The sequence below is a fragment of the Rhinopithecus roxellana genome, chromosome 14 (assembly GCF_007565055.1).
Source record: "Rhinopithecus roxellana isolate Shanxi Qingling chromosome 14, ASM756505v1, whole genome shotgun sequence".
NCBI classification, from domain to species: domain Eukaryota; kingdom Metazoa; phylum Chordata; class Mammalia; order Primates; family Cercopithecidae; genus Rhinopithecus; species Rhinopithecus roxellana.
Genome location: NC_044562.1, coordinates 104,601,635 through 105,755,067, shown reverse-complemented (window position 1 = coordinate 105,755,067; position 1,153,433 = coordinate 104,601,635). Strand labels below are relative to the sequence as shown.

The 1,153,433-nt window shown below is 39.2% G+C and overlaps 8 protein-coding genes, 3 long non-coding RNA genes and 2 pseudogenes across 52 annotated transcripts; 3 read left to right on the top strand and 10 right to left on the bottom strand.

Annotated features, from left to right (window-relative positions):
* The first annotated feature begins 4,049 nt into the window (after positions 1-4,049).
* TANC1 (tetratricopeptide repeat, ankyrin repeat and coiled-coil containing 1) lies at positions 4,050-145,195 on the top strand. 5 transcript variants are annotated; one of them, XM_030916562.1, is made up of 24 exons: positions 4,050-4,149; positions 47,737-47,841; positions 60,988-61,118; positions 62,214-62,400; positions 75,042-75,305; positions 80,997-81,119; positions 82,258-82,539; positions 83,873-84,024; positions 86,730-86,961; positions 88,093-88,259; positions 90,247-90,854; positions 97,453-97,561; positions 98,806-98,928; positions 106,103-106,339; positions 108,854-109,039; positions 111,220-111,298; positions 129,695-129,828; positions 131,438-131,561; positions 132,209-132,384; positions 136,743-136,875; positions 138,196-138,287; positions 140,334-140,480; positions 141,322-141,422; positions 142,104-145,192. In XM_030916562.1, the coding sequence occupies exons 3-24, from the start codon at positions 61,116-61,118 to the stop codon at positions 143,533-143,535; spliced, it is 5,091 nt and encodes a 1,696-aa protein (XP_030772422.1). In that variant the 5' UTR covers positions 4,050-4,149; positions 47,737-47,841; positions 60,988-61,115; the 3' UTR covers positions 143,536-145,192. The 5 variants fall into 5 exon arrangements, with proteins under 5 accessions (XP_030772422.1, XP_030772419.1, XP_030772420.1 ...); XM_030916559.1 differs by having other exon boundaries at positions 4,056-4,249; positions 142,104-145,195; XM_030916560.1 differs by having other exon boundaries at positions 4,056-4,249; positions 80,997-81,098.
* On the bottom strand, positions 124,141-129,781 carry LOC115893222. The gene is made up of 3 exons (XR_004053199.1): positions 129,135-129,781; positions 125,801-125,953; positions 124,141-124,794 (listed from the first exon to the last, which is right to left on the bottom strand). It is a non-coding gene; the product is annotated as an uncharacterized LOC115893222 (long non-coding RNA).
* Positions 145,196-148,051: 2,856 nt separating the features above from the next.
* On the bottom strand, positions 148,052-206,915 carry WDSUB1 (WD repeat, sterile alpha motif and U-box domain containing 1). 7 transcript variants are annotated; one of them, XM_030916989.1, is made up of 11 exons: positions 206,744-206,915; positions 202,915-203,336; positions 199,874-200,058; positions 195,646-195,738; positions 185,724-185,817; positions 179,130-179,163; positions 177,219-177,259; positions 177,036-177,142; positions 175,454-175,633; positions 166,596-166,736; positions 148,052-148,447 (listed from the first exon to the last, which is right to left on the bottom strand). In XM_030916989.1, the coding sequence occupies exons 2-11, from the start codon at positions 203,310-203,312 to the stop codon at positions 148,290-148,292; spliced, it is 1,431 nt and encodes a 476-aa protein (XP_030772849.1). In that variant the 5' UTR covers positions 203,313-203,336; positions 206,744-206,915; the 3' UTR covers positions 148,052-148,289. The 7 variants fall into 7 exon arrangements, with proteins under 7 accessions (XP_030772849.1, XP_030772853.1, XP_030772850.1 ...); XM_030916993.1 differs by having other exon boundaries at positions 202,915-203,116; positions 206,744-206,891; XM_030916990.1 differs by having other exon boundaries at positions 206,504-206,853.
* A 27,618-nt stretch (positions 206,916-234,533) lies between these two features.
* On the bottom strand, positions 234,534-566,514 carry BAZ2B (bromodomain adjacent to zinc finger domain 2B). 8 transcript variants are annotated; one of them, XM_030916305.1, is made up of 40 exons: positions 565,510-566,514; positions 501,706-501,748; positions 420,684-420,830; positions 388,589-388,777; positions 382,591-382,752; positions 381,156-381,349; positions 374,015-374,215; positions 373,306-373,701; positions 367,008-367,614; positions 365,110-365,403; positions 363,448-363,508; positions 362,563-362,671; positions 362,193-362,294; positions 337,190-337,400; positions 329,889-329,981; positions 329,712-329,773; positions 325,747-325,812; positions 323,644-323,709; positions 322,179-322,223; positions 321,903-321,935; positions 320,595-320,660; positions 306,916-307,056; positions 304,049-304,303; positions 302,851-303,065; positions 301,315-301,389; positions 300,268-300,511; positions 292,375-292,437; positions 290,750-290,894; positions 283,952-284,005; positions 267,777-268,426; positions 267,084-267,357; positions 266,755-266,910; positions 265,269-265,429; positions 257,209-257,519; positions 256,689-256,824; positions 252,265-252,411; positions 245,400-245,665; positions 244,669-244,812; positions 239,789-239,933; positions 234,534-235,109 (listed from the first exon to the last, which is right to left on the bottom strand). In XM_030916305.1, the coding sequence occupies exons 3-40, from the start codon at positions 420,826-420,828 to the stop codon at positions 235,017-235,019; spliced, it is 6,777 nt and encodes a 2,258-aa protein (XP_030772165.1). In that variant the 5' UTR covers positions 420,829-420,830; positions 501,706-501,748; positions 565,510-566,514; the 3' UTR covers positions 234,534-235,016. The 8 variants fall into 8 exon arrangements, with proteins under 8 accessions (XP_030772165.1, XP_010377424.2, XP_030772167.1 ...); XM_010379122.2 differs by lacking the exon at positions 283,952-284,005 and having other exon boundaries at positions 382,591-382,758; XM_030916307.1 differs by lacking the exons at positions 234,534-235,109; positions 283,952-284,005; positions 362,193-362,294 and having other exon boundaries at positions 238,487-239,933; positions 321,909-321,935; positions 382,591-382,758.
* On the bottom strand, positions 397,958-398,853 carry LOC104674717 (annotated as a pseudogene).
* LOC104674718 lies at positions 564,565-568,363 on the top strand. The gene is made up of 2 exons (XR_749678.2): positions 564,565-564,719; positions 565,016-568,363. It is a non-coding gene; the product is annotated as an uncharacterized LOC104674718 (long non-coding RNA).
* Positions 568,364-584,583: 16,220 nt separating this feature from the next.
* On the bottom strand, positions 584,584-670,601 carry LOC104674716. 3 transcript variants are annotated; one of them, XR_004053162.1, is made up of 4 exons: positions 670,469-670,601; positions 668,556-668,733; positions 628,316-628,421; positions 584,584-584,719 (listed from the first exon to the last, which is right to left on the bottom strand). It is a non-coding gene; the product is annotated as an uncharacterized LOC104674716 (long non-coding RNA). The 3 variants fall into 3 exon arrangements; XR_004053161.1 differs by having other exon boundaries at positions 628,316-628,418; positions 670,469-670,600; XR_749677.2 differs by lacking the exons at positions 584,584-584,719; positions 628,316-628,421 and adding an exon at positions 650,861-653,067 and having other exon boundaries at positions 670,469-670,597.
* A 12-nt stretch (positions 670,602-670,613) lies between these two features.
* MARCHF7 (membrane associated ring-CH-type finger 7) lies at positions 670,614-726,973 on the top strand. 10 transcript variants are annotated; one of them, XR_004053158.1, is made up of 10 exons: positions 670,650-670,816; positions 687,023-687,189; positions 701,097-701,289; positions 703,523-703,690; positions 704,999-706,097; positions 710,250-710,419; positions 716,866-716,998; positions 720,744-720,857; positions 722,457-722,505; positions 725,421-726,973. XR_004053158.1 is itself a non-coding variant. In XM_010379113.2 (10 exons), exons 2-10 carry the CDS (start codon positions 687,037-687,039, stop codon positions 725,477-725,479), a joined length of 2,115 nt encoding a protein of 704 aa, XP_010377415.2. In that variant the 5' UTR covers positions 670,650-670,816; positions 687,023-687,036; the 3' UTR covers positions 725,480-726,699. The 10 variants fall into 10 exon arrangements, 7 of the variants coding, with proteins under 7 accessions (XP_030772159.1, XP_030772158.1, XP_010377415.2 ...); XM_010379113.2 differs by having other exon boundaries at positions 716,866-716,975; positions 725,421-726,699; XM_030916299.1 differs by lacking the exon at positions 725,421-726,973 and having other exon boundaries at positions 670,614-670,792; positions 716,866-716,975; positions 722,457-724,175.
* Positions 709,575-751,322, bottom strand: CD302 (CD302 molecule). 3 transcript variants are annotated; one of them, XM_030916303.1, is made up of 7 exons: positions 751,179-751,322; positions 742,051-742,161; positions 739,243-739,359; positions 738,374-738,547; positions 736,268-736,294; positions 729,981-730,179; positions 709,575-709,608 (listed from the first exon to the last, which is right to left on the bottom strand). In XM_030916303.1, exons 1-7 carry the CDS (start codon positions 751,243-751,245, stop codon positions 709,590-709,592), a joined length of 714 nt encoding a protein of 237 aa, XP_030772163.1. In that variant the 5' UTR covers positions 751,246-751,322; the 3' UTR covers positions 709,575-709,589. The 3 variants fall into 3 exon arrangements, with proteins under 3 accessions (XP_030772163.1, XP_030772162.1, XP_030772164.1); XM_030916302.1 differs by lacking the exon at positions 709,575-709,608 and adding an exon at positions 724,481-725,503; XM_030916304.1 differs by lacking the exon at positions 709,575-709,608 and having other exon boundaries at positions 726,754-730,179.
* A 5,087-nt stretch (positions 751,323-756,409) lies between these two features.
* Positions 756,410-854,501, bottom strand: LY75 (lymphocyte antigen 75). 3 transcript variants are annotated; one of them, XM_030916295.1, is made up of 35 exons: positions 854,341-854,501; positions 848,521-848,892; positions 843,711-843,881; positions 840,006-840,170; positions 835,935-836,045; positions 832,333-832,473; positions 829,497-829,688; positions 828,454-828,611; positions 826,609-826,719; positions 825,653-825,741; positions 825,344-825,513; positions 823,739-823,938; positions 822,152-822,294; positions 813,897-813,978; positions 809,877-809,945; positions 807,433-807,547; positions 803,957-803,992; positions 803,414-803,589; positions 802,373-802,440; positions 802,015-802,094; positions 800,973-801,112; positions 799,147-799,252; positions 798,761-798,921; positions 797,121-797,250; positions 795,489-795,715; positions 789,703-789,868; positions 787,940-788,107; positions 785,608-785,724; positions 773,775-773,969; positions 770,204-770,430; positions 768,794-768,962; positions 763,637-763,786; positions 761,562-761,684; positions 760,027-760,194; positions 756,410-758,290 (listed from the first exon to the last, which is right to left on the bottom strand). In XM_030916295.1, exons 1-35 carry the CDS (start codon positions 854,432-854,434, stop codon positions 758,112-758,114), a joined length of 5,169 nt encoding a protein of 1,722 aa, XP_030772155.1. In that variant the 5' UTR covers positions 854,435-854,501; the 3' UTR covers positions 756,410-758,111. The 3 variants fall into 3 exon arrangements, with proteins under 3 accessions (XP_030772155.1, XP_030772157.1, XP_030772156.1); XM_030916297.1 differs by lacking the exons at positions 756,410-758,290; positions 760,027-760,194; positions 761,562-761,684; positions 763,637-763,786 and adding an exon at positions 764,872-765,647; XM_030916296.1 differs by lacking the exons at positions 756,410-758,290; positions 760,027-760,194; positions 761,562-761,684; positions 763,637-763,786 and adding an exon at positions 765,639-765,721.
* Positions 854,502-873,912: 19,411 nt separating this feature from the next.
* Positions 873,913-1,018,522, bottom strand: PLA2R1 (phospholipase A2 receptor 1). 6 transcript variants are annotated; one of them, XM_030916996.1, is made up of 31 exons: positions 1,018,213-1,018,522; positions 1,000,999-1,001,382; positions 998,554-998,727; positions 988,820-988,993; positions 984,688-984,801; positions 984,040-984,183; positions 978,224-978,418; positions 975,603-975,760; positions 972,103-972,201; positions 968,484-968,596; positions 960,900-961,069; positions 946,052-946,254; positions 942,848-942,993; positions 938,831-938,915; positions 936,209-936,341; positions 935,610-935,645; positions 934,977-935,134; positions 929,090-929,154; positions 928,203-928,306; positions 926,482-926,621; positions 915,355-915,472; positions 914,536-914,666; positions 914,027-914,174; positions 909,598-909,836; positions 907,862-908,030; positions 905,657-905,797; positions 905,039-905,155; positions 903,707-903,883; positions 900,865-900,897; positions 900,483-900,729; positions 873,913-873,980 (listed from the first exon to the last, which is right to left on the bottom strand). In XM_030916996.1, exons 1-30 carry the CDS (start codon positions 1,018,331-1,018,333, stop codon positions 900,515-900,517), a joined length of 4,404 nt encoding a protein of 1,467 aa, XP_030772856.1. In that variant the 5' UTR covers positions 1,018,334-1,018,522; the 3' UTR covers positions 873,913-873,980; positions 900,483-900,514. The 6 variants fall into 6 exon arrangements, with proteins under 6 accessions (XP_030772856.1, XP_010377413.2, XP_010377414.2 ...); XM_010379111.2 differs by lacking the exon at positions 873,913-873,980 and having other exon boundaries at positions 900,235-900,729; XM_010379112.2 differs by lacking the exon at positions 873,913-873,980 and having other exon boundaries at positions 900,235-900,729; positions 905,045-905,155.
* Positions 889,995-891,260, bottom strand: LOC104674712 (annotated as a pseudogene).
* A 47,922-nt stretch (positions 1,018,523-1,066,444) lies between the features above and the next one.
* Positions 1,066,445-1,152,897, bottom strand: ITGB6 (integrin subunit beta 6). 5 transcript variants are annotated; one of them, XM_010379107.2, is made up of 17 exons: positions 1,152,770-1,152,888; positions 1,152,587-1,152,662; positions 1,151,743-1,151,822; positions 1,148,953-1,149,157; positions 1,148,105-1,148,351; positions 1,132,108-1,132,273; positions 1,130,707-1,130,868; positions 1,127,399-1,127,494; positions 1,100,107-1,100,196; positions 1,096,166-1,096,300; positions 1,095,535-1,095,952; positions 1,088,153-1,088,375; positions 1,085,561-1,085,658; positions 1,080,350-1,080,469; positions 1,074,764-1,074,930; positions 1,068,768-1,068,901; positions 1,066,445-1,066,895 (listed from the first exon to the last, which is right to left on the bottom strand). In XM_010379107.2, the coding sequence occupies exons 2-16, from the start codon at positions 1,152,645-1,152,647 to the stop codon at positions 1,068,803-1,068,805; spliced, it is 2,367 nt and encodes a 788-aa protein (XP_010377409.2). In that variant the 5' UTR covers positions 1,152,648-1,152,662; positions 1,152,770-1,152,888; the 3' UTR covers positions 1,066,445-1,066,895; positions 1,068,768-1,068,802. The 5 variants fall into 5 exon arrangements, 4 of the variants coding, with proteins under 4 accessions (XP_010377409.2, XP_010377408.2, XP_010377410.2 ...); XM_010379106.2 differs by having other exon boundaries at positions 1,152,587-1,152,897; XM_010379108.2 differs by lacking the exon at positions 1,151,743-1,151,822 and having other exon boundaries at positions 1,152,587-1,152,891.
* Between the last annotated feature and the right edge of the window lie 536 nt (positions 1,152,898-1,153,433).

Below are 1,153,433 nucleotides of genomic sequence, written 5' to 3'. Positions count from 1 at the left end.
TTGTGCTTCCTGTTCATACATAAAACTTCTCTCCCTACTTTGTACCTTTCTAATGAAGGGATACTGGAAGTTAGAGATCTTGCATTGCCTCTGAAAAACAAACCAAACAGAACAACATGTTTGGGAGTGATTATACTGAGATGGTAAAGTAAACTTGAAATGGAAACCCCCCCCCCCCCCACTAACTCTTCTCTTAAGCCTCGTTTTATTGCAGCCTGCATAAAATCGTAGTGCTGGAGTCCAGCTGCTCCAAAGGCTGAAGGTCCTCATGCTTACAGCATGCTTTGGAAACTCATCCCCACCACATTTGCAGTTAATGAAAATATTTGCTTTGCTTGTTATAAACAGAGTTTATGGGCAGAATTTATAATTAGGAAACTCTTTAATTCTTTTTCCCTTCAGTGCCTAATTTCTCTTGTGTCATGTTGGAGAATTCTAAGTATTTAAGAAAATAAACCTTTTCTCAGTGCTGTTTACTTTATTTCTGGTGGTGGTACATGTATTTCTCCCTTCTTTTGTGTCCTCATCCAAATTAAAGGACTTGAAATCTGGGTTTTTATTTATTTTTGTATAGGTCAGTAATACGTGTGAGTAGGGGACAGTGCCTTTGTGGCCTGTCAGGCCATCTCACAGCCGTTTGACTAGCTGGGTCTGTGATTTAGGCTATATAAGAGCAGCCACAGGCCAATGTGGCTCTCTTCAAACCACATGGAAAACCAGTGTCACCTCTTCAAGGTCCCCCACACGTGTTTTGTGTGTAATGTCCTGTGGCTGTGACCTTAGCGCTTTCCAAGTTCTGGTCTGTCTCCTGGTGTTTCTTGCCTGTACACCCAAGAGTTGGCTGATGTGATATGGTTCTTGTAAGCACAGCACCTGCTTGCATTCTCAATGTGAGAGTGAGGTGGTGATGAGAAAACAACCATCCCTCAGCTTTTATAAGTTTGTCAAGACAGAGGGCATCCAGCCCCACCACGAGCTGGCATCATAGTGCAGCCCAGCTCTGCCTTAAGATCTGTTTCCTCGCCAGACAGTTGAAGGGAAAGCAGCTGGGAAACCTCGTGACCTGGCTGAAAGCCTTGAGGTGGTTTCTCAAAGATTCCAGGCTCATCCACAGTGCTATAAGACTGGCCCCTGTGGTTCTGGGGATTGGTGACAATAGTATCTTACAGTGCTGACTGGTGAAAGAAGGTGGATGAAGCTTGTTGGGGGGCCCAGCTGGGGGCCATTACTGTCCACATAGACTCTAGGAGGTAAAGGCCTCTAACTCCTGCCTGCTTCTCTCCCTTGAGGACAGAACTTCGTCCTGGGCATTTGCATGAATGTCCTTATTTTTGTAACTTCAGTAAGAGATTTTTTTTTTTTTTCCGAGATGGAGTCTCACACTGTTGCCTGCGCTAGAGTGCAGTGGTATGCTTTCGGTTCACTGCAACCTCTGCTTCCTGGGTTCAAGCAATACTCCTGCCTCAGCCTTCTGAGTAGCTGGGATTACAGGCGCCCACCACCATGCCCAGCTAATTTTTTTTTTGTATTTTTAGTAGAGATGGGGTTTCACCATGTTGGCCAGACTGGTCTCAAACTCCTGACCTCGTGATTCGCCTGCCTCAGCCTCCCAAAGTGTTGGGATTAGAGGCGTGAGCCACTGCGCCCGGCCCTAGTGAGTTTTCTGATCTGTCTTGTTTCTTCAAATGCCGGTAATTTGGGCAGTTAGCGATAAATCTTTAGTTTCCCAAGTTTATAAAAACCGCCTCATGCATAGCTAACCCAGGAGTGACTAAAATTATCTGACTTTGCTGACATGCCCATTGTGGGACTTTTCTGTTCACTGCTCTGCCGTGAGTTCCCTTTAAAAGTAAGGCATGTGCCGGCCAGGTGCTGTGGTTCATGCCTGTAATCCCAGCGCTTTGGGAGGCAGAGGCAGGCGGATCACAAGGTCAGGAGTTCGAGACCAGCCTGACCAACCTTGTGAAACCCTGTCTTTACTAAAAATACAAAAATTAGCCAGGTGTGGTGGTGTGTGCCTGTAATCCTAGCTACTCGGGAGGCTGAGGCAGGAGAATCGCTTGAACCCAGGAGGTGGAGGTTGTAGTGAGTCGAGATTGTGCTATTGCACTCCAGCCTGGGTGACAGAGCGAGACTCTGTCTCACAAAAAAGTAAGGCATGTGCCTGTCCTATATGGAGGGGGTGACTCTACTTCCCCTTGACTCCTAACACAAAAAACAAGCATAGTGATACCACTTGAAACTTGATGGTTTGGTACGTATCCCTTTTGAGCCTTATACACAAAAATCTGCAAAATTTAGTTCCTGCCTAGTTAGGCAGCTTTCATTTTTTCTTTTTTTAAAATCTAGTCTTTGATTGTGTGTGTGTGTGTGTGTGTGTGTGTGTGTGTGTGTGTGTGTGTGTGGTTTTTTTGGTTTGTTTTTGGAGCCAGGAGGGCATGGCAAGGAGTGGTTGGATAGCTTTTGTCACAGAGACTGGTGTTCTTCTGGGAAAGTTTATGCGTCTTTCAAATTCTGCTGTGTGTGACTTAGAGTTTGAAGATGCTTTTTAAGAAGCAGATAATGACTTACATTCTTTCCCTGCACATCCTTAGTTCCATCTTAGTACATGCTAAGGAGCGGGAAAGGTAATTGGTGGGGAGAGGCAATCGGAGGAAAATGTGTTATCTGAATACATGAAGACTGGCTGTATTTTTTTTTTTTTTTTGGGGGGGGGGGGAGACTAGTTCCAGCCAAGATACTCTTTCTTGTGTATTTTTTTTTAACATTGTGATTACATCCTCTCTGCTGCTTGAGGTTTTGCCTGCCCTAGAATGTTGTTAGAAATGCTTGTTCCCTGGTGCCACAAAGAAATAGCACTTGAATATAAATTTGATTATCTCAGCAAGGCAATTTTTACTTTCTGCAGAAAGGGTGCTGCTCATCACAGATGGAACAATGGTGAGAGGGCACCTGGGCAGGAGAGGGGCAGGAGTTCTTATTCCTGACGCAGGTAGCCCCTACTGCTGTGTCATTCCCCTATTGGTTAGGGTTGGACCACACAGTCTAAGCTAATTCTGATTGACTATTTTAAAGGCAGCAGGGGTATGAGCCAGAATGGTGGGGTAAGTAGTGTAGTGGGAAGGATGGTTAGGAACAGGTAACTAAAGGTGACTTAGGTCAGAGCAGGTGACCAGGATGAGTCAGGACAGAGCAGGTGACCAGGGAACAGGTATGAACTACTAATTAGGATTGGCAGGAAAGTTGTTTACTGAAACTAGATGCAAAAAGCCAAAGAGAACCAGGAATTTAAACTTTAAAATGGAGAATCAAAGAATAAGAGAGCTGAACATACTGACATACTGATTCTTTGAAGAGAAACTTGGGGTTCACCATATTTAACAATGTTTAATTTCATAATAGTAAGCTTGTTTGTCCCCAAACTTGTTTAGGGGCAGAGTGTCAAGCGGAAGCTGCCTAATAAGTGAGGAATGTTTCCAGTCTCATGACTGGTTTGGGGCTGTTTGAGTTTTAGGAGTGTGGCCCTGTGTCATGGGGAGTGTTGAGTAGATGGGATGAGAGAACCAAGGGATGGTGCTGGGGAGGAATGTGGATATAGGGTAGACTCTCCCTTAGACTTTTCTTATTAGAGAGGAGCAGTGGAGGCCTGGGAGTTCTGGAAGGGTTGGCATCTGAATCTGTTTTACTGATACCCATGTAAGGCTAGTAAGCCACCTCCTTTTCCTTTTCTGAAATCAAAGCTTCTTGTGGATCATTCATACTTGACCTTGATCTAATCCCAGATCAGTGGCTTCCTGGATCCTTTGTTAGGTATTGAAACCATATCAGGGTAGTGCAGAAAGGCACATGGAGCAGAGTTCACTGATGCTTGAGTTTTCCCTTGTAGGGTAAAACGTTTCAAGAGTAGTGGGGGAAAAGTCATTTTAAAAAATTCAATACACACATCTGATATATGGGAATTATGTTCTGAGACTATAGTTTATAGGAATTAAATTTGCATCAACTTGTAATGAATGGATGGTTTAACCTAAGTATTCCCTCTCTACTCTAGGAGGTGACTTTGGTCCAGAGACTTCTCCAGTCCTGCCCCTTGACCATGGTGCTGACTCTCCTGTGAGCAGTCTTCCCGCAGCAGAGGACACCTATAGGGTGAGCTTGGCCAAAGGTGTCTCGATGTCTCTGCCTTCATCACCTTTGCTGCCTCGACAGTCTCACTTGGTGCAATCAAGAGCAAACAAAAAATCCCCAGGTAAACAGGGAACAAAGGAGCTGCCTTAGTTATATATGTAGTACATGTGTTGAAAATAAGCAAACTTAGTGCCCATGAGAAATCTTCTGGGAGAACATTTTTTCTTTGTCATAGTATCTTGAGAAGAAAGAAATCTTTTTTTTTTTTAATTTAAGGAAAAAGTATGGTTTTAATAGATTCATTCTGTTTGGACTGCCAGGCTAGATTTTTATAAAGATTTAAGATTTTGTTATCAGTACTGATGTTAACCAGCAATTTTATTGTTTTCTTGCTGATGAATTAAGGAGCACTATACAGTTATGGCACCGAATAATGATATTTCTTTCCATCAATGACAAACCGCACGGATGACAGTGGTCCCATGAGGTTGTAATACTGTGTTTTTACTGTGCCTTTTCTATGTTTAGATACGCGGATCCTTGCCACTGCGTTGATAGTTGCCTGCAGCATTCAATATAGTCACATGCTATACAGGTTTGTAGCCTAGGAGCAATAGGCTATGCCACAGAGCCTAGGTGTGTAGTAGGCTGTGCCACCTTGATTTTGAAAGTACACTTGAGATGTTCGCACAATGACAAAATCACCTAACGATGCCTGTCTCAGAACGTATCCCCATCATTAAATGACACATGACTGTAATCCAAACTCACACATGGTGGGTTTAAAGGTTATGGATGTAGGCAAATGTCATCTGACGATAGTCTGTTTATTACTACCTAGTATTATATACTGATGTATTTTATTTGATTACATCAGTATCAAATACTAGCATTTATCTAGCATTTGAACAGCTATAAAGTTTGTTTGGAAAACTCAGACTTGTAAAGGGGTAAGGGAAAGGGACTTTGGATTATTCCTGTTATACTTTGAAAGTATTTTGGCTTCCCTCTATCAATGTTTTACACTTAACATTACCCCCAAAAACACAAACAGAACTTTGAGAGGTTATGATTCACATGTGAGGAAAGCCTTTCTAAAATGCTGATACCTTGAGTTTTAAAAGTTCTTGGATTTTTTTTTTTTTTTTTAAGGTTTGTGGAGTGTTTACAAAAGGCAGGATAATTTGGGGCCCAGTTGATCATACGCCAGTGTAGGGTTTCTTCTCAATTACATGTAAACATATTCAGAATCTATCCAAAATGTGCCTATGGCTGTGAAATTGGTATCTGTTTCTCTGATTTCCTGGTAATATTTGTATTACTTGAGATGACATATGCCGACTCATTTAGTAGATCTTTGAGGTTTATGTGTGGGTAAATTAGGAGGGCATCCTTAAAGGCTCTGAATGCTAGAAACGGTGCTCTGAATTGGTGAGGGTCCAAAATCTTTTATTGTTGCAGAATTTTCTGGTTTAGGACAACATTGTTTATAATCCATTAATTAGCTGGACCTCAGGAACCTTTTTGGTATGAAGTAATTTCCTGTGCCAAGGAATTTGACCTGTTTATCAGTATTTGGGGAAATTCCTGGAATGTCCGTCCTTCCTTCTTTGCCCTGCCTCACTGCTGTATCTCTTTGTCACATTTCTTCTCTTCCTTCAAATCATAGTTCCCACACTGCCTGTCATACTGGGTTATCCTGATTGGAATTACTCTTTCCGAAAAGTATGCATAGTATTTTACTTTTTCTTTATTATCAGGTATGTCATTTGTCTTTTTCCCCTGAATTAGTGTGTATATTGACAAAAACAAAAAACAAAAAAACACTTTGCTTGGCTACACTTTAGTCACGCTCCTGAACTTTCTCCTAGGTCCGTGTGTGAGTGTGCACACGCACTTTACTTTAAAATCCAGGTTTAGCTAAGAAGCATGCTACTGAGTTTAGCAAGAACGCCTCCCCACCCCACCCAAATCTGATTAGATTCCTCATCCTCCACCATCTTCCAGGCGACGTCTGGTCACCCTGACCTGTCTTTAACAAGAATTGCCTTCCTACCCCTGATGTTTCCTCTTAGTAATTTTTCATGCACCGATCCCTACCTTGTTCCTTGGCTATAAATTCTCGCTTTCCCATGCTGTATTTGGAGTTGAGCTCAATCTTTCCCTACCTGCAAAATCCCACTGCAGTGGTCCCTATATGTGTTAAGATGGTCCTGAATAAAGTCTGCCCTACTATGCTTTAAAAAGTGTCACTGAGTAGTTTTTTCTTCTTAAAAACATTATGTGCTTCCTGTGTCTGATGCTTGAGGACAAAAAAGATGTCTTATACCTCATCTCTATAAAATAGATAATAGAGATAGTTCAGAAACTATCGATATTCTTAAGGGATCTCTGTTGAAGGTAAAGCCAAGTGCAGAGATTTCTGGACAATTTGCCTACCTATATAGTCTGTGCTACTGCAAATGAATTAATATTGCTTGGGCGTTAGGACTGGGGAACACCTGAGAGACTTCAGGGAAGACTGCACTTCAGATATAATTTTATTGACAAATTCAGTGTTTTAGTGGGACTTTAGGTAGGATTGAATGGCATGGCAAGCCTCGAGAGTGTGGCTACCCAGAAAGGTTTCATGGAGGTTACAGGCATGGAGGCAGAAGAATCCCTGATAAGGCCGTGTCTCCTTATATGTGTGTAGACATTAGTTGTTTTCTTTAAAGAAAATATCAAGTTTTTCTCCGTAGGAATGAAATTTATTTTTGCTGAATTCTTTGCAAGGCCTTAGAATAGAAGGAGGTTAGTAGTTCGGAAACATACAAGCTTTTAATGGATTTGGGATGTTCTCTCTATTAAATGTTTTTGGTCCAAATGATAATTAAATAAACTAAGCAGATACATCTCTAACAGAGCAGTGCTTGTTCACTGCCCAAATTTGTACAGCAAATTAGTGTCTCACAGTGGTAATTTGGCTTCATTATCTTGGTAATTTTAATTGGAAAAGTTTAGGGCAGGGATGCTGTTTGAAAATGGCAGTGACTCAGTACATCAAATAATGAACAATTTTTTTTTCAGTGTGTAACACAGATTTCTGCTTAAACCATATTGTTGGTAAAAGTATCCAGAGCTCTAATATTCTACCTGCCTGGTTTTAATTTAAAAAGAAAAGAAAAGAAAAGAAAAGCTGACATATGGTTGTGAATGTGCACTGGATTTAAAAAGACTCATGTATTTTAAAAGCTAGCACTGTTGCTGCTAATGATGGAGTCAGTACAGTGTGTCTGCAGCACTCAGAGGTATGGAGCCACTCCCCTCCTCTCTTTCCAGCCCGGCCCCACAGTGGATTGTGCCATCGTTCAGACCCATGCTCTGAAATTACCTTGATGACTTCTGTTCTGATTTGTAAGATGCCCCCCACCCCCACCAAGTCCTCTCTTGTTTAAGGCTAAAAAGCAAAAACCAAAAAATCAAACTTGTTTCACTTGTTTGTATAGAAATTCTTCATTAGTTGATGCTAATCCAGAAACTGTTAGGGACTGGAACAATTATTCTTGCAAGGATCAAATACTCCAAACCCCTGTAAGTAGACACTCTGAACAACACAGCCTGTATTAATAAAAATATGTATGTTAATGCAATTGATGATTACTTCCTGGATCTTGGGAACTGTGGGCCAGAGATAATTTAATTAACCTTGTGATAATGTGTGACCCTGCATGTTACATGATTGCATTTCTTACTTCCCATTCATATTGAAGTTATTATTTTTATTTACTCTTCTGCCACCTTCCTCCATTTGTCTTTTTTTTCATTGTTAGAAGACTGTTTTCTGAGTATTGTTTCAAAACTTTTGTTTTTAATGGTAAATATATTTTCTGTTAATGAAAACAAGGACCAGCATCCATTAAAGTACTTCTGTGGCAGTTGCAAGTCTTTTTGGATTAAAATTCATCTATATTTGTAACGTGTGCTGTTGTTTTCCAGAGAAGAGAAAAGCTCATTTCCTGTGATTTATTAGTAATATCATTAGATACTTTATAAAGTATCTGCATTTATTTTCCCAGATCACTCTGGGCCTATTATCAAACAATCAAAACATCGTGCATAAATGAGAAGCAACGCTTTGCAATGTTGTGATGGAGTAAGACAGCAGATGGTGACAAGTGGGTGTTCCTGCCCTACCCCGTGTATGGGGACACTGGAGAGTGCCGGCCACTTCCGCTTCTGCCGGTTCTGGTTCCACTTCTGTCCCACAGTGGACAGAGCTGGTGTCGCAGTTCTGAAAACTTCTCTGCCTCTGTTTTGTTAAGGGAAAAACCGCAAAATTGGCAGCCTGTATAGTAGAAGCCATATTGTCTCTTTGATTCTTGGACCATGAGTTAATGTCTGCGAAGGCACTCCCTTCCCCAACCCGCAAGTATTTCATATAGAAAACCTGGAAATCCCATCGATAAAGAACTACTGTGAACATTTTTTCTTCTAGTCTTTTGAAAAACATCTGCTCCACCTATACCTGAGACCACATTATGTAACCCTCTTGTGTGCTGCTTGTGTCACTTAAGTTTATTGTTTTGAGACAAGGTCTTGCTCTGTCACCCAGGCTGGAGTGCAGCGGTGCTCTCAAGGCTCTCTCTAGCCTCAACCTCCTGGGCTCAAGCGATCCTCCTACCTTCGCCTCGAGTAGCTGGGACCACAGGCATGCACCACCATGCCCAGCTAATTTTTTTCTTTTTCTTTTTTCCTAGAGATGAGGTTTTCACCATGTTGCCTAGTTTTGTCTTGAACTCCGGGCCTCAACTGATCCTCCTATCTTGGCCTCCCAAAGTGCTGGGATTACAGGCATGAGCCACGGCACCCAGCTCTCACTTAATATTTTATCATGAGCAATTTCCAGTTTACTTGAAGAGCTTGATATTTGTTGTCCATTGTTTCAATATCTTATAATTGATTTTTAAACATTTCTGATGGTTGGATATTCACTATTTTTCCTTTTTTTTTTGAGACGGAGGCTCACTCTGTTGCCTAGGCTGGAGTGCAGTGGCGTTATCTGGGCTCACTGCAAGCTCCACCTCCACCATATATAGATTGAGCACAGCTTCATTGTTTTAAGGCTATCAGTCATGTATGTTATATATAAAAAAACTGTTTCTGACTCACCATCTAATTAGGTTACAGTGTTTTATGACTCACAGAAGTTTTTCATTTTCTCCAGTCAAATAATGTGTAATAGCTGTAAATAATGTGAGTGAGGTTCACGCCATTCTCCTGCCTCAGCCTCCCGAGTAGCTGGGACTACAGGCACCTGCCACCATGCCTGGCTAATTTTTTGTATTTTTAGTAGAGGTGGGCTTTCACCGTGTTAGCCATGATGGTCTTGATCTCCTGACCTCATGATCCGCCTGCCTCAGCCTCCCAAAGTGCTGGGATGAGCCACCCATCCCGGCCAGATACTTACTTAAAAAAAAAGAAAAAAAAGTTTTTTAGCATGTTATGATTTGTTTTCGCTATTCCTGGTGTGAATATTTTTAATTATGGTGAAATACATATAACAAAATTGACCATCTTAACCATTTAAATGTACAGTTCAGTATGTTGTTGTACAACCTGAGTTGTTAGAACTCCCAATAGGAATACTTTTGTCCAGTGATATTTACAAACATCTCTGATATCTCCTTGGGGTAGCAGGTTCCCAGCAGTGGAATTATTGAATTAAATGGCCTGCATTTATAAAGAGTCTTGATACATAGTGCCCAGTTTCTTTCCAGAAAGGCTGTATTGATTTCATATTCCCCCCAGCATTCTTTGAGTGGCTGCTTTTTTGAAGTTCACATCTTCTGGGAACAGCTTAAATGGATGGTGCTTTGTGCAGCCTGTGGTCTACTGACAATTTTAAGAGGCTGGGAGATGTCATTCTGTAGCTGCCTTCTTTAGAACTTCCCTTCTGTCTGCACTTCTCAGACAATTTTCATTTTCTTCCTTTCTGTGAGATTGTGTCGGGAATTTTGACAGCTGAGCCAGATCAAGTTCATGGTCAGAAAAACATTCAGTTGGCTTCCAGTTTCAGTTGCCTGGTGAGGATCCTAGAGATCATGGAGGATCACAGGCATGCTGGAGTTGGAGAGGCCTCCAGAGGACATCCTGTCCAGGCCTCTTTGCAGATGCGGAAGAAAAGACCCCTTGGTCATTAGGGAACTTGTCCAGAATTCATGCAAGTTAATGGTAGAGCCTGATCCTCCACACTGTCCCCAGCATATTCTCTTTTGTCAGCCAGCCTGTGTCGATGTTATGCCTGTACGTTGTTGGCACGTGAGCTGTAAATAATGTGAGTGTGTTCTGATTTCATAGATGGGGTGGGGGTGTGGGCAGGAGGAGGGCATGGGTTTAAAGCCTCACATGCATCCGTGAGGCTGCTTCTTGGAGGGTGGAGAATAACACACACCATTCATAGTCCCTTTTCTTGTAGAGCCAGCTGGTTCTAGTCCTTGCTTCCACTGCTGAGTGGTTGGGACCACAGTTGACATCTAACCTTGAGCAAGGACAGTTCCTCCTGCTGGGGTGAATAGGAGAGCATTCTTTGTTTCCTCCTGGAAACTTGTTATATGTTGGCCTCCTTACTGGGTGTCCAGCTGTGAACGTGACACACAGATTTTCTGTTGTACTTGAATGTGTGTTCATACATAGAACCAGTGTGCGTGCATTTGCTCTACTTTGAGTCCATTTATTCCCCTGCCAGTGAGTCCGGGTTACCTGTATACAATTTGGATATACTCTGGAGTCAGTCCAGTAATTTAAAAGGGTACTGATGATGCCCAGCTCCTACCTTCAGAGACTCGGATTAAATGCATATGAAGTATGGTCTGGATGTTGGGATTTTTAAAAAGGCTTCCTTGGTGATTCTAATATGTAACAAAGTTTGAGAATTACTGATAAATAATATGTGATTATGTCATATAATTGCATTTCCATGAGTACAAATATATGTGTATATATCCTTAAAATTTTGGAACCATTTGAGGAAAATACATTATAAAGGAGTACAAAATAATGATACAGTAAATATTGAGGCCCTCTATACCCCCTGAAAGACAACCACTTCTGATGGTCGCTCCTGCTTTGTTTCTATAGTACGTAAACAACAGTCATGCATTTGCCCATTCTCCCAGTATCGGACAGGTAAGAGGTTCCCCATTTTCTACTAAAAAATAACATTCTTGTATATTAAGATTTAAAGGCATCTCTGATATTTTTATCAGACTATAAAAGTGAGATTACTGGGCCAAAACTTACTTGTTTAACATTGTAGATGAATATTCTTATTGGTCATTGGTATCTTTTTCTTTTGGAAATTCTTTGTGATAGCTGTCCTTTATTCTACTGGGACAATGTGTGTTTCTTACTGATTGAGCACAGCTTCATTGTTTTAAGGCTATCAGTCATGTATGTTATATATAAAATGTTTCTGGTTCATTTTCCATCTAATTAGGTTACAGTGTTTTATGACTCACAGAAGTTTTTCATTTTCTCCAGTCAAATTTATATATTTTTCCATTGTGATTTATTCCATTGCATTTTTTAAAAACAGCTTTATTGAGATATAATTTACATACCACATAATTCACTCATTTAAAGTTTACAGTTCGATGTTCTTTTTGTAGCATTTTCACAGGGTTGTGCAACCACCCCCACAGTCTTAATTTTAGAACGTTGTTATCTCCTCCTCAAAGAAACCAAAGCAAAAACCCCATACCCATTACTAGTCATTTCACATTCCTCCCTGCCCTTACTCTTCACTCCCTACTTCCTAGCCCCTGGTAACCATGAGTCTACTTTCTGTCTCTAGATTTGCTTATTCTGGTCATCTCATAATATGTGGTATTTTGTGACTGGCTTCTTTTATGGAGCATCATGTTGTCTAGGTTCATCCATGTTGTGCCATGTATCAGTACTGCATTCAGTAAAACATTATTTGGTAATAAAACAGAATGAATACTCATACATGCCACTCATTTTGTTTATCCAGTCTTCCATCAGTGGATATTTGGTTGTTTCCACATTGGCTATTTGTTATAAATCTGCAATCAGCTTTTGTGTCTGCATTTTTATAGAGACATATATTTTTCCCTTGGGTATATACCTAGTGAAATTGCTGAATCATATGGTAGTTCCGTAAAACCTTTTTAAGGTGCTGCCAAATTGTTTAAGTGGCCATACTGTTTTATATCACTACCAGCTGAGTATGAGGTTTCCAATTGCTTCATATCCTTGCCAGTGCTTGTTATTGTCTTTTTGATTATACCCATCCTAGAGCATGTGAACTGATATCTCATTGTAGTTTAATAAGTTTGTGAAAATTGTTTTTATATTCTGGATACAGGTTCCTTATCAGATAAATGATTTACAAGTATTTTCTTACATTCCGAGGATTGTCTTTTTTACTTTTTTTTTTTTTTTTTTTTTTTTTTTTGAGACAGAGTCTCACTCTGTCTTACCCAGGCTGGAGTGCAGTGGTGAGATCTCGGCTCACTGCAGCCTCCACCTCCTGGGTTCAAGTGATTCTCCTGTCTCAGCCTCCTGAGTAGCTGGGACTAAAGGCGTGTGCCACCATGCCCGGCTAATTTTGTATTTTTAGTAGAGAGGGCATTTCACCATGTTGGCCAGGCTGGTCTTGAACTCCTGACATCAGGTGATCCACCCGCCTTGGCTTCCCAAAGTGCTGGGATTACAGGCATGAGCCACCGTGCCCAGCCGATTATATTGTTTCAAATATAGCAGTTCTGAATTTTTATAAGGTTTTAAATTTATGTATTATTAGTCTTTTTGATGCCATGTCCTAGTAACCATTGCCTAATCCAAGGTCATAAAGATACACATTCATGTTTTCCCCTAATAGTTTTGATTCTTACATTTAGGCCTGTGATCCATTTTGAGTTCATTTTCTTGTGTGATGTGAAGTAGGGACCAACTTCATTCTCTTTCATGTGGATACCAGTTGTCCTGGCACCATTTACTGAAAAGACTGTTCTTTCCCCACTGAATTGTCTTCTCTTGACCAAATCATTGTTGTGCCTTCACCCAGCCCTATTGTTCCTCTTTCTGCATCGCTCATCTTCTGGAAATTCCTATGCCTAGGTCAGAACCTTCTCCGTAGGAGCTGACAGCGGGTAAGGCTTGCATCTCTTGCTTGGCCCAGCCTTTCTGTGTGCCTCTCCTTTTCTCTAGGTGAGAAGTAATATCCTTTTGCTCCAAGCATCTGTAGGACTGTATCTCCTCTTTGCTCTGCATAATCTTTATTTCGCATCTCTGCCCTAACATTCTGTGACATTCTCTGTAAGGACTGCTCTCTTGTCTTTGTTGGCATCTTGTCATTCCCCCTTGGGAGCCCTGAAAACAGGATCCAATCACATCTTCAGAATCCACTCACTTCCTTTATCCTGGTGACGGGGCATAGGTAAGTAACTGTTAAAACCAATAGGATTTTAGTATTCCATGCTCATCAGATCCATGTGATTAGTTGAAAATACTAATGGATACATAGGCAATTTTAAATGTAACAGTTCTTTACATTTAGAAAGCTGAGAGTGTACCTTTCCTCATATCCAGAGAAAAGTGATGCTTTAGGTCCAGCCTCCCTCTTAGGACTTTTCTGTCCAGGTGCTGAGCAAAAGGGAGTGTGTCTTCAACTGGGTTTGTCAGTAGCCGCTAAGCCTTGCTTTCCACCACTCCTGTCTCTCTTCCATTTTCACGCTTTTGCATTTTTGCTGTCCATTTCCCGCTGCCTGCAGTTAATGATGACTGGAGGTTTTATCCAGTCACACTTTACAGCAGTGTCAGCTGCACCCTGTGGTGGTGTCAGATGGCGGCTGGAACAAACCCAGTGCCATGCTCAGAAATGAATGTTTTCACCTCAAAGAAAATAGATGAGGGCAGAGGTGGTGGTGGTGGGGATCTTTTTCATCATTTCTGATTTCTGATTTACAGAGAAACACAGAAGTCACAGGAGCCCATGCAGGCGATTATATCTAGTGCTAATGAGCACTAGTGTAAAGCAGAAATAAACAGGAAAGAACACCTGATATTTCAGCTCGACTCCTCAGATTTGCTGTGACAGGAGCGCGCGTGCGTCTGCGTCTGTTGGCAGGGGTGGCTGGCTGCCTCCAGGCAGAGGGGCACCAGGGGTGTGCCAAGCCCGGAGGTGGGAAATGAAGGTGAACACAGAGTGGTGATTTGTAGAAGGGAGAGCCCAGTGGGAACCAGAGTGCCTTACCAAAGGGAAACTGGTACCTTTGGGAAAAACTTCCTTATTAGGGTCTGGAGCACTGAAACCAGAAAGCCGTGCCTGGGGTGGGGACTATCGAGATGTTAACTGTGCTGTGCAGGGAGCCCCTTTTCTGGACAAGGGCTCTGAGAAGTAGAATTTAGGAAACACTCTCCAAAGGAGATGTGATTTTCTTGTTACTTCCAACACCAACAAAGTCCTCGTTATTGGTCATAGGCACTGAGTACAGCTGATGAGCTGACCTTTTGAAAAGCCTGGGAGAGCAAGTTCACTACCCTAAACACTGGAACTGGTGAGACTCTGGTTCAGCTAATGAGACGTGAAGGGTCCTGACAGACACAGGCTGTCTGTCTGCCCCAGTTGTGGGCAGGTGGACGGAGCTAGATTCATGTCCCAGCTCTGCAGGCTTGAGCAGGCCATAGGTGTTTCTTCCTCTGAGATGTGGGGTAATAATGGGGCTTCTAAGATGTTATGGACTGCATGTTATTGCCCCCCCAAAATTGATGTTGAAATTCTAACCTCTAATTGGGATGCTGTGAGGGGATGGGGACTTTGGGAGGTGATTAAGTTTTGAAATCAGGAAGGTGGAGCCTCCATGATGGGATTAATGCCCTTATAAAAGAAAAGGAAGATACTAGAGCTCTTTCTGTTAGCCTTGTGAGGATACGGTAGTCCTTCCATATCTGTGGTTTCAGTTACCTGCAGTCAACTGCGCTTCAAAAATATCACATGAGAAATTCTTGAAATAATTGATAAGTCATAAATTGCATGCCGTTCTGAGTAGCATGCTGAAATCCAGCTCTTTCCAACCTAGGACAGGAATCTTCCCTTTTCCCAGTGTCCGTGTGCTGCACACACTACCCTTCTGTTAGTCACTCATGTGCAAACCAGGAGAAGATGAATAACGCAAGGAGCTGGCAGCAGGGCTGGAAGTGGAATCCACTGCGTTCCACTACCTTCACGGCCTATTCCCAGGCTCAGTAGCCCTCTCGGTTGTCAGGCTGACTCTGCTGTATCACACCACATGTGTTCAAGTCAACCTTATTTTACTTAATCGTTGCCCCAGAGCACAAGAGTAGTGAGGCTGGCAATTTGGAAATGCTAAGGAGAAACTGTAAAGCGCTTCCTTTAAGTGGAAAGACAGAAGTTCTTGACTTAATAAAGAAAAGACTATGCTGAGGTTGTTAAGATCTATAGTAAGAACGAATCTTCTGTGAAATTATGACGAAGGAAAAAGAAATTCATGCTAGTTTTGCTGTCATATGTCAAACTGCATAAGTTACCTCTACTGTGTGTGATAAAGCTTAGTTAAGATGAAAAAGACCTTCCGTTTATGGGTTGAAGACAACAGAAAATGTGTTCCAGTTGATGGCAACATGTTGCCAAGAGAAAGCGTTGAGACTGTGTAGACTTTCGTAACAGAGATCCCCTGAAATGAATGACACCAAGCCATTTAGTGCAAGCGAAGGATGTATGTATAAGAAAAACTGTAGTGTGTATGCAGGGTTCAGTACTATCCTTAGTTTCCACTGGAGGCCTTGGAATGTAGCCTCTGCAGATAAGGAGGCCCTGCTGTACAGTGAGCAGGCATTGTCATCAGACACTGCTTCTGCTGGGACTTCCCAGCCTCCAACCTGAGAAATAAATTGTTGTTTAAGCCACCCAGTCTATGCTGTTTTTTTGTTTGGTTTTGTTTCTTTAAATTTTTTTTAAAAGATGGGATCTCACCATGTTGTGCAGGCTGGTCTTGAACTCCTGGGATAAAGCAATCCTTCCATCTCGGCCTCCCAAAGTGCTGGGATTACAGGTGTGAGCCATGGAATCCAGCCTTCTATGGTATGTTTAAAGTAGCAGCCTGAACTAAGACATAGGGTAAGTTAAATTTAAATGAGATGTAGACTGTAAAGTATAGGGTCGTGGTGGTTGTAATTTCCACATCGCCATCTACCCTGGAGCCCGTCTTCAGTTGCCCTCATCTGACTTGGTGGCCATGAATGGATTCCTATACTATCTGTCCCCTTGAATGTTTATCCTCAGCCACGTGCCCTCCAGGTCTGTGTTTTCTCGCAAGCATGTGTCGTCTTGACATGCAGCACAGCCCTCCTGCGGGGCTTTGTTCCCTGGGAATAGGACGTGAAGGTAGTGGAACGCAGTGGATTCCACTTCCAGCCCTGCTGCCAGCTGCTTGGGTTATTCATCTTCTCCTGGTTTGCACATAATTTGTGTGAAGTGATTAAAATGTTATGTATGTAGAATTGCCCTATACAGGAAGCCAGATCTTCGAACTGGTGATGTGAGTGTAAAGGTCTAAGAAAGCAATGGTTCTTGGCGGAAAAGAGAAATATAGGTAAAGCAAAAAGGCAGGATGCCTGGTGGTGCCCTGCCTGGGTAATTTGTGAAGCTGCCATGTGCACACTGTGGAAATGAGAGCCTGTGATTCATGAAGCTGATGGAGAGTATAAATGCTCCGAGGTGGTCCAGGTTTCCTCTCCAAGCAATGAGAACGAAACTCTGGTGGAAGCCGAGCACATAGCTATGTACTGTTCAAAGCTGTGCAGCATAGCAGACAAACACAGGTGCTCCTTACACAGGTAAGTGATTAAAGTCAGCACTTGAGGCAGAAGCCTTTGTGTCAGGTTACCCTTGAACATCCCTCAAATGGCTTAAATGCCATCTGCAGACATGCTGTCTCTTGATGGCACACCTGTTGTTCTGCCATTTAAACAGATTGTTGTTTATTTGACCGAGCACCAGATAAAGTAGATAGCTTGTACTCAGGACTACACTGTACCAGAAACACATACCTGGTGCACCAGAATCCCGTATGGGAGGGGCACGTGGGGCTGAGACTGGCTGAGGGACCAGCAGATGAGTCTGTGCCACAGTTGGTGGTGCTGCCTCCTCCTTTTAGAGTACACACAGTGGAATGCAAGTGAGGTCATTGTGCCCTGGTCACAACTGCACCATAATGCCAGATAGAGGCGTCCTCTGAAAACACAGTGAGTATTATGGAGGCTTCTATCTTGGGCTGTTTGAAGTTTGTTTGATGTTTCACCAGGGCTTTGGATGCAACACTTGGATGTTGAAGGTCTTTGGTAATCACAGAAAAATATATGCCCATTGTATGCATCGTAGAGTCTAGTGTTAACGTTTGATACAGAAATGGTATGTGTTGAAGTGAGGCGTACAAACGAGAATCTCCTGTTGCGTCAGTCAGAAAGAGTTTGTGGACTACAGCTCTTCAGTAAAAATTCAATAGGGATTTCTTTTCTTGAAAGTATTTTACAAAATAATTCACTTTTTTTCAGTTATACAGTTTCTATTAGAGCAGATATGCACACTCTTGAGTTGAATGAATATGTATGCACTCATATATATATACATTAAAATTTGAATGTAGGCATGCAAAATATTCTCAGTAAATTTTTGTTTTGTTTTGTTTTTGTTTTTGCCTTTTTTGAGACAGAGTCTCACTCTGTTGCCAAGGCTGGAGTGCCGTGGAAGTTATCTCATCTTGCTCAGCTTCCTGCAGCCTCCCCCTCCCAGGTACAAGTGATTCTCCTGCTTTATCCCCCTCCCAGGTACAAGTGATTCTCCTGCTTTACCCTCCCTAGTAGCTGGGACTACAGGCAAATTCTACCACATGTGGCTAATTTTTGTATTTTTTAGGAGAGACAGGGTTTTGCCATGTTGGCCAGGCTGCTGTCAAACTCCTGACCTCAGGTGATCTGCACGCCTCGGCCTCACAAAGTGCTGAGATTACAGGCGTGAGCCACACCCAGCCTTTTTTTTTTTTTTTTTTCCTTTTTCTAAGAGGTTCTTGCTTTGTCGCTTAGCTGTAGTGCAACGGCACAATCACAGCTCACTGCATCCTTGAACTCCTGGGCTCCTGGGCTTAAGCAATCCTCCCACCTGGGTCTTCTGAGTAGCTAGGACTACAGGCACATGCCACCATGGCCAGGTACTTTTTTTATCTTGCATTTTTGTAGAGATAGGATTCTGCTGTGTTGCCAGACTGGTCTCAAACTCCTAGCCTCAAGCTATCCCCTGACCTTAGCCTCCCAAAGGGCTGGGATTATAGGTGTGAGCCACCACGCCCAGCCAGAATATGAATATATATATATGTATATATTTTTAAAGGTTGTGAAGTTTAAGCAGATTTTTTTCTTTTTAAACTTATGGCATTTTAAAAAAAAATTTTGAAACAGGGTCTTGCTGTGTCACCCAGGCTGGGGACCTCTTCCTCCTGGGCCTAAGCGATCCTCCCACCTCAGCCTCCCAAGTAGCTGGGACTACAATCGTGTGTCACCACATGTGGCTAATTTTTGTATTTTTTGTAGAGACAGGGTTTTTTCTGCTTTACCCTGTTGCCTTCAGCCATTTGGCCATGCTGGTCTTGAACTCCTGGACTTGAGCAATCTTCCCTCATTGGCCTCCCAAAGTGCTGGGATTACGGGTGTGAGAAGTTTAAGCAAATCTTAGCTGCATTAGATGAATTTCGTATATTGTCCCTTTTACTGCCTCCTAAACAGAAAAATTCTACCCAGGATATTGTATCATAGGAAGACAGACAGAACTGGATTCAATCCCAAGTCCTTGTTCTTAGTAGCTCTGTTTCCTTAGAAGAGTACTAAATTAATGTCTCTAATAGTTGGTTTCCTCATTGGGAAAGGAGAGTAACCTATCTACCATATGGGTCTTTGAGAGGACTGGAAGGAATGTAAAGTACCTGGCTTCTAGAATATATATGTTGGAAGAATGCTGCCCTTGTCATGTTCCATCAAACTGGTCCTGACATCTGAGATTGGGGTAAATCGCCCCTTCTGCCTTTTATTGTCCTCTCTCCTGTATCATCCTCTTTTGCCTTTAGTCTGTTTTTCACCTGGATAATGGAGAAGGCACCACTGCTTCAGTGCAGGACTCTTGAATCTAATTGCTTGCAGGCACAGCAGTGCACTTATAATCCCCACTACTGGGGAAGCAGAGGCTGGAGTATAACTTGAGCCAAGGAGTTTGCGATAAGCCTGGGCAGCATAGTGAGACTCCAGTCTCTTAAAAATTTTTTGAACAAAAAAAATCTAATTGCTGACATTTGGACTTGGGTTAGCAAATATTGTTAAAACCGTTAAAACCAAATTATTGATAATTGGGATCTGAGTTTGCGAATTGTGGGCATGGCTCTGTGGATGAGCTGAAGCATCATCTGCAGCTTCTGTGGGAAGGGTCTTGCCAGATACTTAATTGGTTTTCATTTCCTGAAGTGTGTGTTGCTTCCAGCCAAATGCTTTATGCTTATTTATTCTTGGTCCTATTGTAGCTTTTATTAAAAGTGATAAAGATCAACCAGTGAGAGCACAAGGAACTAAGTTTTAGAAGAGTGTAAAAAGCAGTTCACAAGACAACGAGCTCATACCAAAGGTTTTGGGGAGTGAAGGTAGGGAGCCAGCGAAGCACCCAAGTGCCCTCCTGAGGGGAGGACAGATGTGACCTGGCTGTAAAAGATGCCTTGCAGGGGTCACCTGAGTCCCATAAGATTGTCAGGAAGAAATGATATCAGTGGCCAGGTCAAGGAGCTACCCATTAAATAGTTTCTGAGGATGTAATATTCACTATTATTTACTTGGTTTTAGGTTTTACTGTACGCTTAATTTTTCTTATAGTTTGTGATATTTTAACAGGCAAGCAGGTGATTTTAAGGTGGGGGGAAACATCTTAACTGTAGCCTGAAATCTTGACTTACTGACACTTGCTAGTAGAGTTCCGTGTGACATCCAGAAAGGAAAAAATTAAAAACCTGTTGAGTTTGACATGTTTCCCCTGAAATGAGCAAGAAACGTATATCAGACTGCTTAAGAGAATCCCATTTTTATTTGCATTTTGACACTTTTTTATTATTTTTATGGTATACTTTTCCTGTTTCTTCCTTTCAACCTGGAAATTATTAGTTTGTGTGCCCTTTGGGCTTTAAAATAAAGTTCCTTTTATTCTGTACTCATCCCAAGAGCTCTTACTTCCCTAGTTCTCCTGGACTTGTTTTGGTGAGAGACTGTTCTAGGATCCCTTTCATCGTGAGAGGACATTGTATGGGTGGATATGACTTTGGGTGGTGATCTTTATTTTTGCAAATGACCTCAGAGGCACTCTGAGTTATTCAGTCTTTCACGCAGTGATTTCATGAGCATTCATAAACATTTGTTTTATACCAGTTTATTGAGCACCAGCCATGTGTTGGGCTCTGGACTAGAGATGTGGTGGATATAAAGGTAAATAAATACTTAACTCTAAGCTCTGGGGACCTCTCAGTTTGGCAAGAGATGACAACAGTGAAGACATTGAGGTGTCTACAAAGTGTTGTGACCTCATGGAGAAGAGCGAGACTCTCCTTTCGGAAGCTGGTAAGGGTGTATGTGTGTGTCCGTGTGCGTGTGTCTTTGGAGGAGCCAGGGGTTTTATTCTTTTGGTGGTGATGTCCTATGACTGTTAAGCAGAAGAGGGATGAAATAAATAGATTTGGGTTCTAGGACGGTAACTGTTTCACACAGTCCTCCTTGGGGTTGAAACTGGGACTCCACGAGTCAAATGTAGTATAGTGGCTTAACTCTGCAGAGAAATGTGCAGTGAGGTGGAGGTTGATTTGAAAAGATTTTAGGAAAAAGAATCTTTAGGTTGTGGTGACCTGTTTGTACATGAGAATTAGGGAAGGAAGAAAGTGCAGAAGAAAAGTGCTTAAGGCAGGGGCTTCCCAGTCCTTTTAATCTCATGGCACATATAGGAGATTTTTGAACAGCAAATGGGATCAATGAACTGTCCCTCGGGTACTGCCCCAGACTCTGCCCAATGGTCCAGAGAGCTGAAAGAATCCATATCCTGGCGTACCCTTAACTCATTTTTTGCATACCATTGGGAAGCTTGCCGAGCTCCAGCTTGGTTTTCTAGATGGGTCAAGATTCAAAATACTCTGTTGTGTCTCATGGCTTTTCCTCCCCAATTTAATTTTTGCAGTATTTCCAAGGTGGGCATTATTCCTGTGTTTTAGGTAAGGATTCTATGGTTCTGAAAGGTAGAATGTCAGCCCTCATTGGTCCTGGGATTCCAAGTAATGCTGTTTCTGCCCTACCACAGGTGTAGGTGTGCAGAGCCTGAACTCAGATTGCTGGCCTCAGGAGAGAAAAGAGGATTTTGAAATGGGGCATCTGAGGCAGAAGCTGTGAAGGTCAAGTGTGATAAGGAATGAAAAGTACCTGTTAGTGGCCGGGCATGGTGGCTCACGCCTGTAATCCCAGCACTTTGGGAGGCCAAGGCGGGCAGATCATCAGGTTAGGAGTTCGAGACCAACCTGACCAACATGGTGAAACCCGGACTCTACTAAAAATACAAAAAAATTAGCTGGGCATGGTGGCACGTACCTGTAATCCCAGCTACTCAGGAGGCTGAGGGAGGAGAATCGCTTGAACCAGGAGGCAGATGTTGCAATTAGCCAAGATTGTACCACTGTATTATAGCCTGGGTGACAGAGCAAGACTCAGTCTCAAAAAAAAAAAAAAAAAAAAGAACCTGTTAGCTTTTGGAAATATGGTAATTGATGACCTTTGAGCAGAGTTGGCAAACTTTTTCTGTCAAGTGCCAGATAGTAAATATCTCAGGCTTTGAGGGCCACACAGTCCCTGTTGCGACTATGTAACTCTGCCATCGTAGTACAGAGCAGCCTTAGACAATACATAAATGAGTGGTCATGACTGTGTTCCAGTGACATTTTATGTATAAAAACACTCAGTGGTCCTATTTGGCCCCGCTGTAGTTGGCCAATGTAACTTTTGCCTTAGGAAAGGAAAGGAGAAATGGAAACTTAGCATTTATTCAGAACTTACCATATGCTAGACAGTGCATGAACATTTTCAAGCCTGCAGCTTAGGTATGAAACCCTCTTTTTTTTTTTTTTTTTTTGAGACGGAGTCTCACTCTGTCGCCCAGGCTGGAGTGCAGTAGCCGGATCTCAGCTCACTGCAAGCTCCGCCTCCCGGGTTTAAGCCATTCTCCTGCCTCAGCCTCCCGAGTGGCTGGGACTACAGGCGCCCGCCACCTCGCCCAGCTACTTTTTTGTATTTTTTAGTAGAGACGGGGTTTCACCATATTAGCCAGGATGGTCTCGATCTCCTGACCTCGTGATCCGCCCGTCTCGGCCTCCCAAAGTGCTGGGATTACAGGCTTGAGCCACTGCGCCCGGCCTGAACCCCTCTTACAGTGAGTTGATGGAGAGCCCCAGGAGCTTAGATATAACTTTGCTGAAGGTTAGACTGCTCGTTGATAACCAGCTGGGATTTGAACCTCAGTCTAATTCCAAAGCCTGAGTCATTTTCACTTTACTTCATTGCCACCCAGAATAGTGGCCTTAGATCAGATCACTCTCTAAAGGTGCAGATGGCACAGAAGCCCTCACACTCTGCCTTTCCACCGTATCCTTCACATGACCTTCAGTGAAGCAGTGTTTGCTGCTTTACCTTCTTCTACGCCGAGGGTCAAAGGACTGTCAGGAACACAATCTAAGTACAACATAGAAAGTAAAAGGACTCTCCTGTATGTGACAAGACCTCTTAATTACCATTAAAGCCTGGGTGAACTTCTATTTTTAAATTCAAAATAGCATTAGAATTATAGAGAAGTTGCAAAGAATAATGCAGAATTCCCATGCACTCCATACCAAGTCTCCCGTTATTAACATAGAACATTAGTATGACACACTTGTCACAGTTAATGAACTGATATTGACACCTACTAAAGTCTGTACTGTATTCCTTTTTTACTTTTCTTTTCGAGACAGAGTCTCGCTCTGTCGCCCAGGCTGGAGTGCAGTGGCGCAATCTCGGCTCACTGCAAGCTCCGCCTCCCGGGTTCACGCCATTCTCCTGCCTCAGCCTCCCGAGTAGCTGGGACTACAGGCGCCCGCCACCATGCCCGGCTAATTTTTTTGTATTTTTAGTAGAGATGGGGTTTCACCATGTTAGCCAGGATGGTCTCAATCTCCTGACCTTGTGATCTGCCCGCCTCGGCCTCCCAAAGTGCTGGGATTACAGGCATGAGCCACCGCGCCTGGCCTATTCCTTTTTCTTTCTTTCTTTCTTTTTTTTTTTTTTTAAGCTTATACCCAGTGTCCTTTTTCTGTGCTGATATCCCAGAGGACACCATATTGCATTTAGTTGTCATGTCTCCTTAGACTCTTACTGGCTGTGGCGGTTGCTCAGACTCTCCTTGTTTTGATGACCTTGGCAGTTTTGGGGAGTACTGGGCTGGTATTTTGCAGGTTGCCCCTTTACTGGAGTTTTTGTCTACTGGAGTTTTTCTGTACTGGTGTTTTTCTCATGATTAGATGTAGTTATGGGTTTTGGGACAGAAACCACAGAAGTGAAGTGCCATCTGCTCCCATCTTTTGATGTACACAGTAGCTACCTGGCTTATCACCGTGTTGATTTTGATCACCTGGCCAAGGTAGTGGGTGCCAGGTTGCTCCAAGGTGAAGTTATTCGTTTTCCTTCCCTCCTCCTTCCATATATTAACATGAACACATTTGTATGCATGCATAGATGCTGTATGTGGAGTGTGCTGTACTCTCCAGAAGGCGGGAAGTCGCTGTGTGCAGCCCACGCTTAAGGGGCATGGTGGTGTACACCACCACCATGAGAGTGGAGGATCTATGTAAATTGTTTGGAATTTTTCTGCATAGGGGATTTGTCTTGTTTCCCATTTATTTCTATAAGTATGGATTCCCAGGAAGATGAACTCCCAGTGTTGTACTTGGGTGTTATTCAGGAGTATGCAAGTCTTTCTGCCCCACTTCGTTGCCTTGTAAACTGAGTGAGGCTGAGATCAGTCCTCTCAGGCGCAGAGTCTGTCCTAAGGTGGGGGTAGGGAGTTACTGTGCCTCAGTGGTTTACTTTCTCAATATAGACTGTTAGCCATATGTGTATTACCTGAAACCTTAAGGAGAAAGCATTTCTGGCCAGCCCGGAAAGGACATGAGCAAATGTAGCCTTGATGGTGGAGAAACGTCTCCAGCAGGGCTGTGCATCTGAATCAGCATTGAAGCAGCGCCACCTTGTGGTTGATGCTAAATGAGCGGTGTATTCTAGGAACATTTTCTGCCAGGCTCTGTGATTTTTACCCTGTCTGCATGCTGTTCTGGTAGCTAAAGTACTCTAGAAAAGAAGAAATACTTTAAACTCTTAAAGAAAAAGAGAAGCTACCTTCTAACTTTGCCTTTGTATGTAACCTGGCACACAAACAGCAAACACTTTGAAGTAAAAAATCTCTGTAGTTACTTTGTTTGACATACTGTTAACCATGTATTTTCTGGTAAGCCTTTTTGTCTCTGATTGTTCAAAATTGTTCAATAGCTGAGGTGTAGAAGTAAAATAGGTTAGAACCCCAAACCTCTGTCATATTTTTCTTGGGTATCGGCAGATTGGGGAGTTATTTTAATATTCATTCTTCTTTGCCCCCAAATGTCTGCAGATGTTTTTGTACGCATGCGTGAAAGGTTTGAACCTATGTAGGAAGTAGCCAGGGAGTCTACTGAAGTCCACTGTAATGTGTGGGAATGTGGAGCCGGTTATGATTAACAGCTGTCTGCATCCTGGATTGTTTAACCCATTGTTCACACCAACTCTTCAGAACCAGTGTCGGTGGGGGAGTTGGGAAGATGATTTAATATGAACTATGGTTGACCTGATCGACTGTTAGCAGGTGCTAAGATGGAGATCTGTTTCAGTTGGTTTAAAAAAAAGTCAAGAAGCAGCCACTCTGTTGTAATAAATCATTGTATATTCAGGAATTCTAACTTTAATGTAAAATCTTGATCACCTGTTTTAGAGTAAGGTAAGCAGTAACTGTAGTTGCTTTAACCAATAAAAATTCTATATCATTCTGAGCTGTAGTGTGTTTAATGTGGAAACCCTGTTCTCTGTTGTGTCCTGAATGCTGAACACTGATGGGAAGTCAGACACGGCAGCTGAGAGGTCACGATGGCCTGGGTTGCTGCAGGGGATGGCAGCAGGCACTCTTATGAGGTGAGCTGTGGCCATGACTCATCTGGCCCCTCTCAGTGATGTCACCGGTTACCTATGTAATCTGTGAGTGCAATTTGTCCTTTTTAGACTCTAAACAGATAGTGGCTGAGCCCCCAAATATGGCTTTGCTGCTGTGCTTGATGTTTGCAAGAGGGGGAAGAGGTGTTTCAGATAATGGAAAGCATGTGCTTGCCAGTGTGAACTCATCACCAACGAGGTCAGAGGAGGACAGTGCCTCTTACTCACAGGCCCAGCCTTCATGCTGCCCTTGCTTTCAGTCTCAGGTGCAGCCTATTGTGGGATTGTTAGAGGCCACTGTGTGTGGTCTGACATGCCAGCCCTCTGACCATGTGTGACAGGATTGTGGGCTACTCCTGACTTCAGAGATAGCATCTTTGTAGATGCCTCAGATGCCAGAAGATACCCAGGAGTTGAGTCTGCTGGAGGATACAGACAAGGACATGGGTGACAACAGTGTATGTGCTGTGGGGAAAAGAGGACTGTGGTGGCATGTGTAAGGTTCTAGAATTCAGAGGGTAACAAATGAGATGGCAGTCCTTACCAGCAGGATGGGCACTATGGGATAGGGAGTAGACGGTGGTGGACTTGGACTTGAGGGAGTTTTTTTTTTTTTTTTTTAAAGAGAATCTTGAACTTCCATTGAGTATTCTGAAAGGGAGAGATGGACTTTACATGGTAGAGGGACTATTTTGAGCCTTTTGATGTTGAGAGAAGCATTTTATGCACAAATGATATGAATTTTGCATTGCTATTCAGTGCATTATGGTTAAAAATTTTAAATATGGCTTCCCACAAGCCTTAAAATTCAATGTGTCAATCTTGTGTTTAAAAAATTTTAATTATTTTTAGAATGAATTTCACTTAAAGCTAACAACTATGTATTTCAGGATAGAGTGTGGTGACACGATGGATCATCACTCACTGCAGCCTCAACCTCCCAAGCTCAAGCGATCCTCCTACCTCAGCCTCCCAAGTAGCTGGGACTAAACAGGCACACACCACAACACTTGGCTAATTTTTGTATTTTTTTTTGTAGAGATGGAGTTTCACTACGTTGCCCAAGCTGGTCTTGAACTCCTGAGCTCAAGCGATCCTCCTGCTTCTGCTTCCCAAAGTGCTGAGATTATAGGCATGAACCACTGTACTTGGCCTCTCCTTTCTCTTATACTTACGTGATGGCAGTTGAGGCCCACCTGGATAAGCCCCTCATTTCAGGATCCTTAACTTAGTCACATCTACACAGATCATTTTTCCAAATCAAGTAGCAAATACCATATGTTCCAGGGAGTATGTCTTTGGGAACCATTGTCAGTTTACCATAGCTTCCTAACACAAGGTAACCTCATGGTCTAATAACATGTTTGCTGGCGTGCTAGCTAGCATGTCCACATGTCCTGCCAGAAGAAGGAAAGAGAAGAGCAAAATGGGGCTTCTCCCAGCTGGCTCATCTTTGTAAACAGTCTTCCTTTGAATCCTACCCCATGCTGGCTCACCTCTCATTGGCTGTGTGGACCTAGCTGCCAAGGAGGCTGGGAAATGCAATTATTTATGCACTTAATTGCACTAGGGTGCTAAAGCATAATTTTCTCCATTATTGTTGTTTGAGACCGAGTCTCACCCTTACCGCCCAGGCTGGAGTGCAGTGATGCAATCTTCACTCACTGCAACCTCTGCCTTCCAGGTTCAAGTGATTCTTCTGCCTCAACCTCCTGAGTAGCTGGGGTTACAGGTACCTGCCACCATGCCTGGCTAATTTTTGTATTTTTACTGGAGACGGGGTTTCGCCATGTTGGCTGGGTCTCGAAATCCTGACCTCTGGTGATCCGCCTGCCTTAGCCTCCCAAAGTGCTAGGATTGTGAACCACCACACCCAGCAGTTATCAGAAAGGCAATAGCATAATTCATTAATTAGGGAATCCAAAAAGATGTTAATGGTTTAAGATTTTGGGTTATAGAGATTTATATTGTTGCCAGAGAATTGTTATGGACAGGCATTGCTATGGACAGGAATCATTTGCACTGCCAAGTTTTCTGCAATTTACAGACCTGTAGTCAATAGAAATTCAGGAGTGTACACGCCTATGGAAAGATAATGCCGGAGGGTCTGCTTTACATAAGCAACACCCTGGCCCACTGAAGGCACACCCTGTTATCTCTTTTGTCCCTTTCCAAGTGTTTGATACTTTTTATTTATTTATTTTTGAGAGAGGCTCTGGTTCTGTTGCCCAGGCTGGAGTGCAGTGGCAGGATCACGGCTCACTGCAGCCTTAACCTCCCAAGTTGAAGTGATCCTGCCACCTCAGCCTCCCAAGTACCTGGGACTACAGGCACACGTCACCACACCCACCTAATTTTTGTATTTGCTGTAGAGACAGGGTTTCACCATATTACCCAGGCTGATCTGGAACTCCTGGCTCAAGCCATCTGCCTGCCTTGGTCTTTGAAAATGCTGGAATTACAGGTGTGAGCCACTGTGCCTGGCCTATTTTTTTAAATAGTGAAAAATCAGGGCTTTCTTACAGAGGTAGAAGGAGATGATAGATGCTGGGGCTGGCCTGTAGCTGTTGCTGTCTCTGCATGGGTCAGAGATGTTTACCCAGGATTTGAGACTTGGGTACTTCCTACAACTGGGTATCACTATTATCATTGGAGTGGCCAGACCCTCTTTTCTAACTAAAATCCATTTTAATGTGTTTTTTAAATTAATCTACAACAAAAATGAACTTTTTTTTTCTCATTGTACAGATCTGTGACTGTCAAATGCAGAGCTGTGTAACTACCACAATCAAGATACCAGTTCTTTCATCCCAAAATATTCCCTCCTGCTGCTCCTTTGTAGTCAACACCCAACTCCTGACAACCCCTGAACTGTTCTCCAAACCTATAGTTTTGCCTTTTCAGAATGTCACGTTTAGAATTGTATATAACCTTTTGGGTCTGGCTTATTTTACTTACCTAATGCGGTTGATTCATTCATGTTGTAGTGGGTATCAATTCTTTGCTTTTTTTTTTTTTTTTTTTTTTTTGCAGAGTAATACTGTTTCCCAAAGTGGTTCTACCATTTTACATTTCCACCAACAGTATGAGGGTTTCAGTTACTTTGCATCTTCAGCAGTTTTTATATTTTGTTTGTTTTTTAAGTTTTAGCCATCCTGAAAGATGTGCAGTGGTAGCTCATTGCTGGTGCTTTTAATGGTCTCAGTGCAACCTAGTCAGGTTGTAACTATGATCTGTAGCTAATCTTTGGACCTAATCTGATTAAACTCATAAATCCTATTAAGAGCAACAATGCTTACAGGTATTTCTCTATAGAGACGGTTGCATTCTGCATCTGTGTTCCCTGTTCTTACTCTTGATCTCCGCACCCTGATCTTGGCCCATGAGTGTAGGTAGGGGATTCGCTTTGTGTGGATGTATGCAGATGCATGCCAGAGCAGGTAGGTGTGAGGATGGGGCTGGAGAGTTTCTTTCAGGTGCTTCCTTCTGATGGTGATTTTTTTCTGTATAGGGCGAAGGGTGGAGCGTGTATGTGCGTGCATCAGAGATTTGTTGGAGAAGGCTGGGGTAGTCTTGACCTGGTCACTGTGGAGGATTGAAACAGAGAGTGCTGTTGAGTGAGACGTAGGACTGCTCTGCCTTTACCCTCTTCTGGCTGGTTAGGGAAGGGTCATGGAGCAACTTCTAATCGGTAGAACTTTTCAGGGGACTGGGACCCACGCTCCCCTCACCCCACCTCAGCCCACCTCAGCCCCCCCAACACCTCCCCACGCCTCCCTTCACAGTCCTCCCCTTACTTCCAAATCTCCTGCTCTGACAGAAATGAAATGGAATTCTGTAGTAGCCCCTGTACTGAGTAAATATTAGAGAAGATACTCCCAAATTATAGAATTTCTTAGAAGTTACTAGTTTATAGCTAATGAGTGTAATTTACTCAAGCAGAAAAAAACTTTTTCTTATTGAAATATGTATTTGTGCGCCACCTGAGTACATAGCTCTGTGCTAAACACTGTAAGAAAGCTAAACAGAGACAAAGTTATCTTCCTTCAGCTGCTTTTACTACGTTTAGGAAATGGAGTGGAACCCCCTGCCTCCCGCCTCTGAGGTCCCATTCAGTGACGCCAGTCCTCCCCCTCGCCCCCAGCCTCAGATACAGCTCAGTTGCTGCCTTGCTCCCTCCCGCTGCTGTTTTTCCCAAGTCACTTAACATCATACTCTGTTTTGTCTTCATACTTGAATTTTGAGCTTTCTTGGGCTGTGGGCAAGTCTTGCATAGCTACTGCAGACAGGCCATGCCAGTGGTTTTCAAACTTGAGTGGGAGGCTGGGTGAGGTGGCTCACACCTGTAATCCCAGCACTTTGGGAAGCTGAGGCAGGTGGATCATTTGAGGTCAGGTGTTCAAGATCAGCCTGGCCAACATAGTGAAACCCTGTCTTTACTAAAAATACAAAAATTTAGCCGAGTGTGGTGGTGCCTGTCTGTAGGAGGCTGAGGTACAAGAATCACTTGAACCTGGGAGGCAGAGGTTGCAGTGAGCTGAGATCACGCCACTGTACTCCAGCCTGGGCGACAGAATGAGATTTTGTCTCAAAACCCAAAAACAAGCCTGAGTGGGGCATGGGAATCACTTTGTGGTCTGGAGAGGGGCTGAGAATTTTCATGTCTCACAAGTCTGCAGGTGATGCTGTTGCTCTTGGTCCAGGGGCTGGTCTGAACCCACAGGGAAAGAAAATTCTCAAGGATCCTGCCTTCTTTCATGCAGTGGAGGGGTCATTTCCTGCTTGTGCAAATAACAGAAGAGCCCTGTGGCTTAAGGCCTACTTCCTGAGTTCCTTAGACAAACTCTGAAATTAACCATTTTAGGAAGATGGATCTTTCTTCCAGGGATATCTTTAAATCAAAGTTTGTGGCTGTTCAATTGTTTGTAACTCTTTGCTTAACCATTCCTTCAAACCTAAGGAAATCAGCTGCAATTTTTTTTTTTTTTTTTTTTTTTTTTGAGACTGGACCTCACTTTGTCACCCAGGCTGGCAAGTAGGTGGAACTCCAGGCACGCACCACCATGCCCAGCTAATTTTTGTATTTTTTTTGTAGAGACGGGGTTTCACCATGCTTCCCAGGCTGGTCCTGAACTCCTGGGCTCAAGTGATCCTCCCACCTCAGCCCCACAAAGTGCTGGGATTACAGGCGTGAGCCACCATGCCTAGCTGGTATTAGATTCTTTATGATACATTATAATTACTACCAGAAGTTAGAGGAAGTAAGAGCTAGAGATTTCCTCCCTGTGAGCTCACAACCAGGCATGAATGAAAATAAGCCTTAGGTGGAGTTCTGCCCATACAGATTTATTAGTAGGCTGTCACAGCACATCCACACAAGCTGCTTTATACACCTGGTGAGGCTCCGGCTTTGTCCTTTTCAGGGGTCTGCTCTGACAGCAGGTTGCATTTAGTGTTTACCTGTAGCACATGAGACAATATTTCATAGACATTGTGTCAGTGCTTTATTGCTGCCCTGAGAAACTACTACAAGCTTATGCTTATCTTAAATCTATTATCACAATTCTTTAGGATAGAAGTCCAGGCACAGCTGGCTCTCTTCTCTAGGTTTCCTGAGGCCAAAATCAAGATAGTAGCAGGGTTGTGTTCTGTTAAGGCTCAGGGGATGAACCACTTCCGGGCTCATTCAGGAGGGCAGAATTCGGTTCCATGTGGCTGTAGGATTTCTGTCCCCATTTCTTCCTTTCCTTTCCTTCTCTATCCCTTCCTTTTCCCTTCCCTTTCCCTTCCGTCCGTCTTGCTCTGTCACCCAGGTTGGAGTGCAGTGATGTGATCTCGGCTCACTGCAACCTCCAACTCCTGGGTTCAAGCAATTCTCCTGCCTCAGTCTCCCGAGTAGCTGGGATTACAGGTGCCCGCCACCATGCCCAGCTAATTTTTGTATTTTTAGTAGAGATGGGGTTTCACCATGTTGGTCAGGCTGGTCTTGAACTCCTGACCTCAGGTGATCCACCCACCTCAGCCTCCCAAAGTGCTGGGATTACAGGCGTGAGCTACTGTGCCCGGCCTGGGTCCCCATTTCTTTACTGGCTGTCAGCTGAGGATTCTTCTCAACTTCAGAGGCTGCCTGCATTCCTGTTTGTGGTTCCCTTCCTTCATCTTCAATGCCAGAAAGGTGGCTTCCTTCTCACACTTTAGTGTCTGACCCTCCCTCCTGCCTCATCTCACTTCTACTTTCGAGGGTCTGTGTGATTATAGCAAGCCTACCCAGATAATCCAGGATAATCTATTTTAAGGTCATCTAATTAGTATTCTTAATTCCATCTGCAGAGTCCCTACGTGGCTGTGCCCAGATTGTGTTTGATTCAGTAATGAGGGGATGGGAATCTTGGAGTGACATCTTTAGAATTTGTCTCACCAAAGGCAGAATTCAGGTTTTCCTGCCATTTTACATCAGGGATCTAACAATTCCTGGGAATCAGCAGCTGGATCCTGGGGCCATTTACTTATCAAACCTAGGGCACCATTCTTACCTTGAGCCTTATATTTCTGAGGCTTATTACATTCTGGCCTGCTAGATTTTTATACTTGGGTCACATACCGGCAGAGTGTTTCTGACATTTCCAGTCAGCCCTCTTACCTCAAATATCATGAATTTCACCACTGAAAATGTTCCATCAGCTGTAATACTAATTAACAAAGTCAGTAATTTAACCAATGTGAAAGCCCATTTCTGACCCAAAGTATGCTAATTAACATAACCTGCTGTTGGTTGGGGATAAGGATAGCTAGCAGACTGACTTGCAGTAGTGTCTCTTGAGTGTGGCTTTTTTATTAAAAGCTGGTGAACTGCTCTTGGAACCTGTCTTCCAGATTAAGACAACTCGTTGCCTTTAGGCAGTTGCTTACAGCCACTGGACATACATTTATATTCCAGCTTATGTTGAAGTGTTTTGAAATAAAATTCAAATGATATAGTAGACTCTTGCCATCTTAACCGAGAGCATCGAGAGAGCTCAGTCATGTCTGTGGTTCTCAGCCTTGTGCCTGGTATGCAGTGGATGTGTCACAGATATTTGTTGAGTAAATAAAATGAATTAATGCATTTCCATGCTTTCATATATAACAATTTTAATATAAGAACAGCATGGGGGGGCGGAGCAAGATGGCCGAATAGGAACAGCTCCAGTCTCCAACTCCCAGTGCGAGCGACACAGAAGACCGGTGATTTCTGCATTTTCAACTGAGGTACTGGGGTCATCTCACTAGGGCGTGCCGGACAATCGGTGCTGGTCAGCTGCTGCAGCCTGACCAGCGAGAGCTGAAGCAGGGCGAGGCATCGCCTCACCTGGAAGCGCAAGGGGGAAGGGGATCCGTTTTCCTAGCCAGGGGAACTGAGACACACAACACCTGGAAAATCGGGTAACTCCCACCCCAATACTGCGCTGTAAGCATACAGGCACACCAGGAGAATATATCCCACACCTGGCCGGGAGGGTCCCACGCCCACGAAGCCTCCCTCACTGCTAACACAGCAGTCTGCCGCGATCTATCCGCAAGGCAGCAGCGAGGCTGGGGGAGGGGCGCCCGCCATTGCTGAGGCTTAAGTAGGTAAACAAAGCCGCTGGGAAGCTCGAACTGGGTGGAGCTGACAGCAGCTCAAGGAAGCCTGCCTGTTTCTGTAGTCTCCACCTCTGGGGACAGCGCACAGCTGAAGACCAACAGAGGAAGTAGCGGGAGCCGGTGCAGACGCAAACGACTCTGTCTGACAGCTTTGGGGAGAGCCGTGGATCTCCCAACGCGGAGGTTGAGATCTGAGAACGGACAGACTGCCTGCTCAGGTGTGTCCCTGACCCCTGAGTAGCCTAGCTGGGAGAAATCCCCCACTAGGGGCAGTCTGACACCCCACACCTCACAGGGTGGAGTACACCCCTGAGAGGAAACTTCCAAAGGAAGAATCAGACAGGTACACTCGCTGTTCAGCAATATTCTATCTTCGGCAACCTCTGCTGCTGATACCCAGGCAAACAGGGTCTGGAGTGGACCTCAAGCAATCTCCAACAGACCAACAGACAGTCCTTCTGCCTGTCAGAAGGAAAACTATCAAACAGGAAGGACACCTATACCAAAACCCCATCAGTACGTCACCACCATCAAAGACCAGAGACAGATAAAACCACAAAGATGGGGAAGAAGCAGGGCATAAAAGCTGGAAATTCAAAAAATAAGAACGCATCTCCCCCTGCAAAGGAGCGCAGCCCATCGCCAGCAACGGATCAAAGCTGGTCAGAGAATGACTTGGACGAGAGGAGAGAAGAAGGCTTCAGTCCATCAAACTTTTCAGCGCTAAAGGAGGAATTACGTACCCAGCGCAAAGAAACTAAAAATCTTGAAAAAAGAGTGGAAGAATTGACAGCTAGACTAATTAATGCAGAGAAGATCATAAACGAAATGACAGAGATGAAAACCATGACACGAGAAATACGTGACAAATGCACAAGCTTCAGTAACCGACTCGATCAACTGGAAGAAAGAGTATCAGCGATTGAAGATCAAATGAATGAAATGAAGTGAGAAGAGAAACCAAAAGAAAAAAGAAGAAAAAGAAATGAGCAAAGCCTGCAAGAAGTATGGGATTACGTAAAAAGACCAAATCTACGCCTGATTGGGGTGCCTGAAAGTGAGGGGGAAAATGGTACCAAGTTGGAAAACACTCTTCAGGATATCATCCAGGAGAACTTCCCCAACCTAGTAGGGCAGGACAACATTCAAATTCAGGAAATACAGAGAACGCCACAAAGATACTCCTCCAGAAGAGCAACTCCAAGACACATAATTGCCAGATTCACCAAAGTTGAAATGAAGGAAAAAATCTTAAGGGCAGCCAGAGAGAAAGGTCGGGTTACCCACAAAGGGAAGCCCATCAGACTAACAGCAGATCTCTCAGCAGAAACTCTCCAAGCCAGAAGAGAGTGGGGGCCAATATTCAACGTTCTTAAAGAAAAGAATTTTAAACCCAGAATTTCATATCCAGCCAAATTAAGTTTCATAAGTGAAGGAGAAATAAAATCTTTACAGATAAGCAAATGCTTAGAGATTTTGTCACCACCAGGCCTGCCTTACAAGAGACCCTGAAGGAAGCCCTAAACATGGAAAGGAACAACCGGTACCAGCCATTGCAAAAACATGCCAAAATGTAAAGACCATCGAGGCTAGGAAGAAACTGCATCAACTAACGAGCAAAATAACCAGTTAATATCATAATGGCAGGATCAAGTTCACACATAACAATATTAACCTTAAATGTTAATGGACTAAATGCTCCAATTAAAAGACACAGACTGGCAAACTGGATAAAGAGTCAAGACCCATCAGTCTGCTGTATTCAGGAGACCCATCTCACATGCAGAGACATACATAGGCTCAAAATAAAGGGATGGAGGAAGATCTACCAAGCAAATGGAGAACAAAAAAAAGCAGGGGTTGCAATCCTTGTCTCTGATAAAACAGACTTTAAACCATCAAAGATCAAAAGAGACAAAGAAGGACATTACATAATGGTAAAGGGATCAATTCAACAGGAAGAGCTAACTCTCCTAAATATATATGCACCCAATACAGGAGCACCCAGATTCATAAAGCAAGTCCTTAGAGACTTACAAAGAGACTTAGACTCCCATACAATAATAATGGGAGACTTCAACACTCCACTGTCAACATTAGACAGATCAACGAGACAGAAAGTTAACAAGGATATCCAGGAATTGAACTCATCTCTGCACCAAGCAGACCTAATAGACATCTATAGAACTCTCCACCCCAAATCAACAGAATATACATTCCTCTCAGCACCACATCGCACTTATTCCAAAATTGACCACATAATTGGAAGTAAAGCACTCCTCAGCAAATGTAAAAGAACAGAAATTATAACAAACTGTCTCTCAGACCACAGTGCAATCAAACTAGAACTCAGGACTAAGAAACGCAATCAAAACCGCTCAACTACATGGAAACTGAACAACCTGCTCCTGAATGACTACTGGGTACATAACGAAATGAAAGCGGAAATAAAGATGTTCTTTGAAACCAATGAGAACAAAGATACAACATACCAGAATCTCTGGGACACATTTAAAGCAGTGTGTAGAGGGAAATTTATAGCACTAAATGCCCACAAGAGAAAGCAGGAAAGATCTAAAATTGACACTCTAACATCACAATTAAAAGAACTAGAGAGGCAAGAGCAAACACATTCAAAAGCTAGCAGAAGGCAAGAAATAACTAAGATCAGAGCCGAACTGAAGGAGATAGAGACACAAAAAACCCTCCAAAAAATCAATGAATCCAGGAGTTGGTTTTTTGAAAAGATCAACAAAATTGACAGACCGCTAGCAAGGCTAATAAAGAAGAAAAGAGAGAGGAATCAAATAGATGCAATAAAAAATGATAAAGGGGATATCACCACTGACCCCACAGAAATACAAACTACCATCAGAGAATACTATAAACGCCTCTACGCAAATCAACTAGAAAATCTAGAAGAAATGGATAATTTCCTGGACACTTACACTCTCCCAAGGCTAAACCAGGAAGAAGTTGAATCCCTGAATAGACCAATAGCAGGCTCTGAAATTGAGGCAACAATTAATAGCCTACCCACCAAGAAAAGTCCAGGACCAGATGGATTCACAGCTGAATTCTACCAGAGGTACAAGGAGGAGCTGGTACCATTCCTTCTGAAACGATTCCAATCAATAGAAAAAGAGGGAATCCTCCCTAACTCATTTTATGAGGCCAACATCATCCTGATACCAAAGCCTGGCGGAGACACAACAAAACAAGAGAATTTTAGACCAATATCCCTGATGAACATCGATGCAAAAATTCTCAATAAAATACTGGCAAACCGGATTCAGCAGCACATCAAAAAGCTTATCCACCATGATCAAGTGGGCTTCATCCCTGGGATGCAAGGCTGGTTCAACATTCGCAAATCAATAAACGTAATCCAGCATATAAACAGAACCAAAGACAAGAACCACATGATTGTCTCAATAGATGCAGAAAAGGCTTTTGACAAAATTCAACAGCCCTTCATGCTAAAAACGCTCAATAAATTCGGTATTGATGGAACGTACCTCAAAATAATAAGAGCTATTTATGACAAACCCACAGCTAATATCATACTGAATGGGCAAAAACTGGAAAAATTCCCTTTGAAAACTGGCATAAGACAGGGATGCCCTCTCTCACCACTCCTATTCAACATAGTGTTGGAAGTTCTGGCTAGGGCAATCAGGCAAGAGAAAGAAATCAAGGGTATCCAGTTAGGAAAAGAAGAAGTCAAATTGTCCCTGTTTGCAGATGACATGATTGTATATTTAGAAAACCCCATCGTCTCAGCCCAAAATCTCCTTAAGCTGATAAGCAACTTCAGCAAAGTCTCAGGATACAAAATTAATGTGCAAAAATCACAAGCATTCTTATACACCAGTAACAGACAAGCAGAGAGCCAAATCAGGAATGAACTTCCATTCACAATTGCTTCAAAGAGAATAAAATACCTAGGAATCCAGCTTACAAGGGATGTAAAGACCTCTTCAAGGAGAACTACAAACCACTGTTCAGTGAAATAAAAGAGGACACAAACAAATGGAAGAACATACCATGCTCATGGATAGGAAGAATCAATATCGTGAAAATGGCCATACTCCCCAAGGTTATTTATAGATTCAATGCCATCCCCATCAAGCTACCAATGAGTTTCTTCACAGAATTGGAAAAAACTGCTTTAAAGTTCATATGGAACCAAAAAAGAGCCCGCATTGCCAAGACAATCCTAAGTCAAAAGGACAAAGCTGGAGGCGTCACGCTACCTGACTTCAAACTATACTACAAGGCTACAGTAACCAAAACAGCATGGTACTGGTACCAAAACAGAGATATAGACCAATGGAACAGAACAGAGTCCTCAGAAATAATACCGCACATCTACAGCCATCTGAGCTTTGACAAACCTGAGAGAAACAAGAAATGGGGAAAGGATTCCCTATTTAATAAATGGTGCTGGGAAAATTGGCTAGCCATAAGTAGAAAGCTGAAACTGGATCCTTTCCTTACGCCCTTTTACGAAGATTAATTCAAGATGGATTAGAGACTTAAATGTTAGACCTAATACCATAAAAACCCTAGAAGAAAATCTAGGTAGTACCATTCAGGACATAGGCATGGGCAAGGACTTCATGTCTAAAACACCAAAAGCAACGGCAGCAAAAGCCAAAATTGACAAATGGGATCTAATTAAACTAAAGAGCTTTTGCACAGCAAAAGAAACTACCATCAGAGTGAACAGGCAACCTACAGAATGGGAGACAATTTTTGCAACCTACTCATCTGACAAAGGGCTAATATCCAGAATCTACAAAGAACTCAAACAAATATACGAGAAAAAAACAAACAACCCCATCAAAAAGTGGGCAAAGGATATGAACAGACATTTCTCAAAAGAAGACATTCATACAGCCAACAGACACATGAAAAAATGCTCATCATCACTCGCCATCAGAGAAATGCAAATCAAAACCACAATGAGATACCATCTCACACCAGTTAGAATGGCAATCATTAAGAAGTCAGGAAACAACAGGTGTTGGAGAGGATGTGGAGAAATAGGAAGACTTTTACACTGTTGGTGGGATTGTAAACTAGTTCAACCATTATGGAAAACAGTATGGCAATTCCTCAAGGATCTAGAACTAGATGTACCATATGACCCAGCCATCCCACTACTGGGTATATACCCAAAGGATTATAAATTATTCTACTACAAAGACACATGCACACGTATGTTTATTGTGGCACTATTCACAATAGCAAAGACTTGGAATCAACCCAAATGTCCATCTGTGACAGACTGGATTAAGAAAATGTGGCACATATACACCATGGAATACTATGCAGCCATAAAAAAGGATGAGTTTGCGTCCTTTGTAGGGACATGGATGCAGCTGGAAACCATCATTCTCAGCAAACTATCACAAGAACAGAAAACCGAACACCGCATGTTCTCACTCATAGGTGGGAACTGAACAATGAGATCACCTGGACTCGGGAAGGGGAACATCACGCACTGGGGCCTATCATGGGGAGGGGGGAGGGGGAAGGAGGGAGGGATTGCATTGGGGAGTTATACATGATATAAATGATGAATTGATGGGTGCTGACGAGTTGATGGGTGCAGCACACCAACATGGCACAAGTATACATATGTAACAAACCTGCACGTTATGCACATGTACCCTAGAACTTAAAGTATAATAAAAAAAAAAAAAAAAAAAAAAAAGAACAGCATGACAGATTGCATTGGAAAAAAGCGGAAATATTATTCAAGTTACTTTGTTGTACTAGGAGCTTATTGTACTCATGATACTATAAACATGTAGACTACAAACTGGGACTTGAAAGTGTTAACATTTATTTTAATGATGCCTTATTGAAAGGAGCATGGCTACAAAAAAAAATCCCATCAAAAAGTGGACGAAGGACGTGAAGAGACAGTTCTCAAAAGAAAACATTTACGTGGCCAACAAACATAAAAACACTCAACATCACTGATCATTAGAGAAAGGCAAATCAGAACCACAATGAGATACCATCTCATGTCAGTCAGAATGGCGATTATTAAAAAGCCAAGAAACAGATGCTGGTGAGGCTGCGGAGGAACAAGAACTCTTTTACACTGTTGCTGGGAATGTAAATTAGTTGAACTATTGTGGAAGACAGTGTGGCAATTCCTCAAGGATCTAGAACCAGAAATACCATTTGACCCAGCAATTCCATTACTAGGTATATACGCAAAAGAATATAAATCATTCTGTAAAGACATATGCACACATATGTTTATTGTGGCACTATTCACAATAGTAAAGATGTGGAATCAACCCAAATGCCCATCAATGATAAACTAGATAAAGAAAGTGTAGTTCATATACGCCATGGAATACTATGCAGCCACAAAAAGGAACAGGATCATGTCCTTTACAGGTACATGGATGTAGTAATGAGAACACATGGAGACATGGAGAACAACAACACATACCGGGGCTTGTCGGGACACAGGAGGGAGAGAGAACATCAGGATAAATAGCTAATGCATGCAGGGCTTAATACCTAGGTGATGGGTTGATAGGTGCAGCAAACCACCATTGCCATGTTTACCTGTGTAATAAACTTGTACATTTTGCACATGTATCCTGGAACTTAAAATACAATTTGGAAAAAAGGAGCATGGCTCCATTTTGATACACTGTTTTCCTACTAGATTGTGATCATTTACATCCTCACAATGTCTTAGGCATTGCACCGATGAATAAAGGCTGTCCGCCCTTTCCCAGTGGATCCTTGCAGATGAGGTATTTGAAATAAATAAAAGGAGGCATATTAAGAGTGGTATCAGGTGACTTTGTATTCTCACCATCAGCAGGTGACACTTTTTTTCTCTTGCCTTCTGTTTTTTTCTTCCCTCGAATTGCAGTCTGAATTTCCCTAGATCTCACTTGTCTTTGGATTAGGATGAGGTCCCAGTAGTAGTAACTCAAATTGCACTGATGTGTTGCCACTACCTTTTTATACAAGGCCCCAGGCCCCTGTAAAAGTGTTCCTGGATGCTTCTGGAAGTACCCAGAGGGTGTCTGCTGGGACAGCTGGTGCACTTCTCTTTCCAGGTGCCTTGTCCTTCATCCACACCCTGTACCCCGGGAGTTGTGGGGGGCCTGGTGCTGCCTTTTGTCATTCCCTGGAGGAGAGCTGTCAGCAGTTTAGTTATTTAATCCCCTTCTGCCTCTCATGGGAGATATCCAAGGGATGGATGCCAGGCTGTGTTTGAAATTGCCCTCCTCTTTGGCCAAGGTTTTCCACCTTGGTCAGTTCATTTTCTGTCTCCTTCCCCCAGGGTGAATCTTCCCAAGAAGCTCTTACCCTGTAAGATGGTGTCTTTGGGCAGTGCCTTCCGTCCCCCAGTCGTGCCTCAACTCAGGCAAGGGACAAAACCACAGGGAGTCAGCCGATGTTCCTATTACAAAGATTCCTTTTATGCCACAGACTTGGGTAGGCCAAGTCATCTTTCTTCAGTCCCTAAGTGCATGTCGCTTCATTCTCCTCCCTCACCAAGCACTCTTTTGTTCTTGGGGGGGCGGTGCGGGTACTAGAGGAAGAGGGGTCACACTTTTGAAGCTCTGTCTGGTTGTCTTGCTCTTTAAAATCCAAGACTCATCTGGTAGTTTACCACAGTTTGCCATTAGGAATTGGCTATTAATTGGCTATTTAATGCCATTTGCCTTAGTGATAAAGGTTCCCCCTGCCCCCGAAATATTCTCTTACTCTTCTCTTTATTTTCCTCATCTTGTGAAATTTCCCACTGTGGAATGAAAACCTAGATCAGATAAAATAGGCAGGAACCTTTACTGTGAAAGTTCAGGATGCTAAAAAATCCCTGAAATGATTGATAACACACAGTGTCACTTTTCACAGTCTCCAGATACCATGAAAAATGTAAGATCTACTTTAAATGTAGTAAGTAGCCTCAGGCGTTCTGTGTCCCAAATATTGCTTTCATATAAATATATAATTATCTTTAACTGAAACACTCAGAAATGAGAAGTAATCCCTGCCCTTCTCCCTTTCACTGCCTCGAGATAAAGCTGGGTTTAGTTTATTTCTTCCATCCCTTTAAAAAAATACTCGTTATGTGGCAGTTTCTAAGCAGCAAAATAGTCAGCTGTGTGATTAAAATGTCAAAAAGCAGGAAAACTGGCCGCTGGGAAAGTCTATTTGGAGATTTATATAAAGGCAGAATTCTGAATGGGGGGAGTGCTGTACCTTCTGGGCTTCTGAGTGGAGTGATTAAGGGAGGGTTCTGACCACATCCTTCTAGACTGACACAGGCCCTGCTACACAATTAAAGAAGCTGACAGGTGCTTGGGTTTTGAGGTTTTGTTTTTTTGTTTATTTTTTTTTTTGTTTTTTCTTTCTTTTGCAAGCTGCATACTTGGTACCTATGAGTTTATGGCTGTTTAACATATTTTTGACACTTTGTTGTTTTTAATTTTAAGGGTCTTTTATAGCTTTGAGATCTACCTTCCCCTGTATCACATAGTATAGATTGTGAGGGGAGGGGCAGTGGCTTGGGGAAACTGGAATGAGGAGAAGGATCTAGAGTTCAGATGAAGTAGCTTTAATTTATGATGGAGGATAATGCCCGTTTATCTTCAATCTTGTAAACTGAACACGTTGGTGCTCCATTCACACCAAGTGGGTGCACCCCACTTAAACCTGACCACTGGAGTGGGTGGTGAACAGTGGTCTTCCCTAGAGACCCCGTTCATGCTACCAAAGTGTCATCTGTGGTCCCAGCCCACACCTTGAACATCAGAATCTGCATTTGAAGCCTGGGCACATTACAGCTGGAAAAGCAGCAGCAACAGGATACCAGTGCCAGGGGTGGCGGGGGACTGGGAGCCCTGCCCTGGAGACGTGTCAGCTCCTAGAGGACTGGTTGTCAGCTAATACCTGGTGGTCTTTCCTTGTTCTTGTTGTTTATGTTTTTATCCACAGACAAGTCTTGTCTTGTTTTTAAGAGCCTCCTGCCTTAAAACATACCCAGTAGCTGGAATATCATGCTTTCTGGGTAGTTATTATGTAGTATTACATTCTGGTTAATTTGGGGGGATTCACCTTATAACACTTGGTTTAACTAAAGGGAGAAGTTAAAAGTAGCTTATGCTTGAGTATTTTGTTTTAAACAAAAAGTTGTGAGGGGAAAGGTGCTGGGCAGTAGTTTTCCCCGAGTAGGGGTTTGGGGAGATGGATTTTTCAGTCTAGATCTCTGTTGATAAGGACTGTGGCCGCTTTATGTGGGGGAGTGTTCCATATAGATGGCACAGCGATTAGTGTCATTGTGGTTTAATAGGTGGTCATGTGAGATCAGTGCTTGGTGACTGTGGTGGCTCTTGACCGTGTGGCCTGCAACTATTCTGTAGCCACAGCCTGTTTAGCTGCCCACATCATGGGCTCCAAGTGTCCCTTGTCCCAGTAGCCTTTTGTGTAATAGAGGCAGTATTGCTTTTCTTTCTGTAGGGCGTTTCTTCTTTTCTCTCATTCCCTAGTTTGTTTTTTAAAGAAACAGGGTTGGCACAATCATAGTTCATTGCAGCCTCAAACTCCTGGGTTCAAGCAATCCTCCCAAGTAGCTGGGACTACAGGCGTGCACCACCGTGCCCAGCTCAGAGTTCCTTTCTTAACCTGTGTCAGTCGCTGTCTTTCAGGGTAGGTCTTTCCTCACCTGCCTGGTGATCCTTGGCTCCTTATTTGTATATAAGGTGCTAAAAGCTGATTGAAAGGGGTATGTTGAGGGCAAGCTGTGCTGCAGCGTGATGGTCAGGGATCTACCTTTCTTGGGGTAGAGGGGTCCTCACCTGTGACTATCTTTAGGTCTTCTTCTCTTGATAAGCTTCTCCAGAGAGGAATCCTCCCATCTCTTCCTGCCGTGGCCTGTAAGCTTTGCTGTCAGATCTCATAACTGGGGGCTGGGGGTAGGGGAGATACATCTCGGGCCCATCAGTCTGCATATAGAATTTTTCTTAACCTACTTTTTCCTTAGCAGTTACAAGTTTAAAAAAAAAAAAAGAAAAGAGCACTCATGAGTTTAGCTCTTGAATCGCTCTCCATGTTCTTAGAATTGAGCCTTTTTCCAGAGAATAAACTTGGCCTCCAGGATGAGGGAGTGGAGGGGATGCTCCAGGCTTAAGAAATGCTGGGGTGGGGGGTCTCACTTTTCCTTCAGTAGTTATCAACCAGCCGAGCTACGGGATGTCACCCGTGCCCCTGCCTTCCGACGGGCCTGCTGTCACCAAGGTTCTGGCCTGGACTGAGTGCTCATCACTCCCCCTCACCCCCACCCCCACTCAACACTAACCTTTATGCTCTGCCTGCTCCACTGCTCCTTGGCAGTCTGTTTCCTACATTCAGAGGCTTGGTTTCTGGCCAGTGGCTCTTTCTCCTTTCCTCACTGGTCTCTCTTTAATCTTTTTGCTATAACTTTAATGTTGTTTTGAGAGTGAGTGGAGGCAAACACATATCATCTGTTCTGTTCAATGCAAAGTATGCACAAATTCTCTAATGAGTGATTGTGGGGGGACAATAAAACCTATGGCTATAAATTCATCTTGTTTTATAGCATTTGAGGTTCAGCTGTTTGTGAAAAGCAATTTAAATACAAGGATCATGCAGGAGAACAGTGTTTATATTCACTTAACATTTCCTCTAGTAAAAGGGAAGATCAGAGACAAGTAGGATGCATAAATGATTTGCTGCCTCTGCAGCCAGCGTCCATGGATGTTGATGACTGGGTGGTGGAAGTTCGCAGTGCCTGGGCTTTTTCTAGAATTGCATGTTTAATCCAGATTTCATAGTTGTAGAAGTGATTCAGTGCATGGGCTTCAAAACTGCATAGACCAGGGTGTGAATTCTTTCTTGCTTTGTCATGTGTGGGCCAGGTCCAGATGAGAACTTATTTGAACCTCAGTTTCCTGACCTAAAATGAAGGAAATTGTACTTTTCTCCCAAAGTTGTTAGGAATGAGTGAATTAATATATGTGCATGCTTTGCCTTGTGTGACCACTGAATATATGTTTTACTTACTTTGGTATATTCTAGGTCTCCTTTCGTATGTGACGTTCCTGTGATTTACTGTGCCTGGGAACCAGGTGGGCCTGGTCTTTGTGTGTGGATTTTCCCCTTTCAGCAAGAGGTTCCTTCACTCACCTCTAGGGTCTGGGACATAGTAAGGCCTGAGTTAGGGGACATGAGGAGGGAGGGGTACAGTTTTGTTTTGTTTTGTTTTGTTTTGTTTTGTTTTGTTTTGTTTTGTTTTGTTTGAGACAGAGTCTCACTCTATCGCCCAGGCTGGAGTGCAGTGGCGTGATCTCAGCTCACTGCAACCTCTGTCTCCCAGGTTCAAGCGATTCTCATACCTCAGCTTCCCAAGTAGCTGGGACTACAGGCGCACGCCACCATGCCCAAATAATTTTTTTTTTTTTTTTTAAGTAGAGATGGTGTTTCACTATGTTACCGGAGCTCGTGAGGCAGTCCGCCCACCCCGGCCTCCCAAAGTGCTGGGATTACAGGTGTGAGCCACCGTGCCAGGCCTGGGTACAGTATTTGAACCTAGGTCTGCCCAACTCACGAGTCCCTGCGTTGAGCATCCTGGCTCCTCAGGGTTGAGTCTTTCTATGAGTGAGGGATTGGATCTGAATAGAACCGTTCCAAGACGATTAAGCAGGCAGGCACGTGGATGCTTTCTGAAGGCTCTGGGTGACACTGGGTTCCAGGATCCAGACATTTACAATAACCATCATACATTAATGAAATAGCCCACATTTTAAGAAAGTGCTTACTATTAGAGAATATTTTTGAAGACTCTATTGGGTAGGTAGATTGGAGCCTGGAAATAGATCTCTTTAGATTTGCTGTTACTGAAGAGTTAAGGGGAGCAGAAATACAGGCACTTGTTGAACAGTGGCCATGCCTTCTCATTGGGCAAATCATCAGGCAATAATAACAAAGAGATTTACCACCTCAGGTCCTTCAAATGGATGAGGACAGATGAAGGGAAAAGATGTCAGCAGTTTATTTTACCTTAGGGAGTAAGTGGCAAACCAGAAGTGTATATGGGTTCTTGTCTTTGAGTTCTTATCTTTGTTCTGGTTCCTTTTTTTCTTTTCTTTTTTCTTTGAGAGAGAGTCTTGCTCTGTCACCTTGGCTGGAGTGCAGTGGTGCAGTCATGGCTTACTGCAGCCTCCAACTCCTGGGCTCACGAGACCCTCCTACCTCAGCCTCCTGAGTAGCTGGGACTACAGGCAAATGCCACCATGCCCAGCTAATTGATTCAATTTGTATCTGCCCTATTCAGGCCCTTCTTTCTAGTTTATGTCTCTTACACAGCAAGTAGTTTAGCTCCACCCCCAAACCCCCACAAGTCTTTTTCACTATGCATATTTATATGTGGATATATATATATATGTGGTAGATAAAGTCTGGATACTGTTGAATAGCCTACATCCCACACTTAGATTGCAATTATATGTTCCTTTCCCCCATAACCATTCCATTTTAATCTTTGTAAAAGTTCCCTTTATGACAGGGTTAAATTATGAAGACTGCCATGTGATTAAATACTACATGAATCATTTAAAAGGGATGGTTCCTAAAGTTTGAAACACCGTTCTTATTTGTAAAGTAGTATTAGCTTATTTGATAACAGCCTAGTTTAAGATGTAGTATACCCATGTAGCTGGCTAGGAATTAGATTATTTTTATAGTAGTATAAATGCTTTTGCAATATGCCTTTAGATGGCAGCATCTCTCACCGTAAACCATCATTTGAACAGAATTTCTTAGATGCAGAAGGCATTTGAGACAGAAGGATGGTCTGTCTGCATCACCCCATCATGATGCAGTGGTGGAACTGGGCCCCTGGCACTGTCAGGGCTATGGCCCAGGGCTAAGAAGAGGGGAGAGTTGTAGATTCCCGCCTGCATGTCTTCCACTACCCCTTCTCTTACTGATGTAAAATGTTTCCTATCTCTGTGGTCTTGCTAAAAGCCACTTTAAGGCAACCAAGGAACACAAGAATCAAGGGAGTGATTTTGGACCAAAATGTAACAAAAAGGCAGTATTTTCTTTATTTTGAGACATGATTTCACCCTGTTGCCCAGGCTAGAATGCAGTGTTGTGATCTTGGCTCACTGCAACCTTTACCTCCTGGGCTCAAGTGATCCTCCCACCTCAGCCTCCTGAGTAGCTTGGACTTCAGGCACACATCACTATGCCGAGCTAACTTTGTTTATTTTTTATAGAGACAAGGTCTTCACTGTGTTGCCCAGGCTTGTCTCAAACTCCTGGGCTCAAGTGATCCTTCTGTGTTGGCCTTAGTGCAAGAATTACACGTGTGAGCCACCATGCCTAGCCTTTTAATTTTTTTTAAGCAGTTTTGTTTAGGTATAATTCACATCCATACAGTTCACCCATTTAAAGCATACAGTAGACTAATTTTAAATATATTCATAGAGTTGTACAGCCGTCCCTACGACCTAATTTTAGAACATTTGTTTACTCTAGAAAGAAGTCACATATCCGTTACCGTTACCCCACAGGCCTGCATAGCCTGCATAACCCCCAGCCCCTGGTAACCATTTATACTTTCTGAAAGATTTGGCTATTCTAGGCATGACATATGAATGGAATCATGTAGATCCTTTGTGACTGGCTTCTTTCACTTAGCAGAATGTTTTCAAGCTTCATCCATGTTGTAGCATGAATCAATACTTCATTCCTTTCTACTGCCCAATAATATTCCATTGTGTGGGCAAAGCACATTTTGTTGTCGTCATTTGACGTACCTTTAGCTAGTACAAATGGCATTACTATGAGCATTTGGGTACAAGTTTTTGTGTGAACATATATTCCCGTAGGAGTAGAACTGCAGGGCCATGTAGTAACTCTGCCCTTAACCTTCTGAACAACTGCCAAACTGTTTTCCAAAACGGCTGCATCATTGCATGTGAGGGTTCCATCCAGTTTTACTAAGAATTCTGGATTTTCTGATGATAAGCCGGGACTGCGGGAACAGGAGGTGGGAGATAAGCCTGTCGGTCTCTCCTATGTCTGACCAGCTGACTGGCTGCTGTGCCCCGCACAGTTACTGTGCGTCACTAGCTAGATAAGATACCTGCAGAGCATGTTGCTGTTACAGGCCGGCTGTTTGTAATCTTGCCTCCCGACTTTAGAGATACCAAGCAACCAAATCATCTTTGTCCCATCCTTGTGCCAGTTAGAGGAAAATCATAAAACCCTTCGTCACAAGCCGTCCAGGTTTGAACATGTCAGAATCACCCACTTGACCAGCGAAGACAGCTGTAGTGACTTCACAGCAAGAGAGCAGCTTTTGTTTTTGTTAGGGTTTACATTCTCGAATCTGAGCTTACCCTTTTCTTCTTTGGCAGGCCAGACTGGACGCTCCCTCGCTTGTACTGAAATTACGTGTGTGTGTGTGTGTGTGTGTGTGTGTGTGTTTAAGGGAGGGGAAGGGACTGGCTCTTCCTCTAGGCATATTTGGGTCCTGGTAAGGACACACACTGAACATTCCAAGGCTTTGTTTGCATCTGGAAAACATTAGCCACACTCAGATCTTTCCCACTACAGGTCCCGTCAGGAAGCCCAAGTATGTGGAAAGCCCCAGAGTGCCTGGAGATGCAGTTATAACGCCATTCAGAGAAGTATCCAAGCCAACAGAGCCTGATGAGCATGGTAAGAACATGTTTTCAGTGATTTCCTCCCCCCCCACCAAAGATTTTATACAATGACACTTCATTTCTGAATGAAACTTGAGTGCCCTTGCTGTACTGCTTTGCTGAGAATGTATTTGGGAGCTATTTTCCCCTCCGGCAGTTACGGAGATCTGTTTAGCTAATGCACATTCTTGGAAATTGTATACCTGGTATAGAAAAGTGGGTACATATGCATTATTTAAGGATTGAGTCTTACTTTCTCTGAATTTTGACTTACCAGGTCTTGGAGGATAGGAAGCATCACCCAGTGGATTGCTTCCAAGATTTTGTTTTGTTTTTAATATTCTACTGCTTGAGAAAATTCAACAACAGGCTTTGGCTGAAAAGCTGAAACTTTAACTGGACAAAGCATGTAATTGCTAGCTTTAAAAAAAGCATTTGGTGGCCGGGCGCGGTGGCTCAAGCCTGTAATCCCAGCACTTTGGGAGGCCGAGGCGGGCGGATCATGAGGTCAGGAGATCGAGACCCTCCTGGCTAACACGGTGCAACCCCGTCTCTACTAAAAATACAAAAAACTAGCCGGGCGCGGTGGCGGGCGCCTGTAGTCCCAGCTACTCGGAGGCTGAGGCGGGAGAATGGCGGGAACCCAGGAGGCGGAGCTTGCAGTGAGCCGAGATCGCGCCACTGCACTCCAGCCTGGGCGACACAGCGAGACTCCGTCTCAAAAAAAAAAAAAAAACCATTTGGTGTCTTTTGAAGGCTACTTTTTTTTTTAACATGTAAAGTTTTTCTTTAGGGGATGTTGAAGTAGGAGTAAAAAAAAATCCAAATTGATGGGAATCTTTTTAAAGATATTTTGTATGTGTATATATTTTATACCTGGAAATATGTGTGACATTACAAATTTGTAGCATTTAACAGATGTATTCATAGTTGTTTATTTTTAAAAATCAATTCAAGAATTTACCTGTTTGTTCCTTGCTGGGGAGTCCTCAACTCACATCTCTCTTGCCTTTAATTTGGGTGTTTTGAATTTCTACGCTGTTTTTCTGCAGAAACATGGGACTAGGAATCTTGTTGTATGTAAAGGGGCTTGCTTTATCCTCAGTGTGGACACAAGTTTATGTAGCAATGCTGAAAGAGAACTTGGGAAAGAGAACTCAACCATATTTTTACTTTGGCATATCTGGCACCCTCCTCTGCCTAATTGTGGGTGGTAGGAGATACAGACCCTTTATATTCTAACTCCTGTGTGTGCCTTTTGTGTTGCTGGTGCTGTATGGCAGGGAGTGGGTAATAAGTAGGACATGGAAGGACAATATACTGGAGTGGTGGTAAAAAAAAATATATATATATATATAGCTAAAAATGAGCTGTGAGGAAGAATCAGCAAAAGCCGAAAATTGGGAAGGGAAGGGGAGTTTGGAACATGGGGAAGAGATGGGGCTAGGCACTGGGCACTCTGGGCAGGCAAGAGGTGCTATTGCAGGTGCCCTGGCATGAGAAATGCCACCCTCTTTCTTTCTGTCCAGGCACTCATTGTGTGGTTGAGGGAAGAGGATTTGAGCTGAGGATTTGCACACACCAAATGTTGGTGAAGGTGGAGATTTCACAGTGAGATCTGGTTAGGACAGCCAGCTGCTGGTACATGAGGCCTCTCTTGATTGTGCATTCACTTGGGCAGGTGGTCTGTTCTCTGTCTCCTTGGTGTCCTGAAAGGAAAGTAAAATCTGTCTGTCTGTAGTGAATATCAGTCATCAAATGTCTAAGCTGTCTGCCTGGCTCAGATTAAGCCTGCTACCTACCCCTTCCCTTCTTTCCCACCCACCAAAGCCTTTGTAGCCCTGGTCAATTATGCCCCTGGCATTTTGGCTGGCCTAGACTCCATTATGTAACCTCTTCCTCCCTGGCTGGGAGTATCGTTGAGGTTCTGTACAGGGATTGGGACCTCCTCCTCCTCCTGGTGTGGGAATAGGGGGAGAAAATTTGGATTTTTATTAGGCAATGAAAGGTTGTAAATAGTTCCCATTGTTAACTTTTCTCCCTTGCTCAAGGCAGGATTGGCCACCTTTCTTGGCAAAAGGAAGTGTTCTTATGCTTGGCTGTGGGCTGAGCTAAATTTCAAATGCAGCAATTGGTCTTGCTGGAGTGGCCTGAAGTTTGCATGTGTGCTCACTCCTGAGACCTGAGCTCTCTGATTTGGCATCTTGAGTCTCCATGGGGACCAAAATTATGAGATCTGTGGGCTGCAAATACAGGACCAGACATTTGGGTTTTGCCTGAAATTAAGAAGCAGGATATGTTTTCATTTTTGTTAGGTGTCTCGGGAGCAGGTGTAGTTGATGTCTGTGGGTGCGTGGTCTTGCCTGAAGATAGCCATGATGTTGGTGGAAGCCGCAGCAGGGTGAGCTTTCTCTTGGTTGATGAGGAGAGGTGGCTGCCTAACAAAGTCGAACAGGACAATTAGTATAGATTGGTGTGTTTTGTAATCCACATGGAGTCCCTTAAATTTCAGTGGGGTTAATTAAGTCTGCCTTATCAAAGTGTAAATTTTATCCAGATCACCGAACCCAAAGGAAACAACAGAGCCAACTAAAACTTATTGAGTTTGAGTGTTAAACCGGGTGTGTGCAGATGCATGATGGGTAAACCCTCATTTTTAGGGTTTAATATCAGCATCATCACTTAAGTTTTACTTTAAAATGTGGTCTTCTGTTATCCGTATTTTCTTTGGACATTCTTGTTTAAATCTCTAAGACACTTTTCTGGGTGCTGTCAATAATAGCATGCCAGTATTCACCAGACTAACAGACTCCACTGAAAAGGCTCCTTGTGAAGTGCTTTTGAAATTTCCGTGGACTCCTGAAATATCAAGTTAATCCTAAATGCTCGAAATACTCTTTCCTGCCTCACTTTTGCTTTGGTCATGTAGCTCCATCAACTCTTGATTCTTAGCTCTCTGGATTTTAAATCAAAGGAAAACAAAGCAAAGAACACTTTGAATTTGCTTATTTATAAGTAATTGCATTTATGAGTGATGCATGTTTCAGTCTTCTGGGAAGTATGGGTTCAATGATATAAGAAGATGAATTTTTTTTTGTAAGCAAATAACTTGTTTCTTAAAGTTTGCAAGCTGGGCACTGTAGCTCACACCTGTAATTCCAGTGATTCAGGGGGCCGAGGTGGGAGGATTGCTTGAGACTGGGAGTTTGAGAACAGCCTGAGCAGCGTAGTGAGACCTTGTCTCTTTAAAAAAGGAAGGAAGAAAGGAAGGACAGGAAGGAGTTTGCACTCACCTGGAAACATCTTTAGGAGAAAACATTCTGTCTTAGTATGTTTAAATATATTTGGAACACAGCATTTTCTACTCTAGGAAAAACGGATGACAAAATCATCAGACAAAATACAAAGCCCATTTTCCTGTCAAATGGTCCTGATAAGGTGTGTGTCAGAATAAGTTCTTAATGAGTAAGCTTCCTATTGCTAAATCAACATATTGTTTAGGGGAAAACTCATTTACCCACAAAACAATATCTGCCTTAAGGGAAAAAAAGCCTTCAGATAAATTAGAGATGATTATTATAACAGGATCCACGCTTTATTTCTTTGATTTAGGGGCAACCATAATTTATTTAGGTTTGCATTAATATATCTCTAGCTACTTGGGCAAGATTTGAGGAGGGGTGAGAAAGTTTTTAGTCTCATGAGTCATTGCTCTGTAAAGATCAATCTCAAAATATGATGAAACTTTTTTTTAATGATATCTTCATGTCAGTCAGTGGTGAAACTTTTTTCCTGGCAGTCTGACTAGCAAATAAAGCTAACACATATGAAAGAGCAGAATAATTCAATGTGAAACTATGTTCTGGGAGGGAGGGGGTCTTTAGTTATATGCTTAAGTAAATATTTTGACACCTGATGTTTTTTGTTACCATTTTAGACGGTCAAACAGATATAGAGGATTAAAGAGGTATAAAGAATAAAGAGGCTGGGTGTGGTGGCTCGCTCTTATAATCCCAGCACTTTGGGAGGCCAAGGCAGGAGGATTGCTTGAGCCTAGGAGTTTGATACCAGCCTGGATGACGTAGTGAGACCCCCACATCAACAAAAAGTCAAAAAATTAGCCAGGCATGGTGGTGTGCTTCTCTAGTCCCAGCTACTCAGGATGCTGAGGTGGGAGGATTGCTTGAGCCAGGGAGGTGGAAGCTGCAGTTAACCATGATCACACCAATACGCTGCAGCCTGGGAGACAGAGTGAGACCCTGTCTCAAAAAAAAAAAAAAAAAAAAAAGGTGAAAAAAAGAATATGATTGAAGAAAATGCATAGTCATGTTTTATTTCTTAAAACCCTTTCTTTCCCAAGAGGTAACCTCAATCCTGCTTTAATTTTCAGCTTCTTAGAATGGCAATGCAACATTCAGCCAACAGTTGAATGAGGTTTTATGTGATGGAAGTGCAGAAAAGGGGCATACCTGATATGTGTGCATAGAAGAGAGACTCTTGCAAGTAGAGTATCCATTCATTCTGCATTTCCTTGAATAAGTATTAAATTTCTGTGTTGTGAAAAACCACTATGCTAGATGCTATTTGAGATGGGTTATCAAGCATGGGTCCTGTCTTCATGGAGCCTTAGAGTCTGGCAGGGGATTAGAGACCTGTGTAAAGAGTGACTGTAATAAAGGAGGAAGTAATGACTAATCCAACCTGTGTGATGAGTTGGGAGTTCAGCAGATGGGGTTTTTTGTTTTTTGTTTTTTGTTTTTTGAGATGGAGCTTCACTCTTATTGCCTGGACTGGAGTGCAGTGGCACAATCTTGGCTCACTGCAACCTCCACCTCCCAGGTTCAAGCGAGTCTTTTGCCTCAGCCTCCCGGGTAGCTGGGATTACAGGCACCTGCCACCACACCTGGCCAATTTTTGTATTTTTAGTAGAGACAGGGTTTTGCCATGTTGGCCAGACTGGTCTCGAACTCCTGACCTCAGGCGACCCAGCCACCTCAGCCTCCCAAAGTGCCAGGATTACAGGTGTGAACCACTGTGCTTGGCCAGCAGATGGAGATTCTGAGCATGGAAAGACTTAATTGGAGCTATGCCTTAAGATTTACCTGTTGTCTTAGTTCAGGCTGCTTAGTTTATGCTATGAATACCATAAACTGAGTGGTTTATAGACAACAGTAATTTATTTCTTAGACTTGTGCAGGATGGAAAGTCCAAGATCAAGGTACTCTGCAGATTTGGGGTCTGGCAAAGGCCTACTTACTGTTTCATAGACAGCCAGCCATCTTTTTGCTGTAACCTCATGTAGTGGAAGGGACAAACGAGCTCCCTCATTTATAAGAACACAAATCCCATTCATGAGACACAGACACAGACTATAGTACATGGCAACAGAGTAGGATGGAGTGGGACTGGAAAGAGACTAAGGTTAAGAATGATTAAAAAGTTGTTTTAGTAGTTAAGTGAGAGAATAAAGTCTCAAATTAGATCAGGTTCAGTGAAGAAGAGGTGGTGGATGGAAGATTCATGAGGAATTGCAAGGACCTGGGAACTGGAAGAGACAGAGACAACAACTCCAAGCCTTGGAGACCACTGAAGGACGAGGGGCTGTCTGTTTTGGTTTGAGTTCAGTTTCAGGCGTGTAGACTTTGAAGTGTGGTGGAACATCTTGGCAAGTGTCCAGCCACCAGTTGGAAAATCATACTGGGTCTCAAGAAAGCTCGGGATATAAACTGGTCAGCCATTTGCTTGGAGATAATGCTATGAGATTAGGCAAGTTACACTAGGGAAACAGGTCATTGACCAAAGAGGGCTGAGAAACTGGCATTTCATTTGTGAGCTGGGACTGAGGTGCAAGGAGCACCAGCAAGAGGGACAGGAAAAGACCACACAAGACCACAGTATTCTGGTAGTTGTGGATGTTTCCCTCTGTGTGTCTCTTAAAACAATTGCCACTTTCTCCCTTGCAGGGCAGAGTGCTTGCAAGGCCATAGATGTACAGGAAAATCAAAAGAGAATGTGTACTACAAAAAAGGAAAAAGAAAAATTAATGTGCTTAACAGGGCTGTTTCAGGAGACTTGTGAAGGTCTGTGAGTTGAAGTTATAGTTATGTGATAAGGAAATGGAATTGGTGAGGATAGAGAGCCCTCTTTTACCCCCAAGAAATTAAACATAAAGATGGGAGATCAGTTACTAGGATGAGAGATGTGTGCAGCTGTGGTTTTTATTTAACACAATTGTAGACTTAATTCAGAGGTTCTGATAGTGTAGGCTGTGGACTTCTAGGTGTCCCCAAGACATTTTCAGGGGTTTGTGATGTCAAAACTCTTTTTATAATAATACAAAACCCTTTTGTAATAATATTGAGAAGTTATTTACATTTCCCTTTGTTGACATTTGCACTGATGCTGCAAAGCAATTGTCAATAAAACTTCTGATACCTTAGTATATGTCAAGGCACTGGCTATACTAGTAGTCCTGGTGTTCTTCACTGCCACGTGCTGGCATCACAAATAATAATTCACTGAAGAATGTCCTTGACAAAGCACTAAAAGTAATGTTATTAAATCTTGACCCTTGGAGACCCATCTTTTTAATATTCTGTGTGATGAAGTGGGAAGTCTGCATAAAGCCCTTCTGCATGCTCTGAAGTCTGATGGTTGTCTCAAGGCAGAGCGCTTGTATGATTGAATTGCAAGCTGAACTCGCTACTTTTAAAATGGAATATTGCTTTTATTTGAAAGAATGACTGACAAACCACAGTTATTCTGAAGTAGGTATTTGGCACACCTTTTCTTCAAAAGGAATGAAATTAGCCTGGCACTTCAATTAGAAAAAAAAAAAAAAAAAAGAGGCCGGGCGCAGTGGCTCACACCTGTACCACACTTTGGGAGGCTGAGGTGGGCAGATCGCATGAGGTCAGGAGTTCGAGACCAGCCTGGCCAACATGGTAAAACCCTGTCTCTACTAAAAATACAAAACTAACTGGGCATGGTGGCGGGCACCTGCAATCCCAACTAAGGCAGGAGAATTGCTTGAACCCAGGAGTTGGAGGTTGCTGTGAGCCAAGATTGCGCCACTGCACTCCAGCCTGGGCCATAGAGCAAGATTCTGTCCCCGCCGCCCCCAAAGCAAAAACCCTGGCAGGATTAGTTGCCAATGATAAAACTTGACACTTCAAATGAGAATTAGTTTTTTGGGGAAATTTTACATCTGTCACATTGAGCTTGATGGTTTCCTAAGACTTTTCAATTGAGATCTCTGGTAATGTGATGTTTTGATATTATGTGATAAAATTTGTCAACATTTGCAAAATCTGCAAAACCATGATTTTCCAAATGACCCAATGCGTAATGTTACACAGTCTTGCATGGGTAAAATATCCATTTAAGGTATAAAACAGACCATTGGATCTTACTGTAACAGTACAAAAAAATTCATTGATGCAGATTGAGTCAACAGTGGAACTTACTTTTAAGAAATTGGCGTTTGTTAGCCGGGCACGGTAGCTCCTGCCTATGATCCCAGCACTTGGGGAGGCTGAGGCAGGAGGATTGCTTGAGCCCCAGGAGTTCATAACCAGCCTGGGCAACATAGCGAGACCCCGTCTCAAAAAAAAAAAGGGGGGGGGGGAATTGCTGATTGTCAAGTTTTGGCTAGGTGTCAGAGAAGAATATCCGCAATTAACTAAGAAGACTCCTCTCTTTCCCAATTACATATCTGTCTGAGGCTGCAGTTCTTCACATGCCTGAACCAAAAGAATTGATCCCCACAGATTGAATGCAGAAGCAGTTATGTAAATCCAGCTGTCTTCTATTTAATTGGACATTAAAGTTTGTAAAATTGTAAAAACAATGCTTTTTAACTGATCTTTCAAATCAAAAGTACAGCTTTTTACCTATTTACCCATAAGTTAAAAATTCGTTTTTTAATTAAAATATTGTTAACATGAAGTTTTATAACCTGAAAATGAACTAATAGTTTAAAAATTCTTAGTTTTAATATCTAGCATGAGAAATATCAATAGACATAACCCTCATAAGCCTACAGTCCTCAGTTTTTATGAGTGAATTCTGAGACCAAAAAGCTTAAGAACCTACTGGCTTTAAAGGAAGGAAAAGAGAGGGAGAAAATAAAAATAGAGATGAGAAAATTGATTCAAACTCTGATAGTCCTCTAGACTTAAGAGGATGAAGACTTTGAGTTGAGTGATGGATGACTGAAGAAGAAAAGGCTAATTCAGGAGGTATTTTGAATGGAGAAATAGTAAGTTTGCTGATAATTTCAATATGGGGTGGATGACATGAAAATTTTGAAGGTAACCTGCATGGTAACTGTTTCAGTATTGCAGACCAGAAACAACAAATTATTGACAGAAACAGAGCAGGTCCATGGATGGATGTTCCTTTTTATTTTTATTTTTTTGAGACGGAGTCTTATTCTGTCACTCAGACTAGAGTGCAGTGGCACAATCTTGGCTCACTGTGACCTCCGCTTCCTGGGTTCAGGTGATTCTCCTGCCTCAACCTCCCGAGTAGCTGGGATTACAGGCATGTGCTACCACACCCAGTTAGGTTTTTTGTATTTTTAGTAGAGACAGGGTTTCACCATGTTGGCCAGGCTGGTCTTGAACTCCTGATCCACTCGAACACCTGATCACTCAGGTGATCCATCTGCCTCGGCCTCCCAAAGTGCTGGGATTACAGGCGTGAACCACCGCATCCAGCCAATGTTCCTTTTTAAATAATGGTTTTTGGAAATCTAAGGAGGGAGGGAATGGTAATGGCTGAGAAGGAGCAGACAGAAAAACAGGGAAAATACTTGTAAGTAGGAGTCATGGAAGGCAAGAGGTTAAACGAGAAGCAGGTCACGGATAGATAGAGGCAGAGGATTAATGTCAAACCAAGGGCCTGTGTCATTGTGAGCAGACTTGATTCACAAGTGCTATCTTGGACACTTGGTATTAAGTCAGCTGTTCAAGGTCACATGGTGATAGGTCGCATGACAGTGAACTGATAAATGTCTTCAGTACTCAGTGCTCTTTAGAGTCTGAGGAGGATGAGAGTACAGGAGAGACTCTTCTCTATGGAATGTACTTGGTCATCGCTAGGGACCTGCACTTCCCCACTGGCTTTAAACAAGAGAGAGTGATTGGAATGGAAAATGAAAGCAGTAAGGTGCAGGCCAAATGGGGATGGTTTGGTTTGGTAAGCAGAAACAAGAGGGGGTTTGTTGTCATGGAATAGTGAGTTTACAAAAACCTATTTGAGGCAGAAAAATTATGAACAGAAAGCTATGTAAGACATACAAGCACACTTGAACATAGATATGAACTTGTGAAACCAGAAAATAATCACAAGGAAGTGTGGGCTCTTGGTGTTAAAGCTGGTAGAGATAATGACCAATTCTCTATCTTGTGGTTTATAAGCTGTTTCTCACACACAATGGTTTTGAGCCTCACAACCTGTAGGAAGTGGGTATGGCCACTTCTCTCACTAAGAAAGTACAGTTGAGAGAGATTCAGTACCCAAAGGGGTCCGGACGGTGGTTAGCACTGAGAACACCCTGGCTTCCCAGACAGTAGCAGAAGATAAGAGGATGACTGTAGAGGGCACTGATGGTTTAAAGTTATGATGGCAGTATTCGGGGAGCTGATCAGTTTGTAGACTGCTCCTTAGCATTTGTGCCCCCAAATATAGTGACCAGGGGGTGAGTAGCTGAATAGAGGCAGCCAGAAGTGATTCAAGAACTTCCCTTTACCTTTCTCCATGCAGTCAGCCTTTCATGCTGTGTAATACTGAGGGTTCCATGAATGTGCTGCTGGGAGAAATATCATTCTCCACTTGCCTAATGGATTCCTAGGGCATGCGAGGCCAGTCATTCTCTCATCTCCAAATATAGCCGTCATACAGTCATCAGATATTTAAATCTGTGAAATGCAAAGTGAAGTCTTCTCTCCAGCCCTCATCCCACTGGTATTGGGTAATGTACACCCATTATTGATCAGTGATTTAATATTAACTGCATGAATGAAAATAGACTTGCTATTTAGAGTGGTCCATTTGAATTTGACTTGGAGGTGCTTTTGTAGTAACTAGCTTAAAACCATCTAGCTGTTCAGATCTCAGTATTTAGTGAGCGGCTATGCTAGTAGACATGTATTTCCATTTCACAGGGTGTCCATGTGAGTTCCTAAGCAACTCATCTCTCCCAAGATGGCGCAGTGACACTTCTCCCAGGAGGTCCTTCTGCCAGAGTGAGAAGTTCAGTGAGAGAGGGCTCTGTGCATTAGGGAAGGGAGAGATTCAGACAGCTTCATGTGGATTAAGGAATTCAGACTGAAGAGGATCTTTTAAGAGGACGATCACTGGGGTGACATTTTAGAAGACAATAATATGAAAAGGCAGGTGGGAAGCCTTTGGAAAAATACAATTTCAGTGCCTTAATGGATATAAACATAAGTAAATAACGTTTGTCCGTTCATCCAACCCCGGGTGAGGGTTTAGAACTGGGGTAGCAGCAAAGTCCAGGTTGTACAGTTAAGAGAATAGTTAATCATGAATTTGGGTGTTCCCTTTCCTTTTTTTTTTTTTTTTTTTTTGAGACAGAGTCTTGCTCTGTTGCCAAGGCTGGAGTGCAGTGGCACAATCTTGGCTCACTGCAACCTCCGCCTCCCAGATTCAAGTGATTCTCCTGCCTCAGCCTCCCGAGTAGCTGAGATTACAGGCGTCTGCCACTACGCCTGGCTAATTTTTGTATTTTTAGTAGAGACAGGGTTTCACCATGTTGGTCAGGCTGCTCTCGAACTTCTGACCTCAGGTGATCCACCCACCTCGGCCTCCCAAAGTGCTGGGATTACAGGTGTGAGCCACCATGCCCAGCCTGGGTGTCCTTTTCAACTCAACCATTAAAGCTGGAATCGCCACTGTTCCCCAACTTATCTGAAGTGGGTTGGATGGTGAGTTGTTTCTGGGTTTAAAAAAATGAAACACTTGAGAACCTGGAGTATCTGTCTGCAGACACAGTGTGGGGGCAGTGGTGACTGTGCTGGGGTGTTGCGGTCCCCCTGCTGCACATAGGACCTACACAGGATCAGAGTCCTCCTGCCAGTCCCAAGTGAGCTGCAGGCGTGGCCCTGTTTGTTGTCGAGGTGAATTCTGTGGAGCCAAGTTCCTGCAGCTGCTGTCTCTGCCTCCACAGCAGTTGCCAAACGGGAGTCGTTTCTGGCTCTCTCTCCACAGAGTGTTTCAGGTTGAACCAGAAACTAGATGTTCTGGGGCATAATCACAATCGGGAGCAGTGTGGAGATTGTTTCGAAAGGGAAGCGGGGTGTGGAGTGGAGAAACTGCGGAGATCTGCCCCCTCACCCACTTCTTCCCCTTTCCATCTGCGTCCTGTTCCCTCCCTCCAGCCCAGCTGCCACCTGAGATAAAGTAGCTGCCCTGCCTGGGCCCGGGGCAGAGGCGGAGGGAGGGCGGTACCATCCTGTTCTGAGGGCCCCACCTCTTGGGTGTGCCTCTGTGTGCTGAACTGGTTTGGTTGCCGCCCTCCTTCCCCAAATGCCCGGCTAGCTTGAGAATCAGAATGTGCTTTGAGGTAGGAAGGGATCTCCTGCAGAGCGGCTCTGGCATGTGGTCGACCCCCCGCCCCGGGGTGGCTCCTTTTCCCTGTGTTGGCTTGGGGCCACTGCCACCTTCATGTTTGGCTCACATGGTCCAGAAGCATCAGGGCTCTTTTAACCCAGAAGAGTCCAGCCTCGGTTTCCTTACCCCTGCAGTTTTCCAGAGCAGCTGAAAAACATCCAAGCTGGCAAACCATTCTTCCTACTCCAAACATTAGGAACTGTTACCAGTAAGCAAGGGGTGGGAAGCTGTTCCTTTCTTGAAGATGCTGCCAGCGTAGTTTCCCTTGTAGCTGCCATCCTGGGTGCATGACTTGCAAAACTGATCATGTGAGTAAGAATAAGACAGATGGCCTTTGCAAAAGCTCTGCTTATTTTGATTTTTGTGGTTCCTTACAAAAGGCGAAGTGAGCATTGAACTTTGTTGGTGCTGTTGTAACTCAACGGCAGCATCACTGCGTTGTTTCCTCATTTTATTTTTCCTAAGACCTTTATCCATTATCTGCAGATTTTCACATCTAAGCAAAATAGGTTCATATGAATCTAGTTACCTGGACAATTAATAAAAAAGAGCAAAATGTTGAGTGACTATGTCATAGGTCACTTATTATTAAGTTACAACTTTGTAAGCAGCTTGCTTTGTAAATTTTTCATCCCCTGATAGATGCTGATTTTAGAAGGTGAGAGAAGTATTAGAAGGATGTGAATATCATTTTGTTTTTTGGCCATAATTAAGTGCCTTTGGGCTTTTTGGGTACAGGGTTAACCTACAGCTCAACATTTAAATCAAATCCAACTTAAGTACAAGAAACCAGATGACCATCCTCAGGGAGAACCCAAGAAAAGCTGGGCTTTTCCAGCATTGCTGTGCGGCATTCTGAGAATATAGCTTGATTTTTCTACATCTTTGCACAGACAACAGTGGTACTGGGTCCTGTCTCTTGGGACAAGTTTCACTGTGATTTTAAATTTTTGTTTCAACGTGGATTCTCCACGATTGACTGTCAAGTTGAAATCCTGGTTTTGACTTTCACTACTGTGGGATGTGCACAGCAAGTTTTCCACCAGATTTTCCACGTTGTTCCCCAGCTTGTTTAATGAGAGCTTGGATTGCAGTTTTACCGCAACACCTAGTCTGGGTCTCCACCAGTATGCCACTAGGGTTTTACTTCATTTCAGCCTCCTTTGGGCATTGGATACCCTGTATTCTGTAAGGGTAACATGAAAGATAGGCCCTTTTCTTACCCAAGCTGATGTCTGAAGTACCCGTTTTCATATGACTTGGAATTAGGAATTGCCGTCAGATAACCCTGGGCTCTTCTGATTCACCCTTTGCACTTGGAGTTTTTGTTTTACTGTTTCCTTAACCTGTCACAGTCCCTTAATTAGAATGTATTGCTAGAGGACAGGCTGCGTTGTCCAACTTTGTGCGCATTTTATAGAAACACACAAAATCACCAGACAAGCAGCTGTAGTGTGAACTCATCCAGATGCAATACTGAAATTCCCCAGAGGGGCATCTTCATTGTTTTCTTTCTTTGTTCCAGAAGCAAAGGCCGATAATGAACCGAGCTGTTCGCCGGCAGCTCAAGAACTGTTGACAAGGCTGGGATTTTTACTGGGAGAAGGGATCCCAAGTGCCACACACATAACCATTGAAGACAAAAATGAAACCATGGTAATACCCGAGGAAGACACTACATTGCATACCTCTTCAGAGGATGAACGAAGCAATAACCTTCTCCCTTTCCTTGAGCAGGGAAGCCATTGTTCAGTTAAATGAGTTCTGGGCTGTTGTGTATTGAAATTTATTTCAACAGTTTAGTTCTGGGTTTTTGCAGTGGGGAGGTGGGGAAGAGCAGAAAGAAGCAGAACGTAAGAAAATGTCCACATTAACCTTCTAGTCACCACCCAGAGAATAATGGCTACGTGAATTAAAGAGGCTAAAAGATTGCCTTCATAATGCTGCTAGTACTTTTACTTTTATAGCACCATTCTTCTCATCTGGTTGCTTTGGTATATGCTTTCCTGTGCTTTTTTAGCTGTTGAGATTTTGGAGGGTCAGTGGGGTGAGGAAAAGATTTATAGGAGATGAGGCAGAGACAAAATAAGGTGAGATCAAATGGTTCATCTATCAGGAGAGCACTTCCCCTCCAAGGGAGCAGCAGCATGCACCCTACCACTTTCCAGATGTGATGTGTGTGTCTGAATAGCAATGCAGGATGGAGCTTCTACCCCTGGTGAAGGTCTCTGCACTGCAAGGGAGGGTGTCATGCATTGATTGAGACTGCAGTGGTCACCAGTCTCCTTCCCCTGATTGCAGAGCCCATAAATCTTGAGAAATTGAATCAGGTTGCAGTGTTTGTGAAACATTACGAAAACAGAGTTCCCAGGTTTTCCGTACAGAGGTCAAATAACCCATTTGTCTTCTGCAGACTTTAAATGAAAGGAAGTCTGCCTGTTTGCCATTTCTGTTTTACAAATGTGCATTCTCACTAAATTATTGCTAAGACTGACCTTTTAATAAAAAAGAAAATCACAAAGGAGGGGAACAGAACAAAGATACTGCTCTCTTAAAATTTGGAAGACCATGTGTACATTTATATAGATAAAGCTCCATGAATCCATATCTATACACACATCTCTTTAGATTTTTTTTTAAAAACTTCCGTTTTCCTGTTCTTAGTTTTATTGTTTTAGCGTCAAAAACAAAAGCATGTGTCGAAGCATCCTGTGTAAGCCGTGCTAACTCCTCCTTCCGTTCGTCTTGCAGTGCACAGCTCTGAGTCAAGGCATCAGTCCTTGCTCCACACTAACAAGCAGCACCGCATCTCCTAGCACCGATAGCCCCTGCTCAACCTTGAATAGCTGTGTCAGCAAGACGGCAGCCAACAAAAGTCCCTGTGAGACCATTAGCAGCCCTAGTTCCACCCTGGAAAGCAAGGACAGTGGAATTATAGGTAAGAAGCACACTGCTCGGTAATGTAATGGCTCAAAGCTCGTCAACCAGAGCATTCACCAGGCACTTCCTCAGAGGGTTTTAGCATGGTCTGTGAAGGTCAGTCTGCCAGCGCCTGCTCTGTTCTTTGCAGGCGGCACTGACTCCATGTGTAGCTGAGAGAATTAAGCATTGGCTTTTATATTCCTTGATGTTTACTTTATAACACTCAGCTCATTTGTTAAAAAAAAAAAAAAAAAAAAAGAATTCCAGATCAGATTTGGTCTGTGAAATTACAAAAATCTTTGCTCTTCTATATTCAGTTCCATTTGGTGGGCATCAGGTCCCACTGGGGCACACAACAGAGCAATGAAATTCCTGCATATTAAGACGTCGTCTTAGCCCAATCTCAAGGTCACTTATTTTCCTGATGATAGCTCAGGCTTGTGTTCTCTAGAGTTTCTTATCATGGGATCTGACTGCATTTTGAGGCCAGAGTTTTCTAAGGATGACCTCCCTGAGCCCCCACACCCATGCAATAAGTGTGGTTGTCCTGAAGCCTAGGGGTCAGGAGACATGGGTTCCAGTCCTGACTCTTAAGACAATTTGCCAGGTGACTTGAGCAACACTGAATTTACCTTTTTTGCACACTTTCTTTCTCTAGAAAATTAAGAAATTTAAGGATTTTGATTAATCCAGTAGTTTTCAGTCCCAAGTTTATATTAGAATCATCTGTGGAATTTAAGAGTCTTTATTTTTACATGCCATCTCAGACAAACCGCATTTATGTTTCTGCAGCTGGACTCCAGTGTCTTTGTGACTCAGGTCTCCAGCTTGGTGCCTTTCAGATAAAGATGGGTGGGACCCCCGGAGGGGATTGTTCAGGCCTTCTTCTGTTCCAAGATTGTACTGCAGTTTCACACGGATTTAACTCCCCTTTTGCTGAGTCCCCATTCCACATGTCTTTGAGGGATAGTTTGTTTTATTGTGAACTGAATGCTTCCACATTAATATGTAATCAAATGGAATGAACGACATTTGGGCTCCTTATTTTCTTTAGTCACCTGCAATTTATCTCAAGTGTAATTTGGAAAACCAGACAGCAGGTTCATCCAGTTTGCACTTTGGGGATTGCCCCAGAAGGTCAGTGAGATTCCTGGGATTGGATTATGGGCTCTTTGGTGTAGACCTCACTATAGCTTCGTGAGGGGCCCCACAGCTTAAGGAAGGCGGCTTCTTGTCATAATTTTCCAATGAATCAGAATCTTTAGTGGATTTGTGTTTTATTTTGCCTTCATTCTTTATTAAGATGAAATTCACATACCATAGTATTCATTCATTTGAACCATTGGATGGTTTTTAGTATATTTAAAAAGTTGTGCAACTATCACCACTATCTGATTTTAGAACATTTTCATTATCCAAAAGAAACCCTGTGACCATTAGAAGGCACAGTCTTTCCTACCCCAAGCTCCCTAGTCCTAGTCAACCAGTAATCTATTAATCTTTCTGTCTCTGTAGCTTATTCTGGACATTTCATATAAATCGTGGGCTGAGTTTTGTGTAGCAAATTTAAATTATTTTCGCTCAGCTTGAAGGCCTTCCAGTGAGCTTATTCTGCTAATTCCCCATTCTCATCTTACCCTGCTTCCCCAGCTGCTGTTTAGTCTAGTTCAGCTAATTTTTCCCACCGTTACTTCTGTTCTTATGCTCTATCTCTTCTGAGCTGTCCACCATAGATATATCTTTGGTATTTATTCTGAGATAACCAGATGACTTTCTTCACAGTATTCTCATTTCTTCTGAAATTTCATCTCCTGCAGATAATTTATCTTCAAGGATGTGGCCAGTGCAGCATTGTTTTGACAGGCTTTTTCTTTTGAATGTCCTGGCCATTGGCATTACATGCCTCTGATTATAACTAAATCTTTTTTTTTTTTTTTTTTGCTTTGACAGTTACAAACTTTTCTTGAGACAGGATTTTGCTCTGTTGCCCAGGCTGGAGTGCAGTGGTGCAATTGTAGCTCACTACAGCCAAACTTCTGGGCTAATACAATCTTCCCACCTCAGGCTCCCAAGTAGTTGGGACTGTAGGCATGTGCCACCACACTTAGCTCATTAAAAATTTTTTTAACATATTTCACTATGTTTCCCAGGCTGGTCTCAAATTCGTGGCCTCACGCATTCCTCCCACCTTGACTTTCCAAAGTACTGTGATTACAGGCATGAGCCACTGTGCCCGGCCCAAACTTTTAATAACTGAGAGCCACCCATTCGTTTATTTCTCTTTCTCACTGAGATACAGTGCCACAATTTTTAAGGTATTCTAAGCAGAGGAAAGGAATGGTTCTGGTTTTTTTTTGTGTGTGTTGTCAGTGAAAGATTAAGCTGCAGGAGGTTCTTAATACTTAATCTTATACAGTCCCACCCAGTAGCTGACTGATTAGACCCCTTATATGTTCCCCATAGTGTCTCAGTATTCCCTTTCAGAGTATTTGTTCTTGTTCTGTTATTTAATTTTCTCTCCAGATATAAACAGGGGTCTCATTAATCCAGCTATCTGCTAGGTTCCTAGCATGGTGTTGGAAATGATCAATTAAGAAAAGGGAAATGTTGCCACTGTCAAGTTGCATTGGGTAAGGGAACGTTCAGTTTAGAAAGAAGTTTTGCAGGATCCCCATCCCACATGGGCTTTGTCAAACCTTTCAGTGTCTGTGTTGTAACCTCTGCCTTGATGAGAGAGTAGTACATTTCATGACGCTGAAGCTGCGTTTTTCCTCTGCTCAAGCCAGCATGTTCCCTTAACTCGGCGGAGCATGAAAAGTGGCAACTGGAGGTAAAAGCAAAAGGAATTAGGAAGTGGCTGGCAAGTCTCTTTCATCCAGAAGACCCCCGCTCTGGAGACCATGCCTCCCACTGTGTTTTCCTGCAGGTTGCAAAGGCAGGAAATAGAGGGATGAGAGGGAGGCAATGCTATTGACAACATTCGTCTCTTCTCTCTTCTTCCGTGACCTGCAGAATTAGAACCTGTTGCCAAAGGACACGCTGGAGGTGTGGTAGGGAGGAGAAGGAAAAAGACATAAGAATTTCCTCTCCAGGCAGACTGTAGCCACAGGTCTTTGAAGAGGCAGGAGTGGTGGGGACAGAAAGGGGAAGAGCTTCCTCTTAAATCAATACAGGGTGTGCAGGTTCCACTGCCTCTTCACAGAGCAGATTATCTATGACTCAGTTGTGGTTCTGTGATTGCTGGACTAGGGGTGTGCCTTTTTCCATCTGAAGAACATGCCTGTTTTTATAAGGTGTAGCCTGGGAATGGCAGCTTTCGGGCATCGTAAGTGTTTCACAGAGTAAAGTATTCAAGAGCACCGTGACCCTAGTGGGCGGAGATGAAGATGAGATACCTTGGCTTTCTACTTTGGAAGACCTAACAGTGGCTTGTAAAACAGGCTGGTGAGGACCCATGCTCCCAATTACATAGGGCCTGGAGAAGGCAGGAAGAGGCTTTCCATTTAATTTTCCATTTTAAGTAATTTAATATTTGTCAGCCAGTAGAGCTGGGGTTGGAATGGCAGAGGCTTTGGGGGTGGACTGTACAAAATGCATACAGCTGCCGAGGCCTTGCAAGCTTTGGGCAGCAGGTGGGCTCAAAGCAGGATTCCACGTACAGTATTCGCATGGTTTATTCAGAGCAGTTCAGGGAAATTTCAGACAGTGCTAAACCATCCTTTAAAATTCCTGGATCTTTCTTGACTCTTTAAGCTGATTTGCATCATGTTGGTTATATTTAATCTCAATATTTTTGCCCAGCAGATGCAGGGACAGGAAGCGTGTGTTCCCACATGCCTGGGCACCCAGTTTAGAAAGAAATATAAAGTATGTGTTTTCATCAGGACTGCCATAGGGTGCCCTGCCTGTGTTCTGTTTCCACTGCGTAGGAGGAGAAAGGGCAGGCTAGTGACCAGTAGAAGAATTTACTGGGCCCCTTCCAGTCTTCCTCTCTGGAGGCCAGGGCAATTCTGTCATGTAGAAAGACTGTCGAAGCTGAATGGGATTAATTGAATTCCCTATGATTGTCTTTTTTGTTTTAAGTGAACTTCCTTACTCTTTACATGTTAAAATCATTGGTATTACCTAGAAGTTAGTGTCTGATTTTCAAATTTGCAATGTGAAAATTTTCTCAATGTGAAACCCAACTGTACCCAATCACCGTAAAATAGCTTTCAGTTACTTACTGTGAAAAGAAAAACTTTACGAAGTATGCTTTTAAAGGTGTTTCCTCCTTGTTTGAGAAAACATTTTTTCTTAGTGACATTCCTTTAAATATGACTTGCTTCCTACTGTTACAGATGGAAACTGTAATCTGTATTAATCCCAGTTTAGAAAGAAATATAAAGTATGTTTTCATTAGAATGTGTGAAAACCAATCTGATTTTCAAACAAAGCATCACGTAAAATAATGTGTTTTAAAGTGCTTTGAGATAAATTTAATTTTTATGTACATATCATAAAATTTTAAGTGTGTGTAATTAGTTTCAAGAAAATAGGCTATTTCTGCATTTAGGAATAAAGAGGATAGAGCCTGGATGAGAAGAAACAAACAAAAACCCAGCTTTCCTGTCAAAATAAAAAGAAATCCTTCCTATCCGTTAATGATAGATGTGCAGAGGGGAGGACTTATTCTGGCTGAGGGAGGGGCCGTTAAGTCAGTCACTCTCTCCATTTGTCTTTTTAATCTGCCTTTACCTGTTGAGATGTGTAATCTCCAGAGTATTTTTGTAGTGTCCTGAATCTTCCTCCTTTGGAGAAGCGGTGCTAGAACAGTTCCATGAAGGGAGGGGACCCTGAGGGAACCGTGGCTGCCTCTCCCCAACTGGGTGTGTCTGCCACACAGAGCAGGTATATCATCTACCTGCCTGGCTCTCAGCACCTGAGCTGGCAGGCATGAGCCACCACATTCCACTTGGCTCAGTGGCTTTCTGGGTGATTAAGTGCTCAGAATTCAAGCTCTTCCTACTGCCTTTCCTTTGCTTTCTTCATGCTTACATTTGTTTTCTTCTTACTCAGTTTGAGGCGAGAGAGGCAGGTATGCATTTAGACAGGGAAATACCTTTGTAGAAACAGTTTTGCAGAAGTAGCTGGCAGTAAAATATTAGATACCTGGTTAGTATCCTGCTGGTGCTTGCTCGAGTTTGATAATATTTATTTTTCTGCCTAGTTGCTTAAGATGTTAAAAAAAATTATCACAGGTTGACTTTTATCTTCCTTTGACTCTCTCCTACCTCCTGCAAGGCTTATAAAATGAAAGTGATTCCAGAGGTAGCTTTAGGACCTTTTATTTCCTGGACTTTGTGTCCCAGGGGAGATAATCAGATGCAGAGGCACACAAAGATGAATTAATTGTACTTTATTTTCCTTTTTGACTTGTTGTAAATCCTGCCCTTTTGATTTTATACTAATACTGCTTTGTTGCCACCTGTATTGCCCTGCTCACTACTAAATTGAAATGCTCTGAAATTGATTTGGTAATAACTATTTAGACTGTTTCAAGTCTGGGTTAATATTCATTTTACTACATTGCCTGCAATTTTTAAAATCATCCTTAATTATAGAAGCCTTTTTTTAAAATCTCTTGGGTGAAGAGAAGAATTTTTCTTTATGTATATAATTTGGTAATATGCTTAATGTGGGAAAGAAATTCTTGGCAATGATTTGAGTCAGCAAAGAGCCTGCTGTACTTTTATTCAGACTGTGGTTGGATTCTTCAGACTGTTCTGTTGGTGTAGCAAGCATTTATTGGCACCTACTGTGTACTAGGAGCAAGCATGTTCACTACTGGCACAATAAAGATAAGGCACAGCATCTATTGTCAAAACTTGTCCACTTGTGGGACTACCAAATGATCTTCTGTTCTGTGGAGAGTCTGAGCAAGTTGTCAATTACTGAGAAGAGTTTAAGACATGACAGTGATTGATACCTCTGATTGATGATGTATGCTGTGGGTGCATAATGATACCACTAATCGAACTCTTTTCCAAAGTCTGGGAAAGGGTCACTAGACTGTGTGAGAAGCTCCAGTGTCTGTGCATTCAGTGCACAGGTTATGTGAAGCTTTACCAAAACACTGTGCTTTTTCTGGAAAATGTCATATTATTTGAATCCTTAGGCTTGTCTCTGGAGACTGTTCTTCATTGTGTCAGACTCAGTTGGGCAGTGTGGTGGGTTGCGTCCTCCCCCTCCAGCACCGCCTGCTCCCAGCTATTCCTTTAGGTGTTTCCGCAATTGAAGGGCCTGATGAATGTGGCTGGGAATGCGCGGCTCGGGTCCCTGGCCTTGCTGCATGTCATAGCAGAGCATGCCTTGCGCAACACAGGTGAGCACCAAGCTAGAAATTTGGTACAGAGATCTGGCTGTCACAAGCCAGCATACACGGCTCCCAGCGCAAGGCCAGAGAGGGAGCAGGGTCCTGTGGCGCATTGGATGGGGCTGGGCAGTTGCAGAAGAGAAGCCAGAAGTCCCCTGGAGCTGAAGGTTACCATGCAGGGGTGGGGCAGGGGTCCCACCTGGGACATTCTGTTGGCATTCCAGGCAAGGTGGCTTAAGTGTCTTCACTAGACCCCTCAGGTTAAAAGCTGTGGCCGCAGGTGAACCAGGGGCTTTGTTCTTTGTGGTTGGTTCATTTGCAGGTGGCCGGGTCTAGGTGGGGTGGAAAGAAAAGTACAGTCTGGCATTTCTGGCCAGAAAGGTTTAAGGCAGGCCGGTTTCATCGTGCAGGCTTTCCCTTAGACACTGGGGAAAATCCAAAATGTGGCCTGGCGGCCTGAATGCCTGCTGGGTATGAGGTATGGGTGCACAAGAGAGGGACGCCACCTGTCAGCGAAGAGGCCTACAGACTTCTGCGCTCGCTGCCTTGACTTGTCTCTGATCTTTTCCTGATCTGACTTCCTCTGCAGTGGTGAAACCTAATTTGGAAAGTTGTTAGTCATGGGAGGCAGTCTCGCTACAGTACTGGGCTTTTCCTTTTCTATTTACTTCTTCCTTTCACCCACTTTTAGGAGCGACCATTATGTTCCTTTCTTGTTTGATCGTTAATTCATTGGTCCAGTGTTTTAACTTTAAATTCTTCCTGTCAACCACTAAGCTAAATATAGAGGTTAAAAAATGTTTGCTTTTTAAGTGCTACTTTATTTTTCTTCAGTTGTGAGGGGAGGAAAACATTCCTGAGCGTTCATGATGCCTAAGGCACTTGACATATGCCCTCATGTCTAATTTTCTCTGCCACCCAGGGAAGGACAAATCACTGTGTTTACAGAGTCCTCCTCTTGAAAATGGGGAATGCAAGACAGTCGATAATGTTCTGGGAGAAAATTTCCATCTGTGATTTTTTTATCCTCTCAAAATGTGTATTTTCTATTATAATAAAGTAGTATATGTACATAATTTGTAGTACATGTATTTGGGATGCATGCCAAGTCTTAATAGTATGGCATGATCAGAGCAGTGTAGAGAGGCCGGGCATGGTGGGTCACGCCTGTCATCCCATCACCATGTGAGGCTGAGGTGGGAGGATCGCTTGAGTCCAGGAGTTCAAAACCAGCCTGGGCAACATAGGGAGATTTTGTTTCTACAAAAAAGTTTTAAAATGAGCCAGGGGGTGCTGGTGGTGCGTGCCTATGGTCCCAGCGATTAAGGAGGCTACGGTGGGAAGATCGTTTGAGCCCGTGAGGTCGAGGCTGCAGTGAGCCGTCACTGCACCGCTGCACTCCAGCCTGGGCAACAGAGTGAGACCCTGTCTCGAAACAAAAAAACCGTGTAGAGCACTATTCTGGGATACAGTGGGACTTAGGGCATTCTGGGGCTTTCCTGTCCATAGGGCTGTTAACGAGAGTCAGTGAGTTGAAGTGCAAAAAGAACTTAGAGTGAAGCCTGGCATATAGTAAGCAGTATTCCAATATTCATCTTAGCCACTGTTGTGATTTCCTAAGGATCATTAGTTAATTCCTCACCAGTGAATTTGAAATGCTCAAAACAGACATGTAATAAACCAGGATTTTTCCTTTTTCCGCGAAGGTATGAGTTGGGGAAAGTATGAACTAGGAAGGGCAAGAGAAAAGATGCATTGAGGAGTCACGTTCATAAGACTGGATGCTTTTTATAAGTGGGCAGAGAGCTTTACGCCTAAGTTTCCTGGTAGCCAGTGGAAAGAGAGAAAACACATATGGAAGGTGATATTTATAAGGACAAAAATGTCCAGTGCCCAAAATGGTACCGGGTCTGGAGACGCATACCTTCTTGTGGACCCCCTGGAAGGGAGAAGCCAAGGTTGCAACAAGCCCCTTGCTCTTTTCACCTCTTCTCTGTAGCTCAAAGGTCCATCTGATGAATTGTTTGTGGGCGTATGTTTGATATCGCTGGCCCTTAGTTCCTAAACAATTCTGGGCTAATGCTGTAGTCAGGTTATAGTTAGCTTTCTTCTTGATGTTCATTTAAGCCTATAACTTGATTTGGATCCCACCAAACTACCCATAGAGTCCTGGACCTACACTGATTTTATTTTTCTTTTGCTGATTCTAAGTGTCCATTCAACATAGAACCTTCAGAAGGCAAGGGGTAAAGAAAAGTGGATCCCAGCACTTTGGGAGGCCCAGGTGGGTGGATTGCTTCGAGACCAGTGTGGGCAACATGGCGACACCCTGTCTCTACAAAAAATATTAAAAAATTAGCGAGGTGTGGTGCCTGTAGTCCCAGCTAGTTGGGGGCTGAGGTGGGAGGATCGCTTGAGCCTGGAAGGCTGGGGCTGCAGTAAGCCAAGATTGCACCACTACTACTCCATCCAGCCTGGGCAAGAGAGTGAGACCCTGTCTCAAAAAAAAAAAAACAAAAACGTTAAGAAGGTGAAGAAAGAGTGCAGTTGTGTTTCAGAGCTTTATAGAGCAAAGCATTTGATGACTGAGTGGATGACTTTTTAACAAGGCAGACTTCGTGAACTTTTAGCTACAGATAATTAACTCCTTTTATGTGTTGAGCACCGTGCAAGCAAATAGTGTTTTAAAAATACGCTGTGTGTACCAGAAGAATTAGTATTGGCTATACCACTAATTGTACATACACGTACGTGTGTGTGTGTGTGTGTGTGTGAGAGAGAGAGAGAGAGAGAGAAAGAGAATCGAGAGAGATCAGGTTCTCTGGAGCCTTTCATCTCTGTAAGGTGGGGTTGATGGTTCTCTGCCTATCTGCCTCCTCTCATGGGTTGTGATCAGGTATATGCCCTGTTATATTAAGAAAGTGAGCCAGGTGCAATAATGTGTACCTGTAGTCCCAGCTACTTGGGAGGCTGATGCAGGAGGACTGATTGAGGCCAGGAGTTCGAGACCAGCCAGGGCAGCATAGTGAAACCCCATATTATGCAAAAAAAAAAAAAAAAAAAAAGTGTTTTGGAAGGATTCTACCCCTGTAGGCTAGTACAAAGGAAGATAAGACACTGTCCTTGGGACCAAATGGAATTTAACACTAAATTGTGAGGCACAGCTTTATGAAATTTAAGGCCTTATAAGTCGCTCAGTTTCAGAATGCTCTGTGTCACAAGGGTGGCTGAGACTCAGTTTGGGTGATGATAGCAAGCTGTAATTGACAGAAGCTGCCATCTATACTAGTCAAAAAAACAAAATGCTAGAATTTTTAAATTATTAAGCAGCTGTAAAGATTAGTCAGTCTCTGGGAAATGTCAAATAGCACTTTTCAGAGATTTTTTTTAAAAAGTCATCACAGTTAAGATGCTGCCCTTGTGTGTATATACCCACAAGCATTCTTGAGAGTGACTGACTGGGTTAACCTGATGAGGAGTTTGAATTTCTGTAAGCTTAGAAGAAAGAAAGATGTTTTTGAGCAGCCTGTCGTTTATTGGAAGAACCAGCTTTCTCTTTCTCGGGGACTTCGGGGCTGCCATGTTTGGTGTTGCTCTTAGGTTGTGCAGGGAAGCCAGACCGATTTGGCCTTTATCTGCTCAGCTGGATCTGCTTCAGGGCTCAGATGGAGCTGAGCCAAGATGAGAGTGTCTGGGCTTCCAGCTGTGTAGGCTACATGTGGTATTGAATCCCAGGAAGGAGTGTTTGTGAAGTGGCTTCAGATTTACCAGCCTCCCTGCCTCTGAGAACCCTGGGACATGTGGACTGTGGAATGCATCTCTCACAGGAACTTTGTGAGGGCAGCAGAAGGGCTGCCTCTTCTTCCTCACTAGTCTCCTTCTTATAAACACTGACCTTACAATATGTTCATTTCTAAATGGTTACCCCATCTGGGACTTCTATTCCCAGTGACTGCTCCTACAGCTGGGCCCTTCCTCCGCCACCCCTTTTCCCTCCTCTCCCTGCCAGGACCTGAGTGTTGCCCGCCCCGCCCGCCCCCACCCCCCACCATGAGATGCTGGGCACAGTGTAGGGCACATGCCTGCCAGCGAGAGCCACACCTTCCACCTGTCCTGCCCTCAGGAGCTCTGACCTGGCCTTCCCAGCCATCCTCAGCTGCTCCATGGGTCCCTGAGGTCCTGATTGCAATGCTGTCACTTGTAACAGGAAGTGAGCTAAGTCCTTGTTCCCCCTGCTTGAGGTCCTAGTTAGGGCTCAAATCTTTGGGGTTTGATTCAGAAGTGCTTGGCACTTAGGGAGAGCACTTTGACTTTTGTTTTAATTTTTCAACTTACAAATATGTGCTCTCCAATGTAACAGCCACAGAAATAAAACCAAACAAATCCCCTATCTGCCTTGCCTGGAACTCTTCTTGTCACTTGGATGTTGGAGTAGCCTGGGAACTTAACTTACTACAATATGTCTGAGAAAAGTATTTTGAGTTGCAAACACTGGATTTAAACGTGAAGGTTTGTAACACCACAATCTGTGTTATGGGACTGCCTGCATTTTTATACTTCCAGCTTATTAACAAGATTACCATTAATAAGCAATAAACTTATCAATAAATTAGACCATTCCTGAAAAACATTAGCACACTTCTAGCATATAGCAAACCTTCAGTAAATACTAGCTTTTGCTGTCAGCAACACTATTGACATTTTTATGATGGAAAGAGTCATACTTGCTGTGCCTATGTTCATATAAATGGTCCATTTAAAAACACAAGGAAGGCTGTGATTGATTCCAAAGACATGGAAATAGGGTCTAATACTGCTGATGGAACACTGGCAAATGCTGAGAGTCATAACAATGGGCACCCAAAATCAGATCCTGAACTTCTAAGTGTAGTGTCTCTGACCACGAATGGAATTGAAGTTTATTCATTTGCCCATTCATTCAATTAGCAAGCATTTATTGAGCACTTACTATGTGCTGTGCTGTGCTGTTCAGAAAAGGAAAAGATCGCCATGGATACTCTAGGGAAGGCTTCAGCATTTATGTGGGAATTTTTAAAATAGGCAACCAGAGAGGGTAATAAGTCCAGGCTGCAGCAGCGAGGAGGAGTAAAGACAGAATTATGACAGGATGTCCTGTGGCCACCGCAAGGAAATAGTTTTGTCTTTACTTCTAAACCCCTTCAGATCCTTTGATCCTAAATAATTGACCCTGACCTAATTCACCACCTTCTGATTCAGTGTGTATCATCTTGGTATCTGGCTAAAGGGGCCTGATCCAGGAGCTGGGTTCTGAATGCACGTTGGCCCTGCACACTCCCATTTAACAGGCTTGGGGTTGAGGGCCCAGGGGACTGGAATCCAGATAGGGAAAGAGGCATTGGTGGACATGGCCCCTGTTCTCAAGGACGCAGCCAGCATTAGTTCTAACAGTGGGGGGGTGTGAGTGGCCCAGGTGATGACCTGTGGTTGCGAGGGGATCCTGTATGGCTCAGCATCTTTAAATTAAAAGTGACTCTTTGTAGAAACCAAGTAGGGTGATTATTGCTTCGCTCTTTGACCATGTTCTTTCTGCTTTTTTGCCAAGATGTTTACAAAAGATTTTTTGTACCTTTTTTCTGTGCTGGTTTTCTTTCTTGGAGATTAAATGTGAGTTCTGCAGTCATAGTATACCTTCTCATGCTGGTGCTTCACCAGCGCTGGGTACGGGAAGGTTTTCCATTTCATGCTGTTGAAGAAATAGTAAGTCAGTCTCTCTGGATCATCTTGAAAAGATGTTATAAGCTTTAAGGGTCAAATTCTCTGTTTGACTTTATAATTGTATTTTTGTTTCTAAAGATTTTCTCCTGCACCGTTTCTGCATTAAACATTCTGTTGTTCATTCCCACTCCCCTACCCCCAACAAATGTTATTAATTTGGAAAGTATATTTAAAGGTTCAAAGGGATTTAATGAGACATGAATTATTTTGTGAGTAATCTTTGTTAAAAAGAGAGGATATATTATCTCCAAGTTACATAAATTTACTCTTAACTCTGATACTTTTTAGACAATTTTTTTCATTATCTTCCTGTCAGAGTTTCTCCCTTGCCCCTCTTCTCTGTAGAGTGATTTAGCAGCTTATTTCCCCTGGTGAGCCACATTCTTCTAATTTACCAAAATACATTGTATGGAACATACTTTGATAAAAATCTGCGTGGACCGGAAAACTTTCCATTGATCCTGGGGAGGGCAGTGTGCATGTTTTAACTCTTCAGCCCCAGCTGTGCCTGGCCTCCTTCAAAGTATTTTGGTCTTTCATTTCAGCCACAATTACAAGTTCATCCGAAAATGATGACCGGAGTGGCTCCAGTTTGGAATGGAATAAAGACGGAAGCCTAAGATTAGGGGTTCAGAAGGGAGTGCTTCATGACCGCAGGGCAGATAACTGCTCCCCAGTGGCAGAAGAGGAGACCACCGGGTCAGCAGAGAGCACGCTGCCCAAAGCAGAATCCTCAGCTGGAGATGGTCCGGTCCCTTATTCTCAGGGCTCCAGCTCACTAATAATGCCACGGCCCAACTCAGTTGCAGGTAAGGCCACACCTTTCCCTGGAAGGATTATCTCAGGGAGACTGAGGTGCCCTGTGTTCACCGTCTTCACATGGGAAGACATTCCAGACACAAGCCAGCTTCGTGGCCCTGGGTCAGGCACTTACCTTTTCTAAGCCTCAGTTTACTAATCTGTAAACACAATAAGGCTGTACTTAATGGTTTTTAAGTGATCCTTCTACTCTGGAATTCTTTAAATCGATTATTTGGACTATCGAACTCTTTGTATACAAAAGAAGAAAGTATGAAAACTCTCCTCTCCGTTTTTGTTATTTTAAGCCTTAGAAAATTCATGACTGTTTATTACCTCCTGGTAAATGGGAATTGTTGAGTGAGTTTGTTAGGATCAGCCCAAGGAACTTCTTAGCAAACTTACAAACTTATTTTTGTGTAATTGAGTCCGATCGTACAGGCAGGGCCGAATTTCTGTACAATTCAGTTAAAATGGAGCTCACAGCTTAAAATGTAAGCTGTGGAAGTAAGAGCTCTCAATCAAGGAAATGAAAATATTCGAGACAGGCATGCTTTACCAAGATGCAGCAGCTGGAACAAAGAAGAGCACAAAGGCTGGCAACTGTCAGTAGTCAGACTGGTTGCCAGGTGTGTGTCAAGCAAGGAGAATACAGTCAGTCCCCTGTATCTATAGTTCCACATCTATGGATTCATCCAGCCATGTAGCAGAAATAACCAAGGAAAAAAATCGATAAAAAATAATTTAAAAATACAGTCTCACAATTATTTACGTTGTATGAGGTATTATAAGTAATCTAGAGATGATTTAAAATATATAGGAGAATGTTTGTAGGTTATGTGCAAATATTACACCATTTTATATAAGGAACTTGAGCATCCAAGGATTTTGGTATCCGCAGGGGGCCTTGGAACTGATCTCCAGTGCATAGTGAAGGATGACTATAGCTCCAGATGGGTGGGGAAAGGAGCTCTCTGCATCTGAGCTGTGGTGCCTGTTTTTAAGGTTTCTAGTTTCTAAACTCCATGCCCCTGTGCTGAATTTAGAAGAGGAACTTGCTAGTCTGTCTTTGTTATCCGTGTAGCACTTAACATTTCTCTTCTACTAATGCCGGGACCCAGATTCTCTGCTCCTACACCAGATAATTTCTCTGTGATTTAGACTATGTTTTCAGGATGCGATGGGTCACTCTGGTGGGTGGTTGTTGGGTGTTTTTTACAATGGGACTCTGAAGTAGCTGATAAGTAAGCGGCCCTAATGGAAAAGTTCTGAGGCACAACTCTAATTCACTTTCAAAGGAAGTGAAATGGCCTTGTTCCAGAAGAGGGATTTGGCATGTCTGCCAGAGAGAAATACTAGAGAACATTAAACGAGTTGACTGATAGCCCTTCCACAAACTTTCCTGTCCTCCCACCACTGTCCCACCACTTTGACAGAGCATGTGACACCCAAGGCGCTTTTATACCGTATTTACCTAGTTATGATGAATGGGTCATTTTTATTATCCCAGAACTTGATCACTTTATTGACTTCAACAAAAATAGTGAACTTGTGCTCAATTTAGTCAAGCTATTTTAAAATTAGGAAGCATTACTGCCTTAATTTTAACAGTGTTAAAAGCATCCCATTGGGGTTGTTTTCTGCTCGGTGTTCTTTATGGGTCTCCTGCCATGTGAAGTGACAGTGGGTGTCAGCTGAGCTTTTCCAGTAGGCTGCCGTGATTATAGAGCAGAGCTTTCTGATTTCTGCTGTGCGCATTCATTAGCTTCTGCGTGTGCCCTTGAGCTAGACCTCCTGTGGAATGGGAGGGTTTTACCTCTAGATTTGAGCAAAGTCTACCTGGCCTAATGGGTTTGCTTATTTCTTCTGTGCTGCATATTTTTTAAACTAAATGCATATTTTGAAAAGACATGAGCAAAGGCCTATTTCATGGTATCTGTTAACAAGCTAGGGGTCTGGTATATTCTTCATTGCCTCCCTTCCTGCCCCTGAAGTTGAACCTCAGTTAAGAGGAAATGGCAAGATTTTTCAAGTACCATTGAAGAGTAAGATTCAGGTTGTATAGACTCTGTGCAGCTCTGTTTAGTGATTAGAAGGCAGGCTGCTACAAACAGGGCAGCAGAGAACTCTCAGTGTTAGAAGAATCAGAAGAATATGTGAAGGACCATATAGAGAAATCTCTTAGAAGTATTTGCATGTTATGATCCAAGTAAACAAATTGCCTTTTGGTGGGAAAGGTGTTTTGGCACATGAGGATTGGCAGGTAAAGGAAGGATGATGCCAGGCCTCTGTTCACAGCCTCCCCATGGGGCTGGCCCCTAGGGGCTTGGGTGCAGAACTTCTTCCTAAAGTCCTTTACTGAGCTTGCTACCAAGAACTGGAATTGTCTGGTAACAATGTAGTACGGTGGCAGATTTTTTTATTTTGATTTTTTTGTCAAATATTATAAAAATAAGTTGGCTAGGTTTAAAGATTATTTCACTATACAGATTTTCTTTGTAAAGATATTAGAGTGGGATTGGTTTGGACAACTATATGTCACATCAAAATGCATGACATGGACACCTCTTTGCTTTATTAAAAACAGACCTAAAAGCCTTTAAAATTATGTTTTAAATCATATAGAAGTTAGGTAATGGGTTCTATTTTTTTCCTTTCAAAGTACTTTCTGAGTGGATTATAGGACACTGTGTTTAATTTTCCAGGAAACAAGCATGATCGCTATCGAGTTTTCCTAAAACTGGTTATTTCCCTGAACTTATTGGCATGGACTTTCCATAGGTTAGTCCACAACTTTAGCAAATGTTCCTCTTTGTTCAGCTTAGAGATGTCTCCCTCTGCCTTGCCCCACCAAACCCACCCTCACCAAAAAACAAACTTTCCTCCACATCTTGAAATGTGCTTCTTATCCAGATGTTAGATATAGTGTGTGTGTGCACAATAAATATATAATTAATTTCACTGTAGAGATTCTAGCAGTGGGTTTATTGTTGCATGAAATTAGTGCTTTACCTTTGGGTTTTTTGGGCCCTGAGTAGTGTTCAGGATTTTGAAAGCATTTATGGGTAAATACTGAATGTGAGTCTGACTTTTGCACAGGTAACATCTGAGAATCTTAGGCATGCCTGAGAGGGCAGAGTGGCCCAAGTTTCCTGCTCAGAGGGTCAGGAACACCTGGGCACATAGCTTAGCCACTGATACCTGCCTGCCCTATTCACTGGCACCTCTGTTGGTGGCTTTGAAAATGCCTCAGAAAGCTGAGATAGCTGGCAGGTGGTGGCTTATGGCCCTGCTGCAACTTTCAGCTCAGCTTAATCATGTTTGAAAGTGAGAATTAGCCAAGAGTTGTGGAAGTGCTGAGGCTGCTCTGTTGCAGATTTTGGTGCTGAAGCTCTAGTGACTGGGAATCTGAAAACAGGCCTGTGAAATCTTACCATCTCCTGCATCTGTTTAGATACAATCTAGGGCATTTTTGCAATCCTTTATTTGGAATGTCTTTTGTGGTCACATATTTCTAATCCTTTCAGCTGTTATAAATTTATAAACTGTTATGTTCTAAGGAGTCAGGGGAAGAAGGGAAATAGGCAACACGTTTGAGGCTCTAAAGCATCTTTATATTCTGTAGGGCTGCAGCATTATGTCAGATGTTCATGACTTCTGGCTCTGAAATGAGTTATGGATTATGAATATGGCTGCCTGCCCCTTCTACCTGTGCCTTGGTGGGTGCATTCACCATGAGGCATGTGAGGAGAAGGGTCCCAGGGCTCAGGCAGGAGCCTAGAAATGTTCTAAGCTGTGTTACTACAGGGAGGTAAGAAGGTTGGGGGAAGACAGTGTAGTCCTGTTGGCCCTCCGGGAGGTTTTATACACCCTGCTTACGAAGGACCTAGAGAGAAGCTAGAGGCTGCCCTTGGATTACCGTACATTTGATCCATTTAAAAGCCCTGACAAGGAATTAGCCGAGGCTTTCTAATGGGAAAGATTTGTGTGGTAACTGGCAATGTGCATAGAGTATTCACTTAAATGTGTATACACTGTGGATATGCACCAGAAGGATACAGAGGCATAGGTGCGTGCTGTCGTGAAGTCAAAGTTTCAGGTGTTTCTTGCTGGCTGGGAGGATGAGTAGGCAGGGCATGTGTTGGATTGCCCTTTGGAGGATGCAGTGAGAGGGGATATGCCAACACAGTCAGGCCTGGAGCCACCCAGGTGGCGGTTGAATGAAGGAGCGAGAGAGGATGATATGGACAGTGAGGAAGAGAAGGACTGAGATCTTAGTAGGGGGAAATAGGAAGGGTACAGGTAGGATGGATGGCACTGGTCGGCAGCCAGATGCTGGGTCAGAGCCTGTTGGGTAGCCAGAGGGTTTTCTGAAGACAAGTGGCCCAACTTGACTTCTGTCCCCTGCACCTTGGTCCCACTGAAGATGTCCCCAGTCCTAAGAAGCCTTTACCCAGGCACTATGACTCCCTCTAGGCTCTCATTTGCCCTCAAGTCACTGTATATTTTCTTGTCCTGGAAGACAATAATCTGACTAAGATCAATAGTACTTCATGTTGGGCTTAACCCATAAACCAAATTAGGTTAATTTTAGATTTTCCTCAATGTAATAACAGGAGGGGTTTTTAAAAGGCAAAAATGTGTACTATATACTTGCTTCTAAGATTTCTTGAGAATTAGCAAAATTATTTTGCGCTAGTTATTTTTGTAATCTATCTTGTATGAATGTTTGAATAGATCTTTTTTTTTTTTTTTTTTTTTTTTTTTTTTTTTTTTTTTTTGAGACAGAGTTTTGCTCTATCACCCACGCTGGAGTGTAGTGGCACGATCCTGGCTCACTGCAACCTCTGCCTCCTGGGTGTAAGCGATTCTCCTGCCTTAGCCTCCCAAGTAGCTGGGATTACAGAGACCCGCCTCCATGCCCAGCTAATTTTTTTCTGTTTTAGTAGAAATGGGGTTTCACCATGTTGGCCAGGCTGGTCTGGAACTCCTGACCTCAAACAATCCACCCGCCCCAGCCTCGTGATTACAGGCGTGAGCCACGGCACCTGGCTCTTTAATGCTTTATAACAAATACTTACGTGATATGAGTCTTACTGATTTGGTCAGAGGTAAACATAACTTATTTTTAGAAATAAAAAAATACACCTATAAAATGCGGTATGATATATAATGTTTATATAAGTCTACACATATTCGAAGCTTAGGAATATGATTATGCTATTACTACTGAGCCAACTTTTAGTGTTCTGGGTGCTGTGGAATTGTACACATAGAATCTGCCCATTTAATTAATAAGTTTGGCATTCCAAACAGCGGAAAGCTCCCCAGAGCTGCAGAGAAGAATCTAGCAGCATGCCACCTGCTTGTGGTGTAAGTACGGAAGCTTTGCTGTGTGCCACATGATTGTCAAATTTCTTCATCAAACAATTTATGGTGAATTCTGTCTCTTTCCAAGAATAATGGAGAATTCTGGCAACTCCATCAACATAACTTTAAGAAAAAAGAAGCACTTGGTTTTTACCACTTTTCAGTTGATACTGCCAGAAAAATAAACTGGGGCAAACAATACCAAAATGACATTTAAGTAAATTTTGTTGAAAACCTGAACTGAATTGCTTAGTGATTTATAAGTTACAGTCACTTAGGTATGAAATTTCAAGTCACCTTCGAAGATACTAAACTTCAGTTTAATATTACAGCAACAAGCTCAACCAAATTGGAAGATCTGAGTTATTTAGACGGGCAGAGAAATGCTCCTCTACGGACGTCAATTAGATTACCATGGCACAATACGGCTGGAGGTAGGGCACAGGAAGTTAAAGGTATTTATCCTCACATCCACTGCGATAATGGTTATGCTGAACTCAATCAGTAACTTTGAAAGTCTGTGATAACTAGCATTGAAGCCAACTTTGTTTATAACATGATGGAAAGTGTGTGTGTTTGTGCTAAAAGCATATCTGTGAGGTGGGCTAAGAGGTCATCCTCAACGGTTTGGGGCTTCTTCCTTAAAATATGTGATTAACTTGCTTCTGGAATTGAAAAAATAATTCTGCAGTAAGTTATTTTGAAGTAAGGGGTAGTTTAACACTCGTTAGGTGTTTATTATTTACAAAGTATAAGCTTTGTTTCAATTCTTGGACTAGGCTGGGTACGGTGGCTCATGCCTGTAATCCCAGCACTTTGAGAGGCCAAGGCGGGTGGATCACCCGAAGTCTGGAGTTCAAGACCAGCCTGGCCAACATGTTGAAACCTTGTCTCTATTAAAAATATAAAAATTAGCTGGGCATGGTGGCAGGTGCCTGTAATCACAGCTACTTGGGAGGCTGAGGTAGGAGAATCACTTGAACCCAAGAGGCGGAGGTTGCAGTGAGCTGAGATCATGCCATTGCACTCCAGCCTGGGCAACAAGAGTAAAACTGTCTCAAAAAATACAAAATAAAAAATCCCTTGGACTGTATTGGCCATGTTCTCTGTCTGCCTGTAACACAGTTGTGTGAGGTACACACACAGCAGCCTCACCGTACGGGCAAAGTGTCATCACACCTGGATGAGAGCAGAGCTCTATTTCTAGGGAAAACATGTTTCTGTTTTATTTATACAGCAGGGAAGAAACACGTCTTAAATGCAGTTCCAGATAAACCCATGAGACATGATTTGGCCCCTTACATGGCTTTCTGTAATCCTCTTTGTCCTTGAGCCCTGAGAATACCTCAAAGCCATGACCAGACTAGAAAGTAATTTCAATAGGATACTCTGTAGTGTCCTGTTGGTCCAAGAGGGTATGATAATTGAGGTATTACAGAAGTATTAATAGAACCAGATTGGAAATGCTTACAGACAGATCTTAGTGGGGGTAAAGCTAAGGATTTAATGTAACATATAAGCAATGATATTTGAGTTTCTTAGTTTATAAAATTATGACATTTTTCTAAAATAATGTTTTTTTTTCTTTTGAAGCACGATTTGCTCCCTACAAGCCACAAGACATTTTGTTGAAACCCTTGTTGTTTGAAGTACCAAGCATAACAACAGACTCTGTGTTTGTGGGAAGGGATTGGCTGTTTCACCAGATAGAAGAAAACCTGAGGAACACAGAACTGGCAGAAAACAGAGGCGCAGTGGTGGTTGGCAATGTGGGATTTGGGAAGACGGCAATCATTTCCAAGTTGGTGGCCCTGAGCTGCCACGGAAGCCGCATGAGGCAGATTGCTTCCAACAGCCCGGGTTCATCACCTAAAAGTACGTTTGTGTTTAATTACATGCGTAGTTTATCAACATAAGATAGATGGAGGAAATTGCTGTTCACATAGACATAAAATACCAATTTTCCTCAAGTTGTTGCAGCTACTATATCAGGTTTGCAGTCGTGTGAGGTGAACTATTTGACTATGTCCCTCTGTCATGATGTGTATTCAGCTGTAAGCTGGGGCGAGGCCAGTGTTCCATGATGTCCTCCTGAACTGTAACCTTCTTCCTTTAGATACAGGCAGAGATGGGCCAGTGAGGCCTGATCAAGAGCTCTGGAGAATTTGAGGCCCTGAGAGCAAGGAGTTGGGCTCCTGGCAGAACAAGCTCAGATGGAGTCTAACGTGGAGTTCTTTTGGCACATTAGAAGCTGTTTGGCACAGCCTTTGTCTTCTGTATTGGATTTTCCAAAATTATAAAGACATAGGACAGAGTAGCCAAATGTTTGACTATTTACTGTTTATTTCATATGCAATAAACTCACTCTAAACATGGTGAACAAGTGAATCGTGCGAGATTTTTAAGACCCAAAAGAATTTAATATGTCAGGCACAGTGGCTCATATCTGTCATACCAACACTTTGGAAGGCCGAGGTGGGAGGATTGCTTGAGCCCAGGAGTTTGAGAGCAGCCTGGGCAACATAGGGACACCTCTTCTCTACAAAAAATAAGCCAGTCATAAGCCAGTGCGCGCCTTTTGTCCCAGCTACTTAGGAGGCTGAAGTGGGAGGATCGCTTGAGCCCAGTAAATCGAGACTGCAGTGAGCTGGGATTGTGCCACTGCGCTCTAGCCTGGACGACACAGTGAGAGCCTGTCTCAAAAAAAAATTTTTAAATGCCAGGGACGGTGGCTCATGCCTGTAATCCCAGCACTTTGGGAGGCTGAGGCGGGCAGATCGCCTAAGGTCAGGAGATCAAGACCAGCTCGACCACCATGGTAAAACCCCCTCTCTACTAAAAATACAAAAATTAGCTGGGTGTGGTGGTGGGCGCCTGTAATCCCAGCTATTCGGGAGGCTGAGGCAGGAGAATCACTTGAACCCGAGAGGTTGAGGTTGCATTGAGCCAAGATGATGCCACTGTACTCCACCTGGGTACCAGAGCAAGACTCCATCTAAAAAAAAAAAAATTTAATAGAGGAAGCTGGAAACAGTAGATGGCTGTTCTCCAGGGAGGGGAACCTGTGCTGTCATGTGGACCTCTGAATTTTGGACCATGTTCACTCCTTACTTATTAAGATATGCCCTGGGGCGAATCAAGAAATATAGTCAACGCCCCACCCTGTTCCTACTATGATGTACAAAATGAAATGGGTCTTTCTCTGCAGCTTCTGACCCCACTCAGGATCTTCCTTTCACCCCGCTGCTTTCACCGAGTTCTTCCACAAGTGCTTCCAGCGCAGCTAAAACACCTCTTGGGTCTGTCAGTGCTGAAAACCAGAGACCAAGAGAGGATGCAGTGAAATATCTTGCTTCTAAGGTAAGCTCTCTTGTTTTATGGGAGCCTTCCAAATAGAGAGATTTGCTAGTTTGGTCTCTGAGAAGTAAATTGGAAAGGGGAGCTTAAAACGGAGACAACTGCTTAATGATAAAGTATAGCTTTTGATGAAATAGTGATTAAGTTATCCAAGTAAAAGTATGAATGACAGTATCTGTCTTAAGACATTGGCAGTGGATTTGATCCATGTTAAACAATGGGTTGAGAGTTCCTCAAGGCAGCAGAAGGTAGCATGTGCACTCGCCACAAATCCATGCTTACCTGCATATGCTCTTCTTAATTTGGTATATGAGCAGGAAATTGGGAGCTTCTGACTTGACCCAGACCTGTTCCCCTGCACTCTGTTGCCTGAGGCCTTTGGTTTCCTCGGCTTTGTGACAGAGGTTTCTCGTGAAGTTGTAATACAGCCTTCCCTGGCTGACTTTCCTTTCTTAAATTCGTGATCATCAAGGTCTTTCTGAAGTTTTTCTTCTGCTCAGCACCCATCACTGGCTCACCAGCCGCACTCCTGCATTAAAGCAGTTACTTCCCTTGTTTCTAGTGGGCTGCTTAAGTTTCCCTGGCCAGTGGTGGTGTGAGTCAGTGGAGCTGGAGAGCTGCTGGAGCCAGCAGCCATGGGGACACATTGTGAGGAGACCCTGTGGGGAGGTTGGTGAGAGCAGCTGATTAGAATCCTGTTCTGCACCAGATCCCTGTCCCTTCTCCTTCCCGGATGATGGCTGCTCTTGGGACCATCAGCCCTGATGCTTCTGACCACTGGTTCAGAACGGTCCTCTGGTCATGGGTGGGTAATTTGAGATGAATGATGTAGTACAGGCTTCAAAGCCATCCCTGCTTATAGTGATTTTCAAACTCCATTGACTGTGACCCACATAAGAGAGACATCTTACACTAGTGATCACTCACACATAATCGCCCACATAACTAAAGCATTTTAGAACTGTATTTATTCTTATATTTTATAATACATTCTAGTATTCCTGAGTTTATTTTTTAAAAATTGTGGCTCTAAATTGATTTCATGCCTGTAATCCCAGCACTTCAGGAGGCTGAGGTGTACAGATCACTCCAGTGGTCAGGAGTTCGAGACCAGCCTGGCCAACATATTGAAACCTCGTCTCTACTAAACATACAAAAATTAGCTGGGCATGGTGTCGGGCACCTGTAATCCCAGCTACTAGGGAAGCTGAGGCAGGAGAATCGGTTGAACCCAGGAGATGGAGGTTGCAGTGAGCCAAGATTGTGCAGCTGCACTCCAACCTGAGCAACAGAGCAAGACTTCATCTCAAAAAAATAAAAGTAAATAAATAAATAAATTGATTTCATGACCCACTGTTGGGTCATGGAAAAAACAGCAAAACTGCTTTTGTGAAACGCCGTGCGAGACTGTGGTACTGGACATCTCATGATGGTTTGCACAAGCTTACTGGATCCTCACATGTATCCCTGCTAATTTCTGTCCAGGTGAGAGTTGGAGAACAGCCAGCTTTCCTCTGAGTGTCGATGATAAATTTAATCTAAACCAAAAGTCTCATGGCAGCTCCAGGTTGGCCAGAGAAAAGCTGTTGCACATTTACTTTTGCCGCTTGCCTTTTAAAGAGTCTTGAAGACCTGGGATCTAATCCCACATCCTTGACTATCTGTGTCAGGTTGGCAAGGCATCTAACCTCAGTGTCTGGTGCCCTCAGTGATGAACTGTGGCTAGTGGTTCTTGTCCTACTTCCTGCAGGGGCTTGCCGCGTCCAGTGGGACAGCAGCAAGGCAGATACTTCCAAAAATCATGTATCTCTTGGCACGAGTGTTTTGCTCTTCTTTGCCTTCCTTACCTTGTACTTGTGTTTCTCCTATCATCCTCCTTTGGAAAAGTATTGGATTTTTCTTCTATCTACTGCATGCCTCCCATTCCCAACACTTCTGTGTCTGGCCGTTTCCTGGCGTCCCTCTCACAAGCAGCCTGCTGATGCTGCAGGTCCCTTGGAACAGGGACGATTCCTTTTCTTCTCAGTACCCAGGCAGCTCCCTCTCTCCTCCAACTTGTCTCTCCACATGATGGGCAGAGATTTGGTGATTTCGGGTTTCATTCTTCAGACAGCGTCCCTATTGAACTTCTCCACAGTGTCCCTTGATGCAGTGCGGGTGTGGGGAGGGGCCGACGTCTTGACCCTCCGGACCAGGAGAAGGAGCTGCTATGACTCGACAGCCCCAGTCTCACAGCCGCTGGCTTTATCATCTGCCTTTTGGGATCAGCAAAAGGGTTTCCTAAAGAGGTGCTGCTGCTCTTGAGAACAGAAGCCTAGTGAAGATGGCACTTTCTGATGTTGAGAATATTAGGATGGCTTGGAGCTGCTCTAAGCCAGGGTAGATTTTACATTTTATGAATGCTGTTTGTTTATATTCAGTACAAAGTAACGTGCTGATTTTTATGCTAATCAAGGTGGATTTTGTGGATGCAGTAAAAGGTTCGCAAACCACACAAGGGAAGGAAGGAATAAATGGAACAATTATGCTAACGAATGACCTAGTCTTGGGGAATAGATGCTATGTATCTTGTTATCAGTGAACAAGCAGAGTTGTGTTCCTGTTTGAGATGTTATCAGTGAACAAGCAGAGTTGTATTCCTGTTTGAGATCGCAGAAGGAGCTGTGTGAAGAGGGTGAGGTGACACTGACAGTTCTGCTTCCCTCTAGGTGGTGGCCTACCACTACTGCCAGGCTGACAACACGTACACTTGCCTGGTGCCCGAGTTTGTGCACAGCATCGCAGCTTTGCTCTGCCGGTCCCATCAGCTGGCCGCCTACAGAGACCTTCTGATAAAGGAGCCCCAACTACAGAGCATGCTGAGTCTCCGATCCTGTGTGCAGGACCCGGTGGCAGCTTTCAAGAGGGGAGTGCTGGAGCCACTCACAAACCTGAGAAATGGTACCTCATAGCAGCTACTTACAGCGCCCTCTCAGTAGTGGTACAGCATACACAGGTGGTCCCCAGAAGGCAGGTGGTCAGCGGGGCCCTGGGGTAGAAGTGAGCTGCAACAGGGAGAGAATAGAAGCGTCAGTCCCCATCTGCTCCTCTTTCTCAGAACCAGCCCCATGTGGTATAGTGTTAAAGAAGCACCCTAATAAGAATGAATATGATGACTGAGCAGTTCCAAAGTAGTTTGTAACTGTGGGCTATTTAGATGACTTGCACCACAGAAGACTGTTGCGTATTTTGCACTCCTAAGTATCTGAGGGAATAAGTGGATTATTTGGAGGAATTTTCCAGAATATGTATTTGTCAGGGCCTCTGCTCAGTTGAATTGAAACCTTAAAGTGACTTCTAAAGGTTTCCATTTTAATTTTTTGTCCCCAACAAGGTATCAGTGACCTGATGGTCCCTTCAGTTTCCCATCTTCTCTCCCCTCAACTCCTCAGCTTTTCAGCTTGTTTATCTTCCCACATGGCACCTCTGTTGGAATGTGCTAGAGGGATAGAAAACAGATATGTCATCATTTCTTCTCTATTTCCTGGGCAGAAAATCAGCACTAATAAATAGAAAACCAGATTCAGGCTCGCGGAGAAGAGCCCTGTTGGAGAAGTCAGTAGTGTGGAGCTCTCACACTGTGTGGTTGTATGGCTTGGGCCGGGCACTTTGCCCTGGGTTGGGGGCAGCGAGGGGGTCAGTTTCCCTTCTCTGGAATCCACTAAGGAGCTCTCATGGGGGACCTAGTGACCTTTCCAGATTGGGCGTCTGTTATGTGTTCATTATCTTTGTGTAGCTCACCCCAGTGACAATGGTTTATGAAGAACTAACTGTATTATATACATGAGTGAGATTCTGCTAATGTGTGTCATGCAATATGTTTGTTTTGTGAGAAATGGTTTTCTTTTGGCTCTGTGCTCCAGTTTTCACTATAAATTTAATAGAAAATATGCTTCTGTGAAAACTGTTTCTTGTGCCATATGTAAACCTTTTTAGTTTCTAACACTAAACTGGGCACTAAAATACACTGGGTGTTGCTGTCTTAGAGAAATGTATAATTTCTTAATTTGAAAAAATTATTTTATCCTGTAGAGCAGAAAATTCCTGAAGAAGAATACATTATTTTGATAGATGGCTTAAATGAAGCTGAGTTTCATAAACCTGATTATGGAGATACGCTTTCTTCATTTATTACCAAAATTATTTCTAAATTTCCTGCCTGGTTGAAGTTGATTGTGACTGTAAGAGCAAATTTTCAGGTAACAAAAAATTCTCAAATCTTTCTCCAAGTCCCCATATTCCAATTTTACAGTGATAAATATTAATAACATAAAGCTGTTGTAAACCATTCAACTGCTTGTAATTAGAAACTATGTTAAGAATTTGAAAAATTAGTCCAGAGAGCCCCACATGGGTGAAACTCTGACCTTTTTAGCTCAAGGCATATTTATCAAGATGTCAGGTAAGTTTCCTGTTGGCATAGAATTGCACATTTTCAAATGGTGGCATCTAGCCCTGGTTACTGTCATGGAGTGTGTGGGGCCAAGAGGCCTGCCAGAGTTGAAACCTACTCCTGCTGGTAGTTATTTGCATGGGTTTGCTGTGGGGCTTCGTGTTTTTTTTTGAAGGAAAAAATGAAGGTGAAAGTTTTTTTTTTTTTTTTTTTTTTTTTGGAGATAGAGTCTTGCTCTGTCGCCTAGGATGGAGTACAGTGGCATGATCTTGGCTCACTGCAGCATCTGCCTCCCGGGTTCAAGTGATTCTCCTGCCTCAGCCTCCCGAGTAGCTGGGATTACAGGCACCCACCACCACGCCCGGCTAATTTTTGTATTTTTAGTAGAGATGGATTTTCACCATGTTGGCCAGGCTGGTCTCGGCCATGTCGGCCTCCCAAAGGGCTGGGATTACAGGCACGAGCCACTGTGCCCAGATGAAGGTGAAAGATTTTTAAGGCCTATTCTCAGAAGTCTATTTTTTCATAAAACTTAAACATGAGGTAACATTTGCAGCAAGGGGTAGGGTGATTTTTTTCCCCCTCCATCTTCCTTCTCACTTGAATCCTGAAATTGTATCTTAACCATTGACTCCTTCTATACCTATCCTTTTTCAGTAAAGACTTTTAGACATTAGGTTTTGATTTTTACCCTTTTATGATATTTATTTAAAAACAGCATTTGGAATTTTTTCATTATAAAAACTGAAATTAGACCTCAGTTGAACTTGATGAGTGTTTTTTGGACATTCAGTTTGTATATTTTTCAGTCTTTTTTTACACAGTAAGCACAATTTCGCAATCAGTAGAGCATGGGAACCAGGAACCTTACATTCTTCTTCTCAGCTGTGTAAGTTTTCAGAGCTTCAGATAGCATCCATGTAAAATGGGAGTGATTGCATTCTGCCCTCTTTATCTACATTGTTATATTAAATGAGCACATGCATTTAAATACTTCAGAAACAACAGTGGGAAGTCTTTTTAAAAAGGCAAAACTCTTTGCTGTTAGGTGTCAGATGTGCTTAATCTTTGGAATGGGGAAGAGATGGGAAGGGCACATGGGGCTTCTGGGAGCTGAGTATGTTTTGTTTCTGGGTGCTGGTTACACAGGTATACTTAGCGAAAATTAGTGACACTGTGCAATTGTGATTTGTGCACAAATCATATGTTCATATGTTAGACTTCAATTTAAAAGTTTGCTTTAAAAAAGCAATTAATAAAATAACATGCTATACCAAAGTAGGCAGCTTTGTTAAGATGCGCTGTTGTTGAGAGACAGCCCAGGGACCATCTCAGATTTCCTGGTTGGGTTACACAGCCCCAGTGTTTGATGCATAAAGAAGGATGCCTTTTATCTTGGCGTCTGGCCATGTTCTTAGATGGACAGTGTTGGTTGGTGTTTGTCCTTGTTATATAAGCAGTTGCACAGTGTAAGGATTATGGGTATCAGGTCACCTGCAGGGCCTCATTGCTGCTGTCTACACAGGGCTCTTACTCTGCTCGCTAGGCTCAGGGTCCTCGGATGAGGGCCTTGGGAGAGCATTTACTGATTCCATCTCCCATTAGGATTTCTTTCACATAAGCTTTTTATCTTCACCTTATCCTATTACACGTTTTAATACAAAACAATGAGTCCCTGTAATCCATGAAAATCCTCCTTGAAAGAAAACTAGTGAACCTGGTTTAAAATGCTGCTAAAATAAAAAAGGAATCTCTGTAGAGTGACACTGTGGGTTTTTGGTTTTTTCCCCCAGGAAATAATAAGTGCACTGCCGTTTGTCAAGCTTTCCTTAGATGACTTCCCAGACAATAAAGACATCCACAGCGACCTGCACGCCTACATCCAGCACAGGGTGCACAGCAGCCAGGACATCCTCAGCAACATCTCCCTGAACGGCAAGGCCGATGCCACGCTCATTGGAAAAGTGAGCAGCCACCTGGTGCTGCGGAGCCTGGGCTCTTACCTGTACCTCAAGCTCACCCTGGACCTCTTCCAGAGGGGCCACTTGGTCATTAAGAGCGCCAGCTACAAGGTGGTGCCCGTGTCTCTCTCTGAGCTCTATTTGTTGCAGTGCAACATGAAGTTCATGACCCAGTCCGCCTTTGAGAGGGCACTTCCGATTCTCAACGTGGCCCTCGCATCCCTCCATCCCATGACAGACGAGCAGATCTTTCAGGCTATTAATGCTGGCCACATCCAGGGGGAGCAGGGATGGGAAGACTTTCAGCAGAGGATGGACGCCCTCTCCTGCTTCCTCATTAAGAGGCGAGACAAAACCCGCATGTTCTGCCACCCATCCTTCAGGGAGTGGCTTGTTTGGAGAGCAGACGGGGAAAACACGGCCTTCCTGTGTGAGCCCAGGTACGACAGGTGCTTTCTGTCAGGTCTTTGCAGGGAATCTCGTGTGCAGTTGGGAAAAGGATTTAAATGTGATGCACGTGTCTCAATGGAAAGGCAATCCAGAATGACTAATTCAGTGTTACTGCTTTGTTTTCTTACTTTTCCTCCTTTTTGGCAGAAGGATGGGCAATGGGGAATTCTCTATACAGAAGCTGCCTTGTAATTGCTAGGACTCCCTTATGGATGGTACATGTGGATAAAAGGGAAACTGGGTGGTGCCTATGTGGTCCTTCCTTGCTGTCCATTCTCTCATAGAGCCCCGTCCCTTCCCCCACCCAGCTTCTGCAGGGTCATGCATGGGAACGTGTGAGATCAGCCCCCGGGAACAGGGGGCTTCTCTAAAGGGTGTTCCCTGTGTGTCCGCTAACTGTCATGGGTCCTCAGCACCTCCACTCCCCCGCCACTCTTTGAATATGGAGTGACTTGTCCCAGGGATCAGGTGTATCTGTGAGCCCAGAGGAAGCACCATGATCCAATCTAGCCTCCTTGCTCCACACCCCTCACCCTTCATCGGTGAGCTCTGTGTGGCTGACTGGACCAGGCTGGGTTGCAGTTCTCCTTGCTGCCTGGGCCGCTGTTATCACAGTGGGATGGGGAGGGAAGCCTGTCTGCTGTATGGCCTGGTAATAGCATGAGAGGTCAGAAAGTTTGAGAGTGCAGATGCTTTCAGATATATGTATGGCAAGCCCCCAACCTCCACTTGGCCCTGGCTGTGGCCTGTGTCTCTGCTGTCTTGACTGGCTTCTGCTCTCTGTGAGCCAGAATTGCCCCCTGCTCTAGTAACAGAGCTGGCAAGCTGCTCAGCTGACCCCTTAGGCATTTGACCAGATGCTGGGATCCAGAATGAAGAGGCGAACAAGCATTGGTGAGCCCTGCGAGGCTCACAGCCACTTTCCTCCCTGTGAATGTTGACTGAACATCCACCTGATAGGCCTGGCTGCTGTTCATGTTGGGGCTCTTATTATTTTCTTCAGTAACACTGGCTGAAGGTTTGTTATCTTTTGAACCTGGTTTGGGGCAATAAACTAACATCCATATGGTCTGGCTAAATGTTTCCTTATTTAGCCAGACCGTAATAGCTAGGTGAAATGTGTGCTATGACATTTCTAGCCAAGTCAGGTTACTTTCTAGGGAAAGTCCAGTCATTTTCTAGGAAGACTGGCTATAGTTGAGTTTGTAGAGACTTAAAAACAAATTGAAAGACTCCATCAGGACTGTAGGTTGTTACTGGGTTGGAGGCTAAAGTGGCTGGACTGTAGTCTTCATTAAGCTTCACTTCATTTTGGGTATTGGTGGGCCTTGACGTTAGGTAGCCTAGGCCAGAGCTAGGGTGGGTGCCTATAGGCTCCTGAATGCCACTGTGTTCTTAAAAGCAGGTGTGGGGACATCCCCTGAGGCAGGACCTGGACTAGGTGGAGGCATGAGAGGCACCAAGGGTACAGAATTTAAGGAAGCACCCACTCCTGAGGTGGTGCAAGTTGTTGGCATTTTCCCAAGACCCCTGTAGTATTTGAGTTTCATTCAATTGAGAGGATATAGAACAATGTTGGAAGGAAGCTACTGGATTCAGTTCAGCAACAGTTTTTGTTATATGCAGTTATGTGCAAAGTACTGTGGCAGACACAGAAATTCCTGGAACGAGGACCCTGCTCTCAGGGCTTCCCACACAGGGCAGGGGAGCCAGGAAGTGACATGCGAGAGGGAGGCACACTTCTTGTGGACCTCACGAGAGGGAGAAGCTTCCAGTGGCAGTAGAGGGGCCTGGGGAGGTGATTTTAAAAATAGTGATGGTGGGTTGGGCCTCAAAAATGGTAGCATTTCTTCCCCCACTCCCAATTGTTGTATTTTTGCCGTAATTATAAAGGGAGAAAATTTCAACCCCCAGACAAGGACAGTTCACTTTTTATTTCTGCCGCATTTTAAATAATGTACTGACCATCTTTTTCTCTTGGAATGGTTGTCTGGGTTTTTACTCATCACAGGCATTTTACCAAGCTGTTAGAAGCCTTAGAAAAGCATCATTTTCATTTTCCATGGTTGTGCAAACCTCCTAGGAGGCAAATTATCATGTACTTCACTATACCCTTGTTGGATTTTTAAGTTGTTTCTAAATTACTTACAAACAGAACAACCTGTCATGTCTTGGTGCCTTACAGATCTGGATTCAAATCCTCCATTGATTGTGTATTTTTCTGTGCATGAAATGTATTTTAATTCTCCATGCCTGCCTGCCTTAGCTATAAAAAATGAGTGTCTTCTCACTGAGTGTTGGTAGCTATTAAATAAGATCTTAAGGCAATGTACTACTTCCTGTCTCTCCTTTCTTCCCTCTTATTTTTGATTATGCCCTAGGTTAGCATTCCAGAAATAGAATTAAGAAGTTAAAGAATAGTTTAAGTCTGGCCGGGTGTGGTGGCTTACGTGTGTAATCCTAGCACTTTGGGAGGCAGAGATGGGTGGATCACCTGAGATCAGGAGTTCGAGACCAGCCTGGCCAACATGGTGAACCCCGTCTCTTAAAAAAAAAAAAAAAAAAAAAAAGCCGGCTGTGGTGGCAGGCACCTGTAATCCCAATTGCTTGGGAGACTGAGGCAGGAGAATCGCTTGAACCCAGCAGGCGAAGGTTGCAGTGAGCCAAGGATCACGCCATTGTACCCCAGCCTGGGCAACAAGAACGAAACTCTCTCAAAAAAAAAAAAAAAAAAAAAAAGATAGTTTGAGTTTTCATTCATATCCACCTAGACTTAAACATATTTACATTTTGCAATATTTGTTACATCTGTTTCCTTTTTTGGTTGATGTTAAATTGTAAGCATGATATTTTACTTTAAATAACTGAATATTCATCTTAGAGATATTTTCATACTTAACCATGCTATTACTACACCTAAAATATTAATGCAAATTCTTTTTTTTTTTTTTTTTTTTTTTTGAGACAGAGTCTTGCTCTGTCGCCCAGGCTGGAGTGCAGTGGCCGGATCTCAGCTCACTGCAAGCTCCCCCTCCCGGGTTTATGCCATTCTCTGCCTCAACCTCCTGAGTAGCTGGGACTACAGGCGCCCGCCACCTCGCCCGGCTAGTTTTTTTTGTATTTTTTAGTAGAGATGGGGTTTCACCGCATTAGCCAGGATGGTCTCGATCTCCTGACCTCGTGATCTGCCCGTCTCGGCCTCCCAAAGTGCTGGGATTACAGGCTTGAGCCACCGCACCCGGCCAGCAAATTCTTATTAATCTTAAACATTTAGCCATGCTCAAATTTCTATTTTTCAGTATGTTCACATCAGAATCCAAAAAGTGCATAAAATACATTCGATTGCCTCTTTTAATCTATAGTTTCTCTTCTCATCTTTTTTCCTTTTTCCTCACAATTTATTTGTTTAAAAAGAGCAGCTGGGTAATTCGTCCTGTATAGTTTCCTATAGTCTGAATTTTGTGTCCTCATGTTGTTTTTTCATGTGTTCCTCTCACCCCTATTTCCTATAAATTGGTAGTGAAGTTTAGAGCTTGTTCAGAGTCTATATTTTTAAACAAAGACACTTAGTAGGTGGTGGTGAGTACCTCTCTCAGGAGGCGCATGACATCATCATGTCTCTGTAGGCACTCGAAGCCACTGATGACCGTTTCTAAGATCCATCAGCTTTGTTTTGGTTGCACAGGCAGTCTCATCTAGAACAGTCCCCTATTAGCTCTGTTCTCTGTTAACTCGAGAAGTGAATAGGTTGTTAGTTGGTAGGTAGAACAAGGCTGTTGAAGACAGGAGGAGCTATTGAAGACCTTGCATCAGAATGAGGAGGCCACATTCTGCAACAGCAAATCTAGGTTGACTTGACCTTTTTTCATGGAACAGAGGAGAGGAAAGAGCTAACAGAAGGAGTGTGCAGGGCACAGAGTGTGTGGGGCCTACTGTACCAGTCAGGAGTGGGGTCTTGCGGGGGACTGGGGATAGAGATGGGCCTTGCTGACATGAGGTAGCTGTTTGTGGCTTGGCCTCATGGGCAGAGTAGAGGAAGAGGAGTCAGAAACTAGGTGTGGCTTTGCTCTGGAGAAGGGTAAGAAGGGCAGGCGGTATGCAGCAGGTTTTGCAGGGACAGGGCTGGTTTTAGTTTTCAGCAGTTGAGATTGCAAGATAGCCGTCTGTCCCAGGCAGACAGGTTCCAGGGGCAGGGTAGATCGGCAGTTTGGAGGAGAAACTGACGGTTGAAGATCTAGCATCACTGACGGAGAGGTGTCTGGCGTGACTCGGTGAGGAAGCTCATGTCATTAGAGAAAAGATAGCACTGGGCTTCCAGGGCGTGGAGGAGGGTTTCAGGGAGGGACCTTACGGATGTAAGTGTTGCCAAGAGGTGAAGGGAAATGAGGGTTAAGAGGAAGCCATTGGATTTTCAGTGAGGGAGGAGGGTCCTGGATCCTTAAGAGACTCTGACAGTTGGGTTGAGAGGAGAGAAAGGAGGGAGCCAGCATCTTGGGATAGGAGGTGGAAGGGGTTAGGGGACGGGTGGTTTTGTTTGTTTGCTTTTTAATAACACAGGAAATTGGGACATTGTCAGAAACATCACGGAAAGATAGTATAGAGAAAGATCCATAAAGAAGGAGAAATTGGGAATGCGAGGAGGAGGGAATGGGACCTGGGCGATGGGGCAGGTTGCCTCCTCTTTGTTCCTGTGGAATCTGTTCACAGCACCCAGTTAGCTAACTTACGTTTTGTTTGTGTGTCCCCTCCCATCACTTAGAGCTTCTCAAGGGAAGCACTTGCATTGTTCCCCATAAAATCCCCGCCATCAGACGTGGTGCCAGTGATAAGGTGTAGCTGTGAATGAATGAAGGAGGACTCAAGCTCTACTGGTTAAGAGCACAGGCTCTCCTGTCTGACCAACTTTAATTCAAATCTCTGCTCTGTCATCTAGCCATGTGGTCTTGGACAAGTTGCTTTACCTGTTCAGGCCTCTGTTTCTTCATGTAAGCATATGGGAGTCATAGGATTGTGCAGGTAAATGTATCAAGATAATTCAGTTAGGTTTCTGCATCTGGCATAGAGGAAGAGGTTGATACCTGGAAGCTTTGGAAATGGACAGAATCATGAATGCAGATGATTTTAGAAGGGGATTGCTTGGTTTCAAGAACAAGAGGGCAGAGAGGAATGATGACCAGGGTTGCAGGCAGCATAGGTGGGGAGCAGTGGCATGGGGAATTGTCTCCTCAGGGAGGTGGGATGCCCTGTGCTCAGCTGGGAGCACTGGAAACCTTAGGCCCGGCCCCCAAGGGGTGTGTCGTCATCACCCTATAAGGTGATACTTAGTGTGTCTTTGTGATGGACACAGTTGGCCTGGCCACAGAGCTCAGCCAGCTGGGAGACTTAGGAGGACTTAGCCTGTGGTTGGGAGAGTGGCCCGCAACTGACATGATCTGGGCCACATTGAATCCTGGGATCAGTCCATGGGTAGGACCTGGGGAGACCTTGAGGGCCTGGAACACCAGAGGGATACCAACAGTGGTTTCCATGGGAACAAGAGAGGAGGGGAATCCCAGGCTCAAGATCTGGGACGTGGAAGGTGTCCAGGGGATGACAGGGCATGTGCTTATGGGAAAACTTCAGGCCATTACAAGACATTGGACAGGACTCAGTGGGCAGTGTAGTCTTAAACGTCATGCCCTCCCCTGTAGTATAAAAACTGATTCCTTGGCCTCCACGTGCCTTGATTTCCTCATCTCTAACATGGTTTATAACCTATTTGAGAAGCAGGCATGTATTTGGATAGACAAATGCACTTTAAATAATGTGTGCCTTTAATCATCTAGATTAGCAACTACTAGGAGGATGCATTTTAAAACATATGTAATGTTTATCTTTTCTTCCCTCTACAACTACCTGCCTTTCCCCAAGCAAACTGCTCAAAGTTGACAAGATGATAGAAATGAAAGTAATTTACATTGCATAGAAGTCACTGCTATTGGAATAAGCAACTCTGTGTGTCATTTAGAAATTAATTGACTCAGACAAGGGTATGGGGTCCACAGGAAGACAGTGAATCTTATGGACATAGAGGGCAAATGGGCAGGATGGCCCTTTCACAAAAGGGAAATGGGCGCTATTGGTTGGATGTCAACCATGTGCCAGCCACTGCAAACCCACTTGGAGGCCTTAGCCTTCTTCTCACCACAAGGACTTGTGTGCCATCCAAGCCTAGAATTCTCTGCTTTCCTGATCATGAGCTGTCACCTAGCATGGCCTGGCTTTTCTCTCCTTCCCACTGTGAGGCCTTGTCCTTTGTCTACCCCCATTGGTGGTGATCCTGAGGGGACCTGAAGGCCAGGCCCAGGGATGTTTCTGTGCTCTGTGTCTATTCATGCATGCATCCCAGAAACACATTTGAGTGTTCACCAAGTGCTGGGCACTTTGCTAGGCATTATGACTCAGACGAGACCCTTAGCCTCCCAGAGTTTACATCTTTGTGACGGACATAAATCAATGACGAAGGCAATGGGTGGTGAAGTGAGAGTGGGTCTGCAGTGTGGTGGAATGGGCTCTTCTGCTATGAGCCTTTGTATTTCCTCCCCCTAGGAATGGGCATGCACTCCTGGCATTCATGTTCTCGCGTCAGGAGGGCAAGTTGAACCGCCAGCAGACCATGGAGCTCGGCCACCACATCCTGAAGGCACACATTTTCAAGGTGAGATGCACACCAGCTTGGGGAAGCATTTCTTTGTTGTCATTTTGAGGTTTTGCTTTGGAGATTTTAGAGAGCTCTGTCAGCCATCCAAGAAACACTCCATGCACCTCAGCCCAAATGCAACCTCCTCCTGCCTCCCCTCTCCAAAAGTAACCGCTGTTCTGACTCAGCCTGGGCATTTCCTTGCATCTTGCTACAGTTGATTACTCAAGTGTATATCTGAGTGCTGGGGTTAAGTTTTAGTTCTTCCTACCTTTAAATCTCTGATAAGTTTCTTTTTATCTAAAGGCTCCACTTTTTTCATTACTTTTTGTTTCCTTGTTACTGATTTGTCCGAGAACCTGAGTTCCTTGACCTGTGTGATTTTGTACCACCTGGACTTTCTAACTGTGTGCTTGTTTTTCATGATGCAGTTTAACATGTTCCTCTTCCCCTGGGTTTTCACAGGCTTAATCACATTGATCATTTTTTAGGATGTCAAGGTTCCAGTTGTAAGTTTCTTATATCAGGAGGCATAGCATTTGTGTTTGCTTCTCGTTTTGTGGTGCCATCAGTCATTTCTGGTTACTGCCTGGACTTATTCATTCATGGTTACACCTGGTGATTTTTTTATTTTTTTATTTTTATTTTTTTGAAATGAAGTTTCGCTCTGTTTGCCCAGGCTGGAGAGCAATGGTGCGATCATAGCTCACTGGGCTCAAGCAATCCTCTCACCTCAGCCTCCCAAGTAACTGGAACTACAGGCACGCATCACCTTGCAGGGCTCAGATGGTGATATTCTAATTCTGTCATTTATTCTTCCTCTAATTTACTTCCAACATGGCAAAACCTTATCTCTACTAAAAATACAAAAATTAGCTGGGAGTGGTGACATGTATCTGTAATCCCAGGTACTTGAGAGGCTGAGGTATGAGAATCACTTGAGCCTGAGAGGTGGAGGTTGAAGTGAGCTGAGATTGCACCACTGCACTTCCAGCCTGGGCGACACAGCAAGACTCTGACTCAAAAAAAGAGAAACTCTCATCTGCCATCTTTCTCCCCAGGCACACAGTTAACCTAGTGAAGACAGGCTGGCTCCTTGACCCTTGGTTTCAGGTAGTGAAAGCTCGCGTGTCCAGGCGTTCTTTGGGTGAGACCCTGTGCCTTCTGTGGGTATCTGTACCCTCTGCGGCAGACCCACTTTCAGAGTGACCCTGCAGGTGGGAACAAGATGCTCAGGCAGATCTGTCTCTGATTGTTTCCAGGGCCTCAGTAAGAAGACGGGAATTTCTTCAAGCCATCTCCAAGCCCTGTGGATCGGCTATAGCACCGAGGGGCTGTCCGCCGCCCTGGCCTCTCTCAGGAATCTTTATACTCCCAACGTGAAGGTGAGCAACCATCTGCACAGAGAGCTGGAGACCCAGGCCTGGCCGGCTGCTGGCTGTTCCTCCAACAGCCCTGCTTCCCTCTGCCCTGGGTGGTGGTGAGAGGATGCAGAGGAGCATCTAATGATATGCTTCCCTGATCACACAGGCTTGGGCACTCTATTACTCATTCTCCCAGAAGTTTAGCTTTTCTTTGGCAGAAAGATGTGGGTGGTCAGGGCTGCTCTGGGCACATGTGGTGACTGTTTCACAGCAGATGTGATAAGGAAGCAATTTACAAAAGAAATCAAAGATCAGAGAGATTTCTAGGGAAAATGGGTTTTTTAAGTGTCCTAGGTTACTAATCTGGACCATCTCTTTAGAGTTCATGGGAAATTAAGCCTTGATGCGTGACGCATAGAGATAAGTACACAGAAAAACAATCATCAAGGTTTCATGTACACATATTTCTGCCTATGGAAAGGATGTCAGCATGGCCTTCTGTGGAGCCAAGAGCTTCTTCACTTCTTGGTCAGTGGCTGTCATATCATGATGTTCCGCTCAGCTTTTTAAGGTAGATTTTTCTTCCTGATTTCATGTAGCCTGGGAATCTGAAGCACACAGAGGCCAAGTGGCCTATTAAGGCCACAAAGACAGTTAGTGTCCAGGCCTTTCAGCTTCAGGCCCTGATGTGCCCGGCTGCCTGTGGAAGCTCTGGGGCAGTTTAGTGAGCCAGGTCTTCCTCCTGAATCACTCACATTGTTTTATCTTTCATTTCAGCTAAGAGTATATCTTTTTGCTTCTCCATAACTAATGAAATTCTATAATCATAAGGAAGAAAGACAAGAATAAAAATGGCAATATCTGTTTTCATACTTTAATGAATTTCTGGGCATAGAATTTATATTAATACGGAGATAAGTAAGTGGGAAACATCTGTTGAGTACAAGTTTTTAAGACAGTAAATTTAAAGGTACAGCATAATAGTGTAATGAGCATGGCCCTCCTGGGATTATAAACTTTCCTCTTTAATGTATGTGTGATTTTAAGAGTTCATCATTTTTACTTCATTTTGTAAAACTCCAGTGTCACATCTACACCATCCCCCAAATTATTTCTATAATGTGGTTATAGAATCTTAAGTCTTTTCATTATCCTTCCGTTTCTTGTATCTTTCAAGGTGGGGGGAAAGGTTTTCACAGGATCCTGAACAAATTACAGTAATTTTAAATTATGCATGCAATTAAGGAACTTTTTTTAGAGTGTCTTAAATGTTGTCGTACAAGAATGAATGTCATTTTGAACAATAATTGCAGTTTGCCACATTGGTAGATTAAAGTGACTTGCTCTGGGATGATTACTTGGTAGATGGATTTTAGTTGCAGTGGCATGCCAGCAGTCTCTAACCATGTCATCTCCTGTGGCCAGGCCAGGATGAGCCAGCCTGGGCCCCGCTGGCCCACTGGGGTCCCATCCAGCCAGTGGTTTTGTTGCACCATCTCATAGGACTGGTGGCCAGCCACAGGCTGTGGCCTCAGGAGGATTTAGGTTGCACTTCTTTTCTCAGCTGACAACAGAAAGGAGAGGAGAACAGGAGCTAGGCGTGGCCTTTGGCCCAACTTCCTTTGCCCGGGAGATCCAGTCATATCCTGCATCATAGTCGGGAAGGACACATTTAAAAACAACTGTGCTTGTGTGAGCTTCCAGTGTACTTAGTGGGAATGCTGATGCAGCCCCATGACCACCCTGGCCAGACCTCTTCTCGTCTTCATGATAGTATTGCCTTGCATACCCTCAGCTCCCTTCCTGTTTTCATTAAATCCAGAAGTTGAGAGATACCACCACTTCTGAGTGTTGTCCAAGGAGAGCCTCTGTGATCATGATCGGAAAATGTCCATATTGTTGGGGGAAAATCTATAGGATTAGTTATTTAAACAGGCTCCTTTAGCACAGTGCAGTCTCAGCCAGGACTGCTGCCTCTGCCGCCTGACTGCTCTGTGACCATCATTAGCTTTGTGCTTAGCACTCAGCTCTGCCTTACTCCCTCTGAGCCCTGGCTTTCTCACCTGTAAAGTGGAGACACAAAAGAGACTGTGTCTCGAGTGATGAGAAACCTTACTGAGATGTTAAAGTTACTGGGAACATACTTGGCATTTATTATGTTTACATGAATTCTTGTTAGTGCTTTGCCTCATCTCTGGAAACTGGTTCTGCTGTGGGCACCTGGGAACTTCTGGATGTGTCAGTTGGTGCTTGTTAACAGGAGCTGCCTACCTTGAGGATGTGATGGTTGCAGGTGACTTACCTCTGCCCTCAACTTGGCATGAGGTGTCCCTGCTGCTCTGTGCTGCTGAACAACCCAGGGTGGGCATGCAGGGTGATGTGGACAGGAGGGCAGAGCTCCCTCCTATGCCTTCCAGAGGTCAGGGACCTGAGTTCTTGTTTCTGAAGACTCCATGAAAGGTTGATTATAACATCGATTAATGTTTATTTAGCATGTACAGGATGCTGAGTGCTGTGCTAAATGCCTGATGCACATGTATATACATACTTTTTTTACACATTGATTTTTAATCTTTATAGCCTCCAAGTGAAGTGAAACTTTTATCCTCGTTTTTTTAGATGAGAAAACTGAGGGCAGTTGATAACGTTCCAAAATCACACAGCTGGAAGGGTTCCTGACACTCAGCAAGCCCTTGCTCTGCAGGCGCCTTTATCGCTTGATGTGTTTACAGCCCTGGCTGCCAGCTAAAATCACCTGGGAGCTCTGGGTACCACAGCCCCAGCCCCAGCCCCAGTTAAGTCAGAATCTCCAAGAGTGGGGCCAGGGTATTGGAAACTTTCAAGTTCCCAGGTGGTTTCAGCATGCATCAAGGTTAAAAACCATAGTTTGGGGGAAGATGATGGAGGGTTAAGTGGTAAAAACAACTACAGCCTTACACCAACAAAGGAAAATGTTTTTCCCAGAAGCAGATGATGTGTGAATTGATGACATCTTTAGAAAACCTCTGCCCTGAGCACATGCCTTCCAGGTAAACTCTTGTAAGGGATTCATCATAGTACTCCAAGTATACCTTCCACCATTATTAGCAAAAGAGTACCTGTTAGAATAGGATGGCATGCTGCTCTTTTCTTAGGTGGCACCTAAAGCACAGAGAAGTTGAGGAATTTTCTGAAAATCACACAGTAGGTTAGTTTAGGGGCTGGTTGAGAACTCACACCATTTAATCCTTTATCTTTTAGGCTCATGGATCTCAAGAAGGTACGGGGTTGATGGGGGAGGAGAGAATGTAACTGTCTGGCAAAATCATCCAGGGAATTTACAAATGATCCTGCCCGTCCTGTGGCTATCAGAGTCTGGTGTGCCCGTTGCAGCATTGCACATATTGTCCAGACATGTGTATCTTCTCTGTTCCTCTTGCTGAGGACTGGTTTCATCGGCCTTAATAAAATCCTCACGTATTTCTTCAGCATAATCTGATTCTGTCCACACTAACAGTTATTCAGAGGGATTTTAAAAACACTTGAGCCTCCTGGGTTCAAGTGATTCTCCTGCCTCAGCCTCCTGAGTAGCCGGGATTACAGGCGCATGCCACCACAACCAGCTAATTTTTGTATTTTAGAGACTTGGTTTCACCATATTGGCCAGGCTGGTCTCAAACTCCTGACCTCAGGTGATCCACACGCCTCGGCCTCCAAAAGTGCTGGGATTACAGGCATGAGCCACCACGCCTGGCCACACTTTTATTAATGTTGTAGTGTAATGCAATCTTAAAATGCTTTTGAATTAGATCGGAGTCTGGTGGCATTTTTAAAAGCAAGCCTATATAAATCTGTAGAGAAGGCTCGGTGGGGATTAATTAGGTAATTTGCCTGAAGTTGCCCATGAAACAGCAGTGTTAGGACATGACACCCTTTCCGATCTCTCATCCGTTCCTCCACAAGTACAAGTTGACAATGAGACCCTAGAGGCTGGGTTGGTGCTCACCTGGATCTGGCTAGACAGTGGTCTCCCTGATGGGGTAAACAGCGGGGTGGTGGTCAGGTGGTCGGCTGGCTCCTCAGGGCCTCCTTGTCACTTGCAAATGGCCTGTTCTTCCTTAAATGTAGGTGGCAGTCCCAGCAGTGTGAAGAACCTGATGTGTGGGCCATCCCCGTCTATGGAGGGGCTCTGTTTGCTTTTCTTCTCTGTGAACTTCTGTATTGTAGAACCAGAGTCTGGTGCAGTGGACTAAGCAGGAAAACACAGCATGCTGAGGGATAGAAAGGGCCCGGGTGCATGCACAGGTGTGTACATGGAGGCAGGGTACTCTCTCCCCCATGTCCTGGCACTGGAGCAGAACCCTGCAGGAAGTGATCCTGTGGCATCTATATGTATGGAATGGGCATTCCAGTTAGGGAACTAAAAGGGGTAGAGGCCATGAGGCTGGCCCTGCTTGGCATTGTCACAGCACATGTTGAGTCCAAGGTGGCTGCAGTGAGGGAAGGATTCTGCAGAGAAGATCAGAGAGGAAGCTGGAGACCTGAATCACATAGGGGTTCAAGCTTCAGTAGCCAAGACATCTTCAAATTTGACACCTGGGGTTCTAATCCTATCGCTATGCCATTGTGAGTTATGGTTTTACCACCTGGTAGTATAATTTTCCAGACCCATCTGTTTGTAAATATTCTGTTTGTCAGCTACTCTTATGGACACGTATCACTGAAATATCCTGAATTTTTTATGCCTTGTCGTCTCTCTGTATCTTTTAATGATCCCCATGTGTCTCTAGTCAATAAATGACAGTCTCTGTGGTTTTCACATTTAGTGGGCAGGTGGAGGACCTGCCAGGCTTTGGCAGGGGCGGTGATTGATGTGGGTCAGGACCATTGAAGTGAGCCTTTGAAAGAAACACACTGGACATCTTAACAGCTGTTAAAGGAGCATCATTTTTATCTAATGATCTGGAGATCTGAAAGAAAAAATATTAATATACCTAAAATTTGCATATGTTCAGTGATTTTATTTTAAAACCTGGAGATGAAAAGCTTTTCCCAATACCTAGATCCAAGGAGATTACTAACTGGCGGATATGTAATTAGTGGAAGCAGCACATTATTTTCTAGCAGTGTTATGCTGCTGACAATCCTGGCACATGTGGACATTTCCGTATTTTCTGTTTCTTTTAGGAACACATCCCCATAAAGTATTTGTATTTACTTTTGGCCTTATCTCACTATTAACACCATGACTATTTTTTTCTTTTTTAAAAAAATTTTTATAAAGATTGGGTCTTGCCATGTTGCCCAGGTTGGTTTCAAACTCCTGAACTCAAGCAGTCCTCCCTCCTCAGCCTCCTAAAATACTGGCATTACAGTTGTGAGCCCCTGTACCCAGCCACAATTATTACTTCATTGCCAGGAAAATGAATTTCCTGGTTTTGTTGAGGTTAAACAGTGATTTTTCAAATTGTGGTTCCCCAAACCAAGAGTGTCAATATCAACGGGGAACTCATTAAAAATGTACCACCCAGATATAATGAATCAGAAATCAGGGTGGGGCCCAAGAAATTGCAGTTGTTTAGGTTTTTTTTGTTTTTGTTTTTGTTTTGTTTTGTTTTTCAGACGGAGTCTTGCTCTGTCCCCCAGGCTGGAGTGCAGTGATGTGATCTCGGCTCACTGCAGCCTCCGCCTCCTGCGTTCAAGTGATTCTCCTATGTCAGTCTCCTGAATATCTGGGATTACAGGCGTGTGCCACCACGCCAGCTAAATTTTGTATTTTTAGTAGAGTGGGGTTTCACCATGTTGTCCAGGCTGGTCTCGACCTCCTAACTGCAGGTGATCCACCCGCCTCAGCCTCTCAAAGTGCTGGGATTACAGGCGTGAGCCACCGTGCCTGGCCATTTGTTTAGTTTTTATTTTTAATTGTGGTTAAGAAACACATAAAAGGAAATTTACAATCGTAACCATTTTTAAGTGTGCAATTCAGTAGTGTTAACAATACTCACATTGTTGTGTGATAGATCTCTAGTACTTATCATATTGCAAAATTGAAACTCTGTATCCCTTAAGCAACAACTCATTTCCCCCTGTGCCCAGGCCCAGAAACCTTCATTCTACTGTCTATGAATTTGACTACTGTATATAGTCTCATAAGTGGTATCACACAGTATTTGTTCTTTTGCGTCTGGCTTGTTTCACTTATTTCACTTCCCCAAGGTTTACCCATGTTGTCACATATCGCAGGATTTTCTCCCTTTTTAAGACTGAGTAATAATCCATTGTATGTATATGTACCACATTTTCTTCATCCACTGATGAACATTGGGGTTGCATCTACCTCTTGGCTGTTGTGAATGATGCTGCAATTAACATGAGTGTGCAAATATGTCTTTGAAATCCTGCTTTCACTTCTTTTGGATATATACTCAGAAGTGGGATGGCTGATCACATGGCCATTCTGTTGTTATTTTTTGTTGTTGTTGTTTTTTTTGAGACTGAGTCTCACTCTGTCGCCAGGCTGGAGTGCAGTGGTGCAATCTCAGCTCACTGCAACCTCCACCTCCCAGGTTCAAGCGATTTTCCTGCCTCAGCCTCCCAAGTAGCTGAGATTGCAGGCGTGCACCACTCTGCCTAGCTAATTTTTGTATTTTTAGTATAGATGGGGTTTCACCATGTTGGCCAGATGGTCTCGATCTCTTGACCTCGTGACCTCGTGATCTGCCCACCTTGGTCTCCCAAAGTGCTGGAATTATAGGCGTGAGCCACCGCGCCTATCCTCTACTGAATTTTTAATTAAAATTTTTTTTTTTAATTTTCAGATCAGGGCCTTGCTGTGTTGCCCAGGCTAGAGGGCAACAGGCTGTTCACAGGCATGATCATAGTGCACTATAGCCTCAAACTCCTGGCCCCAAGCAATCCTCCCACCTCAGCTTCCTGAGCAGCTGGGGTTACAGCCACGTGCCTGGGGCAGTAGTTCTATTTTTAATCTTTGAGGAACCATCTTACTGTTACCCAGTAAGCTACACTATTTTACATTCCCACCAATGAGAATGTGCATTTGTGCATTGTTAATGTATTCCCAGGTGATACTGGTACACATTCAAGTTTGAGAACCACTGGATTAAAATGACACCGAAAATTGAGGATACTGCCCATTTCCATAAATGTTTAGATGACAGATATGTGACAATCTTGTTGGGGGGGCCTTGTCCAACAGGTGAGCCGTCTCCTGATTTTGGGAGGGGCCAACGTGAACTACAGGACAGAAGTGTTAAATAATGCCCCAATCCTGTGTGTCCAGTCTCACCTTGGCCACGAGGAAGTTGTCACCCTGCTCCTGGAATTTGGTGCCTGCCTGGACGGAACATCGGAGAATGGCATGACTGCCCTCTGTTATGCAGCAGCTGCCGGCCACATGAAGCTGGTGTGTCTGCTGACCAAGAAGGGAGCAAGGGTAAGCAGTAGCCTGCTTTTGGGGGCTGGGGCAGGGAAATGGCTTCATCTCATTGCTAGAATTGTTATCTGCTAGGCCATACTCTCTTGTCTCTGAAACTATAGCATACACAGAAAGGGTCGGGCTCCCGGGATTGGTCACTTTGTAATGTGCCTGACTGGGGCAGCCTCAGAGAGGTGTGTTTGCTCATACACAGCAACTCTGTTTCATGTTGTCTAGGGGAAGGCAGAATTCCAGGGAGACCCTGGCTCGTAGCCACATGAGGAGGGCCAGCCTTTAAAAAGCTTGCAAGTATTGACCTAGAAAGCACCAAGATTGGTTTAAAATATTTTAAATGTTTGCTTTTTCCCCCTCTCTTCTTCTTATCCCATTTTATGTCCTTTTAAAACAGTAAGATGAATTCCGTGAACTCATGAAGAAGCCACGTGCCTGAGCTGCAGGAACTAGATTGCCTGGAATCTTCATCTGTTCACTTGCCAGCTCTAGGGTATTGGGCAAGTTATTGAGCCTATATATGACTTAGGCTTCTTATCTGTAAAATGGGCATAACAGCAGTCCCTACCACAGGGCTGTCGAGTAAGCATTCAGTCATATATGAAATAAGTATGTATTACTATACAAGTTATGTATTACTATACAAGTTATGTATTACTATACAAGTTACTCTACAAAATCAATCAATTACTATACAAGTTGTATATATTCATACAAGTATGAAGCAGAGTTGCTGTGTATGAGCAAACACACCTCTCTGAGGCTGCCCCAGTCAGGCACATTTACAAAGTGACCAATCCCGGGAGCCTGACCCTTTCTGTGTATGCTATAGTTTCAGAGACAAGAAAGCCGTCAGCTTTCTTTTTTGTTTTGACAGAGTCTCACTCTGTCGCTCAGTCTGGAGTGCAGTGGCATGAGCTCAGCTCACTGCAACCTCCACCTCCCAGGTTTAAGTGATTCTCCTGCTTCATCCTCCAAGTAGCGGGGACTACAGGCACGCACCACCATGCCTGGTTAATTTTTGTATTTTTAGTACAGATGGGGTTCACCATGTTGGCCAGGCTGGTCTCAAACTCCTGACCTCACATGATCTGCCTGCCTTGGCCTCCCAAACTGTTGAGATTATAGATGTGAGCCACCACGTCTGGCCAGGAGCTGTCAGCTTTAATAGGGTGAATGAGAATGATACCGAGCTCACAGTAAATACTAGATTTACTGGAAGCAATTTTTTGGGAAATGCGTCTTTTGAATAACAATGGAGATAAACTGCTAATTATCTTTTATCTTTTAATTAGGATATTTAAAGTTCAAAAAAAATAGGCTTATAACAGCTATGGGAGCTTTATTCTTTTCTCTCCAATCCAACATTTGGGACATACATAAACTTCAGTTCATGGAGAAGGGAAATGTGTGGCTAAGCCTTTGGGGTGGGTACGTTACTGCTGCACATCACTGCACCTCCATTTACGGATCCCAGCTGTGCTTTACACTTTATTCTGAGGCCAGCAGGCCTCCCCCCATCACAGCTGAAAGCTCTGGAGTAGGAAGCTGAGTGCTATTTTGGGGGGTTCTGGCAAAGCCTCTGAAAGAGGGTACAGGGCGTCCCCAGATTTGGCAGGCATGCAAGGCTAGGCCCTGGGCTCCACTCCCAGGCCCAGTACTCTGGGGTTTAGACAGGGCATGAAGGGCTGCCACTGCTTTTGGGCCTCGAGGAGGTGTGTGGCACTCACTCACTTTTTCTGCCTAGCTGGCCTGCCCTGACTTTGTGGCCACCCCCGCTTTACTTGCCAGCAGCATGCCCAGGCCACCGACCTGCATAAGGCCTCCTTCCCAATCAGATGCCACTTGGACTCTTTTCCTGCCCTTCCACACTCAGCTGATTTTCCACATCCCTCTCTTTCTTTGGATCCCCTGGCTCAGTGACCAGGGACTGGCTTTACTCCCCCAAATTATAGCTTGTCACAGCAGACTTAGAATGCCCCACCCAAGCTACCAAAGTCGGGAAGTACAGGGCTTTGTCCGAGTGTTTAGTGTGTGTCTCCATACATACTCACAAGAGAGTTAGGAGCTTTGTGTAGTTTGCTGCAGGGACATGGGATTAAGGAGGGAGTTTTGTGACCGAGTCTTGCAAAGGGAACCTGAGGCCTGGAATGGTACATTCATTACCGTCTGGAAGTAATCCAGACTAAGATTCCATGTTCTCCAGAAAGACAAGTTGGAATGTGAACCCCATGTATGCTTACAGGGAGTGGGGTTTGCACACAGTTAGGCTTATAACAGCTATGGGAGCTTTATTTTTTTTCTCTCAAATCCAACATTTGGGACATACATAAACTTCAGTTCATGGAGAAGGGCAATGTGTGGCTAAGCCTTTGGGGTGAGTATGTTACTGCTGCACATCACTGCACTTCCATTTACGGATCCCAGCTGTGCTTTACACTTGTAACAGCTTATGGTGCATCCACATGCTCAGAGGGAAAGTAGTGCTCAGCCATAACCTTCCCCCACTCCTGCCCCCAGGTGGACCACTTGGATAAGAAGGGCCAGTGTGCGCTTGTCCACAGTGCCCTACGGGGCCATGGTGACATTCTCCAGTACCTGCTGACCTGTGAGTGGTCGCCGGGTCCTCCCCAGCCAGGTGCCCTGAGGAAGAACCACGCCCTGCAGCAGGCACTGACCGCGGCCGCCAGCATGGGCCACAGCTCGGTGAGTGGGGCAGGGGTGTCCCCACTGGGAAACTAGAAGCTGTAGCTCAGCAAGTCAATTGACACACCGAAGGACTGAAAGAATGAGGATTCCAAGAACTAGCAGTTGGCATTGACCACCTGCAGTAGAAGGTCTTCTACGGGCATCGCATCCTTCCCACGAGTGACAGTGCACACTCCTCTGCACACGTGATGGGGACAGGCAGGGTTGTTCTTCTGTGGGAAGCCTTTTGATGACATTAACTCTCAGCTCTTGCTCACGTCTCTCCTCCTTCCCTGCTCTGCCCTCTAGACCTGCTGTTTTACATTTTTTTCCCCTTTGATTCATTCTTCTGTCCTTGTGTTCATTTAAAAATAATCACATAGAATCCTGATTCTAAAATCGTTCCTGAGTATTTGAAGGATTTTTAAAAATAGAACTTTAATGCTTTGATAGCACGCAAGAATGCTTGTCATTTACAGCTCCTCCACTGAATGAAAACTCCATGCAGTAGTTAAATAGAGCATTTATTTCTGACAGATGTTGGTGTTCCTCAGTTTGAAGATTTAATTGTCAACCTCCTGACCTGTGTGTCTTGGCTTTCTTTATCTGTGAATTTAATAACGTTTTGCTTGCGCCCTCCTGTGTATTTCTCACTCTGAATTATCTTCAGGCAATTAGAGGTGCCAGTATTTGGTAAGATTCTTTTTCCAAAATGACTTTAGTAAATTTGAGTGCGAAGCTGGCTGGCTGACTTTGGCATTCAAAACTCATGGGCGGACACACACACAAGGATGAAATAGTGGCTGGCTAATTTCTGGCATTTAAAACATTAAACACACACACATATATACACACACAGAGATACTGTTAAACACACATACGAAAATATGGATGTTTTCCTTTTTTTAAGTGTGAAAAGTCATCATTGGAAGGACCATGAATGCCTAGGAATGACCTTTGTCTTAAGCCATGCAGACCCCCTTGTTTTAAAGCTTGTTGGGAGGAAATGCTGAGCGAAAACCACCTCAGCACAGCCAATAGGGTGAAAAAAGCAGGGTTTGTTCACCACAAGACTTGGATGGTTTGTTAGTTTCCTAATGCTGTTATCACAAATGGATGCAAACTTAGTGGCTTAAAGTAGCACACACTTACTCTTAGAATTCTGGAGGTCAGAAGTCTAAAAATCACACTATTGGGAGGCCAGCCTTCCTTCTGAAGTCTCTAGGGGAGAACCTGTCTCTTTGCTTTTTCTCACTTCTTGAAGCCACCTGTATTTTTTAGCTCGTGTACCCTTCCTCCATCTCCAGAGTGCCTTACTTTCATCTTAACCTCTGTTGTCTCATTTCCTCTGTCCTCTGACCTGGACTCCTCCTGTCTCTCTTAAGAGGATGGTTGTGATTTATTAGATCAGGTGTGTATCAGATATAGACCTTGATGATTTGAGATAATCGCCCCATTTCAGGGTTCATAATCACATCTGCAATTCCTTGCCCTGTAAGGTCACATTCGCAGGCTTTGGGGATTGGGATGTAGACATCTTTGGGGGCCATTATTCAGCCTACCACGAAGGGTGTGGGCTAGGAGACTGGAAGGTGGCTTTGTCGTGTTCTCCCATTGCTTGCTGCTGTTGGTCGGGGTGAACGCCGGCTCAGGTCCGGGGCACAGATGCTTCGTCTCCTTGCAAGCCAGGATTCCTGCCTCCATACCTGTGACCTGACCTACCCTTTGACAGGAAGAGTCCCATAAGGGAAAAAGAATAATGCTACCAGTAGAAAATGTATTTGAACCATACTTTGTAAAAATTTTGAAAAAGGTATATTGCCTTGTTTTCCTTCCTTGTGAAAAATTGATTCACTATCTTGTGATTTATGCAGAAACTGCACTTGGTGTGATCTGCCATGTCCTTTGTTGATGAGGCTGGCATATTTGGGTCACGTTGGAATTCATTAGAATTCTGAGTACCTAGTAATCCTGAACCATGTTGCTGAAATTCAGAGATTTTTTTTAATTATTCTTCAACTGAAAGTGTGAATAGCATATGAATTATACTTGAAAACAGTTTTCATTATATTTTTCTCTCCTTGTGCAGCGTGAGATAATGGTTAAAAAACAACACACTCTCTCCTTTGATACATGGGCTATATAATAAGCACCTCTTGCTATGAGAACTCATTAAATCACCTTGCCACTTCTGACAGGTGGTCCAGTGCTTGCTGGGGATGGAGAAGGAACATGAAGTAGAAGTCAATGGCACCGACACATTGTGGGGAGAAACAGGTAATTATAATGCCACTGCTTGTAGTCTGGGGCAGCTTGCTTGATGTTTTAGCCCTATTTTGGCCTAATTGTCTTAAGAATGACTATGATGTATGTAGTCCTATTTTTATTTTATCACAGGCATTTGAAGTTTAGAGCTCCTTGAACTTTCTAAATGAGTAGCAAAACTTCGCTGGAAGCATAAGATTTTATTTTTTAAAGCAATCCTATTAACTGATTATTTTGAATTAGACCAGCAGTTACTGTGCATCAGATGAATGTCAGGTGGAAGTACCTAAGTAAGGTGTTTTCTGGCTTGCCGAATCTCACACATCTCACCAATGTGATCTTCCTGTGACCTGCGCACAGTGAGCTAGGCATGAACTTTTATCCCCATTGTCACACGAATCAAAGGCGGCTCAGCACAGAAGGCAGTGGCCTGCACTGCCCTGTATAGAATGAGGGTAAAACTCAGCCTCATGGGGTTTACTCACGTTACCATACAAATGCAGGCTATCAAGTCATTTTCATTGGTCTTTACAGTGAGAAGCCTGGGCTGAGCACATCCTGGTGAAGATTTGAGTTTGTTACTTGTGAGACTAAATCAGTAATGCTGCTTTCCAGTTTTCCACTTGACTGGACTAGTGTTAGAAATCTGAGACTTTAAATTACAAGTTGTTTTTAAATAGATGTCAGCAAGAGTATTTAAAATGAATTTCCAGGTTATGTTTCTGTTGTGTACCTGGTATATGTGACTTCCATTTCTCTTGCACAGATTTGTTTCCAAATGCTCCTAAATTATTTCCTAACAAGCCAAATGGTGGTGTAGAGAGCTTATTAGATAGCTCACTCTAGGAGAAAGCCACAGAGCCTCACCTCCTGGCAGGAGTGCAGGCCTGTCCTTCAGAGCCTCAGAGCTGTTTGTTCCATCCCCATTGTGGGCCCAAAGAAGGAGCTGGGTGTGCTCCCAGGTGCAGAGAAAGTACAGAATTCCAGCGGAGTTGGATTATGTCTACGGGTAAAAAGTATGTGGATTGAAATATTGCCTAATTCTTTATGGAGTCCTCCCCCTTCCCTTTTAAATAGTATAGGCTGCTCTATCATTTGGTGAAAGAAAAGTTTCCATCACATTCCAAATGATGTGGTGGGCAGGAGTGTTGCTGAGTGGATAAGAGCATGACTACTGACAGCCAGAAGGTCCAAATCCCTGTTCTTTCATTGCCTAGTGATAAGAGCCTCTTGGGGTACTTGGGCTTAGACATTCTGATTCACTAGGGGGAAAGCTCAGGATGTGATTTTCTTAACAAGCATCCCAAGTCATTTCAGGTGACTCCTAGCACCCTGCAGAGCTGTCTAGAAAGCCTGACATAGAGTGACACACAGTGAGAGGTACCCATGAAGACGATGGACATCAGGTCTAGCAGCCATTGACATCACACATTTAGCTCAAGTGAGAATTTCTAACCTTTAATATTCAAGATGACTTTTTTATTTGGAAGAAAATTCCAGAGAAGGGCTGATTTTTGAAGGCTTTGTGTGAGCTCTGTTCTCTCAATAACCAGTCCTGAATTGCATTATCCTCCTGCCTTGAGAATCTGCCGGTCAGTTGATGGCTAAAGAGACACATGAGAAACAACAGACTTCCCACCAGTCTTTATCTAGATAAGAATTCTTGGCAGTTTGGCTGGATTCTCTACTTCAGGATCTTCCCAGGCTCCTAATTGGGTATTGGCTGGCTGGGGCTGTGTTCTTCTCAGAGACTCCACTGGGGAAAGACCCACTTCCAAGCTTTCAGCTGTTGGCAGAATTCATCTCTTTGTAGTTGTCCCTGGGTCTTAATGAAAAGGTAAACAGCAACTTGGCCCCTCCCTTCCAAAGCCTCATGCATAACCTTCAGACCACTTTGCAACCTGGGAAGCAGTTCACACTCTTCCTCACCAGGCATCAGGGTGAATTTCATCAGGCAAGAGTTTACTTGAGACGCTTGTTAAAATGTAAACCAAAAAGAAGCAAGCTAAGTGCTATTTTTCAGGCTAAAAGAGCCACAGTGACTCTCTGTGGACTGCATCTCAACAAAATCCACCTTGCCTTCTCTGTGCATTTTTCTGTCTGGTACCTTTCTCTTGTGCTCCTTCAAAGACAACCACTATCGTCTACTGCCCCAAGCCCTCCTACTTTCCAGGCCTACATTTGTCAGAGGAATACCTTGAAATCTTGCAGGGGGTTTCAGCTGAGAGAACATCTGCAAATATGGGTCTTTACACAAATGTATACTGCATGCTCCAGAATGTGACATCCGTGTTTGGGATTTGGCCACGTGGGGTCTGTTACCAACCCTAAATGTAGGAATGAAGGCAGATGAGGCATCGTACAGAGAACTGAAGGCCTTGGTAAGGATCCTGCGAGTGAATCGGTGAGCTCGCAGTCCTGGTTCTCACCAAGGCTCAACTTCAAGCCATGGGCCCTGGGATTCCCCAGCCTGTGTGACTGCACTGCTGTGTGCATTGTTGCTTGTTGCTGTGGGGACCCACAGAAGGGAAAGGAGTGGTTTTGCATCCTGTTCTCATTTGGTCCTCATTCCTGGGTGTAGTCAATGGTGTTTTGGGTCCAAAACACTCTAGGATGAACCTTATCTGTCCCTAGCCACAGCATAAGGATAGGATCCCAAGAGTAATACCTATCTGGGATGTGGGAAGGTGGCAGAAAAACTGGAAGCTTTGTGTGGATAGCAGTTCATTATTTCTTTTGAAACCTTAAGTGTGTTTACAGAAGTCTGTCCAGCATAGATTTAGCTATGAACAGCTTGGCTTTAAAATGCTAGCTGATGAGGTGACAAGGCAGAGCTTCCTCTTCTGTTTTGACTCATCTGCCGGCCTTTGGTTTTCCTGCAGGGACACCCCCGTTAGGAGGACAGCTACCTGCCCATCTCTTCTCTGCCATTGCCAGAGCCAGTGGCGCGGGAGCTAAATTCATGCACAAATTCCTCCTCCAGTTTTCTGCCAGGAGAGCCTTGCAATTCAGTGAATCTGTTCCACATGGCGGAAATGTGGTTGTCATACCTGTTGCTGATTGGAAGCGGTGGGTTCTTGGTGAGGAAGAATGACAGCCACCAGTGAGGGAACAGCAGCCCCGTGGAGGTCCCCCTCACTCAGGCCTTCAGTGTCGTGGCACTGGGCACAGCAGCAGCCTTCCACCCTCAGAGCCCTGCACATCTGACTGCTGGTGACCCTGAGTCAACAAATGTCATCACAGAAGTAGGTGGCTCCTGTGTTAGGTTGAAGGAGACAAGAAAATGTACAATAGAATTTTAAGACATTCATAAAAAATGGGAACAGTATTTAGTTTAGGGGTTTACTGCAGTAAACCCACAGCCTTTAGAAAACTTGCAGACTGTCTCTACTGGTTTTGGAGAGCAGAGGGCTTAACTTGTGTAAGTTTTTGTTTTCACCAGCATCTGGGATCATTTGCTTTTTGTCTGTCCAATGTTTAGGGACAAGCCATTCAGAACTCAGTGCTGTAGTTCACTAGCTCTTGAGCTCTCCCTCTCCCCATGCATCCTCCACAGCTTCAAACAAAAGGCTGTAGCGGAGAATAAGTAGTATGATCCATTCATCAGAAGAAAGCTCAGAGCAGATGATGAATGCCTGCACCTAACAGCACCACCCTGAGGATGCCAAGGCCCTTGGCTCGGTGATATTCAGACTCGGTCAGTGTCTGTTCCGTAGTTTCTCAGCAGCCTGAAACATGGTGAGAATCCACCAGATGCTTGTGGCGTCTGTTTCAGGCATTCCACAGCTGTGACAACTCCATGCTTCCTCCCAAAAAGTTCTGGCTACACTGAGTTACTATCTCCATGTCAGTGTTTGCTGTGAATCAGCCCAAGCCGAAGTGACCAGAGATGCTTAGCTGGTGACCTCATGCTGCTGTGGATTGGCAGAAGGACTGTGTTTGCAAGTTCCAGGCCACTCTCAAGTGTGTGAGCCTGCTTGTGGGCTTCTGGTTAGAACCTTGCTCTGAATAGAAGAGAACAGAGGCCCTTCTGCTCCAGCACTTGCCTTGTAGGCAGATGGGCCTGTCTGGTATCAGAGCCTTACCCCTCTCCACTCCCTTGGATCACTCTGCAGTTCCCTTCATAGGACTTACCATCAGTACATCATATTTGATGGACTTTTTTTTGTTTTTGTTTTGTTTTTTGAGACAGAGTCTTACTCTGTTGCCAGGCTAGAGTGCTGTGGTGCGATCTCGGCTCACTGCAACCTCCAACTCCCTGGTTCACGGGATTCTCCTGCCTCAGCCTCCCGAGTAGCTAGGATTATAGGCATGCACCACCAAGCCGAGCTAATTTTTGTAATTTTAGTAGAGAGAGTTTTTACCATATTGGCCAGGCTGGTCTTGATCTCCTTACCTCGTGATCCACCCAACTTGGCCTCCCAAAGTGCTGGGATTATAGGTGTGAGCCACCACATCTGGCCTTGATAGGCTTATTTGATGTGGCTTATTTGACAGGTGGCTGCTTTTCCCAAATTGTGGGCTTTTTTGGGTTTGTTTTTTGAGACAGGGTCACACTCTGTCACCCATGTTGGAGTGCAGTGGCGCAATCACGGTTCACTGCAGCATCTGCCTCCCCAGGCTCAGGTGCTCCTTCCACCTTGGGCTCCTGAGTAGCTAGGACTACAGGCATGAGCCACCACACCTGGCTAATTTTTGTATTTTTTGTAGAGACACAAAACATGGGGATTCGCCATGTTGCCCAGGCTGGTCTCAAATCCCTGGGCTCAAGCAGTCCTCCTGACTCAGCTTCCCAAAGTGCTGGGATTACAGGCATGAGCCACCACACCCAGCCAGTCATGGGCTTTGTGAGGGCAGAAGTTTCCCTGTCTTTTGTCCTCACCTTTGTGTATGGCAGCCATCGGTTGTAGTGCTGCCCAATAGAACTTGCTGTAGTAATGGAAGTGGTATCTGTTTTGTCCCGCATGGTAGCTACTAGCCACATGTGGCTATTGAGTACTTGAAATGTGACTTGTGCAACTGAGGAACAGTAGTTTAAAATCTCATCTTAATTTATCTAAATTATATGTGACAGGTGGCCACCAAATTGGACAGTGCAGGTATAGCCCGGTCCTTGTCACATAGGTATTGACCAAGTGGACAAGTGGATTTACATGAAACAAACTCATATTTTTAGGGAGGGAGATGTTCACCTGCAGAATAATTTGGGAGAAATACCTGTGGTTGGAGGGGGAGGAGTAAGGGGCCTGGTCACTCATAAAGACCCAGTGTCCTGATTTCTTGGTGTCCTAGCTCAGACCATGCTTTGCTGGACTCCAGGATGGCTCACATCCTCTCGCCAAGTCCTCGGTGGGCTGCTGGGTTGGATCTTTGGAAACACAGCTATTAGCCAAGCATAGAGTGGGCATAGCCCCATCGGTGTCCATAACATCTGCCTCTCTGCAGCCTGGGTGTGCTGTGCCCTTGTGCAGATCTCTGGCAGCCATCCCGCCCTGTCATGGTCACCCCCTCAGAGGTCCTTCTGTTTGAAGGAAGGTCACCAGCACACCCAGAGCCCTATGCTTCGTGCACAGGACCATGGTGGCTCCCCAGGGCTGCCCTTCCCTAATTTCTGGAAGGGGATGCCCTATCAGAGTTGGTTAAAAGTATGACTGAAATACTTCATGTGAAGTGTTATTTTATGTTAAATCAGTACTATTTTAATTATTGAATACTTTCTAAAGGAGTTTAATCAGGTAAATAATTTTTCTTGCCAAAGCAACTATTTGCCTCTGTTCCTAAGATGGGCCAGATTTTCTCCACTGTCAGTTGAATGGGCTATTTAGCCGCATCGCAGGCCTCCCTTTGTGTAGCGCATTGAAGCAGTTCCACTCAGCATGTGTGCTCACCGTAGTTCACTGTTCACTAATTCTGGATGGAATTTTGGACAGAACCTGGCTCCCTCTGGATCTTGAGCCCTCAGGCAGTGCCCTGCAGCTGGGGTGGGTGTTTCCAGGCCCCTCTTGGGGGCGGGATCCTTGCACCTGTTTCCAAATTGGGCTGTGAAGCTGGTTCCTGTTGTATTTGACACTTTGATGATTTTCGTTTCCCTCTTGTTTCCATGGGACTACTTTCCTTTCCCCTTTTGTGGCTCTTTTGGCTTCCATCACAGGGGGCCCCAGGCATGGAGAGTGGGCTTCCCACATCCAAAGCCGCCCCAGAACACAGGGAGCCGGATGCCTTATTACTGTTGGTGTAAAAATGACCCATTCTTCATTTGAATTTACCTTAGGCATTTTGGAGAGAGGAGGGGCTGTTATTTGGTAAGAATGTAAAATAAATGTCAGGTCTACTGGATTGAGCCTTGCAGTCACATATACAGTCATCCCCCACATAATGATGTTTCTGTCAGCAACAGACTGCATGTGAGAAGGTGTTCCCATAAAAATACTGTGTCTTTACTTTTTCTGTGTTGCTACTTGTTCTGTGTTTAGTTACACAAGTACCACTGTGTTACAGCTGCCTACAGTATCCAGTACAGTAAGAGGCTGTACTGGTTAGCAGTTTAGGAGCAAGGTGCTGTACTATGTAGCCTAGATATGTAGTAGACTACACCATCGAGGTTCGTGCAAGTCCACCATGTGGTGTTAGCACGATCATACAATCACCTAATGATACATTTCTCAGGATGCATCCCTGTCATTGATGATGTGTGACCTTTAATCAGGAAGTATCCTCCTCATTAGGTAATGCATGCATATCTCAGGACAGAATTTCAGGTGAGAGACTGGAAGGAAAGTGTTTGCCCATGGCTTGTTGGGGCATGTGGAGAATATGTGTTACATGGAACACACATGGAGGATCCTGTAGGGAAAACTGTGACTTGCTGTCGAATACTGAAGATACTGGATTTTTCAGAGGTCCTGAGCATCTCACCAGTACTGATTTTGGAAATTTTTTATCAAGGCATTCCTTCCTCTGCAAGTGTTTGTTCTAAGAAGGTTCAGTAAGGTTAGTGGGCATGGAAATCCAGGCTGCTGTCAGTCGGAACTGTCCTCGGCATAACAACACGATGGGGAGTAAGCCAGTACCCTCAAGGGTGAGTGGGAGGGACTACCCAGGATCCTGAAAGGAGCAAGATGGGGTGGGGTGACCCTGTGCCCTATAAGGGAGGGACAAAGTGGGGTTACCAACATGGAAGGGGTAACAGGGCTCTGGATGGAAAGGATGGGCACAGGGGTCCCCCAAACAGTGGAGGCAGATGGGGGATCAGAACTGAGGGGGCTGGGTTTGTCCACACCCTGTCCTTCTGGTCTCACAGACCCCTGGGTTTTGCCCCTGATGTGGGTGGGTTCTGGAGACCACACCTCTCTGCAAAGAGGGCAGAGGGGTCAGGTCAGCATGTCCCCACCCTGTAGGGCAGGCTGCGAGGCCAGCAGTGAGCAGGTAGAAACCCAGGGGTGGCATCTCAAGCACGAACGAATTGGCCCCTTGACCATCTTCTTCAAGCTGTTCTTGCTGTACGCAGAGTCCATTTTTCTAATGAGTGAATCCTGAATGTTTAACAAAAAATACTTCTGCCTTCAGCAGAAAAATGTATTCATTCATATTTTAGGAAGGATTACACACTCACAGAAAAATCATCCTTGTTTCTTTCAAATTCTTGAAATGATATTTGGATTCTTTCTGTGTTTTGGGGGCCAGATGTGAGATAGTGTAAAATGCTTTTGTGGAAATGCCCCCTTTTTACGCTGAGAACTCACGTGGTGTCCTGGTATGTAACCAAGTCCTCAGCACAAGCTTAGTCCTTACCGAGAGGAGAGACAGAACTTTATGCCTGGTTTAAATAACTTAGTGTGTAACCCAGCCTTCCACAAGTGAACATTCTCAGCACACTTCAGAAGTGACAGCTGTCCAAAGGTCCAGTCTTCTCATGGATTCTTGGAAGAACAAAGTCTGTATGAAAGATGGCTTATATTGTTTATCTTTTAGGAAATTATTTTTAAATTGAGGTTACATTATTTACAGCACACACATTATTCCTCAAAGGATTTGAAGAAGCTTACTTGAAATGATGCAGATAAGAACTTTAAAACACTAAGTCAGGAATAGGACATGAAGAACCACTCAAACATTCGTGCCATGGCATACTAAATTGAGCTACTACTGTGGCTGTAGAATGCCATGTGGCCAGAATTAGAGGGGAACACACTCCTTGTAAACTATTTTTATTGTCCATGGGAGAAATCACAGCAGTTCCTCAGAAAAAGAGAAGCACTTTCTGGTACTTTCATTCTAAACAACACTCATAGAAGGTTGTTGGTTCCTTTAGATATTTTTAAAGGTGACTTCCTGGAGGCAGCAGTGTAGGAGCTAAGAACTCAGACTGGCTGGGTGCAGTGGCTCATGCCTGTAATCCCAGAACTTAGGGAGACCGAGGCAGATATGAGGTCAGGAGTTCAAGACCAGCCTGGCCAACATGGTGAAACCCAGTCTCTACTAAAAATACAAAAACTAGCCAGGTGTGGTAGCAGGTGCCTGTAATCCCAGCTACTCAGGAGGCTGAGTCAGGGAATTGCTTGAACCCAGGAGGCAGAGGTTGCAGTGAGCCAAGATTATGCCACTGCACTCCAGCCTGGGCAACAGAGTGATACTTGTCTCAAAAAACAAAACAAAACAAAAACCTTAGACTTAGCCACACTCCCACTGGCTGTGGGACCTTAAGTAAGTTGTTTAATTTCTCTGGGGCTTATTTTCCTCATCTGTAACGGAACTGTGAGTAGTGCTTGCCTCATAGAAGTTGATTGTGTTCACCAAATTTATGAATATGGAGGACCAAGAGCATTGTGTAGGCAGCCCTTTATAAATGGCATGGTATGTTATTTAAATCCAATAGCATCTTCCTGTTTTGATCAAGAGCATGGCTTCACATCCATTCCATTGCTCGGGTTAAGTTTCTGACTCTGACACTGATTCCCTTTGTGATTTGGGGCAGATGATGTAACTCCTGTGACTCAGTTATTTCACCTCAGTAACGTGGGCATCATCATGACACCTGGTTCAAAAGGTTCTCAACAAGATTAAATGAGAATCCACCCAGGGTATTTTGTGCAGCTCTCAGCAGTTGATGCGTGTTCAATAAATGCTATGTATTCAGGGTTGTGATAAGTTGATTAATATTATTATTGTAATGTGTTATTAATGTATGCTATACATTTGTCGGTTGAGTAAGTGGATGTGTAAGTGATGGAATCTTCAACTTTGCAATTACTTTGGAAGATGGAGTCATAAGGATGGAAAAGAAAGGAATTTTGGTCACACGTGTGAAGTCCTGTTTACAGGTGCAATTACATATTTTATTTTTTAAAAGAAGTTGGCAATTTGAGGTTCCTGTTTAATCTCGAATGCACGTACAGGTTGACAGTGTTTTTACAGTAGAATTTGTAACATGGTCAGGAGCGTCCTGGTTCCCCAGATTTGGATTCTGCCGTGTCTTCACCTCCCATAGATAGCTCGGTGAAAACAGGGTCATGTCTGTCAGCAGAGGGAGCCACATTTTTCCATGATGCTTGGTTGATGCCTGTTGCCTTATAACACAGAATCCCCGTATCTGGCCCCAGCCAGGCTGCTTCTGCAGGCCCATCATGGCTGTTGGGAGATCTGGCCCTCCTGGGAGAGTTTTGGCAAATGGGAAACAATAAGCAAGGTGTTCAAAACTACAACTTTTTAAATTTGTGCATGAGATAGTTCTGAGAGATGCATCCTTAGGCGATTTGGTCATTGTGTGAACATCCTCCAGTGTACTTACACAAGCCTGGATGGCACAGCCTATTGCTCCCAGGCTCCAAGCCTGTATAGCATATTGCTGTACTGAATACTGTAGGCAGCTATAACACAAAGGTAAATACTTGTGTGTCTAAACATAGAGAAGGTATAAAAATATGGTATTATGAGACCACTGTGCTGTTGTATGCACAGTCTGTCGCTGACTGAAACATCGTCACACGGCCTGTGATTGTACCTGGGCAGTGCTGGCTTCCCATTCGTGAGGTCACTGAACAGCAGTGTCCCAGCCTGCAGAAGCTTCAGTTGAGGCTTGGCAGTGTTGGAGGCTTGTCCCAGACCCCAAGGCTTGGGACGTTTGTCTCCCAGTGCAAGTACAGTTTTCTGGAAGAGCCATCTTGATTACCTTCATTTTATCCTTTAAATTGTTTAGGATTAGGTTAGATAACTGCCTGGTCTTTGTAGAGGTGAAAAATTTATAGCTCTTGGAAAGTATGTTCTTCTAATAGAAGCCTTCCCCTCCCTCACAGACAGGAGGAAATGCCTAACAAAGAACAAAGCGAGGCTACGAAATTTGGCTTCTGTAAATCTTAGTCCTATTTCTAGAAGGTGGGGTGGGGTGGCACATTGCCTGGCCTTTTGGGGAGGGGTTGCTGCTTTGAGCCAGAGGACATGGGGGCCAGCTTCCCCGAGGCCCTCAGCGTGACAGCTGAGCTCCCAGTGGCAGCAAAACAAGTCTGACTGGTCAGCCTCCGTGTAGCCGCTTAGAGTCAGTTACAAAGGTGGGGCGGACAGTCATTCCCAGAGTTAAAAAAAAAAAAAAAAAAAATCCTAAAATCCTTCATTACATTTTACCATTGAGATAAAGTAGCTGAGAAATGTGCAATGTGTCAGGCACACTCTTTCCTGGTGGTCTCTGCCTTTACAGTTGAGCAGGGTGTGGCCATCGGGCCTGGGGCTGAGGGTCGAGCATCACTACCTTCATCACATCTCACAGTTCTCACCTTGGCCGCAATTAGATGACATTTATGAGAACCCTGCTGCTTTCAATTAATGTTGACACTCATTTTTTTCATTTTCCACTCATTTTTATAAAATACGGGAGAGGCCAGGATAATAGGAAGTAAATTCCACATGTGAATACAAGTATACAGGCAGAGCCCAGCCATCCTGCCCTGCCCGCAGTGCCCTCTCAGCCAACGGAAAGTGGGTTCTCCTGGTGTAAGCTGTTCTCCGGAGGTACTTCGTTCCGGCTTGCAGAATGGTTTTCATACATCCATGGGTAATGCATGAAAAGGTCATAGTCTGCCAGCAGGAAGCTGCTTCTGTGTGCACCGACCCTGCTGCCCTTCTCTCTAAAGCCCCCAAATTGGGTCCAAAACCAAATGTGGGTGGGAATACAGACCCACTGTTGTGATCTGTAAGCCAAGCCATCCTGAGCCTGGGTAGCACATCCCGTGAATTTGAGTGACAGATCTGCTATAGAATTTTAGGAATAGCCCTGTTTGTGGAATGACTGTGTCCCCGGCAAGTTGACAGTGGAGTTTTTGCAAATCAAATCTTTTCCCAGAGAACTTTAGTATATAAAAGATTCCTGCAAACCATCCATTTTATGGTACAAAAAACTCTCTTGCTGCTGTTTCCAATACGTTCAGATTGTTGTCAGGTTTTTTTTATATTTATTTATTTATTCATTTATTCATTTATTTTGAGACCGTGTCTCGCTCCGTCACCAGGCTGGAGTGCCGTGGAGAGATCTCGGCTCACTGCAAGCTCCGCCTCCTGGATTCAAGTGATTCTCCTGCCTCAGCTTCCCGGATAGCTGGGATTACAGCTGTGTGCCATCATGCCCAGCTAATTTTTGTACTTTTAGTAGAGACAGGGTTGCACCATGTTGGCCAGAATGGTCTCGATCTCTTGACCTCGTGATCTGCCGGCCTCAGCCTCCCAAAGTGCTGGGATTACAGGCGTGAGCCACCGCGCCGGCCTTTTTTTTTTTTTTTTTTTTTAAATTTTTTGTTTTAAGATGGAGTCTTGCTTTATTGCCCAGGCTAGAGTACAATGGCACAATCTCGGCTCACTGCAACCTCCGCCTCCCAGGTTCAAGCAATTCTCCTGCCTCAGCCTCCCGAGTAGCTGGGATTACAGGCGTGTGCCATCACACCCAGCTAATTTTTGTACTTTTAATAGAGACAGGGTTTCACCATGTTGGCCAGAATGGTCTTAATCTCTTGACCTCGTGATCTGCCCGCCTCGGCGTCCCAGAGTGCTGGGATTACAGGCGTGAGCCACCGTGCCCAGCCAGTCAGGTTGTTCGTAAAATGAACGTCTGCCATTACAAACCTACTTGCCTTCTCAAGACAGGAGGCAAGTTGCTGAGGTGAAATTATTCAGATCGTCAGAAAATATGTGCTTTCATGGGAATCTAATTCACAAATGCCATCTTGTTAAGGATTTTGCAACTAGAATAAATTGTGTCCAATTTGAGTCCTAAAAAGTGCCATCTGTTCACGTTGATTTTTGAGCTCCCATTTCATGCCAAGTCTTTTTTTTTTTTTCTCCATCTTTGTATTTCACTGGCCAGAAGGCAAGGTACTGCCCATAGCAGGGCATTCTTTTCTCCTGCCCTCCCCTGCCCTCTTTTCCTTCGGGTCAGGCGGAGTGCATTAACCCTCACTGGAGCCTGGTGGGCAGCACCCGAGGTCGGCTTTTGCAGCAGAATAGCTGGAATTCCTGAGCATAATTTAGCCGTGGTCCTGTTTGCTTAAGCATGTGGCTGGCTATTCTTCAGTCTCTTTTGTTTCCGTACATGGTGTTGGTAAGTCCCTGAGGCTGCTAAAACTTGAGATCCCCTGAAAATGGCAGAGCCTCAGGAGTTTGCAGCGATGGCCCCAGAATACTCAATCTGCTTAGAAAAAGGAAAACACAGATCTTGTTTTCTGTCTGCATCATTTGTAAACGAGAGCCTCGTCAGGAATTTGTGTGTAGTACGTGATCTGTTTTAAGCCTGAGCAAAGTCTGCCTGTACTTACAGGTTTTTAGTTGCCTCAAGAGGAAGTCACCAAATACCATAGCAAGAGTTGTGAAGGAAAAGGAGGAGGACAGGGTCCAACCCCGTTGCCATGCCCAGGGTGGCACACTCGCCCCTTGTCAGTTGCTCCAACTTGTGGCTTCTCTGACGCCTCTGTGAAACAGAGGTCCCTATTTTTAGTGCTGGACTATCATTTCTGATGTGCTGCTGTTGCAAAAATTCAGCAGCAGCTGCAACAGAAATCCTGATTTAAAGGCCCCATTTGTAATGAAGATGAAACTTGTTTACTAAATAAAAGAGCAGAATGCTGTGGTGGATGGGCTGCTTCAGATCTCATCAAATGGAAGAGTCCTGTGTTTATTCCTTTGCATGGCATCATGCATTTACCTGGGCCCTGCCTCTGCATGGAGCCAATGTGTCTTTGTTTTGATTCATTCCTTCTTCTGGTTAACCGGGGAGAAGAGGAAGAGGGAGTTGTTCTTTGCCTGGAGGAAAATGGCTGAGCAGCAGCAGATCCAGGTAGTGGTTCAATACCCAGCTCTTCCAGCGTAAGAATCACATGATCAGATCAATCCAGATAATGTATATTGTAGGAGAGGAAGAAATCACTTTATCTTTACCCTTCACAGTTCTTGGGACAGACTACAGCAATGAAAGACAGATTTACACAAACAGAAGTTGAATAGCAGGTGTATCTTGTTATCTTGTGTTGTATCTGTGGGAGATACCCAGAGAAATGAGTCAGTGTCCAAGAGGTGGCTTAGATTTTAGTCTTAAAAGCCATCATCCCAGCCGGGCACCGTGGCACACGCCTGTAATCCCAGCACTTTGGAAGGCTGAGGTGGGCGGATCACAAGGTCAGGAGTTCGAGACCTGCTTGGCCAACATGGTGAAACCCCGCCTCTACTAAAAATACAAAAATTAGCCAGGCGTGGTGGCGCACGCCTGTAATCCCAGCTAACTGGGAGGCCAAGGCAGGAGAATTGCTTGAACCCGAGAAGCAGGGGTTGCAGTGAGCTGAGATTGTGCCACTGCACTCCAGCCTGGGTGACAGAGTGAGAAACCATCTCAAAGGAAAAAAAAAAAATCCCCTGAAACAAAGATAAATGGTGTGGGGAAGGCCAGTTATGGGGAGGTACCCAAGAAAAGCGGTTAACAAGGGTAAGGTTTGTGAGCCAGATTCTTCACTGATAGAAGTCTCTAGTCATGTAGTCATCCTTCTCTTCTCGGTGTAGAAAGGAAGACACCCTTGAATTTTGTCTTAAAAGAGGATAACTTCTGTTTTTGGAATACCTCCTGTGTCTTCAGTATCTCAAAATAATCAGCTCAAAATCTTTATGCAAAAAGGCATATTTTGGGGTTGCATATTCTGGTCTCTCACAATATAAAAGTACCCCGAGCCTTATATTAGTAGGAATCATTAACATTATCATTGTGGCAGGAAGAGACTATAGCGGGAATTCCCAGGACAGCAGGGACCAGAACTGGTTTGTGTAGATTCTCAGAGTACAGATAGGATCACCTTGGACCCTGGTTTCCAAACATTTTAGGTATGGGAACCGCCTCCCCACCTCTGTCTCAGTGCGTCAGTATGTAAAACTGATATAAATACCATCCTGTTAATGGTATTTATGTCAGTTTTACATACCGACGCACTGAGATTAAATGTCTGCTCAGGAAGGGCAATGGGCCTGTTTGCATAACACAAATATGAATGGTACCTGCAGTCCAGATCAGCTGTAGCATCCGTGCCCTTCAATATTTTGTTCTGGTTGCGCTGTCTTGAAAGAATCCACTTCGTCATCCAGATCAGTGATGCAGATGGCAATTGTTGTTAAGAACGGCTCTTCCTGTAGTTCTAAGAAATTATCTATCTAGAAAGATGACAGGAAAAGCACTATTATGAAGACTGCCCATTGGTAAGTTATTCTGGACACCCATGGTAATGCGCTGGGCCCCAAGTTATCAGAATTTAGTGACAGCAGGCCAGGCACAGTAGCTCACACCTGTAATCCTAGCACTTTGGGAGGCCAAGGTGGGCAGATCACCTGAGGTCAGGAGCTCAAGACCAGCCTGGCCAACATGGTGAAACCCCATCTCTACTAAAAATATAAAAATCAGCCGGGCATGGGGGCTCGTGCCTGTAATCCCAGCTACTCGGGAGGCTGAGGCAGGGGAATCCCTTGAACCTGGGAGGCAAAGGTTGCAGTGAGCCAAGATTGCACCACTGCACTCCAGCCTGGGTAACAGAGCAAGATCCTGTCTCAAACACAAAAAGAAAGAATTTAGTAACTGCAAATGTGGTGGTTGGGTGGGGGGTGGGTATTGTGTTTATTACAAAATCTTAAATAAGGTGCATTTAAAGAATGAAATGAGGACTAAGCATTTGCAGAAACTTTGGCCTTTTCATAACTCTGGTCAGGCTCAACTCCTTAGCTTTCTGCGTGGGAAAACTGAAGCTCAGAGACCTTGAGGATTTGCCAAGGTCACACATAGCAACTGAGACTAGATCATGTCTTCAGGTGTCTTGTGCTGTGTTACATCCTGGACCTTGGGACTCCAGAGCTGAGCAGTCTCTCACTTTCTGAGAACCATGGCACACAGGCCCCCTGTGCCCTCCACTAGGATGACTCACTGAACACACATGTTGGTGCCAGCACTGACTTCTCATGAGGACCTTGGCTGGGTTTACCAGCTACCTCCTTGAAGAGCTGCAAGGGACCATGTCCCAGTGCACGTGAAGGACTGTTCTACCACAGAGAACTGAAGTTGTTATGCCTCATGGAAAAATATTGTAGCATCAGGTGTCAGAGCATCTTGACAGCTGGCAGATGCCTGCTCTCTCTGGTGCTCAGACAAGGCCTGGGGAGCTGGGAGTCAGCTCCTGACTTGTTACCTCCTCTGGCCCCCCACCACTTTAGTGCTGTCTGCTGCAAACATAGATCAAGAGGCTTGAGGACATCCGTCAGGACAGAGCCCTTTAAACGCATTTTTCTGGAGAAACGTGGTGGCCTCCTTTCTGAAAAGAAACAGGCCGTCATCTGGGTGGTGAGGAATAGGGCGTGGGAGGAATCGGCCAGGCCTGCAGACTGGCCCTGAGCTCCCTGGGCTGCTGTGTAAACTCTTACGAGGGGCTGGTCTATGATGAGGCCACTGAAGAAGGTCCCTTCACTGATGAGGTCCACACTGACTGAGGACCAGAAGCAAAGTGAGAGCTGCCTTCCCCTTCTGGAAGGATGGAGAAGGGGATGCTTTCCCCACGGTCATCCTGGGCCTGACCTTTACATCCTTAGGTCCACAGGACCAGGACTGTCTGCTGCCCACACTCACTCCCTCACTTTCTGGTGACGAGGCCCCAGATTGAACACGGAGCTCAGGTGATCCATGGGACAGATGTGGCTACCTCTCTGTGACATGTGAAGAGGTGAGGTCGCCAGCCACACTGCACCATGGCCCTGAGGACAGTCTGTAGAGACTGTTCAGTAGGGGAGCTAGTTTGTTGCAGGGAGATAACTGGTTTGCCGCCTTTTGTGTATGTGGCTTCTGGAGGTTAAACCATGGCCATGCTGACTGGTGTGACCAGAGGACATCACAAATCAGCAACAGACTCCCAGCTTCCCTGGGCTTTATTGTAGGAACCAGAGGAAGCAGGCATCTGTTAGCTGCCCTGAGGGGTGTCAAAGAGGACAGGCAGACCAAGGGGTGTGTGCAGACACCAGCATCCCTGAGCCCTTGGCTCCTGGGGTTTAGCTATGAGACCTGAGCTCAGAAGGTGCACAGGAGACAAACCAGGTCCCACCCTTGCTAATTGGAAGCCCACAGGTGACCCTCTCCTGAGACGGCTGTCACAGCATTCTGCTTTTGAACTGTGTATGAACAAAGTCCTCTGTGTTTTCTTTCGGGTTTGGTTTCTTTGAATCCTTGTTAAGTTTGTGAGACTGACTTGGTCAGTCGTGTTTAGCCACATGCTGTTTATTTTTGTAGACATGTAGTGTTCTGCTGATTGACTGTGCCACTTTCTTGAAGCCTACTGCTGCTGATGATGATGGTTGTTTGGATTGCTTGCGGCCTGGGGTGCAGGTGAGCATTTTTGCTTGTGTTTCTGGTGCACCCTGAGAGTGCCTGCAGGGTGCATCTCTGCAAGTGGGTTGCTGGGTGGGGGGGTTACACCCATCTTCAACTTACTCGTAGCGTCAGCCTGTTTTCCAGAGCAGCCTCTGTGTGCCTTTCCGCTAGCAGGGTGTGAGCTTTCTTGTTCCACATCCATCTCTCGTTAGTGAGCCTGGTTACTAATGGGGCTGGGTGCTCCTCATGGGCTCCCTGGCATGTGGACCATACCTTTTGAAGGCCTGTTTCTGTGTTACCCCATTTTCAGCCTGAGAGGTCTGTCTGCCTGACTGACTTTTAAGAACACTTCCCCTATTCTGGAAACTGGAAATGTATAGGTTGGAGGCTATATTTAGAAACAGGGTCATCCCAGGCATGTGCTGGGAATAGAACCAGGGCGCCGCGCTCCATCTCCTCCCTCCCTCCGGAAGAACAGCCGTCCCTCGCCACTCAGCCCTTTGCTGGCCTCTGGTCCCACTGAAGAGCCGATCGTCCTGGCCTGGGGTGGTTTCTGCCACCTCCTCCGTCCTCCTCTCTAGACAGTGATTCCCGCGATGAGCAGAAGCAACTCTTCGAACTATACCCCCTGCCTATTACCCCCAAATTAAGTATCGGGGAGTGGGGAGGCCCCGGCTGACGGGAGAGTGCCATGAGTACCGGGTCTTGTTGTCCTCTCTCCTTGCATGCCATTTTTCTTTCATCCTTAGCTGACTTCCCGCAGCATCACCACGACAGCTCACTGCCTCTGGGCCAGCGTGTTCACTCCGGCCCTCTACAGTTGGATCTTCTTTTCTTTCTTGACTTTCTTAACCCTGAATCTTGACTTGTTAAGGAGATTCTTTAACGAGGGGGGAGTGACATGCACGCTAGACTGCCTGAGTGATTGTTCTTGTTGAATGAAATTTTATGATTTTAGGGTAAGAGGCCAAACTAGACAATAATACCAACCTGTGTTTGCGTTGCACTGTATTCTGGTTATCTCTTCCTGTGAAAAACAGAAACAAAACTTAGCCACCTCTGAATCTACAGTTTGGGCCGGGCATGGTGGGGATGACTCACCTCTGCTCACATGGCTTTAGCTGGGGCAGCTTGACCCAGGCTGATGGATCCCTTTCCAGATGGCACATGCATGTGGCTGGCCGGCTGGTGCTGGCTGTCTCCTGGGAGCCCATCTGGAACTGGCAGCCATGCCCAGGCCTCAGTTCTTCTCTCTGTGGGTCTCACCACAGGACTGCTTGGGCTTCCTCTCAGCATGGCATCCTGCCTCCAGGAAAGAGTGTTCAAGGATGTACAAGCAGCCCATCTCCTAGGACCTGGGCCTTGACACTCACACAGAATTGGTTCTGCTGTGTTCTGTTGGTCAAAGCTGTCACAGAGCCCCCGCAGGTTCAAAGGGGGAGGACATATAGACCCTACCTCCCACTGGCGGAGAGAACTGTCAAAGAATTTCTGGCCATCTGTGCTCCACCACATGCTAACAGATTCCCCTCTATGTGACTTTCCTTTAGCCCTGACTGCTGCCGCAGGAAGAGGGAAGCTGGAGGTCTGCGAGCTGCTGCTGGGGCGTGGAGCTGCTGTGTCACGGACAAACAGGAGAGGGGTTCCACCTTTGTTTTGTGCAGCACGCCAGGGGCATTGGCAGGTACCCAGAGGGCCCCTGAATGCTTCGGAAGCAATGAGTGAGGATGGAGTTCACTATTGCCTGGCTGCCCTGAGAACACATGCAGCTACCCTGAACCTGTCTGTTCCCCATCCTTAGCTTCTGTACCATCGGGATTACTTGATAGAGCCACACGTTTGACAAGATAACACAGTTGGCCACATAGGCTGGGGAGCAAGGCTGCTCAAGGCCGAGCTATTCAGGTCAGAGACACAGCCACTGCCTTCAGCTGCAGAGGGAGGTGGAGTGGGTGGACTCATCGTGGTAACAAGAGACTTGCTCTAACATAACAGTGTTGTAGTTTTGGGACGCATTTCTCCAACATACTTGGAAGAAGAGCAGTTCTTTTGTGCTCTTTGGAAAAGAAAATGTTTCCCTCTGGTCCAGCACTGATTCAGGCTGGGCTTTATTTTTTGTTTTTTGTTTTGTTTTGTTTTGTTTTTTACTATGAATGATCCATTGTTGTGGTTCATTCAAGGGAGCCAGGGGATCCTTGTTCCTTCATTTCATAAACAGTGACCACATACCTACCCCTCACCTAGCACCAGGTTACACATACACTACGGGTACAAAGGATGTTATGACCATTACAAAGAAGAATGTTCTAGACCAAAGTTTTGGTCATGGAATCGCATCTCTGCCAATGCCTGCTGGCTCCTTTGGTAGGAGCTGTGAGTGCTTCCTGGCAGGATTCTTCTCCCCTTTCCATTCCTAAGAGCTTGGTTTGTACCATCTGTTCCCTGTCACCCTCACTGCTTCACCGTGATCCTCTGGCTAATCCTTTCCTGGCTCTGCTGTGTCCTAAGTCACGGGGAAGTTTGGAAAGCATTTGTTAGTGGATAACAAGCAAGAAGGCAGTGGAAATGTGTCACCTCCTATTGCTGCAGCCATGTAACAGGTGATGTGTTGGGAAAAAACTTGGGCTAAGCTGTGGGTGAAGCAGTTTCTGCTGGGATGGTGGTGATGGGATACCCCTGTCTGGTTTTCTGGGTTTTTTTCCTTCCCAACCTTATGACCATACCTGGTTGAAAGGCGTGTTTCTAGGGCTGAGAATCTTCTCAGGGTGCTTTGCTAAAAGTTGCCTTCCCCAAAGGGCATGCCATCCGCCAGTGCTGCATCTTAAGAAAGCCCATGGCTTGGGTGTGTAGTGGGCGAGCTTCTTTCTGCGACCCCCTCCTGCCCTGCACTCAGCTGTAGGTACTTAGTTAGCTTCAGTGCCCGTGGGGGACCCCGTGACTGCTGCTTGCCCCCCTGAGTTGTGCTTCATTTTCCCATGCCCCTGTGGCTGTCTTGTCCTTGTAGATTGTGATTGGCATCCCTCCTCCCCCAAATTACCATTTCTGTCTGGTATGTGTATATTTAGTAGATAACAGCAATGAATTGAGCATGTTGAAAAGAGCATATATTTTGGAAAAGATTCTGTTCAAAGGAATACAGTGGAAAGATTTTCCAGGCCCCATGGTTCACGCAACTTAGGGATTTTTGAAAGAAAGTCATTTGACTACTTTTAAAGGTTGAGAAACCTGTCTGGGTATAGCAGGTGTGGTTGAAAAGGCAGCAGGAGGATGGTAATTTCAAGTGTCTCTTCCAGATTGTTAGACTGCTATTGGAACGCGGCTGTGATGTGAACCTAAGTGACAAGCAAGGCCGGACACCCCTCATGGTGGCTGCTTGTGAAGGGCACTTGAGCACCGTGGAATTCCTCCTTTCAAAAGGTAGCAGCATCATGCCCTCAAAGGTTTCTTTTGGACAGACACAGAGAGAGAACTTTAGCAGACGCATTCAGTGCTTTCTGATTCAAATTCTAAGTTTTCTATTACAGAAATTTTCTTTTTTTTTTTTTTTTTTTTGTTTTTGAGACGGAGTTTCATTCTGTTGCCCAGGCTGGAGTGCAGTGGCGTGATCTTGGCTCACTGCAAGCTCTGCCTCCCAGGTTCATGCCATTCTCCTGCCTCAGCCTCCCGAGTAGCTGGGACTACAGGTGCACGCCTGGCTAATTTTTTTTGTATTTTTAGTAGAGATGGGGTTTCACCGTGTTAGCCAGGATGGTCTCAATCTCCTGACCTCGTGATCCACCCTCCTCAGCCTCCCAAAGTGCTGGGATCACAGGCGTGAGCCACCGCGCCTGGCTGTTATGGAAATTTTCTGATACACAGTAGAGAGAATAGGCAACACAGCCACGTGCCTGGTATTCCTCTTCAGCAGCGATGACCATTCTGCCAGCCCATCTGGCCAGTGTTGCCCTTTACAGTGCTTGACTGACACTCGGTTCAGGCCAGGTGTTCTGCAGGTGTGCAATTATTTGCTTTCTGTCTTTGTCATCTCATAAGGTTCATGTTCTGTGAATGGGCTTTCCTTTCAGGTGCAGCCCTTTCTTCTCTAGACAAAGAGGGTCTGTCAGCATTAAGCTGGGCTTGTCTGAAAGGTCACAGGGCAGTGGTCCAGTATCTGGTTGAAGAAGGAGCTGCGATAGACCAGATGGACAAGAATGGCCGTACGCCCTTGGACCTGGCCGCCTTCTATGGTGATGCCGAAACTGTGAGTACCAGCAGGTGTTCCCCACCTCCACCTGCATTGGAAAGAAACCCCAGGAAGTGAACAGCTCACTCCAGGGCCTGCATGAGATTGTGTCTCAGGGTCGTCAGTGTGTGTGTGTGTGTGTCTTGTCGGGGATCTTTCATTTTTCTCTAATTCTGTGACATGCAATCTATTCCAGGACTTACGATTTTAGTCAACTCATAAAAGCTTAAAAATACCTGCTTACAAACAGCACATACAACAAACACACACGTGAATATGCGTACACATGTCCATACGTGATTTTCTCAGTCATCCATATAAATAAAACTTTTGCATAGATCATTTAGAAAGTACTTTTATATATGGTAAGTGACTAATCAAATGACTACCTGGTTGCTTTTTTTTAAAAGTTGTTTTGTTTTGTTTTTAATTTATTATTATTATTATTATTATTATTATTATTATTATTATTTTCTGAGATGGAGTCTTGCTCTGTTGCCCAGGTGGGAGTGCAGTGGCACAATCTCAGCTTGCTGCAGCCTCCGCCTTCTGGGTTCAAGCAGTTCTCCTGCCTCAGCCTCCTGAGTAGCTGGGATTACAGGCACACACCACCATGCCCAGCTAATTTTTGTATTTTTAGGAGAGACAGGGTTTCACCATGTTGGCCAGCTGGTCTTGAACTCCTGACCTCGTATCCACCTGCCGTGGCCTCCCAAGGTGCTGGGATTACAGGCGTGAGCCCCTGCATCTGGCCTATTATTAATTTTTGAGACAGAGTCTTGCTCTGTTGCCCAGACTGGAGTGCAGTGGTGTGATCACTGCAGCCTTGCTCTCCTGGTCTCAAGAGATCCTCTCACTTCAGCTCCCTGAGTAGCTGGCAATACAGGCATGCACCACCACACCTGGCTAATTTTTAGAGACAGGTTTTCACCATGTTACCCAGGCTGGTCTCAAACTCCTGGGCTCAAGTGATCTCCCCACCTTGGCTTCTGAAAATGGTAGGATTACAGGCATGAGCCACCATGCCCAGACAAAGTTTTATTTTTAATTGACAAATGATTGTGTATATTTATGGGGTACAATGTGATGTTTTGATACATGTATACATTGTGGAATGATCAAATCAGGCTAATTAATGTATCTATCCCCCAAATATTATTTCTTTTTGGTAAGACCATTTAAGATCTCTTTTAGCTGTTTTGAAATAAACAATACAGTATTGACCGGACGCAGTGGCTCATGCCTGTAATCCCGGCACTTTGGGAGGCCAAGATGGGTAGATCACTTGAGGTCAGGAGTTCGAGATCAAGTGACCCACCTCTACTAAAATACAAAAATTAGCTGAGTGTGGTGGCGGGCACCTGTAATCCCAGCTACTCGGGAGGGTGAGGTATGAGAATTGCTTGAACCCCAGAAGTGGAGGCTGTAGTGAGCCAAGATCGTATCTCTGCACTCCAGCCTAGGCAACAGAGTGAGACTTAGTCTCCAAAAATAAAATTAAATTAAATTAATAAAATAATTTTTTAAAAGTTATTAATTCTAGTTGCAGTGCTATGCAGATCTCCAGAAGTTACTCCTCCTGTTTAACTGAATCTTCATATCCTTTGACCAGTGCCTACCCTTTCCCCCAAGTCCCTCTGTCTCCCAGCCTCTGGTAACCACCTTTCTATTCTCTGCTTCTGTTGTAAGTTCAACTTGTTTAGATTCCACATATAAGTGAGATCATGCTCTCCTTATGTGCGTGGCTTATTTCACTTAGCCATAATGTCCTTCAGGTTCATCCATGTTGTGGCAAATGGCAAGATTTCCTTCTTTTAAAGCCTGCATAGTATTTCATCCTGTACATATACTGGTTGTTTTTAAAGTGATATGGCATTGCCTAAAAATAATATGGAAAGCTTTGGACACTATCTTTATCTCTTTGCCAAATGCCCATGTCTAATCAAGGGTTGAGGGAATAAAACCTTGATAAACTGAGAACTCCGAAATGTCTTTCAGGGCAGAAACTATAATTTTGTCAGGCTTCATGCCCTAGGCACCCAGTAGGTGCCAGAGAAATAGTCAGCTACATGAGAGTTACCAGTTTCCAATAGTTCAATACAGCTAATGGAAGGACTAGTTGGAGAGACAGGTGCTTGCAGACCCTGCAGTGGAAGCCATGGTGCTGCACCTCTGTGCCTTGGTGCTTTTAGAAGGCAACGATGTCAGAGTTAAATGTTATCAACTTCCAATACCTTGTAAACTCTACTTCATGTCAGTTTTCAAAAACATACTCAACTAAATCTCACATGTCTCCACTTATTTTTCAGCTACCTTTCCACATTCTGTAGTTTATCAAAATTAGAGAAGAGTGAAGGAACTTAGCATTCTAACATCATTTTTTTAATATTGTGGCAAAAACACATAGCATAAAATTTACCCTTAACCATTTCTAAACATATAGAGTTCAGTAGTTTAAGTATATTCACATTGTTGTACAACCAGTATCTAGAACTTTCCATCTTGCAAAGGTGAAACTGTATTTGTTAAACAACTCTCCACCTCCCCCAGCCCATCACAGCCACCACTCTACTTTGTGTCTCTGTGAGTTTTTTACCTCTTTAGAGATCGCATATAAGTAGAATCATATAGTATTTGTCTTTTTGTGACTGGCTTATTTCACGTAGCATAATGTCCTCCAGGTTCGCTCATGTTGTAGCGTGTGTTAGAATAGCATTTCCTTCCTTTTTAAGGATGAATATTGCTCCATTGTACGTATATACCACATCTTGTTTATCCAGTCATCTGTCAGTGCACACTTAGGTTGCTTCTATGGTTTTTGCTATTGTGAATAATGCTGCAATGAATATGGGTGGCCAAGTATTTATTCAAGACCCTGCTTTCAGTTATTTGGAGTATATATCCAGAAGCAGAATTTCTGGCTCATACAGTGATTGTATTTTTAATTTTTTGAGGAACCGCCCTACGTTTTTTCCACAGCTGCTGCACCATTATACATTCATACCACAGTGCACAAGGTTTCCAGAATTGTTCTACATCATCACCAATACTTGTTTTTTGTTTGTTTTTTGTTTTTTTTTAGATGGAGTCCCACTCTGTCACCCAGGCTGAAGTGCAGTGATGCAATTTCAACTCACTGCAACCTCCGCTGCCTCGGTTTGAGCGATTCTCCTGCCTCAGCCTCCCGAGTAGCTGGGATTACAGGCCTGTGCCACCACACCTGGCTTATTTTTGTATTTTTAGTAGAGATGGGGTTTCACTATGTGGGCCAGGCTGATTTTGAACTCCTGACCTTCGGTGATCCGCCTGCCTCGGCCTCCCAAATTGCTGGGATTACAGGCGTGAGCCATTGTGCCCAGCCAGTACTTGTGGAAGGACTAGCTAGAGAGACAGGTGCTTGCAAACCTGGCAGTGGAAGCCATGGCCCTGCATGTCTGGGTCTTGGTGCTTTTTTTATAGTAGCTTTTTTTTTTTTTTAATAGTAGCCATCGTAATGGGTATGAGTTGAACATCTTCTCATATGCTCGTTGGCCACTCGTTGATCATTTTTGTAGAAATCTATTCAAGTCCTTTGCCCATTCTAAAAATGAGGTTATTTGGTTTTTGGAGTTGGGTTTAGTTCTTTATATAGATAATCCCTCTACTGAGTGTCATTTTGAATAGTGGGGTGGATGATAGGAAGCATATCTTTTTAGATCCACATGAAAATCTAAAATAACCACAGGCTAAAAAATGGCTATAGGCTAAAATGGCTCCAGTAAATGGAGAAATTTGAGTGACCACAGTGTTTCTTCCTCTTGTTTCCGGTTTAGTTCAAGTGACAGGTGTTTTATCACATCAAATCAGTCTTTGTACCGTGGTATCAAACTTGCCATCTTTACTTTCCCAATTTCCTTCTAATATCTTTGAAATGGATTATACTCGGGTCCATCCAGTCCCAAGCTGCCAATCTTAACAGTCTGCCATGCTCAGGTTGTGTGGGTCTGAGTATTTCTAAAGTCACCACTGCTGTGGCCTGCTCATTTGTTGGAGCTCATTGCAGAAGTCTGCTGCCTACTTCATTGGAGATGCAAAGGTGACTGTGTCCCGTCTCTGTGACCTGGGGAGTGGTGTGAGACGACAGATCACGCATGTGTGCACACACCCACCTATGGCAGCGTGTCCCCTGCTTTCTCATCCCTGATAGCAGTGAAGGTTTTAGTTGGGGATTGCAGCTCCTCTTCTCTCTTTCGTGTCCACTTTATTTCTGTTCTAGGATCCTTAATAGGCAGAGGCATCTAAAATCAGACTGAAGCTAAGACTGCCCCCCGCCAAATTCATGTGCACCCCTGAACTCCTGCCCCCAGCTGCTGCTCAGGCCTCTGCTGTCCCTGCAGGTGCTGTACCTGGTGGAGAAGGGAGCCGTGATCGAGCATGTGGACCACAGCGGGATGCGGCCCTTGGACAGAGCCATCGGCTGCCGAAACACTTCCGTAGTGGTGGCGCTACTCAGAAAGGGAGCCAAATTAGGTCAGTGAGCACTGCCTCCATTGAGCAGGAGGAGGGGTGAGCTCCCGATTGTAGAAGCCTAGAGAGCACAGAGAGTGATCTGCTGCCAGGTTAGGAAGTAAGATGTCAGATGTTTGCAGATCTCTCTGTCTCAGTCTCACTTAATCATCATCATACACAATGTGTAAGTAGCTCACGGTGTTTCTGGCAGAGGGTGTAGAAAGCAGAGACTGGTGTTGAAGGACAGTCTGGAGTGGTATCAGTGGCCAGGAACCATGCCAGAGAGTAGTTGGCTCAGCCTCTTGCTGTGGGGTGGGGCTGGGCGGTGCTGCTGAAAGCTCCTCAGGTGACTCTGAGCAGCAGTGGAGGCTGAGCCACTCTTCTAGAGCAACCAGTCAGCTGTGTGGGGAAGTGGCCACCACAGCAAGTTTCTGTGAAGAAGTAGTAGTATGATTTCATGGAGACTAAACTAGGACGATACTTGAGGATCACGGGAGGGCCCCTGAGTAGGGGAAGCCCTTTCCACGTGGCTGGCTTTGACACAACACACCATTCCAGATGTGGGGAGAGTCCCTATTTTGGTTCCATGTGTGGGGCCCTTGGTCAAGATTAGCTCTGGGTAGGGCACTGTGAGGAAAATGCTATTCACTAGTACTGTCAAGCAGTGAACAGTGCCAGGAACTATCCAAGCAGTTTCACCCTCTGCCTTAATCCCTACCACAGCCCTGAAAGTCTCAGTGACAATCCCATGATTTTACAGATGAGGAAACCAAGGCACCTAGCAGCTAAATGGCTTCCCCTAGGACTGCTGTGTGGTACTCGCCATGGGGACCTGGCAGGCTGGCTCCAGGGCTGTGCTCTTCAGCACTCCTCCCACAGTGTCCCGAGAGTTCAGGCAGGGGTTAGAGAGGTTGTGGCTGAGCTGTAGGGTAGGAGAGAGAAGCCATGACATCTGGGAGTAGAGCGCGGTGACAGGGCGCAGGGACTGCATGCTGAGAACACATGCCTGCGCGGTGGCTGCTGCAGGAACTGAGGAGGTTGTGCTGAGGCCTCATTTAATCAATTTCCCCCACATCCCACTCAGAAGGGACGGATGGGTCTTCGCTGCTCGGATGCCTTTGTTTCTCATTACTTTTATCAGTAAAATAACAAGGACAGATTCGAGTGCCCAGGTCAGTGGAAAGGATTAGCAACTGAGCCTCGCCCGCGTCCTGCTCCCTCCCTCGTTGTGTTGTGGTCCTTGCAGCTGGGCTCCTGCTGGTGCTGACCTCCAGCTGTGGGGCCGTGGAATCCTTTCCCCGGGGCCTCTGAAGTGCCTCTGAATGCGTGTTTGTTTTGCAGGAAATGCTGCTTGGGCGATGGCCACTTCCAAACCTGATATCTTGATTATACTTTTACAGAAATTAATGGAGGAAGGAAATGTGATGTACAAAGTAAGTGGTGCCGCCCTTTTCTTTGCCATTGAAACTGCCTTGGAGCACGCTCTTAACTGGGTATATAATGGCCATAGCTGTGCTACTGCATAGAATCCATGTAATAGAAGTGCCAAAAGGTGGCTGGGTGTGGTGGCTCACACCTGTAACCCCAGCACTTTGGGAGGCCGAGGTGGGCGGATCACTTGAGGCCAGGAATTCTAGACCAACCTGGCCAATATGGCAAAACCCCATCTCTACTAAAAATACAAAAATTAGCCAGGTGCCTGTAATCCCAGCTACTCGGGAGGCTGAGGCAGGAGAATTGCTTGAATCCAGGAGGCAGAGGTTGCAGTGAGCTGAGATCCTGCCACTGCACTCCAGCCTCAGCAACAGAGTGAGACTCAGTCTCAAAAGAAAAAAAAAAGTGCCAAGAGGTGCTGACCTGGCTTCATGCCCACATTGTTGGCTTAATATCTTACTGGCAGAATCTTAAAGGTAGAAAGCACCTCTCTTTGTGTCTGAGAGCCATTATTTCTGAGCTAATCCTTGAGGTTGTAGTGATGCTTACTGTCTGAAGCCATGCGTGAAGCCGAGTCACCTCTAGGTCAACTGAACGTCATAGAGGCGGTTCCTCGGCCTTTCATGTTCTGAGTTCAGAATACCATGCTGAGGCACCGTCATGAGATGTGGGAGAGGAACACCCAGCAGATGTTTCTAGAAGAAAAGGGTCATTCTGTCTCCTAAGCCTTTCCTATCTAATTTTTAATATCTATGAATTTCTAGAATTTGAAACTGTTTTTAGAGATATTTTTACTTAATATAGTCAAGTAACACCTCAGTTACCCAGGAGACTGAATTAATTTTTTCCATTTTCCCTTGGAAGTGGAAATACGATTTTCAGATCAATAAACTTCACTTTAAATTTTTCCAAATAAGACAACAGTTTAGGTCAGAGGTCAGCAAACTTTTTCTGTAAAGGGCCAGACAGTAAATGTTTTAGGCTTGGAAGACTGTGTGGCCTCTGTCACAACTCCCCAGTGCTGCTGTGGGGGCACAAAAGCAGCCACAGATAGCACAGAGTGAATGAGCACAGCTATGTCCCAATAAAACTTTATTTGTAAACACAGGTGGTCGGCCAGACCTGGCCTCCAAGCTATAGTTTGCCAACCCCTGGTTTAGATAGATATGCAGGCCATTTGCATAGGTCACTATTCTTTGAAGCTCTGTGATCAGACAGAATTAAAAGATTATAGGGGAAAAACCAGATTATGACCATGTTAATCCTTTTTACTGTTAGGCAGCTGTACTTGCTATGTTGTAGATTTTTTCCTTCTCATTTTTTTTTAAATAGTAACAAATAAATAGGCAATATAGCATGACCCAGCAGGGATCCTGGCTTGGAATCAGTTTGAAATTGAGTTGAGAGTGTGTATTGTTGTGGCTTTGAAGTGCTTTTAATATGGATTTTGGTAGGCAATTATGTCAGAAATACAAAGCCATTTTCAACAGGCTTCATACCTGCTGTGCAGTGGGACTGACGGAGCAAATGGATTTTTTTAGCTTTGAAAATGATGTGTGGTGCTGTTCTGATTTTTAAATCCCATGTTTTAGTTCCTCTTAGAAGAAAAATTATTCTGCAGCAAGCTCTCTAGGTTTATCTACAAGAGGCTACTTGTCCTAGGAATAGGATCAGTTTTTTCATCTGATTTCTGTCATGCTTAGCATCAAAATATCTTTAGATGTGAGATCATTCTTAAAATAATTTTCAAAAATACATACCAGAAGATAATCTGATGCATTAAGTTTGATAGTTATCAATCTAGCAGTTTACAGACTTTCTCACAGTGTAACCACAGGATGCGGGTGCGTATGAGGACAGTGAAACCCACGTGCGTCAGGCCAGTTAGTGAACTAGCTCCCACCTTGACACTTATTTGGATGCTTTCAATGTTCTGTCATGGGTTTGCAGGGGGGAGTAAACTCCCCAGGGTGTTCTGGGTGTGGGAGGTTATTCATCTTAGAGCCTCAGAAACAGGACAAATGTTTGTGATCTTTGAATCCTAGAAAGGAAAGATGAAAGAGGCAGCCCAGAGGTACCAGTATGCCTTAAGGAAGTTTCCTCGAGAAGGATTTGGAGAGGACATGAGACCCTTCAATGAATTAAGAGTTTCCCTCTATCTCAATCTGTCTCGATGCCGAAGAAAAACAAATGTAAGCTGTGCCCCTTTATTCCAACCCAGTCTTCCAGCAACAGAGCCCTTCCCCAGAGGTGAAGGCCCACCCTTCTCGAGACCAAATCCTGGGCCCTCCTGTCCAATTTGTTTGCACATTTATGTGAACCTGGCATGTGGGAAACAGCTCCTATCCATGACCATCATTTAGTCACTGCTGCTACGCTCCTCGCATGATGTTGAAGGAATGCACTTGGGTTTCATTTCCTTGGCCTCAGTGATGAGAAGCAAATGCAGATTGCTCCTCTGCAGCTTCCCAACAGTGATGCTGCTGGCACTGCCATCCCCAGATTCAGGAGAGTCCAACCCAAGCCTAGTGTGGTGGGCCTGCCTTCTGTTAGGTTTGCTCAGAGGATCTGCCAGTAACTCATTTGTAACCAGTCGTGGGGAACTCATAGTCAGTTTGTAACTAGTAGATCTCTTTCAGTTGTACTTCCTACCTTTTTTTTTTAACTGCATCCTCCTGCCCCAGTCTGTTGAGCTGCCCGCTTCTGTGCCCCGCTGCCAGAATGGATGCAGCATCTGCACTCCTCTCTGAGGCTGCCCCTCCACTGGGGTGTGAGGTTCCACCCTCTGGCCTTCTGGGGCACTGTTACTACCACTGCTTTCTGTAGTGGATTATTCTCCTAATGATATTAATCAACTGTCATTATCTCCTGTCATTATCTCCTCACTTCAAAAATGAACAGAAAACAGACCTTTCCCTTCCTCCCTCTCTGGCTGTGCCTTAGGGCGCTTCTACCCTTTCTAACAACCAGAAGGGCTTCCCATAATCTTGTGTCCACAGTGCTTCTGACACCTGTATTTCTTGTTGACACCAGGACTTTGGCATGGCAGAGGAATTTGCTTCCAAGGCTCTCGAAATGAAGCCCAAGTCCTATGAAGCCTTTTATGCCAGAGCAAGAGCGAAGAGAAACAGCAGGTACTGTCCATAGTTACCTTTGTGTGTAGAGAAGACTTTTTTCCTGTGGGATCAAACCTGCCTGTTGAATTTGGGGAGGTTTTGCTGTAGAGAGGCTCAGGTGCCTCTCATCCTTTTAAATACTGAATTAGTATTACTACCTGCTTCCAAGAGGCATGGCAGTGGACATTATCAGTGATGAGTAAACTTCTATTTTCTCCTGACATCTCAGTAATTATTCCTTCCCACCCTTCCCCCCAGGTGAAACTTACTGCAACATGAACTTCCTACCTAGTTTAGTCCGTATTTCAGGGAAACTGCCAACTAGGGGCATTAGGAAATTCGGGGGGAGGGGAAGAGTGATATAAGCCTGTTGAATGAGAGGTGGGCACAGTGTTACCACGGGATGGTAACAATATTAAAAGGATTCTGGCGCCACTGACTCATGCTTCCCCTTATTCCTGGCCCAGTGGTCTTTATGGAGAGCAGGGCTGTGGAGTCACACCCATCTAGATTAGAATTTAGCACTGCCACTTAGCTGAGTAACTCTGGGCTGGTTAAATGGGTCCTGGCCACCACTGTAAGTGTTCAAAACTCACTTGCTACCTTCTCTTTCCTTTGAGCACAGCTCTTTTATGAACAGTTACACTCTGAGCATGTTTGTGTGTGACTTGTAATGTTACCTTACATTTTCCTACGAAGGCAATTCGTGGCAGCTCTCGCTGACCTGCAAGAGGCTGTGAAACTCTGTCCCACCAATCAGGAAATCAAGAGGCTTCTGGCCCGTGTAGAAGAGGAGTGCAAGCAACTCCAGAGGAGTCAACAGCAAAAACAGCAGGGACTGCCACCAGCTCCACCCAATGACTCCGAAAACGAAGAGGACGCCCCAACCCCTGGCTTAAGTGACCACTTTCATCCTGAGGAGCCTGAAGAGGAAGAAACTTCTCCCCAGGAAGAATCTGTTTCCCCAACTCCCAGATCCCAGCCATCCTCATCTGTCCCTTCCCCATATATCCGAAACCTTCAAGAGGGGTTACAGTCCAAAGGAAGGCCGGTATCGCCACAGAGCAGGGCAGGAATCGGTAAGCCCCTGAGAGAGCCTGTGGCCCAGCCAGGGTTGGTCCTGCAGCCCTCCAAGCAGGCCCAGATCGTGAAAACCAGCCAGCACCTGGGCTCTGGCCAGTCAGCCTTGAGAAATGGCAGCACAAAAGTTCAGATCTCTTCTCAGAACCCTCCTCCGAGTCCCATGCCAGGTAGAATTGCTGCCACACCTGCTGGGAGCAGAACCCAGCATTTAGAGGGAACAGGTACTTTCACTACCGGAGCTGGTTGTGGCCACTTTGGGGATCGGCTGGGCCCCAGCCAGAATGTCCACCTGCAGCGTGGTGAGAGTGGCTCTGCGCACCCTTTACCAAGTAAGACAAAAACCACAGAGAGGCTTCTGTCTTATTCCTCCATGCCTGTGGACGCAGCCCCTCCAAATCAAGGTGGGCTGGCGACCAGCAGCGACATGAGACACCCAGCTTCCCTCACCAGCTCAGGCTCTTCTGGTTCTCCATCCAGCAGCATAAAGATGTCAAGTTCAACCAGTAGTTTGACTTCGAGCAGCAGTTTTTCAGATGGCTTCAAGGTCCAAGGACCAGATACTCGAATTAAAGACAAGGTTGTACCCCACGTTCAGAGCGGTACAGCGGAGCACAGACCCCGCAACACGCCATTCATGGGCATCATGGATAAGACTGCGAGGTTTCAACAGCAGAGCAATCCTGCAAGCCGCGCCTGGCACTGTCCGGCTCCAGAGCGGCTGCTGACAAACACATCTGCAGCTGGCCTGCAGTCTGCTGCCACTGAGAAGCCCTCCCTCGTGCAAGCGGGAGGATGTAATAACCAAGCCAAAACCTGTTCCGTTTCTACCCTGAGTGCAAGTGTCCACAATGGGGCACAGGTGAAGGAGCTAGAAGAAAACAAGTGCCAAATTCCAGTCCACTGTCAAGAGAACAGGATAACTAAGACTGTTTCTCACCTGTACCAGGAAAGTATCTCCAAACAGCAGCCTCATACCAGTAATGAAGCCCACAGGAGCCACCTCACTGCAGCCAAACCAAAGCGATCATTCATAGAGTCAAATGTGTGAGCCTTAAGAAAGCTCCATTTGTGGAATTGGGAAAAGTGTGTTTAATCCTAGTGGTAAATTAAATAGTTTTTTCATCAGAAAAATTATTTTTTAGCCCTTTTTTTTCCTTTGGGGTGGATCTGATGCCATTGATATATCTAAAATGTGGGATAAAACTTCTTTAATAGCTAGAAGTCACCATAAATAAGAATGCTAAACAGAATTGAAAACTATATCAACTTAAAATTTTGAGACAGCCCAGAAGACATTAACTAATGACTTTCACTTACGAAATTGTTTGGCTTTTGTCACTTTCCTCCTTGCCTTTGCTATGCGGTAAAATCACAGTACCTACTTAGAGAATAAATGTGTCTGTTGTTAAAGAGTGACAGGTTTAACTCATGCCCAAGTGATGTACGTCCGAGGGATGTATTCTGGAAACAATGGAATTTTACATTTACAGTTCCATTGAGTCAAATCCCATTTAATATATACATAAAAATTAAGTTCTGAGTGATTTCTAGCTAAATATAAGTGTGACTGTAAACGCAGCCAATTTTTTTAAGCAAAATATGAGAACACCTAAGTATTGTTCCCTTCATAGCAGTTTCTATAAAGGGATTAAACACTTATTTCTGTGTTATGGTTCTTATTCATATATTTTTATAGCACCTTTTTTTGGAACCTATATTTGTGCTTGAAGGTGTTTTTGATATTTGGAAACAGTATAAGCCATTTGGAATCATGATTGGTGGTCAAGTGGATTCAAGCTAAATTTTAGCTAAGACCAGCATTTTTAGTGGCGCTTAAAAGTTAGCTCTCACCTGGTTTCCAAACTGCTTTTAACAATGATAGTGCTCTGGAACAATCCTTCCAAGCTCCTCTAAGGACAATATTTAATTTAGATACTAAAGGTAGGACTGGTTGTTGCTTTTGTTTTGTTGTACAATTAGTACTTTATAGTCACATGTTGTATATATTTAAATAGCCCAGTTTTATTCAGACTTGTAAATAGAACTATTTCAATGTAGTTAATCTAAAAACAAAAAAGAAAACCCCAGTCATGATTTGCATGTTCTCTATAAGCTTCATCCATGCTGGTTATTGCACTGAATGATGTATTATTACGGCATGTTAACAGTATACCAGTAATAGCACTTTATCTCATTTATATGAACACCTTTGAGGTGCTACTTAAGTTCAAGCTGATGTATTAATTCATTTGTAAAGATAAGGTACAGGAATGAACCTTGGTTTAAAGGTATTTTTATATGAAAATGGTGTCTTATTGGAAGATGTTAAAATGCTAATTTGAGAGAGGTAGGAGTGTATTTGTTTTATATGTTGGGATGTGAAATTTATTTTCTAAAATTGAGGAGAAGGAAGTTATATATTTGCAGAATGTTTTAAAATGAGTCGTCGTAATGAAGTTCCTGTGAACATCATTATGGTTTTGTACAAATAGGAACCTCTGATGTCATTCTTCAATGGTTGTTCCTGTGTGTACAATTGTACTTCGTATGGACAGCTTTATCATTTTTATAGGCTTTCCATGAGTTTTGCTGTAACTACTATGGCTTATTTATTTTCTTTAATATTTGTGAAAGTCTTACTCTTTTGTTAGTTTTGTTTCTGCACAACTACTGTACTTTTCCATATGGAATAAAGACTATTAATAGAATGTGTTCTGCACTAAATGAGTCAGTGGATAAGAAGAGAACAGCCTGATGACAGCTATCTCTGTTGCTTTTAATCCTTGTTACCCTAGAGGGAATAGTGAAAAGCATATTTTATATTAACACTACAAAATGCATATTTAATTTCGTTTTATAATTTCAGAATAAGGGTGACAGCTGCTAGAAATTCCACAATACTCAAGGGCCAAATTAGTCTTTTTGCCTCAAATAGAAAGCAAGCATGCAGGAAAGCAATATATACTTCCTATGTGTTTCAAGACATCTTGGTGTCTGTTTTTACTGGCAGCAGGACATCTTTACTACTGCAATTCTCAAACACTTTGGCAATACACTGAACACTGTTATGACAGTTTGTTCTTTAACACATTTGTATTATCTTTCAGTTAAAAGTATGTTTGTCTTTATGCCTACACTTTTCAAAGTAATATGAGAGAGAACATTAAACTGTGTTGTATTGTGATAACATTCTTGGAATCTTAAACATCATAATACCTCAGGTTATTATCTAGTCACTGCTACTGCTAGCAAGACTAAGTAGTTTCAGTCCTTTAGAGCTTTATATTTAATGGAAGGTTAAAAACAAAAATGGGATGGGAAGGAAAGTATCGCCTAATACATAATTCTTGTCATTAGATGATTTTTCCTGTAAAGGAGCTAATAAGAATATTCTCGTAAGTTATTGTACATTGTGATTTTGATGATATATACTTAGTAAAGGTAAGTGAGGTACTTGGCCCAGCCAGGAAGAGGTGACACATCCATAGAAAGCTAATGGTCAGTCCCAACAAGACTGGGTGGTGGGTAGGTGTTGCTGCTCCACATTGGCCTGAACTAACAAACAAACAGTGGGGTCTGGAGTGCCCAGCATGGGGGCTGTGTCGTGTCCCCTCTTACTGATGGTTTTGGTTTGCTTATATGGAAGACAGTTGTTCAGCTTTGGTTTGCTTTATACAAAAAGAGGTGTGTCAATTAGGTAAATTATTGGCATCTTAGTTTTCAGTAGTTTTGTTTTACAAGAAACTATCCTGGTAAAGTATAAAAGAAAGCAAAATACTGGCTGGGCGTGGTGGCTCACGCCTGTAATCCCAGCACTTTGGGAGGCCAAGGTGGGCGGATCATGAGGTCAGGAGATAGATAGATAGACACCATCCTGGCCAACGTGGTGAAATCCCATCTCTACTAAAAATACAAAAATTAGCTGGGTGTGGTGGTGTGCGCCTTTAGTCCCAGCTACTCAGGAGGCTGAGGCAGGAGAATCACTTGAACCCAGGAGGCAGAGGTTGCAGTGAGCCGAGATCATGCCACTGCACTCCAGCCTGGCAACAGAGCAAGACTCCGTCTCCAAAAAAAAAGCAAAATACCTTAACACTTCTTTTAAAAATGGCTTTTTGCATTTTTTAGCAATGACTTTGAATGATTTTAGTAACTTTTATTTAAAAAACAGCTAACCTCCATCGGAAAATAAGTCTGTTTATCAAAACAGAGACAGTTGGACCAATGGTAAGTTCTTTTAAGTTTAAAAAGTGCTCTGTTGAAATTAGCATACTTTCCCTAAACAATACAACAGAAAAACGGCTGGGCCTGGTGGCTCATGCCTGTAATCCCAACACCTTGGGAGGGTGAGACAGGTAGATCATGAGCTCGGGAGTTCGAGACCAGCCTAGCCGACATGGTGAAACCTTGTCTGTACTAAATGTACTAAAAATACAAAAAGTTGCTGGGCATCATGGCACGCACCTGTAATCACAGCTGCTACCCGGGAGGCTGAGGCAGAACTGCTTGAACCCAGGAGGCGGAGGTTGTAGTGAGCCAAGATCATACCACTGCATTCCAGTCTGGGCGACAGACTGAGACTCTAAAAGAATACAACAGAAAAACACCAAGAACATGCTTCCAGCCTTTCTAGTCCTCAATAGTAAGAATGTGAGAAGCATGTCATGAATAAAAAATAGTTTTCTAGAACCATTTATCATGAATCCTAGTTATGACATAAAGGTTAACAAAGTTTAGTAATACACTAAGTTAAAATGTTGACAAAGAATTATAAAGAAATGGTGTTTGGAGATTTCCATGTTAGCAAGGCTTGCTGCCTTTCTGTGAACATGCGGCATATTAGCTATGAGGTTATAAAATGTGTAGTCAGCCTTTTCCTGTATTTACATTGCTTTTCCCTTTTTATTTCCAAGTTTCAACATTCTTGAACAATTCTCCATTGCGAGTTTTGGGGGTAACAGTGCAAAGAAGGGTGCAGGCCCAGAGACCCACTGAGGATGCAGTTCTAACAAGCTTCCCGCGGATAGCTTCCAAATGTAACAACTTTGGACAGGCAAGTAAGAAGTTAGCACCACCTTCACTTCCTGAACCTGAAGTTTTTTTCTGGAGTGAACATAGCAGGCTATTGTGTAAAGATGCCTTAGTATAGTTACTCCAGCTTAGAATTATATGTGAGAACTTTTAATAATTCTTCATTCTGAAGGAAGGCTAGAGTTTGCCACTTTATATATTTCAGCAAAGTCAACTTACTCAGGATTCATTTCAGCTAACCCATACCTAGGTTTGGAAAATAAGAAAATCATGATCCTGAAAACTTAAAATCCAAAAAAATTGCTTAAACATTTGAAGTGATTTTTCTCAATCATAAACAATCTACAACCATTTTGCTACAAATTCTCTTTAAAAGGGCTCCAAAGAGTTATTGAATAAATGGCTATTAACTAGAATGTAAACATCTATTATTCTAGAGTAGTCCAATCTTCAGTTATAGAGATGACCTACATCTAACAAGAATAAATGTGGGCACTGTTGGGAATATTAAGAGGCATTTAAAAAAATTAGGGCACTGCAATTTAAAGTATAACTTTATTTCTACATAGCTGAAGACTTTTTTTCACTAGTACAAAAAGGCTTTTATAGTAAGTCCATGTGTTTTTAAAGAATGAAAAAATCACAATTTTTATAGGTAACTAAATTTAAGTTTACCTTTTTCCTGTTTTGCTTTTAATAATGTCTGATTAATATTTACCTGTAAATCATTCAAATGAGACCACTGAAAATATAAACAATACACTATCAACAATTTTACTTTTGGTGTGTCTCCAGCCATCTATTGATGGCCATTTTCAGAGTCCTATTTGGTATTAGTACCGCTGAAGGAAGAACAAGATTTGTCATGGGACTTGTACGTTTCTTTTTGCTGATCCAATTTTCTATTGCTTCCTTTTCATATGAATAGCCATCTAAAAAAAAAAAATTGCACAAATTACATGACGTAGGAAAGGGAAATGAGGATTACTAAAATGAAGTGAATGTAAAAACTCCTTGTGGAGGCCTTTATTGTGACTTAAGGGTTATTCCTGTCTTGTACCACCACCCCCAAAAATCTCTCTGCCACAACACCTGAAATGCATTGATTGGATGGATATGTATGAAGCAAAAATTACCCAGAAGGGTAACATTATAAACTCTTTGAACAATACCACTGAGACCGGGACCCTGTCAAATTCAGACACAGTGGAAGAGAAGAAAGGAATAGAGCTAGGTAGAGTGGGAGTGAGGATAAACGGCCCATCAGAGCTGTTGAAAAGAGCCTTATGACTCAGCAAAACTTTCCAACACCTTGAAAAGTCAGGAAAACGGATAGATACCCTGAGATGACAGAATTTACTCCACTAAGGATTTGTTCTGAGACCAAGTCTCACGCTGTTGCCTAGGCTGGAATGCACTGGCGAGATCTCAGCTCACTGCAAGCTCCACATCCCAGGTTCAAGAGATTCTCCTGCCTCAGCCTCCCGTGTAGCTGGAACTACAGGCACCTGTCACCTCACCCGGCTAATGTTTTGTATTTTTAGTAGAGTTTCACTATGTTGGCCAGGCTGGTCTCGAATTCCTGACCTCAGGTGATCCACCCACCTCGGCCTCCCAAAGTGCTGGGATTACAGGCGTGAGCCACCATGCCCGGACGCTAAGGTTTTTTTTAAAACCATATTCTTGCAAAATTACTTGCCTTTATACATGTAAAGATTGGACTTCTGCTTCACTACTTTCATTTTTATACTTGTAGCTCTTTCTCAAGCTGAAAATCTGGGTTCCTGATTTCATTTACACATTTAATCTATAGTACATATCATTGTTTCAAAATAATGCCAGTATATTTACTAACATAAAATTGAAAGAAATGTTAAGGATTACTTTATGGTTCTTTCTGTCATCAAGGTAGATTCACTAGAGTGGTCCCAAAATACTGTGTATGAAAACCACTTACTGGGTTTCAAAGTTAAAACCATAGGCTGGACGTGGTGCCTCTCACCTGTGATCCCAGCACTTTGGGAGGCCAAGGCGGGTGGCTCACTTGAGGGTCAGGTGTTTGAGACCAGCCTGGCCAACATGGCAAAACCCTATCTCTACTAAAAATACAAAAATTCGTCAGGCATGGTGGCAGGTGCCTATAATTCCAGCTACTCAGGAGGCTGAGGCAGGAGAATCACTTGAGCCTGGGAGACGGAAGTTCTGGTGAGCTGAGATTGCACCACTGCACTCCAGCCTGGGCGACAGAGTGAGACTCCATCTCAAAAAAAAGTTAAAACTATAAAACAAGGTACCTTCAGAGGGGTCTAATCTAACCTGTCCAATCCTTGTTCCCCACCCTTCCCATATAAGTTACTATGTGCAATCCGTTTTCAAATATGCATATGTGCACACAGTACATACACACTCTACATAAAAGCTAGCATACTAGCCACACTGTTTTGCACCTTGGTGTGTTTATCTTCCCCACAGTACTCCGCTGTAAAGATGTACTGATGGACATCTGGGTGGTTTCCAATCTTTGCCTTTTACAAATAGTGCTGTACCAACAAATACCCCAAGAAAACCACACACACACAAAATACAAAGAGTGCTACAATGAAGTCTTGTGCATATGTCACTTTCGTTTTGGGGAGATTTCAGAAGTAGGATTGCTAAAGCAGCATATATAATCTTGCTAGATAGTTCCAACTTCCTTCCATAGGAATTCTACGTTTTTCATACCTACTAGCAATGTTTGAGAATGCCTTTTTCCCCTACAGCCTAACCAACAATATATGTGGTCAAACTCCTGGATTTTTGCCAGTCTCTAGGTAAGCAATGGTACAATACATCAGATGGAGAATCTTTTTGTTCATATGTTTGAGCCATTTGTTTTTTTCCTGTGAGCTATTCATATTTTCTGCCCATTTTTCTATTAGGTTGTCCTTAAGATTTCATATATATGGAATATCAACACTTGATCAATTTCTTCCTTGACTGCCAGATAGCAAAGTTTTCCCAATTCTGTCAAGGAATTTACCTACACTGTCTTTGGAACTTTAAACGTCTTTGAAGAGATGGGGTCCTGCTGGTCTCAAGTGACCCTCCTACATCAGCTTCTGGAATAGCTGGGACTCCAGGTGCAAGCTGCTGCGCTCTGCAGGTTTCCCTTTTTATGTCTGGGTTTCTAATTTATTTGGAATTTAAATGTACAGTATGCAGGATGGATCCAATTTTATCCTTTCCACATGGTGGTTCCATTGTCAAAATACCACTTGTTGGAAGTAATTTTTACCACTGATTTAAAATTCTCTTTATCAATCACTACATTTCCAAATACACATGGATCAATTTCCAGATTTAAACTTTTCCATTGTTCTATTCCTGAGCCAACACTAAACATTCATTTATGCAGGCTCCTCGACATGTAACATCTCATAGGGCTAGCAACTTTCCTCACTGTTTTTTTCTAGGTTATTTTTGCTGTTCTTATTAGGTTGCACGGTAAGAATCACCTTGCGTATCTCTCGGTAAAAAGTTTTATCTCAGGATCACGTCAAACCTATGAAATGGAGAAAGCTGATATCCCACTGCCACTGAGTTTTCCTAGCCCTCAGCATGCTGCTATTATACTTTCACAGCGATGTTTTCGTTTTTATGTAGGTTTGAAAGTTTTACATAATAAGTTTGGGGTTTTGGTGTGTGTGGTTTTTTTCTAAGACAGGGTCTCATTCTGTCACCCAGGCTGGAGTCCAGTGACATGATGGCAGCTCACTGCAGCCTCGACCTCCCAGGCTCAAGCAATCCTCCCACCTCATCCTCCCAAGTACCTGGGATTACAGGCACACGTCACCACACGTGGCTAATTTTTTAAAAATTTTTGTACAGAAGGGGGTCTCACTATGTTGCCTAGGCCGGTCTAGAACACCTTGGCTCAAACAATGCTCCCACCTTGGCTTCCCAAAGTGCTGGGTTTACAGACATGGATTATACTGCACCCAGCCAAGTTTAGGTCTTATTTGTTCTAGTTTTTGTTATTGTAACTTAAGTATTCAGTTATAACTTTTAAGTGCTTTGGTTCACTGAATCTTGTTTAACTTGCTACTTTACAAAATTCATATTGTCTGTAGATTTTCTATTCTTTTGGGCTTTCTACATATACAGTTATATAGAAAAGGTTTTTCCCTTTCAAATTTTTTTTGAGGGGGGGTGGGGGGAATAAGGGGTGGCTAGTATTTCTAAAACAATAGCTGAGAGAGAGCACCCTTTATATTCCTGACTGTAATGGGAATGCTTCCACTGGCTTGTGGGCCAAGGTATATGTATTTTTTATCATATAAGAAAGCCAGGCTCAGTGGCTCACGCCTCTAATCTCAGCACTTGGGAGGCCGAGGTGAGTGGATCACTTGAGCCCTGGAGTTTGAGACCAGCCTGGGCAACATGGTGAAAGCCCAGTCTCTGGATTGTTTTGGTTACTTCACATCTGTGCTACTTTTGCCTCCTTGTAGAAATGAGTACCAGCTGTGTAGCTCCCCCACCTTGGGGGCCTGAGTTCTGGCCCTGAGAGACTGAGGTTCTGAGAAAATCAACTTGTTTCCTCCGTCCTAGAGAAGAGGGAAACATGCTTTCTGCAGAAACCGTTACTTGTGACTGCCTTTTGCTCTTTTTCAGATATATTTCACACCATAAAATGCACCCATTTGTGGTTCTTGGTATATTTCAGAGTTGTGTATCACTCCATCAATCCCATACCCATTAGCAGTCACTGCCCCCTCAGCCCATGGGCGCCTCTGACTTTGTCTCTCTGGATTTGCCTGTTTTGGGTATTTCATATAATGGGATTCATACACTATGCAGCCTTTGGTATCAGGCTTCTTGCACTTACCATAATGTTTCCAAGGTCTATCCTCTATGTATTTGTGCATTTTCATGGCTTGATATTCTATTGTATGGCTATACCACATTTCATGCATTCACTTGTTGATGGACATCTGGGTTGTTTCCACCTTTGGGCTACTAATAATGCTGCTATGCCTGTACAACGTTTGGTATGAGCATGTGTTTTCAATTATCCTGCCTACATACTCAGGAGTGGAATTGTGATAACTTTCTGAGGAGCTTCCAGACTGTTTTCAACAGCAACCACATGCGAAGGTTCCATTTTCTGCACATCCTTGCCAACACGTATTTTCCTACTTTTTGATTCTAGCCATCTTAACAGGTATGGCATGTTTTGATTGGCATCAATGACACTGACCATCTTTTGAAGTGCTTATTGCCAAATAGCATATCATTAGACTGTTCCAGAGCACCATTACCTATATTAACTTCTTCAATCTTCACAACAACCTTATGATGTAAGATATTGTTAGCATTCCTATTTTACAAATGAGGAAACTGAGGCATGGCCTGAATAACTTTCCAGGGTCACACAGGTAGGCAGCAACTGACCTGGGATTTAAACCCAAGCAGTGTGGCTCCACAGACAATGCTCTTACTCTCCCTGTACATGGGACTTCCAGAAAGTACAACTATAGTAACTGAAATTTTTTAAAAATCTCACTGGACAGGTAAACGGCAGTTAGACAACTGCAAGAAAGACAAGAGAAGGTGCAAGGGATGAGAATGGCTGAAACGTTTCCAGAACTGGTAAAGGGCATGAAAGAGAAAAGTCTACAAAGACAAATAGGAATTAGACAGTATACTTGAACTGCAACTGAAAAGCATACCTGAAGTCAGAGTATAACCAAGTTAAAACACGGCAAAGGCTCTAAAAAGCAGAGTGAGCAGAGCAGGTCTGAATAGACCTGAAAGAAATAATCTAGATGGAACACCTACCAGTGCAGTGCTGGCATTTCTACTCTTTAGCCCCAGTTAACATTTAGTTTTTAGGTTTTCTGTAATTCTAACCAAAATACCACTTTATGTTGTAACATAAAATGATTCTAAAATTTATCTTGGCCGGGCGCATCACTTGAGGTCAGGAGTTCGAGACCAGCCTGGCCAACGTGGCAAAACCCCATCTCTACTAAAAATACAAAAATTAGCCAGACATGGTGGCGCGTGCCTGTAATCCTAACTACTAGGGAGGCTGAGGCAGGAGAATCACTTGAACCCAGGAGGTAGAGGTCTCAGTGGACTGAGATCATGCCACTGCATTCCAGCCTGGGTGACAGAGTGAGACCCTGTCTCAAAACAAAGATTATCTTGACAGCTAAATTGGCAAAAATAAGCCAAATTTTTAAAAGATTGGACATAACTAAAGATGTATAGCACTGCCTATCAGTATTAGGAATTTATGCAAATATACCTGTAAATACGTGACTGGGGATTTTTTTTTTTGGAGACAAGAGTCTCGCACTGTCGCCAGGGCTAGAGTGCAGTGGTGCAATCTCGGCTCATTGCAACCTCCACCTTCCAGGTTCAAGTGATTCTCCTGCCTCAGCCTCCCAAGTAGCTGGATGTTTTGTATAGAATCAGAGTAAGAGTTAATTTTGGCGACATCCATACCAGGAAATGCTATCCCGCAGATAAGAATGAAGCATGTACTTCTGAATATACTGACACATGGTGTTCTCTCGGATACACTGTTGATAGCAACTTTTTTTTTTTTTTTTTTTTTTTTTTTTTTGAGACGGAGTCTTGCTCTGTCTCCCGGGCTGGAGTGCAGCGGCCGGATCTCAGCTCACTGCAAGCTCCGCCTCCCGCGTTCACGCCATTCTCCTGCCTCGGCCTCCGGAGTAGCTGGGACTACAGGCGCCCGCCACCTCGCCCGGCTAGTTTTTTTTTTTTTTTTTTTTTTTGTATTTTTAGTAGAGACAGGGTTTCACCGTGTTAGCCAAGATGGTCTCGATCTCCTGACCTTGTGATCCGCCCGTCTCGGCCTCCCAAAGTGCTGGGATTACAGGCTTGAGCCACCGCTCCGGCCACAACTTTTTAAAAGTATGCATCGGGCCAGGTGAAGTGGCTCACGCCTGTAATCCAGCACTCTGGGAGATGGAGGCAGGCAGATCACTTGAGGTTGGGAGATCGAGACCATCCTGGCCAGCACGGTAAAACCTCGTCGCTACTAAAAATACAAAAAATTAGCTGGGTGTGGTGGTACATGCCTGTAATTCCAGCTACTCAGGAGGCTGAGGCAGGAGAATCACTTGAATCCAGGAGGCAGAGGTTGCAGTGAGCCAAGACTGCGCTCTAGACTGGGCAACAAGAGCGAAACTCCCTCTCAAAAATAAAGTATGCATCATAACCCATTTGTTACAGGACACTGTAAATGGATGGAAAAATATCTAGAAGAATATACCTAAACCATATCATTGCTACATGAGAATACAAAAAATAAAAATGAGGTACAAGAAATATAAACAGGTCCTGAAAGTTTTTCTGAGGCAATTAGTTCAATAGATATAAAAATATACATAAGGAAAAACTGAAAAAAAAGAAGGTTCAATTCAGAAAAATATAGGTGGGAAAAGAGAAGAGAAATTAGAATTATATGCTGGCAGGAATTTCTCCACACATGTATCAATAATCACAATAGAAATCGGTTCAATTCTGCTATTAATGATGAGGACTGAGGTTTTTTAAAAGAAATCAACTGTATGTTTCCCATAGGAACCACTTATAAAACACAGGAAGGTTAAAAATAAATGAGTGGTAAATCTACAGGGATTATGCTAACAAAAAAAAAGCCAATTGAAAGCTCTTTCACTACATGATTCCACTGATAATACCATTTTTGAAATGGAGGACAAATTAGTGGTTTCCAGGGGCTGGGGTTGGAAGACAGTAGGGAGATGATGGGTCCAGTTATAATTTGGAAGTACTCTCTGTCTCAGCTGTAGTAAGGTCATCACAAACCTCCAGACAGGATAAGACTGTGTAGAGCTTCACACACAAAACTAAGTACAAGTAAAACTGGGGAAAATCTAAGATCTGTGGGTTCTAGCAATGTCAATATCCTGGTTGTGATATAATCGTATCATTGTGAAAAATGTTACCAGTGGGGAAAGCTGGGCAAATTATACAAGGTATGTGTCTCTATTGTTTCTTATAACAGCATTGATTAAATTTAAAAATACATGTGTGGTACCAGAAAGGTTAAAATGAAAGACACGGACAATAGGAAAAAGTAAGGCTGTGAAGCAGTTAGAATTCCCATACACTGCTGGTGGGCGTAGAAAGTGGTTTAACCACTCTGGAATGCTGTTTATATATACCTACTCTTAGGAATATAGCCAACAGAAATGCATACATATGTTAACCAAAAACATGTACAGAAAGGTTCATGGCAGCACTATTTGTAACAGCCAACAATGCCCATCAACAGAATGAATTATATGCACACAATGGACTTCTATACAGAAATGAAAATTAAACTACGTTGTGCAACAATATAGATGAATCTCACAAACATGTTTAAGAAGTCAGACCCAAGAGAGTGACACGTTATGATCCAATAGTAAACTAATAAAGCAATCTATCCTACTACAGTCTAAAGGAGAAAAAAAATGTCAATAGACTAAAAATTCTCAACAAACTGGAGATAGAAGGGAACTAACTTGATAAGGGCAGCTAACATCATAATGGTGAAAGCTGAATACTTTCCCTCTAAGTGCAGGTGAAGGTAAGAATGTCTGCACACCACTTCTTCTCAACATCGTACTGGAAATTCTGACCAAAAATAACAGGAAAAGAAAAAAAGAATTCATACAGATTGGAAAGAAAGACATTACTTACAGATGACACACTCATGTATGAAGAAAGTCTATTAAGCTCCTGTTAAAAGGCTACTAACAGCCCTCCGTATCTAAGGGGTCTGCATCCACTGATTCAACTAACTGCTGATGAGAGAAAAAAAAAAGCCAATACAGCATAACAGCTATTTACAAAGCATTTACATTGTATTGGGCATAAGTAAGCTAGAGAGGATTTGGAGGGACAGGATGTGTGTCGGTCATATGCAAATATTATGCCATTTTATATATGGGACTTGAGCATCCACAGACTTTTGTGTTGAGGGAGATGGTTACTGAAGGATGACTTTACTACTCAATGTAGCAAGATCACAAAGTCAATATATAAAATTGTATTTCTATTTGAGCAGATTGTACAGTGTTATAAAAATATGAGCTACTGGCCAGGCTCAGTGGCTCCCAATTCTTAGCACTTTGGGAGCACAAGGCAGGAGGACGGCTTGAAGCCAGAAGTTCAGGACCAGCCTGGGCAACAAAGAGACTCCATGTCTACAAAAATAAAAACTTTTTTAAAGTTAGCCAGACTGGTAATAGGTGCTTGTGGTCCCAGCTACTTGGGAGGCTGAGGCAGAAGGATCACTTGGGCCCAGGAGATCGAAACTGCAGTGAGTTAAGATTGTGCCACTACTTGGGAAGGGGAACATCACACACCGGGGTCTATTATGGGGAGAGGGGAGGGGGGAGGGATTGCACTGGGAGTTATACCTGATGTAAATGACTTGATGGCTGTAGCACACCAACATGGCACAAGTATACATATGTAACAAACCTGCATGTTGTGCACATGTACCCTAGAACTTTAATAATAATAAAAAAGATTGTGCCACTGCATGCCAACCTGGGCACAGAATGAGACTTCATCTCTAAAAGGTAAACATTTAAACATTTTTTTAAAATGAGCTACCTAAAGATAATTTTGACAAAATGTGCAAAACCTATAAAAGAAAAGAAGACCTAAGCAAATGCTAATGCAGAGTGATACCGTGTTCATGGAGTAGAGCAGTTCAACTCCAAACTGATCTATAGATTAAACAACATCCCAGTGAAAATCTGGGCCAGGAAACTGAGAAAGTGTTTCTAAGATCTATGTGGAAATGCAAAAGGAGCAAGAATAATCAAAACAGTAGAAGAACTAGGTCATGTGATTTTCACTACCTGACTTTAAGACTTACTATAAAAGCAGCCAGGCACAGTAGCTCATGCTTGTAATCCCAGCACTTTGGAAAGCCAAGGCGGGCAGACCACTTGAGGCCAGCAGTTCAAGACCAGCCTGACCAATGCAGTGAAACCCCATCTCTACTAAAAATCCAAAAATAATTTAGCCAGGCATGGTGTTGCACGCCTGTAATCCCAGCTACTTGGGAGGCTGAGGCATGACAATCACTTGAACCCAGGAGGCAGCAGTTGCAGTAAGCCGAGATGGAGCCACTGCACTCCAGTGTGGGCAACACAGCAAGACTGTCTCAAAAAAAAAAAAGACTATAAAGCTACAGTAATCAAAGCACTGTGGTAACTGACCCCTAGAGAGACATAAAACTCAATCACACATCATACAAAATCTAGAAATAGACCTGTGATGTAAGTTGGATGATTTCAACGAACATGCCAAGTAATTCATTAATAAAATGATTTCTCAACAAGTGATGCTGGAACAACTGGATATTCACTTAGGAGAGCCATATACAAAAATGTGAAATAAGTCCTAGACCTAAACCTTAAATTTTCTAGAAGAAAACAGGATGAAGATCTCTGAAACCTTGGGATAGGCAGATTTCTTAGAACTCAAAAAGTATGAAAGTGAAAAATAAGATTTCATTAAAATTAAAAACTTTGTCTCTATAAGAGACATAAAAGAGAAAATATGTGCAATACATTACCTTACAAAAGACTTGCATCTAAAGAACTCTCACAATACAGGTAAGATAATCCAACACAAAATGGGAAAAAGATTTGAAGATATACATTACAAAAAAGATACATGAATGGATAAATAAGCTCACAAAAAGATGCTCAACATCATTAGTCAAGAGGGAAATGCAAATTAAAAGCACAATGAGAGGCCGGGCATGGTGGCTCACGCCTGTAATCCCAGCACTTTGGGAGGCAGGCCAATCACAAGGTCAGGAGATCAAGACCATCCTGGCTAACACGGTGAAACCCCGTCTCTACTAAAAATACAAAAAATTAGCCGGACATGGTGGCGGGTGCCTATAGTCCCAGCTACCCAGGAGGCTGAGGCAGGAGAATGGTATGAACCCAGAAGGCAGAGCTTTCAGTGAGCCGAGATCCCACCACTGCACTCCAGTCAGGGCAACAGAGCGAGACTCTGTCTCAAAAAAAAAAAAAAAGCACAAAATTTAAAAGACTAGCAATACCAAGTGCTGAAGAGGATGTGGAGAAACGAAGTCTCAGCTATGAAATTTCAATGGTACAACCACTTTGAGAAACATTTTGGTAGTCCCTTTAAACATTTGCTTATGATACAACCCAGTAATTTCACTCCTATGTATTTAACCAAGAGAAATGAGAAATGTCCAGACAAAGATCTGTACGTAAATGTTACAGCAGCTTCAGTCATAATAGCCACAAAGTAGAAAAGACCTGAAAGTCCACTGACAGGTTAATGAATAAACTTATTATGGCATATCTATGCAATGAAACATTACTCAGCAATAAATATAAATTACTGATACTACAAGCTACATCAATCTGGAAAGCTGAGAAAAAGCAGCCAGAAGAAAATGTCAGATTGGTGTCTTCCCTCAAGGATGAAACTAAAATTTGAGACCTGTCTATGGTCATGTGTGTTTTTTTTTGTTTGTTTTGTAGAAAAAAGCACACTGAAAATCAGAGTGAATATTAAGAAGCCTCTCAATAAATTAGAGACAGAACCCTATTACACTCTTTGCTGCCAGGTTTTCCTGAGATTCACTTTTAATACATCAATTGCCATTCCTGCTTAAACTAACTCGAGTTGAACTGCTTTCAACTGCAAACAAGAGTCCTGATAAACCAAAGTCAAAAAATGTGCAGCCACTGCGATACTCACAGCAAATTTCATAGCCTGAAATAAAAATAGCTAATTGACTTTTATTGTTTATTATATGCAGGTACAGCTTTAAGTACCTAATATAGATGAACTCATAACGATAAGACACTACATAATTAGTTCCACTAATAATGTGGACGGTGGACAGCGTATACAAAGTAAGTCCATCAGCTGAGTTAATTATCAGAGAAGATGAATAGATGTTTTCTACTTAAATATATGTAAATAGTAAGCTACCATGTAAAAAAATTCATTGCCTCCCTAGCAAAGTAAGGAATAAACTATTAAGCTGGCAAAAGTAAATGGAGTTATAAAATAATATACAATGATCACAAAACTGGAAAACCTGGTACAATTAGATACATCACTGGCAGCACTCTAAACTGTTTTTTCCCTGGAAAATAACACATCTAACAAAATGTATCAAACTATTTTCACATTCATAAAACATCCTCAAATTGACTAATTCTGCTTTGTAACATATGACCCATGTAAATAACCCTAAGTAATGGTAAAAACAGAAAGAAATGTGCCAAGATGTCAGCATGGCATTTACAGTGTAAAGATGTGCAAGCACATACACACCAACTAACAGAAAAGTCAAACACAATGTACCATACAGCCACAATGGGGTGAAGCTATTCAAAGTGAAAACTCCAGAAGTCAACACAGACGAAGCCAATACTCAGAAACATGTAAGGAAGCTGCAGGCCAAAATTAAAAAAAAAAATTATATATATACATATATATATATAATTTGGATTCATTGCATAATATAGTATGTAGGTCTGTTAATGATTAGAAATATGGAATGACACAACTTTATAATACTTTGTATAAGAGTGTTTAAATTCATGATAGACAAACATAAGAGATCTCAACAATCTTAAAAAAATAGTACTTTATCTTTACATCCTAGCAACTAAATACACATTTCACAAGTAAAACTTATTTTGTGTCGACTCCACAACTACTCTGTCCAATTTCATTATGAAATATACAATATTCATTTGTTCACCCAAGGTCTAAGTTTTTTAAGACAAAACTACTTAAGGAGAGTGGCGCCCAAGATGGCCGAATAGGAACAGCTCCAGCCTCCAGCTCCCAGCGTGAGCAACACAGACGACAGGTGATTTCTGCATTTTCAACTGAGGTACCGGGTTCATCTCACTGGGGCGTGTCTGGCAGTTGATGCTGGTCCCCGGGTACAGCCTGACCAGTGAGAGCTGAAGCAGGGTGAGGCATCGCCTCACCTGGGAAGTGTGAGGGGGAAGGGAATTCCTTTTCTTAGCCAAGGGAAATTGAGACACAACACCTGAAAAATCGGGTAACTCCTACCCTAATACTGTGCTTTACCAAGGTTCTTAGCAAACGGCACACCAGGAGACTTTATCCCACATCTGGCCCAGAGGGTCCCATGCCCACGGAGCCTCCCTCATTGCTAGCACAGCAGTCTGAGATCTAACTGCAAGGTAGCAGGACGGCTGGGGGAGGGGCGCCCACCACTGCTGAGGCTTAAGTAGGTAAACAAAGCCACCAGGAAGCTGGAATTAGGTGGAGCCCACCACAGCTCAAGGAGGCCGGCCTGCCTCTGTAGACTCCACCTCTGGGGACAGGGCATAGCTAAACAAAAAGCAGCAGAAACCTCAGCAGAGGTAAATGTCCATGTCTGACAGCTTTGAAGAGGGCAGTGGTTCTCCCAGCATGGAGGCTGAAATCTGAGAACGGATAGACTGCCTTCTTAAGTGGGTCCCTGACCCCTGAGTAGCCTAACTGGGAGACATCCCCCACTAGGTGCAGACCGACACATCACACCTCACACGGCTGGGTACACCCTGAGACGAAGCTTCCAGAGCAAGAATCACACAGCAACACTCGCTGTTCAGCAATATTCTATCTTCTGCAGCCTCTGCTGCTGATACCCAGGCAAACTCCAACAGACCAGCAGCTGAGGGTCCTGACTGTTAGAAGGAAAACTAACAAACAGAAAGGACACCCACACCAAATCCCCATCAGTACGTCACCATCATCAAAGACCAAAGGCAGATAAAACCACAAAGATGGGGAAAAAGCAGGGCAGAAAAGCTGGAAATTCAAAAAATCAGAGCGCATCTCCCCCTCCAAAGGAACGCAGCTCATCACCAGCAACGGATCAAAGCTGGTCAGAGAATGACTTTGATGAGTTGAGAGAAGAAGGCTTCAGTCGATCAAACTTCTCAGAGCTAAAGGAGGAACTACGTAACCAGTGCAAAGAAACTAAAAACCTTGAAAAAAGAATGGATGGATGGATAACTAGAATAATCAATGCAGAGAAGACCTTAAAAGAACTGATAGAGATGAAAACCGTGACACGAGAACTACGTGACAAATGCACAAGCTTCAGCAACTGACTCGATCAACTGGAAGAAAGAGTATCAGTGATTGAAGATCAAATGAATGAAATGAAGTGAGAAGAGAAACGTAGAGAAAAAAGGGTAAACAGAAATGAACAAAGCCTCCAAGAAGTATGGGATTATGTAAAAAGACCAAATCTGCATCTGATTGGTGTGCCTGAAAGTGACAGGGAAAATGGAACCAAGTTGGAAAACACTCTGCAAGATACCATCCAGGAGAACTTCCCCAACCTAGTAAGGCAGGCCAACATTCAAATTCAAGAAATACAGAGAACGCCACAAAGATACTCCTCGAGAAGAGCAACTCCAAGACACATAATTGTCAGATTCAGATACACCAAAGTTGAAGAAGGTAAAAATGTTAAGGGCAGTCAGAGAGAAAGGTCGGGTTACCCACAAAGGGAAGCCCATCAGACTAACAGCAGATCTCTCAGCAGAAACTCTACAAGCCAGAAGAGAGTGGGGACCAATATTCAACATTCTTTAAGAAAAGAATTTTCAACCCAAAATTTCACATCCAGCCAAACTAAGTTTCATAAGTGAAGGAGAAATAAAATCCTTTACAGATAAGCAAATGCTTAGAGATTTTGTCACCACCAGGCCTGCCTTACAAGAGCTCCTGAAGGAAGCACCAAACACGGAAAGGAACAACCGGTACCAGCCATTGCAAAAACATGCCAAAATGTAAAGTCCATCAATGCTAGGAAGAAACTGCATCAACTAACGAGCAAAATAACCAGCTAATATCATAATGACAGGATCAACTTCACACATAACAATATTAATCTTAAATGTAAATGGACTAAATGGTCCAATTAAAAGACACCCACTGGCAAACTGGATAAAGAGTCAAGACCCATCAGTTTGCCGTATTCAGGAGACCCATCTCACATGGAGAGACACATAGGCGCAAAATAAAGGGATGGAGGAAGATCTACCAAGCAAATGGAAAACAAAACAAAGCAGGGGTTGCAGTCCTAGTCTCTGATAAAACAGACTTTAAACCATCAAAGATCAAAAGAGACAAAGAAGGCCATTACATAATGGTAAAGGGATCAATTCATCAGGAAGAGCTAACTATCCTAAACATGTATGCACCCAATACAGGAGCACCCAGATTCATAAAGCAAGTCCTTAGAGACTTACAAAGAGACTTAGACTCCCATACAATAATAATGGGAGACTTTAACACCCCACTGTCAACATTAGACACATCGAGACAGAAAGTCAACAAGGATATCCAGGAACTGAACTCAATTCTGCATCAAGCGGACCTAATAGACATCTACAGAACTCTCCACCCCAAATCAAAAGAATATACATTCTTCTCAGCACATTGCACTTATTCCAAAATTGACCACATAGTTGGAAGTAAAGCACTCCTCAGCAAACGTAAAAGAACGGAAATCACAACAAACTGTCTCTCAGACCACAGTGCAATCAAACTAGAACTCAGGACTAAGAAACTCAATCAAAACCACTCAACTACATGGAAACTGAACAACCTGCGCCTGAATGACTACTGGGTACATAATGAAATGAAGGCAGAAATAAACATGTTCTTTGAAACCAATGAGAACAAAGATACAACATACCAGAATCTCTGGGACACATTTAAAGCAGTGTGTAGAGGGAAATTTATAGCACTAAATGCCCACAAGAGAAAGCTGGAAAGATCTAAAATTAACACCCTAACATCACAATTAAAAGAACTAGAGAAGCAAGAGCAAACACATTCAAAAGCGAGCAGAAGGCAAGAAATAACTAAGATCAGAGCAGAACTGAAGGAGATAGAGACACAAAAAACCCTCCAAAAAATCAATGAATCCAGGAGTTGGTTTTTTGAAAAGATCAACAAAATTGATAAGACCGCTAGCAAAACTAATAAAGAAGAAGAGAGAAGAATCAAATAGACGCAATAAAAAATGATAAAGGGGATATCACCACCGAGCCCACAGAAATACAAATAACCATCAGAGAATACTATAAATACCTCTACGCAAATAAATTAGAAAACCTAGAAGAAATGGATAATTTCCTGGACACTTACACTCTCCCAAGACTAAACCAGGAAGAAGCTGAATCCCTGAATAGACCAATAGCAGGCTCTGAAATTGAGGCAATAATTAATAGCCTACCCACCAAAAAAAGTCCAGGAGCAGACAGATTCACACCCGAATTCTACCAGAGGTACAAGGAGGAGTTGGTACCATTCCTTCTGAAACTATTCCAATCAACAGAAAAAGAGGGAATCCTTCCTAACTGATTTTATGAGGCCAACATCATCCTGATACCAAAGCCTGGCAGAGATACAACAAAAAAAGAGAATTTTAGACCATATCCCTGATGAACATCGATGCAAAAATCCTCAATAAAATACCAGCAAACTGCATCCAGCAGCACATCAAAAAGCTTATCCACCATGATCAAGTGGGCTTCATCCCTGGGATGCAAGGCTGGTTCAACATATGCAAATCAATAAACATAATCCATCATATAAACAGAACCAAAGACAAAAACCACATGATTATCTCAATAGATGTAGAAAAGGCCTCTGACAAAATTCAACAGCCCTTCATGCGTAAAAACGCTCAATAAATTCGGTATTGATGGAATGTATCTCAAAATAATAAGAGCTATTTATGACAAACCCACGGCCAATATCATACTGAATGGGCAAAAACTGGAAGCATTCCCTTTGAAAACTGGCACAAGACAGGGATGCCCTCTCTCACCACTCCTATTCAACATAGTGTTGGAAGTTCTGGCTAGGGCAATCAGGCAAGAGAAAGAAATCAAGGGTATTCAGTTAGAAAAAGAAGTCAACTTGTCCCTGTTTGCAGATGACATGATTGTATATTTAGAAAACCCCATCGTCTCAGCCCAAAATCTCCTTAAGCTGATAAGCAACTTCAGCAAAGTCTCAAGATACAAAATCAATGTACAAAAATCACAAGCATTCTTATACACCAGTAACAGACAAACAGAGAGCCAAATCATGAATGAACTCCCATTCACAAGAGCTTCAAAGAGAATACCAAGGAATCCAACTTACAAGGGATGGAAAGGACCTCTTCAAGGAGAACTACAAACCACTGCTCAATGAAATAAAAGACACAAGCAAATGGAAAAACATACCATGCTCATGGATAGGAAGAATCAATATTGTGAAAATGGCCATACTGCCCAAGGTAATTTATAGATTCAATGCCATCCCCATTAAGCTACCAATTGTGAAAAGCTACCAATTTCACAGAATTAGAAAAAACTGCTTTAAAGTTCATATGGAACCAAAAAAGACCCCGCATTGCCAAGACAATCCTAATCCAAAAGAACAGAGCTGGACGCATCACTCTACCTGACTTCAAACTATACTACAAGGCTACAGTAACCAAAACAGCATGGTACTGGTACCAAAATAGAGGTACAGACCAATGGAACAGAACAGAGCCCTCAGAAGTAATACCACACATCTACAGCCATCTGATCTTTGACAAACCTGACAAAAACAAGAAATAGGGAAAGGATTCCCTATTTAATAAATGGTGCTGGGAAAATTGGCTAGCCATAAGTAGAAAGCTGAAACTGGATCATTTCCTTACTCCTTATACGAAAATTAATTCAAGATGGATTAGAGACTTAAATGTTAGACCTAAAACTATAAAAACCCTAGAAGAAAACCTAATTAATACCATTCAGGACATAGGCATGGGCAAGGACTTCATGTCTAAAACACCAAAAGCAACGGCAACAAAAGCCAAAATTGACAAATGGGATCTAATTAAAGAGCTTCTGCACAGCAAAAGAAACTACCATCAGAGTGAACAGGCAACCTACTGAATGGGAGACAATTTTTGCAATCTACTCATCTGACAAAGGACTAATATCCAGAATCTACAAAGAACTCAAAACAAATTTACAAGAAAAAAGCAAACAACCCCATCAAAAAGTGGGCAAAGGATATGAACAGACACTTCTCAAAAGAAGACATTCATACAGCCAACAGACACATGAAAAAATGTTCATCATCACTCGCCATCAGATAAATGCAAATCAAAACCACAATGAGATACCATCTCACTCCATTTAGAATGGCAATCATTAAAAAGTCAGGAAACAACAGGTGCTGAAGAGGATGTGGAGAAATAGGAACACTTTTACACTGTTGGTGGGACTGTAAACTAGTTCAACCATTGTGGAAAACAGTGTGGCGATTCCTCAGGGATCTAGAACTAGAAATACCATTTGACCCAGCAATCCCATTACTGGGTATATACCCAAAGGATTATAAATCATGCTGCTATAAAGACACATGTACACGCATGTTTATTGCGGCACTATTCACAATAGCAAAGACTTGGAATCAACCCAAATGTCCATCAGTGACAGACTAGATTAAGAAAATGTAACACATATACACCATGGAATACTATGCAGCCATAAAAAAGGATGAGTTTGTGTCCTTTGTAGGGACATGGATGCAGCTGGAAACCATCATTCTCAGCAAACTATTGCAAGAACAGAAAACCAAACACCATATGTTCTCACTCATAGGTGGAAACTGAACAATGAGATCACTTGGACACAGGAAGGGGAACATCACACACCGGGGCCTACTGTGGGGAGGGAACGGGGGAGGGATAGCATTAGGAGATATACCTAATGTAAATGACGAGTTAATGGGTCCAGCACACCAACATGGCACATGTATACACATGTAACAAACCTGCACGTTGTGCACATGTACCCGAGAACTTAAAGCATAATAATAAAAAAATTAAAAAAAAAGAAAAAACTACTTAAAATTCTTCACATTTAAGCAAACTTCTGAGAACTGTCTAAACTTCTTACTCATTTAGCACAAAACATCCCCTGCAACTTAGTATAGCATCACACATACCTGAGGCGATGACCGGATCTTTCATAAGTTCTCTAGTTATTGGACATATAAATTCATCAGGAATTCCAGAAGAAAGGGATTTAACCTTGGTCCTGAGCTCTTCAATTTTCCTCAGCACTTTACTACGCAGTCCTAGAGAATCTGTAAAGAAATTACTGTTAGGGCTGGATAACTACTAGTAATCCTTATGCTAGACATTCACAAATAGTTTGTTGTTGGGGTTTTTGATTTTGAGACAGGGGCTCACTCTTTTGCCCAGGCTAGACTGCAGTGGCATAACGATCACTACTCATTCATTGCAGCCTCAACCTCCTGGGCTCAAGTGATACTCCCACCTCAGCCTCCTGAGTAGCTGGGACTACAGGCACACGCCACCATGCCCAATTAATTTATGTATTTTCTGTACAGATAAGATTTCACTATATTGCCCACGCTGGTCTCAAATTCCTAGGTTCAAGTGGTCTTCCTGCCTCATCCTCTCAAAGTGCTGGGATTACAGGTGTGAGCCACCGCAGCCAACCACAAATGGAGACTTTATCTACTACCACCAGAAATCTTGACATACTGTTTTACCACATGAACTAGTGTTTTCTTTGTACATTCCTTAACAAATCTCTGTTGTATAGAATACTGTTGGTTAAAATATATCAGCAGTTAATAGCTAATTTTAAATAAATTTAGATTCTGAAAGTTGAAGAATTTCAGGTTGCCAGACACTAATATACTCTACAAAATCAGAAAAGGCTCATTACTGGTTACTTACACAACAGAAAATTTCCTAAAAATCATTTTTAAATATGTTTGACTTCAAAACATAAAAATGCCGTGTTGTATTTTTAAACTTAATGAAATTGGATATATTTGCTGATTCTTATAAGAAACACAATCACAAATAAAGCTCATTTGTTTGTCCAAACCATATGCATGTTTCACTTGTTTTTATTCTTAACTTTAAAAAATGTTTAGTTTTAGAAAGTCTAATGTAATTAATTTTAGGAATTTTAGAATTATTGGCTGTTTATACTTTTAGAACTAGTTGACAGTTCTACTTTAGGTGGAAGTAGGTAGAAGAATTAGATTTCAGAATGCCTCACATAGTTACGAGAAAAAGCCAAACCAACTTACTTTCTATCGGGAGGTAATGCTCCATGAGGTTTATACAGGTCTTAGGACACCCTCTGTTTCAGACAGTCTTTTCGTGGATGTCTGAAAACATCCTTGGAAGCTAGAGATAGTGCGTCCCTCCCTGTGGGAGGGCAGATGTTTCCTGACCACTATAATGTCTTGCCTCCTGGGGGCTATTTTGCTGGTAACCCCCTTATAAGACTGGGAGTTTCCCAAGCTCAGGGCTCCTCAGCTGTGACACAAACATAAACCACCACCATGAAACTTAAGAGGGAAAGGGGAGGCTGGGCACAGTGGCTCATGCCTGTAATCCCAGCACTTTGGGAGTATGAGGCAGGTGGATCACTTCAGGTCAGGAGTTCAAGACCACCCTGGCCAACATGGCAAAACCCCATCTCTACTAAAAATACAAAAAAAAAAAAACAAAAACCCAAAAAAGTAGCTGGATGTGGTGGCACATGCCTGTAATCCCAGCTACTTGGGAGGCTGAGGCAGAAGAATCACTTGAAACCAGGAGGCAGAGGTTGCAGTGAGCTGAGATTGCACCACGCACTCCAGCCTGGGTGACACACTAAGACTGCCTCAAAAAAAAAAAAAAAAAAAAAAAAAAAAAAAAAAAAAAAAAGAGGGGAAGGGGAAACAATCAGAACCTGAAGTGCGAGTGTCTGCTGTGTCACGAGTAATAAACCGTTTGAGTCAGTCTGGGCTCACTGCCCACATTCATGTGAATGTGGCAAGTTATCCTAGCAGCTCGCTGGCGCCGAGGGTCTGCTTTCCTGTGACTTCCTTCCAATGGGATATGCTGAAACCGAACTGAGGATTTTTAAAACAAGTTTTTTAAAGCGCCACGAACAAATCAATGATTTCCTTACACGCTGAATATGACTGTGCAAAAATATTTATGACTCAAAAAGATTCCCTCAAATTCTTAATGAAATCACCATACAGATTCAAGAGAAAGCTATTTCAACACACAAGTATTAAAAGTGCTTAGTTAGGGAAGTACCTCTAAAATGCAGCACACTGTTATCTGATCACCACAGCCAGCCTTTAATGTAACAAATCAGAGATATCGAGTCCACCGCTTCCCAGAATGTCCCGTTTCACAATGCTGTGTTTTCCAAGGGTTAACTGGCTGTGTGTTTGTATTTTGCCAGGCAAATACAATGGAAGGCTTAAGAGGAGTTATAATGATGGATCATGTATTCAAAGCTAAGTAAGGTGGAAAATAAGAGCAGAGATAGATAACAGGTACACAAGATTAACAGAATAAAGGTTTGGATAAGATCAAGATTTGCTGAAGTGGGGTATTGGATGAGATGGTAGAAAATCTATCATGACTGGGATATGCTTCCTGAAAATCTTCCACCTGGGTAGAGACATGGCTTCAAAAACTGTCATAAATGTTTCTAGAACATATTTGCAATAAGATAATAGACATCTTGTTTAAAGAGATAATTATATAACTTATAATAAGAAAAGGAGGCTGGTGTAGTGGCTCATGCCTATAATCTCAGCACTTGAGGCACCAAGGTGGGAGCACTGCTTAAGACCAGGAGTTTGAGACCAGTATGGGCAACACAGCAAGACTCTTTCTCTACAAAAAATTTTTAAAAGTTAGCTGGGCATGGTGGTGCATACCTGTAGTCCCAGCTCTTCAGGAGGCTGAGGCAGGAGGATCTACAGAGCCCAGGAGGTAGAGGCTACAGTGAGCCATGTTCATGCCACTGCACTCCAGCCTGGGCAAGACAGTGAGACTCTTGTCTCTAAAAAAAGTAAGAAAAATAAAAAAATATAGGAGCAACTAATGTTCTTTAAAAAGTTTATTTTCGGCCAGGCGCGGTGGCTCAAGCCTGTAATCCCAGCACTTTGGGAGGCCGAGACGGGCGGATCACAAGGTCAGGAGATCGAGACCATCCTGGCTAACACGGTGAAACCCCGTCTCTACTAAAAAATACAAAAAACTAGCCTGGCGAGGTGGCGGGCGCCTGTAGTCCCAGCTACTCGGGAGGCTGAGGCAGGAGAATGGCGGGAACCCGGGAGGCGGAGCTTGCAGTGAGCTGAGATCCGGCCACTGCACTCCAGCCTGGGTGATAGAGCGAGACTCCGTCTCAAAAAAACAAAAAAAAAAAAGTTTATTTTCCTGTCAAAAATATTCTACGTGTGCTAATATTTAGAATGCTTATAATATTTATAACAGAGAACACAGAAGGCCTAATTCAAAATTCCCCAGGTAAGGTTAAACTGGGCGTTATCCTTGTCCAATCCTAATGTCGTTTAGAAATGAAGTCAGATCACCTTGCCCTCAGGGATGCCTTTATTTAAACCACATCCCCAGAGCTCTACCAGAAACGAACATCTCCTTTTGTGATTGGGGGTTGAGAATAAGTCTTACACACTTATACAACTGCTGAGAAAGAAAGGACCCTTACCAGCTAAGGTAGTAAACCCCTGGTACCAGTATTGGGCAATATCCGGCTATTACTGACTATAATCCTGAAAAGACATCTTCATGACAAGTTAAAACCACCCAACTCTGGAAATGCTACATCACTGAGAGTTTGATGGAATCTAGAAACTAATAACCATCAAATATACAAGACTAAACTAACGGACATAAAACTCAACCCTGAAAACCTCTGACGAAACAGAAGGTAACTGGGTTCCGGAGTGAGCGCTGGGAAGGGACAGTGTAGAGCAGAGATGTAGGTACATGAATGAGACAGGGACTTTCCTACACGTGCCCTTTTCTCTCCCAACTTTGTCCTGTAAGTACCAATGCCACAGCAGCCCCAGCTGGAGGCCAGTTACCCGGACAGCACGAGCGCCTGGAATTGAACAAGCACAGACCACCAAGCCGGTTACTGACTCACCTCTCTCTCGCCCTGACAGAGAACAACAGAACCAAACGCTGGTTTCTTACAAAGAAAACTAAAAATCTGCTTTTAAAAAATATATTTTTTAATTTAAAAATCAAATTTCTACATAGAATGATCAAGAGAAGACACGAAACCTATATTAAGAATGGAAAACACAGCTATAGGTACAGGAGGAATTTTAAAGAGGATATTAAGAACAGGATAGAAGCAGTATAGTTTTTCAATTTCTCTGAAAAAACAGAGCAACTAGATAAACTCAAATTGCATGGACATTTCCAACAAAACAAGGTAGCAAGACATCTTCATGAACCCTACACAACATGCATGAGTTGTATCCCATACACCAATAAAGCCATCAACACCCATAAAGACCTGTGGTTGGCATCTGTGTAGAAGAAAGCAACGGGACATCTGACGGGCCTGAGCAAATGAGACCCCAGTGTGTCCAACAAGTAAGCACCGGAAAGGAGAGTGAGCCAACTTCAGACAGCAGCTGACCAGGGAGGGTTATGCCCTTCCAACAGGGGGTCAGTGCACAGTAACTAGATTTGAACAGCCTATTTCACTTTAATCACATATAAGCAAACAAAAAAAAAACTGTAAATGTTCAATTACTTACATTAAATGCAGTTACCCAGGCAACAAGTGAAATCTACATAACGAATTAATAAGAACTGAAACATGAAACTTTCAAAATCCGAGGATATAAAGACAGGTGATGTATTTAAATTTCTAAATTTTAAATTAGAAAATGATAAAAATGTCTTATGTGCTTTTATGATTTCTTGGAAAGAAGAGTAAATGGAAGAGTGAACCCTTTGAAAAAAATCTCGTTCCCAACTAGGCACCTATGGTTGATGATTATCTGAATATAATCATAAATACCAACATGATACACAATAGTTCCTTGGCATTTGTCATTTTAAGTTTCTATCATTTTATCTTCTATATAGCAATTCCAAACTCCAAGATACGTAGCAATCTGCCATGTTCCCAAAGCCTAGATATAAACTGAGGCCAATTGAGTAGCTACATGGAAGCTGTGTGGCCAGTAGTAGACTCACTCGTTGTGTAATATCACATCTAAAAGTGACTTTCCTACTCTTAACCTTTCACACTTTATGCCTTTTGAATGAGATATTAAATGTTATAGTAGTCACAAATTCACAGCACATGTCTTAAGATATATCCCTCTCAACATCAAGGATCTCTTGAACCTGTACTCTGTCTGGACATTCCTTATACAAACAGCTCTAGATATAAGGAATTATTTCCTAACTAAAGCTGTATGTCTGTTGTACCCTAGGCTTCCATTAACACAATCCTAGAAAATGACTATTATCCTTGGGTAAAGCTCCAAAGTCAAACATATTCAAGTCTGCAGAAATTTCATTTATTGTGTATTTACAAGAGACCCACTGAAAAAAGATTTGATAAACTGCTCGATTCCTTAAAAATAATTTAAATGTCACACATAATAGATATACGATGTTGATCTCAAACCCTCCAATGTACTTTACTGCAAAATTAATCAACTTCCTCCATTTGCTGAATGTTAAACTCAGATTTATTCACATTGACATAGCAGCTGTTTTAAACAGTTCAAGGCAAACGCAGGTAAAATAGATATGCATTTAAAAAGCAAAATTCAGGCCGGGCGCGGTGGCTCAAGCCTGTAATCCCAGCACTTTGGGAGGCCGAGACGGGCAGATCACGAGGTCAGGAGATCGAGACCCTCCTGGCTAACACGGTGAAACCCCGTCTCTACTAAAAAAAAAAAATACAAAAAATTAGCCAGGCGAGGTGGCGGGCGCCTGTAGTCCCAGCTACTCGGGAGGCTGAGGCGAGAGAATGGCGTAAACCCAGGAGGCGGAGCTTGCAGTGAGCTGAGATCCGGCCACTGCACTCCAGCCTGGGCGACAGAGCGAGACTCCGTCTCAAAAAAAAAAAAAAAAAAAAAAAAAAAGCAAAATTCAGTAGCATATATACTTGTTGGTTCACCTCAATACATTTGTTTCTAGACCAAATTTAATTCTCTATTCGTGCAATTTACTATTTTGAGGGTCTATTTTTCTTAAAATTCAGGACTAAAAGAAATTCATTGTAGCTTACAATACCATTTATAGATTACAGTTAGCTGCTTGACTCTTTATAATGAAGGTTGCAAAAACCTTAAAATACATTAGAATGATATAAAAAATAAATGTTATAGTCTATTTTTACTACTTTAATCTATGTCTAATTTGTTGAGCTTGCTAGATCTCCAAATCTTAAACACAAGCTTAAGAGTCCTTATTTACTAGAGAATGTGCAACATTTTTGTCTCCATTCTTAATAGTTTTTCAAATTCACCTATTAGACCATCACAGAACTTGTTTAAATTGTATTTTAATTTTGGCTTGGGCCTGACACTTCCAAAACCCATTTCACTGAACTTTGAAGTAAAATGATTACTACTGTTAAACCTGAGACTCATCCTTCAAAAACTAATTGAATCATTAATTGATCATTAATTGAATCCTAGAAGAATGTCTTATTCTTGGCCAGGCACAGCGGCTCATGCCTGTAATCCTAGCACATTGGGAGGCTGAGCCAAGAGGGTCACTTGAGGTCAGGAGTTTGTGACCAGCCTGGGCAAAGTAGTGAGACCTCATCTCTACAAATAATTTTAAAAATTAGCCGGGCACGGTAGCACATGCCTGTGGTTCCGGTTACTCACGAGGCCGAGGCAGGAGGATCACTTGAGCCCAGGAGGTTGAAACTGCAGTAAGGCATGATCATGCCAGAGGACTCCAGCCTGGGCAACAGAGGGAGACCCTGCCTCAAACAAACACAAAACTAGAATGCCTTATTCTTTATTTAGCTACTTATAAAAATAGAATTGTATTTCTATTGTTTTTATATGCTTTTCTTATGTTTTCAAACATCCTTTGTTGAATCTGAAATTATTTCATATTGTCAAGTACTTCTACTTGATAAGGCACCCTTAAGATTCATTGTGAGAGATTAACAAGAAATTAAGATGCTAAATTCACGAGATGTTTTTAAAAAAATAAAGCTCCTACTCTATTACCTACTCTCAGAAAAAAAGAGGAAGTTAGAAAGGAAATATTTTATTAGAGAGAGATGCTGGGTGCAGTGGCTCATGCCCATAATCCCAACACTTTGGGAGGCCACCGCTGGAGGACTGCTTGAACCCAGGAGTTTAAGATCAGTCTGGGCAACAGGGAGACCTCATCTCTACAAAAAATTTTAAAAATTAGCTGGGCGTGGTAGCATGTGCCTGTGGTCCATTACTTGGGAGGCTGAGACGGGAAGACCACTTGAGCCTGGGAGGTCGAGGCTGTAGTGAGCTGTGATGCACCACTGCACTCCAGCCTGGGCAGCAGAGTGACACCTTCCTATCCCTTCCCCCACCCCCCCTCCCCCAACACACAAAAAGAGATAGAAACACAAAAAGAGATAGAAAAGTGACTGTAACTCGGCCAGGCACGGTGACTGTACTCAGCCAGGTGCGGTGGCTCACACCTGTAATTCCAGCACTTCGGGAGGCCGAGGCAGGTGGATCACGAGGTCAGGAGATCAAGACTATCTTCACTAATATGGTGAAACACCGTCTCTACTAAAAATACAAAAAATTAGCTGGGCATGGTGGCGGGCGCCTGTAGTCCCAGCTACTCAGGAGGCTGAAGCAGGAGAATGGCGGGAAACCGGGAGGCAGAGCTTGCAGTTAGCCGAGATGGCGCCACCGCGCTCCAGCCCGGGTGACAGAGCAAGACTCCATCTCAAAAATAAATAAAATAAAATAAAGAAATAAAAGAAATAAAAGTGACTGTACTCAACTATAGCCTGAGTATATAGTACAAAACCACTTAACCTATGTGTTTTCAAAAAACCATTCTGTTAACTCCTTAAAAGGCCATAGGCTTCCAAGAGATTTAAGTAGGCTCACATACTATGTTTACTATGTAAGGAAAGTATAACACTTGTAATACTATACTTTAAAATGGTTTTCTATAACAAACATTTTTAGTTATTTCACTCTTCATTAGTAATAAATCTCAACACGAATATCTTATTTCCTGAACTTTCTGGTTAACTAAAATTTTACTGCAGCATACTGGTAATAGTGGCTGGCAATTATGTTTATTAGAGCATGATATCAAAACTTGTTTTCGGGACTGGGCACGGTGGCTCACGCCTATAATACTAGAACTTTGGGAGGCCAAGGCGGGCGGATCACAAGGTCAGAAGATCGAGACCATCCTAGCTAACACGGTGAAACCCCGTGTCTACTAAAAAATACAAAAAAATTAGCCAGGCGTGGTGGCAGGCGCCTGTAGTCCCAGCTACTCGGGAGGCTGAGGCAGGAGAATGGCATGAACCCAGGAGGTTGAGCTTGCAGTGAGCCAAGATCGCGCCACTGCGCTCCAGCCTGGGCGACAGAGCTAGACTCCGTCTCAAAAAAATAAATAAATAAAATAAATTAAAAAAAAAAAAAAAAAAACTTGTTTTTGGTAAAGATCTAGTACCCAGAATATATAAACAATTCTTACAAAGTCAACAATAAAAAGACAACCCCGTTTAAAAATGGGCAATGGATCTGAACAGACATTTCTCCAAAGAAGATACATAAATGGCCAATAAACACTTGAAAGATGCATGTCATTAAGTAAAAGAAAATTAAAACCACAATGAAACTCCACTTCACTGCTAGGATGGCCATAATCAAGAAGATGGGTCATTAGTGTAGTGCCAGAACATTAAGAAGAAACCATTAATGCAACAAAATCCAACTGCAGAGTAATTGGGTAAAAGCTGTTTTGAAGATTGCCTATCTTTCACTAAGCTTACCAATTTTCAAATCATCAGCCAGACTTTCTTTTGTAAGATTCAACAGTTCTTTTCCATCAATGTTATTCATCTTGAAAATACCAACGAGATCTTTTAAATCTTGTGCACAAAGCCATGTTGAGACATCCTCCTCTGACCAATCTTCAGTAAATTGCTTCAGCTGATCTTCTGTGCTCCTTGCTTAAAATAAACAGGTAAGTGAGATAACAAAAAAGTATTTCCTTTATAAACAATCTCACTTTGAATTAAAAGTAAACAAAATTTCCTTAAATCTGTGTTTTATAGCTGGGTACAGTGGCTCATGCCTATAATCCTAGCTACTCGAGAGGCTGAGGTAGGAGGATCGCTTGAAGTCAGGAGTTCAAGATCGGCCTGAGTAACATAGGGAGGCCCTGTCTCCAAAAAAAAAAAAAACAAAAAAAATTGTTTTACCACTTTAACTTCCTTTTGGAACATTTTCTTTTTCGTATCAGGAAAATAATTTTTTATTACATAAAATTCATACTAGCAAAGGTATTCTATTTGCTCCATCATCTCCGTATCAGCACCACTATTTGGTTAATTCTGACAGTGATAAAAATAAAACTCCTAAATTATGTGCCAGTGTTGCTTGATGCCAAAAATAAAACCAACAAAATACAATGATAATTTCTATTTTGTCCTGAGGCTATATTTACCTGAAAAATTAGTATGGAGTATAAACAAATAACTTACAAACCATGGGAGGTGTGGGACACATGAATGTGCATTGAAAGCATTTACCAACAGCTTTCACACAGCCCAGCCACTTCAACACTGGCTTCTCTAAAATCATTATTATTTTAGAGATGGGGTCTCACTCCCTTGCCTAGGCTGAAGTACAGTGGCATGTTCTCAGCTCACTGCAGCCTTGTGACCTCCTGGGCTCAGGTGATCCTTCCCACCTCAGCATCCCAAGTAGCTGGGGCCACAGGTGCACATCCCCATGTTTGGCTAATTTTTGTCTTTTTTGTAGAGATGGTGTTTCATCATGTGGCCCAAGCTAATCTCAGACTCCTGGGCTCATGTAATCCACTCGCCTCAGCCTCCCAAAGTGCTGGGATTGTAAGTGTGAGCCACCAAGCCAGGCCAAATTATTTTTAAATGACATTAAATTTGGATGCATACTTTCTATTGAGAAAAGCAATGTGAATAACCTGTCAAATGATTTACTAACTTTCTTTTTGCTTTTTTTTTTGTTTTTTTTTTTGAGATGGAGTTTCACTCTTGTCACCCAGGCTGGAGTGCAATGGCATGATCTCAAGTCACTGTAACCTCCACCTCCCAGGTTCAAGCGATTCTCCTGCCTCAGCCTCCCGAGTAGCTGGGATTATAAGCATATGCCATCATGCTGAGCTACGTTTCTGTATTTTTAGTAGAGACAGGGTTTCATCATGTTGGCCAGGCTGGTCTCAAATTTCTGATCTCAAGTGATATGCCCACCTTGGCTTCCCAAAGTGCTGAGATTACAGGTGTGAGCCACTATGCTTGGCCTGATTTACTAACTTTCTGACCCTAATGGTGAGTGGGGTTGAAATGAGTGAAAAATGATGTCCTTACTAACCTTGGCAAAGTGTTTCCAGGTCAAATTGCCAGATGTTCACTGTTTTGTCCATTGAACCAGTAGCAAGTAAAAGGGTATTAGGTGCAAAAGCACAAGTTGTGACATACCTAGTTAATAAAAACAACTATTATGCATCTTCTAATTTTTAAATTATATTAATACAAAGTAAGGTTAAGTTCAGACCTGGTGTGCTGAGTCAATGTGTGAAGTATACTCTCAGTATTCTGAAAAACAACAAAAACAGCTTTAAATTTACTCAGGTAAGAGTAAAGTTACTGATGAAGACTCATTTGACATAAATGGGTTGTATACTAAGTGAATATATTAATATTTATTAGTAACTAACATAAGATGAAACTTTACTCAATGGATAGTAGAAACGGCATCTGTAACAGCATTCTCAGGTACTTCACTTTTTGTCAATTATCAGCATTATTGTCTGCTAGCCATCTCCTTAGAAATTTTTAATACAGTAGACCCTTGGCATTTGCTCATCTGTTTGAACCACCTACTAATAGTAACCTAAACATCTATTACCTGAAATAATTCATATTTTTGGCTATGGCATTTGACTTGTACACACTGCAGGACCAGTGACTAGAAATTAGTCCGTTGGCCGGGTGCGGTGGCTCATACCTATAATCCCAGCACTTTGGGAGGCCAAGGCGGGTGGGCTACTTGAGCTCAGGAGTTCGAGACCAGCCTGGCCAACACGGTGAAACCCCATCTCTATTAAAAATATAAAATATCAGCTGGCATGGTGGCACGTGCCTGTAGTCCCAGCTAATTGGGAGGCTGAGGCAATAGAATTGCTTGAACTCAGGAGGCGGAGGTTGCAGTGAGCTGAGATCGTGCCATTGCACTACAGCCTGGGCAACAGAGCAAGAGTCTGTCTCAAATAAATAAATAAATAAATAAATAAATAAATAAATAAATAAATAAATAAGTCCCTTAGATTTTGAGTACACTAAGGTGGCCATCCAACATTTTAGGTGTACTTAAGTGGGACTCATACATATTTTACAGAGACAATTTAGTGTTACAATTGTTTTTGAGAATGTAAAATCTCATGAAATGTTCATGAGAAATATTAAACATCTACCTCACCTACCTTGAGTATTCTTTTCCATTTCCTGCCAGAACACTCAGTGACTTGAACTTCTGTGTGGAACACTAGCTTCGATCACTTGCTTAACTCGCTACCCTTTGATTACTTATATCTCCATTTATTTGCTGGCATAGCTACAGCCTAAATCCAATCATTTGGAGGCTCCACTCAACATTTACTTCTCTTGGACAATATTTTTTTCAACTACTTTATTTATTTTTGAGACAGAGTCCCACTCTGTTGCCCAGGCTGGAATGCAATGGCACGATCTCGGCTCACTGCAACCTCCACCTCCGGGGTTCAAGCCATCCTCTCGCCTCTGACTCCCAAGTACTGGGACTACAGGGACGCACCACCACGGCCAGCTAAGTTTTTGTATTTTTGGTGGAGACGAGGTTTCACCATCCTGGCCAGGCTGGTCTTGAACTCCTGGACTCAAGCCATCTGCCTGCTTTGGCCTCCTGACATGCTGGGATTACAGATGTGAGCCACTGCACCCGGCCACAACTTGGTCTTTACTCACACATGGATCAGTCAAAAACTCCCATTTTCCAAGTCCATGATAACCTATTCTTTCTTACGCCACTCTCTAAATCCAGCCAGGACTCTAAAAATGGTAGGTCACTTTCAACCATATTCACAAAAAACCCTAGGGTAAACATTCATCCTTTGCTATTATGGAAGCCTGGTGTAAACGTTTAATAATTGATTATATGTGATGTTTTGAACACTGGTGCTCTTTAAATATGTATATTTTATGATCACATTTATAATCTATCCATCTTAAAATCATTACTGAAATATTTAAGGGCTTGTTGCAGAACCAATATCTTACTTGCATAACTATTTTAGCATTTGTGAAAATATATATGATCTTAGTCATACTAAACAGAAAAAATAACATACTTTTTCTACCATGCCTAACTTGAAGTTCAGTAGTCTAATAAACATAACTTTCATAGATCACAAAATTTTTAAATACTTACAGTATCATATACTATGACAGACTTATCCACTGACCTTTAAAAGAAAAGAAATTATAGGTGAAAAGTTCTATAAAAACAAAGTACATTATTTACATAATTAGTATTTTTAAGTAACTTTAGTAACTTTTCTAGAAAAGATAGATATTAACATATATTTAGAATGCAATCCTTTTGTTCATATGTATGAAAACTTTAATTCAAAAAACTACATGTGGCCAGGCGCAGTGGCTCATGCCTGTAATCCCAGCACTTTGGGAGGCTGATTTGAGCGGATCATGAGGTCAGGAGTTTGAGACCAGCCTGGCCAACATGGTGAAACCCATCTCTACTAAAAATACAGAAAAAAATTATCCGGGCATGGTGGCATGCACCTGTAATCCCAGCTCCTCGGTAAGCTGAGACAAGAGGATGGCTTGAACCTGGGAGGTGGAGGTGGCAATGAGCCAAGATCATGCCATTGCACTCCAGCCTGGGTGGCACAGTGAGACTCCATCTCAAAAAAAAAAAAAAAAAAAAAAAAATGCCATATATAAAATTCAGAAAATTATAAGCTTTATTAGAACAATGCCACTTTTTTCACTGGTTCTTTTTCCTCAAAAAGCTAATATGCAATAATCTATTGCTTTTAAATGAATTTAAAATATTTCAGAATATTCTCAATTGTATTTTCTAGTATTATAAATAAGTGATAGATGTAACCCATATAAGCAAAAGCTCTTTAGGGTAATAACTTTTAAGAGCATCAAGGAATCTTACTTTTTTTTTTTTTTTTTTTTTTGAGACAGAGTCTTGCTCTGTCGCTCAGGCTGGAGTGCAGTGGCGCTATCTCGGCTCATTGCAGTCTCCACCTCCTGGGTTCACGCCATTCTCCTGCCTCAGCCTCCCAAGTAGCTGGGACTACAGGCACCCACCACCTTGCCCGGCTAGTTTTTTGTATTTTTAGTAGAGACGGGGTTTCACTGTGTTAGCCAGGATGGTCTTGATCTCCTGACCTCACGATCTGCCTGCCTCGGCCTCCCAGAGTGCTGGGATTACAGGCGTGAGCCACCGCGCCGGGCCAAGGAATCTTACTTCTAAGAGTGTCAAGGAATCTTAAGACCAAAAACTATAAGAACCACTGACCTAAATCATGATTCAATTCTTCACTTCTCTATTCTGACCTATAACCGCATTCTGTTGTCCATTCACTTTTCATCTCTAGCCACTTATATTCATCTCTAGACACTAGTCTCCTATAGCTAGGCTTTGACTGTTAGAATTGCTTTAAAAGTTTCAGAAGTTCTCCTAAATTTAATATATAAGGTTTGAACAAGTTCTAACACCATCCTAGGTTCTCAGGGGTTTTTTGTTGTTGTTTGTTTTGAGTCAGGGTTTCACTCTGTTGCCTAGGCTGGAGTGTAGTGGCACGATCATGGCTCACTGCAGCCTCCACTGCCTGGGCTCAAGCGATCCTCTCACCTCAGCCTCCTGAGGAGCTAGGACCACAGGTGCACGCCACCATGCTCGGCTAACTTTTTATTACTTGTAGAGACCAGGTCTTCCTATGTTGCCCAGGCTGGTCTCAAACTCCCGGGTGCAAGTGATCCTCCTGCCTCAGCCTCCCAAAGTGGTGGGATTACAGGCATAAGCCACTACGCCCGGTCCATCCTAGGTTCTCTATTATCTCTACAATCTGTTTTTCCGGCCTCATTTCTCCTTATTTATTTGAATGTTTATCATACATTTTAATCTACTCAAGAATTTCCTGCCTCCTGGAATGCTCTTTCTGTTCCTCAATCTTCCCATATCTGCACAGAAATTCTATACTGCCTTTTCCAAGGCCACCCCAACTATGCCCTACATACCTTCCTTAGTACACCTCTTTTTTCTTTCTTTTTTTTTTTTTTTTCTTTTAAAGAGACAAGTTCTCACTCTGTTGCCCACGCTGGAGTGCAGTGGCATGACCATAGGTCGCTGCAGCCTCAAACTCCTGGGCTCAGGGGATTCTCCTGCCTCAGCCTCCCAAGTAGCTGAGACTACAGGCACAAACCCCTATGCCCAGCTCATTTCTTTAATGTTTTTTTGGTAGGGACTGGGTCTCACTGTGTTGTTCAGACTGGTCTCAAACTCCTGGTCTCAAGTGATCCTTCTGTCTTGACCTCTCAAAGTGTTGGAATTAACAGGCAAGAGCTACCACACCAGCCCTTAGTACACATTCTGACCTACAACCGCATTCTGCTGTTTATTCACTTTTCATCTCTAGCCACTTATATTCATATACAGCCACCTTTTATCCTACTCACTTTTTTTCAGTCTCCCTCTTTCCCATATGTATCCATTCTATCTTATCAATGACTTTTAGTCACAAATAGAATCTATCATTAATTGACCTGTTTGCATCTACTAAGTATGATTTAAATATGCCAGTCGATTCTTCTAAAAACTAAATGTTTATTAAGTTTATTAATTTACATTTCTCATTCATTTGCCTGTATATTTGTCCAAATAAACTAAAAATATTCAGAAAAATATTTGAATGAGACCTTGAGCAACACCATATACCAAAAGCACTTGATAATGTAAACTTCCATTTATCCAGAATGACTAGGAAAGACACATTTCCATAAATATAATGTTAACTAAGACACACATATATACAAACTGACAAAGAATTATACTGCTATAACATGAACTTAAAACAATATTGAGTATCACTTAACACTTCCTCCATGACTCAGAGGGTAAGTACATGTCAGGGTCTTGCAGTGTTATTAGTTCATCACCATGAACATCAACTACTAAATAGAAAAGAGGGGACTTAAAATGTCTTCAAGAGCACAAACACTGTCTTATACTTCCTTTTCTATGCCCTATTCCAACTGGCAGAGAGCTGGGCACATAATCATTTTGTCAATTAACCTGCCCCTAACACAGCAGAGTTCAACTTTATTTGTTTAAACTTTCCAATGATTTAAATTCTAGGTCAAAAGACAATTACTATAAATACTTTCTGATGATGAATCATCTTCATCTTTAGAGATGAAAGAGCCACATCTACAATAACAACAACATAACTAGTAATTTGGCTGACTGTTTGGCAAGAATTGGAGCATATGGAAAAAAGAACCATCAGCCTTAGTCTAAACATTCTAAGTGGAGGTTAGGAGCCTAAATATCTTAACTGGAATGAAAGCTGCTATGAAGAGTCATAAATGTGGGTCAGAATACTATGACCTGTGAGATCAGACAGGAAAGTTTTAGAAAATCTAATGGCAAGGAGAAAATATACAAAAGTATTCAAAAGGAAAAGAGTATAAAGTAATTGAATCATGCAACTATGTTCCAGCCAATTGCCTAACAGAATAAAGCTCTGAAAAATAAAAGCCAAGGTTGAAAATTTCAACACAGAACTGGAAATCATAGAGTGACACCACTGAAAAAAATTGCCAAATAGAAATTCTAGGACCGGCCGGGCGCGGTGGCTCAAGCCTGTAATCCTAGCACTTTGGGAGGCCGAGACGGGCGGATCACGAGGTCAGGAGATCGAGACCATCCTGACTAACATGGTGAAACCCCGTCTCTATTAAAAAATACAAAAAACTAGCCGGGTGAGGTGGCGGGCGCCTGTAGTCCCAGCTACTCGGGAGGCTGAGGCAGGAGAATGGCGTCAACCCGAAAGGCGGAGCTTGCAGTGAGCTGAGATCCGGCCACTGCACTCCAGTTTGGGCGACAGACCGAGACTCCGTCTCAAAAAAAAAAAAAAAGAAATACTAGGACCAAAAAATAAAAAAAGCAGAATTAAGAATTCAATGGACCAGTTTAATATCATATTAGCTGAAGAAAGAATTAGGAAAGGGAAAACAATCCAGAATGAAGCACAGGAAACAGGAAAAAACAAACAAACAAACAAAAAACCAGAAGCATAAATACAAAAGAGAGAATAAAGTTTACAGTGAGAAGGTGTAATGTGCATTTAATTGGAATCCCAGAATTAGAGGACAGAAAGAAAGGAACAGAGGCAATATTTGAAGAGATAATAAATAAGAATTTTCCAAAAGTGGTAAAATATCATTCCACAGATTTTTTTTTTTTTTTTTTTTTTTTGAAATGGAGTCTTGCTCTGTCACCCAGGCTGGAGTACAGTGGTGTGATCTCAGCTCGCTGCAACCTCTGCCTCCTGGGTTCAAGCAATTCTACTGCCTCAGCCTCCTGAGTAGCTGGGATTACAGGTGCCCACCCCCATGCCTGGCTAATTTTTGTATTTTTAGTAGAGATGAGGTTTCACCATGTTGGTCAGGCTGGTCTTGAACTCCTGAGCTCAAATGATATGCCCGCCTTGGCCTCCCAAAGTGCTGGGATTACAGGTATGAACCACCGTGCCCCACCAAATGTCATTCCACAGATTTAAGAAGTTCAATGAATTCCAAGCAAACTAAATAGGAAATTCACACACAGATACAAAGTGGATGTGCAAAAACCTCAAAACAGAAAATTTTATGAGCAGCCAGGGAAAAACACATGAATTACATCCAAAGGAACAACAATTAGAATGAAACTAACTTCTCTATAGCAATACACAACAATAATATATCCTAAAATGTGTTTGTTCCAACAAAGCAAGATTGGTTTAACATTTTAAAATCTTGTAATTCACTCCACTAACAGAGTAACAGAGAAAAATTATATCATCTCAAAAGATGTAGGAAAAATCATCTGATGAAATACAATACCCTTGCATGATTAAAAAAACAACAACAAAAGCTCTTGTAAACTAAAAGGAATAGAAAAATAAAGCTTATCTCCCAAAATTGATCATATGATATAATGAAAGCTTTTCCTGTGCAGTGAGGAATCAGACAACAAGGCCTGTTATCGCTGCTTTTATTATCCTGGTAGCATCAACAGTTCAGTAAGGCACAGAAGATACCAAAGATAGAAGGATTAGAAAGGAAGGAACAAAACTATCATTATCCACAAATGATCTGATTTCGTATATATATCATCCATAATAAGAAATTTTCTAGATAAGTCCAATTTATTTCCATTATATATTTCCTTATATTGGCCACATCTTTTATATACTAACAACAAGTGCCTAGAAAGGCTAATAAAAGATGAGAACTTCTACATAGAAGACAATTATTGAAATTCAAAGATAAATGAGGAAATATGCAATATTCTCAGATTACAAGACCAATATCATAAAGATGTCAATTCTCCCCAAATTCATCAGAGTCTATATAATCCCAGTTAAAACCCAAACAGGTTTGTGTGTGTGGAGACAGGAATTGGGGCAATTTAACAAGTTGATTCTAAAATTTACATGAAAATGTCAATAGCTAGGAATAGATAAAATATAAAGCCTGGGAAAGACAGAATGATATTAGAGCAAGGACAGAAACAGAACAAAGCAGCAAGTTAAGAAACAGACTCACAAATATATTGTCAGTGATTTCTGACAAGGGAGTACAACAAAATGGAGGAGAAAAGTGGTCTTTTCAATACATAGTACTAGGACAACTGGATATTCACGTAGAAAGGAATAAAATGGAATTCCTACTGTACATGATACACATAAATCAATTGCGTGAAAGGCAAAACAACGAAGGTCTTAGAAGATAATACAGGAAAATATCTTCATGACCTCAGAACATAAAGCAGCTGACTACACTAAAATTATTAACTGTGAAAAGGCAAATCTAGAGGGTAGGAAAAGATATTTACAACTAGCAACAAATGGCTCAAATATAAAAATACACACAAACACACACATATACATATATAACAACAAATCAATAAGAAAAAAACCCAGGAAAAAAATGGACTGGAGAAATGAACAGGCACTTCATAGAAGAGAAAATACATACGGCTAATAAACTTCTAAAAAGGTTCCAACCACTTTGTTCTGGGGAAACGCAAATTAAAACCATAGTAAGGCAACACTACACACTCATCAGAACGGCTAAAATTTTAACAACTCACAATACCAAGTATAGACTAGGACACAAAACAACACTGCTACAGAAGTAGCAATTGTTTAGCCACTTGGAAACTGTTTGCTATCTGCCAAAGGTGAAAATGCACATATTCTATGACTCAGCAAGGCCATTCCTATGTATTTATCTTACAGAAATGCATGAACATGTGTACCAGGACATACAATAGATTCATCGAATTATTATTGTAATGCTCTCAAACCAGAAAGAATCATATAACCATTAACATTAAAATGAACTATTATATATATTATAATGTATCCACGCCATAGAATATTACACAGCAATGAAAATCAATGGGCCACAGCTCCAGGCAATAATATGAATTAATGTAACAAGTGTAATGTTGGGTACAGGAAGCCCAACAAAATAATTCATACTGCATAATTTGTTGTAGGCCAGTTTTAAAGAAAACAGGAGTAGTGCATATGATCTAACATGTTGTCACCAAAAAGGGGCACTTGGAAGGGGAGGGCTTCTGGGTCAGAACCAGCAATGTTCTATTTCTTGTCCTTTGCGGTGGTTCATCAAGCTATTCTTTGAGGTTTCACGTACTTTTCCGTATGTGTGTTTGATCTCATATAAAAATGGTTTAGGAAAATTAAACCAACTAGCTTACCCTGAGACTAGCATCTGCCCATCATGGGAAAAAGCACAAGCCAGAACAGGAGCACAGTGCCCACTCATTGCACTTTTATATTTTAATTCAAAACCTGCAAATAACAAGGTAACAGAGATTAGAAAGCTGACCATGCTTAGAACTGATTTTTAAGTCAATGTCATTTCACTTGTTTATTCAACAAATAATCTTTGAGTGCCTAAAGGACACAAAAATTAAAAACCCTCATGCAGTTCAGATATCTATAAGGAAATAATCGGGATGCAGTGTGATTAACTGGTTGCTGTTGACTAAAGAAAAAAGTAAGTTTTTAAAGAATTCAAGTAGTTTTACTCAGAAGTCTTTCTAAGGACTATAGACTAAGGCCTATGGCCTGGGAACTACAGGGCAGTCTGTGAGACCACTCGAAAGTGGTGCTTCAGCCTGCTTATATACAGGTGGTTGAGGCTTAGTACGTGCAAAATCACATCAAACAGAGGTTACATTAAAGCAGAATCACATCAAGGTCTGGGTGTAAGAGTACATCTGGTTATAGATTACTAAAGTACATTCGGTTACAGATTGCAGAAACGTGATCACTAACCCCACCAGACATTATCTCAGGTAAGAAAAGGTAAGGCTGGGCTCGTTTATCTTTTAAGGAATGTAGTGACTCAGGCAAGAGACATGAGGGACTCTGTGCTCTCCTCTGTTTTGTCTTCAAGGCATTCTTCCGGAGAGCTGCACGTTGTCACAGAGTCGGGGGTTTTGTGAAATTATGCTGGCAAGCAGAAAGGAGCAAACATGGCTTCTCCTGTTTGTCACTCTGTCTCACATTTCAAAAGCTCAGTAATGGATTTTAAAAAGCAGCTCGGATTAGGAACAGCTCCAGTCTCCAACTCCCAGCGCGAGTGACACAGAAGACCGGTGATTTCTGCATTTTCAACTGAGGTACTGGGGTCATCTCACCAGGGAGTGCCGGACAATCGGTGCTGGTCAGCTGCTGCAGCCCGACCAGCAAGAGCTGAAGCAGGGTAAGGCATTGCCTCACCTGGGAAGCGCAAGGGGGAAGGGAATCCCTTTTCCTAGCCAGGCGAACTGAGACACACAACACCTGGAAAATCGGGTCATTCCCACACCAATACTGCACTTTTAGCAAACGGGCACACCCGGAGATTATGCCCACACCTGGCCGGGAGGGTCCCACGGCCACGGAGCCTCCCTCATTGCTAGCACAGCAGTCTGCGATCTAACCGCAAGGCAGCAGCGAGGCTGGGGGAGGGGCGCCCGCCATTGCTGAGGCTTAAGTAGGTAAACAAAGCCCCTGGGAAGCTCGAACTGGGTGGAGCCCACAGCAGCTCAAGGAAACCTGCCTGTCTCTGTAGACTCCACCTCTGGGGACAGGGCACAGCTAAACAACAAAAGGGGAAGCAGCAGAGGCCTGTGCAGACGCGAACGACTCTGTCTGACAGCTTTGAAGAGAGCAGTGGATCTCCCAACAGGGAGGTTGAGATCTGAGAACTTACAGACTGCCTGCTCAAGTGGGTCCCTGACCCCTGAGTAGCCTAACTGGGAGACATCCCCCACTAGGGGCAGTCTGACACCCCACACCTCACAGGGTGGAGTATACCCCTGAGAGGATGCTTCCAAAGTAAGAATCAGACAGGTACACCTGGTGTTCAGCAATATTCTATCTTCTGCAACCTCTGCTGCTGATACCCAAGCAAACAGGGTCTGGAGTGGATCTCAAGCAATCTCCAACAGACCTGCAGCTGAGGGTCCTGACTGTTAGAAGGAAAACTATCAAACAGGAAGGACACCTATACCAAAACCCCATCAGTACGTCACCATCATCAAAGACCAGAGACAGATAAAACCACAAAGATGGGGAAGAAGCAGGGCAGAAAAGCTGGAAATCCAAAAAATAAGAGCGCATCTCCCCCTGCAAAGGAGCGCAGCTCATCGCCAGCAATGGATCGAAGCTGGTCAGAGAATGACTTTGACGAAATGAGAGAAGAAGGCTTCAGTCCATCAAACTCCTCAGAGCTAAAGGAGGAATTACATACCCAGCGCAAAGAAACTAAAAATCTTGAAAAAAGAGTGGAAGAATTGATAGCTAGAATAATTAATGCAAAGAAGGTCATAAATGAAATGACAGAGATGAAAACCATGACACGAGAAACACGTGACAAATCCACAAGCTTCAGTAACCGACTCGATCAACTGGAAGAGTATCAGCGACTGAGGATCAAATGAATGAAATGAAGTGAGAAGAGAAACCAAAAGGAAAAAGAAGAAAAAGAAATGAACAAAGCCTGCAAGAAGTATGGGATTATGTAAAAAGACCAAATCTACGTCTGATTGGGGTGCCTGAAAGTGAGGGGGAAAATGGAACCAAGTTGGAAAACACTCTTCAGGATATCATCCAGGAGAACTTCCCCAACCTAGTAGGGCAGGCCAACATTCAAATTCAGTAAATACAGAGAACACCACAGAGATACTCCTCGAGAAGAGCAACTCCAAGACACATCATTGCCAGATTCACCAAAGTTGAAATGAAGGAAAAAATCTTAAGGGCAGCCAGAGAGAAAGGTCGGGTTACCCACAAAGGGAAGCCCATCAGACTAACAGCAGACCTCTCGGCAGAAACTCTACAAGCCAGAAGAGAGTGGGGGCCAATATTCAACATTCTTAAAGAAAAGAATTTTAAACCCAGAATTTCATATCCAGCCAAACTAAGTTTCATCAGTGAAGGAGAAATAAAATCCTTTACAGATAAGCAAATGCTTAGAGATTTTGTCACCACCAGGCCTGCCTTACAACAGACCCTGAAGGAAGCCCTAAACATGGAAAGGAACAACCGGTACCAGCCATTGCAAAAACATGCCAAAATGTAAAGACCATTGAGGCTAGGAAGAAACTGCATCAACTAACGAGCAAAATAACCAGTTAATATCATAATGGCAGGATCAAGTTCACACATAACAATATTAACCTTAAATGTCAATGGACTAAATGCTCCAATTAAAAGACACAGACTGGCAAACTGGATAAAGAGTCAAGACCCATCAGTCTGCTGTATTCAGGAGACCCATCTCACATGCAGAGACATACACAGGCTCAAAATAAAGGGATGGAGGAAGATCTACCAAGCAAATGGAGAACAAAAAAAGGCAGGGGTTGCAATCCTAGTCTCTGATAAAATAGACTTTAAACCATCAAAGATCAAAGAGACAAAGAAGGACATTACATAATGGTAAAGGGATCAATTCAACAGGAAGAGCTAACTATCCTAAATATATATGCACCCAATACAGGAGCACCCAAATTCATAAAGCAAGTCCTTAGAGACTTACAAAGAGACTTGGACTCCCATACAATAATAATGGGAGACTTCAACACTCCACTGTCAACATTAGACAGATCAACGAGACAGAAAGTTAACAAGGATATCCAGGAATTGAACTCATCTCTGCACCAAGCGAACCTAATAGACATCTATAGAACTCTCCACCCCAAATCAACAGAATATACATTCTTCTCAGCACCACATCGCACTTATTCCAAAATTGACCACATAATTGGAAGTAAAGCACTCCTTAGCAAATGTAAAAGAACAGAAATTATAACAAACTCTCAGACCACAGTGCAATCAAACTAGAACTCAGGACTAAGAAACCCAATCAAAACCGCTCAACTACATGGAAACTGAACAACCTGCTCCTAAATGACTACTGGGTACATAACGAAATGAAGGCAGAAATAAAGATGTTCTTTGAAACCAATGAGAACAAAGATACAACATACCAGAATCTTTGGGACACATTTAAAGCAGTGTGTAGAGGGAAACTTATAGCACTAAATGCCCACAAGAGAAAGCTGGAAAGATCTAAAATTGACACTCTAACATCACAATTAACAGAACTGGAGAAGCAAGAGCAAACACATTCAAAAGTGAGCAGAAGGCAAGAAATAACTAAGATCAGAGCAGAACTAAAGGAGATAGAGACACAAAAAACCCTCCAAAAAAATCAACGAATCCAGGAGTTGGTTTTTTGAAAAAATCAACAAAATTGACAGACCACTAGCAAGACTAATAAAGAAGAAAAGAGAGAAGAATCAAATAGACGCAATAAAAAATGATAAAGGGGATATCACCACCGAGCCCACAGAAATACAAACTGCCATCAGAGAATACTATAAACACCTCTATGCAAATCAACTAGAAAATCTAGAAGAAATGGATAATTTCCTGGACACTTACACTCTTCCAAGACTAAACCAGGAAGAAGTTGAATCCCTGAATAGACCAATAGCAGGCTCTGAAATTGAGGCAATAATTAATAGCCTACCAACCAAAAACAGTCCAGGACCAGATGGATTCACAGCTGAATTCTACCAGAGGTACAAGGAGGAGCTGGTACCATTCCTTCTGAAACTATTCCAATCAATAGAAAAAGAGAGAATCCTCCCTAACTCATTTTATGAGGCCAACATCATCCTGATACCAAAGCCTGGCAGAGACACAACAAAAAAAGAAAATTTTAGACCAATATCCCTGATGAACATCGATGCAAAAATCCTCAATAAAATACTGGCAAACCGGATTCAGCAGCACATCAAAAAGCTTATCCACCATGATCAAGTGGGCTTCATCCCTGGGATGCAAGGCTGGTTCAACATTCGCAAATCAATAAACGTAATCCAGCATATAAACAGAACCAAAGACAAGAACCACATGATTATCTCAATAGATGCAGAAAAGGCTTTTGACAAAATTCAACAGTCCTTCATGCTAAAAACGCTCAATAAATTCGGTATTGATGGAACGTACCTCAAAATAATAAGAGCTATTTATGACAAACCCACAGCCAATATCATACTGAATGGGCAAAAACTGGAAAAATTCCCTTTGAAAACTGGCACAAGACAGGGATGCCCTCTCTCACCACTCTTATTCAACATAGTGTTGGAAGTTCTGGCTAGGGCAATCAGGCAAGAGAAAGAAATCAAGGGTATCCAGTTAGGAAAAGAAGAAGTCAAATTGTCCCTGTTTGCAGATGACATGATTGTATATTTAGAAAACCCCATTGTCTCAGCCCAAAATCTCCTTAAGCTGATAAGCAACTTCAGCAAAGTCTCAGGATACAAAATTAATGTGCAAAAATCACAAGCATTCTTATACACCAGTAACAGACAAACAGAGAGCCAAATCATGAATGAACTTCCATTCACAATTGCTTCAAAGAGAATAAAATACCTAGGAATCCAGCTTACAAGGGATGTAAAGGACCTCTTCAAGGAGAACTACAAACCACTGCTCAGTGAAATAAAAGAGGACACTAACAAATGGAAGAACATACCATGCTCATGGATAGGAAGAATCAATATCGTGAAAATGGCCATACTGCCCAAGGTTATTTATAGATTCAATGCCATCCCCATCAAGCAACCAATGAGTTTCTTCACAGAATTGGGAAAAACGGCTTTAAAGTTCATATGGAACCAAAGAAGAGCCCGCATTGCCAAGACAATCCTAAGTCATAAGAACAAAGCTAGAGGCATCACGCTACCTGACTTCAAACTATACTACAAGGCTACAGTAAACAAAACAGCATGGTACTGGTACCAAAACAGAGATATAGACCAATGGAACAGAACAGAGTCCTCAGAAATAATACCACACATCTACAGCCATCTGAGCTTTGACAAACCTAAGAGAAACAAGAAATGGGGAAAGGATTCCCTATTTAATAAATGGTGCTGGGAAAATTGGCTAGCCATAAGTAGAAAGCTGAAACTGGATCCTTTCCTTACTCCTTATACGAAAATTAATTCAAGATGGATTAGAGACTTAAATGTTAGACCTAACACCATAAAAACCCTAGAAGAAAACCTAGGTAGTACCATTCAGGACATAGGCATGGGCAAGGACTTCATGTCTAAAACACCAAAAGCAACGGCAGCAAAAGCCAAAATTGACAAATGGGATCTAATTAAACTAAAGAGCTTCTGCACAGCAAAACAAATTACCATCAGAGTGAAGAGGCAACCTACAGAATGGGAGACAATTTTTGCAATCTACTCATCTGACAAAGAGCTAATATCCAGAACTTACAAAGAACTCAAACAAATTTACAAGAAAAAAAGAAACAACCCCATCAAAAAGTGGGGAAAGGATATGAACAGACATTTCTCAAAAGAAGACATTCATACAGCCAACAGACACATGAAAAAATGCTCATCATCACTGGCCATCAGAGAAATGCAAATCAAAACCACAATGAGATTCCATCTCACACCAGTTAGAATGGCAATCATTAAAAAGTCAGGAAACAACAGGTGTTGGAGAGGATGTGGAGAAATAGGATTGTAAACTAGTTCAACCATTATGGAAAACAGTATGGCAATTCCTCAAGGATCTGGAACTAGATGTATCATATGACCCAGCCATCCCACTACTGGGTATATACCCAAAGGATTATAAATCATGCTGCTATAAAGACACATGCACACACATGTTTATTGTGGCACTATTCACAATAGCAAAGACTTGGAATCAACCCAAATGTCCATCTGTGACAGACTGGATTAAGAAAATGTGGCACATATACACCATGGAATATTATGCAGCCATAAAAAAGGATGAGTTTGCGTCCTTTGTAGGGACATGGATGCAGCTGGAAACCATCATTCTTAGCAAACTATCACAAGAACAGAAAACCAAACACCGCATGTTCTCACTCATAGGTGGGAACTGAACAATGACATCACTTGGACTCGGGAAGGGGAACATCACACATCGGGGCCTATCATGGGGAGGGGGGCGGGGGGAGGAATTGCATTGGGAGTTATACCTGATATAAATGACGAATTGATGGGTGCTGACGAGTTGATGGGTGCAGCACACCAACATGGCACAAGTATACATATGTAACAAACCTGCACATTATGCACATGTACCCTAGAACTTAAAGTATAATTAAAAAAAAAAAAAAAAGCAGCTTAACAAAGCCTAGATGGGGTAATTTCGTAACTACCAAAATTTTTAAACGTTTAAACTATACCACAGTTTTGGTGTCTGATAAAAACAAAATATGCCAATTGCACAAAAGACTTTAAAAAATGCTTATAATTTTTTAAATCTGGCACTTAAAAATATTTTGTCATCCTGTAAATAATCAATGGTAATTTACACATCTTGTAATTCCAATATTATCTTTATAACACTCCTACAAAGTATAAAAAAGGGTAAATTCCCTTTTATGCTTTTAGAATTACTAAACATAAATATCACAACTATTTTAAAAGTATACTGAGGGAATTCAATACATTTTGGTGACAACCTATAAAAATAAATATTAAGAAATTGGCAGGGGCTGGGGGAAAGGAAAAGGAAATACACAAGGGAAATTTATAACTACATCCAACACAATAAAACCTTTTTTGAAGTGTTAAATGTCTTTTAGTGAGGATAACAAGCATTTAACTAAAGAAAAAGGTCATCAGAGTAAGTAAAAGTTTCAAGCTCAAAACAGGAAAAAAAAAAATTTTTATCTGGGAAAGCAGAGACACACACTAAAGGCACCATGCTAGAAATACAAGTGCTAGAAATACAATGACGAACTTCAAAAGGCTTTCATTCTAACTGGGAACAGAGCAATAAGTAGGCATGATTAATCAAACAAAGCAAACATATTAAACCAAATTAAGACTACAAAACTTTAATACAACCATAAGAATAGGTTATGTCCTCAAGTATAAGACCCATATGTCTCTCTACTCCTCCCTACAAATAAGCAAATAAGGTACAAATGGTGATAAATGCTTTACCAAAAGGTTTTATTATTATTATTTTTTTTTTTTCAGAGGGTCTCCTTCTGTCACCCAGGCTGGAGTGCAGTGGTGCAGTCTCGGCTCACTGCAACCTCCACCTCCTGGGTTCAAGTGATTCTCCTGCCTCAGCCTCCCAAGAAGCTGGAACTATAGCTGTGCACCACCACACCTGGCTAACTTTTGTAGTTTTGTCGAGACAGGGTTTCACCACATTGGCCAGGCTGGTATGGAACTCCTGACCTCAAGTGATCCGCCTGCCTCAGCCTCCCAAGTGCTGGGATTACAGGCGTGAGTCACCATGCCCAGCCTTATGAAAAGATTTTAACTGCATGTTTATAAACTGTCACGTATGTTTTTGTTAAAAAGTCAGTGTCAACATATTTTCCAGTAAACATGTGAAAGGCTTTACTTTTGAACAATTATCAAAGGAACATATTTATTTCCTGATAAAAGGTTCTTCTCTATACACTATACACTAGGATAATTATGAACAAGAAAAATGTAGTTTGTCATTTAACTGAAGTGTACTAGGTAACAAATAATAATATTTTGAGGCTCCTGAATCAATCAAGATGACCACAATATTTCAGATTCCCATGAAAATGTCAATGAAGGAATAAAGACAGAAATGTACACTGGTAAAGAGAGTGGGAAGAGGGGCATCAGCAAACCAGACACTAAATCAACTTTGGGAAGGCAGAAAGCACATTAAGTAATGAAGTATAAAACAATAACAGCCCAGTGTATGAAGAGACGGGGGTACAGCCAAGAAAGTTAATCTGTCCTAGGAAACACCCCAAGACTGGCCAAGTGCAGTGGCTCACGCCTGTAATTCCAGCCTTTTGGGAGGCCAAGGTGGGAGGATTATTTGAGGCCAGGAGTTCGAGACCATCCTGAGAAACAAACTGAGACACTGTCTCTATAAAAAATTTAAAAATTAGCCAGGGCAAGACCAGGGAGAGGAGGTGGAAAGGGTAGGAAGAAAATACCTCAAGATTCCAGAATATCAATAGCCAGGAAAAAGGAAAATTAGAATGACACAGACATAGACCTGAAAAGAGAAAAATTGACTGACTGTATACAGATCATTTGGCGTCTACCTCCAATCTCTCCCCAACTTCACTCTTAGTATGCTGCACAAAAGCCAAGCACTTATCCCCGGTGAAACCTTTCAAACAAACAACTGCCTGGGAAGCCCTAGGGTGACAGAGTATCTACTCCCCAAGTCCCCAGTCCCTCACCCTGAAGGGCCAATTACCCACCTCCTCATCCTAGAGGGAAGCCAGCACTAACAAACCACCCCTGTGCACAGAGCTTCTAAACATTATTGTCTAATTCTTAAATGCAAACAGAATACTAAGCAAAAAGGGGACTCTACTGCAAACAAAGCTCTGAAAACAGGAGGGAACTTAAAAACAAACCAAAAACTCCTAAAAGACATCCTGAGAGTTTTGAGAGTTTACCTTTATAACGGACACTATGAAAAGGAAACAAAGAAGATGGTGAGCTTTCAGAATCTGAAAATACAATTAACGAGATAAAAGATTCAAAAAAAGGTTAAGAGAAAAAGCAGAGAAATTTTTCCCTAAAGTATAAGAGAGAGGAATGTCGGGGAGAAAAAAGAGAATCAATTCAGGAGGCCCAACATTCAATTAATGGAAGTTGTAAAAAGAGAGAAGGATGAAAGAAATAACAACGGAATACTTTATTCCAAAACTGCACAAAGTAAGCTTCCTGACTGAATAGTACAATGGAAAGAAAAAGACCCACACACTAACAAAAAGCAGTACCTACAGTGAATAAATAAAAAATATAGTGGTATAAACAATGTTTACAGAAACTGTGAAAACCACCAAAGGAGTTGAAATCAAGTGCAAAGTGGTCCCCTCTGGTGAGCAGAAATGTGCATAGTAGTAGCATGGGTGAGGTCATGATCAGCAATGAGCATCTGATTTTTCAATCATGTGTATTACTTTGATTAAAAGTTTCTTAAACTATATTTTTGTACTTATTTCTAGATACTCAGGGTACCTTAAGTAAAAAGATTAAACAGAAATTTTATCCAGACCACAAATAATTTTAGAGAAGTGCTACTTAGCATACATACCTAAGATATGGGTAAAAGAAACAATCCAAATTTTGACTTGGCAATCCTGACCACATGATGCCAATCGAAAAAACTGAAGACCTTGTTCTCCATCTAAAATTTGTTAAAAATAAATACAGAGAATTTGTAAAACACTGAAATCCCCCTAAAATTTCCATTTCTTAAACTGAGATCTATTAATTCTACTCATTTAAACCATGTTCACAAGCTATTAGTTAACTTATACCATTTAACAAAATGTTGATTAAAGAATTTCTTTTAAACAAGGTACTATATAGGATTATTAGTCCTCAAGTTGCTACAATAAAATACCCTTCATTTACATTCCTCAAAGAATAGAACTCAAGGCTGCAAGAACCAATACTGAGCCAGTAAATAGAGCATCCTGTAACCCAATTTTAGAGTCTGTGAGGCTAGCATTGACGGGAGAAATTAGGAAGAAAAGTCAGTTACTTTGACAGTGTTAAATGTTTAATCATCCCCAACCTTTTTTTAAGGTCATAGCAATTTCTTCCTTTTTTTTTTTTTGAGACAGAGTCTCACTCTGATGCCCAGGCTGGAGTGCAATGGTGCGATCTCAGCTCACCGCAACTTCCGCCTCCAAGGTTCAAGCAATTCTCCTGCCTTAGCCTCCCAAGTAGCTGAGATTACAGGCATACGCCACCATGCCTAGCTAATTTTTGTATTTTTAGTAGAGATGGGGTTTCACCATGTTGGCCAGGCTGGTCTTGAACTCCTGACCTCATGATCCGCCTGCCTCAGCCTCCCAAAGTGCTAGGATTACAGGCATGAGCCACAGCACTGGCCTAAGGTCTTATCAATTTCTTAAAAGCCTGGTCTGTAGTTCACATGGAAAAATGGGAATTTTTTTCCATTTGATTTAATCAAGCCAAAAGCTGGAATTATAGAAATCAAAAATAACATCAATTCACTCCATTTGGTTGAAAATATTACATTATTGAGGGAAAGTAATCAGTTAAATGGTGTCCCAGAAGTGCTACTACTTTACACTTACTTCATTTTAGTGTATCATTATATATCTACTAGATTAAGTTCCTAAACAATTTTGGATAATGTAAATATTGATATCATCAATGCAATTTTACACAAGTGGTACCTAATTATCACATGTAGTTTCATCAAGTAAGTTTTGGCATTCATAAGCAGTAAAGCACAATTCAGAAATTGAGGCTGGGCATGGTGGCTGAAGCCTGTAATCCTAGCACTTCGAGAGGCTGACACCAAGAGTCTGAGACTAGGCTGGGGAATATGGTAAGACCCTGTCTCTACAAAAAATTTGGTTAAATTAGCCGGGTGTGGTGGCACACATCTGTAGTTGTAGCTACCTAGGAGGCCGAGGCAGGGGATCCCCTTAAGCCCAGGAGTTTGAGGCTGCAATGAGCTATGATCACATCACTGCACTCCAGCCTGGATGACAGAGCAAGACCCTGTCACCAAAACAGAAATCTAATATCCACCTTGAGATTGCACTCTGGCTTACCAAATATTCAGTATATAAAATTTAACAAATGTATACACCTGGGCATGTAAATTTTTTCTATGGACTCTGCCTCTCCGAAAGTACAAACACTTTACTAACGAACAACGAATTAAATTCCATTTCACTGAAAGTTTTTCTAACTCCATGGGACTTCCATATTTCAATAGCATTTTTGTTTTTTCTGTAGCAGAGGTTTACCCAAAATGTATCCTTTCTAAGAGAGATCTTGAGGGATACAAGCAATTCCTGATAATTACTGTCTTTTTAAGGCAAACCATTTTATTCAATAAATGGCTGAGAGCAAAATATTTCTGTATTAGACCTAATTACCAAACCTATTTTTTTCATCGTTTCTTAACTAAATGGATCCTTTGAAGTTAATTCTAAAGTTCTTTAAGTAGTGAAAATTCAGCTAAGACAATGGAAAATTACATAGCTTAAAAATGTACTTATGTTCAGTATCTAAATATAATATTTAGAAACATACTTTTCTTCAGGAAAAATATTTAAATTATAATAACCTAATAACCCACACTTTATCATTTAAAAACTGGAGAGACATGATTATTTACTCTCAGGTGCAAACAGGATTATTTTTCCTTATTTCAGCAAAATGTCACAAGATGAGTTAATATGTCATAAGTATTTACAGATAATAACAAACACCAAATTAAACAAATTTAAATTATACACTTTGTCTTCTAAATACAGTTGTTCCTACAAATTCCTACACTAATCACTTTAAAGCATGTATCAATTTGTTTCAGAGGATTTACTCATAAGGTTAAGACATATTTCAACAGCAACACTGAAGGAACTAAAGAAGGCATGAAGATTAAAATTATACCAAAAGAAGTGTATAATATGTTCTAAAGGCAGGGTGGGGATGTGGGTGTCATTTCAGAGTCTCGTCTAGAATTCTCTGCCTGGTTTAGTGAGCCTTTCCTGACCCCAGAAGCTCCCAATCTCTCTAAATGCAGGACAAAAAAGCCCTTATTTTCATTCTAATATTAAAACTAATACAGTGGTCTTTTCATTGGAAATCTATCTTCAGATCATTTAGAACCAAAAAAGGAACCTAGATCTCTCCACACTTATATAATTCACCAGATTCATTGAGTGCCTACAAGATGTGGAGAAGGATCACAGAAATGGAAGCAATGACTTGTTACAAGCTGTCCTTAGAGTAAAATAGCACAGAACAATATATTAAAAGAATAACTGCCTTAATTAAATTAGGGAGGCAGTTTAACATAAGAATGAGTTTATGAAAAGAAAATCTATTATTTCAGCAAATCATTAAAAGAAATCTTATCAATCTACATTTCAAGGCCTACTCTGTATCAGGTACGATGAAGAAAAGAGACCCAGGCCCTGCCTGCCTGGAGCTTACAAGCTAATAGGAAAAACACCATTAAATATTATCCATATAAATATAGAATTAAAACTTGTGATAGTATTATAAAAGAAAAATAAAGCATGCAAATAAAAGACTATATCAAAATTACACAGATTTAGTGCAGGAGTTAAGAGCAGGAGAGGCTTATCTTTAGTGATTTTCAGCCAAATTCTAAAGGACATAACAGCAAACCAGGTAAAGGGTCTGCACGTAAAACCCTTGGAAAAATCTTAGAAACATTCCAGGAATTAAAGAAGGTCAATGTGGCAAAAAATGCATGAGGCCAAGAGCAATTTGAGATTAGGGGGAAGCAGAACATGTTTTGCTTTAGGGATCTGGGATCTTAATCATATCTTAACAAGCCACTGATGGGCTTGAAAAGGAGGAAATACCACAATCTTCCTGTCTACTCTCTGGACCTGTTTTGTCCAATAAGGCAGTGACTGGCCATATGTGGGTACCAAAGACTTGAAATGCAGCTAGTCCAAATTGAAATGTACTATCTATAACATACATACCAGATTTCAAAGACTTAGTACAAAAGATAAAGTATCTTAATAATTTTTATTATCAATTATTGAAATTACATTATATACTGGGATATACTGTTAAAATTAATTTCATCTACTACTACAACATTTTAAATTTTCCTAAGTGGCCTGCAGTACATTGTTATGGACAGCACTGGTCTGGCAACAAGACTGCAGGGGGACAAGAGCTACAGAACTCCCATCCACTAACACGGAAAATGAAAACTTTGAAGAAAGAACTTTCCAATTCACTGTACCTATTTAAAACCAAGAGACTATATTCAGGAGCTCTGTTTATTTCTAAAAAATCAGTTCTGTTGGCAAACATTTTATAAATTTAGCTTTTGGAAGATTAAATTAGTAAATGGAAAACATAGCTTCCATTTCCAATTTTTAAAGTTTACATTTCTACTTGAATAGCAACATAGTGTTTTTTTCTTTTTTTTAACTGCAATCCTGTCAATAGGGTTAGGTCCTCTAAATTGCCATATCCAAGGAATCTGAATCTGTTGTACCAATTTCAGTCACCCCCTGCATATAATAAAGAATGTAATTTTCTTGCAGGAAACTCCAAGCCCCCCACACACACACAAAAAAGAAAAGAATGTGATTTTCTCATATATTTTTTCAGATTTCATTTCGGTCAAAAAAGAGAGAAGGATAATCCCTTTACAGGAATAAATTAAGAAGGCTCCTCACTCTACTAATGAAAACATACAGAAGAATAAAAGAACAAGTCATATACAGCACAAATTATAAACAGGAATTTCTAGCGCTTAAAAGAATAAAATAACCAACCAGAAACTGGCTGTGAAGAAAAATCGCAGCAGGTAATTCCAAGATCATGTGCTTTTTCACTATGCAGACACCTCATTTTATCATCCCACACTGTTAAATCACCACATGAGGAGCCAGTGACAAAGAAGCTTCCATTAGGAGAAAATGCACATGCCGCCAAGGAGCCATCTTTAACACTACCACATCTGAAATAAAAGCAAAAGTGGGTTTTCACTTCAGAGCATCTTCTACCTTATATCACAGTCTCTAACAGCAGCTTGATACAGTAAAAAGAGAATAAATGGCTATAACAGATCTAGAGAGAAAGGACAACTGATGCCTACAGAAATAAAATATCATTTACATGCTATGAACTGAGATACACTGTCTAAAAGCAAGGGAGGATTTAAATACCCTCCCTTAAACATTTTAACTGGTATGTTCAAGCTTAAATTACAAACCAAAGTCCACATATCTTCATATTTTTGCACAGGGCAAATCAGTATAAACACATTAAAATCTGTAAAACTTAAACCAGAAAAGCAATGACAAGCACATCAACTACAAACATATTTTTTTTAAAAGGTAAGATAAAACTATTTTTATTGGAAAATATGTTATTGGAGTCAAAGGTACTTTCAATGTCTGTATTAAAAATTACCCTGAAGCAACGGTGAGGTCTTCAAATATAAATTATTCATGAAAGGAAAATGTTGTGGGCAAGTTAAAATTATGTTAGGAAGACAGAGAGGCACTGTGCTGAAGATATTAATACTAGATCAGTTAGGAAAAATAAGCTGTTAAAAACCCAACAATTAACGCACTGTCCCATCCAGCAGGGTATCTATCATTTATATATAATTAATTACATTCTTTACAGATAGTTATGCTATAGAGCCAGAAGTTGTCATTGGATAAGATTCCTTAGCTGACAGCTGGATTTCATGCATATAAAAAAGATATTTGGCCTAAGTGTTTATCAACACCACTTAAAACACATCACCCTCTTCAACCCAGACCTAAGCTTAAATGAGCAATAGTTGTTGACCAACTGGCATCTGTGCTCTGAAAGATGCTGGGAGAAGGAGGAAGGGGAGGTACACTAGGCTATTTTAATTGTTAATTACTTAAAAGCGCATGGTTTCTAATGTTCTTAATGTCATCTAAAAGTGTTAACTTTTTTTCTTGAGACCGGGTCACTCAGTCACTCAGGGTGGAGTACAGTAGTGCAATCCTAGCTCACTGCAGCCTCAAACTCCTGGGTTCAAGCGATTCTCTCACCTCAGCCGCTGGAGTAGCGAGGACTACAGGCACACGCCACCACGCCTAGCTAATAAAAATAACTTTTGCTATGTATATTTTGCCACAATATAAATAAATGTGAATAGTTTTAATGTTGTTAAATTGCAATACATTACCAATGTAAATTAATTGACTGTTTTTTTCCCAAAAGAGTCTTTCTGGTGAGTTTTTTTTGTTTTGTTTTTGTTTTTTGTTTTTGTTTTTTTTTGAGACAGAGTCTTGCTCTGTCGCCCAGGCTGGACTGCAGTGGCTGGATCTCAGCTCACTGCAAGCTCCGCCTCCTGGGTTCACGCCATTCTCCTGCCTCAGCCTCCCGAGTAGCTGGGACTACAGGCGCCCGCCACCTCGCCCGGCTAGTTTTTTGTATTTTTTAGTAGAGACGGGGTTTCACCGTGTTAGCCAGGGTGGTCTCAACCTCCTGACCTCGTGATCCGCCCGTCTCGGCCTCCCAAAGTGCTGGGATTACAGGCTTGAGCCACCGCGCCCCCCGAGTTTTTTTTTTTTTTTTAAAGAAATGATAAATAACACATCACCACCACACCAGGCATGAGGTTCTTTCTTCTGGGCTTGCTCATTCACCCAGCAAGAATTGCAGTCAGAGAAATAACTGCATCTCTTAGCTGAGCTTTACACACTATTACTTTATTATTGAAAACACTTGGGCCGGGCGCAGTGGCTCATACCTGTAATCCCAGCACTTTGGGAAGCCGAAGCAGGTGGATCACATGAGGTCAGCAGTTCAAGACCAGCCTGGCCAACATGGTGAAACCCGGTTTCTATTAAAAATACAAAACATTAGCTGGGCGTGGTGGCGGCAGTCTGTTATCCCAGCAACTCGGGAGGCTGAGGCAGGAGAATCACTTGAACCCGGGAGGCGGAGGTTTCAGTGAGCCTAGATCGCACTATTGCACTCCATCCTGGGCAACAAGAGCAAAATGCTGTCTCAAAAACAAAATAAAACACTTAAACTACAAGTGACAAAAATAAAGCCTAACACAAGTATACATACGTAACAAACCTGCACGTTGTGCACATGTACCCTAGAACTTAAAGTATAATTAAAAAAAGAAAGAAAAAAAAACCTAAATTTACTGAACCTTCAAAATGTTGCATTAACTCTTACAATTAAAAAAAAAAAACATAAAAATCTCACAAGGTTAACTCTTAATTTTAAGATTGGAAATATAAAACTCTCAGAGCTAAGCAAATCTACTATAGGAATCATACTAAACATCTCTCTGGGTATTTGACCTTTAGAAGGCCAGTTACAAATTTTTTTTTTTTTTTTTTTTTTTTTTTTTAACGGAGTCTCGCTCTGTCTCCCAGGCTGGAGTGCAGTGGCGCAATCTTGGCTCACTGCAAGCTCCGCCTCTCAGGTTCATGCCATTCTCCTGCCTCAGCCTCCCAAGTAGCTGGGACTACAGGTGCCCGCCACCACGCCCGGCTAATTTTTTGTATTTTTAGTAGAGACGGGGTTTCACTGTGTTAGCCAGGATGGTCTCGATCTCCTGACCTCGTGATCCACCCTCACTGGCCTCTCAAAGTGCTGGGATCACAGGCGTGAGCCACCGCTCCCGGTCCAGTTAAAATATTTTTTCTTGTGCTACCTGAAAACTATTGGCTTCCTAGGGTCATCGAAATATTTTTCTTTTTTTCTACATCACTTAGACTGTGCAGAATATCAAAATATTTTGCTTTCAGCTTTTTTTAAGTACACCTAGTCAACAGGATTAAAACAGGAAGGATTTAAATATCCATACCTATATAACTTGTATGACTGTGCATTCCACAAAACCACAGTTCCATCAGCTGCCCCTGATGTCAAACACCTGGAGTCTGGGGAAAACTGGCAAACCCTCACGGGGCTGCCACTAGGCTGTTCCATCACTGCCAACATCTGTCCATTTTCAGTATTCCATAGGACAGTGGTACCATCTGTTGAACACGATGCCAAAATATGTCCTGAAGGGGAGAAACAGCAGCAGTGGACAGCATAGGTGTGAAACTTCAACGGAGAGTGTGGCAGTTCAGTAAAGTCATGTAACGAGTACAAGCGAATTGTTTTGTCCAAGGAGCAAGTAGCCAAGAGGGAAAAGGAGAAGGCACAGCAGTTGACATCGTCACCATGATCAGCTAATGTGTGAATCAGTTTCACCATGTTCTTTATTTGAAGTAAAACAGCCTGAAATTTTTAAGCAGATAAAGGTTATTTATTCTAGGAATCAGATAAATGCAATTTGAATCTATATAAAAGGGCCAAAATGTTTTAATCTGCTCAATGAATGCTTCTACATCAACATTTTAAAGCAGTGGTCCCAACCTTTTTGGCAGCAGGGACCGGTTTCATGGAAGACAATCTTTCCCTGGACTGGGGTGTGGGGGATGGTTTCAGGATGAAACAGTTCCACCTCAGATCATCAGGCTTTAGACTCATAAGAAGCACACACCCTTGATCCCTAGCAGGCGCAGTTCACAATAGGGCTTGTGGATACCTGTAGCCCCAACTACAAAAATTAGCAGGGTGTGGTGGCGTGTGCCTGTAGTCCCAGCTACTTGGGAGGCTGAGGCAGAAGAATCCCTTGAAGGGAGGCGGAGGTTGCCGTGAGCCGAGATCACCCCACTGCACTCCAGCCTGGGTGACAGAGCGAAACTCCATCTTAAAAAAAAAAAAAAAAAGAAAAGAAAGTAAGAAAATCTAACACCGCAGCTGATCTGCCAAGAAGTGGAGCTCACTCATGCCCTCACCTCCTGCTGTGCAGCCCGGCTCCTAACAGGCCATGATGGGTACCAGTCCTCAGTCCTGGGGGTTGGGGAGCTCTGTTTTGTTTTTGTGAGACAGGGTCTCCCTCTGTCACCCAAGTTGGAGTGAGTTCTCAGCTCACTGCAACTCCTGCCTCCCAGGTTCAAGTGATTCTCTCACCTCAGCCTCGCGAGTAGCTTGATTACAGGCATGCCCCACCACGCCCTGCTAATTTTTTGTATTTTTAGTAGAGATGGGGTTTCACCATGTTGGCCAGGCTGGTCTTGAACTCCTAGCCTCAAGTGATCTACCCGTCTTGGCCTCCCAAAATGCTGGGATCATGGGCGTGAGCCACCGTGCCCAGCCAAGGGAGCTCTGTTTTAAAGGACAACCTGTTACCTGGGATAAGAACAATTTGGAGGAAAAAAAAATCTATTAAGACTATAACCTCAGATTTTCACAACCACCTTTGTTATACCAATAAATTTCCACAATTCCTCAAAAACAACCTTGTCAAATAACTTCAAACTGATTTGATGTTGAGCTTTCAAAACCTGAGGTGTTTATTTCACCTTTGAAGCCTTTCTCATAAGGAGTTCTCAAAAACATCCCATTCCAGATCTGCTCATCTCAACTCAAAAAGTATTTTCTATTCTAATAACTATCTTAGCTGCTCCCTCCACAGGATGGAGCCAAGGTTATCTGCTCCGCCTTTAAAATGAAACTGTACGATTTGCTCTTAAAAAAACCAACAAAAGTCTCATTGAAAATTTATTAATAAGGGGCCATGTTGAAAGCTATCCTACCATGGTTTGTCATCCTGTCTGATAAACAGTAATTATACAAAAGACGAGGTGAGGAATCACCTCTGAATGAATCAAGGAAACCAAGAAAAGAAAACCTAAGAAAGTCAAAAAATGAACTTAGCCAGACCACATTCAAGAACAAATTTACAAATTTAGAATAAAATCAGACTCCTCACTATGGCAAACAAAATCCTATATAATCTTATATAATCAAAATCCTATATAATTCCCGCCTGCCCACTTCTCAGATCTCAACTCTGGTCAGTCTCCCTCTCTTCTTTCCAGCCTCCTTGGTCAGTCTTTCGCCTCCATAAAGCGGTTTTCTCGAGCTTAAATGCTCTTACCTCTGCTCTTCAGATTCTATTTGTCATTTAGATCTCAATTTCAGTGTCTCTCCTCAGAGAGGGTTTCCGTATTTAAAGCAGCCACTTTCTAGGCTAGCACATCACCCTATATTCTCAGCAATTACCACCAGCATCGGATATTTGTTAAATTGTCTCCCCCGACTAGGATGTAAATTCCAAAGGACTAGGGACTTCGCCATCTTGCTCATTTCTGTATCCACACCATGTAAAACTGTCAGGCACCTAACGTACTTACATAAATATATGTTGAATATTTATTTTGCTCAAGCCCAATTGAGTTCCAGCCTTTAAATAATCTATATGTAATATGAAATTAGAAAATCTACCAAGACTAAATATATATATATATACACACACACCCACACACATAACTGACGGTGGAAAACTGGTGTAGAGGCAAAATCAGCTCTGAAAGGGGCAGGTATAACCTTGACTTGTAAAATTGATAATCCTGTGTCCTACTCTTATTTACGGAAATACCTCTACCAAGAAAAATAAAAGTCTGGGTGCGATGGTGCACACCTGTAGTCCCAGCAGTTTGGGAGGCCGAGACGGGTGGAACACTTTAGCCCAGGAGTTTGAGACCAGTCTGGGCAACAAGGCAAGACCCCATCTCTCCGAAAATAAAAATAATTAGCTGGGTGTGGTGGCGAACACCTCCAGTCCCAGCTACTTCAGAGGCTGAAGCGGGAGCATCGCTTGAGCCCCGGAGGTGATGACTGCTGTGAGCTGTGATTGCACCACTGCACTCTAGCCTGGGCAACAGCGCATGACCCAATCAATCAATCAAACAAATATTAAGACATAAGGACCATGCCTTTCCCCATCATAATGTTTTCCTTTTTAGGATAAATTCAGTCTCTTTTTTTCGAACATAAACTCCAATAAAGCCTAAAAACCAAACACGAAAATTTCTGGTAGACTATCCCTGTACTGTTGCATTGAAAACAATTAAGACCAGGTGGTGCTTTCTGGAGCGCTCGCAAATCCCAGCTGTGCAAGTGCGCACAGGTGATTGTCCAAACAAAGTTCCGCTCCCAGCCCCCTGTGGCACTCAGCTCCCTTTGCAGTTCCAGTGGATTTAGTGGAAGCGCCGAGCCACCTTCAGCTGAACAGTTTGTTTTGAAAAAGCTCCCAGGCCTACCCAGGACCTGCCTGGGGATGTGGGCGTCCCCTTGGGCCTCTGCTGTCACGCGAACAGTAAATTACCGGGCACGCCAGGTCAGCCGGCCAGCGTAAACATATGGATCCCATCTCATCCAAAGCAAACCTGAAAGGTGCCCAGCGCTCCCAAAATAAAGTCCGCGACTTACACCCCCCACGCACGAAAGACCAGGAATGTGCCCCACTCCGACAGCGGCCGGGCCTCTGCGGACGGAGCGACCCAGGCAGGGCAGCTTGGGAGGCAGGAGGGCAGCTTGGGAGGCAGGGAGCTCACCCGCAGGGGGCTTCCTTCCACCCGGCGCCAGCACGCCCGCCCTAGCCCCGGGCCAAGGGTGCACGAACCACGCGTCGCTGCGCTCAAAGTCCCGGCCGGGCCCTGCTGCGCAGTTAGAACCGGGAAATGGAGGGTTCAGATGCCCCGCGCGAGCAGGCCCCGCCGGCTAAGCCCAGCCGCGCTCCCCCACCTGCCGCCGCTGCCGCCGATGAGCCGGCCCATGGGCGCCGCCCCTCTCACCTGCAGGGCCCGGGGCGCGCGGGATTGGCTATCTGGTGCCCACGGGTCACGTGCCGCGCAGGTGAGGCGGGCGGGGCGGGGCCCTCTGAGACCCAGAGCCTGGGGACCAGGCCCCGCCCCGCGAACGCCCGCGGAGACCCAGTGGGGAGGGAACAGGCCTCGCCCCCGGGGCCGGCCCTTGAGGCGGCGCATGCGCGCCCTTCCTTCCGTACTGCGAGTTCCTACCCGGCTTCTGGCTCTAGGGTCAAGGCTAGTTCAGGCTTGGAAAGGGGCTGCCATCGTAGTTCTGTTTTGCTAAAGCTGTGATGGCAAGGGCTAGTGATCGCCTGAAACGTCGTTTTAAAGGGGCGTTGCATCGACTGTTCGGCCATCCCTGCTGAAAGTTTTTACCTCTTTCTCCTATTCTCCCCCCTGCCCTGTGTTCTCCGAGGCCGGTCTCCCGAATTGGCCTTCTTGGTTTCGGCCACCCTGGGCGGTCCGTGACTTGGCTTCTTCTGCCCTCGCCTCCGCACTCGGGTTCCCCCAGAGGTCTCTCCCGGGCAGGCTGCCTGCCCCGGGCCCCAGCCCTGCCGCTGAGTGGGTATCCTGAGCTCACTGGAACCCCAGACGCCTTTTCTTCAGCCTTTCCCAGTGCGCCGCAGTGGCTAACGGCAGACGGATTTCCATGTGTCACTTACTACAAAGTGGCCCTGCCAGTCCTTTTTAAGATAAAAATTATCCAGAAAAAAAAGTTCCTGGGCAAGTTGCCACTTGTTAACTAAATGCACAACATAGTGTGGGACCATGTTCAGATGAAAATCAAAGATGCAGAGAGCTTTTATTTTTAATCCGTGAGGAAACATTAAAAATGTATCAACCTGTGGAAACCAAAGTTACATTGGAAGAGTAATGACCTAAAATGCTCACGTATAAAGATGAAATTGAGACCGTGGGAAACTATTTGTAATGAAAAAGACTAGGGAAAGGGGAGATCAAAATTTATGATTTTGTGAAGCTCTTGGTAATTTTTTAAAATTAGCGGAGTGCATCATGATTGAGACTTTGAACACCAAATTGCATTCCAAAGTATTGCCAAAATAGTATTTTTCTAAAAACAAGTTTTTGATTGTATAAATAATAGAGCTCTCTGTAGAAAACACAGAATATATAAACGGGAAAACAGTGAATAATTACACCACTCAGAGATAATGCACTCAGATAACATTTTCTCTCAGTCTTTCAGAAAAAACAGTAATTTTACAAAAAGTCCTGGAAACTGCCTTTTTAAACAAACTTGTGTCTAGAGCTTTCCCCATGTCTAAAATTTCATTAGCTTTTTTTTTTCCTACTTAATGGTCTACATGGAAACATACCATAAATTATTTAACATTTTCCCTGTTGCTGAATGGTTTCAACATTTTTGCTCTTAGTATAAATAATGCTGGATTAAATATCTTTGTACCTAAATCTTTTTTTCTTTTAGCCTCAATATAATACCACGTTGTGTACATAAATGTTTTTCCATATTTATGAATATGTACCTAGGATAAAAATTGAAATGGAGGCCAGGCGCGGTGGCTTACGCCTGTAATCCCAGTACTTTGGGAGGCCAAGGTAGGTGGATCACCTGAGGTCAGGAGTTCGAGACCAGCCTGGCCAACTTGGTGAAACCCCGTCTCTACTAAAAATACAAAAAATTAGCCGGGCATGGTGGCACGCACCTGTAATTCCAGCTACTCAGGAGGCTGAGGCAGGAGAATCTCCTGAACCCAGGAGGCTGAGGTTGCAGTGAGCAGAGATCGCGCCATTCCACTTCCAGCCTGGGGGATAGAGTGAGACTTCGTCTCACAAAAGAAGAAAAAAAGGAAATGGAATCACTGGGCAAAAAGGTGGAGACAGTTTTAATAAGTAACACCACACTGCTCTTCAGAGAGGTTGCACAGTTTACACTCTCAGCAATATGTAGTTGTGTTTGTCTCTCCACTTTCTTGTCAAACTTGAGGGATACCTTTTTTATCTACACTAATTTGTGTGTGAGTTTTTTTGTTTGCGAGATGGACTCTCGCTCTGTTGCCTAGGCTGGAGTGCAGTGGCACGATCTTGGCTCATTGCAACCTCCACCTCCCGGGTTCGAGCGATTCTCGTGCCTCAGACTCCCAAGTAGCTGGGATTACAGGCACCCACCACCACGCCCGGCTAACTTTTTGTATTTTTAGTAGAAACAGGGTTTCACCATGTTGGCCAGGCTGGTCTCGAACTCCTGACCTCAAGTAATCTGCCCGCCTCAGCCTCTGTCTACACTGATTTGATAAGCCAAATTGGTTATAATATTCTTTAAGTAAAACATGTAAAAGAAGCCTGTGACTACACCTGCCAGTAGTTTAGCACCATGACCTCAAGTCCAGTATAGTCAGCTTTGCCTGTCCTACAGGGACAGGCAGTTTCAAAGATAGAAGCCTCATTGAGGCTGGTCTCCAGACAACAGGTTTGCAGTTTGGGAGATGTTAACTAAAATATCTTGCCAATATACTATAGAATCAGAATTTATAAAGATAAATTTATAGGAATTTATAGATTTGTAAAGTGAACTGGTACAGGAGAGAGTGTTAAAGTAGTTAGACCTTTCATTTGGAATATTAATGATTTGAATGTTTTATGCATTCCTTACCTTAATTGTGTAGCTGTAAAAATCTTATTTCAGGCTGGGTGCAGTTACTCACACCTGTAATCACAGCACTTTGGGAGGCCAAGGTGGGCAGATCATTTGAGGTCAGCAGTTCAAGACCAGCCTGGCCAACGTGGTGAAACTCCGTTTCTACTAAAAATACAAAAATTAGCCAGGCATGGTGGTGCACACCTATAATATCCACTCAGGAGGCAGAGGCAGGAGAATTGCTTGAACCTGAGAGGCAGAGGTTGCAGTGAGCCGAGATTGAGCCACTGCACTCCGACCTTGGCAACAGAGTGAGACTGTGTCTCCAAAAATAAAAAAAAGGAAAAAGAAAATCTTATTAAAGGATAAAAATCCCATTTTGTCATTAATTTCTTGTTCTGCTCCTTAAAATAATGCTACTTGAAGAATATAGAAAACAATTTTAAATTATATATTTAAAGAAAAAACAACTTTTTAATTAAATAGTAAGCAATACCTGTCAAAATACAGTGGCAATGGGAACAGAATAGATGTGAAGCAATGAGTGAGCCACCAATTACTAAAATGTGTGGTCCTGAGTAAACAAGAGCTTAAAGGAGAGATGAGAGGCGCCTGTGAAATTGGAAAAGGTGGGCGTGAGAATGTGTGCTAAATAGACCTAAGTCTAGGCCCGCTAAGGGATGAGCTTTGGAAATACCCAGTTTCACAGTAAATACTCAGGCATTTATTGAGGTTGTTTCCCTTTGCAGGCAAACCCAATGTCAGAGTTTCCAGAACAGTTGGACAAGGTAGAGCCCAAGGTATAAAAACTCCCTTGAGGGGTTTAGTTTATGAAACTATATCAAGCTGAACACATGAAATTTGCCTTTTTCTATGTGTGTATTATACTGCAGAAGACATTTTTAAAAACATCCTGGCAGTTTGCCCAGAGATTATCTCATATCTGATGCAACCATTAACTCTCCAAACTGGTATCAGCCACAGTGCCACCTGCTTGTAGAGGACTCTGGGGATGTGGAAAGCTGCAACTCTGCCTGGGAGCGTGATGTGTTATCTTTTGCATGATAAAATGTTCTACGAATTTCCTTTTCCTTTGCCATTATGTAAACTTTACACCTTCAAACTGGCCATCTTTTCATTAAACCACTCAGAGTCCCTGTGTGCCAAACAAGTAGTAAGAATTAGCAGAGTTCTTTAGAAACATCTGGAACGCCATACAGAAAAAAGAAAGATCCAGGGGCTGCCTAACAACAAAACAGGGTTGGGATGAGATGGTGTATATTGGGCACAGTGAGAACTGCCTGAGAGCAGAAAATGTGCATATGGCTGGAAGTAAGAGTACCAGGAAGAAATGTAATGACATGTATGAAACTTGGTGTTTGGTACCTACTAAAAATTTTTTTGCAATTCTCACTGTGCCCTTTTCTCCATTTATGGCACAAGAAATATTTTTTGCTTATGAAATTTTTCTTTTGTTTTGTTGGTTGTGTTTTTGTTTTGTTTTCCAACTCCTGGGCTCAGGTGATCCTCGGACTTCGGCCTCCTGAGTAGCTGACTCTACGGGCGTGCAGCACAAACCCCAGGTCATGTTTTTATTTTTATTTGTAGAGAGACAAGGTCTCACTATGTTGCTGAGGCTGCTCTCAACTCCTGGGCCCAGGCAATCCTCCCACCTTGGCCCGCTCAAAGTGCTGGGACTACAGGCATGAGCCACTCCATGCCCAGCTTTTGTTTATGAAAATTTAAATTGCAATTTAAATTTTTTCATTTTCTTATTCTGTCCCATTTTCTCAAATTCTTTATTTTCAGATACTATTATTCATGTTCTTCAAGAGAATTCATGATGTTAATGCATTTTTGAAAAAAATATACTTTTGTTTCCAGATTTATGATTTTTATTACATAAGGTGAAAATATTACAGATACGGACAAATTAAATTCATTCAGCAATAGTTCAGTTTCCAGAATTACAGATTCTGTTTCCAGTTTACTGCTTGCTGTAGTCTGGAATATAATATTTTGATGCTGCCAGTCTTTGGCATCTTGTAACATTCTGTCAGTTAATTGACCAAATAATGTTAGGTCTCTATTTTAACCTGATTATCTGGAATTAATATTTCTCCATATTTTCACTAATGACTTTCAAACTAGTTGACTGATTTTTGCCTAAAGAAAATCAAGACACTCCTTTAGTTTTACTTTTTGTTTGTAACTTGAAAAGGGAAGGACAATTGTCACATTTTAAAGAATGTAATAAAGAGGCCGGGCGCGGTGGCTCACGCCTGTAATCCCAGCACTTTGGGAGGCCAAGGCAGGCGAATCATAAGGTCAGGAGATCAAGACCATCCTGGCTAGCACAGTGAAACCCAGTCTCTACTAAAAATACAAAAAAATTAGCCAGACTTGGTGGCGGGCGCTTGTAGTCCCAGCTACTTGGGAGGTTAAGGCAGGAGAATGGCGTAAACCCGGGAGGCGGAGCTTGCAGTGAGCTCGCACCACTGCACTTCAGCCTGGGCGACAGAGCAAGACTCCATCTCAAAAAAAAAAAAAAAAAAAGAATGTAATAAAATATCATAACTGATGTAGCAAATTGTATTTTTCAAAAATAACTACAGCAATATATCCCATCCCACATGCTCTTCCAGAACTTTGCCACTCACCCTCAAGAGGTGGGGGTTATGTCCCTTCCCCTTAATTTGTGTGTCATTAGACTGCCACACAAGATAGAGAACACTGTATAACTTCCAAGCCTGGGTCGTAAGAGGCAATATGGTTTTTGAGTCACTTTCTCTCAGCAGCCAGCCACTGTGCAGTGAGGAAACCTGGCCTACATGAAGAAACCTACATGGAGAGGAATGAAGTTCCCATCCCTCAATCCAGGCTGAGCTCCCAGCCAATAACCAGTGCCTGTGAGTGACCCCTCTTGGGAGAGGAGTCGCCAACTTTCAGTGGAGCCGCCAAAGCTGATGTCATGTTAAGCAGAGATGAACCTTCCTGTCAAGCCCTGTCCAAGTTGCAGATGATTATTTTAAACAACTAAGTTCTGACGTACCTGGTTTTGCAGTTAGATAACTTCCAGAGAGACAGAAGTGTAGTAAAGGCTGAACGTTGCGTTGTTTAGAATTTCCTTATCACTTCAGTGAATTAGGAATAGAAATATGCCAACACAATATCTCTTTGCTTGAAATGGATTAAACTCAAACTTGTTAGTTATAGTTATCTGTCCAAAACTTGAAAACTACTATGGGGAAATAATTATGTTTGTAATTTGGTTACTTTCTTTTTATTTTATTTGTATTTTATTTTTTTTGAAGCAGGGTCTCACTCTGTTGCCCAGGCTACAGTGCAGTGGCATGATCACAGCTCACTACAGCCTCGACCTCCCAGACTCAAGCAATCCTCCCACCTCAGCCTCCTGAGTAGCTGGGACTACAGGTGCACGCCACCATGTCTGATTGATTTTTGTATTTTTTTTAATAGAGACAGGGTTTCACCATGCTGTCCAGGCTGGTCTCAAACTCCTGACCTCAAGTGATCTGCCTGCCTCAGCCTCCCAAAGTGCTGGGCTTACGGGTGTGAGCCACTGCACCCAGCCCACCTAATACTTTTTAGTAAATTTTCACTCCTGCTCAAAAACTTACCTTGGTCTCTCACTCTGCCTTATATCCCTCAGATGAGTTCTTTCCTCTGAGGAGGTAAGTTGCTGCACACTATGGATTTGCCACTGCTGACACCATGAACATGTGTCCGTTTCTCTGGAGTGACTTTTCTATCTTTTTTGAATATTACAATCTAAATAATTTTCAAGACTGAGACCAATGGTTATCTCATTTGTGAAAGAATCTTCCTGGCTCTGTAATATAGTATCAGTTGATGTGCTTCATCTACACATACAGTTAGAAGAAGCCAGCAGATAACATCTGTTTTTCCATCCGGATTCCACGCCAATTCAAGACTACAGAGACAACAGAGTCAAAACATTCCCTTTAATACTGAAAAAGTCTAAGCTGGTGACATGGGCGAGGAGCATGCCACAATGGGCTTCTTAATTCCAAGTCCCAGAATCAAACAGATTTGCCCACCCAGTAAGTGCCGAAAAACTGTAAGCTTCCATCCGTAGGACAGAGGTTTTGCTGCCAGGCTTACAGCACAGCCCACGTCAACCAGAATACATGCTCCTGTAGGCAGGCCAAAGAGACAGGAGGGGGCACTGAGCTATACAAGCTCATTCTCTTACCTTAACACACCTACCACAGAGGGGAGGCATGAGTAAAGTGTGGAAGGACCAAGAGTACCACACTGCTAGAGGTCCCTTCATGGGGAAAGCGAACCCAGGAGTGGAATGTTCTTCCAACCCCAGCCTTGTGCAGCTTGTTCTTCTCTTCACTGAACCACTGAGGAAGGCCAGCCAAGGTCGTAGCCATCTCCTGATTGTATTGGGGGAAGGTCCCACACTCCTGGATTGTCTTGCTCCTGACTTTCACTGAGTTACTTCCCTAATACCAACTATTGTTCTTTTGTGGATCATTTTTAGTCGACAGAGGTCAATATTGATTTTTGCCCCCAGAAAGCTCTGACATAGGTCAGAATGGTGTATTAATTAAATCAATTCTGGGGCCATTCTATACCCCAACCTGAATAATTATTCCTTAATCTTATTCCCATTATAAACTACGTGCTGCCAAAGTGTCCAGATTTTTTCATGAAAGGCTCTGCAATGAGATTAAATAACTAAATTAAAATATTCCAGCAACAAAATGACTAAAATATGACTAACTGCTCCCTGTTAGGAAATTCATAAAATAAAATTAAGGACCTAAGATTAAATCTCCTTGAAAATTAAAGTCCAAAGGCATAAAAAGTCAAAGGAATTTAAGTTAAACACAATTATTTTTCCAAAGAAAAACTATTTTGTTTTTTTGACATGTATAGATTTTGCCTTATGGAGTCTTCCATGGTGATGGTTATGAAATCAGTGTTACTAGATCTGCCAAAAGCAGTGTCAACCCAAACTGAGCCACAGAGAGACCAAGAAAGAAACAAAGAAGTTGTTGGAGAATGGCAAGGGCTTGAAACCCACAATATGAATGCATTGGCCACCATAGATGCGTCAGAGGGCGTTGGGGGTTAGAGGCAAAAGAAGAAATCAGTCAGGCATGGTGGTTTATGCCTGGTAATCCCAGCTATTAGGGTGGCTGAGGCTCAAGCCCAGGAGTTTGGAGCTGCAGTGAGCTAAGACCACCGCTTTACTGCAGCCTGGGTGACACAGCAGGACCCTATCTCTGAAAAAAGAAAAAAGGAGAAATCCACTAAACTGTAATGAAACAACATCCTGGGCTACAGGGGCCTATTACAGATGGTGGCATTTGTTCATTAGTGGTACTGGCTATTACTAGAAGAGCGCCATCATTGAAGTGGCTTAACTGGAAATTTCAGTTGGGAAAGTCCTTTGTGACAGTTCCTGTTACAGGCACATGTGTGACTGAGGGTACCTCCTTTACAACCTTCCAGCTCCATTTTGTTAGGGTTTGACATAAGTGATTCCATTTTGGTACAGACAAAGCATTTGTGGCTTAAATGAATCTTGTCCACCTTTACCTATCTAGGATAATCATACCCAAGAAAGAGTCTCCTATGAGACCAATATATAATAGGCCCGGACTTTTTTGTTTCACCTGTTTTTGTTGTTGTTATTGTTTGTTTGTTTGTTTTTAGGAGATAGGGTCTGGCTGTCACCCAGGCTGGAGTGCTGCGGTGCAATCATAGCTTACTGCAGCCTCCAACTCCTGGGCTCAAGCCATCCTTCTGCCTCAGCTTCCCAAGTAGCTGGGACTATAGGCAGGCATCACTGCGTTGGAAAAATATTTTTAGTTTTTGTAGAGACGGGACCTTGCTTTGTCACCCAGGCTGGTTTCAAACTCCTGGCCTCAAGTGATCTTCCCACCTCAGCCTCGCTAGTTGCTGGGATTACAGGCATTAGCCACTGTGTGCCTGCATCATAGTTAATATACTTCATCTTTCCTATGGCTTCCAATTTCTCAGGCATGTTCTTTAGGGAATAGGCAATACTTGTGTCCACACCTACAATAATTGTGTCACCTTGAAATTCAACAGTGAGTCAGTGAGACTTTTTTTTAACAGCTTAATTGACTGTTAGGCCTCTGAGCCCAAGCTAAGCCATCATAACCCCTGTGACCTGCACATATACATCCAGATGGCCTGAAGCAATTGAAGAACCACAAAAGAAGTGAAATAGCCACTTCCTGCCTTAACTGATGACATTCTACCATTGTGATTTGTTCCTGCCCCACCCTAACTGATCAGTTGACCTTGTGACATTCCTTCTCCTGGACAGTGAGCCTCAGGAGCTCCCCACCAAGCACGTTGTGACCCCCACCCCTGCCCACAAGATAACAACCTCTTTGATTCTAATTTTCCACTACCTACCCAAACCCCATAAAACTGCCCCACTCCTATCTCCCTTTGCTGACGACTCCTTTTTCGGACTCAGTCCACCTGCACCCAGGTGATTAAAAGTTTTATTGCGGCCGGGCATGGTGGTTCACACCTGTAATGCCAGCACTTTGGGAGGCCGAGGCGGGCAGATCACAAGGTCAGGAGATCAAGACCTTCCTGGCTAACACGGTGAAACCACGTCTCTACTAAAAAAAAAAAAAAAAAAATTAGCTGGGCATGGTGGCGGGCGCCTGTGGTCCCAGCTACTCGGGAGGCTGAGGCAGGAGAATGGCGTGAACCCAGGAGGCGGAGCTTGCAGTGAGCTGACATCACACCGCTGCACTCCAGCCTGGGCGACAGAGCGAGACTCTGTCTCAAAAAAAAAAAAGGCTTTATTGCTCACACAAAGCCTGTTTGGTGGTCTCTTCACACAGACGTGCATAATATTGACATATAATTTATATGCCATACAATTAATCCATTTAAAATATAGATTTCAATGACTTTTAGTATAGTCACAGAATTGTGCAACCATCACTGCAATCTAAGTTTAGAATTTTTTTATAACTACAAAAAGTAACCCTATACCTATTATCAGTTACTACCTGATCCACCCAACTCTACTACCAAACCTGATCAAATACTAATCTACTTTCCATTCTTACACCTTTTCCTATTCTGGTTATTTTATGTAAATGGAATAATATGTAATCCTTTGTGAGTGGCTCTTTCATTTATCATAGGATTTTCAGGGTTTGCCTATATTATGGCGTATATCAATGCTTCATTACTTTTTTTTGCCAAGTAATATTCCATTGTGTGTGTATATATATATATACCACATTTATTTTATTCATTCATCAGTTGATGGAATTTGAGTTTCCAGTTTTTAGCTATTATGAATAATGCTGCTATGAAATTTGTGTATAAGTTTTTGGTTGACATATGTTTTCAATTTTCTCAAGTATATACCTAGGTGTAGAATTTCTGGGTTATAAAGTAACTGCTTAACATTTTGAGGAATTGTCAAACTTTTTTCCAAAACAGTTACACTATTTCACAATCCCACAAGCAATGTATGAGAGTTCCAATCTCTCCATAACCTCACCAACACTTACTATTGTCTGTCTCTTTTATTATAGCCATCTTAATGGTTCTGAAGAGGTATCTCATGCAGTCCAATTTTTCTATTTTGTTCTTTTGTCATTTATGCATTTGGTATAGTATATAGGAAGAATTTGCCTAACCCACAGTTACAAAGATTTACTTCTGTGCATCCTTCTAAGAGTTTTTAGGCCAGACGTGGTGGCTCATGCCTATAATCGCAGGACTTTGGGAGGCTGAGGCGGTTGGATTACAAGGTCAGGAATTTGAGACCAGCCTGGCCAAGATGGTGAAACCCCATCTCTACTAAAAATACAAAAATTAGCTGGGTGCAATGGTGGATGCCTGTAATCCCAGCTACTCAGGAGGCTGAGGCAGGAGAATGGCTTGAACCTGGGAGGCAGAGGTTGCAGTAGTGAGCCAAGATCAAGCCACTGCATTCTAGCCTGGGCAACAGAGCAAGACTCTGTCTCAAAAAAAAAAAAAAAAAAAAAAGAGTTTTATCGTTTTGGCTCTGACACGTAAGTCTGTGATCATTTGGATTTAATTTTTATGTGTGGTTTAAGGGAGAAGTCCAACTTTATTCTTTTGCACGTAGGTATCCAGTTATCTTAGCACCATTTGTTAAAAAGGCTGTTTCTCCCGTTGAATTGTCTTGGCACCATTTTCAAATCAATTGAACATAAGGATTTATTTTTGGACTCTCAATTCTGTTTCATTGATTTATATGTCTATCCTTATGCACTGTCACACTGTGTTGATTACTGTACTTTTTAGTAAGTTTTCAAATCAGCACATGTGATCCTCCAACTTTCATGAAAGTGTTCTTTCAAGATTGTTGTGGCTATTCTTGGCCACTTTCATTTCCGTGTGAATGTTAGAAACAGCTTGTCAATTTCCGCACACACACACACACACACAGAAGCTATCTGAAATTTTAATAGAGATTGTGTTGAATCTGTAGATCAACTTGGGGTTATTGTCATCTTAACAATATTAAGTCTTTCAACCGTAAAAATGGTTTGTCTTTCCATTTATTTAGGTTTTCTTTCATTTCTTTCCACAGTGTTTTATAGTTTTTATGGCACAAGTTTTATACTTCATTTGTTACATTTATTTCTAAGTATTTTGTTCTTTTTGATGATATTACCAATGGAATTATTTTATTAATTTCATTTTCAGATTTTTTCATTGCTAACACAGTAAGCCCTCACTTAACATCATGGATCCATACCTGGAAATTGCAGCTTTAAGTGAAATGATGTATAATGAAACAAACTTTGCCATAGGTTTATTGATAGAAACAAGAATTAAATTCCTACAGCATATTTCTGGTCACAAAAACATCACCAAACTTCTAAACAAAGACTAAAACACTTGTAATAATATTAAACATTGAAATAAATGTGAGCTATCCATACATTTAAGACAGATTAATAAAAAACAAATAAGGTAATTATTTACCTGCTGATTCCAGTTCAGGGGCACAGGCGGCCAGAGCCTATCTCAGCAGTTCAGGGCTTGAGGCGGGAACCAGCCTTGGACAGGACAACATTCCATCACAGGGTGCACTCACACACACCGCCCACACTCAGACCGGGGCAATTCAGACACGTCGTTTAACCTAATGTGCACATCTTTGGGAGGTGGGAGAAAACAGAATACCTGGAGAAAACCCACACAGACAAAGGGAGAACGTGCTAACTCTACACGGGACAGCGGCTCCAGTGGAATCAATTTTTTTTCTCATCGTTATAATGAAACAATATAGAAGGAACTGACGTTATTCGAAGACCTGCTGTGTACAGAAATACAATTGATATTTGTCTATAAGCTTATATCCTGCAACCTTGCTGAACCTGTTTTTTAGTTATAATAGTTTTTGTGTGTGTGTATTTATTAGGATTTTCTCTATGTAGGAATATATCCACTGTAAAAAAGGGATAGTTTTACTCCTTTTTCGCAATCTGGATGCCTTTTATTTCTTTTTCTTCCCTAATTGTCCTGGCTAGATCCTCCAGTACAATGTTGACTAGAAGTACGTGACTTGTTTATTTCTTGCTTATATTAAGGGGAAAGCATTGAGTGTTTCATCATTAAGTCTGATGTTAGCTATGGATATTTTGTCAATATCCTTCATCTGGTTGGAGAAGTTCTCTTCTATAGTATTTTGTTGAGTATTTTATCATGAAAAGGTGTTAAGATTTTATTAAATGATTTTTTTCTGCATCTATTGAGATGATCATGGTGTTTTTTTATTCTATTGATATAGTATATTACATTAATTATTTGGACATTAAACCAACCTTTTATTCCTAGAATAAACCCTACTTGGTTATGGCATGTAGTTATTTTTATATGTTGATGGATTTAGTTCACTAATATTTTGTTGAGAATTTTTGCACCTATAATCATAAGAGATATTGGCCTCTAGTTTTCTTCTTTTGTGATGTCATTTGATTTTTGTATTAGGGTAATACTGGCCTCATAAAATGAGTTGGAAAGTAATCCCTTCTCCAAATATTTTGGAATCATTCCTGAAGAATTGGTATTAGCTCTTCTCTAAATGTTTGGCAGAATTCAGTGGTGAAGCTATTTGGGTCTGGGCTTTTCTTTGTGAAAACTTTTTAAAATTCTCATTATTTCAGTTTGTTTCCTTGTTATATTTCTAGTCACTTTATGTCCTTGATTGACTTGCAGTACGTTGTGTCTTCTAAGAATTTGTCCATTTATACCTAAGTCATCTAATTTGTTGGGATTCACTTGTTCACAGTATTCACTTATACTCCTTTTTATTCATTTTTGTAAGGTCAGTAGTAATGTACTCTCATTCCTGACTTCAGTAATTTTTGTCTTGTTTTTCTCAGTCTAGCTAAAACTTTGTCCATTTTGTGGACAAATACTGTATAATTTCACTTATATGAGGTACCTAGAGTAGTCAAATTCATAGACAGAAAGTAGAATGGTTATTTCCAGGGACTTAGAGAAAGGGAGAATCGGCCGGGCGCGGTGGCTCAAGCCTGTAATCCCAGCACTTTGGGAGGCCGAGGCGGGCGGATCACGAGGTCAGGAGATCGAGACCCTCCTGGCTAACACGTTGAAACCCCGTCTCTACTAAAAATACAAAAAACTAGCCGGGCGCGGTGGCGGGCGCCTGTAGTCCCAGCTACTCGGAGGCTGAGGCGGGAGAATGGCGGGAACCCGGGAGGCGGAGCTTGCAGTGAGCTGAGATCCGGCCACTGCACTCCAGCCTGGGCGACACAGCGAGACTCCGTCTCAAAAAAAAAAAAAAAAAAAAAAAGAGAAAGGGAGAATGGTGAGTTATTGAATGAGTGTAGAGTTTCAGGTTTTCTTCACAAATAAAAATTATGTATATTAAGATATACAAAGTACTGTTTTGATATATGTATATATTATGTATATATTGTGAAATGATTACCATCATCAAGCTAATTAACATATCCATCACCTCACATTGTTACCGTGTGGGAGTGTGTGTGTGTGTGTATGTGTGTGTGTGTGTGGGTATGGTGAGAACATTTAAGATCTACTCTCTTATCAAATTTCAAGTACATAATATAGCATCATTAACTATAGTCACTATGCTGTACATGAATTTTATAAAAGCTTTCATTGTCTGCTGCAATCTCACCCTGAAGGTGAGCTACATGGAAAGCCAACTGAATAGAAAGGCTCTTGTTGAGTGAGGAATCTGAGCAAGGAAAGTTGGTTATTTGATTTGGATGTATAACATAACTGTATCTGTCTTCACATAATACTCCAGCTAGTCTGGAGGGCCCCTGCTTGAGTGTTTTAGATGGGCATTCTCAGTATTTGCCTCCACATTGTATTTTTTTTTCTTCAACTTTTATTTTAAGTTCTTGGTACATGTGCAGGATGTGCAGGTTTGTTACATAGGTAAATGTGTGCCATGGTGGTTTGCTGCACAGATCAACCCATCACCTAGGTGTTAGGTCCAGCATCCATTAGCTATTCTTCCTGATGCTCTCCCATCCTCCACCCCACTGACAGGCCCCAGTGAGTGTTGTTCCCCTCATGTGTCCATGTGTTCTCATCAATCAGCTTTGACTTATAAGTGAGAACATTTGGTGTTTGATTTTCTGTTCCTGTGTTAGTTTGCTGAGGATAACAGCTTCCAGCTCCATCCCTGTCCCTGCAAAGAACATGATCTTTTTCCGTTTTATGGCTGTATAGTATTCCATAGTGGATATGTATCACATTTTCTTTATCCAGTCTATCACTAATGGGCATTTGGGTTGATTCCATGTCTCTGCTATTGTGAATAGTGCTGCAATGAACACACGTGTGCATATATCTTTATAATAGAATAATTTATATTCCTTTGGGTATATATACAGTAATGGGATTACTGGGTCAAATTGTATTTCTGCTTCTATGTCTTTGAGGAATTGCCACACTGTCTTCCACAATGGTTGAACTAATTTACACTCCCACCAACAGTGTAAAAGTGTTCCTTTTTCCCTGGGTTCAAGCAATTCTCCTGCCTCAGTCTCCCAAGTAGTGGGGATTACAGGCATGTACCACCATTCCTGGGTAATTTTTGTATTTTTCATAGAGACTGGGTTTCACCATATTGGCCAGGCTGGTCTTGAACTCCTGACCTCAAGTGATCTGCCTGCCTCTGCCTCCTAAAGTTCTGGGATTACAGGCGTGAGCCACCACACTCATCCCTTTGCCCACTTTTTAATGGGATTGTTTTGTTCTTGTAAATATGTTTAAGTTCTTTGTAGACTCTGAATATTAGGCCTTTGTCAGATAGATTGCAAAAATTTTCTCCCATTCTGTAGGTTGTCTGTTCACTCTGATGATAGCTTTTTGTTTGTTTGTTTTGTTCATTTGTTTGTTTATTTTTGCTATGCAGAAGCTCTTTCATTTAATTAGATCCCATTTGTCAATTTTTGCTTTTGTTGCAGTTATCTTTGGCAATTTTGTCATGATATCTTTGCCTGTGCCAATGTCCTGAAGGGCTGAAATACACAGACCAGTGACATTATGAAGCAACCACATAACAAGTCTGTAAAATAACCAGCTAGCATCATCATGACAGGATCAAATTCACACATGATAATATTAACCTTAAATGTAAATGGGCTAAATGCCACCAATTAAAAGACACAGAATGACAAGATGAATAGAGTCAAGACCAATTGGTATGCCGTCTTCAAGAGATCTATCTCATTGGGAGTGATACCAGATGTAAATGACGAGTTGATGGGTGCTGACGAGTTGATGGGTGCAGCACACCAACATGGCACAAGTATACATATGTAACAAACCTGCACTTATGCACATGTGCCCTAGAACTTAAAGTATAATAAAAAAAAAAAAGAGAGAGAGATCTATCTCATGTGTAAAGACACACTGTAGACTCAAAATAAATGGATGGAGGAAAATTTACCAACCACGTGGAAAACAGAAAAAAGCAGAGTTCACAATCCTAGTTTCTGACAAAACAGACTTTAAACCAACAAAGATCAAAAAAGACAAAGAAGGGCATTACGTAATGGTAAAGGATTCATTCAATAAGAAGAGCTCACTATTGTAAATATATATGCACCCAATACAAGAGCACCCAGATTCATAAAGCAAGTTCTCAGAGACCTAGAAAGAGACATAGACTCCCACGTAACAATAGTTCCAGATGTTAACACCTCGCTGACAATATTAGACAGATCATCAAGACAGAAAATTAACAAAGATATTCAGGACCTGAACTCAGCTGTGGATCAAGCAGACCTGATAGATAGCTACAGAACTCTTCACCCAAAAACAACAGAAATACATTCTTCTCATCACCACATGGCACTTACTCTAAAATTGATCACATGATAGGAAATAAAACACTCCTCATCAAATGCAGAAGAACTGAAATCCTAACAAACAGTCTCCCAGACCATAGCGCAATCACATTAGAACTCAAGACTAATAAACTCACTCAAAACCACACACTGTATGGAAATTGAACAACCTACTCCTGAATGACTCCTGGGTAAATAATGAAATTAAGGCAGAAATCAAGAAGTTCTTTGAAACTAATGAGAACAAAGAGACAGGGTACCAGAATCTCTGGGATGCAGCTAAAGCAATGTTAAGAGGGAAATTTAAGCACTAAATGCCCACATCAAAAAGCTAGAAAGACCTCAAAACAACAATCTAACATCACGACTAAAAGAACTAAAGAACCAAGAGCAAACAAACCCCAAAGCTAGCAGAAGACAGGAAATAACCAAGATCAGAGCAGAACCAAAGGAGATAGAGACAAGGAAACCCTTTAAAAAAATCAGTGGATCCAGGAGCTGGTTGTTTGAAAAAATTAATAAAATAGACTGCTAGCTAGACTAATGAAGAAAAGAGAGAAAAATCAAATAGACACAATCAGAAATAATAAGGGAGATATGACCACTGACCCTACAGAAATCCAAACAAGCATTAGAGAATACTATAAATACATCTGTGCACATAAACTAGAAAATCTAGAAGAAATGGATAAGTTCCTGGACACATACACCCCCCCAAAACTGGATCAGGAAGAAATTGAATCCCTGAATAGACGATTAACAAGTTCTGAAATTGAGGCGGTATTCAGCTTACCAACCAAAAAAAGCCCAGGACCAGATGAATTTACAGCTGAATTATAACCAGAGGTACAAAGGAGAGCTGGTACCATTTCTACTGGAACGATTCCAGTCAATTGAAAAGGAGGGACTCCTCCCTAACTCATTTTATGAGGCCAGCATCATCCTAATACAAAAACCGGGCAGAGATAGAACAAAAAAAGAGAAAACTTCAGGCCAATATCTCTGATGAATATAGATGCAAAAATCCTCAATAAAATAGTGAGTTTCAGGTTTGCAAGATGAAAGGAATTCTGGGGATGGATGGTGGTTGTGGTTGTACAACAACGTGAACACACTAATTACCAGTGAACTGGACACTTAACAATTATTAAGATGGTAAATTTTATGTTATGTGTATTGTATCACGATTTTTTACACTTGATCTTAGCTAAAAGACTGAGAAGTGATTACATCATAATTTTTTTTTTTTTTTTTGAGACAGAGTCTCGTTCTGTCACCCAGCCTGGAGTGCAGAGTGCAATGGCACAATCTTGGCTCACTGCAACCTCCACCTCCTAGGTTCAAGCGAATCTCCTGCCTCAGCCTCCCAAGTGGTTGGGATTACAGACACCTACCATCATGCCTGGCTAATTTTTGTATTTTTAGTGGCAACAGGGTTTCACCATGTTGGCCAGGCTGGTCTCAAACTCCTGACCTCAGGTGATCTGCCCGCCTTGACCTCCCAAAGTGCTGGGATTACAGGTCTGAGCCACCACGCCTGGCCTATATCACAATTTTTTAAAAGAAAAAAGAGGCAACTAGAAAAAATGAGATATTGGTACCTGGCAGATGGTGAGTGCTAAATTTGTATAGTCTCAGTGGGAACGGAAAGTTGCAAATGAATTCACACTATAGGAGTTTTAGAGGAAGTCTCAACAGGATATTGTGGAGAGGGGAAGTAAAATGAGAAGTCCAGAGGAACTCTGAGGTTTCTAACCTTGGGTGGCTAAATATGTGTTAATCCTGTTAACTGAGGTGTGGAATGCAGAGGAAATAGAAAATCAGAAAATATAAACTCAATTTTAGAAGTGTTGAGTTTGTGTTACCTGTGGTATGTCCTGGTAGGGGAGTAAAGATAAGAGTTTGAGGTCAGAAGAAGGAAAAGGAGTAGAGTTGTTCCTTAATTTGTGATGGGGTTATTTCCCAGAAAACCCATTGTAAGTTGTAAATATCCTAAGTCAAAAATGCATTTAATACACTTACTGAACAGCATAGCATAACCTAGCCTACCCTAAATGTGCTCAGAACACTTACATTAGCCTACAGTTGGCCAAAATCATCTAACACAAAACTTATTTCATAGTGAATTGTTGAATAGCTCATGTAATTTATTTGAATACTTTACTGAAGTATGATTTCTACTGAATGCATATTGCTTTTGCAACATGATAAAGTTGGAAAATTGTAAGTCAAGCATTGTAAATCAGGGCCATCTGTATATGAATTGATACAGGAATCATCAATGGTAAGTAAGGCTGAGATTTTCCAGCCTTTTCACGTCTCTGAATAAAAGTGTTTTAGTGCTACTTTCAATGTTCCAAATAACCGTGAATGAATGGTACATGCGCCTGTCATGGTATCACATAAGCTATAACTATTTTAATGCCATTATTTGGTAAATATTTATTTATTTATTTATTTTTTGAGATGGAGTCTCACTCTGTCGCCCAGAGCTGAAGTGCAGTGGCTGGATCTCAGCTCACTGCAAGCTCCGCCTCCCGGGTTCACGCCATTCTCCTGCCTCAGCCTCCCGAGTAGCTGGGACTACAGGTGTCCGCCACCACACCCGGCTAGTTTTTTGTATTTTTAGTAGAGACGGGGTTTCACCGTGTTAGCCAGGGTGGTCTTGATCTCCTGACGTTGTGATCCGCCCGTCTCGGCCTCCCAAAGAGCTGGGATTACAGACTTGAGCCACCGCACCCGGCCTATTTGGTAACTATAACATTTTAGGCATGGCATCATGGAAATACAACAAGAACAATTACAATAACAACAACAACAATTGTTGTACAGTAGATGTACTTAATGTTTGCTTGTTTGTTTTTGAGACTGAGTCTCTATCGCCAGGCTGGAGTACAGTGGCACGATCTCGGCTCACTGCAACCTCTGCCTCCCGGGTTCAAGTGTTTCTCCTGCCTCGGCCTCCTGAGTAGCTGGGACTACAGGCACACGCCACCACACCTGGCTCATTTTTGTATTTTTAGTAGAGACAGAGTTTTATCATGTTGGCCAGGATGGTCTCAATCTTCTGACCTCGTGATCCACCTACCTTGGCCTCCCAAAGTGTTGGGATTACAGGTGTAAGCCACAGTGCCTGGCTGTACTTAATGTTAAAAACATTGAGAAACACCCATGGAAGTAATATTTGAAACTGTATGAAGATGAATAAGGGATATAATTTTTATTCCTGGTTCAGATAAGGCATCAGCCTGCTATATTCAAAGCTGAAGTGCCCCATTTTTCAAAAGAAAGTTCCTTTCCACTTGTCTTTCATATGACTCTTATCTAAAGGGCTTAAACATATTTTATGCCACCATAGCACCAGTTCCACATTGAAAAAAATCAACATTGAAAGATGAACTACCATGAAAATCCTCTACCTGTGGTGGTGACCACATCCTAAGCTATAAAGTGCTGATAAATAAAGATGATGGATAAAATAATAAAATTCAGGATGTAACACATCCAGATACCAAATCTTTAGGACTCTGAAAAAATGGACTATATTAAAATTTAGGTAAAAGAAAACGCAACTACTTAAACTGCACAGTATGTTGAGTTTTAACATCATTTAAATAGTAGAATAATTCCATCACACAAAAAATTCCCATGACACTTTGCAATGAATCATCTTTTTCCAGCCCTGGTTGTAGGCAACCACTGATCTGCATTTTTTCACTGTAGATTCGTTTGCCTTTTCTTGAATTTCATGTACATGGAATCATATGGTGCATAGTCTTTTATGTCTGGCTTTTTTGTTCATCATTATGTTTCTAACATTCAAACTTGTTGGCATATTAGTAGTTTATTACTTTTTATTGCTGACTCATGTTCCATTGTACAAATGTAGTACGATTTGTTTATTCATTTGTTAATGAACAGTTTTTTCCCTCAAACTCTGGCTACTATGAATAAAAGTGTTATTAACATTTATGTTCACGTCTCTGTCTAAACATGTTTCCATTTTTCTTGATTAATACATAGAACTGGAATTACTACGGAAAGTGTATCTTTGAGTTTGTAAGAAACTTGAACAATCTTCCAAAGTGGTCATACCATCTTCTATTTCCAACAGTACCACATGAGAGTTTCAAATTCCTCTACATCATTGCCAGCAGGTGGTATTTATTTTCAGCATTTTCAGTTTTAGCCATTGTGCTGAGTGTATAGTTGTATCTCATCATGCTTTTTTAAAAACTCCCATTTCTTTGCTATTAATAAAATTAAACACGTTTGTGTGTGCTTACTGTCCATTTGTATATCTTCTTTTGTGGAGTTACATTTTATAAGGGTTTTAAACATATTTTTGATACAAACCTTTCAAAAAAGGGTGTATTCCCAATTCTGTGTTTTCTCCCAGTCAGTAGTTTCTTTTCTTTTTTAAAAATAATGTGTTTTGAAGAGCATACATTTTTAATTTTGATGAAATCTAACTTAAGTATTTTTTCTTGGGCCTTGTGACCTGGCTAAATTCACTTATTAGTTTTGATCATCTTTTTGTAGTCTTCTTGGGATTGTGTATATAAATAATCATGTCATCTGCAAATCAAGACAATTTTGCCTCTTCCTTTCTATTCTGAGTGCTTTTTATTTCTTCTTTGTTACTGTAAAGGCTAATACTTTCAGTGCAATGTAGAAGATATGTGGTAAAAAAAGATCCTTGCCTTGTTCCCAATCTTAGAATGAAAGCATGTATTTGGTCTTTGACCATTAGATATGATGCCACGTATAGGTTTTTCATAATGCACTTCATCAAATTGAGGAGATTCTCTTCTAGTCTTAATTTGCTTAGAATTTTAAACATGAAGTGGTAAATTTCAAATGCTTTATCTGCATCTATTGAGATAACTGGCTTTCTTCCTATATTGTTAATATGGTAAATTTTCTAATGTTCTATTACTATGATGTTTTTAAAAAGTTAAACTAAACTTGTACTCGTGACAAATCCCACTTGATCAAGATGTATTTTCTTTTTGTATATTGCACTTAAAAAAAATCTCCAGGGCTTCTGTTTGTTTTTGATATATTTCATTCTCTCTTCATCATGCTCATTTTTCCTTTAAATATTTATAATATCTATTTTAAAGTCCTTTCCTCTTAATTCCATCATCTGGCTATTCATAATAGCCAGAGTTTGGGGGAAAAAATTGTTCATTAACAAATGAATAAACAAATTGTACTACATTTGTACAATGGAACATGAGTCAGCAATAAAAAGTAATAAACAACTAATATGCCAACAAGTTTGAATGTATATTCAAGAAAAGGCAAACGAATCTACAGTGAAAAAATGCAGATCAGTGGTTGCCTACAACCAGTGGTGGAAAAAGATTCATTGCAAAGTGTCATGGGAATTTTTTGTGTGATGGAATTATTCTACTATTTAAACGATATTAAAACTCAACATACTGTGCAGTTTAAATAGTTGCATCTTCTTTTACTTAAATTAAATTTTAATATAGTCCATTTTTTCAGAGTCCTAAAGATTTGGTATCTGGATGTGCTACATCCTGAATTTTATTATTTTATCCATCATTTTTATTTATCAGCACTTTATAGCATAGGATGGGTCATGTTTTCCTTCATTTCACGTCTACGTATAGTAATTTTCGATTGACTGGTAAACATATTAAATTTTATTGTGTTGAATTGTGTTGTCTTCTCCGGAGTATTGGACTTTGTTCTAGTAGCCAGTTAAGTTACTTGCAGATCATTCTGATCCTTTTGAGGCTTGTTTGTAAACTTCGTTAGGGCAGGAATATAGTAGCTTTTTATCTAGGGCTAATTTAGCCCTACTCTTAAGGAGTGACTCTTGGTATCTCTACTGAATTTCCTAAAAGTTCTATGAAGTTTCTGAACTTGGGCTGGTCAGAACTCAAATATCTCCCAACCCTGTGTGAGCTCTGGGGATTGTTTGACTTATGGATCCCTGGTCATTCTTTGCATGGCCTTGGAGACTTTCACCCTATTCATGTGCAGGTTAGTATTTATCAAGTGTCTCGGGGCGGGCTTGATTTCTGGAGCTGTTTCTGTGTAACCCTCTCTTCTCTGGTATTATAACCTGGAAACACCAGCAGCCTCAACCTTCCTAAACTTTGACCTCTGTCTCCTCAACTTAGTGTGATTTCCGTGCTCTCTTTAGAATATACCTCCTCCACTAAAGTCCAGAAAGTACCTTCAGCAGAAGCCAGGGAAAACACAAGGTCAGCTTCATTTGTTACACTTATTTTAGGAATTAGAGTCTTGAACTGCCTATAATCTAATGTCTGAACACATTTATTTCATATATTTTCTCCAGTTGCCTGATATTGATTATAGTAGGAGGCTTAAAGTTAGACCTAGTTTCTTCCTCATGTACAGAAGCAAAGTTAGCTTTCATTCTTCTTTTTATATTTTCATTCCAAAGCAATGTAACTGTTTCTAAATAAACTAGTATGCATTAATATTTTAAGAATAGGCTGGGCGCGGTGGCTCACACCTGTAATCCCAGCACTTTGGGAGACTGAGGCAGGCGGATCACGAGGTCAGGAGATCAAGACCATCCTGGCTAACATAGTGAAACCCCATCTCTGCTAAAAATACAAAAAAATTAGCTGGGCATGGTGGCGGGTGCCTGTAGTCCCAGCTACTTGGGAGGCTGAGGCAGGAGAATGAAGTGAACCCAGGAGGCAGAGCTTGCAGTGAGCCTAGATGGCGCCACTGCACTCCAGCCTGAGCGACACAGCGACTCCGTCTCAAAAAAAAAAAAAAAAAAATTAAGAATAAACATCCTGGTTAGGCACAGTTGCTCATGCCTATAATCTTGCTACTTTGGGAGGCCGAAGTGGGAGGATTACTTGAGCCCAGGAGTTCGAGACCAGCCTGGGCAACACGGCAAGGCACCATCTCTTAAAGAAAAAAAAAAAAATTAGTCAGGTGTAGTGGCATGGGCCTGTGGTCCCAGCTACTCAGGAGGCTGAGGGGAAGACTGCTTGAGTCCAGGAGGTTGAGGCTGTGGTGAGACATGGTTGCACCAGTACACTCCAGCCTGGGCAACAGAGCAAGACCTTATCTCAAAAAATAAAAATAAAAATAAATAGCTCGATATTATTCTGTAATGCTACCAGTGCCCAAATCAGTTTTGGAATATTTTGTGGAAAAATGCATTTGACAAATATTTAAGGTCATCAAGAAAATCAGTCATACCATGTTCTCAGGAATGCTGATTTTGAAGGCCAAAAACAAATGTTTAAGTCCTAACTCAAGTTTACTAAGCTGGGTGGCAATGAGTATTAGCAGTATTGGTATTAGTTTTCTTACCTGTAAAGTCAGCTGTACCCTGATCTACACAAATGAAGCACTCTTGAGTTGTACAGCATGTAGCCTGAATAACTATGAAGGAGCAGCCCTGGCTATATCAAGATACTTTCATCCGAAAGAAAAGATTCAAATCAAAATGGTTTACACAATAAATTTATTATCTTACCTAGCAAAATGTTCAGATGTAGTGGCGGTTCCATGGTTAATTTGATGGCTCATGTTATTAAGAACCCAAGTCCTTTCTTTCCCCCTCCCGTCCTCACCCCCCTCCCTCAGTTACTTTTATCTTCTCTCTGCATAGTTACACATTGGCTACAGAAGCTGCAAGCATCATGGCCTCTGACAACCATCTCCAAAGACAAGAGAGTACGTCTCTTTGGGACACAAGTTCTCCACCGGACACTTCTCCAGAACTCTCCCAGCAGACTTGCTCTCTTGTCACTACCTAGAATTCTATCACATGCCTTTATTAAGCGATCACTCTCAAGAGGAATGGAATTACTATGGTTGGCTTACTAACAAAGACTCACCCTCAGAATCCTATGGCCAACCAGCATCTGGCCATCTGGAAGGAAGGAGTGAAGATAGACAAAACTGCTACTGAATAGGCAATTGAAGTGTCTACTTATTGTACAGATATTTTGTATGTAAATACCTATGCAATAAAAAACTAACTTAAGTTAGATCTTATATGTGAAGTTAACCTGCATCTCAATCATTATGTAATGTCGTATCAATTTTAATCCTTAACTAACATTTTTTAGTAAATTCACCAGTTATATCTACTAGCTAAATTGACCCTACTTGGTTGTAAAAGATTTTTTAAATGTTTAAAAAGCAAACAATGCACATTGGCTGCAGACATAGTATATACAGATAAGGAAGATAACATTAGTTTTCCCAGATTCTACCAACTACAGGAAAAAGCTAACATTTAAATACATACATACATCCCCTTCAGAATTTTCTCAAAGCTAAGTACAACATATTTTACAGAAATACTATACATTCTATACTATATCCAGCCTTTCAACTTAATTTACTAATATTTACATAGATGTACATAATATGTTTTAATAATTGGGTAGAATCTTTGTTTCAAAAAAGTCACTTCTCTATTCAAAAGAATTTGAGATTTGGCACAATGAAGATAGTCATAAAAGTGCATCATGAATGCTGAATGCAATCTTGAAAAAGCTGTGAAAACATCTGGAGGTTAGAAAAATGACTAGACTAAGTCTATAGCCTCTCCAGGCCTTCTACTGTCTCCATGCAAATTTGTGTCATGTGAATGCCTCCCTCGTTTTTTTTTTTTTTTTTTTTTTGAGACGGAGTCTCTCGCTCTGTCACCCAGGCTGGAGTGCAGTGGCCGGACCTCAGCTCACTGCAAGCTCCGCCTCCTGGGTTTACGCCATTCTCCTGCCTCAGCCTCCGAAGTAGCTGGGACTACAGGCGCCCGCCACCTCGCCCGGCTAGTTTTTTGTATTTTTAGTAGAGACGGGGTTTCACCATGTTAGCCAGGATGGTCTCGATCTCCTGACCTCGTGATCCACCCGTCTCGGCCTCCCAAAGTGCTGGGATTACAGGCTTGAGCCACCGCGCCCGGCCGCCTCCCTCGTTTTTAATGGCCTACTGAAGTCAGAGCTTTCCTTTCACCTCTGCCCAAGATCTATTCCCAAATGGGAATAAGCCTTATTTCTCTTTTTCATTTACTACTGAATCCCTCTTCAATAATCAACCACATTCTTTTGGTAGCCACTACCATGATTATTAGGGCTATTTTTACTAAGGGATGTAACGAGGAGTCTGTTCAGAGACAATAAGGATATTCTTTCAAGTCCAGCTTAATACTTGATTTTAAAAAAAGGTTTTTATTTATTTATTTGGGACAGAACCTCACTCTGTGGGACAGGGCTTCACTCTGTTGCCCAGGCTGGAGTGCAGTGGTATGATCTCGGCTCACTGCCACATCGTTCTCCTGTGTTCAAGTGATTCTCCTGCCTTAGCCTCCCCAGTAGCTGGGACTACAGGTGTGTACTACTACGCCTGGCTAATTTTTGTATTTTTTAGTAGAGATGAGGTTTTGCTATGTTGGCCAGGCTGGTCTGGAACTCCTGGCCTCAGGTGACCTGCCCACCTTGGCCTCCCAAATTGCTGGGATTACAGGCGTGAGCCACTGCACCCGGCCAAAAAAGGTTTTAAATTTAAAAAACATTTAAAGAATGAACTATGCACAATTTATGGTATACCCCTAATGCTTTTTTCTTTAGGCATCTAATGAGAACAACCTAGCTAATCTTCATGTGTATGGCTAAGAGAAACTACAAATGGATATCATATAGTGATTTTGCCACTGCCTTTTCATGGATTTAAATGCTAAGGTGCAAAATTCTTTCAGTGAAGGTCCAATGAGCTTTTTCCTTTCACCTTGGATTTAGCCAACTGCCCATCCAGCACACCTAGAAATACTTCTTTTGCTACGGTAACTCAAACATCTGTTAGCCCCAGTCTTACCCCAAATCTCTACTTTCTAGGAACCTCTGTATACCTACCTGAGCTTTTTCTTTAGCACCATCAGTCTTTCCAGCTAACCACAGTAAACGCGAATGTTCCATCTCCTGAATATCACTCGCTGAAAGTAAAATTTGGGGCAGTTTCTACAGTCTAGAAAGCAGATAGGATTAAGCTATGTCTACATAAGATAAAAACTACAAAAAGGTAAATGAAAATTAAAGCTGTTCATGTGACTAGAAAAAAAAATGCTTGATACTGTTCAAGGAAATGAGAGGACACAAACAAATGGAAGAACATTCCATGCTCATGGATAGGAAGAATCAATATTGTGAAAATGGCCATACTGCCCAAAGTAATTTATAGATTCAATGCTATTCCCATCAAGCTACCAGTGACTTTCTTCATAGAATTAGAAAAAACTACTTTAAATTTCATATGGAACCAAAAAAGAGCCTGTATAGCCAAGACAATCCTAAGCAAAAAGAACAAAGCTGGAGGCATCATGCTACCTGACTTCAAACTATACTATGAGGCTACAGTAACCAAAACAGCATGGTGCTGGTATGAAAACAGATATATAGAGTAATGGAACACAACAGAGGTCTCAGAAATAATGCCACACATCTACAATCACCTGATCTTTGACAAACCTGAGAAAAACAAGCAACGGGGAAAGGATTCCCTATTTAATAAATGGTATTGGGAAAAGTGGCCAGCCATATGCAGAAAACTGAAACTGGGCCCCTTCCTTACAACTTATACAAAAATTAACTCAAGATGGATTAAAGACTTAAATGTAAGACCTAAAACCATAAAAATCCTAGAACAAAACCTAGGCAATACCATTCAGGACACAGGCATGGGCAAAGACTTCATGACTAAAATACCAAAAGCAATGGCAACAAAAGAAAAAATTGACAAATAGGACTTAATTAAACTAAAGAGCTTCTGCACAGCAAAAGAAACTATCATCAGAGTGAACAGGCAACCTCCAGAATGGGAGAAGATTTTTGCAATCTAGCCATCTGACAAAGGGCTAGTATCCAGAATCTACAAAGAACTTAAACAAATTTGTAAGAAAAAAATGAATAACCCCATCAAAAAGTGGGCAAAGGATATGAACAGACACTTCTCAAAAGAAGACATTTATGCAGCCAACAAACATATGAAAAAAAGCTCATCATCATGGGTCATTAGAGAAATGCAAATCAAAACCACAGTGAAATATCATTTCATGCCAGTTAGAATGGCGATCATTAAAAAGGCAGCAAACAACAGATGCTGGAGAGGATGTGGAGAAATAGGAATGCTTTTACACTGTTGGTGGGAGTGTAAATTAGTTCAATCACTGTAGAAGACAGTGTGGCGATTCCTCAAGGATCTAGAACCAGGAATACCATTTGAACCAGCAATCCCATTACTGGGTATATACCCAAAGGATTATAAATCATTCTACTATAAAGACACTTGGACATGTATGTTTATTGCAGCACTGTTCACAATAGCAAAGACTTGGAATCAACTCATATGCCCATCAATGATAGACTGGATAAAGAAAATGTGGCACATAAACACCATGGAATACCATTGCAGTCATAAAAAAGTATGAGTTCACGTCCTTTGCAGGGACATCAATGAAGCTGGAAATCATCATTCTCAGAAAACTAACACAGGAACAGAAAACCAAACACTGCATGTTCTCACTCGTAAGTGGAAGTTGAACAATGAGAACACACGGACATAGGGAGGGGAACATAACACACTGGTGCCTGTCGGGGTGGGGGACTAGGGGAGGGATAGCATTAGGAGGAATACCTAACGTAGATGACGGTTTGATGGGTGCAGCAAACCACCATGACACGTGAATACCTGTGTAACAAACCTGTACATTTTGCACTTGTATCTCAGAACTTACAGTATAATAATAATAGTAAGAAATGTTTGATGCTTTTCAAAATTCAAAATCTATAAGAAGTTGTTAGGAACAAAGAGTCCAAATATTGAGCACTGGTTGGGCGGTAGGGAGAAAGAACCCTTTTCCGTTGATGGTAGGAGGCTAAACTGGTGCAGTCGTCTGGAGAGTAGCATGGCAATATGATGGCAAGTTCAGCAAGTACAGACCTAACAACTGGGGCATACTCCCCCGTGTAGATCCTAGAGAAACTCTTACCTTAGGATATTAGTTATCTATTGCCAGATAACAAATTACTCAAAATGGAGTATTTAAACCAACAATAAACATTTATTATCTCCTAGTTTCTGTGGGTCAAGAAGTCAGGAGTGGCTTAGCTGGGTAGTTCTGGCTCAGGGTTGCTTATGAAGTTTCAATCGAGATGTTGCCTGGGGCTCCGGTCATCTGAATGTATAACTTCGGCTGAAGGATCCACTTCTAAGATGCCTCAGTCACAGGGCTGGTAAGTTGGTGGTAGCTATTGGCTGCTCCATAGGGCTGGGCTGCTAGAGCATCCTCATAACATAGTGACTGGTTTTGCCCAGAACAAGTAATCCAAGAGAACAAGTAATCCAAGAGAACAAGGCAGAAGCAACAGTGTTATTTTATGGCTTAGTCTGGGAATTCACAAGCTATCATGCCATATTATGTTGGTCACAAAGATTAACCCTGATACAATGTGGAAAGGGAGTATACATGGGCACGAATACTAGAAGGCAAGGATCACTTGGGGATATCTTGGCAACTGGATTCCATATACAAGTCTATGTATTAAAAAAATCACTGCAGTATTATTTGCAGTGACAATGAGTTGCAGGCAACCTAGGTTTTTCATTTCTAGAGAAACTTGTAAGTAAAATGTGGTGTATGCCTCTGATGGAATACCTTATAGCAATCAAAACCAATGAACTAGAGTTACGTATTTTTTCAACTAAAAAGAAACAGAAACAGAATTTAAAAACAGTAAGATTTATAGCATAATGCAACTGATATGTCTAAAAACCACTGTGTACATACGTATTTTTCATATCATATAAAGAAACATACTGCTCAATAAATAAAGGGTTATCTGGAGAGGTGTATTTTAAGTGGTTGTATATGGGGGAAAGTGGAGATGAACTGAAGAATAAAACAAAAAAAGTAACAAAGAGGGGCTTTGCAAGAATAACATAAAGAGTGTGCCATGAATTGAAGAAAGGAACTAATTACCTCAATTGGTTGAGGTTTAAAAAATTCCTCTTTTTGGTAGAGTTGTAATGTGGCCAAAGCAAGTCTAAGAGATCTTGTTGAAGCAAGATTCCTAGAAGATAAGATTCTATTCATTTCCCTATTTTTTCAAGTCACATCCTTGTGGAAAGAAAATTTTAGTGGCTCGGCCGGGTGCAGTGGCTCACGCCTGTAATCCCAGCACTCTGGGAGGCCGAGGCAGGCGGATCATGAGGTCAGCAGATCAAGACTACCCTGGCTAACACGGTGAAAACCCGTCTCTATTAAAAATACAAAAATTAGCCAGGCATGGTGGCGGACACCTGTAGTCCGAGCTACTCGGGAGGCTGAGGCAGGAGAATGGCATGAACGTAGGAGGCAGAGCTTGCAGTGAGCAGAGATTGTGCCACTGCCCTCCAGCCTGGGTGACAGAGTGAGACTCCATCTCAAAAAAAAAAAAAAAAAAAGAAAAGAAAAGAAAATTTTAGTGGCTTATGTCTGTAATCCCAGCACTTTGGGAGGGCTGAGGCAGGCAGATCATCTGAGGTCAGGAGTTTGAGAACAGCCTGGTCAATATGGTGAAACTCCCATCACTACTGAAAATACAGAAATTAGTCAGGTGTGGTGGCACATGCCTGTAGTCCCAGCTACTCAAGAAGCTGAGGCATAAGAATCACTTAAACCTGGGAGGTAGAAGCTGCAGTGAGCTATGATCACACCATTGCACTCCAGCCTGGGCAATCGAGCAAGACTGCATCTCAAAAATAAAATACCTCTTTTATTCTCCTTGTTGAAATAAAATTCTTTTAGCAAGACACAAACCTCTTTCATTTCTCAAATGGAGTATTTGAAATGCAAATAACCTTGAAAGAGGTAGCTCATAAATGTACAATTATGAATAAATGTCTTGACAGCAGATTTCCTTGTTGAGGAGTGTTTAACGGGAGGAAGCTAAAGGAACAGAATTTTGAATTTCCCTATAGACTATGGGGCTTGAGGGGTTGGAAAAGAGAAGGAGCATGGAGGGTTACATTAAGGTACTACAGACAGATTAGATCCTTGATAATTCAGATTAAAACTGGTGCTTGTGACAAATTTTATTTTGGAGTTGGAACAAGAAAAAGAACACCTTGCATTTATGGCTAATTTACTTCTTTTGAGTTTTAGGTGTACCTACACATTTTCACCTGTTTAATTTTTACTGTGGTTAACAACTCAAATATTAATTTGCTGTCTACATACTGTTTCAAACTGATGATTATCTTCTGTGTTCAGCAGTAGTGGATTGTTTGGTTATCCTTGGTGGGTCACCACTTGAGTGATAATCTAAATCTAAACTTGAAAGTAGACCGGTTTTTAAATAATTTACAGTGCATGTTAGGACTAAAATGAAGAAGAGTCAGGTGAAAGCCTAATTTATCTTAATGAAAATATGTTATATATACTGGCAATTATGTGACAGCAGAGAGTTAGGATAATTTTTTTTTTTTTAATTTGAGGAGAACAATGATATTGCTTTTATTGAGAATAAGCCCAACCTAGGGCACTGGGAGTGCATGAGTCACTTACATAACAAGTGATCCACATATGTATAGTAACCACTGTCACCTACTGCAACCGCAGCCCTCGTGGGATCATGCCCACTCAGTGTTTAACAGCTACCTCTGCTGAGTAACAACAATGAAGACACCAGTTCAAAGTAGCCAGCGTTTACCAAGCCTTCCTTTTTTTCCTATTTTTAAAATTATCACTCTCAACAAATTTTGTGTGTGTGTTTAAGTACTTTCTTATTTATGAGACCCTCAGGCACAAGACATGTTATTATCAAGCCCCTTATATACCATCTAATATAAATTAACATAAGCACATATAATCTCTAAGGTAAAAAAAAAAAAATCATCATGAAGAATCCTCATGGAGCATCAGGCAGTTGTAGAAACACAAAAACCAGACACTTTTACACTTTTATTCACGGTGCTGCCTTCTTCCCTGCTCTACAAGGCATTTTTGCTTAAACATCAGCCTCTTTAAGACATCACTGCAATGTCTGGTTAACAGAAACTGACATATTTACATAATAACAGCTGATTTTCACGTAAGTCTTCACAACAATCTAGAGATACTGAAAATACTCTGTGGCTTTGAAGTTTGTGAAGTTAAAACTTTTTTCAAAACATTTCTATTCTCTCTTCATGATGAAAAGCAGTGCACATTATCTAAGGCCCACTTCAAGGAGCTATTAGCTCCATGAAGGCAGGGCCTGTCTTGTATGTCAGTGATTCTCTGGAGTCTGGCGGCACCCAGCAGGGCAGCAAACTATAATTCTTGAATTCTTGGAGATATACATGTCTTATTAGACTAATTTATATATCTGTTTTTCTTCTTGACAATTGAGTTGTTTGGCTACCCATAGAGGCATTTTTCAGACCAGAACAAGATCTAATGTATTCTAATATTTTCATCTTGAAAATGTGAAATAAGAAAGAAGACCAGGTCCAGAGAAGTTTACAGACCAGTGAGGCTTACAGGCTACAGAAATTTGGCTACTTGACTTAAACTCACCCTCTTCCACCCAGCCCAGTGCTCTTTGAACCACACTCTACACACTGTTCCTCCTTTAGGTCTCTGTAAAAATCAAATTTAAATCAACTGGCTTTTTAAAAAAGAATATATTTTCAGGTATATTAAGAAAAACTAAAAAATTAGTTTGTAAAAGCCTTTTATTGTATCCGTGCCATACAGAGTGAAAAATAACACTCCTAAAAAAAAGAATGCTACCTTTTCCACAACATTTTATTTTAAATAAAACTTCAAGTACTCTTACATAGGTACAAAAAAAATTCTGATCTATTTGCCTCCAACAGGCCACCACAACACACAGTAGATAAAACACAGTGGTTACAAATGTCTTTTAAATTTATTTCTGAGGCAAGGCAAATGGGAGGGAAATGTTTCTATGAAAAAATACTGTGTGCGTAGGAAATTGTCACAATTTTATTCCACATGGATACAAATGATTATACTTTAATTTAGGCCCTGGTGGCTTAAAATTATATAACAAAATAGAAAAATGGAAAACTAATATCCCCTACACCCTGTTTCAAAGGCAGGCACTACCAAGATTAAGGAGACGCCACAGTGTTGGTAGAGGATAATTACTGTACAGACTGTATAGCTATCATTACCTTCAGACGAAAATAAAATGCTACAATCCTCTAAGGCATGAACAATAATGTCTGCAAACAATATATACACATAATACATATTTAAAACAAGACTTAATATAAACAAGAATGAACAGTATATACATGTCAATGTTTTCACTGTTTTGAAATACAATTTAACTACACAAGTGATGCAGCAACATATATATATAAATGTACTTGTAACTCTACAGTAAAGTTTCTTTTTGGTGCTTTTATAGCACATCAGTGTAAACAGTTTAACTTGGCTTTGTTTTATATTTTAAAACATTCCTTGTTGTATTTTCAAGATTTAAAGCAATTTTCTAGTTCTTCCTTTTCACAGAAAACGAAGATTCTGGATGTGGTTTAATCATAAATAATTCATAAAATTAAATACATTCACTAAAAAATAAACTACAAAGTAAAAAAATGAAAAATAGATATTTATTGAGAGGGAAAGGAGAACCATTTCCCACGTTAGAGCTCTGGTGTTGAGTATTCAGTGCGATTTGATATATTTTAATTGCTATTGCACTATAACACCCCTTCCTTTGAAAATTCTTTGGGTGTGCTTCCCTGTTCTACCTAAATTAGCTGATAAATCACACAAACCAATAACCGAGGGCCTTGGTTGTTGTAGGAGTGAAGCCTTTAAAAATGGTATTCTTCTGATACTTTTTTTTAATACTTATCTTAAGGAAAAAGAAAGTCATTATGTATGTGCCTTGCACGTTTATGTAAATACAGTTCACATTGCTGGTCTCATTTGTCCTTGTTTAAAAGGAAAAAAATAAAGAGATTATTATAACTTCAGCTCACTTTGAAAGTATCTGTCCACTTTTTTTCAAAATACTTCCTCATATTGTGGCCAGCTCTGCCTATATCAGAATCATCTTCATTAAATGTTTCACAGTTGTCAAAAACAAGCCTGACATCTAGAGCAAAGGTTTCAAGGTTTGGATACCTGAAAGAAAACACATAATTAGCGATTGCTTTCATAGAGTGGATTTGTTTTGTAAACAAAACAAGAGTTAATAAAGGGTAACAATGAAAGAAAAATGATTAGGATAACTGCATTTAAACTGATATATATGATACCCTCTTATAAATGGAACATTGAAAAATTTTTGTGTGTTCTGAAACATACTGGATTTAAAGACAGGTTAAATGGAAAAATAGATTTCTCCGAAGATCAAAACATATTTCAACAGGCATTTTCCCCATAACCTGTCTCCTGTTTGACCTGTATCACACAATTTTGTCACAGGACCTATCCCACTTGACTAGTTTATTAAGTTCTCTGACCAAATGTATCACTTGCAGGATCCTATTATCTGTATTTGAAAATGCTCAGCTGCAGTGGAAATCATGTCAATGCTCCCCATGCAATGATAAAAATCACACTTTTCCTGTAGCTTTTATATACACCCCAAGATATGGTGCTCTGTGTTGTCTTCCCCATTTCCCATTTCTCTTCTCTTCATATATGCTCTTCTGCCCAAGCATTAGAGTATGACGAACTCAAACAAGCAAAACAAGCATATGCTATGTCTCTACTAGAGGTAACATTATAAGGGTCTGTCTTTCAACAAGAAGTACTATGGCTTCTGTGCTTTTCTGGTGGGATAAGCTCAATTCTCTTTCTCTGTAGAAAAACAGAAAAGAGAAAAGAAAGGTGGATGAATCTACGTAAGCTTATTAGTAAGAAGGGAATGGTCATTTCAAGCCAACTGAAGCCAATTCAACACATTTTAAAAGACAGCTTTTAGAAATGCAAATTTTAAGTTAACTCTAACCTATGACAAGCTGGATACTAAAATAATGTAACCATTAAAAATATCCCATGAGTGTAAATCAGTACAACCACTATGAAGAATAGTTTGTAGGTTCTTCAAAAAACCAAAAACAGAGCTACCATGATATCCAGCAATCCCACTGCTGGATATATACCCAAAAGAAAGGAGATCACTATACGAAAGAGATATTTGCACTCCTATGTTTGGTGCAGCACTGTTCACAACAGTCAAGATTTGGAAGCAATCTAAGTGTCCATCAACAGATGAATGGATAAAGAAAATGTGATACTTAAACACAATGGAGTACCATTCAGTCATAAAAAAAAGAATGAGATTTTGTCATTTGAAACAACGTGGATCAAACTGGAGGTCATTATTATTAAGTGAAATAAGCCAGGCACAGAAAGACAAACATCACATGTTCTCACTTATTTGTGGGATCTAAAAATCAAAACAATTGAGCTCATGGAAACAGAGTAGAAGGATGGTTACCAGAGGCTGGAAGTGCAGTGGGGAGGTGGGGATAGTTACTGGGCACAAAAAAATAGAAGGAATGAATAAGACCTAGTAGGTGATAGCACAACAAGGAGACTATAGTCAATAATAGTTTAATTGTACACTTTAAAATAAGTAAAAGAGTAGAATTGGATTATTTGTAACACAAAGGATAAATACTTGAGGTGATGAATACCCAATTTTCCATGATGTGATTATTATGCATTGCATGCCTGTATCTCGTGTAGTCTATAAATATACACCTACTGTGTAGCCACAAAAACTTAAATAAAAATTAGGCTGGGCGCGGTGGCTCAAGCCTGTAATCCCAGCACTTTGGGAGGCCGAGATGGGCGGATCATGAGGTTAGGAGATCGAGACCATCCTGGCTAACACAGTGAAACCCCTGTCTCTACTAAAAAAATACAAAAAAAAAAAAAAACTAGCCGGGCGAGGTGGCGGGTGCCTGTAGTCCCAGCTACTTGGGAGGCTGAAGCAAGAGAATGGTGTAAACCCGGGAGGCGGAGCTTGCAGTGAGCTGAGATCCGGCCACTGCACTCCAGCCTGGGCGATAGAGCGAGACTCTGTCTCAACCAAAAAAAAATAATAAAATAAAATAAAATAAAAATTAAAAAAAGAGAAATACCCTATGAGGCACTGACGCTGTGAGAACTTGTCGAAGTGGAATTCTATTTCTTTGGTGACATATCTTGTATGACCTTTCACTCCCTTCTTCTGTGTGATAATGAAAGGAATATTTCTCTATGTGTAATGTGCTCACAGAGTTAAGTCAGCCCTTAGGTAACCTCATCCATTTTCCTAGGAATTATTTGCTTATTATTATTGAGGTTAAGAAATTCACATAAAATAAACCATATGAAGGTGGACGATTCAGTGGCATTTAAGTCACAAGACTGTATTATCATCACCTCTAAAACACTGTCATCACCCTGAAAGGAAACGCCATACTCATTAAACACTTACTCCCTATGCCTCCATCTTCCCAGCACCTGGCAACCACCAATCTTCTATCTGTCTATGGATTTATCTATTTTAGACACTTCATATAAATGGAATCATACAATATGTGTGGGAATAATTTTTATAAAATATTTTAAAGTTAATTTGAGAACTACTTCTCTCTTTGTTCCTTACCCAAAGAAAAGGTTAATGATTAACATTAGGGAGAATGGAATCCAGGAGAGAATTCTAGGTGAGATTCTAGGTGAAAAAAGTATACAACTCATATGTGTGTCCTTCCTTTATGGGATGGGGCAGCTAACGGAAATCAGGAAAATTTATTTAAGTAGGCCCCTCCCTCTATTCTAAAAATTTCTAGTTTAAAAATTTGAAATATGGTTTGTGAGTTTTGGTTCCAACTCATTAATTTCGGCTTGGTCAAACAACTCAAAGTGGAAAGTTCAAGGAGCTTGAATCCACTGAGTTTTGCTTCCCACACAGTTGGCCAGTTGGCATCACAAACAGGATTACACAGACTATTTCCTTCTCTCTTCTTCTTCCCCAAAGGAGCTATGATTTGGTAGCTTTTTTTTTTTTTTTTTTTTTTTTTTTCTTCGACAGTCTCACTCTGTTGCCCAGGCTGGAGTGCAGTGGCGTGGTCTCAGCTCACTGCAACCTCCACCTCCGGTTTCAAGTGATTCTCGTGCCTCATCCCTGAGTAGCTGGGACTACAAGCATACACCACCACGCCCAGCTAATTTTTGTACTTTTAGTAGAGACGAGAGTTTACCATATTGGCCAGGGTGGTCTCAAACTCCTGACTTTAAGTGATCCATCTGCCTCCACCTCCCAAAGTGCTGGGATTACAGGCATGAACCACCTCGCCTGGCCCATATGATTTTTGTAGCATTTTTTTAATTATATATATTTCTAAGCCTATTTGTTTTAAGAATTTTGAGGTTTACATTAATCTTTTATCCAGGCATTGGAAGATGATGGAAGTTAAAATCAAGAGTTAACTTAAATACTAGTAAAGTCTTCATGTGTAATTCTTTTTCTAGGCCATGTTAGTTACAAATTTCATTGTGCCATCCACCTAGACAACTGACTATTTTGATAGAACAAACAAACGAGGCCGGGCCTGGTAGCTCACGCCTGTAATCCCAGCACTTTGGGAGGTGGAGGTGGGCGGATCACCTGAGGTCAGGAGTTTGAGACCAGCTTGGCTAACATAGTGAAACCCCATTTATACTAAAAATACAAAACATTAGCCAGGCGTGGTGGCACGCCCCTCTAATCCCAGCTACTTGGCAGGCTGAGGCAGAAGAATTGCTTGAACCCCAGTGGGGCGGAGGATGCAGTGAGCCGAGATGCACCATTGCACTCCAGCTTGGGCAACAAGAGTGAAACTCTGTCTTAAAAAAAAAAAAAAAAAAAAAAAAAAGAACAAACAAAAGAACTAGTCCATATCTAGATAACAGTGTTTACATATTGGAACCAATCAGTACCAATCAATCATTTCAATGGTTTTAAATGCTTCCTGAATTTAGGCAGGTCCCTTCTGTAATTAAAAAATAATAAAACAAAACAGACATAAACCTTTGGATGACTGTTATTTCATCCTCCAAAGAAATAAATTAGTCATTTGGTCAACTAGTAAATCACTTGATATATGTGAGGGACACAGATCATTATAAGTTCTATTTAACTCTTCTAAATTGAATATAAATCATAGAGTACAGTTATTTTCACCAAAAATTGTATAGGAAGAACTAAATAATATACTAGATAATAACAATGTAATTAAAATATATATTGTATGAGTATCAGGAAAGCCTCCCAAAATAAGTAACTTTATTCCTGGAATAGGATTGCAGAGAGAATATGGTAGAGAAGAGCAACTAATAGTTTTCTCTCCCACATTTCATAAATGGAATTTTGGTATTCTCCAATAACTCACATTAAAGCTTTTAATATGTAAAGCTTCCAGAGATCTTCTATTTTTACATTGTGATAATCTAACAATATTTGAGTCAATTTTTGTTAAATCCATGTGACGTGTGGTCGATACTCCATGGATGCAGAATACAAATTCCGGCTTATATGTTACTTACTTTGGGAGGCTCTCCTAATGCTTTTCCTTACCTTCAGCTTGGGTTGGTGGTGCTCTTTCAATGTCAAAAGCAGGTCTATTACACTGGTTTTTAATTTCTTAAATAATTTTAGTTGGTTTCTCTTCTACAGCATTCTACTCTAACCAAATACGCGTGTGTGAGCACACGCGCACGCACATTCACACACACACACACACACAAACACACACACACCTGCCTCAAAGGCAGGGCCTAGATCTTGCTGTTGATTAAAATATCTTTGGCTCATGACAAACATGCCTAGCATATATCAGGTATTCAATAAATATTTAGTGAACTGAAATGATTTACTTACTGTCCACTACTTAGTTTCTCTCTAATTGTGGAAAAATCCATAGGCTTCTTAATAACTTTCTTATAACCAGGAACAAGTTTCAAGTTTACAGGAAGTAGAAAAGGCCATGCATCCTCATGAGTTTCCATTTCAGTCAGAATCATACTAAAGAAAATAATGATTGAAATCAGTATCCCTACTTTACAATTGTCTTATTTTTTAATTAAAAAAGCTTTCAGTTATTTTATATATATATGAGACAGGGTCTTGCTCTATCGCCCAGGCTGGAGTATAGTGGCACCATCTTGGCTCACTACAACCTCTGCCTCTTGGGTTCAAGTGATTCTCCTGCCTCAGCCTCTCGAGGAGCTGGGAATACGGGTGCACGCCACTACACCCAGTTAATTTTTGTATTTTTAGTAGAGACAGGGTTTTGCCATGTTGGCCAGGATGATCTTGAACTCCTGACCTCAGGTGACCTGCCTGTCTTGACATCTCAAAGTACTGGGATTTCAGGCGTGAGCCAATGTGCCAGGCCCAATTATAATCTTTCAAATAAAACTCAATGCAAATTAACACTAAAAGAAGATAAAGGAATACATTTACTATACTTACACATTTTCTTAACATTTATGCTTTACATTTTTTATTTCCACAAATTGTCAGAAAGGAAGCTTTGATATGGTAAAAGGTTTCTAAACAAATAAAATGGGACATTATAAATATACAGTGCATGAAAACGGAAATAATACCTGCAAAGAGCTAGGTCCTTGGAGTCATCTCTTTTCGGTTTCTTAACTGAAGTAAAACTTTCTTGTTTTGACAAGTTAATAGAAGTGTTTTCTTCCATTTTTCTTTTCTTGAGGTCTTTGTTTCCTCTTTTTAGTGAACTACTTGTAGATGCAGAGTCTTCATCTTCAGTGTCTCCTGTTAAAGTTACCTTCTTGCCTTTCTTTGACTCATTAGTCTTTTTTCCTTTGACATGAAGTTTTTTGATTTTTAGAGTTTGACCACTTGCCTTTAATTTAAAAAAGGTAAATGAGGTGTAAGAAAGTGACTGTCTACAGACCTTCTATTATTTTAAATTATGAAAAGTCTGACAGGACAAACAAGTAAAAAGAATAACTTGGATTTAGAATGTTGATAACTCTATTATTCTTAAGGAAGTTCTGTGTATTTCTTCCTCTCATAATATAAGGATAAAATCTAATAAAACATGAAAGGTCTATTCATCTTAAGAATTCTTAAAACTTGAAGATGTTGATCTCATGGTAATTCATCTACAGAGGGTATCTGCAGTATTCTTTCAGGCTAGGTCACTACTTGAATGAGTTTAAAGATACAAAAGAATTAGGAACAAAGATGAATATAAATGAAAATACAGAGATTGTTAATAAGAAAGTTGAAGAGGTAATAAAAAGCCAGGCCAAAAATGAAAAAGAGCTAAGGAAGTGTCAAATAGAGAAGTCCAAGTGATCAAATCTACTAGAAATTGATTTTTTTTTCTGGATAAAAAATAAAAAGTATTTGCAATAAGAAGAGAGTTCCACAAACTTGTGGTTCCCAGGTGTGAACAAAGCAGTGGTGAAAGATGGGATAAAAAGATATCTGTTTTTGAGAAAAACAACATAGAAAGAAAGACATAAAGGACATTAGACTTGGAATCAAACGATATGAATTCCAGCTACGGCTCTGCTACTAACTTTAAGCAAAAATATTTGTGAGGCCCTGTTTTCTCATTTTAAAAATAAGGATGACAAGCCACACACTTGCTAGTCATGCTAGCTCTAGAATTACATGCAAAAAAGAAATCTCAACGTGGTCTTACGCAATGTAACTACAAGTTGCAGGCAGCACACTGCTGCAACAAGAAGGGTGCCCCACCCTGTATTCGTAGAGAAAAAAAAAACTGCCTTTTGAGATTTAAATGTTATAATAAACATAATAGATCATAAAAGAAAGATAGGTAAAGTTCTGGCAATGTATGACTTTTATTTTTATTTTCCAAATATGTGGTTAACACCAAACACTTTTAGAAAACTATTACCTTAACCAGATTGTTAAGAAATCCTAGACTGCAAAGTCACATAATCAGTGTAGCAATAATTTAAAGTTGGCTGTATTCTTTTTTTTTTTTTGAGGCAGTCTCACTCTGTTGCCCAGGCTGGGAGTGCAGTGGTACAATCACGGCTTACTGCAGCCTCAACCTCCGGGGCTCAAGACATCCTCCCACGTCAGCCACCCGAGAATCTGGGGCTACGAGTGTGTGCCCCATGCCTGGCGAATACGGTTGGCAGTATTCTTAAAAGTGGCTGAAAACCATTTCTTTGGAGTATTTCATAGCAGTTTCTTTGAGGATTTCATGATCCCTGCCAGTACATTATTTAAAAATGCTCTTAAGCAGTTAAAATTATTTGCTTCTTTATTGGCAGGTTAAAGTATAGTTAAGGAGATATTTTAATTGACTAAATAAGGCAAACCATAAATTCAACGCTTTCACCATATCATATCAAAGAATCACAATCCCCGTCACTAACTGAAATAATTAATATGTTTTATTCAGTCTCTTCTCCACTTATTTATATTCATAAAAATCTGATTATTTTGGGTTTTTATATTACACTGAGCTTTTAGCACTCTGAAATCATTAAAAAAGAGAGTACTTAATATAATGAAGAAAAAGTTCATTTAATGACAAGTTAGATTAAATAGCTGTGTTACTTAAAACAGAAAAAATCTTATGAATAGTGGGCCAAAACATCTAGCTTCTACTTGAACTAAAATATTATTTGGGATAATTTTCTAACAAATTAATACTCACAATAAGAAAATATGAAATTGGGCCAGACATGGTAGCTCACACCCGTAATCCCAGCACTTTGGGAGGCCAATGGGTGCGGATCACTTGAGGTCAGGAGTTTTAAGACCAGCTTGGCCAACATGGTGAAACCCCATCTCTACCAAAACTACAAAATGTAGTCAGGTGTCATGGTGTACGCCTGTAATCCCAGCTACTCAGGAGGCTGAGGCACAAGAATCACTTGAACCCAGTGGTGGAAGTTGCAGTGAGCTGAGATCACACCACTGCACTCCAGCCTGAGTGATGGAATGAGAGACTGTCTCAAAAAAAAAAAAAAAAAAAAAAAAAAAAAGTATGGAACTGAAACCTGAAACTTGTGATTTTTTAAAAAAAGACAAAAAAAAAAAATGATGTGTGTCAACTGATCTCATTAAATAGCGCAAATACACATACTTCAAAAGCAAACTTTCATTAAGTTACTCCATTACCTATTATTTTGCTCTTGGGCAGGGCATCCCCCCAACCCCCATCACCTTTTCTTGGCTACAGTACAAATTCAAAGAGGAACTTAGTGGGTCTTAAGCAACACTTACCAGATTTCATGAACAACAGCACATATCTTTCTTGTTTATATATTGATATAAGTCACAAACTGGTGGCTCACAGGCTCCAAACAGGCCACAGAATGTATTTGGTTCATATAATGCTTGTAAAAATTCTGAATTTGTTTCCAATATTTAATATTTGGGAGGACATAAAAATCCATAGTCTCGACTTCCCTTGAAATACGAGTGGGTTCTCGAACATGGGGCCCACATTCCTACATGACAGCAATTGGGTGAAGTTGAGCTTTGACTGTTAAATTTAAATAGGGCCATGACTTCCCTCTTTGCCACAGTGCCCACGAGGGGTCCACTGAACTCTTTCATGTCATTCATTTGGCTTTTGTAGGCACTGAAGTTTCAAATGTCTAATAGTGAGTTTGTGTGTGTATGTGTGTGTATATCTAAGAGTGTGTACTAATACAATTGGACCTCCTTATCTGCAGGTTCTACATCTATGGATTGGACCAGCTACAAATGGAAAATATAAAACAAAGGCTGGGCGCAGTGGCTCATGCCTGTAATCCCAGCACTTTGGGAGGCCAAGGCAGGCAGATAACTTGCGGTTAGGAGTTCGAGACCGGCTTGGCCAACATGGCAAAACCCTTGTCTCTACTAAAAATACAAAAGTTAACCAGGCGTTGTGGTGCACGCCTGTAATCTCAGCTACTCAGGAGGCTGATGCAGGAGAATCGCTTGAACCCGGGAGGCAGAGGTTGCAGCAGTGAGTCAAGATCATGCCACTGCACTCCAGCCCGGGCAACAGAGTGAGACTCTGTCTTAATAGAAAAAGAAAAAAGAAAATATAAAACAAAAAATCCAACCCCCTCATAACAAAACAATAAAAAAAAAAAAAAAACCAATATGGTATAATAACTATTTGCATAGCATTTATGTTTTATTAGGTATTATAAATAATTTAGAGATGACTTAAAGTATATGGGAGGATGTGAATAGGTTGTATGCAAATAATATTCCATTTTATATAAAGAACTTGAGCATCTGTGGACTCTGGTATCCATGGTGGATCCTGGAGCTAATCCCTTGCAGATACTGAGGTATAGCTATGTTGTATATACATGCACACACACATAAACAAACACATACACATCTTTTCAATTCTGTGATCCTGTGATCACATATATACATACATACACACATACATACACGCACAGTAAAAACAGTTAATCAGGATAATGGATGCAGAAAAACCCACTTGAGAGCAAGGTGTATATATAGTATAAATATTTTTAAATAACTATGAATTAACTGGAAAGATACTTTAAAAACCTTAACTCTTCCTTATATATCAAAATCAATGTTTAGAGTTTTATTGTTGTAAGAAACATCTAGTTCACTACATTTAAAAAACAAAAAAAGCAGAAGTTTAGAAAGTTGTATGCACATAGAAGGGCTCAAATGAGATTACAGATCTTATGTCTCCAAGTCTACTCCTTGAATGGCAGATAGCTAGGATACTAATTTAAGAGAATTTATTGAAAACAAACATCCAACGACCTACCAGGTAATACTCCCAAGACCGAAAACACTTATCTGTTAGTAATTCATAGAGTGTTAGAGAAACTTTCTATAACTTAACAGTTATGAAGTTAAAAGGTAATTTTATGTACAATCAGTGAAGACTGCTGTTGTTATATTTAACTATGTATGACAAAAATGATCAAATAATGAGAATAATCAAAATAATAAAAAAATGATTATTAGTGAATATGATGCCATGTAAGACCACTTGCTATCTTGTGAAATATAGTCTAAAATATAATAAAGTATTAAAGTAAACATTTCACATAACTATAAAGTTATAAAAACTTTTACATGTATGACCTTATTCAATCTTCACAAATAAGATACTATCTCATTTTACAGAGCAGATACTATCCCATTTTACAGATGATAACCTTGAGGCAAAGAAAGCACTCCAATGTTTACAGATCAGGGAGGTGGGGAAAAATCAGTGAAGGAGATTTGAGAAGAAGCAAAGACTGGAAAGAAAACCAGGTGAGTATGGTATGCTAGAAGTCAAGTGAAAATCAGTGTTTCAAGGAGGAGAAAGTGTTCAGCTCTATCAAATGTAATAGGTCAGATGATATAGGCACTGATCACTGGAGTGGGAAATGTGAATGCTGTTTGTGGCCAAAGTAAGAGCACTTTTGGAGAAGCTGTGGAGGTGAAAATCTATAGTGAGCTCAAGAGTGAATCAGGGCCGAGTGTGCTGTCTCACACCTGTAATCCCAGACTTCAGAGGCTGCAGTGTGAGGATCAGCTGAGCCCAGGAGTTTGAGACCAGCCTGGGCACATAGTGAGAACCCATCTCTACAAAAAAAAAAAAAAAAAAAAAAAAGCCAGGCATAGTGGCACAGGCCTGTAGTCCCTGCTGCTTGGGAGGCTGAGGTGAGAGGATCACTTGAACCTGGGGGACTCAAGACTGTGATAAATCGTTATAGTGTCAATGCATTCCAGCCAAGGCAACAGATCAAGATTCTGTCTTAAAGAGTAAACCAGAGGAGAGATATTAGATAGAATCAGAACAAAACATTTTCCGAGAGTTTTTCTGTAAATGGAAGGAAAAAATGGAGGAACTGGATCAAGGGAGAAGTGAGGACAGAAGAGGGTTTTTGTTTAGTTTTCTTAAGATGGGAGAGATAGCAGCACATCAGTAGGCTAAAGAGAGGAACCCAGTGGAGAAGGAGAAATTGGTGATGCAGGAGAAGGGAGGACTGCTGGAATAACATTCCCAAGGGGGTAAGAAGGGATGGAATCTGAGGCACAAGTGGGAAAAAATCGCTTAGTTAGGAGTTCATGGCAACAGCAGAGAAGGTAAGGTATGTGAGCCTGGATGCAGAAGGACAGCAGATGTGGTGGCGAGATGTGATATTTTCTTCCGATGGCTTCCATTTTCTCAGCTGAATGACAATAAGCTGAGAATTAAGATGGAGGAGGCAGAGCTAGAGATAAATTACCGACATCATTAAAGGCCCTCTAACACCTTATTTATTTATTTATTTAGAGATGGAGTCTCACTCTTGCTCAGGCTGGAGTGCAGTGGCATGATCTGGGTTCACTGCAACCTCCACCTCCGAGGTTCAAGCGATTCTCCTGCCTGAGCCTCCCAAGTAGTTGGGACTACAGGCATGTGCCACCACTAATTTTTGCCTGGCTAAAATTTTGTATTTTTAGTAGATATGGGGTTTTGCCATGTTGGCCAGGCTGGTCTTGATCTCCTGGCCTCAAATGATCTGCTCATCTCAGCCTCCCAAAGTGCTTGGATTACAGGCGTGAGCCAACATACCCGGGCCTTAATGCCCTGAATTTAAAGGCTGAGTATTGCACAGCTATATTCAGATACAAAGGTATAGGTGTTAGAGAAATCACAGAGTTGTATTAACCAGAATAACGGTTTTTATTAAGGGCAGGCGCAGGCAAAGGACCTAATGGTGGAAGCAATGATTGGGATGATAATGGGATAATGACACCCAAGACAGATTAGGAGGAAAGACAGGACATGAAATGGGAGAGCAACAGTGAAAAGTCTTAAGACAAACTGTAAGTCCTGGTGAGATCAAAGGATTGTTGGAGTTGAAGTGCTACAGGGAGTGAACTGGAAGGGAAGAAAGGAGGTGGACAGATGGATGTTTGAAGTGAGTTTATGGAGAGATAGTTAATAATTAGGTTAAGAGACTGTTAATAATTAGCTTACTGTTAATAATTAGGTTAAGAGTTTAAATATGGGAGAAAGTAACTGAGGTAGGGAATACCTAGAGTCTGCCTTCAAAATATAAACACCATAAAACTCTGTATTTTGATCTAGTAATTGAAAAGTTGTTTGGAGCTGGGTGCAGTGGTTTGCATTTGTAATTCCAGTGACTTGGCAGGCTGAGGTAGGAAGATTGCTTGAGATCAGGTATGAGACCACTGTAGGCAACACAGCAAGACCGTATCTCTCTCAAAACAAAACAAAACAAAAAAAAGAAAAAGAAAAAAAAAATTAGCTGGGTGCAGTGTACACCTGTAGTCTCAGCTACTAATGAGATTGAGGCCAGAGGATTGCTTGAGCCCAGGAGTTTTAGGCTGTAGTGGGCTATGATCATACCACTGCACTCTGGCCTGGGCAACTGAGACCCTGTATTTAAAAAAAAAAAAAAAAAAAAAAAAAAGATAAAATAAAACAAAAAGTTTAGTTTTAGATTGTCTTACCTTAGCAATGCAAGCTGGACAAAACCAATCTCCATCTGGGATTGTTGTAATCTTGGGTCTATGGCAGTAGGTATGACAGCCTTTGTCACAGCCATCACAAAGAAGAAGCAGTTCTTCATTATCTCCCTTTCGACAGATTTGGCAGTACTATAATACATGAAAAATCATTTAAAATTAACCATCTGCCATGAATAATAGTTATTGGGATGTTCAATGCACCATAATTCCTAATTTATATTAGTAATGAACATTCCGCTTGCTAACAAATAAATAGTAGCCATACACATCTATGTATCTTTCGTTACACAGATATGGACCACATGACGGGTGAGCAGTTCTGTTGGGGTAAATGCTGTGGGGTAAATGCACATTTCAAGTACACTGCAAAGAACAAAGCTTAGAGGCAGAATGCCTGCACACACTTCAGAAGCATGTACACATTAACATATGAAATAATTAACATGACATTAGAGCACATAAAGCAATGAATAGCTTTAATACATGGTGTTTTCTTTGTTTAATGTGCTTCATCTTTTGCTTATCTTAGCATCCTCATGATATCCTGAGAAAGAAATAAGAGTTAGAGTATTTTTTAAAATCAAAATTAGAAAACTTGTATTAGTATCATAATTATGTATAATTAAAAGATAACCCTAGATTTTTGACTAATTCATCTATACATATTGTGATAGATTGGAAAATGTGTTCAAACCGGGAAACTTTGAAAATCAACCCAAATCAAACATGTGTCACAAGTGCAGAAAATGGATCCTACAAATTTCTAAGGAAAAAAAGATACATGTAAGAAATTAAGAGGTCATTATTTTTTTTTTAGAATTAAAAATAAAACTAGTTATTTTCTATTGAAAATTTTCTAATATAATTAAAAATTTTAAATCTGCAAAAAGAAGACTGTTTCCACATACATATATTCTGTACAATAAGTTTTACAAAGGAAAGAAGAAAAGTTAGACAAGTTAAAAACTTTCAAGACGGCTGTAAAAGATGGTAAGCACTAACATTGTTTTTTGACAACTAGTTCATATTCCAGTCACAAAAGAAAATGTTCTGCAGTCCATATTTTAAAAAATGAAAACATTTAACCAGAAACCATTTAACTACTTTAAGTTAGGTATATATATGCTCTTAAAAACAAAATAGCTTCACTGTTCAAACTTACTTTAATTTTCAATGCAACATTATATCAGTCTGGGAAAGTCTAAAATGGTCTTATATAACTTAGTATGTATACCAATGATAGTTGTAGAATCTTATCAAAACAGCAGACACACTATTCAAGTTGACAAATGTTTATCAAATGTATATATTATATATTTCATATTAACATGGGCATGGTTACCACGAGCAAAAGCAGCAGAGTTTAACATTCCAACAATCAGTATCCATTTTATGACCTTTCCTAACATCACCATCACTGAATACCTTAAGATGGTGTTATTTCTCCATATTTGAGTTACATTGTTAAAACTTCTACTGTAAAAGTATTCACTGAGAAATAACAATGCAAGGTTATATTTATATCCCTGTAACAACACAATTTAAAAATGAGATTCATGAACATAAGTAGAGACTCATTGTTTTCTCTACTAGGTAACTATAAATACTACAAGGTCTGTCTTACATATCACACTTAGGATTTAAAAATAAAATTATTTCCTGATACTTTTAAAGAAAGAGTGACAGATATCAAACTCGTAACAATTTTGAAAAATTATAGTAATAGCTCATAATATGTTACAGTAAATATATTATTATTTGGTTTTAATTCCTCTGCTACTACAGTAAAAAATAGTGGATGCTGCCTACTGTTTAACAACAATATAAAGTATACCGTGGGCAGAGAATTATCTGGAGGCAAATTATGACAACTCTCTCTTTTTCTTGGTAAGCTTGGTCTTTGTCCAACAGGGTATTTCTAAAGATATTGAGCACTTTAATATTTTGTTAGGACTTACTATGAGGATTACTATAGGCACTGTAATGTCTCTAAAGGTTATAAAGTGCTTCTTAATCTTTGAATATGAAACACTGCCTTCTTTTCAAGGTAGTTTCATAGTAAAAAATGTATTATTAAGCATTTTAAAAAGGAAATGAAGATTGTGAGAGCTGGAATTACATGATTAATAAGGGTAGATGAAGAACAGGGGAAAGGTTAATGAGTTTGCAAAAATGGAAATAAAGCTATAGATTGCAGAATTTAAATATATCAATATAAAAGCAGGTTTTGATACAAGTTTTAGGTTTCTGTGTATAAGTTTATAATAAAACTGAACACATCATGATGATTGCTTTGGTGTGGATGAGAAAAATACAAATGCAAATTTCATTTTGATCTAGGACTTAATATTTTTTTTTTCAATTTTATTTACAGACAAGGTCTCACTATGTTGCCCAGGCTATAGTGCAGTGGCTATTCTCAAGTGTGATTATAGCACACTACAGCCTCGAACTCCTGGGCTCAAATGATCCTGCCTTGGCCTCTGGAGTAGCTGGGACTATTGGAATGTACCACCATACCTGGCAAGAACTCAGTCTCAGTTTCTCTCTTTTAAAAAAAAATCATTATTGCCTAGATCTCACCAAATATATTTGTCTAAGGTGACTTTCAAGCTGGTTTTAATAATAATTTTTAGAAGGAAAAAATATTTGTATCTGGTAAAAACAATACTAAATGAATCAAACAGTGCCTTAAAATTTATAGTAAATTCTGGGCCAGGTGTGGTGGCTCATGCCTGTAATCCCAGCACTTTGGGAGGCCAAGGCAGGCGGATCATTTGAGTTCAGGAATTCAAGACCAGCCTGGCCAACACGGTGAAACACTGTCTTTACTGAAAATACAAAATTTAGCTGGGCGTGGTGGTGCATGCCTGTAATCCCAGCTACTTGGGAGGCTGAGGTAGGAGAATCGCTTGAACCCAGGAGATTGAGGTTGCAGTGAGCTGATATTGTACTACTGCACTCCAGCCTGGGCAACAGAGACTCTGTCTCAAAAAAAAAAAAAAAAAAAAAAAAAAAAAAAAAAAAAAAAAAAATTATAGTAAATTCCAATCTGAATTGAGAAAGGCCTGTATTTGAGCATATTATGAAACTGCAGATTCGTAGATATTTTAGGAAGCAGTGAAAAACCATAGAAGAAACATAATTTATTTGTACGGAATTAATAAGGCCTTGAGTAGTCTAAGCATAAAGGTAAAAACGAAAGAAAGAATGCTAAGTTATTTAAGAATCACTTCTTTTCTTCAGGGAAACAACCATTTTAAATAAAGGAATTTCACCTTTAGCCATTCATGAAAAGAATCTCAAATGTTTAAATTTTAAAGCTAGTCCGTAATTCAAAGTAAATGGTGGCTGGGCACGGTGGCTCACGCCTGTAATCCTAGCATTTCGGGAGGCTGAAGTGGGCAGATCACCTGAGGTCAAGAGTTTGAGACCAGCTTTCCCAACACAGTGAAATCCCATCTCTTCTAAAAAATACAAAAATTAACCAGGTGTGATGGTAGGTGTCTGTAATCCCAACTACTCAGGAGGCTGATGGAGGAGAATCACCTGAACCCAGGAGGCGGAGGTTGCAGTGAGCCAAGACTGTGCCACTGCACTCTAACCTGGGTGAGCAAGACTCTGTCTCAAAAAAAAAAAAAGTAAATGTTAAAGTAATTCATAAAAGACTACATATAATAGATAATTCTATATATGATAATATAAAAGAGGCAAGAGGGACACTTGTATGTGATTTGAAATAAATATTTCTCTGGAAAACATGAATTATAGCTTTGCATTTTGAACACACAGCATTTTGGTGCCTGACACAAAATAGAGATTTTTGTGATAAACTAAATGATAAACTAATTGGGGTTGTAGAAAGGTGAAAAACCAATTTTAATTAGTAGAGGAAAGATTAAAGGATCTACTATTCATGTCAACCATATCCGATGCCAAACACATGATATAAGCACATAAACTAAGAGTTCTCTGCTTATTTTGTATTTACTAATCTAAGTGCTTCTTAGAATTAAAAAATGAAAACTGATAGAAAAAGACATTTCAGCAATGCAGTAATATAGCAGGTAATGTTAGCAATGGAACTGTTTACAACAGTGAAACGGCCTTCAAGATTTAGATTAACAACTATTGTGCTGACGGAATGTGGGAGACAACTTCAGTTAGAGTTATAAATGATATTCAAAGAAGGCAGAAGCAAGATTTTAAAAAATAAAAGATAACACATTTGAAAGATTCCTTCAGTAAGGAGGAAAGTATCAAAAATCTTTCAGAATTAGAAAAACTCTCAAATATAGCATACATTATTATGACAATAGGTAATGTATAATTAAGAAAGATCTGGAGGTTGGAAGAAACAGGACAAAGTAAATTAGTTATAATATTTCTTAAATAAAAACACTTACAACTTTCATAATTGATTTTTCCCATGCTATTGATTTCTGTAATTGCTGAATGCACAGAGCTACCTGTGCAGCACTGCGAGCTTCTGATAATGCCCTTCTCCATACCCTGAGCCCTGGAGCAATATCCTCTTCAATTCTGCATTGAAATATAGAAAAATTAAGTAGGTCATGTCCACACTTACGATTACTGAATGTGAAACAATCATCACACTGAAAGCCAAGCAATGACAAGAACATGTAACAGCCAATAAGTATAAGGTTTAAGCAACTAAATTTGATGTAGTGCACAGACTGTGGCTACGTGCCTCAAAGCTTAGTCACAACCAGGTAAATGTAAGATCACTTTGCAGGATTATCAACGCACATAACAAAAAAAAAGTTTTTACAAAGCACCATGCAAATAGCATGATCCGTATGGATCACAGACATACAAGAAGATACATAGATAACAGGCAATAGAAAATAGGCTCCAATTAGCAAAGAAGCACAATAATTTTTCAAGTTAATCTCAATAACCTACCCGTCACCATCACCACTAATGGATGGTGCAGGAGCAGGGACAGTAACTGTGCCCACATTATCCAGTTTGATCTGAATGGTGGTACTTAAGGGGCTCTTCAGATACCTTCTTTCAATGTTCCGCTCCAAATCAGCCAGCCTGGTTACAGCTATATCTAGGGGGTTGTCACTCTTCCGTTCTAGTGCATGTGCACTGCTTTCTTCTTCGCCAGTAAATTCTCCATCATGCTCCTTGCACAATTTAGTAAATGACTTATGTTCAAAATATACCAAGTCCTCCCTTTCTGATGCAGGCTCTGGACACATCCAACCCTATATATCAAGAGAATAGTGTTATTATGGTTTCCTCTTAAAATGCCAGAGGGTGAATTACCTTTACTTAAAATACAGCATTGGATACGGGCAGATCTCAAGGATCATTACTAAAAGATTTTACCTTGTGTTTCCTAAAACTAGGTAGAAATAAGAAGAAAAAATTAAAAGAAATAGTTGTAAGAAAAGTTTGAAAAATAAAATTTAAAAACTTTTGATATTATAAACAGTGTAAGAACAATCAGCAAAATATTTTGAAGGATTTTAGACTAAAATGCTTATCGGTTTCATTGATGACTTAAATGGAAATGCTTGGGTAGCCTCTGAGCTTTGCTCTGCCTTTCTGTTTTCATTCCTTCCATTATTCTTCTGTACAGGTCCTTCTGTGCTCACCATTTTTCCTTTGACTGCAGGGGCTTCATAAATACTATTACCTTTATCTGTATTGCTTTTCTCTGCTCCTCTTCACCACATTAACACCACTCATTTTGTAGCTCTCATGTTAAGATTCACTTTAACATGAAAGGGTCCCCTGACAGGAATCCTTTCCTGACCTCTTTCAGGAGCTAAGTCCCACTCTGACAGGTTCTCACAGGACCATGCTCCTTAGCCTTGTCATAAATACAATGTTATACTAGTGTCATTATTTGATGAATATTTTTCTACTTCTAAATTCCATGAGAGCAGGGACTATGTCTGCTTTTACTCATTTATCTCCAGTACAGTGCAGGCAAATAATGGGCACTCAATACATGTACGCTGACTGAGTAATCAAAATCCTTCAAAGGATTTTTGATCCTCTAGCTCAAAATCCTTCAAAGATTTCCTATTCTTTAGGAAATGTTCACCATAGCATTCAAGTACCTCAATCTATCCCTTTTCATGTTCCCATTCACACATCTTATGTTGCAGTCAAATTCTATAACCTGCTATTCCACAAACATGGGATAAGCTTCCTAATCCTCATGCTCTGCTCATGGTGTTCCCACTTGCTAGTATGATATTCCCTGATCTCTAACTGTCCAAACTATACTCATTTTCTTCAGTTCCATTTCAACTTCTACATGAAATCTTCCATGATTTCTTCCATATCTCTGCCAGAATTCAGTATTCTTTTTCTAAATTCATGCATTACTCTGTTCTCAACAATCAGTTACTAGATTCTGCATATATGTATATGTCTGATCTCCCTATTATATGACAAGCTTTATGATGGTAGGAACAAAATTTTATCCAATTTTTTGGTGTCCACTGCCTGAGATGCAATAGGTATTTAATAAATGCATATTAAATGAAAAACAGAATGAACTTAAACATCTCTTCAGATATAATTATTTTATTTTATATACTAGGATCAGTTCTTCCCCTTTAACTCAGCAGAATATTTATATTTAGAAAGGAAGAATGGACTCTAAAATAGTGGCACAGATGCAAGCTGGCTTCAGTTCCTGCTCCCACTGCCCCCCTGCCCCTGCCGCCAACCACTCAGAAAACCTAAAATAAATATATGGCACTGAGATGATCACCAGCAACATCCCAAAATTCAAACATGAGGATGAGACAGTTCCCGGGGCAAGAGAGAAGTGAAAAAACTCTGAGCAGATGGTAAGAGAATTGGACTTCCACATCCATGATGCTTCTCTACCCTCATTCTACCGGGAACCAAGCACACAGAAAATTTCCCCCAAATTCACAGTTTCTAGACTGAAAAAAGTGAGATCAAGGTAGACAACCAGTTTATTCACTATGAAAAACAGTGTGAAGTTTCCTCAAAAATCTAAGAATGGAACTACCATATGATCTAGCAATTCCATTAGTAGGTATACATAGAAAAGAAAGAAAATCAATATATGGAAGAGATATTTGTACTCCCATATTTACTGCAGCAATATTCACAATAGCTAAAATATGGAATCAACCTAAATGCCCATCAATAGACAAATGGATAAAGAAAATGCAGTATATTTATAGGATAGAATATTATTCAGTCATAAAGAACGAAATCCTGTTATTTGCAGCAAAATGAATGGAACTGGAGGACATTATCCTTGGTGAAATAAGCCAGATACAGAAAGACAAATTATTATATGTTCTCACTCATGTGTGAGAACTAAAAAAGCTACTCTACTCTAGAATGTAGAGAGTAGACTGGTGGTTACCAGAGCCTGAGAATGGTAGTGAGAGAGGGAGAGTAAGAGAAATTGATTAATGGGTACAAATATATGGTTTGATAGGAGAAATAGGAGAATACATAAAGATGATTAGACTAAATCAGGAAAACAAATCATGATTTGAATAAGAAAATCAACAAATAGATAGATATAAAAAAGAACCAAACAGAAGTGCTAGAGCTAAATAATTCAATGAATAAAATAAAAAATACAAGACTGGACCAAAAATACAGACTAGACCAAGGAGAAGAAAGAATTTCTGAACCCAAAGATTGGTCTTTTGAAATAACACAGGCAGACCAAGGGGGTCGGGAGGGGGGAAGGAAGAAAGAAAGGAAAACAAAGAAAAAGGAAAAAAGAATGAAAAAGTCTATAGGATTTATGGGACACCATTAAGCAAACAAATATTCTTGTGGGTGTTACAGAAGATGAAGAGAAGGGAAAATGTGAGGAAAACAAATTTAATGAAATAATAGCAGAAAACTTCCCACGTCTTGGGAGAAAGATGAAAATTCAGGTCCAGAAAGTTCGAAGAATCCCAAGAAATTCAATCCAAACAGGTCCTCTCTGAGGCATATTATAGTCACCCTGTAAGAAGTCAAAAGACAAAGAATTCTGAAAGCATTAAAAGTGTCAAGTCACATATAAAGAAATCCTCATTAGATTAACAGTGGATTTCTCAGCAGAAACCTTATAGGCCAGGAGAGAATGGGATGATATATTCAAAGCAGTGTGAGAAAAAAACCCTGCCAGCCAAGAATATTATATCCAGCAAAGCTAGCCTTCAGAAATGAAGGAGAAAAAAAGTCTTTTACAGACTGAGGGAAACTGAAGGAATTCATCACCACTAGACTAAACATGCAAGAAATGCTCAAGGAGTCTTATATGTGAAAGTAAAAAGTTCTGGGATTACAGGCATGAGCCACTGTGTCCAGCCTCAGCAGCATTTTGATACATGAACAATTAATTCACTGAAAAAGAAATCAAGAAGGCAATCCCATTTACAATAGCTACCAAACAAAAACAAAAACAAAAACAAAAACCCAACTCTAGGAGTAAATTTAACCATAGAAGTGAAAGACTTCTACAAGGAAAACTATAAAACACTGATGAAAAAAACTGAAGAGGATGAGAGGATACAACCATGCTTATGGATCGGAAAAATAAATATCGTTAAAATGACAATACTACCCAATGCAATCTACAGATTCAACACAATCCCTATCAAAACACTAATGACATTCTTCACAGAAATAAAGAAAAAATATTAAATTTTGTGTGGAATTACAAAAGACTCTGAATAGCTAAAGTGATCCTGAGCAACAAGAACAAAGCTGGAGGTATCAGACTACCAAGACTTCAAAATAAACTACAAAGCTGTAGTAACCAGAACAGCAATGTACGGGCATAAAAACTGACACACAGACCAAAGGGATACAATAGAAAACCCAGAAATTCATCCATACCTCTACAACCAACTGCTTTTTAACAAAGGTGCCAAGAATTGTCATTGTGAAAAGAATAGTCTCTTCAATAAATGGTGCCAGGAAAACTGGATCCATATGCAGAGGAATGAAACTAGATCCCCACTTCTTATTCTAAACAAAAATCAACTCAAAATAGATCAAAGACTTAATGTAAGACCCCAAATGATAAAACTACTAGGAGAAACAGGACATTAGTCTGGGAAAATATTTTATATATAAAACTTCAAAAGCACAGGTAACAGAAGCAAAAATAAACAAATGCAATTATATCAAATGAAAAAACTTCTGTACAGCAAAGGAAAAAGTCAACAGAGTGAAAAGAAAAGCCACAGAATGGGATAAAATATTTGCAAATAATACATCTGAAAGGAGATTAATATCCAGGATATACAAGCAACTCAAACATCTCAACAGCAAAAAAAAAAAAAAAAAAAAAAAAAAAAAAAATCCAATTAAAAATGGGCAAATAATCTGAACAGACATTTCTCAAAAGAAGACATATACATGGCCAACAAATATACGAAAAAATGCTCAACATCACTACTTATCAGGGAAATGCAAATCAAAGCCACAATGAGATATTATCTCACCCCAGTTAGAATGGCTATTATAAAAAAAGAAAAAGGGGAAAAAAAAAAAAAAAGGTCATGCGTGGTGGCTCACGCCTGTAATCCCAGCACTTCGGGAGGCTGAGGCACGCGGATCATGAGGTCAGGAGATCGAGACCATCCTGGCTAACACGATGAAATCCCATCTCTACTAAAAATACAAAAAATTAGTTGGGCATGGTTGTGGGCACCTATAGTCCCAGCTACCAGGGAGGCTGAGGCAGGAGAATGGCGTGAACCCGGGAGGCAAAGCTTGCAGTGAGCCGAGATCGCGCCACTGCACTCCAGAGCCTGGGTGACAGAACAAGACTCCGTCCCCCTGCCAAAAAAAGAAAAAAAATGAGATGCTGGTAAGAACGCACAGAAAAGGTAACTCTTACATACTGTTGGTGGGAATGTAAACTAGTATAGCCACCATGAAGGACAGTATGTAGGTTCCTTAAGAAACTACAAATAGAGCTATCATATAATCCAGCAATCCTACTACTGAGAATTTATCCAAAGGAAAAGAAAATTGTTGCATTGAAGAGACATCTGCATCCCCATGTTTACTGCGGCACTATTCACAACAGCCAAAATACAGAATGAATCCAGGTGTTCAACAACAGATAAATGGATAAAGAAAATGTGGCAAAAATACACAACAGAATGCTATACAACCAAAAAAGAATGAAATATCCTGTCATTAGAGGCAACATAGATGGAACTGGAGGACATTAAGTGAAACAAGCCAGGCACACAAAGTTAAACATTGCATATTCTCATTCATGTGGAAGCTTAAAAAAAATTGATCTCATAGAAGCAAAAAATAGAGCAGAGGATACTATAGGCTGGAGAAAGTGGGGGCAGGGAGGGATAAAGAGAGGTTTGTGAAAGAATACAAAACTACTGGCTGGCCATGGTGGCTCACGCCTGTAATCCCAGCACTTTGGGAGGCTGAGGCGGGCGGATCATCTGAGGTCAGGAGTTCCCGACCAGCCTGACCAACACGGAGAAACCCCGTCTCTACTAAAAATACAAAAATTAGCCGGGCATGGTGGCACATGCCTGTAATCCCAGCTACTCAGCAAGGCTGAGGCAGGAGAATCGCTTGAATCCGGGAGGTGGAGGTTGTGGTGCCTGAGCTGAGATCGCACCACTGCACTCCAGCCTGGGCCAAGATCGCGCCACTGCACTCTAGCCTGGGCAAAAAGAGCAAAACTCGGTGTCAAAAACAAAAAACAAAAAACAAAATTACTGGTAGGTAGGAGAAATAAGTTCTAGTGCTCTATACCACTGTAGGATGACTACAGTTAATGATATATATTGTTTCAAGTAGCTAAAGGAGGATATTATTCTTAACAGAAAAAAATGGTAAATGTTTCAGATAATGAATATGCTAATTACTCTGATCTGATCAGTATACATTATATGTACCAAAACATCACCATGTACTCCATGATACTGTACATTATTATTCATGAATTTAAAACGATTTATGAAGCAAATTCTACTTAGCTACTGATAACACAGCCAAGAACACTTAAGCAGCCAGCAATGTGATAAGGCCAAAGGACCAAAATCTGAGTATGTCTTCAGGAAAATGTTTCAGGCCCACACTCTGACTTTACACATATTTTTTAAAAGCCTGATGATACACTTTCCCAACCAACTGTCAGTTAGAATTGGCAAATGAGTTGGGAAAAAGCTGGAGGAAAATAGTTCTTGTGGAACCAATCAAATTTAAATCACCAAGTAGTATCAACTGACAATCTGAAAGGGCAATCACAGGTTATAGAAAGTGGATGTAGCAGTTTAAAAGCAAAGCACACTAAGATAATTTAGGTTAGGTGCCAAACCTCTTCTCATTTCGTGAGGGAATTATTGTCTAATAATTGATCTTCATACTGATGATTCTGTGCCACCATGATAATTTAAACAGGTTTGTTATTTTCAGTGAAATGTGTAACATAAGTGATCCAAAAACATGTTAAAACATTCCAGCACTAAATGGAATAATTTTCATTTCTCCAGAAAATAAAATAGTGTGAAAGGGTTCATTTGTTGAAGATGCCAGAAAGATGACAATACATGAGGCTCTTTTATACTGTATTATAGAACCATTTTATACTGTATTATATACTGTATTATAGCACAATAGTTGATAATAAATTTTTGCTTCCCAAGGTTGGTAATTATGTTTGTCACAAGAAAGGTATATTTTATTAGCTCTGGAAAACTACATTTTTTGAGATCCTTAAAAGTGTCCAAATGCCTATGTTAAACTAATTATGAAGCAAAATCTCAATTATTAAATAGGATAGCATTATGCCATAAATTTCTCATTCTGAATAAAGCAAGGCATTTCAAATCAAATTACATGGAGATTAAGTTTTCTAAACCTTTAGAACCTTAGCAGGTTCTAGCCAGGTGCAGTGGCTCATGCCTGTCATCCCAGCATTTTGGGAGGCCAAAGCGGGTGGATCACTTGAGGTCAGGAGTTTGAGACCAGCCTGGCCAACGTAGCAAAACCCCATATCTACTAAAAATGCAAAAATGAGTGGGGCGTCATGGCATGTACTTTGGAAGCCTGAGGCAGGAGAATCACTTGAACCTGGAGGTGGAGGTTGCAGTGAGCCGAGATTGTGCCACTACTCTCCAGCCTGGGTGACAGAGTGAGACTCCATCTCAAAAAAAGAAAAAACAAACAAACAAACAAACAAACAAAAACAAAAACCAAAACAGAACCTTAGCAGGTTCTAAACCTTTCATGCTTTTAAGGAGACCATTATACGCCTCTTCACAAAACCAAAAATTCTTGCACAAGGGTAAAGCTTTCCTTCTGTTTGTTCACTGGAAACCAGTTCTGATCATTACCTGTGATATGATAATGTCCAGCAGATACATGAAGAAATGAATAAATCAGTATATAAAAACTTTACATATATATGTAGGGTATATGTGCATGTGACAGTATATCATAATGCTCTATAACATATATTTGGATATATCTATATTGGTCTCCAAATTAAACTATATAGTGTAAAAGTCTGACACATAACATGGCTTGTATATAAGGAAGTTCATGGTCTTATATGAAACACTACAATAGGAGTTTGATAACTTCTATTGAGAATGTTGTACTGGATCATCACATTCATCTCAGTGAAACTGGAATTCTGCTGGTAGTAAAGAACTGCACATCAGAAATAATACTTCTGAATACCATTAAGGAGGTAGCAAGATTACTAAAAAGAACATGGGCTTTGGAGTCAGACTTGGTTTAAATGCACATTTAGGCACTTACTATATGACCATTGGCACATTACTTACTCTGAGCCTGATTCCTTACCAGATGGGGCAAATTAATCCAGGATTGTTTTCAGAATTAAACGAGATAAAGTAAGAACATTTAGCACATTAGCTAGCATATATTAGGCATGTAATAAACATTAGTTACCTTCCATTATCCTAAAAACAGATTTTATTCCAAGTCGATTTTACCTTCACTTGCAAACTTGCTGATGCAACTCTCCTTTCTAGATCTTCTACCTGTTGAAGGACACTCAAATCCATTTCCATTGCTTGTTCTTCTACTGACCAGTTCTCCACAATATCTCGAGTTACTTGGTTTTCTTCATTTTCATTCAGTTCAATAATAGCAACTACATTTAAAAAGAAATTAATTTAAAAATCCACTTATTAAGTTTTTCTCCTCAGAGATTTCTTCCAGAAAGTGAATAAAATTCTAGGGGAGCCATGTACATCTAACTTAACACACACAAATGCACTTGTGTATATACACACAGCTTACTCTTAAAAGTAGAAACATGCTAAGAAACATAAAACAGTATGTCTGCAGGTGTAAAAAATTACAAGACAGTAACACCAATTTAAAAAAGATAAATAGTTTGTTGAGTAAAACAGAAAAAAATAGTAGTGCATTAAGATATCATTTCTCTCTTGTTATCTGTGGGGAATTGGTTCTAGGACCACTCCCCGCCCCCATGAATACCAAAACCTTTTGATGTTCACATCCCTTATATAAAATGGTGTTGGCCAGGAGTGGTGGCTCATGATCTTAGCACTTTGGGAAGCTGAGGTGAGAGGATCACTTGAGGCCAGGAGTTCGAGACCAGCCTGGGCAACATAGTGAGACCCTGTCTCTACATCAAATAAAAAAAACTAGCTGGGTGTGGGGGCATGTGCCTGTAGTCCCAGCTACTCAGAAGGCTGAGGCAGGAGGATTGCTTGAGCCTAGGACTTTGAGAATGCAGTCAGCTATGACTGCACCACCGTTCTCCAGCCTAGGTGACAGAGCAAGACTCTCTCACCAAAAAAAAAAAAAGGTGTACTATTTGCATGTAATCTATGTACATCCTCCCATATGCTTTAAGTTATTTCTAGGTTACTCACAGTACCTAAGACAATGTAGATGCTATGGAAATAGTTGTTATACTATATTATTTAGGGAAGAATAAGAAAAATAAAGTCTGTATATGTTTAGTACAGATGCACCCATCTTTCTTTTCTTTGACTCTGTTTGATATGTGATTGGTTGAATCCACAGATGTGGAACTCATGAATATGAAGGACCAGTAGACTGTACTAAAATATACTTGAGAATAAAATAATTAATTCTAATAACTAAGCAAGAAAGAAAGCTGAAATCTCTTTTTTTTTGAGACGGAGTCTTGCTCTGCCACCCAGGCTGGAGTGCAGTGGCCGGATCTCAGCTCACTGCAAGCTCCGCCTCCCGGGTTTACGCCATTCTCCTGCCTCAGCCTCCCGAGCAGCTGGGACTACAGGCGCCCGCCTCATCGCCCGGCTAGTTTTTTTGTATTTTTTAAGTAGAGACAGGGTTTCACCGTATTAGCCAGGATGGTCTCGATCTCCTGACCTCGTGATCCGCCCGTCTCGGCCTCCCAAAGTGCTGGGATTACAGGCTTGAGCCACCGCGCCCGGCCTGAAATCTCTTTTAGGTACATACCATCCTTATTCTTGATGCAGGCTTGAGTAATATAATCCAAATGTTTCTGAATTTGTTTTTGTAATGCCTTTTCTCTTATTCCTCTGAGATGTAGCACTTTGAGCAAAGCTTTTAGGTCCTCTGGGTCAATAATTCTCCACCAACCAAACTTCATTTCTAAGTCAAGATAAATAAGTAGATCTTTTACAAATAGTTTGAATAGGAAATGATACCATGGAAATAAAAAGATTTATTAACTACATATAGAACCATCAAATATTCAGTTACAATATAGGAATCCATAATACTGAAACTGAGTAAGTTGCTATAAACCATCTCAATGTACCTACCTTCTGGAATAGGTTTTGGACTAGGAAAATCTACTGGTTTTGCTACTTCAACAGCTGCAGGTTGAGCTGAAGTGGCCTTTTCATTCTGTGGTACTGGAGACTCACTTTTACTCAAAGCAACAGTGGAAGTCAAGAGCGAATTACCGTTTCCTTCTGATAACCCTAACCCTGATCCTAGACCAGGTACAGATGATGCAAATGGAATATTAGAAGTAAGCACACCAGTGGGCCACCCACAAAACTGAAGTCCCATCATAGATACTCCACCTTTCACCTGCAAGAAGAAAACATTTATTAATGAAAAGTAAATTAAGAAGTTAGGAAAAATGTTTGGAGTATGAAATTATTTTTCAAATTCTGAAAAATATTCTTTCATTTATTACAATTAGAGGAAAATGAAATACATTAGCAACAAAAATGTTAAATTCCATGTTCTTATTTGTTCCCCAAAGTAATTTTCCTTTTGGATATACTGTTATAGTAATAAGTTAAAAAGTAATTAAAGACTTAGACCAAGGCTAGAAATCAGTAGTTCTAATGAACCTTAGTGACAGAAATTCTGACTTGCTTCAGTTTTCAAACTGTAGCAGGAATATTTTAACTATTTGAGTAATCCCCCTAGAGCGAAAATCTCCATGGGGTCAAAGATTACATAAAGCAATATAAAAATGAGTTACAGTTAGCAGTACTAACCTGAAGAGGTGATAAGGCAAATGGATTTAAGCCAACAGGATTCTGAGTAGAAGATCCAAGAGGAGCTGGGGCAGGTGAAGGTGACTTAGATGGTGGCTGAGACTGAGGAGTCACCAAAGAAGCAGTTGACATATCGGCATGAGTAAGTGAAGTGTCATCACAAGGCGTTCGTGGCAAAAGACTAAACCATTGCCTATTCTTTTCAGTCAGCGTTTTTAGTAACTGGTCACTGGGGAGAGGACTGTAGAACTTCCCTGGACCACTTGAACCAGTATTAAACAGATTATTCGAGTCTGCCTTTTCCACATTGCTTTGTGTTGCTGTTGACTGAACACTGCCCAGTGAATGTTTTCCACTGTTCTGATAAGACAATGTGCACCCATTTGCACCAGCATTTGGTTTGGGGGTTATAACCTCTGACTCAGGAGGCATCTTAGCTACTTCTAAAAGCTTGCTTAATTTGGAAAAAGAGCCAGGTTTCTGAAGGAATAGATTTGTGTTATCTTTTTCTTTAAGATCTTCCTTTTGTTCACAGTGATCCACATTTGAACAATTTAAACTGTCCCCAGAAGTCTCAAACATTTCTTCTTTGATCTGGACACTTTCTGCCTTTTTTAGTTTTTCTCTTTCTTTTGCAATTTCTTCTAGTCCTACAAAATCAAAAAGCATTATGAAGATCAGTTACTCCAGATCAAACCAATACTGTAAATTTCATTACTCTTTATCAAATTACATGCATAAATACTTAAACTTTTCTATATTACCTATTACTCCCTGTATTTTCCTTTTTTATGGATTACAGCTTTCACTCACTGGAAAATTAACATATATATATATATATATATATATATATATATATATTTTTTTTTTTTGATTTTATTTTGAGATGGATGGAGTCTCACTCTTCCGCCAGGCTGGAGTGCAATAGCGCGAATTCAGCTCACTGCAACCTCTGCCTCCTGGGTTCAAGCAATTCTCCTGCCTCAGCCTCCTGAGTAAATGAGATTACAAGGGCGCACCACCATGCCTGGCTAATTTTTTGTATTTTTAGTAGAAACAGGGTTTCACCATGTTAGCCAGGCTGGTCTCCAATCCCTGAGGTCAGGTAATCCACCCGCCTCTGCCTCCCAAAGTGTGGGGATTACAGGTGTGAGCCACTGCGCCCGGCTGGCATTAACATATATTTGTTATAAAAAATTAAAATCCAAAAATATTAAAAGTACAAAAAATATTACAAGCCCTACTACACAGCAAAAATTACACTTAATATTTTTGTATTAAACTTCTAGGAGTTCTCTATGTGATACATACACACTTAAGTCCACATAATTAAGGAAAGAAATTCTACTACATACATAATATTCTAAACTGCTAGAGGGTTTTATTGAATAATACCCTGTAAACACCTTGACATGTCGATAAACATATAACTTCATCATACATTTTAATGGCTACAGAATGAACTATATCATAACTTAAACAATCTTCTACTGATATATAATTGGTCCCAATTATTTACTATTCTAAACAATGCTGTAAATAATGACCTTTTAGCTATATTTTTAGACTTGTTTTCCCGATTTACTTCCTTAAAATAAATTCCTAGAAAAAAACTAAGATGTGTACTTTTCAGAGTTTTTGAAATACATTGTCAAACTGTCCTCTAGAAAGTCTGGATCAATATATATCCATATTAAAGTACCTGAGAGCATCCGTGTGCCTCCACCCTCACTGAAACTGGAGGCTGTCAATATTTTTTGTCTTTGAGGTGAAAATCTAGATTGCATTATTTCTGGTCATTAATAAGGCTGAATATCTTTTCATAGGTTTATTGGTATTTCTCTCTTGTAAATTTCTGGTTCATATTTTTGCTCATTGTTTTAAAAATAATTTATAAGAACTATTTTAAAAACATAAATCCACTACTTTATTCAATTTGAAAAGTAATATGCTCTCAAGTTAAAATATTCAATCATTAAGGGCATAAAGTAAAGGCCTTTCTACCTATTCCTTCAGTCTCTATTTTTACACTTCAGGGGTAGCCATGGTTAATTACATCTATATAATATCTTCCCAAAAATCATATATACATTATCTATGACTATCGTTTTGCATTATTACATAAATGGAATACTACTATTCACTTTTCTGCAGCTTAGAGTAAAATCCAAACTCCTGAGGCCTACAAAATTCTGTAATCTGGTTCCTGAAAACTTCCACCACCTCTGCACCACTCTTGTCCTTGATAACTCTGCTCCTGTTCTTGCTCTGTATTTTCAGCTTCTTGAACATGCTACGCTCTTGCCCTTCTCAGAGCCTTTGATCTTGTTCTTCCCTCTGCATGGGATACTGTTTTGTTGACTGACTCCTTATCCTTCATGTCTCAGATAACAAATGTTATTTCCTTACAGAGATTTTCTCTGATCACCTTATCTAAAATTAGGACCTCCCATTCATCTTAGAATGTCATTCTATGTATTTCCTTTACAGAATTTAACATTAATCATGATGTTTGTTTATTTTCTATTACCTCCCCCTCCCACGTACTAGAATTTAAATCAACAAGCTTTGTTTAAAGGCAGAGCAATGTCTGTATCTTTTTTTTTTTTTTTTTTCTGAGACAGGGTCTCACTCTGTCACCCAGGCGGGAGTGCAGTGGTATGATTAGGGCTTACTGCAACCTTAACCTACCAAGCTCAAGTGATTCTCCCAACTCAGCCTCCCAAGTAGCTGGGACTACAGGTGCACGCTACCATGTCCAGCTAATTTTTGTATTTTTTGTAGAGGTTTCACTCTGTTGCCAGGCTGGTCTCAAACTCCTGAGCTCAAGCAATCCACCTGCAGGTTATAGGCATGAACTTTGGGATTTCAGGCATAAGCCACTGCGCCTGGTCAATGTCTGTATCTTGCTATTAGATTCTAAATGCTTAGCATGGTGGCTACTACGAAACAGTGGCTCAATAAACCAGGCACAGTGGCATGCACCTGTAGTCCCAGCTACTTGGGACGCTGAGGTGGAAGGATTGCTTGAGCCCAGGAGTTTGAGTCCAGCATGGGCAACATAGTGAGATCCTGTCTCCAAAGAAAACAAAAGGAGGTGCTCAATAAATATTCCTTGAATAATGAAATAAAAGGATGAATTTAATTCTTTCACTAACAATATTTCTTAGAGAACTTTCCAAAACATGTAGCTGTAGTTCATCTGTAGTTCATTTTTGTGATCAGCTGCATAATTTTGTTATATAGGTATACCATAATTTATCCAGCCAGTCCTTTATTAATGTTTGACATAGCCCTCACATCCTTCTCTTCAAATTAGTTTCTAGTTGAAATTAAATCCATATACATCAGATTTGTACTTCTGACCAATATAGAGTAACAGGGACTAGATTACCTTCTTGTATGAAACAACCAGAAACAGAAAAAATATATGAAACAACAGTTTGCAGGAAACTGAACATCAAATAACAAAGATGAAAAACAAACTCAGTGAGTCCTGTGATTGCCCCAGCTTAGTGCCTTGGGATAGTTTCTAGGATACAGCAATAAGGAGAGGAGTAATCCAGGTGGAGCCTGGCAAACTCCCTAAGATGAGAAGATGGAACTGAAAGCTCAGGGAGACCAAAGCGACTAGAGTGCTCAGGAGAATATTCTGGAAGGGAGAAAGCTGCACAGAGAACTCCAGTGATCTGCAGAGGAACCCCTCGAGTATTTAGCTAAATACTGATCAGCACATATGAGTGAGACTTGGGGGGAAAAAGTACCTTAAAGGATTAGAGGGGAAAGTGCCAGGTGCTCATACAGGCTGGGAATAGTTTCCGTTCCTACACACTAGAGTGGGAAACCTCAAGATTCATAGGCATTGGGTAGAGTACTCAGAAGGATCTTGCTTTAGTAGCAGGGGATAATCAGCCCTAGAATGAGCACTGTTCTAGTTCTGCCTGACAACGTTTAAATGCAAGACTTGAAAGGATCGAACTTTTCCAAGGATATAATTTAACTGTGCCTCGGTTAAACAAATGTCAAGAATATAGGAACTTAACAATATCCAGCACTCAACAAGGTAAAAGTCACAATCTCTGGCACCCAATCAAAGTTAGCAGGCATGCATACTTTTACCTCCAGTTAGGCACATGTGAAAATAGTCACAAATATTCTCCTCATATACCTGTGTGTTCCAATCCTTTTAACTTTAGGTGATGTATTACCTAGTAAGGGAGTACTAATATTTGCATTCTGAGAACTAAAAAAATTTCAAAAATTGCTGTCATATATTCTAAAACAAATAAGAAACACACCATTTTTTACTAGTTTGATACTCATTGATGACTTATTTGTATCTAATATTGAGCTAATGGTAATTTCAAAAGTCACGACTATCTTTGACTTTTACATTCGAATGGTGGTCAGGCTGGTCTCGAACTCATGACTTCCCATGATCTGCATGCCTCGGCCTCCCAAAGTGCTGGGATTACAGGTGTGAGCCACCGCCTCTGGCCATAAAATTACTTTTAATCATTTGAAAATATATATGGGATATTTAGTGTAAAGAGATTCTTCAATTTTAAATAGTTTTCTATCTTTTATCTCATATAATCCCTTGGTCTTTCCAGTCCTTACTTCTTTGACATGTGTCAATGACTATAAATAACCATCTTCAAAGCAGAAGAAAGGAGAGGAAGACAACTAAGAGAGAAAATTGGAAGTACTCCTCAATTAACTACCCTGGCAGCAACTGCAGCACATAATGACAAAATAGCATTTCCTAATTTAAACAAATGCTAAAAGTAGCAAAGTTTGCTACTGGAAAGAAGCTATGTCTCCTTGAGTTTTACCAGAATCACTCTGACTCCTGTTGGTTCACCTAATAGTTCTCACGGGATTCTGGGGTTCCACCATTTTTGGTTCAAGTGAAACATCTTTCCTTTGGCTCTCCTTAGTTGGACTGAAGCAAGCTAAAACTTTCAGTGAGACTTTACTAAACTCTAAGCGAAACAGAAAAAGCAAGAAATGTAAAAGCACTGGCTTTAGTTTTACTTCCCACCTAGCACGTTCAAGACTGACTTCATCTGCTAAATATGCTTCTCCTCTGTCTATTTACTGTTTTTTCAGTGTTAACTTCCTCCAGGTCTTCCTTTCCTATGATTCTTACATTCATTGGTGTTAAAGCCCTTGCACTGTACCTAAGCAATATTACATGTTCCCTAATTCAGGCCCACGTGACTGTCTGTAGGCTTGTCTAATAGTTTGAGCTGGTCATAATTGCTGTTTTGCTACATAAAAGCATTAACTGGCTTCCTTTCTTTCACTTTTCCTTACCTGACATTCAGGCCTTCCATGATGGGCTCCTTTCCACATTTTCTTTCTTTTTTTTTTTTTAAATGTTAAAATTTATTTATTTATTTATTTATTTTTATTATACTTTAAGTTCTAGGGTACATGTGCATAACGTGCAGGTTTGTTACATATGTATACTTGTGCCATGTTTCATATTGTCCCAAGTCAAGATAATATATGAGAATATTCTACCTTCTATACATACCTATATAAATGTATTGCTACAATTATAACTACTATTATTCTCTAGTCCTTAGCCAGGGTAATTTGAAACCTTTTATTCTTCATCTAGCTTATTCAGAATTCTAAGTATTCAAGAGAATTAATATTTCCTTTTTTTAGACTCTCAAACTTTTCATCAATAAATACGCATATATTCAAAAAACAAAAAAAAACAAAAAACACTGGCATTTACAGTACAGGTTGAAGAGAGGTTCAATCACAAATGGCCTCTTTCTAGGGCTCAAGCGCCCCTACCCATTCAGTACGGCTAAGCCTTAGGAGTACTTGCAGAGCTTTCCCGTCTTCAGTTGGCAGTGTTACCACAAACCAGCTCCTAGGAAGCATCTTGAAGATCATGGAAGGAAGATGCTAGGAAGCATCTTGAGATTATTGCGGAAGAGACTAAAGGAAGCAGATTCTTATTATGTCTATTTAGGACTGTTCCTTTCCAGGCTGATGTGAAAATTTTAAGATGATAACATAAAACCATTATCTTTAAGGTAAGATTTTCATATTTCCATGGTAGCAATTACATTGTATACTTGCAAACTTAATGCTGTAACTATATCCTAATACAAAATGAAAGAATAGCATTCATATCACAGTATAATTAACAATAAATGTTTCAGTTTCCTTCCAATAGTGAATAAATTATCTACAATCTAACATACTCCAAATGGTTTTCTAAAAAACAGTGAACTACTTCCAGGCAAGATGGCTGAATACCAATAGCTCCAGTCTGCAGCTCCCAGCACGATCAACGCAGAAGGTGGGTGATTTCTGCATTTCCAACTGAGGTACTTGGCTCATCTCATCGGGACTGGTTAGAGAGTGGGTGCAGCCCACAGAGGGTGAGCCCAAGTAGGGTGGGGCGTCGCCTCACCTGGGAAGTGCAAGGGGTCTGGGAACTCCCTCTCCTAGCCAAGGGAAGCCATGACGGACTGTGCTGTGAAGAATGGTGCACCCCGGCCCAGATACTATGCTTTTCCCACAGTCTTTGTAATCTGCAGACCAGGAGATTGCCTCCGGTGCCTGTGCCACCAGGGCCCTGGGTTTCAAGCACAAAACTGGGTGGCCATTTGCGCAGACACTGAGCTAGCCACAGGAGTTTTTTTCATACCCCAGTGGTGCCTGGAGTGCCAGCAAGACAGAACCATTCACTCCCCTGGAAAGTGGGGGTGAAGCCAGGAAGCCAAGTGGTCTAGCTCAGCAGATCTCACCCTCACAGAGGGTGAGCAAACTAAGATCCACTGGCTTGAAATTCTCACTGCAAGCACAGCAGTTTGAAGTCAACCTGGGATGGTTGAGCTTGGTGTGGGGAGGGGCGTCCGCCATTACAGAGGCTTGAGTAGTTGGTTTTCCCCTCACAGTATAAATAAAACTGCCATGAGGTTGGAACTGGGTGGAGCCCACTGCAGCTCAGCGAAGCTGCTGTAGTCAGACTGCCTCTCTAGATTCCTCCTCTCTGGGCAGGGTATCTCTTAAAGAAAGACAGCAGCCCCAGTGAGGGGCTTATAGATCAAACTCCCATCTCCCTGGGGGAAGACACAGCTGTGGGCACAGCTTCAGCACACTTAAACGTTCCTGCCTGCTGGCTCTGAAGAGAGCAGAGGATCTCCCAGCACAGTATTTCAGCTCTGCTAAGGGACAGACTGCCTCCTCAATTGAGTCCCTGACCCCCGTGCCTCCTGATTGGGAGACACCTCAGAGCAGGGGTCGACAGACACCTCATACAGGAGAGCTCTGGTTGGCATCTGGCAGGTGCCCCTGTGGGACGAAGGTTCCACAGGAAGGAACAGGTAGCAATCTTTGCTGTTCTGCAGCCTCCACTGGTGATAAAGGCAAATAGGATCCGGAGTGGATCTCCAGCAAACTCCAGCAGACCTGCAGCAGAGGGGCCTGACTGTTAGAAGGAAAACTAACAAACAGAAAGGAATAGCATCACCATCAATCAAAAGGACGTCCACACAGAAATTCCATCCGAAGCTCACCAACATCAAAGACCAAAGGTAGATAAATCCACGAAGATGAGGAAAAACCAGCACAAAAAGGCTGAAAATTCCCAAAACCGGAACGCCTCTTCTCCTCCAAAGGATCACAACTCCTCGCCAGCAAGGGAACAAAACTGGATGGAGAATGAGTTTGACGAATTGACAGAAGTAGGCTTCAGAAGATGGGTAATAACAAACTCCTCTGAGCTAAAGGAGCATGTTCTAACCCAATGCAAGGAAGCTAAGAATATTGAAAAAAGGTTAGATGAATTGCTAACTAGAATAACCAGTTTACAGAAGGACATAAATGACCTGATGGAGCTGAAAAACACAGCACGAGAACTTTGGAAAGCACACACAAGTAGCAATAGCTGAATCAAACAGAAGAAAGGATATCAATGATTGAAGATCAACTTAATGAAATAAAGTGTGAAGACAAGATTAGAGAAAAAAGAATGAAAAGAAATGAAAAGAAAAGAAAAGCTTCCAAGAAATACGGGACTATGTGAAAAGACCAAACCTATGTTTGATTGGTGTACCTGAAAGTGATGGGGAGAATGGAATTAAGCTGGAAAACATACTTCAGGATATTAACCAGGAGAACTTCCCCAACCTAGCAAGAGAGACCAATACTCAAAATACAGGGAACACCACAAAGATACTCCTTGAGAAGTGCAACCCCAAGACACATAATCATCAGATTCACCAAGGTTGAAATGAAGAAAAAAATGTTAAGGGCAGCCAGAGAAAAGGGTTGGGTTTTTTCTCTGGGTTGGGTTGGGTTGGGTTCCACAAAGGGAAATCCATCAGACTAACAGCGGATCTCTCTGCAGAAACCCTAGAAGGCAGAAGAGAGCAGGGGCCAATATTCAACATTCTTAAAGAAAAGAATTTATGGCTAGCCATAAGTAGAAAGCTGAAACTGGATCCTTTCCTTAGTCCTTATATGAAAATTAATTCAAGATGGATTAGAGACTTAAATGTTAGACCTAAAACCATAAAAACCCTAGAAGAAAAACTAGGTAATACCATTCAGGACATAGGCATGGGCAAGGACTTCATGTCTAAAACACCAAAAGCAATGGCAACAAAAGCCAAAATTGACAAATGGGATCTAATTAAACTAAAGAGCTTCTACACAGCAAAAGAAACTACCATCAGAGTGAAGAGGCAACCTACAGAATGGGAGACAATTTTTGCAATCTACTCATCTGACAAAGGGCTAACATCCAGAACCTACAAAGAACTCAAACAAATTTACAAGAAAAAAACAAACAACCCTATCAAAAAGTGGGCAAAAGATATGAACAGACACTTCTCAAAAGAAGACATTTATACAGCCAACAGACACATGAAAAAATGCTCATCATCACTCGCCATCACAGAAATGCAAATCAAAACCACAATGAGATACCATCTCACACCAGTTAGAATGGTGACCATTAAAAAAGTCAGGAAACAACAGGTGCTGGAGAGGATGTGGAGAAACAGGAACACTTTTACACTATTGGTGGGACTGTAAACTAGTTCAATCATTGTGGAAGAGAGTGTGGTGATTCCTCAAGGATCTAGAACTAGAAATACCATTTGACTCAGCCATCCCATTACTGGGTATACACCCAAAGGATTATAAATCATGCTGCTATAAAGACACATGCACACATATGTTTATTGCGGCACTATTCACAATAGCAAAGACTTGGAATCAACCCAAATGTCCATCAGTGACAGACTGGATTAAGAAAATGTGGTACATATACACCATGGAATACTATGCAGCCATAAAAAAGGATGAGTTCATGTCCTTTGTAGGGACATGGATGCAGCTGGAAACCATCATTCTCGATCTCCTGACCTCGTGATCCGCCCGTCTCGGCCTCCCAAAGTGCTGGGATTACAGGCTTGAGCCACCGCGGCCGGCTGAAATCATCATTCTCAGCAAACTATCACAAGAACAGAAAACCAAACACCGCATGTTCTCACTCATAGGTGGGAATTGAACAATGAGATCACTTGGACACAGGAAGGGGAACATCACACACCGGGGCCTATTGTGGGGAGGGGGGAAAGGGGAGGGATAGCATTAGGAAATATGCCTAATGTAAATGACGAGTTAATGGGTGCAGCACATCAACATGGCACATGTATACATATGTAACAAACCTGCACGTTGTGCACATGTACCCTAGAACGTAAAGCATAATTAAAAAAAAAAAAAAGAGTAGCTAGGTCATTTTTTGGAAATAGTATACAGCCAGGAAAAGTACTGTTAAAGAAGAGTTTGTGATAACACATAAAGTTGCTTATTGATAATAATAAAGTTTGAAAAGCAAAACAAACAAACAAACAAACAAACAAAAAGAATTTTCAACCCAGAATTTCATCTCCAGTCAAACTCAGCTTCATAAGTGAAGGAGAAATAAAATCCTTTACAGACAGGCAAATGCTGAGAGATTTTGTCACCACCAGGCTTGTCTTACAAGAGCTCCTGAAGGAAGCACTAAACATGGAAAGGAAATATCGGTACCAGCCACTGCAAAAACATAACAAATTGTAAACATCATCAAGACTACGAAGAAACTGCATCAACTATTGGGCAAAATAACCAGCTAGTACCATAATGACAGGATCAAAATACACATATAATAATATTAAACTTAAATGTAAACAGGATAAATGCCCCAATTAAAAGACACAGACTGGCAAATTGGATAAGGAGTCAAGACCCATTGGTATGCTGTATTCAGCATGTGAGACGCATCTCACACGAAAAGATACAAATAGGGCTCAAAACAAAGGGATGGAGGAATATTTACCAAGCATATGGAAAGCAAAAATGCAGGCGTTACAATCGTAGTCTCTGATAAAACAGACTTTAAACCAACAAAGATAAAAAAAGACAAAGAAAGGCATTACATAATGGTAAAGGGATCAACACAAGAAGAGCTAACTATCCTAAATATATATGCACCCAATACAGCAGCACCCAAATTAATAAAGCAAGTTCTTAGAAACCTACAAAGAGACTTAGACTCTAACATAATAATAGTGGGAGACTTTAACACTCCACTGTCAATGTTAGACAGATCAACGAGACAGAAAGTTAACAAGAACATTCGGGACTTGAACTCAGCTCTGGACCAAGGGGACCTAATACACATCTACAGAACTCTCCACCCCAAATCAACAGAATATACATTCTTCTCAGCACCACATCGCACTTATTCTAAAATTGACCACATAATTGGAAATAAAACACTCCTCAGCAAATGCAAAACCACGGAAATAATAACTAACAGTCTCTCAGACCACAGTGCAATCAAATTATAACTCAGGGTTAAGAAACTCACTCAAAACCACACAACTACATGGAAACCAAACAACCTGTGCCTGAATGACTACTGGGTAAATAATGAAATGAAGGCAGAAATAAATAAGTTATTTGAAACTAATGAGAACAAAGACACAACGTACCAGAATCTCTGGGACACAGCCAAAGCAGTGTTTATAGGGAAATGTATAGCACTAAATGCCCGTAAGAGAAAGCAGGAAAGATCTAAAATAGACACCTTAACATCACAATTAAAAGAACTAGACAGGCAAGAGCAAACAAATTCAAAAGCTAGCAGAACACAAGAAATAACTAAGATCAGAGCAGAACTGAAGGAGACAGAGACACAAAAGGCCCTTCAAAAAAATCAATGAATCCAGGAGCTGGTTTTTTGAAAAGATCAACAAAATAGATAGACTGCTAGCCAGACTAATAAAGAAGAAAAGAGAGAAGAATCAAATAGACACAATAAAACATGATAGAGTAGATATCACCACTGATCCTACAGAAATATAAACTACCATCAGAGAATACTACAAACACCTCTACACAAATAAACTAGAAAATCTGGAAGAAATTGATAAATTCCTGGACACACACACTCTCCCGGGACTAAATCAGGAAGAAGTCGAATCCCTGAATAGACCAATAACAAGTTCTGAAATTGAGGCAATAATTAATAGCCTACCAGCCAAAAAAAGCTCAGTACCAGACGGATTCACAGCCAAATTTTACCAGAGGTACAAAAAAGAGCTGCTACCATTCCTTTTGAAACTATTCCAAACAATAGAAAAAGAGGGACTCCTTCCTAACTCATGTTATAAGGCCAGCATCATCCTGATACCAAAACCTGGCAGAGACACAACAACAACAAAAAAGAAAATTTCAGGCCAATATCCTGGATGAACATTGATGTGAAAATTCTCAATAAAATACTGGCAAGTTGAATCCAGCAGCACATCAAAAAGCTTATCTACCGATCAAGTTGGCTTCATCCCTGGGATGCAAGGCTGTTTCAACATACGGAAATCAATAAACATAATCCATCACATAAACAGAACCAATGACAAAACTCACATGATTATCTCAATAGATGCAGAAAAGGCCTTTGACAAAATTCAACAGCCTTCATGCTAAAAACTCTCAACAAACTCAACATACAAAATGAGAGAAAATTTTTGCAATCTATCCATCTGACAAAGGGCTAATATCCAGAATCTACAAGGAACTTCAACAAATTTATAAGAAAAAAATAACCCCATCAAAAAGCGGGCAAAGGATATGAACAGACACTTCTCAAGAGAAGATATTTATGCAGCCAACAGACACATGAAAAAAAATACTCATCATCACTGGTCATTAGAGAAATGCAAATCAAAACCACAATGAGATACCATCTCATGCCAGTTAGAATGGCAATCATTAAAAAGTCAGGAAACAACAGATGTTGGAGAGGATATGGAGAAATAGGAACACTTTTACACTGTTGGTGGGAATGTAAATTAGTTCAACCATTGTGGAAGACTGTGTGGCGATTCATCAAGGATCTAGAGCCAGGAATACAATTTGATCCAGCAATCCCATTACTGGGTATATACCCAAAGGATTATAAATCATTCTACTATAAAGACACATGCATATGTATGTTTATTGCAGCACTGTTCACAATAGCAAAGACTTGGAACCAACTCAAATGCCCATCAGTGATAGACAGGATAAAGAAAATGTGGCACATATACACCATGGAATACTATGCAGAAATAAAAAAGGATGAGTTCATGTACTTTGCAGGGACATGGATGAAGCTGGAAACCATCACTCTCAGCAAACTAACACAGGAACAGAAAACCAAACACCACATGTTCCCACTCATAAGTGGGAGTTGAACAATAAGAACATATGGACATAGGGAAGGGAACATCACACACCAGGGCCTGTTGGTGGGGTGAGGGTCTGGGGGAGGGATAGCATTAGGAGGAATACCTAATGTAGATGACGGTTTGATGGGTGCAGCAAACCACCATGGCACGTGAATACCTGTGTAACAAACCTGTACGTTCTGCACTTGTATCTCAGAACTTACAGTATAATAAAACAAAACAAAAAACAAACAAACAAAAACAGTGAACTGAACTGGAAAAAAAATCCTTGGTTTTGGCTGGAAGGCTATGGGTGCTTTCTTCTTTCCCACTTCCCTGAGAGGCAGCAGCAGGTCAGAAGGCCTTCAGCTGACGTCAACACTGTTCTCAGCGTCCTCCCTATGTGGACTTTTACCCTTGATATGCATATGTCCTAGCACTGTTTCTAAACCCAAAAGTCCCTTGATAATGTTTATCATTACTCAGAAATTAAGTGCTTTCTACTCTTTCTCACACTAATGCATACAGAGCAAGGTGTGGGGTACAGTGTTTCATTTCTTGGAGTGGTCTTGTTGCATGTCCAAGTCCTGTGGACTCATTATGGAGGCTGGGAATCCTGTGTACGGTTACTTCTCTGCTTGTAGGTTACTCTCACTAATAAACTTTGTTGCTATTAGCACCATGTGAGTCAGTGGTTTGTGTAACTATGCATCTTGTACTACAGTTGGTGCCCAGCAAAGTCCCGATGTCATGGCTTTCTGAAAGAAGAGAACCCATGGGTCAAATAATTTCTCCTGGGCACAGTGGTCATTCACTTGGCAGTTAGGATGGTCTCAACAGCTATGCCTGAGAATGGCAGAAGCCCTCAAGTGGTAAAGAGGGTTTCCAGTGTAATAAAGTGGCTTGAAATTAAGTTCTTTCTCTTCTCCTTATCAACTTAGAGATTTTCAGGAGTACAAAGGGGTAGGGTGCACTAGAAAGGGTGTGGTAGTCTCCCTAGAAGGGAAGGTGGGACAAATTCCCACTGTTTATCTACAATATGAGGCAACTGGTCCTGCTGTATGTGAAGCCAGTTACTGTGAGGCACAGTGTTCAGAAGCCTGAATGGGAACACCAGCAGGAGGAGATCCAGCATTATACAGAGCAAGAGCAAGGCTCTTAATAGGTTCACTACTGTAGGGATAGCAGAGGCTTGGCCTGCTAACTTGCATGGTTAGGAGACAACAGTGGTGTTAAGTGAAGCTGAGTAAAGGGAAACACATGGCCTGGTTGAACAGTGAGCAGTCTGGGTTGACGAATAATACTGGGGCTGATGTTGTCACCCTGCTTCTAAACTGGATGCTTGGTAGCATGGGTAATACATATTACCATTGCGGTGATTTTCCTGAGACTTGAATGTGAAGCGGACTAGATCCACAGATAGCGTAGTTACTTGGACACACTCTGAGACAACCGGCTGTGTTAGCATAATTATAAGAAAATCCAGAATTTGAGTACAGAATCCCTAACAACATGCTCTCGGTGCAGAGAATGTTGGATGACCGAATCAGAGCAGGTCCTCCTAAGCAGACAACGGCTTTGACTTTATTCCTTCATCTGGGAGGCAACGTTGGACATGAAATAGTTCTTTTAGGTCATACAAGCCCCACAGCAGGGGCGGAAATGGAAAGAGACAGGGTCTTATGAGATGCAGAGGTTTCTGCCCAAAATATAAAGATAGAAGGAACAAAAGAAGGAATAGACAGATGGGCCCAACTTCAGGCAGTCTCCCTCACACCAATAAATGTGGTATTGTTCAGAAGGAATAAGACAGAAATTGAGAGGTGGCCTAATTCTTGAGTGTGGGAGTGTGGTCCTACTCAAAAAGTTAAAAGACTCACTGAGACTGTGGAAAAGGGACATGTGAGATGAAACATGATACTGAATAGTTTACAGGCTTGAGTAATTATTGGGAGAGGTGGATTCACTAGAAGATTACGTGAAGAAGGTCCCTGGGGAGGACGAGGGCTATTAAGCTTCATCCACACAAACTTGGAAGATCTCACAATCTCGAGACTCTCCAGAAAAGGACATAGAGACAGGGAGATACCCTGCATTACCTTGACTCTGGAAGTGGCATTGCTGGTGGGAATGCTCCTAGTCATCAGTTCCACTTTATGAATTTGAGTCAACTCTAGAAGCCAAGATTCTTTGTTCCTAATCTGAGCCCTTTCAAACTCAAAGGAGAAATATGGGTGAGCTCATTCCCCTTTAATCTCTTCCAAGGGATCACTAACCATGTACCCTAGATGATTATGCTGGAAAAGAGAACAGCCTCCAATATTTATGGGTTTGCTAGAAATGGAGGACCAGTATCTATTATTCCAGACTGCAAAAGAGCTGTGGCAAACAAATTCCTCAACTGGGGTTTGGAGTCCGTGTTACCTATGGCTGAAAGATTAGAATTACAATCACTATGAAGGCTTTTGGACCTTTTGCGTGAACTTTAGTTGTTCCTTTATCAGGGTGGGGTATTTAAATCGACATGTCAGTTGGACTTTTCTTCTTTTTGAGACAGGGTCTTGCTCTGTCCCCGAGGCTGAAGTGCAGTGATGCAACTGTGGCTCACTGTAGCCTCGAACACCTGTGCTTAACTGATTCTCCCACCTCAAACTCCTGAGTAGCTGGAACTATACCTGGCTAATTTTTCTGTAGAGATGTGATTCCACCATGTCACCCAGGCTGGTCTTGAACTCCTGGGCTCAACTGATTCTCCCACCTCAGCTTCCCAAAGTGCTAGGATTACAGGTATAAGCCACCATGCCTTGCCCTTAGTTAGACCTTTTTTTTGTGACTTCTGTTGGTAGCTTCTATAACTGTTGGCCAGATATGTTGCCAAAATCCACCTATACTTACAAGGTTGGCAGACATCATGTGACAGTGTTGCACACCTAGAGGTGAAACAGGTTGCATTTCTTATACAAGAACAGACTCAGGCAGGGGTACTGTGCAACACCATTTCACAATTTAACAAACCCGTTTGCCTAACCCTGTTTGACACTAGAACTACAAGTGATCTATGACTGGTCTCAGGCAGAGACACTGATGGCATGTGTTAGTTTTTGGGTGTTTGATCTCCTCCAGCTAATGAATGGTATACACCTTTGGAATTACTGTGTCTCTTGCATTTGCAGATAATATACATGCTATCAAGACTGAGGCATACTGTTATATATTGGGGTTTCCAGATATGACACAAGCAATGAAAGTGCTTTCATAGCTGCTGGCATTCTACAATGGGACCATGTAGAATGGTATTGCCAACATGGTACTAAGTGGCTATTCTAGGCTCCCTCTTATCCACAGGCAGTAGAGAATGGTGGAACAGCATTCTGAAAGACAGCTGTGCCTATCCCTTTAACAATGACTTCTGTAAGATTGTCTGGTCTGGGTTACCTCTGCTGTTTATACTCATAAAGGTCCCTCCACTTTGGTGAAGTTCCTTGGCACCTGGGAGTCAAAAAGCAGAAACAGACAGAATTTACTTGATATGCCAAGACCTGAGTTTTTATACCTCAATAGTTCTTTCCTTGTACCTGTCATAATTTCAACAGGTGGCTGAGAGGTTTGTGTGTTCATATTACAGACAAATGGATGGATACAAACTTGGATGCCCTCCTGACTTCCTGATGACACTTGCTAGCTACACCTACAGAAGAGCAACTTTGATTCTCTCTTTATTCCAAACATTCTAAATGTCTGTTGTATGCTTATTCTGCAAGTGGGAGATTTTGCTGCAGTCTCTATATCCATGTAGTATATTCTATCCACAGGGTATCTCTGGTGGGAAAGTACAACTCCTGCTTTCATGTGGAATTTACTGTTCCAGAAAGAAAGAACAGACCATATATGTTGTCCTTGAAGATGATAATGGACTGTGCTTTGGGCATAAAGGTGCCTGACCAAAAAAAGTGAAAGGGTGGTTGGAGCATGAATGACTCTCTCTTCACCTTTCTTGCAGATATTAACAAACTGTACCAAATAATCCTGTGCAGCAATCCCACACAATGACACTCAGTGCAAAGCTATCACAATGTGGGATTTGTTATGCTTAACATACTCAACTGTGGAGGACCTTCTGGAAATTCTACTCCCAGAGTTCTCATTTGCCCTGGCCCTCCATAATTCTTCCCTTACTAGTCATACTGTGTAAAACTCTATTCATCTTCTCAGGTGCAGAGAAACATGTACTCTGACATCTTGGCTCCCAGTGGATCCATGTCCCACATTAGGAGTATCCCAAAGCAGCATAAAACTCTCAACCAAATACTTCCACTTCAGACCTGCAATTGAGTCTGATAGCGTGCCAACAGCATGTTAACCCCAGGAAAACATAAATGCCAAGTGGATATAAAATGTAGCATGAAACCTCTGTAATCCAATGGAACTAGTCTTATGTGAAAGGCATGCTTTCCCTGCCTCCCACCTGTACATAACACTGCACATTTTGGAAATACTATGAGACCTTTAATAGTGACTCAAAATCTAAGACACTGGTCACTTTCCCAGCAGTGCTCTCCAGTGCTAGCATTAGAGCCTATCCGCAGGTGTCAAGGATACAGGCTCTCATTACTTTGTACAAGGGCTCTTGCCTTGAATAGACACCTATGAAGCTGAGGGTATGACCCGCAATTGCTATTGTGGGAAACGCTACCATTAAGAGAGCCTGGGATCATATCACTGAACAAATTAGCACTGCTTCCTTGACCTGAGTAATATTAGAGAACTGCATAGCTTTGAACTGTTAGTTGGATATGCAGCCAGATTGCTCAGGGGAGCTCTGTATCTCCTAATGCTGTGGTATATTGTTTGTTTTGGAATTTCTTTGGCTATATAATGACTCAGCACTCTCAACAAACACTGAAGGCCCCATTTAAAATCTAATTGCTTTCTATTTCAGATGAGGACGCTTATTATCTAGTGAGTCACACCAAGGGTCAAGGGGTGGACTGAGAAGGAATAAACTCTCAGTCTTAGCTAAATGGCCATGGGGGCTCTCTTCCTTCTCTCGTTCCCAAGACCCATCAGCAAACCTGCTTAGCCATTGAGCTGATCTGCAGAGGAACAGTAGGGTCTTTAGCTGCTGTTCTCAAAGTTCTTGGTATGTAGACCCTGGTCCTTTGTAATGCATACTTCCTAGTGTTGTTCCTAGGCCCAGAGGTCCTTTGAGATATATGTTGTTTCTTAGAATAATGAAGGACTTGGACTAACCTCAAAATATACAGTGGTATGAAGGTAGAGTTTTCTCTCTTTGAGTAATCTTGTTTCTTGTCCAGTCTCCAACTGGACAAGGCACACCCTTATGGAACCACTGTAGGGGCTCAGAGATCCCATGTGCTCTGTTATTTATCTGCTCTGAAGTTATCATCACTAATAAACGTTGTTGTTATTAGCACCATGTGTATTGCTTGTGGTATATATTACCTTGCCTCTTGTACAACATGAATTTGATTTAATTAATATTCTTCTGTGAAGGTAATCCAATGTCTGATATCTTCTCCCCATTATATTAATTGATGTTAATGTTATTATAAGTATTTTTAAAAAACTTGTATATTTAATGTTAAATCTAACCTTTCTTTATTAAGAACACATTATACTTTTAAGGAACTTTTAAAAGGAATAAATAAGCAGCCGGGTGCGGTGGCTCACACCTGTAATCCCAGCACTTTGGGAGGCAGAGGCAGGCAGATCATGAGGTCAGGAGATCGAGACCATTCTGGCTAACACAGTGAAACCCCGTCTCTACTAAAAAACTACAAAAAAAATTAGCCAGGAGTGGTGGCGAGCACCTGTAGTCCCAGCTACTTGGGAGGCTGAGGCAGGAGAATGGCATGAACCCGGGAAGTGGAGCTTGCAGTGAGCCAAGATCACTCCACTGCACTCCAGCCTGGGCAACAGAGCGAGACTCTGTCTCAAAAAAAAAAAAAAAAAAGTAATAAATAAGATGATGACAATAATGTATATTGTTCACGTTGAATTAACTTTCAGCACCTATTTATTTATGGTAGCTTCTACTAGTTTGACACTTACTGATCCTTATCAGCCTTGCCTGTCAGAGCACTACTTGCTCATATTAAACACTTGTATGGTCTATTTGTCTTCATGTGTGTTATATCTTTCCAATGAGACTGTGAGCTCTTTGTGGATAGGGACAGGTTAACTGATTCTTTTGCATCTTGTTATGTTCAAGTGATCCCCCTATGTTAGCCTCCTGACTAACTGAGATTACAGGTGCCTATATATATATATATATATATATATATATATATATATATGATTTTTAGTAGAGACAAGGTCTTGCTATGTTGCCCAGGCTCGTTGTGAACTCCTGGGCTCAAGCAATCCTCCTGCCTCAGCCTCCGAAAGTGCTAGGAATACAGGCATGAACCAGTGAGCGTGGTCTTCTTTTGCATCTCCACAGCACTTAGTACAAGGCACAATACAGGTGCAAATAAACACTAGATGAATAAATCATCTGAGTTTTTTCCTCATTTTAATTAGCTGTAAGATAAAGAGAAGGAATCTATTACCTATTAAGTTCATAGCACATAGAATATAGCAGACATATATTCCCTTATTATTTCATTAATGTCTATTAATGTATCTATTAATGAATAAAAAACTTTAGAAGAAAATAAACTAAGTGAAAAATTATCCCTACTTCTCCCTGCTCTGCAATGACCACAAATAAGAGTATAAAGGACAACTGCTATTTATATATCACTTTGTAGTTCATTTAGATCCATTATCTGACATGATCCTTATAACAACCAAAGAATTCATATACAGCTTATTAATATTTTTTTTGCAGAAAGGGAAATCAGGGTCCAGAGAGGGTACATAGAAGAGCCTGGATGGAAAAGGAGGTCTAATACGTAAATTCAATCTATGTTAATCTGAAAGACCTAAAATTACAAAAAACAAAACTGTGTCCTATAAGCTATTCTTGTAAACCTTATAAAGACATTATTTATTTGTTTATTTGAATCTTAAAGTATTTTAAGTGTGCCTGTGATATATAAAGTACTATCCTTCCAACACTATGGAAAATTAGAAGTACAGATAAAGATTATAAGATTTAAATAAGGAAATAGTATATATATTAATGTGCTAAAATAATGGTCTAATTAATTATCTGCTTTTCTGGGAGTTCAATTTCACATATATTAAAAGGTTCACTTAAATAAGCTGGGAAGTTTGTGGAAAAGCTTAGGATTTGAGCTGGATCAAGATGGATGGGTGAAATTTAGATGGTAGAAGAAAAGCAGTTTATTATTATAATAAACAAGATTTGGCAAAGATGCAAGGGGAGGAACACACATGTGTTGAGTGAGTAGATTGGACTAGGTGAATTCTCATTAAGAGAACAGTGTAAAGATAGCTTGGGGTCAGAATTGTATACTGTCTTGAATGCCAGACTAAGTATATATTTATTACTTCATGTTACAGGTTATAGAGTCATTTAAGGTTTCAGAGCAGAGACATGATATGTTGACAGAATGTGATGGAAGGAGGGAATTGTATATAGAGAAGTTGAGGAGAGGTGTAATAATCCAGATATACAATGACGAAGAACTGATTTCAGGAGTGTTGCAAAGAGACTGATTTCAGGTACTTTGAAGGAAAGTTGATGTCCTAGATACTTCAAGTTTACATGCCCAAGTGATTAAGAAGAACGTGGCTCTTAATCATATTGAATATTTAACTGGTCTGGGGTAGGGCTCAGATTAGTCGTTTTCTTAGGCTTTTCAGGTGATTCGAATTACACCTAAGGTTAAAAAGCCACTTACCTGGGCATTAAAAAAAAAAAAACTCTGCTCTTAAGTCTCCCAGCCTCTGTACTTCTAAATGACACAGAATTTTGTCATTTTAAATTAGATCCTATACTAAAACTTTGACTTAATTTCATTTCAAACAACCCCTCCTATTGACTGCTCTAATTCATTTTAAAGTACCATAATTTTTTGTTGCTGCTGTTTTGAGACGGATCTTCACTCCTGTTGCCCAGGCTGGAGTGCAATGGCATGATCTCAGCTCACTGCAACCTCTGCTTGCCTCCTGGGTTCAAGCAATTCTACTGCCTCAGCCTCCCGAGTATCTGGGATTACAGGCATGCGCCACCACACCTGGCTAATTTTTTTGTATTTTTAGTAGAGATGGGGTTTCTCCATGTTGTTCAGGCTGGTCTTGGACTCCTGACCTCAGGTGATCTGCCCGCGTTGGCTTCCCAAAGTGCTGGGATTACAAGTGTGAGCCACCGTGCTTGGCCAAAGTATCATAACTTTTATTATGTATGTATATATGTATTATTTATTTTTGAGACAGTGTCCACTCTGTCACCCAGGCTGGAGTGCAGTGGTGCACTCTTGGCTTATTGCAACCTCTGTCTCCCGGGTTCAAGCGATTCTTGTGCCTTAGCCTCCAGAGTAGCTGGGACTATAGGCATATGTCACTGCACCTGGCTAATTTTTGTATTTTTTGCTAGAGACGAGGTTTTGCCATGTTGCCCAGGTTGGTCTCAAGTTCCTGGCCTCAAGTGATCTGTCTGTCTTGGCCTCCCAAAGTGCTGGGATTAAAGATGTGAGCCATCATGTCTAGCCCACAAATTTTCTATTGGGAATTAAGTCATTAAATTTATCTCTAATTTCCACTTTCCTACATCATATTCAATAATTTCTTACAGCAATTCAACCTTGAAGATCCTTCTTTCTGTCTTCCTTTTATCCCTGTTTGCTCCTGAGGTTATGGCCTCCCTACTTCTCAGCTGGGTTATTGTAACGGTTGCACAATCAGTTTCTTTACTTCTTCTTCCAATCCAATGCATACTTTGCTGCCAGGTTATCTATTTTAGTGTAGTTCCCCTGCCAAAATTAATCTCGCTCTCCAAGAGCTCACAGTCTAGTGGCAGAGATGGCCATCTGTACCAAACATTATGACAAAATGTTAAGTAAGGTACATAATGTTTCTCAGCTTTGATCCCTCTAGGCACTTTGCTTTCATAGGTTCTGAGCTTACTCTTATTGCAGAATCCTAACATCATTAGAGATGCCTCTGGGGTCACTATTGAATCGGAAAGCAAGTATATAGAACAGAGGTCTATTTGTATAAGCTAGAAAATTCTCCCAAGTAGATCAATCAGAACAATTCGTTTTTGTCAGATGTTGAGATTCTGTATTAACATTTTCATTTTAAAAAATCGTGATCCCATTACTAAAAACAAAACTCTTAAAAGCAACTGCTTTATTTATATTTTCTATTAGAGTCATCTATATGATTAGCCAGTCTTCTCTCCCCAGTGGACTATAAACATGACATGGATTCTATTTTATACAGCTTTGTGTCTCCTGCAGTGCCTAGAAATGTGTAGCACATAGCAGGCATTCAAAAATGTGTTTTTTCTTCCATGTCTGATGGGGACAAAAGTGTTAATGTTAGTGCTTACAGATTTTCAGAATGTAAAAACATTTTTGCTTCCTTATACCAACATGAGTCAATAGCCATTTTGAAATCTATAAGCACTAACATAACACTTTTGTCCCCATCAGAATTTGGCATTTGAAAATGTCCAGACATGGAGTTCTGAAAAGTTAAATCCAAGAAGGTTTACTGAGCACATAAATGCACAATGTACTCTGCTAGTTAATGTAACAGAAATGGAGCCAGAGAGAGAAGTCTAAAGGTAGAATGTCACGAATTTGCGGTAACACAAAATTCAAAAAAGGAAGAAGTTTGAAGGAGAAGGAAGTGATCACAAACTTCACACATTAACAAGATTTGAAAAGGAATGAGGATTATGATGATCTTAGATTTAAGCAAGTTACCTGCAGGGGGTTACTGTCAGGATGTATGCTTATTAAAAGAATAAACCACTTATTGGGAAGTTTGACAATGGGAAGAAAGAGAAATGGAGCAGCAGCTATAAAAGGTAATATAGATACAAATACAAGTCTTTGTCCACAAAAGAAAGAAAGAACAGCTTATGTCTGATGTCAGAAAGAGTAGCAAAGAAATATCAAGGGCTAGGAGGAAGTGTGGATCAGTGAAGGGGCATTATGAGTTCAAAAGGAATGAGAATTAAGGTTTTATATGTTTACCAAAGATTGATTATGGGAACATAAAATATATTGAAGAAGTAACAGATAAATACATAGTTTCTTATTTAACAATTTGTATCGGATTATTAGTTCTTACCTTCACCACTCTCCATGCCTTCTACAAAAATCCCCCCACATTGGGGAAGAATCCAGTACCGGCGTCTGTAACGATCCTGGCCGAACATCACTGAACGCAATGAGTGAGAGGCATCAAAGAGCTTCCTTCTGTACTGACTCTGTTGCTGTTAAAAAATGGTACATATAATTAGGTTTGGGATGTTAAATACTTTAAAAATTAATGTATAAGTAACTTTATACTTTTATACCTTTAAGCACATAAATTTCACTAATGGAAAAAGAGCAAAAGGGCTAAATATTCATGTCTGACTTCAATTTCAGTAACATTTATAAAGATAGAAATCATTTTAAGGATAATTATTTTTGTTGCCATGGAGTAAAAAGATAAGTTACCTGATAAAATAAAACTTATCCTTTTACTTGATAATAAACAATGGGATCAAGTATTTTATGGAGCCAAAGCAAACTGGTTCAATTCAACTCTTATTGATTATAATATGTAACTAATAATACACATAGGCCAGGCACAGTGGCTCATGCCTGTAATCCCAGCACACTGGGAGGCCGAGGTGGGTGGATCGTTTAAACCCAGGAATTAGAGACCAGCCTCGGCAACATAGTGACATCCCATCTCTACAAAAAAAATATGAAAAATCCGCTGGGCGTGGTGGCACATGCCTGTAGTTCCAGCTACCAGGGAGGCGGAGGCGGGAGGATCACTTGAGCCTGGGAGGTCAAGGCTGCCGTGATCATGCCATTTCACTCCAGCCTAGGTAACAGAGCAAGACTGTTTCGAAAAGCAAAGCAAATCAAAAACCAAATAATATATATGTAATTGGCTAAACCTGTATTTGGCTATTTTTACACTCATGTTGTAAACCTAGACAACATATAATTAAGTTTTGGGATAAGTCTGTGAAGAATCTAACATTAATACCATACACAGGCATGTCATAATACCTTTAAAAAACTCATTTTTGTTCTTATAAAAAGCTCATCTTAAATTTCACTAATGCTATGAAATTCAGTATTTATTTTTATTTTAATTTTTTTAAAAATAGAGATGGGGTCTCGCCATGTTGCCCAGGCTTGTCTCAAACTCCTGGGCTCAAACAATCCTCTCACCTCAGCCTCCCAAAGTGCTGAGATTATAGGCGTAAACCACTTCTCTTTAATGAGAAGTATGTAAATACGTACAGTTTACAAATCCAATGCAAATAAAACCCACAAATACACAAACATAAAATAAGACCTAAGATTCTGAAACTGTCACTATGAAATTCACCTGAATTTTTTAGTAATTAATTCCAAGAAATAAAACTATGCCTTAATTGATATTTCATATTTATATGAAGAGCTGAAGAATATAGAATATTTTCTTTCTAGGCTCTGATTAAGTTCTATATCATGTTTTAAGAGGCAGGCTTTTAACCTTGGCATTAAGCTTGTAAAGTTCAATTGTAAGAATGTTTCTAGAGTTCCTCATCTTATTTTTTTTGTGACAAAAATGCTATCCAGAATCTTCATTTTAAATTACTCCCCAAAAGCTAGTTTTTGCTTAGCAGTCAGAAAAACTAATCCCCATACAATGTAGATTTCTAAAACACTGTGAAGATGTTAAATGTTAATCAGAAAAGTGCTTACTTTACTCAGTTTTTCGATCTGTTTTTCCAGCTCTTCAACACTTGCTGCTTGGTCACCTTCATCCTATACATAAGAAAATACAGTGTCATTTATCTGTTTTAAGATTTATTTATTCAATCTGTAAATATTTAATGAAAGTCTCTTATATGCAAAATACTAGAAGAGGCACTGTATAAGAAGGTATAAGACTCAGTTCTTTCCTATAAACTAATAATCTGGTAGAGAGATACATAAAATGTTATATTAAAAAAAACACACACACAAAAACCTAGGTATGGTAGCTCATGTCTGTAATCCCAGCACTTTAGGACACTGAGGTGGGAGGATCATCACTTGAGGCCAGGAGTTTGAGACCAGCCTGGACATCATAGTCAGACCCAGTATCTACAAAAAATAAAATCAGCTTAGTGGCTTGTGTCTACAGTTCCAGCTACTTGGGAGGTTGATACAGGAGGATTGGTTAAGCCCAGAAGTTCAAGGCTGCAGTGAGCTATGATCATGTCACTGCACTCCAGCCTGCAGACCCTATCCCCAAAAGAAACAAAACAAAACATAACAAACCACACACACAATAAACTCCCCCAAAAGCAGGAAAAGTATAAGGGTCTCAAAGAGAGGTAGTGATTAAAACCTGTGAAGTTCAAGGCAGAGTAAGATTACTTTTAGTAGAAATGTATACCAAGGCAGGCTTTATAGAAGAAGTCATGTTTTAATTAGCTACTAAAGAATGGTTAGAAATGCATCCATCAGAGAAAAGAGGACAGGTCTCATGTCTTGACATGAGAGGTATATAAAGAGGTAACGTAGAAGATGAGGCAAGATGAGTTTAAGGCTTTGAAGACCTGTAAATACTTGCCAGTTAACAAAATGATCCTTTGAGGGAGGGTTAAACATCTGAACTATGCTTTTCAAAGGTTATTCTGGCAATAGTTTTAAGATGGCCTGGAGCAGAGAAGGGATTAAAATTGGTAAAACTAGCTAACAGACTAGTTTTAGTTTAAAACTAGCTAACAGACTAGTTTTAGTTTAAAACTAGCTAACAGATTAGAGAAGGAGGGATATGGTTCTTACTAGGGTAAAAGAAATAAAGATGGAGAAAAGCAAATGAATGTAAGAGATACTACATAGTTACAGAGCTGTTGAGTCTTGTCAACTCATGAATACGTGGCACAGAGGGGCAAGGGAGATGATGGAATAAATAAATTATGATGTTAAGGTTTTAAATCTAGGAGACTGGAAAAATACTGATACCATCAACTGAAGGAGTTATTTTTGAAGGGAAGAAGATTAGTTATACTTGAACACATTGAGCTTTTAGAATAAAAATAATTCCTAACATGCATAGTACTAATTGCATAAATGGAAGGTTTGTAAGTAATTACGTGAAATTTTTCATTCTAGAAAATGACAACGGAAGAACTATCTCCAAATTTTAGAGGGAAAGCATGAACAGAAGGTACATGGGTTTCTTTGGATTTTAGCTGCACTACTAGACATAGGCAAATTACTTAACCTTTGTAAGGCTATTCATCTGTAAATCTGGTGATAATGTTACCTATTACATGAAGGTTTTGTGAGGACTAAGTAAGAACAGGTCTGAAAGTAACCAACAGTGTTCCTACTTTAATAAGAAGACGGAGGTACAGCTCAGATTAAAGAAAAATAACAACTTGTTTTTGATGTTTACTTCCTATCAGCATTCATAAAAAGCCACACTGCTACCAATCACACACAAACATGTATTTCTGACTAGTATGGCTACCTACCCAATGAAAAACAAAGTGAAAAAAAGACTGCCATAGTTTCACCACTATCTCTCACTCATCCACTCCTTACCCAAATTTAGGGAACCAAGTTACAAAGGTGTTCAGGCACATTATTTGTGCTAACAGTAACATGAATTCTATCTGGAATTTAAAGAAACCTTAAAAGATAACTAGCTCAACAACTCTTAAATCTTGACTCTTATGTGAATATTTATAAATAGATTCTAAAGTGATCTTCTGATCAGTAGGACAAATGTCTGATAATCTGTTCATGCAAAAATACAATTCAATCAATAAATATTCAAAATAAGATATCAAATATTTGAAAATGCCATGTATCAGCCCAAATAACCTAACTGCAATTTTTAAGACTCTTCCTACAATGCAAAAAGAAATAAATAAAATGTCTCTTAAAGTTTTATTTAAAGGAGTTTTGGCTAAGAGTACTTAAAATTTTCAGAGATTAAAAAAACTTGGAAGAACAGAGAGAATGGCAGTAGCAGCAACAACAAAACTAAGAACACAGAATCTATACCACAGTTCCCCAACCAAAAAAGAGTGTCATTATATGTTCCCACATGTCAGAGTTTAATTGTCCACATAACCTCTCACAGGCCAACTTGTAAGGTTCAACTCCCATAGGTCTCAACACAACTCTATGGAATGAAGGAATGAAGAGTGAGGAGAAGAGGGAATCCTCTTTGAGATAAAGGTGCTATGATCTAGTCAAGGGCAGTATCTTCTAATCGAAAGGGATCGTAAGGGTCTCAATAAGAAAACCTCCCTGCAATCAGTCCTTTAAGGAAGGTAACTACCAATACTCTACTTAAAACTTAACTGAGAGGTCAAATCTATTTTTTGAGAACTAATGTGCCTAAATTATCAGTTTCATTAAGTAGTCAAAATTTTACTTATATAGGAAATTGATGTGTCTGCCAGTTCTTTATTATAAAGAACAAGTCAAATCATTTAACATGAAATGTTAATTTGACTTCTTAGGTCCTAATATTTATTACTTCATAAAATTGTGAAATTGTTTTCTCACATTACTAACAAGATCTACCTTTGCCAGTGAAATCCTAAAATCTATTTAACTCTATAATTCAACACTTATAAAAAAGTGAAACACGACCAGGTGCAGTGGCTCACGCCTGTGATCCCAGCACTTCAGGAGGCCAAGGCGGGCGGATCATGAGGTTGAGATCGAGACCAGCCTGTCCAACATGGTGAAACCCCATCTCTACTAAAAATACAAAAATTAGCTGGGTGTGGTGGCGGGCACCTGTAATCCCAGCTACTCGGGAGGCTGAGGCAGGAGAATCACTTGAACCCAGGAGGCGGAGGTTGCAGTGAGTTGAGATCGCGCCACTGCACTCCAGCCTGGGTGACAGGGTGAGACTCTGTCTCAAAAAAAAAAAAAGTGAAATACTACCTTAAATGACACATCTCCTTTAAAACTTTAATAATGATTTTCAAATAGTCTATGTGTAAAGAATAAAATGTATGGTTTGTTAGTTCTCTGTTAAAAAAGAAACCAACTGAAAAAAATAATTTCTGTAAATAAGTTCTAGTTTAGTGAGATAACTATACAGTGGAATAAACTAAAATCTCAGTACATAGTTGTCCAAGTTATTGAACTTACGAGTTAACACTTGAAAACAATTTATAATGTGAAGTGCTAAAAGAGGCCACTAATCCTATGAAAAGGTGATTAATTTTGGTCAGAAAGGCTTAATTCCTGCTATGGAAACAGCTCCACTTGCCAAATGAAGCAGATTGCTTATAAATGTTATCTTTTGTTTGGGTAATTACACTTCTGATACTCAAATTATATGCCCTTCATATTATTTGTCAGAGATGAATGTACATAATTTGGTAGTTTCAAAAGTACAATATTATGAAATAAATTATTTCTGCAAGGAATCTCAATGTAGACTCATTTTCAGATTGGTACTATTAAAAGCAGTAAAGTTAAATTCATTACGATGAGTTCTTAAATATGACATGAAAAATGCAGGGAATAAAAGCAAAAATAGACAAGTGGCACTGTATCAAATTAAAGTGCTTCTTCATAGCAAAGGAAACAACAGACTGAAAAGAGAACCTACAGGATGGGAGAAAACATTTGCAAACCATATATTTGATAAGGGGTTAATATCTAAAACATATAAGTAACTCTTACAACTCAATAGCAAAAACCAGATAACCAGATTTTTAAAATGGGCATAGAACCTGAATAGACATTTCTGCAGTGAAGACATACAAACGGCCAACAGGTATGTGAAAAGATATCCAACATCACTAATCAGGGAAATGTAAAATCAAAATCACAATGAGATATCATCTCACACCTGTTAGGGTAGTTACTCTCAAAAAGAAAGAGAAAGAGAGAGAGAGAGGAGTGCTGGCAAGGATATGGAGAAATTGGAACTCTCATACACTGTTGTGGGATTGTAAAATGGTATAACCACTATGGAAAACAGTATAAAGGTTCCTCAAAAAATTAAAAATTAAAAATAGAACTATCTGATCCTGCAATCCCACTTCTGGGTATTTATTCAAAAGAACTGAAATCAGGATCTTGAAGTATTTGTGCTGTCATATTCACTGCAATGTTATTCACAATGGCCAAACGGTGAAAGCAACTCAAGTGTCCATTGATGGATGGATGAATAAACAAAATGTGATATATAGATACAATGAAATATCATTCAGCCTTAAAAAATCCTGCCACATGTAACAACATGGGTGAACCTTGAGGACATTATGCAAAGTGAAATAAACCAGTCACAGAAAGTCAAATTCTATATGATTCCAATTATATGAGGTATCTAAAACAGTCAAACTCATAGAACTAGAGAGTAGAATGGTGGTTGCCAGGGGCTGGGAGGAAGCACACACTATTTAATAGGTGTGAAGTTTCAGTTATGCAAGATGAAAAAGTTCTAGAAAGCTGTTGTACAACCTCATGCCCATAGTTACCAATAGTGTATACAGTATACTTATCAACATTTCTTAAGAGGGTGAATCTCATGTTAAATGTTTTACCAAAATTAAACAACAAGAAAGAAAAGTTCATTCTAACAATTTTTACCATTCTGGTTTAAAATATAACATTGGAAAGGAAGAAATTACAACAACATTTTGTACTCATGATATTTTTACTTAAGAAAGAGAACTGCATAGCATATTATAAGTTCTACATTCACTCATAGATTTGATTATCATTGGTGTCAACTAGATACTACTTTCACAAATTCCATTGATAAATTCATCTCTCAGCTTTCTTTCACATTCCACTGATAAATTCATCTCTCTAAGCTTTATTTCTCCAGCATTACTGAGTTGATGCAAGAAGGGAAAAGAGTTCTTTCTAGACTTCCTTAGCTAAGTACCCTTAGCATTGAGAGCAGAAGAAATGGTTAGCTGTATGTTGTTTTTTGAGTTCAATTCCACAGCCCTATCTAGCATTCTTTTCTGATAAAAGGTGAACTTCAACCTTTTATACATGTCCATTTTCATGACTTATGGTAGCTTTCCCTAAACTCAAATACATACATACACACACGCATCCCTCTATGACCTTGCCTTCTTCCCTTTGACCTACTCTTCAAAGGTAGCTCCTTCACCTTGATTGAAGCCCCTCCAAAATTTTTAGAACTTTATAGCACTGTGCTTTTTAAATTTCTTTCATCTTAAATCCCCTTCTCTCATTTTACTGACTCTTTTCTTTCCATCAAAAATCATCTCAAGTCTTTAACATCTGAAAAATCCTTGGCTCCTTCTCCTCTCTAGGAACTCCCTGTCTTCTGAGACACAATGCTTGAAACAGTCATCTTCACTTTCTCACTTTCTATTGTAATCAATCAATTACAGCCTGGTAGGTGTGCTCATCCCTCTAAAAAAACTGTGTTGACACTGGTTACCAATGACCTCTATGTTGCCAAATTCAATCAACATTTTAGGTCCACATCACACTAGCCTCTTACTGCTTTAACATTGTTTATCACTCTCCTTTTTGCAATGTTTGATTTTCTTGATTACTGTTATTATTACATGTGTAGAAAAGACTTAATATAGCAGGCCTGACTGGTATCCTCTGGAAGACCTTCTTACCAGGTTCGTCCTTGGCTGGCATATGGGAACTTGGATTTTGGGAAGGTTAAGATGAGCTCTTAACACGGACCTGTACTATTTGCACTAACAATGTGGATTATGCTGAATACCTGCTTTTCTTCAGGGAATCTGATATTTTGGCACATGCTATACAGAGGGTACCTACACGACCAGCCCCCAGTAAAAACCTGGACACTGAGTCTCTAATGAGCTTCCCTGGTAGATAACATTTCATGCTTGTTGTGATAACTTGTTGCTGAGGGAATTAAGCCTGTCCTGTGTGACTCCGCTGGGAGATGACTCTTGGAAGCTTGTATCTGGTTTCCTCTGGACTTTGCCCATACATTCTTTGCTGATTTTGCTTTGTTTCCTTTTACTGTAGTAATTCATTGCTATAAGCACAAGTATATGCTGAGTTCTGTGAATCATCCTAGTGAATCACAGAACCTGAAGGTGGTCTTGGGGACCTCCAACTCATTATAGAAATCTCCAACCTGTCTGCTTTTGCTTCTTGAACAAGGAGCCTTGTGGGCTCCTATTAAATACTGATGATCCCTGAGGTTCCAACCTCAGTCCACTACTCTATTCACTAAACCAATCCCCCCCTGCAATCTTACTTACTTCGTGATTTTAAATTATCATCTACGTGATAATAACACCCTGATCTATATTTCTAAGAGTGAACTCTTCTTCAGGCCTCAGATTCCTAAATCTAACTGACTGCTGAGTTTCTATACACAGGTACCTCAAACTCAGCAAGTCCAAAAATAAATCATCATTTCCTGTCTTCAATTACCTGTTCCCTTACCTCCCCCTGCCCCCAATTATGTATTTACTCTCTTCCTGATTTCCCTATTTTGGTTAATGGCAACCATAGCATGAAGTCTTCCAAACCAGATTGCTGGAAATCAATCCTATCACTCTATCAACCTACATGGTTCACCTTCTATCTTCAAGTCCTGCCCATTCTTCCTCCTAAATATTTATTAAATCATTTCCTCCCTCATCCCAACTACCATTGCTCTAGTTTCTACCCCTCACAACTCACCTAAACCATTGCAGTATCTCCTGACGTATCTCTGCACCTCTGATTTTGCCCCACCTTTTTTCTTTCACATAGCTGCCAGAGTGAGTAACTTAAAAATTAATGCTGACCATGCCATTCTCTGATTATAACCCTTCAGTGGCTTCCTGCCACTAAAAAAGGAAAAGATCCTAGTTCATCATTGTTGCGTATGAGACTCCAGTAACAGTGAAGCACTTGCAATCCCCTTAAAGCACATTGTGGTTTCCTGTTTCTGTCCCCTTGCTCATGCAATTCTCTGCCTGGAACACTCTTCCCTAGACCTTTACCCAGGTTAATATTCAGCTCAGCTTATAGCCTCAGCTGATGGATCCAGAAACTCTTTGTGGGAGTTTATCACTCAGAAAATCTAAATGCTCTTAAGGTGTATCCGCGTAGCACATTGTCAATACCCCTCTCAAAGCAGTTAACACATTATGTTTTCTTTTTGCAAATCCTCCTCAGTGAGACTGTAAATTGAAATGGGACGTTCAGTGCCTTATTTGTCTTTGATTAAAAATACCTAGAACTACAGAAATAGTAATAAGTGTCTGAGGAATGCATTATTTTCACTAAACCTGACAACACTTTTAAAGGCATGAAGCGCTGTACAAATGTAACACAGTATGTTAATAGAATGAAACAGAATACCTGAAATTAAAAATCTGCATATCTCTTTGGAGAATTCTCAAGTAATTATATTAAAAAAAACTTTTTAAAATTAAGTCTTAGTGTCTTTTATGTATAGACATTCTATGAAATATTTATATAACCATCACAAAAATCTTTATGGAATACAGATTGTAATATTTGTTTTTCAGATGAAGAAACTGAGGCAAGTAAATGTCAAAACTGAATTCAAAGCCAAATCCATCTGACTCCAAATTCTGTTTTTAAAACTATGTTATGCAGTTCTAGTTGTCTTAAAATCAACCTAAATTTGATTACCTCATCTTCACAGATATCAGTCTTTTTTCCTTTTTTGTCTTCTTTATCTTCCTCGTCCTCATCATCTTCATCACCTTGGTCATCACTGTCATCATCATCATCATCGTCATAATCACTGTCTCCTCCCTTCCTTCTTCGCTTGCGTCCTGGAGTGGGTGTGCCCAAGGGATGCTGCTCTTCTCCAAGATCAATGCCACTTGAAGTGTCTCTTTTGCCTGTTTTCTTAGCATGAATGATTCTGAGCCTTTAAATATTACGAAAAGTGATGACATGGAAAAAAAGACTTCTCAATATACTTTTAAAAGAGCAAAACATGAGTTGTATGCAAAAATACCTTATGGCATTTCTTTTGTGTTAAGCAATATACCAATGTTAAAAAAATCAGAATTAGGAAACTTAAGAAATGTTTCCATAAATTACAGGATGCATTAACTTTCAAGAGTTATGCTGGATATCTCTTTGGAATTAGACTCATTAAAAAAATGATGAAAACTGAAAAGAAGAATTCTAACAACGGTTGAGTAATAATTTCTGATCCCATACTAACTGACTGAATAAATTTCAATTCAAATTACTACAAAGAAACGAACCTCTTAACATAGGAGTAATTTCTGCATGATATTTTCTGGCAGGAAGATAATTAAGTTTTAATGTTGAATAAGTTTAGTTAGATTTCGTAAAAGCAAATTTTAATTAGAAAGCAATTAAGAAAAAAAGTTACAGTTCCAAACACTCTATTTGTGATAAAAGCAACTTAATAGCAACCACAATCTTAGAAAAATGTAATTGCTTGACTTGTTTAAAAGAAAAAAGAGAAAATGACTTTCTTCTAAGTATGAAGAATATAAGCTCAATGAATCTCATTATATCTTTTGTCCACTGCAAATTCTGCCCCTGAGTTTTATTAATTTTATATCCCATCTAAATTGAGCATTATCTTTTCTTTAGACAATAAAAGTTTAAATTCTATCTTTGCAATTCATATGCTTTACTGGGAATTTGTATAAAAAGAAAACAGTACATTAACTTTAATAAAACAGGACTTACTTGCGGAGTTTACCTTCTACCACCCATTTATCTCTCCTCAAGTTTGACATATAATCAATGTTCTTGTCGATTTCACTGCCAATGCAAGAATTAAAAAATATAAATTAATCAATTTATGCAATGCACTAATTTGATATGCAATAAATTTGATACATAAATTAATGCATTTTTGAGTAAGTAAAAATGATACAATTGACCTCATGCATATACATGTTCATATATGTATGTGTTTATATATGTATATACATATGTTGAAAAGTGGTAACTTCTCCAATGGATACAACATTAGTATTAGAAAATTCACTGTGGTTTCTATCTTAAACCAAGAAAGAAACTATGCACCAACTGCCTTAGAAAGACAGCATTCCAAGTTTTGTTGCATGTATTTAAGATGTGATAATTTCCAAAATCAAAGCAGGATACCAGAACACACATGGATATTTACGTAAGTGCACATACATACATATGCATATACACTATCTAAGTGTATATGTATAAACAACCAAACAGAAACTAAGAATATTATATCTGGTAAAGTCAAATAGGGGTGCTTTTTCTTTCTAAGGTAAAAACCGTAGTGTACCATTTTCACTGAATTTGGGTGTATGTGTTTTCAATGTGTGCCACTCAGCATTACTATTTGTTACCATGCTCATGCTTAAATGAACTTATTCTTCCATAAAATTGTAAGATGTGAATATTATTATATTTTTTGGGATGACTGTCAGTGAATAGCAGAAACAAACAAAAAATTACACTAATACAATATCATAGCTAAGATGAGCACAGAAAATTTAAAATTTCCACACTCGTAGAAATGCATGACTCTGAATATTTGGATTGATCCTTTTACTAGAAAGGTGAAGGCCTAAAAGTTGTTAAAAATCTGTAAAATAATGAATAACAAGGACACGATGAACATGAATTTGTTCAGAAATCTTGAATACTAGTGTATATGTTGGTATTAATATGTTACTAGTAACAAGTGAGAACTCTTAGTAACTAGAGTGAGAACTCTGACTTTTAAATAAGACCAAGTACTTTTAAAAAAGTATAAATTAATACATTGATAAATGAATACTCTATGGTTCTATTAGCATACAACAAAATAAAAAGTGGCTACATAATTCTATGAATGGCTACTAAGCAAAATCAGGTAGTCATCTGTCCTTAAAAAATGTGAAGGAAAAAAAAATTCCATATTCTTGTGGTAGTACCACATTCTGGTACCACAGCAAGTAAAAATATAAAAGAAGTTATGTATAAAGAATTAACAAAATTATTAAACAAAACAGGTGACAAAGACCATGTATTACAGACACACAGTATGACCCAAATTTTTTTTCAATACACTACAAAGAAATACATGAAAATATTGTTAGTGGCCATCTCTAAATATTGAGATAAGTACAATTTTAATTTTCTTCTTTGTGCTAGTCTGTAACTTTCCAATTTTCTATAATCAATTTGTATTACTTTGTGATTAGAAAAATTCAAAATGGAAAAAAACATGGAAAAGCCTGAGCATATGCTTACCTGACCACACTCTTGCTGCATGCCAGTTCATTGATCAGGAAAGCCAAGACTGAAGCTTTCTGTGCCGGAGTGTGAGCCTGAAAAGCTTTGGTCTTCAGACTTTCAGTAAGCTCAGTTTGTCCACAGTGGGCTTCCATAAATATCTGTAAAATCTCGGAAACATTGTCTCGATTCACACCAACATTCAGCAAATGTTCTCCAAGAGCTGTTTTAGCCTATAAAAGTTTGGCATTTTTATCAGTATTGCTCATAACCATTTATACCATAAAAACAGTAAGATTAAAAATCCTCATATTATTTAATTTAGATATTACTGACAAGAGCTTTATTCACTTTCTTTAAATGAAAGAGACACAAAAATAGTCAATAGAAAACAGACAAATATTCAAGTACTTGTATCTTTCTTTTCCCGCTTCAAATCCTTGGTTCCAAGTCAGGCAGGGAGAAGAGTATGCAAATTCATGGGTAGCGAAGTTTTAAATTACCTATCAAGTCTTCCATGACTATAAAGGCAACACTAACCTTTCCCTAGGTTTTATCTGGACATTTTATCAGGAATGACAGAGTGGGGAGGTTAAAAAACAGTACTGCGTTTTCTACCTTTAAGGTGTCATAGGTTTTACTGGCTAGGGAAAATAAATAGGAAAACACTGAGGGAGATAGAAGAAAAACAGGGGCATCTGGGAGGTTCTCTCTCCACAATATTATCTAGAGCAAAGCTCTGTGGAATGTGTACTGTATTTGGAATTAAGATAAATGTGAACTAATTGAGCATTCACTGAGCAGCACAGGGTCTTAACGTGCTGGTCTGTAGGTGCCTTGATTAGCTTCAGTTATTCACAGTGATTGAGAGAGAACAAGGTATAATATCAGAAGGCACATACAAGTTCTAGTTGCCTTATGAATTATGAATTCTGTTGTTGATGAATATCGCTTAAGTATTTCATTAAATTACCTTGGTCTTTGCCTACAGCTAGAGGAAAAAAGAATATCTTGAGAATGGTCTATATTCCTTAAGCTCTGTAACCAGGTTTTCTTTGTATGAAGTGTAACCTGACACGAATCTACATTTAACTTTGTGAGACACTATGTGGAAAAATTAGATCAATATACATAACCTTCTGCTAATACGCTAAAGCTATCTACCAATGCACTGACAGTACAAATTTAAAACATTTTATATTTTGTTTTTTTTTACCTTGTATCCTGTTATTAGACCTGGATCACATACAGCAGCTGAGAGGAGCCTCACAAGCAAGTCTTGTACTTCACCCATGCTGTCCCCTATATTTAGCAATCCCTCTTGAAGAACACTCAGGTTTGGAACATCAATATTCACATCAAAGCCCAAAACTTTACCAAAGTTTCGTAAGAACTGCACCACCATGAGACAGTCTGAAAATGTACTTCCAGAGAGAACAAGTCCTGGAATACGAGGCAACTCTGGCAAAGGCTGAAAATAAAATAAAATATAAATAAAATAAAAATAGCTTAATTTTCTAAAAGCCATGATTTCATATCTTCTAAAGTAAAATAAGCTGCTACCTTTTTTTTCCCTCTTGTATTGTACCAGTAGCTTCCTTTGGGATGCTAAATTCTCTGGGGGCATTTCTGTAACCCCCATGGAACTAAGCATAGTGTCTTGAAGTATCATCATACACGTAAGCAACCATTAATAAATTTTGGTTGAACTCAATTATGAACTTAGATCTTTGCAAAAGAGACATTAATTTTAATCAGCTTGCATATTCAATCAACTGACATATCCATATTAACAAAAACATGGATTATATAACTAGAGCAAAAATTAAATAAAATATAAACATTTTGTAAGTACTTAACCACGGACATACTTATAGGGGCATGTGTACCAATTTCTTCTAACGATGATGACATTTAAAAATCATACTTTTTTTTGTAGCTTAGAAACTAACAGCATGCATCTGTGGGCTCTATGGTTGGAGAAAGTGGTATCATCTATGGCTAATGAATGCAGATAAATAACTAGGTCCACATAACTAGAATCCATGACCCTGTACATAAACCCAGTTATAATGCAACTAAAGGTCTTTAGGTTTCCCTGTATTTAGGCAAGTATTAGCTTCAGTATTAAAATTAGCTATCTCTATTGCTATTTCTCAAATATGCTCACATATTAACATTTTAATGACTTAATTGCAGTATCAGTTGTCATCAACATTTTAAAAATTCAATAAATAGGTAATCTAAATTAAAAACATTTTGCCCATTAATGAGAGCCTTAAAAAGTACTTTATATTTTAATTGGAAAAAAAGTGACATACATATTTCTATTTAACTGAATTGGTCCTTGTTCAAAAATATTTCTCCACCCTGCATTTATTGAGGTAACCAGTTGAGACTTTTTCTGTTAATACTGTGTGGAAACACAAAACTATAGATAATAGCTCATCTCATACAAATATTTTATATTCTTCTTGAAAACCAGTGAATTCTCATTCTCCCTTTTTCTTGAACCACATGAAACATACACATTTCTAGGTAATTCTGAAAATTTATATAACAAAGCTGAGCTAATAAAATATGGCTTAAAATGAATTACATATTTGATATAGTACATATGAATTTAAATGAAAATAAAAGATACAAGAAAATGAAGCTTAGGATTTTAAAAGTTTGATCACTATGAGCTTATTAAATGTGTTAACTAATTTATATACCCATTCACTGCTTAGGAAAATTTAAACATTCAAATGACTAAAACTAGTAACTACACTCTCATTTTTATTTAGAAGCATTTATGCTAAGTAAACAAATAGCATATTAATATAGTTCAATCCATTTTAGTGTACTAAAAGTTTGCTTTAAGCACTTTAGAAAAGAGCTTACACAAATCAAGAGATAACCATTATTTGCATATCATTTGAATATTGCATATAAGTAAATAAATATCCTATTAAGGAAGTATAATAATATAGAGATGAAATGCATTATTGATATTTTTCTCTAAGTACCATCTTCTTAACTATAGTCAAAACATAATTGATTTTTACTCAAAAATATATGAAATTATGCTGGTTGCCAAGATTACAGCAATCTTTCTAAATTTATACTTTTATGTATTTCAGCAACATTACACATCTGTGAAGCACTATGGAAGACAAAACACATATGAGGTGCTTTGGTTGGACACAGTTTCTTGGCTTTCAGGATGATAAACAGTATAGGCTCTGGAGTTTAACAAACCGGAGTTTGAATCCAAATTGCCATTTATTAGTTGTGTAATCTTGGGCAAGTTCCTTAACCTCTTTGTGTCTCAGTTTTCTCATATGTGAATGGGAAGAAATACTAACTCCACAGGATTATGTTGAAGATTAAATAAGAAAATTCAAATATGTGCTTAGCATAGTCCTAGCATGCAGTAAACATGTTCAATAAAGGTTTGTCACCTAAAGCACTGAAGGAGGTCATAGATTATAAATCTTAATTTATTTAAATATCTATATGGGTGTGGAGAGGAGTTAAGATTTTTCTGTGCCTGGAATCCCAGCACTTTGGGAGGCTGAGGTGGTTAGATCACTTGAGCCCAAGAGTTCAAGACCAGCCTGAGCAACATAAGAGCCTGTCTCTACAAAAAATTAAAACAACAAAAACCCAAAAAAACTAGCCAAGAATGGTGGCAAGCGCCTGTGGTCCCAGCAACTCAGAAGACTGAGATGAGAGGGCCACTTGAGGCTGGGAATGAGAAGTTGAGGCTTCAGTGAGCTATAATCCTGCCACTGCCCTCCTTCCAGCCTAAATGACAGAGTCAGACCCTGTCTGAAAACAACCAGCCAAACAACCAACCAACCAACTAACCAACCAACCAACCAAACAAACAAAAAAACTGCCTTTACCAGCACAAGAGCTCCAGAGAGGGTGACTGGTAGCTATCTAGGAAAGGCAAATTGACCTAGAGTTGGAAATTTACTGCTATAGTTAAAAATAAAAGGCTTTCACAATAGCAGCTCTGGCAAAGAAATCAAGTAAGAAAACTGGAAAAATTAAACTTATAAATGGAAATCGTATACATGACGTATAAATTACCTTTTGGTCTGCTAAGCACATGTCTTCATTAGGCTTCTTTAGTTCCTTTGCCATTTCTAATTCTAATCTTCGTTGCTCTAGTTTACGCTCTTTATTTAATCTTTTCTCATCACGTTTTTCTTGCTTCAACCGTTCTTTTTCCTTAAAAAGAAAATCATGTACACATATTCTTCTTAATCATTATATATGTTGGAATAAACTTAGAATTATGTAGCAACAATGAATTATTTTGCTTTTCATTAATCTCACTCTCTAATTTTCAAAATAATCTTATGACTGTATATATTTAATATCAATATTAGATTCAACCTAGGCTATTTTGTTACTCAAAATTTGTTCAATCATTTGCCAAGTTGTAAGAATAAAATACTTATTAATAAAAGCAGGTACATAAAATGCACATGGGCAACTACATATCTTATTAAATAGTTATTAGTACAAATTTTAGTGCGGCTCCAGGAAGCATATGATTTACAGTAGGAAAATGGAAGTACACCTTTGAATGCGCAAAAGCAGTTCTTTCAAAGTGAATTAGCTAGTCTTAAGATAGCAACTGTGATGAAAGAAAAATATTACTCACCACCATAAACAACACTTAAGAGAATGTAAAATCAGTTCTGAAGGCAATGTCAAAAGCATGAAGAATGTTTTGGTAATGGCAACAATATGGAAATAACTGACTTGTCTCTCTGTTGCAGGGAATGACTTTTTGTTGGAGGAAGTGATTTTCTATTATAATACCATTATCATTACTTTTTCATCCTATCTCAAATATAGCTCTCATTTATTTAGAGGAGAAATAACAGTAGAATCATCAGTCAATTCTAACCTACTACCGCACATGTGCCACACATTGCTAATTGGTTTACTTTTGTAAGGCTCATTATATCTCTTCCTTGACTACAAGTCTTTCGATTTTCTTTTTTTTTTTTGTTTTGGGAGGGGGACGGAGTCTAGGTCTGTTGCCCAGGCTGGATGCTGGAGTGCAGTGGGGCGATCTCGGCTCACTGCAACCTCCGCCTCCTGGGTTCACGCCATTCTCCTGCCTCAGCCTCCCAAGTAGCTGGGACTACCGGTGCCTGCCACCATGCCCGGTTAATTTTTTGTATTTTTTAGTAGACACGGGGTTTCACCGTGTTAGCCAGGATGGTCTCAATCTCCTGACCTTGTGGTGCGGCCACCTCAGCCTCCCAAAGTGCTGGGATTACAGGTGTGAGTCACCACGCCTGGCCAAGTCTTTCGATTTTCTATCAAAATAAGGTCTAAGTCCTTACTTTTGAATTCCGAACTCTTCTTTTCTAACCTTACCTCTCATATTTTTTTGTGTGTAGGTTTAGAATTTCCTATTCCTGATGAACGTTTATTTCCTTAGCTGCTTATATTGGTTCACTCCAATCAAGAAGTTCATTTTTCCCATCTTGCATATTTAAATCTTAAACACTACCAATTTCTATTACATTTCATAGCTCCTAACTCTGATTTTAACACAGCACTCATTGCTTTCTGTACTATATTACTATTTTTGCCCATATTCTAATCATCTCCATTTCGATTATCATGGGTAAGTGAGCACCCTGACTGCTGCTGGAGGAATGGCCAAGAGGGAGAAAGAGAGGAGTGGGGAAGAACAAGGGACCAGAGAGTAGAGAAAGTACAGTGTGTTTGAAAAATTGCTAGCAGTTTCAAAACTGGAGTGTAGGTTGTGAGTTGAATAGTTGCCGAATGAATATTATGATAGTCAGAGGGCCAGATCATAAGGGACTTCTTATATGACATGCACAAGTTACTGTTCATTTTTATACTGCCTCTGAATTTCTGGGTTATTGATTCATGCAGACATTCTGAGAGGACAAACTATAAGGAAGCTTATGAGATTGTTGACACCAGCAAAGTACTATAATTAATTTTACCAATTACAAACCAAAAAGCAGTTTCTGAGGTTTTGATTTTCAAATCAAATTATTAGGTAATAGCCTAAAGTACTATTATTACTAGCCCTTACAAAAGGGCAGCAGAGTCACTGGTAGAATAATTTTTTTCCCCTAGAATTGAAATTTCGATTCTTAAACACATGAACTATTGCTCTAGTAACTTTTCAAAGAAGGGAAGATTTAAGTTTTTGGTTCCTCACCAGAGTAATGAATTAGGATCACTAATAGAAAAAAGCATATTAAATATCTCTTACTGATTTGAAAGTAGATACTGTAAAATTTTCTGCTGCACTCATACGCCACGTGATGTTTGTCAATAAAGAATTGCATGTACTACAGTGTCTATGCCACATAGCCCAGATGTGGAGCAGTCTATACCATCTAAAGTTTGGGTACGTCATTCTATGATGTCTGCACAATAATGAAATTGATTAATGACACTCTTCTCAGAATGTATTGTCATCATTAAGTCATACACAGCTTTACATATAGCTAACTCAGATCTCTTAATGATGTCCATAACAGCAATTATAAACATAATAACTGAGACTACCAGTTACTAGTTGTTAAAAATGGTTACTATTGCTTTTTAAAAAGTGTGACACTGATGCTGTTTTCACTGTGTCAACTTCCCACTGGTAGCAATCCTGGAGATACATACATACTCAACAGACACACGGGCAACAAGCTAGAGTGCACGGAATGCCATAAGTATGGATTATATGCTTGGAGTATCAATTTTAGCTGATGATATGCAATACCTTTTTCCAACTGAAAAAGTATAATATGGAATAGAATGCAAAAGTCACATCCATATTTATGATAAAATGGAGATTTCCAAAAAAATTATAGAAATTGGTGTGACCTTCATCAGTTAAAGACAAGCATTTATTACTGTCTACTATTAGGCATACTTTAATGGAAATGTGGAGTCTCTCAATTCAGTATGAATTGTATAGAACTAATATAAATTCTGCCAGGCTCGGTGGCTCAAGCCTGTAATCCCAGCACTTTGGGAGGCCGAGACGGGCGGATCACGAGGTCAGGAGATCGAGACCATCCTGGCTAACACAGTGAAACCCCGTCTCTACTAAAAAATACAAAAAACTAGCCGGGCGAGGTGGCGGACGCCTGTAGTCCCAGCTACTCGGGAGGCTGAGGCAGGAGAATGGCGTAAACCCGGGAGGCGGAGCTTGCAGTGAGCTGAGATCAGGCCACTGCACCCCAGCCTGGGTGACACAGCGAGACTCTGTCTCAAAAAACAAAAAAAAAAAAAAAAAAAAAGAACTAATATAAATTCTGTGGTTATGGTACAAGATTACTCTCAAAGAGCCAGAGCTTCCAAGGTCCCCTCAATCACCAACTAATATTTATAATGACATATAAAGCCAGTCACAGTCTAGCCCCACACAAGTGCTAGTCTCACATCTCACAATTCACAGTGGATTTCCCATGTTCCGGCCACACTGTGTGACACACCTGTGTGGAGAAGACAGCGTAGCTCCTTTGAAGTTACTGCTTGGATGAATACTGATGATGAAGCAACAACAAAGCCGAGATGGGCATGTACACAGGTTAACATGGCTAATACACTCTTTGTACCCCACCCCCAGGTCTTGTTTAGTCACAGTACTGTACCTCTGTATATGCCATTCCTACTGTCTAGAATGCCTAGTTCCTTCACAAGAAGTCTGTATAAAGCCTGTTTTCTTTTTTTTAATTTTTTAATCGTTCCCACTTTTTAAAATCGTTCCCACAACTACTTTAGACATGGTAGTACTTCTTGTTTTTGAGCTTCCATATAACTTATTACAGCATTTGTTGCACTGTGTAGCAATTATTGCTTTAAAGTTGATCTCTCTCACTCAAGTATAAGCCTCTTCTAGAGGGCAGAGGAACTTATTCACCTTTTCTTCATGGACCTATTCAATTCCCCCCTGGACACCTGGAAAAAGTTTTTAATTATTTTATCTTTCTCTTTGACTCTTGAGCCTGTATCAGTCCAACTTTCCTCTCCCACTGGTCTTCACAGTTTAAGTATTGTTCTTACTTCTTATTACAGTAGTGACACGACTGTAATAGACACATTTGATATGCCATGGCATATAAAAATTATTTGAGCATTTATAAATTTGCTGAATGATTAATTCTTCAAATGATACAAACTAAAATTATGGTAACATTTTGAACTGGTTATTAAATGAATTCAATAGGCAATTTCTTCTTCACTTTTAATATTTTACTCTGTGGGCAAACATAATTGCTATCTTCCCTTTTCAGTTAAGATTATTTAGAAACCTTGAATCCAAAAGTGGAATTAAATACATTTATTAGAATATTTAGGTTACATTTAGAAATTTAAAAATTATCTAAAGTATATTTGTCTAACATCTACTTCAACATTATTAATTTCTTAGCCATATAGCATGTACTGTGATTTGATATGCTTGCAAATAGATACCCCTCCCATAAAAATTAAACAGATTTATTACCCAATAATTTTGCCAAAAGCTAAAGTTTAAAGTGGCAGTGCTACTTAGGCCAAAAATTAAGGCACGTAAATTTGTATAGTACCCTTGCTCCTAGCGAAAGAGTAATCTATTTATCTACTTTTTACCTTAGCCTTTTCTTGACAAAGTAAGCTGCCTTATTATGAACCTATATCTAATTTCTATAATATTATATTTTGTTGCTTTGCCAAATAATAGGATTTTACAATGGAATTTTGTGATTTTCCAAGGTCAGTTCATAACAGACCTCTGATTTGCCAGAGGTAAGACATATTAAACCTATCCTAATATGAAAAGAAAGTTAAAACATATTTTATGTTAATATTGGTAAAACCGCAGGACAGTAACTTAGACTGTCTACCAATGACTACAAAATGTAGCTCTAGATTTTAGATTAACTATAAAGAATTCCAAGTGATGGGTTCGGTGGCTCACACCTGTAATCTCAGCACTTAGGGAGGCCGAGGCAGGTGCATCACCTGAGGTCCGGAGTTTGAGATCAGCCTAGCCAACACGGTGAAATCCTGTCTCTACTAAAAATACAAAAATTAGCTGGGCGTGGTCATGGGCGCCTGTAATCCCAGCTGCTTGGGAGGCTGAGACAGGAGAATTGCTTGAACCTGGGAGGTGGAGGTTGCAGTGAGCCGAGACTGCACTGCTGCACTCCAGCCTGGGCAACAAATAGTGAAACTCTATCTCAAAGTAATAATAATAATAATAATTATTATTATTTTTATTTTTATTATTACAAGCAAAGCAGCATGCATCATCCTAATTTTTTTTTTCTTTTTCCCTCTATCCCCACCCAGTTTTCCAGATACAGAAATTCTTGAAATAAATATGGGCTCTTGGGTTATAAGTCATTTATAACAAAATATCTTTTTTAATCATCCTAATTATATATTCTATGAAGAAATATAATATTATATAATGGAATCTTTTTGTATCAAAATCTTACTAATATCTTAGTTAAGAAGTCAGTCAAAATTTCATTTCAAAGTTGAAACATCTGTTGATAGCAAATGCATTAAATTTAGATCATCCTAAACAGTCTAGTTTAACATAGGGTGAAAATTTAAAAATCAATTTTTTATCTACATGAAAAGATTATTTTAGGGACTCTAAAACATAAATCAAAGGATTTCCACAATTCAATAGCACAATAACAAATACAAGAATAAATTTATTCTATTTTAGAATTATTTAAGTTAAAAATCCAAACAATAAATGTAGTAGAATGGCCCATTAGTGTGAAGTTTATAACTTATAGATTGCAAAACAGGCCACTTTGAAGAGATCATGTTGCACAGAGACTTATGGTTTTTGCATTTGATGATTCTACCGGGTCTCCTAGGTGTTTGTTCTGGGCATAATCAGAAGAAAACATTTCATTTGACAGCAACCTGTACTCAAATTTAAAAGACAAAAATATAGTTTAAGAGACACAGGTTTACCTCAGGGTACAGGAAGGATAAAAGTGTAAATAAGATTAATAACACAAGCCATTTATAGATGACAGATGTAAAGAACAAAAATGACACTGCTTTATGGGCCAATATTGACTGTGAGTATTTCAGGTAATTTTCTTAAAAAGGCCTATTATTTTTACATTTTAATTTATATTTATAAATTATAAAAATTAAAGGAAAAAATCATGAAGTACATCATTCCAGAAACCCTAAAGATACTTCTTATACTTTATAGATACAAAATACTTAAAAAGAATAAAACTTTCCACTTATCACATGTTCTTACAAAAGTATTACATGAAAAATTCTGTACTTATTTATTTGTATTTTTTCCCATCACCTTGGGCATTTATCATTTCTTTGTGTTACAAACATTCCAATTATACTCTTTTAGTTATTTTAAAATATACAATGAATCACTGTTGACTGTAATCACCTTGTTGTGCTATCAAATACTAGATCTTATTAATTTTATCTAATATATTCTTGTACCCATTAACCATTCTCACTTCCCCCCACACCCACTACCCTTCCCAGCCTCTGGTAACCATCATTCTACTCTTTATATTCCTGCATGCATTGTTTGTTTGTTTGTTTTTGAGACAGAGTCTTGCTCTGTCACCCAGGCTGGAGTGCAGTGGCGCGATCTTGGCTCACTGTAACCTCCACCTCTCGGGTTCAAGCAATTCTCCTGCCTCAGTCTCCCAAGTAGCTGGGGCTACAGGAGTCTGCCACCATGTCCGGCTAATTTTTGTATTTTTTAGTAAAGATGGGGTTTTGCCATCTTGGCTAGGCTGGTCTTGAACTCCTGACCTCATGATTCACCCACCTTGGCCTCCCAAAGTACTGGGAATACAGGCGTGAGCCACTGTGCCCGGCCACATTCATTGTTTTAATTTTTAGCTCCCACAAATAAGTGAGAACGTGTGAATTTTGTTTTTCCTTGCCTGGCTTCTTCTACTTAACATAATGACCTCTAGTTCCATCTGTGTTGTTGAAAATGACAGGATTTCATTCTTTTTTTTGGCTGAATAGCACTCCATTGTGTATATGTACCATATTTTCTTTATCCATTCAACTGCTGATGGACACAGGTTGCTTCCAAATCTTGGCTATTGTGAACAGTGCTACAATAAACATGGGAGTACAGGTTATCTCTTTGATATACTCATTTCCTTTCTTTTGGGTATATACCTAGGAGTGGGATTGCTGGATCATATGGTAGTTCCATTTTGAGTTTTCTGAGGAACCTCCATACTGTTTTCCATAGTGGCTGCACTTATTTACAGTCCCACCAACAGCATATGAAGGTTCTCTTTTCTCCACATGCTTGCCAGTATTCGTCATTGCCTGTCTTCTGTATAAAAGCCACTTTCACTAGGGTGAGATGATGTCTCATTATAGTTTTCATATCCTTTTCTTGATGATCAGTGATGTTGAGCATCTTTTCATATACCCCCTTGCCATTTGTATGCGTTCTTTTGAGAGATGTCTATTCAGATCTTTTGCCCACTTTTAACTTGGATTATCAGATTTTTTCCTATTGAGTTGTTTGAGCTCCTTACATATTCTGGTTTTTCTGTACTTACTTTAGATAAACTATCTTAAATATTATGTAGGATAGCTACTATTACATAAATGTCTTCTAAATTAAAATTGACATTGTTAATAATTCTTGAGTTACAGATTTTAGTAAGTATAAAAACAACTCTTTCCAAAGTCTACTTTTTTACATGACATTTAACATTCCACCGATTTTTTTTTTTTTTTTTTTTAGACGGAGTCTCACTCTGTCGCCCACACTGGAATGCCGTGGTGCAATCTTGGCTCACTGCAACCTCCGCCTCCTGGGTTCAAGCAATTCTCCTGCCTCAGCCTCCCAAGTAGCTGGGACTACAGGTGCACGCTGTCACGCCTGGCTAATTTTTTGTATTTCAGTAGAGATGGGGTTTCACCGTGTTGCCTAGGCTGGTCTTGAACTCCTGAGCTCAGGCAATCTGCCCACCTAGGCCTACCAAAGTGCTGGGATTACAGGTGTGAGCCACCACACCCAGCCCCTGAATTTTTAAAATTTAATTTAAAAAAGATTTTATCTTTCCTATGGTGCTAAATATTAAATTGTTTATATAGAATAATTTAATATTTGTTTATAAAGGCAATTTAATTTTAAAATTGAAATAAAGTATATTTGCATAAGTATTGTTTAAGTATATTTACTATTTTGTCAACTAAAAATGTGTTTGCTTAAAAACGGTCTACATGTGCAATTTTGCTTTTTTTGTTTTTAATAAATAATGACTGGTGTAAATATATAATTATGAAATATTCTTTATTACTTGAATCATTATGCATTTTTTTTTCTGCTTTCTAATTGTTTATTACATGACTTCTGAAACCTGAAACTTTCTTCCATTTTATGGCTTTGTCTCCTAAAGTGCCGACATAGTCACTCTGTGATAGATACACGTTTAACAACTTTTTGCAGTTTATTGATCACTGGGGAGACATGCAGAGATTGTGTTAAAATTACTACGGTTGATTATTCAGTTAATATGAGTAAATTGATTATAAATTTGTGACTGGTATAGTTTGAAGTTTTCATAATGGAAACTGAAGATTTTGAGTTAAATGTTACTTTCTCATGTTGCTTAAACCAACCTCGTTTCTAGGGATTAGTAATAATGAAAGCAGATGTATTTCATATTAAATTATATTAGAAAATAAGCTTTTTGTATTCATGAGGCTAAAGACTATTTCTTACATTATGAAAATATTTATGAACTATGATGATATACTAATGGCCCTTTAACATTAATATAATAATAATGAGATAATTTATATAAATCTGAGAATTTTTTTACTAATTATAAATTTATATAATGGAAAAACTATAAAAATTAGATTTCACAACTAGAAAACCAAGAGAAAGTTGAGAGTTTTTCAGTGAAAAATGTACTAAAGTAGTACTAAATCCAAAAGATCAGTGTAGTGTATACAAAGAATCACACAAGTGGTGTTTTTGTCACCTCCTTTGATAGGTGTGGGGAGTTTCTTCGAATAATTTCAGGTAATATAGGAGATTTTTAATCAACATGGTGAAAGCAATTTGTTTTTTAAACTTCATTACTCATTAAACACTATTCATAACATTTTCATTTTAATCCTAGTTTTCTTTCTTTACAATAGAATAATTAAAGATTTAAAGGTATTAATATTTATAATCAGGGTTATGAACAAGCCAATTCAGAATTTTGCACTGTTCTTGCCTAAGTATCATTTGGCCTTCATTTTATAATAAAGTTTGTTCTTTAAATAGGTAATAACAGAAAATTATTACAGATTGGGACTATCAGGAGGTAATGGGTGGCAGAATATAAAGCCACAATGTGCCCATTGTTGACATTCCATGAGTTACATCTTGTGCATGTTAAGTAATAATGAGGAAACGGGCAAGTACATATAGGAATGCTTTGTTAATACTGAGGTTTATGTAAAAGTCTGGGCGAAAGTTTTGATCGTTGTTAAAAATAGGTCTTTTATTGCCTAACCACTTATACTGTTCAGTTTTATCTCTCTGATATGATTACTGCATTTTGAATATTCTTTTTGTTTTTCCCACAGTATCTAATTTAATCTTGGGCACATATTAGTAGCTTGAAAAATTAACAGTTGATCACAGATCTATGGGCACCATTCATTAGAGCAGTGGTCCCCAACCTTTTTGGCACCACAGACCAGTTTCATGGAAGACAATTCTTCCACAGACAGAGGGGTGGGGTGGTGGGGAGGATGGTTTCAGGATGAAACTGTTCCACCTCAGATCATCATCATTAGATTCTCATTAGGAGTGTGCAACCTAGATCCCTCGCATGTGCAGTTCACAATAGAGTTCACGCTTCTATGAGAATCTGATCCTGCCACTGATCTGGGAGGAGGTGAGGCTCTGGCATCGGGCTCAGGTGGAGGTACTGGTCTGAGGCCCAGGTGACCCCTGCATTAGAGGAACACAATTCAAAATCAAAATGACTGATAAAATTACCCAGTCCATGAGTCCCGTTCATGGGTCTATGGCAGAGGATAACGTTTTTTTTTTTTTTAAGACAGAGTCTCACTCTGTCACCCAGACTGGAGTGCAGTGGTATGATCTCTGCTCATGGCAACCTCTGCCTCCCACGTTCAAGTGATTCTCCTGCCTCAACCTCCCGAGTAGCTGGGATTACAGGTGTGTGTCACCAGGCCTGGCTCATTTGTTTTGTGTGTATTTTTAGTAGAGAGGGAGTTTCACTACTCCGTCAGGCTTGTCTTGAACTCCTGACCTCAGGTGACCCTCCTGCCTCGGCCTTCCAGAAGTGTTGGGATTATCAGTGTGAGCTACTGCGCCCAGCCAATAACATTTTAAGAACTCAATTTTATCTCTGAAATTATCTGAAACATTCTGATTGAGGATTATTTATGGCATATGTTATTGCATTGTTAAATAATAGTTCCTTGAGTGTTTGACTGTAACAAAAGAACACCATCTAGAGAAAAATAAAATAAGAAGAGTTTTCTATCATACAAAGAGAATTACGTAGAAAACTTAATAATATACTCAAAATTTAATGATTGTTTTGTACTTAATTTGATTTTTTAGTTCTGCCACAATCACTTTAATTTTACCCTATCTATTCATTCATTTACAATTTTCTAGGCACCTCCTATTTACTTGGTTCTAACTGAGGCACTGGCAATACAATGGCATAGACAGACAAGAGTCCTGTCCTCATAGATCTTATATTCTGGGAGGAACTGGGCCCACAAACAGTAAGATGAGCGAATGGTGTGGGGTGTAAGAAAAAGCAAAATTAGTTTCTGGGAAGGCCTTTATTTTGGAGATGGAGTTTTGCTCTTGTCGCCCAGGCTGGAGTGCAATGGCGCAATCTCAGCTCACTGCAACCTCCGCCTCTCAGGTTCAAGGGACTCTCCTGCTGGCAAGGCCTTTTTGAAAAGTTAACATTTGATTGATGATTGAACAACAAATAGGAACCATCTGAATATTTGGTGGAAAAACAGCAATAGCACAGACCATTCATTCAGGAATAATAACAAGACAAAAATGACCAGAATATAGTGCATAAGGGACAAATTGTATGAAGTAAAACTGGAGTGAGAGGCAGAGGTCAGTGGGAAAATGCCATGGTGAGGAGTTTGAACTTTATTGTAATTGCAATGAGAGTCCCCTGGATATGTCAGGATATGATCTGACTTACGTTTTAAAAAGATCACTTTGGCTGCTCTGTAGAGAATGCATAAGGAGTGCTGAGGATAGCAATAATGAGAACAGAGAAACCAGGCTCGCTTTTTCAGCTATTAGAATTTAAGTAATTACTTTATGTACATACACATTTATTGGCTCTATTTTGGTTCAATATTTTAACACAGTTGCCTTGCCATTTCTTTTCAAAGTACTTATGCTTAATATGTCCAGTCCTATTCATAACTTGTATTGTTCCAATATAGATGGGTTAATTTTCCTTCAGCTCTTCTCTCTTTATCTGCTACCTGATTTTAGACTTACAAGTACTTCAGATTTGTGGGTGAGTATTCTGTATTCTACTTCTGCTTCTTTTTGCTCAGGACAAAGGTAGCTAGGAGAGGAAGAGCTGTACCAGGTATCTGGAATCTCTTTCTCAGTTTTATTGGAAGAACTGTAGCGGATTTACTCTATTTAGTCAAGAGTATATCCTTTTCCTCTTGAGAGGTGCTCTTGAGCTTTGATGAATTCTTAGAATATCTAATTTTAATCAGCTTTATTTATCCTGTGGCTACCACCCTCCATTTCACCCAGATCTTCCTCACCTCTCTGCAGCAGCTTCCCCCACTCTCCCCAGGCCCTAGTGGGCAAATATGAAAAACCAGTGGGAGGGTTCACGTCTTTGAGGCCTTTGGGGTGCCTCTTTCACCCGGACACTCCCTCTCTCAGATGATCTCATTCTTACTATTTTACTGGATCTTCTCTTCTAATGAATCCTAGTATGCCTGAAGATAACGTTCTGGATTATTTTGGTTAGCTTTCCTCCCTGCCAAGAAAAACCAGAATGGCAAGCCCTGGTTCTTTTTATTCCTTCTTATAAAAAAACAAAAAACAAACAAACAAAAAAACACAAAAAACAAAACCCACAATTGGTAGGGAAGAACTTGTCTCTTGAGGGATTTTCTAGGTCTTTTTCCTGAATTACTAATTGCTCCCTCCATTTCCATCTCTCCAGATTGAGGGAATTAGATTCAGTGTTCAGGCTTTTAGTAAGTCCCCTTCCCTACTCTTCCCTTCACTGTACTGTTTCCATAACGGAATAGAGAGCAGCCCTGCCAATCCTGGAATACGTTACCTCTCTCTTTCCGTGACTGTCATTTTTCAGAGATTATGGTTATAATTTCATGCACAGATGTATAGATTCAATTATTATGTTAGGTATAGTGGGTGTCAATAGGCCTGGGTAATCAAAAGGTTAGGGAAAGGCAGCAGGAAAAGTCTTGGAATAAAACTTCCATAACTTTTAGGAAAAGTCACAGAAAGTGACTGCTGTAATATATGTTACATGCTGTGTTAAGTCTATGCTAAGAGGTAATCTATGTCAGTAGTTCGCAACCTGGGATGCATCTTGCTAGGCCCATTCTATACATATGTAGTGTCAATGGTTAGGTACTATGTGGTGCCAGGCACTGTTCTAAGAACTTTACACACACAGAGACACATATCCACTTAATCATCTCTTCAGTCCTACGAAACAGAAATTAGTATTATCTTCATTTTATAGATGAAATGAATCACAGAGAAGTTAAATAACATGCCCAAGGTCATATAGCTGGAAAGTAATGAAATCGGAATTCAAATTCAGATAATGTGGCTACTGTGCACAGGTTCCAAAACAATACACCTATTTTCTCTACACACCAAAAATCTATATTGCTAATTTAAGCCAGAGCTGAGACCAAAATACTGAAATACAGGCCTCCCAACTTCTAGATCAAACAGTATCATTTGCATTAATTCTCACTTATTAAATGCTTATCTCACGTGATAATCCCATAATCCTAGGAGGTAGGTATCATCTCAATTTTAAAGAAATGGCTTGAAAATGTAAAGCAAATTGGTGGCAGAACCAGCAGGGGAATCTGTGTCTTTCAACCTGCAAAACCCCAGTTATAATGACTCTATTCAACTATTTTAATACAGAATGTTATTCCTTTGTAACATATATCTATTTTAACCTTTAAGTGATTTCCATTAAACTCCAAATAAGCTCATTCTGATGTACTGCAATAATTTTCTTATTCTGAATTATCTGTTAAAAGTTATTTTAAGAAAAGTACTTAGGCCTAATTTTACATAGAGAATGCTAAAGAATAATTCTTAGGGCAGGAATCCATGGTCGGAATGATTTGTGTTTGAATTACGACATACAGGACTTGTCTAGGCATGCTGTAATGCTAGTTTTGTGAAACTCTGGTGTAATAAATAGCTACCTTTATCTAAACCAATGTCATTTACTACACTAAAAAAAGACAATTAAAATCTTAGCCAGGAAAACTAACACATACATTGGAACTCTTCCTACATTCTTTTATGTTCTAACACTCAGTTGCTATCTGTAAATTTCTGGTTTGCATATGAAAGCCAGTAAATCACAACAAAACTATATTCTGAAAAATTTATATTTAGAGGAGCCAATGCCTTAGGAAAAGTGGTACTTTATAAGGTAATATTTTTTCTAGAAAGATACACTTACTTCTGCTTTTTTACGAGCCTCCATAGCTTTCATAAGCATCATGTGTTGTCGCCTTCGCTCTCGTTCCTATTAGGCCAGACAAAATGTGGAAAATAACTCAACCACAATTAACAGTTTGATTTTCCAATGGAAAAACAAAAACAAAAACAAAACAAAAACTCAGTATAGCATGTTTAGCATTTATAGACAAGTCACAGTAAATACTAAATATAAGACAAGAATGGCCAATCTGTGCATGTTTTAGTTCAGGTTTAGAAAGCAAATACAAGAACAATCAAAAGCAAAAAGGTAAAGCAATGAACATGGAGACAGTGTAAACAGAAGCATACAAGATTTACTTATGGTCAGTTGTGATGCTCCTTCAAAAGCTGGCAGAACAAAAAGCATAATGGTTGGCTGGAACAGGTCAGTTACCTTACATCTGCTATTAGAAAAACCACAAATACTATGGCCAATTAAACCAAAGGTTGTGTTGTTCTTAAAATTTTAGATCAGGAAGAAATTGATTTATAGTCACTTTAACTTCATGATTTTAGAGTTGGTTATTTTATTTCAAGTACAAAATCATTTTGTAAATCCAATAAGCCACCAACAAATTAGAGGTTTTATAAGGCTTTTATACCAATTTAGTTAAACTAGTCTTGTTTCACATACGACACCAGTGAAATGGGCTATTCCTATTTACTGATGTCTGCCACCTGATACACTATTTAAAGCCACAAAAGCTGCACCACGGGCTAACAGGTGCAATCTTAAAGGCACAGTATGAAAATAAGGTAAGCACTGGTTTAATTTGATAATCTCACTTTACTTTTAAAATAAAAAAATCACATATTTATAATATCTAATCGATTTTTTTTTGTTTAAGTATATTTGGTTTCTCCAAAGGGATATTTCCAAAATTATTTCTAAAATTTGTCTATGAAACCAGAATATATTTCATATTCTCTCATCAAGCAAACTCAAAATTCCCACTGTATTCAATGGCAGTTTTGCATCTAGAATGATGGGAGAATACGGGTCATAATTATACCTAATTGTATAGTGATCCAACTTTCTTTGTGACATCAGTAATGTAAATTTTTAGACAGCAGCCTTATTTAAGGCTTATACAATTCAGTGTAAAATCTTGGAGATGCATCATACTTCTTTATAGACAGACAAGCAGATGTATGCAATGCACTGTGCTGTAAGCCATGCAGCAGTATGTAATATGACAGCAGCCAGTGCTACACTTTATGCATTGCTATGACAACCATATCACAACCAAATCACAATGCGGTGTTAGATGTACAAAAATAAACATACCCATACCATATCTAGTCTATGCCTCTCCAACTCCTGGTAGAAAGAGTTGGCACAACATTATGAAACAGAAATCACAGAGTCATAAAACCAATTTTTTAACCCCCCAAAAAGACACCAATACCAAAGCAAGGCAATAAACTGTAGGTTGAAGGAAAAACTTAAGCAGAAATTATAACAGAAATTTTAAAGAAAATATTTTGAAGATTTTCCCCCAAATAGGTTTAAGCAATATTATAAAATGTACATTCAACAGTTGTATAACTATACATTACAGACCTGATGTTTCAGAAGAACAGCTTGTTGTCTTCTCATTTCTTTTTCCTTAAAAATAAGAAACTTTTAATACATGATTTTTAGAGAAGATTTAGAACATGCTAAAATTAAAAGTTCCTTTTCTGAGATTCTATAGTCTTCCATTAGGTTGAACCATATGAAATGGCCAATATTCAATTATTTTTTACTTATAAAATGTCAATTTGATTTTGTATGCTTCTACCTAACATATACTTACATATAAAGTGTATAATATAACAAATATGGTAGCAAGGATCTTTCTTCAGCAGTCATTTTTACTTAAAATTTAATGAATGACTGATCTAACTGCACATTTCAATGGCACATTCATTGAACTAACTAGCTAGATGGTCAGAGTCTATCAGATATAACCCACACATGTATTTTTTAATCAGTGTGATACATTATGGTGCAACCCTCAAATCTAGCCAATTAGAACTCTCTCCATTCTGAATATGAACTCTCAAATATACTCTATAATTAACATCATGTTTTTCATTTCTATACACTACATATGAATTAAAGTGATAAAAACTAGGCAATCAGTGTGAAATTTTCATGTCCACCTATGATTCAGGGCACCATTCCAAGGGGATGGGGCGTAAGGCAAAGCATTCAAGGAATGTCACCAATCTCATTATTTTTATAAAGGTAAAATACGGTGAAATTAATATTAACAGCAAACATGAAAAGGTAGAAATTTAAAAAATTAAGTAAGAGAGTCTATGTAGAAAAGATAAACAGTTCCTGGCTTTACAAAGTATAACTGTGGTGGCTCTTTCCAGTACCAGTAGGTTCACCCAGCTACCCCCTTTCAGTATTCAGTTACTGGTGGATGGCAGGGTGGGGGAGGGGAGGAAGGGGACACCTCTCTTATACTCTATGCCAGGAAATCAGAACAAAACAACCCCAAATACTTGAAGTTAAAATAATTAAAAACAGCTAATTTTGTTATTGGTAAATAACAGTTGATGAGGTTTGGCTTTTGTTTCTGTAGGCTTTTCATTTTTAATAGATAAAACAGTTGCTGAATATTAACAAAGAAAAAGTTATGAAGGGGAGAATCAGATTGAGACACAAAAATAAACATACCTATACCATATCTAGTCTATGGCTAAACATAAACATAAACAACACACAAAACAGTTTTTTTGGGGGGGTCATTCTTATTTAGCAAAACTACATACAGGTATTAAGCAACAATTTGCATTTCTGATTTGATGTCTCCTAAAGAGCTCAAAGCATTACAAAAAACCCTGCATAATAAAATAAAAATACACATACAATATACATACAAATAAAAACATACATTATACACACGCTGTATCTGCTAAACATATTTTCGGATAGTCATTTTGAAGACATATTTTTTCATATAATTGATGCCAGTATAACATACAGTTTTTATTTTTCAAAAATAAAAACTCTGATTCTCATCTAAACTAACCTTTATTCGTTTCTCGGCCTCCAATAATTTGGCATTTGCCGCTTCTTCCTTCTTTTTCTTTTTAGCCTGTGCATGCAAAACAGGTCTCAAAGTCATGCAACAGCACCACTACAACTTGCAAATAATGTCAGACTTGAAATGAAGCTACATGTCTCACAAAGTACGAAACAATATGTAACATATACGGAGACAATTACAGATTTCCCCCCAGTTAACATTATGTTTAATGTAATAATTGTGTTTTTAATTTATAGATTAGCATTAGAATACACAAAAATTTCTTAGATTCATAAGAATATGACAGCTTTTCTTCTTCAAGCTCTGTTAAAAGTCTGAAATAATTGAGTGTTTATGTTCTTTTACCTTAAAATTTAATCACAGAAAAACGATTTTGTCACTTGTTTTTCTGATTTTAAAAGTAAAACACAATCACTGTAAAACATTTAGAAAACAGATTTTAATTGATAAATAAAAATTATTTCAAGAATTAGTAATATTTGAGAATGAACATGTTAACTTTATTTAAAATTTATTTTTAATACTTAAAAATTTGAGATAAAGAAATTCATTATTGGATTGTATCTATTAAGTTAAGCATATTAGGTCTGATTTTCCCCATCTCTGTATAGTGTGGTTAAGTTCAAGTGTTTTTTTTTTAATAGAATGAAAACTTGTCGGCCGGGCGCGGTGGCTCAAGCCTGTAATCCCAGCACTTTGGGAGGCCGAGACGGGCGGATCACGAGGTCAGGAGATCGAGACCATCCTGGCTAACACGGTGAAACCCCGTCTCTACTAAAAAATACAAAAAACTAGCCGGGCGAGGTGGCGGGCGCCTGTAGTCCCAGCTACTTGGGAGGCTGAGGCAGGAGAATGGCGTAAACCCGGGAGGCGGAGCTTGCAGTGAGCTGAGATCCGGCCACTGCACTCCAGCCCGGGCGACAGAGCGAGACTCCGTCTCAAAAAAAAAAAAAAAAAAAAAAAGAAAACTTGTAATCTTATCTTTCATGAGTCACAATCTGACTATTAAGATCATGCTGTTTATCAAACATAAGCTTCATAATCTTAAAATCATGAACTGTGTAGAAGTTTCATAACTACCTAGTAGTTATTGTCAGTTTAGTTTAAAATAATATTTCCAATTTCTGGTTTTTAAAATTAATTTGAAATGGGTAAGAAAATATGTGTGTATTTCTAGAAGGAATAAAACTGTAACAGAGAAAACCTCAGTTATCTGGAGCCCTCAGGGAATAAACTGTTCTACAAAAGCAGCAGTTTCTGGAATGGTGGAGAAGTTGTAATAATTTTAAACATGAAAAGTTTATTTTCACTATTTCAGATGGAAATAATTTTGAGACATGCCTGCTTAGACACAGTACACTATGTCTGTGTACTGTGTACTGTGTCTAATTTGGCGTATTCTTGATGACTCAGGGCAATTATTTTGAACATCAGTCATACTGCACAGCTCCAAAGAGTAATGCCTTTGGGCTATTAAGGTTTTGAAAATTGCTTGCTATTCAAATAAAAGATTACAGGCTGTTGCTAGGCTTTTCAGTTCCTATATATGCTAGCTGAAGTTTTCCTGTATTTTTTCCTTGCTATCTTTTGCCTATTACTTTTGCTGTTGCCAACAGATGTCCCCTCTATCTCTATTCTAATTAGCCTTGCAGGGAAGAGGGATATGCTAGAAATCAGAAAAACAATCTGATAAAACTTTGTACATTTAAAATTTACTTTTACTTTTGAAATGTTTACTTCTGTAAACATTTGTTTCAAAACTAAAAGTAAATATCGGACTATAAGCCCTAATGATTTTTCTTTTGTTGTTTACTTTTATAAAAGTAAAACATTTTAGCGCATGAACTTTATGACAACTCCATTGACTGATCAGAAGTTTTCCTGTTTCTTTTGTCTCATTTTGTATATCTTTATTGTTGGGATTAGATTAGCTTGCTAAATAAGGCTCAGATAAAGTTTTATTCTACGCAGAATGTTCAAAGAGAATATCTGACAAACGTGAGAAAACATGCAGGTAAAATCTTTATTTTTGCAGACTTAAAAATATATGGCTATATTACTTTATGTTACATTTAAGAATTCTACCTCTAGAATTTGCTGAGCTCGAAGTTCTTTTTCCATTCTGATTTGCTGTATTCTCTTAATTTTTTCCTGTAGGAAAAGTTATGATAACTTGAGATAATAAACTGAGTGAAGAGTATTTGAGTAGAACCAAATAATAAAAACATAAGTACAAAATTACCACAGGCTGGACATAAAAATTTAATTATTTAGTATAAAATCATATATATTTTCATGTCTGAAATTAATATGATTTGATAACGTTTCTCATAATTTGTAAAATGCAAATACTAAATAAACAGAAACTCAGCTAACCAAGCTGATTAAACTATATAGCCTGAAGATCTTTATAAATATTTGCAATTACAAATAATACTTAACTTGAAATAAATATAGGACTTAATAGTAGAAAAATCATGTATCAGCAGTCAGAAAACATACAGCCAGTTCCGGATTACAGTCATTTATTGAATGGTCTCGAGCAAATAACTATTCTTCTATAAAATAGTGAGAGGTATTTGCCCTTTCTCATTTGTCATGATTAAACAAAATGCTTTAAAAAGTATACAGTGACACAATTGTAACATTATTAACAATAATTTCCATTCTAAAATTTATTTCACATGTTGAATAGCATGACAATATAACATTGCTTGTAATTATCACAATTAGCCCATTTCAGAAATAATCTGTAACATTATTTTAAAATTAATTAATTATAATTTAACATTCCAGGAAATTATTTGTAGGACATAATTGGGGTACACATTGTCTAAATTTAATGACCTGGTTATTAGATATGTTTTATAACTTAGTGATCATATAAATTCTGATAAAAATTTACATTTTAATTTAAAAAATTATCTCATATTAATTAGCTCATATTCTATAAAACATTCTTAGCAATTTCATGTTCCTTAATCCATTCAGAAGTCCCAAATTGGCATTGATGAGACTAAATACAAGTTAAAAAAGAAAATTCAAAGTTTCTTACTTGAAAATTGTACTTATCCTAGAATTTCCAGGGCCAACACATTTTATACACCTGTATTTCACAATGCCTGTTCCCATCTCCAGATGCTAGTTGTACCTATTGAAGCTATACTTTGATACACATTTTAATTGTTTTATGTACACTGATGTTATTGATTCCCTGCAGGAGTCTACTGCAGGGTGATGAAATTTTAGGGATTACTGTTCTGATTTCACAAGACTGATCACATTCTTTGATTTTGGTGATCCTATCTTGGTACTGAATATTAATTGTAGGCTGTCAAAAATAAAAACCCCAAAGTCGGCCGGGCACTATGGCTCACACCTGTAATCCTAGCACTCTGAGAGGCCGAGGTGGGCAGATCACCTGAGGTCAGGAGTTCGAGAAATGAACAGCGCTAGGTGGTGAAATCCTGTCTCTACTAAAAATGCAAAAAATTAGCCGGGTGTAGTGGTGCATGCCTATAATCCCAGCTACCTGGCAGGCTGAGGCAGGAGAACTGCTGGAACCCTGGAGGCGGAGGCTGCAGTGAGCAGAGATCGTGCCACTGAAATTCCAGCCTGGGCAACAGAGAGAGACTCTGTCTAAAAAAACAAAAAACAAAACAAAGAAAAACAAAACAAAAAATAAAACCCAAAACCCCAAAGTGTATCTTTTGTGTAATTTCCAAGTCTTAGAAAAGACTGTATTTGATCCATATTTGCAGTATTTATTTGAATTAGAACTTGATATCTGAGAAAAGTATACTCTTGATCTAACTTTTCTGCTCTTGTCAATTATAACATTTTAAGGTGCTATGTTTTCAAGTCAGCAAAAGTCATTCATTGTTCTCTTAAGCACAGATAGGCAGGGAATCTTGGGGCTGATACACACAGTCTAAAGCTTTATCTTAACTATTCAAGTGACTTTTACATATATCCATATATATTTGGTAGTGTTATCATTAGCATGTAGATAAGATAAACATGGTAAATTACTATAATACAGGTTAACTTTACAATGTCAGGTACTCAACCACTGAGCTGGTCACTTTACATTTAATATCTTGTCAATCATTAAAAAATCACAGAAGCTTAAATTATCTTCTTTTTATATAAGAGAAAACGAGGTTCTCAGCAAGTAAATATTTTTTCTGAAGTCCAATACTTAGTAACACAGAGTCCTGGTCAGATCCCAATGTCTGTGTGCCTCCTGCTTTGTAATAATGTTTCTGAAATTTTCCAGAAAACTGTCTTAAGGACTGTCTGGTGATATTTTTGGTCTACTAGGTGGAAAAAACAATCCAAAGGATGAAAACACATACTCCTATTTTATTCTAGATCAAATGCTGACTTTAAAATAGACCCTATATAACAGATAGTATGAGTAGAATTACTCTATACTTCGATTCACTTTATTGAATCAAATAAATGAGATGGTATTCTGAGATTGGCCTCAGATAAATATCTTGATAAATATTAAGACCAGTTCATTTGCATTAATGTTGCTGGAAACTTTGGAGCTCAATGCTTTTTCAATGAGTAGCAAAGACCATGTGGATTTAGGTTGTAGCTACTGTAAGACTTTAAGATCATAAAGCTGAATTTAAAGTACTGATGGGATCTAATGAGTCTCCAGCCATTAGGAAATAGAATAAGCTATAAAAATTTTTAAATAAAAGTATAATAGAAACAACAGTATTTCACTTAAAAATGAAATATGAACTTATTTTTTCATATATACTCTTTAGTAAATATATTTTAACGAATGCATTCATTAGCCTATTTCAGGTCAATCTTACAATGTCTAGCAGTCATTAATTAACAAACTAAGGATGGATTTCAAGTTTACAACTGCTACTTTAAATTATGGTGGTAAAAGAGTATACTAGTGTAGTTGGATGTTTTATATTTATTTTTAAAAAGTTGAGCATGTGTTTTATTGCCGGTCACTGCAGTAGGCACTTTATGTTCATTATCTCATTTATTCAGATATTGCAGTTAATTTCTTTTACAATGGAAGAAATAAAGACTTAAGAGTTAAGTCATTCATCTAAGGTCACAAAATTATTAAGTAGCAGAGCCCATATTTAACTGTAGGCTGCCTGACTACAAACTCAAATCCTAAATCCCAACTCTATAGCAACTTTTCTAGTCATATTGCTTTAGTTAATACTGGAAGAAACCTTAGAGATAATCACATCAAATCCAACCCAAGCCCCTTATTTAGCAGGTATTTATATAGTAACATAATTGATTTCATTTCATTCTCAGAAATAACTACTTGCTTCTTAACATTTTTAAAAGAATAGTACTTTCTCCCATTTCCTTTCTGCTTTAATGTTACCATGAATATGAGGAGATGGGAGAGTAGTTTACACATTCTCATCTTAAATGAAGCTGAATACCTTCTCACTTAATTTTTATCTATGAAAATTTAAAAATTACTTCTCTTACCTAAACTTAGTTTTGAAAACCACACAGGGAGAAATATTGTAGATACAAGACAGAGAACTCTGGATTGGCTAAAATAATGCTCTCATCTTTTTTTTTTTTTTTTTGCAGTGGCAACTTTTAAGTAACCCTGAAAGCATTCAGAAGCAATGAAGGCAAATCTTATTTTGTATAACTTAAATTTAATTTTCTACTAATATTTTACATGTTTAAGAACAACAGGCTTTTATTAAAATTTGAACATTTGAGCAATATACTTCATTGACTGATATATTAATTTAAAAATTCTGAAAATTGTTCAAGATATCAACTTATACAAAGTCTACCAGGATATTAAAGTACTTACACAAATTTACTGTTTGGTAATCATTTCTTTAAACACTTGGAAGTAGAATACTTTATTAAACAGGTAAAATTTTAATTAAGAGAAGATAGGAATTTTCTAAATAAAACACAAACATTAATGTGAAAGTTATTTAAGAAATCAAAAATAATGTACATTATTAACAAATCCTCAAAATAAGTCCCATATTTTAAAAGTCAGTTCCAATGCATACACATACCTGCTGTTTCATAATCTTTATCTGTTCTTTTTGCTTTCGCTTCTCCTCAGCAGCCATTATTGCTACAACAAGAAGCCAAAGGATAGATATCATCAAAAAGGGAATGAAGAAAAGAAACCTCTTGTGAATTCCCCAGTACTGACTCTTCGAGTTTATGTTATCATTTAAATCACTCACCTTGTTGTTTTTTGGCTTCTTTAGCAACTCGAGCCTGTTCCTGCTTTTGAAGTTTTCTCAAAAGCTTTATTTGTGCTGCTTGCCTGGCTATTTCTGAAAAACACAAAATTTCAAAGAATATTAACAACTTTGTGTAACTACCAACCTAAAACAGTAAATGTGTGAAAATGGTATCATTATAAAGGATATAATTTTTTTTTTTTTTTTTTTTTGAGACGAAGTCTCGCTCTGTGGTCAGGCTGGAGTGCAGTGGCGCGATCTCAGCTCACTGCAATCTCTGCCTCCTGGGTTCAAGTGATTATCCTGCCTCAGCCTCCCAAGTAGCTGGGATTATAGGCACGTGCCACCACACCCAGCCGATTTTTGTATTTTTAGTAGAGACGGGGTTTCACCATGTTGACTAGGATGGTCTCCATCTCCTGACGTCGTGATCTGCTCGCCTTGGCCTCCCAAAGGGCTGGGATTACAGGTGAGAGCCACTGTGCCCGGCCGAGGATATAATATTTAAGAAAATTGCCTAAAGTCAGACAGATACCAAGTAGGAGAGTGGTGTGGTAGACAATGTTGTGTTCATTCCAATGGAAATAATCAAATTATTTCATCAAATATGATCCCATATCTAGGACTACACAAAAATGAGGTTTCTTTTAATCTTTATCAGAGAGGCTTATTTAAGTACATTTTTTTTTCACATTTCAAGTAAACCCCACTTAGTGGGAAAATAGCTGCTAGTATTTTAAGAATTGTAATGTAGCTTCAGTCTTAGCATATACAAAAAAGAAAGACTTCCAATTAAAACAAACATAAAGTCCCCTCCCACCCAAACTTAGTATTTCAATTAGCTATAATGGTTAATAGTACTTTCTGAATACCACCTGAATCCAGTGGTATTTTCATTTATGAAGGAGAGGGACTAAATCTCCTAAATAAAAAGAATGCAGAATTTCAATGACTTTTAAAGACAACCTAGTTCTTATAATCTTCAAGGACACATGTATGAAACTATGGTAGATGAACAAAATTAATGGCCCCAATTCTTCATTCCTCCTTTTATTCATGCCATTTGTAATGTGACTTTGGAGCAATTCCCATCAAGAGGTGGAATATATTTTCCTGTCCCTTGATTCTGAAGCCAACCATGTGATTTTCCATGGTTAAGAGGATGTTAGCAGCTGTGATGAAAACAGAGCTTGAAAGTTTAGTTATATTCTTTCTGCTTTTGTTCTTGTGCTTTGCCCATGACTGAAGATACGATTTGGGGGCCAGGCTATTGGAAGATTGGGACACAGGGAGTCAGTTGACCCCACAAATGTGAATAAGCCCAGCTAAGATAAGCAAAGCTGCTTAGCTAATTTCCAGCTGCACAAGTGATTAAGAAAGTATTGTATGCTACTAAAGTTTGGAGGTTGTTACAGAGCATTATTGTGGCAAAGGTATAACAGACAAAGAAACCATACAATATCCTTGCTTTCTTCTGCTGGTAAACTTGGTCTGAATACTTCTAACGCTAAAAGTGGTGTATAATATTGATCATATAATCATTTTAGAAAGCATCACTTTGTATTAGACATTGTTATAAATTTTGTAGCCACTGAACAAAAAAACCTAAATTATGTTCATTGACAATGAATATAATTGCTAATATGTGAATCACTTGAGCTCTAAAAATTTCCACCATTTATTAATTGCAGGTACTGTTGCATTAAATTTTTCTTTTTCTTTCTTTCTTTTGTTTTTTGAAAGAGTCTTGCTCTGTTGCCCAGGCTGGAGTGCAGTGGCACAATCTCAGCTCACTGCAAGCTCTGCCTCTTGGGTTTAAGCCATTCTTCTGCCTCAGCCTCCCGAGTAGCTGGGACTACAGGTGCCCGCCACCACACCCAGCTAATTGTTTGTATTTTTAGTAGAGATAGGGTTTCACCGTGTTAGCCAAGATGGTCTTGATCTCCTGACCTCGTGATTCACCCGCCTCGGCCTCCCAAAGTGCTGGGATTACAGGCGTGAGCCACTGAGCCTGGCCTGTTGTGTTAAATTTACATCACCTTGTTTAATGTTCACAGCTACTTTATAAGATCAACATTATTGCCCCACTTACACATAAAATAATTAAGGCTCCTAGAGGTTAAATAGCATAGACAAGAAAAAAACCCAGGACTGGCTGGGCACGATGGCTCATGCCTGTAATCCCAGCACTTTGGGAGGCTGAGGTAGGTGGATCACTTGAGGTCAGGACTTCGAGACCAGCCTGGCCAACATATGAAACCCCCATCTCTACTAAAACACAAAAATTAGCCAGGCGTGGTGGTGAGCACCTGTCATCCCAGCTAGTTGGGAGGCTGAAGCAGAAGAACTGCTCGATCCCGGGAGAAAGAGGTTGCAGTGAGCTGAGATTGCCCACTGCACTCTAGTGAGACTCTCTCTCAAAAAAACCCCCAAAGAAACCTCAGGACTTTCTGACTCCACAGTCTATATGCTACTATCTCTTAAAATCTTTAAGCAAAGTTTAAATGCCTTAAGATTTTAGCTAAGAATGTAACTGTATGTCCTCATAATAGCTGAAGTAAAGTTGGTCACTATGGCCAATTTTCTATCACTGAGACTTTTAAAAAGGAGAAGGAATGAAAAAAGCCGAATTTCATCTAGCAAACTAAAAGTGTTATTGAAAAATAAAATGGAAGATGATAAAGTTTTATCTCCAATGTCCCTCCCAACCATTTTCAAAATTAGGAGGTTACAGGCATCATCAAAAATTTCTGGGTCACACAAAAAGGATCTCCTGTTCACTAAATACTCTGGGACATAAAAACTTATAAACTGACCTGCAGGGTCAGCAACCTCTGATAATAATATGGGTGAAGAATATTATTCTCATCTATAATAATGCCAGATAAATATTTCTTTAACATTAAGAATGGAAAGTTTTGAATTCTACAATAGAGGACTGACTCTGTCTTGAGATGTAAAGATGTACTGATAAAAATGTTTCCTAGAAAATATGGCATAAGTATGATCTTTTGCTCCAAGCTAAACTGATATTCTCTAAGTTTAACTTTTAATAAGAAAATTCTATAATATATATAGAACCATGTTTGTGTATGAGTGTATCAGTCAATTTCAAGCCCTACACAAGTCCCCAATAATTTTTGTTTATTTGTTTGAGACAAGGTCTTACTCTATAACCCAGGTGCAGTGGCATGATCATAGCTTGCTGTAGCCTCCAACTCCTGGGCTCAAGTGATCCTCTCCCCTCAGCCTCCTGAATAACCAGGACTACAGGAGTGTACCACCTTGCCCAGATAATTTTTTAAAAATTTCTTTTTGTGGTCCTGCTTTATTGCCCAGGCTGGTATTGAACTCCCAGCTTCAAGCAATCCTCTCACCTTGACCTCCCAAAGTGTTAGCATTGCACAGGTATAAGCCACTGTGTCTGGCCAGTAATTTGAACCAAAAAAATTTAAAAGTTCAATTCACATCTTTTTACTTTAGCAAGAAATATAAAATTTTAATTAATCATTAAAAATTTACATAGCTTAAATTTTACATTATGGGCAGTTGGAAAAGAAGATGACACGAGAAAAAGAAAAAGGTCAGGCACAGCAGCTCACGCCTGTAATCCCAGCACTTTGGGAGGCCAAGGTGGGGGATCACCTGAGGTCAGGAGGTTGAGGCCACCCTGGCCAACATGATGAAAACCCATCTCTACTAAAAATACCAAAAATTAGCCGGGCGTTGTGGTGGGTGCCTGTAATCTCAGCTACTCAGGAGGCTGAGGCAGGAGAATCGCTGAATGCGGGAGGCAGAGGTTGCAGTGAGCCAAGATCGCACCATTGCACTTCAGCCTGGGCGACAAGAGTGAAACTCCACCTCAAAATTAAAAAAAAAAAAAAAAAGAAATAAAAAAAGAGAATACAGAGGAAAGAGAATGAGTTAGATACCTTGAAAAGTTTGTCCAAGCTGTAGAAATAAACTACTTCCAGTATCTTCTCATTTGGTTTTTTGGTTGGTAATTACCTTTATTATTATTGGTATTATTGTTAATTACCTTTTGAAATATTAATTTGAAAAGTATCTTTTGTGGCTTACGAAATTGTCCACTTTAATTTCAAAGATGAAGTTTATTTTCACATAGAATTAGGGATATTTTGGATATAACTCATTTCTTTGATTCTAAGATGCTTTTTTAAACGTCTTGACATCCCTAAGGTCAGAATGTAACTGACAACTGGCAGCTCTTTTCTTTCTTAGTGTACATCTTAAAATAATGGTGCATGGTATAGATTACTTACAGGCATCTCAGTTTCAATCACATATGAAATGAATAGGTGTACCGGTTATTTTGGAAAATTTGAGATATTAATAGTATCAGTCAATCAACAAGTAGGTTTATTTATATAGAATGGAAGTCTTTATCATATTCAAACTTTGTCAGATTTTTACCTATACACTGAGAAATTAGAGTTCTCATTTCACAATGTTTGGATGTACATTCGAAACTCACATTTATCTCACTATTCTGAACCCTTCTTCAAATTAAGTCCGGTTTCTCAGTCTAGTTGGTCAGAAAAGGATAATAATATATAACAAAAACTTCTTCTAGAATCCTCACAGATAACCCCCAAAGTGTTACCGTAGAAGGCTTTTAGAAATGAAAGAGGTGATAAAGTGCTTCATTTTTACTTTCTTTTCTTCCCAAGAAAAAATGCAAACAATACTCCATATACTTGTATATATTAATAATGATTATTTACTCACTGTTAAATAATCTTTACATACATGTTGAAAAAGAGCACATGTAATATACAATAAGGTCAAAGGTAACAGAACTTGCAAAATGCAACCCAATATATTATAACAAGGATAAACTATGTGATTGAATACAAATCAATCTGAAATCTGGAAGGAGAATATACATTTGGTAAAAGTTGAATAATTAACTTTTACTTTGTTACAACAAAAATATAGTTAATTTTCCAAATTTAAATTTGCTATTTTAGATTCTAACTTATAATGATACTTAGATACACCAGATATCCATGAAGAGCCCATGTTTTGATTATCAGTTAATTTCAAACTTTATTTTATGCAAACAATGTTCACATTCCCCAGCATTAAACATTATTCAGAAGAGTCAATAGCTTACTGACAATATCAATTTTTAAAACCCATCCATGCCTGTTAATTTATTGACTTTTTCTTTTTAACCTTCACCAGTAACTCTTTGGGATGAAAGTCTTATAAGAAATCAAATCAAATAAAAAAAATCTGACTACCATACTGATACGGTTTGGCTCTGTGTTCACACCTGAATCTCATCTCAAACTGTAATCCCCATGTGTCAAAGGAGGGACCTGGTGGGTGGGGATTGGATCATTGCGGGGGTTCCCCCAGTGCTGTTCTCATGATAGTAAGTGAGTTCTCATGAGATCTGAGTTTTCTAAGTGGCAGATTCCCTTGCTCTCTCTCTCTTCTGGGTGCCTTGTGAAGAAGGTGGCTGCTTCCCCTTCCATTATGATTGTAAGTTCCCTGAGGTCTCCCAGCCATGCGAAACTGTGAGTCAATTAAACCTCTTTCCTTTATAAATTACCCAGTCTCAGGTAGTAACTTCATAGCAGTGTGAGAATAGACTAATATATACACTAAGACAAAAAAACTTACATGATATTAAGTTATATGCTAGGCAGTTAAGCTATTAGTCAAAGTATAAACTGGAGACAACATCTGCCTGCTATCCACAAAAACTTGAAAATGATTTGTATAATATGTTTAGATTTGTATAATATATGCTTAGAAAAGTGTAATATATATTTATTACAATTGTATGATAGCAAAGATCTGGAAATAGCTTAAACAGTCATCAAAAAGAGACTGATTCAAGTCCATTTATTTTAAAAATCAAAAAGGATGTACATGTATATGTGAATGGTCGCATGTGTATGTATGTGTATACATATTTCTGGAAAGATTAATTATTCCACTGATAAGAATGACAGTGTCTTTTATTTTATTTATTTATTTTTAGACACAGGATCTCACTCTGTCACCCAGGCTGGAGTGCAGTGGCATGATCATAGCTCACTGTAACCTTGAAGTCCTGGGTTCAGAGGATCCTCCCACATCAGCCTCCACAATAGCTAGGATTATAGGTGCGTGCCACCAAAGCTGGCTAATTTTTAAATTTTATTTGTAGAGATGGGGTCTTGCTTTGTTGCCCAGGCTGGTCTTAAATTCCTGGCCTCAAACAATCCTCCCACATTGGCCTCCCAAAGCACTAAGATTACATGTGTCTTTAAAGCATTCTATAGTATGAATTTTGTCATGGATATTTGTTTTATAACAAAAAACAAAGCAGCAACAGAGAAGTCAATATTATGATGGTGTTTACAATACATAGAAACAAGTCTTTTATACATTTCCTCGACATTTTGCTTATAGGGATAATAAAAACCCATGAGAAGTAAAATTCTGTTAGATTTTTAAGTCAGTTTCATTATTAAACCTTTATTTTACATCGTTACATATCTTTACATATATGCCTTGCAAATACAAGATATCTACACATATGTTGATATATTCAGACAGCCTTAAGCGGCTTCACATTTGTAACTAGTAACGCGAACTGCAAAGCCAAACTGTTCTATTTTACTCAGCCTTCTCTTTGTCATACATAGCATGGGACTTTCATGTTGAGAACTTATGTATAATGTCAAATCATTAATACAGTTTAGGTTATTATGAGCATTTTGAACTTGACAAATGATACTTTCTGGTTATCTTAAAGTACTTTTTGATTTAAATGTATTAATTTGGTATTCTGAAAATATATATACTACATCTGGACTTACAGGAGAACCCGAACTAAAAGACTGGGGTTACTTACCAGTAATTGGAGTTCTCTGACTGAAAATTTACTCCACAGATCCACATATTTTGGAGTTATTCCCATGTACCACCTCAAGGAATCGGGAGCTGTTAAAATGAGAATTTCCAGAAGGTTGGCACGACCTTAAGGCATGTGCCAAGTGCTGATTGATTCCCTTTCTGTGCAAGCCTTAAAAGCTTAACACCCACCTTTGTCATTCTAAATAGACAGGATAGGATGTGTTTATGAATAATGGTTTTGGAAAGATTACCTAATCAAAGAACTCCAGTTACCAGTGGGACTCCTTATTTTTTCATTTTATTCTAACACAAATATTTACTTTTTAAAAATTGGAGCAGTGTCAATCCTAAGTCAAAAATATTAGAAATACTTTTAGTATACTTTTTAGTATGATTATTAGTGTCAGACACATTATGTTTCTTACCTTGAGCTTGCAGTTTTCTTAGCAGCTTTGCATCTGTGTTATCTAGGAATTCAGCATTGCCAACATTTGGAGGTCGACCCTTCCGACGTCTCATCCTGGATTCCTCTCTTGCTCGCTGTCTGTCTGGATTTGGTGGTCTTCCTCTACGGCCTTCCATTGCCCTGATACGAGGAATGACATCCTCTTCTTTCAAAAGACACCACTGCATTCCCTTTTAATTAACATTTTATAGAAATAATATATTACAAACAAAATAAACACAAGAGACCAATATGTCAGAAAATTCTAGCTAAAAATTGCATATATTTTGGAATTTATAACATTGGTATAAACTTTAGGAATTTCATTTTTAAATTAAACTTAGATGTATAATTATTCATGGTCTTTGGTATAGCTTTAATATTCTTACTTTAATGACTTAAGCTTTATTTTAAATATATAGAGAGATTTGTATCTGTATCTATAAACATATAGTTATAAATCTTAATCACAATTTCTGAACTATAATGACCATCCAGTTAGCAGATATTTAAAAATACTATTTGTGGATTGATGCCACTATAGACTGCTCTTATGGGTTATCAGCTAGGCCAAAATAATACATGAAAGTTTCTCTTTATAAATATTACAGCTAACAAATTAAGACAGAAAGAGTTAGAATATCAGGATTCTGCAATACCTAATAAATTAGTGAATCGAAGAATTGAACTTGAATGGTTGCCTATCATCAAAAAGAGACACAACCAGACAGATATTAGCCTCCTAATGGAGGTTCACACAACCACCTACCTACAAAGTAGTACTGCCCCTCACACACACACAAAAATCAAACCTGGATTTGATCAAGTCTCTTGATTTAATTACAATAACTTTAAAAGAGACACAGAAGTATAAGTTAAACTACATGGCAAAATCCATTCTGTGGGAAATTCTATAAACGACCTAGTTTCTTCAACAAATATACTGCAAGAAGAAAACTGTAGGAAGTTTAAATGAACCTTAAAATATGTATCAAACAAGCCCAATTTGTGGACCTTACTTGGATACTTATTTAAATAGACAAACTGGCCTGGCGTGGTGGCTCACACCTGTAATCCCAGCACTTTGGGAGGCCGAGGCGGGCAGATCACCTGAGGTCAGGAGTTCGAGACCAGCTTGGCCAACATGGTGAAACCCCGTCTCTACTAAAAATACAAAAATTAGCTGGCCATGGTGACAGGCACCTGTAATCCCAGCTACTCAGGAGGATGAGGCAGGAGAATGGTTTGAACCCAGGAGGCGGAGGTTGCAGTAAGCCGAGATCACACCATTGCACTCCCGCCTGGGGAACAAGAGTGAGACTTCATCTCTAAATAAATAAACAGACAGACAAACTGTTAAGAAAATTTGAATAATAAAGAGACAACTGAAAATCTGAGCAATGACTGAGAGTTGATGATATCAAGAACATATCAATGTAAATAAATACAACCACTATGGAGAACAGTTCAGAGGTCCCTCAAAAAACTAAAAATAGAGCTACCATATAATTCAGCAATTCCACTGCTAGGTATATATCTAAAAGAAAGTAAACAAATACATTGAAGAGGTATCTGCACTCCCATGTTTACTGCAGCACTGTTCACAATAGCCAGGATTTGGAAGCAACCCATGTGTCAGATGGATAAAGAAAATGTGGTAAATATACACCACACAATATACACCACACTATTCAGCCGTAAAGAAAAATGAGATCCTTTCATTTGCAACAACATCATGGATGGAACTAGAGAATATCACGTTAAGTGAAACAAGCCAGGCCCAGAAAGATAAGTTTTGCATGTTCTCATTTATTTGTGGGAGCTAAAAATTAAAACAATAGAACTCAACAGAGATAGAAAGCAGAATGATAGTTGCCAGAGGCTGGGAAGGATAGTGAGAGGAGAGGGGAAAGGGAGTGGAGATGATTAATGGTTATAAAAAATAGGTGGGTAAAATAAATAAGATCTAGTATTTCATAGCACAACATGGTGACTACAATCAACAATAATTTATCATACATTTAAAAAAACTAAGAGTATAACTGGATTATTTGTAACACAAAGAAAGGATAAATGCTTGAGGTGATGAATACCCCATTTACTTTGATGTTATTATTTTGCATTGTATGCCTGTATCAAAATATCTCATGTGGCTGGGCACGGTGGCTCACACCTGTAATCCCAGCATTTTGGGAGGCTAAGGTGGGTGGAACTCCTGAGGTCAGGAGTTTGAGACCAGCCTGGCCAACATGGTGAAACCCCGTCTCTACTAAAAATACAAAAATTAGCTGGGCATGGTGGTGGGTGCCTGTAGTACTAGCTACTTGGGAGAGTGACACAGGAGAATGGCTTGAACCTGGGAGGTAGAGGTTGCAGTGAGCTGAGATGGCACACTATACTCCAGCCTGGGCAACAGAGCGAGACTCCATCTCAAAAAAACAAAAAAAAAAACACAAAACACTCGCGTACCCCATAAATATATATACCTATTATGTACTCACAAAAATGAAAAAATTAAAAAGAAATTATATATTAAAAGTATAATAATGGTACTGTGGTCACGAGTCCTTATCTTTTGGAGACACAAATGGAAACATTCCTCCAACAAATTTTGGAAGGGAGAAGTAGATGAGGATATATGTAAAACAATATTGGTCAAAATGATAATTCCTAAAGCTTATGATGGGTGCAAGGTATATATTATCAGTCCATCTATTTCTGTATATATTTGAGATTTCCCATTATAAGCCTCCTAGTGGAGGCACACACCAACACAATGCTAGTGTACTGTAAGAATAATTTTGTGGCCGGGCGCAGTGGCTCACGCCTATAATACCAGCACTTTGGGAGGCCAAGACAGGCGGATCACAAGGTCAGGAGTTCGAGATCAGCCTGGCCAATACAGTGAAATCCCATCTCTACTAAAAACATGAAAATCAGCTGGGCATGGTGGCATGCGTCTGTAGTCCCAGCTACTTGGGAGGCTGAGGCAGAAGAATCGCTTGAACCCAGGAGGTGGAAGTTGCAGTGAGCTGAGATCATGCCACTGCACTCTAACCTGGGTGAAAGAACAAGACACTGTCTCAAAATAAACAAAATAATAATAATACTGCTTAGCACATAAATACATGTATCCTGCATGTGTCAATCAAAATAAATACACTATGTTATATTACCTTATAGTCCAAAAAAATATGTTCCGATATAGGAGACATATTTTAAAAATAACTGTCTTACTATTTCTTTTTAAGAGTTAATTCCTTCAGTATGAAGGTTAAGGAAATTTTTTAAATGTGTTTTTCTCTAAAAATATCCTTGAAATAGAAATTTTGCTTGAGACACTAGAAGAAACTGTGTAACCAAAAATGACCCAAAGTTCTTGAGTTTTAGGTTAAACATGATTTGCCTAACCTGGGGCAAGGAGTCTATGAATATTGCAGTTAATGGGTACTAAATTGTACATGATTATGGATAATAGCTACATCGCACATTCCAAGTATTGTGTTTTGTTCCAGATACTTTGAATAGACTATACACTTTAGTCTTCATAACATTTCTACCTCATATGGTGGGTTTTAGGCTGAGCAAGGTTGAATAGACAGCAAAGAACAGACTGTGATTCAAACCCATGACTGTCTCACTCTAAAACCTGTGCTCTTGACCACTCTGAGTACTTGATGTTATAAAGATGTTCTTACACTTGATAAGTGACAGATCATAACATTTAGCTATGAAAGCACAGCCAAGATTATGTCAAGGAAAGACTGTCAGAAAAAAAATTAATGCATATGTTCATACATATATATGCTAAAAATAACATCTATACTAACTCCTTTCAGTAACTCTTATGTTAAAATAATTTTAAAAATTAATTTTGAGGAAAATGAAAATCTTTTGCTGAGATTCCAAATGAAGTCAGCAGGAACAATAGATATACAAAGTGTATTTTTAGGCCATAAGCCACTAAAAAGGAAGACATCAGAATAGTTTTATGTTAGGTTATGTTCACCAGCATGGGAAGCTTTTGATTAGTTTAGCTTTTCATTTTTTTATTATATTCTTAAGCATCAAGGCAGCATGTATCATATAAATTGAAAAATATAAAGGTGACATTCATGATACTTGGAAGAGAAGAGTGACTAATAAAAGTCTGTAAACAAATCTGCATTTGGTTTTTAAAGTATCTTATTAGTAATAAAATCAATTTTTGGCCAAAATTTTAAGAGTTTTGTCAATTTTTCTTATCCAGATATAATTTTTACATAGTTATGTTTTTATTCAGCTAGGAAAATACACCTGTGTCAAAAGAGGAACAAAATATGTTGGTGCCTAAAACTTAGGAGCCAAATATAGTGACCATATCATTAACATTTTTGCCCTTAGCATTTAAAAAGTAAATACTTTCTAAAGGGATTGCATATACTGGATTACTTATAATGTCTTCTGATCCTAGATTTTAGAAAATGAGAAAACAATCATTAGGAAAATCTGAAACTTATACTACAGCTTTAATTCATTGAAGAGCCAAAATAATTGTGGGTGAGAACAAAGAGTATTTTTCTCAATAAATTTTTCCTCAGGAAAAGCAAATACAATTTATATCATTTGATTCACATGCCACTGGCTTTTTATTTATCAGAAGAATTTAATGTTTATATATCAATTTAATTATAAGAATTTAATTAATATTAATCAAAAGAATTTTTGTCTTGATTTCTAAGACTTAAGATAGCATATATTTCCTGAAAATAACTTGTTAAGATTTTTAAAACATGGATAAGAAAAGATGATCTACAAAAAAAGAGAATTTTAGACCAATATCCCTGATGAACATCGATGCAAAAATCCTCAATAAAATACTGGCAAACCGGATTCAGCAGCACATCAAAAAGCTTATCCACCATGATCAAGTGGGCTTCATCCCTGGGATGCAAGGCTGGTTCAACATTCACAAATCAATAAACGTAATCCAGCATATAAACAGAACCAAAGTCAAGAACCACATGATTATCTCAATAGATGCAGAAAAGGCTTTTGACAAAATTCAACAGCCCTTCACGCTAAAAACGCTCAATAGATTCGGTATTGATGGAACGTACCTCAAAATAATAAGAGCTATTTATGACAAACCCACAGCTAATATCATACTGAATGGGCAAAAACTGGAAAAATTCCCTTTGAAAACTGGCACAAGACAGGGATGCCCTCTCTCACCACTCCTATTCAACATAGTGTTGGAAGTTCCGGCTAGGGCAATCAGGCAAGAGAAAGAAATCAAGGGTATTCAGTTAGGAAAAGAAGAAGTCAAATTGTCCCTGTTTGCAGATGACATGACTGTATATTTAGAAAACCCCATTGTCTCAGCCCAAAATCTCCTTAAGCTGATAAGCAACTTCAGCAAAGTCTCAGGATACAAAATTAATGTGCAAAAATCACAAGCATTCTTATACACCAGTAACAGACAAACAGAGAGCCAAATCATGAATGAACTTCCATTCACAATTGCTTCAAAGAGAATAAAATACCTAGGAATCCAGCTTACAAGGGATGTCCAGGACCTCTTCAAGGAGAACTACAAACCACTGCTCAGTGAAATCAAAGAGGACACAAACAAATGGAAGAACATACCATGCTCATGGATAGGAAGAATCAATATCGTGAAAATGGCCATACTGCCCAAGGTTATTTAAAGATTCAATGCCATCCCCATCAAGCTACCAATGAGTTTCTTCACAGAATTGGAAAAAACGGCTTTAAAGTTCATATGGAACCAAAGAAGAGCCCGCATTGCCAAGACAATCCTAAGTCAAAAGGACAAAGCTGGAGGCGTCACGCTACCTGACTTCAAACTATACTACAAGGCTACAGTAACCAAAACAGCATGGTACTGGTACCAAAACAGAGATATAGACCAATGGAACAGAACAGAGTCCTCAGAAATAATACCACACATCTACAGCCATCTGATCTTTGACAAACCTGAGAGAAACAAGAAATGGGGAAAGGATTCCCTATTTAATAAATGGTGCTGGGAAAATTTGCTAGCCATAAGTAGAAAGCTGAAACTGGATCCTTTCCTTACTCCTTATACGAAGATTAATTCAAGATGGATTAGAGACTTAAATGTTAGACCTAATACCATAAAAACCCTAGAAGAAAATCTAGGTAGTACCATTCAGGACATAGGCATGGGCAAGGACTTCATGTCTAAAACACCAAAAGCAACGGCAGCAAAAACCAAAATTGACAAATGGGATCTCATTAAACTAAGGAGCTTCTGCACAGCAAAAGGAACTACCATCAGAGTGAACAGGCAACCTACAGAATGGGAGACAATTTTTGCAATCTACTCATCTGACAAAGGGCTAATATCCAGAATCTACAAAGAACTCAAACAAATATACAAGAAAAAAACAAACAACCCCATCAAAAAGTGGGCAAAGGATATGAACAGACATTTCTCAAAGGAAGACATTCATACAGCCAACAGACACATGAAAAAATGCTCATCATCACTCGCCATCAGAGAAATGCAAATCAAAACCACAATGAAATACCATCTCACACCAGTTAGAATGGCAATCATTAAAAAATCAGGAAACAACAGTTGTTGGAGAGGATGTGGAGAAATAGGAACACTTTTACACTGTTGGTGGGATTGTAAACTAGTTCAACCATTATGGAAAACAGTATGGCGATTCCTCAAGGATCTAGAACTAGATGTACCATATGACCCAGCCATCCCACTACTGGGTATATATCCAAAGGATTATAAATTATTCTACTACAAAGACACATGCACACGTATGTTTATTGCAGCACTATTCACAATAGCAAAGACTTGGAATCAACCCAAATGTCCATCTGTGACAGACTGGATTAAGAAAATGTGGCACATATACACCATGGAATACTATGCAGCCATAAAAAAGGATGAGTTTGCATCCTTTGTAGGGACATGGATGCAGCTGGAAACCATCATTCTTAGCAAACTATCACAAGAAGAGAAAACCAAACACCACATGTTCTCACTCATAGGTGGGAACTGAACAATGACATCACTTGGACTCGGGAAGGGGAACATCACACACTGGGGCCTATCATGGGGAGGGGGGAGGGGGGAGGGGGGAGGGATTGCATTGGGGAGTTATACATGATATAAATGATGAATTGATGGGTGCTGACGAGTTGATGGGTGCAGCACACCAACATGGCACAAATATACATATGTAACAAACCTGCACATTATGCACATGTAGCCTAGAACTTAAAGTATAATAAAAAAAATGAAAAAAAAAATAAAAAAAAAGAAAAGATGATCAACAAGATGGAGATAGCAAAAGATTATTATTGTTACTATTATTTATTTATTTATTTTTGAGATGAAGTCTCACTCTGTGGCCTAGCTGTAGTGCAGTGGTGTAATCTCGGCTCACTGCAACCTCCACCTCTTAAGTTCAAGTGATTCTCCTGCCTCAGCCTCCCAAGTAGCTGGGATTACAGGCACTTGCCACCACACCCGGCTAATTTTTGTATTTTTAGTAGAGACAGGGTTTCGCCATGTTGGCCAGGCTGGTCTCGAAGTCTTGACCTCAGGTGATCCACCCACCTTGCCCTTCGTTTGGATTACATGTGTGAGCCACCGCGCCTGGACAAGATTATGTTAATTATATTATTCTAATTCTGCTTTCAAGGGTTGGTAATTTATATTCTTAGTGAATAATACATTCACTTCTATAAATACTACAAAGAGAAAGAAGGATAAAAAGAAAAGCATTTATGTTTTATTTCAGAAGATGGAATAATCCAGGTAAACAAGCTAATGAAATAAGTGAAAGTACACTGTAAAGCTGTAATATATTATAAAAATGAAGTTTTCACTACTTAAATATTTGTTGAAGCACGTTTACTCCGAGCAAGGCATAACATTACCTACAGGTCAGCTAGAGAGAGTCCTTTTCCCTAAAGGACCACATTTTTAAGAAGGACCTCAGGTTCAGTCTATTCTAAGGCAGGTGACCCTAGGACCACACCCTCAGTAATGCATTAGAAAAACAGTTTAGAGCTTGGGAGAGAAAGCTGTCTCAACTGCCCATATAAAAATTATGATGGCCTGGATTAGAGCTCAGAAATTAGAGCCGGAAAGAGAGACGCATAGTACATTGGTCTTTTGGGAGAGAGAACTGACTGAAATTGAACACTGCCTGGATGTGAAGGAGGAAAGCCAAAGACCAGAAAGGTAGTTAAAGTTTGGGGTAGTCTCTAAACAACATGGAAAAGGGAAACAAGTGGCAATGAGGTTTTCTTACTGAACAAATAAGGATGGAGAAATATTTGAGAAAACTGGAAAATAAATTTATTGCTCAACTTTTTTATGACTTATAAACAGACTTTTAAAGAAAGAAAATATTTCTTTTTAGTGAGTTCTTAAATATTTTCTGTATTCAGAAATTCAAAAGAGATCATGAAAATTTATTTTCAATATGACCTTCCTATTTCAACATTTCTGTTATACAGTCTTCATAAATAAATGACTCCAAAGGATAGGTGAACCCTTCATGAGGGACTGGTTTGTTTTCACCTTATCTTATAGACAGTAAATTGCCTAATTAACTGGGTTTCCCACGTTTCACTGAAAGCTAAAGTAAATATGTGGTTTAGCAGCCACATGTTTAGTCTTAATGGGATGTGTTCTCAAGTCTCATTCCTGATTCAATTTTACACATTCTGGCTTGACTTTTTCTTTTGTTGTTCCCATTTGTTAAATACTTGTAAGCTGATTTATTTTTTGGGAAAAGCAGTACATAATTATGTAAATGCAGTATCCCAGTCCACTAAAAGCCGATTAGCTGAATGATTTATTTGCCAAGTTATTGATGACTTTTTAAAAAAGTTTTAGTATCACCAAGACTTTGATGCAGCAATTTAACCATGGATTTACAGTCCTGTGCCATTAGATGCCCAGCTTCCCAAGTTAATATTTGAGATGCCTAGTACTGTTCTTCTTGAATGCTCAATGTTATATAAGTGAACGGAGAGACTTTCCCCTACTCTTCTCATATTTTTCTGGGTTGAGATCTGTATCTATCCCAGTCCTTGCCTCTGGTAGTAAAATATTTGTGGTGTATGTTTTAAATCTGGATTAAGGCAATTGGTCTGACAATTTAAGGCCTATCAGTCATTCAGTGGATTGATCATTTACCAAATTGATTTCTGGTTAAATAATTTTCAGTAAATTTAACCATAGCTTAAGTAAACAAAGTTAAGTTTTTACTACTTTTCCTTTTGAAACTATACTTTCAGAATCCTTTACTTCCCAATTTGTTTATATGAAACTTTTAGAACGTCACACCTAAAAGCAAATCGATCTTAAAGACCTCTTATATGCATTTACATTACAGATGAGAGAATTAAGTTAGCTTCAGCGTAAGTAATGTAAGATACTAAATTACCCTGCTAGAACTAAAAAAAATTCTTAGGGCATGAGCAAAGAAAGGGTATCAGATATTTGTGACGAAATTTGACAATGCACATAAAAAAATTAACATCATGAAAAAAATGAAAATTTTGTTTGATTTCTTTATGCCTTTTCACAATTCAGTATTATGTCTATTTCTAGCTACTTAATAGTGCCAGAGGTAGGTAGTGAAAGGGTGATAGATTACAAACTTTATGACAGATATTCTTAAGCCACCCTAGTCATATAGCTTATTATACCATACACTACATAGCACTTTAGATGTGAAAGAGTAAGAACCGTGAGGAAAGGTGTCATCTATTAAAAACACGCGAGAAAGATGTGGTTTGATACAACTGTTTCCACAATGCTGACTATGTTTTCTACTTAAAGTATGTCATCCTCTAATAGTCAACGACTTTCAATAACTCCTCCTCCTATATCCTTGGATTCATACAGTCGTCCTCCTAGTATAGGCCTTGCCTAGCCACAAAAATCCTACCTGGTAGATCACTGACATAAATTTCCAGACTTTTAGACTTCTGGTACCGATCTTTCATGTTCTCAGTGTCCATTCGTGCCCACGGCTATGTTGCATTAGGTGTGACAGTTAACAGCAGAGCTGAATTAGAACTCTGGTTGTTGACTTCCAATCTTTTGTTCTTCACTTAATTTGAAATAATTACCAGCATTATAATTGTGCCAGAAACTGTGTGTTGCCTACCTTACTGTGAAGCCTCCTCTTAACAAAACCCTAATTTTTAGCTGGGCAGTATTCTGCCTACTGTTTTATCTTCCCCAGAGAATAAGCTTCTCTAAACCAACAATCATTTTTTGTATTCTTCAGTTTCTCTATGAACATTAGTTTTTCTTCAAATTCAGGCTTTCAATTTCATTTCTGTACTCAAATGTATGTTCACAATTTGTCTATGGGAAAATGCCTTTAGGGGACATCTACTTAGGGAAAAAAGTGCCTGGCACATTAAGTATTTGTCACAAATATTTACTGATTAAATGACTCAGAAAAAAAGGCTCTTTTCATTAAGAACTTCAGACATTTTACTTTTTATGGACTTGTGCATTAAAAAGAAGAAACACTGTACTTTTTTCTAAATGCAACATCTCAAAGAAAAAAAGCAACATTTTCAGAGTCATTTTAAATTTGCTTCTTCCTTGCATCTTTCAATTTTATGCTTTTTTTGGCCTGATAACAGTAGACATTCCATACTCTAATGCTTCTAAACATCCTGGTCGAAAAAAATAAAGTTAAGGTCTTCACGCTTAGATGTATAGCTTTCTACAATTCACAAAAAATGCATTTCAAGATAGATCATCATGTATTTCAAAATAGTATGTCATTAACAATTTATTTTGATGCCTTCCTCTATTCCTAAGAAATATATAAATACCTCTTATCTTAGTATTATATTTAGGTCAATAAAAATAATGCTATTTTATTACCAAAACATGTCTAGCTCAACCTTACTTTCTTTTATTCTGACAATCAAACACAAAGTAAAATAAAAACAACAACATTTTATTCAACAAGTTTTTTATAATGTGATGAAACAGAAGTCTGTAAGAAATTTATTTACCTTACACCATTTTCAAAGGGGTTTCTAAAACTGCCAACAGAAATTCATTAAAAGGCAGCCAGCCAGTACAGCATGGGCTTATATAGAGTATTACAATTGTTTTGTTCCATGAAGTCTATCACTCTTCTAAAATCAAGATTTTTACAGAAGCTGGTAAGAAGTGCTTGAAAACTATCAGTATGCTGAAAAGTAGCCGATTCTACAAATTCCTCACTACATCTGTGGACCAAAATAAATAAAACTGATAATGGATACATTAAGTGTATCTTATTCCCTATTTCTTTCTCCCCCCCCCCTCCTTTTTTTTAAATTAGAGACAAGGTCTCAATCTGTCACCCAGGCAGTTGTCCTCCTAGTATAATGGCATGGTCATAGTTCTCTGCAGTTTCAAACTCATGGGCTAGAATAGTCCTTTTACTTCAGCCTCCCATGTAGCTGGGACTACAGGCATGCACCATCATGCCCAGGTAATATTTTTATTTTTTGTGGAGATAGAGTCTTGATACATTGCTCGGGCTAGTCTTGAACTCCCAGACTTAAGCAATCCTCCTGTCTCAGCCTCCCAAAGTGTTGGGATTACAGGTATGAGCCACCGTGCTGGGCCTTTTATCCCCATTTCATTTGTAATCCTATTTTCTTGAATTAAGGGCATCTCTTTTTTTAAAGGTAATAATTACATTGTCGTCCTTCAGTAAATGATTAATTTACCTAAATTTTAATAAATATAAGCTCACACACCTCTCATCTTATTGTACTATACAAAAGTTAGTTAATATTTTCAACAAATGCTTGCTGTTAATGCTAATAAATACATATAAAATCATATCTTAAGCCCAGAAATATCTTGAATCAAAAAATGATTAAGCAAAATATCCATGGTACTCAACAAGAAAAAATAAAAGGCGTCCAAATAGGAAGAGAGGAAATCAAACTATCTGTCTTAATAGACAATATGATTCTATACCTAGAAAACCCTAGAGACTTTCACAAAAGGCTCCTAGGACTGATAAACGAGTTCAGTAAGGTTTGAGGATACAAAATCAATATACAAAAATCGATAACATTTCCACATGCCAATAGCATCCAAGCTGAGAGCCAAATCAAGAATGCAATCTCATTTACAATAATAGCCACAAAAAGAACAAAATACCTAGGAATATAGGCATTCCTATACAGGTATAGGAATATAGGTATCACCAAGGAGGTGAAAGATCTCTACAACAAAAATGACGAAACACTGCTGAAAGCAATCAGAGAAGACACAAACAAATGGAAAAATGTTCCATGGTCATGGATAGGAAGAATCAACATTGTCAAAATAGCCATACTGCCCAAAGTAATTTACAGAGTCAATGCTTATCCTATCGAACCACCAATGCAATTTTTCACAGAATCAGAAAAAAACTATTCTAAAATTCATATGAAACCTAAAGAGCCTAAATTGCCAAAACAATCTAAGCTAAAAGAACAAAGCTGGAAGCATCACACTTACCTGACTTCAAACTATACCACAAGGCTACAGTAACCAAAACAGCATGGTACTGGTACAAAAACAGACACACAGACGGATGGAACAGGAGAGAGAATCCAGAAATAAGACTGCACACTCATGACCACCTGATTTTTGATAAAGTCAACAATAACAAGCAACAGAGAAAGAACTCCCCTATTCAATAAATAGTGCTGGGATAACTGGCTAGATGTACACAGAATATTGAAATTGGACCCCTTCCTTTCACCATATACAAAAATTAACTCTACATGGATTAAAGACTTAAATTTCTAGGAACAAACCTAAGAAATACCATTCTGAACATCAACCTTGGCAAATAATTTATTACTAAGTCCCTAAAAGCAACTGCAACAAAAATAAAAACTGACAAGTGAGACCTAATTAAACTAGAGCTTCTGTACAGCAGAAAAAACTATCACAGACAACCTACAGAACAGGAGCAAATATTCACAAACTATATATCTGACAAAGGTGTAATATCTAGACTCTATAAGAAACTTAATTCAACAAAAACAAAAAATAACTCCATTAAAAAATGGACACGAACACTCCTGAAAAAAAGATACATGGAGCCAACAAATATACATAGAAATGCTCAACACCCTTAATCACAAAAGAAATGCAAATTAAAACCACAATGAAATACTATCTCATTCTGACACGAGTCAGAATGGCTATTGTTGGCCGGGTGCAGTGGCTCACACCTGTAATTCAATCTCAGCACTTCGGGAGGCCAAGGCAGGCGGATCACGAGGTCAGGAGATTGAGACCATCCTGGCTAACACAGTGAAACCCCATCTCTACTAAAAATACAAAAAAATTAGCCGGGTGCAGTGGCGGGTGCCTGTAGTCCCAGCTACTCGGGAGGCTGAGGCAGGAGAAAGGCGTGAACCTGGGAGGCGCGGCTTGCAGTGAGCTGAGATGGCACTACTGCACTCCAGCTGGGTGACAGAGCAAGACTCCATCTCAAAAATAAAAGGCTATTAATAAAAAGTCAAAAAACAATAGATGTGGGCAAGATTGCAGAGAAAAGGGAACACTTCATACACTGATAGTAGGAATGTAAATTAGTTCAGCCACTGTGGAAAGCAATGTGGAGATTCCTCAAAGACTTAAAACAGAACTATTATTAGACCCAGCAATCCCACTACTGGGTATATACCCAAAGGAAAATAAATTGTTCTACCAAAAAGACACACGCCCTCACATGTTCACTGCAGCACTATTCACAACAGCAAAGACATGGACTCAACCTATATGCCCATCAACAGTGGACTGAACAAAGAAAATGGTATACATATGCCCAGGAATATTATGCAGCCATAGAAAGAATGATATGTTATCCTTTGTAACAACATGGATGCAGCTGGAGGCCATCACCTAAGAGACATAATGAAGGAAGAGAAAACTAAATATCACATGTTCTCACAAGTGACAGCTAAACATTGAATATCCACAAATGCAAAGATGTGAACAACAGACACTGGAGACTACTTGAGTGGGGAGAGTGGTGGCGGGGGCGTGGGGGTGGGGGTTGAAAAACTACCAATCAGGTACTGTGCTCCAAGATCATGCACACTGAACCTCAGTGATGCACAGCCTGCCCACCTAGCAAACCTGTACACGTACCCGTGAGCCAGAAAATAAAAGTTGAAAGAAAAATAAATAAAGCACTGTGTCCTTAAAAAAAGTATCAAACTACATGCTTAAAAATGATTTTGTTTTATTGCATGTAAATATGCCACAATATTATTTTTTAAAGAAAAAAGTTTTTTTCAATTAGGGATTTTTTCTTTAAAAATAATATCAACAACAAAGAAATTCTTAAACGTAAGAAAAAATTAATGATTTTATCTATTCTGAAATAAAATGTTGATGCGCTGTTGCTTCTCTTTCAGATTTATCACAGGTTGCTGTATAGACTTTGGGGGTGAGGAGACTTGTTTTTGTTTTAAATTAACTTTTTTACTTCTTTAGTATTTAATGTTGAGATGAATGGCCTTTGATGTAAATTATACTCCTGGAAGGAACAAATCATTGTCTCAATAAACTAGAGAAAAACCCAGAATTCTGCACTGCAGATATTATCTTCTAGCAGAATGCTATCTCCTAAATTTTATATATAATATATGGAGAATTGGAATTCCGCTGATGCAATTTTTGTAATGTGTTAACCAAAATTAGAACATATAGAACTAATGTTGGGGGTTTTGGGATATCTTTTAAGATTAAAAAATGATGAAAAAAATATACTTCCCAGGAAAATGTTTTAATAGGAGAGTGATTAAGAATAGAGCTGTCGGCGCGCCCAAGATGGCCAAATAGGAACAGCTCCAGCTTCCAGCTCCCATTGTGAGCGACACAGAAGATGGGTGATTTCTGCATTTTCAACTGAGGTACCGGGTTCATCTCACTGGGGAGTGTCACGTCGGACAGTTGGCGCTGGTCCGCGGGTACAGCCTGACCAGCGAGAGGTGAAGCATGGCAAGGCATCGCCTCAACTGGGAAGCGCAAGGGGGAAGGGAATTCCTTTTCCTAGCCAAAGGAAATTGAGACACACAACACCTGGAAAATCGGGTAACTCCCACCCTAACACTGCGCTGTACCAAGGGTCTTAGCAAACGGCAAACCAGGAGACTATATCCCACATCTGGCCCAGAGGGTCTCATGCCCACGGAGCCTCCCTCATTGCTAGCACAGCAGTCTGAGATCTAACTGCAAGGCAGCAGCGAGACCGGCGGAGGGGCGCCCACCACTGCTGAGGCTTAAGTAGGTAAACAAAGCCACCAGGAAGCTCAAATTGGGTGGAGCCCACCACAGCTCAAGGAGGCTGGTCTGCCTCTGTAGACTCCTCCTCTGGGGACAGGGCATAGCTAAACAAAAAGCAGCAGAAACCTCGGCAGAGGTAAATGCCCCTGTCTGACAGCTTTGAAGAGAGCAGTGGATCTCCCAGCATGGAGGCTGAGATCTGAGAACAGACAGACTGCCCGCTCAAGTGGGTCCCTGACCCCTGAGTAGCCTAATTGGGAGACATCCCCTACTAGGTGCAGACTGACACCTCACACCTCACACGGCAGGGTACACCCAAGACGAAGCTTCCAGAGCAAGAATCAGACAGCAACACTCGCTGTTGAGAAATATTCTATCTTCTGCAGCCTCCACAGCTGATACCCAGGCAAACAGGGTCCGGAGTGGACCTCAAGCAAACTCCAACAGTCCCGACTGTTAGAAGGAAAACTAACAAACAGAAAGGACACCCACACCAAAACCCCATCAGTACGTCACCATCATCAAAGACTAAAGGAAGATAAAACCACAAAGATGGGGAAAAAGCAGTGCAGAAAAGCTGGAAATTCAAAAAATCAGAACGCATCTCCTCCTCCAAAGGAACGCAGCTCAATGCCAGCAACGGAACAAAGCTGGACGGAGAATGACTTTGACAAGTTGAGAGAAGAAGCCTTCAGGCGATCAAAAGTCTCAGAGCTAAAGGAGGAACTACGTAACCAGCGCAAAGAAACTAAAAACCTTGAAAAAAGAATGGATGAATGGATAACTAGAATAATCAATGCAGAGAAGACCTTAAAAGAACTGATAGAGATGAAAACCGTGACACGAGAACTACATGACAAATGCACAAGCTTCAGTAACCGACTCAATCAGCTGGAAGAAAGAGTATCAGTGATTGAAGATCACATGAATGAAATGAAGCAAGAAGAGAAGTGTAGAGAAAAAAGAGTAAACAGAAATGAACAAAGCCTCCAAGAAATATGGGATTATGTGAAAAGACCAAATCTACATCTGATTGGTGTGCCTGAAAGTGACAGGAAAAATGGAAACAAGTTGGAAAACACTCTGCAGGACATCATCCAGGAGAACTTCCCCAACCTAGTAAGGCAGGCCAACATTCAAATTCAGGAAATACGGGAACTCCACAAACATACTCCTCGAGAAGAGCAACTCCAAGACACATAATTGTCAGATTCACCAAAGTTGAAATGAAAGAAAAAATGTTAAGGGCAGCCAGAGAGAAAGGTTTGGTTACACACAAAGGGAAGCCCATCAGACTAACAGCAGATCTCTCGGCAGAAACCCTACAAGCCAGAAGAGAGTGGGGGCCAATAATCAACATTTAAAGAAAAGAATTTTCAACCCAGAATTTCATATCCAGTCAAACTGTTTCATAAGTGAAGGAGAAATAAAATCCTTTACAGACAAGCAAATGCTTAGAGATTTTGTCACCACCAGGCCTGCCCTACAAGAGATCCTGAAGGAAGCACTAAACATGGAAAGGAACAACAGGTATCAGCCATTGCAAAAACATGTCAAAATGTAAAGTCCATCGATGCTAGAAAGAAACTGCATCAACTAGTGAGCAAAATAACCAGCTGATATCATAATGACAGGATCAAGATCACACATAACAATATTAACCTTAAATGTAAATGGACTAAATGGTCCAATTAAAATACACAGACTGGGCCGGGCGTGGTGGCTCAAGGCTGTAATCCCAGCACTTTGGGAGGCCGAGACGGAGGGATCACGAGGTCAGGAGATCGAGACCATCCTGGCTAACATGGTGACACCCCGTCTCTACTAAAAAATACAAAAAACTAGCCGGGCGAGGTGGCGGGCGCCTGTAGTCCCAGCTACTCGGGAGGCTGAGGCAGGAGAATGGCGTGAACTCGGGAGGCGGAGCTTGCAGTGAGCCGAGATCGCGCCACTGTACTCCAGACTGGGTGACAGAGAGAGACTCCGTCTCAAACAAAAAAAAAAAAAAAAAAAAAAAAAAAAATACACAGACTGGCATATTGAATAAAGAGTCAAGACCTATCAGTTTGCTGTATTCAGGAGACCCATCTCACATGGAGAGACACACATAGGCTCAAAATAAAGGGATGGAGGAAGATCTACCAAGCAAATGGAAAACAAAAAAGACCAGGGGTTGCAGTCCTAGTCTCTGATAAAACAGACTTTAAACCATCAAAGATCAAAAGAGACAAAGAAAGGCATTACATAATGGTAAAGGGATCAATTCATCAGGAAGAGCTAACTATCCTAAATATATATGCACCCAATACAGGAGCACCCAGACTCATAGAGCAAGTCCTTAGAGACTTACAAAGAGACTTAGACTCCCATACAATAATAATGGGAGACTTCAACACCCCACTGTCAACATTAGACAGATCAACGAGACAGAAAGTTAACAAGGATATCCAGGAATTGAACTCAACTCTGTACCAAGCGGACCTAATAGACATCTAGAGAACTCTCCACCCCAAATCAATGGAATATACATTCTTCTCAGCACCACATCACACTTATTCCAAAATTGACCACATAGTTGGAAGTAAAGCACTCCTCAGCAAATGTAAAAGAACAGAAATTATAACAAACTGTCTCTAGGACCACAGTGCAATCAAACTAGAACTCAGGATTAAGAAACTCAATCAAAACCGCTCAACTACATGGAAACTGAACAACCTGCTCCTGAATGACTACTGAGTACATAATGAAATGAAAGCAGAAATAAACACGTTTTTTGAAACCAATGAGAACAAAGATACAACATACCAGAATTTCTGGGACACATTTAAAGCAGTGTGTAGAGGGAAATTTATAGCACTAAATGCCCACAAGAGAAAGCAAGAAAGATCTAAAATTGACACCCTAACATCACAATTAAAAGAACTAGAGAAGCAAGAGCAAACACATTCAAAAGCGAGCAGAAGGCAAGAAATAACTAAGATCAGAGCAGAACTGAAGGAGATAGAGACACAAAAAACCCTCCAAAAAATCAATGAATCCACGAGCTGGGTTTTTGAAAAGATCAACAAAATTGATAGACTGCTAGCAAGACTAACACAGAAGAAAAGAGAGAAGAATCAAATAGATGCAATAAAAAATGATAAAGGGGATATCACCACAAACCCCACAGAAATACAAACTACCATCAGAGAATACTATAAACACCTCAATGCAAATAAACTAGAAAACCTAGCAGAAATGGATAATTTCCTGGACACTTACACTTTCCCAAGACTAAACCAGGAAGAAGTTGAATCCCTGAATAGACCAATAGCAGGCTCTGAAATTGAGGCAATAATTAATAGCTTACCAACCAAAAAACGTCCAGGACCAGATGGATTCACAGCCGAATTCTACCAGAGGTACAAGGAGGAGCTGGTACCATTCCTTCTGAAACTATTCCAATCAATAGAAAAAGAGGGAATCCTCCCTAACTCATTTTATGAGGCTAACATCATCCTGATACCAAAGCCTGACAGAGATACAACAAAAAAAGAGAATTTTAGACCAATATCCCTGATGAACATCGATGCAAAAATCCTCAATAAAATACGGGCAAACCGAATCCAGCAGCACATCAAAAAGCTTATCCACCATGATCAAGTGGGTTTCATCCCTGGGATGCAAGGCTGGTTCAACATATGTAAATCAATAAACATAATCCAGCATATAAACAGAACCGAAGACAAAAACCACATGATTATCTCAATAGACGCAGAAAAGGCCTTTGACGAAATTCAACAGCCCTTCATGCTGAAAACTCTCAATAAATTCGGTATTGATGGAACGTATCTCAAAACAATAAGAGCTATTTATGACAAACCTACAGCCAATATCATACTGAATGGGCAAAAACTGGAAGCATTCCCTTTGAAAACTGGCACAAGACAGGGATGCCCTCTCTCACCACTCCTATTCAACATAGTCTTGGAAGTTCTGGCTAGAGCAGTCAGGCAAGAGAAAGAAATAAAGGGTATTCAGTTAGGAAAAGAAGAAGTCAAACTGTCCCTGTTTGCAGATGACATGATTGTATATTTAGAAAACCCCATCATCTCAGCCCAAAATCTCCTTAAGTTGATAAGCAACTCCAGCAAAGTCTCAGGATACAAAATCAATATGCAAAAATCACAAGCATTCTTATACACCAGTAACAGAGAAACAGAGAGCCAAATCATGAATGAACTCCCATTCACAATAGCTTCAAAGAGAAAAAAATACCTAGAATCCAACTTACAAGGGTTGTGAAGGACCTCTTGAAGGAGAACTACAAACCACTGCTCAGTGAAATCAAAGAGGACACAAACAAATGGAAGACCATACCATGCTCATGGATAGGAAGAATCGATATTGTGAAAATGGCCATACTGCCCAAGGTAATTTATAGATTCAATGGCATTCCCATTAAGCTACCAATGACTTTCTTTACAGAATTGGAAAAAATTGCTTTAAAGTTCATATTGAACCATAAAAAACCCTGCATTGCCAAGACAATCCTAAGTCAAAAGAACAAAGCTGGAGGCACCACGCTACCTGACTTCAAACTATACTACAAGGCTACAGTAACCAAAACAGCATGGTACTGGTACCAAAACAGAGATATAGAGCAATGGAACAGAACAGAGTCCTCAGAAATAATACCACACATCTACAGACATCTGATCTTTGACAAACCTGAGAGAAACAAGAAACGGGGAAAGGATTCCCTATTTAATAAATGGTGCTGGGAAAATTGGCTAGCTATAAGTAGAAAGCTGAAATTGGATCCTTTCCTTACTCCTTATACGAAAATTAATTCAAGATGGATTAGAGACTTAAATGTTAGACCTAAAACCATAAAAACCCTAGAAGAAAAACTAGATAATACCATTCAGGACATAGGTATGGGCAAGGACTTCATGTCTAAAACACCAAAAGCAATGGCAACAAAAGCCAAACTGACAAACGGGATCTAATTAAACTAAAGAGCTTCTGCACAGCAAAAGAAACTACCATCAGAGTGAACAGGCAACCTACAGAATGGGAGAAAATTTTTGCAACCTACCCTTCTGACAAAGGGCTAATATCCAGAACCTATAAAGAACTCAATCAAATTTACAAGAAAAAAACAAACAATCCCATAAAAAAGTGGGCAAAGGATATGAACAGACACTTCTCAAAAGAAGACATTCATACAGCCAACAGACACATGAAAACATGCTCATCATCATTCGCCATCAGAGAAATGCAAATCAAAACCACAATGAGATACCATCTCACACCAGTTAGAATGGCAGTCATTAAAAAGTCAGGAAACAACAGGTGCCGGAGAGGATGTGGAGAAATAGGAACACTTCTACACTGTTGGTGGGAGTGTAAACTAGTTCAACCATCATGGAAAACAGTATGGCGATTCCTCAAGGATCTAGAACTAGAAATACCATTTGACCCAGCCATCCCACTACTGGGTATATACCCAAGGGATTGTAAGTCATGCTGCTATAAAGACACATGCACGGGGCTGGGCGCAGTGGCTCAAGCCTGTAATCCCAGCACTTTGGGAGGCCGAAACGGGCGGATCACGAGGTCAGGAGATTGAGACTATCCTGGCTAACACGGTGAAACCCTGTCTCTACTAAAAAACACAAAAAACTAGCCAGGCGAGGTGGCGGGCGCCTATAGTCCCAGCTACTCAAGAGGCTGAGGCAGGAGAATGGCATGAACCTGGCAGGCGGAGGTTGCAGTGAGCTGAGATCCGGCCACTGCACTCCAGCCTGGGCCACAGAACGACACTCTGTCTCAATAAAAAAAAAAAGAAACGACACATGCACACGTATGTTCATTGTGCCACTATGTACAATAGCAAAGACTTGCAATCAACCCAAATGTCCATCAGTGACAGACTGGATTAAGAAAATGTGGCACATATACACCATGGATTACTATGCAGCCATAAAAAAGGATGAGTTCGTGTCCTTTGTAGGGACATGGATGCAGCTGGAAGCCATCATTCTCAGCAAACTATCGCAAGAACAGAAAACCAAACACCGCATGTTCTCACTCACAGGTGGGAACTGAACAATGAGATCACTTGGACACAAGAAGGGGATCATCACACACCAGGTCCTATTGTGGGGAGGGGGGAGGGGGGAGAGCGGAGGGATAGCATTAGGAGATATACCTAATGTAAATGACGAGTTAATGGGTGCAGCACACCAACATGGCACATGCATACATATGTAACAAACCTGCACGTTGTGCACAGGTACCCTAGAATTTAAATTACACACACACACACACACACACACACACACACACACAAAAGAATGGAGTTGTCCCTTGGTATCAGGACCTCCTTCTATGAATACCAGTATCTGCAGACATTCAAGTCCCTGAATAAAAATAACACAGTATTGGCATATAACCTATACCTACACTCCTATATACTTTAAATCATCTCCAGATTACTTATAATAGTAAACACAATGTACATGTTATATAAATAGCTGTTACATTACATTGTTTAGGGAATAATGACAAGGAAAAATGTCTGTACATGTTTAGTACAGATACATCTTTTTTCCTGAGAATTTTCAATCCACAATTGCTTGAATCCACAAATGCAGAAAACACAGATATGGAGGGCTGAGTGTACTAATGAATCCACAAATACAGCATTTCATTTGCTATCAAACATCCCAATAGATACATGAAGCTTGGAAAACTGTTGCGGCAACATTTAAGGTCATTTTGTACAATCTCCATGCATTTGGAAAACTATGAATTCTCAGTTTTACTGAACTACAAAGAATAGGGATATTTACTTTTAAAAGACAGAAATTGCTTTTCTGTTGTTGTTGTTGTTTTTTTTTTTTTTAGATGGAGTCTCACTCTGTCGCCCAGGCTGGAGTGCAGTGGTGTGATCTCAGCTCACTGCAACCTCCACCTCCCAGGTTCAAGCAATTCTCCCTGCCTCAGCCTCCCGAGCAGCTGGGACTACAGGTGCCCACCACCATGCCCAGCTAAATTTTGTATTTTTAGTAGAGAAGGGGTTTTGCCACGTTGGCTAGGCTGGTCTTGAACTCCGGAGCTCAAGGGATCCGCCCACCTCGGCCTCCCAAAGTGCTGGGGTTACAGGTGTAAGCCACAATGCTTGGACTGTTTTTCACATTATATACATAAAACAAGCAAATTTTTGAAGAGACACAACATGCAAAAAACGCAGAAAGCAAAAAAAATCCATTGCTATCACCATTACATCCATTATTAGTTTTGACACATTTCCTTCTAGTCTTTTAATATGCACACTTTTTTAAACATGTTTCATCATCAAATCATTTATACAATTTGCATAAAAGCAGATATATTGTAAATACATAGGATCATCATTGCATGGTAACAGTAGCTTTGTGCCACCCTATATTTTACATCTTCTACAAAATTTAGTGTGATCAAAATTATTTCACATCATAATTACTATAACAAAAATATATAATCTTGGTTTTCAGAGAACATTCTTATATAATGACATACATTTCCAGTTAACCATATGCTTAAACTTATTAATCACATAATCCAGTATATAAAAATGTACATGGTTTTATAACTATATGCATCTCTAATTAATTAACTAGAACACTTTTTTTGATGACTTACCTTTAATTGTTGTTTTCTAAAAGTATCCTGAATTCCTGTGTACTAATTTTGGTTTTTAGCTAAAAGAAATGCTCTCAAAATTACGAATATTTTCCCCTAGCATTCTGCTGAAATGTTGGCAGCTTAATATATTTGGCTTTAGTAATTCATCCTATTTCCTTGATTGGAATTGATCTCAACAAGACAGTGTGCATTTGGAAAACACTGATTATATTTAATAAAAAGTGAATGCATGTCAAGGAACATTCTATTCTGTGTAATGAGGCTTTATAGATTAGGTCTAATTATCACTGATATAAAACTAAAAATCCTTTATATGTTGAATACCAATTAGCTTTCCTCTCAGAACAAAAATCTAGTGAACTTAAAATCACAAAGATATCTTTGGCATAAATAATACAAGTAAGAATCTGACAACATGAAACAAAAATGTTTAAAATGATAATTTTTAAAGTTTCTAATAATGACTTTAAAACTGATGTAGTGTATATAGAATGTGTAACACTGTGGTTCATTAAAATTCTAAGAATCTGGTGACAGATTTAGTCTAAGTCAAAATTTTTTTTGTTTAAAAAAATAGAAAACCCTAGAATATATTTCCATACATTTCTATAAATCTCAGATAAACACATTTTGACATTTTAGAACTACCAATAAAGAGACAGGTAGATCTGGACATAACTTCTTTGTTTAAAAGTCATGGACTACAATAGAAAACAGGTTACATGATGTATGCAAAAGATTACTTTTTCAGAACCCTTGAGTTCTAGTTATGTCTCAGCCTTGTGTGTGACCTTAAAAAATTCCTTTAAGCTTCCAAACTCAAACCTCTTACAGAATGAGGGAGACCTTTTCCATTTCTAAATCATAAAATTTAAGGGTAAGATAGGATAGAAAAGTTCCCTATTCACAAAGAAAATATTAATTGCCAAAAAAAATTTTTCCTATGCATTATAATGGGACAGAAGAGAGACAGGTTCAATGAAGAAGGAAAATATCAACTTTAGGTGGCTGAGCATTTTAGTCTTTTTGAAACATTGTTATGCATATGATCTCATTTTAATCTTGCCATAATCCTATGAGACAGAAGTGTAATATATTTATATATATTATAATTGTTTCTATTTGGCAGATAACAAAGTTGTGGGAAAAGGGGCATTATTTTGTTATTGTTCAGAATTACAAGAGTATTTCATGGATTAAGAGAATCTAGGTCTCATCACTCCTTAACTGGGACCCCTTTCAATGCAGCTAAAGGGAATAATAAGCACATGCAGCTGAATATAACTAAGGAACAAAAGGAAAGCATTAAAGAAAACATACAGAAATGAGCATTAAAGAAATGAGATCTCCTTGGTGGGTTCTTTTTGCTGACTAGTGAGGATGTATACTTAACACCATAAGCTCAAAGGGAGCTGTGGTGATATGTTCAGAAATGTGCACCAATTAATGTAAAAACTGAATTTCTGCAAAAACCAGAAATTTTATTCACCTAGTTTTAAGAAATGACAAAAAAACTTATCAAACTTGTGAAAATGCAACATATAGTGTGGCATAATCAAATGGACAAGATTCTTCCAAAACACTAGGACATATATATCCTCTTTCGGACTGACTTATAATAATAGGGTCTTCATATTCAAATTAGTTTTTAAAACTAGCTGTACTTTTCAGGAAACTAATGTTTTCCTATATTTCATATGAACATGCAGATTCTTTTTTACCTATATAAACTGTAAAGTTATTGGTTGAATTAATAAAAACAGAAAAAATTTACTTATTTATGAAAAAGATACCTATTATGTCAAAGCTCCTTGTTACTGAAACATAGTTAATTGAGGCCTTAATGAGTGCTTACCACAAAGTTATATGTACTAATTAAAGAAAGGCAATGCTCCAGAGTGTAGTGAAATTTACTTCATTTAGGTTATGGTACTACTTTTTGGTTCAAAGACTATACTTTTTAAAAAGTGGATACCTGCGGTCCATCTCTGGCTTCATAGAAGTCACCCACTCTTATTTTTGCACTGAAGCTGAAATTGTCCCTTGAGATATCCATTATTCCATTTCTGCTGAGATACTGAAAAAATCACATATTTTTCCACTTCAGGTTTTAATAATTACAACCCAGCTTTGATGTATAGCTAGCTTCAGGACACTAATGTTTTGCATATTCTATCAAGGGGCTATAAATTTATAGGAGATCAATTTAGGTTAAGTACAATAGTCCCATACAAGAGAATATTTAGTATCAAGGAACTTTATCTGAGAAAGGAGTACACTTTTTTTTTGTACATGATCATGCTTAATAGGCACCAAATGTACATTATTTGGTGAAAAGTATGTACCTTTATTACTTCAGGGTACTGCCTAAGTTTCTTTCCACATGGAGCATAATATGCTACTTCTCCTTGAAGGCGCCCTCCAAAGTTTCTTATTCTTGTCTCTCTCTGCCAGCTACACATAACAGAAATGAAGGTTATAACATACTTAATTTTAAGACAGCTTTTAAAAATTAAAAATAAGTTAAAGTACACATGTTCTCTAGAAAACATGAAAAATGAAAACAAAAACTCCTCAAACAACCCAAATATATTAACTGTCAAAATTATTTAGATTTCTAGCTAATTCAACTAAAAAATTAATTATTCAATTTATATATTAAACTCCATCAAAATGTTTAGAAATCATAATTGATGACTTTGGGTACTCTGACATTTCAGTAACGTGTCAGTGTGTAGTGATTTTTACATCTGAAAAGCTTTAAGGGAGGAGTAAAGTAAACCTGGCTCTCTGCTGGTTGGGGTGCACATACATTCAGTCTAAAAGCTGTCATTTCTAATTAAACCATTTTAGTCAAACTCTGGTTGAGTCCCTCAATTTTGACCAAAGTAGCTTTTACTGTCCTTTAATTCTATCTTCACAAAAACTTCTCACAATCTCGCTGTACTCTTGCCCTTTGCCATCTGATTTGCTCTTTGTTCTTTATCAGTCATGTTTCTACTTGGCTATATCATCCCACCCCAGCTCTGCCATACCTCCAGGAAACAGGATTAATTTCAGTTTTCTGATATACCAAATTCCTTGCCCTTTGCTCTAGCTCTTCCGCTCTAATAAATACTATGCAGCTATGAACTTCTTTTATTAATTGTAGAGAATGAAAAATCAAGTATATATCAAACATGCATAAATATATGGGGGAAAAAGAAAAAGGGAAACCTTATTTTGCATACCCATATTCCAATGGAATACGCAGTTCACGTTCATCTGTTACTCTTCTTCTTTTGGAAGTGCCTTTAAAAAAATTCAATTGGTTAATATAAAAAATTCAATAATAGAGATAATAATCTTGATCATTTAGAAACTTTTCTTTTAAAAAGTATATGTTAATGACTTGGATTATTTCGTGTATTTCTGTAATTTATACATTATTTTTAGATGGTTTTCAATAAAACACTGTATAAGGCAGGGGTTTTTTTTCTTCTTTTAGGTCTGAATGACAGAATGACAAGTTTTTCTCTCTAAAGAAAATACAATTCAAGGTAAAAATATATACCTTTCCTCTCATTTTGTTATTAAAGAAATGGCTAGAGAAGCAGGACAGAAATAGAGGCTTCAGAAAACTTTTTTAAATTGTTGACTTTGAAAATATGAGTTTTCGGATGCTGAAAAATTTCAACAGCTGGCTCATACATTTAAAGACGATTTAATTTCTATGTTCATATATATCCATAGTCAAAAACACTACCAGGTCTTTTAATTAACCTAAACCACCAAGGAACAGGATTATGATTTTATGTAAAAATTTTCAAAGACCAAGATCAAGTTTCACAAACATAAATAAACTCATCTAAAATTAGTAGGCTATCATACTGGTATGTGGTAAATGAAAGCAAAGCTAGAAATTGACAAGAGGAGAATGAAATAAGTAAAATAAAATATTTTACTGTATATATCTATATTTTCTTAGACATGGAATGAGAACTGAGAGTAGTTTTGGAATATTAAATGTAGAAATGTTTAATGAAGACCTCTAGGAATTTATAAAAAGTCAAATAGGAAAAAAAAGGACATGGCATGTTAATGGAATAAGATTGCGACTCTCTAATAGAAACGACACTGGCTATATGTTGGGCAGATAGCATCTTAAGTAACCAAGTGAGCTTTTTTATAAAGTACAGTTGGCCCTTGAACAACATGGGTTTGAACTGTGTAAGTCCACTTATATTCGGATTTTCCTCCACCTCTGTCACACATGAGACAGCAAGACCAATCCACCTCTTCCTCAGCCTATTCAACATGAAGATGAGAATGAAGATCTTTATAATGATCCACTTCCACGTAATGAAGAGTCAATATATTTTCTCTTGCTTATGATTTTCTTACTAACATTTGTCTTTTCTCTTTATTGTAAGAATACAGCACATAACACATACAACATATATTAATTGACTATTCACGTTATCAGTAAGGCTTCTGATCAATAGTAGGCTAACAGTTAAAATTTTGAGAAGCCAAAAGTTCCATGTAGATTTTCGACTGTGTGTGGAGCCATTGCTCTTAAATCCTGCGTTGTTCAAGGGTCAACTGTACAAAAAAGTCCAACTGTCAATTACATTCTACATTCTAGAAGCACAAACTGAACACAAAAGCAGAAAAGGTTCAAAACCAAAAGAACTGTCATTAATCAGATCCTTAAACTGGAAAATCAGGGGAAAAAAAAGACCAGGTAATGAGTCATATCCGTTGAAAATACATGCTGATCTTCCTTAGCCAACTGAAAATCTAACTTTAATCTTGATTCCAGTGAGATCATCTCCAGAACACTCTATCAATAAAAATTCTTGCTATGGTTTGACTTCTACTTTAGAATAATAAAAATAAAGGGTAGGTACCAGAGTGTGGGCTTGAAGTAAGTGTGGAAGAAGATGTACCAAGAAAAGCAGGTGACTGGGATTCAGAACATAAGGCAGCAGGAGCAGAGCCTGGGGCTTTTGCTATGTGGAGGTTACGAGGTGTTGAGTGAGCTGTGAGACTCATGGAAGGGCTTTTGACAGAGGAAGTTGTTTTATTCAGTTTCATTGAAGTTTTCTCTCCTTCAGTATCACTATCTGATTCATCTTGGTCTTTATCATCATCATCTTCTTCTTCTGATCCTTCTGTATCTGATTCTGAATTACTATCTGATTCTGGGAAGTAAAAGAAGCATTTGTATATTATAACTAGATAATCACCAATAATTTGCAGTTTGTATCTAAATGGGCTAGCTCAGGAACCAGCAACTGTGAATGAGAACTCAAATGAGCAATTTTCCTACAGAGTAAATGTTATAAGCTATTTGAGAACAGTGTATGCAGGCTATAAATCTTCAAAAAATTTTTTTAAAGTGTAAGTTTTACTCAACACTTTAATCATAAAACAGTTCTCATGTGACATTATTCACATGATGAGTTCTGCTTGGTGTCAAAATAATTTTTTATTTAATGGAAAAACTAAAGTAAACAGGGATTAAATTGACTATTCAAACTAACAGATTCCAATGGCTTATGAAGTACAGTAAGTCAAATATGAGGAAGAGAAATCTGGAACTACCATCATACTTCCATTTGGGCTCTGGAGTAAAAGAAAACCAGTTTCAACACGAGATTCTTGGCTTTTTGGCTGCAGTTTTTCTATTTTACATACAAGACTTCATCAGGCTTTTCAGGCCTCTCAAAAAACTAGGCCTACAGAAATAATTATAGTAGGATAATTCAATAATTTAAGTTTGTTCTAGCTACGTAGTTCTATGTATGATGCATCCGTTCCTTTAGATATGTAAAATCTATTACTAGATTAAACTTGATAAACATAGGAGTAATACTTAGACTGTTTCCTCATAGTTCACAGAACAATAGCTTCTGTGGAATTCTGGTTTGTGTGATACCATTTGCCTATACTGAAATTCACTATAAAAGTTAGTTTTTAAAGTTATGAATATTTATATTTATGATCTATCATACAAAGTCGTTCTATGGAAACCCCAGGAAGAGTGGTTCTTACCCTGAGCATGAAGTTTGTTTTTAACTTATAGACACTATAAATTGTACAGCTGAGTATATTTTCCTATTCAGATTAGCTGCTAAAAAAATTAGTTGAATCTGTAGTTGACCAGTAACAAATCCACAAACATTTATAATATGTATTTCATTTTTGTATTCACAATTTAAGCTCTCTTGTATTTTATGTTTTCAATCTTCTGTGGAATGAGGAGAGGGAAGGAAAATAAAAATGCAAAGAAGTTAACCCCTGATCCAGCAAAAAAAAAAAAAAGTGACTCAAAATTAAATCAGAGAGTCATCTACATGTTATTTAACAAATTTTCTGTTATTGATGGAACATTCATAGAGATTTAGGTTTTTGGTACTTTCTGAATGACTATGACTATAATTTTATCTTTGTTCAAAACAGTTGGTGATACATTTTAACAAGTAGCAGAAGAAACGAAAGAAGAGTGGTCCTGAATGAAATAAAAATTAAGCAAGTTGATGAAATTATGTCTTAATTTATGCATCATTTGTATTCATCCTAAAGTGATTATTTGTTTAATGTCAAATGAATAACAGCTGAGAATCTGACTTAGGATTTCCAGTATCAATTACTCCCGTATTTTATGAGCTCATTATAGAAATGCACAAAGCTGTGTGAAACATAGTAAATCACACTGATTTTAAGTCTGAATTAAGAAATGCTTTAAAATGTCTGGTTCATATAGCATTTAGAGAAATACTTTAAATTTTAAAATGAAAATAACCTGATTGGCTGTCATCAGATTCATCATCTTCATCATCTTCATCATCTTCTTCCTCATCATCTTCCTCTTCATCCTCATTTGAATCTTCAGAATCTCTACTACTGGGAATGTCTGAATCTGTTCCTCTGAATTGTTCCACTAAAGGTTTTGCAGGATGGGAGTGATGCTGTGTTTTTACCGGGTTTACATTATTGCTAACTGCTTTTTCCTTCCCTTGACTATGCAGGATGGGAGAGGCAGAGGGCATTACAGGTGTCTGATTGCCAGGGGTTCTTCTCCCACTTGTACTCAAATTTACAGGTGAGGAAAAAGGGGTGCTACTTGCAGCAGCAATGTTTTCATTAATCTTGCTCTGCATTTTAGTTTTGGTAGTAAGTGCTAAAGGAGCTTCTTGAATGACACTTTGAATAACTCCATTTGGTTGGTGATTACCTAAAAGTGCATTTGTCAAGAATGGATTTGGGTGGTTGTTTTCTAATGTTTGTTTTGGATGTGCTGGTGAACTAGAGGTTGCTTTTGGATTTGACAAAGCTGCAATAACCTTCTTCAGGCTCTTAGATGACTCTTGTTTCTTTAACTGTGATGGGAATGCCTGTTTATATTGTTCCTGTTGAAACATAAGTTAAAAAACACAACAAAATGTACCACAAAACAAAGATTGCTTTTATTTGCTTTCAATATCTGAAAACAAATTACAGCTATCATATCACACACAAATTTAAATCATGATATACAAGTGCTATAAAAGTAGCAACAGCTATGACTAGTTGGTTGCTACATTTTGGCTGTAACTAAATAAAATTTAATTAGCTTTTCCCCCTTAAAAATTATATGCCTTTTGACTATCCTCCTTGCTTTACTGTTGCTTCCATTTTCACAATAATCCAAACCTAAAACCATTTTCTTTGCATGAAATAGCCTCCTCTTAGAAATTTCAAGCTGACAAAATACTGTTTATTCTTCAAGATCCAAATCAAGAAGCTGTCCAAATTTCCCAGCATTCTTTGCCTCTTTCCTTTGAGCTCCTTTACCTCTTTATACAGATGCTCCTCAGCTTGCCATGGGGTGACTTCCCCATAAACTCATCGAAAGTTGAAAATATCATTAAGTCAAAAATAGATACAATACACCTAACCTACCAAACATCATAGCTTAGTCTAGGCTACCTTAAATATACTGAAAACACTTACATTAGCCTAAAGTTGAGCAAAATAATCTACCAACACAGTACACTGTAGAGTATCGGTTGTCTGCCCTCATTATCATGTGGCCAAGCAGGAGCTGCGGCTCACTGCTGCTGCCCAGCATCAAGGGACTATTGTACCGATTTCTACTGAATGTGTATAGCATTTACACCATTGTAAAGTTGAAAGATCATAAGTCAAACAATTCTTTTTTTTTTTTTTTTTTTTTGAGATGTAGTCTTGCTCTGTTGCCAGGCTGGAGTGAAGTGGCGCGATCTCGGCTCACTGCAACCTCCACCTCCCGGGTTCAAGCGATTGTTCTGCCTCAGTCTCCCAAGTAGCTGGAACTACAGGCATGCACCACCATGCCCAGCTAATTTTTGTATTTTTAGTAGAGATAGGGTTGCACCACGTTGGCCAGGACGGTCTCGAACTCCTGACTTGTGATCCGCCTGCCTCGGCCTCCCAAAGTGCTGGGATTACAGGTGTGAGCCACTGCGCCCAGCCAAGTCAAACAAGTTTAAGTTGGCGACTATATGTACTCTTATGCCACACCACCTTTAGTATACATAGCATATGTCTATATGCCTGAAACCTCTAAGGAGATAACTTAACATCTTTGATAAATTCCTCAGGGTAGAAATACTCATTTATTCACCTTTATGGTCTTCCTAAGACATTGCTCAGAACCCTGTGCTTGGTATATGCTCAAAAAACAATTTTAGGTTGCTGAATGAGTAACTTCCTGAGCAAGAACTTCTTTGAAGCAAAGATTTAAGACACTAAGCTGGTGGAAATGGACATTCAACATTCTGTGGGATCTACTTTAGTGTGCCTTTGCATAGTAACGTTCCAGAGTAAACAATTTAGAAAAATACAATTTTCTTGGAAAAGATTATAAACCATTAAGCCATAAAATTTATGTCTATAAAGAAACAAAAACTTATTTAACTATTAGAATCTCCTTGAAAACAATACAATCATGATTTTTATTAAGCTACTATGATTAAAATATTACATAAAAATAAACAGGAGCAGAATTATTAAGATCTTTTCAGTTAACAGAAGGAGTTGAATTTCTTAATCTAAGGTAAAATTCTACATTGAAAATGATTGCCTTGAAATTAAAATCAGCAGTGTTGTCAGCATCAGACCTGGGCTCCTAACACTCAAATCAGCAAAGATTTGTGATGGAGATTTCGCAAGTGTAAATGCTGATGGAACGTTATATAAAATACTTACTAAATATTGTATTTATTCTTCTTATTATTATTTTTAGACAGAGTCTCACTCTGTCACCCAGGCTGGAGTGCAGTGGCACGATCTTGGCTCGTTGCAACTCCCACCTCTTGGGTTCAAGGCTGCCTCAGGTTCCCAAGTAGCTGAGACTACGGATGCGTGCCATCATACCTGGCTAATGTTTTTGTTTTTTTGGTTTTTTTTTTTTTTTTTGAGACAGAGTCTCTCACTCTGTCTCCAGGCTGGAGTGCAGTGGCGCGATCTTGACTCACTGCAACCTCTGCCTCCCCGGCTCAAGTGATTCTCCTGCCTCAGCCTCCCAAGTAGCTGGGACTACAGGCGCATGCCACCACACCCAGCTAATATTTATATTTTCAGTAAAGATGGGGTTTCACTATGTTGGCCAGGATGGTCTCGATATCTTGACCCTGTGATCCACCTGCCTTGGCCTCCCAAAGTGCTGGGATTACAGACGTGAACCACCGCACCCAGCCCTTTTTTTTGGATTTTTAGTAGAGAAGGGGTTTCACCATGTTGGCCAGGCTGGCCTTGAACTCCTGACCTCACGTGATCCACCTGCTCTTGGCCTCCCAAAGTACTGGGATTACAGGCATGAGCCACCGCACTCAGCCTGAAATACTTATTAAATATTTTAAAGCAGCAGAACTAACAAGCAGTAAGCAATGTAAGCTTTTTCATTTATGAAAAACAACTGGTCGGGCGCGGTGGCTCAAGCCTGTAATCCCAGCACTTTGGGAGGCCGAGACGGGTGGATCACGAGGTCAGGAGATCGAGACCATCCTGGCTAACATGGTGAAACCCCGTCTCTACTAAAAAAAAAACAAAAAACTAGCCGGGCGAGGTGACAGGCACCTGTAGTCCCAGCTGCTCGGGAGGCTGAGGCAGGAGAATGGCGTAAACCCAGGAGGCGGAGCTTGCAGTGAGCTGAGATCCGGCCACTGCACTCCAGCCTGGGCAACAGAGCGAGACTCCGTCTCAAAAAAAAAAAAAAAAAAAACAAAACTATGCTGTATTAGTTTAGAAATTAAGATAATTCTTTGCAAATAAAAACTGTCACAAAATATTTGTACCTAAGGCAATATCTTACAAAGAGAAAGTGCTTAATTAGTAATTATTCAGTAAATTACAGAAAATTATACTAGTTAGATGTACTTTTTCGATGTAATTTTATAGCAAAATTCTTACATAAAATACTTTAATATATACAAGATGTAAATTTTCAGCAGAAAAATGAGTGGTTTCATCTGTTAGAACATAATTATGTAATAATTTTGTAATCTTTTTTTATAGGTAGTAAGTTTTCCTTCTAAACATACAGGTCCAAAGGGCCATGAAAACCAAAGTCCCTTTAGTTTTGTATTTTAATTTTCTGCAACAATTACAGTGTTCCTCACTGTAATTCTAAAGAATCACTTCCCATATATTGACACCAATAAGTTTTTAATAACAGCCAAAGATTTCTATATTTTATTCAAATTGCTCTTTTATAGTACACATATTATCATTTTTAAAATCAGGGGTGATGTGTAAAAAGGAGATGGAGAGAAATTTGAGACCTGTATAGTAGCAAACCTCTTGCTGCTTTAAGATATCCATTTGGTGCCAGGCGCGGTGGCTCACGCCTGTAATCCCAGCACTTTGGGAGGCCGAGGCAGGCAGATCACTTGAGGTCAGGAGTTTGTGACTAGCCTGGCCAACATGGTGAAACCGCATCTCTACTGAAAATATAAAAATTATCTGGGGGTGGTGGCAGGCGCCTGTAGTAGCAGCTACTTGGGAGGCTGAGGCAGGAGAATGCTTAAGCCGGGGAGGCGGAGCTTGTAGTGAGCCGAGATAGCACCACTGCACCCCAGCCTCGGCAACAGAGCGAGACTCTGCCTAAAAAAAAAAAAAAAAAAAACCCATTTGGACGGGAAGAGGAGACGAGTTCCAAAATCTGTCCTACCTCCAAGCTCTTGCTCCCCGAGACCCTGTAGATCACAAAAAGTCCTCCAGATAAAAGTTGATAAAAGAGGGCCAGCGCAGTGGCTCATGCCTGTAATCCCAGCACTTTGGGAGGCCAAGGAGGGCGGATCATGAGGTCAGGAGATCGAGACCATTCTGGCTAACATGGTGAAACCCCGTCTCTACTAAAAATACAAAAACAATAGCCGGGTGTGGTGGTGGGCACCTGTAGTCCCAGCTACTTGGGAGGCTTAGGCAGAAGAATGGCGTGAACCCGGGAGGTGGAGCTTGCAGTGAGCCGAGGCCGAGATCGCGCAACCGCACTCCAGCCTGGGCGGCAGAGTGAGACTCTGCCTTAAAAAAAAAAATGTTGATAAAAGAAAGCTGACATAAGATCTACAAAATTCCACTCCTGGTCTATGTATGCAATCAATCTATATGGATTTAAGTTACATTGTCTTCAGTGTAAGGGTACTGAAGGATTCAATGATTAAGTAACCTTTAAGAAAATAACGAACTAATGAGGGATGCAGGTAGGTACCTCTAACTCAATAACAGGTACTGACAAAGAGAAGGTAATCTTTTAGAGTTGAGTCTAATGTGAATGTCCAATTTTATCATCTGTAAATGAGGATAATATTAGTAGCACTCACAGATGTTATAACCTATAAGTTAATATATGTTCAGCAATTAAAACAATGGCTGGCAAACAGTAAATGCTCTACAAGTGTTATCTAATTAAGTTGCCTAATGATAATGTTTGTAATATTGTGTTCAAACATAATGGTTTGCTACTCTAGGCTGATTCTAGAATACAAAGCAATATTCATTTAATTATTAGAATTTTGCTGGACATATGAATGTAGTCTATGTAGTAAAATCAACAGCAAGAAAAACAAAGATGAGAAAATTCTCTGAAGAGCATTTCCAGTGTTTGTGTAAGTAGAAGTTATATTTCATATAATTCATTGAGAATGGCAAAGGAATTTTTTTTTTTTTTTTTTTTTTTGGTAGAGACAGGGTCTCACTATGCGGTGGAGGTTGGTCTCAAACAGTCCTGGGCTCAAACAGTCCTTCTGCCTTGGCTCCCAAAGTGCTGGGATTACAGGTGTGAACCACCATGTTTGGCCAGAAAAGTGATTCTTTATGAAGGGTTTTTACACTTAAAATGTATACATTCTAGAACTATAGAGGTAAATTACTTGAGTCCATTTTTTTGAAAAAGAATATATTTGGCTGGATGTGGTGGCTCACGCCTGTAATCCCAGCATTTTGGGAGGCCGAGGCAGGCAGATCACTTGAGGTCAGGAATTCGAGATCAGCCTGGCCAACATGGTGAAACCCCATCTTTACTAAATATACAAAAATAAGCCTGGTGTCGTGACGCACGCCAGTAGTCCCAGCTATTAGGAAGGCTGAGGCAGCAGGATCACTTGGATCCGGGAGGTGGAGGTTGCAGTGAGCTGAGATTGAGCCCCCGCCCTCCAGCCTGGGCAACAGATCGAGACCCTGTCTCAAAAAAAAAAAAAAAAAAAAAAAAAAAAAATTGATATTAGGAAAAAAAGGACATTAATTTTAAACCCAAGTAATTGTGAAGCTTGTCTTATTCAAACATACTTATCCCCTTATTTCTAAATCCTTAGATCTTGGGTGTGGGGGCTTACCTTAGGGATGGGTTGCAGGGGAGCTAGAATGACATGATTGCATTGCCAAAAATACATTAAACAGATACATATATGAATATAAAATCAGAGACATTTAGTTTTCTGATGTACATATTCTATTCCTGGAGACTAAGAAGGTATAAAAATGAGGGTAGAATTTAACTTAAACTTGTGTATTATAAGACAATATAGAAGCTCTATCTGTTTCTAGTAGTAAAATTCTTGTACAAATAATTTGTAACTCACCCGTTTGGATCTCAATTCACTGGTCAATGAACTAGATTCTTCAGAGGTATTTTTATTCCCTGCTTTAAGAACATCAGGAGAAGGAACTATGAGTTTCATGTAAGTTTCCTTTTTGGCTTGATTTACCAAAGATAAAGGTTTCACATTGGACACCAATCCCGTAGACTGTATCACACTGGTGTGTTTGTTCACAGATTCCTCCTTTGCCTGAGAGCTTTGGAAAATAAATGGAAGCTGCTGTGACAAAACCTGAGGCTGCTTCTGCTGGGATTGGAATGATGAGTGAGTCTGGGATTCAGACACAAGAGGTAATGGCTGGTGTATTCTTTTTTCCTGGGCTTTTTCAGTTGCTTTCTGTCCATCTGCTTTTGGGTCTGAAATACCATGTAATAGCACCTAGAAATAAAAATGCAAAGGTAAGTTCCTAACATCTATTAAGATAAAGACTATCAAGCAGTAAAACCTGGAGATAAAAACGGATACTTTGAAAGTGTTCCTAATGCCTTATGATAATATCTAAAAATCTAAAAATTCATAGAAGAAATACCATATGTCCCTTTAAAAATATTTCTTCATCTTCTTTCTTGGGCAAAAGTATGAGCTCAAAGTAATAATTAACTTTAAAACTACAGACTTTGAGAGTCAAGATAAACCAGTTAATTTCTAAATATGAATAATGTTTGGATACTGTCCATGAAAAAAATTATACCTGGTTGTTACTTTTATGTTGTGCTTCACTCTCTGAATCAGAATCATCATCTTCACTTTCTTCAATACTTTGATCTTCTTCCTCTTCATCTTCTAGATCATCTGAATCACTACTACTAATGCCTTCACTTGAGGTGTCTGATGATGTGCCTGAATCACTATCACTGTTGCTGGAACTTTCCATTGCTTTCTTCCTTGGTTTCTGGATAACGACAAGGTAGTTGGCAAGACTTTATTTTTCGAAAACATTCAAGTTTCAATAAAAGGTATGCTCTTTTTAATTTTCAAATGCTATTTTCAATCTCAAAATGTCATTGTAGGAAAAAGTCACATATTGTAAGGATAATTATTTAACAAACTGATCAACTTAACTTACATGACAGAACTTCTCAATAAAAAGTACAAGCTCTGTCATGTAGAATATTGAAAATATCAATACAGCATATGTGTAGATGTATTCATATGGCTGCTAATCTTCAAAATGTGCGACAGACTAAAAAGATCAGTTCACAAAATGATTCCAACTAGGACACATACATCAAAAGTTACACATTTAATCTTCTTTCTTTTTGCAGTGAGTCAGTAGCCAAACATTTACCTATAACATGCCACACACACCTTTCTGGGTGTGTCCAAGACTGAGTTCTTGCCTTCAAGAAACTTACTAGTGCTGGTGATAGGGGAGTATAGACAGATACTTAACATAAAAACAAATCATTCCATATAATAATAAGTGCTGTAAAGAAGATAAAGTAGGGTAGCAATAGTCTTATGCGGCTGCTTTAGTTAGGGTCAAGGAATTTAACTGTTTATGTTTCATTTCAGAAAAGATTAAAAAAGGTAGAAGACAAGGTAGATAAAAATAAAGAGAGATATTTATTTCTGGAACAGTTAAGACTCTGCAAGAAAAATAAAATCTAAAGCTGGTAGAAAGTGGCATTAGGTCACATAAATGTGAAGTTTTGTGTTCAAGAACACACAATAGTAGTGGATAAAAACAGGAAAAATCATGAGATGAATTATAACAAATTAACAAACCAATCAATTAACTTAGAACTCCTCAATAAAAAGTACAAGCTCTGTCATGTAGAACATTGAAAATATTTATAATTATTTAACAAAGGGAAAGTTAAAATTTCACCAATAGAAAGACTGAAAAGGAGAAACATTTAAATGATGGAGCAAGAATATTAAGTACAATCTAGGAACATTTAATGGCATTTGCTGATAAAGAACAAAATATAGAAAGAATAACAATAAGTTACAAAAGTTATGATCTTAACAGAAATACATCCTTTCATGACTACTCAGGATTGGGGAATGAAATACAGTAATATATCTCTACAATAGAAAGCCAAATTGAAGCCACGGTTACAGATTGCAAATCTATAGTCTTTTTATTGTGTCTTCTGAACACTGATTCAGGTAACATTCATATAGTGAGGATAGTCACTCCCGCCATTATATTCTGTTTGCAATGACTCTGTTTTTTTATTTTTTTGAGACACAGTCTCGCTTTGTCGCCCAGGCTGGAATGCAGGGGCGAGACCTCAGCTCACTGCAACCTCTGCCTCCCGGGTTCAAGCAATTCTCTGCCTCAGTCTCCCGAGTAGCTGGGAGTACAGGCACCCGCCACCATGCCCAGCTAATTTTTGTATTTTTAGTAGAGACAGGGTTTTCCCATCTTGGCCAGGCTGGTCTTGAACTCCTAACCTTATGATTCACCCACCTCGGCTTCCCAAAGTGCTGGGATTACAGGCGTGAGCCACCACAGCCAGCCTTGCAATGACTCTGTTTTAACTGCTCCAAACCAGCTAACAGAAGGCCTCCTTCAAAGATACATACTTCAATAAGCAGACTAATAGTTCCCATCATTTCTTGAGTTTTCTTCCCTCAAAGTAGGTAAGGCAGGAATGAGAAACTGAATTGGAATTGTATGGGAACCACAAGATGAGAAAGATCACAAGGTAGAGATTAAAGGGAAATAATAATATATTAATATTAAGACTACCATTTGTTTGTCAAAGAAACAGCTACTTCTTTGCAACCAAAATCTGTTGTAGTTTTCTAAGCATGTATAGCAAGACTGAAAAGCATAAGGTACCTAAATGGAAATAAACATTTTTGTTTTAGTAAGGGACAAGAAAGAAAAGAAATAAGAGAGTGACAGTGATTTAGCAGAGAAAAATTAACTCCTATTTAAATGCCCAAGGAATAAGTGTGTAGCTTTTTATTTAAAGGTGGCATGAGAAATGGGGACTATACTCCCCAGGAATAGTCATCCAGAGGTGCTGGTTCTGAAGCTTTAGGGTGCATAACAATCCTGAGTCCCACTTCTAAACTGGGCACTTAATGTGATTCTGATGCAGGGAGTGTCTGCCGAGCGTACTTTCGCCATGTGTAAAGAGTTCTAGTTTGATAAGGTAACACATTTAGCACTCACTAAAATAAGGAGCAATGAGAAGTGTGAGTATTAGAGAAATAGGGAAAAGATGGGTTTGTATCACAGTTTATTAATTTTCCCCCATCCACTCTGGGAAAACTTTTCAGAATCCTCTCCTTGAACTTTCATTTCACTGTATACTTATTTCTTTTAACAACGAAACAAATACATATTCAAGGCTATGATGTACCAGGCATAGTTGCTCAAGTCTCTGGGGATACAAGGGTGTGAGAAACAGACACCAGTTCTGCTTAGAGAACTGGAAGAAGAGAATCAACAAACAATTTAAATAAATGTTTTGAGCGATAAATACCATGAGTAAAACAGAATAACTGGACAGACAATGTGTGCTGGGGAGTGGAGTGGGGCTTTGCTTTATACGTAGTCATCTCCCGAGGGAGAGCAAGAGCCAATCACCCAAGGACATAAGAGAAGAGCCTTTCAAGATGGGAATCCATCCTGTAAAACTGAAATTCTATACCTATTAACTCTTTTCATCTTGTAAAACAAATTCTGTATCTATTAAACACTAACTTCGCACACCTCCTTCCATGCTAGCCACTGGTAACAATCGTTCTACTTTGGTCTATAATTCTGATAAGTCTAAGTACCTCAAATAAGTGGAATCATACAGTACAGTCTTTGTCTTTTGGTGTCTGGCTTACTTCACTTTGTATAATAATGTCCTCAAGGTTCATCCATGTTGTAGCAAATATCAGAATTTCCTTCCTTTTTAAAGCTGGATAATATTAACATGTATGTATGTATGTATGTATGTGTGTATGTATACACATGCATCTCCTCCCATATTTTGCTTATCCAGTTATCTGTTGATAGACACTTCCGTTGTGTCTACATTTCAGCTATTCTGGACAATGCTGCTATGAGTATGGGTGTACAGAGACCTCTTTGAGACCCTGCTTTCAATTTTGGGGGGTACATACCCAGAAGTAGAATTACAGAATCACATGGTAATTTAATTTTTAGTTTTTTGAGGAATTGTCATACTGTTTTCCACAGTGGCAATACCACTTACTATTCCCTAACACGTAATATTTTCAAACCATAAAAAACCAGATATGCTTGTAAAGGTTTTTTTGGTTGCTGTGGTAAGAATAACTTGTACGACAGTTGGAATAAAACTCATTCAACCTTAAATTGTTTTATTTTTTCTTAACAGGCTGTATATTTTAGTCTTAATTTAATTATTTAAAATATCAATATTTATTCTAAATGCATATGCAGACTATATGAGGGGAATGGACTTAATCAGTGACTTTCAATGAGAATGGCTGAGATAAGTACCCCACCTCCCATGGAAGGTATCAAAATTAGCTGAAGAACATTTTTTTCAAACTACACATGAAAAGAATGAATGAAGCAACTTTTTTAAAAAGTTTTAAAAACTGAAAAAATATTGGGTGCAAAAGTATAGGATTTTCTTCTTTAGTTCCAATGCCCTTTATCTCCATTTTACTTGAACAACCCACTCCCACAAACTCATGCTGAACCACATATCATCTGAAAGTGCTGTTCTTTTGAAATCTTAAGTTCTAGCATGCCTCACTTGAATAGACTATCTCTCTATAATGTTATTTCCACTTAGTTGCCTTAGACACTAATATGGTACCTCAGAATCTATCTCTAAAACTGGGCAGAAAGAGGTGCCTCTGTGAGTTTTCAGTATGTTCTCCTAGTAACAGCTTTTAGTATGACAGCACTAATTCTGTTTAGGAATGTCAATGCAGGTTCCTCATTAGAACTAAGTACAGGAACTGTGTCATATTCATGCCTCCAAGGTCTTGTACAATGCCTTACACATTGTAGAGGCACCAGAGATTTTAGTTGATTTTAGCACTACTCCTTAAGAGGTAGGATAGCATAAGGGTTAAAAGTATGGGCATTTAACTTTTAGAAGCACATATAAAAATGCATCCAATGATATGATGCCTGGGATTTGGTTCAAAATAGTATGGGAATCAGAAATGGATGGTTTCAGTCAGTGTCTGGCATCAGAGAAACTGCCAGCAGCTCAGAGACAGGCCCTTAGTGCTTACACTAATGAGACTGCCATTGAAACAAATCCTATGGGAGAAGAGCCAAGAGCAGGTAAAGAGCAACAGGTGGAGAGTATGACACTGATACCTGTGTCCCTGGGAGGAAACAATTAAGAATATTTTATCATGTTTGCTTGAGTGCTCAGTGGTGTGGGTTGAAAGGGAAATAAAATGGTTGTTTTGGGGTCTGTGTACAGTACTTTTGCATTTTTGTGATGGGTATTGTCAAGCTTCTTAGCATTACCAGATGGCCTTCCCCCAAGTCTTCATATAAGCATGCTATACTCTGGAAAATGTTTTCTACTGAGAAGGAAATTTAAAGATTTAGAGGAAATATATCTATGAAATATGCTCAGCAAAAGAAAATAAATGTATTTGTTCAGTTTTGTTTCATTTGTTCTCGAAAATATATGGAGCTTGGTGCTGCCTTGAAAAATGATAAAGAAAAGTTTGATAAAGTAGTTCTTATGGATTACAAATTGGAGTATAAGAGGCATGTAGCTCAGATTTAAAGTTCAGATCAACGTCATCTGCAGTCAATGGCTACCCATATCTTGCTATTCTTGTTATGATGTATCAGAAGCTTCCTGTCACAATATTACAGCTGAGATGGTGAAGAACATCATGTGTGTAGGATCACAAACTTTTGACTGTCTTCCACTGGAAAACCAGGCCCTGAAAGCAGTTTTTATAAAACAGAGAAGAGAAGACACAACTCTTATCGTTGTTTCCCAAATGTTTGCAGCTGATGACAAGGCTTTAACTCGGACTTCTCATTCAAGAAGAAATCAGAAATTGGAGCAGACCAAATCCACTGATAAGAGTGATCTAATACATAATATGCTAGGTCATATAGTTAGAGGCTTCTCAGCTTACTTGGTTAGATAAATGAAACCTGGACTCAGTGATGACATACATTTTATAAAGTTGAGATGTCACAGCTTCTGGCATAATATGGAAGAGGGAATCCAAAAGTGTAGAGTGATCAGAATGTAGAAATAAATTTACCACCTGCAAACTGCATACCCACCCTACTACTGGAACCAGTTAAAGAGCCAACAAGATCTACTCAGGAGGAAGAAACCACATTAACAATCAGAACAGGAAAAATTTGACATAAAGAATTATGGATTAATAACAGAAGATTAACTACTAGGAGGGATAAAGTGACCTCTAAATAATACAGGCAAAGGAGATGTAGGAATATGTACTTTTCATAGGGCTAAGGTAGAATAATTAAATAAAGATAAACTTGGAAAAGGGACTTTTTCCTCCAACCCCTTCATTCACCCAAGGCTGAGTTTCACACTTTGTAGGAGAAGATGTGGCTATTGCCCATTGGATGGCAGAGAAACTCAATGAGGTATCACAGTCAAGGCTGACACACATAAAACACTGCTTGCTAAGATACCAGAAAAACATGGCTGGGAACTTGTCAGCTACAGTGGCAGTAAAATTAGCTTGAAAGCTACCTACTTTCCGAAACTTGATAGTAAACTGCCTCCTGAGATGCCAATGAAACTCACCAGATGGTGTACTAGTCACTACTGGGTCTCCCGACCACCACTGGATCTCCTGGCCACCACCAGTAGAGAAGCTGTCAGCCAGCAAGGAAGCCACCCATTGGCAGCCACAGCATAATTAAAAGAAGAAAACACTAGAACCAGAAAAAGAAGTCCCAGCCACATGTGGTTGCTCATGCCTGCGATTCCAGCACTTTGGAAGGCTGAGGCGGTGGATCCCTTGAGCTCAGGTGTTCAAGACCAGCCTTGGCAACATAGTGAGACCCCATCTCTGCAAAAAATATAAAAATTATCTGGGTGTGGTAGCATGCACCTGTAGTCCCAGCTACTAGGGAAGCTGAGGTGGGAAGATAACTTAAGCCTGGGAGGTGGAAGTTGCAGTGAACCGAGATTCTGCCACTGCACTCCAGCCAGTGCAACAGAGTCAGACCCTGTCAAAGGAGAAGAAGAAAGAAGAAAAGAAGAAAAAAGAAGAAAGAAGAAGAAAAAGACGTACCATCTTCTTCCAGTGTTCTTCCAGGACTGTCTACTAACAAGGACTAAGATTGCAACAAGTGGCAAACCGGAAAAGAGTTATTTAGAGCTGAGAGGCAATAAATTGATAACTTGCAAAGTTGGGGATATATATGAAATAAAACTGGCCATGATGTGATAACTGTTGAAGCTGAATAATAGGTACAAATGATTATTCTGTCTACTTTGTGTATTTGAAAGTTTCCATAATAAAAGGTTTTCTTATTCACTCTTTTCTAATGCACTGGAGTTAACCCACTTGCTCTCAAATCCTGGCTGTCACTTAGTGGCTAATTATTTTGGTGCTTTGCTTCTCCATTTGTAATAACAGTAGCTACTTCATTTCAGATATAAGGAGGAGTTAATATATATTATATGAAAAGCAATTAGAGAAGAGTTGATATGCAGTAAATTCTCAATACATTTTATCTATTATTACTATTTGTATTATTTATACTTGTACTGACACCATAAATACACATATCTATAAAAATAAAAGTTGGTAATTCATAAGAAATTAAACCATAGATTTTGTTGATTTGACCTTCAGAATGCTAATCTTATATATATACATCTGTTATATATGTCCTTCCAAGAATAACTTACCTTATCCTTGATTTTGTCAACTCTAGCATCCAAAGGCTGGTTTTTGCTTTGTTCCTGATTACATTTTCGATTTCCTCCACCTGAGCTTGTACTTTTAGTTTGTCCCATGGAACTTGAAGCAGTAGTGGATAGTACAGATGTGTTGATACCAATTACAGATGATGTATTATTTCCATTTATTGACCCATTTACTCCTTGAAAATAAAAATAAACATGCTTATACAATGGAATATTATTGCATCATTTAAAAATGAAGTGCAGATATATGTACAATTGGATGAACTTGAAAACACGGTAAGTGAAAGAAGACAGAAAAGGTCATATTGTATGATTCCATCTATATGAAATATTCGGAATAGGTAAACCTATAGGGACAAAGTGAAAACTGATGGTTTCCAGGGGCTGAGGGAGAGGGGAATGGGGAGCAACTGCTTAATGGGTATAAAGTTTCCTTTTGCAGTGATAAAAATGTTTCAGAACAAGATAGAGGTGGTGTTGTACAACATTGCAAAAGCATTAAATATCACTAAATTGTTCACCTTAAGATGGTTAATATTATGTTAAGTGAATTTCACCTCAGTTAAACAAAATGTTTAGAAAGATAATGAAATGCAAATGTTCTTCTTTTAGAACAAACACTGTAAAACACTTAAGTGAAAAGAAAGATAATAAACCATCTAAAATGTTGTTATAATTTTCAAATTATATTCTAAGAAGTTATTAATTACAGAAATATTAGTGATCATTTAAAAAACAGTACTAGGTTATTAGTTTTAATGAAGTTAACACTTAATTACAGAAAAAGTAACACACTATATTGGGTTACATATAGGGAGGTAATGAAATACAGAGGAAAAAGCAGTGGAATTGGGCTAAAATCCTGACTAGGCCACATCCATATGTAAGCAGTATTTTCTTGAACAACTTATTTGACTTTGGCTGTAAAAATAAAATACTTCTAATCTCAAAGAATTATTGTAAGAATTAAGCAAGAAAATGTGAAAAGGTCTAGCATAACACTATAAAACTGTTATTAAGGCCGGGTGTGGTGGCCTACGCCTATAATCCCAGCACTTTGGGAGGCTGAGGTGTGAGTATTGCTTGAGGCCAGAAGTTTGAGACATCTGGAAACATACAGAGACCCTGTCGCTACAAAAATTAAAAATAAAATTAAAAAATGTAGCTTGGCACAGTGGTACATGTCCTTAGTTCTTGGGAGGCTGGGGCAGGAGGACTGCTTGAGCCCAGGAGGACGAGGCTACAGTAAGCTATGATCACACAACTGCACTCCAGCCTGGGCAAAAGAGTGAGACCTTGTCTCTATTAAAACAAACAAACAAAAACAAAAAACGAAAAAAAGGTATTAAACCTGAACATTATGAAAATATATGACAATGGAAGATTTATAGCCCTTCACTTATGTTAATGTGGATACCTTTTTCGGGACCATTTCGATTACTTTTTCCTGAAGTTCTTGAATGGAATGAAGAAGAATCATGATTCTGGGCTGGGGGAGCAAATAGTGGTGGAATTCCCAGTAATGGTGGAAAGAAGGTTGCTCCTGTACGTGTATGAGCATCGGTTGTTCGCCACCATTCTGCACCTCAAAACCAAACAAACCAACCAAACAAAAATATATAAATTAACTTTCCAGTTAATATCACAATGGCTTTCTATGTTTTATTTCAAAAATAATTCAAGTTTCATCTTGGAACAAAACTGCTGAATTGCTCATACTTCTGATTGTTTTCCTAATTTTAAACAGTAGAACTTGTACACTTAACACTCTTCTCATTAGGCCAGTATCTAAGGATCTTCACTTGGCAGCTTTGTGGAGTTCAAGCTTGGAAAGGATAAAGGTAGTTCACAGTTTAAAAAATGAAAGTGAGGCCGGGCGCGGTGGCTCAAGCCTGTAATCCCAGCACTTTGGGAGGCCGAGACGGGCGGATCACGAGGTCAGGAGATCGAGACCATCCTGGCTAATACGGTGAAACCCTGTCTCTACTTAAAAATACAAAAAACTGGCCGGGCGCGGTGGCTCAAGCCTGTAATCCCAGCACTTTGGGAGGCCGAGACGGGCGGATCACAAGGTCAGGAGATCGAGACCATCCTGGCAAACACAGTGAAACCCCGTCTCTACTAAAAAATACAAAAAACTAGCCGGGCGAGGTGGCGGGCGCTTGTAGTCCCAGCTACTTGGGAGGCTGAGGCAGGAGAATGGTGGGAACCCGGGAGGGGAAGCTTGCAGTGAGCTGAGATCCGGCCACTGCACTCCAGCCTGGGTGACAGAGCAAGACTCCGCCTCAAAAAAAAAAAAAAAAAAATACAAAAAACTAGCCGGGCGACAAGGCGGGCGCCTGTAGTCCCAGCTACTCGGGAGGCTGAGGCAGGAGAATGGCGTAAACCCGGGAGGCGGAGCTTGCAGTGAGCTGAGATCCGGCCACTGCACTCCAGCCTGGGTGGCAGAGCAAGACTCCGTCTCAAAAGAAAAAAAAAAAAAAAAAAAAAATGAAAGTGAAAACTAGGAATATGAAAGAAGTATTTCACTCTTTGATGACTTACCCCATTCTCATCTGTTTTAAACCCTTAGAATTTAAGTTCACATCTACAACCTATGTTAAGACTTTCCTCAAGTTACATACAATATAAATCTGGCTCTGATAAATCAGATAGTCTAAATAATAATATAAGACTACTGTAATCCACTATACCTTAAGTACATTTATGGAAGAAAACTTCTATACTTAAAGATAACCATAAATACAGCAAAATCAGTAGGCCTTTTTATGTTCTAAAAAATAAGTTCTCAAAGGAGATTTCAAAAACAAGTAATTTCACATTAAAATATAAAAGATTTATAAAGCCTCTCCCCTTAAAGTTAATGATGAAAGCCTGAATTTTGTTTTTACTTCCACTCATAAATTACAGATAACAATGATTGTTTTATTGATATAAAATGACCAGTGGTAGAAAATCATTCAATAAATGGTAAATACTTAAAGAGTGTCTCTTTAAAGTTTTAGAAAAGGAAATAAGCCAAATTTTACACATTTTTCAAGGCAGGATGAAGTAATCTTGTATTGCCCCATCTAAAATCTCAAAAACAATCTCCCCCAACTGGCTAGTCTGCTAGATTATCAAATCAGTTATTATCTTTCAGACCAGTCTTCCAAAAGATATGGGGCATTTTTCATTGACTGTGACAACCATAAGAACATTAGAGGAAAAAACCCCACAACAATACAGTACTGGAAAAACTCAAAATTGTCAGGCTATTGTATTATATAATCGTTAAAACTTTTCTAGGAATATCCTTCATTAAAAATAGAATGTAAAGTGGTATGCACCTTCATTATCTAATGGCAAAATCTGTAGTTTAAAAGAAAAGTGAAATTTTCATGGTAGCTGCCAGTTTCAAAAGTCTGAAAAACAGTATAAGTAGAAAACTGCAAAAGCTATTCTTCTGCACTGCAGGAAGGTGTTACTAGTAAAATGATACCAATGTATATTCAGCCATGCCTGAACAGTGGGAACTGAATCAAGAATAACTATACAAAAGCATTGATCATTTATCCACTGTTTAGATGAAAGATGTACATTTAGATAGGAAGAAAAAGTATGTGTTTTGGGCTTGTATCAGCACAGTCAGAATCTTGTTATTTATAGGTTTGAAAGCTAGGTTCTGCCTAGCTGATAAAAAGTTACTGTACTGAGGACCAGGCACAGTGGTTCACACTCGTAATCCCAGAGCTTTGGGAGGCTGAGGTGAGAGGTTCACTTGAGGCCAGGAATTTGAGAACAGCCTTGGGCAACAGAGAGAGACCGTGTCGCTATAAGAAATTTTAAAAAGCAGGGAGGGACTGAGGTTTCCCAAAGATATTTATATAATTTAACACAGAGTCTGTAATGAAAGTGGAATTCAAAGACTTTGTAAACAACCAAAAAATTGGTAAGGTAATCAAAGTCTAGTAAGATTAAAATATTTTAGACATAATCAAACTCAGAAAAAAACATTTTAAAAAGTACTCGAGAATGTCAATGGTAAATAAGCACATAGCTGGGTGTCGTGGTGCACTTCTATAATCCTTGCCACTGCGGAGGCTGAGGCACAAGAATCACTTGAGCCTGGGAAGTGGAGGTTGCAGTGAGCTGAGATCGCACCACTGCACTCCACAGCCTGGGTGACACAGTGAAACTCTCTCAAAGAAAAAAAAAAGTAAATAAGTACACAGTAGAGATTAGAGAAAACAATGGGAAAATGTGTGTTATAAATAACCTGACACCACAGAAGAAAATACAAAATAAGAAAATAAGATTAGTTAAATAAAAAGATGCAAATGGTAGAGCTTCTGAATATAAACTTTACAAATGTCTGATGTTATTTCATAGGAAATAATTTTTGTTAAGTGACAAGCTTGTCTTCCAAATTTAGGAAAATAAACAAAATTTAGTCACAAATCAGCTTGTTGATAAAATGAAAAATACAAAATAAGGATTACATAAATCAGCATATGGTAAATTTCTAAGTATATTCAAAAGAAAGAACAGCATAGTAGCAACATTTAACTTTTTTTTTTTGAGACAGATTCATGCTCTGTTGCCCAGGCTGGAGTACAGTGGCCTGACATGGGCTCACTGCAACCTCCATCTCCTGGATTCAAGTGATTATCTTGCCTCAGCCTCCAGGGTAGCTGAGATTACAGGCATGCACCATCATACCTGGCTAATTTTTGTAGTTTTGGTAGAGATGAGGTTTGGCTATGTTGGTGAGGCATCAAGTGATCCGCCTGCCTCGGCCTCCCAAAGTGCTGGGATTACAGGTATGAGGCACCATGGCCAGCCAATATTTGACATATTTATCTCAAAGAGTCTATTAATAATATTTCAGAGGACATAATAGATGTCAATTTGAACCTAGAAGATTTAGCAGAATTTAAAAATCGTTCATACTTGATAGAGCCAAAAATACTTTGCAAAAATTCATGGTAATTTAGTATTAAAATTAATTACCAAAAAAATTACAAATATTTTAAAAATTACCATGAAATACTATGTCAATATAAAATGGAAATAATTTTATTATGCTAATATCCATTAAATAATTTTATATTTATTGATTTAATCTGAAATGCATAATATTTTAGAAAGTACAGAAAATGTAAAAATAAATTATTCCTCATTAAAAATTCCTAGTGATATCTTCCTGTTTTGTTCTCATTTATTTACTGGGTGATTTAAAAGTCTGGCAATTTGGTCACCCTTCTGAATAAAGCCAATTATAGAAAATTTATATTTAAGTTACTGTATGAAACTGCAAATTAAACAAAATGAATCTTTGAAAACTAGGCATAATCTATGCCCATCTGGCAAAAAGTATGCTCATCTAGGCATACTTTTATCACTAAAGACTCTGTCTTGCAATTGTCTGTTTATCTCCTAAAAACTGTAAGCAACATATAATATAATATACTATGTTTATTCTTCTGTTTTTGGCCTTGTGTGCAGAGCATAGTAGACGCCCAAAGAATTTTGTGCATTCAATGAATAAGTGAATAATTTATTTTGGCTGAGGAAGCTATCAAATTTTTTTCTATACAGAAGTATCAACATTATTGAAATCCAGATGAGTAATTTTTTAAATGTGTTAACCATCATTCTAGTACAAAAGATATTTGATTTTAATAATATAGTATTTACATTGTGGTTTAGAAAAGTTCAAAAGCAACAGTGTAATAAGCCATGATAAAACAATACAAATATTTAAGATATCACTATCTATATTGTTATTTATTTTGATATTTATTCAGTAAATTCGGATACTTATATTTCAGTAAATATCTGTGGAATGCTTATCTTGCTAAGCAACCATGCTAGAAACTGAATAAATTCCTATTAATATTTTTGAAGGAAATGTTAAAACTTGGTTTATGACTTCTTTAACTATCTACTCACAATACTCCTCCTCAGCATCCCTGCTTCCCAGACAACTGAATTAAAGAAGTAATATGACTCAAGAAATAGTACTTGAAATATACATTTAACCATCTATCCTTTCTACATATAGTTTTAAAAACACTTCTTTCCTTTTAAGAAAACATTTGATAAATTATTAACCATTAAAGTAGGCAAAATAAAATAATGATAGTTACCAATTACGGACTAATTATGTGCACCAGATACTGTACTCGGCACTAAGTATGACTGAACTCCTTTAATCCTCACAAGAACCCTGTAAGTCAGGTACTATTATTATGATCCTCATTTTTCAGATGAGAAAACTGATGCTAAGAGGTCAGATAATTTGTTCAAGGTCACACAGCTATGAAATAACAAAGCCAGATTTAAATTCAGGCCTATTTGTCTCTAGAATTATGCTATAATGTTTTAAGTTATTTCACATACACTAATACATGCAGACCTTACTAAAATTTATTAAAGTCAAATTATATCTACAGAAAACACATTCAAATTTAGGCTTTCAAGATAATATAACAAATTAAAGCATGTCTGTCCAAAGTTTTAATTAACTGATGTCTTACTGAACTACTAAATCCTCATAATCTATAGAATTTTGGATAATACTGGTCATCTTGCCATGTAAGTGGTACAACTCTCTAGTTGTTTTGATCAAATACAGAAAAACAGGCTGGGCACCGTGGCTCACACCTGTAATTCCAGCACTCTGAGAGGCCGAGGCGGGCAGATCACTTGAGATCCGGAGTTCAAGACTAGCCTGGCCAACATGGCGAAACCCCGTCTCTACTAAAAATACAAAAATTAGCCAGACATGGTGGTGCGTGGCTGTAATCCCAGCTACTCGGGAGGCTGAGACAGGAGAATTGCTTGAACCTAGGAGGAGGAGGTTGCAGTGAGCTGAGATTGCACCACTGCACTCTAGCCTGGGCAATCGAGCAAGATTCCATTTCAGAAAAAAACAAAACAAACAAACAAAAAACAGAAAAATAAAGAAAGGTAAGAGTCTAGCTTATTTTCCTCATGGTGAAGAAAAGTGAGAACTTGAAATAGGGGTGTAAAAATACAAAACAACTTCAGTTTCACACTAAGTAATTTTTTAAAAAATCAAATAAGGCTGAGAAAAATTCATTTAACTCTACATTTATAATATGTATAATTTTCTGTATATTGTACTTCAACAAAAAACATGAGAAAAACTTGCCCGAATTACTCTGTCCTGTGACAGACACCTATTTCTCTAGTTAAATACCTGGATATCTAATTAACTGCTCTGCCACCTAACAAACTTAGGGTGTTTAATTTTTTGCACATGATAAACAGGATTGAGCCAATTCTTGTACCAAAGTTTTAAATACAGCAGGCATTAGACTATTCCTTTTGTTCAACAGACAAATTACTGCTTGAACATTCTCAAGCTTTCCTCCTTTCCTTGAACACTGCTTGTAACAGATGTTTACCTGGAAAAGATGCTAGTTGGGGATGTGCGGCTAAGGCTGTGGGTGTACCAAGTGTCCCCAAACCACCAAATTCTGAATGCCCTGAGCTGGCTGAATGTAGACCAAAGACTGGGTGGCTGACCATTGGGAAGGCACTCGACACTGTGGACAGGTTAAACGGTTGATCCCCAGCTGTTCTGAATAAATGTCCTGGGAGGGAAAAAAACACACTTAAAGTTGTACTATAAAAAACAGATGAGATTTATCTGATTTCAGTGTTTGTAGTTAAAATTTATAATAATTTACCTATTACATTTTTATTTTACCTTTTTTCTGCTGCATTTTCTACTCTTCAAACCCTATGAAATGTTTCTAGAAACATGAAGGCATGCTAAAAATCATTAAAATGAATGGTATAACTTTACTTACTTTGAATTTGAGATTTGAGAACTGATGTTTTAAGTAAATAATTTTCACTAGGCCGGGCGCGGTGGCTCACACCTGTAATCCCAGCACTTTGGGAGGCCGAGGCGGGCGGATCACAAGGTCAGGAGATCGAGACCACGGTGAAACCCCGTCTCTACTAAAAATACAAAAAAAAGCCGGGCGCCGTGGCGGGTGCCTGTAGTCCCAGCTACTCGGGAGGCTGAGGCAGGAGAATGGCGGGAACCCGGGAGGCGGAGCTTGCAGTGAGCCGAGATAGCGCCACTGCACTCCAGCCTGGTGGACAGAGCGAGACTCCGTCTCAAAAATAAATAAATAAATAAAATAATTTTCACTAATTAAAATTATCTGACCTGAGGAAGTGAGGCCAATTTTCTCTTAATATATATAAATTAATATATTATCAATATATTTTACTTATAAAAAGGGAAATAAAAAACATCCTATTAATCTAAGGTTGAAAGCCACTGAAATAAGTACAGGATCTGTCACCAGGTCAATACTCAAATTATTATACACTCTAAGCAAGGCGATCCCAGTTTCAATGAGCCAGAGTTGAAGCTCTGTTCTCTAATACAGTCATGAGTTGTTTAATGACGGGGATACATTCTAAGAAATGCATTGTTAGGTGATTCTGTCATTGTGCAAACATTGTACAGTATAGTTACACAACCTAGGTGGTACCGTCTACTACACACCTAGGCTATAGGATACAGCCTATTGCTCCTAGGCTACAAACCTGTTCAGGATGTTACTGAACTGAATACTTTAGGCAGCTGTAACACAATGGTAAATATTTGTATATCTAGACATATCTCAACCTAAGAAAGGTACAGTAAAAATATGGCATTATAATCTTAGGGGGCTATTGTCATATATGTGGTCAGGCATTGACTAAAATGTCATTATGCAGTGTATGACTGTACTTCTTAGGTGAGAAGAGTATCTTGATACCAAAAAGGGAATATATTCTAGTCTAATAAAACAATGCACAAGACAACGTAAGTACTTAATAAATTTACAAAGATATTTCTAAATGAATTCACAAGTGGTTATCAATATAAAAATCATTTTTAACTTTCTCAGAGTAAGACAATGTTCAATTCAAATTGAGTCTGACTTTTTAATTCTATTTTTAATCTAAAGAAAATCTAATAGTAAGTGTTACAACTCCAGGTTGGAATGTTATATGATAACAAACATGACTTATTTTTCATACTTTGTAGGAATTTGGCAGAAACATTTTCTAATACTTGGAAATCCTCCCTTTACTTCCAGGAAATAATTAAGGTACCCTGTCTTGTGATAACAGAATACTCTAGGTTATCTTAAGAATTTACTGTGTGAACAGTATTGTGCTCTGTGTTAAAATTGGAATAAAGCTTCCTTATTATCTCTTGTTTATATTATATCAGTCCTGACTGTGCACTGCAATTTAATTAGTTTTAATATAGTATGCGTGAAATTTATAAATGTAAGTTAAAAATAGTATACTTATTGTTATTATTTAGTTATCAACCAAATCTCTTCCCTTGGCTTTCTTGCTTCCTGAAATCCAAGGGGTAGTCCTAAAAAATGGTCAGAGTGTACCCTCCAAAGTCTGATATAAAACCTATATTGTTTATTAAAATAATGCTATATTCTTTACTGAAACAGGAGGATCTGAATGACTTTTAAAAATAAGATTTAAATAAATTGCATTAAGTATGTTTTGTATCAGGCTATTTAAGAAAAAAGTTCTGAATCAGGATAGTGCTCCCACTACAACAAAGCAGTAACTAGATTTCACAGGGAAAATCCTCAAAATGTCTTTACAAGGAAGGCCCACAAGGAAACTGTGAGGTAAGAGGACAAGGAAAGGGCATAAACTTGGGTGTCTTTTCTAAATCAGCTAATCATTGTTTTTGTTGAATTGGTTCTTCTGTGTATCAGAGTGGACTGCATCAGAACTGAAGATGAGTCAAAATAAAACAGAGTATGCTACTGCCAAAAAAGGCTACCCAAATGTCACTATCTTTAAGACCAGTGATAAGCTACCAGAAATACTGTGTTTTTTTTTTTTGTAAATTCTCAGAAACCCAGCTAGTTTCTCAAAAAAAATGAGCTTGTAACTGTAAAAGCCAGTTTTTACTTTCATTTGTTATTATACATAAAATCTCTGGTTCTCACCAATCAATTCAACTTCCTGACTCAAATGTACTTAAATGTTTTATTTATAAACATACTATGATCAGTTTTTTTCTTTCTCCATCAATTAGTGTGGTAAGCAAGTTGAACTGAACATTGCAGTTTTGGAGAATCTGGGGTCATCTGTAATTTACGTTTTACAAATAACAATTCCTAAATTATGTCATTTATATGTATTTAGTCATGATTTAATACAAAGAAATTTGAGGGAAGTAACTTCAAAACTACAAAAGCTATATTAAATATTATAAAAATCCAGAATAATTGAAATTGTCAAGGATTAGAAACTGATAGAAACACTTCCGTAATCACTAATTGTAATTACAATTAGTTGTAATAAATAATTGGTAATAATTGGTAGTAGTAATAATTGGTAGTAATAAATAATAAGTAATACATAATTGGTAGTAAGCAGCATTCTTAGACGCATAGTTACAGCATTAATTTCATTATTGGGAAGAAGCAAACAAGCCAAACTTTGTAGTATCACAAGCAGAAAACATAAGCAATAAGTAAATGAAGTTACCACTCTTGCAGCAACAATTAAGAACCAATGATACATAATTTGCCAACAAAAAGTTCTTTTTTAAATCTAAAAGGAATGGCATCTGGAAGCAACTGAGTAGAAAGTTTCAGCAAAATGAGCTGCATATATCACAGATTCCAATGAAAAAAAAATATAGATCTGTACACAAGAATGACATCCATGCCTGGCAAGAATGCAGAGATGGGCATTCAGATCAAGGCTACTTCAACTCTACTTCCTAATTCTTTCTTCTAAAATTCTTGGTTAAAATAGTTAAAAGCATGGAAAGCACCCTTAATGACGACTGAATCTTACAGGTCCATTCTTTGCTGGTGAGAAAAAGACTCACCTCTATATTTAGTGAAGATCACTTAACATGATTGTAGTAATACCATGCATTAACAAAATACCCAAGTAAAAGACTTCCTGTGTTTCCTGTGGGAGAAGTTATACTACAGAAGGGAAATAATTTAAGAATAAATTTCACAATTTTACTATATTTTGCCTTTATAGCAAGAATTGAGAACTCAGTGATATTTTTAAAAAAGTAATCTTTCTCATTAAAAAGTTCTGTAATGCTATATATATAATTTTAATACTGTTTTTCTTTCACCTTTTACAAAACACAGATAGTAATTCCGTGTAAAAATCTTACAGAATTATTCTGTTATTTAACAGTTTCTGTAATTCAAACACTTCATGAACATACCTATTAAACATCAGGTGCTATGCTTAAGTAACTGGCCTACAAGGATGAGTAAGACAATCTCTGTCCTCAAGGAACTCATGTTTTGAGCATAATTTAAACAGTGCAAGACCATTTTTATACCATAATGTATAAAACAAGTTTGTTAATATTTCAATATTACAAATTGGTATGGTCATATACAGGACTCAGTAACACAACCCAAACACCTAAAACAGTGTCTAGTACATAACAGACATAAAATAAATTTTTTTAAATGAATTAATTCACTACTCATTTAAAGCAGAAGCAGCCTATCCATGGCACTCATTCCAAAGGCTTTCAATCATAACAAAAAGTTGTCTTGAGTCTTTATGCAAACTTGCAGTTATGGTTCCTAGATTCCTTTGCCTTATTTCCTCAACCCCTCGTCCTAATTTGTTAATGTTACCACTGGCCCTTTAGTCCTCCTTGATTCCATTTAGGTCACATGTTGGATTTGATCACACAAAATCCTACCACCTCCAGGATCTTAAACTCTTATTTAAGTTTCATCCTTGAACCACAATTTTCACATTTCCATTCCCTTATTTCTCAACATGACCTTTAGCCTCTCCCAGGACCACTCCTTGACCTTATCTGTCTCTTTCCCACTCAATACCATCAATATCTCTCCTGTGTTAACCTTAAAGGAAAAGTCTTATACCGCTATGTCTACTTCCTCCTCATTTCTCAGAATGTCTCAACATTTGTGCCAAGCCCCAAGCCTCCCTGCCACTTGGTCTGTAAAATGGAAGTTTTCCTAATCACTAGATCCCTCTAATCTTTCATTCTCAACCTCTTATATAAGTCTGGCATTCCTGATTGCGTCTTTCATATTATTATTTTTTTTGACATGTAGTCTCACTGTCACCCAGGCTGGAGTGCAGTGGCACAATCTCAGCTCACTGCAACCTCTGCCTCCCGGGTTCAAGTGATTCTCCTGCCTCAGTCTCCCGAGGAGCTGGGATTTCAGCTGTGTGCCACTATGTCCAGCTAATTTTTTTTGTATTTGCGGTAGAGACAGGGTTTCACCACGCTGGCCAGGCTAGTCTCAAAATCCTGACCTCATGATCTGCTCGTCTCGGTCTCCCAAAGTGCTGGGATTACAGGCGTGAGCCACTGCGCCTGGTCCTTTCTTTTCAAAACCCATTATCATCCTTAAGATCTAGGTCATGGAATGCTCTTGATCCTCTTCTTAACTATACATCTTTCAATAATACTATCTCCTTTATTGGATTTTCTTTCGCTTTTTCCCCCTAAATGTAAAGCATTCCTAAAGATTTTGTCCAGCTATCTCTTTCCTTCTCTTATGCTTTCTCCTTCAATATTTCACATGCTTATAATGTTTAAACTATCACCTCTATGCAAATGAATTATAAGCCAGGATTTTAGATCTTTGAGGCAAAAACTGAATCTTATTTAGCTCAGGATTTCCAATAATCTGAAACACAATAAGTACTTAATAAACTGTTTCTCACTGCTGTATTTTTGGTCACATTATTTCTTCTACTTGAGAACCTCCAAAGCCTACATAACATGCTCTTTGATTTCTACCCTTTATAATTATATTCTTTACTATTTCAAAAACCTATTGCTCAAGAAGTATTCCTGAATCTCCAGACAGATATGTTTGGGGCCTCCTTTCATTGTTCATGATAGATTATTGGCAATTTGTCCTTTATCATACCATTACTAGGGTATAAAAGTTATGAAGGAAACAGCCATTTCTTAACCATTTTTACTCTTTACAAAACATTGCACATGACGGGCGGATCACGAGGTCAGGAGATCGAGACCATCCTGGCTAACATGGTGAAACCCCGTCTCTACTAAAAAAAAATACAAAAAAAAAACTAGCCGGGCGAGGTGGCGGGCGCCTGTAGTCCCAGCTACTCAGGAGGCTGAGGCAGGAGAATGGCGTGAACCCGGGAGGCGGAGCTTGCAGTGAGCCGAGATTGCGCCACTGCACTCCAGTCTGGGCGACAGAGCGAGACTCCGCCTCAAAAAAAAAAAAAAAAAACATTGCACAAAGCAAACTGTTACCAGTTGGCAGAGACAACACTTCGTAATACCTGTTATAGGCATCTCCAAAACAATAGTTTTCAATTATTTTTTTCACTCTTCTTTTAAAAGGCTAGAATAGCCGGGCGCGGTGGCTTAAGCCTGTAATCCCAGCACTTTGGGAGGCTGAGACGGGCAAATCACGAGGTCAGATCGAGACCATCCTGGCTAATACAGTGAAACCCCGTCTCTACTAAAAAATACAAAAAACTAGCCGGGCGAGGTGGTGGGCGCCTGTAGTCCCAGCTGCTCGGGAGGCTGAGGCAGGAGAATGGCGTAAACCCGGGAGGCGGAGCTTGCAGTGAGCTGAGATCTGGCCACTGCACTCCAGCCTGGGCCACAGAGTGAGACTCCGTCTCAAAAAAAAAAAAAAAAAAAAAAAAAAAAAAAAAAAAAAAGGCTAGAATAACCAGGAATTATTCTTTAAATGATTAAAATATAACATGCCACTTTGCTCCAATTGCAAAAGTCACTCACAAGGTTAGTAAAAGCTCACTGGGTATTTAGAATGATGTCTCTTTTGTGGCTTTAATCTTTTTATACAGCAGGGATTGCTGTTTTGTTTACACCCTTGGTCCATTGCCAGGAAAATAACCTTAGTCTTCAACCATCTTAACATTTCAAACTACTGTTCACAAGGAAAATTCTGATCATACACTGATGATGGCTCAGTCAATCCTATAATTACATTTAAAACAAAGCATATTCGGTATTAATAAAAAAGGAGAAAGATACTTTATTTCGCAAAACAAAATACAACTCAAGTCAAATAGGCTCTATTAACCTTATGAGGACAAAACAAAATTATCTGGATATTACAATGTTCCACTTTTAGAAAAGCAAATGTTTCTCATATTAATGTACTTAATATCAACAGATTTATTGCTCACAAATAAAACCTGTCTTGATGAAAACTTTTGAGTTCTGCTGAGAGAAGACATTTGAGTTGTGCTCTGAGAAAACATTTGCAAGCTGATGAATGATATCATAAAACAATATTTTTAGAAGATCACAATTTTTTGGCAGATATTAACATTCAAACATAGTTTCAATATTATGAATGTAAATATTATTTTAGTTTCTATTTTAAGAGAGGTAACTGTACACATTTTACATAATAAAAATTAATATATATCTGCAATGCCTATGTTCTCAGATTATAATGAGCTGAATACTTTTCAGCAAAGCTTTTCAAATTCTACTAGCCAAATCAAATCACTACATATAAAAGTGATTAAAATCAGTACACAAATGCTGGTGTGTGGCAGTAACGAGGCATGGTAACTACAAATGTCTTTATTAGTATTAATGAATAATTCATTAAGGTTTTCTACCTGAAATTGTACTGAACTAATGCTTTGAATCTAAACTACCAGTGAACAAAATCTCCCATCAGTAAGGAAAAGTCCAGAAAGTAAATAACACAAAATAATTGTAAGAACTAAGTATGTTAAAACACTCAATCTTTTTAAAAGTCAAGAAAATTGCTTACTATGACATAACTTTGTTTTTTTGTGTGCTAAAAATGTCTTTTAATCTTTCAATGCTACACAAAATGGTTATATCTTGTCTTCAAATTTTGTCTCTAGTTCCTTAAAATGGTAAGCATAAATTTACAACGTTACAAAATCAGGCTCTAATGTACATCTTGCAAAGTATGGCTATTCATTAAAAATGGTAGTATATGCAAATAAAGTTGTTATGAGGACTTTAGTTAATATCAGTAATAACTGAGTGTAATACCAAAATGAACATCATCAAAATTACTGTAAATCAAAGCAATATTCAAATTACTGGCTCACACATTAAAATTATTCAGTATATTAATATTTAAATATTTCTGAACTCAAAATGTCCAAATTTTGTAAACCTGAATTTTGATTAAAGAACAGAAAGAAGTCTACAGTTACTGGTGACAAAACATTTCTCTCCAAGTAATTCTCATTTCACTCTTGAATTCTCAAAATGTTTTGAGCTAGTTAACCTTTATTTTTTTTTTAGAACAAAACAGGTATATTTCTATTAGACTACCTGATACAAAAGATAGTGTGGTATGGATGGATAGTATGAATGACAAATAATACAAATATATTTTATTTGAAATAAACAAAAATGCATTCGCAGCTCAATGGGTCACTTGGAAACAAACTGTTGCTTGACTATATTACTGAGCAAAAACAAAACTAAAGCATGAAAGCTTTTTTTGTTTTTTTAACCTGTATCTGGAGATAGGCAGGAAGACACTACTTGTTTCTTTTAAAAACTGACCTTCCCTTAAGGCCGGGTCATAGAACGATAAACAATGTAAATGAATCCACCATTACCAGTTGTTACATTATATCTATGTCATCTGTGTATTCTGAGATTACACACATACCTGCCAATATACCTGGAACAGGTTATTTTATCACAGTTACACTTGAGTTCTTGAAAGGCAGGACTGAGGAAGAGTAATTTGAAGTAAGTTTTACATCCTATTTAGAAGAAATCACCAGCATTTCCTTAAATAACAGGTTACAGTAGAAAGATACTGCCTGGAATTTATCCTTTTCATTTTGGTTCATTTTTAGTTTTTGTTTATGATTTACATAGCTGTTTAATTCATTTGCTTATAGTGCAATCCTGCCATAAAGTACTAAAGCACAAGATACCTATTATTCCCTCAACATCTGCATTTTTCAAGTTTTATACTCTATATCCACAGTATTTCAGTAGTTCTTGACTGTTTAAAAAAATAAATGGGTAAAACTCTTCTAAAAATACGGATGTCTATAACTACAATGGCACTAAGATAGGAAGGAGACAATGAGAGAAGGGATAAAAGCAAACATGTTCATGTGCAGGGAACGTGGTTCAAGTCTTTGGATTTAAAAACAAGTTCCCCAGAGAAGCTGACACTTCCTTTGCCCTCCAAAAAGGACCTGAAAAGTCCCAATCCAAACTTTCAAAAATTACAGTTCTGAGATGCAATAAATGATGATCAAAGCAGTCAGAGGGAGAAGGATGAATGTGTCTTCCATTTAGCTGTAGATTGTAGTATAGCCTCTTTAGGTGCTGGTGGATCAGTGAAAACCACTGAAGTATCAGAAGTGCTTGGAAGGATGGGGTAGAAAATAATGACCATAATACCTTGTCTAAATCAGCAGCAGGGCTTCATGGCTAGGAAACTTTTTTCAACAGTAAAATGTCTCTAGGATAGATCGCTCCCTCCAACATAAAATGTGCCAGAATTAACATAAAAAAAAAAAAAAAGACTTACACTTGGATATAGCAATAACAGAAAATTGCAAGGCAGAGAACACAAAAGAATCAAGACAATGCTTATAGGTTCAACAGTATTCCATGAGGCTAGAAAACTGGTTAACTTTGAAAGCGCTAGCAAAATAGCACTCTTATTTATAAATCACTTATTTATCATATGACCACATGTTGAATCCTTGTCTTTCCACATACTGAAGAACCCTACATTCAGCCTTTAGGCATTCTGCATTTCTTTGCCAATGTTGTAGCTGAGTATCTTGTTCCAGTCGATTTTGGTGCGGGTAACTGGAAGCTGCTGGCGCAAGACCTTGAATGTGGTATCTGACATTGTTTGATAGTTATCACTAATTGCTGTCTGACGCTCATTTTCTGCATTCTCTATGATTTTAATAAACTCCTTGGCAGTTTGTGTGTCATTCGAAACAGTTAGTGAATCATGTACATCTTTATGACTAACCAACCGCACATTGCCATCTTCATAATAGTGAACCTGAATCTTAAGCACTCCAACAACCTGGCCTGTAGGTAGTGTGATGGTAAACTTCCACTCTGATCCCCAACGACCATTCCATAAGTTTTTAGGCTGACTCTGGTGGCTTTCAATACACGCAATAATAGTCTGTTGCCCATAGGTAGTTTTAGCATAAACAGTACAGAAGCCATTGGAATAATGGTCTTTCTCATAAGCTCTTAAAGCACTGTCACAGGATTATCTCCAAGACTTCAGACCTCCATCTACTTGTTCTGGCTGGGGGTCACTTGCTTCTTTCTGTAAGTGAGTAAGTGATCAAATTTAAAGGAAAGCAGATCTAAAACTCTGCTATTGCCCAGGTCACCGTGCTCTGTAATTAAGACCTGATCTTCATATCTTTCTGTCTTCACAGGTGCAAACTGATTCACGTTGTAATGAGCAAATGCATGTTCTGCCCTTTCCCTGAGGAGGTTGTCATTATTACGTAGTAGCCGAACATCACTGAATACTTCATTAAATTCCCCTGGGGGTGCATGAGTGATGAATTTCGAAGCAGCTATGCGGACCTTTATCCTCATCAAACACACACAGCGAAAGTAGTTGGCCATCTTGCGCGTTCTCAAACATTATATTTAACACTTAAAACGATGCCATGGAATGGAAGCCGGTCTTTTTTTTTTTTCTGCTGATTCATGATATCCTCCTCATCATATGCTAACTTTTCCAATGTACTCAAATCTATTTCCAAACTATGTATTTTGATCCACTGATCAGTCGGCCAGGTCATGTTGCAAATTCATGATGTTTTAATTATTTCAGCCTTTTTTATGTTTTAATATTTCATCAAGTATATGTTCCCTCATTATTCATCTTTGCAAACCACCTTAAAAAATAATTCTAGCTAATTCCCTTTTAGACTAGCAGCTGTACTTGTTCAGTTTTCCTCTTCCTTTAGATTTTCTACCACTCAATTTCTTTCACTCTCAGAAAATCCATTCCCCTCAATATATCGGAGACATAAAAGTTGTTCATCCTGAAATTTTTTTTTTTTTTTTTTTTTTGACGTTTTTTTTTTTTTTTTTATTATACTTTAAGTTCTAGGGTACATGTGCATAACGTGCAGGTTTGTTACATATGTATACTTATGCCATGTTGGTGTGCTGCACCCATCAACTCGTCAGCACCCATCAATTCATCATTTATATCATGTATAACTCCCCAATGCAATCCCTCCCTCCTCCCCCCTCCCCATGATAGACCCCAGTGTGTGATGTTCCCCTTCCCGAGTCCAAGTGATCTCATTGTTCAGTTCCCACCTATGAGTGAGAACATGCGGTGTTTGGTTTTCTCTTCTTGTGATAGTTTGCTAAGAATGATGGTTTCCAGCTGCATCCATGTCCCTACAAAGGACGCAAACTCATCCTTTTTTATGGCTGCATAGTATTCCATGGTGTATATGTGCCACATTTTCTTAATCCAGTCTGTCACAGATGGACATTTGGGTTGATTCCAAGTCTTTGCTATTGTGAATAGTGCCGCAATAAACATACGTGTGCATGTGTCTTTGTAGTAGACTAATTTATAATCCTTTGGGTATATACCCAGTAGTGGGATGGCTGGGTCATATGGTACATCTAGTTCTAGATCCTTGAGGAATTGCCATACTGTTTTCCATAATGGTTGAACTAGTTTACAATCCCACCAACAGTGTAAAAGTGTTCCTATTTCTCCACATCCTCTCCAACACCTGTTGTTTCCTGACTTCTTAATGATTGCCATTCTAACTGGTGTGAGATGGTATCTCATTGTGGTTTTGATTTGCATTTCTCTGATGGCCAGTGATGATGAGCATTTTTTCATGTGTCTGTTGGCTGTATGAATATCTTCTTTTGAGAAATGTCTGTTCATATCCTTTCCCCACTTTTTGATGGGGTTGTTTGTTTTTTTCTCGTATATTTGTTTGAGTTCTTTGTAGATTCTGGATATTAGCCCTTTGTCAGATGAGTAGGTTGCAAAATTTTCTCCCATTCTGTAGGTTGCCTGTTCACTCTGATGGTAGTTTCTTTTGCTGTGCAAAAGCTCTTTAGTTTAATTAGATCCCATTTGTCAATTTTGGCTTTTGCTGCCGTTGCTTTTGGTGTTTTAGACATGAAGTCCTTGCCCATGCCTATGTCCTGAATGGTACTACCTAGATTTTCTTCTAGGGTTTGTATGGTATTAGGTCTAACATTTAAGTCTCTAATCCATCTTGAATTAATCTTCGTATAAGGGGTAAGGAAAGGATCCAGTTTCAGCTTTCTACTTATGGCTAGCCAATTTTCCCAGCACCATTGATTAAATAGGGAATCCTTTCCCCATTTCTTGTTTCTCTCAGGTTTGTCAAAGATCAGATGGCTGTAGATGTGCGGTATTATTTCTGAGGACTCTGTTCTGTTCCATTGGTCTATATCTCTGTTTTTTTTTAAATATATAAATAGCTTTTATTTATCTTACACTACATGAAATGTCATACATTTCAGTACAGAAATATGAACATATTTGTCCCCCAAACAACACTGGTGGTGTGTGGAGTTACATAACATGTGGTATATGTATTGTATTTCGTAAATATTTAAAAAATCACTTCTGATGCTAATCTGGCCCTAAGTGTTTTTTCTTAATTATAAATTGAAAATTTATAATGACATAAATTTATAGGGTACAAAAGTGATATTATAACCTCTGAATACAATGTAGAATAATTTAATCAAGGTAATTAACACGGCCATCACCTCCAATACTTAACTTTTTGTGGTGTGAACACTTGAAATTTACTCTCTTAGCTATTTTGAATATTCACCACACTATGCAACAGAACTCAAAAAAAAGAAAATAAAATTTCTCCTGTCTGAGATTTTGTACCCTTTAATCATCATCTTCCCATTCCTCCCATCCCTCAGTCTTTGTTTTTCTTTCTTTTTTGAGACGGAGTCTTGCTCTGTTGCCAGGCCAAAGTGCTATGGCGTGATCTCAGCTCACTGCAACCTCTGCCTCCCAGGTTCAAGCGATTCTCCTGCCTCAGCCTCCTGAGTAGCTGGGACTAAAGGCACACACCACCATGCCCAGCTAATTTTTGTATTTTTAGTGGAGACAGGATTTCACCATGTTGGCCAGGATGGTCTGGATCTCCTGACCTTGTGATCTGCCCGCTTTGGCCTCCCAAGGTGCTAGGATCACAGGTGTGAGCCACTGCGCCCCACCATCCCTCAGCCTTTGTGACCACCATTCTACTCTCTGCTTCGATGAGTTCAATGGTTTTAGATTCCACATGTGAGACATGTAATATTTTGTGTTTCTGTGCCTGATTTATCTTATTTCACTTAGCATAATGTTCTCTGATTCCATCCACGGTGTTGCAAATAAGAAAATTTCTTTCTTTTTCAAGGCCAAATAGTATTCCATTGTGTACATACCAGATTTTTTAAAAATACACTCATCTGTTGATGAACACTTGGGTTGATTCCTTAACGTGTCTATTGTTAATGGTTCTGCAATGAACGTGGACGTGCAGACATCTCTTTGACAAACTGTTTTCAAGTCCTTTGGGTAAATCCCACAAACAGGATGGCTGGATCATACAGTAATTCTATTTTTAGTTTTTTGAGGAACCTCCATACATTTTCTATAAAGGCTGTACTAATTTACATCCCCATTAACAGTGTACAAGGGTTCCATTTTCTCCACATCCTTGCCAATCCTTTTGTCTATTTGATAAAAGCCAATCTGACAGGTGTGAGATGATATCTCATTGTGATTTTAATTTGCATCTCCCTAACGATTAGTGATGTTGAGCATTTTTTTCATGTATCTGCTGGCCATTTGTATGTCTTTTGAGAAACGTCTATTCGGATTGGGTTTTATTTTTATTTTTGAGACAGAGTCTCGCCCTGTTGCCTAGGCTGGAGTGCAATGGTGCGATCTCGGCTCACTGCAACCTCCACCTCCCATTTTCAAACAATTCTCCTGCCTCAGCCTCCCAAGGAGCTGGGATTACAGGCGCCCACCACCATGCCTAGCTAATTTTTGTATTTTTAGTAGAGACGGGGTTTCACCATGTTGGCCAGTCCGGTCTCGAACTCCTGACCTCGTGATCTGCCCGCCTTGGCCTCCCAAAGTGCTGGGATTATAGGTGTGAGCCACTGCACCCAGCCTATTTTTATTTTTAAGCAGTTATTTTGAGATTATTTTGACTCACAAGAGTTGCAAAAATAGTACACAGAGTTCCTATATACTCTCTGTCCAACCTTACTTCTCCTCATGTTAACATCTTACATGACTAAAGAACAACTTTCCAAACTAAGAAATTAACCTTGATTAACTAATTAAAATAAAGAATTTATTCAGATTTAATCAGTTTTTCCACGAATGTTACTTCTCTGTCCAAAGATCCAATCCAGCATCTCATATTACACTTAGGTATTATGTTTCCCTAATTTTGTAGTCTGTGATATTTCCTCAGTCTTGTTTGGTATGACTATAATACACTGAAGTGTACTGGTCAGAGGTATTTTGTAAGATGTCCCTCTGGTTGAGTTTGTCTGATGTGTTCTCATGATTAGAAGAGGTGATGCATTATTAGAAAAGATGGTCAATGTGCCCTTCTCAGAGCAATATATCTAGGGCCCATAATGTTGCTATGTAGTGCTGGTGACATTAACTTTGATCACTTGGTTAAGCTGGTATCTGCTAGGATTTGCCACTGTAAAATTACCATTTTCTCTTAAAACAGCATTTTTATTAGAAAACAAGTCACCGGGAGCCGTGGTAACTTTGGGAACAAAAGCTGCCATTTAATAACATCAAACATGCCGAACAAGCTTTGTTCAAGAAATGATGCATCAATACTCAGGCAAATGACTATTCTTAAAAGATAAGGACAGTTCCTCTTTCGTGATAATTTTTGTTGGATCTAATGAAAAAAATTAGAGTTCATAGATTAAAATGCTAAACATATGGAATATTTTATATACATTTCTGTATTCAAATATAGCTGTACTTCTAGTAAGGAAACAGAAAAAACTAAAAATAATATAATTCTTGTTTTACTTTAATTACCTTATTCTAAATCTTGTTCATCTTATGTTTCAATAAATAAGAAAGTCTTAGTTTTCCCATAATGAACATAAATTATTACAATCAGCTTTGAAACTATAGACTGGGTGTATTAATTTGCTAGAGCTGCCATAACAAAGTACCACAACTGTGTGACTTAGAACAACAGAAATGTATTGTTTCATGGTGCTGGAGGTTAGAAGTCTGAAATCAAGGTGTCAACAAGGCCATGTTCCTTCTGAAGGCACCAGGAAAGACGGGTTCCATGATTCTCTCCTAGTTTCTTATAACCTTGGGTATTCTTCCTGTGTCTTTACATGTGCTTCTTGCTGTGCATGTCTCTGTGTCTACATCTCTCCTTTGATAAAAATACTGGATATGTATTGGATTAGGGCCCAACCTAATGATTTCATTTTAACTTCATTAACTCTGTAAGGTATCTATAACCAAGTAAGGTCACATTCTGAAGTACTAAGGGATTAGGACTCTAACCTATGTCTTTTGAGGGAGAGGATACAATTTAACCTATAACATTTGCTTTTTTTTTTTAAGAGAACTTAATTCACTTGAACACATTACCTTTCTCAAGTAACCTACTACTAAAATCCCAAATTAAAACTACAAAGTTCTACTAAAAAGTGAAGTGAAATAATAGTCCCAAAATACTTGTGATCAAACCTTTCATTAAATAAACCCCACTGCAAAAAAAGGCTAGACAGTTGAAAATTCAACAGCCTGAACAGGCGCGATGGCTTACGCCTGTAATCCCAGTATTTTGGGAGGCCGAGGTGGGCGGATCATTTGATGTCAGGAGTTCAAGACCAACCTGGCCAACATGGTGAAACCCTGTCTCTACCAAAAATACAAAAATTATTCAGGCATGGTGGCACGCACCCAGCTACTTGGGAGGCTGAGGTGAGAGAATCACTTGAACCCAGGAGGCGGAGGTTGCAGTGAGCTGAGATCACACCACTGCACTCCAGCCTAGACAACAGAGTGAGACCCTGTCTCACTAAAAAAAAAAAAAGAAAAAAAAAGAAAAAAGAAAATCCAAGAGCCTTTATTTAGGATTTATAGTCCTTCTTCAGATACAAAACATTAACACATCATTAACACATCAACTAAAAAAGAAAATCATGTTGTAATAGTTCAGAGTATAACATAAATATTCAAAGAAACTTTGGCTTTATCCACAAACCACCAAGGACAGGCCTGTCTCATTCCCTGATGATTCCTACTAAGTATAAACTTAAGTCTTGGCTGTCTCTTAAGTTCTAGTTAAGCCATAACTTTTGACTTTCAGATTTTTTTTTTTTTTTTTTGAGATGGAGTCTCACTTTGTCACCCAGGCTGGAGTGTAATGGTGCAATCTCGGCTCACTGCAAGCTCTGCGTCCTGGGTTCACGCCATTCTCCTGCCTCAGCCTCCCGAGTAGCTGGGACTACAGGCACTTGTCACCACGCCCGGCTAATTTTTTGTATTTTTAGTAGAGATGGAGTTTCATGATGTTAGTCAGGACGGTCTCGATCTCCTGACCTCATGATCTGCCCACGTCAGCCTCCCAAAGTGCTGGGATTACAGGCTGAGCCACTGCGCCCGGCCTCAGGTTTGTTTTTCATACATTGCCTCTTCAGTAATCTAAACTGATCTTTTAAATTCCTTATCCTGTAGCTTATGATGCCCACCCTTAACTAAAATCTGCATAGTTACTTGATATTACCAGAGCAATGCACAGCACAGCTCAGAAAACTTATTAATCAGAGTTAATTATCGTTTAAGTTTTAAGTCTTAGTCCTGTAAATTCATCTCTCCTATCCCTTCCTTTCTTCAATAATTGTTTCTTATTATTATACATTTTGTGCCAGGCACTGACTGGATACATATTGGTAAAACGGATAAAGTCCTTGCTCTTTAAATGTAAAAGAATTGACAAATAAGTAAAACAACACTAAATGTCTAATTATAAATTGTGAAGAGTGCTATGGAAGAAATTATAGGTGCAGCAATTACCTAGACACTATAATTAGAGGTCTAATTAAGATCTGTATTAGTCAAGATTCTTTAGAAAACAGAACCAACAGGATACACTAATTTATTACATATGATGATAAGGAATTGAGATTATGGAGGCTGACCCAGGAAAGCTGGTGGTATAATTCTGAGAACCAAAGGGCTGATGGTGTAAGTCCCAGCCATGGGAGAAGACTGATGTCCTAGATCAATCAGTCAGGCAAATAGAACTACTCCCCTCTTCCTCCATTTTTTTTTCGTCTCTGCAGGTCCTCAATGGGTTAGATGATGCCCACACTGCACTGGGGAGGACAATGTGCTCTACTCACTCCACTGATTCAGCTGCTAAACACCCTTACAGACACACCCAGAAATAATGTTTAACCTGAGCACCCATGAGCTAGTCAAGTGGACACATCAAATTAATTATTATAATATCTCAGGACATCTAACCTGAGACAAAGCATGAGGAAGAATCAGCTTTATGAAGATCTTCCAGACAGAGGGAGAGCATATTTGAAATTCTGAGTTGGGAAATAATGTTTTGTATCTGAAGAAGTAAAAGGTCAGGGAGGCTGAAAGATAAGGGTTCAGAATGAGAACAGTACCAAATAAATTTGAGAAGGCAGGCAAGATTAGGTCACGGAGAGTGTAGAGCCTTATGTAAAAATTAAGTTGTAAGTACAAAACATCCAGCTCGATATGGCTAGGTGAAAAAGTTAATCTAATGACTCACATAACTCAAAAGCTTTTGGGAAAGGCTCATTTTATAGATGAAGAAGCTAGATTGAACGTTTTACCAAGACCTAATTTCTCCTCTTCTGGTTCTACCTCCTCAGATGGGCCTTTCCTCCCAGGTTTCTGGAGCAGGAAGCTGCAGGTGCCAGTGCAAGGGGAGGTATTTTTCCTCCCCCAGCACCAAGAAAAATCCCAGAATGGAATCTCTTTGCTTTGATTAATTGACTTATGTTGTGTCCATTCCTTAACCAATCATTCTTGTCTAGGAAAGATGATATTTGGATTGGCTAGGTTGGATCACATGCCACACATCTATAGTGTCTTAGGTAAAAAATGTTTTTAAAGTAAGTGACTTATTTTGGGGTCGGAGACAACTGCTGGTAATGGTGGAGGAGTGAGGTGGTCATATGAATCCTCCACAGAGGATAATTACTAAAATTGGGCTAAAAAAAAACCCCTGAAGATACTGGAAAGCATCCAAAAGCAGAAGGAAGGCAGAGGAGAGTTTAGTCTGGAAAAATGGTTAACAAGAAGTAAAAAGTATGACTTTGTAGCTTTCTGGTCTGATAATGCTGCCTAAACCACATAGTTGTAAGTACAGATGATGGTCAAATATAAAAAACAGCAGGCTTATCAACTAAAGGTGCAAGAGGTCAGAATTCTTGGTAGTGAGCAAACCACAGAAAGTATGAGACTCAAATTCAATTTAATTAATATCCAAATGCCTAGCTGCAAGTATACTGTGGATGAATGAAAAAGGACTCCAGGGTCAGCAAAAACTAGCTGGCAGAGAACGAAGACAAATCTACTCTTGAAAAGCAGAGCTATATACAGAAGATCTGTTGGGTTTGATGTATTTATTTATTAAGTGCACTCCCTCATCATGATTATCTCAGGCAGTAGGAAGTATGAAGTGTCACAGCACTGAGCCCCAAGCTGGCAGAGCAACTGGAGATTAGGGGGTAATCTTAGAAGAAAAAAAAGAAATCCACCACCACCAACAGCAAAAACAAAACCCAAAAAAGAAACACAGAGAAAAGGAGACCCATCTCTGCCTAAATAATTTGCCAATCAAGAATTTTCACAGGTACAGAGGAGACCCAGAGGAGTCTAGTACGAAAAAGCAGAAGTAGGAAGTCAAAAGAATCATAGCACAAATATTATCAGTACATTTTCTAACCACAGTAAAACTAAAATGGATATTGATTTTAAAGACTAAATGTTAATGACTTCTAAACTCTCCATCAGCCAAAGAAGAATTAACACAGGAAACTAGAAAATACTTTTACTGGAATGTTAAGAAAATGACACATAAAACTTATGTGCTGCAGCTACAGCAGTAATTACAAGGGAAATTCATAGCATTAAATACATATATAAGAAAAGGACAAAGGTGCTAAAGAAACAATTTAAGCTTCCCTCTAGAAAACAGGAAAAGGCCTGGTGCTGTGGCTCACGCCTGTAATCCCAACACTTTGGGAGGCCAAGGCGGGTGGTTCACAAGGTCAGGAGTTCAAGACCAGCATGGCCAACATAGTGAAACCCCCATCTCTACTAAAAATTTAAAAAATTAGCTGGGCGTGGTGGCGGTGGGTGCCTGTAATTGCATCTACTCGGGAGGCTGAGGCAGGAGAATCACTTGAACCCGGGAGGCAGAGGTTGCAGTGAGCTGAGATTGCGCCATTGCACTCAGCCCAGGAGATAGTTCGAGACTCTGTCTTAAAAAAAAAAGAGGAGGGAAAAAGAAGAGAAAATAATACTCATAGGAAATCACAAGGAAATAATGAGAGAAAAAAAACAGAAAATTGAGAAAACTCAACGAAGCCAAAAGCTTGTTCTTAAAAAAAATCGGTAAAATTGAAAAACCTCTAGTCACTAAAAAAGACATAAGTTATGCATATCAACGATGAAAGAAAAAACATCTCTACCAATTATACAGACATAAAAAGAATGAGGTAATATCTGGAACAATTTTGGGTCCATACATTTAATGATGTAGATGAAATGAACAAATTCCTTGAAAGACACCAACCAAAGCTCATTCAAGGAGAAAAAGATATCCTGAATTGTTCTATACCTACATTTTTTACTTATTTTATTTATTTGTTTATTTATTTATTTATTTATTTATTTTTGAGACCGAGTCTCGCTCTGTCGCCCAGGCTGGAGTGTAGTGACACAATCTTGGCTCAATGCAACCTCCACCTCCCAGGTTCAGGCGATTTCCCTGCCTCAGCTTCTTGAGTAGCTGGGATTACAGGAGCCCGCCACCATGCCTGGCTAATTTTTTAATACATTTTTTAGTAGAGACAGGGTTTCATCATGTTGACCAGGCTGGTCTTGAACTCCTGACCTCAAGTGATCTGCCTGCCTCAGCCTCCCAGAGTGCTGGGATTACAGGCGTTAGCCACCACGCCCAGCCTATACCTACATTTTAAAAGGCGAACTCATGATTTAGTATCTTACAACAACAACAACAACTTAAACAAACAACCAAAGCTCTCCAGGCCCAGATGTTTCACCAGTGAATTCTACCAAACATTTAGAGAAAAAATAATATCAATTCTATATTCTTTGAAAAACACAAGAGAGGCAGGAATCCTACCCACTCATTTCCAACAAGTTAACTGCAAGAAAACTATAGACCAATAACCCTCATGAACACAGGTGCAAAATTCCTTAAGAAAATTTTAGCAAATCAAATTCAACAGTGCTTTATTTCTAGACTTGCTTCAAGCATGACCAACAGTATTTTGAAGGGATAACCCATCATTACCAAGTGGGATTAATTCTTGAAATGCAAGATTGGCTTAACTATAAAAAATTAATCAACGTAATTTGCCAAAATAGCAAGTTAAAAGGGAAAAGCCGTATGATCATTTCAATAAGTGCAGAAAATGCATGTGACAACATTTAATACCAATTCATAATAAAAAACTCTCAGCAAAGAACGAATAGAAGGGAACTGTCTCAGTAATTGCTAGGGCAGGGATGGAGGGAGGAATTTAACTTCCAAAAGATACAAGGCAACTTCCTGGAGTAATAAAATTGTCCTACAGCCTGGAGGTTACATGAGTATATACACTTGTCAAAATTCATTAAAGTATACATTGAAAATGGTGAATTATATTGTACATAAATCACACCAAAATAAAGAAACTAAAAGGAGCGTATGCATATGCAGCTTCACTCTGTTCTGAGAGGAACAGATAAAAGCAGGGCAAGCATAGAAGTGCGGAAGCCAGTTAGAAAGAACTGCAATGATGTAGATGAGAAATTTTAGAGTAGACTAGGGTAGTGGTAGTGGAGACAGAAAGAAGTGTAGAGACTCAAGCTTTATTTTGAAGGTAGAATCAACAGACTTTAGATGTGAGGGGGAAAGAGAAATAGATAAATCCAGAGATCACTATATTTATGGCTTAAGCTACTGGATAAATTGTGGTATCATTTTATGATAGAGAATGTGAAGGAAATAGGTTTTGGGAGAAAACCAAAAGTTTGGTTTTTGGATATGTTAAATCTGTTAAGTTTGAGATGCCTATGAAACATCTATGTAAAATGTATATGTTCAGGAGCTCAGAGAGAAAGTCTGGGCAGAGTCTTCCTACAGGTGTATTTAAACAAAAAGACAAGAGATAACAGGCATCAGAATCAAGGCTTAGAAAATGCAACATTTATGAGTACAGGAATCTGGGGGAAACAAAACTTAAGAAGGAGTTGTATAAAAAAATTTGGAGAAAAACTATGAATAGTATAATGGAAGCTAAAAGGAAAGATTTTCAAGAAGAAGACAGTGGTCAGCTATGTCAAATTCTGCTGAGGTTGAGTGAGATGAGGATAGAAAGGTGACATTGGTGTGAGTTGGGACATGTGTGAAAGACAAGAAGAAAGCATATGTAACTATCTCCTTTCTCAAGTTGGGCTGTGAACGTTCTGGCAGAAAATAGGGCAATAGCCAGAACAGCATTGGGATGTAAAAATGGTTTGGGGGCCAGGCGCAGTGGCTCACATGTGTAATCCCAGCAATTTGTGAGGTTGAAATAAGACGATCACTTTAGCCTAGGATTTGAGACCAGTCTGGGCAACAGAGTGAGTCTCTACAAAAAAAAAAAAAAAAAAAAGAAAGAAAAGAAAATTAAATTAGCTGGGCTTGCCTGTAGTTCCAGCTACTAAGGAGGCGGAGGTTGGGGGATTGCCTGAGCCTCGGAGGTTGAGACTGCAGTGAGCTGTGATCACACCACGGCACTCTAGCCAAACAGAGCGAGACTCTGTCTCCCCCTGGCTCCCCCTAAAAAGAAGGTTTTTTTGTACATACTGCTTTTTTTAGGATGGGTGATACTAAGAGCATGCTTTTATACTGATGAACATTATCCAGTAGACAAAGAAGAATTAATGACACAGTACAGAAGAAATGAAGTACTGAAAAAATCCTTTATAATCTTTAATAAATAACCAATAGATATTTGCTATTGTCTGTGAAAGTTAAGAGCCATATCACTTTGAGTTGAGCATTTATTCTATTTGGCTTAATTTATATTCTTACATAGAACAGGATTTCAAAGGAGATTTGTAATAAATACACATAAGCTAGTAGATGCACTACTGAAATAAATTTTAAAGAAATGGGCAGTTGAAATGGGAATAAAGTTCATATACATGTATCAGAAAAGTTTATTACAATGCAGAGCTGGGGAGATATGGCAGAGGAGCTATAATCAGATGAGTTTAAATGGGTAGATAATTGGTTCATTCAAGATTTGTTTCAACTTATTTTTAGAATGCCTTCCAATGATGCAGGAGCTGGCAGCTAAAAACTACATTTACCAGTCTCTCTTGCAGCCAGGGTTCTGAAAGTAATTTAGATTCTGCCATTGGGATGTATTTGGAAGAATTAAAAACTGTTAAGTTGAGTAAATGGTAGCACATGAAGTATCCTTTTGGCAAGTTCAGATCCAACAGGCAGTGCAAAACAGCCCTGGAGTTCTGTCAGTGGTTTATGACCACTGGATTGAAATCATTCATAGGGGCCAGGGCCCAGCTCTTTAATAACTTTCTAAGTACCTAATTCCTTATATTAAATTTCTTTCTGCTTAAAATAATTTCAGTGATTTCTATTATCTTTAGTTGAATTGACTGAAACATTAACCAACAGTCCAAAGTGATGAGAGTTCTAAAAACAAAAAGCCAATTCAGTCTGTCACACTGGTCTGATATCTAATTAACTATATACTTTTTTTTTTTTTTAATTTTAAGTTCTGGTATACATGTGCTGAGCATGCAGGTTTGCCACATAGGTATACATGTGCCATGGTGGTTTGTTGCACCTATCAACACATCATCTAGGTTTTAAGCCCTGCATGCATTAGGTATTTGTCCTAATGCTCTCCCTTTCCTTGCCTCCCCACCCCTCGACAGCCCCCAGTGTGTAATGTTCCTCTCCCTGTGTCCATGTGTTCTCATTGTTCAACTCCCACTTATGAATGAGAACATGCGGTGTTTGGTTTTCTGTTCCTGTGTTAGTTTGCTGAGAATGATGGTTTCCAGTTTCATCCATGTTCTTGCAAAGGACATGAAATCATTTTTTTTTATGGCTGCATAGTATTCCATAGTGTATATGTTCCACATTTTCTTTATCCAGTCTATCACTGATGCACCTTTGGATTGGTTCCAAGTCTTTGCTATTGTGAATAGTGCCACAATAAATATACATATGCATGTGTCTTTATAGTGAGAGGTGACAATGTACTAGCAGTCCTCACTCTCAGCACCTCCTCAGCCTCGGCATCCACTCTTGCAGCACTTGAGGAGCCCTTCAGCCCGCCACGGCACCGTGGGAGCCCCTCTCTGAGCTGGCTGAGGCTGGAACCTCCTCCCTCTGCTTGCAGGGAGGTGTGGAGGGAGAGGCAAGGGTGGGAACGGGCTGCGTGCTGTGCTTGCGGGCCAGTGTGAGTTCTGGCGTGTGCAGGCACAGACTTGGCAGATCGGGCACACAGAGCGGCTGGCCAGCACCGCAGCCCAGAGCAGTGAGGGGCTTAGCACCCAGGCCAGCAGCTGCAGAGGGTGCACCAGGTCCCCCAGCAGAGCGGTCCACCGGCGCTGCGCTCGAATTCTCCTGGAGCCTTTGCTGCCTCCCCGCCGGGCAGGGCTCAGGACCTGCAGCCCGCCATGTCAGAGCTCCCCCATGCTGTGGTGGGCTCCTGCGTGGCCTGAGCCTTCCCGATAGGCGCCACCCTGCTCGATGGCACCCGGTCCCATTGACAGCCCAAGGACTGAGGAGCACAGCCACGGCTGGCAACTTGTGGGCAGCACTGCCTGCAGCCCTGGTGCAGGATCCAGTGGGTGAAGCCAGCTGGGCTCCTGAGCCGGACGGGTACTTGGAGAACTTTTATGTCTAGCTAGAGGATCGTAAATACACCAATCAGCACTCTGTGTCTAGCTCAGGGATTATAAACGCACCAATCAGCACTCTGTGTCTAGCTCAGGATTTGTAAATACACCAATTGGTACCTGTATCTAGCTAACCTAGTGGGGACTTGGAGGACTTTTCCCTCTAGCACTCTGTGTCTAGCTCAGCACTCTGTCAAAATGGAACAATCAGCTCTCTGTAAAATATACCAATCAGCTCTCTATAAAATGGACCAATCAGTAGGATGTGGGTGGGGTCAGATAAGGGAATAAAAGCAGGCAGCCCGAGCCAGCAGTGACAACCTGCTGAGGTCCCCTTCCATGCTGTGGAAGCTTTGTTCTTTCACTCTTTGCAATAAATTTTGCTGCTGCTCACTCTTTGGGTCCACGCTGCCTTTATGAGCTGTAACACTCACCATGAAGGTCTGCAGCTTCACTCCTGAAGCCAACGAGACCACGAACCCACCGGGAAGAACCAACAACTCCAGACGTGCTGCCTTTAAGAGCTGTAACACTCACCATGAAGGTTTGCAGCTTCACTCCTGACAGCGAGACCACAAACCCAGCAAAAGGAAGAAGCTCCAGACACATCTGAACATCTGAAGAAACAAACTCCGGACACACAATCTTTAAGAACTGTAACACTCACTGCAAGGGTGCGCGGTTTCGTTCTCGAAGTCAGTGAGACCAAGAACCCACCAATTCCGGACACAATAGTAGAATGATTTATAATCCTTTGGGTATACACCCACTAATGGGATTGCTGGGTCAAATGGTATTTCTGGTTCCAGATCCTTAAGGAATTGCCACACTGTCTTCCACAATGGTCGAACTAATTTACACTCCCAACAGCATAAATAAAAGCGTTCCTATTTCTCCACATCCTCTCCAGCATCTGTTGTTTCCTCACTTTTTAATGATCGCCATTCTAACTGGCATGAGATGATATCTCATTGTGGTTTTGATTTGCATTTGTCTAATGACCAGAGATGATGAGGTTTTTTTCATATGTTTGTTGGCTGCATCAATGTCTTCTTTTGAGAAGTGTCTGTTCATGTCCTTCACTCACATTTTGATGTTTTTTCTTTTTTTTCTTTTTCTTTTTTCTTGTACATTTGTTTAAGTTCCTTGTAGATTCTGGATACTAGCCCTTTGTGAGAAGGCTAGATTGCAAAAGCTTTCTCCCATTCTGTAGGTTGCCTGTTCACGCTGATGATAGTTTCTTTTGCTGTGCAGAAGTTCTTTAGTTTAATTAGATCCCATTTGTCAATTTTGACTCTTGTTGACATTGCTTTTGGTGTTTTAGTCATGAAGTCTTTGCCCATGCCTATGTCCTGACTGGTATTGCCTAGGTTTTCTCCTAGGGTTTTCATGGTTTTAGGTCTGACATTTAAGTCTTTCATGCAACTTGAGTTAATTTTTGTATAAGGTGCAAGGAAGGGATTCAGTTTCAGTTTTCTGCATATGGCTAGCCAGTTTTCCCAACACCATTTATTAAATAGGGAATCCTTCCCCTGTTCCTTGTTTTTGTCAGGTTTGTCAAAGAACACATGGTTGTAGATGTGTGGCATTATTTCCGAGGCCTCTGTTCTGTTCCATTGGACTATATATCTGTTGTGGTACCAGTACAATACTGTTTTGGTTACTGTAGCCTTGTAGTATAGTTTGAAGTCAGATAGTGTGATGTCTCCAGATTTGTTCTTTTTGCTTGGGATTGTATTGGCTATACGAGCTCTTTTTCGGCTCCATATGAAATTTAAAGTAGTTTTTTTTTTTTTCTAATTCTGTGAAGAAAGTCATTGGTATCTTGACAGGGATAGCATTAAATCTATAAATTACTTTGGACATTATAGCCATTTTCATGACTGATTCTTCCTAGCCATGAGCATGGAATGTTTTTCCATTTGTTTGTGTCCTCTCTTATTTCCTTGAGCAGTGGTTTATAGTTCTCCTTGAACAGGTCCTTCACATCCCTTGATAAGTTGTATTCCTAGGTATTTTATTCTCTTTGTAGCAGTTGTGAATGGGAGTTTACAAATGATTTGGCTCTCTGTCTACTATTGGTATATAAAAATGCTTGTGATTTTTGCACATTGATTTTGTATCCTGAGACTTTGCTGAAGTTACTTATCAGCTTAAGGAGATTTTGGGCTGAGATGATATATACAATCATGTCATCTGAAAAGAGAGACAATTTGACTTCCTTTTTTCCTATTTGCATACCCTATATTTCTTTCTCTTGCCTGATTGCCCTGGCCAGAACTTCCAACACTATGTTGAATAGGAGTGGTGAGAGAGGGCATCCTTGTCTTGTGCTGGTTTTCAAAGGGAATGCTTCCAGCTTTAGCCCATTCAGTATGATATTGGCTGTGGGTCTGTAATAAATAGCTCTTATTATTTGGAAATACGTTCCATCAATACCCAGTTTATTGAGAGGTTTTAGTATGAAGGGGTGATGAATTTTATCACAGGCCTTTTCTGTATCTATTGAGATAATCATGTGGATTTTGTCATTGTTTCTGTTTATGTGATGGATTACATTTCTTGATTTCTGTATGTTGAACCAGCTTTGCATCCCAGGGATGAAGCCAACTTGATTGTGGTGGATAAGCTTTTTGATGTGCTGCTGGATTCGGTGTGCCAGTATTTTATTGAGGATTTTTGCATTGATGTTCGTCAGGGATATTGGACTAAAATTCTCTTTTTTGTTGTTGTGTCTCTGCCAGCCTTTGGTATGAGGATGATGCTGGTCTCATACAATGAATTAGGGAGGATTCCCTCTTTTTCTATTGTTTAGAATAGTTTCAGAAGGAATGGTACCGGTTCCTCTCTGTACCTCTGGTAGAATTTGGCTGTGAATTTGTCTGGTCCTGGACTTCCTTTGGTTGGTAGACTATTAATTATTGCCTCAGTTTCAGAACTTGTTATTGGTCTATTCAGGGATTTGACTTCTTCCTGGTTTAGTCTTGGGAGGGTGCATGTGTCCAGGAATGTATCCATTTCTTCTAGATTTCTAGTTTATTTGCATAGAGATGTATTCTCTGATGGTAGTTTGTATTTCTGTGGGATCGGTGGTGATATCCACTTTATCATTTTTTTATTGCATCTATTCTATTCTTCTATTTTTTATTAGTCTGGCTAGGAGTCTATCTATTTTGTTGATCTTTTCAAAAAATCAGCTCCTGGATTCATTGATTTTTTTGAAGCGTTTTTTTGTCTCTCTCCTTCAGTTCTATTCTGATTTTAGTTATTTCTTGTCTTCTGACAAGGTGTTGATTTTAGATCTTTCCCACTTTCTTCTGTGGGCATTTAGCACTATAAATTTCCCTCTAAAAACTGCTTTAGCTGTGTCCCAGAGATCCTGGTACATTGTATCTTTGTTCTCACTGGTTTCAAGGAACATCTTTATTTCTGCCTTCATTTCGTTATTTACCCAGTAGTCATTCAGGAGCAGGTTGGTCAGTTTCCATGCAGTTGTGTGGTTTTGAGTGAGTTTCTTAATCCTGAGTTCTAATTTGATTGCACTGTGGTCTGAGAGACTGTATGATTTCTGTTCTTTTGCAATTGCTGAGGAGTGTTTTACTTCCAATTATGTGGTCAACTGTAGAATAAGTGAGACATGGTGCTTAGAAGGCTCTATATTCTGTTGATTTGGGATGCAGAGTTCTGTAGATGTGTATTAGTTCTGCTTGGTCCAGAGCTGAGTTCAAGTCCTGAATATCCTTGTTAATTTTCTGTTTTGTTGATCTAATATTGGCAGTGGGTGTTAAAGTCATCCACTATTATTGTGTGGCAGTCTTAACTCTATAGAATCTGGGTGCTCCTGTATTGGGTGCATATATATTTAGGATAGTTAGCTCTTCTTGTTGCATTGATCCCTTTACCATTATGTAATGTCCTTTTTTGTCTCCTTTGATCTTTGTTGGTTTAAAGTCTGTTTTATCAGAGACTAGGATTGCAACCCCTGCTTTTTATTTTATTTTATTTTAATTTTTGCTTTCCATTTGCTTGGTAAATATTCTTCCATCCCTTTATTTTGAGCCTATGTGTGTCTTTGCCTGTGAGATGGATCTCCTGAATACAGCACACCAATGGGTCTTGACTCTTTATCCAATCTGCCGGCCTGTGTCCTTTAATTGGGGCATTCAGCCCATTGACATTTAAGGTTAATATTGTTATGTGTGAACTTGATCCTGTCATTATGATGCTAGCTGGTTATTTTGCCCGTTAGTTGGTGCAGTTTCTCCATAGTGTTGATGGTCTTTACAATTTGGCATGTTTTTGCAGTGGCTGGTACCGGTTATTCCTTTCCATGCTTAGTGCTTCCTTCAAGAGCTCTTGTAAGGCAGGCCTGGTGGTAACAAAATCTCTCCGCATTTGCTTGTCTGTAAAAGATTTATTTCTTCTTCGCCTATGAAACTCAGTTTGGTGGGATATGAAATGCTGGGTTGAAAATTCTTTTCTTTAAGAATGTTGAATATTGGCCCTCACTCTCTTCTGGCTTCTAGGGTTTCTGCAGAGAGATCCACTCTTAGTCTGATGGGCTTCCCTTTGTGAGTAACCCGACCTTTCTGGCTGCCCTTAACATTTTTTCTTTCATTTCAACCTTGGTGAATCTGACGATTATGTGTCTTGGGGTTGCTTTTCTTGAGGAATATCTTTGTGGTGTTCTCTGTATTTCCTAAATTTGAATGTTGGCCTGTCTTGATTAGCTTGGGGAAATTCTCCTGGATAATATCTTGAAGAGTGTTTTCCAACTTGGTTCCATTCTCCTTGTCAATTTCTGGTACACCAATCAAACATAGGTTCAGTCTTTCCACATAGTCCCATATTTCTTGGAGGCTTTGTTCTTTCCTTTCATTCTTTTTTCTCTAATCTTGTCTTCATGCTTTATTTCATTATGCTGATTCAATCTCTGATATCTTTTCTTCTGCTTGATTGATTCAGCTATTGATACTTGCATATGCTTCACGAAGTTCTCGTGCTACGTTTTTCAGCTCCATCAGGTCATTTATGTTCTTTTCTAAACTGATTATTCGAGTTAGCAATTCCTCTAACCTTTTTTCGAGGTTCTTAGCTTTCTTGCATTGGTTTAGAACATGCTCCTTTAGCTCGGAGGAGTTTGTTATTACCCACCTTCTGAAGCCTACTTCTGTCAGTTAGTCAAACTCATTCTCCATCCAGTTTTGTTCTCTTGCTGGCGAGGAGTTGTGATTCTTTAGAGGAGAAGAGGTATTTTGGTTTTTGGAATTTTCAGCTCTTTTGCGCTGGTTTTTCCTCATCTTTGTGGATTTATCTACCTTTGGTCTTTGATGTTGTTGACCTTTGGATGGGGTTTCTGTGTGGACGTCCTTTTTGTTGATATTGATGCTATGTCTTTCTGTTTGTTAGTTTTCTGTCTAACAGTCAGGCCCCTCTGCTGCAGGTCTGCTGGAGGTCCACTCCAGACCTGTTTTCCTGGGTATCACCAGTGGAAGCTGTAGAACAGCAAAGATTGCTGCCTATTCCTTCCTCTAGAAACTTCATCCCAGAGAGGCATCTGCCAGATGCCAGCCAGAGCTCTCCTGTTTGAGGTGTCTGTCACCCCTGCTAGGAGTTGCCTCCTAGTCAGGATGCACAGGGGTCAGGGACCCACTTGAGGAGGCAGTCTGTCCCTTAGCAGAGCTTGAGTGCTGTGTTGGGAGATCCACCGCTCTCTTCAGAGCTGGCAGGCAGGAGTGTTTAAGTATGCTGAAGCTGTGCCCACAGCCGCCCCTTCCCCCAGGTGCTTTGTTCCAGGGAGATGGGAGTTTTATCTGTAAGCCCCTGACTGGGGCTGCTGTAAAAGGCTTCATTTTAATCATGGACTACAACACTGTGAAAGTTTAGAAAAAAAATTATTTTACCTACAAAATGAAAAAAACTCATATTGTAGGTACTAAAAATATGTGTTAATAAATGACACATTTCTGCGTAAATGGAATTATACTATCATTTAATGTAAGCATCTCAATATAAATACTCTATACCCTTTCTTACTAGCAGCAAATAACGATTAAAAACATGCATCCCTTTCTAGACAAGATTTCTAATGTTATTCAGCAAATCAGCACACTCCATCCCTTCTGCAGCTTCCAGCCATCCACTAACAAACAAAAAATAGTGCCCAACATGTGACTCATGAGAACTGCAAGCAAATTCCAATGTCACTAATTCAGAAAACTAAGTGAGAAAAAGTGTTCAGAAAACTCAGAATCTGTACTCAAGGATGCTATTGAAGCCTTCAACATAAGAAAAGACATTTCTTTAGGAATACTATGTAAAAGACTAATTCAGAAATAAATATAAAGACAGCAGATTAGAACACACTGAAAGGACTCACAACAAGGGAAAGAGAAAGAAGAGTTACAAAAAGCAGCAAAATATAATTACATAAGTACAACTGAGTACAATCATTTACACAAAGTTATCTGAGGTAAAAAGTCAATCATAAGCATCACTATTTTTGAGCACGGTATGTCATCAGAGCCTTGGACACTTTTTTTGCATATAAGGGAAATGTGAACAAACTTGCTAATTGCTTGATGAAGATTGTCCACAGGGTGGAGAAGTTATATTGATTTTTTAAAAATATATAGTGCAGCTGGGCGCAGTGGCTCATGCCTGTAATCCCAGCAGATTGGGAGGCTGAGGCGGGCAGATCACGAGGTCAGGAGATCAAGACCATCCTGGCTAACACGGTGAAACCCCGTCTCTACTAAAATTACGAAAAAAGTAACTGGGCGTGGTCAGGAGGATGAGGCACGAGAATGGCGTGAACCCGGGAGGTGGAGCTTGCAATAAGCCAAGATACTGCCATTGCACTCCAGCCTGGTTGACAGTGTGAGACTCCATCTCAAAAAAAAAGAAAAAAAAAAAAATATATATATATAGAGATACACACACACACACACACACATATAGTGCTATTTTAGTTATTTTGTAATCCCTAAGAATATATTAGAAGATGGTTTGATCATGATATAATGACAGAATGGCATCCTTCTTGTCATTCCATTGACTGGAAAAACAAAAATAAATGAAAACATTTATTTGACAATTTGCTAGGGTATTTTGTAAGCAAATATTAAACATTTATGCATTACATTTGTGCAAAAGTTTCCATTTTAATTCTGAATAAGAAAAATATCATTTAGTTTACTGCTTATAAACATGAAATAATCTATAAGAAATAGTTAAAGTTAAAATGCTTCCTACCAATAAATAAATTAGTTAAATAAATTTAAGTATTTAATAAAAGGAATATATTCTACCACACCTTTGTAAAAGAGCCAAAAGTGATTTTGGGACGTGTTTAAAGATATCCTCTACATAATTAATCAAAATTGAGGATATTTTCACTTCTGAAATAAAGCTCTCCTTTTACGCAAATATAAATTTTATTCTTTTTTTTTTTTTTTTCTTTGAGACGGAGTTTCACTCGTTATCCAGGCTGGAATGCAATGGCGCAATTTTAGTTCACTGCAACCTCCACCTCCTGGGTTCAAGTGATTCTCCTGCCTCAGCCTCCTGAGTAGCCAGGATTACAGGCATGCATCACCATGCCTGGCTAAGTTTGTATTTTTAATAGAGATGTTTCCCCATGTTGGTCAGGCTGGTCTTGAACTCCTGACCTCAGGTGATCTGTTCGCCTTGGCCTCCCAAAGTGCTGGGATTACACAGTGAGCCACCGCGCTCAGCCAAATTTTATTCATGTTTAAGAGAAACTTGTTATGCTCTAAACTTTAAAAACCTTTTCCATCAAGTAAATGATCTGCCTTAGTGTACATCTGTGAACTGGAGTAGCTGGAGCTTACAAGGTCATTTCAAATACTGGAAGGAAATCTAGGACAAAGTATCTACCAAGGACTTCCTTCTATTTCATTCCCTCTTGGGCCTATTATTTTAAAAGACTTCACTAATTTATTAATTAAAATGATAAAACAAATGATGGTATCAAGGTTTAACTCTCAAAGACAATTTCTAACAAGCATAGAATAACCAGGGCTTTCCCATTGTAAAATCCTGAAAAAGCAAAAAGACTAGGTGTTTAACTGAGCCTTTATTCAACAGGTCAGTGCAAGTCATAAGAACATTTTATTCAGAGCTCAATAAAATACTATGCAAATTATTTAAAGAATGGCATTCTAAAACTGAGTTTAAAAAGGGTATTTACCACATGGGTTGATTGTAGAGCTAAGTGAAGCAACTCCAGTGGAAAGGCCACCTTTTGAAACTACTGAAGCCACAGAAGGTGTCGAAGATGAAGTTGGTGTAGTAGAGGAGGCTGCTGAGGATGGTAACCGTTCTCCAGACTCCATATCTATGAGAGGGGAAAATGTTAATTCTCAGTATCAGATAAAAAATTTTTTCAAAATAATTCAACATATTTAAACTTTCTGTATACTTTTAAAAATATAAATTTCTAAATACATGGTCTTTGGAAAGATAAAATATGGAGTAGATAAAAACAATATAACTTAAAATACCAATCTATAGAATAAGTTTAAGTATACCAAATCCTCTTGAGTTTTCTTATACCCCCCAAATTAATAGTGGTTCGAATATAGTAATTTCACACAAATGTGTGTTGCCACAACCATCAATTAACATGTTATATTTGTCTTATTCATCCCAAATCACCTCACATCTGTTCACTTGCAACAGAATTCCTATGTTACCTTAATGAATAATTTTTAAAAAATGCCACCACATTTGAATGGGTTGCACCCTTATTTTCTAAATACAGATAGCAATATACTTGTAGGTTTTAAGTGTCCGAGACTCTGGCCTGGGAGTCCCCATACAGTGAACACCCCCCATACCCCTCAACAAAGGCAAATACATTTCAGAGTTTAACTGGAGGCAAGTTTAAACCATGATTTCAAAATGGCCTCAGTTGTGACCCATTTAAAATGACAAAAGCACTTCTAATCATTGTTATTAATTTTTGGGGCTTTGTGGATGTAGCCTTGCATTGGTTTTATTGCAATAACTGATGCTGATATTAAAAATTTGGACTATAATGGGCATTTTACATTCATTTTAATACTCTGCATGCACTGATCCCACATTCAAGCAAGGAAGTCATTAAATTCACAGACGCTTTAAAGAGAACATAATCTATAATAAGGAAAAAGATACTGGTTGCCTATAAGTGAATTTATAATCAGCCACATGAAAACTCTCACCATTTAAATAATCTAACTACAGAAAGATTTCTGTATTGAATTCTACAGGCAATTCACAGAATAACTGTGTATTTACTAAGAAAAATACTTGGATTTCATTTTAACATATTGACTAATTAAAATAATGCAAGGCTAGTGTTTGCCTAATTGTTGATTGAATCCATAAAGTATGTAGATAATTTTTCTCATAAGATAGATACATATGGGGAAGGTAATCTTAAATCGACATATAACATCATTAGAAAGACCATTTCAATGAGCTTTCCAATCATACAGAATTCAAAAACTTGTCTTCATATTCTGGTATTGCTATAAACCACTTCCATAGACTACAGTACTGCTATAATGAGTCTGTCCATATTCTTACAGAATTTGTATTTCTTTTTATCAGCATTCATCATGGGAAAGGCATAGTTGCTACTGATGGCTGCATGCAACTAATGTACAAAGGGTCGGTTTGGGGTCAACAACAGTAACTAATGAACTCTGAGACATGTGGTTGTCTGATGGTAAAGCCCATAAAAATTATTTTTACCAAGTTCAATTTCACCAAATACAAAAATATGGACTCTTTACCTAGAAGAGAGTTTAGGAAAAAGCTATTTTTTCTTTATAGCTGGTAACCTCATTGTCTTCAAGAATTCTACTTGCTACTTAAATATATTATGTAAAAAAAAATGAAAAGGGTTTTAAAAAGTTTGCCTTTGTACTCCACAGCAGAAATAATTTGGTGACATAATAAGATAAGCACTTTAGCTGAGTACTTGACATATAAGAGCTCAATATAAAATCGTCATTATCTTTTTTATAGGATATTATGCTATAAAGTATAGGTATTTCTTATTGTTGAAAAACCTGATTCAGGACTAAAGCAAGGAAGATCAAGAAGGCAAAAGAAGCAGTCTTGTATACATACTGCTTAATGGGTATTACTTTCCCTGAAGAATTAATCTGAATGTTTATTTAAATAAACGCACATGCACAAATGCACGCGCGCGCAAACACAGACACACACACACACATACACACACACACACACACACATACAGAGAAATAAAGTATCATTAGGTAAAGTGACATATACAACGTTCTTTGCTACAGCACTACTTAAAAATAAAATTTAAACCTGGCAATGAGAGTAGAACTAGTGCTAGTAGTATAAGGCTGGGGCCTTTTTTAGTTTCAGTAAAGGTGTAATTTTTTTCTTCTATTTCTGGCTCTTTTTGCTCGTTTAAGAAAGGGCTTAACTTTTTTTTTTTTTATACTTTAAGTTCTAGGGTACATGTGCACAACGTGCAGGTGTGTTACATATGTATACATGTGCCGTGTTGGTGTGCTGCACCCATCAACTCGTCAGCATCCATCAACTCACCATTTACATCAGTTATAACTCCCAGTGCCATCCCTCCCCTCTCCCCATAATAGGCCCCGGTGTGTGATGTTCCCCTTCCCATGTCCAAGTGATCTCATTGTTCAATTCCCACCTATGAGTGAAAACATGCAGTGTTTGGTTTTCTGTTCTTGCGAAAGTTTGCTGAGAAAGTTTCCAGCTGCACCCATGTCCCTACAAAGGACATGAACTCATCCTTTTTTGTGGCTGCATAGTATTCCGTGGTGTATATGTGACACATTTTCTTAATCCATTCTGTCACTGATAGATATCTGGGTTGATTCCAAGTCTTTGCTATTGTGAATAGTGCCTGCGATAAACATACGTATGCATGTGTCTTTATAGCAGCATGATTTATAATCCTTTGGGTATATCCCCAGTAATGGGATGGCTGGGTCAAATGGTATTTCTAGTTCTAGATCCTTGAGGAATCGCCATACTGTTTTCCATAATGGTTGAACTAGTTTACAATCCCACCAACAGTGTAAAAGTGTTCCTATTTCTCCACATCCTCTCCAGCACCTGTTGTTTCCTGACTTTTTAATGACTGCCATTCTAACTGGTGTGAGATGGTATCTCATTGTGGTTTTGATTTGCATCTCTCTGATGGCCAGTGATGATGAGCATTTTTTCATGTGTCTGTTGGCTGTATGAATGTCTTCTTTAGAGAAATGTCTGTTCATATCCTTTGCCCACTTTTTGATGGGGTTGTTTTTTTCTTGTAAATTTGTTGGAGTTCTTTGTAAGTTCTGGATATTAGCCCTTTGTCAGATGAGTAGATTGCAAAAATTGTCTCCCATTCTGTAGGTTGCCTGTTCACTCTGATGGTAGTTTCTTTTGTTGTGCAGAAGCATGCTACTTGACTTCAAACTATACTACAAGGCCACAGTAACCAAAACAGCATGGTACTGGTACCAAAATAGAGATATAGACCAATGGAACAGAACAGAGCCCTCAGAAATAATACCACGCATCTACAGCCATCTGATCTTTGACAAACCCGACAAAAACAAGAAATGGGGAAAGGATTCCGTATTTAATAAATGGTGCTGGGAAAATTGGCTAGCCATAAGCAGAAAGCTCAACATGGATCCTTTCCTTACTCCTTATATGAAAATTAATTGGAGATGGATTAGAGACTTAAATGTTAGACCTAATACCATTAAACCCTAGAAGAAAACCTAGGGAATACCATTCAGGACATAGGCATGGGTAAGGACTTCATGTCTAAAACACCAAAAGCAACGGCAACAAAAGCCAAAACTGACAAATGGGCTTAACTTCTTAAAAACATATGCTTATGGCTAGGCACGGTGGCTCATGCCTGTAATCCCGGCACTTTGAGAGGCTGAGGCGCGCGGATCACGAGGTTAGGAGATCAAGAACATCCTGTCTAACACGATGAAACCCCGTCTCTACTAAAAATAGAAAAAAATTAGCGGGGCATGGTGGCGGGCGCCTGTAGTTCCAGCTACTTGGGAGGCTGAGACAGGAGAAGAGCGTGAACCTGGGAGGCCGAGGCTACAGTAAGCCAAGATCACGCCAGTGCACTCCAGCCTGGGTGACAGAGTGAGACTCTGTCTCACAAACAACAACAACAACAACAACAACAACAAAACATATGTTTATGTAACCATTTTCCTTAGAAGCTCTATTATAGACATTATTAATGTATTATTTTCTTTCAACTATATTGATGCTAGATATTTATTTTTAGCCTAACATTTCTTAGGTGGCTGAATAGTCTTCTTGCATGTAAAGTACTAATTCTCTCATACTAGTCTTAAGTAGTTGTTGTTTTTAATAGGCATTTCTTAGTTCTAATAATCAAAAATTGGGTCAACTACTCCAAGTTCATCTTATACATAATCTTTTTTTTTTGTCATTTTATAGAAATTTAACAAATCCACTCTACCCTTTGCTACTCTAGAATGAAGATTGTCTTATGCCTGAATTTACAAGGATTATCTCTTCAAATTTTCTTTTTCAGTTAAATATTATTCTTTCAGTTTTATTTACTATCATCCCCTGCTAAAGCACAAGAAATCCTAGCCATCAACTTGATAGTCAAAAGTTTAGAAGGCAATACCTTTGTAATTGTGAAACTGTATAATTGTGAAAAATCCACAAAACAATCATGGGCTTACCATATTATAAGAACTAGTCCAAGAACAAGATTTAAAATACGTATGCACCAAAGGTAACTAAAAGCAGTGGGTCAAAATTTGAGGAGAAAAAGGACATTTGCATAGTCTCCAAGTATCTCCTCCAAAATATCCATTAAAGAAAAAGATGAAAAGAATAGTTTCACAGTGGGGAAACAACATTACCTATAACAAAATATCAACATCATATATTTTCTGATGCCCCAGAAGAGTCCATCACTTCTGTGGTATTCTTCCCCAAAATATACAATCTCAGCTGAACCATGAGAAACCACACAAACTCAAATTGAAAAACGATATGCAAAATAACTGACCAGTATTCATCAAAAGTGTCATGGGAAAGGAAGGGAAGGGAAGGGAAGGGGAGACAAGACAGAGAAAGAAAGAGAAAGAGAAAGAAAGAGAAAGAAAGAAGACTGTGGAATTGCCATAGGTTGGAGACTAATGAGACTAGGAATTCCTTAGTGTGAGACCTAGGATCCCACAACTAAATGTGATGTGGGATCCTAAGTTGGATTTTAGAATAAGAAAAGGATATTAATCGCAAAACTAGTGAAAATTATATAAGGTCTGTAGTTTACTTAATAGCATTCTATCAATGTTAATTTCCTGATGGTTATAAGTTTGATAATTGTACTCTGGTTATATAAGTTATTAACATTAGGAGAAGCTGGATGAAAAATATATGTGAACTGTGTTTTTTATTATTAAGTCTAAAATTATTTCGAAATAAAAAGTAAAAAAACAGACAAAAAAACACAAAGTCTTCCATATAGTAAGCACTAAAAAAAAATACATATGCATTGAAGTTAAAGAGTATAAAAACCTACACCTTGAAGGAATGAAGAACAGACTACATTGTGTCGGTGAGATATTTGCTAATAAACATTATCTGGGTTCAAACACTATGCCTGAAGTTTATTAGTTGTGATCCTGTAAAAATTATGTAATTTCTCTCAGTTCTCAATTTTCTCATAAGTGATTTGAAGAAGATGTAGTTAAGAGGATTAAATGAGATAATGCATGTAAAGGGCAGGGTACCTAGCATTCAATACTTGTTAGCTATCGTTTTTAATGAAGGAACATCTATGTATATAATTACCCATGTGTATACGTGGCAAGAAAAGAAATCTTAGGATGTTCTAGATTATTCATGTTGAAGTGAATATTTAAGACTTATACCATTTATAGATTATGTATATACTTACCATGGCATTATAGTTTTTAGCCAGATAGATTATGTGTTAAGAATTTAAAATAAATGTCTCACAATTGTATAGATACCAATGTGGTAAGGTATGTTATCTTAAAATTTTCCAAATAAACTGACTTTTCATCTATAATACAAATACAGATGAAAAATTAATACATTATGTTGACAAAATATAATATCTGGAACCACATGAGTTATTATTTATAATTCAAGCATAGTACATAAAAATCTGCGGAAACTCATTCATTCAGATCTTTTAAGAAAAATATATTCATTAAAATAAAAACAGTTCAGGTATCCAAGGACCATCTATTCCTAGATTTCTGTTAGGGCCAGAGCATCCACGTCTGACACCTATGCTTCTATAACGGCCTCTTATTCTGACCCTTTGTGTTAAGAATACTACTTTCATCTTGGGTTCCAAATGATCACGAACTAATCCATTCTTGGTGTTCAAAACCAGCCTAGATATCACAAGATCAAAACAAACAGAGTATAATAACATGACTTCCCATCTACAACTCACCAAACGAAGACTATCTAGTAGGTACATCTTTTAACTTAAGGCCATTCAAGAGATTACAGTTTCTAATGTACAACTTGGTCATTTTTTTTTTTTTTTTTTTTTTTGAGACAAGATCTCACTCTGTCACCGGGTGCGGTGGCTCAAGCCTGTAATCCCAGCACTTTGGGAGGCCGAGACGGGCGGATCACGAGGTCAGGAGATCGAGACCATCCTGGCTAACACGGTGAAACCCCGTCTCTACTAAAAACTACAAAAAAAAAAACTAGCCGGGCGAGGTGGTGGCGCCTGTAGTCCCAGCTACCCGGGAGGCTGAGGCAGGAGAATGGCGTGAACCCGGGAGGCGGAGCTTACAGTGAGCTGAGATCCGGCCACAGCACTCCAACCTGGGTGACAGAGCAAGACTCCGTCTCAAAAAAAAAAAAAAAAAAAAAGATCTCACTCTGTCACCCAGGCTGGAGTGCAGTGTTGTGATCATGGCTCACTGCAGCCTCAACCTCCTGGGCTCCAGTGATCCTCCCACCTCAGCCTCCCAAATAACTGAGACTACAGGTGCATGTCACCATGCTTGGCTAATTTTTTGCATTTTTTGGTAAAGACAGGTTTTTGCCATGTTGCCCAGGCTGATCTTGAACTCTTGAGCTCAAACTATCTGCCTGTCTTCGCCTCCCAAAGTGCTGGGATTCCTTATTTCAAAAGTTAACTTTTGAATTCCTTATTTCAAAAGTTAACTTTTGAATTCCTTATTTCAAAAGTTAACTTTTGAATTCCTTATTTCAAAAGTTAACTTTTGAAAGTGGTGGCTCACGCCTGTAATTCCAGAGCTTTGGGAGGCCGAGGTGGGCAGATCACTTGAGTTCAGGAGTTCGAGACCAGCCTGGCCAAAGAGGTGAAACCCTGTCTCTACTAAAAATACAAAAATTAGCAAGACCCACGTGGTGGTGGGTGCCTGTAATCCCAGCTACTCGGGAGGCTGAGGCAGGAGAATTGCTGGAACTCAAGAGGCGGAGACTGTAGTGAGCCGAAGTTGCACCACTGCACTCCAGTCTGAGCAACAGAGTGAGACTCTGTCTCAAACAAAAACAAAAACAAAACAAAACAAAAAAACGGAAAGAAAAGAAAAAAGAAAATTAACTAGTTAAAGATGACTACAACCACAAATTAACACAAAACACTGTAGTGAAAAAAAAATGTTGTGAACCAAGGGAGAAATATGTGCAAAAGATGAAGGGCCTACAGATCATTTGATTCATTATAGATCTTTCCTGTAGCCTAAAGCAACGATTTTGGTTTTGTGACACATCATCTCTCCCACCAGGGAACATATGGGTGACATTTTTGGTTGTCACAACTGGAAGAGCGCTAATGGCATTCAGTGGAGATAGAGGCCAGGGACGCTGTTAAATACTCTAAAATGGACAAGAAGAACAGTCTTCCCCCTACAGAATTATCCAAACTAAGTTGTGTTGCTATGCATGAAAAACTCTGATCTAAAGTATCAAAAAGGGTATTATTTGAAATTCAACTAGCTAAAACTTTAATAGTAATTCTGTATAACTAGAATAGTAAGATCAATCAAGCTGATTTTGATGACTCAAAGCTACTGTAGTAAGTGATAAAATTATACTCGACATCTTTTGTGTCAGCATCCCTCTAGGAGTCTAATATTTTACACTGTATCCAAATTTTTAAACACTGACAATGCATCACATGCAATTAACACACATCACAATGCTCACTCATACTGGGTAACATAAATTTGTTGTATTTTACTAAAATGTCATTTATCTATAACAATTCTGAGAGCAAATAAAAATCCAAATTATGAAAATGACAGACCACAACTTCTTCCCCGTATGATGATTTTATGTACTACAAAAGGATTCGATGATCAATTAATGATAATATTGTTCAAGTTTATGTATCTCAAGTATTCCTGTTTTGTGTAATCATAGAGTTCATGAACTGACAGCTGGTAGGTGTAAACCTGAACAGGTGCTAACAGGGAGTCCAAGACACGTTGTTTGAGATATGTAAACACAATTAGTTCCCTGTGTTTCAGGTGCACTGATACTTTAGTATTGCCATACACAGTCAAGAAAAACAGGGTAATAAAAAAAAAGTATAGGTATAGATTAAAGATGCAGAAATTACAAACAAAATAGACTCAGATATTTTTCCTGAAAGGACATTTTTTAAAGAATGATTTTATTTGTACTAACAGTAGCAAAAGTTCTCTGTGGGAGTTCAGAACACAGCAGATTCAGTGAGTCCTCACTTTTCCTTTATAATGTAACCTCAGAGAAATATGATAATTAGGAAGAATATCAGGAGGTAGTCACTGTGCTACTTCTTTTGGTTTATTAGAACCACTAAGAGTAGGGTTTTATTATACAAGTTCAATATTTTCTAAAAATTCTGAGAAAGGTTTATATATAACTATTTGTTCAGATAACTTCCAGGCAATTGATCATTTGAACATCTAAAACTTCAAGATATTAAATAGCAAAACAAAAACAAAAACCAGGCAACAAATGAAAAGCTGTCTGTTAAAGGACATTCAGAAATAGGGGATGTGGCCAAAATACCTTATCAGACAGCAGACAAAATTATTCTCTGAAAATAATATGTTCATAGGAAAAAGATTCTATTCATAAAATTCTTATTTACCTACATTTTCTGAAACAGAATTTCAAGGAATTAAGTATGGTATATAGTGGTTTAAAATGTGAATATGTAAAATGAGTTGCTTTTTTTGTCGTTTGACACATTTTAACTACCATTATAAACAAACAATTCATTACATCCTCAAACAGAACTGGATGGCAACCAGGTGTTCTGTGTGTTAACCTGTGATACTGAGCAAGTTTCAGACTCCCCTAAATACTAGTTTCTTTACCTAAAAAATTATGAGATTGAATTAAACTAGCTCTCAAGTTTCTATCAGAGTTTTACAAACTTGGTGGTTAATAAACAACTGACCCCCAAAACCAACAAAAAACACACACAAAATTAATACTGCATTAACATATTTAACAATTTAATTCTACTTTGTCTTTATCATTCTTTTCATTGGCGGTCTTGATTCTATCTCCAAATGTGTATCATGTTAAATTACAGATTTCTGTTAAATCTTTTAAAGATTTACTCTTGTTGTACTTTTATCTCAAGAGACCTGATGGTGAGAAATTATCCAAGGGTAAAAGCAGTGGTTTTCATATTGCTCAGCAAATAATCTATTCAGAGAGTATCCCTTTCCATCCAAAGGATTAAATATTCCTTTGCAACGAGCTATCTGTGGGGAAGACGTTATCCTAAGACTTATGAAAAAGTTGTAAAAGAATAATAAGATTTGAGAAAGATTTTATATCTATGGATCAACTAAACTGTAGGTATAGTCTGTGATTTTAAATACTAACTAGATTTAGAAATGTCTAACAAGGAAACAAAGGTTAGAAAGATAAAAAGAGAGACAGTGTATGGTTAGATGATCCTTTCATCTACAAATCCAAGGGGCTCCAAAGAACAAGCAAAAGACCTAAAACTTTGCTTAACTAAGAAACACAATTAAAATTTTAATTAGAATATTTAAGATAGTTCTGAAAAGCAACTGAGACCAATGCGTGAGATTGAAAAAATAAAGCAGAGAATCAAACAGAAATCGTATTACTCTATATAAAATATCTATGTATACTCAGAAGCCCAAGAAGCAAAGTCTAAGTACTACATGTCTGATGAACTAAAATAAAAAGTCCCCTTTAATAGGAAAGATGAAGAACCACATGGCAGAAACAAAGTATCTAAGTCTTAAAGAACAAAGTGAGGATAACAGGTTGTGAATACCATGCAAAAAATGTGAGCTTTTCTTTCTCTTTTTTTTTCTTGGTGCTGGTCACCCTCACATTAGGTTTGTCTTTTTAATATTACCACTTTCCTACTCAAAGGTCTTCAAAGGAATATATATCCTAGAAATATACTCAAACATATTGGTAAAGGTATACATAAAGGATATTCATTACACCACTATAATTGCAAAATACTTTTAAAAACACATTTCCGTCAATAAATAATTGTTAAATTAGATTTTTAAAATCTTTATTAGATTACTATGCAGGTGTTCAAAAAGCAAGAGGTAGACCTACACTAGCTAATATGTTAAATATAAAGAACAAGGTGGGGGAGACTATAAATAGCAAGATCTCATTTGTGATAAAGACAAATAAGTGGAAGATATATGCATATACTTGTATGCTCACAGAATATTTCTAGAAAAATATATAAGAAATTGGTAACTGCTTTTACTAGGCAGTGGAGAAATTGGATTCTAGGGTGGGATAATTATTTTTCACCATATATTTTTTGTGCTTGAATGTTTTACCATGTGATTGTATTAATGACCGTTAAGTCAACAAAAAGAGAAAGATTTCTAAAGGTTTATTGCTAGAAATTACCTTTCAAAATGCTCCAGAGTCTTAGGCTACCTTTAAGTCTTAGGAAGTAGGGAACGTACTCCCAGTAACCTTGAAATAGAGGCTCTAGCTCTGGCCCACATACCAATTGCTTGTGTCAAGGATCTTCTTTTATATGTTTTGTATATTGTGATTCTATGTGAGATTTTGTTTAAAGAAAAGCTCCCAGTAGTTTTTTAAAAAGGTGGCAAACCATTGGTTTAATGAATATCTGTCTCATTCCAGTTCTTAATAACATGGCTATCTTTCTAACACTATTCACTGTGATGTCAGAGTCTGAGTCCTCACCTTCAGGTAGGAGGTGCTTTCACTATTCCCGGGTCTTTAATTTCTAATTTCAAAACACTGCCCGTGGTATCTTAAAATTAAATCTTATTTCCTCATGGTGGTCATATTCCTAGTTCTGCATCCTAAACATCTAGACTCTGACCTGTTGAGTCAATCACCTACTTGGGGAGGTTTTAAGTGATTTATTTTATTATCTATCCACTATTTTTTTCCAAGTTTCAACAAGAGAATCAAATAAGCAGAAGAAAGAACTTCAGAGCTTGAAGACAAGGCTTTCAAATTAATCCAATCAGACAAAGACAAAAAAAAAAAAAAAGAATTAAAAAACAATGAACAAAGCCTCCAAGGAGTCTGGGATTATGTTAAATAAGCAAACGTTAAAAATAATAATTAGTGTTCCTGAGAAAGAAGAAAAATCTAAGTTTGGAAAAGTTATTTGAAAGAATAATGAAGAAAGACTTCCCTGGCCTTGCTAGAGATCTAGACATCCAAATACAAGAAGCTCAAAGGACACCCGGAAAATTAATCACAAAAAGATCAGGATTACAGGCCACGGCCCAATTGGATTTTTCTTTTTAACACAAAGAATTGGATTTTCTGTGTGTGTGTGTGTGTGTGTGTGTGTGTGTGTGTGTGTGTGTTTGCTTGTTTTTTTTTTTTTTTTTTAGACAGAGTCTCATTCTGTCGCTCAGGCTGGAATATAGCAGTGTAATCTCGGCTCACTGCACTCTCCACCTCCTGGGTTCCAGCAATTCTTCCGCTTCAGCCTCCCAAGTAGCTGGGACTACAGGTGCCTGCTACCACTCCCGGCTAATTTTTGTATTTTTAATAGAGACAGGATTTCACCATGTTGGCCAGGCTGGTCTTGAACTCCTGAGCTTAAGTGCTCAACCCACCTCGGCCTCCCAAAGTGCTGGGATTACAGGTGTGAGCTACCACACCCGCCAATAACTGGATTGTTTTTAACACAAAGAAAGGATAAACACTTGAGGTGATGGATATCCCATTTACCCTGATGTGATTATAATGCATTGCATGCCTGTATCAAAATATCTCATGTATTCCATAGTACCCACAAAATACCCATGTACCCACAAAATTTGAAAAAAGAACAAAAACAAAAAAAGAAACACACCAAAATGTTAACAACATTTCTCAGAATGGTGAAATTACAAATGACTTTGTTTTTATACTTTTCATTTGTTTTTTGTACTTCTCAGTCTATTTCAATTTTCCATATTAAAAAATATTACACAAAAATGAAACACACCCATTTTTATTTTTTTAGGGGTAAGAACTAACCTTAAAATTTATATTTCGCATAGGAAAAATTACTGATCACAGGTGATCAACAATGAATTGAGCTATTTTACAGATGTAAAATCTATTTTGGATGATACTTTAGGAAGTTGATTAATAGTCATTTCTCCAGGATGGTCCAAAAGTGACGAATTAGACACAAACTCTGGAGCTTCATTTCCAGGTACCATTAACCTGAAGAGTCACAAAATTTTAGTAACACTAAAAAGAAATAATTTTTCATTAAAAAGCCACATGTATTTCATGAGAACCAACCTATCAGTGTTACTGGCCTATTCACTAACCAAAAAGCAAGATTCTAGATTAACTCATAGAGCCTATTTCCTCTCATTTATGCTTTTCCCCTAATAATGAAGAGACAGCATACTATCTACGGATAGGTATTTCCTGATGCCCAATATGTTACACCAACGAGTTGCTGATTATTCAAGTTATCAAGAACAAACTTGATAGAAATGGAAGAACAGCAATGAAATAGAAGACATAAAGAAAACTAATAGAAACTTTAGAATTGACGTAAGTAATCTGAATAAAAAACCTCACTGGATGGACTCAATAGCAAAATGAAGATGATGAAAAAAAAAAGAGCCAATGAACTCAAAGGTAGATCTACAGAAATTATCCAGTCTGAACAACAGACAAAATAAGCACTGAAAAACAATTAAAACTGACCCAGGGACCTGTGAGACAATAACAAAATGTCTGAGATTCAGGTCAACAGAATCTTAGGGGAGGAAAAATGGTGTAGAATTGAAAAATTATTTGAAGAGGTGGTGGCTAAAAACTTCATTTTTGGTTAAAGACATAAAAACCTAAAGATTCAAGAAGATGAGCAAACCCCAAACCGGATAAACCCAACAAGAAACTGAAATCTAGACCGAAATGCCAAGTTTGACGGCTCATGCCTATAATCTCAGCACTTTGGGAGGTTGGTGGGAGGATCACTTGAGGCCAGGTGTCAGAGACCAGCCTAGGCAAATTAGAAGAATCCATCCCTACTAAATTAAAAAAAAAAAAAAAAATCAGCCAGCCAGTATGGACTACAGGCATCTGTCTGTAGTCCTAGCTATTTGGGAGGCTGAGGCAGGAGGACTGCTTGAGTCCAGGAGTTTTAGGCTGCTGTGAGGTTTGGCTACACCACTGCACTCCAGCCAGCGTGAGAGTGAGACCCTGTCTCAAAAAAGTAAGAAAAAGAAATCTAGACAGAAATGAACAAAATGGATAATTTTCAACTAAGTATACAGCTTTCATCAATTTATCTCCTGAAAGTAAGCTGAAATTTGGAATTACATTATATTGGTTTTCACCTATTCTTTTTTAGTCAGTGTCAAAAACTAACTTCTTATAATGTTAATTTTTTCCTAAATTTATGACAAAATTTCATAAATGCTAGTGTCTAAAAGAATATATAGCAAAATCCATACATTCTTTTTATAAATACTAAATTTACTTATAATTAATAATTCTTAATTGAGAAACCATACATCAAACAGATATGAAATACATAGATGAAACGTGTAAGACAGTCAAATCTCCCTTTGTTACACTATCAATCCAAGCTTTAAAAAATGGTCCAGTTATTTTAAACAAAATTTTATCATGCAGAAGTCCAAAATAGCAATAGAATCTACCCAACTTCCTAGAAGTTTACTGCATGGGTATGACCCATCTAACCTAAACCAAATCTTAGTATTATGGTTTCATATGAACATTTCATGTTAATTCTTTCCAGATTGACAATATCAAAAGTAAACCTTGAAGTTTTGGGTTTTAGTGTTTTTTTTTTTTTTTTTTTTTTTTGAGACAAGGTCTCACTCTGTCTCCCAGCCTGGAGTGTAGTGGCGTTACAGCTTACTGACTGCAGCCTCGACCTTATGCACTCAAGCAGTCCTCCCACCTCAGACTCCTGAGTAGCTAGGACCACAGGTTCGTGCCACCACACGTGGTTATTTTTTTTTAATTTTTTTTTTTTTTTTTTTTTTTTTGTAGAGATGAGGTCTCCCTATGTTGCTCAGGCTAGTAACTTGAAGGTTTTAAAGGTGATATTGATAACCCTTGTCATAGACGCTATAGACACATAAAGAAATTAACATTTAACACATACTGTGCTTTGGCTAGCACACTGTAAACCTCGGGAGCTCCAGCATGCATCCCTGGTCAGCTTCCATTTTTCTCAGAGGTCTCCATTAACGAAGGCAAGATTGACAACAAAATGCACCTATAATACGCGTTCTGACATTACTGGTCTTGTCTAGAATGCATGAAAACTTCCCTCAAAAATAGCTTTTTCAGAACCTGTTATAAAGATCTGCAAAAAACCAGAAGTTTGCAGGAGGCTATTTTACAGCTACTATTAAGTTTATATAAATTTTACCTGTTTAATATGTCTGAGGGTCATATCAACCTTAGAACAAAATTTTTAAAGCAGGCTCACAAAAATTTATTCTAGTCCTATCAACGCTCACTAATCTATGTCCTCCCTCCTTCAGTTGGCTATTGATATCAATAACAAGGCTTAGAAAATATGCAACAACCAAATTGCTTATAGATTTAAAAGGTAATTTTAAACATTCCAAATGTAAGTAATGTGCATTTCTGATGCTTAATGGTTTCTAAACTAATGATTGCTAGTTTAACATGTGCCTATCTGCTAGAAAGCAGGTATATAATAATACTAGGGTTTGGGAGAAAATTAACTCTGTAATTGGTGAGTATTAAAAGTCTTCTGTTAAAGGTTATCGCATTTTAGAGCTCTAAACTGAAATTTAAATTTTTAGCAATCATATTACTTTAAAACTTCCCATAGGCTATAATAGAAGTCAAAATTCTCCTATTAATAATTAACTATTATAGCCAACTGTTGCTGAAGATAGTCATTATTACTAGCCTAATTCTTCTTTTTATTTCTCTTACCTGAACTGTCATCTAATTGATTCCTCTTTCCCCATGAACCAATTCATTGAAAAAAAGTCATTGTGGTAGCACATATCTATTCTCCCATTCATATTAACAACAAAATTAAACCCAAACTCCTTAGGCTTGACCTTATAGGCTTGCTTATTTCTCAAAACTTACTTTCTCTGTATTTCCAATCAAACTTAATTAGTCACCATCACCTGGTTCTTGCATCATACTTTCCCAAATCCTTAATTCCAACTGCATCCCTCTCCTTAACATGTTCTTCATCCCTTGCCCCATAATTGCATATCAAATCCTCCCTATTCTTTAAACCCCAGGTCAAAGTGACACTATGAATGACATCCATGACATGGACACCCATAAATTACCTAAGCTGAAAGTCAGAGACCCCAAACCCTTAGCACTGTTGACTGCTCACAATTTGAAGAAGTCAAAGTTCTAAATCCATAATATTTTAAAAGTATTTTATCACTGTCTCTTTCACTGTACTTACCATATTTTATCCTGTATTACAACTATGAATTCGCATACATTTGCCTAAGAATTAGTAAGCTTATGGGAGTAGAAATCATGTTTTTAGTATCTTACATTTCCCGGAGGCTTAGAGGAATACTTTAATCAAAACAGTTGCTTATTAAATGTTTGTTGAATAAATGAAAATGTGTCTTCATTATTTATGTGTCTTAAATTAATACATCATATTTTAAAACAAAAATATGACAAGAAAAACAGCAACACTGTAACTATTAAGTTATAAAATCCTGATATTGGAGCTGGTATTTTATCAAATCTGTTTCAAAATTATCATAGATTTTAAAATTCAAAGAAAAATAATTGATTAAAAATAATTGTATTTCACATTTCAATGACAGAGGTCATATCAAGACTTTCAATTCAAACTCAGAACTATAGGATTTTTGTTATCTGTTTTTACATTTGTAGTCCTTGCTTTTAACATGTCAAAAATCTCAGTTAATGTGCCAACAACCTCCGTTCTTGCCACTTTCAGCACCAACACTGACATAATAATACAATTACTGAAAACACAGTTATTTTGATCCTCAAAATACAGTCAACTAGTCAAACTAAAATATTTAAGTCACTTTAAACAGTTCTTTTGTGTGGTTATACCTTCAACTAGACACAAAATCAGGTTCACTCATTACATTTCATTCCAATTTTTTTTTTCTTTTGGAGACGGAGTCTCGCTCTCACCCAGGCTGGAGTGCAGTGGCGCGATCTCGGCTCACTGCAAGCTCCGTCTCCTGGGTTCACGCCATTCTCCTGCCTCAGTCTCCCGAGTAGCTGGGACTACAGGCACCCACCACCACGCCTGGTTAATTTTTTGTATTTTTAGTAGAGACGGGGTTTCACCGTGTTAGCCAGGATGGTCTCAATCTCCTGACCTCGTGATCCGCCCGCCTTGGCCTCCCAAAGTGCTGGGATTATAGGCGTGAGCCACCGCGCCCGGCTTATTCCAATTTTTAAGGACAGCATTCAACTATACAACAAGCAATTCTGAGGAACCCAAAATCAGTTCATCAAAAGTAATATCTACAAGTGCACGTTCCAATAGGACAGCCATTAACCATATGCAGAAAATTACATTTAAATCAATTAAAATTAAATAAAATTTAAAAGTCACACTAGCCATATTTTAAGTGCTCAACAGCTATCGCATCATTATAGGAAGTTTTATGACACAGTGTCTATCTAAATCCTCTCACTTAGTGAGGAAGCCTGTTTCATATTGAGTAACTCGACTATTAAAACTGTTGAAACATGAGTTGGCAGCTTTAGGGCAGATACTACCTTACTGAAGTTTTCTTGAGAAAGAGGGATGTGATACAAAGTATTAGACACAAATCAGCAGTTAGCTCTGTGAAGAAACTTAAACTAATATAATGTTACCATGTTTTCTTCACAGGATATACTTAGCATTACTCACATGATGGAATTTCATTAAAATCAGTGGGAGATTGAGGTGGAGTTTAGCTTATTTATATTCACTTAAAAGCTGAAACTATTCACTCAGAAGATAACCTGAAATAACTCTCATTACATCTTTCATTACTTCTCAAATGTTTCCACTGAAATATCCCTAGCACAAATTGGAAGAATTTTGTTCTATTTGCAATATTGTAGGTCCAGTTATTATTGCAGAAGAGGCCATAAACCTGCTATAAGTGCTCAATGTATTTAGTTAGAAAGAATTGAACAGGAAAAAAAGGTGGCATTGTAGAAAAAAAAGCAGAAATAGGTTATGTGTGCATGGGTTTCCCTTTGCCCTTCCATTGATGCTGATGACACTCTCTGTACAGGGAGGGTCTTCAAGAGTTGAAAAGAAACTAAAGCCAAGGTATTCCACTGCCTATTTATACACTAAAGCCTAGGTATTCCACTGCCCTTTTACGCTAGAACTTACATCAGAATTCCAGAAGGGCCTATTACTAGGTAGGCCAAGCAAACATAAATAATATACAGGAAGTGCTGGCTACCAACTCTAAAACTTTAAGTCATTTCTATTGACCGAACTCTTCAGTCCCAGTTACAGCAATATTTTTAAAACTTTGGGTCATAACCCATTCAAGGTCATGAAATCCACATAGTAGAATCATTAAAAAATGAAATATTCTAGGTCACTCTCAGAGATATTTGAAAAACACATATCTATTTGGTTTCCCAGTAATGTATGGTTTCTACAGGGAAGCACAGAAGGATTTTACAATCCCTAATCATACTAGCTGCTATATTAGAATGATTACTACTATATACATATATAAACTACTGTTTATACATATAAATAAGTTTATATAAACATACATATACATGCACATACACACTCACATATAAATGCACATACTACTACTACTACAGTAGCAGAATTCAGGCTTTCTGCACACAATTCATTGATGAGAGCAGCTGCACAAAATTCTAAGAATTCCTCTAGGGCTCAGTGGCATATACTGTTAACCTTCCAGTCTATGACAAAGAAATATGGGGTATTTAGTTTGGCTGGGCACCTGAGATGCCACCTAAATACTAGTCTTTTATTCTGTATACTCAACTAATTAAAGATATATCAAAGTTATTTCACCCAGATGCTCTAAGTGATAATTACACAAACTTTAACCATTTATGAAAACATCTGATGTTCAACCTTTCAGAAAGCATTTGCCACACCATGAAACATGCTAGGTGCTTGGGGTATAATGAATAAGTCAACTAGGTCAAGTACTCTACCTCAAGGGTTTATACTCTAGTAGGTTGGAGCAATAGTGGAAACCTAAACAATGCTGAGTTAAACAGATTCTTACTAGTAAGAAATTGAGCTAAGTGACAGTACCTGGGTACTAGGGATTAGAAGATGGTATTATATAAATTTAGGAAATGGGGTGGTCTTTTCAGGGGTCATATGTGTAGATGAGCAAACAAATTAAGAAAATAAGTAAGATATGCAGTTGGAAGATATTCTATTTATTCTTAATTTTGTTATTAGGGGTATCTATATTAAAAGTTATGCATTTTCTCATACTCCAAAAAATATAAAAACATTTAATATGAAAAAAGAAAGTGCTTCTGAAAATAGATTGCCAGTTCAGAATCCAATATTATAGATTTAGAATAGTTTTTATATTATAAAGGACATAATTTTAATTATTTTCTAATTATCAAATTTATGGTTCAATTTTACTTATAAATTTTAGTATCTATAAAGACCATGTGGTAGTATTGGAGTAAAATAGGAGAAACAGATATGAGTATCCAAAACTATATATAAATTTTAATCAAAAAAGACATACTTTTTTTTTTTCTTTGAGACTCGGAGTGTCGCTCTGTCGCCCACGCTGGAATGCGGTGGTTCACTCGGCTCACTGCAAGCTCCGCCTCCCGGGTTTACGCCATTCTCTTGCCTCAGCCTCCCGAGTAGCTGGGACCACAGGCATCTGCCACCAGGCCCGGCTAATTTTTTTTTTTCGTATTTTTAGTACAGACGGGGTTTCCCCGTGTCAGCCAGGATGGTCTTCTTCTCCTGACCTCGTGATCCGCCCGCCTTGGCCTCCCAAAGTGCTGGGATTACAGGCGTGAGCCACCGCACCTGGCCAGAAGAAATACTTTTTAAAACATTAGGCTGGGCGCGGTGGCTCACACCTGTAATCCCAGCACTTTGGGAGGCCAAGGCGGGCAGATCACGAGGTCAGGAGATCGAGACCAGCCTGGCCAACATAGTGAAACCCCATCTCTACTAAAAAATACAAAAAACCAGCCGGGTGAGGTGGCGGGCGCCTGTAGTCCCAGCTACTTGGGAGGCTGAGGCAGGAGAATGGCGTCAACCCGGGAGGCGGAGCTTGCAGTAAGCTGAGATCCGGCCACTGCACTCCAGCCTGGGCGACAGAGCAAGACTCCGTATCAAAAGAAAAAAAAAAAAAAAAAAAAAAAAAAAAAAAAAAAAAATACAAAAACTAGCCGGGCGTGATGGCACCCGCCTGTAGTCAGTTGCAGCTACTCAGGAGACTGAGGCAGAGGAATCCCTTGAACCCAGGAGGTGGAGGTTGCAGTGAGCCAAGATCGTGCCACTGCACTCTCCAGCCTGGTGATAGAGCAAGACTCAGCTAAAAATAAATAAATAAATAAATTTTAAATAAATTAATGCTACTAGAATCGCTTGAACCTGGGAGGCGGAGGTTGCAGTGGGCCGAGATTGCACCACTGCACTCCAGCCTGAACAACAGAGTGAGACTCTGTCTTAAAAAAACAAAACAACAACAACAAAAAAAACGGTCATCCACGGTGGCTCACGCCTTCATCCCAGCACTCTGGGAGGCCGAGGCGGGCAGATGACCTGAGGTTGGGAGTTCGAGACCAGCCTGACCAACATGGAGAAACCCCGTCTCTACTAAAAAAACAAAATTAGCCGGGCATAGTGATGCATGGCTGTAATCCCAACTACTCAGGAAGGCTGAGGCAGGAGAATCACTTGAACCTGGGACGCAGAGGTTGCGGTGAGCCAAGATTGTGCCATTGCACTCCAGCCTGGGCAATAAGAGTAAAACTCCATCTCAAAACAAAACAAAATGTAATGCTACTATAATGAAGAGAATTTTGAGAATTCTGATAAAAATTCAAGAAAAAATTGTTATACATTAAGGATTTATTCCTTTTTTGCCTCTTGTGTTGAAATAGCTGGTCTATTATTTATTTAACAACTATTTTTGAGCATTAAGTACAAATCTCTATGCTGGTTTAGTTGTTAGAAAATAAAGATAAATCATAGTCCTTGCCTTATAAAAGTTCATCATTTAATAGTTCTCACTACTCAATTTTCTCTAAATTTCTTTTCATGTCATACTGTTATCTCCGTAATTCAACCTCAATCTCAATTACTATAATTTTTTTTATTTTTCTGATAAACAGAATGTATGTGCTCACTTCACTAAATTCAGAGTAGTGAGAAGAGTACAAAGGAGATGCAAACACAAAGATTTTGGAGACAGGCAGTTTCACTGATGAACTACCAGGAAGAAAAAAGATCTTTTGCCTTGATGTAATTTTTAAATGATGATAGTTTTCATAAAAGTTCCACCCTCCACCCCCATCCAGGAAGTAGGAAGGTCCATGACTCATTATGCTTTCCCTGTGCTTCACTCAGGCTTCCTCTTTACAGACCTAATTCAGCAGATACGACTTCCTGATGTTGAGGAAATCCTTGTCTCTTAACAGTGGGCCACATGATCCCATTCCTGTGGTCAAAGCTGTCTGAAACAGATATAACCCAAGGAGACAATAGTTGGCCAGAAATCTATGTGTTGGTGGTCTCTAAAAGATTCTATACACTAATCAGATTCTTTCTGATATAAACATTTTAACTGATAGAAACAGGGAAAGTTGTTGCTGAGATAAGAGGTCCTTAAGGCTGGGGGCCTAAGTATACAAGTTGGAAAAAAAATAATGGAAGAGTAAACGTACAGAGAAGTTGGGTGGCCTTGAGAGAGAGAAGATACTCTTCTGTTACTGTTCCCTGCCAGCTAAAGAGCCTAGTAGAAAACTTCCTAACAAATAGGCTTATTTGTCTTTTCTCATGTTCACTCATGCCGTTTACACCACTGAGACATATTCTGGTTTTCAGTTCCAACAATCCAAACACTATACTCCTTTAAATATAGGCCCTAGAGTCCCTTTATCCATAAAGCTAGATCTGACTAATCTTAGGTCCCAACTTCCCATCTTTGAATTATGGAGCACTTTAGCTTCTACCCAGGAAGCTGCTAATTACATGACTTCTTTACAGCTCTGTATGTGTTTTATGAATACACTGTATTATTCAGCACACAACCAGTATGTCTGTTGAGCTTTGGTTGCTGAATCAGTACAATGAAACTAATTATGCTTACTTCAAAGAGTTATTTACAAAGAGAGGGCCTAGTACATTTCCTGCTAGGTATTTTGTTCTGATGTGTTTGGCCAGGAGAATACAAAGAAGAAAATATTTTCTTCAAACTTATGATACAAGGGTAAAAAAAAGCTCAATAAAAAGTCAACATTATTTATTTTGTAAGTTAAATGTGAGCAAACATATGTTTAAAATGTCAAGGTAATTTTCAATTCCAAGCAGATTTAGTTCACAGGTAAACCTAAAGAGGTGTTCAAGAGTATATTAGGTGATCCCCCGTCAAGCTAGCTTTCAAAAATACCATCTTTACCTTAGCTTTAGATAATAGTATAATTTGAAATTTTGTTTTAGATAACAGTGACATTTTTATTTTAGTTCTTAGATAACTAAAATAGTAAAACTGCTGTTCCCTGAGAAGTTAATACATAATTTTATAACCTTCATTATACACAAAATTAATTTTGTTCAGACTATAACAGTGCATTTTTCAGTAATCTAGTGACCAAGCTTTCTCCTTTTGACATTGATAATCTCCAAATATACACAAAAAAGTTATTATTATAATTCCCCCTACCATTCTCTTAACTATACCGTTTAGTCAAATTATGTATTAACTTATCATTTCAATTATGCCTCATCCATTTCCCTCATAATTTTTATTATTTTCTGAATTGCATACACTTGTCCATGCCTTACTCTACTAGCAATACCCAAATATCAACATAAATAATATTGACTTTTATTGAGCTGTTTTTCTACCCATGTATCTTAAGCTTGAAGAAAAGATTTTCTTTCTGTATTCTCCTGGCCAAATACATAACAAAATACCTAACAGGAGGCATGCTACACCCTCTCTTTATTATTAATATTTTTTTTCTTCTAAGTTCAGGGGTACATGTATAGACAGTGCAGGTTTGTTACATAGGTAAGCGTGTGCCATGGTGGTTTGCTGCACAGATCAACCCATCACCTAGGTATTAAGCCCAACATCCATTAGATATTCTTCCTGATGCTCTCTCTCACCCCCACCCCCGGCACTCCGACATGCACCAGTGTGTGTATATCTCCTCCCTGTGTCCACATGTTCTCCTTATTCAGTTCCACTTATACTTGAGAACATGTCATGTTTGATTTTCTGTTCTTGTGTTAGAATGCTCAGGATAATGGCTTCCAACTCCATCCATGTCCCTGCAAAGGACATGATTTCATTCCTTTTTATGGCTGCATAGTATTCCATAGTGTATGTACCACATTTTCTTTATGCAGTCTATCATTGATGGGCATTAAAGTTGAGTCCATGTCTCTGCTATTGTGAACAGTGCTGCAATGAACATACACGTGTATGTATCTTTATAACAGAATGATTTATATTCCTTTGGGGATACACCCAGTTATGTGATTGCTGGGTCAAATGGTATTTCAGCTTTTAGATCTTTGAGGAATCGCCATACTGTCTTCCACATGATTGAAATAATTTACACTCCCATCAACAGTGTAAAAGCATTCCTTTTCCCCTGCAACCTCATCAGCATCTGTTGTTTTTGACTTTTTAATAATGGCCATTCTGACTGGTGTGAGATGGTATCTCATTGTGGTTTTGATTGGCATGATGTTGAGCTTTTTTTCGTATGTTTGTTGGCCACATGTATGTCTTCTTTTGAGAAGTGTCTGTTCATGTCCTTTGCCCACTTTTTAATGGTGTTTTTTTTTCTTATAAATTTGTTTAAGTTCCTTGTAGACTCTGGATATTAGACCTTTGTCAGTTGGATAGACTACAAAAATTTTCTCCCATTCTGTAGGTTGTCTGTTCACTCTGATGATAGTTTCTTTCGCTGTGCAGAAGCTCTTTGGTTTAATTAGATCCCATGTATCAGTTTTGCTTTTGTTGCAATTGCTTTTGCCATTTTCATCATAAAATCTCTGCCCATGCCTATGTCCTGAATGGTACTACCTAGATTTTCTTCTAGGGTTTTTATACTTTTGGGTTTTACATTTAAGTCTTTAATACACCTTGAGTTAATTTTTGTATATGGTGTAAGGAGGGGGTCCAGTTTCAATTTTCTGCATATGGCTAGCCAGCTCTCCCAGTACCCTTTATTAAATAGGGAGTCCTTTTCCCATTGCTCCTTTTTGTCAGGTTTCTTGAAGATCAGATGATTGTAGGTGGGTGATCTTATTTCTGAGTTATCTATTCTGTTCTATTCATCTCTGTGTTTGTTCTTGTACCTGCACCATGCTGTTTCGGTTACTATAGCCTTATAACATAGTTTGAAGTTGGGGCGCCTCCCGTGATGTTCTCTTTGAAGTGATGCCTCCAGCTTTGTTCTTCTTGCTTATTGTCTTGGCCTTCTCTTTATTATAATATTCCTAGTTTTTATATGGAAGAATGAAGACCCTCAGTGACAATGCTCAGCAGAAATAAATTCCTTCATAGTACAAGGCCCTAAGTATACATCCTAAATATGTCTAAATATCACCTGCATTAAAATATGAAAACAGCTTGGAGGCCAGGTGTGGTGGTTCACGCCTGTAATCCCAACACTTTGGGAGGACGAGGCATGCGGATCACCTGAAGTCAGGAATTCGAGACCAGCCTGGCAGACTGGGTTTCACCCAGTCTCTACTAAAAATACAAAAATTAGCTGGGTGTGGTGGTGCATGCCTGTAATCTCAGCTACTCAGGAGGCTGAGTCAGGAGAATCGCTGGAACCCAGAAGGCGGAGGTTGCAGTGAGCTGAGATTGTGCCACTGCACTCCAGCCTGGGTGACAGAGCAAGACTCTATCTCAAAAAAAAAAAAAAAAAAAAGGAAAGGAAAGAAAGAAAATGGCTGGGCATGATAGCTAACGCCTATAATCCCAGCACTTTGGGAGGCTGAGGCAGGCAGACTGCTTGGGCCCAGCAGTTCAAGATCAGCCTGGGCAACATGGTGAAACCCCATCTCTGTTTAAAAAAAATAAAAAAAAATTATATATATATATATATATATATATAAAATTAGCTGAGCATGATGGCTTGCACCTGTAGTCCCAGCTACTCAAGAGGCTGATGGGGGAGGATCACCTGAGCCCAGGGAGGCTGAGGCTGCGGTGGGCTCTGATCATGCCACTGCACTCCAGCCTGGGTGACGGAGTGAGATACTGTGTCAAATATATATGTTATATACATACACACACACTGTGTGTGTTTTAGTGTGAAAATATTAAATGGTTAAACACAGTGATATCATGAATATAACTATGAGCCAAATTTTTTTTAGTATTTCTACAAAGTAAAACAAAGTACAGACTCAATAATAACATTATTCTAAAAATGAGCATTACCATGATTTTAAAAACTTTTAAGTATCCTTTATAAACAGAGTTTTCCGATTACTAAAATTAATGTAGTCTAATGATAAAACCATAATACCTAATTTAACCACAAAACTGTCTCTACTTTACATGATCATCTACATATTCTACTTCAAATGTTGAAAAGTTAAGAATATCTGAGTTCCTCAAAGGGCTAAACATTCTGAGTTACTGTATGACCCAGCAATTCAACTCTTAGGTAGAATTCTACTCCTATTCTTGGGCATATACCCTAAAGAAATGAAAATATATGTCTACACAAAAACCAGTACCTGAATGTTCATAGCTATTGTTCATAATAGCCCCAAAGCAGAATAACCCAAATGGCTATCAACTGATGAATGAATACATGTGGTATATCCATACAATGAAATATTATTCAGCAATAAAAAGGAATAAAGTGATAAATGATGCAACATGGAAGAACTTTGAAAACATTGAGATAAGTAAAAGAAGCCAGTCACAAATGACCATGGGTTCCATGATTCCATTTAAATGAAACATCTAGAAAAGGATACTCTGTAGAGACAGAAAATATAGAACTATGGGTAGGTTGGGGGAAAATGAAGAGTGACTGCTAATGGATATTGGGTCTCTTTGGGGGATTATGAAATGTTCTAATTGATTGTGATGATGGTTGCACAATTCTGTGAATACACTAAAAACTGAATTGTATACTTTAAATGGAAAAATTGTATGGTATATGAATTATATCTCCATAAAGCTATTAAATAGAAAAAAAAAAGGCTGGCCAGGTGATTTACACCTGTAGTCCCAGCACTTTAGGAGGCCAAGGTGAGAGGATCCCTTGAGCTCAGGAATTCAAGACCAGCCTGGGCAACATGGCAAAACTCCATCTCTCAAAAAGGAAAAAAAATTAGCCAAGCATGGTGGCATGTGCCTGTGGTCCCAGATACTCAGAAGGCTGAGACAAGAGGATTGCCTGAGCCTGGGAGACTGAGGCTGCAGTGAGCTGTGATCATGACACTGTACTCCAGCCTAGGCAATAGAGCAAGACCTTGTCTCCAAAATAAAAGATTATCTGCATCTCTCAATGATACTCAATGACAGAATGCCATTTGACTTAATGAATTCTCTATGGGAATTTTAAATTCAATATTCTTGATTCTAGATTCTATATCCAAGACCAAATGTAGAATGTCTCTAATATGACTTTTCATGTGCTATATAATGATATGTTGAGACAGAAAATCAAGTCATGAACCCATACCAAACTCTCCCAGGTGCTCATCCATTTAGTAATCTTGCACCTCCATATTACATATATTTTTTTAAAACTTAGTAAAGCTGTATTAATTCAGTTTGGGGACTAACAAGTTTATCCAACATTATAAGCATATATATCTTCTCTCTAATCCCACCATCATCTTAGTACAATCCTAAATCAATTCTTACTGGAAATAATGCAGTAGCCTTCCAAGAAGTTTCTCTGCTTCTCTTTCCTTCAAACCTGTTTCTACCAAGAGTAATCCTGTTTTTTTTTTTTTTTTTGTAAGCAATAACCTTTTTAACATAAAAATCTGATCTTACCACTCCCCTACTTAAAATCGTTCTGTGTTTCTATGTCACTAGTATGATAAAATCCCAGGTCTTCTGCTAAGCATAACAAGCTCTGTTTAATAGGCCTCTGGTTTCTTTGGTCTCCTTTTCCACTCTCTTCTCACATATTAGGTGACTAAACTTCTTGCCATTCCCAAATACACCACTGTCTCCTCCTGTATCCACACTATGTTTTTGGTGCATGATGTTTGTTCTCCCTCAAATGCCATGCCCTTACTCTCTGCCTTACTCCTACATAACTCTAGGTCTCAGCTCACGTGTAACTTCTCCTAAGGAACCATTCTGACTCACAAGGAAGTCTTAGGTCCTTTCTTGTTAATCTTGTGTATTCCCTAATTAAGTCACTTATAACATTGTACTATATAACAATTTTTTATTTTGTTATCTGCCTTCTTCTTTTTTTTTTTTTTTTGAGATGGAGTTTCACTCTTGTTGCCCTGATTGGAGTGCAATGGAGCGATCTCAGCTCACTGCAGCCTCCCCCTTCCAGGTTCAAGCAATTCTCCTGCCTCAGCCTCCCAAGCAACTGGAATTATAGGTGCCCACCACTACGCTGGGCTAATTTTTTGTATTTTTAGTAGAGACAGGGTTTCACCACTTTGGCCAGGCTGGTCTCAAACTCCTGACCGTAGGTGATCCACCTGCCTTGGTCTCCCAAAGTGCTAGGATTACAGGTGTGCCACTGCGCCCAGCTGATATCTGGCTTCCTCTGGCAAATCAGAAAATTTCTTCAAACGTTTCCACAAAGTAGTGAATTGAATAAAATATGTCAAATGTCTATATTTTGCTTTAATGTTTATTGAATATACTGTAAACTTGGTAAGGCAACAGCATTAATACTGATTAGTATATTTATACTAACATTAAATAAACATGACTTGCAAAGAATATTATACAAATTCTTCTGAGATGCATGTTGGCACTTAGGCCTCTTAATTTTATTATTATTATTATTATTATTATTTTTTTTTTTTTTTTTGAGACGGAGTCTCGCTCTGTCGCCCTGGCTGGAGTGCAGTGGCCGGATCTCAGCTCACTGCAAGCTCCGCCTCCCGGGTTTACGCCATTCTCCTGCCTCAGCCTCCGGAGTAGCTGGGACTACAGGCGCCCGCCACCTCGCCCGGCCAGATTTTTGTATTTTTTTTTTTTAGTAGAGACGGGGTTTCACCGTGTTAGCCAGGATGGTCTCGATCTCCTGACCTCGTGATCCGCCCGTCTCGGCCTCCCAAAGTGCTGGGATTACAGGCTTGAGCCACCGCGCCCGGCCAGGCCTCTTAATTTTAATAAAGTGTTGAAATCTTAAAAAAAATTTTTTTTTTTTTTTTTTTTTTTTTTTTTTTTTTTTTGAGGCGGAGTCTCGCTCTGTGGCCCGGACTGGAGTGCAGTGGCCGGATCTCAGCTCACTGCAAGCTCTGCCTCACGGGTTTATGCCATTCTCCTGCCTCAGCCTCCCGAGTAGCTGGGACTACAGGCGCCAGCCACCTCGCCTGGCTAGTTTTTGTATTTTTAGTAGAGACGGGGTTTCACTGTGTTAGCCAGGATGGTCTCGATCTCCTGACCTCGTGATCCGCCCGTCTCGGCCTCCCAAAGTGCTGGGATTACAGGCTTGAGCCACCGCGCCCGGCCTTAAAAAAAAATTTTTTAAGAGATGAGGGTCTCACCATGTTGCCCAGGCCTGAGTGCAGTGGCTATTCACAGGCAGATCCTAGTGCACTTCAGCCTCTAACTCCTGGCCTCAAGCGATCCTCCTGCCTCAGCTTCCTGCGTAGTTGAGACTACAGGCACATGGCACTCTGTCCAGATTGAACCTTAAAATTTAACTTGACATCCAATAAATCTATTTGTGCCAAAAAAAAACCTCTGCTTTTCCGTATTTATATCAAACTTCTCAAATTCACTAAAGGCAGGGAGTTAGGCACCACTGGTTTATTTGTGTAAGCTAATTTTATTTTACTAAAAACACATCAATAGCTTGGGATCAATCAAGTCACATTGGGTTTATCAGTCCCATATTGAACATCCTTCTCTCTTAAGACATATTGGAATCTCATTGAGGGTTCCGCTCAGCTTAAACAGTAAGACAATTGTTATATACATATGAAATACTATACACAAATACATAAAAACACAAGTCTAGAACATTCCTTTAGCTATCAAAGTTCTACATGAATTTATTTGGTTCTCCAGTTCAATCTGTATATATAAGCTATATTTTAAACAAAGGTGAAGAGAGCAATTATCTTTCACAATCTGCCTTAGATGATAGAACTTAATTTATAAAGCTACATATTTATTATATAATCATGCTCAACTTATTTTAATCTTGATGGACAAAGAGTAACATTATGAAAATGACTTATGCAATATCTTCAGATAAAAGTAATAAGCCCACTGTAAAGGGAGGCGGTCATCTACTCAGAGAAAACTTGACCAATAAAAATCTTAATTTAGAAAACAGTGAAGCAAAGAAGTATACGTAATTTCATAGAAGCGAATTCCAGCAGAGCGTCCTGTCATCTAGTCATTTTTCAAGTATTTTCTGAGTGTAAAATGAATTTTTTACTTCATAAACAAGTTTACCACACAATTCCTTTAATGTAATGATTCACAAGCCTGGCTGCATATTAGAAACACATGGGGGATCTTAAATATATAAACCTGTGACAAGGCAGATCTCCAGATCAATTATATCAGAATCTCTGGGGGTGGGGATGTAAGCATTAACAGGTTGGGAAGCCCTCCAGAAGATTCCAAGGTTAAGAATCACTGCCACAGAGCTTTTATAAGCTTCACCATTGCCAGATTATGTCAACTTTGAAGTTCAAATGAAAATAATAATTGAGTAACATTCACTGTCTTGCTGGCCCAGTACTTAATATTAAAGATGCTATAAGACTCACTAAAACAAACAAAAATTTAAAAAGGAAGAAAATATCTGCTAATATAAGGGAATGGGAAAATATCTGCTGATATAAAGGATAGGAAAAATATACAGATAGCTTGGATGAAAAGGTCCCATAAGAAGAAGGCAAGAATATAGAATTCATCATCATAAGCCCCAAAAGCCAGGCAGGAAAATAAAAAGAGAACAATTCATACAAGTAACAGCAGGTATGTGTATAAGGCAGTTTCTATAACCTGAAACTGACAATGAAAGACTTGAAAAATAATTGGCTTTACTGATAACTGAGGCTCTGAATAGTTACACATTGGCAAGCTAAGAATATAATACATTATAAACTACCCTGTGTCCACATGAGCATTCAGGATGAGAGGTGACAAGGGCAGTTGTGAGAACTCCCAGCTATCCTCCTGTCAACAATGACAGAGAATCTGAAACACAGATCTCTCCTTTCCAAGAGTCTTCTGCCCCTCCCCAAAAAAACTCTTATAAGGCCTGTCTGGCAAGTTTGCTATAACTAGAGTAGGCATATGGAAAGGTGGTAGCAGGACCTCCACCCCTCCAAAAAAAGCTCTACAAGGACATGTGGCTACCTGGGTAAGGCTCTCTACCCATGAATCCCTTGCTAGGTAATCCTTACCATGGTCTATTGCTTCTTGAGGCTCTACCTCACCTATATCCAGAGGGAGCCAGGATGACAGGAATGAAACTGGACCTAGCAATGGAACTACTGACCCAGCTATCCAGGAGATCTGAGCTGTAATACGCTGTATTACACGGGAAAAATGAATATCCACAAAGTTCCATTTCAACATCATGTCTAAGGAATGATTAATAAGCAGATTTGAACATACAGATACTTATTAGGAAATAAAAAAGAAAAGCATCCAGAAAGGGATGATGTAGACTTCTATCAGCTGCTTAGATGGAGGAGTATCTCCTGGTACTTGGGCAGTAACTCCACAAAGAACCACACTGGCCCAGTCCAGAAAAACTCCAAACCTTCAGGAAGAATACTACGAATACTTCAGGCACAGCTTAGAAAAGCTTAGAAGAGAAAGCCTGCATTTCAGAAACTGTGTTATCTATAAGAATACAGGACCAACATGGGAAACACCATTACCACAATGTCTTTTCTCTTCTCAATTTTTAACCGTGAAAACTTTCCTTTTGGGGTCACAAATAATAGAGAGTACTGAGTTCTTTTCCACCCTCAGTAATTTGTGTCCTAGAATGAAAGGAGGATAAGAAAAAGAAAAAGAGAAAGAGCAATTCAAGCGAGAGAATGTAATACGCAAGATAAACTATTCAAAGAGGTCAGAGTCTGAAAACTGGCACTACTGGTGGGACTGATGAATAACCCATCACTCACACACAAATCTCTTGTTCAGTGTCAGGTGTAATACTTTGTGGAACAGGTCAACATAAAAGTAATGGTACTTCTACTGAGTTATCTAAACTATAATTATAAAAGTTTTAGATTCGTGGGGCCCCAAAATAAAGTCTGGGATAATAACAAATTAAGGCCTTCTGAAAAATGCTTAGATGGTCATCAAAGAGAGATTAGATGGCTGCAAAGGAGAGTTAAATGGTTTTGAGAACAAAAAACTTGAGGTTTCCTGTGTAACATATAGCCTGATACATTACAGCACAAAACTTGAAGAAACAGGCTCCAGAAAAAGTTTATTAGGCAACAGGTCAACAGTTGATTTAGTAATGAAAGTTAGGCTTCAAACAACTATGAAAGCGAGGACGTTAAAAAAAAATCTAAACAATTATATCTAGAAAGAACATTAATTCCAAGTTTTAGGTGAAAACTAAGAATTGGAAAGGTGTTTCTTTGAAGAGAAAAGCAGTGGTCTCCCTAAAAAAATTTCATTTGAATTTCACATATACTAGAGGTCCAGAAAGTTCTAAGGCATTAAGGTTTTTTGAATGTGTATCTGCTTGTGTATAAGGGATTAATATGACTTCGGAAAATTAGGTATGTTTTTCAATCAGTGCACTAAGATATTAGGAATCAAATTAGATCTAGGATTCATTACAATCTTCCTACCATGAGAAGTAACCTAAATTGAGCAACAAAAAACCTTTAAGAAAATGAGAAGGGACAAAGTGAGTAAGAGTTATACTAAAGGTATGATTACTTTTAAAAAGAAGGAACTTAAACATTTTAAAAAGGGAGGTTCAAAAGAGACCACCTTGTTTCAAAATGGAAGTAGAGATGTTTTGAAATAAAAGTAACAGCACTATCTAACTTATATACATATATATATATATATATTTATTTATTTATTTAGATAGAGTCTCCCTCTGTCGCCCAGGCTGGAGTGCAAGTGGCATGACCTCAGCTTGCCACAACCTCCACCTCCTGGTTCAATGATTCTTGTGCTTCAGCTTCCCGATTAGCTAGGATTACAGTCATGTGCCACCATGCCCAGCTAATTTTTGTATTTTTAGCAGAGATGCGGTTTCGTCATGTTGGCCAGCTTGGTTTTGAACTCTTGGCCTCAAGCAATCTACCCGCCTTGGGCTCCCAAAGTGTTGTGATCACAGGCGTGAGCCACAACGCCTGGCCTATCTGATTTTGAATATGGGCTATTGTACAGCTTCGTAAATAGATACTTCCATCACAAGTTCAGCAGTTTCCTTGAAATGAAAGTTGGCTTTGATACTTTCTTATCCTCTTTAAATTTTCTATTTCACTTAATTTTTAGTCACAGTGACTCCTTACTTTCTTGCCAGATCAGCAATGTCAAACTAAAAACATTTAAACTACTTATCTAATTATTGAATTTGTATTCAGTAAGTTATTCAGAGTATTCAATTTGTTACAATTATATGCTCTATAGAGTATTGAAATTTTGCTTTTAACCAAGTGGAAACTTATTTCCCAAAGATTTCTCCAAGTCCAACTTTGGTTAATGATTTAAACACCCTATAATCTCATTCCCAGTTCCTACTTAAGATTCAAATTCATATTAAGGCAAATTGCCTCAGAGGTTTGCCAAAAGAAAAAAAAAATTCCATGAGCTATCCATGTCAATTTTCTCAAAATTGCTGGCTATTTCAATCTCCCTATGCATTACATACTCTCATGTATACCCCCTGATGAGAAATTTAAAGAAAACTTCCAATTAGCTTTCCTTTTATTTCCAGAAATTACTCTCTGATGTCCTAAATAATATCCTCATCAGTATGACCCATTATATCTGTTATTACCATTTATTTCCTTATTGAATCCACAAGTGGTAATTCATTACTGTTTGTGGGTTTGTGATATTATATATGCCTCTTAGGGAAACTTGTAATTAGGTCAAAGTTTCCCCATTTTAATATTGCTCCCCATTTCCTCAGTCCTATAACCTTATCAAGCCAGTGAAATAAACCCTGCCTTTTGGCTTAGTGGTCCCTCACTGATCTACAAAAAGACAGATAAACATTGTTCTAATCTATATTGAATTCCAGAATTTATACTTGTAAGAGTGATCTCAAAAATGCTGAATGAAATGACTATAGTCCTCTCTCTCACTTGTAAAATATAAAACATTAACATATATGAAGGAAAAGAAACTGACTAAAAAGAATATACTGGAAACACTTTCCAGTCAGATATAAATGAGTGATTTTATATTATAATGCAAAAAAGGCAAATAATAGATATCTTAAAAACAGGCAGAAATACTATTAATTCTAATTACTTGTGGAAACATCCTTTTATAACATCGTTTCAAGGGACTAAGAAATTCAAACTCAATGACCATGTTCTAGAAAATATTACAAAACTGGGGTTACATACAACCAGAATGCTTAATTATTTTTTGAAAATTCACTTTAAGAGGTGGCTATTTACACATATATATGTTTTCACACATAACACATATGGCTTTTTTACTCTCTTTTAAGAAAAACAGCCCATATGTGCTGAAGCCAGTATTCATTCAGCCTAATCTTTTATGTTCACTATACAGTGTAACAGAATAAAATTAATGCTTGATTCAGTTTTGTGGTTCCTCCAAAAAGTTAATGTAAAATTACTATATGAATTGAAAGCAGAGACTTGAAAACATACCTGTACACCTATATCCCTCAAAAGATGAACAAATGTGATATACATATATACACACATTTATATAATTATATATATTTGTATATATGTACAAACATATGTATATATGTACATTTGTATATATGTACAAATATATGGATATGGATACACAAATATACATATATATGTACATGTATATATGAGCAATTGTTTATATATGTACACATATACATACAAGTGTGTGTATGTATAAATGTACATTTATATGTATATAGTTACATACATACATATATCTATAAAATTGAACTATAAAAGGAAATGAAGTTGTGCTACATGCTATAACATAGATGAACTCTGAAAACTCTGAAGTGAGATAAGCCCAACCCAAAAAAGGACAAACATTATATGATTCCACTTATGAAAAATATGCAGAAGAGGAAACTTTGCAGAGATGGAAAGTAGATTAGAGGTTACTAGGAGATAGTGGATGGTGAGAGAAATGGGGAGTTACTGTTTTTTTTTATTTAAAAATTTTTTTTGAGACAGGGTCTCACTCTGTCACCCAGGCTGGAGTGCAGTGGTGCGATCACAGTTTACTGCAGCCTCAACCTTCTGTGCTCAAGGCCTGAGTAGCTGGGACTACAGGCGTGTGCCACCATGCCCAGCTATTTTATTTTTGTAGAGCAGAGGTCTCACTACATTGCCGAGGCTGGCCTTGAACTCCTGGTCTCAAGTGATCCTCCCGCCTCAGCCTCCCAAAGTGCTGGGATTCCAATATTTGACTTTTTGCTCAACCTAAATTTAGCAATGTGATGCGCTGAGATATATCACAATAAAGAACAGTTGCTTAAAAAAAAAAAAAAAAAAAGTGCTGGGATTCAGGCATGAACCACTGCATCTGACCAGGAGTTATTATTATTTAATGGTTACAGAGTTTCTGTTTGGCATGATGAAAAAATTTTGGAAATAGACAGTAATGATGGTTGCACAGCACTATAAATATAATTAAGACCACTGAATTGTGTACATAAAAATGGTTAAAATGACGAATTTTATGTTACAGATGTTTTACTGCAATGTAAAAAAAAAATGTAATATTCCAAAAGCCATTAAACTATATACTTTAAATGGGTGAACTGCATAGTATGTGAAGTATATCTCAATAAAGTTATTTGTGAAAATTTATGTTTGAAGTCCTGCTCAGTGCTTGAAGATGCTGTTCTAGTTCCTTTTCCTTAAAGGAGCTTTCCCTGGTCATTCAAATGACCCCTCTCTTACTGTCAACTCATAGTATTTTGCTTACATATCACTCATTGAGCAATTAATCTTATGCTCCTTTTGACATCTCTGGTGTTTTTTAATTACTGTAACACATTTAATATTTGATTATGCTTTGCTTGTACAACTAGATTAGTTGCTCAAATTATCAAATCAAGACTCATTTAATATTTGTTTGTACTTTATTTACCAAACTAGATTAGTAGTAGCGCAGATTTTCAAATCAGGACCCAGTAGCCCTCTATGTCTTCAAATCATCAAAAAATATTCAATTTTATACTTGCACAATTACATTAAATTTTAATAATGTTAAGACAAACTATTCCAGAAAAAAATAAATCAGAATACTCATTCTCTGGACATTTCTTTCTCTCTCTATTTCTCTCTTTCTCTCTCTCTCCCTCTCCCCCCATCCCTCCCTCCCTCCCTCCTTCTCTCTTTCTCTCTCTCTCTTTCTTTCTTTTTTAAGACGGAGTTTCACTCTTGTCACCCAGGCTGGATGGCGCGATTTCAGCTCACTGCAACCTCTGCCTCCGGGTTCAAGCGATTCTCCTGACTCAGCCTTCCAAGTAGCTGGGATTACAGGCGCCTGACACCACGCCCGGCTAATTTTTTGTATTTTTAGTAGAGATGGGGTTTCACCACATTGGCCAGGCTGGTCTCGAACTCCTGAACTTTGGTGATCCACCCGCCTTGGCCTCCCAAAATGCTGGGATTACAGAGGTGAGGTGTTGCACCCAACCTCTCTGGACATTTCAATTTATAAAGGATATAACATTTAGTTCAGTATAATTATTTAAAAATAGGCACTAATAAAGTACTTTGAACAGAATTTTTTTTCTGATCAACCAGTCATTTCCTTTTCCCCAACTGAATCAAAGACATAGTCCAAATAAAACATTTTAAAACGAAGTGATACACAAACATGTAACATATACACTACTATTTTTATGACTAAGTAGAAATGCTCAGGAAATATAATTCTAATCATAAGCAGAATTAATTAAAATATGAAATTACATAGATAGATAAAATAAAGAATGTTGTAGGGGTCAACCAACATTTTTGTTTACTATAATAATCTGTTTAATGATTACAGTGACCATAAAATAAGTTATACTTAAAGAAATCTTTAAGTTATTATAATAAAATAAAAGGAAAACTTTAGAGAAAGGCATAGGAAGAATGAATACATCTTCTTTGTTCCTTTGAAAAAAGAGCATAAAATTTTGAGAAATATATCAAAACATCAGACTTAGTGTAAAGTCATGTATTTATAGAACAGAAATATATAGACAATGTAAAGTTTCTACCTATTCCCTTAGTATATACTTAAAATGACCATTTAGACTCATATCCTATTTTATTTTATTTTATTTTTTATTTTATTTTTATTTTATTTTATTTTTATTTTTTATTTTTTATTATACTTTAAGTTCTAGGGTACATGTGCATAACGTGCAGGTTTGTTACATATGTATACTTATGCCATGTTGGTGTGCTGCACCCATCAACTCGTCAGCACCCATCAATTCATCATTTATATCATGTATAACTCCCCAATGCAATCCCTCCCTCCTCCCCCCTCACCATGATAGGCCCCAGTGTGTGATGATCCCCTTCCCGAGTCCAAGTGATCTCATTGTTCAGTTCCCACCTATGAGTGAGAACATGCGGTGTTTGGTTTTCTCTTCTTGTGATAGTTTGCTAAGAATGATGGTTTCCAGCTGCATCCGTGTCCCTACAAAAGATGCAAACTCATCCTTTTTTATGGCTGCATAGTATTCCATGGTGTATATGTGCCACATTTTCTTAATCCAGTCTGTCACAGATGGACATTTGGGTTGATTCCAAGTCTTTGCTATTGTGAATAGTGCCGCAATAAACATACGTGTGCATGTGTCTTTGTAGTAGAATAATTTATAATCCTTTGGGTATATACCCAGTAGTGGGATGGCTGGGTCATATGGTACATCTAGTTCTAGATCCTTGAGGAATCGCCATACTGTTTTCCACAATGGTCATATCCTATTTTAATCTACAACAGGTTTTTTAAAAATTGGTATTTCTATATGTTTGATATGGCTTCATAAAAATATTTCTTTAGTGCAGTTTCTCTGAATGACTTGCTCTTAAGTATATTAACTCACATGAAATAACTTCTATTTCGATCCAGAAGGCAAAAGGTTTAAGTTTTTAAAATATGGCATTGTCACCTCAAAAGTAAGTATGTTTCAAAGAACAACTATATTTTTATTCCCTACTAAAACTGAACAACTTATGTTCACTTTTACAATGAAAATACCCAGTGGCATCTTAGAGATTACTGGTTTTCCAGTAAGAAACACAGCTATTTAGCAAATTCACTTGCCTAAAAAACAGCCAAAAAAGCAAAGGAAATAAAGGTAGTCTCCAAGCTGATAAAATGTGTGGATTAAAACTCATTCTTCATTATTTAGAATGTCTTTGAGCCCTTAATCTTTGAAGTTGTATAATTGACACATGATTCCAACAAGCTTGGGTTGATTCCCAAGGCCACAGTATAGTACAAAGAAAAAGATGATGATAATATCACCTGTAATTTTCTAAGCACTTATTAAGCACTATACACATGGATGGGAACCAGGAGTAGAGGGAGTGTCTATAACAGGTAACTATACTGAAAGTTCTGTAGTTATTCAAAGAACAACAACAAATGACTTGACTCCTTGATCAAGAATCTAAAAACCTTACGTCCCAAGGGTATCACTGTGTTACACTACAGAATGATAACTAACATTTTAAAAAGACAACTCCTTGAGACCTCAAACAAAAGTCTAAAAATTTTTTAATTTTAACATCATACATTTTTAAAATAAGGAGCATGGTCAATGGAATCTAAAGGCCTGGGTTTGAATCCAGGCCTATCACCTAATCTATCAATGACCTTAGGGAATATTAATCTCCCTCATACTCAGTTTCTCCAAATGTAAAGCAGAAATACTATTTGCCTTACAGTACTAAGGTGAGAATCAACATATGTAAAAGCAGACAGTACAACTCATGAAAATAGCAGTCAGTGAAATACTCTGAAAACTTGACTACCCAGAATAATTTTGTTCTTTGAAATATTTTTATTACTTTTTAAATGTTTTTCCTTATTAGATGTTTAGATGTTACTTTCATTAGTAAATATGCAAAGTAGATAATGCCAAGATTCATTCAAGTATGTAGCAAATGCTCTCAAATTTCACTACAAACTACCTGTTTGACTAGGTAAGTCCAATTCATTCTTCAGTCTCAATTTGGGTTGTACCCTCTCTGTAAAGCCTTCTCACATCTCCACTTGCATATCTAATAAACATTTTGGTCTACCACATCCAAAGCCAGAGTCCTGATTCTTCATCCTCATCCCAAACCTTCTCCACCTGAAATTCTTCCCCATGTCACAGCTGATGGCAACACCATCCTTCCAGCTGCCAAAACCCTTAAAGTCATCTTTTCTCCTCTTTCCTTGCATCTCACATCCAGCCCATCTGGAAATCTTTTTGGTTGTACCTTAAAAACATCCAGAATTTAACTGCTACTAGGCCACTACCTTCTCTCATTTAGATTACTCTAAGAACCTTCTATCTGGTGGTCCATGCCTCTTTACATACAATCTATTCTAAACATAGCAACTGGAGTGATCCTTTTTAAAAATACTGAAAGCCCTGGAGTGGCTCCTCAAAGTCCCCACTGACGCCCTACATGAATAACCCACTCACTCATTTCCTTTGACAATACCTCCTCTCTCTCTCTCCATACCCATACTCACAGTGACAACCATGCATTTCCCTGAGCAAACCAATCACGCTCCTGCCTCATGCCCTCTGCCTGGAAGACTTTCCAAAGGTATCCACATGGCTAACTTCCTTAATCTTTCCTCAATATCATCTTCTTTGTGAATCCTTCCTCAGCCCCTGAATCCCATCACCACCCAACCTTCACATCCTGCTCCTTTTTCTTTACTTCATAACATTTGTCATCTTCTAAAATGCTATGCAGTTTACTTATTATTATTTATCTCCACTCCTACTATATGTGCCACAAAAGCCGAGACCTTTGGAAGTTTCGTATACTGATATTTCCCATGTACCTAGAACACCACACAAATATGCAAATTAAATATGGAAATAAAACAATACATTGGATATCTCTCCTTGGCGTCACCTTTAGCATCCTGTACTGACCTATATTTTATCATTTATCACATTGTACTGTTAACAGCCTATTAATTTTCTGCCTCTTCCACTAGACTGCAAGCTCCTTGAGACAAGGGATTTTGTATTGCTTTGTAATGCTATTACCTTAATTCCTTAAAGTGCCTGATACTTATATTTGATAAATTAATGAAAAAAATAAAACCATCTGAATCAAATGTGTAAGCACCTTTACTGTCTCCAAAATATAAACACAATGGTTAAGGGTATGACACTGGAGACTGTTCTGGATTCTGAATTGTGTTAGTGTTTTCAGTTTGGCTCTGGTATTTACTGGCTAAAGACCTTACTCAAATTATTTAAATTCTCTACAATTACTTCCTCATTGATAAAAATGGAAGTAATAATGGTACCTCCACCTCATGTGATTATCATGAATATTAAATGACAATACAATTAGCCCAGAGGTTTGCATATAGTAAGTATTCAATAAATGACATAAATTACTTGTTATTGTAAATTAAAATAGAGGCACTATTATAACTTTTACTTTGACAACTTGACTAAGCTACAATACTCACAAAACTTAACCTTTAGAATCTCCTCAGAATATGCCAATTTATATCAAAAATTACTGAGTTACCTAAAATAACCCTGATAAGCATTATGTGAAAGAAACTAACTTAATTCTTTCAACAAAAGTAGGATTCTATTTACATTATTCCATTTTTTAACATTCCTAGATGTTAGGTTCTATAACATTCTTCAGTAACTACTTTATTTTTCATAATCGTATGTTTTCTTTTTATATAATCAACATATCTAATACTACAGATTAAAAATTAAGCATCTTACTATGTAGATCACCTATATTTATATGTCCACAATATATACATACATACATTCTTCCCTCTACTCTGAACAATTTTACTTTTAGAAATAGGACTTTTAAGAAAAAGTTAAATAATTTTAAGTATATTTGTCATTCTTTACTAAATTACCTTTAAGCTTTCTACTTCCCATTTTAATCATGTATCCAACAACATGTATATTCCTATGTATATTCCTTTGGTTATACTATATTAAAGATTGAGTGAAACTAAGAGTTCTGCTTCAAATTAAAAAGCCAAAGTAATGGTGTTTTTTTTAAAGTCATAAATTAAAAAAAAATTATTTCTCTGTCTATTGTTTCTGCTAATGTTTTCCTATGTGCAGAGTCAGTTATCCATTTTATAAAATACTTGTGAAATTAATTTGCTTTGTAGTTTGTAACACTATAAAGAAATAAACAAACATACACATTTTACCTAAGCACTCACAAGGGCAGTAGACAAGAAAACTGAGGTAAGCAGTTTAAATGATTGTCCCAAGACTACAGATGGAGTGACGGCCAGATTTAGGATTAAAACTAAGAAGCTCATTATTCCCTTCTTATATTCTCAATACTTAACATTGTTTTTATATCATAAGGATCTCTTTGCTAATTTCAGAATAAGTTAATTTCATAATTAAAATTATCGATATATTTTGAGAATATATGTAAATAGAATTATGAAATTTATTAAATCAAGATAAAATTGGAGTTTATCCGACATCTCTAAAAAAAAAATCTTTTTACTACAAAAGTTATTTTTAAAATTTTGTTTAGAGTGGCAAGAAAGTGGCAGCTTAATATCATTTATCATTTCAATGTCTTTATTTAATAAAGCTAATTTCTTTAACCAAAACCTACAGTATGTGTATGAGCTGGTTGGATTTAAGATACCAAACAAAAATACTTTTTCATTTTAAAAAATCTTCCAAACTTAAACAGTAGTTTCTACTCTAATTGTAAACTTTAACTTTAGGATATATTTCTAAGAGATCTTTCTATGAAAAAGCAATATTAAAAAGTAAAGAAAACACCAAATACCCTTGCATTTACAGGAGAAAAAGACATAGAGTATAACATTAACAGCTTACTGTGGAGAGTGGGTTTAATCAGGAAGTAGCCATTATCCTTTCGATTCAGAGCAGTGACAGCACTCCAAAACAACAAGCCGTGATATTTTTCAGTTAAAAGGCATGAAAGAATACCTACTATTGTGTCCTAGCTTTGCTGACCCCAAAGGTCAGCATATGTCTTTTATCAAAAGCTATCATGAAAACATAATCCAAGTAAGCATTTACAATGCTCTATTTGTTGAAACACCTAAAATCTACCTAACACAACCTCTCTCTCTCTGTTACTCACAAAACATGGCTGTCTTATTCAGAGATTAGCAATTATTGTAATGAGATACTGTCGGAGAGGGTCAAATAGTACTTCCTGCAGTTTACACATCTTGATTTCCTGGTAAACAAACTGAAAGGCAGGTGGAGCACTTAGATCACCAGCAAACGTGAATGCTCACGTGATAAAACTAAGCCAGGTAAGGCTATGTCTCAAGTAATCGTTATTTCCTTAATTTTATTAATGTTAAACAGACAATAAAGAGGTCTGTCTTTCTTCCTTTTTAAAGAAGGGTTTATTCCTCACATAAACTCACATGATAGGAATGCTTGAAAACTGGCACTGTTTAAAAGCAGGTTTCAAAAATCACTTCTGGCAGATAAACTATAAAAACAAAGCAATGCTAACAAGATTAAAAAAAACAAATAAGAATAACTGCTCAAAAACCTGCTAAATATAAAGAAAAGTCTTTAGATTTCAGCTGCTACAACAAACTATGTAAAATAAATATCTGAGTTATAATAAAAGACCAAAATTAATTGTTTTGTGGTCAAAGCATAAGTTTATTTTTTTATTTGAACAACTTCCTGCAAAATAAGACTGCTTTATAATTTATGTGGCAGTCTCTGGAAAAAAATTCCTATGATCAGAAAGTTTACATAATTTGAAACTATACATCATTTTAGACTCATATATCAAAAAGAAAACAAAACGTAAAATATTTAACCTGTGAGCATTTTTTAAAAACATTGTTAGCTTGAAAACTAAGTTTCTTTGTCCATAGTTTTTTTTTTTTTTTTTAACCCCCAAATTGCTGTTTTTTCGTGCTCTAAAATTTCTAGTATAGTTTGATGAGGGCTGGTTTAAATTAGCCATGGGTATGAAACAAACAAAAAACCCAACTCCATCAAAATGATAAACTAATTTACTACTTAAAAAAAAATCTAGATAATTACGTAAATCCACAAAATTTGCATTTATCTTTAAAATTCTATATTTACTAAGGCCATGCATCAATATCCTAACTATTATGAACACAGTAAGATTTAATTTTAATGCAAAAAGCTCTTAAGACTCCTTTACAACAATATACTCGTTAAGATATTAAAATTATACTACTTATATTAGGTTTGTATTTATTCAGTTTGCAAAATAAAGTTCTAATGTACCGAAATAGAACAAAACAGAATGATAATAAATAACAACAAAAAACACACCCAGGAGAGAAGACTGTGCCAAGGGTATAGAATCTCAGAACAAGTCTCATTACATATACGTAATATGTCATTTCAAGGAGTGTGTATTCGGTATTGCACCACATTAAGTTGCTAACATCACTAATCACCACCTTAAAATTTACTACAATGACACATGAAATAGCAAATTTTCAAAAAACTATGATTATGAAGTTAACATTTCCAGCTGAATTCCTTGGTCACATTAACATTAAATAATTTAAAAACCATAGTAGTCACATGGAATGCAAAACACAGTTCTTATTTCCTTTATAGAAAATTTAAGATGTAATTCCTACCACATAAGTAGCTTTGAGTTCATACACCAAAACAAAACAAAATTTTAAATCAGAAAATTATTATTTCAATTGTTCCAATGATTTACGACTATCTTAGCTTCCTATAATGTGTCAAATTTAGAGCATGATGAAATGAAAACATAAAGAGGTACAGCAAATAAATATGATATTTGGTTTCATTGAAGGTAGTTTTTATCAAGAGCCATTAAGTTTTGATATTATGAGTTTACAATGCAGTTAAAAGGTAAGGGACAAAAACCAGTTGGAAAAAGACTTGCCCTCAGAGCTGACAAATGAGAGAAATATACCTTTTCCCTCTCTCGGGTATATTTCAGCCCTACTTGTCCTCTCAGGCATTCTTTAACTGGACCTAGTAGTGCTATATAGACAAAAAGCTTCAGAGTGAATTCCCCTATCCTCTGGAAAGTCCAAGAAACCACAGAGATAAGTCCTCCATATTAAGAACTATGTGCAAAATGAGGTGGGAAGTCAGAGGGAGAGACAAGAGGAGGAAGAAAGTTTCCTACTTTTTACTTGCTTGCCTTCTGCTACAATAAATAGGTGTTACATAATTATTTATATCCCATCTTATTCCAACATAATTTAAGATGACTTACAAAACTATGAGCAGAAGAACAGAATGCCATCTTTAAAACTAATATGAATAAAAGGGAAAATAAGAGGACATGAGAAAGATGAAAACACAAGGTAAAGCTGGAACAAAGAAACACCTATCATAAGGTCTTGCACAAGTCTATGATATGGGTGGCTCAGCTCCTTAGCAATCAAAGTAAAGTGGGAGACGAGATCAAATTACAAAATTCTCATTCTCTATAAGATGTAACTTACAAACAAGCTCCAAAGCCTTCTCTAGTACTTAGAATTGAGAGAAGTTTTAAAAATAATTTTCAAAAATGCAACAATGGAGCACACAACAGTTTTCTCAATAGAATCTTTACAGCAATTAATATAACAAATTTCACATAAAAGTTTGTTTTAACATTTCGTCAGTGCAAGTCAGAGTGATAACATAATGAAAGATTCCCAAAAATAAGCCATCTTGCTAGGAAGTCTGCAACTCTCATCTGGATCTTTAAACATACACTAACAATTCCCAGAATCTTATGTTAAATTCCATTTTCAAATTCCAAATTCATATTCTATTTTCTAAAGTCAGGTTCTTATGCTAGATGACAGCAGAAGATCACATAAAATGTGATAACCAGGGTTCCAGATCAGGCCAAAGATAAGGGACCTTTCTTTTACATTTTTTTTTTCAGACAGAGTCTCGCTCTGTCGCCCAGGCTGGAGCGCAGTGGCACGATCTCGGCTCACTGCAAGCTCTGCCTCCCGGGTTCACGCCATTCTCCCGCCTCAGCATCCCGAGTAGCTGGGACTACAGGCGCCCGTCACCACGCCCAGCTAATTCCTTTTTGTATTTTTGGTAGAGACAGGGCTTCACTGTGTTAGCCAGGATGGTCTTGATCTCCTGATCTCGTGATCCGCCCGCCTCGGCCTCCCAAAGTACTAGGATTACAGGCGTGAGCCACCGCGCCCGGCCAAGGGACCTTTCTTTTTCAATGAAATGAGTTCTTCTTTTCATTGGTGATCTTCCTTCCATGATCCTGCTCATTACAACAGCTGGGAGTCCAATCTATGATGATTTGTAATCCTTCCCAGTTTGGTATTTCTAACTATAGTAGATAAATGTGACTCTGTCTTCACATTCAGTTTGCATCAATTTAGATTCGTATTTGCATACTTTTAGAACATTTACTTTTTGTTACTGGTGGAGGGGAAAGACAGCGAAATCGATACAAAGGAAATTTCCTATCTCTTATTTTATTATACAAGAAAAAAACAAGATCTACTAGTGATGTCAAACGACATGCTACCATGGTATAGTATCTGGACTGAACACTAATAAAATTTAACAATGATGCATTCTGGTTTTCGTGTCAGGTAAATAGGTTGTAGCAAATCATATCTTCCTTACTACTTAGGGTTGGTCTGCTCTCTGCCTCCCAAAGATTCTAAATTTATGTCCTCCTGCCTCCCAGATTATGCTTATGTTGTTTCGTATCTCTGCTCCTACCTCATTATCAGTTTAGGTCTCATCACTTCCAGGATGGCTCTCTCTCAGACTCCATTTGAAGGGCCCATAAAACCTTTCTCTACATAATTTAGTTATATATTACTATATAATTATTTGGGGAATCTCCTTACTAGATCTGCAAATTCCTTCTTTTAGATTACCCACCATGAATAACAAAATGCTCAATATGTAGAAAATACTCTAAATACAAATAAACTTAGTATAATGCATTAATAAACTGCTGTATATATTTATAACAGACCATGTTTATTCAGCGTAACTAGGATATTTATTATGATTGCATCAATTGAATCAGAAGGCAACTTTTTACCATAAAGGTGATTTCTGCATGGTATACAATTAACCCATATTTAATCAAACGTTGGGCTTTTCTACTTTCAAGTTTGTCAAAATAATTTCAATTGTGAGACAACTTTTGAGAACACTACCAAAAACCAAATCTATTTTGTAAGCTACTGTCAAACCTCAAAATGGCTAAGATTAAATGACAATTTTCATCCAATACAGTTTGATCCATATTTGAACTCATAAAATTTATGAAGCTTACTACTTTATTACCATTCAATGAATTCTTCCAATGTGTAGCCACTGAAATTTATTTCTGAACTTCCTATTTTATAAAAATTCAAATCTTAGTAATCTCAATATATAATTTTGCTATTGTAAAAGGAGTAGTCTTTAGATTTGGCATAATATATACACTCCCTTACCATACTTTCCTGCAGTAAGGAAAACCACTCCTAATATTTAAAAATATGTTAGAAAACATATGCTTAAGTATCTCATATTATCAACTTAAATCAATCAAGATTAATTCTATTCATTTAAAAAGTTATAGGATAATTATCATGGTTACATTATTAACCACCTTATAATTGTTTACTTCAAAGAACAAAAGTAGGAAACATTTCCATAATATAAATTGAAATGGCTTTTGAACAAATTTAACAAAAGATTATTCAATTTTCTTTCTTTTCCTTAAAAACAAAATGGAAAGAGTAAGCCAAAGACAGATATAGATGTATATATTTTCATTTATTGCAACATAATAGATACACACAGAGCCTGTGAGAATACAATATTCATTTTGCTGCAGAAGAACAGACATTGCATAACAATGAGATTTGCTAATGAAATCAACCATCAACCTGAAATACATATGTATTAAACCAAGACCTCAGTGTCATTTTCTTTTTGCATCGTTTGTTCTTTCTTTATTTTTTCTCGACCTTTTCAGTGTTTTTGTCCTTTAGATTTTAGAACTTATGGGTGAAGCAAAATCAACTCTATATTACAATGTATTGCTTTTTATTCATCATTTATTTTTAATGTAAATTCCAATTGTTCTGCTTCTATCAGCACTATTAGTGTACCTTTAGAAAAAAGAAATCAATGGATGCTACCAGAAGAAACAAAGGAGGTTTATTTCTATAGAGAACTGTTGGATCTCAGCTCCAAAAAATTTTTTATCAATATTTCACATAAATTCTATGTGGAAACTTTAATTGCAAGGTGAGTGCTTACTTATTTAATAAGAAGAAAATAATAAATATATTTTAAAGTCAGTTTTGTAATAATGTAATTTCCTCGACAATTTCGACTACTGATAATTATTAAATGAAATAATATAGGGCTAATATAATCATTAAAATGAAAATTATTCTCAAGTTTTTTAAATAAAATAAAACTTTTCCCTCAAAATGTCTTACTATCCTGGTCTGAAAATGTTGATTACCAATTAATATTTGTCAAAAATAAGTAATGCTGGGAATTTTCTATGATTTAGTTATAATTTTCAATAAAAGCACAAAACTATGAAAGTATTTAATGTGATATATCTTAAAGAAAAAATAAGTATTAATGTACCCCCAGAATCAATTTGTATCCTTTTGAGTATAGGCTATTTAAAGAGCTATCTATACCATTGGTTGTCCATTTACACAAATTAGGTTTTTCAATTCACCTGTGCTACAGATAAAATTAACAGGCTAATCTCTGGTATACAATTGCTACTAATTCATAATAATAACAGCTTTAACAGCAACAACAAGAAGCAGTACTTATACCAACTAAAACATCCAGAGTCAAACAGAAGATTAAGTTTCTTGTTAAATGTTATACTACCTTAATGTGTAACCTACAACAATATCCTGCAAAAATAACCAAAGGCAGTATCAACTACATTTCTGTCAAAAATAAGTAAACAGACATTCCTTATTAAATGTAAACTCTGAAAGTTGCCACTGACAGTCTAATTGTCAAATCTATTTTTAAAACTTTGAAGAATGACTTGAAAAAACCACACAACCACAGAACAATCAATCAATCTATACACAACAGATTTTCCTTTAAAAATCCAGAAATTTCTATTAAAATGTCAAATTATACATTAGACTGTAGAGAAACAGACACTGTAAACAAGTATCTGTGCGATACCAAAAGCCTACGTTTACTAGTACAAAAAAAAAAAAAAAATCCTAAAACATGGTGATAGGGTTTGGAAAGTCATCTAGCTCACTGCTACTCCAAGTACAGTCCACAGACCAGAAACATGGAAATCATTTGTTAAAAATGCAGAATCTTGGCCAGGTACGGTGGCTCACACCTGCGATCCCAACATTTTTGGGAGGTCAAGGCAGGAGGATCACTTGAGGCCAGGAGTTCAACACTAGCTCAGGCAATACGAGACCCCATCTCTATAAAAAATAAAATAAAATAATTAGCCAGATGTGGTGATGTGTGCCTGTAGTCCCAGATACTCAGGAGGCTGAGCTGGGAGGACCACTTGAGGCCAGGAGTTCTAGGCCAGCCTGGGTAATAATGAGACCTAGTCTCTACAAAAAATATTAAAAATTAGCCAGGTATGTTGGCACGTACTTTTAGTCTTAGCAACTCAGGACACTCAGGTGGAAAGATCACTTCAGCCCAGGAGTTCGCAGTTACAGTGAGCTATGACTGCACCGCTGCACTCCAGCCTGGGTGACAGAGCAAGATCCTGTCTCTAAAAAAAGAAAAAAAGAAAAAACAAGGCTGGGTGCGGTGGCTCACGCTTGTAATCCCAGCACTTTGGGAGGCCAAGGCAGGCGGATCACGAGGTCAGGAGTTCGAGACCAGCTTGGCCAACATAGTGAAACCCCATCTCTACTAAAAGTACAAAAATTAGCTGGGTGTGGTGGCACACCTGTAGTCCCAGCTACTCGGGAGGCTAAGGTGGGGGAACTGCTTGAACCCGGGAGGCAGAGGTTGCAGTGAGCTGAGACCATGTCATTGCACTCCAGCCTGGGTGACAGAGTGAGACTCTGTCTCAAAAAAAAAAAAAAAAGAAAGAAACAGAAATGCAGAAACTCAGGCCCCGGACTAGACTTACTCAGAATATTCTGTACATTAAAGTTTAGGAAGTCCTGATCTAGAAAATGCTTCAGAGTACCTAACAATTTATACACCAATTTCAGTAATTTCTGATATGCTAACAACTCCTCAAAAATCCATATTAAAAGACAGAATACTCAGAGAGTAATTTATTTGTTGTACCCAAAGTCCACTGCCTATCTTTTGCTTATTCATCTAAGGTCTCATTCATATGGACTACTAATTTAAAATTTGTGGTAATATGAGGAGTAAGTGGGCAGAAATAATATGTTTCTATAAATTACTGGAAAAAATATAAAAATCAAGAATTTACACTCACTTAGCAAGATTTTAAATTGTTTCAGCAGAAGAGGCCTTTCTTCAAATAGAATCTGTGAAGAAGCCCAGTATGGGCTCACACTGAGATTACAGGCTCACACCTGTAATCCCAACACTCTTGGGAGACCAAGCTGGGAGGATGGATTGACATCAGGAGGTTGTGACCAGCCTGGGCAATACAGCAAGACCCCATCTCTACAAAAATTTTAAAAAATTAGCCAGGCGATAAAAAAATAAATAAAGTAAAATAAAATTAGCCAGGCATGGTGGTGGTGCATGCCTGTGGTCCCAGCTACTCAGCAGGCTGAGGTGGGAGGATTGCATGAGCTGGGAAGTCAAGGCCGCAGTGAGCTGTGATCATGTCACTACACTCGAGCCTGGGCAATAGAGTGCAACCCCATCTCAAAAACAAAACAACAAACAAACAAACAAACCCAGAATAGTAGAAAATAAAGAGCTGCTTTTTGGGGTAGAGGAGGTGCCTAGCAGCTGCCAAGGTATTTCAATACAACCAATTCATATGGTTCTACAGAGGACAGTCTGACTTGACCAAAGGGGATTACTTAAGAGTCTAAAAACAAGTGGGAAAGTTGTTGTACTAATCACAAAGTTTACTATTTATCAAAGCAAGTCCTCAAGTTTATTCTGTAGTATTTTAACCTAAGAACACTGGATTAAAATTACATAAATTTTTTGTAAGTAAAATTAATATTTTCCTAAATAAATCCAATTGGCGAAGTTAGAGGTAACTAAGGTTATCTTCAATTAAATTATTTTAATCAGTAGAAGGCCTATCATTTACAAGGCATTATGTTAAATGCTAGCAATATAGATGAATGGACAAAGTACTCTATTTATTTATTTATTTATTTATTTTTTTTTTTTTTGAGGCGGAGTCTCGCTCTGTCGCCCAGACTGGAGTGCAGTGGCCAGATCTCAGCTCACTGCAAGCTCCGCCTCCCGGGTTTACTCCATTCTCCTGCCTCAGCCTCCCGAGTAGCTGGGACTACAGGCGCCCGCCACTGCGCCCGGCTAGTTTTTTGTGTTTTTAGTAGAGACGGGGTTTCACCGTGTTAGCCAGGATGGTCTCGATCTCCTGACCTCATGATCCGCCCGTCTCGGCCTCCCAAAGTGCTGGGATTACAGGCTTGAGCCACCGCGCCCGGCCAAAGTACTCTATTTATTGTCTTAGAAGAATAAAATAAATACATGGTAGTCCCAGCTACTCAGGAGACTGAGGCAGGAGGAGTGCTTGAGCTCAGGAGTTCCAGACCAGCCAGACCAATACAGAGAGACCCTATCTCTAAAATAAAGATAAATACATGGAACATACTACCATTTATACCATAAGAGTGGTATAAATAAAGTACTCTGAGAGCAAAATTAACTGAGGATGGCAGAAAGAATCTTTATGAAAAAATGATACCTGAGGTAGGCTTTGCAAAGTAGTGTAGGAATTTGAGTAACAAAGGTGAGAAGGTGGAGGAACTAGGAGAAGAGACATCCCAAGGGGAAGGAGAACATAAGCTAAGGATCAAAAGCTGAAAAGTACTGGATGTATTCTGAGACTAGTTTAAGGTGGCTTCCAAGCTCCCTAATAACAGGAATCATGAGTTGCTCCTTTTATGGAAGTAGCACCTATGACACCCAAGAGTTAACATACAGGTTGAACATCCCTAATTTGAAAAGCTCCAAGATCTGATACTTTCTGAGCATCAACATGATGCCACAAGTGAAAAATTCCATACCTGACCTTATGTGACGTGTTGAGCATTATTTAAAATATAATACATAAGTGCCTTCAGATTATGTGTATGAGGTATAGATGAAACTAACAAATTCAGTGGTCAGACCTGGGTATCTACCCTCCCCAAGATATCCCATTATATATATGAAAATATTCCAAAGTCTGAAAAAATCTGAAATCCCAAAAGCTTCTAGACCCAACCATTTCAGATAAGGAATACTCAACCTGTACCTGGGGAGCATAAAAGCTTGTTATGTATATACTGTTTGAATGACTCAATCAATCAGTAAAGTAATATAGTCTGGCTAGTACAAAGGACATACGTAAAAAATAGTGCGAGAGATATTTATTTGGCTGAAAACGTACTTTAAAACCTTATTGGAGATGACCGTAAATACCACACTAAGTGTTTAAATTTAATGCTGCAAACAATGGTAAACTACTTGCATTAGAAATATTGATCTAGCCATTTTAAGGAGGATGAATTGAAGCAGGAAGAAATTTACAATAAGGATATTGCAGTATTTGGTCTCCTGAGATAATTTAGGCAAAAGTGACGTTTTGTACTAAGGTGTGGCAGAAGAGTGAGAAATGAGGGGATGGATAAATATAAAAGTTATTCATATATAGAAGTAGGGATAAATTTATTTTTTACTTCTTAGCTGGTTAGAGAAAGAAATTTAAAAATTGTATTGTAGAAGTAAAATTTATTGAACTTCAAAGCAGGCTCTATATGCAGAAAGTGGGAATACAAAAATTAAGCAAATGCTGAAAAAGTAGAGCAGAAATCTTTTATGCATTGGTCACATAAACTGGTACAATTATATAGAAAGAAATCAGGCAACATATAGTAAAGTAAAGCTGCATGTAGACTATAATACAGTAATTCTAGATATCTCACCCAGAAAAGTTCCCATACATGCACATAAAAAGTCATGTATATGAATGTAAACTGCAGTTCTATTTGTAGAGTAAAACCTTGGAAATACTGGAAAATGAATAAATAAAAATATCATGGTATGTTTTTATAATGAAATACTATATGGTAGTTAAAATGAATGACGTAGAGCTACTTATATTAACATAGATATATATCTTTAATATGCTAACACAAACACTTGAGGGAAGTGAAGGTTTAAGGTTTTGTTTGCACTTCTGTTTATCACTTTACTTCATGCAAGGACAATCTTTTGGATAACAATGAGCTAAACCAGTCATGAGGGAGAAAAATGAATGTCTTTTGGCAGATCAATGAAGCAAGCCTCTAGAGGAGGCAGGAGTGAGTAAAAATAAAAAAGCATGAAGTTTTAGGTTTAGTAAGGAGGTGAAACACTTTATTTCTCAGATATGGGTAGGGAGGTAGAAGGAAAAAACCTAATAGTTTTTGTTTTTTTGCTTTTGAGACAGGGTCTCATTCTATCACCCATGCTGGAGTGTAGTGGAATCTCTGCTCACTAGCTTATATAGTAAGTATGTGTTTCTTTTGTTTTTGAAACTGAAACTGCAAACTATTTTTCAGAGTGGTTGTACCAGTTTACATTCCCACTGGTAATGTATGAGAGTCTGATTTCTTCATATCCTTGCCAGCAATTCATATTGTTGCTATTTTTAATTTTAATTTTTTTTAGACAGGGTCTTGCTGTATTGCGCAGGCTGGTCTTAAATTCCTGGGTTCAAGCAAGAGTTCAACTGTTCTAATAGGTGTGTGGTAATATGTCATTTTTTAATTTCTCTGATGGCTAGTGATGCTGAACATCTTTTCACGTGTTCGGCTGACATCCGTATATCCTTTTTGGCCAAATGAGTATCTTTTGCCCATTTTCTAATTGGACTGTTTGCCTTTTTACTATTGAGTTTTTAGTTTTTATGTATCCTAGATAAGAGTCCTTTGTCAGATAAGCGGTTTTCAAATATTTCCTCCCAGTATGTAGTTTGTCTTTTCATCATCTTAACAGGGCATTTTGCAAAGCAAATGTTTTTAATTTTGATAAAGTCCAAATTACAGATTTCTTTCTTCTATGAATCATGTTTTTGCATCATATGGAGGAACTCTTCACTAAGTTTTGTCTTGTAGGTTTTCACCCATATTTTCCTCTAAAAGCTTTATAGTTCTACATTTAAATGTATGATCCAAACAGGTTCTGAACTACAGGAGAAGAGGAACTGAACAATCTTTTTATCAGGACTTCAACTAGTTAGTCAAGATAATTTCAACATTTACTGGGTATCCACTTAAAGTATTAGGCACTTAGCACCGTTACAGAATATCAGTATCAGATATACGCAGCAGAAAAAACACAAGTATCTATTTTTATTTCATTATTTCCAGTGTTTTGGTAAGAGTTACACATGAGTGCACCTGACTTAGGAAGAGCTTGAGAGTGTTTCTGTCTACTTTTGCTATAACTTGGAAGCCTTCTCACGGGAAGGCTATGTCAGGAAGGGATAACAGCACTGTAAAGGCAAAAGGACTATATACCCACCTCTTGGTTTAAGGAAGTATAAATCATTTAACATTTGGAGACTAAGTATGGGACATTGAGGCATTACTTTTAGATGTAAGCAGGAGACAGGCTGTGGAAGATTTCATATACCTTGTAAATGAGATTAAATTTTATTCTGTAGTGGTTGGAAGATAATAAAGGAGTTTAAGTAGGTAAATAACCTAGTTTGATTTGTGATGTCAATTATGTCATCACTGAGAGGATGATTAACATGGACACAGCAAGATGAGGCGCAGAGACACTAGTTGGGGGTTACTGTGACAGCCCAGGTGAGACATGATGCAAATCTACATTAAGATTTAAGCATCATGAACAGAGAAGAACAGAACAGTGAAAAAAGAAATATTTCAGGGGAAAAAAAGAAATGTAGTCTTTGTTAAAAACAGGCTGAGAAAGGTGTTGGCTTAAGAACAGTAGAGAAGGCTGGGCACAGTGGCTCATGACTATAGTCCCAGCACTTTGGAAGGTCAAGGCAGTGGGATCACTCAAGGTCAAGAGTCTGAGACCAGCCTGGCCAACGTGGTGAAACCTTGTTTCTACTAAAAATACAAAAATTAGCCAGGTGTGGTGGTAAGTGCCTGTAATCCCAGCTACTTGGGAGGCTGAGGCAGAAGAATCACTTGAACCCGGGAGGCAGAGGTTGCAGTAAGCCGAGATCACGCCACTGCACTCCAGCCTGGGTGACAAGAGCAAAACTCCGCCTCAAAAAAGAAAAAAAAAAAAAAAAAGAATAGTAAAGAAGTTATGAAACAGCAATCAATTGTAGAAAATCCTTTTATTAACCTCTAGTTAACCTGTAGGATTGTCTAATACAGCACTTACCAAAACATGAAAAACACTAGTCCCATAATGTTCTTTGAAGGAAGGGTCAAATAAGTTGGAGGTTCACAAAACACATTAGCACATTTTATAAGGCTCAGAAAACGTTTTTAAATAAAACAAAACCTTTTAACTTTAACATTAACTCTACATCTTCCAAACTTACTTGATCATGGAACCTTTTTTCATGAAATACTCCATACAACCAATGCTCCACCAAAACTACTTTGGGTACCACTGGTTTGACAACAAGGTGGGCTTTAGTTAAGCTTAAAGAGCATTTTTTCAATCTTCTCTTTAAAAAAAAAAAAAAGACAAATACTTAAATGTTGATTTATGTGAAATCTCTCTGGCTTCCTCTGTAACTCTCTCTCATTGCTCACGCAACTCTAGCCATCCTGATTTCCCTATTATTCTTGGAAAATGCTAAGCACAATCTCTCCCAGTATCGTGGCATTTATTGTTTTCTTTGGAACAATTCTCACCCAGGTATCTACATGACTCAATTCCCTCACTTCCCTAAGATCTCTGCAAAATTGTCATCTTATTGGAGAGGTCTTCAATGGCCAATCTAACAAATACTCATTCATACTCCTGGCTAATTCATACTCATGACTCTTAATTTGGTTTACCTTTCTCCTAAGTGTTAGCTGCCATCTGATATACTACATATACTTACTTATCTCTTTCACCGATAGAATGAAAAGCTCCATGAGTGCAAAGTCGCTGTTTTGTTTACAAGCACATGCATGTAACTAGGCACTTAATAGTTGTTGAATAATTTAGGGATCATCATATATCCTCTGATTGTATTTATTTTATATTAAAGTAGATAACAGGTAAAACACCTACATATCAACGTATCATTGATAAAAACAGTATTTTCACTTATGCTTTTGTTGTTCATATTTTTCATGTCCACATTCGATATGAAAGATCTGACCAGTTTTATCCTTTAAAAAATTGAGGATTTTGGAAGCTTTCAACTCTAACTTTTCAAACTTTTCTCTAATCAAAAACAAATGTAAAATTGTTACATAATTATATCTTTAGAAAATGCACAGACATTTTAGTATAACTTCTTAAACTTCTCTTTAGCACTTCCTTAGACGCTGGCTTGCAAAGGACTACCTACAATATTGAAAGTAGCAACCTTCACCCTCTAAAACAGAGTCACTTTCTTTTGTGATGTACAGTGATTTCTTTCTATAACTTTTGTAATTGTCAAGTGCTTTCATAGGTTTTAGGTGTGTAATGCCTCTACTTTTAATTTTAACCATGACTTATTACTCTTCAATATAGATCAAGTGTTCAACTGAACATATTTCACATAATATTCTCATAGTGACATATATTCTCCTTAAAACTGAAAGAAATGCTCACTGATAAATGCAGAACTTTTTCATAATATCTCAGTATATCTATAAATAATCTATAAAACCCTTAAATATTTTAATATAAAATGCAATATTTCTAAAAGAAAGGACTTTTAAAAATACCCAAATAAGTCAGCACAAGATATATACTTTAATAGGTTCTGCTTCATATAAAATGTTTGTTGAGGAGTAAGAACAGAGGTATGCATATAAAACCTTATAATCCAGATATAAACTTTCCATTCAACAAAACTTTTCTATATAGCAATATTTAACAGCAAATTAAAGCCAGGTGCTAGTGGCTCCTAGCACTTTGGGAGGCCGAGGCGGGTGGATCACTTGAGGTCAAGAGTTTGAGACCAGCCTGGCCAACATGGCGAAACCCTGTCTCTACTAAAAATACAAAAATTACCCAGGCATGGTGGCGCATGCCTGTAATCCCAGCTACTCAGGAGGCTAAGGCAGGAGAATCACTTGAACCCAGGAAGTGAAGGTTGCAGCGAGCCAAGAATGCGACACTACACTCTAGCCTGGGCAACAGAGTGAGATTCCGTCTCAAAAAAAAAAAAAAAAAAAGTAAATTAAAATGAAAATTCTGAATTCTTTCCAGTAAAAATATCTGCAATTGAAAAATAAATAAAAGTCTCTGAAATTATTATTATCATTATGAATCTGTTATGAATAATTAGGTGTATTCTCTGGGTATTGTAAGTTTTATTTAAAGAGAGTTTTACCTATAACTAAAGATACGTTATAACAAGTCATAATTTAAGAGTCATGAACTAGCTAAGTTGTCTTAGTTAAGTCACAATCTCTGACCCTTACTTTCTTCATCTGGAAAATGAGTGGACTGGTCCAGGGTTTTTAGCACACCATTAGGGTTTAATATTCCGTGATTCTAAAAAAAATTTTTTTCAATCAATTTTTTTGATTGAAAAACATCTATGAGATGTTTTAACTTTTGCAAACCAACTGAGAAGTATTTCTGATACAAGAAATGCACATTCTCTTAAAAGCTTATTTCTTTAAAAAGTAGACAATAAAATATATTTATGTTTCTTTATAATGAAACACCTCTATTTGTACTGAAATGTGATGACTACTATTTATCTACTTTAGGTGAATAAAAGCTGAGAACAATTTATTAGACCATGGAAAAGACTCCTGAATACTAGAAGGTCACAGCCTATGGGCTGAGCTGCTAGCAAAACATCTACGTGCTCCAAAGCTGCCATTTTTCTTCCTTGACAAAGACTCCATCTGCCACCGAGCCATTTACAGCCTCCAAGTCAGAATATCAATGATTTCCAACCATTCTGCAAGCCTGCTTTCACCTTGACATCACCTTTGTAATACATCTACAGCAGATGATACATATATCCCCAACTACAAGCATGAAGCCCATGCTTTATTCACCTGAGAGGTATTGAAGCTGCTCTCTAAAGGACCATTTTTATTCATGCTGACTTGCAAAAGAATTTTAAAGTGTATATATTCAATTATCTATACACTTATATACACTTTCCTATAATTCCTTTTGCTTTATGTATCTTAAATCAAATATACTCACAAAACTTTAAAACCTGAAATGACTGTATTAAGTAGTTTTCAATAATGGCTTAGAAACTAAGACAAGAGAAGTATATTACATTTGCATTTAACAATCCGCCACAAAATTATTTTTTATAAAATATTTTATTTCCTTAGAAATTGAAAACATCAAAACAATAAAGAAATATTGATAACATTTCTAGTTTTGTACTGTAATCACCGTTTTTAACATTTTAAACAAGTGAAACCCATTTACATAGCAATAAAATAAAACCAGAGAATTTTTCAATTATATTCTGTAGAACGCTAACTACCAAGAACTATTAAAAACACTTCTTCCATCCTTTTAAACAAAAGCAGTATAATCCTTGGCTATAATATCTGTACAAATGGAAATAAAGTCTTACACTTTTATCTGAAAGTAAATGTTCTCTACCAAATAAAGAAAAAATGAATTAAAGCCTATTATGTGCAAAATATTAAGGGCAGCATAAAAAAGTTTAAAACAAGACTCATGGCCTCAAACTGCAGAAATAACAAATGTACCCTTGAACAAGCATCTAAAAAGACAATGCACTTTACAGTGATAGGAAGTGTGTTACATAGGACGGAATTTTGGAATTAGAGATTAGGGACTTAAGTTTACTTGCATCTCTGCCCTGAACTCTCTAAGTACTTATGTTAATCATTTAACTCCAGGAAAACCACTTACTCACCTATAGTTAAGGGACTATTATAAGTGGTATCTAAGGTCTTTTTCTGCTCTAGCACTCTCTGATAAAAGGATTCTGTGTCAAGATGTCAAATGATCACACATGCTACCTGGCCCCAGATTTTACAAGTCACAGTCCTTTTAGGTAGACATGGCCAGTACAGAGAAGGAAATGAGATTTCAGTTGAGTCTCCAAGAATGTGCAACATTAAAATATACATGGAGAGACAGAAAAAGTATCTCCCAGAAAAAGGAAATAGTATAAACAAAGGTGTGAAAAAAAATCATGACTTCAGATGTGTTTATGTGGCACTGTTATCCACAAAAAGTAAGAAGAGGAGACACGATACTGGAGAAAGAGAAACTAGAAAGTAAATTAATATGGCAATCTAAGTATGACCTGATAGGGTGGTGGTGGGGGTGAAAGGAAAACAAAGGATGCAAAAGATATTGAAGATAGATCACAGGCACTTTTAGGTTTTGATTATCTGAAGCCAGAGAAAAGAGCAACCTAAAGTGATAGAAAGAGTTGATATCTTGTTGTGGGAAATGGTGATACCGTTAACAGTAATAGGCCTGATACATAATCCTTTTTCTAAAACAATACGGAAAGAATAGAATACATTAAAGACAAATGAAGAAAGTCACTTAATTTTCAGAAAAAGAACACTGGACTAGGAAATTCGACACCAATACCAGAGTCTCACCATAAACTAGCTGTGCGATATAGATTAAATCACTCTGAGGTTTGGTTTTCCAAAATGAAAGTACTAAACTTACGATCATTTTTATCATTATTTTCAGCGTTATGTATAATACATTATCTTAATTTCCCCACAAACTTTAAGTTGTAGAAGCAGGCAATCTTTCAACATCCCTTCTTAATCCTGACTGATTTAAGATTTAACATTTTTTACACATATGAAAGGCTAAAAAATACAAAGTACTTTATAAACAAAAAGGAAGAAATATTTTTCACCAAACAAGTATAACTGATAACACAACTGCCACAAAACTGAAGGCAGAAACAGAGATTTCAGAATTAACCTGGTATTTCTGATACTGCTTTAGCTATCAGCTGGTCATTCATTAAATATCCTTTATGAGCAACTAAGAATAAGCCAAAAGATATATAGTTTTCATGTTTAAGCATATCATAACTTTATTGGTGATATAAAAACGTATGTGAAACAAAAACTGCCTTTTAATGTAGACTAAGCTACATACTAAGAAAATTACTTAACATTTCTAAGGAAAGCTAGAACTAAATTGTAATCTGAAAAGTGTGGTTAACAGAATAAATATTATTAGAAATTTTCCTTTAACGAGAGGCCATAATCGAATTAAAATGTTATAAATATTTCATACTGTTATTTTTTGCACAATGATTCCTCACAATTTCAAGTAAAAACCTCGTATCTATTCCTATGTCATGATTCCAAATACGGGGAGGACTTATAAAGTGTGTTTCTGAAGGGAAGTATAAAGCAAATAGAGTAAAATAATTTTATTTACTAAATATCATTACAATTTACCCACGGGGATATGTTCTGAGAAACATGTTGTTAGGTGATTTTGTTGTATGAACATCACAGAGTGTAGTTACATGAACCTAGATGGTAAAGACTACTACACACCTAGGTTATACTGTATAGCCTGTTATGTCTAGGCTACAAACCTGTATAGCATGATACTGTACTGAATACTGTAGGCAACTGTAACACAATGGTGTTTGTAATAGAAATAGGCCTGAAATGTGAATATGAAAAATATTTGTAGAGATAAACATATCTAAAAAAGAAAAGAAACAGTAAAATTACGGTATTAGAATCTTATGGGACCACTGTCATATATACAGTCTGTCCTTGACCAAAAACATCATTATACCTCTTGTGACAGTACATTGTATTCTGAAATAATTTATACTCCAAACATAATTTCTTTATTTTATTTTATTTATTTTTTTGAGACAGAGTCTTGCTCTCTCACCAGGCTGGAGGGCAGTGGCGTCCACCTCTCAGGATCAAGCAATTCTCCTGCCTCAGCCTCCTGAGTGGCTGGGACTACAGGCATGCACCACCGCACCCAGCTAATTTTTGTATTTTTAGTAGAGAAGGGGTTTCGCCATGCTAGCCAGGTTGGTCTCGAACTCCTGACTTCAGGTGATCCACCCACCTAGGCCTCCCAAAGTGCTGGGATTACAGGTGTGAGCCACCACACCTGGTCTCCAAACATAATTTCTTAATTAATAAACAATTTTTATAGGAAAGTAAATTTAACAAACATAAAAATGGGAAGAGTTAACTTCTAGAAACTTGTCTTATTTCTTCCATTAAAATCAGTATGTTGATAATAAATAATTAAAATCATATACCAGAGCTTATTACTCTTAATTTTTCAGTACTTACTATTAACATATACGCAACTAAAGATATAATTAAATTGGTAAGGCCGGGCGCGGTGGCTCAAGCCTGTAATCCCTACACTTTGGGAGGCCGAGACGGGTGGATCACGAGGTCAGGAGATCGAGACCATCCTGGCTAACACCGTGAAACCCCGTCTCTACTAAAAAATACAAAAAAAAAAAAAAACTAGCCGGGCGAGGTGGCGGGCGCCTGTAGTCCCAGCTACTCGGGAGGCTGAGGCAGGAGAATGGCATAAACCCAGGAGGCGGAGCTTGCAGTGAGCTGAGATCCGGCCGCTGCACTCCAGCCTGGGCGATAGAGCGAGACTCCGTCTCAAAAAAAAATAATAATAATAATAATAATAATAATTAAATTGGTAAGTGCTACACATGTTCCAGTGAGGTAAATTTTTGCTCTTTGGGAAAAATATTTCTACATACTCACGGACTTTGATCTCCAAGATGACCTCTTGCTTACGAAAAATACACCTGGCTGGGCGCAGTGGCTCATGCCTGTAATTCCAGCACCCTGGGAGGCTGAGGTGGGCAGATAACTTGAGGTCAGGAGTTTGAGACCAGCCTATCCAATATGGTGAAACCCCGTCTCCACTAAGAATGCAAAAATTAGCTGGGCATGGTGGCATGTGCCTGTAATTCCAGCTATTGGGGAGTCTGAGGCAGAAGAATGCTTGAACCTGAGAGGCGGAGGTTGCAATGAGCCAGGATTGCGCCACTGCACTCCAGCCTGGGTGACAGAGCAGTGAGACTCTGTCTCAAAAAGAAAAGAAAAATACACCTTTATTTTATTTGAAGAATATTATGACTCAATAAACTTTCTCTATTTTGCTTTAAAAGCTCATTATCAGTATGTAAAAATGATCACAGTATAGTACTTAAAGACAAACAAAATGAATTAGAAATGTTTTGATTGTTACCTATGAAAATACAACTTCAGATAATAATGAACCCAGCTCTCTTTAAAGACATTAATAATCTCTCTTCATTATTAACATTTTACTAAAATAAAATCAATTATTTCTCCACTCCTCAAAGCAAAATCCATGTTAGAAAATGGTCTGCAGCTACCAGATCACTTCTGCAATTGTCTGTCTGAATCTTTAGCCAGTGCTAACCATATCTGTGTGGCAAAGATTTGTGATTTATTGCTGCTGCAGTGATTTGGTAATTGGTCCCCAAGTTCTCATATATTAATGCTTTATCTTTAAATGGCACACTAGAAAAGAATAATAGAAAGTAATTGATACACAGTATGTGTGAAATTATATATAGATTTGCTGAACACATGAGCAACTGACTACAAATATACATTAAAAACCCATTTAGTCCAGTGAATATTTATTATAAACAAGTTTGAGGGGTTAAGTTCCAACACTGAACAGACATATGTGAATAAGGTAGTTTTGTCCACAAGAAGCTCACAATCAAATATTTATTTATTTATTAATTTATTTTAAGGCTAGTCAAGTGAAGTAGTGGGAGTGGAGAAAGAAAAACAAAGAAATCTCTAACTGGTTGTGATCAATTCGGTGTAAAGACCAGGGCTCTCAGACCAGCCACAATCAAATACTTTAAATGGAAAATTTTCTAAGTATTCATATTTTTAATGAAATAATAGTGTATTGAATTTGTATTTCTAACAATAAATAAAATAAGAATATTTCTCAGCAACCCAGAAAGAATAGGTTGAGAAATTTAAATGCATACCATGTGTGTTAGTGAGTGGCAATCAGATCAGAGTGTTCAATCCCTGTGTCACACTAAGATAGCTACCATGATGGTTTTGACTTTTTTGCATTTTAAAATTTGTTAAAAGAATAGAAGCATGAGGTGAACTAATAGGAAAATGAAAGCCAATGAAGGAAGAAGATCTTCACTAAATTCCTCAATTGCATGTATCTGCTCAAAGATTTTACATGGCACACCAAGATGTCTTTATTTCAAAAACCAATGTTAAGAAAAAAAGTAACGACAATTCTTTTTATATAATAACCAAAGTGGATACAATTATCTGTTTTCTGAATTAGGACAAAACCAGTTTATTTGTTGACATTGAAAAAACTTCAAACATCAGCAAATGAAAGCAATCTTTAATATTTTAAATGTGGTACAGCAAAATTTAATCTATGCTTAATAAACAAAATAAAAATGTTACTTTAAAATGCTGATATCACGATAGTGAAGAGGCAAAAGCAACTCAAGAGTTCATCCACAGATGAAAGAATGAATAAAATATGGCATCCACACACACAGACACACACACACAGGAATATCATTCAGCCTTAAAATGAAAGGACATTCTAGCACATGCTACAACATGCATGAAACTTCAAGGACATGATACTAAGTGAAACAATCCAGTAACAAAAAGACAAATACCGTATGATCTCACATACAGGAGGTACTCACAGTAGTCAAAATCATAGAGACAGAAAGTAAAATGGTGGGTGACCAAGGGCCAGGGGAAAGTGGGCATGAGGTATTATTGTTTAATGTTTATAGAATTTTAGTTTTGAAAGATGAAAAGAATTCTGGAGACAGATGGTGGTGATGACTGTACATGAATGTGATTGCACTGTACATCCCCAAAGGTCTTTCAGTCTTCTTCTGGAAAAAGGGATAAAGGAGGCACTGTTACCTGACTGTGTTAAGTGGAGGAGACTGAGGAATCTAACTAGTTGAACAGACTTTGTATGTTTAATGAATGCTTAATAAACATTTCCCATTTTCATATAGTTTTTATATGTAGAGTTTCACCTGTACCTATAACTATAACCTTTTTCTCCCCTCCTGCCCATTCCAGAGATACACAGAACTGCTAATTGCTGAGCCTTTAGGAGTTTCACTGTTTTTTCTAGGCTTTCTTCACTGTCATCTGATAATTCAGTTATTGGGTTCTCTCAATCTGATAAATCAGTTACTATTTATCCATTGCTCTCCAGCTTCCAGAATTTTGTTGCTATTCATTCTTCTCCTGTTTCTTTGCTTATGCCTTTTTGAAAATGTTTTTTTTTCTATATAATCAATGGGGCTTCAACAGTTAGCTGAAGTAAGCATGTATGTTAATCTACCATCTTTTTAAGAAGCCTACTGTCCTCTTCTTCAGTCTCATGAAATCCTTTCTGTGTTAGAAATTGTCTTCTGTAGGAAGAGGCTGGTTTTATGAGTAAATACTATGTGGAATTAACTTCTTTGTTTGTTTGTTTGTTTAGGAGGAGTCTCACTCTATTGCTCAAGCTGCAGTGCAGTGGCCCGATCTTAGCTCACCGCAACCTCTGTCTCCTGGGTTCAAGGGATCCTCCCACTTCAGCCTCTCTAGTAGCTGGGACTACAGGCACGCAACACCATGTCCGGCTAATTTTTTTATTTTTAGTAGAGACAGGGTTTTCACCACGTTGCCCAGGCTGGTCTAGAACTCCTGTATGTGCAATTAACTTTAAAGGTCAATTTTATTATAAAGGCTTCCGATCTGCACTTGAAATTCTGCTACGTCTGCTGTTTTTTTAATCATTTCTTTAATAGTCACTGTATATATGAAATATCTGCACACCAGTCTTTTTTGATTTAATCCTTGCATGTGGTACTCTGCATATATTTGTAACTGCATTTTTATTTTAGGAATCTGCCTAGATTTAACTTTCTAAGAGCCTTCCTCCTGCTTCTCAGCAAACACACTTAAAAAATCACATCATTTTCTCTATGGTCATGTTGCCTGTTCCAGTTGTACAGGCATTCTCATACCACTCTGGTATGTCTTAGTTATGAAAGTGCCTGCTTAATATTATGGCGAAAAACATTGTATATTTATACGTAGGGTTTTGAATTGGGGAAAGATCTAGGTACCCAGTTGAGGATCAACGGAGGACATTATCACATGATCAGAGATAAATCAATTTCTTTGTTTATAATCATACCACCCAATACTCAAAAAACATAGTGGCAAAATTTGCTACCAAGCCTTCCTTCAAAACTTTTAACACTTTATCTTCTCACCTCATGTAAACTTACAAATACAAAAGAAAAGGGATGAGGGAAAACAGAAGGGGAAGAGGACAACAGTAACAAAATGCAACATAACGCTTTTTCACTCTCTACTTCAAAAAGAATTCAACTTTTTCACTCGTCTTAAGACAGATACTACTTTATTTCCCTATAAAGTTGGAAAACATAAACTCTTTTTACAGATTTTTTGCAGCATCAGCATCACTGTTCAAATAGTGATACCTATACTCTGCTTCAAAATGCAGAGGGGGGGAATCTCCATAGACTGAATATTTTTGATGTGGCCCTTTCTACCCATAAGGATCATATCATGCTTTCTATATTCAAAAAACATTAAACATACACCTCTACTGTGCCATCTACCACAGCTATAATGACCAGTTTATGTGTCTGTCTCTCCAGTAGACGATAAGCTCCTAATGAAGAAAAGAAGAGCAGTGCATTTTCTACTTTTATAAATTTAGTAAGTAATTCAAAAAGAACAACACAGTGCTTATTAAATCAAGGAATAAATCATAACCATGAATTTCTCTTCAAGATAATGGAATTTTCTTAAATATGCTAGGAAGAGCAAATAATTTAGGGGCAACACAGGAGAATGCAACCAAAAATATAAATTCATACACAGCATAAAGAATTTATAATAATGCTTTAATACCATTTATGTACTAGTGTCCTCCATAAAAACCTCCACTAGGAGAAAAGTTGAATATGAAACATTCTCAAATTAAACATGGTGGGGGAGGGTGTATTAATATCAATCAACCAAAAAAATCTTCCAGGCTAGCCACAGTGGCTCATGCCTGTAATCTCAGCACTTGGAGTCAAAGGCTGAGATGGGAGGGCTGCTTGAGCCCAGGAGTTCAAGACTAGCCTGGGCAACATAGTAAGACCCTGTTTGTATTTCTTTTAATTAAAAAAAAAAAAAAAAAAAATCTTCCAGTGGCTTCTCTTCACATTAGAAAGAAGTTAAACTTTTTTTTTTGAGATGGAGTCTCGCTCTGTCACCCAGGCTGGAGTGCAGTGGTGCGATCTCCGCTCACTGCAAGCTCCGCCTCCCGGGTTCACGCCATTCTCCTGCCTCAGCCTCCCGAGTAGCTGCAACTACAGGAGCCCACCACCACGCCCAGCTAATTTTTTGTATTTTTAGTAGAGATGGGGTTTCACCATGTTAGCCAGGATGGTCTCGATCTCCTGACCTCGTGATCCGCCTGCCTCGGCCTCCCAAAGTGCTGGGATTACAGACGTGAGCCACCGCGCCCGGCCAGTAAACTATTTTTTTTTATATCTGCCTACCTTTATTCCCACAGCTCACTACATTCCAGCCTCATTGGCACTGTGATCACTATAACCTCAGATTTTCACAATGTGACACCTGGCTCTTTCTGGTGATTCATTTCTCAACACAAGTGTCACCTCATCAGGGAGACCTTCCTTGACTGTTATATGTATGTTGCCCTCAATTCTACCTTACTCCCTGTATATGCTATCACATTTTCCTTCCTCCATCCCTGTTTGGAGCTCTTATCAATAATTGAGAATATTTTACTTATATATTTGTTTACTTCTCCCCACTAGAAAGTAAACTTAGTAACAGAAGAAACTTCATCTTATCGACCACAGTAATCCCAATATCTAGACAGTGGAAACACATAAGTGGCACTCCATAAATATTTGTAGAATGAATAAATGAGTGAATGAGTGACAGTGTGTGAAGCATACAACAATATAATGACTAAATGAATAAATGGCTAAAAATTCCTACCTAGGAATGTGCTGGCAGGCAGAATCTTTGAGACCAAACAACTTTCCATCTGATAGCTTTCTTTATGTCTCTTCCCTTACTGAATATCAATACTATAACTGAGGTACACAAAAATAAAGATAATTAAATGAGAGAGATTGGCAGTATATAAGTGGGTTGAAGAATGTGTCGCATAAGATCACCTCAGGGCACACACTAGCTGATTCTAGAATTCTTTTCTTTCATAATCCTGTTTCTGTCATTCAATCAACTAGGAAGTATGCGCTGAGGATGATGTTTTCTATTTCTAAATATCCATACCAAGGTCTCTTGAACACAAGTTAGTTTTATATTCTTTGCGAGTATTGGTCTTCAGTTAGTGTAATATGAATTGGAATCTTAGTTACAACTAGTACTAGTTATGTCAACAAGGAGCAGTTACTTAATATCCATAAGTCTAAAACAAAATGATACTTGGAAACTATCTAGTATATAAGTACCTTTATTATTAGTTCTCCCTTAGACAGCAGGAACTGAAATGTAGAAGAAATCGTAAGAATAGATCAAACATATCTTTATGCTAATGTTCACTGTGGAACACTGTGGTTCACCTCTTTACTGAGAAGCAACAGGTCACAAGCAGAGCTAACAAAATTAATGTAAATGTGACTACATTTGCAAAGGGCAAAATCACATCTCTCAACATAGTAGGCATTCATCTGCTGAAATAATAATGTCAGGTCACAGAAACTTCAGCCTTTAAATGTTCTACACATTTCCTAGATTTGTATTTCTAAGAAGTGGGGTGATACAGATGTTAGATCCAAACATTCCTGGATTATGACCTTTGTTTTACCGCTTAATCACTGTATGACCTTGAGAGAGTTATTTAACTTCTATAAACCTCAGTGAAAATCAAGTTGTTGATAATTGACACATACTTCAAACATTTCCCATTGCTCTAGGGTAAACAAACAAACAAAAGTCATTATTATTATTATTATTATTATTACTATTATTATTATTTTGAGATGGAGTCTCACTCTGTTGCCCAGGCTGGAGTGTAGTGGCATGACCTCAGCTCACTGCAACCTCTGCCTCCTGGGTCAAGTGATTCTCCTGCCTCAGACTCCCAAGTAGCTGAGATTTCAGGTACTCACCACCATCCCTGGCTAATTTTTTGTATTTTTAGTAGAGACAGGGTTTCACCACGTTGGCCAGGCTAGTCTCGAACTCCTGACCTCAGGCGATCCACCCACCTCAGCCTCCCAAAGTGCTGGGATTACAGGTGTGAGCCACTGCACCGAGCCAAAAGTCCTTATTATTAAACAAATGAAAGTTCTCATTATGGTCTACTATGTCCTGTATTTTCTGGTTGCTTACCTCAAACCGCAATCCTTGCTCTCTGTACTCCAGTCATATAGGCTTTTAGTTCTTTCCTTCAAAGTGCTATGTTCCCTTCCTATTTATCTGAGTAGTAACCTTAACTGGAGTTATTTTTCTTCAGATGCCTTTAATTTACTGTCTAGGTTCCTTTCATTTCAGCCCGAAGATCTCCCATTAGGGAATTTCTTGTAGGCAGGTTTACTAGCAACAGATTACCTATCTAAAATATGCTCAAAGAGCAAAAGGAAACTCACAGACAAAAGAATGAAAGGAAACCAGGAAAACAATGTATGAACAAAATGAGAATATCAATAAAGAAACAGAAATTTTAAAAAGGAACCAAATAGAAATTACAGAGTTAAAAAGTATGATAGCTAAAATGAAAAATTCACCAGAGGGATTAACAGTAGATATGAGTAGGCAGAAGAAAAGAACCAGCAAACTTGAAGATAGGTCAATTGAGATTATTCAGTCTAAGGAATAGGAAGAAAACAGAGTGAACAAAAGTGAACAGAGGCTATGGAACCTGTAAGACACCATTAAGTGAACCAATATGCATTATGGATATGCCAAAAGGAGAAGACAGAGAGAAAGGAGTAGAAACAATGTTTGAAAAAATAATGGATAAAAACTTCCCAAATTTGAAGAAAGACATGAATCTACATATCCATATCCAACAAGCTCAATGAACTTCAAGCAGGATAAATTCAAAGAGATCCACACAAAGACATATTATAATCAGCTATTGAAAGCCGCAGAGAAAATCTTGAAGGCAGCAAGAGAAAGGCAACTTATTATGTTCTTATGTACAAGGAACCTTCAATAAGATTAATAAGCCAGGTGTGCCGGCACCTAGTATCATAGCAAAAGACAAGCAGTGCAGCATAACAATAAAGACACAGGTTCCATGTCAAATGCCTGGGTTTGAATCCTAAACTTCACTAATTGCCATGTAACTCTGGGAAAATTCCTTAACTTCTTCATAGCTAAGTTTTCCCACCTATAAAATAAGAATAATGATACCTCCCCCTCACAAAGTTGTTTGGAGGATGAAATAAATTAAAGCTATAAACTCATGACAGGTTGCCTGGAACATAATTAATCAATCAAATGTTGACTATTACTTATTATTATCATTATCACTTTATAGAGGTTCTAAAAATTTTAATTCTTATTTCCTTGAATTTCCCATATTTCTGTGAAACAAACACTGACTATTGAGGAGGTAAGACACAATAATAATCTTTTTGTTTGCAGAAGAAGTATGAATTGGTAAAATAATAAAAATTTATTTTATGCATGATAATGCTATCAGGCTAAATGTTCTATCACCTCCTTTAGCAAATCCTTTATTATCAGAGACACTGAGTAAAATAAGCGATCAATGAATATACTTTATTTTTTTCTCAAGCTTTGCCTCTGACAGAGATGCTTATCCTTTTGTGGTATGGACTTATGCTTTTTCTATAAACAAATAGCCCCAAATTATTATCATACCTAAAATCTTAACAATTCTTTTTTTTTTTTTTAGATGGGGTCTCGCTCCTTCACCAGGCTGCAGTGCAGTGGCGTGATCTCAGCTCACTGCAACCTCTTCCTCCTGCATTTAAGTGATTCTCCTGCCTTAGCCTCCTGAGTAGCTGGAACTACAGGTGCATGCCACCACGCCCAGCTAATTTTTGTATTTTTAGTAGAGACAAGGTTTCGCCATGTTGGCCAGGCTGGTCTTGATCCCTTGACCTCGTGATCCACCTGCCTTGGCCTCCCAAAGTGCTGGGATTACAAGCATGCGCCACTGCACCTGGCCAACAATTCTTTAATATCAAACACTCAGTTGATGTACACATTTCGTCTTGTATTTTTAAATTGCCTGTTTGTTTGAATCTGGACTCAAATAAAATTCGTACATTGGATCTGGCTGATGATGACTCAAGTCTCTTTTAATCTCTAAATGCTCTAGCCAATCTTTTCTTTTTCCTTCCTTATTATTTTTAGCTCAAGAAACTAGGTTCTTTGCCTTTTAGAGTTTTCCACAGTCTGGATTTTCCTGACTCTATCCCCCTGGTGTAATTTAACATGTCCTTGTGTCCTTTTTATTTCCTGTAAATTAGGCTTGATCATATTTAGGTTTTTTTTTTTTTTTTTTTTTTTTTTCCCTTTGGCTGGACAGCCTCCTATGGGAGGTACATACTTTTGTTAGCAAGTACATAATTTTTTATGTAAAACAGTGATAATAATGGTGTCTAACTCTTAAAGTTAAGAGGATTAATTTACTACCAGTCAAATGTTTAGATTAGTACCTGGCACACAGTAAGGACTCCACTAACATTAGCTCTTATTATTACATTGCATATAGAGAATCAATAGGATTTGATACCAGCTTAGATATGAATTTGTGAAGAAGAAGCTGAAGATAACTCATATTTCTACCTTGAGTGGCTAAGTAGATGTTGATATCATTGACTAATACAGGGAATATATAAAGAAGAAAAGGTTTCTGGAAAATTAGAAGAAAATCAGTTCAAATTTGAACAGGTTGAATTACATGTCTGTGGGATAACCAGGTACCAATCCTATATAGAGAGCTGCAAATGGAGGTTCTGCAATTTAAAAGAGAGGTCTGGGGAGCTACAGATAAAGATCAAATGGCGAGCGGAAAGGGAACTTAATGAAGGTCACATTTATCACAAAAGACTACAAGACCTCTTTGAAGAATGTATTGGCTTTGGGTAAGGAGAGGTAGTAGCACTTCAAGAAAAGGAAATATGTGGAAAAAGACACTGTGACAAAATCAACAGTATATTTATATTTGTGGCTAAAGGAGTGCTTTGACTATAAAATAATGTGTGTTGGAAAGCAGAGGGAAATTAATTTATGTAGATAGGGACAAGGCTACATTTAAATGGCTTTGAAATTCAGGAATAGGTAATGCAATTTAAGTAGGAAATAAGACACTGAAAAAGTTAGCAAGACAGCTGAACTCTGCTGTGGCAACATTATACAAAAACCTATCATAACAGAATATGAAAAGTAAAATGTACTTACTATATTATTCGAGAGGATTTTAATTTATGCCAGCTTTATTTCCACTGAAGTTAAAAGGAATGTTGTCTAGGCACTGTAACTTTAGGCAATAGCCCCAAGGCAGGAAAATGTTATCTTTAGTACCTTCCCATATCTCTTCCCAGTCCCTTCTCCTGCCTCTCCACTTCCCTGATGAACCAATGTTCTCAATCTGCTCTAATATAAAAAACTACATTTTTGCAATGATGCAATGTCTTGTTCCCTGAAGTACTCTGGTTACATCTCCTTGCTCAGTTCTACCCTCCCAGGAAATCATTCATTCTCTGTCGCCACTCTACAGATCTCAGCTAAGAAAAAAACAAAAATTGATTATCTAATTAAGGTAGTGCATACAACACTGTAAGTGATCAAAATCCTAGGAGATATTTAATTTCAAAAAGAGGAATCTGTTAACACCTATGAATCAAATTGTTAAAATATATACTATCTCTTTGTTTTCTGTACTATACATTCCAGTTACACACTAAAAGACAAAAAAAGTCACTAATTTTCCTTATATTACACTTTGCACACCAGCAAAGCCAAGTTTGCAGCATAGATATTTACTGGATCACTACTAGGAAAAAGTACTGTGACAGACTCTAATGAAACTGCAAGGATGAATAAAATACAATCTATGCCTTTACTAGATTATAAGGAGTTTATAGCCTAATAGGTGAAACAACTGAACACACAATCATCATATAAGGTATATAAGGACTCTGTAACAATGTTTCTGAAACTTAACCTATGTATAAACCCCTTATGAAGACAGAAAAAAGGTTTTGTGAAACACCTTCCACCCACTGACTTATTATATTGTTACTGAAATACAGAAAAATAAAGCTATGGATAAGGATAAACTCTTCCTCTTGCTTCCAGATCTTCTTTCAAATATAATACCAAAAGGATTTCCAAATAGGCACACAAAAGCTACAAACAACACAGTTCAAATACATAGTTCAAAAACTGTGTATTGTGTTCACGAATACAATGTTTTCATGAAAATGTATTATTATAGGCCGGGCGCGGTGGCTCAAGCCTGTAATCCCAGCACTTTGGGAGGCCGAGACGGGCGGATCACGAGGTCAGGAGATCGAGACCATCCTGGCTAACACGGTGAAACCCCGTCTCTACTAAAAAATACAACAAAGTAGCCGGGCGAGGTGGCGGGCGCCTGTAGTCCCAGCTACTTGGGAGGCTGAGGCAGGAGAATGGCGTGAACCCGGGAGGCGGAGCTTGCAGTGAGCTGAGATCCGGCCACTGCACTCCAGCCTGGGCGACAGAGTGAGACTCCGTCTAAAAAAAAAAAAAAAAAAAAAAGAAAATGTATTATTATAGTCAACATAAAAATGGTACTGACTGCTATTTCTCCATTATTTTTCAGTTACATTTTGGTTTAACATGCCTATAAGTCTAGTGATATGGTTTGGCTGTGTCCCCATCCAAATCTCATCTTGAATTGTAACTCCCACAATTCCCATATCATGGGAGGAACCCAGTGGGAGGTGACTGAATTATGGCGGCGGGTCTTTCGTGCGATGTTCTCGTGATAGTGAATGAATCTCATGAGATCTGATGGTTTTAAAAACAGGAATTTCCTTGCACAAGCTCTCTCTCTTTCTCTGCCTGCCACCATCCATGTGAGAGGTGACTTCCTTCCATCAGGATTGTGAGGTCTCCCCAGCCACGTGGAACTGTAAGTCCAATAAACCTCTTTCTTTTGTAAATTGCCCAGTCTCGGGTAATCAGCAGTGTGAAGATGAACTATACATCTAGTATGCCCTAAATGATTTAATATCATTTGTTTCTACTCAAATGACTGCAAAACTTTTAGTTCACTCTGATGTCATCAGACTTTCACCTAATACAAGTGAACCACTTATAATATTAAATCTATTGTTCTTTTCTCATTAGACTAACATAATCATAGTCCTGAAAATACATGGTAGTAATTGGTTATAAGGTAGGCATGGCATACCACATGATCTAAGAATATGCTCACACTAATTTATTTTACATTAACATTAAAAATTTTAGCCCTTTCTCCCTGTGGAAAATACATTTGCACACTCAGGTCCATGTACCCCGTGTTGAAATAAATTGCTATAACAGAAATAACAAATCTGAAAGGCAGAAATGATACGGAGACTAATTCCAACTGAAAAGGATCCAAAGGTTTTATGGAGGAGGTAACATTTGAAATGAACTGTGACATTTGAGTTTAGTGCCAAGTGTCTACGTTTTCTGAAATTTCCTTTCCATAAAGATGACACTGAAAATATAAAGCTTCTAGAGTTTAGAAAAAAAAGACACACAGGAAATATTCAGTGGTAAGGAAATACTCAGTGGTAAGGGGAGTGAGGAGACAAAAATCATGAATTTTATGAACATAAGCTGACGGGTTTCTTTTGAGGAGAAAGAAAATCAGAGAATAAAATTGCAAGTATTAGATGTGCTATTTGCAAAATCAACAGCATACTCTGCATGTTGTAAAGTTTACACATACTATCTTACATTTTGATGTAAATGTACCCATTGATGTAATGTTTTAAAATGCATTTAAAAATGCATTCACATAAGGACAGCTTCAGGAATATTTGTATCAGTTAAACTTCTTTTTAACATTCATGACACGCAAACTTTTGATACTATACAACAAAAAAAATTTCCATTTTTGTCAAAATTCTTTCTCCTCCCTGGTTTTTTCTGTGTATATTTATATAAAAAGAACAAAGAGGTTAAATATCACAAACCCATAACTCAGTGTACATAACCCATTTTCTCATCTCTAGTTTCTGCAGACTACAGTTACATTTTATCCACTCCCTTACGAACGTTTCTTGTATCTCACAGCAGAAGTGTGCATTAGTGTTCTACAAAGTGTGAGTGGAAGAAAACAATTTACTAGCCAGATTAACTTTCAGGTCACCTTAATTCAGGAAATATTTACCTAGTCTACATGCTAGACACTGCTGATTACAATAAGAAAACAGGAAACCACAGCAGAAAACTGGTTTTCATTTTATATTCTCTCATGTTTCTATAATTATTCCTAGATCTGTAAAGTTTCTTTTTTAAAGACAGATTTATTAAACAGTAGCTCATTTAGAATTTTCTGATAAATAAGAATCTATCTTTAAATCAAGGGATTGTGCAACATTACACATTTTGACTTGTTCAAAAGAAGTTAAACTTGAATCTGTGCAGCATGGTGTTATTTATATATGCAGCCACTCATACAGAGAACATCATGCATGCTTTTAGCTCCATTAATTGTTAAATGTTAAAACAGTACAACTTATGAGAAAATGCAGTACAAGTAAACAGAGGGTTTCTTTCATCCAAATATACATTTAGGAATAGCAATGGGAAATGGATTTATATGAAGTAACTTAAATGGCTGCTACATACTGATTTTGAAGATACTATTCAAAATATTCAGACTCTGTAAAAAATGTTTCAGACAGTATTTTATAACTTTACTGTACTACATTTAAAAATTTTAACACTTTTAGATTTGTTACTTGCTATAAAATATGGAAATTCTTAAAAAGATTTTCACTTCCGGTTTTATTACTGTTATATTTTACTACAGATATTTTAAAATTGACTATAACTCTACTTTTGGTATTAGAAAAGTGAAAAATAAAGGTCAGATAGTACACAGTAAACTTGTTCTGGAAATGACTATTTTTTGCGCTTTTCAGATAATGACTTAACTATCACTTATAACACACTAGGAAAGATATTTGACCTTTCCAAGTCTCAGTTTGGGCATCTGTAAAATGTAATGATACGTCTTTTAAAATTGTTAAAGGTTCAAATAAGTACCTAGCATCTTAAAAAATCAGTGGATAAATAAATATTAGCTTTGTTCTTCATTCCTCAACACATTTATCAAAATATATTTATTAAAAATATTTAATGATAGTCAAGTACAGTGGCTCACACCTGTAACTTCCATGCTTTGGGAAACCTAGGTGGAAGGATTGCTTGAGGCCAGAAGTTTGAGGTTACAGTGAGCTATGATTGTGCCACTGTAGTCCAGCCTGGGTGACAGAGTAAGACCCTGTTTCTAAAAATAAAAACATAACAAACAAACAAAAAAACCCACTAAAATTTAATGGAAAAGCAATAAATAATATTAAAATTATTTACAATAAAATAACTCATCACTAGGTATCTAGCACTTACTAAAGTTTTTAGTTTATAAATTCCTATGACAGCTGACCATTAGGCTCATTTACTTCCTCAAATGTTGTATTTCAACAGTATTAAACTTAGGCCAGGCACAGTGGCTCACTGCCTGTAATCCCAGCACTTTGGGAGGCCGAGGCAGGCAGATCAGTTGAGGTCAAGAGTTTGAGACCAGCCTAAGCAACATGATGAAACCCCAGCTCTACTAAAAATATAAAAATTAGCCGGGCATGGTGGCATGTGCCTGAAACCCCAGCTACTCGGGAGGCTGAGGCAGAAGAACTGCTTGAACCTGGGAGGCAGAAGTTGCAGTGAGCCGAGATCACACCACTGCACTCCAGCCTGGGCAATAGAGCGAGACTCTCTCTGAAAACACACAAACAAACAAACAAAAACTAAAACATCTACATGTCTCTGAACATATGTTCTTTCAAGTCTATATGCCTATTTCCTCTTTCTAGATTCTCTTCTACATTATACTTCAAAAATCTAGACCACATGTCTCACTCCTCTGTAAAAGTTTCTTGATCCCCTCTGCTAGACAGAACGAATCATTTCCCTTTCCATTCTTCTCCTAAAACTTCGAGGGCTATCCCATCTTTTGGCTTCCCTGGGCTACACTGGATGAAGAGGGATTGTGTTGAACACACATAAAATAGAGTAGCACTAACGATAGCTGATGAGCTAAAAAACAAAAAACAAAAATTACACAAAAAAAATCTCATAATGTTTTGACAAAGTTTCCAAATTTGTGTTAGGCTGCACTGATAGCTGTCCTGGGTTGCATGTGGCCCACAGGCCACAGGATGAACAAGCTTGACTTAAACCATGGAGACAGTAGAGTTCAAATAAAACAAATGAGATGTTAAAAAAAAAAAAAAAAAGACATTTTAACAATGGCATAAACATTTTTTCTTTCTTTTTTTTTTTTTTTAAGATGGAGTCTTGCTGTGTAGCCCAGGCCAGAGTGCAGGGGTGCAATCTCAGCTCACTGCAACCTCCGCCTCCCAGGTTCAAGCAATTCCCCTGCCTCAGCCTCCCGAGCAGCTGGGACTACAGGCATGTGCCACCATGACTGGCTAATTTTTGTATTTTTAGTAGAGATGGGGTTTTGCCATGTTGGCCAAGCTGGTCTCAAACTCCAGACAAGTGATCTGCCCACCTTTGCCTGATCCACCCACCTCAGCCTCCCAAAGTGCTGGGATTACAGGCGTGAGCCACCGCATCCAGCCACAATGGCATAAACATTCTTCGTCAAGCTATCTTGGTCTATCAGGATTAGTTTTGGCCACGAGTGACAGAAAGCCCAAGAGTGAATGGCTCATACAATACAGAGTTTTATCTCTGTCATGTCAAAGAAGTACAGGGATAGGCAGGCCAGTATGGACAGTGTAACATTATGTTAGTAAGGATTTTCTTTCTTACTGTTGCTTTATTCATTCTCAGTATAGGGTTTCCACTCACAGTTCAACTATGATCACAATTCAGCCAGCAAGGAGGAAGGGGCAAAAAAGAGGATGTGCACCCATTCCTTTAAGGACACATCCTGAAAGTTGCACACACTACTTCTGCCTATATATATCTTGCCAAAGTTTAGTCAGATTACTATATCTAGCTGCAAGGGAGACTGGGGAAATGATGTTTTTATTCTAGGTAGTAATATACTGAAAAAAAAAATTAGAAGAGGGGGGAAAATCAGTATTAGGGACAACTATCAATCATTGCCATACTTGGTTATATCTTCTCTGTGGTAAGTACCTGACATTTTAAATTTACTATCTAACACCAATATTTCTGACAGTATGTACACTATAATGTTATATAGCAATTCCTTCTAAATCTCAATTATTAAGTATTACTATTGGGAGAGATGTATCTCTACAAAATTTAAGTAATATTCATAATAAAATTATCAAGAAGAAAAATGAAAAAATAATTTTTCTTTTTTGAGGCAAGCTCTTCCTCTGTAGCCTAGGCTGGAGTACAATGGTACAATCTTGGCTTACTGCAGCTTTGAACTCCTGGACTCAAGCAATCCTCCCACCTCAGCTTCCCGAGTAGCTGGGACTACAGTCTTGAGCCACCATGCCTAGCTAATTTTGTTTATTATTTTGTAGAGACAAAGTCTCACTATATTGCCCAGGTGGGTCTTTAACTCCAGGGCTCAAGCAATCCCCCATGTTGGGCTACCAAAGTGCTGGGATTACAGGAATGAGAGCAACTGTGCCCAACCAAGAAATTTTAATAAAAACAGAAAAAGTCACTTTATTTAAAAGGTTGCCGGCCGGGTGCGGTGGCTCACGCCTGTAATCCAGCACTTCGGGAGGCCGAGGTGGGCAGATCACGAGGTCAGGAGATCGAGACCATCCTGGCTAAAACGGTGAAACCCAATCTTTACTAAAAATACAAAAAATTAGCTGGGCGTGGTGGTGGGCGCCTGTAGTCCCAGCTACTCAGGAGGCTGAGGCAGGAGAATGGTGTGAACCCAGGAGGCAGAACTGGCAGTGAGCTGAGATCGTGCCACCGCACTCCAGCCTGGGTGACAGTGAGACTTAGACTCAAAAAAAAAAAAAAAAAAAAAAAAAAAGGGTTGCCTTGTGACAGATTATTAAATATATAGTAAAATATTAAGTAAGAATATTTGAAGATAAAATATAGTCACTCTAATAATGAAATTACATATAAACAAAACTGCATGTAAATGAAACTGCACAAATACGCTCAGAGAAGACAGAGGATTAAGGGAGATTTAAGAAAATAACCTCTGAATTATTTTATTGTACTTTCTATAAATGCTGTTTAGACATCTTTAATCAAGTAAGAACTAATCACAAAACAGAACAGTAAAAATTCTAACAGGATAAAGCAAAGTCAGGTTAGTCCAAGTTCTCAAATCATGTAATTTTAGACAAGTAACTTTACAGATATTGATGAGTATGAGGAGGCTAAGAAAAATTTAGTATGTGCCATCTTTTGTGCTAAGTGCTTTATGAGCAATGTTTCATTTAATATTCCAGACATCATAATATTATCCCTACTCTAGAAAAGAAAAAATTGGGTCTTAGACTAAGAAATTGACTCAGGATCACAACAGCTACAGAAGTAGCAGAACACAAACAAAAACAAAGGTTTTTCTAACCCCAAGTCCATGTCCTTAACTATTATGTGCACTACTTTCCCTCAAGCTCTCTAAACCTTGATTTTCTCACCCATTACATAAGGGGAATGCACAGTACTCTTAAACTATTCTATAGTTCATTCCGGTTGTTTAAGATGTTGCCATTCTAGTTGTCTGTCTAGTTGTCTAGTTGTCACTCCCTTTTCCTCAAATAAAAGAACATTAACAGGTCTAATTGGCCACCTTGCTGAAACTTGCTGAAAGTCAATAAAGTTATCACTAATATACATAATGTAGAAATCTATTTATTAAAACAGACAAAATGGCTACAATTTGTAAATAAGGTAAATTTGAATGTTTAGGATATATCACTGATCTTTATGGTTGATTTCATGTCCCTTGTGTATCTGTAAAGGAGTAAGCCATAAAGTTCTATCAGGAAGAGGGAGGAAAGCTAAAAGAAACTGAATTTAAATTTCATAATCCTTTTTAATTCAAATAATGCATTGCTTTATAGGTGAAGATACTGAGGCACAAAGAGGCTGACTTGCTGGAAGTCACACCGCTAGTACACAGTGACGTTAGTACTTGAACTCTATTGGTTCTAAAATCTAAGTTCTTTTCTATCCACCCTGCTTCCTGTGGTTAAATTATATTAATGTATTAATACCCTTATTTCAATTTTAACATAAGAACACTAAACACAGTAATTGATTTAGCACTTTCTGGTTTATTGTGAATGCCAACAAACATTTGCTGAATATAGTAAGAAGATGTGTATTAAAATCAGTATCCTAAATACAATTATGTTATCAGTAACACTGGAGTAATAAAAATTAAGCATTACCAAATTATTAGGAACAGAGAACTAGGATGATTAGGGAACACCTCAGGGAGATGATTATATGTGGATACAGTATTAGAGAGAAAGTTTGATTTCACCAGAAGAAATTGTTTTTAAGTGTGAAAAGAAAAACAATATTCTAGGTAAAGAGAATAACATGCATGTAAGTGTGGAGCCAAAACGTGTATCCAAGGTAGAGAACGTAGTCCACATTAGGTAGAGTATACCGTTCTTATTCTTGAATAATAGAAAATATGCTGAAGACAGCCTGGGCACAGTGGCTCACTCCTGTAATCCCAGCACTTTGAGAGGCCAAGCCAGGTGTATCATTTGAGTCAGTAGTTCGAGGCCAGCCTGGCCAACATGGTAAAACCCTGTCTCTGCTAAAAATACAAAAATTAGCTGGGTGTGGTGGCGCGTGCCTGTAATTCCAGCTACTTGGGAGGCTGAGGCAGAAGAATCACCTGAACCCAGGAGGCAGAGGTTGCAGTGAGCCAAGATTGCACTGCTGAACTCCAGCCTGGGCAACAGAGTGAGACTCTGTCTCAAAAAAAAAAAAAAAAGGAAACAAAGAAAGAAAAGAAAACATGCTGAAGACAAACTGAGGAAGGATCTTAAATACCAAATTAGAAGGTCTGGATTTGATCACACAGAAAATGAGAAGCCACCACACGTTTTCAAGTAGAGAAATAAAAGGAACCGAGCAATGCTTTAATCAGACTAAACTGGGAGTTGTGTACAAGTTTCAATGGAATTGATAATGGCCAGGAAGAAGGGAGATCAGTTAAAAGGTTTTGACATTTATATACATTGTGACATCAAAGAAAAAAACAGAAATTCTCCTGACTTCTGAAAATTTTGATTAAAACATATATAAAGTGTATATTACATAATATATAAATAGCTACTACACTTCAGCTCTGAAACAGCCCATAATATAATCCCCCTCTCTAACCATAACATTTTACCTTTAGTTCTTACTATGTCATCTCATTATACCAGTTTATGTATCTATGACTAGTCTCCTGACCTCTCTTCCTTTGGATAAATCAGCCCTTTCCTGGCCTCATTTATTCCAGCCACATGGTAAACATATATTTGAACTACTCTCTCACTAGTACTCTCAACCTGAATCAATGTTGAAATCTACCCTCTTTTCTTAACTCAAAGGGCTGAAAAAGGCCTCACAACAGTGACATAACAAAGTTAAGGTTTCTAGTATCAGTCACTTACGAACCTCTCAAATGAACACTTCTTACTCTTTAACTGATATTTAACATCTAATAATATTAAATATCACTTCTCTTCCTGAAATTCTTAGATTTTGATCAGTTGCAATTAATTACTCTCTTAATATTACCCTAAAAATAAACTGTGGGGAAAAAATTTAAAATAAAAATAAGCTGTGGGAGTCAGCATTTTTCAATTTTAAAAAGGGCTCATTTAATGCTAAAGTTAACTTCTTTGGTTGTAAAGCACTAGATGCTGAACAGAAGGTTTCTATAGAAATATGTCAATATTTTCTTATAAAATATTCAGTTAGGGCAATAAAGTTCTAATTAAGAAAAAACAAACAAGGAAAGAGCTATAAATCAAAGAAATATAAAATGCTGCCTTAGGAAAATGAATAAATATGCTATAAGTATTAGTAGACAAAATTATGATGATAAAGCCTTTAAAAATAAAATTTCTCTCTAGCCTCTGCAAAATGTTAAACTTAACAAATGAACCAGTTTAAAAAAAAAAAAATTGAACATAAATACAAACATTATCTATATGTGAATTTATACTTCTAATAATTAAAGCTTCTGGATTTAATGAGTTAAATTAAAACAGAGTTAAAGAAGCAGCAGGATCATGGAGTAAATAATTTAGTACAAATTTATCTGTTATTTAAGAGAATTTTTTAAAAATGATATAAAGTTCATGATTGTAATTCAGATTTTATCACTTAGAATTTTCTCATGTGGATAAAGGCCCTGGTAAAGTTTTTCTTTAGGTAACATATGTCCTTATACACAACAGAAATTAACACTTAAAATTTAAAAGTATTAGTTCCTTAAGAGAACCATCTTTATCAAAAAACTCTCCATATCTGGAAGACTCTACAAATCCTATAAATATCAATAAAAAATTTAAGCAAGATACCTAAAAACTCTACCAAGGCTATATATATGTGGGTGTGTGTGTGTGTGTGTGTGTGTGTATATATATATATATATATATATTTGTTTTTAGACCAAGTCTCTCTATTGCCCAGGTTGGAGTGCAGTGGCACAATCTCAGCTCACTGCAACCTCCACCTCCCGGGTTCAAGTGATTCTCCTGCCTCAGCCTCCTGAGTAGCTGGGATTACAGGTGTGTGCCACCATGCCCAGCTATTTTTGTATTTTAGTAGAGACGGGGTTTTGCCACGTTGGCCAGGCTAGTCTCAAACTCCTGACCTCACCTCAGGTGATCCACCCACCTCGGCCTCCCAAAGTGCTGGGATTACAGGCGTGAGCCACCACGCCCAGCCTACCAAGGCTACATTTTCATAATCTTTCCTTAATAATTCATTACAATCTCAAGTAATTTACTTTTATATGTATTTCCTAATGTGGACTTGCCTTAACCTCTCTGCCATTTTTTAGTAAAAATAAAAACTCAAAATAGATGACATTCAGAGTTTAACTCACACTGAAATAATTTAGTATATTTAGGCCTATAATTTCAGTTGTAAATTAAAAGTAATTTTCCTTTTAAATGTTTTTTAAATCCTTTAAAGCAATATTTTAAAAGTATTTAAATAACTAGCTAGAAATATAAGATACGATTCATTTAAAATGTTAACATTCAACTGCCTAGCAAAAGAAATAATAATTTCAAATTATAAATGTTTTCTAAGTCAATTCTCATTCTCAGAGAAAACCAAACTTCCTTAAAAGCTTAACTATCATTTTGGTCTTACTGTGATCAATGTGGTCAATCTTGTGACATCACTGTTGGAAAACCTGCAATAGGAAAACAGAATTAGCAATCAGCTGAAACATAGTTAAGAAATTTCAGAAACTAAAAAGTTTGTTCAAAATTTGTGTCTTTCTTGATGCCATAAGTCACACTGAAATTAACCTACAGTATCAGCGTCCATATAATTAGCATGACAAAAATAAGCATAAAAGGACTGGAGTTTATTTATAGATCATTATTTATTATAGTATGGCAGGTCATGTTTTTGTTTATAATTACCAACACCCTAGGGTGGACATAACATATTAAAAAATAAACTATAGGACATTTGGGTTACAAGTTTTATTTGTCTTCAAATTATGTACTAAGAAGAGCAAAACAATATCTTAAATATGTCACAAACTGAAGACAATTAGGTATTATTTATAAATATTTTTCTGTCTATGATTATCAGTACAGATGAGAACCAAAATGTCATCTACTTAATACTGGAGACATTACCACATGCTAATGTTTATGAATAGTGACAAAATTATCAAAAGATTGAAAATATCACTGGAAATAATTCAGAAGAGGAAAAAAATATTTCCTAAGCTATAAACGGCTTCAAGTTTATCCCTGTGAAATCTAAATTTTTGGAATTTTGTTGTCATTTTTCAAGACAGGGTCTCACTCTCACCCAGGCTAGAATGTAGTGGTGCGATCTTGGCTCCCTGCAACCTCTGCCTCATGGGTTCAAGCGATTCTTGTGCCTCAGCCTCCTGTGTAGCTGGGACTACAAGTGTGCGCCACCACACCCAGCTAACTTTTTGTATATTTAGTAGAGACAGGGTTTCACTATGTTGGCCAGCCTGGTCTTGAACTCCTGGCCTCAAGTGATCCACCTACTTTGACCTCCCAAAGTGCTGGGATTACAGGCAAGAGCCACCGCACCCGGCCTGGAAATTTCTTTATTAACAAGTCTAATTTGAGATAAGCCCTTAAACGTTTAGTGTTCAAAAGTAACACATGGTTATGGCATTTTACGGTTCCTAATGGGCTTTCAGGTGTTATTTCATCAGATCCTCATAATGATTCCTTTAAAGTGGCAGGAAAGAGATATTCCTTATTATAGACTCCAGGAAAACAGAATTTAGAAATGATACATGACTTTACTAAACACAAAGAACAGCTTTTCCTGGTTTCTCTTTTACCTCTGACCTTTCACCTAGTCCACCCTACCAACTACTCTTCCTCACTTTGTCCTTAATTCAAAAACTATTACTGCTAGTTACCTTACTAGTTCATGATTACTGGCTCTCCTATATTACGATTATAGCCTCCCTATTTCTAGTTTTTTTTTTTTTTTTTCCTGCCTCAGCTTCCTGGGTAGCTGGGACTACAGGTGTGTGTCACTACACCTTGCTAATTTTTTTTTTTCTTTCTTCTTTTTTTTTCTGGAGAGACAGGGTCTCACCATGTTGCCCAGGCTGGTCTCAAACTCCCGGTCTCAAGTATCTACATCTGTTCTTAAAGCAAGTAAATCAAATCACATCATTCCCTTATTCAAAACCGTACAATGGCTTTAGCAGCTCTTAGAATAAAACCCACAATGCTTACTATCATGACCTCATAGGCCCTCTGTTACCTTGTGCCCTGACTGCATTTCCTGTTTCTACCATGTTCCAGTCACAAGCACCCTTTTGATAATCCCCAAACATATCAAATTTGTTCCACTTCAGGGTCTTGACACTTGCTCTTCCCTCTGCCCTCTTCATAGGACTGGTTTTCTCACTTCAATCAGGTCTCATAACAAACGCCGCCTCCTCAGAGAGGCCTTTCTTTACCACCAGAGGCTGTTGTCAGCTTTAACTTCCTGAAGGAAGATACAGTACCTGGAACCCAATAGCTAATTAGCTGCTGAATGAATGAGTGAACAAGTACTTATCAAGTTCCTACTGCATCCAGCATTATGTCAAGAGCTACAAAGGAGCCAAAAGAAAGTTTAAGTAAAAACTCTTGCAAGAATTACTACCTATTTAAAGAAAATATGCCATAACAACTTGGTATGCGTTTTTAAGTCACTGCAAGAAGCATTTGGGAAGCTTAAAAAAAAAGCAAGGCAGGGGGTGATGGGAAAGCGGGGGTAGTGAATTAAAGGTGTACAATAATGAGGGTCTGGATAGTGAAGATGAGAAAACGCAGAGGGAATGGGAAACCCAAATCTTAAATGGTGAAACCAGAGGGCTTCATGCTAAACTAAGTATTAGGAACAAGGATAGCAAAAGAGTGAAAGATTACTTTAAAGGTTCCCACTAACATAATGAAAGAAATCTGCAGTGGTAGGGTGGGGTGACTTTTGTTTAGAACAGTAGGACAGGCCAGTGTTGTTTAGAACAGTAGGACAGGCCATTCAAATGAAGATACTTCCCACCAGCAGGTAGAAATTTAGAAGAGTCCAAGATTTGAAAATCAGTTACATAAAAGTACAGTTCAAGCCAAGACTGTGGGTGAGTTCACCAAGGGAATATGGAGAAAAAACAGAACAGCCAGCATAATTTGGCAGAGACCTGTAAGTAGGGCCCATGGGAAATAAGAGAAGTGGAATTGCAGGGTTTTTTGTTTTGTTTAAGTTCAAGAAGTACAGACATAGAAAATACAATGAATAAAGGCACATGAAGAAAGATTTCCAAAGAGGAAAACATATTGAACAGTTTTAGGGGGGTAAAAATGTTAGAGGGGTAAAAGAAGATAAGACAGGAAACATTCTTTCTAAACTAACCTTCTCTACCCCTATCATACCAAATCAGATCAGAAGGCAGTTACAGGCGCGGGTGGTTCACGCCTGTAATCCCAGCACTTTGGGAGGCTGAGGCAAGCAGATCACTTGAGCCCATGAGTTCAAAACCAGCCTGGGCAACATGGTGAAACCCTCTCTCTACAAAACATAGAAAAATTGGCAAGGCATGGTGGCACATGCCTGTAGTCCCACCCAGCTACTCATGAGTCTGAGATAGGAGGATGACCTGAGCCTGGCAGGGAGGTCAAGGCTGCAGCGAGCTCTGATGGTACTATTGCACACTATCTTGGGTGAAGGAGTAACCCTGTCTAAAAGAAAAAAAAAAAAAAAAAAAAAAAGAAGGTGGCCACATAGATAAAATACATTATTCTCTCTGTATCCAAAAAACTGCTTTCAAGGACCTACTTGCCTAACATTAAGCTCTCAACTTTAATCAACGCAAAAATAAGTCTTTTGATGGTAACAGAGTCAATACAAGAAGTCTTGTGAAGGAAAAAACTACTTCTATAAAACCCTGTGATTCAAAACAGGTATTACAACTATTGTAAACAGTCACACTCAAACTATGCATATCTGAATAAAAGATAAATTCCATTTTACTTTTGATTTTTTGGAAAAATGTTAAGTTAATTAAGGATAGATCTACAGTTAAAATATATACAGTTTACTTCAAGTACTAAAGCTCATAGGATAAAAAACTAGTAAAGGCATTCCTTCCTCATGATAGCAATTTTTATACATGACTCACTAGGTACTTGCAATTGCATGAGGAAAAAAACACGTGAAATTAAAACGACACTAGAGGATGAAGCCAGACTAATCTTAAAGCTGCTCATAAAAATCCTAAGTGGCTTTTACGAGCAAAAAAGGTAATTCTTTCAAATCATTTCAAAACTAAGAAATGTATTCAAATTACACATATAAAAAGTAATGTTACATTTTATGAAAACATAATTCAACTAATGTATTGGTTATGTGCTATTTCTCTACAAGTCACTGTTTTAGTAAATATGCATAGAGAAAAATCTCAATAATATTAACCCCCAGAAAACATCTACAAATATTACCCACCTACCAATGTGGGAAAATAATTTTAAGTCATGATATGCAATCCTATTAGTATTTTTCTAGCAATCAGCATGTACTATCTTTATTTTTCTTCATGCTTTGCCCCAAAACAAAGTCTTTCTTTATGTACTCAATTTTAACATACTCAAGTTTTAACCTTTCCTTGACAATACTACATACCTACAAACTATGGATACCTACAATACTACATACCTACAAAGGATGGACATTCATCCATACCTACCTCAGTAAAAGGAATCAACGAAATAAATGAATAGAATATCTATCTGCTTTTTCTCACTTCACTCAGTCTTAACACAGAAGTAATGCTGATTAATCCTGAAATTTGTTTGTAATCAACACAAAATATTTAATCATTCATTTATATATAGGTTGATTTTTTCGTGTGCTCTATGCTCTTTTCAAGGTATGGTTATACAATAAAAAAATTATTTTCAAAATTTATATAGGAAAAATAATCTCACAAATCATGTGCTATTTGTAGACTGTATCAGTGTTGTTATCTTAGATTATAGACCATGGACATGGAGAAGTTAAGGACGGTCTTTATCATTCTCTCTTTAAAGTGTCAACTGTACATATTTTGGCATTTATTTTTAAGGTTTAACAAAATTTTTATAGAACAACTTTTTTTTTTTTTCTTTTTCTTTGAGATGGAATCTTCTCTGTCACTCAGGCTAGAGGGCAGTGGCGCGATCTCGGCTCACTGCAATCTCCGCCTCCCAGGTTCAAGCGATTCTCCTGCCTCACCCTCCCGAGTAGCTGGGATTACAGGTGTCTGCCACCACACCCTGGCTAATTTTTGTACTTTTAGTAGAGACGGGGTTCCCCATCTTGGCCAGGCTGGTCTCAAACTCCTGACCTCATGATCCACCCGCCTTGGCCTCCCAAAGTGCTGGGATTACAGACGTGAGCCACCACGCCTGGCTAAAACCCTAACTTGCTAATCATTTCAAATACTGACTTTTTAAATTTGAAGATTATTATTCAGTAGGGAAAAAAAATCACAGGCTTAGGATATAAGCAATACTTTTTTGGCAGGAGGGGAGGATACTTGAAAATAATAGAAAATTATATACTGGGAAACTGGTGACAATGTGATCTATCCAGGGTTGTGCAACAGAACTTTCTGCGATGAAGGGAATGTTCAGTGCCTATGCTGTCCAATATATACCTGCTATTATGGTTTGTTTGTACCCACCAAATCTCAGGTTGAAATTTTATCCCCAGTGTGATATTGCAGGAAAGTGGGGCATAAGGTAGGGTGTTTGGGTCATGGGGGTGGATCCCTCATGAATGGTTTCGTGCTGCTCTGGCAGTAATGAGTGAGTTCTTGCTTGAAGACTTTATTGGTTCTCTAGGGAATGGGTTAGTTCCTGTGAGAATGAGTTGTTATAAAGCCAAGACACCTTTGGATTTGGTCCCTCTCACCCATGCCAGCTTCCCCTTTGACGTTCTCCACCATATTTTGATGCAGCCTTCACTAGAAGCTGAGGCTGATGACAGCACCATGCCTCTTGTACAGCCTGCAGAACTGTTAGCTTAATAAACCTCTTTTCTTTTTTTTTTTTTTTTTTTTTTTGAGGTGGAGTCTCGCTCTGTCGCCCAGACTGGAGTGCAGTGGCCAGATCTCAGCTCACTGCAAGCTCCGCCTCCCGGGTTTACGCCCTTCTCCTGCCTCAGCCTCCCGAGTAGCTGGGACTACAGGTGCCCGCCACCTCGCCTGGCTAGTTTTTGTATTTTTAGTAGAGACGGGGTTTCACCGTGTTAGCCAGGATGGTCTCGATCTCCTGACCTCGTGATCCGCCCGTCTCGGCCTCCCAAAGTGCTGGGATTACAGGCTTGAGCCACCGTGCCCGGCCCAACCTCTTTTCTTTATAAACTACACAGCTTTTAGTATTCCTTCATAGCAACCAAGACAGTAGCCTATAGCGAAACGTGGCTACTGAGCACTTGTAATATTGCTGGTGTTACTAAGGAACTAACTTTTAAATATTATTTAGTTTTAATTACTCAAATTTAAATAGCCACATGTGGCTTATGGCTACCATACCAGATGGTACTACTATGTATTTCAGAAACCGTATCTGGACTGAACCGTAAATGGTGCTCCTAAATATCTGAAAAATTATTTTCTCCATTTTTTATAACTGGAAAAAGAAAACCTCAATTCTGTTTGGTAGGATATGTACATTTCAATAAAACTGCTCCAAGTTGGGGGAGAGAAATTCTTACATCTTCAAATGTCTTTCAAATTTATGTTTGGGGAAATGGGTTTATTTTACCATAGAATCTTTAATGTATAATAGAGCTTCTATGGGAAACGAATCTTGGGTTTTGAAGAACTGAGTTTTTAACCTCTTCAGATTGCATCATTATTGCTTGGTATTTAAAAGCTGTAATTTGCTTTACATTGGTCAGCTGGGCAGAATTGCTTTACTTTGTTTTCTCATGTACTATTATGACTGAAACTAAATTTGCATTTCCATAAATTACTAAGAGGTATCAATAATTACACTATCCTTTATGCAAAAAACTGGCATTCCATCAAAAAGCATTATATTCTTCATTTGCATCACTTGTCTTTATTGTTCTGTGTGACTGAAACTTCTCTAAAAAAAGGTATAATTTCCACAGGTTGAATCACAAAATTTTCAGACAGCTTACAAAAGCCTTATTATATGAAGTTTAGTGAGAGCTGAGATGACAACTTCATTGTTTTGCTGGTGATAAAAAACCACAGAAATGAAGCACAACTGGCTATTAGACTTGGTAAATTTAAAAACACACACACACATAAGCTGCCTGTTTTTCCACACTTTACCACTCTATTCTTTCAAGATTGGTTAGCACTTCTCAACATCTTTACTCACTCCCTCTTAAGTTTCCATTTTAGAGCCACAAATGGGCTTCCAGTAGAGGAAGGAGGTAGTAGCACTGCCAACTGCTATTGAAACATTCTTGAGGTTAATGTATACACAATATCCAAAAGTGAACCAATCACTTGGGTGAAGTAATACAATGAAGTTTCATTTGAGAAAAACTATGTGTTGTTTTAGTTATATATACTTTTATTTCTCTAAGTTTTTAGGGAATTCAATTCAAATTGTAGCAACCCACAGAGAGCTTTACGTTAAACCTTTAGGAATTAATATTAAGTTAAAGCACATTGTCTGATTAAAGAAATTTTTAGTTTTTTATATCAAAATTAGAGTCCATTTTGGTCCTGCCCACAAATGCCAAATTGACAGATAATTTGACCCTCACAAGATTGCTGTTTTACAAAAATATCACTCGAATAAGTCAGCAATCAAGACAAACATAAGGTAACAGTTTTATAAAGTTTCCAAGCACCATAGCTAAAGAACAGACATGATGCTATCCCAACCCACACCTTCAAAAATCAATTTCAGACTATGGCTGTGAAGACTGGAAAAATAATCATGCACTCTAATAATACAGAGGTCAAAGAAATATTTAGTCAGATCAAATAACTAAAGTTATCACTAATAAATATTAAGTTTCAGAAAATTTGTATTTTACTCTTTTATTCAAAGAACACTGCTATGAATATTTAGAGAAATTAAATAATGATTACTGCTCTTGGTTTTTCCTAGAACTTAGAATAATTTCATCACAAACAAAAAATTTGGTCTAATGTTTTCAACAGGGACTACATAACCCTGGTCCTTACTCAGAATTTTGGCATATATTCATTATGTACTTTAGGCAATCTATCAGTACTTCTTCAGTTTGCAATACTGTAATTATCGACTTCACAAGGGATATTGTGAAGTTTAGTTAATTACATTTATAACATTTTTTGAGGGTCACGGATGAAAGAGGGGTGTAAGGCATACATACAATTAATTTATATGTACTTGGTGAAAAAATGTCACTTAAAAATATTTAACAGCAACAACATGGATGAACCTTAAAGACATTATATGCTAAGTAAAATAAGTCAGTCAAGGACGAATACAGTATGATTCTACATATATGCGGTACCCAGAATAGTCAAATTCATAGAGACAGAAAGTAAAATGATAACTACCAAGGACTAGGGGAAGGAGGAGTGGGAGTTATTAAATGGGTACAGAGTTTCAGTTTGAGAAGATGAAAAAAGTAATGGTTGTGCAGCAATATGAATGAATTACTTAATGCCACTGAATACACTTTAAAATGGCTAAAATGGTAAATTTAATGTTATGTATATTTTACCACAATTAAAAAAAACTTAACAAGTGTGAAAATCAGAATATGAATCACAATCCAATTTTAACATTTTCTGATTCACTCATTGAGACATGAATCAAATCATTCTTTTGTTCATTCAGTAAATATTTATCAAATGATTTCAATGTGGCAGATACTGTGTTAGACCTGGGAGTATAGCAGTGAACAAGACAAAGTCTCTGCTTCATAGAAGTTACATTTTCGCAGTAGAGACCTACAATATCATTTTTGCAAACTATCCTTCTTATAGTGATAAGTACTACACTGAAAGGTAAAGAGATGAAATGATGATAATTACCCTGAGAATGAAGTAAAAAGGAAGACTCCAGATAGAACAGAAGTGCCAAAGCCCGGAGGGGAGAAGGCCTGGTGTTTTCAAAAAATGACAAGAATGCCCAGGGCTAGTGCAGAGTAAGATAGGGGGTAGGAGAGCAAGGCAGAGGCCATAGAAGACCTGGAAAGCAACAATAAATACTCTAGATATTATTCCACATGTGCTGAAAGCCATATGGGATGTTATGACTAAGGGAATGATGTGATTTGATTAAAAAAAAAAAAACCAACAACACTCTAGCCACTGCATATGGAATAATCTTGGGGATATGGGACAGAAAGGAGAATCAAAACACAGTGACCAGTTGAGCAACTATAGTAACTCAGGTAGAAAAAAGAAGACTATCGTGGTAGCCATATTGGTGGTGAAAAAAGTAATTATTTTTTATATTTGGTTGCTGATGACTAAACAAGAAAAAAAAACCCAACATAATTAAGGATGATTCCAAGGTTTTGGTGAGGTCAACTGAGTAAATGACATTGCCAAATTTTGAGATAAAGAACAATGGGATAGGAATAGGATTGCTGGTGGTGGTAGTGGTAATAGTAGCAAGGAACCAAGAGTGTGATCTTAACAAAGTTAAGTACTCAAGTAAAGAGTTTCAGGAAAGACAACATGACAAAGTGTGACAAATGCTGCCGGGAAAACAACATGAGGGCTGAGAAATGACCACTGGATTTAGCAAGATAAATTATTTTTTGAGGCAGAATCTCACTCTGTCACCCAAGCTGGAGTGAAGTGGCACGATCTTGGCTCATTGCAAACTCTGCCTCGTGGGTTCAAGTGATTCTCCTGCTTCAGCCTCTCGAGTAGCTGGGATTAGAGGGGTGCGCCACCACACCCAGCTAATTTTTGTAATTTTAGTAGAGATGGAGTTTAACCATGTTGGCCATGCTGGTCTCGAACTGCTGACCTCAGATGATCCACCTGCCTCGGTCTCCCAAAGTGCTGGGATTATAGGTGTGAGCCACCATGCCGGCCTCAAGATAAATTTCACTGGTGTCCATGACAAGAATGTTGTCAGTGAAGTGGTAAGAACAAAAGAATGAATACAGTAAAAAGCAGAGAAAGTGAGATGAGGATATGAAAGCAGCATATATGGACAACTCTGACGGAGTTTTGCTCTGAAGGGTGAAAAGAAATGGTACTATACCTGGAGGGGGAGTGGAGTCTTCAAAGTTATTTTTGTATTAAAATGGGAGACAGTATAACACATATGCTGATGAGATGATCGAGAGAGAGAAAAAATGATGGCAAAAATTGCAGAAGCAAAATCAGTGATTACTAAGCATCTAATAAACGCTTAAGGCCAGACATGGTGGTTCACACCTGTAATCCCAGACCTTTGGGAGGCAGAGGCAGGCGAATCACAAGGTCAGGAGTTCAAGATCAGCTTGACCAATATGGTGAAACCCCATCTCTACCAAAAATACAAAAATTAGCCAGACGTTGTGGTGTGCGCCTGTAGTCCCAGCTAGTTGGGAGGCTGAGGCAGGAGAATCGCTTGAACCCGGGAGGGCAAGGCTGCAGTGAGCTGAGATTGCACCACTGCATTCCAGCCTGGGCAACAGAGTGAGACTCTGTCTCAAAAAAAAAAAAAAAAAAGAAAAGAAAAAGAAAGAAAGCTTATATCTGTCCTTGCTGCTGGAAATACAAAGGTAATAAATATAAGACATGAAACTAAATGAAGGATTCTATGGAAACTATATTGAAAATCATGAAGGGAAATACCACAAATAGATAATTAAAAAATCATTTAGAAACAATATTATTTTGTAATAGGCTGCCATGTTAAAAATATTACATAAAGCAATGTTGACACTTTTTTTTTGTTTTGTTTTGTTTTGTTTTTGTTTTGAGACAGAGTTTTGCTCTTGTTGCCCAGGCTGGAGTGCAATGGCTCAATCTGGGTTCACAGCAACCTCCGCCTCCCGGGTTCAAGCGATTCTCCTGCCTCAGCCTTCCAAGTAGTTGAGATTGTATTTTTATTAGAGATGGGGTTTCTCCATGTTGGTCAGGCTGGTCTCGAACTCCTGACCTCAGGTGATTCGCCCACCTCAGCCTCCCAAAGTGCTGGGATTACAGGTGTGACCCACCACACCCGGCAATGTTGACATATCTTATGATGTGACAGCCATGTCCTTCTAAGCTATATACGTGCAGTTGCACAGTATAAAAATGTCATGTACAGGCTTTGATTTAATTAACCCCAGTTGGATTTAGACTGAATCAACCTTAGACAAAAAGCAAAGCCAGCAATTTAAGAAAACATCTCCACTGTGCTTCCCCTTCTCCCTCTGCAGTATTGACCCATTTCCATATCTGAATTTTCATTATCCCTGAATTCTATAATTCACCACCTAACAGGAGGCCATTTATATATCAATCATTTACACAAATTTTCCTTATCTCCAGCGTACCCTTCCCTTTGCTTAGTTAACTATTTGCCACTTGTTCTCTTGTCTCCTTAAAAAAGTTAAGAATTTGAAAGTTAGAAAGACTACTAATTACATATTTGTGTAATATAGATAAGTTACTCACACATTTGCATTTTTAACTTTCCCCCCTCTAATTATAAGATCCTTTTAAACCTTTTGTAATTTTGTATCTTTTACTGTTCTAAAATAAGATGTGAGGTAAAATACTAAGGTACATAATATACAGAATAAAATGCAAACTAAGGAAATGGAGAAAGAAAAATAGGATGAGGTTAAGAATAACAGTGGAATTAAAAATGCAATCGGGGCCAGGCGTGGTGGCTAATACCTATAATCCCAGCACTTTGGGAAGCCAAGGCAAGTGGATCACCTGAGGTCAGGAATTTCAGACCATCCTGGCCAACATGATGAGACCTTGTTTCTACTAAAAATACAAAAATTAGCCAGGCGTGGTGGTGTGTGCCTGTAGTCCCAGCTACTTGGGAGGCTGAAGCAGGAGAATCGCTTGAACCCAGGAGGCAGAGGTTGCAGTGAGCCGAGATAGCGCCACTGCACTCCAGCCTGGAAGACAGAGCGAGACCCAGTCTCAAAGAAAAAAAGAAAAAAAATCATTTAACAAGACCCTGTAGACTTTGTTACTGGGGAGACCTATAAATACATGGCTTTTAGTTTCCTGGTCATCAGTGCAAAGAGCAAATGGCTGTCATATACAGCTTTTATTTGTTTATATCACTTAAACAGTATTCATAAGGTAAAAATAAATCATTTTCTTGAAAGAAGCACAGTTTTTTGTTACTGAGACCTGAGGTAAGTCATTCTACTGAATTGTCAAAAATACTCCAATAAAGAAAATGTGGCACATATACACCACGGAATACTATGCAGCCATAAAAAAGGATGAGTTCGTGTCCTTTGTAGGGACATGGATGCAGCTGGAAACCATCATTCTCAGCAAACTATTGCAAGAACAGAAAACCAAACACCGCATGTTCTCACTCATAGGTGGGAATTGAACAGTGAGATCACTTGGACTCTGGAAGGGGAACATCACACACCAGGGCCTATTATGGGGAGGGGGGAGGGGTAGGGATGGCATTGGGAGTTATACCTGATGTAAATGACGAGTTGATGGGTGTAGCACACCAACATGGCACAAGTATACACATGTAATGAACCTGCACGTTGTTCACATGTACCCTAGAACTTAAAGTATAATAATAATAATAATAATAATAATAATAATAATAATAAAATACTCCAGGAATAAATTCAATGTGTTTTGTAGGACTATTTCTTTAACATCTTTCAGAATTCGTCATGGCATATTGCTTGGGCATTTTGGCAGCTAAAATAAGAGTGTTTGAGAATGTTGCACATTATTTTAATTCCAGGACGAGTTTGAAATATCCAGAGTAACAGTATTCCGCATGTTTCAGGTATTCCTCCCTACAATATTACAATTTAAAAATCAGGCTGGGCATGGTAGCTCACGCCTGTAATCCCAGCACTTTGGGAGGCCGAGGCCAGCAGATCACGATGTCAAGAGACTGAGACTATACTGACCAACATGGTGAAACCCCACCTCTACTAAAAATACAAAAATTAGCTGGGCATGGTGGCACGCACCTGTAGTCCCAGCTACTTGGGAGGCTGAGGCAGGAGAATTGCTTGAAGCCAGGTGGCGGAGGTTGCTGTGAGCCAGATTGTGCCACTGTACTCCAGCCTGGGGAAAGAGCGAGACTCGGTCTTAAATAACTAAAAATAACTAAAAATAAAAATCACAATAAATTTTTTTGAGATTAAATTCACCAATTTAATCTCTGGAAAGTGTACAATTCAGAGGTTTTAGTACATTCACAATGTTGTGCAACCATAACCACTATCTAATTCCAGAACATTTTATCATTCCCAAAAGAAACACGATACCAATTAAGCAGTCACTCTCCATTCCTTCATCTGTCTCTGGTGAATTCTCTTCCTCCTCACCCATCAGATGTATTGCCTAGCTAACGAACAGCTGATGTCCATAGAAAATCATATATATATATATATATATTTTTTTTTTTTTTTTTTTTTTTTTTTTTTGAGGCGGAGTCTCGCTCTGTCGCCCGGACTAGAGTGCAGTGGCCAGATCTCAGCTCACTGCAAGCTCCGCCTCTCGGGTTTACGCCATTCTCCTGCCTCAGCCTCCCGAGTAGCTGGGACTACAGGAGCCCGCCACCTCGCCCGGCTAGTTTTTGTATTTTTAGTAGAGACGGGGTTTCACTGTGTTAGCCAGGATGGTCTCGATCTCCTGACCTTGTGATCCGCCCGTCTCGGCCTCCCAAAGTGCTGGGATTACAGGCTTGAGCCACCGCGCCCGGCCAGAAAATCATATTGTTAACATTCAACAAAAACTTGAAATTGTTAAATAATCAGAAAAAGATAGACATTAAAACAGCATGCAGCCTTTCAACAAAAACTATCAAAATCAATAGATTATAGCTTGAAAAAGAAAAAGCATGTAATTCTTTCATCATGACTGGATTAAGGTATGCAACAAAAAAATTATCACTCGGATGAATCAAGTGCTGAAAATGATCAAATTTGTATTTCTATGTATTTAACTATAAATTATTTAAATGAGTTCTTAAGTTCTCATTCATGAGAAAGGAGTTCATGCAGACTGAAGAGTTAAAAAAAAAAAAAAAGCTCTTTTATTTTGAACTTTAAAAGTAAATCTAGTTTTATTCTCTTTCAACAGTGGCTAAGATGGTTGCCTGGACTGACAGTGCCTGAATTACTCTGGACTGAACAGGCAATATGTTTCTTTAAAGTTATAGGAATAGAAGATACTGATAAATGCTCAAACTAATTAACCAGATTCAATTAGCAGCTAAAGTGAAAATAAAACTTCTGAGTTTCCTAATTGTGATTCTTAAGAGCTGAATTTAAAACAATAATACTAGGAGAAGAGAACAAGGTCATGAAAAGTTGTCAAACTTAATCACTTGAATATCTAAATTGATTAGGTATAAATTTTAATTCACTACTATCTTAGTACATGAGTTTTACTATACTATTTATAAGTTTTCCCTCATATTAGGGTTTTCATAACACTAGATTACTTGAGATGATCTTTTTTTTCCTACTTATTGATGCACTGGCAGCATTTACTAAATAACGATTAATAGATGTCATCTATTCCATAACAAATTATGCCTTGACTTACAATTTCAATATATATCTCTATTAGATACAAAAGCATTACATATTTACACCATTCAGCATTGTTCTCAAAACAACCAAAAAAAGATTTAAATGAAAAATAGATTATTCTTCTCAAACTGCTAATGAATTAAACAAGCATAAAAGATAGAATTATTCACAGAGAATGGCTACCCACAGTCTTTGAAAAAATTATGACATGAGCTATTCAAGACGAAACCAATGACTGGGGAGCAATTCAAAGAATATCAACTTTTGCAACACATGCAGTTTCTGTTCTTCCTTTTCCTATCATACCTAGGCAAGACAGGCAAAAAACTTTTAATAAAAATAAGAAACAAATTTAATGCTAAACTTCTATAATTACCCAACTCCTCAGCAAGTTTTCTAATAGTAAGCAGAAAAAATACAAAAAGATACAAACATAATATACACATTTTAAAAGTTGTTAGATTTAGGATTTTACAAAGTAACATATAATAACAGATATTTAAACTTTAAAAATACACTTTTTAGATTCAAAATAAAAAATTGATTTCACTTTTCTAACTTTTTTATTGTCATAGTATTTCAAAAACGTAGCCAGATGTGGTAGCACACACCTGTAATTCCTGCACTTTAGGAGGCTGAGGAGACAGGACTGCTTGAGCCCAGGAGTTTGAGACAGCAGTGAGCTATGACCACCCCAGTGACTCCAGCCTGGGTGACAGAGCAAGAGCCTGTCTCATAAAAAAAAAAAAAAAAAGTACATAAATGAAAATTAGGTCATTTTCAGCAGTTAATTCACCTGTGAGATCATTTTTATTGTTGTCTACTTTAATTTAAGTAAGCCAGGTCAATAGGTTAAAATACAAACAAAAAAAAAATCCATGATGAAATAAAGTCTGTGCACAGTGTCTTTTTTCAATATACATCTGCTAAACTAAGTTGTATATATTATCTGTTCCTCACCTTACTCTGAGGTACAATACCAGTGTAAAGAGAATAAAGATTCTTATCTATGGTTTAAAACTTAAAACTTAGAATGTTCTTACTTAGAAATCAATTTCACTTTAGAAAACAGAATTTCATTAAAGTTTTTTTTTTTTTTTTTTGGAGACAGAGTCTCGCTCTGTGACCCAGGTCAGAGTGCAGTGGCGCAATTTCAGCTCACTGCAATCTCCGCCTCCTGGGTTCAAGTGATTCTCTTGCCTCAGCCTTCAGAGTAGCTAGGACTACAGGGACCCACCACCATGCCTGGCTAATTTTTGTATTTTTAGTAGAGATGGGGTTTCACTGTTGGCCAGGCTGGTCTCAAACTCCTGACCTCGTGATCTGCCCACCTTGGCCTCCCAAAGTGCTAGGATTACAGGCATGAGCCACCGTGCGCAGCCTCATTACAGTATTTTTAATGGGATTTCACAATATAGAAGGCAGGACATAAAAAGTATAAGTAATAATCAATTTGAAAATCTTTCCTATATATCACTCTGAGAAGATAGTGACCTCACCTTGACTGGCATTTTCCTGCCATTTATATCCCAGGACATTTTTCACCCTTTCTCTGTCTCTGTCTTATTTCCACTTGTCAGGCAAAAAGCAACCTTCTCCAGAAATACTTTTTAACCTCTGACCTCTCCCTTCCAACTCTAGCTGCACTCCATCGCACTCCCTGCAGGTTGGATAAGTGTGGTAATCCTAATGTTTCATAAGATGCTATGCATATCTTTATCATTGAATAATTTATACCCTATTGTTAGCATTTTCTTTTTGTTGTTGTTGTTTTTTGAGATGGAGACTCACTCTGTTGCCCAGGCTGGAGTGCAGTGGAACGATGATCTCAGCTCACTGCAACCTCCTCCTCCTGGGTTCAAGAGATTCTCCTGCCTCAGACTCCCGAGTAGCTGAGGTTCAGGTGCCTGCAACCTTGCCTGGCTAATTTCTGTATTTTTAACAGAGACGAGGTTTCACCATGTTGACCAGGCTAGTCTTGAACTCCTGACTGCAAGTGAACCAGTGAGCCTCAGTCAGGATTTTCTTTTTATCAATTTGTTTTCTGTCTTCAAATTTCAGAAAAGCCAGGATTATGTCTGATACTGATGGGGTTCAGGAAATGCTCTCCCAAAAAACATGACACTGTGACATACTGAATATTTTAAGCTAAAGAAATCTGAGAAACAGCATGTGCAGGAAGCTTAGCCATGAATCTAGGATGTGTAGAAAGAAAGATATTTTTCCTTCCCTATAATATATAGTAGATGCTGGGGTGTAGTAATAAATATTTGCTCTTTACCCCTAGTTACCGGTACAGAAATCCTAAAAACCCTGGAATTCACTGTCTTTTATGCTAAACAGATAACTTATGGGGTGGGGAGAGCTGGACAGCATCATCGTGGGTCTGCTCTGCAGAAAAACCAACCACATGATTAGGGAGTTAGAGCTTTCAGTCCTACTCCTGACCTCCAGAGAGGGGAAAGGGGCTGGAGACTGAGTTCAATTGCTAATGGCCAATTGTCTTAGTCCCTATTTTGCTGCTATAACAGAATGGCACCGAATGGGTAATTTATAAATAATAGCAGTTTATTTTGCTCACAGTTCTGGAGACTGGGAAGTCCAAGAGCATGGCACTGGCATCTTGTGACAGCCTCCATGTTCCATCATAACAGGATGGAAGGGCAAGGGAGTGCCGAGATAAAGAGAGGATATCCATCAAATCCATCTCTTGATCAGGAGCCTACTCCCAAGATAACAAACCCACTTCCCAGGTAAGTGCATTAATCCTTTCATAAAGGTGGAGCCCTTATGGCCCAATCACATCTTAAAGGCTGCACTTCTTAATACTGTTACAATGGCAGCATCAAGTTTCAACATGATTTTTGGAAGGGACATTCAAACCCAGCACAAATTTTCATCAAGCATGCCTATGTAATTAAACCCCCATAAAAACCACTAAATTATGGGATTTGTAGAGTTTCCAAGTTGATAAACAGATCCATGTGCTGAGAGGGTAGCATACCCTGACTCCATGGGAACAGAGGCTCCTATGCTCAGGAGCCTATTACACATTGCCTTATATACCTCACCCACTGGATGCTCATTTGTATCTGTTATAATAAACTGTAAGCATAGCACTTTCCTGAGTTCAATGAGTCATTCTAGCAAATAACTGAAACTGAAGGGGGTTGTGGGAACCTCTGATTAGTTTCAGCCTGTCAGAAGTGTGAGTAACCTAGAGACCCTATTGGTGGCTGGCATCTGAAGTGGGGACAGTCTTATGGGACTGAGACCTTAAACTGTGGGGTCTACAATAACTTCGAACAGTCACTGTCAGAATGGAATTCAGTTGTTGGAGACCAAGTTGGTGCTGAATAATTGGAGAATTTGTTTTTGGAAAAACACACACAATACTCAATACATTTATTTTGGATAAATCAATAAATGAGTGAAAGTGAACAATAAATAAAAGATATATTAAACTACTCATATATTTTATTATTATTATGCATAGGCATGTTTGTAACACTTTAAAGCTAGATTTTTTGCTGTTCGTTCAATTAATTTGTATTGAATTTTTCCATATAGACAGTGCTTAAGTACACTCTTTTAAACTATTATTTTCAAGTTTAAAAACACTTCAGTCAACATGCATTATCAAAATCAAAACAAAAACAAAAATCAGATTCTCCTTTATGAAAGACAGAGATTGGCATGAACGGACCTGCTTCTCTCTTAATATTATTTATTATACGCAACATGAGAATGAGGATTGTGTTTATTGGAATTTTCTTTTCCAGAGATTAACAGGGTGCTTAGAACATGAGAAGTGCTCACTACCTGCTGGAAAATAAAAAGAAATATTATGAGGGCAAAATATCAAAAAGAGGACCAGAAAGTGGGAAAGGAGGAAGTTTTCTAGAGAACTGAAAAAGGATTTAAAAAGGAGGGGTGGGATATAACTGAATTAGGCCAAAGATTATAAGTGACCTTGAAGAAAGCAACTTCAGATAAATTAGCATGAAAAGTTAATAAGACTGTACAGAGGTAAGACATGAAAGGAGAACCTGTTGCAAGAAATCTGGTAATAAGAGATCCAGAATTGCCAAAATAATCTTGAAAAGGAAGAATAAAGTTGGAGGGTTCACACTTTCTGATTTCAATTTACGACAAAGCTACAGTAATCAAAGTAGAGTAGCATGGCTTAATGCTAGACCTTTAGATCGATAGCATAGAAGTGAGATTCAAGAAACAAACCCTTACTTACATGTATAGTCAAATGATACTTTACAAGGGTACCGAAACAATTTAATGGGGAAAGAATATCTTCTCAACAAAAGGTGCTGGAACAACTGAATAATCACATGTAAAAGAAGGAAATTGGACCCCTACCCACACCATACACAAAAAGGAACTAAGAATGAATCAATGACCCAAACATGAGAGCTAAAAACGTAAAACTCCTGGAAGAAAACAAAGGCATAAATCTTCTTGACCTTGGATTAGGCAATGTTTTCTTAGATATGGCATCAAAAGCACAAGCAATCAAAGGAAAAATAGATAATGTGGACTTCTGTCCTTCAAAGGACACTATTAGGAAAGTGAAAAGACAACCTACAGAATGGGAGAAAATATTTGTATATCATATATCTGAAGACAGTTGTATCCAAAATATATTTTTTAAAAACTCTTATAACTACTTAATAATTAAAAACAACACAGCTAGGCACAGGTGGCTCACATCCATAATCCTAGTACTTTGGGAGGCCAAAGTAGGTAGATCGCTTGAGCCCAAGAGTTCAAGACCAGCCTGGGCAACATGGCAAAATCCCTTATCTACAAAAAAAAAAAAATACAAAAATTAGCTGGGTGTGTTGGCATGTGCCTATAGTCCTAGCTACTCGGGTGGCTGAGGGGGAGGATCCCTGGAGCCTGGGAGGTTGAGGCTGCAGTGAGCCATGATGTGCTACTGCATTCTACCCAGGGTGACACAGTGAGACCCTGACCCTAACAGATGGACAGACAGACAGACAGACACACACACACAGAGCACAATTTTAAAATGGGCAAAGGGTTTGAATAGACATTTTATCCAAAGAAGATACACAAATGGCCAATAAGCATAAGAAAAGATGCTCAATATCATTAGCCATCAGAGAAATGCAAATCAAAACCACAATGAGATAGCACTTCGCACTCACTAGAATGGCAAAAAACAAACAAACAAAAAAAAACTAATAAGTGGGGATGTGGGGAAACTGAAACCTTATACAATGCCAGTGGGATTGCAAAATATTGCAGCCACTATAGAAAACATTTTGGCAGTTCCTCAATAAGTTAAAAATAGAGTTATGTGACCCAGCAATTCCATTCCTAGTATATACACAAGAGAACTACAAACATATGTCCACAAACAAATGTATGTAGGTTTTGTACATGAATGTTCATAACAGCATTATTTCTAATGATTCAAGTGTTCATCAAATAATAAATGGATAAACAAAAATATGACATACTCACACAATGAAATATTATTTGGTAAGAAAATGAAATGAAGGCTGGGCATGGTGGCTCATGACAGTAATCCCAGCACTTTGGGAGGCTGAGGCAGGTGGATCACAAGGTCAAAAGTCTGAGACCAGCCTAACCCCGTCTCTACTAAAAATACAAAAATTAGCCAGGCATGGTGGCGCATGCCTGTAATCCCAGTTACTCAGGAAGCTGAGGCAGGAGAATCACTTGAACCCAGGAGGCGGAGGTTGCAGTGAGACTACATTCCAGCCTGGGCAACAGAGCAAGACTCCATTTCAAAACAGGAAGGAAGGAAGGAAGGAAGGAAGGAAGGAAGGAAGGAAGGAAGGAGGAAGGAGGGAAGGAGGGAAGGAGGGAAGGAGGGAAGGAGGGAAGGAGGGAAGGAGGGAGGAGGGAGGGAGGGAGGGAGGGAGGGAGGGGAGGGAGGGAGGGAGGAAGGGAGGGAAGGAAGGAAGAAGGGAGGGAGGGAGGGAGGGAGGGAGTGAAGGCAGGAAGGCAGGAAGGCAGGAAGGAAGGAAGGAAGGAAGAAAATTAAGTTGCGATACATGCTGCAACAAGGATGAACCTGGAAAGCATTATGTTACATGACAGAAGTCAGTCACAAGAGACTATATATTATATAATTCCACTTACATGCAATGTCCAGAGTAGGCAAATCCATAGAGAGAGAAAGTAGGATAGTGGGTAATAAGAGCTGGGGGAACAGGAAATGGAGAGTGACTCCACAGGGAGTCCTATGCTCCTATGCTCAGGATCCTTTTGGACCTTCCCTCATATATACCAGGGTTACTCCAGCCTGGGCAACAGAGCAAGACTCTGTTTCCCAAAGAAAAAAAATTCATGCGAAAAGGGAGAGTAGATAGCATGAAAGAGGTTAAAATATACTGGATAAAAAATAGAAGTGAAGTCAATTCAACAGGCATGTTTCAAGTGCTTACCATATTCTAGACACGGGGTTATACAGAGCTATAACATTAAGGATATAAAGGTAAATGGAGGAATTCATTAAGTTGAGAAGGCTTAACAAACCTTTGCCTCCAAACAAGCCAATACCCAAATGAGGCAAATAAAATTAAAACTGCTTTTAAAGTTGGACCACAGTATTTGCCACTACTTAATGATTGAACCTCTCTGTGTCTAAGATTCCTAACCTGTAAAGTGAGGAATGGAGATCCTAGATCACTCACTTCTAAAATTTGAAGAGTCAAAACAATATTGACAGACTAGAAATTGGAATAATAGGTCAAAATTCACAAAAAGCATGATTTTAGTCCTATATTTACATGTATTTTATTAACATGATTATAAAACTCTTGTAGTGATACTAGTATGTCCTCAAGAATATCATTTTCAAAGGATAAAAATCTTAATATGATTGAATATGAAATCTCCAAAAATACATTCTTAGAAAATCTAAGAATCTCGATGTTTTCCTTCATTCGTAGCAACTGCTTTTAGACTATATGAAGTTTGGAGGACAGAAAGCTCAATTCTTTTTTTTTTTTTTTTTTTTTTTTTTTAGAATTAACATTTATTTATTACATGCTCACAAAGTTGGGAGAAGAGGGGAAGAGACAGACAAGTGAATCTGTAACTGCATTGCTCTGATTGGGCCTAATAAGTAAAGAAGGTTGATAAGATTTCTATAATACACTTCGTTTTCTAGGATCCAATCATTTGTACTCACTGTGAGGTAAGTGTCTAGAACACAGGAGTAGTGATTTATCTGTATCTTTAATTTTCCATAGAAAACTTGGTTTTAAAAGGGAATAAAAAGAATTACTTTTATACTTATGATAGTGCTAAGGTACTAGGAAAAAGGAATCTTCGGATTTACCAGTATATGTATTTGTCAGTGCTCTCTTTTTATTCTTGACCATTTGACACTTTGATCAGTAGTAATGTGGCGTTTGCTTTTACCACTATAGCAGAAGCACTCAGGGCTGTCTGGGTTATTTTTATCTTGTACCCTGATAGATTTTCATGCATTAACATGCTTTCTTGATAGCTTTTCTGATAGCTTTTCATGTGTTAACATGCTCTCTTCTCTTGGCATCAGTGAGAAGTATCTGTATCTGGTTCTTCCCATTCCTCTCCCAGTCATTCCTTCTTGTGGATGCCTCTTAAATAGTGTCTTTTTAAAACAATTTGAATTTTTATTTCAGATTCAGGGGATACATGTGCAGGTTTGTTATAAAGGTATATTATATGATGCTGAGGTTTGGGGGACAGTTGAGCCTGTCATCCAGGTAGTGAGCATAGTACCCAATTGGTAGTTTTTCAGCTCTTCTCACCCTCCCACCCTCTCCTGTGTTTATATCCCCAGTGTCTGTTGTTGCCATCTTTATGGCCATGTGTACCCAGTGTTTAGCTCCCACTTATAAGTGAGAACATGTGATATTTGGTTTTCTGTTTCTGCATTAATTAGGTTGTGTACTTGATTTTATTCTCTTTCTACTCTGGGTTCTCTATAGACAGTTTCATAAATGCCAAGGTTTCAGCTATCATTTATATGTTGTTTTAGTCCCTTTGGGCTGCTATAACAAAAATACCATAGATTAGGTAGCTTAAACAACAGATAATGATTTCTCACAGTTCTCGAGGCTGGAAAGTCCAAGATAAGACACTGATAAATTCAGTGTCTCGGAGGCAGGGGCCAACTTCCTGGTTCATAGACAGTTTCTGTGTCCTTATGTGATGGAAGGTTGTCAGAGAGCTCTCTGGCATCTCTTTAAAAAAAAAAAAAAAAAGTTTTTTTTTTAAGAGACGTATATTGCCCAGATTAAAGTGGAAGTCTGGGACCATAGGTGTATGTCACCACACTGGGCCTTGGGATCTCTTTTTTTTTTTTTTTTTTTATTATACTTTAAGTTCTAGGGTACATGTGCATAACGTGCAGGTTTGTTACATATGTATACTTATGCCATCATCTGACAAAGGGCTAATATCCAGAATCTACAAAGAAGTCAAACAAATATACAAGAAAAAACAAACAACCCCATCAAAAAGTGGGCAAAGGATATGAACAGACATTTCTCAAAAGAAGATATTCATACAGCCAACAGACACATGAAAAAATGCTCATCATCACTTGCCATCAGAGAAATGCAAATCAAAACCACAATGAGATACCATCTCACACCAGTTAGAATGGCAATCATTAAGAAGTCAGGAAACAACAGGTGTTGGAGAGGATGTGGAGAAATAGGAACACTTTTACACTGTTGGTGGGATTGTAAACTAGTTCAACTATTATGGAAAACAGTATGGCAATTCCTCAAGGATCTAGAACTAGATGTACCATATGACCCAGCCATCCCACTACTGGGTATATACCCAAAGGATTATAAATTATTCTACTACAAAGACACATGTACACGTATGTTTATTGCGGCACTATTCACAATAGCAAAGACTTGGAATCAACCCAAATGTCCATCTGTGACAGACTGGATTAAGAAAATGTGGCACATATACACCATGGAATACTATGCAGCCATAAAAAAGGATGAGTTTGCGTCCTTTGTAGGGACATGGATGCAGCTGGAAACCATCATTCCTAGCAAACTATCACAAGAACAGAAAACCAAACACCGCATGTTCTCACTCATAGGTGGGAACTGAACAATGAGATCACTTGGACTCGGGAAGGGGAACATCACGCACTGGGGCCTATCATGGGGAGGGGGGAGGGGGGAGGAGGGAGGGAGTGCATTGGGGAGTTATACATGATATAAATGATGAATTGATGGGTGCTGACGAGTTGATGGGTGCGGCACACCAACATGGCATAAGTATACATATGTAACAGAAAGCTCAATTCTACAAACAGCATACTAAAATGCTAGGACCAAAATTCACTTACAGTAGTAAAATATCTTTCCTTTAAGATCTAGAAACTTAAATAATTCCTGAGAAACAAACAGCTTCACAACATTACTAAGAATATAAATTAGCTCCACAATTTTATTTAAAAGGTCAACTAAACCCAGCTGGTCTGACTGAGAATCTGTAAAGGAAATCTGAATTTGATTCCTACATTTACCATACACTAGCTATGTAATCTTGGGCAAGTTACTTAGTTACATCTCAGTTTCCTCAACTGTAAGTAGAACAAATATACCCACCTAAGAGAATTCTTGTGAGGATTACACAAATAAATATATAGAAAGCTCTAACAGCATAACATCAATGTGGTCAAAAGATGTTGACAGATAATTTATAGAAAAAATAAAACAGATCAGTCTGGTCAACAAAGTGAGACTCCGTCTTTACAAAAAACAAAAACCAACTAATAAATAAGAAAGAAATAAAGGTGACCAATGCATGAAAATAAACTAACTCTTATGAATAAAGAAATGCAAATTTGAACAATCTTGAGTTATCATTATGCACCAATCAGATTTTATCAAAGGTTTAAAAAAAAAAAAAAAAACAAAGAACTCAGAATTAGTAGTTTTAGAGGGAGTGTAAATTGATACCACCACTCTGAAAGGCAGTTCCGTAACAAGTATAAAAATTTTGGCTGGGTGCAGTGGCTCACACCTGTGAGCACTTTGGGAGGCTGAGGCGGGCAGATCACCTGAGGTCGGGAGTTTGAGACCAGCCTGACCAATATGGAGGAACCCCGTCTCTACTAAAAATACAAAATTAGCCAGGCGTGGTGGCACATGCCTGTAATCCCAGCTACTCAGGAGGCTGACGCAGGAGAATCACTTGAGCCCAGGAGATGGAGGTTGCAGTGAACCGAGATCGCGCCTTGCACTCCAGCCTGGGCAACAAGAGCGAAACCACATCTCAAGAAAAAAAAAAAAAAATTGATACAGCAATTTCGCTTTTAGGAATTTATCCTGTGCAGATAATCACAAGGGTAAAAAGTCACATCCATAAAATGCTCATCATAGAACTTTAATGGAAAACTTAGAAATCATTTAAATGTCTATTAATGGACAATAATTAAATTACAGTATATTCATAAAATGATTTGCAGTTATTAATAATTTATATTCTCTACACTAGTTTAAAAAGGAAAGTGTGGCCGGGCGCAGTGGCTCACGCCTGTAACCCCAGCACTTTGGGAGGCCGAGGCGAGCAGATCACGAGGTCAGGAGACAGAGACCATCCTGGCTAACATGGTGAAACCCTGTCTCTACTAAGAATAAAAAAATTATTCGGGCATGGTGTCCTACGCCTGTAGTCCCAGTTACTCAGGAGGCTGAGGCAGGAGAATCGCTTGAACCCCGGAGTCAGAGGTTGCAGTGAGTGGAGATCAGGCCATTGCACTCCAGTCTGGGCTACAAAGCGAGACTGTGTCTCAAAAAAAAAAAGAAAGAAAGAAAGAAAGAAAAAAAAAAAAAGGAAAGCGTGGCTAGGCATGGTGGCTCATACCTGTATTCTCGGCCCTTTGGGAGAACGAGGTTGGAAGACTACTTGAGCCCAGGAGTTCAAGACCAGCCTGAGCAACACAGTGAGACCCCCATTTTTCCAAAAATTTTAAAAATTAGTTGGGTGCAGTGGTGAATGCTTCTAGTCCTAGCTACTCGTAAGGATGACACAGGAGGATCATTTGAGCCCAGGGGGTCAAGGCTGCAGTGAGCCATGATGGCACCACTGCACTCCATCCTAGGTGACAGAGTGAGATCCTATCTCTAAAAGAAATATACTTAAGAAATAACATATTCCAGAACATATTATTGATTAAAAAGGTAAATTACAAACCAATAGACTATGACCTTATTTTTATAAACGTGTGTGTATATTTATAGGGAAGAGCATTTACCATGTTAACGAGGTTAGCTCCAAGTGGTAGAATTTTAAGGGATTTAACTGTCTTTAAAAAATTCTTTCTGCATTAAGTTACACTCTCTATAAGTATGCATTACCTTTATAATCAGAAAAATACTATTTTGATTTCTTTAAATAAATTTGAAAAACAAAGAACTAAAAGAGGATACCAGTTCTTGGTCCAACGATTGTTTTCACTACACAAAATGATTTGCTTGATCCAAGCAAATGTTAAGTTAGGGAGGAAAAGTACTTTAAATGTGCCCTAAGATTAGAGAAACCTGACAGCCTAAGGAAAGATGAAAACTAATAACAATTATGTGACAAGACTCAACAATATCTCATCTTAAAACATATCTGCTTCAGTTTAGATTGACCAAAGTCCTTTTATACACCACAAGAAATAAAAGTAGGCACCTTAAGGAGAAAGGTTAAAGAAACAGCTAAGAAATGTACTAAACACACTGAAACTTATAATACTGCTTTTCAAGCTATTCTTAAAGTAATTAAAAGAATTATTCAGGGCCGGGTGCGGTGGCTCAAGCCTGTAATCCCAGCACTTTGGGAGTCCGAGACGGGCGGATCACGAGGTCAGGAGATCGAGACCATCCTGGCTAACACGGTGAAACCCCGTCTCTACTAAAAATACAAAAACTAGCCGGGCGAGTGGCGGGTGCCTGTAGTCCCAGCTACTCGGGAGGCTGAGGCAGGAGAATGGCATAAACCCGGGAGGCGGAGCTTGCAGTGAGCTGAGATCCGGCCACTGCACTCCAGCCTGGGCCACAGAGCGAGACTCCACCTCAAAAAAAAAAAAAAAGAATTATTCAACATGAGAAAAGAACTGGTTCATTTATGTTAGAGGACTTAAGTAATTTAAAGAAAGCTACATCAAACTGTCTGAAACCTCACTTGTTTTTACTTGTCATTAATTACCTACCAAGATATCACCTGCTGACAAAAAGAAAAACCTAAAGAAATATAAATTTTAACTTTCCCGAGTATCAACACATGAAAACTGTTTTTTTCCCTTATAAAAACTCTAGTGCTTAGCTTTCTTATTTGAATTCAGGAAAGAGTACTAAATGAAGATAAAAATCAAAGCAAAAGGAACAACACTGAACAACAGAGTCAAGAAGCAGACTGTGGTTTCAATTTTCTACTAACTCAGTCTTAATTTTCTTATAAGTAACACAAGAAGATTGACAAGAGCTTAAAATACTTTTAATGGAGTATCAATGATATAATACACTCTGAAAAATTCACAGTCCATGAAAAAAAGAAAAGTTCTATGATAAAATAAGTTCAGAAAATTGTGCACACCATTTGCCCTTTTTGGAGATCCATAATGCAGAAAAGAAAATATTTTTGTGTAACTCAATGTTTCCCAAAATGAGAGACAAACTACATGTCCCTCAACAAAGGAATGATTTAAAAATGCTTACATTAGACAGATCAACGTGACAAAAAGTTAACAAGGATATCCAGGAACTGAACTAAGTTCTGCAGCAAGCAGACCTAATAGACATCTACAGGACTCTCCACCCCAAGTCAACAGAATATACACTCTTCTCAGCACCACATCGCACTTATTCCAAAATTGACCACATAGTTGGAAATAAAGCACTCCTCAGCAAATGTAAAAGAACAGAAATTATAACAAACTGTCTCTAGGACCACAGTGCAATCAAACTAGAACTCAGGATTTAAAAACTCACTCAAAATCACTCAACTACATGGAAACTGAACAACCTGCTCCTGAATGACTACTGGGTACATAATGAAATGAAGGCAGAAATAAAGATGTTCTTCGAAACCAATGAGAACAAAGACACAACATACCACAACCTATGGGACATATTTAAAGCAGTGTGTAGAGGGAAATTTACAGCACTAAATGCCCACGAGAAAGCAGGAAAGATCTAAAATTGACACCCTAACATCACAATTAAAAGAATTACACAAGCAACAGCAAACACATTCAAAAGCTAGCAGAAGACAAGAAATAACTAAGATCAGAGCAGAACTGAAGGAGATAGAGACACAAAAACCCCTTCAAAAAAGCAGTGAATCCAGGAGCTGGTTTTTTGAAAAGATCAACAAAATTGACAAATGACTAGCAAGACTAATAAAGACGAAAAGACAGAAGAATCAAATAGACGCCATAAAAAACGATAAAGGGGATATCACCAGCGACCCCACAGAAATACAAACTACCATCAGAGAATACTATAAACAGCTCTATGCAAATAAACAAGAAAACCTAGAAGAAATGGATAAATTCCTGGACACATACACGCTCCCAAGACTAAACCAGGAAGAAGCTGAATCCCTGAATAGACTAATAACAAGCTCTGAAATTGAGGCAATAATTAATAGCCTACCAACGAAAAAAAGTTCAAGACCAGACGGATTCACAACCGAATTCTACCAGAGGTACCAAGGAGCTGGTACCATTCCTTCTGAAACTATTCCCATCAATAGAAAAAGAGGGTATCCTCCCTAACTCATTTTAATGCCAGCATCATCCTGATACCAAAACCTGGCAGAGACACAACAAAGAAAGAGAATTTTAGTCCAATATCCCTGATGAACATTGATGCAAAATTCCTCAATAAAATACTGGCAAACCAAATCCAGCAGCACATCAAAAAAGCTTATCCACTACGATCAAGTTGGCTTCATCCCTGGGATACAAGGCTGGTTCAACATACACAAAACAGGAAACGTAATCCATCATATAAACAGAACCAAAGACAAAAACCACATGATTATCTCAATAGATGCAGAAAAGGGCTTTGACAAAATTTAACAGCCCTTCATGCTAAAATCTCTCAATAAATTAGGTATTGATGGGACGTATCTCAAAACAGTAAGAGCTATTTATGACAAACCCACAGCCAATATCGTACTGAATGGGCAAAAACTGGAAGCATTCCCTTTGAAAACTGGCACAAGACAGGGATGCCCTCTCTCACTATTCAACATAGTGCTGGAAGTTCTGGCCAGGTCAATCAGGCAAGAGAAAGAAATAAAGGGTATTTGATTAGGAAAAGAGGAAGTCAAATTGTCCCTGTTTGCAGATGACATGACCGTATATTTAGAAAACCCCATCCTGTCAGCCCCAAATCTCCTTAAGCTGATAAGCAACTTCAGCAAAGTCTCAGAATACAAAATCAGTGTGCAAAAATTACATGCATTCCTATACACCAACAATCGAGAAACAGAGAGCCAAATCATGAGTGAACTCCCATTCACAATCGCTTCAAAGAGAATAAAATACCTAGGAATCCAACTTATAAGAGATGTGAAGGACCTCTTTAAGGAGAACTACAGACCACTGCTCAATGAAATAAAAGAGGACACAAACAAATGGAAGAACATTCCATGCTCATGGATAGAAAGAATCAACATCATGAAAATGGCCATACTGCCCAAGGTAATGTATAGGTTCAATACCATCCCCAACAAGCTACCAATGACTTCTTCACAAATTGGAAAAAACTACTTTAAACTTCATATGGATCCAAAAAAGAGCTCGCATTGCCAAGACAATCCTAAGCCAAAAGAACAAGGAGGCATCATGCTACCTAACTTCAAACTATTCTACAAGGCTACAGTAACCATAACAGCATGGTACTGGTACCAAAACAGAGATATAGACCAACGGAACAGAACAGAGCCCTCAGAAATAATACCACACATCTACAACCATCTGATCTCTGACAATCCTGACAAAAACAAGCAATGGGGGAAATGATTCCCTATTTAATAAATGGTGCTGGGAAAATTGGCTAGCCATATGTAGAAAGCTGAAACTGGATCCCTTCCTTCCACCTTATACAAAAATTAATTCAAGATGGATTAAAGACTTAAATGTTAGACCTAAAACCATAAAAACCCTAGAAGAAAACCTAGGCAATACCATTCAGGACATAAGCATGGGCAAGGACTTTATGACTAAAACACCAAAAGTAATGGCAACAAAAGCCAAAATTGACAAACGGGATCTAATTAAAGAGCTTCTGCACAGCAAAGGAAACTACCATCAGAGTAAACAGACAACCTACAGAATGGGAGAAAACTTTTACAATCTACCCATCTGACAAAGGGCTAATATCCAGAATTGACAAAGAACTTAAACAAATTTACAAGAAAAAATCATACAACCCCATCAAAAAGTGGGCAAAGGATATGAACAGGCACTTCTCAAGAGAAGACATTTATGCAGCCAACAGACACATGAAAAAATGCTCATCATCACTGGCCATCAGAGAAATGCAAATCAAAACCACAATGAGATACCATCTCACACCAGTTAGAATGGCGACCATTAAAAAGTCAGGAAACAGCAGGTGCTGGAGAGGATGTGGAGAAATAGGAACACTTTTACACTGTTGATGGGACTGTAAACTAGTTCAACCATTGTGGAAGACAATGTGGTGATTCCTTAAGGATCTAGAACTGGAAATACCATTTGACTCAGCCATCCCATTACTGGGTATACACCCAAAGGATTACAAATCATGCTGTTATAAAGACACATGCACACGTATGTTTACTGTGACACTATTCACAATAGCAAAGACTTGGAACCAACCCAAATGTCCATCAATGATAGGCTGGATTAAGAAAATGTGGCACATACACACCATGGAATACTATGCAGCCATAAAAAAGGATGAGTTCATGTCCTTTGTAGGGACATGGAAGAAGCTGGAAACCATCATTCTGAGCAAACTATCGCAAGGACAGAAAACCAAACATCGCATGTTCTCACTCACAGGTGGGAACTGAACAATGAGAACACTTGGACACAGGGTCCGGAACACCACACACTGGGGCCTGTTGTGGGGCGGGGGGAGGGGGGAGGGGGGAGGGATAGCATTAGGAGATATACCTAATGTAAATGATGAGTTAATGGGTGCAGCACACCAACATGGCACATGTATACATATGTAACAAACCTGCACATTGTGCACATGTACCCTAGAACTTAAAGTACAATTTAAAAAATGCTTACACGTCACTGTATAATCTTTTCAAAGAAAACATATTTATACATATTCACATGGCAGACTTCTGTGACATAGGTAGAATATATAATCAAACTACAAAATAATGCATACTTAACTGGATTTTAAAAAATAAGTATATATATTCATATGCATATAAAAAAGTCTGAAAGAATGCACAGCAAACCATTTTAAAGTAATTCTGGAAACTGCAATCAGCAGGGCCAAAGGGAATACATCTACTTTATGAATGGACAGATTTGAGTTTCTCCGGTAAATCGTTTTGTAACACAAATAAGTAGCCAACAGAAAACATAAATGCACTGGGTAAGTTCACATACTTTTTTTTGAGATTCTGTAACCCAGGCTGGAGTGCAGTGTGCGATCACAGCTCACTGCAGCTTCAACCTCCCAGGTTCAAGCCCAGCCTCTGGAGTAGCTGGGACAACAGGCCAGCACTACAATATCTAAATAATTTTTGTACTTTTTTTAAGAGATGGGGTCCCACTATGTTGCCCAGGCTAGTCTTGAACTCCTGGACTCCAGTGATCAGCCCACCTCAGCCTCCCAAAGTGCCTTGGATTACAGGTGTGAGCTACTGGGCCTGGCTGTTCATATTATTTAAAATAAATCTTTTCACAACAAAAATATATTGGCTCTTTTATAAACATGAAATTTAATGCATTTCTTCTAACAGAATGTATCTCCAGGTTACTGAATTAAAGACTTCCTAAGATATTCACTGAGGCGTTACCTATAAAAATACACATTAGGAACACTTAAATGCTTATAATAATCAATAGTTAACTAAATGACTAAATATCAACCCTAGAGAATTTTTCAATTTGCCTATTTTGTTTATGAATTGCCTACAGTTTTATAAGGATTTTGAAAGCTAACTCGACAAAAATGTGTATAATTATGTAGAATACATAGCAACACAAAATACTCATACATATAAGTAAAAAAATTCCAATGCATAATTTGTTATTTTACCTGTAAAAAATATGAAATATATTCTTTTTTTTTTTTTTGAGATGGAGTCTCGCTCTTGTTGCCCAGGCTGGAGTACAATGGCACAATCTCAGCTCACCGCAACCTCTGCCTCCCAGGTTCAAATGATTCTCCTGCCTAAGCCTCCCGAGTAGCTGGGATTACAGGTGCCCACCACCACACCCAGCTAATATTTGTATTTTCAGTAGAGATGGGGTTTCGCCATGTTGGCCAGGCTGGTCTAGAGCTCCTGAGCTCAGGTGATCCGCCTGCCTTGGCCTCCCAAAGTGCTAGGATTATAGGCGTGAACCTGATTTAGTTTTTAAGAGGATCACTTTGGTTGCTATGTTGAGAACAGACTCTTGGGAGTAGGAGCAGTAGCCATTTAGAAGGCCACTACAATTACCCAAGAGATGATAGTAACCTGGGCCACAGAACAGTGAAGGTGATGAAAAACATGGTGAGAATTCGAATAGATTTTGAAAGTAGAGTCAACACAATTTGTTGACGCCTTTTAAGTGGGATATGAGAGGAGTTAAGATACAGAAAAGAAGAGTCAAGAATGTAGACAAGAATGGAGTCAAGGTTGACAGGACATGGTTTAGATCTGTGTCCTCACCAAATCTCATGTTGAAATGTAATCTCCAATATTAAAGGTGGAGCCTGGTGGGAGGTGATTGGATCATAGGGGTGGATTTCTCATGAATAGCCTAGAACCATCCCCTTGGTACTGTTCTTGCAATAGTGAGTTCTTGGGAGATCTAGTCGTTTAAAAGTGTATAGCACCTGGCCACTCTCTCGCTTGCTCCTGCTTTCACCATGTGATGTGCCTGCTCCCCCTTTGCCTGCTGTCATGATTGGGAGCTTACTGAAACCTCCCCAGAAGCAGATGCCATCATGCTTCCTGTACAGCCTGCGGAACCATGAGCCAATTAAACCTCTTTCCTTATAAATTACCCAGTCTCAGTTATTTCTTTATAGCAGTGCAAGAGCAGACTAATACAATAGCGTTTTCTTGGTATGTGCAGTAAGAATGAGTTGTCACTAAGATGGGGAAGACTGTTATAGGGATAGACTTGAGTGGTGAAGTCAAACTTTTGACACTGAACATGTTAAATTTAAGATGCCTCATCAGTGTGCAGGTAGAGAAGTCAAGAAGACAAGACAATTGGCTGTAAGAGTAAAGTGGCTTGCTCCACTTTAAAGAATGTGATATGAAACTTCTATTTTAGGGATATAGTTGCAAAAAACACAATGATTTACAATTAGGGGATCCATCTCACAGATAAAATATTGTCTGGCCCTCAACAGACACATAAAAAAATATGGTAAATGAATGTGAAAATTGCATTATATGTTTACATTTATATGCATATATATTTTTTAGGATTTTCTGTTTTGACCTTTTTGATTAAATGAATAGCTATCAAATCCAATTGCATTGGATAAGAAGTCTGTTGCTGTAAATTTTGCAAATAATGGTTAAAAGCCATTTTTAAATATGTTAAGTATCCATACTAGAAATATTCTAAATAAAATGGTTAACAGACTTCTACTTTCTCCTTAATTGTCTATTTCTGATACCCAGATTTAATAAAATCAGTTTGATATTTCCTACGTATTAGTTTTATAACTGTAATATAGTGATGCCCTCATTCAATGACTAGGACTTTGTCCCTACGCTAAATGGCGCCGGCCAGACTGCCTTCAAGTTTTTCAGTTTTCTCTCTTTGCTGAAATGTGACCTGTTTGCTGCCTAAATGCTTATTTAAAGCTAATCTTTTCAACATTATTGGCTTAAATAAATGATTTTTTCTTTACAGGTCTACTTATGTCAAATTTTTGGCAAAAGTCACCTTTACACCACTAACTCAGAAACTAACTATGAGTAAGGCAGATTTCATACTCAGAATCTGAATGTACAAGTCAGTCATTTTATATGTGCTTAGAAGTAGATTATTGTTTTTACAGTAATTATTTTACAACATCAGCTTTAACTTTAAAATTTCACATTAAACCTAAGAACCCATTGCTATTTACTGTTTATTGATAATCTATACATTGTGGTAATGATATTACGATTATAATTTTTTACATCTGACACAGCAAAAAAGAATTTGTGAGGATCTCAAGACTAAAAGTTATTACTTAACCCTTGAAAATGTCTGTTTTATTTTGCGACCCAAACACTTTTGTTTTGATTTTTTGTAGGGAAAGTGCTCGGCTGTATACACAAATCTGCTGAACAAAAATAAATAAATCACCTACATAGAATTCAGAATTTTTCTTGTAAATTACTACTAACCTTGCTACCAAGCTACCTTAAAAGTGTTATCAATCCATTTTCAGTTGAACCAGTTTATCAACTTCAGGCTTCTAAGTTTCTTACTAAAGAAAAAAAAATTTAAGGAAGACCAATAATTATTACTTTTGTTCTGTATCCAAACACTACTGATATAAATGAATTATTTATCTTGAACATTAAAAGACTTAAATCCTAGCACTTTGGGAGGACTGAGGCAGGAGAACTGCTTGAGACTAGGAGTTCAAGAACAACCTGAGCAACAAAATGAGATCCTGTCTCTACTTAAAAATAACATAAAACATTTTTTAAAAACTAAAGAATAAAAATGTATTGAAAAATTAAAATTATTCCAGATAGAATATACTTAGGTTTGCATAATATAAACTCTAAAACTAAAAAATAAATTGATGTATAAAAGCTAAAATTTAGATTTTCCACTAACAGCTTGATCCTACAAGATCTTACAAGTCTGAAGAGTTCACTATCTAAGAAATAACATTTCTCTCCTCCCTCAAGGACATCTTCCACAATGCCAATAGACATACCTTCCTAAAACCTAAATCTCACTAAACCTAATCATGTCTCTTCCCCTTTTTAATAACTTAACATAAAAATGGGGGGAAAAACTTTATAATATCCTATCACCTGCAACTTTCTTAATTGCCTATCTAAACCTCACCTTCCAATGTTATGTGCCAGCACTTCCTACAATACCTGAACTTTAAGCCTGCCTGTCCTTTCCCACTTTGCACATCTGGACATACTTCAATTCACTCATCAAAAATTCACTAAAATCTAAACTTTTTAACCAGCTAATATTTATTGACTAAATTACCAAGTTTAAGGCCCAGTGCTATGTTGTAAATATGTAACTCTTAAGATGCAGTCCTTGCCCTCAAAGTTTAACAATCTGGTGCATTTCTCCCTAAAACCTTACCCCTCTCAGAACTACCTTTAACATTAAATCTAATTCTCCGGATGTACTTATCATACTATATAGTAATTATTTACATGACTGTTTTCCCCTACTAGTCTGCGAACAGAAAGAAGCAAAATGAATTACCAAAGTAGTTGCTCAGTGCTGCAATTGTATACAATATATCAAGAGCAAAACCAAAAAACAACAAAAAAAGGCCAGGAGCAGTGGGTAATGCCTGTAATCCTAACACTTTTGGAGGCCAATGTGAGCGTACTGCTTGAGCCTTGGAGTGTTAAGATCAGCCTGGGCAACATAGTTGAGACCCCCTCTCTACTAAAAATTACACAAATTAGCTGAACATGGTGGCATGTGTCTGTAGTCCCATCTACTCGGGAGGCTAAGGCAGAAGGATAGCTTGAGTCTGGAGTTTGAGGCTGCAGTGAGCTATGATTGTACCACTGCACTTCAGCTTGGGTGACAGACAGATCAAGACCCTGCCTCAAAAGAAAAAAAAAAAAAACCTGCTTGCCAAATGAAACAAAATGTGATAACACTTTACCATTATATAACCATATTTAAATGAGCCTTAATTTTAATCTACAATATAAGATATATTTATGAATTAATGGTGAATCATCTCAGCCAACAATAACTCCGATATAGGCTGGGTGTAGTGGTTCATGTCTGTAATCTCAACACTTTGGGAGGCCAAGGTGAGAGAACCACTTGAGCCCAGAAGTTGGAGGCTGCAGTGAGCTATGACTGGCCACTGCACTCCAGCCTGGGCAACAGAGTAAGATCTTGACAGACACAGACACAGACACACAGACACACACACACACACACACACACACACACACACACACACACACCCCTCTTAAATATGACCATAGTCCATTACTTCCCCAACGAAGTCAATTCTTCAGTGGGGAGGGTCCATCCCAAACTTTGCAGATGTTTAGCACTGCTGGCCCTGTAGACTCAATGTCAATAGCTTGGTTTAGTCATTATGACAAACCAAAACATACAACACATTAAAAAATGCTCCCTAGGTGAATAAGCAGCCCCTAAGATGAGAACCAGTGCTTAGCTTTGTGGCTCTTTTTGACTTTATTTACAAATAAATCATATATTCCATAGAAAATACTTGCCATGCGTCTCTAAAACAAAAACAAAATGTAAGTAAAATAAAAATTGTAATATGAAATTATTTCCTCAAATACTGGGAACACATTTTATATAGTCAGCCACTCTACCTTAGGGAGATATACATAAGCAAAAAGACTAAAGGCAGGTTGAAGCAGTAAGGACCAGAAAGAAAATATGGCATCTAAAGTCTACATGCAGATACCAGAATTAAACAAACTAATTTATTCAAAAGCAGGATTTTCAAGATGGTCTTTTAAAATGTGGGAAGAAATCATAAAGAATCTAACTTTTATTAAGAGAACAAGAAAAGTTTGCTAACTACTAATATTTAACACATGGATGAAGACTGCTGCCACTCACAGGACTGAATATTACGCTTTTTATGCCAAGCTACCTGGCAGGAAGAGTGTGAATTCCACATTGTAGAGGAACTCATAGTGGTATCCTTACTCACACTGCTCAGAATCATAATTTATGGGTCTATAATGAAGTAGATTTATAAATTATACTATTCTAAGCAAACTTTCATAAAAAATGAGGGGTCTTTAAAAAGATTTCCAAAAAACACATGGATTAAACATAATACTAGTTAACGGAATCACAAGAAATAACACAAAGTGTGAAAGCTGATGCTTTTGCTGCTAATTATCAGCCACACTGTGAGGAAAAAACAATGATCTCAGCCAAAAAATAACTATAAATTTAAGAAGAAACTATTTGACTCACCCTATTTATTATTGTTAACAATCACCCTAAGTTTCTAATTCACTTTGAGAAACTGGCTAATAAGAATATAAAGCATTTGCAATTAGCAAAATATCTTAAGACAGTTTATATAATCTTTATCTCATCCTATTTCATTTATATTTATTAGTGTATATCTGACATAACATACTAGAATATTAGTAAATTTATGTAATCCATAAACAAATATACTGGTGATCCATGCTCCAAAACATTTTTATTGATAGGGAAACACAAAATAGTTCTAAGACCATCATTATAGAAGACAGGAGTCTAACATAATGTAGTCTAAGAAGAATTTCCCAAATCTTTAAGTCAACCAGATTTAAGGATACCCAGCAAGGCCAGGCCCGATGGTTCACGCCTGTGATCCCAGCACTTTGGCAGGCCGAGGCAGGCAGATCATTTGAGGTCAGGAGTTCGAGACCAGCCTGACCAATGTGGTAAAATCCCATCTCTACTAAAAATGCAAAAATTAGCCAGGCATGGTGGCAGGCACCTGTAATCCCAGCTACTTGGGAGGCTGAGGCAGGAGAATCACTTGAACCTGGGAGGCAGAGGTTGCAGTGAGCCAAGATCATGCCACTGTACTCCAGCCTGGGCAACAAGAGCAAGACTCCATCTCAAAACAAACAAACAAACAAACAAACAAACAAACAAACAAACGAACAACAACAAACCACCCAGCAAGAACTGGCTATTGTTAATCATCCACTCGAAAAAAACAAAAACGAAAAACAAGTAAAAACTCCTCAAAAATAGGCCAAGTGCGGTGGCTCACACCTGTAATCCTAGCACTTTGGGAGGCCAAGGTGGGTGGATTACCTGAGGCCAGGAGTTCAACACCAGCCTGGCCAACATGGTGAAATCCCATCTCTACTAAAAATACAAAAACTTAGCCAGACATGGTGGTGGGCGCCTATAATCCCAGCTACTAGAGAGGCTGAGGCAGGAGAATTGCTTGAACCCAGGGGCGGAGGATGCAGTGAGACAAGATCGTGTGACTTCACTCCAGTCTGGGAGAAAGAGCGAAAGTCCGATTAAAAATAAACAAACAAACAAACAAACAAACATATACGGGAATAGATTAGATATAAGAATTGAAAATTTTAAAGGTAATAATCAGTGAAAAGATGCTTTAACTCAGTGTCTCAAAGCAAAATAATTTCAAAAAGGTATGCTATTCCCTAATTGCAAAAATGGCAGCGGGGCATGGTGAAATGGAAAGAAGCAAATTTTTAGCAATCTCTAATACTTCTTCTATTCACAGTCTGGACTTTATCAGATTTACTTACATTTCAAGAGGAAAATAAAAAGTGTAAAACAGCACTTTTAAAAGGCTTCTAACTAGCCTTTAAAAATCATTTTTACATTTAAAATTTTTATTTTTAAACATTTCTTGAGTTGATAAACATGTAACATTAAATCTGCTTACATTTAATAGTATTTTAATGCATTCTTATCAGATTATAAGATCTATATCTCTGTTTTTAGGTTCACTTAAGTAGTATCTGTGAAAACATTTTGTCCACAGTGGACTGACATGAAATAATATCAAATCTCATTGCCTAAAAAGTAGATGCTACTACTTATGAATAAAAATCACATTATAAACATTTAAAAGTATAACCATTACATAGAAATGAAAAGTTCTTTTCCAACTATTAAAAGAGCTCTTTCCTAAAAGCTTTCTAGGCAAGTGAACAACTCTGAAGCAAATGAAAATTAAGTTCCAGACTTTTTTTTTTCTGATCAACAGGCTTTCATTACACACTTACTTCCATCAGAACAGGAGTTGTAATGGGACATGGCAAGTACAGGTGAAGAGTTATCTCATTAATTTCAGTTGCTGGGTTTCTTGCCAGTTCCCCAGTCTACTTCTGTTTCTATGGCAACAAAGGTAGGATAAGGAAAACAGAAGGAACCACTTTCAGATAACAGCTAAGTGGGGAGAGTCAAAGTATTGAATGGCATATACAGTAATTTAATTTTAAGAAAATAATCTAAAATATTTTTAAAAAGAAGGAAATTGCAGTTCATACAACCTTAAAAATACTTAAAGGGAGGACCTTGCCATTCCAATATTTTTCCTTGATTGTTTTCATGAAAACAGATTTAAATTTTACTGATAACTTTTCTAGAAATTTGATTCCACTCTTACTATGGGTGGCCCAAAACCCAAAAAACAAAACCAGAAATCACCAAATGTCCAGATTCATTTTCTAGCAGAAATCACAGTACTTGAAGTAATGCTCTTTAAAAAATATTCTATCATATTTTGTGATCCTAATTAGGAATTCACTTTAAACTCTTACTTTCTTTAAAATAATTGATTCTAACATGGTCCTTTAAGCTAAGCAAAGCAGCTACATTTAAGTTCAAGACCAGGCTGGGCAACAAGGCAAGACGCTATCTCTACAAAAATTATTAAAATTAGCCAGGCATGATGGTGGGTGCCTGTATTCCCAGCTACTCAGGAGGTTGAGGCGTGAGGATCTGCTGAGCCTGGAAGGTTGAGGCTGCAGTGAGCCATGTTTGCACCACCAAACTCCAGCCTGGGCAACAGAGTGAGACACTGTCTCAAACAAACAAAAAAACAAAGAAAAAGAAAAAAAAAGAAATAAACCCATCTGTTAATATGAATCTTCCACATATATATACTGTGTATCAATAAATTACATACAATGTGTCTGGAATGGACATTTCCTCAGTAGATTTACTAATTCTGGGATCATGTTAAGTCTGTAAATATTCAATATCATGAATTTTATTTATTCATTTATTTATTTACTTTTAGAGACAGGGTCTTGCTATATTGCCTAGGCTGGTCTTAAACTCCTAGGCTTAAGCCATTCTCCTGCCTCAGTTTCCCAGTGCTGGGATTACAGGCGTGAGCCACTGCACCTGGCCCAATATCATGACTTTAACAGATTTTTAAAACTGCTTGTTCTTTTCCAAGTTGCTTTATATTCAAAATTATCTTCTTTCCTCTCTCACAACATTCCCATTCTTAAAAGAGACTGTCTCTCTCAATCTCATCCACTCACTTTGGTGGAAGCAAGTTGTCATGTCAGACACAGCACCATGGAAATGACCATGTGATCAAGAACTAAGGCCTCCCACCAACAGAACAGGGATAAGGAAAAAAGGCCTGCAAAGGACTATATGAACTTGGAAGCAGACCTTCTAGCCCCAGTTGGGTCTTGCAATGACTGCTGCCCCAACTGACAGTGTGACAGCCACCTCCTGAGAGACCTTAAGCCAAAACCACCTAACTAAGCCACTACCAGATTCCTGAACTACAGAAACTCCAATAACAAATATGTTTTAACCTGTTAAGTTTTGAAATATTTGCTAAACAGAATTAGATAAATTAATAAAGTATCTTATTCATCTCTTTATTCCCTCTCACCCCAACACTGAGTTCCTTGCCTGGAGAAGATACTTAGTAAATAAACGACTAAGCAAAGCCTTAAGATGTGTGACGCAGTTTGGCCAAAACTCATGCCAAATAGACTTACTCTACTGCCAAGGGAAACAAAAATTTAAGCCCCCAACTCCATATGACAACTAAAGTAATAAAAAGAAAATACATGTTCACTTAATAAAACATGATATGCTAATCTGTGCCATCAGAGAAAAAAGAGTATGGCCAAAATCTATATTCCCACCTTTGATCATGCAAACTTTGGCCAAATCTCTGTATTTTACCTTTGTAGAATCTGGAATGTACTTCTATGTATTCTATCAGTTGAAATCTTACCCCTCTTACAATAATGTTCCTGCAAGGAAAAATTATGGAAGACTTTAACAAAGGGAAAAAAAAAGATTATGTCCTATCTAGGGCATCATACCAAGTTATCTGTCCCTTTCAGAATTGTTTTGGGGGTTGTTTTTCATGGTAAAATACACATACCAGTATCCCCACTTATCCATGTTTTTACTGTGAGGTTTCAGTTACGAGCAGTTGGCCAACGTCCAAAAATAATAAAAGGAAAATTTTAGGAATTAACAATTCACAAGTTTTAAATTGTGTGCCACTTTGAGTAGCATAATGAAATTTCATGCCTTCCCCCTCCATCCTGCCTGGGACACAAATCATCCCTTTGTCCAGCATATCCACTCTATAAACGCTACCTGCCTGTTAAGTCATCTAATAGTTGTCTAGTTATTAGATTGACAAAACATAGTCATCCACTGGGGGTTGGGCAGCAACCACTGAGTGTCTTGGAACGTATCTCCTCGGGGACAAGGCAGGGACTACTGTAATATAACATTTGCCATTTTTGCCAGTTTTTTAAAAAGCCTACATTCTCCTATCCAAGTACTAACCAGGCCTGTCCCTGCTTTGCTTTAGAGATTAGAGATCGGGCACATTCTTTAACCATTTTTAAGTGTACAATTAGCTGCCATGAAGTGCATTCACAACAGTGTGCAACCTCCACCACTATCCATTTGCAGGCCTTTCAATTCTCTTTGAACTAAATTCTCAGACAATAAAAACACTGAACTTCTAATATTCTGCATGTGCATTAAAAAACAAAAAATAATTAGAAAAACTAAGTATTTTAGTTTTTAAGATCTTAATAACCTAAGTTTACAAAAGAAAGGTAAATCTTTGGCAAATGGGACTAATTTAATAAATTCAAATTTTAAAAATTTATGGCTTTAACCAATCAGACAAGCTAGGATTAATCCTATATGTTTACAACATGAAACAGATAAATTCCCATGTTCATGTAAATTGAATCACTATTTTGACAGGTTTTATTTTTTGACATGTAATCTTGCTTTGTTGCCCAGGATGGAGTGCAGTGGTGTGAATATGACGTGCTGCAGCCTCCGCCTCCCAGGCTCAAGGGATCCTCCTAGCTCAGTCTCCCAAGCAGCTAGGACTACAGGTGCATGCCACCATACCCGGTGCATTTTTCGTAGTTTTTGTAGAGACAGGGTTTCACCATGTTGCCCAGGCTGGTCTCAAACTCCTAACCTAGAGCTATTGGCTTGCCTTAGCCTCCCAAAGTGCTGGGATTACAGGCCCAAGCCACCGGGCATGGCCCGACAAATTTTTATTTCAACAATAAGTATATTTTGTAGCCTGGCGGCTTGAAGATAATTTTCAGATCTTTAGGTAACCTAAAACCTTGGACTATTCAGTGCATAATAACTTCTAATTAAGATAAAATACTGAAACATTGATTACTACGCATCATTTTAAACATACACTTTTTTTTGTTTGTTTTTTAAATGGAGTTTTGCTCGTTGTCCAGGCTGGAGTGCAATGGCATGATCTTGGCTCCCCGCAACCTCCAACTCCTGGGTTCACGCGATTCTCCTGCCTCATCCTTCTGAGTAGCTGGGATCACAGGCATGCGCCACCATACCTGGTTAATTTTGTATTTTTAGTAGAGATCGGGTTTCTCCATGTTGGTCAGGCTGGTCTCAAACTCCTGACCTCAGGTGATCTGCCCACCTCAACCGCCCAAAGTGCTGGGATTACAGGCTAAACATACACTTTTGTTTCTTGTTTTTATATACTAATGACAAGCTGTTTTAGGTCATGTTAGTGGAAGTGTCAATTTTTGCCACTTTAAGAGGTGAAAAAGAGATATGTGTGCTGTAAAAAGTGGTGTTGTGTGTGCTCATGAACTCTACTCGCCTGCTAAAATGCTGGTATATGACACAGTTCTCAATTATTCATCTCCAACTTTTCTCTGTAAAACAGAAATTAGTCACTTTGACTAAAAGTTACAACTAATATGATTCGCTGAGATTTGTTACATAAGTTTAGCCTAAAGCTGCCTCCTTACATATTTTAAGTTCAGCCTAAAGGTTTCTCTATACATTCTGAACTATATCTAACAAGTGGAGGTATAAACAGTTCAAAGCCCACTTTTGTGCCAGTCACCCAGTTTTGGCAAATCAAATGTGGCCAATTGTTCCAATTGTGTTCAACTAAGGCAAACACCAAGCTGTTACCAATGCAGCTATTTCTGTACCTCACTTCTGTTTTCTGTATGTCACTTTCCTTTTTCTGTCCATAAATCTTCTTCCACCACTTCACTATGCTGGAGTCTCTGAGTCTACTCTGGCTCGGGAGGCTGCTTGATTCGTGAATTGTTCTTTGCTCAATTAAACACTTAATTTGGCTGAAGTCTTTCTTTTAACAGACTATACCAGGAGCAATAGTGACACAGAATCACAGCTCGGAGTGTGCATTTATTTTCAAGAAAAAGGAGTAGTATTGTTCTAAAGAAGGGATTTTTATGCATTTTAGTCTCCTGGCCTCTTTATACTCTTAGGACTTGTTGAAGACTCCAAAAGAGTTTTTATTTTACATAGGTTGTAACTCTTGATGTTTGCCATATTGGAAATTAAGACTGAGACATATTTTTAAGTGCTTATTTACTGTTTCATTTGAAGACAACAATGATTAATATATTGCATATTAGCAAATTTTAGTTTTATAAAAATATGTGTGACACCACAGATCCCGTTAGAGAGAAGCACTGCTCTAAATGTCTGTTTGTTCAAGAATATAAAAGACAATGAAGGACCTAACCTAGAAAGTAAATTTTATTTGTCTTGATTTATAACAGCTAACATAGAAAAGAAGCTACCAAACATTTTATTTTTGTTCTTTCTCCATTGTTTTTATATTTTTAAATTTTTTATTTCTATAGGGTATTGGGGAATAGGTGGGGTTTGGTTACATGAGTGGCGATCTGTGAAATTTTGGTGCACCCATCACCTGAGCAGTATACACTGCACACAATTTGTAGTCTTTTATCCCTCAGCCCCCCTTCCCACCCTTTCCCCCTGAATCCCCAAAGTCCGCTGTGTTATTCTTATGCCTTTGCATCCTCATATCATAGCTTAGCTCCCACTTACGAGAACATACAGTGTTTGGTTTTCCATTCCTAAGTTACTTCACTTAGAATAATAGTCTCCCATTTTATCCAAGTTGCTGCAAACCCCATTAATTAATATCTTTTTCATATGATGACTTCTTTTCTTCTGGGTAGATACCCAGTAGTGGGATTGCTGGATCAAATGATTGTTCTACTTTTAGTTCTTTAAGGAATCTCCACACTGTTTTCCATAGTGGTTGTACTAGTTTACATTCCTACAACAGTGTAGAAGTGTTCACCATTCACCACATCCAAGCCAACATCTATTACTTTTTGGCTTTTTGATTATGGCCATTCTTGCATGAGTAAAGTGGTATTGCATTGTGGTTTTGATTTGCATTTCCCTGATCAATAGTGCTGTTGAGCATTTTTTTCTTGTTTGTTGGCCATTTGTGTATCTTCTTTTGAGAACTGTCTACTCATGTCCTTAGCCCACTTTTTGATGGGACTGTTTTTTTTTTCTTGCTAATTTGTTTGAGTATTTAAAATGTTCGAAACATTTTAAATTTTAGAAAATTTCACTCAACATTGATGGACTTGCTTCCTTAGAATACTAGTTAATTCCTTCATCTTCAATGTGAAAGGCTATTCTATACCTTCTGTGTAAAGTACCTAAATAGCAGAAATCCTGTATCCTAACAGAATAATTTTCTGTGCTTATGCTGAGTTCATTATGTCCTTGATCATCTAAAGAAAAAAAAAATGAATAGGTTCCTCCTCAGGTATTAAACAGGTAAGGTCTTACCTTTTCAAATTTTTTTTGAGATGGAGTCTTGCTCCGTTGCCCAGTGGAGTGCAGCGACACGATGTCAGCTCACTGCAACCTTCGCCTTGCAGGTTCAAGCGATTCTCCTGCCTCAGCATCCCAAGTAGCTGGGATTTCAGGCATGTGCCACCACACCCTCAGGTGATCCTCCCGCTTTGGCCTCCCAAAGTAATGGGATTACAGGAGTGAGCCACCTCATCCAGCCAGGCTTTCCTGTCTATGTTTTATTGTTACTCTGATTAAATAAGTAACCAAAGCTTCTTTCTCAGGCAGCTACGACTCTATCTTAATCAAACCCCAAATATCCTAACAACTCTCTATTTGTGTTCCCCCAATCAGATCCTAAATATAGAAAAATAAAATAAAACTTTCACAATACACTAAATACACCAAACTATCTTTGAGATTTCCCAGTGTGCCTCAATAAGACCACATAGACCTTTTTTTTTTTTTTTTCCTGAGACGGAGTCTTGCTGTGTCGCTTAGGCTGGAGTGCAGTGGCACGATCTCCGCTCACTGCAATCTCCACCTCCCGGGTTCAAGCGATTCTCCTGCCTCAGCCTCCCGAGTAGCTGGCATTACAGGTGCCTACCACTACGCCCAGCTCGTTTTTGTAGAGACAAGGTTTCACCATATTGGCCAGGCTGGTCTTGAACTCCTGACCTTGTGATCTGCCTGACTCAGCCTCCCAAAGTGCTGGGACAACAGGCGTGAGCCACTGTGCCTGGCCGACTTACTCTTTCACCTCATAATAAAAAGAGTTGCTGGAAAGAATTGGGTTTACTTGACATGTTACTCTCACAAGAACTCCATGGGAAAAGTGTGAAATCAAAAGAGATATTTAGCTTTTCCTAGGTTAATATTATATAGATAACATGTTATTAGTACAAATATTTCAGAAAACTTATGTTTTATGAGAAATCCCTGGGAATGTATCAATGTCTTTACTGTCCATTATAATTTTACTTTGGGGAAAATACTGATCGAAAACTCAAGAAATAACTACGGGCGGGTGTGGTGGCTCACACTTGTAATCCCAACACTTTGGGAAGCCAAGGTGGGTGGATTACAAGGTCAGGAGTTTGAGACCAGCCTGGTAAAACAGACCAGCCTGGCCAACATGGTGAAGCCCTGTCTCTATTAAAAATACAAAAATTAGCCAGGCATCTGTAATCTCAGCTACTCGGGAGGCTGAGGGAAGAGAATCGCTTGAACCCAGGAGGCAGAGGTTGCAGTGAGCCGAGACTGAGCCACTGCATTCCAGTCAGGGAGACAACAGTTAGACTCTGTCACATAAATAAATAAATAAATAAACTATAGCTGTTAACTGGGTGTGGTGGCAAAAGTGAGACTCTGTCTCAAAAATAAATAAAAAATAAAATATAGCTGTTAATCAAATGTGGTGGGCTCATGCCTATAATTCTAGCACTTTGGGAGGCCAGGGAGGGAGGATCACTTAAGGACCAGCCTGGCCAACATGGTGAAACCCCGTCTCTACTAAAAATACAAAAAATTAGCTGGTCTTGGTGGCACACGCCTGTAATCCCAGCTACTCAACCTATTGAGAAACTGACATTTTACCTAGAGTGTCATATTTGAACTATGCTCACTTAAACAGGTATAACAAGTTACTTTTAAGGAACTAATGTTGACTTTACGAGCCCTCCCTGGAAAACTAGCCTGGTCCCTGTCTTACAGGAGCTCAGCCTTTTAAGCGATAAGGAAGATCACTTCCTGGCAGGCCACAAACTTAAGAAATCTGAGGGACTGCTGAGCATGGTGGCTCAAGCCTGTAATCCCATCATGTTGCGAGGCTGAGACAGGTGGATTACCTGAGGCCGGGAGTTTGAGACCAGCCTGACCAACATGGAGAAACCCTGTCTCTACTAAAAATACAAATTTAGCCGGGCGTGGCGGTTCATGCCTGTAATCCCAGCTACTTGGGAGGCTGAGGCAGGAGAATCGCTTGAACCTAGGAGGTGTACGTTGCCGTGAGCCGAGATTGCGCCATTGCACTCCAGCCTGGGCAACAAGAGGGAAACTCTGTCTCAAAAAAAAAAAAAAATGAAAAAAAGAAATCTGGGGCCACACACAGTGGCTCATGCCTGTAATCCCAGCACTCTGGGAGGCCAAGGCGGGCGGATCACAAGGTCAGCAGATCAAGGCCATCCTGGCTAACACAGTGAAACTCCATCTCTACTAAAAATACAAAAAATTAGCCGGGCGTGGTAGCAGGAGCCTATAGTCCCAGCTACTCAGGAGGCAGAGGCAGGAGAATGGCGTGAACCCAAGAGGTGGAGTTTGCAGTGAACCGAGATCGCGCCACTGTACTCCAGCCTGGGCAACAGAGTGAGACTCCACCTCAAAAAAAAATTAAAATTAAAAAAAAGAAATCTGAGGGATAGTTGGAGGTACTATAGTAGGTAAAATCTGGTAGAATGTCCCAGGCTTGCTTTCTAGCCTGAGTAGAGGAAACATCAGTAATTTTTAAATGTCCTAGCTCAGATTCCTTAGAAAAAGTTACAAAGTTAATTTTGTAGCTTTAGTAGTTGTATATAGTGCATAGGCTCAAGATATGCACAAGTTAACTCAAGGAAGCCTATATGGTTAATTAATATTTTTGCACACCTATGTAAATAAGCCATACCTCATAATGAGACCAGCCTTTTGGGGGGGATCAAGAAAAATCTTTAAGATAATTATATGATCACATTGCTCCAAAAATCTTACCAGAACCATTCCTGCCAAACAATTCAGAAACAAATATAATTCCCTAACAAATTGAGGCATATATGATTATCCATAACAATCAAGAATATATAAATTAATATTCCCACTGTTAAAAATATGAAAAAATATTCTCAACTTCCAATTGCAAGAGTATACAAAATGATACTAATTCTTTTGAGGGGGATTTTTGTGGATATGTGAAAAGAGCCTTTAAAATCTGAATAACATACATTCACATGATCCTGTCCCGAAATCCACCAAACAGGGCAAAAAGGACCAAAATTAGTGTGGGAACCAGGGAAAATATCAGTACTATTTTAATAACACTGATTCTATAAGCATATGCCCTAAGAGGGCAAAGTTCACAATTTAGTAAGTAAGAGAATGTTCAGAAATGTCCTAATGCATAACTTTCATAGCTGACGTTTAGAATCATGGGGGGCCTATAAAGAGAAGTGGAGAATCACAGATCTTGGGACACATGTTCGCAGAGCAGAAAATAATAGAGCTACTTCTTTGGCCTCATCGTTTTTATTTTTCTCAACCTTTCATTAGGATTGAGGAGACAGCTTTGAAGGTGAGGATCAAATCTGACTAAGCAGACAAAAGCTCTGACTCATCATACAAAACTCAGAATCCACAGGATTACAGAGAGTCATTCTCTCCCTCCTCCCACTCACATCTTCAGGTGTGCCAAGTTCTCCTTAAAGCAGGGAAACTGCTAAAATCAGAGTTCCACCCTCACATACAGAACAACAGCAAAGATCTCAACAGACTCAGAGAAAAAGTTCTAGGAAAAAATATATGGAAACTATACTTCCTTTTGCCTAGCTCTTCTTGCCCTTTATTCCAAATATTTAAAATGATCAACATCTGTACCTGTAGCACAAATCATAAAACAAGGAACAAAAAAAAAACCCTTCAACAACACTGAGGTAAACAAGCATTACCATGTTTCCCAAGCATTTAATAAAATTCAACTTCCTTTCCTGATTTAAAAAGTCTGCAGAATCACTTGCACCCAGGAGGTCAAGGCTTCAGTGAGCCGAGACTGTGTCACTGCACTCCAGAATGGGTGACAGAGTGAGACCCTGTCTCAAAAGAAGAAAAAAAAAAAAAAAAAAAAGGCTGGGCACAGTGGCTCACGCCTGTAGTCAGAGCACTTTGGGAGGCCGAGGCGGGTGGATCACGAGGTCAGGAGTTGAACATGGTAAAACCCCGCCTCTACAAACAATACAAAAATTAGCCAGCTGTGGTGGCAGATGCCTGTAATTCCAGCTACTTGGGAGGCTGAGGCAGGAGAATCGCCTGAACCTGGGAGGCAGAGGTTGCAGTGAGCTGAGATCGTGCCATTGTACTCCAGCCTGGGCAACAGGAGCAAAACTCTGTCTCAAAAAAAAAAAAAAAAAAAAAAAACAAGATAGAAATAGATGCATGCTTGCTTAACATGATCTTTAAAAATACATATAACAAACCAAAAGGTAATATCATAAAAAAAGATTAAGTACTAGAATCATTTCCAAAGTCAGGAAAAGATAAGAGTGCCCAATGTTACCAACACATTGCAAATAGTAGTCAGCTTAATTTCATTCTTTATACAATAAAGTTACAAATACTGAAGGCAGCAAAATTACCTTTATTTGTATATGATTATATATCTAGAAAACCCTAGAAAATCAACTGAAAAATTATTAAAAACCATAAGAGTTGAGTAGTTCAATCAACAGTCAGTAGGATGTTTTGGGGAAAACTGGAGTCTTTTGGAAAAAAATAAGTTGGGAATCTAAACTTCACTTCTTTCACTTAAACAGACTCCATCATGCATAAAGATTTCAGTTTAAAGCAAGACAAACCTAGGAGCCATAAGTGAAAAAAATGATACACTGGTCTTCTATACCCATATTTATCACTATATTGGAAACAACAATCTAGCAGTAAAAAATTCCACCATACATATCACAAATGGGAGTAAGAAACAGGAAGAGGAGAACTAAAAAAGATAACCTAGCATTGCTATGCTAGAGCTTGCTCACAGTGGCTCACAAGAGTCAACTGTTAATTCTCGGGAATTCTTGCAATCTACTTGTTAAAAAAATCATTATTAATTAAATTATATAAACTTACAGTCAATAAATTATAATAGGGTAATAAATACTCAAAATATCACTTCCTAATTATTTTACATTTTATTATTTATGCTGTAGGAAGTTATTTTACATCTATAGTATGATTATGATGAAAACACTATATAATGATTGTACAACTACATTTCTCAACTTTGTTCAGTTGTATTAAGTTGTAGGATTGAAACAGGCCATGGTGGCAGTATTTACACAGGAAAAGAGTAGACACTACAAATCAAGGTTCTCTTTGCCACATATACAAACCAGTTAATATTTTCCAGAATACCACTATATATAAAATATTCATATTCTTTGACCTAGCAATTCAATCGCTAAGAATGAATCCTACAGAAATAACTTAGAATAAAAAAAGCTGAGGGATGTTTGATGTTATTTCATCCCATCATATAATAACATATAATGAGGCTAGGCATGGTGGCTCACATCTATAATCCCAATACTTTGGAAGGCTAAGGAGGGTTGACTGCTTGAGGCTGGGAGTTCAAGACCAGCCAGGACACTACAGTGAAACACAATGTCTAATAAAAATACAAAAATTAGCCGGGCGTGGTGGCATGTGCCTGTAGTCCCAGCTACTCACGAGGCTGAGGCAGGGGAATTGCTCGAACCCGGGAGGCGGAGGTTGCAGTGAGCCAATATTGTGCCACTACACTCCAGCCTAGGCAACAGAGCGAGACTCCATCTCAAAAAAAAACAAAAACAAAAACAAAAAAACTTACATGTCCTAAGATTGGATAAATTATTATGCAGTCTTTTAAAATACTTAATGACAAAAACATGCTCATGATATAATCCAAATAACTAATAAAGAGCTAATAAACAATGTAGAATGCAAAAACTACGTAACAGCCATTTTATAAAAATACATAAATTTACATTTTAAAAATGGAAATTAAAACTTGTTTTATTTAAAATGCCATAAGGAGGCATTTCTGTTAAAAGAAGTGCTAACATTTGGAACTAGAACTCTCTGAAATTTCTTTCCTCAAGCTCCAATTTCACCACTATGCATTCCCACATTTTTTCTTTCCCTCTAGTTACAATAAAAGAGTATCCCTCATTCCAGTTCATGATAATCAGTCTAACATGGGTCTGGAACCCATTTCTTCCCATTTCTCACAGAATCTCTGAATTATATCCTCTGCCCCTGTATCTTCAGTCCCCCGTTTAAAAAAAACAAAAAACAGGCCGGGCGCGGTGGCTCAACCCTGTAATCCTAGCACTTTGGGAGGCCGAGACGGGCGGATCACAAGGTCAGGAGATCGAGACCATCCTGGCTAACACAGTGAAACCCCGTCTCTACTAAAAAAAAAATACAAAAAAAAAAAAAAAACTAGCCGGGCGAGGTGGCGGGCGCCTGTAGTCCCAGCTACTCGGGAGGCTGAGGCAGGAGAATGGCGTGAACCCGGGAGGTGGAGCTTGCAGTGAGCTGAGATCCGGCCACTGCACTCCAGCCTGGGCGACAGAGCGAGACTCTGTCTCAAAAAAAAAAAAAAAAAAAAAAAAAAAAAACCAAAAACCAAAAAACAAAAAACATCTTCCTATATTTCCTTCCCAGAAACTACCCAATTTCTTTTCCTCCTCCTTACAAAAAAAAAAACAAAAAAACAAAACCCCCAAAACTATTTAAACATGTTTCTATTTCTATAGCTTTAATCCAAACCACTCCACTGAAACTATTAATGCCAAGGTCACTAATGTCCTTGTCACTTAATCCAGTGGATTATTTTAGTTCTTTCTTAGGTAATACCACAGAAGCATTTCACTCTATGCCCACTCCTGTCATTTTCATCATTTGCAGGCATAGGTTCACGACACCAACCTGCTGTTTCATTAATGAACACTTTCATTTCAGTAAATATTTCATTTCAACATAAAACAAACTAATAATGCATACAGTAGCCTGTGAATAATAGAATTGTGAACACTTGAAATTTTTATCTTAATGCTTTTGTTTTTTTAAACTTATTAATATTTCATAGTGAAGAAATACACTTTTAAAGAAGAAAAGTCAAAGGACAATTAATATGATTAACTGTAAGAAGGAATAAGTAACTGGCAAGTTGTACAGCTGCATATACCCTTTTATCATAAAGAAGCAAATGACACGAATATGATATGGGAATTTATTTTTTGTAATTCCAAGTTATATTCTCCAGTAGTTTTTTTCCCTTTCTTATATGTGTATTTTTAATTTAATTTTATTTTTAGAGATGGGAGTCTTACTATGTTGCTCTGGCTGGTCTCACACTCCTGGCCTCCAGCGATGTTCCCACTTCAGCCTCCAGAGTAGCTGGAATTACAGGTGTGAGTCACCATGCCCAGCTATTTTTAATTGACACATAATAATTGTACATATTTATAGAGTAAAATATTTTGATACTCAAATAGTTTTAATTTAGGCATCTAAAATGTAATAGAATTACTTACCAGTATAAGCCTGCCTTATCAAAGGAAGCAGTTTGAATATTCTCAATATATTTAATAAAATTGGTATTTTTTTGAAAGATTCCTATCACAAGAGGTTAAAACAAAATTACAACCAAAACATGACAATGTTTTAAAAAACTGACCTTTAGTTATCTAACTCAACATTCCTTAGAACAGAAGTTTTAGAGAATGCAATATAACATGAAAATATGGTATAGGTAAGTGTTGATGGGAAGTTGGGCCTTAACATGAGCATAAAAGGACAGTTTTACTAGCAGAAAGGAATGCAAAATCATTAAATGTCAAAACATTAAAAATATGAGAAATAACTATAAAAAGTTTGGTGAGGAGGGCATTTTTCAGCTTAAAAGTAGGAAAATTACTTTTAAATCTAAAAAACTGCCGGGCACGGTGGCTCATGCCTGTAATCCCAGCACTATGGGAGGCCGAGGCGGGCGGATCACGAGGTCAGGAGATGGAGACCATCCTGGCCAACGTGGGGAAACCCCATCTCTACTAAAAATACAAGGTGGCGGGCACCTGTAGTCACAGCTACTGAGGAGGCTGAGGAAGGAGAATGGCGTGAATTCGGGAGGCGGAGCTTGCAGTGAGCCGAGATCATGCCACTACACTCCAGCCTGGGTGACAGAGCGAGACTTGTTCTCAAAAAAAAAAAAAAAAAATCTTAAGAACTGACAATATATTGCGTGTGTGTGTGTGACAGAGAGATAGAGACGGGGGGCGGGGACGGAGAGAGAGAGACAGACAGACAGACAGAGACAGAGACAGGATCTCACTCTGTTACTCAGGCTGGAGAATGCAATAATACCTCACTGCAGCCTTTAGCTCCTGGGTTCCAGCGATCCTTCCACCTCAGCCTCCCAAGTTGCTAGGACTACGGGTGCATGCCACCACACCCAGCTGGGTTTTTTTGTTTTTGTTTTTTAATCTGGTGTAGAGACAAGATCTTGCTATGTTGACCAGGATGCTCATGAACTCCTAGCCTCAAGTGATCCTCCCATTTTGGCTTCCCAAAGTGCCGGGATTACAGGTGTGAGGCACTGCACCTGGCTTGATAAGTGATTTTTATTTATTTCCATGGGTAGCTGTAGGATTATTTTTAGCTCACTTTTAAAGTGCTGAGATTATAAATATAGAAACAAACATGTATTTTTACCCATGTACATGTAATTACTTTAGTTGGTACCTGCAATATATTAAATGCTACCTGGAACAAATAAAATATTTGCAAAAATAATCTATTTCACAAAAGGTGTTTCATATTAAAATGCAAAAGGTCAAATTCAAGGTACTACATCATAGAACACTTCATTAAAAAAAAAAAAAAAAAAACAGCTAGGCCGAGTGGTGCATGCCTGTAGTCCCAGCTACTCAGGAGGCTAAGATGGGAGGCTCTCTTGTGCCCAGTTCAGTCCAGTCTGGGCAACAGAGCAAGACCCTGTTTCTAAAAAATTAATAATAATGAAAATTTAAAAACAGTAAAATTCTGGTCACATTCAATTTAGCTTTTCTTCCCAGGCATGCCTTATTCCTACCTTCCCATTTCACACATAGTACAAAAACATTTTCACGTTCTTTAAAACAATTCTTCTCTTTTGTGAGTTTTGGCAAGTGTGCCTACGAACAGGCTTTCTGCAGAGGGAAGGGCAAAGACAGCTTTTATCTAACTGTCCAAAGTTATTACATGTTCTCTTCCTGGATCAAGTGTGTACTATTTACACTGCCCTTCCCTAACCCTTCAACTTTTTACTTCAAATCCCCAAGGCATGACTACAAATAAGTTATTTTCCCAACAAGTCACAGAAAATATTAATGACAAGGCACAGAAATTTAATGCTAAAATACTTACACCACTGTGGACACAATCTTGATATGTTCCAAGAGGACTTGATTACCTAACAATGCTCTACTCTGACTGCATTTAGAAATCTTATTTAAAATTGTCTCCTTTTTTGTTGTTTCTGCCCAAAACCTAAGAACACTTAACTTTGGCTCCAAAGTAACTCTTCTTTTAAAATAAAGAGATTTGACCCACACCTCTGTCAGTTACTGTTGTCTTGCAGACCCTGTTTTTTTTTCAGCATGCTGCACTAATAACCCAGAGAGGAAGAAAAGGTCATTTTGTGACTTATAGGCTGCTCCTGATTTTTTCAAATGTTGAAGACAGGTTTTGGTGCTTATTATGTCATCAAAATGGTTTATGTTAACAGCAAGACATTACCCAAAGGTCAGAAGCATGTATGAACCACCATGTCATCATAGAAACCAGAAAAGATAGTAAGTACGGCTTCGAACTAAACTTAGACACTAGATAACTTTTATTCCACTGTTTTCCATCTTTAATTTACCTCAAAACTTATCCTTGTACAAGATAAAAAATGGTTACGTAAAAGTCTTAAGGTTTTCTTATGACAAATCTCTTGCAAGTAAATGTTCATCACAATACTGCAAATAAAACGCATTTCATTAATATGCAATAATAATAAATTTCATCATTATTATTATGAAGTAATAAGTTAGGAAATGACTAACCACTAAAATTTATTGTCTTTGGCTAAGACATTATGTAAAAGATCTTTCATACATTTGTGATTTGAAAATTTTTCTAATCTTTCCTTATTCATACTCTTTTAGTGGGATTTCTATTTTTAGTGAAAACCAGTATTGATGTTATTGAAAATAGGGGCTATAAATCATGCTCTTTTTTTTTTTTTTTGAGATGGAGTCTCACTCTGTCACCCAAGCTGGAGTGCAGTGGCACTATCTCGGCTCACTGCAACCTCTGCCTCAAAAAAATAATTTTTGTATTTTTAGTAGAGACAGGGTTTCACCATGTTGGCCAGGCTGGTCTCAAACTCCTGGCCTCAAGTGATCTGCCTGTCTCGGTCTCCCAAAGTGCTGGGATTACAGGCATAAGCCACTGCGCCCAGCCCTCCTTTTTGTCCTTATGGATACGCCCGTTACTAGCAGTCCAGCAGTCTGCTTGTCTTCTGCATTCATCCAAAGGAACTAAAAGAAGTAAAAGTGTTTTTCTGAGCCATAGCCATCATCATGGAGAAAAGGGATACACATATATCACCCTCTGTTCTCCACTCAATGTTTTTTTTTTTTTTTTGAAGTGGAGTCTTGATCTGTCGCCCAGGCTGGAGAGCAGTGGCGCAATCTCTGCTCACTGCAAGCTCCGTGTACTGGGTTCACGCCATTCTCCTGCCTCAGCCTCCTGAGTAGCTGGGACTAGACGCCCACCACTGCGCCCCGCTAATTCTGTTTTATATTTTTAGTAGAGTCAAGGTTTCACTATGTTAGCCATGACGGTCTTGATCTCCTGACCTTGCGATCTGCCCGCCTCGGCCTCCGAAAGTGCTGGGATTACAGGCGTGAGCCACCACGCCCGGCCTACTCAATGTTCTTAGCAGGGATGATCATGCATTAGCTTTCCAGAAAAACTATTCACAAAAGCATAGGAAAAGAACCAAGGAGAAGGGAGGGATTCTGGTTAATCTCAAAACAGAACATTTAAATACCTCTGATCAGAAAGGGCGGTTTTGTCAGTTTTAACCCGGCCTCCACAACGAAGCCTATCATTGAAATGGAGGATTTGAAACTGATTAACCCATCTTCTCCAGAAAAAGCCAAGCAGTCAATTTTGAAAGCAATGGAAGAAGGGAAGGATCCCATGACATTTTCTTTCCTTCTAGTGGAAGAGGCATGGATGGGTTGGGGTGACCTTGAAAAGGCAGAACCATCCCAGATGTCAAATGGACTGGCTCTAATATAGAGCTCTACATTTGTTCTATAATGGGCTTATGCAGTCCTTCTTTTCTTGGATCTTTTCTTCCTGATCTGTGAATATTCAAAATTTAATTGTTCTTGATGTAGTTCAATGCTACCAAAACCAAAGGGCCTTTTCTAATTAATCCAATGAGAAGCCATCTCTCTCCTATTACGAACTTTCATAAATTGTTATCCATAGCTCTTCCAGAGCGTGCTTGGAGATAGCATTCAATAAAAGCTTGAAGAATGAAGGTAGATGCCTCCTCCTTTTCCTATTATTAATACTAGAATACAAGTATATCAAATATGTGCAATTCTCCTGTGGTGGGTGTCACTGAGTCATTTCACTTTTTCAAACAATGACTAAATTTTTTGTTTTGCTGGGTTACGAACAAGTATAGAAAAATTCAGTCAGGCCAGGCGTGGTGGCTCATGCCCATAATCCCAGCACTTTGAGAGGCCAAGGTGGGCAGATCGTTTGAGTCCACGAGTTCAAGAGTAGCCTGGGAAACGTGCTAAAACCCCATCTCTACAAAAATACAAAAATTAGCCAGGCAAGGTGGCATAAGCCTGCAGTCCCAGCTACTTGGGGGACTAAGGCAGTGGAGATCACTTGAGCTCAGGAGGTTGAGGTAAACTGGAATCGTGCCACTGCACTCCAGCCTGGACAACAGAGTGAGACCCTGTCTCCAAAAAAATAAAAAGTAAAAATAAAAATTCAGTCTATTAACTCACACTACTTCTTTTCTAAATATAATTATTCATGTAATGAGAACCAGAAAAGGTAGACAAATAAAATCCTAAACCTCCATGTTAGTCAAAAACTAAGAACTCCTCTTCATCAAGAAGTGGGGAAGGCAGGGAAAACCAGATTTGTTTGAATTTTCTTTCCTTTATTCTGTGATGAGATGCTAAAGAACAGAGAAATAAATGAAAAGACAATAGTCAAAAGGGAGAGAAGAGGACATAAAATAATTTACAAAATGCCTGATGTAATCTTAAATAATGGGAAGTTAATTACAGTTATGATCCTATGCAACTCAAAACTAAAACGTAATGCATCATCCTTTAATAAACTTTGGATTTATTGTTTTAAAAAAAAGTACAGCCTAGTATCAGCTAGATTAAATTTGGCCATATATTCTGTTATACTACGAACCTATCCAGCCATTTGTGAAGCCAAGAAAGAGTAAAATGCACTCTTAGGACTGGAACTCAACCTTGAAGTGCTGAGAGCTACTTTATCATCTAGTGTGGGGACAAACACATACATGCACATGTGAGCTTAACACCATGTGTGGAAACGCATCATTGTAAATCACTCAGGTATTCACTTATTTTAACATACACAAATCAAAACACAGCTCCCTGTGATTCCTAAAAGGAGAGCTGAAATAGCATTTAACATTTTCTCCTCCCACCCTTCTCACTGAAAGCTTGAGATGTAAAGGTGTTCTCCTCTTTCCTTACAGTTATTACTGACAACATGCAGGAAACTATTATAGCTGTCCTAACTTACTAATACCATCTAAATACTATAAGAGCCTACCTGTGCTTAATATTCCAAAAGTGACTCAAAAAGCAAAAGAGACTCCTTATTAGATTCCTTCTAAAAAACTAGAGTAACTCTACAGTTTTAGGATTAGCATTATTCTAATCCAATTATAAAGTCCTGTCGATTTTCCCTTCTATCTTGCTTTACACCACCACTCATAAGCTAAAAGTATTATACTACTACTTTTCTACATATTAGATGACATTGTGACTAATTAATCACAATCTACTGTTAATGTTGTTTCCCAAAACTATGTATAACTAGTAAAATATTATTAGCAATATTTTCAAATCAAGGATAATCCTGTTATTGATCTATGGACAAAATCATAAAACACATATTCCAAAAATTACAATAGTTGTATAATCTAGGTTTGTTTGGTCGGTTCTGGCCAAGATTAACTATATGACAGGTAAGACATGACCTTTTACACTTGTTTCCTCTAACACTTCTTCATTTTATTCAGCATTAAGTTTAAATTAAATATTTAAAATTGAATCTGTTCTGTGTTGCAAACACAGCTAAAATGAAGAGCTTCTGTAGCAGCAGTGACCAGATTTTAAATGCAGGTAGATCAATAAAAAAAAAAAAAAAATCACCAAGCACAGGCTCCATGTGAGTGGAATGGTTTATAATAGCTTGCAAATGACTACGTGCTTGCTGTAACCAGCTGTTCTTAAATTATGAATATGCAACCAATTCATGTTAAAGCCAAATCCCAGCACTATTTCTACAGAGAAATCCCAGTAGTTTTGCTTGTTCTACATGTTAGCTCTGTTAAGGATACAAATAGCAGTAAGCTTCTGAACAAATAGGACCAAACTATTGGCATTTCATGCACTAGGTCCATTATCACAGCAGGGAATGTCAATCATTGGTACATTCCTATAACAGCTCAGGCAATATGACAATGATCTCGTAGGAAAAAAAAATCAAAATCTCTGCAGCATACTCAAAGTCCTTCTGACAACCTAATGCTTTCTTACTACAGCCAATCAGATTGTCAGACCTGACCTACTAGAAGACTTTCACCAAGCTTGAAACATTTAAAAACATCAATCATAAAAACAAAGACAGGACATTGTATTATACAGTATTAACCTCTAGGGTTTGCATACAAAGACCTTAGATTTATTTATGTCCTAGTGAGTTAAGAGCTTCAGTACACCGTTCTTTACACCAAACTGACTGCCAATTTGATGAACCTCTCTGCCCTCAGCAGGAGTGCACCGTCTTTGATTAATGAGTGCATGTTTGTGGAAAAGTGTTAAGACGAGAAAACAGGAAAAAACACACAATTATGTCTACACATAGCTGAAGTACCAATGCAAGAATAGATTTATCTTCAAACCAAACGCTCCTTTTTCTTATATACCATGCACACATGTGCACAACACAAAATTAGTAAAGGTTCATATCTATGTTGCCATCATTATTATTATCCCCAATATGCAATAATTTTTATTTGAATGAAATGCATTCAAAAGCCAAAGTACAAGTTGAATTTTATAAATGATAAAAACTATTTTTAAAACATTAACTTTACCTTTTAAAACAAACTGAAATACTTTACCTTATATAGTAAAAATTTATGTGTAATAAAAACTACATTTTCACCTCATACTCTTATAAAACCCTATTAATGTTAAAAACTCAATATTTAACCTGTAAATATCTATACTTTTAAATATTGTACATTTCAAACTCTATCATGACTGCCACAAATCAAATAGCACTCAAAACAGATTTAAAAGTCATATATATTCATTTACTTTTCCTGTTTTCAATAAAGATGTGGCCAATATTTTATAACTCAATATGCAGTTGAAAATGAATTAAATATATTTATTACCCATAATTTCATACTTACTACGGTCAACAGAAAAACCTGTAAATCGAAGTTTTAACTTTTAAAATGACCTTTCTATTGAGAATTACCTTCCTTTAAGAAATCTGATGCCTGAAAATTTCTCCTTAAACTACAGGATGTTTATGTGTAGTACAATTAAGACCATATTATCTCTAAAAATAAACTAAGCATCAGGAGTCCTTTAAAAAATTTTTCACATTTCATACACAATTCAATGTACCATAATTTGATTTACATGAATATCTACCTCAACAAAAATATGTTATGAGTAAATACGTTTCTTAAATATTGAGTCATAGTCAAAGGTAATAGAATTATTTTCTTTTTAAGGAGTTGTATGGCTACTATATAAAAAGGGTTGAGAAAGCATAATGCCTGAATATAAATCTTAGCTTTAGTCACAGTAATGTACAACCTATTTAAAAGGAAAGTGTCTCTATAAACTCATGATTTCAGGAAATCATAATTCTGGAATCAGTGGCATATTAAAAGTGTTAAAAATTTATATTGTAGAGGAAATTTTGAGCAAATTATATATTCTAATCAATTTCATATTTTATTTTTGTAATGGCAAACTATTTTAAGTGTTACAAATGTTAATCTCTTTGAAGAATTATTTAAATGCCTAATACACCTAAAGACCTACAAATTAAAAGTCAATAAATACTGGGACTAGAAAAATTATCTTAACATAGTAATAAATAAACTGTATTACATCCTTAAATCTTATTTACATGAATTTTTTTTGAAATGTGTTTTTCTGTGTTGGGATTATCACTTTTCATTCTTCCTCATTTCTCCCTCCCATTTCCTCTACCACCAAAAAACACCATGCAAATAATTAGAAAAAGTAGAATATGTGTAGGCACCAATGGGATGACACCATTTTAGTATCACATATTTAGTATCACACCATTTTAGTATCACATATTTAGTATCACACATTTTAGTATGATAGCTGAAACTATCAATAAAAGTTATAACAATGAAACATAATTTCAATTTTTAAAAATCATTTAATGTCTACTAGTAAATTATTTTAGATCATAGTTTGTATGAATTTTTAAATAACATTCTAGCCTCATTACAAAGAAAAATTAAATATAAAACTGCCTCTTTCCCCAATAATTATTTCTTTTCTGATTACCTCCTACAACAAAAGTTTAAAGAAACGGCCAAATGGATTAACATTTATTAAATAGGGCAGCAGTATTTTTAAAACTTCATGGTACAAAATACTGAATTGTATGTAACCAAAAAAACTCTTAAAATACCTAATTAGGTAACTTAATTAATCCCCCAGGAAATCAAATATATTAATAATCACTAAAACTTGATGGCATAATTCCTCTTAAGGGTCAAAATCACCATATTACTTTGTGCTAAATCGTATTTCTTCTTTTGGTAGTTCTACTCAGAAACTACAACTTAAAATCCCTTCTCTGAGAAACCTTTAAATCTAAAAGTAATCAAGTTCCAAAATATACATTCACTAATTCAAGGAGATAAGACAGAAATCCTGAACTTTCATGCAACTGTGATATCTTACATCTTGTATAGTAACACAAAAGTAGCAACAAAGACATTAACAATTGCAGTTCAAGCTGGGAGTGACTGTTCTGTTTCAATTCAATGACACCACTAATGGCTTCTTAGCAGCTCCATGAAATCAACCAGCTGTCAAGTTGATGCATCAGAAGGAACAGTTATGCACTCCCATAAGAAAAAGCAACACATCAGGATGTTTGGCAAAACATCTGCTCCTTTACACTGCAGTTCTATAATAAACATGCAAACAAAGAAATGGGAGAAAGGGCAACAGAATTAAAATTCTAAGGTTTCCATTACAGTCTTATGTGCATTTTAAATGAATGGTTTATAAAAAATAAAAACAAATTTCTACGAAGTTGAATACTTTAAGCTATTCCAAATTTTTTGAAAATGCTAAATATAATTACTCAGAGACTCTTCTAGAAAGAAAAAACTGCGTAAGAATCCATCTATTCTAAAAATTCAAAATAAACTATATTCAAGTAAAATCAGTATCATACTGTTATGTACAAAACTCAAAAATTAAAACTAAAATATATCGTTCCTTCATTTAATAAGTATTTCATAAATGATGCCAGCAGTATTCCAATAAATGCACTTCCAATACTGAAGAGTTTAGAAGTGTTTTTTCATTAGTGTTTGCAAGAGTAAATGGTACTACAGTTCGGCACTAGTTTAATATGTGAGAACAGTGAAGCTACTATTATCTGGATTTTAAAATATGTACCCATTCCTATTTCTCTGCAACCATTATAAGAACACAATATTAAGTTCTCATAAATAACTTTGTATTTTTAAAGCATACAATCTGATTTCCTAAAAAAAAAAACTCATCATCATCATCACAGGTTTAAAATAATTTTAAATTCAACCACTTGTTTCAAATACTTGTAAAAATTACTTTTTTCTATCTGAACCATACAAGTGTCTTAATGTTGTCCAAATTATTGATTATGCAGCACAGTGACAATAATATGTACAGTGTTTACAATAGGTGTGAGACATCAAATGTACTTAACTACCATTTTCTTAAACTGCTTATCCTCTGTTGCTTGCCATTTATAATCTGCCAAATCTTCTAGTCCTTTGTTGCATGTATAATTTAGAACCATCTGTTCTATGTGCTTTTAACTATTTAAACATTTTTCACCTACCTACAATTCACATAAATGGCAGACATTCAACTTTCTATCTAGCATATTACATGAAGCAAATTCCTGGATAAATAACACCAAAGAAGACTGCTACAGAAATAAAAACATACCATATAGAACATAAATTTTTGTGTGTTAGACAAATCTTTTCGTTGTATTCAGAATTGTTTCTATTAGCTTTTTTTAAGTTAATTGTAGTCACTGTTTTTCCCTCAACCCAGAAGACAAAGAGAATGCAAATTAAATACAGACAGTTTCATGTCCTTGTTAGAAGAGATGTAAATATGCTAACTGAAAATGACTACAGGAGACAGAATTCCACTTTCCCATTCAATTTACAGTGCCTCTTATTTATATACTAGTCAGTGTATCATTAAGTTTGGTCATGTGACCAAACCAACTTTTGTGAGGCGAAAAACTATGTTAGACAAGCAAATTAAAACAGTGCTAGTTTTTATTGTTTATCTGTTCATAATGGCTGACAAAGAGTTTATAGCTAGCGATTATATCTTTTAAAATCAATTCTGCCTCTTACTCAACAATTATTTGACTTAATATCTGCTACTAAATTTTAAAGTATCCATTATCTTAAGGTATTTTCCATAGTCATTTCTCTTCAAAATGTAAATAATAGAAAAAGAAAACCTCAGAACATTTTATTATAAACGGGGAGCCAGATAATCTAAAATAACCATACATAAATATTAACCAAGCTAATTTTCAAAAAATCCATAGGGGAGAGTAGAGCAAATAAGAAAGGGATATACTGACTACAGGTAACAGCTGAAACCTTTAAATTGAAAAAAATACACAAAAACTAGGTAAATAACAAATGACGCACAAAAGTTTACCATTTTTTGCACAAAATCTTCCACCTGTTACCAAAACATACAATACGCAGACTTCGTATACTTATTTTGAGAGCAAAACACAAAAATAAGCCACACAACTTATCAGTAACCTGTAAGTTACACAATCCTATACAACAGGAGAAAAATTAAGCAAAAAATTTACTCTTGGGAAAATTTCTCCATAAAGTTTACATGACGTCACTGGGCCCCCGGAACATTCCCTAAACTTTGAGCCTTATCCAGACACACTTCCTAATGCTTCTTTCCTTTCCTCAAAAATAAAAAAGAGACTTGGGAATAAAATTGCCCAAGATGGCGAAACGCTTGTTGTTTAGAGGGCAGGGGAAAAAATGGAGGATATTGTAATATACACAAAGGGATAAATTTCAACAACTCGGCCAAGGACTGCAGCTGCTTCCCTCTTTATAAGGAAGCAACAGACAAAAGATAAATACAGAGGGAGAAAGAAAAGAAGAGAAAATCTCCCAAACAACAGATCCAGCTCTGACTCTTCAAACACTTCCTTCCCCTTCCCAAATCCCAATTCTGGGGTTCGTGAAACTACTTAAAGGGGAGGGAGCCGCGAAAGAGAACGGGGGCGGGGGGAGGGGTAACGAGAAGATTAAAAGAGGGAAGCAGAGGAGTTGGGAGCTGGCGGTCGTTCCCGGGGAAGAACTGCTAAAAGATGAGACCAAGGCACAGACCTTACTGTATGAGAAGCAATGCTCCTCAAACCTTCTGCGTCCTGACATAGACCTTCCCAGGTATCCAGATCTTTTCCCAATCCCACCTGCCCCACCCCCACCCCCGCTCATCTTCAGTAAACTCAGAGCCTCCAGCTACACACGGGAGAGCTAGAGGCCCGAGCCGGGGAGTGGGGGTGGCAGACGCAGCTAATCAGTCCGAGAGGGAAGAGGGGGCGGAGGCAAAAAAAAAGGGCAGCAGGAGGCGGACGGGGGTAGGGGGTGATCCAGAAACTACCCCGGCAGGGAGTGGGGGAGCAGCGGATATTCCGGGGTAGGAACGGCCATCGCAACGCTGACAGAGGTTGTTTTTTAAGAAGCAAAACTGGTGGCCGCGACCTGAGCGCTGGAAGCCGAAGGGGAAGAGGAAGGAGACGCGAGCCAAGGCGGCCGGCACAAAGGCGGCGGACTCGCGGCGGCAGCGCCTGCCCGGCCGGGAGCACAGCCCGCGGCCCTACTCCAGCGAAGTCCTGCACCGGCTTCTAGGAATAAAGTTTACGTTCTCCGGAGGCCGCACCCCCCACCTCCCACCCAGGACGGCACATCTCCGCGGCCTCCTCCCCCAAACTCCACTCGGGACCCAGAGAACCACCCCAGCCTTCCGGCCACCACAACAAAGAGCCGCACCGACCGGCGAGGGTAAACAGCGGCGGAGGGCGAGAGGGCGGCGGGGCGAGCGCCTCCACGCAGCAACTCCGGAGTCCCCCGCTTGCCCGAGCGCAGTTTCTCCGCTGCTGTTTCCACCAGCTTTGTAACACTGGGAATTTACATCCTCACCCGCACCCCTCACGCCCGAGGATTTTAAACTCACCTCTACTTTCGAACTGAGAGTTGCGGTAGATGGGATTTTTGCCTTTTCCCCAGATGGTTGAAGGTTAAGATTTTTGGAAACCCCACCACCTCCTTATTTCTATTATTATTTCTGCAAGAAAAGTATAAAGAGAGTTGTAGTGGAGGTGAGATTTGTGATCGGGAAAGCCCTCGACTCCCTCCTTCTCCGTCTTCCGCCTCTCTCTCTCTGATTAGTTCCTATCCAGCAGCAGATTGAAGCAGGAGATGATTCTTCTCAAGGTTTGTTCAGCAGCTTCACTTCTAGGCGAAGGCTTCATGAACCAAGTGACGTCAACCAACAAGGCTTCTCTCTCTCTCCTCTCTCTAACAATGAAAGTTGCTGTTAACAAGGGAAAAAAAGAGAGAGAATTGTTTATACCATTTCAGTTCCAATAATAAATGACCTATCAGCTCCTAAAGGAGCCAAGGGAGGGGGTTGCTGCTTCTTTCCAAGAATACCGTAGCTTTGAGTTTGCACCGTTCCTTGTCCCAGGAAAAAGTTAAGAAACTTAAAATGTTTTGTTTTGCTTTTAAAGAAGACAGGATAGAAAATGGGATTTAAAACTTAGTTTTTTAAAAACAAAAGCTACAGAGTAGGGAGCATAGGTCAACTACCATCTCCACCTAAACTTTTTTTTGTTCTTAAACTCAGAATTCTACAAACCAAATAAATTAATATGCCGAGATTTCGCGGATGTTAAAACTCAAAAAGCAGGATGCAAGATGGTCCCGGGGTAAAATTCTACTGCCTTTCCACGAACAAGTTAAACTGGCTGTAATGTTTACGCACTAAGTTAAAATAAAATTTAAATAAAAGACGTTAAAATAGTCAATTGTTTTAAAGTTACATGCACACACTGTAAAAGGTAATCTCGATAGGTTTTTTCCCAGTTTCTGAGAGGTTAGAAAAAAGCATAGCAAATTGTAGGCACTAAACACTTTTTAAAAATCAAGTTATGAGTAAGACTGGTAGCCCTTTGCTCCTTTAAACTACACACGCAGTCATATGCTATGTGTCTACCCCCAGAATCTCTTCCAACTCTGTTTTTACCCTTCCACTCCTCCAACCCCAATTCCCAAATCCTGCAACCAATCAAGTTAAACTAAAGATACAATAATCTTTAGTTATTGGGAGTAATGGGTGCCCATTCCCTCCCGCACCCCATCCTATAGATTCCTAAAAAAAACAATTTTTTTGAAAGCCTTAATCTTGATAACACTTCATTAGCCAAGAAGACACGTATTTTTTTTAGAAGTTCGCTGAGGTACCGTTTTTTCCCTCCAGAACACAAGAAACTCTCAAAGTTCATATAACTAAAAATTGCCTAATTTAATTTTCAGGATGAAGAGTAAGTAAATATTAAGCTATCGGAGAATAATTTGATCATCTATGTATATTTTATACATTTGTGGATAAATGTATCTTAAAAGATGCTATTGTTTTATGTTTCCTCTTCAGCCACTGGCTGTGATTTTAATTGTGCTGGAGGATCTTCATTAGTATTAACACATGGGGAGATTTCACAAAGCTGCTTCATTAGGAAAAAAAAAAGCTTGGCAGACTAGGTCTTTTTGCATGCACTGAGAATGTCAGCCTTACCTCGGTCATTTGTAACATAATAAGTGCAAGTACAATGATTGCAATGCAGGAGCTCTGGGGGAAGGGCAGAAATACTGCCTGTCTAATAGGGATATCTGAAAAGAGGGCTGCTCATTACATAGTAAAATGTATGCTAAAAATTAGTGAAGATGATGTCTCAGGAGACTGATGCTAAATAAATTAATGTGCTGATATGTTTTTAATTATTATTTTTGTAGTAGTTTATTTCATTCTCAGGATTCACATTGAGCAGCAAAGCTGTGCTAGCACTTATTGATTTTTTTTCCCTGCCACATTCCCGGAATACAGATTTTAATCATTTCACTACACCACACTCAGTAATTTCATTAAAAAGTGGAATCTTCCATCCCCAGAAAAGCATTTAATTTCAATGACATACAAATTCTCTTTTAGCAGCAAACTGTCTCTACAGTAAAAACTGGCCTAAGGTTCAAATGCATAATTTAATCCTGAGTTTTTCATGCTCTGCATTCCTTTCAAGCTATAATTTGAGTAACTACCTAATAACTGTAATAAGGACAATAATTTCCTTAAAATATATTATTAACTCATATTTAATTAACTCGGAGGCCAAGCTCTGTACATGTGTGACTGGGTCAACAGTTCTATAATCTCAAAATTTACTAATAATTTTCCAGAAGAAAAATATGGATTAAAATATAAGTATGAATGCACTTAGTATCTAAGACTTCTATCCCAAGTCACATACAGAAAAGTTAATGCATTGTTCTATAATGGTGGTCATTAAATAAATATTTTTAAGTATGTGGAACTAAAAAATGGAATTCAGTGATATTTCTATGTGTAAAGTATTGAATATTAATATTTTAACGATCTATTACTGATACTTTACCTAATCATTAGCATTACTGTTGAAAATATTTAATTTTGAAAAGATAAGGAAAAAGTGCTAGATTCAAGTTATCTTGATTTTCATAAAGAATTCTCCCAAAATATACTTCGCTTGAAATAAAGTTAAGTGGCACACTGTAACTTGAATAATTAAGAATACATCCTTTACTTAAATACTTCCAACAATATACTGCAAAGCATGGTTCAATTTTTGGTGCCAATAATATTTTGAAATATTGGCACTGTAGATGCCACACTGGTTTCCCAAACAGTGGTTTCATAAGGATATGTAATTTATATTGCCTGGATTTTAGAAAAGAAACCTGTGAAAAAAAAATTTTAAGTAATAAAATTCATTAATTTAAATTGTGGAAATATGTCTAATCAACAGAAAAAACAGAATATATGTAATGAAAGTGATTACTATATAAAAACTCAAATCATTCCCATGAGTAATTTTAGAATCATAATTCAAAAATTTTTATAAGAATATGTATAGGCAGTTTCAAGCTGGAGCCACATACAACGCAAAGTTGTCTTTTACTTGATTGTACAAGGAAGTAACTTATAACAAAATAATCTTACCATCAAAAGGTTGGGAAAAAAGGAGAAAAGGGGTGACAGTGAAAACCTTGATTTTAATGTCTTTTAAAAACATTTTAAAACATATTTTTTATTATGAAGGGCTCGTTATATACTTTAGGAAATATCTGTGACATTCTCAATGGTGAAGTTATGTGGAAATCAATAATTAACAAAATAGTTGGTAAACGACTGACAGATATCTCAAATTCATAAATGTATTTCTCTATTTAAGTAAAACTCAATAAAAACTTTAATTTTATATTAAAATATATGTTTAAAATTACTTAATGTTATTTGGTAATTCAGATATACTATTCAATTTAATCTGTACTTTTAAACTGATTCTTCTTAAAAAAGAAATGATGTCCTAGAAATTTTAAACTGAATTACTCCAAGTATTTGATACCTTCTTACTAAGAAATTGTGCTTAAATTATTTTAAAAATATGATTCCTTCCCTTTTTTCATGTTATCATACTTGATCTTTTCAGAGATTATAACATAATCATACAGTTGAGGGGGAAAACTTCAGATAAAATAATTGCTATAGTTATAAAATAACTTAACTCCCAACAACACTTAGTCTTCTACCCAAGATCATCATCTATATTAGTACTGCATCATGTACATAATTGTGAAAGAATTTAATGATCAAGCAGATCTTTTCCAATTTTAGTGAATAATTAACTCTGAAATTCTATATCTATTTACCCATCCCACAGACTAATTATGCCACCAATATGGACTAAATTGTTGCACTTTCTTCTATAAAGCAGCATCTGTTTTTAGGACAAAGACAGAACTTCTTAAATAGGTAGATACAGAGATGGAGTTGGATGGCTATCTAATTTACTACTGTGGGTATTGTAGATGGTTTCTCAAAGAGTAAGGAATTGCCATGTACAGAGAATGAAGTCTAGGAAGGCTGACTACAAAGAAAAACAAACGAGAGATCTCAACAGTATAACAAGCTGGCTACTGTTATATCTTGTTTCTGTTTCAGTCACTACAGACTAATGAAGCTTTATTTGTTTTCATTCATTGAACAAACATTTGCTTGCTATATGCTACGTGTTATGCTAGAGACTGGAAAAACATGAAAAGCTCACATTTTGGTTGATGTGGAAAGTGTGAAATTCCTGGGAGATTAGAGACTCATATAAATCACATTGTAAAGACACAAATAATAAAGTTTTGTGAGAATAAAGAGGATGAGGCAACTAATTCTCACTGGGAGACTAGAAAAGGCTTTATCAAAGAGATGCCATTTGAATTGCATCTTAAATACTGAGAGCTTACCAGGCAAAGAAGTTCGGGGTGGGAGGTGGTCTTCTAAGTGAAAGAAACAATAAGCGTAAATATGCAGAGATACTAGATCTAGTGTCTATCCACTAGTGAGAAATTCTGTATGCGGGAATATTTAGTATGGGGAAGGACAGAGATAAAGGGATGATAGGGATGTCATGACCAAGATGAGGGCTGGGATCTGAGAGTAAAAGGCCTAAGTACCATGGTAAGGTGGTTGAATCTATCCTAAGAGCCAACAAAGGCTAGCAAAGGAGTGGTATGATCAACCTTGTTTTGAGGGAACAATAACTGTATAGGCAGTGCAAATGATAGACTGCAGCATGAAGGGATTGCTTAACAGTCCATAAGAATGATGGTAAGAGACAGTGGCGTTGGAGATTTACAGCCAGATATTTCTGAGGTAACATTTCAGTTTGGTGACTAACTGAAAATAGAATTAAGGAAGAGGAAGGAGTGAAAGAGAACTAGAGAAATTTCTGGCTTATAGTAGATGGTGGAGTCATTAACTATGGGCCAGAATATGTAAGGGAAAACAAATCATAAAGTAATCTGGAATTAAAACCTGGCTATGATGCTTTATATGCCTTTTTTAAAAATGGGATTATCAGAATCAACTGTAGAGATTGTTTTAAATATCTAGAATTGTCCCCAGTGTCCAGAATTCACTATGTGAATTTAAATGTCCCCAACGTCCAGAATTCACTATGTCTGGGTGGGGGTCAAGTATTTCTTTTCCTCTTTAACTCTAAAGGTGCTTCTGATAAACATCCCTGATTAAGAACACGGCTGTAAGCATAAATTTGTTATAAAATTCAGTTGGAAAAACAAACAAGAAAAACACAGGAAATCTTGAAAAAGAGAGCTTTGCCAGGGGTGGAGGGGACAATCATAACAGATACTAAAGCATTATAAAACCTTTAAAACTTAATAATTAACACTGGTACATGAATAAAAAACCAATAAAACATAACAGAAAAATGAGAAATTGACCCAAGTACATATGGCAATTTAGTATAGATAAAAGCTGTTATCTCAAAAGAGTGAGGAAGAGATGGAGTTTTTGATAATTGGTGTTCAAGGCCACACATGGTAGCTCATGCCTGTAATCCTAGCACTTTGGGAGGCCAAGGCGGGAGGACTGTTTGAGGTCGGGACCAGCCTGGGCAATATAACTAGATCCTGTCTCTACAAAAAAAAATTAAAATTAGCTAGGTGCTGGGTGCGGTGGTTCACACCTGTAATCCCAGCACTTTGGGAGGCCGAGGCAGGCGGATCACCTGAGGTCAGGAGTTGAGACCAGCCTGACTAACATGGAGAAACCCCATCTCTATCAAATATTACAAAATTAGCCAGGCGTGGTGGCACATGCCTGTAATCCCAGCTACATGGAAGGCTGAGGCAGGAGAACTGCTTGAACCCGGGAGGAGGAGGTTGCGGTGACCCGAGATCATGCCATTGCACTCCAGCCTGGGCAACAAGAGCAAAACTCCATCTCAAAAAAAAAAAAAAAAAAAAAAAAATTAAGCATGGTGGTGCATGCCTGTAGTCCCAGTTACCAAGGAGGCCAAGGCAGAAGGATCACTTGAGTCCAAGAGGTCAAGACTGAATTAAGTCATGATTGTGTCACTGCACTCCAGCCTGGGCAACAGAGTGAGCACTTTAAAAAAAAAAAAAAAAAAAGGCAAAAATCAAAGTGGTGTTCAAATAACTGGGTATTCACAAGGAAAAGAATAAACTTGGATCTGTTCCAAAAATAAAACTGAAAAAGATCAGATATTTGAACATGAAGAACTGAACCTATACAAGTACTAGAAAAAATTGTGGGAGGATTCCCCAATAATTAGAGAGTAAAGAAAAGTTTCCCAGCAATGGTCAAAACCAGATGCAATAAAGGGAAATATTGGTAAATCTTACTACATAAAATAGCTTTTCTATAACCAAAACCAAAACACCACAAGCAAACTATAAAGACAAATGACAAACTGTAAAGAAATACTTGCAACTTACTTGAGACAGTTGAATAACCTTATATGTAAAGCCTGCCTAGAAACAGAGAAGAAAAAGACTAACAACCTGATAGCAAAATGACTACAGAGATAAGCAGCCATTTTAGAGAAAAAGAGGCCGGGCGCCGTGGCTCAAGCCTGTAATCCCAGCACTTTGGGAGGCCGAGACAGGCGGATCACGAGGTCAGCAGATCGAGACCATCCTGGCTAACATGGTGAAACCCCGTCTCTACTAAAAATACAAAAAACTAGCCGGGCGACATGGCGGGCGCCTGTAGTCCCAGCTGCTTGGGATGCTGAGGCAGGAGAATGGCGTAAACCCAGGAGGCGGAGCTTGCAGTGAGCTGAGATCCGGCCACTGCACTCCAGCCTGGGCGGCAGAACGAGACTCCATCTCAAAAAAAAAAAAAAAAGAGAAAAAGAAATGGGGCTGGGTACAGTGGCTCATGCCTGCAATGCCAGCACTTTGAGAAGTTGAGGCAGGCAGATAATTGAAGACAAGCCTAGGCAAACACGGTGAGACTGTCTTTACAAAAAATACAAAAAGTAGTGGGGCATGGTAGTGTGTACCTGTCTTCCCAGCTATTCAAAGCCTGGGAGGTCCAGGCTGCAGTAGGCCATGATCAAACCACTGGACTCCAGCCAGGGTGATAGAGTGAGATCCTGTCTCAAAAAAAAAAAAAAGAAGAAAGGAAGAGAAGGAGGAAAGGAAAGAGGAAAGAAAGGAAGAGGGAAGGGAAGGGAAGAGAAGGGAAGGAAGAGAGGAGGGAGAGGGGAGAGGGAAGGGAAGGGAGGGAAAGGGAAAGAAAAAGATAAAAGGAAGGAAGGAAGGAGAGAGGGAGGGAGGAAGGAAAAGGAAAGGAAAGGAAGAGAGAAAGAGCAAGAGCAAGAACATGCACAAGAGAGTGAGCTGGGTACAGTGGCATACACCTGTAGTTGCAAGTACTTGGGAGGTTAACTTAAGAAGATCACTTGAGCCTAGGTATTTGAAGTTGTAGTGCACTATAATTAACCACTGCATTACAGCCTGGGCAACATGCAAGACCCTGTCTCAGAAAAAAAAAAAAAAAGACACACACACAAAAGAAATGCCCAAGGGCATTTAAGGGGAAGAAATTCCCCTTAAATGAAAACATTCGTAACCTTGCTTATAGTAAGAGAAATGCACATTAAGAATTACTGAGATGCCGGGCATGGTGGCTCATGCCTGTAATCCCAGCACTTTGGGAGGCCGAGGCGGGTGGATCACCTGAGGTCGGGAGTTCGAGACCAGCCTGACCAACATAGAGAAACCCTGTCTCTACTAAAAATACAAAATTAACTGGGTATGGTGGCATATGCCTGTAATCCCAGCTACTAGGGAGGCTGAGGCAGGAAATTCACTTGAACCTGGGAGGTGGAGCTTGCGGTGAGCTGAGATCGTGCCATTGCACTCCAGCCTGGGCAACAAGAGCAAAACTCCGTCTCAAAAAAAAAAAAAAAAAGAATTACTGAGATACTATTTCTCATCCTTCAGAGGCCCAAAAGTCCAAGTTTTAAAAAACAAGCTGTTAGTGAGTGAGGCTCCTGCAGGAAAAAAGGGGCAGTTTTTTGTTTCTTTTTTTTTTTTTCTTTTTGGAGTACAAAATGGAAAAACCCCAGCAAGGGAGAATTTGGCAGTATGCAACAAAGTTACATACGTGTTTATTTTATTTTTGCTAGCAAATTTCACTTGTAAGAATCTGACCAACACTGACAAAAATATGAAAATAGGTATATATATGGGAAGTTATTCATTGAAGCACTGTTACAGCAAAAACCTGGAAATAATCCAAATTATGTGTCATAATGAAATGGTTGAATTAATTATGGTACATTCACACAGTGGAGTACTATGCAATTTTTAAAAAGGTGTGAGGCAGAAGCCCAGCAAGCTAAGATCCAATGGCTTGAAAATCTCGCTGCCAGCACAGCAGTCTGAAGTCAACCTGGGACACTTGAGCTTGGTGGGGGGAGGGGCGTCCGCCACTGATGAGACTTGAGTGGGTGGTTTTACCCTCACAGTGTAAACAAAGCTGCTGGGAGGTTTGAACTGGGTGGAGCCCCCCGCAGCTCAGCAAGGCCTCTGTGGCCAGACTGCCTCTCTAGATTTCTCCTCGCTGGGCAGGGCATCTCTGAAAAAAAGGCAGCAGCCCCAGTCAGGGGCTCATAGATATAACCCCCAACTCCCTGGGACACAGCACCTGGGGGAAGGGGCAGCTGTGGGCACAGCTTCAGAAGTAAACGTCCCTGCCTCAGCAGCGGATATCCCAGCACAGCGTTCGAGCTCTGCTAAGGGTCAGACTGCCTCCTCAAGTGGGTCCCTGACCCCTGTGCCTCCTGATGGGGAGACACCTCCCAGTAGGGGCTGACAGACACCTCAAATAGGAGAGGTCTGGCTGGCATCTGGCAGGTGCCCCTCTGGGACAAAGCTTCCAGAGGAAGGAACAGGCAGCAATCTTTGCTGTTTGCAGCCTCCACTGGTGAGACCCAGGCAAACAGGGTCTGGTGTGGACCTCCAGCAAACTCCAGCAGAGGGGCCTGACTGTTAGAAGGAAAACTAACAAACAGAAAGGAATAGCATCAACATGAATAAAAAGGACATCCACTCAGACTCCATCCAAAGGTTACCAACATGAAGCACCAAAGGTAGATAAATCCATGAAGATGGGTAGAAACCAGCCCAAAAAGGCTGAAAATTCCAAAAACAGAATGCCTCTTCTCCTCCAAAGGATCACAACTCCTCGCCAGCAAGGGAACAAAACTGGATGGAGAATGAGTTTGACTAACTGACAGAAGTAGGCTTCAGAAGGTGGGTAATAACAAACTCCTCCGAGCTAAAGGAGCATGTTCTAACCCAATGCAAGGAAGCTAAGAATCTTCAAAAAAGGTTACAGGAACTGCTAACTAGAATAACCAGTTTAGAGAAGAATGTAAATGATCTGATGGAAGTGAAAAACACAGCACGAGAACGTCGTGAAGCATACACAAGTATCAATAGCTGAATTGATCAAGCAGAAGAAAGGATATCAGAGATTGAATACCAACTTAATAAAATAAAGCCAGAAGACAAGATTAGAGGAAAAGGAATGAACAAAGCCTCCAAGAAATATGGGACTATGTGAAAAGACCAAACCTACATTTGACTGTTGTGCCTGAAAATGACAGAGAGAATAGAACCAAGTTGGAAAATACTCCCCAGGATATTATCCAGGAGAACTTCCCGAACCTAGCAAGACAGGCCAACATTCAAATTCAGGAAATACAGAGCACAACCCAAAGATACTCCTTGAGAAAACAACCCCAAGACACATAATCGTCAGATTCACCAAGGTTGAAATGAAGGAAAAAATGTTAAGGGCAGCCAGAGAGAAAGGTCGGGTTACTCACAAAGGGAAGCCCATCAGACTAAGAGTGGATCTCTCTGCAGAAACCCTACAAGCCAGAAGAGAGTGGGGGCCAATATTCAACATTCTAAAGAAAAGAATTTTCAACCCAGAATTTCATATCCCACCAAACTGAGCTTCATAAGTGAAGGAGAAATAAATCTTTTACAGACAAGCAAATGCTGAGAGATTTTGTTACCACCAGGCCTGCCTTACAAGAGCTCCTGAAGGAAGCACTAAACATGGAAAGGAATAACCGGTACCAGCCACTGCAAAAACATGCCAAATTGTAAAGGCCTTTGACACTATGAAGAAACTGCATCAACTAACAGGCAAAATAACCAGATAGCCTCATAATGACAGGCTCAAATTCGCACGTAATACTAACCTTAAATGTAAACAGGCTAAATACCCCAATTAAAAGACACAGACTGGCATAATGGGTAGAGTCAACACCCATTGGTGTGCTGTATTCAGGAGACCCATCTCACATGCAAAGACACACATACTCAAAATAAAGGGATGGAGGAATATTTACCAAGCAAATGGAAACCAAAGAAAAGCAGAGGTTGCAATTCTACTCTCTGAGAAAACAGACTTTAAACCAACAAAGATCAAAAGAGACAAAGAAGACCATTACATAATAGTAAAGGGATCAATTCAACAAGAGGAGCTAACTATCCTAAATATATATACACCCAATACAGGAGCACCCAGATTCATAAAGCAAGTTCTTAGAGACCTACAAAGAGACTTAGACTCCCACACAATAATAGTGGGAGACTTTAACACCCCACTGTCAATATTAGATAGATCAACAAGACAGATAATTAAGAATATTCAGGACTTGAACTCAGCTCTGGGCTGAGCGGATCTAATAAACATCTACATAACTCTCCACCCCAAATCAACAGAATATACATTCTTCTCAGCACCATGTCACACTTATTCTAAAATTGACCACATAAGAAGTAAAACACTCCTCAGCAAATACAAAAGAATGGAAATAATAACAAACACTCTCTGACCACGGTGCAATCAAATTAGAATTCATGATTAAGAAACTCACTCAAAACCACACAACTGTGTCCCTGGGACACAGCACGTGGGGGAAGGGGCGGCTGTGGGCACACTGAACAACCTGCTCCTGAATGACTACTGGGTAAATAACAAAATTAAGGCAGAAATAAAGATATTCTTTGAAACTAATGAGAACAAAGACAACATACCAGAATCTCTGGGACGCATTTAAAGCACTGTGGAGGGAAATTTATAGCACTAAATGCCCACAAGAGAAAGGAGGAAAGATCTAAAATTGACACTCTAACATCACAATTAAAATAACTAGAGAAGCAAGAGGAAACAAATTCAAAAGCTAGCAGAAGATAAGAAATAATTAAGACCAGAACAGAACCAAAGGAGATAGAGACATGAAAAACCCTTCAAAATATCAGTGAATCGCCGGGCGCGGTGGCTCAAGCCTGTAATCCCAGCACTTTGGGAGGCCGAGACAGGCGGATCACGAGGTCAGCAGATCGAGACCATCCTGGCTAACACGGTGAAACCCCATCTCTACTAAAAAATACAAAAAACTAGCTGGGCGAGATGGCGGGCGCCTGTAGTCCCAGCTACTTGGGAGACTGAGGCAGGAGAATGGCGTGAACCCGGGAGGCGGAGCTTGCAGTGAGCTGAGATCCGGCCACTGCACTCCAGCCTGGGCGGCAGAGTGAGACTCCGCCTCAAAAAAAAAAAAAAAAAAAAAAAAAAATCAGTGAATCCAGGAGTTGGTTTTATGAAAAGATCAAAAATAGACCACTTGCCAGACTAATGAAGAAGAAAAGAGAGAAGAATCAAATAGACGCAATAAAAAATGATAAAGTGGATGTCACCACAGATCCCATAGAAATACAAACTACCATCAGATCACACTATAAACACCTCTATGCAAATAAACTGGAAAATCTAGAAGAAATGGATAATTTCACAGACACATATACCCTCCCAAGTCTAAACAAGGAAGAAGTTGAATCCCTGAATAGACCAATAACAAGTTTTGAAATTGAGGCAGTAATTAATAGCCTACCACACAAAAAAAGTCCAGGACCAGATGGATTTACAGCTGAATTCTACCAGAGGTACAAAGAGGAACTGGTACCATTCCTTCTGAAACTATTCCAAAGAACAGAAAAAGAGGGAATCTTCCCTCTTTTTATGAGACCTGCATCATCCTGATACCAAAACCTGGCAGACACACAACAAAAACAGAAATTTTCAGGCCAATATCCTTGATGAACATCAGTGTGAAAATCCTCAATAAAAAACTGGCAAACCAAATCCAGCAGCACATCAAAAAGTTTATCCACCACGACCACGTCACATTCAACCCTGGGATGCAAGGCTGGTTCAACATAAGCAAATCAATAAACGTAATCCATCATATAAACAGAACCAATGACAAAAACGACATGATCATCTCAACAGAAAAAGCCTTTGATAAAATGCAAAACTCCTACATGCTAAAAACTCTCAATGAACTACATATTGATGAAACGTATCTCAAAATAGTAAGAGCTATTTAAGACAAACCCACAATGAATATCATACTAAATGGGCAAAATTTGGCAGCATTCCCTTTGAAAATCAGCACAAGACAAGGATGCCCCCTCTCACCACTCCTATTCAACATACTACTGGAAGTTCTGGCCAGGGCAATCAGGCAAGAGAAAGAAATAAAGGGCATGCAAATAGGAAAAGAGGAAGTCAAATTGTCTCTGTTTGCAGATGACATGATTGTATATTTAGAAAACCTCATCTTCTCAGCCCAAAATCTCCTTAAGCTGATAAGCAACTTTAGCAAAGTCTCAGGATACAAAATCGATGCGCAAAAATCACAAGCATTCCTATACTCCAATAACAGACAGAGAGCCAAATCATGAGTGAACTCCCATTCACAATTGCTACGAAGAGAATAAAATACCTAGGAATCCAACTTACAAGGGATGTGAAGGACCTCTTCAAGGAGAACTACAAACCACTGCTCAAGGAAATAAGAGAGGACACAAACAAATGGAAAAACATTCCATGCTCATGGATAGGAAGAGTCAATAATGTGAAAATGGCCATACTGCCCAAGGTTAATTTATAGATTCAATGCCATCCCCATCAAGCTACCAGTGACTTTCTTCATAGAATTAGAAAAAACTACTTTAAATTTCATATGGAACCAAAAAAGAGCCCGCATGGCCAAAACAATCCAGGCAAAAAGAACAAAGCTGGAGGCATCATGCTACCTGACTTTAAACTGTACAACAAGGCTACAGTAACTAAAACAGCACAGTACTGGTACCAAAACAGATATATAGACCAATGGAACAGAACAGAGACCTGAGAAATAACACCACACATCTACAACCATCTGATCTTTGACAAACCTGACAAAAACAAGAAATGGGGAAAGGATTCCCTATTTAATAAATGGTGTTGGGAAAATTGGCTAACCATATGCGGAAAACTGAAACTGGACCGCTTCCTTATACCTTATACAAAAATTAACTCAAGATGGATTAAAGACTTAAACGTAAGACCTAAAACCATAAAAACCCCAGAAGAAAACCTAGGCAATACCATTCGGGACATAGGCAAGGGCAAAGACTTCATGACTAAAACACCAAAAGTAACTGCAACAAAAGCCAAAATTGAGAAATAGGATATAATTAAAAAAGAGCTTCTGCATAGCAAAAGAAACTATCAGAGTGAATAGGAAACCTACAGAATGGGAGAAAATTTTTGCAATCTATCCATCTCACAAAGGGCTAATATCCAGAATCTACAAAGAACTTAAACAAATTTACAAGATAAAAACAAAAACCCCATCAAAAAGTGGGGTGGGTGAAGGATATGAACAGGCATTCCTCAAAAGAACACATTTATACAGCAAACAAACATATGAAAAAAAGCTCATCATCACTGGTCGTTAGAGAAATGAAAATCAAAACCACAATGAGATACCATCTCCTGCCAGTTGGAATGGAAATCATTAAAAAGTCAGGAAACAACAGATGGCTGGAGAGGATGTGGAGAAATAGGAATGCTTTTACACTGTCGGTGGGAGCGTAAATTAGTTCAACCATTGTGGAAGACAGTGTGGCAATTCCTCAAGGATCTAGAACTAGAAATACCATTTGACCCAGCAATCCCATTAGTGCTTATATACCCAAAGGATTATAAATCATTCTACTATAAAGACATATGCACACGTATATTTATTGCGTCACTATTCACAATAGCAAAGACTTAGAACCAACCCAAATGCCCATCAATGATAGACTGGACAAAGAAAATGTGGAACATACACAACATGGAATACTATGCGTCCACAAAAAAGGATGAGTTCATGTCCTTTGCAGGGACATGGATGAAGCTGGAAACCATTCTCAGCAAACTAACACAAGAACAGAAAACCAAACACCGCATGATCTCACTCATAAGTGGGAGGTGAATAATGAGAAAACATGGACACAGCGAGGGGAATATCACACAATGGGGCCTGTTGGGGAGTGGGGGGCTAGGGGAGCGATAGCATTAGGAGAAATACCTAATGTAGATGATGGGTTGATGAGTGCAGCAAACCACCATGGCATTTTTATACCTATGTAACAAACCTGCACATTCTGCACATGTACCCCAGAACTTGCAGTATAATAAAAAATAAAATATATAGAAATAAAAATTAAAAAGCATGAGGGACATATACAGTATGAAGCACTTTACAGTGAATTCCAGTATTTATTGTTAAGTGAAGAAAGCAAGTTGGAGAAAAACGTAGTATAGTATGTCACCATTCATCTAAATATTTACTTATTTTTTAATTGAAAGGATAAAACCTTAAAAAAAACATGGTTACCTAAAAGGAGGAAGAGAGAAGAGTAGTAAAAATAGGAACAGTACAGTATGTGGGTATCTCATAAAACCTGTATTGTAGATGTGAATTTGGGACCATATAAAGTCATTTACATTATTATAAAACAGAAAGAAAGTTAAAAAGCAGGCCAGGTGCACTAGCTTGCATCTGTAATCCCAGTGCTTTGGGAGGCCAAGGCAGGAGGATTGCTTGAGCCCAGGAGTTCAAGGCTGCAGTGGGCTATGACCACACCACTAAAAGCCTGGGCAACAGAGTGAGATTGCGTCTCACAAAAACCAAAAAAACAAAATACAATCCCATAAAAGTGAAACCCAAATAAATAAATGAACTTACTTGTATGTGAAGTTGGTGGCATAACCATAGAGAATTATTCCAAGTGACCTTAAAACACAACAGCTAAAAACAGACTAATTTAACAGTATATAGTATTCAAAGCAACAAGACAAAACAGCAACTGAAATTATCAGGAACCATATTCTTTTTTTTTTTTTTTTATTATACTTTAAGTTCTAGGGTACATGTGCATAACGTGCAGGTTTGTTACATATGTATACTTGTGCCATGTTGGTGTGCTGCACCCATCAACTCGTCAGCACCTACCAATTCATCATTTATATCAGGTATAACTCCCAATGCATTCCCTCCCCCCTCCCCCCTCCCCATGATAGGCCCCGGTGTGTGATGTTCCCCTTCCCGAGTCCAAGTGATCTCATTGTTCAGTTCCCACCTATGAGTGAGAACATGCGGTATTTGGTTTTCTGTTCTTGTGATAGTTTGCTAAGAATGATGGTTTCCAGCTGCATCCATGTCCCTACAAAGGACGCAAACTCATCCTTTTTTATGGCTGCATAGTATTCCATGGTGTATATGTGTCACATTTTCTTAATCCAGTCTGTCACAGATGGACATTTGGGTTGATTCCAAGTCTTTGCTATTGTGAATAGTGCCGCAATAAACATACGTGTGCATGTGTCTTTATAGCAGCATGATTTCTAATCCTTTGGGTATATACCCATTAGTGGGATGGCTGGGTCATATGGTACATCTAGTTCTAGATCCTTGAAGAATTGCCATACTGTTTTCCATAATGGTTGAACTAGTTTACAATCCCACCAACAGTGTAAAAGTGAGGAAACATATTCTTATGCTGTTATTGGTGGTGTTATTGTAACATTGTTGCATGCACAGTCTGAGAAAAAGCAAATGGCCAGGCCCAGTGGCTCACGGTGTGTAATCCCAACATTTTGAGAGGCCCAAGTAGGAGGATTGCTTGAGTCCAGGAGTTAGAGACCAGCCTGGGCAACGTGGTGAAACCCCAACTTTACAAACAATTTTAAATATTACCTGGGCATGGTGGTACACACCTGTAGTCCCAGGTACTCAGGAGGTTGAGGTGGAAGGACTGCTTGAGCCCAGGAGGTCAAAACTACAGTGAGTCATGATTGTGCCACTGCATTCCAGCCTGGGCAACAGAGCAAGACCCTGTCAAAAAATAAATGAATAAATAAATAAAAAGAAAAAAATGAATACGCTGGTGTTTTTGGGAAATTAATTTTTGAATTGCATAAAAACTCTGTGATGCTGAATTTAAAATGTATGTGTTAGAATGAACTCATTATATATTTTATACTTAAAAATACATATTTCTTACTTGCATACTGTAAATACCTAGAAACAGTGACCAGTGTATAGCAACGAGCACACACCCACAGTATACAGATTATGGTCTCTATACATCAACTGCCCCTAAAAAATTCCATGAAGCAATGGCTGACTCCACATTTGGGTCAAGAAATATTCCAAAATAGGCCGGGCGCGGTGGCTCAAGCCTGTAATCCCAGCACTTTGGGAGGCCGAGACGGGCGGATCACGAGGTCAGGAGATCGAGACCATCCTGGCTAACACGGTGAAACCCCGTCTCTACTAAAAACTACAAAAAACTAGCAGGGCGACGTGGCGGCGCCTGTAGTCCCAGCTACCCGGGAGGCTGAGACAGGAGAATGGCGTGAACGCGGGAGGCGGAGCTTGCAGTGAGCTGAGATCCGGCCACTGCACTTCAGCCTGGGTGACAGAGCGAGACTCCGTCTCAAAAAAAAAAAAAAAAAAAAAAAGAAATATTCCAAAATGAGCTTAGAATACCTGTCACACCAGTAAGCATGGAAATTATGAAAGATTATTGGTGTCATGTCAAAAGGACTTGGTAGCCAATTTGAAGGGTCCAATATGAGGTGGCTCCCATTGGCCAAAGATGAGACAATTTGAATGTTAACAATAACCCCAAAGTATCTAATACAATGTGATAACTGCTCTAATATAAATATTCAAAGTAAAATGAGTACACAATTTACTCAGTAAGGAATGACTACTTTTTCTGGGTGGAGACAGGGGAAGGAGAATACATATCCTCAGTGTGTTAAAGAGGCTACCTGACAGTGATTAAACCATGTTTGCATCATAGGTTGTCCTCACATATTATCTTCAGCATTAAAATTCATAATAGTTTAGCCCTGCAGGACAGTTTCAAGCTATTCATGGTACTACCACATGCCATTTGGGAAAGCTCCCTGAAATCACTAAAATCATCTTTTTTAGGGCCATGAGGAAATGTTTTTATCTCATATCTGATTTTTAAAATTCATGACTACCTTCTCTCTTGACAGCCAGTATCTTTCAGGTTGGAAACCAGAGTTTTATATTCACTGCCTATTTATTTTCACTGTATTCTTTTTCTTTTTTTTTAGATAGAGTCTCACTCCGTCACCCAGGCGGGAGTGCAGTGGCATGATCTCGGCTCACTGCAACTCTGCTTCCCAGGTTCAAGCAATTCTCGTGCCTCAGCCTCCCGAGTAGCTGGAATTACAGGAACATACTACCATGTCCAGCTTATTTTTGTATATGTAGTCGAGATGAGGTTTTGGCATGTTGGCCAGTCTGGTTTTGAACTCCTGACCTCAGGTGATCCAACCACTTCGGGCTCCCAAAATGCTGGGATTACAGGTGTGAGACACCGTGCCCAGCCATATTTTCACTGTATTCTAAAAATTACATACTCAAGGACCAAAATTCAATAATGAGTACAATTTTCACTACTACTTTTAATAAGAGAAGCAATATCAGAGTTCACATTTATAGACAATTATGTTATAGGAATAGCACAGTGTGAGAATATTCTAGCGCAATTTCTTTAACTAATGTAATGGTGATCTTTCTTGTTCCTTAGCTGCTACTCTGTTAATACTGATCTCAACACATCATTTTTAGAGAACTTTTTTGACTCACAAAATAATCACAAGTCAATTTTTTAAAATCTCATCCCCAACTAGCCGGGCGTGGTGGCGGGCGCCTGTAGTCCCAGCTACTCAGGAGGCTGAGGCAGGAGAATGGCATAAAACCTGGGAGGCGGAGCTTGCAGTGAGCTGAGATCCGGCCACTGCCCTCTAGCCTGGGGGACAGAGCGCGACTCCGTCTCAAAAAAAAAAAAAAAAAAAAAAAAATCTCATCCCCTTTTTGCATGAATTTTCAATACGAAAGGAACAAGTTGTCAAGCACTTCCCCCCCCCATATGAACCGCATATAGATCAAAGATTTGCTCATACCCTTCACATAGAAAATCTGCATCCAACTGTAATGGTAATTATTCATTAGCATGCACATGTTAGAATAACTGTGCTTTCATATTATATATTGTTAATATTATAATGTCCAAAAGTATCATGTGTATAAAGAGTTTTGACGAGTTGATTTTTGCCTTCACTATAGACAAAATATTATTTTGCTGCTGGTTTAATGAATTTACCAACTGTGTGGTTTTATGTCGGATTTTACTCTGAGGAGTGCAATACTGAATAACTTCCTTAGCTTTAGTTTATTCTCCACCTTTGAAGACAAAAATATTAAAAAGCATTATTTTCTGCTTATTGTGGAAAATGTTTACTGTTTTACCAGCAATGTTTACTGAAAATGTCACTGAGTTTTGTTTAAAAGATAGTCAATGACTTTAAAATATCCCTAGCCTGAATGACTTAAAATTACTTTTTAAAACTTCTCTCTTTTTCCCTCCATATATTTAATGAAGAGACAATCCAAAGAGAGGCAAATTATCTTTGGAGAAACAAAACAAATGGCAGAAGTCACATGGCTACAAGGTGCTACAAACAGGACTTTTTCAAATAGCAAAGAAAAATGGCCATACCATGAGCAGTTTAGTGTGGCTACAGTCGAGGAACAGAAAGAAGACATGTCCGCTGGAATTGTGTGGCAACTTTAATGTGCAGCTTTGGGTAGAGGAATGGGATTCAGTTGTATGAGATTTTCTGGGAGGTTACCCTATCTACTCAAGAAAGGGAACATACCTTGTTCTCACTGAGAGATAATCCTTGGAATTGAGATCATTCCCTCAATTCAGGAGTCCTGAAGCTTCTGCTTCTGCCAATAAATCAGTGTTAATTCTTCACTTTTCAGCTTTTAGTCATCTCTTCTCAGCAGCTGTTTCTACTTTCACAGAGTAAGAGAAAGAAAAATGTAAAAAAAAAAAAAAAAAAAAAAAAAAAAAAAAAAAAAAAAGACCCCAAAACAAAAACTCCATAAATCTATTCCTCTACTATTTTAGGTATATTAATGATGTGTCTCAAGGTCACAGTTTTTTGAGAGCAGATGCGATGCTGGGCACCATACTATGCTTCAGGAAATTTTCTATTTATTTCATCGGCTATCATCTTTTGAAATGTATGATGAAATTCTATCCTGTTTGTTATTTCTGGTTGCTGCTGGTGAATAATTTGTTTCTTCTTCTTTTTCTTGTCTGGTTCTGCTATTCTACCCTTCCCCTTTTTAACACTGTTATAGTGCATATTTTTAGGTATCATAGGAGGACATTTCTGTAGCTTCTTTTTACCAGCTTTAAAAAGGAGTCTCTTTTCCTAATTGAAACGATGCTTAATTGAAACCATGTGAATATCTAAAGCATTGTTTAGATAATAACACAAATAGCAAAGCTGATAATCAAGAGGTATCTTACTCTTTAAAACATAAAGTCCCTGGCAACATAGGGAGACCCTGTTTCTATAAAAAATTTTAAAAATAGCCAGGTGTGGTAGCACATGCCTGCAGTCTCAGATACTAAGGAGGCTGAAGTGGGAGGATTGCTTAAGCCTGGGAGGTCAAGGCAGCAGTGAACCATGTTCATGCCACTGCACTCCAGCCTAGGTGACAGAACAAGACTCCATCTCAAACAAAATAAAACAAAACAAAACAAATACAAAAACATAACGTGGGTAACGGGGGGCAGAGCATGGTGGCAGAATAGAAGCCTACACTGCTCAACCCCCAAATGGAACACCAAATTTTGATAACTATCTGCATACAGAAAATCAACATCACAAAACCAAAAGTAAGGTGAGCAATCACAGTACCTGGCTTTAACTTCATATTCCTGAAAGAGGCATTGAGGAGGGCAGGAGAGATGTTCTTGAATTGCCACTGCCTCCCTGCTCCCACCTCCTGACTATAGCTGTGTTGCATAGAGAGAAACTCTCACCACTGTGGGGAGAGAGAATGCAGCTCCTGGGAGACTTACACTAAACTCAGTGATGCCCTGTCATAGCAGAGAACAAAGCTGTGCTGGGCTTAGCTGGCACCTGTGCACGGAGGGGGCTTTTGGACTAGAGCATTTGGACCAGAACTAGACAAAGGGAAATCACTCATCGCGGTGGTCAGCACTTGAGTTTCTCGACAAGCCCCACCACTGTGGGCTGAAGTGCTCTGGGGTCTAGGTAAACTTGAAAGACAGTCTAGGACACAAGGACTGCAATTCCTAGGCAAATCCTAATGCTAGGCTGGCTTAGAGCCGGTGAACTATGGTGGCATGTGACTAGGAAGATACTAGTTGGGGTGGCTATAGGAGTGCTTATGCTATCCCTCTCCCAATCCAGGCAGTCCAGCTTGTAGCAATGAAAGAGACCTCCCTCCTTTTGCTTAAGGAGAGCTAAGAGTAATAAAGAGGACTTGGTCTTGCATATTGGAAACCAGCTCAATCACAATAGGATAGGACACTGGGCAGAGTTGTGAGGCCCCCACTCCACGCACCAGCTTCCAGATGACATTTTTAGACATACCCTGGGCCAAAAGGAAATCCACTACCTTCAAGGGAAGGACCTAGTCCTGGGAAGATTCATCACCTGCTGACTAAAGAGTCACTGGGCCCTGAATAACCAGCAGCAATACCTGGGGAGTACACACTGGGCCTCGGGCTCAGAGATGTACTGGCTTCAGGTAGGACCCAGCACATTCCCAGCTGTGGTGGCTATGGCGGCAGACTCCTTCTGTTTGAGAAAAGTAGAGGAGAAAGTAAAGGGGACTTTGTCTTGTAATCTTAGGTACCAGCTTATACACAGTAGGGTAGAGCAACAAGCAGGCTCTAAGGGTCCCTACATCCAGGCCTAGGCTCTTGAACAGAATTTCTGGACTTGCCCGGGGCCAGAGGGGAGCCCACTGTCCTGAGGGTGAGTCCCAGGCCTGGCAGCATTCACCACAAGCTGATAAAGGAGTCCTTGGGCTTGAACTGAACATCAGCTGTGGCCTGGCAGAACCCGCCAAGGACTGGTGGTGGTGCTGGCCACAAGGAGAAGCTCCTCTGCCTGTGGAAAGGAGAGGAAACACTGGGGAAGGCCTCTATATTGTGATTTGAGTGCTAGCTTAGCCACAGTAAAATAAAACATCAGGTAAATTGCTAAGGCTCTTTATTTTTAGTTTTTTAGAGACCCTCTGTCACCTAAGCTGGAGTGCAGTGGCACAAACACAGCTCACTGCAGCCTCAACCTCCCAGGCTCAAGCAATCCTCCCACCTCAGCCTCTCAAGTAGCTGGGACTACAGGTGCCCACCACCATGCCAGAGGAATTTTTTTTCTATTTTTCTGTAGAGACAGGGTTTCACCATGTTGCCTACACTGGTCTTGAACTTGTGAGCTCAAGCAGTCCATCTACCTCAGCCTCCCAAATTGTTAGGATTACATGTGTGAGCAACCACACCTGACTGTAAATTTCTAAAGGTTTTGACTCCAATCCTTGGCTCCCAGACAGCATCTCTGGGGACCTGGAGGAACTCGCCACCCTGAAGGAAAGCTCCTTGGGCAAGGCCCATTACTGTGCTGGCTTTAGGTCTGACCCACTGCAGTAAGAGTAGTGGTGGCTACAAGGGCACTTGCATCACCATACCCCCAGTTCCAGGTGACTCAGCACACACAGAGAGAGACTCCGTTTGTCTGGAAGAAAGTAAGAAAAAAAGAACAATTCTCTGTGTGGTAATCCAGATAATTCTGGCTCTTATCTACGACCACCAAGGTGATACCTTAGGCATGAGTCCACAAAAACCACAGCATTATTAGGCTTGAGGCCCATGTCCCTTTGAATACCTAGAAAGATTTCTCAAGAACGACAGGCACAAACAAGCCCAGACTGTGGAGATTACAATAAATACCTAACTCTTCAATGTCCAGACACTCATGAACATCTATAAGCATCAACATCATCCAGGAAAACATGACCTCACCAAATGAAAAATAAGACACCAGGGAACAATCCTGGAAAAAAAGAGATATATGACCTTTCAGACAATGAATTCAGAATAGCTGTTGGGAGGAAACTTCAAAAAATTCAAGATAACACAGAGTAGGCATTCAGAATTCTATCAGATAAGTTTAACGCTGAGATTGAAATAAATTAAAAGAATCAAGCAGAAATTCTAGAGTTGAAAATGCAATTGACATGCTGAAGAATGCATCAGAGCTTTTTAATAGCAGACTTGATTAAGCAGAAAAAAAAATGAGTGAGCTTGAAGACAAGTTATTTAAAAATACAAAATCAGAGGAGACAAAAGAAAAAAATAAAAATACAATGAGGTATGCCTACAAGATTTAGAAAATAGCATCAAAAGGGCAAATCTAAGAGTTACTGGCCTTAAAGAGGAGGTAGAGAAAGAGATAGGGGTAGTAACTTTATTCAAAGGGATATCAAAGAAATTCCCAAACTTAAAGACATCAACATTCAAGTACAAGAAGGTTACAGAACACCAAGCAGATTTAATCCAAAGAAGACTATCTCAAGAAATTTAGTAATCAAACTCCCAAAGGTCAAGAATAAATAAAAGATTCTAAAAGCAGCAAGATAAAAGAAATAAACAGCATACAATGGAGCTCCAATATGCCTGGCAGCAGACTTTTCAACGGAAACTTATAGGCCAGGAGAGAGTAGCATAACATATTTAAAGTGCTGGGAAAACACACACACACACACACACACACAGAGCAAAAAAAAAACTTTTACCCTAGCATACTATATCCAACAAAAATATTCTTCAAATCAAGAAGGACAAATAAAGATGTTCCCAGACAAACAAAAGTTGAGGGCTTTCATCAAGACCAGACTTGTTCTACAAGAAATCTTAAAGGGATTTCCTCCATCTGAAAGAAAAGGACATTAATAAGCAAGAAGAAATCGTCTGAAGTTAAAAAACACTGGTAATGGTAAGCACATTTTAAAAACCCAGGATAGTATTACACTGTAATTGTGGTATGTAAATTACTCTTAAGTAGAAAGACTAAATGATAAACCAGTCAAAAATCATAACTACAAGAACGTTTCTAGACATAGACAGTTACAATGAAACAAGGAGAAACCATAAAAAGTTAAAAAGCAGGGAGATGAACTTAAAGTATATTGTTTTTAATAGTTTTCTCTCTCATATTTGTTTGTTTATGCAAGCAGTGTTAAGTTGTCATCAGTTTAAAATAGTGGGTTGTAAGGTAGTATTTGCAAATTTCATAGTACTCTAAAATCAAAAAACATACAATGGATGCACACAAAATAAAAAGAAATTAAATTGCGGCCGGGCGCGGTGGCTCAAGCCTGTAATCCCAGCACTTTGGGAGGCCGAGACGGGCAGATCATGAGGTCAGGAGATTGAGACCATCCTGGCTAACACAGTGAAACCCCATCTCTACTAAAAAAAATACAAAAAATTAGCCGGGCGAGGTGGCGGGCGGCAGTAGTCCCAGCTATTCGGGAGGCTGAGGCAGGAGAATGGCGTAAACTCGGAAGGCGGAGCTTGCAGTGAGCTGAGATTTGACCACTGCATTCCAGCCTGAGCGACAGAGCGAGACTCCATCTCAAAAAAAAAAAAAAAAAAAAAAAAAAAAAAATTAAATCATACCACTAGAAAAAAATCAAATTAACTGAAAGGAAGACAGGAAGGAAGGAGAGAAGGCGGAGAAGACCACAAAACAAAAAAACAAACCAGAAAACAAGTAGCAAAGTGGCAGGAGTTAGTCCCTACTTATCAATAATAACACAAATATAAATAGACTAAACTCTCCAATCAAAAAACATAGAGTAGCTGAATGGATTAAAAAAAAATAAGACTCAGTGATTTGTTGCCTATAGGAAACACACTTCATCCATAAAGATACACATAGACTGAAAATAAAGGGATGGAAAAACACATTCATTTGGTGCCAATGGAAACCAAAAAAAGCAGGAATAGCTATATTGACATAGACTATCGGGGGAACCTGCCCCCAATAGTTAACGTGGGTTCTTTTCTATTTCCCTAAGCATCTCAGCTGGTTTGAGAAACAAAGGGAAAGAGTACAAAAGAGAGAAATTTTAAAGCTGGGTGTCTGGGGGAGACATCACAAGTCGGCAAGTTCCGTGATGCTCTCTGAGCCATAAAACCAGCAAGTTTTTATTAGCGATTTTCAAAACAGGAGGGAGTGCACGAATAGGGTGTGGATCACAGAGATCACATGTTTCACAAGGTAATAGAATATCACAAAGCAAGTGGAGGCAGGGCAAGATCACAGGACCACAGGATGCAGTGAAATTAAAATTGCTAATGAAGTTTCCGGCACTCATTATCATTGATAACATCTTATCAGGAGACAGGGTTTGAGAGCAGACAACCTGTCTGACCAAAATTTATTAGGTGGGAATTTCCTCATCCTAATAAGCCTGGGAGCGCTACAGGAGACTGGGGCTTATTTCGTCCCTTCAGCTTTGACTGTAAAAGACAGCTGCCTTCAAGGGGGCTGTTCATAGACCTACCCTCAGGGCACATTCTCTTTCTCAGGGATGATCCTTGCTGAGAAAAAGAATTCAGCGATAGTTCTCCTATTTGCTTTTGAAAGAAGAGAAATATGGCTCTGTTCCATCCAGCTCACCGGCAGTCACAGTTTAAAGTCTTATCTCCCTTGTTCCCTGAACATTGCTGTTATCCTGTTCTTTTTTCAAGGTGCCCAGATTTCACATTGTTCAAACACACATGCTCTACAAACTATTTGTGCAGTTAACGCAATCATCATAGGGTCCTGAGGCAACATACATCCTCCTCAGCTTACAAAGATGATGGGATTAAGAGATTAAAGAAAAGACAGGCATAGGAAATCACAAGGGTATTGATTGGGGAAGTGATAAGTGTCCATGAAATCTTCACAATTTATTTATTTATTTATTTATTTATTTATTTATTTATTTATTTATTTTTTTATTTTTTTTGAGACGGAGTTTCGCTGTGTCACCCAGGCTGCAGTGCAGTGGCGCAATCTTGGCTCACTGCAAGCTCCGCCTCCCGGGTTCCCGCCATTCTCCTGCCTCAGCCTCCAAGTAGCTGGGACTACAGGCGCCCGCCACCTCGCCTGGCTAGTTTTTTTTTTGTATTTTTAGTAGAGATGGGGTTTCACTGTGTTAGCCAGGAGGGTCTCGATCTCCTGACCTCGTGATCCACCCGTCTCGGCCTCCCAAAGTGCTGGGATTACAGGCTTGAGCCACCGCGCCCGGCGAAATCTTCACAATTTATGTTCAGAGATTGCAATAAAGACAGACGTAAGAAATTATAAAAGTATTAATTTGGGGAACTAATAAATGCCCATGAAATCTTCATAATTTATGTTCTCCTGCCATGGCTTCAGCCGGTCCCTCCGTTCGGGGTCCCTGACTTCCCGCAACAATAGACAAAATAGATTTCAAAACAAAAACTGTAAGAAGAGATACAGAAGTTAATTACATAATCAGAAAGGTTCATTCAGCAAATATAATAATTCTAAATACATATATACCCAACAATGGAGCAGCCAGATATATAAAACAATTATTATTAGAACTAAAGGGAGAGAGAAATTTCAATACAATAATAGTGAATTCAAAATCCCACTTTCAGCATTGGACAGATCTCCCAGACATAAGATCAACAAAGAAACATCAAACTTAATCTGCTATACAGAAAAAAATGGGCCTCATAGCTATTTACAGAACATTTCATGCAATAGCTGCAGAATATACATTCTTCTTCTCGGCATATGAATCATTTTCAAGGATAGACCATAAATTAGGTCACAAAACAAATCTTAAAATATTAAAGAAAGAAACCTGAAATAATATCAAATACATTCCCTTTTTTTTTTTTTTTTTTTTGAGACGGAGTCTCGCTCTGTTGCCCAGGCTGGAGTGCAGTGGCCGGATCTCAGCTCACTGCAAGCTCCGCCTCCCGGGTTTACACCATTCTCCTGCCTCAGCCTCCGGAGTAGCTGGGACTACAGGTGCCCGCCACCTCGCCCGGCTAGTTTTTTGTATTTTTAGTAGAGACGGGGTTTCACCGTGTTAGCCAGGATGGTCTCGATCTCCTGACCTTGTGATCCGCCCGTCTCGGCCTCCCAAAGTGCTGGGATTACAGGCTTGAGCCACCGCGCCCGGCCACAAATACATTCTCTAACCACATGGAATAAAACCAGAACTCCATAACGAGAGGAATTTTGGAAACTACACAAACACATGAAAATTAAACAATATGCTCTTGAAAGGCCAGTGTGTCAATGAAAAATTAAGTAGGAAATTGAAAGCTTTCTTGAAACAAATAATGGAAACACAACATATCAAAACCTATGGAATACAGTGAAGGCAATCATAAGAAGGAAATTTATGGCTGTAAGTACCTACATCAAAAAGAAGAAAAACTTCAAATAAATAACCTAATGATGCATTTTAAAGAACTGGAAAAGCTCAGCATCATAAGACAGGATGAAACAATTAAAAAAAAAAGAACTAGGAAAGCAGTAACAAATCAAATCCAAGACTAGTAGAAGAAAAGAAATAATAAAGCCCAGAGAAGAAATAAATGAAATAGAAATGAAGAAAATACAAAACAATTAGCAAAACAAAAACATTGTTTTTTGAAAAAAATAAACAAAATTGACAAACCTTTAGACAAAGGAAAAAAAAACTAAATAAATAAAATCAGAGATGAAAAAGGAGACATTAGAACTGATAGTGCAGAAATTCAAAGGATCATAAGTGTCTACCAGGAGCAACTATATGCCAATAAATTGGAAAATCTAGAAGAAATGATTTATAGCCACATTGTCTTCCACAATGGTTGAACTAATTTACACTACCACTAACAGCATAAAAGCATTCCTTTTTCTCCACAACCTCACCAGCATCTGTTATTTTTTGACTTTTTAATAATAGCCAGTCTGACTGGTATTCGATAGTATCTCATTGTGGTTTTGATTTGCATTTGTCTAATTATCTGTGATGTTAAGCTTTTTTTTTTTTTTTTTCTTTTTTGAGACGGAGTCTCGCTCTGTCGCCCAGGCTGGAGTGCAGTGGCCGGATCTTGGCTCACTGCAAGCTCCGTCTCCCGGGCTAACGCCATTCTCCTGCCTCAGCCTCCCCAGTAGCTGGGACTACAGGCGCCCGCCACCTCACCCGGCTAGTTTTTTTGTATTTTTTTTTAGTAGAGATGGGGTTTCACTGGGTTAGCCAGGATGGTCTCGATCTCCTGACCTCGTGATCCGCCCGTCTCAGCCTCCCAAAGTGCTGGGATTACAGGCTTGAGCCACCGCGCCCGGCCGATGTTAAGCTTTTTTCCACATGATTGTGGGGCGCATGTATGTCTACTTTTGAAAAGTGTTTGTTCATGTCCCTTGCCCACTTTTTAGTGGGGTTTCTTTTTCTTGTAAATTTGTTTAATTTCCTTATAGACACTGCATCTTAGACTTTGTCAGATGCATAGTTGGCAAAAATATTCTCTCATTCTGTAGGCAGTCTGTTTACTCTGTTGATAGTTGTTTTTGCTATGCAGAAGCTCTTCAGTTTAATTAAATGCCATTTGTCAATTTTTGCTTTTGTTGCAATTGCTTTTGGAGTCTGGTCATGAAATCTTTTCCTGTGCTTATCTCCTGAATAGTATTGCCCAGGTTGTTTTCCAGGGTTTTTATGGTTTTCGATTTTACATTTAATTCTTTAATCCATCTGGAGTTGATTTTTGTATATGGTGTAAGGAAGGGGTCCAGTTTCAATCTTCTACATATGGCTAGCCAGTTATCCCAACATTGTTCTTATTTTGAAATTATAAACATACCTTAGTTATCTCTCAAATAAAATATTATTTTCATATTTTTCCTTTTTTCTCCTCTGCTCACAAGGTAAACTCAGTATCACACTGTCTGCACATTTAGGTACATATTGCCTCTATTATAGACATAAATAATTCTATCAGTAAAGTATTAATCTACTCAGAATCTTTCCTTGTATCATTCAACTCCTTTATCTAATTCTGAAATTTTTCTTTTTTTTCTTTTTTTTTTTAGATGGAGTCTCGCTCTCTCGCCCAAGCTGGAGTACAGTGGCCTGATCTCGGCTCACTGGAATCTCTGCCTCCCGGGTTCAAGTGATTCTCCTGCCTCAGCCTCCTGAGTAGCTGGGACTACAGGCACCCACCATCATACCCAGTTAATTTTTTGTATTTTTAGTAGAGACAGGGTTTCACTGTGTTAGCCAGGATGGTCTCGATCTCCTGACCTCATGATCCATCCTCCTTGGCCTCCCAAAGTGCTGGGATTACATGCCTGAGCCACTATGCCCAGCCTAATTCTGAAATTTTTCTATTTTAGTATGTTCAAGTTCTATTAAGATCAACCTTGTGATTTCCTACACCTGTCTTTACTTTAACTCTTTAACTTTATAGCAGAAATTGAAAATGTGGATTTTCTTCTACTTAATTTTCGCTGTTATACACATTGAATTTTGATGAGAATGTTTCTCTTGTTCTACAGTATGTTTTCCATAGATTAATTGTTTTCTATTTTTTTCTTTTCTTTTCTTTTCTTTTCTTTTTTTGAGACAAAATCTCACTCTTTCGCCTAGGCTGGAGTGCAAAGGCACAATCTTGGCTCACTGCAACCTCTGCCTCCTGGGTTCAAGCGATTCTCTTGTCTCAGCCTCTCAAGTAGCTGGGATTACAGGTGCCAGCCACCACACCTGGTTAATTTTTGTAGTTTCAGTACAGACAGGGTTTCATCATGTTGGCCGGGCTGGTCTCAAACCACTGGCCCTGAGGTGATCCACCCACCTCGGCCTCCCAAATTGCTGGGATTATAGGTGTGAGCCATCGTGCCCAGCCAAAACATTCTTAATAATTAATGGGGGAAATTACAATTGTCCTGTGACTTTTACTAATTTTTGGCAAAACATGGAAAACTTTCCTAATGTAGGAATAAATTACAGAAAAATGAAAAAAGATTACAATATTTATCTTGTATGAAATAATTTAAAACATTAAAAAAATGAGATTAAAATGTTTTATCTTTGTTAAAAACCCTATCAAGAGTAAGATGAAGAGTGCTTTCCTTCTTCTCCTATAAATTAACGTAGGGAATGTTCACCTTTTCTATGCCTTGGTGAATTTCATACTCCTTTCTAAGTATGGATCACGTTCCATCATTTTATCCTTTGTGTTTCCAATATTATCAAGTATCTCATGAGTTATCTTGAAACTTTTTTGCTGTATTACTTTCCTTAGGACATCTTAATACTTTTCCTCACAATCACTTTCCTCATTTATGTTGATAACTTCACCAATACTAAGTTCCTGACTTAATATTTAGAATCTTTTGAATGACAGCAATGTCAACATTTTCATATCAGCTATTTTTTCTATAACTCAATTTATGATAGACTTGAATATCACTAATGGCATTATCACATTTTACTTGTTTGCTTCACTTTCATTGTTGTGAGTATATTTGTCTGCTTGGGTTGCCACAACAAAATACAATACACTGAGTAGTTTAACCCACAAAATTTTTTTCTTATAGTTCTGAAAGCTGGTTAAGTCCAAGATCAAGGTGATGGTAAGGCTGGTTTCATTCTGAAGCCTCTTCTCTTGGCTTATATGCAGCCATCATCTTGCTCTTTCCTAAGATGGCAGAGGGGGAAAGTGAGCTCTCTATCATCTCTTCTCATAAAAACACTAAGCCTATCAGATCAAGCCTCATTCTTACAATCTCACTTACTGTACAGGCCCAATTTCCAAAAACAGCCACATTGGAGTTTAGGGCTTCAACATATGAATTTTCAGAGGATCTAAATATTTAGCCTAACATTCCATCCTTGGTCCCCCGTAATTCATATCCTTCTCATATGCAAAATACATGCCTTAAAAGTCTTAACTTGGGCTGGGCGTGGTGGCTCACACCTGTAATCCCAACACTTTGGAAGGCAACGCGGGCGGATCGCGAGGTCAGCAGATTGAGACCATCCTGGTTAACACAGTGAAACCCTGTCTCTACTAAAAATACAGAAAATTAGCCAGGTGTGTCATGTGTGGTGGCGGGTGCCTTTAGTCCCATCTACTCGGGAGGCTGAGGCAGGAGAATGGTGTGAACCTGGGAGGCGGAGCTTGTAGTGAGCTGAGATCACGCCACTGCACTCCAGCCTGGGAGACAGAGCCAAACTGTCTCAACAACGACAACAACAACAACAAGTTTTAACTTGGCTGGTGTGGTGGCTCATGCCTGTAACCCCAGCACTTTGGGAATCCGAGGTAAGTGGATGACCTGAGGTTAGGAGTTCGAAACCAGCCAGGCCAACATGGTGAAACCCCGTCTCTACTAAAAATACAAAAAATTATCCAGGTGTGGTGGCAGGCACCTGTAATCCCAGCTACTCAGGAGCCTGAGGCAGGAGAATCGCTTGAACACAGGAGGCAGAGGTAACAGTGAGTGGAGAATACGTCATTGCACTCCAGCCTGGGCAACAAGAGTGAAACTCCATCACACACACACACACACACACACACACACACACACACAAAAGTCTTAATTCATTCAAGCATCAACTCAAACATCTAAAGCCCAAGTCTCATTTAAATATTATCTAACCTGGGTGTAGTGACTCTCACGTGTATTACTAGCTATATAGGAGGCTGCGACAGGAGGCTCTCTTGACCCCAGGAGGTAGAGGCTGCAGTTAGCTATGATTATGCCACTGTACTCCAGCGTGGGTGACAGAGCAAGACCACATCTCTTTTAATAAAGGATTAAATAAGCATCATCTAAATCAGATATGGGTGAGACTATTCATCTTGAGGAAAAATTCTTCTCCAGCTGTGAACTTGTGAAACCACATAAGCTATATGCTTTAAAATAACAATGGTGGGCTACGCATAGGATAGACATTCCCATTCCAAAAGGGGGAAGTAGGGAAGAAGAATGTGATGGCAGGTCCCCAGCAACTCTAAAACCTAGAAAAACTTCACTAGATCTTAAGGCTGAGTGTGTTTGGCTTGATATCCCACCTTCCAGGCCTACTGGGGTGGCAATATCATGCCAACAACTGTTTGGTCTGATCCTGCATGCACCTGTGGCTCTCTGTGAGAGCATTACCCTCTGAAACCAACTAAGAAGCTGTCTTACCCCTTAGGCTACTGCTGGTAGTAGCAGCACTCATGATTTCTGAATCACCTTTGGTGTTACTCTTCCCTTTCTTTGAGAATAGTGCACATTTGCAGCTGAACAGCTCTACGTTCCTGCCTGGTAGAATTCAAGAAGTCCGAAAGCCTTCCTTCATTCTGTCTTGCCTTTCCCTGTCCTCAGTTCAAACTGGCAGTGTCTTTGTTGTTATAATTGCATTTCTATTCCTAGCTTCTTCTGAGATTGATGATTACACCCAGGAGGTACACCCACGATTTCTTTATCAAGTGGTTCTTCAGCCATACCACCCTTCGTGTTCTCTTCAGAACAAGTTTTGTGCAGTATGGATAGGCTAAGAATTTTCCCAATCTCCATGTTCTGATAACTTTTTCTTTAATAATTCCTTCTTCATTTCTTGCCTCTCATATTTTACTATAAGTAGTAAGGAGAACCTATGCTGCATTTTCAATATTTGGCTTTAAAACTCACCTCTGGGCCAGGCACAATGGCTCACACATGTAATCCCTGCATTTTGAGAGCCCAAGGCAGGTAGATTGCTTGAGCCCAGGAGTTCGAGACCAGCCTGGGCAACATGGTGAAACCTTGTCTCTACAAATAATAAAATTAGCCGAGCATGGTGGCATGTGCCTATAGTCTCAGCTACTCAGGAAGCTGAGGTGTGAGGATCACTTGGGCCTGGGAGGTAAATGTTGCAGTGAGCTATGATCGTGCCATTATACTCCATCCAGGCTGGGTGACAGAGAGAGCCCTGTCTCTAAAAAAACAGATTTTTAAAAAATCACTTCTGCTAAATACCCAATTTCATTGCTTAAAATAGTAGTCCCTAACCTTTTTGGCACCAGGGACCAGTTTCATGGAAGACAATTTTACCACAGATGGAGCGAGGTGGGAGGGTGCCATGGTTTCAGGATGAAACTGTTCCACCTCAGATCATCAGGCATTAGTTAGATTCTCATAAGGAGTGTGCAACCTAGATCCCTCCAATGCACAGTTCACAATAGGGTGCACGCTCGTTTGAGAATCTAATGCCACTGCTGATCTGACAGGAGGTGGAGCTCGGGTGGTAATGCTCACTCAACTGCTGCTTACCTCCTGCTTATGTGGCCCAGTTCCTAACAGGCCATGAACTTATACCAATCTGCAGCCCAGGGGTTGGGGACACCTGGCTTAAAATTTCTACTTGCTGCAAAATACTAGAACATAATTCAAACAATATTTTTGCTCCTTTATAACAAGGATTGCCACCTGTTCCTCTTTTATACCTGAGAGCTTACCAGAATGGTCTTTAACATACATATTTCTACCATTCTAACATTCTGTTCATGATTATTTATGTGTTCTCTTAAAGATAGATGCTTTCTCTCCTGCTCTGCTGTTTTCCTTCTGAGCCCTTACACAATCATTCATTAAACATATATATTTCTAGGATGCATCTCAAAACTTCCAGCCTCTACACTTACCCAGTTCCAAAGCCACTTCGACATTTTAGGTTATTTGTTACAGGAGAACCCCACATCTTGGATCCAAAATCTATATTAGTCAGGATTCTCCAGAGAAACAAAACCAAAAGAATGTATGTATAAAGATATTTATTGTAAGGAATTTGCTCATACAATTATGTATTAGTACCAAGGCCTACAGTCAGCAAATTGGAAACCCAGGAGAGACAATGGTTTAAGTCTGAAAGCTGGCAGACTCAAGACCCCAGAAGAGCCAATGCTTCAGTTCAAGTCTGAAGGCAGGAAAAGTCCAGTTTCCCAGCTCAATAGTTAGGCAGGAGGTGTATCCTGTTACTCACATAGGATCAATGTTTTTGTTCTACTCAGGCCTTCAACTGATTCACATCCACATTAGGGAGAACAATCTCCTTTACTCAGTCTACTGATTCAAATGCACATTTCATATAAAAACACTCCCAGAGACACACTCAGAATAATGACTGACCAAATAAATACCTGAGCACCCCATGGCCCAGATTAATTGATACATAAGATTAACCATCACAGTTAGCCAATTCCCTTGATTCATTTTGGTAAAATGTCACGTAGATTTATCACTGTGAGACAAGAAGACAACACAACTACATGCTTTGCTGTCTGTGCATGAATTGAACAACGACAAATAAAATTAAAAAATCACCTCCAGCCGGGCGCGGTGGCTCAAGCCTGAAATCCCAGCACTTTGGGAGGCCGAGACGGGCGGATCACGAGGGCAGGAGATCGAGACCATCCTGGCTAACACGGTGAAACCCCGTCTCTACTAAAAACTACAAAAAACTAGCCGGGCGAGGTGGTGGGCGCCTGTAGTCCCAGCTACCCGGGAGGCTGAGACAGGAGAATGGCGTGAACCCGGGAGGCGGAGCTTGCAGTGAGCCGAGATCCGGCCACAGCACTCCAGCCTGGGTGACAGAGCGAGACTTCGTCTCAAAAAAAAAAAAAAAAATCACCACCAGATGACTTTGAAAAAGTAATGTGACAGGCCACTGATCATGCCAGATATCTGTTATTTATAATGATTTGTGGACTGAAGAGCTAGCAGCAAACAATTTACTTTATGCAATTATTCATTATAAATATTCTGTGGTAAATTTAAAGGTTTTTAGGAGAGGGATGAGATTTAACCAAAGTATGATGACTGAAATTTGTGCATACTGGAACCATGCAAAGTGAGAATTTACTGTAATTTGCATACAACAAATTGCACATACTTAAAATGCATAATTAGATCATTTTGTCACACATATATAGTCGTGGAAACCTTAATATAGTAAAGATTATGGATATATCCTTTACCTCTGAAGGTTCCCCGTGCCCTCCCTCACTATTTATTTATTTGTTTATTCATTTCTTTTTTGAGAAAGAGTCTCACTCTGTCATCCAGGCTGGAGTGCAGTGGCATGATCTTGGCTCGCTGCAACTTCCACCTCCCAGGTTCAAGACATTCTCCTGCCTCAGCCTCCCAAGTAGCTGGGGTTACAGGCACATGCCACCATGCCCACCTAATTTTCGTTTTTTTAGTAGAGATGGGGTTTCAGCATGTTGCTTAGGCTGGTCTTGAACTCCTGACCTCAACTAATCCACCTGCCTCGGCCTCCCAAAGTGCTGGGATTACAGGCGTGAGCCACTGCGTTCAGCCCCTCTTGCTCCTTTATAGTGCTTCGTCCCATTCTTCCATGTTACCCAACTCCATGGATCCCATGCAACGACTTATTTGCTTTCAATTACAATAGATTGCTTTGCATTTTGGGAAGCTCATATAAATAAGACCATGTACTATGTATTCTTTTTTGCCTGGCTTCTTCCATTCAGTATAATTATTTTTGGATTCACTCAGTTTGCATGTTTAAATTGTTTGTTCTCTTTTATTGCTAAATTGTATTTCATTATACAGATACCAGATTTTTTGTTTTTTATTATTATACTTCAAGTTCTAGGGTCCATGTGCATAACGTGCAGGTTTGTTACATATGTATACCTGTGCCATGTTGGTGAGCTGCACCCATCAACTCGTGAGCACCCATCAATTCGTCATTTATATCAGGTATAACTCCCAATGCAATCCCTCCCCCCTCCCCCCTCCCCATGATAGGTCCCGATGTGTGATGTTCCCCTTCCCGAGTCCAAGTGATCTCATTGTTCAGTTCCCACCTATGAGTGAGAACATGCGGTGTTTGGTTTTCTGTTCTTGTGATAGTTTGCAAAGAATGATGGTTTCCAGCTGCATCCATGTCCCTACAAAGGACGCAAACTCATCCTTTTTTATGGCTGCATAGTATTCCATGGTGTATATGTGCCACATTTTCTTAATCCAGTCTGTCACAGATGGACATTTGGGTTGATTCCAAGTCTTTGCTATTGTGAATAGTGCCGCAATAAACATGTGTGTGCATGTGTCTTTATAGCAGCATGATTTATAATCCTTTGGGTATATACCCAGTAGTGGGATGGCTGGGTCACATGGTACATGTAGTTCTAGATCCTTGAGGAATCGCCATACTGTTTTCCATAATGGTTCAACTAGTTTACAATCCCACCAACAGTGTAAAAGTGTTCCTATTTCTCCACATCCTCTCCAGCACCTGTTGTTTCCTGACTTTTTAATGATTGCCATTCTAACTGGTGTGAGATGGTATCTCATTGTGGTTTTGATTTGCATCTCTCTGATGGCCAGTGATGATGAGCATTTTTTCATGTGTCTGTTGGCTGTATGAATGTCTTCTTTAGAGAAATGTCTGTTCATATCCTTTGCCCACTTTTTGATGGGGTTGTTTTTTTCTTGTAAATTTGTTGGAGTTCTTTGTAAGTTCTGGATATTAGCCCTTTGTCAGATGAGTAGATTGCAAAAATTTTCTCCCATTCTGTAGGTTGCCTGTTCACTCTGATGGTAGTTTCTTTCGCTGTGCAGAAGCTCTTTAGTTTAATGAGATCCCATTTGTCAATTTTGGCTTTTGCTGCCGTTGCTTTTGGTGTTTTAGACATGAAGTCCTTGCCCATGCCTATGTCCTGAATGGTACTACCTAGGTTTTCTTCTAGGGTTTTTATGGGTGTTAGGTCTAACATTTAAGTCTCTAATCCATCTTGAATTAATCTTCATATAAGGAGTAAGGAAAGGATCCAGTTTCAGCTTTCTACTTATGGCTAGCCAATTTTCCCAGCACCATTTATTAAATAGGAAATCCTTTCCCCATTTCTTGTTTCTCTCAGGTTTGTCAAAGATCAGATGGCTGTAGATGTGTGGTATTATTTCTGAGGACTCTGTTCTGTTCCATTGGTCTATATCTCTGTTTTGGTACCAGTACCATGCTGTTTTGGTTACTGTAGCCTTGTAGTATAGTTTGAAGTCAGGTAGCGTGATGCCTCCAGGTTTGTTCTTATGACTTAGGATTGTCTTGGCAATGCGGGCTCTTTTTTGGTTCCATATGAACTTTAAAGCAGTTTTTTCCAATTCTGTGAAGAAACTCATTGGTAGCTTGATGGGGATGGCATTGAATCTATAAATAACCTTGGGCAGTATGGCCATTTTCACGATATTGATTCTTCCTATCCATGAGCATGGTATGTTCTTCCATTTGTTAGTGTCCTCTTTGATTTCACTGAGCAGTGGTTTGTAGTTCTCCTTGAAGAGGTCCTTTACATCCCTTGTAAGTTGGATTCCTAGGTATTTTATTCTCTTTGAAGCAATTGTGAATGGAAGTTCATTCATGATTTGGCTCTCTGTTTGTCTGTTACTGGTGTATAAGAATGCTTGTGATTTTTGCACATTAATTTTGTATCCTGAGACTTTGCTGAAGTTGCTTATCAGCTTAAGGAGATTTTGGGCTGAGACAATGGGGTTTTCTAAATAGACAATCATGTCATCTGCAAACAGGGACAATTTGACTTCTTCTTTTCCTAACTGGATACCCTTGATTTCTTTCTCTTGCCTGATTGCCCTAGCCAGAACTTCCAACACTATGTTGAATAGGAGTGGTGAGAGAGGGCATCCCTGTCTTGTGCCAGTTTTCAAAGGGAATTTTTCCAGTTTTTGCCCATTCAGTATGATATTGGCTGTGGGTTTGTCATAAATAGCTCTTATTATTTTGAGGTACGTTCCATCAATACCGAATTTATTGAGCGTTTTTAGCATGAAGGGCTGTTGAATTTTGTCAAAAGCCTTTTCCGCATCTATTGAGATAATCATGTGGTTCTTGTCTTTGGTTCTGTTTATATGCTGGATTACGTTTATTGATTTGCGAATGTTGAACCAGCCTTGCATCCCAGGGATGAAGCCCACTTGATCATGGTGGATAAGCTTTTTGATGAGCTGCTGAATCCGGTTTGCCAGTTTTTATTGAGGATTTTTGCATCGATGTTCATCAGGGATATTGGTCTAAAATTTTTTTTTTTGTTGTGTCTCTGCCAGGCTTTGGTATCAGGATGATGTTGGCCTCATAAAATGAGTTAGGGAGGATTCCCTCTTTTTCTATTGATTGGAATAGTTTCAGAAGGAATGGTACCAGCTCCTCCTTGTACCTCTGGTAGAATTCAGCTGTGAATCCATCTGGTCCTGGACTTTTTTTGGTTGGTAGGCTATTAATAATTGCCTCAATTTCAGAGCCTGCTATTGGTCTGTTCAGGGATTCAACTTCTTCCTGGTTTAGTCTTGGAAGAGTGTCCAGGAAATTATCCATTTCTTCTAGATTTTCTAGTTGATTTGCGTAGAGGTGTTTATAGTATTCTCTGATGGTAGTTTGTATTTCTGTGGGGTCCGTGGTGATATCCCCTTTATCATTTTTTATTGCATCTATTTGATTCTTCTCTCTTTTCTTCTTTATTAGTCTTGCTAGCGGTCTGTCAATTTTGTTGATTTTTTCAAAAAACCAACTCCTGGATTCATTGATTTTTTGGAGGGTTTTTTGTGTCTCTATCTCCTTCAGTTCTGCTCTGATCTTAGTTATTTCTTGCCTTCTGCTAGCTTTTGAATGTGTTTGCTCTTGCTTCTCCAGTTCTTTTAATTGTGATGTTAGAGTGTCAATTTTAGATCTTTCCAGCTTTCTCTTGTGGGCATTTAGTGCTATAAATTTCCCTCTACACACTGCTTTAAATGTGTCCCAAAGATTCTGGTATGTTGTATCTTTGTTCTCACTGGTTTCAAAGAACATCTTTATTTCTGCCTTCATTTCGTTATGTACCCAGTAGTCACTCAGGAGCAGGTTGTCCAGTTTCCATGTAGTTGAGCGGTTTTGAGTTTCTTAGTCCTGAGTTCTAGTTTGATTGCACTGTGGTCTGAGAGACAGTTTGTTATAATTTCTGTTCTTTTACATTTGCTAAGGAGTGCTTTACTTCCAATTATGTGGTCAATTTTGGAATAAGTGCGATGTGGTGCTGAGAAGAATGTATATTTTGTTGATTTGGGGTGGAGAGTTCTATAGATGTCTATTAGGTCCGCTTGGTGCAGAGATGAGTTCAATTCCTGGATATCCTTGTTAACTTTCTGTCTCGTTGATCTGTCTAATGTTGACAGTGGAGTGTTGAAATCTCCCATTATTATTGTATGGGAGTCTAAGTCTCTTTGTAAGTCTCTAAGGACTTGCTTTATGAATTTGGGTGCTCCTGTATTGGGTGCATATATATTTAGGATAGTTAGCTCTTCCTGTTGAATTGATCCCTTTACCATTAGGTAATGGCCTTGTCTCTTTTGATCTTTGATGGTTTAAAATCTATTTTATCAGAGACTAGGATTGCAACCCCTGCCTTTTTTTGTTCTCCATTTGCTTGGTAGATCTTCCTCCATCCCTTTATTTTGAGCCTATGTATGTCTCTGCATGTGAGATGGGTCTCCTGAATATAGCAGACTGATGGGTCTTGACTCTTTATCCAGTTTGCCCGTCTGTGTCTTTTAATTGGAGCATTTAGTCCATTAACATTTAAGGTTAATATTGTTATGTGGGAACTTGATCCTGCCATTATGATATTAACTGGTTATTTTGCTCGTTAGTTGATGCAGTTTCTTCCTAGCCTCGATGGTCTTTACATTTTGGCATGTTTTTGCAATGGCTGGTACCAGTTGTTCCTTTCCATGTTTAGGGCTTCCTTCAGGGTCTCTTGTAAGGCAGGCCTGGTGGTGACAAAATCTCTAAGCATTTGCTTATCTGTAAAGGATTTTATTTCTCCTTCACTTATGAAACTTAGTTTGGCTGGATATGAAATTCTAGATATGAAAAAATTTAAAATTCTTTTCTTTAAGAACGTTGAATATTGGCCCCCACTCTCTTCTGGCTTGTAGAGTTTCTGCCGAGAGGTCTGCTGTTAGTCTGATGGGCTTCCCTTTGTGGGTAACCCAACCTTTCTCTCTGGCTGCCCTTAAGATTTTTTCCTTCATTTCAACTTTGGTGAATCTGGCAATTATGTGTCTTGGAGTTGCTCTTCTCGAGGAGTATCTTTGTGGTGTTCTCTGTATTTCCTGAATTTGAATGTTGGCCTGCCCTTCTAGGTTAGGGAAGTTCTCCTGTATGATATCCTGAAGAGTGTTTTCCAACTTGGTTCCATTTTCCCCCTCACTTTCAGGCACCCCAATCAGACGTAGATTTGGTCTTTTTACATAATCCCATACTTCTTGCAGGCTTTGTTCATTTCTTTTTCTTCTTTTTTCTTTTGGTTTCTCTTCTCGCTTCATTTCATTCATTTGATCCTCAATCGCTGATACTCTTTCTTCCAGTTGATCGAGTCGGTTACTGAAGTTTGTGGATTTGTCACGTATTTCTCGTGTCATGGTTTTCATCTCCGTCATTTCATTTATGACCTTCTCTGCATTAATTATTCTAGCTATCAATTCTTCCACTCTTTTTTCAAGATTTTTAGTTTCTTTGTGCTGGGTATGTAATTCCTCCTTTAGCTCTGAGAAGTTTGATGGACTGAGCCTTCTTCTCTCATTTCGTCAAAATCATTCTCTGACCAGCTTTGATCCGTTGCTGGCGATGAGCTGCGCTCCTTTGCAGGGGGAGATGCGCTCTTATTTCTTGAATGTCTAGCTTTTCTGCCCTGCTTCTTCCCCATCTTCGTGGTTTTATCTGTCTCTGGTCTTTGATCATGGTGACGTACTGATGGGGTTTTGGTATAGGTGTCCTTCCTGTTTGATAGTTTTCCTTCTAACAGTCAGGACCCTCAGCTGCAGGTCTTTTGGAGATTGCTTGAGGTCCACTCCAGACCCTGTTTGCCTGGGTATCAGCAGCAGAGGTTGCAGAAGATAGAATATTGCTGAACAGCAAGTGTACCTGTCTGATTCTTACTTTGGAAGCTTCCTCTCAGGGTAAGTGGCTGTAAATGAGTGTTGGGGAGTGTTGAGTGGCTGTAAATGAGTGTTGGGGAGTGGCTGTAAATAGAGATGAAGCTTCTCTTGCCCACCACTCACCTCCTGCTGTGTGGCCCAGTTCCTAACAGGCCACAGACCAGGACTGGTACCAGTCCATGGCCCAGGGATTGGGGACCCCTGCTGTAGGTCATGTGTCTTTTTTTCCTCAAGCTGCTTTCAAGATTTTCTCTTATTACTATTTTTGAACAATTTGATGGTGACCTATATTGATGTAGTTTTCTTCATGTTTCTTGGTTTTTGGTTTGAGTTTCTTCTGTCTCTGGGTTTAAAGGTATCATCAAATTTGGAAAAACTCAGCCATGATTTCTTTTTTTTTTTTGAGACGGAGTCTCACTCTGTCGCCCAGGCTGGAGTGCAGTGGCCGATCAGCTCACTGCAAGCTCTGCCTCCCGGGTTCATGCCATTCTCCTGCCTCCGCCTCCCAAGTAGCTGGGACAACAGGCACCTGCCACCTCGCCCGGCTAGTTTTTTGTACTTTTTAGTAGAGATGGGGTTTCACCGTGTTAACCAGGATGGTCTCGATCTCCTGACCTTGTGATCTGCCCGTCTCGGCCTCCCAAAGTGCTGGGATTACAGGCTTGAGCCACCGCGCCTGGCCCATGATCTCTTTAAGTATTTTTTTCTGCCTTCCCTTCCTTAAAGGGGTCCCATTACAAATATATTATGCTATATTTATAGTTGAATACAAGTGATGCACAACTGTTATTTATGAAGGTGTTCCACAGCTTAGTGTTGTTCTATTCATTTTTTAATAATTAATTTTTCTCTTTATGCCTTCCTTTGAATGTTTTCTATTGTAATTTCTTCAACTTCACCAGTCTTTTCTTCTACAAGATATGACCTCTAGTTAATCCCATCTCTTGTGTTTTCCATGCCAGACATTATAGTTATCAGCACTAGAAGTTTGTTTTGGATTTGTTCTATATCATTCATTTTTTTACTTAACATGTTTGATCTTTTCTCCAGCTTTTTCTTACATACAGAGTACAGTTATAAGAAGTTTTGGTATCCTTATCTGTCAATTTCACAATTTAATTTTTTTTTTTTTTTTGGTTGTTTCCATGCCTGCTAGTTGTTTTACTGGGTGTCATATATTGTGAATTTTACCTTGTGAGGTGCTGAACATGTTTGTATTACTATAAAGATTCCTGGGCTTTTTTTCTGGGTTGCAGTTAAATTGGAAACAATTTCATCCTTTCAGGTCTTGCTTTTAAGATTTGTCAGACAGAACCACAGGAGCATTTAAGTTTAGGGCTAAGGATTCCATACTATTGATGTAAGATTTTTTAAAACACTGTACCCAATGCCCCACAAATTGTGAGGCTTTCTAGTCTGGTAGGTAGCAAAAGGCACTATTCCTATTCCTGTGAGAACTGCGTACACTCTTCTCTCTTCTAAACCTTTTCAGTGGTTCTTTCCCTAGCCTTGGGTAGCTCCCTCATATTCATTCACTGATTATACTCTACTGCAAACATGACAAGGATCTTCTGCAGATCTCTGGAGTTCTTGTAGTGACTCTCACGACTTCAGTACTGCACCCTGTGATATCTAGCAACCTTGGTCTTTACAGACTATCATCAATGTCTCCTCAAGTCATGAGTCTCTGAGTGCTTACCTCTGTTCCCCTTTTCTGTGACGGAGCCTGGAAAGTCTCTCACAGCAGTAAGCTGAGACAATAATAGGGCCAACCTTGTTTGATTAATGTCTCTCAGCAAACAATGTCCTTTGTTGCCCAATGCCCAATGTCTTAAAAACCCCTTGTTTCACATTTTCTTATTCTTTATTTCAGGTAGCAGGTTAAATTTTGTCCAGTTACTCCATCTCATCTAGAAATATAGGATCCTTTTCGTGTATTTTTAATTTAATTGATAAAAATTCCTTTTATTAACTAGTCTTAAAATTCCTTTAAAAAAATTGTGATTCTAATCCCCAGCACATAATGTTATCAAGGTACTTTCTTTCCTCACTTATGTGGGAAATCATATATCCGAGAATTGCAATGCACTTATTTTACCATTACTCTTACATTGTGAATACAGAAAAAAATAAGAAATGGGTTGGTACAGTATTATGGCCATCTCAAAAACGAGTAGTGGGACGGCTATAGAGCCTTCTGATTATTACAAACCTCATTCCAATCAAGGGGAGTTAATAGTAGGGGGAAAAGTTTATCTCTTTTTCAAGGACCAGAACTGATTTTATTTTATGAGGAAAAGTATGTGATTTATGTTTTTTCTCATTCCAGCTCTCTCCTTAGTGTTAGTGAAAAAACCTTGTATATTCTCATAACCACTTTTCTGCCAATCGTAATCTTTGGCAGTAGTGTACGTTTTCATTTATTATGTTTTCAAGAGTACATTCGTGGGGTCAGCTATGTCAGGATTGGCAGGAAGATATCATTTTTTGAGGTTTTAAAACATTATTGAAATATAATTCATTTGTCATAAAACTTATACCTTTAAAAGATATAATTTAGTGTTTTTTAGTTACAAATTTGTACAACCATCACTACAGATTTTCATCACCCACAAAAGATACCCCACACCCATTACCCATCACTACTGACTCTTCTCTTCTCCCAGTTCCTGAAAAATATGTGGAATTTGTCTATTCCACATATTTTATATAAATGGAGCCATAAAATATGTGGTCTTTTGTGACTAGCTCCATTCACATAGCATAAGTTTTCAGGTTTGATCCATATAGTAGCATTTATTGATACCTCATTCTGTTTCATTGCTGAATAATATTTCATTATATGAATAGATCACATTTTATTTTTCCATTCATCCATTAGTGAATATTTAAATTGTTTGAAATTTTGAGCTATTATAAATAATACTGCTATAAACATTCATGTACATGTTTTTGTGTGAAAATGTATTTATTCCACTCTTTTGGGTATATACCTGGAAGTAAAACTGCTGAGTCATACAACAACTATAATTTTCTGAGGAACTGACAGACTGCTTTCCAAACTGGCTATACAATTTTACTTTCTGCCCAGCAATGTACAGGGATGCTAATTTCTCTCCATCTTTACCATCACTTGTTACTCTCTCTTTTTTTTTTTTTTTTTTTTTTTGAGAAGGAATTTTGCTCTTGTTGCCCAGGCTGGCGTGCAATGGCATGATCTTGGCTCACTGCAATCTCTACCTCCCAGGTTCAAGTGAATCTCCTGCCTCACCCTCCCAAATAGCTGGGATTATAGGTACACGCCACAACATCCAGCTAATTTTGTATTTTTAATAGAGACAGGGTTTCATCATATTGGCCAGGCTGGTCTCAAACTCCTGACCTCAGGTGATGCACCCTCCTTGGCCTCCTAAAGTGCTGGGATTACAGGTGTGAGCCACCACGTCTGGTCACTGTCTATCATTTTGATTACAGCCATTCTGATGGGCATAAAGTGGTATCTCATTGTGGTTCTGATTTACAGTTCCCTGTAATTAATGATGTTGAGCATGCAAGAAGTCTTTTTCTTTTTTTTTTTTTGAGACAGTATCTTGCTCTGTTGCCCAAAGGCTTCATGCATTGTTGATTGGTACAAACACGATTTACTAACAGTCCTGACTTCCTGGGTCAAGTGATCCTCCTGCCTCAGCTTCCCAAGTTAGAAGTACAGGTGTGTGCCACCATGCCTAGCTTATTTTTTTGTAGAGATGGCGGTCTCACTCTGTAGCCCAGACTGGTCTCAAACTCCTAGGCTCAAGCAATCTTCCTATCTTGGCCTCCTAAAGTGTTAGAATTACAGGCATGAGCCACTGTGCCTGGCCCAAGTGTCCTTTTTTTTTTTGAGACGGAGTCTCACTCTGTTGCCCAGGCTGGAGGGCAGGGGTGCCATCTCAGCTCACTGCAACCTCCGCCTCCTGGGTTCAAGTGATTCTCCTGCCTCGGCCTTCTAAGTAGCTGGGATTACAGGCACATGCCACAACACTCAGCTAATTTTTTATACTTTTTGGTGACATGGGGTTTCACCATGTTGGCCAGGCTAGTCTTGAACTCCTGACCTCAAGGGATCCACCCGCCTCAGCCTCCCAAAGTGCTGGGATTACAGGCGTGAGCCCCCACACCTGGCCCCAAGTGTCCTTTTTAATTAACCTCCCATACCACCTTTTTATTAAAAATTCTGTTTAAGAATTTTACCTAACAAATATTCAATAAACAAGTTACATTAATATTCTTTTAAAAAATCATTTCTACAACATTTCTTCTATTAAACTATTTGGGAATTTGTTCAAATGTATACCTAGCCTCATATATGCAGCTGACCCAGATATTCTATAATTCTTTTAATAGAACATATCAAATAGTTGGAAACAATCATATCTTACAGGTTTTATGTTACTTAGTACCTCTAAACAAAACTTGAGATAGTCTTTGCTTGGCATCCTAGAAATCAAAACAACTTGAAATTGAATTTTACAAGTGAAAAAGATCCTAAAGAAAACCTGGATCTTCTGGCTTATATGATACATGATGTAATTACAAATAAGATTCAGTGACTTCAAAATCATTTAGCTAATTATTGAAACGGTTGTCACTAAAATCTAGATATGCTGACTTCTATACTAGTGTTCCTTCTAATGGAATTATTGACAAACTCAAATAATAAAACATTTATCATGAAACAATGGCAAGGGCAATGGACTAGTAATCAGAAAATGTACTTGTATCTTACAACATTTGGTTGAGCCTATGGAATACTAATTTAACCTCTGTACCATATCTTCATCAAATAGGAAATTCTACTAGATAACCTCAAATTCTTCCACATTTAAAAGATTCACTGAAATATAAAAAAGCATTAAGTAGACTTGGAAGTTAACCCCAAAAAAAGAGTACAGGAGCTTTAAACAACAAATAATAAGCCAAAACCTTAGTGGGATTTTTTCCTGTTATAATAGTGGGAATGCATTCAGAAATAGATTCTATCAACAAGAACAGCTTGGACTAACATAGGCAGGAAAAGAACTCAACTCTCATTACATGTTGTAATATATTGATCAGTAAAAAGACAACCGTATCCCAACTGCACGGAGTAATACTCTGAGGAAACCAGAATGAGAAGCCTGCTAAAGATTCCACCATAGCCGCTTTTCTCTATTGTATCTACAGCGTTTATAATTCCCAGCATGTAACTCATAAAGAAGCAGGAGCACAGGGTTGAAATATAAGATATATGTTGGTAGTAGACAAAAGATGGAAAGATAGGCTTGAATATATTACATATCATCAAAGCATTGTGAACTGAGATCTGACTAATTTAGACAGAGAAACCAAGACAAAAAAACCCCAAGAAGCGCCAACAGATCCACTTAAGATAAATGTCAACAGGTATTGCAGGGAAAGGTAGAAACCTGCCTTCTAAGTTAGCACTAAGAGCACAATTTGCTAGCAGTGTAATATGAAAGTGAGGAAGTGTAAGTTTTCTTCTTCAATGCTCTCTATTGCAAAAAATGCCAGAAGAACTTGCTAAGTATGTAGGAAAAAAAGAAAGTAAAGAAAAGGAAAAAAAAAAAAAAAAAGGGAGAAAAGTGTTTTGAAAAGAAACTACAGGCCAGGTATGGTGGCTCACACCTGTAATTCCAGCACTTTGGGAGGCCGAGATGGGTGGATCACTTGAGCTCAGGGGTTCAAGACCAGCCTGGGCAACATGGTGAAACCCCATCTCCACAAAAAAATACAAAAATTAGCTGGGCAAGGCAATGCATGCCTGTACTTGGGAGGCTGAGGGAGGAGAATCGCTTGAGCCTCGAAGGCGGAGGCTATACTGAGCCGAGATAAAAGATAAAAAGACATGTAAAATAGCATATATTCTGTAGTTTTCTCTGAGGAAAATATAAACATTTATTTTTCATGTGCTTGGTTATTTCAAAGAAGATGCAACAGGAAAGTCAAAGAGAGGAATTAAAATAAAATGATAACATGAATTCAAAGGCTATTAGTACAGTGTAAGGAAAGAGCTAATGGAAAATAACCAAATAATTTAAACATGCACTATGGTCACATTAAAAGTGAAGAAAGAAGGCCGAGGTGGGTGAATTACCTGAGGTCAGGAGTTTGAGACCAGGCTGGCCAACATGGCAAAACCCTGTCTCTACTAAAAATACAAAAATTAGCCATGTGTGGTGGCAGGCATCTATAATCCAAGCTACTTGGGAGGCTGAGGCAGGAGAATTGCTTGAACCTGGTGGGGTGGACGTTGCAGTGAGCTGAGATCATGCCACTTCACTCCAGCATGGGCAAAAGAGCAAAAGTCTATCTCAAAAAAAAAAAAAAAAAAAAGTGAAGAAAGATGTGAAAGACAAGACTAAAATATTTCTCAGAATGAAAAAGAAAAATGTTAAGGACATTTGAAGAATACTTAAGGATGAGATGGCTAACATAAAGGAATGTGAAAAAAACATCCTATGTAAAAATTACAGGTATATATATCAGCCCAGGTTCCCTTAGGACACATACACACTTTCAAGTTTGCATAATTCAAGAAGGGTTTATGTATTCATAAAAGAGGGTGAAAGGGAATCATAAGAAACAGTACAATAACACAGGGCTAATATCAGTGGAGTTGTTACTGTCCTTATGGGGAGCAAAATTAGCTGCTGTAGCCAGAAGGAAGGAATAGTGTGGAAAAGGCCATGGCCAATAAGAGACATAGTAAGCCGACGTACCCATATGGGAAGGGAGCCAGGGGAATAAACAACTGTCCACATACTGCTCCTTTTCCCTGATATTCTTCAAGGGCTCCTCATTGGTGGAAACTGACCAAATGGCAGCGAGTACATGGACCTATATAATTCACACAAATCTAACTCCCAGGGTAAAAAGCAAAGTGGACTAAGAATAGTGAATTTGCAGGGGCAAATGGAATATAGCCACAATAGTGTAGCATAGGAATAAAGGGATGTAAATCTCTACCATTTGCCTAAAGTCCATTCACCTTCACTGTAATTACTGATATAGTTGAATTTGTATTTCCCATCTTGCTGTTTTTATCCTATATGTCCTTTTTTGTTCTCCATTACTCCTATATGATCTTTTATGTTAAACAAGTATGCTAAACACATATGTTTGTGTGTGTATATATATGTGTGTGTGTGTGCACATGTATATATAGCTTCTTTTCAGTCCATTACTTTAGGAATTATACGATTAGTCTCTAATTTATGACAATCTACTTCAAAAGACTCAATCTTATTTTAACAAATTTGCTCCTATATGTTTCATTTCCACCACCCTCCTTAGCATTATTGTCAATTATATTTATATGTTATGCATTCATCAAAAAAGTGCCATAATTACTGCTTTAAACACTTTGTTTTTTGAAGAAATTAGGAAAATAGAAAAAAATATTTTAAAGTCTTTTACACACAAATTTACTTTTGCCAGTCCTCTTCATTCTTTCCTCTGGATATGAGTTACTATCAGGTATCACATTCTTTCAATCTGAAGAAATCTGAAGTAGTGTTTGTAGTACAGGCTGGTTATTAACCAAATCTCTCAGTTTTTATTTTCTTGGAAACATCTTTATTTCGCCTTCATTTCCAAAGGCTAATTTTATAGTATATAGTATTCTTTGTTGTCAGTTCCCTCCACAAACCCACCCCCAGGACTTTAAATATGCCATTGTATTATCTTCTGGAGATCACTGTTTCTGACAACAGCAGTAAGCTATTAATCATATTGCTGTTTCCCTGTTCATGATGAGTTGTTTTTTTCTTGCTTCTTTCAAGAGTTTCTTTTTGTCTTTAGCTGTCAGCACTTTCACGGTAATGTTTCCAGGTGTGGTCCTTTAGTGTTTTTCCTTTATGGGATTTGTTGAGCTTCTTGAACCTCAAGTTTCTACCAAAACTGGGAGGTGTTCATTAATTATTTCTTTAATTATTTTTTCTCCCCCCTCACCCTCATACTAGGATGCCCATTACATGTATACCGGTTACCTGACATCGTATTGGATAATTTCTAATGATCTCATCTCATTGGGTAATTTTTAATGATCTTCAAGTTTACTGAGTGTTTCAATTTGCTGCTAAGTCCATCAAGTAAATTTTTTATTTCAGTTACCTTACTTTTAAGTTCTAGAATTTCTATTTGGTTCCTTTTCTATAGATTCTATTTATCTATTTAGATTCCCCCTTTATGTTGAATCACTTTTATTATGTTTTCCATTAGTTCTTTGAACGTAAGTTTAAAACAATTTTTCAACATATTTCTAATAGCTGTGTTGAGGTCCTTTGCAAAATCTAACATCTGGGCCCACTCAGATTCAATTTCTATTGATTGCTTTATTTCCAGAGTATGTCTCATCTTTGCATATCTAGTAGTTTTGACTTTTAGAGAGCATGTAGCAACCCTAAATTCTGTTTTATTTTCCTGAAAGTTTTGTTTATTTATTTTTAGTAACTTGCCTGGACTTAAACTTCAGAATTTGTCTCTCACACAGTGTGTAGCTACTGATGTCTCTGATTATTCTTTTAAAAATTAATATGCTTTTTAAAGCAATTTTAGTTTTACAGAAAAATAAGTTGCAAGTACAGAGTTCCCATATAAACTTCTCAAGTCTCTTCCCCAGTTATTAATATCTTGAATTACTGTGGTACACTGGTCACAACTGATGAGTCAATACTGATACATTATTAACTGAAGTTACAGATTACATTAGGGGGTATGCTTTCTGTTGCTTTGTATGAGTTCTGACAGATGTATAATGACTTGTATCCACCAATATAGTATCATACAGGATAGTTTCATGATTCTAAAAATTATGTGTTACACCCATTTATCCCTCTCTCCCTAACTCACCCTAAACCCCTTGATGACCACTGCTCTTTTTACTGTCTCCATAGATTTACCTTTTGCAGAATGTCATATTGTTGGAATTAAACAGTATGTAATCTTCTCAGATTGGATTCTTTCACTTGGCAATATGTGTTTAAGGTTTCTCCATGTCTTTTCGTTTCTTAATAGGTCATTTCTTTTTAGTACTGAATAATATTCCATTGTCTGGATGTAACTCTCATTTTAATTAACAATTCCCTAATGGCATATGATGCTGAGCATCTTTTCATATGCTTATTGGCCATATGTATCTTTTCTTTATATGTTTAGATCCTTTGCTCATTTTTTAATCAGGTTGTTTCCTTATTTTTGAATTTTAAATATTTCTCTGCATGTTTGAATAAGTCATCAGATACGTATTTTGCAAATAATTTCTCCCACTCTGTGGCTCTTTTTTTCATTCTCTTAATGGTGTCTTTTGCAGATAAGTCTTAAATTTTAATCATGTACAACTTATCAATTTTTTTCTTTTATGGAGTATATGCTTTTGGTATTGTATCTAAAAATTCACTGCAAACTCTAGGTCACTTAGACTTTCTCCAGTGTTATCATCCAGGAGTTTTATGGTTTTGCAGTTTTACATTTAGGTCTATCCATGCTTAATTAATTTTTCTGGAAGCTGTAAGGCCTATATTTAGATTAATTTTTTTGCATGTAGATGTCCACTTCCAGCACCATTTGTTGAAAGGACTATCCTTTCTACATTAAATTGCCTTTGCTCTTTTGTCAAAGATCCATTGACTATTATTTGCATAGGTCTATTTCTGTGTTCTGTATCAATTTGTCCTCTCTTTTATCAGTACCACACTGTGCTGATTACTGCAGCTTTACAGTAAGCCGTGAAATTGGAGAGTGTCAGTCCTCTAACCTTGTTCTTCAACACTGTCTTGGCTATTATGCATCTTTTGTCTTTATGTATAAACTTCAGAATCAGCTTGTTGATGTCCCCAAAATAATTGGCAATGACTTTGATTGAGATTCTATTAAATCTATAAATCCAAGTTGGAAAGAACTGAAATCTTGACATAATAGACGCTTCCTATCCATGTACGTGGAACATCTCACAATTTACTTAGATCTTTGATTTCTTTTGTCAGAGTTTTATAGTTTTCCTCATATAGTTCTGGTACATACTTTGTCAGATTTATATCTAAGTACTTCTAGGGTTTGATGGTAATGTAAAAGGTATTGTGTTTTTAATGTCAAATTCAAATTGTTCATTGCTGGAACACAAGAAGGCAACTGGATTTTGTACATTAACTTCGTATCTTGCAGCTTTGATACAAGTAGTTATTAGTTCCAGATTTTTTGGTTGATTCTTTAAATTTGCAAATAAAGATAGTTTCATTTCTTCTTTTCCAATCCGCAGGCATTTTGTTTCTTTTTCTTGTCTTATTGAATTAAATAGGCACTTCAGTATGAAGTCGAATAGGAGTGGTGAAAGTGGACATCTCTGCCCTGTTTCTGATCTTAGTGGGAAACCATCTATTCTCTCACTACTAAGTATTTTAGAGGTAGTTTCTCTGTTGATGTCTTTTATCAACTTGAGGGAGTACCCTTCTATTCTCAGTTTGAAAAAGATTTTTGGCCGGGCGCGGTGGCTCAAGCCTGTAATCCTAGCACTTTGGGAGGCCAAGACGGGTGGATCACAAGGTCAGGAGATCGAGACCATCCTGGCTAACACGGTGAAACCCCGTCTCTACTAAAAAATACAAAAAACTAGCCAGGCGAGGGTGGCGGGCGCCTGTAGTCCCAGCTACTCGGGAGGCTGAGGCAGGAGAATGGCGTAAACCCGGGAGGCGGAGCTTGCAGTGAGCTGAGATCCGGCCACTGCACTCCAGCCTGGGCGACAGAGCGAGACTGTGTCTCAAAAAAAAAAAAAAAAGAAAAAAAAAAGAAAAAGATTTTTGTCATAAATGGGTGTTGGACTTTGTCAAATTGTTTTTATGCATCTATTGATATGATCATATGATTTCTTTAGCCAGTTGATGTCATGAATTTCATTAGTTGCTCTTTGCTAAACAAACCTTGCATAACTGGAATAAATACCAGTTGGTCATGGTATATAATTGTTTTTGTGCATTGTGGGATTTGATTTGCTAATATTTAGTTGAAAAAAATTTTTTTTTTTGCGACTGGGTCTTGCTCTGTCACCCAGACTGGGATGCAGTGGCACAATTATGGTTCAATGCAACCTTGATCTCCTGAGTTCAAGAGATCCTCTCACCTAGGCCTCACGAGTTTGTAGAAGCACAGGCGTGTACCACCATGTCCAGATAAATTTTATTTTTATTTTATTTATTTATACTTTTTTGGAGACAGAGTCTTGCTCTGTTGCCCAGGATGGAGTGCCGTGGCACGATCTCAGCTCACTGCAACCTCCGCCTCCCAGGTTCAAGCGATTCTTGTGCCTCAGCCTTCCAAGTAGCTGGGACTATAGGCACGCTCCACTGAAGTCTGGATAATTCTTTGCATTTCAGTAGAGATAGGGTTTTACCATGTTGCCCAGGCTGGTCTTGAACGCCTAAGCTCAGGCAATCCACCTGCTTTGGCCTCCCAAAGTGGTCTGATTACAGGAGTGAGCCACTGCACCCAGGTAAATTTTATTTGCATTGAACAGATGGGGTCTCCCTATGTTGCCTAGGCTGGTCTTAAACTCCTGGGATCAAGCAATCCTCCCGCCTCGACCTCCCAAAGTGCTGGGGTTACAGGAATTAGCCATCGTGGCTGGCCTCAGCTGAAGATTTTTGCATCTATATTCATGAGAGATTTTGATCTGTGCTTTCCCTTTCTTGTAATGTCTTTGTCTAGTTTGGGTACTGAAATAATCCCAGCTTGACAGAATGTGTTAGGAAACGTTCCCTTTGTTTCTATTTTCTGGAAGAGATTGTAGAGAATTTGTATAATTTATTCCATGAATGTTTCTGTTCCGTTTCTTTATTCCTACTATTATTTTGTAATCTGGCTTCCTAGAAGTTGCCTGTTTCAACACTACTCAGTGGTCAGCCAACCGGTGTGGCTCAATCAGCCTCAGGGTTGTGCTCAAATACCTTGAGCCAATAAGATTTCTACCACTTGCCAATTATCTGTGTGTGGGTTGCAGAACCTATTAAAAGTTTGAGCCAAATCTTTAGTGTCCTTTGTCTTTTTACTTTTTGTCAGATGCTCTTGGGTATTCTTTGAACATGTGTAGTTTGCTAGTTAGCAAGGGATGTGTGGAGAACCCCTATACAGATATCTCATTTCCAGGTCTCCCAAGTGGAACTATCTTTTGGTTAACAAAACTGGGGGTTTCAAATGTCCATCTGTGACAGACTGGATTAAGAAAATGTGGCACATATACACCATGGAATACTATGCAGCCATAAAAAAGGATGAGTTTGCATCCTTTGTAGGGACATGGATGCAGCTGGAAACCATCATTCTTAGCAAACTATCACAAGAAGAGAAAACCAAACACCGCATGTTCTCACTCATAGGTGGGAACTGAACAATGAGATCACTTGGACTCGGGAAGGGGATCATCACACACTGGGGCCTATCATGGGGAGGGGGGAGGAGGGAGGGATTGTATTGGGGAGTTATACATGATATAAATGATGAATTGATGGGTGCTGACGAGTTGGTGGGTGCAGCACACCAACATGGCATAAGTATACATATGTAACAAACCTGCACGTTATGCACATGTACCCTAGAATTTAAAGTATAATAAAAAATAAAATAAAAATAAAAAAATAAAAAAATAAAAAACTGGGGGTTTTCCCCACCATTTTAAACCTAATTTGACAATTTTAGCTGGCAAAGACACAAATTTTTACTCTCCACTTCTGAGTATTCCTCTGACATCAAATGTCATAGTATCCATGACCAGTCAAAAGCTGGTAAAACTACCATTCTTGTCCACTAAGTTCCCTGGAGGAGGGGTATAGGAATAGCTCCAGACGAGAAGGCCACAGACTCTCACTATTCATACCCAAAACTGCAACAGTTTTTCAAGAATTAATGTTTCTCAATGTGTTGCCTGCTTTGGGTTGATTTCCAGTGCACAGAAGTTGCTGTTTCTGACAAATTTATCCATTTTTATACTTTTTTTTGTGAAGAGGAGTCATCAACTATTTCCATTTACCATAACTGGAAGTCCTCTATTCATTACAGTATCATAATTTCATGCATCACTTTTTCACTGAGGTAAAATAAATATAACATCAATTTACTATTTTAACCATTTTGAAGTGTACAATTCAGTGGAATTAAGCACATTCATAATTTTGTGCAACCATCATCATTTTCCATTTCCAGAACTTTTTCATCATGCCAAACAGAAACTCTATACCCATTAAACAGTAACTCCCCATTCCTTTCTCCCCATAGTATTTGGTAAGCTCTATTCTACTTTGTCTCTATTAATTTGCCTCTATCAGATATCATATATATCACAAATAAGTGAAATTACACATCTGTCCTTTCATGTTTGGCTTATTTCACTTAGCATAATGTTTTGGAGAGTCAACCACCTTGTACCATGAATCAGTACTTCATTCCTTTTTATGGATAAATAATATTCCACTGTATAGATATATAACATTTTGTTTATTCTTTCTTCATTTAATAGAATTTGGGTTGTTTCCATCTTTTGGCCATTATGATGCTGCATGAACATTAATCTGTGACTTCTTCTGTGGACATATGTTTTCATTTCTCTTGAGCATATACCTAGTTGTAGAAGTGATAGATTTAATGGTAACTCTATGTTTAACTTTTTTTTTTTTGAGACAGAGTCTTGCTCTGTCGCCCAGGCTGGAGTGCAGTGGCCGGATCTCAGCTCACTGCAAGCTCCCCCTCCCGGGTTCACGCCATTCTCCTGCCTCAGCCTCCCGAGTAGCTGGGACTACAGGCACCCGCCACCTCGCCCGGCTAGTTTTTTGTATTTTTTAGTAGAGACAGGGTTTCACCATGTTAGCCAGGATGGTCTCGATCTCCTGACCTCGTGATCCGCCCGTCTCAGCCTCCCAAAGTGCTGGGATTACAGGCTTGAGCCACCGCGCCCGGCCTGTTTAACTTTTTAAGGAACTGCCAAACTGTGAAACGCAACTACACATTTTTCTCTCCCATAAGCAGTGTACAAGGGCTCCAATTACTCCACATCCTCCCCAATATATATATATATATATATTTTTTTTGAGACAGAGTCTCACTCTGTTGCCCAGGCTGGCACAATTTCAGCTCACTGCAACCTCCACCTTCCATGTTCAAACAATTCCCCTGCCTCAGCCTCCTGAGTAGCTGGGATTACAGTCGTGCCCCTCCACGCCCAGCTAATTTTTATATTTTTAGTAGACATGGGGTTTTACCATGTTGGTCAGGCTGGTCTCGAATTCCTGACCTTAAGTGATCCACCTGCCGCGGCCTCCCAAAGTGCTAGGATTACAGGCGTGAGCCACCGAGCCTGGCCACCAATATTTATTTTTAAAATAGCATTATTAAAGTATAATTGATATACAAAATACACATATGTACAGTATACAATTTGAGAATTTTTGACTTATGAATATACTTGTGAAACAGTACCATAATCAAGATAGTGAATATATTCATCACTCCAAAAAGTTTTTTCTCCCTTTTGTAATCCTTTCTCCCTCCCTACTCCCCTTCTTCCCATCCCCAGGCAACTAACAATCTATTTCTTGCCACTAGAGGTTTGTCTATTTTGTTTAGAGTTTTACATAAATGAAATCATATAGTATATATTCCCTTTTAGTGTGGGTTACTTCACTTAGAAAAATTACTTTCAGCTTCAGCCATATTGTAATATGTGAATAGTTCATCTTCCTGTATGGCTGAGTAGTATTCCATTGTATGGATATACTACAGTTTCTCTATTCATTAACCTGTTGATGGACATTTCAGATGTTTCCAATTTTGGGGCTATTACAAATAAAGCTGTTAGGTATATTCTAGTTCAAGAGTCTGTATGGCCATATCCTCTTTTTCTCTTGGGCAAATTCCCAAGAAAAGAGTGAATGAATCACGTGGTTGGTTTTTGTTCAGTTTTTTAAGCTTTTTAAAGCCAAACTGTTTTCCCACACAGTTTTACAATTTTATATTCCCACACATAGGGTTCTAATTCCTCTACAACCATGTCAAAACCCAGTGCAGTCCGTTTTAAAAGTTTTATTCCATCTATTTGATGTGTAGTGATATCTCAATGTGTGAGTGTAGGTTTGTATGTGTGTTTTATTGTGTAAATTCCCATAATATAAAATTAACCATTTTAAAGAGAACAGTTCAGTGGCATTTAGCACATTCACAATGTTGTAAAACCATCATTTTTTTTTTTTAATTAATTGAGACAAGGTCTCAGTATACTGCTAAGGTTGGTCTTGAACTCTTGGGCTCAAGCCGTACTCCTGTCTCCACCTCCCAAAGTGCTAGGACTACAGGAGTAAGCCACCGTGCCTGGCCAACAATCTTATCTAATTGCAAAAGATTTTCATTACTCCCTGACCATCCCCAACCCAAAATAACCCAGGTCCATGAAACAGGTATTCCCTGGCCACTGGCAACCACCAATCTACTGTCTATCTCTGGATTTACTTATTCTGGATATTGCAAACAAATGGAATCATACAACATGTGGCCTTGTGTATTTGGTTGCTTTCACCTGGCATGATATCAAGGCTCATCTGCACTGCAGCATATGTACCACTATTCCTTTTTGTTGGCCAAAAATAATATTCCATTGGATAGATTATACCACAATTTGCTTATTGATCTGTTGATGGACATTTAGTTCTTTCCACCTTTTGGCAATTGTATAATAGTACTACTATAAACATTCATGCACAAGTATTTGTTTGGGTATCTGTTTTTAATTATTTAAGGTATATACCTAAATGGAGAATTTTTTGGTTATATGGTATTTCTATGTTTAACTCTTTCATGTACTGCCAAACTGTTTTCCACACAGTGGCTGAACCACTTTACACACCTACCAGCACCACATGAGAGGTTCCAATATTTCCACATTCTCACTGATTCTTGTTTCTTGCTTTTGTTTTGTTTTGCTTCCTTTTTGGGATGAAGTGTTGCTGTCGCCCAGGCTGGAGTGCAATGGCGTGATCTCTGCTCACTGCAACCTCTGCCTTCTGGGCTCAAGTGAGTCTCCTGCCTCAGCCTCCCGAGTAGCTGAGATTACAGGTGCCCACCACCATGCCTGGCTAATTTTTTTTTTTTTTGTATTTTTAGTAGACATGGGGTTTCACCATGTTGACCAGGCTGGCTTCGAATTCCTGACCTCACATGATCCACCTGCCTCAACCTCCCAAAGTGCTGGGATTATAGGAGTGAGCCACTGCGCCTAGCCCTTACTTTTGTTTTTTAAACAGCCATCCTAGTGGTTGTGAATTAATATCTTACTGTCATTTTGATTTTCATTTCCCTGATGGCTAATGATGTTGAACATCATTTCATGCGCTTATAAACCATTTATATAACTTCTTTAGATAAATGTCTATTTTGATGTTTTGTCCATTTTTAAAAATAAGCTTTTTATTGAATTGTAAGTGGTCTTTATATATTCAAGATACAAGTTTCTTATCAAATATATGATTTGCAAATATTTCTCCCATTCTATTGGTGGTCTTTTACCTTTTTGATGGTGTCCCTAGAAGCACAAAAGTTTTAATATTGGCAAAGTCTAATTTATCTAATTTTCTTTTGTTGTTGTTGTTGTTGTTGTTGTTGTTGTTTTTGAGACAGAGTCTCACTCTGTCAGCCAGGCTGAAGTGCAGTGGCATGATCTCAGCTCACTGCAACCTCCAACCCCTGGGCTCAAGCAATTCTACTGCCTCAGCCTCCTGAGTAGCTGGGAATATAGGCGTGTGCCACCATGCCCAGCTAATTTTTTGTGTTTTTAGTAGAGATGTGGTTTCACTATGTTGGTCAGGCTGGTCTCAAACTCCTGAGCTCAGGTGATCCTCCCGCCTTGGCCTCCCAAAGTGCTGGGATTACAGGTGTGAGCCATCATGCACGGCCTGTTGCTAGCATGTGTGTGTGTTTTCTTTTTTGAGATGGAGTCACACTCTGTCACCCAGGCTGGAATGCAATGGTGTGGTCTCGGCTCCCGAGTTCAAGCAATTCTCCTGCCTCAGCTTCCTGAGCAGCTAGTATTACAGGCACATGCCACCACATCGGCTATTTTTTGCATCTTTGGTAGAGACGGGGTTTCACTATGTTGGCCAGGCTGGTCTCGAACTCCTGACCTCATGATCCGCTTGCCTTGGCCTCCCAAAATGCTGGGATTACAGGTGTGAGCCACCACACCCGGCTGCCTATTACTAACTTTTAAGAAACTGTCAAACCGTTTTCTAAGGTGGATTACCATTTTACATGTCCACCATCAGTGTTTGCAAATTCTAGTTGGTGTACATCCTAAAGAGCATTCTATATGGACATCTTTTTTAGTTTTAACAATTGTAATGTGTGTGAAATGGGTGTTTTTGGTTTTAATTTGCATTTCCCTGTTGACTAATGATGTTGAGCATATTTTCATATGTTTATTTTCACATTCATGTGTCCTTTTATGATGTACCTAGGCAAAACTTTTGTTCATTTGTTAAATGGGTCACTTTCTTCTTGTTTGTGAGTTGTAAAAGTTCTGTTAATATCCTGAAAGCAAGTCCCAGTCCTTTGATATATATTTACAATATTGTTCCTCCATGCATGCGCTGCATTTTCATTTTATTAAGTGTGTTTCCAAAGAGCAAAAAATTTAAATTTTGATCTTAAAAAAAAGGCCAATTTATTATATTTTCTTTTATGATTCACTTCACTTTTTTTTTTTTTTTTTTTTTTTTGAGACAGTGTCTCGTTCTGTTGCCCAGGCTAGAGTGCAATGGCACAATCTTGGCTCACTGCAATCTCTGCCTCACTGGCTCAGGGGATCTTCCAACCTCAGCCTTCCAAGTAGCTGGGACTACAGAGGCATGCCACCACGCCTAGCTAAATATTTGTATTTTTTGTAAAGATGGGGTTTCACCATGTTGCCCAGGCTGGTTTCAAACTCCTGGGCTCAAGTGATCCACTGACCTTAGCCTCCAAAGTGCTGGGATTACAGGCATGCGCCACCATACCCAGCTGATTCATACTTTTAAAATACTAAGAACAGGCCAGATGTGGTAATCCCAGCATTTAAGAGGCCAAAGTGGGTGGATTACTTGATGTCAGGAGTTCGAGACCAGCCTGGCCAACACGGCAAAACCCCGTCTCTACTAAAATACAAAAATTAGCCGGGTGTGGTGGCACATGCCTGTAATCCCAGCTACTCAGGAGGCAGAGGCAGGAGGAGAATTGCTTGAATTCGGGAGGCGGAGGTTGCAGTGAGCCAAGATCGGGCCACTGCACTCCAGCCTGGGCAACAGAGCGAAGACTCCATCTGAAAACAAAACAAAACAAAACACACATGGACACAGAGAGGGGAACATCACACCCCGGGGCCTGGTGGGGGTTGGGGGGCAAGGGGAGGGATAGCATTAGGAGAAATACCTAATGCACGTGGAGCTTAAAACCTAGATGATGGGTTGATGAGTGCAGCAAACCACCATGGCACATATATACTTATGTAATAAATCTGCACGTTCTGCACATGTATCCCATAACTTAAAGTATAATAAAAAAATTAAAAATAAAACTAAGAAAAATAAAACTAAGAAAAATAAAACTAATAAAAATAAAACTTAATTTTCCCATTTCTAGATTGCAAAGATTTTTCTCCTGGGTTTTTTTTTTTTTTTTCCCTCAGCGATTTACAGTGTGAGGCTTTAGGTTTAAGTTTATAGTTCATTTTGAGTTTTTTTTCTTCAATATAAGATGGAATTAATAATAATTTCTCCCTCACTTTGGCAGTCAATTATATCAACATTTTATTGAAAGGACTCTCTAGCCAGGCATGGTGGCTAACACCCATAATCCCAGCCCTTTGGAAGGCTAAGCCAGGTGGATCACTTGAGGCCAGGAGTTTGAGACCAGCCTGGCCAACATGGTGAAACCCCATCTCTACTAAAAATGCAAAAATTAGCCAGGCATAGCAGCACGTGCCTGTAATCCAAGCTACTCAGGAGTCTGAGGCACGAGAATTGCTTGAACCCAGGAGGCAGAGGTTGCAGTGATGTAAGACTGTGCCACTGCATTGCAGCCTGGGTGACAGAGTGTGACTGTTTCAAACATAAATAAATAAATAAATGACTGTATTCCCTCACTAAATTATCTCGGCATCCTTGGTGAAAATCAGTTAATTATATATGTGTGTGCCAGGCCTATTTTAAGATTTGATTCTATTCTATTGTTCCACGGGCCTTTCATTTTGCCAATAACAAATAGTTATGATTATAACTTGAAGTCTTGAAATCTGGATAGGTTCTCCAATTTTATCATTTTAAAAATAGGATTGTCTATTATTGCTTTTTTGTTTTTGTGCATTTTCACATTGATTTTACCATCAGCTTTTCATGTTCTCTCAAAATGGTCTACTGAAATTTTAATTGAAATTATATTAGTTTTATTAATCAATTTCATTAGAAGCAACTTGTCAACAATCTTGAGTGTTGTAATTCATGAACGTGGTATATCTAATAAATTCAGTCATTCAAAAATTCTCTCATCAGTGTTTTATAGTTTTCTGGGTAGAGATTGTAGATGTATTTTGTTATATTTATTCCTATTATTCTTTTGATGAAGTTTTAAAAAAATACCAATTGTTTGCTACTAGTATATAAAATATTCAACTCACTTTATATTAACCTTATATTCTTTAACATTGTTAATTCATTCATTTGTTCTAGTAGTTGCTTTTGCAGAGGGACTGCTTACTTTGTCCTTTAGGATCTTTGTACACATTATTGCTGTTATTCTTTTGCCCTAATGCAATGTCTAGAGCATTTGTTACAATGCTAAATATAAATGGTGAAAGAGGTCATTAGGTCATTCTTTCCATGTTTATTTTTTTATTTTATTTTATTATTTTTTGGAGACGGAGTCTCTGTCCCCCAGGCTGGAGTGCAGTGGCCCGATCTAGGCACACTGCAAGCTCCGCCTCCCGGGTTCGCGCCATTCTCCTGCCTCCGCCTTCCGCGTAGCTGGGACGACAGGCGCCCGCCACCGCGCCTGGCTAAAATTTTGTATTTTTAGTAGAGGCAGGGTTTCACCGTGGTCTTGATCTCCTGACTTCGTGATCTGCCTGCCTCGGCCTCCCAAACTGCTGGGATTATAGGCGTGAGCCACAGCGCCCGGCCCATTCTTTCCATGTTTCTAATCCTTGGAGTAATATATTCCATCTTTCACTGCTATGTATGATGTTAATTGGGGGTTTTCCAGTATATACCCCTTTTCAGGTTAAGAAGTTCCCTATTATTCCAAGTTTACTGAGTTTATATAATGAATGCATGTCTAATTTTGTCTATTGCTTTCTCTTTTATCTCAATCATTTAGGTAGGTACATGTTTATTTTGTTTTTCTTTTCAAATAATCAGATACTGGTTTTGTCAGTTTTCTCTCATCTGTTTTTTGGGTGATGGATTTCTGTTCTTATCTTTATTCCTTCTTCCTTCCACTTAGTTTAGGTTCAATTTGCTTTTCCTAGTCTAGCTTCTTAAAATCTCAGGTCATTAATTTTAGCGCTTTGTTTTCTAATTTAAGAAATTGAAATGGGCTCACGCCTGTAATCCCAGCATTTAGGGCGGCCGAGGCAGGCTGATCACTTGAGGTCAGGAATTTGAGACCAGCGTGGACAACATGGCGAAACCCCATGTCTACTAAAAATGCAAAACTTAGCCGGGCGTGGTGGTGCATGCCTGTGATTCAGGCTACTTGGGAGGCTGAGGCAGGAGAATTGCTTGAACCTGAGGGGGGGGGGGGGGTTGCAATGAGCTGAGATCGTGCCACTTCATTCCAATCTGGGCAACAGAGCAAGAGACTCCATCTCAAATTTAAAAAAAAGAAAAAAAAAAAAGAAAGAAATTGAAGCTATGTTACCCTTTAAGCATTGCTTTATCTACATTCCTCAAATTTTGATCTGTTGTATTTTCATTATCACTCCCTTCAAAGTATTTTCTAATTTCCTTTTTGCTTTCTTCTTTGTCCTATTTTTTATTTGGTGGGGGTGTTAAGTTTCAAAATATTTGGTATTTTCCTATCTTGTCATTGATTTTTAATTGTTGTAAGAGAACAAACTGCATAATTTCATTCCTTTTAAATTTGTTGTTTTGTTTTATTGTCTATCATATGGTCTCTCTTTGAGAATATACCATGTGAACACACAAAAAAATATGTATTTGGCAGTTATTTAGGTATAGTATTCCAAATGTATCCATTAGATCAAATCGGTTCAAATCTATGTCTTTACAGAATTTTTTTTTTTAGTTGTTCTATCAATTACTGAGAAGGAAGTGTTAAAATCTTCTACCATGATCTCAGTTTTTGCTTCATGTATGTTTAAGTTGCTGTTACACAGGCATTTGTGATTATGTTTTCTCAAATTGTGCCTTTTATCATGATGAAATATCACTCTTTACCTCCGATAATACTCTCAATCTTAAAAGCGATTTCATCTGATGTTAATATAGGTGCTTCCTCTTTTTATGCTGTTTACCTGGTATAATTTTGTCTATTCATTTACTTCCAACATATTTGTATTTTTAGGCCTAAGATAAACCTTTTGTAGGAAGTATAGTTTGTTCTTTCATTTATATCTGCTCTAACAATCTACCTTTACAGTTTAGTATTTAGACGTTTAATACTTAATGTGATTATTGTTATCACTGAATTTCATTTAATAATTTTATTACTTGGCTCTATTATCTCTATGTGTTGTTGCAGTAGTTCCTGTTGTTCTTTCTTTCCTCTTTTTTTTTTTTTTTGAGATCGAGTCTTGCTCTGTCACCCAGGCTGGCGTGCAGTGGTGTGACCTCGGCTCACTGCAACCTCTGCCTCCCGGGTTCAAGTGATTCTCCTGCCTCAGCTTCCCGAGTAGCTGGGATTACAGCCATGCACCACCATGCCTGGCTAATTTTTGTATATTCACTAGAGATGGGATTTTACTGTGTTGTCCAGGCTGGTCTCAAACTCCTGACCTCAAGTGATCCACCCGCCTCAGCCTCCCAAAGTGCTGGAATGACAGGCGTGAGCTACTACGACCAGCCTCGTTTCTACTTTTTAGAAAGATAATTTAAATACTCCCTAGTACGGCATTTTAACAATTCTATTGGCTCATGAACTGTACCTCTTTGTATTTTATTTTTAGCGATTTCTGTAAGGATCACAATATACATCTCTAATCTTTCAGAGTTCAAGCAGACCACTATATCTCTTCTCTTCATGTAAAATATAATACACCTTGTAAGCACATAGGTCCCTTTAATCACCTGCCCCCTTGCCACATACCATACATTGTTATAGTTTTATGTATTTTATAGTAGTCGTATAAATTACTTTTATTGTATATTAACAATGTAAATACGTATTAATCTACATACACTGAAAACTGCAAAACTCCAACGTTATAATTTTATTTTAAATACCCAAAGGTCATTTTAAAGGACTTAAGAGAATAAAAATAGTCTTTTATTTTTATCCAGATATTTACCATTTCTGTTGTTCTTCATTTGCTCCTGAAGATCCAAGTTTTCTCTTAATATCATTTCCTGTTCACTTGAATAACTTCCATTATCATTTCTTGTAGTATAGGTCTGCTGGAGACAAATTTCTCTTAGTTTCCCATTTGTAAAATTGTCTTAATTTTGCCATCATTTCTGAAGGATACTTCCACTGGACACAGAATTCTGGAATGACTGATTTACTGTTTCAGGTTTTAAGATGATTTATACTGTCTTCTGGCCTCTACGTTTCCTGACGAAAAAATGTTGGTCTTCAAATTATTGTTCTTTGGTATGTAAAGCAAACATTTCTCTGTCTGCTTTCATAATTTTTTCTTTATCTTAGGTTTCAGATTATAAGTGTGTCTAGGCCTGCTTTTTCTAAGAATAGTACTCATGGTTCTAAACTGCACCTCAATATGCCTCATCCCTTGATTTTGTCAGGTCAAATATATTGATCCTTTAAATCTGGCCCTCCCTTATTATCTTCACTCATAAGCTGTCAAGGTTGATGTTCAGAACTGCTGACTTACTGGTTAATGTTTTATAATTCATTTGGGTCACTGGAGCTCCTTGCAATACTTTTGTTCTCCCAAAGAACCATTTCAAATTTAAAAAAAAATGCATGCAAGAGTGATATACATTAAGATAGAAAATAATTGGTAGCTATACAGGACATAAATAATTAATTCTTTCTAGAAGGTACTACCTCAAATACTTTTAAAAGTGAACCCAGAGAGGCAATGTTTTTAAAATGAGTTTAAATACAAATATCTCAATTTTAAAAATAAGAGATCAGGTACAACAGTTATTTATTGGGATGATTTCACCAATTAGACAAAAAATAATAATTGTCCCATCCTGCTGAAGTTTTCAGAGGCCTGGTCAGTCAATAAATATGAACTCTTTCTGCTCAGGAATACTCAGTATATTACTCAAACTAGCAGAAATAGTTTATGTATTCTTAGTAAATAATCTGATATATTTATATAATGAAGACCAAACACTAGAGATGCTTAAGCTAATGGCCTTTCAGATTTGGATAGCACGTTTTTTTCCCTCTAATGGCCACTTCTCATGGATATATAATTTTTAATCATATCAACAAATTCCTTTATAAAACAACTAATCCTAACTGTATGTAATATTGGTCCACAACTCTTAGAATAGTTCTCTTGGGAGCCGCTCAAGAATACAACCCTGTTGTCAAACTTTAGCATGACTTGAAAATTCTTCACCTCATTTTCATCCCAGAAACATTTTGCTTCTTTTTTCCTTTGTGTACATATTGTTATGTTATATTAGGCATTATTATTTCATTTTCCATATAAACATTCTAAACTTTTGTATAAAGTTTATATTAGGCACTACTATTTCATTTTCCATATAAACATTCTAAACTTTTGTATAAGATGTAAGAATAATTTTCTAGTTGCAACAAAATAATAATTTTGCTTTAGAATATAAGCCTGCTTGCCGGGCGCGGTGGCTCAAGCCTGTAATCCCAGCACTTTGGGAGGCCGAGACGGGCGGATCACGAGGTCAGGAGATCGAGACCATCCTGGCTAACATGGTGAAACCCCGTCTCTACTAAAAATACAAAAAAAAAAAAACTAGCCGGGCGAGGTGGCGGGCGACTGTAGTCCCAGCTACTCGGGAGGCTGAGGCAGGAGAATGGCGTAAAACCGGGAGGCGGAGCTTGCAGTGAGCTGAGATCCGGCCACTGCACTCCAGTCGGCGACAGAGCGAGACTCTGCCTCAAAAAAAAAAAAAAAAAAAAAAAAAAAATATATATATATATATATATATATATAAGCCTGCTTATAATCAGTTGAGACAATTAGGATTTATGGTACACATTTCAAAAATGTTGAAGAGGAAGTGGTGTCAACAACCATGAATGTATTTAAGGATTTTATTTTAGCTAATTTATGCCAGTCAGTCGCATAAACACACAAATTGTAATGTTTTAGTTGTTAAATCCAATGGATCTCACCCACATAAACAATGTTCAACAATGGCCAATATTGTCTTTTTCTTCCCCATAAATCTCCCAAGTTGGAAAGATAAAAAGAAGAAGACAAAACTATGAAATTTTCATGAAAATAGAAAGCAAACAACACCACATCCTGTACAGAATCCTGGGGCCTTAGAATCCTCATGGAAATACAGTTGCCAGTGATGCTAACCAGAGTGAAGGTTTTTCCAGATATAAGCAGCATCTACCTTATACTTTTGGAGAGAGGGAGGTGTTACAGCTTCCTGACTCCTCCTCCTGAATAGACAGAAGACCAGTGAGGAAGAATAAGATTCTAAAAACTGACAAGTAGAGATTTATAAATTTAGTATGCAGTAAAGGGCTTATCTCAGAAGACTAGAGGAAAAATGGACTTTCAAATAAATAATGTTGGGATAACTAGATAGCTATTTGGAAAATGATATATCTGGATCAATTTTGTACACTATACATACGCATACACCCCAAGTAGACCTAAGTTCTAAATGTAAAGTATGAAATGATACCAAGAGTGAAAGAAAACATATATTAATTTCTTTATAACTTAGGTATTGAGAAAGACTTTATATATATGACTCAAACTCCAGATTCATTAAAAGAAAATATTGACAAATCTGTTACATAAAAATGAAAAACTTCTGCATGGCAAAAAACATCGTAAGTAAAGTCCAAAGACAAATGATAAGCAGGGAGGAAATACTTGCAACATAAACTACAAGTAATAGGCTAATATTCCTAATATATAAAGAACTCTTAGATAACCAATTAAAAACTCTAAAATCCCAATAGAAAAACAGGCAAAAAAATTAAACAGATGATTCAGAAAAATAATATGAAATGGCTCTTAAACATATGAAAATACATTCAGCTTCACTTTCATGAGGCAAATGCAAATTAAAACTACACTAAGATAACATTTCTCACTTTTAGACCAGTAAAAACTCCAAAGTTTGACAATTACTCTGTTGGTGCAGCTGTGAGGAAATAGGAACTTAACCATTGCTGGCAGGATATAAAATGCTATAATCTCTATAGGGAAGAATTTGGCAATGTCAAACGAAACTACAAAAGTGTTTATCCTTTGATTTAACAATTCCATTTCTGGAATTTACCCTGAATATACAACTCTAAATGTATAAAAATATGTATGTACAAAGTGATGAATTGCAGCATTACTTGTAATTGCAAAACACAGGAAAAATACATAAATGCTTTTACATTAGTAGGTTAAACTATGGACACCCACACACTGTACATCACAAATTATGTAGCTGTAAAAAAAAATGAAGATCTCTATGAACTGATAAAAATACATCCAGGATATATTAGCCAAAAATCAAATAAATCAAAACTATAAAAAAGTACATAGAGTAGCTGTCTTTTCTGAAAGAAATAAGAATAATATATAATTACATAGGAAAATAAACATATTTTCACGCACACACAGAATGAAAACCAAGAAGCAAAACAAACAAACAAACCCTCTAGAGGAATGACAACCAGAAATGAAAAAAACTAGTTATCTAAAGCAGGTGAGTGAAAGAGGGACAGAAGAGGGAATGACAGTTCATTGATTATATATTTTTGTATAGTTTTTATTTAAGAACATTTAAGAGTAAATGATATAATTAATTTTTTTTTTTTTTAATTTAAAAGAACAGGGACATCAGATGCAGTGGCTGATACTTGTAATCCTAAGCACTTTGCAAGGCTGAGGTAGGCGGATTGCTTGAGCCAAGGAGTTCAAGACCAACCTGGGCAACATGGTGAAACCTTGTCTCTACAAAAACTACCTGAGTGTGGTGGCATGTGCCTGTAGTCTCAGTTACTTGGGAGTCTGAGATAGGAGGATCAGCTGAGCTCACTAAGTGAGGGCAGCAATAAGCTGTGATCACACCATTGCACTCCAGCCTGGGCAACGAAGTGAGACCCTGTCTCAGAAAAAAAAAAAAGAAAGAAAGAAAGAAAAGGAAAAGGAAAGGGAAAGGGAAAGGGAAAGAGGAGAGGGGAGGGGAGGGGAAGGGAGGGGAGAAGGGAAGGCTGGGTGCAGTGGCTCATGCCTATATTCCCAGCACTTTGGGAGGCTGAGGTGGGCCAATCACTTCAGGTTGGGAGTTGGAGACCAGCCTAGCCAACATGGTGAAACTGTGTCTCTACTAAAAAATATAAAAATTAGTTGGGCATGGTGGCATGTGCCTGTAATCCCAGCTACTTGAGAGGCTGAGGCAAGAGAATCACTTGAACCTGGGAGGTGGAGGTTGCAGTGAGCTGAGATTGCGCCATTGCAGTCCAGCCTGGGTGACAAGAGTGAAGCTCCATCTTAAAACAAACAAAAAAAAAACAGAATGGGGAAAACCTAAAGTTGAATACCTGAAGAAACAAATAAATGTAAGGATTTTTGAATAAATAATACAGCCATGTAGAACAAGGAAAATAACTAATCCAAATAATTTCTGAACACAGTGTTTGAAGTATATACCTTTCACTGGAAAATAAAGAGAAATGCAAAAATTTCTTGAGCTCTACCTTAAAAGTCTATTGTTTGTAATGACATTGGAGCAGCATTTTTGTATGATTTTGTCTTTGTTGCAGCATTAAGCAAATGAGTAAATATATAAAATGCTCCTGGGGAGCCAGAGTACCTCACTGGCAGAGAAGGAACACACAAATACAGAACTGGGGAAGACAAGACAGAATCCTCTCATTTTAGACTGGAATAAGACTTATAAGCTGGCACAGTGGCTCTTGCTTATAATCCTAGCACTTTGGGAAGCCTAGGTGGGAGAATCACTTGAGGCCAGGAATTTGAGACTGTCTCTATTATAATAACTAAATTAAAGAGGCAATAAAATATTACTTTTTTTTAAGTTATCAACACATCACACTTCTTCAGTTAAGAAAAAGGCACAACAGAATACAATTTAACAAATATTAAATGAGCCCATTAACTGTAAAAATCCTCTGATTCCTGAATCATAGATAGGAAAAATTTGTATACATTAGTGAAAGTATTCACTATTTCTGGTGAAGATAGGATATGAGGGAATAAGTTTAAGGTAAAAATATGATAGCAATGTATGTAGAGCTTTATAAAGGGAAACCTCTCCAGTTACAGAATTGTGGAACCCAAGAAAGACAATCTGAAGAAATACTAACAAAACAGATCAATTTTTTTTGGAGATAATTAAGGTACAATTTTATCTAAAATAATGTACAGAAAATGATTCTCCAGATTTCCCCAACTGACTTCATAATTACCTATTTTCATATTTCCCCATATATCACCTCTTTAGAGAATATAACGAAATCCCAGCTTTTCTATCTGAAAGGTTTCAATTACCTTTCTTTCTTCTTTTCTTTTTTTGAGACCGGGTCTCACTCTGTCACCCAGGCTGGAGTGCAGTGGCATGATCCTAGCTCACTGCAACCTCCATCTCACAGGCTTAAGCTAAATCCTCCCACCTCAGCCTCCCAAGTGACTGGGGATACAGGCGCACCCCACTACGTTCGGCTAATTTTTTTTTTTTTTTGAGATGGAGTCTCACTCTGTCGCCCAGGCTGGAGTGTAGTGGCGCGATCTAGGCAACCTCCGCCCCCTGGGTTCAGGTGATTCTCCTGCCTCAGCCTCCCGAGTAGCTGGGATTACAGGCGCATGCCACTGCATCCAGCTAATATTTGTATTTTTAATAGAGACAAGGTTTCACCATCTTGGCCAGGCTGGTCTTGAACTCCCGACCTCGTGATCCACCCTCCTTGGTCTCCCAAAGTGCTGGGATTACAGGCGTGAGCCACTGTGCCTGGCCTAGGCTATTTTTTTTTTTTTAGTACAGACGAGGTCTCGCTATGTTGCCCAGGCTGGTCTTGAACTACTGAACTCTAGCAATCCTCCCACCTTAGCCTCCCAAACTGCTGGGATTACAGGTGTGATCCACCACGCCTGGCTTCAGTTATCTTTTCTGAATAAGGTATCTTGTAAACTTACTGATATTAGTGGCTTGGTTCTTTGTGACACTTCACAACTATTTGTATATATGCACACACCACTATTCATGGTATTATATTTCTCCTAACGACAATAGTAAACCTTTACCATATTACATTTTCTCATTCAAGTGGAAAAATTAAAACATAGTCATTTTAAGCTGAGCACGCGGTGGGTGCTTGTAGTCACAGCTACTTGGGAGGCTGAGGTGAGAGGACTGCTTGAGCCCAGTGGTCCAAGTCCAGCCTGGGTAACACAGTGGTATCTAATGCGCGCACGCGCACACACACACACACACACACACACACACACACACACACACAGAGTTGTTTTAAAGTTGAGTAATTCAAGGCAAATTCATAAAGACAAAAAGTAGATTAGAAGCTACCAGAGACTGGGTGCAATAGGGAGTTATTGCTAAATGGTTACAGAGTTTCTATTTGTGGTGATAAAAAAGTTTTGGAAACAGTGGATGGTTGCACAATAGTGTGAATGTACTTAATGCTACTGAGTTATAGGCTTAAAACAAGTAAAATGGTTAAATTTATGTTACATAAGTAACATATATATATATATATATATATAAAACAATTTTTAAAAATTGAGTCGTCAATTAAAATAAAATTGTCAGCCCTTATTGGATAGAAGTCCTGTATTGTGCTGAAAGGGAATCTTCAACAGTGATAATGATGGATAAAGATTAAAGCTTATATAATTACCAACGAACACATATATTTGCTTGAAAAGTAATAAAATATACAGTTATATGATAAAAATTCTCAAGAAAAAATTTGAACTCCTGAGAATACACAGCTTCCTTCATTTTAAAGATAAGTAAGAGGAAAAAGTCTACAAAAACAAAAAGCCTTGTCCTTTTCTAATATTTTTTTTCTAAACTCTTTAAAAGACTGAATACAACACAATGATATTTTGTTTCAAATCTTTGTTTTAAAGAAATCCTTAATATTTTGTGTAACTATGCTTTTGCTAATTATAGGTAGAAGACTTAAAATAATTAATAAGTCATGAAATTAATATAAGTTTTTAAAGTATGTTTTAAAAGAGGCAAGTGATCATTCACTATTTTTTTTTTTTTTTTTTTTTTTTTTTTTTTTTTGAGACGGAGTCTTGCTCTGTCGCCTGGGCTGGAGTGCAGTGGCCGGATCTCAGCTCACTGCAAGCTCTGCCCGCGAGTTTACGCCATTCTCCTGCCTCAGCCTCCGGAGTAGCTGGGACTACAGGCGCCCGCCACCTCGCCCGGCTAGTTTTTTTTTTTTTATTTTTAGTAGAGACGGGGTTTCACCGTGTTAGCCAGGATGGTCTCGATCTCCTGACCTCGTGATCCACCCGTCTCGGCCTCCCAAAGTGCTGGGATTACAGGCTTGAGCCACCGCGCCCGGCCATTCACTATTTTTTATAGTATCAAAGACGGGGGCAGAAAAACCCAGGAGAAAAAAATTGCACTGTGTCTTAAGTGCTACATTTTATTTCTAATTTTGTATCTATCATTAAACATCTGTGAGGACAAAATACACTTACAAAACAAATAATGCCACATATTGCAACAATGGAGTCATTCAAAGACAGTCATTTAAAGTCATTCATATTTGGGTTTCACAATATGCTATTTGAGCATAGAGGACTTCATTCTTAGCTCAGAAGCTTAATTTTCCCAAACGCAGATTCCTGTAACATTTAGGAAGATAAAAACAAGTGGATTTGTTCTTTGTTTTCTCCCCTCTTTTCTGGGAATTACACTTAAAGCTGCACCAAGTTACTTCAGAGGACCAGAAACAAATGCTGTATTGTTTACATCCCCATCTAGTGGTCTTAAATTTCTGTTCTGCATAGTATTCAAAAACTAAATACTTAAAGATGAAAACTTAAAAAAAAAAGTCTGACAAAAATTAATACAAACCAAAACTTTACAGCTATGAGAAATACTATTATGTTACCTAGTCTCATGCTATTACAATTAGAATGGAATGAAATGGCAGAGACTATGTGAAGCCACTAGAAAAAACAAGGAGCATTTTTCTGGAGCATCTATTTTACGTAACACTAAATAATTTTAAACATTTCATATTAATGCAAACATAGTCTGGAATAAAATGTTTTATTAGTATTTCAGTTTGAGAAGCACAGGGCACAAACTTCTCATTCCATTGAAAAAGAACCTAATAACTTGAGCAATTAAGTTACTTGATCAAGTTCCCTCAACCAGACCATAATAGAGCAGTATCAATAATATAGATATTTTATATTTTACATTACAAAATACAAATACTAAATACCAATCCCAAGTGCCTAATTGCAATATACTTTATTCTTTGCATATAGTTTCTTAGACATTTTATTCTAACTTCCAGAATTTCCTTTTTACTTCATATCACAGCACACTTACGACCTGTAAAGTGTGCTTCATACAGAGCACACTTATAACCTTATACTAATAGTACTATTTTCCATTCTAGTGGTGCATGCCTATAGTCCCAGCTACTCGAGAGGATGAGATAGGTAGGACTGCTTGAGCCCAGGAGTTAGGGGCCAGCCGGGGTAATAGTGAGACCACCTTGTGTCAAAAAAAAAAGTATTATTCTACAATTTTTTCCTAAAATTGATTTAAAATTATGAAACTGATTTGATGGTGGGAGAGGTAAACAGTTCTGTAAACTTAAAAACATATACAGATTTATGTAACTACCACCACAATCAGGATACAGAACACTTCTATCACACACACCTCCAAAATCCCTTGTACTATTATGTTTGCAGTTTCACAGTCCCTAACCCCTGACAACTACTGATCTGTTTTCTAACAATATACGTTTGTCTTGTCAAGAATAGCTTATACATGGCATGATACAGAAGCAACCTTTCTGAGAATACTTTCCATTCTGCATGACTTTGAGATTCACTACTCAAGATGTTGAATGTGGGTTCATTCCTTTTTTTCTTCTGACTCTGTTAAAGGTGACATGCTTTTTTATTGCTGAGCAGCATTCCATAGTATATTATATACTATATGTGGTAGTATATAGAATAGTATAGTATAAAGTAAAATAGCAGAGTTTGTTTATATATTCAGCCATGGAAGAATATGTGGGTTGTTTTCTGTCTTGGGTGATTATGAATAAAATGGCCATAAGCATTTGTATCTAGGTTCTCTTCTATTAAATTATTTTTAAATGTAGGTGATTTAACATTATAAGCCTTTCCTAATTCTGACCCTTATACAGAATGTGATATGAAAATGTAACTTCCATAAAAGTAATAGTTTAAATAAATGCTTTCAATGCCTAAATTACTTCATCACTATTCAGGAATTGGCATTAAGAAGACAATTATTCATATTTATATACGAGAAAAGTGAAATAAGAAAAATAAACTTCTTTTAAACATGAGAATATATAATAATTTACTTAAAAACCTAGGAAGGGGCCGGGCGCGGTGGCTCAAGCCTGTAATCCCAGCACTTTGGGAGGCCGAGACGGGCGGATCACGAGGTCAGGAGATGGAGACCATCCTGGCTAACACGGTGAAACCCCGTCTCTACTAAAAAATACAAAAAAAAAACTAGCCGGGCGAGGTGGCGGGCGCCTGTAGTCCCAGCTACTCGGAAGGCTGAAGCAGGAGAATGGCGTGAACCCGGGAGGCGGAGCTTGCAGTGAGCTGAGATGGCGCCACTGTACTCCAGCCTGGGTGACAGAACGAGACTCCGTCTCAAAAAAAAAAAAAAAAAAAAAAAAAAAAAACCTAGGAAGGAAATGCCAAATACTTGGGCCACTATTCCCTCTTTCTCTGCCCATGGCATACATCAAAAATCATTCAAAGTGCACTTTGCTTTGCTGATGTAGTCTCAATGCTCAATGCACAGTTCTAGGCAGTAATTACTACATAATCGGAGTTGGGACTCCCATTGTGATGAATTTTGTATCTCTGGCTTAGGAAAAATTATTCTCAATAAACTCTAATCTATAAAAATTATTTTCGCTTTAAGGAAAAAATTACGTTCTGTAACATTCTTAATCCTAGGTTTATTACGTTAATAATGTGTGATTTTTTACAAGACTGAGCAAGAAAAACTGCTGGGGTAGTTCTGGACTGCCATCGGTTAGTACCAGAACAAAATCCAATGTGCACAAGAGAAAAAAGTATAATCTTACAAAAAGGAAAGCAAGGACAAAGAGGAAAAGAAGATGAAGATTACAACCTGTTAAGAAATTGAAAAATCTTTTTTATTATCCATTGCGTTAAGCTAATTCTTTGAACTTTGTGTCTTATACTTACTTCACAATAAATCTGTGCTTTTATGTCTTCATACTACCTATTTGTTAGATACCAGGGTTAGATTCTGATAGAATAAGTATATACATGGATTTATTTTCTATATTCCAAAATAGATTAAAATGTCAAATAAAATTTTAAAGTAGAAAACCAAAAGGTACAATCAGGTTCAAAGTCAAAACAAACATATGGACCAAAAACTGAAGAGTAATACAAATTAATGAATGGGTTGTTACCCTGGGCACGCTAGTCTCCAGTTCAAAAGCAGGCAGTTACAGCAGCTGAAAATTCAGCCTCTGTGGAGAAATGCTCACTAAATATTCTGTATGTGATAATAAGGGTTCAGAGACAGGCTCACTATTTGAAACTACAGGTAGCTGCAGGACAGGAATAATAGGTATTCCTTGTATATATTCCTTATCCTTATTCCTGTCCTTTGCAGTAGGGGCTGTTACCCCGTATTGCAAAATAAGGCTACAAAATGTGCTATCAACCTATTGCCTGGGCTCCAGTTCTGTGGAGTTACATTGGCTCCGCAGACAGGAAGACAAAAATATAGCTCATGATCATACCTGTCAGGATGAGCAGTATCCCTGAATAATATTACAGTGTAACAGCTCTGAAATGATGATACAAAACCTATTCATAGACTGGGGCAAGACTCGGGTAGAGGTAACCTCAAAATTGCTAGGGAGAGACTTCTGAGTATAGATCAAGAAGTAAAGGAGAAAGGGGGGAAAAGAAAAACTTTAAAATTTCCTTCTACTTAAAACGAGCCTGCTAAATTCCAATACCATAAGTTTTACCATAAGAGAAATACCATATGTCTTATCATAAGAGAAAATTACCATAAGAGAATATCTCATGGTAAAACAGCTATCAAAATTAATAATCAGAATACTAATTTACTATAAAAAATAATTTTATACAAATCTGACAGATTTTAAAAATCAGTGTTTAAGTGTTTAAGATGTTCAAAGTAATAAAGAATTCACATTCATCAAAAAAGATAATAAATTATAAAACAAAATCAGGTAGAAATGACACAATACATAGATATGAAAAAGAAACAGACCAGACACAGTTTGACCAAAAAAAAAAAGAAGGAAAAAGAAACAAATCGACATCTTAGACAAGAAAAACATAGTCCCTGAAATAAAAACCTTAACAGATCTGATAAATGCTAGATTGAAAGAGAGAATTACTATACCGAAGGACAGTTTTATCAGTTTGGATAACATACAGTCAGGGTTACACCCAAAACATTTGAAACTAGAAGGCAAGAGAGTCTACTAATATTGTTCAACCATCCAGAACAGAGTGCAGAAAGGAGAATGCTGAAGTACATCTGGGGAGACAATAGAAGATACCGTGCACAGAAGCTCTTGGCTATGCAAAATAGCAGAGCCAACTATGTAGGGGCATTGGGTGAGGCGGGGGCAGAGAATGCTGATTATTTCATATAACGAGAAGATAGAACAGTTCCAGGGTTGACTAATTCATCAACTCAGTAACAGAATACCAGCTCAACTTCTCTACAATTTCCTCTGTTTTCTTCTTGGCTGCAGCATTTCCAAACACTACATTCTCTTGAAATTATTCCAGAAGAGGAAAAAAAGCATCATTTCTTCTCGTGCATCTCTGTTTTAGAGATAAAACCACACACGCACACACACACACATACACATTTCTAGGAGTCCTCCCAGCAGACTTTCCTTTTTTTTTTTTTTTTTTTTTAAACTCTTTGATATTTTTGGCTAACTGTATAAGAATTCGGAGTGCATTTCCTCCATGGAGCATTATTATTTATGCTCTATTTACTTGTATAGAGTTGCCATCTGTATTATACTTTCGACAAATGTATAGACTTTCCTTGGGCTGTCCAAGACACCAAGCAGCATGTCTAATGTATAATTTTTTTTCTTTGGGAAAACACGTTCTGAACGAAACATTTCTTTAAAATTTAATCAGGTTTTTTTTTTTTTTTTTTTTTTTTTTTTTTTTGAGACGGAGTCTCGCTCTGTCGCCCGGGCTGGAGTGCAGTGGCCGGATCTCAGCTCACTGCAAGCTCCGCCTCCCGGGTTTACGCCATTCTCCTGCCTCAGCCTCCCGAGTAGCTGGGACTACAGGCGCCCGCCACCTCACCCGGCTAGTTTTTTGTATTTTTTAGTAGAGACGGGGTTTCACCATGTTAGCCAGGATGGTCTCGATCTTCTGACCTCGTGATCCGCCCGTCTCGGCCTCCCAAAGAATCAGGTTTATTATAGTATAACTAACATACAGCAAGTTCACACGATTTTTGTTAAGAGATGGATTCTTGCTATGCTCTCCAGGCTGGTCTCAAACTCCCAGACTGGTCTCAAACTCCTGGGCTCAAGCAATCCTTTCACCTCAGCCTCCTGAGAAACTGGGACTACAGGCATGCACCACCATGCTTAGCTAAAATCACACTTTTTAGCATATTGTTTTATAAGTTATAACAAACAGAGTCATAACCACCACCACAACCAAAATATAGAACAGTTTCATAACTCCAAAATATTCCCTTATGCCCCTTTGTAGTTGTGTTAGTTTTCTCGTTGCTGCTATAAAAAATTGCCATAAACTTGGTTCCTTAAAATAACACAAACATAGTTTCTCATGTCAGAAGTGTGAAATGAATTGTATGAGGCTAAAATCAAGGTGTTAACAGGGCTGGTTCCTTCTGGAAGCTTCAGGGAAGATACCTGTTTCTTATTGCTTTCAGCTTCTAGGGACTGCCAGTATTCCTTGGTTCCTGGCTACATTACTGCAATGTGTGCTTTGTCTTGATATTGCCACCTTCTCCCCTATTAACCCTTTTTTCTCTTTAAGTATCTGTGATTAAATTCAGAGCTTACTCAGATAATCCAAGACAACTGCTGCCCCATCTCAAGATTTTCAGTCATATCTACAAAGTCTTTTTGCTTTATAAGGTAACACTTTCAGGTTCTAGAAATTAGAATGTGGATATCTCTGGGAGGCCATTATTCAGCCTACACAGTAGGCAACTCCTCTGTCCTCCAGCTGCTGGCAACCACTGCTGTTAGTCCTGTTCTATTTTTATCTTTTCCAGAATGTCATATAAATGCAATAATTACAGTAAGCAGCCTTTTGGGTCTGGCTGCCTTCACTTAGCATAATACACACAAGATTCATCCATGCTGTTGTATTTATCAGTAGTTTGTTCTTTTGTACTACTGAATAATTTCACTGCATGGATGTCCCACACTTTTAACAATTCAAAAGTTGACGAGTATTTGTGCTGTTTAGGGTTTTTGACAAGCATGAATAAAGTTGCTATGAACACTGATGTGCAGCTTTTTGTGTGAACATAAAATTTTCATTTCTCTTGAGTAAAACCTAGGAATGAGATTGCTGAGTTGTGTAGTAAGTGCACGTTTAGCTTTCTAAGAAATTGCCAAACTAACCCTTGGTTACCCACTAAATAAAGAAAAAGTGGAAGAAGTAGTAATTAGTTGGACTATATTGTCTACACAATGACAGGATGAATTATTTCTTTTTCTCTTTGTAAAGGCTGGAGTACAGTGGTGCAATCATGGTTCACTGCAGCCTCAAACTCCTGGGCTCAAGTGATCCTCCCAACTCAGTCTCCCAAGTAGCTGGGAAACAGGGATCAGACCATACACTGTAACTGTCTTTACTCATAGTCCCCTTTACATTATTTGGTAATATACTCTTAAGTGTCACTAAAAGTTAAAGCATAGCTATACTCTTATTTGCACACATTCCTTATCCATTCTAATATATTCTGGAAGAAATCATTTATTTTCTACAATGACATTCTATGATACAGAATAAAATAATTTGATTTAGTAGTAACCTTATTATATATCATAGATCAAAAAGGTATTTTTAAAACATTCTGTAAGAAATGCTATATTTTCATACACAGAATTTCCTGCCAAATAGGCCAAGCTGTCCTCATCATGCTTATTCACTAAAGTGGAATTTGTGGGTAGAGGTATCATTGCATGAAAGAGTCATGGTAATGCCCAGAACACCTTCCTTTATGGCTCTGCTATGCCCTTTTATGTGCGCATATTAAACCAGACTGCTTACTGATTAGTTTTGTTATATAAAGTTTTATGGATTTAATCATAGGTCTCTATGCTTTTCATAAGAGCAAAACATGACAAGGTGTTTCTACCTTATGGAAAAAGTTATAAATAAAATATACAAAAATGTTGTACTGAGGTTGTAGTGTAATTTTATTAACAACTTCCAGATACCAAGTGAAGTATAAATACAATTTTTATTTAGAAAGAAGTATCTATAAATAAGGTAACATTTGGTAACTGACATAACAGCTTAACTAAGGTAGAACACTTAAGAATTACAAATGGGATGTGCATCTTACAACATTCAGTTCTTAAATTTTTTTTTTGCAATAATTTTACACTTAAAGAAAACATGGTACAAATTACCTAGTGCCAAGGTCTTGGTTTCTAAATATCATTCTCTAACAAAATGAACAAAGAAACCTTGAAGAAACATCTGATTATAGGGCTGGAAGAGAGAAAATAGAAGAAAAGGCAAAAGCATCTTGTAGTACCAGAAAGCAAGAAAATGCTCAAAAAACAAAGGAATGGGGCTATGTTAAAGGGTCATAGAAGCCTACCACAGAGAACTCCCCATGACCAATGCTGGAATAATTTGGCATGATTACACTATACATAATGGCATTATTACACTATACATAATGCAATATTACACTATAATGCAAAGAATAAAATAAATAAACATAAGCTCATACTATTATAAATATATGATGAATAATAAATAAGAGTCAACTATTCCTTACAGGATATGTAAGATACATAGCAACTCTTCCCTCCAGGAGAAACTTAACTGCACCCCCTGACCTCAATTCCTTCCTTTCAGAGTGGGCTGGACTTAGTGACTCCTTTCCAAAGAAAAGAAGAAGAAAAAATTGGAATTTAACAATAAAGAATAATAGAGGCTGGCCCTGGTGGCCCCCACCTATAATCCCAATGCTTTGGGAGGCTGAGGCAGGAGGATTACTGAAGGCCAGGATTTCAAGACCACCTTGGGCAACAAAGAAAGACCTTGTCTCTACAAAAAATTTAAAAATACTTAGCTGAGTGTAGTGGCATGTGCCTGTAGTCCCAGCTACTTAGGAGGCTGAGGCAGGGGAGCCCTTGAACCTAGGAGTTCAAGGTTACATTGAGCTATGATGGCATCATTGAGCTATGATGACATTCTAGCTTGGACGAGAGAGAGAGAGAGAGAGAGAGAGAGAGAGAGAGAGAGAGAGAGAGAGAGGAGAGAGAGAGAGAACTACCTTAAACTAAGATATCAAGGTTTACCTCACCGGAGAGATCATGTTGATAGCATCTACCCTCTAATATGGTGTAAAGAAAGGGTACTTCATCTCTGTGGTATTCTTTCCAAAAAATGCATAACCCCACTCTAATCATGAGAAATACATAAGGCAAACCAAAACTGAAGAACAGCCTACAAATGTCTCAGCAATACTCCTCAAACCGTCAAGAGTCATGAAAAACAACACTAAGAAACTATCACAGACCAGAAGAGATTTGAGAGATGTAGCAACTAAATGCAACGTAGTAACCTGAATTGGATCTTGAGCAGAAAAGGGATATTAAAAAAATAATAAGTGAAATCTGAATGAAGTCTGGAGTTTAAAAAGACATTAACAGAAAAACAGGTGAAATCCAGATAGTCTGGGGTTTAGATAATAGTAATGTGCAAACATTGGTTTCTTAGTTTAAAAAAATGTACCACAGTAGGCCGGACATGGTGGCTCACACCTGTAATCCCAGCACTTTGGGAGGCCGAGGCGGGCGGATCACAAGGTCAGGAGATCGAGACCATCCTGGCTGACACGATGAAACCTCATCTCTACTAAAAATACAAAAAGTTACACAGTCATGGTGGCGGACGCCTGCAGTCCCAGCTACTCCGGAGGCTGAGGCAGGAGAATGGCATGAACCCAGCAGGCGGAGCTTGCAGGGAGCCGAGATCGCGGCGCTGCACTCCAGCCTAGGTGACAGAGCGAGACTCTTGTCTCCAAAAAAAGAAAAGAAAAAGTACTACAGTAATTGAAAATATTAACATTAGAGGAAACTGAAACTGAGAAGGTTGTATTATATAATAACTCACTGCACTATTTTTTTCGACTGTGATAAATAGAGTATTTGGTTTTTGTCCCCAGTTCCTGGCACAAACTTTATAAAATTCTGGAAGCTTCTTGAGTAATAATGAGGTGGAGGAGAATGTTTTGCTATTCATAGCAAGCTCCTTTCAACCATACCTGAATTTACGCTACTAAGGTGAAAAGCCTCAAGATAGAGGCTGGTTGCCAGGGCAACCAACCATGTGATCAGATGGTTCAAACATTCAATCCTTCCCCCAGACCTCTGGGGGAGGGAAGAAAGGGTGGAGACTGTAGTCTATCACCAATGGCCAATGATTTAATCAATCGTATCTCTGTAATGGAACCTTCATGAAAACCTTAATCTAACAGGTTCAGAGAGCTTCCAGGTTGAATGCATTAACATGCCAGGAGGCAGGATTTGTCCAAAGCTCCATGGAGACAGAAGGTCCTGTACTCAGACCCTTCCAGACCTCACCCTATATGCCTCTTTATCTATTTGTGCATTTGTATCCTTTATAATAAACTGGTAATAGTAAAGTGTTTCCCTGAGTTCTGTAAGCCATAATAATAAATTGCTGAACATGAGGCAGAGGTTATGGGAACTCCCAATTTGTAGTCAAGTTAGTCAGAAGTACTGGAGACCTGGGATTTTGATTGGTGTCTGAAGCTAGAATTGAGGCAGTCTTGTGGGACTAAGGCCTTACTTAGCCTGCGGAGTCTGATGCTAACCCTAGGTAGATAGTATCAGAATCAAATTAAATTGCACTGGTGTCCACAGTAAACTGGAGAATTGCTTGGCGTGGAAAATTGACACATTTGGTATCAGAAACGTTGCGAGTATAGGACAAACTTTTTCTTTATCTATTTTTACATATCTTAAATTATTCTAAAGTAAAAGTTTATCTTTTATTTTATTATTGTTTTTTAAGGCAGAGTCTTGCTCTGTCACCCAGGCTGAAAGTCAGTGTGAGATCATAGTTCATTGCCACCTTGATCTCCCTGACTCAAGCAATCCTCCCACCTCAGCTTTCCTAGCTGGAACTACAGGCATGTGCCACCACGCCCAGCTAGTTTTTTTTTAATTTTTAGTAGAGATGAGGTCTTGTTATGTTGCCCAGGCTTGCGTTGAACTCCTAAGCTCAAGCAGCTTCCCAAAGTGCTGGAACTACAAGCATGAGACACCAGGTCCAGCCCAGACATTCATTTTTTAAAAAGTACAAGGAATTTCCATATACATGTTACTCAGATTCCCCAAACTTAACATTTTACCACATTTATCTTATCAGTCTCTTTCTGTTCCCTTTATAAAGATATTTTTCATCATTCCCTTTTACACCTGAATATTTCAAAGTATATTTCTGTTAAAAGTACCTTTATCAAAATAAGGAAATTAGCATTAATAAAATACTATCCAATACAGACCTTCACGTTTCACCATGTTTCACTAATGTACTTTATAACAAAAATATGATAAAAGAGTAATATAAAATAAAATTGTTTCCATCCTAGCCCATGATCCAATCGAGGGTCATACATTATTTTTAAAGGTCATACCTCTTTGGACTTCTTGGATCTGGAATGCATTCTTGTCTTTGTTTCTCATGACCTTGACATTTTTGAAAAGTACAAACTATTTATTTTGTGAAATGTCTCTCAATTTGGGCTTTACTGATGGTTCTTCATGTTTATGTTCAGGTTATGCATTTTTGCAGTTATACGGCAGATGTGCTCTTCTTTGTGCATCCTGTCAAGATGCATGCTATTGGTTCCACTACTGTTAGTGTTAACTTTTGCAACTTCGTAAAGGTGGTATATGTCATGCATGTCCATTGTATAGTTGCTATTTTTTCCATTCTTGATTACTATCTTGTGGGGAGATATTTTGAGCATGTAAAAACATGCTCCTTGTAATCAACTCTTCACAAAATACTGTAAAATCCACTGCTGATTTTTGCCTGAAACAATTTCTGACTAGAATTCCATTCTACATCAACTTGTCCAGCTCCATAAAAAAAGCATGTATTTTTCTCACAAATAGGACTTTTTATTTGGCACTATTGTAAGTCTGAACTTTAAACAGATTCTTGGACTGGTGGTTCATATCCATCAGCTCATTCAACTTTAGCATCTGTCTCATCCCCAGTGGCTTTTCCAGAACTACTACTTTCACCATGAAGCTCCACGAGTTTTCTCAATTCAAACTTGGGCTTCTTCAGTATTTTTACTTTTCTTCTTTTTTTTTTTTTTTTGAAATGGAGTCTCACTCTGTCTCCCAGGCTAGAGTGCAGTGGAACGATCTTGGCTCACTGCAACCTCTGCCTCCCAGATTCAAGTGATCCTCCTGCCTCAGCCTCCTGAGTAGTTGGGATTACAGGTGCACACCACCACGCCCAGCTTATTTTTTTGTATTTTTAGTAGAGATGGGGTTTCGCCATGTTGGCCAGGCTGGTCTCAAACTCCTGACCTCAAATTACCTGCCCACCTCAGTCTCCCAAAGTGTTGGGATTAGAGGCATGAGCCACTGTTCCCGGCTAGCTTTTTTACTTTTCTAACGAAGACATCATGGAGAGGAAAAATAGATTGGCAAGGTTTTTCTATGTCTTTTCCAATGTTGTCTGCAATCAATTTATTGATCACTTCTTTCAAGTCATTTGTCCGCACCTCTCGGGTCATGATTTCCATCGTCTTCTTCCAGATTTGGCAGACTTGCTGGTGCTGAGCCTAAGAGGTCATCCGTATCTGATTGTTGTGTTTTTTTAGTAAAGTCAACACAGAACAGATGAAGCCAAGTAACCATCAGTAGTCTTGACATGAACAGGGGCTTCAATCATTGTCTGCCATTTTTTGACCATAGAATATATTTTCTTACAAGTAAGATCCATGACATGGAAGTTGGGCAGTTTTTGCCCTGAACGTCTTCAGTAATCAGTTTGAATTTTTCTAAATGTGACTTCATCATTCTGCAAATCAGCAAGACTCACTTCAAACACATGACCCTTGAGGCCATCAGATACAGTTTTAGTTCCTTGGATCCTGGTGACTAGCGTCTTTCCAACATTTCTTATATTGAACATAGCAGGTATTTTCACATTATATCAATCTTTCTTAGAAAATAGATCAACCACTTTCTTCTTGACTCCCTTCTGCCACCTTTCATAAAGCGCTTGGTCTTGCCAACTGCCGTGGCGCTGCTCATAGAGCCAAAAGGCCATGGTGGTATTTTTATTGAGATTGTCTTTCACAAGTATTTTAAAGCTTTTCTCAAATAGCTTTTACATACTTCTGGTTACATTTATTCCTAAGTATTTTATCTTCTTTGTTGTTATTTAATTGGGGTTTCCCTTATCACTCTATTTTCAAACTGGTAGTTATTTATATACATACAAAATATTAATTTCTGAACGCTAATTTTATAGCCTACTATTGATTTTATTATTTGAGTTAGTTTTATCATTGATTTTCTAGTGCAGAAGTCCACACACTGTATCTTTTCAGTAAAAACATCAGACTGTAAATATTTCATTTTTGTATGCCAAAGAGTTCCTATCCCAACTGTTCCACTCTGCTGGTGTAGTGCAAAAGATGACAGAGGCAATACAAAACCAAGTATATATGGCTAAATTTGGCTCTCAGTTTGCTAAACCTTGCTCTAGGGTTTTCCAGATATACTATCTTATCATCTGCAAAGAGAGATAGTTTTATTTCTTCTCTTCTGTTATGCCTCTACTGATTCCTCTTCTTTAACTGTATTGGCTAATATCCCCAGTAATGTGATGAATAACAGTGTAGTTACTAGATATCCTTGCCTTGCTCCTGATGGTACTAGTAAAAATGGCCATGGTGTTTTCCATTATGATGACTTTAAGACTAAGGGGTGTGTGTGTGTGTGTGTGTGTGTGTGTGTGTGTGTGTATGTGTACCTACACATATAAGGTGTGTATATATATTTATCATGTTAGAAAAATACCCATCAATTCCTATTTTCTTAAGTGCTTTTATCAGAAGATGTTGATTTTTGTTAAAGGTTTTTGCAGCATCTATGGAGATAATTACATGATTTATCCCTATATATATTAATATAGTATATTAATGGATTTCCCAATATTGAAACAATCTTGTGTTTTTGGAAAACAGTTGACCCTTGAACAATGTCGGGGCAGGGGTGCTGACTCCCCACTCAGGTGAAAATCTGCACATAACTATTGACTCCCCAAAAACTTAACTACTAATTGCCTACTGAGATGCCTTACCTATAACATAGTCAATTAACACATATTTGTATGTTACATACAATACTGTATTCTTACAATAAAGTAGGCTAGAGAAAAGGTTATTAAGAAAATAATAAGGGAAAGAAAATACATTTACAGTACTGTACTGTATTTACTGATAGTGTAAGTTTATGTCATCTGTTTACAAGATTGTTTACAGAATTGCCCATCTGAAATGGAAAAAAAGGCATCTGCAGCAGCACACCTCAATCTATAGTACATCTCAAGCAATTCGACTTTTCATTGTAATGTCATGACTTCACTGCTTCTTGGTAGCAACTCCAGCATCACCAGTAGCACTTGGTATGGATCCTATAGTGTTACTCAAGGTTTACGGTATTACACTAAACAGAATAAAGAATACATAAGAACTGCAAAAGATCACTTTTTACTGTGATACAATGTTATTTACTGAAGAGATGAACTGCTCATCTGGAGATAAGTATCATAAGGCATTTTAAGCATATACTATGAACACTTGAACTCACTACAATAGCAATATGAGGCAGCTGCAAAATTACTACAGCAGTACATGTGCTACAATTAACTTTATGCAGTTATTAATACTGCATCATTCTGCTTGCTTCCATTTCTCTCCACTGTGAATGATGCTATGTATGACCTGTTTATATGTGTAAGTTTTGATAAATTTTAACTTTTTATATCAGATTTGTGTATATTTTATGGTATTAAATGATAAAACAGACTAGTATCTACATATATTTCACGCATTCATGATATATCTTTTTCTTAATTTTTTTTTTCTTTTTGAGACGGAGTCTCACTCTGTTGCCCAGGCTAGAATGCAGTGGCACAATCTCAGCTCGCTGTAACCTCCGACTTCCAGGTTCAAGTGATTCTCTCGCCTCAGCCTCCCAAGTAGCTGGGATTACAGGCATGCACAGTACCACACCCAGCTAATTTTTTGTATTTTTAGTAGAGATGGGGTTTCACCATGTTGGCCAGGCTGGTCTTGAACTCCTGACTTCAGGTCATCTGCCCACCTCGGTCTCCCAAAGTGCTGGGATTACAGGCATGAGCCCCTGTGCCTGGCTTCTTAATTTTTTTCAATATTTCTAGGCTATGTGGTTCATCTGCAAGTTTTTTCAAATTGTCACAAATCTTCAGAAAATATTCCAATATATTTATTGAAACAAGTCTGTAGAATCTGGGCATGGCAGCACACACCTGCAATCACAGTCATTCAGGAGGCTGAGGCTGGAGGATCACTTGAGGCCAGGAGTTCAAGACCAGTCTGGGCAACATAGTGAGACCTGTCTCTTTAAAATAAAAAATTAAAAAACAAACAAACAAAAAAACCACATATAAATGGACCTGTGCAGTTCAAACTTGTTTTGCTCAAGGGTCAAGTGTAAATCCCATATGGTCATAATGTGTTATTTTATTTTAGAGACAGAGTTTCATTCTGTCACCAAAGCTGTAGTACAATGGTACTACAGCTCAGTAGCACTACAGAATACAACAGCTCACAGCCTTGAACTCCTTGGCTCAAGCCACCGTCCTTTCTCAGCTTCCCAAGTAGCTAGGACTACAGGTACATGCCACCATGCCAGTTAATTTTTAAATTTTTTCGTAGACACAGGGTCTCACTGGTCTTGAACTCCTGGCTTCAAGTGATCCTCCTGTGTTTACCTCCAAAAGCACGGGGTTTATAGGTGTAAGCCACCATGCACAGCTTATTTTCCTAATATATGACATTGGAATTTGTTTGCTAATATTTTATTTAGTACTTGGTATGACTATATATAATTGATCCTGGTTTATACTTTTTTTTCCTTTTTGTGCTGTCTTTAGGAATTGGTATTATCCACATTCAAGGCTCTGCACCAGTTTATGGAGCACTGAGACTATCTTTGAGTGTTTCATAGATTATCTCTGCAAAACCATCTGGGACTGGTGCTTTTTAATGAGGTGGATCCTTGATATTCGTCTCTATTTCTTCTACAGAAATTGAACTTTCTCAAATGTGGCCAATTTTGATGAAATATATTTGCCTTAAAAATAAACCTTTTTTTTTTTTTTTTTGAGACAGGGTCTCACTCTGCCTCTCAGGCTAAGGGCAATGGTGAGATCATGGCTCACTGCAGTCTCCACCTCCTAGGCTCAAGCGATCCTCCCATCTGAGTCTCCCAAGTAGCTGGGACCATAGACGTGTACCTAAGTTTTCATTTTTTATAGAGACAGGGTCTCACTATGTTGCCCAGGCTGGTCTCAAACTCCTAGATTCAAGGGATCCTCACACCCCGACCTCTCAAAGTGTGAGTCATTGCACCTGGCCATCTTTTTTTTTTTTATTTAAGAGATGGGGTCTCACTATGTTGCCCAGGCTGGAGTATCGTGACTATTCACAGGCACAGCCTCAAACTCCTAGTCTCAAGCAATCCTCCTTCCTCAGCCTCGAGTAACTGGGACTTACAGGTGTGTACTACTGTGCCTGGCTGACAGTTACTTTTTCATTTAAGTTTTCAAACTTATTTGGAAAGAAAAGTAGGTTCTTCTATTTTTCAAAATTGAAGCATAATTTACATATCATAAAATTCACCCATATGTTTTAAAGTGTTGTGTCTCCCTCCCCAACTAAATTCATGTTTAGAAGTCCTAACACCTCCACTACCTCAGAATGTGATTGTATTTGGAGACGGGACCTTTAAAGAGACAAGTAAGGTAAAACGTCATGTATGTCCTAATTCAGTATGACTGGTGTCCTTATAAGAGGAGGTTAGGACACAGACAACACACAGACCAAGGGGTGATCATGTGAGGCCACAGGGAAGTTAGCCATTTACAAGCCAAGAAAGAGGCCTGAGAATGAAAACAACCCTTGAGACATTTTGACTGTGAACTTCTAGACTCCATACGGTGAGAAAATACATTTCTGTTGCTCAAGCCACCAGCCTGTAATATTATTTGTTATGACAGCCCTAGCAAACAAATACATAAAATATATAATCCAGTGGCGTTTAGTATATTCACAAGCTCATAAAACAAACACCACTATCTAGTTGCAGTACATTTTCATCACCTCAAAAAGAAACCCTATACTCATTAGCAGTCACTCCTACCTCCTGCCTTTCCCAGTACCTGGGAACCACTTATCTGTTTTCTAGCTCTATGGATTTGCCTATTCTGGACATTGATATAAATGGAATAATACAATATGTGACCCTCTATGTTTGGCTCCCATATCTAATGATAATGTTTTCAAGGTTCATCCATGTTGCAGCATGCAGCAGAACTTCATTCATTTTTAAGGCTAAATAATATTCCACTGGATGGATATACCACATTTTGTTTATCCATTCATCCATTGTTGCACATTTGGGTTGTTTCCACATTTTGGCTATTATGATATGAACATTTGGGTATAGGGTTGTGACATGTGTTTTCAGTCCTCCTTAGTATATAGTTAGTAATGATATTGCTGAGTCATATGGTAACTATAATTAAACTTTTGAGGACTGCTAAACTGCTTTCTGAAACAGCTGTGCCATTTTACATTCCTACCAGCAATATATGAAGGTACCAATTTTCTACATCCTCATCAACATTTGTTACTAACTTTTTTATTGTAGCCATACTAGTGTGTGTGAAGAAATATTTCCCTTGTGGTTTTGATTTACATTTCCCTAATGACTGCGGAGGCTGAGCATACATTTATTGTCTATTTTTTATGCATTTATTGGCTATTTTTATATCTTCTTTAGAAAAATACCTATTTAAATCCTTTGCCAATTTTACAATAATTGTAACCTATTTTACAATTAGATTATTTGTGTTTTTATTGTTGAGTTTTAAGAGGTTCTTTATTCTGGATACAGGTGCCTTGTCATATATAGGATTTACAACCTTTTTCTCACATTCTATGTATTGTCTTTTCACCTGCTTGATGGTATCCTTTGAAGCAAAAGGTTTTTGTTTGTTTTACTTTATGAGGTCCAATTTATCTAGTTTTCTTTGGTTGCTTATACTTGAAGGTGTCATATCTAAAAAAAAAAAACCACTAGTAAGTCCGAGGTCAAGAATACTTACATGTAATATTCACATTATAATTTTTTTCTACAAGTTGTACAGTTTTAGTACTTAAAGCTAGATCTTTAATCCATTTTAAATGAATTTTTGTGCATGGTGTGAGGTAGCGGTCCAACTTCATTCTCTGCATGTCAATTTCCATTTATCCCAGCATAATTTGTTAGAGAGGTTTTTCTTCCTCCATTGAATTATCTTGGCATTCTTGAAGAAAATGAATTGACCATAAATATAAGGGTCTAGTTATAAAGTCTCAGTTCTATTCTATTGATCTATATATCTTTTTTTTTTTTTTTTTTTGAGACGGAGTCTCACTCTGTTGCCCAGGCTTGAGTGCAGTGGCGTGATCTTGGCTGATTGCAACCTCTGCCTCCAGGGTTCAAGTGATTCCCCTGTCACAGCCTCCTGAGTAGCTAGGAATACAGACACGCATGCCACCATGCCTGGCTGAGTTTTTTTGTTTTCATTTGTTTTAGTAGAGACAGGGTTTCATCATGCTGCTCAGACTGGTCTTGAACTCTTGACCTCAAGTGATTCCCCAGCCTCGGCCTCCCAAAGTGCTGGGATTGCAAGTGTGAGCCACCACACCTAGTCTATATATCTATCTTTATGCCTGTGTTTCTTAGGAGGGGGTTATAGGTATTTTCATTAAATGAACCTCATTTCCTATTATTTTACCTTCATTTTCTATTTTCTTTCAAAATTATTTATATAGTTAAAGGTCCTGTCACTTTTTTTCTGTGAACAGGACTGGCTGTTTGAAATAGTTTACAAGATTCCTAGTTCAAAAATGACTTCTGCTTTCAGTCAAGTATGGTTTCTTCATTAGTTGGATTTGGGGGCAAGGCAGTGTGAGATCTGTCCTCCAATTAAAAAATATTTTTCTGTCTTGCAGGATCCTAAATTTTCCCCTTCTATTTTTCTTAACTGTTTAGTTTTCAGTTCAACTCTTCCTTTTTTACCCTCTTCTCCCCTAATGAGTGCCTTTCCAAAACTACCTTTTTGAGTCCCGTATATACTTGTAAGTCCCTTCCCTGTAGTCTCCTCTGATCTATCAGTACTTCTTAGGAGGAAATTCTTCTGGAAATGTCTTTAGATGAATATCTTAAGCCTGTCACTAGCTTCTTTCTTCTCCTCTGCAGTTTTTCCCAGATCACCCTTGCTTTTCACCACAGCTTATACAAAGGCATGAATAATGGCTGGCTAGGATTTAGTATGTATTTTTCTACTTACAGATAATTTGAAGTTGGAACATTCTCTGCATTCTAATATTAACATATGGTTATGTGTAGTTTTTTTTTTTGAGACGGAGTCTTGCTCTGTCACCCAGGCTGGAGTGCAGTGGTGCTCGGCTCACTGCAACCTCTGCCTCCGAGGTTCAAGTGATTCTCCTGCCTCAGTCTCCCAAGTAGCTGTGACTACAGGTGCATGCCACCCACGCTTGGCTAATTGTTGTATTTTTGTAGAGATAGGATTTCACCATATTGGTCAGGCTGGTCTTGAACTCCTGACCTCAGATGATCCACTCACCTCGGCCTCCCAAAGTGCTGGGATTACAGGTGTGAGTCACTGCGTCCAGCCTGGTTATGTGTAGTTTTATATGTTCATCTTTATAGTTTTTCAGAGGATGTGTGAGGATTTTCAGAGTAATGCATTTGCCATTACTTTAGTTCCCCAGTCAATCTTTTAATAGTTTTGTAAATATTTTGTCTGCTTTTTTTTTCTGGATAAAGAATTGTCAGGTTTTTAATGGTCTGGGATATGTCTATTCTAGTATTGCAATGGTAATACTGCTTAAGGATAATATTGAAATTGGCTAATCTTAATTGACTCATTGGTTAATATATACTAAGATAAATTCTTCCAAAAGATACTATACTCCTACCATAACAAACAATTCATAAATTATGTGATATCAGAAATTACAACAGAAAAAAACACTGTTCACTAAAATACAAAATAATGTAAAAGTCTTTTATGCAAAAGGAGCTACTTGCTTTTGTTTAGGGGCTCTCTCCACTAGGACAATCATTTTTATATTTAAACAGTCAAATTCAATAAATAAGTAGTTTATTACCCTGGCTATATGAAAACAGTATTTGAATCACAGTCTATATGAATTTTGGCTTTTTTTGCACCTTGCTTACCAGAAGAGAATCTATGTAACTTAATGATCATGATATTAAAAACAAAATATTGAATGAAATCACTAACTTCTTAAATATAAATATCTTACATATATTTATACTTAGAGGATTTTACCTTGGAATACTCATTTTAATAAAGACATCTCTTTAAACTGCCATGATAATATTTTTATTGCCAAGTTTATTCTTGGAGGTACAATATTATTTCTTAGCATTACACTGATCTTATTTTATATGGGGGTTAAAGTTGAGTAGCGGAAATTTGGAACTACTCAGGTTCCATCAGTTAAATACTATGTGATCTTAGGTAAGTAACTTTGCCTCCCTCAGCTTTTGTTTTTTTCATATGAAATATGTAATTAATTTAACAATACCTATTATTAGAGATTTTTTGAAAGGTTTAGTGTTTGTAAAATACTTTGAGTATCAGAATGAAAAGACTCCATTGCAAATTACTAACAATTATAAATTTGCCCAGTACATATTAGCATGCTAATCACCAATGCTAGAAGTTTCATTGCAGTACCTTATAAGTTTAACAGTTTTCCACAAATCTACTCTCTCTACTTAGTATAAAAATATTTTACTAGGCCAAGCACAGTGGCTCATGCCTGTAATCCCAACACTTTGGGATAGTGAGGTGGGAGGATTGCTTGAGTCCATGAGTTTGACACCAGCCGGGGCAATATAGCAAGACTCCATCTCTACAAAAAATAAAAAATTAGCTGGGCATGGTAGCACGCACCTATGGTCCCAGTTACTCAGATGACTTGAGCCCAGGAGTTTGAGGCTGCAGTGAGCTGTGACTGCACCATTGCACTCCAGCCTGGGCAACAGAGCGAGACCCTGTCCCCCACCTTCCCACAAAAAAAAAAAAAAAAAAAAAAGAGAATGTTTAGCCCTTTCTAGTAAGTACTATATATTATATAGTATTGCAAACTGCCTACTTTTTCTCAATATAAAAATATTTTAATATGTACTGCTACTTCATGTATTAAGAATGTTTAGCCTTTCTCATATTTTTATAAAATAGTGAGCTGACTTTAATAATCCCTGAAATCAAAGCTTTTTTCTCAATGCTTCTTAGGAGTTAAAAATCTGACTATTCATTTTATAATTTTAACCAAAGCAATAATAATTTTAAAATTTCTAATAGTTATAAATATTTCTCACATAATTGAATAGTAACTTGAACTGAAGATTTTTTTAGCAACAAGACAGTATTTACTCTATCTGTCCAAAACATATTAGTACCAGGTAATTACTACTTCACTTCTGTAAGCAATTTAAAACACAAAAAACTACAGCAACGTGTCTGCTCATTACTTCAACATTTATTGAGTGCCTATAGCTTGCAAGAACTGTCTTCTGGTAATCCTGGATATCAGAAGTAGCATGTGGTAACAGAGCAAGGAATATAGGGTAGTAGCCGACATACCCAGTATCCTCAGTGGGGCTCAGAACATAACAACTGAGGACAGTCTCAACCTCCCCTGTAAAATTGCGATATACTTTCCTTGGAAGTTTTTGGATTGTATAGAAAATCAATATTTAGGTTGGTCCAAGCACATCAACACTTATTAAAAAGCTCCAGGGTCAGGCACAGTGGCTCAAGCTTATAATCCCAACACTTGGGGAGGCTAAGATGAGAGGATTATTTTAGGCCAGGAGTTTGAGACAAGCCTGGGCAACACAGTGAGACCCCATCTTTTTCTAAAAAATGAGCTGAGTGTGGTGGTGCACACCTGTAGTCCTAGGTACTTGGGAAGCTGAGTCAGGAGGATCACTCGAGTCCAGGAGTTTGAGGTTGCAGTGAACTATGATCACACCACTGGACTCCAGCCTAGGCGACAGAGCAAGATCCTGTCTCTTAGAGGAAAAAAAAAAGAGCTGGGGTTAGAAACAAAATGAATTTTCAAAGTTTATTCTTCATAGAGCTTACAATAAATCAGTGGAAAAATGCTGTTTAATATTTTGCCTCAGCACTTTGATTAATCAGTCACTCCTAATGTTGCTTCTTACTTCTTTCTACCCACCTGAATCCCACCCTTTTCTGGGCCCAGTTGTAAAGCCACATCCACAAAACCTACAATATATTTTATTCACTCTTAATTACGATGAATTTTATCAACTCACAACTCCTAGAATTTTATTTATCTATGCTGCTTATCTGCAATGTTCTGGAGTCTGGGAAGTCCAACATCAAGGTGCCAGTTGGACTGGTATCTGGTGAGAGCTACTCTCTGCTTTCAAGACAGCATTTTGTTGCTGCTTCCTCTAGAGAGGAGGAATGTTGTCTCCTAACATGACAGAAAAGACAGTGAACCCACTCCCCTCAAGCCCTTTCTCAAGGGCCCTAATCCCATCCATGAAGGCTCTGCCCTTACGACTCAATCACCTCACAAGTGCTGCAGCTCTTAACTATCATATTGGTAGTATTATAATACTATTTAAGAATTATGGAGGACATTCAGACCACAGAACTTCACTAATAGCAGACTTAGAATTTACAAAACAATTACAGTTGTCCCTTATTATAGGGGGGAAGTAGTTCCACGACCTCCAGTGGATATCAAAATCTATGAATGCTCAAGTCTCCTATATAAAATGGTGTACTATTTGCACATAACCTACGTAATCCTCCTGTATACTTTAAATCATCTCTAGATTACTTATAATATCTAATACAATGTAAATGCTATGTAAAAGTTGTTACACTGCTTCTTAATTTGTATTATTTTTTATTACTGTTTTTTGTTTGTTTGCTTGTTTTTGAGACAAGAGTTTTGCCCCCATCGCCCAGGCAGGAGTGCAGTGGCGTGATCTCAGCTCACTGCAACCTCCGCCTCCAGGGTTCCAGTGATTCTTCTGCCTCAGCCTGTCGAGTAGCTGGGACTACAGGCGTACGCCACCATGCCCAGCTGACTTTTTTTTTTTTTGTCCCCGAGACGGAGTCTCGCTCTGTCGCCCAGGCTGGAGTGCAGTGTCCGGATCTCAGCTCACTGCAAGCTCCGCCTCCCGGGTTTACGCCCTTCTCCTGCCTCAGCCTCCCGAGTAGCTGGGACTACAGGCGCCTGCCACCTCACCCGGCTAGTTTTTTGTATTTTTTTTAGTAGAGACGGGGTTTCACCATGTTGGTCAGGATCGTCTCAATCTCCTGACCTCGTGATCCGCCCGTCTCGGCCTCCCAAAGTGCTGGGATTATAGGCTTGAGCCACTGCGCCCGGCCTCCGGCTGACTTTTATATTTTTTTGTAGAGAGGGGGGTTTCACCATATTGGCCAGACTGGTCTCAAACTCCTGACCTCGTGATCCGCCCACCCAAAGTGTTGGGATTACAGGCGTGAGCCACCATGTCCTGCCCTGTATTGTTGTTTCTTATTGTTTTTTTCCTCGAATATTTATTGATAGATGGTTGGTTGAATCCAAGGATGTGGAACACGCAGATGAATTCTATCTAACTTAAGTTCCATTTAGTAGAATCTTTTTACACTAATGGGCAAGACAAATAATTTCTCAATTTCATAGTGACATCTCGTTTTTATGAGAGAAAGATGTTCAAGTAAAATTTGTATTAAATTCCTAGTTGTTACATAGATTAAATATGTGATTTAATCATGCTTAACATTAGAGCAAATTTAATTGGCAAACACATTTTTCATTAAAGAAAAATATTACAAAATTTCATTTTACTGTACTAAATAGAAGAATGCTTGGTCTCCCATAAAAACTACAGAATAAAATTTATTTCTAATCAATGGCAATAAAAAAAGTTTTAATATATTCTATAAATGAAACATCAATGTCACTAAAAAGACACATTTATTATAAAATACAATTTATACATACGATTTCAAGCAAGAATTTTAAAATAAAGTGTTATAGACACAAACAGAACCTGTTCTTTTTTTTATTTTTCCTCTTCTCATTAATTTCTGTAAATAATGAAGGCTACTCTAATGTATTTCTTGATTTTTAATAAGAGTATATAGTCTCATTCTTAAGCATTGAGGGTCTATATCATTTCTTTTTTTTAAATAGAGGAAACTTACTCATCTCTATGGATTGATGGATGCTAAATTCAAACTTTAAAAAAATTCAGGGAAAAGAGGGAAATGTTCTGTTACACCTAATTAAAAATGTATGATGTATTTTTTAATAGTCATATTTGTAGTTTTAAAATTTGACTTCATATTTTAGTCTTATTTATGTATATATAATACATAATGTACATTTTATATTTTAATGTTTCATATTGTATATTTTTATAACACAATATATTCTATAATACATTATATATTTTGTATGTATATATTTTTGAAACAGAGTCTTGCTCTGTCGCCCAGGATGGAGTGCAGTGGCGTGATCTTGGCTCACTGCAACCTCCACCTCCCAAGTTCCAGTAATTCTCCTGCCTTAGCCTCCTGAGTAGGAAGGACTACAGGCGCACACCACCATGCCCAGCTAATTTTTGTATTTTTAGTAGAGAAAGAGTTTCACCATGTTGGCCAGGCTGGTCTTGAACTCCTGACCTCAGAATTGCCTGCCTCAGCCTCCCAAAGTGCTGGAATTATAGACATGAGCCACTGTGCCCGGCCATTTTATATTTTATATCCACATTTACCTTAATTTTTGTAGATTTTTTTCATTACATATCTGTGCTAATTTTGTTCTGACAAAGTTTAAATTCTACAGTTGCTTCTGCTAGCAAAAACCAAAAACTTCTAAGCAAGATGTAAAAGCTTCTATTCAATGTGTAAGAGTTGTTTTTCTCCCATTTTGGTTGATTAAAAAGCAAAGTGTTATCATATTTTTAGTTCTTTCTATACATTTTTCTTTTAATCAGAATTAATGGTAATCATGTCTATGTAGCTTTCTTCTAAGCACAGACAAGAGTAAACACTAGCTGTTTTCATTTCTGGATATTATCAAGAATTATTAAAATTTAACTTAAAAACTCTTTACCCAGACTTTGAAAAGACAGATTTTCATCTGCCCAATTAATTTTTAATGCTACCATTTAATTAATGACTTATTAATACATCCCATTAAAGTCTTGACATAAAACTTTACAAAAAATTTTTTATTTTAATAGTCCTCTAATTTGATTATCGGTAATAACAAAATAGATTGATCCGGAAAGTATTTGGTTATTAACACAAGAAAGTGAAGCCTAATGCAAAACAGTCATATCATTATGTTTATAAAACTGTTACAGGGCTTACAAGGAAATAAAATATTCATTAAAATGGTTTTTTACATTTTCATTCCTATCTTAGGATCCCAATATGCAAAAACATGTTTAAAACTTTCTTTCTTTTGGCCGGGTGCAGTGGCTCACACCTGTAATCCCAGCACTTTGGGAGGCCGAGGCGGGCAGATCACGAGGTCAGGAGATCGAGACCATCCTGGCTAACACAGTGAAACCTCGTCTCTACTAAAAACACAAAAAATTAGCTAGGCGTGGTGGCAGGCGCCTGTAGTCCCAGCTACTCGGGAGGGAGGCTTAGGCAGGAGAATGGCATGAACCCGGGAGGAAGAGCTTGCAGTGAGCCAAGATTGCGCCACTGCACTCCAGCCTGGGCTACAGAGTGAGACTCTGTCTCAAATAAAAAAAAAACTTTCTTTTTTTGAGATGGAGTCTCACTCTGTTGCCCAGGCTAGAGTGCAGTGGTGCAATCTCTACTTACTACAACCTCCGCTTCCTGGGTTCAAGCAATTCTCCCTGCCTCAGATTTCCAAGTAGCTTGGATTATAGGCTCCTGCCACCATACCCAGCTAATTTTTGTATTTTGTTTTAGTAGAGATAGGATTTCACCATGTTGGCCAGGCTGGTCTTGAACTCCTGACCTCAAGTAATCTGTCCGCCTCAGCCTCCCAAAGTGCTGGGATTATAGGCGTGAGCCGCTGCACCCAGCCAAAACTTTCCATTTAAGTAACTATTTGTGATGAACATAAGTTTAAAAAATACCTTAATAAATGGACTTTAAAACAATGAAATAATCACATCCACCCCCCGCCCCTGCAAAAGAAAAAGCTTTCCCACAAATGTAGGCAAAATTAATCCTATGCAAACAAACAAAAAAAGCGCTGAGTTACATAGCCTCTAAAAACAGAATTAAAATTCAATTTTGGGCCAGGTGTGGTGGCTTGCGCCTGTAATCCCAGCACTCTGGCTGAAGTGAGCAGATTGCTTGACTTCCCTGGAGGTCAAGACCAGCCTTGGCAACATAGCGAAACCCTGTCACTAAAGAAAATACAAAAGTCAGTCAGTAGTCCCAGCTACTTGGAAGGCTGAGGTGATAGGATCTCTTGAGCCCAGGAGGTCCAGGTTAGAGTGAGTAGTGATCATGCCACTGTACTCCAGCCTGGGCAACAAAACAAGACCCTGTCTCAAAAAAAAAAAAAAGAAAGAAAGAAAAATTTGAAAAGTGCAGAGGTCTCAGCTTCAAAGATAACAATATTCAAACCACAACAATCAACCATTACCACCAACATGCTTATGTGCCATGCTAAAGTTAAGACTTACAAACATAAATATAAGATAAATATTTTTTTTTTTTTTTTTTTTTTTTTTTTTTGAGACGGAGTCTCGCTCTGTTGCCGGGGCTGGAGTGCAGTGGCCGGATCTCAGCTCACTGCAAGCTCCGCCTCCCGGGTTCACGCCATTCTCCTGCCTCAGCCTCCCGAGCAGCTGGGACCACAGGCGCCCGCCACCTCGCCTGGCTAGTTTTTTTTTGTATTTTTTAGTAGAGACGGGGTTTCACCGTGTTAGCCAGGATGGCCTCGATCTCGTGACCTCGTGATCCACCCGTCTCGGCCTCCCAAAGTGCTGGGATTACAGGCTTGAGCCACCGCGCCCGGCCCAGATAAATATTTTAAGTGTGTTACCACTCCCATACCATTTTATGATGATGTAACAGAAAAATATGCAGGATTTCTTCTATACTGTCCTTGGTATAAATGGCATGCTTGCTGTCAAGAGCATTGAAGCTCCATGGTGAGAAACTTAGAATGAACTCTGGGATAAAAAATAGGGTTATTTGAGAAACTAGTTAAGTAGTACATATGTTGTATGTATATAGTTTTTAAATTATTAATATGCAAAAGTACAGATGAGGTGTTTCTAAATAACTGGAGTATATGTATTCAATGGCTTTATCCAACTCCTAAGAAAGTGAAACAGGAATAGTGAGAAAAATAAGTTAACACCATTCCTAGGCATGCTGGTTGTATAACATGCACTGTATAATGCAAAATCAGTTAGGTGTATTGGGTGATTCTGGAGGACACAGTTACCATTTCCTTCCTTCCTCCCTCCCTCCCTTCCTCTCTCACTCGCTCTCTCTTTTTTTTCTTTATTTTTGAGATGGAGTTTCGCTCTTGTTGCCCAGGCTGGAGTGCAAAGGCACAATCTCAGCTCACTGCAACCTCCACCTCCCAGGTTCAAGTGATTCTCCTGCCTCAGCCTCCCGAGTAGCTAAGATTACAGGTGTGCACCACCACGCCCAGCTAATTTCGGATTTTTAGTAGAGATGGGTTTCACTATGTTGGCCAGGCTGGTCTCAAACTCCTGAATTCAGGTGATCCACCCGCCTCAGCTTCCCCAAGTGCTGGGATTACAGGCGTGAGCCACCGCGTCCGGCCTTTACTTATTTATTTATTTATTTATTTTTTGAGACGGATCTTGCTCCATCGCCCAGGCTGGAGTGCAGTGGTGCATTCTCGGCTCACTGCAAGCTCCGTCTCCTGGGTTCTTGCCATTCTCCTGCCTCAGCCTCGGCGCCTGCCACCACGCCCAGCTAATTTTTTGTATTTTTAACAGACACGGGGTTTTACCATGTTAGCCAGGATGGTCTCAATCTCCTGTCCTCATGATCCACCCGCCTCGGCCTCCCAAAGTGCTAGGATTATAGGTGTGAGCCATCGCTCCCAGTCTCATCCAGTCTTTTTTGTTTTGTTTTTTTTTTTTTTTTGGAGACAAGGTCTTGCTCTGTCGCCCAGGATGCCAGGCTGGGGTGCAGTGGCACAATCTCAGCTCACAGAAACTTTTGCCTCCTCGGCTCAAGCAATTCTCCTGCCTAAGCCCCCTAAGTAGCTTTGACTACAGGTGTGCACCTCACGTCTGGCTAATTTTTTTATTTTTTTGTAGAGATGGGGTGTCACTGTGTAGCCCAGGCTGGTCTTAAACTCCAGGCTCAAGTGGTCTGCCCACCTTAGCCTCCCAAAGTGCTGGGATTATAGGTGTGAGCTACCACATCTAGCCTAGTTACCACTTCTTATAAATGAACAAGTAGGTGACAGAAAAACAGAACAGTATTAATAAATGAGAAAGATTCAAAAGACAGGTAAACAATATTTCGTTTTCTGAATAGTTTAACATTTATAGTTCTGACTAGTTTAGTTTTCAGAATAGAAAACCCAGAAACATATTCAGCATAAATTTAAAAATTCAATATATGACAAAGGTGGTCTTTCTAATTACAGAGAAAAGAATGGATTATTTAGGAATGCTACTGGCACACCTGGCTATCTACTGAGAAAAAAATAAAATTAGATCCTATTACCTTATTCCATATACAAAAATGATATTTTTTAAGATGTAAGAGATCAATTGAGAATAATTAAGCACGATCTGGAATATGTAGGATGCTTCATGATAATATCAAGGGATAAGTAAGATTTTTTAAGCCAAACTGGAAACCTATAACTTATTAAAGAAATCATTGACACATTTTACCATATAAACCTATCTATGGCAAAAAATACATGTAAAATCAATAGAAATGAAAAAAAAACACTGTGAAAGCAGCATAGTGATAATATCTATTACAAATCAAAAGCAAAGGCTAAACAACTAAATATCAATAGGGATTTAGGGAAAAGGTACTATAGAATGAAAAAACTTAGATGAAGATGCATGCTTAAATTTGATTTCATTTTATAAATGGTAAAAAAAAACTCCATCAATACCAGTATTTCTGTAAACATATATGACACACACACACACACACACTCTTTTATGATTGTGTGACCATGCAGAAAATAAGGTGGGAAGATACATAGTAGTTCGTCAACATGAGCTGCAAAGGATGTTTGTGCAGTAGTAGATAGAGGCAGAAGAGCCAAATTAAAAAGGAAAAGAAAAAGGCAAGGAAAAGGTGAAAAACGGAAAAGAGAAGGACTACACTAAAATAGTAGATATGATACAATCACATACAAAGTTTTTTATAAAATTGTACACATATGTGGACATGAAAAAAAATTTAAGATAAAACAGGATGCTGCCTAACTTGGCAGAAGGAATGCTCAAGCAATTTATATCAGTATCCCCTTCTGCTTCCAATCTCAAAAAAATGTAATCTGAAGTGGTCATGGAGACCAAGCATAGTCTTTGATTATTATAATTCTGAAGTTCGTGTGTGTCTGTGTGTGTCTGTGTGTGTGTGTGTGCACACATGCACGCGCACGTGCACATTTGGCTGAACTCTATTACAGGAACAGAGGTTAGTTCAATTTGGTTTTATGGTCTACTCCAGAGGTCAGCAAACTTTCTGTACTAAATATTTTAGGATTTCTAAGTCATACCATCTCTGTCACAACTACTAAACAATTGTCATTGTAGGATGAAAGCAGTTAAACTGTGATGGTTAATTTTATATGACAGCTTGGCAAGGCTAGAGTACCCAGTTACTTAAGTAGCATTAATCTGGGCTGCTGTGAAGGTATTTTGTAGAAGTAGTTAATAGCTATAATCTGTAGACTTTAAAGAGATTACTCTTGATAATGTTGATGGGACTCATCCAATCAGCCTTAAGAGCAAAAACTGAAGTTTCCTAGAAAAGAAATCCTGCCTTAAGAATGCAGCATCAACTCTGGTCTTAGTTTCCAGCCTGTGAACCTGCCCTACAAATTTCAAACTTGTCAGCTTCCACAATTACGTGAGCTAATTCCTTAAAATAAACATCTTCACAGACAGATAATGTATTGTATACTATGGTTCTGTTTCTCTGGAGAACCCTACTATATAATATGCAACAACAGACAATACATAATCTAACGGGCATGCCTGTGTTCCAATAAAAGTATTTAAAATAACAGGTAGTGGGCTACATTTGGCCTGTTTACCACAGTTTTCCAACTCCCGGTTTTATCAATAATAAAAAAATAAGGCTGGGCATGGTGGATCACACCTATAATCACAGCACTTTGGGAGGCCAAGGCAGGAGGATCATGAGAGGCCAGGAGTTCAAGACCACCCTGAGCAACATACTGAGACCTTATCTCTATTAAAAACAATAATAAAGTATAGCTGTTGGCCGGGTGCGGTGGCTCATGCCTGTAATCCCAGCACTTTGGGAGGCCAAGCACTTTGGGAGGATCACCTTAGGTCAGGAGTTTGAGACCAGTCTGGCCAACATGGTGAAACCCCATCTCTACTAAAAATAGAAAAATTAGCCTGGCATGATGGCAGGCGCCTGTAATCTGAGTTACTCGGGAGGCTGAGGCAGGAGAACTGCTTGAACGTGGGAGGCAGAGGTTGCAGTGAGCCGAGATTGAGCCACTGCATTCCAGCCTGGGAGACAAGAGTGAGACTCTGTCTCCAAAATAAATAAATAAATAAATAAAATAAAATATAGCTGTTAACTGGATGTGGTACTGATGCCTGTAATTCCAGCACTTTGGGAGGCTGGGGAGGGAGGATCACTTGAGGCTTGGAGTTCAGGACCAGCCTGGGCAGCAAAAAATTTGAAAACAACTAGCCCCACACAGTGGTGGCACACCTGTAGTCACAGCCACTCAGGAGGCTGAGGCAGGAGGACAGCTTTAGCCTAGAAGTTTGAGGCTGCAGTGAACTATGATGGTACTACCATGCACTCCGGCCTGAGAAATGGAATGAGGACTCATGTACTTAAAAACATGAATAAAATGTATCTGCTTTTCTTAAGCATTCTATATATTTCAGACAGTGTGCAAGGTTTGAATTCCAAGTGTTCCACAAATTAGGGATTATTCCTGGTGAGGCCAGATATTCTAGAGCAACTAAAAGCAGGAATGATCTTTCTAGAAGCAGTGAGATCTAGACTGTAAGCTTAGATGTAAGAGAGGTTTCTCAGAGAGGGTTTCAAGATAGTACTCTCTTTATGTGTTTTAATATCCTTTTATTTATTTATTTATTTAGAGACAGAGTCTGTCACCCATGCCTGAATGCAGTGACATGATCACCGCTCACTGCAAGCCTCAACTTCCTGGGTTCAAGCAATCCTCCTTCCTCAGCCTCCCAAGTAGCTGGGATTATAGGCATGCACCAATGCACACAAGGCTAATTTTTAAAATTTTTTTGTAGAGATGGGGCCTTGCTTTGTTGCCCAAGCTGGTCTCAAGCATCCTCCTGACTCATCCTCTCACAGTCCTGGGATTATAGGCTTGAGCCACTACATCTCGCCTCTATATTCTTTTAAATAGTGGCTTGGAGAATTGAAAGTTTTTGATGCTAATCCAGCAGAAATCAACCAACAGAATGTTTTGGATATTCATGTATTAAATGTGGCAACTTTAAATAAAACTTGATGTGGGGAAAATAAAAATGTATAAAGGCACTAAATCAAGAGTTTATTATTTTTGTTATGAAAGGAATTCCTTACATCAAAGACTTAAAACAATGGACCTTTAAGTAATATATCCCTTAGAAGTCCTCATGACATTTTGGGCTGGATAAAAAAATAAAAAAAAAAAAAGAAGCAGGGATCCTCGGCCAGGCATGGTGGCTCACACCTGTAATCAGCACACTGGGAGGCCGAGGCAGGCGGATCACCTGAACAAGTTGTTCTCAGGCAGGTAGACAGTAGAACGATAGTTACCAGAGGCTGCGAAGGGTATGTGTGTGGTGGGGGGTGGGGACAAAAAGAAGATGGTTAATGGGTACAAATATAAAGTTGGATAAAAGGAGTAAGTTCTAATGTTTGATAGTAGAGTGACTATGGTTAACAACATCATATTGTATTACTTCAAAATAGCTAGAAGGGAAGACTTGAAATACTACCAACATAGAAGTCATAAATGCTCTAGATGATGGTTATCCTAAATACCTTGACTTGATCATTACACATTCTATGTATGTAACAAAATATCCCATGTACCCCATAAATATATAAAAATACTATGTATCAATAAAAAATTATATGATTTGCAAAAGGCAAATGTAACCACATCTTTTCAATGTACCACCATTTACGCAAAGTAAAGGATATCTCTACAACTGCCCTTACCAAAGAGAAGCTTTTTAGAAAGTTAGGTTGTGGGATGAATAAAAGAGGGGAAAACAAGAACTTTGAAATTCAGTATCTGAACGAGCATTCCAAGCTATCAGGTGGAATAAATACTCAAAACCTAAGAGTAAAGGGCTGAATGACCATGGGTAAATGACAGACAAGTTTATAAAATAAAAGGGGAAAAATTAGTAATAGTCAATAAGACGCTAACTTAGAGAAGCCGCCAAGTTCAAAAATGAAAACTAAGATGAGTGGTGAGGGCAAGTGGTGAACAAAGACATTTAGATACAGAAAGGTACGTCAGAGTCACTCATAAAGGATAAAAAGTTTAGCAAGGAAAGGTCAAGTGGGAGAACTCTGTGGATAAAAGGCAAACATGGTGTCTAGATTGTCTGGAACAGTTCTGACTTCAAACACTTGCCTGTCAAATCACTTTGTAATGATTTTTAGTTAAGAAACTACGGTCATTTTCCATGACCATGTTTTACCTATTCACATCCATAGTTCCTAGCAAAATGTCTTTTTTTTTTTTTTTTTTGAGATGGAGTTTCACTCTGCCACTCAGGCTGGAGTATGGTGGTGTGATCTCGGCTCACTGCAACTTCCGCCTCTTGGGTTTGAGCGATTCTCCTGCCTCAGCCTCCCAAGTAGCGGGGACTATAGGCGCCTGCCACCATGCCCGGCTAATTTTTTGTATTTTTAGTAGAGACAGGGTTTCACCATGTTAGCCAGGATGGTCTCTATCTCCTGACCTCATGATCCACCCACCTTGGCCTCCCAAAGTGTTGGGATTACAGGCGTGAGCCATCACGCCCGGCTGCAAAATGTCTTTACCGTAGCAAAATCTCAATAATTATTTATCACTCACGATAATTACCTGAATACTAAAATCAGAGAGAGTACATTAAAAAGAAACACAATAATCATTTTTAAATAATAAAAACATATTCATCAGTGGTCTTTATTTACTAGCACTAATAAAAAATCAGAAGTTCTGTTTAGCCTATGAAATTGGTGTCATACTCACTTCATAATATCATCAGTGCTGGGTGGAGACAAAGCCATAATCTGCCACAATCTGCACCATCCTTGCCAGGTTTGGGAGTTCTGTAGAGTAGTTACCACTGCCAGGTCTGACTGCCATAGCTCAGCAAGAGGGTGCAGTCATTTCTCTTAGCATAATCTTGAGAAGATGTCTAAGGGACCTATGTAATATTAAGTCACAGAAAGAGAAAATATTATTGGTAGTTTAGACATGGAATGTAACAGCTTACAATTATGGAATGCTTACTGTGTTTCAGGAACTGACGCATTATCTCATCTAAACAACCCTATAGGGCATGGGTACTGTTATTAATCCCGTTTTACAGGAAACCTAGGTTTAGCAAGATTAAGGAATTGCTTGAGATAACAAAGGTAGTAAGAGGCAGGGCTGGAATTTGAACCCATATAGTCTGGTTCTTCAGGGTGTATACATCCGTGTATCTATAAACACAATAATGCAGGGCCACTCGAACAGGCTGGAAAAAAATTATTTTTCTTTAAAGGGCAAATTAATTTCCTCAAAAGTAATCTCTGTTAACTTTACCCCATACCAGATGCTTATTTTCTTTTTTTTTTTTTTTTTTTTTTTTTTTTGAGACGGAGTCTCGCTCTGTCGCCCGGCCTGGAGTGCAGTGGCCGGATCTCAGCTCACTGCAAGCTCCGCCTCCCGGGTTTACGCCATTCTCCTGCCTCAGCCTCCCAAGTAGCTGGGACTACAGGCACCAGCCACCTCGCCCGGCTAGCTTTTTGTATTTTTTAGTAGAGACGGGGTTTCACCGTGTTAGCCAGGATGGTCTCGAACTCCTGACCTCGTGATTCGCCCGTCTCGGCCTCCCAAAGTGCTGGGATTACAGGCTTGAGCCACCGCGCCCGGCCCAGATGCTTATTTTCATTTCATATCCTAAAAGTTAGATTGGCACTTACATGCCAACTTAAAATCCTAAACTTTAAATCTTTATAGTATTTTAGAATTTATCATAGTGAAACATGTACAGTCGTTTGTCCCCAGGACAGTAAAATAAGGATAGTGATTGATACTCCATTCCCTTCTGATGTAATGACAAATACATAGAAACACTGTGTTTCATTTATTGGAATTACTTGGATCCAAAGGATAGCTTTTAATACCCTAACAAAATAGGTCTTTAAAAAAAACCAAGTGCCTTTCAGTATTCTTCCAAGTTTCAATAACTGATCTTTTCCATTAAAGAACTTTTGATTCATTATTCCAAATCAACATATCATCTAAATATTTCCACATATTTAGATGTAGCTTTTCCCTAAACTATTTCCTTTTATTTATTGGAAATAAGTACTCATTTACATCTTAGTTTGCCACATTTACAGTTCTTTGAAAGTTTCATCTAATATTCACCAGACCATTCACCTCACAATTTTCCTCCCTCTTTCTAAATAGGTGAATTTGTTTACTGCAAAATCGATGGCTACGCTATTAAAGGTCACTATCACGATTTTAAACTACATGATCACCATCACCAAGATTTACTTACCACAAGGAAATTATCACAAGGTTGGACAAACAGGCTCCAACTCTTAAGGGAAAGAGCTTGCAGTCAGATCACACAGGGAGGGCAGGGAAGCAAGCAGGGAAGGGTAGGTCGGAAAAGGCAGTGCTTGATTCAATTCAACATTCAGTGCGCCACTTACCAAGCGCCAGAAAAAGAAAAAAAAGCCAACGAGCTGGGCGTTATTTCGAGCACCGGGCCCTGAAGGTTGGCCTGTGGGCGGGGACCCGGCGCCCGGGAGTGAAGGGGCTGGCTCTGAGACGCTAGCCGGGCGGGGACAGCCACCCAGGGCCGGGCCTCCAGCGCCAGACACCCGCACACTCGCCACCCCAGCTGCCGGTACGCCAGCCAGCCAGCCGCTGCCGCTTACCACTGGCGCCTCGCTGACTCCCCGGGGGCAGCTCTTCAACGGTTCCCGCAGTCAGAGCACCACCCCGCGGTGGGGTACCTCCAGCCCGCCCGCAGCTCTCGGTCCCCGCAGCTCCGCCACTCTCGCGAGAAGCCAGGAAGTCCGCGAAGTTGGTGGAGGAGGAGCAGGGAGGGGCACCTAACGGTGGCGGCTGGTTCTGCGCCGGATCCGGGAGAGGGGCGGGCGCCATTGTGCTTCGCTGCGGACTGCTTTTCCTCAGTCACAGGCCTAGAACTCCAAGGAGGAAGGCGGCGGTGCGGGTCGTTGCGAGCAGGACGCGCACTGGTCAGTGCCGGCTCAGGAGCCGGGGTAATGAGCTGCGGAGTTCGTTCTTCGTCCCGGTAGCTAGTTCGGGACCAGGCCGCGAGTGGGGGAGGGGAGGAAACGAAGAGGTCTGGGGACGCGGAGGCCGCTTCCTCTCAGGATGAGGTGGAGGAGCTTGGTCCGGGGCCACCGGTGCGAAGGGGGTCACTCCACAGGCCTCCTCTGCCAGGGGCCTTTTGTCGGGTGGTGGAGTTTGTGGCGGGTGGAGGGAACAGATAGTGTGTCTTCCTCAGGAACGTGTGGTGGGTGAGGGGAAGAGGCCTGAGCCCTCTTTTGGCGCGGGGCGGCCTCCTCTTGGGCCGCGGGACGGGGGGGGTCCTCGGAGCCCTGGGGGCCGCGGGCGTCGCGCGTGAGCTCGCCAGTGAGCGCGGGGCAAAGGTGGGCAGGGCTCCGGCTCGGCCAGCCCGGCCTCGAGTCGGAGTGACTTCGGCAGCGCCTTAGATTCGGCCAAGATTGTCTTATTGGTAACGTCAGTTTTTGAATATCGTGACGCCCTGAGAGTTTTTTTTGTGTTGTGGTGAATTGTGGGTTCTGCAACTCAAAGTAGGTGTTTGTATTAAAAATGGACCTGTTGGCCTAAGAAGTAAAAATATGGAAGGCGCTGGGAGTAGGAAACTCCCTCATTTTGGTGAAACTGCGTATTGAAGATGAATGTGTCCACCCACTCACCCCAAAATGCTGCACTTAATACTTTTTCCCAAGTACCAAAGTAAATATATTGGGAAAGTCTCTATCTGGGTAATAAATTCGTCACGACTAATGTTGTTTGGTATTATTAGTTAAATGTGTCAAAACTGAATTTGGCGAGGTTTTTTCCCCTATTTTGTACGATTGATTAGATATTTTTCTGGTTGCGTATTATTTTAAATCTCCACGTTTCTGTCCAGAACCAAGATGTAGGGTTAAAGATGAATTTTCGATTTAAAAATCCAATAGTGTACAGTTATTAAGAAGGAACACATGTAGTGTAACTAGATCTTTTTCTTGAGGTAGCAAAAAGTTTGTTTGAGAAATGAGGTCAGTATAATATTTTTATTTAACAGCTCTATAGCATTTCGGGAGACAGGACTGGTGCATGAGGCAGTAGCACCAGACTCAGAAGACCTGGGTTTGAGTCTTGATTTTTGCCGTAGTTGTTTATGTTCATGAGATTGTCTCAGAAACATGGCAGTTCATTTCTAGAGAGGATAAATTTGCTGAGGTGGTGTGTGAAGCAGTCACTGGGGGGACATAATACTAATCTTGGTTTTTTTCCAGTTTCGTGCTGGGTCAGGTGTCTTGAATAAGAATTCCTACTTATTCAAGTACAAATGATTTCTTTTTTCTGCCACCTTGGAAGAGGGCTTATTTTCCCAGATAAAGCACGAGGATGCCCAAATTATGTTCTACATGAAGGTGTCAGGTAACAAACTGGACACAGAAGTCATCCATGACTCTCATGTAGCCAATTTTTAGTCCTATCCATACCCACCTTACACAACTCTTTATCTGTTTTATGTTCAAGAATTGTGTACATTTGGACATTTTATTGTTGGAAAATAATTTTATAATGCAAAATCTGTCAAATATCTTTAAACATTTTTGGATAATTTGTAATTTGTTGTAGTCAAATTACGAATTATGGAGAGCTTCACATTACAAGAAGGAGCTTGATATGGCATCTGCCCTCCACAACTCAGTGTTTAGTCATCAGACTAATGTATAAACAACTATTATTATCTTAGTATGACTTACAGTAATTCTATGGGAGCATAGGGGAGGGGTGCTTACTCTTGGAAAGTTTACAGGGTTTATTTATTGTTTGAACTAAGATGTGAAGGATCACCAGGACTTTGATAAAGAAACTATGCAAAGTCATGATATTATGGTTTGTTTTAGGAATTCATGATTTGTTCCTGTAGCTGAAACATACATTGAATGGTAAGTTAGAGCCTGACATAAAAGACTTTCTGTACTGTACTAGGAAATTAGTGTCTGGGTGTGGTGGCTCACTCCTGTAATCCCATCACTCTGGGAGGCCAAGGTGGGAGGATCGCTTAAAGCCAGGAGTTTGAGACCAGCCAGGCCACAAAGACCCCATCTCTACGGGCATAATGGTGCGGGTGTAGTGGTGTACACTGCTACTACTAGCTACTTGGGCTGCTGAGGCAGGACCATCATTTGAGCTCACGAGTTAGAGAGACTGCAGTGAAGTATGATACAGCTCCACTGCACTCCAGCCTGCACCGCAGAGTGAGACCCTGTCTTAAAAAATAAAAATAATGTTAGTGCTCTATGCTGTGGAATGGAGAGCTATTGTGTTCCTTAACAAAATAAAAATATTTTTAGGTGATCTTTGCTGATACATCCTTCTGTTACCACAGATAATTAAGTGCCAGTAATAAAGAACAGTGGGACATGCATGAATGAAATGCGCGGTGTTGCATTAGACTTCACTTTTAAACAAATTAAATTAATGAAGCTTTTAACTGTTAAATAAGTGAATCAACTGATCATATTAGAATGATTACAATTTAAAAGGAATTGGATTTTAAGTTCATACTAAGATTACTTGAATTCACCAAAGCAGAATTCAATTGCTGTCAAAAAATTTCTCTTAATATACAGTATTTCCTAATAATAGGATAAGCCAAAAAGTCTGAGATTGGGGAGGATGAAATTATAATTTGAGAGTTTAGGTTGGGTGGGGTTAATAGTTTTATTTTATTTTTTTTGTGGCAGGGTCTCACTCTGTTTCTCAGGCTGCTGCAGCCCCAGTCTCCCAAACTCAAGCAGTTCTCCCACCTCAGTCTCCTAGGTAGCTGGTCGCGCCACCATGTCTGACTAATTTTTATATTTTTTTATAGAGACAGGATTTCACCATGTTTCCCAGGCTAGTCTCCAACTCCTTAGCTCAAGGAATCCTCTCACCTCAGCCTCCCAAAGTCCTGTGATTACAGGCCTGAGTGTGAGTAACAGCATGCCAGGGTTTAATTTTAATTAATCTTAATTTTCAAATTTTCTGCCCTGGCATGAACTTACATGGTCAGAGCTGGTTTTTCCTGCCCTCAAATATATTTCTCTGACTCTACTGGTTAGACTAGGTAAGTCGAACACCTGGTTTTAAAATCACCTGCTTGCTGCTCTACACCCATTTTTGTCAACAGCTTAAAAAGAAGGCAAGTTTTGAACCTTAAAAGTAGTTATCTTTCCATTATGATCATTGTACATTAGTGTGATGTTTCACACTTTGTAGAAAGAACCCTAAAATGGTTTCCACTCAGTGAAGGAAGATCGAAACTTGATGCTTAGAGATTAAATTCACTTCAAGGGGAACAGTTTGTCTTTTAAAGTGGTGTAGTGTAGACTTAACATCATAGTCATATTTTCTCATGGGATGTTAAAGTTTTTTCTAATTTTTTAAGATTTGGGCATACCATATTTTTGTGTTTTAAATATTTGTCAGCTAAAAATTAAGAGACACTTTTTCATTTTAAGGCCCAAAATGTATACTTTCAAAGTGATTCCCTCATTGACCCACCCTTAGCTTCCAAGTCTCCATATTTACTATGATTTCCCACTAAGAAAAAAAAAAAATTCCTTAGAAGCAAATTTTTTTTTTTAAGAAAAGGATATGCAAAGTATATGTAAATAATGAAATTATGACTGTGCGTTTGTATTTCTGCAAGACTCTTGAAATACTGCATTGGGGCTGGGCATGGTAGCTCACTCCTGTTACCCCAGCACTTTGGGAGGCCGAGACAGGCATTGAGCTCAGGAGTTCAAGACCAGTCTGGGCAACATGGGGAAACCTTGTCTCTAGTAAAAAACAATACAAAAACTAGCTGGGTATGGTGGTGCGTGCCTGTAGTCCAGGCTACTCAGGAGGCTGAGGTGGGAGGATCACTTGAACCCAGGAGGTCGAGGCTGCAGTGATTGCACCACTGCACTCTGGCCTGGGCAACAGAGTGAGACCCTGTCTCCAAAAAAAAAAAAAAGAAAGAAAGATTACATTGGTATTTTGTGTGGTTACTCTGGCCTTTGTGCCGTGAGTTTATCCTATAGTAGTGGTGTACTTTTAGTAATTCAATACCTATAATCTTCCTTGGATATTTAAGATAATTCCCCAGTTAGACTCAGTTAAAATCAGAGTTTACAGAGACTGCCGGCATAAGATAATAGTATGGTAACAGCAGAAAATAAGGGTAAGTTATGAAGCTTTGCTCTATGGCTGCATAACAAACCACCTCAAAACCTAGTGGATTGAAACAACTGGTTTTTACAGTTCTAGGTGCCTGTTGGGCAGTTCTACTGATTTCGCCGGGGTTTGCTCCTCATGTACCAGCATTCAGCTGGAGGATTTCCCAGGCGGGGAGGTCCAAGATGGCATCACTCATATTTGGCAGCTAGTGTTGGTGGACACATAGGCCTTGCTCTATGTGATCATTTATGACACAGGAGTCTTGGGACAGCATTCTAAGGGAAGCTTGTAAGACCTCTTACAAACTTGCAAATCTTACAATGTCACAATCCATTCTCTTAGTCACGCAAGACTGGGGTGGGGAAGTAAGACTGCCTCATCCTAGGCAGAGCAGGAACATTGCATTACAAAGGGCGCTAATACTAGGATGGGGGAAATTTGTAGCCATATTTTGTAATTTACCATAGGTTCTTTAGACCACTATAAGAATAGATAGCCTCAACAATGTCATGCTTGGGATTGCTTTAAAATAATAGAGTGGTTGGTAAAATAGGTTAGAGAGGTTGAATGTGGATAATAGTTGAAGACTTGGTTGGTACATGGAAGCTCATTATTTGTGTATGTTTAAAATTTTTCATGATGAAAACTTTAAGTCATACTCAGGTAATCTGAACTTTGTTTTGTGAGGTATTTTAACTTTATCTTTCACTTAGTCTTTACTAGAAGAGTATTACTTAGTATTTACTACTTTGTGGTATGTAGCTACTAAGGCTGTAAACCAGAAAGTTAGAATGGGAATTCTTCTCCTTAGAACTTATGTAATACGGCCGGGCGCGGTGGCTCAAGCCTGTAATCCCAGCACTTTGGGAGGCCGAGACCGGTGGATCACGAGGTCAGGAGATCGAGACCAGCCTGGCTAACATGGTGAAACCCCGTCTCTACTAAAAAATACAAAAAACTAGCTGGGCGAGGTGGCGGGCGCCTGTAGTCCCAGCTACTCGGGAGGCTGAGGCAGGAGAATGGTGTAAACCCGGGAGGCGGAGCTTGCAGTGAGCTGAGATCCGGCTACTGCACTCCAGCCTGGGCCACAGAGCGAGACTCCGTCTCAAAAAAAAAAAAGAACTTATGTAATACAAGTTATTTAAAAAATGCCTTTTCCTCTGGCAAATAATTGTTGCCCTCAATTAGCAAAGTACATTAAAGAAATTTTTTGAAAGCTAAGTGTAAAGAAGAAAAAACACATCAATAATGCCATCACCCGAGATAACAGTAAAATGATAAAAATGGCTATTTCTTTCCAATTGTTTAATGCATATACTTAATATAAGTAATCCTGTATAGGTTTCTTTACCCTGCAGTGAATATCCTGTACGTAAATCTGAATGACTTTGAAAGATGTTTTACTATGTGTTAAAGACAAATTTCAAATAATGAAAAAGCCAACAAAATTTCTACTGAGCTGTTCATATGAAAACCTTCACCCTGATGGTATTGGTTAATAATAGTTAATATTTGCTGAACACATTCTGTGTGCCAGCAAACCTCACAATATACCTGTGAAGTTGATACTATCATTATCACCATTTTATAGGTGAGGAAATTAAGCATTTGTTTATACCTAAAGTCATACCCAAGCATACCAAGTGAGGGGCAGACTTTAAAGCTTCCACTCAACTAGCATATTTCTACAAATAGAAATTGGCTGATGTACAAAAATTAGACAAAGATTAACTTATTTCCTGCCTAGCCTAGCCTCAATTTTCTATTTTGGAAAAAAAGTGATACGAATTTTATTAATATATTAAATACATATTTGTTAATACATTAACATACAGTAAAAGACTTTTAGGTGTGGGAGGTAGCATGTGTTAATACGGCTGAGGCATTTTTGTTAGGCTGGTTATTTTATGACTACTATGTGACTCTTGACAGATACCTGAACAAGGCCATTATTGTAATAATGGAACATAGTGATCTGTAGCATAATGGAAGGGGACACATAATACTTGAGAAAAATCTTCATAAGCAGAGTCAAAGAAAAACTTTTGGACATTGTACTGCTTTTAGGAATTCACAGCTTTCCAAATTTGGTAAACTAAAAATCCAAGCTCTACCTGGTAGGCAGCTTGTGGTTGTGGTCAGAGAAAGCTTTAATCTTAAGTAGGGTAATTGGTAGAACTCCTTTCCTCCTAATGTTTTCTTAAACTGCCTGAAGTTTTTCAGTTTACTTTTTCATAGTACCCCAAATTCTACTAGAGATAAGTTGGTGGGAAGAGTGCCAAATAGAAGGTACAGTACAAGTAGAAGGCAAGCAGGTAGCATATATATCTGGAAAAAAGTAAATAAATCAGTGTATGTAACTGAAAAATTTACTGTCAGCCACACTGCTCTCATGTTTTCAAAACTTTATTTCCAGCATTCTCCTGGACCTTCTGGGCACTTCTGATTGATTGCTTATTATTATTATTATTTTGAGATAGTGTCTTACTCTGAGTGCAGTGGCGCGATCTCCGTTCACTACAACCTTTACCTCCCCAGACTCAAGCAATTCTCCTGCCTCAGTTCCCGAGTAGCTGGGATTACAGTCATGCACCACTACCACCCGGCTAATTTTTTTTTGTATTTTTAGTAGAGACGGGGTTTCACCATGTTGGCCAGGCTGGTCTGCTTATTCTTTTTTAAAAATATTTTTTGTAGAGACGGGGTCTCAATATGTTACCCAGGCTGGTCTTGAACTCCTGGCCTCAAACAATCCTGCCCTGGCCTCCCACAGTGCTGGAAGGCACCACAACCGGCCAGACAGTTCATTCTTTAAAAACAACTAATCTTGGTGTGCTTCGTTGACCACCCCCCCACACCCCACCCCCTCCCAACCCCCTGAAAGAAAAACAGTAAAATGTTCGTTCTTCATTAGTATTGTAAATAATTCCCTCCTTTCCCAGTTGTTAGGTAAATCCTTTCTGACTTAAGAAGTATGTATTGAATCTGCCTTTTATCCATTTCCATGACTTTGGGTCCTCACCCGTGGAGCCAACATGTCTCTTCCTTTAATAATCCTAATACTAATTGAGTTTGAGGGGATTTTTTTTTTCTAGCTTATTTCCTCCTCCCCCAGTTTTTCAGTTTTACCTAGTCTTCTTTTAAGCCCATCAGTTTGCTCATTTGTTGACATTAGGGCCGAATCTTGGTCTGCTTCTGCCATTTTATCTCTTGGTAATGGATTTTTTTCTTCCTTGGATTTTTGTGCATCGTACAAGTTTTGACTAAGTGCTAAACTAAGAACAGATTAGAGACTGAGATAAATAATATTTATGCATTGATATGGGCATATTCTACTTCTGTTGGGGCATCAGTATGATGGGTTGACTTTGTTTTGTCTATAGTTGAGATGGGTATGAGCTTTATTATTGCTTTATTTACCCTCAGAGTATTCCAGTAGTGGACTGCCACTGCCTAGTGCTTAGTATGAGGCCAAGAATATTGGCGGAGTTCCCCCCGCCCCAACCCAAGACAGAGTCTTGCTCTGTTGCCCAGGCTGGAGTGCAGTGGTGTGATCTTGGCTCACTGCAACTTCCGCCTCCTGGATTCAGGCGATTCTCCTGCCTCAGCCTCCCAGGTAGCTAGGATTACAGGCACCTGACACTATGCCCCACTAATTTTTGTATTCTGAGTAGAGATGGAGTTTCACCATATTGGCCAGGCTGATCTTGAACTCATGACTTCGTGAGCCTCCTGCCTCGCCTCCCAAAGTGCTGGGATTACAGGCATGAGCCACCACACCCAGCCATGGAGGATTTCTGAAGAGTCAAGGCCAATTATCTTACATAATGTCTTCCATTTTGGGTGTCTTATCCTCGTAGTGTTGTTTATATTATGGCTATTGTGTATTTGTTAAAAAGTGCTCTTATTGCAGTTTCCTGTTGCTTGCCTGTATTTTTCAAACTTCTCTTTATTTAAACAAAGCATAGTTTTATAATCTGCCTAAAATGCTTGAGTTGATGTTTTGCTACTCCATTTTTTTTCTCTCATCTTGTGTCTCAAAGACCTTGTTTGTGGTATCTTATTTTGCTGTATACTTAGTTATCCCTTGTTCGTTATACTTGAAAAATTACTTGTAGAAATAATTTGAAAGTTAGCATGAAGGCATATTCCTCTAGCAAGATTTATGTTGGCTTCTGCCATGTTCCTGGTGGATTACTGAATTGGGACCACCTTAAACCAAATTCAGGATTTGAACTTCCATTTACCAAGCAGGCAACATTAACTTGGGCTGCAAATCTGCACAAGAGCTGGTTTACTTCTATTAATAGCTTAAAGCTTTCCCCCACCCCTCAAGACGGAGTCCTGCTGTGTTGCTCAGGCTGAGGTACAGTGGCATGATCTTGGCTCACTGCAACCTCTGCCTCCCAGATTCAAACAGTTCTCCCGCCTTAGTCTCTGGATTAGCTGAGATTACAGGTGCGAGCCACCACGCACAGCTATTTTTTTTTTTTTTTTGTATTTTTGGTAGAGACGGTTTCGCCACATTGGCCAGGCTGGTCTCAAACTCCTGACCTTGTGATCTGCCCTCCTTGGCCTCCCAAAGTGCTGGCATTACAGGCATGAGCCACTGCACCTGGCCTAATAGCTTAACTCTTAATCTGAGGTTGTGGTCTTTTGGAGTCCACCTTATTGTGAGGAGGTGACCTGTTAAGAGTCCTTACCTTGTTTATGTCCTGGATCTCTTCAGAGTTTCTTAGGATGCCCAGAGGAATGGAGTCACCCATTTAAAAAACAGTTCATTTTTTTCATAGCTAAAGCAAGCCCACAGGTTTGTGAGATACAGACGGACTACATAAATTGTTGAATTGGTATGAATACAGGTTTTTTACTCTTGTTGCTGTGTCAACCACTATTAAAATGCCTTAAGGTGAAGGCATACTTAACAGAGTAAAAGTATGTCTTATTAGGTAAACTAGCAGCTGCATTATCAGCTTCAGAGAGTCTTCATCCAGAAACTTTCATCTCACAAGTCAAAAAGTTCAATAAGTGAAAAATCTCAAATACTAATCATATTTTTTTATGTGGCTTTGTAGCTAATTACATTCCTTACACACTCAGTACCAATTCTGGAGAATAGAAAGCTTAGCCTCTTGTCAGTGCCTCGCATTCCTCAGTCGTAGACTTGTTAATGAGGAACAGGAGCATAAGATTCTAGTGGATCTATCATGACTGGGACTTCAGTGAGGCGTAGTTCACTATGGCAGTTGCAAAACTTTTAATGAAGCTCAGAGCCCACACCTACAAAATCAGCCCTGGTCATAAGTTTCTTATTACCAGACAGAAAGATAGCCTAACTGTCCAGCTCTGAGATGAAATCTGAATTTTAAAAAGCATGATATAGTGGCAGAAGGAAAAGACCATTTCATTGACCATTGAAGAAAGATTGTACGTGTGAACTTTTTTTGCACTGTCTTTAAGTCTTGGTTTAAAACATTAAGCTTCAAATGCCTCTTTCCACTGGTCTGCTCTTGCTTATACCTTTTTCTTTTTTTTTTTTTTTGTTTTTGAGACAGTCTTTCTCTGTTGCCCAGGCTGGTGTGCAGTGGTCTGGTGTTAGCTCACTGCAACCTCTACCTCCTGGCTTCAAGTGATTCTTGTGCCTCAGCTTCCTGAGTAGCTGGGATCACAGGCGTGTGCCACCACACCTGGCTAACTTTTGTAATTTTAGTAGAGACAGGGTTGCACTGTGTTTGCCAGGCTGGTCTCGAACTCCTGGCCTCAAGTGATCCACCTCAGCCTCCCAAAGTGCTGAGATTACAGTTGTGAGCCACCACGCCCAGCCTATATACCTTTTCCTTTGTAGCACTTAGAACTATTGAAGTTATGTGATTATTTGTGTAGTTTGTTCCCTGTTAGACTACAGTTTCTTTACAGAATGTTTAGTGTTGTTCCCCTACCTCATTCGCTTGTTGAGTATTAATTACCGTGCGTAGTGCATGAGTATCCAAAGAACTTGGTTAAATGAATGAATGAACTTAAAAAGATGCATCTTAGAACCTTCTAAGTGATTCGATAGAAGTTTCTCAAGGACTGCACATTTTTGTTTTTCACTATATTTTGTGCTTTTGACCTACAACTTATGCAACCAAATTATGTAAGTTTTCATGTAACACCTACATTGTCAAAATTCAATCAATTTATGTGGAGGAGTTGCCAAAAATAGTTTCATACAATATCAAATTATCTCTCTCAGAGGACTCTGCCTCTTTGCCTTCTCCCAAGGAGGTTTGTTTTAAGCAGATTTCCTACTAGGTTAGTTTAGTTCTACAAGTAAGAACTGGGTATAAATGTAGTCAGAGTAAACTATGAGAGGTATTATTAGGAAGCACTATTGTCATAGAACTTAATATTGGCGTATGTCTTTTAAAAAGCATTTTGTTTCCCAAAATTCTCAGATTGCATATACCTTTAGTGTCTTCTTAGCTACCTTGATAAAATACCACATCTGCTACTTGTTAAATTTTCATGGGCTTTTGCATTGTCAGTGTTTAACCATTAATATTCTTTCTCCTAATGAATGCCTTTTTAAATTTCCAGTTCAGGATTTACCTCTTTTTTAATGAAGTATTTTGTATCGACTTACCAAATACGTATATAGTTTGTAAAAAGCTGATGGTAGAAAAGATTTATAATGTAGGTGACCATAAGCTTTATCATCCAAATGAGGCCACTTTTAAGAGATAGCATAGGCACTATTAATAATTTTTCTGGGATAATAAGCATAAATTACAATTTTTCAGAACATAAACTAGGACTGTTCTGGGCAAATAGGGAAATATGGTCATCCTGCTTCTAAGGAAAAGAGCAGTCCTTTTCCTTACCCTTTACCCCATCTCTAGTCCCACTTTGCAAAGGCAGTGCCCCTCTAGTATTTACTATTTCTTTTAGGACTTATGTACTTTCATTTTTCTAAACAGGGTGCTTATATGGTTATTTCATGGTTTTTCATTGTTTCCTATCATTCTTATTTCCCACTGCCCACTTCCATCTCACAATATGTAACAAATTGATTCAGTAGTCTGTATTTACATTATTATGAGTATGTAAATATTAAAGAGCTCACCTAATACAATCATGCCTTCTTTCATGAACAGCTAAGTTTTTCCAAGTTAAAAAATTAATTCTTAAAATTGCCTTCTGTTCTATATACACACTGTGTTTTCCAGCTATACCATCATCTCTACTACGTGCCAATGAGATATGGTTTCCATGTGATGCTTTTTTCTTTCGTTCGAACTTCTGCTACCTGAGGTCCTGCTCCAGTCTGATTTGTTTGCCTTCCCATGCTTTCTGCATACCATCTTTCTTAACTTCCCCTTTATTGCTGCTTCCTGGGTTTCGTATCTTGTTATTTCCTGCCTCACACTCCCTTATTTCTAGGACATGCTTTTCATTTAGCTTCATCTGGTTGTGTTTTTGGTCGTTTTGTTTTGTTGAGACCTTCCATGTCTGAAAACATGTTCTGTTCTCCACTTCAAATTTACTTGCTAGATTGGAATTCAAGGCTAAACATTTTTCTCAGTATTATAAGCATTATTTCATTGTCTTAAGTCTTTATTGTTGCTGTTAAGCCATTCTGATTACATTCTCTTTGTATGTGACCCATTTTTTCCATTCTAGTAACTTACAGGATCTTTCCATTACTTCTGGTTTCTGCAGTTTCACGGTGATATATTGTGCTTAGTGTTGGTCTTTTTTCTTACGTAGTCTTGAGCCCTTTCAATTTGGAGAGTTCTGTTCTTCGTTTCTAGAAAAGTTTATTTGGTAATTTTCTCTATATTTCCTTTTTCTGTAACCACAGTCAAATGATAACTCTCTGGATAATTATTTTCATGTTACATTTGCTATTTGTTTTGGTTCTGCTTTCCAGGAGGTTTCTGCGACTTACTCCCAATCCTTATGTTGAATTTATTTCAGTGTATCTCATTTTAACAAGTATATGGCATTTTGAATTTCCATAAGCTCTTGATTATGCTGTCTTTGTATTCTCGCCCATCCTTTTCTTACTTTATGAATGAATTTTTTTATATACTTTAAGTTCTAGGGTACATGTGCACAACTTGCAGATTTGTTACATATGTATACATGTGCCATGTTGGTGTGCTGCACCCATTAACTTGTCATTTACAATAGGTATTTCTCTTAATGCCATCCTTCCCCCTCCCCCCACCCTATGACAGGCCCCAGTGTGTGATGTTCCCCGCCCTGTGTCCAAGTGTTCTCATTGTTCAGTTCCCACCTGTGAGTGAGAACATACGGTGTTTGGTTTTCTGTCCTTGCAACAGTTTGCTCAGAATGATGGTTTCCAGCTTCATCCATGTCCCTACAAAGTACATGAACTCATCCTTTTTTATGGCTGCATAGTATTCCTTGGTGTTTATGTGCCACATTTTCTTAATGCAGTCTATCAATGATGGACATTTGGGTTGATTCCAAGTCTTTGCTATTGTAAATAGTGCAGCAATAAACATACTTGTGCATGTGTCTTTATAGTAGCATGATTTATAATCCTTTGGGTCTAATCCTTTGCATAATGGGATGACTGGGTCAAATGGTATTTCCAGTTCTAGATCCTTGAGGAATTGCCACAGTGTCTTCTACAATGGTTGAACTAATTTACAGTCCCACTAACAGTGTAAAAGTGTTCCTATTTCTCCACATCCTCTCCAGCACCTGTTGTTTCCTGCCTTTTTAATGATCACCATTCTAACTGGTGTGAGATGGTATCTCATTATGGTTTTGATTTGCATTTCTCTAATGACCAGTGATGAGCATTTTTTCATGTGTCTCTTGGCTGCATAAATGTCTTCTTTTGAGAAGTGTCTGTTCATATCCTTTGCCCACTTTTTGATGGGGTTGTTTGATTTTTTTCTTATAAAATTTGTTTAAGTTCTTTGTAGATTCTGGATATTAGCCCTTTGTCAGATGGGTAGATTGCAAACATTTCCTCCCAATGAATGAATGTTATTTGATCTCTGTGAGGATAGAAATAAACCCCTTTCCCCCAAATTTTCCTCTCCCTACAGCATCTTAAAGTTTTGTTGTTACTATTGTATACTTTGGTCTTTCTTTCATATTGGAGGCCTTCCTTGATTACGTGGTAGTCCTTGATGTTTGTCAGTTAGAGGGAAGCACTAAAAGTCCCGATGAGAAACTCTTGGTGACTAGCAGCCTTTGCTGTAGGATAGAATGGTTTAGTGAAAGGCTAGCTATTGAAGTGAAGACATTTCAAATGACATTCAGAAATCTTATCACTGGTGTTTGGTGATCCAAGAGTAGAATCCCTTAGTCTCCTGACAGCATTGTAGAAACAGGACCATAAAGAGTCTTTGGGTCTCAATATTGAGTGTATAAATTTTCTTTTATTCCTTAGACTGAACCATGCCTAAACTCCTGCAGAGATGATTGTACGTCGTGTGTGGGAGATGGGAGGTGTGGAGGACACAAGAGTGTTATCTAGGAAATCTTTATTCTCCAGAGAATAAATATTCTATCTTTAGGGGAATGGAACTGGGGAAGAATCTGAGGTTCTACTGCTCCAGATACAGGTGTTAATTCAACAGCTTGCTGTCTGACCACATGCGCCATCCCCCCAATCTGTTATTTTTTTGTGATAAAATACAGAGAACATAAATTTTACCATCTCAACCATGTTTGTGTACAATTCAGTATTATTGGATACATTCATAATGTTGTGCAAGCATCACTAACATCTATCTCCATAACTCTTTTCATCTTGTAAAACCAAAATTTCACACTCATTAAACAACTCCCCATCCCCCGCCAACCACCAATCTTCTTTCTCTATGATTTGACTATTCTTAATTATTTTAATGTATCTTTTCTGTGTTTAGATATATAAATACCATTGTATTACAGTTGTCTACAGTATTCAGTACAGTCGCATGCTATACAGGTTTGCTGTCTAGAAACAATAGGTTATACCATATAATCCAGGTATTAGAGTATACCATTCAGGTTTGTGTATATACACTGTTATTTTTGCACAGTGACAAAATCACCTAAAGATGCATTTCTTAGAATATATTCCTGTTCTTGAGTGATGCATGACTATGCATACTATGCATACAATGCAATAATGTTCAGCCATAAAAAGGAAGGAAATTCTGGCATATGGTACAATATAGATGAACTTTGAGGACATTAGGGTAAGGGAAATAAGCCAATCATGAAAAGACAAATATTATATGATTCCACTTATATGAGATACAGTCAGAGGCCTTGTAAATCCTTGCCTCAGAATATTTTAAAATCTTTTTAAGGCCAGGCACGGTGGCTCATGCCTCTAATCCCAGCACCTTGGGAGGCCGAGGTGGGCAGATCACGAAGTCAGGAGATCGAGACCATCCTGGCTAACATGGTGAAACCCCATCTCTATTAAAAATACACAAAATTAGCCAAATGTTTTGGCGGGTGCCTGTAGTCCCAGCTCCTCTGGAGGCTGAGGCTGGAGAATGGCATGAACCCAGGAGGTGGAGCTTGCAGTGAGCGGAGATCGTGCCACTTCACTCTAGCCTTGGCAACAGAGCAAGACTCTGTCTCAGAAAAAAAAAAGCTTTTTAAATTATAGTGGTAGTGTCTTTATAGTAGCACTATTACAGCTTCCAAATGCAAACAATATAGCGAACATTCATGGTAGAATGGGAAAATAAATTGTGTGCATTCATATAGTGGAATGCTATGTAAAGAAATTAGAGTGAACTTAAAACTGCATACAACAACACAGATGAATTTCACAAATATAATGTTGAGCAAATGAAGCTGGATACAAAAGAGTACTCATTGTATGATTCCATTTATGTATATTTAATAATCAGGCATGGGTAATCATTACTTTTGCCCTGGGTTTAGGAATGTTTAGTGAGGAAAAGTTGGAAATTATTAATCTGTAAAGTGGAAAGCACTCAGTTCCACAAAATAAATTTAGCATTTTAGTTTTTTTTCTTAGAAGTTTTATTCATTTTATTTGCATTAATAGAATCATACTGTATGTGTAGATTTATAGATTGACCTTTTTACTTAAAGTGTCATTTTCCAGTAGTACCATAAACAATCTTTGGAAACATTTTGAGAAACACTTTATTAGCTCTGTGATCACATACAAATAACTTAAACTCTCAGTGCCTGTTTTCTTATTTATAAAGTGGAGATAATATAATACCTGTCTCACAGGGTTGGTCTGCAGATTCAGTGAACTAACAGTTAATCAGAAGGTCCTTACTGTCAGACCGTGCATATAATACTTAATAAATATCAGCTGTTGCTATTATTTTTGTTATAATTAAGAGATCCTACTATGAGTAGTAAATAAAAAGAAAGTTCATTCATATCCCAGGCAGTGATTTTAAAATACTTTAAATGATTCTGACCTAGAAAATTCATTGTTGAGATGGGGAAATAGAAAGGTAAACAAATTAAAACACATAGTAGTATGAAAAGTATGTATGAAATAGAAACATATGCAGAGAAGAAAGGTACTTGTGTTTAAACCGATGACCAAGAATTGGGTGGATAATGTATAGACTTTCCAGGCACATAAACAAAGGTTTGTGAGAACATTGTGTTAAAGGGTATGCAAATAGTACGACAGGTATGAGCATTGAACACAAAAATTAGAGAATACCAAGAGAATCAAGAACAAATTCATGTAGAATATGTAATAGACAAAATTGAGTAAGGAAAAGAGCCCAGATTTTGGAAACAACAGACCTCAGAGTGCTTCATTCCACTTTTACCATGTTCGTTTGCTTCCTTTAACGGATGGTAGAAAACCTTTGATGAACTTCTGCTTTGTGGAAGAGAAGTGGTGATCATTTCACAATTTACCTTGTCAGATATGGTTAATTTGTATAGTTAATTTTTTATTTGAGCTAATGATTAAGGAGGATTAAACATTAAAGGCTTTCATGTTTTCCCAAAGGCAATTAATGAAAATTTTCATTTCACAGAAAAATCTATAAGAATGGAGTCTAAACCTTCAAGGATTCCAAGAAGAATTTCTGTTCAACCCTCCAGCTCCTTAAGCACTAGGATGATGTCTGGAAGTAGAGGAAGTAGTTTAAATGATACCTATCACTCAGGAGACTCTTCATTTCGATTGGATTCTGAATATCAGGTAACATTTTTATTTGGAATATATGTATACAGCCTTTTTCAAAATCCCTAGGGCCACTCTTTTGAGGGTATTTTAAAAATGTAGTAGCTGGATCTGAGGCATCCTGTAATCAAAACCAATATATATGTAGCAAAATGAATAATAATTTTTCAAACCTTTTGGACTTCAGAATTATGAATAACAGATTGTAACCTCATATAAAATCATACTTTTGGGCTGGGAACGGTGGCTTACGCCTGTAATCCCAGCACTTTGGCAGACCGAGACTGGCAGATCATTTGAGGTCAGGAGTTCGAGACCAGCCTGGCCAACATGGCGACACCCCATCTCGACTAAAAATACAAAAAAATTTGCTGGGCATGGTGGCACACGCCTGTAATCCCAGCTACTTGGGAGGCTGAGGTGGGAGGATTGCTTGAACCCAGAGGTGGAGGTTGCAGTGAGTCGAGATCATGAGATTGCACTCCAGCCTGGGTGACAGTGTGAGACTCCATCTCAAAAAAAAAAAAAAAAAAATGCTTTCCAAAGACTTGGAAAACTTTGTACGTATAAACATAAGTATCAATTTTAAGTATAAATTTAAACTGGTCAACCAATGTGAATGGCTTTGTCGGAGGAACAAAAACTGTACCTCCTTTTCCTCTAAGATCACACTCATTCATCTGACTTTTCTCTGCATATACACAAAGCAGTGGTGAAATAACAAATGTTAAGTGTTTTTCTTTGAGATTACAACTTCTAAATATTTTGCTTTGAATGTTGAGTGATTTTTAAATTACCAGGTTATCTTGTTACGAAAGTGCTAAAAGTCTTTTACATGAATTTTTAAATGTGATTTTTATGGTGAGTAATGAGTTTATATTGGTATATCCATCTACTCTTATGTAGCTAGTTTTCATTAGGAGCACAAGCTTTTCGTTTCATTTTGTTTGAAACAGGGTCTTGCTATGTTGCCGAGACTGGTCTCAAACTCTGGCTCAAATGATCCTCTCACCTCAAGTCTCCTAAGTAACTGAGATTATAGGCACACACCACCATGCCTGACTAGTTCTTTGGATTTTGAAATGGCTTATCATTGTAACAAATTTAAGCCATTGCATTTTTGGCTGAATGTTATAATTAATGTTTGATTTGCAAAAGTCTGATCTTGAGGTAATCTAAAAGAATCCTTTGAAAATTTGTTTGTATTAAGTATTCATATATTTATATGTTATATGATCTGATATATGACAGAGTCTCATAAAAATGTTCCTACACAGTAGTAAGCATTCTGTAAGGTATTCAGAGCAAGACTGAAGTAAAAAAAAAAAAGAAAAAAGAAAAAGAAAATGCCCATATCTACTACCCATTTCTTAATTGACTATATGAACTGTTTACCTGGTCTCTGTTTTATTTTAAACTCCAGCTCAGTGGAACCTGGTCTCATTTTAAATATCAATTGATATTGTACATTTTCTGCTGCTAGACAAGTTTATGATTCCTAGAGGTGTAGAATCATATATTTTGCCTTTTATAGAAATATCATGGTGACATATAAAGAGCACAGAATTGTGTTTTCCCGTATTGTCTTCGTAAAATTTTGTCTACTAATTTTTGTCTACTTTTAAAAATATATATAGCTTATTAATGAGGAACACAAACTTTGAAACCAGACTGTACCGCCTAGAGAGGAGTCATGTTTCATGACTTACTAGCTATTGACATCTTTTTCTGTTGTGATTGTTTTTGAGTGTTTGTTTCTTTTTTTTGAGACAGGATCTCACTCTGTTACCCAGGCTGGAGTGAGTGGTGCAATCATGACTCACTGCAGCCTGGACCTCCCAGGCTCAAGTGATCCTCTCACCTCAGCCTCTCCCCCAGCAGCTAGGACTGCAGGCATGTGCCACCATACCTAGCTAATTTTTGTGTTTTTTTGAAGAGGTGGAATTTCATTATGTTGCCCAGGCAGGTCTTATACTCCTGGGCTCAACCATTCTGCCCATCCTTCCCTCCCAGAGTGCTGGGATTGCAGGTGTGAGCCACTGCACCTGGCTGACATCTTTTTGTCTTAGTATCACCTACTTTATCTAGTTGTTACAGTTACATGACAATGCTGTATGTTAAATGATAATAGTACCTGGCATATGGTAAACACTATATAAATGTTAGCTACTGCTGCATTTGTTTTTTATAATTATTATAATAATAATAATAGTGTAGGTGCTAAAGTCCTGAATATATTTAGTAAATTTATTGACATTCTCCTTAAGATATGACTGTTTCAAACTGTTTCTTCTAACTTGTTCTTAATGTTGTAGATTATTCAAAAAAAAGTCCATTTCTGGTCAGGCATGGTGGCTCACACCTGTAATCCCAGCACTTTGGGAGGCTACAGTGGGTGGATCACCTGAGGTCGGGAGTTCAAGACCAGCCTAACCAACGTGGAGAAACCCCGTCTCTACTAAAAAGTTAGCTGAGTGTGGTGACACATGCCTGTAGTCCTAGCTACTCAGGAAGCTGAGGCAGGAGAATCACTTGAACCCAGGAAGTGGAGGTTGCGGTGAGCCGAGATTGTGCCATTGCACTCCAGCCTGGGCAACAAGAGTGAAACTCCGTCTCAAAAAAAAAAAGTCAATTTCTTATTGTGTTAAACAAATAGCAGCATTTTTCTAAAAAAAACCATTTAAATGTTGTCCGGGCACAGTGGTTCACGTCTGTAATCCCAGCACTTTGGGAGGCCAAGGCGGGCGGATCACAAGGTCAGGAGATCGAGACCATCCTGGCCAACATGGTGAAACCCCGTCTCCACTAAAAATACAAAACATTAGCCCGGTGTGGTGGAGGGCGCCTGTAGTCCCAGCCACTCAGGAGGCTGAGAGGAGAATGGCGTGAACCCAGGAGGCTGGAGCTTGCAGTGAACTGAGATTGCACCACTGCACTCCAGCCTGGGCAACAGAGTGAGACTTCGTCTCAAAAAAAAAATAAATAAATAAATAATTCCATGTTAATGACTTCAAAATGACGCTACCTAAATGTTGGTTGTAGTAACATATTAGTGTTGATATCATTCTATTCCAAAATTTTAATGTCTTTAACTATCCAAGTAAAATTCAGAAATTACTTGCAAACACCCAAAAACCAAACCAAGTAGAATTTTTAAAATATTTATTGATTCTTAAATTATTTTTATAAATTTTAGGGATTTTCTTAATGCTTTTTAGATGCTTTAAGTTGCTTACAATCAGTTTTTTAATCACTTTTTTCTTTTTAATGGTATGGGAGCAGTTTCAAGCCATAATTCAACCATTTTTAGCCTGCTTTGCTTTTTTTAGTTTTGATTTCAAAATTGAAACTCCTATGTTCTTAAAGTGTTTCACTTTTTTGTTTTTTTTTTTTTTTTTAAGAGACAGGGTCCTGCTCTGTCACTCAAGTTTGTGGTGTAGTTGAGCAATCATGACTTAGCACAGCCACAACTTTATGGACACAAGCGATCCTCCTGCCTCAGCCTCCTGAGTAGCTGGGACTACAGGTGCACACCCTCCCCCACACCCATCCCCCCAACACACACACATATGTGGCTAATTTTTTAAAAAATTTTTCTTGTAGAGATGGGATCTTGCTATGCTGCCCAGGCTGGACTCAAACTCCTGGCCTCCAGCAATCCTCCCACCTCAGCCTCCCAAAGTGATGGGATTACAGATGCGAGCCATCTTGCCTGGCCAGTATTTTATTTATCTGTTTTTTCTTCTGTAAAATGGTGATAGTAATAGTGGTTTCTTCATACAGCCACATCTATATGTGAGATGTAAGATGAACAAGATTGTTCATCATATTGTTAAGATTAATTGAAAGAAAGAATACATGTCAAGCACTTAAAACAGTGCCTAGAACATAGTATAAGGGTTCAGGTATTACTAATTATAATTATTTATAATTGTTATTTTTATTTATAATTATTTTTATTGTTAACTTACTGTTACCATTATTATTTCCTGGCTTTACATTGGTTTAAGGTAATATCTGTAGGGAATAGTATAATTTATCCAAATATTAAATTACGTATAGTATGTTTAGTTTTATTTAGCATTGTTAAGACTACTTAATGTCAAAGGGAGCGTTTTGAAATTTTTTAGTTTTTGAGACAGGGTCTCACACTCACCCAGGCTGGAGTGTAGTGGCACTGAGCTCACTGAAGCCTCTGCCTCCCGGGCTTAAGCAGTCCTCCCACCTCAGCCTCCTGAGTAGCTTGAGAATACAGGTGTGCGCACCACACTGTGCTGATTTTTAAATTTTTTGTAGATGCGAACCATCATGCCTGGCCAGTATTTTGTTTCTCTGTTGTAAGTCTATTTATCTGTTGTAAGTCTGTTTTTATTTATAGTGTAAGTCTCACTATATTGCCCAGGCTGGTCTTGAACTTGGGAGATCAAGCAGTCTTCCTGCCTCACCCTCCGAAAGTGCTGGGATTGCAGTCATGAGCTACCGCACCTGGCCAGGGGCAACATTAAAAAAAAAGGAAAATTGTTGAAGTGTTTTAACTCACAACTATTGGAGACATAAAACTTCCATTATCTCAGGCACTTGGTAAATCTAAAGCTTCAGAGAAAAGAGGGTCAGGGGTAGGACATGATATATCAATTTCAGTTATGTTATGGACTTATTATGGGAACACCTTATATAGTGCTTGACATTTTATAGAACCTTTTTTTACTTCCGTTTTTAGTTAAGACGGATATTTGTGTCAGTTCATCTATAAGGTTCTGAAATCTAGAAATACAGGTGATTTCTCTCAGTTACGTGATTATTATGTAATACACTTGAGCTTAAGAATCCAAGACTCTGGATAGCATTGTTTCTTTGGGAAAATGTAGATTCTAAGTTCCGAACGGAACTTAGAATATCTTTTAGTTCTCAGCCATTTGTAAGCTGCGCTTCACCTGTTACTAATCTTGCTGTTACTTCTGCTATCCCATCTTTAAATTTTTATTACAATTTGAATGATTGAAAACTATGATCATCTTACGTCTTTAGTGATAGTAAGCAAAATTTACATGTTTTAAAGGAAGATTTAATTTCTGTAATTCCATGTTTTTAAAGGAAAATTTAATTTCTAGAATTCATATTGTTAAAAGTAAAAATGGGTTATTTGTGAATATGTAAATTTTTATGTTGATTTGGTATATTTTTCTGTAACTTTAAGGAAGCACTAGTCTGTTTAGTATTTGTTGTGACTGTTTTGCTTTGTTGAGAGTTTGATTACTGTTAATATGAAATAATTTTAAAAGGCTTTTTATAAGGTTATAGGGGCTTTTTAAAGTTATTGATACCTTTTTTTTAGTTTGTAGATAACTGCTATAGAGATCAGTACCATTGCATATTTTGCATAGTGCAGAACCAGTGGTCATTAATTTTTTAAAAATCTACCTTATGCAAGTGTAGCTTTCAAGGAAATAAATACATAGATGCATATACAATTAAACAAGAAAATGAAAACAATTTAAAATAGGGTAAGGAAAAATACAGAATACTGAGAGTAATAAATATGGAGAGTGGGTCAGAATTGTAACATTGATAGGCATTACATAAACCCTGCAGCATTTTTAAGTTAAACTTGCTCTCATTTTGGTTATCAAGAAGATCGCAGGGAAACACAACTAGCTCTGTAATGAATATTGCATATAAGAAAAAGAGACTGGGCATGGTGGCTCACTCCTTTAATCTCAACACTTTGGGGGGGGCCAAGGTGGGAGGGTCACTTGTGGCCAGGAGTTAGAGACCAGCCTCAGTGACATAGTGGGACCCCTCTCTACAAAAAAAAAAAAAATTAGCCAGGCATGGTAGCACACGTCTTAGTCCCAGCTACTCAGGAGGCTGAGGCGGGAAGATCGCTTGAGCCCAGGAGGTTGAGGTTGCAGTGACCCTTGATCATGCAATTGCACTCCAGCTTAGGTGACAGAACAAGACCCTGTCTGAAGAAGAAAAAGATACAACGTTCCTCCGTGGAAACAAAACTTGTCAATTTGGTCTTAAAGTGTACAGAGGAGTGATATGAGTTTCTTCTGCATTGGTGTGGAGATGGGTACTCTCCATCACATGAGTATTTCAAACAAGGAAGAGCTCAAAGTCTTAAGTTGTTGCTCACGGCGAAGGTAATGTTGTTCTGGAAGTTTTTCAAAGCAGAATTTATTCACTTCACAGTCAAGTCATTAACTAATGGAAATGAGGAGCCCAGGAAAAGAATATCATTCTGGGCTAGTTTCTGTTCCTGTGCATTACATGATTTTTAATGATTAATCATTTGCCAGTGGATAACATTAATGTAAATTTGTAAGTATCTTTAAAATTCTCTAAGAAATGACTTTATTAAGTTATAATTTTACATACCATACAGTTTACCCATTTAAAGTTCAGTAGTCTTCAGTGTATTCACAGCTGTACAACCATTATGGTTATCGCTGCACTACTTCTCTAATCCTCCTTCTCCTACCAGTGCAAAGCAACCATTAATCTACTTTATACCTGTAGATTTCCCTATTTTGGATTTTCATATACATGAGTGGAAACAGGTACTATGTAGTCTTTTGTTGGTAGCTTCTTTAACTTAGCATATTTTCAGTGTTCATCTATGTTGTAGCATATGTCAGTACTTTATTCTTTTTTTGTGGCCAAATACTATTTCATTGTATGGGTATGCCATATTTTGTTTATCCATTTATTTTCTGATGGACATTTGGGTTCTTTCTACCTTTTGGCTATTATGAATAATGCTGCTGTAGACATTCATATGCAAGTTTCTGTGTGGACTTGTGTTTTCACTTGTATTTGGTATGTACTAAGAATGGAGCCGGGCATGGTGGCTCATGCCTGTAATCCCAGCACCTTGGGAGACCAAACGTCAGGAGTATTTAAGGCCAGCAGTTCAAGACCAGCCTAGGCAACATAGTGATACCCCATCTCTACAAAAAATGTTTAAAACTAGCCTGATGTGGTGGTGCACACCTGTAGTCCTAACTTTTGGGGAGGCTGAGATTGAAAGGATCCCTTAAGCTCAGAAGGTTGAGGCTTCAGTGAGCTATGATGGCACCACTTTAATACTACTTGGGCCAGAGTGAGACCCTATCTCATAAAAGAAAGGAATGGAATTGCTGAGTAATGCATAACCTCTGTGTTCAATCATTTGAGGAACTGCCATACTGTTTTCAAACTGGCTAGATCATTTTACATTCCTGTTTGTGTGTATGAGGATTCCATTCTCTCCACATCCTCACCAACACTTATCTTACTTTCTCATTCTAGCCATCTCAATGCGTATGAAGTGGTATGTATCTCATTGTGGTTTTGATTTGGATTTCCTTGGTGACTAATGATGTTGTACATCTTATCATGTGCTAATTGGCCATTTACTGTATGTTTTTCAGAAATGCCTATTTATAATAGCTCTTTTACTCATTTTAAAGTACGGTTGTCTTATTACTGAGTTGTAAGTGTTCTTTATATATTCTACATTTGTAAGTGTTCTTTATATATTCTAGATTTAAATTCCTTATTGGATACATGATTTGCAAATATTTTCTCCTTAAGGTTTTTTTTTTTTTTTAATTGCATTGTTTTAAGGGCATTTGTGTTGGGAAAATATTTTAAAACCTTAGAAATAATTTTCTGAAAGCAAACACTGACTTATACAATATTAATAGTAAATGATTTCATTGACTATACTTCCAGTAAACCTGTTGTTGGAAAGGTGGCATGAATAACTATTATGAAGGTAAAAAGAAAGAAAATGAAAATTGGATGCCTACTAGTTATATAAAGTCTTGGAGAGTTATTTTCTTTTCACTGTGCATACAGTATCTATAGCCAGTAAGTCTCCAAGCTATCTTATTGATGATTTCTCAGATACACCATATAGTATTTCAGCTACTTTGGTTGGGCTAGATAGCCTTCTACCCTCTCCCCTTATTTTATTGAGTTATAAATCACATACCATACAATTCACCATATAACAGATAGCCTTTTGAATTGGAAATAACTGAGGAAAAGTATTTACTGTGGGAGCCAAATCTGTTACCTGTCTGGATAGAGACTGGAAAGTTAATGAAAAAGAAAGAAAACTCTATGAAACTCCAGTGTAAATTTAATTACTTCCGTCTAGTGTCATATGAATGCTCATAGTTGGGAGGCAAAAAAGGTTAATTAGTTTTCATAAAAACTAAAATTTGTGTGCATCAATACCAAGCGAGTGAAAAGATAATCCACAGAACGAGAGAAAATATTTGCAAAGCATATATCTTACTGGATATTTAGACTTGTATCCAGAATATATGAAGAACTCTTACCTCCCAGCAATAAAAAGATAACCCAGTTTCAAATGGACAAAGGACTTTAATAAACACTTTTCCAAAGATATATTAATGACTTATAAGCACATGAAAAAGTATTAGTCATTAGGGAAATGCAAGTCAGAACTACAGTGAGATACTTAACACCAACTAGCATAGCCAAAATAAAAAAGATGGACAGGCTGGGCGCAGTGACTCATGCCTGTAATCCCAGGCCTGAGTTGGGAGGTCAAATCTGGGAGGATTGCTTGAACCCAGGAATTTGAGACCTGTGCAACATAGTGAGACCCAGTCTCTACAAAGAAATAATTTAAAAATTAGCTGTGCATGGTGTTACATGCCTGTAGTCTCAGCTATTCTGGAGGCCGAGGTGGAAGGATTGCTTGGTCCCAGGAAGTCAAGGCCACAGTCATCTGTGATTTCATCGCTGCATTCTAGCCTGGGCAACAGAGCTGAGACCCTGTCTCAAAATTTTAAAAAAAGGTGGACAATCACTGGTGTTGGTAAGTGGTGGAGAAATTGAAACCTTCATACATTGTTGATGGGATTGTAAAATGGTACAGCTGTCACAGGATCCTTGGAGTGTTGCTTTTCCAGCTAGAAGCCTTTGCTTGGGCCTGCTGGGTGTGTTCTGCCTACTCGGACTGGCAGGCTTTGTTCGATTCATGCTATCAGCTCGGATCCCACGCCTGCCAAGGGTGAGCCAGACATGGATCAGCAAGGGGTGCATGAGCAAGTGAGCGCAGGGGCTGGCCACTGTTTACAGCCAGGCACACTGGGTACAGTGGGGCGGGCAGCTCTAGGCGCTGGTGCCCTGTGAGGCTGTGGGTGGATCAGGTGTACCACAGGCAGCTTCTTTTGTGGGCACTGAGGAACACGGTGGCACCTGGAAGCTTGGAGACACCAGGAACTACAGAGCCCCAGAGAGGTTGTCACAGCCCTGGTTCAGGGAGCCCCTAGGTCTGGTCTCCCTGAAGGGTCAGAGATCTCTCCTTGTCGCTCACAGCATGGTGAGCAGGGGTAGGGAGGGGTGTTTCAGTACTGTTTGTGTTACAGCTCTTCAAATCCCACCATTTGGCGGGTCCTGAGTTCTTGTCCCACGTCCAGAAAGAATGAGGTACACAGACAATTGGAGGGTTAGCAAGGCGAAGAGGGGCTTTATTGAGCAGTAGTACAGCTCTCAGGATTCCAAAGTGGGTGGCTCCTTTCCGCAGGCAGGTCATCTCAATGAGTGTGTAGCTTTCAGTGGAGAGGAGACTAGACAGGAGTGGGTAGCTCCTGTCCACAGGGAAGTTGGCCTGACATCTGGCTGAGTCTGAGATTTTCATGGGCTTTAGAGGGGAGGAAGTGCATGCTGATTGGTCCATGGGAGGCAATGGGTGGGCCTGGGATAAGCACCATAAGGTCTCACTCCGGTGGGATAAGCACCATAAGGTCTCACTCCGGTCCGTGGAGCTGGCAGCCAAGCCTCCAGGCTTCAGGCCATCCCAGGCTTGAAGGTAGAATTTCACTGGGGACCTGCCCCTTTTCACCCAGGAGCATGTCTGCCTCCTGCTACTGTTCATGGCACTCAGGCTGTTCGTGCCAACGGATGCCTGTAGACCCATGCCAAGCCACCCTCAGTTTCCCCTTGGCCTCCCTCTGTGCTTGTTGGTGCCCAAAGTCCAGAGGGGGCCAAGGTGGCAGTGGGCTGATGCGTCGGCACTGCCGCAAGCATGTGCATACACAGCGTCCAGGCTTGGCTAAAACTTTGCTCCAAAATCTGAGCAGGAGCCGGGGGAGGGTGGGGAAGGGAGGCTTCTCAGACCCCTGAGACACCGGGATACCCAAGTCTATAGCCACAGCTGGGTCAGGGAGCACAGGGCTCCTACCCCACCAACTTGGAAGTGATCAGGGCTCCCACCTGTTGCCGGCTCCATGGAGCACACAGACCCTGCCATGCCTTCCCTGCTGCAGCTGGCATCTTTGTGGCAGCCACTCCAGACGAGCTGCTGCCGCCATCACAGCTATTAGCATCAACCTATAGTTGGAAAAATAGTAATTCCTCCAAATATTAAGCATCAAGTTACTACATGATCTATTAGTTATACCCAAGAATATTGAAAACATACATCCACACAGAAATTTACAGTTGTTCGTAACAGCAGTTTATAATAGCCAAAAAGTGAAAACAACCCCAAAACCACTTGTTTAAGGATTCATTATGCCCAAGGCAGTGTACTTTGAAGACAGACTTATTCTCTGATTTCATTTGGCCTGTAGTTCTAGACAGAAGAGATAATACATTGTTAAAAGAATAACACGTTATTTAATTGTTCAAAGAATTCTGAGGGAAAAAAACTGATTGCCTCAGGCTGAGGATATTTGAACAAATATGGACAAAATTGGATTGTAGGAACCAGGAAAAGGTTTGATTTTGAACTTAAGCCAATAGCAAAACTAGCCAAAATATTCCTCCTATATACTGACATTATGTATACTGATATGTATACCTATATGCTGATATTAACACTTTTTGTCTTGCATATAGCCATATAATCTACATGTTTTGTTGTGAGTCATGAAAATTGTTTAATGAACCGTGAGTCACTTTAAGCCTTTGGACACTTCAGCATTCAAGAATCAAATGAAATTCATTATCTAAATCTGCTCCCCTATAATCAGTATTTTTAATGAATGGCATAGTAATTTATCTCACCAGTAGAAAGTACCAAAAACCTGTTTTTTCTCTATTTCTCACAGCCCTACATCTGATGAATTTTTATGTTTTATGATTGCTCTCTATTCCCATTACTTATTTCATAGGGACTTATTTCTTGATATTCTAACGGCTTCCTAATTGGTTTTATTACTTTCTGTTCATTTCATCTATTTCATCTTCCACATGCTTCTAAAAGTCTTTCTATATAGTAGCAGATCTGATTCATCCCGCCCTTCGTTAGTTCCCAAAATCATATTTGCAGAAGTGCTATTCAGTAAGTTTATGCTAAAGTCTGTGCAAAATGAGAAAAATAATGATGTCCTACTGGACAAAAGTGACAGTTCTTTCTCAATTTTAAATTAAAACATTTTTTGTTTTGGTCTCTGAAATCCAGAAGTTTTAGAACCACTGGCCTGCAGGATAAGGTCCCTGATACCTTGATGATAATGGCATATGAAATGGTTTGATTCTGAAATATCAGATTAATTTCATTTCTTGTGCTAGCTCCAGTTCATTGATTGGGTGTCTGTAATGTTAGGTACAGAAGGCTTGTAAGACTAACTTTGTGCTAAGCTGAAAAATGCCATATTCAATTTACAAAATATTCTCTAGGCAAAGGATGGGCGAATTCCTGATGTAGCCCTTTCCTGCCTTTTCAGCCTCGCACCTTCTACTTTATTTTCAAAATTTCTTCTCCAGTGTTACCATGAACTAATATATCCCCTGAATGCATGCAATATGTTTCTCATGATTGAACCATAATTGGCTGGGTGCAATGGCTCATGCCTTGTAATTCCAGCTGTTTGGGAGGCTGAGGCAGGAGGATCACTTGAACCCAAGAGTTCAAAACAAGCTTGGGCAACATAGTGGGACCCCATCTCTATAAAAAAAAAAAACTAAAAAATTAATAATTGAAGTATAATAGAAGGTCAAATATAAATAGTAATGTCTTAGAAGAAAGCCAGGCCAGATGTGGTGACTCACACCTGTAATCCTAGCACTTTGAGACGCTAAGGCAGAAGATTGCTTGAGCCCAGGAATTCAAGACCACCTGGGCAACATGGTGAGACCCTGTCTCTACAAAATAAAAATTACCCAGCCGTGATGACATGTGCCTGTGGTCCCAGCTACTCTGGAGACTGAGGTGGGAAGAGTAAGGCAGCAGTGAGCTGTGATTGTGCCACTGCACTCCAGCCTGGGCAACAGACTGAGACTGTGTCTCAAAACAACAACAACAACAAAAATCTGATGGTAAATGGTTTATACATCTTTTTGTGTTGTCTATTTCTAATGTCTTTTTTCATTCACCTACCCTGTGAACTTCAGTTCCCTGTGTCCTTAAAACATATTTAGGGTCTTTCTGTAAAACTTTCACTGTACCTACTATTATAGTACTTATTTATAGTATAATTATTTATTTACTTATCTGTTACCTGTACTGTAGAGCTTTCATGGAACACATTTTTTGGGTTCTTGTGTTTAGCATGTGAATTTTAGATTAATGTAGACCGAAATTATGGCCCATGATGCATTCCATTTTAACTCTTTTGTTAGAAGAACACTTAAAACAATTTGGTTTCATTTTAATGTTCTTTAGCACAATAAACTATTTACCACATACTTATGGTAACATGCTTTTAAAAATTATTTTTCTTTTATATACTGAAAAATTACTTTTATTTTAGAGATCCTTACTGTCTCTGAGCCATTTAGAGATTGTATGCTAAATGTATGTTTCTTAGTCTATCTGTCCTGTGTGTGTGTGTCCAGGTAATTACTTTGCCATGATGGAAACATTTTTGTAAAAAGACTAGTACAATTTCAATAATTGTGGTTGAAATATGTTGCCATTTAAACCTAAATATTTAAGGAGACAAACTGTTGCCTTTTTAATGCATTGTAGTGAGTAAACTTAACAAAGAATTGGAGAGAAGTAAAATAGTTTGTACATTATCAGTGATATTTGTGTTACAAGTTTTATTTTGTGTACATATATTTTAAAAGAGAAAACCATGAGCCAGGTTTTAAAATATGTACTTTAGTTGTTGATTCACTTATGAAGAAATTTCTGATGTTAGGAATTTTTTGTTTTTTTAGGCATACCCTTATTAGTGTTGTATGACCATATTCTGGAAACTAGGCATCAGAACAAGGATAAATTTGTTATTAGTTGAAAAATCTGATTTTCATAGTAGGGTAATTCACAATCTCTTTATAGCTTAGTGTTCTGTCTAGATTCCTCAAAAGATTGAAATATTAAACCAGTACAACAAAGATTTCATTTGCAAAAAGAAAAAAAACTGAAAAATTAGGAAAAATGATTACAGTTTTTGGTCTTCAGTGTTTCATAACCAAGTGTTTGTATATGGTTAAAAAAAAGTACTTAACTCTACATCAGATTGAGATCCCAGCAAAGTACAATTGTAGTGTATAGTAAATGGACAAGTGGGTAGAAGGAACAAAGTCTAAAGAAGAACTACATGGTGGAGGCTGGGCACAGAGGCTCATGCCTGTAATCCCAGCATTTTGGGAAGCCAAGGCAGGCAGATCATGAGGTCAGGAGTTTGAGACCAGCCTTACCAACATGGTGAAACCCCGTCTCTACTAAAAATACAAAAGTTAGCCGGGCGTGGTGGCGCGCACCTGTCATGCCAGCTACTCAGGAGGCTGAGGCAGGAGAATTGCTTGAACCCGGGAGGCGGAGGTTACAGTGAGCCAAGATTGCCCCACTTCACTCCAGCCTGGGCAATAGAGCAAGACTCTGTCTCAAAAAAAAGAACTACATGGTCGAAAAATTGATGCTTGTAGGAATTTATTAGAGGATTGTTGATTAAATTTAATACTGAATGCAGCCTTTTGTTGTTTAAAAAATTTTTTTGAACTTACAGTCTACGTCAGCATCAGCATCTGCGTCACCATTTCAATCTGCGTGGTATAGTGAATCTGAGATAACTCAGGGAGCACGCTCAAGATCGCAGAACCAGCAACGGGATCATGATTCAAAAAGACCTAAACTTTCCTGTACAAACTGTACTACCTCAGCTGGGAGAAATGTTGGAAATGGTTTAAACACGTTATCAGGTAAGAATATGTTTCTGTAGGTATTTTAAGCCCATTTTTCCCTAGGTGTAACACAGTTGTTCTTAGTTTTGGAATGAGGCAAGCAGATTTTATATGAAGACAGTGGGTCAGAAATGTAGCGTAATTTCCAAAATCTTAGTTTAAATTAATGCTAGAACTGATATTAACTCTTCTGCATTTTTCTTGTAAAATTGATATAGATATTCTACATAAACAGGATATTAGCAGATTTTAATTAGAATAGCTGGTGTTTTATGATCATCAAATTGGTAAATGTGTGTATTCTGTTGGTTATATTTTGTAATTGTTACAAGGAAGGCTAAATCTACTGATACATGTTTAAAATATTGCTTAAGCATGTCTTATGTAAATGATAAACATTGTAGTATATAATATTTATTTTCAGAAAATACGAAGGCTAAGGCGGAATGATCTCTTGAGGCCAGGAGTTTGAGGCCAGCCCAGACAACATAGTGAGATCCTGTTTCTACCAAAAAAAAAAAAAAAGCATTAACTGGGCCTGGTGGTGCATGCCTATACTCCCCAGCCACTTGAGAGGCTAAGGCTGGAGGATCGCTTGGTCCCAAGGAGTTTGAGGTTACGGTGAGCTATGATCATGCCAGTGCACTCTACCCTGGTAGACAGAGCAAGACTCTGTCTCTTAAACAAAAAACAAATACGGAAACTCTTGAGTTAGAAAAAAATGGTGGTATTTTAGTAGGATTTCTACACAAGGGATTAGAAAGTCACAGTTTTAGTTCTCTAACTAGATGAGTGGCATTGGACAAGGTACTAACCACTCTGGGATTTGGATGATCTATCCATAAAGTGTCATGCCTGGTATTTTGTACTGAGACACATATTTTTCACACACATTGAAAAGATCTTTTGTTGAAAGGTCAGGAGGCTACCATCTCACTCATACTCCTCTTCAAATGAAATGTTAGCCAGTGCCAGTGTTTGAGAGGAGCCAAAACTTGTGATGACACAATTGGAGATAAAATTCTTTAAATGTTTGTGTGTTACCAATTGAAGTAATGTAAGCAGTTCCTGTCTATTTTGATAATAGATAGGATATATCTGGAATGTCATGGGAATAATAATCTGGAATGTCATGGGAAAGACGTGCCCATCTGAAGGATATTAAGAATGTTGTGATGGCTAAGAGCAGACTGTTAATAACTTTGTAGACAAACACCACTGTGCCAGAGATATTTTTGTTCTCTTCCGCTATGTGAAAACATTATAAATACTCTGGGCCATTTCTCTTAATAAAGAGGAATTATTAAGACTACTAGGATTAGGGAAGAAAGAATCAAAATTTCAAGGTAAATAGTGAAGGAAAGAGGTTTGAGACTTAATGTTTAATTTACTTTTAAATGAAATCATGTGTAATAAAATATCAGTATAACAATACTTTAATTCTTAGAATTAAGAATTCTAGAATAAAAAATTAACCAACTGTGGTAGCAGTAAAAACAATTCTGATAAAATTGTATTGTTGACATCTTCCCTTTCCAGATGACTTTGATTTTGATATTGGCAGTTCTCCAGCATCACTTTCATTGACTTTTTTTGTGAAATTCTCCATGTTTGGAAAGATTTACGTTTTTGTTCTGTAATCATTTTACATCACGTATAGGTAGATGTTGTGGGAAGTGACTGAGACATTGACATCATGTATGGGGTAGATTTTAGTGTTAGAGAAGAATATGTTTAGAGTAGGAAATAATTTCATAAGTGATTAGTTCGTTTGTGAATAATTTTATGTTTTACTGAATTTTGTTCCTGATAATGGCTACACAACTGGGGATTCTCATAATAAACAACAATAAGGCCGGGTGCTGTGGCTCATGCCTGTAATCCCAACACTTTGGGAGGCTGGGGTGGGCAGATCACCAGAGGTCAGGAGTTTGAGACCATCCTGGCCAACAGGATGAAACCTCATCTCCACTGAAAATACAAAAATTAGCCAGGCATGGTGGTGTACGCCTATAGTCCCAGCTACTCAGGAAGCTGAGGCAGGAGAATCACTTGAACCCAGAAGGTGGAGGTTGCTGTGAGCTGAGATCATGCCACTGTACTCCAGCCTGGGCGACAGAGCAAGGCTCCATCTCAAAACAAAAAGATAATAATAAATAACACTAACTTTTGTCTGTATTACTGAAGATTTGTTACCATCCAAAGCCTTGAAAGCTTTCTCTGAAATAAAACTTCTTCATTTATTTTTAAGATTCATCTTGGAGGCGTAGTCAAGTTCCTAGATCTTCATCAGTGGTACTTGGATCATTTGGAACAGACTTAATGAGAGAGAGGAGAGATTTGGAGAGAAGAACAGATTCCTCTATTAGTAATCTTATGGATTATAGTCACCGAAGTGGTGATTTCACAACTTCATCATGTATGTATAAATTACATTAAGCATAGCTTCTCATAATGTTCTATTTTCCTTTTTATGTATATTACTAAAACAACAGTAAAAAGGAATAAAGTGTATCTTTTGTCTTAGGAAGATTTCAGAATACCTTAATATTTCTTTCTAGTACTTGTTTTGATCTTAAAAAATAATTTAAAATACAGTAGATGAGTAAGAGTATCTAGATTCCATCTACCTTTACATTGTTTAACTTGCATTTTTCCTTTTAAGAATGTCTGTGTTACAAAGTAACATACTAAATCTTGTATCCTCAAATAGAATTTGCTTATAACATATGTAGTTTAATAAATAACTACTTCTGATTCTTCTACTTCTGAAATAACTGAAAGTTGAAATCACCATTTTAAGGCATAATTTGGAATTACTTTAGTATAACATGGGTGTACCTCTAGTTTTATTAAATTGACCTCAAGACCCACACTTTGTTTTTGGTTGGTTGGTTGTTTGCTTTGCCTGTTTTGAGATGGAGTTTTGCTCTTGTTGCCCAGGCTGTAGTGCAATGGCACTTCAGTGTAGTAATGTAGCTCTTACACAAGGTGAATGGGTAGTTTCCTTGCAAAGGAATCCTTTAGTATTTCTCATCCCATTTGAAGATTTAAACCACCAGTTAAGGAATCCTTTCAAAAGTGCAGATGTCATAGCCCTATTCTGATTCATAGTTCTAGCCACTATTTAAAGCAGATGTAACACAGGATACATTTACAGGATAAGAATTATAGCTGTTAACCTGAAAGGAAAAAAAAAATTGGAAAAATTTTTAGCTATTAGCAAGATTTTTCATTAAATTACAAGGGTTTAAAACGTTTAAAACAACTTTTTAATTTATTGCACAGAGTAAAAACAAAATCTCCAGAACAGTCTCCCTAGGATGATTTTGCTTTTAATCATTTTAAGAGTCATTTACATTGTATTATTTGGCCTGTTTAAAATCATCTCAATTTAAATACTAGATATTATTGTATCATATCAAATAATTTCTGATCAATAAATTCAGCTGTTTTAATTTTATCAAAATTTTCGTAAGCTCATAATACATTCCTTTTTTATATATTTGTAATGTTGACTTTACACGGCAGTACTGGATTTTACCAGTAGGAATAGAAAGAAATATGTTTATGTTTTTTCTATAATAACAGTAAACTCTGTAGTTACAATATAACAGTAATCAGTTTGAATCCAGCGCTTTGTTTTGGCACTCAGCATAATAAATGCAAATAATAATGCTCAAATTATTTCATGTAATTGGTTATCTTTACTTCCTTTCAAAAATAGATGTTCAAGACAGAGTTCCTTCATATTCACAAGGAGCAAGACCAAAAGAAAACTCAATGAGCACTTTACAGTTGAATACATCATCCACAAACCACCAATTGCCTTCTGAACATCAGACCCTACTGAGTTCTAGGGACTCCAGAAATTCTTTAAGATCAAATTTTTCATCAAGAGAATCAGAATCTTCCCAAAGCAGTGCACAGCCTGGATTTTCTTACAGTTCAAGTAGAGATGAAACCCCAATCATAAGCAATTCAGAAAGGGTTGTTTCATCTCAAAGACCATTTCAAGAAACTTCTGACAATGAAGGTAGGCGGACAACCAGGAGATTGCTGTCGCGCATAGCTTCTAGCATGTCATCTACTTTTTTTTCACGAAGATCTACTCAGGATTCCTTGAATACAAGATCACTGAATTCTGAAAATTCTTACGTTTCTCCAAGAATCTTGACAGCTTCACAGTCCCGTAGTAATGTACCATCAACTTCTGAAGTTCCCGATAATAGGGCATCTGAAGCTTCTCAGGGATTTCGATTTCTTAGGCGAAGATGGGGTTTGTCATCTCTTAGCCACAATCATAGCTCTGAGTCAGATTCAGAAAATTTTAACCAAGAATCCGAAGGTAGAAATACAGGACCATGGTTATCTTCCTCACTTAGAAATAGATGCACACCTTTGTTCTCTAGAAGGAGGCGAGAGGGAAGAGATGAATCTTCAAGGATATCTACCTCTGATACATCATCTAGATCTCATATTTTTAGAAGAGAATCAAATGAAGTGGTTCACCTTGAAGCACAGAATGATCCTCTTGGAGCAGCTGCCAACAGACCACAAGCATCTGCAGCATCAAGCAGTGCCACAACAGGTGGCTCTACATCAGATTCGGCTCAAGGTGGAAGAAATACAGGAATAGCAGGGATTCTTCCTGGTTCCTTATTCCGGTTTGCAGTCCCCCCAGCACTTGGTAGTAATTTGACCGACAATGTCATGATCACAGTAGATATTATTCCTTCAGGTTGGAATTCAGCTGATGGTAAAAGTGATAAAACTAAAAATGCGCCTTCAAGAGATCCAGAAAGATTGCAGAAAATAAAAGAGAGGTAAATTCGAATACCTGTCTTAAACCTATAAATCAAAAATAGAGAAAGAACTCTTCATTTTTTTTTTTTTTTTTTTTTTGAGACGGAGTCTCACTCTGTCACCCAGGCTGGAGTGCAATGGCACAATCTTGGCTCACTACAGCCTTGGCCTCCCGGATTCAAGCAGTTCTCCTGTCTCAGCCTCCCAAGTAGCTGGGATTACAGGCACACTCCACCATGCCCAGCTAATTTTCGAATTTTTAGTAGGGGTTTTACCATATTGATCAGGCTGGTCTCAAGCTCCTGACCTTAGGTGATCCACCCGCCTCGGCCTCCCAAAGTGCTGGGATTACAGGCGTGAGCCACCGTGCCTAGCCTAGAACGCTTCATTTCTAAATTGGCTTCTTATAAAATTGATATTTGAAGTTTCATTTCTTTTCCCTCCCTCCCTCCCATTATTTTTTTTAATTTTTGAGATGGAGTCTCACTCTCTTGCCCAGGTTGGAGTGCAGTGGCACAATCTTGGCTCCCTGCAGCCTCCGCCTCCCTGGTTCAAGCAATTCTCCTGCCTCAGCCTCCCAAGTAGCTGGGATTACAGGCACCCGCCACCACGCCTGGCTAATTTTTGTATTTTTAGTAGAAGCAGGGTTTCACCACATTGGCCAGGCTGACCTCGAACTCCTGACCTCAGGTGATCTACCTGCCTCCACCTCTCAAAGTACTGGAATTACAGGCATGAGCCACTGCTTCCAGCCTGAAATTTCTTCCCTTAACATTTACATCCAGTAAGATGTCTCACTCATAGGTAAATAGATAAGAATTAATAACTGAGGATAGGCCATGGTGGAGGGGTGTGAATTGTGTCAGAAAGTAATCCAAAGGTTATTTTAACCAGGTTGGAATACATATACACACAAAGACAAAAACCTTAATCTCTTACCCAATTCCTTGGTAGACTAATGCTAAATGGGGTTAGTAAGAGGAACTGAATGACTGTAAGAGGAACTGAATGACCATGGATTACCAATAAATCCGCCTTAGCCTTTATTAAGATGATTTATTAACTAACCATTTATTTACATTTCTCACTGCAAATTTTTTTTTTGGAATTTGATGCACAAAATTTACTTTGATTCACAAAGTAAAATTTGATGCACAAAATAATTTTGATTTTGTGTTTGAAGTTCAAGTATATACTGAATATTATCTTTTTTTTTTTTTTTTTTTTTTTTTTTTTTTTTTTTGAGACGGAGTCTGGCTCTGTGGCCCAGGCTGGAGCGCAGTGGCCGGATCTCAGCTCACTGCAAGCTCCGCCTCCCGGGTTCACGCCATTCTCCTGCCTCAGCCTCCCGAGTAGCTGGGACTACAGGCGCCCGCCACCTCGCCCAGCTAGTTTTTTGTATTTTTTAGTAGAGACGGGGTTTCACCGTATTAGCCAGGATGGTCTCGATCTCCTGACCTCGTGATCCGCCCGTCTCGGCCTCCCAAAGTGCTGGGATTACAGGCTTGAGCCACCGCGCCCGGCCAACCTGAATATTATCTTTCTTTAAATTTTTTGTAGAGACAGGGTCTTCCTTTGTTTCCCAGGCTGGTCTCGAACTCCTGGCTTCAAGCAGTCCTCATGCTTCAACCTCCAAAAGTGCTGAAATTACAGGCATGAGCCACCATGCCCAGCCAATTCTTTAGAATTTAGTATTATTTAACAGAAATACCAGTTTAGGCTGGGCGCAGTGGCTCACGCTGTAATCCCAGCACTTTGGGAGGCCAAGGCGGGCGGATCACAAGGCCAGGAGATCGAGACCATCCTGGCCTACATGGTGAAACCCTGTCTCTATTAAAAATACAAACATGGCCGAGCGCAGTGGCTCACGCCTATAATCCCAGCACTTTGGGAGGCTGAGGTGGGTGGATCACAAGGTCAGGAGATGGAGACCATGGTGAAACCCCGTCTCTTTTTTTTTGTATTTGTAAAAATACAAAAAATTAGCTGGGCGCGGTGGCGGGCGCCTGTAGTCCCAGCTACTCTGGAGGCTGAGGCAGGAGAATGGCCTGAACCCGGGAGGCAGAGCTTGCAGTGAGCCAAGATCACGCCACCGCATTCCAGCCTGGGCGACAGAGCAAGACTCCATCTCAAAAAAAAAAAAAAAAAAAAAAAAAAATACAAACATTAGCTGGGTGTGGTGGCATGCGCCTGTAGTCCCAGCTACTCAGGAGGGTGAGGCAGGAGAATTGCTTGAACCCAGGATGTGGAGGTTGCGGTGAGCTGAGATTGCGCCACTGCACTCCAGCCAGGCGACAGAGCAAGACTCTGTCTCAAAAAAAAGAATGGTTTAAATGCAGAGCATAGAATCTTTTTATACAAAGAAATCTTTATAGAGTTGAACACTGGTAAGAGTGAAAAGACAAAAAAACCAGAGATCTTAGTCCCAGCCTGACTCTTAATTTAGTCATCCTAGTCTAATTACTTAGTATTAAAATAGTTATTAAAATGAGATAAAGTAGTTTATTTGAAGTACACTTTGAGGAAGAAGACTTATATAAAGGTAATGTGGGATTTTTTTTTTTCTTTTTCACAAAGGCCTAGTAGAATTGTTGGGAAGCATAATTGTTAGTGTTATTTTTAGATTTTTGTTGTACTTTAATAAGAAAATACTTTCAAATCCAACTCAGGTGATAAAGGAAAATCTGCACACTTTCTGAGATGCTGGGCATTGGGCTACCATACTCCTTATTTTTAATTTTATAGGACAGATTTTGCCATGTGACTGTTATTTTCCTGCTTTTAAACTTGCTATTTTTCCTTTTTTTGTAGAAAGAGATTTACTCTACCCTGGTAGTGTTTGCTTTAATGTTTGCTTATTATAGCAGCTTCCTCCAACTGCAGGCTGTCTGCTGTCTGCTAAGGGATGTAGTAACATATTTTCAGCCTTCAAGGTTAGGTTAATTTAAGTACAGTAGTGTAGGCAGAAAGCAAAGCATTACTTTAGTCATCTTCAGAGAGAAATGATTGAGCTAGCACCACTCTATCTGGTTAATTTTAAAAACAGCATTTGTTGGTTATTTTGCCAGAGAGAGTATGTGTGTGTATGTTTGCATTCCTGTATTACATCTTTCCTCATACCTAAGGATTTTAAGACATTCTGCAATTAAAAATGGTACAAAAAAATTGAATCCACCAAGTAAATAGTTGAAACTATGAAGGGAAGAAAGTTAAATTTAAAGGTAAAATGAAATACCATGTTCAGTCTTTAAAAATAATTTATGGTTGAGGTTATGTCTGATTAACCCAGGGCATGAAAGTCTTCTAGCAGTTGTATATCCATCTCTTTCCACAAATCTTTTGCTAAGTTCATTTAGGTATCCATATATTCCGGGTTGTATTTCAGTAACAGTTCAGCATTCTGTATTACCAGTTTACTATGTACCTGTTTCATGCCAACAGTGGACTAACGCAGTAGGGATTTTAACAATTACTTACCTTATTATATAAAACTATTGTTCCGCATTTATGTATCAAGCAGTACACAGTGGCCTGTTAAATAGATTAACATAGGTTAATGGAAACTTTTATAAGATTGCTGCAGGGAGGGGGCAGATGGAGAATTTTAAAGCATACTTTTAAATTTTTTTCTGTAATACAAAAGTTTATCAGTTTAAACGTGGTTCTGATAACATGTAAATGAGAATCTACAAGCCAGTATGTGTTTAATTCATGGAAATAGCCCTAAAATTTGAGGGGAGCCAAGGGGTAAAAGTGGTAAGTTTATCTTACCTTTATACTGTTGGACTTGAAGTAGTCTGGAATACTGCAGAAATTAAAGTCTCTTAGAAGTACTTATAAAGTCATTGAGAAAAATATAGATCTTAAACTGTCATTTGCTAATGACAAAATTACTTAAATCATTTGAAAATAAATGATAGGTTAGCCTATTTTACTTACCTTTAAAATATTTGTTACGATTTTTATTCTCAATGAGAGGGTTTTTCATTTTCAATCAGAGGGTTGCTGATGAATATAATTATTGTTGTTTTGTTGTTTTTACTATTTGTTTTTTTCCACCCAGAGACAGTGTGGGTAGAAATAACAAAAAAGAAAGCTTGTGATTATATATGACTGAAGTCACCAACCAGGATGAGTTATGATAGCTTTGGGAAATGTGCCTTCTTTTCCAGCCTCCTTTTAGAGGACTCAGAAGAAGAAGAAGGTGACTTATGTAGAATTTGTCAAATGGCAGCTGCATCATCATCTAATTTGCTGATAGAGCCATGCAAGTGTACAGGAAGTTTGCAGTATGTCCACCAAGAGTGTATGAAAAAGTGGTTACAGGCCAAAATTAATTCTGGTAAGATTTACCCTTTTGTGTTTTCACAATTTTTTCTAAGAGATGCATATATATATATATGCATTTTGGTTAACAAATTTGTAATTTATAGATTGTCGAATTTAGACTTGTTAACAAGTGTCTTAATTTTTGAAGACTCAGCAGAAGCATTAAAGAGCATTAGTCTTTGTAAATTTTTAGTAATGTGTCTTGTATTTCATTTCCCACCAAACTATTTACTACTTCATACATGTATAGTACAGCTGTAATTTGTGATCACTGGTGTGTCCCTTTTATCATGTAAGATCCTTTTGAATCAAGGAAATAGACTCACCATTTACCAGCTGTGTGTCCTTGAGAAAGATTTCTTTCTAATGTTGCTGTTGTGTCACTTAGCGAGTTATGATAATAAGGCTTCTATGGGGATTTATTTGTTCATTGAGTGCCTGTAATGGAGCCAGGCACAGTAGTTCTAGACATTGGTTATAGGATGGTAAAAAGACAAGGCACCTGCTTCTTGTAGTGATATTGGGTGTTAACGAAATGCCTTTCTGAAGTGAGAACATGTAAATTGAGGGCTGAGCTATTCCATGATTAGGGGAAGAGCACTCTAGCATAGGGAACAGCAAGTTCAAAGACTTTAAGGTGGGAGTCAACCTAGGTCTATTTGAGGAGCTGAATTATGCATAGTGTGGCTGGTGTAGGGGAGGGGAGATAAAGTTGAGATGAGAAAGATTAGCAGAAGTTAGTTTGTGCAAGACTTTTAAAGGCCCAAATCTTAGATTTAAATATGATGGGAAGCTACTAAAGGGAAAGGGAATGAAATTATCTCATTTATATTTGGCTTCTCTGAGAATGGATTTTTAGGGGGACAAGAGTAGTACAGGGAGACCAACCAGGAGTCTGTTATGAGAGCACTTGCTAGAGTTGGTGTTGATTAACATGTAGCAGTGTGACCGTGATGATAGAATGGATAGATTCTGTTATATTTTGTAGGTAGATTCTGTAAGACATCCAGTTCAGCAGATTGGATGTGATGGAATGAAGGAGAAAAAACAGTTAGGGAAGCTCATATTTTTGCCTTGAGCAGTTAGTGAAAGGCAGTTCCTTTTACTGAAATAGGAAGCTGAAAAGGGAACCAAGGGTTCTGTTTTGGACATTTTATTTGAATTGCTTACTAGATAACCATATGGAAATGTCATGTAGGCAGTTAGCTGGACAAGCCTGGCATTTCAGGAGAAACACTGAAAGTTTCAGTTATGAACACATGAGTAACGTTTGAGGTTTTGGTATTAAATAAGGTCAGCTAGAGGAAGAGCATATATCAAAGAAATAGGCCCAGGGCAGAGCCCTGGGACACCCAAACGTTGAGTGAAAACAAAGGAGATTTGAAAAGCAGCCTTTAGGAAGGAAGAAAACCAAGAAAATGCGTTGCGCAAGCCAAAAGAAGAATGCTTTAAGGAGTATGGGATCAACCCTGCACTTCTGAGAGGTCAAGTAAAATGAGAAAAAAGAATAATTGGATTTGATAGCATAGATGTTCTTCCTGGTTTCAATCTCTGGAATGCTGGGTTCCTGAGCCTGATTAGATTAGACTGAGTAGAGAAAAGGAGGTAAGAAAGGATAGACAGCAACGTAGGTTCAACACTTTGAACAAATTTACTACCAAGGAGACTGGAGATGGGGAACAGGAATTAGAGTTACATGGGATCACAAGAAGTGTTTTTGTTTTATTTTGAGGTAGGGGATTTTAAGGCATGTTTTTATTTTGAGACTTCTAACAGAGGGAAAAAAATATGAAAAGAGGAGAAAGAAGATAGGGTCCAGAGCACAGCTTGAGTGGTTATCCCTTAATAGGAGAAAGGATATTTCCTCATCAGAAGGCTAGTGTTGATGTGAGTGTTTATCAGTTTGTTGCTTTGATGGGAAGATTTATGACTCCCTCTGTTAATTGCATCTGTTTTCTTAGAAAGAGAGGTAAGGTCTTTAGCTGGTTAGGAAGTTTTGAGGTGTGAGGAAAATAACATTCTAAGGAAGTGGATGTGTAGTAGGATTTCCAGATTGTATTAGTGTCTGTAAAAGTGATTTTAAAATGAGGTACACATACAGTTTTTTTAAAGCAGTTTTCAGATGCTTGGTTAAAGGTATGGACTAGAGTACAATGCTGGTAGGTCTTTTGCCAGGCAAGTATGATGAAGGGAGTTGAGGGTATCTATAAGGACATAATTGTGGCGATCCTAGAAATTAAAATCAGGAGGAAAGTAAGGACGTCAGGAAGTGTATAGTGAGAAAGAGGTAGAGTATCTGAATTTTATTGACATTGATGTAAGTAGGCTAAAATAAGAATTGGTACACAGGAGGAGGGGATGCTTAAAATGGAGATTTAGGGGTAGTGCAGCAAATTGTGATGAGGTCAAGGGTATGAACTTAGAGTTGGTGACTGAGGTGGGGAAGGGTGATACTGGAAGCAAAGATGTTGAGAAAGTTATAATCCAATGGGACTGGTTTTGGATGTTGAAACAACCAAGGATTTAGTTGGCAAAGAAGGGTAGAGAACTAGGTGCTGAAATCATTAATGATTGGGGGGGGGGGGGGATTAAGATTTGAAAACAGTAATGGGTGTGTTGGGTGGGCAACTACCCTCACTTCTTGGTCCTGAGTTACAAGGGACTGTGGGGATAAAATGGCTATAGAAGCATATATATAGGTATCATTAGTCAGAAGGCACTGTGGTTCAGGCATGAAAGTAAAGAGATAATTGAAAAGAGAAAGGTTGATGATTAGAGGAATTTACTGATATTAGACCATGATACCAGGGGATATAGGAACAACCAGTACAGTAGAAAACTAGATCAGATTAATAAATGTACATAATTGTGTGAGATTAAAGGTCTGATCATTAGCATGGTAACAGACAACTATGTTGTGAGGTATGATGGCACTGATTTTGATTTTAATAATCTGTTGGAGGAGTTGGGTTCAAGTTGGAGATTATGGGGATACTGGGAAAATTCCTGAGACTCCCAGTAATCTGGTAGTCAAGTGGTGAGTAGTAGCCCTCTAGGGGGCACAAGAGGAGAAAGCAGTATCTTTTCTTCTAAGCTAGTCTAAGCCCAAGGCTCTGAACAAGCTATCTCACCTGGAACTGCCTTTTCTCTGAGCTGTATGGTGTTACGGTAACTCACAGGCTTTGTTAGTCACTGCCCTGAGGTGTTAGATGTACTAAATGAGAGATTACACGTAAAGTGCTTAGTATTTTGACACTTAAGGGCCCAGAAATGTTAGCTATTACCAAAATGAAGAACAACAACTTGACTCAACTTCTGATACATATAATTGGATTGTTAGTGCTAGATATGGAGGAAAACAGATAATACAGTTTATTGTTTAAGAACATTGGCTTTTTGAAGTTAGACAAGCCCAGTTTGGAATATTTACTTGAACACTCAGCTAGCTATAGGGTCTTGAGCATGTTTCTTAACATTGGTTCTAAACCCTGGCTGCTGATCAAAATCACCCACTGGAGTTTTTAAAAATACAGATGGGCCAGGTATGGTGGCTCACACCTGTAATCCCAGCACTTTGGGAGGCCAAGGTAGGTGGAACACCTGAGGTCAGGAATTCGAGACCAGCCTGGCCAACATGGTGAAACCCCCGTCTCTACTGAAAATACAAAAATTAGCCGGGCATGGTGGGGCACACTTGTAATCCCAGCTACTCGGGAGACTGAGGCAAGAGAATCGCTTGAACACAGGAGGCGGAGGTTGCAATGAGCTGAGATTGCCCCATTGCACTGCAGCCTGGGTGACAAGCATGACACTCAGTCTCAAAAAAAAAAAAAAAAATTACAGATGATTCAGATTTACTCTTAAAGATTCTTAAGTAAGACTAGGTTAGGCCTCAGTTCTATCTTGAGTAAAATTGACTAATACCTCATAAAGTTGTTATGAATGTCAAAAGAGTTATTGTTCATAGTTTCCCACTGTACCAGTTACATGGTAAGTACACTGTTAAATTAAATGGGAGTTAGTTTGTTTTTGTTTTTGTTTTTTGAGACGGAGTCTTGTTCTGTCACCAGGCTGGAGTGCAGTAGCACAATCTCAGCTTACTGCAACCTCTGCCTTCCGAGTTCAAGTGATTCTCCTGCCTCAGCCTCCTGAGTTAGCTGGGATTACAGGTGCACATCACCACACCTGGCTAATTTTTTGTATTTTTAGTAGAGATGAAATTTTGTCAAGTTGGCCAGGCTGGTCTCGAACTCCTGGCCTCAAGTGATCTGCCCACGTTGGTGGCCTCCCTGGCTAAAGTTTCTATATTTTTAGTAGAGATGGAGTTTTGTCATATTGTCCAGGCTGGTCTCAAACTCCTCGTCTCAAGTGATCCGCCTGCCTTGGCGGCCTCCCAAAGTGCTGGGATTACAGGCGTGAGCCACCACACCTGGCCTAGAGTTAGTTTTATAAGGTTATAATAAGTACTTTTCAAGATATGGCCAATTGAATGTCTAAGTCTCAGCACCTGAACTTTCCTGATAGGTATTCAGAAGTATTTCTCAGAGCTACACAAAGACCCCATCTGGTAGAAAGTTCATTCTGGTAGAGATTTATTTAAACATTTATTAAGAAGCTACTGTATTTGGATTGCTAAAGTCTACAGGATATACAAAGTTAGGCAGATGCAGTCAGGGTGTAATGGAGAGAGCCCGGATTAAGAAATACAGGAGTAGGCTGGCTGTGGTGGCTCATGCCTGTAATCCAGCAGGACAAGGTAAGAGGATCCCTTGAGCCCATGAGTTAGAGGCTGCAGCGAGCCATGGTCGTGCCACTTGCACTCCAGGCTGGGCAGCAGAGAGAGATCTTGTCTCCAGAAAAAACGTGTAGGAATCAACGGGTTGCTCCCAGCTGTGTGTAGCCTATTTGAATGACTTAATAAGTCTCTTATTCCATAGAGGAGGAAAATGAAGCCCTAAGATATAAGAGAATCTGTATTAAAAGATCTCCAAGGTCCATATTACATTTTCATGTATGCTAGACTCCAAAAAGAAGCTTGGTTTTTTCCTTATACTCAAAATATAGTGAAAACTCAATGTAATTTGACTACAGCCCATTTTGAGACAGCGTGCTTCTTCAGATTAGCACTCCCTTTCAGCTGTTTTCTAGAACATGTATGTAAGTTACTGCTGTCTTGGACCTTATGCCAAATTTTACTCTTAAAAAATTCTTATTAACACTGGTTATTGCAGTTTTATGAGTTCCTTGAAGGCAGGACCTACTACTTACTCTTTTTTGAATCTCCAAAACCTCTAATTATTGCTTGCACATAACAGTCACTCAACAAATGTTAGTTGAATTGAATCGAAACCTATCTACCCTATTATTCATATAACTTACTCTAATTTTAAGGCCATTTTTCCATTTAAACCCTATCTGAAAATAAACAAACAAAGGAAAAGGCAGACAGAACCTAAATGTTTAATTACACAAGACTACTACCTACCAAATTGGACCAAAAAGCTTAGGAATAATCAAATGTTGGATGAATATGGAAGTTTTTTCTTTTTAAAAAAATGTTTGGTAAAACAAATACATAAATAACATAAAATATGCCATTTTGACCATTTTTAAGTATACAGTTTTCATATTCACAGTGTTGTGCAACCATCACTCCTATTTCCAAAATTGTTTATCATTCCAGACAGAAACTCTAACCATTAAGCAGTAACTCCTCACTTCCTACTCCTTTCTCTGCCAAATCCCTGGTAACTTCTAATCTACTTTCTGTCTCTCTAAATTTGCATATTCCAGATATTTTATGTAAGTAGAGTCATAAAATACTTGTGCTTTTGTATCTGTGTTTCATTTAGCATAATGTTTTAAAAGTTCATGTTTGCAGCATATATCAAGACTAATTCCTTTTATGACTGAAGGGAGCTGTTTTTATTTGGACGAAGGTGGGGTCCCTTTTTTCCCTTTCTAGCAAGTAAGGCAGACACATTCCTTAAACTCCAGAAGGTCTTAGGTATGTGTTGTCACATCAAAGATACTTTGGTGTATCTTTGATGTGACCTTGGGTGTGTAACTAGGTGTTTGAGATGTTACGTCACTAAACATTGTTTTCATGGCATCATGTCAAAGTACTTAATGAGTAAGTAGGAAGTACAGATGACATTCCATTGCCTCTGTCTGCTTCCCAGGATCAAGGATGTATGAGTATCTGGGAGGAAGAAAACAACCAAGGTATCTAAATAGTGGTGGCAGCTTATTATCATAGGGCAGGACCTAATGTGCACATTGGATATTATAGACTGCTGTATTAGGGGACATTACTGGTTTACTGCAGAAATGTAATATTTCCTTTTCTTCTCCTTTCCTTTAAGGTTTTATTTATTTTAAGCTTAAAACTTAATGAGCAAAAGTGTTTTATGAAGACATTGTAAAACTAAGCTTTACTTGTAATTTAATTTTTACCAGGTTCTTCATTAGAAGCTGTAACCACCTGTGAACTATGTAAAGAGAAGCTGGAGCTTAACCTGGAGGATTTTGATATTCATGAACTACATAGAGCTCATGCAAATGAACAAGTTAGTATATTTTGCCTAATTTGGTAAGTGTCTATTCTATGCTTCAAGGACAGCTCTTGAAGAAAAGATTAAATCATGGTCAGAAACCTTGCATTAAAATAATAACAACAATGATAATGTTCTTAACATAATTCTGTTACTGCATTAGGTGTTAGAATTTCATAATTTTTTTTTATTTTTCCCTTAAGCTTAGGAAAGTTGTTCCAAAATAGGGATGCCAACCTTATTTCCCCACAGCTGTAAGTTTTTTGAGATGCATAAATGATAGTTAGAATGAAGAGCTCAATAATTTCCTCCTTTTTCTTTACTGAAGGAAAATTCAGGAGGTGGGGCAGATGTGTGTTTAAGGAGATTACAAGGGTGACTTTAGAGCCAAATTGTTGAAGTGTGGTTAGCATATTTGTTTTAAAAACAACAAACAAAAAAAGATATGCTGTAAAGGGAATGCATGAAGTGCTTGAAAAACACTTTCTGGCCAGGTACAATAGCTCACACTTACACCTAGCACTTTGGCAGTCTAAGACAGGATGATTATTTGAGGCCAGGAGTTTGAGACCAGCCTCGGCAACATAGCAAGATCCAGTCTCTACAAAACAGAAAACAAAAGCACTTTTTAAATGTAGGGGTAATGGGTCTCCCCTCTTTTGTTATATTGAATGAGATTTACAAAACATAAAAACCATTTTGTGCGGCCGCCATCTCTGTTTAGTTCCAAAACATTTTCATCACTCCAAAAGAAAACCCTCTACCCACTGAACAGTTGCTCCCCATTCTCTGCTGTCAGCCCCTGGCAACTACCAGTCTGTGTTGTTTTATGGATTTACTTATCCTGGATATTTCATACAAATACAATCATACATTAATATATTTTAAGTGTGGGAATAATAGATACCCTTTGAAAATCTGATTAAAACTATGTACCCTTCTTAGAAAATATATAGACACAAATTCTGTCTCTAATTTAGGGGATTCCCAGATCCTTTGAAGCTAATTACTTAGATCCAGATAAAGAATCACTGATCTAGAGAATGGAAACATTAAGCAGTTGATGTAGCATAGGTGCTACTCTAATGCCAGTTATGTTGTTTTATTCTCCAATGCACTAGTTATGCAAAAAGAAAATGACTTTCAGCAAGGAAATGTTTTAAATCCCCAAGGAGTTCTCTGTAGATAGCTGAGCATTGTTATTTAAAAACCAGGGGAAACATGGAAAAGTGGAATCATGCAGAAATAAATATAAATACATAACTTGCCTTCTCAAAATGAGAGTCGGTTTCAAAAGGATTGTTTCTTCTGCCATCTTCCTTCCCAAGATGCTTCATCCTGTCTCTCAAAGGCAGTTTTTTCCTTTTGTTTTGGTTTTGGTTTTGGTTTGTTTTTTTGAGATGGAGTTTCGCTCTGTCGCCCAGGCTGGAGTGCATTGGTATGATCTCGGCTCATTGTGACCTCTGCCTCCCGGATTCAAGCGATTCTCCTGCCTCAGCCCCGACTAGCTGGGTACAGGCATTTGCCGCCATGCCCAGCTAATTGTATTTTTAGTAGAGATGGGGTTTCACCATGATGGTCAGGCTGGTCTTGAATTCCTGACCTCATGATCCACCTGCCTCAGCCTCCCAAAGTGCTGGGAATACAGGCATGAGCCACCGTACCCGGCCAGTGTTTTCCGTTTTGATCTCAGTCAGGAATGTTTTTATTGTTTTCTAAGCATTTTAATGAACCATATTCTTTAGAAGTTTTAGGAGATACTAGGTGGAGTCATTGTAAAAACAGTGACAGCCTTGATTAAACTTCCTGGTTTTAACTTGTTTGTTCTGTATGAACAATAGATTCTAGTGGCCTGATAGCCACACTAATTTTAAGTGATTCGTTTCTATGTCCACATTAACCAGTGGCTTGATCTTTTGCAAGGTGATAACCTTTTTTTTTTTTTTTTTTTTTGAGATAGAGCCTCTCTCTGTTGCTCAGGCTGGAGTGCAATGGCGCGATCTCAGCTCACTACAACCTCTGCCTCCCAGGTTTAAGCAATTCTCTTGCCTCAGCCTCCCAAGTAGGTGGGATTGCAGGCACTCGCCTCCACACCAGGCTAATTGTATTTTTAGTAGGGATGGGGTTTCACCATGTTGGCCAGGCTGGTCTTGAACTCCTGACCTCAGGTGATCCACCCACCTCAGCCTCCCAAAGTGCTGGGATTACAGGCATGAGCCACTGTGATTGGCCCCATTTAAAAATTTTAAAAAGTGTTCTGGATATATAATTTCCTTTTAAGTTCAAAATAAGCAACAATAATTATTAAGTGAATTATTTCAGTTTTGGTTTTTGGTTTTTTTTTTGAGATGGAGTTTCACTCTTGTTGCCCAGGCTGGAGTACAATGGCACGATCTCAGCCAACTGCAACCTTTGCCTCCTGGGTTCAAGCGATTCTCCCAAGTAGCTGGTATTACAGGTTCCCAGCACCACACCGGGCTAGTTTTTGTGTTTTTAGTAGAGATGGGGTTTCACCATGTTGGCCAGGCTGGTTTTGAACTCCTGACCTCAAGTGATCCACCCACCTCAGCCTCCCAAAGTGCTGGGATTATAGGTGTGAGCCACCACACCTGGCCTCATATTTCTTGAATACTCAGTAGACTGATAACCAGTTAGTTGCTGAAGTTGGTACTAAGAACAGAGTTCTTGACGTCCGATGAACCAGTTGCCCAATTCAGTTTGTAAATAGTTCACTGTAAAAATTACAGGACAGATTAGATTTTTAATAATACTATATTTATGATTTATATTCATGGCTTGGAAACAGCTGTGGGGGAGGAAGAGAAGCTTTTAATCTGAGTAATATGAACCCCTTTAAATTATCAGGTTCAGAGAGGTATTTAAAATGTGACAGCATTCTCATCTCACTCTCCCTTGAGCTAAATAAATAGCTCTTGAAGCCACTTACTTTGGGGCTTCTAGACTAACTAGTGCCAAGTAGACATAAAATGCCCTATAGTTCAGTAGTGTATAGCCAATCACTAACCAACATTATTTCTGTAAACCAATGTTGAGAATTCAGAATGAACAACTTTTGTTACCTCTCCCTTCTGGATTTGTCCTTTTTTCTTTAAAAATTTGAGCTTTTCTTTTGTTCTCTGGGGCACTCTCCCCAAGGCAACTTGGAAGTGTGAGCCTGGCACCAGTCCTGTACCTTAACTAAAATAAACTCTGTTAATTTTGTCTCAGCAGCTGCTTTTTAGGTTAACACAACAGAACAGTTTTGAATTGAAGAACTGTTTTTACTAACTACAAATTTCTGTGTGAATGATTAGTTACTCTTACCTTTATTCATTCTTTTATTTACAGTGCCTTTAAGTTCATTGTATTACACAGAAAAACACTTGAGCTATCAGAATAGATTTTAATTATAGTAGTATATTGGCATAGCTATAGATGAAATGTAATTTTTAACTAAGCATATATAGCTATAGCCATTTGTATAATGAAATCTGTGAGCCTTATAGAAAACCAAAGCATTCATTCCACCATCAAATTATTTAAAGTTCCATTTTTATATAAAGTCATTACACTAAAGAAGACTGTATGAGAATAAAAAGTAAAATTTTATGAAATTATAAAGGATAGTCTTTTTTCTTAATAAATGGCATTGTATCCCTTATTAGGAACTGGATATGAATACATTTCCTCTAGTTTATCAGTGTACTGTGAGAATGAATCTCAATTCTACTAATTTTTCATTCTCTGTATTTTTCTTTTCTCCTGTTTGCTTCCCTATTGAAGGCTGAGTATGAGTTTATCAGCTCTGGTCTCTACCTAGTGGTGTTACTGCACTTGTGCGAACAAAGCTTTTCTGATATGATGGGAAATACAAATGAACCAAGCACACGTGTCCGAGTAAGTAATAATGAAGTCGGGGAGAGGGAGGGTATGATGCAGCAAGTGTTTGCCTTGGAAAGCAGATTGTTTTATATGTTGACATCTTATTTCCTTTGGGAAGCTTTTATTTTTTAAATGTTTCTTAAAAATAAAGATACTGTAGATTTAATGGAAATTGCTGTATTCTATAACAAACAGCTTGATTTTCTCATAAAGTTATTTTAGAGAAAGAAGTAATTTTCTAGCTCTCGAAGGTAATTGGAATGTATTTCATTGAAAAACAGAATTGGAAATATCAAGGGAAAATGGGCTTTTTATTATTAAAACAAAAACAAAACCTGAGTATTATCACTTAGAAACCTGAAATTGAACTCCAAAAGCCAAAGAGTATGGGAAATTAACTTCCATTTATTTGTTACTGTTCTACAAAAGATTACCAGTGTACTAATTTTAAAGTGTCCATATTACAAAGTATTGTAGATATGGAATAGTTGGTTGTTTACTGTGTACGCTGTTAGCCGTAATATGACATTTGGGCCAGCTGTATGTTAGGTATTTATAAGTAAATGATGCTCTTTGCCTCAGTGTACCAGAGGAAACTTTATGCTCTGCTGCCTGGGCCATTTTGTGTAGCAAGGGCTAAGGTCTCTATATATCTGCCATTATTGTAGCATTCTGAACACTTCATATCTTGAAATGTGTTCATAAATATATCCTTCAAACTTCCTTATATAAATGTTAACTTCGATGATAAAAATGTAGTAGAGTTCATGTAATGTTTTTATTTTGAACATTATCAAGTAACTGCAATTCAATGTATATAATACTCTTTCTAAATTAGTAAAATATTTTTCTTTATTTTATCATCATGTGGACATTATTCCAGTGAGCCAGTTAATAGATAATTATCATTGAAGAGCATTCATATTATCAAGAGAATTCAGAATTTGAGCAAAGATCTCTTGACTTCTAAATACTTTAGAATTGTGAACCCCTAAACCTTTAATACCATAAAATGATTTCTAAAAAGGGACCTTAAGTCTTCAGAATGAATAAACCATATAAAACATCTAAGAACTTTTGAATTCATGTGTTTCTAAAAGTTCGTATTAAGTTTTAAAAGTGGAAAATTACAAAATGTTGAATGATACTCCAAAGTGGAACTCAATAGGATTTTTATAATGTATAGAACCAAATGTATACTTTTATCAAATGTAGGTAGGAAAATATTGGTTCTTGAGAGTGTGTGTGTGTGTGTGTGTGTGCCCACTGAAACTGAATTTATTTGGGTGCAAATACAAGGGTGGTTTTTTGGTTTTTTTTCCCTCCATTTCATAATTTTTTGAAGTGTTTATAAGAAGACAGTATCATTGGATAAAATTATTGTATCTGCTCCCAATTTTTAAAAACTGGTTTCTACATGATTATAAAGATTATATAAAACATTTAAAAATTAATACCATTAAGCTTGTGATTTTTGATGGGGGGGAGAAAAACCCCTATTTAAAGGCTTAAAATGATGTTTAACTTTTTAAGTAGAAATGAATCTCCTATACTGATTCTCTAGAGCCATTTGCAACATTTAAACTACTGTATTTCTTTCTGCATTGTTTCTAGTTTATTAACCTTGCAAGAACTCTTCAGGCACATATGGAAGATCTCGAAAGTAGGTGGAATTTCCCCTCCCCAGACTTGTTGAATTTACTTTTGCAAATTAAACCCAAAGCAAAACCTAAGTATATATTCTGTTCTGCCAAATTAGAGCTCATTTATAGACTTAATCATACCAAAATGATTGATTTGGGAAATATGGGTTGGGCAACTGACATTAGTGTTTTTTTTTTTTTTTTTTAAAGCATATTTTAAGGTATGGAACGATGTAATTTTAACTGCATTTTACTTTTTTTTCAAAGAGAAATTTATTGTTGATCACCTTGATTTCAGGATTTATAATAAAAACGAAGGCATAAATCTTAACTACTAATCAAACCACATTTCTTAATCTGTTAGGATTTTATTTTGTTTTGTTTTTGGTAAGAAATTTTACCTGTTACTCAGCTTTGTTAGATCATAAGAGATTATTCCTGGGCTTACATATGATTCCAGGAAAATATGGGACAAGGAATCCTAATTCTGAATCCATATCAGAAGCCATAAAGGGCTTTTGTTTGTGGGTTTTTTATTGTTGTTGTTGTTGTTTGGCTTTTTGTAGGTCCTCATGGACCTTTAATAGGTAGCCAGCGCTGCCAACAGCTCCAGTCTCTTAAGATCCCATTCCAGCCTCAGGATTTCTGGCTGGGATTATAAGTGAAGGCACTTAATTCTCAAATCTTTACAGGCATCTGTACAGCCTATCCTCTTCTTAATGTCCTGTAACTTCCAGGGTGCTTCATACCATGTGGGCACATGTATTGGAGCTAGAAAATGAAGATTACCCCACCCACCCCCTACATATTTTACTTTTTCACCCTTTGTTGCCTATTCCAAAACACTACCTGAAGTGTCTTTTTAAAATATGTATTCTTCAGTTGAATACTGAAGAATTACTTTCTGTACTCATCTTCAAATTATTTGGAATGTTATCTGTAGTGCGCACAACATTTTTACTTTTACAGAAAGCTCAGCATCCTTTGAAGTAAGGTTTAAAAAAGACTTAGTCCTCATAGGAACCTTTTAATTCTAGGTAATCTAAATCATAGATTTTTGTCATTAATTCTATACTACTTTCAACTTTCAAAAGGTCTTGAGATGAAACCAGGTAACGTATTTTCACAATTTTAATTAGGATATGTGAAAAGAAAGGAGTCAGTGCGAATTCACTTGGTATAAAATTTTTATACCTTTCTCTTTATACCGTCTTTCAGATCCCTTAGGTTGGCCTAATACAAAGGTCTCTGTTTTTTTAAATTACAATTTATACTTTGTCCAATATCATGATAGTAATTTGTTTCAGTGTATGTTTTCCCCAGATTTCTCCATTTTAAAAAACTAACATTCTCGCTTAAAATTTAATTTCTTAAACATAGTATTGTCTGCTCCTAACATGTGGGAAGAAAAAGATGGAGGTGAAATATGTCCAAACTCAAATGAGCATGAAAGACAAGTTTGCTGCAAGTTAACACCTAAATATTAGAGTATTAATACATTCTGAAATGGGTTCTGACTAAATTGTCCTCTCCTGTGGAGTTAAATGGAAAAACGCAAGAAGTTCCTTAATAAGCTATAATCTTTTTTTTTTTCTTTTTTTTTTTGAGACGGAGTCTTGCTCTGTTGCCCAGGCTGGAGTGCAGTGGCGCGATCTCAGCTCACTGCAAGCTCCGCCTCCCGGGTTCACGCCATTCTCCTGCCTCAGCCTCCCGAGTAGCTGGGACCACAGGCACCCACCACCTCGCCTGGCTAGTTTTTTTTTGTATTTTTAGTAGAGACAGGGTTTCACGGTGTTAGCCAGGATGGTCTTGATCTCCTGACCTGGTGATCCGCCTGCCTCGGCCTCCCAAAGTGCTGGGATTACAGGCGTGAGCCACCGCGCCCGGCCTTAATAAGCTATAATCTTTTAGTTTGGTATTTCTCAGTGATACAGCATAAAACTTAATAGAGTTTATATCAGTCATGAGTTAGTTATATGCTTGTGTCATTTATTAAATGGATTTAAATCTATTAGTGTTGCATAGTTTTTCTGTGCTTTGCCCTAGGTTGATTCCATTTGTTGGATGCTCTTAATTTGTCCAGTGTAAATATAAAAAGAGAGTGCATTAAGCCTTTTTGCCCTTGATAATGGGGGAAAGATGCTGATTAGATGTTTATTTTAGTGAGCTTGCATTTTCTTTCACATGCAAAGCAGTTTATAGAATTCATAGTTTTATACTTACTATGTCTTTCCTAAAGACACCGAGGATGCTTTATTTTTAACTCTTGAGCCACTAGTGACTCTTGAATAAATTGAGGTCAGAAATGTTGTAAAAGTGATAAGTTTCTGACAGTGTGGAGACAGGGGAATAATCAACAGTAGGTTTTTACTGAATCCAATTATTTTAATTTAGGCTGTGTCTATATGAAGCTTTTTTGACTTACTAAATGAACTTTTACCTTGGCATTGTATAGACATAGCTTTGATGTAAATTGCAAGAACACCCATAACCTCTTATTCTATGTACATTTCTTTTCATTCTCATCGGATGCATCAAACATGCAGCGGTAATAAGCCAGATTCTACTCAGGTGTGTGAGAGCACTTGCCTTAAGTTCACTTTTTTCCTAGTGTTTATGTATCATTAGCTACTATGAACACAGATTGATCTCAGAAACATTTTAGAAGATGCTCTTGAACCACATTTTTAAGCATTTTCATTTTTATAAAAATTGATACAACATTACAAAAAGATGTGGGGGCGGGAGCATTGTGCTTGGGCATCACCCAGTCAAACCACCCTAACCCTGTCATACAACTTATCATTTTGATCAAACAGTATACTAAATTGGGATTTTTGTTTTTACAAGTCATTGCTGTTCTGGCTTCATATTTACACTTCCCATTCTTATCCCCATTAAAATCATTCTTGATCATCCTGTTTTCTTTCAACAGCTTCAGAGGATGATTCCGAAGAAGATGGAGACCATAACAGGACATTTGATATTGCCTAACTTCATATAAGACAGATGGATGATCTGTAAACACAAATGTTTATTAAAAATGGCAATTAAATATAAATTACTTTTGTGGGGGAATGCCTAATACATTTACTATATATAAAATGAATATATACATACACATGTATGCCTGTATATATATATTCATTCTCAATTGTTGCTGAATTAAAATTCTGTTGGACTTTTTAACATAGCAAATCTGATGTTTATAAACTGGTAATCAAAAAGGTTTTTTTCTTTGAGTGGGGAAATATTACCCTTGTTTTAAATAAGCAATGCCTATCAACCCTTTTTTTGTGTTCTGATTACTGTAGTCTTATTTATGAAAAAAAGATTTGTGTTTTACTCTCTTGCTAGTGAGAAAAGTGGGACAAAATATACTTTTGAAATAAAATGCTATATGGCACCTAATTATTTTTTCTTTTAAAATGCCTTAAGTTGCAGCTCATTTTGGTAATCATTTGCTTCCAGTGTTTAAAAATTTATAAAAGAATGGGGAGAAGGTTATGAGAAGAGCATTATATTAGGTTTCCAAATTTAATTTGAATTCCAAATTCATTTAGCAATAAAACCTAATTTTTAAAAAGTATATAAATATAAAATGTATAAATGATGGATAGATTTTTGTATTGATTTGCAAAATGCAGATTATATTTGATAGGCTATAGTATGTAGATATTCCTTTTAGGAATATTACAGCTGTGAATTATATGAGACTTGCCAGTCAAATGCTATTTGGTTTAAAAAAAATTATTGCAATCTCAAGTTAATGGAATATTTTTAAATCCCACATTCAGAGTTTAAAACACTGGTTTTCAATGTGGTTTTTAGTGTTGTCACTTCTTTATAGATAAATATATAAATAACCTGTTTGGATCCTGGTCGTTTCTAACTGTTCCTTGGTAATTCTGAGCATTTATTTGATGACTTAATATTTTTCACTACCTTTGGAGAACAGATGAACATTATTTACCACGAATGGATCTATACTGTGGTCATGAGTTGTGTATACTTCCACAACACTGTATTTTTCTTCTGTCAATACCCTTAGGATACACTTTAAAACACCTTAAGGTCTGATGTTATGGCAACAAACTACTTTTTCAAACCTAAATGGAACCATGTAATTTCTCAAGTGAATGAACAATTTGCCCACACTTAGTTTGTTGGTCTTATGTAAAACATTGGCTCGAAATAAAGTGCACACGGATTTAGTTTACAGTTTGAAATGTTTCCTTTTAAACTGGTGCTCGAAGAAGACATCAAACTTCATAACCAATAATTTTATTAAAATTGCAAATCTCATTTTAAGCAGTAATATAAATGTTCTAAAATATTGCTCACCTTTTGCCAGTTATCTTTGCATTGTCTGTCTTAAAGCAAAAATATAAAATTTTAGGGTGGTAGTTTTAATATATTCTGTGGGTCCTTAGGGATGCTTTGAATTTGAAGTATATATACTTTTAATAAAATTCAGTGTGACAATTATGTTCTGCTTAACCCATAAAACTTTATTTAAAAATTTTAACTACATGGTACAAAACATTGATTGGTATGCATATAAGATAATTCTGTATAGTTTTGTCATTAAATTAATGCTAAATGACAGTGATAACAATGGCTTAAGCTTTACAGTATTCTTGTAGTTCCCTAGTACCACTTAGTATTTAAATATTGTCATATTAGCTTCAGATTATCATGTAAATGACAGTAGAGGAATTAGAGAAAAGGCTTTCATTGGTTATCAGTTTTAAATTCTAAACAAAAGAGACCTTACACTGCTCACTACAAAGAATGCAATTTTCTAAGAAAATGTAGTTTAAAATGTTATTCTAAATATCTGCCAAAGAATTATAGTTATTACTAGCTAAAACAAAGATGTTGAAGAAAGCAGTTTCTACATTCTGAATGTAGTAAACAAGCCTGCCTGTGTAATCCAATTATCTCTTGACTAATGAGTAGATAAGGGGCCCGTTATAGATGTTCTGGTATATAAAGAAAATTAAAATGTAGGCCGAGTGTGGTGGCTCACACATGTACTCCCAGCACTTTGGGAGACCAAGGTGGGTGGATCACTTGAGGTCAAGAGTTTGAGACCAGCCCAGCCAATATGGCGAAACCCTGTCTCTACCAAAAATACAAAAAGCCAGGTGTGGTGACAGATGTCTGTAGTCCCAGCTACTAAGGGGACTGAGGCAGGAGAATCGCTTGAAAACCTGCAAGGCGGAGATTGGAGTGAGCCAAGATTGAGCCACTGCACTCTAGCCTGGGTGACACAGCGAGACTCCATCATATATGTATATAGCACTTCATTACCAGAGGCCTCTTGGCCTGTTGAAAAATGAAACCAAATATTGAAAATTAAATCAGAGTTTAAAACAGCTGTTTTGGAAGAGCTGCCATTAGGTAGAAAGTATCAAAACGTACAGAAGAAAGTTGTGTGGGAGTTGAGTGGAAGGTAGGATTTAAGAGCAGCACTGCCCAGTAAAGCTTCCTATAATGAAAATGTTCTATGATGTATGTTGCCCAGTATGGTAGCCACTAACCACCTGTGATTTGAACACTTGACAGTGTGGCTAATGTAATTGGGAAACTGGATTTTAAACTATACTTTATTTACTTAAATAGCCTCATGTGGTTAGTGGCTCATTGGACATTGTAGTTCTAGATGTTTGAGAGTGTTGGTTTTAAGTTGGACTTAATCACTTTCCTACCCAAATTTTACCACTCCTTTAAGAACTCCTTTAGAACTCTTGGTTGATATAATATGCCATAATTTTACTTTGCCTGTAGTTCTTCAAGGAGTGGTACAATTTGGGTAGGAAAACCAGGGAGGAATTCCAGGATAATGTTCAGTATTGACATTAGTAATAGTCTATCAATAATAAAATAGACATCTCAAACACTACACCACATCTCAGAAATGTAAGGAGCATGCTTGTGCTTGTGTAACAGCTGGTGTAATGCCTGCATTTTCAGTACCACATAGCCACACTGTTAATAGTTTTCTGTCACTTTTTAGTTACTCATGTCTCATTAATGATAGTGCCGTTAATTGTGATGAGTGTTTTCGATTCATGTGGTCAATAAAAAGATTACAAAAGCTGGGACTTTGTTGCCATTAGTCAAGCTAGTGAGATAGTATATCTCCCCATAAGAAAGTAAGATAATTGATGGGGTGTGGATTCAGGAGAAGGATTACTTTTCTTTGAGATTCAGACTTCTAAATATAGACAATATACTTCAGTCAGTAATGGATCACATATAGAACAGTGTTCCCTTAGTAGACCATATTTTTACTGTACCTTTTCTATATTTAGATACACAAATACCGTTGTGTTACAGTTGTCTGCAGTATTCGGCACAGTAACATGCTGTGTAGGTTTGGAACAAAATAGGCCATACCATCTGGGTTTGTGTAAGTACAAGCTGATTTTCACACAAGAAGATTCCCTAACTATGCATTTCTTAGAACGTATCCCCATTGATAAGTGATACATGACTAGTTTATGTGAAATTTATACATTCTATCTTTCCTGTTTTTGATTTATTGATGGTGAGGAAAATCACTCATTTCAGCTTTTTCATTTTTTTACTCCCCAAATGATTTTCACCTTTTTCTTAAAATGTACAATAAATGCACTGAAAACTTTGATCATTGTCACTACAGTTGTACTTAGTGTTTTTCTTCGGTGTTTTTCTTCGGTTTTTGTTTACACAGTTTTCATGTCGTTGAAGGAAAAATTTATAAATGCTTGAGGAGAATGAGATATCTCTTGTACAGGGGAAGGTACGAAAGGTACGGTGGCAAGAAAGAAATACTTAAAGGGGCACTAGGATATATAAGTCTTAACCTAATTGCCAGCTTTCTCCATGCCATCCTGGACACAGCGATCATATTTTGTTTCAAAAGACTTATAAACATTCATTAAAACTTGAATCATTTTTGATAAAATGGTGTGTGTAATGAAACTAAAATTATGTGGTGTGGGGTGTTAAAAGTTGTAAAATTTTCTTCATCTAAATCATAAAAGGAGATACACATTCTAGTGGAATTATCTGCCAAACAATTATCAAAGATATTGAAATGTATGGAATGTACTTAAAATCACTTATTCCCCATTTCATGTTTACTAGTAAACGTATGTGGGTCAACTAACTATAAGGGAAGATACAACAGGCAAGATAAATAGGCTGGGCTTTTATTTTTATCTGCTTCTTGGGCTTTAAGCTTTCCTTCATTCAAGTGACAGATTCTGCACTTGACGGAATGCTTAAAATCACTATATTAGATCTAAGATCATTTCTAAAACCTGTTTTTTTAATGAACCTAAAGATTCTTTTCACAACAGATGAATATATAAAAATGTGACTGGAATAAGGAAAACCATTAAAACTCTAATATCCAATGTCAAGTTTTATATTAAAATTTTTCCCAAGAATCTCTGCCAGGGCATTTTGTTGATGTCTTAGTGCAAGATTACCAAAAACTTACTCAAATTGAACAGGATATTCATTTTCTTCTCCAACTACCAAAACACAGTCGTCGTTATAAGGTGATTGGGGTGCAGTTGAAAAAACTGTGGTGAAACGAGAATCAGAATGTTTTTTGTACAGGAACCAAATGATTGCTCCCAAAACTGTCAAAATTACTGTGCTAGCAATCACCAAAGCTGATATTAAAATATGGTTATCTGAAAAGGAAAAGACAAAAGAACATATGGGAGATTAGGGTACACAAGTTGCCAAGTATATTTTGATGAGCACAACTGTAGTTTTTTGTAAACATTTCTCTGTTGAGAATTTCCCACACTGATGAGAAAACCAAGAATTGCACATTTGTTACTATCAAGATTTATATTTCTTGGCCTGAAGAATATTACTCATTTTTTCTAGGAAGTTGTGCACTTCTCCACTCTCCTGAAGATCCCAAAATGGAAATACCCAAGTATACCATGCTCCAGTTTGTGTTCCTTTGCTTTACTTTCTAAGACTACAAATTCAGACCTACTGTTCCCTTTAGGAATTCTAGTATTTAGATAATGTGTTACATTATTGAGGTTTAATGGTTCACCTGGCTTTGGAGATTTAAGATTTGTTTAACTGAAAAAACACCCAAGAGCTGCAGTAAAAGTACCTTGCTTTTGGGTGTCTGCATTCATTCATTCATTTGTGTGTTTCCCTGAAGTTCTGTAAGTATGCCCAGTTTTGCAGTTCTTGCCTATTCAAACCCTTGTAATCTTTCTTTAAGAATCTAGTTTAATAAATTGAGGAAAGTAACTTGGTTTAGGAGGACAAAAATACTTTTGGGCAGGTACTTGTATTATGTATAGTAGTAGACTAAAGAATGCGAAAAATTTTCAGAATAATTTTGACAGATTTTTGATTATTAAATATATTCATAATACCCATTATTTCTAACTGGTGCTTGTTAAAATGAGACCTGGAAGTATTTAAGATTATGAGATAAATCTGGCCAAATTATTTGTTAAAGTGAGGGAGAGCCATTGATATTTTTCAGATATTGATAGGATTTTTTGGGAGGAGTGAGGAAATGGTCACAAGTGAATTATCTTTTAATCCTGAAATAAAATTTGGTAGTAAAGATTTGGTAAGGTGTGAGGGTGGATTTGTTGGTATTATTAAAGACATTAAAATGAAAAAAAAAAAAAAGCCAAGAATTCTGTAAACTGAGTTCAAATGGGGTTCTTCCATAGTTTTTGGCTACGGCAACCTCCACCTTCTGGGTGCCAGTGATTCTCATGTGTTAGCCTGGGTAGCTGAGATTACAGGCACACGCCATGATGTCCAGCTAATTTTTGTATTTTTAGTAGAGAGTTTTGCCATGTTGCCCAGGTTGGTCTGAAACCCCTGGCCTCAAGTGATCTGCCCCCCTCGGCCTTCCAAAGTGCTGGGATTACAGGTGTGGGCCACTGTGCCCAGCCCCGTGGTTAGTTTTCTTAAAATTAACACAGCCCATTTTCAGTGTAGAACCTTAACTTTACCAATGTGAACACACTTTATTTCAGTCTACTAATGATTGTACAATAATCGCTTCATAATCAGTAGCATCTACGTTAAAAATAGATATTACATGATGGTAATACAGAAAAACAAGTCTGAAAGATCATGGTAATTGAGATATTTACATACTAAATCATAGCTTTAAAAGACCTGGTATCCTAAGAACTGGACAGCATCCAAGATGGGTGAGACACAGTAAGTATATATGCTGCTTTTATTTTCACATTCTGCAAGTGACCTTTAGCCAGAGTTGACTCCACGGGTTTTAGTTAGCTGCATACTATTAAATGTGTGACAAAGTCAGTTGTCAAGGCAACTGATGAGCAGTGTATTAAAACAATGTGGGCCGGGCGCGGTGGCTCAAGCCTGTAATCCCAGCACTTTGGGAGGCCGAGATGGGCGGATCACGAGGTCAGGAAATCAAGACCATCCTGGCTAACATGGTGAAACCCCGTCTCTACTAAAAAAATACAAAAAAAACCAGCCGGGCGAGGTGGCGGGCGCCTGTAGTCCCAGCTACTCGGGAGGCTGAGGCAGGAGAATGGCGTAAACCCGGGAGGTGGAGCTTGCAGTGAGCTGAGATCCGGCCACTGCACTCCAGCCCGGGTGACAGAGCAAGACTCCGTCTCAAAAAAAAAAAAAAAAAAAAAAAAAAAAAAAAAAAAAAAAAAAAAAAACGTGTAGTTTGTATCTGGAGGTTAGGATAGTTTTACATTAGGAAGTCTATTATCCACCTCATTAATTAAAGGAAAAATCCATTACTTGCTTGAGCACATAATAAGTATTTACCATGAAATCCTACTTTTTTAAAGAAACAAAATTTAGGAAAAATACTTTTTAGCCTAACAATGTTCCTTACTTGAGGAAACATAACAAACATTGAAACAAGCTTTCACTTCTTTGTCATTTCTTACGCCTATTTAATCCATTTTCTCAACTTTCTGAAATTCCTGTGGCAAAGGTCAACAGTGATCTCTTTATGACTACATGCATAAACACGTGAATGTTTTAGTTCAACGTGAGGCAACTAGATTGTTAGCGGTCCAGACTTGAAGTTATCTCCTCACTTGGCTTCCTTGACTTTGCTCTCCTGTTTTTCAGATGACTGCTTCCTAGTCATCTTTGTGGACTCAAAGCTTTCCATGGTTGATCTCAACCATTCAAGTTTTGTATGTAAATCCATAGATAAATATGTGTGTGTACCCCCACTTTACTCCCAAATCCCTTGAATTCCTGCAAATAGCCACTGCCCAGTCATCCAATCTGGAAATTATAGACTTCCTCTCTATTAATTATCAAGACTACACATTTTTCTTCTGTTTCCTATTTGACTGCTACTTTCATGCCCTAGTTCTAACACTGATCATCTGAGGCCCGAACTATACATCATCCACCTCAAAAACAAACATTTTGTAGAGCTGTAACCTCAGGTTAGTTTGAGTGCCAACTGTGTGCATTTAATTCTGAGGCACAGGCTTTAAATGACTTGCCCAAGTCCATTTAGTAAGTGACAGCAAAAATTCAACCCTTCACCTTGGTCCTGATTTGTCATCTCAGATAACCTGTCCTTGAAGATTTAACTCCCGTGTCCTCTCTAGTAACCTTTGCTGAACCCAGCTTGGACTAACTTGCCCTTTCCTGTCTGTCTGCCACACTAGGTGCATCCGACTATGGACACCTTAATTCTGTTGAAAGTATTCTTCCCAAGGGAGTCTTCCAGCTTACACTTGGTATGAAGGGGAACTCCCTGTTTGCCAAGATTGCAGCTACACTTAATTATTGGGTGGTTTTCCTTGCTGCTTCAACTCCATGTTCACTACCGTTACGCCTTAAGTCAGACTAAGCGTAATCCCTGTCTATCTACATGACAGGCTTTCACTTTGACTTTAGGTCTTCATTCTGCAAACTCATGGCCTTATCAAATGAGGCCTTCCCTGGCCACCCTACTAAAAATAAAAAAGTACAACACCTCCCTTCTTGCACTGGAATTCATCCATATCTGCCTATTTTCCCTACAGGATATGTCACTATCTCACATATTTTTGTTTTACCCTTCCCACTAGAATGTATGCTTGAGAGCAGGGGCTTTTGTTTTGTTCATTGCTCTGTCTTCAGTGTCTAACTTTAGGAGAAAGTCTGACACACAGTATTTACTCACTAAATTATACACACATATTTAATACAGATTTACATACACATATATACATGTAATGAATTTAGAGATTACTTTTTCTGTAGTCTGAAGACCCTGTGTTGCCAGATGTTTCATCTATTCATGGTTTTGAAGCCATGGACATATTTTTCTAAATGTTCCAACTTACATGTATCTTTCTATTTTTTCCAAAGTAATACATTTACATAGCTTAGAAATCAGTTCTAGAAGATACGTAATGAAAATACTGTGCTGCTCCACTACTACTCACCTGAACATCCATTCCTTAAAGTTAACTACACTCCTGTTGCTTCAGCTGTTTATCTCCATGTCTCAATAACATGCTTCTGCTACTTGATTTTTTTAAATGTAATTTAAAGAATGATATGTAACAAATGATATCTTAGGTGAGCAATAGCATTAAGTATATTCACTTCGTTGTGCTACATCACCACCATCCATTCACAGAACAACTCATTTTGTAAAATGGAAACTCCATTTCTCCCTGACCTAACCCTTGGCAAAGAGTTTCTTGGTGAGGTTGACTACTTCAGGTACCTCATACTGTAGGTGAGAATTATACAGAACTTGGCCTTTTGTGACTAGCTTATTTTTCTTTTTCTTTTCTTTCTTTTTTTTTTTTTTTTAGATGGAGGCTTGCTCTGTCTCGCCCAGGCTGGAGTGCAGTGGAGTGATCTAGGCTCACTGCAGCCTCTGCCTCCAGGTTTCAACTAATTTTTTTTTTTTTTTAGTAGAGACGGGATTTCGCCATGTTGGCCAGGCTGGTCTCCAACTCCTGACCTCAGGTTATCCACCCGCCTCGGCCTCCCAAAGTGTTGGGATTACAGGCGTGAGCCACTGCGCCCAGCCTGTGACTGGCTTATTTTGTTTAACCTAATGTCCTTCAGGTTTATGAATGTTGTAGCATGAGTCAGAATTTTCGTCTCTTTTAAGGCTAAATGATACTCATTTGTATGTGCAGATTACATTTTGTTTATCTCTTCATCAATGGACATGGGTTGCTTCCACCTTTTGGCTATGTCAGATGATGCTATGAACATAGATACACAACTATCAAAGAGATGGGTGTACGGATATTAAAGACTCCTTGCTTTCAGTTATTTGGGATACATACTGAGAAGTGGAATTGCTGGATCATATGGTAATTTTAATTTTTTTGAAGAACCACCACACTGTTTTTCAGAGGCTGCCCCATTTTACATTCCCACCACGAGAGTTCCAATTGCTGCATATCCACACTTAACGCTTGTTACTGTCTTCTTCCTATAGATGAATGAGGATGTAATTCCTGTATACACACAAACTCAACACTTCTTTTCTTCTCCTCTGTCATAGTTATATCGTAGTAACCCCCAAACAGAAAACTGACAAAGGACTCAGATTCAATTTTTTTTGTTTTTAGACGTAGTCACTCTGTCACCGAGGCTGGAGTGCTGCAACCTCCACCTCCCAGGTTCATGCAATTCTCCCTGCCTCAGCCTCCCAAGTAGCTGGGATTACAGGCACTCGCCACCGCGCCCGGCTAAGCTTTGTATTATTTAGCCTGGCCCATATCCAAATTTAAAGAAACGAAAGTTGTTTTAAAAATTCCTACCAATAATAAAGGCAACTCGATAAAAATAATATGGGTGGCTGGGCATGGCGGCCCAACGCCTGTAATCTCAGCACTTTGGGACACTGAGGTGGGTGGATCGTTTGAACCCAGGAGTTTGAGACTAGCCTGGGTAACATGGTGAAACCCCATCTGTACAAAAAAAATTATCTGGGCATGGCGACCCACACCTGTAGTCCAAGCTACTTGGGAGGCTGAGGTGGAAGAATTGCTTGAGCCCAGGAGGTGGAGACTACAGCGAGTCAAGCTCCACACTCCGCACTCCGCAAATGGGTAAAAGCCTCTTCACAAAAGATATACAAATAAATAATCATCTGAAAGGTGCTCAACATCATCAGGTAAATGAAAAAGCCGCAAAAAGATCACTACACACCTGATCTGAATGGCTAAAAATAAAGAAATTGACAATATCATCATGGGATGAACATGGAGCAAATGGAACTTGGACACGCTGCCAGTAGTAACATGATTTAAGCATTTTGAAAAATTAATTTGGTGGTTTCTAATAAATCTAAATACATATACTTGCCCTATGACCCAGCTTTCTACTTTCTAGAATATACTCAAAGAAAATGAGAACATAGTCCAAAAGATGTATGAGAATGTTCATAGGCAGCTCTATTCAAATTAGTTTGAAACTAGAAGTGATCCAAATATCCATAAACAAGAGAATGGACAATATATGATAATTTATAAAGTATTATAAAGCTTAGGGAAAAAATTCAGTGAATGTGCACAACACAGATGAATCTAAAAAAAATTCCCGAGTCAAAGAAGCTAGACAAAACTACATATTGTAGAATATATTTAAAATGTCGTCTTATTACTAAGAGACCTTTCTACATTCTTATAAAAATTGTTCTACTTTATATTACATAATTTTTAAAAGGGATCTGTAATAGTATTTTAATATGCCAGAATTTTGACATATTTTTAATTGTGGGAAAAATTTAAAGACCAAATCATTACTTACCTGATAAATATTTCCTTTTGTATGGAACTAAAATAGGAAAGAAAATTAAAATTAGAATGTATGCTTTATTATAGGATTGACTTTAAACATGTTCACAATCATTAAAAATAAACCCTTTTATTAGTAGCTTAATATCGACATATTCATAGCTTAAAATCCGTATTTCTTTGCCTCATTAATTGTGTCTTGTCTGTTTTGAATTTAGTTTTTAAAGAAAGCTGTAGAGGGCTCACAACATGCATTAGCTTGGTTGGTGGAAACGAATATAGGATCTTGAGGAAAAGACAATAACGAGGTAAAGGAGAAAGGATTCTGCTTGGAGAGTATAGAAAAGAAATGTCGTAAAATTAAACAGCTGTGACCCTAACTACCTTACTATGGATGTACTCACTATTTCTGATGTTTTGAAGTTATAGTTTAATTAAAAACTTTATGTAATCGCACCATGAGGTGCAGTACCTGAAAAGAACCAATTTTTTACAAAACAAATATTTGAAGTTGAATACTACTACCATAAAACTATGATGAACATTTTGATAATCACTGTAAAACTAATAGTAGTCAAGGATCCTGCCGTAGCAAGTAAAGAAATGTACATACTTCCGTATGTAAAGAAAGGAATTAAGCAGAGCAGGATGTGGAGTTTTGGTTTACAGTTGAAGTAGAAGGGGAAAATACTAAGGATGCAAAATGGGGAAATGGTTGCTTATATCATGTTTCAAGCACCCCAAATTCATATTTTGAAACATTTAAAAAAAAACAAAAACTTTTTTTGTAGAGATGGTGGTCTTGCTATGTTGACAAGGCTGCCTCAGCCTCAAAAAGTGCTGGGATTACAAGCATGAGCCACTGTGCCCAGCCCACATTTTGAAAATTTAAGTTTCTTTAATGAGAAAACATTTACTTTCTAACACTTAGAATAACAAACTGTGTAGTATTTTAACAAATATCATCAAAATACTGTTGTGGGCCAGGATAATTCTGTTCATTAAAAAACCTTCTGGGCTAGACACAGTGGCTCACGCCTGTAATCCCAACAATTTGGGAGGCCGGATTGGAGCAGACCACAAGGTCAGGAGTTTGAGACCAGCCTGGCCAATTTGGTGAAACCCCGTCTCTACTAAAAAATATAAAAATTAGCCGGGCGTGGTGGCAGGTGCCTGTAGTGCCAGCTGCCTGTAGCGCCAGCTACTCGGGAGGCTGAGGCAGGAGAATCGCTTGAAGCCGGGAGGCAGAGGTTGCAGTGAGCCAAAATTGCGCCACCGCACTCCAGCCTGGGCGACAGAGAGATACTCCGTCTCAAAAAAAAAAAAAAAAAAAAAAACAACTTCTGATGGGTCAGAAGAAAACATTTTAATTCCAAATAAATTATAAACTATGATGTAGTTTTTGTTTGCCTAAACAAAGGATGTTCTTATGGAGAATCGAATTCCCTGTAAAGTAACACAAGAATTCTGGAATTATACATGATTATTCTTCACCACTTCTGCTCACTCAAATCACATGCAAAGAGATTATAATAATTCCTTTAAAAAAACAAGAAATTTTTGACCTCTTGCAAACACTAAGCAGATAGAATAAAAGTATGCCTATTTCATGTGATCTGGCCTTACCTCCTAAATGTAAGAGAATTATAATTTGAGTTCCAAGAGACTTAAAAGCAAACCATCCTATTAATACATTCTGAAGTCTTATTCCCTATTTTTTTTTTTTTTTTTTTTTTTGAGACAGAGTATTGCTCTTTGCCCCGGCTGGAGTACAATGACTTATTCACCGCTTACTGCAGCCTCAACCTCCCAGGCTCAATTGATCCACCCACCTCAGCCTCCCATGTATTTGGGACCACAGGTGCACACCACCATGTCCAGTTGATTTTTGTATTTTTTGTAGAGACGAGTTTTCGCCATGTTGCTCAAGCTGGTCTTGAACTCCTGCGCTCAAGCAGTCTACCGCCTCAGTCTACCAGAGTGCTGGGATTGCAGGTGTGAGCCACTGTGCCTAGCCTTATCTTATTTATTGAGGCATACTTATCTCAAAATTATTTTAAAACCAGCCCTACTTTCCCTGCCCCTCCTAGAATGGAAAAACACCTTCAGTCATACTTACTAGCTGTTTTGCATAGTGTTCCTTCCACAAAAGAAACTTCACAATTTCCTTTTTTCCATTCACCTGTCTTGATGTGCAGAAAAGCACAGGTGTCAATTAAATCCTCCCCATCATCTTGGTCTGTCCACTTATCAAATGTCATATTTGAATTATCAAACCACTTGAAACTCGCATCTGTCAATTAAGGAATATTTTCAACATTATGACAGTTTTAAAAGGTGTTAAGTCGAAAAGGGTGTAGGATTAAAGGTGGAAAGTTACTAAGGTATGTCTGGTCTAAACTTCTGGTTGTAGGATTAAAATTAGAAGGAAGAATATATCCTGTGTACAGCCAAATCATCAAAAGCTATCGATTTAAGAGGTTTCTGAAGATGATCCAGTTTTTGCAAAAATATATACATGTATAATATTCTCATGGGAAAAGTCAAGAAAAATAGTTAAATGTTAGTAGTAACCTTAGTAATTTCATTTCACTTGAAAATGTTTACATACGTACTTTATATTTGTCTACAGTAATGATAAATACATTTATATAATAGAACCGTGATAATTTAGTCTATCCTTAGCCTATTAGTTGCAGATGCTAATACTAATTTTTATGATCATGCTATATTACAAAAATACTGAGCCTTAGAGCCACATTTTAATCCAGACAAGAATCAACTGTGGCTTTCATCTGTGTAACTCATTGAGCTATGCAGCTATGCAACTCACAGAGCTAAGCTGTGGTACGATCATAGCCGCACGCTGAAAATGTAACACCTGGAGGCCACAGGAATCATCAACTTGAACTAGAGAATTGAAGAGCCATCAGTTTTACAACATTAAAAAAGAACAAAGTCACGTCCCACGAGGTAAATATCACTTACCATCTGTGTCATAAAACATGCCTAGTAGGATATCATCTGAGCCTTTCCATTGCTTTTTCCAAGTATCCAATATAAAAGCATTTTCTTCTTCATTATGTATGCTTATCATGTCTGCTCCTGAAATTATTTTAAAGAGAAAAAAGTCAGCATATTCTAGAATCAGTGAAAATCACTAGGTATATAAAAATAATAAATAGTTGCTTAACTTTCTATATATATTAGAGCTGGACAATGAACTTTGATCTTATGGTTCATACAAGCTAATAAGGTTACAGGGACATGTCTTGGCTCTCAGCCTCGAATATGATTTATGTCATTGAAATTACGTTTATGTCTCAGTATACCTAATATAATTTAAGGGATAGAAAACAGTTGTAAGGGCTGGGCGCGGTGGCTCATGCCTGTAATCCCAGCACTTTGGGAGGCTGAGGCGGGTGGATCACCTGAGGTCAGGACTTCGAGACCAGCCTGGCCAACATGACGAAATCCTGTCTCTACCAAAAAAATACTTAAAAAAAAAAATTAGCTGGGTCTGGTGGCACGTGTCTGTAATCCCAGCTCCTCAGGAGGCTGAGGCAGGAGAATTGCTTGAACCCAGGAGGTAGAGGTTGCAATGAGCTGAGATCACACCACTGCACTCCAGCCTGAGCAACAGACTGAGAATCCATTAAAAAAAATATATATATATATGTAAAAAGCAAAGAAAGAATGAACAAAAAGAGAGAGAGAGAAGAAAAAGAAAAGAAAGAAAAAGGAAGGAAGGAAGAAAGGGAGGGAGGGAGGGAGGGAAAAAGAAAGAAAAGAGAAAGACGAAAGAAAAGAAAAAGGAAAAGGAGGCCGGGCGCGGTGGCTCAAGCCTGTAATCCCAGCACTTTGGGAGGCTGAGACGGGCGGATCACGAGGTCAGGAGATCGAGACCATCCTGGCTAACACGGTGAAACCCCGTCTCTACTAAAAAATACAAAAAACCAGCCGGGCGAGGTGGCGGGTGCCTGTAGTCCCAGCTACTCGGGAGGCTGAGGCAGGAGAATGGCGTAAACCCAGGAGGCGGAGCTTGCAGTGAGCTGAGATCCGGCCACTGCACTCCAGCCTGGGCGACAGAGCGAGACTCCGTCTCAAAAAAAAAAAGGAAAAGGAAGGAAAGAAAGAAAATAGTTGCAAGGGAAAACTTGATTTAAAAATATTCTAAGACCAGCAGAATTGCTATTATTTTATTTCAGCTGCCTTGAAATAAAACCATATTGGCATGTTGGAAATTTCGTCTTGTTTTCACAGAGCCAATGTTCATGTAAGACTTTCTCAAAGGGAAGCATCATATATGTATTTAGGACTATGTGGCACTTTAATAAGATTAATAATTTCAGTGTTTACATTTATTCCTTCTATAATAAATGTATATGATTTTGATTAAGGTATCCCTAATACAGTTTGAAACATTCTTCCAAATGTTATCGTTGAAGAATATAACAGTAATAAAAAGCACCTTTAGGCTGGGCATGGTGGCTCACGCCTGTAATCCCAGCACTTTGGGAGGCCAAGGCAGGTGGATTGCCTGACCTCAGGAGTTCGACACCAGCCTGGCTAACATGGTGAAACCTTGTTTCTACTAAAAATACAAAAAATTAGCCAGGCATGGTGGTGCACCCCTGTAATCTCAGCTACTCCGGAGGCTGAGGCAGGAGAATCGCTTGGACCCAGGAGGCAGAGGTTGCAGTGAGTTGAGATCACACCACTGCACTCTAGCTTGGGCAACAAGAGTGAAACTCCATCTCAAAAAAAAAAAAAAAAAACGTGTCACAATAATTAGAGGCTCAATTGGGCCCAATAGCCAAATATATAAATAGCCTCCAAGCACAGTCTTTAAAAAAATGACACTTTTTGGCTGGATGCAGTGGCTCACACTTATAATCCCAGCACCTTGGAAGGCCAAGGTGAGAGGATCACTTGAGGCCAAGAGTTTCAGACCAGCCTGGGTAATATAGTGAAACCCCGTCTCTACAAACAAACAAACAAAATAGCTAGCGCACATCTGTAGTCCTGTCTATTCAGAGGGCTGACATGGGAGGATCACTGAACCCAGGAGTTCAAGGCTGTAGTGAGCTGTGATCATGCCACTGCACTCAAGCCTGGGTGACAGAGCAAGATCCTGTCTCAAAAAAAAAAAAAAAAAAAAAAAAAAAGACATTTTTATTTCAAATATTTTACAATGTGAAGTTACAAATCTATTTCCTAGAGAACACTGAGTGTATGCTCTAGCAAATAGCCTTTTTATAATTTTTCCTTGATAAACTCTTTTTTACTACAGTCTTACTTCATGGTCCTATGTAATCTGACTTCAGCACTTTCCAGGAGAATAACTAAGTGATTAAGAACTCTAAGCCTAAAATCCAACAGACCTGGGTTAAAATCCTGGCTTTGTCAATTATTTCCTGTGTTACCTTGAACAAATAACTGAAGTTAATTTCATCTCTCAATAAAATGATGATAATACACCACTTGATAGGTTTGTTATGATAATTAAAGCCAGGTAAAGTATATGGTGTGCTTAAGCACAGTGCCTGGCACAGGATATGCATGTTAAATAGACCCTGCTTTGGACCATATTGTCCAACAACTGTCTTCCAACTCCAGGATTAAATATATACCCAATTCCACTGCCTGTAGCTTGTGTGTTGTCAAATAAAAGTTGTACATTAAATCTCAGGACCCAGTTAAAAGTCATATGTGACAAAATCAGTTTTTAAAGAAATTAATGAACACTGTTTACTAATTTGTGAAAAAACAAACAGAAAAGAATAAGCCTTTTACCATGGTCAGTACACTGATTTCTGACATCCTCTATGCTTTCTACTTTGATGGCTTCTTGGAGAAAAATGTAGCAACTGTCTTGGAACTGAATCCAAGTAGATGAAGGACAGTCTATGTAGAAAAAAGAAGAACACTGTTAAATAACTTGAGAAAAAGAATTACATGAATTCCCAAAGATAAGGATATTAGATATTAAATTTTCACATACACACAAAGGCAATTTTCTTTGTTAAATCTTTATTAAAATAAGAAATCAACCAGTGTAAAAGGAATTTCTTTCTCTCCATTATACATACAAAAAAAGAGAAATGTGCCAATGATTCTCTTCTGACTTTATAGAGCAAAGATACAAGTTTTTAGATTGTTTAGGAATTCAAGGCAACAAACTATCTAGAAGACAGCCAATCAGGATTACACACTTCTCTTTGAAGGTTATCTTTGCAGTATTTAACAATTTCAAAAGTCTTAAGACTTTTACAAGGCCCTGTTGTTCAAATTATACCTCCAAGAACAGAAGAGAAAAACAAGTTGCTAGCTTATAAATATTCACACAAGTTTTCATATTGCACAGGAAAACGAGACTAATGTTCTTATGAATGTCCTTAATTTAACACCTCATCAAAGTAGATTCTTTAAGGTGAAATAGAACCATACCTCTTCCTCTACTGCTCTAAAGGGACATCTCCTTCACCTCTATCTTGGTCTCTTTTTGTTTATTATAAAGATGTGCATTTTTAAGCCCAGGCTCTAGAACCACTGTGACCCACCTAAATTTATTTTATATCCAAGTTATTTTTTCCTTCCAGCTGTTTTATAAGCACTTGAATTACACATATGACTACCTTGGGTTTAACTCTGGCAGGAATCTAGAACTCTCCCACAATGCTGGCTTAAAGATACCGTTGTTTTGCAACAAACACTTTGCTTTGGGAAAATGTTCATTATGAAACATTAAAACAATCTGGCTATAAAATTACATGATACCAACATTTACAAAGCAAAGAAGTCCAGAATAGAGTCAGGAATTGGAGAAGCCAGACAGCTTTGTAGGAGGAAGGTCTGAAAACAAGACACTTGGTTGAAAGTCTGTATATGGAGCAGGTAGATCCTTTCCCTGAGAAATAGCATTCAGCCATCTCAGGTTCATTGCACATTTCTGCCACCTTCTTTGAAAATCTGGTCTTTATTCAGAGAAACTCTTACTCCTTCAAATCCACTTCCAGGAATTTAATCTAGATTTTCTAGTTGTTCTTAATGGGAGTATTAGTCTTCTACTCCATGATAGTGAGATGCAAAATTCCATCTTTTATACTTTTCAACAAGTTATCAACAATTGGTCACCTATCTACCCATCATCCGTATCAGACATTTGCTGAGCAACTTCTGTGTGTCAGGTATAATGCTTAGAATCCAGGCAAAGGGTGTATGATAAAAAGCACAGTGGGCCGGGCGCGGTGGCTCAAGCCTGTAATCCCAGCACTTTGGGAGGCCGCGACGGGTGGATTCCGAGGTCAGGAGATCGAGACCACCCTGGCGAACACGGTGAAACCCCGTCTCTACCAAAAAATACAAAAAACTAGCCGGGCGAGGTGGCGGGCGCCTGTAGTCCCAGCTACTCGGGAGGCTGAGCCAGGAGAATGGCGTGAACCCGGGAGGCGGAGCTTGCAGTGAGCTGAGATCCGGCCACTGCAACTCCAACCTGGGCGACAGAGCGAGACTCCATCTCAAAAAAAAAAATAAAAAAAAAAATAAAAATAAAAAAAAGCACAGTTACAGGTACCTAGTAAGGTCTCCATAAATATTCATTGAATGAGTGAACTAGGATGTAAAGGCAGATTTCTTCCCTCCTTCCCCTCTCTGCTGCCTGAGACATGACAGAGAGGACACAGCAGTCATTTCCAGAATAAAACTCAAACTGAAAGTCAAAAGGGCAGAGGCTCTAAACTACAAACTTTGATTACTCTTTCTCTTCTTTTTTCCCTCTTTTACTTTCTTCTGGTTCCTTTTATTGCTCTTTTTCTTTTACCTTATGGATTTTTAAAAAAGTGAAATGGAAGCAGACTGCATTACCACACTGAATGACATCTGAAACGCTTTTATAAATCATTGGCAATTATTGAACCACAGGTTCAGAAATGCACTTTTGTATTATTTCTAGTCAAAACTACAGATACTGTTTTCTACTTACAACAAATAACAATATACAAAAATGAATTAATTTTTGAAATAACATTTATATAAAATAAAATATGTCTAATAAGTCCACAAAAATATAATCAACACCCAAGTCAAGCACTTATAGTTCTTTTTTTTTTTTATCTTTTGCTGCTGGCATGCTGTGAAAACATGTAGTTCTTATACTTTATAAATTAAAACGATTCGAAGATATGATCTCTAAAACACTGATTAAGGTATATGCTTATTTCAGCGGCAGCTCGTGTCAATTCTCCATGAAGTGTCTCAGCCTTTTCTTCCTCTAACCTATGACTCCTCTGAACATCTGTAGGACTTTTAAACTGCATTATGCATGAGAGGCCTTTTCTGGCAACAAGGACTAAAGACATGCTCAGGCTACAAGATGATAGCTTTATTGTACAGATACGTGGCCAATAAGAAAACTGAGGATACTATCTCAACAGTCAAATAGGCTTAGCGTTCATATACTAGGCCCCGTATTGGGCTGATGCCTAGCCTAGTCAGCTTTTGATTAAGGAAATTATCCTTATTCCAATTAGTTGTGGCTAGGGTTTTGAAAATAATATGGCACAAATCATAAGAACTATGGGTAGTCATTCTTCTTTGGAAAAGGAAATGTGTTACCCTCTGACGGCCTATACACGTTTACATAGCACTCATTAGATCCTGCTTTATATAGCGGCTATGTGATATGCATCCTGTTTTCCCAAATGATTTTTAACTCCACGACAGCAAAGACCATGTCTGAGATCTAATTGTACTCTCAATAATAACTATCCTTCTGCCTTGAACATAACACTGGAAGGGGTGCATAGAAGTGGGTCAATACAGGACTCTGGTTAAGCCCATTAGGTTGTGGAGAAAAGTCTGACTCTGACTACACAGTCTTGGACATGTTATTTAACCTTACTGTGTCCCGGTTTCCTTATCTGTATAATGGGAATAACAGTACCTATGTGAGGGGGTTGCTGTTAAAAAATTGTGCTAGGTGCTTGGGATTCCACAGTGAACAAAAAGGAAAAAAATTCCTGTCCTCCTGGAAATTTATGTTCTAGTTGAGGCAGATACGCGAAAGGAAGACAAATATGTAAAATAATGTTAGATGGTGTATTGTGGTCTATTGCTATGTAAAAAATGAGCAGCTTAAAACAAGAAACACTTATTATACATAGTTTCTCTGGGTCAGGAATTCAGAAGCAGTTGCTTGTCTGGGTGATTCTGGCTTGGGGTCTCTATGAAGTTACAGTGAAGATGCTGGCTAGGGCTGCAGCCATCTAAACACTGAACTGGAGCTAGTAGGTCAGCTTCAAGAAGGCTCACTCATATGGGTGGTGAGCTGGTGCTGGCTGTGGGCAGGACACCACAGTTCCTCACCACGTGGACTTCTACACAGGGGTGCTTAAGGGTCCTTATGACATGGCAGGTAGCTTCTCCCAGAGTGAGTGATTCAAAGGAGGGCAAAGGTGGACATGCAATGCTTCATATAATCCAGCCTTGATTGTCACACTGTCTCATTTCCACACTATCCTATTGGTTATTGTATTAGGGTTCTCCAGAGAAACAGAGAACCAACTGTCTCTCTCTCTCTCTCTCTCTGTCTCTCTCTCTCTCTCTCTCTCTCCGTGTGTGTGTGTGTGTGTGTGTGTGTCTGAAAAGATAGGAGGGAAAAAGTCACATGGATATTTCAGGCAAACAGAGGGAGTAGCAAACACAAAGCTACTGGGTTTGCACAGTATGGGAATGAGTATGATGATGATAATGATAACGAGCTACTCAAAGACCACTGATGAATAACTAAGTTAGTAATACAGAAATGGTCCTGAACTTAATGATGGACGACTTACGATTTTTTTACTTTACAAGTTTATTGGGATATAGCCCCATTCTAAGTCGAGGAGCATCTGCATGTAACAAGACAAAAAAAAACTTTTTTAACAGGATGTGTATAGAAAAAGAGAAAACAGACTGTTGACTCACTTCCCCAAAACTTTCAACTGTCTTCTCCTTAGGCTCATTTCAGCCTTAGCAGTAACTCCAGTTAATTCAACATGGAACCCCTTTTCTCATGCTATAGATCAGACTGTGTGCCCCAGAAACAAGTTTTAAGCACTACTCAAAAGATATATTTTTACTTTGAGAAGAACAGGGCTCAAATAGAGGCTGGACAACTCCTCTGAGGAGAGTTGTTGACGTTCATGCACCTCATGAGCAAAAGGCTAAACGAAGTCATCAACGCTAAGTATGTTTGCTATAGTCCTAATATAATTAAAAACCTGCCCACTAAGCTCTCTGCAAAGGTCCTTTCTATGACTCTTATTTCTTCACAGCAGTCCTGAATGATAGGTTGTTATTAATAATGCACTTAAATGACTCTTAGGGATTTTATAATTTTATAATTCTTTAATATGTATAGAAATTTAGGAGCCTCATGAATATTTTAGAAGTTGTACTTAGCACAACTCCAAAAGTTTCTATATAGATCCTCTGCCTAAAATTATCATGTGCTAATAGAAGATAGTATCATATCCACAGGAATACTTTGCATTACCAGTCAAATCTAATAGAACTGTCTGTTCCTTTATAAGTTCTCTGTCTCTTTTTTTTTTTTTTTAAACAAAAACAAAAACAAAAAAAAAAAACAGGCACGGCATGAGGAAGTGATTCTTGGGACATACTTGTTCTAAACGTTAATGAAGGAAATGGCAAAGACTTCTTTTTTATTTTCATTGTCAATAGTAAGACCTTTACTCCTCTCCCATTAAGATATGAGTTGTAGTCACATAACTTCTGCAAGGGCAACTGTGGCAGAGACAGATGAAGAAGAAGGGCTATTCATTACATTTATAATGCATGGAGGAGGGAGTGGCTGTTCCAAGTCCCTGACTAATCCAGAGATTCTGTGGCTGTACTCTGAGCTGCAAGATCTCTCTGAATCCCAAGGAAACCGAGGCACTCTGACACCCCATCCCCTCTCCGTATCACTCTTCCCAATCTAGCTTTCAAGATATGCATCTCCATATTCTCCCATCACTTCCCTCTTCAGAAGGGCTATGAATAATATTTTTTCATAGAAGGGGTGTGCCATTGTTAATCTGTACCTTTCTCTTTGGGCATCACTGGTCTATTTTTTTAAAGATTTGGTCTCAAGATTTGCCCTCAAAATCTAAAATAGGCCAGGCGTTGCAGTTCACACCTGTAATCCCAGAGCTTTGGAAGGCTGAGGTAGGAGGATCACTTGAGCTCAGGAGTTCGGGACTAGTCTGGACAACAAAGTGAGACCCCACCTCTACAAAAAAAAAAAAAAAAAAATTAGCAGGGCATGGTGGCATGCACCTGTAGTCCCAGCTACTCAGGGGGCTGAGGTGGGAGGATCACTTGAGCCCAGGAGGTCAAGGCTGTAGTGAGCCATGACTGCACTACTGCATTCTAGCCTGGGTGACCGAGTGAGACCCTGTCTCAAAAAAATAAAAACAAACAAACAAAAATTAACCCACAAAAGGAATGAAATACTTGATATGCACAATAAAAATTACGGAAAGTAACTTTGCTGCAAAACTAGTTTTCGACACATAAGCAAATTGTTACAAGATTCTCAACAGTAAAATAAGTCCTTAAATAATACCTAATTGTAATTTCACTTTTTCATTGGAAGAAAAATAAACATTAACATTGCAAAATTTATTTTAAAATCCTCTAATATTTAATCTGAGATAATTTCTCCTGAAACATAACTGTGTCATACACAAGAGTCGGAAAAGGTGGCATCAGGCCGGGCACGGTGGCTCACCCCTGTAATCCCAGCACTTTGGGAGGCTGAAGTGGGCAGATCACGAGGTCAGGAGTTTGAGACCAACCTGGCCAACATGGTGAAACCCCATCTCTACTAAAAATACAAAAATTAGCCAGGCGTGGTGGCACATGCCTGTAATCCCAGCTACTCGGGAGGCTGAGGCAGGAGAATTGCTTGAACCCAGGAGGTAGTGGTTGCAGTGAGCCGAGATTGTACCACTGCACTCCAGCCTGGGTGACAGAGTGAGACTCCATCTCGGAAAAAAAAAAAAAGAAAGAAAGAAAAGGTGGCATCAATAGATTAAGGTGATTTAAGGCTTTGAATTCAATCTATGAAATGAGTGCATAGCAGAGGTAACAGAATTTGAAAAAAATTGCAATCCACTTATCCCACCTACTTTTTAAATAACTCACCTAAATTTTTCATCCTTTTATTATAACTTAGAATAAAGTGCAGGGACACAAATCAAACAAAACAAAAATCCTCAAGATGGTAAAATCTCTGTTATTATGGAGCTTCCCTCTGGTAAGAGAAGCAACAAGCAAGACAGATGAATAAACACGATGCATTCAGAAAGGCTTGGAAAAGATAAAACATGGAGATGTGATGGAGAATGTGGGTGTTCAGCGAGGCTTTGGAGAAGGTGACATATGAACAGAGATCTGAATGGTGGAGGTAGGGGCAGCCATGCCAAGGACTGCGGGAAGGTGGTGTGCACAGAAGGACCAGTGGTGTTGGAGTACCCAGATACTGTTTACTCCATGGATACACAGAGTGAATGACAGGAAGGGTGGTAAGAGATGACATCAGGGAAGAAGGCAGAGGCACCTCATCTAAGGCTTGTAGGACATGGCAATTCAAAATCCCGAGATTCTGATCCACATGATGATCATGGAATGAGGGACTTACTCAGAACATGCTTGTTCACTTATCTCATGCCAGGCATAGGAAACCACTGACCAATAAACACATACTGATCATCTATTACGTGCTTAAGCACCCTTACGGAAAAACTTTTTAAAGGGATGCCATAGATTTTCACTCAGGAATTTAAAGAATGTTTTGTCCACTGTGATTTTCAAAATAGTAGCAAAGAACAACATAAGATCACTTCACTAATAACCTCCAGAATGACAGAAAATAACAATGATTTCCATTTCAATATCACATTTATATGCAATACCCATATTTATTATGCAACATCATAAGAGCTTTTCTATTAAGATCTTGGTATTCAGCAACAAACTCTTTCTTGACTTAGTTCTAAGCCAAATATGACCCCTGATCTTGCTTGGATGGGAGATTTGTTTAGTATTATGAAAAACACACTTAGTTTTTCAGCCCTAAAACATTAGCATATATATGAATGTGCTCAGTAACCATAAACATCCAATACACATAAGGTGGTATTCATATGTTTTCTGGTTGCAACAATTACCCTTCATTTTGTATGAAGAGAATAAAGGGAAGGAAACCAAGATGAACCACACCTGTAACAGGGACCAGACGTGAAGTTTCCACTTAATGCTCCCAACAGCCCCATGAGGTAAGTATTATCTCTCTTTTACTGAAGTGCAGATAAGTTGGTTAACTAGCTAGGTCAAAGCTCACATTCATTTCTAAATTAATCCTTAAAGCTTCCTGACTGAGAGGAGCTGATTAATTAACAACATTAATTTATTCATCATGTACTTTTCTAAAGCTCTTGAAAAGCCTATTGATCCACAGTGGACTTATCAAAGGAAATGCACAAAAATTTCCAAAGGGAAATGTGCCCTCTATTGCTGGTCAAAACAGCTTCACTGAAGAAGAGACATACCAAAATCTAGAAACTGATTTTCTTTAAAAGTCTGACAAGAAAGAAAAATCTGACAAGAAAATTCGACTAGCCTAAAGTACAAATGCACAGCCTCGCAGAGGGTGGTTTACATGAGAGTTGAGATGTTACTGGCTTGCAAAATGAGGGTGTGCAGAAGAAGGGTTCAGAGACAGCCCAGCTTTGTCTTAGACAAAATTAATGTTCCCAGTCTGAACAGTGTGAACATGGGCACATCTTGTTTCTGCCCCTTTGACAGGCAGCAAGTGGCATAACCAGTCATAAATGCTGGTCCACAAAAGCTTTCAAGAAAGGAACCTTGGGTTTCTATGCAAGTTCTGAGCTGTCCACTGAAATATTCCTGTCAGCAGACTTCGAGCAGGCACTTATTATAAAAAGGCAGTGAAATTCGGGGCCGGGGTTGGGGGGGAATCTCTTGCATTTTATTTAAATCTCTTGCACTTTATTTAAGCCCACACAAGTACTAATTTAGTTCTTGTTTATTTTGCTCTTTAATTCCTGGAATTGTTCAGTCAGTGGTGTTTTTGGAAGTCTCTCTTCTCCAGTCTCCCCATCCACATATTTTTGACATGCATGTATGGAAATTTTTTTTAAAAAAAACCACAGTCAATAGAATTGTGCATTTTCCTCACAAGTCATTTTGTAAGTGAGTGGTCACGTGTGTGATTTTTCAGATGTCACTTGCACAACAGCAGACTAGAACTTTAAAACCCCTTGATTTCAGTGAAATCCAAGCTTGGCCTGTTCCCGTTCCTCTTCCATCCAGGGGTTATTTGGCTGAACTGTTTTCCTGTTTCAACAACTTGAACACCAACCAACTAGACAAACAGCGCTGCTTGCAAAAGAGGGCCTGCTTCCTCCGGCCCCCACCCCCATCCCAGCAACCCTACCCCGGCCGCGCACCAGCTGGGGAAATCGCCGCCAATGTCCCCGCTTCTCATTTCAGCCAGAAACGGCCCTGAAACGGCGCCCGTCGTGCAACTCCAAGTCCCTCAGCTCTCCGGCCAATCGGCCTAATTTGGGGGTTCCCTCCCCGCAGAGTGGGGTCTGCGCTGAGGATGTGGACTCCAAGGAAGACAGGGCCCTCCCGTATTCTCGGCCACCTCCCCTCCCCGAGGGCAGGCGGGTGAGAGGTGACCCGGAGCCAGGACCCACGGGGGATGGTCGTGCAGGGAAGGGCGGGATGCCCGGCCAGGCGCTGCGTCTGCGGGCCGCCCTCGGGTGCGCGAGGACGAAGAGTGTGCGTTGGGAAGGGGGCGAAGGCGGTCGCGCGCGGTCCCGGCGAGGGACGGCTTACGGGCTTACCCGCGACGGCAGCAGCGGCGAGCCCCAGCAGCGGCAGCAGGAGCGCGGGCGGCGCGGCCAGGGGCATGACGGCGGGTGCCGGGGGGCGTCAGCGGTGGCGCAGCCGGAGCGGAGCGGAGCGGACGGGGCGGGGCGAGGCGGGAGCGGGGGCGGCGCTTCTCGGGTGTGGTTCAATGCCCGCCGGGCGGAGCGTGAACGGCACTGGGGGCTCCCACTAGGAGGACCTGTGTGCTCCGTCCCGCAGGAGCGGCTGGCGCGCGGCCTTCTGGAGCTTCTAATTTTTGTTTTTTAAACTTTTAATTTGAACTGAAATAACTTAGGACTTTCGAAAATATTGCAAAAACAGCACAAGAGATTTCCGTAACCCTTCAGCCAGCTTCTCTAAATATTAACATCTTATATAACGCCAGTGCAGTGATCAAACACGGGACACTCGCACTGGGATAATGCGATTAGCTAATCTACAGCACTTACCGCATCTCATTAATTCCCCGCTAAGGATCCTTTTCTGTTCTGGGATTCAATCCAGGATCATACATTGCATTGAGATGTCGTGACTCCTTAGTCTCCCTTTAATCTAGGACAGTTCTCTGTCATTCTTTTTCTTTCACGATCAAACCACATTTAAAAAGTACTGGCCAGTCGTTTTGTAGAATGTCCCTCAGTTTCATTTTGTCTGACGTTTCCTCCTGATTGGATTCAGGTTGCGCTTTTTTGGCAAGAGTACCCCAGAAGTGATGTACCTGCTCGAGAAGGACAAGATGTCGGTGTCTCATCACTGATGAGACAACTTGGATCACTTGGTTAAGGTGGCGTTTGCCAGCCTTCTCCTTTGGACCTACTGGCCAGAATCCTCCTTTTCAAAGACTCTTCAGTGGACTATGTCTCTTCGACAGCTTTTCTCTGTTACCAGCTCCTGGATGAAGAGTCTTTAAGCTATGCTTGCTACAATGTATGCATAAACTGTGCAATTGTACTTCACTCATGAGGGCCTCTGGACAACACCAGCCAGGGTCAAGCAAGGGTGCTTGTTTAAGCCTCATGTCATCAGCAAAAGAGTTCTATAAAATCAAGTCTAAACTCAACAACATGAAAACAAATGACCCAGTTAAAAAAAAATGGGCAGATGATCTGAATACACACCTCATCAAAGAAGTTATATAATGGCAAATAAACAGATGAAAAGATGCTCAACATCATATGTAATTGCTGAATTGTATATTAAAACAAAAATGAAATACCACTACATACCTATTAGATACCAGAATCCAAAAACGCTGACAAGATCACATGTTGGCGAAGATGTGGAGCAAAAAGAACTCTCATTCAGTGCTGGTGCAAATGCAAAATGGGGCAGCCACTTTGGAAGACAGTTTAGAAGCTTCTTCCAAAACTAAATGTACTCTTACCATACCATCTAGCAATCACAACTCCTTGGTATTTATCCAAAGGAGTTAAAAATTTACATATACACAAAAACCTGCACATGAATGTGGATAGCAGCTTTATTCATAATTGCCAAAACCTAGAGGCAACCAAGATGTCCTTCAATAAGTGAATGGATAAACGATGGCACATCCAAACAATGAAATATTATTCAGTACTAAAACCAAATAAGCTATCAAGCCACAAAAAGACATGGAAGAACTTTAAATATGTATTGCTAAGAGAAAGAAGCCAATCTGAAAAGACTACATATTATATGATTCCAACTATATGACATTTTAGACAAGGCAAAACTATGGAGACAGTAAAAAGATAAATGGTTGCCAGGGGTCGGGGTGGGAAGAAGGAGGGAATGAATAGATGGAACATAGGATTTTTAGAGCCATGAAATTATTCTGTAGGATACTGTAATGGTAGATGTGTATCACTATATATGTGTTAAAACTCTTAGAATGCACAAAACGAAGATCAACCCTAGTGTGAACAATAGACTTTAGTTAATAATTTGTCAATATTGGCTCATCCACTGTAACAAATGTACCTGCTAATGCAAGATGTTAATAATTGGGGAAACTGGGGTATGTGTAAGGAGCTACATGGGAACTCTATACATTCTGCTACATTTTTTGTATACATCTATAACTGCTCAAAAATTACTCTTTTTTAAAAAAATAAAATCTAACCCTTTCCAACTCTTTCTAACCCTTTCCACACTTCTGATAATCCAGAGTGGTTACACCAAGGAAATTTGACCCACGGGGTCTATAAGGAGAGTCATAGAGTGTTAGACATGGTAGGGGTCATCTTCATTTACTAGTAAGGAAATTGAGTGACCCAAAGAAGGGATGTGATTCTCTGTGGGCTCACAGAGAATGCTAACAAATGAACCAGAGCCCAGGTCCTGTGCTGGACTCTCCCACCTATTCCAGGTTCTGCCCCTTTGCCAAAGTATTAAGGTCTTGCTTAACTTATTTACTTCCATTCTTCTTCTCAGGCTGCCAATAATGGGTTTATTATACACCGAACTCCAGACCAGAGCGAATCCTTCCAAAGGTACTCTACGTTGGAATATTGACACATCTTGATTCCGGACTCTTTTGCCTTCCTAACTACAGAAGTAAAAATGAACAGTTCTAAGCAATCATGTAATTGTGAAAGTTATCTCTTCCACTCCACCTCAGGCACCAAAGTATATTTTATCAATGTGGTTTTCTTTGTGTTAAGCTACTTTTCAAATATTGGTTACATTTACCAATAGAATTGACATCCTAATGAATCAATCTATTTAAGGCAAAACCCATTTTAACACTGTCATTTTAAGTCATTTGGACTAAAGAAAGTTATATTATTTTATTGTTAACTCTGGTGCACACTGCCTCATTTTTATGCTAATCTGATGAAATAGACTACTTATTGCCTGTATGTGGGTACTATTATATTTCACTCTCCAATTTACTCTCCAGTTACACTTCATACCCGTAATTTTTCCTTCACTCTCACTCCAACTTACGTCCTCTTTTCACTCATGCCAGACTTCAGTCCCTTGCCTGCATTTTTCTCAGCCTTTTGTTTCTCCCTTCTCCACCCAACTGGGATACCACATCCTCTGTCCCCTTGTTCCTCTGCTGTGCTCACCTGGCCAACTCAGAACCTGTGGTCTCCGCTTTCTTCTTCATGCTTTTTTTTTTTTTTTTTTTGGAGATGGAGTCTCACTCTGTCACCCAGGCTGGAGTGCAGTGGCACTATCTCAGCTCACCTCAACCTCCACTTCCTGGGTTCAAGCAATTCTCCTGCCTCAGCCTCCCGACTAGCTAGGATTATAGGCATACGTCACCACACCTGGCTAAGTTTTTTGTATTTTTAGTAGAGATGGGGCTTCACCATGTTGGCCAGGTTGGTCTTGAACTCCTGACCTCAAGTGATCTGCCCGCCTTGGTCTCCCAAAGTGCTGGGATTACAGGCATGAGCCACCTCACCTGGCCCATGCTCTCTTTTTCCTCAACTTTACTGAAGTCAACTGAGGATAGGTGGAGGAAATCAGTCAGTTCTCCCGATGGCTGTCACTATAAACAATATGGCTTTTAATTTCATCTGGGCCCTCTATTCCTCTTCTGCAATCCTTGTATTTGATTTTACCTTAGTCAGTGTCCTCTCCTATTTTTCTCATTGAGTATTTCGAAATTTATTACTCTTTTCAAGCTAAGATCCCAGGCTGGGTGTGGTGGCTCATGCCTGTAATCCCAACATTTTGGGAGGCTGAAATGGGAGGATCACTTGAGCCCAGGAGTTTGAGAGCAGCCTAGGAAACATTGAAATCACCTGTCCCTAGGAAAAAAAAAAAAATTAATGTTGGAGGTCGAGACTGCAGTGAGCTAGAGTTGCACCACTGCACTCCAGCCTGGGCAACTGAGCCAGATCCTGTCTCTAAAAAAATTTTAAACTTTTTAAAAGATCCCATCTGCTACAGATCTTTCTCAGCAGACCTTGCCTTCTAGTACACAAGAAAATGGGAGACCATTACATACAGACAAACACCTTCAAATGCTTATCTGCAGTTCTTCTCTTGTGGCCTCAGAGAAGAAGGCATGCTTCCCTAGCCCACACAAACCAGTTCCTCTTGCTGCTTAGGACTGCCCCTCTCATTTTATCTTCTCCAAGATCTTCCATTAATGATTCCCTCTCCCCACTGCATCATCAGCTGCTCTCTGTCCATTATTTTTGTTTTTCCTCTCAGCTTCTAAACTTGTGAACCTCTTTCTTTCCCCTTTAGAAAAAAACCCTTCTTTAACCCTTCCTTCCCCTCTGGCCCAGTCCCTTTCCTTTCTGTCTCCATCATACTTCTTGAAATCTCATGTTCCTCATCGCCTAATTTCCCTTTCAATTTTTTTTTTTTTTTTTTTGACAGAGTGTTGCTGTGTCACTCAGGCTGGAGTGCAATTGTACGATCTCAGCTCACTGCAGCCTCTGCCTCCTGGGTTCAAGCGATTCTCCTGCCTCAGCTTCCCAAGCAGCTGGGATTACAAGCATGCGCCACCACACCTGGCTAATTTTTTTTTTTTTTTTTTGTATTTTTAGCAGAGACGGGGTTTCACCATGTTGGTCAGGCTGGTCTAGAACTCCTGACCTCAAGCGATCCACCCACCTCGGCCTCCCAAAGTGCTGGGATTACAGGCATGAGGTGCCACACCTGGCCTTCCCTTTCACTTTTAAACTCACTTCCATCTGGATTCTGGCTTTACCACTTTGCTACATTTCCATTGGCTAAGATGGTCATTGGTTTCCTAATTCCTAGAATCCAATTTTATCTGACTTTGCCTCTCCAGTATTCAGCAATTGGATCAATATCGACTTGTTTTTCAAAACAGGGTCTTGCTCTGTCACCCAGACTGGAGTTCAGTGGCACTGTTCATAGCTCACTGTAGCCTCAAACTCCTGGGCTCATGGGATCCTCCTGCCTTGGCTTCTTGAGTAGCTGGCAGTACACATGGGTGCTACCACAGCTGGCTAATTATTTTTTGTAGAAATGGGGTCTTGCTTTGTTGCCCATGCTGAACTTGAATTCCTGGGCTCAAATGATCCCCCTGCCTTGGCCTCCCAAAGTGTCAAGAGGGATTACAGGTGTGAGCCACTACCCCCAGCCTATTTATTCTCTAAAAAACGCACACCAAATCTCTTAGCAAATGCTTGGCTTCACAATTGGTGGTCAGTTTATTTCTTGTACTATATGCCTAACATAAAAAACCCAATCTAGAGATTGTTTTTTTCAATAAGGATCAACTCCAGCATTTTTACTTTTACTTAAAAGATAAAACAACTTTATTATGACATCACCATTATATACAGCTGTGCTTTTCACATCAATTTGGCTTAGTTCTTGGAGGAAAGTCTTAATGACTAAAATTGTAGACAGATCATAGGACAAGAGAACTAGTCTAACAGTCTAACAAATTCAATAAGAAATCAGGACAAGTGTAGACTATATAAAAACTGTCTTAGAAAATTATTTACAACTTTATCATAGTGTGAATACTCTAAATGTAAAATAGATCTATGGATTTTATACAAAAATACTCTAAAGTACAAATGTAAGTTAAATGCTGAATAAAACATTCACCTTTTCCAGTGGATGCTATTACTAAGAATGTAATCTAGGTGTCAAAACTTAAAGTGATAACCACAAAGCAATGTTTTCTTAATCACTCACAATTTTAAATCTGTTAGTAGTCATCACAAGGTTTAGAGTTCCACTGAAAAAGTCTCATTTTTACAAATGCAACTCATACACTTTCCTTCATGGACCCTTTCTCTGTTTAACACATGTAAAAAAGTAAAACAAAATTCTTAGTCCAAAGTTGACATACTATGTGAAGTACATAAATTGCAAAATTATCAATCTTAAATACCTAGTTGATTCTCTTTACAAAAGAAACAGTCATGTAATACATCAGAAAATACAAAGCACAGTGCTACAGGGTACCTACTCAATCTAAAAATAATGTTCCCACACTTCAGAAAATGTTAAGTACTGAATCTTTAAAAGTCGTTTTATGAACAATTATAAACAGAAAAAAACTTCATATTTACATAATATTGGTATGAAATAACTTTGGAATAATTTAAGAAGCATTTTGCCAAGAGGAATCATTTTGCTGTATAAAAAGTAAGCAGAAGCCAGGCGTGGTGGCTCATGCCTGTAATCCCAGCACTTTGGGAGGCCGAGGCAGAAGGATCACCTGAGGTCAGGAGTTCGAGACCAGCCTGGCCAGCATGGTGAAACCCTATCTCTACTAAAAATACAAAAATTAGCCGGGCATGGTGGTGGGCGCCTGTAATCCCAGCTACTCAGGAGGCGGAGGCAGGAGAATCGCTTGAACCTGGGAGGTGGAGATTTACAGTGAGCCAGGATCATGCCATTGTACTCTAGCCTGGGTGACAGAGAGAGATCACTCTCAAAAAAAATTAAAATTAAAATTAAAAAGTAAGCATGTCTTATTGTTTATTTTTCCCTATTGCTAAAAATGACTATTTTAAAACAATGTTGATAGAGTTTACAGTTCAATATTTACTTTGAGGTACTAATTTTGCACTTGGCCAGATGCTCTTAAAAATTAAAAAGTAGACATGTCACCTAGTAATATGCCTATTTTAATTTTCTAAGAAGTTTTGTAAAAAAATTCTATTAAAATAGACATATCCTAGTTACCAATCACATTCATATAGAGAAAATGCACATTAAACATATTACTGTACAAAAAATTTGGACTTCAGTTCCAGCTTTAGAGTCCTCTCCATTCTATTAATTAGGGTGATAAACATGGCATTTAGCAGGCTATTAACTGTGGATACCAGCACATGCCTAAGATCTAAACAACTGAAAAAGTACTTAAGAGTTCTAATTTGAAGCTGAGTAAATACTGACACTGGGACATTTTAAGTGACTAATGTTTCATAACATATTAGTGCAAATTAGAAAACTTTGAGAAGAATTTAGTCATGGAAAGAAGGAAGCATAATCTCATCTTCATTCACTCCTTGTGCATATCGAACTGCTGAGAAGCCCGCCAGGTGCAAACGGTGCCTTTGGAAGACGAACCAAATCAGTACGACCATGAGAACTAAGATGCTTAGTGTGGCAACTGTGATAGCTATTGATGTGTAATCAGGGCCTGGAATAGGAAAAGGTTTGATGTTGGAGAAGAGAATACAAAAGTGATCATTATTGATTTTATACATTATGGGTTGTGTCACACACGTAAACCTGTAAGCTGTGTACAGACATAATAAATCTGATTGTTTCATAGCACTAACATAGAATTCAAACTCATCATCAGATCAAAAGAAACACTTGAGTGATTTCTTGTCAAATGTAAGTGTTTTCCTTTTCATTCAAATCCTCTTCATTGCGATAGGAATTTTCTTCCAAAGACATTAATGTGCTGTGATTATTCTCACATTCCCTTCCTAACACCAGTTTGGGAATATCACCACCTGTATATTATCCTACTTTGATAGCAAATCGCTAAAAGCTATAAATTTTTGTGATTGACTTACCTGGGGCCAAATAAAGTATTATTTGCTTCAAAATGATTTAAGCCTCTCAAATGAGTTCATTTAGTGCAGCTGCTGTTCCAAGACCCTTATCTGCATGCTGCCCAGATGGATTCGCTCTGTTACATGACTTTACATACCATTGCTATGCACATTACACATCTCATCCCTCTATGGATAACTCAAAATGGCCAACATAGAACTTGTGATTTACAACAACCTAACTCTGCTCCCACCCAACCCCTAAATCTTCCAGTTGCTTTCCATTCCACTCAGAATAAAACCAGAACTCAAGCCTTGCTTCCAAAGCTCTGTATGTCTAGCACCTACCCGTCAGTTCTTTCCGAGTGCTCAGCAAACTCGTTTTGCCCTAGGCTCTTTGCTCCAACTGGTACCTCTGTCTGTTATGCCCTTTCCTGTGATGTTTGCTTGGCTTGATTTTTTAGATCTTAGCTTCAATGTCTCCTGCTTCTAGACGTCTTCCCTGGTATCCTAGAGTAGCTATCCACCTAGTCTCCATCACATAGAGTTTATAACAATTTGATATTTTCCTCTCTTTAAAAAATTGACTTGTTTACTTATCTTTCTTCACCAGATTGTAATTTCTGTGAGAACAGGTACCTTATCTGTCTTGTTCTCAGGTGCATCCCAGTGTGCAAAACAGGGCATGGCACATAGTAGACACTCTGTTTACTGACTCAATGTGTGTATACATGGATACTGATTACCTAGAATTGAGGTTTTCTCTTTAATATTTACATACCAGAAGCGAAATTTTTATGCAAGATCTTTAAAAATGTTACTGTGAAAAATTTGGAGCTCTTTCTCCAGAAATTAAGTTAATATAATATTTTAATGGTAATTTTATGTATTAATTCATAATGAAATGTAAGTTCAAATTATGATTTTTATAGATACCCTGAATGTTTTCAATAACTAAATCCAGTTTTGCATTGTTTTAAAATTAACCATGAGTTTCATAGGATTAGGAAGAAAGGAAGCAAATTAACTGCAGAAATAGACCTTTAAGCTTTTATATAATCAAACTATAGAATAAAATACATCTCAAGAACATTTTAAAAGAAATTACTTCCCTAATACCCTGGCAACTTCTGTTTTTCTTAGGAAATAATTATATGAAATGTAGACTGGAGTACTAGTCATCTTGTGCATTTATTGTCCCTTGTAATCTATTTTTCAGGGGGAAATCTCTGTGACTTAATCAAGATATTTGGATATACTTTAAGGACTAAATACTTCAAGACCAAGTACAGAATTTTGTACATAATTGGATTGTGCATTTATTTCCTGACTGTTCTACAAAAAGTTTCCTAAGGACAAGTTCCATACTTACCCAGAGGCATTTTGCAGACAACTCTTCCAAAGCCATGTTCACATTCAACATTTTTCCAAGTTTCATTTGAAGCTATCAACATGCTACATTTTCCAATACCACTCTTACTTTTATTTTCCCATTTGACAAATGTCACTTCTGATCCATCTAACCAACTCCAAGACTGGTCTGAAGAAAGAAATTAAATATAACTATGTTTACTGGCACTAAACTAGTAAGTTACAAGCATGGGGTTCATGTAACTCATCAGAACTGTGCTGTCCAATATGATAGCTACTTGTTAAAATAAAATGGATTAAAAAGGAAAAAAAAAAATCAGTCCTTCAGTTGCACTACTCACATTTCAAGTGCTCAAGAGCCACATGTGACCAGTGACTACTATATTGGATGGTGCAGATATAGAACATTTCTGTCTTTGTAGAAAGTTCTATTGGACAACACAGATAGAGAATGTGGTGTTTTGATTAAAGTGCAGAATACTTGCACATTTATTTTGTGAGGGAGAGATTTCTAAGGACCCATATACTTCCCCTAGTCTAATTTTAAAAAGTCATATCATTAAAGACATGCTGGTGGAAGACGAAGGGTGCAGGAATCTCCATCCCCACCCTTCTCCCACACCACCACCAGGACTCCATCTTTGTTTTCCAGCTGAAGAGGCACCACCTTGTGGTGACAGTGTAAACATGATTTAGGATTCATTTGGACAACTTGGAATCCTTGTATTTTTTGACAAGTACTTAACATTTTAGAATTCACATTTTAATAATTTAAAATTCAACTTTGCATAAAATGTGAAAAAACTTTCTCTTCTGTCATATTTGCACTCTTAATTTATTTCTACCAATTTCAAGTTCACCCAAACCCTATTTACATAATATTGGTATGAAATAACTTTGGAATAATATAAGAAGCATTTATCTATATCTACTATTTCTTATTAAAAAAATCCTTCCACAAATTTTCTTTGAATCAATTATCTGCAATTTTATAGGCTGGCGTGAAAGTAATGGGAAAAACTGCAATTACTTTTGCATCAACCTAACACTAAGCCAGTTTTTAAAGATTACTATTAAGATTTAATTTTAACCAAAGGTAAAAAATATTCTTAGAGAGAAGGGAATAACAAGAAGATAACTGTCTGAACAACAAAGTTATAAGTTGCAAATCCACGCGGTGACAGACACTAGAACTCTAAGAGAAGGCAGGCATGGGTTCCTTGTGGGGACACAGACATTGCTGTAGAGAAGAAAATATCCTGATGTTGATCCAAGGATCCCAGAAATAAGCCTCTAGAACGATTCCACTTTATTAAACATGATTTTCTGTGTCATTAGTGGTTTCCATCACTGCTAAGTTAACTCATGGATTCACTAAAAATTTATAACCGTCCAGAACAGCCAGCGACCTAGTTTATTTATCCATAAGAGGCATCTGAATTCGCCATCACTTAACATTCTTTAGCAAGGATGACTTATTATTTAGGATGAGTTAGAACTCTCTTTGCACACTACACATACAATTATTTCACTTACCAACAGAATGTTGAGATAATCCAAGCCAAACTCTCATGGTAATATTATTATTTTCCCTCATCAGTCTGCTCACAAATTTATTCTCATCTTCATCTTTTATGGAAATGATAGTTGCAGAGTGATCTGTTGAAGGAAAACAAATTCTCAATTAGCTTTATGGAAACTAGAGAAGTAGTTTATTCTCAACTACCCATTTGAAAAATATATATATTATTAACAAGATCATTGATAAATTCAAGCCTTACACAGAGACAGTTTTTAAAAACTGGTATTTAGGTCAAAATTTTATAAGTACTTCCAAAAAAATCACTTCCAAACATGTACAAATAAATTTTGTGCTTCTTCAAACTATTTATCTGTCAATATTTTTTTGGCCCTGGAATTGCCTACCCACGAGCCCTCTCTCACTGTTCAGATGAGAAAAGAAAAAGAGTTATATAACCTCCCAATGTCACTTAGCTAGGATATGTGGGAGCTGGGATTTGAACCCAGACCCTCATGCCTCCAAGTCTGAAGTGCTGAACCTACATATTATTTTTACAGTAAACCACTCTGTTTTCTCCTTTAGGAGAAAAAGGTTTCTGACTTTCAAAACGTACATATAGCTTATAACAGTTCCCATCATGTGTATATAGGTATAACACCCAATGGTTCCCACACAAAAGTTTCCAGTAATTAGAAGATTTTTCAACCAGTCAAGTGTCTCCACAATGGTTATTAGAATAAATTAGACAAATTAGCCACCCATCTACCTGGCTAATTTGCTACCCAAGGAAGCAGGTAAACAAATTTTGGTCTTTGAAATACTCTAGGTAGTTTCCCTAGAAGTCATTTTACAGTTTGACTATGGATCAAATTTGTCATGGGAAAGAGCCGATCATTGCTACTCTTTCTAAAATAGCTAGATCTGAAGGCAAAAAGCCCTGTCCTTTGTGGTGGTCAGAGGATGTGGCCAATCCTATTGCAGAACGGATGGCCAACCATACTACTTTGATTTGTTACCCTGGTGAGGCTAAGCTTATGTATTAATAACTAAGCAGTGGAACAACTACAATTTTTATTTACTACTTAGCTAACTTTACAAAAATTTTACCTCTTAATTCCTTTTTTCTAAGCATGTCTAGCTATAGGTAAAACCATTTCAATTCATTTGTCAGTAGTTTTGCTTAGCAGTTCACTTAGCCACTTTTATTTTATTATTTTAAATTTATTATTTATTTTATTTATTTTATTTATTATTTTTTTGAGATGGAGTCTTGCTCTGTCACCCAGGCTGGAGTGCAGTGGCGCAGTCTTGACTCACTGTAACCTCCGCCTCCCTGGTTCATGCGAGTCTCCTGCCTCAGCCTCCTGAGTAGCTGGGATTACAGGTGCACACCACCACACCCAGCTAATTTTTGTATTTTTAGTAGAGACAAGGGTTCTCCATGTTGGTCATGCTGGTCTTGAATGGCTAACCTCGTGATCCTCCCACCTCGGCCTCCCAAAGTGCTGGGATTTATAGGCGTGAGCCATCATGCCCAGCCACCACTTTAAAATTCTACTTCTTCCCACTTACTAGTTTCCATGTACTTATTATTAACATTGATAATTTTTTTTTTGAGATGGGGTCTTGCTCTGTCACTCAGGCTGGAGTGCAGTGGCGCCATCTTGGCTAGCTGCAACCTCCACCTCCTGGGTGCAAGTGATTCTCCTGCCTCAGCCTCCCGAGTAGCTGGGACTACAGGTGTGTGCGACCACACCCAGCTACTTTTTGTATTTTTAGTAGAGATAGGGTTTCACCACGTTGTCTAGGATGATCTCGATCTCTTGACCTCATGACCTGCCCACCTTGGCCTCCCAAAGTGCTGGGATTACAGGCATTTTTAATGGCTATTCCAATATTTCACTGAGTTCCTATGTCATAAGATACTTAACCATTTCCCTACCACTGGGCAATTAGTTTATAGTGCTATTAGAAATGGGAAGTGCTTTAAAAATATTTTCAAAAATATAATAATTGCTTCAAATTATATCCTTAACAAACATTTCTAAAAATTATTGAGTCATAAGAAAATCAACAAATTTTAACTCACCATGTTTGGAACACAATTTTTTTGCCTCTGAAAAACTGTGCAATGCCTGATCAGACATGTAACAGTGACCCTTGTACTGGATCCACCGTGACCCATTCTCTTTTACTGCTGGACATCTTGATGAATATGTAAGATGGGACAGCTTTTTAGCTATAAAAATGTTAGACACAGTTATAACAATGCATGGAAAAAACAGACTAATTCAATGTCTAATTCAAAATCTAATTCAATGTCCCTGATTGGAACTGTTGCTTTTGTGGTTAAGACGCATTTAATTCATACCAGAGAAAGCCACAGCCCACACTCTATAAATACATATTTTATTTTTTATTTATTTATTTATTTTTTTGAGATGGAGTCTCGCTCTGTTGCCAGGCTGGAGTGTAGTGGCACAATCTCGGCTCACTGCAACCTCCGCCTCCCAGGTTCAAGTGATTCTCCTGCCTCAGCTTCCCGAGTAGCTGGGACTACAGGCACATGCCACCATGCCCAGCTAATTTTTGTATTTTTTTTTTTTTTTTTTTTGAGGCGGAGTCTCGCTCTGTCGCCCGGACTGGAGTGGCCGGATCTCAGCTCACTGCAAGCTCCGCCTCCCGGGTTTACGCCATTCTCCTGCCTCAGCCTCCGGAGTAGCTGGGACTACAGGCGCCCGCCACCTCGCCCGGCTAGTTTTTTTGTATTTTTTAGTAGAGACGGGGTTTCACCGTGTTAGCCAGGATGGTCTCGATCTCCTGACCTCGTGATCCACCCGTCTCGGCCTCCCAAAGTGCTGGGATTACAGGCTTGAGCCACCGTGCCCGGCCTAATTTTTGTATTTTTTAGTAGAGATGGGGTTTCACCATGTTGGCCAGGATGGTCTCGATCTCCTGACCTCGTGATCCACCCGTCTCGGCCTCCCAAAGTGCTGGGATTACAGGCATGAGCCACCGCGCCCGGTCTAAATACATATTTTAATTAAATTTTTGGAATACCGTTTAAAAAACGTAGATGATAGAAGCAGAAAATGCCTTAGCTTTCTAAGATTGATTTGGTCTAAAGTAAAAACAATGAGAAAGATAGACTAGAAAAAGAAGTAAAGACAGGCCAAGCAGACCTGAAACTACTCTGAAATAATAATTAAAATTATTTCTTTCTCTGGATTCCTTTTTTTGTTTATTTATTTATTTTTTAGTAGAGACGAAGTCTCAAACTCCTCACCTCAAGTGATTCGCTCACCTCAAGTGATTTGCCCTCCTCAGGCTGCCAAAGTGCTGGGGTTACAGGTATGAGCCACCGTGCTTAGCCCCTTGGATTCCTTTTTATTTTGATAATCGAAATAAATCTAGTTTTACTTAGTCATAAAATAACTATTTAAAAAAAATTTTTTTTAAATTGCTCATTTGTTTTACAAAGCATAATACATCAGCACCACAACATCACTCAAACAAAAAAAGACTAGGAGTGGCTTCTTAGCTCTTAAAAATGCCCCTGGTTTCCATTTAAATTGATTTTTAACTGTGCTGAGTAACAGAAGCAGCCCGGGGAATGCAGCTTTTGCCCCTTAACACCTGTTTTTAATTCCAACAGAAGAGCATATGAAAACTGGAGAGTAAATTGTCAATGTCGTATTAGTGAGGTACAGATTACCTGAATCAAATATCTGACCTGGTACCAGTCAGTAATCTCAACCCAGACTATTGCTTTGTGATGTATTCTGTATGATCTGTATGTCCTTCAGTAAGTAAAGGCTTTTCCTGTTTTTTTCTCCAAATCTCTGCTTGGCAGAGTTCTTATTTGTGGTCTCTGTGATTAGAGAAGGATGGCGGCTGCTGTTTCTTTCATCATCAAGAGACTCTTTAGTGGCCCTTGGTTCCTTCTGCTGCTTCTCTATCTTCTGTTAGAAACCAGACTTGATCTTTTTGAACTTCGGTTATTTGATTGGCGTTTACCTCCATTCTTCTCACTAATGCTACCAATTTGAGTATTAAGTCTTCAGTTCAGCAGTTGGACTCCTGGGTAAGTTTCCCAGCTGCTGCAGATCAAAATACATTTGCCAAATTCATCTATACAATCTACAGAACTTCTCACAACTCCTCATTAATGCTGCTGTTGAAAAGAAATGTTACTAGTAAGTTCTTGTTTGATATTTTCTATTCTGATGAAAATGGTTGGGCAAAGGTATATTGCTGATTACTTAGTGTTGCACTGGGCTCAATTGTTAATGCAAAACTTCTTGAACATTGGCTATCAAGGCATCATTAGGATAGGGAACTTTTCTGACTTTTTTTTTTTTTTTTAATTATTTCTTGCACTGGCAACATAAGGAAATGCCTTATCTTTGGTCTATTTGTTTCTAGTATAGTCTGCAACTGGGGTCTCTTAGGTGGCATACATTTTTTTTTCTTCCTGTTCTTCATGAAGTTTTGCTTCCAACTCTTTGTTTTTTTTTTTTTTGGAAGGGCCTGCATCGTGGTAAGTGTGTTATATTCCTGTTCAAGAAGATCCATTTCTTTTAACTGTGGTAAAATACACATAACATAAAATTTATCATCTTAACCATTTTGGTTTTGTTTTGTTTTTAGAGACAGGGTCTTATTCTGTCACCTAGGTTGGAATGCAGTAGTGCAATCACAGCTCACTGCAGTCTCAAACTCTTGGGTGCAATAGATTCTCCTGCCTCAGTTTCCTAAGTAGCTGGGATTACAGGCATGCACTACTGAGTCCAGCTAATTTTTAAATTTTTTTTTGTAGAGACGGAGTCTCACTCTGTTGCCCAGGCAGGTCTTGAACTCCTGGGCTCAAGCCATCCACCTGTCTCAGCCCCGCAAAGTGCTGAGATTACAAGCATGAACCACCACATCTGGCCTTAACCATTTTTAAGTGTACAGTCCCGTGGCACTAAATGCATTCACTCTGTTGTACAACTATCACCACCATCCATCTCTAAAACTTTTTTATCTTGCAAAATTGAAACTCTATACCCACTAAACAATAACTCCCCATATTCCCCTCCATCTTGTCCCTGGTAACTGCCATTCTACTTCCTGTCTCTATGAATTTGAGAACTCTGGGTACTACCTCATATAAATGGAATCATAGAGTATTTGTCTTTTTGTGACTGGCTTATTTCACTTAGCATACTGCCTTCAAGGTGCATCTGTGTTGCAGCACGCATCAGAATTTCCTTCCTTTTTAAGGCTTCTTACCCATTTGTCCATCCATGGACACTTGGGGTGCTTGCATCTTTGGCTATTATGAATTATGCTGCTATGACATGGTTGGACAAACACCTGTTTGAATCCCTGCTTTCAGGTGTTTTGAGTATATACCTGAAGTGCTGGATCACATAGTAATCTTATGTATATGTTTTTGAGGAATTGCCACACCATTTTGCACAGTGGTTACACGGTTTTATATTCCTACCAGCAATGCATAAGGGTTCCATTTTCTCCACATCCTCACTAATGCTTGTTATTCTCTGGTTTCTTTGAAGATCCAGTTTTTAAAGTTAGCTCTTGTATTAGTTTCCTTGGGCTGCCATAATAAATTCCACAAAATTGGTGGCTTAAAACAACAGAAATGTATGCTCTCACAGTTCTGGAGGCTAGAAGTCTGAATTGAAGGGGTTGTTAGGATTGGTTCTCATTGGAGGCTCTAATGGAGAATCTGTCTCGTGCCTCCCTCTCATCTTCTGGTGGTTGCCGACAATCCTCAGCTTATCACTCTGTCACTGCAATCTCAGTCTTTGTCATCACGTGGCCTTCTTCCCTCTGTGTGTCTGTATCTCCGTCTTATAAGGACACTAGTCATTGGATTTAGGGCCCACCATAATCCAGTATGTCCTCATCTCAACTACCTAGATCTGTAAAGACTCTATTTCTCGATAAAGTGACAGTCTAAGGTTCTGACTGGACAGCAATCTTTGGGGAGGAGGCACTATTCAACCTGGCAGAGCACAGAACTTACGTCTGGTCATCTTATCATTCTCTATCCCATAAAGTCTGTTTCTCTATTTCTGCATGCCTTATTTCTCATGTATTCCAATTGTTTTTCTAAAAAGTTACATTTGTTTACTGTGCCTAACAACTGAGAAGTCAGTTCTTGATTGTACCTTGATTCCTGATTGTTTATATCATTCTCCCTTTCTTTTATTAACCTGCTTCTCTAAAGTTTTCACATTTTCTTCTGCCTGAATCTGTTCAACCAAATGTTGAATCTGCCGTTCAAGATCCTTCAGAGCAGAAAACATGCTGAGCACTGAGAACCAGAGGCTTTGGAAACTAATGCCACCACCTCCCTGCCTATCCTGCAGGCCTCTGCAGCCTCTGGTAGTTTTTTTTTTTTTTTTTTTTTTTTTTGTGATCTTCCTCAAGGTTCATGCTTTATCCACCAGGGGTGACCCTAAGTCCAGCCTCTAATGGAAGGGGCTCTTCCCTTAAATTTTAAGGATCATGTAAGTTTGGAAAATGCTTGGTTACACAAAGTTAAACAGACTTCATTATTACAGAAACTCTCTTAGAACCTTTGGCCGGGTGCAGTAGCTCACACCTATACTCTCAGCACTTTGGGAGGCTGAAACAGGAGGATTGCTTGAGCCTAGGAGTTCAAGACCAGCTTCAACAATATTGTGAGACCCTATCTCTACAAAATGTTTTAAAAATTAGCTGGGTGTGGTGGCATGTGCCTGTGGTCCCAGCCGCTCAGGAGGCTAAGGTGGGAAGACTGCTTGAGCCCAGGAGGTCAAGGCTGTAGTGAGCCATGTTCATGCCACTGCACTCCAGCCTGGGCAACAGAGCAAAAAACACTGTCAAAAAAAAAAAAAAAAAAGAAAAGATAAGAACCTTTAATATGATAAATTACATGAGGTGTTTCCCAAATTTATATGTGTGGGACCCTTTTTTGAAATAAGCATCTCAGCCTTTGTAAAACATTGCTAAGTGAAATTAGAATTCACAAATTCTAGGGTAGAATTTACCTGGTGACAGAACAAATGAAAGTCTTTGGGAACAAATTCTCTGAGTGCTTATACTGTATTTGTTTCCATTTACAAAGTATCAAAATCATTTTCATATAATTTGTGAATAAATCTTTAAATAAAAATTCCATTGAGCATTTAATTATGTGCACAAATTATGTCACATTTTAGTAAATGTACTGTTACTGAAATTCAAGTCTTACATTTTGTAGGTTTATAACAAATAGCACCATCCTTAACAGAGTTGCATTTTTCATGTTTCCAAGTTCCTTTTGGGTCCAAGAGGACACAATTTCCAGGAGATGTTTGGCCTTTCCATGGAATGTAGTCAAATATACTACCATCAGACCATTCAAAACTTGATTCACTTCCCTGTTGTAAGAATAATAGAGATAATCTGAACCCAGATGTATGACTTTAAAAAGAATACAAAGAACAACATACATACTTCAAGAAATATTATAATGGAATATTAATTATTTGCTTCCAGTATTGTAGGTCTGAACCTACTATTATTGTAGGTCTGACTGACATCTGATGCATTGATTCGGGACATTTGCTCTGGCACAGTTTATGGAGGACTTTAAACTTAGAGACAGAGTTATTATACCTGGTCTTTAGATGTTTTTAAAGGATGAGTTTACATAGCACTTGAAATTAAACAATATGCAAATGGCTTCCATTTGTCACAATGACAAATTTATAATCCCAACCTTCATATTGTTCTGAATATTGTTTTCTACGTTATATAGTTTTGTGTTTTGTGTCTCTGGCTACGTTTTTCACACTACAGAGGACACCAAGCAGTAGGGAGCTAGAAAAGAGAAACACTTCCCAAGAAACTCAAAATGGGAAGACTATTTTTGAGTTTTCCTTGAATTTATCTTAACTTGCCATCCTTTTAAAAAATTTTGCCCTAAATTTTGTTCTAAAGATTATTTAAGTTAGAACTACAACTCTAGTCTCAATAGATAACCATTTTTTGTATACAAGACTTTATTGTAAGTACATAAATGATTAAATAATACAATTCAAATAGTGGCACAGATGTGTTTACTAGCAGAATTAATCTTAAGTAGTGTAATTTTCTAGAGGAAAAGTAGGAAGAAAGTACACATTTATTAGTCCTAACCATGTAGAGAATTTTAGATGGTAACTTGTATAAACTTTTGTGTTAAAGTCTCAATTAAATTATTATTACCCTGATTTTCTGCATGAGGAAATAAGGTTGCAAAGGCTAAATAACTTGCTCATGATCACCCAGCATATAAATGGAAGATCCGCTACTGGTACTGAAACTCAGGGTTTTCTGATTCTATGCTATTTCATTTTTACCAGTTTTCCAATTTGTCTGTCCCAACTAGGCTATAGAGGTGTTGTTGAGATATTCATCCACTGGGCCCTTGGGATGGCCTGAGCATTTGCCCTAGTGCATTCTACAACAAAATTTTCTATTTGTTCTGTGTTGTAAAAGGTAAGAAAGCACCATGCTATGCAAACGGAGTCTCAGTACTTCATCTAATGTTGTACTTTGTATTAATACTTTACATTCAAATTTCTAACCCTCAAAATAACACATTTGAAAAGTTTCTGGAAAGCAAAGCAAGACTTACATCATGACTTGAGAGCCCAACCCATAGTGGAAATCCATCACGTTTTACAATATCTTCCAGAAAGAGCTGGCCATTTTGGTCGTGAACGCTTGCCAAGTGACCTCCACTTTGAGAACACATGTTTAACGCTTCATACCATGTTACCTTTTTTTGAATAACACTGTAAATACCATCTTCATATGGCATAAACTGTGGCAATGTAGTATTATATTCTTCTTTGTAGTCAACTATAATAATTAAAAGCACTAGTGATTAAAATTTAAATTATTTCAAATATACCTTTTGGATGAGACAACATGCAATCATTTGAAAAGTTAAATAAAACTGGGTTTCTTATTAATAAGGGAGGTCAAATGCATATTTTATTTTTCTTACTGCTATGACACATATCTTAGGCTCTTAAAGTTCTCTGGTTGATATTTTTAAAAGGCATAAACATTTTCTTTCATTTAAGAAGCTTATATATTAGTTGGAGACAGAAACAATGGCTGAAATGATGGTAAAACTATTAACCAGTAGGAACTGTGAAATTGGTAGAGATTCATTTGAATGAGAGGAGTCAGGAAGACCGCTTGATAAACCAGGTCTCAAGGGTTAGGTGAAATTAAGACTAAAAAGAAATAAGGTAACCAGAAAGTAAGGAAGTGCTTAAAACTAACACAAACGGCCGGGCGCGGTGGCTCAAGCCTGTAATCCCAGCACTTTGGGAGGCCGAGACGGGCGGATCACGAGGTCAGGAGATCGAGACCATCCTGGCTAACACGGTGAAACCCCGTCTCTACTAAAAATACAAAAAACTAGCCGGGCGAGGTGGCGGGCGCCTGTAGTCCCAGCTACTCGGGAGGCTGAGGCAGGAGAATGGCGTAAACCCGGGAGGCGGAGCTTGCAGTGAGCTGAGATCCGGCCACTGCACTCCAGTCTGGGTGACAGAGCAAGACTCCGTCTCAAAAAAAAAAAAAAAAAACAAACACAAACAACAAAGCCACAATGATGAGGTTATTTCAAGGGACATGGGAGCCAAGTGAAAGAGCTACCAAAGGCCAAAGCGGAAAGACTTGAGCAAAATATTACAGAATGCAGTATGTTAGATTATAATCCAAAGTATAAAATAAATAACCATGAACCTATACCAGGTCTAGAGGATTGGAGGAAATTAAGAACAAAAAGAAGGAGAAAGTATGGAAACGCTACAAACTAACAAATAACAAAAAACCCACAATGATGAGGGTATAAATAAATGACTGAATAAATTTAAAAATTGGGGCCAGGTGCAGTGGCTCATGCCTGTAATCCCAGCATTTTGGGAGGTCAAGGCGGGGGGATCACCTGAGGTCAGGAGTTCAAGACCAGCCTGGCCAACATGGTGAAACCCCGTCTCTACCAAAAATACAAAAAATTAGCCAGGCATGGTGGCATGCGCCTGTAATCCAGGTACTTGGGAGGCTGAGGAAAGAGAATTGCTGGAACCTGGGAGGCAGAGGTTGCAGTGAACTGAGATGGCACCACTGTACTCTAGCCTGGGTGACAGAGCAAGACTCCATCTCAAAAAAATAAAAAATAAAATAAAATAAAAATTGGAGAAAATAGACAAATACCCTGTGCAGAAGAATTTCAAGTAATTTATATAGATACTCCCCTCACAGGAAGGTGGAGGATAACTTTCTACCCTGTTAAGTGTGGACTCTACATAGTGACTTCCTTAGAAAGAGGACAGTTATGGAAAGGAGGAAAAGGGGTAACTTTGCAGCAGAGAACCTAACAAACACTACCTTGGGCCAGGTGGCCAGTGATAAGTCATATGAACAGTACATGGTGTCCATGTGAAGTGAGAATGCCCCCTTACATCTTTGGTCTTCCCCCAGAAACTTATAACCCCAGTTTAATCATGAGAAAAATATCTGCCAACCCAAACTGAGGGACATTCTACCAAATACATGACCAGTGTTCCTCAAAACTGTTAAGGCCATCAAAAATAAGAAAAGTCTGAGAAACCACCCAGCCAAGAGTAGCCTAAGGAGGCAGGAGTACTAAAGGTGAGGTGGGGTCCTGGATGGGATCCTGGAAAGAAAAAGTATGTTAAATAAAAACTACGGAAATTTGAATAATGTGTGGACTTTAGTTAATAATAATAATGATGATCAATATTGGTTTATTAGTTGTGACAAATGTATCATACTAAAGTAATATGTCAACAGTAGGGGAAATTGTTGGATAGATGGGAACGCTCTGTACTATCTTTGCAACTTTTCTGTAACTCTAAAGCTATCCTAAAATGAAAAGTTTATTAAAGATGTAAAAAAATAAAGAAAGAAAGAAGTTGCAAAACTTCTTGGCAGGAGGAAAACACAAAAGGAAGGTGTAAGTATGAGGATGGGCATACCCTGTGCCTGGGACAATGAAGAGACCAGCTTGATTGAGAAAAAGATGTTTTGCTGAACAAGAATGGGGAAAAACAGGGAACTGGGAGAAGGCCTAGAAATTGGGGATAGAGACTAGTTTCTAAAATGTCTCAAAAGTTTACACCGACTCAAAGTAGGTTAGAATAAGGAATCCCTGGAGGTTGCTGGTGGACACGGTCTTGGGAAGTGACTGCGGTGCTGTGAAGTGAGCCGACTAGCCAGGACGCCACCATTACGGGCTCCCACTGAGCAGGGAGCTTAGGGCACAGTGGGAGTAATGAGAGTTTTAGGGCACAGTGGTAATAGTTAACAGTTTTTAAGCTGTGAAAAAATTAAAACTAACATATATTTAAAAACAGATTTATTGCCGGGCGCGGTGGCTCAAGCCTGTAATCCCAGCACTTTGGGAGGCCGAGACGGGCGGATCACGAGGTCAGGAGATCGAGACCATCCTGGCTAACACGGTGAAACCCCGTCTCTACTAAAAAAATACAAAAAACTAGCCAGGCGAGGTGGCGGGCGCCTGTAGTCCCAGCTACTCGGGAGGCTGAGACAGGAGAATGGCGTAAACCCGGGAGGCGGAGCTTGCAGTGAGCTGAGATCTGGCCACTGCACTCCAGCCTGGGCGACAAAGCGAGACTCCGTCTCAAAAAAAAAAAAAATAAATAAATAAAAATAAAAATAAAAATAAAAAAATAAAAAAAAATAAAAATAGATTTATTTAAAAATTAGGCAAGGTTGAGAGACATTCACTTTGCACAGAATGTCAAAACTCTTCCCCTAAACACTTTATTTATACAAACCCTACGCATTTTTCAAACCCCAACCAAGTTTCACCTCTTCTTGAAGCCTTTCCTTTTTTCTGTCATTCCCCTTTTCAATGTATCAGTTTTGACTTCCCCACAATTTAAGCCTGTATCAATTAATCTAAGGCTAATTTACATTAAACAATAATAAGGAATTTAATGCTATCTCCACAACTACATTTTACTCCTTAGGGTCAAAACCTTGACAGCAGGGCCCATGTCTTTTCCTTCCTCGTTAACCTCTGGAACACCTCGCACAGGACTGAACACAGAGGAAGCATTTGATTGTATGATTCCCGCTAGTGGAACTAATAGCCTTATATTCTTCCCCTGGAGTGAGAGAAAACTCTATATTACTATACTTACCCATTTCAATTTTACAAGCAAGAATGCTGTGCTGGTGAAAATAAAGTGTTTCTTCAATAACATTAAAGGTTTTAATATCCCAGAAGCCATCAGTACTTAAACCAGCCAAAAACTTCTCATTTTTTATAGTTGGTCTTCCTGCTCTCCAATGTGTATATGACAGTGGGGTCTTATCAAACCACATAAGAGAATTATCTAGAGAAGAAACATTGTTTTCCTATGTTTAGAGATTAAATCAAGACTTGAATTACAGTTATAGAATAGTTAAGATTTCAAACTTGACTGGTTTTCTCTTTTCTCAACCTTCTAAAAGTTTGTATGATTATGTATAACCCTTTAAGATATTTTCTGATTATAACAGTAAATCATGCTCATTTTTAATTTGAATATAAATGCAAACTACAAATATTGACCTATAATTCCACCATCCTTCAGTAATAACATTTCATTTTTGTCATCAAATATTATTTTCCAGAAGTCATTATATGAAAAAGATACTTGCATATGCATGTTTATAGCAGCACAATTCACAATAGCAAAAATATAGAACCAGCCCAAATGCCCATCAACCAACGAATGGATAAAGCAAATGTGGTAATGTGGTATATATGTACCGTGGAATACGACTCAGCCATAAAAAGGAATGAAATAATGGCACTTGCAGCAACCTGAATGGAAATGGAGACCATTATTCTAAGTGAAGTAACTGAGGAATGGAAAATCAAACATTGTGTGTTCTCACCAAGTGGGAGCTAAGCTATGAGGATGCAAAGGCATAAAAATGATACAATGGACTCTGTGGACTCAGGGGGAAGGATGGGAGGGGGTGAAGGATAAAAGATTACACACTAGGTACAGTGTACACTGCTTATGTGATGGGTACACCAAAATCTCAGAAATCAACACTGAAGAACTTATCTATGTAACCGCCACCACCTGTTCCCCCAAAACCTATTGAAATAAAAAATATTTTATCTTACATATACATTTAATTGCAATGGAAATGAACATGACTATTTTATTATTTAAAACATGATTGATACATTATAAAAGTCGCCAAAGAAATTCTTCTCGGGACATAAACTGTTAACAACTGTGCATACTTACAGTCAATTAATTTTTTTTTCTTTGAGACGGGGTCTCACTCTGTCACCCAGGCTGGAGCGCAGTGGCACAATCTCAGCTCACTGCAACCTCCACCTCCAGGGTTCAAGCAATTCTCTGCCTCAGCCTCCCGAGTAGCAGGGATTACAGATGCCCGCCACCACAGCTGGCTAACTTTTGTATTTTTTAGTAGAGATGGGGTTTCACCATCTTGGCCAGGCTGGTCTTGAATTCCTGATCTCATAATCCACCTGCCTTGGCCCCCCCAAAGTGCTGCAATTATAGGCGTGAGCCACAGCGCCTGGCCGGTCAATTGATTTTTAAGAAGGATGCCAAGACAATTCAGTATGAAAAAAATAGTCTTCTAAACTGGATATCCACAAGCAAAAAAAAAAAAAAGGTTGGACCCCTTTCTTTCACCACACACAAAAATTAAAGTAGATCACAGACATAAATATAAGAGCTACAACTATAAAACTTTTAGAAGAAAACACAGGAGGCCAGCCACCGTGGCTCACCCCTGTAATTGTAGCACTTTGGGAGGCTGAGGTGGGTAGATCACCTAAGGTCAGTAAACCAGCCTGGTCAACATAGTAAAACCCCATCTCTACTAAAAATACAAAAATTAGCTGGGCATGGTGGTGGGCACCTATAATCCCAGCTACTTGAGAGGCTGAGGCTGGAGAACTGCTTGAACCTAGGAGGCGGAGGTTGCAGTAAGCCGAGATCACGCCACTGCACCACTTCAGCTTTGGTGACAAGAGCAAAAGTCTGTCTCAAAAAAAATAAAGAAAACATAGGAGTAAGTCCTCATAACCTTGGGGTAAGCAAAGCCTTCTTACACATGCACAAATGACAAAAGAAAAACACTTTTGTGATGGATTGCTGGCAAGATGGCCAAATAAGAACAACTGCAGTCTGCACCTCCCAGCAAGATTGATGCAGAAGGCGGATGATTTCTGCATTCCCAACTGAGATACCGGGTTCATCTTACTGGGACTGGTTGGACAGTGGGTGCAGCCCATGGAGGGTGAGCCAAAGCAGAGTGGGGCAATGCCTCACCTGGGAAGTGCAAGGGGTTGGGGAATTTTCTCCCCTACCCAAGGGAAGCCACGAGGGACTGGGCCTGAGGAACTCTGGCACAGATACTGCGCTTGTCCCACGGTCTTCATAACGGCAAACCAGGAGATTCCCTCTGGTGCCTACCCCACCAGGGTCCTGGGTTTCAAGCACAAAACTGGGCAGCCATTTGGGAAGACACCCAACTAGCTGCAGGAGTTCTGTTTTTCCCATAGCCCAGTGGTGCCTGCAATGCCAGCAAGACAGAACTGTTCACCCCCCTGGAAAGGGGTGCTGAAGCCAGGTAGCCAAGTGGTTTGGCTCGGTGGGTCCCACCCCTATGGAGCCCAGGAAACTAAGATCCACTGGCTTGAAATTCTCGCTGCCAGCACAGCAGCAGTCTGCGATGGACCTGGGACACTAGAGCTTGGTTGGCGGAGGGGCATCCGCCATTGCTGAGGCTTGAGTAGGCAGTTTTATGCTCCTGGTGTAAACAAACCTGCTGGGAAGTTCGAAGTGGGTGGAGCCCCCTGCAGCTCAGCAAGGCTGCTGTGGCCAGACTGCCAGATTTCTCCTCTCTGGGCAGGGTGTCTTTGAAAAAAAGGCAGCAGCCCCAGTCAGGGACTTATAGCAGACTTAAATGTCCCTGCCTGACGGCCCTGAAGAGAGCAGCGGACCTCCCAGCACAGCCTTCGAGCTCTGCTAAGGGTCAGACAGCCTCCTCAAGTGGGTCCCTGACCCCCGTGTATCCTGACTGGGAGATACCTCCCAGTAGGGGCCAACAAACACTTCATACAGGAGACCTCTGGCTGGCATCAGGCAGGTGCCCCTCTGGGAACAAGCTTCCAGAGGAAAGAACAGGCAGCAATCTTTGCTGTTTTGCAGCCTCCACTGGTGATACCCAGGCAAACAGGGTCTGGAGTGGATATCCAGCAAACTCCAGCAGACTGGCAGCAGAGGGGCCTGTTAGAAGGACAACTAACAAAGAGAAATGAATAGCACGTCCATTCAAAGGCCCCATCCGAAGGTCACCAACATCAAAGAACGAAGGTAGATAAATCCACAAAGATGGGGAGAAACCAATGCAAAAAGGCTAAGATTCCAAAAACCAGAACGCTGCTTCTCCTCCAAAGGATCACAACTGTTTGTCAGCAAGCGAACAAAACTGGATGGAGAAAGAGTTTGACGAATTGACAGAAGTAGGCTTCAGAAGGTGGGTAATAACAAATTCCTCTGAGATAAAGGAGCATGTTCTAACTTAACTCAATGCAAGGAAGCTAAGAACCTTGAAAAAGGTTAGATGAATTGCTAACTAGAATAACCTCTGTAGAGAAGAACATAAATGACCTGATGGAGCTGAAAAACACAGCACGAGAACTTCATGAAGCATACACAAGTATCAATAGCTGAATTGATCAAGTGAAAGAAAGGATATCAGAGATTGAAGATCAACTTAATGAAATAGAGAAGACAAGATTAAAGAAAAAAGAATAAAAAGGAATGAACAAAGCCTCCAAGAAATATGGGACTATGTGAAAAGACCAAATCTACATTTGACTGTTGTACCTGAAAGTGACGGAGAGAATGGAACCAAGTTGGAAAACAATGTTTAGGATATTATCCAGGAGAACGTCCCCAACCCACCAAGACAGGCTAACATTCAAATTCAGGAAATACAGAGAACATCACAAAGATACTCCTCGAGAGGAGCAACCCCAAGAGACATAATCGTCAGATTCACCAAGGTTGAAATGAAGGAAAAAATGTTAAGGGCAGCCAGAAAGAAAGGTCAGGTTACTCACAAAGGGAAGCCCATCAGACTAACAGTGGATCCCTCTGCAGAAACCCTACAAGCCAGAAGAGAGTGGGGGCCAATATTCAACATTCCTAAAGAAAAGAATTCTCAACCCACAATTTCATATCCAGCCAACTAAGCTTCATAAGTGAAGGAGAAATGAAATCCTTTACAGACAAGCAAATGCTAAGAGATTTTGTCACCACTCGGCCTGCCTTACAAGAGCTCCTGAAAGAAGCACTAAATATGGAAAGGAAAAACTGGTACCAGCCACTGCAATACATACCAAACTGTAAAGAACATTGACACTATGAAGAAACTGCATCAACTAACAGGCAAAACCACCAGCTAAAATCATAATGACAGGATCAAATTCACACATAACAATATTAACCTTAAATGTAAAGGGGCTAAATGCCCTCAGTTAAAAGACACAGACTGGCAAATTGGATAAAGAGTCAAGACCCATCAGTGTGCTGTAGTCAGGAGACCCATCTCACGGGTAAAGACACACATAGGCTCAAAATAAAGGGATGGAGGAATATTTACCAAGCAAATGGAAAGCAAAGAAAAGCTGGAGTTGCAATCCTAATCTCTGATAAAACAGACTTTAAACCAACAAAGATCAAAAGAGACAAAGAAGGCCATTACATAATGGCAAAAGGATCAATGCAGCAAGAAGAGCTAACCATCCTAAATATATATGCACCCTATACAGGAGCACCCAGATTCATAAAGCAAGTTCATAGAGACCTACAAAGAGACTTGGGCTCCGACACAATAATAGTGGGAGATTTTAACACCCCACTGTCAATATTAGACAGATCAAGGAGACAGGGAGTTAACGAGGATATTCAGGACTTGAATGCAGCTCTGGACCAAGCAGACCTAATAGCCATCTACAGAACTCTCCACCCCAAATCAACAGAATATACATTCTTCTCAGCACCTCATCACACTTTTTCTAAAATTGGCCACATAATTGGAAGTAAAACACTCCTCAGCAAAAGCAAAAAAACAGAAACCATAACAGTCTCTCATACCACAGTGCAATCAAATTAGAACTCAGGATTAAGAAATTCACTCAGAACCACACAACTACATGGAAACTGAACAAATTGCTCCTGAATGACTATGGGGTAAATAACGAAATGAGGGCAGAAATAAAGATGTTGTTTGAAACCAATGAGAATGAAGACACAACGTACCAGAATCTCTGGGACACATTTAAAGCAGTGTACAGAGGGAAATTTATAGCACTAAATGCCCACAAGAGAAAGCAGGAAAGATCTAAAATTAACACTCTAACATCAAAGTTAAAAGAAGTAGAGCAGCAACAGCAAACAAATTCAAAAGCTAGCAGAAGACAAGAAATAACTAAGATCAGAGCAGAACTGAAGGAGACAGAGACATAAAAAACCCTTCAAAAAAATCAATGAATCCAGGAGTTGGTTTTTTGAAAAGATCAACAAAATAGACCACTAGCAAGACTAATAAAGAAGAAAAGAGGGAAGAATCAAATAGACGTAATAAAAAATGATAAAAGGGGATATCACCACGGACCCCACAGAAATACAAACTACCACCAGAGAATACTTATAAATACCTCTACACAAATAAACTAGAAAACCTAGAAGAAATGGATAAATTCCTGGACACATACACCCTCCCAAGACTAAACCAGGAAGAAGTCGAATCCCTGAATAAACCAATAACAAGTTCTGAAATTGAGGCAGTAATAGCCTACCAACTGAAACAAGTCTACGACCAGGCAGATTCACAGCAGAATTCTACCAGAGGTACAAAGAGGAGCTGGTACCATTCCTTCCAAAACTATTCCAAACAATAGAAAAAGAGGGACTCCTCCCTAACTCATTTTATAAGGCCAGCTTCATCCTAATACCAAAACCTGTTAGAGACACAACAAAAAAAGAAAACTTCAGGACAATATCCCTGATGAACATCGAGGCAAAAATCCTCAACAAAATGCTGCCAAACCGAACCCAGCAGCACATCAAAAAGCTTATCCACCAGGATCAAGTTGGCTTCATACCTGGGATGCAAGGCTGGTTCAATATATGCAAATCAATAAACATAATCCATCACATAAACAGAACCAATGACAAAAATTACATGATTACCTCAATAGTTGCAGTAAAGGCCTTCGACAAAATTCAACAGCCCTTCATGCTAAAACCTCTCAATAAACTAGGTATTGATGGGACGTATCTCAAAATAATTAGAGCTGTTCATGACAAGCCCACAGCCAATATCATACTGAATGGGCAAAAACTGGAAGCATTCCCTTTGAAAACTGGCACAAGACAAGGGTGCCCTCGCTAACCACTCCTATTCAACATAGTATTGGAAGTTCTGGCCAGGGTAATCAGGCAAAAGAAAGAAATGAAGGGCATTCAAATAGGAAGAGAGGAAGTCAAATTGTCTCTGTTTGCAGATGACATGATTGTATATTTAGAAAACCCCATCACCTCAGCCCAATATCTCCTTAAGCTGATAAGCAACTTCAGCAAAGTCTCAAGATACAAAATCAATGTGCAAAAATCACAAGCATTCCTGTACACCAATAACAGACAAACAGAGAGCCAAATCGTGAGTGAACTCCCATTCACAATTGCTACAAACAGAATAAAATACCTAGGAATCCAGCTTACAAGGGATGTGAAGGACCTCTTCAAGGAGAACTACAAACCACGGCTCAAGGAAATAAAAGAGGACACAAACAAATGGAAAAACATTCCATGCTCATGGATAGGAAGAATCAATATCATGAAAATGGCCATACTGCCCAAAGTAATTTATAGATTCAATGCTATCCCCATGAAGCCAGCACTGACTTTCTTCACAGAATTGGAAAAAACTACTTTAAACTTCATATGGAACCAAAAAAGAGCCTGCATAGCCAAGACAACCCTGGGCAAGAAGAACAAAGCTGCAGGCATCACGCTACCTGACTTCAAACTTACTACGAGGCTACAGTAACCAAAACAGCATGGTACTGGTACCAAAACAGATACATAGACCAATGGAACAGAACAGAGAGCCCTCAGAAATAACACCACACATCTACAACCATCTGATCTTTGACAAATCTGACACAAACAAGCAATGGGTAAAATATTCCCTATTTAATAAATGGTGTTGGGAAAACTGGCTAGCCATTCACAGAAAACTGAAACTGGACCCCCCTTCCTTACATCTTATACAAAAATCAACTCAAGATGGATCAAAGACTTAAATGTAAGACCTATGACCATAAAAATCCCAGAAGAAAACCTGGGCAATACCATTCAGGACATAGGCATGGGCAAAGACTTCATGACTAAAACACCAAAAGCAATGGCAACAAAAGCCAAAATTGACAAATGGGATCTAATTAAACTAAAGAGCTTCTGCACAGCAAAAGAAATTATCATCGGAGTGAACAGGCAACATACAAAATGAGAGAAAATTTCTGCAGTCTACCTATCTGACAAAGGGCTAATATCCAGAATCTGCAAGGAACTTCAACAAATTTACAAGAAAAGACAAACAACCCCATCAAAAAGTGGGCGAAGGATATGAACAGATACTTCTCAAGAGAAGACGTTTATGCAGCCAACAGACACATGAAAAAATGCTCATCATCACTGGTCATTAGAGAAATGCAAATCAAAACCACAATGAGATACCATCTCATGCCAGTTAGAATGGCAATCATTAAAAAGTCAGGAAACAACAGGTGCTGGAGAGGATGTGGAGAAATAGGAACACTTTTACACTGTTGGTGGGAGTGTAAATTAGTTCAACCATTGTGGAAGACAGTGTGGCAATTCCTCAAGGATCTAGAACTAGAAATACCATTTGACCCAGCAATCCCATTACTGGGTATATACCCAAAGGATTATAAATCATTCCACTATAAAGATGTATACACGCATATGTTTATTGTGGCACTATTCACAATAGCAAAGACTTGTAACCAACCAAAATGTCCATCACTGATAGACTGGATAAAGAAATATACACCATGGAATACTATGCAGCCATAAAAATGGATGAGTTCATGTCCTTTTCAGGGACATGGACGAAGCTAGAAACCATCAATCTCAGCAAACTAACACAGGAACAGAAAAGCAAACACCACATGTTCTCACTCATAAGTTGGAGTTGAACAATGAGAACACATGGACACAGGGCCGGGGGGAACATCACACACTGGGCCTGTCAGGGGGTGGGGGGTTGGGGAGGGATAACATTAGGAGAAATACTTAATGTAGGTGACATGTTGCTAGATGCAGCAAACCACCATGGCACGTGTATACCTATGTAACAAAACTGCATGTTCTACACGTGTACCCCAAAACTTAAAGTACAGTAAAAAAAGAAGAAAAAAAAAAAGAAAAACACTTTTGTGGTATAAGTCAAATCATGGGAGAAAATATTTGCAAATTATTTACTGGATAAAAGACTTATATCCATAATATATAAAGAATTCTCACACCTCAATAAAAAGACTCAATTTAAAAAATGAGCAAAAACTCTGAATAGGGATTTCCCCAAATGTGATATACAAATATCCAATAAGCACATGAAAAGATGCTTAATATCATTAGCCATTAGGGAAATGAAATTAAAATCCCAGTGAGATATCATTTCACACTCACTTGGATGGCTATAATGAAAAACACACAAACGTTGGCATCGATATGGAGAAATCAGTACTCTCATATACTGGGAATGGAAAATGGTATAGCTGGTTTGGAAAACAACCTGGTAGTTCTTCAAAGGGTTAAACAAAAGATGCAGCAATTCCATTCCTAGGGGTTTACCCAAGATAAATGGAAACATATGTCCATGCAAAAACTTGTATGTGAATGTTCAGAGAAGCATTATACATACTAACTAAAAATGATTTAAAATCTACGTTGTTTTACCTAAATGTCCATCAACTGATACACGGATAAATAAAATGTATTATATCCATAGAATGGAATTTTATTCAGTTATAAAAAGGAATAATGTACTGATACACGCTACAATATGGATAAACCTTGAAATCTTTATGCTAATGAAAAAAGCCAGTCACACGCAAAAAGCACACATTGTATGATCTCATTTATATAAAATGTCCAGAATTTTACATTCAGGTACTCTGTAGAGATAGCAAGTAGATCAGTGGTTGCCGAGGACTGGGAGACAGGGAGGGGATGCTAATGGGTATTGTGTTTCTTTTTAGGCTAGTGATGGTTGCAATAAAGCTTAAAAACAGGGTACTAGGCCTATTACAATTATAAATTGGTATAAAGATTGATGCCATCACTACCTACACATATTCAATGTTGTCCTGGTTATTTCTGATTTTCACTGATTACCACCTCCCAAGGCAAGACCCCTAAACATCTGCCTGCAGCAATGACACATTAGAAGCACTGCACACACAGTTTGGTTATTGTTTGCTGCTTTATATCATCTCATGCCTACCAGTTCCTCTTCCCCTCTCCCAAACTTCACAGTTATCAATTTTCTGACCAATATGATGTGCAATGGTAGATTTCTAAAGTTGCTTTAAGAAAAAGTCAACTTTTTTCACTTGGCTTAATGTATCTCTCAGTGGACATACTGTGGCTTCTCATAGAAATTTCTACTCATGGCCCTGCTATTGAAAAGTCAAAAATGTTTCAAAAAAACAAAATTCTTTGTGTAGGTGCCAAATACAATTAAATATTCTATAAGTATATCAATGTAACCAAAAACAGTGACTTACAGTGATTTCTATTCATGGCCCTGCTATTGAAAAGCCAAAACTGCTTTAAAAAACAGAATTCCTTGTATAGGAGCCAAATAAATTAAATATTTTATAAGTATATCAAAGTAACCCAAAACAGTAACTTACAGATGTAAATTAAGTCAGTAAGGATGAGATTCAAACCAAATTTGCCATTTGCCTGAAATGTCTTTCTATACGTATATGTCTGTATATTTTAATAGAAGTTTTATTACTCAAACATTTTATAAAAGAAGATAAAACAAAACAATAAGGGAGTCTTCTGATCTAAATTTGCTTTTTCAGAATATATAACACATTTTCAGTTGTTTCTGATAATATAACTACAACGTATATCAAAGGGTACAATTTCAATCTCTGTCCTGGGTGTGGTCTCCATTGCTCAATACAAGACCATTGTTTCTTCAGTCACTTTCAGGTGAAGCCTCAGAATTTTCCAGCTAGTTTCTCTCCATTTTAATTCAAGGGTAGTTAAGGGTCATTAGAGAAAAGGCTTGGGCCAACTAAGTCCTACTATGATGAACTTATCCTCACCTGGTAAACTAAGTCTTTATTGCTTGGTAGTTTAATTTTCATTAACCCTTCTGCAAACCATAAACATTTCAGGAAAACAGTGGTAACCCCAAGAAATAGATGGGTTAGACAGCAAAGGAGAAGCCTATTTTTAAAACAGGCAGATTTGAGTAATTTAGCTTCTTTTCCTTCCCTACCCCTGGTTATCATTGTCCTGTGCCCCTTATCAAACCCTCTTTAGAGTAAATGTATGCTTTTGATGCTCTATGGTCATGGAAAGGTTTTCCTAATTCCAAAATGTCTATGATTTTCGGGACATTTCTGAGCATCTTTCTAAATTGGTCTTGTTTCCTCTATATTAGACTCTGTTTTAAAAAAATTCATATCAATCATATTTTGAATTTGTGGTATTTAGTCCACATTCCAAATATTCGATCCCATTGTCAGACCATGTATCTCATTTTTCTTTTCTTTTCATTTTTTAATTTTTTGAGACAGAGTCTTGAGTCTTGCACTGTTGCCCTGGCCGGAGTGCAGTGGCACGATCTTGGCTCACTGCAACCTCTGCCTCCCGGGTTCAAGTGATTCTCCTGCCTCAGCTTCCCAAGTAGCTATGCACATGTCACCACGCCTGGCTAATTTTTGTATTTTTAATAGAGACGGTGGCAAATTCCTGACCTCTGGTGATCCACCCGCCTCGGTCTCCCAAAGTGCTGGGATTACAGGCGTGAGGCATTACACCTGGCCATGTGTCTCATTTTTCTAACGCTTATCATATGTGAGCCAATATAACCCAAGTCAGGGTTACAAACCCAAAGGTGCAACACTAATAGAAGAGTGATTCTGTTCTCTGCTCATCTCACATAGTCAGCGGAAACATAAAGTAAGTATTGAAGATTTATATGGGATGGTGATCATTTTTAGTTAGTCTTGAGTGATAAGTCTTGAATTGCTAGAGGAAAGGGTGATAAAAGAAAATTGATATGGTTTGGCTCTGTGTCCTCATCCAAATCTCATGTTGAATTATGATCTTCAGTGTTGGAGGAGGGGCCTGGTGGGAGGTGATTGGATCATGGAGGCAAATTTCCCCCTTGCTGTTCTCTTGATAGTGAGTGAGCTCTCATGAGATCTGGTTGTTCAAAAGTGTGTAGCACCTCCTCCTTCACTCTCTGTCCTGCTCCATTATAGTAAAATCTGCTTGTTTCCCATTTGCCTCTGACAGGATTGTAAGTTTCCTGAGGCTTCCCAGCCATGCTTTCTGTACAGCCTGCAGAACTGTGACTCAAAGCTCTTTTCTTCATAAATTACCCAGTTTCAGGTAGTTCTTTATAGGAGTGTGGGAACAAACTAATTCAGAAAATTATTTTCCACCATTTAACTTTAAACTCAAAGATAAAGGTATGTTAATGGCAGAGCAGAGACACAAAAACTGTCTTGGTATTTATGTAAGTTATGTTAAGTATGTAATTATACTTTCATGTATTGATAGACATGTACTTTGAAGAACTATGGCTTGATAATTATGTTATAATGAAGTACAAAAACAAATAGAGAAAACTGGCAGATTTACAACTTACTTTCATAAGTTATTCCTAACATGACCCATGAAGCCATATAATTGAAGTAGAGAAGTTGCTCAAGAACAAAGTTATTCTCCTTTTCATCTCGAATACTCAGAATTTGTGATTTTGGATCTGTTAAATAAAAAATGATCAATAATTTTAATACTTATCTAGAACACTTTGATAGGTTTAAAACATTTTAATTCTCACTTTAATATACTTCAAAACTTAAACAATATTGGACAATTAGAAAGATATGTAAAATAAAATTATGCCATTGTACTAACAGGTTAAGGAGTTTTCAAATGTTTGATGTTAAATTTGGTCTTATGGTATAATGGAAAACTAGTAGCTGAGTAGAGAATTTAAAACATTGATTCACTTCACTTTCCCCTATTTAAAGGTAATTTTCAGTTGGTATAAATCCACCCATAGTAATGATAGACTGTCAAAGATTACTCTATAATAATTAAAACCTCTTAGATGAACTATAACAGGGGTCCCCAACCCCCGGGCCATAGACTGGTACTGTTAGGAATCAGGCCTGTTAGGAACTGGGCCGTACAGCAGGAGGTGAGCAGCAGGCAAGCAAGCATCACCGCTTGAGTTCTGCCTCCTGTTAGAGCAGAGTGGCATTAGATTGACAGAGGAGCGCAAACCGTCTTGTGAACTACGCATGTGAGGGATCTAGCTTGCACACTCCTTATGAGAATCTAACTAAGGTCTGATGATCTGAGGTGGAACAGTTTCATCCTGAAACCATCCACCCCTCCCTGTCAGTGCCAGAAAGGTTGGGGACTGCTGACCTATACGACAGATCTTCCTTTTCCTTAGTTATCAGTATGAGGGTTAAAAGGCTTAATATTTCCCAAAGGGTGTTCCTCACAAAATTAACAAGAAGGTTCCAGAAAAGATCTACATGGATTTAAAAAAGTTTGCAAACATTGGTTTAAACAAAGTTAAACTCATTTATTTATGCCAGTATTTCTTAAGGTATATGTTAATGTACATTTGTTAATGTCCAACAGGAAGCTATGGTGTCTAGTGTTTCTCAATCTTTTTCTTTTGTGTTGGTTATTTTTTTCAACCTTATTCTAAGGATTTTTTGCAGAACATCTCTCAAGACTAACGTTATATAGAGTATGCTTTGGGAAATAATGGTTTGATATTTTCTATAGCAACTTTCACTAAGTTCATTGTTTCATTGGTTCCAACAGTTCCATCATTTGGAAGTCACAGATCCTTAGTGGATATCATAGGTATTATCTGAAGACTCTTGAGAACTGAAAGTGTGAAATGTGCACATCTTTAAGCTTAGCTGCTGCTTTGTGGTGTGTCTAAGCTTTTGACTGCTCCAACTAACCTATTTTCACTTCCTCATAGTCTAGCTTGATTTAATGTCCAGTTCTCTGCTCTCTTGTGTGCCATTTCTTTCCCCCTTCCTTTTTTTTGGAGATAGGGTCTCCTGTCATCCAGGCTGGAGTGCAGCTGGTGCAATCACAGCTCACTGCAGCTTCAACCTCTTGGGCTCAACCATCCTCCCTCCTTAGCCTCCCAAGTCGCTAGAGCTACAGGCATGTGCCATCATGCTTTTAATTTTTTGCAGAGAAAAAGTCTTACTATGTTGCCCAGGCTGATCTTGAATGCCTGGCATCAAACAATCCTCCCACTTCAGCCTCCCAAAGAATTTGGATTACAGGCATGAGCCAATGTGCCTAGCCCATTTCTTTTCCTTTTAAAGGAGAACTCACTTTCCTTACAAACATAGACTAGTTCTTGAATGGATGAGTAAAGAAAGGAGTTATGCCTATACTTTCCATTTTAATTAACACAAATTTTAATACTTTGTCACTGATAATGTAGATATTAGGAGATGAATATTTTTGACATCTAGTTACTAGTGCTAATTAGAAATATTTATAACACAGAAAATTTTTTTTTAATTAGCAAAAACAATAAGTAATGACAGTATAATATACTTGATACGGTTTGGCTGTGTCCCCATCCAAATCTCATGTTGAATTGCAGCTCCCATAATCCCCAAGTGTCATGGGAGGGACTCGGTGGGAGGTAACTGAATCATGAGGGTGGGTATTTACCGTGCTGTTTTCATGATAGTAAGTCTCACGAGATCTGATGGTTTTATAAAGGGCAGTTCCCCTGCACATGCTCTCTTGCCTGCTGCCATGTAAACATATCTTTGCTTCTCCTTCACCTTCTGCCATGATTGTGAGGCCTCCCCAGCCATGTGGAACTGTGAGGCCATTAAACCTCTTTTTCTTTATTAATTACCCAGTCTTGGGTATGTCCTTATAGCAATGTGAGAATGGACTAATATAATACTTACTCAGTTTCTGGCATTTAGAATGAACTTCATCCAGTGTTGTTGCCATATGCCTATTCTTTGTTATTATGAAATTGTAGCAACAGTTCTGAAATGGTATCCATGGAGTATTTAGAACAGGAGATGGACATTTAACACTGTCAACTGGTTTGAACTCTTTTTCAGTCTCATCTAGAAAAAGAGTTAATGGTAAGAATTCTAATTTGAGATATAAATGTTAAATCCTGTTTGCAATCATTAGGCTTGATTTGTAGGAAATATTCAGGAAGCCAAGAAGTAATACCCTAGTGAAGCCTGTCTCTTTATACTCAGATACAGCACACAAAAAGCCAACTTTCTATAGGAAGGAAATTACTTGACACAATTTTCTTACCCCTGCTGTGGAGTGGAAGAATGTAAAAAGTGAGGTGCTATTAGGTTAAATGCAATTTCTGTCTTCCTGCATTACCAAATGTCAAGTACAAGAGACCACCCCTAGAGATACTGTACAAACATATTCATTATTAAAAGTCACCTAACTATAACTTTGAGAATTCATTTTCAAGTTTCTGTCTACGGATACTATTAATTTTAAAGGAACATTTAAATGAAACACTTGATGTTCTAAATAAGTTATTGCTTTAACCAAGTCAAACAGAAATAATATTTAAAATCTGACATCTACAGTATCTGATTATGATCTTTTTCCATTTTCTGAAAAGGCCATACATTCACAAAGATACAAATATAAACATAGTCCACTCAAATAAATTAAACTGATTTAATATGTGGCAGAGATCACTCAGTATCTCTCCTGGATCACAATAAGTCCCTCTGTCCATGAAGCAGTGTATTCTTTCTACCACAAACCCACAAATGTGACCTTGACAGTTGTAAAAACACTTTCCTCTGACTGGGCTAGAGATTGCACACCTGACTCAGGCTAAGTTCATGAGATTTTCTCTAAGGATTTACAAAGTGAAATTTAGAAATTGTCTCAACTCATCTCCAGTTATAGGTTCAGCTCTATCCCCGTTTTGGGGATCCTGAATTTCCCCTTGTTTTAAGCTAGCTTGAGGTGGTTGCTGTTACTTACAAACAACTGAATCTTTTTTTTTTTTTTTTGAGACAGAGTCTCGTTCTGTCGCCCAGGCTGGAGTGCAGTGGTGCGATCTTGGCTCACTGCAACCTCTGCCCCTCCAGGTTTAAGCAATTCTCTGCCTCAGCCTCTGGAATAGCTGGGATTACAGGTGTGTGCCACCATGCCTGGCTAATTTTTTGTATTTTTAGTAGACAGGGGGTTTCACCATCTTGGCCAGGCTGATCTTGAACTCCTGACCTCGTGATCCACTTGCCTCAGCCTCCCAAAGTGCTGGGATTACAGGTGTGAGCCACCGCACCTGGCCACAACCAACTGAATCTTAAGAGTGACTCATAAAAATGTTAGTTGTGATATTATGAATCATAAAAGAATTCTCACAAGTGTAAGCTTTCTACAAGTATAAATGTATGCAGAAAGAGGTAGAGTAACAATGGGACTTTAAAGTGTTAATCCCCATTGTCAGCTGACGTAAAAATAAAACATACCTAAAATAACCCATTAATAATAATATATTTAATATATAATTCTGCTTGAATACAAATTTTCACAAATGTTCCTATAAAAAGACATGACTATAATTTCTTCACAATTCCAAAACCAGATTTTACAAAACCACTCCTCAGAAATTTTACCACTTATGAGACTGTTAGTAATTTAAGAATTTAAATATATGAAATTCACATACTTCCTGAATAGTAGCAAATAGCACCTGGTTGATTGTCATTGCAATCAGCTGTTTTCCAGAATCCATCAGTGTCTAATATTACACAGTCTTCAAGTTGCCCATTAGTTTCAGCCCAGCGACTAAAATGAAGACGTTTCCCATCTGACCAACCAAAGTTGAGTTCATCCTGTAAGGAGCAGAAATACATTTCAAGTGGCAATATTCATGTTATCCCTTTGTATTATTTTGACTTCCATGGTCAATCTAATGATTTTTTTTTTTTTATATTTAACACACATTTACATACCATTTACTACATGAAAAGCATTGTTCTAAATGCTTTATAAATATTGCCTTACTTAATCCTTGTAACAACTATATAAGGGAGGTGCTATTATTATCTCCATTTTAAAGACAAGGAAACTAAAGGTATACAACTTTGCAAAGTCCCACGAATACAAACCACACTGCTGGGCCTCTCTGCCAGGCTGTCAATCCCTACAGTCTATGTCCTAACCATTATGCTATGCTGTCTCACACATAATTGGATCCACTGGTTATCAGAAATCAGAAAACTAAAATGGGATGAGGATTACTGATTAGATCAGAGACAACCTGGTGTAGTGGAAAGAATATGGGCTACAGAGCTAAGCCCACAGGGTGCTGAATCCTGATTCAGTCACTTTTACTAGCTTTTGTGTGCCACATCTCCAAATTTCCATCCCCCATCAATGAAACCAGTGTGACACTTAACTTCGTGGGGCTGGAATTAATGGGATAATGTGTAAAGTCTACAACTTAGGGGCTAGCTGGCACACAGAGAGCTGGCGGTTCCCTTCTTCTGAAGTCCTCAGGCACTGTGGATCTCACACCTCTGTTTTCACACTTGTTGGGGAGAGAAGCATCTTCATTCACTAGATTCTGTTGTGTGCTAGAAGTCTGTGAACATCTGCCTTTACACCCTCCCAAGGTCCTGACCACCCATCTAGGTACAGGAGATGGACTGTGGGGTACAGGCCTATCTGAGCTTCCCCATGGTGCTGCCAGAGCACCGGGCCTTACATACCCACTGCTGAGTCTGGTGCTGGCCTAACAGAGCCACTGAGCTAAGCTTTCCTGAGTCCCAAGACAATCTACATCACTAGTTTATTTGAAATATTGAACGAAGCCACACTTAGTGAGTCATAAACAGCAATATAGTCAAGCTTCAACACCACTGGCTGCTTCATTCTGAAATGTTCATGACCAGAGTTCCAGCTGTAATCCTAGCCCCTAACCCTAACCCAGTCAGGGCCTAAGCCACTGTGGCCTCCAGTGTGGAGGCCGCGCGACTTTGCCTGCACTCATCCATACTGCCCTGCATTTCTTCCCCTTTGAGGCACTCCCCACCTAACCCTGTCCCTGATCCTTTGGAATTTCCATTCCATCTAAATAAATCATCCCACACCTTTTATCTTTTCATTGAATATAAAATATTAAGACTATAAACATCTTTTCAGTAATTCTTGATCTTAATTGATCTTAATTTAACTCTGGCTAGAATGCTCACACATTGTTGGTGGGATTACAAATTAGTTCAGCCCCTGTGGAAAGTAGTTTGGAGATTTCCCAAAGAACAAAAATAGAATTACCATTCAACCCAGCAATCCCATTGCTGGGTATACACCCAAAGGAAAATAAATTGTTCTGCCAAAAGACACTCGCGCTCAAATGTTTATTATAGCACTATTCACAACAGCAAAGACGTGGAATCAATCTAGATGCCCATCAACAGTGGATTGGATCAAGAAAATGTAGCACAGGCCGGGCGCGGTGGCTCAAGCCTGTAATCCCAGCACTTTGGGAGGCCGAGACGGGCGGATCACGAGGTCAGGAGATCGAGACCATCCTGGCTAACACGGTGAAACCCCGTCTCTACTAAAAAACACAAAAAACTAGCCGGGCGAGGTGGTGGGCGCCTGTAGTCCCAGCTACTCGGAGGCTGAGGCAGGAGAATGGCATAAACCCGGGAGGCGGAGCTTGCAGTGAGCTGAGATCCGGCCACTGCACTCCAGCCCGGGCAACAGAGCGAGACTCCGTCTCAAAAAAAAAAAAAAAAAAAAAACAAACAAACAAAAAAAAAAAACAAAAAAAAAAACAAAAAAAAAACAAAAAAAGAAAATGTAGCACATATACATGATGGCATACTGTGCAGCCATAAAAAAGAACAAAATCATGTCCTTTACAGCAACATGGATGTAGCTGGAGGACATTATCCTAAGTGAATTAATGCAGGAACAGAAAACCAAATACCACATGTTCTCACTTATATAAGTGGGAGCTAAATATTGGGTACATATGGACGTAAAGATGGGAATGATAGTGTCTGGGGACTCCAAAAGTGGGGAGGGAGTGGAGCAAGGGTTGAAAAACTACCTATTGGGTACTGTGTTCACTATTTGGGTGACAGGTTCAACTGAAGCCCAAGCCTCGGCATCCCACGCTGTATGTATTGTAACAAACCTGCACATGTACCCCCTGAATCTTAAATAAATACGTAAATCTGGCTCTTCCAAGGGAATAATCTCCTTTCAGCACCCACAGGAAGGCTATTTGATATTCTATTCTCAGATACCACAGGGGCTGTGAGAAAGGAGTAGTGGATATTTTATCTCCTTTTATTTCCTTTGAGGATTACTTCCTTTGTATCACTGCAAACTCCCCATGACATTCATTGAGAACTTGGTCGCCCTGCTCCTCCCTGACATTCACTAAGATGTCCCAGTTCTTGCTGTCCTCCCCGCCCTACCATTAACTTGGGATGCCTGTGTTCATGTTTCCAAGCCTTCTTGACTTCCTTTAATTCTATGTATTTTTACTTCTTCAAGCTGGGTACTTGAGTGACCCACTGCATGGCCACACTCTGCACTTTACATAACCCAGAGCTGCCTCCCCTCAGACACTGTAAAGGCCAACATCATTTCCTGCATGAATTTATAGAAAAATAAATGCTCTCCCTCTCTCCAGCTGCTTGCATCCTCCTCAGCCTTCCACACAGTGTCTTCTACTTAAATAAAGTAAAATAAATTCCACTTAAATAAAGTCTTATATCGTTACTACTCTGTTTAAAATCTTTCAGTATCTTATCATTGCTTTCAATGTAAAGTATTTATTAACAACCTGTAATTTTCAAGGAATTAAGGCAGCTATTAGGATATATAGTTAAACAGCTACACAGAATATGTTAAAATTAAGGGTGAAAGGGAAAAGAGAACCATAGGTAAAGGTTGAAAATAGGATAAGAAGTAAGACCCAAATCATTAAGTTGGGGGGAGTTACAAAATAGTCTGACTCCAGCTATCTAAAAAATAAATAGGTACACATAGAAAAATAACTTGAAAGATCCATACCAAAATATTGAATCATGTTTATTTTTAGGTACTGGGATTACAGGTGACTTTAATTTTGTTATTTTAATTTACTGACAAATTTTCTACATTGCAATATTGTTTTTGTCTCAAAAGATTTGGGGTGACTGAAACTAGGAAATGTAATCACTCATTGCTTCCTCACAACAGACACAATGACGCATTTCACAGAATTTCCAACACTGAAGATAAAGCAAGTAAATGCAATGCTATTAAACAGTTGAGACTGTGAGGACTGGGTAAGCAGCTTCCCAATCTCCTGGCTTGATCTGGGTTAATTTAATTTAATTATTTATTTAATTAATTTATTTATTTAGAGATGGAGTCTCACTCTGTCGCCCAGGCTGGAATGCAATGGTGCAATCTCGGCTCACTGCAATTTCCACCTCCCAGGTTCAAGTGATTCTCCTGCCTCAGCCTTCTGAGTAGCTGGGATTACAGACGCCTGCCATAATACCCAGCTAATTTTTGTATTTTTAGTAGAGACAGGGATTCACTATGTTGGCCAGGCTGGTCTCAAACTCCTGACCTCAAGTGATCCGACCGCTTTGGCCTCCCAAAGTGCTGGGATTACAGCCGTGAGTCACCATGCCCGGCCGAACTGGGTTAACTTTAGAATACCCCGTGACTCAGAGAGACTATTCTTTAAGCTATTCCTAAACGCTACTTTTAATTGAGCTTCTGATAACAATTCTTGTTTTTCCATCCATTCTTCAATTCAATTCTGAGTCTTCAATCACATTTTTTCCATGCAGCCCTAGATATACAGCCCTGTATACTTTGGGATATACCATGGCTGAGAAAAGAGGTGGCCTATAATGCCAATAGGAATACCACAGCTTTATTTAAAAATCCCTGATTTAATTATAGCCAAAACTTCAGCTGTGTAACGATTCCAGTTTGTGCTACATGCGCAGAGGTTAGTGATGGGAATTAGTAGGAGACTAGCATCCTTTTTTTTTTTTTTTTTTGAGAGAGAGTCTTGCTCTGTAGCCCAGGCTGGAGTGCAGTGGCACGATCTCGGCTTACTGCAACTTCTGCCTCCTAGGTCCCGGTTCCAGTAATTCTCCTGCCTCAAGACTAGCATTCTTTGTTGGGCTATGAAGTGAATGAGAAGCGCCCGAGAAGTCTATCTAGGATCAGCACTTAAGATGGAGGAAAACATTATTCAACTTCCTTTTCAGAGTTGCTTAATTTTACTTTGCTGAATTTTTTCTTCTTAGAGACTGGGGTCTTGCTATGTAGTGCAGGCTGGATTTGAACTCCTGGGCTCAAGTGATCCTCTTGCATCCAGAGTAACTGGGACTACAGGTGTGCACCACGGTGCCCAGCAGTGCTGCTGATGTTGAAAGAGATAGAAGCTGGGTGCGGTGTTTCACGCCTCTAATCCCAACACTTTGGGAGGCTGGGGCGGGTGGATCACTTGAAGTAAAGAGTTCAAGACCAGCCTTGCCAACATGGTGAAACCCCATCTCTACTAAAAATACAAAAATTAGCTGGGCATGTTGGTGCATGCCTGTAATCCCAGCTACTGAGGAGGCTGAAGCATGAGAATCGCTTGAACCTTGGAGGCGGAGGTTGCAGTGAGCTGAGATTGTACTACTGCACTCCAGTCTGGGTGACAGAACAAGAACCTGTCTCCAATAAAAAAAAAAAAAAAAAGAAAAAGAAAAAGAAAAAAAGAGAAAGGGATGGAAAGGACTCTTTAAAACTATCCATAGTGCTTCCACACACCCAGCCACATCTGATTTTTAAATTCTTCTCTTATCTTTTCGTTGGCTGAAGAGATATGGCAGCTTCAGATTCTAGCTCAGTCTTTGACTAGAATTAATAAAAAGAAGTGCTCAAATATATATATATATATATATCTCCACTAGAATCTTTTCCTCATTTAAACAATGAAGTACTAGATCTTTCAATAGTGGAAAGATAATTGTCTCTAAAAACCCATATTGCTGCTAGGTGCCATGGCTCATGCTGGTAATCCCAGCACTTTGGGAGGCCGAGGTGGGCAGACTGCTTGAGTCTAGGCCTTTGAGACCAGCTTGGGCAATACGGCAAAACTCTGTCTTTACAAAAAATACAAAAATTATCCAGGTATGGTGGTGTGTACCTGCAGTCCCAGCTACTCAGGAGGCTGAGGTGGGAGGATGGCTTGAGCCTGGGATGTGAAGGCTGTAGTGAAGTGTGATCGCACTATTGTACTCCAGCCTGGGCGACAGTGTGAGTGAGCCCTTGTCTCAAAACAAAATAAAAAAAACCCTGACATATTCCATGAAATTTACTGGAGTAAGATTTTCAGGTCTCCTGTTTGTTTTAGTCTGCTATGAGAGGTGCTATGCACAATAAAAAATGTCGCTTTCCATCTCCCAGTCCTGGCAGCTGGGACTGAAAACTTACATCTTGACTAAAGAGTCCGATCCATAAGGAAGAGTTGTGGAGGAGCGCCTGCACGCTGAGGAACGCCTGTTGGTAAGGGTCCGTGATGCTCACCAGCTGCATATTATTTTTCAGACATTCCTTTCGAGCGCCATGCCAAGTCAGAGTCTTTGGGATTATTTTGTATAGATTATTTAGATATTTTACAGTTTCTGAAGCATTCTGCAAGGTCTGTTTGCCTTTAACTTCTGCATGTAAAAGAAAACAACAACAACAAACCCTTCCCCACACTCTGCAAGTTATGGGACATTTTTTTCACATTTCTCCCCATACGAATCTACTTTAGATATTATTTACCTATTTATTTTATATTTTGGGTGAGAGAATTAGGTATGTCTTGCTGTATATCTTAAGTAAAATGTGTGAGCTGCAACGTTTATTTTCTAAAATCAGAACAAAATTCTTTTTATTTTTTTTTTTTTTGAGACGGAGTCTCGCTCTGTCGCCCAGGCTGGAGTGCAGTGGCCGGATCTCAGCTCGCTGCAAGCTCCGCCTCCCGGGTTTACGCCATTCAGAACAAAATTCTGTTTCGTTTGTCTGATTTACAAAAGAGAAAATCTGCAAATAAATGTAACCTGCATTATCATGTCGTGTTGGTGCTAAATACCTCTTTTGTTTGAACTGCTTCAACAAGGAAGTAAATGTATTAAGTATCCCCTTACAAAGTTTTCACCTGGGAGAGCTAGCATGGAGAAATGTAAGAAATCATCCGCAAGAGGAGGTATTTGAATTATTGCTTTACAGTAGTACTTTGCTAATAAAGGAGTTAGTTAAAAACATGGAAAAAATGGGTAAAGATTAATTTAGCAAAAAAAATTCCACCAAAGCACATGAAATATCTGCTTACAGTTCTCATTACATGACAAAATTTTTTCTTGATCATTTCTTAAAAACACATTGTGATCAATGAAAAATAATGTAATACTTTTTAAAAAATATACTTTTCAAAATATGGATGATTTCTACTTTTAAGTATGCATTCTACTTTTATTTGGATTATGGAAAGGCACAGTGATCTTTTTATAATGTTTCAAATCCCCACTTGTTTATTTTTTAATACTAAATTTAACAGTGAATACTATTAGTGGACTTAAAGCTCAATACTGCACTCAATTAAAAATATGAAGTTTTTTCTTCTCCTTTTCCCATAATAAAATGTAAAATCTGAAAAATGCCAGAGTAGAAAAAAGAACAAAATTCAATTACTATCATGGGATAACTCCTATTAACAAATTCCATCAGATACAATTAATTAATTAATTAAATTATAGCAATGATCCTTTAAAAAAATCATATTCCATTTGATAAACTCTGACTCACTAAGCCAATATGGATTTAGCCATGCTGAAATTTTACGCCATATGATTGTAAATTAATATAAATTCATTTATAGTATTAAAAAAGTTTTTCAGCTTTTATTTTAGATACAGGGGGTACATGCATAGGATTGTTACATGGTGTATTAGACACAGGTGGTGAGCACAGTACCCAATAGGTAATTTTTCAACCCATGTTCCCTTCCCTCCCTATAGTAAGTGACTGTATATATCTAATAGCATAAAGTACCATAGTTATCTAGATAATGATTGTTACCTGAATATTTCTGACAGAGAGACACAAAGTGGCGTTCACTGCAGGATGTAAAATTCCATGTCCCAATAAACGGTGATTTTTGGAGGTTGAGAATTAGGGCACAGTGATAGTGAGACTCTTCCTCAAAAATCTAAACAAAAAGGTAAATACATAGATGCAATCATGTAACAATGGTCTGGAGATCCTAGCAAGAAAAGTTTAGATTCTAGATTGAATTTGTCCCCCTATAAAAGAATTCCATGAAGGACCTGACCATGACATTTCTTAGAAAATCTTAACAAACTTTCAAAGCATGGATAAAGGGTAATTAATTTTATAAAAAACAAAATAGTGGCAATCTTGATAAACATATTTTTAAAACAGATAAACTGTTAGAAATAAGACGAAACACCTCCAGTCACATTTAACACTCGACTACAGTGTAAGTAAGCAAAACATCATGATTCAACTTATTAGATTTTTACAAACTTTTTGTAACAATAAGCTGCGTACCACATAATAGAATATATCTTAAAGCTTTGATTCTATACTAGTCACTATAAAAATCTCCATATATTAAAACAAAAGTATCTAGATTTCATTTTCTGATCGCAATTGATAATATTAGATATGAAAATTTATTCTGTCTATTATCCCTATACTTTTCTGAGTGTTTCAAACATATCGCACTTCGAAAAATAAGAAAAGTAAGTTTATATCAGGAGATACAGACAAAAAAAAAATGCTACTCAATAAATAGGAAACCAAAAATGAACGAAAATAATTATGGGAAAGAATAAAACAAGAAATGTCAAAAAAAAGAGGTATGGGTAGAACTTTATGTGGAGCCAAATGTGTATTATTAAATGTATTCTCTTTTTTTAAAGGAAACATGAACTGAATTTCATATAGAAGATTGGAAAATGAACAAAAACAGAACCCCAAGAAAAATGGGGTAGTAAAAGGCAGAAATAGTATTCATAATACAGGTCAAGCAATAGGAGTAGAGGGTGGAAAAGAGAGTGAACAAAACCAATAACATGCATCTGTTTCTGTAAAAATGTAAATAATGCAAAGTAAAAATGCAAGCAAAGATAATGGAGATTTTTAAAATACCATAAGCAACTTTACTTCAATACATTTGAAAATCTAAATTAAATAGACAACTTTCTTGAAAAATGCCAATTAGCAAAATTGTCATAAGGAAAAGTGGAAACACCAAAACGTACCAATGACTTTGAAGGAAATGGAAAATTAATAATGGCTATTTGGTTTTTTTTCCTTATGCTGACCTTATGAGGTAGTACAACAGTATTAGAGCTTGCAGATAAGAAATTGAGGCTTAAGAAAAGTTAAGTAAACTTCCAAAGCCATAGTAAATGGCTGAATTGGAATTCAAACCCAGGCAATCTGACACCAGAGCTTGGGCCCTTCACTGTTGCACCAAATTCCTTTATCATTAGAGTATGATCTCTGCAAAGAACACTATAGTATATATTTCAAGATAGATAGAAGAGGAAGTTTTGAATGTTATCTTTACAGAGAAATGATAAATCTTTAAAGTGAGGAATATGGTAATTACCTTGATCAGATCATTTAAATGTATGAAAGACTCAAGTCTTTCACAGAGGTATAAAGAGTACTGACTAAAAAAAACTTACATTTTCTGGTATTCTCAGTCTCCTACTAACCAATAATGGGTGAAAGTTACTGTATGTCAGCTCTCTGTTATCCGTCCATTTGTTTATCCTTTCATAGGCAGTCCAGCGCAAACCAATCCATAAAGTAGCTTCCATATCCGGAAGCAAGGATGTAATAAAGTCTGTTAGAAAGAGATTTTAAAAAAGCATTTGATTTATTCAAATTAAAGATATACTAAAAATGTCAATGAATATCTTTTGTTTATCGAACTATCAAGATAGTTTTTTATCTGTTCCATAAAAAAAGAAGTTTAATAAGAATTTTTGTATGTTAATTCCTCATAGCCTCCTAAAACTAACCTTGCCCCAGATCAGAATAAAACATGTTTCTCAAATAATTCCAGTACCTTGTTCACTCTGGCTCAACACTGAAGGAAGGGTGCCACCATAGGAGTGACAGGTATCGCTTGCTTGAGAAAATGTGAGAGACATGGGTTTGATCTTTAGAAAACACTGCAAACAAAGACATATGTGAAACATGAGATTCCAGACACAGGAAAGCTCTATATAGAAGTAAAGTGCTTCATCTTTTAGAGGGCTGCTAATTTTCGGTCTGTGAGATATGGTAATTTGCAATGTAGTACCATAAGAATTCAAGTTTATGCTCTCTTTAATTTTTTATTTTTTTAAGAGACAGAGTCTCTCTCTGTTACACAGGCCAGAGTGCAGTGGTGCAATCATAGCTCACTGTAACCTTGAGCTTCCTAGGCTCAAGCTACCTTCTCAATTGAAACAACTGAAGAGTGGTCTTCAAACTTTCATATATATAAATATATATATCATATCTTATATATAAGATACATATAGTACATATAATATCTTTTATATATAATATCTTCAAATATATATATTTAAAGATCTCTCATTTATTAAGTGCTTCCTATGTGTTAAGCAGTTTGTGTAGTATTATCTCATTTAATTCTCACAACGGAGAGAGAAACTGAGGCACAGGGACATTAAATAACTTGATCCGTAAGTGAAATAGACACACAATAGTAAGGTCAGTATTTATACTCTGTTCCATCTGATTTCAAAATCTGTGTCCTTAATCATCATCTCCTTATATCAAGAAACACTGTTGAAAAATACATCTTTGGCAGGATATATTAATTCAAATTTATATCAGCTATGCAAATTAACACAGTACTATTACCTTGAGGAATTAAAAAGATTGTCCTAATTTTAAAAAGTTAAAATGTACCCCTAACTTTACTGCAGATCCTTCCAGCTGTCAGACACATCTCTTTTTTCGCTTTTTCACATTATGATCGCTTCGGTATAGAGTGGTATGTCCCAAATTGTGTTCCTTGAAACATCCTACAAAAAAATTTTTTTCCAGCTTTCTTATAGACTGGAGTGGTCAATGAGCCAAGCTACCCAACGTGGACAACCTCATCGGGTAACTTCTAGAAAAGACCCTAGCGAGAACACCCAGAATTTAAGCTCAGAAGCCTTATATTAAGGATGGCAGAGCAAAATCACAAGAAGCCTGATTTTGCAGACTTCATGGTGTTTTCACACAAACCTGCTTATCTTCAAATGTCTTTAATGTGACAGAATAAATGTTTTAACATACTGTAGCAACCTCTTTTCAGCAGCCAAATGCATTTCCTAATAGATACGTATACCAACATGGATTATGCATCTCGAATTGGCAGATACAGAATGCAGCATTTCTCTAACCTATTTAATCATGAAACCCCCATTTGGAGGCAAGAGCGATGATTAACATTTTGTAGCATATGTGTAGTCCCCAAAAAGTAGTTCGTGAAATGCCAGTCTAATTTGATTGGCAGATGCTGCTTGGATGCTCTCCTTGAGGGGAAAAAGAAAACACAAGCCAGAAATTAAGTCAGTTTCCTACAAGGCCATAGAGATAGTCCTGACTATTCAATGCCTCCCAATCCATCAACAGATCAACTTTAGCAATTTAAGTGTTGGTAGCAACAAAATAGAAATGCTGCACTTTAAAAGACCTGTAGGCATGACCAACTTGAGAATTAATTCTTGATATCATCCACGGTTTCTGGCAACACAGAGGGCCAGGTGGGATCCTGAAACATGTAGAGTCTATCTCAGTGATGTTGTCACTAATGGGTTGCCATTCTGCCATAGGCTATATAACCAGCATGGAAGCAATCATTGTTGCATAATGTAGCAATTCTCTTTTTACCTTATTCTGAAAAGGAATCCATTGCTCAGAACATTGCACTTTAGCTGCAGAATCTGGGCTGTATTTCTCTAATGAAGAAACATTGTATTTTTCACAGATGAAGGGCAACTTGGTATTACAGTCTGTTGGTTTACTTAAGTCTGAGAAATGAAAAGCAAGGATTACTATGGCGAGAATTTTTCAGTCAGTACTTTTTTTTTTTTTTTTTTGAGACAAGAGTCTCGCTCTGTTGCCCAGGCTGGAGGGCAGTGATGCAATCTTGGCTCACTGCATCCTCCGCCTCCCAGGTTCAGGTGATTCTCATACTTCAGCCTCCCAAGTAGCTGGGATTACAGGTGCATGCCACCACACCTGGCTAGTTTTTGTATTTTTAGTAGAGACGGGGATTCACCATGTTGGCCAGGCTGGTCTCGAACTCCTTGCCTCAAGTGATTTGCCTGTCTCAGCCTCCCAAGGTGCTGGGATTACAGGCGTGAGCCACCACACCCGGCCAAGTCAGCACATTTAAAAAGTAACCCCAGTAGTAAAGAAAGGTTCTTGAAATCAATCTTTCCCAAATGCTTAAGATATATTCCCTTTCTTCTCTAGCCACTTCTGTCTTCTATGATTATTTTTATCTGTAGGTTACAGCATACCAATACTGTCTATGAAACAGCATGTATTTTGTGTGACTACCATACCATCCCAGGGTGAAGGCAGGAGGTAGGAAGTTGAAGGGGCAGTGTAATCAGGGGAAGGGGACCTAAACTATATTTTAGAACTGCTGCCTGCTTATCTTTGAAAATTTGCTTAGACACTTATCAATTAGGGAAGTGGTAAGTTTATTTCTAAGTAACTGCTTTAGGATAAAGGAAGTTAAAATATTCACAGTGAAAAGTACCTTTATTTGCATTGGGGATTTGAGCTATTGTTGTTAATAATAAATCAGAATAAGATGAAGTGACCAAATATATAATCAAAAGGAAAACAAGATTAAGCTAGAAACTGAACCTGAAGTTCACATATTACAAAATCAGCATTAAAGGATTTGAATTAACTTTACCGATAAGCCAAGTCTTGGCAGACATGTACAAGCATTCATCTCCAAATGTCACAGGAAAGCGGTGCCATGGATATCGTGAGCTAAAAGAAAATGACAGATTTGACAACTCGTAATGTAATTAGGTGTTTCATTTTTTTTCTTTTTACTGTAAGTTATTTTATTTCTAAATTTAATGTTAATACCATCATTCTATACCCCTTTTTTCTTGATGCTAACATGCAAAAGGGCTTGGTTTCTCTAATTTAGGCAGTTTATGGATTAATGTTCAAACTACTTATAAATAGAAATCCATTTAGTAAAAGGAATTGCTTCTTTTAAGTGATAACTTTACAAAGGTAGAATCAATGATGTCACCTACTAGGTAAAATGATCATCTATTGGCTGCTCGCTAATTCTTATCCACCACTTCTGTTCATCACCAGATATCTGAAAAACAAGCCAAACATCCATGCTTATATGTGCTGAGCTTTCTTGAGGGTTTTGATTCAAATACCTTGTCTTATGTAATCACTAACCACTATAATTTCTAGACATTCCTTACTTAGATTTCAAAATTATACAAACCAGGACCTTGTGCAAAGAGTAGTTGAAAACTCTCGGCCGGGCGCGGTGGCTCAAGCCTGTAATCCCAGCACTTTGGGAGGCCGAGACGGGCGGATCACGAGGTCAGGAGATCGAGACCATCCTGGCTAACACGGTGAAACCCCGTCTCTACTAAAAATACAAAAACTAGCCGGGCGAGGTGGTGGGTGCCTGTAGTCCCAGCTACTCGGGAGGCTGAGGCAGGAGAATGGCGTAAACCCGGGAGGCGGAGCTTGCAGTGAGCTGAGATCCAGCCACTGCACTCCAGTCCGGGCGACAGAGCGAGACTCCGCCTCAAAAAAAAAAAAAAAAAAAAAAAGAAAACTCTCTGTATATTTACAGATCCTATTGTGGGTACAGGAAACATGGTAGCTGTAATTATGGGCATATATTAATTAGACTAATACTTTAAGTGGGGCATACAGTATCCTATTGCAATTATTATAAATTTGAAAATACAGAAATTATTTTTCTTCCCAAAAGCTATTTTGCAAAGTTACTTATTAGTAGAAACAGAAACTCAAGTTAACTGTAAAGTTGACTTTTAGTAAAAAATGTGACAGGGAACTAGAATCATTTATGTTATCTACTGATGTTTACCTTATAAAGTGACATTTATTATTAATCTTGTATATTTTAAAACATAAGCAATTCTACTTAATTTTTCTAACATGAAACAAATTTGGATGTTGTGAGGCAGATCTGACATTAGAGAAAAATTTAACTTTTGTAGATTTTGGCAAAATTTTTGTAATATTTTTAAATGGAATAAATACAAAAATAAGAAACACATTTAAAATATATTCTTTTAAATTACATTTGCTATTTTGTTTTTGATGGCTTTTAGTCCCGCAAAAGATGTTATAGTAGCAAGAAAGCTGTGATTGCTGGCACAGTACAGGACGGCTTCTTCATAGTTTAGGTGAAGATCAGCAACAAACCAATATTCACTTCCTTCAATTATAAGTGGAGGTCCATGAATTCCAGCACGCTCTAAAGAAGAAGAAGAAAGAGATTAGAGTTATGACTATGCAAAGCAAACTGTGTCCTTTAAGCATGAATTAATATTCAAAACTATAAATAGTAATCAGATTACTAGCCCTCTCTGGCTGGGGCAGTACTGACTACAAGGAACAAGAGATTCCTGAGCCAGTGACTCTGCCACTCCCTTGCACTCACAGGGAAAGAAGAAAGCACCCTCATCACCTCATCCCATACCAGTCACTCACCTTCCTTGCCTGGAGAAATTTTGTCTCACTTGAAGATGTACAGAGAAGAAGCTGGCACTTAAATAATTAACTAAATGCATTAGTGACAAGGGAAAAGCAGCTTTGGTTAAATTTCAGTTTTCTTAACTCACCTGGATTGTACCAGTCTGGTGTTTTTGGAGTACGGCCTGTATGAGGAAGAAAGCAAGTGGCATTAGTACTCAATGACAGATCAGGGTATACTATAAGTAAGGCCTTTAATGTAGCTCAAAAGGACTTGCAGTATTGTTGAGGCTTGTCCATTTCTGGCCAAGCCATTTCACGTTTTGATCACTTAGTTGTATTTTGTGGGGCCGATGCTAAAGCTGCTTTAGGAGCAATCCAAAAGGCGTATCTGTTAAATATTAATGAAGTACTTCTAGCAATCTTTTACCTTGTGTCACAGAGGTCACAAAAGAAGTACAGATGGATAAAACATAGCTAAGAATTAGAAAGCAAAAACAAGTAAATAATGATATTGTATGTGTCACACAGAAGCATAAGAAATAGGAACCAAAATAATCATCATTGTAAAGGGAAGTTATTCAGGAACCACTTCTCCATCTAATGAAACAAATAACTATTCTATAAACTTAGGTTGATAGAGTTCATTGTCTTCCAAGATATCCTTGGAAACAACGTACAATGCTCCAATGTTGAACCTTTTGAGAAGATGAGACAAAACTGAGAGGAAAATAATAAAAGTCACTGAGGATTCTCAGATGGAAATGGAGGAAACATGGCATGCTACACAGAATTCCGGGTTGGAAGCTGGGCAGGTCAGTGTGCAAATGCCCTTATGTATTTTGCTGCTATGGTATTTCGAATGAGTTGCTTAACTCTCTCTGAGCCTTGATTTTCTCCTCTATGAAAACTAGATGGCTGCCTGACTCACAGAGAGTGCAGGTCACATGTGATGCCCTGGAGGAAGCGGCCAGCACAGGGCCAGGCACAGAGCAGTTCCCCATGGGAGCCTATTTGCTTTCCTCCCCCTTTTCATTCTGGCCACAGATCACATTGGCTTCAAGTCAAAGACATCATTTGCTTAATCTTAGAAATTACAGAGTAAAATAGCTAGTTTTAATTTTGGTGTGGCATGTGAGCTTCAGGCAGTCATCGGAAGACCCGACTCAGAGGACTGCCTGTATAGCCAGCATCTTTAGTCTGTCTCTCTGAGCCAATTCTATTCGTATTGGATAATTTCCAACAATAACGTTGCAAGTCAGTTCAAAATGTACATAGTTTATTGTCTGTAATCTTGTCAAAGGCTTCTGATTATTTGTGGGTGGGGGAGGGAAAGCTATGTCTAACCTTTAAATACCTTTAAATTGTGAGAAAAGTAGGATGCAAGGTGTTTTTTATACAAGATTACAACATGTATGTGTGTATAAGGCATCAAGAAATACAATAAAAATAGCTATGTTTGGGTAATGGCATCATAGGTAATATTCCTAAAAACACTTTTATGAGCCTTATTTTTGACACAGTTTTCTCAATTAAAAAAAGAATATTTAAAAAGTACAAATATCCACTATGGTTGAGGTTACTTCAAATTTACAGGTTGTCAAAATATCTCTTTTAGGGAAGACAGGATTCATTAGAACCAAGTAATAAAAGGCAAGTCAGAGAAGAGGCATGGTGATTTAGGATACATAAGAGGAAAACTTCTTTAAGAAAACCAGAAAACACAGATGAATACAAGTTGAGAAAACTTAGGCTGCTCTAATAACCAAGAAAATATCCAACCAGCTGAATGCATCACATCATAACTTAGAAAGTTAGGTACAGTATAGTCAAAAAAGGGTGAACATAACATTTAAACCCTGGAGCAAGCAATCATTGATTGCTTCAAGTGATTGAGACAGACTGAGAACAGGAGTTTAGTATTTTATTTTCTTTCTGCATGGGGATCATAGAGGTGGAATTCTTTAGGTTTGTTTGATTAATTGATTTATATTTGCTAAGTGGGTTAATTCCTTTCTCTCGTTAAAAGTATATGTTAAAATATATATATACTCCTCCACATGCCCTTCATTTTTCCTGTGGTGACTAATTTGCCATTTCTAAGGTTGCCCTTGTTTAAACTCTGGGGTCTGCTCCGCTGCTCAAACAGGAGGTGGGGGTAGCAGCTCCCATCGAGGGCACCTTGGTTGGAACAATGACACTGTCTGCGGAATGCTAACAAATGCCAGAGAGTAATGGGAGGCTCACATTCACACTTCAAAACAGAGACATTGTCCGAATTAATTATGTACAAGTTACTTTCCGCTTGGTTAAAGGATATCCAAACTGGTTTTCCTTTGTCCCTTTTTCGGGTTTAATAAAGTAATCAAGGAAACTCAGGCATAATTTATCCTTTAGAAAAACCCATCAACACAACTCTCTCTCTCTTTCTCTCTCTCTCTCTTTTACAAATGGTTTGACAGTTTGCCTTTGTGAAAGAGATTCGCTACTACCTAATGTCACATCTGAAGCTCTTTTAACTATTTTAGGGAAAACAGTCTTCTAATAGTCAGTTCCATGATGTGAACTTTGGGTCCTTTCAGAACTTGTAGGAGGATATACCTTTAGTTTCAATGATCTGTTTACATTCAGTTCAGAGATTTATTTTAAAACCTTCTATGGGTTTTCTGCTAATTAATTTAATACAGCCAATGTCTGCTTAAAAATAATTTGAGGCTGGGTGCGGTGGCTCATGCCTGTAATCCTACCTAGCACTTTGGGAGGCTGAGGCAGGCCAATCACTTGAGGTCAGAAGTTCGAGACCAGCCTGGCCAACATGATGAAACCCTGACTCTACTAAAGATACAAAAATTGGCTAGGTGTGGTCGTGGGTGACTGTAGTCCCAGCTACGCCGGAGGCTGAGGCAGGAGAATCACTTGAACCTGGGAGGCAGAGGCTGCAGTGAGCCAAGATCGCGCCACTGCACTCCAGCCTGGTAGACAGAGTGAGACTCTGTCTTAAAAATAATAATAATAATAATTTGAGAATTAAAATCTTCCTGACATTTTTCTTAATATGTCATATTTTCCTGGAAAAAGTGAAGTACAATGGTATCTACATTTCTCCCCACTCTCCTTTCTGTTACCAAAGGCTATATACTATCAATCTAACTGGCTTCTCAAATTTGAATTTATATAAAGTATTAGCAGTTTTGTAGTTCATTGAAAATTGCTTCTAAATTTTACAGGGACCTGCCACATTTTTATTTCTTGACTTCTGCCTTTATTGTTCCCAAGATTATCTTTATTTTTTCATTTTGCATCAAAATAAAAATTAAAATGATTCTACATTTCTCCTTTTGCTTAAAGTAATATTTCATCCAAAATCTAATCTCCCTAAATGAACCTTACATTTTATCTTCTATGCAAATTTTTGCATGATCAAAAGCAAGATGTCACCAAATTTCAATAAGCTAGCCTTCTATTAGAAGCCAGAGTCAGGCAGGGGGTGCTCCACATATCAATTGCATCATCATAGGCTTTTAGACCTTAGAATTATAGATCACAATGCTCCCCTAGGTACTTTGAACTGAGCATTCACAATGTTAACATGAGAAGGTTGTGAAAAGGAACAATTACCACTTACCTTTTGGAATTTGGCACACCCATTCAAGTTTTGTATCACAAGCAAAAGGCCTCAAATAAATAAATTCTCTGTCATCATAGAAATGCCAGCCTCTTCGCCATGGCCTATGAAATACCTAAAAGAGGAAAAGTATTGCAGAATATTTTGAAGTTGATACATCCCTTATGGAACACTAAACTGTAAGCCCTATGATTTTGATCTGTATTTTAGCTCTAGCATCTAAGATACTTGTTCAATAAATGAACACATGAATTAATGGAATATTTAAACAGTAAAACCCTGAGCAAGAGCTTTCAAAGGGGCTAATAAGGGAAATGTTGTACGGTCATGTTTATGTCCAAAATGCAAATTTTCTCCCCCACGCCTGACAATTTTTGTTAGGATATTCATTTCAGAGGTATCCAAGCACCAAGCTGTGATCAAATTAGATCAGAAAGTGACATAAAAGTCCAGCCTCAGCGGCTCAGGCTCCTTCTCTGGTGTTACCATGCTATTTCTAGGATTTTGCCCTTCTCCAGGATGGCTCACTACAAATCCAGTTAGCAAGTAGGAGAAAAAGGATAGGGGAAGGCATTACTCGGGAGAGCATCCATCACTTCTTGGACTATTTTCTCTCAAGACCAAGTTTGTGGGAGTTCTGTGGCAGGTGAGGTAAGATTTTCCTTACAGAACATTGCCCTGGTTGGGCTTGTTCCTGATGCAGGTTGCATTAGTATATCTTTATTTATTTGGTAGATTTTCAAATCTCTCCATACTTGGCAACTCTATTTCCCTAGAACACAGTTTATTGTACCAGTGTTCTCAACACTCCTAAAAATTCCATAAGCTTCTCTGAAGTTCTCACCTTTTCTTATGTTAAATTGGGAATCTATAAAAATGGCATGTACTACACAGTTTATTACTAGAAGAGTTACTTTGAAAATCGTGCTTTCCTGTGGCTTTAAGTTCTTATTTGCCTCAGCCTTCCTGTAACATTTCTGGTCAGCCACCTTGTTCAATCTCTTTCTTGGACTACAAATCAAAGATATTACCTGATGTCTCCTCCATCTTCATCTTTTTTCACTCTATATGTTGGCAGTTCCTCCAAATTCACTTCTTGGACCCTTTTTTTTTTTTAAATATACATTTTCCTTTCAACTTAGGACTCTTGATCTCAACTTACCATAGCATACATCTTATAGCTAGCTTGGATTCAAAATATCTAAACTAAAACACACAATTTTCTCCATAAATCAGTACCCTCTCTATTTCTATAAATGCCTAGTCATATAGCATAGTGGTTAAGAGTAGCAGACCCAGACACACTTGGGTGTAAATCTCAGTTCTTTCAGTTTACGTTTACTCCATGTAAGCTGAAGTAAATTACTCACAGCTCGAATTTCCATGTGAGATGAATATAGTAACAGTGCCTACCTCACAAGATTGCTTATGTGCTGTGTGACATATGTGACATGCCTAGTCCAGTGGCTGGCCGATAAAGGAATTAATCAGATCAGTGTTAACTGCTGCCATCATCATCATCACAACCACCATAGACTATCACCATCACCATCATTATTATTGTCTCATAATGTTCTTGTTCTTGCATAAAACATAGTCCTTACTCAATGGTGTCGTAATTGCTTGTTTACTTGTCTTTATTTTTGACTAGACTTTAGTTTTGTGAGGAAAATGGCTATGCCTTGTACCTTGTCACTGTTCTATCCCCCAGTGCCTCACTGACCCCTTGGACTGTTAATGAAATGGATACATGAATGCATTCTGCAAAGGAAGATACCTAACTGGTCTTTTATGGCTTCCAATCTTACCTGTTGCATTTTGTCATCTGTCTCAAGATGAATCTTCCTCATACCCTCCTTAGTTCATGTGACTCTCCCTACTCAGAAACTTTAAAAAATGCCCTGTTGCCTATCTAGAAGTGTAGAAATTCCTTAACATGGCATCAATCTGAGTCCTAATACTGTTATCAAGGACAGCACCAATGAAAACTTCTTGATCTGTATTCTGTTCTCCTCACTGCCCTTTTCCTTCCACTCCCACCTTATTTTATGCCACTTTCTCATACCATCCCCTCATGAGAAAGCCTTACCCTATCCCATCTGTAGAAACTCTATCCATCCTTAAAGTCCCAGTTCAAGTCCTACCTCTTTCTGGAAATGGCCATGGGACTCACTTCCTCCTCTGAATTTCATTAGTCTTCCTCAGCCCACTCATTAGGAGCTTATTACTGCATGGTAATGAGGGAGGTTTTCTTGAATATGAATTTTATCCTCTCAAATGAAGTGTAAGTTAGGCTGCTGAGGGCCAGGCCATGGGTGTGCTTATCTCTCACCACATCTAACATCAGGCTCCACACACAAAGACACTCCATGGATCTATTACTTGATTGCATATGATGATGGATTTATGTTTTAAATATGCAGATTTTCCAGCACTGTACTGACCTTGACAGCAGCACAGTCTCTGATGTCATAATCCTGCTGAAACTCATTTGGCATGATAATAGTAGACACCTGAAAAGACAAGAGAGGCTTGAGAATTTAAGACTGATGTATAAATATTTGCAATTTAGATGTAATTTAGGCAGCCTTAATCACTCAAGTGTGTTCATATGCCACAGAAAGAAAACTTTTTCATCTCTTTTTTATATCATGATGCTGAATCATGAGAGGACTTAGCAAATGGCATAATGTCATAAGTTTCCAAACAAAGGAAGCCACAGTTTCAGAAGTTGAGGTTAATGGTGTATTAAGTTCGCCATTGGAGTCATAGAGAATCAAGCTTGCAAAATGCTTTTCTCATTTTTTTGCACGTGTTGAAATGCTTGTTATTTGACTAATCTCAGGTATGCTCCAATTTAAAAATAAATTCAAGGAGTTTTACATTTAGAAAGAATAAAAAACGAGGTGACACAACCGTAATTTGGATTAAATATTGAATATCTGAGAATAATTTTGCTCCTATAACTATTACATTAATATCTCCTTAGGATAATATAAATGTGTGGAATAATAGCAAGGATTTTTTAGAGGTTTCTTCAAACAAATAATTTCCTCCAATAAGGATACTTTTGGCCAGGCACAGTGGCTCATGCCAGTAATCCCAGCACTCTGGGAGGCCAAGATTGGCAGATGGCTTGAGCCCAGGAGTTCCAGACCAGCCTGGGCAACATGGTGAAACCCCATCTCTACAAAAAATACAAAAATTAGCTGGATGTGGTGGCATGTGCCTGTGGTCCCAGCTACCTGAGAGGCTGAGACACGAGGATCAATTGAACGCAGGAGCTTGAGGCTGTAGTGAGTCATAAGGGCACCACTGCACTCTAGCCTGGGTGACACAGCGAGACTCTCATCCCCACCTAGTCCCCCCAGAAAAAGATATTTTATTTTTTGTATTACTCTTCCATATTTAGATAATAAAAAGAATAGCTTCTCACTATAAAAATGAAAATAAACAGCATAAAGAGAAAGCTTTGAAAACAATCACTTGTGGCCAGGTGTGGTGGCTCACACCTGTAATCCCAGCACTTTGGGAGGCTGAGATGGGTAGACTGCCTAAGTTCAGGAGTTTGAGACCAGCCTGGGCAAAACTGTGAAACCCCATCTCTACAAAAAAAATAAGAATTAGCTGGGCATGGTTGAGCACTGTAGCTCACGCCTGTAATCCCAGAACTTTGGGGGGCAGAGGCGGGTGGATCACGGGGTCAGGAGTTAGAGACCAGCCTGGCCAATATGGTGAATCCTCGTCTCTACTAAAAAATACAAAAATTAGCTGGGCGTGGTGGTACATGCCTGTAGTCCCAGCTACTCGGGAAGCTGAGGCAGGAGAATGGCGTGAACCCGGGAGGCAGAGCTTACAGTGAGCCGAGATCACACCACTGCCCTCTAGCCTGGGCAACAGAGCGAGACTCCTCTCAAAAAAAAAAAAAAAAAATTAGCTGGGTGTGATGGTGGGCGCCTGTAGTTTCAGCTACTGGGGAGGCTGAGATGGGAAGATCGCCTGAGCCTGGGAGGTGAATGTTGTAGTGAGTTGAGATCGCACCACTGCCCTTCACCGTGAGTGACAGAGTGAGACCCCATTTCAAAAAGAAAAAAATCACTCATACTACCCAAAGATGACTACTATATTTATAGCTTTATTATTTTTTGACTATATATAGAGAGACTACACATATGAGTTTTTAAAAATAAAAAGAAGACTTGTAACTTGTCTTTCCCTTATTGCCTGTATGTGACTCTATTTTCATTTGACACATAATTTTAATGGTTGTATGATATGTGAATGTATTTATTTTATTTTTTAAATTGGCAGATACAAGTATATGCATTTATCATACACAACATGATGTTTTGAAGTATATATACATTGTGGACTGACTAAATTTAGCTAATTAACAAATGCATTATTTCACATAGTTACCATTTTTGTGGTGAGAACACTTAACATCTACTTTTAGCATTTTTCAAGAATATAACATATTATTAACTATAACCAACTTGTTGTACAAGAGATCTCTTGAACTTATCCTTCCTATCTAAATGAAATTTTGTATCCTTTGACCAACATCTCCCCAGTCCCCCACCTCATCTGCCCCAGCTCTTGGAAACCACCATTCTACTCTCTAGTTCCATGAGATCCATTTTTTTTTTTTTTTTTCCACATCTCAGTGACATCACATGGTATTTGTCTTTCTGTGCCTGGCTTTTTTCACTTAACATAATGTCCTCCAGGGTCATCCATGCTGTCACAAATGGCAGGATTTCCTTCCCTTTTATGGCTGAGTAGTACTCCATTGTGTACATGTACCACACTTGCTTCATCCATTCATCTGTTGATGGACACTTAGGTTGATTTCATATCTTGGCTACTATGAATAGTGCTGCAGTCACCCTGTGAGTCTCTTAAACACTCTGATTTCATGTCCTTTGAATATATACCCAGTAGTGGGATTGCTGGATCATGTGGTTAGTTCTATTTTAAATTTTTTGAGGAATCTTCATACTGTTTGCAATAATGTTTGTACTAATTTACATTCCCACCAACAGTGTGCAAAAGTTCCCTCTTCTCTACATCCTCACCAACATGTATCTTTTGTCTTTTTTATAGCAATCATTCTGACAAGTGGGAGGTGATAACTTACTATGGTTTTAATTTGCATTTCCCTGATAGTGATGTTGAGCATTTTTTCATATGACTGTTGGCCATCTGTATGTCTTCTTTTGAGAAATGTCTATTCAGTCATTTGGCCATTTTTAAATCAGGTTGTTTTCTTGCTATTGATTTGTTTGAGTTCCTTATCTACAGTCATGCACTGCATAATGGCCTTTCAGTCAACCACAGATGGCCTACATGTATGTTCCTGCCTCCATATGCTTGTGTAGATAGTCTTCCCTGGAAGGTCTATCCTTCCTCCTCTAGGCCAATCTGAATACTGGCATTCAGATCATGGCTAGAAAGAAATGTTAGCCATCCCTTGAAGATGTGTTCCCACAAGATTATATTTTTACTGTACCTTTTCTATGTTATCATTGTGTTACAAATCCCTACAGGATTCAGTACAGTAACATGTTCTACAGGTTTGTAGCCTAGGAGCAATAGAGAGCCTATATGTGTAGCCTATATGTGTAGTAGACTATACCATCTAGGTTTGTTTAAGTATGTTCTATGTTGTTTGCACAAAACCGCTACCTAACAATGCATTTCTCAGAATGTATCCCATTGTTAAGTGATACATGACTATATCTTGGATATTAATCTTTTATCAGATATATATATATATATATATAATTTGCAAATATTTTCTTTTATTCTGTAGGTTTTCTCTTCACTCTGTTGATTGTTTCATTTATTCTACAGAAGCTTTTTAGTTTGATGTAATCCCATTTGTCTATTTTGGCTTTTGTTGTCTGCGTTTTTGAGTTCATATCCAAAAAAATCATTGTCCAGACCAATGTCATGGAGCTTTCCCCCTATGTTTTCTCCTAGTAGTTTCATAGTTTGGGGCCTTTCATTTAGTACTTCAATTCATTTGGAGTTGATTTTTGTATATGGTATGAGATAAGGGTTTAATCTCATTTTTCTGCCTGTGGAAATCCAGTTTTCCCACTATCATTTATAGAAGAGACTGTCCTTTTCTCATTGTGTGCTCTTGGTATCTTTGTTGAAAACTTGTTGGCTATAAATATATGGATGTATTTTTGGCCTCTCTATTCTGTTCTGTTGGTCTATGTGTCTGTTTTTATGCCAGTACCATGCTGTTTTGGTTACTATAGCTTTGAGGTGTATTTTTGAACTCAGGTAGTGTGGTGGCCTCCAGCTTTATTCTTTTTGCTCAATATTTCTTTGGCTATTTAGGGTCTTTTTTGGTTCCATATAAATTTTAGGTGTGGATGTATTATTTAACAAACAACTTGTTATTGAAACAGTGCTTCCATACTACCTAAAACAATAATGTTTTAACTTACTGGTGTACGATCACTCCATTGCCATGATCCTTGTAAATCTGGGCTCCTTTTATTCAAACCAATCCACAGCCAACGCTGGCCACTATGTAAAAGGCAAGTGTTAAAAATACGAGGACAATGCTTGGCAAAAATATTTAGCACTCACATGTCTAAAGTGCATCACTAATTGAAAAGCACAGTTTCAAGTAACATAAAGAAGTCTTTTGAAACGAAACTAAGTCCTTAATATGGGGTAGCTACATAAAAAGTACCATACTTTTAAAACTACATTTTAAGCTGTTTTCTTCATATGAAAGGCAAAAACCATTCTTTGAATTTTAAGAGGAAAAAAATGGAAATTATTCCAAGACTTTTACTGTAGTGCTTGAATATTAAACAATATTTTCAGATACACTCAAAAGCAACAATAGCATTTCTTTAAAGTGTTTGTCTATAACACTATCAAATATTCTTCTTTAAAATGCAGAACTATTTGGCTAAATTTTTGTTAAACAATATTTGAAACATAGTTGAGTTCCTACTACCCACTAAGATTAAAGTAAACAAGAATGTGAATATTGCTTATGTGCCAAAGAAATATACCAGAAAAATATATTAAGTAATCATTTAAGTGATTATGCTTATCATCTATAAGTATTACACTTTTATGTAAAAGGTATTGAGCTAGGAGCAATGATGACACAGAGAAGTTTAAGACCTACATCTACCCTCAAATGTAATATGAAATAGAGATAAGATATATATGAACAAAAAACTAAAGACCATTTATGAAAGCTATCAAATGAGTTGTATACATTTTAGATGATACAAAAGTTCAGAGAAAGGAGAGGTCACTGTGGACTGCAGAAAATGAAGAAAGACTTCGTGAGGTTGGTAGGACAAAAGATATTCTTCAAGGGATGGCTAACATTTCTTTCTAGACATGATCCGAATGCCAGTAATCAGATTGGCCAAGAGGAAGAAGGGTAGGCCTTCCAAGGAAGACTATCTACACAAGCATATGGAGGCAGGAACATATGTCTAAGTAATCCTTTCCCCTCAAATACATTTATGCTCTGGCCAGGGATAAATATACAGCATAAGTAGACGTGATATAAACATAGTAAATTTTCTCTGCCTCTAACTCCATTTGAAAATATTTTCTAAAATTTATTACACTTTTGGGTGACAAATAATAATCCATATAATTTAACCTTTTTTGTTGGCACATGATATGTATGATCAGTACATGTGTGTATACATATATAAATGTAATATGCCTGTAAGTATAATATAGAATACATTTTAAAGAAGGGGTAGATTCCAAATCTAAAAACAATGCATATTCTCAAGTTCAGCAGAATATATGGAATATGGCCGGGCGCGGTGGCTCAAGCCTGTAATCCCAGCACTTTGGGAGGCCGAGACGGGCGGATCACGAGGTCAGGAGATCGAGACCATCCTGGCTAACACGGTGAAACCCCGTCTCTACTAAAAAATACAAAAAATTAGCCGGGCGAGGTGGCGGGCGCCTGTAGTCCCAGCCACTGGGGAGGCTGAGGCAGGAGAATGGTGTAAACCCGGGAGGCGGAGCTTGCAGTGAGCTGAGATCCGGCCACTGCACTCCAGTCTGGGTGACAGAGCAAGACTCCGTCTCAAAAAAAAAAAAAAAAAAAAAAAAAGAATATATGGAATATATGGAACATATAGCTATGAGTCTACAGAGAAATATAATAAGTTCATTTTAATAAAATGTGCTAGTGAATCAAAGGCTGAAACAAAGAATTTTAAACTAATTTCTTATTTTTAAATAAATAATTGCTTTTCTTTATTTCTTACCTTTGTTCAACATTACCTCATATTTTAACAACAATAAGTACTTTTTCATCTTTTCAACCTCAAGGTTTTTGACTTAATGCAATGGAATATGAATGAGGACTGTCCTGTTTTGGTTTTCATTGTTATATTGTTTTCTTCCACAGAGAAAGATCCACTAATTTGTGGATTTAAGATATATCCAGTGGAGACAATGAAGTCCAGTTTAAATTTAGTAGCTAAAGAGGAATTTGCAGTTTATGCCTTCTGCTCATCAGAGCTCTCTTACAGGCTTCTGAGTGTATCATACCACCCGAGTGCTGGATTTCTAAACCACAGGGTCTAGACAACTGGCATATACAGCACAATTAGAGCCAGATGGCTAAAACAGAGAGGCAGTTAAGTATTCTTCCTCATACTTATTTGGGGGAAATAACTTCATTTCTCCCAAATCTTTGCACACTATATATTTGGGCCTGGGGAATTCGTGTAGAATTTTGTGTTTCCCTAAAGTAAGCATTAGCTATTTTATCTTCCTTACACAATCCACAATACAACCAGAAAGATGATCAAAGATCATTTGTCACCTGCATTGCAGAAGCTCCCACTGGCAGCCTTTTAGAGGTTTGTCCTCAACTTTCTAGGCTCCTTAAGCCCTTACCCAGTCTTCTCTCAGCTAATAGCTCCCCTTCCTTCCAGTTAGAAACATCTCTGCTTTCAAGCCCATTTCTGGCTCCTTGGCTGCATCTCAGAGGACAGTTTCCTAGAGAAGAGTTTGCTCGATTGTCCAAAATTTCTAATCTCTACTACTTTCTGAAACTGAGTTTCATCTGAACACAGAAATTTACAGATTTCAGCTTCATTTTAAAGAACTCACTAACATGTCATAAATATAGAAAATAATAGCTACGTGTATGTTTTTTTTTTGTGCAGGATCAGAAGTGGAAAATATTTCCTCAATTGTAACTCATTCCTGGTTTGACCTAGTTTAGCTGTAGGAAGATAAAGGGAAGAAGAAATTGGCTATCACACTAATCACTGCACACTTCCAATGTTGATTTTAGAAAATGTGAAGGAAAAAATTGTACCTGATCATAACCAGCGAATCAAGTCAAACTGAGATTCTCTCTTTCTCTTTACAAATTCCTGGTGCTCCAAGCACTAAGTATATGGTTTTAAAACTACTGGGTTATGAAGAGATTGCATAAAAGGTTAATATGTGTAATTGTGCTAAAATTCCCATTCTCAATCAAATTTCCTGCTGTATCTGGTTGCTAAGGAAAACAGTATCTTAGCCATAAGCCCCAGTAAATACTATTTGATGAGGGTGCTTATTCTACAAAGCCTTAGATTTATGTCTAAATCCATTCATGCCACATCACAGGAGGTAGTGTACACAGCAGCAATGGCATTGCAAACAAGGCTTTCTTCTCTAATCCTATGGCTATTTTTGCCCTACAATGGCTTTCCCTGTTGGGCTACCATTAGGAGTTGCAAAGATCTTAGAGCCTTAATGATTTGGTGCACCATGAATCTTTTTCCCTGAAATACAAATAGAGATGTGGAACTTAGATTGTGAGAGGTACAGCAGTAATCTGACTTAACTCCTTGGCATGCAATACACAATTTGGGCAATGGATATCTTGCTGAGAAAGGTCAATTCCTGCAATAAAAAGCCAAGGCATCAAGGAGTACGCTTTAGAATCATTTTCTAATATAAATGGGTTTGCTTCCTTCTTTCCTTTAAGCCATAGTAACAATTTTGGTTTTAGAATATGTTCTGTAAGCACAGCACAGGCAAACAATTTCTTTATTATGGAGAAGTTATTAAGCAAACAATGCAGTCTGCTTACTATGGCATTGTGTTAGCTGCTAGGATCCGAGTACAAATAAAATACAGTTCCTATGAGTGAAGGGATTATGGAGATTTGTTTTTTCTCTGTGCTGTTCTGTTTTCTAAATTCAATATGCATTATTTTTATGATTAGAAAAAAAATTAAACATAGTACACTCTATGGAAAATAGGTTTTGTAAAAGCTATATGCGTAGAGATGTAAGTAAACGGAAAGGGTTTACATTAAGTGTTTACTATGTTTATAATCAGGAGCTAGGATTTGAGGTGATTGTTTGCTTCATTATCCGTTTTTATCTTTTCCAAATTTTATATAATGAACTTGTATTAATTTTTTAAAGAAGGGAGTGCTCAACAAGTGTGATTCGGCCGGGCGCGGTGGCTCAAGCCTGTAATCCCAGCACTTTGGGAGGCTGAGACGGGCGGATCACGAGGTCAGGAGATCGAGACCATCCTGGCTAACACGGTGAAACCCCGTCTCTACTAAAAATACAAAAAAAACTAGCCGGGTGAGGTGGCGGGCGCCTGTAGTCCCAGCTACTCCGGAGGCTGAGGCAGGAGAATGGCCTAAACCCGGGAGGCGGAGCTTGCAGTGAGCTGAGATCCGGCCACTGCACTCTAGCTCGGGCAACAGAGCAAGACTCCATCTCAAACAAAACAAAACAAAACAAAACAAAACAAAAAAAACAAGTGTGATTCAAAACAAAGAAACAAATCATAAAAGTTTCCTTTCATGTTTTGTTTCCTGGTGTAATCCATTCTGTATATGGATGCTCTTAATGGTCATTTCTATCACATATGATATTCCAATGTTTTCTTATTGTTTCTCACAAATATCTACAACCTCATTGCTTAGTACTTATCCATGGCTCTTCATTCCAGATAGAGTTACTAACCGCTTGCTTGGGATCTAGACCTTATATCAGCATTTTACTTAAAAATACTTTACCTGGATAGTATGATATTGTCTGTGTCAAGCTTGAAATCTGAGGGCCATTAAGTTGCCCTGCTTGAAACTTACATGTCAGGAAGTACTGGTGGTGTATTAGAAAGGCCATGCCCCACACATATACACCGTGGAATACTATGCAGTCATAAAAAAGGATGAGTTCATGTCCTTTGTAGGGACATGGATGAAGTTGGAAACCATCATTCTGAGCAAACTATCACAAGGACAGGAAACCAAACACTGCATGTTCTCACTCATAGGTGGGAACTGAACAATGAGAACACTTGGACACAGTGTGGGGAATATCACACACCGTGACCTGTCATGGGGCAGAGGGATGGGGGAGGGATAGCATTAGGAGAAATACCTAATATAAATGATGAGCTAATGGGTGCAACAAACCAAATGGCACATGTATACATATGTAACAAACCTGCACATTGTGCACATGTACCCTAGAACCTAAAGTACAATTAAAAAAAAAAAAAAAAAGAAAGAAAGGCCATGCTCCAGAGGTGGCCACCATGAGGACTTCCATGATCACCAAAGTCACACTGGAAGCTTTGGTCATGAGCAGAGTGAATGTGAGAACTGGGTTAATGTCGCTGAAATCAGAAGCTTGTTCATCGGCATGATGGTAGGATTGGGCTCTCATTGGTGAAATATAAGTTATTTGAGATGCGGGGATTAGCTAAAATATTTAGAGAAACTCTCACACTTCTCAAGAATGTATTAGAATTTTGTGAGGCCACAGCCTGTATCTTAGTAGGGCTTGATTCTAAACAATCCCACATCCAGTCATTGGGTCCTGTGATTGTGACGGCCTGATACTCACTACAATAGGAACAGAATGCTGCCACAGAATGCTGCCACATCTGCTCAAGTAAACCTGTGCAAGGTGATAATTAAAACACCAAAAAGGACAGAATGCTGGGATGTTGTCAAGCTTACAAAACAGGTTGTATAAAATGTTTTGTGTCTGCTTCAATGAATGTTTGCATAGCAAATGTCTGTGTGTATGGAAAATTTTGGTCTGAATTTTGTATTTGTTATAATCTATTCTCAAGGTTGAGGGAATAGCTAACACTCACCTCAAAAAGAACCCGAGAGTTGGTATTTAGTATATACAAATTACCTTGGGTCAGTCTGCAGTGAAATTTTGTATATTAATTTCTAACACTAGACAATGATGTCTAGAATACCTGAGATTCTACACAGATGCTTAATAAATAAATATTTATGGAACACAGGTATTGTATTTTACATTAGGTTCCCAGCACACTGTAGTGAAACTACATTCTCTAATGAGAAAAACACAGCAGAAACTATATTAGAGCAAATCTGGGCCAGGCACTGTGGCTCACATCTGTGATCCCAGCACCTTGGGAGGCCAAGGAAGGTGAATCGCTTGAGCCCAGGAATCTGAGATTAGCCTGAGCAACATGGAAAAACCTGTTTCTACAAAAAAAATACAAACATCAGCTGGGTGTTGTGGCATGTGACTGTAGTCCCAGCTACTTGGGAGGCTGAAGTAGGGGGATTACCTGAGTCTGGGAGGTTGAGGCTGCAGTAAGCTGTAATCACGCCACTGGACTTGAGTGACAAAACAAGACCCTGTCTCAAAAAACAAAACAAAACAAAACAAAAAGCAAATCTGGAAAATATGGAAATTTCCAAAGAAAATATTTTATTCATTTATTTTTTAGAGACAGCATCTCACTCTGTTGCCCAAGCTGGAGTGCAGTGGCACTATCTTGTCTCACTGTATCTTGAACTCCTGGGCTCAAGTGATCCTCCTGACTCAGCCTCCTGAGTAACCAGGACTACAGATGTGTGCCACCATGCCCAGTTAATCTTTTGGTTTTTTTGTTTGTTTGTTTGTTTGTTTTTTATAGAGACAGGGTCTCCCTATGCTGCCCAGGCTGGTCTCGAACTCCTGGTTTCAAGTAATCCTCTTACCTCAGGTCCTCAAAGTGCTGGGATTACAGGTATAAGCCACCACACCCAGCTCAAAGAAAAGACTTTAAAAATCGCTCAAAATCTTACTTCCTAGAGATATAATAGCCATTACCCTTTTTGATATATTTTTGCAGTCTAGTTTTAAGTGTAAATAATATATGCTTTACTCTTTGATAATTTATCTTTTCCTCTGCTTAATATATATAAACATTTACACATTATAGTATTGTTTTTATCTTAATGTGCATGAGATGAATTTCAAACCAAGATTAACAATAGTGATGATATAGGGATCCTTACCTTTTTCAGACTTTCAGGGAAATGCACTTAACAATGCTTCATCATTAAGTGTGATATGGCTATTAATTTGAGCTATTCTTCTATTCTAATAAGAATTTATATATTAGTTATATTTATTAAATGTAAGTGTATATTTACGTATTAAACCAGGAATGAATAGTGGATTTTACCAGATGCATTTTCAGCACCTATTAAGATGATCACATGACTTGTGATTATTAATTCAATTGCTATTTGAGTACATATGAGACAAGCATATAACATAAGCAAAGGAAGTGGGGACAAGAAGTAATAAATTAGAGACCATGGCAAATCGGAAAGTCAGGCCCCATTTCTGGAGGCCACCAGCTACTCAGTACTAACTTATTTGTTGCACAATGAAAATGTTGCTAGTTGCTTTAATTTTTAAAATTAAAAAATTTTTTAAAAAATTTAATTTTTAAAGGATTTTTATTAGAATTTCACAATTTTGTAGTATTTTGTGGCCCCTTCCTCCCAGGAAAAGAACATTATAGTCTTAGAGCTGGATAAGTACTAATTGGCAAGTTTTGTTTTAAGTCTCTTTCAAAAGCACAGACTTTATTATTGAACAAATTTGCAGACTCACACTTAATCAAAACTGAAAATGGGATGGGCTGGTGGTTCATGCCTTCAATCCCAGTACTTTGGGAGGCTGAGGTGGGCGGATCACCTAAAGTCAGAAGTTCGAGACGAGCCTGGCCAACATGGTGAAACTCCTTCCTCTCTGTATATATATGTACATATGCATGTATATGTGTGTACAGATATAAATATACACACAGGCACCTTGTTTTTGTTTTTTGTTTGGTTGTGTTTAATGACTTAAGATCAAACTCCTTCCCTGGCAAACAAGGACATTCCAATTTCATATCCAAATCCCATTTTCTAGCTAATTTGTATGACTCATTTCTCCTTGACCATATCTGTACATTCTGGTCTCAGTTCCTTTGCTTATGTTCTGATTTTTTTCTGGCTCCTTCTCCTTCTCCTATCTTGCCTTTTGAAATAATACCTACCTTCCAAGAATCAGCCTTCTTTATGACATTTTTCCTGATTATACTCCCGGAAATACTCCCTCCCTCCTCTGAATTCCCGAGGCCCTTCCTTGCCTATGTTCTAGATTTTCTGCCATACATTGCTGTTGGACTTTATTAAACAAAGGGTAGGGAATACATCTCATTCATCTTTAGATTCCTCATAGTGTCTGCACATTAAGAGTGCTTGATGTTTGCATGACTGCTAAGCAACAAATGACCTTTCAGATAATAAAACATGTCCATTTTTTTTTTTCCAACAGGGAGAGAGGGTAAGAACATACCAACTTTGAATATCTAGAGGACATCAAATTCAGCAGAGAAATTCTCATTCTAAAAGCATTACCTGAACTGGTCTGTTAAAAAGTGAAGAAATTCCTTTATTTCATCCACACGGCTGAAGCTAGAAAGGTGTGCTCTAAGGGCTTGGCAGAATCGTTCAGCTTCTTCCCAGTTCCTCTTTCTCACAATTCTTTCTGCATGGAATACCTTAGCAAAATATAACGTTAATTTGTTTTCTGGTACAATCTTAAAGTATTTCACAGTGTTAAAGTCAATTACTGTCATATGTGTGGGCCCCTGAAATGAATTCTGAAAGGTGTAATGAAGGCTCAGGTAAATGCACAGATACTGAGACACAGACTGGTCCGGCTGAAAGTGCCAATTCAACTGAGGGCCAGCACAGATGCCAGTCCCTGTGGTCAGATGGATGGCCTTCCTCAGCCAGGCTGGGGAACTAGTCCAACAAGATCCATGTTCTCCCGTATTCCTAGGACCTTGAAAGATAAAATGAACCAGTAGGCAAGGCTCTAAAGGATACATACACATGCTTTGGGAGTAGGCTTTGGCAAAGAAATGTGCTAACAATAGAAATTTTGAATATAAGACACTGTGACCTACACAAAAATAGAACTATGTTCTGATGAGGTAGAACCAAAGAGCAGTCTGCACTGGTGTGTGAACATTGACAGAAAGTGGCAAAAGTAAACCTGGAACTTGGGCTGTTTCAAAAGAAGAAAGGAGAAAAAGAAAGAAGAAGAAAGAAGAAGAGGAGGAGGAGGAAGAAGAGATGATGACACAATGACAGGCCAATTTACATTTGTCCCAATTTTTCAGTTCCTTGTAATATAATTAGATGGTCTTGTCACAGCTCCCTGGTGGGTGGAGTATACTTCTTTGTCCCTTGGCATGGGGCTTGGCCATATGACTTACTGTGTTGATGGGATATTAGTGGAGGTAAAGTGAGCAGAGGCCTGAAATGTGCTTATATGGTTGGCTTGCCTTCTTGGGCTCCAGTGATATACCATGAGAACAACCAACCCCTGCAAACTGTTGCCCTTTCAGCCTGAGCCCTAGAATGAAGGGCTGGAGCCCAGCACAGCTGACCTGAAGTTGGGAGCAGAGGTCACCAAACTAGATCAGTCAAACCCTAGATGGCCTGGAGATCTGTGAGAATGTGAGGCTATATGTTTGTTGTCATAGTCACCGAATTTTGGGGTGGCATCTAATGGTTTGTTTATGGGACTAGCTGACTGATGCAGACCCAAATATATAAATATAAATATATATATATATAAGTTTTTACACTATAAACAGTGCAGGAACTATCAATTTGACAACAAGAATTAGAGGAATATGAGGATCATAGGCAGAGCGGCAGTGTGGCATATAGTATACCAACTTACTGGGAAAAAAAGACTTTGGGAAGGAGCCAGTTCTTGGGCCTGCCTTTTTGGGCAGGACACATGCAGGGTGTGGGGCTGAACCACCTTATGCCAGAGGTTCAGCAATGCCCTGCCAAGGACTCTGTGCTCCAGAGCACTTTAGTTAGGTTACATAGGACTATCGAGAAGAGCATAATTTGTACAAGGACATGAACCAGGATAGTGGAAAAATAACTTCATTGAAGGATAGAATGAGAATGTCACTTTACCTTATAACAAGAAAGACTTGTGGGGAAACTCTGCCAGCCTTCAGGACAGGGGTCATCAGGCTTAGGGGCTGCTTCTTCAGGCTCAAGGGGTCCACTCATTTTCTTGCAAATTGAAAGTGCTTTGAAGTTTCTGCAGTCCTTCACCTCCCACTTTCCAAGAGACTTTCCAGTAGACATAGCCACGCAGCCGCCTGGGGAAGCTGGGATTGAAGTGGAAAGCTCAATTAACAATTAAAATGTTAAAGTTCAAACATCTTCTAGTGTTCCTACTCTTTATTTCAGCCAAGTTGGGGAGAGAATAAAAAGACATGGAACAAAGAGAGGAAAGAAATGTGTTGTTCAGAATAATAATGATAGGTGTTTACTATTTGTAAAGTACTTTTCGAAAAAGATTAATCCTCACAACAAACATATAGGGAGGATTCTATTGTCATAATTTGAGGTACAGTGAGAATTAAGTGACTTGTTCAAGGTCATAGAATTAGTAAGTGGTTGCTCCCAGGATTTGTGCCCAGGTGGTATGTTTCTAGAGCTGTACCCTAAATACTATTGCTGCTTAGGATAGTGGTTCAAATTAGCTTAACAACTTTGAGCAGTTTTTAAGCAACCTAGTAAACCTCAAAACACAACTCTCCCAGATTCTGATCCAAAGGAAAAGCTGGTATAATATAGAAGGAGGTATGTGGTAACATACATTTGTTTACTGTTTATTTTATGACAGTCATAATTTTATGTATTCATAACAGTATTAAAAGTATGAAACAGTATTAAAATAAATAATGCAAGATAGCCTCCATAATTCTTACCCATTGAGAATAATGGAAGAAAACACATTCAGTTTTGATAAAAGGTTAGGAAGCAGAGAGATGAAAATGTAAAGAGCCTCACATGGGCGCTTCGAGATTCTATCACAGAAAAGATTTTAAAAACTCACACTGGTGCCGGGCGCGGTGGCTCAAGCCTGTAATCCCAGCACTTTGGGAGGCTGAGACGGGTGGATCACGAGGTCTGGAGATCGAGACCATCCTGGCTAACACGGTGAAACCCCGTCTCCACTAAAAAATGCAAAAAAACTAGCCGGGCGAGGTGGCGGGCGCCTGTAGTCCCAGCTACTCGGGAGGCTGAGGCAGGAGAATGGCGTAAACCCGGGAGGCGGAGCTTGCAGTGAGCTGAGATCCGGCCACTGCACTCCAGCCCGGGCGACAGAGCGAGACTCCGCCTCAAAAAAAAAAAAAAAAACAAAAAACAAAACTCACACTGGTGCTTCTAGCTCTGAGCCATTAGATGGTGGTTTGGGAGAACTAAGTTTTTGAACTTCTTTCACTGGATTATTCTCAAGGACATAATAGGGAAGACACAGCCACTGCTTCTATGTATGTTTCCATAGATAGCCTCCAATCCTGAAGATCATCACGTCCCTCACATTTCAAAAGTAAGTGAGGAACACCTTTGAGAGGAGTGCTGCCTTTCACCAGTCACAGTATACTGCTACTTTAGTGCAGCACACTAACATGGCACATGTATACACATGTAACAAACCTGCATGTTGTGCACATGTACCCTAGAATTTAAAGTATATATATAAAAAAAGATTAAGACACTCACCTGGCTCAAGAAAATTCCAGTTGGAAAAGGTTACAGACCACCTTGTTCCACCAACAGTTGCCCAATTATACTCTCCACGAGAATTTACATCTCTCAGGCCAGTCCAGAAGTATTTTCTTAGAGATTTATCATACTTTTTCATCAAATCATTTAGGTATTCTTGTTCAAATCTACAAAAGGAGAATCAAATTGGCAAGTGTTTCACAATGATTGACTCTATTTGAAGATGCACCTTTTTCTTATGAAGACTGTTTAGCAAAAGAACTCAGAGTTGAAAGTTTCTGAGTACAAGTTTACTGATGGTCACACCTGCTAGTGATAGTCAGATTGCAGTTTGTTCCAAAAGGGACCTCATCCTCGTAAATCTTGTAACAGGTTTCTCCATGTCTCTTCCAGCCCTAAATCAGAGGAAAAATACTGTCAAACTGTTTTCCAGACTTGATGGTGTCCCCGTCTGGCAAGCATGTTTCTGTTACATTGATAGCATCTTAGAACATGTGGAAATTGAGGACATGGCTATTGAATTCACACATGTGATGGGGTTGGGATGCAATTTCACAGATAACTTCCACAAGACTGTGAGCCTGTGTCAGACAAAAGGTATGGGTTAATTCTCTTTATTCTTGGAGGCTGGCTCATCATAAGAGTATAATATTCACTGGATGAATTATTTTTGAATATTGATAATATTAGTGGGGGAAGTAAAGATATCAGCCTTGAGGATAGTAATTCTACAAATATTTATAGAAATTTTCAAATTTCTGCTTCTGTAAGAAGCAATATGCTATAACTCACTGCCTTCTGGCTTGTTCTAACATAAATGAACAGAAACTAGTAGTTTCCTCAATTTTATAAGTCTGAATTATTTAAGTCTCAGCTACCATTTCTAATCAAGAAGTTGTGGCCGGGCGCGGTGGCTCAAGCCTGTAATCCCAGCACTTTGGGAGGCCGAGACGGGCGGATCACGAGGTCAGGAGATCGAGACCATCCTGGCTAATACGGTGAAACCCCGTCTCTACTTAAAAAATACAAAAAAACTAGCCGGGCGACGAGGCGGGCGCCTGTAGTCCCAGCTACTCGGGAGGCGGAGGCAGGAGAATGGCATAAACCCGGGAGGCGGAGCTTGCAGTGAGCTGAGATCTGGCCACTGCACTCCAGCCTGGGTAGCAGAGCAAGACTCCGTCTCAAAAAAAAAAAAAAAAAAAAAAAAAAAAAAAAGGAGTTGTAACACTGCTTGAGAAAATTTACATAGGGATTTCACCTACCTCATTTGGAGGACACATCTTATCAGAACTTGCGTCGTTCAGTTTTTCTCCCTTTCTCTTGCATACATATTTTAGTTTCTCCTCACATGACTGGACTTTCCACTGACCTAGCTTTGAAAGGAGACAAAAACATTTGCTTGGAAAGGAAATTATTTACTGCATATTCACAACTGAACTCACAAAAACTATGAGAGAAAGAGAGAGAGAGGAAGAGAGGGAGAGGGAGAGGGAGAGAAAGAGAGAGAGAGAGAGAATTAATATAAATGAATTATCAAATGTGAGAACACACTCCTAGAAAATGCTACTCAACAGGGCTGCAAAGTGATGGCTCACAACCAGTTACCTCAGCATCACCTCCAGGTCACATTGTGGATAAATTTCATTTTCTTGTAAGAGTAGCAATAAAACCATCAAAGGACACTTAGTATAAAAGCTGAAGAGAGAAGAACTCAGCCCACAGTTGCAGCATTCTAGTCTTCTTCCCTATGGCACAGCCAAAGTTTGAAACTTTTAGGCACATCATCAACCTCCGTTTCTCAGTTTCCTCACGTGTAAAATGATGATGGTGGCTAAAATATCTATTCTCCACGAATTCTAGGTCAAAAGTTTCTTTCAACTCTACCTCAACCTGGACTTCAAAATTCTCTCTTTCAAATATGCTACTTAACATTAATTTGCTTAATTGACTAAGTCACTTTGCTTTCTTCGAATTAAATTTTAATAAGACGATTGTGATAAGGGTCAGTTTTGGACGTTGGAATGCTGTCTAGGTGTGTCATCAGTTCACTCTTGCCCATGGGAACCCCTTTCCATTTCTGATGTTCTTCTAAAGACATGTTGGATATCATTTTGAATAGAGCTTCAAATGTGACACCTTTCTAAATTTCTTTTAAATACACATAATATTTATTGCTTCCACTTAAGTCTCTTTAGATGTCTGAGTGACACAGTCACTTTCATAACCAATTAGGAGTCCACGGGAAAGTGATACAAACAAAACATAGAGGTACAAATATCTTTCCTGCTCAAGACACAGCCTATTTTGGATTATTAAGGCTGAGCATTCTATAGGAGTAAGATGGTTTCTGAAAGATGATAGGCCTAGTTTTTAAATAAAATCATTTTTTCACTTTTCAAAGTAGTATCGATATAAAACAATCTAAACATGAATTTGGAAGATGGGATTTTTCAGGTTAAATTGTGGTTATCTGCCAAATATTACATTGATGGCAGAAAGGTGGGTGGAGGCCCTAGTCCTGAGAGAAAGCAGGTTGCTAGAATCAGTCTGGCACAAGAATCTGAGTTCTAAAGGGATTCTCTGTATCTGTTTGAGACCAGAAAAGATGCTCTCAGATAGGATGTAGGTTGCTTATTTAGTAATTGCTTTTATTTACCTTTTTAAAGTAACTACCAAAAAGACAACCTAGACTTGAGATTATTTTTTGCCAACCTTTGGCACCACGGACCAGTTTTGTGGAAGACAATTTTTTCCACAGAGGGTGGCGAAGAGGATAGTTTTGGGATGAAACTGTTCCACAAGGAAGTGCAACCTAGATCCCTTGCATGTGCAGTTCATAATAGGATTCGCCCTCCTATGAGAATCTAATGGTGCTGCCGATCTTACAGGAGGCGGAGCTCGGGTAGTAATGTTTGCGTACCCACCACTCACCTCCTGCTGTGCGACCCAATTCTTAACAGGTAATGGTCCGTGGCCCTGTACCCTGATCCAGAGGGCTCTTACCTTTTCTTTTCCAGCTTATACACAAACTTCCCAACCAAAGAAATCTTAATATTATCATTAAGTAAAATAATAAGAATATAAAGAAATCATAGGAGGTTTCCTACCTCTCCTAAGTAGGAAACACAGTTAGGCGTCTTATTGTAGGGAACATTTGGCTCATTCTCATCCCAATATGTTAGAGTAACTTCAGTACCATCTGACCACAGAAATAAAGTTGGTATATTTATGTTTTTAAGGCCTATCCATACTTCTTCTTTGGCATCTAAAAGAAAAATGTTTTATTTCTTTGATTTTGCTCAATTACATACTTTAATATTTATATTGTTATACGAATTTTTACATTCTGATACAGAGTTTTAAGAGCCTTTGTAGTACTCTTAATTTGGTTATTAGTATGTTGATAAGACAGGCAGGTTGGGTAATGAAGGCTTTTTAAGTCACTTGTGCCAGTAAAGTACACAGGTAGAACATCTGCAGGCTGGGTGTTCCTGATATCTGGTGTAGATAAACTTTGCTTTGTGGGATGAATGAAATTCTATAAATACAATCATACATATCCCAGTTTGAACAGAAATACTGTCCACTGCTGCCCTGGTATGACTCTGCTGCCTTCACAAGTGAAACAAGGAGCACCAGGCTGGCACTGAGTAGGTACCTACTCTTAGCTATTATTAGTGAATTCTAGGAAGAGATCATACTACTGTCAGTCTAGTATATTTTCCTTTACCAGTATTTAGCTTTCAAGTAATTACAAAAGTGAAGTAATTATCACTTAAGTTTTCTGAGCAACTTAAATAAAATTTAGCTCATGAGAAGAGGGAGATTATTCAATCAATGGTAGTACTGTCAAATTGGTTGTCACTAGGCACATGTGACCACTTAAATTAATTAAAATGAAATAAAAGTAACAATTCAGTTCCTTAGTTGCCCTAGCTACATGCCAACTGCTCAAAAGCTGCATATGGCTAGTGGCCACCATACTAGACAGTGCTAATTGTAGAACAGTTCCATCACCAGAGACAATCCGACCTGACAGTCCTGACCTGTGGGATCAGACTGTCAGCTTTTCATTCCCACCAAGAGTCTAAAACCAGGGATACTTTAAAATGCCTTAAGCCTTTCAAATAGGATATTTTTAAAAACTTACCCTCATTATGGAGTTTTGTGACCACCACCTCCACATCTGCTAAAGAATGAATGCTGATTAGGTCACTACTGAAGTCTTTGCATTTCGCATGTGCCTTATCCCAGGAATTACTTTCATTTACCAGTAGATAGCAAAATCCATTATTTGGCAGCCAGCCTGCATCACAGCGGGTATCTGAGTATGTCCAGACATCTGGGGGAAAAGCAGCTATTTATATTCCAGTAAAGATACATCTATTTTGAATCAATAACATTGCAAATTATTTTTTCTTGAATAATGAGGATCCTGGAAAACTGGGGAATGTGATGTCAGATGCTACAGTGACATGAATTCATGCGGTGCCTACCACATAAATGAGGTATATATGGCATCGTAGGAATTCCCACTGGGATTCAGAAAATGATGTGACTTTAATGTGCTTCAATGTGCTATATGGCTGAGCACAGACTATTAAAGGGTTTAGACACAATCAAGGGAGAAATTGCCCTTAGTCCAAGTAGACAGTAGAAAGAAGTGCCTTAGGTCAGTTTCTGACAAATCTTTTCCTGGGTATGGAATTTGTTAGGTTTCCCTCCAGTCTCTGTCCTTGAGAAGATTATAAGAGGGCAAGCCTCGTTTTCTTGTATGGTCAGCTTAGCAAGGGGATGTAGATTAATGCTCACTGTTGAAAAAAGGACAGGCAGAGATTTAAGGGACAGAATAAGACATTTATACACTTCGCATCCAAGAGAGGCAGCAATGGAGGGAAAGGGCAAAGATTACCCCTGTACTTCTTTCCTCCCCTCTGTTAGACAGATGGACCTCATGGAATTAGTGATTCTGTTTTGACCATGATAAAGCTCACAATTGAAGGTCTAATCTTTCCAGATTAGAAAAAATGAATGAAGTATAAAACCCTACAGAATACTTCTACCCCTGTTAACAAAACCAGAAAGTGAGTTGGTTACTCATACTTCACTGATTCAGAACCATTTGGAATATCTGTTGTAAGAAAGCACAGCATCTTAAAAATGTGGACAGTTTGTTTTCTTACTGAAGGATGAAGTGATTCAGATTCAGCTAGCCTCTTACACTTGCAAGGTAACTCAATTAACTTTAATATTCTGAAATAGTATGTATTATTGTTATATTTTATAATTATGATAAAGGAACAGAGGAAAAATATCACCCACAATGGAACTTAATGCAATCATTTTCATATTCTAGTCTTTGTCTCAATGAATATATATTTTTACAAGATTAAAATGATAAGTAGGAATATCATTTGGTTTTGTTCTTTGTATTTTCCTGCTGGCACAGTTATTTTAGTAAATGCATATTATTCAATCATGTGGAAACATCATGATTTACTTAATAATTGCTACTGCGAGATATTTATTTAATCTATCATCAATTGCTCTAGCTTATTTTCATTTGTGCTGGCTTTTCTATTATGCCTTTTGTTGTATGGACTAAATGCAGTTTGAATCAACTTGGAAGACAAATGTTCATTTCCCCTATTATCTTAAAATATCCCCTTACATTCTTTATTTTAAATCTAGTTTTTCCTTAAAAATTGCTCTATGCTCCTTATTTGGATGCTTTATTCCCTTCACTCATAGTTCCTTTTAAAGCAGGACATTTAAAAATCATCCTTTCCCCTTGATATGATTTGGCTGTATCCTCATCCAAATCTCACCTTAAATTCCCATGTGTTATGGGAGGGACCTGGTGAAAGGTAATTGAATCATGGGGGCAGGTCTCTCCCGTGCTGTTCTCGTGATAGTGAATAAGTCTCACGAGATCTGGTGGTCTTATAAGGGGGAGTTTCCCTGCACAAGCTCTCTTTCTTTGCTCACCACCATCCATGTGAGATGTGACTTGCTCCTCCTTGCCTTCTGCCATGATTGTGAGGCCTCCCCAACCATGTGAGACTGTAAGTCCATTAAACCTCTTTTTCTTCCCAGTCTTGGGTATGTCTTTATCAGTAGCATGAAAATGGACTAACACACCCCTCCAGTTTTGAGTATTAGTTTCTCTCATTTGGTGAGGATGTAATTAAATACCAGGTATACATCAGGCCCTGTGCTTGACAGTCAAGGCACTCCTCTTCTTCATTCTTTCAAAAACTCCTCGCACCTTTCCACTCCTCAAAAACTTCAGCTGTTCTTAAGTCTCTTTCATCCCCAAACTCCCTGGAAAAACCCCCTCATTGTACGCATTTTGTCCCTCTGCACCTCTCCTTTTTTACTTGAGTTTTCAATGCAAAGACCTGCCTGGCAGAGAAGGACAGAAGAGGGCCGGGTGCTGTGGGGCACAGGGTGAAGAAGCCTGGGATTACTCCTGTGTCCATAGGTTTTTGCCTCATTACGGAGGCATGCACAGTAGTGGTTCTCAGACTTGAATATGCATCAGAACCACCTGGAGAGCTTCTTAAAACACAGATTGCTGGACCCCATCCTCTAGTTTCTGATGTAGCAAATCCGTGGTGGGTCCTGAGAGCTTGCATTTCTAACAGGAAGAGGTGATGCTGATGCTGTTGGTCTGGGGACCACCCCTGGAGAACCGCTGCTCTGGAGAAAAAAGAGCCACATACGAACAGAAGTATATTTCCTATTTCGAATATCTCTGCCTTCTTCTGGGCATGTACATCCTTTTATTTAATATTCTTTATTACCTCAACCAAAGCTTTATTCATATATGGTTCATAACATCTAACCACAGGGTTAAAAATCAAGTACTTTTCGGCACTATCAGTATCAGAAGGAAAGGTGGAAATGGATGTCGGAAAAGATTTACTTGTTTTCACAAAACTATGATTTTAAGACCTATTTGTATAAGCATGTAAGAAAGATACCTGTTAACTCCACCGTATTATTTAATGGTTTCCTGCAGACATAGGGCAGTTGAGCTTCACAAGAAAAGCTCTGCCACAGACCAGACTCAGCATCCATTCTTGCGCAGCTGGAGCCACCTATAGTAGGTGCACTGGGCCTGTCTTAAAAGGGAACATTTTTCAAAGCATTAGAATGAGAAAGTTAGGGCCAGGATGGTGGTCAGAAAGAATAATTTCTATTCCTAATTTTATGCTTTTATGGGAACTCATAGTATAGTTAAAACTTAGCGAAATTGAATGTATAAGCCTCAATGAATAATTATGTGCTTAAATCCTTGAGGAATCGCCATACTGTTTTCCATAATGGTTGAACTAGTTTACAATCCCACCAACAGTGTCAAAGTGTTCCTATTTCTCCACATCCTCTCCAGCACCTGTTGTTTCCTGACTTTTTAATGATTGCCATTCTAACTGGTGTGAGATGGTATCTCATTGTGGTTTTGATTTGCATTTTTCTGATGGCCAGTGATGATGAGCATTTTTTCATGTGTCTGTTGGCTGTATGAATGTCTTCTTTTGAGAAGTGTCTGTTCATATCCTTTGCCCACTTTTTGATGGGGTTGTTTGTTTTTTTCTTGTAAATTTGTCTGAGTTCTTTGTAGGTTCTGGATATTAGCCCTTTGTCTGATGAGTAGATTGCAAAAATGTTCTCCCATTCTGTAGGTTGCCTGTTCACTCTGACGGTAGTTTCTTTTGCTGTGCAGAAGGTCTTTAGTTTAATTAGATCCCATTTGTCAATTTTGGCTTTTGTTGCCGTTGCTTTTGGTGTTTTAGACATGAAGTCCTTGCCCATGCCTATGTCCTGAATGGTATTACCTAGGTTTTCTTCTAGGGTTTTTATGGTATTAGGTCTAACATTTAAGTCTCTAATCCATCTTGAATTAATTTTCGTATAAGGAGTAAGGAAAGGATCCAGTTTCAGCTTTCTACTTATGGCTAGCCAATTTTCCCAGCACCATTTATTAAATAGGGAATCCTTTCCCCATTTCTTGTTTTTCTCAGGTTTATCAAAGATCAGATGGCTGTAGATGTGTGGTATTATTTCTGAGGACTCTGTTCTGTTCCATTGGTCTATATCTCTGTTTTGGTACCAGTACCATGCTGTTTTGGTTACTGTAGCCTTGTAGTATAGTTTGAAGTCAGGTATTGTGATGCCTCCAGCTTTGTTCTTTCCCATTACTGGGTATATACCCAAAGGATTATAAATCATACTGCTATAAAGACACATGCACACGTATGTTTATTGCGGCACTATTCACAATAGCAAAGACTTGGAATCAACCCAAATGTCCATCTGTGACAGACTGGATTAAGAAAATGTGGCACATATACACCATGGAATACTATGCAGCCATAAAAAAGGATGAGTTTGTGTCCTTTGTAGGGACATGGATGCAGCTGGAAACCATCATTCTCAGCAAACTATCGTAAGAACAGAAAACCAAACACCGCATGTTCTCACTCATAGGTGGGAACTGAACAATGAGATCACTTGGACTCGGGAAGGGGAACATCACACACCGGGGCCTATCACAGGGAGGGGGCAGGGGGGAGGGATTGCATTGGGAGTTATACCTGATGTAAATGACGAGTTGATGGGTGCTGACGAATTGATGGGTGCAGCACGCCAACATGGCACAAGTATACATATGTAACAAACCTGCACGTTATGCATATGTACCCTAGAACTTAAAGTATAATAAATAAATAAATAAATAAATAAATAAATAAATAAATAAAAATAAAACACTTGACCCCCCCCCCCCCCCAAAAAAGATTATGTGCTTAAAACCAAAACTTTTTCCTTAAATGACTTCCAGGTCATATTCTATGGTTAGTAGCTCTTTTTTTTTTTTTTTTGAGACGGAGTCTGGCTCTGTCGCCCGAGCTGGAGTGCAGTGGCCGGATCTCAGCTCACTGCAAGCTCCGCCTCCCAGGTTTATGCCATTCTCCTGCCTCAGCCTCCTGAGTAGCTGGGACTACAGGTGCCCGCCAACTCATCCTGCTAGTTTTTTGCATTTTTTAGTAGAGATGGGGTTTCACCGTGTTAGCCAGGATGGTCTCGATCTCCTGACCTCGTGATCCGCCCGTCTCGGCCTCCCAAAGTGCTGGGATTACAGGCTTGAGCCACCGCGCCCGGCCAAGGCCTTGAGTTTTAAAGATTAAATTATCTTTTTTTTTTTTTTTTTTTTTTTTTTTTGAGACAGAGTCTCGCTCTGTCGCCCAGGCTGGAGTGCAGTGGCCGGATCTCAGCTCACTGCAAGCTCCGCCTCCCAGGTTTACGCCATTCTCCTGCCTCAGCCTCCCGAGTAGCTGGGACTACAGGCGCCCGCCACCACGCCCGGCTAGTTTTTTGTATTTTTTAGTAGAGACGGGGTTTCACTGTGTTAGCCAGGATGGTCTCGATCTCCTGACCTCGTGATCCGCCTGTCTCGGCCTCCCAAAGTGCTGGGATTACAGGTTTGAGCCACCGCGCCCGGCCTCTATCTTTAAAGATTCTATTTACTGGCCGGGCGCGGTGGCTCAAGCCTGTAATCCCAGCACTTTGGGAGGCCGAGACGGGCGGATCACAAGGTCAGGAGATCAAGACCATCCTGGCTAACACGGTGAAACCCTGTCTCTACTAAAAACTACAAAAAACTAGCCGGGCGAGGTGGCAGGCGCCTGTAGTCCCAGCTACTCGGGAGGCTGAGGCAGGAGAATGGCGTGAGCCCGGGAAGCAGAGCTTGCAGTGAGCTGAGATCCGGCCACTGCACTCCAGCCTGGGCGACAGAGCGAGACTCCGTCACCAAAAAAAAAAAAAAAGAAAAAAGATTCTATTTACTGAAATAATAAAAGTATTACTTCATTTGCTGATAAGGAAATTTAGCAAACTACATTAACTAAAGTGACTCATTGGAATTTTATTGCTCTTAACTCAGTTTTCCTATATGTGTGCAGAGCAGTTTTATACTGAAATCAGTGTTAACTTTAGGTTCTACATTTGTTATAAGTCTAAGATTTTATTTTATTTTTCAAAATTGTCTAATCCTTCCTTTGGGGAGAAAGTCTTTTGGCTAAATGGCATTTTGTTTGTTTTATTCCCTAAAAGACTCTCTTTGAGGTATTTATTTGTATTAGAAAATACAACCATGATGTTGTCAGTACTTAGGTGCTATAGTGGGGAGAGACCCCAGGAGTTTGAAAATGAAGGGATATTTCCATATTAGAGTTAAGCTGCAGATGAAACACAGCATGGATGAGTCACAGCCATGCCAAGTCCTTTAGGGACACAGAATGGCTCCTGGGTCATGTGGTGGAGCTCCTTCTGCTCTTACATAAAAATGCAGGGCTGTTCTAAAGGTCTAAAGGTTCAAATGCCCAGTTGTCCATGGATGGTGTGGTTCAGCTTGGCAATAACAGTACCACAATTAAGAATGGTTTAGGAAGAAAACATTCTTCTGAGAGGTAACCATAGTAAGAGTTGCCAAGATGTGAAACTTTTCTAAGCTATTGGTGAGTGAGAAGCTTTTGCTTTTTTGAAGATTTGTTCTGTGCAGACAGGGTGGGGAAGGAGCAGTTACCTGGATCCCAGTTGAGAAAGTTTAATGGTTTGTGGTCTGACCATTCCCAGCCTCTAGCAGAGTATAGCTGATTTAAACCAATCCAGAAAATTTTAGCAATGCCTTCTTTTTCTGTAAGAATTAAAAAATTTTAAAAAGTGACAAAGTTGCCTAAGTTATTATCTAAATTAGACTTATTCTACTAATAACAAACAAATGTGCACACCTTGATTGTAAGGCAGCAGTCCCTGTAGGAGGCTGTCTATGCATCAAAGGCAGGCAATGCTAATAGACAAAAGTCTTCAGACTATTGAGAAACCCAAAGGCTGATAAGTTAATTCAATTCTTCTCTCCTATTAGCTTGTCAAATTCCCTTTCATCTAAGGTAAGAACAGAAGCTTCTTAGAGTAGCTGTCTCATTATCTATTTTTAATCCTCTTTTATTAACATAGAAGACTTATCAAAAGCAGTTTCCATTGTACTTCTAGATTTGGAAGATCTGACTGGATTCTAGACCGACAATTTAAATTTATTAGGCACACATATTATTTGCCAGGTTCTAGGGATATAAAAACTGAAATGACAAAGTCCCTGCCCTCATGAGAATTTCAATCTAGTAGAAGGAGACAGACATGGATCCCTCAAATGATCAAGTTTTTCTGGGACTGGATCAGAAATATGTATAGCAGCTGTTTCATAGATAATGAAATACATATATATGGCTCATGGCTCTAGGTCCCAAAGGGTCCAGTTTACACCAGAGATACAGAATGAGTCTCTCACACACACACACATGCACACACACACAAGCACACACACACGTGGTACAATGGAGATAAAGCATTCAAATTTATTATTTGATGACCGGATGCTATCAGCAATTAAGAAAGATAGAAGGTGGGTGGATCACCTGAGGTCAACAGTTTGAGACCAGCCTGGTCAACATGGTGAAACCCCGTCTCTACTAAAAACACAAAAATTAGCCAGGTATGGTGGCGTGTGCCTGTAATCCCAGCTACTCAGGAGGCTGAGGCAGGAGAATTGCTTGAACCCAGGAGACGGAGGTTGCAGTGAGCCAAGATCGCGCCACTGCACTCCATCCTAGGTGACAGAGCAAGACTCGGTCTAAAAAAAAAAAAAAACAAGAAAAGAAAGAAAGAAAGATAGCTGGAAAGCAGATATAATTTAGGTAGTGAGGCCAATTTCTGATATGTGACTCAATGTGCATATGCCCACAAAAAAATGGATGCAATCATGTTGGTAGGGTTCATGTATATTGGAAAAAGAATGTGCAAATGATGGTAACGATTTTCGATACTGCTTAGGAAGTCACTACTCCTAGATCAGTATTTACACATGGTAGTTTTCAGTAAAGGGGCACTTAATAAAAATTTCTTTTCCAGATTTGGATATTGTGAGTTTTAGAGGTTAAAACACAGTTTTCTTGGGTCTTGGGAAACCAATAGTCATAATTAGGCATATTGATATGCCTAAGAAGCTTTCATACTGGAAAAGGAACTTGAAACATTAGAAACATATATATATTTCTAAAATTAATGGTATGTATTAAATATGGGGCATGTCTAGCCAGGAGTAGGGTGCAATAAGACCCTTTACCATATTACCTTACTTTCATTAGTTATTAAAGAAAACGGATGCATAAAGAATCATGCAACATTTATTCCTCCAAATGCATCATTAGATTGTTTAGTAGGATGTTGATTGTCACACTTTGGCACTTTTCTCCTTGATTGAAGTCACCAGTTTCCAAATGTCAATATTCTAGGAATCTTTAATTTATTGGCACTTTTCATTCTCAACAATATTTTTTGTAAGTCTTCAGTGAGGTCTGGAATAGAACTCCAATGCCAAACACTAGCCCATTCGGCTTATTTGGCAGATTTTCATTCTAAAGATCTGAATATTCAAGTGCCAAACAATACAGGAAAAGGGTAAAGCTACGAGTAAGAAGCGAGGTCTGAATAAAGCTGTAAACAAAAAGAATGACAAAAGGCTTGTGGTCTTTTAATGATAAAAAGAGATAAAGATATCTAAGAGGGGTACGTAGTATTAACAAAAAAGTAAGCTGGGCATAATCCTGTGCTCCTGTAGTCCTAGCCACTTGGAAGACTGAGGTGGGAAGATCACTTGAGCCCAGGAGTTCTGGCTATAGCGTACTCTGATCACATCTGTGAATATCCACTGCACACCAGCCTGGACAACGTATTGAGACCCTGTTTCAAATAAATAAATAGGGTTCTGCAATTCTATATGTCGATACTCAAATCCCAATCTGATACTTCTTAGCTGTATGCTGTTGGGTATATTATTTCTAAGGATCAAGTTCCTTATCTAGTGATAAACCATTTGTTTGATGAGGTTGTAGTAATGATTAATGGATTTATCTGGAGAAAGTAGGGCTTGCTTACAGTAAGCATTTATTAAATATTTCCAGTTTTTATAAAATAATGTGACAAAATATATCTGAATTCTTAGACAATACATGCTTGTTTACTATATAGCAATAAAGCTTACAGCTTTGTGCAAAAGTAAAAAACAACTCATGAGACCCATTTCTGCCTGCAAAGAACTTACAGTCTTATAAAAGGTGAATCCATTTGTATGTCTGATGCAATTTGTTTTCAAGTCAAACTGACTATTCAAATTTAGGCTCTGATAAATACTTGTGGGTGACTTTGGACAAGTTATATTTCCTCTCTGACCCTCGCATTCCTCATCGGCAAAATGAGGATAACAATAATGTCCACCTCATAAGGTAGTTAGATGGGGATGAAATGAGATAATGTATAAAAAGCATTTAGTAGTCTGTCTGGCACATCATCATTATCATATATTATAATTATTTGTCTTTCATTCAAAGAATAACTCATCACGGACTCAGTAACTTGGGTTCCTTGATTTTTAAATATAATATTAAAATTTATTTTTATATAATTTCTTTTGAAAGATATACAAGACTCTGGAAAGAGTTATAGAATTTTACTGAGTACATAAAAGAAGTCCTAAATAAATAGAAAAGCATATCATTTTCATGGTTGAGAAGACAATATTGAAACAGCAATACTTTTATTTATTTATTTATTTATTTTTTAAGACAAGGTCTTGCTCTGTCACTCAGGCTGAAGTGCAGTGATGCCATCATAGCTCTCTGCAGCCTCAATCTCCTAGGCTCGAGCGATCCTTCTACCTCAGCCTCCAGAGCAGCTGGGACTACAGGCACATGCCAATAGCCAAATTTTTTTTTTTTTTTTTTTTTTTTTGGTAGAGACTAGGTCTCACTTGGCTGCCCAGGCTGGTTTCAAACTCCTGGCTTCAAGTAATCCTCCTGCTTTTACCTTTCAAAGTGCTGGCATTGCAGGTGTGAGCCGCTGCACCCGGCCAATTCCTTTTTAATGAATCTATAATTCAATACGATTCCAATTAAAGTTACAATAGGGCTTGCTACTGAAATTAACAAGGTGATCCTTAAATTCTTATGGAAGGATAAGTGGTCTTTTAAAGTTTTTATTTATTCTTATCTATTAATTTAAGTTTTCATAATTAAAAATTAAAAAATTACAACTACCATCTCCCAAACAAAACAAAACAAAGTCCTATCTACTCTGTATCCATGTTATTAAACCCACTTTAAGATTCAGTAAAACACTCCTTGCCCCTGAGGACTGTACCCTTCCACTCAGTGGGAGGACCTTTACTGAGGCCATCTAGTATAACTTAACCATCTTCCTTCCCTTCCTTTAATTCTCTATTTTTCAATGTTCAAAGAGTTTAACTGTTCACTTTTTGAAAAATCCTTTCATTTAGGATTAGGGTGTCAGTCTAATCTTACTACCCAAACTTGTTTTCTGAACATCAATCTCTCTTTAGTTTCCATCACAAGATATATTTCTCAATGGTGAAATATGATTACATTCGGTACTTTTTTGCTTATGGGTTTCAGTGTAGAAGTTTAAATCCCAAGAGAGGTCAGAAAAGACACATACAAAGAAACACATCTGGATATGAAAACAGAAGAAGAAGTACCTTTACAATTTTAGCCAATTTGCTCTATCACATGCAAATAAAATCTACCTTTAAGGTAAGTTAATTCAGCAGCACTGTTGATGCTCAGTAAATCAGCTCCTTGATTCTGACATGAAACATAAGCTTCTTTCCAAGAAAGAGCCGTCTGAGTATTAAATTGGTAGCAACTTCCAAACTGCTCGTTCTTTTCCCAATTATCTTCACAACCATTTTCTGTTGATAAAGACACGTTAGTGATCATAAAGTAAGAATGTAATGTTTTCTATTACTTAGGATGCTTACAAATACTGCAAGTCAATTTGCATACTCTTAGGATATGCCCAAATGGAGACTGCCATCACTCGTTTAGACCATATTTTGATCACAATACAATTGGAATCATAACACACCAAATGACTCAGGCTGGTTGAAGCTTCCACTCTTTCTTATTTTCCACTCTCCTTTTATCCCTATCAATTACAATGCTGTGTTTTCGCCCATGTCCCTGCCTGCCCTCTGCCTGAGATATGAGTCTCAGTGTGCACATGTTGTGAACACTGAGCTAATGGAAAACAAGCTCATTTGAACACAGTGGCAGACTACAGAGGGTCTGCCCACAGCTTGCATAGAAACCACTGTATGTGTACGTGTGTGCACAGACATGCTGCTTAAATGGCCAAGATATTGAGCCCAAGTGACTACCTTATTTGGGAAACTATGTCTAAATTTCTCCTTAATATTTTAATAAAGAATCAAATATATGATATATAATTCACATTACATGATTTATATATGTATATGTGTGTATATATGTGCATATAAACACATATACATGTGTTTGTAGAGTATACATAATTTCAGACAAAGAACCTGCAAGCTGTTTCCTGAATGAGATATAAAAGTTTTTTGACAACTGGTTCAAAATATATTCAGAGCCTTCTGTGTACACCCCACAGGAGGGGAAGTCCAGTGCAGGCTGTGTCAAGTGCATCCCAGGCTCCAACTGGGGGACTTTCCAAAAGGCCTCCTATAGCCAGCTACATATCAGATGTTATACTCATGATCCTATAAGCTGGAAGGGCCTTTAGAGATCATCTTGTCTAATGTCCTCATTTCACACACAGGAACAAAGATCTAGAGGTGACTGTGGCAGAGCTATAATGAGGGCACTGGTCTTGTTGATCCTCTGAATGGCACATCCTGCTGCTTCAGCCATTTTTCTATGGCATAAATAGCAACAGAGATTCTGACATTTGGTAAAAACAAAATAGGGTGGATCTGAAAGCACACTGTCGAAAGGTTCATTATTACCACTAAGGCCCTACTTTTGTAAATCCAGAAGCTTCCAGGAGTGGGATGGCCGTGTGTTCGCTATACAACATGACCTCCATGATTTAGCAGCCCTCAGGTTTGAGAAACTCAGTCTTGTTTCTTCCATAAAAAGTAACTCTAGGAAGCATATGCATGCATTAACAACACTGTATGTGTCACACCCCCAAACCCCCAGCACACACAATACCCACAGGAGGCTAAAGGCACCAAGACACATCCCTGTCAAGGCAGCAAGGTACAGTGGGGGTAAGTATGTACAGTGGGGAAGGAGGATAAGGAATCCTTCACCAGTTTCCACAAAAATGTGGTCTGATCCCGATAGGCCATTTCATGGATCTGGGCCTGCTGCCTCTCACCTGAGAAGCAGGGGTTTGCATTGGATAACCTCTAAGCAACCTTTCACATCTAAATTTCTGATTCAAATAAGGAGAGTTAAATGAAGTTGATACCTGGTTGACCAAACTGTTTATTATCAATTACAGCTGAAGAAAATACTGGCTTTTTCTATTTTAGTAGGTAGGTTACAGGTGTTGAGAAGCCTGAGCCTCTAACTAGATACGTAATCCTCAAAGACTGGTCCCCAGACCAGCATTATCAGCACTACCTGGAAACTTGCCAAATTTGGTGGTGCCACCCAAAATCTACTGAATCAGAATCTCTGGGCCCTAGAGACCTGTGTTCTAACAAACTCTACACGTAATTCTGTTGCACCCTGAAATCTGAAGTCTTAACCCAGTATAATCTCTTCAAGTTGCTTAGAACTCTGCATTCTGAAGCCCAGATTCCCAAAGGAGGGATCAGCATTACTAATACCACCTGGCTGGCTGCTCAATGAGTCAGTATAGTGTAGCTGTTTGGGATAAGGACTTCATAGCCAGACTTCCCGGGTTTGAATCCTAGTTCTGATATTTATTAGCTGTGTGATCTTAGGCAAGTTACGTATCTCCCTTGTGCCTCACTGTGATCATCTGTAAAATGGGAATAAAGTATGGTACCTTTCAGGGTTGCTGTGAGGATTAAATGAGTTAATGTATATTGAGAGCCTGAAACAGTATCTGACACCTGGCAGAGCCCTGTTAAGTATTAACTATCATTACTTAGGTCTGGAGCTCTTTCCTTTCTCTTTGCTATAGATTCTTTCAATCTATTGTCCATTAAGTAATATTTTGTGAGTACCTATCACATGTCAGGTACCGTGATCCCCTGCAACTCTCACCTAATTGGTGAGAAACTGTTTTTGTTATGTGCCAGATAATGATGTAATTGCTACTTTGGTCTCCTCTGTCTTTCTAAAGAACAGCAAATTCTTTAGCAAATCTCAGTTTGCTTCTGGTAAGAAGTAATGAGAAAAAGCACTCTGACAAACACACAGGAATGGTGGAAGGAACAGCGTCACCAATTTTGAGAGCCCCAGGAAGATCTATCTCTTCTCCTTCCTGCTCTTTGCTTCAGGCCATAAACATACTTAATACTTCACCATTCTAAAAGTGTTTTTCAACTGATCTCTTTCTTAAACTACCCTTTGCTTTTTAAATAAAAATTATAGGAGGCCACTGTTTTGGACTAAGCTCCTGATCTAGGACTCAAAAATCAAAATGGAGTCACCCATGCCAAAGTTCCACTCACCAAACTGAAACAGAGTTGTTATCTGGCCTTTTGGGAAATCAAGAGAGAGAGACAACTGCCTAATTTCCCAAACAGGCCAGTTTCAATCTTTAATTGGCCTGATTAAAATGAAGTTCCCTCTGTTTTAATGCTTAACCTGAAGTCACCTGATGTTAACCAATCGATTATTTCTCTATTGTTCTTACAAGGAAAGTTACTTTGAAACGACCAATCCACTCTTTGATTTTTGTTTTTGCTTTCTTCAGCCCTTTTTCTGTCTACAAAGCCAATCCTCTCTGTTCAACGAACTGGAATACTTACAGTACTCTTTTATGAAATGAGGTGTTGCCTGATTCTAGAATTGCAATAAAGCCAAATGAGATTGTAACTACATAAATTTGTTGCAATTTTGTCCTTTGCCAACTGTCTCTTCTTCTGCTCCGTGAAACTTGCGAGGCTTACTTCCTTCTGTTCATGCTTCATTCCACTACAACCCAGCTTCTACCCGCTCTAGTCTTCTGAAACTACTAAAGGTCAGCAGCAATTTCCTAACTGTGCATGCTTTTTCCACACTTCCTCTCCTTGAGGTGTCTGTGCTATGGAACACTCCCTCCTTCTTCTCCATGACACTATCCGCCTTGGTTCACTTCCAGGCCTGCTTCTGCAGGCAAATTCATGGCTACACATTACCTCTCTCTCTTCTCCTCCAAACATACACTCCTTATCCAGGATAATATTTTTGCAGTTACTTTTGAGTCACTTTGAACTCTTCCTTCTCCCTGTTGCCTCATATAAATGTACTGCCTTTCCACATAAAGTTTACCAGCCCATACATACCAGGCTTTAAGCAGATGCCCCACTTTCGGTCATATTCATAATTTAAGGTGGTGGCACACCATGGCCCACTATGGTCCTCATCAAGGATGCAATCATGATGCCAGGTCCCATCAACTAAGAATGGAAATTCACAAGGTCTCCCGTAGGAGTTCCCATCTCTGGTATATATCTCTGGGTTGGAGAGGAAGTTGGGGAAAAGAGAGTTAAAAACTGGGTAGTCAAAACAAAACAAAACAAAACTGGGTAGTGGGCTTCAGTTGGCTCATTTCTAAAACTCTTTGAAAAAGAAACATTGTTGTTTAGAATACAATATCCGAGTGTAGGAATTCAGAGCATGGGTGCTGTCAGGTCTGGACATGAATGCCGGCTCCCTGCTGACCCACTGTTTGCCTGTGGGCTAGCTATCCAACCCTCTAGTAGCCTCTGTTTCTGCTTTCGCAAATTGGGGATAGCATTCAGTGATCATCCATGTGAAGCTTCACTTACTGTGGTGTGGTGAGGAGCTGAAATAGCCTGGCTTGGTCAGGTGAGGGTCTACTAACTCTGCTGTGGGCCGCAGAGCACTTCACCAGAAAGGGTGCCCTGGCTGAGGTTACATTTACCTTTATTTTCTTTTCTTTAGAAAGTGTTGGAGCCAGAAAAATACCTTGGAACCACTAAGGGTGGGTGTGGACTTTGGAACCACCTGCAGAATTAGAAAGATGGACAAATAGTCCCATTGTTCAGAGACTGGAAATAGAATTGAGACTGGTTTATAAGCAAGTAAAAGGAAGAGCTGCTGAATTTCTGAGTAGATTCTTGGGGAGGCACAGGGCATGGTGATTTGGGGTGTGAAAGCAGCAGCAGTTTCAATGGGGCAGTCATGTGACTAGCTGGTGGTCAGTGAGGTAGTAGATGTAGCTTTTATTTTAATCATTTTCCCTGGTACATGGGGAGGAACTGAAAAGTGAATCCAACCTCAAATATGCCTGGAAATGCTGGAAAGAGTGTTTGATACTTATATCAATACTAATTCTCTTGGAAAGGTGTTTTTATAGAACGGCTAACTCTGTATCTCTTTCTGCCACAATTTTCCAAATCCTCAATTTGCTAAAAACCTCAGTCATTAACAGATCAAATAACGGTCATTAGATAAATCATAGTAATCAAATATTATCACCCTTTACCAGGCAATTAGGGTTCCTCAAAATGTCTCACAGATGTGCTTAAAAGTGTGCTTAAGACAGTATTTGATTCTACTTTCTTTTTCTCAAGTATCTGTCTAACTAAAGTGTGAGGCCATTTAACAGCTTAGAATGTATTAAGCAGAACTATAGCAAAAGGTAATAATAATCTGGATGCTTTTCTTCACAAATAGTCTTTTAAAGATCACTGGCTTTATTTTCCTATGTCATATAAATAGTTTTCAAAAGGGTACTTCTGTTAAAGAGTAGGTTGACCTTACATTTTGTAAGGATTCTGCTTATTTCCTGTGTTTCAGTTTAATTGCATCAAAAACCCCCCAATAGCTCATGACCAATTTCTCTTCCCATATTACAAACCTAAGAGGACAGTCCCTGAACACAAGGACTGTTCCTTGTAGAACCATCAGTTTTCTTTTCTAAAACCTTTGATTTTTGGAATATAAAGTGCCTTGGTATACACTTCTGTCATTTGTTCTTTATCATAAACCTGTGAGATCATAGGGGAAGTATTATATTTGTCTGGGAAATCCCCATTTTTGCAGAGTAGTCAAGTGAGACATTCAGGCACTCAGCCGCAAGTGACAGGGATGAAAATAGGCTCTCTCTGACTGGACTCTTGACCTATAAGGACAACTTGTGACATCAGTGGGTGCCTTCTCAAGTTTCAAGTTAAATTTCATAGCTCAAAGCTGGGCTTCAATTAATAAGCTCTCTAAGTCACAATACATGCTTTGAAGAATGATAAGCATACAACCACCACACCAGAAGCAGCTACATTGCGCTAACTGTTCACTAAGCGTTTTGCTCCCACACATTCTCTGCTGATGCTGGACCTCTTACATGCCATGGGCTTCCTTAGCAAGACAGGCTTTCCTGGGAAGACTCTTCTCTGAATGTGCAAATTTATGGTGATAGCATCCTTAAAACAACAGCTTTATTATGCAATAGGTACAAATTTGTGAGATGAGGTGATTATGCAGAAAACTAGCAAATCAATCTCATCAGTAACATGAGACAAAATAGTTTCAATGGATAAAGAGGTTGTTGGCAGGCTTCTAAGAGTTGCCCGAATTCTAATAGTTCTGCAGCCACTCTACCACAAAAAGTCCATTTCCTCTTCATAATTCACCAAACATTCAAAATTTGAAAAGTCCTAGTGAGATCAAGGTATCTTAATGTTATAAATGTACACCTGGGTGCCAGGTAAAAGCAGTTCACTCATAAAATTTATACAACTTCAGTTTTCTCTGAGATGAACATGACTCACACAGGATGGGAGTTGGGGTGAGAGGCAACCCAAGGCACAGTGATAAATTAATGTTCTTGTATCACAAGTGAAAACTTTGTTTATACTGCTAAAGCCAAGGGGGAAAGAAAGAAGCTGTTTGGGGGAAAGGAATACTGGTTTTGAGCCCTAGCTTGGCTGTAACAAGCTAGGTAACCTTGGATTTCACTTTGTTGGGACTCAGGTATCTTGTATGTTTTGTTTATATATTGCTAGATAAGAAGGTGGGAACAACAATCAGTATTGAGAGTCTGAGAGAGGAGTCCTAGAGAAAGTCCCTAACTTAAGACAGCAGTCCCTAACCTAAGAACAGAAGGGATATACATAAATTGAAAAGGGTAGAATTGCCAGGACTTCATATTTGATTATACTGGAGTGGTGGAAGAGGCAAGCCTGAAACCTCTCGGGTGACTTGCTAATTTCTGACATGTAGAACTTAGATGGTACCAGTCACCCAGACAGAAACAGAGAAGAGGTGGCAGGTTTGGCCCTGGCTTCTGTGCAAATTAAAACTTGAGGTATGCCTTGACTAGTCACAACTATATATGCTTTTAAAAAAAAGCTTTAGTGTTTCAAACATTATATTTGAAAAAGTCAAGAAACATTTCATGCCTGTGGGCTATGCTGGTGGCATCGCTTAGCTCTCTCTGGGTGGTCCCCTGCGTAGGTCCTTAACCTTTTTTGTGCTACTGATCTCTTTGGCAGCTGGGTGAAATCCACAGTCCCCATCTCAGAAGAACATTAGAAATGCATAAATAAAATACATAGGATAAAAAGGAAAACCAGTTATATTGAAATGAAGACACTCTGGGGACTGAGGGAGTTTAAGATTATAACTATGCCCCTCAAAAGAATTAGATCAGGAGACTAAAAGAACACTGCCAAGAAAATTATCTTTTCTGATCCCTGGACAAATACAATGAAACAAGTTAAATCCAATTAAAAGGCTTTTTTTTTTTTTTTTGGCTCTGTGTTTCCTCTTAGTTGGCAAGTTGGAGAAGGGCTTTTGTGGCACAGAATTTAAATTTGCCATTAAGTCATATCCGGAAAGCGACTGCTTTACTTTTAGGAGGAAACTGGCTCGCAGAAACAGACTGTCAACTATTCAAAGGTTAGGGATTGATGAAAAGGAAAACCCCATCTCTAATTCTCTAATATTTCTCCATAACAGAACTTGACATTCTCAGAATAATTTCTGCTTCCTCACTAGGAAATAGAAAGACTAGAAAGAAAAACTTGTGCGGATGGATAATGGAAAGTATGGAAGTGAAGCTGCTATCCTGACTTTGAGGCCAAATTTAGCTTAAATGATCTTTAAGAGAAGAAGAAAGCCACTGTAAAGCTAGGGAAATTTTTAAAGAAAGGCAAGGGGAAATAATACGACTTAGAGGACATAATTACATGAATATTGACATTTGGTGTAATTTAGAGCAACACAATGAGAAATATTTGCTTGGGAGATAGCTAATTACGTTTAGTGGTTAAAAAAAAAAAATCTACTCATTCTTTAACTTGGAAATTAGTTGTAGTCCAGTGCCTAGACTCAGAGCTAAGTCCATGGTCAGCTCCCCACAAGGCAATATTAATATATTTATTTTTGGAAGCAACTGAAAAACTCCACTCTTAAAATGCTGAATCATAAATATAAACATCAAAATTTGGTTGCTATGCCAAAAATGAAAATAAATAAGAAAATCCACTCAAAATTTTCCCATTTTATCAAAATCCATAGGCAAGAAAAAATACATTTTTCCCCCTTCTCTTTCTTTTCTTTTTTAAGAGATGGGGGTCTCACTATGTTGCCCAGGCTGAAGTGTAGTGGCTATTTACAGGAGTGATCATTACACGCTACAGCCTTGAACTCCTGTGTGCTGAAGTGATCCTGCTGTCTCAGTCTGTTGAGAAGCTGGGACTGCAAGCATGCACCACTACACCTGGCCTTTCTTCTTCTTTTAAAACTTAGAATAAGATCAACATTATTAGATCATTTGACTTTTAGCCTGTAAAAAGGTTTCCTGTTAATCGAATGTTTCCTTTCCTCTAGGCTTTAGAAGACCATCATAAGAACTACATATCTATCTGATGAAATCCCAGGTTTATCACAACATGGCTGTGTGACCTCAGACAAGGCATTTAACCTTTCTTAGCCCTACCTGCAAAGTAGAGGCAAATATGCACTCGTAAGAACGTCACTCAAAGTAACTGCACAGTGCCTGGAACTGAAGAGCTCACTCACTGCCCTTACGAATGTATGACTCTATTTTTACTAAATTGTGCATGTTCAATATCACGTGTGACAAGCTCAACAGCAAATCGGTCAAAGTCCCTCTCTACTACTCACCATGATAAGGCTGGTCACAAAGGCTTTCCTCTGAGCCTCCTTTCTTCCAGACATCAGATGCATTTGAGATTGCTGCGCCATGCCCATTCTTCAGAGCCAGCTGGTACCGGGCAGCACCATACAGAAAGTGGTGCTCACATTTCCACCACAGCATGACACTGGAGTCACAGCTGAACATTCTTACCTCATTCACCGATTTGGTAATATCTAGGCCAAGGCACTTTTGGGAGTGCAAATGAAAGAGCCGATGCTGAGACACCCACTTCCATAACTTGTCCTCAGTTTCATCACAGTCCTCTGCTACTATCCAGCCATACACTGGCTTGATGCACTTGCCCGTACTTCCATGGACGATGGTGAAGGGGTCATTAGCTGAGTCAAATGGATAGACAGATTGTGGATTATGTGGTTGAAGTGCCTTGCTCCCTACTTGCCGAGGAGAGTCTGAGCACTACTGGACTGTTCCCATCCTCAGACTGTTCCCACTCTTTATAAGCTGCAGGGGACTACACAAGGTGGGACAGTGGTAAGCAGAGAGGCAGTGCAGTGTGTAGGGTCAGAGCACGGGTTCTGGAGCCAGTCCTCCTGAGTCCATATTTTGCTCCTGCTACTTATTAGCTATAGGATCAGGGCAAATCATTTAGCCTGTGTGCTCCAGTTTTCCTGTGATGGGTGTGAGCACGAAAGGAGCTAATCCATGTAAAGCATGTAGAGCAGCATGTATATTTGTTGTTGCTATTTCATGAAAGATTTTTCCCTTCTCATTTAATAAGATAAAAGAAGCTCTTTAGTTTTCATCTCAATGAAAAGTCTAGTTGGGACCATAATTCTGCCTTGCTTACATGTTAGCTACTATGACAGGGTAAATTATTACATGAAAAGTTGATGCTTAACACAGCATGTTCACTATATATATGTTCCTTTCTTCAGATCCAAGTACATAGTGAGGCCTCTGTGGTCCTCTGCCTTAGGGCAAGTTAGTGTGGCCACTAAAAAGGAAAATTTGAGGACAAATTTCTTAAAGACCACTTCCCCCTAGATATTTTTTGGAGGCTTAAATTCATTGCGGTATGTCAGAGGAAACGGGGAAACTTCTGAGGGAGCAGCAGAACAATGGGGGTACAGAAACAAGAAGAAATAGAGATCTGGGTTCTGAGGGTAGGGGAACCTGTGGCCAGCTGCATTGTGGCACCCTCAGGAAGGTGACAGGACCTGGGGAAACCCTGGGGGATTGACTGTGTGGATCACCTAAGAAGGCTGAACCCCAAACTCCAGGAACTACCAGAGTGATGGCTGATGAGTCTTGAGCCACCAGATTCAAGATCCTGTGGGTTTGGACAATGGGAAACCCAGAGGTAACCAGTGGGATCCAATGACTAAAGAAGAATCCTCCCTGAATGTTCCCCTGGGACTCTGCATGAGCTGGGAAAGACCCCAGGAAGGACAATTATTGAAGTTCTGGCAACCTGGTGGAATGGGAGCTCAGCATCAAATTTAATTTGGTTTTCTGAAAATAAAGTAATGCATTGTATCTTGCACACCTGAGTTTGTGGAATAAGATTCACATCTGTTACAACAAACTATAATCGGATAATTTCGTTAGTTCTTTTACAAAGGAAAATTTTAAACAATTATAGCAGACATCATCATGTTGATAAGAGTAAAGCTAAAATATTTTAGACAAGCTTAAGCAATCACTGTCAATGAACCAGAGTTCAGCAGAAAGACCTATAAAATTTTGGTTCCCCAAAGACACTTTCATTTTGATACCAGCGTCACAGTCACTGGTTTCACTAACACCAGATGCTTTTCCTAGTAATAATTCAAAGGCTTTCAGAGTTAAAAATTCCCATACCAGGGACTGGTGACTTGAGGGGAATTTTACCATGTAAATAATAACTATAAAATTAAGTCTGACGGCAGCTTGAACTTTGGAAGGATTTTTTTTTTTCTGTTTTAAATAACAGAAGCAACAACAAGGGAACAACAAGAACAGCAACAAAAATCCTTTAAAGCTTATTTTAAATCTGAATTTTAAAAGTATTCCACAGGGTTGCAGCTAAGGATGTTTGATGTTTGCCATAGCAGCTTTCCTCCCTTACACTTTTTTTTTTTTTCTTTTGAGATGGAGTCTTGGTCTGTTGCCCAGGCTGGAGTGCAGTGGCACAATCTCAGCCCACTGTAACCTCCGCCTCCCAGGTTCAAGTGATTCTTGTGCCCCAGCCTCCCGAGTAGCTGAGATTACAGGTGCCTGCCATCACACTTGGGTAATTTTTGTATTTTTAGTAGAGATAGGGTTTTACCATGTTGGCCAAGCTGGTCTCGAACTCCTGACCTCAGGTGATCCACCCACCTCGGCCTCCCAAAGTGCTGGGATTACAGGCATGAGCTACCGTGCCCGGCCACATCCCTCACACTTTCTCCTTTGACATTCCTCTGCCATTTTCTGCTTGATGGACACAGGCTGGGAGGACAGTCAACAAAAAAGGAAAATGTACTATAAGATTACTACTTACACTTCCTCTCATGGCGTTCTCCCACAATTCAATAGCTACTCAGACCTCTGATCTACATCTTTTCTAAACTATTCTCTCTTGCCTCTCCAAAATAAATCTTGCATTCCAAAGTATCAAAAATTACAGAAGAAAAAAGAAGTCTGCTCCTGCAGGAGACGTGCCCATCACCCTTGTTGGAAACATCCCCTCTCCTGCCCTGTAGTCTTGCTGCTGTCTTTCCCGGGCATTCCGCTTTGTGCGCTCCATCCCAAACAGGTGAACTGGGGAAGCAGCAGCTTTGCCTTCCTTTGCAGTTTGCAGTTCTGCATTTTTCAAAGTTTTTGTAGAATCCAATGGATTAGCTACATTTCTTTGTACAGTGGAAAAAGCAGGAGTTAAGAGTCCTAGATTGAAATGCTAAAACACTACAGGAGAGGTGTGGAGTAGCTCTGTTAAAGTAGAGCTGCCAAACTTCCTAACAAACTGCTACATCTCTGAATATAGACGTTTTTCTCAGACTAACCCCTTGTTTGAACCAAGTATGCAATTGCAATGTTTGATACTTATAGTGGTCACTTAGTACAGATCTTAATTATTCATATACTTAAAGGAAACTTATTAGCCTCCATATATAAGGTACGTATATGCATACATTAGATAGGGAGAGTCCTATCCTTTCATGATGCTTCCCTGTATCTTTCTTTACCTTTAGCAGGAGCTGTTCAAACTGCCTCAGTCTTACGACCCTTATTGGGATAGTAGGTTGAAAAGCCGGAAGGAGGACTGAGAAAGAGTGAACATATTCCCTTATTTAGAAAATTTGGTATAGAAGGACATATAAACTATTTTAGAAATATATTATACTTTGAAAAGGTAATTACAGAGTAGATTTTATTTTATAAAACTTATTTTATAAAATAGATTCTTTATCGATAGCTTCCTATTAGATTTTGTTCACTTTACAACTTTATACCAGTCCTCAATGGAGTTTTAGTATTTACCTCCAAATACACCATTGGGGCAAATCTAAAAGGCAGAATTTGATGAAAAGAAGCCTCATTACCCTCTAGATACATTTGTATATGCTTCATTTTATATAAATTCTCCAGTGTTTGAGAGAAAATGGCTAAGTAGCATTACCAAAAATTGAAAATAAATTTTTAGTATTTTTACATCCATCAAAGGAAAATCATCTCTCTCAGTGTTTTCTTATTGTCTGATCACTAAATAATTCCTGTCTTATAACAGCTTCACACATTCCAAAGAGGAGCTGGATATTGACATATATAACCACAGACAAATGGATAGGGAAATAGCTTGGGAAAACAAGAAGGATGAAGATGGCAGCATTTATAATTTCAGGGGAACATCCATAGATCACATATTAAGCATTTTGTAGAGTCTCTAACATGTGTTCAGAATGTACAGGTAAGTGCAGCAAGACAGAATCAGAAGTCTAGGTTTGTTAGCTCAAAAGTAGGTCCTGAAATGACAGCTGAGTCCATGGCAATGTCCAGGGAGTCAGAAAGTCTTCACGCATGATTGGGTGGTGTTGGCTGGTGAAAACCTCAGGAGTCCCTGACGGATTGGTTTACTTCAAGCTGTTAGCTCTCCAAGCAGCAGAAATGTAAACTAAGCACCTGGCACCTCCCCAAGGACACAGAGGTGCTCCTTCAGTGTTTGGGTGATAGAGGCCACCTGCACAAGCCTAGCCATGCACATGACGAGGTGCATGCCATCACCAGCATCATGAAGCGGACACTCTTGCCAAACAATTGACCCAAATGGCTGGGGGTTCAAAATTCCAGTGCTTCCCCAAACAAGGCCACAAGTCTGCTCTGAGGGTGAGAGAACATCGATCAGAGTAGCTGCTAGGAGTAAGGAAGGATACAGGATAACAAAACCTGTGGAGACCTAGCACAGGGCAAATAGAGTTAAACCTGGTGCTTTTTGCTTTGGGTCAGTGATAAAGGGCAGTGATTGCAGAGACTGCAAGAATTAAGGAAATCTTGAAATTTGTGAAGGAGATAAAAACAGGACTGAAGCAGATGTAGATGGGAACCAAGAGGTTAGTGATTGAAAAGTTAGTGCATTTTCACTGTAGTTAGTTGTTGCAGTGAACTTTTCCACCTTGGATTGTGGGGCAGGCAGAATAAATTCTCAAGGCAATAAAGGATCTTATTTTAAATGATTCCTTTGGTAGTTCCTAGCACACAGGGTCAAAGGAGACTAGAGAAGTGTGACTCAGAGCAGGGTTCATTTACAGGTCCTTGCTGTAGATAGGATGATAGCACTCACACTCTGAGAAATTTCTTCCCATCACTCTCCGAAGAAGTCTAAACCAGATGGCAACTTAGCTTAGCTGCAAAGAAAATAAGAGCCACCAACAATTTAATGTTTTTCAAATTGCCTGGACAGTCTTTTCCTTCCTCATACAGGCACGATAACAGAAGTGGCCGGTGGGGGGTGGCCCATTGAGTGCCTATGATGCGGCCCAACCAAGAAACAAAGTCCTCTGCACACCTCTCGCCCAGGCAAAAAGAGAAAGTAAAAGCAACTGGTTGCTGCAAAGGGGTGTGGTGGGGTGGCGCTGGCACTACCCTGAACATCAGTGAAGGCTGTTTCTGGTCCTGCTTCCCCATTGAGAGGCAGCAGGTCCCCAGCCAGGCCCTTCAGCGTGGGGCTGTCAGCCTTGCGGGAGCGGGGTCGTTTGGAACTGATAAACCAAAGAGAAGAAAGGCTTGTTGCTCTAGGCGGTGGGTGACGGCATCATAGCTGACTCTTGGTCTTGGTCACTTTCAGAGGAGATGGTTTACTTAACCTGACTGCCTTTCTGATGCGCACCGTAGGCGCAGTAAAATCCGGGAATCGTTGGGAATCCTTGGCACTGTGGGTGGAGGCTCCTCTTGGCCCTGTGGCCAAGGTGACCAAGGGGCGAAGGAAAAGCGAGAACGGCCAGGACAGGACGCAGAGGGTAGATGGGGAACCCCATACTCCAGCAACATTTTATAAGACAGACGACGGAGTAGGGCACCTGGTCAAAAAAGCCTCAGTGAGCCTACTCTACCGTGGCCCGCGTCCCCTCTGCACCAGAAGGGCCCTGTCCTCCCACATCCACCGCGCCCTCCTCCGGGCCCCCGAGGGCACTGGGGCGCCTACTTCGCCAGACCTCCCCTGCGGCTCACTCGTCCGGCTCCAGAGCCCCCCCAACAGCAAAGCAGCCGTGACCTGCGCCGGGGGTGCAGCCCTGCTCCGGGCTGGAAGGCGGCAGAGCTGCGGCGTCGAGGCACCCAGTGGACTGCGGGGCGGACGCGCCCGCGGTTACCTGCGCGGCCAGAGGGTTCCGCTAGCTCGAAGCACCAGAGGAGTAGCATGAGGAGCCCCGCCGGGCGGCGAGGGGTGGCCCAGTCTGTCCTCATCCTGAGCAGGCGCAAGCTTTCGGGCCGGGTCCTCGGGCGCACGCGGCCTCCGCCCCTCGCCCCTCGCCCCTCGCCCCTCGCCCCTCGCCCCTCCTGCTGAACTCTGCCTGCCCCACCCGCTCCTATATCAGGCCTTTAGGGGCGCCCCGGCCCCGCCCCCGCCGAACCCGACCAATCAGACGTGCGTCTCCTCGGCCCCGGGGCGGAGCGGGCCGAGTGTGGGCAATGAACAGGGCGGGGCGCTAGATACCTCCGTGGGGTGGGACCGGCGAGGAAGAGGGACGTGCGGGTCGGTGGGAGAGCCAGGCACCTCACAGGCTCCTGCACTGGACGGTTCGGTCCCCGCCTCTTCATCAGCCAAGCTGGGGAGATGCGGCCCTTACTGGGACTTGGCACCGCCCTGGTGGGTGGGTTCTGTCTGTTTAGAACCTTGGGCTCTGCCTAGTTCACTGTGGTCAGAGACGACTTCTCCATTCCAGCCTGGACTGGAAAGGGACCCACGGTGTCTCCTGCCCCGGAGAAGGAAGTGAGCACCTGCCGCGTGGGTGACTGCGGCCAAACCTAGGAATTCAGTCGTCCTTGGCAACGTCTTGGGTATTTTGATAGTGCAAATGGTACACTGCAGTTCTACCCATAGTTGTTAAAGAATTAAAAGCAAGAATTACTAGAGTGACCAAACGACACTTCCAAGGATGACTTATGCTTTATAACAATTTGAGCTTTGCGAGTAAGCTTTTTGCGTAATAATTTAATGATAATAATAATTAGCTGGTAGAAATGTAGAAGTCTGCATGCAGAACCAGAAATTTCATGTCCCACTCACTCTCTTCCTGTGGACACTGCTATCATTATAAAGAGGCCAAATTCTTAATGACCTAAGTTGCTCAAATGTGAATGTTTTATACTTTTAAATCCGTCTTTGCTGAGCACATAATGTGTACCTGAGGTGGCCTCCATCCTTGTTGCATGAGGACACAAAGACCTAGGTTGCTCTTCCTGACTTCCACTGCCAAGGCTTCACAGACGGCTCCCAAACCTGCCTCGGCTCTGTCCTCTCCCCAGGGTCTGGCCTTTCGGTTCCGTAGATAGAGTGAGCACCTACCATCACAGGATCTGGGCACTCCATGGAACAGGAGGACAAAAAGACAACATCTCTGCCCTCCCTTTAATACTGGGGAGACTGGGGCACTGTGATGGGTAATATTGTCAGCTTGATTGGAATGAAGGAATGCAAAGTATTGTTCCTGGGTGTGTCTGTGAGGGTGTTGCCAAGGAGATTAACAGTGGACTGGGAGAGGCAGACCGGCCCTCAATCTGGGTGGGCACCATCTAATCGGCTGCCAGCGTGGCTAGAATAAATGCAGGCAGAAGCTGGAAGGACTTGACTGGCTGAGTCTCCTGGCCTTCATTTCCTCATCTTCATCTAGATGCTTCCTACCCTTGAACATCGGAGTCCAGGTTCTTCAGCTTTTGGACTCCTAGACCTATAAAAGTGGTTTGTCAGGGGATCTCTGGCCTTCGGCCACAGACTGAAGGCTGTACTGCTGGCTTCCCTACTTCTGAGGTTTTGGGACTCAGACTGGCTTCTTTGTTCCTCAGCTTGCAGATGGCCTATTGTGGGACTTCACCTTGTGATCGTATGAGTCAATACTCCTTAATAAACTCCCTTTCATGTATACATGTATCCTATTAGTCCTGTCCCTCTAGAGAACCCTAATACAGGCACACACAGTGACACAGGGCAGAATGAATGGGGAGACTCTGACAAAGCTTGAAAGAAGGCAACATCTTAGCTGGGTCTTAAAGAATGGGTAGGAATTTGAGCAGGCACAGCTGGTGGGAGAAAACTAGTGACAGGGCAGAGACCAGAAAACGCAAGCAGAGTCAGAAGACAGTCGAGAGTCCAGGGTAGCTGCCCTGCAGGGTGTGTATCTGCGAGAGATCAAAGTGGTTGTGGTGGGGGCCCCAGTGGAAATGACAGCAGAAAGGTGAGTTGTGTCTGTTTTGTGAAGGGCCTTGACTTTGTTCTAAGGAACACATGGTGGGAATTTCTAAGTAGGAGAACCTGCCACTGATCTGATCCCCTCTGCCTCTGTGGCTGCCTGCCTTTCTTTCTGATCCTGCCCAGCTTGGAGCTCCTTGAGGACAGTGGTCTTGCTGTATTCATTATCACATCCTCAACACTGGGCACAGGGCCTGTCCCAAAGTAAGCTCTCAATAAATGTTAGTTTAATCAATGAATGGATTCCTAGGGCCGCCACCTTAGCCTAGGGCTGTATGAGCTCCTACTTGCATTATATTGCAGTAATTTCTCAATTGACCTCACTGCCAACAGTTATTATCCTCTCTGGCAAATGAATCCGTCTAAACACTGTTTGGAACATGCCACTTTTCTATTCAAATCCTTTCAGTGCTATTTGCATATAGCAGGAGTTCCTAAATGCTACTTAAGGGGAATTATGAAACGCTGAAATTTTGTGCAGCTTTATAAATGCACTGTTTTTTGAGGAGCAGGAGGAAGGGTACAAGGCTTTCATGAGAATCCCAGAGAAGCCCACAATACAAAAAGAAAACTCTAAGACAAAAAGCAAGTACCTCCACAATCTGAACCTTTCTCTTTTTTTGAGACGGAGTTTCGCTCTTGTTGCCTGGGCTGGAGTGCAATGGCGAAGTCTCAGCTCACCGCAACCTCCACTTCCTGGGTTCAAGCTATTCTCCTGCCTCAGCCTCCCAAGTAGCTGGGATTATGGGCATGTGCCACCACAGCCAGATTAATTTTGTATTTTTGGTAGAGACAGGGTTTGTCCATGTTGGTCAGGCTGGTCTTGAACTCGTTACCTCAGGTGATTCACCCGCCTCAGCCTCCCAGAGTGCTGGGATTACAGTTGTGAACCACCGTGCCTGGCCTAATCTGACCCTTTCTCTTTACTCCCTTCGTATGTCACTCTTTGGTTCAAGCTACCTGTCTGAACCTGTCTTGCCTTTTCTTACCTCTGCCCATATATGCATATCCAGAATGCCATTTTCCCTGTACTTAGTTCCAACATTTCTTGAAGTTTCTGTTTAGATCTGACATTTTATGTAAAACACTTCTATCAAGGGATTAACCCTCTTCCAAAAATCTACATAATAGTGTGCATTCCGTTCACTTGGCATTTAACATGTATTACCTCTTGCCACGATTTTTTCTTCAGGGACGTGCGCTGATTATTTCACCTAGGTTATAGATTCTCAGTAAATATTGTCAGTGGTGACAATAAAAAGCAATGTGTCCTTCAGGTCTCACCTTGGATGTTACTTTCTCAAAGAAATCTTTTTTTTTTTTTTAACTCTGGTCTAGGTGAGCTTCCTCTATAACAGGTTCTCCAGGTTTCCCACACTTCTTCCTGATAGCACTTAGCACAGCTGGAGTAGATCATTCTGTGCTTGCTCATTTGTTTAATGTGTATCTCCCTCACCAGGCTGCAGGCTCCATGAAGACAGTGACTGTGCCTGCTTCATTCACTTCTGTGTCCCTAATACCTGGCACATGATTTGCTACATGAATGAATAAGTAAATATATAGTAATGCCTCATAAATGATGCAGGCAATGGAAGGTCTAGACATTTAAAAGAGGGGAAAATTGGCTTGGGTGGGAGCAGCAGTTTTCAGGCACTGAACTGGATGTTCTTGGATGAGAAGCATTCAGTAGATAGAGGCAATGAGGATGCTACAAGCTGAGACAATGGTGTAAACAAATTACAAACATCTGCCACCCACTGGGAGCCAGGCCATGTGCTAAGCATTTCCCATGTACTCTCTTTTTTAGGAATCATCCTACAAAGTAAGTATTCCTATAATCCTCATTTTATAAATGTGGAAACTAAGAGAACACAGAGAAGACTGATACCTAGACCAGGTTAATAGCCACAAGTGAAGACACTATGATGGAAATCTAACTATAGAACTTGAATGAGTGTGTGAGAGTGTTAGTAATATTTTATTCCCAATCACAATTAGGGAGGAGGGGTAAAGGAGCTTTTAGAACCTCTGAAGTCATGTTTTTTAATTATAAAATAAATCATACCCCAAAAAAGAACAGTATGCTTGTTGGCCTTTGTGATCATATTCACCTTACTCCCACATCGAGGTAACCTCTCCTCTGAATTACTCATCACTCTTTCTTTACAGTTTTCCCATGTATCATTCATTCCTTAAAGGGTAACTATAATTTTACATATTTTTGAATTTTATATAAATGAATCATTTCAAGGGTTGTGTTTTATTTGTCACTTGTCTTTTTGCTCTCAATTCTGTCTGTGACATTCTTCTGTGTTGGTGTGTGTAGTTGTAGTACATTCATTTTTATGTAACATTTCATTATAAGAATAAAGGACACTTTATGCATTCTCTTGTTGGGGGATGTTTGAGTAGTTTCCCGCTGGGTAGTTTCCGTTTGGGTAGCTTGCTGCTCTTAATGCTCCTGTGAAGTTTTTGTACGTGTCTCTTGGTGCGCATTGCTAGAGTTTCCTGAGGATATGGTCCTAGAAGTGGAATTCCTGGAGCATAGGGTATGTGTAGCATTACAATTATTGGACAATGCCAATGTGCTTTCTGATTTACACTCCCATTGCTGTATATAAGCATTCCCACTGCTAAACATCTTCATCAACATTGGCATTGTAGGCCAGGCGCGGTGGCTCAAGCCTGTAATCCCAGCACTTTGGGAGGCCGAGGCGGGTGGATCACGAGGTCAGGAGATCAAGACCATCCTGGCTAACACCGTGAAACCCCGTCTCTACTAAAAATACAAAAAACTAGCCGGGCGTGGTGGCGGGTGCCTGTAGTCCCAGCTACTCGGAGGCTGAGGCGGGAGAATGGCGTGAACCCGGGAGGCGGAGCTTGCAGTGAGCTGAGATCCGGCCACTGCACTCCAGCCTGGGCGACACAGCAAGACTCCATCTCAAAAAAAAAAAAAAAAAAAAAAAAAAAAAAAAAAAAAAAACACTGGCATTGTAAAATTTTTGGTAGGGTGTAAAGTGGTATCTCCTAGTGGTTTAAAATTGCATTACCCTGATTGCTAATGAGGTTGGACATATTTTTCTCTGTGTATTGGTTATTCGTATTTCCTTTTCACATTCTTGTACAGGTTATTTGCCTGTTTTCTTGTAGATCTGTTCCCTGCCCTTTTCTGCTTTGAATCCCAAGTGGCTACCTTGCATTTCCCAGACCCCCCCTTACCTGTTTCCTTCTGGTTAGGGTCAGCCAATGGCCTGAGATGGGAGTTTGGGAGGAGTAGAACCCAGGGTATTTCTTTCCTCTCTGCTTTGGGAGAAGACCAAGCAGTGGCTGTGCCTCTTTGTGGTTCTAGCTCCTGCCTGGAAGCCCCAGCCTTTGTGTTCCAACTCCCACCAGGCAACCCCTGCCATACTACCAGCTCCTTTTGGGTTCTCCAATGTTCTAGCTCCTACAGTGTATCCCTAGTTCCTACACTGATAACATCCCTTCCCTGTCCTCAGGCCCATGGATGTCAGTAGCTTGTTGTAGTCGTTGCTTTCAGAGTAGCCTCATAAGCACTTATTTTTAGCTCTTCCAGCACTTCTGTAACTCACTATTTCCCTATATTAAATTTCTTCAATTGAACTACCTAGCATGGGTTTTGTTCTCCTTGTTGGACCTTGAAGATATTGATTTTACATACAACATAATAGTACCTTGAGACAGCATCCAAAATTGAGTTAGATGTGGACTAGAGAAATAACACATGGAACATATTCAACCGCCTGGGGAGTTGTGGCATGAAGAGAACCAGTGTGGGAGTCATATAAACTGCAATTATGACGATGCCCACTGATTTTCCCAGGTGTAGTAAGAAGGGCCCCGGAGGCCCAGATAAGGACTTTGTCAAAGAATAAATTTTAAACAATTCCCACTACACCACAACAATTAAGATCTGCATTTATTCCTGGTCATAAGTAAACTCTTAAGGACTGTAGTCATGGATGTAGACCTCAAAGGGCAAATATAAGGTTATAATTCAACCACTTAAAAAACAAAAACAAAACAAAAAAATTGAGTAACTCATTTTATTAGAATAAACTGAACTTTCTCCACAGACTTTAGAAAGAATTTCAGACAAGATACCCAACTAGCGTATCTACCGAACAGTGACAGCAGAGACTGGACAAGGAGTAGATGTGGTTGACTCATTCACTTAGTCCATTCCCTGTCCTCTCCCTTTATAGACAGGGAAACTGAGGTAAAGAAATTTTGGTGACCACTGTGGAAACGAGAAGCATTAGAGAGATTAGATGTAGACCCCTAAGATTGATGGAAAGATTACAGAAGTACCAATGAGAGCATCTTAGGGCTAGTTACCTGCTTCTGATGAGGGTAGAAGCGAAATTTGGGCATCCAACGGTGGATCACAGGTCAAAAAAATGCTAGTGTTGGTAAGAGTGTGTTACAAGGATCAATAATGTGTTTTGGGTAGGAGTGTAATATCACTAGCATGGTAGAATTCTCTAGGAGACTTTTTCATCCCATGTGCATGTTTTGGAGAATAAGGAAACAATTTCAGTGGTAAAGAGGATTTTCTGGATGTGAGAAATGTGATGAAGAGACAAGTTTTTGACTTTGGCAGAGACACTTATTCATCATATTTTGGCAAAGAGGCAAGAACTGGGGTGATGTGTTTGCCTCTTACTTATGTAATTGGAGGCTCTTTCCTCAGGATGAACTAAAATTCATTGCTGAAATCTGTTCCAAGAAAACAACAGTTGGAATATAAATAATCAAAGCCCAGGAGTCTCTGCTCCTTGGGAATACTGATCAGGTTTGCGCTTTAGGACAGTTATTTTCCCAACTCTCACAGAAGATAGAAAAGGTCAGATTTTCTAGTTTTGGAAATCACAGTGTGATGTGACCCTCTTCCAAGCGGACTTATAACCCAGTGTCAAGTCTCAGGACCACCTAACCTGTTAGCTGAATGCTGAATTCCTGATTTTTAGAAACATTTTTGAAGGGTAACAGTGAGAGCCTACTACAAAATTTGAGCACTGAGAAGTATGACATCACGAAATTACTGTATTTATCAATGTTGCCATTTGTGGGCCTTTTCTTGACCTGCCCAATATCTCTCTCTGAGACAGATGGTCCAGTCCTTTTCCTGTTCAAGACAAGACCCAGCTCCAGCTCCCTATGGGCTTCTTTCAGGTCTTACTTTGCTGATAGGCTCAAGGCCACCTGATGTGAGTTCACCACCTCTCTGTAGTCTCGTCTGCTTCTCAATCTTGGAGGAGAGCCAGCAGTCTTTTTCATTTTCCTTTCTTTTCTTTTCATTACTTTTAATTGACACATAATAATTGTACATGTTTATGGGGTAGAGTGTGATGTTTCAATACTAGTATACAATGTATAATGATCAAATCAGGGTAATTAGCATATTTAGCACCTCAAGCATTTATCATTTCTTTATGTTGAGAACATCCAAAATCCTCTTTTTTAGCTATTTGAAAATATGGAATAAATAATTGTTAACTATAGTCACCCTGCAGTACTACAAAACACTAGCACGTATTCCTCCTGTGTAGCTATAATTTTGTATACATTCACCAACCTCTCTGTATTCCTCTTCCAAATGTCCCCCTCCTCTCTTCCCTTTCCAGTCTCTAGTTACCATTATCCTACTCACTCTCTCTGTTTTTTTTTTTTTTTGAGACAGAGTTTCACTCTGTCACCTAGGCTGGAGTACAGTGGCACCATCTCAGCTCACCACAACCTCTGCCTCCTGGGTTCAAGCGATTCTCCTGCCTCAGCCTCCCAAGTAGCTGGGATTACAGGCACCCACCACCAAGTTCAACTAATTTTTGTATTTTTAGTAGAGACGGGGTTTCACCATGTTGGTGAGGCTGTTCTCAAAATCCTGACCTCAAGTGATCTGCCCACCTCGGCCTCCCAAAGTGTTGGGATTACAGGCGTGAGCCACTGCGCCCAGCCTCATTGTCTTACTCTTGACTTTCAAATCAACTTATTTAGCTTTTACTTATGAGTGACAATATGCGGTTTTTATCTTTCTGTGCCTGGCTTATTTCACTTAATATAATGTCCTCCAGGTTCATCTGTGTTGCCACAAATGACTTCATTTTATTATTTTTTATGGCTGAATAATATTCCATTGTGTATGTATGCCACATTTTCTTTATCCATTCATCTATTGATGGACATTTAAGTTGATTTCACATCTTGGCTATTTTGACTAGTACTGCCATAAACATGGGAGTGCAGATATCTCTCAACATACCTATTTCATCCCTTTGGAATCCCAGTAGTGGAACTGCTGGATCATATGATAGCTCTATTTTTAGTTTTGTGAGGAACCTCCATACTGTTTTCCATAATGGTCATACCAATTTACATTCCTACCAACAGTTTATGAGTGTTCCCCTTTCTCTGCATCCTTGCCAGCATTTGTTATTGTTTGTCTTGGATAGAAGCCATTTTAACAGGGGTGAGAAGACATCTCATTGTGGTTTTGATTTGCATTTCTCTGATGATTAGCGATGTTGAGCATTTTTCATATGTTTGTTGGATATTTGTATGTCTTCTTTTGAGAAAAATACCTATTTAGATCCTTTGCCCATTTCTAAATCAGGTTCTTGTGTTTTTCCTGTTGAGTTCCTTATATATTCTGGATATTAATCCTTTGACAAATAGTTTGCAAGCATTTTCTCCCATTTTGTAGGTTGTCTCTTCACTCTGTTGCTTGTTTCCTTTGCTATGTAGAAGGTTTTTTTGGTTTGGTATAATCCCACTTGCCTATTTTTGTTTTTGCGGTCTGTGCTTTTCAGGCCTTATCCATAAAATCTTTGCCCAAACCAAGGTCCTGAAGCGTTTCCCCTATGTTTTCTTTTTGTAGTTTCATAGTTTTGGGACTTATATTTACATATTTAATTCATTTTGATTTGATTTTTCTATATGGTGGGAGATAGAGGTCTAGTTTCATTCTTCTGCCTATGGACATCCAGTTTTCACAGCACCATTTATTGAAGAGATGTCCTTTTCCCAGTGAATGTTTTTAGAGCTTTTGTCAAGAATCAGTTGACTATAAATTCGTGAATTCATTTCTGGGTTCTTTATTTTGTTCCATTGGTTTATGTATCTATTTTTATGCCATTATAACACTATTTTGCTTATTATGGCTTTATAGAATATTTTGAGGTCAGGTAGTGTGATGCCTCCAACTTTGCACTCTTTGTTCAGGATTGCTTTGGTTATTTGGAGTTTTCTGTGGTTCCATACAAATTTTAGGACTTTTTTCTATTTCTATGAAGAATGTCATTGGTATTTTGGTAGGAATTCCATTGAATCTGTAGACTGCTTTGGGCAGTATGATCATTTTAACACTATTAATTCTTACAATCCATGAATGGGGACATTTTTCCATTTTTTTGTGTGTCCTCTTCAACTTTTTGAGTCAGAGTTTTGAGTTTTCAAATTTTTCATTGTATATATTTTTAGACTCCTGGGTTAAATTTATTTCTAAGTGTGTGTGTGTGTGTGTGTGTGTGTGTGTGTATTGGAATTGCATCCTGGATTTCTTTTTTAGCTAATTCACTATTGGTGTTAGAAATGCTATTGGTTTTTATATGTTGATTTTGTATTCTGCGAGTTTACTGAATTGGTTTATCAGTGCTAAGAATTTTTTGATGGAGCCTTTAGGCTCTTCTATATATAAGATCATGTCATCTGCAAACAGGGACAATTTGACTTTTTTCTGTCTAGTGTGGTGGGCTAAGAATTTTTTGATAGAGGTTTTAGGCTTTTCTATATATAAGATCATGTCATCTGCAAACAGGGACAATTTAACTTTTTTCTGTCCAGTATGGATGCCCTTTATTTCTTTCTCTTGCCTGGTTGCTCTGGCTAGGACTCCCAGTACTATGTTGAGTAAGAGTGGTGAGAGTGAGCATCCTTGTCTTGTTCCAGTTCTTAGAGGAAAAGCTTTCAACTTTCCCTCATTCAGTATGATGTTATCTGTGGGTTTGTCATATATGGCCTTTATTATGTTGAGATATGTTCCTTCTAGACCTAATTTGTTGAGAGCTTTTATCATGAAGTGATGTTTAATTTTATCAAATGCTTTTTCTGCATTTCCTGAAATCATCATATGGTTTTTGTCCTTTATGTTGTTGATGTGATATTCATGTTTGTTGATGTGCATATGTTGAACCATCCTCATCTCCCTGGAATAAATCTTAGCCCCTTTTTCTTTCCTTTCTTTTTCTTTTCTTTTCTTTTCTCTTCTCTTCTCTTCTTCTCTTCTTTCTCTCTTTTCTCCCTCCTCCTCCTCCTGCTCCTCCTCTTTCTTCTTTTTCTCCTCCTCCTCCTCCCTCTTCCTCCTCCTCCTCCCTCTTCCTCCTCCTCCTCCTCCTCCTCCTCCTCCTCCTCCTCCTCCTCTCTCTTCTTCTTCTTCTTCTTCTTCTTCTTCTTCTTCTTCTTCTTCTTCTTCTTCTTCTTCTTCTTCTTCTTCTTCTTCTTCTTCTTCCTCTTCTTCTTCTTCTTGTAGTCTCTCTCTGTTGCGAAGGCTGGAGTGCAGTGGCATGATCTCTGTTAATTGCAGTCTAGACCTCCCAGGCTCAAGCTATCATCCCACCCTACCCTCCTGAGTAGCTGGGACTACAGGCACGTGCCACCCCACCTGGCTAAATTTTGTATTTATTTGTGTGTGAGGAGACAGGGTTTTGCCACGTTGCCCAGGCTGGTCTGGAACTCCTGGGTTCAAGTGATCCACCTGCCTTGTTCTCCCAAAGTCCTAGGATTATAGGCATGCACATGCCCCGCATGCCTCCTTTCTTAACAAAGCAACTTCTATACTCCCAACCATGTTCCTCCTTTCTCTAGTATTTTTTAGTCTCTCCCTCTCCATGACTCAGAGAAACAGAGACGCTATACATGTTTTAAATATTTTATTTTTAAACTTTAACTTTTTCATAAATTTAGTGTAGCCTAAGTGTACAATGTTTATAAAGTCTACAGTAGCGTATGGTAATATTCTAGGCCTTTACATTTGCTCACCACTCACTCATTGACTCACCCCGAACAACTTCTAGTCTGGCAAGCTCCATTAATACTAAATGCTCTATACAGATGTGCCATTTTTTAAAATCTTTTTTTTTGAGACAGGGTCTCACTCCAAAGCCTGGGCTGGAGTGCAGTGGTGTGATCTTGGCTCACTGCAGTCTTGACCTCTGGGGCTTAGGTGATTCTCCCACCTCAGCCTACTGAGTAGCCAGGAGTACAAGTGCATGTGATCATGCCCAGCTGATTTTTTGTATATATATATATGTTTTTTGTAGAGACAAGGTTTTGCCATGTTGCCTAGACGGGTCTCTAACTCCTGGGCTCAAGCAATCCAAATTTGAGGCTTTTTTTCTTTGTGGTATATTTTATTGTATAGACATTTTAAGCTTTAATTTATTCAGCTGTTTAAATCTTTTCTTTGTGATGATGCATTTCATCCTTGTTTAAGAATTTCTTTCCTATTTGAAGATCATAAAATTATTCTCCTATAATTTCTTATAAACATTAAAACATTTTCCTTTACACCTTTAGATTTTTAATCCACCTGGGGTACATTTGACTTTATGATGAAAAATAGAAATTTTTAAATGTTTAATTATCCCAAATTATCCTTTGTACATTGATTCATAGTGCTTCTTCTGTCATACATACACATTCATAAATTAATGGGACAGTATCTGGGCTTTGTATATAGCTTCATTAAAATGTTTTCCCCCCATCTTTGCGCCAATAGTAGCATAATATTTTTATATATTATACCTTTAGAATAAGTCTCAATTTCTGGTAGAGTGAAACAGTTCACTTGCTTTTCCTCTTCAGAATTACCTTGGCTATTCCTGCCCTTTTGCTCCTCTATCTGAACTTTAGAATCAGTGCGTCCAACTTTCATGAAAAAGCTGTTTGGCTTTTCATTGGAACTGCATTTAATTTAAGAACTAATTTGAGAAAGATAACATCTTAATGATGCCAGTCTTTCGCTCTTTGTGATCTTGGCCTTGCTCTTTCTTCAGTCTGGTCTTCTTTGGCATCTGTCTGAATGCTAAACAGGGGATAGGTACCGGATTTGGCAGTTGTTTGGGTCTCACTAAAGGTTTCTGAGTGGAAAGAGTGACATAATGAGAGCCTTGTTTTGATAATATTGGTCTGAAAGTGGTAGCAATTTGATGGGAGACAAGAGATAGAGAAATCGATCAGGACTCTTGCAAAGGTCTAGGGGAACAATAATGGAAGTCTGAATTTTAGTGGCTGCAGTGGAAATGGAGATAAGACAGCTGTGAGAGACTTTCCAAAAATAACATAATTGCTCTCTTTTGTAAGAAAAAGAGCCAATCAGCCTTCCTGCTTCTCTTCCTAAAGACAGATGAATGAAAAGCTCTGAAAGAAAAAGATGCTAAGACTTGCAGGGGTTACTTTCACCTGAGATACTGAAAAATGATAATCACTAGAATAAGCCCTTAGAACATCCTATTCCCTACTGCTTTTTCTTCTTCTTCTTTTCTTTTCTTTTTTTTTTTTTTTGAGGTGGAATTTCACTCTTGTTGCCTAGGCTGTGCAGTGGCGCAATCTCGGCTCACCGTAACCTCTGCCTCCCAGGTTCAAGTGATTCTCCTGCCTCAGCCTCCTGTGTAGCTGGGATTACAGGCGCCTGCCACCATGCCCGGCTAATTTTTGTGTTTTTAGTAGAGACAGGGTTTCACCATGTTGGTCAGGGTTGGTCTTGAACTTCTGACCTCAGGTGATCCACCCACCTCGGCTTCCCAAAGTGCTGGGATTACAGGCGTGAGCCATCGCGCCCAGCCTCCCTACTGCTTCTTTTTGGAAATTATATTGATCCCTGAATTCTAGTTCAAATAGACCTCTTCCATGAAGCCAACCTTGATTCTATCCGTTAGAATGAGGATGCCTGACAGGTTTTCCTTTGTATGACAATTATGTGGATGCTTGTCATTCATGTGGGAGCTGGCACCAAGTCTTAGGTTTTTATTCTCTACTCTCTGGCACAATTCCTTTTAATGCAAGTAAAAGAATAGCGTTCAGTAACAATGGATGATCACCCAAGAATAAAAATGGAAACCTTCGTTTATTCCATAAATGACACTGGGTGTTTCTTCTCCCTTTTGGGGAGTGGGGTCTGGACCACTGTGCTATATGAGGCCACTACAAGCGAATTTGGGCAGAATCTTTATGGGTCCTTCTATCCTCAATTCCTTCAAAGACACCTTGTATATTTTGTGACTTCATCGATTGTTCTATTGTTTTATAATGTTGTTAGTATATGATGACATCTATGTGTGAGTTCAATAGTCTTTTGGTTTAAAGGTTTTTTTAGTGTTTTATTATTCTTACAGTGAAATAATGTAATGCATAAATCACCTACCAGATTACTGTATGCAATTTGTAGAATGAAAGACAGATACCTAACAATTCAAAAATTAAAAACAGAATACAATCATAAGTAAAAGTGTATCCTGTCTACCATGTAAATAGCTGTAATAGGTTTCTGTCCCATGGGTGCTCAGACTTCCCTTGTGAGTTAATGAAAAACTAAGAATATATTATTAAGGTTCTTAAGTGTGGTTCAACTCACATTGTTCTCAGTGAGAAAGGCTGATTTATGGAGGTTTTCTACGTGTGTGCGTGTGTTATGTGTGTGTTTCCTATTGAAGTTATATTCCCAGGTTTGTTTCTTATATTCTTGTCTCATATTTTGAGACAAAATATGTCTCATATTTAATTCCTCTCATATTTAAATGACATTGACACATTGTCATTTCCACATTGGATACAGAGAGTACTTTAGTTTCTTTAATTTGACACACTCAGTTCACAATTGTTGCCTGCATTTGTTATCACTTTGCCATTCTAAAGCCCAGCAGATACTATCCAAATGAACATGAATGCATTATCTGGAGAGAGCTCTGGTTCTTGCCTTGTGCTTCTTATACTCTGAGAGGTTGCCATGGCCCATGTTCAAAGCCCCTGATGAGGCACATATTATAATTCTCCATTCCACATGACCCTCAACCCTCATCATAGCTGATTGGATGAGGGATGGGTGCTTACCTGAGAGACAAGCCAATCTCTAAGTGGCTTAACAGAATATGAAATGGCCTTTTTTGAGATGGATGGGTTCCCCAGAAGCAGGTACTGGGATGAAGATTTGTATAAACAGGCCCTGGTGAAAATAAATCTGCAAATAAAATCCAGGGAGTTTGTCTTGTTGCCACAGGACTCTTGAGGTAGGACATATTCCCAGAAAACAACTAGTAGGGTAGTGGGGCACATGCGCCAGGAAAGAAAAGTAAGACAAACAAGGATGGAATCAAGCAAAGCCCTGTGGAAGGTAACTGTCTCCATTTCACAGGGAGTGGGTCTGGAGATGCACGGGTCACATCATAGACAGTTCCACCAGGGCTGAGGGAGCTGGGGTATTTGTACTTCTATACTTGTCAATCATTGGCTAATGCTGAACCTGGGGGGATATGCATTCACAGGCACTCTCTGCTATCTCTGCATGCAGAAAAAGCTGCCTCACGCAGTCTGAGGGCAGCCCTCTGACAAAGAGATGTAGGTGCTTGTTGTTGGGAGTAAAAGCACGCTGGAAGGGAAGTACACAAAGAGTACAGCCATCAGAGGGGATCTGCATGGAGCCTTGTCATCGGGTTCTATAGGCCCAGTATGAGAGGTTGCTCAGCAGGGACTACTGTGATTATTGCAACTAATCAAATCCTCTCTTAGGGATTCTGGGTGTGAGATACACAGTTAGCAAGAATTAATAAAGCAGCAGCATCTAGGAGCACGAAGAAATTGAAGGAATTAAAAAGAATAGAAGCAAAAGTGTACTGTTATGCGTGCAGGGGTGTGCCCTGGTTTGCTCAGCTGCACTCTTTAATTCCCCTTGGGCAGTGGTCTTTCATTACTCTATCACTGCCTTTTGTAATGACAGAATGTCTTAAATATAAAGTTAGGACAGCAGGTACGACTCCCCCAAAGAACCAGATAGTCAAATCCTTGGGTTCAACTACTTTATTATTCCACTTCCTTCTGTTTCTTGTTTACTTGTCTAGGTCAGGTGAGGTATAGATCATCACTGAACTCAACCTTCTGTGATTTTTCAGTATGAGTTATGGATGTCTCGGTAGAATTAGTCTAGAAATTGAAGGTGTTTGTAACACTTCTCTACCTCACTGGAAGGGCCAGCTTCATGGTGGGTAGTAAGCAGTTGCCTACAAACTGTGTGAATTGGTGCCAAGGCTTGTAGTATAAGTACTTCAACTTCTGGTCTTTTACCCAGCCCCCAGCTTCTTATTTATTATGTTCATGCAAATGTTTTCTGGAAATGACCCATATCAGTTAACAATTTAAGTTCATGTGCTCATGTATGATGAGACAGTTAAAAATTGCAAAACTATGGTTCCACAGAACAATTATTTTTTATAATCTAGAGTAACCCTCAAATCTGTCTTTGTAGTGACTTGCCAGAGAGAGGACTTCAAGTAGATAAACATTAAATTAGTGCAAGGACTGCCCATTTGGTGATATTGAGGTGAGCATTTTTTTCCCCCAGGCCTAGTAACTTTATCTATGTGTCTGACATTTTAAGAAAATGTATAAGTAAGACTTCATGTAACCTTTCATGTAGATAATGGTCAGGTCCAGATGAGATTGGGGAAGGAAAAAGTGATTTACAATGCCAGTACAGCATGTGAAAACAAAACAACACAATGAACCTTGAGGCCCAGTACATATGGACCTTCAGCATGGCAGATAATCTAGCTCCTTCTAAAACCAAGTAGCTGTATCCATATCACTGCACACACCTTACTTGCACCAAGATTTCAACTTCCAGTTGTAATAGTATCTGGGAGCTCCCAGGAGTAATGATGATATGACTACATTACATTTTTTTAAAAAGCGACAACATTCATTAGCATTTTTTGAGCACCTACTCTATATCTTGCTTTTCTTATATATAAATTGGGACTAATAGTAATATTCACTTCATAAAGTTATTGTGAGAATTAAATGAAGGAGGCATTTAGATCAGAATCTGAAACATAGTTCTGGTGTGTAACAACTGATATTTATTATTATTGTTAGCTATTAAGGTTAGTATTGGAGCGATAAGAAATAGACAAGATATCTCCCTCTCTTCAAGTAGCTCTGAGGCTAATGGAAAATGAGATATATGAAGGAACATTTATGAATCGGTAGGATTTAGTGCAACAAAAGAGACATATTGAAGTCAGGGTCACAGCTTAAGGGAGGGAGTGGCTAATTTTTCTTGAGTATGTCATGGCAGATTTTCCAGAATGGAAGGCCATGGGGTAGCACATTGACACTGGGAACTTGGGAAGGTTGGCATATGGGGTAGTTGCATTAACTGAATATGTAGTGTCATGGAGATATGACACAGTGTAGTGCTCTTGGGATCTGTGAGTGGATGGATACCTAGCAGTGGAGCAAGGTCTGCCTGTACAGTAACATCCAAAGGTGATACTGGATGGTAAGGTGGAGCCATGTCAAGAAAGGTCCTGTGTGCAACATTAGGGGGCTTCATCCTTATCCTCTGTACACTGTAGATCATTGAAGGGTTTTGACCTCCCCAACCCAAAAAGATATAATCAGATGTAAAACTTAAAAAGATTACACAAAAACTCTGGCAGTTGTGGATACCTTTAAAGTTGATAAGACTGGAAGAACTATTAGGAAAGTCCAGGCAAGAGATGATGTTGAGAAAGGTAACTAGGACAGTATCAATGGGATATAGGTGAGATAAGAGATAAGAGAAAACTTAGTAGGATATAGGCTATAATAAGCTGCTATTGAAAAGGTTAGAGATATGACTGATATTTAAGGTACAATAAGACCCTCCCGATTATTCTAAAGAAACTTCTCATTTTAATGATGATCAGTCCATGTACAATTGAGACTCCTTACATTTCTCTTCAAATTGTATACTGTGCTCTTGGGTTTTGTTGCACTTTCCAACTACACTTGTCTCCATTTATATTGTAAAAATTGGAAGAGGAGAATAAAGTCAGCAATCCCTTGATGATCATGGTAGTTTAGCTTGTATTTGCCATAGTTTATTGTCCATGAAAGGTGTCAGAATGAAGAATTTAGAAATACTGTCAAGTTAAAAATGGAGAATTCTATAAGTATAAAAGAAAAAATGGGATGGTAATGAGAATATGTAAGGAGTATACTGATATATGTTAGTGAATTGCTCTATTAGAGTATCAGCACTATTTGGAAAGCCATCAATGTCATCTCATATTTAAACTATTAAGTGCATGTTTAAACTGTGCAAATCTCTTGCATTCATTTCATGGCTAATCAATCCAGTCTGAAATAGTTTGCCAAACAGTAATGGGATTTTCTCTAACAGCCAGATACTTAAGTCACTAGGCACCAAATTATGGGATAAAAACAATCAATTCAGCATCCCAGGTAATTATGGGCTTAAAACAATATTGTGTTGAGCCCTGGCACTTACCCGCTCATAGCAGATGTCTTTGTTGTGGACCATTTTGATTATCTTGGTAACTCTAGCATGATGAATTAACGATGCAAATTATTTTTTCATTTTAATTTTGCATTGTAGATGGAGCTATTGGCCTTTATTATAACTTATTTTCTGTTTCAGCCAAGGTCTAAATTAGAGCAGTACCAGAGGAGAAGGAGAGCAGGTGACATATTCTAGAGCTATTGGAAGGTATAATATCCAGAAGTATAAATGGCTGTTGGGAGGATACATTCCATGCTTCTGAAGTGGCCAACTGGTAAATGATGGTGCCATTTGCTATGATGAGGGACTCAGGAGGAGGGGAAGATTTAAAGGAGGGTACATTTGTTTTTCAGATTTGAGGAATTTTAGATATACACTGAATGAATACGGTAAAAATTCACTAATCCCTTCAGTCTGGAACTCAAGAGAGAGCTATGTTGGAGACAGAGATTTGAGTATTATCAGTGCACAGAAGTAGATAAGTTCTAGGAGTGTCTAGACAATGAAGAATCTGGGGAATACTAACATGTCAGGAAAAGAGAGAGGACAAGGTGGCAAGAAGGCAGCCAAGAAGAAAACACTGGAGTGGAGAAAGAAGCCATGAGGAGAATTACAATTTGAAAGGTTTGGAGACCATTGATTTAATGGCTGACTTAATTGGTTTGATGGTCTCCAAACCTTTTAAATTGATACCCAATCGATAAAGTTTTTTTTGAGAAAATTCCATATATGTATACTTACAAATTATATATATATTTTAATCCACATAATAACTATTAGTAAAATTCAATTTCTTACAAAGTTAGACATAAACTAAATATATCTTTTCTACTGTAAAATGCTTATTTTCCCAATTTTATTGTCTGTCCATAAGGGAATGGTGATGATGTTGTATCTCTGCATACATGAACTTAGTCACAGTGAATCATAGTGTCATTATTTGTAAGTTTAAATAAATTATAAGTTGAAATACATCTAAAAGAATTTTTGTAATAAATATTAACTAAACTTGTAAATGACAAAGGAAACTGTTTCATTTAATTAGCAGTGTTTTTCCTTCTTGGAGATAAGTAAAGTAATGGACACATCTTACAATCAATAGAAATTGTTTTCTTCCCACACCCAGTGGATCATCTATTGTGCCTCACTTTAAGGACTGGATTTAGGCCAGTCATGGTGGCTCACATCTATAATCCCAGCACTTTGGGAGGCCAAGGCAAGCAGATCACCTGAGGTCAGGAGTTTGAGATCAGCCTGGCTGACATAGTGAAAACCCGTCTCTATTAAAAATAATACGAAAATTAGCCGGGTGCTTTGGCGGGCACCTGTAATCCTAGGTACTCAGGAGGCTGAGGCAGGAGAATTGCTTGAACCCAAGAGACAGAGGTTGCAGTGAACTGAGATCCCGCCACTGCACTCCAGCCTGGGTGACAGAGCGAGACTACATCTCAAAAAAAAAAAAAAAAAAAAAAAAAAAAGACTGGTTTTAAGAGGGAGGAGTCAACAGTATGTAACATCTTGAAGAAACTAAATAAAATATTGTCTTAAAAATGGAAAAACATTAATAAACTTTAGCAACTAGAAGATCACTGGAGGCCTTTATGGGGGCAGTATCAACAGTAGAAGAGGAGCAACCAGGTTGTAGAGGTTCAAGGAATAAATAGTAGCAGATTACATTGAATGTATACTTACTACATTCCAGACACTGTGCTTAGGACTTTGCATACAACACTGAAAAGTTATGATTATCCCTAATTTAAGATAATAATTAGAGACTTGCAAAGTCTAAGTGACTTGTACTATGTCATAAAGCTAAGTAAGTGGTCCTAGCAGAATTTGAACACAGGTTGACCGTCTCAAAAACTGAGCTCTTAAATAATATGCGCTAAGGTCTCCCAGCGTGAGGTTAGTGGAGACAGTGACTGAGTGTAGACAATGACTCTTCTGAGTAGCCAGGAAACCAGGTAGCTTACCTATGGATAAGAACAGAAAAAAAAAGGGAAATGGGAAATTGTAGACTTAAGGGAACTTCCCCCCCATTCCCTCCTCCCGTCTTTTTTAAAAGATGTGCATGAATTGAGCATTGTTATACAGTGAAGGAACTGAGGCAGGAAAGAGAGAGCATTTGAGGCAATTCTGCAAGAGAGGTGATAACTGATAGGAAGATTGCCAATGATCTATAGCACAGATGGGAAATTCAGCCTTAAGCAGGAGAAGGCTGCCTCCTCCACCACAAGGAGGAAAGTGGTAAGACTGGAAACTGTACAGAGAAGTATGTAGGTTTTATGTGCAGGGGAGGAAGGGAACACATGGAAGAGTTCAAATGCAGGTTACTTATTTTCCCTGTGGAGTGGGAGACAAGGCCATTGCTTAGAGAGTGTGCAGGCTGGGGAGGAGATGGGATAGTCAGACTTGACAGGTATATTACTAAACTTGAAACAGTAGCTGTGGGGAATGAGAACTGTAGCTTACTTGGGACTGGTTAGAAGCCATAAACTACTAATGACACCAACCTTCATGGTATAGGATGTTTTTCCCCCAATGATGCCTGCCAGCTTGTACCTAAGAACCAAACAGGTGGATTGAAAGAACGTTAGGATGTTATACAGCATAGAGAAGCAACTGTTAGAAGAAAAGGAGGCAAGGGAGTTGAAGACTGCAAGAAAGGTGGAAGGAGCTGATGGACTAGAGAAAATTGGGGTATCAATGGTCTGGAAGCCTTAACTGAAATTACTGGTTTGGCAGATGTAGGGGGAGTAGGAGAGTGAGGAAGCTTAAAGAAGAGAAGGGAGTTGAATCCAGGCATTTTTGCATGTCCCCCACCCCACACCTTGGAAGGGGAACGGTTATCTCCCATTCTCCCAGTGACCATCCTTCTAAACTCTTCCTTTTATGGCAGGACTGGAAACTGGAAAGCTACATTTCCCAGACTCCCTTTGTCAGTGGAGTTTCAGTTTAGAATCTACTGACTAGGGGACACTTGTATGAGATTTGCAAGGTAATAAAGGAGAAGTCATTTTTCTCCAGCTGCAGCTAGAGGCAAGCTCATGAGCACTGGCAGATGGCAGATATCTGGGAAGACCTCCTTCAGATTTCCAGGCATGCTCCTGAGAATCACTTTGGTGCTGCAGAGCGGAGATCCTCAGTAGTAGTTTCTGCAACCCACGCAACCCTAAATTTCTTGAATTGCAACAGTGGCTTCTCAGATCTTTGCTCCCTTGGACCTTCCAGACTGTATAATCTTCTAATTTTCCATATTAAATTTATTTTACTTGATATATTTAGAGAACTGTTTCCCTAATATAACCTTGGCTAATATATCCTCCCAATTTTTCAATTAAGCTGGATCATGAGCTTTTCCATGATCACATTCATCAGTCAGGATGATCGCATTTCTATCAGTCAGTATTTTTAGTTGCCAGCAACAGAAAATAAATATAGCTAATTGAAAAACAAAAGAAATTTAATGAAAGGATTTCAGAAAGCTTGCAGAATTGCTGGAAAGGGTGGAGAACCAGGCAGTGAGAATGAATCTAGGGAAAGTGGGACACAAGCAAAATCATGCCATAGAACCAGGGCAGCAACTGCCACTGTTGAACTCAGAGGCTGCGTGTCCCTATTTTTTTTTTTCTTTTTTTCTTTTTTTTTTTTTTTTTGAGACGGAGTCTCGCTCTGTCACCCAGGCTGGAGTGCAGTGGCCGGATCTCAGCTCACTGCAAGCTCCGCCTCCCGGGTTCACGCCATTCTCCTGCCTCAGCCTCCCGAGTAGCTGGGACTACAGGCGCCGGCCACCTCAGCCCGGCTAGTTTTTTGTAGTTTTTAGTAGAGACGGGGTTTCACCGTGTTAGCCAGGATGGTCTCGATCTCCTGCCCTCGTGATCCGCCCGTCTCGGCCTCCCAAAGTGCTGGGATTATAGGTTTGAGCCACCGCGCCCGGCCATTTTTTTTTTTTTTCAAGACAGAGTCTCACTCTGTTGCCCAGGTTGGAGTACAGTGGTGCTACCTCAGCTAACTGCAACCTCCGCCTCCTGGGTTCAAGCAATTCTCCTGCCTCAGCCTCCCAAGTAGCTGGGATTACGGGTACACGCCACCACGCCCAGCTGATTTTTGTATTTTTTTAGTAGAGATGAGGTTTCACCATGTTGGCCAGGCTGGTCTCAAACTCCTGACCTCTTGATCTGCCCGCCTTAGCCTCCCAAAGTGTTGGGATTACAGGTGTGAGCCACTGCTCCGGGCCCCTGAGTGTCCCTCATTGAGAAAGCCAAGCTGTGCCCCTGTGCCCTAGACTTAAAGATGACAGGGAAAGTGAGCATCTGATCTTTCAGCTTTTAGAGTCATAGCTGTGACTCATAAGATGGGGAACCTCAAACAAGAGATTCAAATGCTGGGAAGCCTCACAACTGGTAAATGTCTACTCTGACATGCAGTTTGTATACGTGTGTGTATCTGTGTGTGTGTGTCATAGTTTGTACCTTTTGTTTTCTTTGCCAAACCCTCCAAATGCTCATTGTCCCCACTAAGTCTCCTTATCCTTTAAGATTCCGCTTCCTCCCTGAAACCTTCCCAGCTGGAAGTGTCTGCCTCCTGCTCTGAACTCCCAATGCAATTTTTATTATTTGACCTTATTAAATCCTCACTTGATTTGTATTGATATTTGCGTTAAAAATATTAAGTTCTAGCATATTTAAGGTTGAATGAACATTAAAGGTCATCTACTCCGATGCCCAGCAGCTCATCAGCTCATTGAAGTCATGACCTGTCTTCTCCATGTTTGAACACCCCACAGTTTTGGGCGTAACACTTGCTTATGATAAACACCTTTAAATATTAACTTGTATTAAAGGAGCCCCTCCAGGATTTGCTTGTCCTCATTTCCCTGTCTGTTCCCGACACTTCCCTCCACCACCACCCGCTTCTCCTTACTCTCACAACCACTTATTGTAATCCAGACAGTCCTTTCTACCGATCACAACTCTTTCAACCAATTGCCAATCAGGAAATTTTTAGATCTACCTGGAAGCCCCGCCACCCTGCTTTGAGTTGTTCCACCCTCCAGATAGAACCAATATTAATTGATGTATTATGTCTCCCTACAATGAACAAAGGCAAGCTGTGCACCGACCACCTTGGGCATGTCATCCGGCTCTCCTGAAGGCTGTGTCACAGAAGCGTCCTTAACCTTGGCGAAATAAACTTTCTAAATTGCTTGAGACCCGTCTCAGATATTTCGGGGTCCCCATCTTCCTCACTGCTTTATTGAACAGTGGTCACTTTCTGCTGCTCGGCCTCCGCTTCCTAGCCTGTTTGGGGAAATCATCGGGGTTAGGGCTGTGAGGCAGGCAGGACCCGGGGGAAGGTAGTAAGGGCCATTTCCCTCCCACATTCCCTCCTCTCCTTCCCTGCTGGAGAGCTGGCATGTGACCTGCGCCCTGTCAGTCAGAGGTTTCAGCCTGGGACAGTCAGAAACCGTTTCTGGAGGTGGAAGCAGTGCTGTCTCATGGCCGAGAGAGAAGCATCAGCCCTGGCGAGCTCCCCCTGCAGGCAGCATCGTGGTGGCATTCGCACCAAAGGCTCCTGTGGCCGGCGTGGGCTTGTAGCAGCTCTGAGCTGCCTGCCTCACTTGGTTGCCTCTTGTTTTCTGAGCCTGGTTCTCCAGCTCTGGCTCTGTGTGAGCAAGACCATATTCCATCAGTAAATCCTGTTTCAGCTTAGATGAGCCAGAGTTGGGTGTTCTGTGATTTGCTCCTAAGATCCCTGGCTGGCACATTTTCTTCTTCCATCTCCTAAATGAGAGTATTCCCAGTGGTTCTTTTCCTGGCTCTTTTTTTCCCCGCCATCCACACTCTTTTAGCCAGAAAGTTAATCTATTTTCTGGGTATCAGTTATCACCTTTGCACCAATTTCCCCCAAATCTTTTCCCAGGTTCCACCTCTCTCCTGTGAGCTGGTTTAATCTCACATTTCCAAGGCACTTCCCATGCATGTCCTCTGATGCATGAAAATCAATAAGACTAAAACTCATACTCACCAGTTTTCATCTTGCTGATACACCTACTTCTCCAAATTTCTGTCTTCCTTGCTGGACACCCAGACTTTAAATTTTTAAAATCTACTCTGCCTTTTACATCCCCAAACAAACAGTACCAAGTTTTGTTTATGTTTTCCTGCCCAGTAACTCTTACATTCTTCTTTTCTCATGTACTGTCACTACTTTGTTCTTGCCTGAACAATTGCAGTACGCTCTTTTCTGAGCGCCTGCTTCTAGCTGTCCCCCTGGGTCAACTTGACAACATGTGGTCAGTGTAATTTTGCTAAAACACAGTTCTAGTCATGTCACCCTCCCACCTGCCCCTCCACACACCTTCAATGCCTCAGGGTAAGGTGAAACCCCACCTTTACCTTCCACAACCAAATCCTAAACTATTTCTCCTTTATTTATCTTGTATGTAGAATTTTATTTTATTTATTTATTTATTTATTTTTTGAGACGGAGTCTCGCTCTGCCGCCCAGGCTGGAGTGCTGTGGCCGGAACTCAGCTCACTGCAAGCTCCGCCTCCCGGGTTCACGCCATTCTCCTGCCTCAGCCTCCCGAGTAGCTGGGACTACAGGCGCCCGCCACCTCGCCCGGCTAGTTTTTTGCATTTTTTAGTAGAGACGGGGTTTCACCGTGTTAGCCAGGATGGTCTCGATCTCCTGACCTCAGTGATCCGCCCGTCTCGGCCTCCCAAAGTGCTGGGATTACAGGCTTGAGCCACCGCGCCCGGCCTGTAGAATTTTATAAAACACCTTATGATCCCTGATCATGTCCCATACTTTCCCACCTTCATGCCTATGTTCAGGGTATTTTCTTTACCTGGAGTGTCTTTCTCTCAGTTCAACCCAAGTCGCAACTCAGGTGCCATCTCCTCCAAAATGTCCTCCTCCTTGTCACCTTGTTTACAACCTTTAAAATGCATATGAATCACTTAAGCATCTTGTTAAAATGCAGATTCTGATTTATACGTCTCGTCTCGGTTAAGGTCTGAGAGTCTATTAATACATTTCTAACAAGTTCCTGAGTGATGCTGCAGGTCCCTGGACACACCTCGGGTTGTGAGGCCCTAAGGTGAGGCATGCTCTATTATTAAACCACAGGGCAAGACAGCAGGGCAGGAACTATGTGGTATTCACTTACAATATTCTACAATGTTTACAGTACCCATTTAGCCTTCTTGAACACAGGGATTGGGCTTCATTCATCAGTATTTTTGTTGAATACAGTGACTTGATCAGTTTATCTTAATTGAATATGCTTCTGACATCACCTCCTTTTCTTTCCCACCACATGGTTTTGCTTACTTCTTAGTTTAACTGGATTTTACATGGATAAATATCTGGGAGAAGGAGATGCCCTACACATGATCCACTATAGGTGAGGATGGCCCAACATGTTGAAGATAGTGCTAATTTAATTATTGTTATAGCCAGGGTTCTCAGTTGTAAAAAATGGAATGCACTATAGTTCAGGCAGAAAAGTAATTTATAAAAGTATACTCAGTAGCTCACAGGATTGTAGAGAGGGTCAGAGACAACACAGCAAAAGCAAAGCACAGATTATGCGGGAGCACTACATGGCCAGACCTTATGGACATAGATTCTGCAGCTCACCGTGAACTAGAAGGTAGTCCTGGAAACTTTGCTACTGCTGCTTCTGAAAGCTGTATGTGGCTGCCACCAACCTCATTAGAATGCATTCTGTATGGGGCCTACTTCTGTATGTTTGTGTTAGTTTTCAGTATATAACAAATTACCACAAACTTAGTTGCCTAAAACCACAGAAATTTATTCTCTCACAATTCTGAAGGTCAGAAGTTCAAAATCAGGTATCACTGGGTTGAAATCAAGGTGTTGGCAGGGTTGTGCTCTCTCTCTGGAGGCTCTGGAGGAGAACCCATTTCTTCCTTTCCAGCTTCTGGTGTCTACCAGCATTCTTTGCTTTGTGGCTGCATAACCAGAATCTTCAGGGCCAACATCTTCAAATCCCTCTCTGGCCCATCTTTATATAACTTCCTCATTTGCATGCAAGTTGAATCTCCCTCTGCCTCCCTCTTTTAAGGATACATGTGATTGCATGTGAGTCCCACCTGGATAATGCAGGATAATTTCCTCATCTCAACATCCTTAACTGAATCCCATCTGCAAAGACTTTGCCACATAAGGTAACATTCAGATTCCAGGGATTAGGATCTGATATCTGTAGCGACTACTCTTCAGCCTAGGACAATGTTGTTTGCTTCTGAATCAAAGTCTCACTTGTATAGATCTCACTGGTGGAGCCCATGTCCCATGCCTGCTCCTGAGCTGCAAGGGAGGCTGGGAAGTAGCTTCATGTCAGAACAGGTGTTCAAAGATGAAAGCAGCCAAAATGAATCTCAAATATCAAGTAAAATAGTCTTCAAAGATTCATAAAAATGAAATTCTATGTAATAGACCAGCCAGAATCTTTAAACTGAAAGAAGTTACCTATTGCTGAATGCTTTAGGCACCAAATGTCAAGCCATGCAAGTATTGCTAAGGAAAGACCACCCACCTAGAAAACAATTTTCTTTTACTCTGGGATGGGGGTGGAGGTGGTAGTGGTGAAAACAAAAACAAAAACAAAAACCAAACAAATGAAAAAAACAAAGTAAAAACATGAGAAATGGATTTAGGGTCCTGTTCTTTTTTTGCTCCCAGGAAATATCTGTTCCAGACTCCAGTATGGACAATTCGACTAGATCCTATATTTTGTTAAGAATAACATTTGGTTGTATGTCATGGTACATCCCATTTCCTATCTGGTCTGAGGCATATTACTCCTGTGGTGCCCCACATTGTCCAATACATTTATGGCAATAGGGACTTGGGCAATACAATGTGGACAACTTCTGTTTCCTCAACACTCTGATATGTGATTTTCAAACAAACCAAAATGATCCTTCTTGTATCTGTCCCCTTTCCCTGATACACATGTATTTCTCCACTGTCAGCAATGAATTTTCCAGCTCCTCTCACCTGCATACCTGTTAAAAATAATGGTGCTAACTCTTGTTTTCCAAGTCAGTCTGTTATAAAAAAAATCAAATAATCAATTAGGATCTTGCATGCCTTAATTGTGTTACAGCAATGGTAGGCATCTTACAGGCTGCACAGTGTCCGCATTATTTCTCCATCGTAGGTGTGTGTATGTGTGTATTGACAAGGGGGAGAGAGCCATGTAAAAGAAGACTGATATTAGCATTTAGAGCAACTACGTAGATGTCAATATAAATACATTTTGTGCTCTTATGTATAAATAATCTTCTGAGAACATTGTTTTTATTGTTGACACTTTCCTGCAGGTTTCTGAGACACACTTGAAATTCAATCTGTTCCCTTGAGCATTTTTGTGAATTTGGCAGCATAATAAAAACTTTCTTTTAGAAGGCCTGGAATCAAAGCAAAAAAAAAAAAAAAAAAAAAAAAGAAGTTGTGGAAAAATATGATTTTTTCTTTAACCTTGGAGGTTTTCTATTTCTTTGTTGAGAGATTTTGTTCGGGAAGGGACTGTAGTAATATGATCTGATTGACAAGGATCCCAGCTTCCCCAAACATTAGCTGAAAATTTGGGGCAAATTCCTGACCCTTTCTGGTGCTCCGTTTCTCATTACAAGATGAGAATAATAACCAGGTCACCTTCTTATTTTTCAGCACCAGTTACTTTCCCCTTTCTTAGATGTGATTGGCATTTTTAGAAAAGTATATTTTAGTGCTTGTCTCTCCCTTGGGTTCTAGAGTGGTTTTGTGTACGTGAAACACTGACAAAATGCCCGTCTTTCTTTTGTCCCTGAATCCCTGATTTGATGCGACCTTTTTGGTGGGGGGAGGAAGGATGAAGGAGAGCTGGAGAGGTTCTGGAAGCTTTACTCTATGAATTAATACTTCTGCTTCAGCATCATGTTGGTATTTGATCAAACATAAAAAGCTTCAAGCTTTTAATGTCCTGCTGACACCAGTATCAACAAAGCACTGAAGCGGAAGCTTTCTGGCAGCTGATTAGAGGGAAACTTTATTTCACTAGCTTTAAGACTAAGTATACCTTTTAGGAGATCTTTCTCAAGGATAAGCTGCCTCGTGTATTATAAATCAAATTCAAGAGATTTAATAAAGAACCCTTGATAATTTGGTAATATATTATCACTGTGTTTTGGAAAGGCGATAAATGACTGCTTTTTATAGTGTAATTTAAAATAATAATATGGATTACAGTTGTGTTCAGTCATGAAAGTATAATTTAGCAATTTTGGCTTATAATAACCCTTTTTTAAGTGTCCACTCTTATTTTAGATTAAGAATGGCTTACTTGGGAATGATTTATTATGCTTGCTCTCAGAGTCTAGTAGGGCTGAACATGTGTTTAATTAGAATTTTATGTTGTTGTGTTGGAAAAGCTTCCCACGAAAATGAAATGGAAAGCTGGGGAAAAAAAGATGGCTAAATAGTGAGCCATTCCAATATCAAAAGCATGTTCCATGTTTGCAAACTTGCTGTATCAGTAGGGGCTCTCCAGGAAATGGGTGGCTCACTCGAAGTGGTCACTGGAGAGAGTTTACTAAAGGGACTACTGTATCTATAAAGGTGTGAAAAGGTTAAAGGCAGTAACAAGGGATGATGAACTACCCCTTCCCCTGCCAGCTCCATGCAGCAGAGCGCCTTTACCACCCTAGGCCTGAAGAGGCAGTGTGTTTGCTGTTCCTGGACCTGGAAAACACTGAAGCTATGGAGAGGAGCAGGTGAAAGGGCACTGTGTCCCCAGTGGAGGAATGTGGCCAGTGCTAGGTTCCAGCAAGGCAAGGAGGGAGCCAAGGGGGACCCAAACCTCCAAACTTTCTTAATTTCCATCTTCAAATCTCCTTTCCCAGCCCCATGCTGGGCTGGACCCAACCGAGACTAGAGGGCAAGGACACCAAGGGACATCATCTGAGGCACACAGCAGGGTGAAGAAGGGTGGAGTGTAGCTTTGAAGGAATAGCCAGCATCCATACAGGACTGGAAGTGAGGAAGAGTGAATAAAACTGATGCTAAAAGACTTGGCATTTGTATTTGATATACATGTGATCAGTTGGAATCTAAACTCAATGATCTTCTAGTCCCCTTTTTCTACTTTCCAGTTATTACTAGTGAAAAAAGACTCTTCTAAAGTTCTTTTTTTAACCTGCGATTAGGTGACTTGCAGGGCTGTTTGTTTATATCTTTGATCAGGTTGGATGCAAATCACTAGCTTTTCATAAGAATGCATCAGTCTCTAGAAACATGAAGCAAAACAGAAGCAACCCAGTTCTTACTACTATCCAGGGCCATAGGAGGAAGTTTGGCCATTCCTAAGATCCATCAGTAAAATCAAGTGGGGAACTTTGCATTTAATTGTTTGTCAGGCATTTTGTGTATCCTCTGGGGTTCCTGATTCTCCCTTCTGTACTCCCTTCTTTTAACTCCGCACTTCAGAACTCTCCTTGGGGCTTCTTTCCTATTCCACAGACCTATTTGGGTACCAGAGCATAACTGCAACTGTATCTCACCTTCCCAGGTATCTGATTCAGGTGAGAAGCCTCTTTCCCTTTCTCTGATTTTATGGTCTGATAGCATAGACTCTTTCATTATCCCTGTTCTACCATGACCCACATTCCTCTTAACCTCCTCCTTTCTTGCAGTGCTCTGGGGTCAGTCACACTGCAAGCCACCCAGATCAGAACTGGGAATCATGAGATTAGTTCTCCTGTATTGTCACAAATTAGCCATGTATTACTGGTAAAATCAAAGAATATTTCTAAGTCTTCTGTTGTCATCTGTAAAACTGTGCTTGAAATTGATTTGTGATCTCTCAAATACTACCATGAAATAAGAGAGATGAGAGCTGGTAGAAGTGGCCTAGTTGTCTTCAAAGAAAAGGAAGGCTGTGTGGAGATGGGTTGGAACTTAAAGATCACCATTATGCCCCAGGCATGGTTCCTGGTTTCAAGTCACAGAAACATAATTCTTTTCTGGACCAGGGGATGCCATGCTTTGGCTTACTCAACTAAACACCTGCAAAAGCTGAGGTAGATGTAGTAATGCCAATATATGACTGTTCTGCCATCTAAGAAAGCCTGGTGTCCCTGTTGTGGAATCACTGCACCATGACAAGTTCCTCAGGTCTAGACCCCCTTTCTGGTGAGACTGCCCACACCTGTGCACCTCCTATAGCAATGTTCCAGAGCTGCCACTGCCCAAACAAAATCATACATGAGACTGAGGAGGACATCACAATGTCAGTTTATTAATTTACAAGGAGAAATAAAATGTTTAGGAATATACCTAACCAAGGAGGTGAAAGACCTCTACAAGGAAAGCTACAAAACACTGCTGAAAGAAAGCATACATGACACAAATGACTGGGAACACATACCATGTTCATGGATAGGTAGAATTAATATTGTGAAAATGACCATACTGCCAAAAGCAATCTACAAATGCAATGCATTTCCCATCAAAGTACTACCATCATTCTTCACAGAACTAGAAAAAAATCCTAAAATTCATATGGAACCAAAAAAGAACCCACACAGCCAAAGCAAGACTAAGCAAAAACAACAAATCTGGAAGCATCACATTATCTGACTTCAAACTATACTATAAGGCCATAGTCACCAAAACAGCATGGTACTGGTATAAAAATAGTCAAAGGAATAGAGGAACAAAGGAACAAAGGAACAAAGGAACAAAGGAATGGACCAAAGGAACAGAATAGAGAACTCAGAAATAAAGCCAAATACTTACAGCCAACTGATCTTCAACAAAGCAAACAAAAACATAAAGGGGGGAAAGGACACTCTACTCAACAAATGGTTCAGGGATAATTGGCAAGCCACATGTAGAAGAATGAAACTGGATTCTCATCTCTCACCTTCTACAAAAATCAACTCAAGATGAATCAAGGACTTATATTTAAGAGTTGAAACCATAGACATTCTAGAAGATAACATTGGAAAAACCCTTCTAGACATTGGTTTAGGCAAAGACTTCATGACCAAGAACCCAAAAGCAAATGCAACAAAAACAAAAATAAATAGATGTGACTTAATCAAACTAAAAAGCTTCTGCATAGCAAAAGAAACAATCAGCAGAGCAAACAGACAACCTACAGAGTGGGAGAAAATCTTCACAATCTATACATCTGACACAGGCCTAACATCCAGAATCTACAAGGAACTCAAACAAATTAGCAAGGAAAAAACAATCCCACCAAAAAGTGGGTTAAGGACATGAATAGAGAATTCTCAAAAGAAGATATACAAATGGCCAACAAACATATGAAAAAATGCTCAACATCACTGATGATCAGGGAAATGCAAATCGAAACCATAATGTAATACCACTTTACTCCTGCAAGAATGGCCAAAATCAAAAAAATACAAAAATTAGATGTTTGTGAGGATGTGGTGAAAAGGGAACACTTTTACACTGCTGGTGGGAATCTAAACTAGTACAACCACTATAGAAAACAGTGTGGAGATTCCTTTAAGAACTAAAGGTAGAACTACCATTCGATCCAGCAATCCCACTACTGGGTGTCTACCCAGAGGAAAAGATGTCATTATACAAAAAAGATAACTTATACACGCATGTTTATAGCAGCACAATTCTTAATTGCAAAAATGTGGGACCAGCCGAAATGCCCATCAATCAATGAGTGGATAAATTGTGTGTGTGTGTGTGTGTGTGTGTGTGTGTGTATATAAAATATATATATAATGTACATATATGTGTGTATATCTATGTGTGTGTGTGTGTGTGTGTGTGTGTGTGTATGAATACTAATCAGCCATAAAAAGGAATGAAGTAATGGCATTCGCAGTGATCTGGATGGAATTGGAGACAATTATTCTAAGTGAAGTCACTCAGGAATGGAAAACCAAATGTTGTATGTTCTCACTCATAAGTGGGAGCTAAGCTATGAGGACCCAAAGGCATAAAAATTATATGATGGACTTTGGAGACTCAGGGGGAAGGGTGGGAGAGAGGTGAGGGATAAAAGACTACACATTGGTTACAGCATACACTGCTTGGGTGATGAATGCACCCAAAATCTCAGAAATCACCACTAAAAAACGTGCTCATATAACCAAACACCACCTGTTCCCCAAAAACCCCTGGAAATTATTAGATCCTCCTAGGGGTCTAACATACTCAAAGTCGGAGTCAGACTTTCTCTCAATGCCAGACACACCCATACAGAGGACCTAAATCCTAGCTAGAGATTTTTGGTGAACATAGAAATGAAACGAAGGAAGTCATGCTTATAGCAGATGACCTAATAATGTACCCACCTCACCACAGGGATATCCTTGGAACTCTAAAATCATTTAGCCATACCCTAGGAGCCTTGGCAAGTCCCTTCTCCCAAAACTGCCTGAGGACACCTGTCTCTGAGCCTGCTTCCACAGGGGACTGTTTCTCTTCCCACCCCTTCCTCAGCACCTCCGTGATTTCCTTTTTCAGACATGTTAAATCAAGTTCCAATCTGACAGGTGGCCTAGGGAGCTATTCTTTTTCTTGCTTGCTTATTTATGCTTAGATCTATTCTGTGTGGATTCCAGAGTTCGGTTCTGAGGGAAAATCCTACTTTCTGTATGTGGAATAAGTCTCAAACACGAACAGCTGAAGCTGCAGCTTACCACTTCCCTGTGCTGTGGCACCAGCCAAGCTACCTGTGAAATAAGGTGGTCCAGGTTGCTCCACCCATGGGTTCCCTCATATGCTGAGCACCAGTTGGTTGTGTTTGTTCCCAAATCTGTAAATGCCAATTGTACTAGACATTGTAATTATACAGTTTAATTATAAAACATAAAATAGGGCCAGGTGCAATGGTTCATGCCTACAATCCTAGCGCTTTGGCAGGGTGAGGAAGGAGGACAACTTGAGGCCAGGAGTTTGAGGCCAGCCTGGGCGACATAGCGAGACCCCGTCTATACAGAAGTTTTGTTAAATAATAAGCTGGGTTTGGTGGTATGTGCCTGTGGGCCCAGCTACTCAGGAGGCTGAGGGAGAAAGCTTGCTAGAGTCCAGGATTTGACATTGCAGTGAGCTATTATTGAGCAAGACAACTACAAATATTGAGGAAAATTATACACATTTAGGGCTTGCACTCAAATTGTTCTACAGCTATCTTTATTTTTGAGACAGGGTCTCACTCTGTTGCCCAGGCTGGAGTGCAGTGGTGCGACCACAGCTCACTGCAGTCTCGATCTCCCAGGGCTCAGCCTCCCAAGTAGCTGGTACTACAGGCATGCACCACCACATTCTGCTAACGTTTTTGTATTTTTTGCAGAGACAGAGTTCCATTTTCATTTACTAAAAACTGGAGATTGTGAACAACACCTTATAGATACACTTTATGCATAAAACCAACAAGAAGGAATATAAAAGGAATGACATTGTCCCTACACCAAAAGATTAATGGATAAATGTATATTTTTGTGTTCTAATAGAAAATAAAATGTTTAATGTTAAAACAATTCTTATGATTCCTTCCTTTAACTGACTTTTTTGATTTCCTGACCAAATAAGTCAGATAAGAGTGATTCAAATGCAGTAACAAATATAGGTTATTATTTAAGTGTAACATTAACTTTACTTATTAATATGCAATTACAGATTATCTTCTAAAGCAATGCATAAACAAGTAGGTCTTCTTGCTTAATATCTCTCTTTTCTCTCTTCATTTCGCTTGGGACATTTAGTACAAGTTGCAGCAGCAACCGCAGGCAATTTCTACCTTGAGCACCAGTTTCACCAAGCTCTCTGGTCCTTGCCTGTGGTCAGGAGGGTCTGCTTTGTTCAGACGCACCCTCTGTTTGGTAGTGTGCAGAGACAGATTTTTTTTGCACCTTTAGGTGTCATCTGGAGTAAAAGGGAAGGAAACAATTCCTTGTCTGATCAGAGGAGCCCTTACTTTTTTTTTTTTTTTTACAGATCTTTCAAAATTTTATTTTATAGGTAGCTTTGATAAAAGTTTCAGATAGACCCACATACTATACAGAGTTTGTGAAATCTATACTTTCAAATCATAATATTCTCTATTTTAGGCTATTATATTTAGAAGCATGACTTCTCAAATCCTTTTATTACAAGTAGTTCTTGCACATAAATGGTATATCACAATAGCAAAAAAATGTAAACTTCTGCAAACTACATAAATACTATAATATCTGTCTTGAAGTTATTCTCATTTTAAATCAGAATACACTCTAAATATTTTACATAGAAAACTCTGGTTGGTAGCCTACGTGTATGAAACATTATTTTTTCTTTCTTACTGACTTGTCTTTCATGTTGTCTACTTAGGTCTCTGAAGGAGAAAAATTCAAAATAGAACCCAGATAAAAATTTAGTTCACATGTAAGACAGATACCAGAAGGATGCCGTTAACTTTGGGAAAAATAAGAGATATAAAATTATTCTACATGCTAAATCCAACATGCCACCAGTTGGTATGGAGGTAACTGAAGATAAGGACTGGAGTCAAGCTCACATTTCATTCTATGTGGAAGGGATTCAGCCTGCTTATCAATACAGCTTTTACTCTGATGTATAGAAACATCTGTTTTCAAACGAACACCTCTTTCTCTTTTGTTGTATAGCACAACAGATCATTGCTACAGCTCTAGTCCTAGAGTGGAAAGTCTAGGTGACCTGTGAATTGATTTCACCTTCGCTGTCCTTCGAGTCTTTAAATGCAAAGTGAAGTTGTTTAAATACACACATGCACTCCCTGACATTCTCTTTTTTTTTTTTTTTTTTTTTTGAGACAGAGTCTCGCTCTGTCACCCAGACTAGAGTGCAGAGATGTGATCTTGGCTCACTCTGCAACCTCCACCTTCCAAGTTCGTGATTCTCGTGTCTCAACTTCCCAAGTAGCTGGTACTACAGGCATGTGCCATCATGCCTGGCTAGTTTTTTGTATTTTTAGTAAAGTTGGTTTCACCACATTGCCCAGGCTGGCCTCAAGTGATCCACCTGCCTCAGCCTCCCAAAGTGCTGGGATTACAGGCGTGAGCCCGCGTGCCCGACCTCTCTCCTTGATTCTCCACACTGTTCTTTGGTCCTCTTATTCCTCTGCCCCTTTGCTGGGTTTTCTCTACCTGCTCCTTAAACATTGGTGTTCTCTTGGCTTCTTTTTCTCTTATGGCGGGAGTATCAGCTGGATGTTTCACAGGCACTTCAAACTTCACATTCTCTTCTCCTTGTTTTCTGCATTAAACCCTTTACTTGCTCTCCACTGTTTTTCACCATCATGAGGGAAAACGAGAAATAATGTGGGCTGGTGGGAGGCAGTCTGGGGCGGTAACCCTATATCTGAAATACTCCAGGGATCCATGTTTCTTTCAATAGTCAGACTAAGCATTCCCCAGTCTCGTCCCCAGATATCTTTGAATAAAATCAATAAAAATCAGTAAAAACAGGAAAAAAAATATATATATACACACACACATGCATATATACACACATGCACAGAGGACCATACCAAGGTCTTTTTCAGGTCAGAAAGGGTTTTCACATTGACCTTTTTTGTTACTTTTAAGTATTTTTCCTCAGAATGTTCCTTTAGTTAAAAATCAGGTTTAATCTGGAGCTCTTACTGATTTTTCTTTGATTCCTACTGAACACCTACCTACTGGCCATGGTTTCTTTGAGGAAAAAAATACCATTGCTGAAGCATTTCTAAACATTGTTAATGCATGCAGAAAGGACTACATAGACTTTCCAAGCAGCTATATAAGGCGGCTCAAGTAACATTTTATTTATTTTGGTCTAAGCCCTTTCATAACGTCCTTTTAAAATACAAAGAGAATGGCTACGAAATGGTGCCAGAACCCAGAAGGCCCAGCCGGACTGACAGGAGCTCTGAGCAGTTCACAGGACAAGTAGGGACCTGACGTACCTCTCCCGTTTCTGTGCTTTCTCTAAATGCACCAGGTTCTCTCTTTACTGCCCATGCTTTTAAACTATGAAAAACAAATTTTAAAAGAAATGTAGCAGTGATTAATGGAGACCTCAAATAACACTATACATGGGCTTTGTTAAGAAACAGGTAACTATTCTTAACAGCTCTTTTCCCAGAGGAGGCCTGGGTGGGCAGAGAGGCGTCCAGAGTTTAGGAACTGCTTTTATTGCAGACTGTGCCTTGGCTAATACTATCCTCTATGTACTGGCTGCCTGTGTCACTCCTGCTGAGGACCGTGGAGGGGACGCGAGAGGGACGCCTCTCTGAGTTCTCCTGAGAGAAGCAGCAGATCATCTTCTTCATGGTGCCATACATGTCCTCGTCCTTGTAGGAGTAGATGATGGGGTTCATGACGGAGTTGAGCAGCGCCAGCAGCAGGAACCACCTTTTCACGTGCTGCACGCCACACTGCCTGCAGTTCAGACCATCGAGGAGCAGAACCACCAGGCCTGGGGTCCAGCACACCACGAATGCCTCTAAGACAGTCATCACCGTCTTCATTAGCTTCACCGGTGTCCTCCGGCAGCTGATGGACCCACTTGTATGTGGAGACAAGACATTGGTTTTCCTCTTGACATACATGTAGATCCGCAGGTACACCACAACCATGATGAAGAAGGCCATGAGGTTGGACACTGTCCAGAAAACAAGGTAACTCCTGCTGTAAATGGGAGCCAGGGAAGAGCAGGCAGAGATGTTGCAGAGGCAATTCCAGCCCAGTGTGGGGACCGACCCCATAAAAATGGCGATGGCCCAGACAAGCAAAATGAGCGGCGTCACCCTCTTTTTGGTCAGGTTGCTATGGACCCGCATCCTCATGATTGACACGTGCCTCTCCACGGCAATAACCAGCAAGTTGGTCAGGGAAGCAGTCAAGCTAGTGTCCAGAAGCCCCTGGCGGAGAAACCAGCGGTTGACAGTCAAAGTTTTTGAAACTGGGCCTGTGTTAAACATCAGGAATACATAGGCAATTCCAGCGAAGAAATCTGCAGCAGCTAAATTAGCCAACAGGTAGTAGAAGGGGAAATGAAACTTTCTGTTTTTGGTCACTGCCGCAATGACCAGAGAATTAGAAAAAAAAATAAACAGGCAGAAAAACGACCCCACACACAAAACAATCACAAGCTTTGTTCCTGTCCAGTCATCGACAGTATCAGTGTTGCTCCTATTATAAAAAAAAGTCCATGAGCTTATCATAGTGACACTCATTCATTGTGGAGAAGAAGTGAACATCCTCTGCCATCCATAGCAGGACTGAGTTCCGGGTGACTCCTCCACAAATACAGAATCCGGGATGAGGAACAAAGGATCATCAAGGCCGGAAAGGGGGAGGGAGGAGCCCTTACTTAAGGGCTCCCCGAGCTAGTGGCTTAGCACATTGATTAATGCATACTCTGTCTTGAAGTTTGTCCTCAGCCTCCACAGAATCACATTTTGGGTCAGAAACTCCAAAACCCAAAGTTCCTGGGCCAGGAACTCCAAATGGTGACTTGCTGAGGCAACATTTCCTGTTACATTTCCATTCCTCCCCATTCCTTTCTGTGAGTTTTTCCTTGTTCTGTCTTCTGGTTCTCTATCTCTCCCTCCCCACGGTTCTGATGTCTACAGGGACAAGAACCCACTGTTTCCTAAATCTGTGAGTCAGGTTTCCAGCTCCTACCAAGCTCTGTATACTAAGAAGGTAAAAAGTAAAGTTTAAATAATTTCTTAGAACTAGGAACTCAAGGAGCTCAAGTTAATTCACAAACCACTGTGCGAAGACAATAATAAAGTTACAGTTTCAGGGGTGGGGCGGCCAGGAGAAAACATTACAAATGGTCCTTCAACAATTTGCAATTTGCTGTATTATATTAAAAATATATTTATTTGAAAGAAATCCAGAACATATACACTGAATCTAATATAAATAAGAGACTTAATGGGAGAAACATAAACACATTTTACATTAATCTTGAAAAATCAATTTCCATTAATAAATAGAAGCACAGGAAACAAGCTGAAAATAGCATAGATCAGGATGTCTTTTTTTTTTTGAAGAAAAAAGATGATATTGCTGTTCATAATTACAAAAAATGGATGATAATATTTTAAATGAGTTAACTTTGGTCCATCATGCTTACTTCATGGTGTGAAGAAAACAGCACTTGAATGATTTTTTTCCCTTAATTTGTTCTAAATTACAGCAAAGTGCTCTGCAAGAAACAAGTGCTTGTGTTAATTAATTCTGAATAAAGAAGGTCACTGGTATACGTAGGGCTCATTTTGTGGTTTCAGTTGTTGGCATTCTTCTGCAATTAGAATTCGTCATTAGGTATTAGAGGCACATGCATAGTTTCACTTTTTTAAGTCCAGAATTTCAGATTTAGGCACATTTTAAAATTTTTCTCTAAAAATATTCTGACCCCAAGCTAAAAACTTGCTTTCTAACTCAAAAAATACTAAAGAAAGCTGTTTTATCTAACATTTCCTACAATTTAATACATATTACTTATCTTGTTAAGCCTTCTGACAGAATTAATCAGTCTCCTCTCCTTTTTTTTTTCTGATTCTCTTCTTCTTTATATTATTTATGTCACATTGCATTGCACTTACCATTTACATATTCCTCTCCCTGAGACTGAGTTCCATGAGGGGAGAGATGGGGTATTATTGGTATTTATAACCTCTGAGCACAGGACACTCTCTGGGCCACAATAGGCTCTAAATAAATGTTTACTGATCAGAATTGTTTATTGATATATTTTAAGTGCTGCCCATATACATTAACATAACAGTGCTTGCTAAGATACGTTAAAGTATGTAAGACTTCCGCATTTAGGTTTTCACTTTCTAAATCAGGGGTTGGCAAACTTCCTGTAAAGGTCCAGAAAGTAAGTATTTTAGGCTTTGCAGGCCATTCGGTCTCTGTTGCAACCACTCAGCTCTGTCATGGAAGCATGAAAGCAGTCATGCACAGTATGCGAGTGAATGCGGAATGGCAGTGTCCCCAAAACCTTATTTCCAAAATGGGCTGCAGGCTGGATTTGGCCCTGCCAACTCCTGCTCTAAATCCTCATTTTGAAAGGTGGGAAAAGAGGTAATAAATATTCCAGGCATGTATCGTGATAATCACTACAGTCAAAGTTTCTAATAAATGTTGGCAATAAGAATCATGATGTACATGCCATTTTGGAAATGTCTCCCAATTTTTCTTCTCTAAGAACAAAATGGAAATGAAGTGAGTTTTTCCCTGCCATACCCTATTAATACTAAGGCATAAGGTTGTAGGGGATAAGCAGGAGTATGAGAATTAGAAGTACTGATAAGACAGGGAAGTGACACAAAAGAAGAATGCAGAGAAAAGAGAGCAGATGGAAGTCAGCGTGGCCTGCAGCAAGATGTGTCTGGGTCCTAATCCTATAGCGGATGGTGTGTTAGGTAGGTTGGAGGACACACAGGGTTTTGCCCTGCTTCTCATCTGAGACAGGAGAGAAAAAAAGTCATACAGCAGTGGTCCTCAAACTTTTTGGCTAGCATACAAAATTGCTAAAAGAATTGTGAAAGAAGGCATTTCGCTTCACGAATTTCTAAGTTGACAGCCAAAACTTTTTATAATTAGGATGCAATTTTCAGAATATTATAAATAATGACGTGTAAAAATAAAAGTGCCTTATCACCCTTTTAATATAGCCAATGGAGTAATATCATAGCAAAATGTTAACTTTTTATATTGAAATGATTTTAGGTTTACAGAAAAATTGCCAACTTAGTCCAGAGAGTTCCTGTATAGCCTCCCTCAACTTTTTCTAATGGTGTATCTCACAAAACCATGGTATAATCATCAAAACAAAGAAACTAATACTGGTACAATACTATTAATTAAGCCACAGACTTTATTTTACTTTCCCATTTTCCCATAAAGTCCATTTTCTGTTCCAGGATCCAGTTTAGGATTTCAACTTGCATATAGTTGTCATGTCTCTTTAGAGTCCTCCAATCCTTGACATTTCCTCAATCTTTCCTTTCTTTCATGACCTGGACACTTTTGAAGTGATCATTTATCTTGTGGAATGTCCCTCAACTTGGATTTGTCTAATGTCTTTTCATGATTAAGTTGAAATTACACATTTTGGAGAGGATACTAAAGAAGTCATGTGCCCTCCTCAGTGCCATACCAGGGGGTACATGATGCTGATGTGGCTTATTACTGCTTCTGTTAACCTTGATCCCTTGATTAAAGAAGTTTCTTTATTGTAAAGTTATTACTTTCCCTTTGTAATTAGTGATTATTTTGAGGGGAATACTGTAAGATTATGCAAATATTTTGTTTTTCCTCGAACATTCACCCCCTAACTTTTGCACCAACTTGTAGGTCTTGCCAACAACAATTATTACTGTTGTGTTTTCCCTGATAGTGATTTTTGTTTCTCCCATTTCTTCTACATTTATTAATTGGAATTTACTGGGGAGAAGAACTGTTGCTTCTTTTCATTCTTTCATTCACTCATTCAATTGTTTACATCAGTGTGGACACACAGATATGTATTGTATGGGTTATAATCCAATATTATCATTTTTTATTTTTTGCTCAAATTGTTCCAAAATTTCCACTGGAGAACTCCTTCAGGTTGGTTCCTGTGCTCTTTGGACATGTCCCATCTTTCTGTGAGCACCTCCTTATTTTCTGCCATCACAAGATATTCCAGTTTCATCTTGTGTTTTCCTGCCTTAGACCTGCAATCAACTACTTTCTCAAGAAGCCTAAGTTCCTTTGACTGGAGATACTACAACAATTTGAATTCTATCATAATCTATTTAAAAATAGAAATACACACAAATAACCTCTTCAGCAGTCAGAGATATTACTTTCTTTTAATCTTGTATTTCCATTCCAACTCCCCTGCAGAATTTTATCCTAATGAAATATACTTTTATTTGTGAAATACTTTATTCATTACCATATCATATTTTCCTGCAGTAAAAATATGTATATAAATTAAAATTATTTTTTAAGAAGTCCCTGTGAACATAGGCTCTAAATATTATACATTTTCTTCTACATTGAGTTGTCATTTCAATTACTGTTAGTATACAATTGATCAGAACAAAATAAATACATTACAAAGATTAAAATAAGATCAGTATATGTCAAACTAAAATGATAGCAAATGGATCTCTTAATGAAATGGATGTATCACAGATAAAAATTAATTAGTATTAGTTAAAAATTGCTAGTATAAATCAAGCTTCAGCATCAATTCTGTTCTCTCTTTCCTTTTTTTGTAGGTATACATGCTGAGAAACTCTGGTAGAAATTGCTGGTGCTAACTGTAGTCAGTTATCCTCTCTTTCCTGAGCACACAAAGCAGAAGACTTCCCGGACTTCCTTTCAGTTAGCTTAGGTCATGTGACTAGTTCCAGCCAATGACACACGAGTGGAAATGCCACGTGTTTCTTCCCAAACCCAGGAACTTAACAGTTCTCTAGTGCCATAGCAGCACTGGAAGCCCCATGTTCTGGAGGTAGGGACACAGCCTGGACCTGTGAGTTACTGCTTGGAGGCAAGTGTCCTGACCATAGCAGGCTTCGCATGATCAATAAATTAACTTCTGAGTTTTGTTTTTAACCACTAGTATTACAGGGTTTGTTTCCACAGCATACTCTAACTTATCTTAACATAGAAACTTTGTTCATATTAAATAGGTAGATGGGACTAAAAGGAGGTTTGTTATAACAATATCCCTCTATTATTTGAATTCCTTTCTCATAGGTGCCAAAAAAAAATCAGTGATTCTACATTAAAATTTTTTTTTATCATCTCTCAACTAACTGTTTGATTATGTCCTCCTTCAGTTTTTCGTAACGCAAAGAACTGGAAGCACCCTATTTGCAAAATGATTTGTTACCCAGTCATTAGAATGATTCATGTCAATTTCCTACAAGTAAAATTAAAAGGCTTTACTAAGACCCTTCAAGTAACCTGTTCATTATGCCTGTTACTCTTTCACTTACAGGCACCTTGCTTTACCTGATATACAAATGAAGCCTGGGAAAAGTAAAATATTAATTCATTATAGTTCGGTCTATACTATTTTTCTATTAAAATGCCTTTATCATATTATAAGCTTTAATCAGAACACAAGAGCAGCAGATTTAGTTCATTCAATTAACACAAAATGTTCATCATAAAACTTAATGGGTAAAGTCAATCCTTGTTGTCAAACCAATGAGCCAAATAAAAAAAAAGTTCAGAAAAGGTCTGAATTCATTTTTCAGTTCAAAGAAGGTTGTTAATACTGATCCTCACAACTCACATAGAAATCTAAGATAAATCAAGCCTTGGGACTTTCTTCTGGATAACATAAGATGTTAGGTTCTTAGAAACACACACTTCCCTTTGCTTTCACCAGACTTTTTCTATAACTTGTTCTCTGACAATAGTCAGGTAATAGATGAGATAAATTTTCAAATGAAGGTGGTTAGCACTCCAGCTGTTCCACTGTATAATACATATTAATTTAGAATATGAACATGGGGCAAAATAACTCATTTCTAAGTCATTGCTTCAACTTTAACAGAAAAATGTTCTAACACAGAAAAAGACATGAGGATCTACAGAATGAGTTTATGATTTCTTTATTAAAAGAAGCTTCAATGACATCAATACTTTGAATATTTTTCTTTGGAGTTATGGAGGATTTTCCCATAGTAAGATCTGAAATGAAAGCCATTTCTTTTTCTTTTTAAAGGTAGAGAAAGGCATTTGTGTAAAGAGAGGTGGGAAAGAAGAACCACGGGTGTTCTCAGGCAAATCAGTTATAAGAAAAAATATACATGAAGATTCTGGAAATTAAGTTTCTTAAAATACCCATGCTCCTGTATTCCTAAGGCATGTGTCCCCAGTTCGAAGACTGTTGACTTAGAGGATGTATTTCAACAGCCTGTGGAAGCTCCATAATGAATCAAAGATGGGTCTCAAGTTAACATCCTCTGTCAGCCACAGATTGGAGGCCCATAGAGGACTCCAGGCCTTAGGAGACAGAGGGCTGGCTATATAGGAGGAGCATGGATCCATGAATGACTAAATAGAGCAAAGTCCTCTTGTCAGCCTATGCAGGTGTGGGTGAGAAAAAAACCTTTGCTGTGTTAATCCACCAAGACTGTGGGATTGTTTGCTAGGGCATTTCGCCTTTCTGTACTAAAAGAGTAGCTAATGGTAGCTAATAGGATCTCACCACTGCAGGGGTGAAGTGACTGCCTTGTAGCCAAGAACTGCAGTGTCCAGATAGGGAATTCACAGTCACTTCTCAAGAGATAAGACAGCACCAGGGACAGCCAGAATGAGGCCAAATCAAAGAGAACAGACTACAGATTAAAGCAACTGCAGACTTAACAGCAGGTGCCAGCAGAATTCCCAGGAGTGAAGCCAGACAGCTATTCTTAGTGGACATCAGCTAACATACATCCATAGTAAGTTATCACCTTCTCCCCTCAACACTATCAGGACACAGGAAGTTCTCATATATCCAACCACAGTTTTGAAAAGAGTAAAGAAACTCCAAAAGACAATGTTTAAGTGAACATTCAGTAAACATTTAAACCTGAAAGAAGACTGTTGTAATTGTAAGAGCCCAAGATACTGTTAAATGGAAAAACCCAAGAATTTCCATTACTCAGAGTCTATAAAGATGCTCAAATTAGTTATAGAAAATAATTGACTTTTGAAAGGGCACATTAACTATGTGTGAATTTGTGATCCTGCTGCTTTTTTGGCATAAATGTAAGGACTACAAGTGTAATTTTATTACATAAATACAGTATGTAGTGGTAAAGTCTGGTGTAACCATCACCAAAATAGTGTATAATATACCCATTACCTGCTACTTTTTTTTCTTTTCGTCTTATAGCTACAAAATCTAGTTCAGATCAAAAATACACGTGAGGCTGGGTGCGGCGGCTTATGCCTGCAATCCCAGCTCTTCGGGAGGCTGGGGTGGGTGGATCACGAGGTCAGGAGACTGAGACCATCCTGGCCAACATGGTGAAACCCTGTCTCTACTAAAAATACAAAAATTAGCTAGGCATGGTGGTGCGTGCCTGTAATCCCAGCTACTTGGGAGGCTGAGGCAGGAAACTCGCTTGAACCAGGCAGTCAAAGGTTGCAGTGAGCCGAGATCACGCCACTGTACTCCTGCGTGACAACAGAGCGAGACTCCATCAAAAAAAAAAAAAAAAAAAAAAGGGAAAAAAGTTTCAAAAAAATTGCATATATATAAATGTAGCAGAATACTTTAGTACTATTTCTGCAAATTCAGTAATGGCAAGAAGTGTGTGATCTGTCCATGGGTCCAGATTCTCTGGAGATGTTGTTCAATACTAAACACCAAAGCATGGAGCATTGACAAGCAATACAGCTTATTTCTGCAAAATCACTTTCCGAATGGTGTATTTTGTCAAATTATTATGTGTGACTATATACCTTGACAGGAAGGCTGGTTGATTAGCAGTTTTTACAAGTCCATTGAAAGGAACAGAACTTTAATTCTACTCAAAAGATTGTTAAATTGGGCTTTTATACCATCTGGTGAGTTCAAGCCAATTATTCTTTTGAGTCATAAATACGCAACTGCCCCATAATATAATATCTTTTAAAAAATGAAGTTCCAATACTTAAAAAATTATGGAAGTAGACTGTCTCAGTGTGTAAATTATAACAGTAGCGAAGAGCTGCTTTTGGAAGCTGGGTTAACTGTTGCAGGCCACAAGGATTCCATTCTTAGTGGTATGCTCTTCAAATTGTATTTCTAATGATGATGGTTTGCCTCCTAGAAATTCATTCATACTTTCTCTCAGAGCTCCCCCTTGTGACTAGTGGCCACTGGTTTTGAGGCAGTTGGTTGTAATAATTAAAATGCACACTCTCAGGGAGGCCCTGAGAGTCCGCAGCTTCTCTCTATCATGGAACTTTACTTCATTTTCATAACGACTTGCTATTTTCGGCATATGCATTTCTTTACTGAGTTACTGTCAGTTTTCCCTCATTAGAAAATAAGTGCCATGGAAAGATAGCCCTTACCCCAAGTTGCTCACCTTAGCATCTCTGTTTCTAGAACAGCACTTTTTTTGAGTTGGGGTCTCATTCAGTTGCCCAGGCTGGAGTGCAGTGGAGCAACCATAACTCACTGCAGCCTCCAACTTCTGGGCTCAGTTTATCCTCTTCCCTTAGCCTCCCAAGTAGCTAGGACTACAGGTGCATGCCACCATGTCCAGCACACTTTTTTCTTGATAAAATCCAATAAACAGTTATGTAATGAGTACATTTTTAGATATTGATTATGAAGCTGTTTTCTTTATAAGGAACTAATAAAGGAAAATAAAATCTATAATTTTTTATTTATAGACAGTATCATAATCATTATTTACCATCTACACTAACTAGACTAATATAAAAGGAGATGGTTCCCAGAAAATAGCTTATTAAATAGAACACCTAAACTCATTTACATAATAAAGATATCTAGATTACTAATTTATTTAGTACTTCTCGACAATTGTCTGTCTGGTTCTAACGAGACTATAATTCAGATCTTTAGCTCTTCCCCTTTAAATCCAAGTTACATTTTATATCTTCCAGTTGTTAAGAGTGTTAGATATTATTCTGTATCTTTAGTTTTTCAGAAAGTCCATGAGTTTTAACAGTACAACTGTTAAAGTTTTAATATATTACTTTAAGCTTATTTATAAGACATTTTAAAATATCCAACTTAATAGTCATTTAGTAATTGAAGGTTTAAGGCCACATTTTAACTATATGGTTGTTTATAAAAGTGTGCTGCTAACGAAGGTCTTTGCCATTTAAAAGAAGATATTTTTCTTCTCCTTTAGCTTGAGATGTTAGACCTAATAAAAATGAATGTCATCTTACATATCAGTTGAGAGCCCAGAACCTGTGATCCTTAAGCATAGATATTAGTATTTTCCAAATCCTGCTATTAAAAGTGAATTCAAAAGAAACAACTAAGAATCCTCTCAGAAGCCCTTTCCTTTTCCTCTCATATACAAGATTAATTGTTTTTTGCTTCTTTCTGTCTTTCTTAATGGTATGAGTGTGGGTAAATGTCTGAATAGATACCAGATTAGTTTTAATCCCCCAAATTTTAGTAGAGACACATTAATGCAAAAACTATTACTCATATTGATTTGAGAATTTTCAACAGGGAGTTTCTTTTAATAGTTCTTGTCTTTCTGAAAAATAACTAATGCATAATTTCCCCTTTTTAAGAATGGATCACAGTTTAGGGAAATGAATAAATCAAAACCCATCTGATTTGGTTAAAATTCAAAACCAGTAATCACTTCAAGAATAATTAAAATGGTGACCCAATTCACATTCTAATAGCATGTGGGCTGTAAAGGGAAAGACAGATGAGAGTCCTGTTTAGTCTTCTTTACTCACCCTGGTGGTTGGGGCATTCTCTGACCTCATTATTATTGGTCACTCTTCTCAAGATCAGAAATGAGAATATTTTCTTCTAAATGTACTGTACTAAAGTTGGTTGCAGGATAGTAAGGATTCCGAAACCCTGCAAGTCTCCTGAAGAAATCACCGTTATGCTTGTAGATGCAGAAGGTAAGCGTGCAAATGGCCACAGTGACTATGAGTGTCAGTACTACCACAAGAGGAATGATGCTGTGACTTGGTCCTGAAAGAAGATTTTTTTTTTTTTTAAAAGGAAAATGTCAATGGCGATGAAGTAATGTAGATACTGTCATACAGTTGCTTTCTATCTTATTATTTCTAAGAAAAATCAAAATGTTCTGTATGGTATCAAACGTACCTTTTTCTGGCAGCTCCTCTGCAGTGCGAATATCTAAGATCAAATACAAAAATTAAAATGAGGTTTTTCTTTTAATTCAGCAAAAATACGTCATTACTTACACAGGAATCAGCAAACTATGACCCATGGAACAAATTGGGTCACCTGTTTTTATAAAAAATGTTTTACTAGAACTTAGCCACACTCATTCATTGATGTATCATTACAGCTGCTTTCGTGCTACAATGGCATGTGATAGAGACCATATGGCTCCCAAAGTCTAAAATGTTTACTAGCTGGCCCTTTACAAAAAAATTTGCTGACCTTTGATTTACTATAATCACTGTTATTAGTGCTCACAAACACACACCCTGCTTTTTTTTTAAGCCAAAAAATTTTCATTCAGTTCCAGCACTGTGCTGCAATAAATATAGAGTAAAATATAAACCCTGCACACAAGGAACTCACAGTTTTGTTGGGATCTTATATGGAGTTTGTCCAGCAATGATAATCTGCCTGCCTCTTTACAAGGATTTTTAAATCAGCATCTTCTCACCTTTGTGATCTCATGGGTCTTGGGGAATGAGCAACAGCTTCTCCATCCAAAAAGTTAGAGTTCCTATTTTAAAACTTTCTACTGTAAAAACACATCTTTTAAGTAGATGTTATATCAACATGTGAACTCTTCTATTTTTGATCTAGGTAAAGATCCAGAGAAAGATATAGAGAATGAATCAGAGGAAGAAGAAGAAATGGATTTGTGAGTAAAAGAAGTGCCTTTATGTCCTATTGATGCGCATTCACTCTGATAGACATGAAAAAAATAAACACTGTTACCAATAGCAAAACCATACTTTTAAAAAACAGACTTTTTTTTTTTTTCTTGAGATGAAGTCTCACTCTGTTGCCTGGGCCAGAGTGCAATGGTGTGATCTTGGCTCACTGCAACCTCTGCCCTGGGTTCAAGCAATTCTCTTGCCTCAGCTTCCTTAGTATCTGGGATTACGGATGTGTGCCCCTACACCCGGCTAACTTTTGTATTTTTAGTAGAGATGGGGTTTTGCCATGTTGGCCAGGCTGGTCTCGAACTCCTGACTTCAAGTGATCCACCTGCCTCTGCCTTCCAAAGTGCTGGGATTACAGGTGTGAGCCACTGCACCCGGCCCAGACTTGTTCTTTTAATATAAAAACAATGCCATTTAACGTTGCATTAAACTGTTGAAAACATGTATTATTGTGTTTTTATGAAGACACTTCTTTTAAATTGATGCATATCAGATGCACAAATTTTCAGAATACAAGTGATAATTGAATATAGTCATATAATTTATACAGTGTACTTGGGATAACCATCACTTTAAATATAAAGATACATCTTTAAGAAAGACTGTTAAGAGTGTTTGTTCTCAGAATAGGAGCAGTGGGCGGCATGGAAGGAGCACTTAGAAAACTTAGAGTTTTCTCTTTAGTCCTTGATGTAGCCTCAGTTTGGACAGGCACTTTTCCCATCTGTAAAATGGGGATATTTAAATTGCTCCACTACCTTGGAAAGTTGCTACAAAGGATGAAAGAGGTGTCATCTGCATAATAGGAAGCTTTAAAGTCCTGTAAGACATGAAGTGTTTCTGATTTGTTCTTGATATTTAAATGCTAGTGATAACTTGGTCACATTATTTAACAGGCTTAGCCATGTTTTTCACACAGAGTTGAGACTCACACTGTGGGGGTTTCAGACATTGGTGCCTACACCTGCAGTGTTTTCTCCTTCATTCCCAGCATTGGATCAGTCACCAAGGCCGGTGATTCTCTCTTCCTATTTCTCCCCTTCTCTTTCGTTCCTAGTTCAATTACTCAAATTACAAATGTTTCTCTTCATAGCCTCATGAGTTCTACTTCATCACAGGTGTCTACAGAGCACATAGAGGGTTTGTCTCTTCCACCACAAAGTTCAGCTCTTTAGCCTGGCACTGTCTGTGAAAGGATCCTACATTACTGTCCAATTTTATTCCCATCACCCCCTAATGTGAGCCCTTTGCTCTAATTGAAATACATTCTTAGTTACTGCCTTTAATCAGGCTGGGCCTTTTCCTCTTCTGCTCCAGCTTCTATAATTCTCTTCATCCTTTGGGATCCTAAAACCTCATGTCTGCAGCCTTCTCTAGTAGTCCAGGCCACAGTGATCCCTACTTTATAATACTGACATCTAGAAATTGCTGTAATTATTATAGACATTTTCCCACCATCAGTGATCCTACTTAACACCCTATCTTAAAAATCTCTTTTGGTTGTTTGCAACTGACTAGAAGTTTCTAGCTTAGATTTCTAAAATTATTGTTTTTTTTTTTAATACTAAACACTAAGCATGTTGCTCATGATTAAGTTAGAATGTGACTTTTAGGACACATTATGCTTGCAACAGAGAATAACATCTCCTTGTCCACAACAAATGTACAGATTACATGTACATGTACACAACAACAAAAGCCTAGATTATATTGCCTGAGACCAAACATAAACCTTAAGCATTCTGAATAGCAGTCACCAGAATGAAGGTTGCTGGTTTACATTCCTAGTTGTATTTGCTTGAGGGAAAATGCTTTTCTGCCCATTAGGTGATCAACCAGGGTGACCCAAGAAAAATCATAGTCTTTTAGCTGATTTATAATGATTTTTTTTTTCTCCTATCAGAGAAAGAAGGAGCTGAACTATTCTCTGACTTGTTTGGTGCAGAACATGACAATAATGTCAGAATCTATCTGAATACTCTCTAAACTTGGATTTTAAAACCTTTAAATGCTGAAGAAATCAGTCACATTAGTTAAGGTAGAATCAAAATGAAGAATTACTCTCTGATTTTACCTACCTGCCTCCATTTTACATATAAAGCCCTTTTTTTCTTGACACGGGGATAGCTGCCATAATCCTTCCGGGATCCTCAGGGCAACACAATGATGGGGCTTGAAGTAGTCTGTGTCTGGCTTCCGAATGCCCCAGTTTGACTGGTCTGTGGGAGTTCCATCAAACCACTTTATGGTTTCATCTGTGAGAAAATTGCTGACTCATTATGAATTATGTGCATAGTTACCAAACATACTAAGACTGGAATTAACCATAAAAAGCAGCCCCTGAATTTAATGAGACTCTTGAACTAACACATTCAACTCAGTAAATATAGTCATGTACTCAACATCAAAAGGTAGGCATTAATAAAGTTGCCTCTTTATTTTAGGTACAGTGTTCTAATTTAGGTCATTTAGGTTATCATGTTTCTTAATGTGACAGTTTGAATTTTGAAATATTCCATATATACAATCAATTTAAAGAAATCATTTGATAAACAAAACTAATTGAGTCAAGAAAAATCCTCTGAAGTCCTAACATCTTCATCATTACAAAATGGCTCGCTTTCTAAAAAGATTTTACAGTGAATTTCTTTAATAGCAAGCCAGCCATGTACCAAAGGGGTAGGGGCGGTAGGACAGTCCATCCCATCTGTGGGCAATAGTGTATTGCCTGAAAACAATTTAAAACTAACAGTACAGCTAACTAAAAGTTGGTCTGCTTTTTATTATCACCATCTGCTTGAAATTCTGAACAATGCTGGTGATTAAAATACTCCTCCTCGAAAGGGTAGGCTCACCCCCCACCTTGGTACACCACTATAACAAGCTCTCCATACCAATTAAAATAATTTTCTTCACAAGTACCTTTCAATAACCATCAATTACATAAATAAAAGAATACCATGATTCCATTTTATTATAAACTCTGGTTTTTATGAGTAACAAATCAGAATCCTAACAGCACAGTTTATCATGGAAACATTTCCATAACTCTATTGTGCTTTTATAACATTTAGAAACCTGGGATATTTTCAAGTAAATATGGTTTTGGTATGCGGTGACTAAGTCTGTGAACACAAAGTTCCAGTCAAGCATCCTCTTGCTAAGCATAAAGATAAACATGTTATTGTTTGTTTGTTTTTATTTTTGGTGTTCTGGGATTATTTTAAAAGACAAAAGCGTAGAGAAAAGGGTTGCAATGTTGTTTTTGGAAGAAATGGCTTTAGGCTTCATGCTATTTTTTTTCACAGAAAATGTATCCAAGGAGAGTTTTCTGGCTCACAGATGCCATTATCATCAGCTTTAACAACCATGTATTTATTTATGTCCTCTCGTCTACCCAAATCACTTACTGTTACCATCAAATTGAGCATTCAACCAAACCATCTGGACAGAAGAACCAAAAGCAAACAGCTCTTCTAGGAGAAATGCATTTTCAGCCTCATCCTTGATTGTTAAAAGATTAGAACCTATAAGAGAGATAAGTAGCAAAGGAATATTTGTGTTTACACATAAATATACTTAAAAAAATGTTTCCTATACCATTATTTATAAAGCTCAGGTTTTGAAAAGTGAAAATTTCCATTGTAAATAAGATACTTTAAATTAAAAAAGTAAAACCACATTTTTTAAAAGATACAAGCTTGCACTTCAGAAGTTAAGGCATAGAATATTAATTTTAGGGAACATTCAAAATTCATAATGCAAATGCATGCAAGCAAAAGGAATGTTTTCTTCAGAAAGTGCAGTATGCTGAGACATCATCTTAGGTTTCCAAATTCTACACTAGACATTGTTTCATATAGTAACTGTCCTCCAAACAAGAAATTTTAATAGTATTTATTTTTTTCAATAGTTTTTGTTGCTTCTAAAGTCACTAAATAATGGGATGAATAAAAAAATCCACATTGTTTACTGAAATGGCAAGAAGGAGCACATGAAAGCATTTTTACCATCACAAAAACAATTACCTTCCTTTTTGCAAAATTCATGAGCAGCCTCAAAACTCATACTGTCTAGGACTGTAGAAAAACTGTAGCAATTACTTTTAAATTTTATCCAGGGAATAGATGTTTCTGAGCACAACTCTGGGTGTTCAGATGGTCTTGTTTCTGTGAAGAAAAACCAGTTATGATTTCAGAGTTGTGACTGGGTTTATTTATTGAGATAAATATTACATTACATCTATAAAAGACCAAGATAAATATATGTAACAAGATTTTCATGGTAATACTCCAAAAGATTGGGTTTCATGTAAATGATTATAAAACTAGGACCAGTTTATAGCATTTCTGACAGAAAGAATCTTTACCTAAACATAAGAAAATATGCTAATACACAGCTTTGTAGGCTTAGTTTGGGTGCTGCCTGGGTGAGGGTGGCTCTTTCATGTTTACAATTAGCATCCTAAAGGTTGGAACAAGCAGGGGCTATGACTCCCAGAGAGAGTGGCAGCTGACTGATGCTGGCAAAAGAGATTTCCAAATGTATGCATTTCATGCAGTGCTGTGTATCACAGATTTGAAAAGTCCTTACCCACTAATAAACCTATGAAAGAAAATAATGCATTCAATAAAGTATCATAATGTAGCATAACATAAAATAAATAAGGGAACTCCAGGGAGACTTTATTTCAGAGAGCAAGCATGAGAGTTAGACACATCCATGCTGAGATCCCGGCTCCACCACTTACTAGCTGCGTGGCCATGGGCATGTTACCTTGCACTTGGTTTCTTTATCTATAAAGGAGAGCTAACAACAAAACCTTTAAAAATATTTTTTTAAATTACAGAAAACTTTTTAAGAGACAAAGTCTCACTCTGTCACCTAGGCTGAAGTGCAGTGGCACAATCATAGCTCACTGCAGCCCCACACTCCTGGATTCAAGTTATCCTCCAGCCTCAGCCTCCCAAGTAGCAGACTACAGGCACGCACCACCAAGCCCAGATAATTGATTTTTTTTTTTTTTTTTTTTTTTTTTTTTTTGTAGAGAAAGAGTCACACTGTGTTAACCAAGCTGGTCTCAAGCTCCTGGTCTGAAGAGGTCCTCCTGCTCCTGCCTCCCAAAGTGCTGGGATTACTGGTATATGCCACACAGCCACCTTCCTTACAAGTTGAGAAGTTTCAATGAGTTAGAGCCTGACACTTCTTAAGCATTCAATAAACGCATTGTTATTGAAAGGACAAGATTCCAAGAAGAGGCAAAAGCTAACAAAAAAAAAAAAAAAAAAAAAAAAAGGGGAAGGACAGCTTTTATGGTGTTTTAGAAGCGCAATTAGCTTTTCCAAGATATGTGCGGCTATCATTTACATTTAAGCTGAATTGTTTTGATCTAAAGATATATAATTTGTATGTTATTTGATACAGTACCCAGAATGCAAGTAAATACATGCACTTTTACTAAATGAGAGATTTAAAAGGAGGCCAGCTTGTGTTAGCGAATTCTGTGCAGGAAACCTGATTTCTACTCTTGGTACTGGTGATGGACAGCTGTGAGACACTTAGGAAACTATTTAATGCTCTGAATTTACATTTCATTTTTAATCAAGGGGTTAGGCCAGGTGAACTTTAAGTGTAAATGAGATATTATGTAAAGTGCAGAGGCAGATATCTACTAAATATCCAAACAATATCACCATCATCTTATTGTAGCTCTGGAATCCTATCAATCTTTGATTTAAACATGAATCCTCAAAGTCCTCCACACATGCTTGAAGCCCATGTTTCTCATCCAATTTCCCACCCCTCCCTTACGCCTAACCTGCATTCAGACAAATTCCAACATCGGCTTTGCCTCATACAATCCTAGTCCTGTCTTCCTTCCCCATTTTCATCCAGCTTTTCTGCTCAGAATGCCTTTCCATGTCCCATTATTACCCATCTACACCCGCTCATTTATCAAGGCCCATCTGCACTGCCGTGTCCTTCAAGAAGCCTTTCTACCTTTCTCCAAATGGATACAATGCATTCTTTTTCTTGATAACCCCCATAACATTTGCTACCTCTCTGGTATCATTTTGTAGTTCTGTTTTTCTTTACATCACCCACCAGACCAGAGGCTTCTTGAAGACAGAGACTTCTTACTATACTCATCCTCATATCCCTTGCTTAGCACAGTGCCTTGCATACAGTAGTTACATAGGGCATATTTTTGAGTTGAATAGAATTGTACCTACCAGGGGGCACATGACAAATGGCACCTTGCAGAAATGACTCACAGGCTGTGCTATGCCAGCGTCCGTTGGTGTCGGCAAAAACACAGTCACCGTGGAAGGAGGACTCCTCGTCTTTCCAAAAAGTGAAAGAGGATTTGGTGCCATCAGACCAGTCAAAATTAAGACCATTCTGTGGAGGAAAACTGAGCCATCATTTCCTTGCCATGACTGCTGGCAGCATCACCCAGTGTTATCTGAGCATACTACAATTCCCACATCGATTGCTATTTTCACACACCTGTTTAAAGAGGGGCTAGGACATCTGTGAATACAGCTTGACAAACAGGAGTATCTGCCACAAATCAGATTTTTTTTGATTTTTAGGAATCCTTGGCTCCCTGCCACTATGATTTTCTAGTAAGCAATCAGCGTGAAACTGGACCAGTACCTTGTCTTTTACAGTGAAATACATTTCAGATTGATCAAAGATTCAAACATAAAATTAAAAATGTAAACATGTTAAAGAAAACTTGGTTAAATTTTTTTGTACTGTTGGTGTGGGGAAAACCTTTCTAAGTCATAGAAAATCCAGAGGCCATAAAGCAAAATTGACTACATAAAGTTAAAACATTCTGTACTACATGATGCAATAAATCATCATGAAATATCATTTATTTATCTCGCCCACTGGCAAGGATTAAAATTTTGAGAATACCTGGTGTTGGCAAGGATGTGAAAAAATTAGACGTTACCACATGCTGTGGTTGGCATGTAAATTGGTACAAACTCTTGGAGGGCAATTTGGTAGTACTTGTCAAAATTTAAAGTGTACACAGCAATTTTACTTCTAAAAAATTATCCTACTGGAACAAGGATATTTCATGTGCATTGTTTATAACTGTGAAAAACAGAGAAGAATCCAAATGCCTATTCACAGGAGAATGGCTTAATAAGTTGTGGTACATCCTTACATGCCGTGTTCTAAAGAATTCACGAGATTTTTATGTGCTGACATGTGAAATTGTAAAAGATATATTAAATTAAAAAGCAAGTTTAAAGACAGCATGTAGAATAGGATCTCATTTGTGTTTGAAAAACGATATACATATTCTTCCATTACATGAATATATATGTGTATACATGGAAAATTTCTAGATGGCACGCAAGACAGTGTTCACAATTACTAACATTAGGGAGTAGAACTAGGGGTCAGGATAGACTAGTGTACTTTTCGCTACTTTGAGTGTACAATATTTTTATTTAAAAAATGAAAATAATGTATTCTCTAAACCACATCCCTAGAGGAAAATAAAACCTCAAGTGCTTAATTATAAGGGGTACTGAACTAATTAATAATCACATTTCTAGACAAGAAGAATGATTCATTTTTTTCTTGGGGATTCATTAAATGCCACCAATTCCCAAATGCAGTGCTTGAGTTTCAGACGTGTTCCATTGCACATGCAAGGCAGTATCGGGGTACTTGGAAATTTTCAGAGAACCTTTGAAGGGTATTGATTTCCAGACATTAGGTAAGTGGGTGTTTACCCTAAAGAGGTGTGCACTCTTATTTTGTAGTCATAGGCTGCTCATAAGGTTGGTCAAATAATTGCATAAACCAATTATTTAAGTATTATATTTATTATTATTTTTGAGATTTTTTTTTTTTCAGTGCTAATTTCAGTGGCCAGATCATGAAGGAGGTAGATGCTAAACTTAATTATTCAAGGATGTCTCAAGGGAGTTAGGATACCTACATCTGTGGTGAACAGTCCAATCCAGTGGGCGTATCCTAGCCGGTTGAGGACAACAGTGAGGAAGGACTGGTGATACTGGTCTGTGATGCTGACCAGCTGTGCTCCGTGCATCAGGCAGGTTTTTATTGCTGCATACCAAGTCATATTTGCATTAATTATTTTGTAAGTTCTGTTTCCATATTCTAAGGTATTGGGCATTGGATACATATCAGATGTATTTACGCCATGTCCAGAAGTATCTAGAACAAGAACAGCAACAAAAGTCATTTGTAGCATTTGAATGACAAAGGAGGAGGCAAAGCTTAGCATAGATCCTTGTCACTATGATTCATGTTGATCACAGAGCTTTCTTCTGGAATTGACTGTTTTAAAACGAGGACACTATCTGAAAGTGTAGGTGATGCTAAAAAATGAGAACACTTAGGAAATTTAATGAATCGTTTTTCAAAAACATAAACATTGATTGAACCATTTCTAGAAGATTTCCCATTTTTGACCATCCTTTATCAAATTGACTGCTTTTTGGTGGAACTGATGGTGATCTTCTTAGGTGGGTTTCACTCCACTAACTACACTTGGCCTAATCCACACTGCTCTGGCAGAACTTAGTGCTTATTAATAGCAGAGAGGCACATGTTATATAGTCACATACTACATTGCAAACCTAATATTACAGGTGCATATTATCAGGTAAAATACTTGATAACACTTTTGACACTGATAGTCACTATTGTGCTTAATGTTTGCATGTGTAAATTCTAAAAGGAATTTTAAAAAATAAAGTTAATAAATTCTTAGAAATACACACTATTCTTATAAACAGTTACTATTAATATGTCACCTGTCAGAGTCAAGGTTTATAAATTAAAAGGCAAGGTTTTCCCACACGTTGTCAAGCATTGGTGCTTGAGTGTTCGTGAGTGCCTCTGATCATGTGAAAACCAAGCCTGTGTTTATGAACAGGTGTTTCCTCTCTAATATGTGCGTTTGCCTTTCTGTTCTGTACTATGTTATATACTAGGATAGATTAAAGGTTTAGAAAACCTAAAGGACAAAAACAAGGTAAGAGTTTTTGTATCTTCTGATCCAAAGTGACTTGAATTTCTGTGTACTGGTTTAACAACATTTGGTGTCGGAAAGAAGCATGTGAAGTGTGGATAGGTCATGAGACTGGGACTTAATCCTATTCCTGGCCCTAACTGGCTAAGAGCCCTTGGGCAAGTAAACCTTTCTAAACCTCAAATTTATGGTCTCCAAGAGATGATGGTCTCCCTTGGAGAGGTGTGGATGGAATTGAACAAGATATCCACACAGCGCACACACTATTGTATGGAGACACAGAAAGCACCCTATGATTGTTGCTTCTTCCTCCACTCTCCGCCTCCGGTCATACTCCCTCCAATAAAAATGGCAAAGTGGGAAACTGACCTTTATCTGAAACCGTTACCTCAATATAGCAGCCGTACATATGGAAAAACCAAAGTAAAATGAATCTATTTAATTTCTATAAATTGTGATGGATCACACTTGTTTTTTTTATGGAAAACATTTTATTTTATATAATTTTATGTTATCATTAATACAAATACAGGGAAATCTTTAAATAAAATTATTTGTTATGTATTTTTTGAATCTTAGTTTTTGTTCATTGTCATAAAACTCTGACTCTTCAGTGTTTTTCCTTCAAAATTCACAATTCTTTTGAAACAAATTTGAGTTAGTGAGAGAAAGGGTACATATTTTATTTGAATTTTAGCTAAACCATGTAATTAATCATTCTAACATTTTACTTATTCAAAAATATTGATGTCTCTAAAAGTTAACAAGCCATGAAATTGAAGACATTTAGAAGTTTACTAACACTTCAAAAAATTCTTCTGAAATATGGGTTTATGGGAGTCACTGATTGAAATAAGCATGAGTATTTATAGGTTTATTACTATTAATTGAAAAATTTATTTGATGCTTCAAGATACAATGTGCATTTTTTGAGTAACTTATATCTGTTAATCTTATGTGTATATAAAATAAACATATGAATCTTAGTTATTTCTATTACTACTAAAATCTGTGGATGTTTTCATTTGTTTCTGTGTCATTATCTTTGGCAGAGAGAATTCTTAAGTGCAGATGGATCACACTTTTATCATATTTTTATTCTTTGCTAGAAGTCTGTGCCCAGCCTACGTGCCCAGTGTAATGGTTATTCATACAAAATAAAAATAATATCAACGTAGCTATTTTAAAAGGCTAACAATTCATAAAATTAAATGAAATTCTTTGTATATGTTACCAAAATGCCAATTTGACTATTTTTTCCCCCACTGAGTTATATATCTGTATTTTTACATATATAAATTTCTCCACATGTAATTGATTCCATTAAGTTTCAAAACAAGTTATTTTTGAGCAGCAGGGTTTTTCCACCCATTGCCCTGAAAAAGAAAGATCTATTGGAAACCAAGTTCTAAACTGGGGAGCCTTGCTTTGCCATTGTGTCTCTTCTTATTTGGTTTCTTAATTTTTTTGGTAGATAAAAGACTTTGGGTTCAAGCCCAATGTGAGCACATATGTATCTGGCAAATGGAGAAGAGGAGCAGAACTTGAAGAGTCATTGTTGGCTACAATAATTAGTGTAGTTGAACAATACTTTTTGGAAATAATAAAAAACTCTATTATTTGTCAAATACATGCTAGAAGTATGTTAAGTGTTATATATACATAGAGTGTGTGAGATGGTTATTACCACATTTTGCAGATGCAGAAATCATGATCACAGAAGGTCATGACTTGACTGAAGCTTATCTACAAAGGAGGGTGGGAACTCATGTGTGGTGGGCACTCCAGTGCCTATGCTCTCAATCACCACTATTCTATACTATCTCTAAAGGAAAATCTACACTGTTAGTCCCAAAAATACCAAAGAGAGAAAGTGATGAGAGGGCAAATTCCAAGAATAAATCAACATTTAGGTAGTAGAATAAAATCATTGTGTTTAACTGAGATTCTCTTGAGTGTGTTATTTTTCTTTTGTTTTGTTTTGTTTTGTTTTGTGTTGTGCTGTTTTCCCAGAGACAGAGTCTTGCTCTGTAGCCCAGGCTGGAGTGCAGTGGTGCGATCTCGGCTACTGCAACCTCCACCTCCCGGGTTCAAGTGATTCTCGTGCCTTAGCCTCCCTAGTAGCTAGGACTACAGGTGCCCACCACCACACCAGGTTAATTTTTTGTATTTTAGTAGAGACGGGGTTTCACCATGTTGCCCAGGCTGGTCTTGAACTCCTGAGCTCAGTCAATCCACCCGCCTTGGCCCCACAAAGTGCTAGGATTACTGGTGTGAGCCACCGTGCCCAGCAAGGATTACTTATGTTTTTAAGCCTCGAGTTCCTCATCTGTAAAATGGGAAACTTTTACTTACTTCATAGAACTGCCTTGAGGATTTTATGGCAAACTGAGCATACACTCAAGGCACAGTGTCAGGTACATCATAAATGTGTAAGTACCTGGCATGCTCATATTATTTCTTTCCCTACAAGGCTCTGCTGTTCCCATATTACTCTTCCTATTACAGATCTAGTATCTTTTTTCAGTTCCTGACCACTATAATGTTTAAGTGGTAGCTGAGAACCAGAAATGGAGCTTCCCTGGCACCGCTTTTTCGAGGATGGGTTGATAGTAACATTAGAGACTTCACACATATGCCACATTAAGAAGTAAAATTCCTATTCCAAATAAGCATATATATATATATATATATATATATATATATATATATATATATATATGCTAGACTGCCCAGAGTTCCACACAGCTCTAGACACCAGCTATGGGTTTCTTGGGTGGTGTGGGCAGGGGTACATACCCAGCATTGAATAAAAGCATGAGCTGTTGTTTGTATTTATACTACTCAAGGTCAGTCATAGTGCATTCACACTGCTCATTGACCCTGTTGGCGATTTGTAATAGTGTGGCTTTGGCATTTCACACAGAAACTATTTGGGGGTTCTGCCCAGCAGATCTAGAAGCTTGCTGCATACCACATTTAGCCACAGATACCATTTTCAGGGTTCCAAAAATGGAGCCAGTATGAGCTGGTTTACTTCCCTGATTCTTTCCCAACATTTTCTCAGTGACCTTTAAAAATTACTGGAACAGATACATAATCCCAGAATGAAGCAGTAAAGCCATTTAATATGACTAAGATAGATACATAAATCTGGTCATCACTCAAGTGGCCTCAGCAGTCCTTAGAATCCCACTAAAGGGCATAAGCCTAGGGTAGAGGAGATTAAATAACTAAACTTACGTAAAGCCAAGGAAGTGCCTGACACTGTTAGCCATGAAGCTGTTAACTACACAGCTGTGTAAAACCAACATGGAAGAGAAGGATGGACTTTGGAAACGAAAGGAATAAAAATCCAAATATTTCTCACCTTGCATTTTTTCACATACAAACCCATAGCCTTCCTTTCCACAGTCTTCAAAATACCATTTTCCAGTGAAATGAAAATTGGGATTACTTGAGAGCAAGGCACAGAGAGGAATGTGTTTCTGAACTTCAGTGGTATTGTGATTTGGAATCTTTAAAATAATACATATTATCAAAAGTATGATAACATATAGCATTATTATAACATTAAAATTTGTATTAAGAACATTATTTTTAAAATTAAGACACCATTATTTCTTTATTTGCATTTAATAAAGTTATTCACAAGTCATTGCATAACCTACAAAATAAACAATTATTGTGATGAGTAAAGTAATTATATATATGGAACACATAAAATTATATCAAATTACATTAAAAATTAATGTATTAATGACAAACTAATATAAAGTTATACCTACAAAATACAAGAAATAAAAAAGCTTTAATAAACAAGTCTTGAATAAAATATCTTGCCAAAGTGATCTCTAAAAAATAAATCTTAAAACTTACATTTATTGTATCAAATGGAGACCAGTTAGAATATACCACAGGCTTTCCATTTAGCCATGTTTCATAATCATCATTTTGTAAACCTATCCACACATTAGTGGTCTGGCCAAAAAGATTCATAGTAATGAAAGCTGAAAAGCAGGAATACATTATCTAATTTAATACTGCAGAAAGCATTTGGGTAATCACTGAATCCTATTTATAGGTATGATTATATTTAAATGACAGCAAAACATAATTATGAATCATTTGTAGGAATTTGTTACTTTATCCTTGTTAAGGTAATGCAGTTTCTTTCACTTTTGTTTTAGCTTAAATTGACAGAAATTAGCTGGATAACCTGAGATTTCATCATATCATTAACAAAACAATTTCCAGTGTTCATTAATTACCTTTCTAAACAAAAGAGGATTTACCTACTATATTTAAACTAAAGTATATAATTGTTTAAATATCAAATAAAAGCATGTAGGTAAATCTAAAGGGATCTAAAAATCATACCATGCAATTACATGTAGATTATACCTGAGACTCTTTTAGCCATTTTGAAATATAGGCCATAAATATGTCCTTATTCTTTCCACTGCTACTGGTAAGAGAAAAGGCTCCCAAACCCAGCAGTTTATAAGCAATGCAGCATACTAGCTTTTACAGATATCATGAAATAAAACCTATGAGTCAAACCGAAAATTTGTGTATCACCAGCAATACAGTATTTTAAATGTTGATTTGGGAATGTTAGTATTGGTGGGGGGATATTTTAATAAATACTTGAATAAAAATGGTTATCTTGGCCTGGTTGGATCTTGAGTACTCTACCTTGCTCCACTTCACTTTCAATGGCGACCAGGGTCCCTGCTTCTTCAGCACAGAAATGTTGAGCATGCGTCCAGTTCTTCCAACTGCTTGGGTCTTTGGGGATATTCAGCAAGAGGCACTATCAAAAAATGTCAAAACAAAACATTCATTTCTGTATTTTTCTAAGTGAATTAAAATTTTCCCAAAGACACTGAATATCAGTTTTGAAAATTCTTTATAATTTTCTTGGGCAGAAAGAACTCATTTTTCTTTCAACTCCTCCAAAGGTGTTACAGTAAAACAAAGAGGAGCAGCTTTCAGGGTGAGTTAATGACTTGCCTGCATTTGCAGCAGGCAGGAACAGAAGCAAGGATGAATTTTGTCATGTGAAATGTCAGAACAATGCCTTCAGCACAATGAAACGTAGTATTCTTCCTAAAAAAGAGCCACCCTGATTGCAAAGTTTACACTGGCACATTTAATCTAAAAAAAAAAAAAAAACAAACAAAAAACAAACCATTCTGGGGGTGGCAATGAACAGCTTAGTTCAATTTTATTTACAAACACACTTCCTTGCTTTAAGTGAGAGAGAAATAATGGGGAGTCAAAGCACATCAGGTGTTTAAATTCACTAAGTACTTGAGTCAGCCATTTGGTCACTAAGTCTACTGGCAAGAGCCAGAGAAGAAAAATAAATGATTCCAGTGGGATAGAAAGCAAGGGTATGATTAAAGAAACCTGGAAGAAGTAGAAATGAAGGGGAAGGTTGGCCATCAATGTTAAAGGGAACACAAAAAAGGTTGTGGAATTTGGTAATAAAAGTTGAGTGTTATGCAGGAGAGAATCACGTCTGTATCATGGCAGAGGTTTCCTTTCTTTTCTTTTTTTTTTTTTTTTTGAGATGGAGTCTCGCTCATGTCGCCCAGGCTGGAGTGCAGTGGTGAGATCTTGGCTCACTGCAACCTCCGCCTCCTGGGTTCAAGTGATTCTCCCGCCTCAGCCTCCCGAGTAGCTGGGACTACCCATGCGTGCCACCACGCTTGGCTAGTTTTTGTATTTTTAGTAGAGAGGAGGTTTCACCATGTTGGCCAGGATGGTCTTGATCTCTTGAGCCTATGATCCACCCGCCTTGACCTCCCAAAGAGCTGGGATTACAGGTGTGAGCCACCGTGCCCAGCCGCAGAGGTTTCTTTCTTATGGGATGGGATGAGAAATAGAATGATACATAGTTGACAGGACAGGCAGGGTTAAAGATGAGTTAGTTTGTTTTTCCCCGAAAGTTCAATGAAATTTAAGAATGTTGGTAGGACCAGATGGAGTTAGGTGAGAGGAAAAGATAGAAGAGAAAGGTTATAATGGGTCAGGCAAAATTCCAGAGAGGTCAGGAGAAACTTTATGCAAAGGATATTTCATCTGGAATTGCTGGGGATTCTTCTCTCATATTCAATTCTCTCATCAGTGAACACAGACAACCAGAGTGATCGATAGGTCAGATCCTAAGATCTTGCCACTGAGAAAAACCCAGCTACGGGATAATTCTAGGTTAGCATGGAAGCCTACACTTGAACAAGCATCCTTTCCTATCTTATTTTGGAATGGTATCTGATATAGTTTGGATGTCTGTCCCCTCCAAATCTCATGTTGAAATGTAATTCCCAGTGTTGAAGGTGAGGCCTGGTGGGAGGTGATTGGATCATGGGGCAGATCCCTCACGAAGGCTTAGGACCATCCCCTAGGTTATGAATGAGTTCTCAGTTCACGCGAGATCTGATTGTTTAAAAGTCTGGAACCTCCTCCCACCTCACCTTCTTGCTCATGCTCTTGCCATGTGACATGCTGGTTCCCTGTTACCTTCCGCTATGATTGTGAGCTCCCTGAGGCCCTCACCAGGAGCAGGTGCCGGCACCATGCTTTTTGTACAGCGTGTGGAACTGTAAGTCAAAATAAATCTATTTTCTTTATCAGTTACCCAGTCTCAGATATTCCTTTACAGAAATGCAAGACTGGTCTAACACAATATCTTTCCCCATCATTCTTTAATTTCCAAATTTGTCGGTTCTCCACCCCTTCCCCATCATCATATACCCTTTAAAAGCAGAGAGACTCTTACTCCTCTTTGAACATCACACCAGAGAAGTTCCCTAGTAAACATTTATTAAGCAAAATAAAAGCCAACAAACCTTAAAATGGTTGTCAAATGACATTGTCAGGCATTCTAAATTTAGCTCAGTGGTTCTCCAACAGGACAATTTTGCCCCTCATGGTATATTTTGATAATGCCTGCAGATTTTTTTCATTTTTACAGTTGGGGAGAAGATTGCTATTGGCAACTAGTGGGTAGAGACCAAGGATACTGCTAACCATTTGCAAAGCACAGGTCAAGTCAGTCTTCCAAAAGAAAGAATTATCCAGCCCCAAATGTCAATAGTGCAAGGTAATTCTTTTTAAAACTCAGTCCTGATCATGTCACCCTTTAGTTTAAACCCTTCAGGAATTTTCCACTGCTCTTAGGATAAAAACTGGAAACCCTGAACTAGCTTGAAGTTGAGTTGCCAACTAAGAGAGAAAATACATTTTCAATTCTTCTGGTCCTTTTTGTCTTGTTTGCCTCACAAAGAAACGGAATTGGCTTTCAAGGAGTTTAATTTTATAACAACTATCCTTTTATCTATTTCCTTTCACTTTGCCTCTTTCCTCTAATTACAAATTCTAAAGAGTGGCACATATTAATTATTGGGAAGTCTTATCATTTAATGTGAATTCACCTTGTGTTCAGATAGTTACACTAACGAACCATTCATAAATACCAATGAACCTCATTGGTTCAACTAGCTCAATAAATCTCTCCAGAAAAACACCCCCCTCTGCTTCCTCTATGTTTGCCTCAGCCAGGATTTACTAGCTTGACTAGGGAAGTGTGGCCTCCCATTACCATGACTTCATTGGTTCTAAAAATATAACATATTTACTAACACACTCCGAAATTGTGTCATTAATAATTAAGGCAAAGCAGCAAGATGAAATGCAGCATCCTTAATTAACAATTGTTTACTTACTAATTTGTAAAATGTGATCAAGTTTAATGCATCCCTGATTATTACTGTGAATTAAGGGGGTCCTACTCTATTCTAAATGGACTTTCAATATAAAATTCTTTTTTGTCTCAAAATCATTTCTAGCTCAATATTTGAAAATGAAATTCAGTTCCCTCCAAACTTGGTCCTTTCCCAGTGTTCTACTCACAATGAATGGCATGGTCAGTATGCACTTATACACATATAAGAAGCCTGAAGCCTCAGAGGCATCCTCACCCTCCCACTCCATCTCCCCAACAGCCATACCATTTAGACATCTCATTTCCCAAAAAGTCCCCTCACCCAACCCCCATTCCCACTGCCTCATGATCTCTGCCACCACCATCTTAGCCCAGGCTACTAATTCTTGCCTGCACTACAGCAATAGTTTCCTAACTGCCCTTACCTTTCTCACACTTGCCCTTCTCCCATATATCCTTGGCACTGTACCTAGAGTAACTTTTTAAAATTTGGTCCTGGTCACGTCCTTCTTTAGTTTTTAACCCATCAAGAGTTTCCCATTGCTCTTAGGATAGAGGCCAGTAGTCCAATACGGTATCACCTTTTCCACTTCTTTTGTCTCACCTTCCACCACTCTAGTTCTTTATGCTTCCTTTAGTTTCTTAAATGTCATACTCCCCGCTTGCTGCAGGACCTTAGCACATGCGGCTCCCCCTATTTTTAATGTTCCTTGCCTTTCTGACCACTTCAGTCATGTCCTCTGGCTATACACTTTTCTAGAACCACATAACTTTCCCTCATCACAGACACCACAATTTTAAATTAAACAGCCATTTTCCTGATTGATTTACTAATGTTTGTTCTCCCTCTAATGTGTAAGAGAAGGGGCTGTTTCTGTTTTTCCTCACCACTGAATTCCCGACATCCAGCATAGTCCAATGAATGAATGAATGAAGTGCTCCAATTTGAGTAAATTCCAAAAAGAGGTGAGACTATTCTTAAAGAAAAACTATGTTATGCACAAAATCAAATATTGATTAATCCCAAACTAGACAGTGGAAAGCAGCCATTACCACTCAATCCAGGTCTTGAATAAAAATATGTAAGTAGAAGCACAAGAGTTAATCACACACACACACTTAGAATTTCTTCCTCCCACAGATCTGCTGGGACAAGTATCTTATATGACTCACTCTTCCTGGGTTAACCCCTGGTCAAACCTGTTCTACATTGTCAAACACAGAGAAAACTATTTATGGGACATCAGAAAAGATGCTTAATTTCTGTGTATCTCAGTTTTGAAAACTCTAAAAGGTGGTAAATTTGTCAACAAAGTGGGATTTTTTTTTTCCTTAGAAATAACCAATAAAAATTAGTCCTAGGAAATTCACAAACAAGAAGCAAAGTTTAATGGGACATAATATATTGGAACTCATTTCAGAACTGTAAAGTAAAGAAGGTCCATCATTGTTATTTCCCAGTTTTCCTTCTGTAGCTTTATCTGTTAATAGGGAAAAATTATCCCACTTCTCTCAGCTATCAACTCTCCTATTAGCAGTTTTTCTAATAATCTGATAAACCCACCTGTTTCAAGGTGTAGATGACAGATGAGGCAATCTCAAAAATATTTCCCTTTTAAAAATAAAGGAAAGTGTTGAGACAAAGGAGTGAAACTCCAGTGGTGGAATTTTAGGCATTAATGTGCAGGGGAAGGCACTGTGGGTGGGGAGACACGCATGGTGACTCTGACATTGTGCCAGGTGAATTGCCACCTACTCATGAAGCCTGCTGTGATGATATCCTTTGCAATCAAATTCTCCTAATGCGCTGAAGAAAGAGTTGTGGAACTATGACTGTTGAATTGCCTGGCAAATGTTGGCTACACATTAGAATAACTGAGGGAGCTTTTAAAAAATATGGATGCCTGGATCCCATGCAGATCAACTAAATCAGAATCTTCAGGACGTCTCCTGCACCTTGATGTTTTTAAAAAGCTCACCTGCTGATTCTAAATACTTGACCAGGGCTGAAAACTACTGATCTAGCTGTTAGTTATCAATAATTTTTTTTTTTTATAGAACTTTGAGCTACATGAGGGTGTTTTAATCATGCCCCAGGGCTAGCTTCAGAAAGCACCTCCTCTCCCCGCCATTCTCATGCATGTATTTATTCCTTTCTATTCCTTTCCTGGGAAGCATTCACTTGCTCTTTTGCCCTGGGTCTGCTCCACCATCACTACTACCATTCCCATAGATACACACTCTCTACATATGCACAGGAAGATACATGGGATGGAGCTGAACTGTGTGGGTAAAAATCAAGTTTGGGGGAAGGACAATAGCAAAAGGCTGAACCAGAAACAACTATTCCATGTTTCTAAGAATTATTTATCAAATGCTAAGGATTTGACTTGTCATTAATTTCCTTAAAATATCCTCTTTTAATCTTAGAAGAAAACCTGGGGAATACCATTCAGGACATAGGCATGGGCAAAGACTTCATGTCTAAAACACCAAAAGCAATGGCAACAAAAGCCAAAATAGACAAATGGGATCTAATTAAACTAAAGAGCTTCTGCACTGCAAAAGAAACTATCATCAGAGTGAACAGACAACCTACAGAATGGGAGAAAATTTTTGCAATCTATCCATCTGACAAAGGGCTAATATCCAGAATCCTAAAGAACTTCAACAAATTTACAAGAAAAAAACAAACAACCCCATCAAAAAGTGGGTAAAGGAGATGAACAGACACTTCTCAAAAGGAGACATTATGCAGTCAACAGACATATGAAAAAATGCTCATCATCATTAGTCATTAGAGAAACGCAAATCAAAACCGCAATGAGATACCATGTCACGCCAGTTAGAATGGCGATCATTAAAAGGTCAGGAAACAACAGATGCTGGAGAGGATGTGGAGAAATAAGAACACTTTTACACTGTTGGTGGGAGTGTAAATTAGTTCAACCTTTGTGGAAGACAGTGTGGTGATTCCTCAAGGATCTAGAACTAGAAATACCATTTGACCCAGCAATCCCATTACTGGGTATATACCCAAGAGATTATAAATAATTCTACTATAAAGACACATGCCACGTATGTTTATTGCAGCACTATTCACAATAGCAAAGACTTGGAACCAACCCAAATGTCCATCAATGATAGACTGGATAAAGAAAATGTGGCACATAAACACCATGGAATACTATGCAGCCATAAAAACGGATGAGCTCATGTCCTTTGCAGGGACATGGATGAAGCTGGAAACCATTATTCTCAGCAAACTATCACAAGAACAGAAAACCAAACACTGCATGTTCTCACTCATAAGTGGGAGTTTAACAGTGAGAACACATGGACCTAGGGAAGAGAACATCACACACCGGGGACTGTTGGGGGGTGGGGGACTAGGTGAGGGATAACATTAGGAGAAATACCTAATGTAGATGATGGGTTGATGGGTGCAGCAAACCACCATGGCATGTGTATACCTATGTAACAAAATTGCATGTTCTACACATGTACCCCAGAACTTAAAGTATATTAAAAAATCCTATTTTACACATGAGAGGAGGCATGAGTTAGTAACTAGAGCAGTGTGTTCATGCTTTGGGGTTGTTCACTATCTGTACCAGAAATGTGATTTGGAGATTAGCTAGGCACTCCTTTATGCCTGTTCCCTAGAGACCATGCCAGGATACACTTGTTCTAACAGTTGTGAAAAACTAATTGTCACATACTGGAGTGAATTCAAAATGGATCAACAGCCTAAATATAAATGCTAAAACCATAAAGCTCTTAGACAAACACACAGGGGCAAATCTTCATGACCTTGGATTTGGCAGTGAATTCTTAAGTATGATACCAAAAGCACAAGTGACAAAACAAAAAGTAGATAATTGGAAACTTTTGTGCATCAAAGGACATTATCAAGAAGGTTAAAAGACAAGCTACAGAATGAAGGAAAATATTTATAAACATATATTAGATAGGGGTTTAATATTTAGAATATATAAGGCATTCCTATAACTCAACAATAAAAAGGCAAATGATCCAATTTAAAAATGGACAAAGGGCTTTAATAGACATTTTTCCAAAGAAGATAAACAAATGGCTAAGAAGCACATGAAAAGATGAAAAGATGCTCAACTTCATCAGATAATAGAGAAATGCAAATAAAAATCACAATGAAATAACACTTAACATGCTCTAGGATGGACATATAATAGCCAGTGTTGGCAAGGATGTGGAGAAATTGAAACCCTCACACACAGCTAGCAGGATTGTAAAATGGTTTGGTCGCTGTGGAAGAACATTTGTCAGTTCCTCAAACAGCTTACTACTGAGTTACCATATGACCCAGCAACTCTATTCATAGGTATACACTCAAAAGAATTGAAAATAGGGACTCAAACAGAGACTTAGACACCAAAGTTCATTGAAGCATTATTTACAATAGTCAAAAGGTGAAAACAACCCAAGTGTCCATCAACAGATGAATGAATAAACAAAATGTGCAATATTCACACACACACACACACACACACACACACACACACACACACACACAAACACACGCCCATGCCACACAGGAATATTATTCAGCCACAAGAAGGAATGAAATTTTGATATATGCTAAAACTCAAATGAACCTTGAAAACATCATGCGAATAGGCCAGACACAGGGACAAATATTGTATGAGTTTGCTAATATGAAATATCTAGAATAGGCACATTCATAGAGATAGAGAATAGATTAGAGGTTACCAGGGGATGGGGAACAGGAAGTTAGTGCTTAATGGTTACAGAGTTTCTGTTTGGGATAGTGAGAATATTTTGGAAATAGAGATGATGGTTATATAACATTGTGCATATAATAAATGCCATTGAATTGTACACTTGACAATGGTTAAAATGGCAAATTTTATGTCACATTATTTATGACCATAAAAATGCTTTAAAAAATTAATTGCCAAAGGTTTTAATAAAAGACTTAGTAATACTCAGTGTCTTATTGAATATTATCTACAAGTTTCTCATACTGAAATGTGAAAATAATTTATATCTGGTAGCAAGATTTATAGTTTCAGAAAATAGGAAGTATACAGAAAGTATCAATGATTAAAAAACAGTGTACCTCAATACTATCATAAAGTTTTAGAGTGCAATTACACCACTCTAGAAAATATCTCACAGTGCTGCTGAGCTCATTGTATCATGGGGCTAAGCTGATACGGCAACTCTTGTTTAAAAAAATATTATTAAATACTTCATGTTTTAAAGAGCAGTTTTAGGTTCACAGCAAAGTTAAGAGGAAGGTAAAGGTACAACTTTGGGAGGCCGAGGCTGGCAGATCACCTGAGGTCAGGAGTTCGAGACCAGCCTGGCCAACATGGTGTAATCCTGTTTCTACTAAAAATACGAAAATTAGTCGGGCGTGTTGGCAGGCACCTGTAACCCCAGCTACTTGGGAGGCTGAGGCAAGAGAATCACTTGAACCTGGGAGGTGAAGGTTGCAGTGAGCCGAGATCATGCCACTGCACTCCAGCCTGGGTGACAGAGTGACAGTCTGTCACACACACACACACACACACACACACACACACACACACACACACAAAAGGAAGGTATGGAGATTTCCCATACATTCCCTGATCCACACATACACAGCCTCCCCCATTATCAACATATCCTATTACCCCAGAATGGTACATCTGTTACAATCGATGAACCTGCATTAACACATCATAACCACCCAAAGTCCATAGTTTACATTAGGGTTCATTCTTTGTGTTGCACATTCTATGAGTTTGTACAAATGTCTAATGACATGCATCCACCATTGTGGTATCATACAGAGAATTTTCACTGCCCTAAGAATCTTCCACAACTTCATCCTTCCCTCCCTGCAACACCTGGCAACCACTGATCTTTTTACCGTCTCTCTAGTTTTGTCTTTTCCAGAATGTCATATAATTGGAATCATATGGTATTGTAGGCTTTTCAGATTGGCTTCTTTCACTTAGTAATATGAATTTAAGTTTCCTCCATGTGTTTTAAAGACTTGATAGCTAATTTCTTTTTAGCACTGAGTAATATTCCATTGTGTGGTTGTACCAGTTTATTCATTCACCTACTAGGGACATCTTAATTGTTTCCAAGTTTTGGCAATTAAGAATAAAGATGTTATAAATATCCATGGACAGGTTTTAACGTGTACATAAGTTTTCAACTCCTTTGGGTAAATACCAAGGAGTGTGATTGCTGGATCAAATGGTAGAAGTATGTTTAGTTTTGTAAGAAACTGCCAAACTGTCTTCCACAGTGGCTGTACCTTTCTGCATTCCCACCAGGAGTGAATGAGAGCTCCTGTTGTTCGGCTTCCTTGCCAGTATGTAGTGTTGTCAGTGCTATGGATGTGGGCCGTTCTAGTAGCTGTGTAGTGGCAAATCACTCATTGTTGTTTTAATTTGCATTTCTGGAGTAGCAGTCCTCAAGTGCCAATGTGAAGTGGCAGGCGTAGGAAGGGGGCAAGACCACCAGACTCAGGGTCAGAAAACAAAAAGTGTGTCTTGGTCTGATGCTTATTCACTGTGAAGTTTCAGAAAAGTCACACAATTTTGTTAGCATCTGTCTTCTCATATGTAAAATGAGGATAGTAATTCTACATATTTTAAAAATTCAGTGATACAAGAAATACACATAAAATCAATTAGCTAAGAGGGGAAGTAACTCAAATGTCCACCAATGGATGAATGGATAAACAAAATGTAGTCTATCCATCCAATGGAATATTGTCCAACCGTCAAAAGGAAGTCCTATCACATGCCAGTGTTGATGAACCTTGAGGGCATTATGCTAAGTGAAATAAGCCAGTCACAAAAAGGCAAATACTGTCTGATTCCACTTACATGAGGTATTTAAAGTAGTCAAATTCAAAGACACAGAAAGTAGAACAGTAGTTGCCAAGGGGTTCGGGCTACGAAGAACAGGGAGTCGTTTAATGGGTAGAGTTTCAGTTTTGTAAGATGGAAAAGGCCTGGAGATTTTTTGAATGACAGTGTGAGTATATGATACTTAACACTAGTAAACAGTAAACAAAAATGGCTAGAATGGTGAATTTTATATTGTATTTACCAGAAATTAAAAAAATTAAAAATCAGTGCCAAATATCTAGTGGGTACTCAATGAATGTGTGAAAAACCCAAGCAACCTCATTTCTCAAATTAACAATGGGAGGAAGATCACAAAAGAGAAAGGCCTGCCAATATAACTGAACACTTAGATTAAAAATGGGCTGTCCACAATTGAAGAGGAATTTCATATTAGCATATGAAATGATGACACAGTTTGGGTTTTTTAATTTTCTAAGAGTTAAACAATTATAATTTGGGATGCATTTTAATTACTTCCACCTAAGGCCTATAAAGTTATTTTATTATAAAATATGAGGAGTGGAGGGAAAGCCTAGGCCTTAATTGAAGGCAGCATCAGAAATAATAAATCTGGTTTAAAATATCCCCACTGGCAATTTCTTTTTCTTAATTCAAATCTGCATGGAAGCACCAGCTTTATGAGGTTCCAGATGACATTGACCAAGCTAAGTTATTAGTCCCTCAATTCACTAGTGGGCAGAGCTGTATGCCAGCTCCAGGCAAGGAAAACACAAGAGTAGGAGTTGGAGTCTGGGTCCTCTGAAATTTACAGCTTATTTGGGAGCAGAACCTAGACACACAGGCATGCAGGCACATACATACACATGTGCACACACACGCACACACATGAGCGCACACACACATGCATACATACATATGTCACACCTAATGGAACATTCATACAGCACAATAAATGACTATGCCAATGGTAAAACTGAGTATAGAAATGAGGGGCAGTATCCAGGCTGTTTTTGACAAAAATTTTTTGTTCCAAAAGATTTGTTACTAAATGGAAAACTCAAATTTCTTGAAAAATTTCTTGAAAATAGTGACAAAAAAATTCCAGGTCCTATGGTCAACTCACAGCTTTTAAAAGTCACTTCCACTTTTTGAACACTTTCCAAAATTAGTGTCTACAAAAGAGAAACAAAGGCATCTTTTGAAAAACAAGCTTACCTTATAGTTAAAATATAGCCATCCTTTGGGACACGTTCCATGTTGTTTTGGTGTATCTTTCTTTTTCTCTATGAGCCAAACCTTTTTTCGCTTACAGATACTAGGCATAGAAACTGAACACTCTTCACTACCCCAGAGTCCTGGAGGAGAAAATGGGTTAGAAATGGTTTAGAAACAACGGCAATTCTTTGAAGGCATTCTCTATTGATTGCTATTTTTATGACTGCTATGGTTTTTCATAATGTATTTTTTAAAATCTAGAAACTGAACTAAACTACTGATGATAGATTTCTCTAGGGACAACAGTTAACTGGGCAAGGGGCCAAATCAGTAATTTTAATTTAAGAATGTAGAAATTTCACATATTAAAAAAATCTAAATAAATACTGCAATTTGAATCATAGAACTGATCAAAATCTTAAGAGTATTTGACTTGTGTAGCAAAAGAATACTTCGTAGGGTAACAATTTCATTTTAAAACCTTCAACTTCAATGTACAGAGAGGAAAAAGATTCTAAAACAGTAGATAATTTCTACTTTATAATTCTTTAGAAAATATAATAATTTAGAAAAATTAACTCAAGAACTTCCAAGAAAATAGCATTTCTTAACACTGACCCTTAAATAAAACAGACTCACATATAGACTTGTCTTCAGTAAGATATATCCTCAAATCCTCAGCCTCTGACAAACTGACTGCTTCTTTTTTAAAATTTAGAAGAGCTATATTTTCAGAATAAAGATTATAGAATGCATTGTATTGGCATCCAAGTCATAAATTCTAGAACAGGGCAGAATGCATGCCAATTGCAAGGGCAGGCTCAGTTTTCTAGATTAGGAATATGAGCCCAAAAGATGTTGGCATTTTGAAGGAGGGGCTGGAATGCTATTTTCAATGCAGATTAGCTGCTATTCTCCCAGACTCTCAAAACAGTCCTTTCTGTAGGCTGTTGTGACACCTGCTGGTAAAAGCAAGCTGATTAACCACATGGATTTTCCTTTCCTAACTCTCTGCAGAGGCCCTCACACCCAAAATTATTTTCCATGTTTATCCCTCTCCTGGTCTGGGGCACAGGTTAGTTATGAATCTGTTAGAGTAACGGATATCATTATCTTTTATTGGTTAGAAAGAAGGGGAATGAGTGGACCATCAACCTAACTACACTGCACTGAGAAAGAGAATTAAAAAAACCAGTCTTCAACCTAAATGTGCTTCTAAATCCAACTTGCAAACAGTTGCCATTCTAAAGCAGGCAACGATTGATGCCAGGTATTAAAAGAAAAAAAGAATACTGACTTGAATCAAAACATTTATTAAATAGGACAATGGAAGTAAATTTCACAGATGTTAAAGTTCTGGTCCATTATAAATTGCATATAGGAATAGATTTTTTTTTTTAAGTGCTTCCATTGAAATGTCATAGGGAAAAGTATTTGTCAGGCATTTTCTTTTTTAACAGTTTTATTGGGCCCATTTCTGGTGCTGTTTTGATTTATGAGGAAGGACTTATTCAGATGTAAATTATTTACGAGAACATGAATACATGGACTGAACAGAAAAAATGTCCATCCTTAAGCCTTATGGCAGACAAAACTAACACATCAACTGAAAAGAGAAATAAACAGAAACTTCTCATGGAAATGATGCAAGGAAAAGACTTTAAGTCTCCTGAAAATTATCAGTTTGTATTATAAACCCAAAAATGGGTAAGTAAAATAACCTGTTATAGAAGAAATAAAGCCACATCTCTGGCTCTGATTGTTCACAGTTCTTTCTCTTCCTGTGTCCCAATTCTGGTATATCACTGGTGTTCCATCTCTCCAGCTGTGGGAAGATTAAAAATGTTAAGGTCTTCTCGTATTCTGCATGTCCAGTCTCCAACATCATTCTTAGCGTTCTGAGGTAGGGATTGAGGATATAATATTCTATTAAATTAAAAAAAATACTTATATGGAGCATAGTGCCTATAGTTAACAATATTGTATCATATACTTAAAATTTTTCTAAGGGAGTAGATATTTTTTTGAGATGGAGTCTCACTCTGTCACCCAGGCTGAGTGCAGTGGCACGATCTCGGCTCACTGCAGCCTCTGCCTCTTAGGTTCAAGTGATTCTCCTGCCTTAGCCCCCTCAAGTAGCTGGGACTACAGGTGTGCATCACACCACGCCCGGCTAATTTTTGTATTTTTAGTAGAGATGGGGTTTCTCCATGTTGGCCTGGTGTCGAACTCCTGACCTAAGGCGATCCACCTACCTTGGCCTCCCAAAGTGCTGGGATTACAGGTGTCAACCACCGTGCCCAGCTAAGAGGGTAGATTTTATGTTGTGTTCTCATCACAAAAATGAATGAATTAGTGAATAAATAAATAAATGAACAGAGCAGGAGAGAAAGCTTTTGGAAGTGATGGATATGTTTATGGCTAGATTGTCGTGATGGTTTCATAAGTGTATTCTTTAAAAACTTCTCACGTCTTTGTTAGAGAAGTGAAAATTTATAAGTTAATGTTTGAAGGGTATTCAACAAATTGATCACTAAAATTGAATCCAATCATTCTGCAAATAAAACCTGTCAAACAAAATTAAATGCAAATGAAACTAGGTTCATACCGAAATTCATCATTGGCTCTTTCTTCTTGAAGTCCAATCCACCAGCTTGCACCATACTTTGATAGCTATTAAAATAAATTTTAAAAGTCAGCATTTATTCTACTTGCTTTCCTTTTTCACTATTAAGATTAATGGGGTTGCTGCTAGTGGCTTTCTATTCTTCAGTATTTTACCCAGTTATCTAAGGAAGAGTACACTAAGGCCTAGCATCTTGAGAAAACCTGAAACTTCATTATTCTGAAATATTCCCTCATCATTATGAAGAAAAACTGGAATCAAACATGGAAAATAATTTTAGTTTCATACAACTTGAAAAGTAATGTTTCTAACTCTCTAAGAAGGATTTAAAAAGTAATATCAGAAAATGAATTCATTTTCTGACAAAAATTTATTGGCTTATCCTCTCAGTGATTTACCCTCTTGGTGATTTATAATTCATTGCATATGTCACATGTATTTGAAAAACAATTTAAGGTATCAAGGCATCATTAGTGTAAAGATACTGATTTTAGGTATTAGTCTGATTGCTAAGCTTTAAACAGTATAAGCTTTCCTTCCCATTCAAATAGAGAGACACAATATAGGACAAAAGAATACTACAGAACGCCCAGTGTTTGACTACTGGAAAATTATCCTTTTGATGAATCATGTCCTTTGCAGGGACATGGATGAAGCTCAAAACCATGATTCTCAGCAAACTAACACAGGAACAGAAAACCAAACACCGCATGTTCTCACTCATAAGTGGGAGTTGAACAATGAGAACTCATGGACGCAAGGAGGGGAACATCACACACTGGGGCCTGTCGGGGGGCAGGGGGCTGGGGGAGGGATAACATTAGGAGAAATACCTAATGTAGAAGATGGGTTGATGGGTGCAGCAAACTACCATGGCACATATATACCTATGTAACAAACCTGCACGTTCTGCACATGTATCCCAGAACTTAAAGTATAATAATAAAAAAAGGAACCAGATTTATATGTGTCAACATGGACACATTTCAAAATATGTACTTTTTTAAATATAAAATTAAACTGTTTAACAAAAAATTGGAATTTTAATAGATTATAAATTCTATGTTAACAGAGTGATATAGTTATCATAAAAAAATGCATTTAAGCTAAGATTGTATTAGTAATGTTGTAGTGTTCAGAATAAAGGTAGTAAAAATTAGTAAGGAAATAGAAGACTTGAACGACAACAACAAAAGGAAAATAATCCTTTTACATTTTATTAATTTTACACCATTATTAATCACTTGGACCTAAGTACAATAAAGTATAAAATTAAAGTACCATGTGCCTGCATCTGCGTGCGCGCGCGCGCGCGCACACACATACACACACACACGTTAGGGCAGATGTACTGACTTATGACCCAGGAAATTGCAATTCCCTCTTTAACTATAAAAGAGGAAGAGGCAGTAAGGGTTTTTCTAAGACCTGTAAATCAGTATACTTAATGGTGGAGGGGTGTGTGTGCAGTGTGTGTTGAACTGCAACTTAATTTTTATATGCGAAAATCCTGTTAATTTGAAGGCATTATATATTTAAATTTGTACTCTCATTTCTTCTGTAAAGACATGGGAAGAAAATTTAAGATATATTATTTTTCCATAGGAATTTCAGCTCTCCATACAACAGAACCCAATAGTCCTCTAACAATCTAATTTATAAACAGGTATTTTTATTCTGTAAACAGCGTGGGTGTTTGTCATATCAGCAATTTGAGAATAATGCAAGATGGAACAACTGTAATTTTGGATCCCTGAGGTGTTGTTTCCTGGACGTGTTCTTACAGGCTGAATTCAGATTCCCATTGTCAGACTTTGGAATGGGTCCACTGAGACTGGCTGTGAACTCAGTGGGGGAACCACAACAATTTCATTCAAACATTCTATCTAAAGAGGTTTCATGTGCCACAGGACTGGAAATCATGGCCTGGATTGTTCACTGCCCCAATTAAGGACCTCTAAAGAGGAATTATAACCACTGCATCTTAAGTGGCATATTTATTACCACCTCAATTATGGCATGGTAACTTCCACATGGCACATCACAACCTGCTGTGATATGGCACAGAACTGAACTTCATAGGAGATGCTAGAAGATATCCAGAATGGAACACCCATGTGAAAATGGATGTTTGAAATTTTAGCTTAGGAAGGCCGCAGCAATAGAAGACTTATTAATATGTGTTTGCATAAAGAAATGTGATAGAGAAGTAAGCTCAGGGCTTAAAAAAATGTCACATGAACACGCATTTTATAACATCAACTATGTTTTGGTGTATACAAACACCATTATAGTTAGCGTCATATGGAAATAGCATTTACCAAAAACAAACAAACAAAACCCCACAGTGACAGTCAATATATTAATCCATAAAGCAATATAAGGAAGAACAACCTGTCATCTTTTAAAATGTTCCCATCAAGAATGACAAAGTGATATTTTGGAGAAGGACTAATAGATTTGATATGTACTTTAAGAAGCACTTAGAAATAAAAATTTAATAATAATGGTAAATTGCCGTTTCAAAATGACAACACTGCAAAACAGTGTAAAAATGTCAGACAAGTGGACTGATTAGCTAGCAGTTTGTGTCAAACAAGTCCTAAAGTGCTTGCAGCTTTTTTTCAGCATTAATGTGATTATCAAGATGGCTCAAAAAATAAATTCACTCTGATTATGCTTTACGGTCTTCTGTTACTCAAAGAGTGGGAGAGAAAATATTGACATTCTTTTTCCAAGATGGAAACATTTTTTTAAAATGTATTTGCTTCGGCTTTTTAAAACTGTATCTAGCTTTCCTGCTCATAATTTTTTGACACTGCAACTAAATGTTATTTTTGTTTTCCACAATTCTAATCACTGCTCTTCTTAGGGGAGCCATACAAAGCACATATGTAATTTTAAAAATATTTAATTATTTATTTGTGCTCTTCCTACATTTATAAGATAGATATGAGACAGAAGTGAGTGGAATGATCTCTACACATCTTGCTCCTCATCATGGAATGAAATAGCTTCTGGATTGACCCATTCCAGTAGAATGTTCTTAGGTATAGGGTTTCTTTCTTACAAAATGTGAACACCACTATCACCACCACCACCATTAAGTGCCCAAGGTAGGCACAAATTATGCACGAATAAGAATTTCTTGGAAAGCAACAACTTTCTTCTTTCCAATTTGATATCCTTTCCCCTTGGACCCTGCAATAGAATAAATGTTTGTGTCCCCTTAAAATTTACATATTGAAATCCTAACTCTCAAGGTGATATATTACAAGGCAAGTGGCAGGTGATAAGGTCATGATGGCTATGGCGGGGGCGGGGGGGCGTCTCATGAATGGGATTAGTGCCCTTAGAAGGGGGCCCTGGAAAGTTCCTTTGCCCCTTCCACTATATAAGTATACATATGAACCAGGAAGTGGGCATTCACCAGGTATCAAGTCTGCCAATGCCGAGATCTTGAGTTTCCAGCCTCCAGAAATGTGAGCAATAATTTTCTGTTGTTTGTAAACTGCGTAGTCTATAGTGTTTTGTTATAGCAGCCTGAAAAGACTAGGACAGTCCCCCCGGCCCCGTTCTCAGTATTCAAATCTTATACCTTCCCATAATTTTCTTCTGTAGCACAGTGGGGAGATTAGTCAGCACCTTACCCATGAAACTGATGTGGCATTCTACATCAACATGGTCATAGGCCAGGTGACAATTTTGCCATATGAGGCACCATAAAGTTTGTCTGATTTGAGATCAGAATCCTCAACTAGATTATGGCAGTGGCTATTATGAATCAAGCTGCTCAGCCTGTGGGGTTTCACCCTGCCCTTCTATGGGAGGCATTAACTCTGCCATTCCCACTGGCTTCCCAGCTTCCAAAGATTAGGAGATGAATTAAGAGGAAAGGTGAAGACAGAAGATCTACTGAAGTTCCCAGCAGAGCTAAGCTCTGTTGGAAAGATCAAAGAAGCCCTTCGTTGTTCATGTCTGAGACAAAGCTGGCAGCCATGTTTTGGGGAGGATTTTGGAACTAGCATTTTGATGTAATGAAGACATTGTGCTCTTACATGCCCTGACACTGCTGTTCCACTGTCACAGGCAGCACCATGTAGGGTTTTTAAATGACTGGATAAGTAAGATGGCCTGGGTTTCTTTCCAAATTCCACCACTTAGCTGCTGTGTAACCAAGTTGCTTAACCTTTTTGAAGTCTTAGCCTCCTCACTTGTAAAATGTACTAATAATAGACTTCCCACAGAGGGTTCTTGGGAAGATTACATTTTAGTACTTATTGTAGTACCTGACACAGTTATGGTAAGTATGGCCAAATATTAGCTCTTTTTGGGATGTATACTTTGCATGCCTATGGATTAGTTTTCAGCCATTCATCTGGTCTCTTGTTATTGCTCTCTGAGGTGAGGAGTATGGTGTCTGGCTAAAGAAATGTGTATTTTCCGACACCATGATATGGAATTGAACATGCTCATATTGAACATTACGATTTTGGCTTCAGTGTTCCATTTGTAAGAGTGGAAGGGTGACAAAATAGTGTACAAATTTATGATGAGGAACATTCCAGATCTAGTGGTTGTTCTGCCACCGAGTTTCTGTGGAACCACGTGATTGTCATATAACTTCTCTTTTTCTTGGCTTCTCCATCAGAATGTAGCAGGAGTCCTGACCTGCTTGTACCTCATGGGCTGTATGTGCAACAGACAGGATACAGAGACAGTAAATCCCCATGAACAGTGAGGAAACACATTTCTTTTTCAAGTCTAGGATGCTTTAATACAGGGCTTCATTTTATAGTCAACTTACAAAGATATAAAAAGATGATAGGGCTAGAAAGGATTCCTGAAGATCATGAAATATGATTAAATTACAGGAAAAGAAAATGGCTTTTTCTTGCTTTCAAAGCTTCCAAGGGAAAGCTGCCTTCATGCCTCCATTGTAATTTGTACTCTCTGTGCCCTTTCTATTTACTACATCATATCATTTCCAGCTTCTTAAGTTTTAAAATTTAATTTATGTTTTAAAAATTGACAGATAAAATTGTACATATTTATTGTCTACCACACGATGTTTTAAAGTATATATATCCAGTCTTCTTAAAAACAGAGACTGTATCTCATACATTTTTGCATCTTTGACAAATACCCCAGTGCCTGGCACATACTCGCTAATGAATGCTTACTGAAGGAACACACTGACAAGTACACTATTCTTGGCCAGTTTATTTTATTATTTAATAGGTCTTGCATGTTTCTTTCTTACTAGCTTAGTTCTGCAAGGAATTAAGTAGCCTTTCTCTACCTTAAGTTGAAATAGAAAACTACTCCTTATTATTTTCTGTATATTAGTCGTTACAAACTTAAAAATAATGTACTCTTGTAAGATTTGAGGCTTTAAAACTGCCCCATCCCCCGGGTATTCCTCATCCCTCATTTGAGTTTAATTTTCCCCTGTGGCGTTTATCCACTTATTTTTTTCTAATATATTATACAATTCTATTTACTCGTATTGATCATGGTCTTTCTTCCCAGATGAGAATATAAACTCCATGAAGATAGGAATTTGGGTCTGTAGAACCTCATGAAACAATCTCGACATGCTCACCATTATTGCTAACAAAGAGTGAAGAGGAGGGAAATGACTGAGCAATACAGTAAACCTGTATCTCCATTATTTTTTCTTAATCTCTATAACAGAAAAAAAAAAAACAAATTCTCAAATATCTATGGTTTTACTGAAATCTATGGCTTTTACTGAAATTTAAATAAATATCCGAAGTCAAACCGAGAAAACCATCCCTCCCTCCGTCCTAAGGGCAAAAGAAGGCGCTAAACTCTGAATTTTTCGTGGTGAGTTATGTTCAAGTACCGTTTTAATTTTGCTGTGGATGAATTCTTGCTCATGTGCAGAATGAATTGTAAGAAGATCACTGTGCAGCCAGCTACAGACAAACCCAAAATTCGACCATTCTGAGGCAAAGGTATGAAAAAGGTATTCTGCATCCTGATAAAAGAGCCAGGGTACATCTGAAAGAAAAAGAAACAGTGAAAATAGTGCCAAAAAGATAAATAGGCATGCTAGGATTCACCTCAAATTTGTGATTTGGTCACTCAGCATTAAAAATAATTGTATATACACACACACACAAATTTGCACACACACACACCGCACACACACACAGACACATGCACATAAATAGATAAATAACTTGCTTTTTTTCCTTGGTCTATCTCTTGCAAGATACCTTCACCAGGATTAAAATATCAGGGGTAGATACATACTCAAAAATCACATGTCATAAAAATGATTGATGATACTAGTCCTTAACCATATTTAATGACTACATTTATTAATAATTAATTTGAAAAAATTAGCTCGAGGTTGACGCAAGAAAAGAGAGGCTTGATTTGAGAAATATAACAACACGTTAATGCTATATAGTAGCACTTATATGGCATATATTAATAATTAGAAATTGAAGAGCTGCAGAGTCGTTCTTACCGTACTGGTACCAGAAGGGAATCTTGGGTTTCACATCTGCAAAGTGAAAGCAAGTCACTTTGACTGATCTTGCTTCTCAAGTGCATTGCCTGTGAATTACTTCAGCTCTAAACACACTATTTTGTCCTTCATCTTTTAAAATATCACTTTAAAACAGGCACATTGTGCTGTTTGGAATATGTGGTGAGTTCTCACACTTGAAGAGGAGGCTCCAGAGAGGCTTCTGATTAAAGAACGAAGGACATGAGCACTTGCTGAGGCCACCGTGTGCCACACACTGTACTAGGTGCTTCCACTTACTCGTTGTACAAGTAATTCCGTTTACTTTGTAATGTCAAAGTGACATTTCTCCCGGACTATACTTGCACTATAAATATTCTGGAATATTAGCTGGTTACCTTAGTTCCCAGTGAACTACCTTGGCATCCTGCATTGGTGTCACTTTTTCTCATTTCGTATAGAAACATTTTTTGCCACAATAGTGTAATTTGGTTTATCATGCAGGTTGTTGATATTGTGGTTTGGGGTGTTTAAACTGAGAAAGTACTAGAGATTATTAGAAATCAAACACATAGCAAAGATCTTATTACTATTTTTACCTCTTGGGATTTTGCATATCCATTCACGTTTGGAACCACAGTGTAAGGGCAGCAATGTTTTGTTTGCCTTATAAACAGCACAGTTTCTTGCATCTTCTCCAAAATAATTATTGTCTAAAAACGAAGAGACAACCTGCAGCAGATGAAGTTCATTATTTCTTAATGATGATCCCCCCACAAAGTTTCAAAAGATCAAAAAGGGCATTCCTGTACATAAGCATTATAGGCTTCCACAGGAAGCTTCAGAGATGTCTGGATGTCATTCTAGTTGAAGGTTATTTCACATTTGTGAAGAATAAACTAATCAATATTTAGCTTTTTTAATTTAAAGATGCTTAAAAAAAAAAAAAAAAAAGCCGGACGTGGTGTCTAACGCCTGTAATCCCAGCACTTTGGGAGGCCGAGGTGGGCGGATCACAAGGTCAAGAGATTGAGACCATCCTGGCTAACACGGTGAAAACCTGTCTCTACTAAAAACACAAAAACAAAAAATTAGCCAGGCGTGGTGGCAGCCGCCTGTAGTCCCAGCTACTCGGGGAGGCTGAGGCAGGAGAATGGCGTGAACCTGGGAGGCGGAGCTTGCAGTGAACAGAGATCGCGCCACCACACTCCATCCTGGGTGACAGAACAAGACTCCGTCTCAAATAAATAAATAAATAAATAAATAAATAAATAAATAAATAAAATAAAATAAAATAAAAATAAAAAAAGGTACGCTACTCCTTTCTCCAGAAGGAACAAATGAAACGCACGCTTTTTTATGCATCTTTTTCCAACTGGGAACATTTTCTAGCCTTGGGATCCTGGGTAGACTTAGGGACTCAAGGGTGTGCCAGATCTTGGTATTAACTTTGATTTTGATTACTTTGAACATATGCTAAGTTTTTTTGCCTCTAATAACTAAATTCTGAGCCATAGTTAGCTTTAATCAGGAATCTATCAGGTCACTTTCCATGAATGACCACATAACTCATATAATTCACATTGCAAGGGTATTAAAGACTCAACCTTCTCAATTATTTAATGACTACCTCACAGAAGAATGGATGGACAACAAGTAAAATTGGGATAAAAATTTGGGGGAAAAAGGATGCTTTTAAATCCCTTATGTTCCTCCTCAAACATGTACACCGTCATGCAATAATTCATCTATCTTAAATATGTATATCCTCAGGTTCAGAAAATGGTGTGATTTGAATTCATTTTGTCCAGCAGATATTGGTGAGAAGCTCGGCCACTGCTTCATGGCCTTATCTAATTTATTCTGACCCAGATTGTCTATTCCTCTCCTATTACTAATGAGTTTGTTACACTAAAACAAAAGAAAGTGTTCTCAACCTCTATGTATCACATTTTCTTTTTCAAGTACTATATTGACTTGAACCACCCAGCTGTCCCATGTAGTTGCTGCCATTTATGGGGCAAGTTGACCCTGCTATGCCTTTTCTGTTTTCTGAGCCTTGGTTTCTTTATCAGCAAAATAGATTAGTGGGGCTGAATGACCTTTAAAATCTCTTCCTACTCTCTCCTATAAACCTCTTCCTTGACACTAATTTGAACATCACCTTGGTACGGGGCTTTCTCTATTGTTTTTTACTACTTCAAAGTTTGGCTACTGATATTTTGCCAACCATGAGGTATTATAGCATTGTGACTTTGGAGTCAGACAACCTGTGTGCAAATCCTGGCTCTCCTATGTATTATTTTAGGCAAACCACTTAATCATTCTAATACCCATGGTACTGAGTTATTGTAAGGATGAAATGAGATCATGTAGGAGTGCATTCAGCTCAGTGCTCAGAACAATATGAGGACTCAATCGACAGCAGTTGCATGAATTGCTCACTGCGGTCTCTCAGGAGTCGCCCCATTTCACAGGTGAAAGTGAATAATGTGATTTTTCATGTGCCGTAGGATGGATCCCACTTCAATCTAGGATACTACTTCAGTTTTCTTCCCTGTCATTTTGAGAAAAATGTGAGAATTACCAATTGCAACTGAAAAAAAAAATGCAATAGTGAGTTCTCTCTGTCCTTCATAGAGGTTTGCAAGTATGGGAATGAATGAAAAGCAAGACTTTTTTCCTTCTGGAACAACTTGCTCTAGAAGGTGATATTTCTAAAACTTGCATTACTGTCCTTTCAGAGTGAGGTAAATGAAAAATCATTCTCCAAAATAATCTTCCTTTCATTATGACACGGACAAAGTTCCCATACTCAGACATCAGGTGCTATGCAGGATAGGGAGGTACAGGGTAAAGGGAGTCTTGTGTTATTTAAAAGAATAGCTGCTTCTCTGCCAGAGAGACTCTTCATATGGGAGATGGTTTGGGGGGGGGGGGGGGACTTTTTGGAGGTTTTTTATTCTTTTTCAGGATGGTTTGGGGAGACTTTTTGGAGGTTTTTGATAATTTTTCAGGCTGAGATTGTACAATGGCCTCAGAACAATGTGGCTAGCAAACATTTCCCAGGACCTTGCCAAATAATTCTCCTGGTACCAAGGTCTGGTGCAGTTTTGTCATGGGAGCTCTGGCCATCATTTCTAGGTTCTCTTGGTTTACCACGTGGTTCTGGGGCCACTTGTTTTGAATCCATCCCTTTTCTCCAGTTTGAAAAGACTTACAGGAGTTCTATCAGACCACTCCCACGAGCCAGCATTCAGTGGGTTTCGTTTATTAAATCCAATCCAGAACTGCCTTTCTTCTGTCCTGTGAAGAGAAGAAACAAAAACTTTGCCTTTCCCATCAAATTTACAGCATTATGTGAAAGGTTAAAAAACATTCAAAAATATTCATGTATGCAGGAAACAGCTGATGCTACCGGCAGGATTGATCAAGTCAACAAGCAATGAACATTTTAAATGTGCAAAACGCTGCGCTATGACATGAATTGAGAGAAGAATAAGCCTCACATTCTATTTCTCTTGGTTTGTGTGATTTGCTCACAGGTGATATACAGTTGGGGAAAAGTCAGCTTTTATTGAGAACATGAGTTTCTCATCAGGAATAGCAAAGCCTTTCAGTCAGGACAAGAACACATGAAAAGAAAATTGGTAAGAAATTTTGGAAATCTCTAGCCAAGAGGACCTTTCGCTACTTTACTGTGTGTTTACTACTTCACTATACTATTTATTCTACTTTACTATGCTTTGATTTGTTGTTCTTTTGTTAAACGTTCATGTATTCTCTGAAAGTCAGCCATCATCATCTTCATTGAATAAAAGGTACACAGTAGGTTTTTTTTTTTTTTTCAGATATCAACATAAATAATTCTAAAGCCAGTCACCCTGAGCCATGGTAGATTAACTTCAGTCATCACCATTGGTTTAGACTTGGCGAGAAGCTCCACAGAGAGTCCCCTTCTCCTCTATGAGGCAGAGTAAAAATGTGTCCAGAGTCCTCAATCAATCGAGTAATAAAGCCTAATTGTGCAATGAACCATCTCACTAAGATCATTTTCTGAGAATAATTTTGAAGAATCAAAGATTTAAAAGATTCAGATGTCAGGACAGATACTTTATTTTCCTTTGTGCAGAGAAGCAAACCTATTCTGAGGAATTCCTTCTCAGATATGTCAGCTACTCTGCCTGGATGACACAAATTAAAAGCAAATTCAGCTTAGAAATCCAAGAGATCACTGGTGCCCAGTTGGTCACTGTCATGATGACACCTTACATTGAAGGTTGGGAGAAGGTGAGAATGGCCACCTTCCGTTTAAGCCAAGCACACTAATCTCCAGTGGCATAGGCTGAAAATCCATGTCACTCTCCTGGTGTTGTGACCTTTGTCTTTCCTCACTGAATTCAGAGATCTATGTCTTTCCTGCTATATACTGGCTCCTGGAAGGTGAAATGGTATTTACCTTCTCTTCATCAGTTTCCTGAAGTTGTATAACATTTAATAAACACACATGTATGTGCATACGTGTGTGTGTGTGTATGTCTGATTAATAGAAATAGAAAAGCAGTGCCATAGGAAGGAAAAGCAGCATACCTGCTGTACCTGCTAACTATGAGATCTGGTATGTTTGCTATAATTAAACATCAGATTTGACTGAATTCTCTTGTAATCTGGGAATAAAGTGAAATATACACAGTTACTGATAATTTTTTTTTTTTTTGAGACAGGGTCACACTGTCACCCAGGCTGGAGTATAGTGGCACAATCTTGGCTCACTGCAACCTCCTCTTCCTGGGCTCAACTGATACTCCTACCTCAGCTCAGTCTCCTGAGCTGGTACTACAGACGTGTGCCACTACACCTGGCTTTTGTTTTTTTTTTTTGTATTTTTTTTGGTAGAGATGGGGTTTTACCATGTTGCCCAGGCTGTTCTCTAACTCCTGGGCTCAAGCAATCTGCCTTGGCCTCTTAAAGTGCTACAATTACAGGTGTGAGTCACTGCGCCCAGTCAAGAATGTTTAAATATTTTCTTTAAAGATGGTTCTCGCTCTGTTGCCCAGCTGGAGTGCAGTGGCAAAATCATACCTCACTGTAACTTCGAACTAGGTTTTGCTGGGACTACAGGCGTGGCCACCACACACGGCTAATTGTGAAATTTTTTTGGTACAAACTGAGTCTCACTATGCTGCCTAGGCTGATCTTGAATTCCTGGCCTTAAGTGTTCCTTCCACCTTGGTGTCCCAAAGTCCTGTGACCCACTGTGCCTGGCTCATATTATACGGCTTTTGTGATCAGATATTGAAAAACTATGATTTGATAGATGCTTGGGACTAAATTCTACGAGACATTTTAAGCACGAGAACTTATATAAACAGAAATGACAGTGACATTTGATCTTAAAGCAAACTGGGAAGCAGTTTGTATGTGGTTGTCATATGGCAAACCTCACTAAAATGCAAAGGCAGAATATGCAAATATGTTCTGCAGGAAGCTAAAGTAATGAAGTAAAATGTAACTTTGAACAATGGAGACTATCACCTATTCCTTGGATTTATGGCCTCAGACCTAGCTGATAATCCAATTAGCCAGGAAGCTTCTTAAACTTTTCTTCAGACTCAGAGAGTCTGACTCAGCAGCTCTGGTGTGAGGCCAGAAAGCTCTGTAAAAAAGGTGTCCTGACCAAGTGTGATGAGGAGCCAGGTTCCTGAGTCATGGCCTCATGTCAGCATTTCCCGAAGGGACTAGCAGTTCTGTGGGATGCCAATAAGTGTTCTTAAAAAAGGGATTTGTGGTCAAAGAAAGTGCTTCCTTCTAGAACCTTTTATGATGCTAATGTACATGGCAAATCTCCAAGACTGTACATTGTTTTGCAAACATATTTTACCATAAAATCTCCTTCCTTCCCTGCAGAATCCTGTACAAGACTCACATGGAGAGATGTCAAAAACTCCCAGCTTTAAGGTCATTGTTGTAGATGTGGAAGATGAATAATTTGATAGATGTTGCATGTTAATCTTTTCATGGGAATGTCCTACAGGGAAACTTGTGGGAAAGGCGAGGAGGATTTTCCTCAAAAAATAGTACGGGATTTTTCTCTGGGATTCAGGCCAGTGTTTCATTGAGACTTCAGATTTCCAGAGCTCGAAGCAGAGTACCTATTATTATAGTTGTTTTCATTAAATAAATATAGAGAGCCATGAAGTTGTGCTGATCACCACATCCTCAGAGGCAGGATTTTGTCTGTCACATCTATTGAATTCTCCAACCAGCTATGCATGTAACTGTGCCCCTTCCACAGAAGATACTCTCACAGTGCAGGCTGACTGACAGAACATTCCAAAGTGAGAGGCCAAAGTGGGGAGTGGGGGGTTCACAGGAAGGGGACAAGATGACTGTCTTCAAATATTTGAAAATAGCATAGATTTGATCTGTATTTGCTCTAGCTCAAATTGAGGGGAGGCAGATTTCTAGCTTACTAGAAAACTGCTCTTTGAAACCAACCTTCTGCAATGGAATGGGCTTTCTCCCAAATAAGAAGCATTCTGAAATTGGAAGGAATTACGCAGACAGCAGATGACCACGGTATGTGGTGGGAGGTAGCACAAGACAGTTGAGAGTTCTTCCAATTTAAGCTTGAATTTCTAACTCCACTGAATTCAAGGTTCTGTAAACTTGCATGGTGGATACAGATAAGAGAAAGTTTGTTTCCTCAAATGAAAACTTAGGAGGTTGGGTTGGAATTAAAAAAAAAATTACTGGGACTCTTTTTTTTTTTCAAACAAAATCTTACATAGGATCGAATTATATACAAAATAATCAGCAGTGGAGCTGGTTGGAGCTGCTCTGGTGAGGCGTGGAAGGAACCAGGAGCTCTGCCTACATGGCCCTCTCATACTCCTGGGGTTCCAGGATTCTTGGGATCCTTCCACAACACTTTGAAAACCACTGGGGTAGATAATTCCTGAGTTTGGCAGGAAAGCTCTACAGTTCTGACTTGAGGCACAAAGAAAAGATTTCAAATATCTAAACAATTGTCACTTTGTTCTTTGTTTTATGAAATGAGAACCTGGTACAAGATAAATATAAAACTATAAATATAAAACTATATTTATTTTTCTTGGCTTTGGGTGTAATACAAATATGGGAATTTTAAATAACTACTTGAGATACTCACCCCTCAGAAGCCATTACTGAGAGATAGAATATTTGACTGTAATTTTTCATAATTAACAAGTATTTACCAATTAAATTTTGAACGTAAGAGCTCATTCACAAAATTCTCTTCCTCAATGTGGGCAAAGCTTGCAAGATGAGCTCCAAATTCTTCGCAAAATGCTTCGGCTTCTCTCCATGTTCTTTTCATCAGAACTTTTTCACTATGAAATACCTGTACAGTAAAAGAAAATAAATTAACATTGTTATAGATAAGGTGGGGTTGTTAAACTCTGCTCTAGAAAGTGAGAGTAATATTAATATAATTGTCATTATTCTTTATAAGAGCTGATCTAGTGGGAGGAAGTAACATTTACTGAACTAGAATGTGCCCAGTCATCATAAAATTATTAGTTCCTTTTATCCTCATAACAAATTCCTGATGAGAATGTAATAAACTCAGTTTTATAAATGAGCTTTTTGAAGATTTTTTTTTCACCCTAAATCTTCTGTGACTGGCATGTACTTGTCCCTCAGTAAATATTTGTCAATAGATAAATAAAGTCAGGCCAAGAGAGGTTAAGAATTTTAGGTCACACAGCTATAAACTGGCAGAGCTAGGATTAGACCTACAATTCCTTGCTTTCAGAGTCCATAAACTTCCATCCCACCAGACTGCCTTCTGACAGATTAGAATTAGCAGACTGATCATTACTCTGCCTGACCCAGGGCAAGAAATGAGAAATGAGACCTGGGACCTAGGGTAGCTCTATTTCTAGAGTCTTTGGATCTTAGTTGAACTGGCAGATGCAGTGGTTCAGCTGTCTCTAAAATCTCTGCTGCTTCTCAGCTGTCTTCATGGTGGCAGGAAGAAGCCAGCTGAATGGAAGGTCTTCTGTTGGCTTTATTTAAGATTGGGGAAAGGGACTGAAGACCCACAGCTTGCAATCCCAGTCCTCTGTACCCTTCTTATTTTTAACTGCCTGGCACTAAGCCTGAGCCTCTGATGCCAGACAGGTACACCCTGTGGCCAGCCCTCCCCAGGCTCTTATTTGCTGAGAACAGAATCTTTCCAAGTCCTGTGGACCACAGAACAACCTTTCCATCTTTTAAATTATATGTCAAAACTTGCCTCCTCTGGGAACCTCTTCCTGAATCACTCTAAATTCATAAATCCTACTACTATGCCTATCACACACACACCATGCATTTGTTGACATATCAGGGTGATATATAGTAGAAAAGGCACCAGACCAGAAGTCCCAAACCAGGGATTTATTCCAACTCTGTCAATAAATAATCATGATCTTGGGCAAATCACTACATTTCACATGCCTCAGTTTACTGATCTCTAAGGTTTAACTTATTACTGGGCGAGGCCACTTTTGGGCCTATTATTCTATGAATGTAATGTAGGATTGTATATGTGTACAATTTAAATTGAGCACATTCACAGCCACTTCATGCCATGTACAAGCTACAACAGTTCCGGAGATAGAGTCTGTCTTCGTTCTGCTCTGCCGTGCAGAGCTGCTGGGGAACTTTCTCCCAAGACTTAGTGAAACCCTATTTGTAAAATAAACCAAAACAAAACCACCAAACATTTTCAAAAATCATATTTCAAAAAATGTGTTTCTGACAAGATTGTAGGAACTAATTTAAATGTAGGATCTAAAGCTGATTTTAAAAATAGAAATTTCTTCACATACACACACACACACACACACACACACATTATACACATACAAATCAACCATATGCATTAATTTGTTTGATCTTCAGGTGTCTGGCAAGCTGCAAAAGCTATCCTTATTAGTAAAATTGTATCATTCAATAATAAAAACTTTATTTGTTGGTTTACAAACAATATGAAATTATACGACTTAACACCCTCTGAGTGTCTGCCTCCTTCACTTGGTGTATTAACAATATTGCAGGAGGACAGGTCCCCAGATGACCCTTGCTGACCCAGCTCTTCCTCTTTTTCTTGGCAATTCTCAGGCAGAGTGTACCGAGAGTGCAATATCATGAGATAAGGAGGAACTGTCCTTATCCCTCCTAGAATAGGATGTCTTGCAATACTTTAGCTCAGTGATCCAGGTGGTACCTCGGATAAAAACCCAGAGAGGAGCGCTTTCCGGAGCCCTCAGCTGTCCTGCAAAGTGGGGCATGTGCAGACAAGATTCCATCTTCCTGGGGGTGCTTTCCTGAGCCTTGGGGGAATGCTCACCATAGATCCTAGGCTTCGATTGCTTCTTGCTGCCTGTCTGTGAATACAAGTTGAGCATCCCAAATCTAAAAATCCAAACTCCAAAATGCTCCAAAATCCAAAACTTTTTGAGCAGTGACCAGACACTCAAAGGAAATGCTCACTAGAGCATTTTGGAGTTTGAATTTTCAGATTTGGGATGCTCAACTGGTAAATACTATGCAAATATATATTAAAAAAAAAATCCGAAATCCAAAGCACTTCTGGTTCCAAGCATTTCAGAAAAGGAGTACTCACCCTGTAATAAAGTTATTTTGCCCATCTTGTTGTGTGGGAATTCTGTCTCACCAGATTCATACTCTGGCAGCCAAGTTTGTGCAAAAACTCCTGTCAGAGCTAGGAACTTATGCAGAAACTGGTTAGGTGTTTAGAGTTCTCCCCTAGGAGTGATAACCAGAGCACAGTGCCCTCCTTCCAGGGATTAATGGTATTTCTTTTCTTTCTTTCTTTTTTTTTTTTTGAGACAGAGTCTTGCTGTGTTGCCCAGGATGGAATGCTGTGGTGCAGTCTCGGCTCACTGCAACCTCTGCCTCCTGGGTTCAAGCAATTCTCCTGTCTCAGCCTTCCAAGTAGCTGGGACTACAGGTGCATGCCACCACGCCCGGCTACTTTTTGTATTTTTAGTAGAGATGGGATTTCATCATGTTGGCATCATGTTGGCCAGGCTGGTCTGGAACTCCTGACCTCAAGTGATATGCCTGCCTTGGCCTGCCAAAGTGCTGGGATTACAGGCATGAACCACCATGCCTGGCCAAGTGCATGGTATTTCTGCTGAACAGATATCAATCTTCATGAGGAAGCCTTCAATATCACCAGATGTGTCGATTTTTTTTTTTACTTAAAAATTATTTGGAATATGATTGAAAGGACAGAGACAGGCAACAAATGTTGATTAAGTACCTGCTGTCTGTCAGGCACTGTTCTGGAAAAAAAAAGAGTCCTGGAATAAAGGAATTTGGGATACATGGATCAAATTAAAATAGTGTTAGTCCTGTTAAGAATGCCCATGTAACCTTGGTATCACCTTGAAGCAGCTGGCCAGACCAGGCTCTGACTCCCAGTCCAAATAGCAGGGGTGAAAGGGCCATCTCTCTTCATACTCCGCTGTTTCCTGATTTTCAACTGGCTGCTTGCACAAGGACATTGCCTTAAAGTGCTGACAGTCCTTCACTTCCCAGCTACCAAGTGGATGCCTTCCTCGCATGGCAACACAGCCACCACTGTAGCCTAAAAGCAGAAAACAAGCACTTTTAATACCAGACAACTAAAACGTTTTGTGCTCAGAAGACTGCTCTTTAGAGTGTTGAATAATTGACATCTCATAATTAGCACCCAGACAGGAACAATCAAGATGAAAACGAATGTCTTATTGACCTGATTATGTCATTTCTCTTCATCTCTGGAGAAAATAATGCAAGATGGGAAAGAGAGAAAAGAGAGTGTGAAGGCTGAAATTTGGACCTTGTCTGCTTTGTGCTCAGATGGCAAATGATGAAGAATTAGGAGCTATTCCTACCTGGAACCAAAATATCCCCCGTATTTCAATATTATACTTCGAAATCTCACTGTGAAAAATCAACAATGAAAAGTGCATAGTGCTCATCCTCTAACAACTGGATTCAACAGGGGAAAATATGTGAATAACAGATTCAAGGTAAACCATAAACTATACAACAGAAAACCAAACTGTAAACCTTGGAAGAATGAAGAGAATGAGATGAATTCTTTAAATGAGGTAAAGATCTGGGGGCAGGGACAAGGCTGACAAAACTCCACTTTTTTCTTTGTGTATGCTTGAACATTTTAGAAGGTAAAATGTGTTTTTCCACAGAAGTAATGTATAAATTAAGATTCTTAAGTTTGTCAGCAAAATCTATACAACTCATGACAGTAAAAAAAAAAAAAAATACACTTCAAATTTCAGTGAAGAATAGTAGAAAGCAATTCTATTCCAAAAATAGAATTAAAATGAGTAAGAATGAGCTTGTTTTTTCTTGAATCCTGGGTGATCATTTAATTAACTAAATTCACATTCATCAACAACAATAAAAAATTGTACATCTGCAATGTGCTCAGCTAGGTTGTATATTAGCTGCTTGAAAGAAAAGGATGAAGCAAAGCAAACCAAAACCAATTCTTAGTTTAGTGTGAGATACAGACACATAAACAAGCAATTGTAATAAATATAATGTGTAAAGTGCCATAGTAAAAGGTGTGTTCAAAGTTCTGGAGGAGACATCAGAAGGGGTGATGGAGCCTCACCAGAGATGTCAGTAAAACATTTGCAGGAAGTGACATTTGAGCTGAATTTTGAAGGATGAAAAGGAGACATGAGTTTTCAAGGCATGCTTGTAAAAAGAGAGTGATTATAGACAAAGCATCTGAAGACTTGCGATGATTCTGTACCTGAAGACTCTTTAAAAAATGTCGTCACTTGCTACTTGATATTTATCTTGCTTAATTTCCCTTCAGAAGTAATGGCTTCAATGTTTTCAGATACTGAGTAACTGGCATTGTGCCTGTCATCTACGTTCTGATTGTTTTATGCTCATGGAAAGACAAAAGAGAGGGAAAACGAAGAGTGCAAGTGAGAAGAAAGAAGACAAAGGAAGACATAGAGCATCTCTTTAGGAATGGAATCATTTGCTAAAGAATGAGTGTATGAGTGTTTGTGTCTTCAACAGTCCTGGCTGCACAAGTGTGTTATAGGCACCAGCATCACCATGGCAAGGCGGTTCTGATCTGGAAGAACTCCCTAGGCCTGTGTGATTAATCAGAGAGCCTCAAAGGGAAAAATGGCCAGTGGTAAAAGAGGAAACACGCTATGTCTCATATAGAAGAAAAGGAAGTCACGGAAGAGTTGGTGCATCCAAAATCCATCAGACGGCTCTACTGGCTGAGAACAGCTAGCTGGTGTTATAGATGCAAGGTTGTGGGCAGGCAAGGGGGAGAGATTATAGTATGTAACTGCCCCTGCCATTAGTGGAGCTTTGAAGGCCTGTTGAGTAACTTCAGAATGCAGCTCACAGTCCAGCTGGATCATGAACAATAGAGGAGATGCTGCATGCTCTGTGCAATAAACCCGAACCGGAGAAATCCATGTGGAAGCCCCGAATTCAATATATTTGTGGAGCTGCTCTAGTTGAAAGAGGAGGGAACACACACATTCCTGCTCCATTCCCCCATCCTTTGAGGGGCCCCAGTGGAACCTCCAGAAACTGCACAGCACAGGTAGTGGAAAGAACTTCGGACCTGGAGCGTGAAGTTTGGGGTTCTAGTCCCAGCACAAATCTTCAGTAACTGGAAACTTGAGGATGTGAATTAATCACAATAGGCCTTGTCTAAAATATGTGAATAATAATTCCTTTTCTTCTCATGGGTTTTCATGAAGATCAAATGAAATAATGAATTGAAAAGCACTCTATAAAATATGAAAAGCTAAATATACCCCTGCAATGCTGCTATCATGCTTATGGCCATTTTCATTACAAAAACTAGGATTTTGTGGCATGAGTTCTGCCTGTATGTTCAAAGAATTTTTCAAAAGTTTGAATCAGCAAGTTTGAAATGTAATATACTTTTTTGTTGGTCTTGCATTTTGTCTCACTTTCCCACATCAGACAATGATTAAATAGCTTTGGTTTTAGATGCTATAAGATATTCGACTCATCTTCATTAGTGAAGAAGGAGATGTTTGTGAACCACTATGAAGATGAAAAGTGCTGCAGGAGTGGTATTGGTATTCTAAAGTGGTTAACTTAATGGAACATTTGACCCAAATTTTAGAGTCTCAGCCTCAAAGAAGCAGTAAAGTGGTATAATAAAGGGAGACCAGGCTAAGGGAGAGATAAACTAAATTTATAAGCCTATATTGTGGGGATGCTTGCAAAGCCAAATAATAAGGATAAGGGTGTGGGAAAGAGCAGAGGCGAATTTTCTTTCAGAGAAATGTTCTTAAATTTGATAACTCACTTCCCACTGGGGAAGAAAAATAATTATTCTCAGTGGTGAATCTCACATTTTGACAGATTCTCCTTACCTGCCATACCCTCACCCCACTCACTCTCTCCTGCAAACATGAATGGGGAGACTTTCTGTCAATTAAGAAATTCTAATTCACCAAGTTATCTAACTATGCAAAATTAAGTGAGCTGGGAAAACCTCCACTGTCCACCTCTCTGCTCAAATACCTAAAAACAAACCCATTGACCAAACCTTTTTGTGCTGGCTTTTCAGTGCCTCTAGGCAATTATTTCACTTGAGTCTGCCTACTTATTTTCCAGTTCCCCCGCAACAACCCTTTACATCCTCATCTCTCAAGTCCTCTACCCTCTCACCTTCCCTCTCTCTCCTTCTCTCCTCTAACAGAGGAAAGTGAAGCTCTTTGGGTAGGCTAGGCAAGTTTCCTACAATGCTGTGTATCTGCCAGGCACTGTGCTAGGCAATTTATATGGTCTTTTCCCTGTTTAACTTCAGAAACTCTTTGAGACGGGCATTAGTGCCTGATTGTGCAGATGGAAAAATTAGGGCACAGAGGCTTAGTAACTTGCCAAAGGTCACAAACGTAGTGGGCTTGCTCCAGGATTTGAAACCAGATTTATTTGGGTCTACTGTGAGACAGTATCAAGGTACAGAGTGAGTGGGTGGGCGTTCGATAAGCAGTTGAATAAATGAATGAATGAGTTCCCCTAAAATTATGCTCCTGTTCCATGGAGCTCTCTCACATTCCCCTGATCCTGTTTCTCTCCTGTGTGTGGCCACAGCATTTCCTTGAAGATCTACTGTCACATTTTTACTTTGCATGACAGTTACTTACATGATTATGAGGAGATATGTCAATGTTCTAAGGGCTTCTCAGAAATTAGACTGGGTTTATCCTTATTTATGTGGTGGTTCGTTTCAGAGCTCTGATGAGCCTTAAAATGGATCGGCCTACTGATGGGACAGGCTTCTTACTACTCCTCACTGTGTGCAGGGCACTTTCAAGAAAATAAACCTGACTTGCTCTATTGGGATCTTATTTTCCTTGTCACTTGCAGATTTCCACGGGCTCGGAACAATTGGGGTAAACATGCCCCGGAGTCATCCCACAGGAATGGAACATGCCAGGGGTATCTAGGTCTAGATACAAAACATTTTTCACAGAGCCTGAGTTATGGATGGCTGCAAAGGACTGATCGAAAGTGTTTATTTTTCTCAATACAGACACCTATGAGCCTCTAATATAACTTGGAAAAGTGTTTTTGAACGTCTTAACAAATATAGACTCATCTATTTTCTTTCACCATAGAGCAACCTCCACTTATATTGAATCTTGAATTTAGGTACAAATTACATTTTAGTTTCTAAGCATTAGCTTCTCCTTGATTGAGAAGCTAATTTATCATCTTTCCATTTAATCAGTGGCAATAATTAGTATGGATGAAAACCATTTTTCCTGTTTCATGTGAATATTTCATTTCTCTTGAAATACCAACTGTCATAGAGAGCCTTTGTTGTCGCTTTTTACTAAAAATAACAGGACTTTCTGGTGTTTTAAGAATGGGAAATTTGGCATGAAAGAAAGGAAATATAGTTAAAATATAGGTTAATTAACTTTGTAGTCCTGAATTCAAATTGCAAGTATGAATCTGAGCTCAAAAAGTGTTTAATCTTACACGCACATGCCCACAAACACACTTCCTAGATCTATCCACTGAAATGGCCTAGAAACAATAACAAACCACAAACAACGAGAACCCAGAAGCCCAGTCTGTGATGCTGAAATAATATCATTTTCCATCGAAAGAAACCAGGGTTCCTTGATGCAATGGATGCTTCTAGGTCTGCAGCAGAAGTTTCTATCTTGTCATACCAGATAGCACGGACACTATCAAAGACTACTAGGATCACATCAGAAGGATTCAGAAGATATTCCTTGAAGAGATTCCCATCACAAAGATGGGGCAATTTGAGCATTAAAAAGGATAATTCCAACGGACTAAAACATATCAACTATGTTTAAAACCCTTACTTCAAAGTAATGCTAAAAAAAGAAAAACACCTCTAATGGGTCATGGATGAAGGATGCTAATGAAGAAATAATTATTTTGAAAGCTAGTAAAGGGAAAGAACTAAGCATTTGTTCTGTGTTTCCTATAAAAATTGTACCATGGGGTAACAAAAAATTGATTGAAAGGAATTACCTCTTTATAGGACTATCCCAGTTATAAATGAAGAAACCCCTAATGAGTCAATGGATCTAAGAATTGACCATCAAAGGCTGCTACTATCACAAAAAGAGAAAAAAATTGGACATTATGTGCCTCCAGACAGAGCACGCAACTACCTATGAAACGATCTTTCAAAAAAAAAATCTGATTTTGATCAATCCTTTCATTCTTTTTAAAAATAAAAATGCCTATTTTATGAAAAAGAAAATAGAGTAACACATTAAACAATGTGATGTGAATACAATCAACAAAGCCCAGACTGCAGGAAAATTTATAAGACAAAGCACATTTGCATTAGCAAATAAAGGCAGGGGTGGAAATTGGGGAGGGGCGGGAAACACAGAGATGAAAACAGACTTTAGGAGATCTATCAACCAATTACAAAGCATGAACCTTCTTTGGATCTTGATTCAAACTAGCTGTAAAATACGTTACATAATATTTATGAGCCATTTAGAAATTTGAGCATTAACTGAAGATTTATAATGATAGGCAATTATAGTTAATTACTTTAAGGGGTGATAATTGTATTATTATGTCTTTTAAAAAGAAGTCTCCATTTTTTGGAAATAATACTGAAATATTTATAGATGAAACAATACGATGTTGAGGATTTGCTATGAAAAAATATGGGAAAGGGGTGAAGGTACAGATGGAAGAAGATTGGTCATGAATTGATAATTTCTGATGCTTGGTGGTTCTACTACTGGTAGATACCATCTGGTGGTAATACTATTTGGTGAACATAATACTAAGTTGAAAAAAAAATGGCGGAAAGGTGATTTCCTTCTGATTTGCTTTTATGCAAATGAAATGAGTGACAGGAATGATAGGAAGGATGAGAGGGACTTTGGGGGTTCTGATGTGTTCATGCAGGTTTGTCAGTTGTAGCAAATATACACTGTGGTGTGGGATGTGGGGTGGGTGAATATTTTGCTGGTATGACATAAAGACAGAGTCCTGGCTGAGTTTACAAAAAGCTGTAGGCTTCCTGTTCAGTGGTCAATTCATGTAGTTAGTCTTTGCTGGATTAAGATTCTGACGTGGGGACGAAGCTAATGTATTATTTTGTGACAGGCAGGAAAGAAAAGGTGATTTAGATAGTGTTTCTGCAAGTTGCAATTTAAAAGAAAAAGGGAAACACAGAAGCTTTTATATTGCTATTTTCTTCAAAAAGATTTACATTTTCATCTTATTCAGAGACAATTTACTCAGTGTCAATCAGCTTGAGCAGCCAAACTGAACATCATGGCATTATTTTTGCTTTAGGGAAAAGAGAAAAAGAGTAGTGCCACTCAAATAAATTACAGCAGAAACTTATGAATGGCAAGAAGCTCTGCTTCAATTCCAGATTTCCGACATCTAAATATGCCCCCAAGAAACTTAATATTAAAAACCAAAGATTTTCTCTACTCAAAATGTATTAATTTATTTTGACAAGTATAGACATTCCTAACAAAATTCCTAAGTGTATAGAAATGATACCTAAACTTTTTTTTTTTTTTTTTTTTTTTTTTTTTTTTTGCAGTATAGTGTGACATGGAAGTTTATTACTCTCTTTATTTTAATAATATTCATAGATTTGTAGAACAAGGTCTTTCTGTTGAGCGAATTATGTTACTTGTTTGGAGCTATGGAAAGTCACCAGTTTCCATACAAATTTCCTAAACTGATGTTTATATACAAAAAACTAATTTGTCTTCATTTCACTTTGCATGCATCTTTCAAAAGCATAATTTAAAAAAATTAATAACAGAAAGTTTTAGGTTGACAGCAAAATTGAGTGCAAAATGCAGAGAGCTCCCCTCTAACACCACTGCCCTCCAATCTCCTTCACTATAGACATCCCACACCACAGTGGTACATTTATTACCACTGATGAACCTACACGGACACATTACAACCACCCAAAGTCCCTCTCATCCCTTGCGCCATCTCTGTCACTCATTTCACTAGTATAAAAGCAACTCTATCATCTATCATCTATCTATCTCACCTATGTCTGAATATATTGCTGCTATTATTTTAAACATACTATTATTTGTTGGATCAATTAAGAATAAGAAAAATAGAAGTTTTTATTTTACCTTCATTTATTCTCTGATGCTCCTTCTTTCTTTACATAGATCTGAGCTTCTATATCATTTTCCTTCTCTCTGAAGAATTTCTTTGAATATTTCTTGCAAGGTAGGTAGATGTACTAGCAACAAATTTCCCGAATTTTTGTTTGTCTGATAAAAATCAGATAAAATCTGATAAAAATTCTCCTTCATTTTTAAAGGATAATTTCACAGAGTATAGAATCCTAAGTTGCAGGGTTTTTTTTCTCTTAACACTTTAAATATTTCATGCTACCTTCTTCTTGCTTCGATGATTTCTGAAGAGCAGTCAGATATAATTCTTATTTTTGCTCCTCCAGAGGTAAGGTATTTTTTCCCCTCTGGCTTCTTTCAAGATTTTGTCTTTATTTTTCATTTTCTGAAGTTCGAATACATGTCTACGTGTGTCTGCATGTAGTTTTTCGTGCGTTTATCTTGGTTGGTGTTCTCAGAGTTTCCTGGATCTGCGGTTTGGTGTCTGATATTAACTTGGGGGAAATTCTCAGTTATTATTACTTCAAATATTGCTTCTTTTCCTTTATTTCTTTCTTTTCCTTCTGATATTCCCATTACACAGTTTGTAGTTGTCCCACAGTTCTGGAATATTCTGTTCTGTTTCAGTCATTTTCCTCTTTGTTTTTCAGTTTCAGAAGTTTGTATTATCACATACTCAAACTCAGAGATTCTTTTCTCTTGTGTGTCCAGTCTACTATAAACTCATCAAAAGCATTCTTCATTTCTGTGATGGTATTTTGATCTGTAGCATTTCTTTTTGTTTTGTTTTGTTTTGTTTTCTTAGACTCTCCACCTCTCTGCTTACAGGATCCAGTTGTTCTTGCATGTTGTCTACTTTTCCCATTGAAGCCCTTAGCATATTAATCATATTTTTAAAAAATTGCTTGTCTGGTAATTTCAACATCCCTGTCATAGCTGACTGGCTCTGATGCTTGTTCAGTCTCTTCAAACTGTGTTTCTTGCCTTTTAGTATGTCTTGTAATATTTTCGTTGAAAAGTGGATGTAATATACTGGGTAAAAGAAACCGCAGTAAACAGGCCTTTGCGACGGAATGGTAAGGTGTGAGAGGAGGGGAAGTGTTCTACAATTTTACCATTAGGTTTCAGCCTTTTGGTGAGCCTGTGTTCCTGGACTGCGCCCTTGACCAGCGAATGCTTCTCAGTTATTTTTCCCTGCTTGGTGGGACAGGATGGCTAGAGAGCTGGAGCGGGGTATTTCCTTTCCATCACATGAAAGGATAGAGCTGGCTGGAGTTGTAGATTTCCCTTCTTCCAGATGAGTCAGGCTCTGATAAAACTCCAGCAGCAGTCTGATAAAATAGCCTCTCCTGAGGTGGGGCCTTGTTAGGAACAGAATGCTTTGCTATATTTCAAAATGGTTCCTTTTCCTCTCCCTCTGCTGGAAGCATTAGGGATTTTTTTCTCTGATATTTCACTGTGATAACCTGATAGATTACCTAGAACTAGAACTCACAAAAGTGTGGGGGTCCCCTGTGACTGGGTCACCCGGGAGAACCCTCAGAGTTGTCTGTGCTGAGCCTCCAGCAATTTTATCAATGATAGTTCAGATGTTCCTCTGCCAGCACTGGTTCCTCTGGAGGTTTCTGCTGATGGGTTTCTGATCCAGGAAGTTGTGATTCTCTGTATCTTTGTATTTTTCCAGTTTTGGGCGGCAGTGGTTTGCCTTGTGATGGGTCTAAGAAGAGTTGTTGATTTTTCAGTTTGTTCAGCTCTTTACTCATTAGGATGGTGTAACTTCTAAACTTAAGTATTCAAAAGTACAGGGTTTTAAACCATGTATTTAACAGAGAGAAAGTAAACTGACTTTCTTTGATCTCTCTCTTTTTTCTTTCTTCTAATTTCAGGAGGTCTAAAGGAATTTTTAAAAAAACGTTTAACACTAGCTCATAAGTGTTGGGGAAATGTGTGTGTGGGCCACAGTCATACCTTCCTTTAAAGCTCTGTGGTTTCCCAGGGTGCTCACATTGGTGACTGGTCCAGCACAGAATAGGTCCTGCATCTTACAATGTATGGGTGAGGAACCCTAATAGGTTAGCAATGTCACTGTCTGTAGCTTTAGGTAAAATCCTGCAAATTATTTCTCTGCAATAAGAAAGGCTAATATTTATTAATTATTTACAATGCAGTAGCAACTATGTAATATTTCTTTTAATCCTCACAACAATCCTGTAAGGTAGATACTATTACTATCCTTATTTTAAAGAAGAGGAAACTGAGATATGGAGAGATTAAGTAATTTCTCTGAGATCATAATGCTGGAATTTGAACTTTAGTCCAACTCAGTAGTTGGTAGGTACTCTTTATGCATATGTTATCCTGCAGTGCAGTCTCTTATATCTATTTATATCTCCTTACTTAACACCTTCAATGAAGAACACTTCTGATCTTAATATTTTTTGATCCAAAACCTCTAGTGGCTTCCTATACCTAGAGAAGAAGTGAAAACTCTTTAGCTTGTAATATTAGGCTGTGGTTTCAATATCCTACTCTGGCCTTATCTTTTACAACTCTTTTGCATATATCTTAATCTCTAAATACACAGTGCTCCTCAAATTTCTCAGAGTTGCCCCATCCATATATTTGCTTCTGCTGAGAAAATTCTTTTTACTTCTTTAACCACTAAATCCTACTATATTTCAGACATTTTCAATCCCAGGTGAAAGGCCACTTCCTCTTGAACTTTTATGGTAACTTCAATAAATCTTCCCTTCATTTAACTATTAGAATACTTTATTTTATACTTCTTACAGCACTCACCACATATTTTCCTGTTGCCATGGTTTGAATGTAATATATCCCTCCAAAATTCATATGTGATAGTATTAAGAAGCAGGGCCTTCTGGGAAGTAATAAAGTCATGAGTGCTCCATCCTCATGAAAGGGATTAATGCTTTTATAAAAGAGGCTGAGGGGGTGTTCTACTCTCGTTTTGCTCTTTTTCCCTTCCACCATGTGAGGGCGCTGCAAGAAGGCCTTCAGCAGACACCGAATCTGCTAGCACCTTAATCTTGGACTTCCCAGCCTCTAGAACTGTGAGAAATACATTTTTGTTATTTATAAATTACCCAATGTGTGATATTTTGTTATAGCAGCAGGAATGACTAAGACTGTATATACGAGTTATTTGTTGTATTTGCTATCACCACTCCTAGATTACAGCAACATGAAGGCATGCACATTAGGTAATTTTTAAATGTCCCTTGTCATACAAATGCCCTATAAAAGCTCATTAAATGAATGGCTTTAATTATGCAATAGGGTTATAGAAAGAAAAATTAAAAAAAAAAAAAAACACAGAGGGAGACATCTCAAAGATTGAGCAGTACCCTGAATACATGTGTTTATCTCTTCTCTGTCCTAAAATCTCATGTGTTAAAATAAATGGTGCTATGAGAAATAACCAGCAGATTACGTACCCTGAAAGATTCTTTCAGTCAAACTAGTTGAAATGCTAGATAAAACATTTTGAAAACATCTTTATAAATGTACGGCTGAGTTGGCATAAAATAAACAAATCTATAGAGCTTGCAAATGAAGTAAAAGTATGAACCATGGTAGCCAAACTACCTTCCTAGTGGGATTTACCCTAAAGGTTTCTTTCTAATTCTGGAGACCTTGAGCATCTGCTTTGATAGTTATATGGAGATTTTGAGGGAAAGGAGATGAAGCTTAACAGATATACAAAATGAAAAGTCTAATAGAAGAAACTTGCATAAAATAGAATCCCAAATGGTCACTTTTGGTAAGCGTACATGAGAACATACTCACTCAGCTGTTTGTAAGGAAACTTGTCTCTGTCAATCTTGGCAGTGAATAATAAGAAAAGAAATAACTTTCTAAAGAATTTATAACCACAACTCAAACTTCATGCAGGTTAGTCATCGAACTCATGCTACCTATGTGTTCAAGAAAACCTCAGTCAGAGCTTATAAAGTGGTCCTTAGTTGGTAGTGCCTCAAACTGAGTGATGGAAACAAATGCTAATTTTCACTGGAGGAGCCCAACTTCAACTAGGGGTTAGAGAACTCCCATAAATAAAGTACACAGAAAAGTCAGCAGTTCCAGGCAAAACCCACAAAGTGAAAGAAATGAGATCCAGAAACAGACCCATAAAACTTCAGGTATGAGATTGCTAGAAACCAAATACAAAATAACTTGGATATATTTAAGGAAATAAAAGAGAATCTTTAAAATATGAGTAGGAAACAAGTGACTACAAAGAGCCACAAACCAAATTAAAACAGAAATAGGCTTTCTAGAAATGAAATAAATATAGTTAGCATATGAATACATCTAAACAAATATTCATTGCAAAGATAGCAACAACAAAATCATGGCTAACAGAAATGAAATAGTTCAGAATTTTCAAAACTAGGCAGCAACAGCAAATTATAATCCTTTTAAAGATGAGAGCAAAGATGGTATTGCTGATTTTGTTAAGAAGGCATGTTGAATAGCTAGTGTAACATATAAAAACATAGATTTAGATAATACAATTTCCAGATAAGTAAAGGGGAAAGAATGAAATGAGAAAAGAAGAAAAAGATAAATTCAAAAGATGGCAAGAAAGAAGAGAAAACACGACTAAAAAGTGCAGGATAAATGGAAAGGACATAATAAAATGGAAGAAATGAATCCAATTCTACACATAATCACAAAAAATATAAGTAAACCAAACTCTCCAGTTAAGGACAGCAAATGTGTGAATAAGGTTTTAAAAATTTAGTTATATGCTGTTTATAAGAGATACATCAACTCTAAGAACACAAAAATATTCAAAGTTAGAAAAAATAAAAAAAGTACTAGGCCAATACTAATTTTTACAAAGTTACTGTAGCTACATTCATGGACAAATTAACTCTATGGAGAAAATAATTTTGAGAGAACAAGAGGATCACTCAGGATACTATACCAATTTTGACACCACAGGTAGGATATCACAATTCTAAACTTGTACATTGCTAATAAAACAGCCTAAAAAGTATGTAATATAAAAACTCGACAGAACTACAGGGAGAAGTTTATACATCCACCATTGTAGCAGGAGATATTTAACACTCTCAGCAATTGATTTATCACGTGGGCAAAAAATATTCAGGCTATAGATGATCTGAACAACACATTTAACATAATCTGTTGACAGATATGAAGCATTTCATGTAGGAAAAGCAGAATATGCAACCTTTTCAAGTACATATGGGATATATAAAAAAAAATGATCACATGCAAGGCCATAATACCAACTTTGTATTTGAAAGGAGAGGCACCAAACAAACAGTATTTCTTGACCACAGTGCAATTAAATTAGGTATTGACAACAAAAGGAACTAGCAACACCTGTATTTTAGGAAATTAAAAAAGTCTTCTAAATAATTTATGGGTTGAAATCATATTCATATTGGAAATTAGAATGTATTCTAAATTGAAACATTATAAAACTCTACTAAATCTCGTGGGATACAACTCAAGCAGCACTTGGAAGGAAGTAGGAAGCCTCAATAGTCTTATAAGCATTACAGAAATTGAATTTGTGGTTTTTAAATCTCCTATATAAAATATGAGGCATATTCTAATAAACGTTTATTGTATAAATGTTTACTGTTTTTATTTGTTACACAGCTATTCAAGCATTCTTTCTTCAAATACTGCCTCTCCCCATTCATTCTAACCTTTCCTTTTATCATTCCAATTACTCAGCCTCTCCTCCATGTTTGTTAATATTTTAAAAACATTTTCTACCTCTGTGTCTCTTCCCTCCTCTTTAGGGAGGGAAGAGCCTGGGGCCCCTAAGCCATTTCCTCTAGATACAAACTTGGTAACTCTTTGCTGTTGTCTCTGGCATTGCCCTGATGGAGATCCAGGCAAGCAATAACTCACTCTGAAATATAGGGGCTGTTGGGTCTAGGCTGTCGACCTCAGCTTAATACAAGAGCCTGAAGCTTGTTCCACAGAGACAGGTTCTAGTGTAGGCTGTGGCGGAAGCCATCAGTTTCTCTGGTACTGACCAACATGGTACAGTTTCATGCCTTGGGATTCAGAGCCGAACACCTGAGGATGAACTAGTAGAGCTGGAATCCTGGTTAAGGTACCCCAGGCAGTGACTGTGAACTGACTGGATGTATGCATATGTGCCCATCCACTGTACTTTGAAGTTTAACTGACCATTCTGAACTGAGCAAGTGCCTGAGATTCTTAGATAATGGGGTGGGGGGTGGGGTGCAGGTGGGGAGAAAGACTTTAGGAGGGAGAAACTGGACTTGCTTCTAATAAAGGCAGTGGTGGTCTTGAGCGATGAATTTATACCTTTAATATGTCAAATGACTCATACGGATTATACTTTTAAAAACGACCATCGGGCCAGGCAATTTGGCTCATGTCTATAAACCCAGCACTTTGGGAGGCCAAGGTGGGCGGATTGCTTGAGCCCAAGAGTTCAATACCAGTCTGTCTCTACAGAAAATACAAAAATTAGCTGGGTGTGGTGGCGCATGCCTGTGGTCTCAGCTATTGGGGAGGCTGAGGTGGGAGGATCACTTGAGCCCGGGACGTCAAGGCTGCAGTGAGCTGAGATTGCACCACTGCAGTTTAGGCTGGGTGACAGAGCGAGACCTTGTCTCAAAACAAACAAACAAATAAGTAAAGTAAATAAATAAATAAATAAAAACAAAGATCAGCCATATGTCACCCCCTGTTAACCTGTGCTGATCCTTGTAGTTGATTTAGGCATTAAGAAAACATTAAGAAAGAATCAAAGGAGGTGGACCAAGGGGTAGAAGGAATTTGGAGTAGGTGGGCGGAGCAAGATGGCCCAATAGGAACAGCTCCAGTCTCCAACTCCCAGCGCGAGCGACACAGAAGACCGGTGATTTCTGCATTTTCAACTGAGGTACTGGGGTCATTTCATTAGGGAGTGCTGGACAATCGGTGCTGGTCAGCTGCTGCAGCCCGACCAGCGAGAGCTGAAGCAGGGCGAGGCATCGCCTCACCTGGGAAGCGCAAGGGGGAAGGGAATCCCTTTTCCTAGCCAGGGGAACTGAGACACACAACACCTGGAAAATCGGGTAACTCCCACCCCAATACTGCTCTTTAAGCAAACGGGCACACCAGGAGATTATATTCCACACCTGGCCAGGAAGGTCCCACGGCCACGGAGCCTCCCTCATTGCTAGCACAGCAGTCTGCATGTTCTCACTCATAGGTGGGAACTGAACAATGAGATCACTTGGACTCGGGAAGGGGAACATCATACACCGGGGCCTATCATGGGGAGGCGGGAGGGGGGAGGGATTGCATTGGGAGTTATACCTGATATAAATGACGAGTTGATGGGTGCTGACGAGTTGATGGGTGCAGCACACCAACATGGCACAAGTATACATATGTAACATACCTGCACGTTATGCACATGTACCCTAGAACTTAAAGTATAATAATAATAAAAAAAAAAAAAAAAGAAGGAATTTGGAGTAAAGAAAACAGGAGCCAGAAGTGAGGGAGGGTTGGCGATGCAGCTCACTCTACTCACTGGGCTGGTGTGCGTTCCAATGTGTGTACTGCACTGGCTCGGGTTTCCGCCCTGCTGGCTTCCAAGTGTATTCTCCTGTATCATTTTGGTCTTGAAGAGCTATCCAAAAATAACTGTCCTTCATTTTTACCACACTACTGATCAAACTGGTAATAAAAGCCTGTTCAAACCTTAAAAGGGGAAAAAAGAAGTGGTTATATTAAGTTTCTGGGAAATAAAAAAGTCATTAAAGCATAATGAAGTGCACAGAATGGCCGCAGAGTAAGCATTTCTCATTAATTCTTTAGAACATGGAGCAGGAAAACACCCAAAGACCCTGAACATTACTAATAAATGCCGAATGCCAGTGCAATTCCCAGAAATACATGAGTGAGGAGAATCTGACTCTTGCATATGAGGCTTAATTCTTGCATGGAATAGAGTCCAGCTCCAATTTCAAAGCATAGGTAGTAAAGTTCATATGGCCAGCAATGCATTTCTTGGAGTACGATGTGGCCTATTTTGTAATTAGGCCACACACCACACAAACCATGCCACAATATGCATGGGGTAAGGTTGGGCAGGAGGGAGGAGGAAAGATATTATGCTTTTCTGAATGAGCATTTACTAATACAGAGTTCACATGCACCCACCTACCATACTTGCCTGGGGAGAAAGAAACAGAAATTAAAGTAGCAATTTTTTGTCTCCCAAATCAGTGTGTTCATAGGCACAGGTAGGTCTCAGCTTATTCAAATGTGTTTACATCTGCATGTTCACTGAAGAAAAATGTGAAAGCTCAGGAACTAATCTAAGGCTCTACATCCACTAATGTACTTCCCAAACAGCTGAATGAATTACTGTTTAGTGATTGGTGGCAGTGCCCCCTTTCCAGTATGAATGCGTCAAAAGCAGAATCTAGAAAACTTGCATACATGCTTCCACATGCACACCTACCAAGAAAATCATGACTATTAAAACTTAACTAGCATTGAACTTTTCAGCTAAGTTGAAACTATCTTGAGAAAGCTATTTTTAGAACATATAAAGTTAGAAGAAACACATTTGAAACAGTGGTGACTTCTGGACAGACCTGCTGAGTCAGTGGGAAAGGAATGGCTGAAGCCAAACCTAAGGAGAAAGCAAATTAGACATTTTTATTAGATTTTGGTGGTTTTTTTCATTACTGTGCATCCTTAACTTGCTAAGGGAAGCAAAAGCAATGGGGTCATTTATGAATAGAGGAGTCTCAAAGGAAATAGGAGATAAAAAGAGAGAAGAATAAAAAGAAGTAAAAATTTTAAGTGCCTTACAGATATTATTAGCAACATTTAGAGATCTTAGGCACTTATGGTACTCATCTTTGCAGGGGAAATGGATTTTCATCATGCTTTAGTAAATATTTTCTGCAGATACTCTATTAATAACGTAAATAGCACACATTTGGAACAGGAAAAGTTCTTTTTTTTAATCCAGATCATACTGGCAGAACCTTATATAAACATGCTTCAAAAGAAATGTATAGAAGACTAAATATTGCCTACATGCTGTTGTAATTTTCCTTACACTTAAGTTGGTTCATGCTCTCAATAATATACGATCTGCTTTTTTCTATCTCCTCCAAGGCAGAGTAAGTAATTAATACAGGGTCAGGGAAGTGCTGGGAGGAGAATGACAGGGTCCCTGGTTAGGGCTCCACCCCCGGCCCGTGCCCCCAGACCTAGGTGAGGACAAGCATTTCTGTTTTCATGACCAAATGTTGCATTTCCCAAGACCACCCTGGCTTGCCACGCCCCCATCCTGTGCCTATAAAACCCCCCGAGACCCTAGTGGGAGGAGAGACGAGCGACTGGACATCCAGAGGAACACACCGGTACAAAAGCACACTGACAGGCGCCGGCAGAGGCCGGCAGGTCATCGACAGGAAGAACGATGTGGAGTTTGGCCAGAAGGAAGTCAATAACTCCACTTACAATAGTGCCCCCCAAATACATAGGAATAAACGATACAAACGAGAAAGACTTGTATACTGAAAACTGCAAAATGGTGCTGAAGGAAATTAAAGAAGCCACAAGGAAATGGAATTCATGGCTTGGAAGACTTAATATTGTTAAGATGTTCATACTACCCAAAATGATCTATATATTCAATGCAATCCCTATCAAAATCACAACGATATCTTTTTCAAAAATAGAAAAGTTCATCCTAAAATCCATATGGAAATTCAAGGAACCCCTGAATAGCCAATATAATTGTGAAAAGAAACCAAGTTAGAGGTCTGACACTTCTTGATTTCCAAACTTACTACAAAGCTACTGTAATCAAGACAGTGTGGGCTGGGCATACTGGCTCATGCCTATAATCTCAGCACTTTGGGAGACTGAGGCAGGCAGCTTGCTTGAGCCCAGGAGCTCAAGACCAGCCTGGGCAACATAGTGAGATCCTGTTGCTACAAAACATAAAAAACATTTGCTGTGAGTGGTGGCGGTAGATGCCTGTAGTCCCAGCTACTAGGGAGGTCAAGGCGGGAGGATGGCTTGAGCCCAGGAGGTCAAGGCTCCAGTGAGCTATGATTGAACCACTGTACTCCAGCCTGGGTGATAGAGTGAGACCCTGTCTCAAAAACAAAATGAAACAAAAAACCAGTGTGGTACTAGCATAAAGACTAACGCATAGGCCAGTGGAATAGACCAGGAATAAACCCTTGCATATATGTCAAATGATTCTCAAGAATGGTGTCAAGACTGTTCAGTGCAGAAAGAACAGTCTTCTCAATAAACTGTGTTGGGAAAACTAGACATCCACTTGCAACAGAATGAAGTTAGATCCTTACCTTATACTATGCACAAAAACGAACTCAAAGTAGATTAAAGACCTAAACATAAGAGCTAAAACTATAAAACTCTTACAAGGAAACATAGGAAAAAGGCTTCATAACATTGTATTTGTCAATGATTTCTTGTATATGATACCAAAAGCACAGGCAACAAAATAAGAAATGAATAAATTGAACTTCACCAGAATTAAAAACTTTGCGCATCAAAGGACACTATCAACAGAATGAAAAGGCAACCCACAAAATGGGAGAAAGTATTTGCAAGTTATACATCAGATAAGGGATTAATATCCAGAATATATTGAAAATTCCTATAACTAAACAATAGAAAAGACAAACATCCCAATTAAAAAATGGGCAAAGGACTTGAATAGACATTTCTCCAAAGAAGATATACAGCTAGCCAATAAGCACGTGAACATGAAAAAACGTTCAACAGCATCAATCACTAGCGAAATGCAGATCAAAACCACAGTGAAATACCACTGCACACCCAGTAGGATGGCTATTATCAAAACAAAACAACCAGAAAATAGTAAGCATTGGCTAGGATGTGGAGAAACTGGAGCCCTTATGCACTACCGGTGGGAATGGAAAATGGTGCAGTCATTATGGAAAAGAGTATGGTGGTTCCTCAAAAAATTTAAAATTAAATTATCATATGATCCAGCAATTTCACTTATAGGCATACACGCCAAAGAATTGAAAGCAGGGACTTGAAGGGTATTTGTACATTCATGTTCATAGCAGCATTAGTCACAATAGCCAAATGGTGGGAGTAACCCAAATATCCATTAATGGATGAATGGATAAACAGTATGTGTATATACATATAATGGAATATTAATTAGCCTTAAACAGAAAGGAAATGCTGACACTACAACATGCTAAGTGAAATAAAGCAGACACAGAAAAAACATAATTACACTTACATAAGACACCTAGATAGTTAAACTCATAGATACAGAAAATAGAATAGTAGTTGCCAGGGTCTGGGAGGAGGGGAGAATAGGCAGCTATTGTTTAATGGGTACCGAGTTTCAGTTTGGGAAGATGAAAAGAGTTCTGGAGATGGATGATGGTAGTGGTAAACAACAATGTGAATGCAGTTAACACCACTGAACTGCACACTTAAAAATGACTAACATGGTGAATTTTATGTTTATGTGTATGTTACGTATATTTTACCACAATAAAAAATATTAACTGCAAAAGTGTTTTGGGGAGATATGACAGTTGCAGGAAAATGGTAGAGCTGTAAAAATGCTTCAAAATAATGCACATTTAAGCTTAGGAGAGGCACAGTGGCTCACGCCTATAATCCCAGCACTCTGAGAGGCTGAGGCAGGAGGATTTCTTGAGCCCAGGAGTTCAAGACCAGCCATGGCAACATGGCAAGAATCTGTCTCTACAAAAAAATTTAAAAAATTAGCCAGGCATGGTGGTACACGCCTGTAGTCCCAACTACTTGGGGGGCTGAGGCAGGAGGATTACTTGAGCCCAGGAGGTCAAAGCTGCAGTGAGTCATGAAGGCACCACTACACTCCAGCCTGGGCAACAGAGTGAGACACTGCCTCAAAAACAAATGAAAGTAAAATAAACTTAGGAGAAAATGAGATATTGCAGAATTTCTCACTTTTGGCAAAATTCACAAAGTTGAATGCCATTTGGGTTATTTTGTACCAATATTCCATGGCTGATTGATTCAAAATTTAGACATACATGGATTTAGCCAATTATCCATTATAATTTTGGAACTCAACTTTTGCATTCATGCTTTGTCTGGAAGCAAAGTGGCCAGGCCTGAAAAAATTTTGTAACAATCAGCAAGCAAATGCGAATTTGTTACTCAACAATAAGGATCTGTTTTTCTTCCCCTCTCTATTCCACAAAGTGTTAAAAGTCTTAGACCAGGAGCAGTTGCCTGATCACAAAAGAAATAAGTAATTTGTAGCAGGTGGCTCTAATTGTGCCCATCAAACCTGTCATTCCATTGTGCAGAAGAGTGGAAAATCAATTAGCAACTACAAGCTTGGGTACTGAAGAGTGACAGGAGTGTCTTAACTAAAACAGGAAATCAGTAATGGAAGAAAATGATTACCATGGCCGTTAGTGGACACTCCTGGATCTGAGAGACTTTCTGTCTACTGCCAAACCTTCTCAGACAAAAGATGCTGTTTGCAAAAATTCCAATGTGTATTGTGAATCAAAAGTAGTACAGTGTGGACCCTTGTTTCTTCCCTGATGGGTTCTGAATGATTAAAAATCAAGAGCATTGGTCCTTCCTTTCTTCAACTCGTGAGTCCTGTGTTGGAGTCGCTGCTTTGAATGTAGACATGTTTGGGGGTAGCATAAGTATATGTTAACTGACTTGGACAGATGACACATCCCTGTTCATCTGTATTCCCTCAGGGCTTGACTGGTGACCAGGCAGCACGCCAGCACAGGGCAATCTGGACAGGCCTAGGAGGCCAAGACTGGGATTAAAAACAGACTTCCTATGCCATAGTTCTGCTTTAGAGCTGGACCTGGCATGAGCGCTGGCAACTGACTACAGTTTACCAGAGAAAACATTTAAAAGTATTCACAACATAGCCTTGTATCCAGTTTTGGGGAAAATGAAACAGATTTTTTTTCCCAGATACTTTCTGTCATTTGTATGAGGTCCCCAAAGGGTTCATAGAATGTGAAGCATTTGTTCTAATAGATTTCTGCCTTAGCTTGGGCCACTTTGGTGCTATGGGTTATCTGTAATGTCACTGTGAGTTTATCCATTTATTGTGCTATTCTACCTTCTTCACTTATTTCTAGTGTCTATGTTCTATCTCTTCAGCTGCTGGGTTTCAGAAAGCACTGGACAATAATAGCATGCCTTTTATTTCTTGTGTGTAGCATGTCAGTGTTTAATACGGGGCCTTTCAAAAAATAGGTACTCAAAAAATAATTTTCTAATAAACTCTTGGCTATTAATTTTTTGTGCGGTCAGGTAACATATGAAAAATAATTAACACAGTGCCAGGTATGTGGCAGGCACTCAATGAACATTAAACAAACAAAAAAAGAGAATAAGACATAAAAACCAGGTGAAACAATTAGACTTATTTTCTTTGGTAAAAAACATAATGAAATTGTAATTAACAAAAGAGCATATAGCTTCATTGGTCAGGCTCCTGTAAAGTCCAATGTTGACTCACTGACTGGAGGACTTCCAACCCAAGGTGTTCTTGGAACCTTTTGGGTGAGTTAATAAATTGATAAAGGCTTTCTTCTGCCTGTTAGCCAAACCTGGGGGGAGAAAGGTAAAACTAAAAACAATGCTGAAATACATCAAAGGTAGTGCTATATTTCGATGGGAGGATCTCCTGAAAGTAAAATGTTTCGCCAGGTGATTTAGTCTGCCAAATGCTATCAATCCATTTGAGTGTGTGTGTGTATGTGTGTTTTGTGTGTGTGTGTGTGTGTGTGTGTGTGTGTGTGTGTGTATGTGTGTGTGTATGCATGCCTGTGCATTGTTTGGAACAGAAGTTAGGTAAGAAGGCAAGAAAGTAAGAGGGTAAGAGGAGGAAGGACATACTGGCAGCTTTGGATGTTGACTTCCAATGTGGGAGGAGCAGAGAAATTATACAGGAATTCCTCTACAAATTAGATTTACATGGGAAGGGTCTCTAGGTAAAACCAGTTGTCCTATTTGCTGGTATTCAGTGAATATTTTTAAAGGCAATGGCCCAGGCAAATATGCAAGTGACTTGCTTTGCAGGTGTAGTTTCCTGTGGCACCACTGGAGTTCTACCCTGCTTCTGTCTTCCCCAGGAGGAATGGGTCTCCCAGGTGTTCCAGCCCCCACTGTCCTCCTAGCATCGATAGTGATATGAGGTCACCTTTGCTCTTGGTACTTTTATCTCCTACAGGTATTATGCATCGGTAGCATGCTGCAGATTGTATGGAGTGTAAAAAGGGCACAGTCTCTGTGCCAGCATCAGGAAGGCATATGTGCACAGAGAAGTCTCAATCTAAATAAAATAGACAGAAGTGACGGTGAGGGATTTGAATATCCTCTACATATTATAGTTTCTTTTCTGCTAAAAACACCCTGATACAACTCACATACATTACATTAAAAAAATACTTGTTAAGTAATATGTTTTGGCTGAGCACGGTAGCTCATACCTGTAATCCCGGCATTTTGGGAGGCTGAGGCAGGTGGATCACTTGAGGTCAGGAGTTCAGACCAGCCTGGCCAACATGGTGAAACCCTGTCTCTACTAAAAATACAAAAATTAGCAGGACGTGGTGGCGGGTGCCTGTAATCCCAGCTACTCATGGGGCTGAGGCAGGAGAATTGCTTGAATACGGTAAGTGGAGGTTGCAGTGAGCTGAGATTGCGCCACTGCACTCCAGCCTGGGCAACAGAGCAAGATTCTGTCTCAAAAAAATGAAATAAAATAAAATAAATAATGTGTTTCTTTTCCAGTATAAGCAGTTAGAAGATAAAATCTAAAAACATCTGAATATATTAGAAAAGCTGGATAATCAATAAATCTTTATGGAAAGTAAAGGTCACCTTAAATTTTACTATTTATTACTCAAAAACCAATTCTGGAATAACACAGTATAATTTAAATTCATCTCCATAAATAATTTAAATAATTTTGTACTTTGATGTATAGCACGATTTAGATTTTGGCGAGTTACGATTGTAGCTAGATTTTGTCATTCCAAGAGCCCTCATGTCAAAGCCGTCTCGTTTCTGTTAAAAAAAATTAATTTACCTGTTTGTAATGGTTACAAGTGCAGGAGGACAGTAATAACCACTGGAAGCTTGGTCAAAGCTTCGAAGGACTGTGTCAATTTTGTAACAGAATCCACCATGTCTCTCCCATCCCTTAAAAAGAATCAAAGGGAAATTAAGGACACAATCTGATTTAGTTAAATACCAAGAGATATTTTTGCATACTCTTTTACCACCTACATGACTGTCTTCTCTTACTCCTTTAAAACTCCTTGAATTTTTGTCTTGATATTTTTATATTTATTCTATCTGGTAACACCATTAACTACAGCTACTTCTACATTTATTTGATTTATTATCTTAAAACCTAAAATTTTTAATTTACTTAAAATATAAAACCTTAAAAGTAAATGAAAATAAAGGGCACTCATTCAAGATCTCTGCCTCTCTCTCTCTTTCTCTGTCTCTCTCTCTCTCTTTCTCTCTCTCCCCCCTCTCTCCCCCCACCCTCTCTCTCCTACTTACAGAATTTCATATAAATGGCCCTGACAGGAGGGTAGAAATTAAGTGTTGGCTCTAGGATCAGGATGCATGGGTTTGAATTCTGGCTCCACTACTGTGCAACCTTGTTTAATATCTTAGTTTTTCATCTATACAATGAGGATAATAATAGTATTTATGGGGCTGTTCTGAGAATCAGAGAAGGACAATGCAGATAGAGATTTCAGAATTGAACAGAGGGGAAAGAGAACATGAACAAAGAGAATATATATCTAGATAATATAGATTTTTCCAACTTTCATATTGATTATTTCATGTTATCCCACTGAGATTCATTGAGATTAGGGACTTGGATAAAGTCAAACTAGTGGATCAGCTGGGCCTGAAACCCAATTCTGGCACAGTCCAGGATGGTCTTGTTTGGAGCATAATGCTTCCAAATAGAAAATGGCCAATATATGTATTTTTTCTTTTTTTTCTGTAAAGATTATTCCTAAATTAACTGGCTCGCCTTTTAGAGGGGAAGAAAGTAAGCTTTGGCACTCAGACAAAAATGACAAACACGCAGGTCTACGTCTTAACCCTGGAAACAATGAAGGGTGGCTCTATTCTTTGAAATTATGCAGTACAGTCTATGGCCATACCACCCTGAACGTGCCCGATCTCATCAGAAATCATACAGTATGAAAGACATACATTCATTAGTCCTCTATATTTAAACTGAGCTATTTTAGTTCTTTTTTCCCCAATATTATGATCACATGATTTTTATCTATTTTAATTTATTCACCCGTTTTAAAACACTCTTCATTTTATGCTATGCCAATACTTGCCAGCTTTTGATCAGTCATAACATCATTTCTCATAAATTTCTTGGAAAAGAGTTTGGTCTTGCGGTAAATTAAAGAAAACCTTAATTTAGAAATCAGCAGACCGGGCGCGGTGGCTCAAGCCTGTAATCCCAGCACTTTGGGAGGCCGAGACGGGCGGATCACGAGGTCAGGAGATCGAGACCATCCTGGCTAACACTGTGAAACCCCGTCTCTACTAAAAAATACAAAAAACTAGCCGGGCGAGGTGGCGGGCGCCTGTAGTCCCAGCTACTCGGGAGGCTGAGGCAGGAGAATGGCGTGAACCCGGGAGGCGGAGCTTGCAGTGAGCTGAGATCCGGCCACTGCACTCCAGCCCCGGCGACAGAGTGAGACTCCGTCTCAAAAAAAAAAAAAAAAAAAAAAAAAGAAATCAGCTATGTTAGTTCAAACATATCATTAACTGAGGTGGGAAGCACAGGAGCTCCCACATCCAGCCATCTAGGATCTGCTCTGAACTCACTCTCTTTCACCTCTATTCCCAGTCTTCTCTCTGTGAGTAACTGACATCTCCATACAGCTCCTTCAGGCATCCCTCCAGGATAGGAGCAGGGATGTTAGACTGCTCCTGTACTTGGAAGGACAGGGAGAAGGAGGCTGGCAATTTGACCTTTCTGATAATGCATTTCTTCTTCATTACAAGTTTTTAGATCATAGGCTGCTTAGCAAAGCAAGCAAACAAAAAAATCCAGTAACTGAACAGGCTCAAGAAAAGGGAGGGAAAAATAGATCTGGCATAGAATAATCAGAAAAACAGACTTGTTACTTCAAGGCTTTGTCCACACAATAAATGCGGGAAGGATAACTGATTATATCAGTTAACCCTTTGTACACTAGCTGCTATTTCATTTCTAAATGAAAGGATGGTGGTGACAAGACTGAAGGAATTGCTCATATTGTCCAATCCCAAAAAAGTGACTCAGAAGGAAAAACAAATCACTTTTTTTTGCTTTGAAATTATCAAGATTGATTTTACAAATTGATTTTTCAAGTGCAGACTGTTTAGAGAATTGCATTGAAGCAACGTTCTAAGAAAGAGAAAACTTTCAAAACCATATTCATAGACTGATGCATAATAAAATTAATGGAAATTTCCTCACAAAGCTAGAGAACTGGCTATGAACTCAGAAACTTTAAATACTGCTAATGCTGGCTGGAAGGGAAGCAATGAATAAAAGTTTGAATAGAACATCAGTTCTATTTCTGCAGTGTAAAAAGTTAATTGTCCTTTCAACAAAAATAAAACACGTTGAGTTTCCCAGGAAGCCACAGTAAGACAAATACCCCCACCCTCGCCCCTGCCCCATCTTCAATATTTCAGATCAGGTAGAGATTAATCAGATATCAGCTATAATTCAGAAATTGTAATCATTAGATAAAATGGTGACATGTCAGCTATGGCACATCTATTATCCAGCTAGAGTATGAAGAGTAGTTCACATGTTTACACATTGATTAACGAATAAAATGAAGATTCTAAGGGGATGGGTCATTGTTCAATTGCAACACAAATAATTGGACAGAAGAGAAAATAATTAAAGCATAGTTGCATAAAAACCAGGTCTGGAAAACTGTTGAGACTGATACAGCATAGTTCACTCTGACTCAGAGGAACACAATTGTTTTCTGACATCTCACTTGAAAACTAGGAAAACCATAGGTCAGGCACAGTGGCTCAAGCCTGTAATCCCAGCACTTTGGGAGGCCGAGGAGGTAGATCACTTGAGGTCAGGAGTTCGAGACCAGTCTGGACAGCATGGCAAAATCCTGTCTCTTCTAAAAATACAAAAATTAGCCAGGCATAGTGGCGCATACTTGCAGTCCCAGCTACTCGGGAGACTGAGGCACGAGATTTGCTTGAGCCTAGGAGATAGAAATTCAGTGAGCCAAGATCGTGCCACTGCACTCTAGCCTGGGTGACAGAGCAAGACTCTATCTCAAAAAAAAAAAAAAAAAAAAAAGAAAGAAAGAAAACTAGGAAAATCAAGTGTGAGACAGGGCATCATACAGACAGGATAGTCACTGTACAGATGCTTGTATCAGGACCATTTACATTTTTAATCTCAAAAGAAAAGCAATCTCGTGTAGAAGATAGCAAGACAATGTTTCTCAGGACAAAAAGTAAAGAGGAAAGGAAAGAAGCGGGGTTGGGAGAGAGAGAGAGCAAGAGAGGAGAGAGAGAGAGAGAGAGAGAGAGAGGAGAAAGAGAAATTCACTTCAAATTGATGGTGGAATTGATATCTAGCTATGAAGTTCCTGTACCTAAATTGCAATGTTAACAGCACTTACCTCTTGACATCCTGATTCAGCATCAGAGAGGACATGGCCTGCTTTTTTACAAATGTAAAAAAGTGTTTCTTCACAATTTTTGACTTTCCAGTGTCCCTCCTACGGAGAAAAATGTTACAAGAGAATGAATACACTCTGTGCTGATGCTGGTGGGGCATAGCAATTCTTACAAATAAAAATATGATGAATAATGTGCTCCCACATGGGATAATGTTTCAGGCAGCACCCCACTTTGTCATGGAAAGGGTTCACACTTTCTCTAGGGATGGGAGGCCCCTCTCTCCAGCATGAGTTCCAAGGTGTTCAATCTATAACTGGGTGGGCGGGAGAGTGGAAGCAACTATCAACAACTAGTGCTTCTTGATAGCTGCCATGTGTTGGCTTAATGCAGGGCGATTTTCATATATTATCTCAATGTTCCAGTGAGGTAGGGATTATTATTCCCGTTTTAAAGGTTAGAGTTAGCATTTTACATGGTCCTAGAGTCAGTAAAAATTGGAGCTAGGATTAATACAAAGGTCAGCCTGGCTTTCCATTAAGCTGGTCTCAATTTTTCTGTGAAAAGATGGGATAGAGCCACGGCTCTCAATCTCGAGTGTGCTCCAGAAGCACCTGGAGGGCTAACTGAAACCTAGCTGACTGGGCTGCAAGACCAGTGTCTCATTCAGTAGGTCTGGTGGGACTTGAGAATTGGCATTCCTAACAAGCTTTCAGGTGGTGTTAATGCTGTTGGTCGGGGGGTCATACTGTGAGAACCACTGGGATGAAGCCATCCTCCTGACCAAGTGAGAGTGCTGATACCTCTCTTCAACCAATTCTAAGTGTTACATTAAATGCTTTGCTGCTTTCATGTCTCTACCTGATGCTGGGGAAATTCCTGGAAGCCACCATGAAGCACCCTAGGTAATACTGGCATAGATGAAATTCACATTCACCCTTCAATGATCCCTCCATCAGGAATTCGAACAGCACCACCCCATCTCCTCTTTATATGCTAGACAGATACCTTCACGTTTTTCTCTAATCCTATTGAAGGCTACTCTCAGATCTTTCATTAATAATGATATAATAACTGCTAACAGATTAAAATTTTATCTTCCTGTAGGATTTTTTTAAATAACACAAATGAGAACCTTAGACTAAAGTTACAGAATTCAAATTCCAGGTGGTATTTCACACATCTAGAATTTTAGGGGAATGTGGAGCCCTTCCATGACCCTTAGAAAAATACAATATCCAGGGCTGACACCTTCATCTGTAAGAGGAGCCCTGCATCGCTCCCCCAGGGAGTCTTCCAGCAAACCATACAGTTACAGGATAGTGTCAGGCATTCTGTAGTTAAGAACTGTTAGATGAATGGAAGAACAAATGAATTGTTTCCTAGGCTCTCATATTCAAATTTTTGTCAACTGTGATTTGTTAACTTGTTAATTATAATAATTATATTCATACTGAGTTCTACTCCATGGAAATAAATGTTATTTTTTCCACATCTACTATTCAAGGAGCTTCTGAGTTGCCAGAAAAGGGGCCACAAAATATTACACTTATGGCAGCATTGTCCTGACATGTCCAATACTATTAATACCTATCCTCAATCTCTTAAAAAATAATCTCTGTCCAAATATTGGCTCCTGTTCTGTAAACTTGCAGAGCAACATACCCATGCCTGTCAATAAGAAATGATCACCTAAATTATATCAAAACTAATGAACCAATAAATCAGCAGATACTGTGGAATAAACTGTGGTGGGCCAGGTGTCGTGGCCCATGCCAGTAATTTCAACACTTTGGGAGGCCAAGGAGGGTAGAGTCCAGGAGTTTGAGACCAGCATGGGCAACATGAAACCCCACCTCTACTAAAAATTCAAAAATTAGCCAGGCGTGGTGGTGCAGGCCTGTAATCCCAGCTACTCGGGAGGCTGAGGCATGAGAATCGCTTGAATCCAGGAAGTGGAGGTTGCAGTGAGCTGAGATCGTACTACTGCACTCCAGCCTGGGTGACAGAGTGAGACTCTGTCTCAAAAACAAACAAACAAACAAACAAACAAACAAACAAAACATTGTGGTGGATTTCAGCAGAGCTAGACCCAAGACAAACATTGAGAGGTATTGTTTCTCCTTCTTCATATGGGGCTAAGAGACACGGCCTTAGCATGTATAATTGTTACTGCACTGTACAATTGTAATTGTCTGTGCTAGCATTAAAAGATGAAACCATGAAACATGTCACAAAAGTTAAGTGCTCAGAAATGCTTCCTGTTTGGCTGGCATAATTACTTTGTCAAGCCATGTCAGTAACATTTAATAAACTGCCTCTTGGGGGAACTTGACAGAGTACCTCGGTGGTTAGAAGAATAAGGGCATCTACCAAGTCCCAACAACCTCCTAAAACTCAGCCAGTGTATTCAGCAGCTATCTTGATCAAAGAGATTAAGTCTGTTTTAGGCATAATAAACTGTTCAAATGGCTTGGGATTAAACTAATTCTGTATAATCAGATGTTTTAGATAAATGAGAGACTAGAACATAGGGATGAATGTGATGTTCAGACTACTGGGACCACTCGATCCACATGAGGAAAAGAGCAAGATTTGCCACTGATCCATAATTTTCAAAGAGGTTACACATACTGTTTAAATCCTTTTGTGTGAATAAGATAAAGGAGCTTAAAAACCATCACTCTCCAAAGTAATCTTCCATCCCTCAGTTCTTCCCCTCATCTTCATCACGGCAGTCAATGGCACCACCATCCACCAAAACCGTGGTTGCTCAAGCCAAAAGCCGACCTCTCTCCCACCCCAAATCTAACTTAGCAACACCTCCTGTTCTCCAAAGCACACTTGGATCTGTCCACTTCTCTTCACAGTCACTACCCTAATTCAACTCTGATGTAGCCTCCACACTGGCTTTTCTGCTTCCATTTTATCCCTCTCCTAACCATTTTCTGTGTAGCAGCCACAGTTAATTTTAAAATGTAAATCAGATCATGCCATTTGTTTCCTTGAAGCACTTTATTGATTACTATAGCACAGTCTAGAAACCTGGCATTTTAGAATTCCTACTGCCCGTCTCTTACGACCTCCTCACCACTGGTCTCCTTTTTGATAACTCAGCATAGCAAGTCTTGGTCTGTCTTTGGGCCTTTGCACTTGCTACCCTCTGCATGTTCTGCTTAGAATATTCTTCCCCTTTCTCTCTGAGAGTTTTTTTTTTAAGTCCAAGCTTAAATGTCAACTTTTCAGAAATGCTTTCTGTGACTATCTTGTCCTTCCCCAACCCAAGCTTTTCACTATCATGTCACATATTTCCTTGGAGCAATCATTGCAACCATAATTACCATGTTTTTTCTGTGTGTACTTGTTTACTCTCTAACATGGAAGGCCCATGAGGAGCAGGGACTGTGCCTGTCTTGGTCTCTGCCATAGCCCAAGGCTCCAGCATAGGTGGCCTTCAGTACAAGACCAATAAAGTGAGCACTGAACAAATGAATCGACTTACAGACTGCTCTGCTGAGACACACAGCTGGCTTCTATTTGGAAAAATTTGGGGCTCAAGTGTGTGCCAATTAGTAAAGATGACTGAAGAGTCATTAGACCATTCAAAGGAAACTGGAATTTTATTGCTGCTCAAACCAATCCATGTTTCTGATGCATTTTCTGTAAGAGATAAATGTAAATTACTTACGGGATCCTATTATTTGCAAAGGAGATAACACCCTGGAGTTACTACCAAAATATACCACTTCACATGTGATTTCTTCTTTATTTCTTTGCATAATGAAATCTGTTTAAGTCTTGGCATAAAATGTCTACTTAAATGTTTTCCCCTCTCTGCTATGGTTTGAATGTTTGTCCCCTCCAAAATTCAGGTTGAAACTTAATCCCCAATGTGGCAGTATTGAGGGGAGCCTCTAAGGGTTGAGTGGGTCATGAAGGCTCTGCCCTGATGAATGGATTAAAGGGTTAATGGATTAACTAGTTCTCATGGGAATGGTACTGGTGGCTTTATAAGAAGAAGAAGAGAGACCTGAGTTAGCACACTTAGCCCCCTCTCCATGTGATGCCCTGTGCCACCATGGGACTCTGCAGAGAATCCCCACCAGCAAGGACACCCTCTTCAGATGTGGTCCTTTGACCTTGAACTTCCCAGCCTCCATAACTGTAGGAAATAAAGTTCTTTTCTTTATAAATTACTCAGTTTCTTTGCATTCTATTATAATCAATAGAAAATGGACTAAGACACCCCCATAATATCCAGATCTGCTTGATAAAGGCCTTATGAGTGAGGCAGAGTGTGAGCCAAAGCCAATGCAACAACAAAGCCTAAGCAAGTTGGATTCCTGGGGCTCTGGTTTCTGCTAGAACCGTGTATGTACGTTAAGTAGATCTGAAAAGTCTGGTTTTGCTTCTGCCTAGAGAAAGGAAAAATAGGAAGACCCATCGGATTATGAAAAGGGCATGAAACAAACAAACTTTTAATGATAGTCTAGCTTAAAGATAAGTTGTTTTTTTTTCCCCCAAGAGATGTTGGTGAGGATGCAAAAAAAAGGAACACTTATACATTTTTGGTGGGAATGTAAATTAGTACAACCTTTATGGAAAACAGTATGGGGATTACTCAAAGAACTAAACATAGAACTACCATTCAATCCAGCAATCCCACTACTGGATATATACCCAAAGGGAAAAAAATCATATCAAAAAGACACCTGTACTCATATGTTTATCACAGCATTATTCACAATAGCAAAGATGGAATCATGTAAGCATCCATCAGAGGAGGGCTGGATAAACAAAATATGTTTTTATATATATATGCGCACACACACACACACATATACACACATCTATACACATATATATATGCATATATATACACACACACACACATCATGGAATACTACTCAGCCATAGAAAAGAATGAAATCACGCCTTTTGCACACAGGTAGCACTTGAGGTGATTCTGCTAAGTGAAATAACTCAGAACATCAAATATGGCATGTTCTCACTTATAAGTGGGAGCTAAACAATGGGGATACATGGAGATACGGGGCAGGATAAGAAACACTGGAGACTCCAACAGATGGTAGGGGGTGAGGCTGAGGGTCGAAAAATCACCTGTTGAGTACAATGTTCACTATCTGGGTGATGGGACTGCTAAGAGGCCAGACTTCACCACTGCAATATATGCATGTAAGAAATACTCACCTGTACCTCTTAAACCTATTTTTTAAAGTATGTTTTTTCCTTTTTCTTTTTTCTGCCATGAGAAGAAAGGAGCAAAACCTCTTAAAGGAATTGAAGTGGAGTTGCTGGAAAAGGAATTAAAACTTGACAGCCTAGGTAGGAAAGGACACTATGTGGCTGAAAGAGATGTGTAAGTGCCCTTGCTGAGATAAGCAGCCCACAGGGTTCTTTAATCCCAAATGCAAAGGATTAGGAAAAATAACAGAGAAGGATGCATGTTTTCACTCCATACTAAAACCTAACAATTGAAAATGTCATCAAAGTAGATCCTGGAATTTTTTTGTGTGTTTTTAAAAACTGAAAAATGAAATAAATAATTTCAGTATTTTTCAGCAGAAGTCTGTCAAATACATGACACATTGAAGAGCAAGCCAACTCTGATGGACTCAGGCTGGGTGGAAGCCAGGAGCCTAAAACTCCTATACATGGGGAACAGTCTGAACATCACCTCACCAAATAAAGTACCCATGTTCACCTGCTAAAATTGTTTAAATCCAATTATTTGCCTAAGGGGTTCCCTTTATTATGTGGATTACATGCTAACAACACACTACTGCTATCTAGCGGCCATAAGGCTAAATTACAGGTTTAGGTTTTTCACTAGAAGTTTTAGGAAATGAACTTTCCTACTTTACAAAAAAGTTAAAAATCATTTAATATATGTGGCATGTATGAAGATGTTACAAAGTTTCTGAACATATATTTTGTAAAAATCCAGTAAGTTTGAACTCCTGAATAACATTTAGAAACTTTAAATATATGTGTCATGAATAACCACTTTTAAATAACTTAAATTTCTTTTCAACTCTACTAATAAAAGTAGTTACTACATCATATTTTATACCTCTTAAACCAAAGGCAGCTGGGACTCACCATCTCCAAGGAGGATTACAAGAAACTCCACCTCTGCTAATGAGGTTATATCCATTAATGCACTGTTATCAGCCTGACAAGAACGCAAAGCCTTATGCCAGGTCTTTTCTTCTTTCCGAAGTTTGTAGCAATTACGATTGTAGGGATTCCAGCCAGGCTCACAGTGGGTAGCATAGTATTTCCACGCATCCTTTTCTTTTTAAACCAACAAAAAACAATGTCATTTTCCACAATTATTTTAACATTACTTATTACAGTTTATGTAAATTGCCATTAATATGATTACTTTAAAAATGTGAAAAACAGAAATATACAAAATGACATATATCATGGAATTCTAGATCTTCAGAGTTGAGAAGGGTCTAATCGATGATCTAGATCTAGATCTAGGATAAAATGAACCTCAGTATTTCATTTTCCAGATGAGCTAGTGAAGGTACAAAGAAGTAAGGAGAGGAGGGATGGCAGCAAGATGGCCGATAGAGACACATGTGTCAGAAGCCTTTGAACAACAGCAACTCCATCTTGTTTAGGGGCTGAGTAAAATAAGGCTGAGACCTACTGAGCTGCATTTCCTGGAGGTCAGGCATTCTACAGGATGAAACAGAAAGTCAACACAAAATACAGGTCACAAAGACCTTGCTGATATAACAAGCTGCAGTAAAGAAGCTGGCCAAAACTCATCAAAACCAAGATGGTGAGGAAAGTGAGCTCTGGCGATCCTCGCTGCTCATTATGTGCTAATTATAATGTATTAGCATGCTAAAAGACACTCCCACCAATGCCATGACAGTTTACAAGCCATGGCAACATCAGGAAGTTACTCTATATGTTCTAAAAGGGGGAGGAACCCTCATTTCCGGAAATTGTATACCCCTTTCCCAGAAAACTCATGAATAATCTACCCTTTGTTTAGCATATAATCAAGAAAGAACTGTAAGTGTAATCAGCTGAGCAGCCCAAGCCGCTGCTCGGCCTGTGGAGTAGCCAATCTTTATTCCTTTACTTTCCTGATAAACTTGCTTTCCTTTTATGGATTCGCCTCCAATTCTTTCTTGGGGTCTGGATTGGGACCCCTTTCTGGTAATACCTGGCGCTTGTCCCTGCCACAGGAACAGCCAAAGCAACGAACAAATGATTACATTTTCACAAAGGCAGCTGAAGGAGAGTGCTGGAGCACATCAAGGGAGTAGCAGAAACAACATGGAGCACAGAAACCCTTGCCACCCCCACCCCCACAATCTCCCCCAGTCCCCGTTGGAAGCAGCTTAGAGCCAGGAGAGACTTCTCCCTGTAAGGAAAGGATGATGAGCAAGAGGACCCCAGCAGCCTCCAACACCACCAGGGTCACCTACAGTCCTTGCCACTGGGGACCCCTGCAGTCTTCACAGGCACTAAGCCCAGTTGAGAGGGCTGCCTGGAGTCTACAGGACTATGCTTGCCCCAGAGAAAGTTCTGTCGCTGTACCCTGTCTCTCTGTGGCCTATGGGGCTATTGTGCTGCACCATCTTGAAAAAAGAACCACTGCTAGAATGTCATGTTCTGCTCCAGTAGTGAGTAGCCACAGCACCTCTCCATCCTTGAGACTTTGTGACCACTGCACCACTTCTACCTTGTGGCCCACCAACCCCATGCCAAACTGCTGTGGGGCTCTCACTCTACCTGGCGTGGCCAAGTTGCCACAAGCTGCTCTATTTACCTTTCCTGGTTGTTGCTGTGCCATGCCCCTCAGAGCCTGAGCTGGCTTATCACCCTGCCTCCAAAGAAATGGTGCGTTGGCCTCCCAGAGCAGTCATGTTCCCCAGTATGTGTGCTGAAGTGGCGCCCGGCCTCCCAGGAATCCCTGCCCTGGCTGCCGAGAGCAGTCACACCTCTGGCACCTGAGCTGAAGTGGCTCCCAAATCCAGGGGAAACAGTGCTTTAGCTGCCCAAAGCAGTCATACCCCCCAACACTACGCCGAAGCAGCCCCATCTCATGGGGGAATGGGTGCCTTGGCTGAGCTGAGCAGCTGTGCCTCGTGGGGCTTGGCTGATGTGGTACCCTGCATCCAACGGAAACAGCATTGGCAAGGCTGGGACATCCTGCCCTACAGGCCAAACAGCTGTAGCACCCTGCTTGCCTGGAACTGGACTAGTCCCACAAAGCCTGAACTGCTGAGGCAACCCACCTTCCCCGGGAAAGGAGTCATCATTTTGCTGCTCTTTGCTCCCCAGGAAACAGGCCACAGCTATATGCCACCATTCCTGGGTCCTTGCTGCTACTGAACCTGACCTCATAGAGTCTGAGATACTGCTGTGCCCCACCATCCCAGGGTCCAGAGTCACCACTGCCTGGTGCTTCATCCCCTAGAGCTTGAGTTGCCACTGTGCCATACTGGTTCTGGTTCCCAAATTACAGCGGTGCCCTGTTCCCTGGAGCCAAACCTCCAGAGTACCCCTTCTTCCTTGGAGGTAAATATACAGTCAAATTCAGAATGTTCAAATACTGTAATGGTGGTCTGTAAATCATTTATATCTCCAGTATGAAGATTAAAGTCAAAATTGTCAAAAATAGGTTGGGCACAGTGGCTCACAGCTGTAATCCCAGCACTTTGGGAGGCTGAGGTGGGAGGATTAGTTGAACCCAGGAGGTCGAGCTATGATGATGGCACCATATTCCAGCCTGGGCAACAGAGCAAGACCCTGTCTCTAAAACATAAATAAATAAGTAAATAAATAAATAAATAACCAAATTGCTAAAACATAACTATAGCTACGATAAATTAAGAAATACACAATATTAAAAGATGTAAATAGTGACATCAAAATTTTAACTATTGGAGGTAGGGTAAAAATCTAGAGTGATTGTTGCAACTAAAGTTAAGCAGTTATCAGTGTAAAACAGTCCATTATAACTACAAGATGTTTTATGTAAGCCATATGATAACCACAAAGAAAAAAAATAAACCTATAGCAGATACACAACTGATAAAGAGAAAGGAATCGAAATTTAGCACCACACACACAAAAAATCACCAAATCACAAAGGTAAACAATAAGAGAGGAAGAAAGAAACAAAGAATCTATAAAACAAGCAGAAAACAATGAACAAAATGGCAATAGTAAGTCTTTACCGATCAATCATTACTCTGAATGCAAATAGATCAAATTATCTAATCAAAACACAGAATGGCTGAAAGGATAAAAGGTTACTAGGAGTCAAAGAGAGAAAATGAGCAGAGGTAGGAAAAAGGATACAAGTAGCAGATCTGTAGGATGAACAAGTCTAAAAGTACAGCATGAGGACTATAGTTAATATAGTGTATTCAGGATTCTTGATAAATGAGTAAATTATAGTTGCTCTTGTCACAGCGGGGGAAATGGGTAACTAAGTGAGATGATGCATGTGTTAATTTGTGTCACTAAAATAACCATTTTACTATATATATATATCCTATGACATCATGTTGTATACTTTGAACATACACAGTAAATTTTATTTTTAAAAATAGTAAAAAAGTAAAACAACAACAACAAAACCAAAGAAGTAAAGAGACTTGACAAAGGACATACAATGAAAGCAGGGTGTTGGGGCTAGGTATAAAATTTAACAGAGCTGTTCATTTTTGAAACCTTTTTACATTTAAAAGAAGTATTATGGAATACAATTTAAATGGTATTCCAAGGATTTTATACATAGTGTACGGGTGAGGTAGATATTTATCCCCAGCTGAAAAGAGCCTAAAACTCTGACTACTTCCTCTAAAATGGGGATGACAAATAGGTTTCACTTTGAAGATAAGTCTTGAGTGTCCACGGTGTTGCTCTGGGCTGATACGGACGCCAGGTGGGGCTTTCAGGAACACAGTGCCATGATGCTTGGACGTTGGAGGGCAGTGGTGATGCACATGTTATATGTTGGTTTTCCTTTCTCACGAGACTGTCCCCTATCTGATGATGGCATTTTTACCTTATTTTATTAACCACAACGAGGTGCCTCCATTAAGAACGAATTTAAACTAAATATGATTTCACTGTGGGAAACAAAACATTCTTTTAAAATTGTTTCTAGGACTCTGACAGCAATTGGAATTATGGCCAAAGACTGTTAGAACTTTGTATATCATTGACCCCAGTGGTTTTCAGCCTAAAAAAGTACTCATGACACCCTTTTTAAACTTGGAATTTTAGGCTGCACGTGGTGGCTCACGCCTGTAATCCTAGCACTTTGGGAGGCCGAGGTGGATGGATCGCCTCAGGTCAGGAGTTCGAGACTAGCCTGGTGAACATGGTGAAACCCCGTCTCTACTAAAAATACAAAAATTAGCTGGGCATGGTGGCAGGCACCTGTAATCCCAGCTACTTGGGAGGCTGAGGCAGAATTGCTTGAACCCGGGAGGCAGAGGTTGCCGTGCGCCACTGCATTCCAGCCTGGGTCACAAAAGCAAGACTTCAATCGATCCGCAGAAGAATGTGTTGAACTTGAAGCAAAGCAAATAATCCAAACAAGCTAACTTAACTACTCCCATTTCTGGTCTTCTGACCTCAATTAGCAGACCAGAAGGATAAATATAACAGAAGAAATGAAGGGTGGCAGGAGGGAATGCAAGATGGCATAAGAAAGAAAGAAAAAATGAAGGGAGAAGGCATGGAGAAAGGAATGTGAAAGAAGGAAGAGAAGGAGGGAAAAGGACAATAACAGGTGGTAGCAATTTCAGCAAATTCCTGAAATAATGGACAAATCTCTACATTAAAAAATGGCAAGATGCTTCTTCTTTCCCCAACTTGTACCCCATATTCTACAAAACTTCTAGGCTTAGCTATTTAAAGGAAAATGAAAGTTAAAACTTGATTGTAAGAGACAATATTTAAAAATGATAATTCAGCTTATTATTTTAAATCTAGAGTTTCTCTAATATTTTTGCAATGATTCTTTAAAAAATGGTTATACTGGCTGGGCGCGGTGGCTCATGCCTGCAATCCCAGAACTTTGGGAGGCCGAGGAGGGTAGATCACGAGGTCAGGAGATTGAGACCATCCTGGCTAACATAGTGAAACTCCATCTCTACTAAACATACACAAAATTAGCCAGGCGTAGTGGCGGGTGCCTGTACTCCCAGCTCTCAGGAGAGTGAGGCAGGAGGGCAGAGCTTGCAGTGAGCTGAGATTGTGCCACTGCACTCCAGCCTGAACCACAGAGCGAGACTCCGTCTCAAAAGAAAAAAAAAAAAGTTATATTTTTATCTCTACATTTGGAGTTAAGACATTAATTCTCAGAGAAACTAGAAAGAGGTTATAGACCTGAAAACAGAAATAATTGGACTTCTGGTAGTAGATTGTGATTAGATATTATTTAAGTATTAACTCTATCTAAAAAGTCCTGCATGTGATTTCAGGGAGGAGGGTGTGTTACTAATAAGAGATTCAGAGTGTGCCAGAAAATCAATGAAGTAAATAATTATATAAAACTGTTTTTTAAATTATGTTTAATTTCTAGGGGAACAATAAATAAAACTCAAAACTAGAATAGAAAAAGAAATGTTATCTTGTTTTTCTAATACAGAATGACTAAGAGTACAAATTTTTTAGAAGAGAGGAAGAAAATGTTTGCTATGCTTAGTTTCTTTCAGTTTTTAGTAAAAACCTAAATGCATTTGTTAAAATAACAGTCCCTTTGACACAGCAGCTATTATCTAGTTACACATTTTTTCATATAAATATAAACTAGATTTAGCTAAGTTTACATTATGAATTATTAGTAAAAAATAGAGAAATTTACATATATTGACAGGACAAGTAAACAACACCTAAGAACAACTTAAAATAAAAACACTTACCAACTATTTCATGATCAGTGTGGTTTAGATATTTTTTACATATATATGGCAAGGTGGACTCACAATCCCGACTCCTCCAGGCACTTGGCATAAATGAACTAAATGTTCCACAGTGATTTTCAACAAATGGCTCAAAATTTACCTCTGAAAATACAAAGAGTGTTTAATATTAGAAGCAAAAGCAGCTAGTTTAATATATATTGAAATGTAGTTTCAGCATCAAGGGGATAGCCTTTCCACTTGTCATATATAGTAAATCCTGTAAAGGTGTTATATCCTATAAGATGTTATCCATGATTTTGCAGTTACAGTCCAGGCATGTCAATTAAATGATTTCCCAAAGATTCCAAAAGACCCAATTTTACTATCTTAAAGTAGAGAGATACTTTGCAATTTGTAGCTATTTTTAAAGCAGCAGACTGGAATCTTGGCTTGTACCCAAATTCTCCTGCACCTTTGGCTAAAAATCTTATCTTCCTGGACTCTATTTTCTTGTTTGGAAAAGCTTGCCTTAAAAGAATTCAGTCAGGTTAAAAAATGTTTATAAACTACTCTCAAAAAAGCATGTCCTATGTGCATGGGAAATGCTGCGGTGTAAGGCTGCAGGATGATGCCACGTGACAAAGGCAAAGAAAACACTGCGGGTACCTGGGCTCCAATTTAGGTAGCTGAGCGGTGTTCCATCAGACCACTGCCAGCCAGCGTGTTCATCCAGCTGATTGAGACCGATCCACACCTCCACTGCTTTACTGCTCATGTGCTCTGAAATGAAAATTATGAAGCTTCAAAAAAGAAAAAAAAAATCCAGTGTTACACATCTTTCTTGTTCTCCTATTCCTGGATCATGGAGTCAGAAATTAATCCCAGTCAATGACAGGAAAGGTGCACAGAATGCACGTGGTGCTTCTGAGTGATAAAGCAGGTTCCCACCATCTTGAGAAACAGAGCAGGCTCACTGACAGCTGTTTTTCAACTCTGAATGCTTCATGCGAGTACCCAGAAATGTTGCCTTTCAGGGTTGTCAATCTAGACAAGGGTGCATGGTTGCACACTTGAGGCCATCTTACTTGAGTGAGCTCATGAACTTAAAGGTTTTATAGGGTGGAGGAGGAGGTGTGCAGGGTCACTCCCAGAAAGTGAACAGAGGCACATCTTCAAAGGTAAAAAAGTGTGCTGAAGTAGATCAGGGAGGGGTGTACAGTGTGAGAGCCACCAGGAGTTGTCTGCTCAACAGGAGGGACCACAGTGTCTTGGGGCATCCCTAGCAGGTTGGGACCTAAGGCTGTGTGCAGTGCAAACTAGAGGCTGCTTCCACAGCTTGAGGTGGAAGAAGTTTTTATGGCAGGCTGGCTCTGTGGCCCCTCCTCTTAACCAGTCCACTACAACTCTCGGTTTAAAGCAATACCATGTTTGTTAAAGACACTATGAATAAAGACATGCATTGACGTGCAGAAAAACATAGTTATCAAAATTATAGAATTATGGGAATTTTTCTTCAGTTTTTCTTTCTGTGCACCTAAATTTTAAACATTCTTCCAGAACAAATAGGTACTATTTGTGCAGTAAAAATGGGGGCGGGGGGGGGGGAACCAAAACCCAGTATCAGAAACGTAATGAAAGTGGCAATTTTGTGACGCTTTGAAATGTTGCCATTTAATCGTTTAATCTACAAAGGAGAGCATTGTTCGCTTACAATTCACCTGCTTCAGAGCCCAATGTATTTTTAGTCAGATGCAGGGGTCCTGCCTGAGATTAAGACCCTGACGGATAAGAGTTATAAACAGGGTGACCGTATGCCCCTGTTTTCCTGGAAAGCTCATGGTTCATGCTGGTAGTTCCAGAATAATTATTAATCGCAGTCCCTTTTACTATCAAAAGAGTCTCAGTTTGGATGATAGACTGTATGATTACCCAGGTTGTGAAGGTCATTGTAGTCATATAACAAGGCTGCAGTATCCTCAGTGACTAGACATTTCAATACAATTGTGAAAAACTCAAAGAACCTAACCCATTTAGGAAAAGAGAAAAAGGTGCTTTATAATTTTGAGATCCCCAGAAATCAATAAACAGAAACAGCATCCTATACGTGGGTTTCACCCTTCCAAGTTTCCATGGCATTCACATGGAATCTCTTTCTAATGTCCATTTGATTATTCCTTTCAATAGCACCATTTGATTAAATCATTTAGCAGGTCTTATGATGATAAGAAGTGAAATGGATTGACAAGGCAGGGAGAAATTTTCACATTTCACATCCAGGCAAGTGCCAAGTGCCATTTTAAAATCTAGTTAAAATATTAAAAAGTTAATTATTCTTATCTTAGAATTATTTTGAATACTCATTGTGCAATTGTTTTAATAATGCAGATACAAAATCATTGTGCAATTTATAATCTGTGTCTGAAGGCACAAAAAACCATCTATTTATCTTTAGGACTAAGCTGGCCCACAATACTGTAATAAGAAACTCGAATTTAAATTCCTTTGGATATTTCTTGGCATTCATGACAGCTTAGATAATTCCTTGTACCATAGTACATGTTCACCAGAAATAGCAAGAAACATTAGATTATTTTCATCATTAAAAAATACCTTGGTTGGAACGAACAGGTTTCTGTCTTTATGAACAGACTTCTGTTTTTCCAAACAATTCCCAAAGACTAATTATACAACTGAGGTAGTTAAAGCAAAGTCCCTGACATGTCTTATTTTTTTAAATTATTATTCAAATTTGATGAATAAATCCAGACCTTCTCATGACAGATCCTGGCAGTTAAGATAGATAATTGTAATTCATAAATGGCATGTAAACTTTTATATGAAAACCATTTCAGGCTTATAATGATTTTGAAAATTGATGTTTTTCTGCACTATGACTTACACAAATCAAATTCAATAATAATTTCTGACTTTTGCACAGCTGTGGGGAAAGGGTGGGCACACATTGCTCATTCATTTCTTACAATCCTTCTGGAAGATATTAATGACTTACAAAAGTTTTAAAGTGTGCTTACTTTTCCATCCAGTGAACCCACTTCTGCAAACTTATAAAAAAATAATTGGGGAGGTATGCACAAAGCTATGTGCAGGGATGGTTTATAATATCAACAAATAAATAAATAAATAAAAAACAAATGGTTTCATCAATATATCTCTAGTAAAAGGAGATTCGATCAATATATTACCACTAACCTATACTACTATGTAACCATTAAAAATTATTATGTAGATCTATATTTATAGATACAGGCAAATGTTCATTATATGCAGGTAAATAAAATAACCAGACTACCAAACTGTGTACATAGTTGTTGTTAAATGGTTAACACACACTGAGTGTTTGTTATGTGCACCAGGCACTTTTCTATGATTTCACCTGTATTAAAATATGTAATCCACATCAGGAATTTGCATTATTATTATTTCCACTTGGTAGAGGGGGAAATTGAGGCACCGAGCGGTTAAATCACTTGCTTGAGTAACCCTGCTACTCAAGTGGTAGAGGCAGGATTCAAACCCAGGTGGCTCCCTGCTCTCCTAACCACTGTGCAATAGCTGCCATGTTTTAATTTATTTTTATTTTTTATTTATATATTTATGTATTTTGATATGGAGTCTGGTTCTGCCGCCTGGGCTGGAGTGCAATGGCATGATCTTGGCTCACTGCATCCTCCACCTCCCAGGTTCAAGTGATTCTCCTGCCTCAGTCTCCTTAGTAGCTGGGACTACGGGTGCATGCCACCACATCCGGCAAATTTTTGTATTTTTAGTAGAGAGAGGGTTTCACCATGTTGGCCAGGCTGGTCTCGAACTCTTGGCCTCAACTGATCCACCCGCCTTGGCCTCCCAGAGTGCTGGGATTACAAGTGTGAGCCACTGCGCCTGGCTGCTGCCATGTTTTCATATAATACCATTTTATATATATACTATGTATGTACACATGAATTTATATGTTTTTGCAGAGAGACACGGTTATCTCTGGATTACAGAACTATGGGAACTTTTTCATTGGTTTTTCTTTCTATATACCTGAATTTTACAAATTATTCTAAAATAAACATGGACTATATATGCAATAATATTTGAAAAAAACTGGCATCAAAAACTGTTAATGAAAGTGACTCATTTTGTGATATTTTCTAATGTTTCCACAAGTTTTTAAAGAGGTGTATGTACACACATACAAATACATTTAATCTATAAAGGAAAAGTAAGAGGAGAGTGTAGGAAATGAGTGAAACACAAGTCTTAGTTTACTGGCACAATTCTTTTAACACATTATTGTCTATACTGCTAGTTAACATATATGTGCTTTTGCTTTTCCCACCAAAGTTTAAGATTTTGTTTTTGGGACCCACCAGAAGGCCTATGATGTACCTGCACATGGTGAATGATAGGTAAGATTCCATTTAATTAATAAAATGCTTAATGATTTATTAATGGAAATGGAATGGCTAAGATCTCCAGAAGAGCAAGAAATAGCCCTTAAATTTAGAAATCTTCCTGATTCACTTGTTAGAACTGCAACTCTCCTGGGTCCCTTGCTGTGGCCTCAAATTCTCTTCTCCAAGGGGGAGAAAATAAGAAAGACATCACCGGATGCCAAATGGAATCACTCAAGGTTCATGGAAACATTTTGGGTGAGAGTTTTGGGCCATATTAAGGAAAGAAAAATATTTTTTAAGAGCTTTTTTTCAGAATATATTTTTGTATATGTGAAAACAGTTAACAACAGTCTTTTTATTGTATCAGTATCAATGTGCATCATCCACCTACTTACCCCTTATGAAATTTTCTTCAGTTTCATCTGTAATACTTAACAGAGCACCTCCTTGCATCTGGCATGAAGAATGTGCCTCGCTCCAAGAGAGAGATGAAAGCAGGTTGAACTGGTAACAAATGTGTGAATTGAGGTCCTTCTCCCAAATAGAATCACAACTTACTTCTGCAGAAGCTGGAAACAATGGCCGTTAAAAACATCCAAGTCTTATTTCATCTATACAGCAACATATTTGTAAGATAAATCCGAATGGAATTATTCCATCTTGCAATCTCTAAAACTTCAGTGCCTTATCTATTCTTGATTAGGTCTTTATGATAAAATCTGCATTGCTATCCCATTGTTAAGATATGGTTAAACTCTTTCATGATTTACGTCAGGAAATATCAGAAATCACCTATGAAGAAGCTATAATCCTTTCCAGAGTAATAACAGGAACCAGTTTTAAGAGAAGGAAATGGAAGCGAAGTATTTGTGAAAATAAGATCTGAGTTATTTTGTCATTTAGAACTTTACATTGAAAACGTCTGTCTTTAAAAGTTCATTTTAGTGATACAAATGTTATTTCAAAGGCATTTCTTCCCAAATACAAAATGCTAAAACAAAAGGATAGAGTAGGAATATAAGTCAATAGTAAACACAAGTTTTCAAATAAACATCAAGCACCGGAACACTGACATATAGTTTAAGAAAGTTCTTTCAGCCAAGAGGAATAGAAGCAAGATCCACTTGTAAGACACTGGCCGAAGACTGCATAGTATGCTCAAAAGTAAATTAAATAAAGTATGAAATGTGGAGCTGAAGTCCAAAGTTTTTTGAAATAACAGAAAATTAAGACTGAGTTTGGGTGCTTTTGCTAACATTTTAAATCAAATTCCAAGGTGAACTAAGTAGCCACAATAATGACCGGAAATCAAACTCAAACAGAGAATGTCAGAATGCAGAGAATGTGAGCCATACTGCAGCATGACTGAAAATGACTGACAGGCAACCAGCTGAAATCTAGGACAGCCTTTCCCAAAGTGTGATTCCCAAAGTAAGACAACTTTAAGAGGCTCCCCAAGAAAATCTGAGACACAATGCATGCATAGGGTTCTCTGGGAAATTCACAACGAACATTAGCATATTCAAGGCTCTGAGAAGTTTTGGAGTAAACAAATGTGCTTAATTTTAATTCAGTGTACTTCAAACTTATTTGACAATAAAATCTGTTTTGTTTGTTTTTTTCTCCCTCATAACACTTAGATGGTCCCCTTGGGAAATGTGGAAAGTTTATTTTCATGTCTGATTGCAACATACATTCCAGAGGTTTTAAATCACATATAAATCTAAGGTTGTCTATAGAGCTTCCTGACTGATACCTGTGTTTATAGAAGGATCCAAGATTAAAGGAAGGCAGAAGACAAGGCTATCACCAAGTAACACTGAAGGGAAGGAAAAAAAGAAAGGAAAAAGAGAAGGGAAATTTTCAGTAACCATTTTGCCGTAGTGGCTGAAATTTCCCAATTGAGATGGAATCCTTAGAGATTGTTTTCAGTTAAAATGCTAGGCCTTCCCTGAGGTGGACAATATGCTACTACGTATTATGAGGCACTAGTTCAGCCATACTCACCCACCATGACAGCTGAGACCATGATGGGGGAGCGGGGGTGTGTTCATAGTTTTGGTGTGCATAAGAACCTTTTAGGACAGTCACAGTGGCTCATGCCTGTAATTTTAGCACTTTGGGAGGCTGAAGTGGGAGGATCACTTGAAGTTAGGTGTTCGAGACCAGCCAGGTCAACAAAGCGAGACCCTATTGCTACAAAAAGAGAAAGAAAGAGGCTGTGTGTGGTGGCTCCTGCCTGTAATCCCAGCCCTTTGGGAAGCTGAGGCAGGTGGATCACTTGAGCCCAGGAGTTCAAGACCAGCCTGGGCAACATGGTGAAAATTTTTTGAGTGCGGATATGACACCACCTGATCTCTTGTGATGGGTTTTGGTCAATACTTTGTTTCATGCACAAAATTATTTTAAATATTGTATAAAATTACCTTCAGGCTATGGGTATAATGTATATATGAAACATAAATGAATTCTGTCTTTACACTTGGGTCCTGTGCCCAAGAAATCTTATTATGTATATGCAAATATCCTAAAATCTGAAATCCAAAACACTTTTGGGCCCAAGAATTTTGGATAAGGGATACTCAGCCTGTATAAGAATTTGTACTTCTTCTTTTTTTTTTTTTTTTTTGAGACGGAGTCTTGCTCTGTCGCCCAGGCTGGAGTGCAGTGGCCGGATGTCAGCTCACTGCAAGCTCCGCCTCCCGGGTTCACGCCATTCTCCTGCCTCAGCCTCCGGAGTAGCTGGGACTATAGGCGCCTGCCACCTCGCCCGGCTAGTTTTTTGTATTTTTAGTAGAGACGGGGTTTCACCGTGTTAGCCAGGAGGGTCTCGATCTCCTGACCTCGTGATCCACCCGTCTCGGCCTCCCAAAGTGCTGGGATTACAGGCTTGAGCCACCGTGCCTGGCCAGAATTTGTACTTCTATACAGGCAGACACAAGTCCTTTCTCTGCTTCTCTGGGTGGACTGCATGTCACTCCATGAATCTCGAGAACTCTGAATAGAGTTGGTCGAGGGGCCGTCAGGCCTGCATCAGAGCCTCTTCTGTGCAATCCTGCTCTCTTCCCTTCCTTTCCACAAGAACTGATCCTGAAGGGGCTCCCCAAGAAAATCCCACATGTTAACCTTTGGCTCAAAGACTGCCCCCCCGGGAACCCACCACCTTCCACAGGCTCCCACCTTGACCTGGGCATTTGCACTTACATATAGTCTCTCCTTCCAAGCCACAGAAAATGCAGGATCAAAGGCTGGTGTTTCAGGTATGTTTATTATTCTGGAAAAATTCTAATCTAAGGGCTAGAATCCTATTGTTATATTCTTTACATCTTTGATTGTCTTTATATCATCTCTTCTATTGCTAAATTATGAGCTCCAGGGAAGCAATCGTGTCATATATAACTTTGAGTCTCCTATTATGTGATGAGAGATTACCAAAATCTTTTTCATGGCGTTATAAATAGGTGATTTTCCCCTCCTAAACTACATGTCTTTTTTAATGAACTGAAGTGCATACGTAGAATGACTTGGGAAGTGTTTCATCCTCTTCCAATTTCCCACTTAGTCTCTCATCCACTCAATCTAGCCATTAATGTATATCTTGTTTAAGACCATCAATGACCCCTGTGTTGCCAAATTCAGCAACTGTTAGTTTGAGACTTTATCAAACAAGGCCCTTCATCAGCACTTGGCAGGCTGAGTTTCCTCTCCGTGCTGATTTACTAACTCTTTTCTTGACTTCCCATGCCAGGCTACCCTTAAACCTCCCTGGCTGCCCCCTTTCAGTCTCCCTTGCTGATTTATTCTTCTCTACTCAAATTAAATGTTGGAGGCCTCAAGACTTGGCCCTGAGCCCCCTTCCTTTCTATTCTACACATTCTTTCTGCACATGGCTATCTAACTTGTTCTCATGGATCCATTTTCTATAACTTCCAAATACATAGAGATCATTACATCTACCTACCTAGTCCACATCTCTACATAACTGACTCACATATAACATGTGCCAACCTGAATAGTATTTAATTTTCTTTTCCAACTGTATATCTCCATAAACTTAGCTATGCATGTCAGAAACACGGAGTCTGAATTAATGTCTCACTTTTTCTCCTAGCCTCCAAGTTCTTAGGAGTGAGAAGTCCTATTCCTGGTTAAAACCTATATGTGATTCTTGAGGCCTGACCATAGGCAGTTACAAAGCCTTTACCTGGCAGGCCTCATGGGGGAAAGCTGCCCCTACTCCAGACTTGGTGCTGAGCTGGCACACTGCAGTTTCTAAAGAGAGTCGTAGTTAAGGGTTCAGGCCCCTCAGGCCCATCATGCTCTGTGTTATTTGCATTTCTGGCACAGGTGCCTTCCGATCCTATGTATCTTTCTGTGTGAGGCCTTGGGCCAAGGTCCTCTTCAGGTGCCTCTGCCGAGGCTGGTATGGAGCGGGAAGGAGAGGAATCTTGAAGACACTTTTTCCCCACTCTGACTCAGTGCTCAGTACTTTTTGACTCCTAGCTCTTCCCCTCACCTTACCCCAGCCCAGAATCTATACAACTGAAAAGCCTTTGTTGTTGTTGTTGTTGAGGGGTCTCTCAATGGTGAGCTGAGCTGAACTCCACGTCTGTGCTGATCCACTGACCCTTGATGGCGGTGCTGTTCCCTGGGGAAAAATGGAACAGGGAGAGGTGGCGAATTCTTTTATTCTCTTCATTATACCATCGTAGTGAGTGATCAACAGCTTAACACCTTCATTTTTGGTTCGTTGCTTTAATTAGCTACTCCAACACATGACAGCTCAGCTGTCTCCAGTCCAGCTAAGCTCCTGACAACCAGGTCCTGTTCAGTTTATCTACAGGTTAGATCTTCAATACATCCACATTTCTCCAATCCCCTTGCTGCCACCTAACTGAAGGCACCACTACTCCTGGCCCAGACTATTGCTCTAGCCTTCTAACTGGCCTCCAGGATTTGCCTTTTGCTCCCTTCCAAGCCATTCAGTATAATGGAACCAGAGTAATCCTTAAATATCTTTTTTTTAAAAAAATCATCACTCCCCTGCTTAAAACCCTTTGATGGCTTTCTTTTGCACTTAGAATTAGCTAAGTCCTTACATTTATGACACTCTGAACTATCTAGCCTGTCCATGAGTTGGGCTCTGTCTGCCCTTTCAGAGTGTCTTGTTTCTCTCTCCTTCAATCACTGTACTCTTGCCATGTTGACTTCCTTAGATTGCAATAACCTCTTTCCCCCTTCAAAACCTTCAGATATTTGGCCAGTGACATGCTGAGGGCTGGGGGTGGAGGAGCAGTCAGCCTGGACAGGTGGGCATATTTGATCAATGACATTGGAATTGCTAGAGCATGTGCATGGTGAATCAAAAGCATGCTGTCTTTTACTTGGTTTTATTATTATTTTTTAGTTCTATTTAAACCACATACTCCCTTTATTGCCTGCATCCCATGCTGACCACTCCCTCTCCCCTTCCTTTGCACATGGCTGCATCATGCATCTCTGTGTGAATATCTAATTCCCTCATTTTCCATTTTGACAACTTCTACTCATCTCTTGGGAAGTTCAAATACAACTTCCTTAGGAAAACCTTCCATGACTCCCAATTTTAACTTTGGTTTCTCATTTATAATACTGTATTTTCTTAAGGTAGAACCCATGATAAACTGTAATTATATATTAATTTGGGTATTATACTTGAATGTGAATGTCATCAGGGCAGGCACGATGACTTTCATATTTCACATTCACAGTTATAACCCCAGGAGCCAGAGAAGTCCCTGGCACATAGTAGGTGTTCAATATCTGTTTGTTAAATGGATAAATGAATCAATGGTCTGTGGAAATGGAGGTCAAAGTCAGATCAGGCATGCATTGTTGTAGAAGTCAAGAGGAGACAGCGCCCTGAAGAAGGTATAGACAATTCTTTTGCGAATTCTCTTTACATAGAGAATGAGAGAGAGAGGTGTTTTCAGGAGGCAGAAATGGGAATAAAAGAATTGCAATATTTTTAAGATGTTATTTTAAGACTCGCACAGGGTTAACTGCTAAGGAAAAGGGCCCAGCAAAGAAGCACTGGGGGTGTGCACTGGAATCATCTAGAAGTTTGTTAAAACACAGATTGCTGGGTTGCACTTCTAGAATTTCTGATATGATGGTCTAGCAGTAGGGTGTGACTGCTACTTGCATTTCTAGCCAGCTCCCAGGGAATTCCAATGCTGCTGGAACAGGGACCACACATTGAGAACCATTGAGATACAGGTTAGAGAAGGTTGGATGGGGTGCTCCAGAGTCCAGGTGGGGAGACTTGGCCTACACAGGAGGAGGAACATCATCCTCGTGCATAAAAGGAAGGAAATAAGGATGGGCACAGATGCAGGTAGGCTTAAAGACGAGGGAGCAGGAAGTTGCCAAACTGCCTGTCTGATGGATCTTTTTGCCATTATGAGGTAGGAATTGAGGTCACCTACTGAGAATCAGAAAGGAGACTGGAAGGTAGGGTTAGAAGTTAAAGGAGAATAGAGAGGTTGGCAGGGTCGTCGTGGGGTGTGAGAGCTGCATGACAGAAACATATAGCATTGCTGATTCATGTTGAGGGCTCAGGAGAGAGTAGTCATACCTTTATTGTATCAATCTGCTTGTTTTTCTTTCTTGCAGGGGGAGGGGGTGGGCAGGCAGCGACAGAGTCTTGCTCTGTCACCAGGCTGTAGTACGGTGGTGTAACCTTGGCTCACTGCAGCCTCCACCTCCTGGGTTCAAGTGATTCTTCTGCCTTAGCCTCCTAAGTAGCTGGGATTACAGGTGCCCACCACCACACTCAGCTAGTTTTTGTATTTTTAGTAGAGATGGGATTTCACCATGTTTGCCATGCTGGTCTCAAACTCCTGACCTCAAGTGATCTGCCCACCTCGGCCTCCCAAAGTGCTGGGATTACAGGTGTGAGCCACTGTGCCCAGCCTAAATCTGCTTTATTATAGAATTATATAAAAATAAGGTTCAAGGGCAACCATATCATTTCACAGGTTGGTATTGTAAAAATATCTCAAAGTGTGGTTCTGCAGCTGTGTAAGGCAAACCACCAAGAAAGACCTAGAATGGCCCGTAATTGCCGCTAAGCAAACCCAGAGAGATTCCTGTATGTCATCCTTATTGCTGAAGATGTTTTATTACATCCTTTACTGCTGGTATATTTGTGTATGTGTTTATGAATACTACATTTAAATTTTGCTCATTTACAATCAACTTTTTTTTTTTTGAGACAGAATCTCCCTCTGTCGCCCAGGCTGGAGTGCAGTGGCTGGATCTCAGCTCATTGCAAGCTCTGCCTCCCGGGTTCATGCCATTCTCCTGCCTCAGCCTCCCGAGTAGCTGGGACTACAGGCGCCCGCCACCTTGCTCAGCTAGTTTTCTTTTTTTTTTTTTTTTTTGTATTTTTTAGTAGAGACGGGGTTTCACCATGTTAGCCAGGATGGTCTGGATCTCCTGACCTCGTGATCCGCCCATCTCGGCCTCCCAAAGTGCTGGGATTACAGGCTTGAGCCATCGCGCCTGGCCAATCAACTTTTTTTTTTTTTTTTAAAGGTAGCATCATTTTACACTGCGATATCTAAAAAAAACTCCCACATAAGAAGGATGAGATACAGTAGTACAGACCTTTACTTTATTCCACCCACTCTTCTCTGTCCTATTCACTTGCTGACCCCATGGAAAGAGCCATCAGCTTGCTCAGGTTTCAATCTCTGACATGTCATTTTGAGTTTTATTGGCTACCGGGAGCCAAAAGTAACGAGAAAGGAAGAAAACTGGCACTGAACAAATAAACATGCTGTCTGCTGGTTGTGGTAAAGGTCAGGAGAGCTGGAATCTGGCAGGCTGTCAAGCAGAGGAAGCTTCTGAGCTGTAGGAGGCTGAACAAATAGATAGTCTGGGGCATGAAAAGCCCAGAGCATCACGGAACCCAGGCTTCCACTGGGAAGCTATCATTGGCTGTAAGCGACAGAGGATGGTGGCAGGGTTCTTTTCAGAACCTTAAGGAGAATGTTGTAGTTTTTTTTTTTTTTAAGTCCCTAGTATTAGAGCCATGTGAAGTATGTGTTAACTTTATTAGTATTGGTTCATTTATTTGGTTTTAACAATGACCTCTATTGGGGATGAAAAAGGAAAGAGAAAACATGATGCAAGCAAAATGACAATAATAAAAATAATATGACATCTGGTTCAGGAATCCAAGGAGTGTAGGGATTACATGCATACACACCTACATGCACACATTTAGATTCAGATAGAGAAGGCTGGTGATCTGACAGTTATAAAATAACGAAATGCTTTCATGCTGGCTGGTGAATAGCCACTGTTCTCAGCTTCTCTATTACCCACTGCTGCCCCAGGCTTCCCTGCACCCCACCCCTGCATTCCAGCAGCTAAGGGGTTAATATCAGCAGAGGGCCTCTGAAATTCCCAACCCCACACTAAGGTCTCCACTACGATTGAACAATAGCCCATACCATATTGGCTGTTAAATGTATTGCTATTATCCCTGTATATAGATGTATATTGCATAGAATTATCTCCATATTATTAATTGCTTGATGATGAATTATCTGCACCAGGGTCACCTGGGGCACTTCTCAAAAATGCAGATGTTTGGGTTTTACATACCGCTCCCACTGCATCTCTGAAAGATGGGCCAGGATATGCATTTAAACTATCTCCCAGGTGATTCTAGGGCATTGTCTCAAATACAGCCTGCATTTTCTGGCATACAGCAAACCTGTCTGTCCTGTCTTCTCTCTAGATGCCAAGTTCCTTAAAGGGAAGATCCTAAGTCCTAAAACTCTTGGCATTCACCACTATGCCTAGCTTAGGGCTTATTGACTGACAACAGAGAGGAGAAATCATGGATTCAGAAGTGTATGCTGAAAAGATAAATTGGGTTTGCTGCTGCTGCTGCTATTGTTGCTGCAGCTGCTGGCCACAATGGTTAGCCCTTGTGGGTGCTTACTGTGTGCCAGATATTATGAAAAGTGCCTTGAATGCTTCATTTAATTGAATTGCACAATAATCCTAATAGGTACATTATCTACATTTTATGGCTGAGGAAACTGAGACTCAGAAAGATGGAGAGAGCTTCCCAAAATTTCATTGTTGGGAGGAAGCAGGACTCCAATCTTGACCTGTCTGATTATTTCAAAGCTTATACTTTCCTATTTACTAAGCCATACTAGCTCTTGGATTAGAAAACAATTCTACAGATACTTTATAAATCAGATTCTTTGGAGTTAATCTCTTCAATTTGCTTTTGCTTCAAATTTATTTGTTGCATTTTATGTATGCGGAGGGGAGGCAGGCATGGGAGATGAAGACTGTAAAAGTTGTACTCTCTGACTCACAGAAACCACGGGAAAGGAAATTGAATATAGAAAGTAAGAGGCATATATAAATATTCTCTAATACTTGAGAACAACTGGAAACTTTTCAGCTAAATAAAAATAAAATAAAATAATAAAGCACTAACTGAAAAAAAAGTTAGAACATTGCCACTGCCATTGACCTTTGAAAATCAAGATAAGAAAAGAAAAAAAAATGAGGTTATATCCAGAAGGTAAGTAGTAAGGAAAGGGAATCAAGACAAGAATCCACTGTCAAGAAATAATGAGGGCAATTGCGATTTTAGAAAGATCATCAAGAGGCCAGCTGGTGCCTGGACTTGACAATGGGCAAGACCAGCAGCCTGGATGTGGAGAAATTAAGGCAGCTCATAAGAGGTAGTGGATTGAAAGGCTAACTGGGTTTTATATGCAATCAGGTTTGTTTTGAAGTATCCAGCCAAGAAGCTGGGATCAATGAGATCGCAGAGTATTATAATTTAATTCTGGTTAAAACATCACTATGCACTGAGCTTAATGAAGAATGGCTAATTAACATCTCTTGAATGTATGGCAAAAAGAATATACATTAGAATTGTCTTTTCAAGGCAAAAACAAAAATCCTATTCAAAATCTGAATTAATAGCATCAGGGTGTTTATTCAGACTTCAATATATCAATCCCAGTGCTTTTGTTTAGATACAGATAACTTTCTAATCCTCTTTGATTCATTCATGACATATAGAGAAGACAAAATTTATTCTTACTGGGATCAGGGCAAAATCCCCACTTTTCATCTCTTTCATAACGGCTTGTCGTGGCACACCACAGTAAGTCATCTTCCCGACCTTGACGAGTACATTCATGATGCCACTGATGGTTATACTGGAAGGGAAACACACATGGCATCCCATGGGTGTTCCCTTTGATTGTGTGCAAATCTAGGAGAAAGAAAGGTACAAAGTCAGATAAGTATGATGTCAGCTTTACCTTTGGAAACTGCTATACATCAAAAGCATTTTTTATGGACTGAAACCCTCTTAGGGGCAGATACTCATTACAGCAGAGTGAGCCCTCAGGTTCTCACTGTCTCCTGTCAGTAGAAGTGTGAGACCAAGAGCTGGGCTCAGAGGAAGTGCTGATACATGGTTTGCTTACGCATTTATCTCCTTGTTTACTTACTATGGTGAGCTGCCACAGTAACATTCATACTTGTGGATGGAAGAGAAGGAAACTTTAATGAGATTTAACTTCATAATACCTTCCAGTCCCCAAATACATCAGCCATTAGCATCTAAGGCTCAATAGATTCATAGGCATTTATTAATTTATTCATTCAATAACTATTTATTGAGCATTTAGTGTACTCAGTACTGGGGATACAACAGTGAACAAACCAGCATAAGTTCCTTAATGTGGAACTTCTATTCTAGCAAGGAGAGAGAAAAAGAAAGTAAATATACAAGTAAGCATACAGTATCATTGCAGGTAGTGAAAAGTGCCATGATGAAAAATAAATAGGATGAGAAGACAGAGTGGGGTGTGTGTGTGTGTGTGTGTGTGTGTGTGTGTGTGTGTGTATGCATGAGACAGAAGGAGAGACAGAGAGAAAGAGAGAGAGGGAGAGACGGGGTGGAGGAGCACAGGGCACTACTTTGGACAGAATGGGCAGTGAAAGGCCTCTCTGAATAGGAACTGGGTGACCCAAGAGTGCAGGTCTTTAGACAAGAGTTGATCCAGCAGAAGGAAGAGCAAGTAAAAAGAATCTGAGACAAGAACAGGTGTGGGTGAATGAAGAAGAGGAAGGAGGCCCTCTGGGAAGGGGAACCAGGGATGTACTGGAGTGTCAGCGCACATAGGGCTGTCTCCCTGCCATATTGTGGGCTTTGGCCTCTACTCCGAGGGTGGGGGCAAGTCTCTTGTGCATTTCAAATGGGAAAGTGACAGGTTCAGATTTCCATTTTTAAAGAATCACTGAGGGTGCAAGGGGGCAAACAGCTGACATGGGGAGAGGGTGAAGCCAGACAGCTGACTGGGTGACTTCTACAGAGTGAGACCATCATGCAGATGTGGCCTGCTGGCTGCCTTCTCAGGGTTTTGCAATACTTGGTCATTCTTGGCCTTAATCAGGAATCAACAAAAACTTTTCACGACTCAACTGGGGCTGCCAATGGTAGGTCCTGGGGCAAAAGGACCAGCTGTGGAGAGCCCCACCTCTTTCCCACAACTGGCCGGGGGCGACCTGAGCTCACGACATGTCACCAGTCACCAGCCTTAGCAGTTAGGGCTACTTAGGAACCGTAGGTATTTCAGGACATGCCCTTTTCTTTCAGTCCCCTTCCTTCTACTCAGAAGCATATGTTCTCTAGAATCTTCTCCTGCATGCGCCATGAATGTGGGTATGTGGCTAAAAAAGCTAACATGAAGCAAAATATCAAGTTCCTCTTCAGAACTGCAGATTATTCAGAGTGCTGATTTGCAGCACTAGCTTTATTTTAGTGAGCCCTGAAAATGCCTGGCCCTTGGCTCTGTCTCTTTTTAATCATTTCTTCTTTAGGAGTTCCTTGCTCTGCTTCCCAGGACTGTACAGAATTCTTAGGAGGATATGCTCTTCTGAAAGCATAACTCTACAGAGCACCACAAGGGGAGGGACTCCGCTTGTCCTGTGGGCCTCTGTAAACCAGGTGCCTAGCCCAGTGCCTGATGAATGTGGGGTGGATTTGTCAGCAGTGCTATATAAAAATGTGGGATGAATGGATGGATGGATGGATCGATAGATGGATGGATGGATAGAGTGAACCACCAAACAAACCCTGAGGGACAAGTTTGAGATTTTAGAATTTAACTATGTAACTTTATTTATTTATTTATTTATTTATTTATTTATTTGTTTAGAAATGACAAATATAACCATAGAAAATGAAATTCCCCTCTAAACCATGCTTCCCCACCGACCATGCTTGCATGTTTTTCCTCCCAATACCTTTCAATTCTGAGAAGTTCTGCTTCTTTAGTAGAATGTAGTATGTCCATTCTGAGACTCTCATAACCCTTTTACCATAAGCAAGGAAGCAACTAAAATGTATTTAGCAGAAGTCCCCTGAGGGTCCAGGCTTTGTATACTTCTTTCATATAATGCTTTACAAATCTTTACTTATAGGCAAACTTTAAAAAAATACCATTCCCTGAGTGCTTCTTTAAATTATTTTTACCTTTGTGTAGATATTCACAAATGTCTCCACCACCTGACACATAAGAAATCCACTTATGAAAATACTTCCGTGAGGCCACCACTGTGTTGTCATGCGCCACCTGGACGGAGTACTGCAGCGGGCCGGTGATCATCTTCCTGTTACAGCGCCACCGCAAGGAAACGAGGGTGGAGTCACATTCATATAAGCTTAAGGGCTGCTCTGGGGCAGAGAAATTCAGGCCCAGGCAACCGCTGCCTCCTATGTTAAAGAGGCCATGGTTTGAAACCCATTTCCACAGCATGTGCTTGTTTGCTTGCTTGCAGTTCTCCAGGGTCAGTACCGATTTACCTGCTTGAATGCATTCCTTCAGACTCTCACTTTGGATAATAAATATTCCTTTATCTGAAACAAAAATCAAAGACCTGGCATGAAATTTTCATATATAATTCACTAGCATCATGAGGATCTCAGTGTGCATATCTAAGTGCGATATGCCACAGTTGCCGGCCATTTCCCACAGATCTGGCGTTGTTGAGCAGGGTCCATCTGAAGGGCTTTATTTCCATAAAACAAAGGAGTTTCTTGGGAAGCGTAAAAGGGCTTATGGAGCCAATGGGAGAGCTCTGATCTAAGACCTCACTGGCCATATAGGAACAAGGGTTACCTGTCAATCCACTCAGGTCTGTTACTGACAGAGAAGGTGCGCTCACACAATTGGTTAGAGAGGGGGATTGGTAATAATACTCAGGGCTCCTGGGGAGGGACACTGGGTGCCCATGGATGGGACAACACTGTCTCAGACAAGTGCCAGAATGTTAGGGACACAGCTGCTGAATCAAGAGCCACCGAATGAAACTCTCTACCATCAAGTTCCTGTAGAAAACCGAAAGGCTATCAATGAAATGCTGCTTTGTGATGCAGGATTCAATGCTGGTCAGAACACAGTGCTTCTCAGCAGTACAAGGGTGGAGGCAGGGACCTCTTGCTATGGGGATAGACTCTTAGTAGGAGATGGCTTACTGGGTGGGGCTGGCAGAAGCAGGTAGATGCCCAGGCCAATAGCTATGGCACCACACCTTGAAACACGAGAGGTGACGGACCACCATTGTGGCAGAAACCAGAGGCCACATGGACGGTTAGAGAAAGTAGGCATTTTGTGATATGCCCCTGAGCTCTCCTTCCTGGAGCTGGAAGAAGGGATTTGGGTGAGTTTCCTGTGGAAAAGCTGGTGGGACCCAGCCAGGGAATACATGTTAGCTGCCAGCCTGCTACCTGACTTAACCCAAGTTGCGGGCCTGGAAGGCACCTAGTACTCAACAGTTAGTATGAACTTGTTTTCTCTCAGGCTTTTTGAAGATGGAAACCAAGTCTCATTTCTTTGGTCTAAGCACGGAGTGTGTTGCGCACATAGTGGAAATTCAGTCAGCGCTTGCTGTTGATGAAACACACCAGCTGCTGCTGCTTCGGCCTTTGGCTGCTGAAGTCACCTCGGTCATGTCTGGTCAGGCCCTGGCACTCTTGTTCTCCCAGTAGCTAGGTTGCCCTTTTCTATTTTACTTCCTGTCTATTTTTCAAAACTCTGAAGGGACATGATAGGGTTCCCTCGAATGCCTGGGGTTTAGGGTGGGTCGTGTCATGGAGGGCAGAACAGGTACAGGCAGAGGCCTTGGAGAGGTTTGGGACAGTGCAGGACAGGTGTTCTCACAGATCCACGAGGGAACAATGCTTCATTCTAGTAAATGTTCTTTTGGTTTCTCCAAAGTTAATCAGCCTGAGGAGAACTGATTTACAGTTACCAAAATCACTTAAGATACTGTTTCAAAAAGATTGTCAATGTATTAATAAATGCTATACCTCATTTAATAATTGATGACCTTACTTATAGCCATAGATTTGAGGAGTTGAATTAGTTGTCAGAGAATTGTTTTGATCACCGTACATCAGAGCAAAAGAGAGGGGGTGGGGTGGGGAAAATGCATGGTTTTAGGGAGATTTCATTTAGATCAGGAAATTTGTTTTCCTAATGAGGGCCTTGTCTGCATGGTTATTAGTAATAGTGATTCAAAATCAAATCCACCTCTCATCAGTGTGACATGGAGTCCGATAATTAACCTTCTGTCCAACTCTCCTTTTCCCCTTTTCATGCCTGGGTAGAATGTTCACCTTAATTTCTGTTGTAACCTACTAATTACTTTCTAGCTAACCTAGAGTTCATTAATTTTTCATCAAAGGATAATTACTTTACTATAATGGTTTTGTAGTTCAGCTTCTACCTAATATATATATTCAAATGTATTATAAGCTCTGCAACGTACTGACTGTGCCTCAGTTTATACACCTCAGATAGGTACATAGACGACCTGGCTAGTGGTTGAGAGCTCTGGAGTCATGTAGAACCATCATGGACCCGCTGTGTAACTTTGGGCAGATGGCTCCATCTCAGTGAGCCTCGTCTTTCCTCCTTGAACTGGGAATATGTATGGTACTCACCTCTTAGGAATGTTAAGGATATTCCATTGAATAGCCCATGAAAAGCACACCACATACTACCATGAAAAGCCTTAGGAAATGGGAGCTATCATTATTACTTTATCCCTCTGACTTCCTGATTCTTGGTCTATAGATCCAGCTGCAGACCTGGTTGAACCTACAGAGTGCTAATCTCAGCATCCCTCAAAGGCTTCTCCTCTTACACTGTTAGCACAAAAGCTTATTTTTACTGCAGTTTCTGCAGCACACAGTGGGTGCAGACATTTTAGTTTTAAACAATGCTATCGCTTTTTTTTTAAACAATTGCTATCACCGTTTTTGGAGGAAAAATACTCTCCAAACAACCAGATAACAAAATCTTTGCCTCATTTGTTCAAATATGTGTGCAATGATGAATTAAGAGCCTTCATCTGTTGATTTTCTGCATTACCCACCAGTAAAGTCTACACTGTAGGTTTTTTAATAGGAAAGAGAAAAATACATGGTGTTGACAAGCAGTGTGTAGATGTGGGGAATGGGTGGTCTGTGAATAAGTGGACATGAAAATTACAAACCTAACATTTGGGGTGAATAAATATTGTGTGGGGCAAGGGGTTTGAAAAAAGGTCTTGCTCTGTCACCCAGGCTGGAGCGCAGTGGCACTGTCACGGCTCACTGAGGCCTTGGCCTCCCAGGCTCAACTGATCCTCCCACCTCAGCCTCCTGAGTAGCTGGGATTACAGGTGTGTACCACCATACCTGGCTAATTTTTTATTTGTTTGTTTTTGGTAGAGACGGGATCTCAATATATTGCCCAGGATGGTCTCTAAACTCCTGGGCTCAAGCAATCCTCCCACCTTGGCCTCCCAAAGTGCTGGGACTACAGGTGTGAGCCACCACACCTGGCCAATAATGCTTTTAAACTTCCAAATTAATAAGTGTTAAGAGAAAAAGGGTGGCAGAAATTGGAACTTCTGTATCACACCAGCAATCACAAAATTACCTTTCCAAAGCAGAACATATTAGACACACCTAATCCATTGCTGCTTAATTTTGGGGTGCTACTTATATTTCCATGCCAGCTGCATTTAGGAAATAGCTTTAGAAAAGTTTTTCAGAATCTGCCATAGGCAAGTAGCTCTGGTTCACCAATAATAATCAACATGCTGCCTCCAAATATACTAAGTTAAAAAATGACTTGAGCCCATTTTTCCATTAAGTTATAATAGAATATGATCCTGGCACTGTTAATCTCCATAAATTCACTGAAGAGAAAACAATTATGTTCAAACAGACTACGAGGAGACTTAATATAGGTATCAATATTCTGATTGTTATTATATGCACATAATGTCTCTAACAAAACTATAATGTGAAAATAGGCTGGATTTTTTAAAAGATGAAAATCAAATGTGGGAGGAATCAAGATTGATTATACATGTCAAGGACATCAGTTCTGCTTGAACACTGATTAAGTGATTAATGAAGTACTGCCAGAATTACTAAATCTCTTTGCAGGAAAATGTTATTATACTTCCCTTCATAATTATAAGTTTAAGAGGAGAAAAAGGATTGATTTATTAGAAGAAACTTATAAGCTAATTTCTATCCTTTTTTTTCGAAAATAAAATCCATGGAAGACGTGGTTCTACTTTCTACTTCTGAGTTCCTTTAGGAGGAGATCATTTCAGATCCACTCTTTGGCCCCATAAGATAATGTGTACTCTTCTAAGGAGTGGGAGGAGAACATTTCATTGATCAACTGTTAAACCAAAGTTTAGGGTATTACCTTTATGACTGCATATGGAACATTCATTCCTTCAACTAGCTTTCATTGGATGCCAGCTACTTCATAGACATTGGGTAAGATGCTAGAGATAGAAATTATTTGCCTAAATACCTGTCCTTTGAAACTGTGTATATTTGTTCTGGAATCATGGGAATTTGGCTAGCTAATGAAAAGAAGGGCGTTCCATCAGTTCCAAAGAAAACATTATAATTGCATTTAAAATAAGCCCTTAATGGTGGGGCATGATGGCTCATACCTGTAATCCCAGCACTTTGGGAGTCTAGAGCAGGGGAATCACTCGAGGTCTCTACTAAGAATACAAAAATTAGCTGGGCTTGGTGGTGCGTGCCTGTATTCCCAGCTACTCGGGAAGCTGAGGCACAAGAATCTCTTGAACCCAGGAGGTGGAGGCTGTAGTGAGCCAAGATCAAGCCACTGCGCTCCAACCTGGGGGACAGAGTGAGATTGTGTCTCAAAACAAACAAACAAACAAACAACAACAACAAACTGATACAATAAGCTCTTAAAAACAAGTGATAACACTTACAAGTGGGAGGTGAACAATGAGAACACAGGGACACAGGGAGGGAAAGAACACACACCGAGGCCTGTGGCCGGGGAAGGGAAAGCATCAGGATAAAGAGCTAATGCATGTGGGCTTAATACGTAGATGTTGGGATGATAGGTGCAGGAAACCACCATGGCACACATTTCCCTATGCAACAAACCTGCACATCCTGCACATGCATCCTGGAACTTAAAATAAAATAAAAAATGATTTTAAAAGATTTAAAAAACTAAGTGACAACAAATAAGAGAAAGAAAATAACCCAAAATTTAAGACACTGAACTGGCTCTTCAACTGATGTCACATGTGAGTTGAACAGGACCCCTCAGTGTCACCAGACTCTGAGCAGGGAGCGTGCACGCACATATACTTGCCCACTTTCTAGGGAGGACAAAGCGGGGCAGTGCTGGAAGGAAGACAGGTGTGGCAGAGGAGACTCACTTCACCCATAAATCCCGAACCATGAACTTCAGAGCTGGATGGAACTGTAAAGATTATTTAACAGAACCAATCTTTTACTTTTTTTTTTCAAATTCATTTTTGTCTTAGAAGTTTTATATCGATCTACTATATTCAGTCCAGGTGTAGCTTTATGTACATGCATTCATTTATAACTTAAGAAAGAAGAAAATAAACTGCTATAGATTGTCGCCAAACATTTTGAAGTAGCTGGCTTGAAATTTCAGATGACAAAGATCTAACAAGTGCTTAATGTGGCATGGTTTGGGAATCCTGCAGACAGAAGGATATATACGTCATAGTGTTTGCCTGCAAGGAAGTCACATTCTCCCTGGGAATCCCTGAAATACACAGAAAAAAATTATAACCTAATACCAACATATATTTTGACATAGGAGATATAAGCGAAATGGTGTGCCATGAGGTTGGAGTCTAAAGCCTGGGGCCATTATTGCAGTTTGATCTGTCTGTGTGAACAGCAGACTGGTGGTACCTACCAGAAGTTTCTCCTGAGGCCCCACCACTTGACCTTCTGCACCCCTTCTGATCACCTCTACTTGCCTTTGGTGTTCCCTTTAGCTTTAGACAGCTCTTCTCTTAGAACTAGCTGAATCAAGGTTTGAAGTGTTAAGTGAGTAGGATAAGATTTGTACTGTTAAGCTTTTGTGAAGTTTCTGCATTTTTAACAAAAAGCACTTGGAAGAAACAATAAAACAGCAATTTTAATGGTGGCATTTTAGGCAAACAAAGGACTTTCTGGTAATCGATAAATTATATCATGAAGGTGTTCACCTAATCCAACTATACACATAAAGTCAGTCTCTGTGCTGCTCCATTAAGGGAACTGGAAGGAAAAGTTCCAGTGCACGGTTCACATCAAGTGCAATGCGTAAGACAAGCTATTAGAAAGCCACAGCATGCAGGCTGCAGCCCAATTTCAATCTCCTACCCCAGTCCATAGGTTTGAAATTGCTTCTACTCCATCTACCCACAGAGCTAGTGCTGGGCTCACGCCCTTCCTGCCCTGCAGCCTCTGTTGACTCTGTCCATTTCCTTGCTGTTCTGACAGTATTTAGGTTTCAGCAGGGACACAGTCCAGAAGGAAATGGGGAGAGCATCTCTCCTCTGTAACCAATCTGAAGGTGAGCAGCTTCTCTCTTGAGATGTATTGACCTTTTCCAGCTTCACAAATTTGGGTTTGTCTCTATCTGTTCCATTTAGTGAACAATGGATTCAGAGCCGATTGCATTCCTAAGATTACTCTGTAGCAGGAAGGGATACTGTAAGCTGCTGAATCAAGTCCTATTCATGGCCGAGTGATGCAGAAAATCTGGATTCTTAATATGACCTTTCAAACCAATAAGTGAGGAATTTCCCATGCTTGCAGCAATCAGCATGTACATGGTTCTTCAAAGAATAGATCCACGGAACAAAGTGAAAAGTGGGCCAGCCCTTCCTACCTCTCTCTGCATGAAAATGTGCATTTTATCTCAAATCATCTGAGTTTTCATGTGTCTCTTAATCTGAAGCTTTTGAGTTCCTGTCAATTGCCTTCTATTAATCAACTAAAAAGTTAACCAAATACCTTTTTTAAGACACCTCTTTGTCCTGTCTCAGAACTTCCTTCTCTTTCTCTGTCCTAGCATTGTCCTTAACTCTGAGCCTTCCTTATTCTCCTATAGCTTCTGAACCTGGATAATCACCATCTCCACAGGGTCGTGGATCCCTCTTGATAGATCTTTGTACATGTTCTCTTCCCTTTTCTCTCTAACCTCCCCAAATTGCCTCTCCAAGTTCCCACAATAGTCTTTCTCACATGTGGGAAAAATGAAACCCAGCATAATCAGTGCCACCGGACTGCAGTTCTGTGAGGCTTCAAATTGCCTGTTACTAACCCCTGTGCCAGGAGGGGTTTACCCTTTCAGATTGTCCTTGCCACTCTCTGGCCATTCCTGTTCCCTCCTCTGTCCTCCTGCTCTGTCCTTATTTAGCAGTTGCTGACCCTGGCAGAAAATCTCTCTTCCGTGATTCTTTGCTAGACCTCTATATCTTACCAATGAATTTTTAAACTGAGTTGAAAACATTCTTCTTCCTTTTAGCTTTTCATCTCTTCTCCCATTGTTTTACCTTTATTTAACTGGAAAGTACCTAACAGACATTGCTGGTGTAAAAATCATTATTTACAGCAGCTCCATGATTACCTTATACACTCTGTTGAAAATATACCATCTCAGTCAAAAGCATGCCTCATTACAAAGTGCAAGTTAGGGCAAGGACAAAAAGACAGAACATTGTTAAGATGCCCTCACAAATGCCTGCATATTAAAGCCTGGAAATGATTCAAAGACTGGGTCACAAAAAACCAACAAAACCAGAAAACAACTCCATCATCAACCAAAACAACTCTGGAAATGATATGGCATGACTGAAAACAAAAGTGCTTACAATGAGCTATCCATCTTAGCTGCTTTGAGAGTATGGCCATTAAAAAAAAAAACATTTACTACAGTGCAAGGCAGAAATGTTAAAAACAAAAACAAAAACAAAAAAACATTTAGTGGTAGGTAGAGTGTTAGTCCCTGTATTGATTTGCTACTAGAGTTGCCATAACAAAATACCACAAACTGAGTGGCTTCAATGACAGAAATTTCTTTTCTCATAGTTCCGGAGGCTGGAAGCGTGAGATCAAGATGTGGCAGAGTTGGTTCCCTCTGAGGGCTGTGAGGGAAGGATGGGATCCTGGATTTTCTCCTTGGCCCCTAGAGGACCACCTTTTCCCTGTGTCTCTTCACATCATCTCTCTATGCATATTTCTGTGTCCAAGTTTCCCCTTCTTATGAGTATACCACTCATAATAGACTAGGGCTACCCTAACTGCCTCATTTTAACTCGTTTACCTCTGTGAAGACCTTATCTCTAAGTAAAGTCTCATTTTTATATGAATTTGGTGGTGGGGGGAAACAAAATTCTAGTCAGAACCATCCCTATCATTCTTATTCAGGCTGTCCGCATCATTTGCAGGGTCCAGGGTATAATGAAAATATGTGGTCTCAGCTGGACATGGGGAAGTCAAGTCAATGTCCCCTTCCCTTGGGCCCACAAGAGATTGCAACCTCTGAGCTATAACATGCTTGGAATATAGTACCTGGATTGAGGATACGTGACACGTTCCCACTCAGCCCTCACAGAACCCACAGAAGTGCTATCAGTCCAGTGGTGACAAATGCTGCCTTGCACTGCCCAGATGCCACAAGGCATCCACTCCCAGGGCCCAGGACTCCAGTCCCCCAACTTCAATGCAACCTGGTTGCCACTGTGTGCAGAAGGCAGCAGCAACTGTGGGGCAGGAGTAGGGGGGAGGCAGCTGAGAACCCATCCCGGGGAGGTAGACAGGGGACCCCAGGCAGAATTGAACAGAGGCTCCAAACCTCTGGCTTGAGTTCCATTGTTCCATTGGACATCACGCACAGCACACAATTTCAAAGATAGAAATAATTACAAATCCCAAGACCCCAAACCATGGAGCTTTAAACCCTAAGTGGAAAGAAGGCCCTTCTGACTATAGGACCCTGTGCAACTGCACTGGTGATATCCCCATGAAGCTCTTCTTGTTTGCATTTGAACAAGGTTAACATTATAGCAAAAAGACCTTGGCAAACTACAGAGCACTTTTTTTAGGGCAGAGCTGCTTAAAACTAGGAGAGTATCTGCCTTGGTTTTCCCATCTGCACAATGGGTTTAATAGTAATGCTGGGGCTGGGTGTGTAGTTCACATCTGTAATCCCAGCACTCTGGGAGGCTGGGGCTGTAAGACAACTTGAGACCAGGAGTTTGAGACCAGCCTGGGCAACACAGCAAGGCCCCTTCTTTACAAAAAGTTTAAATTTATAATAAAAAGAAAAAATAATAGTGCTGGCCTCACAAGACCTTGATAAGGATTATCTCAGCTATGATGATCACTTTATAAATATTAATAAAAATAAAAGCCAATCTTAACTTTGAATATGAATGGTGCCAAAGAGTAGCAAAACAAAAAAAAATGTTTATAGTTAAATAATTACTTTGAGATTCCTGTTTATATTTTCATAATTGAAAAGTTCTCAAGAGCAGAATACCAAAAGCTAGAAGTGGTAACACTACTTTATTTCCATATTTCTTTGGAACTGTAGTTGTCTGGAAAGTATCATAAATTAAAAAGCCAAGTGGTTATGACTTTTCTGTTTTGTTTAGCTCTGTGTCACAGAACCCAAGTTACAGGAATTCTAATTATAATTTTCTAATTTTCTTGAGTGGCTTTATAAAATGTTTTTCCCTAAATGACTTTATATAGTGTTTATATGGTGCTCTTTTGTTTATTTTATGAACAATAATATTTATTTTTGCTTTGATCAGTTCAAAATATAATTTATGCTCCTAGCTATGCATTGGAACATCTCCAAAAGGCTCTCAAGCATAATTTCTAAAAAGAAAAATGGAGGGAAGGGTTTATAAATGTCTTAAATCAATTACTTTGATAGATTACATGAGGATTTGCGGCATTAGGATTGAGTTCAGAAGAGGCAACACAAGGGGATCGTTTCTTCAGAAAACTTGATATAAATAAGCAGATTGTTAGGTCAAAGAAGGGGAGCTGCAGGGACAACTAAGCCATCTGTGTGGCCCCATCTTTCCTGTCATGGGCTTGGAACCTGCATTGTGTGGTATCAGTTATGGTGACAACCAACAATAGGAAAATAGTTAGAGGCTTAATGAGAAAGAGTAAATAGGACCAGGAAAACTGGACATCTATGCTGACTCACAAAGGCTTGCCAGGAAAGGAGGCAGGTAGAGAAGGTGGGATGAGAAAAGTATGAAGGGGAAGAAACGCTGAGGGATGACAAACAGAAACGGGAGAAATGGAGTCAAGATGACTAGCATGATTCATGGCCAGGAAGGGCAGCTAAACCACTCTCTGATCACACTTTTACTGAAATTCCATCTCCAGATTAGTAGAATGGCTCATTACCTAGGGACATCAGAATTGCCTAGAACAATACATAAATCAGTAGCTTTGCACATTTCTGCTTTAGGAAAATATCACTCCCACTTGTGAAAGGAGGGGTTTGGAAAAGGAGGAGTTGCAGAGAGCAAGAGGCTGGCCTCCTCTTCTTCCTGCTGTGAAACCAAATCGTACGCGCCTGTCGTGCAGCGGGATACAGAATGAACCATACCATGGGGTCACAAGCCATTCAGGGATCCTTTGCACTAGTGCTGAGTGCTTGATTCAAACCCCATGCTACAAGCTCCTGTGGGCACAAGTTGCTTAACCCTTCTTCATCTGTAAAAGAAGGGTATGTGTTAATATTGCCTACCTGTTTAGATGAGGAGACAATGTGTCGATGTAAGTAAAACAACAAAGAGTAACGACTCCCCAGCTGTTAGAAAATACTAGAAGCAGTAGAGGGGCATTTTTACCTTTGTATTAGAAACAGAAGCTATGTGGGAAATCTCAGGGCTACAGCTTCTCCCCTCTGCCGCCTCCAGGTAGTGGCTCTTATTGGCGTTTTTCAGAAGGTGGCACCTACCCCTCTTCCTCGCCACTGGGGCCCTCGGCCCTGAACCACTCTTCCCCACATTCACCATGGTTTGATACCAGCAGACTCTCCGCTGGTCTCCACACCCCAAAGCCACTTTAGCTTCCACACAAATGACCTAACACTGACTCAATGCTTTCCCAACTGCAGATTGTGGCCCATTTATGGTCATGCAATCAACTGAGCGTGTTATGACTAGCTAGACGAAACAAAACAGAATGAAACAGGGGGAAATGTGGCAGCATGTCATATTAGATAAGGATATTTTTTAAAAATGAAACATTGTTTCAGTTATACATATGTAGACCTATATGCTGTGGGTTGTGACATAAAATGTGTTTCTTATTGTGGTTTGCTGACAAAAGAGTCCCAAACTCTACTCCAACCTAGCTTTGCACAGGACATTGGATTCCTTGACCTCTCTGTGGTGAGGACCTTCTTTTGCCTCTTCTCCACTTTGGTGACCACTCCCACAACCATATCACAGATCTGGTCACTACCAAGAATAGGTCCATCTCTAAAACTTGGATTTTGCACTCTATAACCACTACCTCTCCTATTCCGCAGTTTTCCCTCATCTCCTAACCTTCACTGTTTTCTTTTGTTATTGTTTTTAAATATATATTTTCCTCTTTTTAAACCCTGTTTCTTGAACAAAACTTTCTGTTCCTCAATCTTCCTATCGGGATTGACTTAGCTCAGCTTTAACTATCCAGACGGTTTCTTTGCTGCCCTCAAGAATTACCCTCTTCAAGGTGACAAGAGACCCTCTCTTCAAGGCCCAAATGGAACATGGCGCTTCTAAACTTAAATATGCGATCTCGTTCCCCTTTGTGCAAACACACAAGGCCCTTCTCAGCAGTACCCAATTCACTGGACCAGACTGTTTCTGGAAGCAGGGTGCCTCCAACCAACTCTTCCTCATCTCTCTCATGCTTCCAAATATAGACATGTCACTGCTTCTTGTTTTGCCTGGGGCCCTACTCTGGTGGTCTACCCCATCCACAGCCCCGGATGAAGCAGCATCCATCCCTGTGTCCACCTCTTGCCCCTGCCATGGCCAATTAGCCAGGGGAAGGCCTTCGACTCGAGGGCAGAGCACAGGAACTGACTAGCATGCTGTGAAGAAGGTAACTGGACCCCTCTCCTAGGAAATTAAGGGACTCTTCCCGGGAAGCTAAGGGAGCTACACAGGAAAGTCCTGCTAGTCAAAGCCAAAGAAACTAGTCAACAGAACAACCAAGCTGGAGACACCATAGAACCCCAGAGACAGAGAGAAACACATAAAGTAATGCTTCATGTCAGTGGCCAGTACCTGTGTCCCAGAAGATCTGGCTGCCCTGAAGAACCTGTCCTGGGCCCCCCTTGAGATCCAGGGACCATTACAATAACTTCACGTTTGCTTGAGTGACCTTCAGTGGGCCTCTTTCCTTGAATCCAAAAGAGCTCAGAAGGGAACTTTCAGCTCACTGAACTTTTACTGTTGCCTGACACATGATCCTGTGCCTTTGCACATGAAATATGCATTCCCAGGAATGCTTAGTCTCCTTTTTCCTATATGGCAACTGCCTACTTATCCTTTAGGAAAACAAATGTTTTTTTATGAGCCTCCAGCTCCCCAGGCCAGCGCCTCCTCTGCATGCCTTCAGCACTTTGCTCATCCCTAGTTATCATAAGACCTCTCTCGCTGTTTTGTAATTGTTTGTGTTTCTGTATCTGTCCCTGGATTCACAGCCTCTTGGGGCCAGTGTCACATCCTACTCATGTTTTTACCTCCCCAATCTGGAGGTGGGTAGCAGATTCTGTTGGTTCCCTCCTCACACCCCCTAACCTGGAGCTCACTCACCTGTAGACAGGCCCCGTGCACTCCCAGTGACTTTCTGTGGCTCTCTGCCTGAGAGTTTCAGGGAGACCAGGAGCACCAGGGGGTGAATGCCCCAGGAGTGACCCTTAGACAACAAGAGGTGGGAGTTGGTGGATAAATACTTCAGCTTCTTGTCTGTCGGTGGGTCCACTAAGTTCTATACAGTTCCTCAAAGGGTTCTTTGCGAAACTGAGCCCCAGTGGCCTGTGGTGGCTTTCTTCCCTCCTTGGTCTCATGTCCTCACTCCCTTACCATGCTTCCTAGAATCACCTCTTAAAAAACAACTACTTGCACCCTAATGAAAACATGTCTCAGGAATTGCTTTTGGATGAGCCCAAGTAAAATAGGAAGATAAAACACATAGTGCCTGACAGATAATGAATGACTGAGGTCATCAGCCCCTACCCCTCTTTCCATCGGCACAGCATGTCAAGAGACACACTGTACACCCAACCCTGTTTCACTTTATTCTCCCAAGTTAGGACCTGATGGTAAGCACACTGACCACACACTCATCAGCACCCTCACCTCCCTTGGTCACTGGTCATTTAGAAGAGCCTACCCTGAGAGTCCCCAGGCACTGACACAGACTTGGGTTCTTTCCACTTCTGCTCTGGGAAGCTGAGCACTACAGAAGGAAACTCCCCTACGATATTAGTTGGGGACCATTTCACATTGATCATTTTTCAACCCTCAACAAAGCTTCAAAACCATTTTACTTGCCCCCTGATCATTTCCTTCAGCAATGACTATGCCCAGCTTTCACCAGGATGCTCCATCCTCTTCTTCTTTCTCCCCCCATCCTCTTTGTATCTGGAGTACGGTGAGTGAGTGAAGTTAGCATGTCTTAGCACTTGCTAGAAGAAGGGCTCAGATTCTGATCAGGGAAAACAACCACAATCAGGCTCCTTGGAATAACCAACCAGAACAAAGGTCCCCAGGCTTTTCTGCATCAGGCACTGGTTTCATAGAAGACAAATTTTCCACAGACCAGTGGGGTGGTGGGGTGGGGGATGGTTTTGGGATGATTCAAGTGCATTACATTTATTGTGCACTTTATTTCTATTATTATTACATTGTAATATATAATGAAGTAATTATACAGCTCACCATAATGTAGAATCAGGGGATCCCTGAGCTTGTTTTCCTGCAACCAGACGGTCCCATCTGGGGTGATAGGAGACACTGACAGATCATCAGGCATTAGATTCTCATAAGGAGTGTAACCTAGATCCTTCGCTGGTGCAGTTCACAATAGGGTTCATGTTCCTTTGAGAATCTAATGCCACCACTGATCTGACAGGAGGTGGAGTTCAGGCAGTAATGTGAAGGATGGGGAGCAGCTGTACATACAGATGAAGCCTCTTTTGTTCGCTGCTGCTCACCTTCTGTTGTGTGGCCCAGTTCCTAACAGGCCACAAACTGATAGGTGGCCTGGAGGTTGGGGATGCCTGAACTAAAGGTAGGAGGAGATGAGCTTCAGACCTGCCAAGTACAGTGCTGTACACAGGGTAGTAAATAATTGTTATGGGGCTATCAACCTGTCAAAATAGTCTGGATTGGCCAGAGAAGGAGGGCGCTATGGTGAGAGGGCAGCAAAAGGACAACACTTAGATTAGTATTATTACTAGCTCCATTTGACAGATGAGGAAACTGAGCTACTGACGGGTGAAGTACTTGTCCAGGGTCACACGATGGTAAATGGCATAGTCAGGATTTGAACTCAGACTGTCTAGCTCTGAAGCCCAATAACTTAGCTACTACATAATACCGTATCTACTGACTTTTGAATACAGAATTGTATTGCCCATTTTTACACTGTTGAAAAAGACATACCCAAGACTGGGAAGAAAAAGAGGTTTAATTGAACTTACAGTTCAACATGGCTGGGGAGGCCTCAATATCAAGATGGGAGGCGAAAGGCACTTCTTCCATGGCAGCGGCAAGAGAAAAATGGGGAAGAAGCAAAAGCAGAAATCCCTGATAAACCCATCAGATCTTGTGAGACTTAGGCACTATTAAGAGAATAGCATGGGAAAGATCCCATAATTCAATTACCTCCCCCTGGGTCCTTCCCACAACACGTAGGAATTCTGGGAGATACAATTCAAGTTAAGATTTGGGTGGGGGCACAGCCAAACCATATCAAGAATTATTGATAAATCATTGGAAAATCATTACAATACAATATATCATCTGCCTCCCAAGGCTGGCATGCTTATAATACGTATCAGATCTATAAATAATACCAAACAATTCAGATAAAAATGCTGTATGTATAATCTGCTGTACATTATCACATAGCCATTATTAGTGGATTGGAAATGAAAATGAGTGTGCATTTTTCTCTCAGTTGCTCTGTGGATGTCAATCATGGCTAAAGTGAGTCAATGTGGTACAGCGAACACAGCGGTAGACTGAGGCACCCCAAAGCATTGCTAACTACATGGCAGCCATATTTCAATTTCCACATCTGAAGAACAAAGGGCTAGAGTAGACAATGTCTCAGGTCCTTTTCAATGTTAAGATTTTCTTTTTCCATTTTGTATTGACAGTAAAAACTTGACTTCAAACCTATCTAGCTTACACTTGAAATTCTATTGATGCAGATGCCTGGAGTCAGGGAGGGAGCCTGCGCGAGGATTGGTGCATCACCTCTGTGCTACTTGGAAAATGAGTAGCAGCATTTTCATATCTGAAGAATCTCTAGGCCAACTATTTCAACCTTGTCAGATTTGCAAATTGCACCTAGTAGGTACAAGGGCTAGCAGATGGCTCTAATTTCAGAGTGCCCTTGACTACTGAAAAGAAGACACTGATGAGAATTTGTCTTAGGCCAGGATTTGGGTCTGCTAGATATAAAAAGGATTAGCCCTTCGCTCAGAGATCACCAGCACATACTCTGTGTGGCCCAGTCCAACTTCTGTCCTGTGGGCTGCTGCCCTGTTCTACCACCTAGTGCCCAGTCAAAACCCACATTTTAAAACGCAAAGGAATAACCACTGCATGGTAAACTTAGTGGGAAGGAATCAAACATACCACAGCATCAGATGTGCATCCACAGGAGCAATTTTTACTGAATTGACCAAGAAGGTAAGAGCATCTCTGACTTTGATCACTTTAGAATAAGAATGGTCTTGTTCTACCTGCCCCTGATTAAGCCTCCAGGGATCTTAGAAAACACAGTCTAAAACAGATTACCTCAAAAATGTAGACATATTCTACTGGGGAGGAAAAAATGTGAACGCAGATACTGATCACATCTTGTGTTACCCCTTCTCTCCAAACTTATCTCCAAAGACAGAGAGGGTGGAGTCTGCCTGGAGTCTCCTCCTGGCATATTTAACTCCCTCCTGTCCCCCTCCTACTTGCATATATGGACTTCTGCACTTAGGCGCAGGCTTCTCTGCCTGAGGTGGCCCATTCTCGAATGCGGACCCCTGCAGGCCAGAAATCTCCTTCCATCTCTTTACATATCCTTCTGAGTCTCATGTGTAGTAGGTGCTCAATAAGTGTTTGCTGAATTGGTCTGTGTGTGCACGTGCGTGTTTGGGGAGTAACTTAATTCTCAGGGGTCCCATGTATATAACAAACCCCATTTTTCCTCTGACAGAGACTAAGGCACAAAGGCTCCAGATCACACAGCTCATGGAGTCACTGGGGCTCCTCTTCCTCACCTGGTCTGATGTTTTCAGGCCAGGTGCGGTGGGTCAAGCCTGTAATCCCAGAACTTTGGGAGGTCGAGGTGGGCAGATGACTTGAGCCCGGGAGTTCGAGACCAGCTTGGGCAACACGGTGAAACCCCGTCTCCACCAAAAATACAAAAACTTAGCTGGGCGTGGGGGCACGCACCTGTGGTCCCAGCTACCCGGGAGGCTGAGGTGGGAGGATCACTTGACTCCGGGAGGCGGAGGCTGCAGTGAGCCGAGATCCCGCCATTACACTATATCCTGGGCGACAGAGCAAGACTCTGTCTCAAAAAAAAAAAAGTTTTCCTTCAGGAAGGGGTGGACTGGGGAGGCCTGGCTTGGGGGTCACTCCGCAGGTGGCGGCAGTACACTCTGAGCGCTTGTTTTGCAAGGGGACGAACTGAGCCTTTTTTTTTTTTTTTTTTTTTTGGCCATGATTTATCCGAGATGCGATCGGTCCAAATAAGCTCTCGGAAAGTTTCCGTTTTGAAACTTCTCCGACACTCCTACCCCGGGCTGGCTCCGGGTGCCAGAGCCGAGAGGAGCTGCCTGCGAGACCAAGCCCTGCCCCCCGCCGCCCGCCCCCCGCAGAAGCCAGGAGGGTGCTGGGCCGCAGGAGTGGGGTGCTGGGCCTAGACATGAGGCTGCAGGACACCACTCCCTCCCCCCATGCTCAAGACTGCTGACACACGAACCCCTACAAACGCGGCCACCCTTGCCCGCCAGCTTGGCCCCTAGCTTCACCCCTTCTTCCTCTCCCTCGACCACCCCGACCCCCCTCCCCAACGTACCGATCCAGTCCCCGACCCTGGGAGACTCACCCCGCCACTCCAGGAGCCGCTCGGGGGTGAACGCCGCCGCCACGTCCTCGGCGTAGCCCCTCGGCGCCCCCAGCAGCAGCAGCAGCAGCAGCAGCAGCAGCAGCGACGGCGACAGCAGCATCGCTAACCACTGGGCTCGCCGGGCGCCCCTTGTCCCGGGAGCCCAGAGCTGCGCCCCAAGCACCCGGCCCTGCCGCGCGGAGGCGGATCCGCAGCCTCCTCCGCTCCCCACCCCTCCGGGGGTCTCGACATCCCCGGGCCCTGGAGACCCACTCCGCCACCTCTGTCGCCACAGTGAACGGACACTCGGGGCTCTCGCTGGGACGCGGGAAAGTCGAGGAGGTTTTCCCCGCCCTACCCACTGCGGCTTGGGAAAGGAGGAGGAGGAGGGGTGAGCCATGTCTGCCCATCCCAGAAATTCCTGCCTTTGGGGTGGGGACAGGAGCAGTGAGGCTGCCCAGCGCACACTCCCTGCTCCTCCAGCTCGCAGCCCCGCTCTCTCCTTTCCGGGGGAGGCCGAAGAGGAGTTGTGGGTGAGCGATTTGAGAATCTCCAGCACAAGGAGCCTGACATCCGGGTTTGCAAACCACCCGGATTCTAGAAAACACCGTGGGTTTGCCGCGGGCAGCTTAGACTGAACCCAGCTGCTCTGCGACCCGGGCGCTTTGGCAGCGCCCTGGACTCCTCTGAAATGTGGAGCACTGGAAACCCCTGAGGGGCCACCCCGTGGTCTACCTTACTTGCCACAGAGTAACCCAAAGATTCTTCTATTGTTCAGCTCCTTCGGTTTTGAAATAACCTCCTCTTTACATCTCCTTTGATCCCCCAAGCTCCGCAAAGTAGCCGGGGTCCCTATTATCCCATTTTTACAGCTGAGAAACCCTGCCCAGAAAGTCAAAGTGCTTTGCCCTAGGTTACTTCCTAATCCAGCAAAAATTTCTCTGTAGTAAGTAGGACAGTCCTGGCTAGAATGTAGTCCTTCTAACTGTCCTCCTTCAAATAACCAGCAGAACACTGTAAGTGTTTAATATTCTGAGAACAGGCTTATATAAGACCTTTCCTCAGCGGGACCTTGACATTAGTCATTAAAACATAAGAGAGGGGGAGGGGAGGGCAGAAAGCAGAGCCTGGAAGGAAATGCCCAGCAGGGAGGAGGATTGAAGGTCAGAGCTAAAAGTGGAAGAAGGGAAAGTGGTTGTCTTGGCCACTGCCTTAACAAAAAGTGCTCAGTCCTGCAGAAACCTCAGAGAGCCTCAGAACTGTCTGTCCAAGGACAAAAGGGGCAAGCGTTTATCCATGGACTTTATCCTTCCCTGTTGGTAAGGGAGATCCTAGGGTTATTAACTCTGCTGCACTGTTCTACAGCAGTGGTGAGTTTCAGGCATGGTCCCATGCCTTGTCTCTGAGAAGCTCTGGGTGCATAGCATGGCAAAAGGTGAGGCGCTGTCAGGTTTTTTCTCAGGAGGGTTGGGTGGGGCAGCTAGGGGAGACAGGCTGCAGAGGGGGCTGGAGTAAGAGGTGAGTTGAGAGGATGTGAGAGGTTCCAATGTGTGTAGAGTCTATAACATATCATTACCTGTAGAATTCAGCATCCCTGCTTGAAAACATGCAGAAAAGAAATACTTTAAGCCTAGTAGATTACACAGACTTCAGCTACAAACTATGTATCCATCTCTCCTATGGTCTCAGAACTACATTGCTATGGGAATATCCCCGTAGTATTATAATAGAAGATTTGGCCCTGCCTGAGCAGGTTGGCATGCATTGCAGCAGGCAAGTGCAATGCATGTGGCATAATTAGGTCATAAAATGGGACACTGATGCTAATCTCTGGTGAGGTCCAGGGCAGTGACAGTAAAGGGGAGAAAGACTAGGCTGGAGTGGGCATAGAGGCCTAAATGTGCTCAGATAGTATGGTGGATATTGGGAGGAAGAGGCTGTTCTAGGATGGGAAGAAGTTGTGAAAAAAATATATATCATACAAAGGTTAGAGTGAGAACTACTTGTATGGGAGAGAGTGAGGCATGCCTGGTTGAAATAAAGGGCAGCCACTGGGGCACCCTGATGAATGAGGACAGTTGCTGGGACATTGGGCTACCTCTCACTGGCTGTACACCAGTGTGAGTTGTCCACGTGCTATGGGCCTGTTTTAGTCTCTGTATAATGAGGGGGAAAAAAGCTTCCCTTGACCCATAGCAGATACAATTCTGAAGTAGCAGAGCTAGGACTATGAGTAGGATAAGAAGGGAGAAACAAACCTTATTTCATTTTCAGAGCAATTAGTATAATGAAGAGAGGTGATGACAGCTTCCTGGCCTACCAACCCCATATTTTCTATTCAACCATTAGAACGCTCAGAAAAGAGCTACTTTTTCTTTTCTTTCTTTTGCTTTTTTTTTTTTTTAATCTGTTCCTGAAACACTGCAGCTTTGAAATGAAAATCTGTGGTAAAGAGCTTTTTAACCTTCAAGAACATGACCACCACCCATATCCTGGTCTCACATGTGTTTCAGGTTCATGAGGCACTGTAGGGTCATGGTTAAAAGAGGCAGCTCTGCTACTTACCAGCACACCACTTAGTTTGACCCAGCCTCAGTTTCCTTCTATGTAAAATGGAGATAATAATGTTTGCTTCATTGTGTGGCTGCATTAAATGAGCTAATGTATGCAGAGTGCTTAGCACAGTGCTAGCACACTGTAAAGTTCACCTCTGGGAGCTGTGGGTGTGTGGGGAGGGCATGAGGAGCAGAGAGCAAGAGCAAAGGAGAGCTTAGAAGCCAGGCTGCAGAGCGCTGTGCTAATGGTAATTATGGCTCTGGACTCCAGCTGAGGAACACGGTAGGCAGGGCTCAGTGCCTGCTGGCCTTTGTACAGCTTCCTATTGCTTCCCTTCTCCTTTGGAATTGGAATTCATTATTTATATCTCTCACCTGAATGTGAATTCCAGGACAGCACACTTCCTGGCACTTAGTCATCTCTCAGTTTCTGCTGAATGAGCGAAGGAATGAGGGAAGAAAAGAAAGAGGTTGAAAGAAATAAAGTCAGTCTTCACTTAACGTCATCTATAGGTTCTTAGAGACTATGATTTTAAGCAAAATGGCATATAATAAAACCAATTTTCTTTTTCTCATCAATGTCATAATGAAATCACGTTGAAGGAAATAATGTTATTTGAGGACCTGCTATATGTCATTTCACTCAAAATTGCAGTTTCCAAGAACTGTTCATGGTGTTAAGTGAAGACTTCCTGTACAGTGTGTGGGGTCATTTGAAACTTGAGAAAAATATTAAAACTTTGAATTGTATTGATAGTGAAGAAAATGGGATTTAAAACTCAATGTATAGATTGTGGTTTGTCAAAATTAACAAATTTTTTGAGCACTGTATGAATCAGGGTATCAGCAAGAAAGGGTGAGGTCCTGGTTTGTTGAACGTTTACCCAAGGGACTGTGAACCCCCAAAATTTGAGACGGGCCTCAGTTAATTTAGAAAGTTTATTTTGCCAAGATTGAGGACACATACCCATGGCACAGCCTCAGGAGGTCCTGACGACATATGCCCAAGGTGGTCAGAGCACAGTTTGGTTTTATACGTTTTAGGGAGACATGAGACATCAATCAATGTATGTACGATGAACATTGGTTTGGTCTGGAAAGGCGGGACAACTTGAAGTGGACAGCAGGGCTTCCAGGTCATAGGTAGATAAGAGACAAGTGGTTGCATTTTTTCAAGTTACTGATTAGCCTCTAAGCAGGCAATCAGATATGCGTTTATCTCAGTGAGCAGAGGGGTGACTTTGAATAGAATGGGAGGCAGGTTTGCTCTAAGCAGTTGCCAGTTTGACTTTTCCCTTTAGCTTAGTGATTTGGGGGACCCAAGATATTTTTCTTTCACATCTCTCCCCTTTTCTTCTAAAAATATCTTTTGAAGGCTGAGCATGGTGGCTCACACCTGTAATCACAGCACTATGGGAGCCTGAGGCAGGTGGATCACCTGAGGTCAGGAGTTCAAGACCAGCCTAGCTAACATAGTGAAACCTTGTCTCTACTAAAATACAAAAATTAGCTGGGTGTGGTGGTGCACGCCTGTAATCCTAGCTACTCAGGAGGCCGAGGCAAGAGAATTGCTTGAACCTGAGAGGTAGAGATTGCAGTGAGCCGAGATCATGCCACTGCACTCCGGCCTGTGTGACAGAGCCATTCTCCATCTCAAAAAAAAAAGTCTTTTGGAGAAAATTAGTCTCTGGTTCCAGGTTTTGTCTTTTTATCTGATATCTCACGGCTAGGATGATTTATTCCTAGACAGGTAGGTCCTGAGTTATTAGGAAAGCTCATTTTTAGAAGGTTGTGAAGTCTCATGTCCTATGGTGAAAACAGAGGGAGGAAGGGAGAACAACAACAATAAACTAAAGGACCATTTTGGAAAATCAATGTAGGCCACATTACTCTGAAGTCCATATATCAGTAGGCAGGTATGAAAGTGGCTTATGTATGTAAATAGGTGGTTGTTATTGTCTTCTGAAGTTCAAGTTGTCTAGCCTCAGTTTGCAGAGCTTTACGTAAGCACAGTTTTGTTTTCAGGGACTCCAAATTAGGAGAAATGGGGGGAAAAAGGGAAAAAAATTGAAAACACTGTTTTGAAAACTAATAGCCAAAAAAAAAAAAAAAAATAGAATTCAGTCCAAACTGTAGAAAATAATAAAATTGAAAAATATCAGGCAAGACTAGAATCTAACAACAGGTGCACTACAGTTTTGAAACATAATTTTTCTCTCTCCAGACAAATCATGGTAGAACTGATTTGCTTTACTATACTTGTCCTAATTATTTGCATACAGTGCAGCAAGAATAATTATTTTTACATAGGCTTTTAAATCGTCTTTGATGGGACTCTGTTCCATAGAAGGAATCTCAGATAAGACTTTTTTAAAGCTGAACCCAATGATGAATTTGTGCCACCTAATACCTATGAGTTGGGTGATCCTTTCCTCTTGAGGTTCCAAGATAAACTTGGAGCTCCTGGGCCTGTCAGAAAGTGAAATTCTTTACTTACCACTGTACAGGGAAGGTATGAGGTCAGTTTCCCCAAGGGCTTTTATTGACTCCGTAAGTCAAGTTTGATTCCTTAAAGGAATGCACACCATTAAAACCTTGGTAAAATAACCAATTTCTCCAATTGTGTCCTGTTGCAAAATAAAAATAGATTCTTATTGCACTTATGCAAATAACTGTATTGCCGTAAGTTAAGAATACCCACAAATAGTTTCCAAATTCTGGAGAAATCAGGTAGAGAGAAACAAATATGCTCCAAATTGTGTTTATAGGAGTATACTAAATTGTTAAAGTTGTCAATAGCTCAAAAAAAAAGTTTCCTTGACTCTGAAAAAAACAAAACGAAGGATCAGCAACATTTAAAGCACAAATCAAAAAGATTACTTTAGTCTTCTGTCAGTTCATTTTACACAGTTAACTCCTGTTCTGCTTGATATTCATGAACATTTCAGCTCTCCATGAGAGTCCTGAAAGCTTTTTCTTCTATTCTAATGTCACAGTCTGTAAAGTTATCAAAAACCTGCATTTAAGAACACCTGTTAGAGTTTTATAGCTGATTATAAAACCACCTCGTAAAGAGGACCAAAACAAGACCACAATTATTTGTGGATGACAAAAAGTTTTAGGACAGCCATAGTCAAAGACACAATTGATAAGGAAATGTGTTACCTCTGTGGCACACAGTAATTTAACATAACAATTATAAGTATTACTGATAATGTACAGTAAGTCATATCAGAATTATAGGAGTGCTCATGATTTTGGAACAGATACCACATATTTATATAAATGCAGCCTAAAGAAAACCAAACACCATTTCATCTTTGGCAATGTTTTCTGTATAATTTTCATACCAGATAAACCAAACAATGTCATTTTTGAACTTTAAGGAACTTAATATCTTAAAGGATTGATTAGGTTAGAAAAAGACATAATTTATAATTTGATTTTGGAAAGTTCATCAAATATCAAAGGTTTAAAACTCTTGATATCACAAAATAAGATCATTCATTTAACCAAAGTGATAACTCAAGGATTTAAAAAAGGCAAAAACCTTCATTCTTTGAGAAAGGAGACTTAACGTTCCAAACAATAAGCTAATAAAAACAACATGAAGCCAATTACATTTGTTTTTTGAAATTTTATAAACAATCTATAAAATTTTAATCTTGACCATAAGATATAACTTCCATAAACCTTTTATAACCTTTATTGAGGAGTCAGTTAATGCTTCAAGACAACCTTGTTAATTTGACACAGGGGTCCCACATGCTAGTCTTGCACCACTTTGCCTTTAACATTGATGATTAATTTATAGAGAAACAACTTATTTTATCTTTCAAAATCAGCCTTTACAATCTCATGTGCCCATATTTTCCATGACAGTCCCTGGAACTTGAGTTGAAATAGCTTTAATTTCTGGCCGTGTGTCTTAGAAATGCAGTTTATTTTGATTGACGTCTCCTACAGGTCCTGAAAATGGGGCTTTAATTGCTGTCAGTGTTTAAAATGTAGTAGGAGTTGCTGTCCTTTTTAGACCCAGGAGTCAGAGCCCTGTAACTCAGTGTCACAAGTATTTTAAAAGTGCATACAGAGAGATGAGAGATAGATGGATGTAATAACCTTCATTTAAAAATTTTAATCTCCGTTTTTTTCCTAAGCAAACCAAAACTTAAATGATAATATGACAACTTGATCATATAAAAGTTTTGGGTCTTTAAAAAATAAATCCTCTTATTGTGACTTACACAGACTATTCATGATATGCTTGGACTTTCTGATTTGTTCTGAACATCCCTCTTTCTTAAACAACCAGTCATTTTACTCTAGGACTCAATTTACCATACAAGATTCTTTCTCATATGAAATTATTTTCCTTTAAGCTTTCTTACAAAAAACCCTCTTTATTTTAATAACTTTCTTTACATCTCTTTTATTTCCTGGTTCCTTTTACCTTGTTTTATACATGACCTTTAAATGAACTTTGAATTTGATAAAAATTGTTTACCATTTTTTTTTTAAAGGACACATTTGTTTTGAATGTTTTCCTACAAATATATTTTTATTGGAAAATATCCAAATAATAAAATATTTGTTATTTAATTTGATATAACTTTAGATTCTAAATTATGATTATTTTGTCTACAAGTATTTATTCTATTACATTTACCTAATAATTTTTTTTATCATTTACCCAGATTATTTACAAAAACTGTGACTGTCATTATTTAAAGTTATAGAACCGCCATTGCAAAATTGTAATTGAGGCAGTGAAAAAGATTTCACCTGACTGACTCCATCTTGCTTCTAACCTCCAAACTGTTCTGTTCATTCCTGGGCATAGGTCTAACTAACTTTGGAAGGAACTTAGTTTATAGTTTAGCTTTGAAACAAAGACTGTAACAGTCCTTTCCCAAAACAAACCTTACTGACTGTAGAATAGACCACCTAAAGCCACAAGATTAGAAGATATGGTAATTGTACTAAATTCAAGATGTAGCATTTTTTTTATTAAACCAATATCAATATCTTATTTATTAAAGATTACTCAAGCAAAGGTCATTCTGATTTGGGCTGGGTTTATAGTTTTGTAACCCCTATGCCAATATTTTAACAACTTATAGTATTTGGCAGGGATAAGTATGAAATTGCTTGATTTATAAATGTAAACAAAAATGTATGCTGGCAATTCTTAAGACATTTCTAATAATACTTTACCAATAATTTTAAAGCGAACTTATTTATTAAACATTTTACTTAAGTTACATAAGTTTGAAAAAGCATTTTACTAGTCTTTTCTTTTATCCTGATAAAGTATTTGATCCAAGTGCTTTTATTTTCTTAAGCCAATGAATTAGAGGTTTTTTATATTTTTTCAGTAGTGAAACATTGTGTACACATAAATACACAGACGTATTAGGCATGCTGATAGAAATACATCTTATAGATTCATAAAAACCTTTTTTATTTCTATCTTAGGCTATCAGATTCTAGATAAACTATTTCACAACCCTAGGCAGTTGTCAGCTTAATAGCCTTAAATTTGCATATTAAAGGAAACAACTCAGGTGAAAATCGAATAGCAAAATGTATGTCATAAGGTACAGAGAGAAAATATCTGGTGGTCCTAGAGGGATATTAAAGATGGATGTCAAATCAGACAAAAAATTATAGAAATCTATCATAGGATTGTATAAGGAGACCAATTTTACCTACATAGGGACTACCTATCTTTAAACAGGATCTCTGAGCTCTGGGCAAAGCTCCCACTGAATCCTGGGTCTCCAAAAAGGAAGAATTATTATGAGTTTAGACCTTGTGATGCTTTTGCAGTGTACTTAAAAAAAATTTTTTTTTAAATAAAGACATTTCCAAGTGTCTAAACCACACTCTTCCTTAAAAAAACAGGAGTACCTCTGTGGCAACAACTATTTTAGGCAAAAAAAAAAAAAAAAAAAAAAAAAAAAAGAAAACACACACACACGAAAAACAAAACAAAACAAAAAAACTCAAACAAACAAAAAGGTAACACAATACAAAAGTAAGCAGTTAAGAGCTGAGACAAACTTGTCTGTTCTCATTATTGTGGTTCCATAAGGTAAAACAGGCTTCTTCCCTAAAGGGAGCCTGCTGCCTTACCTATTTTCTCTGTGGAGTCCCATATATGAGTGCATTTTAGGTCCACCATACAGCAGTGGGTGCAAGAGAAAGGAGAGACAACAGAAGTAAATGAAGAAAACAGAATTCAGGAAACTGAGAAGAAAAAGCTTTTGCTTAAAAAAAGACAAAGTCCTAGGAGAAAAACAAAAAGAAAAACATGAAGGCATTTGAAATACAAACACACACATATGCACACATACACACACACACACACACGTTGGATGTTAGCTTTCAATTAAGCTGACGTTTAACCACTGAACTTCTTTAAAAAAAATCTTTTTAAATCCCATTACCATATTTCAGCTAGGACAAATTGCTGCGATTTCAGAAGTATAGCTATTGATGTTTCGGTTTTGCCTGGCTAGCAAAAAAGTGGTCTTGTTATGTAAGTAAAGTCACTTAGTAGTCAAAATCGAAAATCTTTCCTCTTTTTTTTCCTTTTGCTGATCATTTTTCTCCCCCCTACCACACTACTTTTTTTTATATATATTTGTGGGAATTTAGCCACCTCAGAAGCCTTGTTCCCCATAATTTGGAACTTTCTTTGGATTTGATCAAGTCAGACAGAGTTGATCAAACCCAATGGGAAAAAGACCCAACAATGAAAACAGAACCAGACAACCCCCCCAAAAAAACACAGTTAAGCAAAACAAACAATTGTACAACTTATGTGATTACTGAGTGCTCTAATGGTAAAGAGAAATTAAGACCAGTTGGTTGTTAACTTTCTCCAAGACAAAAATCACTGTTCAGTTACTTACCTAGGGGTGGGTCTCATGCTGAAAATGTATCTCCACTATCCTAGAAGCAGAAAAAAAATAATAACTTATATTCCCTGTTGGAAATGAGCTCAAACTCCATGAAGGAGTTACCTGCCTTCTATTGCCATAGAAGCAGAAAAACTTGCCTTCCTTGTTGTAAGCAAGTAAAACTCCAAAAAAAAAAAAAAAAAAAAAAAAAAAAAAAAAAAAGGCTGGGTTGAGGGGAGTTGCAGCAAAATAAACTTTAGATCTTGACCAAATTTTGGGAAATCAGGGATTCTCTGGAGGGGGTGGTCCCAGACTTCCACAAATTGTCCTATTGGTTTGAGCCATAAAGTTAGCTCATGCTAGTACCAAGCACAGAAAGGGGATTTGTTAAAGGTTAGGGATACCTCCACTCAGAATCCCTTCATGGTTACCAAAATGTGAACCCTGAAAACTTATGACAGGTCTCAGTTGATTTAGAAAGTTTATTTTGCCAAGGTTGAGGATACATGCCCATAACACAGACTCAGGAGGTCCTAGTGACATGTGCCCAAAGTGCTCAGAGCACAGTTTGGTTTTATACATTTTAGGGAGACATGAGGCATCAATCAATGTAGGTATGATGAACATTTGTTTGGTCTGTAAAGGCAGGACAACTCGAAGTGGAGGAGGGGGCTTCCAGGTCATAGGTAGATAAGAGACAAATGAGTGCATTATTTTGAGTTTCTGATTAGCCTCTCCACAGGAGGCAATTAGATATACATTTATCTCAGTGAAGAGAGGGGTGACTTTGAATAGAATGGGAGGCAGGTTTACTCTAAGCAGTTCCCAGTGTGACTTTTCCCTTTAGCTTACTGATTTTGGGAGGCCAAGATATTTCCCTTTCACAGGACTATTTACAAAGGTATGGGCAGAGTGAAGGGGACCAAAATAGGGTGGTGAAGCACCCAGCTTCTGGCAAGAATGAAGCTGTCTTTACCACAGGTAGACCTGAAGGAACACAGGGGCAGGGAGCAGTAACACGGGCCTAATGAAAGCTGTACCCTTGGGACAGAGGGCATCTGCTAGGACAAGAGAACAGCAACTATTACCAACTGAAGCCTGGTGGGGAGGAAGCTGAGACAGTAAATACCCTGTCTGTCTTCACCTGCTTTCTGACATCTTCCCATTGGCAGAACCCAGCTGGAATTCAGTGGGCAAAGAAGTCCACAGAAGCCAGCTTCCCAGAGTACAGAGCAGAGTGGAGGATGATAGAAAGAAAAATATTGTATGATCTCATTTATTTGCAGAATCTTACAAAATAAATTTGAATAAATAGAAATAGAGTAGAACAGTGGTTACCAGGGAGAGGAAATGGAAGAAAGTCAAGGATACAAATTTGCAGTTATGTAGGATGAGTAAGTCTGGAGAGCTAATGTACAGCATGAAGATTCTAGCTAATGATATTGTATCGTATACTGAAAAGTTGTGAAAAGAGTAGATTTTAGGTGCTATTAGTACACACACATAAAGACAACTATGGAAGGTGATGGATATGTTAATTTTTTTGGCTTTTAATCATTTCACTATGTGTATATATATGTCAAAACATTATGTTGTATACCTTAAATACATACAATAAAAATAAATTTTAAAAAGCAATAAACATACAACTACCTTATTTGTTTTCTAGGGCTGCCATAACAAAGTACCACAAACTGGGTGGCTTAAAACATTGGGAATTATTCTCTGTTTTATAGACCAGGAATCCAAAGTCAAGTAAGCCAAAGGAATGAGCTATTGATGCATGCAACAACATGACTGTGTCTCCAAATAATTCTGCTGACTATAAGAAGCTAGACAAATAAGAGTATGTGCTTTATGACTGCATTTATAGAAAATTCTGGAAAATGTAAACTGATATGTAGTGACAGAAAAGCAGATCAGTGGTTGCCTGGGAATGGGAATGAAGGGCTAGCATGGACAGAGACTTAGCTGAGCCAAGAAGGAACGAACAAATACTCCAGACAGACTGAATAGAGGTGAGAGTGCACATAAAAGGTGCTTGAGAGACTCTTGTAGCAGACAGATTGGATTGCATTGGGATGTTCTAGGAGCACTGAGACTAAATAGAAAAGCTGGTACTAGATCCAAGATCATGTTAAGAACTTTATGCTAAAGCCAGGAAGAAGTCATTAAGTGGTTTCATTGTGACCAGATTTATGTTTTACATTTTAGAAAGAATGTTTCTGCTGTAGCATAGAGAATGGATGGGGTTGAGCAATTCATAAGGCTTAGGAGGCTGCTGCAGGAGCCTAGATAGAGAGAGGGCAGTTGTCTCGACTAGGAAGGAGGCAGTGGAAGGTAAAGAAATCTGAACACACATTTTGAGATATTGAAGAGGAAGGCTCATCAAGATGTAGTTTTGACTGAGTGTGTTGGGGAGTAAAAGGGGAAGTTGTCAAGAATGATTTCCCATTTTATGGCCAACCTAATTGCTTCATACACTGAGAAACAGTTTGGGGAAGGTGGAGGATTTCAGTTTGGGATATGCTGAAAGGCTGATGGGACATCCAGGTGGAGATATCCAGAGGGCAGTTGCATATTATGTGTATCAAAGTCAGAAACAGTCTGGAAACATAGATTTGGGAGTTATCCGTGGTTAATAATTAAAGCCATGGGAGCATGTGCAATTGCCTAGGGAGTATAAGTTGAGAAGAAAGAGGAGAGGCCTGAAAGAATCATAGGAAATAACAACATATAAGGACAGCTAGGGAAGCACGCTGAGATGGAGTTAGAGAGGCAGGAGAGGGTAGGTAGAAAGTGTGGTGCTCTGGAAGTTGGGTAGAGTGTTTCAAGGAGATAACAAAAACAGCTTCATATGCTCTGGTGAGGTCAAAAGATTAAGGATAGACACATGTGCTGAATTTTGGGACAGAGAGGTAAACTATGAGCTTGGGAAGAATGCTCTTAAGGATTGGAGGCAGGAGACATATTGGTGGTTTGAGAATGACTAGGAGCAGAGACAAGGATAGACAACTCTTTCAAGCAGTTTGTAGTTGCAAGGAGAAGGAGAAATGGCTGTATAGTCTGTGGGTATATGATCAGGGAAGAAGGAGAATGTCTGGAGGCAGTTGCATATATGGGTACCAAAGTCAGAAACAGGCTGGGAACATAGAATGTTGTTGTTATTGTTGTCATTATTACATTGTTAGATGAGAGATTTAACATGTCTGAACCCTGATGGAAAGACTGTACTAGGGAGGGAGAAGTCAAAAATGCTTACTCTGAGGGAATTTACAGAGTAAGGTCCTTGAGAAGGCCGAAGTTTCCAGATCCAAAACTAAGAGGACTCACTTTAGAAAGGAAGGTGGAACCTCTCATATAGTTGAAATGCAGGAAATAATAGTGTAGACCGAGGTAAGCCTGTAAGCTGTGGGTAGAGTTGAGAGTTCTCTCATCTGCTAGCTTCTAGTTTCCCTGAGAAGTGACAGAGGAGTTCATCAGCTGAGAATGAAGGGAGAGCTGGAGTTGGAGAGAGTGGGTGAGGCTGGCTTCAATATAAAACAGCAGAGAGAGCTGCTGGGGAGACTGGAAATCTGAAAATCACCAGGGGCCCAAATGCAGTCCAGGACCAATGAATTTACGAAGACTCACGTGTTTTCTTAATAATGTTCAGCAGTGCAGGTGTCGGCTGGAAGAAGGTGGGCACTGGGCTTCTTCCATGCTGATGTTGCCTAATCAGGATGTTACATGCAAAAGAGTTGAGGATATGGGCAAGGGAAAGGTTGTAGTTCCTGGTGGGAATCTCACTGGACTCAGCTCCATGACCACAGATGGATAGGTGGTGGCAGGCAGAGAGGGCTCTGGGGCCAGACTGCCAGGTTCAGATCATGGTTTTGTCACTCATCAGTTGTGTGACTTGGGCAAGCTGCTTGACCTTCATGTACCATAGTTGCCTCATCTGCAAAACTGAATAATAATAATAGTGCCGGCTGGTCGTGGTGGCTCACGCCTATAATCTCAGGACTTTGGGAAGCCGAGGAGGATTACCTGAGGTCAGGAGTTTGAGACCAGCCTGGCCAACATGGTGAAATCTCATCTCTACTAAAAATACAATAATTAGCTGGGCATGGTGGTGGGTGCCTGTAATCCCAGCTACTTGGGAGACTGAGGCAGGAGAATCACTTGAACCCGGGAGGCAGAGGTTGCAGTGAGCCGAGATTGCAACATTGCCCTCCAGCCTGGGCAACAAGAGTGAAACTCAGTCTCAAAATAACAACAACAACAACAACAACAACAACAACAACAACAACAATAGTGCCTATCTCATTAGCTTGTTTTGGAGAATAAATGAGTTAATACATGGGAAGTGCTTAGAACAGTGACACATAGTAAATACTCAACAAAAGTAGCTTTTATTATTAATTGTTATTACTTAAAACAAATAAAAATATCCTGCAGGCAAATAAAGAATGAGTATTGATTTGTCTTCTTGACGGGTGGAGAGAAAAGCCGTATGACATTGTCCTCGTTTCTTCCTAGTAGCTCCCATTTATTGAGAGGTTGGTATGTGCCAGGCTTTATGCATTGTGCTCACAGTGCGGTGGTTAAAAGGTCATATTGCCTAGTTTGGAATCTTCTCTGGGACCTATGCTAAGTCACAGCACTTTGCTCAGCCTCAGTTTCTTTTGTGTAAATTAGGGTAGTAGAATATTCACTCCATAACATAATACATGGATAGCACTCATAACCTGGCAAATAATGAGTGCTCACGAAATGTAGCTAGGGTTGCTAGGTAATACTGACAACAGCAACACCATGAAGTTTGTATTTTTAAAATCACTAGATACTGATAAGGACACTGCAAGAGGTTAAGTGACGCATTGTTAAATCTCTATCCTGAGTTATTCATTAACTACATGTAATAAGCTATTTCATTAAGAGGCAACTGTACTACAGATAAAAGAGAACATTGGTTTATATAAGACAGGAGTTTTCTAACCTATTGAATATGTATATTTAGCAGCTATCTCCCAGCTACTTATTAAACACTTCTGGATGTGTTCAAAATATTGTTTTATGTTGCGATTTTGCAGAACCGTATTTTAACTAATAACATCCACAGCGGCTTGAGTACTGAGAGGTGAAAAGAAGTGAAAATTTACTGGGCTACAGGCCAATTTCAGTAGTGTATTAATGAACTAGCTGCTCACCTTAGTCTAAGCAGCAATTTATATCAATTTAATTCAATTAATGGCTTTCCCCGTGTGTGGTTCTTAGCCAGAAAGAAAGTTTCACTTACTCAGAAGTTCCATTTGGGTTTCTGTCTTGATTGGGCTTGCACAGGGTCTCTTTCTTCCCCTGTCAGTGAGCTAAGCCTAATTTCTGCGTGCTCACGCCTTCACTTCTGCTTCCTATATGTAACTTTGTTGAGGCGATGCAGAGGAAGCAGGCAAAGAGGCACACATTGTTAAAAGAAAGAGGCAATCACCCTGGAGAGAATGTGCACCTGCAGCATATGTTTCTGAAACCTACGAAGGCCCAGTAGTGCTCAGCCCTCACTGTGGCCAGAGTCACCTGGGAGCTTTCAAAATCAGCCATTATTCAGGCTCTCAGCGCTTCAGAGATTCTGATTCAGTTGATTTTGGGTAGGACTAGGCAACAGTATTTTTTTGAAAAGCTCCCAAAGTGATGGATTCTAATATGCAGCTAGAGTGGAGAAGGGCTGGGTCTGTGCAGAGAACCCATTCTGGGTTCTGAATAGAAAAGGGCAGGAGGTAATGCTTGGGACATGGAAAGAAAGGGAAATCAACAATAAGTTGCTCAGTTCGGGGAGAGAAGGCTGGTTTTAGAATACAATTTCCAATCGGCTGTGTTGTAATTACAGAGGGAATGGGGAGCAAGGCACAGGAAGCCACAGCAGATGTATGGCTGTCATGGAGTGTGTTGCTGCCTGACTCTAGGAACCCCAATTTGGAAACCAAAGCTACTGAAGTGTCTTCCCAGGCATTGCATCTCTAGTTAACATCCTTTGAACTCTATAACCTTCCTAGAACTCAAGGGGAAAGGCTGGAGAGTTAAACTAATATTTACTTAACATCTATTAATCATTTTCTAGGGATTTAAATATTCTATATCAGTTAAGATTCAGGAAAGTGTATAAAAGTTTTTATAATTACCAATGTCCCTTATAAATAAAAATAACAAAATTAAGGTCTGTCATCTTTTGGTTTCATCCAAACTATCCACCAATAAATGGAAGCGGAGTCTGTGAATGTATTCACATCTGGAAGGAAGAGGTAAGGGGAGAAAAAGGAGGCAGACAGAGAGCAGGTTGGACTAGGTGGATGAAAATGCCTTCTTCCATTATTTCTTAGCTATGTTACCTGGGTCAAATTACATAATCTTGCTGTTTCTTCCTCTATATACGGGACAATAAAAACCCGTCTTGCAAGGTTATTGTAAGGTGAGAAATGAAGTGAGCCAAACACCTGGCACAAGTAGGTCCCCCAGAAGTACAGCCACAGTCACTCTGAGGGAAGGAGGCTGGTCCTAAAGGATCAGGGACAGCAAGCCTGCATGATCATACTTATCTTGCTTGCTTGGAGGGTTGGATACTTTGTCAAACTTTATTTCTAGGCAATTTAAAATGCTAAAGCTCAGGGTAGTGGAGATAATGGGGATTTGGCATGAGGTAATCATGGGACTGTGAAAAGAAACTTGTGGACAAAGGTCTTCACCGAACTTTCCAGGTAAAACTGGTTAAATATTAAAGTTCACTGTGACTTTCTGAGAAGAAGATTTATAAAGCTAAGTGAATTGAGCACTAAGAAATTGGCAAGCCTGTTTTATATTGCTTAGCTCTCTTAAGAATCATTTGAGGCATGCTGTATGGTTTTTCCTTAGCTTAACATGTTTTCTGGGTTAAAACAGGAATTACAATGTTGCCATGTGCAAATTTTATAAAAGGTGAAGATGTGGATGGACAAGTGATCAGGAATCCATGACCGTAACTTAATTTTTTTGTGTGTGTTATGTTTATCAATTAATATATAGTTTTGTTCCTGCATAGTGGCTTCATTTACATTTGACGCTAGAAAAAAGCAAGTTATTAATATAGGGCCAGAAACCTCAACTTTTGATACTAGAATTGATAGATTAAATACAATTTTAATATTCCTAGCGAATCCAATGAATTATAAAATTATATAAGCCCCTTGTTATAGCTTTAATGGGGCATAAATGACATATAATGGACTGTACACATTTAAAGTATATAGTCTGAAAGTTTTTGACATACTTTTACACCCATGAAAGCATTACCATAATCGAGGTAGTGGCCATACCTACCATTCCTGCAAGCTTCTTGCAAGCTTCTTGTGTTCTTTGGTAAGTCCTCTGTTGTACCCCTTCCCACCCCAGCTCCCAGTGAATTATTGAGCTGCTTTCTGTCACTATAGATTTGTTTGCAATTTCCAGAATTTTATGTAAGTGAAATCATACAATGCATACTCCTTTTTTTTTTTTTTTGGTCTGACTTCTTTCACTCAACATATTTTGAGATACACCCATGTTACACTCATCAATAGTTCAATCTTTTTTATTGCTGAGTTGTAGTTCATGGCATGAATGTACCACAATTTGTTTACCCATCATCTGTTGATGGATATTTGGGTTGTTTCCAATTTGGGCCTATTACACATACAGCCGATATGAACATTCATGTATAAATCCTTGTATGGACATGCCATTTTATTTTTCTTGTGTAAATACCTACGAGTGGAATGAGAGGATCACACAGAAGTTATACTTTAACTTTTTACGTTCTCACCAGCAGTGTGTGAGTTCTAGTTCCTCCACATCCTTGCTGTTCTGAGTTGAACTGTGTCCCCTCAAAAGATGCTGAAGTCCTAACCCCCAGTACCTGTAAATGTGACCTTATTATTTAGGACTAGGGTCTTTGCAGATGATCAGGTTAAGGTGAGGTCATTAGGGTGAGCCATAATCTGATATGCCTGGTGTCCCTACAAAGAGGGGAAATTTGGACATAGGGACAGACATACACCTGAAGAGAACACCATGTGAATATGAAGTCAGAGGTTGGGGTGATGCATCTACAAGCCTAGGAGAGCCAAAGACTGCCAGCAAACCACCAGAAGCTAGGAGACAGGCATGGAACAGATTCTCCCTCATGGCTCCCTGTAGGAACCCACCCTGTCAACGTCTTGATCTCAAATGTGTGGCCTCCAGTACTGTGAGATAATACATTTATACTGTTCAAGCCACCTAGTTTGTGGAAATTTGTTAGGGGAGTCCTAAGATGTGAATACACTTAACAACATTTAGTATGGTTGATCTTTTAAATTTTAACCCTTCCAATAGGAGGACAGTGGATTTCACTGTGGTTTAAATTTCTGTTTATCTAATAACTAATGATTTTGAAAATCATTTCATGTGCTTATTTGATATCCGCATGTTAAATAATGGTGGAATACATGTTCAAATTCTTTGTCTCTTTTTCTTCTCCATTGGGTTGTTTTCTTCTTATCGAGTTTTGAGAAATTTTTATATATTCTAAATACAAGTTCCTTATCAGATATATAATTTATTAATATTTTCTCCCAGCCTGTGGCTTATATTTGTGTTGTCTTAATATTGTGGGTTTTTTTTTTAGACATAGTCTCACTTTTTCACTCAGGCTGGAGTACAGTGACACAACCTTGGCTTGCTGCAACCTCCACCTCCCGGGTTCAAGTGATTCTCCTGCCTCAGCCTCCTCAGTAGCTGGAACTTCAGGTGTACACCACCACATCTGGCTAGTTTTTGTATTTTTAGTAGAGACAGGGTTTTTGTCATGTTGGTCAGGCTGGTCTCAAACTCCTGACCTAAGGTGATCTGCCCACTTTGGTGCCAAAGTGTTGGGATTACAGGCGTGAGCCACTGTGCCCATCAATATTGGTTTTTTGAAGAATGTAAGTTTTAGATTTTGGTGGTTCACCTTATCAATAAGTTCTTTTTTTTTTTTTTTTTTTTTTGAGACGGAGTCTCACTCTGTTGCCCAGGCTGGAGTGCAGTGGCCGGATCTCAGCTCACTGCAAGCTCTGCCTCCCTGGGTTTACGCCATTCTCCTGCCTCAGCCTCCTGAGTAGCTGGGACTACAGGCGCCTGCTACCACGCCCGGCTAGCTTTTTGTATTTTTTAGTAGAGACGGGGTTTCACCGGGTTAGCCAGTTTGGTCTCGATCTCCTGACCTCATGATCCACCCGTCTCGGCCTCCCAAAGTGCTGGGATTACAGGCTTGAGCCACCGCGCCCGGCCATCAATAAGTTCTTTTATGGATCCTTGAATCTAAGGAATCTTTGACTAACTCAAGGTCGCAAATATATTCTGTTTTCTTCTAAATGCCATTATGCGTTTAGATTTTACTTTTAGGTCTGTGGTTCATTTGGTGTTGATGTTTATGCATGCTGTGAAGTTTTTTTTTTAAAAAATATGAATATTCAATTGGTCCAACATATTTATTGGATAGACCATCCTTTCAAAGCAGCATCACTGTCTGGGGTAAATACCTAAGATTTGTTGTCTCATGGCCACAGAAAACTAGGACAGAGATACATAAAATGTGAAGTTCAGAGGAGAATTTTAATAGGTGAAAGAAAGAGAAGAGCTCTCTCCTGGAGAGGTGTCCCCAGTGGGTTTTCCGGTCCACAGCGAAATGGAAAGGGTTTTATAGATGAGCTTGAGGAGGTGGTATCTGATTTACATAGGGCAAAAAATATTGGTTGAACCAGATGTGCCATTTGCATAAGGTGTGAAAATCTGGTTAGGGCTAGGTGTGCCATTTGCATTAAGTGCAAAAATCTGGCCACGCCCACCCTAACCTTTTATTATGCAGATGGATTCTCTGCCTGGCTGGCACCATGTTGCCTGCCTCTTTACTGTACACATGGTGGCAAAGAAAAGGGAAGATGGAGCCTCCGTGTTGAACATACCTGGCCCCCGGGTAGACCTTTTCTATTGGCACAGCTGCTGACATTCACCTGTGCAAGCTTCCAGCTTGATAATCTACGTCTTAGGTTATCAGCTTGTCTTAGATTATAAGCAGCTAGATTATCTATGTCTGCAGCTCGATTTTTCAGGCTGCTCTTTATTAGAAAAGGAATGGTTTTGAGGCTGCTTTTTCTATTAAAAGGGAAATTCTGCTGAGGACTCTGTTGCCCTTACTATCTGCCTAAATAATTTCTTTCTAGATCCTGTATCATAATCCCCCCTCAGGAGTGGTAACTCTAACTGCTATTAGGGGGTGTTGGATAATGACTCTTTCTGGCTACTTCCTGCTGAAAAGCGGCATCGTGTGGGGAACAGCAGTTAAGGCTCCTCCTGGGGTCAATCTAAGGACCCTCAGAAGAATGATGTGTCCATGCATGGTTTCATCACAGCACTGTATGAAGTTTAATAGCTTCTAGGTGAGAAGAGATAAATTTTACAAGACGGTTTGTTGTAAATATATGTTCAATATAGGGTTTTAATATGAGTATTACGATTACCACTATTTTGCCAGTCTCAGTGGCTCACACCTGTAATCCCAGCACTTTTGGAGACCGAGGTGGGCAGATCACCTGAGGTCAGGAATTCAAGATCAGCCTGCTAACATGGCGAAACCCTATCTCTACTAACAATACAAAAATTAGCCAGGCATGGTGGCAGGTGCCTGTAATCCCAGCTACTCAGGAGGCTGAGGCAGGAGAATCACTTGAACCCATGAGGTGGAGGTTGCAATGAGTTGAGATCACGCCACTGCACGACAGAATGAGACTTTGTCTCAAAAAAAAAAAAAAAAAAAAAAAATTCCACTATTAGTGCAGGTGCTATAGGCCATAACCATGACAACAGAGTTTGTTTGATACCTCTTAGTCATTTTGACGGGTTGTAATGCTGGTTTGACTCTACCAGATTTCACTGTACTTCACTAGAAGCACTAATATAGAAGCAACATTTTTCCTTTTAGGAAAAGTGACATTGGATTGGGTGACCAGAGTAATTTTAGTGTTAACTTTGGCTAAATCTTTCCTGTAATTATCATTCCTGTTATAAAGATGATAACTAGGCAGAATATCACAGCAATTAGAATTTTCCATCCAGAATTCCACTTTGCAGGTTCCACAGTGTGTATTCCTAATGCAAATAGTAGAGTGAGTATAGCAATCCTACAAGTGTGGTGAAATAAATAATTTCCATGTAAAATTTTACACACCAAGATATAGAATTTCCCTTTAAGGGTCAAAAAGGAATTCTAATATCTGACAGCAAATCTTGAGAGGAACAGTAGAAATGACTAAAAATAGAGAAGGTAGGCATGGGACTGAGTAGGTTGAGTAGCCCTCACTCATTTACTTATCTTTTACGATTTTCAGCTTAAGATCTCCTATTTCTTCACATTGACATCCAGGACGTTCCTCTGGGCTGTCTGGGGCTTTCCAGCTGTCCAGCTTTCCAGGATTTGACTCAAGTGTAATTTATCCAGGAGTCCATACCTGTAACTTTTACTGTCTCGACTTTTACTGTCGAGGGTGTTGAAAGAAGAGCAGTGTAGAGTCCTTCCCAGCTTGGGCTTAGAGAAGGAGAGCAAGAAGGGAGAGCTTTCACCAATACCAAATCTCCTGGGTTCATAAAGGTGGTCCTATTTCTTGGGGTTGGGTTTCTGCTAGTTGTATGAATTCCTATTGGAAGTGAGCCAGAGAGGTTACATGCTTAACCGTTTGAGAGGCTTCCTGGTCTAATAGACCAGGAAAAGCTGTCCATACAGCATTTTGAAAGGGCTTAGATCTAACTTTAAAAGGGTATTTCTCACCCACAGTAAAGCCATGGGAAGAAGAGTGACCCAAGGAAGGTGAGTTTCTTGAGACAGTTTTCTGAGCCGTCTTTTGATGACGTCATTTGTTTTCTCTACCTTTCCTGAGGACTGGGGTCTCCAAGCACAATGGAGATGATATTGTATGTCTAGTGCCTTTGAGACCGCCTGTGTGATGGCTGCCTTAAATGAGGGGTTTTGTCACTTTTGAGGTATTTAGGTAGGCCAAAGTGGGGAGTTATCTCATTCACTAACACTTTTATTACCTCAGAGGTCTTTTCTGTACAGCATAGAAATGCCTCTACCCAGTTAGTGAAAGTATCTACCCATACCTGGAGGTATTGGATGCCCTTCATCTTTGGCATATGGGTCAAGTCTATCTGCCAGTCCTCCCTGGGATAGCTTCTAATACTTTGGGTCTGAGGAGGAAGGAGCCAACTATTGAGGGGATTATTTTTAAGGCAGACTTCACACAAGCATTAACAACCTATTTGACTGTTTTTAATAAGTTCTCTCCTGAAAACAATCTCTGGGCACACTGATAAATTTTATCCTTTATCAAGTGAAAAGCTTGGTGAAGGATTTTAAGGACTTTTCACAGGCTGGAGGGTGGCAAGTGGAGTTTATCCTCCTCTGACTGTAGCCATCCTAAGGGCTGGAAAGTGTACCCTCAAGAGATGGCCCATTCTCTCTCTGCCGCGGAGTGCTGAAGCTGAATTTATCTTATGGAGCCTTCCCAGATTAGAGGGGCTTCAAGTGTGTGGATGCCCTGAGGCTTCATTGCTGCTGACTTGGCTGCCTGATCAGCTAGCTTGTTTCATTTGGCTATTACATCTATTCCCTTCTGATGTCCCTTACCATGCATCATTGCTATCTCTCGTGGAAGAAAAACTGAGGATAATAACCTGTTAATTTCCGGGTGATATTGTGTAGGGGATCCATGAGCAGTAAGAAAGCGTCTTTCCTTCCAAATGGCAGCATGAGCATGGAGAACTAGGAAAGCATACTTGGAGTCAGCTAACTTTTCTTTGCTTAATTCAAGTGCCCTTGTAAGAACTATCAGTTGAGCTAGTTGAGCACTTGTGCCTAGAGAGAGAGGCACACTTTCAATACCATCATTCAGAGTGACTACTGCATATCCTGCCTTATGAACTCCTTGCTCTACAAAGGAACTTCCATCCGTGAAGAGAGTCCAGTATGGATTTTCTAGGGAGTTTCCCCAATATCCTCCCTGGCTTCATAGGTCTGTACCATCACTTGTTCACAGTTACGTTCCGTTTTCTCAGGGAGGAAAGTGGCCGGATTTAGGCAAGAACAAGTTTTCAATTGGATTGTAGATCCTTCTAACAGCAAATCCTGATATTTAAGGAGCTGGCTGACTGTTAGCCAAAGGCTTCTCCTGGAAGACAGCCATCTTGCTACATTATGTGGGGCCATTTCCCAGGCCCCACATAACTTTAAGCCATTTCCCAGGGTTAATTTGGTGGCCTCTGGTACCAGTCAGGCCACCGTGGCAACTGCTCGGAGGTATGCTGGCCATCCTTTAGCCACCAAATTAAGTTCCTTACTCAGGTAGTTCAGTGGCTGTTGAGCTGGTCCTTGGGCCTGTGTTAAAACTCCCAAGGCCATTCCCTTCCTTTCTGATACATAAAGATTGAAGGCCCTCCCTGTGGGAAGGCTGAGGGCTGGTGTCCTTAACTAAGGCTTGTTTTCACTGGTTAAAGGCCTTTTGAGCTTCAGGTTCCTAGGTTAGGAAATAAGTTTCAGCTGCTTGAGTTTCTGTTATGAAGTGACATAAGGGAAGTGCTATCTCACCGTACCCAGGTATCCATAGTCTGCAAAATTCCATAGTGTCCTCAAATCCTCTTAGTTGCTTGAGGGTTTTAGAGAGGGGAAAGGAGGAAATAATCCTTTCTTCCCCTAATTCTCTGGTCCCTTCAGTCAATACCAAAACCAGGTACTTCTCTGAGGTTTGGCCAAACTGGACCTTAGATTTTGAAACCTTACATTCTGTGTCAGCTAAGAAATTAAGAAGAGCTTCAGTGCCTTCTTGAGAAGCTTCCTCAACTGGGGCACAGACCAATATGTCATCTATATATTGCAAGACCTGACCTGAGGATGGGAAAACTTGGAAAGGTCCTTTGACCCTGCCTGTCTTAATAAGTAACAACTATCTCAAAATCCCCAAGGCAGCACCATCCATGTTAACTGGGTGGTTTGGCTGGAGGGATCTTTGAAGGAAAACAAGTATTGAGAGTCAGTATGTAACAGTATACAGAAAAAGGCATCCTTTAGCTCTAGGACTGTGAATAATTTAGTTCCCTCAGGTATTTGAGTTAGCAAGGTATAGGGATTAGAGACCACCAGATGAATTGAGACTATGGCCTCATTAATGAGGCAGAGGTCCTGAACTAGTCTTCATTCCCCATTGGGTTTCTACACTCCTAATATTGAGGTGTTGCAGAAGCTGTTACAGGGTTTGAGGAGACCCTGCATCTTCAGGTTATTAATAATGGCTTCTAGCCCTTTCTTAGCCTCTGGCTTTGGGGGATATTGACTCTGGTTAGGAAAAGAAGTGGGATCCTGAAGATGGATATTGACTGGACTAGCGGTTATAGCTCCACCTATTCTTCCTTGAGTTGCCCATACTTCTGGATTAATATTAGCTTCCACCAGGGGGAGACAAAGAGTGTCCTGGGGCTCTCAGGATGCTGGCCCCCATGTGAGCTAAAATGTCTCTACCTAATAAAGGAGTGAGATTTTTTAGCATGATTAAGAAGGCACATGTAAATAATGGGTTCCCATCAACTACAACTAAGGGATTGAGAAAAATTTCAGGTTAGAACCTTTCCTGAGATGCCCATATGCTTGTGCTACAGGAAGAGGGGAGGTCTGGATCAGAGAGGAGAAGAGAGAGACTGGCTCCAGTGTCCAGAAGGAAGTCCACCCTCCTTCCTTCAATTTCCAGAATTACCCAGGGCTCCTGTGCAGTGATGGCAGTTTGAGTTGCTGGAGCTAAGGGTTCGAGCCCTGAGAGCATCAGTCCTGTTGGACCATCTGTGAGACTGGTTCTGAACCCAATGACCTTCATTTCTGGGGGCAGTCTGATCTCCAGTGGTCCCACTACAGGCTGAACAGAGTTGAGGTGGCTTCTTCTTGCTGCCTGGGCACTCCTTCTTAAAGTGCCCTGACTTGCCACACTGGTAGCAACCAGTGGATGCACCTCAGGGATCCTGGACTTTGCAAGCCTACCAAGCAGTTACTAGAGCCTCAGTCCTTCTCTTGTGTTTTCACTCTTTCTCTTGGGCCTCCTTCTGATCCCTCTTATGAAAGGCGGAGGTGGCTACCCTTAGGAGGTTTTCCAAGGTGCTATCTGGCCCTATACCTGCTTCTGCAGTTTCTTCCTAATATTGGGAGCTGCCTGTGTAATAAACATTTCCTTTACAATTAGCTGTTTCTTGACTGAATCAGGGGATAAGGAGGTATTTTTATTAGTGCCTCTCTCAGCCTTTCCATAAAGGGTGTGGAATTCACATCTGGCTTTTGGTCTATCATAGATAGTTTAGTGTAATTAAGAGGTTTGGCCCTAGTTTTTCATAGGTCTCCAATATTCACATTAAAAAGTGTTTCCTTTTCCAGATGAGTTCATGTCCTTTGCAGGGACATGGACGAAGCTGGAAACCATCATTCTTAGCAAACTATCACAAGGACAGAAAACCAAATATCGCATATCATCACTCATAGGTGGGAATTGGATAGAAATCACTTGGACACAGGGCGGGGAACATCACACACTGGGGCCTCTTGGGGGCTGGGGGGCTGGGAGAGGGATAGCATTAGGAGAAATTCCTAATATAAATGATGAGTTGATGGGTGCAGCAAACCAACATGGCACATGTATACCAATGTATCAAACCTGTACGTTATGCACATGTACCCTAGAAATTATAATGATAAAATAATATTTTTATTATTAATTAATAAATTATATACACAATTAATATAATTTTATTATAATAAAAAAGTGTTTCCTTTTCCATTCATCTGTGGAGTCATTGGGGTTCCATTCAGGTTTGTCAAGAGGTACTGCTTCTCTTCCTACTGGGAATAATGGTTTCCCTATTTCTTCACCTTGACTATGTTCTTTTCCTTTTTGGCCTGCTGTAGGAGACATATTGCTTCTCTCCAAACTTCTCTGCTGCCTGCAGAGCTGCCTGTTTTCAGCTGTGGTTAGGGTTTGGCTTAGGAGCAGCATAACATCCCTCCATGAGAGGTCAAACACCTGAGTTAAATTTTGGAAAGCTTCTATATACCTATCAGGGTTGTCATAAAATGAGCCTAAGTCTCTCTTTATTTGCCTATTTCACTTATTTGTGATGAGAAGGGAACATGAATCCTAGTGGCATCACCTCCATTGGGCATTTCCTGTAGGGTTAAGAGTGAAGTTGGGAGGGTGGAGAGTTTTGGAGATGGTGGAACTGGAGGAGCTGATGGCACAGTTGGAGTGGGGCCCCAAATAAGGGGGACAAGAAGGGCCTGGACACTCAATGTCTGCCTCAGATAGTTCCCCTGGAAGTTGCTTCTCTAATTTTGTGGAACCATTCCCTATGGGCCTGCCTGCTATGACTGCTAAAAGAGCTGGGTAGATTGTGCTATGCTTGCAAAAATCTAGTAAGAAGGCTATCCTTGTGCAAAAGCAGAGTTTCAAAAGAGTGCAGGCTGAAGATGGTCTGTTACCCATCTAGAAAGCAAAGTGAGAAAAAAAGTGTCCCTTTAGTCTCTTTCCTTTCCTTTGGATTAGCCCAAGGTGGAGGGGAAGATAGGGGAGGCATCCCCTCAACTGTTTTCCCTCCATGGTTCCCTGAGCCCCAGCATCCATTAAAGGTGCCACCCATGGATGCAGGCATGACCCTCAGCCATGGAAATGGAGGAACTGAGTGATTGGGATTAGTCACGCTCACCCCAACCATGTGCCTCTAGTTCTCCACTTCCCTTTGACTTCCTAGACCTGTGTGACCTGTGTCACTCCCCAATAAATGGATCTTGGGTAAGACTATGTAACAGTTGCAATTGGCAAGGCCTTTTAATGGAGGGAGTCCTGGACTAAAACATTTATTTTTTGGCAGCTCTGGTTAAGTTCCAGACATAAAATCCCCTTATTATTTAAGTACCATTCTAATTGGAGGCAGAAGAGGTGCCTTAAAAGAACATAGGGACTGAATGGCAGTCTTTCTGATGATGGGACAGTATCAAGACTAGAATTTTGTTTTGGAGAAACTTTTCCTCCCCATTGTTGAGTTTTCCTGTTCACAGAAGGGACATAAAGCCTGGTCTCTGGTAGAGGAGTGCCAAAAGGGAGGAGAATTGGGGAACTAGAGTGTTTCATCAAACAGCTGACAATGTGCCTCATGGGGAGGAGTCCTATTCAACTAGGTGGTACTGTTGGCCTTAAAATACCACGTGATTTCCAGACCAAGGGTAAACAGAGAGACACTCACTGCGGGGGGGAGGGGGGGCAGGGAGGAGGGGAAGAAGACCCCATATTTCTAGAAAATTGCAAAAATAGCAATCCCTTGAGCTATATTCCTGGTTACTATGGCATTTCCTGATCTTGACTAACAGGATTACTTCCCTGAATTGTAAAAATTCCCACAGCATTGCATACAGAGAGTGCATAAGAGACATGGTGGTTGCAGACAGAAAAGGAGGAAAATTGTGATATGAAAAGCTTGGAGATCCTGTTTCCAATGCCCTTCAGGCTGTCAGAGGCTGGGGTTAGTCCAGAAGGCTTCACATAACACCAGAGTGTGACCCTGGCCAGGAACCCTCAGTTACCTCTGAACTTCTTCCAGCCTCATGTGACAGCTAGGCTCTCTGTGAAAAGCAACTGTTTCAAAACAAAGCCAACATTCCCAGCACCCTGAGGGCACTGAGGAATTCACTAAGTTCTCTTGGCAAGCCTGCCCCCAGTTTTGTAAGGCTGGCAGCCACACTAACTGTTTTTAAATGACTGAAGGGGGCCCAGTGTTTGCTTTGATTTTAAAATGGAAGATGGAGGCCTCAAAATGAGAAGAAAGGGTTGGGGTCTGCTTCTATACTCACCCTTCTGATGAATCTACCCGGATGGGCCCCCAAAATGAAGCAGTGCCATTGTCTGGGGTAAATACCCAAGATTCGTTGTCTTATGGCCATGGAAAACTAGGACATGGACATTCAAAGAATGAGAAAGAGAGCGGAAGTTTAATCGGTGAAAGAAAGAGAAAAGCTCTCTCCTGCAGAGAGAGGGGTCCAGAGCATATTTTCTGGTCCAAGGCAAAATGCAAGGGGTTTTATAGATGAGCTTGAGGAGGTGGTGTCTGATTTACATAGAACATGAAAGATTAGTCAGACCAGGTGTGCCATTTGCATAGCATATGAAAATCTGGCTGTCTCCCTCCTAATCTTTTCTTATGCAGATGAGTTATCTGCCTGGTTGGCACCATGTTGCCTGCTTCTTTACTGTACAGATGGTGACAAAGAAAAGGGAAGATGGAGCCTCCATGTTGAACATAACTGGCCCCCGGGTAGCCCTTTTCCATTGGCACAGCTTCTGGCATTCACCTGTGCAAGCTTCCAGCTTGCTTATCTATGTCTGTAGCTCAATTTTTCATGCTACTCTTTGTTAGAAAAATAATGATTTTGGGTTACTCTTTTTGTTAAAAGGGAAATTCTGCCGAGGACTCTCTTGCCCTTCTAGCTGCCTAAATAATTTCTTTCTAGCTCCTGTGTCAGTTTTTCCATTGAATTGCTTTGCACCTTGATAAAAAAAATGAGTTATCTATATATGTCTATTTCTGGACTCTCTTTTCTGTTCCACTAAATTATTTATCTTTACATCAGTACCACATTGTTTTGATTATGGTAGTGTTATCATAAGTTTTGAAGTCAGGTAGTGTTAGCCTTCTAATTTTGTTCTTTTTCAGAATTGTTTTGGCTGTTGAAGATCCTTTGGATTCTGATTTGAGCTTCACAACCAGTTTGCCAATTTCTACAAAAGCGTTACTGGGATTTTGATTGGGATTGCATGGAATTAAGGATCAATTTGGGGAAAATTGACATCTTAACAATATTGTGTCTTTTGACCCAATGAACAAGAAATATCTATCCATTTAGTCACCAACTTTTCTCAGCAATGTTTCATAGTTTCTAATTTATAGATCTTTTATATTTTTGTCATTTTTATTCCAAAATATTTCATATTTTTGATGCTCTTATAAGAAGCATTCTTTTTTAAATTTTCCAGTTGTTTGCTGTGAATATATAGAAATACAATTGATTTTGTAGATTAATCTTATATCCTGAAATCTTGCTATGCTCATTTATTAGTTACAGTAGTTTTGTAGATTCTGTTGGAGTCTCTGCATAGATGACCATGTCATCTATGAATAAAGACAGCTTTATGTCTTTCTTTCTAATCTATTTTATTTATTGCCTGATTGTACCAGCTAGAACCTCCAGTAGTAGCTAGGATAGTTAGCATGTTAACCCTAAAGTTTTGTAGCTGTCCTTTATCAACTTAAGTAGGGTCCTTTCTATTCCTAGTTTGATGAGAAGTTTTATCAGGAATGGATGTTGGATTTTGTCAAATGCTGCTTCTGCATCTATGAGATGATCATATGAATTTTCTTTTCAGTTTGTTAATATGGTGAATTATGTTATTGATTTTGTATGTTAAACAAACCCTGCATTTCTGGAATAAACTCCATTTGGTCCAGGGTCTACTTTTACCTTTCCTTTTCTAAGCTCCATGAAGACCTTTGCTTTCTACTGACACTGTCTTTCCTCAGACTGTACGGTAGAAAATGTCAATTGTCTTGGGGCTTTCTTGTGGAAAATCACATCTCAATCTCATTCTTGTTGCCTTAATTATATTTGTGGGTTTCCAAATCTCCCTAAATCTCTTATTCAAAGATGGTCTCTTGGGTTGTTTCTGAAAATGGTTAATGACCTCCTTTTGAGCTGACTTTTCACTCTCTGAGTGATTTTGCTTTCAGAGTACTTTAATTTCCAAATCAGGGTGGTACACTTCTACTTTATAGGCTGGATAAAGGCATGCCATGCTTAAACTAAATCACAGGTGGCGTCGCGGTACTTTCTAAAAGATTCCACTCCCTTAGTGTGATGAAATACTCTGCCTTCTGGAATTTTTCCCTGCTCCTTTGTCCTTAATTATATTCCCAGAGAGGGTTGTGTGACTCACCTGTGTGAGCTACAGAAAATCTATGCATCTCTTTTTAGTAAATTTCTGTTTTGACTTGTGCATTCTAGTCAAGTAAATTCCTGTTTGTTAGTAAGAGTGGTTATTTTCAGAAAGGCTAAACCCAAATCTGAACTGGTCCTGGCTTGTTTGAGTTTCTTAAAAAATGAGATCTGGAATCTGTCACTTATGCTTGTTATTTATCATAATAGTTGTGGCTTTGTTATTTCCATCAGTACTCTTATTTTTACCTCTAGGTCCTCATGACCTACGTCATTCCTCCACTCCTTCCTCCTTATTTTCCCACTGCCATCCTACTTCCCAGAAAAACTTGAGATTTGTTTGGTGTACTGTCCCTCTGGGAGGACTGGCTAGGGAAAGGACTGAATAAGCTACATGATTGTAAAATTACTCTTAGAATTCAGCAATGACCTTTAAGGGTCTACAGATGTTAATTTGAGAAATGTTACTTTAAATTGGTTTTCCTTTGTCTACCTTCATATCAAATATTTCTGTCCTTTGAGTCCCAAACCTTTCCAAGTGTCAGTGCCCAGTGGGAATTAACAGTCTTTTTAACATTCAGACCTGAATTTTGTGGCCTGTGTTACTTACTGCAGTCCTTGGAAGATTTGAGGGGCCCCTTCCAGTGCTCACACTCACCTCTAGTATCTGGGGATACTCAGGGGGCACCTCACATGCCCTCATGGCAGCTTCTCAGTGCTCCTTTAGGCAGCTACTTCCTTGGCAGCCTCCATAGCTCCATGCCCAGGCTCAGAACGCTGCCCCACCTTTCATGGCATGTGCTGAGCGCCTGCCTTTAGGCCCCTCCCAAGGTTCCAGTGGCCCACTGTGTTCCCTGTGCCTGCCTGTCTCTAGGCTTCTGCTCAGTCTGCAGCATTGGCAGGTCCCTGCTCCACTGAAGCCACTCAACTCCAGTCCACAGCTAGATGCTCTGCCTTCTGAGATGATAGACTCATCTTATTTTTAGCCATTTGGAAGCAGGTCTCCTCTTCTGTACTCTACTTGTCTCAAAAGGGACCCACATTAGTATTGCTTGGGTCCCAAGAGTTCAGTAGGTCAGATTTTAGTTTATATATAGTTCTTTTGAGGTGTAGTTTAAGGAACTGCCACCATATTTACCCAGAACCAGCATTCTCCTCTTACAATATGACCCTTGTTCTGAGTTATCTAACTCTGAGGTCCCCAACATTTTTGGCACCAGGGACCAGTTTCATGGAAGACAGTTTTTCCACAGACTGGCCAAGGGGATGGTTTCAGGATGATTCAAGTGCATCACATTAATTGTGCACTTTATTTCTACTATTATTACATTGTAATATGTAATTATACAGTTCACCATACTGTAGAATCAGTGGGATACCTGAGCTTGTTTTCCTGCAACTAGGTGGTCCCATCTGGCAGTGATGGGAGACAGTGACAGATCATCAGGCATTAGATTCTCATAGGGAGTGTACAACCTAGATCCCTCGCATATGCAGTTCACAATAGGGTTCCTACTCCTATGAGAATCTAATGCTGCTACTGATCTGACAGGAGGTTGAGCTCAGGCAGTAATGCAAGCAATGGGGAGTGGCTGTAAATACAGATGAAGCTTTTTTAGCTTGCCTGCCACTCACCTCCTTCTGTGCAGCCTGGGGATTGTGAACCCCTGATCTAACTCATGGTATTAATGTTATTGTTTTTCATGTACCTAATGGTTATTTGAAACTTGTTCTCTGTTGTACCTTCCCCCTTCACCAGTTCTTCAATCATACCTAGACCTCCAACCTTGGGTACTCTTCTTTTTTTCTAAGAGGATGATTATGAGAGGCACTCAGTTAATGAATGAAGCTACCATTTATTGAGCATATTAGGTCAAATACTTGAAAATGTTATTTCATTTAATCCTCACAATGACTCTAGGGAATCAGTGAGGATATATGCCGTAGTTATAGAACACAGAACCAAGCTGAGAACAGGAGTGTCCATTAGATTGCTATCTCTCCCCTGTGAACTTAGTATGTGAAGTTAAGACATGCATATTCATAACCTGTTACTAAATTATCTAATTCTAAAGCTAATTATCTAAATCTTAGACTAATTCTAAGCCAAGGAATTAAAATGATAACTTTGTGCTGAGAAAGTTGCTCTGCAACTATAGGATGAAATTATACTGGGTGTTCCCTGGGTTTCTCTGAAACTGGAACTATTTTCAGGTTGTTGAATGAATTATAAAGTTTTATTAAAGCATGTGTTGGTTGTCTCTACAAAGGGATATTAAATTTGATTAAATCAAACACTGACTGAACTGAGCATGTGTGGCTAAGACCAAGGAAGCCTCAGAGAGAAACATCATATATTTTATTTTTTGCCTCTATGACAAGTTTGTATCTTTTATTATTCTCTGTTTTCAATCTTCTTTTATTTATATCTTTTATCTCCAATTCCATCACTTTGATAAACAAAGGTTCCAAAATATGATATACTTCTAGAAATCGATTAAATGGATATTCAATGTACTAAAACTAAGCAAAATACATTTAACAGTTTATTTAATTTAAATTTTCATTATCCCACTAATAGTATTTTAAAGAGAATATAGTAGAATATAGTTATTTCTTATAGGAGATGAACAACTAAAAGAGGCATAATTTTTTATTTTAAAAGAAAAACATGGAGCAAAAATAGTTATTAATGAAAGAGAAAATTATGAAAAAACTTGTTTATTGATAGCATTAAAATGTGTGTGTATATGTGCGTTTTGTTAAGACATTTCATAAAGGTAATTACACCTTGAATTCAGAGTACTTTATGTAATGTAGCCTAAGAAGATCTCTTAAAAAACTACTAAATGGTAACCATTTTCAATTTTAAAAAGACTTACCCCAATTTGTATCTCCAGTAGCTTGTTCTGGGGGGAGAAAAAAAAAAAAAAGTAAAGACAAGGGCTTCAGAATTACCCATATTGGAGAACCTTCCTTGCATGGTCATTAATATTTTCTGGCTACATTTGCCATCACCCACACCCTCATTCTTACCCTTGTCTCCATCTTCTAATTAATCATCTAGCAAAGCAGGGCATCCTGGCTTTGGCACATTGTCCACTTTTTCCTCCAATTCTCTCATGTCAAGCAGGCAGGGCCCCTTCTGCTGAGTATTTGCTTCCACTAGTACCAGCCCCCAAAGGGAAGAAAGGGAACCATCAGGACAGCAGTGTGTGAACTCTGCAAGGATATTGTGGGAAGAGGACTTTCAGACAACACTTCTACCCATGTGAGCATAAAAGAGCAGCATTTCTAGAAAACGTCAGTATGGATGTGGAAGTTTTTGCTGCCAAGAACAGATTCCTTGACATGCTGTGATCCCTACCTCAAAACAACCTCAATTTCCCCACCCCTAGGACTCATGATATTGAGATAAAACTTCACACATATGTGCATAGTAGCAGTCCCCATCTGGTTTAAAGAGTGGCAGACAGGGCTATTGAATGAGAACTGAGCAGAACATTTCCCCACCCCAGTTCTCAGGTGTATTAATTTAACTCTCAGGCGGTTAGGTCCACATGGATCAGTGCAAATCCATGACTATATCTGGAAAAGCAACTTAGATGTTTAGTACCAAGGGGCAGAAAGTAGCACCTCTCATTTTATACAAAAGAAGGGACAAAGCCAAGGTGAGCTCTAGAAGAGACTATCACTATAAAACAGGGTTTAAGGCTGAGGATTTGGAGTGAGAGGTGCTCAGGTTCAAATCCCACCTTTGTAATTTACAGACTCAGTAACTCTGGGCAAATCTCTTAAGCTTTTTGAGGCTCAGTTTCTAAAGAATAGGGGAAACATTTAAATATGATATATGATAAGATGCATGTATTGTTTGTTTATTATTTATCTGCTATAACCAGCATTATGCAAAGCATATTATATATCTGATCATATTTAGTCAGGGACTGAAATATGCTTTGCATAATGCTGGTTATAGCAGATAAACAATAAATGGTGCCTGTGTCATTATTATGTCTTTAACTGGGCATTTATAAGATGGTATAGCATAGTGGTTAGGAGCATGCATTCCAAATCTAGGTTGCTTGGATTCAAATATTTTCACCTTGACCAAACTCTAGCCAGTCTCCTCTGACCTCTCTTTTCAACTAGGCTTCACCTTTGGCCTATAAAGACTTAAAAGGGCAGGGCACAATGGCTCACACCTGTAATCCCAGCACTTTGGGAGGCTGAAGTGGGTGGATTGTTTCCCTCCTGGAGTATGAAACCAGCCTGGGCAACATGGGTAAAACCCTATCTCTGCAAAAAATACAAAAATTTGTGAGGTTTGGTGGTGCATGCCTGTTGTCTCAGCTACTTGGGAGGCTGAGATGGAATGATCATTTGAGCCCAGGAGGCGGAGGTTGCAGTGAGCTGAGATAGCACCACTGCACTCCAGCCTGGGCAACAGAGAGAATCCCTATTAAAAAAAAAAAAAAAAAAAAGACTTGAACAAAACACTAACACCATTTTTAGTAACTCAAGTCTGCATCCCTAAGATGACCCTGACCTTAACCCTCTTCAAGTGCCTGTCTGACAAAACTCAAGGCTACCAAAAGAATTTACTGTTTGTTCCAGCCGATGCCTGAAGATAGGACTTGTCCTCCAGCCTCTGTGGGAGAGTAGAAGCCTAACTTCCATAAATACCAGTTAATAAACTCAGATGGATTTCACATGGACCAAACCTCCTTCTCACTTTCTGTAATTTTTCACTTCTCCGACTCTCCCGAGCCTCCACTCACTCCCCACTGGATTTCCTCTTCTCCCTTTAAAATGCCCAGTAACTGAGGTGGAGCAAGATAGCAGAAGTGACATCAAATTGAAAAACTATCCACACAAAAAATGCATCTACATAAGAACAAAAATCAGATGAGTGATCACAGTACCTGGGTTTAAGCTCATATCATTGAAAGAAGAAGTGAAGAGAGTAGAAAAGACAGTCTTGAATTGCTAATACCATCCCTGTCCCATCCCCTGGCAGCAGCCTCATGGTACAGACAGAGAATCTGTACATTTGGGGGTAGGAGAGTGCAGTGATTGTGGAACTTTGCATTGGAACTCAGTGCTTCCTGTCACAGTGGGAATCAATGCAGTGCAGAATTCAGCTGCCGTCTATAGAAGGAGCATTTACATGAGCTCTAGACAGAGGGGAATTGCCCATGCCAGCACTCAGAACCTGAGTTCCAGCAAGCTCTACCACCTTAGGCTAAAGTGCTCTGGGACCCTAAATAAACTTGAAAGGCAGTCTACACAACAAGGACTGCAGTTTCTGGGCAAGTCCTGGAGCTGGGCTGGGCTCAGGGCCACGGGACTTGGGGGACATACAATTCAATGATACATCAGCTGGAATAGCCAAAGGAGTGCTTGTGCCACTCCTCACCCAAACTCCGGCAGTGCAGCTCACAGCTCCAGGAGAGACTCCTTACCTCTGCTTGAGGAGATGAGAAGGAAGGATAAAGATAACTTTGTCTCGCAACATATATATCAGCACAGCTATGATAGGATAGGGTACTAGGCAGAGTTGTGAGGCCCCCATTCCAGGCCTTAGCTCCTGACCTTGAATCCTTGAAGGATTCATCAACTGCTGACTAAAGAGATTTGGGGTCTTGAATTATCAACACTGGTAGTCAGGCAGCACTTGCCATGGACACTGGGTAAGGCTCAAAGCTGTGTTAGCTTCAAGTGTGACTCAACACATTCCCAGCCATAATGACAGGATCAAATTCACACATAACAGTATTAACCTTAAATGTAAATGGGCTAAATGCTCCAATTTAAAAACACAGACTGGCAAATTGGATAAAGAGTCAAGACCCATCAGTGTACTGTATTCAGGAGACCCATCTCACGTGCAGAGTCACACATAGACTCAGAATAAAGGGATGGAGGAAGATTTACCAAGCAAATGGAAAACAAAAAAAAAGCCAGGGTTGCAATCCTAGTCTCTGATAAAACAGACTTTAAACCAACAAAGATCAAAAAAGACAAAGAAGGCCATTACATAATGGTAAAGGGATCAATTCAACAAGAAGAGCTAACTATGCTAAATATATATACACCCAATACAGGTGCACCCAGATTCATAAAGCAAGTCCTTAGAGACCTATAAAGAGACTTAGACTCCCATACAATAATAATGGGAGATTTTAACACCCCACTATCAACATTAGACAGATCAACGAGACAGAAAGTTAACAAGGATATCCAGGAATTGAACCCAGCTCTGCAGCAAGCGGACCTAATAGACATCTATAGAACTCTCCACCCCAAATCAAGAGAATATACATTCTTCTCAGCACCACATTGCACTTATTCCAAAATTGACCACATGGTTGGAAGTAAAGCACTCCTCAGCAAATGTAAAAGAACAGAAATTATAACAAACTGTCTCTCAGACCACAGTGCAATCAAACTAGAACTCAGGATTAAGAAACTCACTCAAAACCACTCAACTACATGGAAACTGAACAACCTGCTCCTGAATGACTACTGGGTACATAACGAAATGAAGGCAGAAATAAAGATGTTCTTTGAAACCAATGAGAACAAAGACACAACATACAAGAATGTCAAGGACACATTTAAAGCAGTGTGTAGAGGGAAATTTGTAACACTAAATGCCCACAAGAGAGAGCAGGAAAGATCTAAAATTGACACCCTAACAACACAATTAAAAGAACTAGAGAAGCAAGAGCAAACACATTCAAAAGCTAGCAGAAGACAAGAAATAACTAAGATCAGAGCCGAACTGAAGGAGACAGAGACACAAAAAAACCCTTCAAATAATCAATGAATCCAGGAGTTGGTGTTTTGGGAAGATCAACAAAATTGACAGACCGCTAGCAAGACTAATAAAGAAGAAAAGAGAGAGGAATCAAATAGATGCAATAAAAAATGATAAAGGGAATATGACTACTGATCCCCCAGAAATAAAAACTACCATCAGAGAATACTATAAACACCTCTACACAAATAAACTAGAAAACGTAGAAGAACTGGATAAATTCCTGGACACATACACCCTCCCAAGACTAAACCAAGAAGAAGTTGAATCTGTGAATAGACCAATAACAGGCTCTGAAATTGAGGCAATAATTAATAGCTTACCAACCAAAAAATGTCCAGGGCCAGATGGATTCACAGCCGAATTCTACTAGAGGTACAAGGAGGAGCTGGTACCATTCCTTCTGAAATTATTCCAATCTGAAACTAATCCAAGAAAAAGAGGGAATCTTCCCTAACTCATTTTATGAGGCCGGCATCACCCTGATACCAAAGCCTGGCAGAGACACAACAAAAAAAGAGAATTTTAGACCAATATCCCTGATGAACATCGATGCAAAAATCCTCAATAAAATACTGGCAAACTTAATCCAGCAGCACATCAAAAAGTCAATCCACCATGATCAAGTGGGCTTCATCCCTGGGATGCAAGACTGGTTCAACATGTGCAAATCAATAAACGTAATCCAGCATATAAACAGAACCAAAGACAAAAACCACACGATTATCTCAATAGATGCAGAAAAGGCCTTCGAAAAAATTTCAACAGGTCTTCATCTTAAAAACTCTCAATAAATTAGGTATTGATGGGACGTATATCACAATAGTAAGAGCTATTTATGGCAAACCCACAGCCAATATCATTATTGAATGAGCAAAAACTGGAAGTATTCCCTTTGGAAACTGGCACAAGACAGGGATGCCCTTTCTCACCACTCCTATTCAACATAGTGCTGGAAGTTCTGGCCAGGGCAATCAGGCAGGAGAAAGAAATAAATGGTATTCGATTAGGAAAAGAGGAAGTCAAATTGTCCCTGTTTGCAGATGACATGATTGTATATCTAGAAAACCCCATCATCTCAGCCCAAAATCTTAAGCTGATAAGCAACTTCAGCAAAGTCAGGATACAAAATTAACGTGCAAAAATCACAAGCATCCTTATACACAAATAACAGACAGAGAGCCAAATCATGAGTGAACTTCTATTCACAATTGCTTCAAATAGAGCAAAATACCTAGTAATCCAACTTACAAGGGATGTGAAGGACCTCTTCAAGGAGACCTACAAACCATTGCTCAATAAAATAAAAGAGGACACAAATAAATGGAAGAACATTCCATGCTCATGGATAGGAAGAATCAATATTGTGAAAATGGTCATACTGCCCAAGGTAATTTATAGATTCAATGCCATCCCCATCAAGCTACCAATGACTTTCTTCACAGAATTGGAAAAACTACTTTAACATTCATATGGAACCAAAAAAAAGCCCGCATAGCCAAGTCAGTCCTAAGCCAAAAGAACAAAGCTGGAGGCATCATGCTACCTGACTTCAAACTATACTGTAAGGCTACAGTAACCAAAACAGCATGGTCCTGGTACCAAAAGAGAGATATAGACCAATGGAACAGAACAGAGCCCTCAGAAATAACACCACACATCTACAACCATCTGATCTTTGACAAACCTGACAAAAACAAGAAATGGGGAAAGGATTCCCTATTTAATAAATGGTGCTGGGAAAACTGGCTAGCCATAAGTAGAAAGCTAAAACTGGATCCCTTCCTTATACCCTATGCAAAAATTAATTCAAGATGGATTAGAGACTTAAATGTTAGACCTAATACCATAAAAACCCTAGAAGAAAACCTAGGCAATACCATTCAGGACATAGGCATGGACAAGGACTTCATGTCTAAAACACCAAAAGCAATGGCAACAAAAGCCAAAATTGACAAATGGGATCTAATTAAACTAAATAGCTTCTGCACAGCAAAAGAAACTACCATCAGAGTGAACAGGCAACCTACAGAATGGGAGAAAATTTTTGCAATCTACTCATCTGACAAAGGGCTGATATCCAGAACCTACAAAGAACTCAAACAAATTTACAAGAAAAAAGCAAACAACCCCATCAAAAGGTGGGCAAAGGATATGAACAGACATTTCTCAAAAGAAGACATTCATACAGCCAACAGACACATAAAAAAATGCTCATCATCACTGGCCATCAGAGAAATGCAAATCAAAACCACAATGAGATACCATCTCACACCAGTTAGAATGGTGATCATTAAAAAGTCAGGAAACAACAGATGCTGGAGAGGGTGTGGAGAAATAGGAACACTTTTACACTGTTGGTGGGACTGTAAACTAGTTCAACCATTGTGGAAGACAGTGTGGCAATTCCTCAAGGATCTAGAACTAGAAATACCATTTGACTCAGCCATCCCATTACTGGGTATATACCCAAGGGACTATAAATCATGCTGCTATAAAGACACATGCACACATATGTTTATTGCGGCACTATTCACAATAGCAAAAACTTGGAACCAACTCAAATGTCCATCAACGATAGGCTGGATTAAGAAAATGTGGCACATATACACCACGGAATACTATGCAGCCATAAAAAAGGATGAGTTCATGTCCTTTGTAGGGACATGGATGAAGCTGTGGATGAAGCTGGAAACCATCATTCTCAGCAAACTATCGCAAGGACAGAAAACCAAACACCACATTTTCTCACTCATAGGTGGGAATTGAACAATGAGAACACTTGGACACAGGAAGGGGAATATCACACACTGGGGCCTGTGGTGTGGTGGTGAGGGGGAGGGATAGCATTAGGAGATATACCTAATGTAAATGATGAGTTAATGGGTGCCGCACACCAACATGGCACATGTGTACGTATGTAACAAACCTGCACATTGTGCACATGTACCGTAGAACTTAAAGTACAATAATAATAATAAAAAAATGCTAAAGAGAGTTCTTCAATCTCAAAGTAAAGGATGCTGATAAGCAACAAAAAATTGTTTACACATACAAAACTTGCTGGTAAGAGTAAATACATAGAAAAACAGAAAATTGTAATACTGTAATTGTGGTGTGTAAACTAGTCATATCTTGAGTAGAAAGACTAAAAGATGAATAATCAAAAATAATAACTACAACTTTTCAAGACAGAGATAGTACAATAAGATATAAATAGAAACAACACAAAACTAGAAAAAAGGGGGAACAAAGTCAAAATATAGAGATTTTTAAATTAGTTTTCTTTTTGTTAATTAGTTTGTTTATGCAATCAATGTTAAATTCTTGTCAGTTTAAAATAATGGGTTATAAGATATTATTTGCAAGTCTCATGATAACCTCAAAAAAAAAAATACAACAGGTACACAAAAAATCAAAAGCAAGAAGTTTATACCACCAGAGAAAATCATCTTCACCAAAGGGAAGACAGGAAGGAAGAGGAGACTACAAAACAAGTAACAGGCCGGGTGCGGTGGCTCACGCCTGTAATCCCAGCACTTTGGGAGGCCGAGGTGGGCGGATCACGAGGTCAGGAGATCAAGACCATCCTAGCTAACACGGTGAAACCCCGTCTCTACTAAAAAAAAAAAAAAAAAAAAAAAAAAAAAAAAATAGCCAGGCGTGGTGGTGGGTGCCTGTAGTCCCAGCTGCTCGGGAGGCTGAGGCAGGAGAATGGCGTGAACCCAGGAGGCGGAGCTTGCAGTGAGCCGAGATCACGCCACTGCACTCCAGCCTGGGAGACAAAGCGAGACTCTGTCTCAAAAAAAAAAAAAAAAAAGTAACAAAATAATAGCAGCAAGTCCTTACTTAATAATAACATTGAATGTTGTATGGACTAACCTCACTTATCAAAAGACATAGCATGGCTGAATGGATAAAAAATAAGACCCAGTGATTTGTTACCTACAAGAAACACACTTCACCTATAAAACATACGTAGACTAAAAATAAAGGGATGAAAAATGTTATCCCATGCAAATGAGAATCAAAAAGACAAAAACTGTAAAAAGGGACAACGAAGATCATTATAAAATGATAAAGGGATCAATTTAGCAAAAGATATAACAATTATAAATATACATACACCCAACACTGGAGCACCCAGATATATAAAGCAAATACTATTAGAACTAAAGAGAAAGATAGATCCCAATACAATAATACCTGGAGACTTCAACACCCCACTTTCAACATCGGATGGATCTTCCAGACAGAAAGTCAACAAAGAAACATTAGACTTAATTTTCACTATAGACCGAGTGGACCTAATAGATATACAGAACATTTGATCCAATGGCTGCAGAATACACATTCTTTTCTTCAACACATGGATTATCCTCAAGGACAGACTACATGTTAGGCCACAAAACAAGTCTCACAACATTAAAAAAAAATTACATCAAATATCTTATCTGACCACAGTGGAATAACACTAAAAATCAGTAACAAGAGGAATTTTAGGAACTATATAAACACACGGGAATTAAATAATATGCTCCTGAATGACCAGTGAGTTAATGAAGAAATTAAGAAGGAAATTGAAACTTTTCTTGAAAGAATTGATAGCAGAAACACAACATATCAAAACCTGATACGGTTTGTATCTGTGTCTCCACCCAAATCTCATGTTGAATTGTAATCCTCAATGTTGGAAGTGGAGCCCAATGGGAGGTGATTGGCTCATGGGGACAACAAAAGCACTACTAAGAGGAAAGCTTATGGTTACAAGTGCCTACATCAAAAAAGTGGAAAAACTTCAATAAACAACCAACCCAATGATGCATCTCAAAGTACTGGAAAAGCAAGAGCAAACCAAACTCAAAATTAGAAGAAAAGGAATAATAAAGATCAGAGCAGAAACAAATGAAATTGAAACGAAGAAAACAACACAAATGATCAACAAAATGAAAAGATTTTTTTGGCAAAGATAAATAAAACTGGCAAACCTCTAGCCAGACTAAGAAAAAAAGAGAAAAGACCCAAAATAAATAAAATCAGAGATGAAAAAGGAGACATTACAGCCAATACTGCAGAAATTCAAAGGATCATTAGAGGCTACTATGAGTAACTATGTGCCAATAAATTGGAAACCCTAGAAGAAATGGATACATTCCTAGACACATACAACCTACCAAGATTGAACCACGAAGGAATTCAAAACCTGAACAGACCAATTACAAGTAACAAGATTGAAGCCATAATAAAAAGTATCTCAGCAAAGGAAAGCCTGTGATCCAATGGCTTCTCTGCTGAATTTTACCAAACATTAAAAAAACCCAAAAACCTAATACCAATCTTACTCAAACTATGTCAAAAAATAGAGGAAGAGGGAATCCTTCCAACCTCATTCTATCAGGTCAGTATTAATTTGATCCCCAAATCAAAGCACATCAAAAAAAGAAAACTACAAGCCAATATCTTTGATTAACATTGATGTGAAAATCCTCAACAAAATAATAGCAAATAGAATTCAACAACACATTAGAAAGATCATTCATCATGACCAAGTGGAATTTATCCCATGGATGAATTAACATATGTACATTGATCAATGCAATACACTGTATCAACAGAATGAAGGACAAAAACCATATGACCATTTCAATTGATGCTGAAAAAGCATTTAATAAAATTCAACATCCCTTCATGATAAAAACTCTCAAAAAGTTTTGTATAGAAGGAACATACCTCAACACAATAAATATCATATATGACAGACCCACAGCTAGTATCACACTTAATGGAGAATAACTGAAAACCTTTCCTCTAAGATATGGAACATGACAAGGATGCCCACTTTCACCACTGTAATTTAACATATTACTGGAAGTCCTAGCTAGAGAAATCAGACAAGAGAAAGAAATAAAGGACCATCAAATTGGAAAGGGAGAAGTCAAATTATCCTGTCTGCAGATTATATGATCTTATATTTGAAAAAACTTAAAGACTCCATCAAAGAACTAGTAGAACTGATACATTCAGTAAAGTGTCAGGATACAAAGTCAACATACAAAAATCAGTATGCCAACATACAAAAATCTATATGCCAACAGCAAGCAATCTGAAAAAGAAATAAATAGCTACAAATAAAATTTGATAGTGAATGAGTGAGTAATCATGAGAGCTGGTTGTCTTAAAAGTGGCACCTCCCCACTCCCTGCTCCTGCCATGTAAGATGTCTGCTTTGCTTTCTGCCATGAGTAAGAGCTCCCTCAGGCCTCCCCAGAAGCAGAGGTGCCAATGATTCCTGTACAGGATGCATAACTGTGAGGCAATTTAACTTCTTTTCTCTATAAATTACCCAATCTCAGCATTTCTTTACAGAAATGTGAGAATGAACTAATACATGAACCCAGAAACAAATCCATACATCTAGAGTGAAATCATTTTCGACAAAGCTGCCAAGAACATTGTCGACAAAAGAACAGAGTCTTCAAAATAAATGGTGCTGGGAAAATTCGACATCTAAATGCAGAAGAATGAAACTAGACCCCTATCTCTTGCCATGTACCAAAATCTCAGGTATTTCTCTACAGAAATGTGAGAATGAACTAATACATGAACCAGAAACAAATCCATACATCTAGAGTGAAATCATTTTCGACAAAGCTGCCAAGAACATTGTCGACAAAAGAACTGTCTCTTCAAAATAAATGGTGCTGGGAAAATTGGACATCAAAAATCAAATCAAAATGGATTAAAGACTTAAATCTAAGATCTCAGACTATGAAAATACCACAAGAAAACGTTGGGAAAACTCTCCAAGACATTGGAATGGGGAAAGATTTCTTGAGTAATACTCCACAAACACAGGCATCTAAAGCAAAAATGGACAAATGAGGAGCACATCAAGTTAAAAGGCATGGTGGCTCACGCCTGTAATCCCAGCACTTTGGGAAGCCGAGGCTGACAGAGATCACCTGAGGTCAGGAGTTCAAGACCAGCCTGGCCAACAGGGTGAAACCCTGTCTCTACTAAAATACAAAAATTAGCAGGGCATGGTAGCATGAGCCTGTAATCCCAGCTACTTGGGAGGCTGAAGCAGGAGAATTGCTTGAACCTGGGAGGTGGAGGTTGCAGTGAGCCAAGTTTGTGCCACTGCACTCCAGCCTGGGCAACAGAGCAAGACCCTGTGTCAAAAAAATAAAAATAAAAAAATAAAAAAATAAAAGAAAAGCTTCTGCACAACAAAGGAAACAGTCAACAAAGTGAAGAGACAAGCTACAATATGGAAGAAAATTTTTGCAAACTATCCATCTGACAAGGGATTCATAACCCGATTATATAAGGAGCTCAAACAACTCTATGGGGAAAAAAATTTGATTTTAAAATGGACAAAAGATCTGAATAAACATTTCTCAAAAGAAGACATGCAAATGGCAAACAGGTATATGAAGATGTGCTCAACATCACTGATCATCAGAGAAATGCAGATCAAAACTACAATGAAATATCATCTCACCCCAGTTAAAATGGCTTTTATCTAAAAGACAGGCCACAAGTGCTGGCAAGGATGTGGAGAAAAGGGAACCCTCATATGCTGTTGGTGGGAATGTAAATTAGTACAACCACTATGGAGAACAGTTTGAAGGTTCCTCAAACAACTAAAAATAGAGCTACATATGATCCAGCAATCCTACTCTTAGGTATATGCCCAAAAGAAAGGAAATGAGTATATCAAAGAGATATTTGCACTCCCATGTTTATTGTAGCACTGTTCACAATAGCCAAGATTTGGAAGCAACCTGTGTCCATCAGCAGATGAATGCCTAAGGAAGACATGGTACATACACTTAATGGAGTACTATACTCAGCCATAAAAAGAATGAGATCCTGTCATTTGCAACAACATGGATGGAGGTCATTATGTTAAGTAAGCCAGGCACAGAAACACAAATTTCGTATGTTCTCATTTATTTATGGGAGCTAAAAAGTAAAACAATTGAACTCATGGAGACAGAAAGTAAAAGGATGGTTACCAGAGGCGGGGAAGGGCAGTAGAGGGGGCAGGGAGAGGAAGGAGTGACGGTTAATGAGTACAAACAATATAGTTAGATAGAATGAATAAGATGTAGTATTTGATAGCACCACAGGGTGACTACGGTGAGCCATAATTTATTGTACATTTCAAAATAACTAAAAGAGTATAATTGGATTGTTTGTAACACAAAGAAAGACTAAATGCTTGAGGTGATGGGTACCCCATTTACCCTGATATGATTATTACTCACTGTATGCCTGTATCAAAACATCTCCTGTACACCCTAAATATATACCTCTACTATGTACTCACAAAAACTTAAAATTATAAAAATAAAGTAAAATAAAATAAAATGCTCAGTAAGCTTCGTATAAATGGAAGTTGAGTTCACTTAATGCTGGGCTCTTCCCTATTGCAATAGCACATTACTGATTAAAGTCTGTTGTTTTCACCTTAAGTAGTGTCTGACTTTGTTTATCTTTGACACTTCAAAGTCTGTTAGGCTGTGTGACTTGGGGACTTTACTTAACATCTCTGTGCCTCAGTTTCCTCACTTGTAAAATAGGAGATAAAAATAACACCCCCCCATAGGGTTGTTGTGAGCTCTGAATGAGTTAACATGTATAATGTACTTAGAACAGTAGGTGTTACCTTAAGTTAAATTGGGTTTAGCTTAAATCTGCCTCTTGGTAAATTTGGCCTAAAGGTTTCTCTGTATATACCGATGTAACCTAACTGGGTGTGGAAACAGACTGTAACTTACTCTTGTAATGAGTAGCCAAGTCTCAGCCCATCACAGAAGCCACACTTCAACCACTTGTAGGCAGCCACCTGTTCAAATCGTGTTCAAATAGGGCAAATGCAGAGCTGTAACCAATCTGGCTGTTTCTGCCTGTCACTTCTGTTTTCTGTATCTCACTTTCCCTTTTCTGTTCATAGATCCTCTCTGACCACACAGAACTGCCAGAGTCACTCTGAACCTACTCTGGTTGAGGAACTGCCCGATTTGTGAATTGCTCAATTAAACTCTGTTAAAATTAATTCATCTAATGTTTTTCTTTAAACCCTAATTTTTTTGAGCTTTTGATTTATTTTTTTTCTTTATTATTATTATTATTATATTTTAAGTTCTAGGGTACATGTGCACAACTTGCAGTTAACCCTAATTTTTATTAGCAATGCAAGCTCTTTAATGCTAGTAAGATATAGCTATTGAAACAAGAAACATATATGTATGTATTTACGTATACACATACACACTCATCTATATCATGTATAGCAAAGTCAACTGGATTAAAAAAATAAACTTTTCATTGGGCCAGTTATTGACAAACAACAGAGTTCCTCGATACGAAAGTTTCGGATATTGACTTGGAACAGGATTGATTAATATGAAAGACCATAAATGTAAATGTATTTTAGGCCAGAAAAGTAAATACTATTTGAGCAGTAAGTTCTTTTATAAAATACATACCTGGAAATTGCAAAGGTCAGATTAAAATTTCAAACTGAACTAGATCCTCTGTGGGATTTGTGAAGTCTTGCCATGTCAATGACACCAAAGAGTGGCGGTCAAATCTGTGCCTTTGACCGCCAGGCATCTCCCAGGGCCTAGCTCCAGGAGAGCTCATGGGATGCAAAACTTCTGGGGTGCCATGCTGCTCCCTTGCTGGTTGTGAAACCAAATGAGAAAGATAGAAGATCAAGTTTTCTACCCTTTGCCCAGTCTAGAGTGATTCACTTTTGGATTCACTTTCCTGGGAGGCGGAAATTGCAGTGAGCTGAGATCATGCCACTGCACTCCATTTTGGGTGACAGAGTGAGACTCTGTCTCAAAAAATAAATAAATAAAAATAAAAGAAATTACTACTCTAAGGGCGCACCCTCACAGGGCATTGTGTCGTTTTTTGTCCTGCTTTATTTTCTGTTAGTTCTTAGGACTGTTAGACAGTCTTAGTCCAGGTTCCTTATATAATAAGAACCCAAGCAAGGTTATGTGCTAATGTTTTATTGGGGGGTGCTATCTCAGTGAAAAAGGGCAGGGAGGCAGCTAATGAGGGAACGGAGATACAAGATGAGGCATTGGGAAGCTGGCCACTGCTTCCCCAGAAGACATTGCTGGTGGCTCAGCTCCCGTTCATCTACTGGTTCCTTCCCATCTCTGTCTCTTATGGATCTACATTCCTTCTTCAGAGTGTTGACTCCTTGAACCTTCCTGTTGTGTTATGTGGTCCCTTGGGGCAGCAGCTAGGGAAGCCATTCTGGACTTGGGCACAGGAATTGCAGCAGCTCCTCAACCTGTGAGGAATTAGGAAGAAGTTGGGGTTTTACTACCAAGGGGACTGTGCAGGGGTAACTCCCGGCATAGGCCTGGAAAGCAGGTGGGGCTAAGTGGATCTGGGGTCTGCACAAACTGGGTCCAGGACCCTAATAATGTATATTTACTGGTTTATTATTTTCTGTCTCAGTCGGAAGCATAGAGATTACTTGTTTTGCCCATTGTTCACTATATCCATAATCATAAGAACAGTGTCTGGCATATGCAAGGCATTCAATAAATATTTGTTGAATGAATTTATTGAGTTGCTATTGTGTCAGGAATTGTGATAGCTGCTAGAAGACACAAGAATTCCACCTCCCAGATGGAAAAATTAAGAAGAGAAGGGACTTTCTTGGTGCTGTTCAAAATGGGAGCAGTTTCTCTATTTTCAGACATATGGCCTTTAGTTTGCAAAAGACAGTGTGTTTCAGAATATAAGTACTCTTGATTTGACTTTGCCTGTCGTTTTGTAAGAAATGGGCCTTTAAAAAGGGATTAAATGGACTCCTTTTGCCAGCATTTGGTCTCTCTGTGCTTAATTTTCCCGATTCAGAAGATAAGCATGGCACCACGATACCTAACAAATGGATGTGCAGAAGAATACACTCCCTGACTGCGTGAGTGTGCTCAGGCTGCTGCAGCAGGCACCACAGACTAGGGGGCTTCCACAACAGGAATTATTTTCCCTCAGTTCTGGGGGCCAGGAGTCCAGGGTCCAGGTGGCAATTGGGTTGGTTTCTTATGAGGCCTCTCTCCTTGGCTTGTAGTTGGCCACCCTCTCCCTATATCTTCACATGGTTTTCCTTATGTCTGAGTCCTAACTTCTGCTTCTTATAAGGACACCAGTCATACCGGACCAGGGCCCAACTCCATCACCTTATTTTAATTTAATTATCTCTCTTTTTCTTTTTTGAGATGGAGTCTCATTCTGTCACCCAGGTTGGAGTGCAATGGCCTGGTCTCAGCCCACTGCAACCTCTACTTCCTGGGTTCAAGCGATTCTCCTGCCTCAGCCTCCCGAGTAGCTGGGACTACAGGTGCCTGCCACCACACCTGGCTAATTTTTGTATTTTTAGTAGAGATGGGGTTTCACTATGTTGGCCATGCTTGTCTCGAACTCCTGACCTTGTGATCTGTCTGCCTCAGCCTCCCCAAGTGCTGGGATTACAGGCATGAGCCACCATGCCCAGCCTTTAATTATCTCTTTAAAGGCTCTATTTCTAAGCACAACTACAGTCTCAGATATTGGGGGTTAAGACTTCAATACATGAATTTTGGGGGGACAGGGGCTATTGGGGGTGGAAGATGATACATTTCAGTTCATAGCACTAACTCTAAAGAACTTGACTTTACAAAGTGGTGATGTCCAGGCCCACTCCCTCCTGTCTCTTGCCTTCCGTGACTGCCTCCTTTTGCTCTTCTCCTTGGCCCCAGACCAAAACCAGCAAGGCAGTCAGAACAGGTCACAGAGGAATCCAGAAATCCAAGAAGAGGGTTTTGTACCAAGCAAATAAAAGAAACTATCATCCCTCTGAGGTTCCTTGTTTAAATTACTATGTTTATTTACATCAACACAAAATACAATAATAAACACGACAAAACCATTTTATCTTCAGGTAACATAACTCTTCAGTGAACAGAAGTACTACTGTTAATGTTCTGGCCTTTCCAAGGTCCCGCCTGGGGTCAAAACAGTATTCAGAGAAAGAGCAGATTCTTCTCTACCTTCCCTAAAACACACACAAAGGTAACTTCTATTTTCTAAAATCCCATTCCAATAATAATAATAAAAAAAAATGCAACAGTAAGTCCATGTAGAGGAGAGGATTGCTGTTGTGTCATCGGCGTTGCAACCTGTATGTTGCTGTAGATTTCCCCCAGGTTCTGTGCATCAGTCAGGAACATAAAGGGTATATTAGTCCTTCGGATTTTCAAGGTGATTGTTCAGTAATTCTTTCATCTAGCCGTGTACTCCGTAAAGGTCTGATTTACCTGAGTTATTTAAAAACCAGCAATAAAAGAGTCTCTAAGTGATCAAATGTATACGGATCTATCTTGTAGAATTGAAGAAACTTATAGATTTTGCTGTGACAATTCAATGGACAACCACGAAGCCTCCACTACATAATGAACTATTCACCTAGTAAAAGCTTCACATTACAATTTAATCAAAGGTCATAAACATTGCGCAAAAGTACAATATCTTATCTGTATGCCAGTAGTTTAAATGCTATTTGCTTAGTCTCAAATACATTTTCAAACAAATGACAGTTATTGCTTAACTAACACAATCTTTCTATTATTTCACTGACAAAAGAGGCAGTTTCCTGCAGTGGAAAGAGAAGATGGCTTGGAGTTAGAAGATCTAGATTCTGAACCCAGCTCTACTCACTCTGAGCCATAGTTTCCTTATGAGGATCAAGTGAGATGAAAGTGCTTGTAAAGGAGTAATAACCGTAAGAAATAATATTCTAGAGTCCATCTCTTCCATCAACTGATGGATCCCTGATTTGCACATGTATTTTGCAAGTAAAATCTTACCTCTTAAAGTAAATGTATGATGCATATTCACCACATGCAGCTGAAATGTGCAAGTTGGGTTACATAGATGGGAAAAGAGTATGTATTAAAAAGCCTTTAAGACTTGTATACTTTTGATGTACTTGATTTAGAGCCATTTAAAATTTTATTGTGCTTATGGCTCACGCCTGTAATCCCAGCACTTTGGGAGGCCGAGGCGGGCGGATCACAAGGTCAGGAAATCGAGACCACGGTGAAACCCCGTCTCTACTGAAAATACAAAAAATTAGCCGGGCGCGTTGGCGGGCGCTTGTAGTCCCAGCGACTCAGGAGGCTGAGGCAGGAGAATGGCGTGATTCCGGGAGGCGGAGCTTGCAATGAGTCGAGATCGCGCCACTGCACTCCAGCCGGGGGACAGAGCGAGACTCCATCTCAAAGAAAAAAAAAAAATTTTTTTATTGTGTTTAACACATGTTCCTTTTATATTATAGGAGTGCTCTTTGAATAAGCTAACCATTTAAAGTTTTTTTTTTTTTTAAAGAAACTTTTGTGTGACAATTACAGGGTTTAAAAGACTGTGCAATTGAGTGAAATGGATTGAGAAATATGGGGGAAGTAACAGTTTGAAAACTCAGGGTCAAAAAGGAAACTGAGTGTAGAATATCGTTTTTCAGGTAATTTAAAAATAAGCTAAATGATAGGGTTGTTATCTTTTTATTTTTATAGGTGACTTCTTAATTTATAAATTACTTATTCCTCATTTGTAAAACAAATAAAATATTTGTGTACTTAACGTTTAGGTGTGTATAAATTCACAAAAATTATTAACACTTAATGTTCAACCTTATATTTGGGATATCTTCAGAAGAATTGCAACCTCTTAGCTGAAGTAAAATCAGAATCTCATTTTTCAGAGATTTCAAAAAATTATCCTTTAAGAGAGGGCATATTTCCTACAGGTTTAGAATTAATTGGCAAGTATAGATATACAATGTGAGTATGTGGGCTTTGTGACTTTGCTGAGACAAAGAACTCAGGTAGCTGCATTCCTGAAACAAATGAGCTTCTAATTTCAAACATTTTTCAAATGCAAATCAGGCCCCCATGAATCATTTTGATGATTTTTTGAAGCATTAATGCAACAGAGTTAGTATTCCTCAAATGATCCCCAAGTCACCTCTTTGCTAAGGATATTTCTCTTCTTGATTATTTTGAACCTGCCAACAGTCTCTCACCTTCATGTAGAAGATAACTTATCTGCAAATGTCCTATTATTATCTTAAACCAACCTCATTTTGAAGCAACAAAGAGAAAAAAATTAAATAGTGCATTCACATTTCATACCAGTGAAACAGACTTTTTTCATGCATAAAGTAGTTCTATCCATCTGTGGAAAGGTCCACCTTTTGTTTTTCCCTGTGTTTATAAGTTACATTTTTAAAAGTACTTGTGGAGCCTCTGTAGAGTGGATTGGTTCCCTGAAAAAAAAAAAAAAAAGATTCAAGTGAAAGTATGTACATTTTGTTATTATACTGTATTAATACAGTATATTAACTGCAAATGGAAGAGCAGAGTCAAGCTCAATCTTGGAAACTATTAGAATGATTTTGATTAATTTGGTATTTCATATATTTAGTGTTTTGCAATTTATACATTTTCATTTTGTTAAATATACAGAACATGTCCCATATGTATATTCTAAAAATCTTACCTCTTTTGGTAATGCACAAATTTACAGATAGAAAACAAGGCTCAGCTATTGTGCTCACTGCTGTTTTCCCAGCACTGTGTCCCTGGCCCAGAGCAGGTGCTCAGTATGTGTGGAATGAGTGGCATGAACAGTGATAGATGAACCAAAAGTGAAATCAAAGCCAAAAAAGTAAAAAACAGGAAAAGCGAAACTGGTAGAAACATGCAAAAATGAACGACACAGTATCTGCCTTTAACAAACGTGTTACTGATGAGAGGCATCAAACAAGGGCACAGATGAACATGCTGAGATCAGATCAGACCAAAACTCTGGGTAGCCAAAGAACCAGTTGTCTTTTGCTTACTATGTAAAACAGTGTGTAAGACAACCACAAGAGACTGTTATGGAGGACCCTAGGGTCATGAAAGAGTGGCAATCCAAAGGCAGGCCAGGAAAAATGACTTTGCCTTGGGGACAGTGGGGAGGTTGGGTGTGGGACTTCTGGGTAGCTCAGCTGTGCTGCTTGGGCTGTAGATGTGCCTCCAGGTGCCAATAGCGGTGGTGCTGTAGCCAAAAGGACCAGAAGGTCCAGAAGGATCAAGCCTCTTTAGTTGTTCCAGGCAGGAGGAAGGTATCTGGGTAAGGTACGGTTTCTCTCTCCCAGTTTCCAAGGTTGACCGCACAGGCTATGGCAACAGACAGTCTGGGTCCAAAGCCAGCTCCACCACATGATCGTACTGAAGCCACTCTGAGCCTTGGTGTCCATATCTGTGCCTACCTTATCCAGGTAAAGTATTTTAGCACTGTGTGTAGCACATAGCAAATGCTCCATAAATGCTGCCTCTTCTCATTAGTTCCTATTTATAGCTTTTCTTCACATTTGGAATTTCCTTTTCTTTTAGGTTTTACAGAGGATTATTAAGACATTTTCCCCCAGGGCTTTGGTACACTTAACATTTCTAAGCCCATTACTGAGTATGTATGGAATCCAGGTACTGCCTCTGACCTTCTAAGTTAAAATCTTATGCTTTGATCGCCTCATTCCATGAATTATAGCTATGGTAACAATTTCTAGGGGTGGATTTGAAAAAGAACATGATTGTCTTTGCTTGCTCAGTACATTTCTTTCAGCTCTTAGAAGAATTGAATAAAACTGGAAACACTCCCTGGTCTTTCCCACTCATTGGCCTCAGTGCCCTCATTGTGAGTGGGAATCACAGCTGCACCCGTTTCTATGTTGTCCAGAGCCAGTGGCCTGACATCTGGTCAGTGGCATGTTACCTTTGCTATGTGCCTTTAAAGAGATATGCTATTTCTATAATAAAGCCAAACAGAAAAGAGGTTCCTTGGCTGATGGTGGATGACGGGTGAAAGCTAAGTTGGTATAGTGCTTCTATTCCTGAGAGCAGCCTGGTTAATTCTGAGGGACCTCCAGATCTTATCTAGTCCTGCTGCCCTAAGAATTTGAGATTTTGAAGGCAAAGGGCAGACTGATGTGAATTTAGATGTAGATGGAGTCTCATTTGCAAATAAAAATCATGCATGGAATTCTATTAAATTTGAGAGACTAGAATCTAGTTGGTTACAGGAGAATGAGGGACTCAATTGAAGAAGCAAGATGGAAAAAAGTAAGAGGTTTAGGCCAGCAATGACAGGGTAAGCCTGTCCTGGAGGAAGTTCTCGCTTCCTCCAGGAAGCTCCCACCTTTGTGAACAGAAAAGACACTTTGAAAGAGGACACAGGTTGTGAGCAGGGCCAGCTTAGAGCTCTGTAGGACCAGGTACTTGTTTGTAGGTGCACCCTATATCATGTCAAACATATTGCAATACACCCATATCCCACACTTGAGTGTGACTTGAGTTGCAACTGACAAGATAACACAATGTTATTTAGTAGATATTTAGTTGAATGTTTAATTTTTATGGCAGAATTTTCATTCTGTATTTTAAAGCAACTTCTGTATTTTAAAGCAACGTTCTGTATTTTAAAGCAACTTCATTCATTCAGGTCTGCAATATTTTGGGAGTCCCTTGCAAAACTGGTTTAGGGCCAAGACATTACTTATAGGGAGTGATGGGTAAAGCAGACTTCACCAGAGTAAGAGGGTAAAGTGGAAGCGTAAAAGTGGATGAAGAGCAAGTACATATTGCTGTTGTGTGTGGTAGGGTATTTTCTGGCCTTAGCTGAAGATCAGAGGTCAGGATAATGCACTCACGTTGGGTTTTGTTCCAGGAGGAGGTGTGGAAATGTCCACACTACCTCCTCCAGTGCTCTTCTGACTGTAACCTCTCTACACAGACTTTCCAGGAGAAATGCAGGCTTGAGTCCTGCTCTATTTCAGGTGAGTGTGCAATCCACTGCTCAGAAAAGGTCAGTTTTCCCCTAACCATCTGGGGTGACCAGGCTGATTCCCCCAGGAGTCTGGGAGTGCTAATTTAGGCTTGGATTTTGCAAATGCAATGGCACATTTTTCAAGATTGAAAAAGTGGTAATAGGAAAACTCTGTCATGACCCATAGCTTCCTTAATGATTGACCAACTGCCAAACGCGGACCTGATTTGCTTAGCACAGTACAAAATCAATCCATGACTGCAAGAAATGTCAGGCTGAACATTTTTTTTTGCCTCAAGTTAATGACTTGTCATCCTAGAAAAAAAATGTCTAATCAAAGATGAATTTAAATATGTTTCATTTGTGTTTTCATAAAGAATATGTGGGGGTGGGCGTTATTTTTAAAAGCATGATAAAAAGATAACCTTTCTTTACAGCTGCTCTGAAAGGTTTTAGGAGGTAGGAGTGGAGATCTTTCTGTCTTAAGCCCTGTCACTTTATGAGTCCAATGCAGTCCTATGCCAGGAGGCCTGACTGTCCTGATAGTCCCTGGAGGACACTGGGTTTCGAAGACCAGTCAAATTCACTTCTTCAAGAAGAAATAGGTTTCAGAGAAAACACTCAATTAAATTGAAGACCTCTAAAAGTGTACAGTGAGCGACAATTTTTTTCAGTAGGATGTTACTGAAATTTAAACTGAATTATTTGAGTTAAACCTTTTTTGCATCCAAGTGAATAATTACTATCCAGTCATTATCTAGTCAGGAACATCAAACATTTGTTATTCAAAGAAACTCAATTTAATATGGGAATAATATTTTCCATTTATGCTTTTTTTTTTTCTGTTTAATGCATGTTTGGGTCGCATGTTAGACGAAGAAACAGCAAAAATTCAGTATTTGAATTTCAGTCATGTTCTACATCCTGAGGGAGAACGATTCATGTTTTTGGGGAAATTAACTGTTAATTAAAATGTTATTTTAAAGATATTAATCACTTGTCAGTATTTATGCCTCTGTATGACAACATTGAAATGTGCTGGTTAGTAGATACACATCACGTAATTGCCCAAGTGCGTGTTTGTGCAACATCTGCTTATTATTTCTAGGAGGGTCAACCAAAGGCTGTGCTTAGAAGAACAATGAATAATTAGGCTTCAGCTTAACTATGCACCAAAAGTTAGGGAAGTCTCTTAACTTCTCTGAGCCTCAGTTTAGCTCTTCAAAATGGAAATACCAGGATTATATCATGGGGCTTGCTGCTATTGTCCTTTGTGGCAACTTTGTGGCTATTGTCCTTTGTGCTATTGTCCTTTGTGGTACATTCTTTTACCAGGTTGCCCTTCTAACCATCACAAGGCATTTGTTGGAGAGTTGATAAAAGTCAAAAATAAACACCTGTGGCAGGGGTCAGGTGAAGTGAACTCTCCTACAACTTTGGGCTTATTAGTACTGTGTTCTAAGTCACCAAGCTAACCTATCTATTTACCTTTACATTGTTAGGAATGAGTAAATTATATCTTCTCCTGAGGAATTTTGCTTAATTATGGAAAACACATACATTCACAAAAAGAGGAAAGCTATATAACAAACCTCCAAAGACCTATCACTCAGACTCAACAGTTGTCACAATTCTGCCACACCTGCTTCAACTATCCCTCCATCCCACTCTCTTGGCTGAATTATTTCAAAGCGAACCCCAGCTTTCATCTCCTTTCACTCCTTCAGTATGCATCTCTAAAAAATATGGATATTTTCTAGCAATGTCACCATGCCATTATCATACCTAATCAAATTATACTTACTTGCTATCATTCTAATACTCAGCATGTATTAATCTTTTCTCAGTCGTTTCATGTATTTATTATTTATTTTGGAGACTGGGTCTCACTCTGTTGCCCAGGCTGGAATGCAATGGCATGATCGTGGCTCACTGCAGCCTTGACCTCATGGCTCAAGTGATCCTCCTGCCTTAGCCTCCCAAGTAGCTGGGACTACAGGTGTGCACCACCATGCCTGGCTAATGTTTGTATTTCTTTTTGTAGGGACGGGGTTTTGCCGTGTTGCCCAACTCGAACTCCTGAGCTCAAGTGATCCAATCCTCCTGTCTTGGCCTCCCAAAGTTCTAAGATTACAAGTGTGAGTCACCATGCCTAGCCTTGTTCCAGTTGTTTTAAAAATGTATTTTTTACAGGAGGACTATTCAAATCATGATCCAAACAAGATCCAAATTGCATTTGGCTGTTGTATCTAGCACATTTTTAATGGGAAGATAAAGTAGATAAAAATTTTCACTGTTGATTGTCCTGTACCATATATTATGATTAATTTAGAATAAGTGCATACAACATAAACATCCCTTATCAAGATAAATTTATCAAAAATGGAAAATTCCATTTGCTTTAGGAATTGAAGGCATTGCTATAAAAATTGTTAACATCAAATTATTTGCGTGGACAAATCCAAAGGAGCATTGTGTCTGCCTGCATTTTCTCCAGTGATATCATTGTTGTTAGAATCAGTAATGTAAGATAATTGCTGTTAGATACCTGGACACACCATTAGAGGTAGAGAGATGCAATTAAAACCATGAAATTGTTTCTCTGGGTCTCTAGAAATGTAATTATCTCTCCTGTGGAAAAGAAACACAGAAAACTATAGTCCTGCCTTCTGCTTGCCTCTTGTGAAGAGAAGGCACTTAAATTATTCCTATTGAGTTTATGTATTTAAAGGTTAATACTTTTGGGCTTTTCTTCAGGTCTCTGTTTAAAATTTATGTTATTCAGAAAAAATAACTACATGGCATTTAAAAAATCATCTCAATTTTGCTTTGTAACCAATTAGATCAGTAACAAGTATTTCCAGAGAAATTGGCATGAATTATCATACTACTTATGAACATTATTCCATTCATTATAACATAACCAATTTATGGAAATGTTTAGATACAGCACCCGTGCTTTATCAAATGGGGCCTGAGGGATAATTCCTAGTGGTGAGGAAGCACTGGTAAAAATATACTTCCCTGATGTCCCTAAGCAGCTGTCTCAGGAGCCTCATGAGACTCTTCATCGTGGTGGAAATCCCCACCGCACTGAGACAAATCTATGCTATGAGGGTCATCTGGGTCCAGATAATGGATAGAGGTTCCTTTGCCCCTGAAGCAGAACAGAAATCAAAGCTGTTGGGGTCATGGCAAGAGTGGGAGAGAAAAAATGTGACACTTGAACTCTCAGAGCAGAAGAAAGCTGAGCCCCTCAGTCTCTTCCACCAGCCTCTTTCTCCCCTAGACAAGGAGTAGTCCCTAAGTTTCCACATACCGTTTGCCACTTGGCTTTTGATCGTTCTGCTTCAAATTTGGCAACTTCTTTACGATCATGAAATGACACCAGCAGCTTCCAGATGCACAGCAGGACAACCCCGATGAGAAGAATAGCCAGGGAAACCCCCAACATGATCATGGGAATGTTTGGAGGCTTTGGACAATCTGCAGAAATAAAGAAAATTATAAGAAGGTGGTAAAATCAACATTTTGACATTGGAAAGGCATTTCTTGTTGGATTTTCCATCTACTTTTTCTGCAGCAGAGGATAAATATTGACACCATTTTTGTTTTGCTTAAATTTTAAAAATGAGTTACTTGTTGAAGGATAGCCCTGCATTCCTTCAAAGTAGAACAAAAGATAAAGGAAGAATTTAGTTATTCAAAGTAAATGTATATAGACTTGATGGCTGACTCTAAAAGAGAATCCAAAAAAGTGATAATTAATGCACATGGAATATTTAAAGGATTAAGAAAAAAGACTAGTATAATCACTAAAAATGGTCTCTTCTGAGTCCATGATAAAGTAGAAATGGAGTGTGTATGTGTGTGTGTGTGTGTGTGTGTGCTGCATGCGATCAGTTTTTTTATGGACCTTCTTGAATCATGGGGAGTCTAGAAGACTACATTAAAATTTATATAAAACCTATCCCTTGAAAAAATTACTATTTCCTTCTTTCTTTATAGACAGAAGACAATGATGAGTTTCAGTTCTATTTTGTTGAACCCTAATGCAGTAGTCTGGTTTTGGGGAAGTTCCTGGACTAGATTCAGGAGAGGTGGATTCAATTCCCATCTGATGTACAGTAGCTGTGTGAATGTGATCCAGTCCGTTGACCTCTCTGAGTCCCAGGCCCTTCACCTGTAAAACAAAGTTCAGTGTTCCCTTAACTTTTCTGATAACAATAAGCTGAAGTGTTCTTGCTTACTAACACGGCTTCCGAGACCCTTTCCCCAATATTCTGATTCAGTGGGTCTTGGATAAGGCCACTGATTTTGTATTATTAAATATTCTAAATGATTCTTATTTTCAAGCAAGTTTGGGAAGTTAGATGTTCTGTAGGGTCCTTTCAACTTGAATATTCTCTGAAATATTATTTTGACTCTATTGATGATATTAATGTAATTTTGCCATTATACAGTACCTTTCCTAATTCACAGCAGAATGACTAACAGTCCTTGCAATATGCCTAAGAGATGATACATTTCTTAATGAAACATTATAATTATGCTCTCCTCTTACTGTCATGGAAAAAAAATCCCACATAACATTATCGCTAGATATCTGCATCCCTCTGCAAGAAATGAGGCAAAATCCATGGTATCTGTAGAGGAAATGAATGATGCTTAGCTTATCCTAAGTCTTACTGCTTTTAGAGATTTAATAAGGAGAGTTACACACATATGACTAGTCATGCTGTCTTTAAGGTAAGGATCTGGAGTCGATGTGAATCTGAGTAGGACTAATTACCCACTAACAGCATGATGCCTGGCCTCACACACTTTTGTTCTTTGGCCAAGAAACCATGTAAAGAGATTATGCATAAATAAGAAAAGGAGCTAATGACATACCTATTACTGTATGAAGATCTAAAGACTATATTCTCGCATTGCAAATGAACCATAGCTGCCTCTAATAGGTTAGCACATTCCTGCAAATAAAGCAGCAGGCTTGTGTCATGAGAATATATACTGGCTACATCTTTGGCTAAGAAATGCCTGGGGTGGGGCATAGTATGCTCCGGCTCGAAGCAAGATGAAGCTTGCTACAATCCTGCACCTAGACATGAATTAGGAGGGTTCTCCAGAAGGGACTAAAGAAGAAATGGGTGCGGTCTGACAGAGATAATTAAGAACTGAAAGTCTCAGAAATTGTACATTTCTCAATTAAAGATTTTGGTCCAAGTGCCAGAGCAGGTCTTATACAATAGAGATCTTCACTTTTCATACTCAGATGTTTCTTGAGATGCTCAGACTGCAAATGGATTTCTACATGGAAGAAGAGGGTCACCTCCATCACTGTGTGCAGTGTGGCCTATTGAGTCCTGGTTGGTGCAGCACCTACTTCTAATATCCTGAGTATCTAACTCTGCTACACGCGTTGTGCAATCTGGTAGCTCAATGTGCCTATTGAGTGCTTGAAATGTGAGTTTTCCCAAGTAGCTTATGCTGTAAGGGTGAAATAAACACTGATTTTGAACACTTGGTATGAAAAAAATGTAAAAAATCTCAGCTTTTATATTGATTACATGTTGAAATAACAATGTTTTCGATAACATGGTAAATAAAATTCATTTTACCTGTTTCTTTGACTTTTTAATGTAATTATTAGAAAAGTTTAAATTACATATAGGGTTTGCCTACCAGTTCTGTTGGATGATGCTGATCTAACAAACTTTTGTGATTCAGATAGGTATGATGATTGTACAGCCAGTAGGAGGCAGTAGAGCACAGTGGTTCAGAGCATGGGCTCCAGGCCAGGCTGCCAGAGCTCCTCCACCAGCTCTGGCACATAATTGCTGTCAGACTTAGCAAATTATTTAATGTCTCTATGCCTCAATTTCCTTACCTTTAAAATGAAAATAATAGTGGTACCTGTTTTATATGGTTGTTAAGAATATTAAGCGAATTATGTAAAATATATAGAACATCTGGCAAATGGTATTAGTGAGGGCTCAAAAAATGAGAGCTGCTATAATAATTAATATTACTATTGTTACAGCAAATACAGCACTCTTTCCCCTTTTCTATCCTCATCACCTCAAGAACCTGGAGCCTCTAAGTTGGAACCTGTGGGTATAGCATCTACCCTGGCTGGTACTTTCCTGCCAGGAAGCCTTCCTGCCTATCATTCCTTGACTCTGTTGCGGCTCTTATGCTCTGGAAGTCCCTCCAGATGGTGGGGGCAAGAAGGAAGATGAAAGAAATCTGTGTCTACAAGCACCTGTGTCTACAAGCACCCTGGTGGCGACCCTTCACTCAGCTCTTTTTTTTTTCAATTTGCTTAGAGGACCCTGGGGATCAGCCCCTTTCTCTCTTCTCAGTTTGCCTCTTCTACCGAAGCCTCCACCAGGCCACCCTGGGATTTTCTAGTCTGAAAGCTGTGAGACGGGAGACAGGAGGGACTATGGACTTCTGGGGACAGGTTCTGCTCTGTTGGCCCCTGGAAGCGCCAGGCCTACCCAACCATGCCAACATTTGTTGAGGAAGAGGGAGCCTGGAAGCTGTCAGGTGACTCTTGTTAAGGCTCAGGGAGGTAATTTTTCCCCTCAGTTTACGCTACTACAAAAGCATGAGGATAACAACACACCATAATAAAAAGCATCAGGGCATCTGTGCGTGCTCTGCAGAGTGGCATGTTGCAGTGCCACTCGTATTGTGTGGAAGAATAAAAGAACAGACAACAGCTCAGTAATGAGGAGGCATTTAGCCCAAGGCATGTTTCACCAAAAAAAAAAAAAAAAAAAAAAAAATCACCAACTAGATACAAAAGTCTCTGAATTAAAAGCAGGACTTATTCTGGAAATTTGTTTTTGTTGTTTGAAACTTGTTTTTTTCAATAGAATCAATACGATAAGGGATGGTTTGATTTCAAGATAACTTGCTAAAGCCACTGCCACAGTCACAGAGGGTTGGGAGTGTAGCTGGAGAATTTTATTTTATAAGACAGATAATGAGCAGGCAGGCTTTTTTTGGTATTATAAAGTAATCCTTGCTTGTACGGCAGGATTCTCCTTATGTTTCCCTAATGAACGGCCATAAGACTCATTTTATGTATGCATTTCAAAGGAGTTGATTTACATGAGTTTTCCAGAGCAAGTCTCCAGGGGCACTCAGCATACCTGAGCTTCAAGGCCAAGTTCACAATCATCTTCAGATTCCTTGGATTGTGCCAACCTCTATCTCTCCCTTGCCCTCAGCAACTGCAATGTGACATTTTTCTGATCATGTTTTCTTGATTGGGATATAATTGTCTTGAACCTGCTTTTTGGTTCCCTTAACATTGCTGTGGTTTTTATGTTCTAAAGTAACACCAATTTGATACTTTTGGTTTCAAGTTCAGGACCTAATATTTTATCAGCATATCAATAAGCAAGCACGTACAACAAAACACACCTATCTGCCTTATGGCCTGGCCCTGTCGCTGTTGTCTGGGGCAGAACTTAGGCTCCAAGCTTTTGCGGGAAGGAGGAGGTTGCAAACAAGGTCTGATGAGGTCTGATTTAATGTAGCTGTCATATCTGCAGGAATGGTTTAGGGAGGAACATGTCACTGATTAAAGACAGAAAATATGAGGCACCTGTGAGTGTCTCGTATTTACCTGTGAGTAAATGAGAATGCAGTCCGTGTTAGGGCTGTCGCTCACAGGGAGATCTTGGGACCATTTGTATCAGGCTTGCCAGGGTAGTTGTTAAAATGCAGAGCCCTGGGCCACACATCAGATGGTGTTGACTCAGGATATAGGCATTTTTAACAAGTTCTCCAAGGGAGAACTAACATTCACTAGCATTTGAATCTCTCTCAATCAAAGTATGAATACCTTCTCACCTACTTTCTTCTCTACTAAATATAAACTTCTCTCTCCCCTTCACTGAATACAAAATGTTTAAAGTTTTCCCAAGTCCAAAACTGACTCTATGAGTTGGTGTGGATGAAAATCCACAGGAGAAATGGACACCTTGACATCCTTTTAGATAACATCCTTCCTCATTTGCTGCTTAATGTCTTTTCTGATTCAGCATTATCATTTGATGACCCATTACCGTGAGTTGCCACTATTTTATGTGCATTATTCCACTTAATCCTTGAGTCAACACTTAGAAAAAGTACTATTACCTGTTCCATTTTACAGATGAGGAAATAAGAGACTCAGAGACTCAAGTGTCTTCCAGAATGTCACTCAGCTATTAAATAATGGAGAAGGATTTGAACAAAGGTTTGCCTGATTCATACTCTTTTAAAAAAAATGGACACACTCCTCTCTGTTACCATTTCCTAAAGATAGACCTTTTGCTTACATTTCATTTAATTCACTTACCTTTCTATAATTCATCAGTCAGCTTTCAGGAGGATGATGAGTGCTGCAACTCCAAGTCATCTTAGCTGTTTTTTTTTTTTAGGCAGAGTCTCACTCTGCGCAGTGGCGCGATCTTGGCTCACTGCAACCTACACCTCCCGGGCTCAAGCAGTTCTTCTGCCTCAGCCTCCCAAGTAGCTGGGATTATAGGTGCAGACCACCACGCCCAGCTAATTTTTGTAATCTTAGTAGAGACAGGGTTTCATCATGTTGGCCAGGTTGGTCTCCAACTCCTGACCTCAAGTGAACTGCCCACCGCAGCCTCCCAAAGTGCTGGGATTACAGGTGTGAGCCACTGTGTCCGACCCTTATCTGGTCTTAATAAGAGACACTGGAACATACTGAATCTTCTAACTGGCATCTTTCAATCCTTGGGAAACTTTAAGAAACTTCATCAAAAATTTGGAAATGTCTTTCCTGGCATGCTACCCAGAGCTATTTTCTGGTTGTTTTCTCTTCTCCTGTGTAGTGTCATTTGCCATGGGCAATGGAAAGGAAACCACTCACCTTTTTCACTGATGCTGTGAATGATGCTTTTCCCCTCATTATCTGTAGTTATCAGGAATGTAATAAGACATTCATTTTCTCCTTGCAGAGAGCAGGAAACAGAACCATCCTTTGAGAAATCTGTAAATAAAGGAGTCATTCATTAGGTTAAAAAGATTCCAAAAGAGATTATTTTTAAAACAAAGTGGTATTGAGTTTTAATATGTAAATTATAGTTTTCAATATTGCAGAATGAGAATAGGAAAGGCATAGGGTTTTTTTTTCTCATGAAGTGAAGTTTTAGTTTTTACTCACGTTCCAGAAGAACAGTTTCAGATGTGGTCAATCAGGACTGACCACAAAATGCACCTATCAAACGGATATGGGCAGGATTGCAACAGGCTGAACGTACTTCAGGGCAGGTACCCACAGCTGCCTTGGGAATAGAATGGCCCTGATTATGGTAATGAGGGGGCTATAGGTTCTTCTTTGCTGGGAGCATGAAGGATGTCCAGATTACATTTCTGCACAGTTCAAACTGATACTGATACTTTTAAAGGGGCCTTTCTCACAATGGCATAGTCAAGATGCTGGCCATGTATTATGGTAACAGTAACATAAATTAATATCAGGAAACTGAAACTGAAGCTTTATGTAGCTCAGGGACCAGAAGGATAAAGGTAAATGAATCTACAGTGACAGTTTGTCTATCATTCAGTAGAGCTCCTTTCTTAATTTGAAAAAAAAAAAAAATCCAGTTTTCCTCAAATATTTTCCAAGTGGGAATTCTTCCTTATTGAGCTCATTCAAGAGGCAGAAAGTGAATGTCATGACAGAAATTAAAAGTAAAGTAAAATGGCCAGAGATGCCAGTACTATCTACCAGAAATTTTAGTGGTCCAGGACCTATACCAAAATTATGTGGCATTCTCCTGATTAAGAAAACCAAACAAATTTGCTTAACTGTTCTCCTATCTTTTAAGTTGGAGACTTTTCAATGATGGTTACAAACACTGTTTTTCAGAAACCGGTAAGTAGAAGTCCTTTTGCTCTTATTCTAAACTTTTAGGACATGGGTCCAAAGTTAGTGTGTTATGCTACAATGGATCAGAACATTAAAACTGGGGCTGTCCTTGATAATCTTGAACATACTCCTACTGGACTTATAATCTCTCTCATTAGCTTAACAATAAAAACATAAATAAAGCAGAATCGAATGTGTTCTCTGATTCTAACGAAAATTAAATAATAGTCAGTTTTTGGTAGAAAAATGCCATAGCCATAGATAGAAATATTAAGTTGCTGTTTGCTGTCTTCACATTTTGTTTGAGATGAAAAACCCGACAGTGTCTGTGAGAAGTATGCTTTGGATTATCTATGAAAACAGGAACCAGCAAGACATTTAGCATTATAAATAAGATTTTGGATGATAGATTTAAGTGTACAAACTATTTTTGAACCCATTAGTAATATCTATTACATAGGAATATTAAGAAATCTAATTACAAATCATCCTAGTCTAGACACTGCCAAATGATTATGGTCATCTAAGTCACCTGGGAGTTTTGAAAATATAGATTCTGGGTACCCACCCTTGGGTACTATGATTTGAGAGGTTGGTTGTACAGAAGCTTATACACTTAGTGAGTTGTTTAATAAGTATTTAATCTCCTTTTTTTAAAAAAAGGAGATTCTGATTAAGAGATTTGGTGAGATGTGTGTTATTTCATATGTTTGATTGCAAATGGTACTGCATATTTAATTCATACATTGGCCATTTTATTTGGCCTTTACCACACCTCCTGTTAACTTGCCACTCCAATTAACTAGGGTTCATGAAATCTTGGGGACTATGCGTTTTCTCATTGGAGTGTTTTCTTGCTTCTTTCCCCCTCTCTGTGGGAAAAGTGCAGGGTCACTCTCCTTGCCTTGAACATATTTAATGAAACATTTTATTCTGAGGTAGGAAATATGTGAACTGCTTATCATACTCCTTTCAGTAATATTAACCATGTTTTTAAAATTTTTCTTTCAAATGGCTGCACTGAAGCCTAGAGAGAGGCTTACTTGACCTGGCCGGGGTTATTTAAGTGTTAATGGAATGGCAGAATATGATCTTTGAGTCACAACTTCCATCTTGCTTTAATTACTTCCCCATTCCTTTTCATGACTGTTACGGCTCTAGATGTAGCCTGTTCCATAGTGTTTGGATATTGAAATAGTATTATCAAATGTGCAACGACAGATTTGCATAATTTGCTGCATAATTTCTTTTGTTGTTCATAGAAAATGGACCTCTCTTTTTTCCCTTCCTTTGTGAATGTCTACAGTGCTGCTCTAGAATAATAGAATGAAAATAAGATGCCAAGCAGTCCATGGAACCATACTCAGAGAAGGAAGAAATGTGAAAACAGGGGTGAGGAGGTGGGCCTGGGAAGGTCGGGGGAGGGTGTGAAAAATATAAAGCATCTGCACCACTGAGTCAAGATGGCCATATGTTTTAAGACCTCAGCTCTAGGATTAATTAGCAGTTTTCAAAAAGCAAAAACAAAAACAAACAAACAACAACAACGTTTCCCAAGAAAAACATAAGGGGTTTATGGTCAGGTAAGTTTGGGAATCCTTTATTGCAATTCCTCCCCTTGTCATTCCTGATGATTCACAATGCACATTTAATTTAAATGCATAACAACTCTCAGAAGTCCTGCAAGAAAACAAGAAACCCAGTTTCCTATTTCTAAGATTTCTATTACCAGCGGTGCCTTTTTCCATGTAATGCTTTCATATCTAAGGTTGCATGGAATATACTTTGAGAAACAATTCTCTGAGTACATGTATGGTAGGGTAAATAAAAATATGACTCTCAAGCTGGGCACTGTGGTGCATGTCTGTAATCCCAGCACTTTGGGAGCCTGAGGCGGGCAAGATGACTTGAGCTCAGGAGTTCGAGGCCAGCCTGGCCAACATGGCAAAACCCCATTTCTGCAAAAACTACAAAAAATTACGCTGTGTATGGTGGCCTGCGCCTGTAGTCCCAGGTACTCATGAGGCTGAGCCTGGAAGGTTGAGAATGCAGTGAGCCTTGATCTTGCCACTACGCTCCAGCCAGGGAGAGAGTGTATGGCGTTGTCCCCAAAAAACAAACAAACAAAAAGACTCTCAGTAAAATGGGATGAATAAGGTTAATAACATCTCTTTTGATGTGCCCACCCATAGCACAATTGAGGACAATTCGTACAGATTATATATAGTTATGCGAATTTTATTTTACTCCTATTTTCTTTCAAATAGCTGCACTGAAGCCTAGAGAGAGGCTTACTTGACCTGGCCGGGGTTGTTAAAATAAAATTCCCCTCGTTGGGGGAAGGGTAGGTTGTTGAAAGACAAATATGATGCGATCATTTCAAGGTAGTATGATCAGTAACATAACTGGGTGAGTAACTTGAAATAAAGCTTATAAAAAGGCTCATTAGAAAAGTGGCTTTTAAACACACAGTCTGAATTAAAAACATTTTTTCTCTCAAATTCATCCAGATTAGTGCTTTAAATGGTATTAGTAATCCAATTTTTATTTTTAATTGTTGAGTTAGAAATAGTTGTATCTCCCTATTTTGAAATAATTTAGTCAAATACACAAAAAGACTAAAGTAAATATTTTAAATACCACTGGAGCCCTAGTCTTCCTCTTTAATCTCAGCATTTATGATAATCTACTGGAAAAAACCTGTGTACTTAAATATAGTAAGTACCTTGTTCTTGCCAGTATGATTTACATGTATGTAAGGTTTACTCCTTTTTTCCTCAACACATTAGATTTCCCATGTTGCTAGTGAATTGAGGCTTAGCAATTTGCAGAGCATTTTCTGCAATTTTTACACATTTCTCAGAAACACTTGGTAAATATCCCCAGTGCTTGCTGTGAAATGAGCCCAGAAGGTGATGCTAGGACTTTGCACCAGGTACTAATGTGGGAAGTCCACAGAGGCTGCCTGCTCAGTGTTTTCATGTATCTCGCCTTTGGTAGTAGTGTAAGGCGCACACCATCTTGTCCAATATACTGCTATTTGGCATGTTTATCTTTGGTCACAAGAAAAGCATTGGTGAGGGGTTTTATGAGCACATATCATGACCCTCCATATAGGGTAATCCAATTGAGCACATATCATGACCCTCCATATAGGGTAATCCAATTGTGCATAGTCAGAACTCTCAATTTTGAGACAATGTAAGTAATCTTCAAAACAATATAAAGTTCATTAACTCATTCCATGCTGGAAATGGATTAATTTCCATATTCTAATTCCATCTATTCAAGAGACATATCCTGGGGTCGTACATTATTAGCTTGATTATTTCACTTCACCTGAGCCACAGCTTGGTCACATCTCTAACGTGTGCAGAGTAGCAATTCTACCCTGAGCCGCATGATAATGCAGCGAGTTCAGGATAATACAAAATTAAATTCTCCCAGGTTGTTTCTGTTGGAAGAGTCAGTCATCATCTTTGTTTTAAACTCCACAAATTATTGTTTAAAAGGTATTGCCAGTTAAAAAACAAGCTATTTAAATATTTGAGGTGAAACCTTGCCACTAGACTCTGATTCTAAGTAATTAAATTTAAAATGACAGATGAAAGCAAGAGAAGTTTGCTTAGCAGTGAAAGAGAATAGGTCCTTCTTGTATTTTGGGGGTGAGGCAACAGAGAATTGAGGATGGTCACTGTAATGCCCATTTTTGGAAGGTTGGGAATAAAAGTATATGGAGGGGAGGAAAAATGGCCACTAACCAGAAACCACCCAGTACTTGGGAGCCACCATCTGGAACACTGATTTACAGTTGGCTTTATCTTATCTTGAAATAAAGCAATTGGATGAAAAGGGTGAATTCAAGTTTGGGGGCTAACATTTAGCCATTTCTTCAATTTTTCTCCCTTTCTAGTTTGAAAAATATAGCATTCTGGAATTCTCTATAGTTGAATTTGTTAAGCAGAGGTGAACTTGGCAACAGAGCTGAAGTCAAATAGAACAGCCACAACTTTGAAATGCTTGTGGCCTGAGCCATCAAGTTTCTAGTCTTATAGGATGCATTTACTCTGAAAAAATGAATGTCAGTGAGCTAATGCTCTGGTACAAATAAGGTCAAGCTACTAAATAGCCCTCAATTCACAGAGGGTCAAGAACTATGCCTCTCAAGAACTACTAAGGAAATAAAAAACAATTTAAGACAAGCAGAACCTTCTTCTTCACTGATGGTCGCACCAGCTAGTTTGCACTTGTCCACACATTCTTCTCGGGCTTGGCCAGCTGCTGACAGGTGGCACTCAATGCAGCTCCTGTGGACAGTATCCAACAGTGTATCAGTTCATGCTGGTGGAAAATAGATTTGCAGCTTGAATATTGCTTTACTGCTGTTGTTGCAGTTTGTGCTATAGGGGTATCTCATAGATGTCATTATCTTTTGTTATTTTCAAAAAGATAGCTGGGTAATGCCCAAGTGAACACTGAATTATTCTGAGTTCCACTCAGTAATCAATGTTCTCTGAACCAGTCTTGATAATAGCTACCATTTTCATTTACCTGTAATGATTGTTCCTGATTGGTTAAGTAAACAAACAATCAAAGAAAATAAATTGATTTAGCTGTTTCCATTTTACTTTTTCCTACAGAGAGCTTATGTTCCTAAAATACGATTAGAGACTAGGAGAAGTTTTGAATTTCTTAACAGAAATGGTCTGTACCTTAACCAGAATTCCAAGAATGATTAGTGGACTTTGTATATGTCTTATATGATAATTTTCACAATTCACTTTTCTGTAACTCTTTTGAATAAGTCTAAGTCTTAATGAAAGTGTGGATTAGAGCCTGGATCTCAAAAGCTGTGGATTACAGCCTGGATCCTCATTAATACAGGCTTTTAAATAAAAGATCACGATTTATAGAAAAGTACATTTCCAAGAACATCGTCCAAGAATTAAGCTACTCTAAAGACATCTATAGAGCAAAGTAAAATTTAGACCCTGAATTAATCTTGTGCTGAAAATCACTTTACAAATAGATTGTGCTTGTTGTAATTCAAAAGCAGCAAAAGTTTTCTTACTGTGGACACAACTGCTGTCTCTCTCTCCTCTGGCCATGGAAATGTATGCTCTGCTAAGTGCTTGAAACACCCAACCCGCACCCATAACTCAGCAAATCTCAGCTGAAACTGCACTTCCTTAGGCAAACCTTCACTAAACCTTAGACCAATCAGTTCCCTCACAGTGGAAGCCTCAGGATTTTTCCACAGGAAGGGCAACCTATTAGGCAGTGGGGAAGGTTTTACTGTGAAGTTGCCTTAGCATTGCAAATACATTGGATTTATCTAGATCGTATATTTATTTGGAGTGGCTTTGAAGGGGTCTGGTGATTGTGGAAGCTCTTAAAATCTCTTCATCTTTGTGCATCTCACTGATGGCTGCACTAGCTAGTCTGGTAGCCTTATCCCCTGCTGCAGAGTTCCATAGCACTCTCTATTTCCCCTATTAAAACTGTCAGCCTAGATAGCATTGCAATCACTTTAAAAGATGTCTGTCTTTTCCACTAGACTCCCAGCACCTGTGAAGGCAGGGGCTCTAGCTGTTTCAGTCATCATTGCATTGCCCATGACGTAACACGATTCTTGGCATATAGTAGGCACTTAATATCTACTTGATAAATGAATACATGCATGAATAAATGGAAAAATGGACTCATCTCAAAACTAACAGAAATCCCAAGGAGGTCACTCTACCTGATTCCCCAAATTCAAACGGCTTTTATTATTAATTTCATATCTTGTAATTCAGATTTAAGATTGAATCATGTTTATAGAGAAGATGAAACAGAAAAGTAATAGGAGAAATATCTTGAAGGGACATTTTACATTAGATCCTATTCAAATCATCCTAATCATGTCCTCATGCTTCTCCTGGCATGCGTCTTGTCTTAGTTTGCCAGTGACAGTGGCAGAGAAGTTTTGACACCTGAATGGTGAGTAACCACTGAGTGAAAAATTGCTTTTCTCACTCTGTTTATGTCAGAAATGCAAATGTCACATTTTGGGCATCAGAGTTCATGAAAATCTGAAATGCTGAAGCATATTTGCTGCATAACACGTTATCCACTGCAATATCATAATAGCCATTTTGGAGGCTCGCTTCACTTGACCTACAAATGTGGCCCCAATTTCATTAAGAAATTGTGAGGTTTTATTGTTGTTATTGTGCATGTGGTATAAAAGAAAACACAATACACAATAGCTGTGTATAACGGCAACCAAAGAAAGGTGCCAAAGAGCATGGGTGGTAAAGAAGCAGGAGAGAATTGAAAGCTAAGATCATCTTTCTTCCTCTTTGCCTCTGTCAGTCTACAGATAGGAATGAATCAGTAAGGTCAGGCTATAAACTTCCAGATAAGAAAGAAGCTTGTCTGTTTCCCCTGAAAAGCTACTGACTGCATGTGGGTGTCATCCGTCTACCTCCAGGGCATTCCTTCTGTGTGGCTGCTATTGTAATGGAGAGGTGATCTGATGTTATCAGTGTGGGACATCAGCTCGGTTTCCCCATGCTACTCTCTAGCAGAAATGTGACATCGTGATTCTGGATAATCAGGACTGAGAAAGAGGTAAGCTAGAGACTGATGTTCCAGGCTGAAGATCACAGAGGCCCTGTGGGTTTGTGTGTGTTTTGATGGATGTTTGGAGACCAAACCAGCAAATACAATCTGAGGTCTGAGTTTACAAAATGCCATTGTAAATTTGATCACTATAAACCTATCCACAAAAGGAAAGGAGGAAAGCAGAGACATTACCGTTTAGAGTTACAGGGGTCACCACAGGTAGGACATCGTTCACAGGTTGGTCCTGAGGCTCCCGGGTTTGCGCAAACACACTTGCCACAAACGCAGTCCCCGCGCCCGCTGCAGAGAACTCCGTCTTCAGAGATGCAGGAGTCCGTGCTGGTGGTGCAGTTGCAGTATTCGCCAGTCCAGCCGCTCCTGCATACACACTCACCACAGTCACAGTCGCCATTGTCTGTAAAACAAAATGCTCTATGCTTCTCACAGCCCAAAAACACTTGCAGATTTGAGGGGGTGAGGGGCATCTTTTCTCTTTGTCTTTAAGCACCATCATCGAAAGACAAGATAAAAATGAGAAAAAAGTGTGTGTGTTGGAGGGGTGCAGTATGAGTGTAAATACATTCTATTAAATGTGTCTTGCTAATTGTGCATACTTAGATCTGGTCTTGCTAACTGAAGATCCACTTGCTTACTTTATGGTTGTAAACCATAAATAAAAATATAAGCCCCTCAGCCAATTGAATGGACCTCTCCTCTCAGCCAACAGCATTCTAAAATAAACCTGAAACACTAGTCCAGGCCGTGATGAGAGTGGGTGGTCCGACATGCCTTATTATACCCTCCTCCCTTTGGAATTCAGGCACAACTGACCAGCATTAACAAAAAAACAGAAACCTTAAGACTGACAAAGTAGACTTTCTGTAGCAATAAGATACCAGCATAATAGATAGCAGGTCCTGAAAGTAATCAAAGTATTTTACCCCAAAATATATTTATTTGACATATTTTGAAATGGCTTGACCAAGTTCTCTTGTGGGGAACATCTACATTCTACAAAGAATCCCCTTTTCTTTCCAGATCTTCTTCCTGATCCAAGAGAGAATTAACTAAGAATCTGGAACCGTTTTAAAGTCTTCTAGGAAACGTTTGCAATCTGTTCTCTCTGAAGCCTGCTACCTGGACGCTTCATCTGCGTAATATGAACCCTGTTCTCCACAACCCCTTATCTTAACCCAGGTACTCCCTTCTATTGATTCTAGGTCTTTAGATAAACTCTTTCAGCCAATCACCAACCACTATGACCTGAAAGCCCTGCCCATCCCCTTTGAGTTGTCCCACCTTTCTGAACAGAACCAATGTATATCTTACATGTATTGATTGATGTCTTATGTCTCCCTAAAATGCATAAAACCAAGCTGTGCCCTGACCACCTCAGGCACAGGTCCTTAGGATCTCCTGTGGCTGTGTCACAGGCCATGGTCACTCATATTTGGCTCAGAATAAATCTCTTCAAATATTTTATAGTTTGACTCTTTTCATCCACATATTACATGAAATAGAATTTGTAATCAGACCAAATGAGGTAATCCAGAAAGTATGTAAAAGATATTTGATGTGAATATGTGTCTCTATGCATATTTATTTATTTATTTTTATTTTTTGCTTTTAGTTAAGATGCCATAGGAAAATGATGCAAGACAGACCTGGATTAAAGCCCACCCCTTTATATCACTCAAGTTGTGTGATCATGAGCACTTCATCTATAAAACAGACGGAATAAAGTCTACTTTCAATGCTTGTGACCGGATGAGATAATGTATATATCTCCTAATTTTGCATTCGCCAGTTAGAAATCCCATAGGCATACACTGAGTGCTCAAAAAATTCACTACTCAACACACTTTAATTGAGCATATACTATGTGCCAAAGATTGTATTAGGTATGAGGATTATAAAATTAAATAAGACAAGGTCATCGAACTTATAATATAGTGTAGGAGGCAGGCTAATGAATACTACTACTAATAAATATACATTGGGGAATAGTTTCCAAATTAGACTGGAGATTTGAGGGTTCCAAAGGAAGTGATGCTTGAGCTGAATTTGAAAGATACAGGTAGACAATACAAAAAAAAAAAGGTTCTATGCATTTCAGGAATGCATGTGGGATCATTCGACCTGCTTAACACCCACAGAACTTTCCTGTGGATAGAGCCAAAGGTGCATATGGAGTGTGGCAGGTGGGGAAATGGAAAGGACAACAAAAAGTCAGAAGTCAGACCATGAAAAGCCTTATTGGCTAAAGGAAGAGCTTCTATCCTGAAAGTTTTGTCTGACATTTTTTAGCATCAGTAGACAGGTCAAGCTACAGATAGAAAAATCAGGAGTAGAGGCAAGAAGATATGAGACCATGAACCAAGGCAGTGCCCATGGGAGCAGCGAGGAAAGAATATATATTCGGGCATGGAATGCTCAGGGTGTGGGTGCGAATGGTGCCAGGCGGAGGGTTGAGGGAAGAGACAGAGGGATGGAATTCTCCCCAGGTGACTAGACTGAGCAGCTAGATGGATGGTGTGGCTTTTCACTGAACTGGAGTGGAAGCTAGCTCATGGTCACTGCTGTATCACCAATACCTGGCACAGAGTAGAACCTAATTATTGAAACAGAGGAGGAGAAGCAGCTTTGGGTGGGGAAGATGATGAGTTCACTTTTGGCCCTGAGGAGCTCAAGGGGCCTGTGGGACATCCCAGCAGGAGGTTGAATATATATATGGGCCTGAAGTTTGGGGTTTGGGATCCATTAGGGAAAGGTGGTAGTTGAAGTTTTCGTGGATCAGGTCATCTAGGGCAAGTAGGCAGAGTGAGGAAAACTCTGGAGAGCTTCAGGACTTAAAATGTGATCAGAAAAAAAGGATCCCTACAGAAGAGACCAAGAGGTAGGAGGGGAACAGAAGTGATATTGCAGAGGCGTGGGGCAGAGACTATTAAAGAGGGAGGTACCTGGACACTTTCGCTGTAGACAAGTAACCCATCTAATCCTAAAGAGCCCCTTTGGATATGGCCACTTAATGATGTATGAAATACTTCAAAAATGATTTTAAAAGTGTTTAAAATAATGGACTTGTGTGTTATTTCCATAATATTATTCTGGGTGCCTACCATGCGTAAGACACTAACATAGCTGTTGGATGTTCCAAACAAATAACATTTATTTGCAAACTCTCATAACTGATACTTTTCTTGAAAAAAAAAAGAAAGAAAGAAAGAAAGAAATGTGCATTAGGCATTTTGCCTCATAAGTTTTGCTCTTCCAGCAAAATTTAGGATTACCTAAGACAGTATATAACAGTGTTTAGAATGGCACCTGAGCCATAAATAAGCACCGTACAAGTGTTAGTTACTGGCATTATTTCTGAAAACTATCCAGTAGGAAGAATTTGTAAACAAAATTATCTATCAGTATTAAAATTCCTATACTTTTACTGAAAGCAAAGTGGATGCAGAAAAAAAAATCACAAGTGAAAAAGGATTCTACTTGTAGGAGACACTGCCAAGTTCACTGCAGGAGGAAGAATTGTGGACTTTCTCTTGTAAACTTTGGTCTAGCAAGTGGCTTACTTTTCTATCTTGATGACTGGGCTCTAAGGAACTTGGAGCAGGAGAGTCCTGGGCTTAATTCTTTGGTCAAAAATCACCAAACAAAGATGATAGCCACAAAGATTTTGAAGTTGGATTCTGATTTCTCTAGGTATGTGTGTGCATATATGTATATATACGTGTGTGTATATATATGCATATGTGTGCATACACACACACACAGTCATGTGTCTTTTAACAATGGGAATATGTAATGAGAAATGCATCATTAGGTGATTTCATCATTGTGTAAACATCATAGAGTATACTTACACAAACTTAGATGGTAAACCTACTGCACACCTAGGTTATATGGTATAGCCTATTGCTCCTAGGCTATAAACCTATACAATATGTTACTGTACTGGATACTGGGGGCAAATGCAACACCATGGTGAGCATTTGTGTATCTAGACATAGAAAAGGTACAGTAAAAATACAGTATTTTAAAATTATGGGACAACGATTGTATATGTGCTGTGTTGTTGACAAAATCGTCATTATGTGGTGGATGACTAATGTGTATATACATATATATTCTCTTTATATATTCTCTATATACTCTCTCTATGTAAACATACACACATGTATGTATAGATGCTTCTGGACTTATGATAGGATTATATCTGTATAAACTCATTGTAAAATGTAAAATAATGGGTTTATCCAGACATAACATCACTGTAAGTTGAGCAACATACTAAATTTATATCACTTTCACACCATCTTAAAGTGTGTGTTTGTGTGCGTTGTCTAATGAAAGATGAGTTGAAATTTACCTGGGTTCATGATATTAAGATATATTTCAACTGCATTTCATAACCTATGCAATTTGTAGTTGACATAATTAATTCAAAGCAAAGAATAATTAAATGATTTGGGCCAAAGGCATTAATTTCATTTTTACCTGTAAATGATCTTCTAAACTACAGTATCTTTTTGTTTCTTCCTCAACAAAAGGGGAAACTTACTTTTATAACAGGAAGAAATTCCATATTACAGTTGATTCTGGAAAATTAATGTGATTTACAAATATTAAATAAAAGATGCATTTCCAAATGCTTTGAGAATGCTCAAGTACATCATTGCATATAGGAAGTACTTGGCAGAAATTTAGAAAATCCTTTCTGGAGCAGTAGAAAAGGACCATCATGGCAAAAACATGGAGCTCCTTTCAGAATTTAGAAGCCCTCCTCTCTGCTGGCCTTCCAGAGCCACTGACCTGGTTTCCAAAGTTGCTAATTGATATCCTCAAACAACCAATTATCTAGAGTACTGGTTCATACAACAAAAACAACAGCAGCAACAACAACAACAACAACAAAACTTTCATATTGGTTTCATGGAGGAACAAAATGATAACCAAAGATCAAGAAAAAATTACCATGGTATTTCAGAGGGATGGCTCTTTCTGGAATGCCATTGACAGTAACTGTAAGTGCATAATGGCAGCAAGTGTTTCTCTAATGCCATTTGCCTGTTAGTTTCCATCTCTTAGAATCAAAATATAGGAGACTAATGGAATTTGGGCAAGGAAAAAAATCAATGGAGCTCTGTATCTTTGAGTGCTTACAGATGGATGAAAGAAGCTGTATGAAAAAGAACATTTCGATAATAGCTCTTCAGAAAAGTGGCACATTGCTGAGTATATTAGTTATAAACTGGAGATCCACACAAGTTGTGAGCTGTAGCATGTTTGATCCTCAGTTGCAAATAAAACTACAGCAGCAGTAGTCTATTCCAATGCCAGGCACAATTTTTGTCCCTGCACTAAGCACAATGCCAGCCACATAGTAGGTACTCCATAACCATTTGTTAACCATTTGTTATAATTGCATTTACTTTCATTATACCTTTTGAAAGAAAAGTTACTAATTATAGAGCAACATCCTTCGTGATGTTACTAAAAATAGAGAAACAGGAATGTCTGAAGGAAATTGGCATTGGTGAAGTTTTCTGAATCTAGCTAAATAAATCGTATTTTCTAAATAGAATGTCTGTAGCAATCACTGTATCTGACTCAAAGAGAGGCACTGTTGTCAGACCTTCCTAGCTACAATCCACGGATCAAGTCAAGTCTTTTTTAGTTTATTTCTGATCCTCATGCATGGTACAAAATAAAGGGAAAGACCATCAAGGAAAGCTCTGTTGCTAAACACAGTTCAGAATTTTATACTGCCTTAGATCTCTTTGATCCAAGATTTAAAGGGTGAAATATAGGTCGTGTTAGTATCTCTACTATATTTTGTTAGATTACACTTAGGGCTTTTTGCAAGGTAATTTCAAGTGTTTTGAACATGTATTTTATTACAAGATTTCTATTAGACATGCAATATGGGATTCTGCCCAATATATCCTCTCTGTGATGTGGTGACGGCCTTTGGCTGGCTTCTTGTCACCTTCAGATTGTGCCCCATCTGCATCATGTGAAAAGAGGACTGATGTGGGTTTGGAAACATACCTATTAAACCAGGAAATCAACCTTTGGATGAAAAGGGAGAGAAATGTGTCTCGATCAGAACAGACCATACATTTTTCACTCTCTGGAGGGAAAAAGGCATATATTCTCAGAAGAACTTATTGGTTGCAACAGCAGCAGCAAAGAAATGAAAGGTAGGTACACTTCTAAGGGTATCAAAGGGTTTTCAGAAAGCTTGGAATTCTTTGATGCTTCTTTCTTTCAGGTCTTTTTCCCCCCCAAATTAGTCTTTTTTATATGTTCCTAACACTGTCTTTTAAAAACATAACTTGCTTAGTTTTCTGTAAAGATAATGGCTTTCTGATTTGAATAGCTGTCTGCTTACATAGTGTGAAGAACAGAGACACTGAAGCTTAAATTCAGCATTCAGTTAATATTTCAATCTATAAGACAAATTTATATTGTTTAAGAGTATATTAGGCTGGGTGCGGTGGCTCAAACCTGTAATCCCAGCACTTTGGGAGGCCGAGACGGGCGGATCACGAGGTCAGGAGATTGAGACCATTCTGGCTAACACGGTGAAACCCCATCTCTACTAAAAGTACAAAAAACTAGCTGGGCGAGGTGGTGGGCGCCTGTAGTCCCAGCTACTCTGGAGGCTGAGGCAGGAGAATGGTGTAAACCCGGGAGGCGGAGCTTGCAGTGAGCTGAGATCCGGCCACTGCACTCCAGCCTGGGCGACAGAGCAGATTCCGTCTCAAAAAAAAAAAAAAAAGAGTATATTAACATATTTGTAATTCTTTTCTGAATAGATTACACATATATATGTGTATATATATATATAAAAGAATGATTTTACAGCAGTCATATGCAATATATCCTTAAACTATAGTGATTTTACATCTACATAGGATATTAAAACATGCATATTTCTGTTTTAAATTTTTCTCAAATTTCTCAAGATATTCCAAGTAATTTTCCATCCTTGTCCTTCCTGCAGCCTTTTCACATATGCACTTACTCATCTTTCTTATGCCCAGTGCCTAACCTAGTATGTGTCACATAGTAGGTGTTTAATAAATATTTGTGGAATGAGTGAAGGCCCTGAAAGCCCATTTAATATATTTTTGTGCTCTTTATCCTTGGTAGCATGCTCATTTAGCAGTTTATCTAGTTTCACTTTTCCAAAGTCATATACATTTAAAAGGTCAGTCAGACACAGCAGCTTAGTCCAGAAAAACCTGGAAGGCAATGGAGTTCCTATTACAGGCACTTGTGTAGAGTCCGGGTGACAGCCAGAGAGAAGGCACTTTAATCTTTCACCTACGCTTAGGGAAACAAAATAGACATAGGCTAAGTTGGCAGAAATCTCACCCCAAGTGAATGTTAGACCCAGAAAACCTACAAGAGAAGATTCAGTTACCCGTGGTCTAAGGCTGATCAGCAAATATTTATTGAGCATCTACTATGCCCAGGAAACTGTGGAAGGTGCAGAGGATGCCAACCCCCTTGTGATACTTGAGTAGCTACAGGGTAAGATGAATTTCGACATAGCCTACCTCCGCAGAGTAGCCCTTTGTGTCTCACGCAGGAAAAATTGTCACACTGGCAATAAGGCCCGTAAATGTTTCCATAGGGAGACAAGTGGCAGATACACTGCCCACAGTAGCAGTCACCCCTTCCACTGCAGGAGGGATGATCTGGGGCCTCCTTGCAGGAATCTGTGCTCAGCATGTCCTCGCCACACTCACAGCGAGGCCCCATGTGGCCAGGGTGGCAGGCACACACTCCACACTGGAAGGAGCCGTTCCCGTGGTGACATTTGGAGCTGTTCACTTCCACTTCTTTCTGACAGTCACAGTTGCATTCTGGACTGACAAGTAATTCCAGGGCGTCCCCCAGCCCCACAGGCTTTATGATAATGTGCCTGCTTCTTCTCTCACAGTTTGGGATATTCACAGTCACGTTGAAGGAAGCCTGGAAAAGAAAATACTAATTATCTCCCTCCATCCACCAAAATGCATGAGGTGAAACAAGGCTTCACGGAAATCAGCTTTGCCAAAAGCATTTACTAGAAAATCTTTGAAAATTGCTTTTAAAATTCTTGAAAAAAATCCAACTTCAGTGAGCTCAGCTAACTTCTGACCCATCCAGGTATTTATTCAGACGATCTATTGGCCAGCTACTTACTGTGTCTCCCACTTTCATGTGAGAGCATTTCTTTTGGTGTTGGAAGAATGTACCGTTGTTACAGATGGCTGTAAATGACAAGTTGAGTCCTTCAGTGTCTCCTAATACTTCCAGTTCCACCTCAGACCGCAGTTCCTTTAGTTACAATATAAAGAGTTCAGTGAAGTCACAACCCCAAAAATATAGCCGGAAGAAGAAACTGTGAATCATGTTCATTGAACTACAAATGAATAAAACTAAATTGGGTGTCAAAAGGAATTCAGTATATTACCAATCAAAAGCAAGAAAGTGAGCAATCATATATACATTTTATATATTATCAAATCTAAGGTGCCAACAATTATAAGATACACCATTATCTTATGACATTAAACTATGACAAAATACCTCAAGATGGTTCTGCACAACATATGAATCAGTCCTATCCATCTACCATTGCTTTGAAAATTATTTTATCCATTCTGAAGGATTTGGCAAATTCTCCTGCCCTGAGTTGCGCAGATTGGCATATAAAAGGCAATTCTTTTGCTTATATCTCAGTAACAAAATTTAACAACAGCTTCCTTTATGTGTATCATGATTTCTTAGCTCCCATAAACCAGCTGTTTGTTGCTTTGCAAAGAATCCAGAATTGAAGTCATTCCTACACCAATGAATATTTGCTTCATTGATATCAAATTTATACCCTGATGCTCTGTTTTGGTACATTTCTGCATACATGATAAACTTTTCATTTCAATATCGAATCATAATACACACTTTAAAAGATATCTTAAAACAGCAATTAAACTTAATGCTTAAGTAGCAACAATGCCTTTAACTAATCAAAGTGAGTACAATCACAATTGTCCATGAAAACTACATCATGACTGCTGCCTGGCACCACAATGGTGATTGTAACTCACCATCAGTTGTAAGATGGAGCTCAATTTTAGAGATGTTGAAATGTGGGGGAAAAGTGTGCCTTAAAATCAATATTGGAATGTATTTAGTACCTATTGCACATTTAGTGTAGAGTTAGGTCTGGGGAATACTATAAGAAAGCTTTCTGCCCTCAAGAAGTTTATTATCTTACTTTCTTTATTCCTTGTTCACTTATAAAACAAAAGTCTGTATTGTAGGTGAAGCAAACCAAATTATGAAAAATAAAAAAACAGAATAAAACCAATTTTAAAATACTATAAATAAATTTATACTTCAGTTAATCCAAAAGGTTTAAGTCCACATATCCATTTTCTTGTTGGCATTTAAAAAGCATATTCAGCTTCAAATTTCCCTTAAGTGTAATTTTTTAAAAATTGTTTTATTTTAAATTTGTGTGGGTATGTAATGGTGTATATATTTATGGAGAAATGAGATGCTTTGATACCTTATGTGTAATTTTGCCAAATGTATAGTAAAATGACCCTGCCTTCCTCCAAAATCTGCTTATACCGAAATAATAAGATTAAAATAGAAGCAATGTTGGAGATAAAGTCGGGAGCTAAATAAAAATTAAGGGATATGAGCTAGAAGACTGTGACAGCAATTATAAGGACTAGTGGATAACATGATCTGATCTAAGTAAAGGAAATTTCAGCATTATTATAATTTAACAGCATATTGCAAATTTAACTACGAATATTTTAGTCTGAATTTCCCAAAGAAAAGATATAAATGCTTATTTGTATTTTTCATCGTTTCATTCATTCATTTTTTTGAGCGTCTCTTACGAACCAGGAAAAACAAAAGAAACCAAGTCAATTCCCTCCTGGGATTTAAACACCAGCAGAGGAACTTATCCTTGGGATTGCTGATATTTTGGTAGCCTTTACTATACGATTAGGGAAGAAAGGACATTAGTGAATAATGATCAGATAAGTACACATTGGTATTTAAGATTTCTTAAAATATCAATGTGGCACTGTAAAATACTGAGCTGAAGTTTGTAGCCACAAAGTTATAAACACAAATTGTCTACCTCTGCCCTGCTAGAGGTCAGTCAGAAGCGTTTTACGTTTTTTTTCAAAGTATTCTCTTTCCTTCTCTCTCTTTTTATAGACTAGAAAGAAATTCAGCCTATGGGTCCTCATATTTTTAAATTCTTTCTAGTATACGTTTAAAAATAACAGTAGAAAAATAATTTGAACTAGTGCCAGGATCCATTACAAACTTTGCCTTGTGAATCATAAAGTTCCAATAATAACTCCAGTGCAAGATGGTTTCATTTAAGAATAATAGACACTTCTAAGTATTTCTGAGATAGTAAAACAAGGACAGAAGACTTACTTCAAATGTTTAATGCCTTGATTTCAACTATCCTGTAAGTTACGTTAAGTATTTGAGATCATAAAGTGAGCCGTAACCTCTGGCAGAGCAAGCAGAGGCATGGGGGCTGCTCTCGCTGGAGGGGGAAATATTTTTGACAATTCAGTGTTTTCTAATCTGCTTAGTTTCTCTGAAGATGTTAGTGGCCAACACTGTTGAGAGTATTGGGTTCGAAAAAATGGAGTGCATTCTGATACAGTGAAGGATTGCTGTGTGATTTTATTTGATTCTACAAATTAAAACTTTAATAACTGCATGAGAGGGAGGAAGGTTTTTATAGCGTTTTGTGGACGAGCATTCCTGTCTGGAAGAATTTCAAGCATGAGCTAATGTGGTGATTAATTTGATGTGACCTAAGAAAACTGAAATTTCTGAGGCTATCAGTAAAACAAACCAAACCAAACCAAACCATCATCCTATAATTTTAATGGACACATCTGTATTTTATTTTCTGAAGAAATTAAATACTTGAGAAGGAATATCTTGCTTTTCTTCCTTCAGGGTAGTTTCAAAATTGGTGGGCCAGTGTCAAAATTATTGGGAACTTTTTTTTTCTTTCCGAAATATATAGCTCTCATTTCCCCTAAAGTCCTTCAAAGATGTCTGTGAGAGGAATCTGGATAGGCCTATTTTAAAAAACTTTCCATGTTGATTCTGATATGTCATTTTATTTAAGGAATGCTGGTTCAGTACATGCTAAATGTTGGCGTATATTACATATGGGCCATTTTTTTTTTGTAATTTTAAAACATCAAAAATCAGGAGAATTGTTATTCACTTGTTCTTACATAGTTGCTGTTTAGAGTAAATACTAGAGCTTTACTCCTTACTAAAAATTTTCCTTTTTTTCATTCCCATCCTAATTTAAGGCTTCTTCTTTCTTTCTCTGCATGTGCATTTCTTTGTCAATAAAGGCAAAAAAAGGGGGGGATGATATTTAGGAACTAAAATTAAAAATAATTGACAACCGGCCATCCATTGTTGACTACGGAATTATGAAATGGAGACAAAGAATGAGAACGTAACAGCACCATAGGTATATGTTCTAATTTTAAGGGAGGAATGCTGTCCTCAGGTACTAATTCCTAAAGTCAAAGCAAAAATTTACACACATACTCATAAACCAGTGGAAAATGTCCCTAGTTCCCAAAAGTATAGAAACTAAAAAGTGGCATTCCTTGTGTACCGGTGTTTTGGTGCACAGCCAGCACTTGTATTTTTGCTTGAGTTATGACCTAGTATCGTCAAGCTTGTGGAGTTAGCTCTCTACATAACTCTGTCACTCACTGGCAATTTAAACTTCATTTTTTTCAGACAGAGGAGAGCTTAATTGTGTGACTCATGGAGGCTTTAAAATTTTGCTGGCAACAATGTTGCTGTTGCTTATTATTATAAAAACAACCTCAACTTTATGATCAGTTTTATGATTTTTCTATCTTCAGTTCCACCTTCCAGGAAGAAGATCAGCAAGCAAAATGAACAAAATTTATATTTTGATTGCATTCATACAGAGACGTTTTTTGGATAAGCACTCTCTCTACCAACAAGTAACTAACATTTAACTGCCTAAATCACATCTTAGTTTTTGAATACCAAAGAAATGCAAAAAAGATGCCAGCTGTAAAATATCCTACTTCATAAGCTGAGATGATCAGCTGGAGAATGTTTCCGGAGTCCTTCTGAAGTAGCCCTACTGTAGCTCCAGGAATAAGTTTTGCGTAATTCTGTAAACAGAAAAAGAGTAAGTCAATCTTTGTTTCCTCACAGTAATGGAGAAAAGTGTGGGTTTGAGCCTGCTGGCTATGATTGCCTCTATATAACTGGCTGGGGAAAACAGGTTCATGATAACAAATCTGCTTTTCTCCTGAAACTGTAGCCTTTACTTTGTGCTGCTTCCTGTGCTCAAGTGGAAAATGGACCGGAGGGAGTTAGCACTGGGGAAATCTAGGGTCTGTGGTTGCCATGGTCAAGGGCTGTGATTGCCATGGTCTAGGGCTGTGATTTTTGTCTCCAGAGGAGTCAAGTCTCAAATAATAGTAACATTTATATAACGTCTTCCATTTGTGAAGCATCCTTTGTCCAAAACGTTCTCAGCACACGACCAGGAACTTCTCTTTTTGTAAAGTTGCAGAAACCAAGGTTTGGTGCACACAGGCAATGAGGGGAATCAGGTCGCTCTGTAAGTCATTCAGTTAAGAGGTCTTACGGAGTAACAGCTTGGTGGAGAAAGAGAGTGAATTATTGGATGCTTGCACTGAGCTCTCCCTTCCTCTGGTAATGCGCTCTCTTTCAGGGTGCTAGCACTGTGCTGGGGTTGGTTGGAATTGCTCCCACCACATCACCATGGAGTGAGTCAGAAACTAGTGCAGAAAGCATTCTTTACCCACAGTGTTTTTTCCTGAGGCGTCATTCCCACCTGAGAACTAGCAATATGAGTTCATCATCACTCCAGGCATTGGGCGTGGGCATGGGCATGGAATGAGGCACGGCAAAGAAGGGAATTTTCCAGACAGCTGGAAATTTCCCCCACCCTGGAGTTTTATGTTTTAAATTTTGTTGTTTTCAAATGAAAAGTTTTCTAAGGTGTGTGATACACATACCTGCCTTCTTAAACAAAGACTCCTCAAAATACTTTGGCTTTTTTCTTGAAGGAATGGAGTTATTACTTATCAATATTAACTATAGTTTTGCTAGGCATGCTGCCTCACATCTGTAATCCCAGCACTTTGGGAGGTCAAGGCAGGCAGATCACTTGGGCTCAGGAGTTCGAGGCCAGCCTGGCCAACATGGTGAAACCCCATCTCTACTAAAAATACAAAAATTATCTGGGTGTGGTGGCACTCCTGTGGTCCCAGCTACTTGGAGGCTGAGGCAGGAGGATCACTTAAGCCCAGGAGGTTGAGGCTGCAGTGAGCTGATACGGTACCACTGCACTCCACCCTGGGTGACCAAGTGAGACCCTGTCTCAAAAAAAATCATAATAAATAAACTGTGGTTCTATAATCATCAAAGGCTTTTGAAACCTCCAGAGAGGTCACACCCATATCAAGTGGACCCTGACTGTTACGTTGTTGCTTCTTATATGTGTTTTTAAATGATTTCTACCTTCTCCTTGGTGAGCTCTAAGGTCTTACTCACCTACTAGTTTACTCATTTATCTATTTACTGTTGCATTCAACATCTACTAAGTAGGTTTGCTATACTGTACTATGTCAACAACCACTCCTTCTGTCAGCTGTGGTCTTCCGAGTTGCTGTGTGCTATGAAATTGGATGACTGAATTTATTAAAATTGTATGTAGAAAAAAGTAAGTAAGCTTTGACTGAAGGATTTAGGGTATCTCATATAGTTCAAACATAATGATATTCTATCTTATTTAAAGAAGATTTAAGTGTTTTAGAAAATGCAAAAAACCTAAATTAGAATGGATAATTATCATTAATTATAATAGTGATACCAAGAAAATAAATTAGGACAAAAGGAACCAAGCAGAGGAACAAATGAAGCCAGGGAAACACAGAAAACATGCAAGGTGTCCCGGGCACTTGCTATAAGTGGGTCCTTGGGTGAGTCCACACTTTCTACACTTATGTGGAAAAATGGGCTTTGGTTTTGATTTGAGGGTTTGTAATGTTCCTCTTATTTCAGTGGTCATGATTGTGTTGAAGTGTGAAGTCAGTAGAAATCTAAATTCTGTTTTTGCTGCTGTTAATTTTTATTTTTAGAGACAGGGTCTCACTCTGTTGCCCAGGCTGGAGTGCAGTGAATGGCCTGATAATAGCTCACTGTAGCCTCGAACTCCTAGGCTCAAGCAATGCTCTCACCTCCGCCTTCCAAAGTGTCAGGATTACAGGTGTGAGCCACTGAGCCTGGCAAAATCTGAACTCTTAACAGTGTGAGATGCTGCTCTGCCTTGACACTGTTTTATTATTGAGGGGGCTGTGGGCAGGAATCCAGGTAACATTCCTTACCTTACTCTGTGTCCCTGATGATGGAGGACCCCCTTTTGTTTCCCTGAGTCAGGGAAAACTTGTAAAGTACAAGGAGGGCACTGGTTTACGGACTTACCTTTTCAAATAAACACATGTCACAAAGGGCTGTGAAGCACGTAACATGTGGTTAATGGTGAATACCTACACAGGAACTTGAATTCCACTTAAGTGAAGCTGGAATGTGTGTAAATTTGACTGATCCCAGAAGAGATGGCAGAGGGAACCTTTCAACTTGACAAAGAAAGGTTTAGGTCCCTTAGGAAAAGGATTTCAAGGCTCTTAGCTTTCTACAAAACTGCTATCCTTGAAAAACATCCTGAGAACCCCAACACTGAGGTGTCACAGATACATTCTGCAAGCACTGGTTCAAGTGGCCTCCAAATTTGTGGTTAATTCTTGGCTAACAAAGCCAAACCCATCCACTTCCTAAAGCATAATTATAATCCTGCATGTGGTATGACATTTGGCATTTGGCTATTAGGACAAGTGGTTAGCATTAATCGCTGACTGCCACTAGAGTGACAATATAAAAGGGTTGGCAGCCAGTAGCAGTAACCAGTGGTGACACTGACAGTTGCGCAGAGGAAAACTATTAATTTCTGGATGCTGAGTCCCCTCAAAAGCATTTCAAATAATTAACTAAAAATATGGACAATTTGGCTTCCTGCTCTAACACTGTCAAAATTTATACTTTAAATATTGTAGTATTATGATTACTGTAAATATCATGTGTCAAATGCTTTCCTTTCATTAAAGTCTTAACGCACTATTATAAATTGTTGTAATTAAACATGTTTAATGTTAGAAAAAGGATGATTTTGCATGCCTGGATGTGATGAATTATAGTATTTGTGACTCTAAAAGATGATGCTTGGATATTAGAAATGGTGAACACTGCAAACATGATGTTGCATGAGCTGATTAGAAATGCAAGCTCTGATGCTTGGGCCTGAATTCTCTGTTATCTATCTGCAGATTATCCTAATTATGGATTTTCCTCGTCCTCCCTACCATACCACCCAGAAGTTCCTGAGGTTGCTTTTCTCACTCATTCTTTCTGATTACCTTAGTTTTCTTAACTTCCTTCTTCAAGCCCTATTTATCTCTTCACTCGGCCCCATCTCCAAAAAGATTATGTATGTATCTAACAGTCTGCATTTGTTCCCTGGAAATCTCCTCTTTGTGGAAGAGAAAGGATAAGAAACCGACAGAGAGCTATTTAGCAGGCAGGTGTGATACAGAGGAAATCACCTGCATTCCCACCTGCACATCCTGGGCTCCTCTCAGAGAGGGACTCCCAGTTTGGTGCCTCTCAGTGTCTGGCTGCCAGAACCAGCTGTCAGGTGTGCACTCCTGCTTGGCTCAGGGCAGAGGAACATGCGGTCACGCACCTGCTGCCTGGTTAACTGTGGACAGGCTGTTGGTTGGCCTTCTCTTCAACAAGACTCGTGTTGAGGACCTTACAGAGCCTCTCTGGCTTTGGTGATATTCTGGCTTTCTGTCCTGCAGAAAAGGAAGCTCCTGATGTTACCCCTGTTCCTGCTCCAACTACACCTACTGTGTGGTTAGCTCTTCAGAACCTGGATGTCTGCTGGGTCAGTGTTTCATATTAACTGTATCCTTGCTGGGTACCTTGATTTGGTTTCTGCTTTGGACAGTGACTCTAGTGGGCCCTTATAGCCTAATCTTATGACATTTCTACTATAGTCTCAGAGACCCCTCCCACCTCAGAGCTCAGTAGCCCTCATTTGATAGAGACCATGTGACGCATGCCCCTCATTTGAGGGTGAGAAGTCACAAGTCAAGTGGTCATGTATCAGCTAGCAGCAATGTTTTTCTTGCTTTTATTATTATTTTAATGGATAAATAAACTGTTCACATTTATGGGGTACAGTGTGATATTTTGATGCACATATATGATGTTTAATGATGAAATCTATCACATTTTAATAAAGAATTTGTAAAACCAAGTGCTCAGAGCAGCCGGCTACTTCCCTTTAGACTCTGTTTGCTTAACTCTCTTTATGAAGCCTCACTAATATGTCACTAATGTTACTTTATTTTATGCTCACAGCACTGTTTGTTTTCAATATTATATTATTAACCAACATCAGTGTTTCTAATCTGTAAATAGACTTACTATATGTATTCTACTGAAATACATTTACTAAAAGATTGGCTTGCATAGACTGAGAATATATGATGTTATATAGTCTGCTCACAAATTTCTCTTCTAATCTTTCTAAGTATTTTTTTCATTACTTTTTATCTCTTTAGTTAGCAGCTCCTTGCAGTGCATTCTCTCTCTCTCTGTCTCTCTCTCTCCCCCTGTTTCTCTCTCTCTTTTTCTTTCTTATAAACTTTAATGGCAGCATAACATACAGATTGTGCCAGTAATAAGTATATAGTTCAAGAAATATTTAAAGAGTAAACAAGCAAATACCATCACCCAGAAAAATCAATAAATAGAATATAAGCTGGGCTCAGTGGCTCATGCCTGTAATCCCAACACTTTGGGAGGCTGAGGTGGGTATATCACTCAAGCCCAGGAGTTCGAGACCAGCCAGGTAACATAGTGAGACCCCATCTCTACAAAAAATACAAAAATTAGCCTGGCATGTTGGTGTGCACCTGCAGTCCCAGCTACTGGAAGGCTGAGGTGGGAAGATTGCTTGAGTTTGGGAGGTTGAGGCTGCAGCCACTGCATTCCAGCCTGGGTGACAGAGTGAGACCTTGCCTCAGAAAAAAAAAAGAGAGAAAGGAAAGGAAAGGAGGGAGGAAGGAAGGAAGGAAGAATGGAAAGAAGGAAAAGAAAGAAAGAAAGAGAAAAAAAGAAAGAAAGAAAGAAAGAAAGAAAGAAAGAAAGAAAGAAAGAAAGAAAGAAAGAAAGAAAGAAGAAAGAAAAGAAAGAAAGGGAAATAGAATATAACCAGCCCCCTGGTATCTTCCCTTGTATTGCCTTCCAGTCATTACTCTTCCCCACAAAAGCACAACCACTATTTTGACTTTTATCACTGTAGAAGTCAGGGGAGTTATCTTCATGGCCTTATGGTTAACAAGAATATCTTAAGTAGGATAGAAAAAGCACTACCCGTAAAGGAAAAGATTCATAAATAAGACTTAAAATTAATAATTTCATTTATGGATACACAGTATAGATTCAATGCAATGCCAATCAAAATGCCATCAAATTATTTTGTGGGTATTAACAAACTGATTCTAAAGTTTATATGGAGAGGCAAAAGATCCAGAATAGCCAACTCAACACTGAAGATGAACAAAGTTGGAGGACTGACACTATCTGACTTCAAGACTTACTATAAAGCTGCAGCAATCCAAAGAGTGTGGTATTGACAAAGGAATTGTCAGACAAATGTAACAGAATAGAGAGCCCAGAAATAGACCCACATAAATATGGTCAATTGATCCTTGACAAAGAAGCAAAGGCAACACAATGGAACAAGGATAGTCTTTTCAACAAACGGTGCTTGAACAACTGGACATCCACATGAAAAAAAAATCTAGACACATTATTACACTCTTCACAAACATTAGCTCAAAATGATCACAGACCTAAATGTAAAATGCAAAACAATAAAACTCCAAAAAGATAACGGTAGAAAAATCTAGATGACCTTGAGTTTATTGATGACTTTTTAGATATAACACCAAAAGCACAATCCATGAAAGAAAAATTGGTAAGCTGGACTTAAAATAAAAAACTTCTACTCTGTGAAAGACGATGTCAAGAGAACATGAAAACAAGTCAGGGACTGGAAGAAAATATTTGCAAAATACACATCTACTACAGGAGTATTACCAAAATATACAAAGAACTCTTAAAACTCAACAAGAAAACAAACATTCCAATTAAAAAAGGAGCCAAAGACATTAACAGACATATTACCAAAGAAGATACAGAGATGGCAAATAGGCATATGAAAAGATACTCCACATTAAATGTCAGCAGGGAAATGCAAATTAAACAACAATGAAATACCATTATGCGTGTATTAGAATGGCCCAAATCCAGAACACTGACAACACCAAATGCTGACTAGGATATGCAGCAGCAGGAATTCTCATTCATTGCTTGTGAGAATGCAAAATGATTCAGCCACTACAAAAGACAGTGTGGTAGTTTCTTGCAAAACAAAACAAACACTTACCATATGATCCAGTGATCAGACTCTTTGGAATTTACCAAAAAGAGCTGAATACTTCCACAATGGCTGAATAGGAACAGCTCCGATCTGCAGTTCCCAGCATGATCAACACAGAAGATGGGTTATTTCTGCATTTTCAACTGAGGTACCTAGCTCATCTCACTGGAACTGGCTGGACAGTGGGTGCAGCCCACAGAGGGCAAGCCAAAGCAGGGCAGGGCATCACCTCACCCACGAAGTGCAAAGGGTCGGGGGATTTCCCTTTCCTAGCCAAGGGAAGCCATGACAGACTACCTGGAAAAACGGGACATTCCCACACAAATACTGTGCTTTTCCCAAGGCCTTAGCAACTGGCAGACAAGGTGATTCTCTCCCATACCTGGCTAAGTGGCTCCCACACCCACAGAGCCTTGCTCACTGCTAGTGCAGCAGTCTGAGATCAATCAGCGGGACAGCAGCCTGGCTGGGGGAGGGGCGTCTGCCATTGCTGAGGCTTGAGTAGGTAAACAAAGCGGCCAGAAAGCTCAAACAGGGTGGAGACCACGGCAGCTCAACAAGGCCTACTGCCTCTAGACTCCACATCTGTGGGCAGGGCATAGCTGAACAAAAGGCAGCAAACTTCTGCAGACTTAAACGTCCCTGTCTGATAGCTCTGAAGAGAGCACTTGTTCTCCCAGCATGGTGTTTGAGGTCTGAGAACAGACAGACTGCCTTCTCAAGCGGGTCCCTGTTCCCTGTGTAGCCTAACTGGGAGACATCTCCCAGTAGGAGCTGACAGACACCTCACATAGGCGACTGCCCCTCTGGAACAAAGCTTCAAGAAGAAGGATCAGGCAGCAATATTTGCTGTTCTTCAATATTGGCTGTTCTGCAGCCTCTGGTTGTGATATCCAGACAAACAGGGTCTAGAGTGGACCTCCAGCAAACTCCAATAGACCTGCAGCTGAGGGACCTGACTGTTAGAAGGAAAGCTAACAAACAAAAGGAATAGCATCAACATCAACAAAAAGGTCATCTATACCAAAACCCCATCTGTAGGTCACCAACATCAGAGACCAAAGGTAGATAAAACCACAAAGATGGGGAGAATCCAGAGTAGAAAAGCTGAAAATTCTAAAAATCAGAGTGCCTCTTCTCCTCCAAAGGATCACAGCTCCTCACCAGCAACGGAACAAAGCTGGATGGAGAATAACTTTGACGAGTTGACAGAAGTAGGCTTCAGAAGGTTGGTAATAACAAACTTCTCTGAGCTAAAGGAAGATGTTCGAACCCATCGCAAGGAAGCTAAAAACCTTGAAAAAAGATTAGACAAATGGCTAGCCAGAATAAACAGCGTAGAGAAGGCCTTAAATGACTTGATGAAGCTGAAAACCATGGCACAAGAACTTCATGACGCATGCACAAGCTTTAATAGCCAATTTGATCAAGTGGAAGAAAGGGTATCAGTGATTTAAGATCAAATTAATAAAATAAAGTGAGAAAACAAGGTTAGAGAAAAAAGAGTAAAAAGAAATGAACAAAGCCTCCAAGAAATATGGGACTATGTGAAAAGACCAAATCTATGTTTGATTGGTGCACGTGAAAGTGATGGGGAGAATGGAACCAAGTTGTAAAACATGCTTTAGGATATTATCCAGGAGAACTTCTCCAACATAGCAGGGCAGGCCAACATTCAAATTCAGGAAATACAGAGAACACTACAAAGATACTCCTTGAGAAGAGCAACTCCAAGACACACAATTGTCAGATTCACCAAAGTTGAAATGAAGGAAAAAGTGTTAAGAGCAGCCAGAGAAAAAGGTCGGTTTGCCCACAAAGGGAAGCCCATCAGATTAACAGTGGATCTCTCAGCAGAAACTCTACAAGCCAGAAGAGAGTGGGAGCCAATATTCAACATTCTTAAAGAAGAGAATTTTCAACCCAGAATTTCATATCCAGCTAAACTAAGCTTCATAAGTGAAGGAGAAATAAAATCCTTTACAGACAAGCAAATGCTGAGAGATTTTGTCACCACAAGGCCTGCCTTACAAGGAGCTCCTGAAGGAAGCACTAAACATGGAAAGAAACAACTGGTACGAGCCACTGCAAAAATACACCAAATTGTAAAGAACATCGATGCTATGAAGAAACTGCATCAATTAACAGACAAAATAACCAGCGAACATCATAATAACAGGATCAAATTCACACATAACAATGTTAACCTTAAATGTAAAGAGACTAAACGCTCCAATTAAAAGACACAGACTGGCAAATTGGATAAAGAGTCAAGACCCATCAGTGTGCTGTATTCAGGAGACCCATCTCACGTGCAAAGACACACATAGGCTCAAAATAAAGGGATGGAGGAAGATCTACAAAGCAAATGGAAAGCATAAAAAGCACAATCCTAGTCTCTGATAAAACAGACTTTAAACCAACAAAGATCAAAAAAGACAAAGAAGGCCATTACATAATGGTAAAGGGATCAATTCAACAAGAAGAGCTAACTATCCTAAATATATATGCACCTAATACAGGAGCACCCAGATTCATAAAACAAGTCCTTAGAGACCTACAAAGAGACTTAGACACTCATATAATAATAATGAGAGACTTTAACACCCCACTGTCAATGTTAGACAGATAAATGAGACAGAAGCTTAACAAGGATATCCAGGACCTGAACTCAGCTCTGCAACAAGTAGACCACATATCTTCAGAACTCTCCACCCCAAATCAACAGAATATACATTCTTCTCAGCACCACATTGCACTTATTCTAAAATTGACCACATAATTGGAAGTAAAGCACTCCTCAGCAAATGGAAAGGACAGAAATCACAATGAACAGTCTCTCAGACCACAGTACAATAAAATGAGAACTCAGGATTAAGAAACTCACTCAAAAATGCACAACTACATGGAAACTGAACAACTTGCTCCTGAATGACTACTGGGTAAATAACGAAATGAAGGCAGAAATAAAGATGTTCTTTGAAACCAATGAGAACGAAGGCACAATGTACCAGAATCTCTGGGACACATTTAAAGCAGTGTGTAGAGGGAAATTTATAGCACTAAAAGCCCACAAGAGAAAGCAAGAAAGATCTAAAATCGACACCCTATCAATACAATTAAAAGAACTAGAGAAGCAAGAGCAAACAAACTCAAAAGCTAGTAGAAGGCAAGAAATAATTAAGATCAGAGCAGAACTGAAAGAGAGACACAAAAACCCCTTCAAAAAGTCAATGAATCTAGGAGCTGGTTTTTTGAAAAGATCAACTAAATTGATAGACCACTAGCCAAACTAATAAAGAAGAAAAGAGAGAAGAATCAAACAGACACAAGAAAAAATGATAAACAGGATATCACTACCAATCCCACAGAAATAAAAACTACCATCAAAGAATACTATAAACACCTCAATGCAAATAAGCTAGAATAACATAAAAGAAATGGATAAATTCCTGGACACATACACCCTCCCAAGACTAAACCAGGAAGAAGTTGAATACCTGAATCAACTAATAACAAGTTCTGAAATTGAGATAGTAATTAATAGCCTACCAACCAAAAATGCCCAGGACCAGATGAATTCACAGCCAAATTCTACCAGAGGTGCAAATAGGAGCTGATACCATTCCTTTTGAAACTACTCCAATCAACAGAAAAAGAGGGAATCCTCCCTAACTCATTTTATGAGGCCAACATCATCCTGATAACAAAGCCTGGCAGAGACACAATAAAAAAGAGATTTTTAGACCAATATCCCTGATGAACATTGATGCGAAAATCCTCAATAAAATACTGGCAAACCGAATCCAGCAGCACATCAAAGAGCTTATCCACCATGATCAAGTGGGCTTCATCCCTGTGATGCAAGGCTGGTTCAACATACACAAATCAATAAACATGATCCATCAAATAAACAGAACCAACGACAAAAACCACATGATTATCTCAACAGAGGCAGAAAAGGCCTTTGACAAAATTCAACAACCCTTCATGCTAAAAACTCTCAATAAACTAGGTATTGATGGAATGTATCTCAAAATAATAAGAGCTATTTATGGCAAACCAAAAGCCAATACCATACTGAATGGGCAAAAACTGGAAGCATTCCCTCTGAAAACTGGGACAAGACAAGAATGACCTTTCTGACCACTCCTATTCAACATAGTGTTGGAAATTCTGGTCAGGGTAGTCAGGCAAGAGAAAGAAATAAAGGGTATTGAACTAGGAAATGAGGAAGTCAAATTGTCCCTGTTTGCAGATGACATGATTGTGTATTTAGAAAACCCCATCATCTCAGCCCAAAATCTCCTTAAGCTGATAAGCAACTTCAGCAAAGTCAGGATACAAAATCAATGTGCAAAAATCACAAGCATTCCTATACACCATTAACAAACAAACAGAGATCCAAATCATGAGTGAACTCCCATTCACAATTGCTACAAAGAGAATAAAATACCTAGGAATCCAACTTACAAGGGATGTGAAGGACCTCTTCAAGGAGAACTACAAACCACTGCTCAACGAAATAAAAGAGGACACAAACAGGCTGGTCGTGGTGGCTCATGCCTGTAATCCCAGCACTTTGGGAGGCCGAGGCAGGTGGACCACGAGGTCAAGAGATCGAGACCATCCTGGCTAACACTGTGAAACCCCATCTCTACTAAAAAAAAAAAAATACAAAAAAATTAGCCAGGCATGGTGGTGGGCACCTGTAGTCCCAGCTACTTGGGAGGCTGAGGCAGGAGAACAGCATGAACCTGGGGGATGGAGCTTTCAGCGAGCAGAGATGGTGCCAATGCACTCCAGCCTGGGTGACAGAGCGACACTCCATCTCAAAAAACAAAGAGGACACAAACAAATGGAAGAACATTCCATGCTCATGGGTAGGAAGAATCAATATCATGAAAATGGTCATACTGCCCAAAGTAATTTATAGGTTCAATGCCATCCCCATTAAGCTACTAATGACTTTCTTCACAGAATGAGAAAAAACTATTTTAAAGTTCTTATGGAACCAAAAAAGAGCCTGCATTGCCAAGACAATCCTAAGCAAAAAGAACAAAACTGGAGGCATCATGCTACCCAACTTCAAACTATACTACAAGGCTACAGTAACCAAACAGCATGGTACTGGTACCAAAACAGATGTATAGACCAACTGAACAGAATAGAGGCCTCAGAAATAACACCACACATTTACAACCATCTGATCTTTGACAAACCTGACAAAAACAAGAAATGGGGAAAGGATTCTCTACTTAATAAATGGTGCTGGGAAAATTGGCTAGCCATAAGTAGAAAGCTGAAACTGGATCCCTTCCTTATACTTTATACAAAAATTAATTCAAGATGGATTAAAGACTTAAATGTTAAACCTAACACTATAAAAACTCTAGAAGAAAACCTAGGCAATACCATTCAGGATATAGGCATGGGCATGGACTTCATGACTAAAACACCAAAAGCAATGGCAACAAAAGCCAAAATAGACAAATGGGATCTAATTAAACTAAAGAGCTTCTGCACGGTAAAAGAAACTACCATCAGAGTGAACAGGCAACCTACAGAGTGGGAGAAAATTTTTGCAATCTATCCATCTGACAAAAGGCTAATATCCAGAATCTACAAAGAACTCAAATTTACAAGAAAAAACAAACAACCCCATCAAAAAGTGGGCAAAGGATATGAACAGACACTTCTCAAAAGAAGACATCTATGCAGCCAACAGACACGTGAACAAATACTCATCATCAATGGTCATCAGAGAAATGCAAATCGAAAGCACAATGAGATACCATCTCACACCAGTTAGAATGGTAATCATTAAAAAGTCAGGAGACAACAGGTGCTGGAGAGGATGTGGAGAAATAGGAACACTTTTATACTGTTGGTGGGAGTGTAAATTAAACCATTGTGGAAGACAGTGTGGCGATTACCTAAGGATCTAGAACTAGAAATACCATTTGACCCAGCCATCCCATTACTGGGTATATACCCAAAGGATTATAAATCATGCTACTATAAAGACACATGCACACGTATGTTTATTGCGGCACTATTCACAATAGCAAAGACTTGGAACCAACCCAAATGCCCATCAATGATAGACTGGATTAAGAAAATGTGGCACATATACACCATGGAATACTATGCAGCCATAAAAAAGGATGAGTTCATGTCCTTTGCAGGGACATGGATGAAGCTGGAAACCATCATTCTCAGCAAACTATCACAAGAACAGAAAACCAAACACTGAATGTTCTCACTCATAGGTGGAAATTGAACAATGAGATCATCTGGACACAGGGCGGGGAACATCACACACTGAGGTCTGTCAGTGACTGGGGGAAGGATAGCATTAGGAGAAATACCTAATGTAATTGATGAGTTGATGGGTGCAGCAAACCAACATGGCACATGTATACCTGTGTATCAAACCTGCACTTTGTGCATATGTACCCTAGAACTTAAAGTATTAAAAAAAAAGTTGAACACTTATGTCCACACAAAATCCTGTACATAGATGTTTATACCTGCTTTATTCATAATTGCCAAAACTAGAAGCCACCAAGATGTCCTTTAGTAGGTGAATAGGTTAAAAAGAAAAAAAAGCTATGGTGTATTCATCAAATGAAGCATGATTCAGAGCTACAAAGAAATGAGTTATCAAGCTATGAGAAGATGGAGGAAGTTTAAATGCATATTATTAAGTGAAAGAAGCCAATCTGAAAAGGCTACATATGGTAGTTGGTATGGTTTGGATTTGTGTCTTTGCCCAAATCTCATGTTGAATTGTAATCCCCAATGTTGAAGAAGGGGCCTGGTTGGAGGTGACTGGATCATGGGGGCAAAGTTTCCCCTTGCTGTTCTCATAATAGTGAGTGAACTCTCATGAGATCTGGTGTTTAAAAGCATGTAGCAACTCCCCCTTCTCTCTTCCTCCTTCTCCATGCCTGCTTTTCCCTCACATTCTTCCATGATTGTAAGTTTCCTGAGGCCTCCCCAGCCATGCTTCCTGTATAGCCTGCAGAACTCTGAGTCAATTAAACCTCTTGTCTTTATAAATTACCCAGTTCCGGGTAGTTCTTTATAGCAATGTGAGAACAGACTAATACAGTAGCATTTCTACTATATGGCATTTTGGAAAAGGCAAAACTGTGGAGCCAGTAAAAAATGAGTGGTTGCCAGAGGTTGGGGGTCAGTAAGAGAGGGAGGAATAGGCAGAGCACAGAGAAGTTTTAGAGCAGTGAAACTACTCTGTATGATACTACAAAGGTGGATGCATAATAATTGTACATAACTCCTAAAGTGTACAACACCAAGAGTGAACCCTAACGTAAACTCTGGACTTTGGGTGATAATGATGTATCAATGTAGGTTCATCAGTTATGACAGATGTTCTACTGTGGTGGGAGATGATGATAATAGGGAAGGCTATACATTTATGGAGACAAGAGGTATATGGGAAATCTCTCTATACCTTCCACTCAATTTTGCTGTGAACCTAAAACTGCTCGAAAAATTTGTTTTTAAAAATTAAGAATTTTCTTCTCAAAAGATGCCTTTAAGAGTATGAGAAGGAGGCACTGAGTGGAAGGAAAATACCTGTGGTACCTGCATCTAACCAAGGACATGGGGCCAGAATATCTAAACGATTCTACATAGCAATAAGAAGAAGGCATCTTAATAAAAATGGATATGCAAGTGGCAAATCAGTATGTGAAGTGTTCAACATCAGGCATCTCTAGAGGAAAATACATTAAAACCACAATGAGATGCCACTGTGCACTCACTTCACTAGAATGGCTAAAATTTAAAAAAAAACTGACAATGCTCTCATACACTTGTAGTAGAAGTGTAAACTGGTACAACTATTTTGGAAAACTAGTTGGCAGTAACTACTAAAGCTGAACATAAGCACACTGTATGACCTAGCAATTCTACTCCTAGGTCTAGCCCCCCAATAGAAATGGGCCAACAGAATGTATGACTATTCCAAGACAAATGCATAGAGAAGGATTCATTGTTGTTGTCATCGAGGGGATGCTTCCGGGTAATCAAGATGCCACTTAAATTGCAGAAAGTGCAGGTAATTCTGAAAGGGGCTCAGTTCTGTTGGGTATTTGACCACAAAGAGTCATCAGCTCCTAATGGATTCCTCTACCTGAGGACAAAGCCAAGGGAGGTGTAGACCGGCAGACTCCTTGGCTCTCACAGGAATCTCATCTGCTTCTTTCTATGTCTCTCCCCTTCCTCAAGAGTTGCAATTGCCAACTCAGGGGCCTTACAACAGTATTGAGAGGTCCTCACGAGCCTTTTGACATCCCCAAGCACCTCCTGCATCCTCAGAAACCCAAGGCTCTTGGAGAGACCTTGTTAGAGCCTTGGAATAGTGGCAGGAATGCATGGGGAGTGGAACCCATTGCTTTTTACCTACTCTAGGGCTTGTTGGCTCAGGGAACCCTCAGTTTAGACAAGGCTAAAAGTACCCCAAACCTGCCTCCTACCACTACCTGCTTCCAAATAAGGTCACATTCTGTGGTACTGGGCATTAGATCTTTAACATATTTTTTAAAGGGGGAGCCTGACATGATTCAATCCATAACACTGGACTAGGGTTCTTTTGATTTCTTTAACCTAAAGCCTTAGTTTTAACTGGACAGGTTAAGTACCTTGTCCAGTCACAGATGGAATACATGGTAGAAATAGGTCTTGACTCTATAGCCACTGTTCACTCTTCTCCACTAGGCCTCTGCCAGAGAAACTAGTGCAAATGCCAGCAGCAAGTGAGGGTGGGAATCTTATTAGAAATTTAAGATAATAATGCCACATATATATTCACATGCCTATGTCTCTATATGGACTTAGAGATTATAGAACACTTATTATAAGGGTTTAGAGATTATAGAGCACTTTTCTACCCAGAGCAAAAAGAAAAGGAGAAAAAGGGTTGTGGCTGTAATGACTTTCAAACTCAAAGGCTAGATTTTGAAAGAAATGTAGGAAGTAGCAAAAGCACAGAGGCAAAAAAAAAAAAAAAAAAGTCCTAGGGGAATGTATTGTGCTACTTATCTGGTCAAAGAAAAACAGCTCTTTGCTGGCAAAGCCTGGCTTTCATGGAGCCGTGTGCCTCTTCCAGAGCTAGGGGCGGACTGGGTTTGCTGAAATGAGTCCTTCTTCAGAAGGCTTTCTTCCCGTGAGGTCTTTCATTCTTGTGGGGTTTTATTCTGCTGGTTCTCAGGTTCATTATCAGTAAATGCAGAGCTTCCAGTATTATGCAAAAGTTTACCCCCAGGCTCAACTGTGTTACTAGGACACCCAAGATTCCAAAAAGAACATGTAATTGTTCCTGGCACAAGGGTAGCATGAATGTCTGTCTCCGGATTGCATGATATCTGCTTTGCTTTCAGGCTTTCAATTGTCAGCATTCCATAGGCAGGCAGGTAGCGGTGGGAGTGTGCTAATTAGATCAGGTGCTTGATCTTGAAGTCTGCCCCAGCAATGACTAGGTAGTCAGCATCGGAACTTTTGAGCACTACCTGTCTTTCTCCCAGTCTGCCCAGAATGTAATTATCTTGTCAGCCAAGAAGCTGGAGCACACAGCTGAGCGAGTGCTCAGCAGCAGTAACAGAGTGATAAGGGAAGACAAATGGACCCACCGTGCATGACTGTTCTGAGACAAACAAATGTACAGAAAGGCATTGGAGAATGGAGACTTAGAGAACAAAGAGGCTGCAATGAGTATTTTGTTCCTAAGGATACTTCATATCTTCTCTTAATAAGATTACCTTGCCTTTGGAAAGGAATTGCAGACCTTTGCTGACTAATTCAAGTCCCAAAGCTTTAGAAAGCTCTTTTAAAATAGGAAGCAATGTGGGGTTTAGTAGCAGCCTATGTGCTTTGCAGGCCAAACGGCATGTAATAAAACTTTGAAGGATGACTAGTAGGAAGGGAATGAAGGAGACGAGAAAATAGCAAGTAGGTGTATGTGCAAGGACTGCAAAAGAGGTTTCAGCTCTTGATATTTGAAGTGTGACTTGTGGACTGACAGCAGCAACATCATCTGGAAGCTTGTTAGAAATGCAGACTCTCGGTCGGGCACGGTGGCTCACGTTTGTAATTCCAGCACTTTGGGAGGCCAAGGCGGGTGGATCATGAGGTCAATAGATAGAGGCCATCCTGGTCAACATGGAGAAACCCCGTCTCTACTAAAAATACAAAAATTAGCTGGGCGTGGTGGCGTGCGCTTATAGCCCCAGCTACTCAGGAGGCTGAGGCAGGAGAATTGCTTGAACCCAGGAGGTGGAGATTTCAGTGAGCTGAGATCGCACCACTGCACTCCAGCCTGGGCAATAGAATGAGATTCCATCTCAAAAAGAAAAAAAAGAAAAAAAAGAAAAGAAAAGAAATGCAGACTCTCAGGCCCCAGCCCAGACCTCTTGAACGAGAGTCTGAATTTTAAGAGGCCCCCATCCCCCAGGTTGATTGGATACACCAGTTAAAAAGGGGGGAAAAAACCAAAAACCATTGGTGTCTGGGTCTCAGCCCCAGAGATACTGACTCAGTTGGATCAGGGAGTAGCCTACACATTGGGTTTGTTAGTAAAGCTCCCTACCTGATTCTAATGAGCACCCAAGTTTGAGAACTGCTGGTATAGAATAGTCTATCAGAGGGGTTGTAGTGATTTGGAAAATAAAGGTATTAGGTTTTTAAATCTATATACCCACAGTTTATCCAGGGTTTTCAGCCTGTCATACACCTGTGACATCTATACCCAGCAACAAAAGTATTTTTGGATGCCTGCTACCCACAGAACAGCACCCGGTTTACTTCCCACTGCCTTCAAGATTGAAGGGTCTGGTTTCTGCCTGCCTCTCCCACTCCATCTCCTTCTACCCCTACTCACTCCAGGCCAACTGGCCTTTTCTCCTTTTCTCAAGCTCACTGGGAACTGAGTCCTTTGCTGCCTCAGGGCCTTTGCACATGCCTTTGCCTATGCCTTTGCCTCTTGAAAACTCCTCAGCCTTCAGCTTGCTTCCTCATTATCACTTCTGGAAAGGCACCTTCCATGAAAATTCTATCCAAGGAAAGTCTCACTTTTTTCCCCTTAATTATGGTCCATGGCTGCACACTATTCTTTTCCATTTCTTCAATAACAGTATTAAAAGTTGTAATTGGTTGTTTTTCATTAATTGTTTCTTGTCTATTTCCCCCGACTAGTCCACGAGGACAAAACAAGGTCTTTTTTTATTCTCCTCTATACTCCTAGGGCCTAGTCCAGTGCTTGGCACATGGAAAACACATAAATATTTGTAGAATGAACGAACAAAGGCAGGGATTGGCTATGTCCCACGGGCCATATTTGGCCTGTTGCTTGTTTTTGTAACTAACTATGCTCATTTATTTACGTATTGTCCATGGCTGCTTTTATGCTACAATGAGAGTTGAAAAACTGTGGCCACAATGCCTAACTTACTATTTGACCATTTGTAGATAGGCTGCCAGATAAAATACAGAATGCTCAGATAAATTGGAAAGCAGAGAAACAATGAAAAATTTTTAGTGTACCTGTGGTCCAAATATTGCATGGGACATATTTATACTACTAATAATTTGTTGCTTATTTGACATTTGAATTTAACTGGATCTCCTGGATTTTTATGTGCTGAATCTGAAAACCCTATAGAAAAAAGTGTGCCAAATCTTGAATTCATAAATAATTACCTCAACTGTTCAAGCTCAACAAATGATTCCAAAATTTTCTGTTTACTTTCTGAAGATTCAATACTGCCAACACAACAAAATATTAAACTATGTTATCATTAATACTAGTCCCTTGGTAGGATATTTGGGGCTCTTTTGGATAATCAGGCATAAAATGAAAATAGATAATACTCTTAAACTCTTCTGATGTCCAGGGGGCTATCAGTTTCACTTGTCCTTTTGTGCCTTGATGCCATATGTGATTATTTCAAAGGCTATGCCATGTGGAAAATGCTTCATTGCTGTTAGACTCCGGCATAGTGATACAAGCTGGGTAAGCTCCCTTCAAACTTACAGTCCGGTCCAGCCTCACATAGAGTAGCCAACCGCAACCGTAGGAAAGGCTTTAGAGGATACACATGTAATTGAATTAGACAGGAGTCCCTTTGTGCTGTGAGACCCAGATAAAGTGGAGAAGGGGAATTACACAGCTTTCAGCAGTTAGCTGAAAGAGAGGAGTTTTGTTCACAGATGTCAAAGTCTTCACCAAAGGGGCACTTTCAGGGATAAGAAAATGAAACTAGAAATAATTTGTTGGTCCTCTTAATGTAAAAAAGTAACTAAGTATTATGTGAATATGTAAAAAGCAACCCAGGAGGTAAAAATGCAGTACTTGCACAGGTTTTGGGCTGCTGGTGGGAAAGGACAAGTTTGCTTTTATTTTAAAAGTAGACACCTATAAGTATGGCAACTATAAGCTCAGAATTTTGTAGGATGATTTTGATTTCATTTAGTTATTCTTATTAATAAAAATTTTGATGTATAACTACACGTAATTTAATTTGTATGCCTTTATAAGACTATACATATATAAACATTCAAAAAATTTGAACATACTTAATTGTACAATATTATACCAGTTAATACAATAAATACCAGTAATGCTGCACAATCGGAAGTGACCTGACGCCCTCACTTGCAGAATGAACACATTGCCCATAATACTGTGAATGGAGCGTGCATAGCAGTGGGTGGAGTAAACTATAGCTATATGTATCTCCATGGACAAGCCTCAAAAACAGACCATTGAGCTTAGCAATGTTTTAATATATATGCAATGTTTAAATATATGCAAAGAAAATAGGAAAAACTTACTTTTTTTTTTTTTTTTTGAGACAGAGTCTCACTCTGTCACCCAGGCTGAAGTGCAGTGGCATGATCTCAGCTCACTGCAACCTCCACCTCCCAGGTTTAAGAGATTCTCCTGCCTCAGCCTCTCAAGTAGCTGGGACTACAGGCACATGCCACCACACTTGGCTAATTTTGTATTTTTAGTGGAGATGGGATTTCACCATGTTGGCCAGGCTGTTCTTGAACTCCTGACCTCAAGTGGTCCACCCACCTTCCAAAGTGCTGGGATCACAGGCGTGAATGAACCACCATGCTCCGCCAGAAAAACTTATTCTAAAATGTCAACAGTGTTAGCTTGTCTGAGTGGTGAGTTTACGAGTGATCTTTGTTTTCATCTTTGGGTTTTCTGTATTGCTCTTCACTTTTCTTTTTGCAAATAGTATATATTAGTTTTATAATCAAAAAAAGAATAATTTAAAGTTTTGTTTTGTTTTGGCCATACTTCCACATTACATTGCTGGTGGGAGAGTAACTGATAAAACTACTTTGGAAAGCAACTTGGACAAACTCAGTAAAATTACAGATGCCATTTCCCCTGCAACCTAGGGATTTCACTTCTCAATAGAGCATATGTGTGCAAAGATGTGCATGGCTGCAACATTTGTAATGCTGCACAATCGGAAGTGACCTGACGCCCTCACTTTGCAGAATGAACACATTGCCCATAATACTGTGAATGGAGCGTGCATAGCAGTGGGTGGAGTAAACTATAGCTATACGTATCTCCATGGACAAGCCTCAAAAACAGACCATTGAGCTTAACAATGTTTTAATACCTGGCAGATGAACCAATAGATAAATTATCTATAAATGGCAGAGTGCTTCAAGTGCTTAATGCTACAGAACTAACACTTAAAAATGGCTAAAATGTGAAGTTTATGTTATGTGTATCTCACATAATAAGAAAATATAATAAAAAACCCCAAATATTTAACATTCAGTCAAAAAGCAAAGGGTAAAAATAATATGTACAGCATGAAATTAAGCTTATGAGCCAAAACTACATAATTAGTTATGAGTTATGGACATATATATATATATATATATATATATATATATATACACACACACACACACACACATTTTTAATAGCACAAAAAACAAATGTGAGATGACAAATACTAAGTTCAGGATACTGGTTACCTCTGTAGAAGGAGAAGGGAACTAGACCAGAGTTGGGCAGTTACACAGCATGCAACTGGATCTGGGATGTTTCATTTGCTTAAAAAATCTAAAGCAAGTATGGTAGCAAAATGTTACAATGCGAGAAAACTGGCAATAAGTATGTGAGTGTTTATTTATTATTATTATTATTATTATTATTATTATTATTATTTGTTGCCCAGGCTGGAGTACAATGGTGCGATCTTGGCTCACTGCAACCTCTGCCTCCCAGGTTCAAGTGATTCTCCTGCCCCAGCCTCCCGAGTAGCTGGGATTACAGGCATGTGCCACCACACCTGGCTAATGTTTTATATTTTTAGTAGAGACAGGGTCTTGCCATGTTGGGCAGGCTGCTCTTGAACTCCTGACCTGGGGTGATCCACCCACCTCAGCCCCCAAAATGCTGGGATGAGCCACTGTGCCCATCTGGGTGTTTACTATGTTACTCTATTTTTCCATATGCTTGAACTGTATGATCATAATAAACCTATAGTCTTGGTCAGACCACATGCCCCCAATTTCTCACTTTGATTGGAACCATAGATTGTGATTACCATAGAGAGTAGCTGTTTTAGATATGCTGACCCAATGCATAATATTCCCTAGCTGTGTGGCCTGTTCTTACCACCAGAGCTTAAACAACCCACGAGGCAGAATCCGAGTGTCTCTCTTTTTTCAAGTCTATGCATCTTTAAATTGCTCTCTTCATCCAAATTAACAGCAATAGGGAAGAACCCTAGATGAAGTATTTCCTGATCTTAAAGCACTCTGCAATTAATAGGGAATTAATCTATTGGTTTATCTGTCAGGCAGCTCTGCTCCACCCTTGGGTTCTGTACTTTTTAAAGCTGGTTACTTAACCAGGAGCAGTGGCTCACACCTGTAATTCCAGCATTTTGGGAGGTCGAGGTGGGTGGATCATTTGAGGTCAGGAGTTCGAGACCAGCCTGGCCAACATGGTGAAACCCTGTCTCTACTAAAAACATACAAATTAGCTGGGTGTGGTGGCACACGCCTGTAATCCCAGTTACTTAGGAGGCTGAGGCTGGAGAATCTCTTGAACCCAGGAGGCAGAGGTTGCTGTGAGCTGAGGTTGTGCCACTGTACTTCAGCCTGGGCAACAGAGGGAGACTCTGTCAAAAAAAAAAAAAAAAAAAAAGTTGTAACTTTATTTTAAAGTCTGCGTCTCTGGTGGTCTAGTGGTCTGCTTTTTCACTACAGCACCCCAGGTTCAAGTGTGAGTTATCTCAGTGATTGTGACTGTAGATTCAGATTGTCTGGGTTCAGATCTTGGCTGTTACATGCAGTTTGCTTTGCTATTTTGGGTTCTTAGCCATAAGAGGGAGTTTAAATGATAAAATGAGTGCAAAATCCTGAACCCCCAGGCTGCCACCTAATAAGCTCTCGACAAACGTTCCCTATTACACTATTATTATCATAGTCATAGTTGCATATCATCTCTAGCCCTCACCCCTATAAAGTGAAAGACTTGATCCAAATACCATGATACTGTTAGCATCAAAAGCAGTTTTATGATTGCTGATTAATTTGCTGCTCCTTATAAGAAAGATGGTGAATAGAAAAGAATAAGAACATTGACAGACATGAAAACTCTGACCCCTCAGCTGGAGTCTCTTTCCAGAACACAACTCTAAAATGCCCTCATTCTGTTTTTTAGGCAAACTATTAGTTTACAAGTCTGCTGATGCTCTCTGAGACTTCTTAAGTCAGGCACTACATCTTATTCTCCTCTATAGTCACAAACTTTGGCCTAGTTCACGGGAGGTACTCATGATATGTTTGAGAAATGAAGGGATGAATGACTTGATATCCTGTGTGTTGTGTAAATCTCAAAGCATTTAGACCTTGCATTATTTAAATCACATTTTAGATCCGGCACAGTGGCTCACACCTGTAATCCCAGCACTTTGGGAGGCCGAGGTTTGTGGTTCACATGTGGCCAGGAGTTTGAGATCAGTTTGGTGAACTAACATGACGAAACCCCGTCTCTACTAAAAATACAAAAATTAGCTGGGCGTGGTGGCGCACATCTGTAATCCTAGCTACTCGGGAGGCTGAGGCACGAGAATCACTTGAACCTGGGAGGTGGAGGGTACAGTGAGCTGAGATCATGCCACTGCACTCCAGCCTGGGCAACAGAGTGAGACTCTGTCTCAAGAAAAAAGAAAAATCTCATTTTATATTTCTGCAAGTATTGGCTTAATCAGGCATTTCATTAAGGTCCTGCTTCAAACCTGTAGCTTTTTCTTTCTTGTGTTTACTTTCTCAATTATGAGGCTTTGAGTTCTTTAGAAGAAAAGTACTATGTGTGATCTAAGGAGTAACTGATGATTTTTCATGGTTAGGATTTATCAATTCGCTTGGAAAATACTCCCAACAACTGACTGATAATCTGAGGACATAAGGTTTATTTCCAAATCCTCCCTCTCTAAGGGATGTTTTCAATAACTAGGAAAGTGTAGGCAGCTGGCCCTCCTCAGTCTTTGTTCCCAGATACTATCAATTAAGGAGAAATGAAAATACTTTCCATTACACTTAAATAAAGAGCAATTTATTACCTACATGGAGATGTCTTATAATCCAGAAGTTGTCGTTTTACTCCTAGATGATTTTATTTTTACTAAAATCGTAAGTTTGGAATACTCCATCCACTACAGAATGAGATTGATAGGATAAAGAATATCTAGACTGTGCCCTAAAATTAGCTACATTACAGGTTACTAAACTTTGTTATTTGTGTGGAGATCATTGGAATTCATGGTAATTTCCCTCCTCCAGAATCAAGGTCATTGACTGTTGAGGCTGGAAGTCTTCCCACCGAATCTTTTTATTTTCTAAAAACTGAGGCCAGAGAGATAAAGAGATTTCCACTGGAGCAAAATTGTTTTGATCTTTCCAACAGGAACATTATAAAACAAAACAACAATAGAACAGGCTAACAAATAGCAAAGGGGTCCAATTTTTATTTTCTTTCTCTATTTTCTCTGCCTCTATTCCTCCCTTGCTGCAGTGAAAAGCTCAAAAGAACCAAGTAGAAGAAAGAAGAGGTAAAATAATAGCTGGGTTATTGATTCCTAAAAAATGGAAACTTATGTATGGTGGATAATTTCCACAAGCCACACAAGGACATCAGGTTCATGGCATATGTGGCTGCTCTTTATGTTTGTTTATAGATCTAATGGTCATCAGGTGGGTACTTGCTCAGGGTGTTCCTTTTATGGCCTGCTAGAAGGCTGCAGAGCTTCTCCAACATTTTGGTCCTGAGATTGATGGCAGAGTGTTCTTTCCTCATTGCCATCTGCGTCCAGTGTGGGAGAGATGGAAGAAGGGACAGCCAGGGCTGCAGAAGTTCCTGGCAATGGTCAGGTGCCTCCCCTTGCTCTGTGCACATGGGCTTCCTCAATCTTAACAAGTATTTGTCACGTAAAACTCCAAGTCTTTCTCTTGACCCAATTTTAGAAAAGATGAAGTGCTTTTATTGCAATTTGTAATTCATTTCACAAAAGCTACTGAGAATCTACTGTGCTTCGAGAATTGGCCTAAACAGATGGGTGAGACCTGTTATTCTCCTCAAAGAGCTAATGATTGAGGGGTTTTTGTCTCCAGAGGAAAGGTCTCTTTGGCTGCATAAAAACCTGCTTGTACTCCCCTTCTCTCAGGCTTTAGAAACATTGCTTTGTCCTAACAGCCAAGAGATATTAATCAGTGGTCACAGAAGTTAGTGAGTAAACTGGAAGTACCAGTATACTTCTTGTTTACTTTCTAATTGCTGTGTGTCAGCATTACATCACAAATACCAGGTCATATAATAATTATTGCTATTAACTTCACTAAAGTCATCTTTTCAAGCCAGATGTAGGTATTTTGAATAGATATAGGATATTTTGAAGCCTTGGAAATAGCCCACAGTGATTAACAATAAGATTCGACGACATCATAAAGAATATTGATTTAATTGCTTTTTATCTCAATAGCTCACTAGGAAACTATTCAAATAAGACAGTTAAGGTTTAGTGGCCTGATACTATCTATCGTAAATGAACAGTAAACATTTTAAAATAACAGAGGAAATATAAAAACCTTTTTTTAACTTGGGTAATTGAATCCTGATTCAAAATGGTAGTTAGCTCTAGAATGTAATATACTACCCACTGCTCAGTCTATTATCATCATTATCTTTTGAACCCTATAATTGGACAAACAGGAAACTATTCATAATAATAAGTTTGTTCAAAAATATTCTGTTGGCTGGAGTCTGGGGTGCACACTACAGTCATACTGAACTAAAGGCAAAACTGCTTACTTCATGCTTTTCACCGTTCATCTCTGTTATAACAATGTACAGGCACACTACACACCTGGGCAGTCCAAAGCATCCTACCACAATTACTAAAAAAAAAGTCATTTTTCCTGCATTCCATGAGTGGGCAACATAAATTTAATTTGCTGCAGACAGGGCCTTCGTTGAACCTAAACCTGTGCTGCCTGTGCAGGCAAGTAACTATGCTTAACATGTAACTTGGGCAAATAATTTTCCTTCTGGAATTTTCATGAGATCTAACCACCTAATCACTTTATTTATTCTATCACTGGTTTTTATTTTTCAGTGATTCTTCAGTAGCTACGTTCCTTATATCACAGTTATCCAAACATCAAATTGCACAGGACTCCTGCACACACAGGACTCCTAAAAGATGTGAATTGAAAGGCAACACAAGCCACTAGTGGACCATTTTCAGTTTTCATTATCAATAAAAGGGAAGATCAGCATTTTCATGCTGCGTGAAGGCTTCAAGGACGTGCAATGTTGCTGTTATTATCTTTAGGCCAGGCTGCTGCCTGCCCCCACTAATACAGATGGAATGATGAGCCCATCAAAATAAAAATGAAACAATGAAATGGTCAGAGTCATAGAGCGGGTGGCTGACCTGGACTGTCACATGACCCCCTGAAAATGTCCCTTTGAATTTAGTGAAGGCTGGATGGTAAAGACCACAGATCATGACAGAACATAAATTCACCTCATAATGAGATTAGAAGACAGGCAAAATCGATGTCCTGCTGTTACATTAGAGGCAGGCTCTAATCTGGCATTTTCCTCGGAAATGATCATTTCCCTTGCAACGGGGGAATCATGGATGCAACTAGCTTAAACCCGACAGATTCTGTTTTGCCATGTAGTGATTTTTCATCTTCCTCTGTCTTTTTAATAGCGGTTTTGGGGAGACGTATAAATGAGTTGTGAGTCTTAAAGACTATTACCAAAGTGAGTTATGGAAGTCTATGTTCATGATCATCAATCGCATTCCCTAGACTCCCCTTTGAAGAAAAGTCCTGTGCAACTCCTTCTCCCACTCCTAAACTGGAGCCTTGCTGTGGAGAAGGTGTTGTGACCCCCAGGGTCCTCTCACACTAGCCTTAAGGATCAAAGGCAGAATAGACTCACTATTGTATTTGGGGGTATTTAAAAAAAAGTCTCAACTGCAACTCTACTACTTAAAACCACTGGAAACAAATATCACATACTAAAAAGCCTGAAGAAAATGCCCAGATCAGGTGAACCCACATGGTCTCTGTGTAGAACAAAGGTTTCAAGTATGGAGCTTGATTGCAAGGAACTTCCTTGGTTTGCAGCAGAAGGCAATCTCACCTGGGAGTACAATACCCTCCTCTCATTCAAAATGCAAGATAGCATCTCCTGCTGGATCCTTTCTACAGAACCTGATGCAAGTTCATGGGTCTGTACCGTCCTTAGTAGTGAGTGGCATTTAATCAAAACCTTCTGTGACATAATCTGAGAGTTTCAGAAGCCCTGTGAAGTCACCAAGCAAGTTAAGAGGTCCTTTCAAAAGGAATGAGAGATCAAACTCTGTATTTAGGAGCATTTGACGCTTCTGCACAGAAGGCACAGACTATTTAATTTCTCTGCATTATTTTTAGGGCCCCTGCTAAAGACTCCTTACTTCTCTGTAAAACTGTAGATTAGGAGTAAATCAATTCAGGGCATTTGACATATTACTTTTCCTAGGCTGGGAAAAAACCACAGAAATCTTTTGTATGTGCATATGTCGTATTTTTTTGCACTTTGCACGGTGGTTTGGGGACAGCACTTCATCTAATGAAACCGTTCCCTTTTTCCAGTTGGTGCTTCCATTCAAACACTTGAGCTGCAAATCCAGCTGGTTTAAGGGATAAATTATTTTTTGGCCCCATATAACAAGTTTTTTCCTTTAACTTTCCACTTCTCAATAGCTTGTGTCTCTGTGTGTGTCTTTTCTAAGTATCTAATTTGCAAATGCCAAAGAAGGGGAAGTCAATTCTCCTCCCACTCTTCAGATTTTCTCTGTTCTCTGTTAACTCCCTCATCAGATGAAATAATTCAAGGGGACAGAGAATAAATTTTCTTTTAGGTAGGTGGTCCTATATTTGTTGATACTCTCCTCCAGTCTATCTGTTTGATTTCCTTAACTCAGTCTTTCTCATCCCACCTTATCTGCTCGCCATGCCCTGCTGCACCTCGGTGTTTACAATTTAAATTGCAAGCACTAAATGAGTCCACTTAGCCAAATGCCCAGTACATTTGGTATGTGTTAATGATTATCTAATGGTCTTCCCATGTGTTAAACTCACAGAGTTAAAGTTTCATGTCACATAATCTCCTTGAAGGAATTTCCCAAGATATTTTTGCTTACCTCATATAAATGAACTTGTTCTTGGGTTACAGCGAAGATCAATAACACGTTGTTTTGTACCAGTTTATCAATGAGTTGTCCAATTGTTGGATATTCCTAAAATTAACATATATTATTTTGCATCATCTCAATAAAATAATGTAAATAAAGAAAGGAATATTGATTTCAAAGATATCTTTCTGAGTTTGGCATTTCAATGCTCACAGGCATTATAGCTCTATCACGCTAAGTAAACAAATACACAATTAGCATTATTCATGTAGTTGGTTTAATAATCTTTTTCTAAATCTTATAAATCCAATCAAGTCCTAAGAGTCAGTTCCTGTTGATGTTGTGTATCATGGTCTGCCACTTCTAAGAAGACCATTTGAAATTTATTTAAAGACTAACAGTGTGTCATATTTTCAAGGGTAGAGAAACATTTCTTTCCCTTCTAAGTGACACTTACCAGCAGGCTAGGGATGCTACAGTCGAGGGAGGGGCTGTTGGACTATGATATACGTGACTGAGGTGACTCTTGTAGCTCTGAAACTCCTATTGGAATTGGATGAGGTGGAATGAGGGTTGCTGAGGTATGACATACTATGACATTCCTGTACTAATCCTTGGGTTTGGTTTTACTGCCTTTTTAATATCACAAGTTGGTTGTATGGAATCCTGCAATATTTTCACAGGACAATTGAAAACTACATTGTACTTCTGTTCCATTGGCATATTCATTCTTAGTGATAGGAGTACTTTACAAAAAATAAAAGAAGCTTAATTTTTAAATTTGAATATGGACTTTACTTTTCAAGTTTGGAAAACATGATGTGCATTTGCCCATTATATGAATCTAAATGTGAATAAAGTACAAAGAGGAAACTCAAGTGAGGTACTAGCCTGCTAACAATTAAATTAAGAATATGTTGATTATGACAGAAGTCAGCCAAAGGGAGGAACACTGATAAATAAGCCCTCCTGTATACTGATATGAAATATTCACATATTCTCAGTACTACTGGAGTATTTTCATCTAAAGTCTTCTTTAGGCATAGGGTTCAAGTTGAGAGAAAAGTGTAGTTTTGCCCAAAATACTGCAATAAATTACCCAACTGCAAATTGCTGTGTCATATGTGATTTCCATCACATTTGGATTTTTATTAATATAGATACCAAATTGTATCCATTTCCTCTGCTTTTTAACTGCATAAAAATCCTTTATGCTGATGCCTAAATCCCTCCAGTGCCAGTCTCTCCTTATCTCCACATGTTACCACACCCCTCAGCTGCTGTGCTAGTGTGTAGCCAGGATCATACCACATAGCCCTTCGTAGGTGAGCGAAGCTGGTTTTCTATTTGAATCAGATCTGCTGGTTTAATTCCCACAACCATATTGTAAGTTCAAAGCCAGGAACCACCTTGTATTATTTTTTTGGCCTGAGGAATCTGGCCCAAGTTTTGAGTACACAGGAAGTGCTCAGAGGACCTGGGGGCTATGTTGCAGACAGGCATAGATATGGTCTCTGGCTTCTGTGGATTTGTTTCAACTTATTCAGAAAGGAGGACTTGAACATTTATTAGCTGAGAAGGTCATATTAGGCAATAGGTAGTGTTAGCTTTTATGATCTTGCCTCGTTCAAGACGGAGCTTTTTGTGGAGCTTTTGAAAAGTTGCAAGAAAAGGGTAATGAAAAAGGGATCAATTTTCCAGTTTCTGGCCCCTCACTGACTAAAAGACAACATGTGGCTATCCTCACTGATATTGTAATATGAAAAGGCAGAGTATGTGATTAAAGAATATACACATTTGGGGAATACTACTGATCAAATGTTTGGGGAAAATATTCATGTTGAAATTTAGAAATTTAAGTCAAGGAATAGTAGTGAGTAATGAACTATTAAGAGTTTTTAGAGAATAGCTTTCCGATTGACATTAGAATTCTAGGTTCCTGTCTCCCTCTTTCTCTCCTCTTGCACCCCCTCCCTCTCTCTTTCTCCCCCACCTACACCTCCACAGCATTGTTCTAAGAAGTCACTTAAATTCTCTGTACCATATTTCCCCAAGTGTTAAATGGGGAAAATATGACAATCGCAGATTGCTGCTTCAGAAATCAAATCTATTTCTTTGTTTTCTTTCTTTCTTTTTGAGACAGAGTCTTGCTCTGTCGCCCAGGCTGGAGTGCTGTGGTGCGATCTTGGCTCACTGCAAGCTCCGCCTCCCGGGTTCACGTCATTCTCCTGCCTCAGCCTCCCGAGTAGCTGGGATTACAGGTGCCCGCCACCGTGCCTGGCTAATTTTTTGTATTTTTTAGTAGAGACGGGGTTTCACAGTGTTAGCCAGGATGGTCTTGATCTCCTGACCTCGTGATCCGCCCGCCTTGGCCTCCCAAAGTGCTGGGATTACAGGCGAGAGCCAATGCGCCCGGCCTCTATTTCACACATTAGCTGGCACCCACTGTGTTCTAGGCACTGTGATATCAGGAAACAGAGATAATAAACCAGGCCTGGCCCTGAGGATTGCACAAGAAAGAGAGATGTAAGAAAACGTATTTCTATGTACAGATGCGCAAGAACACATCTGCATATGCAACTGAAGGGAAAGACGATTGCTTCAGAGCCTACCAGAGGTCAAAGAAGGCTCTCTGGGGACAGTAATGACTGAGCTGGCTTTTCAAGGATAATGAAGAGTTTCTTAGCAGGCTAGGAGGGAAGAATATTCCAGGCAGAGGGAATAACATGTGCACAAGCATGGCAGCCTCATGGTCTGTTCAGGAAAAGCGGTTGGATTCCTAGGGGTCTATTGAGAAGATCATGCATGTCCAAAGAGCTCTGAAATTTCTTCCTGGTTTTACGAAAGTCAGTTGTTTTCTTTGAATGTCACTAGCATATGTCACTAGCATTTTAACTTTTTAAAATAAATGTTCTACCCTTGTTTTTTTACCATGATTCAGGGACCATCATTCACCACAAATCCTACATGGTTACTGTTCTGGTTTGGGTCCCTCCTTTCTGAGGCCATGGCTGAGAACAGAATGAGCTGCCTGTATTGCTTCACCAGCACCAGGCTTTTTGAGAGGCTGGGAAGGTTCTGGGATCATGGGATTCATAGCACATCCAGCTTCCCACATGTCCCACCTCCCACCTTCCCATCCTACGGTGGGAACCTCTAAGGATGGTGAGAATTGAACTGGGGCAACTTGTTAATCTCAAATTAGAAAATGTGCATGGCTTTCACCAAGCGTGAGTTATTTCACATGTATTACACCAGTTGTTGCTTCATTCTCCTACTTATAGCCCTGAAAACAGTACAGAGTGCAGGTTACACACCAAGACAGTTGACATGGAGTATTCATTCTTGCTATCCAAGTGACAGAGCCCGTCATTAGGAATGACGATGCCTGCCAGTTTGCTGTCCATTCCAAAATGAGAATCAGCATCACTCACAAAGACCAGGAGGTGGAGGGAGTCATTCCGCCAACCAATTTTTTCCTACAGTGAGAAAGAAACATTTGTGTGATACTGGAGTGAGGCAGGCATTTATTGAGTGTGGATCAATTATGCTGGGACACATTTAGGTTATAAAAATAATATTGCTAGTCTATTTTAGCCTTTTTATCTATTGTGAATTGATAATATTAATGTTTTTAATAAAACATGAAATTCTGTGACATTTGCTTTTTCCTGGATAACATTTTCATATGATTTATGCTTCAGAAAAGCATAGTTCCACTATAATCAGTATTCAGTTGATCTTGACTTTTACATAGTTAAATTATTTTTACTATCCAGCTTTCAATTCTCCAAAAAAATTGAGCAGAGGAGGTCATAGATGGTCCCAAATCCAAATTGAAGCCAAACTCGTGAAAATGCAATGTTAAAGGGGCTCAAAGTAAGCCTGTTTCATTAAAATGTCACCCAGCATTTAGGCACATATTTCTCTTTCTAATGATATCATCCAAAAATTATAAACCTGATATAAGGATAAGCATTGCTTATGAAAGTATGGCCCCAAAGTCCTGCTAATTAAAATTGTCTGTTGTTGGTGTTTAGTAAAGCCCTCCCCTTTAATTAATATTAGTTCAGGAACCAATTGTGTAAAAACGCATCCTAGCTGTTCCATCCCACCTTATTCCTTTCCTTCCTCCTCTAATTCCCTGGCCCTCCCACTTTCTAGGAGCTTCAGCCTTGTTTATTTCCTGATATTTTCCATGAAGGGCTCTTGCCTAAAGACAGGGGAATCATTCTTGTGGATACTTATCAGATAGTCAAGGAGAAGCAGTGTTCCTGTGATGTTGTAGAGACAGCACACTTCCAAAGCTTACTTTGTTGGTTCAAAACAATAGCTATGTAGTCACATATATGGACACATACTGATTCAGAGCATTTTAACTTTTTAAAATAAATGTTCTACCCTTGTTTTTTTACCATGATTAATCCAAAAACTAATCTGATCTTGATCTTTGAAAATTAATCATGCATAGCTATTGTTTCAACTAAATTTTCCCAACACAATGTTCTTAGATTATTCATCATAGACATAAAGAACAGTCCCCATTTCAACATGATTTAATTAAACATTTGGCAAAAATTGTGTATTTTAAGAAAAATACGAAATGTAGAAATTTAGAGATCAAAGGAAAAGAAATTAGCTAATCTTTTTGAAGTAGAATTGTTAATAAGAGATGAACTTTATGTTAACAGAGTGAAATAGCACTCCTTTCAGCATACCTTACACACAGCAGCTTGCATAATTGCATCAAATCCACCTTCGGGTGTGTCGATATTAGCAGAAATTTTCTGATTCTTCACAATTTCATTGAATCTTTCAGCATCATTTGTCAATGGCAAAATGTGCTTGAATCCAAATGTAGGTAAACAGAAGTATGGAATACTACTGCAAAAGTAAGATGCAAAAATATTATTGATGAAATGTAATGGATCTGATAGCTTAGCAACATTCTCTTAAATGAAGATTAGTTTTTCTAAAGGGCCTGACTCTATAACTCAGCTATGAATCTCACTGTTAAGGTTGTTGACATCATCCCCCACCCTTTCTATGTTGACCATATTAGCTAACACTTATTTAGAGCTTATTGTGTGTCCTGCACTGGCTCAAACTCAGATAACAGGTAATCAGGTGATCAGACTCCTCTGTGTGTGTGTGTGTGTGTGTGTGTGTGTGTGTGTGTGTGTAATCACTACCTTCTATGGGCTCCCAACCAAAATTCACCACTAAGTTTATACAATGACAATTCCTTTGTATTCTGATATCTCAGGCTGTCATCAAGTATGAATCACCCTGCAGCACGACAAGAGAGGAACCTGTCTTCTTTTTTCTCTGCTCCCTCCTGTACTCCCAGGTCTGCCTGCCAAGGGCTCAACAATTGTAGCAGCATTCTTGGTTTGAGAGTCCAACTCTACTGGGATTGAATAGACCAGCCTAGAAATAAAACCACTACTTAAAGTACAACGTTACGATGAAATCTGCACCAAAGATATTACAGCAGAACACGAAGGGCTGATCATGAGTTCAGCCACATCTTATTTTGAAAGCAAGTTTCTAGCTGTGCATGACACTTTGGGCAAGTTACTCAACACTTCTGAGCTTTGGATTTTAAAATGAGGATAATCGTATAGAGGATTCCAACTGAAATGATTTCCATTTCATACTTTTGTCTGTATTTTCACATGGGCTTATTACCTTTGCAATAAGAAACTATATACCATATACTCATATATGTTTATGTGTGTGAACATAGAGGAAATTCATTCTAGCGTTTCTTTTTTTTTTTTTTTTTTTTTTTTTTTTTTTTTTTTTTTTTTGAGACCAAGTCTCGCTCTGTCGCCCAGGCTGGAGTGCAGTGGCACTATCTCAGCTCACTGCCAAGTTCCCCTCCTGGGTTCACGCCATTCTCCCGCCTCAGCCTCCTGAGCAGCTGGGACTACAGGTGCCCGAAACCATGCTTGGCTAATTTTTTGTATGTTTAGTAGAGACGGGGTTTCACCGTGTTAGCCAGGATGGTCTCAATCTCCTCACCTCGTGATCTGCCCACCTCGGCCTCCCAAAGTGCTGGGATTACAGGCATGAGCACCGCACCTGGCCCATTCTAGGATTTTTCTTTCTTTCTTTTTTTTTTTTTTTTTGGAGATGGAGTCTCATTCTGTTGCCCAGGCTGGAATGTGGTGGTGCCATCTCAGCTCACTGCAACTTCTGCCTCTTGGGTTCACATGATTCTCCTGCCTTAGCCTCCCAAGTAGCTGAGATTACAGGCATGCACCACCACATCCAGCTTATTATTATTATTATCATCATCATTGTATTTTTAGTAGAGACAGGGTTTCGCCGTGTTGGCCAGGCTGGTCTCAAACTCTTGACCTCAGGTGATCTGCCCGCCTCGGCCTCCCAAGCGCTGGGATTACAGGTGTGAGCCACCACGCCCAGCCCATTCCAGCATTTTGTGCTTCAGTTTCCTCTTTTGAAAAACGACAATGAACTCACTATTGGTGTAAATTCAAAACAAAACAAAAAATACCACAGTATACATGAAATGATGATTAAAAAATCCTTCAGCTGGGCATGGTGGTTCATGCCTGTAATCCCAGCACTTTGGGAGGCAGAGACAGGTGGATTACTTGAGGTCAGGAGTTCGAGACCAGCCAGACCAACATGGTGAAACCCTGTCTCCACTAAAAATACAAAAAAAAAAAAAAAAAAAAGAAAAAAAAATTAGCTGGGCATGGTGGCACACGCCTGTAATTCCAGCTACTTGGGAGGCTGAGGCAGCAGAATCACTTGAACCTGGGAGGCGGAGGTTGCAGTGAGCCAAGATTGCGCCATTGCACTCTAGCCTGGGTATCAAGAGCGAAAATCCGTCTCAAAAAAAAATCCTTCAAAATGTTTAATAGAGGAAGAAATTTTAACTTTTGTGCAATTAAATACTTTTAAATACACATTAAACTCATTTATGCATATGAAAATGAAGAAAACACTTATTGTTGCTGTATCTTAGACAACAGCAAAAGAAATTCTGTTAAAAAATGTAAACCACTTCAGCATTCTTCACAGGATGAGAAAAATTTTTAGTGACTCTCCATCCAGTGAAAATAAAAGAGCTACTCCAAAAAGCATTAAAGAGTCGATTAAAGAGGTGGGTTTTCTTGCTTTTTATAGAGCCTTGGACTCCTATGTTGCCCAGGCTGGACTCAAACTCCTGGGCTTAAGCAATCCTCTGGCTCTGGGACTACAGGCATGTGCCACTGCACCCGGCAAAAGGGTGATTCTTATTTTTATTAGTATTTAAGTTTATTTTATGTTTAGAGGTACCTGTGTGGGTTTGTTATATAGGTAAATTGTGTGTGATGGGGGTTTGGTGTGGTTTTTAAAGTGTGGTACACAGACCCATGAGGGTCCCTGAGACCTTGCAGGAGGTCCCTCAGATTAAACTATTTTCATAGTGATTCAGAGATGTCATTTGCCTTCTTCACTGTGTTGACATTTGACTGATGATATGAAAACAGTAGTGAGAAGTCTGGTAAGATGATCAAATAGGAACAGCTCCGGTATGCAGCTTGCAGCAAGATCAATGCAGAAGACAGGTGATTTCTGTATTTCCAATTGAGATACCCAGCTCATCTCATTGGGACTGGTTAGACAGTGGGTGCAGCCTACAAAGGGTGAGCCGAAGCAGGGTGGGGCGTCGCCTTACCATGGAAGCTCAAGTGGTCAGGGAACTCCCTCCCCTAGCCAAGGGAAGCCGTGAGGGACTGTGCCATGAGGAATGGTGCATTTCAGCCCAGATACTTCACTTTTCCCACAGTCTTCGCAATCTGCAGACCAGGAAATTCCCTCGGGTGCCTATATCACCAGAGCCCTGGGTCTCAAGCACAAAACTGGGCGGCCGTTTGGGCAGACATCTAGTTATCTGCTGGAGTTTTGTTCATACCCCAGTGGCGCCTGGAATGCCAGCGAGACAGAACCGTTCACTCCCCGAAAAGGGGGCTGAAGCCAGGGAGCCAAGTGGTCTAGCTCAGCAGATCCTACCTGCATGGAGCCCAGTAAGCTAAGATCCGCTGGCTTGAAATTCTCGCTGCCAGCACAGGAGTCTGACACTGGAGCTTGGTAGGGGGAGGGGCATCTGCCATTACTGAGGGTTGAGTAGGCAATTTCCCCTCACAGTGTAAACAAAGCCACCAGGAAGTTTCGAATTAGGCAGAGCTCACCACAGCTGGGCAAAGCCTCTGTAGCCAGACTGCCTCTCTAGATTCCTCCTCTCTGGGCAGGACATCTTTGAAAGAAAGGCAGTAGCCCCAGTCAGGGACTTTTACATGAAACTCCCATCTCCCTGGGACAGAGCACTTGGGGAAAGGGGTGACTGTGGGCACAGCTTCAGCAGACTTAAATGTCCCTGCCTGCCAGTTCTGAAGAGAGCAGTGGATCTCCCAGCACAGTGCTCCAGCTCTGCTAAGGGACAGACTGCCTCAAGTGGGTTCCTGACCCCCGTGCCTCCTGACTGGGAGACACATCTCAGCAGGGGTCAACAGACACCTCATACAGGAGAACTCCAGCTGGCATCTGGCAGGTGCCCCTCTGGGCCACAGCTTCCACAGGAAGGAGGGAACAGGCAGCATTCTTTGCTGTTCTGCAGCCTCCGCTGGTGATACCCAGGCAAACAGGGTCTGGAGTGGATCTCCAGCAGACTTCAGCAGACCTGCAGCAGAGGGGCCTGGTTATTAGAAGAAAAACTAATAAACAGAAAGGAATGGCATCAATGTCAACAAAAAGGACATCCACACAAAAACCCCATCTAAAGGTCACCAACATCAAAGACCAAACGTAGATAAATCCACGAAGATGAGGAAAAACCAATGCAAAAAGGCTGAAAAATTCCAAAACCCAGAATGCCTCTTATCCTCCAAAGGATCACAACTCCTTGCCAGCAAGAGAACAAAACTGGACAGAGAGTGAATTTGATGAACTGACAGAAGAAAGCTTCAGAAGGTGGGTAATAACAAACTCCTCTGAACTAAAAGAGCATGTTCTAACCCAATGCAAGGAAGCTAAGAACCTTGAAAAAAGGTTAGAGGAATTGCTAACCAGAGTAACCAGTTTAGAGAAGAACATAAATGACCTGATGGAGCTGAAAAACACAGCACAAGAACTTCATGAACCATACGCAAGTATCAAAAGCTGAATCGATCAAGTGGAAGAAAGGATATCAGAGACTGAAGATCAACTTAACGAAATAAAGCATGAAGACAAGATTAGAGAAGAAAGAATGAAAAGGAACAAACAAAGCCTCCAAGAAATATGGGACTATGTGAAAAGACCAAACCTATGTTTGATTGGTGTACCTGAAAGTGACAGGGAGAATGGAACCAAGTTGGAAAACACTCTTAAGGATATTATCCAGGAGAACTTCCCCAACTTAGCAAGGCAGACCAACATTCAAATTCAGGAAATACAGAGAACACCACAAAGATAATCCTCCAGAAGAGCAACCCCAAGACACATAATCATCAGATTCACCAAGGTTGAAATGAAGGAAAAAATATTAAGGGCAACCAGGAGAGAAAGTTTGGGTTACTCACAAAGGGAAACCCATTAGACTAACAGCAGATCTCTCTGCAGAAACCCTACAAGCCAGAAGAGAGTGGGGACCAATATTCAACATTCTTAAAGAAAAGAACTTTCAACCCAGAATTTCATATCCAACCAAACTGAGCTTCATAAGCGAAGGGGAAATAAAATCCTTTACAGACAAGCAAATGCTGAGAGATTTTGTCACCACCAGGACTGCCTTACAAGAGCTCCTGAAGGAAGTACTAAATATGGAAAGAAAAAACCAGTATCAGCCACTGTGAAAACACACCAAACTGTAAAGACCGTCGAAACTATAAAGAAAATGCATCAACTAACAGGCAAAATAACCAGCTAAAATCATAATGGCAGGATCAGATTCACACATAACAACCTTAACCTTAAATGTAAATGGGCTAAATGCCCCAATTAAAGACACAGACTGGCAAATTGGATACAGTCAGGATCCATTGGTGTGTATTCAGGAGACGCATGTCACGTGCAAAGACACACATGGGCTCAAAATAAAGGGTTGGAGGAAGATTTACCAAACAAATGGAAAGCAAAAAAAGCAGGAGTTGGTTTAAAACAGATTTTAAACCAAAAAAGATCAAAAAAGACAAAGAAGGGCATTACATAATGGTAAAGGGATCAACACAACAAGAAGAGCCAACTGTCCTAAATATATATGCTCCCAATACAGCAGCACCCAGATTCATAAAGCAAGTCCTTAGAGACCTACAAAGAAACTTAGACTCCCACACAATAATAGTGGGAGATTTTAACACCCCACTGTCAATATTAGACAAATCAATGAGACTGAAAATTAACAAGGATATTCAGGACTTGAACTCAGCTCTGGACCAAGCAGACATAATAGACATCTACAGGACTCTCCACCCAAAATCAACGGAATATACACTCTTCTCAGCACCAAATCGCAGTTATTCTAAAATTGACCACATAATTGGAAGTAAAACACTCCTCAGCAAATGCAAAAGAACTGAAATCATAACACACAGTCTCTCATACCATAGTGCAATCAAACTAGAACTGAGGATTAAAATCACTCAAAATCACACAACTACGTGGAAACTGAACAACATGCTCCTGGGTAAATAACGAAATGAAGGCAGAAATAAAGAAGTTATTTGAAACCAATGAGAACAAAGACATAATGTACTAGAATCTCTGAGACACAGCTAAAGCAGTGTTTAGAGAGAAATTTATGGAACTAAATATCCACAGGAGAAAGTGGGAAAGATCTAACATCGACACCCTAACATCACAATTAAAAGAACTAGAGAAGCAGGAGCGAACAAATTCCAAAGCTAGTAGAAGATACCAAATAACTAAGATTAGAGAAGAACTGAAGGAGATAGAGACACAAAAATCCTTTAAAAAAAAATCAGTGAATCCAGGAGCTGGTTTTTTGAAAAGATTAACAAAATAGATATATCACTAGCCAAACTAATAAAGAAGAAAAGAGAGAAGAATCAAACAGACACGATAAAAAATGATAAATGGGACATCACCACTGATCCCACAGAAATACAAAGTACCATCAGCGAATACTATAAATACCTCTATGCAAATAAACTAGAAAATCTAGAAGAAATGGATAAATTCCTGGACACATACACCGTCCCAAGACTAAACCAGGAAGAAGCTGAATACCTGAATCAACTAATAACAAGTTCTGAAATTGAGATAGTAATTAATAGCCTACCAACCAAAAAAATGCCCAGGACCAGATATATTCACAGCCAAATTCTACCAGAGGTACAAATAGGAGCTGTTACCATTCCTTTTGAAGCTATTCCGAACAATAGAAAAAGAGGGAATCCTCTCTAACTCATTTTATGAGGCCAGTATCATCCTAATACAAAAGCCTGGCAGAGACACAACAAAAAAAGAAAATTTCAGGCCAATACCCCCGATGAACATTGATGTGAAAATCCTCAAGAAAATACTGGCAAACCTAATCCAACAGCACATCAAAAAGCTTATCCACCACGATCAAGTTGGCTTCATCCCTGTGATGCAAGGCTGGTTCAACATATGCAAATCAATAAACATAATCCATCACATAAACAGAACCAAAGACAAAAATCACATGATTATCTCAATAGATGCAGAAAAGGCCCTTGACAAAATTCAACACCCCTTCATGCTAAAAACTCTCAATAAACTAGATTTTGATGGAACATATCTGAAAATAATAAGAGCTATTCAGGACAAACCAAAAGCCAATATCATACTGAATGGGCAAAAGCTGGAAGTATTCCCTTTGAAAACCGGCACAAGACAAGAATGCCCTCTTTCACCACTCCTATTCAACATGGTATTCGAAGTTCTGGCCAGGGCAATCAGGCAAGAGAAAGAAATAAAGCGTATTCAAATAGAAAGAGAGGAAATCAAATTGTCTCTGTTTGCAGATGACAAGATTGTATATTTAGAAAACTCCATCATCTCAGCCCAAAATCTCCTTAAGCTGATAAACAACTTCAGCAAAGTCTCAGGATACAAAATCAATGTGCAAAAATCACAAGCATTCCTATACAACACTAACAGACAGAGAGCCAAATCATGAGTGAACTCCCATTTGTAATTGCTACAAAGAGAATAAAATACCTAGGAATCCAACTTACAAGGGATGCGAAGGACCTTTTCAAGAACTACAAACCACTGCTCAAGGAATAAGAGAAGACAAAAACAAATGGAAACACAGTCCATGCTAGTGGATAGGAAGAATCAATATCGTGAATATAGCCATACTGCTCAAAGTAATTTATAGATTCAATGCTATCCCCATCAAGCTACCATTGATTTTCTTCACAGATTTAGAAAAAACTACTTTAAATTTCATATGGAATCAAAAAGGAGCCCGTATAGCCAAGACAATCTTAAGCAAAAGAACAAAGCTGGAGGCATCATGCCACCTGACTTCAAACTATACTACAAAGCTACAGTAACCAAAACAGCATGGTACTGGTACCAAAACAGATATATAGACCAATGGAACAGAACAGAGACCTCAGAAATAATGCCATACATCTACAATCATCTGATCTTTGACAAATCAAGCAATGGGGAAAGGATTCTCTACTTAATAAGTGGTGTTGGAAAAACTGGCTAGCCATATGCAGAAAACTGAAACTGGACACCTTCCTTACACCTTATACAAAAATTAACTCAAGATGGATTAAAGATGTAAACATAAGACCTAAAACCATAAAAACCCTAGAAGAAAATCTAGGTAATACCATTCAGGATATAGGCATGGGCAAAGACTTCATGACCAAAACACTAAAAGCAATAAAAGTCAAAATTGACAAATGGGATCTAATTAGAGAGCTTCTGCACAACAAAAGAAACTATCATCAGAATGAACAGGAAACCTACAGAATGGGAGAAAATTTCTGCAATCTATCCATCTGACAAAGGGCTAATATCCAGAATCTACAAATAACTTAAACAAATTTACAAAAAACAAAAAACAACAACAAAAAAATCCCATCAAAAAGTGGGCAAAGGATATGAACAGACACTTCTCAAAAGAAGACATTTATGTGGACAAGAAACATGGAAAAAAGCTCATCATCACTGGTCATTAGAGAAATGCAAAGCAAAACCACAATGAGATACCATCTCACGCCAGTTAGAATGGCAATCATTAAAAAGTCAGGAAACAACAGATGCTGCAGAGGATGTGGAGAAATAGAAATGCTTTTACACTGTTGGTAGGAGTGTAAATTAGTTCAATCATTGTGGAAGACAGTGTGGCTATTCCTCAAGGATCTAGAACCAGAAATACCATTTGACTTAGCAATCCCATTACTGGGTATATACCCAAAGGATTATAAATCATTCTACTATAAAGACACATGCACACGTATGTTTATTGTGGCACTGTTCAAAATAGCAAACGCTTGGAAACAACCCATATGTCCATCAGTGATAGACTAGATAAAGAAAATGTGGCACATATACACCATGGAATACTGTACAGCCATAAAAAAGGATGAGTTCATGTCCTTTGCAGGGACATGGATGAAGCTCAAACCATCATACTCAGCAAACTAACACAAGAACAGAAAACCAAACAACATGTTCTCACTCATAAGTGGGAGTTGAACAATGAGAACACATGGGCACAGGGAGGGGAACATCACACACCAGGGCCTGTCAGGAGGTGGGAGGCTAGTGGGAGGGATAGCACTAGGAGAAATACCTAACGTAGATGACGGGTTGATGGGTGCAGCAAACCACCACGGCAAGTGTATAACTATGTAACAAACCTGTACATTCTGCACATGTATCTCAGAACTTAAAGTATAATAATAATAATAAAATAGAAAAAAAAAATACTTCCCGATACTTTATGATTTGTCTGATGAGAATGGTAGTGATATTAACAAATGTGATTTTTTTGATATTGTATCATGAAATCTGTAAGGTCTGCATAGCTCACTGAATCAATATTTCACAAAGAATAAAGCATCATATTACAAAATCATACACTGGTTTAAAAAAGCCATTCAAAATGAAAAGAGACCAATGGCTTTTCAGGTTAACAACATGAAACATTCACTGATGTTTCAGATTCCTCATTGAAACTACTTTCACCTGTTATCTAGTTTTCACCTGTTATCTACTATCACCTGTTATCTAGTTTGAAGGTAATATCGAAGACGAATGTCCACAGGCATTGGAAAAAGCTATTACATGCTTCTTCCTTTTCCAACTACACGTTTATATGAGGTTTGACTTTCTTCATGGAATTCAATTTTTGAAAAAGGCAAAAGATTAAATGCAGAAGCAGATAGAGAATCCAGTTGTCTTCCATTAAACCAGATGTTTAAAGAGATTTCCAAGTATATAAAACAGTGCTGCTTCATTTTAGAGCAGAAGGCCTGTAAATTTTTGTTTTGTTTCAGAAAATACAATTAGTTTTCATAAAAACATATTACAGTAATATGCAGTGGGTTTCTTTATTATAATTATTAAATCAATAGATAATTATTTTAAGACGTTTCTGTTTTACTTTCTAGTATGATGATTATGGGTATATATAACCCACATAAACTAAAGCTCTCGGGACTCTTAATTTTTAAGAGTCTAAGGGAGTCCTGAGATCTAAAAGTCTAAGGACTACCAGATTAAAATAACTACAGATAAATTAGTAAGTGGTAATGAGAGGAAGAAAAAATTAACATTTGTTTTGAATGTCTGTTTTGTTCTGAGTTCATTCGGTTCTCACAATTACTCTAGGAGGTCAATATTATTATTCCCATTTATAAGTGATGAGACTGAGCTCAAAGAGAGTAATTGTTTATCCAAAGTTAGGATTGTAACCCAGGTCTGAAAAATTCTATGCTCTTTCCTTTTACCTCTAATTGCCTTCCTACTAAGAACATTTTATTCTAAAATTATAAGGTTTAGTTTGATCAGAAGACTGATTTTTTTATCTTGACATGTATATGTATGTATGTGTGTATGAGGGGATACTATCTAGACAGAGAAACTGAGAGAGTTAGGATTATAATGGAAATGGAAAACCTATAATTTTGCCACAAAAAAGAACTTGCTATTTATAACCTTAATGGTAAATCTTGCCAATAATAATAATCTTCAGAAAATAGGATATATTGAACCTTTTAAGGGATCAAATATAGAATTCTCCTTCAGGTCTCCACTTTTTGCCCCCCCGTACAGTGCTCTGGTCTCCCCCTAATCACATCCTGTTGTTGTTAATAGCACTTCCTATTTATTGAGAATGTGTCATGGTCAGGCCTAATGCCAAATGCTTTCATTCGTTAACTCATTCAACTCTTTTTTTTTTTTTGGAGATGTAGTCTTACCCTGTCACTCAGACTGGAGTACTGTGGTGCAGTCTCGGCTCACTGCAATCTCTGCCTCCCAGGTTTAAGCGATTCTCCTGCCTCAGCCTCCTGAGTAGCTGGGATTACAGGCGCGTGCTCCCATGTTTGGCTAATTTTTTTGTATTTTTAGTAGAAAAAGGGTTTTACCATGTTGTCCAGGCTGGTCTCAAACTCCTGACCTCGTGATTCACCCACCTCGGCCTCCCAAAGCGCTGGGATTGCAGGCGTGAGCCATCACGCCGGGCCAACTCATTCAGTTCTTAAAACCACTCTTTGTGATTGGCATTGTTACTCTAGACTTCCAGAGAAAACACTGAAGACTTGAGAAATGAAATGATTCACCCAAGGTCACATTATTTGTGAATGTATGAATCAAGACTGAATCCAGGGCTGACTCCAAAGCCCTTGTGCTTAATCACCGTGCAATATCATGTACCTGCTTCCCCAAAGGATTTCAGCTACTTGAGAACCGGGACCAGGTCTTTTTCTTCCAAAAATACTCATGCCTAGCACATTGTTTGGTACATAGTTGGAACTCAGTAAATTTTTGTTGAACAAATGAATGAATAATAAATGCATGAATAAAGTACAGTCAGAGGTAAATAAAGAGCCAAACTGCTTTCATTTACTTGAAGCCCGATTAAGGACAGGGTCTCATTGTTAGTTCAAGATGCTGGGCTGCCAGTTTAGCTGAGCCATCTAACCTTGTTAATTTTAGTTATTTTCTCTGGTAACATTCCACACTCATTGGTTCCCATGATTATTATTGTACTGCATGTTGCTACATCGTACCTGATCTGTGACATGAGGAATGATTTTAAATATACACTCTGGGGCAGAGGTGGCACTTTGTAATTCTAGATGGACTTGCCCTACTAAACTCTCTATGGAAGCTTATTGTAGGGGCAAGACACACAGTATACCAAAGAACTAAATACAAATTGTATTCAGGAATAATATTCTCTGATTTTAAAAATGGGGCCAAAACCATTAGCAATACTTTTATGTTAGATAGTTAAGAGGTTGTTAGCACCAAGCTTATTTCCCTTTACAAGTGAATCAAGCAATGAATAACAATAATCATACCTTACTTTTTATTATACAGCATTTTTGAGGGTATAAGTCTTTATAACTCTTTATAGAAATCTATGTATTCAGTGTTGCAGGAACTGCTCGTAGATGCCACCTTGTATCCATCTTTCTTTCTTCCCTAATAACAGAATGCTGATTTTGGAGGAGCAGCTAGCAATGTGCTTCCTTTATAGTTAACTGTGGTCATGTAACTAAGTGCCAGCCAATGAGATGCAAGTCTAAGGTGTTGAGTAAAATTTCTGGCAAAAACTTCTTAAGTTGGAGAAATAAAATTTAACAACCATTTATAATTGTTTTTAAAAAAACGTACCAAGCAAGGAATAGAAGATAATTTCCTTGATCTGATGAAAGAAAATGAAAAACCACTAGCTAACAACATACCTAATGGTAAAACACTGATCCTTTCTCCCTAAGACCATGAACATGACTAGATTGTCCTCTCCTACTACATCTATTTAAAAGGGTACTGGAGACCCACGTTGGTGCATTAAGGTAAGAAATAAGAAAGAAGAAGCATAGATATTGGAGGAAAAAGAAGTTGTTATTCTTAGATGACACGATCATATACACAGAAAATTCTAAGGAATCTATAAAAATCACACTAGAACTAATGAGAAAATTCATGAAGTTTGCAGGATACAAAGTGAATATGCAAAATCAATTGCATTTCTACATGTTATCCCCAAAGAATTAGAAAATAAATAATTTTAAATGTCCCTAGAAATAAATAAAACAAAACATGTGCAAGATATCTACCCTGAAAATGACAAAACATTGCTCTGAGAAATTAAACAAGGTCTGAATAAATGAAGATATATGTCATATAAAATGATTGGAAAATTCGACGTGTGTAAGATGTTCAATATCCCCACAAATAGATCTATGGTTTCAATGTTGTCTCAATAAAAATCTCAGCATATTTTTGGAAGAAATTGACAATATGATTCTAAAATTTATATGGAAATGCAAAGGATCTAGGATAAACAAAATGAAAATACAAAGTTGGAGGACTTATGTTCCTGATTTCAAGAGTTTCTATAAAGCTACAATAAGGGAGATAGTGAGGCATTAGTGGTTACATGGGTATATGCAATGGATCAATGAAACAGAATAGTGTCCAGAATTAGCCTCACACATATATGGTCAATTGCTTGTCCACAAAGACATTAAGATAACTCAATGTGGAAAAGAAAATCTTGTGTAACAAATAATGCTTGAACAACTAGATATCTCTATGGAAACAAAAGATGAACCTAGACCTTTTTTCTCATTCGAAATACAAAAGCTAATTCGAGATCAGAAGCCTAAATGTAAGCACGTTAACCATAAAGTTTCTAGAAGAAAATACAGCAGAAGTCTTTGTGACCTTTACAGTAAGCAAAAATTTCTTAAGACATGAAATACAGTAACCATAAAATTAAAAATTAATAAGCTGAACTTCATCAAAATTACAAACTTTTGCTTGACCAAAGGTATTGCCAGAAAAATTAAAATACAAGCCATACACTGGGAGAGAATATTTTTGACAAAAATATACATTTTTTTGGCAAAATGTATTTGACAAAAACTTGTATCCAGCATATAAAAAGTACTCTTACCACACAATATTGGAAAGACAGTCTAATCTTAAACAAATGGGCAAAAGATTTGAAAAGAAACTTCACGAAATAAGAAATGAAAATGGCAAATAAACACAGGAAAAGATGTTCAACATCATCATTAAGGAGATGCAAATCAAAGCTACAATGAGATGCTACCTCACACCTATTAGAATGGCTAAAATTTAAAAAACTGACAACACCAAGTGTCAGTAAGGATGTGGAATATCTGGAACCCTGTCACACTACTGAAGGAAATGGAAAATGGTACGTTCACTTTGGAAAACAATTTGGTAGTTTCTTTAAAAATTATAAGTATCATACAGTTCAGCAACTCCAGTTTAGGTGTCTGTTATAGAGAAATAAAAGCATACGTCTATACAAAGACTTCTACGCAAGTGTTCATAGCAGCCTTTTCATAATAGTCCCCCCAAATAGAAACAACCCAAATGTCCACCAATGAAAGAATGAGTAAACAAAATGTAGTAAATACATACAATGGATTATTAATTAAAACAAAAAGAAGCAAACTCCTGATACATACAAAATCATAGAATCTTGAAAACATTATGTTGAACCAAAGAAGCCAAAAACATAGGGCATATACTACATTATATATTCATACAAAATTCAGGAATAGGCAAAACCAATATAAATTATAGAAATAGAAAGTGGTTCCCTCTGAAGTGGTAGAACTAACTGTAATGTGAAATTTCTGAGGTGATGGACATATTCTACATCATGTTTTGGATATCGACTGCAATGGTATATTTAACTATCAAAACACATCAAACTGAACCTTTTTGATCTGTGCATTTTAGGCATGTCAACTATACATTAAAAGGAGTTGTAAGAGAGTGGGCAGACAGTGCCCCTATTGCCCCTATTTTCCTCCTTTCCTTCTGACTGAAATGAAGAAGTAATGATCAGTGCCCTGGCAGCATTCTTGGACCATGAAGATAAAATCCAGGTGTCAATAATGGTGAAGCAGAGAGCAGAAAAAGTCCCAGATTCCTCATGTTTACGGATCTGCCGTATCACCGCTGAATGGCCTTTCTCTGTATTTCACGCAAAAGAGAAAAGAAAATATTGGCCAGGTGTGGTGGCTCACGCATGTAATCCCAGCACTTTGGGACGCCGAGCGGGGCAGATCGCTTGAGGTCAGGAGTTTGAGACCAGCCTGGCCAACATAGCAAAACTCAGTCACTACTAAAAATACAAAAATTAGCCAGGCATGGTGGCGGGTGCTTGTAATCTCAGCTACTCGGGAGGCTGACACAGGAGAATCGCTTGAACCCAGGAGGCAGAGGTTTCAGTGAGCCAAGATCATGCCACTGTACTCCAGCCTGGGTGACAGAGTGAAACTCCATTTCAAAACAAAACAAAACACAAAAAACAAAAATACTCCTTTTTTGTGCCACTGTCTCAGATACTGGCAACCAAACACAATTTCTAAGTGTTACAACCACCGATAAATTTCTTTTACGGTTAAATTATTTTTGATTATGTTAGATTGTAGTTGGGAACTACATTGAGATGTTTTTTAAATGGTATAATAAAAGCTGTTTATCTTTTATAGAGATTGATGCCTTTGGTGTATAAAAGTACTGTAAGTTAATAAACATTTGGAAATTATTTCATATATACTAGATATATAGAAGTAATGGGCTTGCTTTTGGGACAAATCAAATCTCTGTACAGATCATGGATTAGTCATGTGGCCTTGGGCAAATAGCTAATCTCTCGGAGCCTCTTCCTCTGAGTATAGGGCTGATGTTATTAAGCTAGCTTTAACCTGCTATTTAACCTGCTGTTATTATGAAGACTGAATGAGGTCATGTATGTAAAACTTTCAGCACAAGGTCTGGCACAGAGCATATGGTAGCTCTTTTGCAATAGGAGACTATTTGATTCTGAACATGTCATTCACTGCACAGGTAAGCCATCACAAAGCAATTTGTCCTCCACCATCACCTGCATAATATGTGGTTTTTAATAGCTTATTATAGCATATTAGAATGGGGTCATTGCCTATGGAGTCATTTACTACTGAATTTAATAGCAGTGAAGGCTGCAAGCCTTCTCCAAGCAATAAGAGAAACCAATATTTCCCAAAGTATGTCAGAAAAAGTTGCAAAAATTATTATTTTGCCAGAAGTCATTGTCATGGAGAAAGACTCTGGGAAAGTGAAGGTTATTTTCAAACAACTTCAGAAAGTGGTAGCCATTGAGGCTAGAAAGTGTCTGAGAGACTGGGACTGGGCACCATCCAATGGAGCCTATGGTGAAAGCCTTGGTTCCCTTGCATGTATAACACACATTCGGGTTTGCCACATCCTGCCCTACATTGGGAGGCAAATGCAGAGGCCGCAAGGACCCACGGCTAGAACCATGTAGTTCAGATGACCTCACCTCACTCCAAGCAACCTAGGCCTCTGAGAGAACTGCTGAGATCCAACCAGACGAGGCAGAAATACCAGGGAGTTAGCAAGCTCCTGGCAAGTGCAGCTCAGAGCAGGAGTATCTCCATAGAAAATCAGCGCACAAAGATGCCAAGAGAATCATTTACTTACCTGCAAGGGTTGGCAATTTCTTCTGGTGTTGTTTTCACAAAAGGGGATACAGGTTTTTCCACAAAAGATCCGAAGCCCAGTCTAAAGTTGCTGGTTAATTTAGACATCTCTTTGGAAAGCCGGGAGCCCAACTCCTTGATTGTGTTGAGGTCATCATCCATGGAGGCAGAGAGGTCCATGAGGTAATACAAATCCACCGGGTAGTCCTCAGTCTGGCGGACATGCACCTGCAGAGTCTGTGCACCACCTGCAAAGCCCAATAGGAAAAGCAAACCCAGGAAAACACACTGAGATTTATTTGCAACTAGCCACTTGCTGGGTCAGCTGGCTATTTCACCTCAATAAGAACTTACTGAAATACATAGGATTTCATTAACTGTGTGGTTAAGATCCTAAATGAACCAACCCATGAAATTCTTTCAGCAGTGAGTTTAGAACTATTGGAGGATAAGTTAGGATATTTTATATCTCCTTGGGAGAACTAGCATCCATTTAGATAGAAGATAAGCTGAATTTTTTGTGTGTCGTTTTAGAAAAGGGGAACCAAATAAAAGAGAGTTGAAATCTACATTACAATCCTTGAAGAAATGTGAGGTAAGCATTAACAACATTTGAGTAATTTAAATGGCTACTATTAGAGATAGCTTCTTCAGTAACACAATTGGAGTGCCAGGAGCCAATGTGAATAAAGAAATGTGTAAGCCTAGCAATTTTCGATTTCCTTAAGAATGGGAAATTCGAGTCATAATAATCAATGATATGTAATATGATACAAGACACATTAGTGGGGTAGCAGAATTACCATATATAATATTAGATCTATTTACATGAGCCAAATCCTAACATACCTGGTCTCAACTTAAGGATCAAGCTTTGAGGTGCAATCTGAACAATGTCAGAACTATTTTTCTGTCTGCCTACACTGAGAGGCTTATTTTTAAGTATTTCTACTTGGGAGACAGGGTTTTCGATGAAGTTTAATTGGCATCCTTTAGCTAAAAGATTTGCTGGGGTATCACACCTTTCACCAACTCCAGATGGATGGGTAAAATTCTAAAAAAGAAAAAGAGAAACAATAACCAGAAAAAGAAAACAAATCTGAATTTCTTTATAAGATACCAGCAATTGAAAGTTTTTCTGCACACTTTGCTAGTTAAGCATCTTACCATATTGTATCCCTACATGACTAACATTGATTATAGGTCTAAAGTTAAGTTATAGGTGAATAACCAGAGAATTCTGCCAGTAAAATTCTGAGTAAAACTGGAGTCTCCTTTTAATTATATTCACTTGGATTCATGTAACAATTTTGGGGGTGGTGGGTAGGGGGGAGTGTGGGGGAGGTCTTAAGCTCACTTCTTTAAAGCTTCTTCCCAGGCCATGACCAGATCCTTGAAACATTTGGGTTCATAGAGTTGACATCATTCCATGAATTTATCTGCTCAGGGCGACCTGTAGGTTTGATTCCACAATCAAATCTTTATCACTAGATTTGGGAATTGACTGTCTAAGTGCTCCAGTGTGTCAATCCCTAAATCTAGTGATAAAGAGAGATTCTGAGGATTCCTAAAGGGTAGGGGTGGCAACATCTCCCCCATCTAGCACTCTCTGCCAGTTGTATGCATTGGTCTGTTACCCTTATATTGCAGCATGACTTCACCAAAATTGACCTCTTGTGGACTTTAAACCCAGAGTCTTGAAGCGTTCTAGTTCAAGATCCTTTAGAACTTTCTCCAAGATTTGAAAGTGAGGAAGAAAAGTGAAAAAGATGGGTTAAAAGTCTGCTTTTCTGTGTGGGACACAGGAGTTTCCCACAAGGATAGCAGAGGTACAGTGAGATGAAGTCTTTCCCAGCAGAGATGTGGTCGTTCAAATTCTGGAACACCCAAAACAGGGAGATGGAGCTAACAGATTAAATACCTGACTTACCTGATAGGCACAGCTGCTCTAGAGCGGGCATGACACTATGCAAAGGGGAACTTGTTGCCCATTGACTTTCACGCTTACAGAAAACCAAACCAATGCTTACACTATTTTCCTTGCCTCTTAGAACTCCAAGCCACTCTTGCTGTTTTCATCAGCTAGGAAAGTTAGATTTCTTCTGAAATTGATTTTGAGAATACAATTTGTTATCTATCAGTAGACCTGTGCATGTCTGAAGCTCTAGGCCAGGCATGGCAGACTGTAACTTTCCATGATGTCACTAAGGGAAACAGTGGCTGGCCAAGGCTTCAGAATCCTTCTCAATACAGTGTCATTGCTATCACCTGTAGTCATAGCCTTTGCCAAAAGATCAGAGGTAGTGTTAACCACATGACCTATTTTCTATCTGCCCTAAGCAGAAGCCTAATTTACTTTTTGCTCCAACTGCCTCAACTGGCACCCTCATAACTACTTCTAATATTAGAGTGGCCTCTTAGAATAATTTGGCTTTACAATTTGACAACAATTTGGCTACCAAGTATTATCCACAAGTAAAGTTATCAGCAGCAACTTAGGAAACTCTCTTAACTAAATGCTGAAAAATGCATTTAAATGAAAATTCTAGGCTGATTTGTTATTTTATCTCTCTGGCATGAAACTAATACTTCTTCAAGAAGTCAATACCCAAAAACATGTGAATTTTTCCCTCCTTGTATCTTCTCAATCCTGCTTTGATATAGGAACTCAAAAAAAAAGGCATAATTCTCTTGGACTTTTGTTTGTGGTCGCGTCGGTCAAGGCCGTGGTAGGGGACTGAGCTGCGTTTGTGCTCTCTTGTCTTCATGGATACACACTGAACTCAGAGTTTGGGTTTCCACAGGTAGAACCCAGTTCTGAGTTTGGTGTTGAGGTTTGTTTCTCTTTGAGCATGCTACTCAGCTCTCGCTGAACTTGGTATTCGTATGATTTGATTTATGTTTAGATTATCTTTATGAGATCCAGTGGGTAGAGACTTGTTTTAAAATTCAGAAAGCTAATGCCTGTCTTTCTCACCATGAAGCAGTCAGACATCACTCTCTAGTGTCTTAGGATGGCTTGGTAGATATTCTCCGATCATCTTCATACTGATTTCACATAGTTTTCAGTTTGACCAGATAAGGTGTACCTATTTGGAACTTTGTCACTGGCATGGTACAGAGTCACTGAGTTTATGATATGCCATTTTTAAAAGAACTGGATAATGTCTGACCAGTAATATTTGCCCCAAACTTAAAACACATCCCTTAGAACCTAGCAGTAGTTCAGAATGGATCCTAGTACCTAGATGGAATACAACTATACTATGAACATCAAATGTATGTTTAACTTTAGAAAATACATCTCCATGCTCTCTGATTATGCAGACAGCCTCCATATTTTATACGCAACCAGTTAGAAATGGCTTTACAATAAGAGAAGGAGTGAGGTAAAATTAAAAATCCCAAGTTACATATTTTTCCGAATAATTTGACATCCACTCCTTCTACAAATTGTTTTTGAAAGTAATCACATGAATTCCATTTTGATCTACCAATGCTCACCTTCTCCTCTCCTGATTTGTTTTACTTATACAATTCCACAAAAAAGCAATTCACTATCAGAACTATCACTGAGGAAATTAACATAAGTGTAACTGCAGACAGGTTTTAAAAACATGTTGAGGTCATTTATTTTACCTCCTGAGCACACCAGGCACACTGAGGTCCAATGAGCAGGCAGTCTTCACAGGTTTCTGCACCTCCCAGGGCACAGCCACCTAGGTTTAGACCCAGCAAGACGCAGGGATTAAGCATACTTTCAGTCATTCCATTTATGAGACTGATGGCTCTTACATTACTTGAACAAAACAACATCAAAGTTTAGTTTAGTATCCAAGATCAGTCCTCGAAATGTTAGCAATTCACGTAAAAGTTTGCATTTTACATCTATCACATGTAAAATATGTGTATGCGTATTAAAAAGTATGTATGTCTTATACGCCAAAATTATCATCCTCTTTTTTCTTAAAATGTGAAAGTTCACAAATACAGGATTATCCTATTTATTGTTCTACCTTAATTTTCAAAAATTACTTGCACCCATTAAAAAATGCTTCTTTCCTAAACGAGGTATTTCTGTTTTTGAAATAAATCCTTTCTCTCTTTCAAGATTATTACTCTTAAGTAGAAGATCCTTATTACTCTTAAGTGGAAGATACTCTTAAGTGGAAGATTCCACTCTTAAGTGGAAAGTTTCAAAAATGGTTATCACAGTGGCACTAAGTTCCATTGGGCAGCAATGTTATTTAATTCTCCTCATTAAAATGCCTGTGCAACCTTTGTATTTATTTACCTTAAGCCTAGAGCATTCATTGTGGGAACTGCCCCGTGTTTGTCTGTAATTTGTTAATGTGTTCACTCAGTGACAAAAGAGCAATGGAACAGATCAAATAAAACATGACTTCAGATCTAGTTTCTGAACCAAATGACAGGTTTGTCAAGCATACCACGAAAGCAATATATCGGAGAACGTAGGTCTTACCTTGTGCGTGATCATTCCTTCCTAGAAACAGAAAGAACAGGCAAAGCAGTTCAATCCCCATTCGTTTCAGTTCTTGCTGTGCAGACCGATTAAAAAATGAATTACCTTCAGCGTTACAAGACCAAAGCTGAATATCGTTAAAGTCTTTCTTTCTTGAAGTGTAACATTTTAAATACTACTTACACTGCTTTGAAAAGAAACTTGAGATGTAAGTTAGAAAGTTTTCATTAAGACTGAAATGAAAACAGAGGCTACCTGGACAGGTAAAGCAGAAAAGCTGTGTTTAAAAGCAACTTCAACATGATTTACTTCCTTGTTCTCCTTATAAGGAAGGCAGGTGTACAATCACCAAGAAGGTGGGGAAATTCATTCAGTGGAAGTTCTGGTGTAAGTTCTATGAGTCTCTCTGCATCCTAGAGAAAGTTATTATCTTTAGTGAAATATTGATCAATGAAATGTCAAAACAGCAATTGAAATACAGTCATTTCTAAAATAATTTTAACTTAATGTAAAGAATAAAGATATTAAATAAAGCATATAGCCTACATGTGAGGAAAGTAAAAAATGAGCTTAATGAAAATAACTGAGATTTTTGTATTTCATTGCTAAATTCCTTTGCAAAAAATTGAAATGAACCCTGAAAAAGAAAAATTATTATTTTACAGTAAATGGGAAGGCAGGCTAGGGAAAGCAAAGCACTGTTTCCTTATTTTTCAAATTAGATGGCATATATTTTTCCATAAGTATGAAATTCTTATTTTAAAATGATGTTGGAAATAATCATAATATACAAAAATCAAAGGAGATCAAAATAAGAATGTGTCAAAAGACATTGATGACAACAATG

Coding starts and splice junctions, on each gene's coding strand:
- TANC1 (XM_030916559.1), top strand. CDS start 4,174: ATGTCTCTGCCTTCATCACCTTTGCTGCCTCGACAGTCTCACTTGGTG. Junction 90,855..97,452: donor GCCTTCCTGTGTGAGCCCAG/GTACGACAGGTG, acceptor TCCTCCCCCTAG/GAATGGGCATGCACTCCTGG. Junction 109,040..111,219: donor CCAGCATGGGCCACAGCTCG/GTGAGTGGGGCA, acceptor CACTTCTGACAG/GTGGTCCAGTGCTTGCTGGG.
- WDSUB1 (XM_030916989.1), bottom strand. CDS start 203,312: ATGGTGAAACTGATTCACACATTAGCTGATCATGGTGACGATGTCAAC. Junction 200,059..202,914: donor CAGTCATACAAGTTATATAG/GTATGGATATTT, acceptor CTTTTATTTCAG/ATGTGGTAGTGTTAAAGATG. Junction 177,143..177,218: donor ACATTGACTCAGCACACCAG/GTCTGAACTTAA, acceptor TTTATTAACTAG/GTATGTCACAACTTGTGCTT.
- BAZ2B (XM_030916305.1), bottom strand. CDS start 420,828: ATGGAGTCTGGAGAACGGTTACCATCCTCAGCAGCCTCCTCTACTACA. Junction 245,666..252,264: donor GTCCAGCTTGCATTGCTAAG/GTAAGACAATCT, acceptor TTTAAATTAAAG/GCAAGTGGTCAAACTCTAAA. Junction 235,110..239,788: donor AGTGGACAGATACTTTCAAA/GTGAGCTGAAGT, acceptor GGGCAAAACCAG/TCACTATGTTATGAGGATGC.
- MARCHF7 (XM_030916299.1), top strand. CDS start 687,037: ATGGAGTCTAAACCTTCAAGGATTCCAAGAAGAATTTCTGTTCAACCC. Junction 687,190..701,096: donor GATTGGATTCTGAATATCAG/GTAACATTTTTA, acceptor TTGAACTTACAG/TCTACGTCAGCATCAGCATC. Junction 706,098..710,249: donor TTGCAGAAAATAAAAGAGAG/GTAAATTCGAAT, acceptor CTTCTTTTCCAG/CCTCCTTTTAGAGGACTCAG.
- CD302 (XM_030916302.1), bottom strand. CDS start 751,245: ATGCCCCTGGCCGCGCCGCCCGCGCTCCTGCTGCCGCTGCTGGGGCTC. Junction 739,360..742,050: donor AAATCAGTGTACTGACCATG/GTAAAAGGCTTA, acceptor AAATAATTTCAG/GAGCAGACATGATAAGCATA. Junction 730,180..736,267: donor CAAAAGGAAATATTTATCAG/GTAAGTAATGAT, acceptor TTTCCTTTTCAG/ATAACCATATTTTAATATCA.
- LY75 (XM_030916295.1), bottom strand. CDS start 854,434: ATGAGGACAGACTGGGCCACCCCTCGCCGCCCGGCGGGGCTCCTCATG. Junction 843,882..848,520: donor TTGTGACCAGCCTTATCATG/GTGAGTAGTAGA, acceptor TCTCCAACCCAG/AGATATATACCAGAGATGGG. Junction 799,253..800,972: donor GGATTCCTTTTCAGAATAAG/GTAAAAAGAGAA, acceptor CTTTGTTTGCAG/TGTTTTCTAAAGATCAAACC.
- PLA2R1 (XM_030916996.1), bottom strand. CDS start 1,018,333: ATGCTGCTGTCGCCGTCGCTGCTGCTGCTGCTGCTGCTGCTGCTGCTG. Junction 908,031..909,597: donor TTGGACTGTTCACCACAGAT/GTAGGTATCCTA, acceptor TTTCCTCCACAG/AATGGTCTTAATTTTGACTG. Junction 900,898..903,706: donor TATATGTAAAATGGAGGCAG/GTAGGTAAAATC, acceptor ATTTGATCTTAG/ATATTCGCACTGCAGAGGAG.
- ITGB6 (XM_010379106.2), bottom strand. CDS start 1,152,647: ATGGGGATTGAACTGCTTTGCCTGTTCTTTCTGTTTCTAGGAAGGAAT. Junction 1,151,823..1,152,586: donor AAGGAATGATCACGCACAAG/GTAAGACCTACG, acceptor GTCTAAACCTAG/GTGGCTGTGCCCTGGGAGGT. Junction 1,074,931..1,080,349: donor TCACAGCATCAGTGAAAAAG/GTGAGTGGTTTC, acceptor TTATTTCTGCAG/ATTGTCCAAAGCCTCCAAAC.